This window comes from Schistocerca americana, chromosome 8 (genome assembly GCF_021461395.2).
Source record: "Schistocerca americana isolate TAMUIC-IGC-003095 chromosome 8, iqSchAmer2.1, whole genome shotgun sequence".
NCBI classification, from domain to species: domain Eukaryota; kingdom Metazoa; phylum Arthropoda; class Insecta; order Orthoptera; family Acrididae; genus Schistocerca; species Schistocerca americana.
The window spans coordinates 39,689,142-40,842,574 of record NC_060126.1 but is presented as its reverse complement, the minus strand read 5'-3'; the positions used below and the strand labels follow the sequence as shown (position 1 = coordinate 40,842,574).

The 1,153,433-nt window shown below is 44.7% G+C and overlaps 2 protein-coding genes, 2 non-coding genes and 1 pseudogene across 4 annotated transcripts in view; 2 read left to right on the top strand and 3 right to left on the bottom strand.

Annotated features, from left to right (window-relative positions):
• The first annotated feature begins 99,232 nt into the window (after window positions 1-99,232).
• LOC124546236 lies at window positions 99,233-99,349 on the top strand (annotated as a pseudogene).
• Window positions 99,350-190,677: 91,328 nt separating this feature from the next.
• LOC124544979 (GAS2-like protein pickled eggs) lies at window positions 190,678-1,011,311 on the bottom strand. The gene is made up of 13 exons (XM_047123727.1): window positions 1,011,107-1,011,311; window positions 868,169-868,362; window positions 628,490-628,821; window positions 572,250-572,451; window positions 279,174-279,281; window positions 246,389-246,482; window positions 239,489-239,573; window positions 216,519-217,123; window positions 215,335-215,464; window positions 212,150-212,443; window positions 210,343-210,550; window positions 191,580-191,863; window positions 190,678-190,744 (listed from the first exon to the last, which is right to left on the bottom strand). The coding sequence occupies exons 2-13, from the start codon at window positions 868,346-868,348 to the stop codon at window positions 190,678-190,680; spliced, it is 2,589 nt and encodes an 862-aa protein (XP_046979683.1). The 5' UTR covers window positions 868,349-868,362; window positions 1,011,107-1,011,311.
• On the bottom strand, window positions 209,014-209,087 carry Trnas-cga. The gene has a single exon. It is a non-coding gene; the product is annotated as a tRNA-Ser (tRNA).
• Trnat-ugu lies at window positions 931,025-931,099 on the top strand. The gene has a single exon. It is a non-coding gene; the product is annotated as a tRNA-Thr (tRNA).
• Window positions 1,011,312-1,025,996: 14,685 nt separating the features above from the next.
• LOC124544918 (anaphase-promoting complex subunit 7) overlaps window positions 1,025,997-1,153,433 on the bottom strand; it is a 168,347-nt gene continuing 40,910 nt past the window's right edge. The window contains exons 4-11 of the mRNA XM_047123658.1: window positions 1,139,881-1,139,990; window positions 1,104,500-1,104,683; window positions 1,085,952-1,086,155; window positions 1,085,599-1,085,841; window positions 1,080,873-1,081,001; window positions 1,046,307-1,046,452; window positions 1,026,589-1,026,739; window positions 1,025,997-1,026,461 (exon numbers count right to left, since the gene is read on the bottom strand). Of these exons, the coding sequence (XP_046979614.1) occupies window positions 1,026,393-1,026,461; window positions 1,026,589-1,026,739; window positions 1,046,307-1,046,452; window positions 1,080,873-1,081,001; window positions 1,085,599-1,085,841; window positions 1,085,952-1,086,155; window positions 1,104,500-1,104,683; window positions 1,139,881-1,139,990 (1,236 nt within the window). The 3' untranslated portion in view covers window positions 1,025,997-1,026,392. The remainder of the gene's footprint in view (window positions 1,026,462-1,026,588; window positions 1,026,740-1,046,306; window positions 1,046,453-1,080,872; window positions 1,081,002-1,085,598; window positions 1,085,842-1,085,951; window positions 1,086,156-1,104,499; window positions 1,104,684-1,139,880; window positions 1,139,991-1,153,433) is intronic.

Genomic DNA, 1,153,433 nt, shown 5'->3' with positions numbered 1-1,153,433 from the left:
CTTAGCGGTTCTAGGCGCTTCAGTCTGGAACTGCGCAACCGCTTCGGTCGCATGTTCGGATTCTGCTTCGGACGTGGATGTGTGTGATGTCCTTAGGTTTAAGCAGTTCTAAGTTGTAGGGGACTGATGATCTCAGGTGTTAAGTACCATAGTGGTCAGCACCATTTGAACCATTTTTTTTTTTTTTTTGAACGAATTCGTTGTACGACGTTTTGCCTTAACTTGATCCAGTCAGTCTGTTTTTTTATTGTAATATCTCCGTGCATCTTAGTACAATTTAGAATGGGCTTCACATTTGAGCTATGGATGGGTGGTTCTTGTGATTAAAGGGATGAATTAAAAACAGCTTAGTTTTGGGGAAGATTACTCATCAAGCAATGCCGATACAGCGTAAAGGAAATGAAATAAGGAATTATAGGAAGTATTTGTGCGTGGGTGCGATCTCCTTCAACAGCCTCTGCGTTATCCTACATCCTACAACCGTGACGCTGACGACTTCGACTGGCAGCTATTGTACTAGAACCTCCACACTGCCTGCCATCATCGTGGTGACGTTCGTAACAACCAGACTCATATTATGCCACTGTCTCGTTTTATATAAATATTTTTTGTTGCCTGTGTTTCAACCTGTCAAGGTCGACATTCCGAAGTGATCGTTCAGTCAGTATGTGGAAGTTAGGAAACGGCGCATTTCCTCCTTAACCAGCGCTATGGACTCCAGATTCACGCTGGAACCTGACCGTACTTTATTGTTTTGTTTATAAAAGTCAAGTTCCCTGCAGGATCACAAATACACTAGTCCCGTGAATATATTTGCCCTGAACCGGCAGAAGTTGGTTTCCCCAAAGTTTCTGGTCCACGGCTTTATTCAATGATAGAGGTCATTTTAAATTGCTGAAAGAGCAAAGAAATACTCTATGTCATGTTTTCTGTTTATTATCGTTCCAAACACAAGACATCGCTTGTCAGCGCTGCAACCACTCTACTTAACAGCAATGGCCGTATGGATCTGTCGTTCTGGTCACACCGCCAGTAAATGGCATAACAAAGTCTCCAGCATTGTGCACGTAAATGTCTACCTTTATCTGAGGCGACTTCTTTTATTGTGGAGGGTTACTGCTGTGACGTCTGAATTACAGTGTGCCTTGTAGATCAAATGAACAATTTTACAAATTCCACTGACGACGCGGCCCAGTTCTGAGAACTACTCAGTGGGTCAAGTTAGTATTCAGGGACTCACACAGATTGGTGGTTGTGCTTTCATGCAAATCATGAACCGGGTTGACATACAAAGAGAAAATCACTACAAAAATGGTTGAATCAAAATTAAACAGAATTGTGGTTCATCCCACAAAAACTGTTATAATAAGAAGTAGGTCCTACTTGTAATCAACGATAGCAGTCTTCGAGATAATTTCTAAAAGAGAAACCAGTTACGAAAATTTGAATCACACGAAGAAATTTCACAAAGATATTAGAAGTATAAGGATCGATATGGCAATAGACGGACAGTTTCAAGTATTTTTATGTTGTTGCTGAAAGTGTCTCTCATACATCAGAACCAATATATATTACACTATGTAGGAACGGATCGTGTACTATTTTCGACTTAAGAAAAGAACGGAGAATTCAATAGAATTACAACATGATACCATGGAATGGCATTGTCGTGACACTACATTTCGTTACGGAATTATATATACAGTACGTCCAGTTACAACATTTGGCAAGCGACCTTTTTTGTCATGAGTTTTATTTATTGAGCAAATTACATAAAGTTTATAATTAAAACAGCAAACACAAATACTAGCTGTCGGAAATTTCGTCTGTAATCCAGAATTACCGATTAGTGAACAGCTGCTTTAAATTTCGTGGAAATATCGTGGGAAATAACTCAGAACCGTTATCGCCTCCAATTACAGCCAAATTAACATGTATGAAGTCGTGAGGTACGGTGCCACCTAGCAAACTGAATATTATGTTCATGTGTTTCTGAATAGAGTTATTAGAGCTGATTATCTTGCCGATTAGTTAACATTATTCATTGCGTGGGCAATGGCTCCCAAGCATCTGGAAAGCAGCCAACCGCATCACGTTGCAAGGACCACTGCAGTTTATGACTGTCTCCACTAGCAGTGACTAATAGTCTAGTGGCGTTGCCACAGGAATACTGTACTTCAGAAATAAACTACTCAGACAAAGGTTTGCACCACCTGCACTCCTGCGGGCTTGTGTAGGCTTAGATTCCTGGAGAGCGTATTATGAAAGAACAAGCTTCAAATGCTGCAGAATCTGAGACTAACAATGCTTTTACATTTCTATTCCTTCTTTATGTAAGTGGCAGCTCATGTGTTGACTTCCTGAGTAACTCAATAAATTCTAACGTAAAGCCTTCACTGCATTTGTCTACATCGAAACGAAACAGAACTACAGAAATACGTTTGCTAGACAAAAGGATCTCACCAGCCAGCCATTAACACACGCAGTGGTTCGTTAAATTGCTTTCGGATTACGAGCGATCAATGGTCGATCGCTGCGATGTGCGAACTGCGCCCACACGCACACATCTGCGGGGAGATGGCGCCACGTGTTGGAAGACTGTTGCGATCCGTCGCACGTGTAAGCGCTCTTTGACCTATGACAATCAATCACCAAAAACCCTCAGCCCCGATACTTTAAAGACTCGTATTCCCATGTATAAAAAAGCTTCAAAAGTCTGACTGCTTTACAAATGAGTTAAATATTTCATATAAAGCATATAAAATCTTTATTGATGAAGGCGCAAGACCCTAATTATTTACCTATCTTCAATGGTATATGAGCTGCTGAGAGTCAAAGTGGTATAGTTGACCTTTTTGCCGCATCCTGAAAATCAATCCTTCCAAGACCCAGGGAATCATTGTAGGTCGTACCACTCCCTCCTTCCGGCTCCTTGATTTCTACCTTACCATCTGCGCTCATCCTGTCCGCCTCTCCCCCACCCTCACCTACCTTGGCCTCACCATATACTGTCACCTCACCTGGATCCCTCATCTGCGCTCTATCCAGCCCAAAGCCCACAACCGCCTTCTACTCCTCAAACTCCTCTCTGGCTGGACATGGGGTTGAACCCCTCTACCATCCTGCACACCTACAAATCTTTAATCCATCCCATCCTCTGTTATGCCAGCCCCACCTGGATATCCGCCCCCCCCCCCTTTAAATTCTATAAGTCCCTCCAGATCCTCAAGCGGCATGCACTCCGCCTCTCCTTCCGTATACACCTCCCGTCCCCCATGCGGATTTTCTATGACCTGATTCCTTTCTCCCATCTACTCCTATTCCTCGAACACATCTGCATACTCTACACCTCCCGCCGTCTTGATCCCCCTCAACCCCTGGTTGCTCCTCTCCTCTCCAAACCCCGCCCTCTGCCTCGCCTTCACTGTTGTGTCCCCCCTTCCCTCCATCTCTACACCCTTCTTCTCCTTTCCCAAAGTGACTTCCATCAACTCCCCCTCCCAGATGATGCCCTCACCTCCCCCTCCTTTCCTCTGTCCTTTCCCTGGGCTCCCTCTCACCCCCCTCCCATCCTGTTCTTTCCCCACTTACCCTCTCTCTGCCTCCCTTTTCTCCCCTGAGTCCTTTCTGCTCTCCCATCCACTGCCTTTCCCACTCCTTCGTCCACAGCTCGTGGTCTTGCGGTAGCGTTCTCGTTTCCCACGCCCGGGTTCCCGGGTTCAATTTCCGGCAGGGTCAGGGATTTTCTCTGCCTCATGATGAGTGGGTGTTGTGTGATGTCCTTAGGTTAGTTAGGTTTAAGTAGTTCTAAGTTCTAGGGGACTGATGACCATAGATGTTAAGTCCCATAGTGCTCAGAGCCATTTGAACCCAACCCCCCCACTCCTTCTCGCGTCCGCCGAGCTCCCCCTCTTCTATGCCCCTCCCTCCATCGGCTCCCCCTCTTTCCTTCTCCTCCCTCCTTTTCCCCCTCATAGGTCCGGGTCCTCCTCCCCCCCCTCCAATCTGCCGCCGCGTTAGTGCTGTTATAAGTGAGTATTCAGAGTTGTGCGTCCCATGTCAGTGTTGCGAACAGCCGCCATACTGTCGCTACTTGTGTTTTTTATCTTGTGCCAACAGACACCAGACTGTCACCGTGTTTTTTAATTGTGCCTGTCTACTTCTTGTGTGTCTTCATCTGCATCATCACCTCAGTGTTTTTATATTTTAAATTCCTCAACTTGCCGCAATTTTACAGTTTTTTTACAATGTCACCGTTTTATCGCCTGTGTTTCTTGTTTGTTTCTATTCTCCTTTTTTTTTAACTTTTCTGTAGGCTGTAGAGCAGCATATTACGCTCCTGCCAGCCCCCTCCTCCCCTCCCCCCCTCCCCCGATGGCAGGGGGGGGGCGGAGCGGAGGGGGAAGGACGGAATTGAAATCCAATAAAGAAGAAAAGAAGTGGTATAATTCAGTTTTTTCCAGTTATGAGAAATGAAGCGATTTGGTTTCGTTTAATGTAAATTCACGCTTTACAATAATTTCTAATTCATTTGATGAAATATACAAATGAAATACTATAATTACGTTTACTATAGAGATTATAGTTATTTGTACCTTAAATTCTTTTTTAAAGTCCCTAAAAATTGGAGTGTCACATTTCCTCTCAGAATTTTCGTCATAGTAAAAGGTAAGGTGATATAAATCAAAAGTTTTCCCACTCTTGTTATAAACGGTTAGGTGAAGCTGAATACCTGAGAAGGATTACGTTGTCATTTAATCTTCATAACTGCAAATTATTTATAAACCATAATGAAATGTCATGTGGCTAGGGTCTCCAGTCGTGAAGACCGGTCGTTGGGTTCAAGTCTTTTGAGTTGACGCCACATCGGCGACTTGCGCGTCGATGGGGATGATATGACGATGATGAAGACAATACAACACAGTCCCTGAGCGGAGAAAATCTTCGACCCAGCCGGGAATCGAACCCAGACCACTTAGCATGGCATTCCGTCGCGCTGACCATTTTTTTTTTTTTTCCTTTTTCAGGACCGGACCGAGAGTCGAACTTGGGACCTTTGTCTTTCTCGGGCAAGTGCTCTACCACTTTTTTTGTGCTCTACCGACTTTTATTTTTACAAAAATCTCATCCTTGTAGAGAACAAAAAGAATAAATACCTACCACATGAGCGAAATGTTGCAGGTATTGAGAAAACAAACAAAAACCTCTTACGTTTGAAAATAAGAGACGACGTTCTTCAGAAAATAAAACAATATTCCTTGAAAACTTAAAACATAAATAAGTATACTTTCTCAACATCCCTTTTTTTGTAAACGTAGATACCACTCAGCTATCGAGGCGGACATAAAACAATCATAATGTGATACAGTAAATGTGGAGGCCCCACTTATTGCTCACATTGTGCACTTTTCTCTCACAAATTGTGTTATAGTAATTGCATTATTGTTGTTAACGACTAGAATCCTACCTACTGAGTCGGTCTAATAGTTCAGCAATAGGTTCATCTACAGATTACAAATAAATTGTTATTCCTAAATGTCCAAATTTCTTAAAATGTAATTCGTGTCATGGTGTTTCAAGAGGCTTTATAGTGGATCATGTCTATTTACTCGATTTCACCATCCACATTATGTTCGCGTGCCAAAGATCAACCTGTCCAGGTCCAGACTCCTGAACCGAACTTGCAGTTGTCAGTAGGTTGAAGAAACCGTGGTGCACCGGAGGGATGCACGGGAGAAGTATCGTCATGTATTTTCTTCTTGCCTCGGTGACAGGTCGCCTCGGTGACAGGAATAGGTTTTATGGTTTATGTGTTTAATGTGAAACATCGCTGCATGATTCGTGTAGGCTGTAACCTAGAGTTCAACATGTAGTGCAAACTTCCCTTACAAAGACAATTTCTGCTTCAGTAACATGAATATTACGGATCTAAAGAAAGAAAACAATGGTAGTACTTACTAGCACTATTACAAAGCCTTTTTGATTTTAGAGCGTAAATAAACGCTCAAAACAACGCAGAGCAACAAGACCATGCGGCCTTGCCGTTTGACTGATACCACTATTTCAACGACCACACTTCACTCTGGCGTGAGACGAAGAATGCATTGGGAGCTCTCAAGTGGCTCCAGTGGTAGCTGTCGTTATACCATTTCTCCACAACAAATTTCCGTGTATAGTGAGTAAACTGAGTGGTATAGCTCAAAAACTTTTTTGACTTACGACACTTTGGTTCTTAGCGGCTCGTATGTGGATACTGTCCTCAGAATAGCTGTACACTTAGTAGTTAACGATGAGTTAATACCTCGTGTTCGATGTTCAAATTTTATCGCATGAACAACCAATATTTACTTAACGATAAGCTGTTTTCCTTTCATTATTTTGTGGGGCTGTAAGAGATAAGAAGTTCAGAAAACGATCGAAACTATGTTAAGGTTTGTTGTACATCTCTAAGCATTCTCATTATAGGACACTGGATGAGTATATTTCGGATAATTTGTCCTGCAGTTTAAAGAAGGCTAGTTTTAATGTAGCTCAGTCTTTATGTCGTCGTATCTCCTGAATTATCTCAAATCGTCTTAAACGATATACAATGATGTGCAAAATTTAAGGAAGAAACTAATTTTTGAATGGTGTGTCACTGCTAAGTATCATAGCTTGGTCAAACTTGAACCATACATAAAATAACTGCTACGGCATAGGATTTTGTCATTGCTCTCCTTAAGCTCATTTTGTCTTCGTTCAGCTTTTGTTTGTCAGCTAGGTTTTGATTTCTCTTGAATCTGAGAAATACGCAATGAACGAATACAGGTGTCACTTTTATTGAAAAACAATAGCTACTGTGAAGTAGCCACGATTTATGGGCGTTACAAAAGGCGTTAAAAACAGGGTGTTCTATTGATAGTGACCGGGCCAAATATCTCACGAAATAAGCATCAAACGAAGAAACTACAAAGAACGAAACTCGTCTATCTTGAAGGGGGAAACCAGATGGCGCTATGGTAGGCCCCTAGATGGCACTGCCATAGGCCAAACGGATCTCAACTGCGTTTTTTTAAATAGGAACCCCCATTTTTATTACATATTCGTGTGGTACGTAAAGAAATATGAATGTTTTAGTTGCACCACCTTTTTCTTTTTGTGATAGATGGCGCTATAATAGTCACAAACATATAAGTACGTGGTATCACGTAGCATTCTGCCAGTGCGGACGGCATTTGCTTCATGGTACATTACCCGTGTTAAAATGGACCGTTTACCAATTGCCGAAAAGGTGTTGATATATGGCTATTGTGATCAAAATGCCCAACGGGCGTGTGCTATGTATGCTGCTAGGTATCCTGGACGACATCATCCAAGTGTCCGGACCGTTTGCCGGATAGTTACGTTATTTAAGGAAACAGGAAGTGTTCAGCCACATGTGAAACCTCAACCACGATCTTCAACAAATGATGATGCCCAAGTAGGTGTTTTAGCTGCTGTCGCGGCTAATCCGCACATCAGTAGCACACAAATTGGGCGAGAATCGGGAATCTCAAAAACGTCGGTGTTGAGAAAGCTACAACAACATCGATTGCATCCTTACCATATTTCTGTGCACCAGGAACTGCATAGCGACGACTTTGAACATCGTGTACAGTTCTGCCACTGGGCACAAGAGAAATTACGGGACTATGACAGATTTTTTGCATTCGTTCTATTTAGCGACGAAGCGTCATTCACCAACATCGGTAACGTAAACCGGCATAATATGCACTATTGGGCAACGGAAAATCCACGATGGCTGCAAAAAGTGGAACATTAGCTACCTTGGCGAGTAAATGTATGGTGCGGCATTATGGGAGGAAGGATAATTGGCCCCCATTTTATCGATGGCAATCTAAATGGTGCAGTGTATACTGACTTCCTACGTAATGTTCTACTGATGTTACTGCAAGATGTTACTACAAGATGTAACGACAAAAGCGAAGTAAATAAGAGTGTTTTCTCGAAACAAACACCACAACTTCCAAAGCTATGACATGCTTTAGAGTGCGTAGTAGATCTAGAGCAAATAACGTATACACACATTAGCTTAATGTGAGAAGGAAAATAAACAAATGAACCGACTGAAGATTGTACTAAAAGTATTGAAACATGCACGAGTGAAAACAAAACAACAAAGGTGTCTTGAATAAGGCAAAATTCCTCTACAGTTCAATTTTATATGCGTCAAAACCAGTATATATCCCACAACTATCAGAGAGAAAAATTTAAAAAAATGCTTGAAAGCAAGATAAATGGTTTAAAAAATTAGACAGACGCCGAGCAGTAGTACTAGGTGCTAATCTAGTTCATGAAGATGGAATGTTTGCCAACCTTGATTTGCACAGGGTCCTTTTATTCTCTATCAGCAAATTTCATCAGCAGCAGCAGTATGTGAGCCATATGCATCACTTTTCACTGCATCCAAATACTTTTTACAATTTCAAATACACGTATGCAACTCACACGTATTGGAAAAGAATAAAACAGCATTCAGAATTTTTTTTAAAAATATATGCAGACATGACTAATGCGAGTATGATAAATTTGTTTCTATCTCTCTAGAATGCACCATCTCTCCTCTATTGCGGCATACGTGTCTCCTGTTGTTCAGTCTGGACAAGTCCAGAGGGAGCTCCATTGTTACACGGGAGATGGAACCCGTCAGAGAAATAGCAGGCAAGGCGGAAAGAATTCCAGTGTGCATTCGGTATGTTTTCCGGGGCGTCTCATCCGTCATGTGGAGGAGGCTCTGTCGGTGGCTATACCTGGGACAGATTGAAAAGGATTGTTTATGGACGACGTGACCCACCAATCACTCTGAGCGATCTACGCCGAACCGCAGTTGAGGGGTGGTACAATCTGGACCAACAGTGCCTTGATGAACTTGTGGATAGTACGCTACGACGAATATAGGCATGCATCAGTGCAAGACGACGTGCTACTCGGTATTAGAGGAGCCAGCGTGTACAGCAATCTAGTCCTCCACCTCTGAAGGTCTCGCTGTATGGTGGTGCAACATGCAATGTGCGGTTTTCATGAGCCATAAAAAGGGCGAAAATGATGTTTATGTTGATCTCTATTCCAATTTTCTGTAGAGGATCCGGAACTCTCGGATCCGAGGTGGTGCAAAACATTTTCGACATGTGTAGTTAAAGAAGACGAAAATTTAGTTCTGAGGGGGGATTGGAATTTGACAGTAGGAAATGGAAGAACAGAAAACTGTAGGTGAATATGGACAGGGGGAAAGGAATGGAAGAGGAAGCCGGCTGGTAGAATTTTTCGCAGAGTATATTTTAATCATCGCTAAAACGTGGTTTAAGAATCATGAAAGAAGGAGAAACCGGAAAGTTTCAGCTTGAGTAAATGATAAGACGGAGGTTTCGGACCCAGATTTTAAATTGTCAGACATTACCAGGCGCAGATGTGAACTATGACCACAATTTATTGGTTATGGACTGTAGATTAAACTAAGGAAATTTCAAACAGGTAGGAATTAAGGAGATGGGAGCTGGATAAGATGATAGAACCTGAGATTGTTGCGAGGTTCAGAGGGGACATTGGGCAACGACTGGCTAGAACAGGAGAAAGGAATACAGAAGAAGACGAATGGTTGGCTTTAAGAGATGAAAGGGGCAGAGGATCAAATAGACAGAAAGACCAGGCCTAGTAGAAATCCTTTGATAACACAGGTGGCACTGATTTTAACTGATGAACGGAAAAAATATAAATCTGTAGCAAATGAAGCAGACGAAAGGGAATACTAACACCTAAAAATGCGATTGATAGGAAATACAAAATGACTGTGCAAGAATGGCTATAGAACAATTGTGAGGATGCAGAAGTGTATATCTTTAGGGGAAATATGGATCCCGCCTACAGGAAAATTCAAGAGGCCTTTGGAGAAAAGAGAAGGAGATGTATGAACACCAAGATGTATGAACACCGGAGGGAAAACCAGTCCTAACTAAAGAGGGGAAAGCTGAAAGATGGAAGTAGTATATAGACAGTCTATAAAAAAGAAATGAACTTGCTGCCAATGTTATAGAACTGGAAGAGGACGTTGATGAAGAGGTGATAGGAGATATAATACTGCCAGAATAATTTGACAGAGCACTGAAAGAAAAGGCCCAAGGAGTAGACGACTATCCGTCAGACCTACTGAAAGTCTTGGGAGATCCAACCATAACAAAACTCTTGCATCTGGTGTGCAAGCTGTATGAGGCAGGTGAAATACACTCAGGCATTCAAGAAGAATGTAGCAATCCCAAGAAAGAGGTGTTGACAGGACGAATTCTTTACGGAAGAATGGAATAACTGATAGCCGACCGGGGGGAAGATCAGTTTGGATTCCAGAGAAATGTGGGCACACGGGAGGCAATACCTACCCTATGACTTATCTTAAAAGATACGTTAAGGAAAGGCACACCTACAGTTATAGGTTTGTAGACTTGGAGAAAGTTCTTCACAATGTTGACTGGAACTGGAATCTGGTTTCTCAGGACAGAGCGGATCAGGTTATGGTTGTGGAGGGGGCCGAAATCAGTTATGAAACACACAGACTTTATTTTCCTAAGAACCACTTAATTACACATTGCCTTAAAAGGATCAAATGAAAACAGTACGGCTGAAGACCTGAACACATGTTATAAAAATTACTTTAAAGAATACACGCAGCTGAACGCCTTACTTGAAAAAATATGTTTCACGTTTGCTTTATACTGCAACCGTTCTTCCTATGTGTGGTCCAAGTTTCATCGCGCTATGTTACTTTGCAGTGATACATCAAGCAAAAGTTACTTTCGTTGTTATGTTTTGCGCACTGGTGTATATTATGATCTCCCCAGTTCCTTGGGGGAACACCAAAATTCACTGCAGTTTTAGTCACTCACTTTCCGTCAGTTACCATAGACTGCGACCTTTATGATAAGAAATCACGAATGTAAACGCACAACTAAGACGAAACCCCATAGTGATGCTACTTCATTAAATGCCTTTAATGAGGATAGGTGCCAAAAGCCTTCTTAGAATCTATAAATATGGAATTAATTTCAAATTCCCTTATTACTTCGTGTGAACAAACAGTTACTTGCGTTTCGTAGAAATGATATTTCCTGATAGTTACTATTAAAATGAGTGCTATTAAAATCAGTGATTTGCCAGCAGAAGGAGGCTCCTGCTCATACAGCATTTTGGCCTGAAGATGACCACAGGCGTGGTCGAAACCAGTTACCAGAATAAATAAATTTGTGATCGAGACTGATTTTAATAGTAACTATTAGTAATAACGTTTACTACTGTCTGCTCCCACGATGTATTCAAAAGTAATTGATATTTCCTGAATCGGTGCTGAATATGTGTGAATAGACCATTTTCTTTGAGATAATTCATAACAGTCGAACACAGCATAAGGTCGAAACTCCAACTGCAAATCGGCGCCAGTGATATGGGTCTGTAACTCAATAGATTACTCCTATTTCCTTTCTTGATTATTGTTGTGATTTGTGCAGTTTTGCAGTCTTAGGTACGGATCTTTCATCGAGTGAGTGGCTGTATATTATTGCTAAATATGGAGTTATTACGAGTATCAGCATACTCTGAAACAAACCTAATTGGTACACAACCTGGACCAGAGGACTTGCCTTTATTCGGTGATTTAGGCTGCTTGCCTGCACCGAGGATACCTAAGTCTAACTTGCCGGTGTAGGCAGCTGTTATTACTTCGAATTCTGGAATATTAACTTCACCTTCTTCGGCGAAGGAATTTAGGAAAACCGTGTTTGGTAACTACGCTTTAGTGGCACTGTCATCGGTAACATTTGATACGTGGCGCCGTTGGCGGTTTCTCTGTATTCATGTAAGATCTCTGCAATCGACTCTGAATCGCGTGGCCGCGGTTTTCCGCTTTGGTCGCTCTTCGGCTATTTCAGCGCACGTCGCTGTGAGGATATTGCTGGTTTTGGTCAGTTGGTTGGCGCTCTGGTGTGCAGTTGGTTGTGGGCACTTTGCTCATGCTGTGCCTTCTTCTGTCACGTGGGCAGTGGGGCTGCGGACGGAGAAGTGCGTGCGGTCTGGAGTGTGTACTGAGAGTGTGTACTGAGAGGACGATGGTCTCGTCTGTGCTACTAAACGGTATGAAACTGTGTAAGTGGCTTCGTAGTGTATCATCCTGCAACCGGACACGCTACAGTATCAAACGTTAACGGCTCTCCCAGTGTTTGGACGCCCATGTTATCTCTTTCGTGTAGACCACTGGTGCACGACTTATTGAGCAGAGATTTGCCTGTTTTGGACACACTTGAGATACTTGGCAAAGAGTGTGTATCTAAGTGGGTGCCTGTGCACACCGAAATATCCACAGGTTTGATTTTCTGCAACTTCTTTCTGCTTTTTGCTATTAAGTTTAATCCTCGTATAGTGGTATTCTTTTGTAAAATTAAGACATTTATGACATTGTTTTCTTCTTGTGTGTAATTATTATTTAGGATTATAAAACAGAGTATGTGTTCTGGTTTCTACACATTCTGCAGTGTTCTCATGGTGAATGGTTATGTGTTGCAGTTCCTCTGCAAAGGCAGTGTGAACTGTTGTTGTAGACAGTAATTCCAAGAGAAAGACTAATTGTATTCCTGTTTTGAAATTTTTCTCATGTTTTAAGCATTGTGTTGCTTTGGATATTGCCCAGTTGCTGTGTGGTTTTATGTTGCTGCCGGCCGCGATGGCCGAGCGGTTCTAGGTGCTTCAGTCCGGAACCGCGCGACTACTACGGTCGCAGGCTCAAATCCTGCCTCGGCAATGGATGTGTGGGATATCCTAAGGTTAGTTAGGTTTCAGTAGTTCTAATTCTAGGGGACTGATGACTTCAGATGTCAAGTCTCATAGTGCTCAGAGCCATTTTTTTATGTTGTTGTTTCAGTGGTATGTTCAGCGGTGCGCTTCGTCCGTTTTAGCTGGACGTTTAACTGGGGGATGACGCCTTGGCGGCGACCAGTTCAAATTGTAACCGATAGCGCGGTCGCTGTGTTTATCTGCAGACTCCACTTCTTCGGCGAATTTAAGTTGAGTATTTTATTATTTTTTCCTGGTGACGCCGAGGCGTCCGTCTTCTTCACCGTTCCTTTCAGTTTTCTTTCAGGCTTGATCTGAATTGCAATCTCCGCACAACTCTGATGTGCCATTACTTATCACTGAAATTTTGTTATACCTGAAGGACGCCTTTCACTGTACTGGGTTTTTAATGTCTTATCTAGAAAGAGAAATTGTGAGTTGTTTCTGTTGTTATATCTTACAAGATGTCCTGCTCCTGTGAGAGTTTCCCTCAGTAAACCATTTCTTGTTTGCATGGTTCTTAAGATTTATGTAAAGAGGGTTTTAAAATTATTTATTGTTGGGGGTAGGCATTGACGCCCGTAAACATTTTGCCTGTTTAGTAATGTTTCAGATTCTAGGGCAATTATTTTTATTATTCTGGGGTAACAGCAGTTTGTGGCTGTCGTGCAACTGTTAAATAAAATCTATTGGAAATTACAAGGTAGAGTTTGTCTTTGTTTGTTATTGCCTTGTCTTTATTGAGTTGAAGTATCCTAAGTCTTAACATTAGCATTGCAACCGTGCAGTGAAGGTATTGATTGTGTCTTGCCGCTGGTGTACTTTACATGTAACCAGAATCTCTTTGGATTTTCTGCCAGTTTTCGAGACAGTTTCGTTGTGGGTGCTATTAAAACTACGAGTATCTCGCTGTGAAATCCATGCTAAGTTTCTAGCGTCAGTACAACATCCGCCCCAAACCTTACGTTGTTGTGAATTTGGCGTGCTTTTTCGTTGCTTACGTCCAAGCTGTGCCTCAGTTGTGTGACTGGATTCGTGATCTTCTATCAGAAAGGTTACAGTTCGTAGAAATAGACGGAAAGTCATCGACAACAGAAGTAATATCCGGCGTTCTCAAAGCAACTGTTGTAAGCCCTCATAGATTGTTTGCAGATGATGCGGTCATTGACCGCCTTGTAACGTCATCAGATGACCAAAAACAATCTAAGAGAGGTACTCAGATTGTCTCCTACGTCGTTAATATAGATCAGGAACACTAGAGGGCCAATAACACTTCCTTCGGGTTGGTTCAAATGGCTCTGAGCACTATGGGACTTCGTTAAAGATCGCCTTCGCTAAATTCAGTAAAAGCTAGAAATATAAAATAGTAAAATCATTATCTTTTCTGGATGGACGCGAGAGACACCAAGATCTGCATAACGCGTTCCCGTTCACAGGAGCGCCGATGTTGGCCTGATATATTCGACGATGCCCTTTGGCTGCACTGACTAAGGATTCTTCTAAGAAATACCAAATTAAGGTATTTGCTCATTCAGTATTTGATCTGTTTATACATGCTTTTAGGTTATCCAAGACTGCACAACGCGATCGCGATTCTTAAATAGATGGATTTCTTCTCTCTTTTCTATGTAGATAACCTGAAGATGCCTAAATAAGGCGAGACGCGTCGTTGAAAAATAAGAAACTAAAATTGCAACCAAGATTGTTTTTAACCAATACTCTTAAGCATTGGTTTGCTGTATGCCACATATGGATTGGAAAAATTTCAATTACCAATTTTCTCCTCCGACTGCGATAACATTCCGTCGGCACCCACCTACGTACGAAGAAATTATCATCACGATAAAATAAGATAAATGAGGGCTCGCACAGAAAAATTCAAGTGTTTTTCCCGCGCTCCGTTCGAGAGTGGAACGGTAGAGAGACAGCTTGAAACTGGTTCCTCGGGTCTAGTGCAGCAGGGGATACAACCCGTCGGCTTTGAACAATGACGTCACAAGTCGCCAGAGAGCATGTATTACAAAGATGAAAGAGCTGAGGAGAATGTTGAGAAACAAGGGAATGCGAGAGAGATAAACTTTATCTCACATATGTAAGGGCCAGTAGTATTTTCACGTTAACGATATCGCGTGTTTGTATCTTAGTATTTCTCCGCAAAATACAATGGAAAGAAATGAATGAAATTACTAGCAAAGAATACATCACGTTACATGTATGTCAGTTGTATCTCGAAAGTCTTTCGAACAAAATTGCTTAAGTGCAGTACGGGATACAAGTTCAGCGTAGTCGATTTCTTAGTTTCAACTAGCATTGCTGTCCTGTTGTTCACTTGAACTATGTATCCCCTGCTTCACTAAACCGCAAATGAAACACCCGATACAAGTTAAAAGGTCATTCGAAGTGTGTTGCTTAAGTACAGTCCGGAATACGAGTTTGTCGTAAGGCGATTTCTTCGTTTTCACTAACATTACTGTCCTGTTCTTCACCTGAACGATGTATCCTCCACTTCAGTAAACCCTAAGTGGAACACGCGATACAAATTGTAGATATGCTGTTTATTTCGTCTCCGCTATTATTAACAGTCTTTTCTTACGTACATATCAGTATTACTGATGACAGAAGGACCTACGTATGTAATATTTGTATACCAGACTTCCATTGACCTCGATATATGTACACTGGTAACGAATAGGTGGAAATACACGTACGTTACATTTGCAACCTGTTTCATTTTATATGTTTTGATTGTTTATTTAATCTTTGCGTTTCACTTGTTGAAAGGGAACTACACATTGATCTTGTCAAAAGCCGAGAAGCGATTCTTCTTAGTGTTGTAGCTCCCTTCAGTAGCTGATAAGTGTTTTTTGGCTTTTAAAAAAAAAAATCTCACGAGATAGAATAAACTGATCCTAAGATACAGATGCTTCAGTAGCTGATAAGTGTTTTTTGGCTTTTTTAAAAAAATCTCACGAGATAGAATAAACTGATCCTACTTCATTAAGCAATCAATAAAAAAACTAAACTAAAACATAACAGCAAAAGCGAAAATGGTAAACTGAAAATAGAATAGATTACGAAGTCTTTTGCTGTTATGTTTTAGTTTAGTTTTTTTATTGATTGCTTAATGAAGTAGGATCAGTTTATTCTATCTCGTGAGATTTTTTTTTAAAAGCCAAATAACACTTACCAGCTACTGAAGCATATTGGTGGAATAAGAAAGTGAAATACGGCAAAATAGTGAAATATAGATAAATGATCGCTTTTAGATTCACATTCAATTATTTTAATGATAGCGCTTATTAGAACACAGAACTGCTTTATTATCTATGCCTCGAAGAGAAGACATAACTATCTATGACTAAGGAATGACGTCATTGTTCAAAGCTTCACTAGACCCGGTTCCTCGAACCCTCTGCCAGGCGCTTTATCGTGAATAGCAGCGCAATCACGTAGATGTAGATGTACACACGCCGCAACACAGTTAAAGGATCACTTTTTCGAAACCAGTATGCGATGCATGAATTTGAAATTTTACTCAAATGTGTTTACGACCTTCCTGTGTAAGTGTGCAAAAGCATGGCATCACGCGGCTTCACCCTCGCTCTGGATGACGCTGCAGACAGCAAGGAGTCGGCAAATGCGACGAAAAAAGGCCGGAGGTGAGAAGCTTATGTGCCATGTAAGGTGGGTTAATGACGTCATATTGGCACAAAATTTCACCAAATTACCACCCAACGCCGCAGTGGGCGTGTCACACGATGGTAAAATCGTCTGACGCCTCTGTACCCACAGTCCACCCCTTCTCTAGACGCCTCAGCGACATCCAGCCTTGAAATCACACGGTTTTCTTGCGAGTGGCACAGAAAAACATTTCGGACTCACCGCTGCTCAGAATCGACGCGAGAAGGCCTTAGGGAACGGCATAAAGGGCGTCAATGCAACTACCATTCCCTTGGGACGTCGATTCCCATACGTTTCATGTCTCAAAACAACAGTTTTCAGTGTGACGACCAACAGTCTTTGAGACTGCTGACACTCCCGAATGTTTCAATCCGTCTCTAAGGACATTGTGGAGCTCCATCCCCAATGAATGTGATCGCGAACCTTTGGAGTACAGCGGGACAGCAATGTTTGCCTTGATATACGGGTTGGAATCACCAGGAACGGTTTCCAGCCATTCGACGACACTTGAACGTGATCCGAAGCAGCAAAGGGTGCATTTTCACACCGCCTGCTTCATTCCCTCCCATTTCGTGGACGCAGGGAGGTGCAACATTGACACATGTGTGAATAAAACAGCAAATGGTCCCACTGAGACTCCCCAGTTTCACATCACACTCAGCGGTACCATTATTGACAATTTTCAAACTGTAGCTGTACTGGGAGCAAGTTTCAAACTTGGAATGTCTTAACCTTTTCCTGTACCAGCTGCATAAAAAAGCTTACAATATATTTATCATTCTGAGGCTGACAACAAGTAATATCTGTATAAAAATGTTACTGATAGTACATTACCAAAGAAACTAGTATAGGCATGCCGGTTCAAATTCAGAGATACGTAACGAGGTAGAATATGGCGCTACGGTGGGCAACGCCTACATGAGACAGCAAGTGTCTGGCGCCGCTATTACATCGGTTACGCTGCAATAGTGGCAGGTTATCAAGATTTAAGTGAGTTTGAACGTGGTGTCATAGTCGGCGCACGAGCAACGGGACACAGCATCTCCGAGCTAGCGATGAAATGGGGATCTTCCCGTATGAGAGTTTCACGCCTGTACCGTGAATATCAGGAATTCGGTAAGACATCAAATCTCCGACATCGCTGCCACCGGGAAAAGATCCTGCAAGAACGGGACAAATGACGACTGAAGATAAGCGTTCAACGTGCTGGAAGTGCAAACCTTCCGCGTTGCCGCAGATTTCAATGCTGGGTCATCGACAAGTGTCAGCGTGCGAGACATTCAACGAAATGTCTTCGATATGGGATTCGGACCCGAAGGCCCACTCGTGTACCCTTGATGACTGCACGACGCAAAGCTTTTTGCCCCGCCTGGGCCCGTCAACAGCGACATTGGTCTGTTGATGACTGGAAACATGTTGCCTGGTCAGACGAGTCTCGTTTCAAATAGTATTTAGCGAATGGACGCGTACGGGTATGGAGACAACCACATGAATCGATGGACGCTTCATGTCAGCAGGAGACTGTTCAAGATGGTGGATGCTCTGTAATGATTTGGGGCGTGTGCAGTAGCAGCGACACGGACCCCTGATACGCCCAGATACGACTCTGAGAGGTGACACATACGTAAGCACCCTGTGTGATCACCTGCATTCATTCATGTCCGTTGCGCATTCCGACGGACTTGGGCAATTCCAGGACGAAAATGAGACAACCCACATGTCCAGAATTGCTACTGAGTGACTCCAGAAACACCCTTTTGAGTTTAAACACATCCGCTGGCCACCAAACTCCCCAGACATGAACATTGTTGAGCATATCTGGGAAGCCTTGCACGTGCTGTTCAGAAGAGATCTCCACCCCTCGTACTCTTACGCATTTATGGACAGCCCTACAGGATTCATGGTGTCAATTCCCTCCAGCACTACTTGAGACATTAGTCGAGTCCATGCGATGTCGTGCTGCGGCACTTCTGTGTGCTCGCGGAGGTCCTACACGATATTAGGCGGATGTCATGTATTATGACTGATTCTGGGATGTGTGAAAATGCGCAGTGCATTGGACTTGAGACAGATCAACAGGAAATACTTCAGCCAAGCAGATCGGTGACCAGTGGACGGGGCCGCGCCTGGGTGGCGTTGCTTGTTGGAAGCGAGGCTGGCCTGGAACCCACAGGAGGCGGCAGGTGTTGTCCTCCCACGCGACTGGCTTGCGGAGAATGTCCTGCCAGAGGGCGGTACGGCGCCGTATGGAGAAGGCTGGAGCGCCTTTCCAAGATAAGCATCTGCCTCCTCCAGAGAGCGAGGGCTGCAGGAAACAAACTCCAGCCTCCTAGTTGTCCTCCGAGTTTCTCGAACGCAGTTGCGAGGTTATAGATATTGGCTGGTGAACGTGCGGTTGGCCTAAAGATGTGTAACGTCAGCTGGCACTGCCTAAATGATTACTTTTTGGTAGTACCGGAAAGTTTCACCTTGTCACTGGAGGCTGAAAAAGGACGCACTATTTCTGGCGAGACTCTACATTAGAGGGAAAACTCGTGATCGGACCGCAGTGTTTCGTAGTTCTGCAACTGGCGACTGGAATTTTTGGAGGCAAGAAGTAGGCAGGGTGTAACTGTGCGCTGTGAGGGTAGCAGATAGAGGTGCGACGCTGGTGGATCTGCATCCAATTCGTGTTGGGACCCCGTGGTGTCCTGGTCGACTTGGCGTAGCAGCGCAGTAGAGGCTGTCTCATCCTGCAGTCCCACACAGTTCCATCTTCTGCAGCGCAGAGCTGGGTGGAGCACAATCATACTTACGGTGAGCATAAATCACGTCATAGGAAGAGTAGTTCAATTTGATTCCACACTTGTGGAATCCAGAACTATCGTCTGTCTCATCTTCTTTTGCACTGATAATGAATGTGTGGTCTTCTGGGTTTTAGTCAGCATTCCGGCCACTGTTCCGATCAAGAAATACAGCGTTAAATAGTTGTCTGTTATCGTTGAACTTCGGGAAAGAGTAAATTCTTAAGAGGGTAGCAAGTAACTCAACTGACAGTGGGGTGACACCGCTTTCCATTTAATCTTCACGCTAATTTATACAGATACAATAATCACACTTTTCTGATTATTTTGTATGTTTATCTCATAAAGCGGTTATTTAATAAATGTTATTATGGGATTTAATCTTTAGTTCTGTTCGACCCATTCACTTCCTTTAAGACGTAGGCTTTTAATCGGTGTCGAGGTAGATATTAACAATGTTACTCCAATCAGATAGCATTTGTCAAATTTTGTGAAACTTATCCACTTTAAGAGATATGCCTAGGGCTGTAATTTTCGCGTTATCTCTTTAACATTGGGCTCAAAAATGTGGTAGTTAGCTGTTAGAGAGATGGCTTACCCATAATTATTATTGAACGGTTATGAGAAATTCTACACCATGAGGTGTTGTAAATTCCTGCGTCTTCAATGGCAGTGATCTGTTAATTGTGTTGCGCAGTATACGTTGAAGTCTGATTCTTTAAGGTAACTACTAGAAACTGAATACGAAAACTTGAATAATACGAAGAAATCTGTGAAGTAAATACATTTAAAATTTATAGATGGAAAGACACGTCAAATTCATGTAATTTAATATAATACACACATCAAAAAAGTTTTGCATCACCTCGGTTCCGAGAATTCCGGGACCTGTACAGAAAACTGGAATAGAGATCAACATATCATTTCCTCCCTTTTTATTGCACATGAAAATCACACATTGCATGTTGTACCACCATACAGCCAGAGCTTCAGAGGTGGTGGTCTAGATTGCTGTACACACCGGTACGTCGAATCCAAGTAGCACGTCCTCTTGCATTGATGCATGCCTGTATTCGTCGAGGCATACTACCCACAAGTTCATCAAGGAGGTGTTGGTCCAGATTTTCACAGTCTTCAACGGCGATTTGGCGTAAACAGATTGGCTGGTGGGTAACAGCTCTTTACAATCTATCCCAGTCACGGTCGATAAGATTCATGTCTGGAGAACATGCTGGCCACTGTAGTCGAGCGATGTTATCCTGAAGGACGTCATTCACAAGATATGCACTACGGGGGAGCGAATTGTCGTCTACGAAGACGAATGCCTCGCCAATATGCTGCCGATTTGATTGCACTATCGGTCGGAGGATGGTATTCACGTGTGGTACAGCCGTTACGGTGTTTTCCGTGACCACCAGCGGCGTACGTCGGCCCCACATAATGCCACCCCAAAACAGCAGGGAACCTCCACTTTGTTGCACTCACCGGACTGGGTTGAAGGCATAAGCGACACTCATCGGTGGAGAGAACGTGATGCCAATGCTGAGTGGTACATTCGGCATTTTGTTGGGCCCATCTGTACCGCGCTGCATGGTGTCGTGGTTGCAAAGATGGACGTCGGAAGTGAAGTTGTGCATCATGCAGCCTATTGCGCACAGTTTGAGTCATAACATGACGTCCTGTGGCTGCACGAAAAGCATTATTCAACATGGTGGCGTTGCTGTCAGGGTTCCTCCGAGCCATAATCCGTAGGTAGTGGTCATCCACTGCAGTAGTAGCCCTTGGGCGGCCTGAGCGAGGCATGTCATCGACAGTTTCTGTCCCTCTGTACCTCCTCCATGTCCGAACAACATCGCTTAGGTTCAGTCCGAGACGCCGTTCCTGGCACAAAGTATCAATGCGGACGCGATCGAACCGCGGTATTGGTTGAACTACAGAGAACACGAGCCGTGTACCTCCTTACCGGTGGAATGACTGGAACTGATCGGCTGTTGGACGCACTCCGTCTAATAAGCGCTGCTCGTGCATGGTTGTTTACATCTTTGGGCGGGTTTAGTTACATCTCTGAACAGTCAGACGGACTGTGTCTGAGATATAACATCCAGAGTCAACGTCTATCTTGAGGAGTTCTGGGAACCGGGGTGGTGCGAAACTTCTTTGATGTGTGTATTTTAATTATCTTTTATGTTAAATCATACTCCGTTTTTATTATGAGTAAGTTATGACGAGCAAATGGCGTTTGTTCTGAAGCAATCTATTGCGAATAGAGTGTGAGTTCTCGAACTCGGTATCTGATTCACGAAAAGCGCAGACGCTTAGATAGAATTGTGTCGTAGCCCCTCGCCTACTTACAAAATTTCATAGGCGTTTTTCTGCATATTTTGTGTGACTAGTACCACTCGAAGAAAGGATATGGCGTAGTGGTCAGATAGGAGGATTGTTTCATGGATGAATTTTCGTTCTACGGCACAGTGTGATGTTTGGTCTGAAACTTCCTGGCAGATTACAACCACTTGACAGTCTGGGACTCGAACTGTGAACCTTTGCGTATCGCAAGCAAATGCGCCATCCCTTGAGCTACCCAGTCACGACTCACAACCCGGCCTCGCAGCTCCACTTTCGCCACACCCTCTCTGCTACTTCCAGCTTCGAGTCCCAGTCCGACACACAGTCTAAGTCCGCCAGGAGCCTTCGGAAACGTGGCAGAGCCGCGCCTCACCCCGTGACGAGTGCATCGCTCCCGTCACACCCGTGTGCCACGGAAACATGACGCAAGTCCGGATCAGGTTCTCGACGCTAACTACAAGAAGTGACGCATCCAGTTTGACGGGCGAACCGGCGCCCAGGCGACGCTGTTGGTCGAGTAATTCAGACGGGAGAGGAAGGCAGACTTCTGCAGGACTTGGAGAATAATATCTTAATGTCGGCGGGAGGCGATTTTGCGACGAATATTCTTTATCGAAGAAGGTGCAACTCTCTTACTGCGCTCAACTTAAATAACTTGACCCTGATTACGTGTACCTAATAGAGCGCTTTAAGGTATGAGTTTCGAAGTAGTTCAACCAGAACGGAACGGGAAAATACACAGTTATTTATAATGGCTCTTCATAGAGACTTGAAGAAATGGAGTATTGTCAGTTTGCATTGAAATTGGTTACAATCGATGTATATTGTAAAAGTGTATGTATGTATGATACATTTGATGAAATAGTGCGTAATTCCAGCAAGCACAATATTAGTCAGCATCATTGAAACGAAATTGTTGAAATTTGCCAGATTACTCTTTCTTACAGTACTTGAAAACTTTTGTTACTACTACTGTTACTATTCCCAAGCTTAGATTAAAGATTTCATTACTTAGAAATATCCTGAACTTTTGTTTAAAATTCTGGAAATATAAATGGATATGTTTTATCTTATAAATCATATTGTTTGAGGGTGTAATGACCTGTGGAACTGATCACCACTGTCTACAGTCACATTTTAAACAATATTTTGTTGTTTGTCCGTATAATGCAAAATACTGGCAAGCCTCTTACACTGCTAAAAATCTGCGGGGAAAGACGCGAAGTAGTAGCTCTGGCAGCAACACTGCCCCCTCCTTCCACGGTGTGGTGGGCAGCTAACGTTTCTGCAACTTGCAGTGACCAAGAACCCGCTCTTACTTGGCAGCATTTTATCACCTGGACGTGTCGGACTCTTGACAGTTAGTGTCTTGCACACTGTAGTGGACCTTATACCCAGCAGCGCGACACACAATCTCGACAGCTCGCCTGTCACGCCCGGCACAGCCTCACTATACCGGAATGAAGTAAGTGCGAACTGCGTAGCACAATCGGGACCTTAACGACAATGGGTTCGTTATAAATTGCTGTCAACCTTTATATCGGAGTGAGAGGGAGAAAATCTCCTTGGATTGAAGCAAATAAGGTTCCTGAAAATAGGTTACAGAACTGCAATAGGCAGAAAAGATTGGTTAGTGTCTATCAAGTTTATTCTCACATATACTTATGTGAGGTATTGGACCATAGCCCCCTTAGTAAGATTCAGTCTATTTGTTCGGACTTGCTACTTCAAAGCTAATTACCGATACATATGAGAAACAAGTACAAAGCAATCACTTGTTCTTGGTTAGCACTGAAGTCTCTCTAAGTGAGACAGCCTCTGTTCAACACTATTCCAATGAAACTCTAAAAAAACCTACTTGACCTGCTGTTCCTGAGTGTCCACCAGAGTCTTTCACCGTCTTCTCGTAGTTGAAGCTGTATCGGCTGCTATGGACCTAGACGGCCGCGCTAGCGTCTCGCTGCAGAATCTCCAAACTGCCGGCACTGGCTCTGAATCTGCATCTGAATCTCTGCTCCTAGCTATTCCGCTGCCTGGCCTTTTATTTCGTTTCTCATGTACTTGGGTGCACACGAGTTAATTTGTTTCACATGACCCTTTCATTTCTAAGTGATCGAGTTGCACAAGAATGCCTATGGTTCCACACGACACTCTCGTTTCTGATTGGTCAGCTTGCGCAAGAATGCCTTCAGTTCCACACGACTCTTTCGTTTCTAGCTGCACACAACTTACTTTGTTTCCACACTTTTCCGCACGTGACTGACTCTCTCTCTCTTGCTGTATTATCGCCCTGGTGTTTGCGTCTTCCATTGCACAAGTTAGATTCATGCTGCTTCCTCTGGCAGGAAGTCAAACACTAAGTTATTTGATCAACAAGCCATACTCGGCAGCCTCCGCCGCTTATCTTGTCCTTACGTCCTGGTGGACTATTTCTTAATGTCGGCTGGCTGTTTGCCTATGGATCCTGGACTCTTATTATGGTCACAAAAGCAAGAATAAAAATTAGAATTTTCTACGGTCACAACACGCCGCTCATCTCTGCGACACGTCACACACGCCCATTCCCCAACCACCTCCCCCCCCCCCCCCCTCTCTCACTCTCACTCTCTCTCTCTCTCTCTCTCTCTCTCTCTCTCTCTTTCTCTCTCTCTTGCCCGCTGTTACTACTCGACTCCCCCGCCGACATTCATTACAATTTCATAGTCTATGTTTTTGTGTACTACTCAATTTCAAAGTTGAAATAATACTCAGTCACTGACACTGCATGAGCAGCAAGCAATCATTTTCTCATTCTGTAGATAGTGAGCAGCGATCAGAGGGGGGAGGGATTACTTAATTTATCGATTTAATTAATTAGTCAATCAAATGTGTGTTTGTATTGGGAAGGCTGGTTCGCATAGGGATGGGAGAGGAAGAGGGGAAAGGGTAGAAGTAGATACCTTAGGGGTTGCGAAGCAACTCAAATCGCTTGATACTGGCAAGTCTTCAGGTCCAGATTGTATACCTATTAGGTTCCTTTCAGATGACGCTGATACAATAGCTCCCTACTTAGCAATCAAATACAACAGCTCACTCACCGATAGATCTGTACCTACAGATTGGAAAATTGCGCAGGTCGCACCAGTGTTTAAGAAGGGTAGTAGGAGTAATCCATCTAACTACAGACCTACATCATTAACGACGGTCTGCAGTATGGTCTTTGAGCATATACTGTATTCAAACATTATGAATCACCTCGAAGGGAACGATCTACTGATACGTAATCAGCATGGTTTCAGAAAACATCATTCTTGTGCAACGCAGCTAGCACTTTATTCGCACGAAGTAATGGCCACTATCGACAGGGGATCTCAAGTTGATTCCGTATTTCTAGATTTCCGGAAAGCTTTTGACACCGTTCCTCACAAGCGACTTCTAATCAAGCTGCGGGCCTATGGGGTACCGTCTCAGTTGTGCGACTGGATTCGTGATTTCCTGTCAGGATGGTCGCAGTTCGTAGTAATAGACGGCAAATCATCGAGTAAAACTGAAGTGATATCAGGTGTTCCCCAGGGAAGCGTGCTCGGACCTATGCTGTTCCTGATCTATATAAATGACTTGGGTGACAATCTGAGCAGTACTCTTAGGTTGTTCGCAGATGATGCTGTAATTTACCGTCTAGTAAGGTCATCCGAAGACCAGTATCAGTTGCAAAGCGATTTAGAAAAGATTGCTGTATGGTGTGGCAGGTGGCAGTTGACGCTAAATAACGAAAAGTGTGAGGTGATCCACATGAGTTCCAAAAGAAATCCGTTGGAATTCGATTACTTGAGAAATAGTACAATTCTCAAGGCTGTCAATTCAACTAAGTACCTGGGTGTTAAAATTACGAACAACTTCAGTTGGAAAGACCCCATAGATAATATTGTGGGGAAGGCGAGCCGAAGGTTGCGTTTCGTTGGCAGAACACTTAGAAGATGCAACAAGTCCACTAAAGAGACAGCTTACGCTACACTCGTTCGTCCTCTGTTAGAATATTGCTGCGCGGTGTGGGATCCTTACCAGGTGGGATTGACAGAGGACATCGAAAGGGTGCAAAAAAGGGCAGCTCGTTTTGTATTATCACGTAATAGGGGAGAGAGTGTGGCAGATATGATACGCGAGTTGGGATGGAAGTCATTACAGCTAAGACGTTTTTCGTCGCGGCGAGATCTATTTACGAAATTTCAGTCACCAGTTTTCTCTTCCGAATGCGAAAATATTTTGTTGAGCCCAACCTACATAGGTAGGAATGATCATCAAAATAAAATAAGGGAAATCAAAGCTCGAACAGAAAGGTTTAGGTGTTCGTTTTTCCCGCGCGCTGTTCGGGAGTGGAATGGTAGAGAGATAGTATGATTGTGGTTCGATGAACCCTCTGCCAAGCACTTAAATGTGAATTGCAGAGTAGTCATGTAGATGTAGATGTAGTAGGATGGTGAAGGCGATGTGTGGGGGTGTCTTGGTAAACCACTTAATGGAACAATAGGTCAAGGATCTGTCAATCAAAAGGACGGATTGTCCCCAGGGCATCATAATCCTCTTAGCAGAACAGTAGGTTAAGGAGCTGTTATTGAAAAGAGGACAACAGCTTTGCCCCTGAATGTATACTTGCCCCTGATGTAGGCAACCAGCACTAAAAACTTGTCCTGGTTGCTCTACTACTGGCGGCTGCCCAACCGGAAATCGTCCTCGCGACGGCTGGGAGTGTACCTGGCCCTACTCCGAATTCTACGATGACCCTTCTACGATGACCCATCCACGATGCTCCTGAAGTCGGTAGTCTTGTGGTCGGTTGATCTCCTTTCTATCCCTATTAGGTTTCAGAACCCGAATGCGCCTGAGTGTTGAACAGGAATGTGGACCCCCTATTATTGGCTTCCACCTTGAAGACCCAAATTGGCAGCACTCTGTGATGTGATGTAGTTGGAAGACAGTCAGTTTCTCATTCAGTGGATGGTGAGCAGCGAGCAGCATGAAGTTCATCAGCTGAAGGCCTTCATGTTGAGTACATCTTCAGCTAGTTCACAGACTGTGCTGGAGCACCTAGGACATACATTCACTACAGTATCGTAATCATGCAGTCGACTGCTATTACTGTGAGTGCCATCGATCCCAGTGATGAACGCATGAGTGAGGTTATGACGCAAGGTTCGGTTCGTAGTGCCCGACTGTGTCCCCTTTATCCTGAGACATTCACTGTTCTTTATCGGTCCCTCGCTATGTGCTGTTATGAAATAGATACAGTTTCTCGCAGTATGTGTTACGAGCTGACGAATATGCTTGTCTTGCTTCTTTCTTGATGAATTATTCGGCAGACAGTGTCTCCGACCCGTCCCACTTGCGGCATAATGGTTCGCTTCCGCCTCAGGCCTCTGGCATGACATGAATTTACCTGAGGCAATGTGAGTGAGTTTTCATTTTTTTTCTACTTTCCCCCCCTTAATCTTCTGTGCCTTAACGCATTTCTCGCCACGAGTCAGTCATCTGGTACAAGTTTGAAGGTGATTCACCTGGCACTTTTTGTAGTGAAACAGTGTGGACTCAGCTATCTGGGATCAAACGAAAAGCAGTGAGACGGACGGGCAAAGCAGCGAACTTTCCCGAGGATCTCTGTCAGCGCTTTTGCGTCTCAGCAGGTGGAAAATAATTGGTATTGCTGACCACTTTGAAAGTCGTAATACAGGTGCGACATCACAGAAAAATTTGTATTACAGAAGGCGGTAATTATATCATCGTCATGAAAAACGTTAAAGTCTTTGTTTAGGTGTAAGAAAAACTCACCACTGAAGGTATAAAATTTTCAGTATTGAAACTCTGATTTAACTGATTTGTCATCAAATATATTGTTGTCACACGCGGGACTCAGGTGCCTCTGGTACGCAGTTCGAATCCCGCCTGACCCTGGTGTTTAGTAAGTCTACGGCTGTTCCCGTGATTCACTCCGCGTGAATTGCGGAACTGCTTGTTCCTCAAGAGCAAGGTCGCCTCTCTTCCATTAGTCTTGCGCCATCTCCCCGCAATGGCCTTGGTGTGCACTGGACAGCAGCAAACGCTTCCGCGCTCCGCCGTTTCCAGCAGTAACTCTGCTTCTCTAACAACTTGTTTAGCTACTTTCCCAGCCCATAAAAAATTCAGTTTCCTCTTAAGTTTTAAAGCGACATATTTCCACTAATTACATCTCTGAAATGGCTATCCGAAGTCATTTCCAAGCGGAAGTCCCACGATACTGTCGCGCGCGCGATGCTAATGAAAGTGATTTGCCACCGCTGTCTTACATTTTGTGAGCATCGAGTTTATATCTCCTTCGTTTGGGTGAAAATCATAAGCATGTGTGTAATTTAGTATTGAGTTTGTTGAGTCACGACAGCGTGTACGCGTATGAATAGCAAGTTACCAAGACGGGTATCTTCTTAGATACACCGTTGGTTCGATGTCTGCAACAAAATCTAGTGTCGCTGAGATAAGCGAGCAATAAACGGGGAAAACGTCCAAAGCAGTAAGCACCATAACGGATACACACAGACATTATTATTATTCTTTTCCTTCTAGCTCCTATCCGTTCCGTTCTTTTTTCGAAAAAGTTCCTCGCTCTTTGTGAAGTCCTTGTCTTTAAGTTTCTCAGCAAAAATGCTCTTCTTCGTCGTTATCTTGTACCAGGTACATTTTCTTGAAGAATGTTCAGCAGCGGTCTGTGTCTGTTTCCGTTCGTAATTACACGGCCAAGGTATTGTAGTTTTCTGTATTTTACCGTGTTTATGATTTCTTTCTCATTTTTCACTTTTCTTACTGTGCCATTGTTAGTAATTGTACTTGCCCATGTCACTCTCAGCATTCTCCTGGAGAGCCACATCTCGTATGCCTCGAGTCGCTCACCCATCGACTCGATCACAGCCTAGGTCTTGCCTCCGTAGAAAAGGATGGAATATGTGTTATAACATGCGAATCTTACAGGGTGTTTCAAAAATGACCGGTATATTTGAAACGGCAATAAAAACTAAACGAGCAGCGATAGAAATACACCGTTTGTTGCAATATGCTTGGGACAACAGTACATTTTCAGGCGGACAAACTTTCGAAATTACAGTAGTTACAATTTTCAACAACAGATGGCGCTGCAAGTGATGTGAAAGATATAGAAGACAACGCAGTCTGTGGGTGCGCCATTCTGTACGTCGTCTTTCTGCTGTAAGCGTGTGCTGTTCACAATGTGCAAGTGTGCTGTGGACAACATGGTTTATTCCTTAGAACAGAGGATTTTTCTGGTGTTGGAATTCCACCGCCTAGAACACAGTGTTGTTGCAACAAGACGAAGTTTTCAACGGAGGTTTAATGTAACCAAAGGACCGAAAAGCGATACAATAAAGGATCTGTTTGAAAAATTTCAACGGACTGGGAACGTGACAGATGAACGTGCTGGAAAGGTAGGGCGACCGCGTACGGCAACCACAGAGGGCAACGCGCAGCTAGTGCAGCAGGTGATCCAACAGTGGCCTCGGGTTTCCGTTCGCCGTGTTGCAGCTGCGGTCCAAATGATGCCAACGTCCACTCATCGTCTCATGCGCCAGAGTTTACACCTCTATCCATACAAAATTCAAACGTGGCAACCCCTCAGCACCGCTACCATTGCTGCACGAGAGACATTCGCTAACGATATAGTGCACAGGATTGATGACGGCGATATGCATGTGGGCAGCATTTGGTTTACTGACGAAGCTTATTTTTACCTGGACGGCTTCGTCAATAAACAGAACTGGCGCATACGGGGAACCGAAAAGCCCCATGTTGCAGTCCCATCGTCCCTGCATCCTCAAAAAGTACTGGTCTGGGCCGCCATTTCTTCCAAAGGAATCATTGGCCCATTTTTCAGATCCGAAACGATTACTGCATCTCGCTATCTGGACATTCTTCGTGAATTTGTGGTGGTACAAACTGCCTTAGACGACACTGCGAACACCTCGTGGTTTATGCAAGATGGTGCCCGGCCACATCGCACGGCCGACGTCTTTAATTTCCTGAATGAATATTTCGCTGATCGTGTGATTGCTTTGGGCTATCCGAAACATACAGGAGGCGGCGTGGATTGGCGTCCCTATTCGGCAGACATGAACCCCTGTGACTTCTTTCTGTGGGGACACTTGAAAGACCAGGTGTACCGCCAGAATCCAGAAACAATTGAACAGCTGAAGCAGTACATCTCATCTGCATGTGAAGCCATTCCGCCAGACACGTTGTCCAAGGTTTCGGGTAATTTCATTCAGAGACTACGCCATATTATTGCTACGCATGGTGGATATGTGGAAAATATCGTACTATAGAGTTTCCCAGACCGCAGCGCCATCTGTTGTTGAAAATTGTAACTACTGTAATTTCGAAAGTTTGTCTGCCTGAAAATGTACTGTTGTCCCAAGCATATTGCAACAAACGGTGTATTTCTATCGCTGCTCGTTTAGTTTTTATTGCCGTTTCAAATATACCGGTCATTTTTGAAACACCCTGTATTTTTTATTCTAGTGAGAGGAGACGGCTCTTGAACACCTTCGTCATTTTACAAAGTACAGCTCTGACTTTCTGAATAAGGACATCAATTACTGGCAAGCTATCCCACTGATTGATACTATAGGTTTTCAGGTGTACCGGTATGTGTTTATTTAGTTCTTCAATAATTTTGCCATGATTTCTGGCTATAACACTCACTGCTCTCCTTGTTTTGGAATACAACATGTTAAAATCTGTTTCAGATTTCAGCAAATACTACACTACTATCAGCGTAGTGGATATTTTTCAGCTCCTCTCCACTAAAGACGGTTCGTTCTTAGACATTTTCAGGGGCACCTCTCGAGATATAACTTATTCTCCGTCTCACTTCTCACGGTATCCTTCACGTGTCTAATTGCACATTTTATTACATGATCATGTGCAGACGGACACCAACAAAATTTCTTCTCATTCGCTGGAGAAAGTTGGTGACAGAAATTTCATGATAATATCCACCTTTGTCTTTATGCTTGCCACCCCAATCCACGCATCATATCTGTGGTAATATGTCCCCTATTTCACGATAATACAAAAACGGCTGCATTTCTTTGAAGTTTTCGGATACCTAACGTGGATCCCACACCGCGCAGCAACTCTCCAGAAGAGGGCAGATAAGCGTTGCATAGCCAGTCTTTTCTAAGTGTTGTGCCAATAAGTCGCAATCTTCGGATTGCTTTCCTCGTGAAGTTATCTATGTGACTGTTCCAATTTTAGATATTTGCAGTTGTAATCCCTAAGTATTTGGCTGAATTCGCAGCCTTCAAATTTGTGTAATTTATTTTGCAAGTGAAATTTAGCAGATTTCTTTTAGTACTCAAGTGGACGAGCCTTTTCAGTATTTAGAGTCTATTGCTTCTGTTCGCACCATACAGGTATGTTGTCAAAATAATTTTACAACTGGTTTTGATCATATGATGACTTTACTAGTCGGTAAATGAGAGCATCATCTGCAAACAATCTAAGAGGGTTGCTCAGATTGTCTCCAGCATGATTTAAGTACATCAGGAACAGCAGATGGTCTGTGACACTACCTCGGAGAACGCCAGTTATTATTTCTGTTTTACTCCATAGCTTTCCGTCAGTTGCTACGAACTGTGACCTTTCTGACAGGGCCGCGCGGGATTAGCGGAGCTGTCTCAGGCGCTGCAGTCATGGACTGCGCGGCTGGTCCCGGCGGAGGTTCGAGTCCTCCCTCGGGCATGGGTGTGTGTGTTTGTCCTTAGGATAATTTAGGTTAAGTAGTGTGTAAGCGTAGGGATTGATGACCATAGCGCCGGCCGCGGTGGTCTAGCGGTTCAGGCGCTCAGTCCGGAACCGCGGGACCGCTACGGTCGCAGGTTCGAATCCTGCCTCGGGCATGGATGTGTGTGTTGTCCTTAGGTTAGTTAGGTTCTAAGTTCTAGGGGACTGATGACCACAGATGTTAAGTCCCATAGTACTCAGAGCCATTTGATGACCATAGCAGTTAAGTCATATAAGATTTCATACACATTTGAACATTTGAACTTTCTGAAGGGTAAATCACGAATTCAGTCGCACAACTGAGAAGATGCAACGTAGGCACGTAAATTCATTAGAAGTCGCTTGTGGGGAAAGGTGTCAAAATCCATCTGGAAATCTTAAAATATGGTATCAAACAGTGAGAGTGTAGGTCGCATTTTAACAGATTGATAATTCAGTTCTGAGGTCGGAGGAAGGCCGCGGCAATACTAGTAAAGTACTGTAGTGTTCAAACTAACCTCTGTGTTGATAGTATTTATCAACTGGTATTTTTCTTTCTTCCAACACTTTGGAAACAACAACTGAGTACATATAACTGCGTATTTGGATACGTAGCTACACATTAGTTACTGTAGTACACCGCTATAAGGCGTAACAACTCGCAATTCATTTGCGATTCTTTCAGACTGATCTCGAGACCAGGGAGTCTTCCAGCTGTTTGGATAATGATTTCGATTGAAGTAGTGCTCCCTGCACAGTGTCTGCAGGGGCCGCTTTCCGACCCAGCTGCCGCCGCTGCGTGCAGAACGGCGCGCTGTCGTGGTGAGGCTCCAGGGCAGCACGTCGGCTGTCCTTCGCCAGTCGTAGATGTCAGTGTCGATAGCGCCGCGAGCCTTTCTCCAGCCTTCGGCAGGTCTCGGCGCACTGGCATGCGGCCGCATTGTCTCTACCATGTAACAGGCTGCGCTGGCCTCTGTGAGCGCGGACACCCGTAACTCACGCACCAAGTGCGCGCTGCCGTCTGTCGAACGGTCGCCGTTTATTCCCGCGCCCTGGCATGACTCACTTTGCAGCGTAGCCACGAAATTAGATCACTCTCATTATCAACCTCTGCATTACGTGAGAGGGCTGCTAGGGGAACTAAAGGTACACCATTCTCGTTAATTCATTTCTTTTTCTTTATTTACACAATCAGCTTTAACGCAGTCCTATGCAAGTGTTCCCTGCCTATATCACTGGCCACCATCTTCGTCATCCACGGTCAAATGCGAGACGTGCCGTCTGTACCTTGTGGTCTTACGGCAAGTTAAAACAAACACAGGGGGAGAGAGAGAGAGGGAGCGGACGGTATATAAGTCCGTACGATAAACCCTTTCCCTCGACAATTTCTCTCCTTCATACCTCCTCTGTGTTACCACAGATGACGTGTCACTGATCTCATTTGTACTGAAACTGTGAGGTGCCTATTTGCTTCCACGTCCCTGAATGGAAAGCATAAGTTCTAATAAAACCTTCAACATAGCTGCGAAGCAGCATCTGTGCAAATCTGAAGAGGTTGAAAAATCAGTCAACCAGGTGCAAATAAAGCTATATTAGTCCATGATCCAAATTTCGATATTTGTAAAAATACGAGGCGTATTTTTTAAGTAAGTACCGTTTTGAAATTAAAAAAAGACGTGCTAAGATATCTCAATAATTTTATTTTTACATGAGAGCCTGTACCTTAATCTACTTTTCTACATAATTTCCGTCAATATTGAGGCACTTGTCATAACGTTGTACCAGTTTTTCAATACCCTCCTCATAGAAGTCTGCGGCCTGACTTGTTAACCACTGCATCACCACTGTTTTGACTTCGTCATCGTCTTGAAGACGCTGACGCCCAGGTGTTTGTTCAAGTGCAGAAACAGATGGTAGTCACTGGGCGCAAGATCGGGGCTGTACGGAGGATGATCTAGAGTTTCCCATCGAAAAGATGTAATGAGATCTTTGGTCTGCCGGCCGAAGTGGCCGTGCTGTTAAAGGCGTTGCAGTCTGGAACCGCAAGACCGCTACGGTCGCAGGTTCGAATCCTGCCTCGGGCATGGATGTTTGTGATGTCCTTAGGTTAGTTAGGTTTAACTAGTTCTAAGTTCTAGGGGACTAATGACCTCAGCAGTTGAGTCCCATAGTGCTCAGAGCCATTTTTGATCTTTGGTCTGATTCGCCACATGGGGACGGGCATTGTCTTGCAGACAAACGATGCCCTTGCTCAACTTCCATGGACTGTTGCTTTGATTCTGGTGTGACGTAGGCCACCCATGTTTCATCGCCCGTGACAATTTGGCTTAAGAAATCATCACCGTCGTTGTGGTACCGCTCAAGGAAAGTCAATGCACTGTCTAAACGTTTGGTTTTGCGCACATCCGTCAACATTTTCGGTACCCAATGTGCGCACAATTTTCGGTAATTCAAGTGCTCGATCACAATGCCATACAAAACACTGCGAGAAACTTTAGGAAAGTCATCCCGCAAGGAGGAAAGCGTATAGCGTCTGTTTTCTCTTACCTTATCGTCCACTTCCTGCACCAAACTTTCATTAACGACGAAGGACGCCCATTCCGTTGTTCATCATGCACATTTGTGCGGCCATCTTTAAATGCTCTCACCCACTTTCTTACCATTCCATCACTCATAATGGTTTCTCCGTAAACTGCACAGATCTCACGATGAATATCGATCGCTTTTATACCTTTAGCACTAAGAAATCTTATAACAGCCCGTACTTCACAGTCGGCGGGACTCACGATTATCGGAGGCATCTTAAACACTCAGTACAAAACGTAAACAAAGAACAATCAGACTGTAACGGCTTCAGTGCGCAGATTGAGGTACAGGCTTTCTTGTAAAAATAAAATTGAGATATCTTAGCATGTCGTTTTTTAATTTCAAAACGGTACTTACTTAAAAAACACACCTCGTTTCTTCTTCAGAAAGAGTGGGCCTTGTTACATCACATGTTGGTACATTTGATTAGATGCATCGTAGCGGCTCTTGTCATATATAAAATTGACAAAACAAGATTGTCCCAAGTCATAGCTTCAGATAGCAGCCAGATTACATACATCGTACTTCAGAATGAATGCTCACTAGTAAATTCCCACGGTTAGAGGCTCTTACCAACGTAAAATTGTAATAGGAGTCACAAGACAAAATATTAGTGCAAGTTACGTGTACATTATGCCAAAGACTAATCCAATAAATGTTCACCAACCTGCAGTCTGCTCAGAAAACAGCACGTAGGTCTCGAATCCGTTATCTTTAGGCTGTACGAAACTCTTAGCGAGGAACTGATTATGTTAATAATTCAATTTCTAATTACTTTGTGTATGTGGGATGCCACTCGCTTTTTAATAGCAGAAAACAGAAACTGCACAATTACATTCCAGTTCAGAGTCACAAATAATTTCCATTCTTCAACAAAATAATTAATTGCTTATTTCCGTAATTACTATCACACTGTTCTTAGCTATATGTCCAAATAACCATACATTGCTAATAAAGTCTTAACCTGACGCCGACCGCGGCACACAACACTCCTGTCCTCAGAGACTGCCGAACTAGCTGCCTTAACCACCTCGACCGCGATCCGAAGAACACCGAAGTGCTTCATCTGCCTTTTCGTTTCGCAGTTGTTTATTATTCTGCTGGTTAGTAATACTTTAGAAATAATGGAACGATAGCACGATATTGAGTTTCTTTTATATGAAATGCAAGTAAATATTCTGTTTAGTTTTTCTAATATTAATGACAGAAAATTATCATTCTGGTGCGCAGTTTCCAAACGCAGCAGCCAATCGCCAAGAATGGCCACAATTTAGGATGTCCTCTCACGATATTCGTACCGAACAAACCATCTGTTTCTGGGGCTTCACACGCCATAACCTCACCTTCCCACTGCTACCTTCTGAAATGCTCTACGACAGTGGTTCCCAACAGGTGGTCCGCATGCCAGAGGTGCCCGCAAGATGCTATTAGAATAAAAAAATATATTAAATATATTAAGTATAATAACAGATTTTTTTGTTTTGGCCGCTTCCTGCTTGAGCAGAGCTTTAGCGAAAGCTAACTAGTGCGTCTAGCGTATTCCTAGAGTGTAAAGAGATCGGCAGTGAGCATGAGCAACTTCTTATTCATACGAAAATAAGATGGTTTTCTCGAGGTAGGATCTTGTCAAGATTTTTTGAACTTAGGGACGAGGGTCTTGTCTTCCTTCTTGACACAAAGTACGCGGATTTTCTAATTTCTATTGCCTTTGCTCAGTTATGTACTTAGCTGATGTGTTTGAGCACTTGAATGTGTTCAACTTGAGTTTACAAGGGAAAAAATTTAGACATGTTCAAAGTTGAGGATAAGATTAGTGCTATGGTCAAAAAGTGTCAGATGTGGGCGTCAAGGATAGAAAACGAGTCATTAACTAACTTTTCTACTTTAAAACAATTCTTGGAGTCATCAGAGGAGAGTTTGCCTGACCAGATCAATGAAGCCGAGCATCTACGCAGTCTAGCCACAAGTTTTAGAGTGTATATCCCTGAACCTGACGACAGATGGATCTGAAATCCCTTCAGCTGTGAAGAAATAGACAAAATCCAAGGCCTCACTGAAGAAGAGCAAGATCAACTTGTGGATCTGTCTAGCTGTGGTACGTTGATAAACATTTTCATCGGTGATGAAATTACAGACTTCTGGGCATCAGCAAGCAAGGACTGCAAGAAACTTGGAGATAAGGCAATGAAAAAGATCCTTCCATTTGCAACTACATATCGGTGTGACCAAGCATTTTCTTCCATGTGTTTCATGAAAAACAAATATAGGAATCGGCCCAAAGTGCGGTCGGATTTCAGAGTGAAAGTTTCAAGTTTGGAACCTAATATTTCAGAAATAATGATCTCAAAGGTCAGATTGAACTTATCTCATTAAGATCTGAAAACTGAAACTAACTGCATACTGATGGAGTACTCTGTTGTAACTGTATTTTTTCAAATAAATAATACATTGTATGAAATTAGTGTTTTCTTATTTTTCACACATGTCTACTGAATGCAATCTCAGTTTTAATTTTTTCCTGTCATTTTCAGTTCATACTCAGTTTTTACTTTTTTGAGGAATTTGTTATACTAAACATCCAGATTTGAAGACAAAGATTTTGAGCAACAATCAAAATTTTAACAATAACAATGATGGCTAAATTGAAAAAGTTTTAAGCTCAATATTTTTTCAATAATGAATATGTCAATGTTTTTTCTTAATACCAAAAATAGAAAACGTACAAAAAGACTCTTAATTTAGCTTGTTTGAGTACTTGATACTGTAATATGACAAGGTACCAATCATGCTCGATGACGGGGGTCCTCGAGAAAATTTTGTTGGGAACCCCTGCTCTAAGAAGAGCTTCTTGTACCTAAATATGATGGCTGCAAAGTCAGAAATATTACAGTCTATGTTTATTTCAAGTGACTGTAATATCAGCACTCACTGATAACGTAGGATCCCAAATACTTGTCATCTGAACCTAATACATGACAAACAAAAATAATAACTAATGTTTATTTATTACTCTTCGGTACAAGAACAATAACACAGAAGAGATGCACTCCTTCTTAAGAAGGCTGAAAATGTGAGGCTGTTAGGTGCGATCCAGATCCGCATCTCACATTACACGTGTAAAATAAAACTTTCGTAACGCAGTTTACGGCGTCAAACTTTGACAGATTAAAACTGTACGGTAGACAGGAGTCGAACACGGAACCTTTGCCTAATTGAGGCACGTGCTCGACCGACTGAGCTACCCGAGCGCGGCACAAGAGCAGCCATCGCAGGAATGTGACACGCCGAGGGCGGATTGTGAGTTGTGTCTGGGTAACACAGTGGCTAGAGCACTTGTCTTAATTGGGCAAAGGTCCCGCGTTTAAGTCCCACTCCGGCACATAGTTCTAATCTGCCAATAAATTTCAAGTCCAACAATTCTGAGCTTTCGAAATAATACGAAATGCATAGAGAAGAATGTGGCGGTGTGTGGTCGTGGGAAGGATATTTGGAAGACTGACGACTAGGTGGCAAAAATTAAGTGTTAGCAACCGACACGCGATCTAGAACTTCGACGTGAAAATTTTATTGTTATCTTGTGGAGCGCCATCTATTGGGCTGTTTTGTGGATTTGTATGGGGCGCTGTATAATAAACCAATTAATGAAATAGCCGCGCGCAGTGGCCGTGCTGTTAGAGGCGCCATATCACAGACCGCGCGGCCGCTTCCGCCGGAGGTTCGAGTCCTCCCTCGGACGTGGGTGTGTGTGTGTTGTCCTTACCGTAAGTTAGTTTAAGTAGTGTGTAAGCCCAGGGACCGACGACCTCAGCAGTTTGGTCCCTTAGGAAATCACACCCACCCAATCAATGAAATAACGTCCACGACGTTCAGCGTTGGAGTTCCCATGGGCAGAAGAGGAGTCTGTGGCACAACTTGACCAGAAGAAGGGACCGGTTGGTAGGACATGTTCTGAGGCATCAAGGGATCACAAGTGTATCATTGGAGGGCAGCGTGGAGGGTAAAAATCGTAGAGGGAGACCAAGAGATGAATACACTAAGCAGATTCAGAAGGATGTAGGCTGCAGTAGGTGCTGGGATATGAAGAAGCTTGCACAGGATAGAGTAGCATGGAGAGCTGCATCAAACCAGTCTCAGGACTGAAAACAACAACAACAGCAGCATAGAAGCATCACCGATTTTAGCGGGAGTGGGAGGAATACTACAAACAGAAAAGGCAATTGTAACATTCGGCAGTCTCTTGTTGTCCTAGCACCGGACGATTTTGAACACCAGCTCCTGAAATCAACACACACACACACACACACACACACACACACACACACACACACACACACACACACTGTTGAGCAATCATTGGATAATGTGCGATAATCGCTCAGTAACTGGCGAGGTTCCTCCTGTGTACCCACACGTCTGTAGTCACTTGACGAAATGTACTGTTCAACGGTTTAAGAAAAGGAAGTGTCTTTCCGAGCGAAACATAAAAGTACTTTTCTGATCGAGTGCGCAGTCAAGGGTTAAAAGTCCATTTGTCCGTGGTCTGAAAATTACTGGTTGTTGGATGTCTGCATCATGCTCAGCAAAACCACTCAGAAGTGCATAGAAGAGAGTACATAAAAGAGTGTACTTGGAACGCTACCACACGTTAGGATTTCTTCCCATCCCAACACCCGAAATAGCGCGTGAAAGATGCTTAAATTGCTCTGAGATCTCTGCAGTTAGTGTAATCTTGTTCTCACGATTCCTACGGGGGCGATATGTAGGTGGTCGAAGAATACTTTTAGGTTATTCACTTAATACTGGTTCTTGAAACTCTGTATGTAGACTTTAGTTTCTGTTTGTCTTCAAGAGTCTAACAATTCAGGTTTTTCAACATTTTCGTCACGATCTTCCGTGAGACACAAACCTGTGGTCATTCCTGCCTCTATTGACGTTCATTATCCTCCCTTAACCCTATTTGGTACGGGTCCCACGCATTTCAGCAGTATTCTAAAATGGGACGCGCAAGTGATTTGTGTGCAGTCTCCTTTGTAGACTGACCGCAAGAGTCTCCTCTGTTTTATGGTCGCGTAGTCTCTCCCCTCATAAGGACCAATCTGATGCTCAAATACAGTGTTCAACATTATGTACCTGCCCCTTAGCAACAAGTCGTCTGAAGTTCCGTGAATATTAACCGTAGGTTCTATCCTAAAGAGAAAATTGCGCAACGTAAATTTGATTAGCGAACTCCAGAGCGACCGTTCAGGATCTACACTTTACTAAGCATTCCAAGTAATTCTCTCTTACTGGTGGCCATGAGGCTAAAGATCACATGAGGAGAAGAGTCGTGGGGGCATGAATACTGTGGCGAAATTTAACGAACTAAGTAGCTGTTACCGAATGAACATTTATGTAACACATGGTTCCTACTCCTGAAACTGCATTTACATAAAAAAACACGTAAAAAATGATAATCCTACGGTTCCGTACAAGCAAACAGCAATAACGCACTGGTAGTCATTTGTCAACAAGGACTAGATGGATCGACAACCACAATATGGACGCGCAATTGCTCACACACAAAGACTGAAACTCGCCGAGTAATCGAAAGCAAAGTTTGCCATTTTCCATTGATAACTGAATCGTCAAAGCCGGCTAGTGACTCACAGTGAAAAGCATCATCAAAGTTGAGTGGGCATACGATACGTCAGGCGAACCGTGACGGATTGAGGACCTAGTTCGATTCCAGATGAGTCTACATAAAACGGTACAGAATCATCCCTCGCGAGAATCCCACACTGCTCGTAACGATTAAGTTTAATCGTCATATAGAATTCTAGTTGAAAATCGAACAAACCACTGTTCACATGCGCACAGAAGCAACACTTGACCACGGAGCAACGACTGTTCGCTGCGTCCGTACCACAGTAATTTCTGTCCAAAATCCAAACCGCCTCGCCTCTGCGTAGAGAGAGCGCACTAACCAGGTGGGGACTCACTGACCGATCAGCAAGAGGCACTCGCCACGGGTTCCAACCGTCTCCTCCTGTCAGAAAACTGGAAAGGAAGCGCCTGGTTCATTAGGCCCAAATTTTTCCACTCAGTTCAACTGCTGACATTCTGCGTCCCTACGCTTGGGTGCGCAGATCAAGTGGCGTGGTCGCGCTAGCAAATGTTGCGACAGTCTTTGTCCACCGGAGCTGGCTTCGAAGACTACAGTCAACTGTCTTCCCAGGTTGCTACTGCAAAACTAAACCAAGAGCTTCCACCTGAATTTTTCTGGTCGCACGCGTTTCTAATTACACCCACATTCATCCAAATGAGCGCTCTTCCATATTTATGACAGATAGTACAGATAGTACGAGGGCTGATCAACAAAGACTAAATTTTTCCCGTACCTTCTGTGCCTACCTGTACCACTAATATTTGGAAAGAGTGGGTTTTTATGTATAATGTCCATAGGCAGATGCGCCGTCATATCGGTAAATTGGTACTAATGCTCGGTTTTTCTTGAAGCTCTTTGCATTTCGCGTACCAAACAGCGGAGCTGGTGCGAGAGCAGCAGTACGGTGCAATAAAATTCTGTGTGCATTTAAACCATGGAGCCACTGAAAGTCACAAAAGATGCAGCAAGTGTACCATGCAGATGCACTACTTCGTGAAACAGTGTTCAGGTGGTTCAAGGATTTCGAAGGAGGCCGATTTGTCTTCACGATTATGCATGATCATCTCCATATGATCCGTGTTAGTGCCCTTTGGTTGGCACGTCTGTTTATTCCAGAAAAAAGGCTGTGCTAATGGAGACAAACCATCATGTCCTGATGGAGGGGGTGCGGTTCTGAAATCGATTATCGCCGACGATAAGTCATGGCTGCACCATTATGGTCGCCAGGTTCTCCAACACCAAAACAGGCGAAGGTTGTTCCAAATGCACGAAAAGTGAGGGCGAACACGTTTTTTTTTACTGTCATGGAATTATTTACCAGTATAAAGTTCCCCATCACACTACTGTTACAGCATCGTACTACAAATCAGCATTGGCTTAACTGTCCGCAGCTCATGGTGTACTTCCTGGCGTTACCGCCTCTTGATCACGGGGTCCTGAGTTTGATTCCCGGCCGGGGTGTGTTATCATCATTTCATCACCACTACCACCACCACCACCACCACCACCACCACCACCACCACCACCAATGACAATGGCTAGATTGGACTGTGAAAAAGATTGGACTGTGTAAAAACTGGGACTTTGTATGGGCGCTGATGACGACGCAGTTGAGTGCCCCATATACCAAACATCATCATCATTGGCTAAACTGAGCAAACACATTGCAAGGAAATGATCAGAACTTACTTCGTCTTGGTTGCGACTTCACGTCATAAATCACGCAGTTTCTGGCTCAATTTAACATTACCTTTGTACTGCATCCGCCTTATAGCCCAGATTTTGCACCCTTTGATTTTTTATTCCCATTACTAAAGTCAAAGAGAGGCGATTGTCAAGGGCATGACAAAGAATGGCCTGCTCTATGCGATCAAAGACTGGCAGAAGCGGTATAAGAAGTATGTCCAAGTAGGAGGGGGAGTACTTTGAAAAGGATTATGTAAGCTGTGAAACGGAGTAATAAACATATGTGAAAAAAATTCGTCTCAGTATTTCTTGATCAGCCGTCGTACATGTTGTGCTGATTATCAATTTTAATAAAAAAAATATGAAATACATTCAGTTTAGGTTTCGAGGATGACCTGCCCCCCCCCCCCCCCCCCCCCATCTGGCATCGAAAACATAAGCAGAAGAAGCAGGGAAAAGATACTCTGCTGAACTTGATAAAACGGAAACACGTAATGATATGAAGTGGATCGATTGACGCCTTCCAACTGCATTCACCCAGTATCCTGCCAAACTCTTCCAAATGCTTTACCTACCGCTGAGCCGTGTCCATAAAGTTCCCTGTTGTGAGGAAAAGCAGCTGCTCCCAAGAACAAACGAAATCTGCGAACTTTAAGTGCTATTATAGGCTCTGAGCACTATGGGACTTAACTACTGTGGCCATCAGTCCCCTAGAACTTAGAACTAGTTAAACCTAACTAACCTAAGAACATCACACACATTCATGCCCGAGGCAGGATTCGAACCTGCGACCGTAGCGGTCACGCGGTTCCAGACTGCAGCGCCTATAACCGCAAGGCCACTCCGGCCGGCTAAGTGCTATTATAAATGAGTCGCCAATGTTCAGTGGTTTTAGCAATGACAATAAGAAAATGAATTTCGGTTAAATCAAAATGAAAATAAAGAATGAAATGGCATCACTGTAGTTTGCAGAATTTGGAAAAAATGTTATGAATTTAGTTAATGAATAAAGAAGATTAACGGTCGACAACTGACTAGGTGAGCAAAATTACTGTTTCTGTAATTATTAATTTGTAATACTGGTAAATTTACACCTATGAGCCAAAACACTATGACCACGTGCTCAGTAGCTTGTTTGTCCGCCTCTGGAACAAAATACATCACCGATTCTGCATATCGGGCATCAGACAGTTTCTTGGTAACGTTGTGGGTGTACGTGACATTAGGTGTCTACGCATAGGTCAAGTAATTCGCGTAAACAACGGGCCGCTGATTACCGTACGCTGTGGTGGCGCCCAATAGTGACTCATATGGGTTCCTTAGGATTTACGTCAGGCGATTTTGGTCGCCGAGACATCAACGTGATATCACTATACCGCTCCCAAAATCAATGTAACACGGTTCTGGCTCCGAGACACAGGCAATTATAATGCTGAAAGATGACATCGCCGTCGGGTGAGACATAAAGTGTGGAGGGATGCAGGAGGTTCCCAGCGTGTCTTCTATTAAATCTCTGTTGATCCATGATCGACAGGGGACAACAGCTGTTTACTTAATTGTCAATATCAGTGAAATTCTCCAACAGTCGTGCAACTGAGGTATTTCATTTTGTTTTATTCTGACAACTACCAGTTTCGACATTCCTCTATGCCATCTTCAGGCATCTTGATGAGTTACTTTCAAGTCTCCGAAGCACTAGTAAAAAGGTTGAATTCATGACAACCAGAGACATATGGCACTATATGACATTATCGTTTATTTGGAGAAATGCATTAGGGGCCAGAACATGGCACAGTGGAATGCCGAAACTGAAAGCCGTCAAAATAAAATAACATCTCAGTTACACGGTTGTCGGTTAATTTCATTGGTATTGATAATTGGCTCCTATTACTACCAGAGGTCCCATGCCAGCGCAGGAGAATGTGTTCCGTGGTATAACACTGCTGCCACCAGCGTGCGTCCATGCGGCGCTGCACGTTTCGAGCCGCCGTCCACCTTGGCGTTTGTGGAGACTACGAGGTGCATTCAAGTTCTAAGGCCTCCGATTTTTTTTCTAATTAACTACTCACTCGAAATCGATGAAACTGGCGTTACTTCTCGACGTAATCGCCCTGCAGACGTACACATTTTTCACAACGCTGACGCCATGATTCCATGGCAGCGGCGAAGGCTTCTTTAGGAGTCTGTTTTGACCACTGGAAAATCGCTGAGGCAATAGCAGCACGGCTGGTGAATGTGCGGCCACGGAGAGTGTCTTTCATTGTTGGAAAAAGCCAAAAGTCACTAGGAGCCAGGTCAGGTGAGTTGGGAGCATGAGGAATCACTTCAAAGTTGTTATCACGAAGAAACTGTTGCGTAACGTTAGCTCGATGTGCGGGTGCGTTGTCTTGGTGAAACAGCACACGCGCAGCCCTTCCCGGACGTTTTTGTTGCAGTGCAGCAAGGAATTGGTTCTTCAAAACATTTTCGTAGGATGCACCTGTTACCGTAGTGCCCTTTGGAACGCAATGGGTAAGGATTACGCCCTCGCTGTTCCACAACATGGACACCATCATTTTTTCAGCACTGGCGGTTACCCGAAATTTTTTTCGTGGCGGTGAATCTGTGTGCTTCCATTGAGCTGACTGGCGGTTTGCTTCTGGATTGAAAAATGGCATCCACGTCTCATCCCTTGTCACAACCGACGAAAAGAAAGTCCCATTCATGCTGTCGTTGCGCGTCAACATTGCTTGGCAACATGCCACACGGGCAGCCGTGTGGTCGTCCGGCAGCATTCGTGGCACCCACCTGGATGACACTTTTTGCATTTTCAGGTCGTCATGCAGGATTGTGTGCACAGAACCCACAGAAATGCCAACTCTGGAGGCGATCTGTTCAACAGTCATTCGACGATCCCCCAAAACAATTCTCTCCACTTTCTCGATCATGTCGTCAGACCGGCTTGTGCGAGCCCGAGGTTGTTTCAGTTTGTTGTCACACGATGTTCTGCCTTCATTAAACTGTCGCACCCACGAACGCACTTTCCACACATCCATAACTCCATCACCACATGTCTCCTTTAACTGTCGATGAATTTCAATTGGTCTCACACCACGCAAATTCAGAAAACGAATGATTGCACGCTGTTCAAGTAAGGAAAAATGTCGCCCTTTTTAAGTATTTAAAACAGTTCTCTTTCTCGCCACTGGCGGTAAAATTCCATCTGCCGTACGGTGCTGCCATCTCTGGGACGTATTGACAATGAACGCGGCCTCATTTTAAAACAATGCGCATGTTTCTATCTCTTTCCAGTCCGTAGAAAAAAAATCTGAGGCCTTCGAACTTGAATGCACCTCGTACTATCGACCTAGTGCAGCAAAAATGTGATTCCCCCCAAGAAGCAACACGTTTCCATTGATCGAATGTCGAATCCCGATGGTCCCGTACCGACTTCAACCGTAATTCACCATGTCGTTGAGAGAATATGCAAACAAGTAGGGATGGTCTGCTGCAGAACTCCATGTTCTGTAATATAAGATGAACTGTGTTTTGCAATATTGTTGTGCGTGCAGCAGCATTGTGCTCTTTCGGCATAGATGTCACAGATCAAAGCATGTACCCTACTTTACAGAGCATACAAGTCTCCGAACCTCACCTTCTGTGAACCGTTGTGGACGTCCAACCATTTTTCGCCTAGTGGTAATTTCACTGTCCTTCAACCTCTTCCCACAGATGTTCGCTACAGTAGCACGTGGACATTCGACCAGTTTCGCTGTTTTCGAGATACACCTTCACAGGCTCTGCGTAATAATAATCTGCCCTTTGTCAAAGTTTCTTATCTACACCTATCTAGATCTACATGGATACTCTACAAATCACATTTGTCTGACAGAGGGTTCATCTAACCGTTTTCACAATTCTCTATTATTCCAATCTCGTATAGCGCGCAGAAAGAACGAACACCTACATCTTTCCGTACGAGCTCTGATTTCCATTATTTTATCATGATCGTTTCTCCTTGTATAGGTCGGCGTCAACAAAATATTTTTGCATTCGGAGGAGAAAGTTGGTGATTGGAATTTGGTGAGAAGATTGCTCCGCAACGAAAAACGCCTTTGTTTTAATGATGGCCATCCCAAATCCTGTATCATTTCAGTGACACTCTCCCCCCTATTTCTCGATAATAAAAAACGTTCTGACCTTCTTTGAACTTTTTCGATGTACTCCGTCAGTCCTATCTGGTATGGATCTCACACTGAGCAACAGTATTCCAAAAGAGGATGGACAAGCGTAGTGTAGGCAGTCTCTTTAGTAGAGAAACGATCACAATTAGTGAGTTATTGTGATCGTTTCTCAGTTTTAGTTACTGATAATAACTTGATACCAGTGCCTATGAGTTCAATTTGTACACCACAGCACTGAAGATGATCACTATGTGATTAAAAATCGATTTTGTTATCAATAAACCATTAATATTACGGCCAACGCTGACCTCCCTTTTAATTCAACATATATGCTCGTTGTGCACACAGCACTCCACGGAGTCGCCAACCAAATAAATAGCTGTTGCTATTAAATTTCCAACCTTCGTAAGTACGCTCCTGGAAATTGAAATAAGGACACCGTGAATTCATTGTCCCAGGAAGGGGAAACTTTATTGACACATTCCTGGGGTCAGATACATCACATGATCACACTGACAGAACCACAGGCACATAGACACAGGCAACAGAGCATGCACAATGTCGGCACTAGTACAGTGTATATCCACCTTTCGCAGCAATGCAGGCTGCTACTCTCCCATGGAGACGATCGTAGAGATGCTGGATGTAGTCCTGTGGAACGGCTTGCCATGCCATTTCCACCTGGCGCCTCAGTTGGACCAGCGTTCGTGCTGGACGTGCAGACCGCGTGAGACGACGCTTCATCCAGTCCCAAACATGCCCAATGGGGGACAGATCAGGAGATCTTGCTGGCCAGGGTAGTTGACTTACACCTTCTAGAGCACGTTGGGTGGCACGGGATACATGCGGACGTTCATTGTCCTGTTGGAACAGCAAGTTCCCTTGCCGGTCTAGGAATGGTAGAACGATGGGTTCGATGACGGTTTGGATGTACCGTGCACTATTCAGTGTCCCCTCGACGATCACCAGTGGTGTACGGCCAGTGTAGGAGATCGCTCCCCAAACCATGATGCCGGGTGTTGGCCCTGTGTGCCTCGGTCGTATGCAGTCCTGATTGTGGCGCTCACCTGCACGGCGCCAAACACGCATACGACCATCATTGGCACCAAGGCAGAAGCGACTCTCATCGCTGAAGACGACACGTCTCCATTCGTCCCTCCATTCACGCCTGTCGCGACACCACTGGAGGCGGGCTGCACGATGTTGGGGCGTGAGCGGAAGACGGCCTAACGGTGTGCGAGACCGTAGCCCAGCTTCATGGAGACGGTTGCGAATGGTCCTCGCCGATACCCCAGGAGCAACAGTGTCCCTAATTTGCTGGGAAGTGGCGGTGCGGTCCCCTACGGAACTGCGTAGGATCCTACGGTCTTGGCGTGCATCCGTGCGTCGCTGCGGTCCGGTCCCAGGTCGACGGGCACGTGCACCTTCCGCCGACCACTGGTGACAACATCGATGTACTGTGGAGACCTCACGCCCCACGTGTTGAGCAATTCGGCGGTACGTCCACCCGGCCTCCCGCATGCCCACTATACGCCCTCGCTCAAAGTCCGTCAATTGCACATACGGTTCACGTCCACGCTGTCGCGGCATGCTACCAGTGTTAAAGACTGCGATGGAACTCCGTATGCCACGGCAAAGTGGCTGACACTGACGGCGGCGGTGCACAAATGCTGCGCAGCTAGCGCCATTCGACGGCCAACACCGCGGTTCCTGGTGTGTCCGCTGTGCCGTGCGTGTGATCATTGCTTGTACAGCCCTCTCGCAGTGTCCGGAGCAAGTATGGTGGGTCTGACACATCGGTGTCAATGTGTTCTTTTTTCCATTTCCAGGAGTGTAGTTGTATCATCTGCTAAACGTCACTACTGGTTTTCATTTTTAATAAAAACAGTAACAAGTATTTATTTTGTAAACTAAACATACAAATACTTGCTTACAAGTCAACGTAACTAATACGCTGTCAAGCCAAACTTATGTGGCAGACAGCGATGATCGACTAACGTCTGGTACGCAGCAGTGCTGCTCCCAACTGCTCCCCCTGTGTGAAGCGATTCTGCTTAAAGTCAGCGCCACCTGTGTCACTATCACAACATTTTAGACAACACGACTGTCGCATGAAAGACAGAGACACGCGTAAGAAACTGGACTGCTATTCTAAATGGTATCCTGAACAAAAGTCACTCTTTTGATACGGAATCATTATTTACAATTATTTTATTTTATTTGGTTTACGACATGCACCCTACATGTGTCAAACGAGAAAAAAATATTTTTCCCTTCAAAATTTAGAACTATTGCGTGAAAAGGCTCTTCCTATTGTTAATATCATCCTATGAAGTATGTGATTCGTGAGATGTTTAAAATTTGTTGATGTGGCTATTTTAAACAATTCAGTAATAATTAATAGCCTTTTAGTAGCATGTGATTACCTGTTATCAAATGGTTTCCTCCGTGACATACTCTGACATACTCTTGCACGTGGTGCAATTAAAATCTTGCAACCACTTATCAGATGTCACGGATCACGTTAAAGAAGTAATCCTCTACAAAACCTATAATGCCAGTGAATTACTCCCGTCTTCCATGAAATGTACACTTACGGTCCAAAAAAAACCACCCAGAACACCTTGAACGACTGGAAACAGAATGTTCGTGTTCACAGGGCGTGTACGTCAGAATGTTCTGCAAAAATAATTAGCATTTGAACAACGTTGGCCCGCGGGTTCTACGTCAACATCGTCATCGCTTCGCAACACCACCTACCGGTAAAATGTGCCTATGACTCTCGTTGTCGTTGTAAACCGAAGGTAATGGATCAGAGCGACTTGAGAACACGTGAAGGATACCTCGCAGACGTATGCGCGAGCTGCACCATCAAGTCAGGAAATTTGACAGAGGGCACATTATTGGCATGAGGGAATATGACGCATCCATCGAATACATTGCTGCTCGTGTGGGACAAAGAGTTTCGGCGAAGATAAACACCTCATCCGAATGGCATAGCAGGACAATCTGCGTCCTCTTTGGCTCTAGCGCAACAGTGGAACGGAGTAATACATCATACACTACCAAGGAATGAACGGCATCACAGTGACTGCATTCGCACAAGACATATAGCGCCTACTCAAGGCCTTCTGGTTTGGGGTGCTATTGGGTGCAACCACAAGTCACAGTTGATGCGTGTCACGGACACTGTGTCCAGAGTGACCTATGTCAACGACATTCTGCGACCCGTAGCCATTCTCCTTCTGCACAACACACCATTCTTCAGCAAGACAATGCACGACTACTTGCTGCTGCACGAACACGTGTCTTCTTGTTTTCACAGGGCGTCAGCTTTTTGCCCTGGTCCTCCAGATCACCAGAATTGTTGCCAGTCGAAAATGTATGGCGTGTAATGAAACGATGGGTGCAGCGCTGTGCCCCAGTCACCACAGATGAACTCTGGAGCCGGGCAAATGCAGCACGGATGGCTACACCACAAGACACCATTCGCAGCTTATAGGCATCGATGCCATCACGCATAGAACAAGTTATCAGAGACCATGCCGAGCCCTGTGCTTACTAGGCAAGAGTACACATGCTGAATCGAGGTGACGTAAATGCTAATCATTTCTGCAGTACTAATGCACAGTCGAAGACAAAACGAGCGAGACCCCTCGCCTTTTCGTTATGCTGATCCGCACAGCTATAAAGTCTGCTGCACAGAATAACAGGCAAGGCGACGATGTGCTACCAACATACTACGCACAGGCGTGAAACTGAAAAACTATCTGAACTTTGTCAGACTGTTAGCAATCATGTGTAAGACTATATTAGTGCTGATTAGTGTGTTAAACACAACACGTAAATGTAAGATATAAATGAAAGGAGACACGCTAATTAGTATGAACTGTACTAATAAAATTGAATTTCAGCTTATCGAGATAACGTAACTGTTTTAGTAAGACAAAGTACCCCAGATGGTTACGAATTAGCGAAATATTATGTGCATTCGGCCGCAAAACGGTCTGTGTCAACGTTCAGATCAGTCGTACAAGATTACCGTTGCTGACCTACCATGAGAGCGTGCAAATTTAGCAATGCGTGAAGATTCATAACGAAATTCGGTTAAAAATAATTCAGTGCCACACTTAAGTCAATTCATTCATTGACAGAAGCGGAAAAAGTAGGCAGTAAGTATGAAATTCTACAAGATTTTCATATTTACATCCGCAGGGCGCCGGTACATAATAAACGTAGCAATAAAACCTATTGGGGGCACGAGAATTTCTTACAGTTCCTTTACTGATAGCCTATCTGCCTCCATCGAGATTAGAACCGAAAACAAACCAGACCTCCCTTGCAGTAGCAAACACCTTTCACTACGCTAGTAGACAACCCAGGCAAACAGCAATCTATTATTACCCCACACATGAATAAGGCGGCAATTTCGCACTGAAAATGGCAAAATGATCTGCAAGTTCAGTTGCATAGAGCTTTCTGGAGTCAAAAACATGAATTTTCTGCCTTTATGTCACCGCGTACGTGACAATCATGCGGGATGTTTGTCGAAATAACAAAATGCTGTTATTAGCAAGTAAATTTAGTAGAATAATTCTGCACCAACCCAGGAAATAAACGGCTACATAGCTGCCAAACGTATTCTCCAATGTTTCGAATTCTCCATTAGACTAACCACAGCCAAAAAACGTTCATTAGCTGAAGTGTTTCTTAAACTAGCTAGCAATGGAAATGCTCGCACTTCTAAAACGCGCTGGCATTAATACTGGGATCTGAATTACCACGTGTATAGGCAAATGGATTTTATTTGCATTCCTGTAAACGTGATTTGGATCGAAAGCGTAGCTACGATTAATATGCTGATGCATCGACAGCAGCTGGAACATTTCGAATTAAGAGTGGGGGGAATTATAGATGCGGCCCTCATCTTCAGTAAGTGTTGTAGCTATTTTCGTTGTTAGGATATCGTCACCTAAAGCGGTAAAAATGGAACCCAACTAGCCTCACTTTCTTGACCGCCATCTGTCTACCCAACCCTTAAAACCAATTTACCTCGAATACAGGTAGACCTAATATGCGGAAATGTATAGCACATCCTGCGGTATACGGTCCCTTGGTGGTGTAATAAATTCATTTTTATTAGTACAGTTCATACTAATTAGCGTTTCTTCTTTCATTTATATCTTATATTTACGTGTTGTTTAACACACTAACCAGCATTAATATAGTCTACACGTGACTCAAAACTGACAAAGTTCGGATGGTTTTTCAGTTTCACGCCTGTGCATAGTATGTTGGTAGCACTTGGTCGCCTTGCCTTGTATGCTGTGTAGCAGACTTTAAAGCTGTGCGGATCAGCATAACGGAGAGGCGAGGGGTCTCGCTCGTTTTGTCCTCGACTGTACATGTCCTATGAACATCAACGTTCTAGCTCTAGTCATTCAAGATGTTTTCCTAAACATGAGTGTAGGTATAATTTGGTGTGTACATGAAACTGAGACCTACAGGTGGACATTGGATTCACTCACACATATACAAAAGGGTAAATGTTCAAATGTGTGTGAATTCCTAAGAGACCAAACTACTGTTATCGACCCCTAGACCTACGCACTACTTAAACTAAATTACTTATGCTATGAACAACAACAGCAGAAAATGGTATAACAGGTGTACGATTCGTTATGAATAGGAAGGTAGGGCAGAGGGTGTGTTACTGTGAATAGTTCAGTGACCGGGTTGTTCTAATCAGAATCGACAGCAGACCAACACCGACAACGATAGTTCAGGTATACATGCCGACGTCGCAAGCTGAAGATGAACAGATAGAGAAAGTGTATGAGGATATTGAAAGGGTAATGCAGTATGTAAAGGGGGACGAAAATCTAATAGTCATGGGCGACTGGAATGCAGTTGTAGGAGAAGGAGTAGAAGAAAAGGTTACAGGAGAATATGGGCTTGGGACAAGGAATCAAAGAGGAGAAAGTCTAATTGAGTTTTGTAACAAGTTTCAGCTAGTAATAGCTAATACCCTGTTCAAGAATCACAAGAGGAGGAGGTATACTTGGAAAAGGCCGGGAGATACGGGAAGATTTCAATTAGATTACGTCATGGTCAGACAGAGATTCCGAAATCACATACTGGATTGTAAGGCGTACCCAGGAGCAGATATAGACTCAGATCACAATATAGTAGTGATGAAGAGTAGGCTGAAGTTCAAGACATTAGTCAGGAAGAATCAATACGCAAAGAAGTGGGATACGGAAGTACTAAGGAATGACGAGATACGTTTGAAATTCTCTAACGATATAGATACAGCAATAAGGAATAGCGCAGTAGGCAGTACAGTTGAAAAGGAATGGACATCTCTAAAAAGGGCCATCACAGAAGTTGGGAAGGAAAACGTAGGTACAAAGAAGGCAGTTGCGAAGAAACCATGGGTAACAGAAGAAATACTTCAGTTGATTGATGAGAGGAGGAAGTACAAACATGTTCCGGGAAAATCAGGAATACAGAAATACAAGTCGCTGAGGAATGAAATAAATAGGAAGTGCAGGTAAGCTAAGACGAAATGGCTGCAGGAAAAATGTGAAGACATCGAAAAAGATATGATTGTCGGAAGGACAGACTCACCATACAGGAAAGTCAAAACAACCTTTGGTGACATTAAAAGCAACGGTGGTAACATTAAGAGTGCAACGGGAATTCGACTGTTAAACGCAGAGGAGAGAGCAGATAGGTGGAAAGAATACATTGAAACCCTGTATGAGGGTGAAGATTTGTCTGATGTGATAGAAGAAGAAACAGGAGTCGATTTAGAAGAGATAGGGGATCCAGTATTAGAATCGGAATTTAAAAGAGCTTTGGAGGACTTACGGTCAAATAAGGCAGAAGGGACGGATAACATTCCATCAGAATTTCTAAAATCGTTGGGGGAAGTGGCAAAACAACGACTATTCACGTTGGTGTGTAGAATATAAGAGTCTGGCGATATACCATCTGACTTTCGGAAAAGCATCATTCACACAATTCCGAAGACGGCAAGAGCTGACAAGTGCGAGAATTATCGCACTATCAGCTTAACAGCTCATGCATCGAAGCTGCTTACAAGAATAATATACAGAGGAATGGAAAAGAAAATTGAGAATGCGCTAGGTGACGATCAGTTTGGCTTTAGGAAAAGTAAAGGGACGAGAGAGGCAATTCTGACGTTACGGCTAATAATGGAAGCAAGGCTAAAGAAAAATCAAGACACTTTCATAGGATTTGTCGACCTGGAAAAAGCGTTCGCAATATAAAATGGTGCAAGCTGTTCGAGATTCTGAAAAAAGGAGGGGTAAGCCATAGGGAGAGACGGGTCATAAACAATACGTACAACAACCAAGAGGGAATAATAAGAGTGGACGATCAAGAACGAAGTGCTCGTATTAAGAAGGGTGTAAGACAAGGCTGTAGCCTTTCGCCCCTACTCTTCAATCTGTACATCGAGGAAGCAATGATGGAAATAAAAGAAAGGTTCAGAAGTGGAATTAAAATACAAGGTGAAAGGATATCAATGATACGATTCGCTTATGACATTGCTATCCTGAGTGAAAGTGAAGAAGAATTAAATGATATGCTGAACGGAATGAACTGTCTAATGAGTACACAGTATGGATTGAGAGTAAATCGGAGAAAAACGAAGGTAATGAGAAGTAGTAGAAATGAGAACAGCGAGGAACTTAACATCAGGATTGATGGTCACGAAGTCAGTGAAGTTAAAGAATTCTGCTACCCAGGCAGTAAAATAACCAATGACGGACGGAGCAAGGAGGACATCAAAAGCAGACTCGCTATGGCAAAAAAGGCATTTCTGGCCAAGAGCAGTCTACTAATATCAAATACCGGCCTTAATTTGAGGAAGAAATTTCTGCGGATGTACGTCTGGAGTACAGCATTGCATGGTAGTGAAACATGGACTGTGGGAAAACCGGAACAGAAGAGAATCGAAGCATTTGAGATGTGGTGCTATAGACGAATGTTGACAATTAGGTGGACTGATAAGGTAAGGAATGAGGAGGTTCTACGCAGAATCGGAGAGGAAAGGAATACGTGGAAAACACTGATAAGGAAAAGGGACAGGATGATAGGATATCTGCTAAGACATGAGGGAATGACTTCCATGGTACTAGAGGGAGCTGTAGAGGGCAAAAACTGTAGAGGAAGACAGAGATTGGAATACGTCAAGCAAATAATTGAGGACGTAGGTTGCAAGTGCTACTCTGAGATGAAGAGGTTAACACAGGAAAGGAATTCGTGGCGGGCGGCATCAAACCAGTCAGTAGACTGATGACCAAAGAAAAAAAAAAAAAAGAACACACACACACACCCATGCCCGAGGGAGGACTCGAACCTCCGGCGGGAGGGGCCGCGCAATCCGTGACATGACGTCTCAAACCACGTGGCCACTCCGCGGGACAAGAGTAAATGCATATAACGTGCCTGGTATCAAACAAATCGGAAAATTACAACCGAATTTTGGCAGTCAAAATTTTAATGAAATATTACGTAGATGTAGGCTATGAACCAAAGGCATTATAGTCTGCACCAGTCAGTGAGTTACTGACGTTGAATATGCATTTCATCCATTACCTGCGAAACAATTAGAATTATACCACAAATTGTCTGGCTTGTAAATTTTCCCAGGCATCCAAGTGCAGTACAGTTTCTACGACGTTGGCTGTTTTTGTTGGAAGGTTTCCAAGTTTCTTCAATCTATTTATTTATTGTGCAAGGGAGATTCAGCATAATCAAGAGCATAGGTGTTCAGAGCAGAACGAAATATAGTGTGAAAAAACCTCAGCCATCTGCTATTGAATATTCAACGTGCTGCATTGTTAAAGTAACTAGGTAATCACGTGTTAGCTTGTAAACGCAGCTGAATGTAGGCGTCTGCGAGAAGACGTAGAAAAAGAAAAATCTGGACTCTTACCACCAATTATTTCAGCACGGCCTGTACTTCAATTTAGGACGGTGGAGGTAATCGAAACAGGTTGTAAATGAGTAACCGACTTTGAAATGGTCGTAAATTATCCCGGACTGCCAATCAGAATGAATAGTGTCTGTATGTACTGTGGCGGAGCATCGGTTGCGAGACCTGTTCAGTCAAATAACCTTGAAGAGGTGATCCCCGGCGCACAGAATGCAAACTACAAACTTGTTTTCGTTTATTATTTTGATCCCACAGCGAAACTTGTTAAGTGTTAACGCAGTCTCGTTCCATGAATATTTTACATCATGTAACACGCAGCAGATAAATGATTGAGGCGCTTCAACCTGCTATTTGGCACGGAAAACAGCTAAGATTTTAATATAATTGCATCGTCCGAATTCAAGGAAATTTAATTGAATTTAAGCGTCATATTTAATTTATCATATAAGTAGGTAATTAATATGTGACAAAAATCTGCATAAAAATTTTGTCTTCCCGAGACGACATTAAGAGGAAGTCTACATTTTGTTATTAAATAGCTGCGAAAGTATCCAAGACTCCTTGCGCGTAAAAACTGCTAACCTGACGGATAAAGTTAATTAAGAGCCGGGGACGCCTTTAAGAGGCAGGCTGTGATTATTGTGCACAATAGAATGAATAATGGAAGGAATTTAAGGGCCTTGCTATGGATCCTACAGTGGATAATTAGAAAGAATTTGATATGAATGGCAGGCATTAACAGAAACAAACTTTGCATTAATGAATCAAAACATATATTAAACGCATCTATGAACGAATATCAATTGATTTTACAAACATCCCGTGTGAAATTCTTCAATGTAGACCTATTGGTCGAACGAATAAGAAAACATGCCCCTTAGAGCCGCGCGGTATTAGCCGAGCGGTCTGAGGCGCTGCAGTCATGGACTGTGTGGCTGGTCCCGGCGGAGGTTCGAGTCCTCCCTCGGGCATGGGCACGTGTGTTTGTCCTTAGGATATTTTAGGTTAAGTAGTGGGTAAGCTTAGGGACTGATGACCTTAGCAGTTAAGTCCCATAACATAAAAAGTAAATAAAAAAACATGCCCCTTAGAAGCAACCGACGTTCTGGAAACTACTCACGAACTTTTATCCTAACGAATAGAGTGAATGTTGGCCTGACAGGTAAACTGAGCAACTACTGAAGACTGTAATTACTCGAGCAAATGCGGACCAACAACTGTCCTACGAAGCCGGTGGTGCTAGGTATGCTCACTGGAATGAATCAGTATGTGACGAGCAGAACGCCGCCGTCGTCCGCTTGTTGACGTTTCTGTTTTCTTTTTGTAGTCTTGGCAGCTGTCATACTATACATTGGTTATAGAATATGAGGTAACGACATATTACTGTCCCAAGTAAATGTGATGAACAGTGAGAGCAGGTTAGATGCCGGATAGATCTCTCACAGAAATGAAAGCATCAATAAACGGATGTCAACTATGTTACAACAAAGGAAATCAAAAGTCAAAAATTTTATAAGTATTAAAAACATGCGTTTTGATAGAGCACAAGGAAAACTGTGCGAAACTGTTTCAGCTTATGTGACAAACTATTATATTTCCATCATTTCTTTGAGAATGATCACATTCACATTCATAGGAACACCTACATCAGGCACTTACTCACCAAAGTTAGGTGCCTCGATGAGAGATTCTGATCATACGACACATGTACTGTCACTAATGTCTTGTATGACACACCAGAAGTGTTTTCCGGTGGAGGATTCAGTTGACTTCTCCCTGTGGTGTCACCGCCAGACACCACACTTGCTAGGTGGTAGCCTTTAAATCGGCCGCGGTCCATTAGTATACGTCGGACCCGCGTGTCGCCACTGTCAGTGGTTGCAGACCGAGCGCCACCACACGGCAGGTCTACAGAGCCTTCCTAGCACTCGCCCCAGTTGTACAGCCGACGTTGCTAGGAATGGTTCACTGACAAACACGCTCTCATTTGCCGAGACGATAGTTAGTATAGCCTTCAGCTACGTCATTTGCTACGACATAGCAAGGGGCCGTATTCAATTGATATTTATCTTGAAACATGTACCGTCAAGAGAGATGTTCTACAATTGTGGGTTAAAGTTAAGTATTCCAAGAAATACGTTCTTTTCTTTATAGGATAATTACTTTACCTTGTTCCAGACCTCACGCCAGCCTGCGTGAGCTAAACGCGTGCCTTTCGGCTACCTCCGAGTGGCTTGGCTGTCTTGCCACGCCACTACACTCCCCTCGTCATCAAACGTTTCCGTTCGCATTCGAGAACCATTTCCTTTCGGCTGCTAATAGAATAGCTGTGCGGAATCAGCTTACATTATGAACCCTTTCCTTACACCACCCTGTTGCAAAGGGACGTTACACCACGATACAAACACAAAATCTACACTGTAGCAATCAGCATGCGTTTCGAAAAAGACGATCGTGTGAAACTCAGCTCGCGCTATTCGTCCATGAGGCTCAGAGGGCCATAGACACGGGTTCCCAGGTAGATGCCGTGTTTCTTCACTTCCGCAAGGCGTTCTATGCAGTTCCCCACAGTCGTTTAATGAACAAAGTAAGAGCATGTGGACTATCAGAGCAATTGTGTGATTGGATTGAAGAGTTCCTAGATCACAGAACGCAGCATGTCATACTCAATGGAGAGAAGTCTTCCGAAGTAAGAGTGATTTTAGGTGTGCCGCAGGGGAGTGTCGTAGGACCGTTGCTATTCACAATATATATATAAATGACCTTGTAGATAGCATCGGAAGTGCACTGAGGGTTTTTGCGGATGATGCTGTAGTATATCGAGAGGTTGTAACAATGGAAAATTGTACTGAAATGCAGGAGAATCTGCAACGAATTGACGCATGGTGCAGGGAATGGCAATTGAATCTCAATGTAGACAAGTGTAATGTGCTGCGAATACATAGAAAGAAAGATCCTTTATCGTTTAGCTACAATATAGCAGGTCAGCAACTGGAAGCAGTTAATTCCATAAATTATCTGGGAGTAGGCATTAGGAGTGATTTAAAAATGGAATGATCATATAAAGTTGATCGTCGGTAAAGCAGATGCCAGACAAATTCGGTGGAAGAATCATAAGGAAATGCAGTCCGAAAACAAAGGAAGTAGGTTACAGTACACTCGTTCACCCACTGCTTGAATATTCCTCACCAGTGTGGGATCCGTACAAGATAGTGTTGATAGAAGTGATAGAGGAGATCCAACGGAGAGCAGCGCGCTTCGTTACAAGATCATTTAGTAATCACGAAAGCGTTACCGAGATAATAGATAAACTGCAGTGGAAGACTCTGCAGAAGAGTAGCTCGGTACGGGATTTTGTTGAAGTTTCGAGAACATACCTTCACCGAGGAGTCAAGCAGTATATTGCTCCCTCCTACGTATATCTCGCGAAGTGACCATGAGGATAAAATCAGAGAGATTAGAGCCCACGCAGAGGCATACCAACCATCTTTCTTTCCACGAACAATACGAGACTGCAATAGAAGGGAGAATCGATAGAGGTACTCAAAGTACCCTCGGCCACACACCATCAGGTGGCTTGCGGAGTATGGATGTAGATGTAGATGTAGATCTGAATACAGAGAACAGTCATGACCGGACGGACAGTTCATAATTTTATGAAAAGAAAGTAGCTCGAGGGAGGTTTCAGTGCGGATCTGTCGCTTTGTAGTTCCACATCGTGACCACATAACGACGACGCCGTAGCTTTTCTAATTCTCTCGACGTTGCACATCTTGAGCTTGGGCCGTTCACTGTTTCCATTTTGCTTCTTTTCTTCACGGTTCAGCGCACCTTCTTCCTGTCTTCATACTCGATCTGTGTTCAGTTTTTGATGAGCTATCTACCGGGCCATCTTACCAGTAAATCTGAGGGGGATGGGATAGGGAGTTTCCATTGTAAGACACGTGGCAAATGGGCCTCCGAATGGAACGCTGCTTCTACGCATAAAATGCGCACTCCTCCCTTTCTACCAGCGAACCCCCAGATCCTTTTAGCTGAACCGTACAGCGTGCTGATCCTTCGCCCATGCTCGTCCTAGGCTAGGCTCTTATTTTGCTGCAAGGAAACGTAAGACTCATCTTCTGCAGGTACTCTTCAGAAGCAGACAAAGCGCCGGCCTCCCTCTGACAAGAGTCGCTTGCTTCCCTGGCCTCGGGCGCGGCTGCAGAGCAGCGTCCGTTCGTAGACGCAAGCTAGCTGACACCCTCGTGGCTCACGCAGAGACTACACCAGAAGCTGCTCGCCTTTTTCGTTACATCGGTCAGTGCCTTGCCTATCCCAGATCCCGTGTGCTTTCCTTTCCCCCACACTCACAGAAAGGGTAGAGGAAACCAAGCAATACTTGCACAGTGTTAAATGTATTTGATATGAAGTTAGTAAGAAGTCAGTAAGTACAGCCACGGTAATCCAGGTAACTTTAATAAAATATTGCTATCATTTTCTGCCCCGTCATCATTCTTTAATTAGTGCGTTTTGCACATATTAAGCGTAAAGGGGCGTGTAAAAGAGCTCGCTGCTTTCCAGATACTTTCGATTATTTTAATTTTGATGGAAGTGCTTTCAATTTATAATTGATTTTCACCAGGAGGATGCGATCATTGGAAAGGCTCCTTTGCACGAAGGAGAATACCGTGAACACAAGCATACTTCTCCCAGACGATTAATCACCATGCCGCAGCTGGCATCTAGTCGTCGATGATAAGAATGCTACTACGGTCGCAGGTTCGAATCCTGCCTCGGGCATGGACGTGTGTGACGTCCTTAGGTTAGTTAGGTTTAAGTAGTTCTAAGTTCTAGGGGACTGATGACCTCAGATGTTACGTCCCATAGTGCTCAGAGCCATTTGAACCATTTTTTGATAAGAATGCATCGGCCTGGGCGCACAACAGAAGGTCTTTAGTGCTGTACCGTAAATTTAACTAATTGACTAAAGATCGTATGTAAGTGCGTTCTTAGTCCAGAATGTTTGGTTCGTAATATCACAAGCTCCTTGTAAACCACAGCCAGTAGTGGCCTAATAAGACGAGAACTAGTTCATACAAATAAAAATCAGTAGAACCAAACCCGCCTAAGTGTTATTCACCCCTCAATATTGAATTCTTCTATCAAAAAGTAGAGGAAGAATCCACAAATTTATGAAACTTCTAAAACATGAATACATTCACATACACACACACACACACGCGCGCGCGCGCAAAGAGAGAGTGTGAGAGAAGATGGGGGGCCGAGAGGGGGGGGGGGGGGGAGAGAGAGAGAGAGAGAGAGAGAGAGAGAGAGAGAGAGAGAGAGAGAGAGAGAGAGATGTGAAAAGTCACACATTCATTCTAAAACTCCAAAGCTAAAAAAAGAAAAATTCAATGTAGAGAATAAAATTATTGCAGCAGACGCCGGAGCTGGCTGATCGCCGGAACAAAGAGGAAATCCACTCTGTAACTCACTAAATCTCCAACCTGAAAGTTCAGGCTGGTGGCCAGACACTTTAGAAAATTTTAAAAGGTTCACCACACTCGTCCCATCATCAGCTAAAACAGACGCCTACAGTACACCATTCACCTAGTTAAAATGTTATGCACAGTGAGTGCGTTGTAAGACACAGAACTTCCCTACCTACAGTAAACACTCTGCAAACATAATCAGCCACAGTCGCACGAAGGCTCTGCAATAAATACGGTGTCTATTTATTGGGAAGGTGAACCCTGAAGAGACAGTTAGGGAATGTGACTCAAAAGCCAATGGCTTTAAAACAAAAATTTAAAGGTTAAATCTGGAAAATAATTTAACTCAGAGCACTGTGCCTCCTTAGGAACCAAAGAAATCTGTTGGAATCTTGTTGTAAAACTTTAAAATTAGCCGCAACATCCTCCTCGTGGGAGTCCCATAGGGCAGCCTTTCTGTCGATTACTAAGCACTCATTACACCGAATAACGGGGTGGTATTTAAGTATCTGTACAACTTCAACAATGTCATATAATCCTGAGGACCTGTCAGCTGATGTTCAGTGGTGAACCGTTATTTAATTTCAAAGAATATTCTTAAGAATTTCTTTTATTTACTAGCGATTCATCAAGAACATTAACACATTTAATGACACTATGTAAGCATGGAAGTAGTTGCCACTGATGAAATCATAACCAAATTCCTTTTAACAAATGGGAATTTTATTCAATTTAATGGAGCCTAAAAGCATATTTTAAACGAAATAAATTTAAAATTATAATCAGAAAGCACCCTCTAAATAGCAAAGTTACAATTTATTCAGAGGCAGAAAGAAACAAGTTTTGACTCTATGAGCTTTCGGGCAGAGAACCTTGCCGCTTCCTTTTGACACGGCCGTAGTTACGACTGCTCACAACAGCCTCTGAAAGACTACACTGGTGCAAATCTGCAACACACCAGATAACTTTAAACTAAGAGTTTTAACAATTTACACAAGCACACAAACTATACACCCCCCGTAGGAGGTATCAAAGCGGTACAAAACACTAACAATTAATATATTAACCTTGCCACCGAAGGTGCAACTTGATTTTAACTTCTAAAAAAAGTCTTACGTTGAAAGGGTGGCAACTTTATACACTAAAATGATCATTTAAATAAAAGCCCATGAAATGCAATCTTATATAAAATTCTACAAGGTAGGCGAAAGAATAGTTACGATGTTCTACAGTACACAGATACCGTTTCTCAAGATCATAGGCAATAATATCAAAGTTTCCAAAGATCAAAACATATTTAAGGTATTAGGCCGTTACACTCCAAGCAATAAATTCGTGAACACTCCAAATCCGACAAACATGACAGAGGCAGCTACGAACGTACGGTAGATTGATAGGGAGATTACGGAACAACCCGAACCGCAGGTTGCTCTATCCCGCCCCTAGTCCACGAGGGAAAAACGGACCACCCAATTTATAAACAACCACGTTCCCGCGGGTGGGCAAACGGAGACGAATGGTGGGACGACCCCAAAGCAAAACGGCTAGTGACCTCACCAAGAAAACAAGTAGAATTTAACAAAAGTAAATCAAACAACATATCACCAGTCACTTAACTTCTAATAAATTGCGATTTCTCGAGAAGACCTGGCGCAGCACCCCCAAATCGCTCTCCCGAACCGTCCGCTGCCAGCCGCTTCAACGGACGCAGGAAGGCGCGCCGATCTCCCGTCTCACGGCGTCGCAGCTCGCACCGGCCAGACCGATGTCGTGGGTTGACTCCTGTTGCTCTCGTGTCGACCGCGAAGCCACTACCCCTCGCTATACGCCGCGGCCCAAGACGGACAAGTCATCTCGTGTCTCAGTGCGCGACCGACCAACCGATCGATCCAACCGCCAATGACCACTGCCTGAGCAAACTCGAGCAAACTGGCGGCCTAACGCGCGGACTCAGATGCAGGAACTAAGCCCCGACCGGGCGACCACTCGCTGAGTTCTCTTACTGGCGGAGTGGAAAGACTCTCATTAAGCCGGTTTTAAAGATTGATCCGAACGACTGACATGCTAGCACTAACTGCCTAACAAATGCGGACGATAGAGAGACTAGCAAGCTGGGGACGAGAGACTGACTCAGACTGACTCTTGGCGAGCTCATATGGTCCCTTAAATGCACGTGAACAGGCAACCTTTCCCCTTTCCCACCAGAGGGAGACACCAAAGCTGCGATTGCCACAGCGGCGCCACCGCCAGAAACGGAGGGCGACTGCTTCACACTACGCGCTGCGGCACGCTCTTCAAAACAGAAATTTTTACCACGGCTCAAGTGGAGGCTCAGCAACCTCACTGCTGAGTCTTGGTCCCAGTGGGCAGTCTATTTCTTTCATGAGGCAACGCATCCACTTTTTTTAAAAAAAGTAGATCTTTTAGACCTATACACTGTACAACCATAATCAAACCACAATCGTACGAAGGCTCTGGAAAAAGGTTTTGCGCCCCATGAGCTACGTCTAATACATTTTTAAAAAATTGAGTATTTTAAGGAAGTTCCTTAACATGTTGCAACCAGTTAAGTTTAAAATCACATGCCAGGGCGAGAAAACACACAATTTCCTCAAAATAATAACTCCCTTATCTTCACCTCAAGAAAGGCAGTAACAGAATGTGGACGTTCAAAAGGAACACACACAGACTTGAGGAACTGAAACATCTCTTCTCCTTCCATTCGTCCAATCTTCTAATAGTCTGCAGCAAATCATGTAAGGCTGGGGGAGGAACAAAAGAAGTCATCCAGTGAAACGCGTATGTACTCGGTAGCAGCGATGGCGAGGCATGACAGAATCTCTGACCAGAGCGTTATTTATCGTTGCTAGTCTGCGCTTGACCGCGCGTCAGTTGAGTTGCGAGGCAGTTGTTGTACGTAGCGAGTCGCGAGAGCATGTAGCAGCGCGCGAGAGACAGTCGCAGTTGTGTGTGAGGAGTCGGCGGGCGTCGACATGGTCCTCTGGTCAAGATTCAGGACGAGGTATATTTTTTAAATAAGGTAATGAAGCAGCATTGCGCTCATCTGATAATGTAATGTATCTTAACAGTAATTAATTTGTTCAAGAATCACCCCAATAATAATTTTGTTCTGAAAGCAATTTTTTCAGAAAATAATCATTACAATTGAAACAATACTTCCTATGCTTTTCCTGCCAGAATCAATTTATCAGATTTGCACAGGGCCTAAGGTCATCTCAGATGACCTTATAAAATTTATCAGGTTGATCATAACGTTAATTTTGTGGGGACTTAGCATTTTTGCACATTTTTGTTATCATTGAGTTTTGTTACTGTGGGAAGATGACATTTGGCTCTATTTGCATTTTCATTCAATTCATATCATTTAAAATTATTTACGGGGAGTTTACGATGAGTATTCACATTTAAAAAAATTATCTTACATTTTTGCGGGGAGGTTACATTTGGTTCTATTCCCATTAACATTTAATTATTGTCATTTCAAAATTCTCTGGGGAGGTTGCACCAGAAACAAAGAACACTGGACGGGACCGTTTAATGTGGGCGTCATGCTATTAAGAGCTGCGGCAAAAACAGTCATTCGTTTGTCACGAGATACCTATTTCTTGTTCACAGTGATCAGAGAAAAAGTCAACGACTCGATATTTAAAATTATGGGAGAGAAAGGGAGGTGTAAAGATGGGAAGACATCCTCGAAAACCAAATCAATGGCGCTGTCCGAGTATATCATGCCTCCAAGTAGTAATGTAGGCCTTCTTGAAATCAAAACAATATAGCTACGATTGCGTGCTGGATTGTAATGCCTCCGAATTTTTACTCTGTTTTCATCATCATTTGAGGTATTACACGTCGATTTACACACTTCACTGACGCAATGTTGTAAGCCTGAGCTGCTAGAGGTCTCCGAAATGTAGCGGCCAACATGGGCGCGTGTACAAAATTATTACGTCTTTCCTGGCATCGTGTTGACAAATTTTCTGTTGGGTTCTCAGCACTATGGGACTTAACGTCTGACGTCATCAGTCCCCTAGAACTTAGAACTATTTAAACCTAACTAACCTAAGGACATCACACATATCCATGACCGAGGCAGGATTAGAACCTGCGACCGAAGCGGTCGCGCGGTTCCAGCCTGAAGCGCCTAGAACCGCTCGGCCACACCGGCCGGCGTTTCGGGTTCTCCGGCCGAAAATGTTATTAACGTTTCGCGAGCACGAGCGGCTGGCACTGTGAAAGCTTCACCCTCGATTGATGGTGGTGGAGGGTGAAGCTTTGACCAAACCGGCCGCTAGTGCTCTAGAAACGTTAATAACATTATCGGCCGGATAACCCGATACAGATCCCAAAAGGCAATTTTTCGTGGCTGTACATAATGCATGTCGCTGCGTGAGAAACAGCGTGCTGTAATCAAGTTTCTAACTGCAGAAAAGGGGCCTCTAATTGAAATCCACAGAAAAATGAAATCTGTGAACCGATTCCAGGCGGTCGATTAGCTCGCCTACATACATACGCGTAGTGATACATGGGGGAGCATGTCGACTTATATCCCCCCCCCCCCCCCCACGAGGAGTTCTGCACCCTGTCCACTTTCACAGCAACCATCGGAGGTCAGAAAGGCGATAGTGTAGGGTTGCCTTTAAATTTCTGTTTATCCACCTATTTCACTTTCAGAATCGGGATGCCACATCTACGCACGACCGTGTTATATTTCAGATATCTTCTGGTTGCATCACACATGACAGAAAGAGGGGAAAAAATAGAGACACGGCAAGTTTGTCTCTTCTGCGCTGCTGCAGCAGACGACCTTTCTCGGCGTGGGCGATGGTCATCGAAGGGCTGTGGTTCCTATCTGCGTGCAGCACGAGCGACATACGCGCAGCAAGCGAGCTAGCGCCGGAGCCACAGCTGCGGCCTGCTAATCTCGTCGACTCGAGATCTAAACTGAGCAAGTGGTCAACAGCCGTGCTTGCAACACCTGTCAGGCACCACACACACACACACACACACACACATACACGCCACTGTCGAAGCGAGACGAGCTGAAAAATACGGCCGCAGCCCCCGGCAGCTGCGCCCGCCCAGTGACTCAGCGCTGCCGTCCGCATTCGGTGAGGCTGTGAGCTCGAGACAGATCCGTGCGCGACAGAAGTTAAGTAGCCGGCAGTCCGTTCCAGCCGCCCACGTGTCAGACGCCGCTCTGAAACTGGCGACGCCGCCGCAGCAGTTCTCCTGTTCTGTCTTAATGTCGTTTTATCTGTCTGGAAGACAGACAACACGTGGCGGTCCGAGGCAAGCAGGACATAAAAAGCGCACCAGCACATGGAAATCGGGCAAACCTCGCCATCGCTACATATTTCTACACCTACGTTATCGGTTGGGGATTTCTAGGACTCGATAGAGCAGGGGTGTACTACACAAAGGGTAGCTGAGTACTTGTGGAGTGCACATGGGGGTTTCTTAGCCTAGGCGGTGGTTTGAAGTACTCTGATGAAAACTCGCCAGTCCATACGCAGCAAGGTTCAAATGGTTCAAATGGCTGTGAGCACTATGCGACTTAACATCTGAGGTCATCAGTCCCGTTGGCCGGCGGGGTGGCCGAGCGGTTCTAGGTGCTACAGTCTGGAGCCGCGCGATCGCTACGGTCGCAGGTTCGAATCCAGCCTCGGGCATGGATGTGTGTGATGTCCTTAGGTCAGTTAGGTTTAAGTACTAAGTTCTAGGGGACTGATGACCTCAGAAGTTAAGTCCCACAGTGCTCAGAGCCATTTGAGCCATGCATTGCTAGTTGGAGGCGACATTAACCTACCGAGTATGGACTGGGATGTCTATGGATTCATTGCAGGGCATGCAGACGGACAGTAATGAAAAGTACTTTTGAACACATTTCCTGAAATCTGTCTTGAGCAGCTAGTTCGACAGGCCGCAAACAATGGGAATCTCTTGGACATTGTAGCTACAAATAGGTCGAGCCTTACCGACAACATCAATACGGAAACGGGCATTAGCGATCATGTCACAATAGCAACTATGGTTACGAAAGATAATAAATCAGTTAAGAAGGCTAGGAGCGCATTTCTGCTAGAAATAGCAGATAAGCAGTTATTATCACCTTAGACTATGAATTGACATCACTTGCTTCTAGTAATACGAACGTAGACGTTGCCCGAAGTTTAAGCTGATTGTTAATCTTGGTCGGGAGGATTGTGTGCCTGGTAAGTGGATTAAGGACGGAAAATATCCACCATGGTTTAATAACGAGATTCGGAAACTGCTGAGAAAGCACAGACTATTGTACTCCCGGTTCAAAACAGAACGCGCAAATAACGACAATCAAAGGTTTCCAGAGACTTGTGTGTCTGTGAAAAGATCTATGCATGAAGTACGCAACTAATATCACCGTCATACCTTAGAAAAAGATCTGACAGAAAACCTGAGAAAATTCTGGCCCTACGTAAAATCGCTAAGACAATCTAAGGCTTCCATCCAGTCACTTGTTGACCGTTCTAGTGTGCCACATGAAGACAGCAAAATGAAAGTTTTAAATTCCACGTTTAAAAAATCGTTCACGCAGGAAAATCGTAAAAATATACCATCGTCTGAGAATCGGACATAATCCCATATGGACGACATCTACTGAAAATGGAATAATGGATGCAAATACAGAAATTTTGCTATTCGTACCATCTGTTTCTGAAAGTGCTCCACGCTTGCAAATTTATTACAGAGTAGTTATTGATGTACAGAACAATGACTTCAATCTGTCGATCGTTGTAATTTTTTTGCTCTTTCATTGCATCTACAGTGAAGCGCCAAAGAAACTGGTATGCTTATTCAAATACAGAGATGTGTAAACAGTGTCCTTGTAGTCGGCAACGCCTATACAGGGTGAGTCACTTACTATTGCCACCAAGAATAACCCCGAAAGTATGATAGGAACTGAAACGTTTGTGGGACGAATGTTGCATGGGTCTACGGGGGCCATAATATGACGATTGTTTTTTGTTGCTAGGTGGGGCCGCTTCAGACATATGAAGGTCAATTTTATTTTTAAATGGGATGTTATAGTTTAGTACTGTTTTTCTGATAGTGGGTTTCAAGACGAATCCAATGATGTGCAACAGTAGGGTCTTTGAAGGTCAATGAAGGTCAAAAAGATGGCATGAACATTCATTTACAGAGGTGTTCGAAGTGATGACCATTGGTATCAATGCAGTGCTGCAATCTTCTATCATGGATTGAGTGGTATTCCTTATCACACTACCGAGCGAGGTGGCGCAGTGGCTAGACACTGGACTCGCATTCGGGAGGACGACGGTTCAATCCCGCGTCCGGCCATCCCGATTTAGGTTTTCCGTGATTTCCCTAAATCACTCCAGGCAAATGCCGGGATGGTTTCTCTGAAAGGGCACGGCCGACTTCCTTCCCTCATCCGATGAGACCGATGACCGCGTGGTCTGGTCTCCTTCCCCAAACAACCCCAACCCCCCTTATCACACTCCGTACTCAAGCTACTGAATTCGCCCGCCCCCTCCCCCCACCCCCGCTTTGTGTGAACTCCCTTTATGGATGATATATCTGAGTGCATTTAAACTGTGTTTTCCTTTGTATTGCAATTTGTTCAGCATTTCGGTGATTTTTGTCACTACTACGTGGATGCGAAATTAATTTGGTTGTAATTGTTCCAGAACATAACATATGTTAGTGACCACTGAGTTCGAACATCGAGCCTAATCTTTGAAGTGGCAAGTTCTTGCTTGCCAGACTTGTGCGTGAACTGTAGCATCGGGCATAGTCGTTATAAGCAAACGCTAGATGCCCGATGGAAGGTCTCTTCGAGATCCAGCATTTCTCTTTAAAAAAGGAATTTTTTGCTACCGTTACATATTTTATTACTTCTATGATCTCGTGCTTATGTATTAGCGCTCAAGCATTTCTTGCTACTTTTAAGTTTATTAAAAGGAATTAGTGTTTTGCAGGATTTGCTAACAGTTGTCTGTTAAATCGAACTAATCATTGTGTTTGGTCATTACTGTTAAACGATTAACCGGTAAATCACCTTTGCCACAATTATGCAGTGGTTGTAAAAGTTATATTTCGGGCTGTGTCTGCGGCGGAATTTTCGTTTTGTATTGTTGTGTCAGGCTTTGAGACTTTTCTTATTTTGATGCTCAGCCTTGCATGAGTTATGTGTCTGTTGTCCGTCGGCTTCCCGACTTGTTCGCTGCGGCCACGGCTTGCTGTCCACCACCCGCCGGTTCGCCGGGCGCGGCTACTCCACGCCGGCTTTGCACGCGTGTGCCGCATGGTTTTCCGCCTCCTGTCTCCCGGCACCCACTGAGGCGGCGCGCAGTCCTCGCTTGCTACGGCATCTCTCTGTAAGTTACGGTCTTAACCTTCATGGCATTCAGGCGTAAGTTTAAATCAAAGTGTCCGCTACCCTGAGCCTCCTAGTAAAGCCTTGCCTCGACCAGCCCGGCCTTGTCTTGTTCTTGCTGCCTTGAAGTTTGCTTGATTTTAAGATCTTCTAATCCTTAATTGTGGATTACCGTAAATTTTACAATCGTTGTTACCTTTCTGTTCCAAATGGAGCTCCAAATCTTTTATCGTAATCCTGGATCTGCAAATTTTAAAATATCAAATCCTGAACTTGTAAACTTGTAAAATTTTGAGTACTGGTACCTTCCTGTTTGAAAAGTTCCTAAAAAAAAAAAAAAAAAAAAAAAAAAAAAAAAAAAAAAAAAAAAAAAAAACACATGGTCGTACTTCGGTTTCTAAATTTCTGGCGTCAAACGCGCCCTAAAGTTGTTTTGATCCTAATCCTGACCTTGTAAAATTTTTCCAAATGAGGGCGACCTTCTTTGTTTGAAGTTTATTCTCTAATGAGTGGCTCTCAAATAGTTATGGTAATGATGTTTCTCTAATTTAAAGACGCCATATGTGACTGGTTGAAATTTTACGGGTGCCTAAGGGCTCCCGCGTTGCATTTTTATGAATGTTGAACTTGTTATTTTAAAGAGGCTTTACTTGTCCTGGGAAAGAAAACAAATATTCATTGTAATTCTAGTCTTTCTGGTTTGTCGCCCTGAAATAAATCTGAAGCAGTTACTATTGATTTATATGTTATTGATGTTTGAAGTATATCCTGTTAAATATAGGATAACTAAGTATTGTGAAGCAACAAATGGCTATCCGTGCACTCAGCCTGCACATTCCTCCAGTCCGTTAAAGTGTTGTCGTATCCTAGTGAAGCAACTTAAATCACTTAACAAAAGCAAGTCTTCTGGTCCAGACTGTACACCAGTTAGATTTCTTTCAGTGTATGCTGATGCAATAGCTCCATACTTAATAATCATATACAACTGTTCGCTCTACGAAAGATCCGTACCCAAAGACTGGAAAGTTGCACAGCTGGCACCGGTATTCAAGAAAAGCAATAAGATTAATCCATCAAATTAAAGTCCCATAATATTAACGTCAATATGCAGCTGGATTTCGGAACATATACTGTGTTCGAATGTTATGAATTACCTCGAAGAGATATGTCCATTGACACATAGTCAACACGGACTTAGAAAATATCGTGTTTCTGAAACACAACTAGCTCTTTACTAACGTGAAGTGCTCAGTGCTATTGATAAAAGATTTCAAATTGATTCCGTATTTCTTGCGCGGGACACTTACAATTATTTATTGCACACATGTCATACACATTGCATTTTGAAGAGAAACTCTGAAAGTTTTTTTTTTCTTTTACCAACATTCGATGTGCGAATGTTTGAGTGACGCGGCAGAAGTCAATACGGTAAACGAATTCTTGTCATACCCGTCCCAGCACCGCATAGTCGACTGCGGCGCTCGCTTCCCGTGTTCTCTCCCGGAGCTCTGCTACATCACAAGTAGAGGCGGTACACACACCAGATCTTTAATGTGTCCCCACAGAAAAAACTCACAGAGCGAGATCTGGTGATGGGGGAGGCCATTTCATGAAACAGCAGTCCCATCCTGTAGCATGGCCGATCCATGACTATGTTTGCTACTAGCGCTATCGGCAAATTACCAAACTACGCTGTGCCGGTATACTTTCAGGGTTTCTCTGCAAAATGACATATGTATCATATCTGCACAATGTTTGGTTCTTCCGCAATAAATAATTGAAAGTGGTCCCGGACTTCATGTACACCCTGTACTCTGGGGAACATTCACGTCGGCTTTCATGGGTCCGTGGATCCCTACGATCACTTTTTCCAGCGGCATTGTCGTTGTTCAACAATATAATGCGCTCATGTCACAAGGCCAGGAGTGTGACGGAGTGATTCAGGAACACGCTGACGAGTCCCAGTTGGTGTGCTGACCCCCAACTCGTCAGATCTGAATCCCGTCGAACACATCTTGGATGTAACTGAACGTGGCAACACAGCTCATGTCCCCCTCCCCCGGAGTTTACGGAAATTAGGTGACTTGTGTGCGGAGATGTAGCGCCAGCTCCCTCCAGTGACCTAACGAGGACTCATTCCTTCCACGTCACAGCGCGTGGCCGCTGTCGACCGTGCCAAAAGTGGACATGCCGGCTGTTAGGTAGGTGGTCAGTGTATTGTTGTTGTTGTGGTCTTCAGTCCAGAGACTGGTTTGATGCAGCTCTCCATGCTACTCTATCCTGTGCAAGCTTCTTCATCTCCCATTACCTACTGCAACCTACATCCTTCTGAATCTGTTTAGTGTATTCATCTCTTGGTCTCCCTCTACGATCTCTACCCTGCACGCTGACCTCCAATACTAAATTGGTGATCCCTTGATGCCTCAGAATATGTCCTCCCAACCGATTCCTTCTTCTAATCAAGTTGTGCCACAAATCTCTCTTCTCCCCAATTTTGTTCGATACCTCCTCATTAGTTATGTGATCTACCCATCTAATCTTCAGAATTCTTCTGTAGCACCACATTTCGAAAGCTTCTACTCTCTTCTTGTCCAAACAATTTATCGTCCACGTTTCACTTGTATAGATAGCTACACTCCATACAAATACTTTCATAACCGACTTCCTAACACCTAAATCTATACTGTATGTTAACAACGTTCTCTTCTTCAAAAACGCTTTCGTTTCCATTGCCAAACTACATTTTATACCATGTCTACTTCGACCATCATCAGTTACTTTGCTTCCCAAATAGCAGAACTCCTTTACTACTTTAAGTGTCTCATTTCCTAATCTAATTCCCACAGCATCTCCAGATTTAATTCGACTACATTCCATTATCCTCGTTTTGCTTTTGTCAATGTTCATCTGATATCCTCCTTTCGAGACACAGTCCATTCCGTTCAGCTGCCCTTCCAAGTCCTTTGCTGTCTCTGGCAGAATTACAATGTCATCGGCAAACCTCAAAGTTTTTATTTCTTCTCCATGGATTTTAATTCCTATTCCGAATTTTTCTTTTGTTTCCTTTACTGCTTGTCTAATATACAGATTGAATAACATCGGGGAGAGGCTGCAACCCTGTCTCACTCCTTCCCAACCACTGGTTCCCTTTCATGCCCCTCGACTCTTATAACTGCCATCTGGTTTCTGCAATTGGAAATAGCCTTTCGCTCCCTGTATTCTGCCCCTGCCACCTTCAGAATTTGCAAGAGAGTATTCCAGTCAACACTGTCAAAAGCTTTCTCTAAAAATCAGTGTATATAGAAAGTAATAGCGGTCCTATGACGCCTCCCTGGAGCATGCTGACCGATACCTTTGTAGCCGCCGGCCGGGGTGGCCGAGTGGTTCTAGGCGCAAGGATGTGTGTGATGTCCTTAGGTTAGTTAGGTTTCAGTAGTTCTAAGTTGTAGGGGACTGATGACCTCAGAAGTCCGATAGTGCTCAGAGCCATTTGAACCAACCTTTGTATCCGTAGAGGACATTACCTGAGAAGTTTGAGTCAGTTATCTGGGAACCTATAGCATATGCTAGTAGCTTCGCTAGCAATTTGTCCATTTTACCCTCTTCGTTTCCCTATGAAAATTCGTTCAAAAATTTTCCCGGAAATCGTAATTCAGTTGGTCTCAGTTACGCTGATTATTTTCAAGCAATTACGTCGTTTTGCGCAAAAGCAGACATCACGCTGGAGAATATTTGCCCCATTCATTTCTCAGTCTTCGTTTGGCTATGAAAATTCGCACAAAATTCGATAGTGTAATTTCTTTGGAGGTCTGTTTTCGCTCCCCTCAAACGTTTGAACAAAGCAGTTGTGGAGTGTGTTGTGCATATTGTAAGACCTTCGGCACACACACCATCAGATTATTTGACTTGTCGCTCTAACGAAGTAGGCGAGTGTCAGCAATATGTCTCGTGATTTTATCGCGGCGTGTTTATCTTCTGCCGTTAGGTCAGACAATAGAAATGCCACTTGCACGCTTAGAGTAGCAGATTGACGGTGACCAACTTTAAACAGAACTTGATTAATTTTCACACATATTTATTAAAATAATAAAAATCATAAACCTTACTTAACTTGATTCTGGATGCTATTTACAATAGACAATCTGAAGTTCCTTTGGTCTTGGTACGTTAATCTTATTCTCACATATCTCTGATACTTGACAAAGTGTCTATACATTTCTCTTCATGGCTATGTACAGGAATATGATAATCTTTTTAGTCGCAGACTGGAACTTGACTATAGACTAATGCAGACTGACTACTCAGAGGTCTGTACACTCGTTATAATTCCTCGCGCGTTCAGGTATCACTGCGCGAGTGTGATCCGCGAGGAGAAAAGATTCAACGTTAGCAGCAATCTCATTGGCTGCGTTACATATTAATACGCGGATCGGCGGAAGCAGAATTTGGTCCGTCTCTAAGGCAGCGCCATCTCGTAGTGCGGAGACGGACGAGCGCTGCGCCTGCGCTGTTGTGCTTAGCGGGGCGCGCTCTATTGGGAAAGTTGTGTACGCGCTGACTACGCGGAACTATGTACACAACATGGGGCATTAGTCATTGAACGACAGCCGTCGTGATTTTGAACGGGTTGCTGCAGTCTGCGCGCGTCGCCGGCCGCGGCCCAGCCATTGAGAGTCGGGCGGGGAGCGCCCTGCGTGCCTTCACGGCCCGCCGCTGCGCCGCGCTGCTGCAGCGGTGCGAATGAACGGCGCTGGGCAGTCTGCCAAGGCGGACCACGGGGTGGGGCGGGACAGCGCAAGTACCTGCCTGCCTGCCTGCCTCTCTCTGACTGCCTGGCTGCCTGATTCCACACTTGTCGATGACCCTGCGGCGCCTCCCTCCCGGGGACCACGGCGCTGCACTGCCAAGTGCCCGAAGCCGTGCGCCAGCAAACCGCACTGCGCACACCTAACGTTGACCACCGACACAATCTCCGAGTCCGGACACATACGAAGTGTGTTCTTGAAGTATCGCGAATTACCAATTTTTTGGAAATAGTTTTATTTATCTCCTCCGAAGCTGTCCCCATTAGATATTATACATGTAATTACAATGAAATGAACATCCTTAGCTGCTTACAGGAGTTGACATACGTCAACGGGGACAGATGAAAATGTGTGCCCCGACCGGGACTCGAACACGGGATCTCCTGCTTACATGACAGACGCTCTATCCATCTCTGGGCATTTATCTCTGGCACTCCTCCCGCGAAACCCACATTCTCAACGTATTGTCCCGCACTACATTCGTTTTGCCCCCCGCCCATTATACTACGAATGTAGTGCGGGACAATACGTCGAGAATGTGGGTTTCGCGGGAGGCGTGCCAGAGATAAATCCCTGCAGTCGCGCTATCCTCTGTCTCCTCGGTGGCTCAGATGGATGCGGGCACGGTAGCTCAGCGTGTTCGGTCAGAGGGTTAGCTGCCCTCTGTAATAAAAAATTGAGTTACTCGATCAGCAACAAACTTAAACGGATGTCTTACGACGTCCGCCCCGAGCAGATGCAATGAATTAAAGAGAACAAAATGAGATTAAAAAAAAAAAAAAAAAACAAGCCGGCACGGTAGCTCAGCGTGTTCGGTCAGAAAAAAACTGAATGACTGGGTCAATAACGAACTTCAATGGGCGTCAGAGGACGTCCGCAACGGATTATAACGAACAATTTAAAAAAAAAGATGGATAGAGCGTCTGTCATGTAAGCAGGAGATCCCGGGTTCGAGCCACGGTCGGGGCACACATTTTCATTTGACCCCGTTGATGTATGTCAACGCCTGTAAGCAGTTAAGGGTGTTCATTTCATTGTAATTTCATTCTAACGAGCTGCTTGGTCACCGATGATGTCTGTTCTTTCGGACATGTCCGAAAGAACAGATACCATCTTAGTAAAGATATTATACACTTGCGCCCGCGCTTCTTCCAGCCCCAAAACACTTTGGAATCCGATCGTTCGCACATCAGTCAGCTCCATGAACAAAGCACTTTTACGAGGGTCACTCCAAAAGAAATGCACACTATTTTCTTTTAAAATCCATCATTTGTTCTACATCTTTGAAAGTTTTACAGTGTGTACCTACATCCTATAGGAACAATATTTTCATTTCTCCACATAATTTCCATCCCTCTCAACCAGCGCTCTGAGCCCTACGGGACTTAACATCTGAGGTCATCAGTCACCTAGAACTTAGAACTACTTAATCCTAACTAACCTAAGGACATCACACACATCCATGCCCGAGGCAGGATTCGAAACTGCGACCGTAGCGGTCGCGCGGTTCCAGACTGAAGCGCCTAGAACCGCTCGGCCACGCCGGCCGGCACTTGTCTTGGAAAAGAAAACAAATATTCATTGTAATTTTGGTCTTTCTGGTTTGTCGCCCTGAAATCAATCTCAAGCAGCTACTATTGATTTATATGTTATTGATGTTTTAAGTATATCTTGTTAAATAAAGGATTACCAACTATTGTGAAGCAACAAATGGCTTTCCGTGCACTCAGCCTGCACATTTCTCCCGTCTGTTAAGGTCGTATCCTGGGGTGTCCACTGAGATCTCAGAAATACGATCGGTGACAGTGCTGCTAAAGCAGAGTTACTGAACACAGCCTTCCAAAATTCCTACACCAAACAAGACGAAGTAAATATTCCAGAATTCGTATTAAGAACAGCTGCCAAACAAGAGTAACTTAGACATCCTTGGAGTAGTGAAGCAACTTAAATCACTTAACAAAGGGAAGTCTGGTTCAACTGGCTGATACCTTGAAATCTTTTCTGATGTTTTGGGTATGAAACGTGTGACAACAAAATTTGTGCCAATGCACCTGCTCACACTTCATTGCTTGTTCGTGAATTTTTGGCCAGAAAACACACAGTACTGATGCTTCAGCGTTCATATTCGCAAGACAGGCTCCCGTGTGACTCTCTTAAAAATAGAGTCCCTTAAAGGGCCACTTTTATACAAGCATAAATGATATTACGAGGGTCACTCCAAAAGAAATGCACACTATTTTTGTAAAAATACAGTTTTCATTCTGCATGTGTGAAAGTTGTACAGTGTGTAGATACATCCTTCACGCTTGTTTTCAAATTTAGTTCAACCTGTTCCCGTGAATGGCGCCGTCACAGCATGTCTTCAAGATGGCTGCTACACTTGACTTTCGTCAGAAGTAACGTGCTGTCATAGAATTCCTGCACGGTAAAATTCTGGACCAACCTGTTGGAGCCACTGTTTGGCAGCGTGCATCATCTTCAAACCTTGTTCCACAAAGAGAGTCTTCCAGTCTCCCAAAGAGATGACAGTCACATGCCCCCAGCTCAGGACTGTAAGGCGGGTGTTTCAGTGTTGTACATCCGAGTTTAGTGATCGCTTCCATGGTTCTTTGACTGACATGTGGCTGTGCATTGTCGTGCAACACCGAAACATCCTGCTTTTGCCGATGTGGTCGAACACGACTCAGTCGAGCTTGAAGTTTCTTCAGTGTCGTCAGATATGCATCAGAATTTATGGTGGTTCCACTTGGCATGCTGTCCACAAGCAAGAGTCCTTCGGAATCGAAAAACACCGTAGCCATAACTTTTCCATCAGAAGATGTGGTTTTGAATTATTTTTTCTTGGGTGAATTTGCATGATGCCACTCCATTAATTGCCTCTTCGTCTCTGGTGAAAAATGATGGAGCCATGTTTCATAGCATGTCACAGTTCAACCAAGAAATTCATCTCCACCATTCTCGTACTGTTCCAAAAGTTCGCTGCATACCGTTCCTTTCTTCCTTTGTGAGCCACTGTCAACATCCTGGGAACCCACGTGACACAAACCCTTTTTAACGCCAACACTTTCAGTATTCTGCAAACACTTCCTTCCCCTATCCCAACGTAGCGTGAAAATTCGTTCACTGTGATGCGTCTGTCAGTAGTCACCAATTCGTTAACTCTCTGCACATTCTCTGGAGTGTGTGCAGTACGAGGACTGCCGCTGCGAGGACAATCCTCAATATTGCCGTGGCCGCTTTCATCACGTAACCTGCTTGCCCACCGACGAACTGTACGACAGCAGCATCTCCATACATCTTTTTCAGCCTCTTGTGGATGGTTCCCACTGTCTCGTTTTCACAGCACAGAAATTCTATGACAGCACGTTGCTTCTGACGAACGTCAAGTGTAGCAGCCCTCTTGAAGATATGCTGTGACGGCGCCACTCACGGGAACAGGTTGAACTAAGTTTGAAAACAAGCGGGAAGGAAGTATCTACACACTGCGTAACTTTCACACATGCAGAATGAAAACTGTATTTTTACAAAAATAGTGTGCATTTCTTTTGGAGTGACCCTCGTAATATCATTTATGCTTGTATAAAAGTGGCCCTTTATAGGACTCTCTATTTTTAAGAGTGTCACACGGGACCCTGTCTTGCGAATATGAATGCTGAAGCATCAGTACTGTGTTTTTTCTGGCCAAAAATTCTCGAATAAGCAATGAAGTATGAGCAGGTACATTGGCACAAATTTTGTTGTCACACGTTTCATACCCAAAACATCAGAAAAGATTTCAAGGTATCAGCCAGTTGAACCAGTTCCCATAACATCATCAGCAACTTCTCTGACTGTGATTCGGCGATCGTTCATAATAATTTCTTTCATTTTTTCGACGTTTTCATCTGTTGTCGACGCGCTGCGGTGTCCAAAACGCTCGTCACTTCAACGTCTTCGCTGCCATTTTGGAAAAGCATACATCACTCGTAAACGCTTGTCAAAACCTATATTCCACATTTCTAAAACGTCGTTACATTTTATATCATTTTTACAGCGAAATTTAATGCAAATTCTCACCCATTTGTAAAACAAATCAGAAATCACCACTCGTAATCAGACACATTTAACCTTCTTGACAACTGACGACGGACTAAACCAATAGGGATACCAATGTTGAGATACCTTTCAGACATGTTTTGTCAACACAACAACGAAAAATCGCGCGAATCAGAATAATACAACCCGCAAAATTACAAAATTACCGACATTTCAGAAAAAATATCATACGCACAATCCAAAACATAGAAAGGAGTGGTAAATGTGAGAACTGTCACTCAATCAGCTTCACATCCCACCGATCGCACCAGATGATAATGATCATAAAGATGAAAATGAGAAAATGTGAGTAGTTTGGCTTTCCGAAATGTAAAGACATCAAACAGGCAGTTCTGACATTACGCCTTGTAACGAAAGCAAAACTCAAAAGGATCTAGACACGTACATAGAATAGAAGAAATGGTTCAAATGGCTCTGAGCACTATGGAACTCAACATCTTAGGTCATAAGTCCCCTAGAACTTAGAACTACTTAAACCTAACTAACCTAAGGACATCACACACATCCATACCCGAGGCAGGATTCGAACCTGCGACCGTAGCAGTCCCGCGGTTCCGGACTGCAGCGCCAGAACCGCTAGACCACCGCGGCCGGCATAGAATAGAAGAAGCTTTGTAAATGTTGCAAGATGTTCCTAATTCTGAGGATATTATGCACAAGCCATATGGAGAGAGTAGTACAAGAACCAAGAGGAAGTAATGAGAACGCAAGACCAAGAACGAAGTATTCCGATTAAGAAGGGTGTAAGAAAGGGATTTAGTCTTTCGCCCCTACCCTTCAGTCGATTTATCAAAGAATCCACGTCGGAAATAAAAGAAAGTCTCAAGAGTGCGGTTGAAATTCAGGACAGAAGGTTATCAATGTTAAGATTCGTTGATGACTTTGCTATTCTCAGCGAAAGTGACGAGGAATTATAGGATATGTTGAATGGAATGAACTGTAGGTGGGGTCAGTAGTCAGCTATGAACGGAATATGGGGTGGGAGGTAACCCAAGAAAGACGAAAGTAACGTGCATTAGTAGAAATTATACTAGCGAAAAAGCAAAGTACACGAAATGAAGGCCTTCTGCTACACTGCAAGGAAAATAACACGACAGACGAAGCAAGGGCATAACAGCCTAGCGCAAGCAAAAAGTGCATTCCTGGCCAAAAGAAATGTACTGGCATTAAACATAAATCTTCATTAGAGGGAGAAACTGCTGAGACTGTACTTCTGGAGCACAGCATTGGATGGTAGTAAATCATGGTCTTTCGGAATACAGAAAAAGAAGAAAATCGAAGAGTTTCAAATGCGGTGCTATACAAGGACACAAATTAGATGGATCAATAATGTAAAGAAAAACGAGGTTCCCTGCATAATCAGCGAAGAAACGGACATATTATGGAAAATACTGATAAAAATTAGAGACGTATTTCAAAAAATGGCTCTGAGCACAATGGGACTGAACATCTGAGGTCATCAGTCCCCTAGAACTTAGAACTACTTAAACCTAACTAACCTAAGGACATCACACACATCCATGCCCGAGGCAGGATTCGAACCTGCGACCGTAGCGGTCTCGCGGTTCCAGACTGTAGCGCCTAGAACCGCTCGGCCACACCGGCCGGCAGACGTATTTCAAGATATATCTTGAAATACGCCTCTAATTTTGAAGATAGACGTTTGACTGACGATATTGTATCAAGATACAGTCTCTTTGGCTGTTTTGACTGTTCAGAGATATCTCTAAACCCACCCAAAGACGTAAACCACCATGCATGAGCAGCGCCTATTAGACGGAGGGGGTCCGACATTCGACCAGGAAGAAGGTACAAGGCTCGTGTTGTTTGCAATTCAACCATGCCTGGATGGTAAATACCGCGGTTGGATCGCGTCTACATTTTTGCTTTGTGCCAGGAAAGTCTCTTAACAAGGGAAGTGTCCACGCGTCTCGGAGTGAACCAAAGGGATGTTGTTCGGACATGGAGGAGATACAGAGAGACAGGGACTGTCGATGACATGCCTCGCTCAGGCCGCCCAACGAATACTACTGCAGTGGATAACCGCTGCAGATTATGGCTCGGGGAAACCCTGACAGCGTCGGCCGGAGTGGCCGAGTGGTTCCAGGCGCTACAATCTGGAACCGCGCGACCACTACGGTCGCAGGTTCCAATCCCGCCTCGGGCATGGATGTGTTTGGTGTCCTTAGGTTAGTTAGGTTTACGTAGTTCTAAGTTATAGGGGACTGATGGCCTCAGCAGTTGAGTCCCACAGTGCTCAGAGCCATTTGAACCATTTTTTTGAACTCTGACAGCAACGCCACCATGTTGAATAATGCTTTTCGTGCAACAACAGGAGGTCGTGTTAAGACTCAAACTGTGCGCAATAGGCTGCATGATGCGCAGCTTCACTCCCGACGTCCATGGCGAGGTTCGGCATTGCAACCATGACACGATAAAGTGCGGTACAGATGGACCCAACACCATGCCGAATGGACCGCTCAGAATTGGCGTCACGTTCTCTTCACCGATGAGTGTCGTATATGCCTTCAACCAGACAATCGTCGGAGCGTGTTTGCAGGCAACCCGGTCAGGCTGCACGCCTTAGACACACTGTCCAGTGATTGCAGCAAAGTGGAGGTTCCCTGCTGTTTTGGGGTGGCATTATGTGGGGCCGATGTACGCCACTGGTGGTCATGGAAGTCGCCTTAATGGCTGAACGATACATGAATACCATGCTCCGACCGATAGTGCAATCACATTGGCGGCATATTGGCGAGGCATTCATGTTCATGGACAACAATTCGCACCCCCATCGTGCACATCTTGTGAATGGCTTCCTTCAGCATAACAACATCGCTCGACTAGAGTGGACAGCATGTTCTCCGGACATGAACCCTATCGAGGAATCCTGGGATAGATTGAAAAGGGCTGTTTATGGACGACGTGACTCACCAACCACTCTGAGGGATCTACACCGCATCGTCGTTGAGGAGTGGGACAATCTGAACCAACAGTGCGTTGATGAACGCGTGGATAGTATGAATGCTACTGCATATTAGAAGTACCGGCGTGTACAGCAATCTGGACCACCACTTCTCAAGCTCTCGCTGTATGGTGATAGAACATGCAATGTGTGGTTTTCATGAACAATATGAAGGGCGGAAATGATGTTTATGTTGATCTCTATTCCAGTTTTCTGGACAGGTTCCGGAACTCTCGGAACCGAGGTGATGCAAAATAAACATTCCACTTTAGCTCGTTCTGGGTCCATTACAGTAATTACTGTTTCCACAGAGTTCGCCAAAACTCTGACAGAGCAGTAGTGGATTTCTTCAGATATTTACTTGCAGTACGTTATATTTATTTGCGCTCAGGTCAATTGCCAGTCCCTGTGTACAGCATACCAAAAGTTTCTAAAATCTGGAGCTTTTATAAGGTTCATTGTGACTGCCAACTGGACTGTATGTTCAATATCTTCTCGCGAAGCGATACAGATCTTACCGCAGGTGGACTTCAAACAGCCGTTCCAATCTTCTGTAGATAATTGGTAAGTCGCTTACTGTTTCTCAACAATATGTTGTTAAGCGATGGGTCTCACAATGGTGACGAGTGTCAGCACCTGCCTTCTTTGGTATTAAGATTGTTCTTCGAAGCAGGGCATTTAGAGTGTGTTACATATCCCTCAGTACAGGTAGTTTATTTTCCAGGAATCCTGATAATCCTGAGAGAATCTCATCTACCCCAGACACATTGTTTCCAATTAGAAGCCGCGCGGGGTAGCCGTGCAGTCTAGGGCGTCTTGTCACAGTTCGCGCGGCTCCCCCCGTCGGAAGTTCGAGTCCTCCGTCGGGCATAGGTGTGTGTGTTGTCCTTAGCGTAAGTTAGTTTTAGTTTAATTAGTGTGTAAGCCATGGCACCGATGACCTCAACAGTTTGGTCCCATAGCCCTACCACCAATTTCCAATTTTCCAGTGAGACTTTATAGTTTCTCAAATTCTACTCCCGTTTTTGGGTCCATTAATTCGACGTAAGGAAGGTGGGTTTCTAGGACATTGCGTTACCGTAAAACCGTCCATACTGATTCACACTTGCAGATGTCTAGCCGCAACCAACCTTCAGAGAAACTGAGCGTGCTTAAAACCGTACTACACAGCACTTGTGTACTGTGCACCAACTGCTACACCTGAAGGATTTATTGAGTAGGTGTGGGTACACAGAACGTCAGACCGAGAGAGAGCTCTGCAGACGAACCAAAGAAAGAGCAAGAGAAAAGAGAAGTAAAGTCTACTGCCTTTCTTACGTTGGTGGGAAATGCCTTCAAAAGCTGACAGAATAATGAAGAAGCATAAAATGGATTCGATCTTTCTCCCATCAGCCAAAAAGTCAGCTCTTGCGCGATCTGTGAAAGATGATCCGCCAGAGCGAAATTTTCACTCTGCAGCGAAGGTTGCGTTGATACGAAAGTTCCTGGCAGATTAAAACTGTGTTGCCGGACCGAGACTCGAACTCGGGACGTTTGCCTTTCGCGGGCAAGTGCTCTAACGCATTTTTTTTCCTCTGACACACACGTGCGCGCACGCAAAAACACTTAAGTCCCCCCCCCCCCATGCCCCCCTCTCCCACCCCACTTCCGCAGCAGATGAAACAAAAAAAACCGAGACTGAACATTCAGAATTGGCACCATTCCCACATAGAGCAAAAAGAAATTATAGAATGCATGGGTATGCCGACGGAAGATTTCTCGCAACTTTTGTTTTTGTATATGGAAACGTGAGATGCCAGGTGAGAGGGAAGGGGTGAAAAACAGAGAATGGAGTTCCCGTTGCATTTGTTCGGGGCGGACGTCCCATAACACCCGTTCAAGTTCGTCGTTGACCCGTTCACTCAGGTTTTTTTTTTATTACAGAAGGCAGCTAACCCTCTGATTGAACACGCTGAGATACCGTGCCGGCTTCCTTCAGAGGTAGCTAAGCACGACTCACGCCGCGTCCTCACAGCCTTAATTCTGCCAGTACCTCATCTGCTACCTTCCAAAATTCACAGAAGCTCTCCTGCGAACGTTGCAGAACTAGCACCCGTGGAAGAATGGGGATAGCGGAGACATGCCTTAGCCACAGACAGGGGGATGTTTCCAGAAAGAAATTTTGACTCTGCAGTGGAATGGAGCTGTGAGGACAGGGCGTGAGTCGTGATTGTGCAGCTCAGACGATATAGCACTTGCTCGCGAAAGGTAAAGGTCCCGAGTTCGAGTCTCAGTCCGGCACGCAGTTTAATCTGACAGGAAGTTTCAATATGATCTGCTTTATCCGAGTGGCGACTGTTCGTGATATTCCTTGCCACAGTGGTAAAAGTTACACAGAGCAGACAGTACGCGCTGTACGAGAACGATGCACCAAACACCAGAGAGACAGCCGCTTTCTGCAGCCCAACAGTGATCCGTTCTATTCCCACTGGACATTCCATAGATTAAGGGAAAGTCATGATATTGACCACATCATCGTTCTATCCGTATTCTGTGGTCGAGGAAGTTGTGGATACACAATTAGCAGACAACCTGCTGAACCGGTACGGGTGTTTCCAGCTCGAAAAATGATGGAAACCGCCGATTTCATGTCTGCGTCGTCAGAGGAATTATTATTCTGAGTCCTCTGACTGACGTTCGAACTCATGTCCTCCTTTTTAATAATGAACGGCATAATTCGTAAGCGACGTGGACTTGCTGTCTCGGCATCTCCTATTTTTATTCGAACACTCGTTAAGTTCTGTCTGGGACTGAGGCTCTTGCGGCAGCTGACTTGTCTCTCACGCAGTCGCATTTATCAGAAGTACCCAGACATTTATTTAATATGTGATGTCCCCTACCATCGCCTTTCTGACGGCTTGAACCCCGCTGGATTTACTTTCAATGAGATAACTGGATATCTGAGGAGAAATGCAGTCCATTCTCCCTCAAGGGTGTAAACCAGAAAAAGTAGTGATGTTGGACGCAGAGGTCTTGCGCGAAGTCGACTTCCTAACTCATGCCATAGGTGTTGTATCGGGTCCAGGTGGGGACTCTGGGCAGGCTAGTCCATTTCAGGAATGTTGCTGTCTTCAGACCATTGCCTCATAGACAGGGTACATTGTCATGCTGAAACAATCACCATTGTCGAACTGCTTCTCTGTTGTACGTAGCAGATAATGCCTGTAAGACGTGTATATTTCTATTGCCTATTGTCAGACCACAATTTATGGAAGATGTCTATATTTTATTAATAGGATTAAGTAGTAATAATTAATATGTGTCATTTTGGAAATAATTGTGGTAGCAGGAAATGTCTGCACCAAAGTATTGTTGGCGGGAGAGACCGCACATGATATAATTTTTAAAGGGGCGGGAGAGACCGCATATGGATACATTTTAAGAAAAGAGCGGGAAAGACCGCGCATTGATACATTTTGCAATGGTAACAGGGATTGTCTGCACCAGAAAGCATTGTTGGCGGGAGAGACCGCACTTCAGCATTCGTAGGAAGTCAGTAGTAAGCGAGATGTGAAGCGAGTCGGTAGCAGACTGAAGGAAGAGGTTGAGGGGAGCAGTGTGCCTGCCAGCCACCAGCTATGATTTACAAGAGATTATAAACGGATGTACAGAGACATCAACTAACTATTATCATAAGAGGAACTAAAATTATTGAATTTTTTTTTCAGTCAGATGGCGATCCAGTAACAGTAAGAAAAGGTAAGGAACAGTTTTGGGTTATTGCAGGTAACGACTGAGGTTCACGACGACGCACAATGTATGTTTCGTCGAAATAATCAGGAAATCACTCTTAATAAGCAGCATTTAGATTTGTATGAGAAGATTGAACTTGTTATTATTGAAAAAGAGAATTAATTTCAAAGGCGATTTCTTCAGCGCCGTAAAGGGACCATGACCTAAGCACAAGAAACACCCCCTTACCCTAACACCACATAGTCTGTACCTCACTGTTGGCACAATATATCACGGTGGATGAGGCTCTTCAGGCATTCGCCCAACCGAAACCCTTTTTATCGCATTGCCACAGAATATAGCGCGATTCGTGGCTCCAAATCGCTCCTCTCCATTCATCCACAGTACGGCGGCGTCGCTCTTTACACCCCCTCAAGTGTCACCGATCACTGACTAGAGGAACGTACGGAGTTGCTCGACCACTGTACCGCATTATTTCCAACTCCCCACACACAGCCATTGTGCCAGCTGCGCTTCCGTACTCACGAGTGGTTTTTTCCGCTGATTTCATACGATTTGTTGTAACCACCCTCCGCAACGCTCGACAGCACGTGAAGTCTGTCTGGACTTGATTTGGCTGCGGTCGGTGCTTCGCGTTTCAACTTCGTAGTCACGTCAGCAACAATCGGCGTGGGCGGCTTTAGAGGGGTTTAAATTTCCCTGACGGATTTGCTACTCCGGTGACATCCGATGACCAGTCCACATTCGAAGTCACTGTTTTTCTACTGACAACTCAATACTTCCCGCCTCCTTTTACATTTGCGGGTTTCCCTCTCGTGCCCTACGTAGGGATACTTTTCATAATGAAGTGTATTACCGTGTCAAGTGGTTTTAATTCAATCAGCGACTAACACTGAAGATGTCTGTATGTTTACCACTCGAAATGTAGGGGGGAGAAATAATTCTGTCCCGGATGGACGAACAGAAGACGACGGGACGCACAAAATCCGTTCAGAAATGCCTCACGTGTACTGTGTGACATTCGGTGGTGTGTTCCACGCACGTGCGTGGGCGTGTGCACGTGACGTGCCGGCCTTGTCCGTACGCGTAACACATTCGCAGCCGCACGCAGTGCCGCGTCGTCATAAAGACGGGCCGGCCCTGTCACGGGAAAACGACTCCGCGGCCGTCACCCGCCGCCGCGGCGCCGGACGTAAATCTCCCCGAGTCCCGGAATAGCAGTGAGCCGGCGCTCCTTCACCAGAGATGACGCGCGATCGCTTTCGGGAGCGGATGGCCGGAACCTATAAAAGATTCGCGCGCTGTCAGTTCGGTTCGGAAAACAATTGCTTCGCATTTTTCTAAAATCAGCGCTGGGTTACGGTGTTCTTCTCGCAAGTGGAGCACTGTCATACACCGCCCATCTGTCACCACGTTCACACGAGACGCGGAAGACGATCATCTAATTCCGAAATCCGAATACGAGACCCACAGTCGTGTTTACATGTTAAGCCTGAACTTACTTTGCTAACGCTCCGCCAACTACTGGGACATGTGATGCCCTTTCCTGGTCTGAGGCGAGGTATCAGAATGTCCTCTTTCCATTAATCGCAGAAGTTGCTAGTCTGCCACATTAAGATTAAAACATTCGAGGAGGACTTCCTTTGACGCCGCGGACAAATGTCGAAACATGCAGTACCAAATTTGGTGGTGACTGGGTGCAGTGTCACGAGTATCAGACACTGTCGATTCTAACTCGCACGTGGAGAAAGTAGAATTGTAAGACTCAGAATTGTTGGATCTCAAGTCCAGCTTGATCCTCCGTGCAGTGGCACGGTGGCGTTGAAACGCTGGATCGTGGCCGGCATCGGCAGTAATTTTCGCTAAATGCTCCGCCAGCGTCTGAGAGACGGTTCCGGTCGTTGTTTGGAGACACTCCTCTTTCAGCACTGCTGCTTTTTGTAAACGGCTGTCTTTGCCAGAAATCCTCCGGATGGTTTCTCATATTTCCATAGAACAAGTGGAGAGGTTGATGGAGTTCAGGTGCGCTTGCCGTGACCTTTTCTGGCTCTTGCGACTGCAATGCCGTGAGGTAGTCTGCTCTCAGGCGGCACTTAAACCGTCAAAGACACGCACGCCTGGCCCAAATTCCTGAGTGAACTCTCCGGTAGACCAAGCTACAGGCTGCCTCATAAGATGACCTGAGGATTTGGAGATGGATAAGTCAGTGGCATGATGCATGTTCAAATACAGTCAGTCGGATGAACAGTGTCCAGTTAGTCCTGCTGACCATCTTCAGGTAATGCTCCATCCAGTAGGTGAATCTGGGGTGGGAAGTGATTACTAGAATGAAGGTCGTCGATGATCTCCCACTGAACAGTGTCTACGAGGGCTGTGGAGCAGAAAGACAGGTTTGTGCCTGAGAATGACCCAGCAGAAGCATAGAAATTGGTGGGAGTAGATGTAACCGGGATACACAGTTCGTGAGGTGGCCCTTTGAGGTCGAGCCTCACAAAATACTACGGGCATTGAAGTCTCCTAGCAGGAGAAATGGTCGGAGGAATTGTTGCATAAGATCATGAGAGTCTCACAGTCTTTTGCTTCTTGCAGAGGTAAATACAGGGAAAAACAGTGATCCTCCGACGCATATGAATTTCAGCTTCAGCTGCTTGGAGGTCTATAGCCAGAAATGGAACAAACCTCCGACGCATATGAATTTCAGCTTCAGCTGCTTGGAGGTCTATAGCCAGAAATGGAGCAAAGGAGTGGTGTGCCCTATTCACAAACAAAGCGACCCCTCTCTTGGTCCTTTCCCCTCTCAGCTCATCCTTGCAATGGAGGGGAGAGCCCCACAGTACAGGGGCATTAGACGTTTTAAAACGCGATTTCTGTGAACACAAGCACAGCGGCGTTCATGTGCTAGTATTTTCAGTTCCTCCACGTGTTTCCTGAACACACGTGTTCCACTGAAATACGGGAACTACGTATCGTGGCCGTTACACTGTCACCCTGTCTTTTGGACAAGGAAAGGGGCACGTAATGAATGGGGGCTCAGCCTTTGAGGGAGATGATTGCCCCAGTCCAACATCGAGATCCATTAACTCTACCTAAAAGAGAAGAGAGATGTCAGATAGGATTACATCGACGTCAGCGGACAGCTTACTGTCCGTTGGTGGTGCAAGCTTCGCCTTTGATTTTTGCCTTGACAGGCTTCGGAGCGACAACCGTCACAGTGCTGGTCGCAGCGTTGGACGGTGGGCCAGATTGAACCTTCGGAGAGGCAGGGAGCTCCACAACGTAAGCGATGACGGACTTGTCTGATGTTTTGAGAGGAAGTGTCGGCATTGAAGTAACTGCAGCAGCACAAGTTCAAATGGTTCAAATGGCTCTGAGCACTATGGGACTTAACTTCTGAGGTCATCAGTCCCCTAGAACGTAGAACTACTTAAACCTAACTAACCTAAGGACATCACAACATCCATGCCCGAGGCAGGATTCGAAGCTGCGACCGTAGCGGTTGCGTGGTTCCAGACTGTAGCGCCTAGAACCCCTCGGCCACTCTGGCCGGCGCAGCACAAGTGCACTGGCGAACACACGTACTAACCTCCATTTGTGTAGCAGCATCAGTCTTCTGAACTGACTGTTTAAGAATGGATGCAAAGGAGTCTGCGAGGCCTTATAGATCGTTTCGATTTCACCATTTGAGATAAACTTATTTGTTTTGATCTCCTTTCTTCAAGGAAGACAGGGTGATCCTCAGAGCAGTTTTCACACTTCGGAGGAGACGAACAACCAACACCTTCATCGGCGGCCTTACCACATCTGCCACAAGTGGCTGCTTCCTTACAACCTACTGTGGTGTGCCCAAAGCGCAGGCATGCGGAGCAGCGCACTGGGTTAGGAAAATAAGTGTGCATGCTGAAGTGAATGAAACCAGCCGTAAAGTGCTCTGGAAGTTCCGTGTTGCTGAAAGTAACTATAAAAGTGTCAGATTTCATGAGATTGAATAGGTTATATATATCTGTAGCCAGTTGTGTGGAGTGTGATTATCAGAACCTTCGAAATTTCTTTTTTATTTAATGGAGACGGGAGGTTGCTGAAGACGAAATGTTTAAAACTCTTATCCATGCGAGACTCTTCTGTTACTGCGTCCAGATTATGCCTATAATGGAAATCAATTGCGATGTGATCTCTGGTCTTATTGCAATCAAACATTTTGCACACACAGTAACTAGAGGTATGCGAACTAGAGACATCGCGAATGATCAACCAAAAGTATTTCGCGTGAAACTGTACACTCTGGAGCGAGGATGTCCAATCGGCGGCCCGCAGGCCGGACGCGGCCCAGCGCAAGTATCAGTGTGGCCCAAGAAGCGAACACCTATCACACGATCGGTATAAACAAAAGTTCCATAAAATTCCATTTTTATAAAGTTACGATAATTTGAATGTTTCTAATTTGAAACTGCATCTACACGAAATCATTCTCTCATTAGTCGCTGGTCCATCCAATCCTATTCGGTCTTGCCAAAAATGCGGCCAAAAATAGTATTCTTCCAGTGTGGCCCAGATAAGGTAAAAGGTTGGACATATATGCTGTGGAGCGTTAAAATTTTGTTGTCCTGAGCAGTGGCACAGTGTAGACGATATAGTATAGGGTGTATCATAATTCAGCGTGTAAACGTAAAGAGCTGAAAGAGCACGATACTAGGAGCAAACAAATCTCAGTAAGCATGGGTTCTAAAATGCATACTTTAGGAGCTATGCCCACTTGTTCAGTAGGAGAGGTGTGTTTCACAGTAGGGATATAAAAACGTGCTCATAGCTCTTGTATACACATCAGCGTCCATGTTTGTTGTTGGACATTCTTTCTTGTTTTGGTCCATACTAACTCCTCCCAAAAATGGAATGCAAAAGAGCTTGCAGCAGAGGAGATTTGTTTCGCTGTACCGAAGACGAAGAAATGTTTTAGCTCTTAAGACATGCGTTTCAGAGCCCATGTTTAGTAGGACTGTTTTGCTTGTAGCATCGTGTCCTTTTAAGTGTATGCGTTTACACCATTAGTTATGATACACCCTGGGTATTCCCGACCACGAATAGCTTGTAAGTACGATCCGCTTCAGATGCTTTGAAATTTTTATTTTTAAATCCGAATGACTTTATCACTATTTTTATTCAATCAATTGTATTCGTTTTATTACTAATCCTTTGCCGTATCGTTTTATTCAGTGTATTAACTTTTTTATTGGTCCACCACCTTATATATTATCAAAGTCCGGCATGTTAAATCTATTTCGATACAGACAGTACCTGCGGCCTTATTGCATACCCTGAGATCTTCGCGTTGAATGCAACAACTAAAGTCAATCGCCATGTATCGGCTGTGTTACGCATTACAGAAGCAGGCGACCTCCCAGAAGGAAGCCAGTACCTGTGTCACACCGCGAGGGGTGGCGCAGTGGTTGGACATTGGACTCGCATTCGGGAGGACGACGGTTCAAACCCGTCTCCGGCCATCCTGATTTAGGTTTTCCGTGATGTCCCTAAATAGCTTCAGGCAAACGCCGGATGGTTCCTTCGCAAGGGTACGGTCGACCTCATTCCACATTCTTCCCTAATCCGATGGGACCGATCACCTCGCAGTTTGATCTCCTCCCCCAAAACAACGAACCAACCAGCCTGTGCCCCAGTGTTCTCTAGTGAGATACACCGACACAGTTGTCATTTGTCGACGTTGTACTCAACCAAACAGTGCAATGCCACGTCTCAATGCAATGCAAGGGCAGACTGTTTGATCAAGAAGGATGGACTCTGGGTCGTGTCGCTGCAGATGCCAGTGCTTCTCCATCTGTCATCCACAGGTTGCGGGCGCATTACGGGAGACACAAGGCAAGTTACTCAAGGTCGCCCGCGTATTACAGCCCCACGAGCATATCTGTCCAACTCTACGCTGTGGCGTCGTATGGCTACCAACAGAGCACTGCAAGGCGGCCTCAGAAGGGCCACCAGAGCCTCTGTGTCGGGTCGTACTGTAACGAACAGGTTACGACCCAGACGTCTTGTTCGAGTACCCGGCTTGACACGACAATAATTCGCAGCACACCCTCAGTTCTGCCGTTCCCTCGTGAACTACACTATTGGCCGTTAAAATTGCTACACCAAGAAGAAATGCAGATGATAAACGGGTATTCATTGGACAAAAATATTATACTAGAACCGACATGTGATTACATTTTCACGCAATTTGGGTGCATAGATCCTGAGAAATCAATACCCAGAAGAATCACCTCTGGCCGTAATAACGGACTTGATACGCCAGGGCATTGAGTCAGAGCTTGGATGGCAAGCACAGGTACAGCTGCTCATGCAGCTTCAACACGATACCACAGTTCGTCAAGAGTAGTGACTGGCGTATTGTGACGAGTCAGTTGCTCGGCCACCATTGGCCAGACATTTTCAATTGGTGAGAGATCTGGAGATTGTCCTGGCCAGGGCAGTAGTCGAACATTTTCTGTATCCAGAAAGGCCCGTACAGGAGCTACAAGATGCGGTCGTGCATTATCCTGCTGAAATATAGGATTTCGCAAGGATAGAATGAAGGGTAGAGCCACGGGTCGTAACACATCTGAAATGTAGCGTCCACTGTTCAAAGTGCCGTCAATGCGAACAACAGGTGACTGAGACGTGTAACCAATGGCACCTCACACCATCACGCCGGGTGATACGCCAGTATGGCGATGACGAATACACGCTTCCAATGTGCGTTCACCGCGATGTCGCCAAATACGGATGCGACCATCATGATGCTGTAAACAGAACCTGGATTCATCCGTAAAAATGACGTTTTGTGATTCGTGCACCCAGGTTCGTCGTTGAGTACACCATCGCAGGCGCTCCAATCTGTGATGCAGCGTCAAGGTCAACCACAGCCATGGTCTCCGAGCTGATAGCCCACGCTGCTGCAAACGTCGTCGAACTGTTGATGCAGATGGTTGTTGTCTTGCAAAGGTCCCCATCTGTTGACTCAGGGATCGAGACGTGGTTGCACGATCCGTTACAGCCGTGCGGATAAGATGCCTGTCATCTCGACTGCTAGTGATACGAGGCCGTTGGGATCCAGCACGGCGTTCCATATTACCCTCCTGAACCAACCGCTTCCATATTCTGCTAATAGTCATTGGTTCTCGACGAACGCGAGCAGCAATGTGGCGATACGATAAACCGCAATCGCGATAGGCTACAATCCGACCTTTATCAAAGTCGGAAACGTGTTGGTACGTGTTTCTCCTCCTTACACGAGGCATCACAACAACGTTTCACCAGGCAACGCCGGTCAACTGCTGTTTGTGTATGAGAAATCGGTTGGAAACTTTCCTCATGTCAGCACGTTGCAGGTGTCGTCACCGGCGCCAACCTTGTGTGCATTCTCTGAAAAGCTAACCATTTGCATATCACAGCATCTTCTTCCTGTCGGTTAAATTTCGCGTCTGTAGCACGCCATCTTCGCGGTGTATCAATTTTAATGGCCAGTAGTGAAGTAACTTCGCCGCTAGTGAAACGTTCAAAAATGGCTCAAATGGCTTTGAGCACTATGGGACTTAACTTCTGAGGTCATCAGTCCTCTAGAACTTACAACTACTTAAACCTAACTAACCTGTTGTGGTTGGCAGGAGAGCCAGCACCGTGTTACTAGAGGAAGCATAAAGGCACGCGTTTTAGCTCACGCAGGCTGGCGTGAGGTCTGGAACAGGACAAGGAAATTAGAATTTAGAAAAAACGGACGTAGCTGGTGGAATACTTAACTTTAACCCATTAATGGTGAACGTCGCTCTTGACGGTACATGATTCACAGTATCAATAGTAACTGGTATGGCGCCTTGCTAGGTCGTAGCAAATGACGTAGCTGAAGGCTATGCTAACTATCGTCTCGGCAAATGAGAGCGTAATTTGTCAGTGAACCATCGCTAGCAAAGTCGGCTGTACAACTGAGCCGAGTGCTAGGAAGTCTCTCTAGACCTGCCGTGTGGCGGCGCTCGGTGTGCAATCACTGATAGTGGCGACACGCGGGTCCGACGTATACTAACGGCCGATTTAAAGGCTACCACATAGCAAGTGTGGTGTCTGGCGGTGACACCACATTCCTGCCCCGCAAATCGGCGTACGGTTGTGTTATAAGGCTTCCGCCCGCCGTGGGGAGGACCCCATGTTGACGTATGCGATGAGGTAGGGAGCCTAACAACAGGCGAGGCTGTGCCACCCGCACCCTGCCATTCGGACCGCGGGGAGCTAGGAAACGCCTGAAAACCTGCTCCAGGGTGCACGCCAACATGCTGTGTATGCGCTCGTAGAGAGACAGGAGCGGCCGAAGGGTCGACCTCCATCGGGCCGGGGCACCCCACGGGCGGAGACGACACATGGTCCGGAGCGGGCAAGAGTTCCACGTCGGAGGACAACTGGTCACGGGAAGCGATCGGCGGCGCGTGACCCAGGGAGGCGCCCGGCGGTTGTAGCGACGCGTCCACTGCGGGCGTCGCCGGCGGGAGAACAGGCGGCGGCGGCGCGTCGCCATGGGGCAAAATGGAAGGCAGCGTCGGTAACACATGGGGATGAGGCGAGCCAGTAGATGGGTCCCCAGGGCGCTGACCGGACGGCACCGTCGCTGAAAGCAGACGGGGAGCGGCAGAACCCGAGCGACGACAGCGGCGCAGCTGATTGAGATGCCGACGCACCTCACCAGAGGCCCCCAAAACCAGATACATAGCGCGGCCGAGGCAGCGAAGAATGCACCCTTCGAGCCAACGCCGTGAACCTCGATAGTTGCGGTAGTAGACAACGCCGCCCGGGGCAAAAGCAGGTGTCTGCCGCTGCACAGGAACCTGATGAGGCGGACGCAGCAAAGACATCAAGGTTCGATGAGGGCGACCGTGGAGCAACTCAGCCGGTAAGCGACCATCTCGGGGCTGAGAGCGATACGAGGACAAAAAGAACAATAACACGTCCTCCCGAGAATGTGACTCTTTCAACTTCAACATCTGTAACTTGAAAGTCCTGACCACTCGTTCAGCAGCACCGTTTGACTGTGGCGAAAACGGCGCGGACGTCAGATGTTGAACACCACTGGCCTTGCAGAATGACTGAAATTCTGCGGACATGAATTGTGGGCCATTGTCGCAAACAATAGTCTGTGGAAGACCTTCAATGCAAAAGATAGCAGATAACGCTTGGATGGTGGCAGATGACATCGTGGAAGACATCTGGACAGCAAAAGGAAAATTACTGAATGAATCTATCACAACCAACCATCGAGCATTCCAGAATGGACCAGCAAAGTCGACGTGTAAGCGTTGCCAAGGGGAAGTGGCTTTTGGCCATGCAAAGAATTTCCGCGGTGGTGCTGATTATTGTTTGGCACACACCATGCAAGAAGAGCACATATTCGTAATCGCGGCATCGATTCCGAACCAAGTACAGTGCTGACGAGCAAGTTGTTTCGTTCTCACTATACCCCAATGTCCTTGGTGGAGAAGCTGTAATACAGAGGGCTGTAACAAACGTGGGACCACGACTCTGGACTGATCATTATCAGAACGCAACAGCAAAACACCACGTCGTACAAAAAGCCTCTCCTGGTGAGCAAAAAATCGGCGAACCAACGGATCCCCAATCCGTGGCTTTGACAAGGGCCATTGCGTAGCAACAAAATGCAGAATGGTAGCAAGGACAGGGTCGGCAGCTGTGGATGTAGCTACACGACGAAAATCAATCGGAAACGATTCAACCACGTCATCGGTTTCCGAATCAATGAACATGCAAGCAAGTTCGGAGGAATCGAATGCTCTATCCTCAGCAACAGGCAAACGGGACAACGCATTGGCGTTTCCGTGTTTAGCAGTGGACCGATACAAGATATCGTAGTGGTACTGCGAGAGGAAAATAGCCCAGCGAATGAATTTCTGCGCTGTACGTGGAGATGCAGGCTTGGTCGGATGAAAAAGCGATGTCAAAGGTTTGTGGTCTGTGATGATGGTAAAGTGACGACCATACAAGAAATCATGAAACTTTGTAACACCAAATACGAGAGCCAATGCTTCTTTCTCCATCTGTGAATAATTTCTTTGTGCAGACGAGAGCAATTTGGACGCAAAAGCAATAGGGCGATCGTGCGATCCATCTTTGTGCGCAAGCACAGCACCGATCCCGAAATCCGATGCATCCACCATCAACAAAAGGGGCTTCCGGGGATCGAATGGTGTAAGGCAAGTATTGGAAAGCAACGCCGATTTCAAGTGGCGAAAGGCGCGTTCGCATTCCGTCGTCCAGACGAACGGAACACCTTTACGGCGTAAGCGATGAAGCGGAGCTGAAATGGAAGAGGCATGTGGAACATATCGGTGATAATAGTTAATATTTTTCCAGCACACTCTGTGGCTGCTTCAAATTCTGCGGCGAAGGCAAGTCTTGTGTGGTACGGAGGTGCTTGGGACTGGGATGTATGCCTTGGGCATTGAGTACATGTCCCAGGTAGGGCAAGTCACGAGCAAAAAACACACATTTGCCCTTCCGCAAGCGAAGACCATTTTGTCGCAAGACCTGAAATAATGTTCTGAGATTGGCTAAATGTTCTTCTTCCTTCTTTCCGGAGATCACAATATCGTCCAGATAGTTTGCTGCAGTAGGGACCGACGCACAAACAGTTTGTAGATATTGCTGAAACAATGCAGGGGCGGATGCACACCCGAATGGCAGTCGTTTGAATTGATACAAACCAAGATGCGTGTTAACCACCAAATCGCGCTGGGATTCTTCGTCCACCGGTATTTGCAAGTACACATCTGCTAGATCCAACTTTGAAAAATATTTACCCGGGCACAGTTTGTCAAAAAGATCTTCCGGGCAGGGTAAAGGAAAAGTTGCAGTCCCTAGTTGTGGATTCACTGTTGCCTTGAAGTCCACACAAAGTCTCAATTTTGCGGAAGGATTTAGCAAAATTACTAAGGGTGATGCCCAGAGAGAAGCCTGCACACGTTCAATTACACCTTGTGATTCCAAATTGTGTAATGTATTTGCGACCTCATCATGCAATGCGTGGGGAACATTGCGCGCTCTGAAAAATTTCGGTTGCGCGTTTACTTTCAGTTCCAAATGTGCTTTATAGTTCTTAGCGCAACCGAGGCCCGGTGCAAAAATGTCTGCTAATTCTTCACAGAGACGAGAACCACTGTCGGACCTGATTTACTATAGACAAGTTAAACAACTGAAATAAATCGAAACCAAACAAGTTCACTGCAGAAAAAGAACGAAGGACGTAAAATGACACAAGTTTTGTTTGTCCCTTGTTTGTTGCAAGAAGGCTGCACTGTCCTAACACAGGGATCTCTTGACCTGAATAGCTAGTTAACTTAACAGTTGCAGCACGCAACAGAGGTGTGCCCAGCAGTTTGTAAGTGTCTTGATTGATCAGTGAAACTGCAGCCCCCGTATCGAGCTGGAATGGTATCACTTTGCCGCTAATGTCCAAGTCCACAAAAAGTTTATTGCCCTGCTGACGACAAGAGCGACTGTCTCGTGCAACGTGAACTGACACTGGTACAAAATCACTTGTGACTTGACGGGAGTTACGGCGACGTCGATGCACACTATTTGTGGGACGAACACAGTCACTGTTAGAGAAGTGGCACTGGGCGGAGTGGAATGAACTATATGAATTTCCATGGGCGAAGTTTCGCGAGCCTGAGTATCCTTGGTTCGATTCCGATTCCGTCGCAAAGCAAAGGGCCTGGAATGATTTTGAGTTTCCGATCTTTTTCTGGCAAACACTTTGAACATGTCCTTTTTTATTACAGTAAAAACAAATAGCTTGGCATGACGGGCAATTCTCACGCGAATGTCTAGTAGCACACCGCGGGCATGATTTTAGCACTGCATTTGCTTGCCGGCGCGGTACATGTGGCTGAGAGCCTGGCGGCAGTGGCGCGGCCGGGCGCGAGACTGTTTACTGCTCCGTGCAGCTCGCCCGGCGGGCCGGTGAACCTGACACACGGCTGGTGAAGTTTCAAATGATTCCTGAGCAAAGTCAAGTGTGTCCTGCCGATCCAATATGTCCATCACTTGTTGAAGGGAGGGATTGACTAGTTTCAAAATCTGTTCCCTTATACGAACATCAGAAACGTTCTGTGCAATTGCATCACGAACCATAGTATCTGAATAAGGGAGTCCACATTGACACTCAAAAGCACAATCCCTAGTAAGGCCTTGCAAGGTTGCAACCCACTCCCGATTAGTCTGACCTGCCGTACATTTTGTACGAAAGAAGGTATACCATTTGGCAACTACATTGACTGATTCTTTGAAATATGCATCTAATGCAGACAAAATTTCGTCGTAGGACAGAGTTGCTACATCGCGTCGGGGAAATAATTTGACTATCACACGGTACGTTTGTACGCCGACCGAAGACAACAAAAACGCTGCCGCTCGTTACCTTGAATTCTGTAGGCGGCGAGATGGAATCCAAATTGGCGTGACCACTCCGTCCAGCTTTCCAGTGCAGCATCAAAAGGACGAAAAGTTGGTGCAACTGCGTGTTGTGGCTGCGTTAGCGGTGGAGCGGCAGCTGCCGCGTCGTTTTGCATTGCACGTTGACCCTGGACGAGCTGTCCAAGGGCATCCAGTAATGCCTGCGTCTGCTGATTCTGTAAGCGATAAAATTCGAACAGTACATCTGGAGATGGTAGCGAAGCCATTACACAAGTAAATCAGGGCAGTATAGTTAAGAACGCGGTATTGCCTCGTCGCCAATGTTGTGGTTGGCAGGAGAGCCAACACCATGTTACTAGAGGAAGCCGAAAGGCACGCGTTTTAGCTTACGCAGGCTGGCTTGAGGTCTGGAACAGGACAAGGAAATTAGAATTTAGAAAAAACGGACGTAGCTGGTGGAATACTTAACTTTAATCCATAATTGGTGAACATCGGTCTGGTGGTACATGCATCACAAGATAAATAGCAAATGATAATGGCGCCTTGCTAGGTCGTAGCAAATGACATAGCTGAATGCTATGCTATCGTCTCGGCAAATGAGAGCGTATTTTGTCAGTGAACCATCGCTAGCAAAGTCGGTTGTAAAACTGGGCCGAGTGGTAGGAAGTCTCTCTAGAGCTGCCGTGTGGCGGCGCTCGGTCTGCAATCACTGATAGTGGCGACACGCGGGTCCGACGTATACTAACGGACCGCGGCCAATTTAAAGGCTACCACCTAGCAAGTGTGGTGTCTGGCGGTGACACCACACTAAGGACATCACACACATCCATGCCCGAGGCAGGATTCGAACCTGCGACCGTAGCGGTCGCGTTGTTCCAGAGTGTAGCGCCTAGAACCGCTCGGCCACCCTGGGCGGCTGGTGAATCGTGTTAGTACAGACATGTCCAGATTTCCTCTAACGCAAGGCGATGACCGTTTTCGTGTGCGAAGATGCCGTGATGAGCAGTACTTGCCAAATATTGTCCAGGAAACCGACAGTCCGGCCAAAGTCCTGTGATGGTGTGGCGAGACACTAGTATTGACAGTGTCGTTGTTCGTGGTCGCCTCACTGCCAGGCAGTACGTCGAACCTCGTTGGACCGTGTGTGGCTGCTGCACACTGCGGTGCCACCCTGACTCCCATCTCGTGCACGATAATGCTAACAAGGGAACCTCCCCATCGCACCCCCCTCAGGTTTAGTTATAACTTGGCACAGTGGATAGGCCTTGATAAACTGAACACAAATCAATTGAGAAAACAGGAAGAAGTTGTGTGGAACTGTGAAAAAATAAGCGAAATATACAAACTGAGTAGTCCATGGGCTACATAGGCAACATCAAGGAAAACGTGAGCTCAGGAGTGCCGTGGTCCCGTGGGAGCGTGAGCAGCTGCAGAAGGAGACGTCCTTGGTTCAAGTCTTCCCACGAGTGAAAATTTTACTTTCTTTATTTTAGCATAGTTATTATCTGTCCGCTCGTTCACTGACGTCTCTGTTCACTGTAATAAGTTTAGTGTCTGTGTTTTGCGACCGCATCGCAAAACCGTGCGATTAGTAGACGAAAGGACGTGCCTCTCCAATCGGAACCGAAAACATTTTATCGCAAGGTCATAGGTCAACCGATTCCTCCACAGGAAAACACATCTGATATATTCTATACGACACTGGTGACGGCATGTGCGTCACATGACAGGAATATGTTGTCGACCCACCTAACTTGTACACTTGGCGAATGGGTAAAAAGATTCTTCTACCTTGCCCGATTTAGGTTTTCTTGTGGATGTGATAATCACTCCCAAAAAAGTGATGAAAACATAAGAGTTTGTCACATAAACTGAAAATAAAAAATTAAAGTTCTCACTCGATGGAAGATTTGAACCAAGGACCTTTTGTTCCGCAGCTGCTCACGTTACCACGAGACCACGGCGCTCCTGCGGTCCCTGTGTCCTTGATGTTGCTTATCTACCCATGAACTACTCAGTTTGTATATTTTGGTTATTTTTTCACAGTTCCACACAACTTCTTCCTGTTTTCTCAATTGATCTGTGTTCAGTTTTTCAAGGCCTATCCACTGTGCCAACTTATAACTAAATCTGAGTGGGGTGCGATGGGGAGGTTCCCTTGTAAGAAGCGTGTGTCGCAAGTCAGCAGCGGTGTCTTGTGGAGCCTGGACAGTTGTGAGTTCCGACCTAAGCTCCAATGACCATGTGTGGAATATGTTCAATGGAACATGTTCGTTGTCGTCCTGTTCCGCCACACACTCTCCAAGAATGGAAACCGGTACCACAGGGCGACCTCCACAGACTTGTAAGGAACATACCAAATAGGTGGCAGGCGCTGATCAGCGCTCACGGAGGGCGTACACTTTACTGAGGCTCTCATAGTACGATGAAAAGTACCCAGGATGACGGGATGAATGATTGTTTCCACTTTTCGTTTCTTTTTGTGTAAACGGTGGACGACGTAATGACTTTTTTGTGTACTTAATTCATGAAAAATAAAGGTATAATGTGGTAACCTACCAGGCCCTCAATCATTGCTCAGTGGAGTACGACAGATGCGGAAAATTATGTTCCGTAATTATTATGAGCAGCGTATATTGTTTCAAATGATCGATCCCACCACTTCCCTTGTGCGTTACCAAATATTCTGTCACCAACAAATTAGTGCAGAGGAAAGAGCTTGGCAGTAAGAGAAAGTGGGTATAATAATCCACAAATTACCATGTTACGAAGGACATTACGGTTCTCACCGATTACGATTTTTTTTTTTAATTCAGAAAATATTTCGGGCAACGGCCTTGCCGCAGTGGATACACCGGTTCCCGTGAGATCATCGAAGTTAAGCGCTGTCGGGCTTGGCCGGCACTTGGATGGGTGACCATCCAGCCGCCAAGTGCTGTTGCCATTTTTCGGGGTGCAATCAGCCTAATGATGCCAATTGAGGAGCTACTCGACCGAATAGCAGCCGCTCCGGTCATAGGAAACCATCAAAAAAACGACTGGGAGAGCGGTGTGCTGACCACACGCCTCTCCTATCCACATCCTCAACTGAGGATGACACGGCGGTCGGATGGTTCCGATGGGCCACTTGTGGCCTGAAGACGGAGTGCTGTGCAGAAAATATTTCAGCACTTGTGTATCTTGTTCCACCAAAGAAACAAAAAGTGATTCACCTCAAATAGATAAAGACATCGTGGTCAGCACAACACTTTTTCTCTTTCACTCCATGCATAATCACTTCATCCAAATATTCAACAGTTTAAAAGACAAGCAGAAACCAGGTAATTTTGTGATACACATTTGCGAATAGTCAGCTTATAAACTGTTGCCTGAGAACATATTTATCCACATCCTCGACGGAATACTTATTCTGAGCACTTTTCTTCTCCTCTTTTGGTGCAGAAACTTGATCTCTACGGCTTGGCGTCCCCCCTTCCGTAGTTTACAGACCATACTGCTGTTCAACCTTTAACGCTTCGGCTGCGCTTTCCTTCTCTCATCGTCAACAAAATGAATCGCTTTCACGGCAAACCAGTGCGCCTCTCCGCGAAGACGTTTCTCCTCGCCCACCTTCCACGCTTGCACTGCGACGTAACAGCGCGTGTTGTTTAAACCGCAGCCAGGCTCTGACTGGTCACGTGACCAAGTTAGCTCCTGTTACTTGCCGAACATAAATAGTGTTCACTCGGAAATGCCCGTGTTACTCGAAAATGTGCACGAAGTATTTTCAAAAATAAAGATAACTTTTTTCTTTTCTTCTTTTGAAAAAGAGATTTATTTGTCTGTCTACTTCAACGTAATCAAAATTACTCAACGGTTAATCCGGTTCATGATGCAAGGTAGCAGTTACAGGTTGATTGTCTAATGGCTTCCAAACGAACAAAAATTTGATTTTCAATCTTTCATATAGTTGTCGACCGAATTTAAAAATTTTAAATGCCATCGTTATCTATTCGTTAAGAAGTGTAATCTTACATTAAAGGTTTAACACACTAAGATAAGAGTTACAGTCAGAAACTGTGTCTGTGGCTTAAGACAGCGCAGATGCTCAGACTTTATTCATCCAGTACTTGAGAATGTGACTACTTAGTGACTTGCAACGAGCTTTCCACACAACGCCGAACCTCCCAGAATCTTTTTATAGCCGACACCACCCACAAAATGATGAAACTGAAAACTTAATACATTTTCGCTGTTCGTGTATTAACACTGCCGCGTTTTAATCAATTAGTTCTTTACTACCAATTCTATTCGCAACACATTTTAACAAATAGTTTCCTTTATCATTGATTGAACTTGCAAAATTATATCGCTGTACGACACATAATTCGGGGATATGACGTCATAAAGATCGAGATAAGTGTCAAAGTAGCTTTTGTTTAAAACAAAGCACGAATTACCCAAACTGTATTCATCAGGTATTTCATAATGATGGTTCTTAATGACTTCCAAAACCTTAAACAAAATTATCAAAACTAGACATGATTGTCTCAATGGGAATTCCGCAATCGTTCATTAAATAAAGTATGGCGTTTCAGTCTTCGATCGCTATTCTTTATTTTCAATTACCGGTTTCAGGCTAGCTGCCCATCTTCAGATCATATATTGTAGTTACAGAGTAACTTGTCCGTACAGTTACTCTGTAACTACAATATATGATCTGAAGATGGGCAGCTAGCCCGAAACCGGTAATTGAAAATAAAGAATAGCGATCGAAGACTGAAACGCCATATTTTATTAAACATAATTTCAGACATTTTCCAAAATTTTTCTCCCTTACGTGGTTAACGTCATTCAACACATGGACTCATTTGTTAAGTAATCAGATGAATTGAAGCTGTTTCATACGAAGGACTTCGCATCTTTGAAGAAGGAGTTGGGAGAGACAGATGGAATTTACTGAATCCCTTCAAAGTACTCTCCTTTGTTATATATTTTTGCCAGAGCTTTTTCGAAACCCCCAAAACACGTCCGGAAATCGATCTATGGCAAAGCTTTCAGTTCTATTAGCGATGCGCTACGGATCTCATACACGCTTGTAAAAGGTTTTCTTTATTTATGTGAACAGCAGGAAGTCACACTGGAGCATGTCTCGTGTGCATGGAAGGTGGAGAAGCATCACAGTTCTGTACGTGGCTAAAATTTCACCAACAAGCAACGAACTGCGAGCACGTAATGGCGATTGGGGAAGCAGAAATTGTAAAGGGTTGGGTCGTTCAAACGAATGCAGGGTGCGGTACAGTAGCTATGCAGATAAGAAAGGCCTTGAACAAGGTTGACTAGCGTGGTGAAATGGATCAGCCCAGTCCCTCGCATAACGCCTGCTATTGCTGCTTCTGCTGCCACTACTAAAAGTAAACTCCACCCGAACAGGTCGTGAAGGCCCAACGGTACCGACCAGCCGCCGTGCCATCCTTAGCCCACAGGCGTCACTGGATGCGGGTTTGGAGGAGCATGTGATGAGCACACCGCACTCCCAGTGTGTTTATGAGACCGGAGCAGCTACATCTCGATCAAGTAGCTCCTCAGTTTGCCTCACAAGGGCTGAGTGCACCCCGCTTGCCTACAACGGTCGGCAGACCGGTTGGTCACCCATCCAGACTACTACTACAACATGATATTAATGCTTTGCAAATCTTTTCTGACAAAAGGGCATATTGGTGACGATAAAGGTAATTTATTTTCGTGATGAGCTCTCAGCAGTACCTTTCACAATAAACAATAAGCAGATATAAGCCTTAAGCCTTATAATCTCCTTCCATATTCTGAAAATAGTACATCTGTAAATCGAATTTTCTCACTTTTCTTCTTTTAAATCGTCTATCGCAAGTTGTGATTTATGTGCAGCCCATATAAAACTGTCTACGTCCTGTGTTTCATTGTCTGAGTAAACTTGTAGCTTGTGGAAGTTGTTCTACGAAAGATACCGAATTGCATGATTCGTTTGTGGCATGTATTGTTTAATGGCAGTACATCTGTTTTGAAGCAATTTTGGTGTTTTCAAATATTTTACTAGCTGCCTTTGCATTAAGAGTACTAACACCACTTTTTATTTCCTCACCATGTCTGCGATATGGCTTTAGAAACGTCGCACACTCTGCAAATTAATGCGACAAGATACCCGAGAGGATTTTATTCTGATGACTCATTTTCATAACGTGTATAATTTTTCAATTCCCTGTGTTTATTGCAATGTTATCGACATGGAACTGATACATTCTGCTTTCTGCGATGCAGATAAAATAAAAACAGCGAACCTTTTGAGTATATTACTCTGTAATATTTTGACTCGTTCGTGATGATGATGATATCGTTTTTGTAGGGTTCAGTCCGAATACTGATTGACGCAGTCTATTCTCTGCAACCTCCTCCATTTCCGAATAACTGCTACAACCTGCATACATCTGAAAACCTGCTCACTGTTTTCATCGTTTGGTCTCCCTCTGCAATGCTTCCCCCTTCCACACTTACTTCCTCTACCAAATTAACGGTTCATTCATATCTCATGACGTGCCCTCTCAAGTCATCCCTTCTTTTCCTCAAGTGCCACAAAAAATTTCTTGTTCCTCATTTCGATTCAGTAGCTCCTCTTTATATACTCGATCTATCCATTTAATCTTGACCACTCTTCTGTAGCGCCACATTTCGAAAGCTTCTATTCTCTTTTTGTCTGAACTGCTTATCGTCCAAGTTTCACTTCCACACAAGGCTACACTCCAGACTTTCAGAACTGGCTTCCTACCGTTTAATTTTATGTTAGATGTTAGCCCATTTCTCTTTCTCAGAAGCGCTTTGGGTGCTACAGTGAGTTTGCGTTTCACTAATAATGGTTCAAATGGCTCTGAGCACTATGGGACTTAACATCTAAGGTCATCAGTCCCATAGAACGTAGAACTACTTAAACCTAACTAACCCAAGGACAGCATACACATCCATGCCCGAGGCAGGATTCGAACCTGCGACCGTAGCGGTCGCGCGGTTCCAAACTGAAACGCCTAGAACCGCTCGACCACACCGGCCGGCGTTTCACTTATACTTCGCCACCATGAGTTACATTGCTGCCCAAGTAGCAAAGCACATATATTACTTTTAGTGTCTCATCTCCTACTGTAATACCTTCAGCATTACCCAACGTAACTTGAGTACGTTCCATTGCCTTTCTTTTACTTTTGTTGATGTTAGCAATAAAAAGTCTGAGCAATCTCACAAAATATTCTCAATAATAATAATTTTATATTTTTTATTCTAGTGTCACATGTATAAACATAAATGTGGCATATTCAGTTGGACAGTCCCTTTTGAAATCAAAATTATTTGCTACTGAGAATGTACCTCTGTACCGTTTCATGCCTTAAAACTCTACACAATTTTGACCAGGGAGTGGCAAACCGAGTTAGACCAATGATAACGTGGCTTCAGCAGTACTCGTTTAAGGGTCCACTCTAAATTTAGCTTTATAAAAGTCCCTTGTAAACGATCAAACTTGTTTGTAAAATTTGCAGGCAACTACCAAAGGGTTTGTCAAAGAAAGGTGGCGACGCACCAACCCAGTTTGTCAAATTTTATGTGACATTTGAAGCAGCTTTCACGTTGTAGGTATTGTGTCGCAAACAATTTAGATGCTAGTAGACAATGTAGGATACAAGCTTTAAATTTTATAGATGTGCTCCCGTTGCCAGATATCTCAAAGTTATAAACAACACGCGACGAACAAATGGCAATTGTTTGATTAACGCATACGTAAATGGTCACTCTTATTTGTCAAATCGGCGATCAATCAAAATTTCTAACGGACACGTCAGACGCAGTCTAAGGTTTGACAGGAAACAAAGCAGCACACTGCCAAATTATGTGACAAACACGTCAAATTTGACAAACTATTAAATCGTCTATGTGGGTCTCTATGGATATCCGGAAAAGAGGGAAGAGAGAGGACAACACTATCGTATTCTTTCCCTTTCTGAGACATTCCTGGTCGTACCTGAGGAGAAAGCTGAACGCAGTGTGTGGGGGCACTGGCTCAGAGCACAGGCCATTGGGATGCCGCGCCGGGACACTGGTATCACGCACCCGAGGCGCATCTCAGACAAGCGTGACGTCACGCGGGTCACCTTCAGCCTGCTTGTTTTCTCCAGCTAAAGCTCTTCCGAGCCCGTCGCACTTGACTAAACCAAACTATGGCCGCAGTCATTGCAGTAATTAAGCTTGGTCAGGCATACAGATACATTTGCTTTCAAGACTAATGCAATGTGTGTTGCTACCTCCGCAATAGGCACTGAGTGAATACTGCAGTAAATAAAACATGTTTTTAACTTTACGTTTGTGATTGCGACTGTTTCCAAAAATTTTGAGGTACCAGGAACAATGTCTGAAACAATGGCAATTGCAACCTTCTAACATGCAAACGGGTGCATAAATAGAAATTTACAGTCGAGTAGTACAGATGGGAGAGGAGGAAAACCTGACGCCGACGATCAGGATCGTTCTCGGCGAGATTGTGTAATATTTACGTTTTGTAATGTTGCCATTGATGAGTGGAAAAAATTCTCATTCCTGATTTACGACTGATCCAGTATCCAGCGACCGGCATTGTTTCATCCGCAACTGTTTTGAGTTGTCCATCTTCCGGTTTGTCTGCAATAGAGCCACTTTCCCGGAATGTCCTCGATGTTGAGTGTTCATCGGAGGTTAGGGTATCGTCTGGAGTGCCCCAGGGAAGTGTGGTAGGTCCGCTGTTGTTTTCTATATACATAAATGATCTTTTGGATTGCGTGGATAGCAACGTGCGGCTGTTTGCTGATGATGCTGTGGTGTACGGGAAGGTGTCGTCGTTGAGTGACTGTAGGAGGATACAAGATGACTTGGACAGGTTTTGTGATTGGTGTACAGAATGGCAGCTAATTCTAAATATAGATAAATGTAAATTAATGCAGATGAATAGGAAAAAGACTCCTGTAATGTTTGAATACTCCATTATTAGCGTAGCGCTTGACACAGTCGCGTCGATTAAAAATTTGGGCGTAACATTGCAGAGCGATATGAAGTGGGACAAGCATGTAATGGCAGTTGTGGGGAAGGCGGATGGTCGTCTTCGGTTCGTTGGTAGAATTTTGGGAAGATGTGGTTCATCTGTAAGGGAGACCGGTTATAAAACACTAATACGACCTATTCTTCAGTACTGCTCGAGCGTTTGGGATCCCTATCAGGTCGGATTGAGGGAGGACATAGGAGCAATTCAGAAGCGGGTTGCTAGATTTGTTACTGGTAGGTTTGATCATCACGCGAGTGTTACGTAAATGCTTCAGGAACTCGGGTGGGAGTCTCTAGAGGAAAGGAGGCGTTCTTTTCGTGAATCAGTAGTGAGGAAATTTAGAGAACCAGCATTTGAGGCTGACTGCAGTACAATTTTACTGCCACCAACTTATATTTCGCGGAAAGACCACAAAGATAAGAGAGATTAGGGCTCGTACAGAGACATATAGGCAGTCATTTTTCCCTCGTTCTGTTTGGGAGTGGAACAGGGAGAGAATATGCTAGAGGCACCCTCCGCCACGCACCGTATGGTGGACTGCGGAGTATGTATGTAGATGTAGATGTAGATGTCAAGAGAAATTTTACCACAAACGCTGTGTGTAATGGGAGGTCTGCTTGGTGGAGTTAGTTGAAGTCTTCTGTCATATCACGAGTACTTCCCTCTTCTGATATCACGACCCTGTTCGACTTGCATTATCACCATCGTTTTTCAGTGTCATCTGCAAGGAAGAAACATTACTCAAATCTCGGAAATGAGTAAAGCTATGCTCAAACCCAAGGCTTCGTTCTTTTTCTCGTGTAATTCTCTATCTGTTTGGTATGAAACATGACCACCTTTCCATTTGAAAGTCACATGTTGCATCCAAAATGGTGGCTTCCAAGTTGGCCAGCGTGTTGGTGACATACCTTCACACATTTCTCCCGTCTCCCATCTCATGCTAGTTGACATTAAATTTATATTTACACACCTCTTTTAGTTTTAGAAATGCGCTCCTACACCTATTCCTCACCTAGTACTAATGATGATGTATGTTCGATATTGGAAGAAACCAAGTATCTAAATATGAGTTTACCTTAACACTGCAAACAGTAGAAAAGGTCGCTATAAAAGGAAAGACAGTCAAGAAAACTCACTTTATCCATGAGATTCCATTTTAGAAGGGACTGGAGTTGAAGTGATACCTCACAACAAAGATAAGATTAACTTCAAGGAAAAACACATGGAAGGTGAACACACATACTTCATGATTTGTTGTTTCATGGAGTACACTTAATTGCTTAACAACAATATTATAATTACAATTTAAGAAAATCTTGTTAAAAGAAAAACAATACTCACAATTTTTTTTTAATTTGAACAGGCTCTATTCACTAATAACAAACTTTAACTATTTATACCATTAAGAGCAGGTCTTGAAACAAGGAGTATACAATTCTCAAGTACAAGAAAGAAGTCACATCAATCAGGCGTGACTGCAAGCGCGTTCATCAAACAATTTTGTCATTAAAACGCATTACAGTGACAGCCACAAAATGTACTAACAATTTCCAAGAGTGGGTGACACGATACACAAGTGGACAAACGCCAATTCAAAATAAAGAAATGAAAATCAAGCCATAGATTGTGGCTATTGTAAAGCCCTTAACAATGTATAACTCTTAATAAAAATCCCTTAAATAATAAAATACACAATTCCCCAAAATATAGGCAAAGCAGGGAAGGCATACAATTAAAATATGACTCCCAGCTTTGTTAAGATGGCGGCCACTGAGTGACGCGCGTTTCTTTGGCTCGCGAGTTTTTCCGCTCATTGAAGGTGTTACAGAGAAGTGCGGCAGTCCACAACGTGTACATCCGACTAAACGAGTGTTACTTGCCGTGGTGTGTTGTTCTCCGTTGATTACCACAAGTGATAAGTGATAAGTGAGTGAAAAATGGGAAGAGCACGAGTAAGCGGCAGCAGGCGAGGCTACAGGGGCGCAGGCAGCGCGGGCGCCCGCTCTCCGGCGGCAGGTGAGGCCTCGCTTCCCGACATCGGGGAGCTCGTCCGGTCCCAGGTGAGTGCGGCGCTGCACAGTAAAGACACGCTAGACGTAATAGTGCAATCCATCACGGACTCTGTGACGGCCGCGGTCATGGACAAACTGCAAGAGTCTGTCGGGCGCAACAGCACCGAAATCCAGTCTCTTAAAAAGTCCTTGGCCGCACAAGAGAAAAAAGCCGCCGACCTAGAAGCTAAACTGTCTGCGGCCACCGATGAAATTGAGCAGTATCAGCGAAGGAACAGCTTGCGCTTGTTCGGGGTAGCTGAAAACGATCGTGAAAACACCGACGACCTGGCCATTAGCCTCGTGCGTGAAAAACTTGGTGTGCAGATCGACGTGGCCGATATTGACAGAAGCCACCGTGTTGGGCGTAGGATACCAGGTGCGATGAAACCCAGGCCCATAATAATTAAATTTGTGTCATACCGGAAAAGAGCTGAAGTGTTTGCTCAGAAAAGAAAACTCGCCAAGAGTGGGTTTACCCTGAGGGAAGATCTGACGCGCGAAAGACTAAAAGTTTTGAACACTGCGATCACACAGTTCGGCCTTCAAAATGTATGGACCCAGGATGGCAGGATCGTAGTCAAGACGGAAGGAGGGAGGAAAACGGTGACGAACATGTCCGAACTGAAAGACTGAGCGAAATCTCGCGAGACACAAAGTCTCATATTTTACTCTGTCTAATATAAGTTAATTTTTATTCTTTCTTTTCATTTTTTTACGTAAATATTGCTTCGTTATTTCTATATGTACCATAAGTACTCTATTTAAAATCAGTCAATTGTTTCACATAAATATTGCTTCTTTAGTTGCCTATCATAAGTGCTCATTTATATTCATATTGTCAGTCAAACGGGAATTAACATTCTCCATTAACAGGAATCTCCTTAAAACCGCCTTTCTATATCTGTTATTTTCATCCTCGTCACTACCACTACTACTACTACTATCTTTTTCGTAACCACTACTGCTACTTTCCATCTTTCTTTTCGCTCCCTTCTCCGATACCTCCAGCTTGTCTTTCACCTTTAGCCCACAGACGCTTGAGTCAGTCACGACCTTGGACACACCTGTAAATATGTCTTCCCCCGCGAAATCCAGCTTTTGTCCCTCTTCCGGCCAGCAGGTAGACGGAGCGCGTTCGGTCCTACAGGCGGCCACAATGGGACGGACCGGTTCCGGCGGCGGGCTCTTTGTGGCCCACGCGAACGCTCAGTCGCTAACGGCTCACTTCGACGAGTTCTGTGACCTGTTCTGCCAATCGCTGTTCCATATTATCCTCGTCTCTGAAACTTGGTTGAAACCAAACATTTCTTCCGACGCTATCCGAATCACTGGTTACTCTCTCCTAAGGGCAGATCGTGAAACACGACGCGGGGGTGGTGTGGGTGCCTATATTCGCTCTGATCTGAGACCTACTATACTATGCACATCGGATGCAAAGGGCGAAGGAGAAGCAGAGTTCTTGTTTTTCGAAATAAATACATCAAATCAGAAACTGCTAATTGGAGTAATCTATAAACCTCCAAACGTCGGTGCTATGTCCTCCTTTCAGTCTGCCCTGTCCTCGCTCGTGACACTGTATGAACACATAATCATTATGGGCGACACAAACATCGACTTACAGTTAAAATCTCCCTCTGCAGAAAAACTTAGGAGACTGTTCCACTCCAATGATATGAGTTTAACACCGCTGGACCCAACTCATCACACGCCACACAGCCATACACTCATAGATATAATAGCAACAAAGCGACCAGATAAAATAATTCGCGCCAATCAGACATCCGCTCCAGGACTCTCTGCTCATGACGTGATTTTCTTAAATTACTCAGTACATACTACCAAAGAAAAATCTCACCTGGTAACCTACAGAAACCTAAAAAATGTTAACCATGACGCTCTTCAAAAGGATTGCTCAGACATCCCTTGGTATGATATAAGCAATAAACCGACTTTAGACGGAAAAATTCGGGAATTATGTCGCAAAATTATTGCACTGTATGATAAACATGCTCCTCAACGCACTGTCAAGGTAAAGAGAGCTCCCGCTCCGTGGCTCACCACTGCATTACGCCAGTTAATGAATGAACGTGATGCTGCACATAGGGCCTTCAAGCGTAACCCAACTCCCGAGGCGTACGAAGCCTATAGGAAACTCCGAAATAGAACCAAGCAAAGCGTGAGGAATGCCAAAATCAGACATGCCCGCTCTGTCGTATGCGGCATATCAAAACCTGCTGCACTGTGGAAAAAGCTGCGCAGTTTCGGTATAGGGAAGCGAAGATCTGACGCTGTTTATCAAGCGTCTGCAGAAGAATTAAACAATTTCTTCTCAACAGCTGTAAGCTGCCACGCAGCGACAAATTACCAGCCCCAAGATATCAATCTCTCGAGAGACAAGTTTTTCCTAAAACATGTCACTACCGGCACAGTACACAAGGCAATTATGAGAATCTCTTCCGAGGCAGTAGGAAATGATGGAGTGAGCATTGGCATGATTAAGAACGTCGTAAACACTATTACTCCAGTTATCACAGACATCTTCAACCTGTCTCTTGTCAGTAGCACATATCCTACTGAGTGGAAGCAAAGCTTAATTCAACCTAGACCCAAGACTGACAACCCTAAGTCTCCAGGTGACTACAGGCCGATCAGCATACTTCCTGCAATATCTAAAGCCCTAGAACACATCGTCCATGAACAGCTGACGGATTACCTCAAAACTCATAACATCCACGACAAATATCAGTCAGGCTTTCGAAAGCACCATAGTACAGCAACTGCATTAATCAAAGTAACTGATGACATTAAACATGCTATGGACAGACGTGAAGCTACCATCCTAACACTGCTTGACTTTAGCAAGGCTTTTGATACTGTTGACTTTGATATATTACTAATTAAAATGAAGCAGCTGAATTTCTCAAACAGCGCAATACACTGGTTCGACAGCTACCTCAAAAACAGAAGTCAACAAGTCATTTGTGGGTCGGAAAAGTCATCATGGAAAAACGTGCGCTCTGGAGTTCCCCAAGGCTCCGTCCTTGGTCCATTACTCTTCTCACTGTACATTAATGATATTTCTTCAGTGATTCACTCCTGCAACTACCATCTATATGCCGACGACATCCAACTGTACATAAGTGCAAGCCCCAAGAACATTGCTGACGCAGTAGCGAGTATGAACGCAGATCTTTGCTCTGTTTCTCGATGGGCACAGAACCTAGGTCTGAAACTAAATCCCAAGAAATCCCAGGTCATACTTCTATCTCATCCAAAGTTAATCAGTCGGTACTTTCGCGAAACAGTCCCTCAAATACTCCTCAATGGTACCCAACTACCATACCAAAAAACAGTAAAAGACCTTGGAATAATCTTGGATGAACACCTAAACTGGGAAGAACAAACAGTCACAGCTTGCCGGAAATCGCTCTCCTCCCTACATGCAATTCAAAAATTTAGAAAAATATTTCCAACCCATGTTAAACAAAAATTAGTCCGAACACTAGTCTTGCCTAATCTTTACTACTGTGATTTAGTTCAACATGGCACAAATAATGAAAATTCGAGATGCCTCGAGCTAGTGATGAATGCTTGTGTTAGATACGTATGCAACATACGGTTGTATGATCATATCAGTCCTTCATACTCCCAGCTAGGTTGGATTCGCCCACATAAGGCACGCGATCTCCACACGATGTGCTTACTTCATCGATTTCTTAGCCACTGGTGCCCCCAATACTTATCTTCTCACATTAAACACCTATCATCATTCCACAACCGCAATACCAGATCGGATACGTCTAGCATCTTGGCTGTACCTTTACATAACACAAAATCTTTCTCCGTGTCATTCTCCATCTCAGCCATACGACTATGGAACGCGCTCCCCTGTGATCTGCGTCTTATCCAAAACCACTCAACATTCAAGAGGGAACTTAAGACTTACATATTAGGGACGGTATAGCCACCATTGTTGTGCCCCCCCTCATCTTTTTCTTTCTCCTCTCCATCATAGCTTCGAATTTTACCATTCTATTTCTCTTCCTCTAACCTATCTACCTCTTCTATATCTCTTTCACCCCATTCCATCGTCTTATGTCTCTGCTTGATGAGAATAACTCACAAGCTGCAAGAATATAACGAGAAAATTCCCAGCTAGCAATAGGACTGACACTCATAAAAGAAAAATATGTTTACTTTCATATACATAGTCATTATTATTATTATTATTATCATTATTATTATTATTTTTATTATTCTTGATTGTTATAATTATTTTTTGATTGTTATAATTATCATTGTACTACTTTTATAATCTCTATTTTTTCTTTAACATTAATACTGTATAACATGTTATATGTCCTAATTTTCTGTAGACACTGAAATTTGTTGAATCTGAGTATGCCTGGTTAGGTGTAAGAGAGGGCCTGAAGGCCCTAATCTTGCCAGGTAAAATAAATGCATAAATAAATAAAAAATAAATATACACCAGCAGAAACGTTGACAATGACCTTTAATCAATATACAATTGTCCAAAATACAAGGTAAGCTGAGAATTACAGGAGACAGCTATAACAGCCAACAACGAGCAAGCAGGCAAGTTTCACAATGATTGGGGTTAGCTAATGACTATTTTATATTGATAAGTAAAATGCCTTAAATCTTAATGCATTCCAGAAGTAGCAACAAGGTTGCAAGGTTTAAACAACTAGTCAAAGAGCAGGAGTAATTTTGGTCATGCTGAACACGCTTTATAAACCTCACGAGCTTACTGAATCCACCTGTTGATGTTATGATTAAGACATACTCACTTTAAAGGGCGCTTTACCTCTGACACAGACTATGTTACAAAATTAATTTCGTCAATTCAGTTTCTAACAGAAAATACTCGTACACTTGCACGGAATTTGGCCTGGAACAATAAATTGCGATCAGCTACATAAACCGATGATAATACGCAATATAACTCGGAGACACTTTAAAACAACAGGTCTAGTTTCACATCCCGCTGCGGGTCCGGAGGTTAGAGTAAGCCCGAAGTACCTTTATGTGATGGACCCCTGCAGGGTTTGACCTCCATTTTTCAAAATTTTCCCGAACAGCGAGCCAATTGGGGAAGGGCGCCTTACATGGTGCATCGTGTCCATTGTGCAATGATATCTTTAGCCCACTTTCTCGTCGTGGCACTGCAGTCCCGCTCATCCTCCATCTCTTGAGCGACGACACCTTTCTGGGTTCGTTTTCCTCCACCCACTGTGCAGTGTCGTTTTCTGCGCCAACGAGTAACATGCTATTCTTTGTACCTCATATCAAGCACGGTAGCCAGTCCGTTGTGGTGGAGCCACCATATACCCTGTTGGCTGTAGACCGCTGAACACACAGGGATCGCTCTGCTGATGCCTGCGCCTTAACTCCCCACGTATGCCAGAGAGTGGATGCCCATCACCCTGGGGCAACGGGACTCCTGGCAATGGCCATCCTCCACATTCGGAGAGCGCTTGCTCTGTTTTCTGTATCTCTGCCTACATGCACGCCTCGTGGACGGCTCCCAGGACCCGGTCCCATCGGCTGGTGGACCAAACTTCGAGCATAGAATTCTTCTCCGGACGTAACACGTGCTTGGTCCACCCGCGATCCCGATCACGGATGCTGCGTATGGTGGATCCGCCTCTCGGACACAGCTCCGGATATATAGTACGCAGCAGATCCACACTCGAACGCTAACTCGGGTATTGAATACTGTGGACCTGCATTCAAATACAGCTTCCTACCTTGCGCGAGGCGGATCCACCTTCAAAGACTACCCCGTGCGCGGCGTATTGTGGATCCGCGTCTGAACACCGCTCTCCATATAACCCACCGGCGGATCCACATTCGAACGTTAACCCTACTCTACCGCCGGTCCTGGGAGCCTTCCGCGAGGCGCGCATGTGCAAAGAGATACAGAAAACAGAGCAAGCGCTCTCCGAATGTGGAGGTGACTGGATACGCCTTGGTTACATTTAGAGACAATTTTAGAGCACAGAACGATAACTCATGTCGCGCTCGCATGGATGGATCTGACATAAAATCGAAAGAAATGCGAAAACTGATTAGCGCATACATATATACCAACCTAACATACACCGAAATGCGGTGAAAATGAGAACGTACTTGCTTATCTTCTGGTTCGCAGGGGGGAATTTGTACATGGAGTCAAGTACGCTGCAACAAGAGGAATGCAGGAAAACGACGACATCGAACGGAGCGGACTAAGGAAGGTAGTCAATTTTTTCTCGTTGAGTTCGTATTATAGTGTATGTCTACTGAGATAGCAGTGATACACGCGAGTTGAATACTGTATTTGATGCTTTTGAGGAGGACAGAGAATCATTCACGTCTAAACTTACTCACCTCTGTGTTAAAGGATAACAGAAAGTGTACGGGATGATCGATTGAGACAGAGCTGTAACTAGGTAGGATTTAAACGTTGACTCATTTATTCTGGAGAAGGACAAGTTGCTGAAGGTCGATTTTTTTCCAGTGTTCTATCTTGATGCTTTAGTCACGTGATATAGCCTGCGTTCTAGCCATATGCAGCTGCAGTGCTTTACACATGATAGATTGGATGATTTACGTAAATATGTGTCGAGCTACGTTGTGTATAAATATCTCTCCGTTCTTGTTCTTCTTAACTGTATGCTATTAAATTAAGCCACTTTGAGATCTGTTACTATAGATCGATATGCTGTGCTAAGTTCCAATACTTGGGTACATCTCGAGAAATGTGGTGTGCACTTGGAGGGGCTAGGTCTAGGAAAGCTCTATTCAGACAAGAGAGGTGAAGTGTAGCTATATTCCTCCGCTCGGTTAAGGATTAATTGGGTAGCGACGTTGTGGGGTAGAGTGGTCAATGCCGAAGTGAGGATGGTCTTTTAACGTAAGAGGGCGAGATTGCTCTGTGACCGCCATAGGCAGAGAGATTGATCGAGTACTATGCGCGAGGTCTTAGAAATATGTATATCGTTGTCTGGTATACTTTGGTCGTTTTTATGTGTTCGAGAATTACATATGAATGGACGTACTGAGCAGTCATCTATCAATGCTCGCAATGATACTTGCAAAGTAGAGGAGGTGTGGTTTAGCTATGACATTGAAATTAGGAAAACATGCTGTCAAATGATTGGCCAGTGTGCTTTATTACGAGGACAAGGTGTGCGTCGGAATATGGTTATCATTGGTTTATGTTTAAGTATATAATATTAAATGCCCTATCCTTGGTGAGAGGTGTGTGTATGTCGGTAAAAGTATTTGCTTATTTGATTACATGTATGCGTAATTTAGTACATTTAAGTGTTCACCGAATATGGCTGTCTGTGGAAAAAGGAATTATTATGTTCTATTGAGCTGGGTTGTATGTGGGGGCGTAAATGCTTGTTCAAAATTATTATAACAGGGTGGGTGGCATATAAGTAGAACAAGTTCTGTGAAAGCGTGTGTAGAAGGAGTGAGCGAGTGGATGACACGACTCATCTACTACTGTATCATTAGGACATGTAAATAAATGTCGGATAATCTAAATTGAGGTCATTTTTTTCTTTTTAATCATATGTATGACTTCTGCTTGGAGTTATGTTTGTCTATTTGTTCTAAATGAATACTCATCTTTGCTTAGAAAGTGAGTTTTGACAGAATTGTCGGCGCAACGTGAATGACGACGGGTTCGCTGGTTGGGGGAGACACTGTGTGATGTGGACTGACAATGCAGCCAGTCCACAGTGACGGGTAGCCGAAAGAAAGGCACGCGTACACACACGCCGACTGGCGTGAAGTCTGGAACAGGATAAGTATTGATTCTAATAAGAAAAGTATGCAGCTCCTCGAATACTTAACTTTATTCTTTGTTGGTTTACAACGTTCTTCTTGAGACATTTATACGATAACTATCAAACTATGTAAGGCTAATGGCGCCTTGCTAGGTCGTAGCCATGGACTGAGCTGAAGGCTATTCTAACTGTCTCTCGGCAAATGAGAGGAAGGCTTCGTCCGTATAGTCGCTAGCAATGTCGTCCGTACAACTGGGGTCGAGTGCTCTATCGTATCTCGAGACCTGCCTTGTGTGCCCGCATCTCGTGGTCGTGCGGTAGCGTTCTCGCTTCCCACGCCCGGGTTCCCGGGTTCGATTCCCGGCGGGGTCAGGGATTTTCTCTGCCTCGTGATGGCTGGGTGTTGTGTGCTGTCCTTAGGTTAGTTAGGTTTAAGTAGTTCTAAGTTCTAGGGGACTTATGACCACAGCAGTTGAGTCCCATAGTGCTCAGAGCCGTTTTTTGAACCTGCCTTGTGGTGGCGCTCGGTCTGCGATCACACAGTGGCGACACGCGGGTCCGACATGTACTAAATGGACCGCGGCCAATTTAAGCTACCACCTAGCAAGCGTGGTGTCTGGCAGTGACACCACACTGTGTACATGTCGAATTGGAGATGCAGGGGAGGATAGAGATCTGCGCTATTCAGGAATCCGTCTGTGCAGTGTATGTCGTTAGACAATAGCTGGAGAGCAGGTATAGAGAGAGAGCCCACTACGGCATGCTGGTCCTGGGGCTTAGTGGACGGCTGTTTAGATGGACAGATATGTGGCTTTGACATGCCGACGGTGGCGCTTGAAATTCAGGCGAATGGTCAAGACAAGGTCTTGTTGCAGTAACTGAGGTCATTCTGCTTGTAGACAGGCTGCAGAAGGTAACTGATATGTCTTTCTCCGACCTAAATTGCATATATCAGATGCGCAAAGATCTGGAAATGGGATCAGTTGAACGATGTGTAGGGTGTGACTAATGCCAAGTTGGAATTTTAATGTAGCATGCAGGTTCGGGAAAGGTGACACGTTTCACACTGGGTGCAGCCGTCTTGAATATTGGTAACTGCGTAATCAACTGACGTGATGGCAGAGCGCTCTGGTGATTGTCATAGGAGCTAAGCTAAACACAGTTGAACTTGGAGCCATTTTTGTTACGTAACATGATATAAATAATAATAAATCATAATAAATAATAATAAATGATCATAAATGATAATAAATAACTGGAGCAGCTGTCCGAATGCAGAAACCTGTTGGGGTGTATGGATCTGTAAGAGCGAACTTTGATGTCCTTTGGACAACCGAATAGCAAAGCAATATTATGGGTTGGGTGGCTTTGGTGATCAAGTCAGAATTTGAGAAGATGATTGATTTGGGTTGAAGTGTTATTAGATGGGATGTAGATTGTTCCGTTGACTACTTCTGCACATTTGCTTCCTTTATTTAGCTGAATGAAGATCGATTGTGGTGTGTTGGATAAATGCTTGTCTGTTCTCTAGACCTGGGACTGACCTTAGTTGACGTGTAAATTATAGCCAAGATCTCCAAAATGTTACATGACTGAGACCGGTATTCGAGAGTGGAAATATCATTTTGCGTATGTTTGTTTCTAGTTAGTTAGTGGTTTACAGCATGCTGCACATAGATAAAGTTCGGCGTTTGTAGAGAATTAATTTGAAGTCTATATCTTGGGAATTATGATGAACTAGTGATCGGTAGGGTGTTTTCCAGTGCATGATATTGAGAAGTACAGCTAAAATGGTGTAATATTATGGAGAAAGTACATGTGTTCTTGCAGTCTATGAGGATGTTTGAAGAAAAGGGAACAGATAAGGAAGAAGAGACAGTAAGGCGTTTGTGCTGAGGAGGGGACGATACCGAATTTGTAAAAAAGTGTTCTGAGGGTGACTTAGGTCCGCTGATGTAAGAGGGAAGATTAGCTCTGAGTGCCGGATCTGTAGAGAGAGCAGGTTTACGGTGCTTTCGTAGGATTGGGGAGCATTGCTGTATATAGACGCTGTAGGGATAGGATATTTTTTTCGCATGCTGTATAAATATACTGGATAAGTGCACTGTTTTGTGTCAAATGTGTATATTCTGTATTGTGAAGTTAATGTGGTTTACATTGTGTAGCGTTTGTATATACTGCACTGTAAAGTTAGTATTGATTATGTTGTGTGACGAGTAGAGAGGAAGTCGTAAGGACGGTAGAGATATTTCCAGAGTAACAGCGGTCAAGGGAGTGTATTTCCGATACTTAGCTCATTGTGGAATGCCAATCAAATGAGGCCGCGATCGTAATATTTAACTGTATAAGTATAATGAGATCAACGACTTCGGTATTCGAGAGTGCGAATATAATTTTTGGTCTGTTTGTTTCTAGTTATTGAGTGGTTTAAAGGATGCTGTACTTAGAAAGAAAAATTGGTGTGTTCTTGTAGTCTATGAGTCTGGATAAGTTTGTAGAAAAAAAGCGAGCAGGCAAGGAAGAAGAAGAGAGAGTAACGCATTTGTGTTGAGGGGGAGCGATCGCCGAATTTGTGGAACAGTTCTGAGAGGGACTTCCGTCCGTTGATGCAGAAGGGCTGATTACCGCTGAGTGTGGCGTGTGTAGAAAGAAAGAGCAGGTTCACAGTGCTTCCTTAGGAATTGAGAGAATTGGGGCATGTAGTGGGTATTGTAAAGTTAATGTGGTTTACATTGTGTAGGGTTTGTATATAATGGATTGTAAAGTTACTAATGCTTATGTTATGGGATGAGTAGAGAGGATGACCGTATGTGTGTGTGTGTGTGTGTGTGTGTGTGTGTGTGTGTGTGTGTGTGTAGATTGAGGGGGGCTGTGGAGGTAATTTAGCGATCTCTGTAAAAGTAAGCACAGGAAGCCTCAGAAAGAAAAGCAGGATGGTACTTCGATAACGGGTCCTTAGGAAATTAGACCAGTAAATTCGATAAGAAGGAATAAGAATGATTAATCGGGTGTGCTGGGATATAGGAGGGTTGAGAACATTTGCGTATGTTGAGAGCTGGAATGGAAGGAGGTGTGGAGCGCATTCAGTATTATTTTGGTGAACAAGTTCTGTTAGGGTAAGAATGTGAATTTACAAATAAGCTTAGAAAACACGACAGCGAGCGTTAACTATTTTTGGGGGCACTATACAATTTCGGAGAGGTTGACTGGGCTCTTATTATTTTTTTTAAATTTTCAAATGATCGTTTTAGATTGAGAGGGGAGAGAAGCGCTGGGATGTGTGCGGACGGTGTGTGTGTGTGAACTCGCTCTCGGCTATTCTGACAACAGACGTGAAGGTGGAAATGTGTCCCATATAGGCCGGCGAGCAATGGAATGCGGCCTTAACATGTGTGTTGGACCGCACTGAGTTAGGACGGTGACAGATGACTCGCGTGGCCTGGCTTGGATAGTCATGTTCGGCGTGTAGGTGATATAAATTTCTCAGGTGTTCGGTGTGAATGCGGCTGTCATCAAGTCGTGTTTGAAGGGTCGAATAGAGGCCTTTGAGCGAATTGAGAGCTGTCGGAAGTGTGACTTAATGTGGGATAGGTTGATTGCGCGCGTCTGTTGAGTTACTTTGCTGTGCATTATTTGGACATATTACGAGTACTGATGGTGGTTACAGTTATGTGTACTGCATTATTTAGGAGCAATTTGATATTGTGCACTGAAATTAGGAGCTGTTTGCGTGTCGGCCGACTGTGCAACATGACACCAGGTATATCAGGACGAGTGTTTTTTGTACGTTAAGTATTTGTGGGACGATATAGAATATGAGAGAGTTCGAGTTGGTTGTTATTTTTTCTACTTGGAGGGTTTGTTAGATCGAATTTCTGAGGTGAGTAGCTATGAGAGCGCGAGGGATGTGATTGCAGCATATCTCCGTCTCTCAGCGGTTAACTAAAGATGGGGCCAGCAATGTTCTCAGCTTAGGTACTGGGGGTGTGCTCTGGCCATGTGCTAGACCGTGTGGATTGAACAACAGTATTAGGGTCATAGTTTAGCTAGAATATTTATACAGGAGTATGTCCGACGCGAGTATAAAGGTCCAGACTGTGATGTGGGCGGTCTCGCGCTCGTGGTGTGTGAGAGAGGCAAAGCAGACGATTTTGAGTCGTCACAGGTGACTTAGGTTAGTGGCTTCGTTTGCCACAATTTTCTAGTGTTTGGTAGTGAAACACGAACTGACCATCAGAATTGAAGCTTGGCTTACTTGTATAGACAGAATGTGATATAATTTAATGTGGGTTGTACACGTTAGTGCACCTTAGTAAACGGATGCAAGCCAAGCATCAGTATATGTTAGCCAACGAACATGGGTCGGTAAAAGGACGTGGTGGTCGGTAGGGACTTTAACTATTTCATTTCAAGTCCAAGTGGGTGGGTGTGGCAGTGGCGAAAATTGATTCCAAGTCTAGGTGGTCGTGGCAGTTTTCCGCATCAGAGAGGTTAAATAATTGATCAGATTAATTAAATAGTCATGTGGACTTTATTACATTCACTTGCGGAGGTACTAAGCTAGGTCCGCGCGATGGCTCATGTGTACGGGCGTGTGTTTTCGCCAAGATCCTGGATTAGATAATCGAAGCATGTGGGCTGAATAATGAGAATCAGGTGTTCAGTTAACTTAGTGAGAGCGTTCTTTGTCTGACAGAGACACGTGGTCGATCGTGCGTTGTGACGTCAAGGAAGTTTCCAGCTCCGTAGAAAAAACATTCCGTTTACCAGAAACGTGTAGGAAGAGGTTGAGTGCTGGTGGCTTAGTTTGAAACAATTTTCTTAGGTTGATGGCGGAGGTGCAAGTGAGCTTTGTTTACTGACAGATTTCAAACTTGGCGCTGGTTCCTAGGAGGAGGAGGCGGCGTTCTGGTCCTCGAAAAGCAGTTGATATTAGGGAGTTGAACACGGTTGAATATGTATATGAAATTGTAAATGGAATTATTTAATATAGCGGGGTGGTGAGAGTGAGTTAGCGAGCGTTCTCGCGATGAGCAAACGCGCACGTCACGCGGTGGACAGGAAACATCGTGTCCGGTGTTAAGTGCTCGCGGCCGACCGTTTGTGGCGCCGCCGCTACCTGGCGTGCTGGCCGTGGGGGCTGTGCGGGCATCATATACCGCTTGACGTCAGCCGGCCAAGGAGCGGGCTCAGTCGCCGCGCTTACGTCAGCTGCGCTCTGGAGTATCGCTGTGTGAGCATGGAGCAGTCAATTGGAATACACCTGCATGACCGTAATGTCTCCAGGTATTTACAGAAGGCTATGTCTGTCGCGTGCATGATGGGTGTGTGACGTAAGCGGGGTGGTGGCGCAGCGATTGTACAGTTATTACGCTCGCGCAAGAGCGAGTAAATTAGCGGGCGTTCTAGTGCAGTCCAAACATGATGTTATATAGTCATGGCGGATTCCACTGTCGAGCTAACTTTGCCGCCAAAAGTGTAGCACAGCATTCTCAATCGCACAAGGACACGTGGCGAACGGCTGTGTGACGTCGGTATCTGCAGGTTCGGACTTGCTCAGGGAACAGTTGACCGTTGTGGGATTCAGCCCCGAGGCAGATAATTTTGGCGGGAAACGTGCGGAGTTGACGAATACACGTGGAGAGCGGACAAGGGGCTGGTGTGACGACAAAAGGTTCGTATGAGCAGTTGCCAGCGGGCTCGTGCGCATGCGCAGAGCTGAATTCGCGTATGAGCAGTGCCTTCCTCCCGCTTCTGGCTACTTGGAGCGTGGCTGTTTGGTGTACGAGCAGTAGCAGCAAGTAGCCAGAAGCTACCCGGAAAAATTTTCCTGGCGCGCCCAAGCTGCCAGATTCGCGCATGCGCAGAGCAAGCTGAGTTATAGTGGGGGGTCCTTCCTCACGTGACCCGTGGCCGTGTCTTCGTTTACAGCTCCCATGTCAAATGAAAACAAAACAGATTTCTGTGGCCGGGAGCCATCAAGTGAATTAATATACATTCTCATAACCATGAAAGACCAAAATAAGTTAGTAGTTTCAATTTTCTGATTTTATATTATTTCCAGGTTATTAGTAATCAACCATTAATGTCTTAATGAAGCTATTTCTGTGTTTTATAGAGAAATTTGCTTGAGTTAATGTTTTTTTCCCTCTGAGGCAGTTAGTTTATTTGAAACGAAACGAAGTGTTTCATTCCGCGCTATTGGCTACTTTCAACCTCGTTCAATTTAAAGTGCAAATTTTCATTTTCTGGGACGAATGACGTTATACCATAATAAAGAACCAAATATGAGAATACAGTACTGGACCTCCAAGAAAATTTGTATCACGAGAACCACATGAAAAGCTGAATATCAGGAACTTCAGAGTCCATCTGGACATAGAAATGTGCAATTAGAGCGGAATGAAGCATTTAGTATGGTTTATGGAATTCCGATGCTGCTGGAGTAGTCTCTGATGTCCTGTTCCTTGCATGACACTGTAAGATCTCTTAATGCTATATACGTACGAACACACGTAATCATTGACTTGAAGCTAAGTGGGCAAATTTGGTCAGTGGTTTTGAACTAAATATTTTGTTTCAAATATAATGACAGCTGTAGCAGAATTTTATAGATCTGCCTTCTGTGAAAGTGTTTTTCGATCACAAGGCACTTGTCTCGTACTTCCTCTGGGCCTGAAGTTATTTCTTTATTTGTGTTTACGTCTTAAATTTATAGAATGCCATTCTATGCTAAATTTTAGACTGGCAGCATACCATGTTTTATCGTTTTAACTCCCCACATGGCTTCATATTTATTCCTAGAGTAGAATATAAACTGTCAGTTGTACCGTTTCTTTGCCTCATAGACAACCATGTTAATTTTTTCACATTTTGAAATAGTTATGAAAGTTATTGTCCTTTATTCCGGTGTAAGCTACACAAGAAACTCTCTCTTTTTTTGTTGCAAGTAATTTGTATTCCATCCTAGTAGCTTTTTGCAGTGATGTGTAGATGTAAACGTGTTGGAAATGCTACATAACAAAATTGCAGAGCACGAATTAAAAGAAAAAATCTGTGAAAAATTTTATGGTACTTCGAGCTGTGGAGTCTAATTTTGAAATGACTCAAAAGCCAAGAACTACTTCCTTATTTGCATCCTTTATCTATGTGGGATATGATAAAACAATTCAGTATATTCTCTCAACAACATGCCGCACGGGCGGCACGGCTACACATGGTCACGTGATGCCCCACCAGAAATACGACGAAAAGCGTATGAGCAGAGCAAGCACCAAGCACGGGCTGCCTACGTCATCGTAGCTGCGCATGCGCATTACAGCCTGTTGTCTGGCGCATTCTGGTAACTGCTCAAACGGACCTAAACTCGACAAGTTCCAGCGTGTCCAGCGAAAACATGTTTGCGACGTGGGAGCGATCGCTGAGCTCGCCCTCCACGCTAGTGGCCGGGCTCCTTACGTGACAGGCGTAGGCAGTGTCTCTGCGCGCTGGCCAGGGGGTGGCGAGGATTTGAACTAATTCAGTTGGAGCACGGACGTCGTGGTGACTGCACTGCGATATCAAAGATGTGTGTGCTGACTGTGTTGGAGAACAAGTGATGACCGTACTGCTTGAAATAAAGTCTTCAGTCCCTTCCCCCCTGCAAAATCAAAGGATGTGAATTACGTTACTATAAGTGCAGTTTATTATTTGACGCGATTATGATAGGCTACTAGTGAAAAAAGATAAGTGACGGAGAAAGCTCGTACATGCAATCAATTATGGTGTTGGGGATTTGAACTTGTGATAGATTTTTGTTATGGATGTAAGGAGAATGGCTTTCTCACCGAGGAAATCGGACATTTTGAATAAATAATAAATGATAATAATACATAGAAGTACAGTTTTCGAGAGAATATCATGTTGGAATTTGAATTTGGCGCAATTTTCTAGTGGAGGTAGGCCTATAATAATAAATGATAATGAATGATAATAAATGATAATGAATGATAATGAATGACGATGAATGATAATGAATGTTAATAAATGATAATGAATGATAATGAATAATAAACAAAAGTAAGGTTTTGCACCCATTATCACGTTGGAATTTGAATTTAAAGGGAATTTTCTAGTGGAGGTAGGTCAATAATAATAAATGATAATGAATGATAATAAATGATAATGAATGATAATGAATGATAATAAATGATAATGAACGGTAATGAATGTTAATGAATGCTAATCAGTAATAATAAAAAAGACAAGTACGGTCTTTGCATGCATTATCCTGTTGGAATTCAAACTTCCTGCAATTTTTATTTCTTCTGGAGGCTTAGGTTAGTGGACGTAGCACAACTGGACTATTTTCCCGCCAAAATTCAAACGTTCCGCCATGTTTTCTGAAGGTTAGGTTAGTGGACCTAATAGCCTTTAAGCGGCTCCGTGCCCGCGTTCGCCTGCTTATAAAACGACGGAAACAGGTGTGCCGACCGGAGTGGCCGTGCGGTTATAGGCGCTACAGTCTGCAACCGCGTGACTGCTACGGTCGCAGGTTCGAATCCTGCCTGGGGCATGGATGTGTGTGATGTCCTTAGGTTAGTTAGGTTTAAGTAGTTCTAAGTTCTAGGGGATTGATGACCACAGTAGTTAAGTCCCATAGTGCTCAGAGCCATTTGAAACGTTTTTGAAACAGGTGTTTTAGGAGAGGTATGTGTCGACCATTGTGTCCCATACGTCACCTTCCCAAGCCTGGATGAAGATCAGACGTCTTTTTGGGTACCAGACCCCAACAGGTGTCGCTGAAGTTAACATCAATGGCGTGCTCTCTACCGACGCAAACGCGATTGCTGGGCACTTTGCTGAGCACTATGCTCGGGCCTCTGTGTCGGAGAACGACCATCCCCCCCCCCCCCCCCCCCCCCGCGCCTTTTGCACCCTCAAACAGCAGATGGAAAGGAAAGTTCTCTCGTTGACTACACGCCACAGTGAACCCAACTACAGCGTAGGAGCTCCTCAGTGCCATTGCACATTGCCCTGGCACAGCATTGGATCAAGAGTCGGATGATTAAACAGCTCTCTCTCGTCTGACTATAAGCGATATCTCCTCATCATCTTCAACTGGATCTGGTGCGATGGCTTCTTTACGTCGCAATGGCGGGAGACCACCATCGTTCCGGTGCTGAAACCCGGTGAAAATCCGCTTGAGGTGGATAGCGATCGGCCCATCAGCCTCACCAACGTTCTCTGTAAACTGCTGGAACCTACAGTGTGTCGGGTGTTGGGTCGGGTCCTGGAGTCTCGTGGCTTGCGCCAGGGTCGCTCTACCACTGATAATCTTCTGTCCCTCGAGACTGCCGTCCGAACAGCCTTTTCCAGACGCCAACATCTGGATGCCGTCTTGTTTTACTTAAATAAGGCATACGACACGACCTGGCGACATCATATACTTGCTACATTGTATGAGTGGGGTCTCCGGGGCCCGCTCCTGATTTTTATCCAAAACTTCCTGTCGCTCCGTACTTTCCGTGTCAAAGTTGGTGCCTCCCATAGTTCCCCCCGGTATTCAGGAGAATGGCGTTCCACAGGGTTCCATATTGAGTGTAGTGGCCATCAACGGCCTAGCAGCAGCTGTAGGGCCGTCGGTCTTCGCTTCCCAGTATGCAGATGACTTCTGCATTTCGTATTGCTCCTCTAATACTGGTGGTTGCTGAGCGGCGCCTACAGGAAGCCATTCACAAGGCGCAGTGATGGGCTGTAGCCCACGGCTTCCAGTTTTCAACCGCGAAGTCGTGTGTCATGCAATTCTGAACTTTATATTCATAACGATCCACTCACTGTAGTGGAGATGTATCGATTCTTAGGACTGGTTTTCTTCGTCTGTTTGACTTGGCTACCTCACCTTTGTCAGCTTAAGGGGGAGTGCTGGGAGCACCTCAATGCCCTCCACTGCCTGATCAACACCAAGTGGGGTGCAGATCGCTCTACGCTGCTGCAGCTCTACAGAGCCCTTGTTGAATACCGCCTTGACTATGGGAGTCTGGTTTATGGATCGGCGCCACCCTCGGCGTTGCGTTTACTCGACCCAGTGCTCCACTGCGTCGTTCGCCTAACGTTGGAGCTATTAGAATGAGTCCGGTGACCAATGTCCTAGTGGAGGCCGGAGTACCTCCACTGCGGATCCGACATGCACAACTGCTCGCCAGCTATGTTGCACACGTTCGTAGTTCTCCTGAGCATCCGAATCACCGTCTCCTTTTCCCGCCCGCGGCGGTTCATCTCCAGCATCGGCGGCCCAGGTCAAGGCTCACGGTTGCAGTTCGCGTGCGATCCCTTCTCTCCCAACTGGAGTCCTTCCCTTTACTACCTCTACTCTAGGTCTGTTCACGTACACCTCCATAGTGTAGACCTCGGCCGAGGCGTCGTCTGGACCTTTTGCGTGGCCCTAAAGCCGTCGGCACACGGACCGTGCTGTCGAACGTCAACGTTGAGCGTGCCAAGTTCAACGTGCTGCTGAACGCTCAGGAACGATGCGACTTGTGCACACGGTACGTGGCCCCCAACGTGGTATACGCGATCGCAACGCACTGCAGCGGCAGTTGAGTGATGTTCCTAGTTCGTAAGTCACACTGTTTACTCAAAGGGCGCGCGTAAAATTCCTACATTAGCTCTATTAAAACGCAAATTTCCTCCATCGTCCACGAAAAGGAAAGTACCATGTCCAGTCAATAAGGACACAGGCTTATAAAAGTTCCATTACAAACAGTGCAGTACAAAGTTGGAATACTTCTCCGCATAAGATAAACATTATTTCATCATTCCCACATTTTAGTAAAACCCCAAGGTCAGTCTTACTTAATCAGTGTTCCTACTCAGTAGCAGAATCTTTGCAACATGTGAATTACGAAGCGTAAAAGAAAAATGAGCAAAATATCTTTATAGAAGTAGCGCAAGCTGTCCTGTACATTAAGCCAATCGAACAAAGTCACCGCTCAAAAAAAGGTGAACTTATATTTACATAACATCAAATATTATAGTATATACTTATATTAAACTAATAATACAGTATCAGAACCCAATAAAAGCGCGAATGTTAGGAAAAAATTGGAAGTGGCAAGACGCGAACCACCGCCCCATCACATGTTCCTAATCTGGGCAGTGACGCTAGTCAATACGCTACACCAGTAACAGACAGCGAACGTCTAATCACAGTATTTTAGCTCTTACAGAAAACCTTAATGGTAGATATGTTACCAATTGAAATTTAATTATAACAAATTGTACCAAGAACAATGCGTTTTGGGTGGATCTTCAGTGTGTCGCTGGCTTCAAATAGCCTACTCTCATAATACGCAAGTTACAATAATTCTTTTGCCACGAATATGATGTTTCTTATTATTTTATTGCAACGAATGACACAGTTAACAACGGGTTTTCGAGTGATTCTCAATTTGCTGGTGCTTAGAAACGGCATATATACATATAGGCTTGAAATGAAAGCCAATATGGCGCCTCAGAACTCTGTACTGAAGTGGGACAGCGTGCGTGTGACGTAGGTGGCGTTGTGCCACCTCATTGGTCAACGCTCAGACGCACGCTCAGAATATCTGACAGGCCAGATATTGCTCTGCACGTTCGGAAAGACTCCCGAACGTGCTATTTCACGCTACGACGTCAGAAACTCGGCACGCTCAACGTTCGGATGCACGGTCAGTGTGCCGACGGCTTAAGGATTCCGTTAACCCCGCCACTCTCGATTCTTGACGTGTTCCGGGGCTCTGAAGTTGTTTACACTGACGGCTCGATGGCTGATGGTAATGGGCTTCTCCTATGCCCACAGAGGCCACATTGAACAGCATTCCTTGCACGCTGGCTGCAGTGTATTTACTGCAGAGCTTGTGGCCATATCTCGTGCACTTCTGTACACCCGTTCCTGTTCTGGTCAGTCGTTTCTTCTCTGTTCTGATTGAGCAGCTTACAAGCTATAGACCAGTGCTAACCTCGCCATCCTTTGCTAACGAACATCCAGGAGTCACCTCTGCCCTGGAACGGTCCAGTAGTGCAGTGGTGTTTGTGTGGATCCCAGGACACGTCGGAATACCAGGAAACGAACTTGCTGACAGGCTGGCCAAACAGGCTACGTCGAAACCGGCCCTGGGATTGGGCATCTCTGAAACTGACCTACCTTGTGTCTTATGCGGTAAGGTTTTTCGGCTTTCGAAGGCGGAGTGGCGTAACAGTATGTACAACAAACTGTGCGTCATTAAGGAGACTACAAATATGTGTAAGTCCTTCCTGCTGGTTTCTCGCAGGGAATCAGTTGTCCTTTGTCGACTCCGGATTGGCCATACGTGGCTCACACATAGTCGCGAGGACCCACCTCAGTGTCGCTGTGGCTCCCAAATGACAGTCGTCCACCTCTTGTTGGACTGCCCAGTTTTAGCTGCTCTGCGGTAGACTTTTAACTTTTCCAGCACCCTACCTTCCGTGTTGGGTGACAGTGCCTCAACAGCAGCTTTAGTTTTACGTTTTATTCGTAAGGATTGGTTTTATCATTTGATCCGAGTTTTGGCGCATGTCCATTGTCCCTCTGTATCCTCCACCCTAGGGCTTTTATAGTGGAGGTTTCAATGTGTTGCAGAGTGGCTGGTTTCTCCTTTTTTATTCTCATGGTCAGCCAGCCATGGTAATGTGCTTTCTTGTTTTTTATCTCCTCTCCCTGTTTCTTGCGTCTCTCTGTGGTTTTCTTGTCCTATTTTGTCCATTGTAGTGTTTTTTGTCCTTCTATCGTTCTTCTGGTTCTTCCTTTCTTTTGTTATTGTGCTGTATGTCTTCTTTGTTTTCTTCTTTCCCTTGGGTAATTGTTCTACTGGGAACAAGGGACCGATGACCTCTCAGTTTAGTCCCTCCCCCCCCAACCAACGAATTTTACAGACTTGGCCTTGCCATATCAACTACCGAAAAAATAGGAAAACGACACAACTCCACTCAGATATAAAGGAGCCGTGACTTCTAGGATTCCAAGCTGGGGTGTTATTTCCTCGAATCCGTACAGGCGCAGGTTGCACTCGCCGCTACCAGCTGCGGCCTCTCGAGGCCCGTGCCGGACCTGCGGAGTTCCCCAAAACCAACAAATTGTCAGCCAGCCAACTGACTGTCTCAGAACGCGTGAAACCAACAACACACGCTTCGACCAAAGATCCTAGCTCGCGTCAGATGATCAGATCCATATCAGCAGCCCTTGTAGTTAGTGGCACCAGAGGACTGCCATTCCGCCAAAAATTAAAGCCACCACGGTTCATGTGGCTAAAGACATAAAGCAGGAAGCAGCTGCAAAATGTTACCTCAGCACATGAAAAACCATACAGGCTACAAAACACTCTGACAGCCTCTAACAATGTTACTCTTGTTCTAGTTCGCCGAAGCACGGCCAGAGACGCAGAGACATTAGAGTAGAGTCGAATCAAAACCAGTTGTTCAACTTTAGCAAATTAACGCTTACCAGACTCAACATAATCCAGTTGCATTGATCAAATTCCAGTAAACCATCAGTGAAATTTGCCCCAGGAACTTTCAGCGAAGAGTTTAAGGCCTGCTAAGTGGTAACCTTCTGTCCACAAAGGCATTACTGTGGCCAAATGCCACCCCCCATCGCCAGCCGTTGTGGCCGAGCGGTTCTAGGCGCTTCAGTCCGGAACCGCGCTGCTCCTACGGTCGCAGGTTCGAATCCTGCCTCGGGCATGGATGTGTGTGATGTCCTTAGGTTAGTTAGGTTTAAGTAGTTCTAAGTCTAGGGGACTGGTGAGGTCAGATGTTAAGTCCCATAGTGCTCAGAGCCACTTGAAGCATTTTGTACCACCCTCCATCCCAGTACCCCGCACTCCAACCCACATGGGATGCCATCAGTCCGATGCGCAGCATACTGCCTCAGCCCTAAAGCCCAATCTACACCAAGAGGCGCATCGAGCATGACAGATCTCGGTTTAAATTTTCTTAGCTTCCCCTTCACAGCCACGAAGTCCATCACCCAGCGAAAAAGTTACGAGTTATCTGGTGGAAGTACACGGTTCAATTTTCATGTGATATGGGTTCACATGCTAACAAAACACGTCAAATACTATTCTCCAATCATAACGAAGCACGAGGTTTACGTAATGAGTTGTATGTCGTCTCCAACGTGCACAGTTGTTGTCTGCGCAAGCAGAGTGTGTGTCTTAGGCCGCTACAAAGACGAACGAATCAGTTCAGCACCAGTCTGAAGAAGGTCAGAACGTGTAATGGATATTAAAGAGAAGCGAGTGTATCCCGGACCATTTGTTGTGAAGTCTCAAAACTATTTCGATTTTCACAGGTGTTCTCCTTGCAACGCAAATTTCAGGTGGCACTGTATTCTAAAAGCTTCCACACCTACAATTTTGCGGAGTTTTCTCTCATGTTACCAGTCATTATGAAAAACTACTAAAAATGTGAATATCAGCGTTTTGCTAGAAAAATACTAATATCACCTGCTATATCACCGCATCATGCAGAGCGAAATATGAAAAAACTTAGTTATGATTTACTGTAACTGCATAAAACTATTGTAAAATAGTAAAATACAGAAGAAAAATAGTAAAATACAGAAGACAAAGGTTACACACTGAAGCACCAAAGAAACTGGTATAGGAATGTGTATTCAAATACAAAGACAAGTAACTGGTAGAACACGGCGCTGCGGTCGACAAAGCCATCATAAGCCAACAAGTGTCTGGTGCAGTTGTTAGATCGGTTACTGCTGTTACAATGGCAAGTCATCAAGATTTAAGTGAGTTCGGACGTGGCGTTATAACAGACGCACGAGCGATGGGACACAGCACCTCCGAGGTAGCGATGAAGTGGGGATTTTCCCTAACGACCATTTCACGAGTGTACCGTGAATATCAGGAATCCGATAAAACATCAAATCTGCGACATCGCTGCGCGTGGAAAAAAATCCTGCTAGTACGGGACCAACGACGTCTGAAGAGAATCTTTAAGCCTGACAGAAGTGCAACCCTTCCGCAAATCGCTGCAGATTTCAGTGCTGGGGCATCAACAAGCGTCAGCGTGCAAACAATTCAACGACACATCATCGATATGGGATTTCGAAGCCGAAGGCCCACTCCTGTAGCCCTTGATGACTGCACGACACATATTTTTACGCTTCACCTGTGCCCGTCAAAGCCGACATTCGACGACTGGGAACATGTTGCCTGGTTGGACGAGTCTCGTTTCAAATTGTATAAAGTGGATGGACGTGTATGGGTATGAAGACAACCCCATGAATCCATAGATCCTGGATGTTAGCAGGGGACTGTTCAAGCTTTTGAAGGCTCTGTAATGGTATGGAGTGTGTGCAGTTGGAGTGATATGGGACCCCTGTTACGTCTAGATAAGATTCTGACAGGTGACACGTACGTAAGCATCCTGTCTGATCACCTGCATCCATCCACGTCCATTGTGCTCTCCGACGGACTTGGACAATTCCAGCAGGACAACGGGACACTCCACAAATCCAGAAATACTATAGAGTGGCTTCAGGAACATTCATCTGAGTGGCGACCAAACTCCCCAGGCATGGACATTATTGAGCATGTGATTCTTGAGCTTCTCCCAGCGTATTTGATAATCAAAATATCCACGGGTGTACTGCCGGTCTACAGTGTCCAACGGGCACAATATTTCGGCGATCATACATGTCGCCATCATCAGGTGAACTGACGGACTGAGCTCCTGTGAACGTGCCGGCACGGAGATCCGTACGCTATGGCTGCTCAGAGGGAACTGGGTTCGGTCGCGGCGCCGGCCGATTTAAATACCCTCCGCCCGCGACGCGCTCACTCCGCCGTCCGCGCCCCGCGCCACGGTTGCGCGGTGGAACAAATTGCGACGGCGTCTGAGATGACGTCGGTGCGATGGCTCTGTCCGCCGTGGTCGTCACAACTATACGTTTGCTCGATTTACTCTTGATTAACCCAATCGCTGGTTCCCAAGCCTTGCTAAAATTATAGCCACAGTCGCGGTTTATGAGGTCGTCATTGGTGCGAATTTCGATGGCCTCTTTAACAACGCTGTCCCAGTATCTCGATGTCTGTACCAGAATCCTCGTGCGTTCATACTCCATAGCGTGATTTTCCGCCAAACAATGCTCAGCGACCGCCGACTTCCTCGGATACATCAGTCGAGTGTGTCTCTGGTGTTCACGACATCGATCCTCGACGGTACGCATCGTCTGACCCATATACGACTTGCCACATTGACACGGAATCTGGTACACGCCGGCCTTCCTCAAACCGAGGTCATCTTTGGCGCTCCTCACCAGTGGAGGACAAAACACAGTTCCGACCCGGTGTTTCTTCAAAATGCTGGCGATTTTCCCCGAGAGTGTGCCTGTATATGGAATAAACGCAGTGCCTACCTCCTCCCTCGTGATTTCATCCATCTCCACAGCTTGTGCTGTAGTGGTTGGGTCGAGAGCACGTTGAATCTGCCACTCTGAGTACCCATTTTTTCGAAATACCGTTCTCAGATGTTCCAATTCCCGGGGTAGACTCTCTGCGTCAGAGATGCATGTCTTGACTTCCACGTATTTTCTTTTTAATGGAGAATACTACGAACAAACGGAGGGAGTCGCCATGGGTAGCCCACTCTCACCAGCGGTAGCGAATTTGTACAGGGAGAACTTCGAGGAGGAAGCCCTGTCGTCATCCGTATGGAAACCTACTTGCTTTTTCCGTTACGTGGACGACACTTTCGTCATCTGGCCACATGGTATGGATAAACTCCTTGACATCCTTAAACATCTAAATTCCGTACACCCCAACATCAAATTCACTATGGAGACTGAAACGGAGGGTAAATTACCTTTCCTTGACGTCTTGGTCAAGAGAAGGGCTGACGGCACCCTAGGTCATGGGGTGTATCGGAAGACAACGCACACTGATCTGTATTTGCACGCAGACAGCTGCCACCACCCTTCACAGAGGAATGGGTTACTTAAAACTCTAGTACATAGGGCTCGCACTATCTCTGACGCAGAGAGTCTACCGCAGGAATTGGAACATCTGAGAAATGTATTTCGAAAAAATGGGTTGTTATCAATGGAGAGACGTCTACAGACGTTAAGGTAACCTCTGGCGTGCCACAGGGGAGTGTTATGGGACCATTGCTTTTCACAATATATATAAATGACGTAGTAGATAGTTTCGGAAGTTCCATGCGGCTTTTCGCGGATGAGGATGTAGTATACAGAGAAGTTGCAGCATTAGAAAATTGTAGAGAAATGCGGGAAGATCTGCAGCGGACAGGCACTTGGTGCAGGGAGTGGCAACTGACCCTTAACATAGATAAATGTAATGTATTGCGAATAGATAGAAAGAAGGATCCTTTATTGCATGATTATATGATAGCGGAACAAACACTGGTAGCAGTTCCATCTGTAATATATCTGGGAGTATGCGTGCGGAACGATTTGAAGTGGAATGATCACATAAAATTAGTTGTTGGTAAGGCGGGTACCAGGTTGAGATTCATTGGGAGAGTCCTTAGAAAATGTAGTCCATCAACAAAGGAGGTGGCTTACAAAACACTCGTTCGACCTATACTTGAGTATTGCTCATCAGTGTGGGATCCGTACCAGATCGGGTTGACGGAGAAGGTAGAGAAGATCCAAAGAAGAGCTGCGCGTTTCGTCACAGGAGTATTTGGTAACCGTGATAGCGTTACGGAGATGTTTAGCAAACTCAAGTGGCAGACTCTGCAAGAGAGGCGCTCTGCATCGCGGTGTAGCTTGCTCGCCAGGTTTCGAGAGGGTGCGTTTCTGGATGAGGTATGGAATCTATTGCTTCCCCCTACTTATACCTCCCGAGGAGGTCACGAATGTAAAATTAGAGAGATTTGAGCGCGCACGGAGGCTTTCAGGCGGTAGTTCTTCCCGCGAACCACACGCGACTGGAACAGAAAAGGGAGGTAATGACAGTGGCACGTGAAGTGCCCTCCGCCACACACCGTTGGGTGGCTTGCGGAGTATAAATCTAAATGTAGATGTAGATGTACTCAGAGTGGTGGATTCAACGTGCTGTCCGCCGAACCACTACAGCACAACCTGTGGAAATGGATGAAATCACGAGGGAGGAGGTAGGCACTGCGTTTATTCCATATACAGGCGCACTCTCGGGGAAAATCGCCCGCATTTTGAAGAAACGCCGGGTCGGAACTGTGTTTTGTCCTCCAAATAAAACTCGTGCACTGGTGGGGATCGCCAAAGATGACCTCGGTTTGAGGAAGGCCGGTGTGTACCAGATTCCGTGTCAATGTGGCAAGTCGTATATTGGTCAGACGATGCGTACCGTCGAGGATCGATGCCGTGAACACTAGAGGCACACTCGACTGATGTATCCGAGCAAGTCGGCGGTCGCTGAAAATTGTTTGTCGGAAAATCACGCTATGGAGTATGAACGCATGAGGATACTGGTACAGACATCGAGATACTGGGACAGCGTTGTTAGAGAGGCCATCGAAATTCGCACCAATGACGACCTCATAAACCGTGATTGTGGCTATAATCTTAGCAAGGCTTGGGAACCAGCGATTGGGTTAATCGAGAGTAAATCGAGCAAACGTATAGTTGTGACGATCACGGCGGACAGAGCCATCACATCGACGTCATCTCAGACGCCGTCGTAATCTGTTCCACCGCGCGACCGTGGTGCGGGGCGAGGACGGCGGAGTGAGCGCGCCGCGGGCGGAGGGTATTTAAATCGGCCGCCGCCGCGACCGAACCCAGTTCCCCCTGAGCAGCCATAGCGTACGGATCTCCGTGCCGGCACGTTCACAGGTGCTCAGTCCGTCAGTTCACCTGATGATGGCGACATGTATGATCGCCGAAATATTGTACCCGTTGGACACTGTAGACCGGCAGTACACCCGTGGATATTTTGATTATTATTGAGCATGTCTTAGATGCATTTCAACGTGCTGTTCAGAAGAGATCTCCACCGTCTAGTACTCTTACGGATTTATGGACAACCCTGCTGGATTCAAGGTGTCAGTGCCCTCCAGCACTACTTTAGACACGTCGTGATAGACACTTAGGAGTGCTTGCGTGGGCCGTAAAAGATATTAGGTTAGCGTACCAATTTCTTTGGCTCTTCAGTGTAGAAGCTTCTTGAGACGCAGAAAGATTTTTGTTTCGTGAATGTGTCACACAGTCTTCTCGCGTGGTGTCCGGTTTGCAGGAGTCCGTGGCCCGGTCCTCGCTCTTCACAAGCTCCGTTGTAATTTATGCTCTTTCACAGGTCGCTCGTGTTGACAAAAGCGTTTACCTCCACTGCAGATTCACTGTGACTGGATTTCTGTCGTCTTTTTTCTGATTCTTGGCATGTATTATCACCAGAACCGCGATAGTTCCGACCAGAAAGTAAATAAGTAAAACCGGATTTGCCAAGTCTTTCAGCTTTCTTACGTCAGTCAGTGCTCGGTTTTACTCTTCTTGCATCACTGTACAATGTGATTTCTGAATGATCAGTCTATTTATTTGTTGCGCAGAGTTATCGCCCGTACATCACAATCGCCAATACCGAAGGTCGCGGAGCTGTATCGTAAACTCCGGTTCGGTGTCCTCGTTAGCTCGCCGCGTGCGACGAGGTTTCTTGTCGCGCGATAGCGGTATCTGCGTGCGCTCGGTCCGTAATTTAAGGGCGACATTTACGCTTCGTCAGGCCGGCGAAGATAAAACACCCGCTGACGTTTTACGGCCGAAGAAATGCGGCCGCTTTTGTGTGCGCTGGGACTGCGATAGTGCGAGGCGCGGACGGCGAGGCGGGGTTATCGCACAGCATTCACTGCCTGCGGACTCGACTGGGCATTATCTGCGTGTTTTATTCGACACAATAACCAGTGTAGCGTTTGTTTGTCAGTTGCGGCTGGTAGTTACTGAAGTGAAATTTGAGTTACCTCCGCCATATTTATAGATTTAGAACGTCCTCAGAATAGATGGGGTCGACGTATGTGATTACGAAAATTATCCTCCTCCTTGTTTGCACTTGGTAGGCATGCAGGTTAGTCGACACCTAATGAGAAGCTCCCGATAAGTAATACCGTTCAGAAGGACTCTCACAATAAACTATGTTCGGTATTTTATTTTTTTATTGCGCTGTCAGACGAGTGTTTGATACGGGGTTGCGACACTTATGAGGAGACCCGGCCGAACAGGCAGCGGGCGGTCTGCAGGGACACCAAACAGGGCAGAGCACCGCAGTTCAGTACTGCATCGTCACTGCCGTCACACAGGAGTGCAAAACGATCGCTGCAACGCATCAGGCAAAAAAGCATGGGATCTACACAAGATCCGACCGATGCTACAGGAATATTTCTGCAAGAACATCATTTGCTAATAAATGATGGGAGAAAATTTTTACTTCCAGATGACGACAGAGGACCAAATGATAGGATATTGGTGTTCGCCAGAGAAAGGGGAAAATCCTGTTTAGCAGACTGCAATTCGTTCATTGTCGATGGAACGTTCAAAAACTCCAGTAAGCAGTTTGGACAGTTATTTATTGTTCATTCCGAAATTTCTAGTTCTGAGGGGGAAACACACACAGTTACAACCGTGTACGCCTTTCTACCCAATAAAAACCGAGAAACGTACGATCGCTTTTTCACAGCTGTTGCGAGCAACGTACCTGGATGGAATCCAACAGCTATCATGATGGATTTTGAAGCTGCAATCATTCAATCAGTAACACGTTTGTTTCCTGATGCAAAGATTAATGGTTGCAACTAACATTTCAACCAGTGCTTGTGGAGGCAAGTGCAAAATTGCGGCCTTGTTGCTGCCTACAAGGATAACGAAGAAATTCTTTTTCACATAAGATTGTGTTCCGCTTTGGCTCACATTCCCCTAGGCATGTTAGATGATGGGTGGCTATGCAATCAGGAGAGCACGCCAGATAATGAAAAACTGCAGGATTTTTACGACTGTTTTGTTGAACAATGGCTGGATAATGAAGACATGCCAAGAGATATATGGAACTGCGCAGGAAAGCGTCACCGCACCAACAATGTTTCAGAAGGATGGAATCGGAGGATACGTACATTAATTACTCCTTAGTAAAAATTCTCAGAGAAGACGCAAAATATCAAGGGCACCGACTAGTTTTAAATCTAGGTGGGAAAAGAAGAAAGAAGTCCGCAATTTAGACAGATGAGATAGTTTCTAAGGTCCTTACAAGACTCCAAGTTGACGGCAATATGAAATCATTTCTTACTTACGTGGCTTATGCAGAGAAATTACAATGAAAAGGAAATGGCTGAAGCTACAGCAACACTTGTAAATATTGAAAAGGGCTTCAGTTCACGCCGATAGCCCTATTGTAAGACCGAGCGGGGTGGCACAGTGGTTAGACACTGGACTCGCATTCGGGAGGACGACGGTTCAATCCCGCGTCCGGCCATCCTGATTGAGGTTTTCCGTGATTTCCCTAAATCGCTCCAGGTAAATGCCGGGATGGTTCCTCTGAAAGGGCACGGCCGACATCCTTCCCAATCCTTCCCTAATCCGATGTGACCGATGACCACGCTGTCTGGTCTCCTTCCCCAAACCAACCAACCAACCAACCCTATTGTAAAAATTGTAAATAAATAATAATCCTGTAAATATTGTACATAAATATAATGCGTGACGAAGAGAGACTACATCCTCGTTGTGTTCCCTGGAAATGACACAAAGTCGGTTAAATGTCTCTTGCAAATTGTAAAAGATTCACTAATGAAGTCTGAAAAGTCATAGCTTTTCTAACAGTCACAATCTGCATTTTTGTCTAGAGAATTATAGAAACACTGTCTGCTTGAGCGGACGATGAATACATCTTGTTTCAATACATAAATTGCATTCCTTAAAGCTAATTGCTAGCAGGACTCACATTAGACCTCAGTACACTTCCCTGCGTGGTACGGGAAAATTGAGGTTTATTTCGAAATAATTAAAGAAAATGTTTCTACAGAGAACCAAATTCTTTAGTTGTCTCCTCTTAATATATGGTAAAAGGTTGCGACTCCTATCATATTAAATTTTGGGTGAGGGGTTGAAAGAAACATTTTCGATTTCTATGGTTTCTGTAAAATAAATCGTTAGGTCTGAGGTTGAGCGAAAATTATGTCCTATGTAAGATTAATCAGAACAAAAATTCCAATGAAAAAGGTTTTACGCATAACTGTGCTGCAACTAATGACTGACGTGATATCGTGGGGGCAAAATCAACTCCGATTTTTAATTTGACTAAGGCTACTCTCCCTTGCCCAAAAAAATTCTGAAATAATGTAACCTGGATGCATTGGAGGAGTGTGAATGTCCCTCGGCAGCTGCCCGGGCCGGCACAAGCCGAGCGCTCAGTCACACCAAGCGGCAGCAGGTAGTGGCCGAGCAGGTGGTGGCGCAGCCTTTGCGACACACCCTGTGCCGGTCCCTTAGCATCCCGGATTTCTCACAAGTGTCGCCACATTCCAGTTTCTCTCAAGTGTCGCTTCTCACAAGTGTCTACAACTCGTTTGATACTGCCATAACCAGTTTTGACTAGCCAGTGATTATCTTTATGAGGAGAGATCGCGACTGTGTGGAAGACTGAAACTTGTGCACCGAAGTCGAAACAACAGGCATACCAGCTTCAGGAAAATCGCAATGACCTTTTTCTTTGACTTTCTGGAACAGGGCGCCGCAATTAATGCACAGCGGTACGTGGACACTTTGCAAAACTTGAACCTTGTCATCAAGTCCAAATGCTGAAGAACGTTGTTGGATGACATCATTCTGCCACAGAATAATTCCCGCCCACATTCTGACAAGATTGTTTCGACTTTACTGCAGAAGTTCATATTTGAAGCCCTTACACATCGCTACTCCCATATGATTTCTATATTTTTGAAGTTCTTGAAAAAGACATTCGTGCCCGTCGATTTGCTTCAGACTGAGAGGTTTACACCAGAGTGCAGTGATGGTTCAGTAGACAACTGCAAACATTTTTCTATTAACACACTGAACCCCTTGTCTGACAGTGGGATAAATGTATTAGTAGTTACGGTGATTACTTTTGAAATAACAAACAACTTACTTACTTTTTTCCATTTGTCTCGTTTTCCTCTGATAGTCGCTTATAGTGTTATAACTGGGGTAAATTAACCTGACACATATCTGTTAACACTGTGTTATCACGTATCAATACCACCCCACGGCATATCGAGGTTGCTGAAGGCATGGCAAGTTTCTGTCTGAAACCAACAGCTGCCGCACGGAATCTGCTGGACCCAATGGCGCACGCCCGCTGAGCCACGCCTGAATCAACTCTGGACTTCAGGCGCCCTCTGCCACCACAAGAGAGGACGGCCGCCGGCAGACACACAGCCCGCCCACGTTCGGAGCCATTTCATCACGTGGGGCTACGCAGACACCGTACTTCGTACTTAGTACAGCAAGACTCTTCCTTGTTAATATTGATGAGAGGCACTCTGTTTCTTGCTAGCTTGCTTGTAATGAGTCTTCATATGCTTGGAGAAATACAAGTTAAGTAAATCTTCTCTTTGCTGTGTTATCTTGTTCACTAACCATTTCTGCTCCTGTCCATCTTTTCTACGACGACACTTGCTGTACCACTCTGTAGCCCACCTCCTCTTACCACCGTGCACCAAGTTGTACACAACAAACGCAAAACATATATAAAAATTACTTACATTTGGGGGAGAGTTGCCTAAATTGTACCCTTTTGAGATTTTATTTATTATAACCTCGAGAATAAACTACAAAATTATTTAAACAATGCCATCCTCACTTGCAAGTTATTCTTGGTACCTAATTTAAAGAATGAGATTACTCAGAAAAATAAACCGACTACACTGGCTTTTGTAAACATCCGCAAGCAGTAAAAATTAGCAACCTAGTTCCTAACTTGTACTAGTGGATGCGTAGATGGTACCACGTATGGCTCAGAGCATGAAGATACGTACTAGTCTTAAGTTTAAGGAATGCTCCACATTTTGTTCTTACATCACTATTTTCAGGCATTACAATATAATTTTTCCTCTCTTTCCGTCGCTTCTGCACACTATCCACAAATCCACATTTCGTATTTCATGCATCTCATCATCTTTCCATTCGATCTTCCTCAATAACCTCGTTGTAGATAAACTCTGCTCTCCCTTCCTTCGATCTTCTTCGCACAACTCACTATACCATTCCTACATTTCTATGTATTCCAAATTATTTCCTGTGGTGGTTTCTCCACGAGTCTTAAATTCTCCTTTGCTTCGGTTAACATTTTTTTCCTTAGCCTACTCGTCAGCTCACAGTCTCCTTGACCAAACCTTGACGATTTGCTTGGAGCTTTCGTCATTTCCCTCGCTTTCGAGATATTTCTTGGATGAGTAACTTAACCTTTTCTACCATGGCTTTTTCTGCTTTGAAATTATGGAGCAGTCAGTATCGTTAAACAGTGTCGGAAGCAAGTTTTCTTGCATCGACAAGCACAACCTGGACATCATCTTTGCAAATGTAAAAACATCCTGTTCCAACTTGTTTTCCATTTCGTTGGAGAACACTTTAATGTGGCCAAAAATTTTCGTATAGCCGTTTACATTTTTATCTTCATTTTTAAGGTTCATCTTAATTGTTGGTTTAGTCACATTCTATTAAGCGAGGACGGTCTCTTAATCCATGTTCCTTCTTTAGATATACTGTTACGGCAAAGTGTTATTGATCTATGCTCCTCTTTCGATTATGATTTAGTGCTGGCATACTGTAATATAAAACAACTATTTAATTAATAACTTATGATAAATAACGCATTAGAAAATTTACCACATCTTTTCTAAACACGCTGTTGCCCTAAATGCCCTAAATGCATTTTTAAAGATCGCTATACGAGCACGTTTCTAAAACTGTGCTGTTACAATATCAGAAATTTACAGCGGTACATTAGTCGCTATTTTCTCTTTTTGTCAGTTTCCTACAAACGAATCACAACAAAAACAGATCCATCACTGAAAAGAAGATACTTTCATTTATATTCGCCCATAAATAAAACATTATGTTAGCACTTCCATTGTGAAAACAACTCTCTTCGTCACACACACAAAATGGTAGATGACAGAACTCACAGCTGACAATATGGCTCCAAGAAGCACATAGTTCAAGATGTTGGATAGGGCAAGAGGTATGAATTTTGTAGCAGTGCTACAAATTAGAACCTGATGCAACATAGGTGACTCTCCCTTAAATGTTACTTAAAAATTGTCATGCACGTTTCATGTAACTGGATGTACATTGTACTTATTATTGTTAGTATTAATACTGGCTGCTAAAAAGTTTGGAAATAGTCACTTATGAATGAACTGTAAGTGAAAATCTGTTCTGTTAAAACGTTAAGGCTGAAACTGTTGGAATAACTTTATAATGTAATATTGATAAAGCCGTGTTCTTGGTGGGGAAAAGGTGTGATTGTGTTGGGCATGTGTGGCAAAAAGTAATACGTTTAGCCTCGTGATGTTTAGTTCTACTGTGAGAAGAACTGTATAGAAACCTTTTGAAAAATGTGGAGAGTTCTAGAAAAATACAGAAACAGTTCTAAAACCTGGAATAAATATTGCAAGCAGGAATACCAAACCAATTAGACTATAACTGTGCCAGAAACAAGCAGGGTGGACTTGTAGCAAAGCGAACGCGCGTGCTGCTGAGGGATTCAGTATAAAATTGATAAGGTCCTACAATGCCGGAGCCGCAAAATACTGTACCAGTACTGAAATCTGCAGCACGTTGTCGGTAGGCAGCGTCCTGATGATGTAGGCGCCGACTTCTGCAGTGCAGCAACTCCGTGTCAATCCCTGGCCGCAAAGGCTGTCCGAGAATTCAAAGTTTATCCGAAAACAAGCGACCAGCTCGCAAGACCATCCGACTCCGATGAATATCAGATCCCGAATGCCCTGCTCCCGCACAACGCAAGAGCAAAGACAACATTGCTCAGTTCTCTATTATTCTCGAAAACCGCGAATCAGCATTTAGTGCTGATTCCAGAATTCCCCGCCTCAGAACATCATTTGCGCCAATAGCGACCATTCCCTCCAATTTCAAGCAGGGCTTTATGACGTTAACTAGCCTCAGTTTAAGTTGACCAATCGTGCCTCTGCTATTGAGCTGGGAGCACTGAACTTGCCGTTTGACCGGCTACAAAAAGAACCTGCCTAGACCACCGGCCATCCGGCGCCAGACAGTCGCACTCAGCAGGGCCCGGTCCACAAGTTTTCTCCAAAGCAAGAGGACAATGCAGTCAGTCGGTGCCAGGAGTCTTCGTTCGGGACGCGCCGGAACGGTAAACACACAAACTGCGGCGACACTCAGACGTCTCGCAGGTCGTTTCGCCCTGCATACAATAGGCGAAACTGGACCGACGTCAGTCGTTCCGCCAGGCGCTTAAGCCTATTGTACGAACCCTTCAGAATTCAGGGAATTGCAGCCTCCAACCGGAAACGCAGTGTGCCGCGTCCTACGATGCTCACCTCGCACAAGCCACCCACGGAAGTAAAACAATATGTTTATGAATCGAGTGAAAAGTATTTTTTGAGCTCTCAGTACAAATACTCTCATTACAATAACCTTATTCGGTCTGTTACTACCGTGCAATGACATAGAACATTAATAAAATTGATAAAAATGGAAGGAGACATGCAGAAGAGGGCATGGAACTTCTCATTTATAAGGTTATTAATTTTTAATTTATTCTATATTTCTGTAATTCGCAATGGTAGCAGACTCATACACTATTTGACCGCAGGATCACAGCTACAGGTTATTACCTGCAGCGAGCTAGCTGCATGGCTCGAAAGCACATGGGTGCAGCTCGACCCCATGATTACATCAAGCTATTCTTTTTAAGCAGAGCAGTGGATAGCGCAACAACCTAAGGTGCGAGCAACGTCATGTAAACTCACACCTGCTCTGCACGTCTGGAGTGCTGTTTAGACAGCCACTACTCAGCAGAAAAGCAGCGTCGTAGCGTTGCCATTGCCACATCACAAATGGTGCCTATTTTCATAGCATGTGATGCGAGTTAAGAACGTGGAGAGATGTTCTGTGCTCTTATGTGTGTCTATTTTCTGTACGTCTTGTAGTTTGCACGCAGTCGTCTTCTGAAACAATGGAGTTACTTACGAATAACTGTGTAGTAACATATGTAACATATAAGAGAGTCCGCGTCTGCACTTGGCGAGCGATGCGGGAAGAACAAATTGGAGAGTAGCTGGTGTGCGTGGCACGGACGTGGATTTACGACCTGCCGCCACGGCTGTAAGTACGTGTGCTGGCAATGTATTCCGGCTCGTTTCGAAGCGTTTTACAGACCCTGCGCGGAGCTCGCGTGTGCGCCCCCACCACATGCATAGCCAGGAGCAGCCGCCCGCTGCGGCCGTAGGAGGTGCGTGCGCGGGTGGGGCCCCACGCAATCGACAAGTCCTCGCTCGCCCAGACAGCCAGGCAGCTGCAGTGGCGGCCACACCACTGCACTGGTGCAAGCCACTGGCGCTTCTGTACTGCTAGAGTATCAGTCGTAAATATTTCTTTTTCCCCACGGTAAAATATTAATGTCTAATATACACTACTCGCCATTAAAATTACTACACCAAGAAGAAATGGAGATGATAAACGGGCATTCATTGGACAAATATATTATACTGGAACTGACATGATTATTTTTCACGCAATTTGGGTGCATAGATACTGAGAAATCAGTACCCAGAACAACCACCCCTGGCCGTAATAACGGCCTTGATACGCCTGGGCTTTGAGTCAAACAGAGCTTGGATGGGGTGTACAGGTACAGCTGCCCATGCAGCTTCAACACGAAACCACAGTCCATCAAGAGTAGTGACTGGCGTATTGTGACGAGCCAGTTGCTCGGCCACCATTGACCAGACGTTTTCAATTGGTGAGAGATCTCGAGAATGGGCTGGCCATTGCACAAGTCGAACATTTTCTGTATCCAGTAAGGCCCGTACAGGACCTGCAAGATGTGGTCGTGCATTATCCTGCTGAAATGTAGTGTTTCGCAGGGATCGAATGAAGGGTAGAGCCATGGGTCGTAACACATCTGAAATGTAACGTTCACTGTTCAAAGTGCGGTCAATGCGAACAACAGGTGAACTGAGACGTGTAACCAATTGCACTCCACACCATCACGCCGGGTGGTACGCCAGTACGGCGATGACGAATACACGCTTCCAATGTGAGTTCACCGCGATGTCGCCAAATACGGATGCGACCATCATGATGCTCTAAACAGAACTTGGATTCATCCGGAAAAATGACGTTCTGTCATTCGTGCACCCAGGTTCGTCGTTGAGTACACCATCGCAGGCGCTCTTGTCTGTCATACAGCGTCAAGGGTAACTGCAGCCATGGTCTCCAAGCTGATAGTCCATGCTGCTGCAAACGTCGTCGAACTGTTCGTGCAGATGGTTGTTGTCTTGCAAATGTCACTATCTGTTGACTCAGGGATCGAGACGTGGCTGCACTATCCGTTACAGCCATGCGGATAAGATGCCTGTCATCTCGACTGCTAGTGATACGAGGCCGTTGGGACCCAGCACGGCGTTCCGTATTCCGTATTCCATATTCTGCTAACAGTCATTGGATCTCGACCAACGCGAGCATACGATAAACCGCAATCGCGATAGGCTTCAATCCGACCTTTATCAATGTCGAAAACGTGATGGTACGTATTTCTCCTCCTTACACGAGGCATCACAACGTTTCCCCAGGCAACGCCGGTCAACTGCTGTTTGTGTATGAGAAATCGGATGGAAACTTTCCTCATGTCAGTACGTGGAAAGTGTCGCCACCGGCGTCAACCTTGTGGGAATGCTCTGAAAAGCTAATCATTTGCATATCACAGCATCTTCTTCCTGTCGGTTAAATTTCGTGTCTATAGCACGTCGTCTTCATGGTGTAGCAATTTTAATGGCCAGTAGTGTGAGGAAAAACATTAACTACAGATTGTTGAAGAACGATGCGAGAAGAACGATGGGATAAAAAAATCCTTTTTATTAATATTTTTGGAGGACGTCCAATACGTTTCGTCACCTGAGAACTTCCGAGCCACCACCCAGCTTACAAGCCTACTCGTCGTCACCATTTCGTCCAGATTTGCGGATTATGAAAGGTTTGCTATGACATGAAATGGGCAGCAATGGCAGCCGCAGATGGCCGTTTATAAAAAATTGTATGTTTGACGGTGGTCGGGCGCAGCATGAGCAGTTTACATAAATGTTCTTTCCAGGCAGGGCTTGCCATAGCGGAAAGAGTACAGAACGGTAATTCGAGGGTCGTGGGTCGACACCGTATTCAGAATTATTTTAGTTTGAATTTCTGCTTTACTTCCACTGCCAATGAACCGAAACAATGTGCACTATGTTGCATTTACTAATATTTTCATATTAGGCATGGGAAGGAAAGACAAAGAAAAATTTGATACTGAAAATAAATTTCCGAGGACGGAGTTTACGACATAACTTTTCGAGAACGGACCGTAATTAAAGCGGCCGATCCAACTGGTAAGTCGAGAATTCTCAATCGTCAAGGTCAATGAAAGTGCTCTCTTTAACGTCAAGTACAATGAAATGTTTACACTGCTGCGTTCTATTTCTACGTTACCAGTACCAATGGACTCCTAACCGAAGTCTAAATCATCGAGGGTCACAAGCAGTTCTCGTGAAACGACAGGAAATGAATAAAGTAGCCTCCTCGCGTACAATGTAATACGCAAATAATTGCCGACAGTCCATGTATGCCAACAGTGTACGTGTGCTTGCAAGAGAGTACAGGCTCTCTCGTGATGAGGATTCAAAACGTGTTGGATGAGTACCCGGCAAAACTTGGGAAATATAGTCATTACTCATCGAAATCTGGAACAATTTACAACAACCCATGTAGAAACAATTTTTAACTGATATCATGGAGTCTATATTCGAGAGAACAAACATATTCTGTTAACTGACTAGTGAGGAGAACAAAAAGGTCCCCCACTACACGACCAGATTTTTTAACATGGAGTGATGGTGCCAGTCTGCAGTATGAAACTGAGCCCCTTCACTCCACATTCTGCTAGTGCGATCCTGTTTTTACCTTCGGGTAAAGAATTTGATCGAAAAGCTTCAAAGCTCCTCTTCTCTCATCCAGAGAGGAAAATAAATTGCATCCCGAGAACACTGCATCAAAATACATTCCCTTGTACATGAGCAGCTATCACCGCCAATATTTGGCTAGAAGATGCGTTATGCGTGGTTTGCTGCCGAAATGTGCGATGGGAGAGAACCTGAAACAGAAACTTTGAAACTACCTTGTAATTATAGAAGTGTATTGTTTATAATAGTGCAACAGGCCTCGAAAATTACCGCTTCGGCTGTTTTTATAAAGAACATCAGCCAGCAAGTGGCAATTATCAACAGTAAAATAATAAAAATATCTAATTTCGTATACGAAATTATCGTGTACAGCTTTCAGTTCCTTCTTGGAAATATATTTCCAATCCAAAATCTTCCTTTGTCTTTTCTTATCAAGCCTGTTATGAAAATGTTAATAAATACAATACATTATCCATTACTACGGTTTTTTGCAGTGTAAATAGCTCAAAAACTGAAAATAAAAACATACATTTTATGAAAATATTAATAAATGCACTATATTAACCATTATTAGAGTTTTTCTGTGTAAATAGTGCAAGAATTGAAAATAAAATAGTTTCTGCACAAGGACTCGACCTCGCCGACTTTCTTTTCCCTAGGTTAACAGACAAAATTTCAAGACCCTCCAGTTTCCCGTCACAGACCATACTGTTTTTTACGACCTGTTGGCGTGCAGGCACGCGTTTCACTGCCTTTTTTTAAACCTTACAACTTGTTACTGAAATAAGAATAAAACACTATGCAAATTAATCCTACATGGCACTGTCACTGCCTCTGTAGAATATTTTTTCCCTTTCTAGTCACTGTAGACAACGATTTTTTTCTTTATTTTTGTTAAAAAAAGAGACTAACAGGACCACAAAAACGAAGTAACTCAACCGATACCTTGACGACGAAACACAACGCAAGCGCAAACACTTCCAGTATGCAGTGGTGCAAAGTGAGTAGGTCCCTCCATCTACAACGTAGTGACCCAGCGACCATGCAGTCGTATCTTGCCCTCGGAAAGTAAGTATGGACGCAGCAGGACACTGGCCATGACAGGTAAATCTATGTTGTAGCGTCTCTATGGCGAGACAGTGACTCCACTGATCCACGACTCTAAGTCCAATACGAAATATGCGCTCAGTGGTGAATAACAGGTTTTGTACCACTTGATGCGACTAGGAGGCTATCCCCATTGGTAGATCAGGAAGGCTAACACGAAACCATACCTTCTTCCAACAAGGTTTCGCCAATTCCCGTTCAACAGGTGCCCTACAGCCAATCCCTCTCCCGTGCATTAACAAAAATGTGGTAGTGAAAAGCTGCCTCAATAGAATATCGGGCTTGAATGTGTGGACTGTACGAGAGACAGTAGCCCGGTGTGCCGAGCAAATAACACGACGCTTCCCTTTGTATTTCGGAAAAACACAAACACCCGAAAGAAGGCAGACACTTAACCACCTCGTATCGTAATGGGAAAATGTGGTTCCATAGACAACCACTAGACAGCAGCTTTAGCTTCCTACCTATCATCACGAGGACGGGGACGGGAAATACGCTTTGCAAAAGACGTAGGTATTGAGGAACAAAACTTTCCGAAACGGATTAAGGGAACGCCATTCATATTCCAGGGTTGATCATTGTAGCTTCTCCGTAGCCGACTTGGTGTGGAGAGCGATCCGTTATTGCACCCAATGATTTATATCTAGCACTGTCGCCCACGAAATGTCAGCATTATCCAAACCCCGTAATTTTATCGGTCTACATTTACCTTCGTTGTTGCAGACAACAAGCCACACGACAAAAGGCATCCAAAGTAGGCTTGAGCAATGGTATTTGAGCAGGAGAACGTAGTAACACCTTCACAACACCCGCGTATGGGCGCATCTTGAAACTGGGCAACGATTCTTCAAAGAAGTGGCACAAGTGATAAAACAAACAACGACATTGAAAACGGAATCATCTAAGGAAAACATCTGACGATGTTAGTTGGCCATTGGCAGCCACAGATGCTTGGATACCCGTAAACAAATTAGACAAGACCGTGGGCACGACGATTGTGAACCCAGTGGCCTCCAGTACCTGCAAAGGGAAGCCACTGCTGAACCGGTCGAACGCCTTGTCAAAATCCAAAAATGCTAGAGCTCCGGGAACAGAAAAAACAGCGACCACCGATATGAAATCACGACATTCAGCTACCGGGGTGAGAATAGTACGACCAGGAATAGATCTTTAACGGTCAACAACAACTCTCCCCAGGAACGCAAACAACCTGCTATTCACCGCCGTCGCCACAGTCTTACAATCAAAATTTAATAATGTAATCGGGACAAATTTATCAGTTGCTGCCTGACCAGAGCTTTTAGGAATTAACACAATTTTGCCAACTTTAGACGAATCGGGCACAATCCACGCCCCCCCGCAACACTTCGTTCAAAAACAAAAGTAAAAGTAGGACCAGCAAAGGCCAAAACATTAACTCCTTCTGCAGGCCATACAACCCCAGCGACTTACGAGGTGGCAATCTGACAATAAGCTCGTAGACATCATCACATTGAAAAGCATCTAAAAATGCAGCATTGTGAGCAGGTGTAAGTCTACGATCCAGTGCCAGAGTAAAGGAATCGGATGGTATGTCGACAGAAACGGGTACCTCATACAGTCCAACATAGAATTAACGTAGAGCATGCAATGTGTCCTTTCGTGGGTCACATCATTGCCCCCTCTGTCTTGACAGACGTGATACATGCATGTCGACGAGGAGTCTGACGTCGAGTCAGGTGATATAGAGAAATCAATTCATGCAGCAACACAGAACGTGTATTGGATCGCTTCCTTAGGGTTTCCACTTGACGCTGCCTCAACCGTAACAACTGCACCTTTACACGCCTGACGGCTGCAGTGCCTGAGCACTTCCGTAAAGGTCATGTAAGAGTAGTAAAATTCTTGCGTCGTCTGAAATTAGCGCAGAACCGTATCAACATTATTTGGAGCCTCGCCTTTGCCAGTTGAACCCACCATTCCCAAATGGAGGCGCATGACGCAGCTGAACGGAGAGTACTGTCCCGCACTTCTTAGAATTAGGGCTGCGCGGGATTAGCCGAGCGGTCTTGGCGCTGCAGTCATGGACTGTGCGGCTGGTCCCGGCGGAGGTTCGAGACCTCCGTCGGACATGGGTGTGTGTGTTTGTCCTCAGGATAATTTAGGTTAAGTAGTGTGTAAGCTTAGGGACTGATGACCTTAGCAGTTAAGTCCCATAAGATTTCACACACATTTGAACATTTTTTGAATTTGAACATTTGAACTTAGAATTAGGAAACTGACCTACAGGATCAACACACAGTTAAAGTCACCACCTACCAAAATACTCTGCTGACTTTTCCGTAACAAATAAACCATGTTTTCCTTATAAAATCTGTAACGATCCAAATTGCGTCTGGTACTAGACGGTGCATGAAGGAGAACCAAGGTCAGGTGAAGAAAAGTACACCCTACTCCTTTACCACTATCAAAAACTTCACTCCTTTGAATGGGAATGCCCTGCCTATAAAACAACGCAGACCCCGTGGAACATTAGGGAGCTACAAAACACAGTGCACAGCCAAGGAGAGAAAAGCGCTTAAATTGTACTTCTTGTGGGAGTACGAAATTCGCAAAAAAATCGTAGATAAATTGACGCAGCGAAGCGACCCACAGGTGCGTTTCCACACATTCAAAGAAGGAAACGTATAAGCCTGAAAACTTTAACAATAGCAAACGAAATTCGATCTGCTGACCAACAGAATTATGTTCTGAATTCGCTTCTAAACTAACTTATGCTAAGGACAATACACACACACCCAAGCCCCAGTGAGGGCTCGAACCGCCGAATGGGGGAGCCACGCGAACCGCGGCAAGCTGCCCTAGAGCGCGCGGCTACCCCGTGCGGCAGAATTACGTCATCTGTGTGTGTCAATACCTACTGCTGAGTCCATTGACGAGTCACAGAGGTAGGGGGGGACAGCACCGAAAACCTCTGCGTTTCTTCTTTTTAGCAGCCACCGCACACTCAGGTTGCGTGCATTGTTTACAACGACTACAAGGAAATATAGCACCGGCAGTTGGGGACGTAGTTGGTTCTTGAACATTCACCGAAGTAGATGACAAACAAGGAGCTGCAGGATGAAATCATTGAGATTCAGATCGACGAACAAAAGAGAGGTCAGGCATCACAACAATTGGGTCGACAGCTACGTCTTCCTGTCCACCACTCGCCGCCACTGGAGTAACAGCAGTTGGTCGTCACATGAATGGGTAACATCAAGGGAACAGGTAATTTTAGGGGCGCCTCAGTTTGCTGCTGTTGAATCATTGGAACACCAAAAGGCTCGACAACTTCCACATTCTTGGGTGGTTCCCGAGAAATTACATCAACCGTGGGAGGAATAGTAGGCAATATACTAGAGGTCTCAGCAGGTGTTGTCACACCATTGACTTCGCCGGAATGTAACGCTCTGCACCACAAGATACATCAATCGACAAAGTTACATCAGGGAGGGGTGGGTGAGGAGCAAAATAACCGATTCCTCAACGTCCTCCGACGTCTGTATCTTTTCTCGGAAGACACTTGCAACCCAAGGCGGCCGTTATGTGCTGACTATGCCGCTACCAAAGATCGCACACAGCTAGTAACGATACGGACCAACACTGAGGAGAAGCTGTCCAGGAGCCCGCAACGTCGCGGTGAGCCAGTAAAGCAAACAATTTTCTCCCTCGGCTCTCGAGGTAGAATACGCAACCCTGCGATGTTCTTTCTATCAGGTAAGGAATTTGATAGAAAATCTTCAAAACTGCTCAAATCTCTTCGAGATAAAAAAAGAAATAACATCGTGAGAAGACTGCATCAAAGTACATGCCATTGCACACGACCCGTTATCATCGCCAATACTTACCGAAATGATGCGTTACCTGCGGTTTTCTGCCAAACCGTGCGATGAAAGAGAACCTGTTATACATGTAAACGAAATTTGTTTTGTATAGAAACTTTAAAACATCCCTGTAATTGCATAAATGCAGCATTTATTACATGTGCAACATGCCAAGAAAATTACTGCCTCCTCAGTTGTTACAGTGAATATCAGTCCAGCAACTGTAAATCATCAATTGTAAAATAATAAAATTGTCTAAGTTCTCAGTACTAATCTCTCATGTACATTTACCTCTTACAGTGCCTTTCTGGAAATTTATTTCCAATATAGAATTTTCTTTTGCCTTTTCTCACAATCCCTCTTATGAAAATATTATAAAATACAACATATTGGCCATTGTTACAATTTATTTGCAGTGTAAGTAGCGAAAAAATTGAAAATAAAAAAAATTCTTCTAACAGGGTGTTGACTCCACTACCGCTTGATTACTGCTCTGTACTCTTTCCACAGCACCAACCGCAACCTGGAAACGACCCTATCAAAAATGTTTCAACCCCCCCCCCCCCCTCGACCTGTGTCAAAAATGCTATTTGCTCTAAATGCTCAGCCATCTGGATCACCCACCTCTCACTCTCATTTCTGTCCAAGCCCAGCATATACCACAAATTTTGACGAAACAGGTGTGATTAGTAGGCGTGGTTCCCTTGCAAGCGATGTTTTATTTAGTAGCAGTAACAGTACTTTTATCCAGCCGTATACCACTTTCACAAGGATATTGCACGTGTGATGGTATTACAATTCAAGACCTTCTAAAATAAAATAATTCACTTACACACGGACTTACATACTTACATATCCAGTTTGACAATGGTGTGACAGGTAGTCGGCCGTGCCCTTATATCGTACGATCCATCCTGGCTTTTGCCTGAAGCAATTTAGGGAATCAATGGAAAACCAAAATCAGCAAAACGGGATAAGGACTGAAATGCCCATGCTCCTAAATTCACGGTCAGTCTGTTTAAAACAGTGGTACCTCGTTGAGTTTATCACTAGTGTACAAAACTGTTTTGCATAGAAGTTGCTTAGCAACGTAAAAGACTATCGCTAGACTTTTCATTCATTTATGACACCGAGACACTGCACACATTACGTACACTATACACACATTATCCGTTAATGTAACATTACACCCTCTATATACCCACGTTCGAACTGTAGCAATCATATTTGGTTTTGTCATTTTTTGTCCTGAAAAACTGAATCAGCATCCATGCACAACAAGATGTTGAGCTCAGAAACAGGATAAATTATTTTATTATACACTGCACATCTTTGGGAGTAAGGTTTTCCAGACGAGGAAAAGGTGTTTAATAAAAAAAAATACAGTAAAAGCTTTATGCGAAAAGGTAGATATTTTGTTATTGTTTTCGTTCACTTGTTGTGTGTACAACGTCATACACAATTACCTACACAGGTGGGCTACAGAGTGGCGCGGTGAGAGGCATCGTAGGAAAAGTGGACAGGAGCAGAAGTGATTAGTGAACAAGTTAACTCAAATAATACAGCAAGAAACAGAGAACAGCTCCCACTGTCAACCAGGAAGGGGCTCCTTAAGCTAAAGCACGAACAATGGTGTCATAGCTGGGACTAGGCGACGTCTGCGTAGCGTTACGTACCGAGAGGGTCCGAGTGCGAATGTGGCTGCCAGTGGCCAACCTTTGGTGTGGCAGCAGTGGTACGGAGCCGCAGGACACATGCTCAGATGGTGTGCTCCACCAGTTGCCGCACGACTGCTGTCGGCGTCTGACAGAAACTTGCAATACAGTTGCCAACTTTGGCATCCTTGGGATGGTACTGATATGTGATACTACACTTGTGTTATGAATGTACTGCTTGACAGGTACTTTCTAACTGTCTTTAACTGCATTTTAGTAATCTTTACTACCTCGTGTGCCATTTATTCTACGGTATTATTCTTTGTTTTTTTGAGTTTTATGTTTAATCTTTCTTGGAAAATATAAGGTCAGTTTAGGTGTTATTGCATTGCCGTTGATAGCACTGTCAGGGTTACTTTTGATGTGCATGTTGTTGTTGCTGCTGTGGTCTTCAGCCCGAAGACTGGTGTGATGCAGCTCCCTGTGCTGCTCTATCCTGTGCAAGCCTCACCGAGTAACTGCTGCAACCTACAACTTTCTCAGTTCGCTTGCTGTATTCATCTCTTGGTTTCCCTCTACGACTCCCCCCCCCCCCCACCTCCCCCCCGACACTTCCCTCCAGTGCTTCACATGGTGCAAATGGCTCTGAGCACTATGGGACTTAACATCGGAGGTCATCAGTCCCCTAGAACTTAGAATTACTTAAACCTAACTAACCTAAGGACATCACATACATCCATGCCCGAGGCTTGATTCGAACCCGCAACCATAGAGGTCGCGCGGTTCCAGACCGAAGACTCTAGAACCGCTCGGACACTCCGGCCGGCCCTCCAGTACTCAACTGGAGATCCCTTGATGTCTCAGAATGTGTCGTTCCAATCGATCCCTTCTTCTAGTCAGGTTGTGCCACAAACTTCTTTGCTCCCCAACTCTGTTCAGTACTTCCTCAGTTACGTGATCTACTCACCTAATCTTCAGCGTTCTTCTGTAGCACCACGTTTCAAAAGCTTCTAATCTCTTCTTGTCTAAACGTTTACCGCCTGTGTTTGACTTCCACACATGGATACACTGCATAGCAATACTTTCAGAAAAGACTTCCTGACACTTAAATCTACACTTGACGCCAACAAATTTCTGTTCTTCAGAAACGCTTTCGTTGTCATCGCCAGTCTATATTTTATATCTTCTCTACTTCGGCCATCATCAGTTATTTTGCTGCCCAAATAGCAAAACTCATATACCACTTTAAGTGTCTCGTTTTTTAGTCTAATTCCCTCAGTATCACCTGATTTAATTCCACTATGTTCCATTATCCTTGTTTTGTTTTTGTTGATGTTCACGATATATCCCCCTTTCATTCCGTTCAACAGGTCTTCCAAGCCCTTTGCTGTCTTGGCAATATTACAAGGTCACCAGCAAACGTCAAAGCTTTTGTTTCTCCTCCATGAACTTTAATTCCCACTAAAATTTTTCTTTTGTTTACCTTACTCAGTGTACAGACTGCATAACATCAGCTATTGACTGGTTCCCTTTCATACCCCTCGACCCTTATAACTGCTGTCCAGTTTCTGTACAAGTTGTAAACATGAGAGGTTCCGTGCCCTCTTTTGCGTGTCGCCTCTCAGTTTCATCAATTTTACTAATGTTCTATGTCATTGCACGGTGGTAACAGGCCAAATAAGGTTATAGTAATGAGAGTATTTGTACTGAGAGCTCAAAATACTTTTCACTTGATCCCTATGCATGTTGGGTTACTCCCTGGGTGGCCTGTGCGAAGCGAGCGCCGGAGGACGCGGCACACTCGGTCTCCAGTTTGGGACTGCATTTCTGCGAATACTGAGACGTTCGTACATCACGGGCTTAAGCGCCTGGCGGAACGACTGCCGTCGGTCGAGTTTCGCCTGTTCTATGCAAGGAGAAACGAACTGTGAGACGTCTGAGTGTCGCCGCAGTTTATGTGTTTACCATTCCGGCGTGTCTGGAACGAAGACTCCTGGCACCGACTGACTGCATTGTCCTCATAATTCTGAGAATACTTGTGGACCGTGCCCTGCTGTGTGCGACTGTCTGGCGCCAGATGGCCGGTCGTCTAGGCAGGTTGTTTTCGTAGCTAGTCAAACGGCAAGTCCAGTGCCCTCAGCTGAATACCAGAGGCATGATTGGTCAACTTAAAAATGTTCAAATGTGTGTGACATCTTATGGGACTTAACTGCTAACGTCATCAGTCCCTAAACTTACACACTACTTAACCTAAATTATCCTAAGGACAAACACACACACCCATGCCCGAGGGAGGACTCGAACGTCCGCCGGGACCATCCGCGCAGTCCATGACTGAAGCGCCCCAGACCGATCGGCTAATCCCGCAAGCTTGGTCAACTTAAACTGAGGCTAGTTGACGTCATAACGACCTGATTGAAATTGCAGGGAATTGTCGCTATTGGCACGAATAATGTTCTCAGACAGTGTGGGGGAATTTTGGAATCAGCACTAAATGCTGATTCGCGGTTTTCGAGAATAATAGAGAGTTGAACAATGTTGTCTTTGCTCTTGCGTTGTGCGGCAACAGCGCATTCGGGATCTGATCTTTGTCGGAGTCGGATGGTCTTGCGACTTAGTCGTACTTTTTCGACAGAACTTAGAATTCTCGGACAGCCTTCGAGGCCAGGGGTTGAAACAAAGTTGATGCACAGCAGAAGTCGGCGCCTACATCATCAGAACGCTGCCTACCGACGACCTGCTACAGATTTCAGGACTGGTAAAGTATTTTGCGGCTCCGGCATTGTGGAACCTATCAATTTTTATACTGAAGTCCTCAACAGCACGTGCACTCGCTTTGCTACAAGTCCACCTTGCTCGTTTCTTCATGTGATCCCGTTCGAGCTCTCACTACTAATCGCCATAACACAATATAGTTAGGAGAGTAATATTTGAATCGTTAGGACCTCCAGTCATTATTGCCAGGTTATTGCATCACAGACAGTAGGAGCCCATTGTTCTCGAGCCAACTGTTATTCTCATAATAGCTCAGCATACACACTCCTTTAACCTACTGTGTATGTCGATAATCATGTGCCTTTATGTTCTGATGTATAATAAATCTCATTGTAATATTTAATCCGCATATCATTTCGTAGATATATGCAGAATCCTATTTCCTGTTGTCTGCTATGATAGAGTTCTCTATTTTTCTGAGTAGATTACGATTTTTATTAAATTATTGTGAGTGTGCACTCCTTATTTTACCAACTAGTAGGGCACACCATCATTTCCTTTCGTTAGCGTTGTCACATAATTAATTAAGTGGTTTGTAAGGAGAGCTGACAAGTGCGAGAATTATCGCACAATCAGCTTAACAGCTCATGCATCGAAACTGCTTACAAGAATAATATACAGAAGAATGCAAAAGAAAATTGAGAATGCGCTAGGTGACGATCAGTTTGGCATTAGGAAAAGTAAAGGGACGAGAGAGGCAATTCTGACGTTACGGCTAATAATGGAAGCAAGGCTAAAGAAAAAACAAGAGACTTTCATACGATTTGTCGACCTGGAAAAAGCGTTCGACAATATAAAATGCTGCAAGCTGTTCGAGATTCTGAAAAAAGTAGGAGTAAGCTATAGGGAGAGACGGGTCATATACAATATGTACAACAACCAAGAGGGAATAATAAGAGTGGACGATCAAGAACGAAGTGCTCGTATTAAGAAGGGTGTAAGACAAGGCTGTAGCCTTTCGCCCCTACTCTTCAATCTGTACATCGAGGAAGCAATGATGGAAATAAAAGAAAGGTTCAGGAGTGGAATTAAAATACAAGGTGAAAGGATATCAATGATACGATTCGCTGATGACATTGCTATCCTGAGTGAAAGTGAAGACGAATTAAATGATCTGCTGAACGGAATGAACAGTCTAATGAGTACACAGTATGGTTTGAGAGTAAATCGGAGAAAGACGAAGGAAATCAGAAGTAGTAGAAACGAGAACAGCGAGAAACTTAACATCAGGATTGATGGTCACGAAGTCAGTGAAGTTAAGGAATTCTGCTACCTAGGCAGTAAAATAACCAATGACGGACGGAGCAAGGAGGACATCAAAAGCAGACTCGCTATGGCAAAAAAGGCATATCTGGCCAAGAGAAGTCTACTAATATCAAATACGACCCTTAATTTGAGGAAGATATTTCTGAGGATGTACGTCTGGAGTACAGCATTGTATGGTAGTGAAACATGGACTGTGGGAAAACCGGAACAGAAGAGAATCGAAGCATTTGAGATGTGGTGCTATAGACGAAAGTTGAAAATTAGGTGGACTGATAAGGTAAGGAATGAGGAGGTTCTACGCAGAATCGGAGAGGAAAGGAATATGTGGAAAACACTGATAAGGTACTAGAGGGAGCAGTAGAGGGCAAAAACTGTAGCGGAAGACAGAGATTGGAATACGTCAAGCAAAAAGACGTAGGTTGCAAGTGCTACTCTGAGATGAAGAGGTTAGCACAGGAAAGGAATTCGTGGCGGGCCGCATCAAACCAGTCAGCAGACTGATGACCAAAAAAAAAAAAAAGGAGGGGTTGAGTGCACATCTTGTTCTCATGCAAAATTCGTCTGAATTAAAGAAGTACAAACATTTATCCACCCTGGCACCTTACAAGTATTGCGAAAATCTGCGTTCTACTACAAAGTACCGTTATGCAAGATGGCCGCCATGATGTCATCCAGTATGGCGGATTTTGAATTTTGAATTTTGGCGGGAAAATAGGTCCATTGTGCTACCTCCACTAACCAAGCCCCCCTCCCAACCCCTCTACCACAATAATGGAGTTAACATCAAATTCCAACAGGATAGTGCATCACATCACGGTTATCTCTACTAACCTAAGGACATCGCGGGAAAATAGTTCAATTGGGACACCCTCACTAACCTAAATCATCCGATCGCCACCTTTCCTTAGGAATTCACGGGAAATTTGAGTTTTGGTGGGAAGATAGATCAATTGGGCTCTCTGTCCTAACCTAAGAAAATGGCAGGAAACAAAGGGCAGGGGGGCTAGCTCCACTAACCTAAGTCACCCGACCGCCATCGCCTCTTATGGATTGGTAGGCATAGGACTCGACCTGTGCTGGACATAAGTCTTTATTATTTTGCATGCACTATTTTATTTAAACAATTAGAGGCATTACCACCATCCAGTGTGGTTGCCAAGGGGTCCAGACTCCAACCGACCTAGTACACAGTACCACTGGCAGAGGGCACTCTCATCCAAGACATAATCCAAGATGGGGGTGCCATGACATCAGCTGATGACACTACTACAGTTATCCAAGATGGCGGAAAACAGTGTGTTCACTTTGAGCTCTGAGTCTAGTACACCACCAGAGAGAACTGTCATCCATTCTGTGATGTAATCCAAGATGACGGTCTGGGGTGGGGGGGTCTAGAGTCCAACTGACCTAGTACACTGTACTGCTGCCAGAGGGTGCTGTAATCCCTCCTGTGACATAATCCAAGATGGCGGTCTGGAGGGGGAAAATGGCGTGAAAATGACTCAGCCTGCACTGGGCTGCTGGAGAGAGTAAGGAAGGTGTTTACTTTATTTATTTTGGAACAGTTTATTTAGGGATGGAGTATATTTATCACACCGATACAGAACATATGCTCTGACATGCTTGGGGTCATGCCACACAGCCCACAGACCTGTAAACTACTCCTAAATAAAACTCTGCAGACCCTCAAACAACCCCTAAATTACTGAAATAATTTCAGTACAGACATGCAAACTCCTCCTAAATAATGCAGTGCACAGATGTGGAAACACGAAATCAACTCGTAAACTGTCCAAATAGCACATAACACAGCCTATGGACCTGCTCATAAAATAATGCAATAGGCACATAGTAAACTCGCTCAAGCACTGCTCACCACCCCCTGTCCACTAGACCACACTGGGGGCTACCGGCAGCCCCACGCAAAGTGACATGGCCGTCAGCTGTCAAACCATGCACATGTGCCCATTCAGGTCCCACAAGCAAGAGGCGGCGACATCCCTTTCATACTTGGTACCTGAGAAATTCCTCTCGTAATGCTTGTTCACCTAGGCACCATTGTTGGTGTGACCGGACGGGAGCGAAGACCTATTTGCGGAGCATGCCAACACCACCACAAGCCGCCACTGGATGCTAGCCAGTGCAAGCCATCACTCTCATGTTGCTCCAAGTGAAAATTGGGACTATTTTCGTGTATACAGTCAGTGTTATACTGATGTAACAAAACTCCAAGGTGCATTCACACCAGCCCCATATGCAAGATGCCTCTGGGCAGCATTTGTGTTTACCATTGTTCCTAGCGGTGCATGTGAGCTGCGTCTAACCCTCATTGACTGCTCAATGTGAATGACGCAATGCAGCAAAGTGTGCACTTGTAGCTACAAACCATTGGAAGCGCATCTAACAAGGTTCTCGAGTAACATGGCTATGTAAAATCAGACCCATAGTAGACCCAAGTTAGCGTTTGAAGGTGGATCCACCATGCCTTATATTCGGTGTGATGCTGGTATGTACAACAATATGCCATGCATGAGATAGGAGTTGAAGGTGGTTCCCTGGCACACAATGTACAAAGTGGTGTTGGGATGCAGATCCACAACATACCAGCCAGCGAGTGATCGGTAGGCTACTACTGCACAAACCATGCGAAAATACATGTGTTCTTTTAATCCCAGAGTCTGGAGATGTGTGTAGAAATAAGCAAGCAGGCAAGCAGGTCTGGACCGGAAACAGTAACATGTTTGTGCTGAGGGAAATGAGCCCGAATTTGTACAACAGTTCTGAGAGTGACTTCGATCTACTGAGCGCACTGTGGTCACCTATCGGGGGTGGCTAACCACCTATCTTGCAGGGGGTATCTACTGCTATGAGGAGTTTATACTGTGCTGTCTGTCTTCGCAGTATAAGTATGAATGATGTAAAGGGGCGATTTTGTATGTTTACTACATCGACATGGTACATGGTGATATATTTCTGGGTTGGAGTTCGGTTTCACTCTGTAGTATTCAAGCTCATGTCTTCTGTGGGAGAGCAGGGTAATTGAGTACTTACTCATATTTGACGATATGTAGGGGCATTTCGCAGGGTTTAGTTGTTGATGCAATATTCCTATCTGTGTAAAATAGTTTTTTTCCCACTGAAAGTCTCATCTACAGAAAGAAAGAATAGGCAGATGGTGATTCCACAGTGGTCTCATCAGTAATTCGGAGGGTAAATTCGATAAGAGCCAATCATAATACTCAATTCATTCACAAGACATTCTTTTGTGCTGGGATATAGGAGTCCCTACATGGCGGAGAGAACGTTTGTGTGTGTTGAAAGCAGGAAGGGTAACTCATGATGGAAGGGGTACTGCGTTAGGACCATGAGGAACACTGCATTCGATGTTAATCTGCGCTATTTTCGTAAACAGGTTCTGTTAGGGCAAGAATTTCCATGCATGCAAGCTGAGACATCAAGACAGTGAGCGCTAATTATTTCTGGGACACTATACAATTTCCTAGAGGTCGACTCGGTTTTGATTTTACATAGCCATGTGACTCGAGAACCTTTTTAGATGCGTTTCCGATGGTTTGTAGCTAAGCGCGTGCACTTCACTGCATTGCATCAGTCATGCTGGGCAGTTAAGCATGCTTAGATGCAGCTCGCATGTCCAGCTAGGAACAATGCAATGCACTCTGCTACTCTGTCATCACATGCTGCCCAGAGGTGTCTCACGTATGGGACCGATGTGAGTGTGGCTTGGAGTTGTGTGACGTCAGTATAACACTGACTGTATGCCTGAAAACAGACGCAATTTTCACTACAGCAGCATGAGAGCACACTGGCTTGCATCTGGCAGCAGCTCGCAGTGACGTCAGCACACTCTGCAGATAGGTCTTTGCTCCCGCACAGTCGCATCATCAAAGGTCCCTACGTGAACACATATTTCAAGAGGAATTTCTCGGGTACCAAGTATGAAAGTGATGTCACTGCCTCATGATTATGGAACCTGAATGGGCACCTGTGAATGGTTCTGCGTCACTTTGCGTGGGGCTGCCGGTAGCCTCCTCTCCTTTTCCCACCATTTCCCCCACCCCGGACTGTCATCTTGGATTATGTCACAGAATGGACGACAGTGCCCTCTGGTGGTGGTACTGTGTACTACACCCAGACCTCCTGATGAACACACTGCATCCTGCCATCTTGGATAATGGTACTTGCATCATCAGCTGACGCCATGGTAGCCATCTTGGATTACATCACAGATGAGAGCACTCTCTGGTGGTGGTACTGTGTACTAGAACAGTTGGAGTCCAGACGTTTTTGCGACCACACTGTTATCCACCATTTCCCCCCACCATCTTGGATTACGTCACAGGAGGGATGACAGTAACCTGTGGTGGTGGTAGTGAGTACTATGTCAGTTGGAGTCCGGACCCATTGGCAACCATGCTGGATGGTGGTAGTGCCTCTAAATGTTTAAACAAAATAGCGCATGCAAAATAATAAAGACTTTTGTCCAGCACAGGTCGAGTCCTATGCCCACCAATCCATAGGAGGAGGTGGCGGTCTGGTGACTTAGGTTAGTGGAGGTAGCCCACCTGCCATTCCTTCCCTGACATTTTCTTACGTTAGTAGAGATAGCCCAATTGATCTATCTTCCCAACAAAATTCAAATTTCCTGTGAATTCCTTGGGTGAGGTGGCTGTTAGATGATTTAGGTTAGTGGGGGCAGTCCAATTGAACTATTTTCCTGCAATTTTCTTAGGTTAGTAGAGATAAGCGTGGTGTGATGCATTATCCTGTTGGAATTTGATGAGCCCTCCATTTTTGTGGTGGAGGGGTAGGGGGGGTGGTTTGGTTAGTAGAGGTAGCCTATTTGACCAATCTTCCTGCCAAAATTCAAACTTCCCGCCAAAATCCGCCATCTTGGATGACTCACAGCTGCAATCTTGGATGAAGTCATCGCCGCCTTCTTGGATGACGTCATCGCTGCCACATTCGTCAACGGTACTTTGGGGTAGAACACACATTGTCCCAATACTCTCTCAAACAGCCTTTCATTCCCAATATTTTACCTGTGCTATCCTCAGAATTTCAATGAACTGATGACTAAGTGCACTCAGATGGTGTAGTTACAACCATTGGGGAGTGGTTTGAACAGATCTGTACTCTAATTAACCTTTTCTGTACAGTAGTTTGAAAACTGTGCATTTATTCCACAGCTAAGAATGGAGTGTGAACAGCATATAATTAGGAGACGCTGCCCGTTACACAGTGCTTGCAGCACTGAACACTGAGAGATCCATCAGATCAGTGTTCGGACTGGAGATCACCACAACTGTACTACAGCAAAATCGTACGGCAGTATTGGCTGCGTTGCTCTCATGAGGATGTTCAGCATTCTATTTGCAAGTTCTTTGGACTGAACGGCATTTTGGCGACTTGCGTGTCCCTAATCTACCCCTGTTACTCAATCGGAGGAAAGCGACGTACAGTTTAACGTGGTATCCGAACCACGTGTCGCTCTGGCGAATCTTCAGATCACTGAGACTTGACGGCTAGCGTAAAGGAAGACCCGTCTCCGGCCATCCTGATTTAGGTTTTCCGTGATTTCCCTAAATCGCTTCAGGCAAATGTCGGGATGGTTCCTTTGAAAGGGCACGGCCGATTTCCTTCCCCATCCTTCCCTCACGCGAGCTTGCGCTCCGTCTCTAATGACCTCGTTGTCGATGGGACGTTAAACACTAATCTACTCCTACTCTACTCCTACCGTAAAGGAAGAGTGATAAATGCTGCTGTCGGACCAGAATCCGTAGCCGTAACCTTCTGGTACCCGCGGCCCCTGTTAAACACGAGGCCCCACGCAACGACGGCGTAAGGTGTGCGGCACTCGCCGTGTCCGGGCAGGTTTCCTGCAGTGGTGCGACGGGTGACGGCGGAGCTACCGATTCGCTGGCGCCAGAGGCAGTGGCGCGCGGGCGCCCATCTGCACACAATGGGGTCGCCAGCTGCCGGAGCGCGCAAGAAGCGCGGCGCGGCCCGATAAATCCCGCCGATCCCACAGGTCGCGCCGCCTCGTGCAGCACAAAGGACCGGCGCTCGGCGGCCGCGTCGTGTTATCGCGCCTCACCTGTAGCCTGACAGGAGCCAGGTAATCCTCACTGTCACCTCGTGCACACACCTAACGTGTAAGTATTAACAGAACTTGGCATACTCGTCGCTAGATATGGACAGCAACTCGGGCCAGTTTTTATTAAGGTAAGTACGTATTTGTATACAAAACAGAGTGATTCTCAATTTGAAACTTACATTGGCTGCGTTGGAACGCGCCAGGATAAAGCATCATCCCACCCATCTGCGATAGCAAGGACGAAATTGATACCTCATTCATCCTGTTCCCCAGGCGTAGTCCCCAGTCACTTCCTTCTGTTCACTGACTTGAAACTTTGGCTTACCGTGAAGAAACTTTCGTGAAATTATGGAGTCATGTTTGCGTACAACAGTATTTTGCAGAGTTTGACAGAACCTATTTTTCCGATGGGACGAAAAAGCTAGAGGGTCACTGGGCCCAGAAAATATCCTTGGACGGAAACTGCGTCGAGAAGTAAGGTGAGTTGTTCACGAAACAAACATTTTTTCTTGCGTTTTAAACAAACTTAGGCAAACCTACGTTTCTAGCATTTGTAGACTTACAGAAAGATTTTGACAATGTTGACTGGAATACACTCTTTCAAATTCAGAAGGTGTCAAGGGTATAATACAGGGAGCGAAAGGCTATTTACAATCTGTACAGAAACCAGAAGGCAGATACAAGAGTCGAGGGGCATGAAAAGGAAGCAGTGGTTGGGAAGGGAGTGAGACAGGGTTGTAGCCTATCTCCGATGTTATTCAATCTGTATATTGAGCAAGCAGTAAAGGAAACAGAAGAAAAATTCAGAGTAGGAATTAAAATACATGGAGAAGAAATAAAAACTTTGAGGTTCACCGATGTCATTGCAATTCTGTCAGAGACAGCAAAGGATCTGGAAGAGCAGTTTAACGGAATGGACAGTGTCTTGAAAATAGGATATAAGATGAACATCAACAAAAGCGGAACGAGGATAATGGAATGTAGTCGAATTTAATCGGGTGATGCTGAGGGAACTAGATTAGGAAATGAGACGCTTAAAGTATTAAAGAAGTTTTGCTATTTGGGGAGCAAAATAACTGATGATGGTCGAAGTAGAGAGGATATAAAATGTAGACTGCCAATGGCAAAGAAAGCGTTTCTGAAGAAGAGAAATTCGTTAACATCGCGTATAGATTTAAGTGTCAGGAAGTCGTTTCTGAAAGTATTTGCATGGAGTGTAGCCATGCACAGAAGTGAAACGTGGACGATAAATAGTTTAGACAAGAAGAGAATAGAAGCTTTCGAAATGCGGTGCTGCAGATTAGGTTGGTAGATCACATAACTAATGAGGAGGTACTGAATAGAATTGGAGAGAAGAGAAATTTGTGGTACAACTTGACTAGAAGAAAGGATCGGTTGCTAGGGCATATTCTGAGGCATCAAGGGATCACCAGTTTGGTATTGGAGAGCAGCGAGGAGGGTAAAAATAGTAGAGGGAGACCAAGAGATGAATACACTAAACAGATCCAGAAGGATGTAGGTTGCAGTAGTACTGGAAGATGAAGAGGCTTGCACAGGATAGAGTAGCATAGAGAGCTGCATCAAACCAGTCTCTGGACTGAAGACCACAACATCAACATCAAACCATTCTTTTGCTTGGGTGGTCACTGTGTCCAATACTCCAATTCTTGTCTGTCATATCACCGCGTGCTGCCCAGGTGGAACAGAACGGTCATGAGATGGTCAAGCGTTGACTGCAGATGTCTTCAGCAGACCCGCGCGGAGTAGCCGCGCGGTCTTGGGCGTCATGTCACGGTCAGTGCGGCTCGCCCCCTCCCCTCCCCCCCGTCGGATATTCGAGTCCTCCCTCGGGCATGAGTGTGTGTGTTGTACATAGGGTGATTTAGTTTAAGTTAGATTAAGTAGTGTGTAGGCTTAGGGACCAATGACCTGGTGCTGGTGGGATGATGCATTACAGAAACACTTCCAAGAGACGACAGGTGCTGAAAATTCGATCTACATATCACAAGTAACATAGCTTCAAATTTCTGCCGGCTTGAAAGGCTAATATCTTTACTTATTTACAGATAATTAAGACACAAATAGCATTTTGGCACTTAATTTGAGGGTGCACAGTCATGATTTAGGTGCCAAGCGCAGTTTACATATTATGTGAACTCTTCCAGTAGATAATACATTATTTTCACAACACTTGACTTTTTAGAACAATTTAGAAATGGTAATGACATTGACAAAACCATTCAGTAGGTGCTTTCGTATTTTTGATAAGTCATGGCCCTAAGAGAAGTTATTAATTGTGTGCTCAGTATGTCATTGTAAACCACATGTGTTTTATAAGAACTTATGTATGGAAATGGCATTTCGGTACCTAATTTGAGAGTCCATAGTCATTTTCTAGGTGTTACACATATACTGCAGTCTTCCAGTAACTGCCAATTACGGAACAATAATTGTGACCGCCTGCTTGTTTCTTTATTGCTTGTCTAAAAGTGCTGTTCACCCTGCAAGTTCCTGATACAAGCATTGTATTTCTGTGTGTGTGTGTGTGTGTGTGTGTGTGTGAGAGAGAGAGAGAGAGAGAGAGAGACGGAGGCTGGAGGGAGAGAGTGAGACGAATTTCCTGATTGACGCTAATCTGCACAATTCGGATAAAGGTTACATGTTTTTAATACAAATGTAAGGTGTCAGGCAAATCCAACACCTTCCATGAAAATCCTGACATGATAAGCAAATCCAGTAGTATGTCGCGTAGCTCCGAATAAATCGTGACATTAAATTAACCAAAGTAATACGAGTAACGAGTGAGCAAATGGAATACCACAGACTAACACAAGAATGCCTAAATGCATGTCATACCTTCCCACAGTGAGACAGACGCAGTTCCGAGGGGAGAAAAGAGAACAGAAGCCAAGAGCAGAACCGTGTTAAGCTAGAAGGCCCTACGATAAGGGACGGACACCTCACGTAGCCAGCTAACAACCAGGACCACCCCCCAGCCCATGTTAAAAGCTAGAGCCCTCCAGAAGAACAGTATAGATCTTACGATAACACTAAAAGGGCCACACCAGCCGTAAGTTTTAGCGTGAGACTTTTTCGCGTCTCTGTTACGTTGCAAACCTAAAAAACATTGCCCCACCACGAAAAGTAACCGCTAGGACCACCCCCCAGCCCATGTTAAAAGATATAGCCCTCCAGAAGAACAGTATAGATCTTACGATAACACTAGAAGGGCCACACCAGCTACAAGTTGTAGCGTGAGACTTTTTTGCGTCCCTGTTACGTTGCAAACTTTAAAAACATTGCCCCACCACGAAAAGTATAACGTTTCTCATTGGATAGACAGAATTTTTGTAGGCGGAGCTTAAGGTTAACATTGAGACCCTGATTGGTCAGATGAAACCACAGCCAGATAGTTTTTTTTAAACCAACTTCGGTAAATTGTAGTAAGGAGAAGTTAGGTTGAAGTTGCTTCCGAGACGGCGAGATGCGTGGAGCTGTGCCGACCGCCGCTACCTGACGCTGACTAACCACCGACAAGGTAATGAACGCACGCGATGCCGCATAAGCGCGCATAAGGCTTCACTCAGAACTGCAGAAGTCTCATCTGTTACATCCCTGTTTTACGTAATACTAGTGTCGATCGTCAATTGAAGCTCATGGTATTCACATTTGCTACATAAGTTAAAATCTGAAACGCGATGATTTTTCTGTTATATAAATATTGAGAAGCCACATCAGCCTCTGTAATTTACGACAAGTTAGATAAGTAATTAAAGATAATTGAGGGTCACTGTAGACCATTTTGATAGTGTTCTCTTTTGTGAAACTTAATTTAAACCTAGATTATAGATGTGATATGGCATAGGTCATCCTTCAATCCATTGTAGAACTTGGAAACCCATTCAGGGAATATTCGATCACATTTTTGTTGAACGCAGTTGGTTTTTATCATCCTGTATTAAAACATTTCCTTTTATCAATAGTGCAATTTATAAACAATGTTTTGTGAGTAGAATAAAATTTCCAATGGTAAACTTAACTGCTTTTCGACGTTATTTTACCAGCTAACTAAAAATAGGAAAGCCTTGAACCCCTTCCACTAAATTTTGTTAGTATTAAGATTCTTGTACAGGGAGTGCAGTGGATCTGACGCTGAAATCATTAGGTATTTGGTTATATCATCGCTAGTCTCACTGAACTCTTCTGAATTCTACATGTCATGTGTGGTCTGGTGTCTCCTTACCAGCAACAGGTCCCAGGTTCAAACTAGTCAATTCCCTAAAAAACACGCTCAGAGCGTCGTTGCGCAAAAGTGGTAGAGAGACACATATAGAACAACAGACACCACGCAGAACGTTAGAAAATGGCGACCCTGCCAGGATGGTAAAATACCATGATTGAAGGTCGACCACATGCCTAACTAGGTCAGAAAAATATCTTGTTGAAAAATTTTTACTTAAAGTTATACATAGTCGAAAACAGTAGCTGCAGCGATAGATAGTAAGAAAGTATTCAATAGAAAGTGAGACATTCCAGCAGAGCATTAGCATAATTAAGTTATGAATTTTAATATTGTTAGAATTAAGTTTTCTGTCCAATGCAAGCGCACAGGTAGCAGAAACATCGTTGACAAGTTGGTTCTGACCCAACAAGTAAGTGAATGGTTTGTCAAGTCTTGTGTGCAAAAAGTTTATGAAACGCGTGAGATCGCATGAGCGCATGTTGACGCGAAGTAGGGGGCGTGAATTGCTTTTAAAACAGAAAATAAGGGATTCGGAAGGATTAGCAATGGCAGATCGAGACCTTGACCGAATTGAGGTAGAGACCCAACATGAAGACGGACAGAGAATAGAGGATAGTACAACAGACGATGCAGTACCGCGAGAAATAGAACAGATAACGCACCATAACGAGGATAATATACGTCAAGGCATAGACATAATAAGTCAGCATACGATAGAGGAGCAGGAAAGTAGAGAGACAGCCGATGAGGATTCTAACTTGCGTCTTGAATACGTAGAACCCATAGTACAAGTAATCAGAGCTCCCTCACCACAGAGTACAAGGAATGCGAGCAGAAACGTGTCACCGCACAGTTCAATGCAATCGGTTGCAAACCAACATTTGGGCGCAAACACAGAGCGTAGGACGTCGGAAGAAAACGCAATAGGACCCACCAATCTGGCAGAATTATTAAATTAATGACGGAAACCATGGCAAGACAAAATAAAGAAATTGCGAACCAAATTAAAATTCAGAATGCAGAAACAACGAAATAAATTGCAGAAACCACGAGACAAATGCTTGAGATTAAAGAACAAAACAAAAAAATTCAGTTACACCTAAGTTATGTTGAAGACGAGGCAAAAGATTCTCGAGAAGTGATAGGAAACTTAGTAACAGGTCACAATCAATTGAGAACAGACATTGGCAAGGTACAAGCGAACGTACAAACATTGCGTAATGACACTCAGGACGAGATCAAAACATTACGTAACAACACCCAGGGAGAAGGCAAGAAACTAGAGAAACAGATAAACGTAATTACTAGACAAGCAGCAGATACAGCGCGTGAAATTGTTGAAAACAGTGTGCTACACAAACGTATCACAAAAGCAGCGCTGAAAAGATATGATAATCGCATAGTCAAAAAAGAAGCGCAAACGAAGCAACAATTTCAACAATTTCAGAAATTGCGAACAGAGTTGTTGCAAACCATTGAAGAGCGTAGTGAACAGGATCGAACAAGCACTGAGTCTGCAACCACATCCGTATCTGTAACAGCACCGGAAAAACAAGCAATTAGCGAAGATATTACGCATTTACTATTCCAGTCACAGGTGGAAAGTAACATACCTGAAATCAGACAGCCTGCACAGCAACAAACACGTTTCGAAATTCTTGATGAACAAACGGCACCACAAACGCATGCGGAACCACAAATGTATGTTTCAAGACAGTTTGGATCGTGCAATGAAGCGGCAAGGTTAGCCAGACAAGATACCGAACCAATACCTGACAATGGAAAGCCAGGTCGCGAAGAGTGCAGTGCAATGCATTCAGCTACACGTTCACAACCGATGGAAGAAAATTATTGCGTACCATTCCAACGATACTACGCAAGGGTAGGCGAAAGATACAGTGGACAATATCCAATGGATCTACCACAACCGGAAAGAACGACGGGAGAAATGATCAGAAACAAAAATGGCGAAGAATCGCGAATTTCATATGGGACTGTGACGAAGTACGACAACGATCATTTCCTCACAGTCAGAAAATTTCAACACTTTCGAGAAGGAAACTCATTACATCCACGAACTTTTATTGACCAATTCTGAGTAGGATTACCAGAACACTGGACGCTAGCACACAAATTAGACTTTATATGTGCACACATGTCAGGAACAGTCGCAGAAACCATGCAGAATGTTGCAGTGACATGCCGATCGTACGAAGATTTCAGAGAGAACTTTCTCTCACGACAGAGTGAAGTACGAATTATTACAGAACCCATATATTGAAAATTCAGGAGAGAAGAGTCCCGTGAAATTTTTCGAATTAATGGCAAAGAAAAATCAATGCTTAGATGTACCTTACAGTGACGGAGAGTTGATTAAATTATGCGCGATGAAGTTACCATTGAAATACCAGCAATCATTAGTAGGTCGCGGAGGCAATGACGTCGAAGCATTTAAAGGTATTCTAAGGGAACTAGAGTTCATATTTTCGGAAGATGACGCAAGAAAAAGACTAAGCGCACAGGAAAACGAAAGCAAAAAGCAGTGGAATCCACAAGACATAGTACGAAGAAACAATAATTACGAACCACGTGATAACTTCGCACCAAGAAACGATAATAGATTTCAACAGAGAACCGGTTACGGATTTAGAAGAGAATATGGCAATAACTATAATTCACCCAGGAACGGCAACAACTATTATAGAGGGAATAACGACAACCGGAACGGGTATTGGAGCGCCAACAGACCGACAAATTATCAACAAAGAAACCAATATCAACAAGCGGATCAAGAAAAGAACAAATAGAATGACGCACCGATCCAGGACAATTGCAGCACCTTCAACAGAGAAGTAAAAATCTTATCACGAGAAGAGAAGAAGGAAGAAACAAATCCGCAGGGACCAGATGAAAACGAAGACAGGAAAATAACAATATCATGTTGGGACGAAATTAATTGGGAGAATACTGACGAGGAAGATGTTTTACCAGAGGCATGCACAACGAATGTAGGAGAAAAGGACGAAGTAATAAGTATTGCAGAGCTATTTAAGATGGAAACCAGGGAATGCGAATTCAATGAGGATAATGCGCAGTCGACAGAAGTTGAAAATAAGTTACTAGTGGGCACACAACCCAACGTATATAATGAAGGAAGTTACGAAGCGATAATTAGAGCATTTAGATGCGATTATGTGGAAGTAGCGACGAAGAAGAAGAAGATAGACGAGGATGAGGAAAAAGTAGAGGACGTTGAAGAAAGCATAAATGAAGGAAGAAATAGAGAAGAGGAAATAAAAGAGAGAGAAGTAGCAGTCGAAGCTTATCCTACAGAAAGTTCGAATTCACAAGGGAAATTCCTGAAAAGACTCATGTATGATTCAGTGGAGGATTCGTTGATGCAAGAAGGAGAAGAACAGAACCAACCCTTTCAAATTCAACCAATTGTGACGTCCATGGTAAAGCATATCCCAGTCAATATTGTAATTGATAGCGGAAGTGAACTGACTGCGATCTCAGAAAATTTATTCATGCAGTGTAATGCCAATGAGGAATTGCCAGCTCTGAAAACAAGTAAGATTAAAGTAAGAAGGCTTTAAGAAACAATGCTGCGGAAGTTACGAGACAAACAGGGTTAACTCTTTCGTGTCAAGTTCAAAAGATCGAAGCCAACTTCGTGATTATACCTGAACTAACTGTAGATTTGATTATAGGTGCAGATTTTTTAAATGAGAGACGAGCGATAATAGATATGGGGAAAGGTAGCGTAACATTCGGGAATGTCACACTTCTCTTTGAGCAAAAGCTAAAATTAGAAGAAATACTAGTTATAAACAAACAATTAAGAATGACGCAAGATAAAGAGGATGAAGAATTAGAATGGTATGCGCAAAAGGGGGAATCGCCTCAACTCATGTTAGAAGTCCATAAAGAAATCGACGAAAAATTGCAAGAAGTTCAAGGTATTTCGGAACACAGTAAAAAAGAATTAGAGGTTATTTACGAGATAAAGCAGAGGTATTTTTACCTACGACTGGCAGTATTAAACACTTTCAGTACAAGTTTGAAGTAAAACAGCACTCTCCAGCATCAGAAAGGCAGCCATTAAATGAAAAGAAAGAGGAGATAGAACAGCAATTAAAAGAACATTCTTAGTAGGCCAGAAAGTATATGTAAAAACACATCATCTCTCCAGCAAACAGAAACACAAAATACATAAGTTTTACGCTGCATACAAAGGACCTGTCATAATTAGCTGAATTGCTCATGATAATGCTGTGGAACTAATGAACCGAAAAACAGGCAAAACCTTAGGACTTCACCATGTGAGCCATATCAAAAAGTTTGAAGATTAATTTTATTACTGGTAAATAATCACCTCAATATTTCAAGTTTATGTTGCAGATAAGATCGTCAAGAGAAAGAAGAATGAAGAGAGAGGAAGGTGGGAAAAAGATAGTAGTTTCAATAAAAACAAGAACAAAAATAACACCAATAGTACCATAGATTAAGGTGAAGGGATAAAGTGTAGATAGTCTAACAGCATGAAATACTAAAATGCTATACACCACGACACTACACAAAAATAAAAAACGAATTTGAGGATTCTTGTAGAAGTTAAGACTCAAAATATCTTAGAATTGTAACATAGAAAGGGCGCCGAAATTTGTAAAGTTGTTTAAGAAGGCGTAAAACAATGTAGGTACTAGACATATGTTAGATAATTATAAGTAAAACTTTTTGTAAGAACCATTGTAAAAAAACTCCTGCAAAGACCAGATGCAACGACCCACAAGTTGCATCATGAGAAGTATCAAGAAAGAAAAGGGCAGAATTACCAAGAAACGATTCCTACAAGGCAGAAGCGTTGAGAGAAGGGAAAGGACAGCGAGACCAACAGAGGGCCTTTGTATCTGATGTGGGCAGTAAATCTGCCCGCTAAGCAGAACCCTGCTGTGACAGAACACGAAAGGTCAAGAGGGTCTTGGGACACCCCGACTCAGCAAAGCGAGCAAAAAACGGCCCGACGAGAAGACCGCTTGGGCAAGCCACCACCGGCAAAAAAAAAAAATGTATAATAGTCACAATACTGCTATTAAACAGTACGCTGATGCACGAAACTGAAGAAAACTTCCACAAAGTCAAAATGACACGCCCAAACAATTTATCAAACTGTTACTAAGAGGAGAACTTCAAAGCGACTATTTATCAATAAATATTTCCATATCCTGCCCAGAGAAGAACCAAGAATCAAGTAAGAAGCAGAGAAAAAGCAGGAAGAAAAGAAGCTGAAGATTCGCAAGATTGAGACCAAGAAAGAAGATGAGTGAAGAATAGACGACATACCTTCCAAAATCCATATCCTATTGTAAACTAGTCGTCTGTGAAGTATTACAACGAAAAACGACTGCTTTCAGCGACACGTAACAGTGACTTTCACGCATCCAAAGCCAGTAAACCATGAGAGACTGCACTCATAGCTCCATTCCATTATGGGACCTCCACAACAGCAACACACACTTGCAAAGCCAACAAGGAACGACGAACGAAGCACTACATCAAATACTTGCCCACATTCATCTCGCTCAAGTCCATCACTTTCATGCAAAAACATTTGCCAGCCTCATGCTTAAACATTCATAGGATTGTGTGAATGTGTGAAATCAAATTATGTGATGTAGGAATTGTGCAAAAGAAATGCGTGAAAAACTAACTAAGTTAAGCACACCAGACAGCTAATAAACTACAAAATAACAGTCATTGACTATGGACTTAAGTAAAAAATAGACTATCGATAAAAATAAGTCATTAGTTCTGAAATGGACAGTGTATAAAGAACAAAAGTAAGGCATAATAAACACTAAAACTATATGCCACTTATTTTCTCCTCATCAAAATAAAAGAACAACTATACTTTACTTATTTTCTTCTTATAAAAACAAAGAATAAAAATTTATCTTGTTGGATGTTTTCCCTTTTTTTAACATTTGTACCATTTGTTAGGATAATATCTCAATACTTGTGTATGTATATTTCTTTGTCAAAGCAGGTCTTGGAAATAATTCTTATTTGTTAGTGTAAGAATGTTGAAATAAGTGCCTAGAAACAAAAACATTTCACTTGTACATGATATTTAGAAAATGTGTTAGGAATAGATTTCACTTAATTACTACATTTATAAAATAAAATTTCTAAGAAAATCGATGTGAAAGACTCCTCACTTTCGATAACAAACTTCTTAAAAAACAAACTTCACATTTAAATAACGAAAGAAAATAATTAAAAAATAATAATTATAATAGAATAAAAATATCCTTCTCTTGTCAATATAAACATAATAATATTTGAGAATAATGTGGAAGAATATAAAAACATAAATTAATACTACAAACTAGCATAGAACCAGAATAACGTGGCTGAACAGTAGGCAACAAAATTTAGATAAAGGAATAATTTTTGACTAACTTAGACAACGATTCAATCATTGCCTAAATTCAGTGCAAAGATTAAGTTCAAAGGGTGGTGATATGTAAGGTGTCAGGCAAATCCAACACCTTCCATGAAAATCCTGACATGATGAGCAAATCCAGTAGTATGTCACATAGCTCTGAATAAATCGTGACATTAAATTAACCAAAGTAATACGAGTAACGAGTGAGCAAATGGAATACCACAGACTAACACAAGAATGCCTAAAGCATGTCATACCTTCTCACCGTGAGACAGACGCAGTTCCGAGGGGAGAAACGAGAACAGAAGCCAAGAGCAGAACTGTGTTAAGCTAGAAGGCCCTACGATAAGGGACGGACACCTCACGTAGCCAGCTAACAACCAGGACCACCCCCCAGCCCATGTTAAAAGCTAGAGTCCTCCAGAAGAACAGTATAGATCTTACGATAACACTAAAAGGGCCACACGAGCCGCAAGTTTTAGCGTGAGACTTTTTCGCGTCTCTGTTACGTTGCAAACCTAAAAAACATTGCCCCACCACGAAAAGTAACCGCTAGGACCACCCCCCCAGCCCATGTTAAAAGATAGAGCCCTCCAGAAGAACAGTATAGATCTGACGATAACACTAGAAGGGCCACACCAGCTGCAAGTTGTAGCGTTAGACTTTTTCGCGTCCCGGTTATGTTGCAAACTTTAAAAACATTGCCCCACCACGAAAAGTATATCGTTTCTCATTGGATAGACAGAATTTTTGTAGGCGGAGCTTAAAGTTAACATTGAGACCCTGATTGGTCAGATGAAAACACAGCCAGATAGTTTTTTTTAAAACCAACTTCGGTAAATTGTAGTAAGGAGAAGTTAGGTTGGAGTTGCTTCAGAGACGGCGAGATGCGTGGAGCTGTGCCGACCGCCGCTACCTGACGCTGACTAACCACCGACAAGGTAATGAACGCACGCGATGCCGCATAAGCGCGCATAAAGCTTCACTCAGAACTGCAGAAGTCTCATCTGTTACATCCCCGTTTTACGTAATACTAGTGTCGATCGTCAATTGAAGCTCATGGCATTTACATTTGCTACATAAGTTAAAATCTGAAACGCGATGATTTTTCTGTTATATAAATATTGAGAAGCCACATCAGCCACTGTAATTTACGACAAGTTAGATAAGTAATTAAAGATAATTGAGGGTCACTGTAGACCATTTTGATAGTGTTCTCTTTTGTGAAACTTAATTTAAACCTAGATTATAGATGTGATATGGCGTAGGTCATCCTTCAATCCATTGTAGAACTTGGAAACCCATTCAGGGAATATTCGATCACATTTTTGTTGAACGCAGTTGGTTTTTATCATCCTGTATTAAAACATTTCCTTTTATCAATAGTGCAATTTATAAACAATGTTTTGTGAGTAGAATAAAATTTCCAATGGTAAACTTAACTGCTTTTCGACGTTATTTTACCAGCTAACTAAAAATAGGAAAGCCTTGAACCCCTTCCACTAAATTTAGTTAGTATTAAGATTCTTGTACATGGAGTGCAGTGGATCTGACGCTGAAATCATCAAGTATTTGATTATATCATCGCTAGTCTCACTGAACTCTTTTGAATTCTACATGTCATGTGTGGTCTGGCATCTCCTTACCAGCAACAGGTCCCAGGTTCAAACTAGTCAATTCCCTAAAAAAACACGCTCAGAGCGTCGTTGCGCGAAAGTGGTAGGGAGACACGACAAAGAACAACAGACACGATGCAGAATGTTTGATAAAGAGTGTATCTGTGAGACGATAGGTAAAGTGTTTGACATTTTACTAAACAACACGGGTTGTTCATATGCTTTTCAACGTCAGATCGCCTTGAACTGTATTTTCAAATGGGAGGTGGAGGTGTCTACAAAGCACAACTGGGCTAGTCCCATACACATGGAGTTTTTTAGAAACTTTACCATCATATTCCAACTTGGATATTTTTATTTTAGTTTTGCAACAATACCATCTTGTATTTGTGAATTTCTCGCCACTAGTATATTATTTTTCTTTATTTGCCAGCAATGCCATTTTTGGTTTCTTTAATTTCGCACCATGATCATCTTGGGTTTTTTTATTTAAGTTTTTGAACACTACCATCTAGTATTTTTAAACTTCCTACCACTAGCATCTTCGGTTTCTTAATTTTGCACCTACGCCATCTTTCATTTCTTAAATTTCCGGTCACCGTCATCTTGAATTTTTCGGTACTGACTAACAGCTCCCACTTGAATTATGCATCAGGTAGTACATTTCCCTACGACTGTTTTCAAACACATTCTGTTGTGTGTTTCAGTATTGTTCCAGTGTAAAAAGGCATATTTCGTGTAGAAACAGGATGTATTTGCAAACAACGCATTCCACTTCCGAAAGCAGTACAAAAAATATTTTAGATGCTGTTTCCACGAATCTTCTAAAAGCGAAATGCTTCATAACAGTCTGATACATGGCCTTAGCAGTCTTGAATGAACAATGAGTCATACTTTGCACAGTGCAGTAGAAAGAAGCATTTCACGTCAGGAAATGTACTAATGGCACTTATGAGAAGTAAAACAGAAATAATTGTTGTAGTGATACAGAATTTGTGATAATAATACATAACTATATGGCCTGATGCAGGTCTTTCAACTGGACGCCTCTTCGGTGACATGCATGCCGCTCCTCTATCCAACTGAAAGCGGGACCTTAACTGTGATGTCGCATCAGAAGCAGGCATCGTTCCTGATGAACTCTTAGATTTGTGATAGGTGAGGACTGATAGATTAAAGGCCGACTAAAAATTTCCATGGCCCAAGCGGGATTTTGTCCCACGACCTCTTGCTTTTTCAGTCATGCACGCTGCAGCATCCCCCTTCACAAAGTGGCTGGGTTAGCACGTTTTCTCGTGCAAACAGAAATAATCTCAACGAAAAGCAATCAATAATTATCACTGTCAGCTTCAGGGTGTTGCAGACGAGGTGGACAGACTTATCATTGAATGATTTTGATGTACAGTAGGTGTTTATGATAATATTTTTGAAATAACTCCTGCTAATCAGTTAATAAAAGAAAAAAATCAAGTTTGTTAACTATAAGATTCTATTAAAACTGTTAGAATTGATGTAAAGCCAGTTAGATTTGGAGACATAAAATTTAATTCATTTTTTTTTGTATATAAATTGAGAATCATCATCATATCTATTGACTGAAGTGAAAAAAGTTTACTGAAAAACATAATCCTCATAGACTAACAACTAACTAGGGAAAAAAAGAATTGGGGAAGGTATTTGTCAGTTTGTAAAAAGAAAAAAGAAAAATAGTTAAGAATGTAATGGATTAAGTACTCATGAACAAATTTGTAATGAGTCACAGAAATCAGTGAGAAAAATTTTAAAAGGAGAAAGTATAATTTCTGTTGGAATACATTATTAATATCAAGCTAATTTAGTAGGAAATTAAAAGGAATTTCCAACATAAATAATGGATGCAGATATTTAGTAATGTTTTTTTCAAAATTTGCTTGGGCTATACCCGTTAAAGATATAACAGGTGAAACTGTACTTTATATATTATAAGATTTAAGATGAGAATACCAAGAAATTTACTAATAGGTAATGGTTGGAACACTACAGTAAATATTTTCAGGAATTAAGGAAAAAAATAATATTAATCGTTATACACCTTTTATAGAACTAAATGCATCTAGTGAATAATTTAATAGAGCATTAAAAGAAAAGATGTGGAAAAAAATTGAGTTACAAAATGGGTTTATGTAGCTAAAAATCTTGTTGATTAATATAATAACACTAAAAAATCAACAATAAAAATTACACCAAAATATGTAAACAATAAAAATTTATTGAAAACTCTATTTGTAAAAATTTGTTGACCACTAATGCTAAATATAAAATTGGTGAAACAGTAAGAGTAAGTAAATGAAAAAGAATTTTTGAAGCAAGATATACAGAAAAATGGGTCAGACAGATTTTTGAAATTGGAGATATTGTTCATTCTAATCCAATGTCAGGTACACTGTGTGATTTAAAAGCTGAAATATAAAAGGAAATTTTTATGAGCAAGAACTATTGAAAACAAATTTTCCAGCTGTATATCTAGATGAGTAAGTTTCAAATAAGCAATACAATAAAGAAATCATAAATGGTAAGGTTTTGATAATTCACAGAATAGTTGGGTAAATAAAAGAAATATATATAAATATTAATAAAAAGGTGGGCATATAAAGATAGTTACTTATTGAAAAGTTAAACTTGTTTGGTGTTGAATAGCGAAAGTCGTTATGCTTATTCTTTGTTAAAGAATATAGAGTATATTTTGATAATCAAAAACGGTTAAAAAAAATGAATTACTGCCTGAATTATTTGAAATTTTTAAATTTAAATTAAAGGTAGCAACTCGTTTTAATGAATTTGTTTATTAGATGTGTATAAAACTCGTTATGAATGATATTGTAAGTATAGTTGTGAAAAAATACTTGGAAAATTACTTCATCACTCAACGTTCTCATGAATAATTATTCAAAATATTGAAAAAACTTCGACAGCAATTAATTCTTAAAGTTACTTTTATACATTGATATAAACTTTCTGAATTTGGTACATTATTAAATATTTAGATTCTCCTCAGTATGGATGTGTTTTTCTAATAATATTTATTTCTTTTTGAACCTTTTTAAAACTGTATTCGAATAATGTAGAAACTATAATTATAATCATATAGCTTTAAAATAACAAAAATAGATGTTCATTTTCTTCAATTGTTTGCAGAAAAATGTGTGTTAATAAAGTACTTATTTGTTAATTTTCTCATATACTTCATCTGATTTTCATCATAATTAACCTTAATTTTATTTAGATACTTTACATGGTTTTTTGTTACATCATTAATCATTATTTATATTAACTATACTTTCTTACTGAAAGCAAAATATCATGAGTACTTCAGTTTTTTTTTAAATTCCCAAATGAGAAGGTAGGAGGCGAGATACTGGCAGAAGTAAAGCTATGAGTACCGGACGTGAGTCGTGCTTCGGTAGCTCAGATGGCAGAGCACTTGCCTGCGGAAGGCAAAGGTCCCACGTTCGAGTCTTGGTCAGGCACACAGTTTTAATCTGCTAGGAAGATTTTTTTAAAAATTGTTTGTTTCTTCTTTTATGGATTTTAATATTAAAGAATACAATTCAGCTTTCTTAATAAATTTTGTCATTGTTTCATTTTTAAGCACATTTCCTGAAAACATTTAAAATTTTCTAATAGCATAAAATCATCTATAATATTTTGCTTATAGTTTGTTTAGTGTCAATATATTCCAAAATTTCTGCAATGTCTTTGACTTAATACCAAGGACTATTAGTTTCATCTATTATCATTTAAACTATTTCCTCATTATATATAAGTTTGTTATTTTTTAGATCTAAAACGAATCCATTTACATAGAATAAAATTTAATAGATTCAAATTTTTTGAAATGCCACTTTATTTTTTCTTAATAAATGTAAAATGAAAAATAAGTGTTTTGTCCATTGTACAAACAAGAAAAAGAACTTATAAGAAAATAAAAATTACAAATAAGGTACACCTTCAAAAATGGTTTGTACAGATTGTATAAAGAGAAACAAAAAGAATATAAAGAAAAAATTCAGAACATAAAAAAGAGTTTATTAATAAAGCTGGAATAAACAACAATAACATACGAAAAATGAAAAAAAAAAGAAACTTACAATTCTTCTAAATATGTCCATAACTGTAACCGAAAATCAACTGATGAAAACAAAAAATTATTTTGATTACCTGAAACATAAAAAGTGTGATCTTCTTGGGGAAATTGGGTTTGTAAACTGTATATCTGAAAACACTTCAAAAATTACTGTATCATGAAACTATTAAAAACTTTAATTTTTTCCATTATTAGTTTAGTTAAACTTCTGTAGAACTGTTTAAGCCATGTACATCGTTATCATCTATTATTTTATTTGATTATAATTATATAATATCTTATTGTAAAGTATTAATTCCATCTGGTAATATACACTCCTGGAAATGGAAAAAAGAACACATTGACACCGTTGTGTCAGACCCACCATACAAGCTCCGGACACTGCGAGAGGGCTGTACAAGCAATGATCACACGCACGGCACAGCGGACACACCAGGAACCGCGGTGTTGGCCGTCGAATGGCGCTAGCTGCGCAGCATTTGTGCACCGCCGCCGTCAGTGTCAGCCAGTTTGCCGTGGCATACGGAGCTCCATCGCAGTCTTTAACACTGGTAGCATGCCGCGACAGCGTGGACGTGAACCGTATGTGCAGTTGACGGACTTTGAGCGAGGGCATATAGTGGGCATGCGGGAGGCCGGGTGGACGTACCGCCGAATTGCTCAACACGTGGGGCGTGAGGTCTCCACAGTACATCGATGTTGTCGCCAGTGGTCGGCGGAAGGTGCACGTGCCCGTCGACCTGGGACCGGACCGCAGCGACGCACGGATGCACGCCAAGACCGTAGGATCCTACGCAGTGCCGTAGGGGACCGCACCGCCACTTCCCAGCAAATTAGGGACACTGTTGCTCCTGGGGTATCGGCGAGGACCATTCGCAACCGTCTCCATGAAGCTGGGCTACGGTCCCGCACACCGTTAGGCCGTCTTCCGCTCACGCCCCAACATTGTGCAGCCCGCCTCCAGTGGTGTCGCGACAGGCGTGAATGGAGGCACGAATGGAGACGCGTCGTCTTCAGCGATGAGAGTCGCTTATGCCTTGGTGCCAATGATGGTCGTATGCGTGTTTGGTGCCGTGCAGGTGAGCGCCACAATCAGGACTGCATACGACCGAGGCACACAGGGCCAACACCTGGCATCATGGTGTGGGGAGCGATCTCCTACACTGGCCGTACACCACTGGTGATCGTCGAGGGGACACTGAATAGTGCACGGTACATCCAAACCGTCATCGAACCCATCGTTCTACCATTCCTAGACCGGCAAGGGAACTTGCTGTTCCAACAGGACAATGCACGTCCGCATGTATCCCGTGCCACCCAACATGCTCTAAAAGGTGTAAGTCAACTACCCTGGCCAGCAAGATCTCCGGATCTGTCCCCCATTGAGCATATTTGGGACTGGATGTAGCGTCGTCTCACGCGGTCTGCACGTCCAGCACGAACGCTGGTCCAACTGAGGCGCCAGGTGGAAATGGCATGGCAAGCCGTTCCACAGGACTACATCCAGCATCTCTACGATCGTCTCCATGGGAGAATAGCAGCTTGCATTGCTGCGAAAGGTGGATATACACTGTACTAGTGCCGACATTGTGCATGCTCTGTTGCCTGTGTCTATGTGCCTGTGGTTCTGTCAGTGTGATCATGTGATGCATCTGACCCCAGGAATGTGTCAATAAAGTTTCCCCTTCCTGGGACAATGAATTCACGGTGTTCTTATTTCAATTTCCAGGAGTGTATTATAGTGACCCAAAGCCAGGTACTTTGGCTAGTCTGTCGCTGAGTAAATCATAAAACACATGCTTCTCTTCCACGCTGGGTGATAAAAGTGTGGGTGTACACGTTCAAGAGGTTGATAGTGCCACTTGAAGAGCACATTTGTAAAGCAAAAATCTGCCCTGCTCCACCAGATTGTGACACAATACAGTTCACTAGAGTGTTTTTAACAGCGAATTTCATCTCATGAAGTCTTGGCTTGTCTTGAGACTTCCTCTTCCGGAAGAATGTGTAGTTCGCCTTTCTGGTAGAGCCTGTGTCTAGAAGCCGAGTCTCTTGCAGCCCTACAGAGTCCAAATTCAAGCAATGGAACTTGCTGCCAATTACAACAGTCTTACAAATGAAATTAACTTCTTGTGTATCATCATCGTACCTTGGACACATCATCTCTACTTTGTATGTTACAATACGAAATAGTGATTTCTCTGTCATTTTCTCTTTGCTTTTAGCTGGTATACTATATCAACCCACTTGCCGAAGAATACTTCTAATCTCCGAACACTCTATGAAGCAGGCGGGAAGTGGAGAAACGGCACCTTATTGACTGGGTTTTGCCCAGCTTGAGGCGTTCAGTAGGTGTCCAATGTGATCCAATGATCTCTCCGACCGCCTCGTCGGAAGTAGTCCTTGACACTCGAGTCTTACGCCAGTGAGAAAGGGCTTATAACCAGTCACTGCCTCTTTCCGTGTTGTGCCTGTGTTCTTGGATGTCGCTGAAGTGTCCTCTCCAGAATGCTACACGCCTGAGCGATAAATATGACGGCACGTGAGCTGCCCAACGATCACAGTCTCCCTCCCAACATAAATGATAATCTCCAGAGAAAAGACGAGCCAGTATATCCCGTATCACTTCGGTTGGAGGAGCTGCTAGGAGGGGACATAATGCCCCTTTCAGCCTTAGATTTTCTTTCAGGATTTTTCTCCCTTAGCCTTCATCCTTCTCGAGACTAGCCATAAGGCAGTGGTGCGTAAGGTAATTAGAGGAGGAAAAGGAATAATAACTGAGGAAAGGGAGCAGGATATTAGGGTATAAGATGGGTCATAGTGAAGCACTGTCTGGCTCCTCTGCTGAGACCTGTCCAGCTAGACTGGAGCTGCCAGTAGCTATACTAGGGCCGATATAGCTCTCAGCTTCATTGGAGCGCACAAACTCTCCTGTTCACACGGACAGTGCTACGGTTAGGTGGTACCCCCTAGGACAGATGTTTCACTATAAACTGCAGCTTGTTGTATTGGCTGCAGATGATTTTGTAAATGTCAGATTAGTCGTCGTCGTCTCGCGGTAACTTTCTCGCTTCCCGAACACGGGGTCCTGGCTCGATTTCTGGAGGGGTCAGAGATTTTCCCTGCCTCCAGATGACTGGGTGTTGTTGTGTCGTCTTCATCATCATCATTCATCTCCATTACGGTCGGAGGAAGGCAATGGCAAACCACCTCCTCTAGGACCTTGCCTAGTGCGGCGGTGCGGGTCTCCCGCATCGTTCCCCTTAGCTCTGTCACGGAGTATGGGACTTCATCATCAGATGAGTCAAAATGCGTATCTAGCGGTTATAAATTGTGAATAAGTGTCCCACTTAAGTTGTGTTGTTTTTGTTGTACCCGATCTTTACACCCGTGTGTTTCGATGCAGATGTAAACCTAGTTAATTTATGAGTCATTGTACAAAGATATTGTGTTTTTACATATTTAACTGCTGGACTGCTGTCAGGTGTTGTTGTAGTTTGTTGCTTGTTTTTCAGTTCATTTTTTTTTTGTTTTGTTACATTGTATCAATGAGCTCTTATCTACTGTTTACTGCGGTACATTTTATGGTTTTTCACTCCCTGTTGGAATTCTAGATGTTGAAGTGGAAATTCATGGTCTCTGTATAGCATTGATCTACAGGGTGTTACAAAAAGGTACGGCCAAATTTTCAGGAAACATTCCTCACACACAAATAAAGAAAAGATGTTATGTGGACATGTGTCCGGAAACGCTTAATTTCCATGTTAGAGCTCATTTTAGTTTCGTCCACCTACGCTCAATGGAGCACGTTATCATGATTTCATACGGGATACTCTACCTGTGCTGCTAGAACATGTGCCTTTACAAGTACGACACAACATGTGGTTCATGTGCGATGGAGCTCCTGCACATTTCAGTCAAAGTGTTCGTACGCTTCTCAACAACAGATTCGGTGACCGATGGATCGGTAGAGGCGGACCAATTCCATGGCCTCCACGCTCTCCTGACCTCAACCCTCTTGACTTTCGTTTATGGGGCATTTGAAAGCTCTTGTCTACGCAACCCCGGTACCAAATGTAGAGGCTCTTCGTGCTCGTATTGTGGACGGCTGTGATACAATACGCCATTCTCCAGGGCTGCATCAGCGCATCTGGGATTCCATGCGACGGAGGGTGGATGCATGTATCCTCGCTAACGGAGGACATTTTGAACATTTCCTGTAAAACGAAGTGTTTGAACTCACGCTGGTACGTTCTGTTGCTGTGTGTTTCCATGCCACGATTAATGTGATTTGAAGAGAAGTAATAAAATGAGCTCTAACACGGAAAGTAAGCGTTTCCGGACACATGTCCACATAACATATTTTCTTTCTTTGTGCGTGAGGAATGTTTCCTGAAAGTGTGGCCGTACCTTTTTGTAACACCCTGTATATGTCTCTTCTATCTTTTTGTGGGTTGGTTTGAAAGTTTGGTGTACTGGTGTCTGTACGAGCAGGTTTTGTGCGAACATTGAGAGACACTTGTCAAGAAAAGGTATGGTATTGTTTTCTTCATACATAAAACAAGTAAAAGTACCTGGTAGACGAAAATACAGGTAATTATTCCAGCCAGTCACGCTTCCTAAACTTTTCCAGCATGGCTATAATTAATTACCTATAGAGTGACATTTTTGGAACAGTTTTCGTTGAGTAGGCTCTCATCACATAATGGAAGTAGCGAATGGTTTGAGGGGAGAACAATAATCCTTTGTGTCAGCTCTAATCTAATTTTACCTCTTTGGTTTTTTCGTGAGATATAAGAAAGCAAAATGGTGCCTGGTTCTTCTAGGAACGTACATCCTTGCAAATTTTAACAGCAAATCACACCATGGTGCAGAAAGCCTCTTCTGCATCTGCCACTGAACTTGGATGAACATTTCCATGACATTCTCGTGCTTACTAAACGAATCTGTGGCGAACCGCGCTTCTCTTCTTTGGATCCGCTTTATTTCCTCTATCAATCGTACCCGGCAAGAATTACAGACACTGGAGTAACACTGAAATATTATTCGAAAGGAAGTCTTGTAAGGTACCTGCTTTTTGGATGGATTACCATTCATCAGGTTCTATCAGAGACACGCAACGTGACATTTGCCTGTATGCATATTCCCGGTATTTAACCAGTGCGTCCTCTCCAGTGACTGATCAGCCATCGTGCAGTCTTCCTTCCTGCCTAGTTATACACAGTAAACAAAATTTTTTGTGAACTGCCGGTCTGTGCATCAACTTTAGAGCCTCGGCATATATTTCTGCATTTCGTATTAGTATTTTTTTTTTTTTTTTTTTTTTTGAGTTCACAGCATAGGAACATGTTAATATGGGCACCGGAAAACTCAAATTTTCACCAAGAAATTGAGAACAATTCTCTGCACGTGATGCTTTTGGCCGGTATGATCGATGTACACATCTTTGATCTGTACTTCTTTGAGGAGTTCGTGACCCAGGTTACTTATCTGGTGACGATGAATGCTGGCTTCTTCCACAGCTACAGAATATGAACATCAACAACTCAGTTGTTCACGAACATGTTGGAGTTCCCACTTACTTTGCACCTGCTGTTTGAGAATGCCTGAATGAAATGTTCACTGGCCTGTGGATAGAATGTGGGTCTCCAAATTCATCAGCCCCATATCCTCAAGCACCTTGAAGTCCGGGCCTTACAACACCAGGCCATCTCACTGTGAGGGATCATCAAACTGTATATCAGGAAGACGTGGTGAGTGCACAAGGATGCTCTGCAGGCAAGTGTGCTCGAATTATTCCAACATGTGACACTGCAGTTGCTAAAGTGTTTAAACAGCAGGAAGTGGAGGTGTATCAGGCTGTGCAGGGATAATGGTAGCGCCCATGTGGACGTTTTGGACAAATAACTGCAAGTGTTATGTAAGGAATAACAGCACATATCACCAGTGAGCAGATTCATAGAGCTTCTGATATTATCCACTAATTTATACAAATTCTTAACAGTAATTACACCATAATACTCTTGGAACATATTCAAGTTTTCTAAAAATTATTTACGATTAAGAACGACTAACTCTACTCAGGTGGCTAGGTATTCTTCAGCCAAGCTACAAATCTGGTCAGTTATCCTGTGTGATTTTGTTCATAATGTGACAGAGCTGCACTGTAATCCACGTCTTCCAGAAGTCAAGGAACATGGCGTTAGCCTCACCAGTATTTACTGAAGCTGAGTCTCGTGAACAAACAGAATGTTACTGGACTGATTTCACATGGAACTGCTTTCACCTCATGATATTCGACACATCACAAAATCACTTCTCTCTCAACATTATGAAGACAGTGATACATTAAATACACTAATTGTGGACTGATTACAATTCCAGGATGATAAATATGGGGCAGCCAGTTTAAACACACCTCATTCTAAACTACTAAAATTTCCTGGTAAAAAATCGTAGTCATGCAGATTCTTCAGTGTGCCAATTGGCATGATTTCTGACAAAAAGAGGCTCTTGCATTTGAGTTGCGCCTCACAAATCTAACTGCTTACCCAACTGGAACTCGAAATTCAAAAAAAAAAAAAAAAAAAAAAAAGAAAAAAAAAAACTTCATTCAAGTACAAGATACAGTTTCTTTCTTCTATGGTTATTACACAGCCTCCATAAAGAGCAGAAACAGATTAATTTATAGTGTGAAAATGGGTAATGCAAATGTCAGATTAATGACCTGAAGTATTTTCAACACAGTACACCACTTTGTGGGAGAGTTGAAATGTGAAAGTGTATCATGCATGGCTAGGTAACTGCTAAAGGAGACACGAATTTTGCAGCTTATATCTGAAAGTTCTTAGCAGGATTTTTGATTTATTAAACAACCTCGGACAAGAAGGAGTGGTAGGAGATGTTATTTGGGAAATTCTTTAGAATAATTCGAGAAGCATCTATGGAAATATTTGCCGATTTTTGAAAACGAGTTCCTCTTTTTTACTTCAAATGAGTCAAATCTTCTAATATACATTTACACCATATTTTATGGTCACTTGTGTCATGCTGTTATATGAGGTCATCCCTCATCTTTAAACTGTAACACAGCAGAGAACTCTGTCTACTACATTTCCCAAAGCAGTTTGAGACATCCTCTATACATGTCTTTTGGAGGATTTTTTTTATAAATAAATAATATCGAAAGTTCCGTTAACTAAAGCATATTTATTAACATATTTTCGTGGCAAATGCATGGTACAGTATATAACACAAAAAGTAATAGTTACCTGGTTATTTCTTTGCACATTTGACCAAGACATATTAACTGCATAATATAATAAAATATAATAAATACAAAAATATACAACTTTCAATATCTGTTCTGCAAAACTAAAGTTATAGAAACATGGCCACATTTCCTGGCCACTGGAAAGCTGGGAAATCAGTTGATTTTTGCAAAAACCATATTAATAAGGAAGCTCAAAGAAAATATATTTATTACAATCAGCAAACTGGTAGGTTCTCCCAGCCTTACATTAGATGTGATGCAATTCCATTTGCTATCAGTTGACTCTTTCTTACACCTATATATTCAGTTGCTTATAACTGTAAACTTAGGCACCTGTTACACTTTGTTTTTAAGATAAGATATTTTTGTTAAAATACATTGTCTCACAAATGTAATAAGTTTATGAAACTACAAAATATTGGCCTAGAAATATAATGGGTCATTTTAATTGATACAAATCCTTGAGCATTCCATCCACATGGGACTAAAATTGGGAGCTCTGTTTCTTTAAAAGGAAGAGGTCTCTTATACAAAACAATATATTTTGATAATTCTTGTTTAGTATAAATCTAGGCACAGAACATCAGTCATTTTACATTAGCCACATCTAATATGCAGAATGCAGCTTAACGTTTAATTTCAATTTTGTTATCTTTTCTCATTCAGTAAATGAAGCTTGTCTTTCACTTTGGGTGTTATGCAACAACACATAAGAATCAGATTAATCACAACTGAACAAAACAAGCAAAATTTCAATGCTCTGAGAACATATTGTTTATACAACTGACACGTTAGGATAAGAAATTCTGTAAAGACTTACACTGTATATTAGAGTAGTTTTAAAAACATTAATTTTGGCAAGTACAAGATAAGGCGTCCTATCCTGATGTTAAATGGATCAAAAATTGATTGATATTATGGTAAAAGGTATAAAAGTCTGTACCACAATAGTACAATGGAAATTGCCTTCTAGAAGTGTTATGAAACATCTCACATTACTGGAAGAGTAAATGAAGCTTGTACATGTAACAATCACCAGCGTCCTTCTACATAGCTTGCAGTTCATCATGAACATCACTTCATACAAAAATGAAGCCATTTAGCGCCCACTGTTCCTACATTTCAATAAGTCATGGTGGCGTGTGTGTGTGTGTGTGTGTGTGTGTGTGTGTGTGTGTGTGTGTGTGTGTGTGTGTGTGTGTGTGTGAGAGAGAGAGAGAGAGAGAGAGAGAGAGAGAGAGAGAGAGAGAGAAAGAGTTTCAGGTTTTGTCTTTTGAATGTCAGTTTAAAAACATTAACACTTATCATCTATCTACATGAGACATTTTAACACATATATTAAAACATTTTAAATTTATAAAAACATTTCTCTGCCCTTCATATCTTCCACATAAAAACTGGGACATACAAAATACCCAGATACATATAAGAGTGTAACAATACAAGAATGAGTCACAAAACATAATAAAAAGTGAAGGAACATGTATTATATAAACATTTTCTTTGTAAATGACTGACATACATTTCTATTTCACACATAACAACAACAAGAAATTTCAAAGTTATTGAAAATTCTGATGAGGTTGTTACAATTAACGGCAAGGTGAAGAATCAAAGTTACAACTCTGCGAAACAATCATTAAAAGGCATGATTTCAGAGTTGTGACTGTTAATCAGGTAACAATAAAAAGTTGGCATAAATCTATTCATAAATCTAACTGTTAATAAAATTAGTTGTATTACAACGATCTGCAAAATAACACGATTAAACATACGAGCGTGCACCATAATTGCAAAACAAGGAACTAAGTTCCGTACGCTTCCATGTTTTCCCACTCGAAGCAAATCTGGAGTCAGCCTCAATGGAAGAATTCCATGAGGTAAATATTACTATGTGATGCTTAATCACCACACAGGTACAAATGCAGGGACTACCGAGTAAATACAAATCTATGAATAACTAACAGCATTAAAACTTAACTAACTTGTGAGTTATACAGATAAGAAAGTGTATCAGTAGAAAGCATTTAATGCAAATTTTACATTTCACTTCAAGTATACAGATGGTCTAGGGCTGAAGACCAGGGTTTTGTTCAAAAGCTATTACTATTTCATAGAGAATGTAGAGAAGTGGTATACATTCTTTGTATTCACGAGCCCCTATTTATAATTAATGACACAGCTAGCACCAAGTATATCAACCATGCAAGGGAATTAAGTTACATATTTGCTCTGCATGTAGAAATATTTCTGTCTTGTATTGAAAATCATATTTTTTAATGAAACCCCAGTGTAGCTGTTACAGTATTTACAATGAGTAGCAGTAAGCAAACTAAAAAATGTTTGTAAGTCTTAGAGATTACAGTAAGAATTATAGCATGTAATATAAAAACAACATCATATCATTAGGAGGTTAGCGATGAAAATTACTTGTGATAAATTTTGCATCTGGTGCTCACGGGGGAGATACGGCCAGGGCAAAGCGTCACTGAGATTCACAGTTCCAGAGTGATAGATATGACATGGGAGGGACGGGAACTGTCTTTCTGCATTTCCCCCGCTTTCCTATGCTAAGAAGTGATGGAGCACTATGGTTTACCAACACACTCACACATATTTTAACGATACATTGTTCTCTTTTACTGTCTCGTATCACTGCCACACCCACATTACAGTCTTTAGTTAATTCTCCTCATGCCACACGGGAGTGCAGGTTTTGGTAATATTAGACAAATTTCAGCTGGAAAATGGCTGTAGAGTGCTACAAACAGCTGGTAGATTCCTTTCTGCTGCTAACTACATTTCAGATCTGTTGCTCACATATAGATCAATAATTTATCCAAGTTTTACAAAATCCCTAACTTTCTTGATAATCCACTCTGTACTATGAAGTACTACACAAGACAATATAAATATGAAGAACATGAACAGAATGAGATATGGATTATAAAACAAAATTGGGAGTAAGTCTTCACTATAACACAAAATATATATCAACTGGTGCAAATAATTTGCATTTATGAATGTTTATTTTCTACTCACTCTGATTGATAATTATGATGCAGCATATTAAGATGCTAGTTCTAATTACTGATTGTCTTCATAATAACAAAATGGCTTACAGAGAATTGTTTTTATTTTAACAGAAGTTTGAAGTTTCTCAAACTTTGTATCTTTGGACAAGTACTCAATAGAGTTCTTGTAAAGAGAGGCAGAGTGTATACTTACTAACATTATAAAAGTGATGGGTAATCAGCTTTATAGGTCAGGGCAACACGTATGTTATTTCTGATATGCACACATAGCAAAATACTGTGGTGTTAACACCAGTCTTTGGGTTCATAACAACTTTGCCTTCCTGCAATTTGTGTGACATAGCATATGCTGCAGTGTATCTTATCCATGTGATGAAGACAGTAGTGAGCACAATCTTAAATAGTTTAATGCAGCACCCTAGAATTGCTAGTTATAAGTGAGTTTAAAACTGTGTGGGATTATCAGTTCAACAGATTGGTGCTGAGCGATATGCTGCAGCTAGGAGCCCATAAGCACACAGAAGATACTGTATGGTCACTCTACGAAAGATTTCTATGTAGGGCACTAACCAGAGCAGCTAAATCTAAACAAACGGAATAATATCAAGCAGTATCTGCTACAAACTTCAGCTATTCATCAGCTCTGTGTTGAATGTAGCGTTCTATAAATAGGACATTTTCACAGGCAGTTACATAAAAATTTTCAGCGGCTTTTAACTCTACTTCCACAGATGCAGACATATTAAATCCAGTGGTGTCCGCTATCTTCAGCTGCTAACAACTAGGAAGCAGACAGCACGAGTTGACTTCACTCAGTTTCTGTCAATCGTGACAGTCATCAACTGTCTCCCCGAGACTCTTCTTAAGAGTGTGTGTGTGGTACTGTGACGGGTCAAAAGTGTCAACCATGTTTTGGAATGGAATGTATCTGTCATCCACCCACCCTCAAAAATCTCACCATTACTATGTCAGCTAGAAGAAGTGCCTTTACTGCGCAGAGGGAAAGTGTTAGTGCTAACTTCGCTGGAAACTTTTCTTCCATGTGCTGTGTTTGTCATACGTTGAACCCCAGGGTAAACAAAACCACACTCAGCGGTATCTTGTCACATGCACTGAAATCCACTGCCCATTTTAACGCCACTGGAAACAGATCCAACTTTTGTATTGGGAATTTTGTTATTCTAGCAGGAATCGTAGAGTAAGTGATGCTAAAGCACTAGAAGACTTCCTTGTGTGTGAGAATGACCGTGTGGAATGTCTAGCCTATGTGGTTCTCATTTAAAATCTCATTTGGCAGTCACTTTGAGTCCCACTGGTGGTATGCATCTAGTATTGTCATTCACGTAGGTTTTCAAAACGGGAAAATGTGGAAAATCGTCATAAAATGGGGAGTAAAAGATAATTCGTCTTTCTTAATTGTACTGAATGCCACAATGAGATTTTCACTTTGCAGTGGAGTGTGCACTGATACGAACCTTATTGGCAGATTAAAACTGTGTGCCGGATCGAGACTCGAACCTCTGGAGCTTTTGCCTTTCGCGGGTAAGTGCTCTACCATCTGAGCTACCCAATCACGACTCAAGCCCCTTCCACACAGCTTTCTTCTGCCAGTTAAGTTTCGTACTGAATACCGTTTGAAGTTCTATCGCAATTTGTTCCACGACTGTCAGGATATGTCGATGCCGGCTAGTCCATATCATTCGCAAATCGTACTAACTGGTGGAGAGGTGGAGGCGGCAGCACAGGTGCAGGTCTAGTCCGACACATGAATGGTGAATTACGGGCAGCAGGGCCACAACGTGGACCTGGCGTTATGTAGATTTATCCCTAAGTACCTGGACGGTTTCAGAACATGAGTGCACAAAAACTGCAGTACAACCAGAAACTTGACACGTATCAGTGGATAGAGCGTCTAAAAACGTTTCGATTCGTAACACACACTGTGGAGTAGTTGCCAGTTGCACCACCAGGGGTCAGATACGTCGGAACATGCAGGCAAATCATCCGGTCACACTGACGCGGGCGCAGATAGGAAACCCAGTGAGCATATTTCCAAAGCGGTATGAAGTTGTTATACCTTCCCAGTAACTTCAATGAATTGTACCCACGTACTGGTGTTTTCAGCATCATAAATGTCGCACATACTCAGCTCGTGTAATGAAACTGACGAACTTACTCTTTCCACTGTTATGCGGCTATTTTCTGTACGTCTTGTAGTTCTAGTGTACTCATCTTCTGAAGCCTTAGAGGTACGAGTGAATAACTGTGTAGTCGACGGAGAGTGGTTTAGCTTCTGCAGCAACATATGTGGACGAATAAATAACACTATGTCGAGTTCCGAGTGAAACTTACGACGAAAAGATTACAGTGGCAAGAGCTAGGAGTATGTACGAGCTGTTGCAGCACCCTCGGCAGTGTGGCAAGAGAGGTACGGGGAGGGGACAGGACTGGACACGGGGTACGGGGTCTGGCGTGGGCTCCCTCAGCGCGCGGTCTTGGCGCTGGCGCCGCGGCGCAGCACGTCCGTCGGCAGTCAGCTGTCGAGCTGGCGGCTGCCGTAGGAGACGAGCGGCAGCGGCAGCTGCAGCGGTAGCGGCGCCGGGATGCGGCTGCCCTTGGAGTCCTTGCGCGGGCTGGGCCCCACGGCCGCCCCCAGGTCGCCCCCGCACACGGAGGCGGCGCGGCGCGGGAGGCTGCCGTTGCCGTGCACCCACGCCGACGTCAGGTCCAGCTCCTCGGAGGGCGGCCGCGCCGCGCCGGCGTCCGCATCCGCGTCGGCGGCGTCGCCCACCAGGTCGGCGTACTGCCGGATGATCTGGCGCATCTTGTTCAGCACCGTCACGTCGTTGTCCAGCTCCTTCACCGACAGCACCTGCCGGCAGCGGCACAACGTGAAACGGCGCGAAAGGCAGCTGCGAGAAAATACGTGTAATATACAGGGCTGACAATGTTGACCGGAATACTCTCTTTCTAATTCTGAAGGTGGCTGTTGTTGTGATCTTCAGTCCTGAGACTGGTTTGATGCAGCTCTCCGTGCTACTCTATCCTGTGCAAGCTTCTTCATCTCCCAGTACCTACTGCAGCCTAAACCCTTCTGAATCTGCTTAGTGTATTCATCTCTCGGTCTCCCACCCTCCGCGCTGCCCTCCAGTACCAAATTGGTGATCCCTTGATGCCTCAGAACATGTCCTACCAATCGATCCCTTCCTCTAGTCGAGCTGTGCCCCAAACTCCTCTTCTCCCCAATTCTATTCAATACCTCCTCATTAGTTATGTGATCTACCCATCTAATCTTCAGCATTCTTCTGTAGCACCACATTTCGAAAGCTTCTATTCTCCTCTTGTCTAAACTATTTATCGTCCAACTTTCACTTCCATACATGGCTACACTCCATACAAATACTTTCAGAAACGACTTCCTGACACTTAAATCAATACTCGATGTTAACAAATTTCTCTTCTTCAGAAACGCTTTCCTTGCCATTGCCTGTCTACATTTTATATCCTCTCTACTCCGACCATCATCAGTTCTTTTGGTCCCCAAATAGCAAAACTCCTTTACTACTTTAAAATTGCCATTTCCTAATCTAATTCCCTTAGCATCACCTGACTTCATTAGACTACATTCCATTCTTATCGTTTTGCTTTTGTTGAGACAGGGGTCACAAATACAGGGAGCGAAAAGCTATTTACAATTTGTACAGAAACCAGATGGCAGTTACAAGAGTCGAGCGACATGAAAGGGAAGCAGTGGTTGAGAAGGGAGTGACACAGGATTCTAGCCTATTACAATCCACGGGGAAGAAATTAAAACTTTAAGATTTTCCGACGACATTGTAATTCTGTCAGAGACAGCAAAGGACCTGGAAGAGCAGCTGAACGGAATGGGCAGTGTTTTGAAAGGAGGATATAAGATGAATATTACAAAAGCAAAACGAGGATAATGGAATGTAGTCGAAATAAATCAGGTGATAATCAGGGAATTAGATTAGGATATGAGACACTTAAAGTAGTTAATGAATTTTGTTGTTTGGGGAGTAAAATCAATGATGATGGTCGAAGTAGAGAGGATCTAAAGTGTACACTGGCTCTGCTAAGGAAAGCGTTTCCGAAGAAGAGAAATTTGTGAACATTGAATTCTGGAAGTATTTGTATCGACTGCAGCCGTGTATGGAAGTGAAACATGGACAAGTTTAAACAAGATGAGAATAGAAGCTTTCGAAATGTGGTGCTACAGAATAATGCTGAAGATTAGATGGGTAGATCACGTGAACAGAATTGGGAAGAAGAGGAATTTGTGGTATAACTTGACTAGAAGAAGGTTCAAATGGCTTTAACCACTATGATACTGACCATCTGAGGTCATCAGTCCCCTAGAACTACTTAAACCTAACTAACCTAAGGACATCAGACACATCCATGCCCGAGACACGATTCAAACCTGCTACCGTAGCAGCAGCACACTTCCGGACTGAAGCGCCTAGAACCGCTCGGCCACAGCGGCCGACCTAGAACAAGTGGTCGGTTGGTAGGACACCTCCTGAGGCATCAAGGTATCACCGGAGGGAAGCGTGGAGGGAAAAATCGTAAGGGAGACCAAGAGATGAATACACTGAGCAGATTCAGAAGTACGTAGGTTGCAGTATTTATTCTGAGATGAAGAGGCTTGCACAATATAGAGTAGCATGCAGAGCTGCATCAAACCAGTCTCTGGACTGAAGGCCACAACATTCTAAATGATGGACCCATTTTCAAAACTTCGTATGCATTCGAGTAAAAATCCAAAATGAACAAGCTTTATGCTAATGAAAAGACCAAGTTTCAAACTTTTTTTCACAGCGTTTGATATCAATTTAACGGTCCTCTCCTTCTGATGTTACACGTGGTCAACCCTGCCCAGGTCTTCGGGATACAGTTTTGGTCTGTATAAATTGTCACCACATCCCAGAAACAACAGAACGATTCACATTAAGCCATTAGGCCAAATCAGTTTGCGACTGTCCTGTTAGGGGACTGAGGACCTCAGAAGTTAAGTCCCATAGTGCTCAGAGTCATTTCACTGTCCTGCTTGCTTTCTTTCTGTGGCCCTCCACCGCAAAGAGTCTGGTAGGTATCTTCTCTGTGCCACACTGCACGGTCTGCGACTCAGTACACAGCGATTGTGATGTGGGGCTACCCGGAAAACACTACCTCGTTTCACAGATGCCCTGCCGTCATTGTTGGCATGGTTGTCCGTTGACCTGAATATCATCTTCCGTGCACAACACGATCGTACGGACATCTGTTGACAGTATGTATGATAATGTCGTGAACTAGACAAGGGACGGGGAAATAGCGGCTTGTTGCTTTTATTTTAGACATCAGTGTAGAAATACGATTTATGAAAAGAACATCTCAGTTACTCACCCATTATGTCAATAGGCCTGGGAAGTACTATTGCAGCATGAAAATATCAATTAAATATGTAGGATGGTGTTAGATGAATATTTAAATCACCTTATAAAATGGTGAGAAGTGGGATTAAAATTTAGGGTCAAACGTGACACCTTCCATGCGGCTGCGGAAGCATCGCAGGCAGTTTGTACGGAGTAGCTTCCACTCAGTGCACACTGCAAATTCGCTGTCGCTGTTCATCCACGTGGTGTGCCTATGCTAACTGTGCAAGCGACTGTGTCAATAGACTGAGGTAGTGTCGATAAGTTTCGACAACTTCTGCCAAGCTGTACAAAGTTTGTTCATCCCTTCTTTCACAACAGCCGCGTGAAGGGCATGTGAATCAGGCATGTGCTTATGGTGGTTTAGCACACATTATGGATTGTGAGTACTGAAAAAAAATTGTAAAATGCCATGAAATGTTTTGTGATCTGATTTATGAAAAAGTAAGAAACACAAATGCTTAGAAAAATACTTGACATACGTTTGAATGATGCTCGAAATCATGTACAGCCAATGAGAATGCACAGTCTACGTAACCCACCAGACAAATATCCTCCAGCTTTCTTTAAAAATCGTAAAATTCGAAGTTAAACACCGAACTTCAAATTCTCAATCATCACTTCATCTGTTCTACGTGATTTTTGGCATCATTCAAAGATGCATCAATTGCTTCTCTACATATTTTATTCCTTACTTTCACACATTTCACAGTTTTTTGAGCCCTTTTTATTTCAGAATTTGCTAATTAAATATCACACCAATGTAACTTTTTTATGTGCAAAACACCTTGCTTTAAAGAGATGAAGTTTTTAACAATTCATTTGCATAGCTAGCAGTAGCTGTTCGAGAAACATTTCAATTTGCCCTCAAATCAATAATTATCCCGCTTAATTTCAAGCAATTAAATCCCTTTGTCCAAACCTAGGCATAACTCTCGTCAGTTTGTTACTCATTTGTTCGCTTCCCACTCTACGGTCGGTTATGAAAACTCGGAAAAAGTCAATTCTATAATTTCTAGGCAGTCTTGTTTTCGCTCCGCTCAAACATTTGAAGAAAAAGGAGGAAGGTAATGAGGACTAGCAAAATTAGACTAACGATAAACTTAGGATCGAACGTGAGACACATGAAGTAGACAAGAAGGAATTCATCTACCTTGGAAGCAAAATAACATACGATTGACAAAGTAAGGAGGGCACAAAATACACACTAGCACAGGAAAAGAGCGCATTCCTGCCCAAAAGGAGTCTACCTACAATCAAACACTGGCATTAATTTGAGAAATAAATTTCCGAGGATGTATGTCTGAAGCAAAGCATTGTTCGGTAGTGAATACTGGATTGTAGGAGAATCGAAGGTAATAGGAGTTTTTGAGATGTGGTGCAATAGAAGGATGTTGAAAATTAGGAGGACTGATAAAATTAAGAATGAGGATGTTCTTCGAAGAATCGACGAGCGAGGAAAGGCACAAATGGAAGACACTGACAAGAAGAATGTGTAGGATGAGAGGGCATTTGTTTAGACATCGGAAAAAATGTCAGTGGTGCTAGAGGGAGATGTACAGGGTACAGACTGTAAGGGAGCCAAGAGACTGGAATATGTTTAACAAAATAACTAGGGGTGTTGGGTGTGAGTGCTCCACAGAGATGGAGAGGTTGGCCAAGAGAGGGAGCGGTGGTGGGCTCCCTCAGACCAGTCAGAAGACTGACGAGCTACACCCGAAGGATTCGTCCATTAAATGTGAGTCAGGTGTCTTCCTTCCCCATATCCAGGATCTTGAGGTCGTTCCATCTCAAATCGCACAGGAGAGCTACCCTATATACTTGAAGGCTGCGATAGTTTCACTATCTAATCGCTGACCGGACGGTCTCTGTGTAGTTTCCTAACGATGGCTTCAATTTGCATACAACTGCGTCGTCCTAGAATAACCTCGTACTCTTACCGACGTTAGCTCATCTACATCTACATGGATACTCTGCAAATCACATTTAAGTGCCTGGCAGAGGGTTCGTCGAACCACCTTCACAATTCTCTATTATTCCAATCTCGTATAGCGCGCGGAAAGAATGAACACCTATATCTATCCGTACGAGCTCTGATTTCCCTTAATTTATCTTGGTGATCGTTCCTCCCTGTTTAAGTAGGTGTAGACAAAATATTTTCGCATTCGGAGGAGAAAGTTGGTGATTGGAATTTCATGAGAAGATTCCGTCGCAACGAAAAACGCCTTTCTTCTAATGATGTCAAGCCCAAATCCTGTATCATTTCTGTGACACTCTGTCCCATATTTCGCGATAATAGAAAACGTGCTGCCTTTCTTTGAACTTTTTCGATGTACTCTGCCAGTCCTATCTGGTAAGGATCCCACACCGGCCAGCAGTATTCTAAAAGAGGACGGACAAGCGTAGGGTAGGCAGTCTCCTTAGTAGGTCTGTTACATTTTCTTAAGTGTCCTGCCAATAAAACGCAGTCTTTGGTTAGCCTCCCCCACAACATTTTCTATGTGTTCCTTCCAATTTAAGTTGTTCGTAATTGTAATACCTAGGTATTTAGTTGAATTTACGGCTTTTAGATTAGACTGATTTATCGTGTAACAAAAGTTTAACGAGTTCCTTTTAGCACTCATGTGGATGACCTCACACTTTTCGTTATTTAAGGTCAACTGCCACTTTTCGCACCATTCCGATATTTGTTCTAAATCGTTTTGCAATTTGTTTTGATCTTCTGATGACTTAGTCGATAAACGACAGCGTCATCTGCAAATAACCGAAGACGGCTGTTCTGATTGTGTCCCAAATCGTTTATATAGATAATGAACAGCAAAGGGTGTATAACACTATCTTGGGGAATGCCAGAAATTACTTCTGCTTTACTCGATGACTTTCCACTAATTACTACGAACCTCTCTGACAGGAAATCACAGATCCAGTCACATAACTGAGACGATATTACATAAGCACGCAATTTCATTACGAGCCGCTTGTGTGGTACAGTGTCAAAAGCGTACCGGAAATCCAGAAATATGGAATCGATCTGAAATCCCTTGTCAATAGCACTCAGCGTTTCATGTGAATAAAGAGTTTTCACAAGAACGATATTTTCTAAACGCATGTTGACTGTGTGTCAATAGACCGTTTTCTTCGAGGTAATTCATTATGTTCGAACACAATATATGTTACAAAATCCTGCTGCACATCAACGTTAACGATATGGGCCTGTGCTTTAGTGGCTTACTCCTACTACCTTTCTTGAATATTGGTGCGACTTGTGCAACTTTCCAGTCTTTGGGTGCGGTTGTATATGATCGTTAAGTATGGAGCTAATGCATCAGCATACTCCGAAAGGAACCTAATTGGTATACATTCTGAACCAGAAGACTTGTTGCCATGTACAAGCACAGCACATGAAAAAAAGGAGTCAGCCCCAGGAGACGTCACGCTAATACCGGGACACCACCTCCGGCACTGACAATGTCCTCAGTCCTACGAGGACGCCAGTCTGCAAGTAACTTCAGCTATGTCAAACGCACCTAAAGCAAGTCGTCGACGATCAGTTCCTGTAGAGGTTCAGACTCTAGGATGTTCACTGCCACATTTCACCTGCTGTTCCAAATGGTCAGAGGCTTTTACTGCGGGAATGAGAGCGGGTGATTTAGGAGGCCAGTCGTGGCGCAGGGCGCTCGTCAAAATAGGCCCCCTCTCATCTGAGAAGACCAGAGTGTCAACAACAGCACACTCATCACGAAGATCTAGGTGCCAGGTCAACAACAGCTCACCGACAATATTGAAATAAACATACTGTTTCATGTTCATGGTAACCCCAATGTGTGAGCCCAAGTCTTTTACGAAAGACACCTCCAATACATCACACAACTGTCTCCGGCCTGAACTGCACACCACGCACGCTGCGGTTTGAACGGCCGTCGGACTGCTGTATTTGGAAACAGGCAGCCGCTGTCAGCAATGGCCCTCTGCGTTGTACCCCACTTCAAGTGTGCGCTGTATGCAGTTCTTTTCGCAATGTTCGCTGGAAAACTGACAGATGACTGACGACAGCGGCAGTTACTGCCGCGTCCGTGGGTTTGGATATTTTTGCGAGCACAGTTCTTACGCTGTATTACACGGCCGCGGATAGTACGTTGGAAAGCCTGCGTTGATACGCCAAGCCAGCGAATCAAGGAACTTCATTCCCGGTGTAGTCACGCGCTACCCGACCACTACAGCTCCTTTATGACATTCCGTCACGCCTCCAGTTCTACGGCACTCACTCCAAACAACCGACTGCGACATTGCAAGAACCCCGAACTTGTACTAAATCTCAAGAAGTGTCTCAGTTTACCCAATGAAACTTCTTGGCAGATTAAAACTGTGTGCCGGACCGAGACTCGAACTAGGTCCCTAGTGCGAGTCTCGGTCCGGCACACAGTTTTAATCTGCCAGGAAGTTTCATATCAGCGCACACTCCGCTGGAGAGTGAAAATCTCATTCTGGAAACATCCCCCAGGCTGTGGATAAGCCATCTCTCCGCAATATCCTTTCTTTCAGGAGTGCTAGTTCTGCAAGGTTCGCAGGAGAGCTTCTGTAAAGTTTGGAAGGTAGGAGACGAGGTACTGGCAGAAGTAAAGCTGTGAGTACCGGGCGTGACTCGTGCTTGGGTAGCTCAGTTGGTAGAGCACTTGCCCACGAAAGGCAAAGGTCCCGAGTTCGAGTCTCGGTCCGGCACACAGTTTTAATATGCCAGGAAGTTTCATATAAGCGCACAATCCGCTGCAAAGTGAAAATCTCATTCTGGTTACCCAATGAGTCCGAACAGGATGGTATAAGAGGCGTAGACTATGACGCGTGCTTTCCCATCCATGTTTCGCGGAAATTAAGACAATACGTCCTTGGATTATATCGTCATGTAAGATTATTTCTACCTGTTCTGCCGAGAAGCTCATGAGGTTTGTGTCTGTAGCAGAAGTAGCATCAGCGCCATCTGGTTCTCTGTAAACTGCAATCCTACTCCTCTGATTCTAAGTGATGAAGTTGGAAGCTATAATATTCGGAATTACGTTCAAAATGGATTCTATTGTGATCTATTTATTTACTAACGACCATAAACTGATAAATACGCCAAATTAATAATGATTAACTGAAAACTATCAATTTCCTGACGACAGAACTAGGTCGGAACCACCCTATAGGCGACTGACGACTATGGCGCGCAGCCTGTACCTCGTACTTTCGCAGCTGTTTGCACATTTTCGTTAGCTTAACCATTACTCATTTGTTTATTAAGATGATCGATTTCTGGTGTTAGAATATTGTTGTAAGAAAGTGCTTACGACCTGTAGGCTTCTCGAAATATCTGCATTCGAAAAAGGGACTTCTATAAGTAATTATTTTTTAAACAATATTACTTGCTTCGCGCCAGAATAACTATAGTTGGTAACATCAGTGTCATAGGAGGATATAAAATTTCTCAACGCGCTCTTGGCACACGCGCATTCTTAATTTGATCTGATATTTCGACTGTGTTTCAGTCGTGAGTTGAGCTATTACTATACGGACGCCATAGTTTCATTTCTGTGAAAGTGTCGTTTTACTTGCGCACACACGTCATCCATATCGTCTCACAGGAGGACATTACTGTAAAGTAAGAATTTTCCTGCGTATGATAGACGAATATTACTTTAAACGAGTACGTTCTTTTTGTGATGTGTTCAAAATGGTTCAAATGGCTCTGAGCACTATGGGACTTAACATCTGAGGTGATCAGTCCCCTAGAACTTACAACTACTTAAACCTAACTAACCTAAGGACAACACACACATCCATGCCCGAGGCAGGATTCGAACCTGCTACCGTAGCAGCAGCGCGGTTCCGGACTGAAGCGCCTAGAACCGCTCGGTCACTCCGGCCGGCTTTGTGATCCTTACTTTACAAATACCTCTTTATTTATAGATGAGAACTGGTTGGTGGATACCTGGTGTGATACGTGAAGCGAAAGAGTTGTGCAGATGGCTTCAGAGCAGTTCGAGGACAGCGATGATGACTATCATTCAGATGATTCTTACGTTGCTGAACATCACCTGTCAGATTCAGACCACGACAGTGACTCTGAGGTACATGTGAATGATGTTCTCAACTCGTCCGAGAATGAGAACGTCAGCGATGCCATTGTTCAGGACAGGCCAAATGATGACATCGAAACTGATGTCTTACCATGGCAAAATGAAGTGTTTCACTTGGAGTTCCGGAGCGCCCATTTGCGGCGCTAAGACACCACACAAAAATATAATAAGAATTAGATTGTCGTCATGGTTAGCCCCTGCTGGTCAGTTACGCAACGATCCAGGCCCAGAAGAAGTATGGCGTTTGTTTTTCGACAGTGAGATTTTCGATGAGATCGTAGTTCTTACCAACTGAAAACTGCAAGTTATAAGGAATAAATTAAAGAATTCTTCCTCTTCCAGCTATAAAGCTGCAGACAAAACTGAAATTGAGGCGCTAATTGGTTTGATGGTTCTATGTTTCATTTTCAAGTCTGGATATAAAAAACGGGTATCACGTTTTGCAAACGACTCTACCGAATGTCCCATTTTTCGTGCAACCATGTCTCCGAAACGATGTGAATTTTTACTGGTGGCTCTCAGATTTGATGATGCATCTACTCGCGAACAAAGAAAAAGAGATGACCCTGTGGCGGCTGTGTCCAACATTTTCAACATCTCTATTTGTGTCAGAAGGTATACTCCGTTGGAACTCATGCTTCTGTTGATGAGACTCTACTCCCATTTTGAGACAGATGCCAATTCAGAATACATGCGCTGAAGAAACCTGATGAATATACCATAAAGGTCATGTGCCTCACAGATGCACAGTCATCATGTTTATACAGAGAGTAACAAAAATGTACTGCACACATTACAGGAAACATTCCTCACACATAGATGAAGAAGTTATTGTACATGAACATGGGTCTGAAAACGCTTTGTTTTCATGTTACAGCCCATTCATTAATCATGGGAAACACACAGGAACAGAATGCACCAGCATATCATATGCTACTCCTTCTCACAGGAGGTGTTCAGTATGTCCTCCATGGACACTGGTAGATGCGTCACCTCACTGTCGTAGAGAATCTCGGCTGCTCTAATGTATCCCTGGACTACTGCATATGGTTTTGCAGCCTTCCATAATAAGGGCATGGATTCTCTGAACACCTTATACTGTGATTCTATATACCAGAGTTTTCAAATGCCCCCCTACCCCCTGCCCACAAATAAAAGGCCAGTGGGTTTAGGTCCGGAGATCGTGGAGGCCAGGCAATTGGTCCATCTATACCTACCCATCAGTCACCGAAGCTGTTATTTATAAGCCAATGGACAGTGACAGTAAAATGAGGAGATGCACTATCGTGCACGAGGAACATGTTTTGTCACACAGTAAATGGCACATGTACAACAGATCAGGTAGAACGTTCTCTACGAAACTATAATAACTTTGTCCATTGAGTCTGTGTGAAAGAAAGTGAGGGCCTATCAAACAGTCACCAACAATGTTGGCGCCAAGACTGACAGAAAATCTCTGTTGATGACTTGCTTCAACAGTTGTGTGAGGATTCGCACCTGCCCATACATGCGGATTGTCAAAATTAACAATGTGATCTCGTTGAAACTACGCATCCCTGAACAGTACCGTTGCAGTAAAATTAGGGTTGACACTTTGCCAAATAAACAATTCGCATAAGAGTACCCGCGGAGGAACATCAGCTGCTGGTAGTCCCTGCACACGCCACAAATGGTATGGATACAGCTGGTTCTCGTGTAACACTCGCCAGAAAGTCATGTAGTCAACACAAACCCGCGTTCATATAATTTCTTCATCAACCTGTAAGGAATGGTCCCGCAATTTGTGCCGCACATTTTTGTCACATCCTATATAATGCTTATATTTATTTGGGAAAAGCTAGTGATGGAGCAACACTATCAGAAGCAGATAAAAAGTTCCAAAAGTCGGCTCTGTGTGTGATTCGTCTTTCCAAATGTACAGCTGGAACAAACAAGAATATCACAGCATACAATTGGTCTTCCTCCACTCAACTGTGTAAGGAGGTGCTCAAACACACTGAAATCCAACAAAAGAGAAGTTCCAAAAGAGTATCTTCCCGACTCAAAGAAAGAAGTGGGCTCCAGTGTTTATGGGTCCAGTAAACATCTTACACTACTGTCTTTTGTTCCAAAATATCTAAGGCAGTTATAATGCTTTCTTCTACTCTGTGTTTACCGATGAAAAAAAAATGGCTCTGAGCACTATGGGACTTGTGGTCATCAGTCCCCTAGAACTTAGAACTACTTAAACCTAACTAACCTAAGGACATCACACACATCCATGCCCGAGGCAGGATTCGAACCTGTGACCGTAGCGGCCACGCGGTTCCAGACTTAAGCGCCTAGAACCGCACAGCCACACCGGCCGTCCGATGAAAACAGCAACAAAACAGAACTTACTGATTTCTACAATGCCACGAAATCTGCCGTAGAAGCTCTAGACTGGCGTAGACGCTCTAGACATGAAGTGCAGCAACTGTTCAGCTAATCGGCGAACGAGAAGTTGGCCACTGGCAATATTTCAGTTTCTATTTGAGCTGCGAAAATGCCTATGTTACGCATTTATGTAAGGGTACAATGTCAAGATTTGAGTTCACGAAAAGCATAGGAATGGGATTAATCAGAAGACATATACAGAGAATGCTTCAGATTCCAAACTTACCGCATGAACACAGGAAAACTACTTCATATATATTGGGTGGAGAAGAGCAAGATGTTAATCCAACAAAAAGAGAAAGAAGCGACAAGCTAGAAAAGAGAAAAACCTGACGTTACTGTCCTTACACACACAACAGAATGACAGCATACAAGCGAGTGAAATGTGAAAAACCCGGTTGCTTACCGTGTTCCATGGAAAATATGTGCATCAAATTTGTAGCTTTTTCTTTGCTTCCAACAGTGTCTGAAACGTGATAAACCCAGTTGCTTACAGTGCTCCATGAGAACAGGTAAAATATGTGAAGAAACTTTTTCTTTCTCTTTACTTCTATATGCAACGTGGGGCAAATAAAGGTGGCCTGGATGAGTGCATACGATTGGACGTGATTGTTTGCATATTGTGCATATCCTAAAGCATCGACTGCACTCCGACCAGCGCAGCGCCGCGAAACGGCAGCAAGAAGGCGCTGACCGTGCGTCAGCGGAAAGAGCGGGCAGCGGCACACTTGCAGGCAGACACAGTTCAGAGCCCCCTGCGCTGGTTCGGTCACAGACTTCGAGAGCATCAGTACCGAGTAATAGAAAGACACAAGCTGAGACACGGTCGCGAATTGAACAGCGACCCGAATATACGAGTGGTGGTCACAAATTATCTGTCATCAGACTACCGGTTTCGGTTTATAATGACCATCTTCAGATCTGTTTTACACAAAGATGTCCTAATACACTGTAGCCATTGTGGCATCGTCGACTGCTAATGTTTTTAGCTGTAGTGGGATCGTCAAATGCTGATGTGTTTAGCACTGGACGATGTCACTTTGGCTCCAGTAGATCTCCAGTGGATCTGAAAATGGTCACTATAGACCGAAACCGGTGGTCTGATGACAAAACGTTTGTGACCACAGACGTGAACTAAAGAAAATTTGTAATAAGAAGACGATTTTTAGCCTGTCTCATGCGAGGAGATACAAGAAGTTAAGTTTCAATAACTCTTAAAGTGTTTTGTATAGATGATTTTGCATTCCTGCCGCCAACCATCGCAGCTTCTCTCCTTCTTTGTTTGCGTCGGCACTGACTCCCACAGCAGCCGTGGATTCCAGAACCAACACTGCCTTCGCTCTTCGCCGCTCCGTCACAGCGCGTCACTAATATTTATCTCTTTTGTTTCAGAGGCGCGTTGCTACTAATTGTGTTTTCTTGCAGACTCACTGTAACGCTTTCGCTAATTGTGTATCATTACTTTGTTGCGGCGCTCCTCTCATTAAAATCGCCTCTAACCCGCCTCCTGCACCACCTGTTGCTGGGTTTGGTCTAACGCAGTTTATTCGGATTCAGGACCAACAAACGTCGCCTTTGATGTCCGCAGTCGAGCAGCTCATTAATGCACAAGCCGCTGCTTCATCGACTCCGCCACAACAGCCAGCCACATCTATGACACTGCCGACGTGCATTCGCTGTTCCGAACTTTCGATGAGCAACAAGAGGAATGGAATGAGTACTACGCTCAGTTCGACGCTCATTGTGTTTCGCTTGAAGTGCAAGGTACAGTGAAACTTTCAGCCAACACAGGAGTTTACCTCCTGACTTAGAAGTTATTCCCAACTAGTAGGCCGGAGTAGCTGGTTTTCGAAGAGCTAGTTTCCGTCCTCACTAAGTGTGAGAATCAGCTGTAGGCTGCTGCAGCTCGTTTCAAATTCTTTCGATGGCGGAAAAAGTCAGGACAGACATACCGTCAGTTGGTCACTGAACTTCAGGGTTGACACGACAGTGTCGGTTTCAATGTATCTGTCAACAGGACTATAGCGACGCCATGATTCGTGATGCAATTACGTAAAATGTGGCAGACAGTCGGATTCGTGAACAAATGCTCAAATATTCTAATCTTACTTTGAAACAAGTGTTACAAATTACTGAACATCAGGACTCGTGTCACAGTGCAGTGGAAAACTTCGAAGTAGCTCCCATCTGCAGTCTAACGCAAAGTGACAAACAAGAACGGCCTTGCAATCGACCACTGCGAGCAAATGGGCCACCGCGCAGTGGCTACAGTAAACCAGCGTCAACGTGTGTGTCTGCTGTGCACTCGCCGCTTTTCCACTCACGAAAGACAAAACTGTCCTTCACGGAACGCGACTTTTGTTTGGGCCAAAGAGTGTCAGGACGCATTCCAGGAACTTAAAAATGCCTTGTTGAGAGACAGATGTCTTGTTTATTTAGATCCCAGTAAGCCTGTGGTTATGGCAGTGTACGATTCTTCGTACGGAATCGGAGCTGTGCTCTCGCACAGATTTCGCTCACAGCACAGGCCGATTCCTTTCGCTTCCAAGTTATTGACCAAGACTCAATGTAACTCTAATATATATGAAGATGGTATCTGTTCTTTCGGACATGTCCGAAAAAACAGATACCATTCGTGACCATGCAGCTCGTTAGAATGAAATTACAATGAAATGAATATCCATAGCTGAATACAGGCGTTGATGTAAGTCAAGGGGGACAGTTGAAAATGTGTGCCCCGACCGGCACTCGAAACCGGGATCTCCTGCTTACATGGCAGACGGTCTATCCGTCCGAGCCACCGAGGAGACAGAGGATAGTGCGTCTGCAGGGACTTGTCTCTGGCACGCCTCCCCTGAGACCCACATTCCCAACATCTCCGAAAGAACAGATACCACCTTCATATATAAGGCTCACCGGCCATTTATCATCTTTTTCTGTACGGATGCACAAACAGTGCCCGAACTCTTACGGCAATCGGCGAAAAGCCGCGAGTAATGAGTATAATGGGCAGGGGCACTATGAATATAGTGCGGGACAATAAGTTGGGAATGTGGGCCTCACCAGAGGCGTGCCAGAGATAAGTCCCGGCAGTCGCACTATCCTCTGTGTCCTCGGTGGCTCAGATGGATATGCCGGCACGGTAGCTCAGCGCGTTCGGTCAGAGAGCTGGTTGGCCTCTGTAATTAAAAAACTGAGTCAAAGGATCAACAACAAACTTGAACGATTGTCATATGACGTCCGCAAAGACCAAACACAACGATGAACAACGAACAAAAAAGAAAATAGAAAGATGGATAGAGCGTCTGCCATGTCATCACGAGATCCCAGGTTCGAGTCCCGGTCAGGGCATACATTTTCAATTTTGCCCGTTGACTTACATCAACGCCTGTATGCATCTAGGGGTATTCATTTCATTGTAATTTCAATGTAACTCGTCGGCTTATTGTTTCATGCCGACACGGTAGCTCAGCGTGTTCGGTCAGAGGGTAATGTGCCCTCTGTAATAAAAAAACCTGAGTTAACAGATCAACAACGAACTTAAATGGATGTCTTACGACGTCCGCCCCGAGCAGATTAAACGAACTAAAGCGAACAAAATTAAAATTTAAAAAAAAAATTGTTGTGGACTCTTTTAACACAAATCCGTTTGCAGTGTCCATTAACTCGACGATGTCGCATAGTACCATTCAAGCTTTGCCATCTATTTTTTGCCTAGAAGGTTTACCTGTAGTGCTGGTTACGGACAACGGACCACAGTTTACGGCCCAGGACTTTGAACAGTTTTATACAGCTAGAGGTATCACTCATCTTACCAGTGCTTCGTTTCACCCGCAGTTGAACGGAGCGAAACGGCATCAAGAGGTTGCTGTGCCGTGCACCAATAGAAACGGCGGCCAGCGCCACGCCTGCAGATTTAACCAGCCGCCCATCGCTTGTCACCCAGGTTCCGTAGCAGATTTCGAGAGCATAAGTACTGAGTAATATCAAGACGTGACTGAACGTGCCTTTTGTGAGTAGTAATAGTGGATAGATGTTATCGCACGCTGGAGGCAAAAGAAGTTAAGTTTCATTCCATGTTAAACAGTGTTGTGCAGATGATTTTGGATTCCTGCCGCCGGCCATCGCAACTTCTCTCCTTTCTTGTTTGTATTGGTGCTGACTCCCTCAGTAGCCAACACAACACATATTACTACACCCTGTGATACGCAAACCATGTATACGCCCGCCACGTGATCAACACCAGTTCAGAGGATAGTGCGAGCTGCGTCAGTCTGAGCGGAGCGGTGGAAATGGGGCGTGGTATTCACAGTGGAGCAGCGGGTGTTCGTTGTGGGCAGTCACGTGACAACAAAGTCGTGCAAACGGTGTGGTCAGTTGTTTGCTGAGAAATATAACGACGATTCCAAGTGCCAGCAAACAGTGCCATGCAATGCTTAGTCCTAAAACGGTGTCCTTTGAACAAGTGAAAAAACATTCCGAAACGTACCCGCACACGAGGAAAAGTGTCTGCAGTCCACCAGAAAATGCTTCAGAGTCCTACCACATATCCCAGCGCCTGTTGCAAGAGACGGGAATACCTCGACGATCAAGCAGACGAATACTCCACCTGGACCTGTTCTCCAGGCCGCTTTCATTTGTCCCAACCTGTATATCAATATACCTGAGAAAACCCGTCATATTTACAAACTATTTCATTGGAAACAACAACAACATTTAATTTTTTGAATGTTTCAAAAAAATAATAAAGTTTATAAACCAATTCATAAAAAAAGGATATGTCATTTTTAAATACTGTACCGCAAATTATGATTTAAAAGCAATGAAAACATATTTTGAACTGTAATTTATTTTCGATATTCACTAAGTGGCCATAAATTGCAAAATTTAGTAATTTTAGGTTCCCAGACGTACGTTACCGTTAGAGCAGATTTTTTACATGTTACCAACTAAGGGATAATATAATTAGATGCTAATAAACCATATTACTTACACTGTGCTGTAGCACATGTCAAAACGTAACAAATACGTGATATGTACGCAAATTCCTGTCACAGCAGTACACTGCCGTGACTCCTCTATCTACTGTATTCTGGAGCTTACCACGCTCGTCTCGTTGTCTTGTAAAAGACGAGGAATGTCAGTGCTTAAAAGTTCTTCTGCCCTCTCATCAAAACATGAGACGCACTCAGTTAAACTGTACGCTACAGGCACCATTGAATGACTCCATGAGTAATGTAATGTCTCTTATTCGATGTGGGTCAGGGTACCTTAATTCAATCAGAGTAAACGGTATGAAGTATTCCATGCCTGGATGGTTGACTTCCAATTTAATTAATATAATTCCAAACTTTTTATAAGAATAAAAACAATGCTGTTAGTCCTGATTGCACGACGATGCGCGTGATGTTTAGGAGCGTAAGGATTATGGTGTTGTCGTCACCTTTGTGAGGGATTTGAGTCAAGGTGAATATTCAGGAGTGTCAAGAGAAGGGATGCAGGTGATACCGAATGTGCATGATCGCAGGTTCGTAGGCAAACAATTGATGGAGCCTTGTTTGGAGAAGGAAGAGGTAGGCCAGGGTGTAGCTCGTGGAATGTGTGGACTTCAGAAATAATATCTGTGCCTGGGAGGAGAAGACAGTTGAAATTTCCCTCATAACTGACAGAGTGTGTGTAGACGGCAAGGTGGGGTGTAACAGAACGTCAGAGATCTCAACAGTGGGTGACGGGAAGCGGTACTGCAGGGAGTTGGCACATACACTGAAGCGCCAAACAAACCGGTACACGTGCCTAATGTCGTGTGGGGCCCCCGCGAGTACGGAGAAGTGCCGTAAAATGATGTGGCATTGACTCGATTTATGTCTGAAGTAGTGCTGGAGGAAATTGATGCCGTGAATCCTGCAGGGCTGTCCATCAATTCCTAAGAGTACGAGGGGTGAAGATCTCTTCTGAACAGCACGTTGCCAGGCATCCCAGATATGCTCAATGATCCAGAGTTAAATTTTCAGTCTGCAGCGGCGTGTGTTGTTATGAAACTTCCTGGCAGATTAAAACTGTGTGTCGGGCCGAGACTCGAACTCGGGACCTTTGCCTTTCGCGGGCAAGTGCTCTACCACTGAGCTACCCAAGCACGACTCACGCCCCCTCCTCACAGCTTTACTTCTGCCAGTACCTCGTCTCCTACCTTCCAAACTTTGCAGAAGCTCTCGAGTCTCGGTCCGGCACACAGTTTTAATTTGCCAGTAGGCTTCCTAAGCTCACACACTGCTGCAAAGTGAAAATTTCATTCTGGAAACATCCCCCAGGAGTTAGACACTGGACTCGCATTCGGGAGGACGACGGTTCAATCCCGCGTCCGGCCATCCTGATTTAGGTTTTCCGTGATTTCCCTAAATCGCTCCAGGAAAATGCCGGGATGGTTCCTTTCAAAGGGCACGGCCGACTTCCTTCCCCGTCCTTCTCTAACCCGATGAGACCGATGACCTCGCTGTCTGGTCTCCTTCCCCAAAACAACCAACCAACCAACCAACATCCCCCAGGCTGTGGCTAAGCCATGTCTCCGCAATATCCTTTCTTCCGGTAGTGCTAGTTCTGCAAGGTTCGCAGGAGAGCTTCTGTGAAGTTTGGAAGGTAGGAGACGAGGTACTGGCGGAAGTAAAGCTGTGAGGAAGGGTCGTGAGTCGTGTTTGGGTAGCTCAGTTGGTAGAGCACTTGCCCGCGAAAGGCAAAAGTCCCGAGTTCGAGTCTCGGTCCGGCACACAGTTTTAATCTGCCAGGAAGCTTCTTGCTCAATAATGTTCATTTCTGGAGAGTTTGGTGGTCAGCGGAAGTGTTTAAACTCAGAAGAGTGTTCCTGGAGCCACTCTGTAGCAAATCTGGATGTTTGGGGTATCGCATTGTCCTGCTGGAATTGCAGAAGTCCGTCGGAATGAATAATGGACAGGAATGGATGCAGGTGATGAGACAGGATGTGTCAACTGTCGCGGTGCACTCGTGAAATGGTTGTACGGGATGAACCCCACTTCATCGCTACCTCTGAGATGCTGTGTCTCATCGCTCGTGCGCCCACTATAGCACCATGCTAAAATTCACTTACATCTTGATAACCTGGCATTGTAGCAACAGTAACTGATCTAACAACTGCGCCAGATACTTGTTGTCTTATACTGGCGTTGCAGACCGCAGCGCCGTATTCTGCCTGTTTACATATCTCTGTATTTGAATACGCACGCCTATACCAGTTTCTTTGGCGCTTCAGTGTAGGGCTGGGAAAGCGAAGTAGAGAGCGAGACGCTCGAGGACTCAGAGTGAGCGGCAAGACCGGAGATGGTCGAAAATCCACAGTGGTGTGCGTTGGTGAGTGAGACTCGGCGTGGTGAGCGTACCTGTTCGATGAGCGGCGATATCTTGGTGGGGGAGCCGGACAGGGAGGCGGGCAGGGAGCCCTTGCCGCCCCCAGTGGCGGCGGCGGCGGCGTGCGGCGGCTGCCTGCGCGGGCTGCAGGGGGCGCTGGCGTGCTGGTAGTTGTTGTTGCTGTGGTGCGGGCGGCCGCCGCCGTAGGCGCCCAGGCTGCGCCGCTGCACCGACGACCGGCTGTGGGCAAGCAGGCGCTGCTGTCAGCCAACTAGCCCAGCCTAGCCTACTGCACGTGTCGCCGTTATCGAACTACAAGCGCCAAGTGGTTTTGGGGTGTACCGACGTTGTTAACATTTTGCACGAGGACCATAATACCAATATTTGGTGTATTTTTTACAATTTCTACACATTTATTAGTAGCACAAAAGGTGAAAATTTTTCCTTCTATGGATGCAACTCTGAATATGTTGTTAGAGGAGCAGTTGCCTTTCAAAGGTAAGCAAGAGTGATGTGAACTGGGAGGCAGCACTTATTGAAATATTGTTTTTCAAAATGTGCCATGGTGGCTCAATTTTCTGTCGAAACCAAACGTTTCGTCCGCTTCCTCGGAGGTGTATTCAGTAGGGGGGGGGGCTTTCTCGCAGGTCCAATGCACAATGTGGCTCGCAACTGAGGCAGGGCCTGCTCTGAACCTTTGAAAAAGCCATAACATCCCTTGAAGATGTCCTCTGAAAATGGGAATGAAACATTTGGTTTCGAGAAGAAATTCATCCCACCACGGTTTAATATCCCAGAATATTTTATTAAGTGATAAATTTCTGGCCATGGAACTTTATATTTTACAACTGGAATGCAAGATATGTTGGTGACAATTCAATATTCTCCTAATCCATGTCTGTTTATAAAATTAAGAATTGCACCGACCTGCAAAGTGAAACTTATTTAGTGAAAGAAATTCATTATTGCGGTGGTTAGTACACACTTACATACCTCTCCAAAATAGAGGAACAGTGAAAGATTAATTAATATAATCAGGTAAAATTTTGATAAAGAGATGAGAGCTATGTGATGTATTTAGTAGGGATGATACATACTAGAGATGATACACACTGCCAGCATCACACTGGAAAACTGATGCAAAACAGTAGGTCTCATATCTCAACCCAGTCTGGCACACAGTGTAGAAAACTGCAATGCAAAAAAGTAGGTGTTTCATCAAGGCCTACATTGCCAAACAGTGGGTCTGATACCCCAGCTCAGCGAAGCATAAAATGTAGACACCACAAAGCAGAACAGTGAGTCTGATACTCCAGCTAGCCCTAGTGCAGTGTAAACACTACAGTGCAAAATAGTGTGTCTAACTACCTCTGCATGCGGTGTGAACAACACAAAGCAAAACACTGGGTCTGATATCATGTCTCGATCCAGTGTGCAGTGCGAACACCGCAATGCAAGCCAGAGGGACCATGGATCTGACTCCATGGCCTGGCCCAGCGAACAGTGTAAACACCACAGCGTAAATCAGTGTGTGTTATATCCGGACCACAAGACATGTGCACACTTTTAACATGGGGTGCGATATGCCCGCCAAGGCAGGTACGTATTGTGAACACGACAGTTTCAAGCAGTGGACCTAGTATCACAGCCCAACACAAATTGTGAAGACGCCGATGCCAAACAGTCTGTCTGATATCTCGGTCCAGACGAGCTGACAATGTGAACACTGCAAAAACAGCAGGTCCGACGTCGTGGCCTGGTCCGGAGTGTTGGGAACATAAAATGGGTGAGCACGTTAAGTACGGTGTCAGCACGTAGGTGAACACGTTGTGGACGTACCTGAAGGTGTTGTCGGTGAGCGGCGGTCGAGACTTGGGCGCGGCGCGGCCCTGCCGGCCGGACCACGTGTTGTAGGAGGAGGGGTGGGCGGAGGGCGCCGCGCGGCCCTTGCTCCCACTCTGCTGCTGCTGCTGGCGGCGGGAGGCGGCGGGGGCGAACAGCTCGGCGGGGGCGTCGCTGAAGGCGCACTCCACGGCGCCGCACGTCGACCGGCTGCGCGTCATGGGCGCCGCTGCCTGCTGCTGCGGCTGCTGCGGCTGCTGCTGAGGAGACTCTGCAGGAGGGCAACGTGTTCTGCCTCTTACAGGCCGCTCTACATAACTCTCTCTCGTGCACACACGTCCCTAGATCTCAACTCATAATTAATGACTTAAGAAGAATATTCAGCTGATTAATCTTACACATTACAAATGTTTAACAACCTTTGACTGTTTATTCAAAACAAATACACAAAACTGCAACCAATTGCTTATATCAAATAGCTACACTACTGTCCATTAAAATTGCTACACAAAGAAGAAATGCAGATGATAAACGGGTATTCATTGGACAAATATATTATACTAGAACTGACATTTCATTACATTTTCACGCAATTTGAGTGCATAGATCCTGAGAAATCAGTACCCAGAACAACCACCTCTGGCCGTAATAACGACCTTGATACGCCTGGGCATTGAGTCAAACAGGGCTTGGATGCCTTGTACAGGTACAGCTGCCCACGCAGCTTCAACACGATACCACAGTTCATCAAGAGTAGTGACTGGCGTATTGTGACGAGCTAGTTGCTCGGCCACCATTGACTAGACGTTTTCAGTTGGTGAGAGATCTGGAGAATGTGCTGGCCAGGGCAGCAGTCGAACATTATCTGTATCCAGAAAGGCCCGTACAGGACCTGCAACATGCGGTCGTGCATTATCCTGCTAAAACGTAGGGTTTCGCAGGGATCGAATGAAGGGCAGAACAACGGGTCGTAACACATCTGAAATGTAACGTCCACTGTTCAAAGTGCCGTCAATGTGAACAAGAGACGACCGAGACGTGTAACCGATGGCACCCCATACCACCACGCCGGGTGGTACTCCAGTATATCGATGACGAATACACGTTTCCAATGTGCGTTCACCGCGATGTCACCAAACACGGATGCGACTATCATGATGCTGTAAACAGAACCTGAATTCATCCGAAAAAATGACGTTTTGCCATTCGTGCACCCAGGTTTGTCGTTGAGTACACCATCGCAGGCGCTCCTGTCTGTGATGCAGCGTCAAGGGGAACCACAGCCATGGTCTCCGAGTTGATAGTCCATGCTGCTGCAAACATCATCGAACTGTTCGTGCAGATGGTTGTTGTCTTGTAAACGTCCCCATCTGTTGACTCAGGGATCGAGACGTGGCTGCACGATCCGTTACAGCCATGCGGATAATATTTCTGTCAGCTCGACTGCTAGTGACACGAGGCCGTTGGGATCCAGCACGGCGCTCCGTATTACCCTCCTGAACCCACCGTTTCCATATTCTGCTAACAGTCGTTGGATCTCGACCAACGCGAGCAGCAATGTCGCGATACGATAAACCGCAATCGCGATAGCCTACAATCAGACCTTTATCAAAGTGGGTACTTGATGGTACTCATTTCTCCTCCTTAGACGAGGCATCACAAGAACGTTTCACCAGGCAACGCCGGTCAACTGCTGTTTGTGTATGAGAAATCGGTTGGAAACTTTCCTCATGTCAGCACGTTGTAGGTGTCGCCACCGGCGCGAACGTTGTGTGAATGCTCTGAAAAGCTAATCATTTGCATATCACAGCATCTTCTTCCTGTTGGCTAAATTTCGCGTCTGTAGCACGTCATCTTCGTGGTGTGGCAATTTTAATGTCCAGTAGTGTGTTTATTCTATAAATTTGTTTTCGAACCTTTTCAGCCTCATCTTCAGATGGTCCACAGGAAGTTACATGACTATTTCAAAGCATAATGTGTAGTTATGAAACTTTGCCAGCGTCCAGCATGTGCTGTACCACTGTTGCTTCTTACAAAGGTGTTTATACAAAGATATAACGTACTACTTTGCTCAGAGAGATTATCGTTTTCGTTTGCATGTAATATAGTTGACGTATGATCAAATACTTAAATCAAAACTGGTGTTAACGTGAATGGCCAGAAATAAAATAATGTAAAGTTACGACATTTGCACAGAATTGGAGCTTTTTGTATGTTTGTAGCAGATAAAGATAATATGTATATAGCATTGACTTATTTTAACAGTATTGACCTTCTTGAAGAAATCTAAATGTTTATCAAGAACAGCACCTGACTATCTACTCAATGACCCAACTGAACCGAGAAACCAATTCTTACTTCAGAACGTCGAAGACTTGCTCGTTCAAAACAGGCAATCAGTCAAGAAACCTCTCTACCTTGCCTCCACCCACCAGTCTCTCCTCCAATGGCCCCCTCTGTCCCTCTCACTGCATGTTACCTACACTGATCTCAACACAAATATCCTACCGCAGAACAAATCCTGCACTATATCTCTCAATGTCCAAGTCTTCTGGTGCTTAAATAGATCTATACTTAGCGGGGCACTCATAAACACCTGCTCATAAACCCTTGCAGAAGGAAGCCATTAAAAATGGTTCAAATGGCTCTGAGCACTATGCTACTTAACTTCTGAGGTCATCAGTCCCCCACATGTTAGAACTAATTAAATCTAACTAACCTAAGGACATGACACACATCCATGCCCAAGGCAGGATTCGAACCTGTGACCGTAGCGGTCGCTCGGCTCCAGACTGTAGCGCCTAGAACCGCATGGCCACTCCGGCCGGCGAGTTTCAGCTCCAAAGGACACCGTTTGGACCCGTGTTTTGAGCTTAACTAGCCGTCTTCTGTTATATCACCCAAAGGCTAACCTCTAGGGGCACCAGTAGACTGCTTATGCAGACCCTAACAGGAGCCGAGGCGGCGAGTTTTGGAGAGGAAACGAGCCCTGAACTCCGGGCGGGCCCGTACCTTGCTGCGAGGGCCTCCTGTACTGCGACTGCGGCTTGACCTGCAGCGAGGCCATGCGGCGCGGCGACAGCGCCACCTCCGGCAGCTGGTCGCGGCTGTCCCTGTCGCTGCTGGCGCTGCTGCAGGCGCTACCGGGCCGGCGCGGGGGCGGCGGCGGGGGCGGCGGCGGCGTGGGGGCGGCGGGGGCGGCAGCGGGCTCCGCCTCCCGCTGCGGCTCTTGCTGCCGCGGGGTCGCCGCCTCCTCGGAGGTGGACACCACCGAGTCTGGCGAGGACGCGTGGCGGCTCAGCTCCTGACGCTCTGCCAACACGGCCACCGAACGACCAGTCAGTGCCAACATCGTGCCGAGTCCTTCTTCGCAAAACCTCCCCCTGCTTCTCTGCACCGTACTACATATGCTGCATGAAGCAGTGGCACACAGGAGTTGCAGTTAAAATCGTACCATCTCGAGCTACCTCAGTAGATCTTTGCACGTGTATGTCCTATTGTGAAATCTTAACGCGATTTCAGTTTGCGGGCGAGAAGGTGGATAAACTTTGCATAACTTGAACGAAGTTAACAACGGTGATCGACACTACTTTCACAAGCTGCGACATTGTCACGAAAAAACAGTGCCCCGTATATGTAATAACTTTCCTTTAATTTACGTTTATGGTCACAAACTTTTTGTTAACAGATTACCGGTTTCATCAGATCTGTTTCATGAAAACAAAGTCCTAATGTACTGAAGCCATTTGACGATGCCGATTACCGAAACCGGTAGTCTGTTAACAAAACGTTTGTGACCATAGACGTAAATTAAAGGAAACTTATTAGATCGACACTACAATGAACGTCTTGACGATCAGTTCTCAGTTCCTGCTGAAACACTTGTTGCATGTGAAACTTTTTTACACCTGACGTTTCGCCCACAACTGTAGTGGCCATCTTCAGAGGTGCTCACGGTTCCAATGGGTGTTGCCAAATGAAGAGTTGGACGAGAGACATAAATATCGTAAAAATGTCTCCATTCTCTCACGTCTGACCTCTCAGTAGACAAGACTTGGCGGAATCGGGATAACGTCTGAAGATGCCCGACGCAGCTGCGGACGAAACGTCGTGAACAAAACAGTTTTACGCACCGCGAGCTACAAACAAAAATTTAACGTTGCAAATCTTAGATTCCATTGAAAACATGGGCGTGGTTAAGTTCGTGGGACACACGTGATTAACAAAATCGGTCAACTTATAATCCTTTTTTGTTAGTTAAAGTCCGGTGTTAATGAAGGCACAAAAGAGGTTTTGACCTATATTTTTTAAATATGTGCAAAATGATTGTTAACCACGAATGGGTTAAACGACACAGCTCGCCTACCTGAGGCTTGCGCGTCGGCCGCGACGCCGCCGTCCTTGCACTCGTCCGCGGCGACCTCCGAGTCTTCGGCGACCGCCTTGACCCCGACGACGCCGTCGTCGACGCCCTGGGCCGGCGGCGAGCTGGCGGCGGCCACGGTGCCTAGGCTGCGGTAGCCCTCGTCCGACACCTCGGAGCCCGAGTCGTTGTGGGCGTCGGCGGCTGTGGAGGCGGGGGCGGGGGCGGGGGCGGAAGCCGGCGCCGGCGCCACCGCGGGGCTGGGGTCTCTGTCCTTGCGCTGCAGCGGCTTGCCGGGGCTGGCGTCCCTGCTGCGCTGCGGCCCGGAGCCGCCCCCAGCTCCAGCTCCAGGGGCGAGCGCGTGCGGCTTGGCGCCGCCGGGCGTGGGCGACCTGGAGCGCGAGCGGCCGGCGGCGGGCCGCGGCGCAGCCAGCGACCGGCGGGGCGTGGGCGAGCGCGAGCGCAGGCCCGTGCCGCCCCCGCCGCCGGGCGACAGCGGCTGGGGCTGCGGCTGTGGGGGCGGCGGGGGCGGCGTCGGCACTGCTGCGCTCGGCGGCCCGCCGCTGCCTACGCTCGACGCCGACGATCGGCGGGTGCGCGGCGGCGACCTGCCGCAAACACACACACACACTGATACCTTCCCGTCTCCTCTATACCTCTTTTCTTCCCTTCTACAATAACCGACGAAACCTTTCCTTAGGATTTCTATCTCTTGCTTAATAATAACAAATGAAATCTTCCCTTTGAAATTTATTCTCTTTCTCATAAAAGTGATTTTCGGATTATTTCAACGAAACATAGAATGTGTCGTCGTCGTGTGGCCCTCAGTCGTTATCTGCAATAACCCAAAACTGTTCCTTACCTTTTTTACTGTTACTGGATCGCCATCTGACTGCTACATCGAACTGCGACATGAATATACTTACTCTGGTTTACTATACTGTATTAACTGCTGGTGGGCTGTCATAATAAGTGGCTGTATTTATTACCGAAGCTGACGTTATTCTTTAATAACAAAAGCTGACGTTATTCTTTAATTAATTTGACTGAAGTTACGTAATTCATAGTTAAACTTTGTCTTGACAACAATAAATTTTTTTAAAGTTTTACGTTCATGGTTTTTGGGATGGATTATAATTAGAAATGCAATGTTGCTGGCAAAAGTTAATTATATTCTGAATGAAATGATTTTACAACGTTCAAATGGGACTTACTTTTTACAATAATTTACAACTAGCAATGCGCAAATATACCTTCAGTAGTCTTGAGTTTCTCAAAAAATTAATTCAATAATATGAGTTCCTCTTATTATAATAGTTAGCTGATGTCTCTCTACATCAGTTTATAATCTCTTGTAAATCATAGCTAGTGGCTGGCAGGCACACCGCTCCTCTCAACATCTCGCTTCAGATCTTCTACCAACTCGCGTCACATCTCGCTTACTACTGACTTCCTACGAACGCTAAAGGGCGATCTCTCCTGCCAACAATGCTTTCTGGTGCAGACAATCCCTGCTACCATTACAAAATGTATCAATGCGCGGTCTTTCCCGGTCTTTTCTTAAAATGTATCTCCCGCCCTTTTTAAAATTATATCAATTTTCGGTCTCTCTTACCAACAATACTTTGGTGCAGACATTCCCTGCTACCACAATTATTTCCAACATGACAAATATTAATTATTCGCACTTAATCCTATTAATAAAATATAAACATCTTTCATAAATTGTGATTTGACGATACACAATAGAAATATAAACGTCTTACAACACACACTCTCATCCTCTCGTAGTCAACAAGCTACTAGGATAGCATAAAAAGTAGTGGCAACACTACCGTAACATGACCAGTTCGAGCACCCTGATAGTACTTTTTAGGAAACACGAACAATATGCACTGATCGAGGTTGAAGTGGTACGTGTTCGGAGCGCACAATGTTTTCAGGAACTGCCTGAGGCGTGTGGAGATGCACCAGTGCCATATCGCACAGTGACGAGATCGGTGAAAGAGTTTCGGGATGCCTCGGATGTCATTCGAGATCGGCCCCGTTTGGCAAGTCCCCCCGCGGACAACATAACACTTGTGCTCCTTCCCTCCCTGCTGGACTGCATCCCGTCATCCTTCGTGACAATGCACGATCCCACACTGTGGATCCAGTGCAGGAGTTCCTGCGTATTTGAAGGTGTTGATACTGGAACATCCACAGTACTCAGATGGTGTGAGTCCGTGCGGGCCGACCGGAGTGGCCTAGCGGTTCTAGTCGCTACAGTCTGGAACCGCGCCACCGCTACGGTCGCAGGTTCGAATCCTGCCTCGGGCATGGATGTGTGTGATGTCCTTATGTTAGTTAGGTTTAAGTAGTTGTAAGTTCTAGGGGACTGATGACGTCAGAAGTTAAGTCCCATAGTGCTCAGAGCCATTTGAACCATTTGAAACGGCAAAGGTACTCATCCATAACACTCTATCCGGGGTTGCCACAGCTATTGCTACAGGTCCTTTGCTGTTCTTAATCTATATAAACAATTTACGAGACATTCTCAAGAGCCGTCTTACATTTTTTAAAGGTCATGCTGTCGTCTAACATCTGCTAAAGTCTTCGGAAGATCAAAACGAATTCCTAAATAATTTACGTGAGATATCGGCGGCGTACGAATAGCACCAATCGATCCTTTGATCCCGAAGCGTGGAAATCATCAAGTAGTGCACACGAGTATAGAAAAACGTTACATTTGAGTTACACCTTTAACAAATTTTAAAGTCGTGATTAAAGTAAATACATGGGGATAACAATTGCGTTTAAGTGGGACAGCACTTAGAAGACGCAACAAATCTGCTAAAGAGACTGCCTGCATTACGTTTGTTCAGCCTCTTTTGGAGTACTATACTACTGATGCACGGGATCGGGTCCCCAGACAGAATTGACGGGGAACACTGAAAAGATTTAAAGAAGCATGTTTCGTGTTGTATTATCGCAGCATGTGAAAGTTGCTAGATTTGGACGGGTTACTCTTGTAACCGAAATATCATATCTGAAGATGGTTCTAGTTGAACCGAAACCGGTGATATGAGTAAAAATTTTGCAATCAAGACGGATTATAAGTAACATTGTAAAATTCACTGACTCTGTAAGTAGGCTGTTTAGGTTTTTATGTTGGTAACGCCACGTAGCGCTCTGTATGAAAATCACTGGCTGTGCTGTGTGCAGTCTGTGGCTGGTTTGCATTGTTGTTCGCTATTGTAGTGTTGGGCAGTTGGCTGTTAACAGCGCATAGCGTTGCGCAGTTGGAGGTGAGCCGCCAGCAGTGGTGGATGTGGGGAGTGAGATGGCGGAGTTTTCAGAGCGAATGATCTGGACAGAGACAGTAAATTTGTAAGACTGGATGTCATGAACCGATATATATTTATGACTTTTGAACACTATTAAGGTAAATACATTGTTTGTTCTCTATCAAAATCTTTCATTTGCTAACTATGCCTATCAGTAGTTAGTGCCTTCAGTAGTTTGAATCTTTTATTAAGCTGGCAGTATTGGCGCTCGCTGTGTTGCAGTAGTTCGAGTAACGAAGATTTTTGTGAGGTAAGAATTCATGAAAGGTATAGGTTATTGTTAGTTAGGGCCATTCTTTTGTAGGGATTACTGAAAGTCAGATTGCGTTGCGCTAAAAATATTGTGTGTCACTTTAGTGAATGTCTGAGTACGTTCATTTTTGCTCAGCTGTTTGAAAATCAAATAATGTAAGAGTTTTATCAGCACGATCATTTTCAATTTTTCTAAGGGATCGTTTCAACTGCTGCTATCCTATTAGACATTATGTCTGTTTTTGCAAAGTTGTGGTATGTTTAATGCGCACACAGCTTACGACAACGTAGCCGGATAATATCTTGAACAGCAGGTGATAATTCAACAGGTGAAAGCCCCGTCTCTTTCAAGGCACAAACACAACGAAAGAGCGCTTTCTGAGGGAATTTAAACCACTCTACCATCATCGGCTAGACCGGCGACGGATCATAGTGCAGCAGATACAGAAAGACCACACACGTAACGTGAGCTCCGCTACTGCCCCTGTGAAAGGTCACAGCAGATTTCCCATTTATTCTTGTATAATCAGAGCTCGTACTCCATCGTCGACGGCAGGTTAAATTCTACTTTTGCTCTACGAACCATTCACATTGCACGAGAAACGCATCGTATCCCCCAGCGAGACACAGATTTTGATCGTTTGCGTGGAACGTGGCGGGCACAGGAGAGTTACGTACTCAGCCGCCGGGCCTGCAGAAGGCACTCGCCGCCGCGCACCGCCCTCCGCCTCTCTCTGTAATTGCAGGTCAGCAGATTGCGGCGGGGCCGAAGAGGGCGCCCCCGGCCAGCTGGGAACGAGCCGAGAGCGGGTCGAGTGCGCTCCAGAGGCAGGGCAGCCCAGCCCACGGGCTCTGCCCTCTGGCCACGGGCACTGCCGCAGCGGCCCGGCTGCGTCGTGGTTGGAACACTTGCACGGACTGACATTCGCACGGAGTTACACTGGCACGGAACCTGGGCCTCTTGTCGCGCTAACCGGCTATTCACAGGTGCAGGCACACTAAGAAGTCTACCAGTTCCGCTGCTCGTGTGAGCTGGCTCGCGCTCACACCACAGCAATGAGCAACCTCGCATCGCTTCAAGGTGGCTCATTAACGCTTTTCGTAGCAAAATTATTTTTTAAAACTGATGTATTAATGAGAACTGACAATGAAATTCAACGTCATGAGAAGTGACAATGACATTCAACGCCTCTCTTGTCCAGCAATGTAGCCGAGTCGACAGCGCGCCGGCTTGTCATGCCGGAAGGCCCGGGTTCGATTCTCGGCTGGGTTAGCGATTTTCTCCGCTCAATAACTGGGTGTTTGTGTCGTCATTTCATCCTCATCGACGCGCAAGTCGGCCAAGTGCCTTCACATCAAAAGACTTGCACCAGGTGATCGGATGTACCCGCCCGGAGGCGCTCGCCACACTTTTCATTTTAACAGCTCCTTTAATATTTTGATGATGCAAAGAACGGGGCTAAGCTAAGTTAGAAACATGGTATTTCCTACGACTGTTGCAGCCATACTATAATTGCTGCTTCTGAACGAAATTTAAATTGACAAATTTATATTTCTTATCATTTTACACTGAAGAGTAAAAGAAACTGGTACACCTGCCTAATATCCTGTTGGCCTCCGCGAACACGCAGAAGTGTGCAACACGACCTGGCATGGACTCGACTAATTTCTGCAGTAGTGCTGGAGGGAACTGACATCATGCATCCTGCAGGGCTGTCCATATACCCGTAAGAGTACGACGGGATGGAGATCTCTTCTGAACAGCACGTTGTTAGGCATCCCAGATATGCTCAATAATGTTCATGTCTGTGCACTTTGGTGGCCAGCGGAAGGGGTTTAACTCACAAGACTGTCCCTGGAGTCACTCTGTAGTAATTCTGGACGTTTGGGTTGACACATTGTCCTGCTGGAAATGCCCAAGTACGTCGGAATGCACAATGGACATGAATGGAAACAGGTGATCAGACAGGATGCTTACGTACGTGTCACCTGTCAAAAAAATGGTTCAAATGGCTCTGAGCACTATGGGACTTAACTTCTGACGTCATCAGTCCCCTAGAACTTAGAACTACTTAAACCTAATTAACCTAAGGACATCACACACATCCGTGCCCGAGGCAGGATTCGAACCTGCGACCGTAGCAGTCGCGCGGTTCCAGACTGTAGTGCCTAGAACCGCTCGGCCACACCGGCCGGCGTCACCTGTCAAACCCGTATCTAGAGGTATCAGGGGTCCCATATCGCTCCAACCGCACACGCTCCACCATTACAGAGCCTCCACCAGCTTGAACACTCCCCTCCAGACATGGACCATGGATTCAAGAGATTGTCTCCATACCTGTACACCTTCATCCACTCTATACAATTTGAAACGAGACTCGTCCGACCAGGCAACATGTTTCCTGTCATTAACACTCCAAAGTCGGTGTTGACGGGCCCAGGAGAGGCGTAAAGTTTTGTGTAGTGCAGTCATCAATGGTACAGGAGTGGGACTTCGATAATGTTTCGTTGCATGGTTCGCACGCTGACTGCCCAGCATTCAAATCTGCGGCGGTTTGCCGAAGGGTTGCACTTCTGGCACATCAAACGATTCTATTCAGTCGTCGTTGGTCCCGTTCTTGCAAGATCTTTTTCTAGCCGCGTCGATGTCGGAGATTTGATGTTTTACCGGATTCCTAATATTCACGGTACACTCGTCAAGTGTAGTATGGGAGAATCCCCACTTCATCGTTACGTCGGAGATGCTGTGTCCCATCGCTCGTGCGCCGACTATAACACCACGTTCAGACTTGCTTAAATCCTGATAACCTGCCACTGTGGCAGCAGTAACCGATCTAACCACTGCGCCAGACACTTGTTGTCTCATATACGCGTTGCCGACAGCAGCGCCGTATTCTGCATGTTTACATGTCTCTGTATTTGAATACGCATCCCTATACCAGTTTCTTTGGCGCTTCAGTGTATTTAAACGTCAAACATAAATACACAGAATGTCGATGAAAACTACTTAGTTTGCTTTTCACTAAAAGATCACTGTCTGCTACCACTTTTAGAGTAATGTTAATCCGAAGACAAGCTCGTAAGTTGAATTCTATCAGTGAGCTTCTAAGGGTGGATTTCGTTCTCTTCACTGCGTAAAAAAGCAGCACGTACAAGTAAGTCTAAACATAACCTGTCCGGTTAGCCGCGCGTTCTAACGCGCTGCTTCGAGGGCTGGAAGGCCTGCCGGTCCCAGGCACGAATCCGCCCGGGGGATTACTGTCGAAGTCCGGTGTCGGTCAGTCTGTGGATGGTTTTTAAGACGGTATCCATCTACCTCGGCTAATGCGGGCTGGTTCCCCTTTTTTCACCACAGTTACACTCTACAAACACCGATTCCACGTACGCGTACACCATAATTATTCTACCACGCAAACATTTGGTGTTACACTCGTCTGGTATGAGACGGTCCCACTGGGGGCCGAACCGCACAATAACCCTGGGTTCGCTCTGGGGGCGGTGATGGGGTGGGTGGACTGCTGTGGCCTAATGTGGGGTTCTGAACCACTGAGGGCTGCGGCGGGATGAAGCATGTCCGTAGTTTCTAGGTCTCCAGTTTAATACATACAAGTCTAAATATCGACGTAATCGGAGCTGCAGACTTGTAAAGTCGTGAAAATTTATGTTGAGGAAACTAATTCCGCTACGAAACTAATCACGCAAACGACACACAGTGGGTGTAAAAGTTCTAACTGTAGCCTAGTTTGCACACCGTCAACGTAACCAGAAAATTAATGAAACTGCGCAACCCTTTGTAAGCCGAAAAGCAGCATGACAACCTGATCTAACTGGAGATTCATTCGTTGAATTTGGTTGAGTGTTCATCCTGAAAATACAAATATATTCACGTCGGCTTCTTGCTGTTCGCCAAGTGTCCGTAATCTTTCGCATGGAATCTATTGTAATGAATTTTTTTGTTGTGTTCAAAGTTCTGAAGCCCATTAATAGAAAGCTATCCGCTTCAAAACACCATCGCATACAATAAACACATTGATGCTCATGTGTCGGAACGCTTTAACGTTTGAAACCCGACCACCAGTTACTTTTCTGCCTTTAAAAACAGCTACTCTTCATTTAAAAGTGGAAACACCACCCTCTAACTTCAATTTCAGAAAAAAATAAACGATGGCTACTTCAGATCTTTAGCGTGTTTACTGTTAGATGCGAAAAAGATTTGGCTGTATTCGAATTACAAGCACGTCTAAGAAATTTTTCAAGTACGGATTGCGTAAGTGTCTCTGGCGTATCTGCGTAAGTGTCTCTGGCGTATCAAAAGATACCAAAGACAATTTTTTATTTCCATCACTGTCAAACGGCGCCATCTTTACTCCGAGCCTGGCATAAACTGGGAAAAACAAGATGCAACATTTCCAGGACAACTGAAGCGAAACAGTTGGCAGCTAGTCGTTGGCAATCAATTACTTTGCATGCTGGCTGTGTAAATGTGAATTTAGGGAATTCACTGAAGTCCTATTCGGTACAATCAACAAGCTCCAAAGAAATAGGTACTGGCTTACAATAAAATATCCCTACCACTGCCCTCCTCAGGAAGACTGTGAAAGCTTTTTTATTCAGAAAATTGAAGAAAAAAGCTATCTTGATCTTGAAATTACAAGAAGAAGCCTCATATAAGCAGGAAGGGAAAACTTGATGATGCCGGTGAATTTTAATGGTTATGTGTTTTGTAGTAACATTCATTTTTGATGAAATGTTAAAATCCTTTTTACCTTTAGTTATTTTAACCTCAGCGACAATTTCTTTAATCATAAATATTAACCAGTCTGAATGAAATTATTGCAGGAAGTAGTCTTGATCTGTTTGCTTGCTTCTATCCATTAATATTATCTAAAATAATCGTCACATTCATGTACCGATAATTAAAGAACATTTAAGGCTGAAATTTGAAATAAACGCTGAAAACAAAGTATTAACCTTCACATAAAATGAAACCACAGAATCGTTAAACTATGTCTTGTGAATGTGCCTTCAAAATCTGGTATTTCAAAGTTTTGGTGGGAGTACCAGAAATTATTTTAAGGAATACCATTAAATGCACGTTAAAAATTGAAAACTCGAAAATCAATGTTATGAATTTCAAAACTTGGATATTGCTTGCATGATACACACGACTTTGAAATTTGGTTGCTGTCGGCAAGGTAGAAGAAAAGTTAAATTTTTGGGCGGGGTCTTCCCTTTGCACTGCGCCCTGTACACTGTACGTTTGAATCTAAGGCTACGCCGAACCTAATTATGGTCATTCCTCTAAGAGCAGCACATAGTTTGCAACTCTCCTGCACTACCAGTCCATTAGTTTTGCGTTTCTTTATAGCATTTGCATTCGCTTCGTCAGCCTCCATTGGTGATCTTTTTCTTCTTTCCCCAGAAAAGTTTACAATTCGTCAGTTACTAATGTATTTATTCTTCGATTCCATCCTTTTGAGACGATATTAGCACGATGGCCCCTTCCACTGTGGTTCCAAATATCTCTTGGCATATGTTCGTTATCGTGCCATTGGACCAAGAAGTAGTCATAAAAGCCCTGCAGACTTTGGTTTTCAGCGACGTATTCTGGAAGGCCAAAGCCCATTTCCCTCCTCCATGTCCATCCCCCCATGTATTCTTCTCCAGCTAGTTCCATAGTAGCCATATTCTCCCCATCCCGTGAACCCCTCTGAGCCATGCCCTTTCCTTGATCTTGTTCCACCGCCTGCCAGCGATCTGGCCATCTCGACGCGTTAAGAGCAGACACCACTTCAATCTTCTCACTTTAATCACAACGTCCAGCGATTTGTACAACTCCTGCAGTTCGCGGTTTTTCCAGTCGGCTCTATCCTTCATTGGTTCAAAAAGTATCTCAGAACAGTGTTCTCAAATGCTAGGATTTTGTCCCTATCTTTTTGGTCAGAGTTCACATCTCTACTCCATAGAGGTCCACAGGTTGTAGATCCCAATCTCCGTGGATCTCGATAGAAGCCGATAGCTGAGCAGCTTCCCGACTGGAAACCTCCACCTGCATACTACTTGAATTCTCTCCATTATTCCCAGGTCTGTCTCATTTCCCTCAGTGAGTACTACGCCCAAGATATTTGAACTCTTTTACACTTTCAAAGATTTTAGCAGCCACATCCAGACGTTGTCGTCGTTCTCTCTGCTCATTACGAAATATTTCGTTTCACTCATATTCTTCTTCACTATCCTCCTGCCGCTCAATAACAGTTTCCAAGTAACTATAGTTGTTTTGACAATAAACCAGGCGCTCTGGCCGTTTTACCACATCAGCAGTAATGCATCCGCAGCACGCATTCGATCCAGATCGTGCTCACCTCGCTGTCTCGCGAGCCAGCACGCCGCGTTTTATGTGAGCAGAAAATCTTTCACTCTTTCAAATCGATGTTGCACAGTTCTTTAAATCTCTCTGACTGAAGGGCAGATTTGTGTGTTGCAACCTTTACTATAGTAATTCGTGACTTCTACATGGTCATAAGACATTTAGTCAATAATGATTCGTCGAAATTTTCGGGTTAGAACTAAGTCAGTTAATAAAATGTTCCACAGATTATTCGCAACGATCCTACTGAAATGAAGTGAGTCAACATAGTTATTAGGCTATGTGCATACGATTTGTTTCCTGAATATGGCTCCATGCTAGATATTTACGAACTAAGAAATAGAACAGCGGCTTCTATTAAATAAAAATTAACGTTTTTTTCACCAGTCATGTTCCAAGTTCTAAAATACTGTAATTAAATTTTCGTTTGCACATTAGAAATACTTGTCCAGAATAAATGACTTCTGATTAGATTTGAAATTTGCTTTGCTATCTATCGGACTTTTTATGTTATTTGGCAGACGGCAAAACGACTTTTGCGTAAATGTCGAACTCCTTTCAGAGTGAACGAAGTTCATTTCTTGTTTTAATGGTGTAAACTGTGGACATCATTATGCGTACGTAAATCCTTCGAGACGCACTACATAATGTCGTGTTTCAAGCACCAACCTGTGATAGGCAGAGTGAGCTTCTAATTAACTCTTCTAAAGTCGACATTCATCGAAAACTGTGATGACACTGATGTTGCAATAAAAGGTGATTTAGTGACATGCCTGACGTAATGGAAGAATGTACTGTCCCGTTTCTACTTAACACTACCCATTTATGAAGATAGCTTAACCGGTACTGGTAGCCACTGCGTTTAACGGAGAAGCATATCCGTTATGATGAATAAGGCGGAATAACTTTGTTGGAAGCTGCTCGGGGACAACACGCGATTTATTATCCACTTTCCGAGTTTACGAGTTTATCAAATAGTGGGCTATCTCGCAGGTCGTACTATCGTAGGCGGCTTTCTAGGAGTGTCTTACACTTTAACTACCCGCTCTACTGAGGCGCCCAGCTACTAGATGCTAAATTCTGTTTCAGTGGCGAAAAAAAAAACAGTACGGATGATGCTTTCGCGGGAAAAATAGTCAAACTGTAATAGAGTTTTCCTATATTTTCGGACATTTGACACAGAAAAAGAAGTGGACAAATGTGTGGCAGTCAATAACAAGAACACCGAAGGTGCAAATTATGTACCCAAGTCATTGGCAAACTGTCCTAAACGCCCATGAAACGGCAAGAAGGAAATATTTGGGTAAATTTAGACGTAAGTGATGAATTTTATATTACCTGTCTTTTCGATTTATTCAGGTATCTCACGTCGCAGCCAGCATTTTTCCGGCGCTCTCATGTGAAATGTATATACACCAGTGGCGGCCCCTGTTAGGTGTTTCTTACGTACCCCACTGCTTGTCCAATCCGGAGCAGGTCGCGGCGCCTGGACAATACCAATGAGCGGGCCCAACGTGTGTTTTGTGCAGAAACATAATCCTCAAATAAACGCCGCGCACCGGTATTCTGAGAGTGATTCGGATCGGATGGTTACTAACCCGCATACGCCTTGCAAGGAACAACATAAATTGCGGATTTCAAGTACTAAAGCTGCATATGGCGTGCGAGCTGCCACATAAGGATTTCAGGTATTAAAATACGATCAGCTCTCCCTCACTTAATGTAGAAGGATACCAAGTCTAAATGCAATAGTCATGTTCGAGTGGACGTGGGTTGCAGAGATGAAGGTGGTCTAGCGTGCGCAGCTGTACCAAACCGAACTAAAAACATCAACACCGCAAATGGTGCTCGGGAACTGTGGGTAAAGTTCTCTGATTTTCCAGCCGTGGTCTTTTCGCGACACGTATGTGGGAGAAAGTGGTATGCTGTCTGCCGCTCCTCACAACGTGCCCTCTCTGAATTTTGGCGGCAAACCTCTCCGTAATGGATAACGCTGTCTTTATGGTGCCCGCCGCGGAAATTTCTTGAGCATATCAGTGGCGCTCTTGTGCTTTGTGAACGATCGCACCGCAAAATCATCCACTCTTCGGTGGATCTTCTCAGTTTCGTCTGACCCACACTGCTGGGCTATACTCCAAAGGTCGGTCGAAACAGTGTTTTATACGTCACTTCTTTAGTCAGTGCGTAATATTTCCTTGGAGTTCATCCAATTAGTTAGTTAGTTACATGTCCCGTAGATCATTTGAACACTTCTTTTACCGAAATAATGTTTAACGAGTCAGTGTACAGAATATATACACTAAATTTGGAATTACACATAAAAACTTGGCTTCCGTTTTACAACCACGGCCTTGCATCTGCTTTCTTCTACACCTTGCAGTTACCTAAATTGTACTATTTTCACTTTGAAACGAGCCTAGATTTTCGAAAGGCATTCGACACGGTAACACATCACTTATATAGCACCTTGCGAACATGTGATTGCTCGACGAAGTTAACTAAATAGAATCCAGAACGTTATCCTGGACAGAAAATGTTCTACAAGAATAACGGGTGTGCCCCGATCATGCGTAAAAATTTGGAAATTTGTGGTAAGTTCCTACGGGATCAAACTGCTGAGGTCATCGATCCATAGGCTTACACACTACTTGATCTACCTTCAACTAACTTACGCTAAGGACAACACACACACTCATACCCGAGGGAGGACTCGAACCGTGACTAAGCGCGCTAGAGCGCACGGCTACCCCGCGCGGCAATTACGCGTAACAGGGCGTCAAATGCTTTCAGTATTCTGTACACAAACTATTTATCGGAATGGATCAGCTGTAGAGTAAGGTTGTTCATAGACGGTGTACAAGAAACTATCGGCGTTGGACGATTGTAGGGAATTCCAGACAGACTCGGAAAAATTTTGCACTTGGTGTAATGAATGGCCTTTCCCTTTAAATGTGGATAAATGTAAGATCATGTGTCCATAACAAAGAGAAAGGACTGTGTATTATCTAATAACAAGGTTAACTGTGAAAATCTTGAAAATGTCACACCGCGTAAATATGTGGAATAACACTAAGAAGCGACACGAAACGGGGCGATCGCGAAGAATCTGTATTAGAGAAGTAGAAAGGAAAACTTAAATTTGTTGGAACAGTTATGGTCAAAACGCAATACATTTGTAAAGGAAATACGAAACGAGACGTTAGTGCGACCAGTTTTACAATATCTCACGTAGGGCGTGACTGATCGATTTACAGACGGAGACAAAACATATGCGGCCTCGGCCCACTGTTGTCTCCACCGCAACTGAGTTTATGAGTTTATTGTGCGGTTTCTCTCCCCGTAACTCTGGTAAAGCCAGTCAGTGCCTTTAAAGGGTAGTGGGACAGTTTCTCTATAAGTTAATGACGCGAATATTCTGTGTCCTTAGACCTCCAACGCTTTGTATTGGAAGATTAAATGTCGTGCGGTTTCATCCCGTAAACCGCATAGTGTGCATTTCTTTCCTCTATACCCGTTTTGTGAAGGTGTTTCTGATAGTTCTCGTGGTCAGTGAGAGGTCATACTGCAAGTTTAATCTGTCATCTACTCAGTCTCAGGATTACAGAACTTCTCTTGAAACATGGCTTCGCCATCATTAGCTTGCCGGCCGTTGTGGCCGAGCGGTTCTAGGCGCTTCAGTCTGGAACCGCACGACCGCTACGGTCGCAGGTTCGAATCCTGCCTCGGGCATGGATGTGTGTGATGTCCTTAGGTGAGTTAGCTTTAAGTATTTCTAGGGGACTGATGACCTCAGATGTTAAATCCCATAGTGCTCAGAGCCATTTGAACCATCATTAGCTAGGCATAAATTTTATTTTCGCACCTTATTCGAATATTCTACGTGCAGCCTCCTAAACCAGGTACTTGGTTTTATCCTTAGCATCGCCTTAGTGATGCCTAGGACAGGTTCTGTTACAACAAATCGAGTGGTCACACCTGTCCCGGCCAGCCTGTCAGCTTGTTCATAGCCAGTGTTTCCATAGCGATAAGGGACCCACAACGGATTCGTGGCATTCTGGAACGATGTTCGTTGTCGTTGCAGGGGCTGATAGAGATGTGACAACTGCTTGTTTTGAAAATTCCTGGCAGATTAAAATTGTGTGTCGGACCGAGACTCGAACTCGAGACCTTTGCTTTCGCGGGCAAGTGCTCTACCAACTGAGCTACCCAAGCACGACTCACGACCCGCCCTCACAGCTTTAATTCCGCCATTACCTCGTTACCTTCGCAAAATAACTTCTGTGAAGTTTGCAAGGTAGGAGACGTGGTACTGGCGGAAGTAAAATTGTGAGGACGGGGCGTGAGTCGGGCTTGGGTAGCTCAGCTGGTAAAGCACTTGCCCGTGAAAGGCAAAGGTCCCGAGCTCGAGTCTCGGTCCGGCACACAACTTTAATCTGCCAGTAAGTTTCAAAAGCAGCGCACACTCCGCTGCAGAGTGAAAATTTCATTCTGGAAACTGCTTGTCTGTTTGCATGAATGCAGGTGCCAGGCTGTACCCCTACTCCGCGGTGTTTAGGCACTATGAGGATCAGTTAAAGAGCGGCTAGTGCGTGTACAGAGGCATACAGACAGTCATTTTTGCCTCGCTCAGTACGCGAATAGTTCGTTGGTTGATTCGGGGGAGGGGACCAAACAGCGAGGTCATCGGTCTGATCGGATAAGGAAGGTATGGAGAAGGAACTCGGCCGTTGCCTTTCAAAGGAACCATCCCGGAATTTGCCTGAAGAGATTTAGGGAAATCACGGAAGACTAAATTACGATGGCTGGACGTGTGTTTGAACCGTCGTCCTCCCGAATGCGAGTCCAGTGTGCTAACCACAGCCACCTCGCTCGGTACACGAATGGTCTAAGGGGGAAAAAAAACGGTAATAGTTGTGGGATAGTTGTGAAATGTACAGCGGCTTCTGATCTGTAGATATTAAATGTTATATTTTGAATTTTATATTTGCAATTTAGGAGCCGCAAGGCTTGTGGTATCACTTAGTTGATTTCAGCCTTCGGATCCGCGCTGTACGCTGCCATATCCTCTCTTGCTGGATTTTAGAAAATCGTTGTACATATTCTTTTCACCAGTCACCGTGTAAAGCATTCACGTGTATCTGAGCTATACACAGAAGTTACTTTTGGTTGGTTGGTTGGTTGGTTGGTTTGGGGAAGGAGACCAGACAGCGTGGTCATCGGTCTCATCGGATTAGGGAAGGAAGTCGGCCGTGCCCTTTCAGAGGAACCATCCCGGCATTTGCCTGGAGCGATTTAGGGAAATCACGGAAAACCTAAATCAGGATGGCCGGACGCAGGATAGTTACTTTTGAGTTTGTAACTTAGTTTCTTAGTATTTCCTTTTCTTTAAACAGACCATCCGTGCGACGCGGAAGAAAGTAAAGAAGAGCAGGTAGGACGTAACGCCCTGTCGGCAGCGACGGCATTGGAGACGGATGAGAAGGCCAGACTGGTGAAGGAGATCGGCCGGCACTCTCCATAGGAACCATCCTTGTATTTGCTGAGAACGCTTCAGGAAAGCAACTTAAGGCCTACAATTGGATGGGCAGATGGGTACTTGAAACGACGTTCCCCGCCGCAATGCAAGTCGAGAGTCTTACCACGACCCCAGCCACCTTGCTACCTTCGTGTTGTCAGTGGCTGGAAAGACACAATTAGGGGAGAATTTCGAAAAAAAATCTATCTAGCGGATGTCCAAGATAAATGTAGGCGTCAAAAGTTTTGTTATTGGAAGTCTGACATCTGTTCAAATGGTTCAAATGGTTCTGAGCACTATGCGACTTAACGTCTGAGGTCATCAGTCGCCTAGAACTTAAAACTAATTAAACCTGACTAACCTAACGACATCACACACATCCATGCCCGAGGCAGGATTTGAACCTGCGACCGTAGCGGTCGCTCGGTTCCAGACTGTAGGGCCCAGAACCGCACGGCCACTTCGGCCGGCTCTGACGTCTGTCAACATGCCGAAAAACTGTTCTCATATCTTTTCATATTTAGCATTTTCTTACACGCAATAATGGGACCACACTCTAACCACGAACTACGCCCCCGTACCGTGACACAAGCTCCTCCGTACTTAACTATCGGCGCTACACGTGTTGGCAGGTAAGGCTCTCCACCCAATCGCCAAAAGCCAAACGCTTCAATAGCATTGCCACAGAGTATACCGCAGTTCATCACTCAGAATCATTCGCCTCCAGTCATCCACTACGGCCGGCCGGTGTGGCCGTGCGGTTCTAGGCGCTACCGCGTGACCGCTACGGTCGCAGGTTCGAATCCTGCCTGGGGCATGGATGTGTGTGATGTCCTTAGGTTAGTTAGGTTTAATTAGTTCTAAGTTCTAGGCGACTGATGACCTCAAAAGTTCAGTCGCATAGTGCTCAGAGCCAATTGAACAATCCACTGCGGGCTGATGACTCGTTTAGCGCAGACGGCAGAAACGCATGGGTTAGGAGCAGCTGCTCGACCATTGGACCCCATTCTCTTTAATCGTGTACGCACATTCACTGCGCTAGGTCGACTGCCGGCAGCACTGCGGGACTCGCGAGAGATTCCTGCCACTGATGTCAGGTGATTTTTTACGGTATGCTTCCGCAACGTTCCACGATCCCTGTTTGTCACCACATTAGCTCTGCCTGGTCTCGGTTTAGATGTTGTTGTTCCATCGTGTTTCCATTCCACAGTCACCAACAGTCGACTTGGGAAACTGTAGAAGGGATTAAATGTCGCCGATGAATTTGAGACGCAGGTGACATTCAATGACTAGGCCACGTTCGAAGTCATTGAACTCTGCTGGCCGACTCGTTCCGTTGTTTCTGCGCCTCCAGTGACAGCACAGTAGTCACAGCCCACTTTTATACTGGCAGGTCCTCCTCCTGCGACGTCTAGAGAACAATTCCACTTATAAAGCGGTGTGGGGATATTTTCGATGAGATATGCTTCCCACACCGCGTCACGTGCCAACGGCGCTACCAGGCGGGCAGCGGTCACCGTGTTTTGCTTTGTCGTGCTGGAAACAAGCTTCGAACGTCCGCTGCCTGGGGTGTCGCACCGAGACGGGCAGCGAGGGAGGCGCAGCCACTTCCGCTGTGTGTATTCGCCGGTGCCGGAAGGGAGCGAGCCCCCTGACAGGTGACAGCGAACGCCACTCTGGGCCGAGGCGCGGCGCGGCGGCGCGCGTCACCCGCCGATACCGCAGGTGCGCGGCGGCGGCGACCTCGCCGCCGTCACTAACCTGCCCCGGCTTACGTGTCCACTAGCGGCACCTCCTGTGTCTACAACCAGCTCCGTCTGTCCTCGCCCGCCGGAAAAAAGAGTTCCGTGGGCAGCGCAGGCATCGAGACTGAACCAGCACAGTACGCCTGCAGGAAGGGACTCCCGGGAAAATGGAAGAGAAACGCAATCGAAACAATGTCGTTTTGCAGAATTCAAGGGACCAATATTTCTGATTCCTTATCATACCGCTATGGGGACACTGGACGCTCGTTTAGGAGACTGCGATTCTAAATCCATTCCCACCTCCCCCATTCCACCTCTGTCACCCCCCCCCCCCCCAACCCTCCTTCCTCCCCTCCCCCCGTCCCGCATGAATCACCGCATAGCTTCTACATCTAGATCTATAGTCCGCAAGCCATCTTACAGCCAAATGATTGTCGGCGAACATCAAACGTTTAAATGTTCATATCTGTGTGAATTCCTAAGGAACCAAACTGCTGAGGTCATCAGTTCCTAGTCTCACACACTACTTAAACTGACTTATCCTAAGAACGACTCACACGCTCATGCCCGACGGAGGCCTCGGACCTCCGGCCGGACCGGCCGCGCAATCCGTGACACGGCGCCTCAAAGATCGCAGCCACACCACGCGGCACGGCGAACACCCGCGCCACGTATGCTGGAGGTACTAATGTGTTACTTTGACGCTTCGTGCAGCGTAATCTCTCCAACTGCCAGCAGCAGACCTCTCCGAGACGCAGAGCGCCCCTCTGGTAGCGTCGGCCACTGGAGTTTGTCGAGCATCTCCGTAACGCTCCCCCGCAGAGTAAACCACAGACGAAACGCGTCGCTCTTCGTTGGATCTCGCCTCTCTCTTCTGCTACCAGGGTTGCCCAGAAAGTAATGCGCAGCACAACTGAAAGAAAAAAGCCCTCGGTCACTATTTTTAACGAATTAACCGGGTTTCAGCACTGCTAGGAGTGTCTTCCTCACAATTTAAATCAAAGAATGGTCTATAACATGGTCACAGAATTATGACTAAAAACGTATGCAGTCATGATTCTGTGACCAGGTTATAGACCATTCTTTGATTTAAATTCTGAGGAAGAAACTCCTAGCAGTGTTGAAACGCAGTTAAAAATAGTGACCGAGGGCTGTTTTCTTTCAATTGCAACTATTCACGGCCATGTGAAAAATATTCTAATGTGGAGCATTTCTTTTTTCTCAGCCGGAAACAATGCTACAAATTCGAAATGTTACGTATGTATTACTTGAGGTCTCCTGAGTGAGCGCGCCAAGTTTGCGTCACTTCCTACGGATAGTGTAGCTGCAGGACAGTTTCAAAATTGTGTCTGTAGGTGATGTTCAAATGTGTCTGAATTGCTGAGACCAAACTGCTGAGGTCATAGGTCCCTAGACTTACACACTACTTAAGCCAACTTAAATTAACTTATGCTGAGGTGGCCGAGCGGTTCTAGGCGCTACAGTCTGGAACCGCGCGACCGCTACGGTCGCAGGTTCGACTCCTGCCTCGGATATGGATGTGTGTGATGTCCTTAGGTTAGTTAGGTTTAAGTAGTTCTAAGTTCTAGGAGACTGATGACCTCAGAAGTTAAGTCCCATAGTGCTCAGAGCCATTTTGAACTAAATTATGCTAAGAACAACACACACACCCATGTCCGAGGGAGGACTCGAATCACCAGAGGGAGGGGCCACGCAATCCGTGACATGGCGCCTCTAACAACGTGGTTCTCCGCGCGGCCAGGTGATGTACGTTCCAAGCAACGTGCCGTCATTGAATTTCTCACTGCAGAGAGAGAAATTGTGGGGAATATTCACAAACGCTTGTGCAAAGTCTGTGGAGCATGTGCTGTCGACAGCAGTACAGTCAGTCGCTGGGCACGGAGGGTGAGGTCATCAGAAGGCGGTTTGGCGGAGCTCCACGATTTGCAGCGGACGGGGAGACCATCCACGGCTGTCACACCTGCCACACCTGACCTAACCCCCTCGGACTTCCAACTGTTTGGGCCATGAAAGGCTGCAATTCGTGGACAACATTTTGAGGATGTTGAGGAGGTGATTCACACAGTGAAGCACTGGCTCCGCCACCAGGGCAAGGATTGGTACCGACAGGGCATACACGCCCTTCTTTCGCGCTTCAGGAAGGCCATAGAAAGGGATGGAGGTTACGTGGAAAAGTAGCGTGTGTAGATAAAGCACCATGCTTTCGTGTGTCTAATCCCATTACGTTCAATAAAAAATTGTTGAACAAAAAAAGGCAGTGCCTTACTCTCTGGGCAACCCTTGTAGTACATGGTAAGAATCCCAGACTGAAGAACAGTACTCAGTAACGGGACGAACGAGTGTCCTGCACGCCACATCCTTCGTGGATGAACTATACTTCCTAACGATCCTTCCTATGAATCTGAATCTGGGATCTGCTTTTCCTACTATTTTTTTATGTCGCCATACCTCATCAGCGGCTCCGGATGGCTGTTCCTGCGTGTTCTACGGTAGCTGTTTCTAGTGATTTGTCGCTTGTAATATAAGGCAAGATCAGTGGGTCCCTTCGCCTATTTACGCGGCACACCCTACATTAAATACGTTCACCATCAAGTGCAATAGCTTGTACCCATCGTCGATCCTCTGCAGACGTCTTCTAGCTCTTTTCCAAGGTCTTCTGCCGTTGCAACCTTCCTGCAACAGATTCACGTCGGCGACATGGGCCTATAGTTACTCGCGTCTGCCCGACCGTCTTTCATGAAAACGGAAATGTTCGTCTATTTTTTTCCCAATCGTAAGAAACTCTTCGCTGCTCCAATGACCTACGATAAACGGGTGCTAGAAGGGGAACAAGCTGTTTCGCATATTCTCTCAATAATCTCACAAGTATCTCATGAGATGCATCTGCCTTTCCACTACTGAGTGGCTTCACTTGAGTTCCACAGCGCCCATCAAATTCCCGGTTAAAATGACTAATTTTTTTTAGCACATCTGGCCATCTTCAACTTTTAGTGCATTGATGGGTGTGGACACGTTCTCTTACTAAGGTTCAATCCATCTTTCGGTCATCGAGATCTAGGTTTTCCGTGATTTCCCCAATGCCATAAAATGAGTGCTGGAACAGTTGCTTTTAAAAAGACATTACCCATTTTCTTCCACATCCTTTCCCAATCCGAAGTTCCAGTCGGGCTCGAATGACCACGTCATCAACGGGACTTCTAATTTTCCTGGTATCCGTGTCGGGCTCATGCCCCTGTCCTGACGGTCAGCGCACTACTTTTTAAGCCATAGTACACAAGCAGATGGCGTTTCGTTTAACATCAACCTTCTACGACTTCTATCCAATGAATGTTTCGGAAAATGAGAGTAAGGGTGAATGTGTTTCTCAAGCTATACAAACTCAATTTGCCGCTCTCCATATTAACATGGGAAAAAATTAGCGATTAACAATGGTACAAATTATTATGGCCAAGCGGTGGACGCCGTGCAGGGTAGCTCTAAATTTCCGTACACAATTCCAGAAATTCTATTGCGAAGCGACTAGATACCGTCTCCTATAGAACAAAACTAAACGTACACTTTTTAAATGTCACGTAGTACACTGTGTCTGTTCTTTAAGTTGTGTTCCGCATTTTATTCTGTTACTAAATCAGCGGCTGCACGTTCTATTTCTAATGGAATACGACGCACAGCCGCTGACTTATCAATGAAATAGAACGCGTTCAGCGTCGGGGACGGATGGCACATTAGTTTTTCTTTTAATTTGAGTCAACAGTATTACGACTGGTTTGATGCGGCCCGCGTCATATTCCTCTTCATCTCAGAGTAGCACTTGCAACCTACGCCCTCAATTATTTGCTGGATGTATTCCAATCTCTGTCTTCCTCTACAGCTTTTGTCTCTACAGCTCCCTCTAGTACCATGGAAGTCATTCCCTCATGTCTTAGCAGATGTCCTATCATCCTGTCCCTTCTCCTTATCAGTGTTTTCCACATGTTCCTTTCCTCTCAGATTCTGCGCAGAACCTCCTCATTCCTTACTTTATCAGTCCATCCAACTTTCAACAATCGTCTGTAGCACCACATGTCAAATGCTTCGATTCTCCTCTGTTCCGGTTTTCCCACAGTCCATGTTTCACTACCATACAATGCTGTGCTCCAGACGTGTATTCTCAGAAATCTCTTCTTCAAATTTGATACTGGTAGACTTCTCTTGGTCAGGAATGCTCTTTCTGCCAGTGCTAGTCTGCTTTTGATGTCCCCCTTGCTCCGTCCGTCATTGGTTAGTTTGCTGCCTAGGTACCAGAAATTCTTAACTTCATCTACTTCATGACCATCAATCCTCATGTTAAGTTTCTCGCTGTTCTCATTTCTGCTACTTCTCATTACTTTCGTCTTTCTTCGATGTACTCATTAAACTGTTCATTACATTCAGCAGGTCATGTAATTCTTCTTACGAATGCAATAATTCCCAAGTTCACAAGGGGTTGTCAACGCTCTACGGCCCAGCAGACTAAATCATTTCTCGTGTCCGTTACTCCAGCGCGGCGTATTCGACAGGAGACGGTATAACTCTGCGTCCGGCCTTCCAGATTTAGGTTACCCGAGATTTCCCAAAGTCGCTTCAAACAAATGGCAGGAAGGTTCCCTTGAGGAAGCACGGCCAATGTCTTTCCTCATCGTAGACACAATCCGAGCCTCCTTCTTCCTTTGCAGTTCGGCACGGCGCACTAGCGGGCAGGAGTATCTGTTGCTTTCGTACGCACTATTTGGCCGTTGCAATCCCTCAAAGTGTGTACCGAGAACTTAGAAACACCATATCAAAAACGTCAACAAGTAATTTGGGCATGTACACTGACTGTGTGTACTTGCAAAAACAGAACTGCATTTTCAGTCAATTGCAAAGATACTGAAGGGGATGGCAGACGCTATCATGAAATATTAATTTCCCGGAGTATTCCCCGGAAATTACTCATGGTGCAATCTTCGCATAAATCACTTTTGTATTCCAGTAAAATTCTTTTAAAACGTATTTTGTACATACTATCGTACGAAATTATCGTTCGACAAGAAAAGGTCTATCTCTATTACTTTCTATGCAGCTGTTCCTTGGTTAAACACAGCACTTTGTTGTGAATAAAACGCGAGTAATGTCATTATGTTCCCCATAAGCTGTACACTTCCCAGTTTAATTAAGCATGGCTCAATTACATATATTTCCAGTTTGGAAACAGCACACACATTTTGTCACGGCTTCATTTCTCTTTTTTTCGTTTATTTCCATTCACAACAGCTAACAAGGAAAAGCACAGTTATTCACCATATGACAAGCACACATGTCCTAACAGGAACGCTCCCATGGAAGCAGTGCGAACAATCGCGGTAACAAAGCATAAAGGTACTACTAAGTAATTACATTACATCTTCTAAGAATTAACGGCAATAACACGTATTCATAAGTCGATTTCTAGTATCTACGGCCTGTAAGTTTTCGAATGTAAAGGACGGCAGCTAGTAAACATCATCCTGCTCGCTAAATTAAGTTACAGCGAATACTGCTGGAATAGTCGTTTCATATCACTAGCCGTCACCAGCTCTGATAGCGCTCTGTCTGTAATGACCTACATGTCGACGGTTCATTAAATTCTAGCCTTCCTCTTTTCTCGAGCGAAAGATATTCACACGACTGTAGCGTATTTGCACGGTCATAATGCACTCACACACGCACGCTGCAATTCACTTCTATCTGTTTAGGGTTTAGAAGCTCACCTTTCATAGTGGACCAGTGCGTTGTTCAACTCGATTGCTCCCGTCTGCTTGAGGATCAGTTTCGCCGAGAGTGGTGAGCGATGAGCTGAAACATGCCAACAACACCAGGATCATTTTACATCAGTAAAAACTTGCGTACCACCTAAAACTATTCTCTAAACAGGTGTTCACGCCGACCTATGTCTAAATGTTCACCGGTTCTCCGTGCGGCATATCCTACGGTGTGCAGGGGAAGGTACTGCAGGTATCACTGTACTACTTTCCCTTTTATGTTCGATTCGTGAATAGTGCTCGGAGAAAATAGTTGTCGGTTGGCCTCTGTATGAAATGGAATTCCTATGAATTTTTTCCACTATGCTCAATTCGAGACACATGTGTCGCATAACTCTCCTTGTGATATATGATTCCGCAAACAGGGACCTTGGGAAAATCAGCTCGCACTGTTGGTCCGCGAATCCAGAGCGTAGTAGAGATCGGCGCCGAGGTCAGTGCCCTGTTGCTTGACGGCATTAGATGTAGTTCCGCACTGTAGACTGGTGTACACAATACGAGTTTAGCGAGTATCACGACAGGGTTTGTGACAGCGCTCAGTACTTTCTTGCATACAAAACTCAACACGTCGCTCGTCACTGAACAAGATCGACAGATAAAACAGACACATCACTAAAATACTGACAATTATAGTGAACATGATCTCTAAAATGCATACCTTGACAGCTACACGCATTTCTTTATCTTCAATACTGTGAAACAAATGTCTGCTACTGCAACCCCTTTGCTTTCCGCATTATGAGAGGTGGAACACTGGACCGCTACAAGTTCTTCTTTATCTTCGCTACTGTGAAACACATTTCTCTGCTGAACAAGTGCTCACAGCTAGCAAGGTATGCATTTCATTCGAATGATCCTTCCCGTTACATACGTGCATATTGAACAATCCTCCTGGGACACTCTGTATTTAGAGAGATTGAAGAGAACAGCTGGATGGACACCAAAAGAAACAAAGAGTAAAAAGGACCTAACGTATTTTGGTAAAGTAATAGGATTTCGCCGGCACGGTAGCTCAGCGTATTCAGTCAGAGGCTTCGCTGCCCTCTGTAATAAAACTGACTCAACGGTTCAACACTGAACTTGAACGGGTGTCCTGGGACATCCGCACCGAACAAATGCAACGAACAACATCGATATATATATATATATATATATATATATATATATATAGAGAGAGAGAGAGAGAGAGAGAGAGAGAGAGAGAGAGTTGAGTGGTCAGCGGGGCGGTCTGTCACGCCAGGCGGCCCGGGTTCGACGGAGATTTTCTCAGCTCAGGGACTGGGTGTCATGCTGTCCTCATTATCATTTCATCATCACCAGTGGAAGGCAACCACTGGAATCACTTCCGTAGACGCTCATGCGGTGGACCTCTCTGACGAGGCTTCCCCATGACCAGATCTGCCGTAAGGCAGAACACAAAGTTTTTTTTCTGATGTATGTGAAGATCACTTATGGCCTGTTCTAAGATGGATTTGTAAAACGAAAACCCCCAGTAAGCTGAGGAGGCGCATTTTGATAATTTCCACGAAAGACGAAACAGATCGGAGTACAGACTGGAGTGGTTCCGTAATTCTGAGTATATCGACCCAAAATGATCTCTGCACAATACCGACAGGAAGACTGACTGTAAGCTAATGAAAGCTGGCTGGCTGGCTGGCTGGCTGGCACCAGAAGAGATGACGTTTGGGTACAGCTATAGACGGCAGTCTGAGGGGAGCTGCGGCGGAGGCCTTTGTTCAGAGGCACGTGATGATGAATCTTGCTTTATCCACTACACGGCAGTCTTTTTCTTCCAAGATCTAAAGTTGCTTCAATCTCTATCCTCTACAGATGGTATTACTCGAAGGGGATGTGGTCAACATGGCTGTTGATGTCGGCTTTGGAAATTGGAATCGTAAGTTCTCCTGCAAACAGCAATTCAGCTGCCATCACAATCCTCATTATACGCCGTTCCACTACCATCAACAAAATATTCTTTTAATAGACAATGATAGGTACTAACACATAGGCCCGTCTATGAGCTACGAAGGCAAAGCCAATTCGTGTAGGAAAAGGTATAAAAATGGGCACAGGTGTAATTATGGGCACCCCTCAGGAAGATTGTGTAGGAGGTGCTGCAGTCTGGCGACGAGGACTGAAAACGGTGCCTGTTGATGACAGACGGTAGCAGTGAACAACTGGAAGCACTGGTTCAAGCAGTGTACTTACACCGTCGGTTACTGTCTGAATTGGTGTTTCTTCAGGACTGCAAACGTTTGGCATGTATGTGAAATCGTTTTCTTTTTATATGCTTCTGATTAGTTTAGAACAATTTATCAGCAATATCTGGAATAACGGAATCCTGAGCTACTTTTAGAAGGACGTTTTGCGTTACACACGCTTACAGCTTGACGTGATAGTGGTCGTGTTGCTTAAGAATGGTTGGTGTAAATAAGGGGCCATTGGGTTGGTGTAAAAATGGGCCCCTATTTAAGCAGGGCCCTAATTACACCATCTCTTCTCTCAAATATCTCTTAAATATCTTCTCTAACGTCTGCAGAAAGAGGGGCTACAATCACAGCATTTAAATAATTTTATGGGTGTATGGTTAGTCGAATTTTGTTTAAAGTTCATATAAACAACTCACACAGCAACAAACAAACAAATAGAATTTTCAAATTGCGAAAATAGGCATTAGTGCTTTTGTTCGGCCTTGCGGAATGCCGAGAACGAAGAAGCGGTAAGATTGTAAGAACCAGAGCCATCAGTGGAGTAAATCTCAGATGGTGCGTGCCATAGCAGCTGTGAAAGCAAAGCACGCTTCTGTGAAAGGTGCTGCAAGAACATTAGGAATGTCTCGTACAGCTTTGCAGAGGTTTCTTAAACATGATAAAATCCCTCAGCAAGCGGTTCATGAGACAAAGCCTGGAAGGAAACCAATTTTAAATGCAGACCTCGAAAAACAGCTAGTTTTTTATAGGCTTGAGATGGAGCAAAAGTTCTCTGGGGGCAATTTGGTGGATCTGAGAAGAAGCAAATAGTTTGACAACCCCTTTCAAAGGAGGAGAAGCAGGACGTGCTTGCCTGACCTTTTCCTTGAGGAACACAAGTACAGCTGTCAATTCGCAAAACCTTGTGGAACTTCATAGGCCACAGCCTTAGGCTTCAGTAAAGAGAATCAGATGGTATTTCTTATTTATTGGCAGACGCTTTCAACAAACACTCATACCCAGCAGACCGAGTGTATAACGTGGACGAGACAGGCCTGTCCATTGTCCAAAGCAAAATTCCAAAAGTCATGGGGATGAAAGGGAAGAAACAAATTGCAGAAAGAGGGGCTACAATCACGGACAGTCTACAATTACAGTTATCGCATGCATGAGCGCTTCGGAACATTATGTCCCGTCAATGATAATTTTCCCTAGAACCAACATCTCCCAAGCTCTAATGGTAGGCTGCCCCATAGTCCAATTGGTGGAGCCCAACCTTCAGGATGGATTCAAAACAATTTGTTCACCGAATGGTTCGTTCACTTCATTGAGAAAACGCGTCCGACTCATCTTCGACGGTTATTATAGGAACGTTCGAACTGCAGATGTGACTGGCTTGCCGAAATAACACCACGCGACTGTGATATCACTTCCTCCACATTGCACTCACAAACTGCAGCCTCTAGATAAGACGTTCATGGGACATCTGAAAACGTATTATAGAGAGGCAGTGAGAGTATGGTTGCATGACAATGGACGTCCTCTCACATCTTACGACCTTATGGACGTTTTTAGCAAAGCCTACCTTCGTACCCAAACACTTGAGATAGCAATAAACGGATTCAAAGTAACTGGGTTATACCCTATGAACCGTTACATCTTCTCCGACGTTGATTTCATAGCTGCTGAGATAGTTTAATGAAAAACTTGCTCCACAGTGGAACACAGAGCTAATGTTTCTGAATCACATGCTTCTCTACTTGCTATCTCTGGATCATCGACATCATCTTCTTCTTCTTCATCCTGATGTACAGTCACATCAAGCTCTAGCCATGCCAGTTGATGAAGCCATCTAAACACCGCGAAGTTCTCCAGGAACTTCAACAAACGCATTTTCACCATTCGACATATCTCCTGTCCCCAACATTAAGAAGAGAACCACAACGCGGGAACGAAAAGCAGCAACCACCTGCCACATCAATGGAACGCCATACAAAAGGTCAGTTGACAACAGTGCTGTAAAGAAGAGGTCGTTGAGTTTCTTTGGGGTTAGAGGCCACCCTGCTGACGGAGGTGCAAAATCCAAAGGCCTTCAAAAAAAGAAAATTTGTTCCACAAGACTATCTGATTTGTCATCGGACTCTTCAGGCTCCTGCAGCCCTCACCTTCTGGACAGCGATAATGACCTTGATGTGAACGACGGGAGACTCAAGCGATGCAAGCTGCATCTTTTGTGATGAAAAGTTCTCTCCAGACAGGAGAAGAGAGGTGTGGATTAAATGTGCTGTGTGTCAAATATGGCCACACTCACACTGTGCTGGCGCTGAAGGGGCTACTTACGTTTGCGCCTACTGTAAATAATTTCGGATTTCATGCGTAAGTGTACGAAAGTTGCTTTTTGTAGATTACTCTACCATGTTGTATTGTTTTTACCCATTTCATTAAAATATTTCAAAATATTTTCTTGCACCTTTTTGTGGATGCCCGAATTTTCACCCGCTTTTTTTTTGTTCCATTTTACAAGAAGTAATGTATACTAATGATTGTTTCGCTTCTCATCATTTCTTAAATTTGTTATCGTGGCAAAAGAAGGTATAAAATTTTGAATTTTTACAAAAGAAGATACCTTTAAGTCAAAAACAAAAGAAGGTGTCCATATGCACACCTTTTCCTACACTGGTGGAAAAAAAATCGCAACACCAAAAAATAATTAATCCAGAGTAGTGAAATTTCGGGAACATAGTTGGCTAGATAACATGCCTCGTGATTAGTATTTCAAGATCATAGGTTAATGTAAGCACTAGATAAGCCATAGAAAACGTGAAATGTTCGTACATTAATAACCAGGGTATTCCCCACAATGTTGAATGCAAGCACGCAGACGTGGGTGCATTGTGCTGTACACGTGCTGGGTGTCAGTTTGTGGAATGGAGTTCCATACCTGTTGCACGTGGTCGGGCAATACAGGGACTTGTTAAAGCTGTCTGTACATGACAGTGGAGTTTCCGTCCGATGCTGTCCTATACGTACTCGACTGCAGACAGATCTGGTGATCGAGCAGTCCAGCATGTTGGGTTACAACAGCTGTGTGTGGGTGCGCGTTATCCTGCTGCAAAGCAACCCCTGGAATGATGTTCATGAGTGACAGCACATCAGGTCGACTCACCAAAGTGACGTACAAATCTTCAGTCAGGGTGCGTGGGATAGCCACGAGAGTGCTCCTGCTGTCATAGGAGATCGCGCCCCAGACCATAACTCCAGTTGTGGATGCAGTGTGTGTAGCACGCAGACAAGATGGTTGCAGCCACTCAACTGGCCAGCTTCTAACACACTGCCATCACTGGCCCCGCGGCACAACCACCTTTCATCATAAAACACAACAGACCTCCGCCCTGTCTTCCAATGAGCTCTCGCTAGATATCAATGGTGGTGGTTTGGGGTCACTGGAATGTACGCTAGAAGGCGTCTGGCCCTGCCAGCAATCATGTACTATGGCTACAGCCTTGCCAAGTCCTTCTGCAATATGGCAGAAACAACATCCAACTTCTTGTAGCCCTATCACACCATTCTGTTTGAACTCAGTGAGGTGTCGACAATGGTGTCTTTGTCGCCTTAAAGGCACCTTGACTCACAGCAGGTCACCACGTCCAACCTGAAAGGCAGCTACCGCTCACGACTGTTACAGCGTGTATTTAAAGCCAACCTGGTTTGCTTCCTCATAGGGGCGTCTACTAGCGCCACTCTTATGTGACTGGAGCGAAATTTTCCAGATGTAGAAACACGCCTACCACCTTTATGCCGCAGAACTGCTTCTTGGTGTTGCAGTTTATTCCCCATCAGTGTATATGCTACTACTACTACGTGATCAGGCCCAGTGGACCGCACGCATCTACAAGTTTCTTCCTCCACTGTATTCTGTCCATTGGTGCTATCTGCCATCCGTTCACATCTATTGACACTTGGTTTAAATCTTCATGGAGTCCATCCCTCCAACGCTTCTTGGGTCTCCCTGGCGGTCTCTTTCCTGTAGGTGTGAAATCCACGAGCTTCCGAGGCCATCTGTGATGCTCCATTCGGGCCACATGTCCGGTCCACTGCATTCGTTTGGCTTTGAGAGTTCCTGCTATGTTGGGCTGCTGGTATAGTTTCTCAAGCTCTTGGTTGTATCTGATCCTCCATTCCCCTGTATCTGCATCCAGATCTTCCGAAGCACTTTTCTCTCAAAAACAAGGAGCTTATGGAAGTCCGGATACTCCATGTCTCACAGCCATGGATCAGGGTTTTGTACAGTCGAATCTTGAACTGTCTGGAGAGGTATCTGGACCGAAGCAGTTGTGCTAGGCTGTGGTAAGATCGGTGTATATGCCTATTTCACATCAAATTTTGTCTAGTTCGACTTAATGTTGTATGACAGTAGCCTTTGAAATAACAATCCGCAGAGAAGGTTTCGAACAAGTTTACGGTGTTCCACTACTCTCACCAAGGACAATTCATTAAAGTACCGTGGACCAATAACAACAAATTGGAACTATAACGGCTAAATTTTATGAATCTTTGGATTACTCGCTCAACAGTGTGACAGGATGTTGACAGTGAGACAACCATTGTCCTTTAGCAACAGTGCCACAGTGAGGCGGTAAGCGGGAGGCGGGCTACTCACCAGTCTTGCAGCGGCAGGGGTCGTGCTTGTCCAGGTAGTGGGACAGCGTGTCCCAGCCGCCGCCCACGCGGACCATCACGTGACTGCGCAGCACCTGCAACACGACACACACAAACACATACGTACAGTGGCGGCTGACGGCCGGGTGTGTGGAAAGGAAGTGTGGGCTGTTCGGTGCAGGATGGTCGGCAGGGAAAATGTGGATGAGTTTGGAGGTGAGACTGTGCTCAACTCGTGTACAATAATCCAAAGAAGTGTCGTGTGATTTGTGTTCGCTTTAGTTGCACTCTGTCACCTTTATACACTTCAAATGCCACTAGTAATGAGTATGATGGGCAAACATCTATAGGCGCACTACGAATGTAGTGGTGTGGACATGCTGGGAATGTGGGTCTCACGGGGAGCGTGCAAGGGATAAGTCCCTGCAGGCGCACTATCCTCTGTGCCCTCGGTGGATCAGATGGATAGAGTGTCTGCCATGTAAGCAGGAGAACCCGGGTTCGAGTCCCGGTCGGGGCACACATTTTCAGCATGTCCGCAATGAAGTATATCAACGCCTGGTTGCAGCTAGGCTGTCCATTTAATTATCATTTCATTCTAGCAAAGCTGGATGGTCACAAACGGTAACTGTTCTTTCGGGAACAGATAGTACCGTCATATATAGTCAAATAACATTTGACTCACTAAAGACGAAGGTAATACCTTTTCAGCTAGATGAATGGAACTTTGCTATTTTTATATCAAACAGCAGATAATCGTGTGAAAAATGTAGCGATACAAATATATTTTTAGCTCTGCCGACACTATACGGTGTAACAGTACATTCAAAACGGACATTTCTGTGCTGTCGTTGCGGCATCGCCTGGAGGTTTACATCATTCCCCACATTCTCGGCGAAGCGTGTAGAATAAATTTCTGTGGCTCGTTGATCGTATAGACAAAGACAACACTTAAACGTTTGGTAAAGTGTTCAATAACTTCACTTTATCTTACAAGCAATTTCCCAGTCTTTGAATCAGACTGGTTTTCCTATTCAGACCTGGATGGATGTTATTATAATGTCTACTGCACCACAGACAATTGGCCGGCCGGAGTGGCCGTGCGGTTCTAGGCGCTACAGTCTGAAGCCGAGCGACCACTACGGTCGCAGGTTCGAATCCTGCCTCGGGCATGGATGGGTGTGATGTCCTTAGGATAGTTAGCTTTAATTAGTTCTAAGTTCTAGGCGACTGATGACCTCCGAAGTTAAGTCGCATAGTGCTCAGAGCCATTTGAACCATTTTGAACAGTCAATTCCGCATATGCTGAAAATTCGGAAAGTAACATTAACCATCAGTTCATGAACATATAGTCCGCACATTAATGATAAACGTACCGCAAATGTTTACAGCAGGTTGGAAATTAAATTTAAGTTGATGATCATCATCTTGAACGTCGTACGTGTGGACCGGCTCCTCGTTCAAGTGATTGGTGGGGTTTTCTCGCATTCCGTCGTTCTGTTGCCAGCTACTTCAGCAAAACCTCTGCAATTTTGTCGTTGTCCATTCGTTCAATACGCTCTTTCCATTACAGTTTATTCTCTGGTATGCTGAAATGTATACCGAAAATATCCAGTTCCTTCCGCTTATCATTGTGTTCTGTTTTAGGGTTCCTGAAGGACTAACACGGCGCCCTTATGGCATCACTTTGTTGTCTGTTTGTCTTTCCGTCCGTTAACGACCCTTTTTCTCCGGAACGGGTACATGTAGCAAGTTGCAATTTCTGTCAAATACTAAGGCCTACAGTCACATGGCGGTGCGAAATATGTAAGCTTCTAAGTCAATACAGTCAAAAGAAAAAACCATGTATGTCATATATTTAAATACTCGCAAACTCACTCATCAAAACCTGTAGATGAACTACTTATATACATAGTTAAATTTGTACGGAACCCTCAGAGTGCGATTCCTATATGTACTTGTCACGCTTTTTTTTTATTTTTTTCCCCAGGAGAGTATAGCCTTCGACGCGTCACAAGAATCTAAGCTCGGAGGTCAGTAATTTCCTCTTGCGTGATATGTTTATTGTGCAGTTTTCACTGAAACGTGTTTACACCAACCTACCGAGGTGACGCCGTGTTATAATACTCGACTCTCATTCGAGAAGACCGAGCTTCAAATCTGCATCCAGATTAAGTTGTACGTGATTTCCTTTAGTCGCTTTTGTCAAATCCTGCAAAGGTTCCTTCAGAGAAAAAACAACCGATTTCGTTCCTCGAGGCTTGTGCTCCGTCTCTAACTACCTCTTTATCGACAGGACTCGGGTACGCAGGCACTACCATCATTTCGTATAAATTGATATGTGTTGATTTCTGAGTTTGCACAATAAATATTTTGTTAACTGTACCAAGATTGACATCAACTTTATAATTCTGTCAGATACAGCAAAGGACTTGGAAGAACACCTGAATAAAATATATAGTTTCCTGATCAGAGGTTATAAGATAAATATCAACAGAAGTAAAAGTGATGGAATGTAGTTGAATTAAAACAGGTGACGAACCTGTAAAAAGATTAGACAGAAAGCAGCAGACAATTTTTGGCATTTGCGCAGCAAAATAACTGATTACCGCCAAAGTAGAGAGGATACAGAAAGCAGACTGGCTGTAGCACGAAAGGTATTAATGAAAAGGTATTAATGAAAATTAAGTGTTAGGAAGCCTTTTCTGAAGGTGTTTGTGTGAATTGTAGCCTTGTAAGAAAGTGAAACATGAACGATGTGCAGTTAAGACAAGAAGAGTACAGATGCTTTTTAAATGTGGTGTCTTGGAAGAATCTTGAAGATTATATAGGTAAATCGAGTTTCTAATGAGGAGGTACTGAGTCAAGTCGGAGAAAAGAGAAATTTATGACATAACCTGACTAAAAGACGGGATCGGTTCGTAGGGAGACATCCCGACGCACCAGTGAATGGTCAGTTTGGTGATGGAGTGAAGTGTGGAACCGTAAGCAGGCTCAAATGCGTGTAGGCTGTCGTAGTTATGGAAAGATGAAGAGCGTTACACAGGACAGAGTGACGCTGTGAGTTCATAAAAACCGTCTTTGGACTGAACACTACAACAACAATCAGACATTGTTTGAAATATATTTACTTTTGTCATTTTCATGTTTTCGGCAGTTCATTAGTCGCTTCTATATTATCATTATTAATTATAAAGTAGTTGTTATCCTCATGGAGACGAGATCGTCACGGAACTAAATAAAATGACATTTGTTTTTGTGCCATATGGGTTTCGCTTACTTTTATTTTATTGGTTATCTCCGGTCTCCCGCATGAAATATATTATACCCCGAATCGCCGTCTATAACTGTTGTAGCCCTCAAATGTTGTTTCCATTGGAAGCCTATGGCATTGTTTTTTGTTACTAATGTCAAACCACCGTCAACATGCCTCGTAATGGCTATTAAGAAAATTTCAGTTCAGTCACAAACCTGACAATAAACCCCGTACAAACGCATTACCAAAGGCACCGCTAATGTGGTAGTAAATCAAAAGACTTCCAGAAGCCTAGAAACAGCGAATACATCTGGCTGCGTGTAACCGTGTAAAGGCAATGGGCTCGCAGCAAGGAGCAGATGCATTGAGGCGAGTGCCGTATGTGCTGACTTGACAAGTGCCCCACATTCCTCTACGAGGTCAGCCGAACGTATATCCGTAGATCGCGTGGCACACGACATGCTGAGGGGACTCGGTATAGCAAATGAGGTCTGTCGACCGATTCATCTACAGCGGGTGCCGGTGCCTGGTGGTACTATGATTAACGAACGTTCAGACTGACTGGTGAAAATGGTGCATCTGCTTCCCACACACATACCCCGGCCGTAAAGAGCTTCTCACAGAACACTCCGCAACTAAGCAAAACAGAGTGAACAATGTTAGTGGGCATGGACTGTAACATTAAAGCCAATTACATGGTACTGGGCGATTCAGCGAGAGATTCCACACCACCCTTGGATTCTCAGCTCTTACGAGAGTGATATTGTTATTAGTGCTAATATATTACGGGCAAATCGCACGAATACTAAGTAAATGCAAAATTTTTGTTAGAATTAATACCTTTTCCAAGATCTGATTCCTACCTCATAGAAAAAGACATTGTACATATGCTACTACCATGTCATGTGTACAATGATCCAAGAACGATTACAATCAGTGGCGGCTGGTGTGTAAGAGCCCAAGAGTAGGTGAACTCCGTAACTCCCTGCACCTTGTAGATCAGTTGGTTACTTTTCTTTGAATGTCATTAAACATAACATGGATGCGGTGATCTGAAATACACGGCACTAAATCTACCGTGCTGTGCTACACTGGTACTCCTCTGGACTACGTGGAACTTGGCGTCAGGGCCGCGTGCACACCTTCACTTGTGAACGTTTTAAGGAGATTTTGGGCATGTACAGCTGGCGTGACATAATTGCTTTATGGGCCAAATACATACGGATCTGATAAACAACATGCATAGTTCACGACTCAGCTACAAATTTATATCAGTGCCGCCGGGTGGTAGCACGCTGCAGCATACTTTTATACCCCTTCGCTCGGCATAAATTCCGCTAAGTGACAGCACACTCTTCAGATATGCCAGTTCATTCAGTATATTGTAAAATTAGACCAGACGTCAGTATATGTTACGGTTATACTGACAGAAAACCCTGTTATGAGGGTTTCTAAATTAATTATAGTATATGTAGTTTTAGTTTTTATCGTATAGTAATCCATTTGAGGCGCTGAGAATCTTAAGGTTCTGGAGCACATCACCGTTGATTGTGAGAGTGTACCATTCATTCATACTTCTCAGATCTGTTCATCTTACGGTGAGTCAGGTTTATCTGTGCTGTACGCCCACACTGTGTATACGGAAAGTCACGAACAGCTGTCTCACTGGTTTCTCTGGTTTTCATTTAAATGTGGGATCGACGGCAGGGTGTTTTAGGCACTTATGGATCTCAGCGCCTCATTTATATTCTAGTCAAGTGACGGTATTGGTAGACATTACTACTTGAGTTTAATGATTTCCACAAACGGCAGTTTGTGTTAGGAGTTGATTGTTTACTGTGCGAAAATCTGCTTTCGTGTGCAGTGTAAAAATGAACTATGTTGAAACTCTATTAAACACTAACAAAAGAGTGCAGCTGTGAGGACGGGTCGTGAGTCGTGCTTGGGTGGCTCAGATGGTAGAGCACTTGCCATTGAAACCAAAGGGACCGCGTTGGAGTCTCGGTCCGGCACTCGTGGACTAATACATCTGATAGGGATCTTGAACATTTTTCTGAAATAATGGATAAGCACGAAAACTGCGACTTACACAAAAATGCGAAACGGAGAATTGCGAAAGATTACACATTACTTCGTTCTTGTCCTAAATTGTAGTTTGATTACGTACAAAACAGCAAAATTCCGCAAAAATAATCCTTTCTTTTGTCAGATATGGTATGTGTATTATTATTATTATTATTATTATTATTATTGGCAGTGGCTGTAGTTGTATACACTTGTTGATAAGCATAACTATTATACAGCAGATCTCAGATTTACCTGAATCTAAAAATTTGTTAACATCCAGAACGTATACTGATGAGCGGTCAGTGATAACAATGTCGAGTATTTTAAAAATTAAGGATTATTTCTCTCCTATAACATCTCTCAGTTGCATGGATAGGTCCGTTGCTAAACGTGTTTGCAATTTCATCCATCTCATTGAAAGTAAACTTTAAAACCTGAGGAGGTGTTCTTTTGTTTCATTATGAAGAGTCTGGGAAAAATAAAACTGGTCCAGAATGTAATTTATGTACCTTAAGATAGGCAATACAGATGGCCGCACTACAGATTAAGTAAGTTTAGTTGCCTACCTTAGGGCGCATCAAATACTTTCAGAGCCAGTATTAAAACGGATGATCAAAACGCTTCAGTTTGCTACAGCGTATATGCAACTTAGTGCCATTCCGATGCGGTTCTATGCAGGCAAACCATGAATGCGTCATTTGTATCTTTTCGAGGTGTGTGCAGTAAAACCGGAAACGTGAACTACGACGACGTTCTTACCAAATGCATCGAAACATGACCAGTATGCTGTTATTTTTTTCTTGGCTGCCGAAGGACAAACACCGCTAGACATCCATCGGAGACAGAAGAATTTGTATAGGTCTGTCAGAAAGCACCGTTGTGGAAGGTGCCCCAAATTTGTTGCTGGTCGTGGTTGGACACAAGACGCCGGTCGATCTGTGAGGTCAGCTTCATCCACTACGCACAAGTCGGAGACACCCGAGCAACCGCCCTCCCCCCCCCCCCCTGCCCCCCTAATACTCTTGACCTCTTCCCTCCCCACGCGATTATCGTGCCTTCGGTCCCTTAAAAAAAGGCCTCGAAGCGTCAGACGAGGATCTGCACCAGGCAGTTACGGACTTCTTAATGCAGAAAGACGCGGTTTTACACCAAACGGGTACCTTCAATCTAAATCATTCGTAGGGTTGATTGTCTCAATCTTCACGGCAACTCTGCTCGATTGGCATACCGGTTCCGGATTGTACGACCTTCGAACGGAAACTTTTTCATCGTCATAAACAAGGTGCTAATTACTGAACTATATGAAATGCAATCGTCATAACTTCTGAACAGTTTGCGTTAGGACGTTCAAACTGCAGGGTTGGACGCGGGGCACGATGAGAATTAGTATGCGCATTGTTGTTTGGTTTAACGACGAAGCCGACTTTCATTTGGATGGGTTCATCAGTAAGCAACATTGGCGCGTTTGGGGCACTGAGAATCCGCATTTCGCGACCGATAAGTGTCTTCACCCTCAACGGCTGACTGTGTGGTGTTTAATGACCAGTCACCGAATAGCCGGTGAGATATCCCTTGATGCCAAGGTGACTACCGATTGGTATGTGAAGGTTTTGGAATATGATTTCATCCCCATTACCCAAAGTGACCCTATTTCGACAACATGTGGTTCTTGTACGACGGAGATCGACCCCATCGAAGCAGAGGAGTCCCTCATGTCAGAGGAGTACTTTGGGGACCGCATTCTGGCTCTGGGGCACCCAGAGGACACTGACATGCGCCTCGATTGGCCGCCACATCTTCCGGATCTGAACACATACGACTCCTTTTTGTGGGACTATATTAAAAACAAGGAGTACAGGAATAACCCCAAAACCATTGCTGAGCTGAAGTCAGCCATTCAGGAGGTCATCGACGGCATCGATGTTCGGACACTTCAGCGGGTCATGCAGAATTTCATTATTCGTCTGCGCCACATCATCGGCAATGATGGCAGCCATATCGAACATGTCATAATCTAGATCCGTATATCTCTACTGACATTTGTAACTAATTGACTGCTTTTCATAGAGTTCAATAATTGTCTCCCTGTAGCACCCATATGCAGTAGTCGGATTTTATATTTCGTAGTCTTTGTTGTAATGGTGGAGTCGGAATAATGTACTTTCTACATTAATTACGTCGGATTGTTTTATTTCGTATTTTATAACGAAGTCTGACAGATGTCCTATTTGTATCTCTTTTATACCTGCCGAAATACGCTTCATCCGAAATCCATACAAAAAGGCGCGTGGCAGTATTGTTCTACTGGAGTGAGTTTCCGGCGCTGGAGTTCACCAGAGCCGGCCTCGGCCGACAGTCAGCTGTGCACACGACTGCGGGCGCGCGCTACCCCGCAGCGGGCGGCTACGTAGCCCAGCTCTCGTCGCCGCCAGCGACTGCGCCTCCTCCGTTTTCGTTTTGCTCCGCCGACGGCTGTCCGCACGTCGGCCGATGGTATCGCACAGAGGCCGGGCTCGCTTAATGAAGAGCCAGTCGCCTGGCCGACTCCGCGGGAAGGCCGAGTCAGCCGGCTGCGTCCTTCACAGGCGCATCGGTGGCTGTCCGTGTCTAAAGACTGGGGTCCCGCGTAAAGACGAAACACACACACACACACACACACACACACACACACACACACACACACACACACACGGTATAAACATCATAAATAGAAGTATCGAACATATACTCCGTTAGGTTGGCAACAACAAGGCAAACATACCACAGAAGATGAAACACGTAATGGAGTCGCAATAAATCGCTGTGATAAGCAGTATACGACGAAATAGTTGTATCGAGTGACAAAAGAACAATAGTCCACCACAAAAAGAGTGAGAAACATGGTGAACAGCTGTGTGGAAGTAACACAAAGATGTGAATATAGAACAGTGATAAAAGAGGTAGTGCGACCTCCAGACCAGATGTGAGGAAACGCAGATCAGCAAATCGTAAGTAATTACTTTTTTTACAAAAAATCGTGAAGTGAACTGTTTGATAACTTATAACTAACAAAACTGTATCATTATAGTTCCCACTGATGATGCCTTAGAACAGGAGAAGACGAAACGCGTATGGGATAAATAAAGTAACTAGCAGCAGGAAAAGGCAGTTTTACTTACAAAACAAGTATCACTGCTGAAATTTATTGTCAAAAACTGAGACGCCTTGCAGACTCAGTCCAGGAAGACTGCGGAAAGTGATGCTATTCCACGACAGTGCCCGCCCACATTCTGCTATACTGACAAAAAACTCTATACAGAAGTTGGGTAAGGAAGTTATTCCTCACCTACCACATTCACCTGATCTTGTGTCCTTACATTTTAAACTTTTCCGTTCTCTATCGAACAACCTTCAAATAACTTCCTTTCCGGATGAAAATGCGCTCACAACGAGTTCTTCGCCTGAAAATCATGTGACTTCCACAGTAGCAACTGAAAATGTGCACCAGCGTTGGCAGACTGTTTAAATAGTTAAGGGGAACATCTTACTGATAACTTAAGTCTTTGTTACGTGTCTCTGTTGTGTTTTAATAAACTTATGGAAAAACACTACGAACTTATGACCAACATAGTACTTCTTCACTTGAAATAATTCATTCTAATTTCATATTGCAAACGAATGCTCTTGATTACGTTTTTCCACTTTCAGTTCCATTGCTCAGTTTTGCACTGGGGGAGTCAGGGACGCAGGGATTAAAGCGGTGCCCCATTTCTCCACGACAATTTGGTTTCTCTGTGTTTACGCTGATCCAGGACGGTTACTGCAAAAATGCCGCGGCAGACTTACTCCATCATCAGCGTCCCCAACTAAAGTCTACGGGAATCAGTGTCGACACCTTTGACCTCCATTCAATGAATAACACACTTACCTCTAACCACAGCGCTCATTTTACGATTCAGCAACACGTTTCACATTTCCATACAGCTACAAGCAGATGGCTATGAAGTCCGCTTTCGACTTTGTGGTACAACTCACCATTAATTAGAAAGCATGTCACGTATTTTCCTGCGTACTGGTCGATTCATACTAACATTCTGGAGTTACATCGGTACAGACGACAATGAATGCTGGAGCATATGTATCTGAGCTACGAACAATTTATGGATACGCATTCTCAGGCCGTGTACATTGGCGACTATGCATGAACTCTGCAGTCGCATACGACAACTGCTACACAGTTTACAAGGATCAGTACACGGAAACAGCTAGTAGTGTTTCATAAAGTCCGATGTTAAAGGAAAGCCTGACGGAAACAATGTCCTGCTTCGAATTTATCGACGTTGTGGCGCCCCTTCTAGAAGAAATCAAAAGTATCTACTAGTATATAAAAAAACAGCTGCCGCATGTATGGAAGGTCGTTGTTTTGTTCGTTATTATCAAGACAAGGTTTGTATGAAAGAAAATTTTTGGAAAATCCAACGGGAAAGTCAGAAATTAACATCAGTTGTTGCCTTTATGAAATATGATCAATTAAGAGCGGTTCGACAGTTTTCGTTCATTTTTGTCTTTCTTCTGTTCATAACTGCCAGGACAAAGTTTGTATGCTGGCCGCTGGTGGCCGAGCGGTTCTGGCGCTACAGTCTGGAACCGCGCGACCGCTGCGGTCGCAGGTTCGAATCCTGCCTCGGGCATGGATGTGTGTGTTGTCCTTAGGTTAGTTAGGTTTAAGTAGTTCTAAGTTCTAGGGGACTTATGACCTCAGCAGTTGAGTCCCATAGTGCTCAGAGCCATTTGAACCGTTTGAACAAAGTTTGTATAAAAGAAAATTATTGGAAACTTCATCAGAAAAATCGGTAATTAAAATCAGTTGTGAAAGATCATCACTTGAGAACGTCTCGACCGATCTTTTTTTCCCGTATCTGTGGATGGTAATGGTATTTCTGGTATGAAGAAAAAAATTTAAAAAATTGCGTTGAGTTTGACAATTCTGCTGTCACATGTTTTCATAACAAAAAATAATCAGTTTGACGTTTATATATAATATATAAAGATATGTGCAATATATAAAAGTCAAAATGTTGTTACCCAAAATATCGAAAAGGTCATGGCCGATATACTACAAACTTTTACACGACACTAACTAACGTTCGGAAGGACATAGACTATATATTTTTGTAATATATTATAGATTTAAATGTATATGTAATATATAAAGTGGAAACGCTGTTTGCAAAAATCTCGAAGAGATCTTGATGGATTTACTTCAAATTTTTACACAATACTCCAGTGAACATTCAGACGGAAATGGACATAGGGAGGGCGGGAGATGGAGATGGACAGAGAGAGGGGCCGGCAGGTTGTGCACAGAGGGGTGGCGAGGGAGAGCGAGGGGCAAGGGATTTAGGACGTATATGCAATTCCCATACATATTTAGCAGTTCCGAAGATTTCCGGTTTCGCTGGTTTATGGTATGACAATTCAAGACCCTGCGCGTAACAGGAATACTATTCCAATTACCAAGGAAGCAATGGTCGAATACAAGTAGTTAGTTTTATTGACATTAACGTACATGATGCAGCAAAAAATTAAGCTCACGGCTGCGTCTTAAAGTGGCGAACAACAGCCGCATTGCACGAATTACAGAATCCACTGACGTACCTGAATAATGGGCTCAAAATAATTTTGGTCCGATAGCCTGCACACGTTGTCTGTGATATGGTACAGCGGTGTAACTGAGGCCCCACCTCGGCTGTCCACAGTGCTTTCTTCAGTCTGTGACGGCTGCCTATCTATGGACGACCTCGCACCTGTGTCTCGTTCCTCTGACTGCAACTGGCCCCTTGCAGAGCTTCATTTTCCAGACGACACGCGCGACGGTGCAGTAAACATTTTCGAACCTGAACGACCAACATGGACGGTAACTTTGGAGCAGCGGTGGTAACCTCCGCAGCGACCGGTTCGATAGCCGCCCGGTGCGTGTAGCAGCCGTTTGCGTGACCGACGCACCACACCACACCAGACCACAACCCTAGCGTTAGCGCTACCGTACATCAAAAGGCCAACAATTCACCAGAGGGTGCTCGCTGCCTGCCCGCTGATCGATGCCAATATCATCCACTCCAGCCCCAAAACGTTAAAGGGCCGACTGTAACATATACAGCACGTTGTAATTTTCCTGTTCACTACTCACTCTTTTCCAACGGCATCTATGAGGATTTATTTCGATCCGCCGAAGGCCTGATATCCATGGAGAAAAGTTATACATCGCGATAACTGAAGCACACAGTGGTCCATGGCAAGAAAGTATAATACTTTGCTGTTCCCTACAAGTCAAACAAGCGCTAGTAATAATGAAAACGAAAGCTATTGTTAAACGTCTCATGCACGTCGCGCTAGTACGTAATAGGGATTTTCCGATATTACTGATATTAGTATAGAAAATAAAGAGGGGAAAATGCTGTTTGGCAAAGACATGGTGAAGAGATGAAAAGACTGCACAGAGGTTCAAAAATGGCTCAAATGGCTCTGAGCACATTGGGACTCAACTGCTGAGGTCATTAGTCCCCTAGAACTTAGAACTAGTTAAACCTAACTAACCTAAGGACATCACAAACATCCATGCCCGAGGCAGGATTCGAACGTGCGACCGTAGCGGTCTTGCGGTTCCAGACTGCAGCGCCTTTAACCGCACGGCCACTTCGGCCGGCTATGCACAGAGGAGTTGTATGCCGGAACACCTCTTTCGGATGAAGTAACAGGAAGAGAAGAGCAAGTAAACCAAGATCACAAGGGAGACGACATTCTGCAAGAAAAATTTGACAGAGCTCTAAAAGAACTACGGGACAAAAAAGCAACGGGTATTGATGACATCCCTGCAAAGAAGAATGCTGGTGACAGCATGAAAACGATGCTGCTTAAACTTATTAGGACCACCTATAACTCAGTAGAGATACCGACAGACTTCCAGAAATGTATCATTGTTCCTATACCAAAGAAGGCAGCAGCTACAAAATGTGAACAGAATCGAACTCTTAGCCTAATATCACATGCATCAAGAATTCTCATGAAAATAATTCTGAAGAGAATTGAAGGGAAGGTGGAGGATATTCTCAGTGAAGATCAGTTTGGTTTCAGAACGGGATTGGGATTCAGAGAGGCGATTCTGGCACTGAGACTCCTTATCGAAAAGCAATTACAGAAAAATAAACAAACTTATGTTGCCTTTGTAGGAAAAGGCATTTGATAACGTGATCTGGCAAGAGATGTTCAGAGTGCTATAAGAATGAGGTGGCAATGATTAGGAACTGTCACCAGGAACAAGAAACAAATATCAGAAAAGGAGTAAGACAAGGATGTGCTCTCTCTCCTCTTATGTTCAATGCTTGTATCCAGGAAGCTATAGACCAAGTTAGAGAAACTACTGAGGTGGGGATCAAAATTAATGGGCAGAAGATAGAGATGCTACGTTATGCAGATGATATTGCTATAGTCACGGAGACAAAAAAAGATCTAGGGGAAGTCTGCAGATGGAAAAAAATTCTATGCAATCAGTATGGAATGAGAATAAACAAGAAAAAGACAAAAGTGACGGTATGCAGTACAGGAGCAGAATATGAGCCTCTGAGAATGAGAATTGAAAGAGAGGAGCTGGAAGTGATAGACGAATTTACTTACCTGGGAAGCAAAATCACAAGGGATGGTAGAAGCCGGAAATCAATTGCACGCAGAATACAAAAGGCCAAAATTGCATTTAATCGGAGGAGGAACTTACTCACGAGCAACAACATCAGTCTGAAAATAAGGAAAAGTATCTTGAAAGGTTTCGTTTGGAGTGTGGCCCTATACGGATGTGAAACTTGGACAATTGGAAGAGAAGAGAGAAGACGGCTAGAGGCCCTGGAGAGGAGAGACAAAGTAACAAATGAAGAGGTGCTTAGAATAGTAGAGGAAACCAGATCTCCATGGAGGCACATACAAACAAGACGACACAAACTCGTAGGGGAATGGCCGTTTGTGTTGTTATCAACATTTCTTCTTATCTTTACTAACGGAGAAGTCGTCGAAGTGACGTCAAGTAGAACACTCCGCGGACTTCCGCGATGAGAATCAGTTAACGTGAAAAAAAGTTTTCTACCTATGGTGGCCCGACATTAGGGTGCCCCTCATTTTGCCTCGACTTTGTTTTCGAAAAATTTTACGCTCACCCCTTACATGTTTTCTGTTTGGTTAGATTTACTCCGCAAAAGTTTATTCTCAAGAGGGTGACGTGAACCCATGCCGACTAAAGCGACAAATTTTAATATTGGGAATTTTAGATTTTGTAGTTTTTAGTCAGTGTAAAAGTTATTGAGAACTGCATAATATCGAAATAAAATACCACTTGCCTTTAAGAATGCGCTGAGTATTCTAGAGAATGTTTTCTCTTCTTGCACTCCCGGTACAGTCTACCATGTTCTTGAACATAACGCTCTTCCAGTTTCTTTCACTCAGATGTTCAAAAACTGGTTATGTCAGGACTACTTTTTACACCATGATACTTCACATTCAAAAACATTTTTAAAATAAGTTTGTTTATGTGGTGAAGGCATAGGAAATACAATAACTTCCTGTCCTCTTTATGTTCACGTGAGATTCATGCCCCACTAAGAGGGCCAAAGATTGAGGCAGCCGTGCCGTACAGCGATTTTGAGCAATGTCGTCAGTACCCTAATATATGAATGCATTACAAACAGCGTCCGCTTGGTTTTTTTTTTAACGACCTCTTCACTGTCTCCCAATGTAACAACTATTGGAAGTTTTCCTTATTTAGGGTCCCTAACATTCAGTGCTGGCAACAGTTCACCATCCCAGTGAACTGCAGACATATCATTCCTCGAGGACGATTTTATTGTTTCAGATAGTTCTCCTATCTTCTTCTGTCTGACTCTATGAAGCGGTGATTTATTAATACGGAGCTCTTCAGTACTGTGACAAAGCGCGTCCGCTGTCTCATGAAGAATATACACACTAAACCTCTTACACTCAGCTGGCACCTAGCCAAGGCAGCCGCCAATTCTTCAGTAACGAAACCTTTGTTTCCTCGCCTTGCAGCGTTCTCCAATAAACTACTCTCAGCATCACCAACGTCAATTTCATCTCAACTTGAAAATTTCTAAACTAAATCTTCAGATGACGAATGAGGTGTGCAGTAGAATATGTAGAAGTAGATACTGTGCACTTCTGTTTCTCTTGCCTTTACTCTTCTCCTTTATCCGCAAGTATTCGGTCTACTCCTGCAAGATAGTCTTTACGCCCCGGATCTTTCTGTCAAGGTAAACCCATCCTGTTTTCTTCCAGCTTCAATGTTTATTGATCATTGGCATGTGCGATAGCAGAAAAATTGTCCAGATTATCAACTTTTCTACACGGCGCTTAGACCTATTTTGACACTTTTCTGCGATTTTTGAAATTTTCTCCACTCCGAATGCAAGTTGTAAACTTCTTATGAACAATGTTGAATAGTTATTGTCGGAATTTTTGCTTTCTCCCAAAACATATGCACTCGCGAGCCACAAGATAAGCACCTTCACAAACGGTTTCATTTACCTCCCGTACGTTATAAAATAAAACTCTCAGCACTTTTCTATTTGATGGTAATTTGTGTGCAATGATTTGCTGTTTATACGTCTTACTAAAAAGACACGTACCTTGGCACTTCGTAATTGATGTAACAACTTGGATAGCGACTGTAAAATACCTGCGAAACCGTCGGCAACGAATAAACAGGAGACTGCACCGCACGTGCACATACTCAAAATCTGAGGTGATGTCTCCGCGACATGTGCCAACATCCGCCCCCAAGTTAGCACGGGTTACAGTGCCTCCATCGCGGCAAAATTTTATACGGACATATTTCGTAGACATTCAAACCATTTTGGAGAGTGAGCGCTCAAAAATATTGGAGTCAGAAAATAATTGACACCCTATGGACGTAAAATATATATATCACTGAACAAAAGCGCCATTTCGGCACGAGTCTACTGATAGTTGTCGACGGTCCACCAAATTTTCTCATGACTCCTCTAGTGAGTATGCCATTGCGTCACAACTTCAAACCGTTGATATTATTAGTTTCCTGTGGTGGGAGGAGCTTTATTAAAATTGGTTTACATTGGTGGATGGAGTGGGCACCTGCTGTTGACTATCAACCTTTCCAGTATGCACCGTGTTGGGCGGTTATCGGCGAATGGGGTGTGGATTCCTGTACTCCTCATGCGGGACGTGGGTGGCGCAGCGGCGATACATAACAGCAGGTGCCTACTCCTTCCATCCTACTAACTAAGCTTCCCTCTCTTTCCACCATAGGAGACCAAAATATCAAAGGTTTTGTAATTGTAACAAAATGGCATGGTAAGGGAGTCATGACAAATATAAATTAACCGTGGAAAACAGGGTACACCGCAAAGGAAGGCCAATGCGAGCGTGGACGTAAGTGACAGTTATTTTACAGTATGGCGCAGAGGGACATCTTCCCCACATTCTTGGCCGGCCGGTGTGGCCGAGCGGTTCTAGGCGCTTCAGTCTGGAACCGCTACGGTCGCAGGTTCGAATCCTGCCTTGGGCATGGATGTGTGTGCTGTCCTTAGGTTCGTTAGGTTTAAGTAGTTCTAAGTTCTAGGGGACTGATGACCTGAAATGTTAAGTCCCACATTGTTGTACATTTTTACCTCTTCACATGTATCCGAATTTATTGGATTGATCGGAAACTACGCCAATGGGGAAAAAAATCGCAACTAGAAGACGGAATTGTGCGAGATAAACGACATGGTCGCCGTCTTTGTACAGAAATACGGCGACTTCTCCAATTTCGCGCCAGTCGCATAAGAGTAGTAGCGCCACTATGGGGACGCAAATCAGGTTTACTTTAAACACACGCTGTAACGGTCGTGAGCGTTGGCTACTTTGAGACTGGACGTGGTGAGCTGATGTTAGTCTAGAACGCCTTTAAGGCGACAAAGATACCAGTACCTACACCTCACTCACTTTGAACGAAATCGTATAACAGGGCTACGAGAAGTTGGATGTTCTTTCTAAGATATTGCAGAAGGACTTGGCAGGGCTGTAGCCACTGTACATGACTGCTGGCAACGGCGGTCACGAGAATGTACGGTCGCAAGAAGACCGGACTCTGTACAGTCACGTGGCGCTTCCGACAGGGAAGACCATAGTGTTCGGCGTGTGGCCCTGACGCATCGTACTGCATCTGCAGCAGCAATTTGACCACCAGTTGGCACCACAGTGACACAACCAAGTGTTACAGATCGGCTCCTAGGCAGACGACTTTTAGCGTGCATTCAACTGACCCCAAACCACCGTCATTTCCGACTTCAGTGCTGTTAAGCGAGGCCTCATTCGAGGGCACACTGGAGTGGTTTCGGATGAAGGCTGGTTGTGCCTCGGTGCGAGTGGTGACCGTCTGGTGGGTACAAGTAGGGCACTTGAGGGTCCGCAGCCAGCCTGTCTGCGCACTGGGTCTACACCTGGAGTTATGGTCTGAGGCGCGATTTCGCATGACAGCGATTCGGAAGGAAAGAAAAATATCGTTTCTTATAAACACGAACAGTGCGCGCTGAAATAGGGCGAGCGGAAGTAACGCGAGTGCGAGTATAAAAAGTTCTCGGTTTACTTGCTGCGTCAAATTTGGATAAAATCCCGAGCTTTCGATGACTACCTCCGTCATCTTCGTCAGGGGTAAAACTGACCCCTGACGGAGATGACGGAGGTAGTCACCGAAAGCTCGGGATTTTATCCAAATTTGACGCAGCAAGTAAACCGAGAACTTTTTATGCAAGGACTCGTCGCGAAAGACTTCGTAGTCGTAATGCGAGTGGGAGACGGTTTTCCTTCTTTCTTCCCGACTGCAGGCCACACAATCCCCGCGGCGCAGCTGAGCTCAGGTGCTTGAGGCGGCTGGCACCACTCCCCCGCCCTTTCCCTTCCAGCACCCCACGCCATCCTACAGAGCCGCCTCTTTCAGAACTCGCGAGACCCGCTGTGTAATTATTTAAATTACGCGCTGCGGTGCGGACGGAGTTAATGGCCTACACCAGACTCCCCTAAAACTGCGGCGCCTGGCGGCACTCGGCAGACATTAGCAGCGACAAGAAATCAAACACCAGCTTCTGCGACTCAGGAAGCAATTTACAGTGAGTACTGCACAACAAGGGCGGCCGTGTTGTTGCCTTGAAAGATTTCTGCTGGGGCCAACAGCATTTTTTTATTTCAGTGTAGGACTTCCCAGTTAAAGTTAAAACGGATCACTCACGTTTTTTTCACACCTAGTTTCCACACAGTAGCTAGTCCACAACACACATCACTCAGCCATGATAATAATAAATCTCTGGAGAAAGGACGAGCCATCCATTTATTAAGCGTGTGTAAGACCTATCAGTTTCTCTCTTTTTCCCCGTGAATCAACATGAATGACTATATTTGAGAGCGAATACATTTTAAAACATTCCACAGGCAACCAGAGTTAGCAACTTAACCCGCTGGAAGGGAACAGCAGAGAGCACAGTACAAAGGGTTATGTCAAGGACGTACGATTGTCCGCTTGCCTCTATTGCCTCTATTGCCTCTTTGACTCTACTGCCTCCTCTCCACTCCAGTTGCCTGAAGTGGGGGGGAACGGTGCTTTCTACGCGCTTTTCCCTCACTCTTTCGGCGACTTTGTATATGGTCACACGGACCTATTACGTCTCGGATCAAGGCGTTCGAATGGAATGCTTCACAAGTAATAATGCTTAAACTATTTGTTTCAGCTGCGTTATATTGGAGCAGACGCTCGCGATCCGTCTTTCTGCATCCATTTATTTGATTTCTCTACTGAACGTAATTTGATCTGGTGTGTTTTTGTTCCTACCGCACCTACTACCGTGTACAGAATTTGTCTGAAGTGCTAGGTTCTCATGAGCTGCCTATCTTCTCCTTTGATTGCTGTTTATTCTTTCAAAAAATCGTTTGATATTTTATAAATAGCGACTGAATTTACTGTATGAGGGTGTTCTGGTATGCTTGGAAATTTCTATGAAAGAAGAGAATATTTTTGTTGCCTTCATGGTTGGTAAGCTGTATTATTCCACAGATCGTATAATGTACAGCGTACAGTTCATTGTTGACAGCCGTCTGAACCGACCAGTGTATCATCTGCAATTGAAAATGGACAAAACCGAGTTCTGTGTTGTTACTTAATATTTTCATCTGCAGGGATGGACAGCCGCCCATATCAAAACGTAACTGAAGACTGTTTACTTCTGAATTAATGAATTTAAACGTCATCCGGACATCTACTGAAGATGAGCTCCAGCCCTCCAATTGACGTCACCACAAAAGAAACCATTGATCAAATCCACAATATGGTAAGGCAAGACCACCAAATAAAAGTTTGTGAGATTGCTGACACTATAGATATCTTAACTAAGCGAGTGCATAATATCCTGCACGGAGAATTGATTATAAAGACGCTGGTACGAGGTGGGTGCCGCGATTCGTTCTAATGGTTCAAATGGCTCTGAACACTATGGGACTTAAGACCACTATGGGACTTAACATCTGAGGTCATCAGTCCCCTAGACTTAGAACTAATTAAACCTAACCGACGTAAGGACATCACACACATCCATGCCTGAGGCACGATTCGAACCTGCGACCGTAGCAGTCGCGCGGTTCCGGACTGAAGCGGCTAGAATCGCTCGGCCACAGCGGCCGGCGCCGCGATTGCTGACAGTCACTCAAAAATGCGTCCCGAACAACACTATGCCTGGCGATATTTAATCGAGATTTTTTTGCGCTAATTTGTGACTGTTGATTAAAGTTGGGTCCGTCATTACACACCAGAGTTGAAACGGAAGTCAAAACAATGGACGAAGGCTGCTGCAAGTGCGCCGAAGAACGCAAAGACTATTTTGTCAGCTGGTAAGGTGATGGTCACTGTTTGTTGGAATTCCCAAGGAATAATCTTCACAGATTACTCGGAAAAAGGAGAACAAGAACTCCATCTTCTTATGCTTCGTTGTTGGACCGTTTGAAAGTTGTGTTGGCTGCGTTGGAACGTACCAGGAAAATGTACTATCCCGCACGTCAGGACAACAATGGCGAAAGTGCATGAATTGCGCTTCAAATTGATTCCACATCCACCCTATTCACTAGGCTTGGCCCCAAGTGACTTCCTCCTTTGGCTTACTGAAATGAAGAACGAGCCGTGGTAAAAATTGCTGTTTTGAAGAGTGCGCCGCAGCGCGTAGTGTGAAGCAGTCGCCCTCCGTTTCTGGGGGGTGGCACCGCTGTGGCAATCGCAGCTTTGGTGTCTCCCTCTGGTGGGAAAGGGGAAGGTTGCCTGTTCACGGGCATTTAAGGGGCGCTATAAGCTCACCAGTGGGTCAGTTGGTCAGCCGGGTCAGTGTGGGGCAGTCAGTATCTGTCTGTCGTCCGGGATGCTACTGTGTGTTAGGCCGCCAATCTGCTCGAGTTTGTTCAGGCAACGGTCATTGGCGGTTGGATCAATCGGTTGGTCGCTCGCGCACTGGTACACAAGATGACTTGTCCAACACGAGAGCAACAGGAGTCAACCCACGACATCGGTCTGGCCGGCGCAAGCTGCGACGCCATGAGATGGAAGATCGGCGCGCCTTCCTGTGTCCGTTGCAGCGTCTGGCAGCGGACAGTTCGGTAGGTGGGCTTGGTCTTCACCAGACATCGCAATTTATTAGAAGTTAAGTGATTCGTGGTATGTTGTTTCGTTTACTTGTTAAATTCTACTTGTTTTCTTGGTCAGTCTCTCGTCCCCAGCTTGCTCGTCTGTCTCTCGTCCGCATTTGTTAGGCAGTTAGTGTTTGTCTGTCTGTCTATCGGTCTGCCGTACGTTAACAGCTGCCTCTGTCATGTTTGTCGGATTCGGTATTAACGAATTTATTGCTTGGAGTGTAACGGCCGAATTCCTGAAATATGTTTTTATCTTGCCTATCATCTTGAGAGGCGGTAAATGTGTAATGTAGAGCATGTTTGGCCAACTTTGTATATTTTATGTAAGACTGCATTTCATCGGTTTTTATTTAAATGGTCATTTTAGCATATAAAGTTGTCACCATTCCACCGTAAGAGGTTTTTTTGTTTTTTTTTTTTTTTTTAAATCAAGTTGCACCTTCGGTGGCAAGTTAATCTTTTAATGTTAGTGTTTCGCACCATTTCCATCCCTCCTACGGGGTGCATAGTTTATGTGTTTGTGTGAGTTGTTACAATTTTTTATTGTAAAGTAATCTGGTGTGTTGCAGATTTGCACCAGTGTAGTCTTTCAGAGGTTGTTGTGAGCGTTCGTGACTACGGCCGTGTCAAAAGGGAGCGGCATGGTTCTCACCCCGAAAAGCTCATACAGTCAAAATTTGTTCTTTCTGCATCTGAATAAATTGTAAATTGATATTTAGAGGGTGCTTTCTGATTGTAGTTTTAAATTTGTTTTAAAAAAATTGGCTTTTAGGAACAAAATTTCCATTTGTTGAAAGAAATTTGATTTGTTTTCATCCGTTACCCACTGGCAACAACTTCCACGCTCACATAGTGTGATTAAATGTGTTAATGTTCTGATGAATCGCTAGTAGACGAAGTAAATTCTTAAAAAAAGGTTTTGAAAGTAAATTCACGGTTCAAAGAAATCATAGTTGCAGTCACCGAGTGTTTTGCTGAGTTTGACAGAACCAATTTTTCCGATGGGATGAAAAAGCTAGAGCATCACTGGACCAACAGAGCATCCATCTCTCGACGAAAACTATGTCAAGAAGTAAGGCGTGTTGTTTACGAAACAAACATTTTTTCCTTCCCTTTCAACCATACTCCTAAAATCATTCTTTTGACTGGGTAGCCACTGCATGCAATATTCTAATTTTTGTTCGTCATATCTCCACGTGTTGACCAAGTGGAACAGAACTAATCATGAAATTGTCAGGTGTTGATTGCAAGTGCCTTCTGCAATGTTATGCCTCACCCATTGACGGTATCTTTTCTCATATTTAGATGAGTTGCTGTTTTAGAAAAACAGATGAGATATCTTTACTTAGTCGCTCTCTGCGATTGCAAACCACGCTACGTCTTCTTGGTTTGATAGCTACTATTCGGTGCTTCCATGCACGTTGCAGAATGCAAACTTGCGCAATCATTGTATACCTAAATGGTTGGAGTATTTTTTTTCTCTCTCAACGTTCTTACGTGAGTGCGAACTAAGTTCTGGACGTAGATGCTACCTGTTCTCATTCGATGTGTGCGCGTGAACTATATGATCCTCGTACCATCCTTTGTCACGAACACGAGGCTGTTCCCACTTCAAAATAGATTCAATGTTTCCCCTGCATCCAACTAGATTTAATGAATAATTGTCACAAAACGGAATCCAATGTTAAATCACATGTCCTTTTTGTGCCATAAATACTCTGCATCCTGAACTTGTTTTACAATGTATGTCGGTGGTATTCCGTGCTTCATTAGAATAAATTGCGACTTTTATGAGCGAAAAAATTTTTCTTCTTGGAATTTTTGTTATACTACGTAACTCCTATCTCATCCGCTCCCATGTACCTTGTCCAACGTATCAGTATAAACGGAACGTATGTGTTCCCTGGAAGGAGAATAAGATGCAAATTAAGGAATTTTTAAATGAACCCTAATACATTCACAATGTCATTACTGCTCCACGCATGCATAAAGACATCTAAGTAATCCTTTGCACAAAACATTACTGACTTCGTTTTTTCGCCATATTCATAAATATGAATTCATTTAGTAGAAGAAACATCACAACTGACGTATATGACGTAAGAGGAAGTTCATCATCATCAACTGGTTCTTTAATAGAGTCATTATACGTGTAGTCTTTTAAAAAACCAAAAGCACAGTCCTTTCATCACACGTCCCTTCCTGGGATCATAAGTGAAGTTAATTAAACGTAGCTACAACGTGTTGTGCTCAACGAGAAATCGAACCTCAGACAACAGCTGCTACAGGCCCTGTATGACGTCATTATATTGAAACAATCATCTCGATCAGCTAATTACCGACACCCATTTGCAGCAGGCGACATCGCATTTCAAATATGTCCCCATTCCTATCGACGGCTTAATTTTCACAGCTTACTAATCGAGTAACAGTCTTGCTCCTGATGCGATGTGGAGTGTTGTTTCCCACATATAAAAAAAATGGTTCAAATGGCTCTGAGCACGATGGGACTTAACTTCTGAGGTCATCAGTCCCCTAGAACTTAGAACTACTTAAAGCTAACTAACCTCAGGGCAGCACACACATCCATGCCCGAGGCAGGATTCGAACCTGCGACCGTAGCGGTTCCAGACTGTAACGCCTAGAACCGCTCGGCCACTCCGGCCGGCCCCACATATAATCTACCGGCCTAGGCATCAAGATTAAGCTATTATTCGCCGATGTCACGAGAATATTTCAACAGTCGAATTCTAAAAGAAAGTCTGCAGTTTCTCAGACATCGAGGCGTGAAGTTATCAGTACTGGCCACGCCAATTTCCTGTGTCCAAGAACGAGGAAAATGATACCTCGCGGTGCGTTTCAATAAAGTGACTCTTTGCCCCGAAGCTGCTAGGAGGTTGTTAGTAACACGTTTTATGTTCACATTATACGCGGTGCTTTTTTCGGGAAGAGCACTTGGCTTGCAACTTAATACCCCGTTATAAGCAATATTACCCGATAGAAGAAACGCGCACCCCGTGATGCAGCGCCATTTGCGGGAAAATGCTGCAGCTACGGAGCGAGAGGCGGGCAGAAGGCTCGGTGTGACCTCGTGTCCCGACCTGTCGTACCGCGCCGGGCACTTGCGTCGGAAGGCGAAACGACCGAAACTGCTGCGGCTGGCGCGCGCGCAGCCGCGATTTCGCGATGGTTCGGCACTCATTTGCATGGCGCGTTATTTACGCGCTGCCAAAGCTATTTAATTAACCGCAAGCGCTGATTTTATCGCGTAGTGTTAGCACAGCACGGCGCGTAATGACTTCCCGATGTACCCCTCCCCTCTCCCCCACGTCTCTTCACGGCACAATTCGAATCACAAATTTTCTCAGGAGCAGTTACGAATTTTTAAATTTTTTCTCAATTTTTTTATCACTTTATGGTATCAACTCTAAGAAAAGTACGGCACTAATAAAAGGTGCATTTAAATTTTAAAAAAGAGGGACAAGTGCGAGTACGGCTTGCGCGCTGAGGATACCATAAAAGCTTAACTATGTATACTATGCAGATGATGATAATAAAAATCTCGTGTGGCTGAACTGGCTGATGCAAGTGTTTCTATTGGAATCCGCTTCGGCCACCTGCGAGTCCCTAACCGACCACAGTTATCGAGCTCGGGGAAGAGGACCTACAGTTTGACGTGGATTCCCAGCAACATGTCGTTTCTGGGCGAATCCTTATATCGTTCAGAAGTGAAGGATAGGTAAAAACGCAATCTGAAAAGGCCGTCGGCCGACCGAGATTCCATCCCAGAAAAATGCTTTAACTCTGAACAGAACCCCATGTATATATATAGTTCATCTACAGTTTAGCGAGTATCAAAATATGTGACATTAATCGCCGTATATTTTGACTGCGTTGACTTACAAGCCGAAATTATTCACACCATCAAGGGTAACCAAAAGTATTTTACACAAATTTCAACTTGATATCTCTGCCCGCTCCTCGGGAGAACGGATCTCAACGAACCTACAGAGAGACGAACATGAAACGGAAAAACAACACTGATACAATTACCCGTGGTCTAGGGGTAGCGTCTTTGATTCATAATCAACACGTCTTCTATGCAGGGTTCGATCCCCGCCACTGCCTAAATTTTGATAAATAATCAGCATTGGCGGCCGAAGACTTCCGGCATAAGAAGTCAGCCTCATTCTGCCAACGGCCTTGTCAAAGAGGGCGGAGGAGCGGATAGAGGTTCAGGGCACTCTCTTGTCCTAGGGTTGGGAAATTGCCCCTAAAGGCGGAAGAATCAGCAATGATCAACGACATGAGGATGCAGAAGGCAATGGAAACCACTGCATTAAAGACACGTAACATGTATCCACAGGACATGTGGCCTGTAATTGAAGAAGTGTCATGATGATCTCTCCATTGGCAAAAGATTCCGGAATAGTCCCCCATTCGGATCTCCGGGAGGGGACTGCCAAGGGGGAGGTTACCATGAGAAAAAGATTGAATAATCTACGAAAGGATAACGTTCTACGAGTCGGGGCGTGGAATGTCAGAAGCTTGAACGTGGTAGGGAAACTAGAAAATCTGAAAAGGGAAATGCAAAGACTCAATCTAGATATAGTAGGGGTCAGTGAAGTGAAGTGGAAGGAAGACAAGGATTTCTGGTCAGATGAGTATCGGGTAATATCAACAGCAGCAGAAAATGGTATAACAGGTGTAGTATTCGTTATGAATAGGAAGGTAGGGCAGAGGGTGTGTTTCTGTGAACAGTTCAGTGACCGGGTTGTTCTAATCAGAATCGACAGCAGACCAACAACGACAACGATAGTTCAGGTATACATGCCGACGTCGCAAGCTGAAGATGAACAGATAGAGAAAGTGTATGAGGATATTGAAAAGGTAATGCAGTATGTAAAGGGGGACGAAAATCTAATAGTCATGGGCGACAGGAATGCAGTTGTAGGGGAAGGAGTAGAAGAAAAGGTTACAGGAGAATATGGGCTTGGGACAAGGAATGAAAGAGGAAGAAGACTAATTGAGTTCGGTAACAAGTTTCAGCTAGTAATAGCGAATACCCTGTTCAAGAATCACAAGAGGAGGAGGTATACTTGGAAAAGGCCGGGAGATACGGGAAGATTTCAATTAGATTACATCATGGTCAGACAGAGATTCCGAAATCAGATACTGGATTGTAAGGCGTGCCCAGGTGCAGCTATAGACTCAGATCGCAATATAGTAGAGATGAAGAGTAGGCTGAAGTTCAAGACATTAGTCAGGAAGAATCAATACGCAAAGAAGTGGGATACGGAAGTACTAAGGAATGACGAGATACGTTTGAAGTTCTCTAACGCTATAGATACAGCAATAAGGAATAGCGCAGTGGGCAGTACAGTTGAAGACGAATGGACATCTCTAAAAAGGGCCATCACAGAAGTTGGGAAGGAAAACATAGGTACAAAGAAGGTGGCTGCGAAGAAACCATGGGTAACATAAGAAATACTTCAGTTGATTGATGAAAGGAGGAAGTACAAACATGTTCCGGGAAAATCAGGTATACAGAAATGCAAGTCGCTGAGGAATGAAATAAATAGGAAGTGCAAGGAAGCTAAGACGAAATGACTGCAGGAAAAATGTGAAGACATCGAAAAAGATATGATTGTCGAAAGGACAGACTCAGCATGCAGGAAAGTCAAAACAACAGATAGGTGGAAAGAGTACATTGAAAGCCTCTTATGAGGGTGAAGATTTGTCTGATGTGATAGAAGAAGAAACAGGAGTCGATTTAGAAGAGATAGGGGATCCAGTACTAGAATCGGAATTTAAAAGAGCTTTGCAGGACTTACGTCAAATAAGGCAGAAGGGATAGATAACATTCCATCAGAATTTCTAAAATCATTGGGGGAAGTGGCAACAAAACGACTATTCACGTTGGTGTGTAGAATATATGAGTCTGGCGATATACCATCTGACTTTCGGAAAAGCATCATCCACACAATTCCGAAGACGGCAAGAGCTGACAAGTGCGAGAATTATCGCACAATCAGCTTAACAGCTCATGCATCGAAGCTGCTTACAAGAATAATATACAGAAGAATGGAAAAGAAAATTGAGAATGCGCTAGGTGACGATCAGTTTGGCTTTAGGAAAAGTAAAGGGACGAGAGGCAATTCTGACGTTACGGCTAATAATGAAAGCAAGGCTAAAGAAAAATCAAGACACTTTCAAAGGATTTGTCGACCTGGACAAAGCGTTCGACAATATAAAATGGTACAAGCTGTTCGAGATTCTGAAAAAAGTAGGGGTAAGCTATAGGGAGAGACGAGTCATATACAATATGTACAACAACCAAGAGGGAATAATAAGAGTGGACGATCAAGAACGAAGTGCTCGTATTAAGAAGGGTGTAAGACAAGGCTGTAGCCTTTCGCCCCTACTCTTCAATCTGTTCATTGAGGAAGCAATGATGGAAATAAAAGAAAGGTTCAGGAGTGGAATTAAAATACAAGGTGAAAGGATATTAATGATACGATTCGCTGATGACATTGCTATCCTGAGTGAAAGTGAAGAAGAATTAAATGATCTGCTGAACGGAATGAGCAGTCTATTGAGTACACAGTATGGTTTGAGAGTAGATCGGAGAAAGACGAAGGTAATGAGAAGTAGTAGAAATGAGAACAGCTAGAAACTTAACATCAGGATTGATGGTCACGAAGTCAATGAAGTTAAGGAATTCTGCTACCTAGGCAGTAAAATAACCAATGACGGACGGAACAAGGAGGACATCAAAAGCAGACTCGCTATGGCAAAAAAGGCATTTCTGGCCAAGAGAAGTCTACTAATATCAAATACCGGCCTTAATTTGAGGAAGGAATTTCTGAGGATGTACGTCTGGAGTACAGCATTGTATGGTAGTGAAACATGGACTGTGGGAAAACCGGAACAGAAGAGAATCGAAGCATTTGAGATGTGCTGCTATAGACGAATGTTGAAAATTAGGTGGACTGATAAGGTAAGGAATGAGGATGTTCTACGCAGAATCGGAGAGGACAGGAATATGTGGAAAACACTGATAAGGAGAAGGGACAGGATGATAGGACATCTGCTAAGACATGAGGGAATGACTTCCATGGTACTAGAGGGAGCTGTAGAGGGCAAAAACTGTAGAGGAAGACAGAGATTGGAATACGTCAAGCAAATAATTGAGGACGTAGGTTGGTTCAAATGGTTCAAATGGTTCTGAGCACTATGGGACTCAACTGCTGAGGTCATTAGTCCCCTAGAACTTAGAACTAGTTAAACCTAACTAACCTAAGGACACCACAAACATCCATGCCCGAGGCAGGATTCGAACCTGCGACCGTAGCAGTCTTGCGGTTCCAGACTGTAGCGCCTTTAACCGCACGGCCACTTCGGCCGGCACGTAGGTTGCAATTGCTACTCTGAGATGAAGAGGTTAGCAGAGGAAAGGAATTCGTGGCGGGCCGCATCAAACCAGTCAGTAGACTGATGACAAAAAAAAAAAAAAAAAAAAATACAAATTATCCATTTTCGTATTATTTCATTTTCTTGTACTGTGAAAGCTTGCATCTTGTCGTAATTCATGGTTCTAGGTCAACTGGAAGTGCTCTATAGGTTTTGATAACTGAGTTTGCGAGTATCGAAATATGTGACATACAAATGGAAAAACTGGTAGAAGCCGACCTCGGAGAAGATCAGTCTGGGTTCCGTAGAAATGTTGGAACAGGTGAAGGAATACTGACCCTACGACTTATCTTAGAAGCTAGATTGAGGAAAGGCAAACCTACATTTCTAGCATTTGTAGACTTGGAGAAAGCTTTTGACAATGTTGACTGGAATACTCTCTTTCAAATTCTAAAGGTGGCAGGGGTAAAATACAGGGAGCGAAAGGCTATTTACAATTTGTACAGAAACCAGATGGCACTTATAAGAGTCGAGGGGCATTAAAGGGAAGCAGTGGTTGGGAAGGGAGTGAGACAGGGTCGTAGCCTATCCACGATGTTATTCAATCTGTATATTGAGCAAGCAATAAAGGAAACAAAAGGAAAATTAGGAGTAGGAATTAAAATCCATGGAGAAGAAATAAGAACTTGAGGTTCGCCGAAGACATTGTAATTCTGTGAGAGAGAGCAAAGGAGCTGGAAGAGCAGCTGAACGGAATGGACAGGGATAATGGAATGTAGTCGAATAAAATCGGGTGATGCTGCGGGAATTAGATAAGGAAACGAGACGCTTAAAGTACTAAAGGAGTTTTGCTATTTGGGGAGGAAAATAACTCACGATGGTTAAAGTAGAGAGGATATAAAATGTAGGCTGGCAATGGCAAGGAAAGCGTTTCTGAAGAAGAGAAATTTGTTAACATCGAGTGTAGATTTAAGTGTCAGCAAGTCGTTTCTGGAAGTATTTGTGTGGAGTGTGGCCATGTATGGAAGTGAATCGTGGACGATAAATAGTTTGGACAAGAAGAGAATAGAAGCTTTCGAAATGTGGTGCTACAGAAGAATGCTGAAGATTAGATAGGTAGATCACATAACTAATGAGGAGGTATTGAATAGAATTGGGAAGAAGAGAAATTTGTGGCACAACTTGACTAGAAGAAGGGATTGGTTGGTAGGACATATTCTGAGGCATCAAGGGATCACCAATTTAGTATTGGAGGGCAGCGCGGAGGGTAAAAATCGTAGAGAGAGGCCAAGAGATGAATACACTAAGCAGATTCAGAAGGATGTAGGCTGCAGTAGGTACTGGGAGATGAAGAAGCTTGCACAGGATAGAGTTGCATGGAGAGCTCCATCAAACCAGTCTCTGGACTGAAGACAACAACAACACTGAAGTGACTAGTCATGGGCTAGCGATATGCAATATACAGATGGCGGTAGCATCGCGTACGCAACGTATAAAAGGGCAGTGAATTGCCGGAGCCGTCATTTGCACTCGGGTGATTGATATGAAAAAGTTTCTGACGTGACCGAATAACAGGGATTAACAGACTTTGCACGGCGAATGGTAGTCGGAGCAAAACGCATCGGACATTCCATTTTGGAAATCGTTAGGGAATTCAATATTCAGAGATCCACAATCTCAAGCGTGTGGCGAAAATACCACACTTGAGGCATTACCTCTGACCGTGGAGAACGTAGCGGGCGGCGACCATCATATAACGGCGGTGAGCAGCGGCATTTGCGTACAGCTGTTAGAGCTAATAGAGAAGCAATACTGCTTGACCTTACTGCAGAAATCAATGTGGGACGTATCTGTTAGGACAGTGCGGTTAAATCTGGCGTTAACGGGCCATCGCAGCAGACGGCCCACCCAAGTGCCTTTGCTGACAGCACGACATCGCCTGCAGCGCCTCTCCTGGGGTCGTGAACATAATGGTTGGACCTTGGACGACTGGAAAACCTTGGCCTGGTCAGATGAGACCCGATTTCAGTTGGTGAGAGCTGATGGTAGGCTTCGAGCGTGCCGCAGACCGCACGGATCCGTGGAGCCATGTCGTCAACAAGGCACTGCGCAAACTGGTGGTGGCTCCATAATGCCGTGGATTGTGTTTAGATGGAATTGTACCGACCATGGTTATGTTCGGCTACTTGGAGACCATTCACGTACCGAAGAACGATGGAATTCTTACGGGCGACAATACTGCCTGATACCGGGACACAGTTGCTCCCGACTGGTTTGAAGAACTTTGTGGACAATTTGAGCGTATGAATCCCCTCGAACATTTATGGAACATAATCTAGAGGTCAATTCGTGCGGAAAATACTGAACCGCCACACTTCCGCAGCGATACGCAACTAGTTGTGTATCTTAAGAGAAACATCATTACTCTATCCAGGGGTTCCTTGCCTTTGAAGATGTGATTCTACTGGTGACGAGGCATTGGCTACCATAAGAGAGTCATAGTTATTCCTGCCAATTGCTCACCCAATTACACATTTTTTAGATAATGTGGCCAGTCTGCCTGAAGCGATACGCCACTAGTTTTGTATCTTAACAGAAACATCGTAGCCCTCAGCATGCGGCATAAATTTGAACTTGTTGCCTCTACCAGTTCTTGAGAAACAGGTATTTGATAGTCGGCCAGACAACAAAGTGATCCCGTAAGGATTCCGCTATTACTGACTGAGGCACGGAATCCTAAAAAAGGTTAAATCGTAATTTTAAAAAAGGAAATTTCGAGACAGCACTTTCCGGGAAGAGTCGGACAGCATATTACTTCCCCCTACATACGTCTCGCGTAATGAGAAGAAAATTCGAGAATTAGAGCCAATACAGAGGCTTACCGACAATCATTCTTCCAACGCGCTATTCGCGAATGGAACAGGGCTGGACGGCTGAGTTAGTGGTAGAAAAAGTACCCTCTGCCACACACCATTAGGTGGCTTGCGGAGTATGATGTAGATTAAGCGGCGTTGGAGGGTCACAAGATCTGCAGTTGTGTCTCACCTGCACTGCGTATTATCTTGGTGAGCTCTGAATCTGAACTTTACACACATATCCAGCATTGCTGCGCTGCCGAGGGAGACAGCGCAGTAATTATCACACTGGAGGCGCATTCGAGAGTAATCGGTTCAAATCTGCGTCCGGGCATCCCTAAATCGCTCCAGACGAATGTCGGGAAAGTTCCTTTGTAAGGGCACCGTCGATTTCCTTCACTATCCTTCCGTAATATCAGCTTGTGTTTCGTCTGTAATGAACTGAGGCGGCATTAAATGCTAATCTTCCCTCCCTTCTGTTTTCTACTGATAGTGAAGGCAGCGATAATGCAATCCGCTACCACTCCGTTAACCTCTCAGACTCGCTGATTGATGCCCTACGCTGCCCTCTATATATCTGAGGAAAGGTGAAGCAGAAAACTGTTTTGGCATTTTCTCTCTATCAGACTTACACGACTCACTGGAAATGTGTCCGGTTCAACGATATTTGAAAAAGAGTTCCCTGTTTCTTCCCTTCACCAACTAATGAGATTTCTTACCTCGGCAACTGAACGGGTCATACAGCGTCCCTGACATTTGAAAAGCAATACGCGGGACACATAGCGAAGATATACTGCAAATGTCGAGCTGTCATCTGCCTGTTATGAGTCACTCCTCTGTCACGAGGGCACGTGCAAGCTGTGTGATGCCCTCAACACTGCGCATTCTCTGCTTAATACTGCGACTCTGGATTGGTGAAGCTTTCCATGCTAGTCCATTCTGTGCAGGCCTCTTCATTTCTCAACAACCACTGCAAGCTACATCCGTTTGAATCTACTTGCTGCATTTAAGCCTTGGTCTCCTTCAACAATTTTTGAACCCTTACATTTCCCTCTATTACTAAAGTAACTACCACTTGATGAATCAGGATTCATGTTGACAACCTAGCACTTCCCTCAGTGACGTTGTTCCGCAAAGCTCTTTTCTCCTTGGTTCGGTTCAGTACCTTTGCGCTGCTTGTCCAATCGAACCATCTAGTCTTCCGCAGTCTGCCGTAACACGCAATTTCCAAGCATTCTGTTGGCTCATCTCCATACAGTCTACCGTCCGTATTTCACTTCCATTTTACGCTTTGGTGGCTCAGTGGAAGCCAGACTTCAAAGCACGCCGCCAGTCACTCTGTCCCCAACCCCCTTCCGCCGATCTGCTTGTAGAAGGAAAAGTTTGCGGATACCAAATTGGCAGTGCGAATTCAAACCCTGCCCGTGAACTTTCTCCGTTGTCATTTTCATGGCACAGAATATCATTAAACGGTATATGAAAAAATGAAGTAAAGTGCTAGACTACAAATCCAAAGGTATTGGGTCGGGTTCGATCCACGTATTAGTTCCTTCGCCTCCGGCAATGTCTGTTGATGTGAAAAGAGCCGAGATGCTCCGTGGTTCGGAACCCACATTGGACTACGGTATATTGATAAGTTTCACTTATGGACCGTCTGACAGCAACAGAAACCAAAACATTGCATTAAAACAAGCGTTCAGTGCATAGTGCTGTGGAATGTGGAAAAAACAGCAAACTGGCGCTCATAGGAAGAAGAACAACACCAAAAATGCAACAGGAGTGTAATATGTAAGAAACTGTCTACGCAACCTGCCACTGATGATGCCTTGCAGAAAATAAAGGCGAAACGCGTATGGCACTAAAATTGTGTTTTATTCAGTCGCTGTCAGACGGTCCATAAGTGAAACTTATCAATATACCGTAGTATTACGCGCAACTGAGGAGGACTGGACCACAAAAGTTGAAGATGCCACATTGGACTGTAGATCCTCGTATAAGTCACTTCACAGGTCGGACAAAGGCAACGGCATACCAACTCCAACAGGACCATGCCGTTCAAAACAATCTTCTTATTCCTGATTGCTTTACTTTTAAGACACACTCCAGACAAATACAAGTCATCGTAACACGTAAATTTGTATTCTATGCTGAAAATCTTCTCTTTTTGAGATAAGATTTCCTTGTTATTGTCAGTCTGCATACTGTAACCTCGTTATTTCTGCTGTTGTCTGTTATTCTACTGTCCACGTATCAAACACCATATAGTGTCTCTAATGTGTTTTCTAATTTAATTTCCCGTGTATCGTCTCATTTACGTCGACTACATTCCATTACCCTCGTTTTGATTTTGTTGGTGTTCACCTTATAACTTCCCTCCAAGACACTTCCTTTCCATTTAACTAATACTGGACGTCGTTTCTCGTTTCTGACAGAGTTACGGAGTCTGTGCGCTACAGGTATGAATGTGTGGTACTCACCCTAACGAAGATTAGCACCTTGGTGTCACCAATGCGGTACTTTCCCTCGGAGACGCGTATCATTGGAAACTGCACGGGACACGAACATCGCTCCACCAGGTCCCGCACCTGGAAATCGAAGAAACACATGGTTAGCAAGTCCATACGGCACTCTGTCAAAGATCGTGAAAAATCCACCTAAGAAATTACATTAATTCACTCTGAGACATACAGGCATGAAAACTGGCAACTTTAGCAAGAATCAGAATTACGCTAGGTATACGGTGAGAATTAATACTGCCAGAAAAAGAACAGAAAGCAGTTTTGTGCATGTAAAGAGAAAAAAAATCTGGAGAAGATGGAACAACAGTAAAAATTATGGTGAAAGCAAAACTGCATTATTCACAGAACGTTCGCGTACGAGCATGATAGCAGATAGGCTATCAGCTAAGATACAGAAAGAAGCAGCTATTACCAAAATCCAGATTGCATGGGGTTTACTCGCATGGACGTCAAGGACTCTGTCACAGTAAAACATGTTTGCTAGCAGCACATGGGAATCGGGGAACATGCCCTACCCACACCACTTTGTTGGAGAGGATGAACAGCAAGGCTACGGCTTCTATTAGACCATGCAACGACAGTGAAAAATTGAGGGAGGAATTCACGAAATCTACTTTATACAGCCTTGACACTAGACGGGGACGGAGAATGAACAGACGTAGATAGCATGCCTGAACAGCCTTCTATTCGCGGACGGCATTTATTTTGTTTGCTTCGGATTCAGCAAAACTTCATCAAAGGACGGAAGAACCAGAGTTAGCAAGTGAGACAGTAGGCCTGAAGCTTAAGAACAGCAAGACGAAAATAGTAAACAAACGGTAAGCCGTTAGGAGACTAAATACACTACTGGCCATTAAAATTGCTACACCACGAAGATGACGTGCTACAGATGCGAAATTTAACCGACAGGAAGAAGATGCTGTGATATGCAAAAGATTAGCTTTTCAGAGCATTCACACAAGGTTGGCGCCGGTGGCGACACCTACAACGTGCCGACATGAGGAAAGTTTCCAACCGATTTCTCATCTGGTAAACTAACAGTACGAGGTTTACTTCCTAACCTGTGCATTTAAACGCATTAACTAAATCAGCCTTCTAGTGATCTCCGATCTCCAGCAATGTCATAATACCCGACAATAAGACACGTCCCAAACTTCGACAATAGGGTGATGTCAGAGGTAGAGGGATCAATATCTGTTCAACGACTCTGTGTTTTGTACACGTCACTAGAAAGTACTTCTTCAAAGAAGGAGAATTATGTTCAGTTTGATGAATCGGGTGATTTCCTAGGCCAGGAAGCTGCTGGGGTTCCGGCCCCACTCCGCGGAAGGGATGCCAGCTGACACCTGCTGTCGCGCGAGGTATCTCGCGCAGTGTTTAACGCAGCTTTTTACAGTCGTCCGAGAGTGCACACGACAGAGCGTGGTCGGCGCGCGCGAGGGAGAACCCAGCGGCGAGGCGGCGCGGCGAAGCGAAGCGACCCGAGGCGACCCGAACACGGCCGAGCAGACGGGGCGCTCATTTTCCGGCTGTCTGCCCCTGTACGGCCGCCAGCGCAGCGTCTAGAGGCGGACTCCCGCGGGAGCACTCCGGCGGAAACCGACCACGAGAGCACGGCAGAGCGCGAGAGCGCGGCGAAGAGACGGCGGCGGCGGTAGAGCCCAGAGGCGCGGAGACCCGGCGAGGGCCGTAAGGAGCTTAGCGGGACAGGCAGCGGGCGGGCCCGCATCTCGCAGCAAGAGGGTAGGGGGGGGGGGGGGGACGCCGAACGAAGAGCTCTGCTCGGAGGAGCCTACTCTTCGGGAGCACTTACACTTTGCAGCAGGATCGCTACTGAAAATGCGGAGGGGAGACAGACAGAGAGAGAGAGAGAGAGAGAGAGAGAGAGAGAGAGAGACAGAGAGAGAGACATGTGGAGGGCACACAGTAATAGTGACTGAGTAAGAAAGGGGGCTCAGCGTTTAACGTCCCGCCACGACGAAGCCATTAGAATCGAATCAAAGAAATACTTCCAATCCATATGTGGCATACAGCAAACCAGTGCTTAACACTATTGGTTAAAAACAGTCTAGGTTGCAATTTTAGTTTTTTTATTTTTCAACGACGCGTTTCGCCTTATTTAGACATCTTCAGGTTATCTTGTCTAGATGGACGCGAGAAGCATCAAGATCTGCACAACGCGTTCCCGTTCACAGGAGCGAGTAACAGTAACATGGGGGCTCAGGTAGTAAGCCGAATCAAAGAATTCGTCCGCGTCCCTTCAACCCAACCGCCCCGACACTGACTAAAGCGATTTACGTGTCCAGTGTCTTAGCAGTATCACATCCACCTTGCTCATAAGAATAGAAACAGAGAAAGACAGAGTACAATAAGCAACTGTAACATCCACAGTACTCCGCGTGATATACACTGAGGTGACAAAAGCCGCGCGACGCCTCCTAATATCGCGTGGTGCAGTAGCTCTACGTGGCATGGACTCAACACATCGATGTAAGCCCCCTGCAGTAGAAATAGCTGCCTCTATAGTCGCCCGTAACGAGTAGCAGAACGTAACCATTTCCAATCAATAATCGGTTTGCACTTCAGGACACAGTCTACTCCATGTAAACGCAGCCCACACCATCAAGGAGCCACCACCAGCTTCACAGCGTAATGTTGACAACTTGGGTCCATGGCCTTGTGGGGTCTGCGCCATAATCGTACGGGAAAACCCCATACCTCGGAGATGCCGTGTCGTATCGCTCGTGCGCCAAGACCACGTTCAAACTCACTTAAATCTTGATAACCTGCCATTGTAGCAGCAGTAACCGTTCTAACAACCGCGCCAGACACTTGTCGTATACCGCAGCGACGTATTCTGCCTGTTTACATATCTGTGAATACGCATGCCTATACCACTTTCTTTGGCGCTTCAGTGTACCTATAATAAGCACAGAGATAATATGTAATGATCTTATCGTATTATCCGATAGTCCTTTACTTTGTCATGAACTACTTTCTCGTTCGTTAGTAAATAAGGTCTTTCACATGTTACGTTCAGCAGCACGGCAACGCATGCCCCTCTGTGATTTGAGGTATCTTACGCTGAAACACTAGTCTACCTTTACTCTTTTCCTTCTACAGTGCTACAGTGCGATTTCAGTTTTGCTTATTCTAGTTGTTGCTGTTTGTAGATCTGGCTAACGCTGCAGACGACACCTGACGCTGGTAGTTTTATCAAAGCACGTCTGATCGGCTCTGCGGCAGTGAGCAAATGTCGAGCCGCGACTGCGTTCAGCGCTCCGCCGGGAGGCGAAAACGTCGGGCGTCCCTGCGCAGGTTCGAGGATATCGAGGTGCGGTAATGTTTAACCCGGTGGAAGGCACCGTTAATAGTGAGACTAATGTAAGCGCACCAGACGTGGGGTTAGTCACGCTCAACCCGTTAAACCTCCAGCCTTGATAACGGGTTCAGTTCGGCAAGGAATTTGTTCAGGAGCTGAAATCAGTCACTGATGACTGGATCTTGCGGAGCTGCCAAGCTGCAAGAGTTATGCCATTAAGACTGGTTGATTTTTGGTGCCAGTGGAGGTGCAATGCAATAGGGTGTCTGGGAGTTCGTCAAACCAGCAAAGAATGCACAGTTTTACACGACTGCCGCCAGTTTGGAAGAAGGGATTCTCCACAGGATACTCACGACGAATATGTACAGCAAAGGACGACACTTGTCACCGAGAATGTTGCAGCAAACGTCGTGGCTCATCTTCACGGTATGCAAAACACTGCACATATATCACAAAACCACTTCTTCTCTGATCTGTATTTCCCACACGCCGTAGGTTGAACGCCTCATTGGGCCGCTGCTGCTCGCGACATCTTGCATTATTAGAAAACAGGCATAACAGTTACTTGTCGGACCACGTTACACGCCGCCAGCCAGCTATTTTTCAGTTCGTGTGTTGTTCGACCCACTGAAGATGTTCAACTGTCTCTGCTGCTGTGGACAACAGTACTTTTGTCACGTAAACGATATATGCGTTCACTGACAGCAACGAATAGTTACGAATTTTGGACGCGGTTGCCACTGATACGGCGCAACCGCCGTCGTCCGGTGGCTGTCAGTTATGATGTTTCCACGGCCAACGTTCTTACGCGATTTAACATCACGACGAATAGTACGTCGTTCCTTGTGTAGATACGCTGGACAGTCCACGTTGACACACCAATAAATCGAGCACCGTCATTCATGGTACGGTCAAGCGCTCACGCTCCTTTCTGCTACGTTACTGCGCTGGTTCCTTACAACTGACTGGCACATCCAGCGCGCGCCACATCACTGCCACAACTCACGTCAGGGGTGAAGTGTCACGTGACCGCCTGCTATCACCGGCCGGCCGGTGTGGCCGAGCGGTTCTAGGCGCTACAGTCTGGAACCGCGCGACCGCTACGGTCGCAGGTTCGAATCCTGCCTCGGGCATGGATGTGTGTGATGTCCTTGGGTTAGTTAGGTTTAAGTAAAGTGCTAGGGGACTGATGATCTCAGATGCTAAGTCCCATAGTGCTCAGAGCCATTTTGCTATCGCCGCAGCACGGTCTACTGCGCTCCAGAGGGTGACTAATATTTTCCTGGTGAGCATAATTCGTGATGACAAAAAACACTTACAAGGTTTTATTCCGCGAGCGTATATACGCGTGGCGACTTCCCGCTAGTTGCCTCGCCGGCCCTGCCGCAAAGACCCCTCCCCTGCACACACTGCAGTCGTGAGGCGGCGTGGACGGCAGACACAGGCCCCGCTACGCCCCACTACAGCAGACAGCGGGGAGCAGAGAGAGCACAGTGGAACAAGGCACACATTGTGTCCGCCGGCACTTGACGGAGGCGCGGCAGATGTCAGCATCGAGCTGCGCGCCTCAGCACACGCGTTCGACGTCCCCTCTGCCACGAGCTGGCATTAAAGCGGACCCATCCGGCGACTCCACCTGCTCCCTGAGGTAACTCTCTGTCGAGCGTTAACCAACTCGGTCATTCATCTTTCTAAATAAATGAATAATGCTTAACCTACCGAAAATGTACGAAGGGCTACGAAACATCACGAGTGTAAGTACGAGGTACAGGCTGCGCGCCATAGTCCCCAGCCGCTGATGGGGTGCCTTCCGATCTAGTTCTGTCGTAAGACCATGTTCTCAGGAAATTGATAGTTTTCACTTAAATTATTATTTACTGTGTCGATATCAACCGGCTAAACGTACACACATCTGGAGGTTCAGTACTAAACAGTGGTTCTCGTGCGCATACTGCCGCCATATTGTGTTGTATACTGTATTATGATAAATTAATAAATAATCTGGTGAAGTCCATTTACATTTGGCCTCAGAGTTCTTACTCATATCAACCATATCACTAACATATGCATTAAAACCTTTACAGAAATTGCGACTTCTGTTGGTGGACTGTGAATTAGTACATCTCAGTTATCGACTGAGAGACGCAAAGAGTTAACACTAAGAAAATATTATTGATGATACTTTGTCATCTACATTCTCGCTCATATGGCTTAAAGAACCTGCAGGATGTATTGATATTTAAGCGCCAATATTCTTCTCCAGTTTTGCATGTTGTACATTATTAATTACATTGTTTAAGTTTGTATTATACGCGCCATAGTTTTTTGCCTCTAGTGTTCAGTTCAAAGAATGAATGGAGATGCACTTGGCGTACCTTGTTTCTGTCACGACACGAAGATCAGGATGATGCAGCTCTGCATTAACGTCGCTTTAGCAGTATACCTACTGTGTCCGATACCACGTGCGTTCTGATCTGCTTTGCTTACTCATACTTAGGTCAGCTAATGCGATTCTTTCCTTCAGCAAAACGAAATGATGGGAGATGGATAAGCAGATTATGTGTTGTGCTTTTCCCGATTTAATGAAACCCGTATCGTAAAAACGGCATACGGTCCACAGAGATCCACTCATTCATAGATTACGTTTTCATTTTTCAAATTATTTTTCATTACGCAATCACATAAGCAACACACAGTGCCGTAACCGATTTCGTCCAGCTAGTGGCCGTCTTCACGCTATCAATAGGTAAAAGAAAACAAAGAATCATTACAGAATATGTAAAATCTGTCAAGCTACTATCTACTTAATGACAAAAAAGAGTAAAATTATAGCCAAAGTGACATACTACATGCGGTGACATGGCTCCCGTGGAATAATTTCGCTGTTTAATGTGTTCGCGTCGTCATTTACACTCGTCTACTCACTAAAAAATTCCTCCTTCCCAACTGTTTTACGAATGCTGATATTTAAGAATTTATTTTTCTTATTTTCTTAAAAAATTGTTTACAAAAATCACATCCCATTACTGTAATAAAACCATAGATATAAAAATGCATATATGTATCTGTATACACTGAGGCGCCAAGTGTCTGGCGCAGTTGTTAGATGGGTTATTGCTGTTAGAGTGGCAGGTTATCAAGATTTAAATGAGTTTGAACGCAGTGTTATAGTGGCGCACGAGCGATGGAACACACCATCTCCGAGGTACGGATGAAGAGGGAATTTTCCCGCACGACCACTTCACGAGTATACCGTGAGTATCAGGAATCCGGTGAAACATCTAATCTCCGACATCGCTACGGCCGGAAAAAGATCCTGCAAGAACGGGACCAACGACGATTGAAGAGAATCGTTCAGCGTGACAGAGGTGCAACCCTTAGATTGCTGCAGATTTCAATGCTGGGCCATCAACAAGTGTCAGCGTGCAAATCATTCAACGAAACATCATCGATATGGACTTTCGGAGCCGAAGGCCCACTCCTGTATCCTTGATGACTGCACGACACAAAGCTTTACGCCTCGCCTGAGCCCGTCAACACCGACATTGCACTGTTGATGACTGGAAACATGTTCCCTGGTTGGACGAGTCTCGTTTCAAATTGTATCGAACGGATGGACGTGTAGGGTTAGGGAGACAACCTCATGAATCGAGGGATCCTGCATGTCAGCAGAGGAGTGTTCAAGCTGTGGAGGCTACGTAATGGTGTGGGCGAGTGCAGTTGGCGTGATGTGGCACCCCCGATACGTCTAGATACGACTCTGACATGTGACTCCTGTCTGATCACGTGCATCCATTCACGTCCATTGAGTATTCCGAAGGACTTGGGCAATTCCAGCAGGACAATGCGACTCCCCACACGCCTACAATTGCTAGAGAGCGGCTCCAGGAACACTTTTGACTTTAAACACTTCCGCCGGCCACCAAAGTGCCGAGACATGAACATTATTGAGCATATCTGGGATACCATGCTAAGTGCTGTTCAGAAGGGTCTCCACCTCCTCGTACTCTTACGAATTTATTGACAGCCTTGAAGGATTCATGGTGTCAATTCCCTCCAGCACTACTTCAAATATCAGTCGAATCTATGCCACGTAGTGTTGCGGCAATTCTGCGTGCTCGCAGGGGTCCTACACGATATTAGGCAGGTGTACCAGCTTCTTTGGCTCTTCAGTGTATGTATGTTCCACATGAAAAGGAGGTGGTGGGCAGAGAGAGGATGGACATGAATGTGGAGAGACAATGGAAAGAGGAGGAGATGGACCGAGACAGGTGAGAGGACCAAGTGACTAAGAGAGGATGGGGGACGAGATGGGCAGAGAGTTGCGGAGGAAGAGATAAAATCAGTGAGGAGGAGATAGGTAGGCAGCAACATATGTACTCGGAGGGGGAGGGAGAGATGGATAGAAGGGAAAGGAAGAGATGGAGAAAGAGGGCGGGGGGGGGGGGGGGGGCAGAAAGAGATAGACAGGGAGTGGGGGTGGGTGTCTTGTCAAAGACAGGAGGAAGGAAGACATGGGCCAATACAATTGGAATAAATACATAGCCGTAAAACTATAAAATCTGCCGAAGTAGCTGTTGCTTTCGCGAATACTGTGCTTTCGCGAATACAGGCATAAAAAAATGTGTGTGAAATCTTATGGGACTTAACTGCTAAGGTCATCAGTCCCTAAGCTTACACACTACTTAACCTAAATTATCCTAAGGACAAACGCACACACCCATGCCCGAGGGAGGACTCGAATCTCCGCCGGGACCAGCCGCACAGTCCATGACTGCAGCGCCTTAGACTGAATACAGGCATCCATGAAAAGACAAAGGCAGAATTTCACTCTGTCTGCAAAGTCTTATCTTCTTGTCAACTGTTAGCTAGTCTATTCTTGACAGTGCAAGGGGAATTTGACATTACTGCTTGAAGCATGTCCCTTTAGGTATAATTGTATTCTCTTTTCATCATTCCGCAGATTTTAGAGACAATGTAATGCTTCTCTGCTCCTCTTTCTACATGTCGGCAGCCTGGAAGAAAGTGGTTAGGGTACTGTATGGTATAAAATGCAAAAAACAAAAAGAAGTTGGACTGAAGCAGGGCACGGAGAAGTTTGGAAAAGCCGGTATCCAGCAGTAGATGAGGAATAATTGATGATGATGATAAAACACTGTTCAGGAGAAGGACAAGGGCGTCTAGTTTGCATTCAGGTGCCGGCCGAAGTGGCCGAGCGGTTCTAGCCGCTACAGTCTGGAACCGCGCGACCGCTACTGTCGCAGGTTCGAATCCTGCCTCGGGCATGGATGTATGTGATGTCCTTACGTTGGTTAGGTTTAAGTAGTTCTAAGTTCCCGGGGTCTGATGACCTAAGATGTTAAGTCCCATAGTGCTCAGAGTCATTTGAACCACTTTTGCATTCACGGTTGCTTTCAGCTGCTGGTTACGTCGTTGTGGAGCGGGCGATTCCGGACGGCAGCGTGGTGTATAACACCAGCAAACGGACAGGGGGTGTGTGCGGACGGAGTTCAGTGCCCGCCTATGGCGGCAGGCGCAGCCGCCGGCGCCGGCGATGGCGTCCACTTGCTGTGGGCAGACGTGGCTCGCGTATTGTCGTGCCCTGGCCGCCCCCCGCCCCCGCCCTTATACGGAACGGGACGGGCCCTGCCCGTGGCGCTCCGTGACCGGAGAAAGCCCAGAGAAAAGCCATCCGGAAGGCGGTGTTCCCCAGACCACAGGGGGGAGCCTCCGCGACCTCGGCTAACGCCACGACCCCGGCTAAGCGCCGCGCCGCGCCGCGCCGGCCCGATAAACGCACGACGCGCCGTCGGCGTCTGCCGACCGCTTGCGCAACGCAACAGCGCCACACCGGCGCTCTTCTCACTGCGTCCAAACTACGACCCGACTTCACAAAGTGTGACCGATCGTGGCTGAGGACGTCACCATTGACTAGTGACGTAGCGGACAAGTGACAGGCGACGTAAGCAACGCGCCGACTATACCTCCATCAATTGAAGAATTCGGTCTATGTAGAAAAGTAATTGACAGACAGGATGAAGACAAGGAGCTTCACCGTTGTGTGTTGTGTTTAATCTCGCCAAATTAAAGTCGCAAGAGGAAGAGCAAAATTGAAGAGTGTAATGGCCTACTAATGGGGGGAGGCAGGTTTCAGAAATTTGCCTGAGCAGACTATGTAGCTTATGTGAGCGAGACCGAACAAGATCTCTGGAAGATGTACATACTGGTCACCACAGCAACAAGGAAACACCATTACTTACCAATAAACGAAAAACACGACGTACACAAGTAGGCCACTCCCCATCAGTTCGAGCACCAGAGAAGTTGGTACAACTATTATAATGAAATACCCATCAGCGTAAATAAAAGAATCCCTGCTGACTCCGGATGTCTATATACCCTCAGAGATACGTTCGAGTCTAAAACCAAATCACATTCCACGAAAATCAAAATCTACAATGCAGTCACACACACTATTATTCTCTACAACTAGTTAGTTAGCAGCACGTCTGTACGATTAATCCAAATGACGTGGAACAGGTCATTTTACATTAATTACAGTCATACGTGTATATGGCTGAAAAGCCTTCTCCTTCACAAATCCTTCTCTTGCATACATGAATTTCTTACTTTCTAACAATATGGGTAGTAATCATTAACTCGCAATAGTACTAAAAAAATTGTAGATCAGCAAGTGGCGAAATTTACATAAGAATGTGTAATGTGAATGTAAGATAACTCGTTCCACATCATTACTGTTACTCGTACAGATGATCCACGTAACATGAAAGTAAGCAACAAACTTATTAGCCGTAGAGACCATGCTTCAGAATCTTGGACACTAACTGAAAGGGAGATGCAAAAGATTATAACGTTTGGAAGGAACCTGATGTGTAGAATTTTGAGCCCGCTGAGAACGTAGATACCTGGAGGAAAAGGAAGAACACATAGATCTATGAGTTCATGAAACAGCCCAACGTTTTACAGTACCGAAAGAGTACACGACTCCAAAAGGTCTGTCTCAATAATCCGTAGTCCAGAGACCGGACTTCCTGAGCGAGCTTTCATTACCCACACGACAACAGACAGACCTCTGTGTAGGTCAAGAATCAGTTGGAAGACAACAAAAAGAAAGGTGCCGAAACTTTCATGTAGTCAGTTGGGAGAGAATGGAAACATGGTTCACGCAGCGCAACGACCAACTGGACGGTGACCGCTGTATAACTCACGATGTACAGTCAGCAACGAACAACGGAGCGTGCGACCATGTTGTCGGTCCACGTTTGTATGTGTACACAGTATGCCGCAGTGGTGGGTTTCCTTAGCAGGATGCTAGTAATTCTATCACTTTAATAGTAAATAGTTTGAGACATTCTGCAGAGTAAAATATAACCATCAGCCAGAACATTTCCGGCCGGGGTGGCCGAGCGGTTCTAGGCGCTACAGTCTGCGACCGCTACGGTCGTAGGTTCGAATGCTGCCTCGGGCATGGATGTGTGTGATGTCCTTAGGTTAGTTAGGGTTAAGTAGTTCTAAGTTCTATGGGACTGATGACCTCAGAAGTTAAGTCCCATAGCGCTCTGAACCATTTGAACCAGAAAATTATGACCAGCAAGCGAATAGCCGGTATGTCGCCCTCTGGCATGGATAACAGCGGCGATGCGTCTTGGTATGGAACCAATGAGGCCTTGGGAGGTCGTAGGAGAGAGTCGGCACCACATCTGCACACCCAAGTCACCTAATTCCCGTGAATTCCGGGAAGCCGACCATGAGTTCTGACGCCACATTCAACCACATCCCAGATGTGTTCGATCGGGTTCAGATCTGTCGGGTTGGAAGGCCAGCACATCAGCTGGAAATCACCACTGTGTTCCTCGAACCACTCCATCATACTCCTGGCCTTGTAGAGAACATGGTTCAGGAACTTGGACACTAACTGAAAGGGAGATGCAAAAGATTATAACATTTGGAAGAAACCTGATGTGTAGAATTTTGAGCCCGCTGAGAACGTAGATACCTGGAGGAAAAGGAAGAGCACATAGATCTATGAGTTCATGAAACAGTCCAACGTTTTTGACGAAAAATGCCAGCCATCGGGAAACATTATCGTCAAGGAGGGGTATACGTGGTCTGCAACGAGTGTACAACACAACTTGGCCATCATGGTCATTTTTATTCGCAAAAAGGAAACTTTAAGTATTTATCAGAATGAAACCGAACCGAGTATCGTAAAAAAATCAGTAGAGCTTGTACGGTTCCCCTTCCGTTTATTTCCTTATTTTTCAGTTCTACAGTTTTGTATCGTGTCTGCAGACACCACGTGGCATTCAGTGAGTAAAGAGGCACTGTGAAACGCACAGCATCGTCAGTAAGGCTTCAGCTGCTACTCTGGCTGAAGGAGCCGGTGGACCATACGACACTCCCAGTGCAGGGTGGTGTGAGGTATGAGAACACCCTCTACATCAGCAGCGAGGTACGTACGAAAAGCAGAATTATCCTTGCGCGAAGCAAGTAATCTTGTTTAATAAGTATTTGCTAATAAGAGTCTCTTTTTTCCAATTCAGATATAAGCAGAAGCGTACACGTGATAAGTACGTTGTTACAATAGTGTTACAGTGTCACAAATCTATAATCTCAACAAATAAATGAGTGATGTCCAAGCTAAGGAAAATGTGCGAACGGCTACGAAATGCCACGAGCTGCGCGTCATAGTCGCGGATAGCATGCCTTCCCATCTAGTTCTGTCGTAGGACCGTGCTCTCAGGAAATAGTTTTGAGTTAAATCATTACCAACTGTATCTTCATTACTAGTTTATGGAGCTCAGTAAATTAATATGTCATAATGGCATCCGTTTTGAACGTTATTCCGAATATTATAGATTACTGATTAATGACTTAGAATCACAGGATGCAGAACTGCACTTTACAGAGAATCCGACGGCGTTGACATTGCTTCTACTTTGAGAGCTTCTTGGAAAAACAGGTAGAAAGAATCGTTTACGACGACTCACTAAGGTAGTCCAAGGACGGATTGTCTTAACCTCCTCAAAACTCGGATGGACAAGCACGGCGAGTCATAGTGCACGCCTTTTATACCATTCCCTGCGGACTCGTCGGCTAATCTAAGATATTTCTGGAGGTTTACTAGAAGTACGGACGGTTCTTGGAAGTTGTAGTAGGGGGAAAGATAAGTAGTACGAATTAAAAAAACATATTTATCGCAAGGAAATACAGGCTGATAAATCCAATAAATACACACAACAAAAAAGTTTTGCATCACCCCGATTCCCAGAACTCCTGAAGATGGACGTTGATTGTGAGTATTGTATCACAGACACAGTTCCTTTGACTGTTCAGAGATGTCACTAAACCCGCCCAAAGATGTAAACAACCATGCATGAGCAGCGCCTATTAGACACAGGGTGCCTGACAGCCGACCAGTTCCAGTCATTCCACCGGGAAGGAGGTACACGGCTCGTGTTGTATGTCAACCATGCCTAGACGGTCGATACCGCGGTTCGATCGCGTCCCCATTGTTACTTTGTCCCAGGAAGGGCTCTCAAAAATGGAAGTGTCCAGGCGTCTCGGAGTGAACAAAAGCGATGTTGTTCGGACATGCAAAGAGGCAGGAAATGTCGATGACATGCCTCGCTCAGGCCGCCCAAGGGCTACTACTGCAGTGGATGACCGCTACCTACGGATTATGGCTCAGAGGAACCCTGAGAGCAACGCCACCATGTAGAATAATGCTTTTCATTTAGCCACAGGACGTCGTGTTACTTCTCAAACTGTGCGCAATAGGGTGCATGATGCGCAAGCTTCAATCCCGACGTCCTTGGCGAGGTCCATCTTTGCAACCACGACACCATGCAGCGCGGTACAGATGGGTGCAACAACATGCCGAGTGGACCGCTCAGCATTGGCATCACGTTCACCGATGAGTGTCGCATATGGCTTCAACCAGACAATCGTCGGAGACGTATTTGGAGGCAACCCTGTCAGGCTGAACGCCTTAGACACACTGTGCAGCAAGGTGGAGGTTCCCTGCTGTTTCGGGGTGGCATTATGTGGGGCCGACGTACACCACTAGTGGTCATGGAAGGCGCTGTAACGACTGTACCATACGTTAATGCCATCCTCCGACCGACAGTACAACCATATCGGAATGTTATTGGCGAGGCATTCGACTTCATGGACGACAATTCGCGCCCCCATCGTGCACATCTTGTGAATGACTTCCTTCAAGATAACGACATCGCTCGACTAGAGTGGCCAGCATGTTATCCAGACATGAGCCCTATCGAACAAGCCTGGTATAGATTGAAAAGGGCTGTTTATGGACGACGTGACCCACCAACCACTCTGAGGGAACTACGCCGAATCGCCGTTGAGGGGAGGGAGAATCTTGACCAACAGTGCCTTATGTACTTGAGGATAGTATATCACGTTGAATACAGGTATGCATCAATGCAAGAGGACGTGCTGCTGGGTATTAGAGGTACCGGTGTGTACAGCAATCTGGACCAGCACCTCAGAACGTCTCGCTATATGGTGGTGCAACATGCAATGTGCGGTTTTCATGAGCAATAAGAAGGGCGGAAATGATGTTTACTTTGATCTCTATTCCAATTTTCTGTACGGATTCCGGAACTCTCGGAACCGAGGTGATGCAAAACTTTTTTTGATGTGTGTATTATATAATTCCCTTCATAACAGAACACACAGTATGTTGTTTCTCATGCACAGTAGGGATAAAAAGCATATTTTCTCTCGAAACCAACAAAAATGTGACAACAAACAGTACCATGAAGAAAAGCAATTCAAAATGTGCACCAAGAAGTGACGTCACAGGAGCCGCAACGATTACGTCGTTGGTGAGAGGCGACGGTTAGCGTCACAAACTGCTGTTGACCTCGACTCATCCCGGACGGCAGCACCGATTAACCGCGCGAGGTGCGAAGGGAGGGAGAGAACGGAAGTCACGAGCGTAGGCGTGTGAGATTCGTTTCGGGCCCGAATGCTTCGCCGAGGAAAACGTTCGTTTCTCTGCAAAAGGATCAACGTTTCCCGACAAACAGGTACACCAGTTCGTAAAGGGAGAAGGCCGGCCGCGTGCCAGTCCCTGGGTCTGCGCGCCGCTTACGCTGCAACGCGGTACAGCCTCTGAGCAGCCAGAGTACGCCCTCCTCCGCAGGCAGAAGCCTCCGCGCCGCTACACGCGGTCAGCACCAGACGGTCCGCCCCCGGCCTGGGACCGCCGTGGCTGGCGGCGCGGCAGTAAAGCCGGCACCTTTACGAGCGGAGGAGCCGCCGCTTCCGCTGAATCCGCACGAGCCAGCGCTCTTATCCCAAAGTGCTTTCCGTTTCACACGTGGCACAAATTCGAAGGGTTACGACGCCTGGCTCGCTACGTCTGTATGAGAGGCTCCAGATACGCTTTATCGGAAGCTTTTCAAACTATTGAGGACGGCACGTTCACACTAACAGAACTTTGTTCTGTAAATTGTCACTATCCCAGTAGCAGCATGCAACCGAGCGAGGTGGCGCAGTGGTTAGAACACTGGACTTGCATTCGGGAGGACGCCGGTTCAAACCCCGTCCAGCCATCCAGATTTAGATTTTCCGTGATTTCCCTAAATCACTCCGGGAAAATCCCAGGATGGTTCCTCTGAAAGTGCACGGCCGACTTCCCTCTCCCATCCTTGACCTTATGCTCCACCTCAGGTGATCTCGTGATCTCGATGTCGACGGAACGCTGAGCTCAATCTGCCTTCCTTCTTCCTTTCTGTAGTATGCAATACCTGACAAAACAAATAGCTATCACGCCCGTAAGAGGAACTAACGATGGACGCGGCATGACGTCCACATCTAAAGTGTTTTTGGTTCATTGTTGTTGTTGTTGTTGTGGCCTTCAGTCCAGAGACTGGTTTGATGCAGCCCTCCATGCTACTCTATCTTGTGCAAGCTTCTTCATCTTCCAGTACCTACTGCAACCAACATCCTTCTGAATCTGTTTAGTGTATTCATCTCTTGGTCTCCCTCTGCGATTTTTACCCTCCACGCTGCCCCCCAGTACTAAATTGGTGATCCCTTGATGCCTCAGAATTGCCATACCAACCGATCCCTTCTTCTAGTCAAGTTGTGCCACAAATTTCTCTTCTCCCAAATTCTATTCAATACCTCCTCATTAGTTATGTGATCTACCCATCTAATCTTCAGCTTTCTTCTGTAGCACCACATTTCGAAAGCTTCTGTTCTCTTCTTGTCTAAACTATTTATCGTCCACGTTTCACTTCCATACATGGCTACACTCCATACAAATACTTTCAGAAACGAGCTCCAGACACTTAAATCTATACTCGATGTTAACAAATTTCTCTTCTTCAGAAAACGCTTTCCTTGCCATTACGTCTACATTTTATATCCTCCCTACTTCGACCATCACCAGTTATTTTGCTCCCCAAATAGCAAAACTCATTTACTATTTTAAGCGTCTCATTTCCTAATCTAATTCCCGCAGCATCACCCGATTGAATTCGATTACATTCCATTATCCTCGTTTTGCTTTTGTTGACGTTCCTCTTATATCCTCCTTTCAAGAGATTGTCCATTCCGTTCAGCTGCTCTTCCAGGTCCTTTGCTGTCTCTGACAGAATTACAATGTCATCGGCGAACCTCAAAGTTTTTATTTCTTTTACATGGATTTTAATTCCTACTCCGAATTTTTCTTTTGTTTCTTTTACTGCTTGCTCAATATACAGATTGAATAACATTGGGGATAGGCTACAACCCTGTCTCACTCCCTTCCCAACCACTGCTTCCCTTTCAAGCCCCTCGACTCTTATAACTGCCATCTGATTTCTGTACAAATTGCAAATAGCCTTTCGCTCCCTTTATTTTACCCCTGCCATCTTCAGAATTTGAAAGAGAGTATTCCAGTCTTTGGTTCATTATTTGTCTGATAACGTATAAACAGCGATCAGAAAAAAAACTGCCCAGTGTTATGACTTACTGTCATCATTAACCACCTAACAGACTACACACACAATTTTATTTATACACTGCAAATATTAATGCTGTTATGCTTAGAGAGATATCACCGGATTAATAATTATCTGCATGAGAATGTACTGACGAATGTTATGCTAATCTCTTTTAAACAGGATTTTGTAAATTTCTGTTGTGTCAGCTATATTATTTATGACAAAATCAGCAAAATAACGACGCTCTTGTCTTCTCTGCCAGTCACTATCTGATGTCGCGCGCGGACATTTCATATCTGGGCACTGTATCGCCCCTTTGCGCCATGAACACGTCGTCTCTCACTATGGTGAGATAATTCTGTTCGGTATACATGTTCAAACGATCTTCAACTCGAAATTTTACACTTTAGCGTGTGCTGATGTGCTCCTTGTAGCATACAACCGATACAGTATCATAGTCCAGTCCTTGCCGTCTTTGGCGAACCTAAAAATTTATATTTCTTCTCTCTGAACTTCAATTCCCTTTCGAAATTTTTCGTTGATATCTTTTTTATTCTTCATTTCTTCCTGGCTGCTCATGTACAGATAGAATAACATTGGAGATAGGCTACAACTGTGTCTCACTCCCTCCTCAACAACTTCTTCCTTTTATTGTTCTTCAACTGCTATAACTGCAGTCTGGTACGTATAAAAATGTTAATTTGAACATTATGGTCACTGTATTTATCCTTCTTTCTTTTATCCTTCTTAGTTTCAGTGTATTGCAGTCAACATTGTCGAAAGCTTTCTCTAAATCAAAAAATGATAAAAACACAGGTCTGCTCTCTTCCACGCGTCTTCTAAGACACGTGGTAGGGTCACTATTGCTCGCATGTTCCTACATCCCGATCTCCGTTGAGGTCGGCTTCTAAGAGTTTTACCAATATTCTGTAAATATTTAATTCTGGCATATTAAAACTGTGTGCCGGACCGAGACTCGAACTCGGGACCACTGCCTTTCGCATGCAAGCGCTCTACCGTCTGAGCTACCCAAGCACGACTCACGCCCCGTCCTCACAGCTTTACTTCTGCCAGTACCTGGTCTCCTACCTTCCAAACTTTACAGAAGCTCTCCTGCGAACCTTGCAGAACTAGCACTCCTGAAAGAAAGGATATTGCGGAGACATGGCTTAGCCACAGCGTAGGGGATGTTTCCAGAATGAGATTTTCACTCTGCAGCGGAGTATGCGCCGTTATGAAACCTACTGGCAGATTAAAACTGTGTGCCGGAATATCCTTTCTTCTGGCAGTGCTAGTTCTGTTAAGTTAGCAGGAGAGGTTCTGTGAAGTTTGGAAGGTAGGAGACGAGGTACTGGAGGAAGTAAAGCTGTGAGGACGGGTCGCGAGTCATACTTGGGTAGCTCAGTTGGTAGAGCATTTGCCCGCGAAAGGCAAAGGTCCCGAATTCGAGTCTCGGTCTGGCACACAGTTTTAATATGGCAGGAAGTTTCATGTCAGCGCACACTCCGCTGCAGAGTTAAAATCTCATTCTGGATTCTGTAAATAATTCGTGTCGATATTTCGCAAACATGTGACCTAGTGCCTCCGGAAGTTAGCCGGTGAGGTCGAGGTACGCACGATAAACATTCAGAGGCCTAGCGCGACATCAGATCGGCAGCGTTCAGTAGGCTGCCCCGAGAATTTTGGCCACACGTCGCGTAACGTAACAAACCTACTTGTTCGGACACTCCGCGCAAACCCGTGTCGGTGTGACAGGCAGGAAGTCACTTGCTGGCCGTTGCCGCAGAACGGCGTCCAACACGCAGCAGTCGTTACCATCCGAAACGCCGCGTAGAAAGTGAGCGGCGCGGCTTTGGTCGGCGCGCAGGCGGCCACAAGTAACCGCGGAGACCCCTGACCCCGCGCGCTGTTCCCACAGCACCGCCTGCTGTCTGCTGTCTAGTGTCTAGTCAGCGGCCGGCGAGTTGACGTCGCGGCCGCGGAGGCGTGCGCGCGTGCGCTCAGCGCCGACGCCAGAGGTTGGCCGCGGTTCGCTAATGAGCCGCTGCCGGCGCACCTTACGGTAATTACTGCCGCGAGCGCTCCCTGGCGATTGTTCCTCCGCAATATATGAGATAATTAGTCGCGATATTTTTCAGCAGATGCAAATTACACCTCTGCGCGATTAATTTGCGCTCTTTCGTTCCGTCTGGACAATGTTAACGAGCATCTGGGGGGGTGGTTATAGAGCCTTCCCACCACAAAGCGCCTTCTCCCGCTTTCCATTATCAGCTAAGTTCATCGCGGACGCCGTCCGGAGAACACTGCTCTACAAGCTGGGCACTACATACATATGTCGTATTTTCTCGCCCACGTGCGTGACTATACTCCATCTGAACAAATGTCTGGGTCTGTGTCGTATGTGTACAGTGAGTTACTTACGCTGTTAACCTCAATTCATTAGTAATTCTGTTCCTTGTACGGTGAACGTGAAGGAGTTGAATTCTATCGCGTTTCACATTCCGAAATACACTAAACAGTGTCGGAGAAACTATAACATTTGGAACTTACAATGTCTCTCTTTTGCACATCAGTCTTATTCAAATTCGTTATTTCATACTTAAATAAAGAAGTATGTGGCGTCGGATAGGAAGACACGGAATAAAGGGTAAAATACCAGTATTCTGGGTAATATGGCGCTTCATCTTACATCTGAAACTTGAATATGCAGCATCTGGAACCCGGACCCCCCCCCCCCCCCACCCCTTATCGGATCTTTGCCGCGCGGGATTAGCCGAGCGGTCTAGGGCGCTGCAATCATGGACTGTGCGGCTGGTCCCGGCGGAGGTTCGAGTCCTCTCTCGGACATGGGTGTGTGTGTTTGTCCTTAGGATAATTTAGGTTAAGTAGTGTGTAAGCTTAGGGACTGATGACCTTAGCAGTTAAGTCCCATAAGATTTCACACTCATTTGAACATTTTTTCCTCGGATCTTTTGTAGAGTCCCTGCTTGCCTGAACTTACAAGCATAACAGAATGATTCAACTCCGCGATACTGGTATACGAGAGCCTGAGAGAAAAAGCTACTTTTGTCTTTCATGTACCTTTTCCTTATACGACGTGATTTTTTTTCCGACATGAGCGAATGAAATTCCGCAAGGGAAAACAGTGAGCTTAATTTTCAACAACACCAATCTTATCCAAAACTACTTGTCTGAGTTGGAAGAACGAAACTCCGTTGAAACCGTGTTTTCCAGATGTACGATACTAGCAACAGAAATTACAGCAGCTCCTTTTGCCGAAACAGAAACAAGCTGATTTCATCGCAGAAGAAGATTTAGTGTGGACGTCCTTAGAATTTATCAGGGTAACCATATTAAGTGACTCGCCGTCAAAAGAGAGGGAGGGAGGCGGCAAATAGGAGACACTTACCCTCCCCTCCACTCCCCTCCCCTCCCCTGCTGATGGAAAATTGAGTACGAAGTTTTTATTCATTACACAATTTTCTTATCTTCCTAGAAGTAATATCCCGAGATTCCGCTAAAAATTTCGTTTAACCAGTTGGAGCATTATGTGGCTGATCGAAATATTGTCGCATCCATATCATTATGATAATACGAGGGTCGTTCAATAAGTAATGCCCCACATTTTTGTAAAAAAAGTCATTAATATACATAGACAAATGTCCTTGTTCGTGCTCCACATTTGATGTTTGTTCTGTGCGTCGGTGAAGTTCCGAACCGTTCTGGCAGATGGCACAGACGTAGTACAGCGTCAAAATGGCGTCTATGGAATTCTTGTATGCAGGAAGAGAAACCGTCGTGAACATCAACAAACATTCGTGTGCAGTGTATGGCGATGCTGCAATTGAGAGGAGTACAGTTGGGCGATGGGTAAAGAAAGTTGCAGCCTCAGGAAATGCAGTAACAGAACTCCATGATCAGCCACGCTCGGGACGTCCTGTCACAGTCACTGCTCCAGACATGCTGAATCGTGCGGATGCCTTTATTCGTGTCGACCGGCGCATCACAACTCGGCAATTGGCTCTACAGTTGTCGGTCAGGATTGGAAGTGCGTCTGCAACGATCGGGATCTCGGATATTAAAACACGTGCTCACGATAGGTTCCACGAATGCCCACAGCGGACCACAAGCTTCAAAGAAACACCATTTCATCTGAATTGTTGGAGCTTAAAGATTCTCTACGGGAAACACACTTTGCAGATGACGAGAGTGCCAGTCATACAGTGAAAACATGGCTACGCCTACAGGACATGAGCTTTTACCAGCATGGAGTACATGCTCTCCCACAATGATTGCGTACGGCCATAGAACGTGATGGAGACTACGTAGAAAAATAGGACTTGGACAAGACATGTTGATGTATATTGTCACCAAATTCTGACTCTTAACGATAAATATGTTCTAAGACAAAAAACGTACGACCCTCGCCAGAAGAAGATGTACTTTGAAGATAATCATGGATCCTTGCTTACCTTTTATTTAGTGGCACGACTCGTCTTGAAACTAACCAAGTCATCGATATCAAAAATTTCTATTTAGAGTGTTGCCACCCCTCCTCCCCCCACCCTAGATCAATTTCAGCCAAATCCCATGGTCACCGTACGCGCACTTGTGTGTGTGTGTGTGTGTGTGTGTGTGTGTGTGTGTGTGTGTTTGTAGCGCAACTTGATACCCATACGAATCAGTAAAGTCTCTAGACAGGTTGCAGGCGATTGTTTGAGCTACCTGCATGGGCACTCTACTTCGAGCAGTAGCTGTGTCCTCACTTCCCACGCGTTATCGAACTGGTGGCCGCTATCAAGGTTCAATTCAACAGTCTGCTCCAAACGAAGGGCAGAAGAGTAGGCCGAGGGCGGCGGCGAGCGACCACCCACAGGACCTCTGGGTTCCGCCGTTACAACACCGACGGCGCTGACCGCAAGGTACTGTGTTCATCCAGCCACCACTTCCTTAACGCGTGCGCCTAATCTCTGAGAGTCATTTACGTTTACTTGTTACCTAGAGAAGAAAAGACAGTCGCAGCATCTCTGGTAGAGAAAGGGGAGAGGGCGGGGGGGGGGGGGGGGGGGGGTTAGTAAGCTAGGTTAAGCAATGTCACATATAATTGTGGTACAGTCGTAAGTTACTATCTTAAAAAAGTTGTGTGGAGGTAATCCCCTGATAGTGTCAGGCATATTGGGAACAGGACACCTAGAAAAATAAGCATAGGTCTGATACGTCTAGAGCAATCTGAACCACACGTGGTATACACGACTTACTATCAGTTACGTGCTATGCGTTATTGATAAGTATGTCTGGGGATTCAGAACACGAATGCGCGAAAGCGACAAGACGTACAGAAAACAGACACGTTTTAATGGACAGAGCTTCTCTCCATTTTTCGAGTCGTAATGCGAGCCGTGGCGTAGTTGCACTAGGTGGCAGACGGGTCAGGACACGTAGGCAAATCTGCTCCGTACTGCCGCGCCGAATTAGTTCGCGCCTGCAGGTAGGCAACTCAATGAACAGATTTGTAAAGCGCGACGCCGTCGCCCCTTCCCGGTCAGTTCCGGTCAGCGACTTCAACGAACTGCGTTTCCCGCGTCACAAACGTTCTCCACGTGGAGAACAGTAATGTGACTTAAAAACTTGAAAAGACGCTCTGTGTACTGATCCTGGAGGCAGCTATGAGTAACGCTGTGCTATAGGAGTTAATCACCCTAGTCCCACTGTGGGTAGTGGCATAGGCGTCAAGAATGTGACGCGCACTCGTAAAACTAATCGAGAATTGTGTTGAAAGTGCAGTCTCGGACATCCTTATGATGTGTGGGGACTACTGGGATGCCTTTTTCTATTTTAGTTTAACTTACGGTCTGTAGTCCCGTAGATAGTTTACCAGTAATCAGCAATTCCCGTAATATAACGAGCGTTGTGACGTGATTTAGAAGTAAGGAAACGGGACGCTGGGAGTGCTCACCGTGCAGTGACTCAGCGTATTCGCCGTCATCGGAAGGCTTCCGCCCACTAGGCAGAGTGCTTGCTGTCTGCGCAGGCGTCAGCTCGCCCATTGTCTGGCTGCATTTTGCGACTGCGGTCAGCGTCTGCTAGCTGTGACCCCTAACTGAGGCATCCGGTTCCTACAGAGCACTTTCGCGAGATTGACCTTTGGCGGGTTTCTCACGCACTTCTTGTTATGAAAAGTATACACTTGTACTGTAGGAATATTGCTTTTCGAGAGCGTTTGTATGTTTAATCTTGAATAGTTGCAATTATAACTCTGTTCTGCCTACCTTTGCTCATCAATACAATTGCACGTCAGTTGTACGTTATTCCTATGTTCCGCCAACCAGATTCAGTTACTGGTCTCTCTCAGTGTCTTCACTATATGTCATGGATTTAACTTTAGGTGCGTTTACAGCTGCGCGCCCTGCAGGCAGTCGCCGTGCGGCTGTAACTTGCCCCACACGGAAGTAGTGGCGCCCAGCGTGAATACAGCAGCGAATGGAGTCACTCGCACGCACATGTTGACGAAGGGGCGTGCAGCCCACACGCGTGCCGCGAACCGTAGCAGCTTCGGTCAAGAATACCATCATAAGGACAGGGAGAGCGATGTGCTGACCCCACGCCCCTCCTATCTGCATCCTCCACGGAGGATGACACGGCGGTCCGATGGTCCCGGAAGGCCACTCGTCGCCTGAAGATTGAGTGCTTAATACTGAGTTATAATTATCTGTTTTTGCCGCACCATTCCGTGCCTGCTATTGATGTACAATGGACAGACAGTTATACGGAAAGGCGCTGCAGTCATGGACTGTGCGGCTGGTCCAGGCGGAGGTTCGAGTCCTACCTCGGGCATGGGTGTGTGTGTTTGTCCTTAGGATAATTAGGATAATTTAGCTTAAGTAGTGTGTAAGCTTACGGAGTGATGACCTTAGCAGTTAAGTCCCATAAGATTTCACACACATTTGAAACATTTTTTAGTAATACGGAAACACCGAAAATACAACGTATTACCAGGCCTAACACGACGTAGGAAAGCAGTTGGCATTCAAAACACATACCAGCCGTAGTAACTATAGGATAAATACAGGTCCTGTATGGTTTTCAAGGGAATCTTCCATCATTCTTCCATCAAAAAAGTGGAAAGATCAGGTAATGATGACGAAGGTGAATAGCGATCAAGTACGCGTCTCTCCAAAGTAGACGACAACGCCACAATTATTTTGAAGTGCGGTGCTCACAAAACCAGTCCTGGGACGATGCTAGCTGTGTGAACAGGCGTCCTTTTGTTTTGGAACACAGCATGACCGGTGAGGAACAAACATCGTACCACGGGAAGGACTCATCAGCCAAAACTGTCAATCATTCGCAGCAGCTGTCTAGGTCATCACCGAGCCCCTGCCATGTTTCACTCTTGGCAGCAAGCCACTGTACGCCAGACGTAAGCTCGGCCAGAGTTTGGAACAAGTCTGATCCAACTAAATGACTGCCATCCATTGCTCCACAGTCCAGGTTTTATGGCTTCGGTATCGTGTTTCCTGTTACGGACATTTCCATCGTTAATGAGCTCCTTTGGAAGTCCAGCTCGTGATGCAATTTCCGACTTACAGAGCTCCTGTGCCACTGACAGGATTTCGCGAGACCGGCATTCAGCTCTGCGGTGACTTTTGCAGCTGTCGTCCTCTTGCTTTTCTTCATAATCCTCTTCAATGACCGTCTGTCACAATCACACAGCACACATTTCCGTTCTTTCGTTCGCGTTGTGACTTAGTTGGTGTTGTTTATCCGCTTTTCTGTATACAGTCTAAATTTTCGATACGTTGCCTGTTGAAACAACCATCTCTTCGGCTAGCTTTGTTAGGAAACCACGCATTACAGGAGCACCAACAATTTGTCGACGTTCGGATTCACTTGATTCCGACACAACGCACTCCCAACTACACAGAACACTGTTCTGGCCACGACTGACGCATGCAGTGCACTTAGCACACGGTGTGCGTGCCGTTCGTGGCCAAGCAGAACAACGCCACCTGCAGGCTTGGACAGCATCTGCATGTATAATCAAGCGTTCACTTCTCTCGATTTTTCCATATACGCTACTGGCCATTAAAATTGCTACACCAAGAAGAAATGCAGATAATAACGGGTACTCATTGGACAAATATATTACACTAGAACAGACATGTGATTACATTTTCACGCAATTTGGGTGCATAGATCTTCAGAAATCAGTACCCAGAACCACCACCTCTAGCCGTAATAACGGCCTTGATACGCCTGGCAATTGAGTCAGAGCTTGCATGGCGTGTACAGGTACAGCTGCCCATGCAGCTTCAACACGATACCACAGTTCATCGAGAGTAGTGACTGGCGTATTGTGACGAGCCAGTTGCTCGGCCACCATTGACCAGACGTTTTCAGTTGGTGTGAGATCTGGAGAATGTGCTGGCCAGGGCAGCAGTCGAACATTTGCTGTATCCACAAAGGCCCGTACAGGAGCTACAACATGCGGTCGTGCATTATCCTGCTGAAATGTAGGGTTTCGCAGGGATCGAATGAAGGGTAGAGCCACGGGTCCTAACACATCTGAAATGTAACGTCCACTGTTCAAAGTGCCGTCAATACGATCAAGAGGTGACCGGGACGTGTAACCAATTGCACCATATACCATCACGCCGGGTGATACGCCAGTATGGCGATGACGAATACCGCGATGTCGCCAAACACGGATGCGACCATCATGAGGCTGTAAACAGAACCTGGATTCATCCGAAAAAATGACGTTTTGCCATTGGTGCACCCATGTTCGTCGTTGAGTACACCATCGCAGGCGTTCCTGTCTGTGATGCAGCCACGGTCTCCGAGCTGATAGCCCATACTGCTGCAAACGTCGTCGAACTGTTAGTGCAGATGGTTGTTGTCTTGCAAACGTCCCCACCTGTTGACTCAGGAATCGAGACGTGGCTGCACGATCCGTTACAGCTATGCGGATAAGATGCCTGTCATCTCGACTGCTAGTGATACGAGGCCGTTGGGATCCAGCACGGCGTTCCGTATTACCCTCCTGAACGCACCGATTTCATATTCTCCCAAAAGTCATTGGATCTCGACCAACGCGATCAGAATTTCGCGATACGATAAACCGCAATCGCTATAGGCTACAATCCGATCTTCATCAAGGTCGCAAACGTGATGGTTTGCATTTCTCGTCCTTACACGACGCATCACAACAACGTTTCACCAGGCAACGCTGGTCAACTGCTGTTTGTGTGTGAGAAATCGGTTGGAAACTTTCCTCATGTCAGCACGTTGCAGGTATCTCCACCGGCACCAACCTTGTGTGAATGCTCTGAAAGGCTAATCATCTGCATATCACAGCATCTTATTCCTGTCGGTTAAATTTCGCGTCTGTAGCACGTCATCTTCGTGGTGTAGCAATTTTAATGGCCAGTAGTGTATTTGTCCAACCCCTGGATGTACTGTGCTACTCTATTCGCAACTTCAGCCTTAAACTGACTGGAAAACCGAAAGCCGGCTCACAATAAAACAAAAATTATGTTTAATTTTTGGAACATTAATACTGTGTGTTTCACGAAAAAAAATACATCTGAGTACCGGATTAATCAACAGTGGCTGCTTTAGTTTTTTCTTAACACAAACTCGTCATTCCTAACTATCCACTTCTATCTGTGTCACTTGCGAAGGAACACACGTTCGTGTCGTGACCACGATGGCGACTTCATAACCGACCCGTTTATCAACGTCTCGAGAGAAGCACGTTCGTTTACGTCAGGATGAAAAGGAGTGTTTTCAGGGGTAATTCCAGGCCTCGTTTTAAAGGCTACTGCAACACGTGGACGGACCGCGCGGCGATTGTGAAAGCTAACGAGACTAACACGGCGCCTACCGGGTGGTCCTGCGGTACGGAAATTATGCCCGCGGTCGCGACGACAGGGCGCACTTTCTAGGGCCATTTTTCCCCCGGACACTTCCCGGCTCCAGACGTTTACCGTGCAGACCGCAAGGAGACGGCTGCTGTTACGCAACGAGGCAGCGCGATCGCCTCGCGTGCCGACGGGCGCGCGGTTCCGCGGGGAACCTCAGAACGGCCAGAAGTTCGACGCCGCTGCGTCTTATTTCACGCAGTGGAGAAGCATAACGCCGATTTCCCTCGCTGTACAGCCGTGACGCATTACTGCTTTCGATTACGACCCAATCGCTACCTTTGCAAACAACTTACCGGCGCATTTGGGCAACTAAAACGTGGTTCTGCGCCCTTCCATTTTTTAAGGGGTCGATGTGTGACGAGGAGGGACGAAAGAGAGTCGCGGAAATACAAACTAAAGACGGTAGGATGGTGAACGAGGCAGGTGAATTAAAGGAGAGGTGGAAGGAACACTTCGAGTGGTTGTATGAAGGGGCTGAAGAAGTCAGGAGACGGAACAATTGGAACAGGAAGTAGCAAGTATAATCAATGTACAAGAGAACAGACAAAAGGTTTTAAGGAGTGAACAGCAGCGGATGCAAAACCGAAAGCTACGGGGATTGATGAGCTGCAAGTAGAAATAATAAAAACCTTAAATGAAATCGGAAACAAACAGCTATTGGGAACATGTTGGGTAATATTCAAACCGAGAGCGTGCTGACGATATGTGGGAATCGACCTCGGTACCCCTCGAAGAGAAAACCAGCGCAAGAAAACGTGAAGTAAATGGGGCTCTAAGTCCCACACCAAATGCGGCCAATGTTTTACTGGGAGAAGCAGATATAAGGATGTACAGCAAGCTCAAGAGCACCACAAAGGAACACCAAATAGTTGCAGACGCGGGGTAGGCACAAGAGAAGCTATAGGCTTACTGTAAGTGTTGCGAGGGAGGTGTATTGAAAACAACATATGCTAGGTTTCGAAAATATTGGTAGTGAACATATCATTACAACTGTTCCGGCGTTAACATCAAGCGCCGGCACTTCGGCCCGAAACGTTGCAGCAGAGAAGGCTGTGAGACGACGTCAGCCAGTAGTAAGCTGACAGGAGCGGCCTCTATACGAAGAGAATGTAAGCGCCGCTCCAGCTAGCTTCGGCCGCAGTAGAAGAACCGCACTAGAAGACGATCAGTGATAAAATGTCTGTAGCAGTGACTTGTGAATTTGTGTGATTGCTTCCATGGAAATTGTATATATCGAAGGACATTGATTATTTGCATGTCGCCAATCGCCAGTCGCTTGCGACAACTCTTTGTAAAAAGGCAAAGTTAATTACTGCCTATTTACTATCAAAAACAGTTTTGATCACATTTTATTTATTACGGTGACCGGTTTCGACCACTACTGTGGTCATCTTCAGACCAATGAGTAAGAACCTCCTTCTGCTGGAAATCTGTAGTGATTTTCCAGAAGAAGGAGGTTCTTGCTCATTGGTCTGAAGATGACCACAGTAGTGGTCGAAACCGGTCACCGTAATAAATGGTTCAAATGGCTCTGAGCACTATGGGACTTAACATCTATGGTCATCAGTCCCCTAGAACTTAGAACTACTTAAACCTAGCTAACCTAAGGACATCACACACATCCATGCCCGAGGCAGGATTCGAACCTGCGACCGTAGCAGTCGCGCGGCTCCGGACTGAGCGCCTAGAACCGCTAGAGCACCGCGGCTGGCCCGTAATAAATAAATTGTGATCAAGACTGTTTCTGATAGTAAATATCTGTAACACATTGATCACTGTTCTCTCCCATAATGTATTCAAAAGTAATGAATTATTGTCAGTTTAACTTATTGTAATAAACTCCATTAATAAGATTTGCTTGAATGTTGTCTATATTATAGGCACCCTATAATAGACGAGAGGGCAGGATCCCATAACGATATTTTCGAGTACCTGAATCCAACAGGCGATAGTTAAAGAATAAAAATATATCATTGTTGACAGCAGAATATAAGATAATAACAGTGTTATAACCTATCGTTAACAAAGAGAAAAAAGCAATAGTTTTGGTTGGAGGCCTAACATTTCGGTGAATATGCGAAGCATAATACTGAAAAATTCTGATTAACTGCAAATAACCAACTGGAGCTAAATATCAGATATACTGCGAATGTCACACAGCCTAATAAATCTCAGTATGTAATACTAAGGATGTCCCACGTGTTTCAATGTCTGTTGGACACACTATGTTTGGTGACATTTCCCAGCGACACTAGGGATCCTTCAGTATTCGCCAGTCCTGGGACAGCGAGATTTCACCAAACTAGTAGGGCCTACTGACTAGCTGTGCGGCGTCTTACATGACCTAGTAAATTGGTAGATCCAGTGTCAAAGCCATAAGAGCGGGTTTCTCTAAAGTGAAAAACATTTTTAGGAAGCACAGCAGTAACGCTGACTGGTTCGGCCTGCCACCCTCTCCAGCGATGCAGACGACTCGATGTTAGGCATGTGTCACTCCTAGACGTTTGTCGCAAGGACTTTGAAATATCCCGTATATTTTTTTCTGTTAATAATGTTATAATTGTATATATTATGAAGCAGAATTTCTTTTAATGTTATTTGACAGAAAGTAAATAAACACACTAACCTTGATGAAACTTCACTCAAACATGCCTACATATTAAACAAGAAGAGTTTGTATTTTCTCTAGGCAGAACCGCGTTTTGCCTAATTGTGTATTATGGAGCAAACAGGGACAAAAATTGAAGCTCGACCACAAAATGAACATTTATATAGAGTGAGACAGTGAATGTATAGCGTAACTAAATAGACACCAATGATCTTCTGCATATTTATTTGCGTCTAAATATTATAAATTCAGTGGTAAGAGCCATTATGCACTGACCAGCCAGAACATAATGGCCACCCACCCAAGACGTGGTACGTCCACCTTTCGCACGGATAATAGCGGCGACGCGTTGAGGAATGGAAGCAGTACGGACTTAGTAGTGGCGGCACACACAGGTCACCTAATCCTCGTAAACGCCGGGTGCAGGCGACGAGCTCTGACGCCACTTTCAACTACATCCCAGATGTGTTCGATCTGGAGAGTTGGGAGGCCAGTACATCAGTTGGAATTCGCCACTGTGCTCCTCGAGCCATTCCATCACACTTCTGGCCTTGCGACACAGCGCATTATCTTGTTGAAAAAGCCATGTCCACAGGGAAACATGATCGTCTTCATACTCCTTGACCGTCATGGTGCCTTACACGTGCTCCACTGCACCCATGGAACCCAATGTGAATGTTCGTCAGAGCATAATGGAGCCGCCGCCAGCTTGTCTTAGTCCCGCAGTGCAGGTGTGAAGGAGTTTTTCCCCTGGATCACGAGGGATTCGCGCCCTCCCATCGGCAGGGTGAAGAAGGTATCGGGATACATCAGACCGTGCAACGCTCTGCCACTGCGCCCACGTCCAGTGCCGATGGTCACGTGCCCATTTCAGTCGTAATTGCCGATATCGTGGCGCTGGCGTTAGCACACGCAAGGGTCGTCGTCTGCGGAGATCTGTTGTTGTCAGTGTTCGGTGCACAGTGTGTTCAGACAAACGTGTACACTACCCAGCATTAAAGACTGATGTTAGTTCCCTCGCAGTTGCCCAGCCTACGACGTCCGACATCTGTAATGAGGGGTGGACGCCCAACCCTACGACGTGTGGCCGTGCTTTCAGCTCGGTTTCGCCACGTGTTGGAGACACTCACCACAGCTCTCCTCGAACACCCGACAAGTCGCGCAGTTTCCGAAATTCTCCTGCCGAGGCTCTGCGCCGCCACAACGTGACCTCGGTCCAACTCAGACAGACCGCGCGGCTTCTCCGTTCTACACAGGACAGCACGCTGACTGCTACTACATGCACCGTGCTTGTGTCTGACTAGCAGTTGTTCCACGCCGATAAACGCACGCTGCTGTTGCCTGTACGGGCTTATATCGATAGCAGGTCGCTGATCACTATGTTCTGGCTGATCAGTGTATATCTATTTCGTAGAAATACGTCCGTCTTTAGATCTAAGACTCGATGAATGACTATATTTTGCGAGAACAAAATATGAACATCTTACTAGCTGAATTTTCAGCAGTATGTTCTGCTACTTACAGATGAGTCTTACGTATGTTGCAGGTCTAGAGGGACGCGTCCTCTCTAGCTGGCTGGCGGCTTTCCAAGCGGCGGCCGCCAGTTTCCGAGAAAATCGATACTGGCGTTTCATGCTTACCTCCTATAACCGTAACGCTAGTCAGGTTTCGGCCGAGTAGCGTAGCGCAGAGACTAAGGCACTTTTTACATGAGCGACTTCCTGGTCAAAATCGACTACTCAAAGCAATCGACCGGTCAGAGTGTGGGCGCCTTTCGTGCCTGGGTGTTAATCAGCAACCGACCGCGACCGCAGTGTGTCTACGACGTCAGTGATCTGTCGACTGTGCCCAGTGTGGAGTTCTAAATACCCGAGTATGCCGCAGGCGGCGCATGCGCAGAGAGAACGGAAATATGGCGGCGTCTGCTAACATCGGAAGTTGGAACCTACTCTGGTCGAGCTCACTCCAATTAGAAAAATGGATTATTTGCTTTCGTGTCTTATTAATCTTTATTTTATTATTTATTTTCTTTTTGGCACATTGAAAAGTATTTTTTCTTACTGGTGTTCTCCTACAAGAGAGACGAAATACCTGAATACCTGAAAGCAAAAAATATTTACCTTAGACTGTTCATAAATAAGAACGTAAATATGCAAACGTGTTTCAATGAAAATTATTTCGACAGTGAAAAGGTCGGAATTATTGGACGAGAAAAATAAATTTCGTTGTTATTTAGCAGTTAGCAAGAAAACAAGATATAAAGAATGAAACCGAAAGGTGCTATTTGCTGTGTTCTGTGCACCACGCAAGTAACGAGCAGCCCTTAGTCGCTCGCCATCTTTGTGTATCTTAAATATCTTTGTGATTAATGTCCTCTTGGCATATTTATTATTTTATAAATGACACATAAGTACTGCCAGTCTTTCACGATGATTCCATACTTATACTCTGTATCATACGTTTTTAGTCATAATTCTGTGACCATGTTATAGACTATTCTTTGGCGTAAATTCTGAAGAAGACACTCCTAGCAGTGTCGAAACAAGGTTAATTCGTTAAAAATTAGTGACCGGGGGCTATTTTCCTTTCATTGTAACTATTCTTTTCTCTGAACGTGCAGCCACGTACAAAATTTTGCTCTTTTCAGATGTCGGTTTCCCACGTTAGCACGACAGCGACGGGGCCGTGTGCGGTCCGTACAGAACGCGACCGCGGCCTGCGGTCGGCGCCGTGACAGACGCTCCGGTGGGCCGCAGCGCCGGCTGCGACAGCCGCGTTCGCTTCCTGGCGGCGCCTCGATGCTATCGGCGGCTGGCATTTCACGGCCGGAACAATGGCGCGGAGAAAACCCGCCGGCCGGCGATTTACATGAGGCCGGCGGCCGGCGCGCCGTGACGCGTCCAGGCGGCGCTGGACGGCACGAATCGGACGCCGAACAGCCTGGGTCCGGGTGACACCCGATGGCGTCTCTCTGCCTTTCCTCCCCAGACGCGTTTGCTTTCTCTGTCGCTACGTCTGGCAGGTGCAGGGCCGCACGGAAGGGGTAGCGAGACAGGCGCACGCACAGGAGGGACACACCAGAAAAACAAACGAGGAAGACAGACGGTTTAGGAATTAACCGTGGCAGTTCTCCTCCCCCTCGTGTTCCTAGCTAACGCCTGCGGAAAGAGGCATTCCCTCTGCCCACGCCGGTAAACGCACGCTGGTGTCACAACTAGTGGCGGGCACCGTGCTCTTGAGGTGAAGTGCGTGCCTGGAAACAGACAAATGGCGGGGTCCAAACACGGTCGGAGAGTGGAAATTTTCGATCACCCTTTGAACTCTACATCTACATCTACATCTACTTCCATACTCCGCAAGCCACCTGACAGTGTATGGCGGAGGGTACCTTAAGTACCTCTATCGGTTCTCCCTTCTATTCCAGTCTCGCATTGTTCGTGGAAAGAAAGATTGTCGATATGCCTGTGTGTGCGCTCTAATCACTCTGATTTTATCCTCACGGTCTCTTCGAGAGATATACGTAGGAGGGAGCAATATACTGCTTGACTCTACGGAGAAGGTGGTTGTTGTTGTTGTGGTCTTCAGTCCTGAGACTGGTTTGATGCAGCTCTCCATGCTAATCTATCCTGTGGAAGCTCCTTCATCTCCCAGTACCTACTGCAACCTACATCCTTCTGAATCTGCTTAGTGTATTCATCTCTTGGTCTCCCTCTACGATTTTTACCCTCCACGCTGCCCTCCAATGCTACATTTGTGATCCCTTGATGCCTCAGGACATGTCCTACCAACCGATCCCTTCTTCTAGTCAAGTTGTGCCACAAACTTCTCTTCTCCCCAATCCTATTCAATACCTCCTCAATAGTTACGTCATCTACCCATCTAATCTTCAGCATTCTTCTGTAGCACCACATTTCGAAAGCTTCTACGGAGAAGGTATGTTTTCGAAACTTCAACAAAAGCCCGTAACGAGCTACTGAGCGTCTCTCTTGTACAGTCTTCACTGCAGTTTATCTATCATCTCCGTAACGCTTTCGCGATTACTAAATGATCCTGCAACGAAGCGCGCTGCTCTCCGTTGGATCTTCTCTATCTCTTCTACAACCCTATCTGGTACGGATCCCACACTGGTGAGCAATATTCAAGCAGTGGGCGAACAAGTGTACTGTACCCTACTTCCTCTGCTTTCGGATTGCATTTCCTTAGGTTTCTTCCAATGAATCTCAGTCTGGCATCTGCTTTACCGACGATCAACTTTATATGATCATCCCATTTTAAATCACTCCTAATGCCTACTCCCAGATAATTTATGGGATTAACTGCTTCCAGTTGCTGACCTGCTATACTGTAGCTAAATGATAAAGGATCTTTCTTTCTATGTATTCGCAGCACATTACACTTGTCTACATTGAGATTCAATTGCCATTCCCTGCACCATGCGTCAATTCGTTGCAGATCCTTCTGCATTCCAGTACAATTTTCCATCGTTACAACCTCTCGATATACTACACCATGGTCCGTAAATAGCCTCAGCGAACTTCAATGTTATCCACAAGGTCATATATATATATATATATATATATATATATATATATATATATATATATATATATATATATATATATATATATATTGTGAATGGCAAGACTCCTCTCCATTGAGAATGACATGCTGTGTTCTGTTATCTAGGAACTCCTCAATCCAATCACACAATTGGTCTGATGCTCCATATGATATTACTTTGTTCATTAAACGACTGCGGGGAACTGTATCGAACGCTTTGCGGAAGTCAAGAAACACGGCATCTACCTGGGAACCCGTGTCTATGGCCCTATGAGTCTCGTGAACGAATATCGCGAGCTGAGTTTCACACGATCGTCTTTTTCGAAACTCATGCTGATTCCGACAGAGTTGATTTCTATTCTCCAGAAAAGTCATTATACTCGAACATAATACGTGTTTCAAAATTCTACAACTGATCGACGTTACAGGTATAGGTCTATAGTTCTGCACATCCATCGACAGAATTATGAAGCAATAAAAATGAAAAATTCTAAATGCTGCATATGTGTTAATTTGAGGTCACAGTAAACATATAGGAACAAAAAAATACATTAAGTCGTATTTATATATTTTGTAGCGTTACATATTTGTTACGTTAGGAATTAAAATATACAGTTGAACTAAATTTTGGCTTGTGCAAAATTACATATGAAGGGTTTATTACAATAGTGGTACGTCCATTTTTGTTCATTCGAGTGCTGAAAAATCTGCAGTTGAGATACCAGAAATATTCAACCATATTTCTTCTTGCTAGAAATGAACCTTTCTTTATGTTTGTTTCGATCATTAATTTCAGAAGCATTATAGGCAGAAAATTGGACGTAATGGACTTGTACCGCTATTGAAATAAGCCCTTCATATACACTTTTCTCACATGTTAAAACATTTGAGAGGTGGCATGAGCCCCCTCTCATATTTCTATCTTACGATTTTCCTCTCTAATTGCATGCAGTGAAAAGTCGCTATTCCTTCACACGCGGACTTCCCACGCAGCATCTCTTGTCACCCGGGTGGTCCGGACACAGGCGGGTACTGCTGATCTGGAAAGGGTTAAGCCGACGGTTGTGAGGAAGTCGAGTGAATGCTTTGCAGACGCTGACATTGTCAAAAGACACGCCCGGAGGGGTCTGAAGTAGCGGCTGGGCTAGAGGTTCCGTTACTTCGCAGAAACTTAGCGAATACACTTTCTGGCGGGCTACCAGCGAGGCGTGGGAATGACTTGTGTACCCAGGCAGTTGTGGCAGGAAAATTCCCGCGCTTTCTGCAAAATAGTAACTGTGATTGGCTGGCTCAGGGCATAGCTCCGTGACGTAGCAAAATCAGCGCAGAAATTGGCGCCAAGAATCTCCATTGGTGGAATGGTAGTGCTCCGGCAATAGAGTGGAATTTTCCGCCGGTTTTCGAGTTGCTGATTGGAACGTTTAACCACGGCCACTGTCATGGGGGCGGGAATGTTGTGTGTTCGGCCTGTACGGGTGCTCTAGGTAGTCGGCTCTTGCCTTTCGGTCGAGGACGTCGAAGCAACCAGCCATCGCCTCCGGTACGCCAAATCATGTTCTTGCAGTTAAGAAGACAGACTGGTAAGGTATGTCCGCAGCACCGGCAGACAGGGATTTTCCTAGGTGATAATCAGAGCTCAGCAGACCGTGCCTGTTCGTCTTTTTCTAACTTTGTTCTGTCTTGGGTAGCAGCAATTAATGTTGGGTTGGCTATGTGTTTTCTCTTAAGATTTGAGTTGCAAGGAATTGGCTCCACATACCACTTTGTCATAATCCTCACAATCTAGTTTAGGGACAACTTCACATTCACAGCGTTTGTTTGAGTATCCAATTTGAGCCAATTTGATGTATTGTAAATGTTTCATGTGTTTTTGTTTATTATTTTGTGTTTAGTCTTAATAAATCATATTGTTATTTTGGACAGAACTTTCATTCTGTTAATCGGTAGAGCAACCCTATCATTCCTCACTATGTTAATGAAACCTTCGTTTATTTAACTTATTTATCAAATTAAATTATTGCAGGTGCCAAACTCTCTTCTACTCCACTGGCAGGGTTGATTAGAGTCAGTTCGCGTATTATTTTTAATCCTTGTGCAACAGCAAAAGTCGGAGTTAGAATAGGGGGGGCTTAGAGCATCATTTACATATGTAGATTCTAGAAGAATTTAGTGTTAAATACACTGCTAGCCCCGGCACCTCGCACATTTAAGAATTGAAACTTTTGACCGCTTTATGAAAGTCCGAAAACACTTCCTTTACTTCCTGATGCACAAATTAACATCACATTCCTTCCAGATAACTGATGGACTTCCTTTGCAGTTTGGTATCTTGCATTTGCCTCATTTCTCACACACAACTGGTCAGTAAACAGCACTGTCCTGACGAACAAACTTCTCGGGATTTGGCTTTGACGGACGCGCTATTTTCTTCTTCTCTGCATGCTCACTATGCTACACTTTAAGAAGGTTTTCGTCTATTTCTCCCACTTACGTCCTTGCACACGGCATCAGCTGTTTCAGCTTTGAACTGACAAAGTGCCCTCACATTTTTGGAGGCACAACGAGAGCCACTGTTCCTCCCATGTAATAGCCATGTATTTACTAGCATCACATCAAGGAAGTAAAAAAAATAGGCATTGGTACTACTTCTTTGATCTGCTGTTGATTCTGTATAACGCAGTTTCAATCTAAAAGACCCACTCCTCTCGTAAAGTCGTTGTAAATAAGAATAACTGATAGATAATCAGCTTCAAACCTTTCTTTGGCCTTCTCATCCAATTGGTTCCCCTTTTTGATGCTATCACTAGAGGGCGCACACCGATCAGTCATCAGTTGGCTGGTTAGTTGATTCGGGGGAGTGGACCAAACAGCGAGGTCATCGGTCCAATCGCATTAGGCAACGATGGGGAAGGAAGTCGGCCGTGCCCTTGCAAAGGAACCATCCCGGAGCTTGCCTGAAGCGATTTAGGGAAATCACGGGAAACCTAAACCAGGATGGCCTGACGCGGGCATCAGTCATCGGTCTGTCGACCAGCGTCACGAGCGACAACACTCTTCTTCTTTCCATAATACGCTGCAGCATCTGAGAAAAGAACAGTTTGTTTGCGAATTGATAATTCTGTAATGTTCAAAAAATAGGCCCAGAAATTCTAGGAAGAATGTCTACAATTATATTTTTTTATGCAGATATATCTCAAAATTACCTCCATAATGTAATATTTATTTAAAGTTGAATAACTTACGTTTTTCAAGATCAGTATTAATAAATATCAACAGAACTCCACAGATTCAACTGCTCATATAGTCGAAGAAATTCTCACAATGCTGTGCAATTGTAACGATACGAATCTGCTGCACACGCCGACTGCGAAAAAATGCTTCTCGCCATACTGATATGGCAACATGTTGTAAGTGTTACAAATTTCTCGAGCTCGTCCTTAGAGGGTTAACCTAGCCTTTACCTCTCAACGATATGAGGAGACACCATCAAAGACATTCGGTTTGGATTCCACGATTATCAGTACGTCTGCTTTAACAGGTTGGATAACTTGTTACGTTAGGGACACACGAGTCGCCGAAATTACGTGCACCCGGCCACTGAGCACACGAAATTATTATTATTATTTCCGCAGTGTCGTTTCCCCACGACCCGCCGGGTTAGCCGAGAGCGCTACTGCGCTGCTTCCTGGACTCGGGTAGGCGCGCCGGACCCGCATCGAATCCACCCGGCGGATTACCGACGTCGGCCGGTGTACCGGCCAGCCTGGATGTAGTTTTTAGGCGGTTTTCCACACCCCACTGGGTGAATACCGGGCTGGTCCCCACGTTCCGCCTCAGTTACACGACTCGCAGACGTCTGAACACGTTCACACTATTCCATGGATTACACTAGACGCAGACAGCTGGGGTACACTACTAACGTCCCGTGGGGTATCGAGTGGCGACAGGAAGGGCGTCTGGCCACCCCTTAAACTAACCTTGCCACGTCCGTTCCTAACCGTGCCGACCCTGCGAAACCGCGGGATAAGGCACCAGTGAACCACATACTATATTCGACCAAAAGCTTCAGATTTTTGTTGGTTTCTGCCGCGGAACAAGACACTACGCTTGAGGAAGCCAGCAAAAAAGGTGGAGGGTATACGTAGTGTACTTGCTACTGAAGCCAGTACCATGTGTCGGTTTCTACGGTCTAAATTTAAGAATGAGCCTCCTGTGACTGATTGACAAACATTACGGGAGTCAACAGTCGCTGCGCCTACATACGGTTAGTTATACGCTGGAATCCTTGTTTACGCAAATCCACAGAACAGATACATTACGTTAGTACAACACATTCATGTTCCTGTGGCTGCCTAACATTTGCAGTATAGCTATTATTTTGCTCCTGTTTGTCATCTGCAATTAATCAGGGGTTTTCCAGTGTTACGTTACGTAATTCGACAAAATGTTAGGCCTAAAATTATCTTCCTTCTTTCTTTTCCAATGTCGTATTATACTACTAGTGAATTAAATTACGTTCTGCTGTCAACAAAAATTCGTTGGTTTATTCTTTAACTACCGTTCGTTAGGTTAAAGTACCGAAAATTGTTGTGAGATATGTTGATTACGAATGGGCTTTGTAAACTGGTGGGTGAGATGGGGAGGGCTATGTATGTGAATTGACTGAACTTACTTTTTGTTGATTTCGTTTTTTCGTGTTTCTGCAGCATGGCTGAACTGTTCTTCCTCACACACGCTGTTTCACTGTCGACCTGATATTCCCTAGTTCAACCGTTTTGTTCTGTGTGTTCCGGGGCAGGAATTTCGTATTTTTCAGTGATACTGCGCATTAGGAAGAATGTCTTTGTGTGTGTGTGTGTGTGTGTGTGTGTGTGTGTGTGTGTGTGTATTTTCTGACAGTTCTATTAGAGCTGAGAATAGGGATGCATTGCACATTGCTTTGTGTTCATTTACTTTTTTCTTCCACTATGACTCTTTGTATATGATAATTTTCTTCTATTGTAAGTTTCTGTGGACGGCTCAAGCCGTAGTTCAGAATTTTTATGTCTGTGTTTATGTATGTTGGGCGGTGTTTCATGTCCGTAAGGTGATCAGCAAATGTGGAATCACTGCTGTTACTTTCAAGCGTCCGACTGTTCTGAGTGTATCTGATGCTGGATCACCTACTTGTCTGTCCAATGTAAATTGAGTTACAGTCTTGACATGTGAGTTGATACATACACTCCTGGAAATGGAAAAAAGAACACATTGACACCGGTGTGTCAGACCCACCATACTTGCTCCGGAAACTGCGAGAGGGCTGTACAAGCAATGATCACACGCACGGCACAGCGGACACACCAGGAACCGCGGTGTTGGCCGTCGAATGGCGCTAGCTGCGCAGCATTTGTGCACCGCCGCCGTCAGTGTCAGCCAGTTTGCCGTGGCATACGGAGCTCCATCGCAGTCTTTAACACTGGTAGCATGCCGCGACAGCGTGGACGTGAACCGTATGCGCAGTTGACGGACTTTGAGCGAGGGCGTATAGTGGGCATGCGGGAGGCCGGGTGGACGTACCGCCGAATTGCTCAACACGTGGGGCGTGAGGTCTCCACAGTACATCGATGTTGTCGCCAGTGGTCGGCGGAAGGTGCACGTGCCCGTCGACCTGGGACCGGACCGCAGCGACGCACGGCTGCACGCCAAGACCGTAGGATCCTACGCAGTGCCGTAGGGGACCGCACCGCCACTTCCCAGCAAATTAGGGACACTGTTGCTCCTGGGGTATCGGCGAGGACCATTCGCAACCGTCTCCATGAAGCTGGGCTACGGTCCCGCACACCGTTAGGCCGTCTTCCGCTCACGCCCCAACATCGTGCAGCCCGCCTCCAGTGGTGTCGCGACAGGCGTGAATGGAGGGACGAATGGAGACGTGTCGTCTTCAGCGATGAGAGTCGCTTCTGCCTTGGTGCCAATGATGGTCGTATGCGTGTTTGGCGCCGTGCAGGCGGGCGCCACAATCAGGACTTCATACGGCCGAGGCACACATGGCCAACACCCGGCATCATGGTGTGGGGAGCGATCTCCTACACTGGCCGTACACCACTGGTGATCGTCGAGGGGACACTGAATAGTGCACGGTACATCCAAACCGTCATCGAACCCATCGTTCTACCATTCCTAGACCGGCAAGGGAACTTGCTGTTCCAACAGGACAATGCACGTCCGCATGTATCCCGTGCCACCCAACGTGCTCTAGAAGGTGTAAGTCAACTACCCTGGCCAGCAAGATCTCCGGATCTGTCCCCCATTGAGCATGTTTGGGACTGGATGAAGCGTCGTCTCACGCGGTCTGCACGTCCAGCACGAACGCTGGTCCAACTGAGGCGCCAGGTGGAAATGGCATGGCAAGCCGTTCCACAGGACTACATCCAGCATCTCTACGATCGTCGCCATGGGAGAATAGCAGCCTGCATTGCTGCGAAAGGTGGATATACACTGTACTAGTGCCGACATTGTGCGTGCTCTGTTGCCTGTGTCTATGTGCCTGTGGTTCTGTCAGTGTGATCATGTGATGTATCTGACCCCAGGAATGTGTCAATAAAGTTTCCCCTTCCTGGGACAATGAATTCACGGTGTTCTTATTTCAATTTCCAGGAGTGTATGTCAGATGTATTGAGTTTGTCTGTGATCGTGTTGATTACCCTCAGTTCGTTTAGCATAGACTTGCGTGTCCTGTACGCTATTATTATTATTATTATTTAAGGTGAGTGACTGCCATTTGTTGTTGTTGTTGAGGATGTTTCGTGTTTACGTTGTTAGATGTGTTGGGTGTGTTTGTGTTGTGGGTGTTTATATTCTTTGTGATTTTGTCTGTTTGTTGACGCTGATCTAGATGTTGCTGTTTGCCGAATATTACTTTCATTTTTGTTATAATTCTGTGGTTTAGTTTGTCTGGCTTGTTCTTCTTGTATCCATTTTCAACAGCTTTTTTTTTTCTCTGTGTCTCATTTTTGTAGTTGGGGAGTTTTATTTAACCAGTGTAGCATGTATCGGGAACCGGCTTTTTTGTTGGTGATTGTGGGTTTGAGTTTTGACGTATTATTGTGCCTGTGCTGATGCGTTTTGTGAACATGGAGAACTGGCGTTTGCTGTACTGTCTTCTAGTGACGTCTAGGATATGTAGCTTTTTGTCCTTTTCTGATTCTATGATGAATTTTATCTGTGAGTGGACTGTGTTTATGTCACTGTGTGTTCCATCTAGAAGACATAGTTTTGATCTACATAACGATGCTGGTATATTATTCTATGTTGTTTGGGTTTCACTAACTTTTTCAATATTTTAATGTGATTTAATAAAATGCTGTCATTAACAAGTTGTTAAATGCTATTTATAAAACATTAAATATGAATCACTTGCTAATTTTCTAAAATTTATTGAGTCACGGACCAGCTTTCGCCTTCAGGTGATGAGTGAACGTCGCAAACGCAGAAAAAATGACGAGCGTCTTACACAGATATGATTTATACAGAAGATACAAATCGAAGACATGTTGAATGTTTAAGTAGGAAAGTATTACATTTTTAACTCAAGCGGAAATACTTGTATTTAACTAAAAGAGGAAGAATGAAAGTTTTCATGTGGAAGTTTTAATCTACCCTTTGTATTAATAAAATTAATTTAATCCGATAACTTAATCTGAACTGAACATGAGAGAATCTGGAGGTTAACGAAGATTCAACCCTTGCCGAACATCTTTTAACGGAAAACCACACACACGATATGAAGTTTTACATCGTGTTGATAAATGCAGAAAGATGACCCAACTGGAAATACTGGAAATCAATAAACAAATGACACGTAATGCCAGCCCAGTATTTATTAAAAGAAGTACCCTCTGTGGCTACCTGCAGAGCAGAGCGCAGCCATGCACACGCCGCTCCTCTGGGTCTCCCCTCACGACACGACACAGGGTCACTTGTTCCTCTTCCCACTGCGTGCCAGGCATCTCCACAACGGCGACAAGGGTCTTTTCGAGGTGGAGCGTTTCCTGAACAGCCAAACTGCAGCCCTACACAACCATGGTCACCGCTAACTCGCTCGTCACCAGGAAAATGTGTCGCATTGGAAGACGAATACGATGAGGACGCGACCCGTGGACATGTTTCAAGGTCGTAGCTTGATTTGCTCCAGGCGATGATTAGAATTGTACGACTACTTCTACTACGCGAATAACCAGAAGTGGTGTTGGAAAAACCGGCTCGGTGACGTAAACGCACAGTCGCGAGTGTGACCTCATTGCGTGCTAAGCAGTCCGGGCAGACAGTGAGAGAAGTTCGTTTGACACGAGCACTAAGAGACATCTCCACTGTGTCTACAGAGAAGGGAAGAAAGTACTACTGCACAGTATGCTCTTGGCGGTTTAGTCATTGATAATATTTATTTTTGTTACAATTTGTTCAATATGGTTGCTTGAAAGTGCCTTTTCAGCCAGTTCGACATGGTATAATAGAATGGAATAATAGATCGTATCTAATGAATAAGAAATCATAAAGAAGAATATAGGAATAATAACACTTACAAATAGATACAAACCGTTAGCTATTAATAAAATTGTAGAGCGAAACTAATTAATTGTATAAGTTTGTGCTAATATACCACACATGAGTGCTGGACGTTGTTACTTGCAATCGTGTTATTTGTAGGCCTATAACCAGTAACCCATACTCTGGTCTGATTTTGTCGAGTATAACTGCGCGTTTTTTATATATTGCACTAAAATAAAAAAAATAAAAACAAAGCAGAACCTCACATATCGAAAACATTCCACAAAATGCTATAATACAAAGAAATACACACTTTAAAATGGGAATGATGCTCCGAAACGCGTCGTGTAAAATATGAATAAAAGAAAACCGTAACTGGTAGCAGATAGTTATTTATAAACAAACTCAGACACCAATTCTTTAAAGAATCGAACACCTATTCATGAAACAGCTTACAAACGATACTGAAAACTATTTACATTTATCAGAAAACCTAGTTCTATTCCTGAAATATATGCTATACAATGAATATGTGGTATATGGGCCGCCCGGAGTGGCCGAGCGGTTCTAGGCGCTACAGTCTGGAACCGCGCGACCGCTACACTCGCAGCTTCGAATCCTGCCTCGGGCATGGATGTGTGTGATGTCCTTAGGTTAGTTAGGTTTAAGTAGTTCTAAGTTCTAGGGGACTGATGACCTCACAAGTCAAGTCCCCTAGTGCTCAGAGCCATTTGAACCATTTTTTTGTCGTATATGAAGTCGAATACGGTCTGGAAAAAGGATTGCAAATAGTGTCGGTGGGAAAGAAGTGAAAAATGGAAGAGTTATGTCCCATACGTTCGAGTTTTATTGCACGAACAGCAAAAATGAAGCAAGCGATAATTCTTATTCGTCGTTTCGTGAGGGTATCGACGGGAATCAGTTTCGTAGAGGTTTGAAATTGTGAGTAAAGTTTTACTTTAAATGCAAACATTTTTAGGTTAGGAGTAAAGTTTGTTGGAAGTCGCTAAATGCTCTCTCATTCTCAAACACTGGACGAATATAGTCTGGGATATTTTCGCGCCGTGAGTTATGTCGCCTCAAGACATCCAAGTGTAGGAGTTGTCTTACTGTGTTACAACTTCAACACAATACCATACCTCGTAATAAGTAGATTATGACGGCATTTTAAATTATTAAATTCGGTCAATAATAACATGAAATACCAAAATGAAACTTTTGTTGCTCCTGGCAGGTGACCTGCAGCTAGGAGCGGTGTTTGTAGCGGTTTCGTAATACAGGTACTCGGCAGCGTATAGACGATGTCTCAAACCTTTTGGATCATATTGAAACAGGTGCGCGTAGGTCCAAAACTGATAATATTGAGACAGGGAACCCATGATCGGAAATGCATATTATTGTGTTACGGACGTACACAGCTAACACCAAATAACAACAACGCAGCCAATAGTAACTGGTCAATGGGACGACCGCCAGTCTCAATGCATGTACTCCAATGGTGCATGCAGTTCTGCAGCGTTCTCCTGCGGATTATCTCGAGTGTCTGTTGTACACTGGAGAAGGCAGCGAACGATAAACAAAAAAATTGTTCAAATGGCTCGGAGCACTATGGGACTTAACATCTGAGGTCATCAGTCCCCTAAAACTTAGAACTACTTAAACCTAACTAACCTAAGGACATCACACACATCCATGCCCGAGGCAGTATTCGAACCTGCGACCGTAGCAGTCCAGCGGTTTCGGACAGCAGCGCCTAGACCCGCACAGCCACGGCGGCCGGCGGACGATAAACAGCGTACGCCCCTAACTACCAGACACATTGTACACAGTTTCGATCATAGCGCGTGTGTCACGTGACGACCGCATTCACCTGTGCTACACGCACACCACTACACCACTATCTCTGGTGCATCAGACAGCTCGTGATGTGTCGATGGTGATGTGTGTTACTGTGTACATGAAGCGTAGTCAAATATGGGACGTTATACTCGTCACGGGCTGCCGCGCGGGATTAGCCGAGCGGTCTAAGGCGCTGCAGTCAGGGACTGTGCGGCTGGTCCTGGCGGAGGTTCGAGTCTTCCCTCCGGCATGGGTGTGTGTGTTTGACCATAGGATAGTTTAGGTTAAGTAGTGTGTAAGCTTAAGGACTGATGATGACACACATTTCAACATTTTTTTGAACTCGTCACGGAAGTGGGCAGATACGAAATGACGCGATTTCAAGACGACGGCGCTCCATCCCACTTCCGCGTCAACGTCGTCGAGCCCCTGAACAACTCGTAGCCTCACCGCTGGTTTGGAAGGGGAGGACCCGTCCCACGGCCAGCGCGATCGCCGGATCTCACCCCCTCCCCCGGACTATTTCCTCTGGAGTGGCGCTCCACATCACACGACCACTACGCGTTGACCCAACAAGACCGTGAGTTACGATTGCACTGGGCAACAGCATCACTGAGTTTCCACCGTGGGTCAATAGAAGCGTCTCGCCTGTCGAATGAATCGCATCTCCTGTTACACCAGGTCTATGGTTTGGTCCTGACACGCCGTCGTCCAGACGAATGGCTGCAAGAAACATGCACCGCGCCACAGCTGCAGGCCACTCGGGCAGAATTATGCTGTGGGGTGCACTGAGTTTGGCTTCTGTAGCATCTGTGGCATCATACCAGCACCGATTACCCGGTGCGGACGGCCTGCATCGCTTCGTGCTCGAAGTCTGCCCTTACGGCGATGACATCTTCCAGCAGGATAACTGTCCGTGCTGCGAGGTCAGAATCGTGCTGCAGTGGTTTGAGAGGCATTACGGTGAACTCATATTGATGTCTTGGCCAGTAAATATGCCTGATCTGTACCCACTGGAACACATGTCGGGCGCCAGCTGCGTGTCTGTAAACCACCAACCCACAATTTGCGGTAATTGCTTGACATATGCGTATATATCTGAAGCCACATACTTCTGGATTCCTGACAAGGACTCGCAGAATCCATGCCAAGCAGAATCTCTCTTGCACTGCGTTTCAAAAGTGGAACAACACGCCATTAAAGAGGCGATCTCACAGGAGTTAAATACAACGAAAACGACAGTGTTAAAAATATATCGCCTCAACCACTTGTTTATAGTGTAAAACACTAACATTGACGCGTTTCGGAAGTCAAGCTTCCATCACCAGAATAATAAAAAGTAAAAGAACCTGTTAAAACTCGCTAAAATGGAACATGCACCAGGAGCGAGTTTTAACAGGTTCTTTTACTTTTTATTATTCTGATGATGGAAGCCTGACTTCCGAAACGCGTTAATCTTAGTGTTTTACACTATAAACAAGTGGTTGAGCCGATATATTTCTTAACATTGACATTCACAACCACGACCTCTCATCCAGTATGGATAAAATCAAAGAAAACGACAGTGTCAGAAATTCTGGTGTTGTATTTTTTACGTAACGTTGTTTAGCTGCGGTGTGTCGCCAGTGGACTGGGCAGATGGCTGCTGTTGCCGCTTCGGCGGCAGGTTTTTCATTCCGGTTTCGGCCGCGGGGCCCAGCGTGTAGGCGCCTTATATGACGCGCAGAAACGGGCAGACAGCCCGGCGTCTGGCAGCGGCAGCCGGCTGCCCCCCCCCCCCCCCTCCCCCTCCTCAGCACAGTGGCCGGCCGGCCCACCCACGCCGCCTACTGCAGCAGGTTCGTTAGCCCGGCGCAAGCGATCAGCGCAACCGAGCGTCGCCGCTGCGGCACGTGAGTCGGCCGCTCCACTGGTATCCCGGCGACACACACTGCTCCTGCAGCCGAGTGGAGCGTTGCATTCGCTGGCCTGCACGCCTCGCAACTTCACGGTCGTAACCCAGAGCTCTGAGCATCCACGCGCTCTTCGGGGCTCCACACACGGGCGACGGATCTCAAGCTATAAGGGTCAGTCAAATGAAAACGAGACAGGTGGAAAAAAACTACGTAAACTGTTTATTATTTCAAAAGTAATTGCCATAACACACTTATCCCACGGTGAGACGAGACAGCCAGTGCCTGCGTAGAAAATGTTCGTGGTTGGCTACGAAACAGGGACTGTAGCCAGGCGTGCATCACGACGGCTGCGAATACTCCAAGAACACGCAAGTCGCGTGGGGAGGGATACTCCCGGTTCCGTAAGCAACCGTAAACATTTTCATACGAAGACAGGTAGCAAAAGGACATTCTGTACAGTACTGAGAACGGCTGTGATGTGGCGTCGGAGCGGGGACGATCAAATGAATCCATGAAGACTGCGCCCAACCAGTATTCTGTGAAACCTGCGGCCAAAAAATGCTCCCTCTGTACCACGGCTTACCTGCGCCCGTTCCGTCGCAATCACTGTAAACCACCTACTGCCCAGCCACGGCCGAACTGCGCCCCGATAGACCTCCTCTACCACAGTAGCTGACTGAACAAAGCATTAGTACCGCTCTACCTGTCGTAGAGTTGACACTGTATAAATTGTATTTTCCTGTCACGATAGGTCCGTCGCTGGCAGCGGCAGAGCGGCATCTGGTGGAGGCCGGCTGGCGGTAAGCCATGTTCTTACATAGCGAAGAGAACGAAAGAAGATGGGACTGTGACGCGGCACTGTTCAACACAGAAAGCAAACGACTGTTGAGGAACGCTTAAAACCAACGATTCTACGGTGCTTTTTTCACTCGAACATCGGTATGGAGCTCCAGATGATGCTCGGTTGGAAGTAAGGAAGAATTTCAACCAGGCAAAGAAAAGGGCACCAGAGGAAGAGATTTATATTTGTAAAATACACACATCAAACAAAGTTTCGCATCACCTCGGTTCCGACAGTAAATTGGAATAGAGATCAACATAAACATTATTTCCGCCCTTGTTATTGCTCATGAAATCCACACACTATATTATGTATTACCATACAGCGAGAGGTGGTGGTCCAGATTGCTGTACATACCTCCAATACCCAGTAGCATTGATGCATGCCTGTATTCGTCGTGGCATACTAAGTTCATCAAGGCACTGTTGGTCCAGGTTGTCGCACTCATTAATGGGGATTTGGCTTAGATCCCCGAGAGTGGTTGGTGTATCACGTCGCCCATAAGCAGCCCTTTTCAATCTATCCATGTTCCATAGGGTTCATGTATGGAGAACATGCTGGTCACGCTAGTCGAGTGATGACGTTATCCTGAAGGAAGTCATTCATAAGATGTGCAAGACGGGGGCGCGAATTGTCGTTCATGAAGACGAATGTCTCGCTAATACGCTGCCGATATGGTCGGAGGATGGCATTCACGTATCGTACAGCTGTTACGGCGCCTTCCATGACCACCAGCGGCGTACGTCAGCCCCATATAATGCCACCCACAAACAGCACGGAACCTCCACCTTTCTGCACTCGCTGGACTGTGTGTCTAAGGCGTTCAGCCTGACCGGGTTGCCTCCAAACACATCTCCGACGATTGTCTGGTTGAAGGCATACGCGACACTCATCGGCGAAGAGAACGTGATGCCTATCCTGAGCGGTCCGTTTCCTGACAATGGATCTGTTTTGCAGAGAAAACTCAAAGGAGAACAGCCTTTGTGCTATTCTCGCTAGGTACAAAAAATGCAACGAGAGAGGGACTAAGAGGAGGAAAAAGCACGATACGCGCTGCTGTCAGGAGTGAAAGCCAGCAGACGGCACCGTGGTCCTAGCTTTGTTCCCGAGATGTTTGGCGGTGACGTTCCGTGACGATCAGTGTCGATCGACTTTTATACAAACAGACCGAGAAGAGAGCATAAGAGAAGGCGAGGGGAGCGGAAACGGTTGGAGTGCCGTCGGCGGGCGTCGATCCGCGGCCCGTGGGGCGCGCGCCAGCCGGCCTCCACCACATCTCGCTCTGCCGCTGCCAGCGCGACAATCCGGCCATCGCTCTTCACCCCTGCGTCCCGGCGGCAAACGAGGTGCAAGACCACGCGTCGTTCTCACCAGTCTCCTGCGGAGGAACCGACATGGATTTTGCAATCAACGATTGTATGAAACACGGCTCGGTTCATACACCACTGCGTGTTCTTTAGTCCAACGACCGGTTTAAACTCTCCGCGCTGAACTATCCTATGCAAGCCTTTTCATCTCTGCATAGCTACTGGCACCTACAACACACGTACACACACCACACACACACACACACACACACACACACACACACAAGCTTCCCCTCCATTATCAAACTGACGATTCCTTGTTGCCTTCTTTTACCCAAGTTTTACCAGAAATTTCTTTTTTCCCCTATTTGATGCAGTACCCCCTCATTAATTACAACATATACTTACATATAACTGTCAGTGTACTACTGTATCACAACCACAACACTTGTGTTCTCTCCTTGTCAGAACTGTTTATTTTCCACCTTTCAATTCTGCATACACAGGGTGATTCGGCTGCCACTACCGTTGGGTTTTATGCAGCCCTCAACACCTTCAAATACCATGCGCAAGGTTTCCATATTCTCTCTCGCTATGCGCAAATTATTACTCTACAAAAATATGAACAGGACTTTTTTGTAGGAAATTTGCTCTAGTTAAGTTCTGTACTAGGATATGTCTTCTTTGGAAGCGATAGTCCTCCATTTATTCAAGAAAAACACATTTGAAGGTCATTTTTGTATGTTTTTCTTGAAAAATTTGTAAAGTAGAGCCTCTAGTGAAAACGCATCCCAGTACAAAATGTAATTTCAGTTCCTGCAAAAAGATCTTGTTCATTTTCTCTGTATGACCAACAGTATGCACATAGCAAGAGAGAGAGTATGAAAATCTTGTACGTGTTATTTGAAGGCGTCGCAGGTTGCATAAAACCCAGCTGTAGGGGCAGCAGCTGCTATAGGGCTATCAAGGTGGTGAGAAACAGCGTGAAAAGCTTTCAAGGGTATTCCACGGGAGATTGTGCTGAGAAATAATTGTCAACAACTAATTCGATACTATGTGCCTTTTCCAATCTTGGCACTGAAGTTAACGAATCGTGTCGCTGCACACACAAACCCGAGCACTTGCACGTGCTAAAATACGCTAATGCACACACATTTGAGGATCCACAAGTTACCACTTGTTTAAATACTGATACCAGGTAAAATGTGCCCTCTTAGGAAGTGATAAGTTTAAGCTGGGTGAGAAAAAGCTACATTTGAGAAAACCAAACGAACAACACGTTTGACAACGCTGTCTCTGGCAAGCTGCTTGAATTTACGCGTGCGACGATCTGACTGCCTAAAATTTCAGTGCTAAATACCTCGGAAACGGCGCGACGTATCGAACTTTTTCCAAACAGCTATTTTTCGGCACTACGTCGCCCCCAACATTCTTAGAAGCTTTTCAGACTGTGTACAAACATGGTGAACATTAATAAAACCGACAAACTGCAGCGGCGGATTCCTGACAGGAAATGGACGGAAAAAGGTCACGCAAACGTGTGTCCGAAAATGTATCGTTGCCACAGTAGATGGCACTGACGAATGGCAGTTCCTCTGACCACGTGCCGTATCTTCTTTGTGTGTTGCAGGCCGTGTGACTGACGCAGCGTACTGTAAGCACTAGAATGGTCCACTATTCATGTCGGGGACAAGTCTAGATGGTGTTTGTATACGGCCAGGCAGATGGAACCGATCGTGAGGTTCAAAAAAAAAAGAAAAAAAAGAAAAAAAAAATGGTTCAAATGGCTGTGAGCACTATGGGACTTAACTTCTGTGGTCATCAGCCCCCTAGAACTTAGAACTACTTAAACCTAACTAACCTAAGGACATCACAGACATCCATGCCCGAAGCAGGATTCGAACCTGCGACCGTAGCGGTCGCGCGGTTCCAGACTGAAGCGCCTAGAACCGGCCACCCCGGCCGGCGATCGTGAGGCATCTCGTCTATACCAAAACAAGCAACCTCACATATATTAACTACATCACACACTTCAAGCCCTCCTTGGCCGATTGTATGATCATACGTTATTTCAAACAGACGAACGTACAGGGAAGCGGGGGACAGTGAATACACCAGATTTGGAGGACCGGCTCTACAGCATATTGAGACGTACCCTAGTACAAGCTCCAGGCAAGTGGCCAACCGACATTTTGTAAGCCAAAGTACGATTATAGACATCCTGCATGACAACGGCTACTATCAGTATCAGTTGCAATTCCATGGAGGCCACTTTGAATATCTTTTGTGATGTAGATGCGGTACAGCTCTGTACTGTGTTCCGGGCCAATTAGTTGTCGTTGCGCTCAAGTCGTCCATTTCCCGACACATGTTCACAGCAGCTATTTTCCTCCATTTCCAGTCAGGGATCTGTTCCTGCAGTTTGTTGTTTTTATTAATGTTTGTCCTGTATAAAGTGTCTGGACACCCCTTCACCAATATGTAATGCGGGACTGGCGACTGAAGTTCACAAGAGTCGGAACCGATATCACAAATGGATGTGGGGAGCAGAGCAGTAACAGTGGAATGGGTCGACCGGGAGGGATCGGTGACTTGGAATGTGCACCAGTTACAGGATGCAGCATGAGTAACAAATCCATCAGGGACATTTGTAGGCTTCCAAAGCTGCCCAAGTCGATGTGGCTGTCAAGTGGAAACGCGAAGGAACATCCAACAGGTAAACCAAAATCAGGCAGACCTCGTGCAGCCTCTGACGGACATAGACTGTCAAGCATCGTGCATACTGGTTGTAAAATATCGCACGAAATCGACGACGGGAATCACTCGTGAGTTCCAAAGCGCTACCGGCGGTTCAGCTAGCACAGGGAGTTGATAACAATAGGGTTCAAATTTGTTGTATTCACATCGGGTCTCCAGCCGGAACATTTCGCAATATTTCGGCGGTCCACCTGTCCGCCATCTTCAGGTGAGTAGGCCGTCGCACATCTCGCCGGAACTGAAATCAAACACGCCGCGGCGGCTGCCTTACACACCGACCGTGGGTCCACCGCGCGGGTGCGAACATAACTGCCCTCTAGTGACAGGTACAACAGCGCACCGGTGGTGAAAGCTCGCGGAAACGATAAATCGATATCAAACACTAATGACAGTTTTTGAAGTCCGAGACAAGGACCGTTGTTTCTTAACGTCAAACAGAACAGGATTCCACCTCGTACGAATTACTTGTCCAATATAGACTTTCCCGCAATGGCAGGAAATCTTGTAGACTCCAGGATTTCTCAAACCTAAATCATCCTTCAATGAGCCCAACAGCGCTCTGGTCTTAGCTGGCGGACGGAATACACTTTTAATATTAAATTTCTTTAAAATTCCATCTATTTTTGAATCTGCTCCCCGAAAAAGGTAGGAATGTTACCGATTTGCTTACATACTCCGTTGGTTCCCGCGAAGTCCAACTTGTAGAACACCACGGACCTGATTGTCAGTAGAACCATTCAGCTTGAACACAGCTTTTAGATGGTCCAGTTCTTGTGTCAAACTATCTGCGTCTGAGATGGCATAAGCTCTTTTTACCAATGTACGTAGGACCCCGTTGCGTTGGTACTATGGATGACAACTTGATGCATGAAGATATCGGTCCGTATGTGCGGGCTTACGATAGACACTATGTCCTAATGCCCCATTATCCCTCCTGTAGACTATGACATCAATTACGGAGCCACAACAGGGTACAGAGGTCGAAGCTAAGCAATTAATTTCTGTAGTGAGTGCTAAGCGACGACTGAGCTGGTGTAAGGAGCGACGCCATTGGAAGCTGGATGACTGGAAATGAGTGATTTGGAGTGAAGGAGCTCGCTATAAGCTATGGCAATCTGACGGGAGGGTTTGGCTTCGGCGAACCATCATCACGTCACAGGAAAGTATGCAGGAGGTGGCCTTCCTGATGTAGCGGTGTTTTTCTCGGAGAAGGTTTGGTCTCTTCATTGTACTTACGAAAACGCTAAATGTGAAAGGAATGAACGTACTTCACAGCACTGTGTACTGCGTACAGTATAGGTACAGTTCTGAGGCGGCGACCATTTGTACAGCTGGCCGTTGTCATAAAAGCAGCATGCACGAAGCGAAGGTTCGTGGACAGCAACATTCTTGATACTGACTGTCCTGTCCTTTGTCCCGACCTGAACACAATGGGACACTTTTGGTGCCAATTATAACGTAGACTTCACCCTGGTTCCCAGCGTCAAAGAGGAATAATGGGCTGCCATTCCCCACTAGAGTTCATGCCGTCATAAAGGCTGGACACTCCGGATGTTAATGTCCACCAATAGGTGTCCGGACTACTTTCATGACAGCGTATATTATTTGTGCTGCCGTAAGCGAACTGTAGCTCGGAAACGAATAACGTCGATATTGCTGCGGCGTCACACCTTAACCTCAGGCCCCGTTCCTTTTTGAGCGTCTTATTAGCGCGGCGCCCTGTGACCGAAGGCGTGCAGGGGCGCGGGCAGCTCAGACAGCGATCCCGGCCCGTGCCAGCGGCTTTCTCGACTTTCAGTGCGGACAAGAAAGCGCGTGCGCAGACGGAGGCGCGTGGTCAGTCGTGCGGCACGGCGCGCCCGCCGGCCTCAATGGCAGCCGCGGCGGGCCGTGACGTCACGCGTGCTGGCGACACCTGCGGTCCACGCCGTGCCTGCGTCACACGTCCTCAGCAGGGTAATCACAGCTCCTCCCTAAAGAGACGCTGCCGACGCGACGATTGCTTGCCACCGTGTCGACAGCTCACGATGCATCGGTACCGAGACGTTCCATTCGCAAGATGCAGTACGATGTTTGGTGGTGACGTTCTTGCGCTTTTCAGTCTGAACATTGCTTTGACGCAGCTCTTCAAGCAACTCGATCTCTTACAAGTTGACACATCTCTGCATAACCAAGCTAACCAAAATTTACCTGAACGTGTTTGCCGCAGTCAGTCCTACAGTTTCTGCGTCCACCCCTCTCTGCCCTGTCTACACTTCCCTCCTTTAATGTGCGAGTCGCTAACTGTTATGTTCCAACGAGCCAAACATTACGTCCTCGCTGCTAAATGTAAGTAGGTGGAATATGACCAGAGGGATCTGTCGACGTAGGAATGTAGATAGGCAAGCAACAGATTAGTTATTCATGTAATGAAGATAATGGGGAAGGGGCAATACATTAGTACCATGCGGATAACTTGAGAATTTCGGTCCGACGGGAAGCGCATTGCAATGACCACTGTGACTGGATGGCTTAGAGGCCAGAGCAGCTGCCTAGTAAGCAGGATATTTGGGTTCGAATTCTGGTCCGACACAAATTTTCCACTTTCCCCACTGATTTCAATAAATATCCGCTCGCAGCCAATTAAGGTAATTCCTTGTGTCTTAGAAGATTAGTTGACGAAAGCGCACTTTAAATAAATATATTGTACTCAACTTGTGGATGATGAAATGCTCCTCTTGACAACTTGTGACGACGTGGCTAGCTATAAGCAGAGGCGCGTCATGGGCGCATACATGTATACTGAATGTTGATAGTTGGTTGTCGAGAGTATAGTATCGTAGCCTATCGATACTGCTGGAGCCGTTGTATGCTCGACCTGCGCATGTAATCTTTCGCAGTCTTCTGTAACAACACATCTCCTGTCTGTACTGTTTAGCGTCCACATTTCTAACTGAACACAAATAGTTTCACAAATTTTGCATTCGATTCAGTTGTAGAACCGCTTGTCTTCCTGCTGTTAGTCTACATTGTGCGTCCTCTCTAGTTCTGTCATCGTCAGTTAATTATTTGCTTAACTTAACTCCCTCGACATCACCTAGTTTAGCTACTACTCTTAATGTTCATCTTATGAAGGCTTTTCGTAACTGTAGCCATTCGATCAACCGCTCTTACGAGTTCTTTGCCATGTTTGATGCAGTTATAGCGTCATCGACAAATACTAAACTGTTCGTTCAAAAATGTTCAAATGTGTGTGAAATTATAGGACTTAACTGCTAAGATCATCAGTCCTTAAGCTTACACACTACTTAACCTAAATTATCCTAAGGACAAACATACACCCATGCCCGAGGGAGGACTCGAACCTCCGCCGGAGCCAGCCGCACAGTCCATGACTGCAGCGCCTGAGACCGCTCGGTTAATCCCGCGCGGCTTAACTGTTCGTTCCTTCTTTATAAACTTTAATTACCTTTCCAAAGTTCTTCTCGGTTTCCTTTACTGCTTGCTCAATGTGCAGATGGAACACACCTCTCACTCAGTTCCTTCTCAATTTCTGCCGCACTTTTCATGGCTCTCGACTGCAGTCTACCTCCTATACATCTTGACGATAATGTTTCACCTTTCAAACAGACATGGCGTCCACAGTGAACTAAAGATCAATTCTACAAGTGGCTGCATACGGTGGCGCAGTGGTTAGCACACTGGACTCGCATTCGGGAAGATGACGGTTCGAACCTGCTTCCAGCTATCAAGAAGGTTTCCCGTGATTTCCGTCAATCGCTCCAGGCAAATGCCGGGCTGATTCCTTCGAAAGGGCACGGCCGATTTCCTTACCCATCCTTGACACAATCCGAGCCTGTGCTCCATCTCATATGACCTCGATGTGGACGCGACGTTGAACCTAATCTTTCTTCCTTTCTTTAAGTCAGTCCAAAGGCCGGAGGAAGACAAAGGCATACCGCCTCCAACAGGACAATGTCTGGTAGAAGCATTCCGGTGTTCTGACAAACCTTCAGGTTGAGACCTCCATGTAAAGTGCGAGTTAATCGTCACATAATACACACTGCATACAAACTATGAAACACGGCAATTTACATTAATGGTCTAGAGAGTAACACTGGAGGCTCCGTGAAGATATTGACAGACGATGGTGTTCTCCGAACGAAGGTTGTAGCGAAATACCGGAAGACCCGCAGGAGACCGACGATAGATTCTACAACTAGCGGTTGATCCTGAACATAAATACATCTAACGTAGTGCGCGTAAATAGGCAAATACTCGCAGTACTGTAGCGTTACGCTATAGGCAACAAATCGCTGAAAATAGTAAATACGGTTAAATTCCCAGGAGTAAACAGCCGGAATGACCTAAAGTTGAATGACACATTAAAGGATATAGTAGAAAAGCACACGCCAGATTCACTGGAAGTATCTTAACCAAGTACAATCCATCCAAGAAATGAATGTCTTACAAAACTCTCTATCGACCAGAACTTGAGTACCGCTAATCAATCTCGAGATCTTACTAGGTAGGGCTGATGGAAAAGATACATCGACCAGCGGCAGGAGCGCGTTACCGAGATATGCTGACTGAACTTCAGTGGCAGGCGCTACAGAGAGCCGTTGTGTATAATGGAGAGTTTTACTGCTGAATTGTCGAGAGCTTACCTTTCGAGGACAGTCGAACACCAAGCTACTTCCTCCGACATATGTCTCTGGAAATGATCACGACGAAAAATTTATGTGCCATACGGATGTTGTCTAAGCCGGGCGTGGCTCGTGTTCCCGCCATCGTGTATTTTACACCCTGTTTTTAACGTACTTCCACCTCACAACGTTAATTTAAATTACTACTGTCACTGAGTTGCTGCTTTGCCTGACCGTGAGCGGCCTTAGCAGCGCGTATCGATGTATCCCCTCTCGTAGTATCTTTGCTTGACTGCTATTACTTCCCGCTCGTTGTTAGTTGGTCGCAGTTAGGGTAGCGTGTTCGGGTCGCCAGTTCGGGCGGCCAGTCAGTAAGAATGCGTCTGGAGCGCAGTCCGGACCTGCCAGTCGGGGAGTTGCAATGCGGCACTAGTGCAGTCGGGTTGGAGCAGCAGCGAGGTCTGCGACGACATGGCTCGCCCGACCATTGCCTCCACGCATCACTTGAGCCGGGCCACGGTCTTGGTGGATCGTCGGTCGGTCGTCCTACCGGACGAGGTGTTTTGGCTCGCCGATCGTTCGTGAGTCGGCTGCGTGTGTGTGTGCATCGACTCCCAATTTGTCTTCGTGCGTGTTACTGTTGCGTATCGTTCAGGTCTTCGTGCATGTGTTTGTCAGGTTGTGTGTGTAGTTGGTGTTATTTGCACTGATGACTGTTTGAGATGTTGGCGGCGTTCTGAGAGGAGTCGGTCGGTTGCTACGGACCAGGGCTACTAACGTAATTTCAGGCAGCGTCCTTTCCTCACCTGTTATGACTGTCCAACATGGTGTGTAATTTTGACAGCTAATACATACATTTGTAAGACATTCATTTCTTGGATGGATTATCACGTTTGTAACCTTTACGGAGTTCTCATGAACTGATTGACGGGAAGCAAGTCGTTGTGTCGGTCAGTCCGTGGCTGTCCCCTGGTTGGGTTCCGACGGATCAAGTATAGTCGGGCTTCCCACCCGTGTCGCCTAAGTGAACAAGGGCAGACCGACCTCCGTGGAGGCTTTCTGTGTGCCACCGGTGTTTAGTTATCTGTTGTCTGCTATTTTAAATTTTAGGCTTATGATTATTTGTTTGTTTTCTCAAAATTTTGCAGAATTAATTTTTAAATTTATCTGTCAAGCTTAAACACTGCGGCCTTATGCCTTTAAAGATTATGGTAATATATTTAAAATTTTAAAGTTTAATTGTGGCTCTCAGCCATTTGTATTGCACTTTGCGTATGTTGATTTTTAATTATTTTATTGGATTTTTATCTTGTTAACATTTCTTTTTGGAGGCCTTCAGCCGTGAAAGAGATGCTTTCGGCTATCTGCCGCTTTGGTTGTAAAGGTTATTAAATTACAATAAATGACAATTAGAACGGCAAACTGACCCCAAACTTATTTGGCCCTTTCCACAGTCCTAATTACCTGTTCTGCCCAGCGGGTTTAGCGGGCGTTTCACTGTCGACAGTCATTCTTCCCACGCGCAATTGCTGAACGGAACAGGGAAGGAGCCATTAGTTAGTGGTACCAGATGCGCTCTCCGCTACATATGTGTAGGTTAGAGTCATAACACACATGCTCCAAAATAATGAGAATTGAGATGCCGACATATTCTCATATAGCTTTATGCATAGAACATAATTAACGAAACAGTTATTCACATTTGGCACAAGATCCTTGAGAAAACCGGTGTTAAACTTCATGGTTAGTTTCAAAAGTCTCATGATCTGCCGGATCTTGTGAGTTTTGTCCCGTACCTCATCTTGACCAATCAGCGATTAGTTCACTTGGCGCCATTTTCTTGTGTAGTAGTAAATATTGATGCCAGTGGAGTGTGTTTTCTGTTCTGTTCAGGTGTTTTGGGGAATATAATAATACACTGTAGAAGAGAAAGTGGCTTGCGGTCGGAACCAAAAAGTGTTGCATATCGAGACGCAACACGATAGTTTCCACGAAACCAACATCGTCCAAACAGCTCAGTACCAAAACTCACAAGATCCAAAATGGGGATTGTCAAAACTGACATGTTCCATAGCTCATTAACAAAACTCTCATGATCCATAATATAAACTTAAATAATGGTAATTTCTCAATAAGCAAACATAATCTGAAATATACGTAATGATTTATAACCATCGGTCTTGCACATACTGATGTCAATATATGGGACATGAGAACGACGCATGTAAAACACGTTTTTAGTCATTTGTGAAAATTTATGTTTCTGGAGCATGTGAGTTATGCTTCTAACCTACTCATATGTATTAGTAGATGTGTGACAACGTAAACGTTGATTTGCTGCTTACTTGGAACATTTAGATACAAGAAGAGTGTCCTGGTGTAAGCTGTCGCTAGCACACTGGTCAGCAAAGAGGTTGCAAGAAGATCGATAATAGGCGTGAATCAAGGGCGCCTATCAGGAGAGACGCCAAAGCAAACTCGGAGGAACCGCGCCACCAACGCGCTCTCGACGGCCACTATTTGGATCGCCGTCGCGGGCCGGCGGGCAAAAAATCCAAATCCAAACAAATGCAAAAATTAAGAGTGCAGAAGTTTTATTTATTTTACATATAGCTTGGAACATATGGCTGTTTGGTTTGGTACGTATTCTAGTATTTAATTCTGTTCAAGTCAGTAAAAAAAGGCACAGTTGTTCAGACAATAATATGAAATCCAAAGGGCTGTCAGTCGCAGCTAGTGAGTCTCAGCCAGAGTCACGGCCTCCAGATCAGAGTCAGTCAGCAAATAGCGACCAGAGTGGTGTACACAGCGGGACTTGTACTTCACCAGCAGTGAGACTAACGCGGACTATTACGGAAGAGCTTGTACGACAACAACTTGCTTAAGATAAGTAGTTTTCTGTTAGGTTGATAAAGGACCCTCTCAATACATGCGTACAGTTGTGTTTTAGAAAGAGGATACCGGCCACCGAACAACATCCTCTCCTCGCTTCCCTGTGGCAACGAGACGACACAAAAAAGAATGTTTGAGAAACTGTTTCTTGCATAGTCCCACATTTTCGATGCGCTCTTTTCATTTACAGCGGGTACACGATCGGAGCTGACGCCTCTGACAGGTCCGGATTTAGCCCGTCCTTGGGCGGTCGGCGCGTGCAGGAGCGCCGAGTCACCGCCGGTATTAAATAAGCGGGCGCCCGGCGCACGCCATTAGTGAATCGGGCGGGCGGTAAGAGGAGCCAGCCAGCTCCGAGCTCTGTCTGCCCCAGGAACGGGCTCGTCAGCGCAAGCCCGGCTGAGCGCCCCGTGACGTAACGACGCTCCGATCGCGCCGTGTGAGATAGCGCCAGCGCGGGGCAATGGAAGGCGCCGAGTCACCGCCGCACCGAGCTATTGAAGCGCGCGTAAGGCTGGCAGCTCAGGCGGCTGATTGACTGACGTGCTGTGTGCGTCGTTAGTGCCGAAATTATAATACTTGTGAAGCGGACTGAGACTCACGCTCACTACCACTGTTATCCCACCAACATCGGCAGCACATTTTTACCACCTATAAAATACTCATTGAAAACGCTATGGTAACGAGGATCACACACGGATCCTTCTTCCTACCGCACCTTTTTTTCAATCCAATGAAGTGACAGGCAATGGCGCAGATTATCGACAATCACTGAAATTTTTCTGTATTCACTGTATATCATACTACAAACAAGTCGCTACAATGTCTTTAAAATACCTAACGTACGTGACTACAGATCCGAGCAAACAGTCTATTAACAGAGCGGAAAATTTGGAAAGTTCATTGATTTTCTTATGTCCTTTCACTCTTTTGTCGCTTTCCGATAATTATTTTTATTCTTTCACTCTCTAATTTCATTTCTTCCTCCGACAAAGCGTCATTTTCCTCTTCTGCAGGTCCTTAACGCTCTGTAACAAATCACTATGCGTCATTCTCTTTTGTACCACGCCTTGTCTTTCTATTATTTCTTTCTTTGCTCTTTGACTGAGTTCACTGGTTGCGACTTTTTGATTTTTGACTTCTTACTTCGTCAAAACAATAGAATAGTCCGACTAACTACAAATGTTAAAGTAGATACGCATACGTTCCGCCAAGGGAACGTAAACATTATTATACAATAATGGGTCATCGTTTGGTTGTGTGCTATATCAAAAAATGGATAGTGCTCCAAATAAAAGTATAACTAGGCCACCAGGTCAGTGCCCCAGACAGAAAAAAAGTGGCAAATGTCGATAAGATGACAGTTCAGAATGTGTAAGGAATAAAAGACGAAAACGGAACTACGGACATTGTCTTAATCCCAAGAATACGTTAAGGCGTGTTCCCGGTCCGACCCTATGGTCGTTCACGAAGTGGTTTTCCTGTCGTTTCGCCAGTACGAGTGGCTCGCATCGTCACAGATTCATCTCCCAATGCTGGTGGTCGAAGATCCGACAAGAGCACCAACATATCAAGAAGTGGCCCAGAGGGCCGCAACAATTTTGCAAGCACTTGCGCAGACGAACCTAAAACATCTCGGCATTAACGAAGTCGTTCCGTATCTGCTTACATTCACGCACTGATGAAACTTCACTATACTATACAAACATCGTCAGCGAAAGGTAGACGAAGAGAGAGACAAAAAAAGAGACACAGAGAGAGACTGTGTGACAGGTTTATGACTATTCGATACATAAAAAATACACATATCGCATCTCTGCAAGAGCAGTGACAAAATTCAAAAACACAACTCTGATAAAAAAAAAACTACATAACTAATTCTGCTCAACTTCTATTGAAATAGTATAAGCCTCCTTTAAATTTCAAGTAATTATTTTTGGTAGAAAATCCTACTATATTCTCTACAACAGTAATATTAGTTTGTTCTCATAATCGATTCTTCTCCAGTACTACATTTTTGAGTTATGTCACAGTTCTTGACGGGGTGCGATATACAGAGGTAATAACAGGATGTCTAATATGAAATGTTATAAACGAACATCTAGAGTCGATGCAATCTGTCGACTTTCGGGTCGTCAGCAGGACGTCTTTTCGTCCGCCATCTTATGGTGTTGCCGGGCATTCTTCTGTGATGTGATAGCTTGTCGCTCTCCGCAGTCACAAAGTGGAGATCGTCGGTTACCCCATTTGTGTAAAATATATGAGCAGTTGCCATGCTAGGTTCTAATTCTGTTTAGCTCTGACAGTGCTCTGCCTGCCTGGCGAAAACCCGGTGGTTTTTTTTTGTGATACAAGTCATATAGTTATACTGTTGTCCAGCCCATTCTGCAGTGCATGAGTTGGTAAATGTGAACTCACTTTCCACAGGGGACCGATGACCGTAGCAGTCTGGTCCCTTTCATCCCACAAACCAACCAACTTTCCACAGCGGTCATTGATATTTCTGTTGCTGGTCGTGTGGACAGCAATCGATTATGGTTGGTATCATCACTGATCAATTGCTAGGTTTCTGGTATTTACGATATTTTTGTACTCATTCGTGAAATCAGTTATGCTTCGTAATTGAGGGGGTGGAATGTGGCTTAGTACTGGGAGCCGTTGCGTAGCGATTCACCAGCAATCATTCTCCCGGTCTTATTTAGCTGGACGTCTAATTTTATTTTTTATTTTTATTTTTTGTGCTTGTGTGCTAGGGCACAATCATCAGAAGTTGAAAAGGTAAGAGCCAGGCCAGAAGAACAGAGATGCCGATGCTCCCCATATTATGCTACATAGCTTTTCGGTGATGTTTCTCGTTATCAGTTTTTCGGCTGTTTTGGGTCAAACGTTTTAGTGGAGAATTCCTAGAAATCACCCAATGGACTTTGACCTAACTTTCATAACGAAACAAAGAATGGGAAATATACAACTGGGGTATGAAACTGACCACACAAGGTCTAGTTAAAAAAAAAAGTAGCAAGGACATGTTAGCTCCCTTCACACACACACACACACACACACACACACACACACACAAAGATAATAACCCTAATTATAATAACATAAATAAATAATTAAGAAAGTTAAATAAAGAATAACAAAAAGTATTTTGCAGAAAAAAAGTACTTTACAGGGAAAAATCTCACTCTCTTGCTCGCGCGTATACACATGTATACACGTGCTAAATCTTTCCCTCCCCCCCCCCCCCCCTCCCTCTCTCTCTCCACCTTCCTAGTTAGAAAATATAAACGCTAACAGAGCGACAGCAGACGCCACCATCACAATCAAAACGAAAGCATCCCTCAATAGCAAAGCAAAGCACGCAAAATGACATGAGGACAGTGCACTGAACTGTAAATGTGTTAAGTACAATGAAAGTGCCGTGTGCAAATGCAAATACTCAACACATGTTAGTAGAAGACGAAAAAGAGCGGAATAATTAACAAAAAATCGTAACGAAAAGAATATCTAGTTTCTATAGTAATAAGTAAAGCATATGAACTTGTTAATGGTCAAAACAAACAAAATTGTAAGACAAAAACAATATCGTTACAGTGACCACTGAAGATGCTTTAAAATAAAACGGAAAGCATCTGGTCATAATCTGACTTTCATTACAGTTCCTAAAGAAGGCAATTAACCTATACAACTTGTAAAAACATTATTTGTTTGAAATCGCTGATTTTTTTAAACTCCCTTGATTAGCAATTTGAGGGTCAATTCAAATATCTCACGAACAGCTCCTGTAGCTATGTAAACGTAGTGTCGATAACTTCATCTCTTCAAGACCTTTTTGCGCATAAGAAGTCACATTGATGCAGAGCTTGTGGAGTTCTTCCTGTCTTGGTAAAAATTAAAATTAATATCAAATTACGGCACAAATTGAAACTTCCTTGCTTTCGATCTATAAAAGCTTCATCATAATAGAATACCAATCGATATTTAAACGTATTGTATTTCATCCTTTATGAACAAAACGTAAATATAAGAAAAATTTGAGAAACAAGACCGCTCAATTATTTTGTAAAATAATTTGTCGAAAAATTAAAAATACAGATTGAGAAACATCTGAGGGGCCCCAGTTCTTGTGTATGACTTAGAACCTCGTTCACTCGTTCAAAGACGCGTCATATGCTTTTCTAATCTATTTTATTTCTTAGTTTTAGCAATTTTTTTTTTTTTTGGGGGGGGGGGGGGAGCGTGTGGGTGTTCTCTGACAGAAGTTCTGTGAAGGGTTACACGTTAATGCCAGTCACTTTGATTTTTTATTGTGTGTAAGCGGTGTTTTAAAACTGTATGTTGTGTTTTCTCCCGGCATGTTTATTATTTTGGTGGATGCAGGTAAAGTCCGTTTTGAGGGCGTTTGATACGAGACAGAGATAGACAGAGAGAGAGAGAGAGACCAGCTGTCCAAACACTGATCGAGAAGCAGCCGGTCGCAGCTACGTTAGAAACACGGCGCGAAGGGAAGGTGCGGGACGGGTCACGACTCGGCGCGCAGCGTCCGCTGCCTGTCACCTGGGAGACGCAGGTGTGGGTGTGTCGGGGGCGTGGGATCGCAGCCTGGCGTGACCGGCCTCTGCGGCGGCGGGTGGGCCGCTTTCTCGGCCGGCCGTCACTCGCTGGTGCGCCTCATCGACGGCCGGTAGCCATTGTGTGGCGCGTTCCGGCATTCCGGCGCGCGTTATCAGGCGACGGTGAAAAATGCGCGCCCTTCCTGAGCCCAGCGTCCAGATAGGATCGTCTGCGGCCGCGGCTGAACAGGCGACAAATCACGCTCCTCGTTCTGACGGTCCCACTTTCTAAACAACGCCACACGTGTGACGCAAGCAACACGACACAGTTTCCGGTCCGTGTGGTGTACGTTCGTTTACAACAAGGTGGCAGCATAAACACCACTGTGTTTTCGCTACTTCCGTCGGTAACCAATCAGGAAGAGTTTGAGGCGAAACAAGAGCTGCATCACAGTAAGAGGTACAGGGGCGAGAGAATGTTCCGGGGCTTATACGAGTTCACTACTACCAGCGCCACGTCATCATAACGCTCCTGCGCTTAACATACAAAGGGATGCACCGTACTTTAAGAGAGAAATTCAAAATTGAAATAACTTTTCCAGATTTTGTCAATGTATGCTTAGGTATATTAATGTCAACACTGCAAAGTCTCAGAACGATCAAATTAATGTTGCGCAAAATGTACGCTCTAAAGGAAAAAAATAAGGGGCGCTGTATAATAAAATTACAAAGCTGAAAAATATTCAGAATATGCAAATGTACGTCACAATTAAAACTTACAAGTCTCGCCTTGACAGCTGTTTTTACGAAAAGCTGATGTCACTAAATATTAGACTCACAAAGATAAAAATTTGTATGTAGTCTCAGTTTAATGTACAAGCATTGAATATTTGACACCAACAAGTTACCTCTATTAGTTTTCAAGTAATGTACTAAAACGCAAATTTGGAACGAAAACGTCCTTATTCGTGATGAATTTTTATTTGTAATAGAAAGTTCTAATTATACCACTCCATTACATTAATACAATAATACGGCTGCACCAAGTTTCAAGACCTACTGTAAGTAACTCCGATTACAAGGAATCTTAAAGCGCCAGTTCGGGGATCATGTTCTACTGCCGGTGCCATTCTAAAAATCCTAGAAGGGAAAAAAATCAAATAGCTCTGAGCACTACGGGACTTGACATCTGAGGTCATCAGTCCCCTAGAACTTAGAACTACTTAAACCTAACCTAAGGACATCACACACATCCATGCCCGAGGCAGGATTCGAACCTGCGACCGTAGCGGTCGCGCGGTTGCAGACTGAAGCGCCTAGAACCGCTCGGCCACATCGGCCGGAATAGGGATATTATTATTATTATTATTATTATTATTACTGCTGATATTCTTAAATTTTGTGTGTGCAAACTTCTACAGAATATATCAGTCAGTTAAAACTCAAAAGTTTTATTTATAGGCACTGTTCCTAATCTCGCAGAGTAAATCGCAAGTAGTAACATATCCTTTCAGTGAGTACAAAGAGTAATGTCGACTTGCAGACTGGAAATTATGGTCAATATGTTCTCCACCGGTTTCTGGGTAACCGCAAAAATAGTTTTCACGCTCTTGTAAACGTCAAAGGCAGGTGTAAAGCACGCCGAGACAATTTAAGTGTCTTTTCATAACGACATAAGGAAGAACCGACCAATTTTATTATTCACCCGGCTCCCCACAATCTCCTAGTCTAAACTGAAGAAATACAGGAACGACATGCTGTTTCCACTTTCATTAGTCCATACGATATTCAGTCATCTTCCATCTTTAGCTGCTTTAATCTTGTAATTTAGAGACGGTTCTTGTCAACACTGCACTCCGAACTCCGCACTTATCCTTATCCGACCAATATCTTGGACCATCCTGTTATTGGGATCATATATTGCAATCGATATTGCAAATTATTATGTGTATGCTGCAAATCAAAAGTCAAAGCAATCCCATTCTCAAGGAGCAGATGCAAGAATCCCGCGAAGCCCTAGTTGGTGGTGGACAGCCGTCGCCTCCCTGCGACGTGTTATGAAGTAGTGTGAAGAGTGTATCTGCGTTGTATGGATGGCTGTAAAGAGTGCTGGTTCAGTGTCGTGTGGGTGAAGGGAAGGCTTCGTCGCCCAAATGCTGGCAGTGAAAATTTTCCGCCACCAGGATTCGAACCGGCTTACCTCCGAATCGAGCGACACCGTGCAGGCGTCCGTTAGCGATTTCGGCTACCGATGCAGGTAACCTGTAAATTTCGTTAAGCTAAGCTATTAAGATACCATTTACTGTCTCCTTTTCTACGATCACAAAGATGTAGTTGCTCGCATTGCACAAATTCCTCATTAACTTAACATGCATTTGAAAGAAGACATTTACGGAAGCGCGCGACTAATCCTGTTCTCCTTCCGCAGAGAAAGAACCAATGGAAGTGCAAATCATCCGTAATCAGAGCGCCATGAAGGTATGCAAATAATCGTGCGTATTTTATGTTTTACGAAACAACAGTTTATATTAAACAGGCACCTTAAAACATGACAATCCAAATGCGGAAAGAGGGATACCTCCTGCAGCATATTAGGCCGGTGTTTGACAGTTTCGTGACAAATTTGTGTCGTCGTTATTAGGTCGCCCACGGAGGGCACTGGAAGGCAGTTTAACGGGCGACCCACCATTTTTTCCTTGGCATATATACAAAGGCCCGGCTCACAAAGAAGCACCTCGGGTTTGTCTCTATCTCGGTATATTTAGGCATTTCAGCGTGCTCCGCACTTCACTGTCCCTAGTTGGAGACTTTCGCATGAGGCCATGCGTCGAACAAACTGGGACCGTCTGTTTATCATTCCGGTGAAAGGCTGAAAGCAATCACCAGTTCCATGTATTTATAGCCTATTGACCACTCCGCGTCTCCTCGTTACTTGCTTTTCTCCGTCACCCGAGGCCAGCCATAAGTATGCTACAATCTTTCTACACAAACAGAATTTTTTTCCAGGTGTACGAGTCATGCTTACATCCCACCAATTTCTCACCAAAAACCCACAAACTGCGGTTCTAGGGGCGGATTATCCCTTGTGATAAGCGATTACTTTTCTCCAAACTACGCTGATGGGCCAAAACATTCTGACAATCTGCTTAGTAGCGCGTTGGACCACCTCCGGAAAGCCGCACAGTAGCGATTCTGTATGGCATGGAGTCAACACGCCACTGATAGGTTTACGGACGCACGCGACACCATACGTCTACGCTCAGGTCACGCGCTTTCCGTGAATTATGGGCCGCTGGTTGTGTGTGCAGTTTGGGCGCCAGATCAAGTTCACATCACGTGAGTCCAGTGAGTTCACTGTCATGCTCCTCAAACCACCGAGCCACGATTCTGCCCTTCTAACGTGGTCAGTTATCCTGCTGAAGGGTACCATTGTCGTGGCGAAAGACAGCAAACTGAGGGGATGCAATACTGTCAACGTACTCCGTAGCTGTCACGTTGTGTTCGGTTACTACCACACGTCCCATTACCGTGGGCGAATGTTTCCTATCGCATAACGCTGTCCCCATCGGCCTCCCATTGTCGTGCGGTGCATGTTTCGATCAGCCGTTCGTCTAGGTGATGGACACGACCATTAACCTTGTCTAACAATAAGTGTCCTTAATCCGACCAGGTGAAATGTTCCCATTGATTCAGGGTCCAATGTCGGTGATCCCGTACCTACTGCAATTGTTAATTGACGATGTGGTTGAAGCTACATGGGAACCCGTAGAGATCGCCTACATCTACATCTGCATGGAATCTCTGCAAATGACGCCCAAGTGCCTGAGACAGGTATCATCGAACCACTTTCGCAATATTCTCTTTTATTCCAATCTCAAACAGTACGCGGGAAAAACGAACACCTATATCTTTCGGTGAGAGCTCTGATTTCCCTTATTTTATTGGTTCAAAACGGTTCAAATGGCTCTGAGCACTATGGGACTTAAGATATGAGGTCATCAGTCCCCTAGAACTTAGAACTACTTAAACCTAACTAACCCAAGAACATCACACACATCCACGCCCGAGGCAGGATTCGAACCTGCGACCGTAGCAGGCCCGCGGTTCCGGACTGCAGCGCCTAGAACCGCACGGCCACCGCGGCCGGCGCTTATTTTATTATGATGATCGTTACTCTCTACATAGGTCGCCGTCAACAAAAGATTTTCGCATTCGGAGGAGAAAGTTGGTGATCAAAATTTGGTGAGAAGGTTCCGCAGCAATGAAAAATGCCTCTGTTTTAGTGATGTCTACTCAAGTCCTGTATTATGTCAGCGACACTCTCTCCCCTATTTCGAGTTAATAAGAAATGTGCTGCCCTTCTTTGAACTTTCTCGATGTACTCCGCTAATCCTATCTGGTAAGAATCCCAAACCGCAAAGCAGTGCTCCAAGAGAGGACGGACAAGCGTAGTTTAGTCAGTCTCAACAGTAGAGCTGTTACATTTTCTAACCGTTCTGCCAATAAAACACAGTCTTTGGCTTGCCTTCCCCCACAATATTCTCTATGTGTTCTTTCCAATTCATGGACTTTAGATTTGACTGATTTATCGTGTAACCGAAGTTTAGCACTCATTTAGATGACCCCAGACTTTCATTACTTAGGGTCAATTGCCAATTTCCGCACCATACAGATATTTTTTCCTAAATCGTTTTGGGGTTTGTTTTGATCTTTTGATGACTACTACACGACAAACGACAGCTTCAGCTGCAAACAATCTAAGACGGCTGCGCAAATTGTCTCATAAATCGTTTATATAGATAAGGAACAACAGAGGGCGTATAACACTCTCTTGGGGAACGCCAGAAATCACATCTGTTTTACTCGATGATGTTCCGTTAATTACTACGAACTGTGATCAATCCAGTTGCATAACTGAGACGATATTCCATAAGCACGCAATTTCATTACAAGCCGTTTCTGTGCCACAGTGTCATAAGCCTTCTGGAAATCTAGATATATGGAATCAGTGTAAAATACCTTGCCGATAGCACTCAGCACTTCGTGTGAGTAAAGTAAAGTACTAGTTGTGTTTCACAAGAACGATGTTTTCCAAATCCGTGTTTACTGTGTGTCAATCGACCGTTCTCTTCGAGCTAACTCATAATGTTCGAACACAATATATGTTCCAAAATCTTGCAGCTTATCGACGTTAATGAATGGACTACCTATCTTGGATATTGGTGTGATCGGTGCAACTTTCCAGTCTTTGGGTACGGATTTTTCGTCGAGCGAGTGGTTGTATGAGATTGTTAAGTATGGAGCTATTGCATCTGCATATTCCGAAAGAAACCTAACTGGTATACAGTCTGGATCGGAAGACTTGGTTTTATCAAGTGATTTAATTTGCTTCATTTCTCCAAGCATGTTCTAAGTTACTGTTCTTGATTCAAATTGTGGGACATTTACTTCGTCTTCTTTGGTGAAGGAATTTCGGAAAGCTGTGTATAGTAACTCTCTTTGGCAGCACTGTCGTCGATAGTACCTCCATTGCTATCGCGCAGAGAAAGCACTGATTGTGTCTTGCCGCTAGCATACGTCAGATCAGAATGTCTTTGGATGTTCTGCCAGATTTCGAGACAATGTTTCGTTGTGGAAAGTATTATAAGCATTTCGCACTGTAGGCGGTGCTAAATTTGGAGCTTCTGGAAAGACCGCCCATCTTGGAGATTTTGGATTCGTTTAAATTTGGCATGCTTTTTGCGTTGTTTCTGCAACAGTCTTGAGACCTGTTTTGTGTACCAAGGGGATGAGCTCCGCCGTTTGTTAATTTATTTTACAAATCTCTCAATTCCTGTCGATACTATTTGTTTCAATTTAAGCCACATCTGCTCTGCACTCATATCGTTAACTTGGAAGGAGTGCAGATTGTCTCTCCGGAAGCGTCAAGTGAATTTTTATTAGCTTTTTTGAATAGGCATATTTTTCGTTTATTTTTGGAGGATTTGGGGGTTACAATAGTCAATCTCGCTATGAGTACCCCGTGATTACTAATCCCTGCATCACCTTTGATACCTGTTGTAAATTCAGAATTACTTGGTGCTAAGAGGTCAAGCGTGTTTTTACCGTTTACTGTTCGCTTGAGGCCATGAACTAACAGCTCGAAATAATTGTCGTAGAATGCGTTTAGCAGATTTTCGAACGACGTTTTACGCCTACTTCCGGATTGAAGCATGTACTTTCGCCAAAATATCGAGGGTCTGCTGCGGAAACCGACATTCGACGGCGCGCGCCAAACGGCTCGCTACGAAAATCACGAGGCCGAACTGCAGGCTGCCGGTGCGGTATCGCTGCACAATTCGCTTCTACCGCACCACACACAGTATTCCGGTGGCTGTGTCACCACAGCTCGGCCGCTGGGAAACGAACTCGAGACGCCACCCACGCACATTTGTCGGTCGACTTAGGCAGAGCAACGCACAACAGTAGGGCGCCACGCTGCACCACAGTCACGGACCTACTGCCTCGCTGATCACGTGCCACCTCCAAACTGTTGGTGTACAGTGGCGCCGCGCGTGCAGTTTGCCAGCCAGCCCTTCGGCCCACAGCCAACCAGGGCCCCACGTTCAGCTCATGGAAAGTTATTTCCGAGAGTGGACGCCAGCAGTCCAAGCAGACAGACCACCTCTACTGACGGACGCGCCTGTGTAGGTGCCCCACAAGGAGCCGTTCTCGACTGGTCCTCTACTCGCTCCTGTTCTTGGACTGGTCTTCTACTCGCTCCACACTTCGATCCTAACCACGAAGCTTCAAGTTACTCCTTCCGAGAAGTCGATGGCCGGTTGTCATACACCTTCGCTTGCAGGAGACGTGTTTAGATCTAGAGGGCTGGGCAGCGCTCAATGCGACTTCAATGCGACTAAGAGCCGAGTTGTACTGTTCGTGGTCCAGTGATGCTACAACTGAAGCTCTTCGGTCGGCCTATACAATGGACTGATGACAAAAACGTACTGTGGCGTCACGCTCGGCGTTACGCTGACCTGACAAAAGCACGATGTAAAACGGAAGGTGCAGTACCCACTCCTGCACGGTCATCTGTGGCCTCACACCCTTCCTCCCCATCACGGACTACGTGGCACTGCGGCTAACTGCCTCCTACGCTCTCTCCAGAGTCGCAGGATGTCGCAGTACGGAGGATGTTGTGTGTACCTCCACCGCAGGCCATACGAAAAGACAAGGTAATCCCATCCGCCAACTCGGCCGGCGAAATGATGACGGAGATCGGTTTCGGCGGCCCGTGACCTAACGTGACAGATAGTAAGGTCACCTTCCTACGACCCTGCAGTCTACGCCCTGCATCGCTCAGACACACCAATACACTGAGGAAATAAATAAACAGTAATAAACACCGCTGTTGCAGTAAATGCCCGAGAGTGAACACTGCCTTTACGTCCTTCTCCGCAGACAGAGGAGGTGCGGGTCCGCCACCTACGCCGCTCACCCGCCGACCGCGGCCTCGCTGGACGCCGCGCCGCCTCCATACGTCTTCGACTCTCTCGGCTGCCATCCGGAGATCCCGTCGCTCACTGCGGATCCCTGCTTCGTGGGGCTCGGCAGTTTCGAACGCTATACGACAATCCTACTTCAGCGATTAAACATGGACTCTGAATGAACGTTCTCATTGGTGGATACAATGTACCCTTCTTTCTTGTTGCCTAGTAGCGACTCTTTAGTTTGCTACTACTTGCCTTCCACGTTTACTCCCTTAATAAACTGTTGTTCATCATTACCTGTGGCACATCAGTACGTACATATGCAGACTGTAGCGACGAATGAAAAATTTTAGTGAAGCCGGAACTCCAACCCAGATGCCTCGCTCACTAGACAGATGCACTAACCACTACACCGCCTTGGCACACTGGCTTTGCACAGCTGGCCGCACTACGCTGGCACGCCTCCCTCCTCAATCCAAATTTCCGTTCACACCTCATTCCACTCGATAGTCGCCTTGAACTAACTGGGCTGAAGTGTCAATGGACTGAGGAGGGAGGTGCGCTAGGGTACACCGTGCAAAGCCACTGTGGTAGGATGGTGTAGTGGTTAGCACATCTGCGTGGTGAGCAGGACACCTGGGATCGACCCCCGGCCCAGGCACAAATTTTCATTCGTAGTTTCAGTCTGCATATATACATCGTAGATGTCTGACAATTCAGGAGTTCTCTTCTGGAACCATATAGTTTGATTACATTAATAAATTTTCCCTCCTTGCGGCCAGAGACATGAAATGAACTAATGTTGCCCTCTGGCATCGAAACTGTCACAGACCTGTCTCGCAGTGGGCCGTGGTCACAATATTTTTGTCCATTATTGTGTGTGTGTGTTGTGTGTGTGTGTGTGTGTGTGTGTGTGTGTGTGTGTGTGTGTCTAGCGGCGGAAGCCCACCACTGAAGTATTGGCCTGACTGCAGGCAGAGGAGCGTTTCTGTTTGGAGGGGCACAAGGAGGACGACATGTGGCGGGGCCATCGCCCTGGCCACATTACACCCAATTCCGGCAGTGATTCCCTTTACACAGCAGGCCGAGTGGATCTGGGGCGTTGCTGGATGGATTGAAACGAGGAAATTTCCCCACCCCAGTCTGGGATCGAACCCAGGTCCTCCAGGGTCGGGGTCTAGTGCTCTACATCCACAATTTTTTTTATTGGAAGGATAATTTAAAAATACAGATCCTGTAGCAGGGCATTGACTAATTCTTGAGCGAGTCGGCCGTGCACTTCTATGCTGAGTGTAGAAGCGTAATACATGTACACGCACCCTCCGCAACAATATTTCCGTTTTTCTATCTTATTATACGAAGGCCATTCCTTTTCAACCAGCCACGCGGGATTCGCCGAGCAGTCTAAGGCGCTGCAGTCATGGACTGTGCGGCTGGTCCCGACGGAGGTTCGAGTCCTCCCTCGGGCATGGATGTGTGTGTTTGTCCTTAGGATAATTTAGGTTAAGTAGTGTGTAAGCTTAGGGACAGATGACCTTAGCAGTGAAGTCCCATAAGATTTCACACACATTTTTCAACCTCCGATGGGTCGTGAAATTAAAAGTAGACCAAAATCTGATTAAGCTTTGTGCAGGTGTGTTGTCGAGGGCCACTGCTTTGCCCATAGGTTGCGACACCTCGCTCTTTACAGTTCTGACCGAACAGCGAACAAGTGCGAAGTGTGCGTGCTGTCGTTCGCTCAGGGTTTCTGCCTCATAACGTAGCTGTCATGCGGGACCGCAAAGTGCACCAATGTTGCAGGAAGCCACTGCAGCTGCGACAAAAGCGCTCTCGGAGAATGTTCGATGCGAGGTGTTTGGCTTCCCACCGTTCATCTCGGAATTTGCTTCCTCTGATTTTCATATCTTTCACACACGAGCTGGGCTTAGACAATTCGTAGAAAGCACAGGCGGCTCCATTGTATGACGAGTATATGGGAAGGTCAGTACAACGCCACGGCAAATGTGTAAGTCGGAGCGGCAGCTATGTAGAGAATTCGCCTCAAGTTGTAGCTAAATGTTGTAATGAAAAGCACTTTTAATTTTTACTGTGGTTTTCGTTTCGTGACCGATCGGAGGCCGAAAAAAATACCCTTGTATTCGGGTACAGAACGAGGTAAAATTAGTGTGTACACTCAACGAGCTCACGATCCCTAAGCGAGATGTACGATGCTGGCAGCACAATGGATGCACAGTCTTCTTCGAACAGAAGTTGTTTAAATTCAATGATCCTTCCAAGAAATCTCACTTCAAAACTTCCTGGCAGATTAAAACTGTGTGCCGGACCGAGACTCGAACTCGGGACCTTTGCCTCAGTTGGAAGAGCACTTGCCCGCGAAAGGCAAACGTCCCGAGATCGAGTCTCGGTCCGGCACACAGTTTTAATCTGCCAGGAAGTTTCATATCAGCGCACACTCCGCTGCAGAGTGAAAATCTCATTCTGGAAACATCCCCCAGACTGTGGCTAAGCCATGTCTCAGCAATATCCTTTCTTTCAGGAGTGCTAGTTCCGCAAGGTTCGCAGGAGAGCTTCTGTAAAGTTTGGAAGGTAGGAGACGAGGTACTGGCGGAAGTAAAGCTGTGAGGACGGGGCGTGCGTCGTGCTTGGCTAGCTCCGTTAGTAGAGCACTTGCCTGCGAAAGGCAAAGGTCCCGAGTTCGAGTTTCGGTCCGGCACACAGTTTTTACCTGCCAGGAACTTTCATATCAGCGCACACTCCGCTGCAGAGTGAAAATCTCATTCTGGAATCTCTCTTAAGTTCCCCGAACATTCCTGTTACACTCCAATATGGACTGTATCGTGCGCCAGCTTGTTTGCCGCGCCTTCTCGATAGCGGCCCCAGACGCTTGGAGGGCAGTACCCTGGCGCCTCGGGTGTGCCTGCCCTCACAGGGGCGCCGGTCGGGAAGGCCGCCGCGGAGCGTCCTCGCTGTGACGTCACGTGAGCGAGCAGAGCAGAGCAGAGCAGGGGACCTGGCCAGGTATCGATCTGCAGTCGCGCGGGCAGCCAGCAGGCGGCACGAGGGCGGCGCCGCTTAACGACCGGTAAAAGCCCCGAGAGCCGTTCCCGCGCTCAGCTCGACGCCGTTCGCGCCGTTAATTAAGCGGAGCGGGCACTTAGAAACACACCGGCGGCCCGGGCGAGAGGCTTCGGCCCGTGCCGCGCGTCTTCTGACCTCCTCTAGTCTAAATACTCTCTCAAGGTTTCATGCAGCGTAATTTTTAGGAGGTGGCGCCCCACACCTTGTAAACATCGGAAAAACGTCACGATTCACCGCCACGAGCTGCCAATAAAACTTTCTCTGCTTTACAACAGGTTTCTGTTCGCACAACATCATCGGCTATCCTGTGTGGCAATGCTCAGCACTCGTGAAAAGCACTGCTCAATGTACTGTTAATGCAACGCTAACTGGTGTACATGGCTCTGAGCATTATGGGAATCAACATCTGAGGTCATCAGCCCCATAGAACTTAGAACTACGTAAACCTAACTAACCTAAGGACATCACACACACCCATTCCCGAGGCAGGATTCGAACCTGCGACCGTAGTGGTCGCGCGGTTCCAGACTGTAGCGCCTAGAACCGCTCGGCCACCCTGGCCGGCTGGTGTACATGATTACGAAAAACGCGCATCATAATATATAGTCATATACACTGACGAGCCAAAACATTATGACCACTGCTGAATAGCTCGTTGGGCCATGTTTGTAACTAAATACATCAGTGGTTCGGCGCATCACCGATTCTACAATTGTTTAGTAGACTTGTGGAGCTATGTGACACCACGCGTCCACGCACAAGTCGTGTAATTCCCGTAAATAGCTGGCCGCTGATTTGCGCACTCGGTGGTGGCGCCCGGTAGTGACCCAGATGGGAACCATCGAATTTGATTTCACTATCACGCTCCTCGAAAGATGGCATCGTCGTCAGGGGAGACATCAAGCGAGAAGGGATGCAAGTAGTTCGCAGCCGACACGGTGTCTTCGATTACCACCACAAGTCCCATGCAAACGCACAAGAATATGTCTCGTAGCACAGCACTGCTTCCACCAATTTGCGTCCGTGGCGCGCTGCACGTTTCGAGTCGCCGTTCACCTCGATGACGAAGTTTGTCGTGGCAACCACCAACCTAGTGTAGCAAAAATGTGATTCACCTCAAGAGCCGACACGTTTCCAGTGACGCACGATCCAATCTCGATGGTCCCGTGCGCACTACAATCGTAACTGACGATGTCGTTGGGCCAACATGTGAATACAAAGATTTGGTCTGCTGCGGAGGCCCTTGTACAATGATGAACGCTGAATGGTGTACTTACGAAACACTTGTGTGTGCACCACCATTGAGCTCCTTTTGGCAGAGATGCCACAGATCAGCTAACCCAACCTTACCTACCATCCATCCTACTTAACGGAGCCTAGTGGTAGTTTCACGGCCCTTCTACTTCTCTCCGTCGATGCATACGACAGTAGCACGTGAATATTCGACGAGCTTCGCCGTTTCCGAGACACTCGTTCACAGGCTCTGCGTAATAACAATCTGCCCTTTGTCGAAGTCACTTATCGTAATGGATTTCTCCATTTGGAACCCGCATCATGGTTTGGGTGATCCCCCGTCCGTGTCTGCTCCGCTTACATACTTCTGTTACCGCGACACGTGCCTGCAAAGGTACCACTTTAGCTTATCAGTCTATCATATGGTACTGTGAGCATATCTGACAGTCATCAAAGTTTAATGATCTCTACGTTGTATAAGGGGCGTTCAAAAAGAAACGAGCCAGAGGCATAATTACAGAAACCAGTATCTGTTTGTTAGAAGTATTGACCCTGGCTGTTGAGACACTTGCCTCACTGTGACACAAGGCGGTGAATAGTTTAAAATGGCTCTGAGCACTATGGGACTTAACATCTGAGGTCATCAGTCCCCTAGACTTAGAACTACTTAAACCCAACTAACCTAAGGACAGCACACACATCCATGCCCGAGGCAGGATTCGAACCTGCGACCGTAGCAGCAGCGCGGTTCCGGAATGAAGCGCCTAGAACCGCTCGGCCTCAAGGCCGGCGGCGATGAATGGCTGTCTCATACAATTCCCGGGGCTGCGATGTTAACCAGTTCCGCGCGTACAGCTGGACGTCGTCATCAGAGGTGAATCGTTTGTCCCTCAGAGCCTTTTTAAGGGGACCAAAAATGGTCTAATCACAAGGGGAAAGGTCCGGACTGTATGGAGGGTGGCCGAGAACCTCCCATTTGAATGTCTGCAGAATTGCCGCGACTACGTTGGCCGTATAAGGCTTCGCATTGTCGTGGAGCAGATGACCCCACGGATGAGACTGTCTGGTCATTTTGATTTGATCGCTTGGCGGAGGGCGGTCAACGTTTGCGAGTAACGCTGGGCAATCACTGTTGTCGTGTGCTGCAGGAAATGAATCAGAAGGGGCCATTTTAGTGAAAGAAAAACGTCAGCATAAAGGCTCTGAGGGGCAAACGATTCACCTCTGATGACGACGTCCAGGTGTACGTGCGGAACTGGTTAACATCGCGGCCCTGGGAATTTTATGAGACAACCATTCACCGCCTAGTGTCGCAGTGGGACAAGTGTCTCAACAGCCAGGGTCAATACTTCTAACATACAGGTACTGGTTCCTGTAATTACGCCTCCGCCTCGTCTCTTTTTGAACGCCCCTTATCTGTAACAGCACATCATGTGTGCTACAACAACATTTGCGTCGACGGTAATAAAATGCAAGGGAGTGACTATTTTCACTTATGCAGGGAAGTAAATCTGTATGTATACATTGTCGCTGGCTCCATACAACATAAAATTACAATAGTTTTAGGGTTCTTGTATTGTAGTTTCGTGTCTATTTGTGTGTGTGTGTGTGTGTGTGTGTGTGTGTGTGTGTGTGCGTGTGTGTGTGTGAATTCCTAAGGGACCAAACTGCTGAGGTCATCGGTCACTACTTAAACTAAACTTATGCTAGTAACAACACACACACCCATGCCAGAGGGAGGACTCGAACCTCCGGCGTTAGGGGCCGCGCAATCCGTGACATGGCGCTTCGAACCACGCGGTCACTCATCGCGGCTTGTTACATCTCTCTGTGTTGCCTGACCAGGAACTCCGTTGCGGACTCAAACTCTGCTGTTTAGAAAACGTAGAGGATAGCCGCACTGACACGGGTGTGCATCCAAGGAGAGGATCCCAGCTGTCATGTCACTACATTTTTCCGTGTACTAGTGTCCTTGCTTTTCAGTTAATTTTCGGGAAAAGGTAGCACCGAAAAGTCTCAAAATGGCTACGTTCCAGGCTGGTTACAACATTACGTTTCCTGGCGACTGGGGAATATTTTAGGAGTCTGGCTTTTAGCCACACAATAGCTTAGCCCACCATTTCAAAAGTAGTTGTGGATATATGCACTGTGATTTGGAACACTTTAAAGGACTAGTACTTTGTGTTGTTCTTCCAAGTAAGTTTGGGCATTATATATACATGTGTGTGTGATGTGTATGTGTGTCGGTGGGGGGGGGGGGGGGGAAGGGAGTGGGGGGAGGGGGTGTCTACACAGAACTCAAAATTGTCTGTCGCACGGGCCACACTGCACGGACTTCCTGCCAGTTTCTCTTTTCTGGCATGCTGAAATAAAGCAAGAGATGCAATCCAATCAAACATGAACTTTCGTAAGTTAAGGCATTACGATACCAAAGCAAAATCACCATATTACGATTACGTTACGCGCACATTAGTCGGAAAAAAACCATTGCCGACGTACCTTACTATGATAAAGTGGGGTATACATACACCTTTTTTCGCTGCATGCCTGAATTAAGACGCTTAACACCTCTTTGCTCTATTTCATTTCTAGAATACGAAGCAATCAACAGAAAAAAATAATTTCACAAACAGCTAGTATAAAAGAGAGTCTCCTGACAAAAAATCTTTTTTCTGCATTTATGAAACCCACTTACTGAAAAAAGTACGGAAAATCAAAATGGCTCTGAGCACTATGGGACTTAACAGCTGTGGTCATCAGTCCCCTAGAACTTAGAACTACTTGAACCTAACTAACCTAAGGACATCACACACATCCATGCCCGAGGCAGGATTCGAACCTGCGACCGTAGCAGTCGCACGGTTCCGGACTGCGCGCCTAGAACCGCGAGACCATCGCGGCCGGCGGAAAATCCCCAACACGAAAATCTAAAATTAGCCATTATCCAGGTAACAATAAGCAAATAACAAGCAGAAAGCACTACGGTAACCCCTTGTGCGCATGCGCGAGTTATCGCTGCCTTGTGCGCATCCGCGGATTGACGTCAGTTTAGAACTGCTCTCTACTCTGGCGCACGGATAATGTGTCTGCTAATTTTCGTAGTTTCACCCGTTCTACCGCTAGACGGCTGTCACGCTGGACCAGTGCTAGAGAGCCTATATAGGGAGAGAGTGGCAAACCGAACGATACGGCGGCCATTTTTCTGCCAAACTGCGGGCGGGACTTTTGAATGGCCAGTAGTGGAGTACACACTCACCGAATCAAAAGCACAAGACAATATGGCGAAATCATTCGTTAAATGTCTTTCTTTACAGCTATAATATACTCATAGCAGCCTACTACGTACAGCAAAGGAAAATTTGATACAGTGGCTGTAAAAATTATTCGTTACTTGCCTTTATCTCCTTTAAAACTTCGTTTACTAGACATATTGCAATGAAAGTAACGTAAATAAAAAAAAATATAGTGTATAGCATTTGCTTTGTATCGGAAGTGTATAACGCTAAAGATTTAACGTACCTGTATTACGTCAGATGGATGAAAGTCGTAAGCAGTTGTTTACTTGTGACATGCAAAAAGTGTGAGATGAATTAGTTATTCTTGTCACGTCTTCAAACTTTTAGCACGTCACAACTACTTACGACTTTCTTTCGTTACTACGAATAAGGTTTCAGCAAACACGACAACAGCGGAAAACTTGCTTACAACTTGCCTGCGTCAACAGTCATGCAATAATACTGAAATCAAAATAATGCTTTGTGTTCTGATTCGGAACGAAATAAAGTTTGACGCTATAAAGTCGAATGAGCATGGCACAACAATTACAGGAGCTTCCCATTTCCAGCAAGGACTGTCAGGTGTTGGCTTCAGAGAAGCTTGTGATGCTACCAGTATGCACGCAAACGCTAATTACGTACTAAAAACGATATACAACTAAATCGAACATGCATGCACAACGCGTAACAAGTTTCTCAATAATTCAAATACCTTTTAATCGTTTCCAAAAAGTTCTCTGAAGTTCAATTCAACTCAAAAGCACAGCGAACATAGGAAGCGCGAGAGACGTTTGGCAGAAAAATGGGGCCAAAGCTAATCAACCAATCACGGGCAACTTCACCTACGGCCACTCTCTCTGTATACAGGCTGTGTAACCAGTACCGTTCGCGGCGGATCGTCGTGTTAGACCCACTTAACGCTATGCTATCCGGTGCCGATTTAAAATAGCGATCGGCGTAAATACCTTCAGACCGTTTACCTCGGTTTGAGGCGCGCTATAAACAAAGGGGCCCAGGGGAGCGTGCGTGTTGTGGGGGCAGGGGCCGTCCACAAAAGGAGCCGGGCTGGCGGCTTTGCGCGTGCGCCGCGCCGCGCCGCGCTGACAAAGCGCGCGCCTAACGGGCAGGCGGGGCCGTTAGCGCGGCCATTGTGTCCCCGCGGCAGGGCAGGTGCCTCAGTCACGCCGCGAAACGTCGCCCTGCCGCCGCCATTCACACGCACCTGTTCCTCGCTGCACAATCACTCGCGGCGCTCGTTGACAATTGTCCCGACGAACCCGCCTAGGCCTACACAAAGAAAGATTCGTGACGCACTCCGGTATGCAGACAGTGGTCCCACGTTCGCAGGGGTAGCGGTTAGTGTCACCGAACGCAGCAGCACGACGATGAGAAATTTCCACGCGTCGACCGACGGAATTCCCCCGATGCTATCTTGTAGAATTTTTGGGGGCGTAACGACCAGTAATAGCCACATACGCTGACGACCACAACGTCGTGGCCACTGCACAACGTGAGAAGCAATGCCGCCTGATTGCTCCGCAAGCGCGTGGCGCGATACAGAAAGTTTGTAAGCGGTGCAGAGGCGAATAGGGAATCGCACTAGCGACGATACGGGCCGCAAATTTGCATCTCCTCTGGGCTCAGCGACTTTCACAGAGCCTGGGAGTAGAGCATCTCAGAAACGGTCAACTCGGTCGTGTCTTTGTGAGCATCTATGGGCGACGAAACCATGACTGGGCGACAAGGTGTTCAAATGGTTCTGAGCACTATGGGACTTAACATCTGAGGTCATCAGTCCCCTAGAACTTAGAACTACTTAAACCTAACTAACGTAAGGACATCACACACATCCATGCCCGAGGCAGGATTCGAGCCTGCCACCGTAGCGGTCGCGCGGTTCCAGACTGAAGCGCCTAGAACCGCTCGGCCACAGCTGCCGGCGATAAGGTGTCGGCCGTCCACTTCTCATTACAAAACGTGGAGGTCGGGTGCTTGGTCACTTTGTAAAGCAGATTCGGTAGCGATCTGTGGCAGATCTGACGACAGAGCACAGTGCTTCTACCGGCGCGCCGTTCAGCGCTCACTGTCGAACGTGGGATTCCGCAGCAGACGACCGCTGCGAGTTGCCGTGTTGATCGGATGACACCGTCAATTACGATTTTAGGGGGAACGGCATCAGTGAGATTGGGCCGTGGACCAGTGGATGCGTGTTACTTGGTCGGATGAACCAGATTTTTTTTGTTACATCAGGTCGACGCTCCTTCCCAGATACGCCGTCATCCAGAGGAACGGCTACTCGAAACGTGAACCGCACACTGGACACGGGATGCTGTAGGCAGTATCGTGTTGTGGGGGCTTGGAACTTGTGGTAGTAATCGAAGGAATCGTGGCAGCTCTGGACTACCTACACATTATTGCAGGGTGCATCCTTTCGTGCTTGGTGTCTTCCCAGAAAAAGACCAGTATAACTGTCCGTGTGAAGAGGCTAAAATCGATCTAATGTTCTAAGGAGCATGATAGTCAACTCACTCTGATGTCTTGGCCACTAAATTCGGCTTGTCTGAACCCAATGATCACACCTGCGACTCTACTAGGCAATCCACCAAACCGTAATTTACGGAAGCTGCGTAAGTTGTGCGTAGATATCTTCCCGTGTAGCCCGGCCCGGTCAGTTTAAACACCACGGTGTTTATTGATCCTCCATAGTTACATTTTCCTGTACTGAGTCTTGATTTTACCTTCAATAAGGACATAAGCTAAAATTTGTGCTATGGCCAGGACTTGAACCCAGGTCTCCTGCTTGCTAGGCCAGATGTGGTGTCCACTACATCAACCTGGTTAAGGTATAAACTGAAGTTTGTGTTAGGGAGGGCATTGGACTTGGGTATTCAGTGCATCTGTACTAGACAAAATACCTGGGTGGTTTAGTGGTTGCCACATCTGCGTAGTAAGTAGGAGACCTGGAATCATACTCCAGCCTTGGTACAAATGCTAATTCATTACTTCAGCTTCTATCCTTAACCACGGAGTTTACTGCACTGGCTCAGACTTGCCCTCCTCTGGCAGGTACACCCGCCTTACCCATCCAGCTGCCAGGGAACGCTCAGTTTAACTTTGAATCTGAACCAAACTACAGGGCGGGATTTTCCATATGTGATACTAAGTAGCGAACCCATGTCCAGAAGCGATCTGACATCTAAGGCACAAGATCCATCAACACTGTGGATGTTGAAGAGTGAATGTACTTACAGGAAAGAAACTTATCGGCAGGAAAAGTTAATTTGATAATGGCAGAGATAATTTCTGTAGAGAGACGCAGCGACTGTTGGAGAGTTATAGCTGATTGTTTATTTCAGTCACAGTTGCGATTTAATATGAGTGGTTTCTGGTTTAGGCTGTTATCGGCCATCTTTAAACCTACAAAAATTGGAACGAAAGATAATGACAAATATATTGGAAGAGGGAAGATATACTGCTATTTTGTTTATTATAGTCGTTTGAAGTACATGTGTATGTATGATGTATGTATGTATGTGTGTGTGTGTGTGGGTGTGTGTCTGTGTGTGTGTGTGAGAGAGAGAGAGAGAAACTCAAGTGTGTGCGCATACCTTTCCATCCTGTCTTTCACGGCCGCTCAGTGTTTACACACAAGGCTATGGACCGAAAGGTCTAGGGTTAGACCAGGGTCACCTCTGGTTACGAGAAGAAATGTCGAGTCGTACTGGTTTGGAGGCGACGCTGAAGTGTGATAGCTGACTATAGTCCGACCCACGAACGATGGCGGTTTGCGCAGATCGTGACAAGGACGGCGACAACATTGTTTCCGGTGCCAAGCGACAGTTGCGCTACGCACATAGACTTACTCTGCGCTTGATGAAAGCATGTATCCTGCACATTATGTCTCTCGCTTGCATGTGTAGAGTTTAGTGCTCATCACCTTCACCTTATTCTGTAGTTGTAAGGACACTGAAATATTGTTGTGTCATTGTATCCACCTCACCTTTCTGAGCTTACAGTGGTATCCATATTCTCATTAGAATTTGGCTGAGAGTTATTGTCGAATGTCAGAGAGCTGTAAAAAAGTCTCTCAGCTTGTCTGGCACTCCGCCATTTACTGCAGCATTGCCTCCTGCACAATAGCCATGCGAGCTGCAGCCGCCCAGATTTCCAGCTTACCCATTCCCGGCGACGCTGCTGCTCTCTGCACCTAGCTGGCCAGTACCGCACGCGGATTGAAAGCAAGTGGTGGCAGAGCCATACAAAGAATAGATTACTAATTTAGATTATACAAAACGTAGAGTGTAGATATTAAAAGACTGACGATTTAAAAAAAGTGATTCTTTCTTTGGAGTAGCTCAGTTTTAACCAACTGTTGGCGTGACTTCCTGTTAATGTTCTCATCATTCTCTTGGAGTGAATTTGCGAACCTAATAAAACTTCAGTCAGATTGATAACCTTGGATACGAACAAGCCGCTGTAGTTCTCGTCTGCCGTGCATCAGTGCTAATGCATTTCGCTTCTTGGGACTGCAACAAGATCCGATAATCCTGTCAGACATGAAGCACACGCCAGTAATTCCAGCGTTGGCGGCACTCTATGGAGGCCAAGAGGCAAACTTACATAACAAGAGAATCGTGTGCCATAAAAGAGGGCTGCACTGTCAGTAAACTGCCAATAAACTATCGAAACGAAGCAACATAAGCGGGATGTAGGACGGGCGCCTTACCGCTATATAGCTCAATTAGCGGGTATGTTCCACTGGCTGCCTAAGCGCCCAGGCGCCATTTCCGATAATCTACTGCCCTAGCGCGTTCAGCCACCTCGTTCTGGCATCGGATTCTCCACAGAGCAGCCATTAGACGGGATTGCTCTCAGCATGATAATGCTCTAGCCATAGTTTAATTAGGACTTATATACCAGGTTCCTGCCCGCCGGCTTGTTGGCATAACACCGAGGAAGCGAGAGATAGTAATGTGTGGGTGTGAGATCAGCATGACAAGCGCATTCATTTGATCAGCAGATATTTCTAGCTTTCTTTCCTACGGTCTGAATGTACACTGAAAAAAAGGTAACTCGAACAATGTGGTAACATTCAAAAAACACTCATCCGAATTAATTTGTCAAACCGCATAAACGACAAGCTCTGCGTTTCTGTACGGCCAAACTCGAAACGTCATCGCTCTTTTCATCGTCTGCGAAGAACTACTGGTGGCAGGGTTCAAAGACTTGATTCGTAATCGAGTGGACTAGGGTTGAAAAACAAGTGCGAGCAGTGATTGTTTAATCCACAGCTGGTGACTGCCATCGTGGTAAATCACCAATTTTCTCTCTTTAAGACAGACTTTATGATGCCACACCCTAAAAGGGGTAGCGATAGCAAGCTAATAATCAATAAATCAGAGGAAAGTAGAAGATGTTCCTGAGCTAAAAACTAACCGAAAAATCCCTAAGTACGGAATTTCTAATATTAATTTTAGGTACGGTCCCGAGGGGACCGAGAGATGATGGTAACATTCTGATATTCCTTAAGTGTTGCTGAGGCATGTCTCTGCGTAGTCTAACCTATGAAAGCCCCCTCATCTTCGTGTAACTCCTACGTACATCCCACATCCAGTGCAACCTGTTTACTGCAGTCAAGTCCCGGTCAGTCGCAATTTGTAGCCCACACACTTTCCACAATAATCGACTTAACCGATTTCTTGATGCCACAAAACGTTTCCTGGCCACCGATCCCTTGTTTTACTTAAGTTGTGCCATAAATTCCATGCAGTACTTCCTCATTCGTTATCCGATGTACACATTTAACATTCAGAATTCTTCAGGTATAAAGGTCTAATAAGTGCCGGCGTTAGGAAGTTACAAACTATTGCCAACACGGCGATTTCCTTCGAAACGGAACGTCGTTTCCCAGTCTTCACGCGAGTTCCTGTAAACTGAAACTGACTGCAAAAAGTCGCCACAGCTCGACAGCAAAACTTCACACAGTTGATCCTTCAGAACTCGTTGCGAAAAGGACCCACTTAGGTTGATCACAAAAAGTAGTTCGACCCTGCCCAATCGATGGCTTAACTTGGAATCGACTCTTTAAATAGCTCTGAGGAAGAAGTGGAACCCTCGCTTCTGAGCTGGACCTCAGAACACAATACGCCCCTCAGCGATCGGTGTAGTCCGCTACCAGGTGTCTTATGGTGGACATTTTTACTGACTGCGGAATCTTCGGAAGTACTGGGAACGCAACGCCTGCGACGACCAGACATTTAGGACGTCTTCGAGTCGCCATAAGTTTTTTCCTAATTTAACGATGGTAGCACGGATGTGCGACCGCAGCTGAGTCTCGAATCGACCGTCCTTCCTCACGGCTGCTGTTGTAAAACTACTCGCATATCTCTCGCTAGCTCATTTCACTGTCTAATGTCTATTATTAGTTTATAAATTCCTTCTTAAAAAAAATTCGGTTTCCCGATAAACATCTTCCGAAGTTGTTCTTATATTCTTGTTTCATAGACAGGGTTGTAGTCTCTCCCCGATGTTATTCAATCTGTATATTGAGCAAGCAGTGAAGGAAACAAAAGAAAAATTCGGAGTAGGTATTAAAATCCATGGAGAAGAAATAAAAACTTTGAGGTTCGCCGATGACATCGTAATTCTGTCAGAGACAGCAAAGGACTTGGAAGAGCAGTTGAACGGAATGGATAGTGTCTTGAAAGGAGGATATAAGATGAACATCAACAAAAGCAAAACGAGGATCATGGAATGTAGTCGAATTAACTCAGGTGATGCTGAGGGAATTAGATTAGGAAATGAGACACTTAAAGTAGTAAAGGAGTTTTGCTATTTGGAGAGCAAAATAACTGATGATGGTCGAAGTAGAGAGGATATAAAATGGAGACTGGCAATGGCAAGGAAAGCGTTTCTCAAGAAGAGAAATTTGTTAACATCGAGTATAGATTTACGTGTCAGGAAGTCATTTCTGAAAGTATTTGTATGGAGTGTAGCCATGTATGGAAGTTAAACATGGACGATAAATAGTTTGGACAAGAAGAGAATAGAAGTTTTCGAAATGTAGTGCTACAGAAGAATGCTGAAGATTAGATGGGTAGATCACATAACTAACGAGGAGGTATTGAATAGAATTGGCGAGCAGAGGAGTTTGTGGCACAACTTGACTAGAAGAAGGGATCGGTTGGTAGGACATGTTCTGAGGCATCGAGGGATCACCAATTTAGTACTGGAGGGCAGCGTGGAGGGTAAAAATCGTAGAGGGAGACCAAGAGATGAATACACTAAACAGATTCAGAACGATGTAGGTTGCAGTAGGTACTGGGAGATGAAGAAGCTTGCACAGGATAGAGTAGCATTTAGAGCTGCATCAAACCAGTCTCAGGACTGAAGACCACAACAACAACAACAACTTCATTACTCTCTGACAGCTTTTCATTTCTCTTAATACAATTCAATATGTGTGGTCCAATCGTATGTATTTTCCAGAGCCATATTTCTTTTTTATGCGAGTCTAATTACGACTTTCTTGAGCTCCATTCCTGTTCAGTGAGTTACTTGGAGGCCTAATCGTGTCAAATGGAGTTCAGTTTTACCGTAGCGTCTATAACGTCGCCAGGCAGCGAATATTTTCAATTATTTAGTTGAAATGAAGCGAAGACGTGAGTAGAGCAGTCTTCAGCTGCGATTTTAATAAATTTCAAATATATTTATAAACTTCTCGCTTAGGCCTTCTTTTTTAAAAAAATTAAGATTCTTACAGACTAATATGTTAGTATTGTATCCATGGCAGAAATGTACCTTAGGACAGTACGTAAATATTTACATCACAATTTTAAACTTCCAACTAGAAATATTACGAAATATGACTCCATGTTTAATAAATCAGTTTTATGACATTTTAATAAAAGACAGAAAGACTGAATCTAGCATAGATATATACTTGCACTCGAGTCACAACTCACATATCGATATGATGCCGTAATGCCAAAGACCTCCACAACATCGTTGACTTACAAAACAATTTTGGTAGTACCACCTTAGCCCATAGAGGGCACACTGACTATACATCGTCTGTACAGTTATTTTAAAGCTTTTAATTCATATTTTATACAACATTTAAGTAATTCCATGGTTGTAAAGAGATATTATACATAACTATTTTTATGTTATTATTGCACTTTGTTTTTTACGTTTTGACGATTTGTGAACCCATTTTTATACTGATTGGTTGATGTGAGGTGGAGGGAGAAGAGGTAGGCAGAGCATCTTCGTACTTAAGCGTATGCTCGTCACTTGCTGCCACCAGTTGACATCACAGCAGCTGAGAAGAATGCTCCACCTACCATCTTCGAAGGATGCCATGGGTATAACACGTCCTACTGTATTTGATCCTTATAAGCATTTTGTCTTATTTTATTCTAAATCTAGTAAGATTTCTATTACTTTCTAAATTAAATTACAGGTCTGACGATGGTCATGTGATATGACCCAAACCGGTCAACTACGTTCTTGTAACATACGTGGTGTGATTAAGACTGAATTTTAGAAACAAAAAAATTTAATTTGTTATCACTGTCTGGCACTCTGGTGGCGGTAGTAAACAGATGCATCTGCGCGTTCTGGCACTATTCTGGAGAAGCACCTATCGTCCTTCGAATATAGGCCACAAGATGCTTGTATAAAAATGTTATTTATTAATGACAAATACGAAGGATTTTGAACTAAATTAATTACTGTAGTCCTAAAGTTCTAGCACTAGAAAAGAGGAGAGAGTCGCCAGTCGTTTCCTGCCGAGAAGAAAAAGACGACAGTGAGACAAGAGGTAAAATTTTAATTACCACCGAAGTCCTATTGCCTTCATACAGAGCAGGAATCCAGAGGCAGCAAACACGAGAAAGATGGCACGTTACAAAACGAAATCTGATGTTTTGTTGTCAAGGTCCGGAGAGCTGCAAACCCTTCCAAGAGACCAGGGAGCATTTTTATTTTCGGTTCCAACGACCGAATACTGGAAAAAGTCTAAAATCTCCCTGCGCAGCCGATTGGGCAACCGTGATGTGTCAATCTTAACTCCACGGAGCTGTGGAGGAACTGAGCAATGTTTCAGCGTGTGTCTCCCGCACGTGCACCCGCAGTCTCGCAGCGCAGAGGCCGCTTTACGGCCAGCGAGATAACAGCAGGACTCCTGTGCAGAGCGAGCTAACTGCGGGCTTTACGGGCCTGTGGACTGACGCCGCGCATTCCCGCAGCCCTACTCACTGGCATTCCTCACGCGGCCGCTCTTCCCGGAAACCCAGCTCCGTCGCGGACGAGTCACGCGCCCAGGATAGGCGCGCGAATCGCTTCGGCGCTGTCGACAGCGTTAATGGTGGCTGCCTAGCACTCGTTACTAAAGGCAGCTGACCCACGCATTCACCCGCGGCAAAACCAGCAACGGTGTCCGTCTGGGGCGCCGCCTTCTACTGAAGTCACGGGATAGCGATACGCACACATAGAGGTGATGGTAGCATCACGTACACAAGCTACAGAAGGGCAGAGCACTAGTGGAGGTGTTGTTTGCACCCAGGTGATTCGTGTGTGGCCGCACGGCGGGAATTAACAAACTTTGAACGCGGAATAATAGTTGGAGCTAGACGCATGGGACATTTCATTTCGGAAATCATTAGAGAATTCAATACTTTGTGGCCCACAGTGTCAAGAGTGTGCCAAGAATACCGAACCTCAAACCTCACAGCACGGACAACGGAGTGGCCGACGGCCTTCGTTAACGACCGACAGCAGCGGCGTTTGCGTAGAGTTCTCAGTCCTAACAGACAAGCAGCACTGTGTGAAGTAACAGCAAAAATCAACGTGAGACGTACGAAGAACTATCCGTTAGGACAGTGCGGCAATATGTGTCGTTAATCGGTTGTGGCAGGAGACTGTCGCGAGTGCCTTTGCTGGGAGTACGTCGCCTGCTGAGTCTCTCTTGTGCTGGTGATCATAATGGTTGTTCCCTAGACGAGTTGAAAACCGGGGCTGATCTGGTGAGTCCAGATTTTAGTTGATAAGAGCTGATGATAGGGTTCGAGTGTGAAGCTGTGGACCCAAATTGTCAAAAAAGCACTGTGCAAGCTGGTGGTAGCTCCATAATGATGTGGACTTTTTTCCTCGGACAACTTGGAGCCATTCGACGAGATCACAATTCTTCGCTACTGGTTTGAAAAACATTCTGGACAATTCGGGCGAATGATTCGGCCATCCAGGTCACCCGACATGAATCCCACTGAACACTGATGGGGCACAATCGTACGGACACTTCTTGCACAAAATTCAGCACCGGGAGCACTTCCCCGATTACGCGCCACTATAAGGCAGCATGGCTCAATATGTCTGCGGCGGACTTGCGACTTGTTGGGTCCGTGCCATCCATGCCACATCGAGTTGCTGCGCTAATCCGGGCCAAACGATGTCCGACACGATATCAGGAGGTTTCCCACGACTTTTTTCAGCTCAGTGTATGATGGTCTCGCACACACGGGCAACGTCGCGTCTCGCAACTCGAAGGATGCCCTCTGCTGTCACCAAGCATCAAAATGTCCGCTCTTGTCTGTGAGAGGGGCGCACAGCCAGACCGTTGTTAGCAGTGCACATGCACCATCAGAATGGACGTATCAGCTCGAGAACGCGAAGACTCCAGAATACGACACTATCTTATTACAAATTTGATGCCGATATATTTTTGTAGCACAAATCCTATCTCTCTTCTTGCAACTGAATGTTTTTTCCTCCTGCTCATACTAGGCATCATCAGTGGTCTGTAAAATAAAAGATGATTATTTAAGATAGCAAACAAGTAGTTATTCAACATAAAATGTAAGCAATACGACTTGATTCGAAATTACATGTATGGAAGGAGAACTTCTGATTCACAAGCTGCATTCGAATTACAGGTATCTTTATTCACTAATTAAATTAGACGACAGCTAGCAAAAGGAAACTTGACTTATATGTAAATCATATCCGCATAATTTTAAATAATACATGTACTGCCAGGGAACACTACATGTCTCATCATAAAATATGTATAGTTAAAAACTATAAATTGCTTGCAGAAAGGCCAGATGTGGATCAACGCGTTATAATCATTTGTTTATCTGTACATGTAAATCACATCTACATACTTCCGTCCCATTTGGATAACTCCTTCGTAGTGCGTCCTTTTGTTTTTGCCTTAGTGTGTACTTCAGACTTGGTGCAACTGTTTATCTGGCAGTATCACATGAAAGCGTATATATTTCTCCTGTGATGAATCACTTTCTATTCGCCAGACAGCATTTGTATAAAATAACTTCCTGTTTTTTATTAGTGATATCACATTCCAATCATAACTTGATATTAACGCTGCTGTGAAGACTCATTGTGGCGCTGCCAAAGCTTTGACCGCGGCAACAGCTCCCCGCCGCTCAACTAGTGAAGGCGCCTGACTTTAATATTCGAAGATAAATCGACCTCGGAATGAATGCCCACAACCTGTCACCACAGATGGTACAGCCCGCTCGTGAAGTCAGCCTATCGAAACAAACATATCTCCATCACCTGTTTGGTGACGCCATTCATTTGCAGACAACTTCTGGAACACTGTGCAAGTTATCGTACTCATAGTATCTTCACTAAAGATTTCGTTATAACAATGGTCAGACCGTGTACAGGATTTGGCTGCACCGAAAGATATCTGAAAGCAAGTAATATTTGATTTCACAGATAAATTTGATTTAAGAATAGAAAAAAAAATCCAAATACATTTTTTAAGTTATGATATACGTTATCTTCAGTTGTAAAACTTGATGGATGATTAAAATTTTGAGTCAATAAAAGTCAGTCTGTTTATGGTTCTTATCTTGATATTGTTTCGGTGTTAAGCAAAGTAATAAAATATTAACGCTTCTTTTGTGTAGAAACCGGGCATTATGGAAGCAATAAAAACCATTTCTCATAAAAGTATAGTAAAATATGTCATAAGTATCGCTGAGGAATTGTCAAGAAATTATATGCTTCTTGGCGAACTGACATTTCGTCGTCCGCTCCGCAGTGCAACAAAAACTGAATTTCACAGAAGAACTACATTTATGTCGCTTGTAAAAAGAAAGAAAGGTCAGTACAGTGCTTCCATTAGTTTGATACACTTTCCACTGGCCAAATGCAATAACTGTAACCCTCGAATTAATGTTTAGAGTTTCGAAAAATCAGATTAAGTGTGCTACTATGTGTGTAATATGAACACAAAAAGTCGTCCAGTTCTTGAAATCAGTACTGGATTTCACCTATAAAAGAGAAAACCTGTAACTGCCTGCTCCGCTTGGCACAGTGGCTAATGGCGCACTCTAGCTGTTTGCCCTCCGTCACGTGACTCAGATGTTGGTTTCAAACATTAACACGGGTATACAAAACGTATCTATCGTCTGAACTTACGCCCCCAAGGGTTGCTTTTAGTAATTCATTTGAGTCTGTAGTCGTTCTTATAGAGATATCGATATTCCGCAGTACACTGCCGAAGGCTTCGTCGTGGTCCGCAAACGAAAATAAAGTTTGGAAATTTGTGTAAAGTTCCTATGGGACCCAACTGCTGAGGTCATCGGTCCCTAGGCTTACATACTACTTCATCAATTTAAGCTAACTTACGCTAAGGACAACACACACCCATGCCCGAGGAAGGACTCGAACCTCCGACGGAGGGAGCCGCGCGAACCGTGGCAAGGTGCCTTTGTCGCGCGGCTACCCCGCTCGGCAAACGGAAAGAACAGTACAGAGTAACTGATGTGTATGCAGGATAGTAGACGTACTAACTGTTGTTAAAAGCTGCGTTCTGAAACTGAGGACACAAAATTTGTTATTGTAGCGAGACGTCACGATAAAAAAATGACTAAAAATAAAAAGGAAGGTGTGAGGTGTGGAAAGCGAAATGTACGTTGCATGTATCGCATAATGCTTCTTCACGGAACTGCAGGTTTTCGCATTTGTCGGGAATCTGCCGGTTCCAGTCCGACTGGCTGAGGCGGAGCCGAGCCGTGCAGACATTTGGCTCGGCTGTCGGTTGGACCAAGGCCGGCCGCGGCGTTACGTAACACCAGGCGGCTTCCTCGTCCGCGAAGCGCCTGACGTCACGGCAAAGTGCCGACGATCGGTATTCAGAACGGTCCAGTCTGCCGCCGGCTGACGAAAGACACCTGTTGTGCGGTACTTACTTTCACTGACTGCTGCACCGAGGGGGGAAAAAAAGAGGTTCTGCTACCGTGATACCCGCCGCACGCGAGGTCGTGGAACCGGTATTATTTCAGGACTTCCGCAGGTTAAATTACCCCCTCTCAACGTGAGAGATATGGCACGAACGTTTCAGAACCCGCGCAGCGCGAAAAATTGATTTCCCTCGTCACGCCAGTTAGCGTTAGAGGAATCGAAGAACGAACGTAACGGTTTATCAGGTAAGGAGCTTAATTCTAACGCGGCGGTCGAGGAAGAAAACCGGTAGTATTTTTCGTAGCTTTTGCTGAACACGTTACCATGATATCCTCATTGTCAGTGTTGTTTACAGACAGCACCTCACCAATACTTCGGATTGCATGAAAATGTCTCGCCCTGACACGCAAAACAAATTCACTTCTATACCTGCATATCCGAGGGTCGTTCAATAAGTAATGCCCCACTTTTTTTAGCCATTAATATACATAGACAAACGTCCTTGTTCGTGCTTCACATTTGATGTTTGTTCTGAGCGCCGGTGAGTCATAGTACAGCGTCAAAATGGCGTCAACTTACGGCCCACGTTACAAGCGTGCTATTATTGAATTCTTGTGTGCAGAAAAAGAAAGCGTTGTGAACATCCATAACCGTTTGTGTGCAGCGTATGGCGATGCTGCAGTTGAGAGGGGTACAGGTGGGCGATGGGTAAAGAAAGTTACTGCCTCACGAAATGCGGAAACAGACCTCCATGATCAGCCATGTTCTGGACGTCCTATCACAGCCACTGCTCCAGATATCCTGAATCGTGCGGATGCCTTTATTCGTGTCGACCGGCGCATCACAACTCGGCAATTGGCTCTACAGTTGTCGGTCAGCATTGGAAGTGCGTCTGCAACGATCGGGATCTCAGATATTAAAACACGTGCTCACGATAGGTTCCACGAATGCTCACAGCGGATCACAAGATTCACCGAAACGCCATTTCATCTGAATTGTTGTAGCGTTTTGAGGCCGACGGAGAGGCCTTTCTGAACACACTTTGAAGATGACGAGAGTGTCAGTCATGCAGTGAGAACATGGCTACGCGTAGAGGACAAGAGCTTTTACCAACAGGGAGTACACGCTCTTCCACACCGTTGGAGTACGGCCGTAGAAAGTGATGGAGACTACGTAGAAAAATAGGACGTGGACAAGACATGTTGATGTATATTGTCACCAAATTCTGTCTGTCAACAATAAATATGTTCTGAGAAAAAAAATGTGGGGCATTACTTATTGAACGACCCTCGCATATGCATGATCTTAAAATCACGTGAATTGCGTGGCGAAAGATATTTACTGTGGTATCACAAGTTACTGTTTCCTCCATTCACATTGCGTATGGAGAGTGAAAGATGAATACATAAATGTCTCTGTAATTGGTCTAATTTTGACCATTTTGCACTGCCTGTGTTCTTAAAAAGAACGACGCATAATGAACACTACATCGTTCTTCTTAACAAAGCAGATACTGTAGCATTGTAGTTATCCGACGATGTCAGGGAGCGACTTTCGATTAAAATGTGCTCCCCTGTACGTGAATGGCGTGATGGGTGTACGAGCACAGGTTGCGACGCGGGAACGACGACATACGGAATTTTGGGTCTCGCCGTGAGTCGCGCACGGACAGCCCAAGCGGCTAAGGCGATCGCTCGCGTAAAACGCGAAATCGGGTTTCGAGTTACCGTCCGGCACAAATTTTCACTGTTGTCATTCCCTTACACAGCTGACGGTTGTTCGTATTCGCAACTGATGATACATATCATGTAGTTTAATTTTGTCTTCACGCTTGCTACGAACTGATACTTCGCACGTGGAGAATACATTTAGAGTCTTTACTCAACACTGACTCTGAAAATTTTGTAAGTTGGTTTACGCGATTATCTTCAAACGTTTGCCAATTCAGATTTGCTAACATTTCCATGGCGGTCCAGTAAGTCAAATAAACCTCTCACTTTTCCTATCAGTCTTATTCGTATACGTTCAATATCCCCTGTTACTCTGCTTCGTATATGTCGCACGCATTTGAGCGATATTCTAAGGTGGGTCGCAAAATGAGATGATGCTTTGTAGCATGACTTCCTGTCCGCAGTATCCTACCTGTACACTGAAGTATGCAACCTGCCTTACCTACCACTGAGTCTATGTGATCATCCCATTTCATATCGCCACCCAGGTATTTGTACCATAATACGATAGTCATTCAATAATTAAAGAGACAAATTTTCAACATAATCCCCTTGAACATTTACGCACTTGCTCCGACGGGCTACAAGCTTTTTTATTCCAGCTGCAAAGAACTCTTTATCTTGATGTTTGAACCAATTTCCAACAAACTTTTTCATGTCTTCGTTGTCCTGGAACCTCTTCCCACGTAATGCCTCCTTCAGTGCACCAAATAAATGGAAATCACTACGTGCTAAATCAGGATTGTAAGGGGGATTATGTCAATGGTTTCACGGGTTAGTTGAACGATACGAGGGTGTGCGTTGTCTTGCTCGAGAATCACACCTCTCCTCTGAGATCCACGACGTCTCTCTGTCATGGCTGGCCGGCCAGAGTGGCCGAGCGGTTCTGGGCGCTACAGTCTGGAACCGAGCGACCGCTACGGTCGCAGGTTCGAATCCTGCCTCGGGCATGGCTGTGTGTGATGTCCTTAGGTTAGTTAGGTTTAATTAGTTCTAAGTTCTAGGCGACTGATGACCTCAGAAGTTAAGTCGCATAGTGCTCAGAGCCATTTGTCATGGATGGCTTCACCTTGTACAAAAGCAAATCCGAGTACTATTGGCTGTTCATTGTATGCTGCCATTCGAGACAATGACAAAAAACTGGACCTTCAGAATCCCAAAACAACATCAACATAACTTTTCCTGCTGATGCTTGCGTTTTGAATTTTTTCTTCACAGGTGAGTCGCTGTGCTTCCACACCATGCTTTGCCTTTTTTTATCCTGGCTCATAATAGTGAACCCAAGTTTCATCACAAGTTAAAATTTTGTTGGGGATGTGCTCACCTTCTCTTTCATAACGTTCCTTTACCTCTGTGCAGACTCTCATCCTTGCTCACTTGCGTAGCCGCATCAACTCCTTTGGGGCCCATCTCGCACATGTTTTGCGGTGCTTCAGCTTCTTACAGATAATGTTATGAACTGTACCAGAACTAACAGGAACCTTATCAACTATCATTTCCACCTTCACACGGCGGTCAGCACGAATAATGTCATCACTTCGACGTTCAATTGAGGGAGTTGAAACTGCAACTGGTCCGCCAGAATGGTGTTCGTCAGTCACTGTGTCACAACCATTTTTGAACTGCTCTTTCCACTTGTAAATTCATACAACCTTCACCATAAACTTTAGACATTCGACAGTATATATTCCCTGGTTTCTCGCCTCCAGCAAGTAAAAAACGAATCTCAGAACGTTATCAAACTAATGTGGACGTTTCAAGCGGACTCGCCATCTTGAAACGTATTTTTGACGTCATAAACAAAACAATGTTGATACATCAGCTGATCAGGATTCATCCCAGTGATGCCAACTTAAAGCCATAAAGGTACCAAACTTGCCCTACAAACAGTGTTTGCCCAAACCAATTTGTCTCTTTAATTATCGAATGACCCTCGTAGTTGACTGAATCTAAGATGATTAAAATGGCTCTAAGCACTATGGGACTTAACATATGAGGTCATCAGTCCCCTAGACTTAAAACTACTCAAACCTAACTAACCTAAGGACATCACACACATCCATGCCCAAGGCAGGATTCGAACCTGCGACCATAGCAGCTGCCCGGTTCCGGACTGAAGCGCCTAGAACCGCTCGGTCACAGCGATCGGCGACTGATTCTAATCCTAAGTCACTGATACTGTAATATTACGATCCTACGTTTTTTTGTGAAGTGCGTAATTTTACATGTATATATAGTCAAAGAAAATTAGCAATCTATGAATCACTTTCGACTCTTATGAAGGTACGGTTGAAAAATGTGCATCGTTCGTCAGATAATACTTCATTATAGATAACTGCATGACCTAAGAAATGTCTAGGCGCTACAGTCTGGAACCGCGCGACCGCTACGGTCGCAGGTTCGAATCCTGCCTCGGGCATGGATGTGTGTGATGTCCTTAGGTTAGTTAGGTTTAAGTAGTTCTAAGTTCTAGGGGACTGATGACCTCAGAAGTCAAGTCCCATATTGCTCAGAGCCATTTATTGAGTAAAGTCTCAGGTGCCTGTTAATGTTGTCTGCCAGGTCCGTCATATGTAACAGCCGTAGTCGACAACAAAGAAAAGGGCAACACAAAATAAGATGCTGTCTTTTAATGAACTCATTTATTCCGTCTGCCAAATTCGTTTGGAGATAGCAGAGCTTCTGCTGACAATAAATATTGCTCAAACAGAAATGATGTATTTATTTGACCTGAAAAATATTTTTAGTGTAAGAAGTGCCACAAGGAATATTTCTTGAGTTTAAAAACGAGATAATATTCGTCGCAAATGAATTTTGCTTTAACAGTAAGACATTCGCAAATAACGAATATACGTACAACATTTTAACGAATTAAATCTAAATATACATTTCCTTCGGTCCTACGAACAATTGCTAAACTCCATGTGACCGAAGAAATAGAGTTACCAAAAAGGCATTCCTCCTGTTACACAAACTGCTGAAATTATGTGCGCAGTTCAGCCTCTGTACCTTCACTTATGTAAATGAGCGCCTTATGAATAATGAATGAAATCCGTGCAGCCATTCATAGAGGAGCTGGTTCCGTGCTTCATACATTTCTAACGCAGGTGAACCACTTAATACGGCTCGGATGTGGAGCACCTCAATATTTGGGGGATTTCAGAAAGTTCATTATCGTAGCACGGCCAATAACTCTAGCGCGCGATGCCTTTCTTGGATCGCTCATCGAGTGCAATTTGCAGGTAGCTGCGTTCAGATTTTTATGCAGATGTCCGAGTGGTGGTCATAAAAGCGATGAGACTGCTAGAGCGCTGTCGCCCCTGCATGCTTATGTCCACCCAGTTTAGCACAGACCGGTCTGGAACGCTGTCATATGAATCATACTTGGCACAAACTCCTAATTAGTAAACAGCGAAGATCATACACTCCAGCTGAGTCAAGTATTCTGTAAAATATTTTCCCTACGAACTTAAGCTGAGCTGATTAATTCTTGTTCGCATATAAACAGTAACAATTAGAAACGTCTTCGACAGTTTGGCGCGGCATACGAAATAGTGAGTGTCGTAACAACTCACCCATCTTGTGGAGCGGAACGAGGTTGGGCATGAGAACATTATTGAGCATATCTTACAACGAGCTGTTCAGAAGAGATCGCCACCCCATCGGATTTATGGACAGCCCTGCACGGTTAAAGGTGTCCATTCTCTCCAGCACTACTTCACATTAGTCGAGTCCATGCCACGTCGTGTTGCGGCAGTTTTGCGTGCTCGCGGGGGCCCCACACGATATTAGGAAGGTGTACCTGTTTCTTTGGCTCTTCAGTGTACATAGTGAAGACGCTTTCAGCCTAGGACATAAAGTACTCCTACAAAAAATACAGACATTTCGAGTGCAAGGATATGTGAGACTAGTCGGCAACGTGTTACGTAAACATATGTCTCAAATACTATGTTTTTTCGATCAAATTCACACTGAAAAATAAGAAAACATGAACCAATCGGACAAACAACTATACCAACTTAGTTATTTTGTGTATACGCCCTATTCGGACACTGTGTCTCAAACAGGGAGGACTCAGAGGGTGGCAAATTACTGCTTCTGATAACCGATCCTCAAGAATGTGTTAGAAGGAAGAAAAGTTGTAATACCTGGCGATAGGGCAGCAGAAGAAGTACTGCGTTTCAGTTGCTTTGTCTGGGAGAGTGGAGATCCGAAAACCTCTCTTATCTGAGTAGGATTGCAGTTTCGTAGTCACTGCGTCATCTGATGACCGAAAACATGAGCTAAAACTTCGAGAGAGCCGTAGACTTGCCACTAGAGTGACGTTCCAAGTAGCAAGTTTCCCCCGGAGGGGCGTTCGATCGACTCCTCGACGAAACGCATTTACCAGAGTTGGGCGCCGACCTGAGGGGAGCTCTCGCTTCGGCAACTTCCGCATTTGCTGTGGCGCGCCTTCCGCTTGTGCACTCTGGAAGGCGTACCTGCAGTGCCCGCCAACACTGGGCACCGTATCAACCGTTCCTCACATTCCAAGCTCAGAACGACGCTCCCGGCGTACTGTTCTTTCCGAAGGCGAAAAGGCGAGAAGGGATTGCCATGTACTCGGCAACTGCCTAATGACTTTGTATCTTTGGTTCGATCTCTGTTGTACGATCTTTAGTACGGGGGTCACTCCAAAAGAAATGCACACTATTTTCTTAAAATCCATCTTCTGTTCTACATGTTTGAAAGTTTTACAGTGTGTACATACATCCTTTAGGAACAATATTTTCATCTCTCCACATAATTTCCATCCCTCTCAACTGCCTGACGCCATCTTGGAACCAGCGCCTGTATACCTGCACGGTAAAATTCTGGACCACCTGTTGGAGCCACTGTTTGGCAGCGTGCATCATCTTCAAACCTTATTCCACAAAAGAGTCTTTCAGTTTCCTAAAGAGATGATAGTCACATGGAGCCAGGTCAGGACTGTAAGGCGGGTGTTTCGGTGTTGTCCATCCGAGTTTTGTGATCGCTTCCCCGGTTTTTTGACTGACATGTGGTCGTGTATTGTCGTGCAACAGCAAAATATCCTGCTTTTGCCGATGTGGTCGAACACGACTGAGTCGAGCTTAAAGTTTCTTCAGTGTCGTCACATATGCATCAGAATTTATGGTGGTTCCACTTGGCATGATGTCCACAAGCAAGAGTCCTTCGGAATCGAAAAACACGGTAGCCATAACTTTTCCAGCAGAATATGTGGTTTTGAATTATTTTTCCTTGGGTGAATTTGCATAATGCCACTCCATTGATTGCCTCTTCGTATCTGGTGGATCGTGTACGGCTACCACTGTAAATATACCGCAGAATTTTCCTTGGTGTTGACGATGGAAAGGACAATTCTCGTGGCGCTGCACGAGCAGTAGCACTTTAGGGGGACGCGCTGCACGGACATTTACAGCAACACCAACCTCGTCAATAACTTCCACCAGGATAGGACGCCTTCCTTTTCCAGGTGCCACACCAACCTCACCCGTGTTCACGAATTTCATTATCATTTTCTTCAAACCAATTAATTGGTATCGTGCCAATCCTCAGACCTTTCAGTTGGCGGTATTCTATTAACGCAGCACTGTGCTGCAGTTCACATAAAACAGTGCACGGTCCCTATTCTCAGTAACCATACTGTTCACTAACATTATGGCTTGTCGGATGGCAGCGTGGAAATCGTACTGTCATACAAACAGTGTACAGCGCCAGATTTGCACCTGACTTTGAACTAATTTGATTTCCAGCGCATTAGCAGTTCTACTGTTTCGCTACCATACGATAATTACAGCCCACACTGGACCTCCGTGAGTGGCTACACTTGCCATGGGATATATATTAATGTTGCGGCGGACCTCCTTTTGCTCGGCGCAGCGCAGCGCAGCAGTTCTACGTGGCGCTGGAAGTCCCCTGCAGAAATACTGAGCCGTGCTACCTCTCTAGCTGTCCATATCTGCGTGCCGGAGCAGGATTTTGTACACGAATTAACCTGTCGATTATGTCGCATAAATGTGCGATGGGATTCATGTCGGCCAATGTGGGTGGCCCAATGCTTCGCTCGAATTCTCCAGAATGTTCTCCAAACCAGTGGTGAACAATTGTGGTCCGGTGGCATGGAGAATCGTTGTTTGGGAAAATGAAGTCGACGAATGGCTGCAAATGGTGTCAAGTAGTGGAACATAACTATTTCCAGCCAGTGTTCGGTTCAGTGGGACCGAGTAACCACTCCATTCCGTATAAACACTCTCATTCCACTATGGCGCCACCACCAGCTCGCACAGTGCCTTGGTGACAAGTTGCCTGCATCGTTTCGTGGGGCTGCGAAGCACTGTAGCTCTACCATCAGCTCTAATCAAGTGAAATAGGTGACCATCTGACCAGGCTACCGTTTTCCAGTCGTGTACGGTCCAACTAGTACGGTGACGAGACCAAGAGAGGCGCTGCAGGCGATGTCGTGCTGTTAGCAAAGGCACCCGCGCCGGCCGTCTCCTGTCATAACCTACTGACGCCAAATTTCGCCGCACTGTCCTACCGGATACGTTCGTCGTACGTCCCACATTGATTTCTGCGGATATTTCACGGACTGTTGCTTGTCTGTTAGCACTGACACCTCTACGCAAACGTCGCTGCTCTCTGTCGTTAAGCGAAGGCCGTCCGAACGGCGTTTTCTGTGGTGAGGAGTAATGCGTGAAATCTGATTCTCGGCACACTGTGGATCTAGAAATATCAAATTCTCTGACGATTTTCTGAGTGCAATGTACCATGGATCTACCTTGTAATGGTACTTGAACTACGTAACCATTACGGAACCTCACCTCAACCTCTGGATGCCAGAAATATTTTACTGTGTTTCTGTAAAGTAGTTAACATATTCCTGTGACAACATTCAGATTTGATTTCATTAATGTAGAGGTACTTTGATACATTGATATGTTTATGTTGCAATGAAGGAAGGTAATGTTGACTTCGGTGCTTGTGTTGACATGCGACTCATTGCTCTACAGTACTAGCATCAAGCACATCAGTACGTAGCATCAACAGGTTAGTGTTCATCACGAACGTGGTTTTGCAGTCAGTGCAATGTTTACAAATGCGGAGTTGGCAGATGCCCATTTGACGTATGGATTAGCACGGGGCAATAGCCGTGGCGCGGTACGTTTGTATCGAGACAGATTTCCAGAACGAAGGTGTCCCGACAGGAAGACGCTCGAAGCAATTGATCGGCGTCTTAGGGAGCACGGAACATTCCAGCCTATGACTCGCGACTGGGGAAGACCTAGAACGACGAGGACACCTGCAACGGACGAGGCAATTCTTCGTGCAGTTGACGATAACCCTAATGTCAGCGTCAGAGAAGTTGCTGCTGTACAAGGTAACGTTGACCACGTCACTGTATGGAGAGTGCTACGGAAGAACCAGTTGTTTCCGTACCATGTACAGCGTGTGCAGGCACTATCAGCAGCTGATTGGCCTCCACGGGTACACTTCTGCGAATGGTTCATCCAACAATGTGTCAGCGCAAATGTTCTCTTTACGGATGAGGCTTCATTCCAACGTGATCAAATTGTAAATTTTCACAGTCAACATGTGTGGGCTGACGAGAATCCGCACGCAATTGTGCAATCACTTCATCAACACAGATTTTCTGTGAACGTTTGGGCAGGCATTGTTGGTGATGTCTTGATTGGCTCCCATGTTCTTCCACCTACGCTCAATGGAGCACGTTATAATGAGTTCATACTGCATACTGTACCTGTGCTGCTAAAACATGTGGCTTTACAAGTACGACACAACATGTGGTTCACGCACGATGGAGCTCCTGCACATTTCAGTCGAAGTGTTTGTACGCTTCTCAACAACAGATTCGGTGACCGATGGATTGGTAGAGGCGGACCAATTCCATGGCCTCCACGCTCTCCTGACCTCAACCCTCTTGACTTAAATTTATGGCGGCATTTGAAAGCCCTTGTCTACGCAACCTCGGTACCAAATGTAGAGACTCTTCGTGCTCGTATTGTGGACGGCTGTGATACAATACGCCATTCTCCAGGGCTGCATCAGGGATTCCATGCGACGGAGGGTGGATGCATGTGTCCTTGCTAACGGAGGACATTTTGAACATTTCCTGTAACTAAGTGTTTGAAGTCAAGCTGGTACGTTCTGCTGCTGTGTGTTTCCATTCCATGATGAATGTGATTTGAAGAGAAGTAATAAAATGAGCTCTAACATGGAAAGTAAGCGTTTCCGGACACATGTCCACATAACATATTTTCTTTCTTTGTGTGTGAGGAATGTTTCCTGAAAGTTTGGCCGTACCTTTTTGTAACATCCCGTATAATCCCACGGTACGATGACGGCAGTACGAGTGTTATGGGGGGGTAACGGCAGGGCAGTCAGCATTAGCACTTTGCAGAGACGGCACGACTCGGTGTGCTCGCCGCCCACTGCTGGAGGCCGGACTCGCTTCCATTAGCGCGGTGGCCGCCGCGCCGGCAGAACTAATCGGAAGGCGAGGCGGCCGGCGGCCACGCGCCACGCGCCACGCGCCGCAGATCTGCCGGATAAGCCGGCGGCGGGCGGCCGCTTTCACCCGCCGGGGCCGCCGCCACTGTGCACTGTGTGGTGGGATTCGCCACATGCGTGGCCGGCCCTCTGTGGATTTTAAGAGACCAACTTCCAGCACTGCGGCCAGCGGAGAGGTAACAGTCCTCTGTCAGCGTCCACCAACTGCTGTTACTGTCCGCCAACTCTAAGAAATACCGGCTGTCGTATGTAAGAGCTGCTCATCGCACGCTACGCAGTAATTACACAACGATCCATCAGCAGCTTTCACCTCCGTGACTCTTTCCATCCTATCTAATTATCTAACGCACCAAAACACATCAGGCTAATCCTAACGTGCAAACGACCCAACCGTAAGCCCAACGTAGACAACAACCATTAAAACTACTGAGCTCTACCATCCTTCACACATACTCAGCCCTGATACGTCCTATTGTCCTATCCAACGACCCTGCATGTTCGGTCACCAAAGTTGTGTCACATTCTGCAAATCTGTTTATTCCCCCTTCCACGAAACTGTTGCCAGCTAATCACTTCACCATGACACACGTTAAGTGTCTCTGTATAACCCACACATCCGTGTAACCTATTAACTGATGAATCAAAATATTATGACCACCTGCTTAATAACTTGTTTGTACATGTTTTGAACGAAATACGTCACTGACTCTACGTATCACGGATCCCACTGATTTGTGTACACTGTAATGGCACCCGATAGCGATCCAGATGGGTTTCATAGGATTTACATTAGGCGAACTTGGTTGCCGAGACATCAACGTGAGTTCACTATAATGCTCCTCAAACCGCTGTAGCATCCTTTTTGGCTTCGGGACACGGACAATTATACTGCTGAAAGATGACATGGCCGTCGGTGTAGACATCATGCATGTAAACATGCAGCAGGTTCGCAGCTGTCAGTGTGTCTTCGATTACTACCACAGATCCCATGCAAGCACGATGTCTCCCATAGCATAATATTGCTCCCACCACCCTGCGTCCGTGGCGCGCTGCACGTTTCGAGCCGCTGTTCATCTCGGCAACGGCGTTTGTGGAAACGACCATCGACCTAGTGTAGCAAAAAATGTGATTCATTCGATGAGCAGACACGTTTCCATTGATCGACGGTCGAATCTCGTTGGTCCAGCGCCCATTGGAGTCGTAGCTGACGATGTTGCTGCGTCAATATGTCAACAGGTAGGGATGGTCTATTGCGGAGCTCCATTTTCAATAACATACGATGAACGGTGTGGTCCGAAAGACTTGTGCGTGCACCAGCATTTTGCTCTTTGTGCAGAGATGCCACAGATCACCTGCTATCCTACTTCACGGATCAGACAAGCCTCCGAACAGTACGTTCTGTGAAGAGTCGTGGACGTCCAACCATTTGGCGCCTACTAGCAGTTTCACTGTCCTTCTACATCTTTCCGTACATGCTCACGACAGTAGCAAGTGAACATTCGACCGGCTTCGCCGTTTTCGAGATACTCGTTGACAGGGCCTGCAGATAGGCAACCCTATAAACAGACTGCTACAGCGGGCCGTTGTTGCTGCACCTTCCCAGCAAATTCGCGTCAGCGACTTGAATAAACTGGTGGAACCACTGCCGTTTGCTCCTTGATAAATGTTGCCCACATTGACCACTTGAATTAGGAACTCGCAGAGACGCTCTAGTCACTGATACGTGTCTATTTTCTGTACGTCTCGCAGTTTTCACACAGCCGTTTGAAACAAGAGGGAATTCATGTAGAAGCAAAGCTCCGCGGAACCGACGGATCGCCGTGTCATCCTCTGCCGATGACATCAATGGATGCGATACGAAGCGGCATGGCGCCAGCACAATGCTCTACCGACCGTCGTCAGCTTCCCACATCTCGGTGCCGCTACTTCTCATGCAAGCAGCTCCACTTTTCCAGTCCTCCCATCGTGGAAAAATCCCTGGTAGTACCGGGAATCGAATCTGGGTCCTCCGCATAGCAGCCGGAGACACTGACCACTAAGCTACAGAGTCGGACAGGAACTTATGAATTATCCTGTATTTTATTTTCGAAACAGCAATATTGTTGGAGCTCTTGTTCCGGTTTAACATATATGTATACTGAAATCTATAGTCCTTTAGTGGTGTGAAAATGTTAAGCTTCTAAGTAAATGCGATCAAAAATACGGTAATTTATGTCACGTATTTTGATACTCGAAAACTCACTCACTGAAATCTATAGGGTACTTCCCCCTGACTTACAATGATGAAATTTGGCATAAGGAAAGGATCCACAGCAATAGTAGAGGAAAAAAACCGGAAAACTCTTCATCTGTATTTAAACTTGTTTTCGTCATTTGGCGTCCGACTTCAAACTTGAAATTAGAACATTCTCGGAAGATCGTCAAGAGTGTCGATTTCCGAAATCGATGAACTACGTGTACATATAATTAAGTTTGTACGGAGCTCTCAGTACGCGAGTTCTGCTCGCATCTGACCATTTCTTCTCTCCGTGGCGGGGCAATTTCGAGAAGTCATGAAGGAGCATCGTAGACCATACAGTGAAATGAACATATGTAAATATACAGGGTGTAAACGATAACTGTTTAGAGCGTAACACAGTGGTGTAGGCAAAGTTGAGATGAGCACATCGATATCATATGGGACTCCAGTGGTCTAGCCAGCTGGGAAACAGTCGAGACGTCTAAGCCATAGCGCATGCGCGTTGCGCCAGATTTTCGACAGCCTTTCTCTCTCCCACGGCAACGTTAACATTACTAATTTAAAATTTGCTGTAACGATAATGAAAGAAAAAGACTTTTGTTAACGCTATGCAACAGCTAATTACTTTTACAATTCTGTCTAAACTTAATCCTTACAAGCACAGTAGTTCCGTAGTGAGAAGACCAGACATACAAAAAGGATGTAAGTGTTAATTTTATGCTCTGAAAATTTTCAATATGTTTAGGTAAACTGTACACGAAGGTCAATTTTACATTTTTGCGAGTGTAAGAATAAGTCTAGAAAGACGGGACTTACCTTCGTGTAAGAGATGCATGACTGAATATTCTTATAAGTGAAGCTGTGACTCTACTTTTTTCTCGGGAGAACGTGTACTTGTACAGTTTCGCAGGTGCGAGAAAATTTCTACGCTCGTCGAGGATTTGGCCTAATTTAACGTTTCACACAGCGAAATTTGTGTGAAATCTTATGGGACTTAACTGCTAAGGTCATCAGTCCCTAAGCTTACACACTACTTAACCTAAATTATCCTAAGGACAAACACACACACCCATGTCCGAGGGAGGACTCGAACCTCCGCCGGGACCAGCCACACAGTCCATGACTGCAGCGCCTGAGACCGCTCGGCTAATCCCGCGCGGCGACTAAGTGACGTTCCGAAGAACAAATGTAACTGTACATAAGTCATTCGCTTTACTTGTCGCCAATTCTAGCACGCTAGCATGTTTTTCTGCATTATTGAGGTCACCGGAACAGCACGTAAAATTGCGCAAACGACAGAAAGATTCTTATACGGTGCAAGAGGGGATGACGTGCTGCTGTTTGACATAACACTGAAGGAAGACCAGCGCAGGCACCGCAAGATGACATGATAGTCCGAAATCGGGCGTGGCAATAAAATAAAGCTTTTATTGAAAGCCTTTGTGGCTGTCTGTGTTCTCAGTCAACAGTCCTTAATTGAGTAACAATTACGGATTACAGAAAGGAATAGAGGGACATTAAAGCGTTTATTTCAAAGTAAAATATCGGCCCACAGAAGAAAAGGACATGTTTTGAAAACTTTCAGTCTCAGTCTTCTCATCTATTGTCCGACCGAGCGAGGTGGGGCAGTGGTTAGCACACTGGACTCGCATTCGGGAGTACGGCGATTCAATCCCGCGTCCGGCCAACCTGATTTAGGTTTTCCGTGATTTCCCTAAATCGCTCCAGGCAAATGCCGGGATGGTTCCTTTGAAAGGGCACGGCCGACTTCCTTCCTCGTCCTTCCCCAATCCGATGCGACCGATGACCTCGCTGTTTGGTCTCTTCCCCCAAACAATCCAATACAATCCAAGAAAAGGACTTGCTTTGAAAACTTTCAGTCTTATCATCTATTGTCCGGTCAAGTACTGTAGTGAGTTGTTGTGACGCGTGTGCAGGCACGTGGCACGTGGGTGGACGAGAGCTGGAAGTGTGGTGCAGTAAGCGTGCGCCGGCGCGTTACGCCGGTCGCGGGCGGATGCGCGGAGCCAGACGGGCCCGCCGCAGCGCGCCTGCAGCCGGCCGCCGGCTTGCACCAGTCAGTCACGGCCGGCGCGCACCGCCGCCGGCTTTCGCGGCCGCTCCGGCGAGACAGAAAGGAAAAGGCGCCGGTTTCGTCAGCGGCGCCAGTGCCGGCGCCGGCAGGTGCCGTTGCGATAGCCCCCACTGTCTAGCCCACACTAGACCAGCGCCACGGCGGCCTCTTCCCCACAACGTGCGGCTTCGGCTCACGTGTCTCACACCGGCATCTATAGTGAAGTGCCAAAGAAACTGCCTAATGCCGTGTAGGGCCCCGCGAGATGTGCCGCAACACGACGTGGTTGTGTCTGAAGTAGTGCTGGAGGCAACAGACACCATGAATCCTGCAGGGCTGTCCATAATTCCGTAAGAGAACGAGGGGGTGGAGATCTTCTCTGAACAGCACATTGCATCCAAGATATGCTAAATAATGTTCATGTCTCGGCAGTTTGGTGGCCAGCGGAAGCGTTTAAACTCAGCACAGTGTTCCTGGAACCACTCTGTAGCAATTTTGGACGTGTGAGGTGTCCCATTGTTCTGCTGAAATTGCCCGAGTCCGTCGGAACGCACGATGGACATGAATGGATGCAGATGATCAGGCAGGATCCTTACGTACGTGTCACCTGTCAGAGTGATCTAGACGTATCAGGGGGTCCCATATCACTCCAACAGCACACACCCCGCACCATTACACAGCGTCCACCAACTTGAACTGTCCCCTGCTGACATGCAGGGTCCGTGGATTCATCAGGCTGTCTCCACACCCGTACGCGATGATCCACTCGAGACAATTTTAAACGAGACTCGTCTGAAAAAAATGTGTGTGAAATCTTATGGAACTTAAATGCTAAGGTCATCAGTCCCTAAGCTTACACACTACTTAACCTAAATCATCCTAAGGACAAACACACACACCCATGCCCGAGGGAGGACTCGAACCTCCGCCGGGACCAGCCGGACCCGTCTGACCAAGCAAGATATTTCCAACAGTACAACATTGGTATTGACGGATCCAGGACAGCCGTAAAGCATTGTGTCGTGCAGTCATCAACGAAACACGAGTGGGCCATTGCCTCTGAAAGCCCATATCGATGATGTTTCCTTCAATGGTCCGCATGCTGACACTTGTTGGTGGCCCATCACTGAAATCTGCAGCAATTTGCGGGAGGGTTGCACTTCTGTCACGTTGAATGATTCGTTTCAGTCGGCGATGGTCCCGTTCTTGTATGATCTTTTTCGGTCGCAGCGATGTGGAGATTTGATGTTTTACCGAATTCCTGATATTCACGGTACACTCGTGAAATGGTTGTACGGGAAAATCCCCACTCCATAGCTACCTCGGAGATGCTGTGTCCCATTGCTCGTGCGCCAACTATAACACCACGTTCAAACTCACGAAAATATTGCAATCGAACATCTGCACCAAACATTTCTTGTCTTACATGGGCGTTGCCGAAAGTAGCGCAGTATTCTGCCCGTTTACATATCTCTGAATACGCACGCCTACAGCACTTCCTTTGGCGCTTCAGTGTATCTTGTAGTTGGTGGAGATGTGAGATACATACTTTCTGTACGTGTGTTCTGAGACACACTATACAGTAACTCAGATGTTCGTTTTACGTTAGTGATTCATATGATCATCACAAGAAATTTTGGATGCTGTGCACAGAGGGCACATATTAGCCGATAATAGTGCTTCTAGCTTACGGTGTTCTAAAATGTACCAATCACAGTGAACGGACTGAATTATCGTACTTCCCGTATTCTAATACCTATTTTTAAACATTTTATGCAGCGATTAAACACTTTAAATAATGGCACTTGCACAGCCATTCCGCACTTTGTTCATTGCATCTGCGTCACTTAACTAATCGAACTTCACTTCTTCACAACCACAAAAGTGTATTCTAAACAAACGGTGAAAAAATTTCAATGAAAATATTCGTTGATGACATTGAGACTGTCAGTCAAAGCGAAGAAGACACAGTGAATGAAATGAATTGTGTACTGAGCGTAGAATATGGATTGACAGTAAATGCAAGGAGGAGCAGCAGAAACGAGATTAGTGATACGGTTAACATAAAAACTGCGGACCACAAAGTAAACGAAGTCAAGTGAATTTCGGGCCTTCGAACCATAATAAAAACGACGGATGACGCAAGAAGGACATAAAAAAGAGACTAGTGGAGGCAGAGAAGTCCTTCTGGCCAGAAGAGTTTTAACTATGGCCTTAATGTGAGGAAGAAATTTGTCAGAACGCACGTCTGAGGCACAGACTCGTATGGTAAGGGAATCACAGAAAATCACGGAAAAGAAGGCATTCGAAGTGTTTGAGGTACAGTGGTATACAAGAATGATTCTTAGGTGGACAGGTAATAAATAAAGAATCTGTCAGTAGGATCGGTGATGACAGACATTTGAGAAAAACTGTGACAAAAAGAATGGAAAGCGTCATAGGACAAGCGTTAAGACAACGTAATAATTTGATGTTATGGTAATGAAGTAGGAGCGAGGAAAAAGTGAACAGTTTAACTAGAACGCAGATACCACTACGAAAGTGAAGCATGGGTTCTAAGTTAGAACGACGGATACAAAGTTCAGAGATAACATTTATACACTACTGACCATTAAAATTGCTACATCACGAAGATGACTTCCTACAGACGCGAAATTTAACCGACAGGAAGAAGATGCTGTGATATGCAAATGATTAGCTTTTCAGAACATTCACACAAGGTTGGTGCCGGTGGCGACACCTACAACGTGCTGACATGAGGAAAGTTTCCCACCGATTTCTCATACACAAACAGCAGTCGACCGGCGTTTCCTGGTGAAACGCTGTTGTGATGCCTCGTGTAAGGAGGTGAAATGCGTACCATCACGTTTCCGACTTTGATAACGGTCAAAAATAGCCTATCGCGATTGCGGTTTATCGTATCGCGACATTGCTGCTCGCGTTGGTCGAGATCCAATGACTGTTAGAAGAATATGGAATCGGTGGGTTCAGGAGGGTAATACAGAATGCCGTACTGGATCCCAACGGCCTCGTATCACTAGCAGTCGCGATGACAGGCATCTTATCCGCATGGCTGTAACGGATCGTGCAGCCACGTCTCGATCCCTGAGTCAACAGATGGGGACGTTTGCAAGACAACAACCATCTGCACGAACAATTCGACGACGTTTGCAGTAGCACGGACTATCAGCTCGGAGACCATGGCTGCTGTTACCCTTGGCGCTGCATCACAGACAGGAGCGCCTGCGATGGCGTACTCAACGACGAACCTGGGTGCACGAATGGCAAAACATAATTTTTTCGGATGAATCCAGGTTCTGTTTACAGCGTCGTGATGGTCACATCCGTGTTTTGCGACATCGCGGTGAACGCACACTGGAAGCGTGTATTCGTCGTCGGCATACTGGCGTATCACCCGGCGTGATGGTATTGGGTGACATTGGTTACACGTCTCAGTCACCTCTTGTTCGCATTGACGGCACTTTGAACAGTGGACGTTACATTTCAAATGTGTTACGACCCATGGCTCTATCGTTCATTCGATCCCTGCGAAACCCTACATTTCAGCAGGATAATGCACGACCGCATGTTGCAGGTCCTGTACCGGCCTTTCTGGATACAGAAAATGTTCGACTGCTGCCCTGGCCAGCACATTCTCCAGATCTCTCATCAATTGAGAGCGTCTGGTCAATGGTGGCCGAGCAACTGGCTCGTCACAATACGCCAGTCACTACTCTTGATGAACTGTGGTATCGTGCTGAAGCTGCATGGGCAACTGTATCTGTACGAGCCATCCAAGCTCTGTTTGACTCAATGCCCAGGCGTATCAAGCCAGTTATTACGACCAGAGGTGGTTGTTCTGGGTACTCATTTCTCAGGATCTATGCACCCAAATTGCGTGAAAATGTAATCAAATGTCAGTTCTAGTATAATATATGTGTCCAATGAATACCCGTCTATCCTCTGCGTTTCTTCTTGGTGTAGCAATTTTAATGGCCAGAAGTGTAAATATTACTAATCGATACAACAGATAAAAAAAGAGACTTTAAGTTTCGAAAAGTCAGTCTGCAGAAGAAACCGAAAGAAAGTGGAAGAAGCTAGAACTAAAAACGTAATAAACGAGAAGGGAAGAGGGGGTCAGGCAGAGCAGAGAACTGCCGTAAACTTATAGCTGTCCAGAAGTTGGTGGCCACCTTTTTACGACCGGCCTGCGGTCAGGTGGCGCCAACTTCCAGCACTGCACAGCACGACGCGGCGGCGCTTTGGAACTTCTCGAGCGGAAACGGAGGAATAAAGTCGGGGCGCAGCACGACCGCCTCTGGCCGGATACCGCGGCCCGGTTCTGCTCGGTCGGCCACGGAGATGCAGGGACCCGCTCATCGGCACCGAGCTAATGGCTGTCACGATTATTGCAGCCTTCCAGATTTACAAGCTTTTCCGGGAAGCTTATCTGAAGATGGCGTAAGAGTAGGCCGGTACCGGTTATTTTAATAAAATAACCATCGCGATCTAGTCTGTTTTTTACTGATTTTACATACCTTACAAGATCGCTGTTTCCCAAAAATGTTATCAAAATACAGTGCAACAAAAACCCGCCAGGTTAGTCGATAACGCTAATGCGCTGCTTCCTGGGCTCGGGTAGGCGCGCCGGCCCCAGATCGAATCCGCCCGGCGGCTTAACGATGGAGGCCGATGTGCCGGCCAGCCTGGATGTGTTTTTTAGGCGGTTTTCCACATCCCACTAGGTGAATACCGGGCTGGTCCCCACGTCACGTGTCAGTTACACGACTCGCAGACATCTGAACACATTCGCACTATTCCATGGATTACACTAGACACGGACAGTTGGGGTACACTAATTCCGTCCTGGGGGGTAAGGGATGGCGGCGGGAAGGGCATCTGGCCACCCCTTAAATTAACCTTGCCAAATCCGATTAACCACGCCGACCCTGCGTCACTGCGGGAAAAAGGCACAAGCAAAAGAAAGAAAGAATACAGTACAACGAAAAGTTCCAGCAAACTTTCTGGACACATTTGTCACACATACAAGGACAGAATTGCTGTAATACAGGCCTAAGAAAATTGCAATGCGGGTAATCTTCTATGAATAGCGTAATGGCTGCTTTATCAAGGTACATACAAAGGCAACAGGTACCATAGTAGTACAAGTTTATACGTAAGTTCGACTGATGACGAAGAGACTGAACTGGGCATTATCAAATAGAAGAAATTATTCGGTTAGTTAAGAGGGACGAAAAGTTAGTTGTGATGGGTGACTAGAATTCGGTAGGAAGGGTAAGGAATAAAATGAAAAATAGTAGGAGAACTTGAAAGGTGAAAGAGATGAAATGGCAAACCGCCTTTTAGAATTTTCACAGAGCATAATTTAATCTTAGTTAACTCTTGGTTTAAGAATCATGAAACAAGTTTCTATACATGGTCATTACATCCAGTGCTGGAAAACACACACACACACACACACACACACACAAAGGTGCCCACGTACGCACTCACGTACTTTTCGATTTAGTCAGTCTTTTGTTCCCAACCGTGTACCGTCGTTTCGTATACGGTTATTGATTTATTTGTGGCCGCGCGGGATTAGCCGAGCGGTCTAGGCGCTGCAGTCACGGACTGTGCGGTTGGTCCCGGCGGAGGTTCGAATCCTCCCTCGGGCATGGGTGTTTGTGTTTGTCCTTAGGATAATTTAGGTTAAGTAGTGTGTAAGTTTAGGGACTAATGACCTTAGCAGTTAAGTCACATAGGATTTCACACACATTTATTCGTGTACAGGTGTGGATTGTATGTCAAGAGCGTAGCCTACGGTGACAGGTAAAGCGCTAATTTCCTCTCGGATGCACAGTGGTTTTGGATAAGATGTAAAAGTTGCATGACTGATATGCAGAAAGGTACAGTGCTGTGGCTCTATCTATGAATAGTTCTAAATCTTTGGTAGCCATGCGACCCCGAATCAGTGTGCTTTCACTGTATTGCAATGCTGACTCACTGAGGAAGTCTACTTACATTTAACAGAGGGCCTGGACGCCATAATCTTGCCAGGTGAAACAAACGCGTGAATAAATAAAACTTTTGCAGCCTGGCCATGTTTTGGCCGGTCCCAGATTAGCCGTGACGCGTGCCTCAGTCAGACAGGATGTACGGGGGACCCGCGATCTGGAGCAGACGCCTTCCTATCTGTCGCGATCTGCCCGGCGCGCAGTCACGACGTTCAGCTGCACGATCGCTTTCCCTCTCGACGCAGCCGCGGGGGTTGTTTAGCATTCGCGGAAACTTCGCCGGCTCTCTCTCTCTATCTTCCTGCTCTTCCCGTTTGATACAAAGAGTCGCTACGAGAAAACACTTGCGCTGAAAAGACGTATTTCAGAGACCCCACCGTTGTCCTTGGGACCATGATAAGACATTTATCTACTATGTAGACATTCCTCTACTAAAATTCTGAATTTTATTCCCGTGCTAAGTATTAAAACAATAAGCAGTTCATTTTCATTTAACGTAATTCCTCACAACTTTGTTAGCTTTTACTGAAAGGAAGAAGAACTACACGTATTTTGTTGGTGTAGCCTGAATGAAAATGTGCTATCTACTAAACTGAGTGGAAAAGATGAAAACATAAAATTTCCGTTATTGCTTTAGTTCATGAATGGAAGTTTTCAATTCTGTAATTCACAAATTACTTCAGTTTCCATAGGATTATACGAGACAGAAATACAAAAAATAACAGCTACTTTTATAGTATTGTGTCAAATATAACAAACTATTTAACAGCGTAGGTTGTGTTTTATAGATGAAGAAATCTCACACGTCTGTATTTATATTTTAGAAAATCTACCATAAAAATAGTTGAAAATCTATAAAATGGCCAAACTTGTTATGTATGGAACTAAAAATTAAGACAAAAATTGGTGTGTGATGCGAAAGAGAAGTATTCGTATCGTATTACTGTCGTGTATAATAAATTCCAACGATTAATGAAAATCACCTAAGCTGTATCACTTCACATATGTTGTTTCACGACCGGTCTCGTTCTTAATACGTCCTCAGCTGGTACAGTTGTGCTAAAATGTGCAACGCGAAGATGTTTTCAGAGCAAAACCGGTCGTAACAGACAATACAGCCGAGGTGGTATTTATTAATTACCAAAAAGTAGTGTCAGTTCAGCTGTGACACTCAACATGGTCAAGATTACTGCGTGTGTGATTCATACAATTGTTCAGTAAATGTGCTAACAATTTTTCCCTTGGATAAAAACACGAAATTTTTCTAGCTTTTCAGTTGACAAACTCTTTCAAAACACTATCTTCATTTCCGCGTAGCTGCTTGAGCTTCGTCCACTTGAACGTGGTTGCTGTAGTCAGTCCTTGGATCCTCCCTACAATTTGTCATCCCTATCCCTGACTTCCTCCCATTACCAAATTCTTAATTGCGTGATCCCTCAGTAAGTCTTCTGTCAACCGATTCCTTGTTTTCAATAGGCTGGACCATAAATTTCTTATCCCCCAATTCCATTCCGTACTTCCTCAATAGTTATTTTATCCACCCATCTAATCATTGGCACTCTTCTGCACCATTACATTGCGAAACCTTCAGTTGCCTTCTTGTCTAAATTGTTTATCACCCGCGTTTTGGTTCCTTTGAAGACCATACCCCATGCAAACACGTAAAGAATTCTAAAACACTTAAATTTACGTCTACGTCAATATCAATTCTCTGCAAATCACTCGGATATGCGTGGCAGAGGGTTTGTCCCATTGTACCAGTTATTAGGGATTCTTCCCGTTGAATTCACGTATGGAGTGCGGGAAGAAATACTGTTCAAATTTTTTTTATGAGCTGTAACTAGTCTCCTGTTCTCACTATCGCTAAGGAAACCATACGTAGAAGATTGCAACATATTCCTCGAATCATCATTTAAAGTCGGTTCTTGAAACTATATAAGTAGACTTTCTCCGTGTAGTTTGCGTGGATCTTCAAGCATCTGACAATTCAGTTTCTTCAACATCTCTGTGACACTCTACGACGGGACAAACAAACCTGTATACGTAGAATGTCCCCTGTTAGTCCTATTGGGTATGGATCCCACGCACTTGAGCAGTATTCTACGATGGGGGACACGAGTGTTTTGTAATCAGTCTCCTTTGCATACTGTTTGCACTTCCATAGCAACCACCCAAGAAACCGAAATCTGCCACCCGCTTTATCTATGACTGGGCCTTTGTGATCTTTCCATTGCATATCCCTATTACTATTACACGTTAGCATTTGTATGAGTTGACCGATTCTCAAGTGTCATTCGTTGATACTGTAGTCATTGAAAATTACGTTTCTTTCGTTTTGTGAATGGCACATTCTTTAACGTTTAAAGCAAGTTGCTAATCTTTGCACCCGTCTTAAACCTGATCAAGATCTGGTTGAATGTTTATGCAGCTTGTTGCAGACAGTACTTCATTATAATAACTGCATCATTGGTAAAAGTGTGAGAATACTATTAACATTCTCTGAAAGGTTATTAACATAGAAAATGAAGATCACAAGTCCCAAAACACTTCCAAGGGGCACAGCCGAAGTTACTTCTACATCTGTCGATGGCTCTCCATTCAAGATAACATGCTGCGTCTCTCCTACCAAAACGTCCTCATGATAATCACAAATCTCGCTTGGTACCTCATAAGATTGTACTTTTAATAATAAGCGTATGTCTGGTACTGAGTCAAATACTTTTCGGAAATCGAAAATACTGCTTTTTCCTGCCTGCTTTCATCCATGGCTTTCTGGGTATCGTGTGAGGATGCTTAATGGGTTTCACATGATCGAAGTTTTACTGGTCGCCACGAAAGAGATCATTGTGTTTGAAGTATCTCGTTACGTTTGAGCTCAGAATATGTTCTAAGATTCTACAACAAAAGGATGTCAAGGATACTGGACGGTAGTTTTGTGGATCATTTCAATGTTTACGAATTTATCTTCCTGTGATCTAAAATGTTACAAAATGCATCGACTTCTGCTCTCAACCTTCGAATTCACTGTGTATTGTAAAGTAGTTGTAAAACACCCTTGTTCGGAGTCAACGTTAAGCTGTATGTCGGTCTGTGGCTGGCTGGAAAAGTCATTTCAAAAGTCGGAGGAAGGTAACGATGTAGCAGCTGCAGTAGGACTGTGTCTGCGATGCTCAAAGCAACCGCTGGGCTGAGGGCGGCTTCACTAAATAAGAAATCTGCGAGCCAGCGCGACGCCTCGGCGACTGAAAAGGCCGAACAAGTGGCGGGGTACTAGGAGAGTGCGCATCTTCGTCTGAGACGCCATCACTCTGTCTTCCCCGACTGGAAGAGAGGCGGCATTTAGCCCCTCTCGCCGAGTTTACTCCTCAGAGGATTAACGCGACTGCAGCGAGACAAAAGAAACAAAGGCCGGCGAAGAGCCGACTGCGCGCGTTTGAAGTCTCGGGCAGGCCATTATCAAAACTTCCACCTTAATGCTTCCGCCAGACGGGCAATAGCGGCCGGCGCGGCAGCAGGGCCCGGCGTCCCTCCCCACGGCGTGCAATCCTCAGCCAGTGCGCGCGCCCCCTGCCACAACTGCCAAAGTTTCTCCCCCTCCATCCCTGCCCCAACAACGATACCTTTCTGTAACTTTCCCAAGGCCATTTTGCGAATTTTATAGTTCTGTAAGTAAGTTTCATAACCTATGATCAGCATAGATAAAGACTTCCTACACTTTAGGATGTGTCGGAGTTCCATTCGCGCTACAATAACAATGAAATACATCATACACAAGTAAGGTGTACTCTTGTCTTGATGCTTGGAAAATGCAGCCGTCCACTAATGGCAGAACATAAATTTGTTTACACGAGTATTCAAAAATTGGTTCAAATGGCTCTGAGCACTATGCGACTTAACTTCTGAGGTCATCAGTCGTCTATAACTTAGAACTAATTAAACCTAACTAACCTAAGGACATCACACACATCCATGCCAGAGGCAGGTTTCGAACCTGCGACCGTAGCGGTCACGCGGTTGCAGACTGAAGAGCCTTTAACCGCACGGCCACACCGGCCGGCTACACGAGTATTCAAATTAGACGAACAAAGTTGTCTATAGACACACCGACTAACAACTCCCGTTGTATTATTTATCACCCACAGAAACTTTTCTCTTGAATTCTCTTTTATTTAAATTGCTGATCGTACCGACCGAAACTTGGGAACAGCAAAAGTACTGGCTGGAACGGGACGTATACGACATATCCCCTCCACCTCCTCAGCTTACATTCTCCACCGTTCCGTCTAGCTCTAATCCCCAGTCGGCAAGAATCGGTGAAAATCGAAAGCTTTTGGTCAAATAGATTCAGCACCTGCTCTCTCTCATTTCGGGGCCTACAACACCGTAGCTAAGTAGCAGCAAAAGTTGCTTCCGCTCCTGTACATAGTAAGAGCTTGTAGGCAGAAACTGTGTGAACGTAGTGCATTGTCGTCACAGTACCTCAGAGAGGGACGACAAAATGGAGCTGTACAAGTGACACGGTCTCGAACTGAGGGAAACGCTCTCGTAGGCGGAAGGTAGCACCCCGAAGGCTGGGAGGCCACCCAGAGAGCGTACAAAATAAGTTACCTGTACCTTCGCAAACTTCGCGGTAGATGTGGGAACAACGCTAGTATATGTGCTGAGGAGGGAGGGTGGGGAGGGGGATGGGGAGTGAACAGCCACCGCGCAGTAACGGAGTTGCACTCCAGCGTACAAACTATCTTGCATAACTTGAAACCTGTAGTTAGCAGTTCTAGAAACGATCGTATGAACAGGTTATGTCAGTAGGACCAATAAGTCGACCAATAGCGATGTTCAGTCAATAGACTGTCACGAGAGTATCGAAAAAAATAGTCGCACAAAGAAAGGATCGACCAAATCAATATAAGATCGAGCACTTTTTGTTAAAAGAAAATCTCATAACATAAAAAAAAGGTAAAAACATAGAGTAATAGAGAGTCCGCCATCTTTCGTGAAGTGCATAATGTTTACATGTATGTCGAAGTAATCTGTGCTGTGACAAAATACACAGTGAAATAGTGTGCTTTTGCTCAACAGCTCCGCCATTACACCAGTGATGCAAATGGAGCCATAAGGCGATAAAATCGCTGTCATGTCATACACAATCAACTACAAGAAAAAACCAGCAGGAGACATCACTGCCCCCCCCCCCCCCCAAATGCCACACCAGTCACTACAGCAACAATTGACAAAAGTCATAGGTTAATCTAGTTTAAGACAGTTTATTTTTAATCAACACTTCTCTGTATTTATGTATGTACAGGTATATACGCCTGAAGATGAACAGAACATGTTCGAAACGCGTTGTATTATGTTAGATTAAACATAAAACAAAAAATAAAAAAGTGACTGGTAGCAGAAATTACAAAAAAAATAACAGACAGGGTGAATTACCGCGACACTGACGATGCAGACAAAAGAAAATGTGTCACATGAGAATAGCCTGTCAGTCTCCTGACAGCCTGTTCATCAATAATACCTAAATACAAAATTTTCTTCTCCTTATTCTGCATCTTTCCGAACCATGGGAGCTTTTTTTCCAACCTACGATCGGTTGCGAATTTATAACCACAGTGAAAATCCGATGAAGCTTTGCGGAGACGTTTTGCGCTGTGTCCCTAGTACGCTTGTCGATCACGTCACGTGGCACTTTTGAGTTCTGACTGGACAGTGAACACATATACACTCCTGGAAATGGAAAAAAGAACACATTGACACCGGTGTGTCAGACCCACCATACTTGCTCCGGACACTGCGAGAGGGCTGTACAAGCAATGATCACACGCACGGCACAGCGGACACACCAGGAACCGCGGTGTTGGCCGTCGAATGGCGCTAGCTGCGCAGCATTTGTGCACCGCCGCCGTCAGTGTCAGCCAGTTTGCCGTGGCATACGGAGCTCCATCGCAGTCTTTAACACTGGTAGCATGCCGCGACAGCGTGGACGTGAACCGTATGTGCAGTTGACGGACTTTGAGCGAGGGCGTATAGTGGACATGCGGGAGGCCGGGTGGACGTACCGCCGAATTGCTCAACACGTGGGGCGTGAGGTCTCCACAGTACATCGATGTTGTCGCCAGTGGTCGGCGGAAGGTGCACGTGCCCGTCGACCTGGGACCGGACCGCAGCGACGCACGGATGCACGCCAAGACCGTAGGATCCTACGCAGTGCCGTAGGGGACCGCACCGCCACTTCCCAGCAAATTGGGGACACTGTTGCTCCTGGGGTATCGGCGAGGACCATTCGCAACCGTCTCCATGAAGCTGGGCTACGGTCCCGCACACCGTTAGGCCGTCTTCCGCTCACGCCCCAACATCGTGCAGCCCGCCTCCAGTGGTGTCGCGACAGGCGTGAATGGAGGGACGAATGGAGACGTGTCGTCTTCAGCGATGAGAGTCGCTTCTGCCTTGGTGCCAATGATGGTCGTATGCGTGTTTGGCGCCGTGCAGGTGAGCGCCACAATCAGGACTGCATACGACCGAGGCACACAGGGCCAACACCCGGCATCATGGTGTGGGGAGCGATCTCCTACACTGGCCGTACACCACTGGTGATCGTCGAGGGGACACTGAATAGTGCACGGTACATCCAAACCGTCATCGAACCCATCGTTCTACCATTCCTAGACCGGCAAGGGAACTTGCTGTTCCAACAGGACAATGCACGTCCGCATGTATCCCGTGCCACCCAACGTGCTCTAGAAGGTGTAAGTCAACTACCCTGGCCAGCAAGATCTCCGGATCTGTCCCCCATTGAGCATGTTTGGGACTGGATGAAGCGTCGTCTCACGCGATCTGCACGTCCAGCACGAACGCTGGTCCAACTGAGGCGCCAGGTGGAAATGGCATGGCAAGCCGTTCCACAGGACTACATCCAGCATCTCTACGATCGTCTCCATGGGAGAATAGCAGCCTGCATTGCTGCGAAAGGTGGATATACACTGTACTAGTGCCGACATTGTGCATGCTCTGTTGCCTGTGTCTATGTGCCTGTGGTTCTGTCAGTGTGATCATGTGATGTATCTGACCCCAGTAATGTGTCAATAAAGTTTCCCCTTCCTGGGACAATGAATTCACGGTGTTCTTATTTCAATTTCCAGGAGTGTAGATGCTTAGAACAACGGAGGCTCCCGCGAAGACCGAGACGTCTGCTCAGGGGTTCCGCATGATTTCGCGAATCCCACATAACGTAACAGTCACGCGTTTCCTTCCTCTCGACAATGCTCAGCCGCACATTGTAGGTGCAACGACGGACCTCCTGCAGCGTTCTGAGTAGGAAGCGGTCGGTCACCCACCGCACGGAAATTCATCTGTTGACTCGCATTAATTGCTGGCTATGAGGAGAGCATTTTGGCACAAATAGCGAGCTGCAGATCACCGTACGGAGTTGGCGGAAAGCATAGGCAGCTGCTTTCTATGACGAGGGTATTGGAAAGTTGTAACCACGGTACAACTAAAGTCTAAGTTGGGACGCAAGGTGTAGCTAAATGGTGAGAATAAAACGTCTTTGTAATTTTAAGGCACAACGAAGTTAAAGACATTAGCTGCCAGTGCGCACTCATATCAATGAGGCAAGTTGAAAAATAGTGCCGGACCGAGGTCCTAAGGCACGTCTCAAACTTACTAGGCAGATGCACCACCCAGAGACAGTGGCCAGCACAACTGCACGGACTACCGCAGTACTCCTCCTGCGAGACCAAAATACGCAACTGAATCCACACACCACTGAGCAGTGGGCCTGCTCATTAGCAGATAACGTTTTTAATTCCTTTGTGTCTTGATTCATAGTGGCCGCTGCATGAAAACTGTCTGAAAGAACAGACACCACACACACACACACACACACACACACACACACACACACACATATATATATATATAATTTTGGCTGTATTTGGCATAAAGAACCGTGTTAATCCACGTGTAGAAAGAGGATACCAGCCACCCATAATAACATCCTCTTGCTTGCGTCCTTACGGTACAAGACTCCAGAACTCTACAGGCAGGTGATTGTCAAAAGAGGCAGACACATCTTCAGAACAAAGGGGTGTGCTCAGGACGAGAATGCGTTTCTGCGCCGATACCATGTTATCCTGCGAGAGGTCTACGTCCTCCGGTTTGTTCCGACGTCCTTCCTCGTTCGTTCTGCGCCTGCCCCGTGACTCCACCGGCCCCTCGCTGCGGGCCTGACTGCAGCCTCCTGAGGGGTGAGGCGTCGCCTACAAGTGGACGGTGCGCAGGCGGCCACGGGGTCCGGGGGAGGGTCTGGCACGCCCACGCACCAGCAGATAACTGCGCCGGAAGGCAGCGCGACGCCGCTTCCTGTGCTAACAGCCCGCGGCGCGGTCCGAGCACCGGGTTCCGGCCGGGCCAGGGTGCGCCCTCGCGGCTGCTTCCCTACCTGCAGAGGCACCTCTTGTACTGCTGGCGCCCTCCCACACGCTGCCTACAATTTACACTCGCAGCCGATAAGATAAGGGCGGGCTGTTTCCTGTCCCGGAGTTCCTCCGTTATTCCGTGTGGTGGCGCTCGGAGGTCAATAGCTGCAACGCTCTGCTGTCCTGCAACGGGATCAGTGGTGTACACCACAGCAGAACAGCCTCAACAGCAATCGCACCACTCAGCACGACACTGCGTAACATCACAGGCTATCTAAAAAAAATACACCAACTTGCTGACTCCCAACACACATCTCAACCAGATCTCACAAGGCAGGAAGCATTGCTATACGAATATAAAAAGGTACTGTACAATCGCGAGTTTTGTGTTCATGGGTATATCCCAAGTGCTACATCTGACAGGCTAAAATCCGCCCTACCAGCAACAGGGTCTCAAACGTTCTTGATGAAGGGTTTGATATACGCGATAAGGGGGAGGATCAGTAGTTCCAGCAAGCACCGACGGGGACAAAAGCCGCAGGCCGGAAATTAGATGGAGACACCAGGTTGCAAGGATCTCCAGGTACTGGGAGCAAGAGAAGAAGATGCCGAAAACAGAATACTGTGGAACAGGATACTTGACGAGGCCAAAAACCGACTGCGATTTGAGGGCCAGGAGAGCAAGTAATTATCGTAGAACACATAGTATTATTGTACAGATATACAAATATAGTAATAATAAAACATAGAGTACAGATATCTTGGATATATAGCAAAGTAGTTTATAATGTTAAATTTAATTTCTCAATCAAGTGAATACCATTCGGAGTCACTGTCAAGAATTCTTTGGCTATGATGTTTTGGAACACTCCCACACGATCTGCTGGACGGTCTGTGGCGACGCGGCGCTGCCGCAAAATGAGTCGATCATTTTTTTCAACTTGCAAGAATATGTTCGTGCGGTTTTCATTTGCTGTTTTCCAAGTACAGGTGCCACTCTTGTGCTGGTTTTCAATACACAATGGAACAGGACGGAACAGCCGACGTTTGACGATTCTTGATGCTGCCACGCATCGCCACGCTGTGTGAAAAGCCGGGCGGGATTAGCCGAGCGGCCTAAGGCGCAGCAGTCATGGACTGTGCGCTGATCCCGGCGGAGGTTCGAGTCCTCCCTCGGGCATGGGACTGATGACCTTAGCAGTTCAGTCCCATAAGATTTCACACACATTTCGCTGTGTGAAACGTTAAATTAGGCCAAATCGTCGACGAGCGTAGAAATTTTCTCGCACCTGCGAAACTGTACAAGTACACGTTCTCTCGAGAAAATGTAGTCACAGCTTCACTTATAAGAATATTCAGTCATGCATCTCTTACACGAAGGTAAGTCCCGTCTTTCTAGACTTGCGAAGGAAGTTGGCCATTTCACTTCACTGTCAAGTGATAAGGACTGAGGCTTCTTGTCACGGTCCGCGCGGCTGTCCCCATCGGAGGTTCGACTCCTGCCTCGGGCATGGATATGTGTGTGTGTGTGTGTGTGTGTGTGCCGTCCTCAGCGTACGTTAGTTTAAGTTAGATTAAATAGTGTGTAAGCTTAGGGACCGATGACCTCAGCAGTTTGGTCCCATAAGAGCTTACCACAAATTTCCAAAAATTTTCTCAGAATGTTCAAAATAAAATCTAATGACATCTGGTAGTCCTCAAGAAGCGTAACAAGACTATTAATGCTACTCATTTACACAACGGGTCTGTCACACAGGATCTGCAGCACTATGACATTGTCTGATAACAACGCTGTAGTCTATAGTATGTTATGATAGTTCAAAAATATTATGAATAGTTAAAAAAAGAAGCCAGAACGACTTAGTTGACTATGCCAATTATTGTCAACTACACTGAAACGCCAAAGAAACTAGTACAGACGTGCGTGTTCAAATACAGAGATATGTAAACAGGCAGAATACTGCGCTGAGGTTGGCAAAGCCTATGTACGGCAACAAGTGCCTGGTGCAGTTGTTAGATCGGTTACTGCTTCTACGATGGCAGGCTACTAAGCTTTAAGTGAGTTTGAATGTGGTGTTACAGTCGACGCATGAGCGATGGGACACAGCATCTCCAAGGTAGCGATGAAGTGGGGATTTTCCAGTACGACCATTTCATGAGGGTACCGTGAATATCAGGAATCCGGCAAAACATCAAATCTCAGACATCGCTGCAGTAGGGAAAAAGATCCTGCAAGAACGGGACCAACAACGAGTGAAGAGAATCGTTCAACGTGACGTAAGTGCAGCCCTACCGCAAATTTAAACAGATTTCAATGCTGGCCATCAACAAGTATCAGCGTGGGAAAAATTCAACGAAACATCATCGATCTGGGCGTTCAGAGCCGAAGGCCCACTCGTATACCCATGATGACTTCACGACACAAAGCTTTACGCCTCGCCTGGGCCCGTCAACACCAACATTGGACTGATGATGACTGGAAACATGTTGCCTGATCGGAAGAGTCTCGTTTCAATTTGTATCTAGTTGATGGAGGTACAGGTGTGGAGACAGCCTCATGAATCCACAGACCCACAGATACTGCATGTCAGCAGGAGAGTGTTCAAGCTGGTGGTGGCTCTGTAATGGCGTGGGGCGAGTGCAGTTGGAGTGATATGGGGCCCCTTGTACGCCTTGATACTACTCTGACAGGTGACACGTACGTAACCATCCTGTCTCGATCACCTGCATCCATTTACGAGGTGCATTTAAGTTCTAAGGCCTCCGATTTTTTTTCTCCGGACTGGAAAGAGATAGAAACATGCGCATTGTTTTAAAATGAGACCGCGTTCATTGTCAATACGTCCCAGAGATGGCAGCACCGTACGGCAGATGGAATTTTACCGCCAGCGGCGAGAATGAGAACTGTTTTAAATACTTAAAATGGCGACGTTTTCCTTACTTGAACAGCGTGCAATCATTTGTTTTCTGAATTTGCGTGGTGTGAAACCAATTGAAATTCATCGACAGTTGAAGGAGACATGTGGTGATGGAGTTATGGATGTGTCGAAAGTGCGTTCGTGGGTGCGACAGTTTAATGAAGGCAGAACATCGTGTGACAACAAACCGAAACAACCTCGGGCTTGCACAAGCCGGTCTGACGACATGATCGAGAAACTGGAGAGAATTGTTTTGGGGGATCGACGAATGACTGTTGAACAGATCGCCTCCAGAGTTGGCATTTCTGTGGGTTCTGTGCACACAATCCTGCATGACGACCTGAAAATGCCAAAAGTGTCATCCAGGTGGGTGCCACGAATTCTGACGGACGACCACATGGCTGCCCGTGTGGCATGTTGCCAAGCAATGTTGACGCGCAAGGACAGCATGAATGGGACTTTCTTTTCGTCGGTTGTGACAATGGATGAGACGTGGATGCCATTTTTCAATCCAGAAACAAAGCGCCAGTCAGCTCAAAGGAAGCACACAGATTCACCGCCACCAAAAAAATTTCGGGTAACCGCCAGTGCTGAAAAAATGATGGTGTCCATGTTCTGGGACAGCGAGGGCGTAATCCTTACCCACTGCGTTCCAAAGGGCACTACGGTAACATGTGCATCCTACGAAAATGTTTTGAAGAACAAATTCCTTCCTGCACTGCAACAAAAACGTCCAGGAAGGGCTGCGCGTGTGCTGTTTCACCAAGACAACGCACCCGCACATCGAGCTAACGTTACGCAACAGTTTCTTCGTGATAACAACTTTGAAGCGATTCCTCATGCTCCCTACTCACCTGACCTGGCTCCTAGTGACTTTTGGCTTTTTCCAACAATGAAAGACACTCTCCGTGGCCGCACATTCACCAGCCGTGCTGCTATTGCCTCAGCGATTTTCCAGTGGTCAAGCCTTCGCCGGTGCCATGGAATCATGGCGTCAGCGTTGTGAAAAATGTGTACGTCTGCAGGTCGATTACGTCAAGAAGTAACGCCAGTTTCATCGATTTCGGGTGAGTAGTTAATTAGAAAAAAAATCGGAGGCCTTAGCACTTGAATGCACCTCGTATGTCAATTGTGTATTCCGACGGACTTGGGCAATTCCAGCAGCATAATGCGACACCCCACACGACCAGAATTGCTACAAAGTGGCTCCAGTAAAATTTTTCTGAGTTTAAACACTTCCGCTGGTCACCAGACCCCCCAGACATGGACATTACTGAGCATATCTGGGATGCCTTGCAACATGCTGTTCAGAAGAAATCTCTACTCCCTCGTACTTTTACGGTTTTATGGACAGCCCTACGGGATTCATGATGTTAGTCCCTCCAGGACTATTTCAGACATTAGTCGAGTCTGTGCTACGTCGTGTTGCAGCGTGCTCGGAGGTCCTACACGATGTTAGGCTTCTGTGCAGGTTTCTTTGGCTCTTCAGTGTACGTTGTAGGGACTGCGAAGTTTGGTCTCGATAATAATCTTAAAATGTGATTTTGGTGGTAATTCTACTCTTATTAAATGGCTGCTTACTTTAGATTTCTATAAATGCCGAATTTCATTCACGGTATTTGTTTGCTGCATGAGCAAACTTCTGGAACCTGCCACGCTGTTTGAAAGTCGAACTGTAAAATACGGAGCAAAATGAAATGGAACGAATGCTTGGATCTGTTGGGAATATATAAAGCTGTAAGCAGATAATCGGACTCACACATGTACCCATAAAAACAGGAATGGACTAGATGGAATTTTTCGATCCATTCAGATACAGAATATGACTTTTCATTGTTCTAGCCTCACCAAACCGCCAGCTGTCTCCGACTTTCCTGCAAGCTACCTTCGTCTCTCGAATTCTGAGCAGCGCTTCATTAACGTTGCATCGTACTTACTCTACCATACGTTGGGTTACTCGAACTGACGAAGCATGCATGCAAAAACGAAACTGGTAGGAGTTGCATCTTCTTAATTACGTTCCTCTTCTCCAGCAGTGATCGATAGAAGACACCCGCTTCAACCCCCATCAGCAGGTAGACAGACGTTCACTCCAGCGAGTTAGCGGCGGAGCCAATTAGTGGAGAAATTCCGCAGTTGGGCTCGGGTTCCTGCGGCGTCAAATGGCAGACGGGACTGAAATTGCCACCGACTGCGTTCTGGAATCTTGCTAATTAATTCGATAAACTAAGCTAGCGTCGGACAGAAGTCTGGAGGCGGGCCTCGGAACTCAGCAACCACGAATTGAATGCGTCCTGATAACGAGCAGAGACGCCACATAAGCTCACATGCGTGGTCCGAAAACTATTTGGTAGGGCTGAGAACAGTAGACGACTGTAGCTACCCGCTTCAATATTTAGCTTGTTCGACTCTCTTAACTCGTAACAGCATTCCACTATGTGTAATGAATAGTGGAGACACCTAAAATTGAAACTGACAATATAGCTGTGCTGTTACTTCCTCCCACGTAAACCTCCACAACGAGAGGATTACAGAAACTGCAGCTAATACTACTCGCGACTGCAGCAGGGGAAGTGATGGTAGCGTCACACCGTAAAGTGGCTTGCGGCATATAGCTGTATGCGGGTGGACAACTTCGTCCTGGCCGTAACACCATTTCCTCTAAGAGAAGTAGCCCACACAAATAAATCTGATAAACCGTCGTTTGCTTTACCTGAGTATGAAGAATACACGTGGTCGTCGAAGGACGAGGATGGTTTCAGGATTCAGTCCTCACACCGCGACGGTCAGAACACCTGCAATCGTCTATATAAGCATCAGATTACAGTGCTTACCGTTCACTACCAATATGACTGACTCTTTGTGCAGTTCCAAGACGATGAATATTGATCAGAGGTTGATAGTTAACACTTCATTATCGGAAATTTGTTTCTTCCATCCCATTGACGCTGGTAAAATATTAGAAGTATTTATTTATTTTTGTCCACTTGCATAAAATTTTTAACTAGCGTACGCTACTTCTCGCTGAGAACAAATGCACGATATCGAGCGGTCTCAATACGCCTTCCGCAAGCTCTAACTAGTGGTGGGGAAAACAGAGCGCATAAAAATGAAACCAATATTTTAGTTTCAATAACTGATATTTTTCGGTATTTGTTTGGTTTCGGTTGTAACAGTTGCTTTTCATTCTTTACTAACAAGCGAGTATTATTTCTATGAAATAACAAAATAAGAAGGAAATTATAGCAACAAATTAAAAATTTATGAATCATTCATTCATAGTATACACTAAACGTAGGAAGTACCTGATCTGCTGCCTGCGCCTACATAATATTCCTTTTATCAGCTTGTAGACACTGAAAAGGGACAAACTAACACGAAAAATAAGAGTTCTTCGTCCTCAGTTTCCATCCTTTAGCGCAGACTATTCGCAATGCCTAAATATTGGTATGATCCCCAATTACAATATGATTTGTGTGTAGAGTTTCAAAAAATTAGAAGCAAAAGGAGAATACCGGTGAATTTTTGTAATATTCAACGACTTATCACTTTTCGAGAAAAGCAACTGAGTAAAATTTTTTCAATCTTTGTTCGATTTCTAAATTTATTACAAGAAGTAATAGCAATAAACGCGGAAAAAAGGTTACTTCAGAGGCTGTTTGTTTTGAGAGGATTTAACAGTCAGGTCAAACTGGGGCGAAGAAAAAACGATAAAACGAAAACCGCTTGTTTCAGCAATAGCCGCCATTCCTAGTTTTAAATCCTTCCCTCTTTGTTCTTAACGCTTTATTTCATTGCTCTTTTCTCTTCTTCTATCTGTAGGATTTTATTGTGTTGCGCTTATTATAAGTGCAGCAGTTATTATGTGAGACAGTTATTACAAGTTAAACAATGTACACTACTGGCCATTAAAATTGCTACACCAGGAAGAAATGCAGATGATAAACGGGTATTCATTGGACAAATATATTATACTAGAACTGACACGTCATTACATTTTCACGCAATTTGGGTGCATAGATCCTGACACATCAGTACCCAGAACAACGACCTCTGGCCGTAATAACGGCCTTCATACGCCTGGGCATTGAGTCAAACAGAGCTTGGATGGCGTGAACTTGTACAGCTGCCCATGCACCTTCAACACGATACCACAGTTCATCAAGAGTAGTGACTGGCGTATTGTTACAAGCCAGTTGCTCGGCCACCATTGACCAGACGTTCTCAATTTGGGAAAGATCTGGAGAATGTGCTGGCCAGGGCAGCGGCGAACGTTTTCTGTATCCAGAAAGGCCCGTACAGGACCAGCAACATGCGGTCGTGCATTATCCTGCTGAAATGTACGGTTTCGCAGGGATCGAATTAAGGGTAGAGCCACGGGTCGTAACACATCTGAAATGTAACGTCCACTGTTCAAATGCCACCCCATACCATCACGCCGGATGATACGCCAGTATGGCGATGACGAATACGCGCTTCCAATGTGAGTTCACCGCGATGTCGCCAAACACTGATGCGACCTTCATGATGCTGTAAAACGTACATGGATTCATCCGAAAAAATGACGTTTTGCCATTCGTGCACGCAGGTTCGTCGTTGAGTACACCATCGCAGGCGCTCCTGTCTGTGATGCAGCGTCAAGGGTAACCGCAGCCATGGTCTCCGAGCTGATAGTCCATGCTGCTGCAAACGTCATCGAACTGTTCGTGCAGATGGTTGTTGTCTTGTAAACGTCCCCATCTGTTGACTCAGGGATCGAGACGTGGCTGCACGATCCGTTACAGCCATGCGGATAAGATGCCTGTCATCTCGACTGCTAGTGATACGAGGCCGTTGGGATCCAGCACGGCGTTCCGTATTACCCTCCTGAACCCACCATCTCCATATTCTGCTAACAGTCGTTGGATCTCGACCAACGCGAGCAGCAATGTCGCGATACGATAAACCGCAATCGCGATAGCCTACAATCCGACCTTTATCAAAGTGGGTACTTGATGGTACTCATTTCTCCTCCTTAGACTAGGCATCACAACAACGTTTCACCAGGCAACGCCGGTCAACTGCTGTTTGTGTATGAGAAGTCGGTCGGAAACTTTCCTCATGTCAGCACGTTGTAGGTGTCGCCACAGGCGCCAACCTTGTGTGAATGCTCTGAAAAGCTAATCATTTGCATATCACAGGATCTTCCTGTCGGTTAAATTTCGCGTCTGTAGCACATCATCTTCGTGGTGTAGCAATTTTAATGGCCATTAGTGTATTTTCTTTAATTGTCACGCAGAAATACGTAATTCTACACTGTAAATTGTGATGCGTCTGATATGATGTAAGAGAGGACATGAAGACCACAATCTAGCAAAAAAAATTACAATCTTTCATTAAAAACTTCACTGGGACTCAGATCCATATTGGCTATAGAACTGCAGCATTCATCCGACCATTTCATATATGTGCTTTCCAATGGTTATATTCTTTAAAATCGTAATTTCTTGGACGTTATGATAACGCAGTGTGGTGCAACAACGTATGATTGTTATATTACAATATTTTATATACTTCACATTACTTAACTAATTTATTATTATATTAAAACATTTTATATACTTTATTATTTTTAATTTCTTAAAACCATATTCGTCTGAGGCACGTCAAATGAGGAGAAGTCAGTGATATGGTGCCCGCCCCTGCCCTGCTCCCCTCTCCGCCGCCTTCCCCCTCCCCTCCCCACACCCGAGCCTCCCGTATCGATGCCTGTTGACGCACAGGGTACACGAAGTCCTAGTGAAAGCACGGCCACGATGTCCGGTGACAAGAGACCTGCAGGAGACTGGTTAATGAAGCGCTGCATTCCCCAGGCACCGGTAAATCGCCTAATGGACGCGGGGGAGAAAGCGACAATTAAACGCGTGGGAAGGGCGGCTGGGCTGGTGCCTGCCTGACGAATCGGCGCCCCCAGCGGAACACAGCAGACCACCCAGCGCCCAGCAGCCGGTTGCTGCGCGTCTCCCAGGGACGCTGACTTCCAGCCTGCTTCTACGGCTGCTCCGCAAGTGAATGTACAGCACTCGCTGGAGCCAAACTTACGTCCACATAGTACGACAACCGGTTCCCATAACCCAACACAAGGCGGGCTTTTAGCAAGGCTCACACTCCGTATCTACACTGTATTACTAAAGAGCTATCCCGGAAGCCGGAAATCGGTACCAGTTGCAGAGGAGAGGGCAACAAAAACTCGATTTTCAAAACTCCGCGTAGTTATTGACTGAATTTAAAATTTTTATGTCAAACGGTTAACACAGTAACTACAAATATTATACAGTGATGTGACAAAAAGTAACGGGATAGCGATACGCACATAACCAGATGGCGGTAGTATCGCGCACACAAGGTATAAAAGGGCAGTGCATTGCCGGAGCCGTCATTTGTGTTGTGGATAGGCAAGAGAGCCAACCCGGTTTTGAGAAGCCGAAAGGCACGCGTTTTAGCTCACGCAGGCTGGCGTGAGGTTTGGAACAGGACAAGGAAATTAGACTACCAAAAAAGGACGTAGCTGTGGAATACTTAACTTTAATCCATAATTGGTGAACATCGGTCTGACGGTACATGCATCACAAGATAAATAACAAATGATAATGGCGCCTTGCTAGGTCGTAGCAAATGACGTAGCTGAAGGCTATGCTAACTATCGTCTCGGCAAATGAGAGCGTATTTTGTCAGTGAACCATCGCTAGCAAAGTCGGCTGTACAACTGGAGCGAGTGCTAGGAAGTCTCTCTAGACCTACCGTGTGGCGGCGCTCGGTCTGCAATCACTGATAGTGGCGACACGCGGGTCCGATGTATACTAACGGACCGCGGCCGATTTAAAGGCTACCACCTAGCAAGTGTGGTGTCTGGCTGTGACACCACAATTTGCACTCAGGTGATTCATCTGAAAAGGTTTCCGACGTTATTATGGCTACATGACGGAAATTGAAAGACTCTGGACGGGGAATGGCACATTCTACTTACGAAATCGTTAGGGAATTCAGTATTCCGAGATCCACTGTGTCAAGAGTATGCCGAGAATACCACATTTCGGTGTCGACAACGCATCGACAACAACCAACGGCCTTCACTTAACGACCGACATCAGCGGCGTTTCCTTAGAATTGTCAGTGCTGTCAGACAAGCAATACTGCGCGAAACAACCGCAGGAATCAGTGTGGGGCTTACGGCGAATGTATCTTTTAGGACAGTGCGGCGAAATCTGGCGTTAATGGGCTATGGCAGCAGATGACCGAAGCGACTGTCTTTGCTGAGACAGACCTACGTTTATAGTATATACAGGTTTAGAGAAAGCTCTTGACAATCTTGACTGGAGCACAGACGTCGAATATCTGAACATAGAAGGTGTAATGTTTATTTACAACTTGTACACAAAGCACACTGCAACTATTCGTGTCGATGGACGGGAACAAGCCGTTGAGAAGGGAGCGAGGAAGGATTGTAGCCTATCCCCGATGTTATGCAATCTGTACACTAAGTGAGCGGTAAACCAAACTGAGGAGAAACTTGCAATGTGAATTCATGTTCCCTAAGAAAAAATATAGAGTTGGAAGATTGCTAGTGACTTTCTAATTCAGTCAGAGACGGCAAAGTACTAGCAATAGCACATCTACATCTACGTGATTACTCTGCTATTCACAATAAAGTGCCTGGCAGAGGGTTCAATGAACCATCTTCAAGCTCTCTCTCTACCGTTCCACTCTCGAACGGCACGCGGGAAAAACGAGCACTTAAATTTTTCTGTGCGAGCCCTCATTTCTCTTATTTTATCGTGATGATCATTTCCCCTATGTAGGTGGGTGCCAACAGAATGTTTTCGCAATCGTAGGAGAAAACTGCCGATTGAAATTTCATGAGAAGATGCCGCCGCAACTAAAAACGCCTTTGTTTTAATGATTGCCACTCCAATTCACGTATCATGTCTGTGACACTATCTCCCCTATTTCGCGATAATACAAAACAAGCTGCCCTTCTTTGAACTTTTTTGATGTCATCCGTCAGTCCCACCTGATGCGGATCCCACACCACACAACAATATTCCAGAATAGGACGGACAAGCGTGGTGCAAGCAGTCTCTTTAGTAGACCTGTTGCACCTTCTAAGTGTTCTGCCAATGAATCGCAGTCTTTGGTTTGCTCTACCCACAATATTATCTATGTGATCGTTCCAATTTACGTTATTCTTAATTGTAATCCCTAAGTATTTAGTTGAATTTACAGCCTTCAGATTTGTGTGTCTCATCGTGTAATCGAAATTTAGCGGATTTCTTTTAGTACTCATGTGAATAACTTCTCACTTTTCCTTATTCAGGGTCAACTGCCACTTTTCGTACCATATAGATAACTTATCTAAATCTTTTTGCAAGTCGTTTTCATCATCTGATGACTTAACAAGACATGACAGCATCATCTGCAAACAATCTAAGACGGCTACTCAGATTGTCTCCTATGTCGTTAATATAGATCAGGAACAATAGAGGGCTTATAACACTTCCTTGGGGAACGCCGGATATTACTTCTGTTTTCACTTTCCGCCTATTACTACGAACTGTGACCTTTCTGACAGGAAATCACGAATGCAGTCGCACAACTGAGGCGATACTCCGTAGGCACGCAGTAGCTGAAAGGACTGAATTTGGCTTGAAAAAATATTATAAGATGAGCATCAATAAAATTTAAAAAAATACACTAATGAAGTGTAGTGGAAGTAAATCAGTCTAATGACAGCGGTCTTTAGTCCTCAGAAATCATCATCACAGCACCGGCACTGAAGTACTGATATCACCACCACCACCACCACCACGATACAGCTTCAGATTTGTTTTGCCTGTATGTCCCATATCACAGTAAGATAACAACACCACTTCGCTTCTTTCTTCTTTATCTAGTTTTATCGTCGGTCTGACGACTCCGGCGTTGGTGCCTTGTGATAAAGTCTGTGCAAACGCACTTCCTACGCCTACTCGTATATGCTCCAGACGGGATTAGCTACTGCTGCCCCAATGCAGAAGGCTACTCTCTTATCCATGAACCCCAAATTATTCAAGACACTGACCATAAAAGGAAATACTCTGAACCGTTGGGCATCCAAATGAGGTTCTTTCCTTTCCTTCTTTTGCATCTGGTTACATACCGAAGTAAGCGGCACTTACCACGTAGAGCGCTCACAAAGTGGGATGGCAGCGGTATACTCCCTTACCTGGAAACAAGAGATAATTGCAATGAGCACAGTGAATTCGTATGGCCATTTACATAAAATTCAATCTACATATCCTGCTGAAATACGTTCGGTGAATAAGATTTTTCATCACATCTTTGTAACACAAGTAAACGTATAAAATATGATACACATTTTTTAAAAACTTGAAAAAAAAAACATAAAAGATAACAAATTCAAGTCATTAGTAGTAATTTACTTTCTGAAGATTCCAGTCATCACTGACTCCTCGGCCTGAACGCTCTTTCTGTCCCATTCCCTCGTTCAGCCACTTGCCCGAAGACATTATCAGCAGGAATCCGACTCTGGCATAGGCTCCCGTATTATATTACATAATTGAATAACATCTCCAGCTTCAGAGGACAGGTAATGATATATGTGCTAAAGCAACAATAAGGATCACCATTGTCCTCGTAACCTTCTCAATCCGATCTTCCTCATTTCCCAGTATTCTTAGCGGATGAAGCCTCCTTTAATTTCCTTTCCCGAGAACTCGCTATATCAGAAAACATCTGTTTTGTACACCTAGAAATTCTTCTTACATCTGCCATTATTATTATTGCTATTATGGTCATTATTATTACTATTATTATTATTATTACTATTATCACTACTATTGACAGTAGCTGCAGTAGTACAAGTAGTGTTACTATTAACTTCATTATAGTCAGTATAATTTACTCACACTGCCACTTCAGACACTCAGACCATTTTAATACTACTCGTCATATTAAACTTGTTATTTCATAGGCAAGTGTGATGTAAATAAAAGGTACTGTATGTATGAAACCTTGCTCCGATGTTAAGAGAGGGCCTGTTGGTTCTATCAGATCAGGCTAAATAAATAAATAAAATAATACAAGTTTGCTCTAGAAGATACTTGAAAGGCGATGTAATAACACTTTACATATAATTTGAAGACCTATAATGCATACATTTCTAGTTTTAGACTTTTAAGCCGCCTCACTAGGTTGTAACTCTACTCATCAGGTACTGTGTAGATGAACCTCGTGTGTTTCATTTTTCAGAACTTAATATCTAGATGTCTTAGGTATATACAGGGTGAACTCAATACAACCGACAAACCGCAGGGACGGACTCCTAGTTGGAAATGGGGGAGAAAAGGTCCTATGAACATGTGTGCGTAAAATGGATGGTGTGCGAGCAACGATAAGAAATCGTCCCGGAACATAGTACAGAGTTACATTGCATTCACGTCACAATCGATGTTCAAAGTGGCCTCCATGGTATTGCAGGTGATAGGGATAGTAATGGTTGTCATGCAGAATACACATAATCGTACTGTGGCTTACACCACGTTGGGGGTGGGGGGAGCTTATACTAGGGTTCGTCTCAGTATGCTGTAGGACCCGGTTCTCCAAAACTGTTGTATGCACAGTCCGCAGCCTCCTGCACGTTCGTCTCTCTGAATGGACTCATGATCACACAAACGCCCAAGGCCGGCTAAAATGTTGTGTGATGTGGCTGGTGTCTGTGAGGGCACTTGTTCTGGTGCAGCAGTTCCGCCTCTCGACCGTTTTCATCTGCTTGGTCGTACACAAACACCATCTCGGCTTGTTCCCGACATGAATACCAGACCATTTTGCTGCTTACAGTACGCTGCAGCAATCGCACAGCCTCCAACACAGAAGGATCACATGGCACGTGGTCAGAGGAACTGTCATCCGTTAGTACTATCTACAGTGGCAACGATACAATTCCGAACACATGATCATAGGACCTTTTTTTCTCCACGCCCAGTCAGGAATCCGCGCTTGCAGTTTGTCTGTTTTATTAATGTTCACCATTTTTATGGTGGCCAGTCCCAAATTATTAGTTATCAACGATAAAGCGAACACTCGCTCCTCTTGAATTCACCAGTACCTCCCTAGCTTCTACAGCCCTCTCCGCGACAGAGTATTTACAGTGTGGCCATTTTGTGACATCGACAGGTAATGAACAATAGTTATACCAGTCATATTAGCTACTATACAAAGAGTTTCAAAGTTTTTACGTCAAACGTCTAGGGCTGATAAGTAACGTCGTAGGGAACAGTTTTTCTTAACATGAATCTCTATCTTATTTATACATTAAGATGGTTCTTTGTTTAAAAATTACTCTTACTTCGTAATGTCTGTCTAGTTATTGCAGTTCTTCTTTTAATATCTGTCACTCTTCAGTTGCCATCTCTTGTCTTAGTGCCAAAGAAGCAAAATTCATTTGCTGACACCAGTATTTTATTTCCGAGATTTTTTTACTGTCAATTGTGCTTATTTTCATCTTATGGCTATACAACGTGTCAGAAAAAATATTGTAACACACATATATATACACTGAGTTGACGAAAGCCATGGGACAGTGATATGCTCATATACAGATGGCGGTGTTATCACGTACACAAGGCATAAAAGGGCTTTGCACTTCCGGAGCTGTCATTTTCACTCAGGTGACTCAGGAGAAAAAGTTTCCGACATGATTAAGGCCCCACGACGCGAGTTAACACACTCTGGACGCGGAATGATAGTTGGAGCTAGGCGCATCGGACATTCCATTTCGGAAATCGTTAGGGAACTCAATATTCCGGGATCTCCAGGGTCAAGAGTGAGCCCAGAACGCCAGTTTTTAGGCATCACCTCTCACCACGGACAACGCAGTGGCTGACGGCCATTGCTTAATGACCGACAGCAGCGGCCTTTCCGTAGAGTTGTCGGTGCTAACAGACAAGCAACACTGCGTGAAAAACTGCAGAAATCAATATGGGACGTCCAACGAATGTGTCAATTAGGAAAATACGGTGAAACCTGGCGTTAAAGGGCTATGGCAGCGGACGACCGACGCGACTACCTTCGGTAACAGCACGACATCACCTGCAGCGCCTCTCCTGGGCTCCTGACCATACCAGTTGGATCCTAGACGACTGTAAAAGCGTGACCCTGGTCAGAGGAATCCCGATTTCAGTTGGTAACAGCTGATGACAGGGTTGGAATGTGGCATGGACCCAACTTGTCAAAAAGGCACTGTGCAAGCTGGTGCTGGCTCCACAAGGCTGAGGGCTATGTTTTCATGGAATGGAGTGGGTCCTCTGGTCCTACTCAACCGATCATTGACTGGAAATGGTTATGTTCGGCAACTTGGAGACCATTTGCAACCAAACAACGATGGAATTTTAATGGATGACAACGCGCCATGACACTGACCCACAGTTTGGTGTGAAGAATGTTTTGGACACTTCAGGCGAATGATTTGGCCAGCCAGATCGCCCGACATTAAGCCCCTCGAACATTTATGGGGAACAATAGAGGTGTCAGTTCGTGCACGAAATCCTGCACCGGCAACAGTTTCGCAATTATGGACGGCAATTATGCAGTAAAACGAAAAGGATTAAAAGGTTGACACCGCGTTAGAAAGTGATACGCCGTCAGTAGTTCGTGCCGCGCGGCATTAGCCGAGCGGTCTTAGGCGCTGCAGTCATGGAGTGTGCGGCTGGTCCCGGCAGAGGTTCGAGTTCTCCCTCGGGCATGGGTGTGTGTGTTTGTCCTTAGATATATTTAGGTTAAGTAGTGTGTAACCTTAGGGACTGATGACCTCAGCAGTTAAATCCCATGAAATTTCACACACATCTGAACATTTTTTCAGTAGTTCGTTATAGTGAGCGCAAAGTAGCACAGGGTCGCCACTTAACAGATGACGATGACGTAATGTCATCAGAAGAAAAACAATTAACTGCAAACTTCCGTGCAAGGTCCGGTGGGTTCTGACAAAAATAAAAAAATAAAAATAAAGAAAATGTAGCTGCAATATTCTGCTATACTTAGAACGGATATTTACGTTTAGAATGCAGATTTCTGGTTGTGAAGAGACAGATAACGAAAACATCCGTGTATGATTAAATAGCGATGCACAGGAATCAGAATTTGAGCAGCTAATTGACGTGGAACAAGACGTCATGGTTCACGGTTCAATATTTGCGCAGAGGGGTTTCAACGACTTATGAATCCATGCCACGTCTAGTTGCTCTCCTACGCCGGGCAAAAGGGAGTTCGACAGTATCCCATGTATTTTCTAAGCGATGAGTCATCCCAGAAAATTAAACATAAGAAACGAATGACTGCAAATATGCAAGATATGATAAGATGTCCTTTTAATGCTGTCTTCTGGTAAACAGCAATAATGAAAAGAATAGGTATTGCTGCATGTAGCTGTTTCCAGACACTCAGTATCTCTGTATCTTCCGGTTAGCATTTTCAGCAGCTTGTACGTAAACCCATAGAATTGGAACATTGTGGCAAATCACTGACTCCAGCTCACTAGCTTCATTAAGCGTTGCTGTAACTGTGTTCTATATACCGAAATGAATGTAACGTTTTCTTTTATAATTAAATGTGAGTACGATTCGAATGAAGCACTTAATAATTCTTTAAAAACACTGTTGCTGACTCTCCCACATAATTATAAAACTAATGTAATGTGCAAAAAGTAGTAACTTTGACTGATAAGTGCTACGTATGAGATCAGTAATACAAAAAAGGAGTAACAATGCAAACAAAGTGGAATGATGTGATATTCCATGCGTGATTTCTCCTAGTCGCTAAAATTTTCTCCCCTTCTTGTAGCGTTGTTAAAATTTTTGCAATGATTTTATCATAAATTGTTCAAATTAGTTGTTTTTCCAAGAGAGCATAATTATCTACAAAATTAAATGCTTTGGGCGGATACAGTACGCCAGCTGGTGGCGTTCTGTTATTAGGGGTTGTATTAAGTGGACAGTACAGGTACCCTTCCCAACACGTATCTTTTTCTGGGACCCTGTCACAAGCCAAGATAAAAAGGGGAGTGATGGAGAAGCAACGTCTCCTACAAAAGCTTTGTTCCAACAGGTTAGGTGGTCTGTGGGGGCGTATCTTAGCAGGCAGTCGGCAACACCAGGCACAGGATGGAAGCAACAGCCCTCTCTGTAGGGATTGCTACACAGCGAAACTTCAACGGGGAAGAAACTGACCAGTTCTTGCGTTTTCCAACTGTCGCTACCTGAAGCAGTGGTCAGTGTCAATCAGACTCTAATTGGTCGATTTGTTTCAACAGTGAGGAAGCAATAAATTGAAACACCATCCATGATGCTGATATTTCACTGCGTGAACAGCGAATATGTAGTATGCGAGGAAAGTTTTCTCTTTCATTAATTTGTGGGGAGTTCCAGCGAGAAAAAGTTTCAGAAACGTTTGGAATTAAGTGTATAGTTCGCTGGTAGTCATTAAGTGCTCTCATTCTCAAATACTGGATCAATATAGTCTGTGTAATTTCCGCGCCATGACTTACTCTGCCTGAAGAGGTTTACAAAGTTCCTAATACTGGACTTATTGCGCTAAACTTTTAACGTAAGAGTAGACTTCCTTAGTATTTTAAATTTATAATGTCGGTCAAAAATTGTACGAATACTGAAAATCAAATTTTTGTTGTCCCTGGAAGCCATCAGTAAGGCAACTGCATGTAGCTGTGGGTGACCACTTTAGCCCTATACTCACAGAGACTTGCCTTCCCTTGCACAGAACTGAATGTATACAATCAACAGTAAGGACAATAACAAAGTAGAAGCTTCTCAAATGTAGGCCTGCAGAAGAACGGTGAATCTTAAAGGCATAGAATGGATAACTAACAAAGAGGTACTGAACTGAATCGGAAAAAATGATATTGATGGTACAACCTAGCAAAAATTACCTATAAATTGATTCGGTGCATCCTAATAGATAATAAAAACTGTAGACAGAGAACCAAGACATAGCTACAGTAACCAGGTTCAAGTCCACGTAGGTTGCAGTAATTAACTCGGAGATGAAAAGGCTTACACCGGGAAGAGTGGCGCGGGACGCTGCGCCTGCGCCGCACCAGTGTTCGGACTGAAGAGCGCAACAACAGCGTCCCACCATTAGTTGCAGTGACTCGAATAATGAAGCTACTCCAACAGGCCGAAAGAAGGTCGACCGTACGTATAAAAACACGTATATGTTTATTGATCGGGGAAACTGTTCCTTTTTTTTTTAATTAATATATTTCAGCCGCAGGTCACACAAATGGTACTATTGCAGTTTAGATGTATTACGGAGGCGACCTACTTAAAAAGGAAGGAAAAAAGTGATTAGTAAATTACTAAGAGAGGCAGTGACAAATCAGATTAATTTCTATACACAACTACAAAAAATTTCAGACAAATAGAAGGATCCATAGATCAACATCTTGGTATATGATACTGTTTCCCTAAGTTATGCCATTAGGGTACATTTGAAGAGCTTCAAATTACACACATTTTGACAAAGTACCGGCAACAGCTGTTAAGTGGACACTGTCGTCTCCACTAGAAGGCCTTTTCGAAAGTATTTTCTGATATTTTACGATGTCTCCATCTCCTGTCGTTTGCTTTTTCATTGTTGGCGTTCCTTTTTCTGCTGGGGGTCTAATAGTACGACCGTGATTTATCAGTTCTCTCGTAGTAGCAGTTTATTGTAGCAACACTTGTAACCGACTGTTACGAGTTTTGTACTCGCGGATGGCGTCTGCAAACGGGCGTCATCTATCCTGCTTCTAGTTCACGTCTAGCTTATCTACACACGTTAGTTAAGAAATGTGTGACTAGTTTTCACTTTCAAATATATCTGCGATTTAAGAGTTAATAGCTTTACACTACTACGTAGTCAATGAGAGCGAAGATATGTTTAAACTGTGAGTGTTTCTGGAGGCTTCACCAGACGAATCACTATGCAATAGATTCAAGCACATACAGTTGTGTGAAGGATTTGTTTTGATTTCTGATTTATTTCTCCAGTGTTTTACTGTCCCTTTTTTCCTTTTTTTTTTTGAGGAAGATCGTTTGTTTTGGTAATAAATCCTGCCGGCAATACACCATTTGTGTGACCTGGAACTGAAACATACATAAAAGGTAGACACAGGCGTCACCTCGTTTCCTAAGGCATCAAGCACAGCCGAACTCCGGACTATTCTGGTTACTGCAGACCCGAGACTGCACGGATAACCGAAAAACACTGATAACCCACAATGCCCGTGTCCTTACCAGGCAGTACTATTTGCTACATTTACAAAACGTGCAACATGTCACATTTGAAAGTCCACTGAATAAGTCACGCGTTACTCGCAGGAAATTGATAAATTACTTCGAAAATTACACTTCATCCACAGTATATTTAGAATCAGTTGCTTTCAGTTCATAATCCTCCATTTCTTCTGTTTCCGTCTTTGCATACATTTCCTTTCCTGAGGACGGTTCTCATTTTCTGCAGATTCAAAAATGGGTACAACGGAACTAACTTTGTCCTGCACACACCAGTAGCAGACTAACGTACTTCAATGTTCCGCAAGAATAATGGGATTCTTACATTGCCTCGTCCCCGTTCTTTTCCTCCAACAATGACACCTTGTTCCACGTCAATTAGCTGCTCAAATTCTGGTTCCTGTGCACCGCTATTTGACCATACATGAATGTTTTCGTTATTTACCTCTTCACAACCAGAAATCTGTCTTATAAACGTAAATATCCGTTCTAAGTATAACAGGATATTGCAGGCACGATTTTTGTCAGAACCCACCGAACCTAGAGCGGCAGTTTGCCGTTAATTGTTTCTCTTCTGATGACATTACGTCATCGTCATCTGTTAAGTGGCGACCCTGTACAACTTCGTGCTCACTATAACGAACCACTGACGGCGCACGACTTTCTAACGCAGTGTCAACCTTTTAATCCTTTTCGTTTTACTGCCTGTCTGTCATCCGAGCTATCTGAGGTTTTAGCAAGCACAGCTCAGGCTGTAGAATGCGTTCTGCTGTGTATTCATAGCAAAATGATGAAGGACACTTATTTTTTGACCATGAACAGTATCCGCCTCGGAAACGTCTTATGTAAATTGAAGGTGGAGAGGTGAGAAAAGAAAGGTAAAGAAAGGAACTACAGATGTTAGCTGTATCTGGACTTTACGTGGAATCAGCGGCGACGATTGAAAATGCTTGCCGGACCAAGATTCTCCTGCTTAGCACGCAGCTGCATTAAGCACTGCGCCATCCAGACTCACTGTTTACTGCGAGGACTGTCTAAGCGCGTCTCTCGGCCGAAACACACTCCCACCTAGCGGCATCTATCCGCAGCCTTCGTACGTGTCCTCCATGATCGCTAAATTAATGTTCCCACAAGAGGTCGAAGGTAACTGTGCGTCCGCACTGAAAGTGGTGCATTCATTGCCCATCGAAGCGAATCAATTATATGAACGTCTGTTCTCGTGGGCATGACCCAAACAACAGAAATCACGAATTCGTATTTAATTAGAAATTTGTACCGAGGATCTTATTAAAAAGAGTGTACCTTTCTAGTTGTTCATTTTACCTGTCCAGTAGCCTCGTTGCTTTTCCACTAACGTCGCAGTTCTACCCTCATTGGGCTTGCAGTATTTGACCACTAACTGGTGCCGTTCATACATGATGTACAAGACATGTGACTAAGCATCAGACTTCAAGAATAATGTAATAATTGCTATTGGAAATAAGGCAGTTTCTGAGAGGTTTGAATATTACAGAACTATCAGTTTAATAAATGACAGTTGCAAAATATTAACACGAATTATTTAAAGAGGACTCGAAAAGCTGGTAAAAGCCGACGACCAGGAAAATCAGTTTGGGATACAGAGAAGTGTGGGAAAAAGCGAGGCAATACTGAGATCTCAGAAGATACATGAAACGAAAGCCTACGTTTATAGTGTGGGTAGGTTTAGGGAACACTTTTGACAATGTTGTTTGTAGTACATTATTGTAAATCCGAAGTGTTGGGGGGATAAAATGCGGGCAAAAAAGGTTGTTTACAACTTGTACATAAACCAGACTAACGGATGCACTCAGCTTCGTGAAGCCGATTGCGGAGCTACTCGACCGAGCGGTAGCGACTCTGCAACAACGGGCGAGAGAGCGGCGTCCTGACCGCATATCCGTCCGTACCGCATCCGATGACGCACTGGCGGAGGACGGCACGACGATCGGTCGGTACCGATCGCTCCGACAGGCGGTGTGGACGGAGTTACGTTACATAAACCAACTACAGAAGTCGAGAGACACGAAAGGGAAGCTATAGTTTGGAATGGAGTGAGACAGCGTTGTTCGCTCTTTCCGTGGTTATTCGAGCTGTACATTGAGCAAGCCGTGAAGAAAAGAGAGGAGTAACTGGTTAAGGGGATCAAATTTCAGAGAGAAGAAATGAAAATTTTGCGGTTTGTGGATGACACTGCATTCTTGGCAGAGACAGGAAAGCACTTTAGAGCAGTCCACTGAAAAGGACAGTGTCTTGAAAACTGGTTGTAATACGATTACCAAAAAAAGGAAAACAGGGGGCAACGGAATGTAGTCGAATTAAACCGTGCCATGAAAACAGAATTAAATAGGAAAATGAGATAGAAGAAGTAATCGATGAATTTTGCTATTTGGGTAGCGGAGTAACAGACGATGGCCGAAGTAGAGAGGAATGAAATGCTCACTGGCAGTCGCAATAAAAAATTCTGCAAAAGGCTACTTTGTAAACATTTAACACATAAAGAGATGTTAGGAAGTGTTTTCTAAAGGTGTAGCCTGGTACGGAAGTGAAACGTGGACGGTGAGCAGGTCAGACAACGGAAACATTTCAGGTGTGGAGCTACGGAATAACACTGAAAATTAGATGAGTAGATCGAATAACTAATCAGGAAGTACTGAATCAAACTGCAGAGAAAAGAAATTTGTGAAATGACTCGCGGAGAGGATACATTAGTACAGAGTGCTCCATCGAGCCAGTGCTCGAACTGAAGGCCATAGCAGCAACAATGGCGTTTAGACCCCAGCGAGATGCACGTAGAACCACGGAGTGCTGTGCCCACACCGCGGGTACTTTTGCGCCCCGGGGGCAGGTGGTGCCAGACGGACGGGCCAGACGGCGACGCCGGCGTCGCTGGCGTGCCCGGGGCGCCGCGCGCCGCCAATCGATGCGGCGCGCCGGGCCTGCGGGCCACAGCCACGGCAGGGGCGACGGGACAGGCTGCGCTGCGGGCTGCCGATCAATAGGCGTCGGCCTCGGACAACACGCCGGCCGCGCCGGGTGCCACCGCACGTACTGGTTGGCTCCACTCCTGTAGCTCTCGCCCGACACACTATCTCGTCGAAAGTATCCGCACACATATTAGTGGACATTAATACCCAAACATGCCCGACGCAAAATCTCCAAGAATGGCCATCTTTTACAGAAGCTCGAAATTTAGCTAGGACTTCAACGCGAGATGCTTATCGTGGTTTTCACAACGAAACTTTGTTTGCAAACCTGGCAGAAAATCCAAAGAGATTCTGGTAGTATGTGAAGTATGCTAGCGGCAAGACACAATCAATGCCTTCTCTATGCTATAGGAACGGAGATACACTACTGGCCATTAAAATTGCTACACCACGAAGATGACTTGCTACAGACGCGAAATTTAACCGACAGGAAGAAGATGCTGTGATATGCAAATGATTAGCTTCTCAGAGCATTCACACAAGGTTGGCGCCGGTGGCGACACCTTCAACGTGCTGACATGAGGAAAGTTTCCGATCGATTTCTCACACACACAAACAGTAGTTGACCAGCGTTGCCTGGTGAAACGTTGTTGTGATGACTCGTGTAAGGAGGAGAAATGCGTACCATCACGTTTCCGACTTTGATAAAGCCTATCTCGATTGCGGTTTATCGTATCGCGACACTGCCACTCGCGTTGGTCGACACCCGATGACTGTTAGCAGAATATGGAATCGGTGGGTTCAGGAGGGTAATACGAAACGCCGTGCTGGATCCCAACGGCCTCGTATCACTAGCAGTCGAGATGACAGGCATCTTATCCGCACGGCTGTAACGGATCGTGCAGTCACGTCTCGATCCCTGAGTCAACAGATGGGGACCTTTGTAAGACAACAACCACCTGCACGAATAGTTCGACGACGTTTCCAGCAGCACGGACTATAACTCGGAGACCGTGGCTGCGGTTACCCTTGACGCTGCATCACAAACAGGAGCGCCTGCGATGGTGTACTCAACGACGAACGTCATTTTTTCGCATGAATCCAGGTTCTGTTTACAGCATCATGATGGTCGCATCCGTGTTTGGCGACATCGCGGTGAAAGCACACTGGAGGCGTGTATTCGTCATCGCCATACTGGCGTATCACCCGGCGTGATGGTATGGGGTGCCATTGGTTACAGATCTCGGTCACCTCTTGTTCGCATTGACGGCACTTTCAACAGTGGACGTTACATTTCAGATGTATTACGACCCGTGGCTCTACCCTTCAATCGATCCCTTCGAAAACCTACATTTCAGCAGGATAATGCACGACCGCATGTTGCAGGTCCTGTACGGGCCTTTCTGGATACAGAAAATGTTTGACTGCTGCCCTGGCCAGCACACTCTCCAGATCTCTCTCCAACTGAAAACATCTGGTCAAAGGTGGCCGAGCAACTGGCTCGTCACAATACGCCAGTCACTACTCTTGATGAACTGTGGTATCGCGTTGAAGCTGCATGGGCAGCTGTACCTGTACACGCCATCCAAGCTCTGTTTGACTCAATGCACAGGCGTATCGAGGCCGTTATTACGGCCAGAGGTGGTTGTTCTGGGTACTGATTTGTCAGGATCTATGCACCCAAATTGTGTGAAAATGTAATGACATGTCAGTTCTAGTAAAATATATTTGTCCAATGAATACCCGTTTATCATCTGCATTTCTTCTTGGTATAGCAATTTTAACGGCCAGTAGTGTACTTTCGAAGACTGTGCAGCCTAAACAAACACAGCCTTCCGAAATTCCTTCGCCAAAGAAGACGAAGGAAATATTCCAGAATTCGAATCAAGAACAGCTGACAACATGAGTAGCCTAGAAGGAGATATCCTCGGAGAAGTGTAGCAAGTTAAATCACTTAACAAAAGCAAGTCTTCCGGTCCAGGCAGTATACCAGTTAGGTTCCTTTCGGAGTATGCTGATGCACTAGCTCCATACTTAACAATCATATACAACCGTTCGCTCGACGAAAGTTCCGTACCCAAAGAGTGGAAAGTTGCATAGGTCACACCAGTATTCAAGAAAGGTAGTAGGAGTAACCCACTAAATTGGCCGATATCATTAGCAACGATATGCAGCAGGATTCTGGAACGTATATTGTGTTCGAACATTATGAATTACCTCGAATAAAATAGCCTATTCACAAACAGTCAACACGGATTTAGAATCATCATTCTTTTGAAATACAACGATCACTTTACTCGCACGAAGTGCTGAGTGCTATAGAAAAAGGATTTCAAATTGATTCCTTGTTTCTGGATTTCTGGTAGGCTTTTGACACTGTACCACACAAGCGGCTTGTGGTGAAATTGCGTGCTTATGGAATACCGTCTCAGTTATGTGGCTCGATTCGTGATTTCCTGTCAGAGAGGTCAGAGTTCGTAGTAAGGTAGTGTTGTAGGCCCTTTACTCTTCCTTATGTATATAAACGATTTGGAAGACAATCTGAGCAGGCGTCTTAGCTTGTTCGCAGACAATGCTGTCGTTTATCGTCTCATAAAGTCACCAGAAGATCGAAACGATTTAGAAAATATCGAAACGATTTAGAAAAGATGCTGCGAAAATTGGCAATTGACCCTAAATAACGAAAAGTGTGACGTCATCCACACGAGTGCTAAAATAAATCCGTTAAACTTTGGTTACACGATGAATCAGTCAAATCTAAAAGCCGTAAATTCAACTAAATACCTAGGAATTACACTTACGAACTTAAATTGGAAGGGAAACAGAAAATATTGTGGGGAAGGCTAACCAAAGATTACGTTTTATTGGGCACTTAGAAAATGAAGAGATCTACTAAGGAAGCTGCCTGCACTACGCTTGTCCGTCCTCTTTTAGAATACTTCTGCGCGGTGTGAGATTCCTACCGGGTGAGATTGTTGGATTACTTCGAAAAAGTACAAAGAAGAACAGCACGTTTTGTATTATCGCGAAATATGGGAGAGAGTGTCACTGAAATCACACAGGATTTGGGATGGGCATCACTAAAACAAAGAAGTTTTTAGTGCAGAGAAATCTTCTCGCGAAATTCCGATACATAGGGAGGAACGATCACCACGATAAAATCAGGGAAATCAGAGCTCGCGCAGAAAGATATAGGTGTTCGTCCTTGCCTCGCGCTATATGAGATTGGAATTATAGAGAATTGTGAAGGTGGTTCGCTGAACCCTCTGCGGGACAATTAAATACGATTTGCAGAGTATCGATGTAGATGTAGATGTAATATCAGGTGTGTCCTCCGTCTCAATGATGGCTTCAACTGTGCTAGAGACACTCCCAGTGCTGAAGGGCAGCACGTTTTTTATCAAGAGCCGAAACCGGAGAATGTACTGATGTCGGACTTTGGGGTCTGCAGGGTAGTGGAAGTTGTAACTTACCCCAAAGGTGTTCCACTGGTTCCAGCTCGGGAGTCTGAGCACGCAAGTCCGCTTCAGGAATGTTACTTACCACAAACCATTCCCTCAGTGATGCTGTTTTGTGGGAGGGTACGCTGTCGTGCTGATACAGTCACCGTCTCGGGACTCTTTCTCTACCGCACGCAGTACACAATACTGTCAAATGACGGATACGCACCATAGGCGCGGCACGGCAAATGGGACTGCGGGCACAGAGCGTCATTCTGAACGTTGATCTGGAAGACGTTCACCAACTATACGACACCACCAACGCTTGCGAGCGACAGTCTCACTGGGCAAGAGAGTAGCGGTTGGTGGAAGACTGCGCGAGTTACGAGTTCGTGCTCCTGAGCTTGAGAAACGGGCTCTTCCTACTACTGATGAAATTCTATGAGCTAGTGCGAGAAGAATTGCGAAAAGGGAGGCCCTTAATCACTTTACGCGGTTAGGTCTCCAGCATCTCGACAATGTTTCCGAACGGATGGACTTGTCGAGGGGTATTCACCACATGGCAAGTGCGTCGATTGGGAAATAACTTCCAATATCTGTTTACGAGTCACCACAAGAAGTATGAAATATCCCAGCTGGTACAAATGCATCGGAAATGTATAAACATCCAAGCTAAGTTTCTATCCAACTGAGTTCTCACTTCACCCAAGACCTGTGATTGAAGCCTACGGCCGGCCGGAGTGGCCATGCGGTTCTAGGCGCTACCGTCTTTAGCCGAGCGACCGCTACGGTCGCAGGTTCGAATCCTGCCTCGGGCATGGATGTGTGTGATGTCCCTAGGTTAGTTAGGTTTAATTAGTTCTAAGTTCTAGGCAGCTGATGACCTCAGAAGTTAAGTCGCGTAGTGCTCAGAGGCATTTGAACCATTTTGAGGCCTATGGCACATACGTGCTGGGGCAAAAGCACAATTTGCTGTTGATGTAAGACGTCTGACACCCGAGTACGGTCCGAGATGGATAAGTCTGGCGTCCAGAAGTACCCGACCTTAATACACTGGATTATTCTTCCTGAGATCATCTCAAAAGTGATGTGTACAGCACTCCTTTTCATATGATTGAAGAACGAGTGAGCTTATACTTCATGTGAGTGCATGTTTAACCGTTACATGGCGTGTTAGCCTTGTGACTCATTAGCATACTAGTCGTGATACTTGGAACGTTTTAAACGTATGTATAACGTTGGCAATCAAAAGTACTAAGCTATGCGTTGTGCTCCATGTACAACACATGTAAGAGACATGTAGTAAACTTGAGTCCCGACACTCTAAAGCCTGCTGCCCCTCTGTCGACAGGCCTCGCCTTCTCTCCCTCTCGATGCACTCCACGTCCTTTCCCAATGGAATTCCAGTCGCCTTCCAGTCCTAGCCCGAGATCTCATTGCCCAGATCTACTCCTCCTTCAGCCACAATCTACCCACTATCCGAACACAAATAAAGACTCCAACCAATTCTTTGATTGCCTGCCCATCATTCCACTATCATACCTGCCAACTTTTGAAAAAAGGTTGTTAAGTACAACTCACGCACGACAAAAATCTAACGATTCTCGACATACCCCGGCTCGATGAAAATAATAATAATTCTTATGGGCTACGAAATACAATAATTCATGTTTTAAAGCAAGATACTTCAATGAAATTACATCTACTTATATCACAGGCCAAAGATTTGTAGATGAACTTAACAATCAAGAAGAAATCCATGTTATACAGCAGCAAGCGTGGTGACTATTGGTTTGGAGCATACAACACAGTGTCCTTAATAAATTAAGCAGCTATTGCATTTATTCATGAATTCTACAATAGGAACGTAGCGTATGAAAATGTCCGTGAAAAAATGTTTCGATGTGTACTGACATATCGGAAGGAATGTGAATCATTTAACGTCACATAACATTATGACATAAACACTCAAAGCAGTCAAACACTTCACTGACACATGTCAAAGCACACGAAGTCATAAATCATTAAATTAACACGACGTCAACTTCGTCACCGTTCATGCTGCAATTTCCGTATCTTTTACGGATAAACCGTAAAAAAATTGGCAGGTTTGCACTACTGTCCCAACATCTGCATTCCAACTGTCAGTTCTTTCCCACAAATACATCCCTCGTCCTTTTACACCCACCATCCTGTCCAATGCCTTCCACGCCCCAATCCGTACACACAGTTACGAGGAGTCTACACCACAGATTTCAGAATACACATCACAGTATCATCGTCAAACTTCACTGTCTGTAAAGTAATCTCATAAATTGTTCTATTTTTCATTTGTAGCATGCTTATAAAAATCAGCGGCCGAACAGCTACAACATGACCGCTTCCAGCCTTTTTCCCAACCCATTTAGAGAACGTAATTGAGTTTTAAATGAAACTGAAGAAAAAAGACGCAGGCAGCTATAGCAATATTTATCACAGAATTTTGACGGCCAAATAGCCAACGAACATTAGTTAAAAATGAGCTAAGACGCAAACTGTGCAATACTGCACAAATAAACGAAATTCAGTAGTTGAGGCGGCGTGGAGTCATTTGTGCAACCAGTTAGATAAACTTGGTTAGCTTCGCCACCGACTTTTTTGAACACTAACGTCGTTCCTTTTCTTGAAAACTTGCAATTAGATTGGATTAGATCAAAATTCAATTGTTTTAAAAGTTCAAAAAATGGCTCTGAGCACTATGGGACTCAACATCTTAGGTCATAAGTCCCCTAGAACTTAGAACTACTTAAACATAACTAACCTAAGGACATCACACACACCCATGCCCGAGGCAGGATTCGAACCTGCGACCGCAGCAGTCCCGCGGTTCCGGACTGCAGCGCCAGAACCGCTAGACCACCGCGGCCGGCTAAAAGTTCATAAGCTCATTGCTGCTACGAAAGTACTGATGTGGGAACGCTCTGAGACCTAGCTTGTTTGAACCTCACTAGCAATGTAATCTGTATATCTTCGCATTTAGACGTTCTCATACGTTTTCGTTCTGACTCAAATTGCTTTTTTCTGTTGGTAGAGGAAGGGTGGCGGTCGTCACGGAATTCTGACTGATTTGATGCAGCCTGGCATTTTTCAGCTACACGCCACCTGTTATGTCCTTAAATCGGTGGTTTCCATTGCCTTCTGCATCCTCATGCCCTTTATCATTGCTGATTCTTCCTCAATTTATGAGCAGTTTCGCACCCATAGGGTAAAAGGTGCTGTTGTTTAATTAATGTCGACAGGGAAAAGTTGACAATAGGCAAGTGTTTCCAGATCTCCATTTTCAGTCTGCGCTATTCATCAGCTACCTTAACGAGGTCCATCTCAAATTTAAGCAAAATATTGATTTATTTTCTCCTCAAAAGCGCATACAACAAATATGGTACCTGATTTAAACCAAAAAATTACGAAACTGTTTTGATTCAGACTGCATCCACCGATTTCTGATACACAACTCACCGACTTCTGGAAATCCATCATTAAATTAGAAAAGTGAGTGAAGTATTTTGTCTACGGTTGTAGCGAAAGACAACAAAATTTGGGAGATTTCACGACTGCTGGATAAGATTTTCGTTTCACGATAGAAGGAAGGAAAACTCTGCGAAAGTGCAGGGTATTTAGTCGCACGCACAGTAGTGCTCCGAGCACGGCGGGCTGTGTGACACACATCTGGGGATCCCGCCACGGCCCACACACACGCGAGCCGCCTGCCTGCCCTGTAATGGACGGCGTGCGGAGCTGACCGCCTCTCGCCTCGCCTTACCGAGCACAGCGAGCATTCCAGGTTCCAGATCCGACACTCCAGATTCCAGGACGAGGCCCGCGCCGGCTTTCCTCGCAGCAAGGCCGGACTTCCCTTGTTCGGTCTCTTCCCTCGCTCTTCGCACGACGTCCATCACCGTCAGCCGCACGTACACAGGACGAGGCCGACTGCAAATTCTCGCAGCAGCCTGCAGGTGTGGCTGGAAAAACGGGACTGTTCCGGGTACCGGTGGAAGGAATGCAGCCCATCGGCCAAACACAACGATTCACGCTGTCGTGACATAAACGCGTAAGCGAGGCACCACAACAACTAGTGTTATTAATTCAGGAAGGTAGGCTTCCACAAGCGGCGCTTGTATCCTCGGTTATGTTACACGTGGGTTGACCTTGTTTTTGTGCCTGACGTTGCGTCTGTTGGGTCTGGAGACATCGCCAGAGGCTCACTTAGTAGTTTCAAACTCAAACAGGCTCAACGAGCTGCACTGTTTATACGCGGGGGGCCGTCATGTCATCAACCGCGAAGTTGAGCCGACCTGCGATGTGGAGAGTGTAGTGGGAATGAGTTAAAACTGTTTGCTTTATTTTCTACTGAGACCGACAACTAGTCCAACTGAAATCCTTCTTCTTTTCTGTTAAAGATGTTCTCGTGCTGTACTGTTTCTGTAGCCTCTCTGTAGTAGCGCAATAATGATTTCATCTTGAAGAAACCGTAGAATCGGAGAAACAAATTTCGTGTTTGACTGTTCTCACTGTATGACCTGTTGCTGCCGATTTGTCAGTATTGCTCAAACTGCAGTTGCTAAGATGGCACAGTATTTAAACCAAAAACGAAAGTGCGCGAATATTTGAACACTGCAATGAACCATCACCACAGCACTTGCGGCTGAGTGTACATAGCAAATACAAAAAGACGCATGAATACTCGGCTTAAAAAAACAAAAGAGGAGTTGTCGGCTTGCCAAAAGGGACAAATCGTCAGCAGCAGATCATACAATGGGACCAGGCAAGCAGCAAATTCCTTTCTCCGCTTCTACGGTTTTATCAGCTTCCAATCATTGCTATGATACCATGTACAGAGAAGTCATAGAAATTCAAAAGCCCAAAAACAACACTATCAGAAAAGAAGAAACATTGGAATTGGGCAAGTTGTGGGCCTTAGCGATAAATAAAACAGACAGTAGCAAGTCCTCTGCACTGTTGTTGTTGTTGTTGTAATAGTCTTCAGTCGGAAGACTGGTGTGATACAACTCTCCATGCTAGCCTATCCTGTGCAATCCACTTCGTCTCTACACATCTCCCGCAACCCGCATCCGTTTCAACCTCCTTGCTGTACTCAAGCCTCATTCTACAGTTTTCACCCACATACCCCATCCTCCCCACAGTTCCGTTCATTAACAAATTGACGATTACTTGACGCCTCAGGACGTGTCCTATCAACCAATCCCTTGTTTTAGTCAATCTACGCGATAAATATATTTTTTGACGAACGCGATTAAGTACCTTTTCATTATTTATTCAGTACACAAATCAAATCAGCTTTCTTCTGTAACGCCACATTTCAAAAGCATCTATTCTAATCTTGTCTCAACTGCTTATCGTCCAAGTTTCACTTGCGTACAACGCGAGCCAAATACCTCCGGAAAAGACTTCCGAAAACTGAAACTGATCTTATATGCTAACAAATTCCTCTTTTTTTGGAAATGCTTTGTTTTGTTATAGTCAGTCTGCATTTTATATCCTCCCTGCTTCGCCCATCAACAATTATTTTACTATCCAAATAGCAAAATTTATCTACTGCTTTAAGTCTCTCGTTTCCTAATCTAATCCCCTCAGCACCGCTTGATTTAATTCGACTATACTCCATTACCTTTTTTTTGCTTTTGTTGATTTTCTTGTCATAACTTCTTTTCAAGGCAGTATCCATTCCATTCAACTGCTCTTGTAAATACTTTGCCATCTATAACACAATGTTTCTACCGCATGAATTTTAATGCCCTTTCTAGATTTTCCTTGGTTTCCTTTCCTGCTTACTCAGTGTATAGTGTAAATAACATCGGTGCCAGGCTACAACCCTGTCTCACTCTACTCTCAACCACTTCTTCACTTTCACTTCCTTCGTCTCTCATAATTGTACTCCGATTTCAATACCAGTTGTAAGTAACCTTTCACTCCCTATATGTTACTCCTGTCGCCTCAGATTTTCAAAATTGTCAAAAGCTTTCTCTAAATCTACAGGAGCTATAAACGTAGGTTTGGTTTTTCTTAGCCTATCTTGTAAGATAATTCACAGGGTCAGTATCCCAGAGAACCCAAACTTACGTTCTCTGGGATCGACCTCTACCAGTTTCTTCCATTCTACTGACTAAATGTCGTGTCAATATTGTGCAGCCATCACATTACACTGATGATTCGGTTGTGTTCGGACCTGTCAGCACGTGTCTTCTTAGGAGTTGGAATTATTACGTTCTTCCTGAAGTCTGATGGTAGTTCCCTCTATCGTATTTCTTGCACACCATGTGGAACAGTTTTGCCATGGACGGTACTCCCAAGGATCCTAGTACATGTTAGCGAATGTCGTCTATTCCATGGGCTTTGTTTCCGCACTACAGGCTCCACAACACACGTCATCGCGACCCCACGATCTTACGCAGCCGTCTGATGACGTCACGACACGATCGTTGCATGTAATCAGTTCGTCTTGCTGAGTTTGTTTGAATTTGAAAATACTTTGTACACTCTGATGATGTCGACAGCGCTAGGAGGCGAAACAGTAGCCACAATAAAGTGCCTTGGCCCACGGCCTACTGCCCATGTAACAAAAATCACAAAAGGTGAGTACAGCTGGCACGTGAATTATCGTACAAATGTTGGATTCGTATGCGTGGTATTTCTGACAGTTAGTGTACATACTGCTGTGCTCTGCGAACCGCGCTACGACGTGTGGTAGAGAGACCCGCTACAACTCCCCAACTCCCCTGTTGCACTTGCTATTGGTGCGGTTGCACGAGTGTCGGTAAAGCCTCCACATGAGCCCCACTTTCTCCGTGTTTTGCCGTCATTTTCATTCTATATAAATGGGAGGCAATAGCTGCTGCTTCATTCCCCTACGCCCTCTCATTTAGGGCAAATGTTGGACATGTTTCGTTGTAGGAGGTTACGGCTAAATTGATTCCCTTCCTTCTCGAAAAGCTATACTCCGAAATTGTGCTCTGTTTTTTCATCGTCAGAGAGTAAACACCAGTCTTCACCCATTCCAAAGTGCCACAGTCTACGCCTTCCACAGCAACATACTCAAGGTGTGGGTTTGGCATGAGAGTCGAAAATTTAACATTTAGAAAAATGTGTACTCATTTCTATGGATAATTAAAATTCTAATACGATGCGTGTCTTTCACGTTTTAGCCTAAAAAACTGCAAATAAAACGTATCTTAAAACTAAGCGTTCGGGAACACTTTGTTTGTAAGAAATTCAATGAAGAAGAAACTATATTTTCATTGTGTTCTTCATGTCCTTGTCAAGCCCAAGTGTCATTTCTTTATTGTGTGTACCTATTTACGGTGTAATATGAGACAGACTGTCAGTTTGGAACAAATAATGGATGTCTTTTATCAACTGATGCATAACAATAGCGGTTGAGCTCCACCGCCCTGGACTGAATTTTTCGAAGAAACTCAGCAACCAACTGACCTTTTGTGTAGCTTTATTTTACGCGGACAGGTTTAGGGCTTTCACATATCTTCAACTTGCATTATACGTGTACATATCCGTCAGTATACCATATTATCGACTGCATTTTGTACGTTGCATTTGCTTTTTATTCTGTAGGAGTGTTGCGCTGCATCAGTGAACCCAAAATTGTTTCTGCTATGCACATAAAGGCAGAAAAGGAAACCACACATTAGAACAAACAGCGACTGCAGTATTCAAAATGTGCGGCCATACAATAAGCTGCGACATTTGCGCCCAGTATCCCTGGAAACTACCTGCTCACTACGTCATGGTCTGCCTGCACCCCGAGAGTCTTCGTTCTCCTCAGTGGACGGACGCTGGAACAATCACCTGTAGTACAACTCTTAAATTCCGTAGTGTGCAGTTAGTCCGTCCGGCGTGTAGTGTACTTAGGGGTGTGGTATCACGTATTGGGACCACACCACGTGCGTCTTTAAGTTGGAAACGGAACTGCAAGATTCCGTCAAACGCCGATAGCAGTCGAGCGGGACCCGCCGGACCCAATGGGGCGCGCGAGCTGAGTCACGCCTACAGTGACTCTGGGCTAGGTGCGCGCTCTGACACACTCTGCAACCACTCGCACCTGGATCGTGATGCTACGTAGACGCTGCCTAGTCGCGGCTCCGACACCATCGATCGTGTCTTAGTTCAAAGAGCCTCATTCTTGTTAACATTATGGTTGTCGGAGTCTATTTCTTGATGCATTAATTGTGATGAGTCTTCATACACCTGGAGAAATACAAGTTAAGTAAATCTTGTGTTAACTTGCTCGGCGATCATTTCTGCTCCTGCCCAGCTTTCCTACGACGACTGTTGCCGCGTCATTCTGTAGCCCACCTTCCCTTTACATGTGTACAAAGTCATACACAACAATAGGTTCGATATGGAAGTGTGAACTACCGTCCGAGGTAAGCCACGTGACATCTACAGAGATTACACGTATATCATAAAATCTTCGTACATCCTTATTTAAACTGGATGAAGGTGGGACACAGCTGCTATAATTTTTATTAAAAATGGAATTCCTCCAGCTGTACTTAAGATTTTTCATTTACTTAGCTACTAGTTTCGGCGTTGCGTCAAAGTGTACGGGCCTGAAGATGGCGTTGACGCAACGCCGAAACTAGTGGCGAAGTAAATAAAAATCTTAAGTACAGCTGGAGGAATTTCATTTTTAATAAAAAATATATATCATAAAAAACTAACGTTGAAGGGACTGCGTTTAGATGCTGCTCAAAACAGAAATGAATGTATTGCTGCGGAATGTTTCAGGCCAAAGACTGTACAATGCTTAGCTCAAACGAGCATCAATGTGAAACTCGAGACTATGGTCGGGCAGAAGTACGTGAGACTCTGAATCAGGCGAAGAAGGGGGCACGAGAGAAAGAGACACGAATTTTTAAAACATATTCCGAGGAGTTAGGTGACGTGCACAATCGACGGTACGATTTTGTTGCCGCAAACTAAGAACATCAAACAACGAAGAGAACGTTATACAGCCACTGGGACAAATGCGTCAGAAATCATAAAGATCCAGAAACGACAGCAAGAAGCTGTAGCGCTAGGAGCAGGAGCGGATTGCAGCAGACCCAACTGTTCACCGCTCGCCTCTCCAGCGAACACCTGATTCGATTTGAGCGACCCCTGCAAGTGCGTGACCGGCAGTCGGGCCGAGCGCTGGTGGAGCCCTGCTTACAACATTCGACTGTTTATCGTTCGTGCGAACGAGAAGAAAGCGCCCGGAGTGGGAGGAAAGGGGCGTTCTCTGATTGGGAGGCGCTCTGTGATTGCAGTGAGGCTTCGTGACGCGCGTCCGGCCTAACGATGCCGCCGTCCAGAGCTTCCAATCAGATACCTGCCGCAGAAGCGCTCACGGCATATTCAGATATTCCGCGCCACAAGATGTGGTGAGGTCTGAGGAGGTAAGCGATTCACACAAATCCTGGAATATCTAAATCTGAATGGCGATTTCGACCATCGTCTCCCCGAATGCGAGTCCGGTGTACGCCGCAGCCATGCCTTAGATCGACAACAATTATTGATTTCTACCCAACTCACTGCCACCAAAACTCACTACATGCAACTAAAAACCTGCAGGAAATGTTCACCCAAATATATAGCCTACATTAAATACGAACACTGAAGAGGCTGACGTGTTAAATTCTGTAGGGAGCAGTATACCACACAACTGCTGAATCATCCAATTACATCTTTTTGCAATGTGAATGCTGGCGGATACAAGTTAAAATTTGAAAGTAACTCGGCTCTTTTCGCTTACTTTATTGCATAATCACACACTGTATCACGTTTTATAGATATTCATCAATCTAAACCAAAATTTCCCAACTGTGAAAGCACGTAATATGAATTATTTGTAGAGCGAATTCAAGGCGGCTGTCCAAATAACTGGATATACTACCTACTGCTTCTCAGTGTATTTTTTCATTGATTGATTTAAACTGAGAGCTCGCTCACCTGTTGGATCAACACTACGAGTAATAACTGTCTTCATATATGATCAGTTACTCTGGTTAAGGAATGTGTCCATTATTCACGATCACACATTTTCAGTACCTTCCCAGCAGTTATAAAAAGCTTAGGAGAGTTTAAGAGGATCCTAAAGGAGTTACTCGTGGCCCACTTGTTGTATACATTCGACAAAATTTCTCACCAGAAGCAAATATCGTGTACGTTACCAGCGATGCAACATAACATGAATATTATATAATACCTGATTTCGGCGCAGCTTTAGTGCGATCTACGTACGTAAGCCACGTGAACTGATTTGACTGTCAGGTAACAACAACACACTATCTTAAGAACCTCGTATTTAAACATCTAAATCTTTGTTGTAAGGTTTTTAAGAGGGTAGACCAGGGTGACGCTCTATTTTTGTAACCGATATTCCAGATTTTTTAAATAAAATAACAAATAAATTACAAAACTGACTTCAGACCTTTCTTGTACACCCTTATTATGTATTTTTTGAGTAAACAACTTGCACCCAGAGGACGCTACACATAGATGAAAGACCTTCGGCGAGTGCGAGGGCGGTTTGAGGCAGCTCTGAAAGCCACAACTTTGAAATTAGAGAAAAATCCTAAAAACTGCTTTGAAACTGATGATATTGTCTAACGTAGTAGGTAGGAATATTTGAAAAATAGTTTTCAATAAAATGGTGCCCCTCTCAAATAAAAGTCAAAGTTTTCGGAAAACAATTGTTATAAAAATGTGCACCAAAACTCGAAATTGAAACATACCGCAGAAGTCCTACGTGCTATAGTAGAAAAGGCGCCGACTCTCAAGTTACGAAAGGGTGTAATGTAATTTCATACATATTTCATGAGTTATGGCTCCCGTCAGCTTGCAAATGTTGGTTTGAAAAAACAAGCGTTTAAAATTTCAAATCGTGTTTTTTAATACTAACATTGAACAAAGAAAGTATTATGAAAAGGATAGATTGCTTTTCACCATATAGAGGAAGGCTGAGTCGCAGACAGGCACAACAAAAAGACTGTCAAACAAGTAAGCTTTCGGCCAAAAGATCATCTTCCGAATTAGAAAACATACAAAATTGAAAAAATTTAACTGCCACCACATAGCGGGTCTCTTTTCGCCGTTGCCGAAACACTCTCACTTCGACGAATTTATATAAATTTACTGACTTCCGCTTCCCAGTCGAAGCGTTTTTTGCACGATTTGGATTGCTTTCCGAACCCTTCCTATCTGCAGAAAATTCAACGACTCACATTTTACTTCGTGTAAATAAGACGCGAAATGGCAAATTAAGCAGACACGAAACAGACACCTACTTCCAGACTCTTTGCCCTAAATGAATAATGTTACGAAGATAAATCTTATTGAGAATAGTATTTTAGTTGATAGTGATGCCCTCTACGATACTATTCGATGCAAACAGGACCCCTCTTCCGTCGGCAACTATTACGGTATTACAGTGGTTGCCAGACTCTCAGGCAGTAAGCTGCGGTTTTAACGTATTTTAACACTTATGGTATACTTTATGTGGATGAATCCTAAAAGTAAGACTCTCTAAAGAACATTCTGAACCAATAAAAAAATTGGCTGAAAATGTTTTTACCCACGTCCGCCCTGTAAATGAAAAAATAACATTTTCACTTTTTTCACGTCAGCGAGATCTTAGTTAGAACCTATGGAAGAACGTTAGCTCGTCAGTTATTTTGTAAATATGTATTATTTATTTCTGAGTTTGTGACACGTTCTAGGATCTCTTCATCGTGGGTCTACGGAGTGAACGGTGTCCCTGATCTAATGCATTCTAATCTACCGTCTGTCTACGGTTGCGCGGAGATGCGATTTTGCTTGTGCCAGCCGTGCAACACGGGGAAAGACTAAGTCAGTTTACTCTGGAAATAAGAGGAAAAGAAGGAAAATTAGTGTCTAACGTCCCGTCGACATCGAGGTCATTAAGAAACGGAGCACACGCTCGGAGTGCTTCAAGGGTGGGGAAGGAAATTGGCCTTGCTTTTTCAAAGAATCGATCTCGCCATTTGCCTTAACCAATTCGGACAAAACACGGAAAACCTGAACGTGGATGATCGGACGCGGATTTGAATTCCCTCGTGTGAGTCTGCTCGGTTCTCCTATTCACCCAGCACACAAAACGCCGCTAAACATAACGAATACAGGATAAGTTTCTCAATATTGAACAGGATCTGTTGCGATTTTCGGAGGAGTAACGGATATTTTTCAGTTTTCTCGCTTTAGTCTGATGGTGTCGATTATCTGTAGACTTCGAATTACAAATCGTAGCCATTTTCAACAGACGTAACCAAGTTTATTCGCCGTATCTGAATATGTATATCTTGCACCTTTACTCCCATAAGCAACCTGCTCGCAAAGATCGTTTGAGCTGAGGAATTTGAGCCTCAATACTGAATATTTGTCCGCACTCGTGGTCTCGCGGTAGCGTTCTCGCTTCCCGAGCACGGGGTCCCGGGTTCGATTCCCGGCGGGATCAGGGATTTTTCCTGCCTCGAGATGAGTGGGTGTTGTTGTGTCGTCTTCATCATCATCATTCATCCCCATTACGGTCGGAGGAAGGCAACGGCAAACCACCTCCATTAGGACGCTCTGTAAAGAAGCATGGGACTTCATTTCATTTTTTTTTTTTCATTTCATACTGAATATTTAGCGTGGTCGTGCGGTAGCGTTCTCGCTTCCCACGCCCGGGTTCCCGGGTTCGATTCCCGGCGGGGTCAGGGATTTTCTCTGCCTCGTGATGACTGGGTGTTGTTTGCTGTCCTTAGGTTAGTTAGGTTTAAGTAGTTCTAAGTTCTAGGGGACTGATGACCATAGATGTTAAGTCCCATAGTGCTCAGAGCCATTTGAACCAACTGAATATTTAGCCAGGCGGAAAAGAGATTTTCAACGAGAAAGAACCTAAAAAAGGATGAATGAGGGAACGGAGGCACCGAGGAAGATTACAGACGCTATCGTGTCGCCGACGATGTCATCATAAAGCGAGGATGGGAAAGGGAATAAGATGTGCCTTTTGAAAATAAATCGTTTTAGTATACGTTTTAATAGAACTAGGGAAGAAACGTATACATGGATGGCCGTATTTGGAATCAAACAGCCCCCTTCGAATACGAGTACAGTGCCTTATCCCATTCACCACCTGGCTCGATAATGAGGAGGGGGCAGAGGAAGGAAGGGAGGGAGGGAGAGAACGAGAGAGAGAGAGGGGGGGGAGAGGGAGAGAGGAGGGGAGAGAGAGAGAGAGAGAGAGAGAGAGAGGCTTTCGCCAGGGCAGACAGACACACACACACTCACACTCACACACACACACTGCAGCGGCTCGGCGTGGCGCCCGTGCCCGGCTGCTCGGATGCCGACGCGTCACATCCGGCGCCTTAGTCAGCGGCGAGATAGCGGTCTGCCGCTGCAATTACTCGCTACTCGGCCGCACCACGGCGGCCTTGGCTCCGTTACGGGGGACAATCGCCGCAATTGTGCAAAAAAGAAAGGAAGCCGCAGACAGCTCCCCTTGACCGCCACTTGCAAAGTTCACTTCGCGGAGAACGCGGTCTACCTCTGGCGCCATCAAATGTCGGCCTACACGTTATTGTTCCAACACCCGAAAATCCCGCACGTCTGATGCATTACAATCTACTTCTAGATATATTCTGCAGAACACAACATAATGCGTGGTGGAATGTAATTCTTACTGAAATCAGCGTACTGAGCGACGTAATACGACGGTCTGTATGCCTCTGTACATACCCTAATTTCTCTTACCTCATTATCTTGACCCACACGCGAGTTATAGGATAGAATGAACATGTACTGTTTTACGAACACAGGTTCCTTAAATTTGCGTCTAGAGGCTTTCGTGAGCACAACGTCACCTCTTTGTAAAGATTCCCATTGAGATTCCGAGGACGCCTCTGTTACAACTTGATACAGGCTACACTGTACTGTTACAACCCTAGAAAGTCGTCAGTGAATTCTTCGTACTTCTGCTATAACGTGTGCTCGGTAAGGACTCCAAATGCCGGATCAATACTCTGTACTCTCAAGCGCCAACTCCTTGTTGTGTGTAAGATAACTGGTGTACTTGCAGACAGCCAAGTTACTCTTTGGTATGGATCAAAGACCACTGCATCGAATGGGAAAGATCTAGCGCTATCAGAGGACATCGAAGTACTGGAGAGCACCCATATGTAGTTGCACTGCACTGGTATGCAGAACGAAAAGTACCGAGCAGATCATACGTTGCAATGGCAAGCCTAAAATTCAGTTACGACACTTTACACATCTACACGGATTGGCCACACTGTGAGCGCAGATAGCACGAGTATATTGAGCACATTGCTCTGGCCTGCCAGTGACGAAAACACACAGAAGACACCCACTTCATCAACTGCTGAACATGGGATGCAGCATCACAACCCTTCTGCCTGCAACAACGATGAACTGCTATCAAACTTCTTTACTGTTGATGGTGCGGAGGTATGGCAATCAGTCCTTAAAAATATAAAATTACAAAAACTCTGATGATCTACATGTAAGGAGATACACCTCGTTGACGCAGTAGATGCAGGCGAGTAAGACACAGTGTTTGAAATGTTTGTCCATTAAGTAAATAAATGGCATTTATCACGAGATGTTTTGCTGTTCCATGTGATAGCTACTCCGTTACCACTACAAGACCAGAAAATGCACAATAGAAAATACATCGCTTGTACAGGGTGCTGAAAACATCTAGGGTCAGAATTGTAGTTACAGAGTGACAAATGAACGGTCGGCAATGTAGTTGTAGGATAATGGATCGATGGTCAGAAGTGTAATTAGACGACAACACGCCAATGATTAGAATCGTAGCTAGAGTGTAACAAAACCAGTGGATAGAAATGTAGTTAGAGGAAATGCAACAATGGTCAGTGGTATAGTTAGAGGATGATGCACCAATTATCAGAAATCTGCTTACAGAAGAACTCAACAGCACTCGGAAGTGTAGTTAGAGGACAACAAATCAATGGACGGGAGGATTTAGAGGGTAATGAATCGAAAGTCGTGAGTGTAGTTACAGGGCTCCACACCAATGATCGCAAATGAGTATTTCAAACAGTCAGAGCTTCTGAATGAGTGATTAATCAGAAGACGCATTAGTAAGCTTTTTACGTTTAATAACCAACAATGGCCTTCCTCGTCGACGCCTATGGCGCTATCTTTTAAAAGAATGTACAGTCTTCTGTGATGTGCCCAAGACAGGGTTACTCCTGTTGACCATTCACAACGGCTTGTTCAACAATATACGATTACTTGTTACAGGAATTTCCAGCAAGTATTAAATGTGTGGTGCAATAGTACGTAGTGCGCAGAAAGCCCAACGAATGTACAGAGAACAGAGAGAAGGATTTATCGACGTGAATAGAAACTTGCGAGAAAGTATGTTGTTTAAGCAACAGGGAGCCGCAAGCGTCGGAAACGAGTTGTTCCTTCAGTAGAATTTGAGGAGATATTGTTGGATCGTGTAGAAGAATATTCGCCGTCAACTCTCTCGGGGAACGCATAGTCCCGAGAATATTGTGTGCAAAGTACTAGTGGGGCACAAAGTACACTCCCGTCACAAACAACGTGCGTAAGCCATGAAGGATATATTATTTTGAAGTCGTAATTTATTGTCTGCCAATGGATTGCATCGCAATGGATGGACGGATATTCATGTCGTAACTGAACAGTTGCCATGAGCTAAAATTGCTACTGTAAGCTGTAAGTTGTTTATGCAAGGGAAGAATGCATTTCTCGCTATTAGCTCCTTATCTCTTATTACTTAGTGAAGCATCGTGATGATTTGAGCCATTCCGTATGAGACAACTGACTGTGGCAGCGCAACTTTCAGTAAAGTAAGTGCAATTTGAAAACCCGGGCAAATACGGGCTTCTGTACGACAATGTGAACGCGGTCACATAACGCTATCTCTTCTTCGTTGCGCGCACGTTTGGTTGCTAGTAAGAAACGTTGGTCGATAAGCGTAGCGCCCACATCCTGCTCTCTTGACGAATGATAGGAAACAGCCCGCCTAAACAGTGCCAGCTTTCACACATTCTCGTTTCATTGTCTTTTTGTCTTTAGAACACCGCACTCACAAATATCATCGAAACTTTTGGTCTAGCTATGACCAATCATACTCACACCCTGCTGTCCCACGCCTTGGCTGATTAAAAGAATGAAATGTAAAGAAATAAAATGAAAACGAAAACGTGTAGCTGTGGAACTTCTATTTAAGAAATCCATTAGTTTTTTGCCATCCGTCTCCAGACTGGTTTTGGTTTGATGCGGCCACCACGAATTCCTCTCTTGTGTCAACCTCTTCCTCTCAAGAGTAGGTCCTGCGCCCTATGTCACCAATTATTTGTATATATCCCAATCTCTGCCCTCCCCTAGAGCTTTTACCCGCTAGAGCCCCCTCCAGTACCATGTAGGCCATTCCCTCAAGTCTTAACGCATGTCCTACCATCCCGTCCCTTCTCCTTGTCAGTGTTTTCCAGGAGTTCCCTTCTTCACCTGTTCTTGGGAGATCCTCTTGATTCCTTACCTTAACAGTCCAACTAATTTTCAACATTCGTGTGTAGCACCACATCTCAAATGCTTCTATTCTGTTGTTTTTTAGTTACGCCACATTCCACAATTCACTTCCACACAGTGCAGTGCTCGGAACGTTCATTCACAGAAATTTGTTCCTCGAATTAATACTGCTATCCGGTACAACTACGGACTAGGAAATAAAATTATCTTTCAAAAATAATGGCGCCTCGACTCACTTAAGGCGAATGCCTAAAGGATCGCTTCGAAAATAACACGGTCGATTTTTTTACACTATCTTAACTTATCGCCCGTCCCTAATGACGTCGTTATCGACGGGACGTTAAACTTTATCCTTCGGCTTGGACTGTGGGGCACACACTGACGACAGTTTCGTGTACTGTCCCTGACAGGATCACTAACGCTTCGGTCGTCGCACGCTCAGTGAGCCATGCTTCGCCGCCAGACTACGCCGGGCACAAAAGCATCTCAGCAGAGCTGTCTGCCACCTCCAGCCCAACGTACGATGCCTCCCAGCCGGAAGCAGCAGGTCAGCCAATCTGCACACTTAACACAAACAAAATCCACCTAACCTTACACCCCGCGTAATCACTTTATGATCAATCGACCGCTCGTATGACGACTGTCACATGTTACAGGCAGCTGGCCCAGGAGCCATTAGATGTGCTCAACATCAGCAGTACCTCAGGTCGACACGGAGGGATACTCTGTAAGACGAACGTAAGCTACGACACGCGTACCGAAATTTGTACGATACCCCGTAACTAACCACATGGTCTGCTGCAGCAACAAGAAAACCTGCTGCTGTTCTTGTTACCCGTGAACACTGTTACAGAGTATTTTTCCCCCTTCCCACTCGCCTTGGCACCTTTTTTCCCTTTGCCCTAAAACGAGCTTCACTTCAAACGCTTTTTGTTGACTTGTATCACCTACATGGGCTCGTGTTGGTGAGCCGCTCGGGGCGCCGCGTGGTATAGGGCTCCTTGTCATGGTTCACGCGGCTCTCCCCGTCGGAGGTTCGAGTCCTCCCTCGGGAATGGGTGTGTGTGTGTGTGTTGTCCTCAGCGTAAGTTAGTTTAAGTTAGATTAAGTAGTGTGTAAGCTTAGGGGCCGATGACCTCAACAGTTTGGTCTCACAGAACTTACGACAAATTTCCAAATTTTTCGTGTTAGTGGGTAACGGACATCACAAACACGCATCCTGTGAACTGAGCGATTAGTACTAACCGACGCAAATCTCGAAGTACAACTTTTGTGACAGTCACTGTCGCCCCCAGCCACACGGCAGCGAAGATATGTGCCGACCGGCTGCCGTGTCATCTTCTGCCGATGGCCTCATTCGCATTCGCTAAGGGGGGGGGGGGGGGGGGGACTACACAAATAAAAAATAAAAAGACTTAAAAATAAATAAAGGTGGAGTCAGCAAGCCGATATCCTGGTTGCTGCCTGCTTCCCAGTCCTCGGTGTCGGTAATTCTCGCTCAAGCAGCTCGACAGTTGGCATTACGGAGCTGAATGCAACCCTGTAGTCATGTCATTCAGGAAAAAGGCCCTGGCAGTGCTGGCCGTAACTGGGGCATCTGCGTTACAGACGGACACGCCGCGCGCTTAGCTACGGAGGCGAATTATACACTCATCAGTCAGAAAATGAGGAACCCCATCGCGATGCGTTGCCGCTGTTATCCGTGGCAGAGGTGGCTATATCCATTATTACATAGGCAGTGAGGCCCTGGTAGGTTGATGGCACCACATCTTCACACACATGTCTCCTAATTCCCATAAACCACAGGGAGGGCGGCGATGAGCTCTGACGCCAGATGTGTTCGATGGGGTTCAGACCTGGCGAGTTAGGGGGAGGGGCGACACATCAACTCACCACTGTGTTCCTCGAACCACTTCGTCACACTCTTGGCCTGATGACATAGCGCATTATCTTGTTGAAACATGCCACTGCCTTCGAGAAACATGATCGTCATGAAAGGATGTACGTAGTCTACAACCGGTGTGCGGCTCTCCTTGGCCGTCACGGTGCCCTGCTCGAGCTCCACTGGGCCTATGGCTGCCCACGTGAATGGTCCCCAGAGCATAAGGGGGCAGCCGCCATCTTATTTCTGTCCCACAGTACAGGTGTCAAGTGGCTGTTCCCCACTCGCGCCCTTCCATCGGCATGGTCAAGAAGGTATCGTGATCCAGCAGACAGTGCAACGGTCTGCCACTGCGCCAACGTCCAGTGCCGACGGTCATGTGCCCATTTCAGAAATAGCTGTCGGTGTCGTAGTGTTAACAATGGCACATGCCTGGGTCATCGGCTGCGGAGGCCCATCATAATGAGTGTTCGGTGCACTCTGTGTTCACATACACTTGTAATCTGCCCAGCATTCAAGTCCGACGTTAGTTCCGCCACAGTTCGCCGCCTGTGCTGTTTTACCAGTCTGTCCAGCATACAACGTCCGACGTCTGTAATGAAGGGTGGCCGCCCTAGCTCACCCTAGCTCACCACGTCTGGACGCGGTTTTACCTCGGTTTCACCACGTGTTGAAAACACCACAGCACTCCTCGAACACCCGACAAATGGTGCAGGTTCCAAAATTCTCGTGCCGAGCCTCCGGTCCATCACATCCTGCCTGCGGTCACACTTAGATGGCACGGTTTTCCCATTTTACACTAAAATTCTGTGCAGGGAAAGTACGCCCAACTTGCCAGTGGCCGCCATGATCCGTGGCTTCATCGGAACATGTAGGATATTTAGTAACAAAAAACTCAACAAATTTAAGTTAAATGAGTCGAAAAGCACTTGTTGTGGCGAGCATGAAACACTGTTTTTTTCTCTGCTATCCTTTATTAATAGCGAAAGCAGATTTCGCAGTCCTTGTTGCGATATCGAGTTTGAACACCTGTTTTCGTAATTAGCGTTAAATTGGTTCTATCCAATAATCAGAAGTACAAGGAAAAATCCATCGCTAATTTAAAGCTCTATATCGATTTACTTCTTATTCCTGCTACTCGGTACTATGAAAATTCGCCCATGTCTCTTTTGTTGTACGAAATAAACCATTGGATTCAAATATTTACGCGCGGTACCCTAGTAAATATTATTGTTAAGCGTGCCTATATGATTACGCATACTTTATACTTTTGTCAGATCTACCCCACAAAATTTTGTCTGCAAATTGTTCTATGACATTAGTAGATTGATTACGAAAGTACAAGAGAATACCATATTTTTAAAATGTGTTCGAATAAAATTTGGCCTACGGTCAAAAGTAGGCTGTACGAAACAGTAACAGTAACAACTGTATTCGTATTAATAAACTGTAGATTAGCGGACAACTTGGAACAGTAGTAATAGTCTCCTGGTAATGTAAATGATTACTGATGAAAGATCGTAGGTTCAGTACTTGCCTATTGCAATTCTTTTTCTTTTCGTACATTATACTGCGTGAAAGAAAGTACAATTTATTATTTTGAGCATCGTAAGTATAAGATTCAACCACACTGTACAGTCAATCAGTTCAAATTATTTACCAGTTATGATAACTTTGTACGGTTCGACACACTATTTTTCGTTTTATCTGCTAGCAGAGGGAGTTTTATCTCTAAGATTTCTATTTTGTAATTAAATTACCATCAAACCATCATATTAGATCTTCTGACTTTTTTTGCTGTTCGAATGGATTGGAAACTAAGTAACAGAAATGTAAAAAGGAGACAAGACAAAAGTCCAGAAACGAATAAAATTAACTGAATGGTTAAGTCGAGTTCCTGCAATCTTTCCCACTGCGACCAATACTCTCCTTCTTGTTATATCTCTCCCTTCCGAAGGAATTCGGTACAGTTTTCCTCCCTTTTCGCCTCGAAATGGCCAAACGCACAGCACTGAGGCATTATTCTGCTTAAAACTTCGAACATGCACAACACTTCCCATGCTTCACGTGTAACGCTTTGGCCTACAATGGCTGCTAATGTCACGTGAGACAGTTTCAGCTAATCCTGAACTGCGACGATTTATATCGACAGTAGGTCAGTGTTCATAATGTTCTGGCTAATCAGTGAATATACTATTGCAACCTGGAAAACGAAGTCCTGAATCAATAAAATTAAACAATATTACCCCTTTAGCCCCCATCGGCGAAAAATACGTACTGTACGACGTTTGACATTGCAGTACTGTGCTGGATAACCCACTGACTGAAACGAAATCTACGTTCCGTCTCATTTTGTACCACTGCATGCAATGCATGCGTTGTCTATGACAGGGCACCAGTTTCTGCTAAACCAGTGCTCCGCACAATGTGTTCTTCCAAATGTGCATCTTGTGTACATGTTTTCGGGTGATTACCGACAAATTTTCCACCACGCGCCCTGACAATGCCTTTTAAATTACAGGAGACGAACAGTTTTAGTGGAGAATCTGGTTCCGCCCTCCTTGAATGAGCTACTTTCCCGCGATTTTTTAAACAGCAACTGCTACAAACCACAGGAAAATTACTCGTAAGTCCTGTTTAGCCAGGATACATGTGAATACTAAGAGTACCTTAACACTACATAATACAGGGGCTTCCAGGAAGACAGGAAAACCGCGGGACGGTTCATTTTTTACGAATACCTGGACCTGAGTGCAAGATAGCTGTAAGCGTATACTTGCGGCAGTATATCGACAAATTTAACTGCCGAGCTGGGGCAATGGTGCACGCAATGCAATCGCAATCGGGTGATGCGCAGTTCAAACCCACTATGGCCATCTAGATTTAAGAAATATGTTATGGAGAACAGCAGAATAGCTCCTCGGAAATGGCAGCTTTCCCGAGTCCGCACATTTCGTGCCAGAACGGGTTCTGCGCCATTGATGATTCTGTCGTCGACTGCAAGCTTGATAATCTTCTCCTTCATTTCTGAGACAAATTCGTCTGCGGCTTCGTCTACATTTCGTAACACAGTTCTCGAGAGATGTAGAGAGACTGAAATCAGAATATGCCTTTCAAGTGAACAAACTTTACGCATTGTTGGACTCAAGTTTCACAATGAACGTTCCTGAGGTTCAGTTAAGAGAAAGTAACGTTAAAGCAATTTTACAATTCCGAACAGTTAAAACTTTAAATCGAGAACGCGAGGGGAGATGAGTGTAGAAGCAAGAACAAGTGGGCTACTTGGCACACTATACTGTGTTCTCATTCGCGAGTACGAAGAAGGACCGTGGCTGGGAGAACTTGGAACAAAGGGCCGGAGCGAGCGAACGCGTCTGCGGCCTATCTGCATCGTCTCAGTCCCTTCAAAGGGCCCCACTTGGAGTCTCATAGGTCGGATGAGGCCCTTTGTCAAATATTGGCTCCCTTTTAATATCAAAGCCGTCCAAGAAGGGCCGCGACCTATCGATTCGGCGCGCTACCTTCTGAGCCTCCTGTTACGCCTCTTGCCTGCCTTCGGTAGCACGCCACACAGCTCGCGTCTCGGGCAACGCAGGGCGCCTGTCTTCCTTAGACGTGCCGAGGTCACCTTCACGGCGCAAGTATCGCCCTGAGATGTGGTGTTTTACAATGGACACTCCGAGGCGACCAGAGGCGCAGTAAACGACTTCGGTACTACAGAGGCTTTGAGTGTTTGCCAGTGCAAGGAAGCACTTAATGATTCCATATTAAAAACAACACTGCTGTGATTAGCATTCACTTCTCCCATACACCTGCGACTATTAAAAAGCTTGAAACACATGATCTGGCGTTCAATGAATCTATTCAGTTAATGAATAAAATTAGTCCAATGATCTCCTTACTGGCGGATGTATTCCCGAGAAAACTTAAAGAAAAAGTCTGAAAACATTTTGAACAATCACCCAGGCTTTGAACCCTTGTCCCAAATTGATAGTTTTATTAATAAGACGGGTGGAATTTGGCTGAAACAGCAAGTGCGAACATAGCATCCAAATTTAAATACTGCCCAGTTACCTCAGTTGATGTAGAACGGTCGTTTTCTGCTTATAACAATGTTTTGAGTGATCGAATACGTATTCTTGCTACCCAACATTTGGAACAGCACCTGTTCGTTTATGTTTTTAGTAACAAAATGCAAAATAATTCGTAAACGATACTTGAGTCCGATAATATTCATTAAACGTTAATGTTGTTGAAAAATTCCTGGCTCTATGTTGTTTTTGAAATAAAATATTACGCAGTTCCTATGCTTGCTCGTCTGCGTGCGATATATCTCGAAGTTCGACCTGTGTACATCATTTCTTCGACGGCGACTAACTCGCATTGCATTCGCAACAATGGCAAAGAAAGAACACTCATTTGAAACACCGCATGTGTGTGTCTTCTTTTTTTGCAATTTTTTGAAAACTAATCTCAAAAAGAACCCCGCCTAATCTCTACCACAAAGTATACAGATCACGAGATCAGCATTCTAAACGTTCCGATTCTTCGCGTGGCCGGCGCTCTTCCTCGCAATTTATATGGACTGGTCCACCTTGGAGATATATCGCAGGCAGTAACTACCACGTGATTTATTATTTGAACTTGCATGTTTCGACACTTTTCAAACATATATTTATCATTTTTCATGCATATTTTCATGTATATTTCGATCTTTTTATGTTGCATATAATTCGTTCTCTAATAATGATTATTTCGCCCTTTTATGACCGATTACACGACATTAAGTTTCCGCCAGCTCTTCATTATTTTTGCATAATAGTCTATTCATATTTCTTAAACTAATTGACTTGGCAGAAAGATAAAACGTTTATTAAATATTAAAATGAAGATATCAATTATTTATAAAATCACTGAATGTAAATACATTCTAGTATAGAAAAAAATGACGCTCCAGGAAGGAATTATGCTAATAGAAGGAATTCGGTAGCTGTGATGCACATATACAAACAAATGCTTAGCACTTCGGAAAAAATTGGATGATTTATTCAAGCGAAACCATCTGAAATGTACCGCTCTGCTGTAAGGGTGCCGCGAATGACAACCAAAGGAGTCCTCGTATGTAATGAAATGGCACTCCAACCATCACTGCTGGTTGTTGTGGCTTATGGCGGGCGACAGCCACGTTGGTGTCTCACCAGTGTACCGCGTGTCTTCAGACACGTCTTCGCTGGTTGTCGGAGTTCAACTCGCAGACAGTTCTACTGCAGTCGGTGAGGTTGCACCTGGTGAGCGCCCCGGACAGCGGTCGGATATCGCTTGGATGGCTAGTCGGGGACGCCTATGTGGCCATGCACGCGGCGCAGGGCTGTCACCGAGAAGGCCTGTCACGAGGTAGTTTACACAGCTTGCGGCCGAAATGGTGCAGCAAGGCGCGGCCTACTGCGAGCTGGGCAGCGCTGTAGAGGCGGGACGATGCCTCTGGCCTCGCCCCTCCCTGCTCTCTAATTGGACGGCAGTTTCACGCCGACCCATTCGATACACCGTTGACGGATTTGTCATGCTTTCGATATTAACAGAAGGAAAGCTGGAGAGGATGTCCCACGTCTCGGTCACGGCAGGCACTCGATTACACGCCGGCTCCGACACGACACTTCCCCATGTGGCCCGCTTTCGAGCGAGCCTAATAGCCAGACTTAGGATATAATAAGCGATTTTTTTGAGATTTTTTTTTACATCGTTCTCATTAATGTCCTGGAGACAGTGATGTGGAGTCCTAGGAAGGAACCTAATAGTATCTTGGGAATCACTCAGCAGAGATGTGGATTGCATTAATAGGGACGGTCGTATCGGAACTCGAACCCCCCCACCCCATCTCCTCGCCTGCTGTGCAGGAAGCTCAACCTTTATGATCACCACAGCGGACTCTTTTCATGGCCACAAGTCGCAGCTTGATAGAAGTACTTCACAATTATAACCGAAAAGCACAGTATGGTGTTCGTACTACAGTATACGAACGCACCTGCTGGTTGAAGAATTACGAGTCCTCATTTGCTGAGTATGTAGTAAGTGAGGGCCACGGCTACTAGCCACAGTCCCATCTCCTTCACTTAGCAAACAAAGGCCAAAAACTTAACATATTGGAAGCCCTGGGAATCATCTAACATCTGGCCCAGAGTACTGATTTAATATTAAATGACCATACACAGCTCGGTATATCTCCTCTTCAAAGCTTCACTTAATTTTCAGTTTCGTAGTGCCTCCAACACTTTCTGATCCATTCTGTTCCTCAATTTTTCCTGTATTTATTTATTTAGTTTTGAGGGTTGATTGGTAGATTTTGGGTTCAAAATGGTTCAAATGACTCTGAGCACTACGTGACTTAACTTCTGAGGTCATCAGAACTTAGAACTACTTAAACCTAACTAACCTAAGCACATCACACACATCCATGCCCGAGGCAGGATTCGAACCTGCGACCGTAGCGGTCGCGCGGTTCCAGACTGTAGCGCCTAGAACCGCTCGGCCACCCTGGCCCGCAGATTTTTGGGGAGGAGATCAAACTGCGAGGTCATCGGTATCATTGGATTAGGGAAGGATGGGGAAGGAACTCAGCCATGCCCTTTCAAAGGATCTATCGCGACATTTGCCTGAAGCGATTTAGCGAAATCACGGAAAACCTAAATCAGGATGGCCGGACGCAGGATTGAAGCGTCGTCCTCCCGATTGCGAGTCCACTGTGCCAACTACTGCGGCACTTCACTCGGTTTTTATTTTGACTGTCTGCATATTTTGTTGTTACAACTCTCAGTTTTATCGTTTAGTCTGATTCTGTATAACTTTTCATATAGCGCTCCAAGCAATTCTTCAGTACTCTTCTCAGATATTAATTATATTTTGCTGGGATTCTTAACTTAATTTATATTGCTGTATAGGGACCGTTTTTTCGAGTTTAGTGTTAATGCTTTTTACTTTGTTCCCTTTATATCTATTTATTGTGTAACATTTTAATTGCTGACACGGATAAAACTGTTTGTGCGGTAATATTAGATAAGTTTTCTACAGTACAGACAGACGCTATAACTGACCTACCAGTAACTAAACAAAATTGCTAGAAATGTGTACTCAAGGGTGCTCGAAAACCTGCCATCTTCAAAGTCAATTTTTCGAGTGTTTTTTGGGATTGCATCGAACTGCTTCGAAAAATTGATGTCCGGTGTTGACGTTAAATTCTAGAAATATAAAGTCGGTATGGTCCCGTTGTGAGTGGACCCACTTGCAGCGCCCTCACTACCACGAAGAACATTTACTTCGGGGTGACGGAGAGTCGAACCAGGTCCCCCTGGAAGCCACAACACCCGAACCTCTCAGCCTGTGAGGCTCACTCTTGACTCCATTCCGGAACGAACACAAGCTGCTGAGTCACCCTCGACAACAGCGCCACCGAATACTTTCAGAATTCGTTTCTTTCTTTTGACAGCGGAGGGGAGGGGGCTATTTTTCCCTCTTCGCGGACAGCTTTCAGAGACGGCTGAGTGGTGCTGTTTGTTTACTTTTAATAGAGCGCCAGCTCGGCATTAATTGGGTCAGCAGTGGGCACCACCGGCGCCTCTATTATTTCTCAGAGCTTAATTACACTCCTCGCAAGTGTACCGTCATCGCCCCTCTACATTACTGGATTAGCGCACTTTAATTATGAGACCCAATTAGCATGGTTTTAATTAACTCTGCCGCGAGGGGTCCGTACTTGCCGACTCAGAAATCTGCCTTTAAGAACGAAGAAAGAGCAACGAAACTGGAGTCAAATTTGGAAAGGGTCGCTGTCTAAGAGCGCAGCTTTGACTAGAAGAACGGTCTATTCGCCGTTCGTTAGGCTTACTCCTCCCCCTACTCTTACGTCTCCCCTTCAAATCAATTTGGCTGCTGCACTATGCAAAGACCACTGCCGCAGGTTTCCACAGTGTTTTTGCTAACTGTGTAGGATTGTGCAGATTCAAGCTTGCACCTCCACTGCCGTCGTTTTGTCACAACACTTTCTGCAATTTACTCAGACAAAGAGGCTATGGAAAACGTGTTGCGGCTGAGTTGGTGGGATGTGTTGACGTGGGAGCAGTAGAGTGCAAGAAAAAATTTTAAATTTGTTGTAAGTTCCTATGGGAGCAAACTGCTGAAGTCATCGGTCCCTAGGGCTACAGATTACTTATCATAACTAAAACTAACTTACGCTAAGGACAACACTCACACTCGCGCCCGAGGGAGGACTCGAAACTCCGACGCGAGCCTCCGCGCGAACCGTGCCAGACCCCGCGGCTACACCACGCGGCTAGAGTGCAAGGGATGGAAATTGGAGGGGAAAGAATGGGGCTTCTGGAGTAGAGTTTGCGAAATATCTAGAATATACGGAGATGTTGGATGAGCGTGAGGACGTAGGGAAGAGTGATGAGTAGGTAGGGCCTTCTTGTAGAGGAGAAGAAAAGGGTGCGGAAACCAAGGCAGAGTGCGTGGCGTTTAAAGTTTTGGATTGAGTGGTAGCTTCAAAAATGGTTCGAATGGCTCTAAGCACTATGGGACTTAACATCTGCGGTTCAAAAATGGTTCAAATAGCTCTGAGCACTATGGGACTTAACTTCTGAGGTGATCAGTCCCCTGGAACTTAGAACTACTTAAACCTAACTAACCTAAGGACATCACACACATCCATGCCCGAGGCAGGATTCTAACCTGCGACCGTAGCAGCAGCGCGCTTCCGGACTGAGGCTCCTAGAACCACTCGGCCACAGCGGCCGGCTGAGTGGTAGCTGTTCGGCAGATCAGATATGCAGCCTCATTTTAAACAAGAAGGTGGGACAAATCGAAGAGATTGGTGGAGGGATGCAATCCCTACTTTCGGCCGGTTATTAGTTTTACCTATTGTGGGCTTTCTGTTGGATAGTTAATAAGTTGGGATTACGTGTCAAGACTTAATCTGAGATGCTTTAGCATGTTTGTTAGCTGGGTACAACAGTCATAAGTGGAAGAGAAGTCACAGAGACGGAAACTGCATCGGGAATGTGCACACCATAAGACTCGTAATCTAGCGAAGTAATAGAAGGAAGTATCATTATTAATAACTTATATCTGCTGAAGGCAGCGTTTTTGACTGTACCAACAAACAAAATTAACAATAAATTTAAAACGATAGGTATTTGACTCAACTGGAACTCTAAGATTTCTGCGAATAGGCTGTACTGGTGGTTATTAATACTGCAACACCGCGAACGATACCAAGCAACGAAATAGTAGTTATTGTGCGCCCGTACTACAGTGGTAAAAGGATTCTATTTTGGGGTGATACAGAGTGTAAACTTAGTACAAGGAGTGCTAACTCTGGCTCCAACAACGGCTCTAAACTGGATCGGCGCCGAACTGAACTCAGCTTGTATGACAGATACAGGTATTTCATTGGAGAAAGAGGGGAGGGGGGGGGGTAAGATCATAGTTTAACGTCCTGTCGACACCGAGGTCATTAGAGGCGCAGCAGAGGCTCGGATTACGGAAGGATGGGGACGGAAATCGACTGTGCCGGATTCAAAGGAACCATCCCTGCGTTTGCCTGGTGCGATTTAGGGAAATCGCAAAAACCTAAATCAGGATGGCCGACGGGGATTTGAACCGTCGTCATCCCGGATTCCGAGGCCAGTGTGCTAACCACTGCTCCACGAGGTACGTCATTCCAAGCTGTTTTATACAACAAGTGATCAATCGCAGTGGCTGGCGGGTGCTGGCGTGCCAGTCTCTCTGCAACATGTGACCACGTAAATATATTTCTTCAGTTTATTTCCAGTCTGGTTCAGCGACAGTAATCCAATTATCAAATAAAATGTTAACCTCCGGTGCAGGTATTTATTTTGAAACTGTCGCGTTCTGACCACGAGCTTATCCAGCGTGTGCTAAATAGCTACTGAGTTTAGTAACTTATAAAAAGAACTTCCCTTAGACAGAGCAAACGTTATCGGTAATTGGCCTGATGGACGTGCCGGCCAGGCGGGCCAGCAGTCCAAAGCCATGTGTACCGATATAGATCCGGATATTGCGTTCTTGCGTTATCTTGCTGAAATATAACTTTACAACGATCTCGAAGATAGTGAGTAGCTACCGCCCTTGACACGTGAGAAATGTACGGGCCGCCGTCCAAATGACCGGCTGCGCGACCTGAAGATGATCTCGTTGCGTACCCAAGTGGCACCCCTTAACATCACACCTGGTTTTGGGGTCTGTAAGACGACGAACAACGCAGTACGACAACGTATCTTGTGAACAGTGAGACAGAACAAGGTACAAGTGCTGTTTGACAGTGAAGACATGGTGCAAAACTATAAAAACGACAAACTGTAAAACAATAATAGTTATCTACAGCGACAACCATGTAAGTTCAGCGAAACATGTCTGGGTGGAAAAGAAGAAAAAGATAGTCTTCGCTCAAGACGGAATCTATTCGGAACAAACCTAAATTACTGGACATTAAAATTGCTACACGAAGAAGAATTGAGGATGATAAACGTGTATTCATTGGACAAATATATTATACTAGAACTGACATGTCAGTACATTTTCACGTAATTTGGGTGCATAGGTCCTAAGAAATCAGTACCCAGAACAACCACCTCTGGCCGTAATAACGACTTTGATACGCCTGGGCATAGAGTCAAACAGAGCTTGGATGGCGTGTACAGGTACAGCTGCCCATGCAGTTCATCGATAGTTGTGACTGGCTTATTGTGAAGAGCCAGTTGCTCGGCCACCATTGACCAGACGTTATCAATTGGTGAGAGATCTGGAGAATGTGCTGGCCAGGGCAGTAGTCGAACATTTTCTGTATCAAGAAAGATCCTTGCGGTCGTGCATTATCCTGCTGAAATGTGGGGTTTCGCAGGGATCGAATGAAGGGTAGAGCCACGGGTCGTAACACATCTGAAATGTAACGTCCACTGTTCAAAGTGCCATCAATGCTAACAAGACGTGACTGAGACGTGTAACTAGTGGCACCCCATACCATCACGCCGGGTGATACGCCAGTATGGCGATGACGAATACACGCCTCCAATGTGCTTTCACCGCGATGTCGCCAAACACGGATGCGACCAGCATGATGGTGTAAACAGAACCTGGATTCATGCGAAAAAATGACGTTTTGCCATTCGTGCACCCAGGTTCGTCGTTAAGTACACCATCGCAGGCGCTCCTGTCTGTGTTGCAGCGTCAAAGGTAACCGCAGCCATGGTCTCCGAGCTGATAGTCCATGCTGCTGCACACGTCGTCGAATTGTTCGTGCAGCTGGTTGTCTTGCAAACGTCCCCATCTGTTGACTCAGGGAACGAGACGTGGCTGCACGATCCGTTACAGCCATGCGGATAAGATGCCTGTCATCTCGACTGCTAGGGATACGAGGCAGTTGGGATCCAGCACGGCGTTCCGAATTACCCTCCTGAACCCACCGATTCCATATTCTGCTAACAGTCATTGGATCTCGACCAACGCGAGCAGCAATGTCGCGATACGATAAACCGCAATCGCGATAGGCTACAATCCGAACTTTATCAAAGTCGGAAACGTGATGGTACGCATTTCTCCTCCTTACACGAGGTATCACAACAACGTTTCACCAGGCAACGCCGGTCAACTGCTGTTTGTGTATGAGAAATCGGTTGGTAACTTTTCTCATGTCAGCACGTTGTAAGTGTCGCCACCGGCGTTTTTAAAAGCTAATCATTTGCATATCACAGCATCTTCTTCCTGTCGGTTAAATTTCGCGTCTGTAGAACGTCATCTTCGTGGTGTAGCAATTTTAATGTCCAGTAGTGTAAATAGCTACTGAGTTTAGTAACTTATAAAAGGAACTTTCCTTAGACAGAGCAAATGTTATCGGTATTTTGCCAGGCGGGTAGTATTCCAAAGCCGTCTGTACCGAGACAGATCCGGACATGCGTTCGTGCGTTATCTTGCTGAAATATCCAAGATAGTGAGTAGCTACCGCCCTTGACACGTGAGAAATGTACGGGCCACCGTCCAAACGACCGGCTGTGCGACCTGAAGATGATCTCGTTGTGTACCCAAGTGGCACCCCTCAACATCACACCAGGTTCTGGATCTGTAAGACGACGAACAACAGTGAAGACATGGTGCAAAAATGACAAACTGTAATACAATAATAGTTATCTACTGTAGCAAGCAAGTAAGTTCAGCGGAACATGTCTGGGTGGAAAAGAAGAAAAAGATTGTCTTCGCTTAAGAGGGAATCTATTGGGATCAAACCTATTTGTCAGAAAGAAAAATATATGTTGGACCACGGCCCAATTTTCATAAAAGAGAATCCAACGAGGACGTAAGTTCCCACCTGCATTGCTACTGGAGCTGTTTTCATGTGTACGAATGCATTCAGCAGCGCCCTGGAGACGTGCTACGGCCGTGCCGGCGCGGACACACTCTCCGGTCAGACAGGGACGGCAGGTGAGTCTCGCCTGCCCCCGTGGCCCACACCGCCCTCGGCCGACCCGCGGTAGGGCAGGGCAGGGCGCAGCGGCCTCCATAACATCGCGGCTGGCGATCGCCCCGACACGAGATGAGAGCCCGCCACTGGCGCAATCCGTCATTTTCGCAAGAGGACGCAGTTCGCTGCCCTTCGCTTCCCGCCCCGGGAGCTGCCCGTTTCCAGTTCCAGGCGGCCGGCTGGAGGTTGCCTAGGTCAGAGTAGCCGGCCCGGCGCGATCCGTATCCTCTTGCCCAATAGTTGGCTGTCTGGCTCGCTTTCATCCCCTGCAGTCGGAGACGGCCGGCGGCGTTAACGAAATTAGATCGCCGGCCAGTTTCCGGCCTAATAAGATAATGAATTCCGTGGCTGCTGCGGCCGTTGCGCAATTGTTCTCCCTGGCGGCTGGCCCCGCGAGCGCAGAAAGCGCACCTCCCACCGACCCACAATGGACGGCAGCGTCGGGTAATTACAACGTTACTCAACCACCGCGAGCAATTGCGTAAAAGTTGGACTTCAACAGTACGCAAAACAAAGTGAAAAAACGAGAAAGCATCAAACTTTCGACGCGAATAAGTGTCGGATGCACGTCCGTCTTCTGACTCATGACGATATCAGAGGAAACGTAGAAGTTGCCACGAAAGGCAAAAAATGGCAGTAGGCAACGCTTTGTTCATCAAGGACGGCACGACGTGGACTGTGTTCAGTCTGCCATTACTACCGCGAGGTCCCGATTATCCGGCGATGGATTAACCCGCCTACAGATTATCCGTCCGCAGTTCGGCGATTTGAACAAAAATGAAGAACTCTGCTATAATTATAACTAATGTTATTGCTTAGAATACACTTTTATGGTTGTCAAGAAGTGAAGTTCGATTAGCTAACTCACGCGCATGCAGCGAATTAGGTGTGGAATGCCTGTGCAAGTGCCATTATTTACGAAAAATAATGTGTGTGTGAAATCTTACGGGACTTAACTGCTAAGTCCCTAAGCTTACACACTACTTAACGTAAATGATCCTAAGGATAAACACACACACCCATGCCCAAGGGAGGACTCGAACCTCCGCTGGGACCAGCCGCACAGTCGATGACTGCAGCGCGTGAGACCGCTCGGCTAATCCCGCGCGGCTATGAAAAATAGGTATTAGAATACAAAGTACAATGTCTAGCTCTGTTGACTGTGCTTGGTACATTTTAGGACACTGTAAGTCAGAAGTACTATTACTGGCTACTATGTACCCTGTCTTTACAGTACCAAAAATTTATTGTGAAAATAATATGTATCAATATCGTAAACCGAACATCTGAGTTTCTCTTAAGTGTATCTTAGAGCCTGCCGGAGTGGCCGAGCGGTTCTAGGTGCTGCAGTCTGGAACCGCGCGATTGCTACGGTCGCAGGTTCGAATCCACCCTCGGGCATGGATGTGTGTGACGTCCTTAAGTTATTTAGGTTTAAGTAGTTGTAAGTTCTAGGGGACTGGTGACCTCCGACTTCAAGTCCCATACTGGTTGGTTGGTTTGTGGGATGAAAGGGACCAGACTGCTACGGTCATCGGTCCCCTAGTGATCAGAGCCTTCAAACCATTTGTATCTTAGAACCCACGTAAAGAAAGTACGTATCTCACGTCTCTACCAACTACAAGATACATCTCGCTGCACATCTAAAGGGCCCAGTGTTCTGGACACGTTCACAGAAATGTTTCTTTCGTTGAAATAAAAAAGGTGTGTAACAAGCATCGTGTACATACTGGACAGCGACCCAGCTTTGGACGATTAACTCTGCTTGTGGAAAGAGGCGGACGGGTGTTCCGCACTGTCGTATCAAGGCGCCCTCTAGAGCCTGCCGCTAGCGACAGCGCTGAGACGAACGGGCGGCTGCTAGTTTACGAGCGGACTTCGTGGGGGAGGGCGGCCAGCGCGGCTCTGTGTCTGGGAGCTCCGCGGCCTGGCACCGCTGCCAAGTCCGTAGCGTGACCCCTCCACAGCGCGACAGGGACGCACGGCCGAAAAGTTGGCCGCGCCCTCCCCGACTCCTACCGTTCCCGTTTCTCTTACAGAAAGGAAACAGACCCAGATAAATCTTGCACGAAATTTTACAAGAACGGAGTACCATCGACTTCAAGGAGGTAAAGCGGTACACAACAGTTTGTGAAAGCAGTCACTTGACATAGATTCTTATTTGACACTCCGACCTGTAGTCCGGTGAAATGAGCCGCAATTGGACAGTCTCCCGGGTTTTCTACTCAATGTAAAAATTACAATACATTATCTCGCATTAGTAAGCTTTACTTGTCGGAGAGTGTATAATACCAAGTTTCCTTTAATTTACGTCTATGGTCACAAACTTTCTGTTAATAGATTACCGGTTTCGGTCTTTAATGACCATCGTCAGATCTGTTTCATAAAAACAAAGTCCTAATGTACTGCAGCCATAGTGGCATCGTCAAATGTTAAATGCGGAGTCAGCACCAAATGGCTCTGAGCACTATGGGACTTAACATCTGAGGTCATCATTCCCCTAGAACTTGGAACTAATTAAACCTAACTAACCTAAGGACAACACACACATCCATGCCCGAGGCAGGATTCGAACCTGCGATCGCAGCGGTCGCGCGGCTCCAGACTGAGGCGCCTATAACCGCTCGGCCACAGTGCCCGGCGGAGTCAGCACCAGCATCCACGATGTCGCAGCTTGAGAAAATGTATAATACTTGTGTGAAAATTTCATGGGCTAGACTGCAGTGCATACAGTTGACCTGCTTGTACAGTAAATCCTCTGATGCTCACACAAAACATATTTCGCGTTATTTTTGCAAGCAGTCACTCAACTTTTCTTTACATTGACGTGTTTTTATACACGTGAAATAAAGTCTCATATTCCATCTATTCACTTGTATACCATGCTATTAGGTATTTTCTGCTTCACGTATCTAGCCATTTAGTCGATACCACAATTAACTTTACTATGTACGTGTACGAATTGTTCCTCGCAACTGACTTCTGAAATTTTTAGAAGTAAAGGTACTACTTGAAACGTTGTCTTCCTGTACAGCCACGCCATTTTTATATAACGACTCATAACACTTGTATAGTACCTAACTACATTTGACAGCCTTGTTTCAGATTTTTTAAAGCAGGTTTGTATGATTGATTCCTTTGAAACAACTTACATAATTATAGGAGTTTATCATACGCTCAACAGTGTTCACCCTTTACGCGATACTGCAAGAGCACATTCGTTGACCAGGTGGAACCCAAAGGTTTTCACGAACGAAATGCCACTTTTCCGTTTTATCAATGTATATGAGTTTCCATTTTGCATATAAATTGACCATCGTCATTTTATTTACTTATTTAATTTTGGAAATGTGGAGGTGAAGTCCAACGGACGAAACTGAAAATTTCGTTTGAAGTTCCATGGTACTGTGCCAGTGAAAAGACAATTACTCTGTTTCAGAAATTAATAAAGACAATTTGACATGCACAGCGCAGGGCAACAATAGAGTCGAATGCGCATAGCACATTAAAGACCGTGCATTAACAACACGCGGCTGGTCCCGACAGAGGTTCGAGTCCTCCCTCGGGCATGGGTGCGTGTGTTTGTCCTTAAGATAATTTAGGTTAACCAGTGTGTAAGCTTAGGGACTGATGACCTTAGCAGTTAAGTCCCATATTTCACACACATTTGAACATTAACAACACGGGGTACCCCGGATGTATCTTTTAGGTGGTTTGCTAGGTTAGTTTAGGCCAATATCGGGCTGGTTCCGTATCCCGAACCAGAAAACACGGTAGACAAACATTAACGTACGGTAACAGACACAACAATGACTACACGGCTGACAGACAAACTTATCAACCTTTGATCATCCAACGACTGTGGTATTACGGAGGGTAGCTCTGTCCCCAGAATTGCAGCAAGCGGTTAATCTATTTTGTGCGTAAAAACAGTTTTTGATAAATGGCTGGTTTCCATGTATTCTGTAAGAATGGGAAGAAGACTTCTTGTAATGCAGTAGCTTCGTGTGAAATGGTTCAGTTGGCTCTGAACACTATGCCACCTAACATCTGAGGTCATCAGTCCCATAGAACTTAGAACTACTTAAACCTAACTAACATAAGGACATCACACACATCCATGCCCGAGGCAGGATTCGATTCTGTGACCGTGCGCGGTTCCAGACTGAAGCGCCTAGAACCGCTCGGTCACAACGGCCGGCTTTTCATGTGAAGCACAAATCATTTAACGTATAACGCCGTTATAGGTATTTGCGTCGCTGGGTTGATACTGACGGAAAGAGCGTTATTGTGTGAACACTCAAACGATTACAAGGCTTTAGAAGTGATACTCTATTCTTACCAGTGTAAACTGACTGAAAATGGAATGTTTGCCACTATACTCTCGTACGAGTAATGATGTTTCGCATACAGTTACTGAGCGATCAAAAACGTTAAACTCTAATTTAAACGTCCAGCTCTGAGATTAGTCAGCTACTTAAAGCGAAACGACAGTAAGCGCAGCAGTGCGTGCATTTTCGCTATGAAATCCGTGAGCGGGTGACGCGGGGAATTTCCTGAAGAGCGCCGACTCAGCGGTTAAATTGGAGCGGCCGGCCCATGACTCAGAGTTCACGGGGAATGCGCGGCTGTGTCTGCAGACGAGCCGCATCTGCCGACTCTCTGCTCTGGTCTCTGCTTCCACCCGCTGCTGTTCCTCCACGTAGGGTCGTTTGGGAAGAACAGCAGTCAAGTCGAGCTCAATCCATTTTGTGTCATCTGTTCAGACGATTTCCGCGGTTAGTTCAACGGTATGATAAAAAAACTATACTAGAAATACTACGGTGAAGAATAATGTAAGTTTATTGAATAAGCCGCCTGCAGACGAATTACGCTCGTCAGCTGACAGAGATGTCGGTTGCAGTGAGATGACGTCATTGTCGGTGTACGTCACCTCAGGTGCGGCCGGCTGCCAGCTGCGGGCCGGCACGCCAGACGCAGAGGTCGCCGTGCCTCTGCCAGTCCCCGGCGGTCCCCGGACAGAAACCAGCGCCGCGCCGTGCCGCGCCGTGCGTGCCTTAATGAGGTATCGACCGGGCCGCGACGCCTCATTATGCCGAACGCGTCTTCGCCAGCAGTTGTTCCTTCCACCGGAAAATCCAGCCGACTTCAATGTCGCCTGCAGTTGGCAGGTCCAAACCGGGTGCATTTCCTCCACGCAATGTGGGCCGGGCTGTTCAAATCTGAAGACGTTCTCTCTATCACGATTCCCAGTTAGATCACTATGAATCTTTTCGAACATTATATAGTTCTGTCACTTTCTGCGTGACAGCCCCGTACCAATAACACACGATTTTAAGCGCATTATTACATCGTGTTTGCTGTTACATCCTCTGATCTGAAAATGTGCATTTTTTTGCACAACTTATTAATGGATTACGCTTTATAATCTTTTCTCCGCACCCTTTCTTCAATACACAATACTCCTTTCAAACTTTTTTTAACTTTATTTGTGACATCCCAACTAGTAGTGGAAAAATAAAAGAACACATAACAGAAATGTTTCGAATGGCTCTAAGCACTATGGGACTTAACATCTGAGATCACCAGTCCCCTAGAAGTTACAACTACTTAAACCTTAAACACACATCCATGCCCGAGGCAGGATTCGAACCTGCGACCGTAGCGGTAGCGCGGTTCCAGAATGAAGCGCCTACAACCGCTTTTTTTATTATTTTAATCTCATTTTGTTCGTTTTCGTTCGTCCGTTGTATCTGCTCGGAGCGGACGTCGAAAGACACCCGTTTCAGTTCGTTGTTGTTATATTAACTCAGTTTTTTTTTTTTATTACAGAGGATAGCTAATCCGCTGACCGAACACGCTGAGTTACCGTGCCGGCGAACCGCTCGGCCACACCGACCGGCGAACACATAACAGGGTGAGCCACCTAACATTATCACTGCAAACACTTTCCAAACCACAAAACCACTGAATAACCAATTCCGCAGACCGAAAGTGAGGAGAGGGGCTCGTGGAATTGGTTAGTACAAACCACTGAGAAATGCACGAAAGTATGATTTTCAACACATACGTTTTCTTTAATTGGAAACTTATTATTATTTTTAGCACAACTGAAAATAGAAACGAATACTTAATCGATGCCGTTTCTTACATTGGAAAATGTCAATTACATTCGGAGTAATTTTTAACGTAAAGTTGACGCTTGAAACCTCAGACTTTCAGTCGCGTGTTGTAACAAATAGGATCAGAAGGAGTATGTTTACGAGGACTACGATGCTTAAGAAAGGAGTACGCACAGTAGGAAAGTGAGAAGGTCGCAAGTACAACAGTGTGTACAGTGTAGTAAGAACTGCGAAAATGGTTTATTCTAACTCCGAAAAGGCAAAGATGATAATCACCTTTGGCCAGTGTAGACAAAATGCAGCTGCTGCCTGCAGGTTGAATGCATAAAAGTGCCCGGACAGAAATCACACAACGCGCCGCACATTTGAAAACATCTACAAACAATTTATGCAACAGGTATGGTTGTAACAAGCTAACGGGTCCGTAACAAACCCATCACAGGAGAAGCAGGTGCAGTTGGTGTGTTAGCTGCTGTTGCCGTAAAACCACCCATGAGTTCACGTGACATCGCTAGAGGCAGTGCAGTGAGTCAAAGCAGTGTAATGTGCACACTTCATCGTCACAAATTTGATCCGTATCGTGTGTCGCTGCATCAGCAATTACATGGATACGACTAATAATCGAGTGAATTTCTGTCAATGGCCATTAACAGAGAATGCGTTGCAATTATACCTGTTTACCGATGAAGCAGGTTTCATAAACCACGGTGCATTACTGGCCCATGGACAATCCTCGCTGGCCGGCCGGTGTGGCCGTGCGGTTCTAGGCGCTTCAGTCTCGAACCGTGTGACCGCTACGGTTGCAGGTTCGAATCCTGCCTCGGGCATGGATGTGTGTGATGTCCTTAGGTAGGTTTAAGTAGTTCGAAGTTCTATGGGACTGATGACCACAGATGTTAGTCCCATAGTGCTCAGAGCCATTTGAACCATTTGAGCCAATCCTCACTGGCTTTGACAAGTAGAGCGACAGCGACCGTGGAATGTAAACGTATGGTGCGGAGTAATTGGCGACCATCTCATTGGTCCTCACTTCATTGAAGGCACCCAAACAGGTGCATAATACATCGAGTTTCTACAAAACGATCTGCCAACACTGCTAGACAATGTCCGCTGGAAATGCGTACACGTATGTGGCATCAACACGATGGTGCTCCTGCACATTCTGCAATAAACACTAGGCCGACCCTTGACAGAACGTTCGACGGGCATTTCATAGGACGTGGTGGACGCATAAATGGGCCAGGCCGTTCTCCTGATCTTCCACCTTCAGATTTCTTTCAGTGGGATACGTGAAAGGAGAACGTGTACCGTGATGTGCCTGCAACCCCAGAGGATATGAAACATCGTCTTGAGGCAGCCTGTGGCAACATTACACCAGATGTACTGCGTCGTGTAAGACATTCATTACGCGGTAGACTGCAAATGTACGGTCGCAGGTTCGAATCCTGCCTCGAGCATGGATGTGTGTGATGTCCTTAGGTTAGGTTTAAGTAGTTCTCAGTTTAGGGGACTGATGACCTCAGATATTGTCCCATAATGCTCAGAGCCATTTCACCCATTTCACTGCAAATTCGTGCAGTAAATGATGGTCACCACTTTGAACATTTATTGGCCTGAAATATAAGAACACACTCTTTTACATTCTGTAATTGAAGACAAACAACAAATTTGTAAGTTTAACTAAATTTTCATGTTAATGTACATTTTCTTCTAACAAATCAGTGCCGTACAGCATTCTTCAGAGAAAAAGACTAATAAAACTGTTAGCATGTAGACGTAAAGCGCTGCTAATGTCTCTTCTGTACCTGCGTTACATCACTGTTCTTTTAGTATTCCTAATTAATTCGGTCCTCTCCGACACACACGACTGGACTGCTGAGATGTTACTCAAGCGTCAGCTTTACGTTACAGATTACTCTGGATGGAATTAACGTTTTACATGTCAGAAACGGCATCGTGTAAGTATTTTTTTCTATTTTCAGTTGTGCTAAAAATAATAACAGGTTTCTATTAAAAAAAACCATAATTATGTGTTGAAAATCATACTTCCGTACATTTCTCAATGGTTTGTATTAACCAATTACAACAGCCCCTCCGCACACTTTCGTTCTGCGGAATTGGTTATTCAGTATTTGTTGTAGTTTGGGAGGTGTTTCCAGTGGTAATGTTAGGTGATATATATATATATATATATATATATATATATATATTGATTTGAAACTAACGCCTAAATTAAAAAAAAAAGAAACACTACCCAGAACGACACAGTAACCGAACCTCTTACACACCACCATAGCTCAAAATGCTAATCGCAAAATTTATTCAAGCTATGGAACAGCACGTAAAAAAAAATTGCTTTTGCACTTACAATGAAAGCCATACTGTCCGGTAGAATCTACGAAATGGGAAGGTAATTCTTCACCTGCTTCCAGATATCGACAAATAGGTCACGAAGCACTTAAAGCCGGCACGAGAATTAGCGTGTTGGCGCAGTGGCAAGTCACCACACTGGACTCATTTAGGTTTTCCGTGATCTCTCTAAATCGCTCCAGGCAAATTCCAGGATGGTTCCTTTGAAAGGGCACGGCCGACTTTCTTCCACATCCTTCTCTGATTCGATGGGACCGATGACCTCGCTGTTTGGTCCCCTCCCCCAAATGAACCAACCAGCCTTATCCCACTTCCGTACAGTGACCAAAAGCTGAGACGAATTTGTCCATTCTGACCGACAGCTTTGTAGAAAAAAACACAAATTAACTAGTGTATAACTTAGGTTGATGCACTCAGTATCTGAACTAGAGATTTTCCTTCTCAAGGCTGTTAGATTGAACGGCAGAGTTAGTAACTCTCTCTCTGTTGCACAACACTTGTCTTGTCTCTGTAACTGTTCTTTCTTGAGCATCCTCATACAGCTCACTCGCTTACTACAGTATCCCACGTCGAAAAGTGTCGCTCTTTGGTGTATCTTCTCAGTCTCTTGTAAATTCTATTTCGAAAGGGCCCCACACTGACGAACAACACTCAAAATAGTTGTTTCTTAAGCCACTTATTTCGTCTATGAATTAAATTTCCTCAAGACGCCATTAAAAAAGCTGATCCGGCACTTCTTCATACGAGGTATGCTGTGGCACATTTTGGAAACTGTGCTAGTTTGTCCCTGCAAAAGGATGTGATCTGAATACGACAGTGCGCTACTCCACAAAGATGTAAAACGTACTGAAAAAGACACACCTTCATTCATGTATTGGAAGGGGAAGCCAACGTGACCTTCGGATCTGATCCCTATACATTTTCTCAAGTGATATTACATCAAGTAGTTGATGTACAAAACCTTAATGGAAGCCGGCCGTTGTGGCCGAGCGGTTGTAGGCGCTTCAGTCTGGAACCGCGCCACCGCTACGGTCGCAGGTTCGAATCCTGCCTCGGGCATAGATGTGTGTGATTTCCTTAGGTTAGTGAGGTTTAAGTAGTTCTAAGTTCTAGGGGACTGATGACCTCCGATGTTAGGTCCCATAGTGCTCAGAGCCATTTGAAGCCTTATTGGAAATTGAAGAAACTGGTAGAGTCTTAACTCCCTGTCTGTTTGCACAACAGACAACAGGCATATTTAAAGGGCTATAGCAGAATTTTATGTGTCGTCGCACTGCAACCACGAATGTAAAGACACGTATATTGAAAGAATAATTATGCACAGAGAAAACATAAAAAGCTGCTGATCATACAGTGGGCTTACCCGAATCTGAAAACAGTCTCGAAAATAACATACGAGGCTTGAACAGTTATTTTCGGAAAGCATTAACACGAAAGTAAATAAGAAGAACATCGAAATCCTTGTAAAGTTCCAATAGCAGCAACTTACGCCTGGATGGAGATAATATGATCCAACTCACCCGCTTGACATACATGGGTAGCCATCCTGGTTTAAGTCAGAGGAATAAACAGCATTGCACGGCATAAAATAGCATTCAGCAAGAGAAGAAAATACTGTTGTTGTTGTTGTGGTCTTCAGTCCAGAGATTGGTTTGATGCAGCTCTCCATGCTACTCTATCCTGTACAAGCTTCTTCATCTCCCAATACCTACTGCAACCTACATCCTTCTGAATCTGCTTAATGTATTCATCTCTTGGTCTCCCTCTACAACTTTTACCTTCCACGCTGCCCTCCCATACTAAATTGGTGATCCATTGATGTCTCAGAACATGTCCTACGAACAGATTCCTTCTTCTAGTCAAGTTGTGCCACAAACTCCTCTTCTCCCCAGTTCTATTCAATGTCTCCTGATTAGTTATGTGATCTACCCATCTAATTTTCAGCATTCTTCTGTAGGACCACATTTCGAAAGCTTCTATTCTCTTCTTGTCCAAATTATTTATCGTCCACGTTCCTCTTCCATACATGGCTACACTCCATACAAATTCTTTCAGAATGTCTTTCCTGACAAATCTATACTCGATGTTAACAAATTTCTCTTCTTCAGAAACGCTTTCCTTGCCATTGCCAGTCTACATTTTATATCCTCTCTACTTCGACCATCATTAGTTATTTTGCTCACCAAATAGCAAAACTCATCTACTACTTTAAGTGTCTCAGTTCCCAATCTAATTCCCTCAGCATCATCTGATTTAATTCGACTACATTCCATTATCCTCGTTTTGCTTTTATTGCTGTTCATGTTGTGTTGGCAGAAGAGCCAACACCGTGTTACTAGAGGAGGCCGAAATGCACGCGTTTTAGCTCACGCAGGCTGGCGTGAGGAGGGAAGAAGTATACTGACGTGAGGTCTGGAACATGACAAGGAATTAGAGTTCAGAAAGCGGACGTAATCAGTTTGATACTTAACTTTAATCCATTAATGATGAACGTCGCTCTTGACGGTACATGATTCACAATATTATCTGTTCAGAATACATTCTGGAAGTAACTGAATATGGCGCCTTGCTAGGTCGCAGCAAATGACGTAGCTGAAGGCTATGCTAAACTGTCGTTTCGGCAAATGAGAGCGTATGTAGACAGTGAACCATCGCTAGCAAAGTCGCCTGTACAGCCGGGGCAAGTGCTAGGGAGTCTCTCTAGACTAGACCTGCCGTGTGGCGGCGCTCGGTCTGTAATCACTGATAGTGGCGACACGCGGGTCCGACGTATACTAATGGACCGCGGCCGATTTAAAGGCTACCACCTAGCAAGTGTGGTGTCTGGCGGTGACACTACAGTTCATCTTATATCCTTCTTTACCAACTAAAATAAAATAATGGGTTAAACACCAGGAAGCACTATATGAGTTCTGTTGTTTGGAGCGTTGTCCTATATGGCTCGGAGACATGGACAGCACGGTAGGCAGAACGGAAAAGACAATAGGCTATTGAGGCGTTGTGTTGGAGATGAGTCCTAAAGGTTTCATCGACAGAGAGAACGACTAAATGAAGAAGTCTTCAATAACAAAGAGATAAAAGATGGTTGTAGAGGACTACCACGAAACGGACGCCTGTGGAAACATTAGCTCCTCATTGCAAATTTTAAAAAAAAAGGGCTGGGAAGAAGGCACGAGAAAGACCAAGACTTTAGGGAGATGAATCTTAAGTTATTAACATGCACCCAACAGAACAGACTTGCGAAAGATAAGGAGAAATGGACAGTTGCTGCCGACTAGTCAACGGATTGAGAACAAAAGAAGAAGTACTGCATGTTTTGGGACTGGTGGGCTTCACTTTGAGTAGTTGCTGTGAGTTTACCTTGTTTCTGCTAACAGTAGATTGTTCCTGTCAAGAAAAAAGGATTCTTTTTCAAGCACTACTCTCTTAGTTTGGGACCAACTGCCACCTGTACAAGTTCGACCCTTACGTGTCGTGGCGCGCTGTCGGTCTGGGCGGCTGTGGAGCGAGTGTCGCGCGTCCGCTTTTGGCTGGGCAGGTGTCGGGTGTCCAGTCGGCGGAGACGGCCCGCGACTTCCAGAGCACGGCCAGGTCCCGGCGCCCAGCTGGTCGTATATTTAGCGCCGCAGGCGAACCGCCGCACCAGGACCGCTCGAGTGCCTCTCCTATTGTGACGTGGTCCTGGCACGCACGTACCTTCCATCACCAAAGCACTTCCCAAGGCAAATTTCACCGTCGCCCAAATTGTCTGTTTCGGCTCTCCCAAAACATCTGGTATTTCAGGGCAGTTAGAGAGTTGCAAAGCTCAGAAAGTACGTACATCAATATCGAGTAGTCGCGCGGACTAGGGCGCCTTGCCACGGTTCGCGCGGCTTCCCCCGTCGGAGGTTCGAGTCCTGCCTCGGGTATGGATGTATGTGTTGTCCTTAAGTTAGATTAAGTAGTGTATAAGCCTAGGCACCGATGACCTCACCAGTTTGGTCCCATAGGAACTTACCACAAATTTCGAATATCGATATGCAGTAGAGTGTGCTTCCGGTACCACTGACAATCCCTCCCGCCCTCTTTCCATTCTATCCGCCAACAATGCGTGGTAAGAAAGATCTCTCGTTAAGTTCGAGTTGCGACTTTAATACACGCACCAGGACCAGCCGCAATCAGCTTCCGACGTTAAATCACAGATTTATGTGCACACACACCATGACGGCTTGCTTAACAACGTGTTGGTCCACTTTCGGACCTCAATACAGAAGCAATACTGCATGACATGGATTCGACAAGACGTGGATAGGTTTCTGTAAGTGTGTGGTGCCACGTGTCTACGCATAGGTCACGTAAGTCCTCTAAATTACCGGTCGGTCGTTTGCGGGGGTCCTCCATCCAGTTGATATCAGGCCAATATTATGACCGAGACGATTGGCTGAGTTCATTATAACGCTCGTTAACCCACTGTTGCACGACTCTCGCCTTGTGACATGGACAGTTATTCTGCTGGAAGATGACCTAACTTTGGGGGAAGACATCAGTACGAAAGGATGCCGGAGGCCCGCAATAATGTTCTGGCAGTCCATTGATATCATGGAGCCTCCGGTTACTACCACGGGTTCGGTGCAAGGCCAGGTGAATGCCACCCGTACCACAAGCCACCAGCCTGACTTCGTGGCGCGGCACCTGTTTCGAGGAACCGTTCGCCTGTATGACGGCGCATCCCGACACGGTCATCGACCTGGTGAAACAAGAAACATGATTCAGTCGACGAAGCGACACGTTTCCAATGATTCACGGAGCAATTTCCAAGGTCCCGTCAGAACTGCAATCGTAACTCACGATGTCAGTGGATCAAGAGGGCGACCCGTAGTGGTCACCCGTTGCAGAGTTCCACGTTCAAGAACGGGCGGCGGGACGCTGCGCCCCCAAAACACTTGTGCCTACACCAGCACCGTACTCCGTCGTCAGATCTGACACAGGTGGCGGGCAAGCATCCCGCCTCCACGTTCCGTGTTGAGGGTCGCACGTCCAGAAACTTATCACCTACTCGTGGCTCCGACGTTTTTCCTCAGAAGCTCGCAGCAGTAGCTCACGAAGAGCAGGACAGCTTCGCCATTTCCGACTTGCTCGTTCGAAGTGCTTTAGGTTCATAAGTGTGTATTTAACCATTTTAACTTCGTATTGCTCTTAACACTGATAAAATTGAAAGAACGGGACGAGAATACAGTTCAACACACCTTCGACATCAACATCATTAGAGATGGAACACTAATTGCGTTGGACAATGGCGTCAAGGAATAGAGGCTGTGGTGTATTGACAGCAACCACCCCAGCATTCTCTTCTGCTTATTTAAGGAAGCTCCAAAAACCGAAATGTGGATGACTGGACATAGATTTGAATCCTGTTTCTTGCAAGAACGAGTCTGGTGTCTCATTCGCACTGTATGATTCACTGTCACAACGGATCGTAATTTTTATCACATACACTTCAAACACCACAAGGCTCCGAATGCCCTTGGGCATGGGTGTGTGTGTTGTCCTTAGCGTAAGTTTAAGTTAGATTAAGTAGTGTATAAGCCTAGGGACCGATGACCTCAGCAATTTGCTCCCATAGAACTTACCACAAATTTCCAAAATTATTGCTCCGAATGCCAATGTCGTACGAATCGGGACTTCAAACGCCACTACGTTGGTGGTTCGTTCTACCTGCGTTTTAGAACGGGTTCAGAATGACCGTGCCAGACTCTACCTTCTGAAGCTTTGTTTTACATATCTGCACACTTGTACGGATAAAATGGTTCAAATGGCTCTGAGCACTATGGGACTTAACTTCTTTGGTCATCAGTCCCCTAGAACTTAGAACTACTTAAACCTAACTAACCTAAGGACATCACACACATCCATGCCCGAGTTAAGATTCGAACCTGCGACCGTAGCGGTCGCGCGGTTCCAAACTGTAGCGCCTAGAAGCGCTTGGCCACTCTGACCGACTTGTTCGGATCCAAAACAAGTGCACCAGTTCGCATTTTCTAACAGTAGGTAACCGGTTATTGTGCGTCAAGAATTGGAAAAAAATCCGAAGATGTTCGTCAGTAAAAAAAAGTAACATATTTTTTCAGCTTTTAATGAGATACGAAACGGAGTTCGTCAAATTCAATATAATACTTTCGCGTTCATGGATTAAACATCGTGTTAACCTTGTTATAATTGACTGAGGACCTACTTTCATGCCTCTTCTATTATGTTTGGACGAACTTAATAGAACAAAATCGAAAATTCATACGCACTAGAGGTAAACAGTGCAATGTCTTCAGAAAAATTAATACGGTCAACGAGGTTCCAGAAACACGTATCCTTTCCACGTTTCTGCAGGCCAAGGATCTGAAACCTTCTTCTAGTGCCACTGTGAACCGATATACAAGTGTAATGTCCTCAATTGACTTGTCTCATCAATAAATACAGCACCTGTGTTAAGGGTGCGCAGTATGTCGAAATGATGTCTGTTTCTGATAACTATAAAAATGTTCAAAGACACAACTGCTACTAATGCTTTAAATGTCTAAATGTCATTGAAGAAATTTCGGTTCAAATGCAAGTTGGAGAAGGTCCCGAGTGGAACGTAGGTACTGTCAGGAGGCTTATTACCAGTGTCAGTGCACTTTCATTTCATTTTACAGTTCTGGTTACATGTCAGGATATTCACCATTTTTTAAGCACGTCATCGAACAACGAACATAATTTTCGATGTACGGTTAAGTCCATCAACTGAAAGGAAATGCCTGTCTGCAGGTTTCACAATAAGACAGTTTATTAACAAATGCGAAACTCTTAGCGGAAAAAGGAAGGAGATCTCGTCTTTAAGGGCCCTTATAACACACGAGTGCTACGGTCGCAGGTTCGAATCCTGCCTCGGGCATGGGTGTGATTGATGTCCTTAGGTTAGTTAGGTTTAAGTAGTTCTAAGTTCTAAGGGACTGATGACCTCAGATGTTAAGTCCCATAGTGCTCAGAACCATTTGAACCATTTTTTAACACACGAGTGAGCATGGTATCGGAAAAAGAGAGAAATTTTTTTTCGGCTTACAGTTTGGAACTCGGCAAGACCGAGAAAAGCGAGCGAAGACCAGGAGCATTCGTCATCCGCCAGAAGCTGTCAGTGAGTTTGGAATTATCGCGGCGACACCAGACGGGCCTCCACTGGGCTGGCACGGTCGCGCCAGCCCCATACGTTTCGCCGTTCCCGAATCCCCGATTTACTGCCTTTTAGCCTGATGAGACAGCCGAGTGCGCCAACAATTCCTCTCAGTTTGAAAATAGCTTTCCTTCGAGGGTTAACCGTAAATCTATAAAATGGATGTCACAACTTCAGGTTCTACTTGTTTTCAGCAAAGTCTCAACATCTATGTCTCGATGGGTCCCACTGGACGCATGTAATCTTCAGTATATACGAGGAAAAGAGTTCAAATGGTTCAAATGGCTCTGAGCACTATGCGACTTAACCTCTGACGTCATCAGTCGCCTAGAACTTAGAACTAATTAAACCTAACTAACCTAAGGACATCACACACATCCATGCCCGAGGCAGGATTCGAACCTGCGACCGTAGCAGTCCTGCGGTTCCGGACTGCAGCGCTAGAACCGCACGACCACACCGGCCGGCCGCGGAAAAGAGAGCGCTTGCCGAAATGCCGTACACTGGCTTGGAGACGTGCGTGAAAGAAACAGTCGGACATTAATTAGGCGCGACGTCGACTAGTGTGGGGGCGTAAATTTCCATCTCGTAGGCGAGCACCCGTCACACGACGCAACACGAACTAGAGCGCGAAACTGCGTCCGTGTGAAAGATGTTTGTGCATCAGATCACTTAGACCGCACCGTACTGCGCAGCGCCAAGATACTAGCTATCTGGAATAATATTAGTAGTTTCTTGTACTGCTTGCCAATTATTGTAGTAGCCCCCTCACATTTTTAGATTACCGATGCAGCTAATAACAGGTCATAACATGTCTCCCGAGCATAGTTTATGACCAGAATGACCTGGCTTAGTGAGCACAAAAATGTTCAAATGTGTGTGAAATCTTATGGGACTTACCTGCTAAGGTCATCAGTCCCTAAGCTTACACACTACTTAACCTAAATTATCCTAAGGACAAACACACACACCCATGCCCGAGGGAGGATGCGAACCTCCGCCGGGATCAGCCGCACAGTCCATGACTGCAGCGTTAGTGAGGATAAAGAAAAATTGAAATTAAAGCGAAATTGATGGGTTGGGTACCTTTTGTAGAGTCTATAATGTCCTGTATATCAGATACGTCGAAACAGAAGAGATGGCGGTGAAATGAGCGAGATATTGTGTTGAAATTTGAACACAAGATTCATCTTATTAATTAAAAAAAATGTCGAATTACATGAATCCTGATACAATCTATGGTTTATTTTTGTTTTCCTTGAAAACGAATCATAACAAAAGTCGTAAGCGTTAACAGTAAAGAAGGTGGATTTGTCTTCAACTGAAACGTTAGTTTGAACTTGACGATTCGTGACGAGACGTGGTTCTGTTCGAGATGGCTTCGTCTTGGCTTCCACTAATCTATGAGCAAGTCACCACGCTAGGGCAACAGTCACGGTTTATAGAATATCGCGGCAGACGAATCTACAATCGCCGCGCGGGATTAGCCGACTGGTCTCAGGCGCTGCAGTCATAGACTGTGCAGCGGATCCCGGCGGAGGTTCGAGTCCTTCCTCGGGCATGGGGGTGTGTGTTTGTCCTTAGGATAATTTAGGTTAAGTAGTGTGTAAGCTTAGGGACTGATGACCTTAGCAGTTAAGTCCCATAAGATTTCACACACATTTGAACATTTTTTTAATCTACAATCCTCGAACGCTACTGCTGCACCTGGAATGAAAATTGGCAGAAGAGTGCGGAAGTAATTCTCGTCTACCGAAATGCGGTGAAGCGCCAGCCGCACAACTCAGCACTTCCGCGGCCGGGACGCCTTTAACGAATCAATTTCATGCAGATGAGGCAGAGGAGACGAGAGCAGCTTCATTTGCGCCGGTAACCAAGGAGCCCTCGCTGCTAATGAGGGCCACCAAGCTGTCCGGCAGCGTGGGAGTTGTGGGGGGGGGGGGGGGGGGGGCTGCAGTCTCCTGTCCTCATCCCTGTTGGCTGGCCTTGTTCACAGGCAGAAAAGGTCAAGCAAGCGCCCACCAATCGATTTCCGCTACCTGACCTCCAAACAGCGCAAAACGGAGCAAACCGACGATGTTAACGGTTAGCCGTTTCTAATTAGTTCTTTTTCTGACATGGACTGCATGACAAAACCGATGCATACAGAATTCATGGTTGGGCGTCAGTGTAACTTGGACAACGTAACACACCGCCAGCATATGATTAGACCAGCAATCCTCTGTGACGGGTACAATGGCCACCAGGCAGCACTAGTACGGTTCACGTTTAGTGTTCTTACCAGCCCTGCTAGGGCACATAAGGGGCGAGGACGGAGTCAGATGTCGAGCTATCGGTGTGAAGGATACGCAGATGCAGCGTACTCGTGCAGGAGTACTGTACCTGAAACTGAAAGCTGTCTCATTGTGCGTCTCCACTTGGCCGACTGGTCGATTCGTGCAATATCCTGATTTCTGGGGCATTCGGATGTGACAGTAGCTCGATGTTGGACTGCAGAGGAATGTGAGGGTTGGAACAGCCGTCGTCAAAGAAGCGAGGATCACTACATTGTGCACCGAGCATATCGCAGCCCTTCAAATCTGTGCCAGCCACCCGAGAGCACGTAATGAACTTCCCGTAACGTTGTGTGTCATCTCGCACATTGGTCGGGGACTTGCAACAGCTGGACTCGGGAATTAGCGTGTCTCGGACTGCCATAAATATCTCAACACAAACAGCCGAGCCGGCCGGAGTGGCCGAGCGGTTCTAGGCGCTACAGTCTGGAACCGCGCGACCGCTACGGTCGCAGGTTCGAATCCTGCCTCGGGCATGGATGTGTGTGATGTCCTTAGGTTAGTTAGGTTTAAGCAGTTCTAAGTTCTAGGGGACTGATGACCACAGATGTTAAATCCCATAGTGCTCAGAGCCTTGCCACAAACGGCCGCGTTTACAAAGCCGCAGTCACAGGGAAGCGGGGATGTCAGAACAATGGCGCCGGACTGCGTTGAGCGGTAAATCGCAGTTCTGCACTACTACGGACGATCACAGTCTGGGAGTGCGCCGACGAGCTGGCGAGAGGTACCGATCTTCCATTCTTCTGCAGGGGTACTTCGTTGCTGCTCCTTGCGTTATTCTGCGAGGAACAACTGCGTATAACTTCGAAGCACGACTGGTAGATATTCTGCGAACTCTCATGCGGCAACGGTACGTCACGGGTATCCTGCGATCTCGTGTGTTACCTCTTGTGTGACAGTACCGTGGTTCCGTTTTCTCAACAGCACAACGCTCCGCCCACATGTGCCACGTATCCCTGTGGACTGTTTGCGCGATGCTGAGGTACACCTGTGGCCAACAACGCCTCCGAGCATTTCTTCAGTAGGTGGTCAATGGTACCAGCTTTGCCGGCCGCGGTGGTCTAGTGGTTCTAGGCGCGCAGTCCGGAACCGCGGGGCTTCTACGGTCGCAGGTTCGAATCCTGCCTCGGGCATGGATGTGTGTGATGTCCTTAGGTTAGTTAGGTTTAATTAGTTCTAAGTTCTAGGGGACTTATGACCACAGCAGTTGAGTCCCATAGTGCTCAGAGCCATTTGAACCATTTTTTTTTGGTACCAGCTTAGAAGTCTGTGGCAGCATGCAGTTGAAACAACTGTGGTCCAGCTTGTCTCAGGACAGGACACACCAGCTATATGACACCTAACCAGCGCGAGCATCCACGTCAGAGGGGACGCGGCGTCATACTACACTACTGGCCATTAAAATTGCTACACCACGAAGATGACGAGCTCCAGACGCGAAATTTAACCGACAGGAAGAAGATGCTGTGATATGCAAATGGTTACCTTTTCAGAGCATTCAAAAAAGGTTGGCGCCGGTGGCGACACCTACAACGTGCTGACATGAGGAAAGTTTCCAACCGATTTCTCATACACAAACAGCAGTTGACCGGTGTTGCCTGGTGAATCGTTGTTGTGATGCCTCGTGTAAGGAGGAGAAATGCGTACCATCACGTTTCCGACTTTGATAAAGGTCGGATTGTAGCCAATCGCGATTGCGGTTTATCGAATCGCGACATTGCTCCTCGCGTTGATCGAGATCCAATGACTGTTAGCAGAATATGGAATCGTTGGCTTCAGGAGGGTAATACGGAACACCGTGCTGGATCCCAACGGCCTCGTATCACTAGCAGTCGAGATGACAGGCATCTTATCCGCATGGCTGTAACGGATCGTGTAGCCACGTCTCGATCCCTGAGTCAACAGATGGGAACGTTTGCAAGACAACCATCTGCACGAACAGTTCGACGACGTTTGCAGCAGCATGGGCTATCAGCTCGGAGACCATGGCTGCGGTTACCCTTGACGCTGCATCACAAACAGGAGCGCCTGCGATGCTGCACTCAACGACGAACCTGGGTGCACGAATGGCTAAACTTCATTTTTTCGGATGAATCTATGTCCTGTTTACAGTATCATGATGGTCGCATCCGTGTTTGGCGACATCACCGTGAACGCACATTGGTAGCGTGTATTCGTCATCGCCATACTGGCGTATCACCCGGCGTGATGGTATGGGGTGCCACTGGTTACACGTCTCGGTCACGTCTTGTTCGCATTGACGGCACTTTGAAGAGCGGACGTTACATTTCAGATGTGTTACGACCCGTGGCTCTACCCTTCATTCGATCCCTGCGAAACCCTACATTTCAGCAGGATAATGCACTACCGTATGTGGCAGGTCCTGTACGGGCCTTTCTGGATACAGAAAATGTTCGACTGCTGCCCTGGCTAGCACATTCTCCAGATCTCTCACTAATTGAAAACGTCTGGTCAATGGTGGCCGAGCAACTGGCTCGTCACAATACGGCAGTCACTACTCTTGTCACAGAGTGATGTACTTTGGGCAAGTGAGAGACTGTTAGTTTACTCTTAGGACAATGTATCTTTGACTTGTTGTTTTGTATGTTCTGTGACTACGTAATAAAGTGTTGTCAGACTGCTAATCGCTGCTCTACTGTGATACCGTGTTGAAGCTGCATGGGCAGCTATACATGTACACGCCATCCAAGCTCTGTTTGACTCAATGCCCATGCGTACCAAGGCCGTTATTACGGCCAGAGGTGGTTGTTCTGGGTACTGATTTCTCAGGATCTATGCACCCAAATTGCGTGAAAATGTAATCACATGTCAGTTCTAGTATAATACATTTGTCCAATGAATACCCGTTTATCATCTGCATTTCTTCTTGGTGTAGCAATTTTAATGGCCGGTAGTGTAATAAGTTAAACGTACACTTGACTGGAGATTGTAATTATACTGAAACGACGTCACGTATCCTCTCGAACCTCCAATTTTGATTTCGTTTCTTCCTTCCCTTGTGGGTGGTTTCGTCTTTTTGTCAGCATTGTAGTTGTATTTTGTTTACGTGTATTTATAGAATGGCAATTTATTCTATTTTACCAAGATTTAAAATTTATTTACTTTAATATAATTGCACTTCTTTTGTCAATTTTACGAACTAATAATAAAGTTTCATCTTACCCCAGTACTGAGGCAAGACTAATTTTACAACAGGACGAAATGACAATATTAATAAATGTCGAATATATTTTTATTCTTAGAATAAAGTACAGTGATACGGAACTACTGCTATATATTTCTTATTATATAGTATGTAATGAAGCGATTATTGGGCTTAAAATTAATACAACACAAGAACAGTATGTTTGATTCCCAAAAATCAAACACATATTTTCCCCTTCAAAGTTCCAACATTCCTCATTCCACTATCAGCGGCATTTGCAACATTCTGCTCAGTCTTCTGGTGAAGGTTAATGCAAACTTTATAGCCTGCAGGACACCACATTCTATGTTCTTTGGAAGTTTCCCTCTGTTACTTTCGGCACACTTGCTCCTTCTAGTGTGCTTCGTTGGTAACCAACACAAGTTTCACAAGTGAACTGTCAAAACACGTACTTTTACCATACTGTGGCATTCCCGTTTCCTTTTATTTTTTTGTTTTTAATCAGAAATACTTCAATGCAATAGCAGCACCATTTGTTGAAGGTTTTGGTTTTTCATTCTGATGTTCATGACGAGATTTCGGTTGGCCTTCAGGTGCCGCATCCTGAACAGGATTATTCTCAGTCTCTGCGTTGTCCGTAACAAGAATACGACATGCGTTTTTCGCCGCGGAAAAATCATGCTCGTTAAATACAAGGGAAACAATCATAAGGCTAGATGCTACATAGTTAGAATCCATTAACTGCATTATGGACTCCGGCTGCTTTGCACAACCAGTGATCAAAAAGTAACGGAGTCGTCATCTTGCCCCAGCTACATTAAAGGTAATGTACGCGACGATTACGTCACGCACACTGAACTGGCGACACCGGGTCCACTGTGCACAGTTCAAAATGGCTCTGAGTACTATGCGACTTAACTTCGTAGGTCATCAGTCGCCTAGAACTTAGAACTAATTAAACCTAACTAACCTAAGGACATCACACACATCCATGCCCGAGGCAGGATTCGAACCTGCGACCGTAGCGGTCACGCGGTTCCAGACTGAAGCGCCTTTAACCGCACGGCCACACCGGCCGGCACTGTGCACAGTCTTAGCGCCTCAGCCTGTGAAGTGCTCGTAGTACCAGTATGCTGGTGCTACGTATAACCAAGCGTTTAGTCATCTTTCCCTGTTCGCTAACTTGCTCCCGTCTCCACTATATCTGGGCAGACGAGTCCGCTTCGTGTTCGTGAACGACAAATGAGCGCGAGAGTGTTCCTTCTCGTTTTAACTCCTTGTTTGAATCTGCTCACCTCAGCACTTACATTTTCGTTAGTTACTTGAGAACAGCACAGACGGACTATTACAGAAGGCTAAATAGAGTCGGGGCTGCTTCCGTAAGAAAAACTGCCAAGAAAACCAAAGAAAATGGCAAGTAAGTATTCGTCCAGAACAAACTTTGCAATTGGAAAATATTGAAAAGGACAGATTGTACTGCCTGGAGAATTTTTCGTACGAAGCTTACATATTACCGTTAGCTCAAAAACATCTTCTGAAAAAAAGTACTTGCCTTCAAAGATTACTGTTAAACACTTTCTTTTAAAAAAAAAAATGTTTTTCGTCTTACTTTTGTCAACCAGTGTATTTACGATAATAACGTAGCTCTTTTAAAAAATACAATAAAAATGTCATACCCATCATTGCTACAGGCCTCCAATATAACATACTAACGTGTGTTGGGAGTGACCAAGAGAAAGTAACAGAAGTGTTGCTAGTTGTACAGGTTATGTTCTGCTGGTGAGCACAGCTTTGGGCAAGTCGTGGACTTCGGGTGGTGAGCACGCTGAAGTTGCGTAGTTCGTGTAAGCCATTTCAGAATACCAGAAGCAAATGTTTGAAAAGTCAAACAGTACAGACTGGCGCTCTCTTTGGAAACGAGCAGACCTCTTCCCGTGCTCCGTTACCAAATAAAGCACAAGCATTTCGTCTCTGTTCTGCAACGTCGTTATCTGATAGACCCGCGTTGGGCTGCTTGGGGGAGATCGTGCTTCCCCTATATATAAATTTGTGTGTTTCCCTTGATTATGTGGCATCAAGAGTTGTATAATACCAGCTCTAACACGGAAAACGAACATTTACGGATCCAATGACCGCATGACGTATTTTCTTCTCTATGTGTAGAAACGTATCTGGAAAGTTTGTCGGTATTTTTTTGCTACACCCTACAGATTGATCACCTCAATAGTTTATTCGTAACACTATATTATTAACATTACATAATCAGGTAGCTGAAGGCAGATAGTACAAAGATAGGTGATTCCCCGTCTTATTTTGACACTGCAGTACTACATGTTTACTTAGAGCTTCTCGATAACAGAGGTTATTTTAGTGTAAATACGCCATTCATACATTTGGTGTGGGCATTTACCTCGTAAACATTAATGGGCTTGATTTTCTTTCCGGTTTATATTCCTCACAACTACTCTCGATTGTAAGGAACTAAACAACTAAAAATGTACATAAACATCCAGTGATGTGATCCTCGGTACGTAAATACATCGTAGTCATCTAAACATAAATTTGGAAAGACACGGGGTGTGTGACAACAGTAATGAGATTGACAAAGCTGCGAGCGACCTGGGAACGCTGTGTCGTTCTGCTACTGTAGATCGGCGCGATCATCCCTTCCAGATGCTCAGTCCGAGTTTCAGCTCCGTATAACCATCACGTGTTTTGTGAGAGCACCATCAGTGAAGTTCTGTTTTTCTTGTGTGTTAAAAAAATAATAGAACAGCGGAATTTAGAGCAACGTTGTGCCATCAAGCTTTGTATAAACTCGAGGAATCCGCCATTGCGACCTTCGAAAAGTTGAATCAGATCTATGCGGAACATTCCTTATCAAGAGCACAAGTGTTTCTCTACCACAAATATTTTTGGAAGGCTCAGAATACGCTGAAAATAGACCTTTCGCCCAGAGAGAATTTCAAGTTAAAAAGCAACGAAAACATCAAATTTGTGCGTGTTCTTGTGAGAACAGACCGACGTTTCAGAATTAGGATAATGGATGATCTATTGAACTTAAAATACTTCCATCGTATATAAAACTTTTGACCAAAGATTTGCACATGCGAAAGGTTTGTGCCAAAATGGTAGCGGAAAGCCTCGTAACTGAGCCGGGAAACAGAAGAAACGTGTGCGTTGATATTCTTGAGAGGATTGCCAATGATCACGGATGGTTCAGTCGCGTGACCACATCCTGAATTTTTGAGTACTGGTGAGACAAAACGGTAAAGTTCAGAGTCATACACCGTGACAGCGAAAAAGCTCGAATGAGCAAATCAAATATCAAAACAATGCTGATTTGCTTTTTGGACAATAGGGATGTCGTGTCCAAAAGCTTTGTTCCTCCAGGACAAACTGTCAACCAACTGTTTAACACAGATGTTCTTGAAAGGCTCGAGAAAGGGTGAATCAAGTGACTACGGACATTGCAGACAAGTAGATGCTGCATGATGACAGCACCCCATGTCACAAGGCAATTTTTGACCTAAAAAGGCACTCCTGTTGTTCCACAGCACCCCATTCATCTCATCTAATTTCTTTTGACCTTTCTTTTTATGAAATTGAAAAATGTCTTAAAATGGCGTCATGTTAGAATTCCGGAGAACATTCCAAAAATGTGATCGACATGTTACAGGCCCTGGTAGCAGAAGCCTTTCAGCGCTGCTACCAAGACTGGCAACGACTCCGGAGGTCTACAGCTGCCGAAGAGGACTACTTTGCAGGGGACAATATTGGTGTTGAAAGAAAGGCTTTGATCGATATAAAAATCAGTCTCATTACTTTTCTCACAGACCTCGTGAGTGTTATTTCCAAACAGAAAAACTGAACCACAACACGACGTGGTATGAACTCGACTAATGTCTGAAGTAGTGCTGGAGGAAATTGGCACCATGAATCCTGCAGGTCTGTCCATAAATCCGAAGGACTACGAAGCGGAGGAGATCTCTTCTGAACAGCGCTTTTCAAGGCATCCTAGGTATGCTGAATAATGTTCATATCTGGACATTTTGGTGGCCAGCGGAAGTGTTTAAAGTCAGAAGAGTGTTTCTGGAGCCACTCTGTAGCAATTCTGGAAGTGTAAGGTGTCGCATTGTCCTGCTGGAATTGCCCAACTCCGTCGGAATGCACAATGGGCATGAATGGATGCAGGTGATCAGACAGGATTCTTATGTACATGTCACCTGTCAGAGTCGTATCTAGACGTACGAAGAGTCCCATATTACTCCAGCTGCACACGCCCCACAGAATTGGTTCAAAATGGCTCTGAGCACTATGGGACTCAACTGCTGAGGTCATTAGTCCCCTAGAACTTAGAACTAGTTAAACCTAACTAACCTAAGGACATCACAAACATCCATGCCCGAGGCAGGATTCGAACCTGCGACCGTAGCGGTCTTGCGGTTCCAGACTGCAGCGCCTTTAACCGCACGGCCACTTCGGCCGGCCCCACAGAATTGCAGAGCCTCCACCAGCTTGGACACTCTCCTGCTGACCTGCAGCGTCCATGAATTCATGACGTTGTCTCCATAGCGCTCGATACAATTTTGAAGGAGAATCGTCCGACGGGGCAACATGTTTCCAATCATCAACAGTCCAATGTCGGCCCAGGCGAAGTAGTCATCAAGTGTACACGAGTGAGCCTTCGGCTCCGAAAACCCATATCGATTATGTTTCATTGGATGGTTCGCACGCTGACACTTGTTGATGGCCCAGCATTGAGATTTGCGGAAGGGTTGCACTTCTGTCACGTTGAACGATATTCTTCAGTCGTCGTTGGTTCCGTTCTTGCAGGATCTTTCTCCGGTCGTAGCGATGTCGGAGATCTGCTGTTTTTCCGGGTTCCTGATATTCATGGTACACTCGTGAAATGGTCGTACGGAAAAATCCCCACTTCATCGCTACCTCGGAGATGCTGTGTCACATCGCTCGCGCACCGACTATAACACCACGTTCAAACTCACATAAATCTTGATAAGCTGCCATTGTAGCAGCAGTAACCCATCTAACAACTGCACCAGACACTTGTTGTCTTGTATAGACGTTGGAGACCGCAGCGCCATATTCTGCCTGTTTACATATCTTTGTATTTGAATACGCATGTCTGTACCAGTTTCTTTAGCGATTCAAAGTAATTCCAAACAAAATGTGCTCACTGTCTTCGTCTGTTAACAGCACCACAAAACATAATGTTTAATGTCTTAGTCATTGGCAACATACGAGCGTTACCTTCTCTCACCAGAGCGGTAGTGCGTCACGTCGGTGGCCTCGACTGCGCGACATCTCTGCTACGCGTTCCCCCTCCCCCTCCCCACCCCCCCCCCCCAACCTGGCAGAAACTCTCCTCCCTCGGTCTTCGCATTATTCCCTTTTCATACCCGTCGTCTGTGCTACTTAGTTAAGGAGGGCGTATACCATAAAATCTGAAAGAGCGTGTTTAATTAATAAGTAGCTAGTGAAAGCGACTTTTGTAAACTGCGAAAAGAAAATCCTCTCTAACAAGATATTCTCCTCCGAGCTTCTGAGTAAGAAGGTTCAAGTTTAAAGATAAAGCTGCTTATGTCCACACATACCGCTCCGCGCAAAAGAAAAATTGTAGTGGAACGAGTGAATTATGGCGGTAATAAGCCGCTGGAGGATGAATAAATCTTTTTTTCTCTTTTTTTCGTGCTGCGCCCGACGAAAGACGTAACGACAATCTGTCCGGTGCAGAGACAAAGGGTTGGACGCGGAAGAAAAACGCGAGCCGTTATGGTAAACAGGTTATTAGGCTGGGCGGACAAGCCAGCACGACAGGCAGAAACCGACACAGAAGTAAGAATACGGCCATCGCGTCTGTCACATTCCCATGCAGCAGGGAACTCCTCACAAAACAACCGTCTGTATGCGTACGTGAAAGTTCGGAGCACATGCATTTCCTTGTGTGCGCCGTACTGCAGCAAACGTAGACGTAACGGCGTGGCATCAGCATTATGGTAATTGATTCTTCATCCTGGTATTTTTGTCGATACAGAAAAAAGCTAGCACCTGTATTGCTACTAAATATTATCAGACCCTCTACAACATTGCGGAAACGCAAGTCATGGCAAGTCATGGTTGAGATTAAATAGAATAATATATTTGATGATTTACCGAGGGCGGCCGCCCAATGAGGCACAAAAATATGAACTACCAGTACGAAACGTAGGGGATACCGTACATGGAACAGCAAGACGCTAATGGGAATACGAATATCATGTGTCGCGAAATACTAACGGGAAATTTCATGAACAAATACAGCCAAACAGTTTTCGAAGCGCTGACTCCACACAGATAAAGCAGAAAAAAGTTTAAGTTCCATAATCTGCAACACATTTAATCACGCATTATCCGTCAGTCATGTCCATATTATACACGTACGAAATAGTAATACCTGTGAATGAAACGACGTATCAACGGGAGATATAAAACAATTTTAGTCGCATGCGGGCTTGATTAAATGAAGTGATCGGTTGGTGGGACATCTTCTGAGACATCGAGGAATCGTCAGTTTAGGACTGGAGGCAAGTGTAGAGGGGTAAAAACTACAGAGGTAGACAAAGAGCCGAGTACAGTAAGCAGGTTAAAATGGCTGAGATGAGGTGCAGTGGTTGTTCGGAGATGAAGGGGCTTGCACAGGATAGAGTAGCGTGGAGAGAAATTTAATTTGATATAATCAATCATTACATGTATGGCAGTCCTCTTTCATCAAAATTATGCATTAACAGTAGAAAATGTAGTTTGACGTGAAACCTACCTTGTAAAAAAATAAGTACTAGCGCGAGTGGGAGAAAGCTACCCAATTAATATTCGAAATGGAGAGAGTAAATATTATGTCAGGACTGATTACGCAAGAGCATTGTTTGTCCCTTCAGAAGCTCCAGTTCTTCGCACTATTTAAGCAGTATACCGAGCCTGCAATTTGCTACGCCGATTAATACGGACAACATCTCACTGGTTAACGCTCTTCACACTCCACGGAATGACTGGTCCTCTTCCCATGCCAGCAAACGTTACTTGCGAAATAGTGCCACGATATGAGACAGCTAAAAGCGCTACCTCTGAGAACAGCTTCAGAGACGCAGGGCGACGCACACATATGCACCACCTGATAATGCCAACGAGTACTGGAATTTGCTGAAAGGAGGAATCATTAAAGCAGGACAGCAAAATATACGATATGTAAAAGGGAAAAGATCAAAAAAACCATGGGTCACACAAGAAATGATTTCCAAGATGGAGGAGAGAAGAAAATTGAAAAACAAGAACACTGAAGACGCAAGAAAGACATATCGAAGGTTAAATAATGAACTGCGAAGAGAAACAGAGCAGGCTAGGAAAAAATGGCTAAAAGAGGAATGTGATGAAATTGAAGAATTGGACAGAAAGGGAAGATACGACTTACTATACAACAGAGTAAAGACTATGGCTTGGGAACAAAACAGAGCAGGACTATGGAAATTTTGAGTAAAGACGAAGAGGCAGTGTACAAAGATCGTGACGATGTCCTCCAGAGATAGGAATAATATCTAAAAGAGCTATATGACACAAATAGCAAACCAGAAACTCTGGAACTTGAATCACACAACAGTGTAAGTGATGACGAGAAAGGACGAACCATCAAAATGGAAGTAGTAAAGTCTGGCATTGCTGCAATGAAAAATGGCAAAGCGGTAGGTACAGATACAATACCGGGAGAAATACTAAAATGCTTGAACCAAGATGGAATAAGCGAAATATTGAGGTTATGTAATAAAATATCTGACAGTGGTGAATGGCCTGAGGACTTTCTGACAACAGTAATGATACAATTACCGAAAAAACAAGGAACCAAGAAATGCAGCGAGCACAGGACAATCAGCCTCATTTCACATGCAGCCAAAGTGATGTTAAGAATAATTAATAAAAGACTTGAAAAAGTAATAGAGGAGAATCTTGGCGAGGAGCAGTTTGGCTTTAGACGGAATACGGGCACCCGAGATGCAACAGGGCTCCTACGAATCTTGGGAGAAAGGTTTCTTGAAAAAGGAAGAAACCTATATATGTGCTTCATCGATCTAAAAAAGGCATTTGACAATGTGGTTTGGGACAAGCTGACGACTATAATGAAGGAAAAGAGAGTGGACTGGAAAAACAGAAGACTTATAAACTCATTATATCTTAATCAAAAAGTTTCAGTTAAAGTGAGAGGAGAAAGTACAAACTGGATCAGACTAGGAAAAAGAGTAAGACAAGGATGCTGTCTATCACCTACTCTTTTCAACCTCTACTTGAGAAACATGATTGACCAATGCTCATTAGATGACAAAGGAGTAGAAATTGGAGGAAGAAGAGTACGGTGTTTGAAGTTTGCTGATGACATGGTCCTTCTAGCCACAGGGGAAAAAGAATTACAGGATTTGGTGGACACCATTGTAACTAACGGAAAAAAATATGGAATGAAAATTAACACAAATAAAACAAAAGTATTGGCGCTAGGAGGAAATAAGGAAATAAAAATTATGCTGAATGGGGAAATACTAGAACAGGTGCAAAATTTTAAGTATCTTGGAAGCAGGATAGACACCGACTAGAAGTGCACAACAGAAATTAAAACAAGGATAGCAATGGCAAAAGAGGCGTTTTATAATAAAAGGAGAATTTTCTGCAGCGGTCTGGACAGAGAACTCAGAAAGAGACTCATAAAATGTCTTGTATGGAGTGTTCTTCTATATGGCGCTGAAACATGGACTATGAGGAAAAAAGACACAGAAAGGCTGGAGGCTTTTGAGATCTGCACATGGCGGAGGATGGAAAGAATAAGTTGGACAGAGTAAAAAAATGAAGAGGTACTGAGAAGAGTGGGAGAGAAAAGACAGTTACTAGATGTAATAAAGAGAAGAAAAAGAAATTGGATTGGGCATATATTAAGAAAGAAAGACGGACTGATAAACACAGTTTTAGAAGGTTATGTAGAAAAGGAAGCGAGGAAGGGAGAGATTCCAGATACTGGATGACATGATGGACGGTACAACATACAGCAGCCTTAAGAAGGAAGCAATGGATCGCAGAAAATGGAGAGGCAAAGGACCTGCTAATATAGCAGATAACTGATGATGAAGATATATGTATACACAAACACAGTAAGAAAGGAACAGTGAAAGTCAGAGGGAAGTCAGGCTAAATTACTGACAATGGCCGTTCTTGGCAGCAGTGAAATGTTCCACTTATCAACAAGTATTCGCTTCTGGGCATATGTTTATAGAACTTATTTTCATATGTTATTGTTTCAAGAATATGGGGCACTCTTTTTGCAAACATCCCAGACAGGGAAGAAATTGCATACAGTAACATTAACTGTTTGACAGGCGACAGTATTGTATCTAAGTGCTGCTCAATCTTCACCTTTCCCAAGCTATCATGTAACCAGAAGATAATGTCGTGGCAACCCTCCAGAAAAAATTCGAGCGTTTGAACCGAGTTTTATCTTTTAAATCTCTCAATAAACTCACAAAGTTATATTTATGTTCCTTAATGTTTTCCCAGCAGAGAGACTATTCCATTATCTTTCAAAAGCAAGCCGGAGAGGTGATGTAATAGAATTATATCAGTTCCAGATTATCAATCCAAGGGTGTGCTTGATCAATAGATCTCGTACCCTAGAGTTTAATTAGTAGCCACACAAGTATGTATTTCTTATTTATTTGACAGATTCTGACTTTATGAAAGATACACTGAATTCTAACCACCAGCCAACGACAGGTCACTCAGTTCATCTACTCACGCCCAACGATAGATACCAATCCCATTAATTCAACGACACCCACACGCATGGTTTCTATATTTATGAAAGAGAGACAAATTCTAGACCTCACTCCCCCCCCAGGGAACGTCTCACACCAGACGAGTGTAACCCCTATGTTTGCGTGGTAGAGTAATGGTGGCATACGCGTACATGGAGAACTTGTCTGCACAACAATCGCCGACAAAGTGTAGTTGAGGCGGAACAAGGGGAACCAGCCCGCATTCGCCGAGGCAGATGGAAAACCGCCTAAAAACCATCCACAGACTGGCCGGCTCACCGGACCTCGACACAAGTCCGCCGGGCGGATTCGTGCTGGGGACCAGGCGCTCCTTCCCAATCCGGAAGGCCGTGGTTAGAGCGCACGGCTAACCGGGCGGGCTTATACATGGTACTTAGGTTCGATTCCTACAACAATCGGGGCTGCGGACGGGGAGATGGGTGACTTATTTTACACTGAGATGACAAACTTCGTGGACTGAATACCTCCTAATATTGTTTCGGACCTCCTTATGCCCGGCTTAGTGCAGCAACTCGAGCGTTGCTGGCTCTTTAGCCGTCCGTAACGGCGAAATTGTTGCCGGTGTAGAATATTTTGTACGAACTGACTTCTCCCTTCTGTGTCATAAATGGTCGATGGGATTTATGTCGGGCGATTTGGGTAGTCAAATCATTCGCTCGAAATGTCCAGAATGTTCTTCAAAGTAGTCGTGAACAATTGTGGCCAGGTGACATGGCGCACTGTCATACATAGAAATTCCATCGTTTTTGGGAACTTGACATCCATGAGTGGCTACAAAATAGTGTTCAAGTAGGCGAACATAACTGTTTCCAGTCAATGATCGGTCCATTTGCACCATAGGACCCAGTCCATTCCATGTAAACTCAGCCCACACTATTGTGGAACCCCCACCAGCTTGTACAGTTGACAACTTGGGTGCCTGGCTGCGTAGTGTCTGCGCCACACCGGAACCTTACCATCAGCTCTCACCAGCTGAAATCGGACAGCCTCACACCAGGCCTCGGTTTTTCAGTCGTCTGGAGTCCCGTGGATATGGTCTGGAGCCCAGGAGAGGCGCTGCAGGCCATGTCGTGCTGCTAGCAAAGGCACTCGTGTCGATCGCCTGCTACCATAGCGCACTAACGCCAGATTTCGCCGCACTGTCCTAACGGATACATTGGTCGTACGTATCAAATTGATTTCTGTGGTTATTCCACGCAATGTTGCTCGTCTGTTAGCACTGACGTCTCTACGTAAATGCCGCTACTCTCGTTCGTTAAGTGAAAGCCGTCGGCTGCCGCGTTATCCATGGTGGGAGGTAATGCCTGAAATGTGATTCTCATCACACTGTGGATCTCGGAGTATAAATTCCCTAACGATTTCCCAATGGGTTGCGTCTAGCTCCAATTATCCTTGCCCGGAAACATTTTTCACATGAATCACGTGAGTACAAATGACGGCTCCGCCAGTCAGCTGCACTGTTACACCTTGTGTACGCGATGCTGCTGCCGTCTATATATGAAGGGCTTATTTCCATAGTGGTGCAAGTCCATTTTTGTTCATTTTGAGATACAGAGTCCTAACGTTAAATGAGCGCCGAAAAATCTGCAATTGAGATACCAGAAATATTCAAGCATATAGCTTCTTGCTAGAGATGAACCTTTCTTTCTGTTTGTTTGTACCATTAACGTCAGAAGCATTATAGGCAGAAAAGTGGAGGTAATGGACTTGTACCACTATTGAAATAAGCCCTTCGTATGCGGGTATTGCATTCTCACTGCTGTCTGTGAGTCATTATAACTCTGTAGACACAGCATATTCACAAAATGGTTCAAATGGCTCTGAGCACTATGGGACTTAACATCTGAGGTCATCAGTCCCTTACAACTTAGAACTACTCAAACCTAACTAACCGAAGGACTTCACACACATCCATGCCCGAGGCAGGATTCGAACCTGCGACCGTAGCGGTCGCGCGGTTCCAGACTGAAGCGCCTAGAACCGCTTGGCCACTTCGGCCGGCAGCATATTCACAACTTGTCAAAATACGTGTACCACTGTCACCGAACAGGGCACGTACGGGGGTTCATTACGACGAACACGTGCTCGAGCCAGAAAGGGCAACTTGAGCGCAGTGGCATTTTTCGGGCGTTCGCAGTATCGACGAGGCCAGCGGCAGCAGGTAGCTTTTGTTTACGAGGCCGCCGGCGCAGTGCGGCAGGCGCCGTTCTGTCGTTTCGACGTCCCCCGCGGCTTAAATGTCGGCCGCGTTCACACAGGCGGCAGCGCTTCCAGCCGCCGCGCATCAAAAGTAATGGCGGACGTCCAGACCGCCGAGATAGAGATATCGCCGTGAGCGGCAGCGCAAGGCGAGTTTATCTCCCCGGCTCGGATGACAGGAATTACGCACCTGATTTGTATCTGGTGTACGCGCCGCGATACCATCTTGTTAATTTTATATCCGGCGCTACGTGTTCCAGGTAGGTACTTGACCAGCCGTTTGGACGACGCTCACTGCGCGCCTTGTTTTACGTTTTGAGCGAGTCGGGCGCAGAGCGGACACTTCTCGCTGCCTCTCCAGGGCGCGCTTTTGCTGGAGGAACCCTTCAGCACTTCTGTAGAAAATACATTCCAGTGGCCTTACGGTCACTACACTTTCGCTGCGTTCAGTAACATTCATAGAGAGAGGTGGTACTGTTTCTGGGTATTCGAGCCACTGCTTTACTCCCACACGCATCAGATCTCTGCTGAGCGGCGACACAGTGACAGACGTTTGACTGCATCAGGTGGACTGAGGCAGAACGGACAGGTGCTGCTACCTGGGTACTACACACCCGGGAAACTGTGTCATCTGAAGCGATTTGCGTTCCGATTGGCAACTGTAATAAAATGGTGGAGCTATTAATCTCTGGTCTGCGGGTAAAAGCTCTTATTTTAAATTATTAATTACAATTAATTTAATATTTTGGCTCTGTTCGAAACAGAATATTGCGATATCATTACGCAACTGGAACATAATTTGTGAACTATACCTAAACAATAGAATTACTTACGAGAGCCGAATCACTTAGAATGTCATCAGCTGAACCTATTCCCTCACGGCAATGGACAGGTTAGTCCATTGATCGTGACGAACGAAACTTGTCTAGCTTGAACGGGGAAACCAGATGGCGCTATGGTTGGCCCGCTAGATGGCGTTGCCATAGGTCAAACGGATATCAAATGCGTTTTTTTAAATAGGAACCCCCATTTTTATTACATATTCATGTAGTACGTAAATAAATATGAATGTTTTAGTTGGTCCACTCTTTTCGTTTTGTGATAGATGGCGCTGTAATAATCACAAATATATGGCTCACAATCTTACACGAACAGTTGGTAACAGGTAGCTTTTCTAAATTAAAATACAGAAAATACACAGCGCAGTTTGGTAATTTGCAGATGGTCATCGCTAGTCGTAAACATGGCGAGTGCAGGTGCGGAGCGAGTTGTTTCATGAAATGGCCTCCCCGATCACCAGAGCTCACTCCGTGTGACTTTTTTCTGTGGGGACACATTGAAGATCTGGTGTATGTGTCGCCTCTACAACGTGATGAAGCAGAGCCCCGGGAGAGAATACGGGAAGCGACTGCCACAGTCGACGATGCCTTGCTGGTACGCGTATGGCAAGAATTCTATTACCGTACTGATGTCTGTCGGGTCACTCATGGTTCGCATATCCAACGTTTGTAAAAATAAAATTAAAAAAAATTTAAAAAGAACTTTGAGAGTTTCTCTTCAAAATGCAATATTTATGACATCTGTATAATGTTTAAATAACTGAAAGTGTTTTCGCTATTTATGTACACCCTATATATATATATATATATATATATATATATATATATATATATATATATATATATGAGCAAGTTCTCCTTGCGAGTATCACATCCGCAAAGAACCACTCAGGACGTAGCAGGTCGAAACAAGAAACGAGATCAACGGAAGCGGTAAAGCGGGTGCCTGGAAACGGAAAAGTCGCAGGACTGATGCCGATCGGTCCACGTGTGTTTTCCAGTCTGCCGTTAACCGAACACTCAGCTGTCAATGATGTGAAGATTTGCCAGAAACAACACGCGGTTCAGATACCACGTTGAACTATTTGGCAGAAACGATTCATGACTTTGCGAGTGACTTTTGTAGGCGCACACCTGGTTATACAACATCGTTGTTCAGCTTGCTATTGTATATAAAGCAATGGTTCAAATGGCTCTAAGCACTAAGGGACAACATCTGAGGTCATCAGTCCCCTAGAGTTAGTACTACTTAAACCTAACTAACCTAAGGACATCACACACATTCATGCCCTAGGCAGGAGTCGAACCTGCGACCGTAGCAGCCGCGGTGTTCCGGACTGAAGCGCCTAGAACCGCTCGACTTAAAACAATGTTTATAGTAGAAAAGATAACATCCCTACAAACTACGGACCTCACTATTTCGGTGAGATATGAGCCTTAGCTTGTTTCATTCCATGTGTTCAGCGAAAGCACCGTTCTCAAGATCTCTATGCAACCTCTGTGTTGGAACGACAACATCACTTGTGGAGGCCAGGTTGGTCGAAATGTGCTGTGTGCCTTGTTGTGGCGTAGCAAGACAGACCTAGGTCCCTCACACGTCCAGATGGAGACAGGTGCAATCTATGATAACACAGAGAAGGAAATCCACGCTGATTATTTCATTGCGATTAAACGTCGCACGCTGGACTCGTATTTGGGGGACGGTGGTTCCAGTCCCCACCCGTCCACCTAGAGTTAGGTTTTTCGTGATTTCCCTAAATGAGTGAAGGCAAATGGTGTGATGGTTCCTCTGAAGACGGCACGACCGATTTTCTTCCCCATCTTCCCACTTTCTGAACTTCTGCTCTTTCTCTAATAACCTCTACAGTAGACCGACTACGCAAGATCTTTTATCTGAAAGCAGCGAGACCTCTTCCAAGAACTACGAGGGCGGTTCAGAAAGTAACCTCCGATTGGTCACAGTGCGGGTTGTGGGGGGGAGTAGCGACGCCATCTGTGCGTTCACGCACTCAACAGGTCAGTCGGCATCAAGCCGTGGTCGAGTGAACGTCGTACCTGCGCTAGTTTAGTTTTTGTGGCAGTTTGAAATGTGTGCTGCAATAGAAAACCCCGCCAAATGTGAAGTGCGTGCTGTCATAAGGTTTTTTACAGCCAAAGGATATTCTGCAGCAGCTATTCATCGTGAGCTTTGTGCCGTGTACGGACCAAGAGTTATGAGTGAATGGGTACGTTAATTAAAAGTGGACGAGAAAACGTTTATGATGAAGAGAGGAGTGGTAGACCATCATTGCTGACTGACGAACTCGTTCAGACAGTTGATGCAAAAGTTCGTGAAAATCGACGTTTCTCAATGTCGGAGTTGTCTACTGGTTTTCCGCAGATTTCTAAGACTCTCTTGTACGAGATAGTGACAGCAAGATTGGGTTACCGTAAGTTCTGTGCACGATGGGTGCCAAAAATTCTTACCGACCACCACAAAACTCAAAGAATGGCCTCTGCATTAGACTTTCTGTCACGTTATGAGGACTAAGGAGAACCATTGTTAAACAGAATCGTGACCGGTGACGAAACCTGGATTAAGTACGTGAACACTGAGACAAAAGAACAATCAAAGATGTGGGCACATTCAAATACGCCTACCAAACCAAGAAAAGCCTCGCAAGATTTTTCTGCCAGAAAACTGATGGCAACGGTGTTTTGGGATGCCAAAGGGGTGTTGTTGGTTGAATTCATGGAACGTGGTACGACCATTAATCAAGACGTGTACTGTGAAACAATAAAAAAGTTACGACGGGCTATATAGAACAAACGCCGTGGTATGCTGACTTCCGGTATCGTTTTTTTGCACGATAACGCCCGTCCTCACTCTGCTCGCAGAACAACGGCCCTTCTTGAGTCCTTCAAGTGGGACGTTATCAACCATCCACCTTACAGCCCAGACCTGGCGCCAAGTGATTATCACCTCTTCATGCATTTGAAGAAATGGCTCGGGTCACAGCGGTTTGATGACGACGAAGAGCTCAAAGATGCGGTCACAGGCTGGCTCCAGGCACAAGCGGGTGATTTTTATGCAGAAGGAATTTCAAAGCTTGTGAAGAGATACGATAAGTGCCTCAATCGCTATGGAGACTATGTAGAAAAATAGTGCAAAGATGTAGTTGTAAGATGTATATATTAAAATACTTTTATTTAACTTGGTGTATTTTTTTAAATCAACCGGAGGTTATTTTCTGAACGGCCCTCGTACGATTAGCTTTTGTCACATAGAAAATACCTTTCACCACATCATAAGATCGTGGGATGTAATGAAGCACGAACGACGCCATCTGCACAACTATAGATCCAGTGCCGAAATGCAAAAAGGCCCTTCCCAATCGAAATAAGCGACAAAAATTCTGTTAGAAGTAAAGATGTTGTTAGCACTAAACACTACAGCAAATAATGCATTCTAATCACCTTCTCTTTAACACATGACTGTTGCAAGCAATTCGAAATGAACAGTTTAAGTATGATACGCAAAACAACACAATCATCTCATAAATAAATCAAAAAATGGTGATTTTTTTAAATTTCTACTTGTTCAACACCTTCCACATCTGTTCACCGCAAGAACAAGAATCACAAGAATATATCCAGGATGTAGAGACGACATTTTTTAAAACTGCTTAGGATTCACACAGAAATGCGAATATAAGAAAAGGGCTCTGGTTAGTCATCGTGCAAGAAAATCCGTCAGAGAACGTATCCAAATTAATTTCAGTCAAACCAAAGAAAAAGTAATGCAATTTTGTCGTATGATGACATGGTTGGAGATTGTGACTGTTATTTGAAGACATATGTTGATGGTGTTGAGACAGCAACCAGCCACAAATTTGTTTTGGTTTCTTTATTTAAAGGGTATCGTTACCGGTTTCGAATCGTTATGAGTCATCTTCAGATGGTTTTCATGCTTTCATTACAATGTGTGGTGCGTTTTTTTTTACAGATTCATTGTCCTAAAATATAAACAGTACATAATTATAAGCACGCCACACACATGGTTGCGTTACAGATTTTCACTGGCTGTGACATTCGTCCAACCGATGTGAATACAAATTTGTGGCTGGTTGCTGTCTCAACACCAACATTTGTATTGAAAAAAAAAGTAAACGAGAGCTCGTGAAAAGCAAGAAAAGGACGTGAATAGTAACAGGCAATATGCTGCCTAGTGTGGAAAGTGAAGGGGACGAAGAGCATACGTGAATGAGACAGTCATGCAGGGAAAGGCCTCACAACGCCCTCACTGAAAGACCGCCCACCGCAAGACGAGTTTCTCCTTCTGTCGGAGTAACAACAACGCAAATTCCAGACCTCTGCAACTGACATTTTTCGTAGGACATGTTTCAAACGACAGAGAAAATAAAAGAGTTCATAGGTGTATGCCGCGAAGTGGCAACAAAGGCACCTGCTACTTGCTTTAGTTTTCAGAAAAGAAACTAGACTTCAGTCCATATTAACTGATACATTACCGTCCGTTAACTTCATAATAACACTTGCTGAATCACTGCTAAGCCATTCTGATCAATGTGTTGTTAATACTCGAGTATAAATTTATTATTGCGATAGTGCTGTTTTCACTACCTCTGGTTACTCCTGTCCTCAGTAAGCTGTCCTAGGCGGAGAAGTACCTCCAGTACCTCTTGTGATGTGTCACATCCACGCTATCTCCAGACACTCATATTAATTAATAACGCTATAACATTGTAACTATAGTTGTTGAACAAATATAGCTGAATACAGTTCTGACTACAAGCGTGTTATTTCTTAGAAAATGGCTATCATACGATTATAAATGCTAGTAGGCAAAAATTATACTCAATCTTCTTTCCAACGCATCCTTTTGTAACAGGTTAAAGTGAGTCCTTCTACTTCTTATGTGGCAAGCCATACCAAAAGGTGGAATCATTCCTTGCTGTACATTAGAAACGTGCATTATGAGTTCTCGATTTCGTTTCGACAACGGAAGCATACGCACACAAATCGTTTCAGATTCAGAGATCTAGATGGCGAAGACAGAATACGGTGACGTCGTGACTTTACGGTTCAGAAGATGTCCGATTAAAAAATGTGCGAACTTTCTCAGTGAATCACTCCACTTGTGCAACATTCGAAACTATGAACTTTCTTTAACATTCTCTGTGATTCCTATCGATGGGTCGTTATGCATTGAATGGCTACAGCTGTTTCTAATCGCTATAATAATTTTCAATTGCTCTGCATGGTAACGACTGGAGAAGAAAACAAAGTTTTACTTACGTTTCACGAACATTAATCCTAAGTTTCGGATTTCATGCGCATTTTCTAGGCTTACATTGCGTAAGAATAACTGAATGTTTCACCAAGGACACTCAGTCAAGTAAATTAAGATAGTTCATATTGAACCTTCCCCAAAGGACACTGACGTGTAATACGATTGTAGAGCAAGTATTTCCTAGATAAAAGGTTGGGTTCTTGTATATCTCTCTGTCGTCGAGAAACAGATCTTCTGCACACAATGTACGAACTTTTACACCGAAATTGGTTGTGCTGTAGAACTTCGTTGACCATAGACTGGATTGGTTTTGAGATGGAATATATCTCAGTTTTCTAAAACGTGGTTAGCTTTAGCCAATAATCGGCAACATAATATTTGCATGTTGGCGCCAAACGAGGTAGGTAGCCCCAGAGATAAACGAGTGCTCAACTTCGGGACTTCTCTAGGTGGTGTTACCCTGCACCAAGAACCAAATCGTTCGATTAAGCTTGTTATACCACTGAAGCTACATGTGTTTTAAATTTTTGAAAATAGCAACCACTCACAGCTTCATAAATGTTCGTGGGAATCTACCGCATGTTACGGCTGAATCAGTAAATGTCTTTCACTTTTTAAGCATGGTCATTTCACTAAGACAACTCCTAACCTTGCAGAAACCAGCCAACCATTATGTTTACGCACTAAAGATTAATGTTTTCGAGCAATTGTTCCAACTGCGTTCTTCTCCAGGTCTGATGCGGAGTCCACGACCACTGACGACTGATGCGGTGCCGGCTTGTTCCTGAAGCATCAGGGGTGCACAAAGGAGAACATAGAACAGCGCGAGAACCTGCTATCGATCGCTGGAATTACACTGGACATTCCTCTCTACAGGCAGACAGCCACAAGGACGTCTGCGGCGCAGATAATTAGGTAATTTGTAGGTCAATGCAGAGCCGTAATAGTTTCTCAGCCAGTTACCGGGGATCCCGAGCCGTTGTTGCCTGAATAGGAGGCCCCACGCGCCAGATGAGCTGGGCAGGACATGAGTCATGTTCTGGTTTTATGACGCGCAGCTCCGACTTGTCCTGAATGGGCCACATCAGAATGCCATCGGCCAAGGACGGAGCCGCCGATACAGAGAGCCGCAGGGCTTAATTAAACTCATTGTCGTGGTGAAACTCCGGACCTCCGTCCTGTGCACGGCACCATCGCAGGTGAAAATCAGTTTCACTTCCGAAGCCGTATAAATCGTTTCGTCACCTACACTACCCTTCGTAGTGGGAAACAGTAACATAAGAGGGCTATTCCGCGTTCGCCAAACAGAAACCGTGGCGAAAATAAAAAACACATTTGTCGTAGCGTTATACCAACCTCGTCGTAAAAGGCAGTCGCCTGTGCTTTCACTAAGCTCTCTAGGCTGGTCCACCTGGTTTGTGCCAAAATGTTGTCTTCCTATGCAGCAATTCATGTGTGCAGAGGTGAAACCCAGGGGTGAGCCAATTACAGGCTGTATTTTGGGTGATCAAACACTTCCCATCGAAAACGCTGCAGGAGCGTCTTCACTGCCCCTGCAGAGTGCGCCAGAGAACGGCCACGAAGAAGGAAATGCACGATAGTTATGCTATGTGGTCTGCATGACATCAGGCGAAATCTTTCACCAGGCCCTGATGCTTGGCGACAGACATTATTTTCTAGGCATCTTTTGCATGCTCCCTGTGCGCTCAAAACCGAAAAGAACGACGTGACGCGGTCGACAGTTATAACACATATGTGCGAAGCTTCATCAGATATTCACTGCTGTTTCCATTTCGAGCCACATCGAACAGCCCTTGTAGAAATCATTTATCACAAATGCAATAGAATTTGAGGAGGCAGAGTTGCACTAATAAACAAACGTGTGCTGGTAAAGACTCCAAAGATTTCGATCCCATAATCTGCTTCTGTTAACAAATTATCCAGCGCAGTATTGCAGTGCTGGACTTGTATGTGTTCACCGGCACGCCCCATTGTTTGGTGTTTCAATCCAAAACAGCCACATCTCGAAGTGATAAAAATTCATGCCTCTCGCTATCAACTTGAGGACTGAAACTATACAAGATCAAAAATACGACCTTGATTATAATAGTGCAGGGTTACTAGTGGAATCCTGAAGAAGATTCCAGTAGAGGGATCGAAACGTCGAGCAGTGAAGAAGTTTGACAAGGGATACGGCATGGCCTAAGCCGTTAGACGCAGTCACTAGAACCCAGCGGGAGGGGGGGGGGATCCAAATATTATAGCGGTTGTGCCGCCTCGGTTGTTTCCCTTACCTGTTTATGTTCCTCGCTCGCCGTGGTTCGGTGTTTACTTCCGTGACAGCGGACAGCCACGAAGATGGAAGTCTGTAGCCGTTATCCCTATTGAAATTATACTCATTTTTTGATACATGGACTGCTTCGTGGGCTTCCACAAATATTACTATGGATAGCATTAGTATGTTCTCAAAAACCGTATGTAGTCACTTTCTTTCGTTGAAGACAGGATCACTTTTGAATCTCCAGCTTCACATTATGCACACTGAGGGCGCCGTCGTGATTCCATGTCGAAATTATGACATCACGTACCATTTTCGTCCGACTACACCAAGGGCTGCGAAAATCTCATTTGTCCGCAACTAGGAGAAACGACTGTGGTGCTCCAGGGACGCACCGCTCCCTCGATTCGATGAGGCCGCCCTCCATCACATGAAAGAGAACGCGACGACTACCCAAAACATTGGTGATGCCGCGGGCTCCCGTACAGTGCACACATTAGACATCATTCTCTGCGCTCTATGAAGCGAGAGTGTCGAAAGGGATTCGATCTTGAAACTTATTTTACATCCAAACAGTACGTTTCTGGACATGGGTTCTCTACCCCAAAGTTATCTACAAATTCCGCTCTACGGCGCTTTGAAGTCTGAACTAGGAATGTGAAACAATTTACTTATAATCGCAGAAATATATATAATGAAACCTGCGATAGGGTCCTCAAATTTTGAAGTTCAGTTTTGCACAGACTGATGAACGGATGAGGTCACAAAATACAGTTGGTAACAGAACTTTCCATTGAACTAAGAGCTGCTTTAAGAGAAAATTAGGACTTAATTTTTAGAATATGGTACATTCGCGTGTTCTGTTAATAAAAGTACACAAATTGTTTCAATTTATTACCTACTCGTACTAAGAAACAAATTATTTTTAGAAAGGAGTGTACTCACATTGCAGGTAGGCTAACAGCGGAGATGATAGTGGAAAACTCACCTGTAACAAGAGAAGAAGCACAGATGTTAGCATAGTGTTGCTACAAAGTAAAGGTGTGCGTTCTAATGAATGGGGGTACTCCACAGAGAATGAGGGGCCGCCGCGAGGGAAACATATGTTCTTGCGTTAATAGAGCTGATACAGAGAAAGAACTTGGAATAGAAAAATATCAGTAACGCACCAACAGCAGTTCCTTAGGGAATTGAACTCATATGTACAAAACAGCTTCGAATGTCTGATTACTTCGCAGATGAGTTAATCTATTAAATATTTGACGTCAAGCATGTAAAATCTTTGGGTTGTTTTGAGAATCAGCCTTATCCAAACACAACTAGTTTATTTTTATATTTACCCAGACATGTTTCGGTACCTATGTGTTATCTTCTGTGGGTCAAATATTTACTTCTTAAAATTACATCGCTAAATGGACTGCATTACTAAAACAAGTTTTTGTGCTCTTTTTCGTCGTTTTTTTTGACAGCATGTCATCTGCAAAATTTTTCGTCCTGTCGCCTGCCTGTGGCTGAGGAGACATTTCTGACTCCTTACTCAGTGAGAAGAAGAACATCAAGAGGAGCTTCAAACCTTAGTAAAAGGATGTAAAATATTTGTTGGCGAAAAATCAAAACCGTAATTTTGTTGGTTTTGTTATTTTTCGACCATTCACCCATACACTAACGAAAAGGTCAAAACCAAAACTGGTAAACAAAAACAGTAACATTTATGACGTGATTCTGCAGGTACGTACAGTAGTGTATGTGGGTACTGTCTGCAAAAAGTGTTGTAGATAGTTATTAATAAATAAGTAATAAATTAAAAGCTCATGCATCCTACTACAGTTTTACCGCAGGGACAGCGAAACTGTAATAAGCGATAAACTTTCTTCCTTTTATTATTTCGTGGAAGGTTTCGGCGAAAAAAAATTTCGTAAGATTTGAAACTATGTGTAAAGCTCACAGGAAGTCACTAACTGGTGACAGTCTCAAGTAATGGATGAATATAGTCTGGCTAACTTGCGCGCCTTAGGTGATGCTGCCTCAAGATGTCTAGACAACATCTAAGTTTAGAACTTGACTTATTGTGTTGAACTTGTAAGGTTGAATTATACCTCTTAAAGAGTAGATTGTGACAATGTTTTAAATATTTAAATTTGGGCAATAATCAAAAATCAAATTTTTGTTCCCCTGGAACTCGTTAGACAGGCAACCTGGTACTTGGACTGGTAACGTTTCCCGTTATATAGTAAGTCGTACTGTGATCATTGGCACCTTAATATGTATCCACTTCAGTGTCACAGTCGTTTATTTTCTGCATCTAACAATCCTCCAACAAGAACGTCACAGAATTTGCTACCTCATGTTTTGTGCACGGTCTTAACTGCACCACCAAGTGGTCTACGCCCGCCAGTGTAGACTATCCATTTTGTGTGCACGTGTCGACACTTCAGTACCTGAACTGCTGCCCAGGGGAAAAGAAACATTAACGGTTTCTTGTGCCACTGTACTTGGAGAGCCTAAAACTCACTACACGTAATAACTTTAATTATTAGTTCGCAAATGACGTAAATATTGATGTTCAGTATACTGTCCTCAGTCAGCAATAGAAATATACGCACTTACACCCATAATACAGTGTGTATACAGGATATGTACAATATAATGTCCTGTTTTGAACCGTATTGTCCTCATATTCACCGAGAGGAAAGATTAGTTAAGGGGTACGGCAAAATTGCAGGCGATTCGCACCTTCCACTGCACAGTGATCTGGCTAACACTGCTCTAAAGATGCTACAGTCTAAGTCTGCCCCACTACTCTTAGTACAACTACTTTTGAGGAACAGTTTCAAAACTAACGGCATGTGGAGAGAACACGGGGAAGCCTTGATACCGACTCAAGCTCCACTCACTACCGACGCTACCTCACAACAACCAGGACCGGAACTGCTTCGCCGCGTATGGAAAACACTCAGCAGAATAAGAACATCACATGGCATTTGGCGTGACTCATATTACAAATGAGGAGTAACCGATTCACCGAGTTGCGACTGCGGAAAACTTCCTGAGACTGTTCAGCAAACTGTCACCGAATGCACAGCCAGAAGCAAAATTTGATCTCTTTGGAGCCTCAAACTCCGCACTGGACTGGATTAATGATCTCGACATTAAAATATAAATTGATATGTACTCTGCTTTACCGTTGTGGCTGCATTGTGAAATTTTATCGTTCTGTTCTGTAGATATTATTTTATATTATGTATTACATCAAATCCATGTAAGCCACGCGTTAAGTAAATAAACAATGCCGTCTCCAATTAGGGAGCACTCTGTGTTTGGAGATGGTATTAAGTGGCCCTGTCGCAATGCGCTGATAACATTCGGGGCGTTGGACGGCGTCGAAGCTGTCCACTGCTATCAGACGCGCACGGTCAACGTTGGCATTCCGGCAGGCGATGTCCCCCTGTAACGTGCCGGAGTACGCTCTAAGGCATCGTTGGGTGACGTTTCTGGACACGAGTCCCTCTCTTGAATTGTTTGCTCAGGATATGCTCTACAGCCTTTTGAAATTTGTTGTTACCCTATTGTTACGTCCTGCCTGGTGGAGCGAGAAGATTTTATTTACTCACGTCGCGTTGTACATATTGAAGCAAGAGTTCTTTAAGTCAATTATCTCAAATTACGATCCTGTTCCACGTGTAGGCTATAGTTTTGACCCTAAGGTGGCCGTCACAGAAGCTGCGATTCCGAACGTAATGTGCTACTTGACGAGTTTCTAACATCGGAAAGTGTGAAACGGTCGTTGCAGAGTCTTTCTAAACGTACAATCCCATATGAAGTGCCTGATATTTTCTACACGCATTCGACACGGACCAGCGAAACGGAAGAACAGCACCTACGTCACACAGCTAGCATACCTTTGATTCATATAAGTACACTGCACAGCTATCTGTGCAGTGCTTGGATGAGATTTAATCACGGCGCCTTCCCCGTTTTTTGCATTGCTTAAAACTAAGAAATTCAGGCACTCGTGAGCGCTACTCGTATAATTCAGATATTGGAGATTTACTTATTTAATGTTCGCTGGTTTCAAAATTCCAATAAAGTAGAAAACAATTTCTGTTAGGTCGGGAAAATTTAGGATATCATCACCTACGAGCGCTAATAAACGACTATACGGTAATTCCCAGATGTCCGATAACATTTATTTTAGTTAGCAATTTTAAAATTTGACCACACACCTACTGAGAATGTGCAATCACCGTTTGTACTGGTTAATTATAAAATAGTTTGTAACATTAATGACCATACAAACCTGTTTATTACCAATATTTTTACACGGAAACGCAATTGTTACTTCTGTGTTGACAAAGTAAGATACTTTTCTTCTTGGTAAAAGTGAAGAAACATTGTTTAGTTGCAATAAAATAATATGTTCAATTTCACGTTAAAATTTTCCACTATTTGGAATTGTTGCTGGCAAAATAGTGTAACTGTCAAAGGCTAACTAGTTGATGGCTAATTAGTGTACTCACGCTGAAGGCCAAATAAAAATAAAAACCCTACGTCACATGCGGGTCGCTTTCCGTTCGAGTAGAGACAGGCCATCCTAGATGCTGCCGAATTTTCTTTGTACTGACGGATACATTTAAAGAAGGGCAGCAGTGCTGTAGACGTGTCAAGGACAAATTACCGACACAAATATTGTTGTTGTTGTGTGTGAAATCTTATGGGACTTAACTGCTAAGGTCATCATTCCCTAAGCTTACACACTACTTAACCTAAATTATCCTAAGGACAAACACACACACACCCATACCGGAGGGAGGACTCGAACCTCCGCCGGGACCAGCCGCACGCTCCATGACTGCAGCGCCCTAGACCGCTCGGCTAATCCCGCGCGGGACAAATATTGCCTCTCGGGGACTCTATCATAAACATAAGCAAAGTCAATGACCACGTTTTTCATATTTTCTTTTAGCTAGCATGATAGATACATATCGCACTTGTTTGTTTTCTAGGAATTTTACGGCGCCTTTCATATTTAATAAAAAATTATTGTGCTTATTCACTTCTTCCCTGTCTGATGCAAGCATCTAATGAATTTATCGTCTTTCTCACGTCCTTAACTGGACCTTCGAGTCTTTCGGAAATTTTCTACCAATCGTATTGTTTTTGCATCGGCATTTGTGCTGTGGATCTCCCGAATCCCAGAACAAAGTACGATATCAATGCTCTTCCACATTACATTTACTTCAGACCACTTAATCTCTCACGCCGCTCGCGTCAACGCCGCAAGTGTAGATACGAACAGAGACGAAAACGTTTTGTACTGCTAGCGCGGAAGTGGAGAAGCCGTGAACTTCTCCAATTTTTCATCAAAAGACCGACAACCAGCGCAACACGAGCGAACGCTAGCGAATGTGAGCCGAAAACGACTGCAGGCCCAACGTTCACGCGCGCCTAGTGTTTGCAGCAGGGAGAATGCCGGCGCGCCCGTGTTACGTCAGCTTGAAGAAGCGCGCGACTCCTCGGCGCCTGCGACCCTCGGTCTGGTACGTGCCTGCCGGCGCACCGCGCCGGGCACCTCCGGCCGCCCTCACCTCACACGGAACGTGAGATCCAACGCGCACCCGGCGCCGGACCAGTTTCGCGTTGCCGAGCGCGCGAAACGGACAATCTGGCGCGTCAGGGTCTCGCTTCTTGGCTAGGAAAGTGGCCTGCGAGATCGCTTACTAAGTCACAAGCAAAACTTGGAAGGCGCCGTGCTGGATTACGTCGTATGCTGTTGAAGCCCGTATCTGGTGGTAACCTACGTGCTGTGAATATATTTCTCAACACCGGCTTGTCGAGAATTTCTACAAAACGTGACCTTCTTGCTGAGATTAGTTATAATAAAACGACGGAAAACGACATATCAGCGGTTACGGTTTCTCGTATTTGGAGCTTTCGTATTATGACGTGCACGTTATCAAAGTACGCCATTCCGACGCACCAGCACACTGAATATTTACCTAAGACACGTCGTTTTTGGTACGCATTTTTTTAAAAAGTAAAATGTAACATCAAACAAAGGCTTAAGGAAGGGACGTGGACTTTGATCTGAAATCTGTCGCTTTGTGTCCTGTTTTATGCCAATATTTTTGCATCCACTTTAATTTTATCTAAAATACACTAATGGCGATTAAAATTGCTACACCACGAGGATGACGTGCTATAGACGCGAAATTTAACCGACAGGAAGGAGATGCTGTGATATGCAAATGATTAGCTTTTCAGAGCATTCACACAAGGCTGGCGCCGGTGGCGACACCTACGACGTGCTGACATGACGAATGTTTCCAACCGATTTCTCATACACAAACAGCAGTTGACCGGCGTTGCCTGGTGAAACGTTGTTGTGATGCCTCGTGTAAGGAAGAGAAATGCGTACCATCACGTTTCCGACTTTGATAAAGGTCGGTTTGTAGCCTATCGCGATTGCGGTTTATCGTATCGCGACATTGCTGCTCGCGTTGGTCGAGATCCAATGACTGTTAGCAGAATATGGAATCGGTGGGTTCAGGAGGGTAATTCGGAACGCCGTGCTGGATCCCAACTGCCTCGTATCCCTAGCAGTCGAGATGACAGGCATCTTATCCGCATGGCTGTAACGGGTCGTGCAGCCACGTCTCGTTCCCTGAGTCAACAGATGGGGACGTTTGCAAGCCAACAACCATCTGCACGAACAGTTCGACGACGTTTGCAGCCGCATAGACTATCAGCTCGGAGACCGTGGCTGCATCACAGGCAGCAGCGCCTGCGATAGTGTACGCACCGACGAACCTGAGTGCACGAATGGCAAAACGTCATTTTTTTCGGATGAATCCAGGTTCTGTTTACAGCATCATGATAGTCGCATCCGTGTTTGGCGTCATCGCGGTGAACGCACATTGTAAGCGTGTATTCGTCATCACCATACTGGCGTATCACCCGGCGTGATCGTATGGGGTGCCATTGGTTACACGTCTCGGTCACCTCTTGTTCGTATTAACGGCACTTTGAACAGTGGACGTTACATTTCGGATGTGTTTCGACCCGTGGCTCTACCCTTCATTTGATCCCTCCGAAACCCTACATTTGAGCAGGATAATGGACGACCGCGTGTTGCAGGTCCTGTACGAGCCTTTCTGGATACAGAAAATGTTCGACTGCTGCCCTGGCCAGCACATTCTCCAGATCTCTCACCAATTGAAAACGTCTGGTCAATGGCGGCCGAGCAACTGGCTCGTCACAATACGCCAGTCACTACTCTTGATGAACTGTGGTATTGTGTTGAAGCTGCATGGGCAGCTGTACCTGTACACGCCATCCAAGCTCTGTTTGACTCAAAGCCCAGGCGTATCAAGGCCGTTATTACAACCAGATGTACTTGTTCTGGGTACTGATTTCTCAGGACCTATGCACCCAAATTGCGTGAAAATGTAATCACATGTTAGTTCTAGTATAATATATTTGTCCAATGAATACCCATTTATCATCTGCATTTCTTCTTGGTGTAGCAATTTTAATGGCCAGTAGTGTAGTTTGGCACTTTCTTATCAATTTCCCAGATGTATCTCTGGAATATTCCATGTAATATATAAGTAAGAGCATTCTCCGTTCACGAGTGAATTTGTTCCATTCTATGAAGATGCTATGTAACGAGAACCTATGTACTGCAGTATTTGTTGTGTACGTCACTGGATGACACTTGACAACTCAGTACTGTACTGCAGACAAAACAACTGCGCTATCACGTGGGCAACGAGGCAAACGTGTATTTTAATAGACGAACTGAAAGGGGAGACGTGTTTGTAAAATGATAAAAGTAACAATCACCACAATAAATAATGCAGAGCCGACACGCTTCCCCGCATATTTAAATAAAGTAAAATGCCTTAGGCCGTAGTTAACGCCTCGAGAGGAATGCGAAAGAAAAATTTTAAATACACGTTACAATTCGTTCCTCAGTCCATCGACGTGTCGAAAATCTTTATCGCGATTTTCTCCACCTGTCTTGGCCGATCGCTAACAGAGCTAAGATATGATAGTACTTCTTAAATAACGTCCGTTATAATAAGAAGGAAATACTGCAAACATCATTAAAGGGTCATTTTGTTCAAACTGTACATGCTTTTGTCTACATTTCTACATAAATTCCATCGTTGTTCAAATATTTGTCATGAGGCGCAATACTTTTTTTTTTTTTTTTTTAATTCTGACATGAAGGAAATCTTTAGCGGCCGCCAAGGAACTCCTTCCAGTACCGAAATAAGGGTCTGGAAATACTGAGTTTCGCATTGTACGGCACGCTGGAGGTTCTTGCATACAATTTTAGAATTTCACGTAGTATCTCATAGCCGGCGGGCGACTCAAGTCTTCTTAAACACTACTAACGTATAGAGATCAACACACGGACACACGATATGGCTGCAAATGTTGTCTAAACGCGGGGCAAAGAATGCTGAGAGCAGACGTGCATACGCACACCAACGATAGTCTGTCGTTATCACCCTCATTTACAGGCGCACCTTATTTTAAAAAAATAACCTTCGTAGCTATTTTACTTTTGACGATCTTCTCAAACAAATTGCAAGGTTCGTGCGCCAGATAAGGTGACAACCTCCTATCTGATCGCAAATCACGTTCCAGAACGTCTTCCGTGTGATGCACCAGCTTGTTTGTGAGCGCGCACCAACCAGGATGCAAACGACGCTTGGCGTTCTTCACGATGATAAACACATCCCATATGATGACAGCATTATGCCGGTCAGCAACTCTTCCGTTAAGCCACTTGAGCAGATACAGCAAGTCGCTTCTGTTATTTTTCCGTGATGGCCTTTGCTTTCGAAGCATCGAAGGTTACTTATGCTTTTTCGGTGATCCTCTTTTGTATCCACCCGTTGGGGTGATCATGGGGGGTGGCGGATGCGACATTGACAAATGCGTGAATAAAATGCCAAAGGGTTCCTCTAAGTCTCCCAGTTCGGCAAAACCCTCGGTGGCACTCGCCCACCTTTATTGAGAATTTTAAAAATGCGGCGAATCCATGGGCGCTTGCTGTCCAGCAACGCCTTCGACACACTCAATTCTGGATGGCCTACTATGAGGCGCAAGAGCAGCAGCGTAGCATGCCTGCAGGCGCCTGGACTCTCCTCAAGACCTCTACCTGTACAGGTATACTTTTAAGGTACTGAACGAAGACAAGTAGCGAGCACCGAGGGTTTTGCCAAACCGCGGTGTCCTAATAGGACTCTTTGCCGTTTTATTCGTGCATGTGCCAATGTCGCATCCCTCTGTGATAAATCCAAAGGAGCACATGAAATAGTATGAATGAAAAAGCATGAGCACCCTTTGCTGCTTCGAATAAATTTCAAATTTCATCGAATGGTGTTGAGTGGTCCCAAGTGGTCCAAATCTGTACACGAGAGCACAACTAACGGTCGCACTGCGTTCCAAATGAGCGGGATCATGTTCGATGGGGATGCAGTCCCACAATGTCCTTAGCGAAGGGCTGCAGCAGTATCAAAGATTATCAATAACGTGTTACTGCTGCTCAGTATAATGCGAACTGTCGTGTTCGATCTCGAAATACGTGGGAATCAATGCCCCAGGGAAAGGGATGGTCTCATTTCATTAAGGTCCTTTATGCCTCTGAGGCCTTTTCGTGTCTTTTGTGGGCGGCGGTGCGTCTAGAATGTTTTACTCTCCCACTCATAAGAAAACCGCGTGATTACAATGCTGGGCGCCACGGCTCTAGCCCCCATCGCACATGCGTCAAGGGGTGATATGTAGATAAGAGGGCTGTGACAACCTTCCCATCGAGCGACACTTCCACGGTGGCGTTGAGCGGAATTGTGGTGAAGTTTGGTTGTAGGGTGACATCAATTTCTGGAAATTTGTGGTAAGCTTCTATGGGACCAAACTGCTGAGGTGATCGGTGCCTAGGCTTACACACTACTTAATCTAACTTAAACTAACTTACGATAGGACACACACACACACACACACACACACACACACACACATACACATGCCCGAGGGGGAGGACTCGAACTTCGGACGGAGGGAGCTTCGCGAACCGTGGCAAAGTGTCCCAGACCGAGTGGCTGTGACATCATTAACCGATCGTACTCATCACCCGATCTACTGAGTTGTGGCCCTTTTTCCGGATGTGTCGACAAACTGCAGTTTGAAACATCGTCGAGCTCACGGATGACTTCGGAGGGCGGCAAGCTTATACACAATTACAGAGAAAGATTGTAGGCACCTTTGAGCCAAATTTCAAACTTCTGCATCGCAATGGGTGGGAATTACAGGGTTGTGAAAAGAACAGCCTTTAATTTTGCTGCGCAATGTGGCTTCGTTGAGTAGTTTAGCAACTCACAAAACCGTGGAATTTGGAGGCAGCTGTCAAAGGGGTTAAAAGTCCAGTGATTTCTGGGGCGGAGGCTGTAGGAGTATCGTGTGTTTCTCAAGTCTTTAACTGGTGATCCTCAGCGATCGAAAACCTTATTTCTTCCAGTAGGGGAACTCTGTAAGAATGGAAAGTGCGTTCCCGCGAGCGAGCGTTGAATCCCGATTGGGGCCTTCGCGCTTTTCTAAAGGAGTGTTGCCTCCAAGTGAGCGTGGACGTGCCCAGCGGGCAGAACCGTTGCGTCGCATTACGGAGTCCGTGGCCAGCTGGACGGCAGTACGGTAGTGTTTCGACAAACGAGGCAGACTTGTCGTAGTTTGGCAGAAAACAATAAATCATTCTTGAAACTTCCTGGCAGATTAAAACTGTGTTCCGGACCGAGACTCGAACTCGGGACCTTTGCCTTTCGCGGGCAAGTGCTCTACCGACAGAGCTACCCGAGCACGACTCACGCCCCGTCCTCACAGCTTTACTTCCGCCAGTACCTCGTCTCCTACCTCCCAAACTCTACAGAAGCTCTCCTGCGAACCTAGCAGGACAGCACTCCTGGAAGAAAAGATTGCAGAAGAGCTTCTGTAAAGTTTGGAAGGTGGGAGACGAGGTACTGGCGGAAGTAAAGCTGTGAGGACGGGTCGTGAGTCGTGCTCGGGTAGCTCAGTTGGTAGAGCACTTGCCCGCGAAAGGCAAAGGTCCCGAGTTACAGTCTAGGTCCGGAACACAGTTTTAATCTGCCAGGAAGTTTGATATCAGCACACACTCAGCTGCAGAGTGAAAATCTCATTCTCAATAAATCATTCTTGTTTTACAGGAAATTTTACAATAATGCATTTGTGTCTTTTTCTTCATCGGCGTTCTTCAACACGTGAGTGTTACAAATACTCTTCGTGATCTCAAATGAGAATCAGTGGAGGGAAGACGAAGCTCTTTTCGCGAAACACAATTGCGAAACATTAGAGAACAGGCATTTGCAGCTGACTGGAGAACGGTTCTACTGCCGCCAACGAACATTTCGTGTAGGGATCGAGAAGAAATCCGAGAAAATAAGGCTCGTACAGAGGCATAGAGACAGTGTTTTTTCCTCGCTCCATCTGCGAGTGGAACAGGGAAGGAATGTGTCCCAGTGGTACAAGGTACCCTCCACCACGCACCATACATTGGCTTGCGGAGTATGCATGTAGGTGTAGATCTTTTTATGAACCAGCTGGAGGCGAATTAGGACCTGTATGCGGGATAAGTATGCCAATCCTGTGATCGGGTCTCGAAATCTTCTCGAAAGTCTGGTTATTGACACTGGAGTAGTGAGAAGTTTAGCCGCATCTCGCGCGTCAGAGCGATGCTGATAGTCCTTAGTTAGACTAATCTGACACTGGGACTGGGTCCGTCACCAAACGCTTCGAATTCAATACGGAGAGCAGAACGTCGCGATGTCAAGTGTGTATTCAGGCTGCGATTGCGACTTCCTGTGATGCTACGACAGCTCCGAAATAAAACGTGAAAAACGTATTCGCAGGGTTGTGCAGAGAGGTTGCATCTTAATCTATCGTGACCAATTTTTGGGAAAAAAAGTTCGTTTAGTATTCGGGTGAATACGGTAATTCTTAGGATACTTGCAGTGGACGTGCGTCTGATGTTTGCCTCTCGCCCACGGCTACATTTCCATTTTGGACTGCTACAGTACAGAGGTTGGACGAGGACAGAAAGGGTCATTACGACGAAAGTGGCCTATTAGGCGTTTAAGGAGCTGTTTAGTTTCCTCCCTGCACGCCTCGCACCTGCAGGTTGGCAGGCCTCCGTAATACGAGCGAAGTCCCGAGCTTGGGGGTCCCAGTAGTCTCGCACGTCTGCAGTCGGTCGGTAACTGGAGCTGGCGAAAGGCGGAACGATTGTCGGCCGGGGCTCGCTTTCTGATCGCTTAATAAATGTATTATTGCTTTCACCTGCGCCTTTTGCCATAAAATAGCGGGCGGCCCGCGCGCGTGTAAACCACCCGCCGCGGGGAGCGCGCGCCGTCCATCTCGGCGCAGCCGTGCGCGGCGCGGACTGTTGCCATTCGGCGCGATACCATCTGCATCGGCGGGCGGGCGTGTGTGGGGCGTGCTTACGCACCGCCGCCTAACTAGGGGAAAGTTCCGTGACCCGCTGGGGCGGGCCGCCGACTCGTAATCGGGGAGGCATCGCCAGAGCGGCCCGCCGGCCGATGCGACCGCCGCAAACCTGCGAGGTCTGCAGCTTCGCCGCGCGAGTGTTAAAGGTCGCTCCACGAGCCTTGCAAATAGGCGGCGCGCTGCCGATGGGAGATGCCCTGCGAGCGCAGTCGTGTCTGCGGAGGTGAAACGAATACCCTATCAGCGGCCACGTGTGTAAGGAAGCTTTCTCTGCTGGAGCAGGGGAATGGCCCCGGCTATCTCATAATGTACGCGGCACACGAATAGTGTCCGGGACGTGGCTTCCGCGAAGGAAAAATTCTGCACAGTTGAACGTCAGATGGCAATCTGTAGCACCCCCGTCTCCGATTCTTTAAATCGAACTCACCTGTCTAAAAGAGCTTCAAACGTCTGATTACCTTACTATCGATTCAATGAGAACCATCTGACGTTAAGCACGTAAAGCCATTATATCTGAAGACATAACCGTAATTATGTTGGCGTTATTATTAAATACAATCAAATGGAAACGAGACAAATAGAAAAATGTATATAAAGAGTTTATTTTAAAAGTAATCACCGTAACAGTTGATATACAGTATGTGCGAGTGCAGGCTTTCTCGGCGAATTTCATATATGAAGTCTTCACGGGTTATATAAAGCCCGCGACCGACGATATCCCGACACTTCGCCTGAAGATGATGGAGACGCATTCCAACGAAACGTTGCTACGAGACGACGAATTCTACTCGGCTGACAACCCGTGAAGTCTTCATATATACAGTATGTGACTAAAAGTATCCGGACATCTCGCTGAAAATGACTTACAAGTTCGTGGCGCCCTCCATCGGTAATGCTGGAATTAAATACGCTGTTGGCCCACCCTTAGCATTGATGACAGCGTCCACTCTTCCAAGCATACGTTCAATGAGGTGCTAGAAGGTTTCTTGGGGAATGGCAGCCCATTCTTCACGGAGTGCTGCAATGAGGAGAGGTATCGATGTCGGTCGGTGAGGCCTGGTACGACGTTGCCGTTCCAAAACATCCCAGAAGTGTTCTACACGATTGAGTCAGGACTCTGTGCAGGCCAGTCCATTACAGGGATGTTATTGTCGTGCAACCACTCCGCCACAGGCCGTGCTTTATGAACAGGTCTCGATCGTGTTGAAAGATGCAGTAGCCATACCCGAATTGCTCTTCAACAGTGGGAAGCAAGAAGGTGCTTAAAATATCAATGCAGGCCTGTGCTGTGATAGTGCCACGCAAAACAACAAGGAGTGCAAGCCCCCTCCATGAAAAACACGACCACACCATAACACGACCGCCTCCGAATTTTACTGCTGGCAGTACACACGCTGGTAGATGACGTTCGCCGGGCTTTCGCCATACCCACACCCTGCCATCGGATCGCCACATTGTGTACTGTGATTCGTCACTCCACACAACGTTTTTACACTGTTCAATCGTCCAAACTTTACACCAAGCGAGGCGTCGTTTGCCATTTACCGGCGTGACGTATGGCTTATGAGCAGCCGCTCGACCATGAAATACGTTTTCTCACCTCCCGGCTAACTGTCATAGTACCTGCAGTGGATCTTGATGCAGTTTGCAATTCTTGTGTGTTGGTCTGGATAGATGTCTGCCTATTACACTTTACGACCCTCTTCAAATGTCGGCGGTCTCTGTCAGTCAATAGACGAGGTCGGCCAGTACGCTTTTGTACTGTACGTGTCCCTTCGCGTTTCCACTTCACTATCACATCGGAAACAGTTACCGGTCATTATTGTGATCGTTTCATAGCTTCTGTTACTGCTAATAACTAGACACCAGTGCCTACGAGCTTCAATTTGTGCGCTAAAGCACTAAAGATGATCATTATGTGATCGAAATTCCATTTTGCTGTTAATAAATCATCAAAATTACGGCCAATGCAGACCTTCCTTGTAATTTTACTTATTATATGGTCGTTGTGCGCACAGCACTCTATGGAGTCACCAATCATTTCTTCATATTTGTTAGCTCTTCTTTGCCCTCGCAACACACATACAACCAGAAACAAATTTATAGTCAAAATTAATTAACACCGCTGCTTGCCTCAAAAGCTTGTTAATACCTGATTAGCCCAATGCTGATGTGGCGATAATACTTTGCCATCGCTTGAGAATGTGGCGTCACAACCGGACAAAAAATTACCGTCCTTCTCCCCTCTGGACATGTCACGCTAATACCGCTTAACGCTGCCTGTAGCCTCGATAATGGCCTCAATTAGGAAAGGGGCGGAGTCCGCAAGTTTCTGCAAGTAAGCGACAGCAGATGAAGCTGGTTACACGTGTTTACGTCCCGTAGAGCAACCGAACTGCAAGGATGTTGATTTCTACTTTTTGCCTGCTGTTAAAAATAATCCTCGGTATTTTCCACGGGCTTAAGGTCGGATAATTTAGCGAGCCAGCCAAGTAGCAATACGGTGTTTGAGTAGGAACTTATGAATGCAGCTGCCCTGGAAAGACGACCGTTGTCTCTGTGGGAGACTGGAGTGTCCAGAGCATAGTCATCACGAAGATGTACAGGAAAGGGCAACACCTGATAGATGGCATTGTTGAAGTAAACATCGTGGCGCACGTTCACGGTAGCACGAATGGGGGCCCAAGCCACGGTACGAGAACACCACAGAACCCGCTCCGCCCGGATCTGCACTCTCCACGCAGTGCGGGTTAAATGCGTCACCGTGCAGTTTGTGCAGTCGACGCCTAGCTTTATTTGCAAGAGAGGGTCAGGATCGCGAATCGTCGGACCCCAGTAGACAGCTCCATCCAGCCACTGTCCAGTCTCCGTGTTTTCTGACTCACTGAAGTCGCAGAGCTTTTACAGAGGTACCCGACTCCAAATGTCCACTCTTCGCGGATTTTCTTCGTAGTGTTCCCTCGGGAACTGGCTGAGTTGCATCTGCATTAAAACCCTGTCGAGTTTGGAACTGCTTGTCAGTAGCAAGGCGAGACATCTGGTTCCTGTGGCTTAGGATCTTATTACGAGCACCGTTATTTCCCCGTGTCACACGGTTGCCAGTGATATATCGTTCCTTTAATACACAAGTTGGGCAGTCCACGCCGATATCGCAAACCGACACAGCTGACATCTTCATCCACGGTATGGTTAGTTACGCACACGGCAGCTGCTCTCTGCCACTCGGTCACTTCTCCGCATCTATCCTGCCTTACAGTGCTGATTTCGTACAGCCGACTGTCGCATTCACACCACGTCACAGCCACTGCTTACGTCAGCGCTGCAGGGTAAGATGGCCGCCTGATACCGACTTTGCGGCATCTGCACCGCTCGAAAGTGTGATCGTGTAACGCGGAGAGTAATGGTTTGTCCGGAGTTTTATAATTTATGACTGGCTATAGAGGAATAAAATTCTTGTATTCTTTGCAGAATCAACGCTACATTCATCATTCTCGTTTACCTCTCGAATGGTTTGATACCTCTTGACCTTCGCACATACACATAAAAATTTTTATGTACGACACACTGGAGCCACCATAAAGTGTAGTATGGCAACTTGTTTCGGTCAGGCCTCCATCTTCTCTATATATAAAAGACAGTGTCCTGACTGACTGACCCACCATCACACAACGCAAACCGCTAAGGACACAAGCTTGAAATTCGGGGAGTCTGTTGAGCTCATACTGTAAACGTCGTTTAAGAAGAGATTTTTCGAAATTCCACCCCTAAGGAGGTGAATTAGGGAACGAAAGCTTTTTTTTTTGTTGAAAATATGTCGCTATTAAGGAAATTCTGGAGCTAGAACTACAAAAGTTGGTATTTGGTTTCTCGGTCAGATATAAATGATTTTTGGAAATTCATCCATTAAGAGGGTAACACAGTTGGCGAATTTTTTTTAAATAAATCATTATTAAAGTACTACTAAACCATTTTTAAAGCTACATCTATGAAAACTGGTATCTCAGTTCCCGCGCAGAAAAAAAAACCGTTTCGAGTTTTTCGAAATTTAACCTGTAAGGAAAACAAACAGAGGATGAAAATTTTTAAGGTCATGTTTCTTCATATTAATACATTTTTAAAGCTAAATGTACGAAAAAATCGTATTTGACTTCTTGGTTAGAAACAAAGGAATGTGTTAAGGGGATGGAAGTTTCTATGGAAATATGACCACAAGAACTCAGGAGAATTAACAAAACCCTTAGTTAGTGCGAATAATTTAGAAGGTATTGCAATTTGTGAACAACATAAAAATTCTACTAAAGAACAACAAAAATATGTCTACAGGCCTTTCTGACGAAAGTTACATGGCGTCTTTTTTTCTGGCATCAAAATAAAGTAAGCACGGGAACAGTGTTAATCACTTCTGTATAAAGACAGCCTCAGCGGCATCTCTCTAACTGAAAGGACGGAAGCTGATGGTGAAAGATTCAAAAATCTACTGCGACCGGTGATACAGTATTGCTTCCGGCAGGTGAAGGCCTCCACCCGCGCCTCTCAGCGCCCGTATGTGGCAGCCAAGGCCTGGTCAAAGGACAACGCGCCTGCCCTACATGGACACCTCCAGCACGGCAATGGCGCACGAGGTACACGGGAAGGCCACGCGCCGGGCTTCCAAGCCTTCACTGCTCCGCCATCCAACTGGCTGTCACTTTCTGACGAAGACTCACTCCGTCCTTAGAGACGAAACTTTAGAAGCTCATACGTCACGAAGCAAGACACTGTCGACCAAGACAACGTGATCGACAATGTAAAAGAAAAATAGCTGCATGCTGCAGCGCAACACGCGTAATATACAACACGTGCAAGAACCAAGATGGAACAATAGGAATGGAAGACCTAGAATAAAGTCCCCCGATTAGGAAAGTCCTAAGATAGGGATCTGGCCTGGTCTGTTCAGTCGATACATCGAAGAAGTATTGTCAGAAATAAGAGATTCAGGAGTGGGATTAAAATTCAAAGTGAAAGACGCGGTAAGATTCGTGACAACTTCGTTATCCTCAGTGAAAGCGAAGGAGAATTATAGAACGTGTTGAATCCACAGTCTAGTGACCACAGAATATGGATCACGAATTTAAAAAAGGCGAAAATAAGAAGATTAGCAGGAATGAGAAGATGATAAACTGAACGTCAAAACTGATTACCGCGAATTAGAGAAAGAAGGAATTCTGGTACCTTGGAAGCGAAATCATGGACGAGGCAAGGAGGATATAAAATGCATGTTAGCACTAACAATGAGGGCATTCTTAATCAAGAGAAGTATACCAGTATCAAATATCGACATAAATCAGATGAAGAAATTTCTGCGAATTTACATTTGGAGCGCAGCACTGTATGGTCCGTGGATTGTGAGAAAACCTAAAACGATGGAAATGGGGTTTGACATGTAATGGTACAGGAAAATTTTTGAAAATTATGTGAAGTGATAAGGTAAGGAATGAGGAGAATTCCGGCAGACTCGGCCAAGAAAGGAACACATGGAAAGCAGCGACAAGAAGAAGGGACACGACGATAGGAAATGTACTAAGTCATCAGAGAGTATATTCCGTGGTACTAGAGGAAGCTGCACAGGGTGAAAACTGTAAGGGAAGACAGGAATCGGAATTTATAATAATAATAATAGTTCAGGGCGTTGGTTGAGGGCGCTGCTTTGAGCTGAAGAAGTCGTGGCGGGACAGTCAGTTCACTGACGAAACTCCTCCACAAATGTACAGATCTGCGCTGCTTATGACCGCCGTTGATTCTACATTTAAATTTGTCATAATGTTGCTTTGCACGATTCTTGTCAATAAATTAGATGGTACGAGCGTTCCACCGTCGCATTTTAAAGCGGCGCTCTGAATATTTTCTTTCTGCCTATCCTTTAAGCAGCTTTTCCCTTATCATGTCAACTTCGGCGGCTGAGTCTGCAACAGGTACACGAGTAGAGCTTTAACGCACTGTCAGCGATGAGATTGTCACAGACGGAGCACAAGGTCTGGCAGGACAACATTAGAGAAATGATTGTAGACAGGGATAGTAAATGTGAGCCTAGTGTCTTGACCAGCTCGGTCAGTAGCAAATACAACTTTACTTGTCTACACGCAATACGAAAACTTCACTGCAACTTCCCGACAATAAGTGTGTAGCTTGTGAGTAGCGAATAGTCTGTGGTGCTTCCTTCATACTGTCCTTCAGCGATATAGCAAAACTGTCGGGTCCGTGAAGAAGGAATATAGACCGCGTCATTCGCCGAAAGCAGAACTACCGAGTAGAAACCTGTAGCCACTGTCAGTAACGCACCAGGCTGAAGCCTTTTGCTCCGTTAGCCTCGGGCGGCCATTGTTCCAGACTGTAATTTCGACGTAACGTTTCCAGCATCACAACTGCCTGCGACGTATTCGCTAACTGACCGATCAAAAGTTAGCTGAAATTGACGAGAAGCGCGTACATTTTCTCACAAGCTAATGTTGGGCGGAAATACGGGCAGTGCAGTTCTTATCACACACAGTAATCCACTGATGAAAGGGAAACCCACTACAGGCATCAGATCTTACTCAGGCAACTCAGGTATTTGATTTTCTCTGCTTCAGATTATTACTGGCCGAAATCAAAAAGATATCACAATCTCATTATGAGCTACTATCTTACGTTAAAGATTCAACACAGAATTAAAATCAAAAATCTGTAATATGTCTTACGGCAGTGTAACTCGCCGTGCATAAACTACCCAGACTCTATTAATCCAGTATTTGAGAATGGAGCACTTAGTGATTTATGAAAAACATTAAATATAATTTCAAACAGTTTCAAATCTTTTTCTCCCAGACACCTTCCACAAGATAATGGAAAGGAAAACGTTTGTCGCTTACTACGTTTCGTCTGTCGGTGAAGTTAAACTACAGTATATGCAAGACGTTTTAATTTACTGCTTATTCACTAATCACTAGTTTTGCAAGACATTTTGCAGACGTTATTCAAATATACCACTGGATGTGCCTGCAAAACTGTTTCATTGGACGTCACATAGTTCAGGGGATTTGACGTCACAAACATTGAGATGCGTGAAAAATTAGCTTGTGGCTCAAGTTCTGTTCTTTAAAGCATCGTGGTCGTCGGGTTTCTGGTAAATAATTCTATTGCCAAAATGGTTGACGCGCGATTGTTCTCGCCCCTACTGGTGCAACAAATTTTCGTCACGAGATTTTGGCCAGCAAGCAGAGAAGGGTATTGGCGTACAGTTCCTGATCACCAGACCTATGTCAGCAGCCTGCGTTAAATTCGAAACCTCTGAAAAATGTCTCATACACTGAGGTCATCTGACACTGTTGGTGGTGTTCTGTTTGCCGGACGAGGACATTAGGTCCATCGGTGCCGATCGTAGTATGGAAATCAAAAGGTACTGGAGAGCATACGCGAAGTAACAGGTCTACGGAAAACGCTTATGTACAAGGCAATTGCGCTGCTAGAAGACCCTGCACAAGAAAATTAGATTTATTAGCCCAGATCCGGCCAAAAGGAGCACCGTGGTGTACCTTTACCGCCTGTCTGCTCCACCATTCCGTCAGCCTCTTAGCCATCGAATTCTGCCGGCGCGAGTTACACCTTCACAAAACTAACACGCACAGCTTTGGAGTGGGTAGAAATGTTTTACTTCACTTTACCAAAGCCCGAAGAAAAACGTGCTGTTGTCGAAAAGTAGCACAGAGTTTATGCGACAGATACAAGATACACTTGTTTCTTTACTTGTATCACATTTTATTGGCGTTCGGTTTATCAACCATGGAGGCAGCAGCATGTTACTTTGATAGTACATCTGGAGATTAAAACAAATTTTTGTAAGTACATAACGTGCACATAGTAGCAGGTAACATCTCATGACAACACGTCAAGGTAAGGGGCAACAAATATAATTGTTTCAGAATGTTGAGAGTAGAGAAAATGAAAAAAAAAACGCGTCCGCGCACTTTCACACGGATAACAACTACATGTACAGTTGGGGTACACAAATTGTCTTTTTGAGGAGCGGCAGCCAGGTGAAGTGGCAGCGACAGGAGGGGCATACGCGCGTCCCATGGGATCAACAGTCTACTGCGGCCCTTGCCCCTACCGGATAAAGGCCAAACAAAAAGAAGAATAACAACGCGACTGTGCCTTGCGGTTTATCATGGCTTGCGAAAGGTGAACACTAGGGACCAATCTGATATGCAACTATCGCCTGACGAGTAGTTCATGCTGTGGTACAGAGGTTCTAGTAAATTACACAGCGTGTTGAAAAGGAAAGTGTCCCACGTTTTTACAGGGGACAGTATTGTCATAAGTACAATAAAAAAGAAGACCAGTGAACATATCTTCGGAAACGAATACTTACTGAAGTATGGGCCATTCTACTTGGGTCACGTTCACTTTAGTTGCAGGATTCGACGATGAAAGCTGCTGAAGCCTATCAATAAATGTCACGGGTAAATAAGATACGTTAATCAGCCAGAACATAACGACCACCGACCTACTATTGAAATAAACCCGTCCAGGCGACTGGAGAGCTGCATGGCGAGGAATCACTGCTGCTCAGACACAATCACGGTGCATGTAGTATCAGTGAACGTGCAGTCCGTGTGCAGAATGGGGAACGTGCGATCTATCGAGTTTCACCGAGAAGGCTTGGAGGCTCGGCACTACCCCTTCCCAAAATGCTTGTGGAGGAGAACTGTGGTAAATGTCTTCAACACGTGGCCAACCGAAGGTGAAACCACGTCCGGAAGTCGCAGCTTGGGCAGCGAACCCTCATTACAGATGTCAGACGACGTAGGCTGGGCAGACTGGTAAAGTAGAACGGGCGGCGAACTGTGGCGGAACTAACATCAGACTTCAATGCTGGGCAGAGTACAAGAGTGACTGAACACACAGTGCACCGAACAGTCCTAACGGTGGGTCTCCGCATCCGAGGACTCGTGCAAGTGCCAATGTTAACACCACGACACCGGCAACTACTACTGAAATGGGCACGTGACCATCCCATTGGTCATTGGCGAAGTGGCAGAGCGTTGCGCGGTGTGATGGATTCCGATGCCTTCTTCATAATGCCGATGGCAGGGCGCGAATTCGTCGTCTTTCAGGGGAACAGCTGCTTAACACCTGTACTGCAAGGAAGGAGACAAAAATGGTTCAAATGGCTCTGAGTACTATGGGACTTAACATGTAAGGTCATCAGTCCCCTAGAACTTACAACTACTTAAACCTAACTAACCCAAGGACACAACACACATCCATGCCCGAGGCAGGATTCGAACTTACGACTGCAGCGGTCGCGCGGTTCCGGACTGAAGCTCCTAGAACCGCTCGGCCACATCGGCCGGCTAAGGAAGGAGACCTGGCAGTGGCTCCATTATGCTCTGGGGAACATTCACGTGGGCATCCATGGGGTCCAGCGAAGTTCATACAAGGCACTATGATGGCCAAGGAGTCTCGAACACTGGTTGCAGACCACATACAGCCCTTCATAACGACCATGTTTAGCCGGCCGGTGTGCCCGTGTGGTCTAGGTGCTTCAGTCTGGAACCTTGTGACCGCTCCGGTCGCAGGTTCGAATCCTGCCTCGGGCATGGATGTGTGTGATGTCCTTAGGTTAGTTAGGTTTAAGTAGTTCAAAGTTCTAGGGGACTCATGACCACAGATGTTAAGTCCCATAGTGCTCAGAGCCATTTGAACCATTTTGAACGACCATGTTTCCGGACGGCAGTGGCATTTTTCAAGAAGATAATGCGGTATGGCACATGGCCAGGAGTGTGATGGAGTGGTTCAAGGAACACAATGGCGGGTTGCAAGTGATGTGCTGCCCCCCCCCCCCCCAACTCATCTGATCTGAACCTGAACGAACACATCTGGGATGTGATGGAACGTGGCATTAGAGATCATCGTCCACCTCCGCAAATTTAGGGGAAATAGGTGACTTGCGTGGTCAGATGTAGTGCCATCTCCCTCATCCATTGCTTCCATACCACGTCGCTGCAATTATCCGTGCCAGAGGCGGACATAGAGGTGGTCATAATGTTCTGGCTGATCATGAGGCCCCTAGACTGCATTAGTCGTAGCGTGCTGTGACTGTTAGCAGAGCTCGGTGTGCTGTTTGCTCGGCGGCGCGCCCGCTCGCTCTTCCTCCCACCGGCAGACAGGCCGGCCCTCGCAGCCTGGGGTGTCCGCGGCTGCCGCCGCGGCAGGTGCGTTGTTAGAGGCGGCTAATTAGCGCCGCTCCGCCACTCGAGGCACGCGCGCTCCTGCCTACACACGGGCTGGAGGCGCGACACGCGTGCGGGGCGCGTGCCTCGGCCGCCACTTGCAGCGAGGGGAGCCGCACCTGTCCCCACAGCGGGCTTCTGCCACCGGCCTCAGCCGCGGGCCGGCTCCCAGGGTATTTTTGACGGATCCCGCCCGCCGATCCGATGCCCCGGTTTCCTTCTAATTTACAACCCCGCCCGTCGGATAAAGTTGTTGGATGCTCTCCTGAGTGACATCGTCAAAAATTTCGTCAGACTGGCGCGTTAGGTCCTAAAACCGCGAGCTGGTTGCAGGGCCTTGCCCATAATGCTCCACACGTGCTCAACTGGGGAGAGATCTGGCGACCCTTGGTGGGCATCGTAGGATTTGGCCAGCACGAATGAAAGGAGTAGGAACTCTCGCCGTGTGCAGGCGGGCATTATCTTGCTGAAATGTAAGCCCAGGATGGCTTGCCATGAAGGCCAACAAAACGGTGCGTTGAACATCGTCGACGTGCCGCTGCCCTGCACGGATCCGCATATGAACCCAAAGGGCTCCTGCTATGAAAATAAACGGCCATTACTCCTGGCCGTCGTGCCGTACGGATGGCATCCCACTGCTGTTCAAAAATGGTTCAAATGGCCCTGAGCACTATGGGACCTAACGTCTGACGTCATCAGTCCCCTAGAACCTAGAACTACTTAAACCTAACTAACACACACATCAATGCCCGAGGCAGGATCCGAACCTGCGACCGTAGCGGTCGCACGGTTCCAGACTGTAGCGCCTAGAACCGCTCGGCCACCTCGGCCGGCCCCACCGCTGTTTGGGGCTCTCCGACATGTCTCTGGCCTGGAACCTCACTGGCTCGAGTAGGACTGTCTTCAGCGACGAGACCCGTTTCCAACTGTGTCCCGACGACCAACAAAGACGCGTCTCGAGACACCCCAGACAGCCGAGGGAAGCCAACCGATCACCTGTGATATGGGCCGACAGCCAGGAGTGTTGCTTGGGGGTGCCATTTATTTTCATAGCAAGTGCCTTTTCGTTGTCATCCGCGTCAACCTTACAGTACACGGTACGTCGACGGTATTATACGACCCATTTTGTGGTCCTTCATGGTAAGCCATCCTGGGCTTACATTTCAGCAAGATACTGTCTTCCTGCACACGGTGAGAATTTCTAGTCCTTTTCTTCGCGCTGGCCAAACCCTACACTCGGTTGTAATGTCGCTGGATCTCTGCCCAAATGCGAAGATTTGGAGCATTATCTGCGTGGCCTTCCAACCAGTTCGGGATGTCGACGTTCTAACGCGTCAGTTGGAGACAATCTGGCACGAAATGCCTTAGAAGGACATCCTACAATTCCATCAATCATTCTGAAGTCGAATAACTGCTTGCCAGAGGTGGACCAACGCAATGTTGACATGCTCAAGTTCAAAAAATGGTTCAAATGGCTCTGAGCACTATGGGACTTAACTGCTGAGGTCATTAGTCCCCTAGAACTTAGAACTAGTTAAACCTAACTAACCTAAGGACATCACAAACATCCATGCCCGAGACAGGATTCGAACCTGCGACCGTAGCGGACGCGCGGTTCCAGACTGCAGCGCCTTTAACCGCACGGCCACTTCGGCCGGCCATGCTCAAGTTGTGGAGGTCTTTCTCTTTCGTGAATCACCCAATTTTTCGAAACTTGTAATGATTTCTTTTCTGTACAAATCTTTCGATTTCCGTCCCATTTGGATAATTCCTCCGTGGTGCATCGCTTATTATTATTAGCTTTTTGTCTTATGGTGTATTTCTACAAAGAAAAATCGCACAAAATGGTTCAAATAATGAACTGCTGAAAAGCAACATTCCAGAATATGGATCGGATTCATAATCGTTGACATTCGTCTGACACCTGTGAAGGTTCGGCATGTTAGGAAGAAGGCGTTGTTGATTCTTACTAAAGAGTAGTCAGTCGTAATACCCGCAGAAATGGATGTCATACACTTAAGGCTAATACAATAATGAACACAGTCCAAGGAACTTTTTAATGGCACTCATCATAATACTGTTTTGTAGAATTCACACACACACCCCTCCCCCACTCCCTTCTCCACCTTTTTCAAAAGGCTTGCACCTTTTTGAGCTATCTTCTGAAATTATTGAAGAAATTTTAAATCCGTTTTTGCATCTATAAGGAAATACGTATTTTGTCAGCCAACGCCTAACTGAAACATTATCAGCGGTTTGTAATGAAACATGAGCAGAGTTCGGCTTGCTTGCTAGATCGTTGCATAAGATATTGATTTCACTTATAGTATATTATGTTGGATTTTCGCTCACATTAGGAAACCTCGTCTGCTTGCATGTTCTTTTCCGTGTAACGCCACATTTCTTTGCAGAAATATAAATATACTAATGTGAAACTCGACATGCAAGCAGACGGCATTCCCTAACGAAAAATACATGTACTGTAAATAAAACAGACATCGCCTGTAACGAACTGTTTTTCAGATCTAGAAAGCAAACCAACGGTAAATGTGTTTAGTTACAGGCCACCGATGGTGTTTTACTTCAATAAAACGAAACTCATTCAGTGACAGAAACATGCGTTTTGCTGTAGTTGCAAAGACGGATTAAAACATCTACAATAAGTATAAAGCAATTCCGAGTAGTAAGAGAAGAAGAATTAATTTTCTGCAATCGTGTTTCAAATTTTGTACCTTAGACTTCACTTCACTCTGGTCCACATTGGAATACAGTCTAGAAATGATTCAACCATTTCTTCGTCCACACTATTTTCCACGTTCTTACACAGTCGTGCGTCCATTTCGCGGTACAATAGTATAAGTTTTTCGATGTAGTTATTGGTCTGCGACTTCACTGTAGGGTTTACATACTTGTAGCAACTAAAACTTGCTATCGCCTGAAACCGTGTGCGCCCAGCTGCGGCGCTGGGATCGACAGTTTCGAGAAATGGCCTGCAGGTGATGCCTCCAGTAAAGAATAGTCAAAGCCTGTGGAATCTCTCAGAAATATCTGCGGACCGACAGTAAAATTCGTTTGTTTGTGTTCAGCTTATCAAACTACTACAGTCTCTGATGTCATCAGTGACAAGGAATTCATCGCTTTCAGGTTCAGAGGTTGGGTTATACTGCTCTTAAAACGCTCGGGAGGAATTTAATTTCCAAATGAACGGCTAAAAATGCTTAACAGTACAGTGAAATCTGGTTGGTTATGCTTACAGAGCGTACACAAAACAAAACAAAAAATCAAATGGTTCAAATGACTCTGAGCACTATGGGACTTAACATCTGAGGTCATCAGTCCCCCAGAACTCAGAACTACTTAAACCTAATTAACCTAAGGACATCTCACACATGCGCGCCCGAGACAGGATTCGAACCTGCGACCGTAACGGTCGCGAGGCTCCGGACTGAAGCACTTAGAACCGCTCGGCCACAACGGCCGGCCAAAACAAAACAAATTGATCCGTATCTGCGCCGCCGGCAAGGGGGAGGAGGGAACAGCGGTAGTGGTGGGGGCTCCGGCCGCTCCTCAAAGGCATACGTTTAAGTTATAGCCTGCGACAAGCGAGACTGCAAACAATCCAGTTAACAGCTAAGTGTCAGTATGACCAATAACTCCACGAATATAGACGTCCAACGTCAACAGTTGGTCAGCAGCGTACCAAAGACTAAACCACCAAGCAGTATAAGTACAGTCAAGCAATGCCAGAAGAAATTTCATGAAACAAAAAGGAGTAAATTGTAATGTAGGAGATAACATCACTTTCTACAATACTGAAAATGTGAAATAAAGAACAAAGATCTAGAGAATGTTATGCGCCAGTAACATGACAACCCGTCTGGCAATATCACCTAACACTTCTCCCACGACTTTTCCAAGTAGTGCAGCCTTGTGAAGTACTTGCAGTTATGTTTCTTCTCCTTGAAGTGAGACTGGAAAGCTAGCAGTTCCTGTAATCCTCTCTCAACTACAGTTTTAATGTGTTTTTTATTTGCTCGTTTCCTATTCCAACACAAATTTAATGGTACTGCATATAATCACACATGTCTGACTACGAAAAACTTTCCTGCACCTATGGTAAGCAGAGACCATGCTATACATGGTGTGTCAGGAGGAAAGGTACACGTTTCGAAGGGTGATACTGATTCTGACCAAAAATTTCATACGGACATATGCCTTATTCCGAATGGTTTCCGAGACGGACTTATGCACCCTTCAGCGAAAACGTATCGCAATACAAAAGTAAAGTGCATTAAATTTCCTACAAAAGAGGTGCTACTAATTTTTCTCTAGGGCCAATAGATCAGGCAAAGGCAGGGCGAGAATACTGAAAATCTCGCGCGACGTGTGTGCGCAGTAACTTAGATAATTTCTGTAGGCCAATTTGAAGTAATTACCTGGCGCGATAGACCGCGAGTGTTCACTATTAAGTTTCTCCACTTTCTCTGCACTACTGTGGTTCGTTGTTAACAGTGACAATGTTTGAATAATACAGAAAATAAAAAGCAATGTGCATTAGACGTGCTCTATCTCGGAAACCATTCGGGAAAAGGCATATGACCATATGAAGTTTTTTGTTCACAGTCACTAATACTATCACTTCTCAAAGCATGAAACTTTCCTCCTGACTCACACTGTGTGAGCAGATTGGCACGTGACAGCCAACCCTCGTAACAATGGTGTGGATTCGCCCAGTACTCAGGACAGGTGCCACTTCATTTTACACTAGCTCTAGCCTGTCACAAAGCCTTGTCAAACTTTCCATTGTCACTTAAAGATGAGTGTCGTGTGACATTTTAGCAACAAGGTAAACATGGTGTGGATACATGGGTAAAGCACATTCTTCGTTCTTCTGGTTCTTGTTATGCTCCTTCTTTTCCTTACCCTCTCCTCTTTTCTTTCTGCTCCTCTTCCCTTTCTTCTTCTTTCTCCTCCATTCTCTTATTTCTCCTTCTACTATTCCCACTTCCAACTCAAACTCCACTCCTTCTCATTTTCTCTTTAGACTTGTTTTTCTCCTCATCCTGTTCATTATTCCGGTTTCTCTTCATTCTCATACTTTTCTATTGCTCTTTCTCCTGTCTCACTTTCTCCTCTGATTCTTCTCGTCCTCTGCATCTTCTTCTACTTCTGATTCTACTACTTCTGCTCCTACAAATTTTTCCTCATTCCCATTTTTCCTCTGTGCTTTCTCCTCTTCTTTTTTCATCTCCATGTGTGTTTCTCCTCATTGTCTCCTCCTTCTTCACACAACATCTTCCCTTCTCTTCATACATGTTCTTTCTCTTCCTTATCTCTTTCTTCCTACCTCTAAACTCCAGCTTCTATTTTCAAGTTTTCTCTCTTCATTACTAAGTATTCTCGTAGGTGGACTGTCATAACCGAGATTTACAAAGGCTCTTAAGCTACTTGTAAAATGAAATGTGCGCTACAATCTTATTTTCCTTCTAGCCTTTCACGAGGCAGGTAACTTCTGTAAATATTTCGAATTGCGTCGATACAGTATTCCAATGTTCTTGTTTTATTGTAGCTTCAACATTCAATCTTTCACCCATTCTTCTTACAACGTAGACATATTTGATATTTCATTGATTCAAAATATTTGTTACACTCTTCGATACTGCAACAGTTTCAACGCTTGGAAGTTATCAGCATATCTATTCATAAGGCTAGTTGATTGTAAAGTACACACGAGTATTAAGACGATGAAGCATTGTGGCATTTGCATTTCTGTATAGTTCTTTTAATATTCTAGCATCAAAAGAGGACGAATCTCAATAGAAAATGAGAAACAGTGGAGTATGAGTTGGACCTGAAGGGTAGTAGGAGGAGAAATACGGAGGGGAGACGAAAGAAGAAGAAGAAGAAGAATAAGAAGAATAAGAAGAAAGAAGAAGAAGAAGAAGGGGAAAAAGAGGAGAGAATCGCGGAAAGAAGGAGCATAACAAGAACCAGAATTCCAAGTTCATCAAATTAAGAACATTTTATTAGTGTTTTCTGTTCACAAAATTTGTACCAACAATGTAAACATTGTGTAGATACTTTGGTAAAGCACCTTTTTATTCGTGTGGTCTTTGTTTTGCTCATTCTTTTTCTGATCTTCTCCCCTTTTTCCTCCTCCTCTCTGTTTTGGGTGATATTTTCTACTGATAATACATAGCCAATATTGGAAAGTCTATCGGCATGATAAAGTGACGAGCGTAATATCACTTACCCTGTCGTAGCAATTCCTGTGGTAGCTGTGTAACATTTCCAAAGCTGTGAACAAGCACAACATTTTTCCCAAACGGGCAGACATGTTGTCACCAACTGAAGCTCTCCGGTATTGTCTGTTGACTCGTTTTTCTTCACGTAACATTGAAATTTGATAGGACGTTTGAAGTTTAAGCACTTTGACTTTCACTAAAAGTGTGCCACCAGCTATGCTATCCGAACACGCCTCACACCGCCAGCCTCTCCCTGGCTCCCCTCTTGCATATCTCAAAGAGGTTCTCCAACAATGCTGTACGCCGCCCAGAGGCATGAAATGGCAGGGATAGTTGGTTGTCTTGGGGAAGGAGACCAGACATCGAGGTCATCGGTCTCATCGGATTAGGGAAGGACGGGGAAGGAATTCGGCCGTGCCCTTTGAAAGGAACCATCCCGGCATTTGCCTGGAGCAATTTAGGGAAATCACGGAAAACCTAAATCAGGATGGCCGGACGCGGGATTGAACCGTCGTCCTCCCGAATGCGAGTCCAGTGTCTAACCACTGCGCCACCTCGCTCGGAGCAGGGAGTTTGCCTCACACACAGTCTGAGAACTCTCTTGTTACAACAAGAGTGTATGAGGGTGAATTTGGGTATTTCAAAGTTCCAGTCGGTTTCTAAGGCTGTTCGGGTGACGTAAATGCTGACATACTGCTCGCAAAAGGCAGGAATCCCGATACGAGCGGTAGTCCGATGCAGCGTCCTTACTTGTTCCATGCCACAAGGCAGCGCACCCTCTGTACATAATAACACAATTTCATTTCGACATTAATTTGTGCATGTCTATCACTGAAGGTCATCACATTTTCGGGCTTACATTCATAAACCAACACAGTCCCACCTAAAGAATTTGTAAAGTATGTTGTTTTTAATCTACCAAATAGCAGAAGGCCTGTTACAGGACAATTAAAACAATGAACCAATAGCAGAAAAAGATCACATTGTTCCTCGAGTAAGATGGTTATAAAAACAATAAAGACCACTATACGAATAAAAAATGGAATACAAGCTTTCTATGTACTTTCGGTGATGTGCAACATGGAATCAGGAAGGATGACGACGGAATCGGCCGTGTTCTACTCACAGGAACCAACCTGGCATTTATGTTAAGCAATTTAGGGAAAGCACTGAAAAATCTGGGTGTCTGGATGGAAATGTGACCCGCCGTGCGTCCCATTATTGTACCACATTGCTTTAGCGGCATCATCTCGTAAAAACTTTTGCGGGCTTATCATCTTTAAACGCTTTCTTTTAAAGCGAGTCGCAGAGCTATTTCCGTTGACAGTACCTGATGATCCGTCTTTGTTCATTGTCAAAAGCTGGCGTACAAGCAGCAATAATAACAATACATGAAAGTGAGAGAAAGTCACTTGCTGATAAATACTAATGTGTGTCGTACAGTAAAAACTTCCTGCTGTTCGTGGAAGCTTTCCCGCAGCCTTCTAACGCACCAGGGTGCCTATGTGTCGTTTCATCAGACGAGCCGCACTAGGCAACACAACCATGAAGGCAGTGCCCGGCTAAGTAACGTGCTTATGTAAACGTCTGCAGGTAGCCAAGGATATAAAACGATCTGGCTTTGATGGTCAGGTCACTCGTTCTTATAAGCCAGCCAGAAGCCACAAGAATTTCCTGCACTGCCAGCATATTGCAGGTAAGCTGACGTGGAAGGTCATTGGTTCGGAGAATTACTTAACACCTAGCGACGTGCCAACGTTGCGGTGGTCCCAACTGGCTACGTCGTTTCCCGTCCATTCACCTCAAGGCATTTCCCCTCACGATGATATCTGATTCAGGTGAGAAGTTTTCCTGGAAAGTGTACAGCACGCATGAGAGACTAACTCCTTCATTTTAAAAAAAACTTGGGGAAAAGTGCATCAGGGGTCAGTGTGGCAGTGGCCATCACAAGGCCGACGTAACGCTCCTCCCAGACAGTCAGCGCTCTCGAAGACTGCCTGGTTGGGATCAACGGTATTTCTGCTACGAAGCCGAAGCTGTTGGCACTTGGCAGTACGTATTTCCCTACCGATCAGTATATGCTACGCCACTATGAATAGAAGAAAACACTGTTGAAGCAAAATGATGTCTGGCTGTTGTTATACTCAGGCTGTAGCTGTAAAATTTATGGCTGCTTCAATTTACACTCATCTTAAAGGTACAACAACAGCAACAACAAAAACAAAATTACGATGTCGGCCAGTTGCGCCGACGGCATATTAATGAAACTTCACAATGTCTCGCCCGAGATCTATTCTACAAAATTATGCCTGGTTAACGAGCTTAACATTTGGTTATTCATTAAACCTTACCATACGACTGACACTGTATCTTAACTATAATGGCATCATATCACAAACTTTTTTTAGGATCGCTGCGTAAAGTTCTCATTTTTAATGTAGGTCCCACACTGTTATTTTCTGTCCGCGATGACTATTTAGCAATGAAATCAAAAGCTTGACCCATGTTTAGCACGAAAATGATAAAACTCTATAGCGCAGCTTAAGCTATTGAAGATTGTGTTTCTTAAATAATAATCTTAATTTGTTTGTGTAGTTAAAAAAATTAACTAACTGATGATAGAGCAGCATGCCGTGGAATATACACATAATGGATGGCTGAACGGTCGCGAAGGCGAGAGGCAATTTGTAATTTTTTAACAAAACACTAAAGAAACTTGTACACCAGTCAACAGAAAATTATTGATAATTTATGAACATCTTTTTCACGTGTGTTAACCAATGATTTCTTTAAAAAATGTACAATTAATTAGTTCCCAGTGTTTGTTCCTATTCGCAGGTTTTCATTTATGTTCAGTAAGTGAAGTGAACGGTTTCGTTTTATTTGACTGTCAGTCATGAGAGTAGACCGATCTTCCCAATTCTAAATTTGAAAGAAATTCTGGGTCTGCTTTGGTTATGCTGCTTTTATCAGTACACTTGTTACTATTTAATCGTTAAATTCTTTACGTGAAAGCTAAAAGACATTACTCATTCAGTTGAAATACTGGAACAAATTCGGCAGAAGGCAGTAAAAAAGCTTTTCATTCGATGTCTGTTGAATGTAAGTAAACAGTGAAATACCGGTCGTTAATTGTGACATTTTCGAAAATCTTCTCATTATTTAACCTGGCTTTGTGGAGAGGACGCTCAAACAGACCGGACAAAGTAGTCTGAACTTTAATGAGATAAACTGCTGCGTCCGTCCAAATTATGCCTTCGAGTACCTTAAAAGGGGCGCGCCGTGTTTCGTCTGCACTGTTTGCTCTTCTCCGAGGCTCAACATTCGTTCCAGCATGCTTCAAATCCCCAGTCTCGAGATTAACGGGCCGTGTCGTCGCTTGGACCGTCTGAACCTAATGAAGATCGAAGGAAATTGGATTGCCGTCGAAGGTGATTATCTTAACGGCGGCGCAAGTAAATGGATTTCGCAGCGGCTGTCAGGAGCCTCTGTTCCCCGCGCATGCGCAGATTGCCGCTTATCGCGGAAGCCGGTATGGGCGCCACGTCGCCGCTGTTCATCGTCTAAAGTGGACACAAAAATTCATTCTGCGCTGCTACAGGTTTCTCCACAAAGAAAAAAGACCGACGATTTATTAGGGCCCAATCCGCCACATACTGCAGTTACTCAGGAACCTGGTGTGGTTCTGCCGTGTGTCTCATCCACCGTTCCCTCAGCCTCTAGCCAATGGAACTGATTCTACGAACTTCAGCACTACGCCGTACCCTCATAAAACTAACGGGCACAATACAGGGTGTTTCAACAAGGACTTCACAACTTTGAAAATTCATGTAAATTAATTCATAGCACCTACAGAGATGACTGTACTGTCAATTTGAGGGAAATACATCACGTTTTGTCTCGCGTAGTTGGCTAATGCCGAATCGCACTGTAAGGAGCGCTAGTGGCAGTTGCGTTAAGGATGGACCGCAGCGTGGTAGCAGTGTGTTTTGGTTTGAAGAATCGAAGTCGGTGACAACAGTGCGGCGTAATTTCCGTACCAACATTGCAACACGTTCGTGATATCCCTAAACTGAACGTTTTTTGTGCACTGAGCAAGAACAAAGTGTACGCCCTTTTTTTCGGCGAGAGAAGCATCAACGGGATATGTTATAACAGTTTTCGATACCATAGATCGATGAGGATTACCGAAAACGAAATATTTGCTTCATCCAAGATGCTGCACCACGCCACTACCTGGTTGACGTCCGGGATTTTCTCAGTGACGCTCTCCAGATCAATGGATTGGTCGTGATGCCCCCCACGTACCCGAGACCTAACGCCACTCGATTTTTTTATGGCTACTCATCGAGGATATCGTGTTTGTACCTACCTGGACATAGAGCAAGAATTTACGCCGCCACTGAGCAAGATACACCTGCAATGCTACCGCGAGCTTGGGAAGAAATTGACTTCTGATGGAATGTGTGCAGGATAACCAACGGAAGCCACGTACAACATCTTCAGTTGAAGGTAAAAAAAAACTTGATCTCTTTCCCTACAAAATAACACTAACCGCAACTCTATATCTTCTTTCAATAAATTTATATGAATTTTTAAATCTGTAAAGTTCTTTTTGAAACACTGTGTGCTGGAATCTGACCACAATGCTTTATTACATTTACAGAAGCCAGAAAAAAATTAGCCGCTGTCTAGAAATACTGGCTGATAGGCAGAAGATATACAAGAGACAACATGTTTCTCTATCTTAATTTTATTTTATTGCCATTTGATGTATATACCACGCAGCCCATAACAATCTCGGTTATTGGCAGGTGCTTTTCACATTCTGGTTCATCAATTCTGTCTACACATCAGTGTTATTAACTAATGTTCCGCCAGTTTGTACAAGCCGTCACTCTTCGGACTTGTCGGAAGTTTTCCTCCATCTTTTCGTGTCTCGTGCTACTCTACTCAGCCCTACGTACCTGCTGTACAACGATGCAGACGTTAACCCCAGGGGTGCTGGCACCGAGCATCACCTTCTCCATTCTCTCATCAGCAGCATCATCATCATTACCGTCATCAGCAACAACAACACAAACACGACGATAGACTGCCCTACATTTTTCACAATAACGTATGTGAAACACTACATTATCTGTCCACCTACTAGTGGGCATTAACACGGGGCGTGCGCAGCCTTAGCCTTTATGACGGCTTGAACTCTGTTGGGGACACTTTCACTGGGGTGTCTAAGATTATGGGGAGGGATGGCAGCCCATTCTTCCCCAAGAGCCGAAAACATACATGGCAGTGATGTTAGACACTGTGATCCGCAGTCGACATTCTAACTCATCCCACCGCCGCTTCACTGGGTTCAGGTCGGGACTCTTAGGCAGGCCTCCCATTTCGGGAATGTTACAGCCTACAAACTATTGCCTCACACAGGCTGCTTTTATGACAGGGAGATTTGTCATGCTGACATAAACAGTCATCACCTCCAAACTTCGCCTGTACTGTACGAAGTATATAAAGCTGCACATGTGTCCATATCCTTCCGTATTTCGCGTTTTCTTAAGTGCAATAAGGGGACCGCGAGAAACATTAGTAATGATATATCCTACGTACTTCGCTGTTGCCACTATTCACAATGACAGCTGACGTTCTGCAAACATTGGCCAAATCCAAAGTCTTCCGTCGGATCGCCGCTGGATACAATGTGAATCGTCACTGCCAATGACTTGTTCCTAGTCATCCACTGTCCAATGGCGTCGCTATTTACACCACCTCAAGCGTGACTACAGAAACGTGTGGCCTATGTGAAAAGTCCTGCTATTGTACTCCATTCTTTTTTAATTCCCTGAGCACATCACGGTGCCTGCCGAACTGATGGTGGCGATTCGGAATTCACGAATGATCCGTTAAGCTGACTTCACGCTGTTTCTTGCACCCACCCTCCGCAGTGCTCGACGGTTCCTGTCCGCCAGTATTCGAGATTTGGCTGATCTCGATTTAGCTGTGGATGTTCCATCGCGTTCCCATTTTACTCACATCACCAACAGTCGACTTGAGCAGCCTTAAAAGGGTCAAAATGTCCCTGACGCATTTGTTACTCACGTGACATTCAGTGACTAGTCCACGTTTGAAGTCACCAGTCGTCTCCTGACCGGCCCATGCTCCTTTTGCCGCTTCTCTTCTGACAACACAATACTCTCCGCCCCATTTTACACTGACGTGTCAGGTTGTCATGAAATCTATTTGTCAGTTCCGCATTACATACGAGTGTCTGGATAATTTGACCAGATAGTGTACGCGGGGGCAACTGTACCACACAGTGTTTGAATCCGGATTTCCTGTTTATCCCACTAACAAGTGTCCATGTGGGTCAATGGAGCGAGTCCACCGCATTGCTATTTCTCTGTGTTGTGCCGTGTCCGTCGCTAAGGAATAGTCATCGATGTTAAAGTGAAGTACATACGCAGGAGATGTGCTATTCTTCAGGATGGTTGGTATGATTGAAGTGCGAATCGAAAATCATTAACTGCGCGGAATGGCTGCGCGGTTAGAGGCGCCATGCCACGGATTGCATGGCCCCTCCCGCCGGAGGCTCAAGTCCTCCCTCGGGCATGGGTGTGTGTGTTGTTCTTAGGATAAGTTAGTTTAAATAGTGTGTAAGTGTAGGGACCGATGACTTCAGCAGTTTGGTCCCTTAGGAATCACACACAATATCAATAAGAGAATACTGTTAACATAATATTGAATGTGTATGAGCGTGTGGTTGACATAGAGGGTGGTTCCTTGATTATGTCAAAAACTTCCTGGGATGTTAAGGAGAGCAGATGAGTCAGTTCGATATAAGGGATCCTCAGGCTGATACGCCTTTTTTTACGAAAATCGTTCTGATATTTGTGACAGTAGAATACCTGTACCCGTACTGTTGTTGCTAAGATTGCAGGGCAGGCAACTTTCAGAGGTGGTAGTATGGACGAAACAAGAAAAAAAGAGTCTGCTAACGTGGCCTCTAAAAGACATACGTCAAGAGCTATGAGTAGTTGTCGATCTTCAGTGCCGTGAAAAACATCTCTTCTACTGCAAGCTCTTCGCTTTCCATATTTTAGGAGGAGGTAGTGTGGATCATAACAAGAAAAAAATGTTCAGTAAACGTGGGGTCTAAAATGCGTTCCTTAAGAGCAGTGGCCACTTGTTCCCTAAACGAAAGGTGTGTCACAGCAGAGAAGATGAACAAGTGCTCATACCTCTTTAAGGCATTGATTTTAGAGCCCATGCCTCTGAAAGTTGCGTGTGCTACTATCCCAGCAACAAGTTTACCGGTGCATGTATTCCAATGTCAGAGACAGACTTTCGACTCGGTCGTTTCCGCACCAGGGTCTGTTACCCAAAACTGATACATTTACTGTTCTCCATCATCCCTGAAAGTTGGTAACATCGTTACGGAATCGCCTAGTATTACATATATTACTTACCTTTTTTTCGCGTAGAATAACGTGAGTTTTCGAAAAAGATTTCAAAACCTGCTGACCAGATGTTTCCACGTGCCCCCTCCTCTCGCCTCGCCTTCAACATACGTGAATAGGACAGCTCCTGTTGTCAGTACACTGCACAGTACTTGGCGCTCGGCTTCGGCTGTAATGGGGGCGGAGTGTGGCAAACAACCGGTTCAAAAGCTGTACATTCAGAAGATCATAACTGCGTACTATCGGAAGTTTTCGCGCAGCGTTATAGCTGGGGCTGACATCTTATAGGTGTACTTTTTCAGTCCTTAAAATACGAGGCGGAGTTGGCCATGTTCCGTTGTAAGAGACAGAGCGGCCACGGGCAGCGCTTAGGCCGGGAGGTGCGTGCTCTGCAGCGTTGGCAGGACTGCGAGATGAAGACGCCGAGGCGGCGCAAGTGGCCTCAACTGCGTGCGTAACAGCCCGGCGCACCGACACCGGCAAAAAGGCGGCCCGCCGCCCGCAAAAAGGGCCGGCCGCGGTTTAGTGCGAGCGCACCAGGGCCGACGGCCGGCCTGCGCTGCTCTGCACGGCCGGCACTAGCGTTGTTTACCAGCCGCGTGCGGGCCGCGCAGCTGCAGACCAGGCGGGCGACTTTGTTCGAAGGCGACAGCGGCCTGACCCGCACAGCCGCGAAGCTTCTGCTCGTGTGCGGTACACGATGCGACATCAGCGCACCGAGCGGCCCCTAAGCCACGCTATTCCGTACGGTACCTCACTTCACAACGAGCTGACAAACTGAGCAGATCTGACATCCAGTAATTGCAAGAAAAATTACGCTACCCAAACGGGAAGAAATTTAAAAAGTTTGCCTTAAAGAATATCTTGACTGTTTCAGACGTGGTAAAGCTAACAAATCAGCTAGCGAAGAACACAGACGAAACAGGACATATTGCCGCTACAGATAACGACTTTACAGTGCAATAGGCCTCAGTAAATAACTGGAAAAGGGACATCTTGTAAGAAATAGAAATAGTCAACCGTGACCAAAAAAGGAAAGACGATATCCTAAATAAAATTACGTGCTTCAAGACCTCACATATCTTCAGCAGCTTCAATACTTGAGAAAAGATATTACGAGTAGTAACACATACAGGCTGATTCAGCAGCCCCTCCCGATAGGTTTTATGCAACCTGCAATCCCATCAAAAACCACTTGCGAGATTATCATATTCTCTCGGTCCCTACATGTATACTATTAATCCTACAGAAAAATGAACAGGGAGTTGTTGTAGGAGATATAATGTAGTTAAATTTTGTAATGGCAGCCTTTTTCCTGAAAAGCACAGTTTCCGAGTTACTTAAGAAATCACGTTTGAACATGTCCGTTGTATATTTTTCTTGAATAATTAGTAACAACAGTCCTTAGTCAAAACGTATTCTGCTAGAAAATATAACTATATTAAATTTCTTACACAAAGGTCCTGCCCAGTTCTTTTGTAGGACTAATACATTGCCAGAAAAAATTAGTACACCCTTTTACAAGTTTCAAATTCACTCACGACTTATTGTTGCAACAGTGCATGAAATTTGCAGATCAGTAGCACAAGCGGTTCTGAGGTACCAGGTGCTCATGCTGAAACAGCCATATTACTAAATGGTGTCGCCTCCACAGGCGACAATGCATTCGCTGACTTTGGCATCCAGTCGATCGTACAGATGGCGAATACTGTCCTGGGATACGTCATGCCACGGCTGCTCGACCTGTCCACGTGGTTCTGTAGAAGTTGTCGCCTGGCGAGCTGCCCAAGTCACTTCTCGTCCCGTCATATATCTTCACAATCTAAATTGGAGGCAAGTCCAGAGATTGTCCTGACCAGGGAGTCTCTGCACGTCTTACAGAGCACGCTGTTTCACAGGCAGATCGTGGGCGAGCGTTATCCTATTGGAACAATACATCTCCGTCCTGTTGCAAGAACGTCAAAAGAACGGGTCTAATAACCGAGTGGTGGTTAGTGTCCCCTCTGGAAACACAAAATGTGAACGAAAGTTGTAGCTTATCGCACCCCCGCACATGCAATTGATTGAGTAATCACTGAGGGATTCACTTCAACGTTGCTGTACGGCCTCGAACGTGAGGCGTCTCCTTCAGCGCCACAGTCACGCCTAATAACGGTGAAGGTACCCCTTTCTCGAAGCTGTTGCATAGCTGTGGTGAGAAGGGAATTCGATGGAGTCAAACGTTGTGGATAACGACCGCTGTGGATCGATGAAGGCGACGAGCAGCTCTTCCACAGCCGTGAGCTTTGCCTACAGAAGGATCGTGTCAGCGTATCCTGCAAACGTGTAGTCAACTATGTTGGTCTAACTCTCACAGACACGTGAATGAGGCTCGAACCAGGTCGGAGAAATAGGGCAGAATTCAAATGACATCAGCCGATCCCACGTAAGCACCCGCCACCATGACTAACCTGCTGTATATCTACCTAGCAAACATGTTTTCAAACGGCTGTAGCACGCAAATGGTACGTTTCCGGACATGGGTTCGATTGAAAATATTATGAACTCAGTCCCCTCTACAACTCCTACAAGTTTGTAATTGGAATTTCCGAACACCCTGTAGACAAATGCACCATTTACGAATTTCCTTATGAAGCTTCCGACGTCATGCACTAAATCGGTTACATGTGCTGTAGACACTAATGGTCCTATCACACTTCCTCGAGCCAGTCCTGAAATTACCGTTACATCTGTCGCTTTTGTGAGCGATGTGTTGAGTATTTAACTGCAAGGCATCCTGAATCAGGCCACAAATTAGGTGTGATGCTCTGTAAGACCGTAATTTTTTTCCACTTAACTGCAGTGTATCAAATGCCTTTCACAAGACAAGAAACGCAGTATCCGTCCGGTCGCCTATGTCTACAGTGGTGTGGGTTACGTACGAACACAGCGTACTGAGTCCGCAAGTTGTCCGTTTGCGGAATGCATGTGAATTTTTGTAGAGGAGATGGCCGTTCACCAAAAACGTCGTAATACGTGGGTGTAGATCACTTTGCGCAGCTGTAACCTGAATATGCAAATGATTAGCTTTTCAGAGCATTCACACAAGGTTGGCGCCGGTGCTGACATGAGGAAAGTTTCCAACCGATTTCTCATACACAAACATCAGTTGACCGGCGTTGCTTGGTGAAACGTTGTTGCGATGCCTCGTGTAAGGAGGAGAAATGCGTACCATCACGTTTCCGACTTTGATAAAGGTCGGATTGTAGCCTATCGCGATTGCGGTTTATCGTATAGCGACATTGCTGCTCGCGTTGGTCGAGATCCAATGACTGATAGCAGAACATGGAATCAGTGGGTTCAGGAGGGTAATACGGAACGCCGTGCTGGATCCCAACGGACTCTATCACTAGCAGTCGAGATGACAGGCATCTTATCCGCACGGCTGTAACGAACCGTGCAGCCACGTCTCGATCCCTGAGTCAGCAGATGGGGACGTTTGCAAGACAACAACCATCTGCACGAACAGTTCGACGACGTTTACAGCAGCACGGACTTTCAGCTCGGAGGCCATGGCTGCGGTTACCCTTGACGCTGCATCACAGACAGGAGCGCCTGCGATGGTGTACTCAACGACGAACCTGGGTGCACGAGTGGCAAAACGTCATTTTTTCGGATGAATCCAGGTTCTGTTTACAGTATCATGATGGTCGCATCAGTGTTTGGCGACATTGCGATGAACGCACATTGGAAGCGTGTATTCGTCATCGCCATACTGGCGTATCACCCTGCGTGATGGTATGGGGTGCCATCGGTTACACGTCTCGGTCACCTCCTGTTCGCATTGACGGCGCTTTCAACAGTGGACGTTACATTTCAAATGTGTTACGACCCATGGCTCTACCCTTCATTCGATCCCAGTGAAACTTTACACTTCAGCAGGATAATGCACGATCACATGTTACAGGTCCTGTACGGGTCTTTCCGGATACAGAAAATGTTCGACTGCTGCCCTGGCCAGCACATTCTCCAGACGTTTCAGCAATTGAAAACGTCTGGTCAATGGTGGCCGAGCAACTGGCTCGTCACAATACGCCAGTCACTACTCTTGATGAACTGTGGTATCGTGTTGAAGCTGCATGGGCAGCTGTACCTGTGCACGCCATCCAAGCTCTGTTTGACTCAATGCCCAGGCGTATCAAGGCCGTTATTACGGCCAGAGGTGGTTGTTCTGCGTACTGATTTCTCGGGTTCTATGCACCCAAATTGCGTGAAAATGTAATCACATGTCAGTTCTAGTATAATATATTTGTCCAATGAATACCCGTTTATCATCTGCATTTCTTCTTGGTGTAGCAATTTTAATGGCCAGTAGTGTAGTTTCGATACTGTAGCGTTCACGCGGCTAACCGGAAGCGATATTTGCGAACCGATTTACGCGAAACTGCAGACGCGGTGACGGAGTGGGTGAGACGGAGCCCGCGACCTGAACAGCTGGAGACGCAGTGTCGCCGCGCCGCACCGTTACTTAACACAAGTCAGCCCAGATCACGGCCCGGCCGGGCACGCTGGGCGGTAATTGCCCGGGCTCTGCCAAATACCGCCGGGCCGCACCGCCGCCTCTTACGGTGGGCGCCATTTTTTCTCTCTTGTGGTACAAGCATCTCTCTTCCTGCCAAGTGATCGGGTTCGAATACAGCGTCTCGACGTGTCCCGGAAACCTCAAACATGTCCCAGTACACAGGCTCCACCACCACACTTTCAAAATGGAGCAGGTAATATCTCCTGTACACGCATTTCTGCTTCTCTGCTTCTGTCGTCTTTCATTGCTAAATACGATGGAGCCGATTAATACAATAAATGTGATACCGGCTCGGATATCCAAATGAGGAACATTTCAGTGCAAATGCATTACGTCGGTGAGAGGGACAACACCGACGCTCACTCAGTATATACGAGAAGATTACGCAGCGCGTTTCTCATTCAGTGACTGTATTCGAAAGTCGCCGTCCGCAGCTCGTGGTCGTGCGGTAGCGTTCTCGCTTCCCGCGCCCGGGTTCCCGGTTTCGATTCGAGGCGGGGTCAGGGATTTTCACCTACCTCGAGATGATTGGGTGTTGTGTGATGTCCTTAGGTTAGTTAGGTTTAAGTAGTTCTAAGTTCTAGGGGACTGATGACCATAGATGTTAAGTCCCATAGTGCTTAGAGCCATTTGAACCATTTGAAAGTCGCGTGTTAGTGACGGGGTCGCGTTACACGTCTAGCGGCAGGAACGAGGCCTGTAGTGCGGTTTATCGTTTTGCGATATTGCTGCTCCCGTTCATCGTGACTATCATCCGAATATGGAATCGATACGTCTACATCTACGTCTACATTTATAATCCGCAAGCCACCCAACGGTGTGTGGCGGAGGGCACTTTACGTGCCACTGCAATTACCTCCCTTTCCTGTTCCACTCGCGTATGGTTCGCGGGAAGAACGACTGCCGGAAAGCCTCCGTGCGCGCTCGAATCTCTCTAATTTTACATTCGTGATCTCCTCGGGAGTAAGTAGGAGGAAGCAATATAGTCGATACCTCATGCAGAAACGCACCCTCTCGAAACCTGGACAGCAAGCTACACCGCGATGCAGAGCGCCTCTCTTGCAGAGTCTGCCACTTGAGTTTGCTAAACATCTCCGTAACGCTATCACGCTTACGAAATAACCCTGTGACGAATCGCGCCGCTCTTCTTTGGATCTTCTCTATCTCTTCTGTCAACCCGACCTGGTACGGATCCCACACTGATGAGCAATACTCAAGTATAGGTCGAAAGAGTGTTTTGTAAGCCACCTCCTTTGTTGATGGACTCCATTTTCTGAGGACTCTCCTAATAAATCTGAACCTGGCACCCGCCTTACCAACAATTAATTTTATATGATCATTGCACTTCAAATCGTTCCGTACGCATACTCCCAGATATTTTACAGCAGTAACTGCTGCCAGTATTTGTTCCGCTATCATACAATCATACAGTAAAGGATCCTTCTCTCTATGTATTCGCAATACATTACATTTGTCTATGTTAAGGGTCAGTTGCCACTCTCTGCACCAAGTGCCTATCCGCTGCAGATCTTCCTGCATTTCGCTGCAGTTTTCTAATGCTGCAACTTCTCTGTATACTACAGCATCATCCGCGAGAAGCCACATGGAGCTTCCGTCACTATCTGCTAGGTCATTTATATATATTGTGAAAAGCAATGGTCCCATAACACTCCCCTCTGGCACGCCAGAGGTAACTTTAACGTCTGTAGACGTCTCTCCATTGAGAACAACATGCTGTGCTCTGTTTGCTAAAAACTCTTCAATCCAGCCACCGCAGATCTGATATCGCGTAGGCTCTTACTTTGTTTATCAGGCGGCAGTGTGGAACTGTAGCGAACACCTTCCGGAAGTCAAGGAAAATGGCATCTACCTGGGAGATTGTATCTAATATTTTCTGGGTCTCATGAACAAATAAAGCGAGTTGGGTCTCACACGATCGTCCAGGACAACTATGCTCGATAGGGCACAATATCTCAAATACCAAAGCAGCTAGCCCCTGACAGGACAAACATATTGTTCGCTAGGCTGCGCACGATCGTCCAATCACTTCACGTACGTTTTTTAGAAAATAGATTTAGAAAATGGGTTGTTCACCGTAAGACACTGTTATTGTATGTCACGTGATCGGATACATACGACGATCACATCTGTTTCGCATGGCCGCTAATTTGGACAGCAGCTAATATGTATCTGACGTGTTAAGGCCGGTGGCTGTGCGCTTTCTTCGAGGTCTCCGCAACGTTATCTTTCAACCAAACATCACAGGGGCACATTTTGCCCGGGCTGTCCCGATCGACGACGACACACAAGCTCTTACACTGTTGTCCTGGTCAGTATCATCTCAATACCTCTCTGAACGCGACTAGTTATGGGTTGCAGAGAAACTAGCATGGTAATATCCTTACATGACAGCGTCTGATGATATGTGCCACAGAACAGAAACAAAATAAAATACGTACTGTACTTCTATGGACACGGAGGCCAGGCAACATAGAGCCGTTGTTACTGTCAGAGGTGTCAGCCATGTTCACTAAATTACCTACTCAGCAGACCGAAATCGCGTATACTGTAATCGAGCAATAAACAAAATTCGCGTTTGTTATCCTTACTCATGTTGCAAGTTTGATGCCCAGCAGTGTAAAACGGCTCGCTTTGTTTCGTCACAGATGCCACCGCTAGGGGAAGCACGAATGTCTCATATTAAATGTTGCCACAAGCACACTTTTACTTTTAACGCGTGTGTTCTTTCACTGTACTTTGTCACAAGGCTACGAAAATAACAAGCAATTTCCAGCGGAGACTTACTAGGCTCTAGAAGACTGTTTAGCATATACTAAATGCTTTTTCAACATGTCTACCTACCGTTGTCGATTGCGTAAGATTGTTTTCACATACAATTACTCAGCCCCACCCAAACGGGGCGACAAGCTGCGTTCCACAAGACGTCACATCGAGACACGAAACAACACATACTCTGCATGTCTACACCGATAAACTGTTCAACCCTGTTCAACATTTGCTTCCAGAATAAACTGATTCTATGATGCCTCACGATCTCTCTTATCACCCGATCCCTAATTTTTTAGCCAAGTTCTGCAACATATTTCTCCTCTCCCAAATCGATGGAGTACCTCCTTATGCTATCCACGCATCTAATTGCTACGATTCTTCTGTAGCACCACATTACGAAAGCTTCTGTTGTCTTCTTGTCTACAGTGCTTATCGTTCACGTTTTGCCTCCGTACGAAGCTACACTCGAGACATATACAGGGTGTTACAAAAAGATACGGCCAAACTTTCAGGAAACATTCTTCACACACAAAGAAAGAAAATATGTTATCTGGACATGTGTCCGGAAACGCTTACTTTCCATGTTAGAGCTCATTTTATTACTTCAAATCACATTAATCATGGAATGGAAACACACAGCAACAGAACGTACCAGCGTGACTTCAAACACTTTGTTACAGGAAATGTTCAAAATGTCCTCCGTTAGCGAGGATACATGTATCCACCCTCCGTCGCATGGAATCCCTGATGAGCTGATGCAGCCCTGGAGAATGGCGTGTTGTATCACAGCCGTCCACAATACGAGCACGAAGAGTCTCTACATTTGGTACCGGGGTTGCGTAGACCAGAGCATTCAAATTCCCCCATAAATGAAAGTCAAGAGGGTTGAGGTCAGGAGAGCGTGGAGGGCATGGAATTGGTCCGCCTCTACCAATCCATCGGTCACCGAATCTGTTGTTGAGTAGCGTACGAACACTTCGACTGAAATGTGCAGGAGCTCCATCGTGCATGAACCACATGTTGTGTCGTACTTGTAAAGGCACATGTTCTAGCAGCACAGGTAGAGTACCCCGTATTAAATGATGATAACGTGCTCCATTGAGCGTAGGTGGAAGAACATGGGGCCCAATCGAGACATCACCAACAATGCCTACCCAAACGTTCACAGAAAATCTGTGTTGATGACGTGATAGCACAATTCCGTGCGGATTCTCGTCAGCCCACACATGTTGATTGTGAAAATTTGCAATTTGATCACGTTGGAATGAAGCCTCATCCGTAAAGAGAACATTTGCACTGAAATGAGGATTGACACATTGTTGGATGAACCATTCGCAGAAGTGTACCCGTGGAGGCCAATCAGCTGCTGATAGTGCCTGCAAACGCTGTACATGGTACGGAAACAACTGGTTCTCCCGTAGCACTCTTCATACAGTGACGTGGTCAACGTTACCTTGTACAGCAGCAACTTGTCTGACGCTGACATAGGGTTATCGTCAGCTGCACGAAGAATTGCCTCGTCCATTGCAGGTGTCCTCGTCGTTCTAGGTCTTCCCCAGTCGCGAGTCTTAGGCTGGAATGTTCCGTGCTCCCTAAGACGCCGATCAATTGCTTCGAACGTCTTCCTGTCGGGACACCTTCGTTCTGGAAATCCGTCTCGATACAAACGTACCGCGCCACGGCTATTGCCCCGTGCTGATCCATACACCAAATGAGCATCTGCCAACTCCGCATTTGTGAACACTGCACTGACTGCAAAACCACGTTCGTGATGAACACTAACCTGTTGATGCTACGTACTGATGTGCTTGATGCTGACGAAACTAAAATGAGCTCTAACATGGAAATTAAGCGTTTCCGGACACATGTCTATAACACATCTTCTCTTTATTTGTGTGTGAGGAATGTTTCCTGAAAGTTTGGCCGTACCTTTTTGTAACAGCCTGTATACATTAAGGAAGACTTCGTAACACTTAAATCTACATTCGATGATAATTTTTTTTTCAGTCTGCATTTTACATCCTCATTTCTTCGCCCATCGTCAGTAATTTTGCTGCCCAAATAACAAAAGTCATCTCCAGCTTTGTCTCTCAATGTCTGATCTAATTTTGTCACTCTCACCCAATTTCGTTCGACTACATTTCGTTACCTTAGTTTTTCATTGCTGTACATACATCTTAGAACCTCTTTTCAAGACACTACCGGTACTGCTCCTCCATCTCTGACAGAATTAAAATGTGAACGCAAAAAGTTTTTACTGCTTCTCCCTGAACTACAATGACCATGCGAAATTTCTCGTTGGTTTCCTTTAATGTATGCTCAATGTACGCATACTACAATTGTCTTTTCTGTCCCGTAAAAGGAAATTCTTCTGCAATGGTGTAGGCTGCGAATTAAACTCTCGCCAAGTGTACGATGATGAGCTTGGGAATGCTCCCTTTCCCTCGGTTCTCCAATCGGAGCTTGTGCTCCACCCGTAAAGGCCTCACCGTCGAAGGCGCATTGAAACCTGGATCTTCCTTCCTTCGTTACGAGAGAAATACGGCTGTTTTCCGAGAGACAGCAGACGGTACGCCACACGGCCAGCCACTCTGAGGCGTTCCTTACCGTTGTCTTGCTGATCTGCTCCGCGCCTATTATTTGACCGCACGAGTCCGCACTGTGTAAGTCGGCCCGTGCCTTGCGTCCTACCTGCTGGCGCAACTGGTTCGAGAAAAACTCGCGACCTCGGCTGGCGACGCCGTTTCTACGGTTCCGGCAGGGCTGCTGGCGCTACGAGACAGTGGGCGGGCTGGAGCACTGTACTCCGCGTTATCTCGGCTGCGCGGCCCGGTCTCGTTTTTGCGTCCGCGCTCTCAGGAAGCGCGGGTCAGCGGCGGGTCGTCTCGAGAGTATTTTTAGGCGCGCCTTCTCGCTGGCCACTGCCGCGGTTCCTAGCGCAACGCACAGCAGTGTACCGCAAGTCTCTAGAGGAACGGAAGGTTCCAAATGATTGGAAAAGAGCACAGGTAGTTCCAGTTTTCAAGAAGGGTCGTCGAGCAGATGCACAAAGCTATATCTCTGACCTCGATCTGTTGTAGAATTTTAGAGCATGTTTTTTGCTCGCGTATCTTGTCATTTCTGGAAACCCAGAATCTACTCTGTAGGAATCAACATGGATTCCGGAAACAGCTATCGTGCGAGATAGTATGAAGGCTTTCACGACCGGATGACATATCTTCTGGTAAACCTTCCGGGATGTAAGGTCGTGGTCCATGAAACACTTCAGCTCTTAACGTTTCGTCCAGAGCTTCGCTGGACATCTTCAGAGGGGTGTTTCTCCTCCGGTGAGTCTTGCCGGAGGAGCTGAAGAGTTTCATGGACCACGACCTTACATCCCGGAAGGTTTACCAGAAGATATATCGTGTGAGACCAAACTCGCTTTATTTGTTCATGAGACCCAGAAAATATTAGATACGGGCTCCCAGGATGATGCCATTTTCCTTGACTTCCGGAAGGCGTTCGATACTGTTCCGCACCGTCGCCTGATAAAAAAGTACCTATTGAAATATCAGACCAGCTGTGTGGCTGGATTGAAATTTTTTTAGCAAAAACAGAACACAGCATGTTGTTCTCAATGGAGAGACGTCTACAGACGTTAAAGTAACCTCTGGCTTGCCACAGGGGAGTGTTATGGGACCATTGCTTTTCACAATATATATAAATGACCTAGTAGATAGTCTCGGAAGTTCCATGCGGCTTTTCGCGGATGATGCTGTAGTATAGAGTCTGCAGCTTTAGAAAATTGCAGCGAAATGCAGGAAGATCTGCAGCGGGTAGGCACTTGGTGCAGGGAGTGGCAACTGACCCTTAACATAGACAAATGTAATGTATTGCGAATACATGGAAAGAAGGATCCTTTATTGTATGATTATATGATAGGGGAACAAACACTGGTAGCAGTTGCTTCTGTAAAATATCTGGGAGTATGCGTACGGAACGATTTGAAGTGGAATGATCATATAAAATTAATTGTTGGTAAGGCGGGTGCCAGGTTGAGATTCATTGGGAGAATCCTTAGAAAATGTAGTGCATCAACAAAGGAGGTGGCTTACGAAACACTCGTTCGACCTATACTTGTGTATTGCTCATCAGTGTGGGATCCGTACCAGATCGGGTTGACGGAGGAGATAGAGAAGATCCAAAGAAGAGCGGCGCGTTTCGTCACAGGGTTATTTGGTAAGCGGGATAGCGTTACGGAGATGTTTAGCAAACTCAAGTGGCAGACGCTGCAAGAGAGGCGCTCTGCATCGCGGTGTAGCTTGCTCGCCAGGTTTCGAGAGGTTGCGTTTCTGGATGAGATATCGAATATATTGCTTCCCCCTACTTATACCTCCCGAGGAGATCACGAATGTAAAATTAGAGAGATTCGAGCGCGTACGGAGGCTTTCAGACAGTCGTTCTTCCCGCGAACCATACGCGACTGGAACAGGAAAGGGAGGTAATGACAGTGGCACATAAAGTGCCCTCCGCCACACACCGTTGGGTGGCTTGCGCAGTATGAATGTAGATGTAGATTACAGAGAGCTACCGACCCTTCGCGATCCCCTCGAAAAGGGGTCTGTCCTATTAGCCGTAACGATTTTCAGGAAGTTTTGGACTTAAATGTGAATGAAATTGCGAATTTGACAATTACACTCAACCTCTACAATATCGATATACTCGCATTCTTTGTTAGACTGTGTTTTTTGAGACCAGAGATTTTGGTCAGAGAGGTTAACTTTGCTCTGTCAGAGTAAGTGAGAGAGTAACGACAGCAGAGCGTGTCGGACAGTATGGCAACGTAGCTGGTTTAAAAATGATGGAGGCTGGCCTGCTATGGAGTAGAAGCAGCATTATTTAAAAAGGATTTTGTAATGATGTGTTTTCAGCAAATGAGATTATGTTAATGTAAGAAAGATAAAAGCCATCTTTTAAGATAATTCAGTTCTTTCTTTAATATTTGTAGCTGTGTAGCTTCACATTGTGAGAATACTGCGTATGGTTACGTGTTTGTAATTAAGCATAGGTCTTGTCTTACAGTTGAAACAAGTCTCAGAGGAGGCAACTGTACACAGGAGAGTTGTTGAGAAATGTTTTGCTATCTAGCTGTGAAAACTTTATGAAATGGTGTATTGCTGTTATGGGTTAGTGAAGCATAGTTAAACTTGGAGTCTTGCTTCTCATTTGTCAGTCGTTAAGATTACTTCCCCATTTTCATTTACTTTTGTGACTGTTTGAACACTCGCGTTGCGCATCGCGGGTTGTGTTCTGAGAAGTATTTTATGAAATCTGGTAAGATACCGTCTTGCGCTGCACATCGCAAGTACGGATAATGAAATTTGATTTTCGACAGTCACATCATTATTCCTACTAGGAACAAGTTGCAGAGCAGACGAGCGTTCCATGCGCACAGGTAGACCAATAAATTAAATCCCACGAACATTAAGTGACTGATTATCTTACTTTCTTTTTAGGATTCAGTACATCAATCGGCAAAATCGGACTCCTTATAGGATCACTTTTTGTCCGTCTATCTGTACGTTGCCCCGACTGTTCAGAACCCTTCTTCTCAGGAACGAGTACAGCTATCAAGCTGAAATTTGAAGTTAAAATCTTCTGGGTTATTAGGCCGCGTCATGTTTCTTCTAAAATGATCGACGTTTCGACCCCTCTGCTGGGACTTCCTCAGGATCTTCTGGTGTCCACTACTGTTTAGCTAGAACACAGTGTTCCAGCAGTAGTGGACACCAGAAGGTCAGGAAGATCCCAGCACAGGGGTCGAAATGTCGATCATTTTAGAAGAAACATGACCCTGCCTAATAACCCAGAAGATTTTAACTTCAGTGACAACGACCACGAAAGCCTGCAGACTTACACAAGTTGAAATTTGTGTCACTAAGGTGTACGGCCTCTTCCCGAAGAAAGAACTTTAAGCTTTCAAGTAAGTGTAATCAGAAGATACGACCACTTATGTCACATATTTTGATGCTCACAATACAGATGGACCATCGATGTATATAATTAAGTTTGTACGGAGCCCTCGCACCTGTCCGGTTTTCTTTATGTTCGCCTGACGAAAAATGTGAAGCATCCAGAAGGGGAGGAGGAAACGGAATGAAAGTTCACGAGCTGAGAGGGCACACGATGTGATCGCAGCACCAACAGTACAAACAACATGGCAGCACGAGCCCAGTTGTCAGTATGACGTTGCACCCCTTCTGGCCTGTATGCACGCACATATTCGGTTACGAAGGATGTCGTTGTATCATCACCTGGGGCAAGCTGTTCCGCAACTGCTCCTCCACATCAGTACTGACACTGCGATTGAGTTGACGCCCGAGATGGCTCGACAAAAATGGTTCAAATGGCTCTGAGCACTATGGGACTCAACTGCTGTGGTTATAAGTCCCCTAGAACTTAGAACTACTTAAACCTAACTAACCTAAGGACAGCACACAACACCCAGCCATCACGAGGCAGAGAAAATCTCTGACCCCGCCGGGAATCGAACCCGGGAACCCGGGCGTGGGAAGCGAGAACGCTACCGCACGACCACGAGATGCGGGCAGATGGCTCGACGCATCATCTGGCGGGGATATATCTGGGCTCCTTGGTGGCCGTCGCAGTACGTCAACATCACGTAGACAGTTCATAGACATACGCCATGCGTGAACGAGCATTGTCCTGTTGAAAAATGGAACCACGATACTGTCTCGAGAGAGGTCGCTGAATATCCGTGACGTAACATTGTGCCATTAGAGTTCTTCAGAACTTCACTACCAGTGACCTGAAGTTACACCCGTTTGTTGCTCACACAGTGACGCCAGAAACAACACCACTGTGCCTCTGCGAGACTGGGACCCCTCCCAGCTCGCCGCGGCACCCGCCGACGTCTGCCGTCCAGTGCGGCGCAGAACCTGTGTTCATCGCTCGACACAGAGCGACACCGCCCCCGATCACGACACCGTTCCTAATGTCGCCGTCTGCGTTGAGGTGTTAACGACAGCCTACGCACAGGGCGACAATTCCCTAGTCTGACTGTTCATAGTCTCCAACCGACGGCGCAGGATGACGCGTCATTTTGCAGGATGTCCACTGCTCGTTCCACGGTGGGCAGCAGCATGTGGAGAGGTTACGACACGTTCGTTCCACAGTGCGGCGCTTATCGCTACTGGGGGGTCAGACGCGGTCGACCGCAACCTCGACGACGTGTCTGTCTGCCTTCACGTTTCGTCCCAGCCCAACATCGGCCCACTGATGCATCCAAATTCCGCACAAATCTGGATGTTGCGTGATTCCACTAGCCGAAAAAATGGGGACTCACAATGAGACCTCTTTCATATCGTATTGGTTCCTGATAGCGTGTCTCACAAGAGTACGCGACATCTCCTTGGCCTTCAGTCATAGCTCAACGCCCGTTATACAGCCTACCAGGCCCGTCATACACACTACCTACAGTAGTAAACAAGAATTAGACTCAGACACTCTACTTCTAACAGAGAATTCCAACTCGTATCACTTACATACCCATCGATGGTGTGTGTAAATTGGAAATTTGCGGTAAGTTCCTATGGGACCAAACTCATGAGGTCATCGGTCCCTAAGGTTACACTACTTAATCTAACTTAAACTAACACACACACCCATGCCCGAGGGAGCACTCGAACCTCCGACAGGGGAAGCCACACGGACCGTGACAAGGCGCCTTAGAACGTGCGGCTACCCCGCGCGGCGATAGTGTGTGTGTGTGTGTGTGTGTGTGTGTGTGTGTGTGTGTGTGTGCACCCTCTCTTCTGGGTGTTTCACTTTTCTTATGAGGCTGTGCAGAAGCTAGCATTATTTGCACTTCTCTCTAGTGATTCTACGATTGGCAAACAAAGGACCGAAATAGATAGCTAGGAAAACCATAAGTACCCTGCATTGCGTACCTCATCTATACCAGTCCGCAACTCGTGGTCTCGCGGTCGCGTTCTCGCTTCCCGAGCACAGGGTCCCGGGTTCGATTCCCGGCGGTGTCAGAGATTTTCACCTGCGTCGAGATGACTGGGTGTTTGTGTTGTCCTCATCATTTCATCATCATTCAAGAAAGTGGCGATACTGGGCTGAGCAAAGGTTGGGAATTAGTACGGGCGCTGATAACCGCGCAGTTGGCGCCCTACAAACCAAACATCATCATCTCCTATAGCAAACATTACAGACGAATCACGAAACAAAAAGAAACATGTCACCTAAAGGCCTGCAGACGAAGCCAAATTACGCCATATACCAGATGCTGTCTATCGAGACAGACTCGAAAGGAAATAAAACGTCAGCTCCAAAACTAACATCCGAATCACATATTTAAGCAAGGCCTTGAAGAGGCTCGAAATGGTATGTTTCAAAACAGCCAAAGTTTTGGGTACCATTCGATATATGCGGAAGCAGAAAGAAACGTGTTATATGGACTGGGTCTGGAAACGCTTTACTTCCAATCTATAGATGAGTTTCTGCAACACTTGATACTGCACTAATCACGGGAAACACAAAGGAACGGAACGCAGCAGGAAATGTTCAGATTGCCTTCCTTTAGCAATGATACACACACCGTCACTTTCAATCTCATACCGCTGGCGAATTACGTCTTGTTTTCCATCTCACTATACGGCCACGAAGATACTCTGCACCTTGTTCGATTGCAGAAAAAGACTTCAAATGCTCGCACAAATAAAAGTCTAGTGAGTTTACATACGGAGGCCAGAAAATCGATGCATCTTCATCTGTTATGTAGAAGCTGACGGGACATCAGTACTGAAATGTGGAGAGGTTCGATCACGCATGAAGCTCATATTCCATCACACTCATTAAGTCACATCTTCTAGCAGATCAGGTAGACTATTCTCTGACAAGCCATCCTTATTTCGTCTGTTGATCTTGGTTAGAAAAACATTAGACTGTAAGAGCATAGACAATGTCAGCCCAAACATTGACAGAAACTTTCGGTGCCGACGCACTTCAACAGTTCCGAGAAAATACTTCCTGATCGTGAAAATTTAAAATTTGATTACGGTGAACAACATGGTTGTAGTACAAAATGTTCAAAGAAATAAAGTATTTAGTAATAAATGTCTACGTAGTTTTACTTCCATGTGCAGGAATGGGTGCTGAAATTTTGCCAGTATGTTTTCGGTGCACCCTGTTACATCCCGGATGGCTGAAAAAAAAACCCTTTCCCGACAGAAGCTGCATAAGATAATAGGCTCCTGATTTTGGTCCCATAGAGACCAATAGTCGTCAATATTCAACTGCTGAATATAATGTTATTAAATACCAAGTATCAAGCATTGGAAAATAACCGAATAAAAAATTATCACAGAAAAAAGACTTAACATCCAAACCTATCACCTTACAAGCTTTGAATGAAACCAATATACTCCAGCGGTACCATGACAGAGAACTACCTCATTTCTTTCGTAAAGAATTGATGGAAGCAGTAGCTCTTCCGTAGAAAGGAATGCAGCTGAAGAATAAAAGAGACAGAGAAAAGTGAGAAGAAGCGAAACTACAGCGACTCAATGCACGACAAGGCGTTAATCACTTGTCACGAAAATGTTGTCACTCTTTGCAGAACCAATTCACGCGGTGCGAGGACGCACAGAAAATGCCACTAAGAGTACGGTTTTAAGTATACAGTTTATACAACATGTTTCCCGTATTCAGCAGTAGCCGGGCACATGAAATCGATTGAAACTGTATTGACATAAACAGGAAATAAAGCCACTGGAACAAAGCCAGAGAGCACTCCGAGGGCATTGATCCACATCATAGCGACTTTAATGTTACCGGCAATCAGAACTTGTTACGTAGCCACATAGCCACTGTCTTTGCTAGTCGCGTCTCTTACAGAGACTGGAACATTGTGTCAAGAGTTAAAAACAGAATCTGTTCAAGGAGCCACTGAAATTTATTTTGTTTTTGGCGCGTAATGCTATCCGACATGTGCGAACTGTCGGAGGACTTCATTTATCCGCTTCCGGAAGCCAATGTTTGTCTTTACGACAGCTTTAACGAAAAGACTTTAAAAAAGCAACGTCTTTGTGAATCTTCTTGTGCCCCACGTCTGCAAATGCTTCTTCCGATTTTGAAAATATTGTGATTCAGGACAAAGAATTAAGAGATACGTCCGTTTCGGACGTATGGCAACATCACAAGTTTAGTCACAATATTATGATTCGTGTTGCTAGACAGGAGCTGATGCAGATACCGTGAGGTGACAAAAGTCTTAGGACAACGGTACGCACATATACATATGATGATAGTATCGCGTACACAACGTCCTCACGTGACTTGTGTGAAAAGGTTTCCAACGTGGATTATGGCCGCACGAAGGGAACTAACAGACTTCGAACGCGTAATGACAGTTGGAGCTGGAAGTATGGCATGTTCCATTTCGGAAATCGTTAGGGAATTCAGTATTCCGAGATCCACAATGTCAACAGTGTGCCGAGGTTACCAAATTTCAGACATTACCTCTCACCACGGACAACGCAGTGAACGACGGCCTTCACTTAACGACCTACAATAGTCCCCGTTTGCGTACGGTTGTCACTGGTAATAGAAAAGCAAAACTGCGTGAAATCAATGCTGGATGTACGACGAACGCATCCATTAGGACATAGCGGTGAAATTTGGCGTTAATGGGCTATGGCGGCAGACGACACGGAGGCGAGTGCCTCTAGTTCACTCGTAACCAAACCGGCTGGACTCTAGACGACTGTAAAACCGTGACCCGGTCAGATGAGTCCCGATTTCATTGGTAAGAGCTAACGGTAGGGTTCAAGTGTGGTGCAGATCCCACGAAGCCGCGTCCTAAGTTGTCAACAAGGCAATGTGCAAGCTGGCGGTGGTTCCATGATGGTGTGGGCTGAGTTTACGTGGAATGGACCGAGTGCTCTGGTCCAACTGAACCTATCATAGACTGAAAATGATTTATGTTCGCCTACTTGGAGACCATTTGCAGCCATGTTCCCAAACAACGATGGAATTTTCATGTATGACAATGCGCCATTTCACTAGGCCACAATTGTTCGCGATTGCTTTGAAGAACATTCTGGACAATTCGAGATAATGATTTGGTCACTCAGATCGCCCGACATGAATCACATCGAACCTTTACTGGAAAGAATCGAGAGGTCAGTTCATGCACAAAATTCTGCACACTTTCGCAATTATGGACGGCTAGAGAGGTACTATGGCTCAGTACTTCTACAGGCGTCATCCAAAGACTTCTTGAGTCTATGGCACGTCGAGATGCTGTGCTACGCCGGGAAAAGGGAGGTCCGACACGATATTAGCAGGTTTCCCGTGACTTTTGTCACCTCAGTGTCGTGTACGCTACTTAGCGGTGGTCGACAAGTACTGTAGGTAGAAAGTAGGAATCGTGGTAGAATAGGACCTGTCAGAAGAGATGCGTACGGGACACAGGCGTGCTATGGAACGTCTCAGCTGTAAAAGTTAAAAGAAAAAAAAATCTGTGCCTGTTTCAGAGGAACGTGCGAGAAGCTATGAAGTTAATGAAAGCCCAAATTATGTTAAATGATAATATCGTTAAAAGCTGACAGCTCCGTCGTTTTCGCTTAAAAGGAAGTTCGCTATCAACCACTAAAGTGCATTTTTTTACGGAATTTTCTAGTATGACGAATGCAGTTGGCAGCTAAGCTGCGCAGCCGACTGAGAAGAGAACTTCAACTCCGGAGTCGAGAGAATATTACACTATAAGTATTACTGCCGTTCGATTTTGTGGTACCATGGTGGAAAATGCCCTCGAATAGAGAGATCACTAAACCATATACCAACGTCCAAGGTTAACTACTAGACCTAATCAAATTCCACAGAGTGGGTAAACTACAGGTCCCCTTCCCCCGATAGGTTTATTGGAGTACGTTATAAACATGCAAGTCGCCGAACGATTTACACAAAATTATCATTATTATTATTATTAGTAGTAGTAGTAGTAGTAGTATTGTACGTTACCTGACACGAAACTTCAGCATCTCCTAGTTTTAAGAGTAAAACTTGAAACAGGACTGCTGTGTCGACGGATTTCAGTTAACGCAAATATTCTCTGATTCGGCGTCAGTCCTGCATTTGTCTTTTGTCCAACTGAATTTACGTCATCACCTCATCACCGGTGTGAAATATTTGGCTATTTGAGTATGACATACGAACAACGATGAAGGTCGGCCCTACTGTTTCTACAAATGTTAAGACTAGCTAAGTAATTAATGCGACATTTGTGGTCCATACCAAATATAAGGCGAACCACCTGATTAAAGGATATTAGATGAGGCCTACACTATGATTTATTTTATTTTTATAAAAATTCTTTTATTCTGGACCATACTTAACACGACTGTACTTACCATTCGGAATCTTACTCTGAAAAAATTAACATTCGATCATCATACATTAAGTTTTCAGAACAATGGAGTACACACACAGGCAACTGTAACTAGTTAGCTAGGAAATACTTGTACATTTCCATTGACCAGTGTTTAATGGAAATAAATATTCCGTAAGTCACTGTCGGAGGTATCTGTAAATACATTCAATCAATATGCAGTAGGGTGTTCTTTATTCTGCGACGTCAGTACTGTCTGAATGCCTCTGAAACATGACTGTACAAAATTTTGAAGCGATCGAAGCAGTGTAACGCTTGCCGACTTAAGCACCGACTCGAGCGAGGAACATGATCTGGCACACTGTTTGCAGATGTCAGGCTGACGTCATCTCATCTACAATGCAGTCCGTTGTTTATTTGTTACCGATCGCGTCGCATTAAACTTTGGGAGAAAGCAAGAATTCTGTCTGGAGCTATTCAGCATTGTTGGTAAAAACTTATTAACCTGCATTCGGAATGTAGAAAATTGCAAGACGTGCGAAAAACTGTCAAGAAGTGTGTAAGCGCTGTGAAGTTTATGAATAATGTGGACAATTTATTTGATACTGCACTTGCCAATGCTCTACAGACAATCAGGTTGGAAGAAGCCAGGGCGTAAAAAGCTGCTTTGCAGGAGTAGACCGAGTAATTACAAATACAAAAGTAAGAGCGTGTGCAAAGGAAACTTGAAGAAGAAGAAAAAAGGTATGAGAAACACACAGCAGCATCAATCGAACCTACCGATACTGGATGTCAACTTTAACCGTGACGTAAATGCGACATGTGACGATATGCGTGCGAAAAGAGAAAGAGATGCGGCACTGACAACACTTGTTATGGCCTATATTGTTTTTCGGGGTGTAGCTTGTGGTGTGAGATTGAGCTACAGCGAGGCCCGAGGTCTATGTTAGACTGAAATGTGACAGTTCGGCAGCGAGTCGGAGAAGCGGTATCGAACGCTTCAGTTGACACGCGTGTCACGGATGCCGCCGTGACTGCTGGGCCGGCGAGCTGACGCACGCAGCACGCTGAGTCACGGCCCCGCCGAGCAGCCGGGAAGGAAGGCGGAAGGCCTTACTGGCCGGCAGTGTACGGAGGAGGGCGTGGATTCTAGTGAGACAGAGTTTCAGCAGCACTGCCCGCTGGCGATGCCGTTATCTACAGGGAAGTTTCAACGATTGTTAGACAATGCAAACAGACTTGGATACAATTTCCACTCGGTGTGATGAGTGACAGTCCCTTTGAACCCTTGATGGGACAGGTTGTACCAGTAAAGTAGTGCGCTGTTTTGAGAATCGGGGCATCCGTATCCTACGACCTAGCGAGAAGCTGAAGCAAATTTCAGAAAAATACTACGCACCAAGGACTATATATAATTTTATCAGAGCGAAGAGTACAACATGTCGTGGCCTGCGCGAACAGAAGCCAGTAGATCCACTGGCGGAACCCGAACAGATGCCTGCCTAGGGGGAGCTCGTTCGATGCCCGCCGCTGACCTTACCAGGCTGGGGCTGCCCCGCCATTGTCCGCTTAATCAGAGCGGTGAATCACACAGCCGCCTGGCTCTGGATTTCCGACACCGAACGGGAGGGAGGGAAAAAAGAGTGCGCCTGCTGCTCGTCTGGTGAACAGCTAAGCCCCCGTTCGGGGCACGGCGAGCAGCGCAAGCAGACGGCAGCCAGGTCGTCCGCACAATGCGTGCTTCATTAGGCCTCGCGGCGCGGCGCGGCCCGCCTTTACGCATTCGGAAGGCAGCGCGCGCTAAGACGCGACGCATTGTGACGCGCGACGCACAATGGGTGGCTCTGCGTGGGGAGCTCTGACGTCCCGGCAATGAAGCGACACACACGACGCGCGACAGCCCGCTGCGGCGACCATACGGTCGTCCGAGCACGCAACGCCTGTCCGTATGCGTCCGCTGTAAGGCGATCACGTCTCCCCGCCGACTACCTGCCCCTGGAAGCTGCATTTGTTCCTCAGGGTACCGGCAGTGTTGACGTATAGCGGGAAAGAATCAACATTCCGCAATCAATAATCACTCCGTCCGTCGGCGACATCCGCAACACAGATTCTAATAGCATTCCTTGACGTCTAGAACGCGTTCGATACAGTTACGCACTGTCGCCTAACGAACAAAATTCGAGAGTACGGCGTGCCAGATCAGCTTTGGTTCAAATGGTTCAAATGGCTCTGAGCACTATGGGACTCAACTTCTGAGGTCATTAGTCCCCTATAACTTAGAACTAGTTAAACCTAACTAACCTAAGGACATCACACACATCCATGCCCGAGGCAGGATTCGAACCTGCGACCGTAGCGGTCCCGCGGTTCCAGACTGCAGCGCCTAGAACCGCACGGCCACTTCGGCCGGCGATCAGCTTTGGGATTGGATGGATGAATTCTCGTTGTGTAGAACATATCGTGTCGTTTTCAACATAAAGAAATAGACAGGCTTAAAAGAAGCTCTGTGGATACTGTAAAGGACTATTATGAGACTATTACTTTTCACTACATACAGGGTGAACATTAACAAAATCGACAAACTTCAGGAGCGGATTCCTGACTGGAAATAAGGGAGAAAGGTCCTATGAACAGCTTCCGGAAATGAATCGTTACCACGGTGGATGGCACTGACGAATGGAAGTTCCTCTGACCATGTGACGTGTGTTCCTTGCGTGTTGCAGGCTGTGTGATTGACGCAGCATACTGGAAGCAGCAGAATGCTTCGGTATTCATGTCGGGAAACAGTCGAGACTGTGTTTGTGTACCACAAGCAGATGTAAACGGTCAAGAGGTATCACAGCTGTACCAAAATAAGTACCCTCGCAGACAGCAGCCACATCACAGAACATTTCAAGCGCGTTTTCGGCATGGGTCCTTTCAGACAGACGAATGTGCAGATTAGCTGCAGACTGTGCTTATACCAGATGTGAAGTTCCGGATTCTACGGAATACTGAGACGAACCCTAGTACAAGCTCCAGGCAACTGGCCCACCAACACGTTCGTCTTTCTGTAAGGACCCATGGTCACACAAACCCCCAAAAAGGGCTTTAAATGTTGTGTGATGTGACTGTTGTCTGTGAAGGGACTTGTTTTGATATAGCCGTGCTGCCCCTCGACCGCTTGCATCTGCTTGGCCGCACACAAACACCGTCTCGGCTTGTTCCCGACATGAATACCAGACTATTCTGCTGCTTGCAGTATACAAAACTAATCAAATGGTACAAATGGCTCTGAGCACTATGCGACTTAACTTCTGGGGTCATCAGACGCCTAGAACTTAGAACTAATTAAATCTAACTAACCTAAGGACATCACATACATCCATGCCCGAGGCAGGGTTCGAACCTGCGACCGTAGCGGTCACGCGGTTCCAGACTGAAGCGCCTTGAACCGCACGGCCACACCGGCCGGCAAAAAAACTAATCACAGAAAAGACAGACTGAGGTTCATTGAGGTTGTGACATGGTTTACAAAACCGCTGTTCTGCCAGGTATTGCTCCCCACAATTGGACCGCTACCAGGTATGGCTGATGGTGGAAATAGAAAACACAGGAGCACCGCGCTCCGAGAGGGCCACAGACCCCAACGGCAGACGCTACAAGGGACATTATGCATCTCTGCATCTACATCTACATCAACATGGATACTCTGCAAATCACATTTAAGTGCCTCGCAGAGGGTTCATCGAACCATCTTCACAATTCTCTATTATTGCAATCTCGTATAGCGCGCGGAAATAATGAACACCTATGTCTTTCCGTACGTGCTCTGATTTCCCTTATTTTATTGTGGTGATCGTTCCTCCCAATGTAGGTCGGTGTTAACAAAATATTTTCGCATTCGGAGGAGAAAGTTGGTGATTGGAATTTTGTGAGAAGATTCCGTCGCAACGAAAAACTCCTTTATTTTAATAATTTCCAGCCCAAATCCTGTACATTTCTGTGACCCTGTCTCCCATATTTCGCGATAATACAAAACGAGCTGCCTTTCTTTGAACTTTTTCGATGTACTTCGTCACTCCTATCCGGTAAGGATCCCACACCGCACAGCAGTATTCTAAAAGAGGATGGACAAGCGTAGTGTAGGCAGTCTCGTTAGTAGGTCTGTTACATTTTCTAAGTGTCCTGTCAATAAAACGCAGCGTTTGGTTAGCCTTCCCCACAACATTTTCTATGTATGCATCGCATACTGTCCAAATTCCGAGAGCATAAGTTCCTTGTAGAGTCCACCAACATACACTGTCCAACTACAATAACGTGATCACTTTTCAGAACCCTAAATAACGAACTTTTGCAGCGCGGGCCACTGCGAGATGTGCAGTTAAAGTCAGTGAGGTTCTGGTAGGTACAGACAGGGGTGTGGAGCCATGCCGATTCACAGGGGTGTGGAGCCATGCCGATTCCAGTGCACTAGGTTGAGGATCTATCGTGCGAACAACCCAATCGAGGTGGTCCCATAGATCCTCGATTGCGTTAAAGTCCGGGGAGTTTGGTGGCTAGGGGAGTACGGTAAAGTCGCCCGGGTGTTTATGGAACTACGCACATACCCTGCGAGCTGTCTCCCACGTCGGATTTCCCTGCTGGTAGATGCCGTTGTGCCAAGCAAAAACAAGCTGTATTGTAAGACGTCGTGGTCTCCTGACCTTCATTGCTTACAAATTCCGCGCTCACAATCATATTCCGCACATCAAGACACTTCATTCGAACCCAAACTCGATAAGATAAAGTCAATGTTGTATGAATTCATGTAAACGATAAACAAATAACTAATAAATCGCAAATGCGCACCGAGATTGAACTACTCGAGACTGGCGTACACACACACATTCAAGACACGACGGTCGCAGGGGCTTTTAGTTCGGGAGACGCAAACCGCACACCGGGGGGCCAGTCCGTTCAGAGGACGACTCAACCTAACTATCTCGACGCGCGACCGCCCATAGAGCAGTTAGCGTTTACCCGAGTGACAGGACGACCCCGTGTTCGTCTTAAAAGCAAATTCCGCTATATTGTGTGGGAGCGCCCAGCCTACACAGTCTTTACAAATATAGCACGCAGTTTCAGAGATTTTCACAAGGAGACAGCAAACGTCAAACGCTGATGCTACAGATTTCCGGATTGGTCGTCTTAAACGAAACGTCATTCTCCCGTTTTAGAAGAGCAATGTTGATTGGCAGACGATATTCCTGACACCTTGAGCTGAAGGAGTAATGGAAGAGACCGAAAGATTTACCCCTTCACGTCTGGCGTGGAGAGCGGCCGTTCCGTTGTCGCTATTGGAGCGAGAACACGTAACGAGAGCGTGTGCGCTCGTACGTGTACTCAAAGAGCGAGGAACAAGTCTCTCCTCAGTACTTCACTGGGAGAGCACCTCTGTCGAGAGCGAATCGGAGTGCGACTCTATATTGACTCCTAGCGATTAAGTGTTGTTCACTGTGTTGGCCGCCACACTTATTGTGCGGTGTGAACGGACAGAGTTATAGTTAAACGCCTGCAAGCGAATTTTTGAGTGGCATCGCGTTGGACTGGTTATCTGACCGGTGTTCACGCCAACAGACTAGGGGCGAATAGGACTCCTTGACTTCATCAAGGTGTAGGGAGAGTTTGATTGGCAAAGGACAATCCAGATAGAATGAGAGTTATCTTATTTGTCAGCTGCGAGCGGTACAGACAGCAGTCATTGCAGCTTACGGTATTGTGCACTACAGCTCTTGCGAGCCCCGTATTTCCTCCACAACAGTACACTTCACTGCATTTCACACGCGACAGCCTCAACCATACCTAGCAACATTCTAAATGATAATTATTCAAGTTGAGTAGGCGCGGCTCTCAGCCATTCCACCAAGTCAACAACAATCTTGAACTTCATATAGAAATTTCATTAGCGAATCCTATCTTTGAGAGGTAACTTGTTCAGTTCATAACTAAAGGTACCATTGTGATTTCTCAGAATTTTAGCAAAATAAATACTAATTTTCGTTAGTTTCATGTTTTTCTTACACTAACTAGCACTACTCCAATACCCAAGTATCCCACTAGTTACGTAAGAAATTTTGTGTCATTTCCTTACAGTGGACGACTCCAGAAGATATTTATTGCTGAAAGCTTTTTAAGGCATTTCTCTTTAGAACGTTAGGAACGTCTGTCTGACTTCTTTAGTAGTGTGCGGTTGGAAATTGGATCTTGCAGGAGCCACAGGGTAAAGGGTACATCTCAGTTTAATCCGTTGCGCAGAATGACAGAATAGCACCCACACATCACCACAGAGTATGTAGGGATGGATATGACCCCCAAGGATATGTGCACATTTCGGTTGATCCATTATGCCTTCTAGAATTGCCAGTTCAGCGATGGAATGACAAAAAAAACAGTCCCCAGACAACAGCACTCCCTTCTCCTGCCTAAACCCTCCCAGCAATTGTAGCGGGTTGTTTGCTTTCAGAAGCTTTACGCCGTACACTTCACCTTGAAAGGCCACATGCCACAATTCAGTTTACACCCAGTTGCGGTACTGGCGTGTAAGTCCAGCCTTCGTCGCCTATGAACAGGACTCAGTAAGGGTGCAAAACCGGGCGGCTGCTGCAGAGGCCGAAACGCAGCAACGTTCGCAGAACGATCGTTGAGAGGACACTGTTACTACATCTCGGTTCGTCTGTGGGACGAGTTACTCAACAGGCGACCTTCTATTCGTCCGTACACGTCTCCGCAGACATCGTTCGGCACTTTATCTAACGCCCATGGTGTATCACAGTTGCCTCGGCGTCGGTTTTGCACAGCACCACTTTAACGCGCACAGCATACTTTAACCACGGCACCACGCGAACAGTTTACGAACTTAGCCGTTCCGGACATGCTTATATCTTTGGTCCCAATGCGAATGAACATGCCCTTTGCACGTCAGATAAACAGTTCCGTTTCCGTATTACGACAGCGACTGCACACTTTCCCGCGTCACCCCGACGCGTTTATATACACCCCATGAGAGACATTCCAGCTGAGGTGGAGGCTGATGGACAACAGTTACTGTCGCGTACCGTTCGCCACTGGAACACGAAACGGTAGGAGTGGCAATCATACACAAAGTATCGTCCGCCACTGGCTCTGGGTTTCAGAGTACAGCTGCATATGTAGTAGATGTAGCATGACTTTCTGTGCAGTCACCTGTTGCCTACAGCGTCGCCTCTGGAGACTAAACTGTCCATCAGATGTACAGCGTTAATATTATTACCTCTGGGATTTCAGAAGTCGACTGCGCGTTAACTACAAGACACCACAGGGCGAATGCGTCTCAGAGCATGTATCCGTATTCTGGCATCGAATTACTTCGCGCCTGCACATAGGCAGCCCAGAGAACAGATTTCGCGCGCTGATTGCAGTCGTTGCTCCTTCCCAGGGAGCAGCAGCATCGCTGCACTTAATGACATTTGCCACGCCATAAACAGAGCCCACAGTAAGCACCTCTAATGGGAGTTAAGAAGTGCGAAAGACGCTCTGTACTAATATGTGTCTATATTCTGCATTTCATGTAGTTTTCACGCAATTGTCTTCTGAAACCCCGTTGGCACCTATGAATAACCCATTACAAAATACTGAGATGTATCGTCTCCATCCTACATGACAGCGCATCAACGAGGAGTTTTTTACATGCGAAAGAAGCTCATCCGGCAAAGTACAGGGTGTTTCAAAATGAGCATACCGGTTTTAAGGCGTTGTAGTATTTATTACGTTGGACTTACAATTGCAAATAAAACACCAAATGCAAGAGCAGCTCAACCAATTTTGTTTATATATCTGTGCGCAACGGAAAGAGTATAGAATGACAAAGAGTGACTGAAAAACGCCTTTTCCCCAAGAAATATCCCCGCGGAAAGTTTATGGGCCTTTCTTTTTCGGTGAATCAACTGTAACTGATGTTTCTTGTCTTGATGTGCTACAGCTATGGCCCGTGCGTCAATGGGAAGAAGCTGAACAACACATCCTTACTTGGGAGCAAGATGGTGCGCCGCCTCACAGGCATAACTCAGTACGCGACTGGATAAACGAGGCTGTATCCGACCGGTTGATTGGGCGCAAGGGGGTTGACACAGCATTCTATGCATGACCTCCACGTCCACACACGATCTGACGCGATCATGTGAATGTGCCTCCGATACCAGCTGATCTATCCGACTTTAGAAACAGTGTTATTGCAATAGTTATTCCTGACACACTGATCAAGGTTTCAGAACAACTCGTCTATCGAATCGGTGTGTGACCGGTGTTCACACTGGATAAGTGTAAGAAGAACTGTTTGTCTTTCTCTTTCATTTGGTGTATTATTTATAATTGTAAGATGAATGTATTAAGTGCTATAAAGCATTAAACCCGTATATTCATTTTGAAACACCCTGTATTTACTGTCTACATTTTTGTACCGGGAAACACCTAAAAAAGCCCGAAAACAACTGTAGTTCACTGCGTCACGGAATCCACGAGCGTGTGTGGTGCCGGACACAATCGTCAACAACTTCTCATTTAACATCTGCTGCAGGTCTCCCATGCTGCTTGCATACGAAGTGGGCGGGGATCTCGTGAAGAAAAGACTTGTGACAAGTACCCATCTACCCCATCCCGGTCACAGTGGACGCAAGATTCGCTGCTTACGTGGACAGGCACGATATGCTACAGTTCTTAATCTGGCGATCTGTCAACTGAGAAACCATGTTGTACGGGTTTAATACATCCTGCGCAAGCCTCAATTAGTTCTCTATTCTCTTTGTGGATTAACCGTTTCGGCGAGCAGCATCGAGGGGGGAACTTTATCCCCGGCAGTCATGATAGCTTAAGTTTGTGGCACAGCGTTCTCATAGTTAAGATTCAAGGTAAGGCTTAATGAGTAACCAAATACTAACCTCCTTAAAATAGGATAATTTTGTAGAATTTTTTCGCGGGCGAGTCGTCCCGCATTATTTCATCAGCGCAACGGAGCTGCATCGTAATTTTCTTTGAGTTGTTGTTGTAGCTCTTAGACTAATGTCAATTAGTGCCATTGTTGTTGTTGTGGTCTTCAGTCCTGAGACTGGTTTGATGCAGCTCTCCATGCTACTCTATCCTGTGCAAGCTTTTTCATCTCCCAGTACCTACTGCAACCTACATCCTTCTGAATCTGCTTAGTGTATTCATCTCTTGGTCTCCCCCTACGATTTTTACCCTCCACGCTGCCCTCCAATACTAAATTGGTGATCCCTTGATGCCTCAGAACATGTCCTACCAACCGATCCCTTCTTCTGGTCAAGTTGTGCCACAAACTTCTCTTCTCCCCAATCCTATTCAATACTTCCTCATTAGTTATGTGATCTACCCATCTAATCTTCAGCATTCTTCTGTAGCACCACATTTCGAAAGCTTCTATTCTCTTCTTGTCCAAACTATTTATCGACCATGTTTCACTTCCATACATGGCTACACTCCATACAAATACTTTCAGAAATGACTTCCTGACACTTAAATCAATACTGGATGTTAACAAATTTCTCTTCTTCAGAAACGCTTTCCTTGCCATTGCCAGCCTACATTTTATATCCTCTCTACTTCTACCATCATCAGTTATTTTGCTCCCCAAATAGCAAAACTCCTTTACTACTTTAAGTGCCTCATTTCCTAATCTAATTCCCTCAGCATCACCCGACTTAATTAGACTACATTCCATTATCCTTGTTTTGCTTTTGTTGATGTTCATCTTATATCCTCCTTTCAAGACACTATCCATGCCATTCAACTGCTCTTCCAAGTCCTTTGCTGTCTCTGACAGAATTACAATGTCATCGGCGAACCTCAAAGTTTTTATTTCTTCTCCATGAATTTTAATACCTACTCCGAATTTTTCTTTTGTTTCCTTTACTGCTTGCTCAATATACAGATTGAACAACATCGGGGAGAGGCTACAACCCTGTCTTACTCCCTTCCCAACCACTGCTTCCCTTTCATGTCCCTCGACTCTTATAACTGCCATCTGGTTTCTGTACAAATTGTAAATAGCCTTTCGCTCCCTGTATTTTACCCCTGCCACCTTTAGAATTTGAAAGAGAGTATTCCAGTCAACATTGTCAAAAGCTTTCTCTAAGTCTACAAATGCTAGAAACGTAGGTTTGCCTTTCCTTAATCTTTCTTCTAAGATAAGTCGTAAGGTCAGTATTGCCTCACGTGTTCCAGTGTTTCTACGGAATCCAAACTGATCTTCCCCGAGGTTGGCTTCTACTAGTTTTTCCATTCGTCTGTAAAGAATTCGTGTTAGTATTTTGCAGCTGTGACTTATTAAGCTGATAGTTCGGTAATTTTCACATCTGTCAACACCTGCTTTCTTTGGGACTGGAATTATTATATTCTTCTTGAAGTCTGAGGGTATTTCGCCTGTTTCATACATCTTGCTCACCAGATGGTAGAGTTTTGTCAGGACTGGCTCTCCCACGGCCGTCAGTAGTTCCAATGGAATATTGTCTACTCCGGGGGCCTTGTTTCGACTCAGGTCTTTCAGTGCTCTGTCAAACTCTTCACGCAGTATCGTATCTCCCATTTCATCTTCATCTACATCCTCTTCCATTTCCATAATATTGTCCTCAAGTACATCGCCCTTGTATACACCCTCTATATACTCCTTCCACCTTTCTGCTTTCCCTTCTTTGCTTAGAACTGGGTTTCCATCTGAGCTCTTGATATTCATACAAGTCGTTATCTTATTTCCAAAGGTCTCTTTAATTTTCCTGTAGGCGGTATCTATCTTACCCCTAGTGCCATGATGTAAATTAAAGAAGCTATAAATTTTACAGCCATAGCGTCAGTACGACAATATCCAGACACCGTTTAATTTAAAAATGCTTTTTTATTCATAGTGACGTCGCACATACTGATTTATGTCGAACTAATTACTGCCACGTCAAACTAGCTTCAGCTTCTTAGCGGAAATGCTGCCGATGCCAGCCAAATAGCCTTCGAGGGCCCTACGAATGTTTCGCCGGCCTTGTGGGGGCTATGAAGGCCGACAGTTTCCGGGAAAGCTTTCCTCATCTGAATCAGGTATCATTTGGAGGGGAAATGCCTTGAGATGTAAGAATGGGTAACGATGCAGTCAGTTCGGATTACCGGATCGTTGGCATGTCGCTAGGTGTAAAGTAATTCTCCGAACCAATGACCTTCCACGTCGGCGTGCCTACAATTTGCAGCCACTGGAAGACATTTTTGTGGCTTCTGGCTGGCTTATAAGATTGAGTGTCCCGACCATTAAAGCGGAATCGGTTTATTTCCTCTCCTACCTGCAGACATTTACATAAGCACGTTCCTTAGCCGGGCATTGCCTTCATGACTGTCTTGCCTAGTGCGGCATGTCTGATGAAAAGTTAGATGGCTTCAGAGAAGCTACGATGAACGGAGGGAGGTATTTACTGCAAAACACAAGTTACATACCCCAAACGAAGTGCCATCAAGTGACTTTTTTTCTGGATATTGTTATTATTACTGCGTCTTTTACAGCCACTCTATACGATGAACAAAGATGGGCCATTAGGTACTCTATGTGATACCTACAATCACCCGAAAACGCTGCCGCAGTTCTAATGAAAAGAAATGTTAGAGTGTGATACACGACAAACGGTGTTTTGTTTGACTTGTATTTGTTCACTGCTAACCCCTCAACGGTTTATTAGGCAAGGATATGGTAACAACTGACCAGTGTTCACAAAGGCGCTGTAACATTTTGTGCAAGGAAACAAACGTTATGACTATACAGTTTCTCGTCTTAATAAGAGATCTTAATGAGTGTTATGTGCTAATAGCATTAAAGTAACTTTCGTTTAGTCAACTAAGGAGTTACCTTACTACAGTGTGGTACAAATTTTGAGAAAATGACGAAGTTAAGAGCGGGTATATTATTACGGTTTAAAGTTCCAAACTTGTTACTTTCATCAATATTCTTAAAGTCTATATTTAAAAAACATCACTCATAGGTAAGTGGAGATAACAAGTAACAATCAGAACCCTCGACATGGCATTGTGAGCTTGCGATATAACTGTCGTTGTCTTCTCGTTGAATAACGCTATGTGCTGCACACTGAAGTGACAAAGGTCATGAGATACGTCATAATATCTCGTCGGACCTCAGTTCGACGTGACACGGACTCAAGAAATGGTTGGAAGTCTCCTGCAGAAATACTCGGCCATGTTGCCTCTACAGCAGTCCATAATTACGAATGGATATTCTGCACGAACTGACCTCTCGATTACGTCATATAAATACTCGAATCGATTCGATTCGGGTGATCTGCGTTCACAAATCATTCGCTCGAATTGTGCAGAACGTTCTCCAAACCAATCGCAAACAACAGTGGCCCCTTAACAACGCACATTGTCATCCATAAAAATTCTACCGTTGTTTGGGAACATGAATTCCACGAGCGAATACAAATGGTCTCCAAGTAGCCCAACATAACCATTTGCAGTCAGAGTTCAGTTCAGTTTGACCAGAAGACACAGTCCATTCCAGGTAAACACAACCCACACAATTATGGTGCTTACACGGTGCCTTTTTGACAACTAAGGTCCACGTTTTCGCGGGGTCTGCGCCACACTCGAACCCTACCATCAGCTTTTATCAACTGAAATCGGGACTCATCTGACCGGGTCACTATTTCCAGTCGTCTAGGGTCCAACCGATATGGTCACGAGCCCAAGAGAGCCGCTGCAGGCGATGTCGTGCAAAGGCGCTCGCGTCCGTCGTCTGCTGCCATAGTCCACTGACGCCAGGTTTTCGCCGCACTGTCCAAACGGAGACATTCTTCGTACGTTCGACATTGATTTTTGCGGTTGTTTCAAGCAATTTCGCTTTTCTGTTAGCACTGACAAGTCTATGCAAACGCCGCTGCTTTCGGTCGTTAAGTAAGGATCGCCGGCTACTGTGTCGGCCGTGGTGAGAGGTAATGCCTGAAGTTTGGCATTCTCGGCACATTCCTGACACTGAGGACTGCGGAATATTTCATTTCCTAAATGTACGATATTGGAGTGCATGCGTCATTCCGAAATACGATGCAATGTTCCTTTGGAGATGCATACACACAACATTACATCGTAATCCGGAATAACATGGCCACTGCATTGTCGTATTTGTCCGCCGACTCCAGGCAAGCGACTTTTAAGTAAAACGGCTCCCCTGCATGGATATATATACAGGGTGTTTCAAAAATGACCGGTATATTTGAAACGGCAATAAAAACTAAACGAGCAGCGATAGAAATACACCGTTTGTTGCAATATGCTTGGGACAACAGTACATTTTCAGGCACACAAACTTTCGAAATTACAGTAGTTACAATTTTCAACAACAGATGGCGCTGCGGTCTGGGAAACTCTATAGTACGATATTTTCCACATATCCACCATGCGTAGCAATAATATGGCGTAGTCTCTGAATGAAATTACCCGAAACCTTTGACAACGTGTCTGGCGGAATGGCTTCACATGCAGATGAGATGTACTGCCTCAGCTGCTCAATTGTTTCTGGATTCTGGCGGTACACCTAGTCTTTCAAGTGTCCCCACAGAAAGAAGTCACAGGGGTTCATGTCTGGCGAATAGGGAGGCCAATCCACGCCGCCTCCTGTATGTTTCGGATAGCCCAAAGCAATCACACGATCATCGAAATATTCGTTCAGGAAATTAAAGACGTCGGCCGTGCGATGTGGCCGGGCACCATCTTGCATAAACCACGAGGTGTTCGCAGTGTCGTCTAAGGCAGTTTGTACCGCCACAAATTCACGAAGAATGTCCAGATAGTGTGATGCAGTAATCGTTTCGGATCTGAAAAATGGGCCAATGATTCCTCTGGAAGAAATGGCGGCCCAGACCAGTACTTTTTGAGGATGCAGGGACGATGGGACTGCAACATGGGGCTTTTCGGTTCCCCATATGCGCCAGTTCTGTTTATTGACGAAGCCGTCCAGGTAAAAATAAGCTTCGTCAGTAAACCAAATGCTGCCCACATGCATATCGCCGTCGTCAATCCTGTGCACTATATCGTTAGCGAATGTCTCTCGTGCAGCAATGGTAGCGGCGCTGAGGGGTTGCCGCGTTTGAATTTTGTATGGATAGAGGTGTAAACTCTGGCGCATGAGACGATACGTGGAAGTTGGCGTCATTTGGACCGCAGCTGCAACACGGCCAACGGAAACCCGAGGCCGCTGTTGGATCACCTGCTGCACTAGCTGCGTGTTGCCCTCTGTGGTTGCCATACGCGGTCGCCCTACCTTTCCAGCACGTTCATCCGTCACGTTCCCAGTCCGTTGAAATTTTTCAAACAGATCCTTTATTGTATCGCTATTCGGTCCTTTGGTTACATTAAACCTCCGTTGAAAACTTCGTCTTGTTGCAACAACACTGTGTTCTAGGCGGTGGAATTCCAACACCAGAAAAATCCTCTGTTCTAATGAATAAACCATGTTGTCTACAGCACACTTGCACGTTGTGAACAGCACACGCTTACAGCAGAAAGACGACGTACAGAATGGCGCACCCACAGACTGCGTTGTCTTCTATATCTTTCACATCACTTGCAGCGCCATCTGTTGTTGAAAATTGTAACTACTGTAATTTCGAAAGTTTGTCCGCCTGAAAATGTACTGTTGTCCCAAGCGTATTGCAACAAACGGTGTATTTCTATAGCTGCTCGTTTATTGGATGTACGAGTACAGCTTGTAGACACATGGTTGATGACACAGGGAAAGTCGTGAGTCGTTCTCGGATGACCTACTGATAAGGCGACCGCTAGCGATAAGGGAGAAGTCCGGTGCCAATATGTTTAATGTATTTCCGAAATAGAACGGCTCTAATTAACATTCCGCGTTCAGAGTCTGTTAGTTCCCGTCGTGCGGCCACAATCACGTCGGAAACCTTTTGATATGAATCATCTGAATATAAATCACAGCTCCGCCAAAGCACTGCCCTTTTGTACCTTGTGACGCGATACTACCGGTTCAAATGGTTCAAATGGCTCTGAGCACTATGGGACTTAACTTCTAAGGTCATCAGTACCCTAGAACTCAGAACTACTTAAACCTAACTAACCTAAGGACATCACATACATCCATGCCCGAGGTAGGATTCGAACCTGCGACCGTAGCGGTCACGCGGTTCCAGAGTGCAGCGCCTAGAAACGCACGGCCACACCGGCCGGCGATACTACCGCCATTTGTATATTTGCATATCGCTATTCCATGACTTTTGTGACTTCATTGTATTTTTCTTGCGGAATTTATTACTAGCAAGCATTTAGTGGACCGCTTTAGGCTTCATGTTGATTACTGCACAGTCCTGCGTGCCTATGTTACGATCATAAACTTTATTCAGTTGAAAGGCCTTGAGCTTTAGATGTGCTGTTTACTTGCACATTATTCTTTTAATAAATTTATTTATTTGATTTTCTCGTAGAATAATATTTTTATAAGAACGCAAGGCCATAACAATTACAGTTAGAAATATGCATGTGCCAGAGTGTTCGAACGATATCGGTAAAACGTTAGAGTAGAGTAAGTCGTTAGCAACAAGCTATGGTATTAAATAGTCTGTCAGAAACTATAGTTTATCAGCGGAAATTTGCAAGGTTGACAGAATGGTGTTCGGCGAAATGAAGGCTTTGTAGTGTAAGTAAATCTTGTCAAACACAGAGAAGGTGTGAGAAGAGCAGTGGATACTGTGTGACGTCGTGCAGACCCACAGGTCGCTTTCGTCCCTTGCCAAAGACACTTGCTCTTATCGCTCCGCTAGTTAATATCCTAGTGGTCGCTATCAGTTATTACCTGAACTTACTAAATAATCGAGCCCAGTGGCGACATATTCCAAGTCTCTGGATACGCACTCCGGAGGACGCTGGTTGATATCCTAAGCGCCTGTGCAGATTTCAGATTTTCGGTGGTTTCTCCAAGTCGCTAAAGGCAAATCCCGGGCTGGTCGTTTGAAAAAGAAGAGAGGTTAAACGCCAGTCATCCTTCCTTCTGCGGATTCCTAACACGCCGAAGAGAGGTTTGTACCGGAATCGATAGTAGTGCGAGTAACGCAGTTTGTGCGCTTGTCATCCGTTTACAGAAAATGAACGTTAGAGTGCGACCCACTGTATGCAGTTCAGAACTTCCAAGACATTCCTTCTCGTGTGTGTATAAAATGTGACATGGAAATAGGAGAAGCTGAGAGTGTAAAATTTCTGGGGATTACAACTTGATAATAAATTCAGTTGGGAACAACATACTAACGAACTGCTAAAGCACCTAAAAGAGTCTGTGTTCGCAATGCGAATGATGTCAGACATAGGACATACATAAAAAAAACTGCCATATTTTGCTTATTTTCACTCCATTATGTCATATGGCATCATATTTTGGAGTAACCCCACAAACAGAGAAAAAAATTTTAGAGTACAGAAGCGTATAATAAGAGTAAAGAGTAGTGTAAATCCAAGAACATCATGTCGAAACCTATTCAAAGAATTGGGCATATTAACCACAACTTCTCAGTATATTTATTCCTTAATGAAGTTTGTTGTAAATAATGCATCTCTTTTTCCAACTAACTGCGTAGCACACAGTATCAATACTAGGAATAAGAACAATATACATAAAGATTTAAAATCACTTACTCTTCCCCAGAAAGAAGTCCAGTATTCAGCAACGCATATTTTCAGTAAGTTACCAGCAACCATTAAGAGTTTAGTTTCAGACAAGGCACAATTTAAACATAATTTAAAATAATTTTTGGTGGCTAACTCCTTCTATTCCATTCATGAGTTTCTCAACAAGTGCAGTAGAACATTTTAATGAAAATTTATTATACTTTAATTTTTGACAATACTTGGTTGTAACAGCCAAGTAACTACCTACCGTGTGAATGATGGATGTATGGGAAGCAAATGTAAGTCTTAAGTCTGTAAATAGTGGAAGTTTAATTTTAAATCTTGTACATAATCTGACTGTTCTTAACTGAGGATCACTGAAATGAATAATTTACTTTAATTTTTGACAATAGTTGGTTGTAATAGTCAAGAAACTAGCAAACGTCGGAATGATGGATTTAATGAAAGCAGATGTAAGTATTAAACCTGTAAATATTAGAAGTTTAATTTTAATTCATGTAGATAATTTTACTGTTCATTGACTGAGGATCATTAAAATTAATGAAACTCAAGTTTTTCCAATTACATGTTTGTAATGTGTTTATCTGACATGTTCCACACCCAGGAGGATTCCCTCTTTTATGGGTCTATGGAATGAATAATGAATCTCATCTAATCTAATCTAATAGGTACGTAAAATATTACCTAATTTGTAAATGTAACCTCTTAGTCGAGTAGTCGCGTGACATTCACTGGGATACATATTGGTGTGACAGAAAAAAAGTGAAGTAATGACGTAGTATACCATTTCCTGATCTCCCTCTCTGCTAGTTGTGACACAGAAGCCAGATTACGGATCCAATGGGAAGGGGGTTTTTGTCCGGCCTGATTACAGGTCGATCTTTCATCGATCCTCATAAATGCGTGGTGTTCGGTTCCGACTAGGACGAGTAATTTTCCCACGAGTTGTGGCGTTTTCAGACACCCACTGCAAAGACACTTTTGAATGTCAATCCAGCAAGCAGCACCTCGCAGAAATGCGTTAAGCAGGAGCGGGAAATAGGCAATGAAAATGACTACATACAGCTCCTAATTCCGACTGTCTTTAACGCCAAAATGTTAAATAATGTCTTGGAGCATTTATGGCAGCTCTTGAAATGGAGGACTGCACTGTCCGTTCGCACGGGGTGTAGAAGTCGTGTACCCCCTGGTGCGATGGTGTTTTCCTAGCGTATTTTGCGATCAACGGGGCAGTCGAGAGGTGGCGTAAGCGCATTTCCGTTCGCATTCACGTTTTGTAGGGGAGTGTTAACCGTTTGGCTTGTGTACAGGTGCTCAGCAGTCAGACACCTCACGTTTGGTTGTCAAGCCGAGTAGTTAGCTCGGCGATGCTGTTTGGTGAGGTTTTAATTGAACCCAATGAATTATATTCGTTTCCGTGGAAATCTGAGTGTGGTATACTGGTTTGGGTGCTGTGGTAGTGAGTATCGGCGGGAGCCGCTAGAGGCCAGTCACGGGCGGTGTACGAACTGTTGGCGGTGTACATATTACATTCCAGGACTCTCGGAATGTATCTGAAAGTGGTTGAATTGCTACAGGACTTTGCACTATTCGTTTTGAAATGGTTAATAGTGTAATCTTCTCTCGGGCGTCAAAGTGACGGGGCGACCGTTATCTACACTGTACACTGATTTTCGACGTGCAGCAGTGCAGAGAATTCATCCGGGACCGCCAAGAAACATTTCCTATCACATCTTCGCAGCAGTTCGAGGCGTAATCTGTCCCGCGCCACGCACACCGCCGTGGACTGTGGCCGCGAGGCGACGCCGCTGACGCCACAGAGGCTCCGAAGCGCGGAGTCCCGCCGCGGCTGACGGCAGCTGGCCAGCCTGCACGCTGTGCTGTTGTGTGTGGCGGCGGCCCGCGACTACTCACCATTTCGTCGAGGCTCTTGAGGTCGTTGGTGACGATCTGCGGCACGGGGCCGACGGGCGCGTCGAAGTCGTCGTCGTCGTCGTCGCTGTCGGCGCTCTCGGTGGCGACGCTGCTGGCGCGCTGCAGCGCCCGTTGCTCGGCCGCCATCTCGCGGTCGATCTCGCGCTCGAAGCGCACCAGCATCGGCGCCGCCATGCCGAACCTGCGGCACACGTCCCCAGTCAACATGAGCTTCTTCTACTTTGGTCTGGTTGGCTCAAATGGCTCTGAGCACTATGGGACTTAACATCTGAGGTCATCAGTCCCCTACAACTTGGAACTACTTAAACCTAACTAACCAAAGGACATCACACACAACCATGCCCGAGGCAAGATTCGAACCTGCGACCGTAGCGGTCGCCGGACTGAAGCGCCTAGAACCGCTCGGCCATTTTGGTCTGGGACAATAGACGACACTGTCCCGGGTATAAACTGAAAACAGGACCAAGCGCCTGGCTCCGACCTAGGTTTCAGGGAGGCTCCCCTTGATCATCAGACGAATGCTGCAACTGCAAAACCTGACCCAAATACTGACAATCGGGAACGACATCCTTCCACCATCACTTTACTAGGCTACTATTTTGAAAAGAACAAGTTCCTACAACAGCCACCAACGTCTCATGGGTAGTGAATAGTGAATGATTTTAAAAAAAAAAAAAAAAAAAAAAAAAAAAAAAAAAAAAAAAAAAAAAGCAACATGGCGGCCACTCAGCGTTGGAGACATTGGCGTGATCTACAGTGGATCATCATAAATGCGCCTCCCTTATCGCCGACCCGTGTGGCCGAGCGGTTCTAGGCGCTACGGTCTGGAGCCGCGCGACCGCTACGGTCGCAGGTTCGAATCCTGCCTCGCGCATGGATGTGTGTGATGTCCTTAGGTTAGTTAGGTTTAAGTAGTTCTAAGTTCTAGGGGACTGATGACCTCAGAAGTTAAGTCCCATAGTGCTCAGAGCCATTTGAACCTTGAACCTCCCTTATCGGAGGAAGAAAATGCTAACGCACAAGAGCGTCTCTGAGCTGTCGCGTACTTTATGTTCGAGTTAATCAGGGCATAAATAAAGAAACTAAAAACAGTTTATCTACCAGAAAGCGCTTTCTAGCCGTACATAGCGAGCTACATGATACTAGCTTGTGGCGTACTCGAAAACACGTCAGGTAAAACTAGAATTCTAATCCTAACAAATTTGTGTATTTTCACTTTCTTCTGCCGACCCCTTCAACTGGGAACTGTGTTTCTTTCTAACTAACAATGACAACAAATGGCTCTGAGCACTATGGGACTTAACATCTATGGTCATCAGTCCCCTAGAACTTAGAACTACTTAAACCTAACTAACCTAAGGACAGCACACAACACCCAGCCATCACGAGGCAGAGAAAATCCCTGACCCCGCCGGGAATCGAACCCGGGAACCCGGGCGTGGGAAGCGAGAACGCTACCGCACGACCACGAGATGCGGGCTAACAATGACAACACATAACGCATATCAGGTTATATTGATTGGTGTCTTCATTCATTCCTGCCACCAACAACTCATTTCCTGAGTAATTATATTCCTGCGTACATGTGCTCGTTTGCTTTCTGTGGAGAGGTCATTTTGATTCCAAAAGGACAAACTGTGCGTACTGTTACACCCGATTGTTCCTCATTAAAGGATCCAATTTATTTACCTGTAGTACGAATGACAACTTACAACGTTCAATAGTGATAAAAAATGAAAACGAATATTGGTACTTTTCGTGTTAAAACTGAACTTCCTGTAATAGTGGCGAGTTTTAGTCTCACTTTTCATCGCCAGAGGAGGTCTCTCTTTGTGTGTGTGTGTGTGTGTGTGTGTGTGTGTGTAGAGAACGTAGTTGACCAACATATGGATTTTTCTGATATTGATTATCCACACTTGTTACGGTTATTGCACTGCGCACTGTTTACACTTATTACGGTCTAAATGCATTAATCTTTTTGTGTCGAAATTTGTTTGTATTTTTCGTGAAGACTGTTTAACAAAGTTACTGGATAGGTCTAGGTTAATTCTTTATTAGCTAGGTGTTAAGTCCAATAGCACATATGTCAGACTAAAGTGCATGATTTCTTTAGCATATTTTTGAGGAGATTCAATGCACCGGAAGGTACGGTTGAACCTACCCGTAGGGTATCCGACAGTTTTCACTTAACCCAGTAGCTCGCTAAGGAACCCGCGCCACAGCGCCGCCAGAGTTTTAACAAAGCCTCTCCAGTGAGTGACGTCTGCCACTGACGCTGTACGAGCGTCTCCGTAACGCACTAGCGCATGCTGAACGGATTCGTGACGAAACGCGCTGCTCTTCTTTGTATTTTCCCTATTTCCTGTAGCAGACCCATTATGTGTGCGTACGAACTTTAAAGTATGTCGAAGGAGAGGTTCGTAAGCCACATTTCCCATGGGGGAATTACGTCTCCTCAAGATTATTGCAACAAACTGAAAGAAAATAAGCACTGCGCTGCTGAAGTATACAAAACAGACGATCGAATGAGTTGAGGGATTGCAGTATTTATGAACCAGAAGGTCATTCATCGTTTACGACTCAAAGTGCATAACGAATGCCCTAACCAGTCAGAAGAGTGGGACACTCTACGTAGCCTATAGCAGGACTCATTGAGAAATCCGATAAGTCGGAGAACCGTCGTGCCGGCCAATCTGGACGTGGCTTTTAGGCGGTTTCCCACACCCGGGTCGATACTATGCTCCGCCTCACTTATACCATTCGCAAATATTTAGAAAATTCTCGCACGCTTTCATGTGATGCGGCACTAGAGGTAGACAGCTGGGATAGTCAGAGCCCGTCCGGCTGGAAGAAGTCGTGAGAGAGGGCAGAAGGGGTCGCGACAATCCACCGACTCTCTACCACCGGCATTGGCGAATCCACAAATCAACACGCCGACCCCGTGCAGATAGGGGGTAAAGGCCAGAAAAGAGAAGAAGAATAAATTAATGAGCATTTCGTCGAAAGGGACGGCATTATGAGGGCTGCGACTGTTGATAAATACAAGTAAAACAGTTTCTGCGTTAGTCAGCTATTTATTTGCCACTACGCGTTTCGATGGTTCACACCATTCTCTTGAAGTGGAGAACTGTTTATTTATATAGCTGGTACGACACTCAGACTGATCGTCAGAGATTCGTGCTTTTTTAACTTCAAAAGAGCCTTTTCTTCTTCTTCTTCTGCTTTTACGGCCTCATTGGACCACTTCAGTCAATCATTTCTGGTCCTCTTCTTTGGTATTTTCCCCTTCCGAGTGGCCCAGTATCTCTTCATTCGTTCCGATGCTTTTCGTAGTTCCTTATCTGTAAATACCCTTTTCATTGTATGTCGTTTGTCAATTTTTGGTTTAAATCTTATTTCTGTGTCCCTCAACTTCTTTAAATTTGGCGTTTTGTTCTGCAAATCATCCAGAGTTATTTCCAGTTCTTCCATATCCTCTCTTATTTCCTTAAGCCATCCTCCTTGTTGTTTCAAATTCCAGAGTTTCTCAATAATTTTCCTTGATAATCTGGTTTCTGGTGTCCTCAGAATGTGACCACAAAAAGAGATCCTTTTCTTTCGTATAGTATCAGTGATGGGCTCCAGTTCTCTGTATACCACTTCATTTGGAACTATCCGCCATTGCCCAGCTTTTTGATATCTCTTATTTATGCATGTTCTAGCAATTCTTCTCTCTACTTTTAAAATTTTGTCAATTCTGTTTTTCTGGGTGACTTTAAAAAGAGTTTCACTTCCGTATGTAACCTCTGGTTGAACCACCGTCTTGTAATGTTTTAATTGATAGACATTTTTTATTGTACGTAGACCATGTTAGTTTTTGAGCTTTTATCATTTTATTAGTTCTTGCTCGCCATGCAGGTTTCTCGTCCAATTTATGTGTTATAATTTCACCCAGGTATTTAAATTGTTTCACTATTTTAATTTCCCTATTGTTCACTGTGATGTGATCTATTACAAGTGGATACGTTACCATTATTTCAGTCTTTTCAAATGATATCTGGAGTCCTAATTTTTGTGCTATATTTTGTAAGCTTGTTATTTGTTTCGTGGCTTCCTGAATGTTATTAGCTAGTAATGCTAGGTCATCAGCAAATCCCAAGCAATTTAGGTTTATTTTATCTTTCTTAGTTCCAATTTTAATATTCATAGGATTTTCCTTGTACCATTCTCTCATTACATATTCAAGAGCACAATTGAATAGCAATGGTGATAAACAATCTCCCTGTCTCAACCCTGTTTTAATCGTAAATGGTTCAGATATTTCTCCTCTAAATTTTATTTTGGATTTGGTGTTTGTTAAGGTTAACTGTATCATTTTTATTAATTTAGGATGAAGTCCAAAATTCCTTAATATTTTCATCATTGAAGATCTATGGATGCAATCATACGACTATTTGAAATCTACAAAGGTTATGACTAGTTGTTTTTGCCTTCTTTTGTAGACATCCACAACTAACTTCAAGGTGATTATCTGTTCTGGGCAGCTTCTCCAGGATCTAAATCCTCCTTGATATTCTCCCAGTTCCAGTTCTAATTGAACTTTACAGCGGTTGTATAGTATTCTTGACATGATCTTATACGTGCAGTCCAAAAGGGAAATTCCTCTATAGTTGTCTGGATTTGATTTTTCTCCTTTCTTATGTAATGGATGTATTATAGCAGTACTCCAATTTTCTGGTAATTTCTCTTCATTCCAGATTTTTACTATGCATTGGTGTAATGCTATGTTTACTGTTTCTGCTGCATATTTCCAAAGTTCAGCAAACGTTTGATCTTCTCCACTTGCTTTGTAGTTTTTGAGTTCTTTCAAAGCTCTGTAGACCTCATTAATTGTAGGTGGATTTATATTTTCTGCTGGTGTTTTAATTGGGGTTTCTGTGTTTATCTGAAGAAGTTCTGGGGGATCTTCACAATTTAGTAACTTGTTAAATGTTTCTGCTAGAATTTCTGTATTTTTACTATTGCTATGGGCTAGGTTATTATCTTTATCTTTTAACATTAATGTTGGAGGATCATATCTTTGTAATTGTCTGCCAAATATTTTGTAATAGTCTCTTGAGTTTGTTTTTTCACTATTTGTTTCTATCATTAGAAGTATATCTTTTTGGTACTGACGTTTAACTCTCCTTATTATTTTTTGTGTTGTCTTCCTTTGTTTTGTGAGTTCCAAATATGATTTTTCTGTTTTTTCATTTTGATGCCTTAACCAGCCTTGGTGTCGATCCAACACTGCTTCATCACATTCATCGTTCCACCACTGGTGTTTTTTCCTTGGATTTATAGGGGCAACTTGTTCAGCTGTTTGTTTCAAACTGGGAATTATTTCTTCCAGATCATCTGTTATTTTTATATCCCTGGTTTGTGCTTCATAATCCTCATTTTGTATCAGTTTATGAGGGTCATAGGTTCTCTTCTTCTTCTGGTGGGATTTTTTCTTTGCTAATGGGGTTAATTTAATTTTAATTTTTATCATGTAATGATCTGATCCGGTATCTGTCCCTCTCAGTACTTTCACATTGTAAATTTCCTTGTGGTAATTCTTATCCATGCAGACATGGTCCAGTTGCCATTCTCCTTTTTTCCAGTCTGGATGTTTCCAAGTTTTTAGTTTACTTGGTCTTCTCTTAAAATACACTCCTGGAAATGGAAAAAAGAACACATTGACACCGGTGTGGCAGACCCACCATACTTGCTCCGGACACTGCGAGAGGGCTGTACAAGCAATGATCACACGCACGGCACAGCGGACACACCAGGAACCGCGGTGTTGGCCGTCGAATGGCGCTAGCTGCGCAGCATTTGTGCACCGCCGCCGTCAGTGTCAGTCAGTTTGCCGTGGCATACGGAGCTCCATCGCAGTCTTTAACACTGGTAGCATGCCGCGACAGCGTGGACGTGAACCGTATGTGCAGTTGACGGACTTTGAGCGAGGGCGTATAGTGGGCATGCGGGAGGCCGGGTGGACGTACCGCCGAATTGCTCAACACGTGGGGCGTGAGGTCTCCACAGTACATCGATGTTGTCGCCAGTGGTCGGTGGAAGGTGCACGTGCCCGTCGACCTGGGACCGGACCACAGCGACGCACGGATGCACGCCAAGACCGTAGGATCCTACGCAGTGCCGTAGGGGACCGCACCGCCACTTCCCAGCAAATTAGGGACACTGTTGCTCCTGGGGTATCGGCGAGGACCATTCGCAACCGTCTCCATGAAGCTGGGCTACGGTCCCGCACACCGTTAGGCCGTCTTCCGCTCACGCCCCAACATCGTGCAGCCCGCCTCCAGTGGTGTCGCGACAGGCGTGAATGGAGGGACGAATGGAGACGTGTCGTCTTCAGCGATGAGAGTCGCTTCTGCCTTGGTGCCAATGATGGTCGTATGCGTGTTTGGCGCCGTGCAGGTGAGCGCCACAATCAGGACTGCATACGACCGAGGCACACAGGGCCAACACCCGGCATCATGGTGTGGGGAGCGATCTCCTACACTGGTCGTACACCACTGGTGATCGTCGAGGGGACACTGAATAGTGCACGGTACATCCAAACCGTCATCGAACCCATCGTTCTACCATTCCTAGACCGACAAGGGAACTTGCTGTTCCAACAGGACAATGCACGTCCGCATGTATCCCGTGCCACCCAAGGTGTAAGTCAACTACCCTGGCCAGCAAGATCTCCGGATCTGTCCCCCATTGAGCATGTTTGGGACTGGATGAAGCGTCGTCTCACGCGGTCTGCACGTCCAGCACGGACGCTGGTCCAACTGAGGCGCCAGGTGGAAATGGCATGGCAAGCCGTTCCACAGGACTACATCCAGCATCTCTACGATCGTCTCCATGGGAGAATAGCAGCCTGCATTGCTGCGAAAGGTGGATATACACTGTACTAGTGCCGACATTGTGCATGCTCTGTTGCCTGTGTCTATGTGCCTGTGGTTCTGTCAGTGTGATCATGTGATGTATCTGACCCCAGGAATGTGTCAATAAAGTTTCCCCTTCCTGGGGCAATGAATTCACGGTGTTCTTATTTCAATTTCCAGGAGTGTACGTCGACTTTGAGATCATGTCATGGTTTCTGCAAAATTCCACTAGTCTTATGCCATTTTTGTTTGTTCTTCTTTGTGCTGTCCATTTCCCTATTATGTCTCTATATCTCTTTTCCCTTCCTAACTGGGCATTGAAGTCTCCAATTAAAATTTTGATGTGATTTTTATTAATGTTATTCGTCGTTTGATCTAAGAGCTCCCAAAGTTTTTCTACCTCTTCTCTGTGTTCTTTTTTATTATTTTTATCATTTGTTGGGGCATGGGCATTTATTATTGTGTACATTTTATTTGCAGCTTTTAGAGTTAATGTTGAGAGCCTGGGAGATTGTGCTTTAAATTCTATTATGGACTCTATTATTTTCAGACTCACCACGAATCCAGTTCCAAATTGTGGACACTGTTTCATGACTCTTTTCCCTGGTATTCCCTTATAAATCCTATATCCTTGTGATTCTATCGGCTCCTGATCAGTATTTCTCATTTCTTGAAGTCCGGTTATGAGAATCCCCTTGCGATCCATTTCATCCGTCAGAATTTTGAGTTTGCCTGGTTGTATGAGGGAATTTATATTGTGTGTCGCAATGTAGTTTATTTGTCCTGTCTTGAGTTTTGGTCGTCTGTCCGTTTTGGGTATTTTCAGATGCTCCGACTCATCCAAGTTATCTTTCAGGTGACTGCCCACCGTATCCGAGTGCAGTCTTCCTTGGTTATTGCCAAGCGGTGGATTATTCCTTGAAAGATTTCCTTCCATGTTTGACTTTCAAAGGTAGTCAACCTTGTATGGAGCAAGCTCCTTTTCTAAATAAATAATTTTATTATTAGCAAAAGACTCAAAATTACCTATACTGCCTTTGGTCTACTACTGTGCAAAAATGTCTGTACTCTTCACCAACACCAACTACGTAAAGAAACAATTCTCCAACTGAAGATAACGATTTGAACGAACGAAACGAGTAGTGGCAAATTAAACTATTAATGGATTGACTGACGGAGAAACTGTTTTATTTGGGGAATACGTTAAACTTTGATATAGTTCACTTTCTTCTTTTTTTTTGTATCTGGATTTAATCAATGGGTGCCGGCGGAGGTGGCCGAGCGGTTCTAGGCGCTACGATCTGGAACGGCGCGACCACTACTGTCGTAGGTTCGAATTCTACCTCGGGCATGGATGTGTGTGATGTCCTTAGGTTAGTTAGGTTTAAGTAGTTCTAAGTTCTAGGGGACTGATGACCTCAGAAGTTAAGTCCCATAGTGCTCAGAGCCATTTGAACCAATCAATGGGTTGTATGATCTTCGTTAGTCTATAACTCTATAGAAAACATTTGAAGTTAATTAAATAAAATCTTGGGGCGGATAACGGTCTGGTCACGTGCCTCTCTGACTCTCTCTCTCTCTCTTTAGGATGTTTCTCAGCTGCGGTTATGCCACTGTGTTCGGTACTACAGTTAGCCTTGTCCGGTAGCAACGTCAGTAGCATAGCGCCCCTACCGCCTGTGTGAAACCTCAGCGCAGCGGCGCCGTGGAGACACGCCGGCGCCCGCCGTCCTCTTACGTGACAGGCAGACGGACGGACAGGCAACGGGGCGGCACCAGAGCCCCGTCATTATAAACACGCCCCCTGTTTACGGAACGGACCCAGTTGTTTGCTCCGGCGTCAGCCCAGACAGGAAGCGGGCCCTAATGAACGCTCCAGGCTCACCACCACACGCACGGAAATAAAACGGACCGAGAAGACACCATACTAATTCTCCAGAACACACTTCCTGTCCACGAGGAAATACAAAAACACAAGGCACCCGCCCCGCCCCTTAGTCCGGTAGTTTAAGGCAACGCGCTAGCCGACAGTTCTCTGCCTCACTTCGTCATGGTATTCCCGCGCACAATGCCTGCAACGTTACAAATGCCTGTACACTTTTACATAGCGCTTCTGCCGAGGAGATGGGAGAGGTAATGGTCGAAAACCTAAAAGAAAGAGTAACACTCTTATTTTTCCTCACGATCGCTGAAACGAAATTACCTCTTGGCGATAAAGTACAGGAAGCAGGTCGAACTGCTGTTACACGAATCGTCGTCGAGTGTCTTTTCTCTGGTGTTTCTGAAACCATTTTTAGTTTGTTTCTTGTGATGTGTAGGTGGATTCCTCACAAACAACAACTACTCGTCAAGTTTCCCAAGCAACACCCTGAAACGGAATATTTGGCGTTCCGTCGTTAATTATAAGACAAATCAATTGATTTATACGATACTGCAACCCCACGGCCAACTTCTGCCACTCCAGAAATAACAGATATTCTTCTAGACAACTCACAATGAAACAATGCAAACAAAATACACTTCATTCAATGAAAATTATGCTTGAAACTCACCAAAAGATACTCGTTGTAATACGTGAAAATACAACCAATACACGACACACGTAACGAACTATCCGAAAAAACCTAAACTTCTTCTGTATATCTCTGTCACTGAATTCCTAGTTACCTTTGGGGTGTAATGAAAAGATTAAGTAAGTTTGTTACACGCAGTTATATTCTGGCCATGAGCTTCAAAATGCGTAATTATTCAACAAGTTATCCATAATGTGAACTAAATACATTGTAACTTAACACTGAGTTATTGTTTAATAGTAACTGTCCCATAATCGTTATCAACAATGATTTTAGTCTATGTACATTTCTTAATATTTAACGTCCGTAAACATGATCATGATGGTATTTACTGTCCTAAAGCTAAATTAGGTTTCTATTGAGTTCCTAAAAAATAAAACCACCCTGAAATGAAATCATCATATACAACACATTAAATGACACTCCTGATTCCTCACAAGCGTTCCTTAGAACTATCGACTTTTCGCTCCTTCTCTGCCTCTCTCGAGAATCCAATCTCCCTATCAAACTGTCGGTAGCAAAACGCCAATCCTGTTTGATTCTTCGCCCGCAGCTCGTGGTGGTGCGGTAGCGTTCTCGCTTCCCGGCGGGGTCAGAGATTTTCTCTGCCTCGTGATGGCTGGGTGTTGTGTGATGTCCTTAGGTTTAAGTAGTTCTAAGTTCCAGGGGACTGATGACCGTAGATGTTAAGTCCCATAGTGCTCAGAGCCATTTTTTTTTTGTTTGATTCTTCGTCTGGTGCAGCCCTCCAGAGACAGAAACAGGGATCATCGGCGAGATGTACGGATGTTTCACTCCATTTCAAAGCAAAATTAATGGCACACGTCGTTCTGTTACTCGGGTAGTAACTGACTGTTGCCTACATGGTGACCGAGCGAGGTGGCGCAGTAGTTAGCACACTGGACTCGCATTCCGGAGGACGACGGTTCAATCCCGCGTCCGGCCATCCTGATTTAGGTTTCCGTGATTTCCCTAAATCGCTTCAGACAAATGTCGGGATGGTTCCTTTGAAAGGGTACGCCCGATTTGCTTCCCCGTCCTTCCCTAATCCAATGAGACCGATGACTCGCTGTCTGGTCTCCTCCCCCAAACAATCCAACCCAACCCCTACATGGTGACTTTACGAGTCATTAAGCGCACTGTCTCTGGTGTTTCGGTAGGCATTTGCTATTTCGATTTAGTAATGGTGTGTTTAATGCGACATGTCGTTACAATTATTTTCAAACGGTGAGATTTTATTTGCGCATTCAACACAGCGGCCCCAGATTAGTCTACTGCGATGCTGGGTTTATCGATAAGTATTAGCAGGGACAGTAAAACGGAAAGAATAAACAGGACTCCATCAGCGCATTAGGAGTGGGCGTGGTGCGGGCTAGCACACGGCGCGAGGGCTAGAGACTGACAAGGACTGCACGCTATTGCAACTGGCTGTCTGTTGATACCAGACAACAGGAAAGTACAGAGGCATCACCACTGCAAATGTTCCTGGTGGCTTTCAGTGCACAAGCTGTGATGACAAGAACGTACAGAATTGCATTGGGCGTGAGGGAGATCAGTGAAGTACTTAAGCGCAAAAGTTTTGATCCGCCTGTACGGTTTTTCTGCACACTGTAGGGTGCTCTGCTGTGGCGACAGCAAATTTCAATGCTGGGCCATCAACAAGTGTCAGCATGCGAACCATTCTACGAAACATCATCGATATGCGCTTTCGGAGCCGAAGGCTCACTCGTGTACCCTTGATGACTGCGCGACACGAAGCTTTACGCCTGGCCTGGGTTAGTCAACATTGTCGCGAGTGGATGGACGTGTACCGGTATGGAGACAACATCAGGAATCGCCGGACCCCGCATGTCAGCAGGGGACAAGCTGGCAGAGGCGTGGGGCGTGTGCAGTTGGAGTGATATGGGAGCCCTGATACGTCTAAATACGATTCTGACAGGTAACACGTACGTAAGCGTGCTGTCTGATCACCTGCGTCCATTCATGTTCATTGTGCATTCCGGCGGACTTGGGCAAATCCAGCAGGACAATGCGACACTCCACATGTCCAGAATTGCTACAGAGTGGCTCCAGGAACACTGTTCTGAGTTTAAACACTTCCGCTGGCCACCAAACTCCCCAGACGTGAACGTTATTGAGCACATCCGGGACGCCTTGCAACGTACTGTTCAGAAGAGACCTCCACCCCCTCGTATTCTTACGGATTTATGGACAGACCTCCAGGAATCATGGTGTCTGTTTTCTCCAGCACCACTTCTGATATTAGTCGAGTCCATGCCACGTTGTGTTGCGGCACTTCTGCTTGCGCTGGGGGTCATATACGATATATGGCAGCTGTACTAGTTTATTTGGCTCTTCAGTTTATTATTCATTCGTCCACAGTACCACCCGTAACTGGGCAAGTACGTGGTACGGCTAATTTCTACTGGTGAGTAACGGGAGCGCCGCCGGCCTGTGATGTGGTCCGCGAGTCGTACTGCTGCATAGCTGACGCCGCGGGTAAGCCAGCGGCGTTTAGACGCGTCGCGCGGCCGCAGCTGCGACACGTTTTTTCTGCGCCGCCTGCCTGCCTGTTAATTTCGGCCAGCAGGCCTGCCAACAAGGCTCACAGCTGCAGCTGGCGGAGCCCGTGTCGACGACCCATTCTGGGCGCTGCTGCCGCTGACGTGTGGCGGTGATGCAGGGCCCTCGGCGAAGCAGTGATAACCCGGCGGGCAGGTGCGACGGACGCGGGCCCAACGAGAAAACAACACACCCTCCAAGGCTCGTGTTTGCGGAAACGCAGCGCTCGACTGAATTCACAAAGGACGACAAATTATTCCACGACATCTCGCAGCACTATTCTTAAACTCTACCAACCTTTATCGTACAACTTTCGACACATTACTGGTGCCTCTAGGAAACATATTTCGGGATCAACACATATTTCTACCCCATACCTTTATGGCAGTATTGGCGCAAAGGATAGAAACATTGCCTCGCAGTGTCAGATTATTCAGATTTTAAATATTTATTTTGTTCCACTGCTAAATACGCCTCTTTTTATTATTACTTTTTCCAAGTTCCTATCAGTCGCAAAATGCAGATCTCAATAAAAATCAAATATGTTTTATTTGCAACATTTAGCTACAACTTCCAGCAAACTTACCACATTTGTGGTAGCGTGGTACCAGCTTCCCAATACCCTCATCATTCCGCCCGTTCTCAACGCCAGTTTGAAACTCACTGCCTGACCCAAAATGCTGAACTCATAGCCTGCCGTCCATGTAAACGAAGAGAATGGGAATCAGATGAAGCCAAGTCCAGGCTATATGGTGGGTGGTTAAACACTTCCCATCGAAAACAATGCAGGGGCGTCTTCGTTGCAGCTGCAGTGGGCCCGATCATTGTCATGGAAGACAACACCCCTCTTCTCTCGTTCTGAATTGCCCTTCGTACACGGTTCTCACGTATCACCTGACCCTCCCGCTGAGTAAGGTTATCAGTTGAGACTTGCTTCCTTCCCTGATCGCCTGCATCATGAATGTCTATTCATCCTGCACCATTGCCACATTTCTTTGTCACGCATGACAGTTTCGTTATGTGGGCTAACTGAAATCAGGCGGAATCCTCAGCAGGGGAAATAGAATGACAGCACACACTTCACGCTCGATTGGAAACACTGTTGTTCTAGGCTTCTTTGGAATACATATGTACAAAGTGACATCGGATTTTCACTGTGGTTTTAATTTCGCGACAGATCGGACCTTGAATAAAAGTACGATATTTCAATGCCAGTGTTATTCTGATTACGAAGCAAAGTTCCTTTGGACATCAATGCATGTCCAAAGGAACAGGCACTGTGGCGACTACAGTCGTTATGAAATACATTAAATGTATTGGCAGTTGCGAATAAGGACAACCACCAGTTGTAGAATGGAATGCAAATTTTCATCGTCGTCACTGAATAAAAGTAGCCCTCGTACCTTTATTTACCTTCAGTGTAATGTTTGCACAGTGTGTTTAGAAAGAGAGTCACATATTCCTACAGGAGGCTGTGTTGGTCAAAACTAGAAGAAAAGTTCCAATACCTGTCGAGATATGAGCCGTTTTGGATGTAACGACTATTGTATAACATTCTCTAACGTAGGCCGTCTTATTTTTGCACTTCACTGAAGATGTCTGAATCTCTGGATGGTTGTAATTTTGAGGACACTCGTGTCGGCCCTGGCAGCAGGCATAGCCATGCACAAATCTGTCACGTCACTGAGTTGAGGTTGTGCTGCCCGTCCATTGCCTTACAAGAAGTGATCCGTAATGGATAAGTCCAGATGCTTCGGTGGCATGACCTCTCCGTCAACCGGATTTGAATTCGTTGGATTTCTGGTTATGACGATATCTGCAGGCATTGACGTCCAGTTCATCGACAATATGCAAACAAGACCGTGTGATCCATGCCTGTGACGAATCGGAAGCAGCCAACTGCATTTGTAAGAGTGCGCGATTCTCTGCGGAGGAGGGCTGAAGGACGCGTTGCGATGCACGGTAACCACATGCAGCACAGTCTAAAGCCTCTAGTTCTACGTAACAGAGAGATGAAAATCAGGTCACGGATTAGCCCATATATAAAGAGGTACTGATTTTCGGACGCGTCACTATTGGTATCTTTCTTCTAGTTACCACCTTCAGCAAGAATATGTGACGCTGTTTGTAAAACTGCGTGTACATCTCTTAGGTGACCCTAAACTGGTCCGGGACCTCGCGTACAGCCCATAACTTCTATTTTCTTCACATTTATAGGATATGATGGTCAGTTCCCGGATAACAGTTTCGTAAGGCAGTACGGCGATGTTCTCTAACAAACAGTCTTTGAAGATTTAAAGAGTTCGGAACCAGTGTGAAGCACAAATCACTTCGAACGCTTCCACACAGCCGTTGACAGCCGAGTCGTTAGCGTTAAGTCTTATAAAGGCGAAGATGCAGATCAGATTTTCGACAGTATCAATATTTCTTTTACATTTGATTTAATTCTATACATATTTTCAACCTAAAAAGTCAGTTAACAGGTACTGAATCACATTTTTGGAATAAAAATAACATCTTTCTATTATTGATTAGCTTTTTACCCGTGGCTTCCCCAGCGTGACGCAATGTCACATGTATTACATTCATATAGGCATGATTCTCTGCTGTTTACATCACACGATTCCAAAGATGATGTCAAATTTATGTGTGGTATTCACAAAATTATTGGTTCGCTGCAGTGCTCATTCTCGCAATCTGGTTGACACTCTGAGTAGCACAAATAAGAGACGAATTGGACTTCATAATTTGAAAGTACTCCACGCGCATATAAGGTTAAACGATTCCTACGAGACGATCTACGTCTGGATCTCCTGGACATCTACTTCTCAGTCACAGCCAGTGTCATTTACGTCAAGACGGTAAAAACCTAGGTGTGCACAACTGCAATGAATAAGTTGCACAAAAGTTCCAACACTCCAATCGTCATATCGGAGTGATTACATTTGACCATGTGGGCTTGGCCTTTTTTGAACTCACCTTTGGGGTGTCCACCGACGTCGTAACTGCGGCCTTCCAACAGTGAGATTTACGAGGGTTGTCCAGAAAGTAAGTTCCGATCGGTCGCGTAGTGGAAACCACTGGGAAAATCCGGTAAAGCTTTGCACAGACGTGTTGGGCAGTGTCTCCAGACGCCCGACGATCGTGTCGCGTCGCTCTTTCCAGTTTTGAGAGAACAGTGAGCACGTAAAGATGCGTAAGGGATAGCGTCTCCCACCAACGATGACAGCCTGGTTAGAGATTTCGCCTGTGTCATGCAGACCGCATAACACAACTATCGAGCAGTTCCTTCTTCATGCCAATTCTCGGCCGCACACTGCAGGGGCAATGAAGACGCTCCTGCAGCGTTTCCGATGAGAAGTGTTTGATCACCCACAATACAGTCCGTAATTGGCTCCCCCTGTGTCTCATCTCTGCTCACAAGAACCGCTGGCTATGAAGACAAAATTTTCCCACAGACAACGAGCTGCAGACCAGTGCAGTTAACTGGCCGAACGCACAGGCGGCTGCTTTCTATGACGATGATATTGGAAAGTTGGTACAACACTACGACAAAACTCGAAGTTGGAGCGGCGACTATGTAGAGAAGTAGGTGGAAGGTGTACCGAACTGTTGCAAATGAAACGTTTCTGGTTTTCACTGTGGTTTCCATTTCGCGACCGTTCAGAACTTACTTTCTGGACAACCCTCGTACAAGGTGTGCAATCGAAGAGACAAAATTGTCCTAACGGGTCACCAGCAGTTTCCATGGGATGTACGATGGCGAATCACGGGGTTCCGGTGCAGCAGTGGTTCAGCAACGGAGGCCAAATGATTCTGAACCTGTCGCAATGAACACACTAAGACAGCTACGCGTCACTTTCGATAGCAGTATGAACGTAACCTGTTGTTTTACGGCATTAGTCGTTTACACTAATAAGAAACTAAATATTCATTTCCGACACAGTTTAGGATCGTGGACTATTTGTATAATTTCCACCCTAAAAATTAGGACAACTCGCATAATAATACCAACTGATATTGGCGTAGCTCTACAGAGCTGTACCCCAAGAATTATCTACTTACGTGTGAACATGGTCTTATATTCTTTCGGTATGAAGCAGGTGACATATTGCTTCACTCTGAAACAAAGGGGGGAATTCCTCCAACCCCACCCCCCCTACTCACACTCTTTCTATCGAATGAAGAATACCGCAATATTTCCCTAACTCAATTTCACCCAGCAGCTTCGCTGCCACGGGAATGACAAATTTTCTCGACCTATTTATATACGCTTACATCCGACATCTTGAGCCTTTTACCATGTTTGCCATAAATGTTCCGTTTAACACGCTTATTAATATTTCCACCCCAAGTCCGAAATTCGACAGTGTGTTAGATATGCTGTCTGGACAGAGTAATATATGGTTTGAATGTGGTGAGGCAGTAAGCTTGATACTTCGAGTGTTGCATTTCGTGCATGCTGGAAAATATATGAAGTAACACGTGAACGTATGTGTGAGACATGCTGCCACTAAATAACACTTCTGTAGAACAAGGAAACTTCTTCAAACTAGTCACAGTGTCCATCCGTAACTTGAGGACATTCGTTGGAGCATAACCAGGTGTCTGCAGTTATACATGGTGAGTATTAATAAAACCGACAAACTGCTGGCACGGGTTCCTGACTGGAAATGGAGGAAAAATGTTCTGTTAAATGGTTTGCGGAAATCCATCGCTGCCACGGTAAATAGTGCTGACGAACGACAGTTCCTCTGACCACGTGCCGTATGTTGCAGGCTGTGTGATTGACACAGCGTACTGTAACCGGCAGAATCGTCCGGTATGCATGTCAGGAAGAAGCCGATATGGTGTTTGTGTACGGCCAAGAAGATGAAACGGTCGAGGCAATACCAAAACAAGTACCCACACAGACACCAACCACATATCATACAATATTTGAAACCCGTTGTGGGTGTTTCAGACACGCGAACGTACAGGGAGGCGTCGGACTGTCCGTGAACTAGATTCAACAGTATATTGAGACGAACTGTAAAGGCCGGTTCCCACTAGGGCTGCCGCGCGTCAAAACCGCGCGTCAGCGGCGTGGTTGCCATGGAAATGGCGTCAGCGGCAAGGCGCGGCGGGCTCTGCGTCGCGGTTTGACCATGTCGAACCGCTTCCGCTGCCGCGTGCCGCGCTCCAGGTGCGCGCCGCCAATCACAGAACGCGCTGAGCGTGACGTCAGGTACGGACCCCCGGGCCACACGAACTTTCGCCGAACCGCTGGCGCGGACGCGGCGGCAGCTATGAAATACTTATCATCCGATTCCAAGGAAACTATTGGGTAGAAAAATTTGATTCTTGGGCATGTTACAGCCTGATATCTTCTCTCGATAAAGGACCGAATTTATTTTCGTTATTCGTCGTGGTTACTTGCTGTATCGCATTTGCGTAAACCTTTACACGAAATTTGAATGAGTGTGCAGAGGTAAAAACGCATTGCGTGGACTTTGCGTACAGTTCATTTTAGGTAATACATTATTGCGTATGAAATTTAGTCAACATATCGAAATTGTTTTTAAAGCTGAGAGCAGATCGATAGCTATCACCGTTCTCGAGATATTGGATGAAATGTCGGCGGACGGGCTGTGCGGTGACTGCGCGCGGGTCGCTCGCTACGCGACCGATACTTTCGTCCCGCTCGTCGTAAACCATGTGGTTGTATCAACTGCAAATTTCGTAAACGGTTCAAGAAATCGAAACGTGTTTTTTTGCAAACGATAACTTGTAAAAACTCAGGTATTTCGTCGCATGATAAATATCCAAAATCTGTTTAACTACCAAGATATGAAAGAAACTACAGTTTTTTCGGAAGGGATAGATGAATTTTTTTAAACAGCATTTAATAGCATGTGTAATGAGAACTTAAACCGAGACTAATTTGCTGGTATGTCATAAGATGTAATTTGCTAATTATCTACAGCTATTGATTATTTCCTTTGGAAGTAACAAACGTTTTTTTCTTTATCCAGTGTACTTTATTGGTTCAAGACGCGTTTCGCCTTTTACTTTAAGGCATCTTCGGTGGAATCTAGAAGGATTCAGTTTTGTTTTGATATGTGATACTTGCAGATTATAAAACAGTTCACATCTTTTTTTACGTGAGTAACTGATTACTTACAGTGAATCGAGTTTTTGGCAGACATCTGCGTTTCCCCTCACCTGGTCACATGCTGGAGGTTGAACTAAAACTTAGATTATGGAACATAAGTACATTTTCATGTTCGCTCTTTTTTCTTCTGTCACTAGCTGTAGACATTTTACCGAAAACACTGATTTGAAGTCATAACTACAGTGTGTTCACCTCATGTCCCTTCCTGTTTGGTTTGTTTATGTGCATGTTGCCAATCTAAAGAATTATATGCTGAAAACTAATGTTTGTTTATTTCTGTCCTCCTTATATCTTTATGTGTGTGTGGCAAGCCAGTGATAGTTATAGAAAGTTGAAAGAGAATGCTGTAGTTGTCAGACAGTGGTTGAAAGATTTGGTGTTCAGCTGATTTCAGTTTTGGTTTAAATGTTTTGTGGAGAAGTGCATGGAATAGTAAATTCACTGCTTACATTAATCGATAAAATAGCAGAATAGCATTTCAACAGATGATTATTATCAGAATACTATCACCCAACCCCTTTGTCCTCACTCTTTGACGCCTCATAATATGTCCTGTCAACTTACCCCTCTTGTAGTCAAAGTTGTGCCGTAATTTCCTCTTCCTCTTCCTGCTCTATTTAATTCCGTTCCTCTTCTTTAGTTACACGATCCTCATATCTAATCTTCAGCATTCTTATTGATCACCACGTTTTGAAAGCGTCCATTGTCTTCTTGACAGAACTGTTCATAGCCCACGTTTCACTTACATACAAGGCTGCACTCCACACAAATACCTCTGTAAAACTGTACCCAATCCTTAGAATTTATATTCGATGTGAACAAATTTTCTTTTTCAGAACGCTTTTGTTGCTATTCACAGTCTTCATTTTATATCCTCTCTACTTCTACATTCTCAATTACTGCTTCCCTTGCAAGTCACTGAAGTCTTAGAAATGCAATTTGGTTTCTGTACGAGTTGTAGATAATCTTGTGGCCCTATGTTTTAGAGCTTCAAATAATGTTTTAATTAAGATTGTCAAAATCTTTCTCTAAACATGCAAATGCTATAAACACAGTTTCGCAGTTCTTCACTGTGTCTACTTAACTAAGTGGTAGGATCAGTATTGCCTTGCATGTTCAGACATTTCACAGGAATCTAACATTGTGCTTATGTTAGTTTGTACAACCCCTCCCCCTCTCCTCTCTACATATTCCTTCCACTTTCTAGCCTTCTCTTATTTGCTTAGTTCTGGCTTGCCAGATGAGTCCTTGACAGTTGCTTCTCTTTTGAGCAAAGTTTTCTTTGTTCTTTCTCATTTTCATTCCCCTGTTTTCCAAGTGCAAAATCGCGTTGCAATTTTGGACTTTCTGTCAACATCATGTTTAGACATTTCTATTTCCCATGGCCTACTTTATTTGCTGCATTTTTATATATTTCCCTCGTGTCACATTTATATATCACGTTTTATCTAACGATTTCTACTGTACCTTCTTCCCATTCACATACTCTGCTGCATTCACCACTTTTTCTCTCAAAGATATCCATTCGTATTCTAGCGGATTCCTTTCTCTGTTTCAGTGAGTCGTTGCATTACGGTAACTTTAAGATTATCGAAAAACTGTGGGTCTTGACTTATTCAAGTTCCATTTCCTTAATTTGCTACCGTTTACTGTCTCTTTAGTTGTAAACCGCAGCTCGTAACCAATAAATTATTGTAGGTTTGCGTCTGCACCAGGAAATATCTTATAATTTAAAATCTGGTTTCGAAAACTTTGTTCCAAGTATGTATTATTCTTTCATGATTCTTAAGCAAGGTGCTGGCGATGATTACATTATGCTCTGTGCGAAATTCTATCAGGTGGCTTCCACTTTCATCCCTTCCCCCAAGCCTTTGTGTTTTTAGTGTTTTCCTGTACCTGCTACCGTATCACACTTTAAATTTTTGTCTCGCTTAACTATCTGAATAATCTCTTTTACCGTACATTGTTTCAATGTGTTAGGAGATAGTGAACAATAACGGTAGTCATGAAATCTGTTTATGTTGAAATGAGAAAACATGAATAATGAAATATGTAAAAGAGTATATTGTACAGAAAATGAAAAATTGGTATGTCTTCACCCAACTTCGTCTTTCCTTCATGTAGGTGTAAGATATAGTTAATCAAACGCACCGCGCGTTTCGGTGGGTCCCACCCCGTACCTCAGTGGCTGTCCGTCATTGGCTACCGCTAACGTCTGCCGCTTCCAGATGGGAACGCCAATTCCGCGAGCCGCCGCGTCAACGCGGAAAACGCTTGCCGCTGCCGTTGCCGCACGCCGCGCTGCCGCGCTCTAGTGGGAACCGGCCTTAATACAAGCTCCAGACAAGCGGCTCGCCAACATGGTGTGAGCCAAGTCCTGCTTGACAACCCCGCCACTATCCCCCTGTCACCTGCAGCGAGTACAAGGATTATCACCAGCGGTCACAGGAACTTTCATTCGTCAGCGCGAACTATCGTGCCAACGATGCATTTGTGGACACATGGCCACAGTACCTTTTTTTCCCCCTATTTTCAGCCAAGAATCGATCCCTGCAGTTTTTCTGTTTCATTAAAGTTCACCTTGTAGATTCGTTACAATAACTATCGGCGATTCTCCGATATTGTTCTTTAAATTGATTATCTTCACCTCTAGTCATTATAATTCGTAGTTCGGTTTTTACTCGAATATGTTTCACGCTCTTTACCTGTAGAGAACAGAATAACGCGTTCGCCTCTACAACGCTAGGGGATGTTCTGTTAAACCCGTAACAGTGTATTCCGGCCAGTCTTGTTCCACCGTCGTGCCTAGCTGCATCGTCAGCACCGCCTGTAGCCTTGACCGGCTCGTTCTTGGCCTTATAACGCTCCTGATGAAGTGTATTGCTTCATTATCCGGCACTTGATACAGTGCAGCAGTTAATGGCGCCAGCTCTTCTGAGACCTTAAACGCGCGATACCTGACCGTGAAGTCCGTCTGTTCAGCGCAGGCACGCAATACCGTGGTAATAAACAGGGGAGAGACTTTATTACGGCTCCGACAAGTCCTTCAGGACTGGGGAGGCCGGCGCTTGTAACCTGGATTTGTTCGTTCCTGGGAAAGGGCAAGGTCTCAGTAGAACAGCTCCGTTCAGCACCCGCGCCCGCTAGCAGAAGCAATAGGTTAGTGCAAAGTGTGGCTGCAGGCGGGACCCTCCGACCTGTTCATTTCCAGCAGTCAGACATCAGCCCAACGCAGAGACCGTATGGAAAACAGGACACCACGCTTGGTTATCCGTTTTTGCACACCGCAATCGGTGGAGAAGGCGTATTTTCTGACTCATGGCGAAGACTTTTAAAATAACTGGTGACATGCAGTTTGAGTGTGTTGAATGAAAGTCATTCTCGATATTTGTGTATGACAGAAGTGTTATTGTGAAAGACGTCGAATGTAACATAACGATTGGTCTAATAGGGTGACCAGTAACATCAGCAAATGGCTTTTGAAGAAGAAATTAAAGTTTCACTGTAACGAAACGAAATGCTTATAATTTCTGACACGGAGCTCTTGTAAGGGCGAAATTTTATTGTCTCAAGAATTTCAAACAGTCAGTGAAATCGACAGTATTCATTTCAAACGACTGATGGTAGGTAGAAGGGTTTCTTGGAAGTATCACGTTCAAGGCACTGTGCAGAAACTGAATGTTACTATCTCGACTGTAAGAATGGTCTCCACTGTATGTGACACTGAAACACGGAGGGTTGTCTACTTTGATTATTTTCCCTATATTGCCTCGTATGGTGTTACATTTTGGGGAAACTCTGTATACTCGTGGAGAATATTCTGAGCCGTCAAAATGGCGGACAGACTGACCAGCGACGTCACTTGGCGAACTTCACGTAGGCCGTTGTGTCCAGCCGTCTCGAAATTCTAACTTTGCCGTCCCTGTATGTATATTCAGTCATATGGTATACTCATTCATGCAGAAGAAACTGCGGTATTCATTCAGACGGAATAACGATATGCACTCGGATAACATGCGTACTTTTCAGTAGGCTTCATTTTCAACAGGCTTCCTGCAGAATAGAAGAAATTGAGTAACAAATGCCAAGAAGTCACATCCAAGTTAAAAGGTTTCCTTGTGCAATGTTTTTCTGTTCTGTGCTCGAGTTTCTTGTGGTAGTACAGAACGTCCCTCTGTAATGTATTACACAGACGGTGGACAGAAATACGGGAAGGACAAAAACATAACATACTACCATGCCTAACACGATACAGCAGGAAGCGTCGCCACACAACAGCTTCCAGTAGTATCGGAATGCATAAATACTGATCCTGTCTTCTGTAGGCTATGTTTGGAACTGAGGTGGTGCTCATGCATATTTGGAGAAATACACTCCTGGAAATGGAAAAAAGAACACATTGACACCGGTGTGTCAGACCCACCATACTTGCTCCGGACACTGCGAGAGAGCTGTACAAGCAATGATCACACGCACGGCACAGCGGACACACCAGGAACCGCGGTGTTGGCCGTCGAATGGCGCTAGCTGCGCAGCATTTGTGCACCGCCGCCGTCAGTGTCAGCCAGTTTGCCGTGGCATACGGAGCTCCATCGCAGTCTTTAACACTGGCAGCATGCCGCGACAGCGTGGACGTGAACCGTATGTGCAGTTGACGGACTTTGAGCGAGGGCGTATAGTGGGCATGCGGGAGGCCGGGTGGACGTACCGCCGAATTGCTCAACACGTGCGGCGTGAGGTCTCCACAGTACATCGATGTTGTCGCCAGTGGTCGGCGGAAGGTGCACGTGCCCGTCGACCTGGGACCGGACCGCAGCGACGCACGGATGCACGCCAAGACCGTAGGATCCTACGCAGTGCCGTAGGGGACCGCACCGCCACTTCCCAGCAAATTAGGGACACTGTTGCTCCTGGGGTATCGGCGAGGACCATTCGCAACCGTCTCCATGAAGCTGGGCTACGGTCCCGCACACCGTTAGGCCGTCTTCCGCTCACGCCCCAACATCATGCAGCCCGCCTCCAGTGGTGTCGCGACAGGCGTGAATGGAGGGACGAATGGAGACGTGTCGTCTTCAGCGATGAGAGTCGCTTCTGCCTTGGTGCCAATGATGGTCGTATGCGTGTTTGGCGCCGTGCAGGTGAGCGCCACAATCAGGACTGCATACGACCGAGGCACACAGGGCCAACACCCGGCATCATGGTGTGGGGAGCGATCTCCTACACTGGCCGTACACCACTGGTGATCGTCGAGGGGACACTGAATAGTGCACGGTACATCCAAACCGTCATCGAACCCATCGTTCTACCATTCCTAGACCGGCAAGGGAACTTGCTGTTCCAACAGGACAATGCACGTCCGCATGTATCCCGTGCCACCCAACGTGCTCTAGAAGGTGTAAGTCAACTACCCTGGCCAGCAAGATCTCCGGATCTGTCCCCCATTGAGCATGTTTGGGACTGGATGAAGCGTCGTCTCACGCGGTCTGCACGTCCAGCACGAACGCTGGTCCAACTGAGGCGCCAGGTGGAAATGGCATGGCAAGCCGTTCCACAGGACTACATCCAGCATCTCTACGATCGTCTCCATGGGAGAATAGCAGCCTGCATTGCTGCGAAAGGTGGATATACACTGTGCTAGTGCCGACATTGTGCATGCTCTGTTGCCTGTGTCTATGTGCCTGTGGTTCTGTCAGTGTGATCATGTGATGTATCTGACCCCAGGAATGTGTCAATAAAGTTTCCCCTTCCTGGGACAATGAATTCACGGTGTTCTTATTTCAATTTCCAGGAGTGTATGATAAAACATGTACGTGTGATGCATTTTATGCAGCTGAGTATTTTTATGTAAGCACTGTATAGTTTTGACAATGTTTGTACGTCTCTGTATTCATTTTTGTATAGCGTTTCTAACAATTTTGGTTCTGTCATATATTAGCTTGCGGCTAATGGTGGGAGTAACGTCCGATACTAGACGAAAACTCTTCTATTTGGTGCGCAAGATGTATGAGACAGGCTAAATACCCTCAGACTTCAAGAAAGATATAATCACAACAATCAACAATTCCAAAAGCAGTTGGTGCTCACAGGCGTGAAAATTACCGAACTATCAGTTTAATGAGTCATGGTTGCAAAATACTAACTCAAATTCTTTACAGAAGAATAGAAAAAGTGGTAGAGCTCGAGCTCGGGGAAGATCCCGGAGAAATGTAGAAACATGTGAGGGAATAACGTCCATACCCCTTATTTTAGAAGATAAGTTGAGGAAAGGCAAACGTATGTTTAAAGCATTTATAGACATAGAGAAAGTTTCTGACAATGGTGACCAGAATACCGTCTTTGAAACTCTGAATTGGGTGAAAGGCTATTTACAACTGGTATAGAAACTAGACGGCAGCTATAACAGTTGATGGGCATGAAAGGGAAATTGTAAATTTGTGGTTAGCTCCTATGGGACCAAACTGCTGAGGTCATCGGTCCCTAGTCTTACACATTACTTAATCTAACTTAAACTAACTTACCCTAAGGACAACACACACACCCATGCCCGAGGGAGGACTCGAACTTCCGACGGGAGAAGTCGCGCGAACCGTGGCAAGGCGCCCAAGACAGCACGGCTACCCCGCGCGGCGCATGAAAGGGAAGTTTTGGTTGAGAAGGGAGTGAGACAAGAATGTAGTCTATCCCCGATGGAAGTGAACCTGTACTCTGAGCAAGCAGCAAAGGAAACCAAAGAAAAATTTGAAGTAGTAATTAAAGTTCAGGGAGAAGAAACAAATGCCTTGACCTTTGTCAGTGACTCTGTAATTCTGTCAGAGTGTGTTGAAAGGATGATATAAAATGAACATCAACAAAAGGAAAACAAAAATAATGGAATGCGGTTGTGCTGAGGGAATTAGATTAGAAAACGAGATACACAAAGAAGTAGACGAGTTTTTCTGTTTGGGGAACAAAGTAACTGACTCCGGCCGAAGTAGAGAGGATATAAAATGTAGACTGGCAACGGCAAGAAAAGCGTTTCTGAAGAAGAGAAATTTGTTAACATCGAATATAAATTTTATTGCTAGGCAGTCTTTCCTGAAAGTATTTGTACGGGTTGTAGCTACGTATGGAAGTGAAACATTGACGATAAGCAGTTTAGACTGAAAGAAAATAGAAGCTTTCTAAATGTGTTGCTACAGAAGGATGCTAAAGAGTAGATGAGTGGATCACGTAAATAAAGAGGAGGTAGTGAATAGAAATGGGGAGAAAAGAAAATTGTGACGCAACCTGACTAAAAGAAGGGATCGGCTGTTAGGCACATTTTGAGATATCAAGAGATCATCAACTTAGTTCAAAAATGGTTCACATGGCTCTGAGCACTATGGGACTTAACATCTGAGGTCATCAGTCCCGTAGAACTTAGAACTACTTAAACCTAACTAACCTAAGGACATCACACACATCCATGCCCGAGGCAGGATTCGAACCTGGGACAGTAGTGGTCGCGCGGTTCCAAACTGTAGCGCCTAGAACCGCTCGGCCCCTCCGGCCGGCCATCAGCTTTAGTATTGGAAGGAAGTGTGGCTGGTAAAAATGGTAGACGGAGACCAAGAGATCAATATTGTAAGCAGGTTCACTAGCGTGTAAGTTGAGTCGTTATTCTGGGAAGAAGAAGCTTGCGCAGGACCGAGTACTATGCTGAGCGGCATCAAACCAGTCTTTGAACTGAAGACCACATCATCATCATCATCAACAACAACCACTGTTTCTGGTGAAATGGGCTTTTAACTAAAACGAATTAAATAAAAATAAATGCGATACGACGTTGCAGCCGGTGAGTGGTGTGAGGGGAGAGGCTTGGGACCGCTTTGGCCCCTCTACCTGGTTCGGTAAACTGCGCCATAAAGTCGGCAGTGGGCAGACGGGGCTGGAGGCGCACGTCGCGCTGCACAATGGCGGCAGGCGGCCGATTTGTTTACCGGCCGGCCCGCCACGTTAGCCGGGCGCCCTGTGTTCACGGGTTTGGGCGCAGGGCGACGCAGAGCGGCAGTGGGGCCGCGAGCCAGCTCGTGATGGAGGGCCGGTAATTCCCGCAGAGTCGCTACCCCGGGGAGGCAGGCCCTCTAATTCCGGCCACCGCCATTGAATTTAATGGGGCCGTGAGCTACGGCCGAGCCGTGTGGGAACTCCGCCCAGCGCCATTCACAAAGAGCTTCCCATGCTGTCCACGCTTTGTGTAGTCCCTCGTTCTGTACTTTACAATAACTACAAGCACTCAGAGTTCATAACCACTGCAGGTGCTACACACGGTAACATCCATACCACATGTGCGAACCACCATCCCGTCACAATTCCCCCACAGACGGAGATCTACACACACACACACACACACACACACACACACACACACATTATACATATACCAAAACAACCCACTCAGTAATTTTTGAGATTTGAGAGGGGACAATGAAAAGCTTATGGCTTTGCACAAAAGGAGTGATACGTGAGTTTTGACAGTGGACATCACTTGTTGAATATATGTTTCCCCCTCCCCCCGGCCCCGAATCGGACGCCCTTGTCAATTCGAAAAGAAACCACTGTGAGCCACCCCTGAGCAGTATAGCACCGTCAAAATGGCACCCTCTCCGGTTAAGAAATAAATAGCATTTTGCATGGGCAGGAATTAGATGAAGAAATGAGACACTTAAAGTAGTAAAGAAGTTTTGCTATTTGGGGAGCAAAATAACTGATGATGGTCGAAGTAGAGAGGATATCAAATGTAGACAGGCAATGGCAAGGAAAGCGTTTCTGAAGAAGAGAAATTTGTTAACATCGAGTATTGATATGTCAGGAAGTCGTTTCTGAAAGTATTTCTATGGAGTGTAGCCATGTATGGAAGTGAAAGTTGGACGATAAATAGTTTAGACAAGAAGAGAATAGAAGCTTTCGAAATGTGGTGCTACAGAAGAGTGCTGAAGATTTGATGGGTAGATCATATAACTAATGAGGAGGTATTGAATAGGATTGGGGAGAAGAGAAGTTTGTGGCACAACTTAACTAGAAGAAGGGATCGGTTGGTAGGACATGTTCTGAGCCATCAAGGGATCACCAATTTAGTATTGGAGTGCAGCGTGGAGGGTAAAAATCGTAGAGCGAGACCAAGAGATGAATACACTAAGCAGATTCAGAAGGATGTAGGTTGCAGTAAGTACTGGGAGATGAAGAAGCTTGCACAGGATAGAGTAGCATGGAGAGCTGCATCAAACCAGTCTCAGGACTGAAGACCACAACAACAACATGGGCCAGGTCAGATGGATACGGGAGACCAATAACCCCTCATCCTGCCCCTCAAAAAAAAAATGGCTCTGAGCACTATGGGACTTAACATCTGAGGTAATCACTCCCCTAGAACTTAGAACTACTTAAACCTAACTAACCTAAGGACATCACACACATCCATGCCGGAGGCAGGATTCGAACCTGCGACCGTAGTGGTCGCGCGGTTCCAGACTGAAGCGCCTAGAACCGCTCGGCCACACAGGCCGGCCATCCTGCCCCTCATTCTTGACAAACATTTGTGCTCACTTTCAAGAAAAACTAGTCTACCACGCATCTCAGTGTTTCTAACGTTATATATATTAAAATATACAGGTGTATGAAGATATATTGTAATTTTGCAGGTAGGGGGGTTGGAGACAAATATGGAAACGCCATGAGAAATGCGTGTTTCAATATAAATGCAAGTGCCAGACAAGTGTGCAGGTTGCGCTGTTGTATTTGACCACAGACAGAACCTGTGCAAGGGGCTCAGTATGTCGGAAGTGTCACTCGTGGCGAGAACAGTGCTCTGTGTAGTTCTGACTCCACTGTGTAGCATCTAACAGCACTCAAACGTGGGCAAATTGTTACTGCTCATATGTCGGATACTTTCGTCATCAAGGTAGCCGAAGTGTTTGATCTTTCAAGAGACGCCGCATCGAAGATTTATACCGTGATCAGTGAAGTGGAAAATTAGCTGCTAAGTCACAACAAGGACGAATGTGTGTGTTAAGCGACTGTGACAGACGGTCAGTGAAGAGGATTGTGACGAAAAGTAAGACGACAATAGCAGCAAATGTCATTGCAGAACTGAATGTAGCACTCGCGAAACCTGTTAGTAAGAAAACAACGCGAAGGGAGCTGTGTAACCTGGGAACTGTAGGGGGAATTGGGATTCCAAAACCATACATCTGCGATGCAGGTGCACGCACCAGAAAAACGTCGTGCGTAGCGATAAAACCTAGACAATGGAGCAATGGAAGAAAGTCATTTGGTCGGATGTGCCTTGTTGCACACTGTTTCCAACGTCTGGCGGAGTTTATGCGCCAAGGATGAAACGTGCCGGGAGTTCCGTGATGATCTGGGCAGTCATATCGTGGTATTCCGTGGGCCTCCATGGTTACTCAGCAAGGTCACATTATTGCCAAGGGTAATGTGACCATTCTGGTTGATCAGGTCAATCCCACGGTACACTGTTCGTTCCCCAAAGGCGATTTTCTGTCCCAAGAGGACAGGGCCCCTGTTCCCACTGCTCGCATCGTTCAACACTGGTTTTGTGAGAACGAGGATGAACTGTCGCACCCCCCCCCCCCCCCCTGCCGGTCATCAGATCTCGGTATCATTGAGCCTTTGCGATATAATTTGGAGAGAAGGCTGTTTGGTCACCATCCACCGTCACCGTAACCTGAACGTGCCACCATGTTGCAGGAAGAATAATATTAGATTGACTTGAAAACGATAAGGGACCTGTATTTATCCATTCCGAGACGGCTGGAAGCTTGTTTCGATGCCGACGCGTTCCCTGCACCGTACAAGGCAAGATAATGTGTAGTGTTGTTGGTGTCTCCATATTTTTGTGCACCCCATGTACATTCAATGGTGTATGTGGATACTGTCTCCAAAATGTGCTGCGAACAGCACTTAATAGTAAAGAAGTCATAAATATGCTGAAGTTTCACTGTATCAACAGCGAAAAAGTTGTAAGTGGTAAGCATTGTTTTCTCTTTCATTATTTTCTCCGGTATGTCAGCCAGAAGAAAATTATGAAAAGGTTTCAAACTACGTAGTATAGTGTGAGTTATGCTGTACATGGTTTCTAATTTTAATACTTGACTTGTTGTATTACACCTTTAAGGTACGATGATACACCTTAATGAGTAGCTTATGACAGCATTTTAAATGTTTCAATTCAGTCAATAGCTATAGGAAATACTATAAAACAAATTTTTCTTGCCCCTCGAACCTGAAACGCGGGCCGGATGACTTTTTAGACGTTAAGTAATACAGATGATCCACCACATGCAAGCATGCGGCTTCCAGTTTGGCAACCACAGCTTGGGACATGTGCTAAGCTGCGCTGGCCTGTAACAGAAGGATCCCCCAGCCAACGTTTCACGGCGTTCCGTTTCTATCGCTGCTTCAGTTTTTCGGGGAGGCTGGTGAAGTTATCTCTGACTACACCACAGCGCTGGCGTTGACAGTCCACCAACATATTACTCTCTTTGTCCCACGAAAAAATCACAGGAATCCACTCTAGCGACAGCCCTGTCCCTCTGTTTCTGTATCATAGATGTGGAGCAAGGTCTCACAATATCCAAAACGTTCTATTTTGCATCGAAAGTTCTGTTTATCATCAAAATGTTTCAAGTCTTGCATTCCTCGTTTCTGTGATGAAGATGTTAAAAATAAAATGAACACTTCGTCTTACTCAGAGGCTGCCAGTATCGATTTTGTTGCAACTTAGTCAAAAGCTTTCTCTAAATCTATGAATCCTAGAGAAAGTTGTAACTCATGCCGTACGCTTGCGTTTATAAATCTAAGACCAGAGACATTACTACGCACTAACAGTGCTCCAGTTCCGATGCGACTAGCTAACTCGTGTTTTCTGTGATTCTGTTAATATTTTCATATAAATCCCTGCGTGCTACCTCCACAAAAGCCCACGTCCCATTCATAGCTCCATGCGTACGACACAAGAGTTGGTACTTCGTTTATGGTGGCATTGTTGTCAACTATACAGGGTGTTACAAAAGGGTACGGCCAAACTTTCAGGAAACATTCCTCACACACAAAGAAAGAAAATATGTTATGTGGACATGTGTCCCGAAACGCTTACTTTCCATGTTGGAGCTCATTTTATTACTTCTCTTCAAATAACATTAATCATGGAATGGAAACACACAGCAACAGAACGTACCAGCGTGACTTTAAACACTTTGTTACAGGAAATGTTCAAAATGTCCTCCGTTAGCGAGGATACTTGCATCCACCCTCCGTCGCATGGAATCCCTGATGCGCTAATGCAGCCCTGGAGAATGGCGTATTCTATCACAGCCGTCCACAATACGAGCACGGAGAGTCTCTACATTTGGTACCGGGGTTGCGTAGACAAGAGCTTTCAAACGGCCCCATAAATGAAAGTCAAGAGGCTGAGGTCAGGAGAGCGTGGAGGCCATGGAATTGGTCCGCCTCTACCAATCCATCGGTCACCGAATCTGTTGTTGAGAAGCGTACGAACACTTCGACTGAAATGTGCAGGAGCTCCATCGTGCATGAACCACATGTTGTGTCATACTTGTAAAGGCACATGTTCTAGCAGCACAGGTAGAGTATCCCGTATGAAATCATGATAACGTGCTCCATTGAGAGTAGGTGGAAGAACATACTGACGAAACTAAAATGAGCTCTAACATGGAAATTAAGCATTTCCGGACACATGTCCACATAACATCTTTTCTTTATTTGTGTGTGAGGAATGTTTCCTGAAAGTTTGGCCGTACCTTTTTGTAACACCCTGTATGTACACTATATGTTAAAGTTCAAGAATCTTGTATGTCGTCCGTCACTTTGACCATACTTCACTCTTTCATGCAGAGAGATATACCCACACATTCTGTCTGCTTCACAGAGTCAATATATACAGTATCTCACATCTGTTCTCTACCTTAAGTCTCTTATCACGGAACCACACCTTTCCATCAGGGCGAAATCGTTTCTGCCTCACTTCACCATTCGGCTGCCTTCACTAAACAGATTTTCGGTAGCATAAAAAAAGACTCTGTCCTGTCTCACAACAGCAAAGGCCTTGGACGCATGTCTAAATTGAAAGCCTGCTAAGAATCTGCCAGCTACGGCCTGACAAATTTGCGGTGACCAAGCAATGTACTCATCCAGGCCACACTGTCGACTACACTAACGTCCACACTTTAACACCTGTGTCATCCTTCGATTTTCAGAAAGCTGCTGAAATACGTTTGGCAAATGATTTACTTAACAGTCGTGATGGTTGTAACCTTGAGAAAAGTGAAGTCTGGCACTGGCAATAGTTACCTCTGACAGACAACGGTGTTGTTCCCCTGTCGACCAGAATTTGTGACGCCACACGCTTCGGAGAGGGCGTCACAGTAGTATATATTTGTACGCCTCGTGTGGTATGTCTCCCACTTCATGTACGCACGCGCATTGGCTCGCCCTACCATCAGCCTTTCCGGCTCCGAGGATGGCTGGACTGTTTACAGCCTAAACGTCAGCAACATACAAAGTTTACATCTGAATTACGGACTATTTTCGAATCAACTAATAAGCCCTGAGAACATGCACATTCGTAAAAGGTTATCAGTAAGTTAGCTGTACGTTCCAGAAAACCGACGAACTTTTCTACAAGTCTTCAGCTATTATTGTTAGTTGGAATTGGAAATTTGTGGTAAGCTCTTATGGGACCAAACTGCAGAGGTCATCGGTCCCTAAGCTTATGCATTACTTAATCTAACTTAAATTAACTTACGCTAAGGACGACACACAAACCCATGCCCGAGGGAGGACTCGAACCTCCGACGGGGGGAGCCGCGCGGACCGTGACAAGGCGCCCTAGATCGTGCGGCTGGCCCGCGCGGCTACTTCCTAGTCTATACTATTATTTCGAGTAAGCTTTCATACACGCATCCTTCCATTTTTGTTGCGACTGTTTTGTCTTCGTAATGACCAACTAAGAACACAAGACGACTTCAGTTCTTCTTCCTTCCGTATTTTTCCGGTGCTCCTACAATGTCTGGTCCTTTCTTCTCTCTATGATGATCTCAATTTCTTATTTCTTCTCCCTTGAAAGAATTTTAAATTTAATATTTTATTTTTAAACCGGTTTCTTTCTCGGTAAATCTTTATTTCTGTAATCCATGCTATTGTCGATTTATTTTTCCAGAATTTCACGAATATTTGTTTCTTTAGACTGTTTCCCTTCATGTGATTTAGGCGTCCAAAGATTAAGAATCTTCACTTTGGCATTACCTCCGACATTATCTGTCTATTTTCGCGTATCTCCTCTTCACTTCTCATTTTTCAACCATGTGCAGTTGGTATTGACGCATTATTTTCCTAATATTGCGCCTTTCAAGTACCTTTACTTTGTCCATCTTATACGTCATCGTTAAGCATTGAGATGTATACAGACATTTTCCTCTTATCAGTGTCGTATACCGTATTACTTACGTTTTCCTACATCTGCATTTAATTTTGTATACACTGTTGTGAATCCACAGTCTCGTTCCGTTTTTATTAATTCTTACATCTATTGCAAATTTCTCCAGGCCATCCTCCTGTATAGTTTCTACAAGATATTTTAATTTACTAACTTACTTTATTTCACCGTACTTGGCTTTTTATGTATTTTGGTGAAATTCCGAGACCATTTCTATTGGCTGTTCTTCCCAGAGGTTTTCTTTAAGTAACTCTTTGTACCAGATTTGCCGAAAGTATCGGAAAATCGCTTGCAAAGCTACGTAGTTTACCTGTATTTCATTTCATTTCCTTACCACAATAATTGATTCAATTTTTCTTGGTTTCGTTGTTAGCGTTATTACTATTAATTATGATGTTATACCTGTTATTAATATCTGATCAAATTTTGATGCAGAGAGATCTGTGTGTGAAAGCACTATTAGGTAATGGAGAGAGCTTATTTGATCAGATTAAATCTGCATCTACAGCTAAATCTACATGTATACTCCGCAAAGCGCTGCCAAGAAAATGGCAGAGATTACGTCCCGTTATACGAGTTTAGGGCTTTTTCCATTACAGTAACATGCGGACCATGGGAAGAATGATTGTTTAAATGTCTTTGTGCCCACTGTAATTCATCTGATCTTCTTCTCACGATCCCTACGGGGACGATACTTACAGGGTTTTAGCATATTCCTAGAGTTTTTTAAGGTCGGTTTTTGAAACTTTGTAAGTACGTTTTGTCGGAATAGGTTACGTCTACCTTCAGGAGTCTAGCAGTACAGTTTCTCCAAAATGTCTCCCACGGGTCAATATGCGCTGTTAGTCCCGTTTCGTGCCAGTCCCGCACACTTGAACAATATCTAGGATGGGTCGCACGAGTGTCTTGCAAGCAATCTCCTTTGTAGACTCTGTTTCCGCAGTAGTCTACCAACGAACCAAAGTCTGCCACCTGCTTGACGTAATCACGCCAATTCACATCCCTACAAATTGTTACACCCAGGTATTTGTATGAGTGGATATCAGCGGCTCGCTGATATTATAGTCATAGGATACTACGTGATAATATACACTTCTGGCCATTAAAATTGTTACACCACGAAGATGACGTGCTACAGACGCGAAATTTAACCGACAGGAAGAAGATGCCGGGATATGCAAATGATTAGCTTTTCAGAGCATTCACACAAGGTTGGCGTCGGTGGCGACACCTACAACGTGCTGACATGAGGAAAGGTCCCAACCGATTTCTCATACACAAACAGGAGCTGACCGGCGTTGCCTGGAGAAATGTTGTTGTGCTGCATCGTGTAAGGAGGAGAAATGCCTACGATCACGTTTCCGACTTTGATAAAGGTCGGATTGTAGCCTATCACGATTGCGGTTTATCGTATCGCGACATTGCTGCTCGCGTTGGTCGAGATCCAATGACTGTTAGCAGAATATGGAATCGGTGGGTTCAGAAGGGTAATACGGAACGCCGTGCTGGATCCCAACGGCCTCGTATCACTAGCAGTCGAGATGACAGGCATGTTATCCGCATGGCTGTAACGGATCGTGCAGCCACGTCTCGATCCCTCAGTTAACAGATGGGGACGTTTGCAAGACAACAACCATCTGCAGGAACAGTTCGACGGCGTTTGCAGCTTCATGGACTATCAGCTCGGAGACCATGGCTGCGGTTACCTTTGTAGCTGCATCACAGACAGGATCGCCTGCGAATGTGTACTCAAAGACGAACCTGGGTGCACGAATGGCAAAACGTCATTTTTTCAGATGCATCCAGGTTCTGTTTACAGCATCATGATGGTCGCATGCGTGTTTAGCGACATCGCGGTGAACGCACATTGGAAGCGTGTATTCGTCATCGCCATACTGGCGTATCATCTGGCGTGGTGGTATGGGGTGCCATTGGTTACACGTCTCGGTCACCTCTTGTTCGCATTGACGGCACTTTGAACAGTGGACGTTACATTTCAGATGTGTTACGACCCGTGGCTCTATCCTTCATTCGATCCCTGCGAAACCCTACATTTGAGCAGGATAATACACTACCGCATGTTGTAGATCCTGTACGGGCCTTTCTGGATACAGAAAATGTTCGACTGCTGCCCTGACCACCACATTCTCCAGACCTCTCACCAATTGAAAACGTCTGGTCAATGGTGGCCCAGCAACTGGCCCGTCACAATACGCCAGTCACTACTCTTGATGAACTGTGGTATCATGTTGAACCTGCACGTGTAGCTGTTCCTGTACACGTCATCCAAGCTCTGTTTGACTCAATGCCCAGGCGTATCAAGGGCGTTATTACGGCCAGAGGTGGTTGTTCTCGGTACTGATTTCTCAGGATCTATGCACCCAAATTGCGTGAAAATGTAATCACATGTCAGTTCTAGTATCACATATTTGTCCAATGAATACCGATTTATCATCTGCATTTTTTCTTGGTGTAGCAATTTTAATGGCCAGTAGTGTAAATATTTGTTGTCGGAGCGCGGGAGAGCTATCACATCGTGTGACACTTGCGTCGCCATGAAAGCAGTCTCATCGTTTCGGTGACCGAGCAGGAAAACGTGGAAGCGCCTGTCCAGGAAACGAGTGGTCGAGCTTTACCTGTCACGAGGCTCCCTCCACACGCCCGCGCTGCCCGCGACATCCCACTCTGCTCCACGGCGGCCTCCACACCGTGCACCCGGCCCCTCACACAGGCAGCATTGCTATGCGGACGCGGGCACGCCCAGGCGACAATACGGCGCCGGCCATTATCTGTCGCCTTATGAGTTTCCGAACAAAACAAGCACGTGGACGGGGCTGCGTCCGAAACACACGGAATGCAGCGGCCAGCAGAAGAGGGCACCAGCGAGGCTACGGGCAGGTGAGGCAGTCGCCGTTCGGTTCTGAAGCTGGAGTCCCTCTCCCCGGAATTCACGGGAATTAGGTGACTTGTGCGTGCAGCCACCTACCATGCGACCTACCATGCCACGAAGCATCGCCGCTGTTATGCATTGGACACAATATTGTGAGTGATGTGTGTATATTTTTTATGAGATTATGGTGATACAACACAAACCTACATCAATATTTTGAAGCTGTGCAGTTCTAAGTAAGATATTCTACACCGCCAATATCTTGAAGATCACGTGCTTAGGTAGTGAAGCGCATCATCTCGGTGTTTTACATGTCGAGTGGCAGAGTTGCGGTACTGTCGGCTATTTACCTGGAGTCAGGACTCTTGACGTGAGTCAGTTGACTGGAGAGTGAACGCAGTCAATCGCCGCTTCCCCTGTATTTTATTCCCTGTGCCTTACTTGACACTGACATTAATGCACAGTAAATGAAACCTGACATATTTTTATGTATGACTGCTGTCAGTACTGGTGACAAAAAAAAAAACACTTCATAGTACAATTGCCGAGCACTTTCCAGCCCAGAGTTCCAAGCATGGTTACTTATCGTGAAGACAGCTTACAGGCTGAAGCGCAGAAACCAGCGTGTGGTCACGGATGGAAGCAACGGAAATGCGATAAGGCGTGAGATAACGTGTTTTTAGAGGCTGCAGGGGTATCCTGTTCCACTCTGATTAGAGGTTATCTGTGTTTGTGAATTTGTCAAAGGTTTGGTCTGGTGAAAAACCGTTCCGCAAACAAGTATGCAGCAAAGCAACTCTTCGGTCATAGATACATACAAAGGAAAAATGAGACATCCTGAGAAAGAAATGGAGAAAAACGAGCCTATTTTTTGTTTCCATAAGAAAGTTTTAGTTGAGAACCGTATTCTTTCGTATGAATAAATTCGGAAAATGCAGCCGATCTGCACGAAAGTGAAATAGTATACTTCCGTTCCGAACTGCGCCACTAAATGCTATTCACGGCTGGACTCGTTTGCAGTTTTCGTAGTTCTAATATTTACTGCGAAAAGAATTCCGCGATTAGTCAAAGCTGAGTAATTTCCATTCACGTTCAGGAGAGCAGGTTAATTCACTATTGTCGGCGAAACACTCTTCAATAATTCTGACAACAGTGAGAATAACAAACGAGAAGTTAAATGTCGTAAGCGAAAAAATGTGAGATTACGAATCTGGAGGATAATGAGCACAGTACAGAACCCGGACATATACTCGTACTTTATTGAACACTGTTGGAGAATTCTCCCCGATCCCCCCCCCCCCCTTTTCAACACTACCCTAATTGGCTGGCTGGACACGTTCGAAGAACAGGAGAAGGGGAAGTCCTATCGCCTATCACAACTTAGTAATGACAGGTAACAAATGCACTGAAGAAACCATTCTGCAAGATTACAACTGTACTACTAGATAATAATCCCAATGTTTCTGTCTGTTACGAGCGCAGCACTTTAGAAGGAGTGGTAACAGTACTACTTTCTCTCTTATATATTCGGCTCGTCGTGTATCCACTGGATCATGGCGGTCGATTAGCGAATGTGCCATACTCTTCGAAGAAGTGACCTCCGCTGATAGTTTCAATGGCCTGCAGTAAAATGAAAACAAGTACAAGTAACGTCGAGAAAGATGTAAATATATCTTTGACCGCGAAAAGCAATAATTAAAAGACATTGTTCTCGTGTTTAGAGGGCCAGGATTCAAATCGCGGATTGGCCATACTTTTTGAGTTTTTCGTTTTTTCCTTTCAGTACTCCATGCGAATGTGGATACTCTACCTTGCACAACTCGATTTAAGATTCCTTCGCACAACTAAACCAAACTAAGCAAGATGTTCATGTTACTAACTCGCTTCCTTCCTTCCATATCAAGTGAACGACTCCACGTGCCGCGTATCTGGGAAGCCATCTGATACTGTTTTTGGTAAGCAAACTGTACAGCTTAAGACTGCAGGAAATGCGATCGGGTGGACCAGTGTTCCTCAACACACGCGCTCCACCGATGAGCTGTTAGTACTGTCCACCAACAAGTCGCTCTGCCTACCAACCCAGTTCTTCTCCTGGTAGTCTTTACATGCCGACTCTTTTCTACATCAGGTTGCTACACGTAGGAGCAGTGCTTCACACTGGCAGGGAAGAAACTGGAGGGCCTGTATGAGTAGAGTGTCTACACATGGCAGCTACGAGCACACGCGCAATACAGCTACAGACAGCTATCTAGTGGCACGTTTCACCTTCCTCGGAACAGACGACGTTCTCTCAGAATTATCGAGATCCTTGGGAGTGCTTGGCATCACAAAAATGTTCCACCTGGTGTGCAAGATGTATGAGAGGCGATACTCTCACACTACAGGGAGGACGTATTGAGGCCAATTCCAAAAGAGGCAGCTGGTGACAGGGGTCAGTATTACCAAACTTTAAGTCATGGTCACAAAATTTTAACACTGATTCTTCACACAAGAATGGAAAAACTGGTAGACGCCGTCCTCGTGGTAGTTCAGTTTGGGTTGCAGAGAAATGTAGTAACAAGCGATTTAGCTTGCAAGGCAGGTTGAAGAAAGATAAACCTCCATTTATAGCGTTTATAAATTTACAGAAATCTTTTGATAATACCGACTGAATCGCAGTCTTTGAAATTCTAAAGATAGCAGGGATAGAGTACGAGCGGACAAAGGCAATCAGCAAGTTGTATAAATGTCCGACTACAATTAGAAGAGTCGTAGGTCATGAAAGGAAAGCAGTAGTTGAGAAACGAGTGAGACATATTCCAGACGTTATCTGATCTGCAAATTAAATAAGCTCTGAAGGAAATCAAGAAGAAATTTGGAAAGGAAAATGCAACTGTGGGAAATAAAATAAAAATTTTGTGTTTTGCCGATGATACTTTAATTCTGTCAGAGATCGTAGTACACGATTTGGATGAACATTAACAAAAGTAAAACAAAATTCTGAAAAATAGTCGGAATAAATCAGGCTATGCTGAGGAAATTATAAAAGCAGTAGCAGAATTTGAGTATTCGAGAAGTAAAATTACTGTTGACGGCCGAAGCAAATGGATAAAAAACCCAGACTGTCATTATCAAGAATACCATTTCTGAAAAAGAGAAATTTGTTACTATCGAATATAAGTTTAAGAATTGGGAAGTCATTTTTGAAGCTATTTGTCAGGTTAAACAAAATAAATTCGTCGACTGCAAATGACGTCAGCTGTATTACGTGCAGATGTTCTAAATGTTCGTAACATGTGAACACCTGTATCTAATGCAGCTGACGTCAAGTTATACGCAGTGAGCGAATCTATTTCGATCTAATTACTAACGGCTGTCGATCATCATCAATGTAAGTATTTGCCTGGAGAGGAGCGTTGAACGGAAATAAATCATAGACGATAAACAAATCGGACAAGAAGAGCATTGAAGCTTTAGAAACGTGTTGCTGTAGAAAAATACTAAAGATTCGATGGGTAGATATAAGTAATGGGTAGGTAGGTACTAAGTCGAACTGGGCAAAAAAGGAAGTTGCGTCATGACCCGACTGAAAGAAGACATTGGCTGGTACGAGGCATTCTGTGACGACAAGGAATCGTTGGCTCGGTAATGGAGGGTGAAGTATAAATTATAAAGGAAGATCAAGGGATGAATGCAGTTAGTAGGTTCAAATGGTTATAGTTTGCAGCAGTTACGCAGAGGATTGATTAGGATGGTCAGCTGGATCAGACCATTTTTTGGACTGAAGACCACAACAGCATGAGTCGGTCATCCACAGTTTCAGTTCGTGACACTGGGCCTGGACCCCTTTCATCAACATCTCATAGACCACGGTGCCCTGTTTTGGCCGTAGCGCCTTTTCCCGTAACCAGGTAGCCTCAGCACCTTCATGGCCCGACGGTTCACGAAACATCGAGTGTCTGCTTGACGTCGGAGATGGAACGTCCCACGTGTAGGACACCCATGACCTGGCTGCCATGAAAAACAATGGTGCTGAGTGTCTTGCCCACACAGAGGTCGAATGTCACACTGACGGCCTTTGCTGTCGCCTGCTCGCGTAGCATGCCGGACTGTTCTATTTCTCACGGCGAAAGAGGTTCTCTCTCCTCAACAGAGGAAGTTTCTCCAATCCAATAGTTTATAAAACTACTTGTTTTAAGTGAGGGCGAAGATGTATCCCACGATTCGCCGTCACGGTGCATAACTTAACTGCGGCACGCGATTGTGATGCACGTCTGTAAATATGTGTGCACAGTTGCATGTTGCTGCTGTGAGATAACTGGGACACGCCAGTGACGTAGCTGTGTGGAAGCGAGCGCTCTGCCCCCCATTACTCTAGCTTGAGGCCGGTGACAAGTGGCGCTCGCATTCAGCCACACCACGTCTCTCTTAATCTGCAGAGATCTCGGGGTCAACACTTGGCGTCCAGATTCCGACTCCATCTGCGCTGCGCTCCAACACCGTCGTGCCTCACAGAACTCGTGTCTCTATTCGATTCTGGGGTAAGGCTCAGTTTCTGATAACAGAGTAAGTTCACGAGTGTGAGGACACGCACGGAAGGTTACTTGCCCGGCAGGCCCTCTTCCTCAGGGAGACAGTCCGCCAGTAATAGAAGCTCCGTCAAAATAAGCGTCCCTGGGTCTAAGTGTGGCTCCGAACACAACACCGCGCTGTAAGAAGATGATATGGATGGTTTTCTGGACTGATGATATGGATGGTTTTCTGGACTGGTAAGTTGGAACTCATTTGTTGGTCAGTGGGATACTGCAGGCGCGTGGCCTACCCGCGTGGCCCGCGCGTGACTGCGGTGTGCGAGAGAGAGGGCGAATAGACTGCGCGAATGTTGGCGATAGTGCCCGAAGATGACCGATGCTAACTCGCCTGATAACGCAGCCGCGTGAGCGCTTCTTGACAGCCACGCGGAAGTCACAGCTCGTCTACCATCACGCACTTGCTCTTACTTGTATATTGGCTGCGAATTCGTAGTGTGTGCAGGCGCGTTGCGCTACGCTTATCACAACACTTTACGCTTCCTACCTCTTTCCGGTCAGTGCCGTTAACATTATCGACTACAGTCGACAAACTCAAAAAGAAGGCGACGGAAGAATTAGAGAAACAAAATATAGGGGAAAAAATTATCAGGTGATAGGATGGTGTGGACCGAAACAAGTATGCACATAACGAGACCTGGCTGGGGAAAAATTGGGGAGATATTCGAAACGAGTACCAGAAGGTACATAAGCTTTGTACAATGTTTTTCATGTTCCAACAAAAAATTATGCAAAATAGCCACGAGTACCTCCTGACCGTGTGTCCGTGCGAAGACACAACCACACATATGGAAACATGTGTGACAAAAGTTACTTCCGAAATGAACCTCAGATTTCGGAACGCTTGTGTGAATATGAGTGCAGGTGACATTCGACCGTTCACCACATTCACAGGTCCATATTTTACGGACGTAGTGAAAGTATGCTTTGAGTTGGGAACAAAATGCAGATGTATGAATGCATCCAAGTTACTGTGAAATCCACCCATTTCGCGCTCAGTTGCATCACGTTCCAATGGTTCTAGAGATGAGGTACTGTCAGAAGTAGTGAAAGCTGTACAGAATTAATGCAACGCGGCTACAACCGACGTTTGGACCAAGAATTTCACAAAAGTCTCTATTTGACTAAGTATGAGTTGGATAGACCAGAACTGGAATCTCATTAATAAAATTCTATTCACCAGAAAATTCTTTAACGAATCTGAGACATCATTACCGGAAAGAGAAAAAATGGGGGTAACATTTGGAATGTCGAGACTAGGCTGCTCGCTGTTTCGCCAGCCTGCCCACCGTCAGTAGCGGAGACGGCGGTCTGTGCGGTGCGCTGAGCAGCAGCAGGAACCCGGCGTGTATCGTGACCGGCAAATGCCAGCGATGCGCACGTGATAGGACGGCCCTCACCTGCCCATCCTGTTGCCTGTTCCTGGTTTCTCGCCTCTCCTCGCACTTTCACCCTCGCTGTCGACACCGTCGAGTTTACATTCATTGTAGCCGATGCATCCGGCAGCCTGCGTGCGCATGTAACACCTTACAGCTACCGTGCCGTCGTCTTTAGTCGTAACACTAGTTTCGAGTAGCCCTCGACGCTCCTCCAGCCTGTGCAACTCTCTTCATCTCTGCGTAAAACTGCAGCGTTCGTCTATTTGAAGCTGCTTACCGTATTCATCCCCTGATCTCTTCTACAATACTTACTCCCTCACATTTCTATTACCAAACTGATTTCCCTCGTGCCTCAGGATATGTCCCATCAACTGATCCTTTCTTTTGATCAATTTGTGCCACAAATTTCCTTTCTTCCCATTTCAGTTCAATACCTACTCATTAGTTGTTGGGGCGATGCATCTTATTATGAAACTACATGTAATGTTTTTTAAATCCGTCTTTGCAACTACATCTTGTAGTCCTTAAATTCGACTTTGCGACTATGTCTTATAGTTTTTAAATCAGTCTTTGCAACTACGTCTTATATTTGCAAACACGGCTTTAAAATACCTTCAACATTTATAAAGAATCTTCGGACAAAATAGACAAACAAGTGAAGAATACTCATATTAGGTTCAGCATTCTTCTGTAGCACCGCATTTCAAAAGGACCTATTCCTGCGATTCCCAAACCCCTCAAAAGTAATACATGCCGCTTAGGCAGGCGTATTTACGTTAAATTTGTATTACCAGGTTTGGGAGAACCATTCAACAACTGACTGTTTGGGCAATTTTTGCTGTGATAGATGCATAGTACGAAGTATATGTGTGGTGGGTGGACTATGTGAGGTACAGTTCAGACATTCATATCACAAGCTGCAGCTACCAGTGAGTTACATGTTAATGCTAGTATTTGGAAAAAAAATTAATTAAAATTAATTATTTGTATCTTACGTAATGAATATTAGAATCTTACGCAATAGTGATAATAGTAATAATCTTTGAAAAAATAAGTTACTTTGACGAACGAAAAACAATAAAACCTTATTGTTATTATCCCTGAAAAATTGGGTCGATGAGCAAAGATGAGATGCATGTTGGCAACTGCGTGTGCTGCTAATATTACTACTACTACTGTCATCAGCAAAGCCGCGCGGGTAAGCTGCGCGGTCTAGGCGCCTTGTCGCGGTAAACGCGGCTCCCCCCGTCGGAGGTTCGAGTCCTTCCTCGGGGATGGATGTTTGTGTCGTCCTTAGTGTAAGTTAGTTTAAGTTAGATTAAGTAGTGTGTAAGTTTAGGGACCGACGACCTCAGTAGTTTGGCCCCATATGAAATTACGAAAAATTTCCAAATTTTCATCAACGAGCTTCTGCTAACAGCACAACTCAGTCTCCCTGGACTTTAATTCCGTTTCGAAATTTTGCCTTTGTCTCGCTTACCACTTGCTCTGTGCACAGACCGAATAACATGGGGTATGGACTAAAGTCCGCCTCAATCCATTCCCTGCAGCGCTTTCATTTCCGTCGACAAGTTCATTTTTCTTCGTTTGGAGAAGCTAGTGGTGCTAGGGTTTGACCGTCAGTGTAAATACATTAGCAACACATGAAGAACGGACGGGTCTAAAGCATCAGCCCTATCATCAACTCTTACCAACTGAAACCGGGATCCATCTGTCCAGTTGTCTATGGTCCAAGCGAAATGGTTTATGACAGTAGGAGAGGTTTGTGCAGGCGATGCCGTGCTGTTAGCAGAAGCACTCGCATCGGTCGTCTGTTGCCAGAAACCCAGTAACGTAAAATTTCGCAGCACAGCCTTAACGGATACGTTCGTCCTACATGCCAAATTGATTTCTACGGTTCTTCTCATTGTTGTTTGTGGGTTAGCTCCGACAACTCGGTCGTTAAGTGAAGGCCCTCGACCACTCCGTTGTCCGTAGAGAGAGGTAATGCTCGGCTCACTCTTGACGCTGTGGATTTCCAAATGTTGAATTCACAAACGATTTCCAAAATGGAAAGTCCCATGCGCCTAGCTGCAACTACCATTCCGCGTTCAAAGTCTATTAACTCCCGTCATGCGGCCCTAACAACGTCGGACACATTTTCACGTGAGTCACCAGAGTACAAACGACACTGTCCTCCTACACCTTGTGTACGCGACTGTAATGCTGCTTGCATATCGATGTCCCATCACTTCTGTCACTCAGCGTGCCTCAAATGGCTCATTTGCGCGCCCATGTTTACTGGCCCATTTCTGCTTCTATTATCGTATGCTGTGTCCTACGTTCGTTACCACTTTCTAGAAAAAGTTGACAGCAATACCTACGTAATCAAATTATGTGCTGTAAAGCATTTAATTATTATGCAGATATTTTGTAAATGACTCTATGTAAAGAAACAAAAATCTTAATACTTTAGGAAATAAAAATTACCTGGGTTAAAAACGTTGAAATCAAGTAATTTCACGCACACCACAGTCAGCGCCCAGACAGTAATCGCAGCAGTAACACCGGCAGTGCACGCAGCTGCCAACAAGCACCTCAGCTTTGCTCATCGATCCAAACGGTCACTTGTTGAATGGTTTCCCAAACCTGGCAATACATGTTGCCTGCACAGGGGTATTTACGCTAAATTTGCTTTATAGTCCCTACAAGCCTGCGAAAACCCTCTTATAATTTTGAAACATCCTATAGAAGGAATTGCAACAGAAAAACACAAAAATTTTCATAACTATAGCAGCACTGAAGTTTCAAGACAAATGATTTTATCCATGACGGAAACGGGATTGTGTTGTTAAACTCTATGTTAAAATGTAGGCTAAACCACCTTTCACAACGCACAAGCACTCAAACTGACGCGCGCAAGCTTTCATCACGAGAATAATTTTCCAAGAATCTTAAAAAACTGATAAAGAAAAAAATATAAGTGAAATTATAAATGTTTTTAAATTCATGACACAGAGTGGTATCAACATCCTTTCATAGCAAATTGATTTTTTTGAATTTAAAATTCGTAATGACAATGTAATAATACACCTCTGTATCATGCATTTCCAAAAATACGTTTCTGGCGTTCGAAGTCGCCTGCAAATATGTTCAAAAATGTTAAAAATTTCTGATCACTTCCCTTGCATTCGTGTCTTCCTAAATTGTACCTCAATATACTCGACGAGTCGGTAAAACTAAATAAAATGAATGGACATAAGCAGTCCGTGAATATATTCAGTGTCGCGGGAACAGCTATTCACGTGCAGGTTTCATACATGCAGAAAAGACACACCTGTAATTCAAACACATATGTAGTGCGAATGAGAACTACGTGTGCATAATCAAGAAACCGACTGGACCATCAGCAGTAATGTAAGATAAAGCACATCCCTACGGAGATGCCTGGGAGTTCCAATTACGTCAAGCAACGTCAACAGATCACTAAAAAGTAGCTAACCCAGAGATTCTGATATTACAGCAGCTAACCAAAATTTTAAGAAAACGCTCTTTTCGTCCCCTGTGAAGATGAATACACTAAGCAGATTAAGAAGGATGTAGGATGCAGAAAGTACTGGGAGATGAAGAAGCTTGCACAGGATAGAGTAGCATGGAGACCTGCATCAAACCAGTCTCAGGACTGAAGACAACAACAACAACGATGTGTGCATGAAACGTGTTTTCGTTTTTACCGCTTTGTATCACAATTTATAAGTGATCCATTAGATTAGTGTGCAAAACAGTAAGGTGTTTCAACTTCCCACAAAGAGTTGCCCGTCTCATGAATATGCATCGCTACGGCCGACTTTTAGAAATTTGCCGAAAAGCGTCCTTATGCTTCAGCTTGAAGGATCTACCAGTCTGCCCGATTTAGTTCACTATGCAGTTGTTGCATTGAATTTTGTACACACCTGCTTTATAACACCTACTGTTTCCAATTATTTCTTAATTTACACCGTAACGTCTACTTGGTGTTAAACGGACATAACAGAGCACATATTTTTCCAGCGCGTACAAGGACACAGCCAGGAAAAGGACTGTGTCGATTTGGACAGCAAGGAAGCCCAATATATGATGTTTTCTAGATGAAGCCATGGACACAAAACGGGTTAGTTAAATTCCAGACACCAATAATGGCCGATTAATTTACGGCGTGACACAGTCCTGCCCGTCACCTACCGCCTTACCTGGCGTCGTTCTCTCCTGTGGACATTAAGCATTACGAAACTGACGAAATGGTATCCCTCGCCATTAGGTCTCAGCGCAAAGTAAAAAAGAAAACATCGTCTCTCGGTCTGGACCTATGATCCTCAGAGCAATTTGTTTCAGACGAAGCAATTAATCAAGCGTGCCAAACAGCCGCCACGTCGTGATTCACCAAAGTTAGTGATAATTATCTCGTCGCGCCTGAAATACTGCGCGACCCGGTGTAGCGTCGCGCTAGAGAAAAACGACCATGCCGCGTGACGTCACAAGGTGACGGACTGTGATGGATGGCGAAGGCCTGCGGTGGGAGGGCGACTGGGAAGTCGAGCGTATTCGCTACCCAGCAACGCGTACTCCACACTCTCCCAGCTTTCCTTTCTTTATTGACTGAAAGACTTCGCTACTAACATGTTTTCTTCCCCGCACGCAGTTCGTGCCCTACTCGTGCCAATTCCATAGTTTTCCTACTCTTCCAATTTTTTAATTCTCACTGGAGCAAATCGATAGAGACGCGGCATAACGATTACATGTTAATAAGCTGATGCGGATTGGGTCAACATCGTTCAAGTAGTTGTCAAACAGGGTTGCTTCCGTTTTTTGAGTCATCAGTCTTCTGACTGGTTTGATGCGGTCCGCCAGGAATTTCTCACCTCTGCAAATCCCTTCATCTCAGAGTAGCACTTGCAACCTACGTCCTCAACTATCTGCTGGATATATTCCAATCTCTGTCTTCCTCTACAGTTTTTGTCCTCTAATGCTCCCTCTAGTAGCATGGAAGTAATTCCTTGATGTCTTAACAAATGTCCTCTACAGTTTTTGCCCTCTACTGCTCCCTCTAGTACCATGGAAGTCATTCCTTGATGTCTTAACAAATGTCCTATCATCCTGTCCCTCCTCCTTGTCAGTGTTTTCCATATATTCCCTTCCTCGCCGATTCTGCGCAGCACCTCCTAATCTTATCAGTCCACCCAATTTTCAACATTCGTCTGTAGCACCACATCTCAATTGCTTCGATTTTCTTCTGTTTCGATTTTCCCACGGTCCATGTTTCCCTATCCTACCAAATGCATATTCTCAGAAATTTCTTCCTCCAAGGCCTGTGGTTCCAATGGCTCTGAGCACTATGGGACTTAACATCTGAGGTCGTCAGTCCCCTAGAACTTAGAACTACTTAAACCTAACTAACCTAAGGACATCACACACATCCATGCCCTAGGCAGGATTCGAACCTGCGACCGCAGCGGTCGCGCGGTTCTAGACTGTAGCGCGTAGAACCGCTCGGCCACCACGGCCGGCCCTCAAGGCCTGTGTTTGATACTAGTAGACTTCCCTTTGCCAGGGATGCCCTTTTCGCCAGTGCTAGTCTGCTTCTGATATCCTCCTTGCTCCGTCCGTCGTCGGTTATTTTGCTGGCTAGGTAGCAGAATTCCTTAACTTTATCTACTTCGTGACCATCAATCGCTGTTCTCATTTCTGCTACTACTCATTAATTCCGTCTTTCTTCGATTTAATCTCAATCCATATTCTGTACTCATTCATATCACTCAGCAGATCATGTAATTCTTCCTCACTTTCACTCAAAATAGCAATGTTATCGGTGAATCGTATAATTAATACCCTTTCACTTTGAATTTTCATTCCACTCCTGAACCTTTCTTTTATTTCTATCATTGCTTATTGGTGCACCCCTGGTAGCTGAGTGGTCTGCGCGACGGAATGTCATGCCTAACGGCCCGGGTTCGATTCACCGCTGGGTCGCATATTGACGGGAACACATGCTGAGGCCGCGTCTGCCTGTAGTCAAGGAGTCATCTGCCGATTCAGTCCCGAGTTATTTCGCAATGACAACGAGCTGAACTCTTGCAATTTCAGTTGTTAACATTAATGACAGTCCAGATATTGTGACTGTTCATCTGTGCACAGAAGAGAAACTTCTGTTTCTGTCGTAATGCACTCGCGGCTGCTTCCAAATCGCAGAGCGACTGCTGTTCTCCGCGGCAGTACGAGACGTATAAACACCACGCTTTCTACGTTAACATTACCCAAGTACTATAATTAGGTTGGGTGTCATTGAACAGTAAGATTCTACCAGGTAGGCAAGAAAAAACTGGCCCGAAAAATATTTCCTGGACCCTAAGATAAGAAAAGTAATTTGGATTATCCGCTTCTGGGACTGAACCCCTAACAATAAATAGCTATGGCGTTGTCGAGGAATACTGTAAGTCAAGTTTGAAAGTGTGAGGAGCTACTTCATCTATTCCACTTTGGCCGTGGAGAAATCGAAGCGCGCGCGAACGTCACACTGTTAATGACGATATGGCGAGCGCTGTACTCTGCCACCAGAGACAGAAATAAAGTTATAACTATCATCTCGTAGAAATATAAAAGTACGTCATTAATTCTTCGTTGTTTTTTCAGGTACGTGTCTGCAAATCCCCGTGCCATAGTACTGTAGGGTGCCGCTAGAAGAGCCAAAACGAAACGGCTCGGCCCACTGACAGGGAGGCGTGTTGTGCGATGATTGGTTTTCAGTGGCAGCAGAAATGCTGCAGACCAGTGCGGGTGTCTTGTTCCGTCATGTCGCTCGCACCTTTCGTGGCTTGGCACAGCTGCCTGCGTGCCAATCCGTAGAGGCGCCTGCCGCGTAGGCAACCTTCCAAACTCTTACAACAGGCGGCATACAAAACGAAAACGAAAAGATAAATAAATAACGGAGTGGAAAAGACGCCACCGAGACTGTCAATACGCACCATTTTCCTATTCGGAAACTCCTTGCGAAGCAAAACTGTGCAGCGTACTGACAATGACTAAGACACTGAACTTGTTTCAGATTCCAAGTCGGTCATCCTGATTACTCTGTTCTTTCTCTAAATTAGTTCATCACACAAAACATCGTATTTTTCTCATAGTAAGGCCATTGCCCATGGCTCACCACACCGAGTACATCCACAGCTTTCCATTTATCCTACTTTCTTTCTTTTTACCCCCAGATCGCACAGAGAGTATCATAACCGATTTTGACTTATTACCACGTCATAGAAAGATGACCTGTTTGAAAAGAAAGAAAAGGAAGATTACTAGACTACTAGGAAGGTAAATTACACATCAAATTTCTATTCACAGCGAAGCGAACTTGTATACGTTACACAGTAGTTCGTCAACGGAAGAGGGCTGGAGAAGTGCCCAAGATGCTAATATATCTGCACTCTCACTGCTCTCACTGTTGGAGCTGACGGCTTCATTCGACTGCGTTACAGTATAAACTCTTAACAGTATAAACGCTTAAACCGAAATGTAAGATTAAATTATTGTCAACGTAAAACTAAGTGTGTGAGAAATTCTTCCCAAAGTAAAAAGGTAGTAAAAAATTACATAACTACTGCTGTAGATAGATGGGGCCCGCCTGCAGACGTCATTCTCGACTGTCAAACCGTAACTTAGTCGTAATAAGTGACCACTAAACAGTCTGCATCGATCAAGCTACTAATAATCAAGTGCGAGACGGCTGAACGAGGAACGCCTACAATGAAAATTCGTAACTTCATTTAAGGTGACTGCAAAAGAAGGTGTTTCATTCTTTCAGCGCAGTAGTACTTAATAATACATGGCGTTTCATAGGAAATGTCATTAAGACACATTCGGTGTGGAATATTCCGCAGACGGGTTAAGTTATTCGAATGATCTATTCACGCTTTCACCACAAGAAATGTTACATTCGAATGTAAGGACGGAGAATGACTTGTGTTTTGTAGCAGACGCACAATCGAAACACTGCCTTCCCGATCTTTGTATCTCATAGACTTTCAATATTGTTTTCTCGAAACTAATACTATAAGTGAAAAAAAAAAAAAGAAACGATGTACGTACGTAAGAAATGTCTCTTTAAAGCCTCTGTCGCAAACTCCCTCGGAGTAGTTTTCAGAATTCTTCTATGGATTTCGAGTGCACGAGTTAACATTTCCACACCCTCTTCGTCCGCTAATGGGCCATACAGAAATTGACGTCTATGTCACAACACTTTCTCGGACTTTCGCCGGGTTCGGAATGGGGACTGAAACGCGCGCTAAATGAGTTTCGCTGAGACCCACGGGGCGGCCGAGTCGCGGCCTGTAATTCCGATGAAGCCTTCTAAAGACCCGGGAGGCGCGATCCCATCAGCGCCTCCTCCGCAGTTACGGCTGACGGCGCCTTTCTCGTGGAGCGCCGCACAGGATCACAGTACGCGGCGTCGCCAGATCTCGCCTTATGTCAGCAGTCAGTGTCCGACAGATGAATGTGTGCACTTTTTTTCTTTCTTTCTTTTTTGCAGTGAGACTGAGAAAGACCCCCCAACGTTCAGGTTTAACAGATTTTAATTTGCTTGACATGAACCTTGTACCTTGCCTCCGTCGGTGGGGTGGCTTGCATGCCTCAACGATACAGATAGCCATACCGTAGGTACAACCACAAAGGACGGGTATCTACTGAGGGGCCAAACAAACGTGTGGTTCCTGGAGAGAGGCAGCAGCCTTTTCAGCAGCTGCAGAACGAACTGGATGACCGACTGATCTGACTTCGACACACCAACCAAAAACAGTCTTGCTGTGCTGGTACTGCGAACGTCTGAAAGCAAGGGGAAACTACGGCCGGAATTTTTCCCGAGGGCACGCAGCTCTACTGCGTGGTGAACTGATGATGGCGTCCTTTTGGGTAAAATATTCCCGAGGTAAATTAGTCCCATATTCGGACTACACCGGAAGATGTCATCAGCAGAAAGAAAACTGGCGTTCTACAGACCGGAGCGTGGAATGTTAGAGCCCTTAACAGGGCAAGCGGATAGGAAAATTTAAAAAGCGAAATGGATAGATTGAAATTAGATGTAGTAGGTATTAATTAGTGAAGGTCGGTAGCAGGAGGAACAGGACTTCTGGTCAGGTGAATAGAGGCTCACAGATACAAAGTCTCATAGGGGTGAGTTTAATTATGTATAAGAAAACAGGAATGCGGGTAAGCTACTACCAACAGCATACTGAACGCATTGTCGTAGGCAAGATAGACACGAAGCTCACTCCGACCAAAGTAGTACAAGTTTATATGCCAACAAGCTCCGCAGGTGATGAAGAGAGTGAAGAAACGTATGATGAGATAAAAGAAATTATTCACATAGTTAAGGGAGACGAAAACTTAATTGTGATCGGGGACTGGAATTCGAGAGTACGAAAAGAAAGAGAAGGAAAAACGGTGGGTGTACATGGACTGGGGGAAAGCAATGAAAGATGAACTGGACTTAAAGAAGAAGCCATCTGGAAGAATTTTGCACAGAGCGTAATTTAATCATCGCTAACTCTTGGTTCAAGAATCATGAAAGAAGGTTATATACGTGGAAGAGACCAGGACAGCGGAAGGTTTAATATGGGTTATATAACGGCAAGAGAGACATTTCGGAAGCAGATTTTTAATCGTAAGACATTTGCAATGGGAGATGTGGTTTCCGATCGCAATTTATTGGATGTGACCTGTAGATTTAAACTGAAGAAACTGCAAAAAGGTAGGAAATTAACGAGGTGGGCTATGGCGAAGTTAAAGAACTAGAGGTTGTTGAGAGTTTCAGAGGGAGCATTAGGCAACCGTTGACTACAACAGGGAAAGGAGTGTAGTAGAAGACGTATCGGTACCTTTAAGAGATGAAATAGTGAAGACAGCAGAGGATCACATAGGTAAAAAGAGAAGGCCCACTAGAAATATTTGGATAACATAGGAGATAAAGAATTTAATTGATGAAGAGACAAAATATAAAAATGCAGCAAATAAAGTAGGCGAAAGGGAAAACAAACCTTTAAAAAAAAGGAAAAGTATAAAATGGCTAAGTAGGAATGGCTAGAGGACAAATGTAAGGATATATAACTAGGGGAAACATAGATACCACCTACAGAAAAATTACAGACTCCTTATGCATGAAAAGATTAGCATGTGTACGAATATCAAGAGCTCAGATGAAAAACCAGTCCTAGACAAAGAAGGGAAAGCTGAAAAGTGAAAGGAGCATGTAGAGGGTCTATATAGGGGAAATCAGCGTGAATGCAGTACTACAGAAATGGAAGAGGACGTAGATGAATATCAGGTGGGATATGTGATACTGCGATAAGAATTTAATGGAGCAGTGAAAAAGTCGAAACAAGGCTCCGGAAGTAGACGACATTCCATCAGACCTACTGAGAGCCCTGAGAAACCCAGCCGTGACAAAAGCTCCATATGATGAGCAAGATGTATGAGACAGATGAAATACCTCAGATTTCGATAAGGATATAACAATTCCAATTCCAGAGAAAGCAGGTGCTGGGCTCGGCGATGATGAGTCAGTGAGTGAGTCAGTCAGTTGGGACGTTGCCTTGTATGTATCAAGATTACACCTTAAGTTTAAATACACAGATAACGAGGTATTATGTTCATGGATCTCTGTATTTTTATACAGATACGAGTCAGGCTTTCTTGAGAACGGCCTCGAATATCTAGATGTACAGCGTTGTTGAAGAGTACTCCTGGGGTTTAAGAAGACGAACGCGCGGAAAATACAAAACATACAGACAATAGCCACAGGTCAAATGAAACAGCATCTCTCTCATTTTGGCGCAGTTGCGCGAGGAGACACATGTGTAGACAAGTTGCCGAATCTGTACTGTCGCGAGGAATGAGTTTGCGCCTGTATAAAGGCAACCCAACAAACAGACCTCCGGAGCGTGCTGATGTTGCGCCTTCTGAACTCGACGAACGAATTGTACGCTCTTATTGACGGTTGCCATATCACAAACGGTGGCCATATTAAGCGCCCGTAATGTAAGTTAAGAGCTTGGGGAGGTGTCCTCTCTGCTGACACGTGTCTGTTTTCTGTGCGTCTTGTTGTTTTCACGCAGTCTTCTTCTGAAGTCCCAGAGGTATTTACGAATACCATCGAATTTAATGGTCGAATATTGGTGACTCACAGTTCGCTTACATGTCGGTTCGAGCATTATACGTAATGTTTCGAAACGGTTAACAATTGTATTTATGTTGCAGAAACACTTGACAGCAGCCTAAGCGTCGTATCTGCAGGAGGGTACTGATAAAATAAATATTAGAGACGATGGTAGGAAAATGATGTCCTTCAGAAGAATTCAGTTTCACCGGTGTGCCCGAGCACCGGCAGTCTACATCTGCATCAACATACATACTCCGCTAGCCACCAAGCGGTGTGTGGCAGAGAGCACAATTCGCGCCAAAGTCGTATTTCCAACCCTCTGTTCCGCACGCGGATCGCGCGAGGGAAAAACGACTGTCTAAACGCCTCAGTACGAGATCTTATTTCCCCTACCTTTGAATGGTGATCATTGCACGATTTGAAAGCTGGTGGTAATAATATACGCTCTACATCCTCGGTGAAGATCGGATTTCGGAATTTAGTGAGCAGCCCCTTCTGTTTAGCACGCCGTCTATCCGCAAGTGTGTCCCACTTCAAACTTTCAGTGAGATTTGTAACGCTCTTGCGATGGCTAAATGAACCAGACACGAATCTTGCCGCTCTTCTTTGCACCTTCTCAATCTCTTGAATCAGACCCAACTGCTAAGGGTCCCATACAGACGAACAATACTCCCAAGACTGGACGAACCAACGTATTGTAAGCTATTTCCTTCAGGATTCTACCAATAAACCGCAATCTAGACTTCGCCTTACCCGTTACTTGTGTAATCTGATAATACCATTTGAGATCATTTCGAATAATCACACCCAGATACTTGACGAACGTTACCGCTTCCAAAGACTGGGCATTTATTTTGTACTCTTACATTAATGGGGATATTCGCTTTGTCGTACGCAGGAGCTAGATCGCGAGCGCGTCATGGAGCAGGAGTGGGAGTTTTGTAAGTATCCTTTTTGTATGTTGGCAGCGCTATAGACAGTGTTAATATCGCTGACAGCGCTCTGCGCCATCGGCAAGAAATTCTACGGTTGGACGGACTAGCAGTTAGCGAGTGGATAGGAAAGTGTATGGACATGGTATTCGTAGTGGAGACTGTGTTGGTAGGACATGCATTGTAAAGTGAGATGAAATGATGTGTTTATAAGACAATACGCAAGGAAATGTATGACGGTGGATGTCTGGTTGATAATGTGTGGGCAGTGGAATTACCGTCAACTACATAATTTTTTGAACTGGACGCCACATGAATAAGGTAAAATTTTCTAAATATATTGTTTGCTCTTCAACAAATCCTTTCTTTCGCTATGCATATGCCTGCTAGTAGTTAGAGATTATAGTAGTTAGAATCTTTTTATTTAGCTGGCTGTAGTTGGTACTTGCTGTAACTGCAGTAGTTCGTGTTATGAAATTTTCTGTGAGGTAAGTGACTTATGAATGTGATTTACACTGTTGTGATTCGTGATTGAAATGAGTATAGGCAATTAGCAGAGTTAAAGGTAGTTTCGTACTTCCTTAATTTCATATTTTTTGGATTTCTATTTTTGTTGGGATTTCTTGCAATTCAGAACCATTCTTTTGTGTTAATTATTAGAAGTCATGGTTGAGCCGTGGCTGGCTCATGCTAGGCGCTGGATTAAACCTTCACTGCGATTCAGTCTTTAGCCTCTCGCGGTTATCTTCTGCCTTGTGGCCGTTAGCGTTGCGGTTACCTACCCTGGGCGTTAATGTTAATATCAGGCGGAGTAGTTTCCTCATCGTGTTGTTGCTGTCCAGCACGGTGTGTAATTTGACAGCTCCGTGTATTACTGGTTGTGGGCGCCAATATCTTCTACGTTGTTTCGTTGAACTCCCTCTTGTGCCCTGGTCGGGTGAAGTGGAAGTTATCTTGTCGGTGGGTCCGCTTACTGACGGTCGGTTGGATTGTCGTCGGATTGTGAATGGTTGGCCCGACTGCCTGTCTCACCTAAGCGTGCGTTAGTGTTTCAATTACAAGCCAACCCTCAAACATCTGGGCGCTCTTGTGTGTACTGCCTTATTTTTTAAATTTGTTCTTGTTGTTGGTACTTGTATGGCTTCTAGCTGGTTTTGTGTTTTAAATTAGAGTTGTTTTACTCTTAAGGCCTTTGGCCTAGTTTAAAGTACTTTCAGGTAAGCGCTTAGGCAGTTAAATTTTTTTTTTTAATTTTTAAGTCTTCGACCTTCAGCCGATTTGAATTTAACTTGTTTACTTAAACCTATTGAATTTTTAAGTCTTCGGCCTTCACACAGTTTGTGTTTCAGTTGTTTGTTCTTAAGGCCTTGAGCCTAAATTAAAGAACTGTTTCACGTAAGGACTTTGGTATTTAAAAAAAATTATGTTTTGGAGTTTTAATTGTTCGGCCTTCAGCCGGTTTGAATTTAACTTGTTTACTTCAGTCTAACTAAAGAACTGTTTTAAGATAAGGCTTGCCTTTTAAATTTCTGATTATGTTATTAATTTAAATTTCTGATTATGTTATTATGATTAAGTTATTGGCCATCAGCCGTTTTTAAGTTAAAGTGGCTTTCAGCCGGTAATTAAGGTCCGAGGATTAAAGCTGTGTGTTTTCTTTTCCTAAAGAAAATATTTTTGGCGATCTTGTAATGTTTAGTCAAATAATAAAGTTGTGTGTGGAGTGTAACTGACAGCCCTTATTTTGGCCCCTTTCCACAATTTATTCAATCTGTCCTGTCCTGTGGGCTAAGCAGGGCATCTCAATGTTGCCAATGTACCAGGTGATGAAAAAGTCAGTATAAATTTGAAAACTGAATAAATCACGGAATAATGTAGATAGAGAGGTACAAATTGACACCCATGCTTGGAATGACATGGGGTTTCATTAGAATCAAAAAAATACAAACCTTCGACAAATGTCCGACAGATGGCGCTTCATCTGATCAGAATAGCAATAATTAGCATAACAAAGTCACACAAAGCAAAGATGATGTTCTTTACAGGAAATGCTCAATATGTCCACCATCATTCCTCAACAATAGCTGTAGTCGAGGAATAAAAATGTGAACAGCACTGTAAAGCATGTCCGGAGTTACGGTAAGGCATTGCCGTCGGATGCTGTCTTTCAGCATCCCTAGAGATGTCGGTCGATCACGATACACTTGTGACTTCAGGTAACCCCAAAGCCAATAATCGTACAGACTGAGGTCTGGGGACCTGGGAGGCCAAGCATGACGAATGTGGCGGCTGAGCACACGAACATCACCAAACGACGCGCGCAAGAGATCTTTCACGCGTCTAGCAATATGGGGTGGTTCTAATAAAACCCCATGTCATTCCAAGCATGTGTCAATTTTTACCTCTGTATCTACATTATTCCGTAGTTTATTAAGTTTTCAAATTTATACTGACTTTTTGATCACCCGGTATAGCAGTCAGACTGCGTTCGGCGTGTATTTTGTGGATAATAAATGAATAGGTTTAGTCTGAGTTGTCTTTTTCAGGGAAAATTGTGTACGTCAGTGTTAATAAGTAAAAACAATTAAGGAGTCAGTTTGAGTTTGTACTCACTTGGCGCCGCGGCGCGCGACGTCTAGCAGGCAGAGGATGACGTTGCGCTCGTTCTTGCGCAGGATCAGGTCGTCGGTCTCGAAGAGCAGGCACTCGAAGACGCCGAGCGCGTGCCGGCACCAGCGGATGAAGTTGGAGACGTTGTCGCGCGCGAAGAAGGTCCCCGGCTGGGCGGCGGGCAGGAAGTGGACGGGCCCCGCCTCGATGACGGGCCTCGCTATGGAGCCGGTCGCGGACAGCGACGCGCTCATCAGGTTGGCGCTGCTGGCCGAGCGGCGCGCCAGCCGCCGCGCCATGTACTCCTCGGCCGCCGTGCGCACGTTGTTGGCGTGCTGCGGGCACACACGACGCAGTCCGGTCAGGGAGGCCGCGCAACGGGTACACTACACTGAACAATGTTGATCAGTGTTTACTTCATTTGCAGGCTAATGATTACAGCATGTCAAATCAAATACCTTTCACCTGTCTAATTTCCAGGCTATTATTTTATCTGGCAGAATTTCGCCGATTTACTACGCCATCTTCAGGTTCAAATGGCTGTGAGCACTATTCGACTTAACATCTGAGGTCACCAGTCCCCTAGAACTTAGAACTGGTTCAAATGGCTCTGAGCACTATGGGACTTAACAGCTATGGTCATCAGTCCCCTAGAACTTATAACTACTTAAACCTAACTAACCCAAGGACAGCACACAACACCCAGTCATCACGAGGCAGAGAAAATCGCTGACCCCGCCCGGAACTTAGAACTACTTAAACCTAACACGCCTAAGGACATCACACACATCCATGCCCGAGGCAAGCGACCGTAGCGGTCGCGCGGCTCCAGACTGAAGCGCCTAGAGCCGCTCGGCCACTCCCGCCGGCGCCGTCTTCAGGCTTCCTGACGGATGTGTATCCAGATTCCAACCGCGGTCCCGGTCAAAATAGGGGCCAGCATTCAGCTTCTGATATCTGTACATTTCTGCTTGATACATCGATAGCTTCACCCGTCATATGCCGTCTCAGATGATGAAACGCAAAATCCCGAGTTCGAGTCTCGGTCCGGCACACAGTTTTAATGTGCCAGGAAGTTTCATATCAGCGCAGACTCCGCTGCTGAGTAACAATTTCATTCTGCAAAGCAATGTTGTTCGGGCATGGAGGAGGTACAGAGAGACAGGAACTTTCGATGACATGCCTCGATCAGGCAGCCAAAGGGCTACTACTGCAGTGGATGACCGCTACCTACGGATTATGGTTCGGAGGAACCCAGACAGCAACGCCACCATGTTGAACAATGATTTTCGCGCAACTACAGGATGTCGTGTTAAGACTCAAACTCCATGATGCGCAACTTCACTGCCGGCGTCCATGGCGAGGTCCATCTTTGGAACCACGACACCATGCAGCGCGGTACAGATGGGCCCAACAACATGCCGAATGGACCGCTCAGGATTGGGATCACGTTCTCTTCGCCGATTAGTGTCGCATATGCCTTCAACCAGACACGTGATTGGGAGTAACCCGGTCAGGCTGAACGCCTTAGGACACACTGTCCAGCGAGTGCAGCAGGGTTTTGGGGTGACATTATGTGGGACCGACGTACGCCGCTCGTAGTCATGGAAAGCGCCGTAACGGCTGTACGATACGTGAATGCCATCCTCCGACAGATAGTGCAACCTATCGGCAGCGTATTGGCGAGGCATTTGTCTTCATGGACGACAATTCGCGCCCGCATCGTGCACATCTTATGAATGACTCCCTTCAGGATAACGACATCGCTCGACTAGAATGGCCGGCATGTTCTCCAAATATGAAGCCTATCGAACATGCCTGGGATAGATTGAAAAGGGCTGTTTATGCACGACGTGACCCGCCAATCACTCTTAGGGATCTACATCGAATCGCCGTTGAGAAGTGGGACAATCTGGACCAATAATGCCTTGATGAACTTGAGCATAGTATGCCGCTACGAATGCAGCCATGCATCAATGCAAGAGGTACCAATGTGTCAGAAATAACGACAACCACCTCCGAAAGTCTCGCTGTATGGTGGTGCAACATGCAATGTGTGGTTTTCATGAGCAATAAGAAGGGCGGAGAAGATGTTTATCTTGATCCTCTGCTGACTTATGTATGTTGTATGTCGCATTATGAGACTAATGCTATTACAGACATAAAGGACTTGTTAAAATCGGTTGAGTGGAATGCATCGTGCTTTGAGAAATGGTTGTCAGATCAGCAAAAGTAAGATAATGGACTGTTATCGGATTAAATCAGGTGTTGCCGAGGGTATTAGATTAGGAAAATAGTATCCACATTCTGCTACTTTGGCAGCCAAATAGTTGACAGTGGAGGCAGTACGCACTATGTAAAGTTCAGACGACAATATCAGCAAAATCTTTTCTACAAAAGGAAATACATTATCTGCGAATATCGATTTAACTCTTAGAAAGTCTTTTCTGAAAGTATTTGTACCGAGTGTAGCCACGGGATCATGTGAAACATGGATAAGCAGTTCAGACGAGAAGAGAATGGAACCATCTGAAATGTGGTGCGACAGAAGAAAGCCGAAGATGAAACGGGCAAGTGGGATAACTAACGAACATGTGTTGAGTGAAATTGGGCAGAAAAGTAGATTCACGGCACAACTAGACTAAAAGAAGGGATGTGATAAATAAATCTGAATGTCGTGTGACTAGGGCCACCCGTCGGGTAGACCGTTCGCCGTGTGCAAGTCTTTCGAAGTGACGCCACTTCGGCGACTTGCGCGTCTATGGGGATGAAATGATGATTATTAGGACAACACCCAGTCCCTGAGCGGAGTAAATCTCCGACCCAGGCGTGAATCGAGCCCGGGCCCTTAGGACTGACATACTGTCGCGCTGATCACTCAGCTACCGGGGACGGACAAGATTATCTGAAGGCAACATCGGATTTGTTTGTTTGCTAATGGTGAAATGTGCGTGCATGCATGTGAGAGTGAGTGTGTGTGTATGTGTGTGTGTGCGTGCGTGCGTGCAACGGGGCGGTGGGGATGGGAAAAGGGGCGGTGAATTGTTAACAATACCACATTCTTCCGCCACTATCAAAAATGGTTCAAATGGCTCTGAGCACTATGGGACTCAACATCTTAGGTCATAAGTCCCCTAGAAGTTAGAACTACTTAAACCTAACTAACCTAAGGACATCACACATACCCATGCCCGAGGCAGGATTGGAACCTGCGACCGTAGCAGTCCCGCGGTTCCGGACTGCAGCGCAAGAACCGCTAGACCACCGCGGCCGGCCCGCCACTATCCATTGCTGATACGTTGCTGAAGGCAGCGAATTATATAGTGTTCACTCTATGACGTCTGCATCTACATTCGTCCATCCCTACTGTGCAAACCACTGTCAAGTGCATGGTGGAAGGTTTTCACCAGTGTACCAGTTGCTCTGGTTCCTTCTCGTTCCCTTCTCGTATGACGCGGTCGATGAGTACCTGGTTGCAAGCATCTGTGCACGCTGCAGCAGTCTAACTTCGTACTTCATTATAGGAAAGTGAGTCGTTACCACTGATTCTGACCAGTGCCCACCGCGACGTTGGATGCTGCCTGGTGGTGTTGGGAGCATGTGACGTGGTGTTAAAGTACACAAGCAGAGTAAACACGGATGGGGGATCCCCCTAGCGAAGATGTGGGCTGGTAATCGGGAAATCGATTGAGATGAATGTCTTTATCATAGGGCAGATTATGATTACGCAGAGCCTGCGAACGACTATCTAAAACGGCGAAGCCGGTCGAGTGTTCGCGCGCTACTGTCGTGAGAATCTATGGAAACAGGTAGAATGACAGTGAAAGTACCAGTAGGCGCTAAATGGTTGGACGTCCATGAGTCTTCGCAGAATTTCGGATTCGGAGGCTTGTCTGCTCTGCAAAGTAGAATAGATGGTGATCTGTAGCATCTCTACCGAACGACGGCAATGCTGGTACACGCACAAGTGTTTTGGGGCACACCGTTCATCGTACGTTTAACGCGTACGTGTTCACGTGTTGACAGAACGACACTGTTAATTACGACTGCAGTGACATGCGGCCAGAGGGATTCACCCGTCGATCGATGGAAACGTGCCGGCTCTTCAGGCGACTCACATTTTTGCTGGATTTGGTCGACGGTCGTTTTCACAGGCGCCGTCATCAAGATGGACGGTGGCTCGAAACGTGCAGCGCGCAACGGACGTAGGCTGGTGGGAGCAGTGTTATGCTACGGGAGACATTCTCCTGTGCTTGCATGGGATCTGTGGTAATAATCGAAGACTCATTGACAACTGCGAAGCACCTGCATCCCTTCATTCTTGCCGGCCGGTGTGGCCGTGCGGTTCTAGGCGCTTCAGTCTGGAACCGCGTGACCGCTACGGTCGCAGGTTCGAATCCTGCCTTGGGCATGGATGTGTGTGATGTTCTTAGGTTAGTTAGGTTTAAGTAGTTCTAAGTTCTAGGGGACTGATGACCACAGATGTTAAGTCCCATAGCGCTCAGTCATTTGAACCATTTGAACCCTTCATTCTTGATGTCTTCCCCGACGGCGATGTCATCTTTCAGCAGTATAATTGTCCATGTCTCGGAGCCAGAACCGCGCTACAGTGGTTTGAGCATCATTATAGTGGAGTCACGTCGATGTCTGGGGGGATTAAATTCGCCTCATGTAAATCGTATGGCACCCACGTGGGTCGCTATCGAACGCCATCACCACGTACGCCCGTTATTTACGCGAATTACATGATCCGCGCGTAGACATCTAATACCATATACCTCCGCAAACATAGCAACGAACAGTCGGATCCCTGATACGCAGAACCTGTGATGTATTTCATTCCAAATACGGACAAACAAGCTACTAAGCGGGTGGTTATAATCTTTTAGCTCATCAATGTATGCATAGACTACTGAGATGATCAGCGGTGCGGTCTTGTTTCTACGCTTCGTCGGGGCACAGCCGTCGGCTCTTTCGCTTCCACGGTGATTCTCAAGCGAGGTCTCAAATGACTGAAAACGGTGTCAGTAAGCGAGCTGCTGAGTAAACGTGCGTGAATCAACTCGCGAATCGGGGTCAGCAAATCCCGCGGCCTCGCCGGTTGACGGACGGTCGCCGGCGGCACGTGTGCACACGGCACGGGGCGGAGCCGCGGCGGTCCGAGCGGCGGGCCTCGCCGCCCCCGCACGTGGCGCACGCGTGTGGAAGAGACGCGCCTTCGGTCGGCGCGGCGCCGGGCTCCGCTGCGGGCGGCGACGCGGGAAAAAACGGCGTTTGGCGGCCGCGCAGGCGGCGAGGCGACCTAGCCCTGCCTGGCGTTGCCTGGGTGACGGGAGATCACCGTGCCAAGGACGAGGCTGGCCTGGCCGCCGGAGCGGCTGCAGCGGCTACAGCACGACGACGTACCGCGTCAGGCACTGGGCCACGCAAACGGCGCTCCGCCACAGTCCTCTCTCCCCTGAAACCATCCTCGGCTGCACTCGCCTCACTCACAAGACCGGACTGCCACGTATTCGTCCTTTGAGGATCCAGCATATCTCTGCGGTATTTCGGCTGCAAAAGGGTCTACGGCCCTCACAGAGTATCTACATTCCGCGCACTGACTGCCACTGGATGCATTAAGACATTCCTTTAAGTTACGCGAATAGTGAAGTGTGCGAAAACCAGAAAAGAAGGGAATCGAAACTTTTGATATGTGGTGCTGTAGAAGGACACTGAAAATTACACGCTGTCATAAAACAGGAAGTGAAGAGGTTCTCCGAGAAATCGGTACATTGACGGTAAGAAAGTGTACGATAGGTTTGTTTTAATACATCAAAGAGTAACTTGCACGGTGCTATAGGGAGCCGTCGCATGTTAGTAAAGGGACCTGTAGAGCGTAAAAACTGAAGGGAAAAACAGACACTGGAATATGTCCAGCGAACAACTGAGGACGTATTGTGCAAGTGTTGCTCCGTGATGACGTGGCTGGCAAAGAAGAGGAGTTGCTGATGGGCCAAATCAAACCAGTCAGACGACTGACGACCTAAAAAAGGTTGTTTTCGTAACTGCGCAGTTCTCACCCTCAGACCACCCAAGATTCGACAAAAGACTAACAGACGTCTTAAGGATATGTTAGAGAAGACGAAAAACAACACAGAAACCCATTCACTGTGTATAAAATCTTATTACGGAATTTATCGTAACAAAATAATCGACCCCCTACCAAAGAGGAACACTACAAGAGGACAGTTACGTTTAACATCAATCCGTCATACTGATTTGAAACCTACAATAAAAAAAGCTCCTTACTGTGACTGCAACCTTCCGTGTCATGTGTATGAGCAACATAAGGACAGACACTTATCGGACATACAACCGGACATCCCTCCTCGACCGCCGTTCGACTGACAGACGTCATGTGACGTCCGTCATTCGTATCAGGCTCCGACACTCCACAAAGAGTGCTGTACAGCAAACTGGTTGCAACACTAGTACATACTAGTGTTACCTCCTTACTTCATATATTCGACGATATAAGTACAATTTGGTAGCAGAATTTTAAGAGACGGATATACAGATTTAAATTTTATAGTATAAATACAACTACTTCAATTAATTTTATGGTAACACCCTGACTCTTGGTATACTGCGCTGTACCTTTGTATATGTTTAAATAAAAAATTAATATTTGTATGTGAAGACTCAAACTATCTAGAATAAGGTACTCCATAAGAGTACACTCTAAGAACAGATTTGAACGTTATGACTGTACCTTGATCGCTTACTCTGACAGCTCACTTTAAATCACTCTTTACGTTAAAACTGCAATTTATATTAAATATAAAATTATTTTTCTCTTTTCACAAACATTTTATTGTTACCACAATTCTGCAACTTATATCCTTCGTACTTTTTTTTTTCGTCCGAAGTACAAAACTCTTCTCTTAGTTTAAGCATCTCATACCCTAATCGAATTCTATCATCATCACATTACTAAATTCAACTTCACTCTATTACGCTTACTTTACTTTTTTTGATGTTCGTTTTGTATAATCTTTTCACAGTATCCGTTAATTACAACTGATCCTCTAAATTCTTGTTGCTTACCTACGATATTATTCAATCTGATATTGAGTGAACAGTAAAGGAAACAAAAGAAAAATTTGGAGTAGGAATTAAAGTCCAGGGAAAAGAAATAAGTGTGCTAGGTTTTCCGATGACATTATAATTCTGTGAGAGGCAGAAAAGGACCTGGAAAAGCACTTGATCGTAATGGACAGTACCTTAAAAGGAGGATATAACGTGAACATCAACAAAAGCGAAACGAGGATAATGGAATGTTATCGAATTATATCGGTGATGCTGAGGCAATTAGATTAGGAAATGAGACACTTAAAGAAGTATACGACTATGAGTTTTTGCTATTTGGGAAGCAAAATAACTCATGATGGCCGAAGTGGGGAGGATATAAAATGTAGATTGGCAACGGCAAGGAAAGTGTTTCTGAAGAAAAGAAATTTGTTAACATCGAATACAAATTCAAGTCTAAGGCAATCTTTTCTGAAAGTATTTGTCTGGAGTGTAGCCATGTATGGCAATGCTACATGGACGATAAAGAGTTTAGACAAGAAGAGAGTAGAAACTTTTGAAATGTGGTGCTACAGAAGAATGCCGAAGATTATATGGGTAGATCACGTAACTAATAAAGAGGTACTGAACTGAATTGGGGAAAAAGAAGGAACCAGATTACGGGACGTAAGCGATCACCAAAAAAATGGTTCAAATGGCTCTGAGCACTATGGGACTCAACTGCTGTGGTTATAAGTCCCCTAGAACTTAGAACTACTTAAACCTAACTAACCTAAGGACAGCACACAACACCCAGCCATCACGAGGCAGAGAAAATCCCTGACCCCGCCGGGAATCGAACCCGGGAACCCGGGCGTGGGAAGCGAGAACGCTACCGCACGACCACGGGATGCGGGCAGCGATCACCAATTTAGTATTGGAGGGAAGTGTGCGGGGAAAATTGTAGAGGGAGACCAAGAGACAAATGCAGCAAGCAGATTCAGAGAGATGAAAGTTGTAGTAGTTATTCGGAGATGAAGGGGTTGCATAGGGTAGAGTAGCATGAAGAGTTGGATCAAACCAGTCTTCGGATTGAAGACTACAACAACAGCATCTTACTTATTTCAGTGTCCTCAGATCTAGTTATTTAATATACTGTCTACTCAGGCAAAAGCATATAGCGTAAGCTATGACAACCAGTGTACTATGGTCCTGAGACCTCGAGAGAGACAGATTCTAGGTTGCATCTGTAGTGCACTCTGCGGAGAATACGCCTTTATAGTTTCAGCGATGAAGGACTCTGGTATCCCCGTTCTCAGTGCCGTGGTTTCCAACGTGCCTTTAGCTCGCCTGCTAGGCGCAGATACACGGCAGTGAGTTAACGGCTCCGGCCTCTTTCTCTTTCTCTCTCTCTCTCTCTCTCTCTCCCCTGTCTGCTCTAATCGGCCGCCCATTACTGGCGCCGTGACTCGCCGTTTCTGTTGCGGCCACTTCCGCCCGACGCAGCGACACGGGTTCGCGATTGAAAATTAATTGCCGCGTCAGCGGGCCGAACGAGCGGGGCGAATCTAGCGGCAGCGTGCAGCCTGGGCCATTGCCGGCACCGCTGCGGCTACGCTGAGCTGTCCCGCACCCCGCCACTAAGACTGCAGCGAACTTAGCCAGCCGAAGGCGTAAATAGCGTGCAGCGAGGGGCGTTGCCTACGAGATAGGTAATGCCTACGCATCGAGCTGCTTTTCCGAGCTGTAATTTGGCACCGCGCCCGTAGGTCCGACACGGTCAGTCGACGTCCTCGTTATTTCTCTGTACTTAATTACGTGTTTAAATGGCATAATATTGGAAATCTTTATATTATTTCGAAAAGTTGCATGAAAGTTAAAGAGTGCGTCGTACAAGTCGTTACTACCTCCCTTAGATTAGTTTAATGTGAAATATAAACACAGGAAATTAAACGGCAGGAAAATATTGTACTAATTCTGAATACTACGTTTATTACTCTGAATCAATTCACACTTTTTTTATTTTCATTTTTACCTTGGAGTCTTACCGTTAGTGTTCTATTTTCGGCACGTAGCCTAGCCATGATTTGGTTTTTCCCTCTTGAATAATGCTTCCCCACATTCCCATAAGAAGAGCAGACACTCTTACAAGCTACTCGTATGTCCACTTGAATTCCCGCCTCTATTTTATTGAAAGCGTCGTTGTCAATGTCGGCTGCAGTTTCTATTGCCACACTATCATGGACAGCGTGGGACAAATGCCCGAGACTACTTACATGCACACTGAAGAAAGTTTTAAAGTAATTTCGTTTTCTGTGTGGATTTTCAGTTTTTGCCTGCTTATATGATGGGTATCCAGGGAAATTTATTTAAATGAAATTGGGAAGAACTCTACTTTTGGTACAAATGCTAAGGCACCTATCGTCAAAATGCTGACTACGTACTACCGATTTTTTGGAAGGCTACCAAATACTCTTTTTCTCTGGTGCCGATACAGCTTTACACATTTTTTATGCAAGTCGCCATTTGCTGGAAATTTATAGAACAAGGCATCGACCTCTTCTGAGTCTTCGTTTTTAAACAATGGAACGCAACAAGACACCATTATTGCTTCTTTTCTGACCTGTCGTTCAATAAATGTATTTATTAGTGTTACCCTGCAATAAATACAGAAAAGTAAGATCTGTGATTCTATATATAGGACATAATCCAAACTGTATTAAATATCTAGAAATGTGAAGTGTATTATATTGTAAGAACACGTTTTCTTTTACACAACGCACATGGAGGATAAATGTTCCGATTTTATTCAACTCTGTGGCCGAGCGGTTCTAGGCGCTTCAGTCCGGAACCGCGCTGCTGCTGCTGTCGCGGGTTTGAATCCTGCCTCGGGCATGGATGTGTGTGATGTCCTTAGGTTAGTTAGGTTTAAGCAGGTCTAACTCTAGGAGACTGATGACCGCAGATGTTAAGTCCCATAGTGCTTAGAGCCATTTTTCTTTATTCAACTACTTGGTGGCAAAATGCAACTAGAACGCTGTTTGGTGTTCAGTAAATTCTACCATACCTCACAATTTGCATTTTGCAATTAATGTATGTAATGTATGGCTCTACTTAAAATATTAAATGTTTGGATTTTTTCCTCAGAAACACATGCGTTTGTTCCCACGTGCATTTTGCGATGATAAAAATAGTAATTCATATTAAAAATCTATTATGGATTCTGAAAGCAATTATTACCTAAGAACTTGCTTACTAGTAGCCTTGTTGTTGAAGACGAAAATTAAACACCCGCCGGAAGTATATCACTCATGAAATTCGCAATATACACAAGGCACGTATACCCACAGCTTTAAACTACAGGGACTTACCATGACATCTGTCGGCGGAACTTGAACTATGAGAAACGGCAAGAACGGGAATGGGGCATGCACAGATCTTTATGTATCACGTAGGCAACGCAAGGTGAGACACGTAACTATCATGGGGCTATCCTGCGGTAGATGCGAGAAGTGAATTTTGTTCAGCCTATAGGGTTACAGGCCGATCATTCGTTTCTCCTACGATCTTCCTGAGAATGAAAAGTAGTATTCGAACTGCATTAGGCGTTTCCTCACGCAATCTTCTATACCACGTAAGGTGCAACTGATAAATAACTTTCTGTCACCACATACACCTCGAAAATGCAACCAATCTCGCGCTCTCGATGTAAGATTTTCATTGTCTTGTAAACCATAACTAAAGTCGTTGCTAATACAGTCTTACTGTACCTGCACCCCCCGTCATAAAGAAATCTGCATGCCACTTTCGCCGGCCGCTGTGGCCGAGCGGTTCTAGGTGCTTCAGTCCGGAGCCGTGCGCCTGCTACGGTCGCAGGTTCGAATCCGGCCTCGGGCATGGACGTGTGTGATGACCTTGGGTTAGGAAGGTTTAAGTAGTTCTAAGTCTAGGGGACTGATGACTTCAGGTGTTAAGTCCCATAGTGCTTTAGAGCCATTTGAAGCATTTTGTAATGCGTCTTTCAACATCGTTTCCAGTAACGACGTCGGCACAGCACCCATTCGAAATTTAGTCAGAGCCATTTCGCCGCATTCTCTCTGCACTGAGTCAAGCGTACGCAGAAACAGGCTTAACAGACACGCAGCAAGACATATCTTATCTTCCCGGCTCAAAAAGCGATGCTAGTGCTAAAAGAAACTGTTATCGCCTCACAAGAGTTATATCAGTACTAACTTTATCCGCCAAACCCGTCTGTATCAAGAAATGAGCTTAGCAGAGAAATGGAAAACATGTACAAGGTGAATAATGGTGTACTCACAGGTGCAGAGCTGAGTTACTAATTAAGTTGTGTGCTAAAATGGAGCCAACAACAAGGCTATACACTCGAGAGCGCACCGTTAATAAATTACCAGGAAAATAACGAAAAGAATTTTTCAGCAAATGTTAGCAGGGTTGAGTCGCGTGATGTTGTTGTAACAACAGTACCCCGTATGTTTCTTGTCGTCGAAATTTTTCACAAAAATATCCGAGAAATCTACTAAAATTGAAAGGCAAGCCTATTGTGGCGTTAACACAGGCAAGTGAGGCCCCAGAATTTTGAAGCATAGTTTAGAGAAGACATCCCTTTATACGCTCTGTTATTTACTGTTTACGAGACGAGTGACTCAAGAGAATGCACCAGAGACCGTTTCTGAGGCGTTCACAAATATGCTACATCACGCGTTAAGGAGAAAGAAAGCATTTCTAGTTTCACTTGTTTACGTGATGTTTGGGTTCACTCGCCTGAAATATCGGCTAAAAACATCAAAGTCCCACTGAGGTTGTCTGTTGTTTGAATACAATGTTTTATTCGTCAATAATGGCCAGTTCCGACCATAGAGTCAATATCAAGTATCATGCGATAGCAGATCGTATATGTCGTCACAAATGGTGGTCGATACGCTGTTTGCACATGCATATGACAGTTAATAACCATGTGGTCGAAACGTGCCAATACTATAACATATTTTGTAAATAATATTATGGCAGTAGAACTACATTCTCTTTTAACCGTCTTCCTGCGAGATTTTTCTGTCTTAGTTCTGTGCGTGAAGGAAGAGGTTTCGATGTACGAGGGTTGACTGAAAAGTAAAGCCTCCACATTCGCAACTCCTCAACAGTTGGTAGCATTGGTATGCGGCAGGTACTGGCTTGTTCCGTAGCCTCTTCTCTACAGCTCCTGTTGGCGGGAATCCTTAGCATTGAACTGTTGTGTTGTTACAGTGTAAAGCACGGAACCCTGCGCAGACGGTCAGTCAACGTGGTTTAAGCAATGTGCAGTCATTGAATTCTTGACAGCAGAAGGTGTCACCTCAAAGGACATTCATCAGAGAATGAAAGCAGTTTATGGTGATTGTGTTGATGTGAGTACTGTGCGTCGTTGGGGGAGTAAGTTTAAAGACATTGAGGCGAGAACATCTGACCTGCGTGACAAATAAAGAGTTGGACGTCCTGTGACAGCAACCACCGAGTTTCACAAACAAAATGTTGACAGACTGATTCAGGACGATCATCATATCACTGAGAGAGAAACCGCAAGCACAATCCGTATTTCACAAGAACGTGTGGGTCACATTACTGCTTTGCTTGGCTATCGGAAGATCTGTGCACGATGGGTACCCCTGATGCTGACTCCTGAAATGAAAGCGCACAGACTTGGAATTTGCCAGGAACTACTCTCGCGTTACGAGAATGAAGGTGGCGGATGCCCTTCTCCATTCAGTTGTGACAGGAGACGAAACGTGAGTACACCATTACGACCCGGAGACTAAACGTCAGTCTGTGGGATATCGACACTAAGACTCGCCCCAGAAAAATAAATTCAAGACGCAGCCCTCAGCTGGAAAAATGATTGCCATAGTGTTCTGGGACGCAGGTGGTGTTATCCATGTTGATTTCCTTGATCGTGGAACAACAATAAATTCAGAGCGTTGCATCACAACGCTGCCAGCTCCGAAAGGAAAAGGGAAATGTTTTCCTGCAGCATGACAATGCCAAACCACACGCTTCACGTGCCACTACAGCAGAACTTCGGAGAATGAATCTCACCACCGTACGGCATCCACCATACAGTCCAGATTTAACACCGACTGACTTCCATTTGTTCCCGATAATGCAATACGATCTGCGGGGACATCATTATGCTTCTGATGAAGACGTTGAGAGAACTCTGAGACTGTGGTTGCGGAAACAGTGTCGACTTCTTCCGTGACGGCTTCAGACAACTTGTTCGTCGTTAGCAGAAATGTACCCATTTGGCTGGTGATAACGTGGAAAAGTGAATATTGGTAATTAAGGATCACGTTCTAAGTGTTATTTCTGCGTTTGATTTATTAAAATATTCCGATCCAAACCCAGTTAACGAAGGTGGAGCACCTAAATGTATAGAAGTAAACATGTTTACAAATGCTGCACAAAACACAACCTCATGTCTCACAACAACAAAGACGGGCGAAAATGCCAGGAACTGGTTGTAGATGTGTCTGGTTCGCATCCTTTCTCATGATTCTAAAATCGGTCACTAGACTGAAGCGGTTCAGTTCACTCGGGGCTACGGATGATTTAGATATATCACCATCATCGAAGAGATATCGTTTGCCTCACGTCATATGAGCATATTCTTTTCTCCGCACTTGCTGACTCGTGCATTTTGACATGTTTTAAAATCAGATGCAATAGATGGATTAGTTTTTTCTCAAGAGTTTTTTTTGCTAACCTAGATTATCAGTTATTTTTAACAAAAGCTATGAAATTTTTCCAGTCATCGGTGTTTCCTAGTATTGTTCAAAGTATCGCAGAATTTAGTGTAACTACACATATGTCTGTATCAACAAATATTACGGTGTGCATTTTCCTTGTTCTTGTTTGGAGCAGTGTTTGAATACTGCTCCATTCAGCAAGTGTGGCACCTTCTATAATTTGCGCGTCATCGACAATCGCTGTCAGTACTATTAATAATGTTCACAGCAAGTTGTCGTAGCTTCCTCGAACACTTTTCGCGCTCGCAATGAGAGGTAAGGACGCGTGCTACTTTGTACTGGAACTTGTGCCAAATGAGGTAGCTTCTTTACGCTCACAGTACTTGCAGTCTTGCTCTAACGAACAGGTGAGTTAGCGAGCAGGTGAGCGGTGGGTGACTCACCCGCACTGCCCGGGGAAGGCGCCATTCATTCATACTTAACCGGCCGGCCACAGCTGTAGTGTATGCTGTAGATGTTGCTGTTGTTGTCGTCTTCAGTCCTGAGACTGGTTTGACGCAGCTCTCCATGCTACTCTATCCTGTGCAAGCTTCTTCAACCCCCAGTACTTACTGCAGCCTACATCCTTCTGAATCTGCTTAGTGTATTCATCTTTTGGTCTCCCTCTACGATTTTTACCCTCCAAGCTGCCCTCCAGTACCAAATTGGTGATCCCTTGATGCCTCAGAACATGTCCTACCCGATCCCTTCTTCTAGTCAAGTTGTGCCACAAACTCCTCCCCAGTTCTATTCAATACCTCCTCATTAGTTATGTGATCTACCCATCTAATCTTCAGCATTCCTCTGTAGCACCACATTCCGAAAGCTGATGTCCTCTGCGGCCGGCCGGTGTGGCCGAGCGGTTCTAGGCGCTTCAGTCTGGAACCGCGCGACCGTTAGGGTCGCAGGTTCTAATCCTGCCTCGGGCATGGATGTGTGTGATTTCCTTAGGTTAGTTAGGTTTAAGTAGTTCTTAGTTCAGATATTAAGTCCCATAGTGCTCAGAGTCATTTGAACCATTTTTTTGTCCTCTGCGTCAGCTCTGTGTGGAGACCATCGTTCTAAAACGGGGGACCCCAACCTAACTGAAATTTTCTAAGCCATAAATAAAATGGGGTTCCCATTATCGTTCATTCACGAAACTAAATTCTTTGTAAAAATCATCATTACCGTCACTATTTCGTTTGAGACTAATATTTTTTTCATTGTTGACCTTTGGTTTCGTGACCCTAAAGCCATCTATAATTTACCCTGTACTTAATAACAATAGTCAGTTTTGAGAGTTATATGCGTACCAATATTGCTGTATTGCAGAGGGAAAAAATCATTTCCAAAATAAGTAGCGTAAATTTAACAAATCTGTATCAAAAAGTTAAATTCGCTGTATGTATGCACTAAAATGTGTATGTCCCTTTCGTGTTCTGCCTTTTTGCGTAGTCTGTCGCTTATGACCTCGTTGTCGACGAGACAATAAACTCTGATCTTCCTTTTTTAAACCGACCACATGTACATTTCATGCTAACTAGGGTTGTATGAAATTCTCTTGCCGCAGTTAGCTTTGTATACCAATGAGGTGTCGGGATCACAGCGTAGATTTCTCTATGATGTTTCCTTTCTCCAGTCTTTCCTCATCTCGTTCACATCGCCATTATAAGTTCACTGGAATATTCGTTGGATAAATAATCAGTAAGGAGCTAATTTCAATGTAGCTTTCATTTTTACATTTAACATTCGTCAGATAATCAGCTAAAAGTCTGGAACAGCATTCGCGATGTAACAACATAGCCAACAACTTGTGGAACGAAGTTGTTTGGAATTGGCGCGCCATGCACGGCGACCGCGACCTACCGCGACCAGCATCTCTGGTTGTTACGTCGCCTTACAGCCACGCTTGCCGCACACAGTTTCACCTGTCGGCTGCTGGCGCGCCGTCTGAGCTGAAACAGAAGGTAATTTAAGGTACTTCGAAACTGGCACTTCTCACAAATTTCTTTGAAGAATATGCTGCACTTGTCTTCCAATATTTCGTTAGAATTACTATTGCCAGTTTTCTTGTCACATTTGAGCTTTACTAACTCAGGGCAGAAACTGAGGACAGTTCGATGTCCCTAGAGTTTTATTAGCGGTTAGTTTTCTGAAGTACAAAATCGACAAGAACGTGATGGATATATTATCAGACAGTCACATTCGAACCATTATATGATTCCTTGGCTTTCGCTGCGACAGAGGAAATAGTATTTGGCAGCGGTGGCAACACTTGGGTAGCTAGTATCCAGTGTTAGCGGAAAGCCTTGAGAATATTGATTTCATTCGGCAGCGCTTACAGGTGTGCAACTGAATTTCGGGATATGGTAACAATGAAAAAAAAAATCCAGGAACTCGATCAACCTGTAGTACGACTTTCGAGGTGCGTTGGCTGACACCAAACAGAATACAGAGAAGGATCTGACAAAGAAGCTCTGCCAACAATGTCACAAACACGTCTATTTTAGGTGAAAAATTGGCTCTGAGCACTATGGGACTAAACATCTGTGGTCAACAGTCCCCTAGAACTTAGAACTACTTAAACCTAACTAACCTAAGGACATCACACACATCCATGCCCGAGACAGGATTCGAACCTGCGACCGTAGCAGTCACGCAGTTCCGGACTGAAGCGCCTAGAACCGCTTGGCCACCGCGGGGACCAAACTGCTGATGCCATCGGTCCCAAGGCTTACACACTACTTAATCTAACTTACACTAACTTACGCCAAGGACAACACACACACACTCATGCCCGAGGAAGGACTCGAACCTCCGACGGGGGGGACGACCCGCACGAACCGTAGCAATGCGCCCCGAGGCGGTGCGGCTACCCCGCGCGGCTGTCTCGATATGAATGGACGATGTCTTGAGCTCCTTTCAAACGATCGATTTTCTTGATTCAGTTGTCTAGTAGAGACAAATGCATCAACGGCCGTGCCGAGGTGAATACACCGGTTTCCCTCAGATCACACAAGCCTCGTCGGGCATGGTCAGTACTGGGATAGGCGACCGCGCCGCATGCTGTTGACAATTTTCCGTGCCTTTACTGCAGAGAGGACAGGAGGGGTGGTGGGGTGGCAGTCTTTGCGTCGATGTCCTGAGTTCCGTTCCAAACCTCTCCACTGTGTCTCACTGAGTGAGCAGATGCGGCACTCTTGAAGGCGTTTCGTCGTTCGGCTGATGACGTGGAGTTCGGTGGGCTCCATGGTGCTCTTGCAGCTGTGTAGAGTTGTGCCGGCTCGGGGGTTCACCTTCTCCCTTCTCTCATAATCTCCAACACGGACACTACAATTCACACACACATCATTCCAGTCATCTACACTTGAAAGATACGCACACGGCTCTCACTCTTGGCGAAGGAAAGGTGTCTGCGGGTGCGGAGGATAGCAAAAGTCCTTCCCGTTGGGCGGGGTCTCCGAGCCATTCATGCCATACGACTTCACTCTGTGCTGTTCCGTTTGGCACCTGAACGGTGAAACTGAGGTTATGAGTGACTATCCTTTCCTCGAAAAAACAGACTTGCCACCCGGAGACCAACATTCTGCCCCGTTCGAACGCAATCGCATGCCGATGTTGCAGCCGGTGATGTCGGCGAGGCATAGTGGCACTCGGTTACGCGTTTCCACTTCGTATGACAGCTCCGCACCGACTGAGCATTGCGTAACCCCGACCTGTCCGGTCCCAGGACAGAGGGCGCTGTTGGGCCTGCGTGCGCGCCTCCTCTCACCCGTTTAAACCACTCATTACGGTTCCGCTGTCCTACACGTCCTTTTCTATGGTGGCGTGTTGTGACCATTGCTTCTGAGTATTTCACTTTTTACAAACAGTAGTGTATATATGTACATCTATTTTTATAATTTGTATGGATTTGTTATTGCATCATAAAGTTATTCTCGACTGAATATGTCAACTAACGGACGCAGTTCTCCTCATTTGCGGGACGTTTTAATTTTCTGCTTCAACATGAAGAAATCTGCGGCTGACGTTCGTACAAGACCTACGGTGAGGCAGCTATTAGTGAAAGAACGTGCAGAGAATAGCTTCAACGTTCCAAACACGGCGATTTTGTCGTCGAAGACCGGCATGGCGGTGGCGGTGGAAGACAGAAAGTTTTCTAAGCTACTGAAACCGAGGGAAACAAACGCAGGAGATCGTTATCGAAGGCTGCTGATGCGTTGGAGCCAATCACTGAAAAACAAACGGTCACAATACAGCGATCGACACGAAAAAGTGATTTTGCAAAGCCCGTCAAAACATACTTGGAAATGTTGAAATGGGAAGTACTGCTCTACCCTCCGTATTCTCCAGACACTGCTCCCTCTGACTCCACCTTTTTCGATGAATGCCACACGGCCCTGCTGACCAGCACATCTGGCCATGTGAACAAGCGCAAAATTGGATCGATTCATGGATCTCCTCGAATGACGTCCAGTTCTTCCGCCGCGGAATTCGTATGCTGCCCGAAATATGGGAGAAACTAGTGGCCAGCGACGGCCAATACTTTGAATGCTAAATTTTTTGTAAGATTTTCACATTAAGGGCTCTAATTTCGAGAAAAAACGGCGGAAGCTAAGTTGTACGCCCAATACGAGGGTTGCCCATTTGTTCTCAGCCGAAAACAGTGCTACGAATGCGAAACGTTACGTGTGTATTATCTGAAGTCTGCTGAGTGAGCGCACCGGGTTTCCGTCACTTTCGACGGATAGCATACCTGCAGGACAGTTTCAAAATGATGTTTGTAGTGATGTACGTTACAAGCAACTTGCTGTCATTGAATTTCTCACTGCAGAGAAAGAAACTGTAGGGAACATTCACAAACGCTTGTGCAAGGTCTATGGAGCATTTGCTGTCGACAGAAGTACAGTTAGTCGCTGGACACGGAGGGTGAGGTCACGAGGAGGCGGTTCGGTGGAGCTCCGCGGTTTGCAGAAGTCGCGGAGACCATCCACGGCTGTCACACCTGACAGCCCTGACTTTGCCCCCACTTGTGTGGGCCATTAAAGGATGCCATTCGTGGAAGACATTTTGAGGACGATGAGGAGGTGATTCACACAGTGAAGCACTGGCTCCGCCACCAGGACAAGGATTGGTACCGACAGGGCATTTGACATTTGCGAAGTCCTCTTTTTGTAGTACCTACGCGAATCCGTTTATATTATTTTCCCTGCTTATTGCATAGTGTCGCTTCTTATTTAGAATTTCATCATTAGTACAATCAAATCTCATCCTATTTTAATGTTAAGTATTCCATTATTCTCTCTTCTACTATTCATGGCATTGATTTCAGCCTTCCTTCACGCATTGCGTATCTGTTCGTGTATTTCTCCATTCTGACTGTATCACCACTGTGACCAACACTATTGTATAAACATGTAACTTGTAACCTTTTGATAACTTCTAACATTTTGATAATTAAAGTTCAGATCGCTTGAAACTGATGTAATAACGTTAGACTGTCGGTACTAATGGCACAAATCCAAAAAAATCGTGGTCGTACTCTGCAGATTGTAAGTAGTGGACTCTGGCCGATATCTCACCGCGGCTGCCGGGACGACCTCGGGCAGACACCGCCAGCCGTAATTCAGCCATCGGTGACCGTGCTGCTGGAAGACTCTAATTGGGTCTTGCTCTCCCGTTAATTGGCCTCGATGACGACTCTGCGCTGATTACAGGCTTTCTCTGAAAGTGAACACAGCCGAGTTTACGGTCACTGTGGGCAGTAACTCAGACGAAGGGAATCGACCGCGGCGCAAGTTGGAGACCCATTTCGTAATGCAGGTATCCACCGGGCGATCAGTGCTCCCCCGGCTGGCGGTGGGCGGCTGGCCAGTCTCGGACGGAGCCCTCCCTGTTGACGTTGATGTAGCGGTCAAGTCGAGGCTCCCACTTGTTCCCGTCTTGTCGAGCGTGAGTGTTGGACCTGTCATTCGGCGGCCAGTCCACGTCACACGGCTCAGGTAATCGAAACTCAGCGAGAAAACAAACGATTGCCGTGGAATAAAACTTTGAAAATGAGACAACGGGTAACGTTTAGCAGCTTGACAGTGTGTCATTCTGTCAAGACGCTCTCGAACTCTCGCAATGCCATTAAATTAATTTGTCGTAATGAGCCCGGTTGTTTGTACGCTCATCGGCCATCCGCACGTCGGTTCACCATTCTGTGCAGCACCGTTGCTACTCGTCAGTGTCTTCAGACACATCTCTCAGATCTCTGTACAACGAATGTCTTATCGACGTTGTTCTACTCCTATTCTTCAATTCGCTTTTGGTGCTAGAAATTTTAGTAGTTCACTCGACTATAATTCCCGGTACCTATGTATTGTTATCCTCTGGCTATTTATACGACGTTACAAGCTTCTGTTGGTCTTTGGCCGTCATGTATCGCGCCAGTTCTATTGTTGTCATTGTTGCTTTTGTGATCCTCAGCCCGAAGACTTTGATGAAGCTCTCTACGCTACTCTACGCTGTGCAATCCTCTTCACCTCTGGATAACTACTGCAACCTGCGTCCACTTACTGTATTCAAGCTCTGATCTCACAGTACAGTGTTTTACCTTCCACACTTTATTTCATCACCAAATTAACGATTCCGTTTTGCTTAAGTATATGTCTTACCAATCGATCCCTTGTTCCAGTCGATTTGTACAATTTATTTATTTGTTCCCCAGTTAGATTAAGTACATCGTTATTAGTTATCCGACCTGTCCATCCAGTCTTCACCATTCTTCTGTAGCTGCACACTTCAGAAGCTTCTTGTCTGCACTATTCGTTATTCATGCTTCACTTCCATTTGAAGCTACTCTCTAGGCAGATATGTTGAGAAAATACTTCTCAACACTGAAATTTGTATTAGGCGTAAGCGTAAAAATATTTTTTCTTCTTCTAAAGCTTTTTATTACTGTACCTGTCTGCATTGTATATCGTCTCTACGCGGCGCCCTTCAGTTATTATACTAACCAAACTATAATACTCATCTGCTACTGTTAGTGTCGCATTTCCTAATCTTAACCCCATAGCATCACCTGATTTAAATCGACAACAGTCGATTACCGTAGTTTTTTAGTGGTTCCGTTCCATTCATGTGCTCTTCCGAGTCCTTTTTTATTTATTGTGCGTGATTTCTGTGATGCAATAATTCTTCGCCCCTATAGCATGTCTGGTAAGACGTTACGCACGGCTGTGTTTTTGTTATTAGTCGACATTGCCCTGAAGTGTCGCACAGCTCCTTAGGGTTCTCTGGGTTCTCCGCAACACGGAGTGAGCCGCTTACTGGTACACTATTCCCCATAGGCGCTTTGGCGATTCCCCATAGCCGCTTATCGTCACTTTGTGCTTCCCTGTTCAGCGATTAGCCCTTAAAGGATATGTACACTTAAGGGCCAAAACATTATCACTCCGTGCTTAAAGGTTTGCTTGACCATCTTTGGAACGAAATACACCACTGATTCTACTTATCAGGGGTCCGACAGTTTGTTGGTAGGTTTTGGAAGGTATGTGGCATTACATGTCTACGCACAGATCATCTGATTCGCGTGAAAAATGGGCCCCTGATTCGTGTACGCGGCTATGCCGCCCGACAGCGACCCAGATGTGTTCCGTAGGATTTACATCAGTCGAATGTCGTCGTCGAGACATCAACATGAGTTCACTACAATGCTCTTCAAAACACTGCAACACGGTTCTGGCTCCGAGACACGGGACAGGTATGCTGTTGAAAGATGACATCGCCGTCGGGGAAGACAGCAAGGTTGAAGAAATGTAGGTGGTTCGTAGCTGTCAGCGTGTCTTCGATTACTACCACAGGTCCCATGCAAGCGCAGGAGAATGTCTCCCATAGCATAATACTGTTCCCACCAGCCTACATCCGTGGCGCGCTGCATGTTTCGAGCCGCCGTTCACCTCGATGACAGCGTTTGTGGAGACGCCCATCGACCTAGTGATTCACCCGAAGAGTTGACACGTTTCCATCGATCGACGGTCGAATCCCGATGGTCCCGTTCCCGTGTCCAGTGCTAGCGTAACTGACGACGTCGTTAGGTCAGCATGTGAAAATTTGTTGGTGGTTGCCTGCAGAACTTTATGTTCAACAACATACGATGAACGGTGTGCTCCGCAACACTTGTGTGTGCACCAGAGATGTAGAGAAGTCACAGATCACCTTCTATCCTATTTAACAGTGCAGACAAGCCTCCGAACCCATACGTTGCGTGATGAGACATGGGAGTCCAACTATGTAGCGGCTACTGATGGTTTCACAGTACTTCTCCCTCTTTGCGTAGATGCTCACGACAGTAACACGTGACCATCCAACCAGTCCTGCCGTTTTCGAGATATTCATTCACAGGCCCTGAATGTTAATAATCTATCCTTTGTCAGAGTCACTTATCTCAATGAATTTCCCCATTAGCAGTCCATATCTGGCTCATGAGTGTATACTTCTGAGCCGATCGCGAGTGATTACTAGTTGCGGGTGCTGTGCAGTCAAGGGCCTCGCAGACCTCAAGTGTCGCGATAGAGCCAGCTGAACACGCACAGTACACGTTTCAGATCGTGCACTCGGAGGCTTACAAGGGGAAGGCCTCAGAGACGGCCAACCGATTTGGCTCAAATTTGGCAGGTCGCTTGAGTACAACCTAAAACGAAGGAATCTAAAATATTTTGGGTCAACACCCCCGCGTTTTTGAGAAAATCATCCCTAAAGGTTATGACGAGCGATTGACACAAAATTGGCGGGATCGATAGATAATTGTAAATAGAGCATTTTTCATAATCAGGTATGGGGTCCGCAAAAGCAAACTTTTCCAGAAATCGAGGAAAGAATCTTTTACAGCTGCCGCTTCTGTACCCACGTAGTACACGCTTTTCGGCGACAGCGCCCTTAGCGCAACGGCTAGGGTAACAGGCTGGGAATCGGAAAACCCTGGTTCAAATCTCGTAGCAGATGGTATTCTTTTCGATTGTATTTTTCCATATCACAATGGATATAGATAGGAGGGTTAATAAGGTAAGTAAATCAATAAGGAATGATAATAATAAGGTAGGCAAACTAATTTCCCAAACGCTGTGAGTTAGTAAAGTATTAAACTTTTAAGCCTTGTCATATGAAAACAACTCCGAGTAAGAGTGCTACGAATTCCTCACGAGGAATCACAGATAGCCAACCGCGCGACGCTTGTTTACAGCGAGGCACGGGACAGAATGCACGTGGGAGAGTTATGTTGTTCCGGTAGCCTCTTCCTCATATCATAGTTGTGAACTTGGAAGAGTGAAGGTGTCCAGCACGAGCCTTATAGAAGTCAATCTGAAAGAGTTGTTTTCCGACATTAGGCTGCCGCGAACCTGTGGATGGACGTAGTGATTTTTCCATCGCTAATGCGCCGAATGAAATACGTTTTTGAATGAATACAGTGTTCCTCCGCAAGTAACATATGAAGAGGGTGAGCCGACGTGCACAGTAAAAGTAATACCGCCAAACTGCGCACCTGTGTGCCAGCTGTGTGATGTTTATTTCTATCGCCAGGTTAAAAACTTTATTTCCTGGCTTCAGAGTTGCAGTGTGCTTCTGGAAACCCAGCGGGAATTGCACAACCGCACGGATGCAGTAACTATTCACAGCACAATTCATAACCAACTTTTAGCACCGATTATTCAGGCAATGATATCGCATCCGTGGTGCGCATCAAAATTAATTCCCGAAAAAATACATATTTTTAAATGTAAACCAAGTTTCTTTCCCGCTGACTCTTCGGAAGGAACAGTGTAGCTGTCGAAAGATTGCATTCATTAGATGTTCTTGGTGCCGTGAGTATATTTGTTTCGGATGTTTGTATGACAAGTACCATCCATCTAGTTGTTCGAAGAAAAGAGAGGACACGTAACAGTGAGTGGAAGAGCCATTGTAAAGTGACCTGGAGTAACATTTTAATTGTTTACTATCCCAAGAGGTTTGAGAAATTTATTTGCCTACCTTATTATTATCATTCCTTATTGGTACATACCTTATTAACCCTGCTATCCCTATCAATTGAGATATGGAATAATACAAACGAAAAGAAGAACACCCGCTAGGTTCTTTTGAGATTCGAACCCGAGTTCTCCGATTGCCAGCCAGCCAGTTGCCTTGGCCGTTTTTTCCACAGTAGTACATAATTTTCAACTGACATTTAAAAGTAATAAAACAAACTAGTCGGTGAACAGCGTGTACCATGTGGGTACAGAAGCGGTAGTTGTAAAAGTTTCTTACCTCGATTTCTGGAAAAGTATGCTTTTTTGGACCCCATACCTGATTATGAAAAATGCTCTATTTACAATTATCTATCGATCCCGCCAATTTTGTGTCGATTGCTCGTAATAAACTTTAGGGGTGATTTTCTCAAAAACGCGGGGGTGTTGACCCAAAATATCTCAGATTCCTTCGTTTTAGGTTGTACACAAGCGACCTGCCAAATTTGAGCCGAGTCGGTTGGCCGTGTGTGAGGCCTTCCCCTCGTTAGAGGGCTGGCACGTCACTCGCCTAACGCCCGCAGAAGAACGTGGGCTACAGCGGCGTGGCTGCCACGAGGGTTCCGGGAGAAATATGAACCCCGCGTGCGTCTGTTTAGTCTGGCCGCTCCCCTGTTGACTCGGGGGAGGGCGAAAACTTATTTAAGAACGGATAAACACGCGTGTTTTCTCTCACAGACACGGTCCTGCCCTTTCCGATAACCTCCTGATAGGACGACCCTTACGGCGGCGGTGCGAGCTCCTTTACACACAAACAAGATTAAAGGGACACTTCTCGGCAGGTGAGATTAAGTCGTACTTGGTGAAGGTGAGTAGTGGAAACAGCAAAAGACTCGGGCCTCTTTTCTTGGTTTTATGCGATGTGTAAATTTTACTCAGTGGCTCTTTGTCTTCTGCTTTTCCTCACATTACGATCTGTAAGTAACATCTGCGGATGTTAAACTTGCGACGTTGCTGTGGCGTTGTCGCAATCTAGACAATTTGTTTGTTTTATTGGATGCCGTAAGAGGCCTCTTCGGGCACCAATTAAAAAGTTTGGCCTTAAAGAGAGAGGGAGAGAGACTGTGTATTTGTATAACTTGTGTGTGAATGTGAACGTACAACGACGTACTCGCTTTCTGTACAGTTTTACATAAATAACCTCATGTATGTAATTACAGAAGCATCAAAATAACAAATATGTCACAAAACTCAAGAAGTGATTTCCTACATAAACAACACTGTAGCTCTCAAACCGTTCTCAGATACTGATGTAGTGACACACAAATTTAGATACAAACAGGCTCTTTCCCTCTGCCTCTCCCTCTCCCTCCCTCCCTCCCTCCCTCCTTCCCTGTCTGTCCGTCTGTCCCTGTCATATACACTGAAGAGCCAAAGAAACTGTACACGCCGGCCGGGGTGGCCGAGAGGTTCTAGGCGCTACAGTCTGGAACCGCGCGACCTCTACGGTCGCAGGTTCGAATCCTGCCTCGGGCATGGATGTGTGTGATGTCCTTAGGTTAGTTAGGTTTAAGTAGTTCTAAGTTCTAGGGGACTGATGACCTCAGAAGTTGAGTCCCATAGTGGTCCGAGCCATTTGAACCAAACTGTACACGTGCCTGATATAGTGTAAGGTCCCGGCGAGCACGCAAAAGTGCCGCAACACAACGAGGCATGGACGTTTCTGTCTGAGGTAGTGCTGGAGGGAAATGGCACCATGCTGTCCATAAATCCGTATGAGTACGAGGGGTTCGTGATCTCTTCTGAACAACACGTTGCAAGATATCCCAGATATGTTCAATAATATTCATGTCTGGGAAGTTTGGTTGGCAGAGGAAGTATTTAAACTCAGAAGAGTGTTCTTGGAGCCGCTCTGTAGCAATTCTGGACCTGTGGGGTGTCGCATTGTCCTGCTGGAATTGCTCAAGTCCGTCAGAATGCACAATCGAAATGAATGGATGCAGATGGATCAGGCAGGATGCTTTCGTACGTGTCACATGTCACAGTCGTATCTAGACGTATCAGGGGTCCCATATCACTACAACTACACGCACCTGACACCAATACAGAGCATCCACCAGCATGAACAGTCCCTTGATGACATGCAGGTTCCATGAATTCATGACGCTATCTCCATACCCGTAAACGTCCATCCGCTCGATACAATTTGAATCGATACTTGTCCGACAAGGCAACGTGTTTCCAGTGATCAACAGTCGAATATCGGTGTTGACGGACCCAGGCGAGGCGTAAAGCTTTGTGTCGTGCAGTCATCAATGGTACATGAGTGGGCCTTCGGCTCCAAAAGCCCATATCGATGATGTTTCGTGGAATGGTTCGCACGCTGACACATTTTGACGGCCGAGCATTGAAATCTGCAGTTATATGCGGAAGGGTTGCACTTCTGTCCCGTTGAACGATTCTCTTCAATCGTGGTTGGTCTCGTTCTCGCGGGATCTTTTTCCGGCCGCAGTGATGTCGGAGAGTTGATGTTTTCCCTGATTCCTGATAGTCACGGTACACTTCTGAAATGGACGTACGGGAAAATCCTCACTTCATCGCTACCTCGGAGATTCTGTGTCCAGTCACTCGTCCGCCGCTTATAACACCACTTCAAACTCACTTAAATCTTGACAGGCTGTCACTGCAGCAGTAGTAATCGATCTAACAACTGCGACAGACACTTGTCTTATATAGGCGTTGCTGACCGCAGCGCCATATTCTGCCTGTTTACGTATCTCTGTATTGGAATACGCATGCCTATATCAGTTTCTTTGGAGCTTCAGTGTGTTTGCTGAGTTCAGTATCAAACGACCAGTCAATCTACGTTGCGCATTCACTAGGGATATAAACAGGAGCATCACAGCAGCAGTTGACAGTGTATGTTGTTGTGGCCCTGGTTGGAGCCACCTCCTCTCGCTACTGCGTCTTGTACGAGCCTCTTCGCCTCTGCATGACTTCTGCAACTTGCCCGGCGTTGGTGTTCCTCTACAGTTCTCACCCCCACCACTTACCTCCTTTACCAAACTTATTATTCCTTAGAACCTCAGGCTGCATCCAACCAGCGAATCCTTTTTTCTGCTCAACATTTGCCATAAATTTCGTTTGCTTCTCAATTCCATTCAGTACCTATTGACTGGTTATTCGATCGACCCATATGATTTACAGCTTACTGCTATAGCACCACATTTCATAACCTTTTGTTTTGTTCTTCTATGAACTGTGTGTCGTGTAAATTTCCGTAAATTCTTCATTTTAGGAAAACACCTTAAGATTTCTAATACCTCAATTTATATTCTGTTCTTCATAAATGCTTTTTTTTTTTTGCTATTCTTAGTCTGCATTGTATGTCGTCCCTACTTCAGCCATTCTTACATGTGTTGCTGCCCAACTAACAAAACTCACCTAACACTCTTAGGCTCGTTTGTATCTATACGGGGATTCAACCAGCTTGACGGAGCTTCCAAGGGTCTGCGTCACCATACAGAGACGTACTGTCATTTTGTAAATGTTTTGTCAGCTACTGACGTTAAGCAGACGGTAATGACATATTTAAAACTGACATCCGTAGGTAAGGTTGGACTGGAACCCATGACCGTAGCTTCCGATGCAACAACGCTACTCTTAAATCACGGTGTTTGAAGCTATTTTGCGGAGTACCTCTACATTGATGTTGATATTTCGGCTAAAGGCTCCACAGAAAGTATAGTACTGAAACAAAACATAAAATAAGTCAGTTCATGAAAATAGAACAATTATGTTTTGGAAGTTGAAGGCCAGTTAAATTGCCACTGAATTTAAGTTCATTTAACGCACACTTTATAAAAGTCAAAGCCCCGTAGGATGTTCAGATTAAAATTTAACGTCATAGAGGTAGCGTGTTTGAGAAGTAATCGAAACGATCTCGGTCCCAGGTTCGAACACCACCACTGCATAAATTACGAATAAAACTCATCAACAACGTTGAACAGCCGGCCGGGGTGGCCGAGCGGTTCTAGGCGCTACAGTCTGGAACCGCGTGACCGCTACGGTCGCAGGTTCGAATCCTGCCTCAGGCATGGATGTGTGTGATGTCCTTATGTTTGTTAGGTTTCGGTAGTTCTAAGTTTTATGGGACTGACGACCTCAGCAGTGAAGTCTCATACTGCTCAGAGCCATTTGAACCATTTTTTGGGAAATTCAGTTTAAAAGTCGGGCGAAAACAAGAGACAAACTTCCTATAGGGTCACGTCAATGACGCAGTGTGGTACTCAAACATTCATTCGTATTGTAAACAACTTTACATGCTTATAATATGTCAGCTGACTGCTTGGTCGCTAATAAACTTGCAATGGACCTGAGGAACAATTCTTGCTATTGCCAAGTGGGAAGCAAGGGTTATCCAGTTGCTTAACGACGTAAAAGAAAAGGCACCAGTCCGTTCGGCAGACGGCATTGAGTAGTCAGTGGGTGAGTTCCGGGAGGCGTCCTGACTTCCCAGGCAGACTCCGTCTGAGCACAGAAATGGCGGCTGCAGCAGTGGGGGCCGCGTGTTGCGAAACGGTGCGGGCGAACGGAGCAGCGGCGCTAAGTGCGCGTCATTAGCGCTCCGAGGCGCGCTGCATTCACGCTGCACTGGCCGGCGCCCCTGTACCATTCAGCAGCGGCGGCCGTGTCTGCGTGTGTTGCGAAAGACGAGCGTCGCAGCGAGTGTTCTGTTGTAACGTCCCTGCTTACTGCCGTGGAGACGAGCAACTGTGGAGGCGGTCACGTAGGATTGTACCACATTTAGGTGAAGGACTGTAGGTTCAAAATGGTTGAAATGGCTCTGAGCACTATGGGACTTAACTTCTGAGGTCATCAGTCCCCTAGAACTTAGACCTACTCAAACTCAACTAACCTAAGGACATCACACACATCCATGCCTGCGCGGTTCCAGACTAGTGCCTAGAACCGCTCGGCCACTCCGGCCGGCGAAGGACTGTAGGAAAAAGACCCACTTCAGAACTCTGCGTCATCAGCCTCCTTCTTCGTCTTTCCACCGTAGCCTCGGGACCACACAGTTCACTAGTGAGACTCGTGTATTGGCTCTTTCTTCTTCTTTTACTTTTGCGTTGAAAGTGTAATTGCTCCATCCCAACAGGCCTCGGAAGGACCAGTGGCACCGACTGACAGCCGTGTCATCCTCAGCCTCCAGGCGTAATTGGATGGCAATGACGGAGAGCGGCGGTCAGGTCAGTTCTACTGTCCAGTTTCTGTGTTGTTTTGCCCACGGAAGACGTGCAGCTTTATCTGCCACCGTGTCCAAAGGCCTTCCGGAAGGTACCCAAAATCTCCAAATTTCGCAGTACCCTTTGCCATGTTTGCTCGGAAATTGGCTGCGAAGGACCTGCATTCACTGGCGGCAGCAATTCCTGACGACATGCGACAATCGTCTTGATCGTCTTCGGTCAGGATATTCTTACGAACACTGTTGTCACGCAGTGTTAGATGGCTCCCGCTCCTTGTAGATACGTTGTACGGCCCGCGTTGACACGCCTACCAGCACCCGGCAGCTGTCGTCACGCTGCTCTATCACATCTCCACATAGCCCAGCTCACTGCGCTGCTTCCATGTACCCGACTGGCACATAAGCTGACTTACGTAAGCGCTGGATTGTCAAACGACCATCTACTATCAATGCTGTACCACCAGAAACACCGACCCCCTCCCACTCTCCCCCCACCCACGATTCCTTAAAGTGAGTAATTCTTGAAATGGCCCTACCTAATAATGGCACACTTTTTCAGAATGTTAACGCACTATTTTTAGATGAAATTATTTTCTGCTATTTTAGTGCAACTCCACTTGTTGAGAAGGAGACGCATTGAAACTGTATTAAATAATTTGTATAATAAGAGTTATAATAAGAGTTAATAGTCATTCTGTTTTCCATGGAATGTGGCAACCATCATCTAGCTGGGTACGAATAGGCCTCGGATTTTCGTAGCAGGCTTTTAGATAATCGCTCCACGATTTATTTCGGAATTAAATAGTCCCACATTTCTTCACCATTTCAGAATTATTACATCGCAACACCGTTATAACGACAACATAAAGTGTTTTTTTTTTCACACGTAAGAAAAACATTTGCGCACAGTTGCAGTTATCCATAGACAGTCTAATCTCGAAGAAACATTACAATAATGTACCTCTTTCTAGAGCTAGATACAGGCTGCGTTTTTTGACGCGGATTCGGCAACATTTGTAACTTAATTTGGCTTCCAGAGTGTTCTACATATTTCTTTATCAAATTAACTACTGTAATAATATCCAGTTTCACAAACAGTCAAAATGTGGATAACAATGAACCTCTTTTCACAATTAGAGAAATCTGAGGATCAAAATAGTTCCAAATGATATTTTACACTGCCCTGCGATAAAATTAAGAAGTTTCAAAATATTGCAAGTGACAGCGTCTGTTTACATTATAACAAATCATACTTTTGTACCAGGGGAAATGGTTTTAGGCGAAATTAACTGAGTTCTTCGAATACACTGAAGGCTATTTATCTAATGAACAATGAATTACAATTTTCCACATCACATATGAAATTTGCAATATTCATAAGCGGATGTCTCATCTGTATAAATTGCGTAAATAAAATGAAAACAATTACATTTCTTTTAAATATACATATTCTTCTCTATTGTATATTTTTATTTACTTATGAAGTGAAATTCATAGGGTGGCCACCTTCCGTAATTTTACGTTTTCACAATGAAACTTACAAAAACGATTTTGTACATTATACACAAATTTTGAAAGATATGATTTCGGAAATTGTTTAAAGAATGGATAAAACAGCTTGAAGTTTCTAATTGCATTACAAATGACTTCATGTGCTAAATATTTGCCGTTAAGTATGTAATACCTTATGCTTGAAGACACAAAACCGGAGTTGTCTTGGTTTTATTAATTTTGAATTATTCATCGATAGACTAATGAAAATGTCAGAGCAAAACTAATTTTGTAAGTATCTTCAGTGGTATACTCGTATGCGGATACCGTCTGCAAAGTTGATATTGGAAAGAGTTAGTAGTAAAGGAGTAACATAAATTAAAAGTCACGCTTGATGCTGACATTTGCGACATGAGAAACGAGCATTTAGTATGCGTGGAGTTTGCAAGCAGAAAAAGAGTTTACAATGGATTTGAAAATATGTTTAAAGTTTTCTGGAAACCGCTAAGTGCTCTCATTCCCAAATTATGGATGAATGTCATCTGCGTAATCTGTGTGCCATGTACTACATTGCCTCAAGAGAGATAGTCAGTCTTTAGCTTCAGCACTTAAAATATACGGTAGCGCTTTCACGTAAGATCACATCTCTTAATGAGCAGATTATGACAGCAATTACAATTTTTTAAAATACTGTAAACGAAGTTGCTTCTTTAAGCCGTTGCACAGACACCTTGCACCTGTAGCCGTGCACCCTTTCGGCCGTTACGTTATATCTACAGCTCTGCAAGGCAATTAGTGTCCTCTTTCAAATAGCTTTCTAGAACGTTGACTTGTGAGCATAGGTATGCAGTAGTGCCTCGCCTAGTAAACACAATGGTGTTCGAGAATCTTGCGACTGATAACTGATACGTTAGCGAGCATGAAATAATTCATAGTTCCAGTATCTGTCTGTGGTAGTACACCGAAGAGCCAGAAAAACTGGCACACCTGCCTAATATTGCGTTGGGCCCCCGAGAGCACGCAGAAGTGCCGCAATACGACGTGGCATGGACTCGACTAATGTCTGAAGTAGTGCTGAAGGGAACTGACACAATTATTCCTGCAGGGCTGTCTATAAATCCGTAAGACTATAACGAGGTGGAGTTTTCTGAACAGCACTTTGCAAGGCATCCCAGGTATGCTCAATAGTGTTCTTGTCTGTGGAGTTTGGTGATCAGCGGGAGTGTTTAAACTCAGAAGAGTGTTTCTGGACCCACTCTGTAGCAATTCTGGACGTATAGGATATCACATTGTCCTGTTGGAATTGCCAAAGTCCGTCGGAATGCACAATGTCCGAGTCGTATCTAGACGTATCAGGGATCCCGTATGACACCGACTGCACACGCCCCACACAATTACAGAGCCTTCATTAGCTTGAATACTCCCCTGTTGACATGCAGGGTCCATGGACTGATGAGGTTGTCTCCATACCCGTACACGTCCATCCGCTCGATGGAGACTCGTTCGAACAGACAACATGTTTCAGTCATCAACAGTCGAATGTCGGTGTTGAGCCCACGCGAGGCGTAAAGCTTTCTGTCGTGCAGTCATCAAGGGTACACGAGTGGCCCTTCGGCTCCGAAAGACCATATCGATGACGTTCCTTTGAATGGTTCGGACGCTGACGTTTGTTGCTGGCTCAGCACTGAAATCTGCCGCAATTTGTGGAAGGGTTGCACTTCTGTCACGTTGAACGATTCTATTTTGTCGTCGTTCGTCCCGTTTTTGCAGGATCTTTTCCGGCCGCAGCGAAATCTGATCTTTTACCGGATTCCTGATATTCACGGTACACTCGTGAAATGGTCGTACGGGAAAATCCCCACTCCATAGTTACATCGGAGATGTTGTGTCCCACCGCCTGTGCGCCAACTATAACACCACGGTCAAACGCACTTGATAACCTGCCATTTTAGCAGCAGTAACCGATCTAACAACAGCGCCAGACTCTTGTTGTCTTATACAAGGTGCTACAAAAAGGTACGGCCAAACTTTCAGGAAATATTCCTCACACACAAAGAAAGAAAATATGTTATCTGGACATGTGTCCGGAAACGCTTACTTTCCATGTTAGAGCTCATTTTATTACTTCTCTTCAAATAACATTAATCATGGAATGGAAACACACAACAACAGAACGTACCAGCGTGACTTCAAACACTTTGTTACAGGAAATGTTCAAAATGTCCTCCGTTAGCGAGGATACATGCATCCACCCTCCGTCGTATGGAATCCCTGATGCGCTGATGCAGCCCTGGAGAATGGCGTATTGTATCACAGCCGTCCACAATACGAGCACGAAGAGTCTCTACATTTGGTACCGGGGTTGCGTAGACAAGAGCATTCAAATGCCCCCATAAATGAAAGTCAAGAGGGTTGAGGTCAGGAGAGCGTGGAGGCCATGGAATTGGTTCGCCTCTACCAATCCATCGGTCACCGAATCTGTTGTTGAGTAGCATACGAACACTTCGACTGAAATGTGCAGGAGCTCCATCGTGCATGAACCACATGTTGTGTCGTACTTGTAAAGGCACATGTTCTAGCAGCACAGGTAGAGTATCCCGTATGAAATCATGATAACGTGCTCCATTGAGCGTAGGTGGAAGAACATGGTGCCCAATCAAGACATCACCAACAATGCCTGCCAAAACGTTCACAGAAAATCTGTGTTGATGAAGTGATTGCACAATTGTGTGCGGATTCTCGTCAGCCCACACATGTTGATTGTGAAAATTTACAATTTGATCACGTTGGAATGAAGCGTTATCCGTAAAGAGAACATTTGCACTGAAATGAGGATTGACACATTGTTGGATGAACCATTCGCAGAAGTGTACCCGTGGAGGCCAATCAGCTGCTGCTAGTGCCTGCACACGCTGTACATGGCACGGAAACAACTGGTTCTCCCGTAGCATTATCCATACAGTGACGTAGTCAACGTTACCTTGTACAGCAGCAACTTCTCTGACGCTGACATTAGGGTTATCATCAACTGCACGAAGAAAAAATGGTGCAAATGGCTCTGAGCACTATGGGACTTAACATCTGAGGTCATCAGTCCCCAGAACTTAGAACTACTTAAACCTATCTAACCTAAGGAAATCACACACATCCATGCCCGAGGCAGGATTCGAACCTGCGACCGTAGCGGTCGCTCGGCTCCAGACTGTAGCGCCTAGAACCGCTCGGCCACTTCGGCCGGCATGCACGAAGAATTGCCTCGTCCATTGCAGGTGTCCTCGTCGTTCTAGGTCTTCCCCAGTCGCGAGTCATAGGCTGGAATGCTCCGTGCTCCCTAAGACGCCGATCAATTCCTTCGAACGTCTTCCTGTCGGGACACCTTCGTTCTGGAAATCTGTCTCGATTCAAACGTACCGCGCCACGGCTATTGCCCCGTGCTAATCCACACATCAAATGGGCATCTGCCAACTCCGCATTTGTAAACATTGCACTGACTGCAAACCCACGTTCGTGATTAACACTAACCTGTTGATGCTACGTACTGATGTGCTTGATGCTAGTACTTTAGAGCAATGAGTCGCATGTCAACACAAGCACCGAATTCAACATTACCTTCCTTCAATTGGGCCAACTGGCGGTGAATCGAGGAAGTACAGTACATACTGACGAAACTAAAATGAGCTCTAACATGGAAATTAAGCGGTTCCGGACTCACGTCTACATAACATCTTTTCCTTATTTGTGTGTGAGGAATGTTTCCTGAAAGTTTGTCCGTACCTTTTTGTAACACCCTGTATAGGCGTTGTCGACTGCAGCTCCGGATTCTGCCTTCTTACATATCTCTGTATTTGTATGCGCATACCTGTACACGTTTCTTTGGCGCTTCAGTGTATGTAAAGCAAACGTATCGACCTGTCGCGTTCCACGCCGCTACAGCTGAAAAGTAGGCGGCAGCTTGTGGTTTGTAAAGCGTGACGGTCCACGGGGAATGCGGCGCGGGCGTAAACAGCCAATCAATTAGCCGGCCCTCCGCCCCTGCCGGCGCCGTGACGAACGCTAACTGGCGGCCTCCGGCCTTGTCACAACAGCGGCAGCGGCGGCGGCGGCGGCAGCGGCGGCGGCGCTCCCCGCCAGCAGGCACTGCGCCTCACACTGCGACGTCGCCACCCGCTTTCCTCTCTGCTGTACGGTGGAGCTGCAGTGCGAACATGTAGCGACATTTTGAGTAACGTGAACAATACGTGCCGGTTAACGCCGTAAGTGGGGTTAACTTCATTACATCCTGACATCCAGTTCCTGAGTATTGCAGATGACGTTGCAAAAACAAAATCAGAAACTTTTCATTCAGACGCTCGACGTCTACGTTCAGAGCAGACGCTCTAGATGAACTGAGCATAAATGCCGAATCGCGGGCTAACTAATTTTCCCCGCTTGGGGATTCATTCCAGATGAATCTATTGATTGGTACGGATAATGTTAGGAGTCGATTTAATACTTCTAGGAAGATCATATGCAGAATAAAGATGTCATTTCCTGAGAGCAAATGGCACGAACATGGTAGGAATCCGCCTTTCAGAGCGAACGCTCCTTTAATAGCCAAATCCGTTGATGGCTGTGGGTCACCGCGTTTCTCTTAAGCACCAGAATGTCATCGAGAATGTGGTAAATTTGGGAGCCACACCTAATTGCACCAATCTCTCTAGCATCCTCCCATACGAAATTCATAAGGTAATTCCGTTTTCAATAATATACACGCCGGCCGCGGTGGCCAAGCGGCTCTAGGCGCTTCAGTCCAGAGCCGCGCGACTGCTACGGTCGCTGGTTCGAATCCTGCCTCGGGCATGGATGTGTGTGATGTCCTTAGGTTAGTTAGGATTAAGTAGTTCTAAGTTCTAGGGGACTGATGACCTCAGATGTTAAGTCCCATAGTGCTCAGAGCCATTTGCACCATTTTGAATAATATACACACTGCCTGACAAAACAATGTGAAGGGCCATGAAGGGTAAGAGAAAACGGAATGAAACTTTGTGGGTTGAGAGGGAACGCTATGTTATTTCAGTGATTACAATATCGAGTCAAATTTACAAAGAACTTGACGCTACGAGCCCACTTATCACTACGACAGAGCAAGCCCGTGTGCCCTAGGTAAATGCACTGCTTCAGCTGGGAACTTGTATTCTATCCAGAAGCAAACTAGTCCTCAATTGTTGCAACTGGTCCTCGATATCGTGCATTATGGGACACAGGGACTGTGTTAACGTCCGAGATGGCCGCATACGCGTTCCACCAGAAACAGAATTGGAGATCTTGCGGGCCAGGACTACCTCAGCGTAACACGGGCGCTGCACGGCGACGTGTGCCGCGTGTCTTGTTGAAAAATGGCACCACGGAACTATAACACGAGACTACACAGGATGTCAACGCACCATTGAGCTGTGAGAGTTCCCTCACCTATTACCATCCATGACCTAAACTCACGCTCGACGGCTCCCCACAATATGACACCAAGAGTAACACCAGTGTGCCTCTCCAAAACCTGCAAGAACTGGACTTTTCGACAGTCATCCCCCGTAATGCGACGCCACTGATCAGCAACCCATGCTTTCCGGCCACGGTACCTCTCCAGACACAACCGTCTGTATTGTTACTGATAGCCTTACTACTTTTAGTGACTTTACTTAGGCTGCGGAACCAGTCCTTATCAAATTTTTGGATTCGTTTGTATTCAGGTGTTAACGGGATACTATGCATGGGACGGTAGTTCCCTAGTCCAGATGCTGCTAGTCTCCAGTAAAATGAGTGGGATGTTACCCCCAAACACCCCACATATCTAGAGAAATGGTTCAAATGGCTCTGAGCACTATGGGACTCAACTGCTGAGGGCATTAGTCCCCTAGAACTTAGAACTAGTTAAACCTAACTAACCTAAGGACGTGACAAACATCCATGCCCGAGGCAGGATTCGAACCTGCGACCGTAGCGGTCTTGCGGTTCCAGACTGCAGCGCCTTTAACCGCACGGCCACTTCGGCCGGCGCCACATATCTAGAGCTTGTACGTTCCGTCCATCGGAAGAACTGTGGCCCACATTGAGACCTCTTTCATACTCTGTCAGGTGCTGATAACGCTGCCTGGCACCAGTGAATGGTATTTCCTTATGACTCGCAGAGATCACTCAACACCTGACGCTGTTCAAGCTCCTTGTGTCCCCTATCATGCTTGGTACGTTGCATTGGCATCACACCATGTCTTCACTTTTTTGTCAGGTAGTATATACAGACCTCCAACAGTTCCTGTCTCTCTGTATCTCCTGCACGTCCGAACAACATCACTTTGGTTCGCTCCGAGACGCATGGACACTTCCCATGTCGAGAGCCCTTCCTGGCACGAAGTAACAATGCGGACGCAATCGAACCGCAGTATTGACCGTCTAGGCATGGTTGAACTACAGACAACACGACCGTGTACCTCCTTCCTGATGGAATGACTGGAACTGATAGTCTGTCGAAGGCGCTGCTCATGCATGGTTTTTTACGTCTTTGGATGGGTTTAGTGACATCACTGAATAGTCAAAGGGACTGTCTCTGTGATACAATATCCAGAGTCAACGTCTGTCTTCAGGAGTTCTGGGAACTGGGGTGATACAAGACTTTTTTTAATGTGTGTACATAGTTTAATCCTCAATTTTTTCTTTTAAAACAAACTCCTCCACCAAGCCACGAGTGCCCAAAGGACGTCCACCGGCCGCGGGGTCATCCTCTGCCATGTGACCAGCACGCCGCTCTGCCGTGGAGTCGCTTCTTCTCAAACAAGTAGATCCTCATTTGGCATTGTGAGGCCAAGCGCGTCCCGCGCCAGTCTTCCCGCCAAGTAAGAGTGACAGTACCGGAAATGAACTCTGGTCCTCCGCAAGGCCGCTCTGCTCCGAAGGGGGACTACTCTGTTAAAGCTTTGACGTAAGGTTCAAAAATGGTTCAAATGGCTCTGAGCACTATGGGACTTAACATCTATGGTCATCAGTCCCCTAGAACTTAGAACTACTTAAACCTAACTAACCTAAGGACATCACATAACACCCAGCCGTCACGAGGCAGAGAAAATCCCTGACCCCGCCGGGAATCGAACCCGGGAACCCGGGCGTGGGAAGCGAGAACGCTTCCGGACGACCACGAGATGCGGGCTTGACGTAAGGGTGTACCTATTAACTATAGTAGATTATGACATAATTTTAAATTTTTAAATTCGGCAAATAATTATACGAAATAATGAAAATCAAAATTTTGTTGCCTGTGGAAGCTGTTAAATAGATATTCTGCAACTGGGACCAGGTGGGCAGGTGACCGTTTTAGGCGTGTAGTAATATAATCTATAGTGTACACTGTACTAGACAGCGAGGAAATCAGCCAGTCACATAGACACCACTCTTGCAATTCATTGGGCCATGCTCTGCGACACATGCACAAGTCGAAGCGACTGACTTCTGAACGGAGAGCCCTCATATTTATTCAGAATATTTTGCTGTTAGCGCACTTATTTACACGTAATATCGAATTGTTCAGAAAATTTTATTGTTAACACTCGTATGTATCTTATTATCGAATTGTACAGTTATTCATATTTATTATGGAATATGTCGGATCGTTCTGCCGTCAAATTAGCAGGAAAGAACCATAAGCTTTTCGAAACCATGGAGGGGACTAAAAATTGTTTGTAGTGAGGAGGACACGCAACATCAACTATTCAGCACATCAAATGAGACTGTAAGATTCAAGAGACCTTTTCAAGTTTCAAACATCAGTGAAGCGATGAATGAAAATTTGTACCAAGACCTGATTTCGATCCCGGGTCTCTTGCTCACTGGGCAGATGCGTTAACTACTATTGGCTTTGCACAACTGCACGGAAAACCCTAGCATGCGTCCCCTCTCAGTCCACATTCCCATTCACGCATCGACTCTCTAGTATTCTCCCTAAACCGAACAACGTTGCAGAGGCTCCTCAACTGTATTGGAGTAGCCCCTTAGCATCGAAAGAAATGTGGGATCCTGAGTGAAACCGAAGCAGAGGTCCTTTAAACAAATGGAGCTATATGGCTCCAAGTCTCAAAGATGTGTGATGTATGTACGCAGATCGAAGTCACTGTTCCAGCGTGGCGTAGTGGTTAGCGAGTCCGCGTACTGAGGATTTCAACCTCGGTACAAATTTTCATTCGTCGCTTCACTCTCCATATATACATCGTATTCAGTATATAACCTGCGTCCCTGACCATTACACCACAGTTCACAAATGTTCCGTTAGTCAATGCCTTTGATGTGACTATGGTGTAAGTGCTTTAACAGCCGATATACCACTGCCTAACATTTGATTGTAACAGATGGTACCAAAAGCGACAAATTGCTGATAATTCTTCAATGCACTGGCGCCTTCTAACAGCGTACTTTCATAGCACAGAAGTTATAATACGAAAAACACCAAATACGAAAAGGCTCTCACCATCGATATGTCTTTCCCGCCATTCTCTCCCTAAAAGTCGTACAAAAAACAACGGGTTTTAGAATGTGGCGGTACTTTGAAACAGTATGTATTAATTGCGTACGTTTCGTCTCCAGCTTGTAAGGTAGGAAGCGATCTATCATCTTACTGGCAACGTTGCTCTCCGCGATGCAAAAAATGACGCGCCAGATTCTGGCTTTCACGCTCGGGAACGCTCCGCGACGTGAGATCACACGCCGTGGCGTCACACAACTGGAGGAGCTCCACGCGCACGTTTGCTTTCGCGTGCGGTGGGGATCAGCTGTGGCCAGCAGCCAGCCCGCGCCGCTCGCTCCTCCTGCCGCTGTTTGCGAGGCGGTGAGTGTGACAGGTGTCTTGGCACCCGCGGGCGCTGCGGCTGCGGCTGCGGCTGCAGACAATGCGCGCCCGTCTTTTGTCCTGGCTGCAGGCAGGCAGTTGGACGCGGCAGGCCTGCGGACAATGCGGCGGCGGTGAGCAGGTCCCCGTCCCACTCCCACTCTTACTCCGTCGACTTCACCAACAACATTTTTAATGTAGTTCTTATTATTATTACTAGCGAAAATTCTAAAGTAAAATTCGATGGTCAAATTTCGCAACATTTTGAAATTAAAACAGGAGTGAAACAAGGAGACGGACTCTCTCCACACCTTTTCGATTGTGTCTCGGAAAAAGTAATAAGAGGCTGGGGAATATTTGTATCAGAGCTTAAGATAGGCTGACGAACCAAAGTAGGAATAACCAGTACTAGGACAGACTGCTTAGCTTCTGCTGACGACCTGGCGATTCTCTGTCAAGACATTCATACAGCACAAAAACAAATAAATGATCTTAAAGAAACAGCAGAAAGATTAGGGCTCCAGTTCCCGGTTGAAATATCTAAAGCAACAAAAAAACCCAAAGTATATGTGTAGCAACAACCTGGCACCCAAAATTGTAAAAAAGAAATAAGCCATAATCAAGAAAGTTTGTCAGTTCAATCATTCAAGTGAAACCATTCGCCCGGCTGCGGTGGCTGAGCGGTTCTAGGCGCTCCATTTCGGAACCGCGCTGTTGCTACGGTCGCAGGTTCGAATCCTGCCTCGGGCATGGATGTTTGTGATGTCCTTAAGTTTAAGTAGTTGTAAGTAGGTTGCAGTAGGTACTGGGAGATGAAAAAGCTTGCACAGGATAGAGTAGCATGGAGAGCTGCATCAAACCAGTCTCAGGACTGAAGACCACAACAACAACAACAAGTCTAGGGGACTGATGACCTCATAAAATGAGTCGCATAGTGCTCAGAGCCATTTTTTTTTAAACCATTCAGGAAACTGGCCTGGAAAAGAAACGAAATTCGTTATCAGAAAAGGGAAACAGCTTTCAGGTAAAGAGACGTCTCTAGACAAAAATTCATCTCGAAACGAACCAGAGTGAGAAATTACAACACAGTCATCAAACCAGGGTGTCTTTATGGGACTGAAACATTTTAATCAGAAAGGGGGACATTGAAGAAATCCAAAAGAGAGAACGAAACATCTTCCGCAAAATGTATTCTCAAATTACACTGTACAACGAACATACAGACTAAGAAAGAAGATATTGAAACGAATCCGATATTTACTCCTACAATTGTACGAGCACATTAAAAGGATGGAAGCAACCGGTTTAACTGGACAGGTTTTACAATTCTATGAAATCCTGAGTAAATCTAAAATGGGAACATTGTGATGGGTCACTGCAGGAAGAGAAGACCTGGAGGAGGCAGGGATAACGCAGCTTGGTATACAAAACTCAAACACTTTCAGAAAAAAACATCGAGCCTGGACAGTTGGACTGGCAGAAAATCCCAACAAGTCTGCAACAGCTCGGTGTGACGAGCGGAAGAGAGACCATTCTGAGATACTGAAAGTAATGCCGGCACAAGAAAAACTTAAAAGAAGACCCTCGAAACGCTCGTTGTACATCGCCTCGTCCAGTGGCACCCAGAAGTGATTGTCGGTACTGTTATTAGTCCCTGTCGCCCCGATAAAGAAAACACAGACCATTGTCTATAGCGCTCTTGTTCCTCTTATCTTATAAATACATCCTCTCGCTAAGGGTCTGTCGTCTTTCCGTTTCCGCGTGCTTATGAGATCAGACTCGTTTCCGATGGTGTTTGGATGTGAACTTCGGAGAGTCTGTGTAGAGCCCGAACTTTTTTTTAAATAAATTTATTAATAATAGCTTTACAAACTGTAGTGAATCGTTAATTAGAACAAAAATTTAACAGTCAGAATTTTAATACAACTTTTGCCTCGCGATGTACGTATGGTTTCCTCCGTCACGTGAATAAAATCTCGACAACACTCAGCTGTTAACTGTTAACATAGTGTAAAGCTGTAACTGCTCGGTTCAAATCTAATTTTCAACAGCCACTGTATTGTGGGAGGAGTTTAGTGATCTGGCTGCCGCAGGGAGCGGGCAGGTAGGCGAGGCGGGGAGCTTTTCGCTGGGCGGCAGTCGGCAGTCGGCAGTGGTTGCGTGCCGGGCGTGGCCGCGCATTCCGTCCCCACGCACCGCTCACGCCTGCCGCGCCGCGCGTGGGCCGGTTGCTAGGTTACCAGCCGCAGCCAGGTGCCGCCGCCGGCCTTCCCGGGTCGCACTGGGTCGCTGCACTGCGGCGCCTGCCTGCTCCGTCCAATAGAACACTCTACTGAGTAACGAAAATGCCACCAGGTTCCGTGTACCTTTATAAAACTCTTCATCGTCGTCGCCTATGCCTTGTTTATCCATAAGCTGTGATATGTAAAACTCTTCGCCCTCCCTCCCCCCTCGTTCCTATCTTTTATTTAATTGTATGGCTAGGGCCCCCCGTCGGGCAGACCGTTCGCCGGGTGCCGGTCTTTGAATTTGACGCCACTTCGGCGTCCTGCAGTCGATGAGGATGATAGGATGACGATTAGGACAGCACAACACCCAGTCCCTGGGCGAAGAAAAGTCCCCGACCCAGCTGGGAGTCGAACCCGGGCCCAGAGGATTGACAATCCGTCACGCTGACCATTCAGTTACGGAGGGCGGACCATTCCTAACTACGAGGTCGGAAGTCTTCCGAACATCCGGCCGGAAGACCTATATCGTCGCCGTATCTGTCTCCCTCGAAGTTCACTTCCGGAACTTTTTTTTTCCTTCATTCGCTGATTTTTCGGCCTACGGGTCGAATTTCTTCTAGCAGTGGACTCGAACTGGCTATCTCCGCGTCGTGGAGCCAGCATACGTCAGGTGGGTTACGCGCAACGCGTGACGCAGCGAGTTCTCGCAGAAGAGCTCTCCTGGCGACCCGCTGATCGTCGCTGAGAAAGGTTGCGAAAGCAGGCCGCAGTCGCCAAAAGCGAGAGCGCTCGGCCCGCGGGCCCACCTATACAGCGACGCGCGCTCACTTTCTCCCTGCCGGTTGCCTCATTGTGTTTACCGTACACTTGGGAAGTGGCGCCAGCGTTATGGCGGCATTATCCAATGTGCGGGATTCCGCGCCCCTCATCGTGGGCGTTACGTCGCCCGACACCGTGCTGAAGCTGGGTATACACGTGAGAGGGAGCTGTTGCGAGCAATGCCTGTCGCATGAACAGCGCCGAGAGTCACTCGCCTGCGGTGTCCGAGACTGGGCCGAGCTCTCAGGTAGTCGCACTCATCGAATTTAGACGACACCCCCGGGATAACAAGGCCGTCCAGCAGTGTTAGTGACGTCACACTAAGCGGCCCATAGCCGACGCAGCAGTCCACGGACACCTCCGTACAGACGCGCCTGATGCTAACGATCTTCTGTCCGTCATACAGAAAGGAGCGAACTATAATTCGAATCAAATTATATATATTCTTGTAAACAGCATAAAGGTTCATAACGAAATACCGATTACATATACGGGCAGGAATAGGTTCTAGAACTCCTCTGAAAAGTGTTTATCTTCAGTACCAGAATGAACATCAAATTGTCAGGTTTTCTAAATAGAAAAGCACTTTGTTAGTAACAGACAGCAATATGAAACTTGCAGTTGGTGATTTCTACGTGGAAAAGGTGTAGAGAGATTGAAAATGGTAAGTAAAGGGAGCCTCAGCCTTTTGCTCACATTCTTGGTTGTTTTTCATTTCCTTACCTTTCATAACATTTTTAAAATTGTTTCAAGAAGTGTATCTTCAATAGCAGAGTGAACTTCAAATTGTCAGGCTTTTCTTAAAGGAAAGAGCAGTCCCTTAGTATCACAGTGCAAGACAGAATCTTGTGTTCAGTGATGTCTATGTTAAAAGGAGAATATTTGATATCTATCTTTTGATTCCATTCTTTATTACTGGGGATACACTTGTAAAAATTCTTGAAAAGAGCTGTCACCATGAACATATGAGTAAATTCACAACAGTCATGTGTTTTATGAGATAAAGCGAACTCTTGTTACCTTATTGTAAACGAAAGTTGTGAGGGTTTTGCTGTGTATGACAGTGTTTAAGATAATTTACTTTCAGTGTAATAGCTTGAAAATGTTAAGTCCTGCTGTCAGTTGGCATTTGTCATCAACTGTATGCGAGTTTTAAAGCTAAATAGTGTTCTGACAATTATGAAATAGTGGCAAAGTTCCTCAATCGATTAATCTCATTCCTGCCCGTATATGTAATCGGTATTTCGTTATGAACCTTTATGCTGTTTACAAGAATATATATAATTTGGTCTTTGTTTCGAATTATAGTTCGCCCCTTTCTGTATGACGGACAGAAGATCGTTAGCACCAGGCGCGTCTGTACGGAGGTGTCCGTGGACTGCTGCGCCGGCTATGGGCCGCTTAGTGTGACGTCACTAACACTGCTGGACGGCCTTGCTATCCCGGGGATGTCGGTTTAGATGTGTCCTGTAGACGGCAACCACCATCTCTCGAGAGCTGCTCGCCGTAGCTCTCAGACAAGAAAAATTTTACCGGCGCTGTTGGCAGAGCTGAGAGTAATCGGAGAGTGCTGAGCGGCCATATTACGTCCCAGATTTCACAGTTTGTACACTACCACATCTTTATAATAGACTTTGCCGGGCACGTTAAATAAAACTGCCTGTTTTGACCGATAATATATGGCCGTGGCATGTTTCTGAGAGAAGGAATCGACCGTTTCACCTCCTTAACGAACAGTACGAGCAACTTGCGTATTTCGTATGTTCTACACTTAAAAAGCACTACGCTGCAAATAACATATAAAATCTCATAGATATTCTGTGCAGAATTAAGAAACGGAAATAAAAAGAAAAAGTTGTCATTGAAGTGACTCGATCGCATGTTAATAAGAAAATACGAATGAAAGTCAAGGGCACTACTTGTTCGCCACATTAACAGTGCAAGCAGCCTCTCTCTACACGTGTAGCGGGATTGTTACTTTTGTGATGGACACGCACCGTGAGCGAAGTCGGCGTTGGGTTGGCAACAAAAAAGTACCCAAGAAAGCTTCCAGGAAGTGGACTGAGCACGATGGTGTACGTTTAATTAGCTTGTACGGGGAAAGGCCAGCGTTATGAAATGTACAGTTCGCTGGACTACGGGAGAAGCGAAGTTTGTTCGCTGAAAGGGCTACCGTTTTTAACAGCTCCATAGGAGAAATTTACCAGAATATCCGTTGCTTAAAGGACTAGGCAGAGTAGTTTTATAACATAGGTTAATTAACAAATAGATCCAAGTGAAGTTATGTTGAAAGTAGTCGTTTTGGAACTCGGATAATTGCCATTAACTTCAAGTAACGCATCTGTGCCTATAATTTTATATGACGTGGTATTTATTATGTTACTACATTGGCTGTTGAAGAAAGGACTTTCAGGAATTTACGAGTGGTTCCTTAAATGAATGCAAGTAGAACGTTTAAATAAATGTACGTTAGGAAATGCTGCCTGTATCAGATATCTGCCCTATTTGGCTTTTGAACTTCTGTGGGTATTGGGATGAAATTTGTCAAATGTTATCTCATCGTCATTGCTATTTTACCCAATATTAAACAGAATAACCGTAGTTGATGCTTTTAACTCTTAGTCTCACAAGCAGTCTGTCTTTAACAGTAATGGATTTAGTCATAATAATATTTAGATTGCCAATTTTCGGTCCAATTATGAAGAGTATTTCTTTCATCTCTACCGCTATCATTCTCATGAAATTTGATACTGTTGTGGATTTTCCATCGCGCCCCCTTCAGCGAGGTCCTCGCAGGCTCCAAAATCGTCCCGCCGCCTAATGCGCCCTCTTATCCGACACCAACACCGACGTTCACCTTCTTAACTTTGACACTAAGTGTATTAAAAGTGGAGCTCCAGCCCGACGACCTTACGAGGGTTGACTGAAAACTATTGCCTCCACCTTCGTAACTCTTCAACGGTTGGCAGCATTGGTATGCGGCAGGTACTAGCTTGTTCCGTGTAAGGTATGGAACCCTGCGCAGATGGTCGGTCAATGCGATTTAAATAACGTGCAGTCACTGAATGCTTGACAGCAGAAGGTGTCACCCAAAGGAGATTCATCAGGGAATGAAAGCAGTTTATGGTGATTTTGTTGATGTGAGTGCCGTGCGTCTTCATTCTCGTAACGCGAATTTCAAGTCTGTGCGCTTTCATTTCAGGAGTCAGCATCCGGGGTACCCATCATGCACAGATCTTCCGATAGCCAAGCAAAGCAATATTGTGACCCACGCGTTCTTGTGAAATACGGATTGTGCTTGTAATTTCTTTCTGAGTGATACGAGGATCGTCCTGAATCAGTCTGTCGACGTTTTGTTTGTGAAACTCGGTGGTTGCTGTCACAGGACGTCCAACTCTTTATTTGTCACGCAGGTCAGATGTTCTCGCCTCAACGTCTTTAAACTTACTCCCCCAACGACGCACAGTACTCACATCAACACAATCACCATAAATTGCTTTCATTCTCTGAGGAATCTCCTTTGGAATGACACCTTCTGGTGTCAAGAATTCAATGACTGGACGTTGCTTAAACCACATTGACCGACCGTCTGCTCAGGGTTCCATACTTTACACTGCAACAACACAACCGTTCAATGCTAAGGCTTGCCGCCAACTGGAGCTGTAGAGAAGAGGCTACGGAACAAGCCAGTACCCGCCGCATACCAATGATGCCAACTATTGAAGAGTTACGAAGATGGAGGCATTACTTTTCAACCAACCCTCGTATATTACAGCTATTTGGAAGATACTGTTAACTGTTCAGTTATAGAACTTCACGGTCAGTAAAACTGTATAATTTTTTTAAAAATACACTCCTGGAAATGGAAAAAAGAACACATTGACACCGGTGTGTCAGACCCACCATACTTGCTCCGGACACTGCGAGAGGGCTGTACAAGCAATGATCACACGCAAGGAACAGCGGACACACCAGGAACCGCGGTGTTGGCCGTCGAATGGCGCTAGCTGCGCAGCATTTGTGCACCGCCGCCGTCAGTGTCAGCCAGTCTGCCGTGGCATACGGAGCTCCATCGCAGTCTTTAACACTGGTAGCATGCCGCGACAGCGTGGACGTGAACCGTATGTGCAGTTGACGGACTTTGAGCGAGGGCGTATAGTGGGCATGCGGGAGGCCGGGTGGACGTACCGCCGAATTGCTCAACACGTGGGGCGTGAGGTCTCCACAGTACATCGATGTTGTCGCCAGTGGTCGGCGGAAGGTGCACGTGCCCGTCGACCTGGGACCGGACCGCAGCGACGCACGGATGCACGCCAAGACCGTAGGATCCTACGCAGTGCCGTAGGGGACCGCACCGCCACTTCCCAGCAAATTAGGGACACTGTTGCTCCTGGGGTATCGGCGAGGACCATTCGCAACCGTCTCCATGAAGCTGGGCTACGGTCCCGCACACCGGTAGGCCGTCTTCCGCTCACGCCCCAACATCGTGCAGCCCGCCTCCAGTGGTGTCGCGACAGGCGTGAATGGAGGGACGAATGGAGACGTGTCGTCTTCAGCGATGAGAGTCGCTTCTGCCTTGGTGCCAATGATGGTCGTATGCGTGTTTGGCGCCGTGCAGGTGAGCGCCACAATCAGGACTGCATACGACCGAGGCACACAGGGCCAACACCCGGCATCATGGTGTGGGGAGCGATCTCCTACACTGGCCGTACACCACTGGTGATCGTCGAGGGGACACTGAATAGTGCACGGTACATCCAAACCGTCATCGAACCCATCGTTCTACCATTCCTAGACCGGCAAGGGAACTTGCTGTTCCAACAGGACAATGCACGTCCGCATGTATCCCGTGCCACCCAACGTGCTCTAGAAGGTGTAAGTCAACTACCCTGGCCAGCAAGATCTCCGGATCTGTCCCCCATTGAGCATGTTTGGGTCTGGATTAAGCGTCGTCTCACGCGGTCTGCACGTCCAGCACGAACGCTGGTCCAACTGAGGCGCCAGGTGGAAATGGCATGGCAAGCCGTTCCACAGGACTACATCCAGCATCTCTACGATCGTCTCCATGCGAGAATAGCAGCCTGCATTGCTGCGAAAGGTGGATATACACTGTACTAGTGCCGACATTGTGCATGCTCTGTTGCCTGTGTCTATGTGCCTGTGGTTCTGTCAGTGTGATCATGTGATGTATCTGACCCCAGGAATGTGTCAATAAAGTTTCCCCTTCCTGGGACAATGAATTCACGGTGTTCTTATTTCAATTTCCAGGAGTGTAGTTGTATAGGATGCGGATGTTTAAGCTATACTTCTTCAGCCGTGCACTACATGTACTTTGAAATGAATAAGGTCTTTCACCATAGTATGCGTATTATTTGCAAACAAAATGGGGCTATTTAATGTCTTAACAACTTTATCTGCCGGCCGGAATGGCCGAGCGGTTCTAGGCGCTACAGTCTGGAACCGCGCGACTGCTACGGTCGCAGGTTCGAATCCTGACTCGGGCATGGATGTGTGGGATGTCCATAGGTTAGTTAGGTTTAAGTAGTTCTAAGTTTTAGGAGACTGAAAACCTCAGAAGTAAAGTCCCATAGTGCTCAGAGCCATTGGAACCAACTTTATCTGCCGTGAGATTGGAAATTTCTGCAATTTTTAATAGCTTCTGTTTCAAAACGTATTTAACTTCTAGCCGGTTTTTGATACGACTGTTACTTAGTTTGATTTCACTTTCTGACCGCTGGTATGTAATAGAGTACTAATGTATCAGATAGACTACTAAATACAGTATTGGCGAGATTTTCTCGATTGCAACGCTTTCAGATTTCAATAGTATATTAGGTACAAGGTACAAGACCATTCTGTAGCTTGGAACAGATTATCACTCTCGGAAAAACGTTACTTACCTGAAGTAATATTTTGTAGTTTTAGAAAAAGACTGCAGCACATTAAAAGTGAATGATGTCACTTTAATTTGTATTAAAAAGCTGGCTAGAGGCGCGGTACAAAACTCTCACCTAGTGGGGTCTACCTCCCCTGCCTGCCTCTCGGACGTAAACGCTAGTGTTCGTACCCTTGGCTCAGTGCCGTTTCCATTTCATAAGTAACTTCTTATGGTTTGTTTGTACTGCAACGTGCCTCGCTGGCTCGGAGGGTGAAGTCCCAGACAACAAGTCTAAGAGTTTGGGGTTCGAGCCCCTGTTTGTCCTACGATTTTCTCTGTTACTTATCGCCGTTGTTTAGAAAATAAATTCATTGTAGGGAAACAACAGCAGAATGGTGGAAAAAGAACCGCCAGGAAACGACGATGGCTTTGTTCACGGAACCATTCCAGGATTCGCCTAAAATGACTCACAGAGATCAGATGAGGGTAGTTGTGTGATTGGACACCCGTCCCTATTGCTGAGTACTCGCCCCATAAGATGAAAAACTCATCCAGTTATTATAGTGAAGCTATCCGATTACCTATTCCCGCAGCAGTGAAATTTTCCGATGGAAACATGCGCAAAATGCACTGTGCAATCCTCCATAAACTTAACAGCGCTACGCGGACACATAAACTGTTGTTTGTAGCCGAATTTAAGACTCACTTTCTCGCTGCTAAGCCTCCCGGAAGACTGACTAAGCTACTCAGCGTTCCACAAGATAAGACACCGCCACGTCATCGGCCGACAAACACTGGGGTTCACCACAAACAATGCACCGCCTTACGTCAAACTCGCCTCCACTTCAGGGAGTTGGACATTCCATCGAGCAGCCTCGCCATCATGAAGTGAAGCAAAACAGAATAAATGATACTCCCAAAGTACTAGGGAAACACTATGGGCTAGAATACATGAAGCTCCACACAAAATTTGGTTTTGATTCTCTTTTTGATGTGGCTGAATTACATGAGACGTTTATCTTAAGTATACTTTCACACCTCATCAAGCCTTATTTCGAATGCTAAATAATTCTCTGCTGAATGATCTCGAGTCTGAACAGGCGATCAGATATAACTAATTATTTTAGTAATATGCTTTGTTACTAATAAAACTTTATTTTACAATAAAGTACGCAAATTAAAGGGTAAAGTGCTGATCCAAATAACACTTTATATTTCTTTTATACTGTGTATTAAATTAAAAAATGTAATCAATGCATTCCAGAAGTTGTCGAAATTTTATTAAAGATGTTCAAATTAAAATTTATTATTGAGGATTGTAATAGCGTAATTAGTCTTACGAAAACCTTTTTAAAGAAATATGATGAAATCTCAGTGCCTACTATGTGTACAATAACTAAAATCCCTGTACTGGTGAAAGTTATTTATATTTGTCTTGACATACCTCAATAGGTGGGAATTTAAGGAGATGGGACCTGGTTAAACTGAAAGAACCAGAGGTTGTACAGAGTTTCAGGGAGACCATAAGGGAACAATTCACAGGAATGGGGGAAAAAATACAGTAGAAGAAGAATGGGTAGCTCTGAGGGCTGAAGTAGTGAAGGCAGCAGAGGATCAAGTAGATAAAATGACGAGGGCTAGTAGAAATCCTTGGGTAACAGAAGAAATATTGAATTTAATTGATGAAAGGAGAAAATATAAAAATGCAGTAAATGAAGCAGGCAAAAAGGAATACAAACGTCTCAAAAATGATATCGACAGGAAGTGCAAAATGGCTAAGCAGGGATGGCTAGAGGACAAATGTAAGGATGTAGAGGCTTATCTCACTAGGTGCAAGATAGATACTGCCTACAGGAAAATTAAAGAGACCTTTGGAGAAAAGAGAAAAACTTATATGAATATCAAGAGTTCAGATGGAAACCCAGTTCTAAGCAAAGAAGGGAAAGCAGAAAGGTGGAAGGAGTATATAGAGGGTCTATACAAGGGTGATGTACCTGAGGACAATATCATGGAAATGGGAGATACGATACTGCGTGAAGAGTTTGACAGAGCACTGAAAGACCTGAGTTGAAACAAGGCCCCGGGAGTAGACAACATTCCATTAGAACTACATCAGCCTTGGGTGAGCCAGTCCTGACAAAACTCTACTATCTGGCGAGCAAGATGTATGAGACAGGTGAAATACCCTCAGACATCAAGAAGAATATAATAATTCCAATCCCAAAGAAAGCAAGTGTTGACAGATGTGAAAATTACCGAACTATCAGTTTCATAAGTCACAGATGCAAAATACTAACGCGAATTCTTGACAAACGAATGGAAAAACTGATAGAAGCCGGCCTCGGGAAAGATCAGTTTGGATTCCGTAGAAATGTTGGAACCCGTGAGGCAATACTGACCCTACGACTTATCTTAGAAGAAAGATTACGGAAAGGCAAACCTACGTTTCTAGCATTTGTAGTCTTAGAGAAAGCTTTTGACAATATTGACTGGAATACTCTCTTTCAAATTCTGAAGGTGGCAGGGGTAAAATACAGGGAGCGAAAGGCTATTTACAATTTGTGTAGAAACCAAATGGCAGTTATAAGAGTCGAGGGGCATGAAAGGGAAGCAGTGGTTGGGAAGGGAGTGAAACAGGGTTGTAGCCTCTCGCTGATGTTATTTAATCTGTATATTGAGCAAGCAGTAAAGGAAACAACAGAAAAATTCGGAGCAGGAATTAAAATCCATGGAGAAGGTTCGCCGATGACATTGTAATTCTGTCAGACACAGCAAAGGACTTGGAAGAGCAGTTGAACGGAATGGACAGTGTCTTGAAAGGAGGGTATAAGATGAACATCAACAAAAGCGAAACGAGGATAATGGAATGTAGTCGAATAAAGTCGGGTGATGCTGAGGGAATTAGATTAGGAAATGAGACACTTAAAGTAGTAAAGGAGTTTTGCTATATGGGGAGCATATTAACTGATGATGGTCGAAGTAGAGAGGATATAAAATGTAGACTGACAATGGCAAGGAAAGCGTTTCTGAAGAAGAGAAATTTGTTTACATCGAGTATTGATTCAAGTGTCAGGAAGTCATTTCTGAAAGTATTTGTATGGAGTGTAGCCATGTACGGAAGTGAAACATGGACGATAAATAGTTTGGACAAGAAGAGAATAGAAGCTTTTGAACTGTGGTGCTACAGAAGAATGCTTAAGATTAGATGGGTAGATCACATAACTAATGAGGAAGTATTGAATAGGATTGGGGAGAAGAGAAGTTTGTGGCACAACTTGACTAGAAGAAGGGATCGGTTGGTAGGACATGTTCTGAGGCATCAAGGGATCACCAATTTAGTATTGGAGGGCAGCGTGGAGGGTAAAAATCGTAGAGGGAGACCAAGAGATGAATACATCAAGCAGATTCCGAAGGATGTAGGTTGCAGTAGGTACTGGGAGATGAAGAAGCTTGCACAGGATAGAGTAACATGGAGAGCTGCATCAAACCAGTCTCAGGACAGAAGACCACAACAACAACAACAACAACAACCTCAATAGAAATTTCCTTTTCTCCATTTCTGAAAGAACAATTTTCGTTTGTAAAAATAGTTTATTTGAAGAGTTATTACTGAATAAAACTTTCTCATCCTAGAAAATTATTTTGTAAAATTCAATAATATTTGGATAATCGACATCGTATTTTCGTAATCCTAATTTTCATGTTCCTCAAAAGTTACTGGATTCGCATTCGGGAGGACGACGGTTCAAAGCCCCGCCCGGCCATCCTGATTTAGGTTTTCCGTGATTTCCGTCAATCGCTTCTGGCAAATGCCGGTATGGTTCCTTTGAAAGAACACGGCCAACTTCCTTCCCCGTCCTTCCCTAATCCAATGAGACCGATGACCTCGCTGTTTGGTCCCTTCCCTCAAATGAACGAACCAACCAGCCAAAAATTATACTTTGTCTAAATTAGTGTGCCTCGCATTATGTTATTGAAAAAAAAAGGTTTCTTGTTTCGAGGAAATTTTCGAAGGAAATCCGAGATTATAAATACTGGCGCGAAGCACAAATTCAGGGAGTCTATGTGAGCCGGCCGCGGTGGTCTCGCGGTTCTAGGCGCGCAGTCCGGAACCGTGCGACCGCTACGGTCGCAGGTTCGAATCCTGCCTCGGGCATGGATGTGTGTGATGTTCTTAGGTTAGTTAGGTTTAAGTAGTTCTAAGTTCTAGGGGACTGATGACCACAACTGTTAAGTCCCATAGTGCTCAGAGCTATTTGAACCATTTGAACTAGGGAGTCTGTGTTTAGCTTCTGACATGTAATTTAACTATGGCAGACAGTCTGTGGTTGACTTACTACTTGGAAAATAGTATGCCACTCATCTGATGATGCTTGTCATTTGTCTGACTTGTCTGTAGCAGTTGAGTCGTGAACCGGAGATCTGATGATAATGACTGACGGAAAAGGCGAAAAAACGTATTTTAATCCTCACATCACAAACACGACCTTAGATAAAGAGCAGGAAGCGATAGAAAAGGATAAGTAAATCATACTTTCTAATAATTTTTTTCCTAATGATAATTAAGTAGTACCTAAAATGCATTTACTGCGTCTGATGTTTAGTTTTGTTACATGCTGATTGGAATGGAATACGTACTACAGTGTAATGTGGTGTTCCTCTGGGATCTGTTGGCGCAGTCAGCGAGACTGTGAGCTTTCAGCAGGACAGTGCAGCACACTTGCTCGTTACTAGCGTCCTGCCGGTCGCGATGGCCGAGCGGTTCTAGGCACTTCAGTCTGGAACCGTGCGACTGCTACGGTCGCAGGTTCGAATCCTGCCTCGGGCATGGATGTGTGTGATGTCCTTAGGTTAGTTAGCTTTAGGTAGTTCTAAGTCTAGGGGACAGTGCTCAGAGCCATGTGAACCATTTACTAGCGTCCGTGGGCACCTGAAAGACAGGTGCCGTCAGCGCTGAATTGGAAGGGGAGGTTTTCCGTCGCCATATCTAACTGGGACTTCGTCGGGACTCTCTGAGGCGGGGGTGTAGAAACGAGGAAAAATATTTATTCAATATAATTATTTTTAATTTGGAACACAGTTACATGGAACTTGTTGCGGCGGAAGTAGTTAGTACCATATTTTTTCGAAAGATTTCGCCTTTTTCAGCAAGTCTATTTTCTCTTTTACGTATTTATAAAACTCCATGAAAGTCAGCTTGTAATTAAACTGGCACTGTAAGATTGATTCCACAGTCCCTGGCGGCAGTCGATTTCTTTAATCGGTCCACTGGGCCGACATCAGCTAAAATACTCTTTCCACACTGGCGCTATGAGCGGGAATAGAAAACAAATACTCGTATAATTTAAGCAGTTCGCATTTGCGTTCAGGATTTTCGGTTTCCTCAAGAAAATAAATCCACCTTTCTTCATCGGAGTGCTTAGACTTAAATTCTTCAGAGTCAAACTTGTTTTCTAAGAAGCTCTTCAGATACATACATTATTGGAAACAATTGTCGTCTGAAATCTTCACACCATTTTCAGTCAGATATATAACAGTGTTTTCAATTATCACCCAATCTGGGGTTTCAGATAGCGTCATCCAATCAAATACTTGATATTTATTGAAAGGAAGGGACCGTTTTTCTAAATAACAAACGTTATGGTATAAAAAGCCATTGTCTCTTCCTCAGATTTCGAAATAAATTATTTCTTGGTTAGGGTTCTCAGTCTTTAATTTGTTCAAATTCATCTTAGTTTGCATGCCAATAAAACTGGTAGCCTTCCGGTCATTTAGGCATCTTTCAGTGTCGATTAATGTGTTTTATATCTCAATTCTCGAGAATTATTCTTCTTCATGCTTTTTATATTTTTGTCAAACAGAGCCATCTTTGGCTGCAGAAACACGAAATAAAATTCACTTATGGGACTAAGTCTGAAATTGCAATTTTGTCATATGATGGCGTGGTTGGAGACCGCTGCTGTTATTTGAAGACAAATGTTGATGGTGTTGAGATAGCAATCAGCCACAAATTTATCTTCAGTTCCTTTATTCAAAGAGTACCGTTACCGGTTTCGAAAAGTTATGATTCATCTTCAGACGGTTTTCACTGAATGGTTTCCTTCAGCGATATGAGTTGCAAATGCAGATGTATTCAAGTTGCCAAGCCTTAAAGCATCAACGTGTTCTTTTTATCTAACTTCAAAACTTCTGCCTGTCTGTCTAATGTACAAATTTGGGCACGTATCGCATTGGAGTTTGTATATTCCTGGTTTACGGTACGGATTCTTGGAGGTACTTACATCATGGATTACTTTTTGTTGTAATTTGTGAAAAAGGTGATTGTGATATTTTTCTTTTTAAATAAGTTTGCTATTTGGTATGATAGTGGGCCTATGTATGGGAGAGGAGCATATTTAGGTTTGGCTTCTGTGGCACACTGATTTGATCTGGAGTGCATGCTGTGTGGATTGCTGTTAAGTGGATCTGAGGTTTTTTCTGCATTTTGTTGTGGAGTTTTTCTATTATTATGGGTTTATATCCATTATTATAAGAAACTGTTTTAATTATATTGATTTCATTTTTTGGTCTGTGTCAATCATTGGTACTTTTTTAATTCGATGTATCATCGCTCTGAAATATGCCATTGTTTTTTGGCGGGGTGGAAAGATGAGTTGATAAAAAAGTACCAAAGTTTCTAAAGATAAAACAGTACTATATAGTGAAAATGAAACATTTACAAATAGATGTATTTATGTAATGGCAAATATTAGGTGAGTAATTGGTAAAGACCTTTTTTTTTTCAATGAATTAGGTATTCAACATTGGAGAATTTTAAACGACGTTAATATTATTACTTTCAAGTCTGTCATTAAGTAACACATATCCACGTACTATGCCATGAATGAATACTGCCAATTCTTCATAAAAGTACGTTTACTGTCCCGGTTGTTTATTTTTCTATTGCTGATTTATTATAGTTGTTAGTGTGGCATGCATTTATATGTCCACTGTATCTTTTTTTTTTTTGTATGACTCGCTCGGTTTGGACTACATAGACGGCTTTGCAGGTATTACGTACTGTTTGTTATATAAATGCTTGATTGTGAGTGTTATCTGTATGTGTATTCATATTGTGTCTCATTGTGTGCTGCAGTTTGTTATGTGTTGTGAAGGCAAGCTATTTTATTTTATTTTATTTTATATTTTATCTTTTTTTGGCTGACGCTGTCAAACAGCGCGCCATTTGCTGTAGCGGTTTGCTTTTATGGTTTGACTGTACTAAGCTCATCAAGGTTAGCATATTTATCCATAGGTATACTGCTAGCACTGTTGACTAATGCTGTAAAAGCGGCAAGCTTGTGCGTTTAGGATTGACTCATATCACTGCACAATATCGCGCGAATAAATTCGAAGATGTCCGTCTATCTTCGTCAATCATTGTTGGAACAGGAGCAATATTTACATCAGTAATTACATTTTTACGGCGTCCTTCATGAAACTCATCACTAAGATAAAACTGATCTCTTTTGAATTCGTTGTACGAATTATACATTGAATTTAAAACTGTAGCAAACCATAGCAGGGAAATGCTGTCCAATCAAATTCATTCTTCGGAGCACACAAAATCTTTAAATGACGAAAATTAATAAACTTTTACAGCAAGTCGAATAAACTACATGGAAATAAACTCGTAACACATTAGGAGACAGCAGTCAAATACAAGGAAATTTCATCCGTTTTAGAACCATAGCATTCCAAACATTTTCAAACTCTTCATCGTAAAGAATACGTCGTGAGCAACTGAATATTTGTGCCCGACCGTGATTCGACCCTACGGTTCCTGCTTGCTCGGAGCAGCTTTTTTCGAACAGTACTTCGTTATACTGGTTGTTTCAGCAATACTTGTACAAACTTTGGCGACAAGTTCCTTACAATAAACCAAGAGAAAGATGTGTAGCAAATAGATATGAGCACTTGTTCATCTCCTATGCCGTGAAACATTTCTCTTATCTTGAACAAGTGTTCTTAGCTCTTAAGGTATGCATTTTAGAGCCCACGTTAATGAAACTTTGTCTTCTTGTTTTGCTGTAAGGAACCTGTCTGCAAAGTTTGTGAAAGTATTTTTGAAACACACTGCATCATCTGCGAAAAGTCTACGTTACTATTAACGTTATCCGTCAGGTCATTCATATCCAACACGGACGTCAAGGGTCGCAGTTCACTTCGCTCGGATATGCCTGATGTTGATCTATCGCTAGACACTGAGCTAAGTTGCCAGATTAAACCGCAGACCTCTCATAGCACAAAGCCGTGTGACACTTTAGCGCCTGTCCGTCCTTCGGATGGGGGACGTTTAGCTCTGCGGTCCTCACGGCGCTTTTCGTCAGGAATGTCATGGGTGGAAACGTGAGTGACAAGCAGAGTTTCGAGCCGGGCGTGGAGGCGACCTGTTAGGGCGACATGTCTGGAATGGCTGGAAATCCGGACTGGAGTGTCGCCGTGGCACGAGTTCTTTCCCCTGCCAGGCTGTGGCGTTAGATGCGCTGCGCAGTGCTCCCCTGGTCCCCGTCGCGGCCGGTGGCAGGAAGCGCTCGCTACGTGTGACACACGTGTGTCGCAGCTGGCCGCCAGCTGCGGACCACGCCACGCTGCCAGTCGCAGTCCTTCCACGCGTTGCTTTGTGTCCACAAAACTCAGTGCCTGAAGGTAACTGATTCGTTATCAAACTTCCTGGCAAATTAAAACTGTGTGCCGGACCGAGACTCGAACTCGGGACCTTTGCCTTTCGCGGGCAAGTGCTCTACCAACTGAGCTACCCAAGCACGACTCACGCCCCGTCCTCACAGCTTTACTTCTGCCAGTACCTCGTCTCCTACCTTCCAAACTTTACAGAAGCTCTCCTGCGAACCTTGCAGAACTAGCACTCCTGAAAGAAAGGATATTGTGGAGACATGGTTGTGAGGACGGGGCGTGATTCGTGCTTGGGTAGCTCAGACGATAGAGCACTTGCCCGTGAAAGGCAAAGGTCCCGAGTTCCAGTCTTGGTGCGGCACACAGTTTTAATCTGCCAGGAAGTTTCATATCAGCGCACACTCCGCTGTATGAAAATTTCATTTTGATTCGTTATCCGTTGGTAGTAATTTGTTCTTCCTCCTCAGCTACAAGATTATTCACTTTCTCTGGTTATTGCATAAGCTATCACATAGTGACAGCAGAGACCAATGGCAACAGCACTTGTGTAGAATAAAGAGTATATACTACGCATGGCGTATGTTCGTTGCGAAAAGCACGTTCGTTCTCTACAACGAGACGCCGCTGGTCTTCCGTGTCTTGGATCCTAGCATTACGGTGATTGATCCTACAGTTCGTGTAGAACTTCGTCTCATTATTGAGCACTAAATTATTAGTTAAACGATCCTTTTCGAACAGGTTCTGCATTTCAGTGTAGGGGACAGATCGTTCTGGAATAACTGCACGTCTCACTGCTTACGCATGTTGCACTTTGTATGGCTTACACGATAAGTCTCGGGTCAGACCTCTCACCTTCGCCCAGCTCCTCACTACTGACGGTGAGCCGTTCGTTGGAAGATCATCAGCTTGGCGACCACTTTCGACCGGTAGAGCGGTTCACCTTCTTGTTCGACATTAACAATCACACACATACACTAGCCGCGCGGGTATAGCCGAGCGAGCTAAGGCGCTGCAGTCATGGACTGAGCGGCTGGTCCCGGGGGAGGTTCGAGTCCTCCCTCGGGCATGGGTGTGTGCGTTTGTCCTTAGGATAATTTAGGTTAAGTACTGTGTAAGCTTAGGGACTGACGACCTTATCAGTTAAGTCCCATAGGATTTCACACACATTTGAACATTTTTACACACACTATCTTATCTGTATCAAAACTCTGCTTATTGTCTTACTATAAATATTTTTAAAAAATCTCATTTTAATGATTCTGTTTTCGTTATCTGTACTTATTTATGCTGCCATTTATTTCAACATAATTGGGCTTTCCATTCGTAGCAAAAGGAGGCGCAGTCCTGCTGACCTTAACTGTTGATAAGTGCATACCACGGGCCGCGGCCCGATGTGGACACTGGGTTGTGAGAGCTGGTCGACAGCCCAAGACAAGATAAAAATTATCTGGAACTTCACGGGTTTCGCTGGCCAGGCGTCAAGGTTTCGCTCGTCGGTCCTCAAACTCAGCGAGAACATAAGGAAACAAGAGTTCAAATGCTTGCCAGTTTCCTAAATGATGAAAAATGCCTGGCAGTCGGCCGGCTGGGAGTGTACCCTCCTACAGCCTGCGCTGCTGGGCTAGTAGCGTGCGGCCTCGGCTAGCTGCTCATGGCGTTAACTCCTAACGTTACAAAATCCGGTCGTAATTTGTCAGGCTGGTAGTTTCTCGGACACAACTTTCCAGAAGAACGACTCGCTTGGAATTTGCTCGTTTAATATCCTGAAACAAGAAGAAGGGAGGACCATTAGTTTTTTACGACTTGTCCACGGCTAAGATTATGAGAGACGGAGCTTTGCTTGGGACTTCTTACTACTTGAGGAGGAGGAAGCAGCCATCGCGGCATTTGCATGGAGTGAAGTGGGCGACCGCAGCAAAACTAGTATCTAGATGGCCGACCCGAGAACTGAACCCGTGTCTCTTGAACGCGTGTTGAGAGCGTTAGCCACTGCAGCACTTCACACAGTCCCCGTGGAGATACTGCTGAATTACTATTCACTGATACACTGCACGACTTTCCCGACAGACTTACTGTGTGGACAAGACTTTTCAACTACACTTTCTTTGAAAAAGAAGTACAGGAATAGATTGAATGTAGATAATGATTTGCAGTTTTAATCGAGGTATTGATTCTCTCGTCAATGACAAAAAATGTCAAAAATTCCATTGAGTTGTTTTTAACACTGACAACCCAAGTTTGATTTTCCATCTAGTTGTAACAGCTACATGACTACAATAAAAATCTTTTCCTTATAAAAAAATATAAATATTCCTCAACATTTCTCGTACTGCATGTTTCAGTAAATAGGCTTCTGTGTGTGTGAGTGTGTGTGTGTGTGTTCAAAATGGCTCTAAGCCCTATGGGACTTAACATCTGAGGTCATCAGTCCCCTAGACTTAGAACTACTTAAACCTATCTAACCTAAGGACAGCACACACATCCATTCCCGAGGCAGGATTCGAACCTGCGACTGTAACGATCGCTCGGCTCCAGACAGTAGCGCCTAGAACCGTACGCCCACTCCGGCCGGCGGTGTCGGTACTGATGCCGTTTTAGAAACGTCAGGGTCCTTCTGGGTTCCGCAACCGACAGGGGGCAGCAAGGCTCTTACAGCCGAATTTTCTGGCGATTCACGCACGAATGATCAAACTTTTTCCGACCGCCGGAATTTGATGTGCTGCTTTCACATGGCTAAGAAACAATCAAACTGGTCTAATTTCAGATTTTGAAGTCGGCTAAAGCTTTCGGGATCGGGTGTTGTGTCAGCATTCGTACGTCATTATCCTCTCGGAGGCGGAACTCGAGGAAAACAGAAACACGGCTAACCTTCGAACAGCGCGATAAACACGCATCCTGCTCCCGCGGTTGCAACGGGTAAAACGCGCCGCGCGACGTCACAGCGAGTGAGCGCCGGCCACGGCTTGTGCCGCAAACAAGAAAGTGGAGAGGCGCGCGTTCTCGTAAACAGCGCCCTTATCTAGATGCTGAATTTTTAGTGAGCCGCGGGGTGAGGCAACTGCCGGACGCCGTAAAGGCTGATCCTTGATCTCCGAGGACAGTGCGGCCGTCCGGTCGCGGCGCAACTCTTGCGAAAGAAGAGTCAGCGGCAGGCACGGGCGGGCGAGCTGAGCTGCCGGTTGCTGGCTGCTGGCTCCCAGCCACCGGTCAAGGCCGTGCACCGCAATACGGCGCACTGCAGGCGGCTGTGCGAACTGCGAATGCGTGCACGCCGTGAACTCGACTTCACACACAGGAGACGAAAATATGCCCGGAAACGTTTTATCCCCATGCTGCAAGTAATCGTCTAGAACCCATCGAAGTAGAGGTTGGTCCACGCGTGTCGAACCGGCCCTGTAAAACAAACATAAATGGATAACGAGAAATTATAAGTCAAGCAGTAGGCCTGTGAGATAGCGGAGGGGTGAACCGATTGAGGCGCTGTGGAGGGCGTTACGGGTATAGGTACAGATATTGTGATAATTGGTACTACCCGCCAGGGTAGCCGAGAGCGCTAACGCGCTGCTTCCTGGACTCGGGTAGGCGAGCCGGCCCCGGAATGAATCCGCCCGGCGGACTAACGACGAGGGCCGGTATGCCGGCCAGCCTGGATGTGTTTTTAGGCGGTTTACCACATCCCGCTAGGTGAATACCGGGCTGGTCCCCAAGTTCCGCCTCAGTTACACGACTCACAGACATTTGACAACGTTCGCACTCTTTCATGACAGCTGGCGTCCACTACTTCCGTCCCAGGGGGTTCGAGGTGGCGGCAGGAAGGGCATCCGGCCACCAACTGCAATTAACACGGCCAACTCCGTAATAACAAGGCCGACCCCGCGTTCGAGCGGGACAAAGGCCCCGAGAAAGAACTGTGATAATTGCTACCCTAATATCTAGCTATTTCAGTACGTTACTTGTTTTATTATCTGCGTCTAACAGTCTTCCCGCAAACACGTCACATAATGTACTATTTCATGTTTTCGGCACGGCCATGACTACACCGTGAAGTGGACTACATCTGCCAGTACACACTCTCCGTTTTGCGTCCACGTCTGCACACTTCAGTACATGATCTGTGCCCACGGCAAAACAAACATTATCTTCTGTCACGCGCACGTGGTGGTACCAACCAACCTAAAAACATACTACTACAAATAGCTTCAATTATTACTCTGCAAATGAAGTAAATACTCATTAATGTTGTTCAGTATACTGTCCTCAGTCAACAATACAAATATCTGCACTTATACACCTAACATCCAGTACAGTATTGCAATTTCCACATCCGATGTAAGAAATTCAAATTAAATGAAAATGTGGCATTCACGCCTGGGAGGCCACAACTGGGAAAGTTCGGCCGCCGGTTTGCAAGTATTATTTATGGTGACGCCACATTGGGAGACTTGCGTGTCCGTGATGATGAGGACAACATAACGCACAGTCCACGAGCGGACAAAATCTCCAACGAGACCTGGAATCGAACCCGGTACCTTTGGACGGTAGGTAAACACGTTACCACTCAGCTAGGCAGGCGCGCAGAAATTCAACTTATCCGCTGATACAGCATGTACCTATCTGTTTCCCACGGTTAATGTAATATGTGCAAGTATATAAAATGAGATGTATTTTATTTTTCTGTGCGTGAATTGCGTATTCTAAGCTGATCGCATATAAAAACATCACGCTCAAAGTAATAATATTGATAATCGTTATCCATAGTGAACCGAAATTTTGCAGATGGAAGCACTGGTCCTTTGAAAATGCCGCTCAATACATGTCCACATATGCAAGCCACCTTAAGATGTGTGGCACATGGGCTTCTGTGTGATGTTGATACTTGCTTTCAGTTTTTCGGATGTTTTTGACAGGTGGTCTCTGGAACACAGAGTTCTTCTGTCACAGGTTACGCAAGATGGTTTGGTGCTTTATTGTAAGCGTAATGTTTTCAAACTGTATGTTGAGTTTTCTTCCGCCGAGCCTAATACTTAGTTGGAAGCAGGACGCTTCCACATTTGCGAAAGTACTTGCCCACAACGTCTAGATCCACCGTCACCATTTCTTCTGATTGTGCGGCAGAGCTAAGCATTGTTACAAGTACCCTGCGCCGCCGTAACCAAACTCCCTCGATCTCGTTGCTGACATTTCTGCAGTGTACAAGCTGAAGACAAGTTGAGCACGGACTGATAGTTGAGGAATAGAGTCCTTTGATTGCTGATTTCGAATGCCACGAGTGCTTGGAATATTCTGTTCTTTTCGCACGATACGATATGTTGAGCAGTTTGTAAGAAATTACAAGAAGCAGCTCGAATTCCGTACCTTCTGTCCACAATTTATCGGAGGTCGCTGGTAGGTCAATGAATTTAGAGGAAGTTTTAAGTTTTCTTTGACATCCTTCCTCGATGCAGAACAGTGCAAAGCTAGTTCGCGTCCGTAGTGGAAGGCTAGACGTGCGCCATCCGTAACGCTAAATGAACTACTAAATACCGGCAACCAGCTCTTCTGACCATAGGACATATTCTACGCAAATCACGACAGCTGTACGGGAATCCAAATCCAGCTTCTGACTCCCGCACATGGGAGCCATAGTGCCTTTCCCAAGCACTGATCCATCCCGCTGTGTGGCACAACATTAGGCCTGAAGTCTTCTAAACTATCATGCTGAGTGAAGTGTTGGCAGAAGTGCCAACACCGTGTTGATAAAGGAGGCCGAAATGCACGCTTTTAAGCTCACGCAGATTGGCGTGAGGTCTGGAACAAGGTAAAGGAATTAATAGTAGCAAATAAAGTACGTAGTTGAAGTAATACTTAACTTTAATCCATAATTGGAGAACATCGCTCTTGATGGTACATGTTTTATAATTTCAATATTAACTGGTAATGGCGCCTTGCTAGGTCGTAGCAAATGACGTAGCTGAAGGCTATGCTAACGGCAAATGAGAGCGTAATTGTCAGTGATCCATCTCTGGCAAACTCTGCTGTACAACTGGGACGAGTGCTAGAACGTCTCTCTAGACCTGCCGTGTGGCGGCGATCGGTTTGCAATCACCGACAGTGGCGACACGCGGGCCCGACGTATACTAATGGACCGCGGCCGATTTAAAGGCTACCACCTAGCAAGTGTGGTGTCTGGCTGTGACACCACACTGAGTGTCACACTTTCCTCTTTGTTCATAACATATCAAAATCTGATAATAGTTGTTCCGCGCTGGATAAAATTTATCACAATCGCTCCCCAATAACCCGACAAAACGACTGTATGACCTGGCATCGGCGGGTCGCTTCCGCGTTGACACTATCCCTATCCCCATTCCACTGACACTGCTTTGCTCCTGGAGTATAACCATTACGGTGGTCACCACACAAACCACCGGTCGAGAGACCCATAGAGTTCAATATTTTCCGTATTCCGACTACTTGAGTAGCGTCAACACAGTTCCTTTCCCTATACCTGTAAACTGTATGACCTGTCTCGCGGCGATCAAACTGTCACTATAGGTGAGTTCATATATGACTGCCATATTGTAATCAGCTGTGACAATCGGTACTCTGCCTCGACCTGCCTGGTCCTGAATGTTGCAATCACACCGCTGAGAGACGTGAAGCTATCCAGCATTACTTGGACTCACCGTGCTGTTCCAAAAGAGTAGTAGTAACTTACTGTGAATGCATGTTGCTGGGTAATCGCGGTAATTCGACCACTTCTGACTTCAAGAAGTAAGGTGTTACGCTGTTCATCCGTGAAGGCTTACCTGAAACAATAGGAAATAAAAATTAGTCTTAAGTTCTGTGATGCAGCAGCATTACTTCTACAATATTTCATTTTCTTGGTACTTAGTATTACAAAACTGCAGTGCTGTTTCGTTACTTTTTGGCACAATCCTCTCAGTTTGCTATGAAATCGGCGTTTGAAGTAAATATGGAGGTATAAGAGTAGAAAGATACGGTCCTCCAAAATTGTTTTACATCCACTCTCTGTTGCACCTGCCTTTTTCTTAATCACTTTTTAAACTTTTGAACACGTTGCAAAGCCTAGGCCGGGCCAAGATGTTGATATCGTACTAACGAATGTAAAATGTCTCTGCTCCAAAGAATTAGTAGGCTGCCACTGAACTATCTGACAATTCCAAGTGCACATTACGAAAGTCAGTTAAAGCACATTTGAAGCGGATTGTGGGAACTGCACGGATGACAGCCGGCCGAGATAGCCGAGCGTTTCTAGGCGCTACAGTCTGGAACCGCGCGACTGCTACGGTCGCAGGTTCGAATCCTGCCTCGGGCATGGATGTGTGTGATGTCCTTAGGTTAGTTAGGTTTAAGTAGTTCTAAGTTCTAGGGGACTGATGACCTCCGAAGTCAAGTCCCATAGTGCTCAGAGCCGTTTTTGAACGGATGACAGCATGGTACGAGAGCGTGCTGAAAGGTAATGCCTCTGAGATTTTTCATGTGTAAGCTATTAAAGCTATTTAAATAAAACAAATGTTGTTCCACGTCTTTACTCTTCATGTCTACATAGTCTACATATTTATTCCTCACCATGGTCACCCCGGCGACGAACACATTTCTTTCAATGAGAGACCCGTTTCTCGGTCAAGTCACTGTAGAAAGTTTGACTTTGTTCACGGACTCACGACCTCACCTCTTCTTGCACCGCTTCATCACTATCAAACTGACCGCTTCATCACTATCAAACTGAAGTCCTCGAAGGTATTCTTTAAGTTTCAGAAGCAGATGAAAATCGGATGGGGCCAAGTCGGCACTGTATGTCGGACGATCGAAACAGTCAACCTAAGTCGCAGGACTGTTGCAGATGTGATAGCGCTCGTGTGTCGTCTGGCATCGTCATACTGAAGGAGACGGTGCCCCATGTGTGGACCAACTCCACTCGACTACAGCCCACTCTTTCTCACGCACCGATGTCTCACACCGCCATCTAACACCCTACATTTCGGAACCCTCTAGGATATGTAGACATGAAGAATAAAAATGTAGAATCGTAATAAAGTTTGTTTTATTTAAAAGGTTTAAAGAGTTTTCTCATAAAAAATATGGATACATTAGTTGTCAGCGCGCCCTTGTACGTTTTCGCTGTCCTTGCAATTAAATTTCAGCTTCAGGCATGATGTTTTAGTTTATTACTTCTTTACTATTTCCTCTATTCGCAACACATTCTGCAGACGGTATTCGTATATACCACTGAACGTAGCCGCGAAGTTATATCACTGTACGACGGGTAGTTCTGGAGATACGGCGTCGTAAACGTTGAGATGTGTGAAAACTTCCTTCTGTTTGAAAAGGGGCGAAAAATTACCCGAACTATATTTACCCAGTGTTTCATAATGAGAGAACTTAGTCACTTCCAACAAACTTTGAACATAGTTTCAAGCATTTTCTAAATTTGTTCTTGCTTACAACTCCGCAGTTTTGATTTCGACTTTCTTTTTACTTAACTGATAAAATGAACATAGCTAACATAAACATGTAACACATAAACTCATTTGCAGATTGATCACACATGTGTTGCTGTTTTACACGTGAGAGTTTGATTCTTTGCAGAATCGTGGGTGGGTGGATTCTGGCGTGAGTAGAACCTCCAGGAATCTCTTGACTCCTGTCTCGTCGAAACAGGTGTTACCCAGGTGGGCCGCTGCGCTCGTGCGTTATCGTCTTGAAAGACGGACTCATCGCCGAAATGTTGACTGTCGGGTTCGGTTAGTAAGTTGGAGGACTCTATGAGGATGGTGCCCAGGCCTCAGAGTACCGTATACGCTATAACGATTAGAAGCGTACGACTCGTCGCTTAAACAATAGAATACATGCAGCACACGTGCACTGACGCCTGGTTACCTCCATTCTCTTCTACGACGATCAACAGGCGTCGGACAAGTACTGCTCTCTTGAGTGAAGAACAGGTGCAACTGTCCGCCTTATTCATATATATCTACATCTACATGACTACTCTGCAAATCACACTTAAGTGCCTGGCAGAGGCATCATCGAACCACCTTCACAATAATTCTCTTTGTTCAACTTTCGAACAGCGTGCGGAAAAAAGATGGTTCATATGGTTCTGAGCACTATGGGACTTAATTCTGAGGTCATCATTCCCCTAGAACTTAGAACTACTTAAAGCTAACTAACCTAAGGACATCACACACATCCATGCCCGAGACAGGATTCGAACCTGCGACCGTAGCGGTCGCGCGGTTCCAGACTGTAGCGCCTAGAACTGCTCGTCCACCCCGGCCGGTGTGCGGAAAAAACGAACTCCTATATCTTTCCGTGCAAGTTCTGATTTCCCTCATTTTATTATGATGTAGGTCTGCGTCAACAAAATATTTTCGCATTTGGAGTAGAAAGTTGGTGGCTGAAATTTTGTGACAAGCTCCTGCCGCAACGGAAAACGCCTTTGTTTCATTGATGTCCATCCCAAATCCTGTATCATGCCCGTGACGCTCTCTCCCCTACTTTGCGATAATACATGCTAAGCATCCCACACCACGCAGCACTACGGACAACTGCAGAGTACGGAGACCCCTTAGTGGCTCTGTTGCTTCTTCTAAGTGTTCTGCCAATAAAACGCAGTCTTTGGTTCTCCTTCCACACAATATTTTCTATGTGTTCTTTCCAATTCAAGTTGATCGTAATTGTAATTCCTACGTATTTAGTTGACTTTACTGCCTTTAGATTTGACTGATTTGTCGTGTAACGGATTCATTTTAGCACTCATATTGATGACCTCATACTTGTCATTATTTAGGGTCAACTGTCAATTTTCGCACCCTATAGATGTCTTATCTAAATCGCTTTGCAGTTGGTTTTTATCTTCTGATGACAGAGGGCCTATAACACTGCACTGAGAAACGCCAGAAATCACTTCGGTTTTAACGATGACTTTTCGCCAATTAATATGTTCTGTGAACTCTCTGACGGGAAACAGCGAATCGAGTCGCGCAATTGAGACGATATTCCATACACTCGCAATTTGATTACAAGCCGCTTTTGACGTATGGCGTCAAAAGCGTTTTGAAAATCGAGAAATACGATATCAGTTTGAAACCCCTTGTCGACAACACTCAACTACAGTGGTGACTGAGTTTCTAATGCAGATCGGGGCCAAATTAGTAGTGCGGAGGCGGTTGCGTACTGTCTGCGTCGGCACAGGCGGCAAGCGACCGCGGCTGCACACACACACACACACACACACACACACACACACACACACATACAAAACAGACACCTCGTAGCCACCAGACGCGTGGAGACGTTCGCCTTACGGAACGCACCGCAGTACACCGAGTCGCTCATAAAAATGGAAATTTCTGGCGGCGCCGGCCGGCTATGGGCGCGTGCCGTGCAACCCATCGGCCGCCACGGCCGCACCCAAAGGCTACCGCCAGACGGCGTTTCATTTACATTCGGAAATTAAACGCCGCGTCGCGCCGATACGACTCGCCCGACTTTCAGTCGACGGCATTCAGAGAGCTACGATCGCTAGCACAGCAGTCTGCAAGTTTCAGGTTCTGCGGAGCGGGTAAGATTAAACTGGCCTGGAAAATATTTCATACATCTTAAGATAGGCATTCCAACTTACGTTCTCAAACGAGAAGCGTATGCAAGAAGTACGAGCGTAAACTGTGCAGTCCCTCCCTACCGAGGATACAACAGAAACCGCGCAAGAGACTGAAACTGAACCACTGCAGCCTCTTCTTAGTCATGCTTCCCGTCTCCTTTCTCATACTACTCTCGCTTCCTTCTCTGTAGCCATGGCCTGCCTTTTATCCTATGTCTCATACGATCCATTTTCCCAGACAATACGTCCACAAATAACACCCCGCGTCTTGTTCCATGGTCATGACGGAGATGTTTCTACAGTGATTATCAACGTTTCTCAAGTGGATAACCAATTAATAAATGTACGACACTATGCACTCTCAAATACCAGTCCGAGTGTTGTTCCACTGTCATGATAGATCTGCGTGTGGAGTAATTATCAAGGTTTTTTATGTGAATAACTGGTTAGTAAATATAATCATACCACCCAGCTAAGATCGTTTTGAACTGATCTTTACTATATGTTCGATCACCATTTTCGGTTATTATTGTTATCGCTTCTTTTCTTAGTTTAAAAAATGTGGTCTTCATATATGTTACCTATATTGCACGAGCTTCCTAAAAGGTGGAATGTCATACCCCCCTAATAAAAAACAGAACTATACCCTCTCTCTCTCTCTCTCTCTCTCTCTCTCTCTCACACACACACACACACACACACACACACACACACACACACACAAATGTGTACACGTCTAGAAGAGTCGGAAAAAATTGCATTCACAAGATTGGTAATAGTCATAACCTACACAGAAAAAAATAGCACTGTGGTGGAGTGAGGAACACGTGAAACTGCCGTATTACTTATCTTGCAGAGTTTGTAAAAGTGAGGTAAAGTGTATGGAAACACAAACGCAGCGTAAGAAAACAGGTGTTCATAAAAGCCGCATAACTGCGAATAGTGAATGTGCAACCAGGGTTTTTCCAGGGTTTTTTCCATTTCAGCCTCCACTAACAACGAAGAAAAAAGCAGCGGACTTCAGCACATGTCAACAAGAGGCAAAACACCGTATGTACATTGTGTGCCAGTTTTATAAATAAATACTGTTTTAATGTATAAATATCAACATTTAGAGACGTATTATGGCTACTATATTTCCACATGAAAAATGAAGATACTTTCTAAATAAAACCGAAGTGCATCTGGTGGAAAACACACTTAAACTTCAAAGAGCTTCATACGGAGAGGCTAATAATGACTGTTGCTGGTGATACAAGCATCATTATTAATGCAGTAAAGGAAAGTCCAATTGAAAATGATACAAATAAGGTGTTTGGAAAAGTCGTGAATTGGTTTTCTGCAAATGGGCTTGCTCTAAACTTCGAAAAAACACAGTACATCTAATTTTCTCCTGCAAAAAGTACAGTTCCTTCAATAAATATAACACATCAACAGAAGTCAGTAGCCAGGGTACAGCATACTAAGTTATTGGGTGTACATATAGATGAGAATCTTAATTGGAAAATTCATATTTTGGATCTCCTAAAGCGACTAGGTTCAACAACTTTCACGATCAGAACAATTGCCAATATTTAGGATATAGAAATTAGTAAGCTTATAGAAACTAGTAAGCTAACATACTTTGCATACTTTCACTCTCTGATGTCACACGGAATAATATTTTGGGGTAATTCAACATTTAGACAAAAAGTATTCACTGCTCAAAAGAAAGTGGTTAGAATAACGTGTGGGGTTCATAGTCGCACATCTTGTAGGCATCTTTTTAAAAGATTGGGGATATTTACAACAGCCTCACAATAAATCTACTCACTAATGAAATTTGTTCTCAACAACATGGACCAGCTTAAAAACAACAGTGATATTCATGATTATAATACCAGAAAAAAGAAAGACTTACACATCCTTTGCTCAACCTATCTTTGGCACAAAAAAGGGTAAAATATCCTGCTAAAAAAATTTTCGACAAATTACCAAATGAAATAAGGTGTCTGACAGACAGCAGTAATAGCTTCAAAAATAAATTGAAATCACATCTCCTTGACAACTCCTTCTATACCATAGATGAACTCTTGAATAGGAATAAATAAATCTATAAATATAGTATATGCATTTTGTGCCATTTAAGGGAATGGGGTAAATAATAGAAATATTAATCTTTAACACTCTAGTAAAAAAATTTGTTTCATGTGTGCATTTCTTGTGCACTTGACACGTTCCACATCATAACGGCTACCTCACCGAGCGACTGATCAATGGAACACGGAACTAACTAACTAACTGAACTCGTTACCGCGGTAGTGTATGTTTGGTTAGCATATGAACGCACTGCAGAGAACGAGTGGTCCTCAGGAGTGTAGGGCCGCTAGACAGCCGTGCCGGCCCGCCCTGTGAGCTGCGCAGCCGAATCGAATCGGATAGGTGTGGCGCGCAGACGCACACTCACACACACACACACACACACACACACACAAGGGCTGCGTGCCACGCTCGCGACTGGCGGAGCGTGAAATGCGGCGTGCAGGAAGTCGCAGTCTCAGCAGGGAACAGCGCAGCACAGCACGGCCCAGCCCGGCCCCGGTTCTGGTGGCGGCCGCGGGCGTCGCCCCGCCCAAGAGGCCGCGCCGCATGTCAGTCTCGCTCTCGGACGTTTCTACGCGAAAGAAATACATTACGTGTCTTGTCTACTTGACGGCAGCAGACAGTCAATTATTCGTTTCGTCCAACAACAAGAACATCGGTCTGCCAACCTGTGCCACTCTTGGGAAAACAACTCATACACACTGCATTAAGACGACGCTATCGCTATTGTCCTCACCTATCCCTCTCCCCCCACCCCGCTCCCCACCTCCACCCCACACCTCCACCCCACACCATCTCTTTCTCCCTGTGTCTCGCTATGTGTGTGTGTGTGTATTCTCGCCCCTCAGGGAGCATATCTGTCACTCCAGTTTAATAAAAACGAGTCGTAAAATTTCTTAAACAGCGTCTATCAGCTTGGTGCATAAGTCCCTACCGTTTTTCCATAAACACAACATATACTCTTAATACAACTTCAGTTATCAATAATACACACATCAAAAAATTTTTGCATCACCTCGGTTCCGACAGCTCCGGAACATGTAAAGAAAATTGGAACAGAGATCAACACAAACGTCATTTCCGCCTTTTCTGTTGCTCATAATAACCACACATTGCATGTTGTACCACCATACAGCGAGACCTTCAGAGGTGGTGGTCTCGATTGCTGCATACACCGATACCTCTAATATACAGTAGCACGTCCTCTTGTATTGATGCATGCCTCTATTCGTCGTGGCATACTATCCACAAGTACATCAAGGCACTGTTGGTCCAAAATTTCCCACTCCTCAACGTCGATTCGGCGTAGATCCCTCAGATTCGTTGGCGCGTCACGTCGTCCATAAACAGCCCTTTTCAATCCATCCCACGCATGTTCGATAGGGTTCATGTCTGGAGAAAACGCTGGCCACTCTAGTCGAGCGATGTCGTAATCCTGAAGGAAATCATTCATAAGACGTAGACGATGGGGCCGCGAATTGTCGTCCATGAAGACGAATGCCTCGGCAATATGCTGCCTATATGGTTGCACTGCCGATCGGACAATGGCATTCTCGTATCCTGCAGCCGTTACGCCGCCTTCCATAACCACCAGAGGCGTACGTCGGCCCCATACAATGCCACCGCAAAACAGCATGGAACCTCCACCTTGCTACACTCGCTGGACAGTGTGTCTAAAAGGTTCAGCCTGACCGGGTTGTCTCCAAACACGTCTCCAACGATGTCTGGTTGAAGGCAAATGCGACACTCATCGGTGAAGAGAATGTGATGCGAATCCTGAGCAGTCCATTCGGCATGTTCTTGGGCCCATCTGTACTGCGCTGCATGTTGTCGCGGTTGGAAAGATGGACCTCGCCATGGACGTCGGGAGTGAAGTTGTGCATCATGCAGCCTATTGCGCACAGTTTGAGTGGTAACACGACGTCCTGTGGTTGCACGAAAATCATTATTCAACATGGTGGCGTTGCTGTCAGGGTTCCTCCGAGCCATAATCCGTAGGTAGCGGTCATCCACTGCAGTAGTAGCCCTTGGGCGGCCTGAGCGAGGCATGTCATTGACTGTTTCTGTCTCTCTGTATCTCCTCCATGTCCGAACAACATCGCTTTGGTTTACTCCGAGACGCTTGGACACTTCCCTTGTTGAGGGCCCTTCCTGGCACAAAGTAACAATGCGGACGCGATCGAACCGCGGTATAACCGTCTAGGCATTGTTGAACTACAGACAACACGAGCCGTGTACCTCCTTCCTGGTGGAATGACTGGAAGTGATCGGCTGTCGGACGCCCTCCGTCTAATAGGCGCTGCTCATGCATGGTTGTTTACATCCCTGGGCGGGTTTAGTGACATCTCTGAACAGTGAAACGTTCATATGGCTCTGAGCACTATGCGACATAACTTCTGAGGTCATCAGTCGCCTAGAACTCTACATCATTATTATACTTATTCTGTTCTAATAACCTCGCATGTGTGACTAGGCTGTTTCCAATAGCAATCCTGTATTGTGGATTAGTAACTCCCAAAATGGAAAGCTAATTCAAGTAGAAATTCTGCTAATCTTTGTCAGTAATCGTTCTACTTGTCCCAGTATATGGCTCTAAAAACTATGGAACTTAACATCTGGGGTCATCAGTCCCCTAGACTTAGAACTACTTAAACCTAACTAACCTAAGGACATCTCACACATCCATGCTCGAGGCAGGATTCGAACCTGCGACCGTAGCGGTCGCTCGGCTCCAGATTGTAGCGCCTAGAACCGCATGGCCACTCCGGCCGGCGAACAGTCAAAGGAATTGTGTCTGTGATAGAATATCCACAGTCAACGTCTATCTTCAGGAGTTCTGGGAACCGGGGCGATGCAAAACTTTTTTTGATGTGTGTATATTCTCCTTCACTACGTACAACAGTCTGCCGACGCTGGAGTAACTTTTCGATTCCGCGACTGTAGAAATCATGTAGTTTTGAGGCAAAGAATTCGTCGAGCAGGTGCGGAGCGAATTTTCAACCGGAAATGAAGTTCCTTTGAAATATGTTCGATGGAGGGCAGAAAAGGTGAAAAACTGATGGCGCAAGATCAGGTGAATAAGGTGTGTGCGGAATGACTCCCCCACCTAACTACTGTGTATTATTTTTAGTCAGCGTAGCATCACTTCACGCAGTCTTCCTGGTCGCTGTTCTCGGATTGCCTCTGCAAGACATCTCCGTCGTTGGCAGTAAATGTCAGCAGTGATGGTTGCACCACGGGGAAGTAATTCGTAGTACACTACACTGTCTGTCACTTTCCACTAGACGCATAGCATTATCTTCTGTGGATGCGCGCAAGTATTTGTTAGGGAAGCTGCTGCTTTCTTTGGGTTCCTTTTATTTCCTTTCCTTATGTTAGCATGCAGACACCATTTCTGGTCATCAGTAACGGTGCAGAATAAGAATGGTCGATGTGTTTCACGAACCAACTGGTGACGAGCAAGGAGAGATGCACATATGATGCCCACTCGCTGAGTTTTGTGATTGTAGCTTAGGGCATGCGGCGTCCATACACCTGATTTTTGAACCTTCACCATTGCATGAAAATGTCGCACGATACTGCAATGATCACATGGATTAATGTGTTTAAACGGTCTTCATTAAACCCCTAAGGTCGTCAAGGACGTAGAGAGGCGCTAATGTCAAAATGACCCTCCTTAAAACGAGAAAGCCATTTCCTTGCCGTGTTCTGTCCAGTGGCATTATCCCCATACTCGGCATAAATGTTTCTGGCTGCGTCCGCTGCTGTCACCCCTCTACCGAACTCAAACAGAAGAATGTGTCGAAAATGTTCCGATTTCTCCACTTGTCACTCTATTTTCTAGCGGCCACAGCTCCTCTCACTGTCTCCAAATGACATTATGTAAACTCAAATAACAACAGTGAAATACAAATAAGAAATGACAATCGATAAATAAACCCGTAGCAACCGAAAGACCAACATGCACGACAAAAACGCTACGAACTTATGCAGCAACCTAATACCACTTTAATCTTCAGACTACTTTTATTGCACGATTTACACTAAGGTTAAAATTTATAGATGGTTGAGGATAGAAAAAGCAGCACTTTACGATACTGAACCAGAGAAGTAAAGAGTATTTAGGTTTTTTTATTGACATGAACATCTGACATCTTACAGCAACTGTTAAAAGTCGCTGCACGCGTTTCAACGGAGTCTGCTGACAGATGCGAACGATGGGCTGAAATTAATTTGTTCCGATCGCTTGCAAACGTGTTTTGGATACTTACTGAGGAGTTTAACCCGCAACATTAAGTCGTGTTGGAGCCCTGCGAACATTGTCCAGAAAAACCAAGCACGTCCTTATCACGGATATAGCTCGCAACTAACAAGAGTTCATTTGTTGTTATACGATGAGCACCAAAGCACCAACTTCGTCACTTGTCACGATACTCTGTATTAAGTTTTCCTCTGATATTTTGAAGATTGGCTCAACCAGAAACGCGCTAATAACAAAGTTTTACCAAAAAGGGGAATCCCGTCCTTAGCTACTTAAGGCGGTGATAACGACCTGCTCACTTACGCTTATTAATGAATCTCCCCCCACACGGTACAACTGTCACCAAAACATCTACTGTGCGAACATTTCTTTGACAAGAATCTTGGCCAACATTATGTACCTAAAACATAGCCTTCGTTAGTTTCTACCTGTGGCGATAAATTTCTTCCAGTGTGGATGATATGTGTTGGAAACTTTTCTCGGGACCTTCGTTTGGCTTCTTTCAACGAACGGAGCAACTTGCAACAATTTTGAAAACAGGCTTGACAAACAGTTGCTACTGGGCCAACGTTAATACATAAGCAGAAGAATATCGAATAGACACTAACCCAATTCAGTATTGCAGTCAGATAATAAACGATAACTTTCCGTATTTGGAACAAATGACGATGATAAATAGAGGACAGCAAAAGTAATAGACAAGTGAGTACAAGTGCCTTAATTGCTTTCGATAAACAATATACAGTTTACAAAAATTATCGAGTGTAAGACTGTAATTAAAACGCAATCGAAGTGCGTGGGACATGTCGCTAGATGAAGCGATCGTAGACGAATCAAGTAAGTCGTTTGATGGATCCCAAGACACAGAACAGACGAGCCCTTGGAACGTGGGCAGGTGACAACAACAACATGCGGGTCCAACAAAGGTGTGTATGTCTGGAGACCATGACGTTCAAACAGTCCAGCAGTTCACGTCAGATCCATGACAATGAAGATGACACATATTATCCAACATTCGCCGTGGTTTACAATTGAATGTCCATCCCGAATTCTAACCCGGAGACGTTTCCCGGTAAGTCTCCTTGTGATTGCGCTATCAGAACTGGCCTCCTTTATATGATTGACCAACAGGTGCTATCGTCGTATAAGATCTTCTCGGTGTGTAAACTGGGTCCAATCTGAGTTATAACTGGAGTCTCCGAAGACAATCACCACCTCTCATTTACACTGACGTGACAAAAATGGTTCAAATGGCTCTGAGCACTAGGGGACTCAACATCTTAGGTCATAAGTCCACCAGTACTTAGAACTACTTAAACCTAACTAACGTAAGGACATCACACACAGCCATGCCCAAGGCAGGATTCGAACCTGCGACCGTAGCAGTCCCGCGGTTCCGGACTGCAGCGCCAGAGCCGCACGGCCACCGCGGCCGGCGCTGACGTGACGAAAGACATTGAATATCCTGTAATATCGTGTCGTACCTGCTTCTCCCCGGCGTAGTGCACCCGCTCGACGTGGCATGGACTCAACAAGTTGTTACAAGTCTCCTGCAGAAATGCTGAATCATGCTGTCGCTATAGCCGTCCATAATTGACAAAGTGTTGCCCGTGCAGTGTTTTGTGGACGAACTGACCTTTCGATTATGTACCATAATGTTCGATGGGATTCTTGTCGGGTGAACTGTTTGGTCGTATCATTCGCTCGAATTGTCCAGAAGGTTCGAATTGTCCAGAATGTTCATCGCTAACAACCGAGCTCCAGTGACAGGTCCATTGTCAGCCTCAAACATTCCATCGTTGTTAGGGAACATAAAGTTCATCAATGGCTGCAAGTGGTCTCCAACTAGCCGAATATAACCATTTCCAGTCAATGATCGGTTCAGTTCTGCCGCAGGACCCAGTCCGGTCCATGGAAACACAGCCCACACCATTATGAGGCCATTACCAGTCTGCACAGTGCTTTGTTGACAACTTGGGTCCATGGCTACGAGGCGTTGTGCCACTCTCGAACCCTACCATCAGCTCTCACTAACTGAAATAGGGACTCATTTGACCAGGTCATGGTTTTCCAATCGTCTGTTGGTTATCTGTTAGCACAGACAACTCTACGCAAAAGCCGCTGTTCTCGGTCGTTAAGTGAAGGCTGTCAGCCAATGCGTTGTCCGTGGTGAGAGGTAATGCTTGATACTTGGTATTCTCGGCACACTCTTGACACTGAAGATCACGGAATACTGAATTTCTTGACGATTTCCAAAATGAAATACTCCATGCGTCTAGCTCCCAGTACCATTCTGCCTTCAAAGTGTGTTAAGTCCCGTCGTGCACGCATTATCACGTCGGACACCTTTTCACATGAACCACCAGAGTACAAATGAAGGCTCCGGCAATGCACCGCCCTTTCATATCTTGTGTACGCGGTACTACCGCCATCTGTGTATGTGCGCACCGCTATTCTGCGACTCTTCGTCACTTCAGTGTACACTGGCGTTCGTGCGCGTCAGTGGTCGGGCGGCGTCGCTCAGTATTCCAACTTGTACGGGCGAGAGTTTGAACGTCCTCTCCAAAGCATCGACTTACTGTGCTCTGTCATAAAAGAGGCGGTAGAAATTCGCACGTGCTCCAACACTTTTCACAAAGACGGAAGTTGCAATCTCAATGATACCTTGAGACGAACAAGGAGCGCCGTCAAAGAAATAAATCCACAAACCGTAATTATTATGGCGATGTGTGACGCAGGAAGTGGTCTCTGTCCCTCTCCGCCTCTGAGTCGCAGCCCGGCGGGGTAGGGGGGTTTTACTGCCTCATTACAGATTTCTTGCAATTGTGCATGCGAATACTGCCCTCCAGGTGACTGAGTTGCTGCTTTGCCCGACCGTGAGCGACGCTAGCAACGCGTATCGATATATCCCCTCTAGTAGTATCTTTGCTCGACCGCTATTACTTCCTGATCGTTGTCTGTCGTAGGGTAGTTCGGGTCGCGAGTTCGGGCTGTCAGTCAGTTGGAACGCGTCTGGAGCGCAGTCCGGATCTGCCAGTCGGGGAGCTGCAATGCGGCACTACAGTTCAATTCTTTTATGTTGGCGGCTCGCGCATGCCCGCCTAGACGCGGAAGATTGCTGCGTTGCCAGTTGCACACGACGCACGCGCCAAGAGAAGCAGCGCCATAGTATAGCATAGTTCGCAAACTTACGTTTAGGGGGGAGCGCGCAGTTTATGAAGTAAAGCCACCACGACCGCATTAACCCCTTCGCTGATACAGAGACGTGCTCCCCGCATTCCGCGCTGTGGGCGATTTTGTCACTGCACTGCTCGCCTGTGCAGACACATTGCGTTCCGACTGCTTTGACACTCTTTATCATTCGATTCCACAAAAACTATTTGGCTCAAAAATTAGATTTTTACCTATCGTCTTGACTGATACGTTCCCCCCATAAATGACTTAATTTTGTTTCGATGTTCAACGCAGTTATTGTGCAGCATTAAATGTAGTAAACCATTGCACGAAATTTTGAATAGTCCAAATAGTTTTTGTGAAATCGAATGATAAGTGTGTCAAAGCAGTGGAAACACCGTGTGTCTGCACAGGCGAGCAGTGCAGTGATGACAAAATCGCGCACAGCGCGGAATGCGGGGAGCACGTGTCTGCAGCAGCGAAAGGGTTACTGAAGAGACAAGGCACTAGAAATTTCAAAAAACTCCATTCAAACGAATAAAATTCTTGGAGTAAGACACTTCGATATTGTTTTTAAATAAATAAAAATATATGCACCACACAAGGTTTGAACTCATAACTTTTCACTTAGTAGCTCAGCACTTTAACCGTTCCGCTAACGCAGCTTGTCTAGTAACAATACTCCATAAGGATTCTAATATGTCAAGTAAAATACTGACAAACACTATTGGTAGGACTATGAATTACTCATGCTTCGTCGAAGTACGATAGGAAATAAACAATTACCGCTGTTCTTTATTGCGAAAAAGCGGTTCGTGAGATTGATACAAACACCTTCCCTTGTTATCGCCTGAATTAGGAGTCTTATTGCTTGTTTGGTTTAATTAATTAATATAATATGAAGCAATTGGTATAAAGAACACTTTTTACAAACTTTCTATAAAAGAAAGTCTGCTATCAAGACATGGCTTTTGTTCTATTACTTTATTTATGACTGAACGTTTCTGAAACTGAAGACACTCGTCCGTGCTCTGCACTGCAGTCGAGATCTGGCAACGTCGTTCTCTGTTCATTGGCTGACTGTGTTTTGTGACGTCAGATGCGCAGAACGAACCTAAACTCGGCCGCCAAGATATATGACGCGCACTTTAGTGCAGTCGGGTTGGAGCAGTGAGGTCTGCGTCGACATGGCTCGCCCGACCACTGCCGCCACGCATCGCTTGAGCCGGGCCACGGTCTTGCTAGATCGACGGTCGGTCGTCCTACCGGGCGACGCGTCTTGGCTCGCCGATCGTTCATGAGTCGACTGTGTGTGTGTGTGTGTGTGTGTGTGCGTGTGTGTGTGTGTGCGTGCATCGACTCCCGATTTGTCTTGGGGTGTGCGCTTAGTTACTGGTGGGTATCGTTAAAGTCTTCGTGCAAGTATTTGTCAGATGTGTGTGTAGTGGGCGTTATCTCCTGACGACTATTTTAGATGTTGTTGGCATTCTGCGGCGAGTCGGTCGGTTGCTGCGGACCAGGGTGCGGTGCAGTCGGCTGGGTCCGCTGCCGGTCCCTGCGCAGTGTCGGAGAGTGTGTGGAGCTGTCCGGTCGCTACGAGCTTCGTGGTTCACCGACTCTGCACGTCAAAGTTGAGTATTGGTTTCAACTGCCCAAGCCACGTCCTTTCATGTTGTGTGGTTCGCTGTTGGGGAGGTATTCCTGTGAGCAACACCGAGTGTTTGTATTGCTGAAATTTAGCCGTCATGGGGGAAAATTAACTATTTTGGTTGACTACAATTCGAGTGCACCAGTGGAATTTTCTGCCTTGTGGCCGTTAGTGTTCTGGTTACCTGCCCTGGGCACTGGCGTAAATTCAGGCAGCGTCCTGTCCTCACCTGTTGTCGCTGTCCAACATAGTGTGTAATTTTGACAACTAATACATACTCCATTGTGGATTATCACGTTTGTAACCTTTTGTGTTTGAGTTCTCATGTACTGATTCACGGGAAGCAAGTCGTGTCCACTGGTCCGTGGCTGTCCCCTGCTTGGGTTCCGGCGGATCAAGTATAGTTGGGCTCACCACCTGTCTCACCTAAGTGAACGAGGGCAGACCGACCTTCCTGGAGACTTCTGAGTGCCGTTGTCTTTATTGTCTTTCCTGCCGGTGTTTAATTATGTTTTCAGCTACTTAAAATTTAAGGTTTATGTTTTTTTTTTCCTTAAAAATTTTGCAAACTTGTGGGCTTTCAGCCTTGCAGCCTTATTCTTAAAATTATCTTTCAAGCTTAAATATTGCAGCCTTCTGCCCTTTAAAAGATTACGGTAATATATTTTTAAAAAATTTAAAACTTAATTGTGGCCTTCAACCATTTGTATTGCACCTTGCATATGTTTGTTCTATCTACTTTGCTTCGAGGCTTTCCACCTAGCTGTGACATAAGTTTTTAATTATTTTATTTTTCTATTTTAATTGGATTTTTATCTTGTTGATTTTTAAGATTTCTTGTTTGGAGGCCTTCAGCCGTGAAAGAGTTGCATTTGGTTGTTCGGCTATGTGCCGCTTTGGTTGTAAATGTGCTATTAAATTACTATAAATTACAATTAGAAGGTGAAACTGTCCCCAACCTGGCCACAATCCTAACTATCTGTTCTACCCAGCGGGTTTAGCGGGCGTTTCAGTGACGTCGTTTTGCCAACTAAATTTCGGATTCTGAGCGACGTCACACGAGTAATGAGAAGCTTGAACGCCACTGTAAAGGAGACCTACTTTGCTCCAGAAACAGTGTTATTTCCCCAGGAAGATAATCACCATTATCTTCAAAAGCACGAGTTTTAACTGCGATTTGACGCGATGTGAACCCCGAAATGATTCTATAGACGGATGTCGCAGCGAAAATCTTCGATAGCTGATTAGGCAGAGCTGTGGAAGGCACCACAAGACGTACGTTTCACGATTGCAGTGTGTAATAATAGAAATAAAAAATCATAGCCCCAGTACGGCCGGCTGTAATATTTGCGCCCCTGGTTGGAGACGACGGCAAGTGGACTGCTGTCCAAACGTGGGCTGGGCCGGGCTGTTGACCGGCGTATTAACGCTGGCAGCTAGCGGCTGGCAGCCAGCGCGGTGCGCCCGCGCTGCCAGAGGAGTCAACACGGCAGCCGCGGCCGGGAGAAGCGCAGCGCCTGTTTGTACGTGGGATCGCAGCGGGCACCTCTGTTCGGCGGCGGCTTCCGTCAACACAGGTGGTCGCCTGCCTCTGTCAACCGCGAGCGCTCGCTCGTCAGTGGGCAAATGCACACTGCTGGCCGGCCTGCGGGCGAAAGGATCTCATCGCAAGAAAGCCAGCCGTACACCGAACATTCTGTACGCAGACCATTGGGACTCCCAGTTACTTGACACTTGACACTTCACTGGCTGGAGCTGGTTTCCTCCAACAAGAGCGCTCAACGTCACGCCCGAGCCATTCGCAGTTGCCAACCTGCCACAACAACAGGTCAGTTCACCTTGACCGGCTTTCTTTCTTCTTTTTGGATCCCGAATCCTCTATCCGACTCGTCAATTTCGTATTCCATCACACATGATAACCACAAACACAAACAGAACGATGCTTAGGATATACACGAGTTTCAGACACAGCACTAGCCAAACGGCACTGCACTCTTCCGACTAGCCAAACGGTACTGGACCCTTCCGCAGCAGATGAGATTCAGCGCCACACATACAGTTACTGTAATAATTAAGATCGACTTGCGTTCGAAAAGTTTCGCAAGACATTACATGAATCCAAATTTTTGACGGCTGCAATTCATCGTTGCTACTGGATTACCAGAGTGAGAAATGTAACGGAATTATGCACCGTAACGTCCTAACCAGTTGTTAGCACATAAGCTTGCCGTGTAGAAGGTCGTATATTCAAAATTCGTGACACAGCGAATTTTTTAATTTTAGACCTAACCAAAAGATTTTCATTATTTTTTCATTCATTTAATTCATTTATGTGTATATGTTTTAATTTCCGATATTTTGCCGTGTCATTTTCATTATCGCATTGACTGTTTTATTTGTCCTTATTTTTCTTCCTATCATTCTTTTCTTCATTTGGAATGTACCAGTATCGTGTATAATCTGCACCCAAGTACCAACCAAAACTGCTCATCGGTTGGTAATGCGGCATTTCGTGTAGCCAATGTGAGGATAGTTTCAATTAACCATTGAATGTTATCAGGAAATTACAATTTGTTGTTTAGCGCTGACACTGAAATTTTTCTGTATTCAATTTGCTCGTAGCCGGCCGCGGTGGTCTAGCGGTTCTAGGCGCTCAGTCCGGAACCGCGGGACTGCTACGGTCGCAGGTTCGAATCCTGCGTCGGGCATGGATGTGTGTGATGTCCTTAAGTTAGTTAGGTTTAAGTAGTTCTAAATTCTAGGGGACTGATGTCCTCAGATGTTAAGTCCCATAGTGCTCAGAGCCATTTGAATTTGCTCGTAGAGGTTAGCTGTAATCGCCGTTAACAAACCGATCGTGATTTTAGTTACCGTTTTGTCATATAAATTGCACATTTGTGTTTAGGTTAGCATATGAGTTGAAATGTAGGGGTACAAAACGCGTCGTGTGCTGCAGTTCAGTCACTGGTCACTTAAAATCAGCTGTGGACAGAGACTCTCGTATTTTCGTCGTACCTCGCGGGCAACCGCTTCCAGCATTTCTCCGCGTTACAGATTAACAGCATATGTGAAGCGACTTGCCGTGTTTGTGTGTCATCTATAACCGAGTGGTAGCCGGCAGCCGATGTGGCAGCGCTGTATCAGCGAGTGACAGACGTCAAGTGTCGAGTAATTTTCATCGGACCATAGTGACCCAAGTCCTCTGCCGTATACGCTCCCTACACCGGACTTCGCGTGTGCCTGTGACGCCATCACATCGTTACATCATCATCGTCGTCGTCATCAGATGCTCGCGATGTAATAATTTATACCTACATCTGCAGACAGTTATACTCTACCAGTCACTATCAAGTGGATGGCAGAGGGTACTTCGCATCGATACTAGCGATTAGTTTCCCCACTCTACCCGCACAAGTGCCGAAGGGGAAATGAATGGTTGCAGAGGTTACGTACCTCGGCACACGCCCCGCCTCGTCTTATGTTCGTCGACATTACGCGATTTAATTCAGCGGAGGCGGCAAAATTATATGTAGTCTTCATCAGTTAACAGGGCACCAACGAGAACAGCATCGACGGTCATATACAAATTCCCGTCAGTTCCGATTGAGGTCCACTTATATATTACGATCCCGCAACCGCAATCTGAATTTCTTGGATGCCCGCCGTGAGCGACTGGAGCAGTACTAGGAATTCCTCGCACTAACACCCTGTACGTGGTTTGTTTCTCAGGAGCACGGGAGCACGCCACTCTCCCAGGAACTGCCCAAAAAATCCTAGTTTTCCACTCGTCTTCCTTACCACTGATTTGAATGTGTTAGTTGTATTCCACACGCCCCCTGCTACTAGCTCCAATATCTGAGGGCTGTTAATGGACTGCAGAAGTTCAAGATTGACGCTATAATGGGGTGCTACTTGAAAATTTTACTTTCTGATGGCAATTACATTGCACTTACTCTCATTTAAACAAAGCCGTCATTCACTACGTCAGGTGGAAATACGGTCGGCGCACGTTTCCTTACTGTCCGCGTCACCAGCTTAGAGCACAGCGTGTCTTGCGCGGAGAGTCCGCGTTCGATACTGCCAGGTATTCTCCCTCGGTGGGAGGCACTAGGAATCGTGATGCCAATTGAGGAGCTCCGGCTCAAAAGTCTGAGAAACTCACAACGCCAGCAATAGCGGCTGACCCCATTCCCGCCCATATCGCATGGGAATCACGCCAGTGGTAGACGATGACACGGCGGCCGATCGGTGAGACTGTGCTTCTTCGCGTTTCCTTGCTACCACTCAGCGTTCGTATTTATACGCAGAGAGCGGAATCGTCAGCGATCACTCTGAGAGGGCCGCTGCGCCCGTCTGATGATTCGTCCTCGTCAGCAGTCCAGTCCTGTTGCACTCGTTTGGAGCACAGAGGATGTTACTTTGGTATCTGTTGAACATTCGTCGTTTAGTAAACGGGTCGGGTTCTACCGCACAAAATTTTTCGGTGCAATCATGTTTCTGCAGATAACGCTATCTCGTTTATCACTCGACAATATGTACAGAGTCGAGTTCCTTAGGAATATCGAATCTATTTTCATGTAATACTTGCTGGATACTGGAAGTGAATAGCGACAACACTGTTTCGCACGATTTGTATTTGCTGGAAGAACAGTTTTGCACTGGTTATTCGAGACTCAAATACAGCACGAGTCCTTCCGTGATCAAGGATAATCAGTGTTATCAAAACATACTTCGATCGCGTTGTCTTCCCAAAATCTCTTGGCAAAACTCGAATATTAATACTTGACATACACGGCATACAGTACGATTCAGGTCCCACTACCTATATTGTTTTATGCAACCAACAACTCTATATCTAGGCTGCAAAAGACAAGCGCGCAAACCATTAATCACATAGAAAAAATGAAGAGGAACCTTTTTGTAGGAAATTTAATGTACTTAAATGTTGTGCTGGGATAAGTTTCAGCTGCACGTCACGGTTTTCGAGTTATTCAAGAAAACCTACAAAAGTGATCATGAAACGCAACCCCACTCCCACACTCAGCTCCCACCGGCCAGGATTTGTGGTGTGTTGTTCGCGGCACTCCCTCCTGCCACTGTACAAAAATTTCCGACTACACGAACTGTTCCCGATAGTCGACATTCTCTGGTCTCTATTCATTGAGCTATTACACCACCAGCATAGTCAGCTCCACCGTTAACATTATTAATTTGAACGTGCCCGCCCTTGAAGGCAATGAAAGAAAAACGACTTTCGTAAACGTTACGCTAAAAATAACTACGAAGTTGAACCCTTGTTGTTGTTGTGGTCTTCAGTCCTGAGACTGGTTTGATGCAGCTCTCCATGCTACTCTATTCTGTGAAAGCTTCTTCATCTCCCAGTACCTACTGCGCCCTACATCCTTCTGAATCTGCTTAGTGTATTCATCTCTTGGTCTCCCTCTACGATTTTTACCCTCCACGCTGCCCTCCAATACTAAATTGGTGATCCCTTGATGCCTCAGAACATGCCCAACCAACCGATCCCTTCTTCTAGTCAAGTTGTGCCACAAACTTCTCTTCTCCCCAATCCTATTCAACACCTCCTCATTAGTTATGTGATCTACCCATCTAATCTTCAGCACCATAATTTCGAAGTCAGAAGGCCTGACGAATACAATGATGTAATTGTTTATTTTATGCTGTTAAAATTCAGAAAATTGTTAGGTAAAATCAACACAAACTTCAGTTTCACAATTGGTAAGTGCTCGACTACGCCGGTGGCGTAGTAAAGTCTGAAGTCGCACATTTCTTTACAGGGGTAATAGGGAGCGCCATGAACAACACACTAGAAATCCTGACTGGTGGAGACAGTGTGGAAATGGGAGGAGTTTGAAGGGCATTTTTGTACGTTTTGTTTTAATAACTCGAAAATTATGGCCTCTAGCGAAAACGTATCCCAGTATAAAATTCAACAATAACTTTCCTACAAAACGGTCCCGTTCATTTTTTCCTGTAGAACTAATAGTTTGCGCGTAGCGAATTAGAGAATACGAAAAACTCGCTTGTGGTTTTTGAAGGCCGGGTACAGAACTGCGGGTTGCATAAAGAGACATCTGTTGGGGTAACTGAATCGCTCTGTATACTGGCTCTTTACCGATAACTTCCCTTTAACGCAACGGTCTTTTGGACGAAACTTCTGAAAGCGTATTACTTTTTACTTGAGGCACAGCTATTCGTACAGAGGATGGCTTCTGCATACTATCGGCTTCTACATGCTACTGACCGCCGTCGACGGATAGGAGGAAGCACTGGGAAAAGAAAGTAAAATATACTTCATACGGAGCGGGACAGGAGAGCGTCCGAAAGGAGACGGTGAATTAAAAGAGTTAATCACAAGAAACTACGAGAGTTGCCCAGAAAGTTATGCGCCGCATTTTTTTTTAGCCGAAAACAATGCTACGTATGTGAAACGTTACGTGTGTATTATTTGAAGCCTCCTGGGTGAGCGCGCCAAGTTTCCGTCACTTCCGACAGATAGCGTAGCTGCAGGACAGTCCCGAGATGGCGTCTGTAGGTGGTGTACGTTACAAGCATCGTGCCGTCATTGAATCTCGCACTGCAGAGAAAGAAACTGTGGTGAGTATTCACAAACGCTTGTGCAAAGTCTATGGAGCATCTGTTGTCGACAGAAGTACAGTTAGTCGCAAGGTCACGGAGGTCGAGGTCATCAGAAGGCGGTTCGGCGGAGCGCCACGATTTGCAGCCGTCGGGGAGACCATCCACGGCTGTCACACCTGCCGCACCTGACCTAGCCCCCTCGGACTTCCACTTGTTTGGGCTGTTAAAGGATGCCATTCATTGAAGACACTTCGAGGACGATGAGGAGGTGATTCACACAGTGAAGCGCTGGCTCCGCCACCAGGACAAGTTTTGGTATCGACAGGGCATACGCACCGTTGTTTCGCGCTGGAGGAAGGCCACAGAACGGGATGGCGATTACGTGGAAAAATATGGTGCGGAATCACCAGGAACTTCAGCAGAGGGCTGATGGCGTCTCTTGTCAGAGGCCTTAACTGGACAGAACTGCCTCAGTTCTGAAAGGCAAGCAACTTCTTTCATCACGTAGACACAAATTCCACTGGACGAACGTTTGTAAGCTACTTAAACTGAATCCCTAAATATTCCTTGAGTGGCTGGACATGCTGCACAAATACGTGTCCCGTCGACGACGACAGCGTTAGAGACTCTCGGACACGACACAATAGTAGCCGGGCCGTTTCTCTTCTGCAAATACACGACATTATATTCTACAGCAGACGCACTTGCTAGGGTGCCGTCTGTGATGCTATTCCAGCACTTGTAGTACTGCTTCAGAGTCAGACAGTATAATTTCAGATCAAAGTTCTGAAAAGCGTACTGCATCGCCACTAAACTCACTGTTTATTGTACCATAATCGAAGTTTCTGGGGCGAGTTTATGTGTAATTCCAAATCTACATACACATAAGTAACCAGCAAGCCACCATACGGTGCATGGCCGAGGGAGCCTTGTACTGCTGCTAGTCATTCCGTTTCTCGCAAATGGAGAGACGGAAAAATAAGTATCTATACGCTCCGTACGTGTCCTACTTCCTCTTACCATCGCGGTCATTACACGAAAAGTGTGTCAGCGGCAGAAGAATCGTTTTGCAGTCTGTCGCAAATGTCGGATATCTGAAGATAATCGCCGGCCGCGGTGGCCGAGCGGTTCTAGGCACTTCAGTGCGGAACCGCGCGACTGCTACGGTCGCAGGTTCGAAGCCTGCCTCGTTCATTGATGTGTGTGATGTCCTTAGGTTAGTTAGGTTTAAGTAGTTCTAAGTTTTAGGGGACTGATGACCTCAGATGTTAAGTCCCATAGTGCTCGGAGCCATTTGAACCAATCTGAACAAAATCAATGCTGTTTCGCGAAAAGAACGTCTTCTTCCCTCCAGGGACCCCCATTTCAGTTCCCGGAGAATTTAAGCATACTTTCTGTCTCGTTAATGGAAACAACCGGTAACAAATACAGCAGCACCCCAATCGATTGCTTCCATGTTTTCCTTTAACCTACCTGGTATGGATCCCAAACGCACGAGCAGTACTCGAGACTAGATCTAAGAAGTTGTTCTTTAGGCAGTCATTTAAAAAGCAATATATAGATGAGCTACACCTCTAGAATTGTCCCTGTACGCCGAAGTCGACCACTTGCCTTCCCTATAGTCGATCTTATGCTCTCGTTCCACATCAACTCCCTTAGCAAAGTTACACTTGGAGATATTTGGTGGACGTGACTGCGTGAAGCAGCGCAGCAGATATTGTTTTTGCTACTCGTCTGTATTAACTTACGTTTTTCCACATTTAGAACAAGCTGCCTGTCTTCACGCCGAACTGAAACGCTGTGTATCCTACAGGTGCGGCCGGCCGGAGTGGCCGTGCGGTTCTAGGCACTACAGTCTGGAGCCGAGCGACCGCTACGGTTGCAGGTTCGAATCCTGCCTCGGGCATGGATGTGTGTGATGTCCTTAGGTTAGTTAGGTTTAATTAGTTCTAAGTTCTAGACGACTGATGACCTCAGAAGTTAAGTCGCATAGTGCTGAGAGCCATCTTCTACCTACAGGCGTGCTGACGGGAATTTAAATTGTTATTCTACAGTCACTCAATGACGAGGCTAAAGCCGCATGAGATTACTGCTCAGCCTGTCCGGCAACTCGTTTACGTTCGCGGAGAACAAGAGTGGTCATACCACACTTCTCTGATGCACTGCTGACGATGCCCTTGTCTCTGATGAAAACTCGTCATCCACGACATCGTACTGGCTTCTTTTACTTCACTTTAATGCCACTGCAACTGATTTGTCTTAAGGAAGTGGCGACTATGGCGGCATTTCGTAGCTGGTAGGCCGCCCCGTTACGCGTCCTGAGGCGGCGGCGCGGCAGGTGGACGCCCACAGACGTCCGCCTCCGGCAGCCGAGGCCGCCCGCACTCTGCTCGCCGAGGGGCTGCGAACGACGGAGAAAGCAGACCGCCTCAACTTCTGCCTAAGGTCAAGGCGCGCCCTTCTTTCCGGACTGCGGAAATCGAGAGCGGCCAGCATATTTACGACAGTTATAAACCACGCGTACGGTTTCTGCGCAGTAAAATTAGCCAAACGAGCTTTCCGCCGCACATAAACAGAGATCAGATGCCGCCAAATGAGTAGTGCACGGCGCACTTGAAAAGGCGGCCGTATTTCACGCGGCAGTGCTATAGTGCTCTGCTGCTTGTGCTCTGTCCTGGCAGCCGGCCTCCGGGGTCACGGACTCGGCCCGCAGTTTGCGTCCCCGCGGAAACAACAGCCGATAACCTCCAGAAGGAGCGCAAGAAAGCTCAGACACTGCCGACGTTAAAGTAACGGCGGTACACTCCTCCTCCACTTCTGTCAGTGTCCCGAGAAGTCAGGCGTCTACCTTCTGCCTCCGCGAGCAAAGCGGTAGGTGCCACGTTTTTCCGACTCAGATTCAGAAACTTCCGTTTCTGGCGGTGTGATATTGTTTACTTGCCATTTTATACATTGTGCAGATGTTTGTTCCGGTTGGCACGGATTGTATCTGCTAAGAAAATACGCAGGATGCAAATATATTTATTTTGTGTGTCAACCAGCGCCTTCCCTATATCCTATATGTTTCCCCGTATAATCTGTGCAAAGTGTGTCATGGAAGTAGAGATATTCTTGTCCATTCTGCGCTATGTAGTAACAAAGCTATTTCCTTACTAATCAGAACGTTTCCCACTTTTTCACACCGAGCACTCGGAAGTGTCCCCCCCACCGCCGCCATCAACTTAGAGAATCGGACTGCGGGATCGACAGCCTCCGCTGGCTTTTTTGAAACACCACTGAAGGAACCGGCGCTGCCGTGCTTAGAAATGATATTCCTTGGAACGCATCTCGGTATAATTTTGTTTCTGTTAGTCGGGTTGTTTTGTTAATCACGAATAGTTTCATTTAAATCGTGGACTATTCGGAAGCACTTTTTTCTTCGTTTTGTTGAGTTTTTCCGCTAATTTTCGTGACTGATGCTCATATTGGTACTTTTACCTGTTCACGCGAGAGCAAGCACGCGTTTCGTTTAAGAATAACGTTTCCTTTATAAGTCACAAAAGTTATGGTTCTGTTGTGGTCATTACGTACGTTTAAACCAGATTGAGGTTCTCAAGGGACGAACCACGCGTAGACGATGTAACGATGTTGCAAGCACAGGCTATTTTAGTGTATACAACAGCACATTCTGTGCAAAATAAACCCCAATTCAAATATCTCTCGATTCGTTAAACAAATATGGAATTTACATTTTTTAGTGGGAGGTTGTGATTTTTTACTTTGTGACAGAATGAGCTCTTCTTTCTTTTAATCATTTATATGTGAGTATAGTAAATACTTAATTCGGGATTATCTACTCTTTACGCGCTTCCTAACTTCTCTTATCCCTGTCCTTACGTTGAACATGCTGGATTCTCCGTGTAATTTGAGTTTCAAACGCGAGGGTTCTGTAAAGAAGTGAAAGTAGTTTTACTTTGCTTTCGATGTTAGTTCATGTATGTAGTGTGAGATATTAAACACCTAAATAAAAAGTATCAGTGAGAACCGTTTTACGAATAGTCCACATTTCATTTTTATTCGCACACACAATATTTTTAAATTGAGTATGGGAAATAAGGGAATTTCTTGAGGCATGCGATATCTGTGTGAAGTCAGACCGACTCGTTGGGGGGATTCCGTTGCATTATTTAATATCAGGGTTTTTCATGAACAGTTCTGATCGGTGGGCATTGCACACACGGCAGGTGTGCACAACGTATAATTGCGTAAGCTACTTGTTCCCTACTATTAATGAAACAGGGCAAGTACTTTATCCGTGATATATGGCAGCTTCCTTGTCTACACGACACTGAATTCAGTTAATGTCCTCCAAGTTCACTGATGCAAAGAGAGAGGAATAAACCAACAGCTAACATGATTTTCATGGAGACAGCCTGAAGTGGCACTGGGGTGATTCTGGAAAGAATAATCACTTATCTGTCACAGGAATACAGTGAATTTTTACCCACCAATGAGACTTGCAAATATATCTGAAAGGTGTTTAACGTTAACACATGAGGCTTTAGAATTATCTGACTTACACAATTATCGCAAAAACATTTACATATATGCTCTACGGATCACTATGAAGCGACTGTCAAACTGTATTCTTCATCGTACCACGCATTAAGGTCTATTCCCATTCCATGCTGCACCTACATCTACGTCACACAAGTTACCTTACGATGTGTCGTGCCGGACACCATTTGCCCCTTTCCCAGTTGTGTATGGTTCATGTGAAGAATGATGTTGTTAAGTCACAGTATGAGCTCAATTTATCTCATTTTCTCGCCGTGGTCGTTTAGTAAGAAGTATATTGGACGAAGTATTATGTAGATGCGTGAGTTCGTAGCGTTTTCGTCGTGCATGTTGGTCTTTCGGTTGCTACGGGTTTATTTATCGATTGTCATTTCTTATTTGTATTTCACTGTTGTTATTTGAGTTTACATATTGTCATTTGGAGACAGTGAGAGGAGGTGTGGCCGCTAGAAAATGGAGTGACAAGTGGAGAAGTCGGAACATTTTCGACACATTCTTCTGTTTGAGTTCGGTAGAGGGGTGACAGCAGCGGACGCAGCCAGAAACATTTATGCCGAGTATGGGGATAATCCCACTGGACAGAACACGCCAAGGAAATGGCGTTCTCGTTTTAAGGAGGGTCATTTTGACATTAGCGCCTCTCTACGTCCTTGACGACCTTAGGGGTTTAATGAAGACCGTTTAAACACATTAATCCATGTGATCATTGCAGTATCGTGCGACATTTTCGTGCAATGGTGAAGGTTCAAAAATCGGGTGTATGGGCGCCGCATGCCCTAAGCTACAATCACAAAACTCAGCGAGTGGGCATCATATGTGCATCTCTCCTTGCTCGTCACCAGTTGGTTCGTGAAACACATCGACCATTCTTATTCTGTACCGTTACTGGTGACCAGAAATGGTGTCTGCATGGTAACGTAAGGAAAGGAAACGATAGGAACAGTTGACCCCAGAGAAAGCAGCAGCTTCCCTAACAAACACCTCCTCGCATCCACAGAAGATGCGTATGGTGGAACAGTGACAGTGTGGTGTACTACGAATTACTTTCCCGCGGTGTAACCATCACTGCTGACATTTACTGCCAACGACGGAGATGTCTTACAGGGGCAATCCGAGAACAACGACCAGGAAGAGTGCGTTAAGCGACGCTACGCCATGACAACGCCCTCCCACATTCTTCTAGACTGACAAAAAATATGATACAGTAGTTGCGGTGGGAAGTCATTCCGCACAGTTTTTCACCTTTGCCGCTCTCTATCGAACAACCTTCAAGGAACTTCATTGCCGTATGAAAATGTGCTGCGAACATGGCTCGTTGAGTTCTTCGCCTCAAACGACGTGGTTTCTACACTTGCGGAATCGAAAAGTTACCCCAGCGTTGGCAGAAGGAGAAGGAAAATATATTATTGATGGCTAAATTCTCTGTTCTGTGTATCCGTTGTTTTTACTAAACTTATGGAAAAACGCTACGCCGGCCGGAGTGGCCGTCCGGTTCTAGGCGCTACAGTCTGGAGCCGAGCGACTGATGACCTCAGAAGTTAAGTTGCATAGTGCTCAGAGCCATTTGAACTTTTTTTTTTTTTTTTTTAACGCTACGCACTTACGCACCAACCCGACAATACATTGCTCCTGTCTTTCTGAAACGTTGTCTCCTCCGTGATACGTAAAGCCTCCTTTGTAACGCTTGCCACTGGAGCTTGTTGAACATCTCCGTAACGGTGACACGCTTACAAAAGATTCCGTGACGAACGCGCTGCTCTTCGTTCGATCTTCTCTAAGTCTAGTAGTCTGGTAAGAATTCCAGACTGGTGCGCAATACTCAACGATCGGTCGAACACGTCTGTTAATGGTTGAATGGTTGAGGGGGGGGGGGGGAGGGGGGGATTAAACGACTGAATAGCGAGGTCGTCAGTCCTATGGTTAAGAGCCCGCCAGAAATTTCGCGGCCGCCAGAAATATGATCAGGTCATAAAATTAAGTAGGAGAGGGAAAAATCGAGGCACTGAGAGGAACACTGAAGCCAGAGCCGAGAAATAATGTAAGGCAAAGTGGAGATGTTTGGGTCGGCCGGTACGTAGGTGACGGCACACAACGTGTCCGCCAGGCTTCATTTGTGACGAGAGAAACTCCACCCCCACCTGACAACGTCGACGCGATTGAGGGCAAAGACTGCAGTCATGGGCTGTGCGGCTGGTCCCGGAGGAGGTTCGAGTCCTCCCTCGGGCATGGGTGTGCTTGTCCTTAGGATAGTTTAGGTTAAGGAGTGTGTTCGCTTAGGGACTGATGACCTTAGCAGTTAAGTCCCGTAAGATCTCACACACATTTGAACATCTGAGGGCAAAGATCGTATAAAGTACAGAATGCTTTCTAGCCGGGAGATTAAGTAAAATCGAAAAGGATAAAAACGTAGCCGACCTCAGTTGGACCGCTAAAAATAAAACAAGGTGAGAGAAATAATCAGGTCAGCAGGAGGGCAGGGATCCCACAACGCTGCCAGCCCCGGTCGGTTATTGAGAGACGCAGCGCCCACTATTCATCGGAGAGCTACCCCTAAAGCTGAAAATAAGGTGCAGCAGAAAAAACGGGACTAACCGCAACCAATTAAAACGGAGGCAGCTGGCAAGGGACGCAGTGTAGAGGGTTCCAGCCGCTTCTGTCGCCGGCCGCGGTGGTCGTGCGGTTCTAGCGCTGCAGTCCGGAACCACGGGACTGCTACGGTCGCAGGTTCGAATCCTGCCTCGGGCATGGATGTGTGTGATGTCCTTAGGTTAGGTAGGTTTAAGTAGTTCTAAGTTCTAGGGGACTGATGACCTAAGATGTTAAGTCCCATAGTGCTCAGAGCCATTTGAATCATTTGAACCGCTTCTGTCGTGAATTAATAATTACTTTCCTCAAGGTTATCACTACGATCTCAGCCATTTACCTGATCTTCCTGCACTCGCTTTTATGTGATTATTTCACTTAACAGAGCGATGCTCAAAACGAAGTGCGACAGGTAAGAACTGGAGAGCGTCTCCACAGAATGCGTACAAAACAGTAACTAGTACCAGGGACACGGTAATGACCATCTGTATACATACTCTGCAAACCACTGTTAAAAGCGTATGGCAGTGGGTACTTACCGGGGGATCACACGTGGAGGTTTCTTAACGGTCCAGGTGCCTATGGAGCACATAAAGAATAAGTGCTTAAGTACGTCTGTGCAATTTGTCTAAAAATGTCTTCATGCTCCTCACGGAAGCGATACGTAGGGAACTGGACGCTATCTCAAGATTTTTCACTTATGACTTATTACTGGACTAGGCCATCACGGGATAATTTACGTCTGCCACGTGTCTGTCGATGCAGGTTTTTCAATATCTCCATGACGCCCTCTGCTCAATGTACATACTGAGTAACATAGGGGATAGAGTACAAGCCTGTCGCACTGCCTTTCCAACTACTGGTTCCCTTCCATGCCCCTCGAGTCTTACATCTGGTTTCTGTATAAGTTATAAATAGCCTTTCGTTCCCTGTACTTCATGGGTTCACTCTTACACAGAAGATTACAGCAACCAGCCACTTTTTACAATGCTATTTATTTATTTAAACAGCGCCGTTACCGGTTTCGAACCGCCAGGTTCATCTTCAGACGACCAGTTCACGTTTCACATTAGATTTCGCCTTTTGTTTCCCCACCTGACGAAATTTCCTTCGGGTGGTGACGCCCTACACCCAAAACAAGATGTGAGACAACGTCTTTTTAAATGTAACTGTGCCTCACTTCGATTTTAAGTGATGTAAACAAATTGTTATTTTTAAAGGGAAGATGTTTCGGTTAATTACGATGAAAAATCCGCGCCATTATCTTCCACTGCAGGTTGCTCATCACCTTGCAGCAGCGAAAACTGTATAATGCACTTTTTTGTGTATATATATTCACAAAATGTAAGGCACCACTCACACACTAAGAAGTTTCACATGGAGGTGTGTATACAAAGATGGCGATATTACAACCATAACAATGCCAAAGACTTCCACTCTCAGGGATATTTCACTATGTACTTATACGTGACAGCAGAAATTTACAAACTGCTAATTTTACACTACTTACTATTTACTTTGAACGAGAACTGATTAAAATTAAGATAAACAAATTAAGCAGTCAGTTATAAGTGTTACCGCTGTGATATTACGTAAATATTGCGGTATACATTGCAACAAAAGTAAATAATACGGGCTAGATGTACATAAATAAATATTACAACTATGGACATATTATGGCATACATTAAAGCACTGTAAATGGGTTCGGATGTATATGAGTATATAAATATTACAAGGATGGACTTTCTTTTTAACTTTAAATTGGAAAGCAGGTGAATGAAATTTTGAAGAAAGGCTGCATTGGCTAACTCGGTTTGTTCATTGAGGAGATTTTGTGGTGATTTGATTTTATGTACATTTCAATCTCCTCACACAAATTCGTATGGCTACCTTTCTCAGCATGGTGCAATACTTGTACCTGGTCTTCAATGCTCTTTATTCCACGACTGTTAGTATTTGTGTGCATGGCAAATGTGGATTTTGAAATGTCGTTCAAACGTATGGCATATCTATGCTCTTTGAACCGCGACACAATGCATCTTCCAGTTTGTCGTGCGTAGTAAGAGGGGCAACTTTGACAGCTGGGTTTGTGTATGGACGGTTGTTATTCTTTAAGTTGTGAGCTGCTAACTGCTGGAGTTTGTTGTTTGTGCGAAAGCTTATTTTAATGTTTGTGTTTTTAAACAGGGTACTTATTTTATAGGATATGCTCCGTAAGAAAGGTAGTGCAATATATTTTCTGCTGTTTTCTACTGTGTCTTGTGTAAGAAGTAGAAGACATGTCGTTGGGTCGCAATGATAGGTAAATCAAAACGTATGGATAATAGAACAACTGAATACTAAAATGGCAAAATAAAAACTACCCTCCGCAGTTTGCTTCATAGTGTTTTGCAGAGTATATATGTAAATACTTTGAAATATTTCTCCTAAATCGGAAAATTCAAAAGTGTCGGAGCGATAAGTTATCCACAGCAGGAACACTGTTCACTGTATTCTCATTACTGTTTTCCCGTCTGTGCAATAGGGCCTGAACTTACCAGCGGTATCAAACTGTAGCGGTAGTTGACCGCCAAGCTAAATAAATCTAACACGTTCGCCGTAAACAGGTATAAGGGGTCATTACTGTTGGATTACACTGTTATGACTGGAAACAGTAACAGCAGTAACATTTCGTTCATCGCTTCTTCCATACACAGGTTGATGAGATTCCATGCGTCTCTTACACCATTTTTAAAGTGAGCTGGCTACATTTCTACTGCCGGGGCGACGTCTCGATTGATTTCCGGAGAACTGCCTCGCAGTGTTACCGTGGCTTCCAGCGAAAACATGCGGGCCCGGCCGACTCAACGTCCGCAGGGCTCATTTGTACAGCGCGAACCGCCATCAGGAGCAAAACACGCGAACGAGGCAATAAATATAACCAGGAGCGCATGCGCAGCTCACGCACGCGACGACACTGCATCAGTCCCCAGCGCGAGGCGGGTCTCTGTATCGTGTGGCTGATGGGTCCTACGGATCGCTACGCCGTACTGGACAGGCGCCCCCTCCGCAGAAGGAAGCCAACTCTCCGGTTAGACTCTCCGGTTAGAAATGCAGCCACGCCCAGCCGGGTTCACACGCAGGAACGCCCGCGAGGCGGCGTGTGAATTCTCAGAAGGCCCGTTGCTGCACATTAATGCCTCCTATTTGTCTCGATAGTGACGACAAAGGCGATTCGGTTATAGCGGTATTCTTACTGAAAGTCAACAAAAATTATAGGACGTGTTCAGTGGAATGAACAGCACTCCATCAAGTGCAGAACGTGAATTGAGAGCAAACCGAAGATAGATGATGTGGTGTCACCGCCAGACACCACACTTGCTAGGTGGTAGCCTTTAAATCGGCCACGGTCCGGTAGTATACGTCGGACCCGCGTGTCGCCACTATCAGTGATTGCAGACCGAGCGCCGCCACACGGCAGGTCTAGAGACACTTACTAGCACTCGCCCCAGTTGTACAGCCGACTTTGCTAGCGATGGTTCACTGACAAAATACGCTCTCATTTGCCGGGACGATAGTTAGCATAGCCTTCAGCTACGTCATTTGCTACGACCTAGCAAGGCGCCATTATCATTTGCTATTTATCTTGTGATGCATGTACCGTCAGACCGATGTTCACCAATTATGGATTAAAGTTAAGTATTCCAGAGGCTACGTATTATTTTTACTACACTCAACTCCTTTAACTGTTCCAGACCTCACGCCAGCCTGCGTGAGCTTAAACGCGTGCCTTTCGGCTACCTCATAGTGGCTTGGCTGTCTTTCCAAGTCACAACAGATGATGAGTAGCAGAAATAAAATTAGCGATAAATGTCGCATTATCTTGATGCGAAATGGAAACCACAATGTAGACGCAATGAGCTGCATTCTCCAACCTTGGAAGCAAAATAACACAAGACGAACAAAGGAGGGAGGATATAAAACCGCAGCGTGTCATAGGAAAAGAAGAGATTCCAGGCCAAAATAATCCTAGTAGTATCAAACATAGGCCTTAATTTGACAAAGGAATTTCCAGTTACGAACATCTGGGCCACAGCATGTTACGGAGCGAACCACAGAGTGTGAGAAATCCTGAAAAGAACAAAATCGGACCCCACTTAGAAAATGAATGCACATCATTTAATATGATCGACGCAGAGGAGTTATGACCAAAGTTTAAACGGATTGTAAATCACGCCCTGGAGACCTATGTGTCGAGTAAGTGGATTAAGGACGGAGAAAACCCACCGTGGTTTGACAACAAAATTTGGAAATTGCTGAGGAAGTACAGACTGTCCTACTAACGGTTCAAAAAAGAACGTGCAAACGACGATAGGCATAAGTTAGTAGTGATCTATGGGCGAAGCATACAACAACTACCTCGGTCGTACCTTAGCAAAATATCTTGACGAGATCCCGAGAAAATTCTGTCGTGCGCAAATTCGCTAAGCGGGTCTAAAGCTTCTTCCAGTCGCGGCCACTCTGATGTGGCAACAGAAGACAGCAAAAGGAAAGCTGAAGTTTTAAATTACGCGTTTAGGAAATTATTCTCGCAGGATGATCTGTCTCTTCACCGTTGTACAGACTCCCTTATGGAAGACACAGTAATAGCCATCCCTGCCGTAGAAAAGCAACTGAAAGAATGTACAACCAACAAGCCTTCAGATCCGGTTTGGTTTTATAGAGTGTGCTCTACGACATTGACCTCCTATTAAGCTTGCATTTATCGCGAATCTTTCGCCCAGCTTAAAGCCACAAGCAACTGGAAATAAGAGCATGTGATTCCTCTATATATGAAGCGTAAACCAACGGACCCGCAAAATTACAGACCAGTATGCTCAACATCGGTTTGCTGCAGAGTTCTGGAACATATTCCGAGTTCAAATATAATAAATTTCCATGAAACAAAAATTACAAATCAACACGCACTCATAAGCATCAGTCCTCTGAAATCCAGCTTGTCCCTGTCTTACATGATATCTTGCGCGTCATCGACGAAAGACAACATGCAGATTCCATATTCCGAGATTTCTGAAAAGCATGTGACATGGTGCCCCGCTGCAGATTGTTAATGAAGGTGCGAGCGTTCCCAGATATACGAATGGCTACGTTGTCCTCGACGGCGAGTGTTCATCGGAGATAAGGGAATCGTCAGGATGCCGCAGAGATTTGTGATAGGACCACTCTCATTCTCTACATACATAAATAATTTGGCGGACAGTGTGATCATTAACCTGCGGTTGTTTGCTGATGATGCTGTGTTGTACGGAAATATGACTTACACAAAATTCCTAATTGGTGTGATGAATGGCAGCTAGCTTTAAATGAGGAAAAATTTAAGCTAACGCGGATGAGTAAGGAAAACATTCCCATAACGTTCGAATGCAGTATAAGTAGTGTCGTGCTTGACACAGTCAGTTGGTTCAGCTACCTGGACGTAACGCTGCAGAGCGATACGAGGTGGAACGAGCGTGGGAGAACTGTGTAGGGAAGCCGAATGGTCGACGTCGGTTAATTGGGAGAATTGTAGGAAAGTGTGGGTCAGCTGTAAAGGAGACAGCGTACAGAACACTCGTGTGACATATTCTTGAGTACAGCTCGAGTGTTGGGGATCCGCACCAGGTCGGACTGAAGGAAGACAGCGAAGCAATTCAGAGGCGGGTGGCTAGATTTGATACCGGTAGGTTATAGCAACACGCGAATATTACACAGGTGAGTGGTAACTGGATAGGACATGACTAGTAGTGGTACAAGGTACCTTCCGCCATGCACCACAACGCGGCTGGCAAAGATGTATGTAGATGTAACTGCAGTATCATTAGAATGTAACAAATTACCGTATACGGGTGTAATACTCGCTGCTGTGATATAGTGGAACATTCAGTGAGCAGTGCATGTCATTATCGTGTGTGGAGACCGCGAGCGTTCTCGACCGGATACCAAACTCAAGTGTTTTCCTTCACCTTATTTCTGACGACTGTCGCAGAAACTCTTCGCCGCACGAGGAAGTGAGTCGCTGTTATTAAAACCGTGACCGAATGGCGGCTACATACAACCTGCAGGAATGCAATACGTTTCTCCGCCGTCGACTAAGATTGCTGCCAAGTTGAAGTGAAGAGCCTGCTTTCATAGCTAGAGACCCGCACATTGGGAATGTCAGTTCTCCCTCGCGCACGCATAATGCCTGCGGTACAAACATCGCCGAACAATTTAGACGCTCGAGTGTTTCATCTGGAAAGCTAATCGTCAATTAAGCATCCGCAGTGGTAGCGCTTACAAAGAAAGAAAATCCATCTTTCATTGAGCGGGCGCGGCTCGGGGCTGCCGGCTGGAAGACAATGGCGCTCTGGATGAGGTGTGCGGCGGCGGGGCCCGGCGACACGGCCTCCGCGAGAACAGGCTGCGGACCTGATGACGCAGCATCGACCCTGACGATACGTCGGCAGCGTCCAGGGTGGTTATAATCAAACTTTCCCTATTTGTGCAGTCTAGACGGAGAACTATTTACCTCATGGTTATCGAACTTGATGCAAACGATGTTCAGACTGTGCGCTGCAGGATTTGAGTCGTTAGCAGTGTTAGTGTCATGACTTGCAGGTTGGAGCCTCTACTGGTACAGCGATGTATGATTGAAACAGAAGCATGAGCGTTTATTACACTTGCAGAGCCGCGCGGAATAGCCGCAGGGTCTTGGGCGCCTTGCTATGGTTCGCGCGGTTCCCCCGTCGCATGTTCGAGTCCTTAGCGTAAGTTCGTTTAAGGCAGAGTAAGTAGCAGTAGCAGCATTCGGCGTGACCAGCGTTACGTCAATGTTTGTACCCTGCCCCCGTCCCGCCACGTAGGTGGGAGGATTACCGGGCCTATTTGCCGCCGCAAGTTGGAGAGCCATAATCATCTCCTCCACTTTTCCACCATTTTCGTCCCTTGTGCCACTGCACCACAGGGAGGGGGGGGGGGATTTAGCACGGGGGCGGGATGACGGAATCCTGGCAGGAAACTGCTGAGGTCCTCCTCCGGTCCCTGCTGCCTGATGATGCTAGCAATGAAGATACTGAAGGCCAGCAACAGCTACGAAATGAAGATCCTGCTACATATGAAAATGATGGAGCAGTCCTCCCCTTCTCTGAGGAGGAGGTTGCTGCTCTCATCTAGCCACTAAAAAGAGGGAAAGCGCCCGGGCCAGGCGGCATTGTGGCAGAGGTGGTGCAGTTGATGTACAGCTGTATAATTATTATGATTGGAAATAAAGAATTTTTTTAAAAAAAAAGTAGTGTGCACGCCTAGGGACCGGTGACCTAAGGAGTTGGGTATCATAGGAACTTAACACCACCACCATTTTTACTGTTGCAGACAATCAAGATGTGTCTGGACAAGGTGCAGGGCTTTACTTGTAAAGCTGTTTTATCAAAGCAGCACCAACACCGCTGCTGCCCTTCGCGAATATCGACGCGTCAAAGGAACACGGAGAGGTGCCTCTTTCTCCACCGGGGATGAACAACATGATTAGGAAGTTCGAATTAAATGGCGATCTGGGAATTGCTCGTGGGAGAGGCCGACGGCCAACTGCGCCACAAACTGTAGAAGAAGCTATTGTCACGGCTCAGAACACTGGACGCAAGGTGCGATCTTCAAGCGATGAATAAGGTGTGTTCAACATTCCTTGGTCCACCGTGCTGCGAACAATTGTGCAATGGTATTTCAAAGGGCGGTTCCAAGCTGCCGTGGGTGCACATGGTCGTCACATTGAGCTACGTTTGTTAGCTGGAAAGCAAAAATGGTACGGAGTTAACAAATATTTCCCTCTCTTGTGGAAATTAGATGTGCTTCTTTCAATCGTTTATTTCTTATTTCTCTTCTGCATGTCCTTGGAAATGTTTCAAAGTTTCATTGTCCCAAGATTACTTGTTTTTCATGGGGACCCTCTCAAGTAGCGCACGATTAATTATAACCTCCCTGCACATATAATCTCAAGACACGCTACGGGCAGTAAAGTGCAATGACTGTGCACAGAAATTTGTACCATAATTGTCTCGTGACGCTAATCACCGTCTTAGTATCATCGACTTGTGGTAGGATTTTGGAACATACACGGTGTTCCTACATTATGAAGAACCTCGAAGGAAACTATATCTAGACATACAGTTAGCACGGATTCACAAAACATCGGTCTTGCGAAAAACAGCTCGCTCTTGATTCACTCCAAAAAAGTAGTTCAAATGGCTCTGAGCACTACGGGACTTAACATCTTAGGTCATCAGTCCCCTAGAACTTAGAACTACTTAAACCTAACTAAGGACATCACACACATCCATGCCCGAGGCAGGATTCGAACCTGCGACCGTAGCAGTCCCGAATTCACTCCAGTTAATGGGAGTTATCGACAGCGAACCTCAAGGTAATTCGATGTTTCTAGGCTTCTGACATTGTTCTTCAGAATCGGATTCTAATCAAATAGCGTACCTGTGGAGTATCGACTCTGTTCTGCGGCTAGATCTGTTATTCCTAGTCAGAAGGGCCGCATTTCATAGTAACTGATGGAAAGTCATACAGTGTAACCGAAGTTACATCTGAGCTGCCTTCATAGTTTATTTGCATGTTATGCTGTTCTTTACCGTCTACTTAAGACACCAGAAGATGAAAACGAATTAGAAAATAATGTAGATAAGATATCCGTAAGGTGGTAGCTGACTCTGAACAACAAAAAGCGTGAGGTGCTCCATATGACATGTAAAACAATTCAGTTAAATTTCGTTACCAAACTTAAAGGTTGTCGATTCAACTAAGTATCAAGGGGTTACAATTACGAACAACTTAAGCTGAAATCATCACACAGAAAATATTGGGGAGAAGAACCAAAGAATTCGTGTCATTAGACTAGAAAATGCAATAAATGCAACAAATTTACTAAAGATACTGCCTACACCACGCTTGTCCGTCCTCTTCTTGGTACGGGATCCTAACCAGATATGACTGACGAAGGGGATCGAGAAGACTGAATGGATGGCACCTCTTTTTGTATTATATAAGGGACAGAGGGTCAAGGATACAGTATGATAAGTGAGTTGGGATGGCAATCATTAAAACAAAGGCTTTTTCCATTCAAACGAGATTTTACTACGAACGCCAAACTTAGATTCTGAAGCCAAATTTTTACGCCACCTACAGAGGGAGATATGGACATCGTAGTAAAATAAGAGAATCACATTTCAGCACGGTAAGACTTAGGTGTTCATTTTCCCCACGTGCTATTCGAGAGTGGAGCCGCACAGAAATAGTCTGAACGTGGTTGTATGAACCCTCTGCCAAGCACTTAAGTATGATTTGGACAACAGTTATGTAGATGTAGATCGGCTGTTTTGAATTCTGTAAGGAATTTGCTTGACGTACAGTAACACCTGATTTCGACCCTTGCTGGTTACCAAGTGCTTCACGCACGACACAAATCAAAGCTCTACGGAAATTTCAGAACCCATGGAACAGGACTGTAGTACAAATATAATTATGTACCGCAAGGGCACTATCTCCTGCACATGATTTTAGCTCGTTTCATTTTCACGGTTCCAAGCACTGTGGGACTTAACATCTGAGGTCATCAGTCCCCTAGACTTAGAACTAACCTAAGGACATCACACACATCCATGCCCGAGGCAGGACTCGAACCTGCGACGGTAGCAGCCGCGTGGTTCCGGACTGAAGCGCGTAGAACCGCTCGGCCACAGCAGCCAGCATGATTTTAGGCTTTGGACAGTATGTTTCAAATAAGAGTGAAGTGAAGAGTTTCATTCACACTCGCTGGTTGTTCTAATGATTGTGAACTCTAGAGAGAACTTGGATTTTTATCGCAGATGAAGCAGTTGATAACGGCCAGGGTCGGAATCTCCTGTTAGGATATGAAAATTAAAATAAAAAAAGCATTCATCAAATATTGAGAACAGCCGAAGGAGTTAAAATGGTTTAAATGTTCATACAGTTACTGTAACTGAGGGCCCAAGCAACTACTTGTTCCATTCCTTTTGTGCCAGGCTCAGTATACGGCAACACAACGGAAGGCACTGCCACAGAGCTGATCCACTGTGACGGACGTGTCACAACGACAGCAGACGGTTCCAGGTTGCCCCGAACACGGCACGGCAAATGAGAGGTGGAAACTGAAGTTAAAATCTTCCAATAATTGACTTTTCGACCCCTCTGCTGGAATCTTCTTCTGCATCTTGTAGTGTCCACCGTAGGCTGTAGACCGAGCACTCAAGTGCTCAGTCAACAGTGGACTCCACAAGATCCTGAAGAAGATTCCAGCAGATGGATTGAAACGCCGATTGTTTGATGAAATATGACGCGGCCGAACAACACAGAAGGTTTTAACTTCCGTGACAACGGCCACGAAAGCCTGCAGACTTATATAAATACGAGGTTATTTATAAGTACGTCCGCGGTTTCAGAACGTGACTGCGCTAAAATTATCAGACGTACAGAAACAATACACACACATCAGTGGACAGAGAACCTCCACAAGTTTCGATTTGTGATACTCGTGACAAAGTTGCACACGGGGGCAGGCAGAAGTGTCAGAACACGTGGGGACAAATCGTCCGATCCGTACTGTCGCATTAAATTAGCTGGCGCCTGCATACATGCGAGCCAATAAACGTACTTCCAAAGCGGGCCGCTGTCGTCAGCGACTTCAATGAACTACGCGCACGTACTGACGTTCATCGCATCACAAAGAGCACCCACGGCGAGCACGTTAATGTGTGTAAAAAACTAGGAGGGCTGAAAAAAAACAGAAGTATTTATGAATAACCCTGCAGTTTAAGCATACACGTTGGTTCTTTTTTTTTTTTATCTCCAGACCTCGTAGCTTGTTTTAATGAGAGAAGATGGCGCACAGAAATGCGACCTAAACCAGAGCCAATTAGCAATATTGGATGGGAACAAGTAAGGAAGGCTTGAGCTTAATGTGTCACCGACGTGGATGTCGTTTGCGCCGCAGCACTAGCTCATTAGGACAGTGATGGGGAAGGACACGAGAGTAGTCTATGGAACCACTGCATCACTTGAGATTCCATGGAATTAGCTGGTCGAAAACACGGGAATTTGTATGAACAGCATCGCTGCGAAAAGAAGCTTATTGAGCGTTTGTGCTGAAGCAACAATACTTGAAGCCGAACGGAAAACTATACGGAACCATGTTAATTGGATTCTCGTTGCGAACAACACGTTATTTGAAGTGTTATTTTTGAGGGCACGCCGCAGAGTGACCTCAAGTATGCATTGTGACATACTGTGTTCCAAGATGTTTTTGGTGGTGGCAGAAAACCGAAGAACACATAGCAGTAGCAACTGCCTGAGACCTTGCCACAATATAGTCACACTCGGTCGCTGCTGGAAGCGCTGCTTCCATTCTTCGCTTTTTTTTTCTTTAACCAACAACATAAATCCTGAAAGGGATAGTCCAAGTCCGTATAAACTATCCTCTTCGCCTCCTCTCTGAGACACCTTTCTTTCCACCACCCAATCTCGAGTGAGTTGTGTGTGTGAGCCTTGGCACCAGTGTTGTAAAACGCTTTATTTTGTCTGTCTCCATCGAAAGTTGTTGTTCAGGTAGTGGATACAGTTAGCCAAAGTTCCAATTACCAGCGCTTTCATTGGTCCCAGCACCTAATTTGGAGAACCTCAGCCGACCCTGGGAGACGCGTTCGCCCCGGGCGCACGCACAGCCTTACAATTAGCTTCTGGGCTGACACCTGCGGCGCCTCGTCTGTCACGTGATAAACGGCTATTACATCTCTGATGCAGGCCGTCCAATTCCAGAGGCGCGCCTTATTTTCCGTAACAAGCCAGCGCACGGCAGAACATCACACCTGAGTAGGATCTAATCTGACGAGATCATTATTATTATTATTTCTGGGACGCGCCTGGGAGGATGGCTAAGCAGACACGCAAGCTACCTGATGTACTTCCGCTCCGTTTCTTCACGCTCCACCAAATGCACACACTCATCGCGAGGCCTAAAATTAACGTCCTTCGACAACGGCCGTATTACCACTGCTACACGTCTCCACACCAATTCACTCACAGAATGAAGTAGTGATTTTTCACTAGTCTTTTCCCGTCAGGTCATCTAGTCTCCGTAGCGTTACTAGGTACGAGACACCTGGTGCCCAGATATCGAGCACGTCAGGCATTTCACACCACTACAAATAGCTTCTGGAGCAACTCAAGAGACGGTTATAAGGCCCTCACTGTTCGTGTCGCGGACAAGAATAATATACAGGAGAATGGAAAAGAAAATAAAGGAACTGGAAGGTGAAGATCAGTTGACTTTACGAAAGATAAAGACTTCAAAGGATTGGTTCTGATTTTGAGCTTGAAAATGGAAGTAAGATTTAATAAAAATCAAGACACATTCATAGGATGTTTGCTGATGATGCTGTGATGTACGGGAAGGTGTCGTCGTTGAGTGGCTGTAGGAGGATACAAGATGACTTGGACAGGATTTGTGATTGGTGTAAAGAATGGCAGCTAACTCTAAATATAGATAAATGTAAATTAATGCAGATGAATAGTAAAAAGAATCCCGTAATGTTTGAATACTCCATTAGTATTGTAGCGCTTGACATAGTCACGTCGATTAAATATTTGCGAGTAACATTGCAGAGCGATATGAAGTGGGACAAGCATGTAATGGCAGTTGTGGGGAAGGCGGATAGTCGTCTTCGGTTCATTGGTAGAATTTTGGGAAGATGTGGTTGATCGGTAAAGGAGACCGCTTATAAAACACTGATACGACCTATTCTTGAGTACTGCTCGAGCGTTTGGGATCCTTGAGTACCGCTCGAGCGTTTGGGATCCCTATCAGGTCGTATTGAGGGGGGACATAGAAGCAATTCAGAGGCGGGCTGCTAGATTTGTTACTGGTAGGTTTGATCATCACGCGAGTGTTACGGAAGTGCTTCAGGAACTCGGGTGGGAGTCTCTAGAGGAAAGAAGGCGTTCTTTTCGTGAATTGCTACTGAGGAAATTTAGAGAACCAGCATTTGAGGCCGACTGCAGTACAATTTTACTGCCGCCAACTTACATTTCGCAAAAAGACCACAAAGATAAGTTAAGAGAGATTAGGGCTTGTACATAGGCATATAGGTAGTCATTTTTCCCTCGTTCTGTTTGGGAGTGGAACAGGGAGAGAAGATGCTAGTTGTAGTACGAGGTACCCTCCGCCACGCACCGTATGGTGGATTGCGGAGTATGTATGTAGATGTAGGATCTGTAGACCTGAAAAAAGCGTTCGCCAGTGTACTGGAAATGGTCCAAGAGGTTTGAAATTCTGAGAAAAATGGGGATACGCTATGTACGAAGATGGGTGACGTACAGTATGTACAAGAACCACGAGGGAACAAGAATGAAAGAACAGGAAGGAAATACTCGGATTAAAAAATATGCAAGACAGGGATCAATCTTTTAGCGCTACTGTTCAATACACACATCAAAGACGTAATAACTGGAAATGAAGGAACGGTTCAGAAACGGGATTAAAATTCAGGATGAAAGGATATGAATGATAAGTTTTGTTGATGGCATTACTATCCCCAGTGAAAGTGAGGAAGAGAACAGGATCTGTTGAATGAATGAGCAACCCAATGCGTACTAGAAGAAGGGATCGGTTGGTAGGACATGTTCTGAGGCATCAAGGGTCCACCAATTTAGTATTGGAGGGCAGCGTGGAGGGTAAAAATCGTAGAGGGAGACCAAGAGATGAATACACTAAGCAGATTCAGGAAGAATTATCTTGTCTGAGAATAAACTGAAGAATGCCGTAGGTAATGATGAGTAACAAAAATAAGATTGGCGATAAACTTAACATAAAAATTGGGCCCAACGAAGTAGGGGCCTAACCGAAATCACGGCATTTTGCTACCTTAGAAGCAAATTAACGGATGGCAGTCGAAGCAAGGAGGATATAAAAAGCAAACTATCGCATGCAAAGAGGGCATTCCTGGCCAAAATAAGTTCATTGGTATCAAACATCGACCTTAATTTGACGAAGTTTGGAGCACAGCACTGTACAGTAGTCATTCATGGACTGTGTGAAAACTGGAAAACAAGATAGTGGAAACGTTTGAGATGTGGTGCTACAGAACGAAGTGGAGAAACAGTGACAAGAATGAGAGAAAAATGGTTCAAATGGCACTGAGCACTATGGGACTTAACATCTGAGGTCATCAGTCCACTAGAACTTGGAACTACTTAAACCTAACTAACCTACGGACATCACACACATCCATGCCCGACGCAGGATTCGAACCTGCGACAGTAGCGGTCGCGCGGTTCCAGACTGTAGCGCCTAGAACCGAATGAGAGAGAGGATGATAGGACATGTGTTACGGCATCAAGTAATAGAGGGAGCTGTACAGGCTAAAAGCTGTAAGGTAAGACAGGCTGGAATATATCCAATAAATGACTAAGGACATAGGATGTGCAGAACGGTAGGGAGAGGTGAGGTACAGAGTGGTGCAGTAATTGTCGTTGTAGGAAAGCTGGACAGGAGCAGAAATGATTAGCGAACAAGTTAACACAGCAAACAGAAGATTTGTTTAACTTGTATTTCTCCAAGTGTACGAAGCCTCAGTACAAATAATTCAGAAAGAAGTAAGCCCAGCTCTCAGTGTCAACAAGAAAGAGGCTCTCTGAACTTAACACAAACGATGGTGTCGTAGCAAAGGCGCTCCAAGCGCGAGCGGGCTGTGTGGCTGTGTTTCGGCGGCAGGGGACGCCCGCAGTGCTGAGTTATGGCTCAGTGGGCGCGCACCACTGGGTCCGCCAGACCACGCTCCACCGCTGTCGGCGTCAGACGGAAACTTGCAGTTCTGTTTCCAACTTAAAAGACGCCCGTGGGGGGGGGGGGGGGGGTACAGATACGTGATACCACAGGATGCAAGTGCTACTCCCATACGAAGAGGCTGGCACAAGGAAAGGAATTTGTGGTGGGCACAACAACCTCTACATCTACGTGCATCTACGTGACTACTCCGCTATTCACAATAAAGTGCCTGTCACAGGGTTCAATGAACCACCTTCAAACTGTCTCTCTACCGTCCCACTCTCGAACGGCACGCGCGAAAAACGAGCACTTAAATTTTTCTGCGCGAGCCCTGATTTCTCTTATTTTATCGTGACGATCATTTCTCCCTATGTAGGTAGGTGGGTGCCAACAGAATGTTTTCGCAATCGGAGGAGAAAATTGATGATTGAAATTTCGTGAGAACATCCCGTCGCAACGAAAAACGCCTTTGCCGCGCGGGATTAGCCGAGCGGTCTAGGGCTCTGCAGTCGTGGACTGTGCGGCTGGTCCCGGCGGACGTTCGAGTCCTCCCTCGGGCATGGGTGTGTGTGTTTGTCCATTGGATAATTTAGGTTAAGTAGTGTGTAAGCTTGGGGACTGATGGCATTAGCAGTTAAGTCCCATAAGATTTCACACACATTTCAACGTTTTGAACAAAAACGCCTTTGTTTCCAATTCACGTATCATGTCTGTGACACTATCTCCCCTATTTCGTGATAATACAAAACGAGCTGCCCTTCTTTGTACTTCCGTCAGTCCCACCTGATGCGGATCCCACACCGCACAGCAGTACTCCAGAATAGGGCGGACAAGAGTGGTGTAAGCAGTCTCTTTAGTAGACCTGTCGCACCTTCTAAGTGTTCTGCCAATAAATCACAGTCTTTAGTTTGTTCTACCCACAATATTATCTTGCTCCTCAAAAAAATTGTAAAAAATGTTCAATACATTTATAAATAATCTGGTGCATAACATAGAGTAAACGGTGAGGCTTTCCATGAGTGGTATAAGGAAAAGTAGCAACGGCAGAAGACTGTTGCGGAATGTAGGAAGAGCTGCTAAGGATCTGTATTTGGTACAACAATTGGTAGTTGATGTTCAGTGTAAATACGTGTAATGTATTGTGCACACATAACAGGAAGATTCTTTTTTTTTCAGTTTCAACATTTTGTTGACAGGAAACCAGCAACTTTTTTAAATTTCTTAAAGTGATTATTAACGATTCTACTCAGCAGTTGCAATAATTACATTAGGCGACTAGTTTCGAACCTTACAGGTTCATTTTCGAGCCTGGTCTACTGAGACTGCACAGACAACGCCTGATCTTAATAAAGAACATCAAAGTGCCAACACATAACTTATAAATGTTTGCAGACTTAATGCCAGACGTCTCTTACCAAGTCAACATCAAATGTCAACAATTCTGACTTTGTAAGAGACGCGTGTGGATTGTGGCATTCACTCTGCAAACAATTATAAAGCATGTGTTGCCATTTTGATGTTTATTATTAAGATCAGGTACTATTAGTGCAGCCTCAGTAGACCTGACTCGAAAATGAACCTGTAAGGTTCGAAACTAATCGCCTAATGTAATTATTGTAATTGTTGACTGGGATAGTTGATAAACGCTTTAAGAAAAACCCATTACTGATTACACTGCTAGCGGCCAGTCACGGGAAACAGTAACAGATATAAAGTACGTAGTTGAATTCTAATGAAACTGTATTCAAACACAAATGAAGTGCCTTACAGATGACTCCGCCGACTGGTTCCTCAGATCTGCTCATGATTGCGGTGTCCTCAGAGAGCAAAGTTAATACAGGAAAGAGAGAAGATTCCGAGAGGAATGGAGCACTTTGACACAGGCGCGTTTGGTAAGCGCGAAGGCGTTGCAGACACGATTACCAGACTTCAGAGGCAGACGATACAGGACAGCGGCACATCGTCGAGAGGTCTGCTGCCGGAATTCCGAGACTGGACGCTCTAGGAACAGCCGGACAGCGTATTGCTTCGCCCTGGGTGCACGGCGCGAGAAGACCGTGGCGGCTAGGTGAAAAGACTTAAAGAGTTCACAGGACGCTTGTGGTCTGGCGTTCCTACCACGCACTATTCGACAAAGCGACAGCAAAGGAAGGGAATCATCCGCTGCCACACACCGTTGAGTAGCTACCAGAATATATTGGCAGACGGAGACAGTAGCTCCTCGTCGTCGACTGCAAAAGTCGAAGCAAATCTGCCACCAACGGTTCCTTGTACGAGAAATCTAAAGCGTCTTACCCGCCGTTTGCTGCGACACAGTCTACCGATAACCCACAAGACAGTTTCACTTTCATCATATTTTTTTAATATGAAAATTTTTGCTGAAGTTCTTATCGGAACGACAGATTGTTTGAATTACATCATAATTATTTAACTAAAATTTTTTAATGTAACGTGTTTTAAAACGAACTAAAAAGTATCAAACAATTTACCCTAGCCCCGTGCAGATTCCTAACCCTATACAGATAATCCTGAAAACATGATCTTGTTAATTTTTAATAGCCGAGAATACTTGCAAAATTTAAAATGACAAACGTAAGGCGCGTGCATTACATAATAGATGCATGAATCGTTTACCTAATTCACTAACAATTTTATTGCACCGCATATGACATGTACTTGTGTGTGATTTTTTCAACAACAATTACTCTAAACAATTGTTACTATTATCTACTGGATACGCCACAGGTTATTCGTTTTTTATTTTCACAAAGTAAAATTTTTTAGTACTACCTGTATGGAGTTAGGAATCTATATGGGGCTAGGAGCAACTACTTTATAAGTTTTAGTCTGTTTTAAAAACATGTTACATTAAAAAATTATTTATTTAAGTAATTATTTTCTGCTTTTAGCCTAGCGTGTGTGAGACTTTCCTACCGATTTCGAAATTTTTTTGAGATTGAGAAGTGTGGCAAATTTCATGTTTAGTTCAGCTCCTCTTCAAAACAGTATCCAAATTCAGTCCCCATATCGCTTCCGTCCAGTTACGTATCATCGGTTTCGGACCAGATGCCCATCTTCAGTTCTTTTACAAAAAAAATTATTTAATAATTACAATTACTTCCAATTACAAATGATTTATAATTTCAGTTTGCAAAATCTTCGTGATAATTAAGAAATTTGTGCAACATACGATTCGTCACAGTTACAGAGTGACCTGTCTCGCATTTCCCATCATTCTACACAGGGACAGAACGCTCACTCATTCTACACGCACTGTCATAGCAAGCCGTACACCACCTTCCTGCGCGCGGTTTATCCGAGTTTGACGCAGGGCAGATTGTGATGGCCCGGAGGCTCGGCACAAGCATTTCGGAAACTGCGCTACTTGTCGGGTTTTCAAGGAATGCTGTGGTGAGTGTTTTCAGTACGTGGCGAGACCAAGGTGAAACCACGTCCAGACGTCGTGGGATTGGGTGGCCACCCCTCGTTACAGATTTCGAACGTCGCGTCGCAGGATAGGCAGACGGGTAAAGCAGGACAAACGGCGAACTGTGGCGGAACTAACATCAGCCTCTAACACTGGCCAGAGTGCAAGTGTGTGTGTGAACACACAGTGCACCAAACACTCCTAACGACGCGCCTCCACAGCCGACGACCCTCGCATGTGTCAATGTTAACACCACGACATCGGCAACTACGACTGAAGCTGGCACGTAACCATCGGCACTGGACACTGGCGCAGTGGCTGAGTGTTGCACGGTCTGATGAATCCTACCACTTTCTTCATCATGCCGATAGGATGGCGCGAATCCGTCGTCTTCCAGGGGAACATCTTCTTGACACCTGTACTGCGGGACGGAGACAAGCTGGCGGTGGCTCCATTATGCTCTGGGGAACATTCACGTGGACATCCATGGGTGTAGTTGTGCTCGTGCAAGGCACCACGACAATCAAGAAGTATCGAACACTGGTTGCAGACCACATACACCTCTTCATGACGGTCGTGATTCCCGACGGCAGTGGCATTTCTCAACAAGATAATGCGTCACGTCGCAAAGCCAGAAATGTGGTTGAGTGATTTGAGGAACACAGTCGCGAGTTCCAGTTGATGCGCTGTGTCTCCCCCCCCCCCCCCCCCCCCCCCCCTCGCCAGACCTGAGCCCGATCGAACACATCTGGGATGTGACTGAACGTGGCGTCAGAGCTCATCGGCTCCCTGCCTGTAATTCACGAGAATTAGGTGACTTCTGTGTCCGGATGTGGTGTCAACTCTCTCCAGAGACATACCGTGGCCTCATTGGGAGACGAAAATTTAATAGTCATGGGTGACTGGAATTCGGTAGTAGGAAAAGGGAGAGAAGGAAACGTAGTAGGTGAATATGGATTGTGGGTAACTAATGAAAGAGGAAACCGCCTGGTAGAATTCTGTGCAGAGCAGAACTTAATCATAGCTAACACTTGGTTCAAGAATCATGAAAGTAGGTTGTATACATGGAAGAACCCTGGAGATACTAAAAGGTATCAGATAGATTATATAATGGTGAGACAGAGATTTAGGAACCAGGTTTTAAATTGTAAGACATTTCCAGGGGCAGATGTGGACTCTGACCACAATCTATTGGTTATGAACTGTAAATTAAAACTGAAGAAACTGCAAAAAGGTGGGAATTTAAGGATATGGGACCTGGATAAACTGAAAGAACCAGAGCTTGTACAGAGTTTCGGGGAGAGCCTAAGGAAACAAATGGCAGGAATGGAGGAAAGAAATACAGTAGAAGAAGAATGGGTAGCTTTGAAGGATGAAGTAGTGAAGGCAGCAGAGGATCATTTAGGTAAAAACACGAGGGCTAGTAGAAATCCTTGGGCAACAGAAGAAATATTGAATTTAACTGATGAAAGGAGAAAATATAAAAATGCAGTAAATGAAGCAGGCAAAAAGGAATACAAACGTCTCAAAAATGAGATCGACAGGAAGTGCAAAATGGCTAAGCAGGGATGGCTAGAGGACAAATGTAAGGATGTAGAGGCTTATCTCACTAGGGGTAAGATAGATACTGCTTACAGGAAAATTAAAGAGACCTTTGGAGAAAAGAGAACCACTTGCATGAATATCAAGAGCTCAGATGGAAACCCAGTTCTAAGTAAAGAAAGGAAAGCAGAAAGTTGGAAGGAGTATATAAAGGGTCTATATAAGGATGACGTACTTGAGGACAATATTATGGAAATGGAAGAGGATGTAGATGAAGATGAAATGGGAGATATGATACTGCGTGAAGAGTTCGACAGAGCACTGAAAGACCTGAGTCGAAACAAGGCCCCGGGAGTAGACAACATTCCATTAGAACTACTGACGGCCTTGGGAGAGCCAGTCCTGACAAAACTCTACCATCTGGTGAGCAAGATGTATGAAACAGGCGAAATACCCTCAGACTTCAAGAAGAATATAATAATTCCAATCCCAAAGAAAGCAGGTGTTGACAGATGTGAAAATTACCGAACTATCAGCTTAATAAGTCACAGCTGCAAAATACTAACACGAATTCTTTACAGACGAATGGAAGAACTAGTAGAAGCCAACCTCGGGGAAGATCAGTTTGGATTCCGTAGAAACACTGGAACACGTGAGGCAATACTGACCTTACAACTTATCTTAGAAGAAAGATTAAGGAAAGGCAAACCTACATTTCTAGCATTTGTAGACTTAGAGAAAGCTTTTGACAATGTTGACTGGAATACTCTCTTTCAAATTCTAAAGGTGGCAGGGGTAAAATACAGGGAGCGAAAGGCTATTTACAGTTTGTACAGAAACCAGGTGGCAGTTATAAGAGTTGAGGGGCATGAAAGGGAAGCAGTGGTTGGGAAGGGAGTAAGACAGGGTTGTAGCCTCTCCCCGATGTTATTCAATCTGTATATTGAGCAAGCAGTGAAGGAAACAAAAGAAAAATTCAGAGTAGGTATTAAAATCCATGGAGAAGAAATGAAAACTTTGAGGTTCGCCGATGACATTGTAATTCTGTCAGAGACAGCAAACCACATGGAAGAGCAGTTGAACGGAATGGATGGTGTCTTGAAGTTACGATATAAGATGAACATCAACAAAAGCAAAACGAGGATAATGGAATGTAGTCGAATTAAATCGGGTGATGTTGAGGGAATTAGATTAGGAAATGAGACACTTAAAGTAGTAAAGGAGTTTTGCTATTTGGGGAGCAAAATAACTGACGATGGTCGAAGTAGAGAGGATACAAAATGTAGACTGGCAATGGCAAGGAAAGCGTTTCTCAAAAAGAGAAATTTGTTAACATCGAGTATTGATTTAAGTGTCAGGAAGTCGTTTCTGAAAGTATTTGTATGGAGTGTAGCCATGTATGGAAGTGAAACGTGGACGAGAAATAGTTTGGACAAGAAGAGAATAGAAGTTTTCGAAATGTGGTGCTACAGATGAATGCTGAAGATTAGATGGGTAGATCACATAACTAATGAGGAAGTATTGAATAGAATTGGGGAGGAGTTTGTGGCACAACTTGACTAGAAGAAGGGATCGGTTGGTAGGACATGTTCTGAGGCATCGAGGGTCCACCAATTTAGTATTGGAGGGCAGCGTGGAGGGTAAAAATCGTAGAGGGAGACCAAGAGATGAATACAATAAGCAGATTCAGAAGGATGTAGGTTGCAGTAGGTACTGGGAGATGAAGAAGCATGCACAGGATAGAGTAGCATGGAGAGCTGCATCAAACCAGTCTCAGATCTGAAGACCACAACAACAACAACATTGTTTCCAAGCGACGACGCGTCGTCGCTGATATCTGTGCTAAAGGCTATTTGGTAGGTGCTCATAACGTTCTGGCTGAGCTGTGTACGTTTATTTACTGTCTACGTTCGACTTGTGTATTTATACCTGGGCAACGTTGTTGTTGAGCTTTATAAATGAAATGAATTATCGTCGTCAGTTCCGAAACAGTGTCTTCTAGTTTCGTATGAATGCAACAGCTCCCAGTACAAATAACTTTGCCCGAACAAACCAATACAAAAATTCGTGAAATATAGATCTATGCTATCCAAATGACGTAATTCATTTTACAACTGAGCGAAACAGCGGGGTCCCAGTGCGTGGAAGGCAATCGCGTATAGAGGAGATAAATCAGGGGCGGGCAGAGTGGGAGAGAGAGAGAGAGAGAGAGAGAGAGAGAGAGGCAGAGCGGCAGCGGCCCTTACGAAACAGTGGATGACATTCTATTATGCCGTCTGCGTGTCCCGGTCCGGTTTGCGTCGCTCAATTTATTATCGTCATCACGAACAGCAGTATAGCCAATATGTTGTGAGCGGCACGAAATGGGTCATTGTGTAGCGCGCGTGGATTAATAAATCAGGACGGCCCGTGCGATTCATCATCGGACCTCTAATCCACTGACGCAGTCGCCTCTGGACGGGCAGCCGCGGCTGATAACATGGCCACGCGTGTCCACTTGCCGTCCGCGTAATGCAACGACACGGCACTTGATCTCTGTCGGGGGCCAACTCGCTCACGACGAATTCATTTGCTTATGCCAGGTTCCGATCGTTTACGTTCCACACTCGGTTACTGCAACCGCGCGAACTGTGTAGCTGGAGTAAAGCACAGGCCAATCCAATTTGTAAGTAAGATAGGATACGTAATGCACTAAACTATTGACCAGTCTTAGAACGTATTCTGATGTTAAACGTATTGAGTTTTCTCCTAAAGAATGACCTACTCAATGGGAATCGGCACGGATTCCGAAAAACATCGGTCATGATAATGTCGACTAATGTTTTTCTAACACGATAACTTGAAAGCCATGGATCAGATCAATTAAGTGGCTGCAAATCATTTGACTCAGAACAACAACAGGTAGGACTGAGTGGAATATCAAACGAAATATCTGACTGAACTGATAATTACTTCGTAGGTGGGAAGCAGAATGTTACCTCTGATGAAGAGTCATCAACAGATTTGGAAGTAACTTCAAGCGTGCCCCTGGCAGCTGTGTTGGAAACATTGCTGCTCATGTTGTATAAGTAGCAGTGAAATGAAAAAGACACAGATGTAAAAAAATAAGTAAACTGCTTTAAAAACAAATTTCTTTATTCTCCATCTTTATAATATACATATGCAACACGCCACCTTACATGATTAGTGGGTCCTAAGATGTTACAATGTCATTACTGTTAGCAGCTAATTACAGTTATTACAAGTGAGCTACAGCACAGTTTCACAACGGGCGCTTTCTATTCTGTTAGTACTCTACTTGGTCCTAATGGCTACTTACGAGTAACACCTCTACTGGCTGCAGCGGCACAGGTGCGTCAGTGATTGTATAAACCTACCGTGCGGCCTCGCCCACCGAGCTAACCCCGATGAGCGTGCCCCTCACACCAGCCAGGCCAAGGATGGCTTGAATCGCTGCAGGTTCCTATTTGTGTTTCCTATTTCTACGTCCTACTAACTAAGATCCCATCCTTCGTCAAGTCCGGTGCATGCCTCAATTCGGTTGTTGTACCCTATCCTCCTAGTCCTGCACGTGGCGGATTGTAACCGTATTGTGAGTCGACCTATCCGCGCAAAGGCGGTACTGGATCAGGGTACTGGGGCACATTTAGTCATTTCCTGCTACTCCTGGTTTTCCATCAGATATTCCGTTAAAACTTTCCGTGATACCTCGTTGGCTAGTTTGTTCAGAGTTCGAAATGTCTCCTCACGTCTCAGTAGGAAGTACGTGTCATTGTTGGGTAGTTAAAGTCGTAACGCGGCAGCTACAACATTGAAATGGGGGCACTCGTAAACGACATGGTCGGGAGTACACTCTGGTGCGCCAGTCACAAACCGACATACATATGTCGGATTGGGCACATGACCAGTGAGAAAGTGGAACTGTTCCCGAGTTGGCTCAAAGTACTTCATTCCTAACCTTTCTTTCACGTCCGGCAGAAGCTGAAATGTTCTATGACCAGTATCATCAGTGTCCCACGATTCTTGCCACAGTTCCTCACCTCTTCTCCTAACCCCACCCTTGTCCCCAACCCGAACACCCAGAATGTATTCTGTTTTCTCAATATTCTCTTTCTTAGCCCAGAACCATGCTGCGTGCTCTCTAATGTTGATGTCCAGAGGGCAGAGCCCCATCATCACTAACAGGACCCCACCTGGAGATGTCCTGTAGGCCCCCACTGACCTTAACATCATATCCTCTGCACCCTTCTCACTGACATGGAGGGCACCACCCTCGCGAGCCTGTGCGCCCAGACTCCCGACCCGTAACCCACTATTGACGTTAAGATGCTGTTGTGATATAGTTTTATCAAATGAGGGGGAAGATGAAATCTTTTATGACCAATGGAGATAAGGTTATTAAGTACTTGTAGGGCTCTTTGGGTAACAGTTTCGATGTGCTTTCCAGAGTTCCACCTTTCATCAATGATGATTCCCAAGTAGCGTGCCTCGCGTCGCTGAAGAACTGGCGAGCCCCCAATTCTTACTGTTTATTATTTCAAAACTAATGGCCATAACTGTTAATCAATTTATCCACAGTGAGATAAGACAGTCAGTGCCTGCTTGCAAAACATGTTCGCGGTTTAACAGGAACTTTGGTTGTACCCAGGGGTGCACCTATTTGTCGGAAGCAAATCGGCGGCCACGAATGTCTTTCTTCAGGGCTCCAAAAATACAGAAATCGTATGGGGAGAGATGGGGACTCTATGGAGGATGTGAAAGGGCTTCCCAGCCAACATGTGAGCGACCCCACATGTCGTCAAACCTGTTTCGACAACGCTGCTGAATTTTCACCTTGAAACTGTTACACGTGCTCCATAAAATGCCGCTCTCTCCCCATGCGATTTCCATAGGTTTGGAGCCCCGACGAAAGACATTTCTGGCCGTCGATCTACTCCGGACAAAGAGATGCTCGCTGGGTACAACGATGGTTCCGTAACCAACCGCAGACATTTTTCTACCAAGGTACTGACCGTCTTGTCTCACACTGGATAAATGTATTAACAATTATTTTTGCAATAATGAACAGTTCACTAATTTTTCCCACCTGTCTCTTTTTTTATTTAACTGCCTCTTATATAGAAATTAGTTGACAGAGGATAATAACAGCAAGCAGCCTCAGGCACTTTGCTGATGACGTGGTTACACGCAAGAAGTGCTACCTGAAAAAAGCTTCACTATTGTGCAGTTGTGTCTTGATAAGTTTTCAAAGTGGTTGGCAATTTTCTTCAGGTGTTCAGAAATGTAAAATTGTGCACTTTATTAAACACGCGGACGTTTCACCGGACTGTAATACCAATGAGTCACGTTGTTAGTCGACTCATACCAATACGAAGATGTACCAATTTGAGGAGGTATGGAACGGAATCATCACGTAGACTGAGTGGATGATATAGCAGTTCGCGGACTTCTACTCGTTGGTAGTACTCTAAGAAAATTCAATGGGTCTACAAAGGAGATTGCTTGCAAACGAACTCGTGCGACGTATCCTAGAATATTGCTTAAGTGTATGGGACGCATAACAGGAGATATTGAACGTATGGAAAGAATTGCCCCAGGTTTGTCTGAAACATGAGACAGTGTCACAGAAATGCTGAGAAACCTGACGAACTGTCAGACGCTTCAGGATAGACATCTACTCTGCGCTGTTACGAAGTTTAGACAACCAATATGAAGTGAGGAATCGAGCTCCATACGTCACTGGAAGGGAAAGAACGTGCAGTATGTAGCACAGCGGGCAGAAGCCCATGCCTTGTGATTTCCCGAGTGCTGGTGTAGGACGTAGACACAGAAGGAAAAAACGCCATTCCCGCGTCAGACAGACAAGTACGCTACCCTCCCGTAAGGCAGATGGCACGCTCACTTGCAGTCTACAAAGAGAAAGAGTGGTCAAAGGTGATACCAACGCTGAATGGTTGACAGCTCAGGACACCATACTTTTACATAACATGTTTTCACTGTGGCTTCAGTACCGAAACTTACACCGTGGCATGATTATTTGCAGGTAGAAATATAGAAAGTCTTCGTGCATTTTTCCCTATCCTTCTGTCGGTTTATTTAACGTCATTTAACAACGACAAAAGAAACGAGTTGTAAGTAGAATCTGCGGAGACTGATATTACACTTTCACACGAATTTGAGTAGCCCTCATATTCATTGCTAAGGGCTTGAATGAATGTAGCTGAAAAGGCTAACGTAATTTTTGAGAAAAACAAAGAGCAATACCAAATTGATATGTATTTACTGTAAAGACATGGCAGTGGTATTTTGGATAAATGAAGAAAGACGCACCCAATGGGCAGCTAACTTAATGAGGATGATATTTATACAGGGCGTCCCAGAAATGTTGCGATAAACTCTGAGGGGCTGTAGAGGGCAGCTCGAGTATACGAACCCGTGTCCGGAAACGTCATCCGACGACGCTACAGAGTGTCGAAGTTAGGGGTGTCAGAGCCTTGGCAGCAAACGTAGCATTGTACACTGACTGAGGGTACGCGGAACGTCTCGCAATGTTGTTCGTTATTCTATGAACGGGACTGATTCCCGTAATCGCCAGTGGAGAAGATGGAGCCACCTGCTGCTTAGACACGCCACGTCTCCTATGAATGCCATGCTCTGCTGCCTTGCTACGCGACGGTTCCCATCTCTAGTGTCCGCCCCAGTAGCTGAGTGGTCAGCGTGACGGATTGCCGTCCTCTGGGCCCGGGTTCGATTCCCGGCTGGGTCGGAGATTTTCTCCGCTCAGGGACTGGGTGTTGTGTTGTGTTCATCATCATTTCATCCCCATCCGGCGTGCAGGTCGCCCAATGTGGCGCCGACTGTAATAAGACCTGCGCCATGGCGGCCGGACCTGCCCCGCGAGGGGCCTCCCGGCCAATGACGCCAAACGCTCATTTCCATTTCCATCTCTAGTTTTTTTCACGTGTACCGAAAACAATGGAGATCGTAGAGGATTTCTGGAGAAAAATAAACTGCAGCTGGAAACCCTTGTCTGAAACCGTCATCAATCGACGTAAAAGAGCATCACGCTCATACGAGACTAGGCCTTTCTACGTCTCGGCTAGCTCCATTTTCTCCAGTCCTAATCGTGGCATTCACCCGCGACCACTCAATAGCAAACAACATTGCGAGACGTCCCGCCTACGGTCCGTCAGGGTACAGTCACGTTTGCTGCCGAAGGGCTGGCCTACTGGCAAGGGCTGGCGCCTGTAACTTACACGCTCTGTAGCGTTGTCGGATGACGTTTCCTCACACCAATTCCTATCCAGGATTTGTCTCTCAAGACGCCCTCTACAGCCCCTCGAAGTTTATCGCGACATTTCTGGTCAGCCTGTATGATCTCATCTGGGACCACATCCAGATATCAGTTCACGGTTCAGCGCTCACACTAATGTTCACTGGCCGCAACAACTTCATGAGTATACTGATGGCATGAGACTTTAGCGGTAGGATGTTCATTTCTTGTCCCGAAACTGAAATATCCTGAGCAATTTCGTCCTGTCTCTGTACTGTTCACTTTTTACCTCAGTAGAAATAGCGACTTGAAAGGCTCTCAAATTTGATTATCATGCGGAGCTAGAGAGTTTGCTGATAGTATCAGACTCGAAAAGCATTTTACAATGTACTGAAAGCCGAAATGGAACAGTAAGGTGAATATTCTAATACTGGAAATTATACGAGAATCTTTACAAAATAGGCCGGCCGAAGTGGCCGTGCGGTTAAAGGCGCTGCAGTCTGGAACCGCAAGACCGCTACGGTCGCAGGTTCGAATCCTGCCTCGGGCATGGATATTTGTGATGTCATTAGGTTAGTTAGGTTTAACTAGTTCTAAGTTCTAGGGGACTAATGACCTCAGCAGTTGAGTCCCATAGTGCTCAGAGCCATTTGAACCATTTTGAAATCTTTACAAAATAAACGAAGAGGTACAACGAAAGGGTATGAAGATCTCCTTTCTACAGTCTCCTCCAGCTCAGGTATGATTGGTCTACAATGACAAGGTCCACTAGTTGGTGAAGGAGTTTAGCGTAACGAACGTCATTTTACCATCCTTAGAGTTCATGTTATGAATTGCGGCAAGCGGCCGAGGAAGAATGGACACAAGATTGGCGGCTCTCAGTCTGCCACAAAGATCAACACTACGCTGCAATCCAGTCAGAAGGACCCGCTGGTTTAGAAAATTTCAGTCGAAAAAGCAGCTGATGGCTGCCTCGGTACGAATGCGTACCAGCCGTTGTTCAACTTCTTTCTACCTACATCGCATGAGCACAAGAATAATCTCTTTGCAAGTATCAGAAAAAAGGTGAGGGAGATGTCAACCAGGTGCTGCTTTCCTGCAGTTTCGTTGAAACGCAGCGAAACTTCTTAGGATACGTTGTGTGGCGCTCTTGTTTTCTTATGCCATGACGATCCTTGAACGTAAGAAGCTCTTTTTTATTTTCTAAGAAACTGTAGCCTGAATGTAGGAATTTTTTTTGTTCTATCTCTGGTTGCATTAACACTCTAATCTCCAAGAGTATGCTTCCGAATCTCTGTTGAATCGTTTCTATTCTCTATTGTACTAACTCAAGTTTCCTTAGGTATAAGTATTGTACCTATGTCAAGACTGTAAAATAGTTTTGAATCGTTGCTCAAACTATTTATTTTTGGGATATCTCTCTTTGTATGTTCTAGTTTTGTACCGAGCTGTCTGTACTACGGTTCGATGAACCAAAAAATAAAAAAACTAACCAGGAAGGCGAGAATAGTAAAGGCTGTCTGGAAACCGATATTTTGTGGTGTGACATGGCATTGGAAACGTCTAGCCAGAAACACAGCTGCATCTACTACTGTTGCTAGACTATTCACACTTGACGTGGTGACGCTGGCTCGCCGTACTTTTGCCGCCTGGGAGCCGGCCACACACAGGGGCCCCAGCTGTATTGCCGAGGCGGCGCCCGGCGGGCCACGGTGGATCACGTCGTACGGCGGAAGCGGCGCCGCGGATGTGACGACAGCACGGCGGCAGGGAGGAGGGCTCAGCTGGGCTGTGCTACCCGCGCCGGGCGGAAAGCGGCCGCGTGCGCTGCGCTACGAGCAATCCCTGAAAACTAACTGCAGGCCTAATCAGCCCACTTCAGCTCCTGCAAACATACTTCCACAACGATTTTCTGCGAAGACTACACGAGAAAACATCCGTCTCAGGAACAATCCAGATTTCGCAAAGGCACTCGTCCACACTGCAACTTCTTCGTGTGACTGAAGAAATCGCTGTCGCCTTCGGCAAGAGGAATATTGCGGCGCTACCTTATTGGACATGCCCCGGGCTTCTGATTTCGTCTGGCCTTAGGGACAGCCCGCAAGCTGTTCACACGCGGGTTTCATACCCAAATATGCTTCGACAGCAGTTCTGCGATGTGAAACTGTTGTTGCAGTTCGTTTATTGTTAATTAATAGCATCACTTTTAAAGATTCGCACTTTATTACATGAACTCTCCATAAATGTTTATGTCAATTTGTTTCCTTTTTTTATTTCTTCGCCAATTTTTGTATCATATAATCCGACCGCAAAAGGAAATGTTGGTGAGAGAATCTGTGACACGCTATATATATTCTTTCGCACTGACACCCAGAGTTTTAGTGTTAAAAAGAGTCTCGTGGTACGTTTTCTACGCTTAAAGCACGCCTACAATGTGTTCCGTTTAACTTGCAAGTGTTATCTACCTTATCAATAAATTGAGATACATGAGAATAGTCAAACTACGTCTGCAAAGTATCAATATCATGTTGCGGCCTCAAATCATAGGTCATGTCTTGGCGAGAATTGATTTACTGAATGTAAAAATAAACATGTTGATAAGGAGATTGTTCCAATAATTACATGGATCCATGAAATCCTGTGGCAACAAAAAATGTTGACGCATAAACTGCATCAGAAATAGGGAGAGTGCGCGCCGCTCCGCTCCTTTCATGTTGACGTTTTGTGGGAAAACGACTTAATTAAAGAAGACTCCCGCGATTAGTCATAAATTACAATTCACTTTGGGTTTTCGCTATCAGCTGGTAATACCCAAAACTAGGACCGATTGCACAACCTTGATTAATCAAGTTAGACATTTCGTCGAATACTGACACCACTTGAGTATTTGTTGTATCGTTTCACTCGTAACACTCGCGTGTTTCTTCCATCCTCGACATTCCGTCCCAAATGATAAATTTCTCATCCGTCATCGCTGCCCGACTCACCAGCCTGGCACCCCGTCTACTGGGTGCGTCTACTTTCGTTGCACGCTGCTATCATGAGGACAGTACGCAAGGGTTGACGGCAACGAAACATGTACCTTTCACGTGATCTTCAGAGCAGTGTAGCAGTCCTCTGCACACTTCCTGTTCTATATTCAAACTGCTAACATCGACGAGGCGAATTTATACATACAAATAAACAATTTAAATAACAAACATATGAAGTGACTGACGACACATATCTACAAGGGAGAAACTGGGCGATTATCGCACGAAAAGCCACTTCAGTTTCCAGACCGACTGAAAACGACGTGCCGCAGGGTTCAATACTTGGGCCACGACTGTACTCATTCCGCACTGCTGACCTGCCCGAGACGCTTTGTACCACCGGAGCAGTCAGTATACGCAGACGACTTTGCACTCCTAAAGCGTAACATACGACATCAAGCGGTACACCACAGGCTGCAGGAACCATCCACCCATCTAGAAATCTGGACAGCAAAATAGAGGATGGGCGTCAGCGCGACGAAACGCCTGGTCGTAGTTTTCACCGAGCGACGACAATTTAACACAAATACTGGGAAAGAAACGAAATGCTGTATGTGTCTGTCAATTTCGACTCAAAGCTCAGCTGGTCCAACCTTACTCAGGACACCCAGCACGAGACACTGCAAAGATTACGGCACACTAGCCCTTACCTAACGAAAGATCTGACCTCTCCATCCATTGTGGCCTAAGAATCTCTCGTGCCTTCATCAGACCAATGGAGCAGTGTGTGTGAAAACTTAGCGTGGCTCCACAGCTCAACGGTCCAGAAACTTCATAGCCGCGTGGTCTAGGGCGCCTTGTCACGGTTCGCGCGGCTCCCCCCCCCCCCCCCCCCCCCCCCACGGAGATTGGAGGTTTCGAGTCCTCCCTCGGGCATGGGTTTGTGTGTTGTCCTTAGCATAAGTTAGGTTAAGTAGTGTGTAGACCTAGGAACCGATGACCGCAACAGTTTGGTCCCACAGGAACTTACCACCACAACAGATACTTCAGAACAAGGCGCTAAGACGAATACTTCAAGTGCCACCACGTTTCCGAGGTACCTGCCCGCAGGAGAATCAACAGTCCTTCTACGATTGCACGAAAACGTTCAAGAAGAACTGCAAACAGCCTCGTCAGGAAATTAAGGTCAACCTGGCGGCCCGTGGCCTTACTCGACAGACACCGACGCCCTCACAAGCTGGCACTTAAAGTCGCCGGCCACACAAGTGTGAATAAATAAACAGTATTCAGCACACAAACAGTTTCAGTAGATGCCACCCAGTAAACGCTTCTCTAAATTGCTAAAGCTGCAGAGTAGACTGCGTGCGCGCGGATCGGTTCTTCCCTCTCACAAACACTGTCTTCTGAAAGGGCAGGCAGCCTATAACCAAAATAAAAGAAAAGGAACTGTGTCTCTATGAAAGCAGAGGCCTCGCGGAGGTAAGGATGCTTCAAATTATTTTATACGCGGCCAACCGATGCACCACAGACAACGGTTTCTAGGAATATTTCCTAAGTATTTTAGTACGGAGAACCCGTGCTCCCCGGTAGCTCGTAACACTAATTGCATTTTCCTCCTTCCTCGGTTTGCCTAATACTTTAACGGTGACTGGTTTCTTTAATACTCGCTTTCTCGTCGCATGTCTTTCCATTGTTTCTGTGCTTCACTATTTCTTCATTCAAATTAAATGTTTTTATTTCTGACGTGATATCTTCAGTGCTTTCGCGCAAAGTGCCACTGCTCTCAGAAATCCCACCTGTGCACTTTCTATCCTTCTGATGTGTCGTTTATATTAGTAAGTGTCCAACATTCACATGCATACCAAACATTACTACTCCCATTACTTTGTACAGCTCAAGCAATGTGTCTCTTCCACTGCTTTAAAATGAAATGAAATGTCGTGTGGCTAGGGCCTCCAGTCGGGTAGACCGTTCGCCTGGTGCAGGTCTTTCGAGTTGACGCCACTTCGGCGACTTGCGCGTCGATGTGGATGAAGTAAGGATGAGTAGGACAACACAACACCCAGTCCCTGAGCGGAGAAAATATCCGACCCAGCCGGGAATCGAACCCGGGACCTTAGGATTGACATTCCGTCACGCTGACCACTCAGCTACCAGGGCCGGACACTGCTTTAAAATGACGTTTGATTACGCCACGTACCTACTGGAAATCTGTAGCTTTCTATTGACATCATTTGATATGTAATATCACACTCAAGATAAAATAATTTAACTTGCTCTGTTGCTACGGTATTAATGGCTATTTTGGAACTTACAGATTAAAATCCTCTAAGTGCCTCATTGGCGTATTTAACTGCGTAAAATACGAAAGCTCATCAGCTGATTGCATGCTTAAACCAGTAATTTGTACAATTTTCTTTTCGCTGCGTTAATATACAATATTTTAATCTTATTACAGCTCGCTTGGACGCCTGCTGTCATAGCTGCACGCTTCATTTTTTTCCGTTATACGTTAAAATCTATTTTCACTAAAAGCGAACAGTACAATGAAAGTGTATGTCCACGGTAGAATGTAACTGAAGAGTTGGGTCTGTTCTAAGTAAACATCCCACGCCTCTCCCTTCTTTCCATTTAAAGGGTGCTTAAAAAAGTGTCGAATTACTCAGAACTAGAAAAAAATTCCTAAAATAATGTCTGGGAAGAAATACCTGTTGAGATATGGGTTGTTGCAGGTCCGCAGATGACAGCCTGCATTTTATTTACAGACGAGGCAGGATTCACGAGAGACGGTCAAGTAAATTACGACAACACGCACTTGTGGGCAGATACAAATCCTCGAGCAATCACTATCGACGTACAGGTAGGACCTGTCGGTGATAGCCTCACGGGGCCACACTCTTTACCAACCCGATTAACAGGAGCTGCGTATCATCGATTTCCGCGCGATGAATTACCAGCTCTATTGGAGAACGCTCCCCTTGCAGAAAGACAAGGATCGTAGTTTATACGCGGCGGTGCACCGTCCGGTTTTCTGTTGATTGTGGGACAGTCGCTCACCGAAGCTTTCCATGGGCGATGCATCGGTCGAGGAGCTCCTGTAGGCATGGCCTCCCCGGTCACCGGACCTCATTCCCTTAGATCTGTGGTTGTCAGGTCATATATGGGCACTGGCGTATGCCACCCATCGCAGACGGCACAGGAGCGCGTGGCTAATGCACGTGACGCAATCGAAACGGTGCCACGTGTGTTTGCGTGATTCGCCGCGAAGGAGGGCTAAAGGATGGGTCAGGATGCGTGGTAACCACATGCAAGAACTGCGTACAGTGCCTACTTCTGTGTCACAGGCAGATGGGAATGAGAGATCAGGTACTGGTTTCCAGACACATCATTATAGAAAGTTTGTCTAGTTTTGACAGATACTACCTCCTGCAGGAATATGTGGCACTGTGTTTTAAACACCCTGCAGAGCCGGTCCGCCTACTGTCGGAGATATCTGCTTCCTCTCGGATATCTGTGGAATGCTAACTCGGAACGCGTAGAAACATCATACCTATCTCCCGTGACAGCTTTATCGAAGCAAGTTCCCGAAATGAAATTGTATCAAGCGGCAGCCGTAGGAATGTCTCTCTCGTCCCCTCGCTGTTTCTGTGACGCCTTATCTGTAATCTCCAAATCATGACATGTTACCTGCTAAGATTATCATGTTGTTACGCGATAAACATGGCTTACATCTGCTATCTTCAAGTGTAGGGCAACGCACGGATGTTCGAGACAAGAAGCTCAGCTGTTTACGCTGAGATGTCACGAAAACGCTGGAGTGCTAAAACACTGGCACACCGACGCACGCTTCTATTGAGAACTACGCCAGTTACAATTCGTTTACAGAGTGACTCCCGTGGGCGTTCGCGGCACGTATGAACCGCATACCAATTGGCCGGATGAGGAAATGTGGGAGAAACGCTGTCTATAATTTCAATGGACGCAGCTACAGTAACAACTCTGTGATTTCGATTGCGAACCAACCTGACCTATATCAGAGAGTAGCTGCAGAACAGTAACTACCAGTCTGTTCGTGAACTTCACTGCATACTCAGCTGCCTTACGTCATAGTTCGTCGGTTGTCTGTTGTTTCATTCCAATTATCGAAAAGGAAACTATCCGTTATAAGATAACCAGGGAACTCACACCGCCGCAGAAAGTAACTCTATAATCATAAACGCGACTCCGCCGTCACCACTACTTTCCCTAACACTCTTGATTAAAATGACTACTATACCTTAAGAAGTTGAAATTGTCTTTGCCTTGTCATCATGTTTATCTGTGCATTATCATAATTGGGAATCAGTACTGTACTTGAAAATGGGCATACAACCCGAAACCTAAGTTGTGCAATAACATTAATAATAAATTGTGAAACAAGGCTAAGAAACGGTGTTTGTTTAGTTAATGAAGATTTCTGAATATTATGATACGTATATTTACCGAAATGTTAGACGATAATGAAATTATTGTTTTTCCTAATTTGCTAATGTTAGATTCAGTACTGTTGTTATCATACATTCTGCTACCAATACAGAACTGTTATTTTATTCTTTAACTATCGTTTGTGAGGTTAAAGTGTAAATTTTCAAAAATGTTCAGGCATCTGTTGGTCATGAATGTATGATGAAGGATGTCGGTGTTAGGGTACGGAATGGGTAGTACTTTCTGTTCATTCTGCTTTTTCATGCCTCTACAGGATATGTAAGTGTGTGTGTGTGTGTGTGTGTGTGTGTGTTTTATGCGCATTATCTTGTAGTTGTTCTTTTTGAGCTAAGAACCGGGTTCTATAGTAGAGTGCCGCGAATTCATCATTTTATTTCCTTTAACTTTCTATCATGGCTAGTTGTATACCACAACTTTTTATTGTTATAAGTTTCTGTGGAGTGTCTTTGCCGGATTTAAGAATTTTTAGTTCCGTGTTTGTGTCTGTTGGTCGGTGTCTCATATCTATATATTAGTATGTAACTGTAGAATGATTTCTGTTACTCTTAAGTGCCCTTCTGTGTTCAGTGTATCTGATGCTGACGTTTCTACCTGTCAGTCTAATACAAACTGAATTGCAATCCTGACATGTGATAGATTCCTCAGTTTCTTTTGTGTGGAGTTATCAGTTGTGTAGCCTATTTCCAGTCATTCTGGCCAACTCTGTGAGCTGCTTTGTTGTTGCAGATGAATGTGTGTCATTTGTTGTTCAGGATGTTTCTTGTTCAGGTGTGTCGTGTGTGTTTGTGTTATACATGTCTAAGTTTTGTGTGCCTTTGCATGTTGGTGTTGATCTGTTTGTTGTTAAATATCTCTTCCATTTTTAATTAAACTTCGTGGTTCTGATTGTCAATCATGTTTGTTTCTGAACTATTTTCAGTAGCTATTTGTTTGATAGTTTGCAGCTCATTCTTGTAGTTGTCCTTACTGAATAAAGTTTTATTCGACCTGTGTAGCATGCATTGGAAACTGGCTTGTTTGTGTTACTTGTGGTTTGAGTTACTGTGTATTGCTTTGCTGGTGGTGCTGGGTTTCCTCAGGGCAGCACCGTATTAGAAAGTTGCGGCCACAAGATGAATAACTACTGATATTACTACAACTGCCACCACTGGTCTTCAGACGACAGACTTCCCCAGAGCGATTCATTTTTACGTTGGCAAGACCAAGGCATCCGTTATACCCAGCCCAAACAAATAAAGAGCTTTTCATATCCACATAATTAAATTCAGATCAAAGATTGTGACATCTGATGAAATTACTGCAATCACGATTCGGTTACATGTATATTAAGTATGTACATAAGCATAATATGCAAATCTCTGATCGACACTCAATTATGCACTAAGTTCTGAAAGTAAAAATGTATGGTGGAACGATTGAACTATCAGACAACGGCGTGGGAACCATTACGTGGTTATTACAAATGACTTTTATTAAAGTTCCTAATATGGTAGTGGCTGTCAGGAAAAGCAGTTTGCATTGAAATTTTGTGTGTGGTCCAAGCGTTCGTGATGGAAGACTTTTATCTGCGTGTCTTCAGGTTGGCGCCATGAGGAGAGTGCAGCCCTACAGCTACAAAGGTCCTCAGTCAGCCACAAAGAGATCACAGAGACAGGTGAATGCAACTGTGCTGTAGGTTTGGGAGCACAAACTACTTTTTTTTAGCTGTAGAGGCACACCACCCACGTTACAAATACGCTGGAGACACCGCGATCCGCCTGGCTCGTTTCTCGTCAAAGTGTAAGTTGGTGCAGAGTCTGCCGCCGTGCCAGGCCGCGTCCGCTACCGTGACTCCGGAGCCAGACTGGCAGAGAGCTTCCTAACTATAAACTCCGTCACATAGCGAGGCTGTGGCATCACCCGACGCCTGAGTAGAGACGCCACACGCCTGGCATAGATGCTACGGTTTGCCGCCCAGCTAATATACTTCGCTGAGGCGTAGGTGAGCGATAGGGTCTTGGTCGCCACTTCCCTCGAATCCGCAGAACTCTCTTGGCTAGTTAACAACTCCCATTCAGTCTCAGCACAGTTTCCCCCACGCAGAGTAATACAATTCGAACGATTTTCTTTGTTTCTTACACAAGCCTGGGTCTGCTGTCGCCTTGTCGTTCTGTCACTAAAACGCTCTGGACTGGAGTAAGCGAATTTCTCTATCAATATTGTACTTATTTTGTTCTAATAACTTCGCATGTGTGACTTGGCTGTCTCCAATAATAATCCTGTACTGTGGATTAGTGACTGCCAAAATGGAAAGACTACCTCACCTTTCATTGGTACCGAAGAATATAGCTCATTCAAGTAGAAATTCTGCGAACTGTTCTTTGTCAGTAACCTTTCTACTTGTCCCAGTATATGGCTCTAAGCACTATGGGACTTAACATCTGAGATCAATCAGTCCCCTAGACTTAGAACTTTAAACCTAACCAACCTAAGGACACCACACACATCCATGCCCGAGGCAGGATTCGAACCTGCGACCGTAGCAGCCGCGTGGTTCCGGACTGAAGGGTCTAGAACCGCTCGACCACAGCGGCCGGCTGTCCCAGTATATTGAGGCAGCTTCTTTCGGCAGAAACACCTATAGTTAGACGAGAAATTCGACGCTGCCGCGGTAATGGTGACAGGAGGAACGCTCCGGAGGTGACGCATGACTTACCTGCGACGTTTGGGTAAAGACTGACAGGCAAGGTTTACAAGTTCAGCAGGATCACCTCCCCCCAAAACGCCGCCCACGCCCGCCACCCTAATGAAGGGGACCGGTCTGGACGAGCAGTCCGCCTGCGTTGCGGCTGCCCGCCTTCGCGGAATTATCAGGACACGCCAGGCTGGGGAAACACGGCGCGCCTCCGCTGAAGGGATTCCAGACGTCAGGTCGTCTGAGGAACCGGAACTTACCTCTCTGCCTGCCTCTCATCTGGCATTCTGATCTAGCGATACGTCCAAGCTTACGCTTCTTTCCGCCAGCTTTTAACTCGTCTCGTACAGGGTCCGCTTTTTCAGGATTCGGCAGATTTTAATTTTATCTTACTATTTAACTTTCTGTCAGGATGCCCTTCCTGACGGCACAGTCGTGAAGGTGACCCAAAGCCGTTTCTCGCCGCATAGCCCGCCACACGTGGTTGCTGCACGCTCTGAAACCACGTGCCTACGTGTCACTACGCAGCGCGCTCGTCGTCGTGGTATTCGGCCGACCCCCTCTCCAGCGGCAGTTGCCCGCTGCATCTGGCGCGCACATCACACAATCTCCTTACGAAAAGGGACGCACGTTAACTCTGGTGGCGATCGTCGAAGAAATAAAGACTCAGCCACTGACGTAGAGAGCAGTCTTGCAATTTGTTGACCCCATTTTCCCCGGCACTTTGAAAGAAATCGAAGAAACTCTGCCCTGGATAGAGAGCGCTCTTGTTTATAATAAAATAACACAGGGTATTTCAGATCACACTTCTATTAAATTGCCGGCCGGAGTGGCCGAGCGGTTCTAGGCGCTACAGCCTGGAACCGTGTGACCGCTACGGTCGCAGATTCGAATCCTGCCTCGGCCATGGATGTGTGTGATGTCCTTAGGTGGTTGGTTGGTTGGTTTGGGGAAGGAGACCAGACAGCGTGGTCATCGGTCTCATCCGAATAGGGAAGGATGGGGAAGGAAGTCGGCCGTGCCCTTTCAGAGGAACCATCCCGGCATTTGCCTCGAGTGATTTAGGGAAATCACGGAAAACCTAAATCAGGATGGCCGGACGCGGGATTGAACCGTCGTCCTTCCGAATGCGAGTCCAGTGTCTAACCAGTGCGCCACCTCGCTCGGTGTTCCTTAGGTGAAGAAGAAATTTAAAGATGAACATGACGCAGCCGTACATCATACAAGATTTTACTTATACTACAGTTAAATTTATCAGATCTCGGAGAATATTTCGGTAAGGAATGTAAATATGACAGACAACACAATGTCCAAAACAATAATGAAAGGGAGTCTGTATTCCAGGAGGGAGCAGGACGGGTCAACAATGCGTTGGCCTACCTTAGGGAGATGGAGAAACGCGGACGACAGAGAAAAGGAGAACACAGAAGTGTGTGGAGGTTTTTTGAGGTGGGCAGGCCTGTAACGTGACAGCGCTGAGCTGGTCGGCCGCCGCGGCTCGCCCTTGGCAGTGACCCGGCCAGGGCCGCGCTCCCGCCCGCCCGCCTCCCCAGGGTGACCCTGGCCGATGAAGCGGAGCCCCCTCAGCTGGCAGAGGGGCGGCTAGGAAGCCAGCCAGCCGGGTGGCCGGGACGCCTCCACACAAACAACCCGCACCCCCACACTGGCCCATCCCTCTCCCCGAACGAGCTCCACGCTCCTACACAAAAACTGACTCCCTTCACAAGTAGTATTTATTGCACATTATGCAAGAACTCACAAACATTAAGACTCGCCCCCCCCCCCCAAATCCCTCCTTCTTATTTTTCTTCTTCACTTCATGTATTATTCGACTAATTTCGTGTTGCGCTACTGGCTTCCTACATTTCTTCTTCCACTACATTTATAGTTGACAGTCTTTACCGATAACCCTTTTTCATCCATATAGTCTACATGTTCCTTCCATTTTGTCCTATTTTCTTTTATTTTTTCGTTTAGGTTACATGCTCCTAAAACTTTCCTTATAATTATCAATATTTCTTTAATGATCTTCTCTAGTATATCCTTCCACTCTCCTTACAAACCTCATATCTTCAGCTTGCATTCTACTTTCTTGGTGTCTTCTCATCATGCAAGCTTCTCTTCCAAAAGTAAGGATCGTTACTTCTATAATTTCGTAAAACTTCAGCTGTTTTTTTTCCTCGTCCTGCTGAGTTTTTTTCCTCGTCCTATTTTGCACATTTTTTACAGTTGTTCCATATACGCAAATAAATTTATTTAATTTTTGGAACACATCGTGGCTGTATTCGTATGCGACGTCGCATCTTAGATATTTAAAATATTTAGCTTGCTCCAAAATTGTTATTATTTAAGACGACTGCTGATCTTACTGGGCCGGCCGCGGTGGCCGAGGGCTTCCAGGCGCTTCAGTCCGGAACCGCGCGACTGCTACAGTCGCAGGTTCGAATCCTGCCTCGGGCATGTATGTGTGTGATGTCCTTAGGTTACTTAGGTTTAAGTAGTTCTAAGTTCTAGGGGACTGATGACCTCAGACGTTAAGTCCCATAGTGCTCACAGCCATTTGAACCATTTTTTGATCTTACTGGTTTCGTGCCCTGAAACGCCATCACTTTTGTTTTATCTAGAGACAATTTTAGGTTATATTCTGAGGCTATCTGTTACAAGTTACAGGCTCTCATCTGAAGGTCGGCTTTAGGCTCCGCAATCAGTGTTAGGTCGTGTGGATATAGGGCTGCATTTAGTCTAGTGTCTGATCTAATAATATCGGTATCCAATGCACAAAAACAAATTTCGCGCTGCGAGGCATTGCAAGTCAACGTATCCTTTATCACTATCTCTTATATCACTATTCCAGGAACTTTACTCACGGCTAAATACAGATTCTTCCAATTTCCTGTTTATCTTCCTGATTCGTACATCGTCCCACCGAGTCAAAAAACACGTCATGAAATGAAGTGAACATTAATTAAGTACACTTATTAATAATAATGTGAATATAGCTGAAGTGTTCAACAGACGATAAAGTACGTCAAAGCTAATTGCTGTTCTGCCCTGGTGTCCTGTACAGTATTTCCCTATCGCTGCGCGGCACTTCCCCGGCACGCTTCCACCAAGTTTAGATTCCAATCGCTCCGTATAATACTCAGTTTACGTTTTCGTCCCACTTAATGTCGGTTAACGATGTCGTTTAACGATCTGACGGGCTCCACATGTTCGTCACTATCTTTGTAATCGGATACCATCGGCTTCTTTCTCTCCACAGTTGCGAGTACAGTTCACATCGCAGGCGGCAGGCGCTGTTTCACTATCCTGTATGAAATAACCATAGGTCGGTAAGTTCTTCGAAGAAGAAAAAAACTTCCGATAAACTGTTCATTTATTTATCAAATGATACTTGATATTTCCTTCCAGCGTTTACCCTTTTTATTCACTATTACAGTTTCAGCATTTGTGCCATTTTCAAGCATATACAAAGCATAGGGGAAAAATACCTATGAATGCGCATTTGAGGAATATCCGTAAATATCTGGATTATTATCAATAGGAAAACAAAATCATTTTACGTTTATATTTATGAACACAAAATCTACATGTTCAGAGAACTATAGCAGCAGGGAGGTAATGCTTTCATTGAACGTTTCAAAAATAAAAAAAAACGCGAAATGCGCACGCTTTCGTTCACCTGCGCCTAGGAGTACGCAAAACATGCCCACACAGCAGGCATTTAGCAAATGTCACAAATGAACGCAACATCACCCTCAAATGAAGAGCACTGTTCGTACCACCATTTCCCACACTTAATGCACTGGATCAAGTCATCTGGAAACGGCAAAATCTATGTTCTCTACTCACAGCTCTCAGTGTTTTCCTTCGTACCAAGAGCAGCGGCACCCTTTGTTTGCTGCCTCCATTTCCAATTTCGTTGTCTGACCTCAATGACCAGCTCTTCAGTTTGGATGAGCTTCGTGCCCGTTTTTCGTACTTAATTTGACATCTATCCTACGGACTTCGCAACGCAAATTTGCAGTTGTTCGACAAAAAGAGAACGAGTGGGGTGGCGCGGTGGTTAGCACACTGGACTCGCATTCCAGCCACCCTGATTAAGGTTTTCCGTGATTTCCCTAAATCGATTCAGATAAATGTCGGTCGTACCCTTTTAAAGGGTACGGCCGACCTCCTTCCCCATCCTTCCCTAATCTAATGGGGCCGATGACCTCTCTGTTTGGTCCCCTCCTCGAAACTAACCAACCAACCCTAACGAGAACACACGCACTCTTTGGGGACGTTACATGAGCGCTGTTTCGTACAGTAACAATGCTTCCAAGCGAAATCAACAGATGGCAGCACAAGTCACATTTGCAAAACATGTGGCTGCAGTACGGTAGTTCGAAAGCCAGTCTTCCAAAATGCAATCAGGAATGAAAGGCTATTGCTCGTTATGCAGAGACTGCGCAAACGTGCTGCAGTACTGACTTGGAGCCACAGTGTTTGAACTGCTCATTCGACGCAATGGCTTTACTCAGTAGAGTCTGCGAGCTCCCGTTTCCCCGCATCTGCTCGCCTCGCCTAGTCCGGCTACAGCCGATAGCCACATGCCAGAGTCCGAGCAACGAGCTGGAGCGTACAAGGAGACCGGAGACTCCCATCGCCTCTGTGGGACTGACTTCAGCGCGACGCCGTACGTGAAACACCCTGCGGTTTCCAACTTACGGAAATGGTCTATTAGTTGAAAACTGCTCTTCTCCCTGAACAGCGTAAACATCGTTTTAATGTGTATGTTTGATTTACAGAATAAAAGAAAACTTCAGTTTAAGATGGTACTACATGGCGCAATGTTTTTAAATACTAAAATACAAATAATTGTTTTCCAAGAGACAACTACTTACAGTTGCCAGCTGCCGGCAACTTGCTGGCCACAGCGCGGAGTGGCCGCGCGGTTTGAGACGTCATGCCACGGACTGCGCGGCCCCTCCCGCCGGAGGTTCGAGTCCTCACTCGGGCATGTGTGTGTGTTCTTAGCGAGTTAGTTTAAGTAGTGTGTAAGTTATGGACTGATGACCTAAGCAGTTTGGTCCCTTAGGAATTCACACAGACAGACAGGCCGGCCAGTGTCGCCGAGCGGTTCTAGGCGCTTCAGTCTGGAACTGCGCGACCGCTACGGTCGCAGGTTCGAATCCTGCCTCGGGCATGGGTGTGTGTGATGTCCTTAGGTTAGTTAGGTTTAAGTGGTTCTAAGTTTTAGGGGACTGATGACCTCAGATGTTAAGTCCCATAGTGCTCAGAGCCATTTGAACCATTTTGAACAGACAGGCACTCTCTCCCTCCCTCTCTCTCTCTCTCTCTCTCTCTCTCTCTCTCTCTCTCTCACACACACACACACACACACACACACACACACACACACTTGCTGTCCCGATATTTCTCGGTGCAGACTCTTGCGGCCATCTTCAGGTGAATACTGACGAAAACACACTGAGCTCCCACACTTAACACCTCGCCAGCACACTGCATATCTAATTAGTTATTTATTATTATGTAATCTTGGGGAATGGTATGGAAGGGATTCAGTAGCTGTGTTGTAGCCTGTCCCAGACGTTATTCAGTCTGGAGCAGGCACTAAAGCAAACCGAGCGAAACTTGTAGAGAGTATCAAGGATAATGGAGAAGAAATAAAACTTTTGAGATTTGCCGATGACACCGTAATTCTGTCAGAAGCAGCAGGTGACTTGGAATAATGTTATGGATAGTGTATTGAAAAGAGGTTAGAAGATCAAGATCAACAAAAGTAGAATAAGTGTAACGACATGTAGCTGAATTAAATTATATGATGCTGAGAAAATTACACCAGGCCATGGGACACTAAAAGTTGTAGCTGAATTTTGAGTTTGTGCGGCAAATAAAGTGAACATAGTCGAAGAAAAGAGGATGTAAAATCCAGACTGGCTACAGCGAGAAAAGCGTTCCTGAAGAAGAAGAATTTTTTAGCATCGAATGTGAATGTTACTGTTGTGAAGCCTTTCCCGAATGTATTTGGCCGGATGCAGTATTCTACGGAATTGAAGCATGGATGGTAAACAGGTCAGGCAAGAAGAGAACAGAAGGGCTCGAAATGTGGCGCTACAGGAGTGGGTTGATTATGACACGGGTAGACCGAATAAGTAATGAGGAGGTACTGAACCGAATTAAGGGGAAAATTACAGCACAGCTTGACTAAAGGAAGGGACCGGCTGATACGTCACATCCTGAGGTATCGAGGATTCGTCAAACTGTTAATGTAGAGAAGTGTGGGGAGTGAAACTGGTAGACGGACAGCGAGACACGAATGCAGTAAGCAGGCCCAGCTGTACGAAGGTAGTTAATGCACAGTTGAAGAGGTCCGCACAGAATAAAGTAGCGCGGAGAGCTGCGTCGAACCGTTCATCGGACTGAAGAGCGCGAAAGCAACAACGACGGAGAAAAGGAGGTATGATGGCGCTCGTCAGTTAAAGCTGCAGCGCCACTGCTCCACTGTGGTTGATTTCTTGTGCACCCCTGAACGGGACGCAGGGGCGGGGGCGGGGTGCGCCGGCCTCCCCGCCCTCGGAGGAGCCGCGGGGGCGGCGCCGCCCACACACTGCGCAGCCGGCGGCGCTGGAACAGCTAGAAAAGTCACGCGGGTCGCTGACGTGGGCGCTGCTAGTCCAGGTTACGTGCCAGGTACGGGATCACATGACGCTAATTGTGGGCGTAAGTGGTTGCGGATGAGTTTGTTTATAAAATAACTGCTGCCGGACACGATTTTCCTTTTACTTACCTTTCGGAAGACGCATTTAGGGAAATGATTCCAATTTTCAAGGGCGTTTTTTGTCTATTATGACATTTGCAAATGCAATTGATCAACAGAGGAAATAATACCGGACGCGAGGGAACAGCAGTACGATTCTACATGGAGTATGCGAAAGAACTTCTGTTCTAGCAGCAGTACGCCATGGGTCGTTGGCGAAGCGCAGGTCATTCCTGTTTTCAAGACGTCTCGTCCAACAGACACCTAGAACTATAGACCTATATGTCCGACGTCAGTGTGTTCTAGAATATTGGAACATACTTTATGGTTCTGTATTATGACTGTTGTGGAAACCGAAAATTTCCTTTGTAGAAATAACATGCGTTTCGAACACAACGATCGTGTGAAAACCACGATACCCAGAAAGCTGTGTACACTGCTGTTCTAGTTCATTCACTTTCCTTCACTTCTGGACGAAGTTCCATGCAGTTCCGCACTGTCGGCTGGAGAACAATCTCAGACCAGAATGAGATTTTCACTCTGCAGCGGAGTGTGCGCTGGTATGAAACTTCCTGGCAGATTAAAACTGTGTGCCGGACCGAGACTCGAACTCTGAAGGTCCCTAGCTCGAGTCTCGGTCCGGCACACAGTTTAGTCTGGCAGTAAGTTTCATATCAGCGCACACTCCGCTGCAGAGTGAAAATCTCATTCTGGAAACATCCCCCAGGCTGTGGCTAAGCCATGTCTCCGCAATATCCTTTCTTTCAGGAGTGCTAGTTCTGCAAGGTTCGCAGGAGAGCTTCTGTAAAGTTTGGAAGGAAGGAGACGAGGTACTGGCAGAAGTAAAGCTGTGAGGACTGGGCGTGAGTCGTGCTTGGGTAGCTCAGCTGGTGGAGCACTTGCCCACGAAAGGCAAAGGTCCCGAGTTCCAGTCTCGGTCCGGCACACAGTTTTAATCTGCCAGGAAGTTTAATATCAGACCAGCTCTGTGAGTGGATCGAAGAGTTTCTAGCAAACAGGTCAAACCCACCGTGTCATTCTGAGCGGACAGAAATCTTGACATGTAACAGTAACTCCAGGCGAACCCCAACGGAGTGCCTTAGAGCTATTAATTTTCACAAAATATATGTAAGCGACCTAGAGGAGAACGACGGAACTTCTGTGACGCTCTTCGCAGCTGATGCTGTTGGATATACACAAGTCGTAAAGCTACAAAATTGTAGTGAAACACAAGAAGACCTACAGAGGGTCCACGACTGGCACAGGGAGCGGAGGCTCGATATCAACATCTGTATTCCGCATAAAAAGGAAGAAAGTCACACGACTGCAGAAACATCACTGGAAGCAGTTACCTCCATAAAATATCTGAGAGTAGGTGTACATAACGATTTAACGTGGGACGACGGCACAAAATTATTTGCACGTAAAGCACAGCAGAGACTGAGATTCATTGGGAGAACCCTCGGGAAATGTAATCGGCCCACGAAAGCGATTCCTTCCAAAAGCGTCGTTCGACCAATACTTGATAATAGCCAGTCACTCTGGGATCCGTACCAGATAGAATTGATCGAGGAAATAGAAAACATCTCAAGAAGAGCAGCGCGTTTCGTCACAGGTTCATTTACATTGAAGCGCCAAAGAACATGGTATACGCATGCGTATTCAAATACAGAGATATGTCAACATGCAGAATACGGCGCTGCGGTCGGCAACACGAATATAAGACCTCCCGGCGGGGTCAGGGATTTTCTCTGCCTCGTGATGGCTGGGTGTTGTGTGCTGTCCTTAGGTTAGTTAGGTTTAAGTAGTTCTAAGTTCTAGGGGACTGATGACCATCGATGTTAAGTCCCATAGTGCTCAGAGCCATTTTTTTGAATATAAGACAACAAGTGTCTGGCGAAGTTTTTAGATCGGTTACTGCTGCTACAATGGCAGGTTATCAAGATTTAAGTTCTAGGGGGCTCAACTGTTGTACCCGCAAACCATTCGCGTCTATAACAGGAAGGGAAGGAAATGACGGCGCAAAGTAGCCTGCACCAGAGGCTACAAAGTACAGACGTACGTGTAAACGCTGAAGTAGATGTTATCGCCTGCAAGTAGTCACGCTTCTGACTTAAACCGTGGAAGGTGTAGTCCGCTTTAAGGCGGGCTGTAACTGCCCCAACGTGGGCAATCTGAATACAGCCGCAGGTAAACACAAGTGGGGGCGAGCCGCGAGGCGAGGCTGCCCCTGCGCCTCAGACAGCTCTGGGCGCAGCACGGCCGGAGTCTACTCCCACGCTCCCGCTGGGGGTGGGGGCCACGGGGTGCTAGCAGTGGTGGCAGCCAGCAGTGATTTAAAGGGCGCAAAGGGAGCCGTTATGCGGCCGCGGTGGCGGTGGCGGTGGCGGCAATAAAACGCAGGCGGCCACCACACCCTCCTCGTCCTGCCGCAGTGTTTGCGTTCCCAGAGGCCGCACCGCACCGCACAGTGTCCATACTGTTCGTCACTGACGGCTGTCGTGCACTGACCTCTGTTTGCTTTAGTCTTATCTGGCAACGCTGAGGCTCCGGCCCGAGTCCGCGGCGCCCTGGTTGGTTCAAATGGCTCTGAGCACTATGCGACTTAACTTCTGAGGTCATCAGTCGCCTAGAACTTAGAACTAATTAAACCTAACTAACCTAAGGACATCACTCATATCCATGCCCGAGGCAGGATTCGAACCTGCGACCGTAGCGGTCGCTCGGCTCCAGACTGTAGCGCCTAGAACCGCTCGGCCACTCCGGCCGGCGCGCGCGGCGCCCTGGTTGTCAGACCCTGACGCCTTACGAGGCCGGTCTCTCACTGCGAACTCGTCTTTCAAAATGCGGGACAAATTACACATGTAAGGTGTAACAAAACGGGCTGGTAGAATTGTTTATTAAAAGTTGAAATGGCTTATTACGTGTCTGTGTGTCTACCTAAACTCGTCTACTGTATAACGCCATGATTTAAACCGGTCAATTAATAAATGATCTACATTCCCCAATTACGGCGGTCGTTCGATACATAATGCCCCACTTTTTTTTCCCCTCAGTACTTGTTTCCAGTTACGAATTAGAATTTGGTGACAGTCTTAGTCAACATTTCCTCTACGTGCACCATTTTCCTCCACCGTCTCCATCATGTGACGCTTGCGACGTTTGACAGCATGTATCGTCTGCTGGTAAAGACTTCTATGTTGTACTCGTACCCACGTTTTCACTGCACGAATTACGCTCTCATCATCTTCATAGTGCGCTCCACGTAGATATTAAGTGCCCCCAACAGATACAAGTGCGAGGACGCTAGGTTTGTGTGACAGGGGGAATCGGCCGAGGGTGTCCGACCCAATCTGCCGATGTCTTTCTGGGTTCTGAGATTTGTGTGTGTGGGTATGCACTATCGTGTTGGAGCAAGATTTCTTTCGTTTTCTTGTCAGACCCATGACGTAGGAAACAGTTACTCAGTTTGTTCCGTTCTTGAATTTGTTCAAAGTCTTCAAAGGTGTCTCTGGATTAATGGTTGTAAAACCTGGTGGGAGTCAAGGGAAGGCAGGATTCGGTTACTATTGTGGACGGGGCCGTAATCGGGCACAGCCCCGAATCCTCCAGAAACCAGGTAGGTAAGCCGGTAACAGGACCGAATCCTCCAAAAGTGACACATTGTTCAAATGGTTCAAATGGCTCCGAGCACTATGGGACTCAACAGCTATGGTCATCAGTCCCCTAGAACTTAGAACTACTTAAACCTAACTAACCTAAGGACAGCACACAACACCCAGTCATCACGAGGCAGAGAAAATCCCTGATCCCGCCGGGAATCGAACCCGGGATGACACATTGTATGTTGTATTATACACAATAATATAATTATCTCTACAATGTTCCTTATCTCCTTCCCCTACTCCTCCCATGTTTTAAACAAAAAAATATTGACTCACTTACGCACGCTTTGCGCGTGACCTTGAGCAGGACTTAGTCCCTGGCGCTGGGCCGGCTGGACTTTATCTCAATAAGATGAAAGGTAAAACTTTTAAACATACAAATTTTTACATCTTCTACTGCAACTTCCTATGCTTTCCTTTGCCTGCTTGGAGTATTCGTAACGTTTAGAACTGCTACCTGCTTCAAACGGGAGGATTCGGTCCCATCGTTTTCCCGACCCTTGCGGGCTTGGGAGGATTCGGTACCATTTTCTGACCGCGGGAGGATTCGGGGCTGAGCCCCCGTAATCAGTTACTATTGGTTGCCTTTTACAATTACACACAATTTATTTTAAACCAATAATTGCGGACTCAACAACTGATAAAAAATACCACACGTTATTAATGAAGCAATAAAGAACAGTGTAAATAATAGTGTTTTCAGTGAGTTACAATTTAGCAGATCACCATTAAATACAAATACAACAGATACTGTTTTAAAAACAAGCCACTCTGATCTGGGCAGAAGGCCTTACACGCCAGGAATGGCAGTAAATTAAGAATTGTTTAAAACTCGCTGCAACTTACAAATTACAGGTATTGAAATATTAAAGGCAAGTTGCCACAAACACAGCAGACGGCATCAGACGCCAGGAATGGCAGTAAATAAGGTTCTAAAGGCTTACTGCGTAAATACCAATAGCAAATTAGAATTTTACGGCAAGCGACCACAATCACGGCTGAAGGCCTTACACGCCAAGAATGGCAATAAATTACGAACTGTTTAAGAACTCGCTGCAATTTACAGGTATTCAAATGTTAAGGTAAGTCGCTAGAAACACAGCAGAAGGCATCAGACGCCAGGAATGGCAGTAAATAAGGCTTTAAGGCTTACTGCTAAAATACAAATACCAAATTAAAATTTTAAGGCAAATGACCACAACCACGGGTGAAGGTCTTACACGCCAGGAACGGCAATAATATAAAAAAAATTTGAAACCTGCAGTAAAACAGCAAATACAATAGCAACAATTAATTAAAAAAAAACAAGCAACTGATCCAGACGGTGCTCCAGGGAAGTCCGGCAACAAACACTTTCGCGAGCTATGAGATAGACAGCCAAGAGTTGCGTTCACTTCACAAGATGGTAACTCAGACTAGTGGTAGTCTAATGAATGACTAATGACAATCTTGCTGAAGCTACCTGACGTCCGATAAACAAAATGCAACGATAGAACAATACTCCAAAGCCGGAACCGGCAGTATGCACTACGTCCACAGAATACTGTCCTTAGAGCGCCCGAAACGAGAAAGGAATCACTACCACCAGAGTAGAAGAATCACCAACCGGCCTACAATCGAGAAAGCTGTCAAAACCACACACCTTACCGTACAGCAGCGGCAAGGCGAGGAAACGTACACTGCCATTACATACGCTAACCCCCAGGGCAGGCAACTGGGACGTTAGCGGCTACCAGGCAAGAAAAATTACCGCTGGTTGAACTTAACAAATTGGAACAAGTTAAATGCAGTAAATAGTAATAAGAAGTCGAGGAAAGCTAATCAGATCCGCCTTCCCCAAGCACTCCACTCGCTGCTCTTCGCCTCGGCGACACTACGAGTAGCAACACGAACCCAAGTCACTGGAGAATCGCGGGATATCACAGTGGTGGAGGTTTCTCTACTTGGATTGAAATGTACGCATCTTAAAGCTTGCTGGATCTGGTTTACGACGAAGTCGTGCACCCTTGTGACCACAGCCCTTCCATCCAGCAGTCCATGCTTGCTGCCAGCGGTCCCGGCGTATTCTTGCACTGTGCGGACCTGGCTCCTGCTGAGTCCCCAACCGAACTCGCCACTCACACGACCCGGCCAAAAAACGACGTCGCCCCAAAGATAGGGCAACAGTTACTACATATCGATAACTGCCGCTGCTGCCACTAGCGGACAGGCAACGCTTGTGAAACCAAGTGGCGGCAGTCAACACAAGAAGAAGACAAACAACCGCAACCATGCCAACTAAACGATACCGCCTGGCCTCCAACAGAGGGCGGAAACCTACAAGCAGCACCAACGCGAGCTGCAGCGCGGCTCAGGTTGACCCTTTTGGAAACACAACCACGAGAATGGCACCAATATTACCCCAAAAGATTGTCACCTTGTCTTTGCCAGCACAAGTAGTAGCCTTAATTTATTGCGTGATGCCACTCCAGCGACTGACTTTTGTTTCCAGCTCACAATGAGGCACCCAGGAGTCGTCAGCGGTAATGATCAGTGACAGAGTTCCGTTCAAGTTCTGTTCACTGGCCTCAAATTCCTCCTACAGTGTTATGAAATGCCCTTCCATTAAATCTTGTAGTCTGGTGTGAGCAATGGTGCTCAGCTTGAAAAAAAATGGCTCTAAGAACTATGGGACTTAACATCTGAGGTCATCAGTCCCCTAGACTTAGAACTACTTACCCCTAACTAACCTAAGGACATCAAACACATCCATGCCCGAGGCAGGATTCGAACCTGCGACCGTAGCAGCAGCGCAGTTCCGGACTCAAGCGCCTAGAACCGCTAGGCCACAGCGGCCGGCTGCTCAGCTTGAGCACACCTTTGAATATACAAGATTGTCAATCATTACAAGCGGTACAGATTACAGCAATCAGTCGCAAACAATGTTAATTGCAAATCCCGACTTTGGTAACTGTGTGGCGATCTTCAGTGGTCAAAAACACACAAAAATCCAGTTACAGTAAGGTAACATGCACTGGTTAGTTCACACTGTCATCACCACATACGTATAGCAGTAAAAGTTTTGACACTGTTATTAGTTACAACCACGTTATTTGCTGCTACGGTCGCAGGTTCGAATCCTGCCTCGGGCATGGATGTGTGTGGTGTCCTTAGGTTAGTTAGGTTTAAGTAGTTCTAAGTTCTAGGGGACTGATGACCACAGATGTTAAGTCCCATAGTGCTCAGAGCCATTTGAACCACGTTATTTGTTTCATGTGTATACGGTTTTTTTAACCACAAAATAATAAATAAAATGATAAAATATGCGGATTGCAAAATAAAGGTAATATATTTTATGAATGCATCACACTTGTAGACAGCACTGCAGACTGGTGTGACGTACACTGATCCGTGGCGTGTAATAACTGTACGCAGAGAGATCAGTGCCAAATCGGTCTTTCACATGGTTAGTTCACTTGTTAGAATGTGTAAGTAAGACTGGCTGTAATGCTCTAACTTAACATTTGCTGGTACGTATTTTATTATTGCCTCTCATGTAAAGCTTGTACAACTGTAGATACAGTACGACATTATTGTAGCTGAAGGTGGCCGCACAGTGACTTAAACTGGGTTTGCAATAAATATTATTTCCGACTGATTGCCGTTCTCTTTATACATACAGTCTCTGGGCACATCTGTTTCCACATGAATCAAGCCTGGTTGCAGACAACGTCATATGCGAGTTGAAGAACATCCCACAGAAGGACTTTTCTGGCAGTGTGACATGGTTTCTTGTGCGTTGTACTCCAGTGCGAGCAGGTTATGTAGAAAGCCTGAGGCATTAAAGCGTCCATCTCAACTTCTTTCTACTTTTTATCAACCAAGTCTCGGAAGTTTCGGGAATGACGTGGTGGGATGAGATAGAGTACCTACTTTTAAGTAATACTATACCATAGTATCACGAACTGGTTAACGTGATCAATTGTTCTGGCAAATAAACGTGAACCAATCATAGATTCTTGTGTCACTACATCATGTTCGTGTTCCGTCGACATTCAGGAAAACGTATAACGAGGGTTTTAAGCTAAGCTCCGCTATGCAATACGAATACTGAATGTCTCAATTTACCAGAAACAGTCGAGGATAGACAAGGTAATTTTCATAACACAAACGTTATCAACAGGCGTGCCTCGGTTTGTCTGAAGACAGAAAAGTAGCTTTTTGACAGCGAGACTATACGCAGACAGACCAGAGCGACAACGCCTGGACCGACGCGGGACTGATAAGACGACGACCTTTGTTGCAGCTTCCTTTGGAGCGACATCAGTCCGACTTTAGTCACGTCAAAGTGTGCGGCGATGTTTATATATGTGATACAACATATTTATTTCTGTATCTCTAGTATGCAGCTGAATAAATTTAAACTTTTTCACGAGTATCACCAAAGTGCCTTGTGTACTTGTTGGCACTGAACTAGTCCACGAAGAGAAATCGACTACTGTACAGCTACACTATTGATGACAAACAGCTGCCGTCAAACATCTAGGCGTAACTATCTGGAGCGACCGTAAGTGGAATGACCGCATAAAACAGATAGTGGGAAAAGCAGACGCAAGACTCAGGTTCATCGGAAGGATCTTACGGAAATGTAACTCATCCACGAAAGGAGTGGCTTATAAGGCGCTTGCTCGCCCGATTCTTGAGTATTATTCATCTATTTTGGATCCCTATAAGGTAGGACTGATAGAGGAAATAGAGAAGATGCAGCGAAGAGCGGCGCGTTATGTCACGGGATCGTTTAGGTGGCGAGAAAGCCTTACGGAAATGCTAAACAAACTCCACTGGCAGACGTTACAAGAGAGGCGTTGTGCATCACGGAGAGATTTGCTATTGAAATTTCGGGATAGCACTTTTCAGGAGGAGTCGGACAACTTATTACTTTCCCCATATACATCTCGCGTATTGACCACGAGGAGAAAATTCGAGAAACTAGAGCCAATACAGAGGCTTACCGACAATCATTCTTCCCACGCACTATTCGCGAGGGGAACAGGGTTAGAGGGATCAGATAGTCGTACCAAAAGTACCCTCCGCGACACACCATTAGGTGGCTTGCGGAGTATGATGTAGATGTAGATGAAAGAAACGAATTTAGAGCCTACGATCTGCCAAGCAATCGCACAGGTAATTCCTGTCGGCTCGCAGGGCATAGGCGTCAATCGACTTCTGCGTCGACAAATAACGAGCGGCGCGTATACGGAAACCCGAGTTTCGCATTTATTAGCTCGGCTGGCGCGCCGATCCTTCATCGCGGCCATAACGCGGAAGCCGCAGCAGGTAACGGGGCGCTCAACCACATCTCGGCGCGGAACGTGGGACGCTGGGGTGGGCGTCGTGAGCAGTAAATAATGGTAATAACGGCCGAGCCATTCTTATTAATGCGTGTCGTGTGTGAGATGCAAAAGAACGCGTTTCGTATTACGCATTCAAGGACGGAGCGTGGCGCGCCGTTTACAGACGCCCCAACAACGACATCATTGTCTGGCTGCGTCGGGAGCGCGACTGCAGGAACCCGCCACCGGCGATCTCGTTGTGCCACGCCGCACGCATTCAGCGCGACTCGATTTGCATCTGGGTGGGCACTCGTGCCGCCGGATACCGAGGCGTCTCTCACAGCCCGGCACACCCGCTGCGCGATTCTTGCTTTCTCCGAGCCGCGATCTTCCGCTTCGACGGCCAACACCTGTAACTGTTCTCGCAAATACGTCTCCTCCGCGGCTACAGCCGCTACATAAAGCGGTATGACACGTGGAATGATACCGTGGCTGCATCAACATTATTAATCGAGGTGAGAAGCGCTGCTGATTAACTTAGTTACCGAATCCGTGCCCGCAGAGTCCAGTAATCATGTTTCACTTTTGCTCATATTAATCTGATAATTTATTTTCAAGATGCTGTGTCGTCCGAACAAGACACAGCCAGGGCAAAAGCAGCACAGGCGCAAAGATGCGAGCTGGTGCCACTGCCATAGAGACTCGCCACTTGCGCGAGTTCGACCAGCGCCACGGCCGGCGCTGAGGATGAAGATATCGTCTCGGCCATTTGCCGGCCTAGTACAATCCGCCAATGACCGGAAGATAACGGACAGAAGCCTACTCGGAAGAAAGGAGAGCAGCTCCTGGCCATTTGGTTACAGATCATCATGCAGGGCTGACTTAGACATGGAACGTCGTATAGTGCACTTAGAAGTGAACAGACAGTTGTAAATTTCATTTGCTTTGTACTGTGAAGTTTATCTATGATTATTTGCACTTATCCTTTGAGGGTCTTTTTGTTATATTACAAGCAGTGCTGCAGACTCATATTTGAACAAGTCACAAAGATAAGTAAACCTTTTACTTCATTTGTGTGACTTAGTTTCCGATTTGTTGGAGTGTTGTAGAACCTTCGTTCTCCTATGTTATTGCCTGACCCTGGGGCATAGCCGTTTAGTAGTTTGGTTGGGTTGTTTGGGAGAAGAGACCAAACAGCGAGGTCATCGGTCTCATCAGATTAGGGAAGGATGGGTAAGGAAGTCGGCCGTGCCCTTTCAAAGGAACCATCCCGGCATTTGCCTGGAGCGATTTTAGGGAAATCACGGAAAACCTAAATCAGGATGGCCGGACGCGGGACTGAACCGTCGTCCAGTCGTGTAATAGTGGCAGGGACAAATCATCCTAGTGGCGTACTGCACCAGAAGCCGTTTCGCGAACTCACAAACTCGGCCTACAGTAAGAGCGACAACTCGGCCTCCGCAGCAGTAGTGACGAGGGTTTACAAACAAGAGACTATCCATTACCCGTCAACTGCTCTTCCATCTCCTCTTCTGTCTCTGTCAGAAGTAAAGTATCACTGCCAGTCACCAAAGTCGTTATTTCTGCGACTATCCATTACCGGTCAACTGCTCTTCCATCTCCTCTTCTGTCTCTGTCAGAAGTAAAGTATCACTGTCAATCACCAAACTTCTTATTTCTGCCCCTTCAATTTGAATTCCCCTTGCAAAATTCTCTTCGGTTTACCTTACAGTTTGCTGAATGTACAGGTTCAATACCTTAGGGGATAGGCTACCGCCCTCTCTCACTCCTTTCTCAATTATTGCCTCCCTTTCATAACCTTCGGGGTCAGGGATTTTCTCTGCCTCGTGATGGTTGGGTGTTGTGTGCTGTCCTTAGGTTAGTTAGGTTTAATTAGTTCTAAGTTCTAGGGGACTGATGACCATAGATGTTAAGTCCCATAGTGCTCAGAGCCATTTGAACCATTGAACCATCTTTCATAACCTTCGACTGTTATAGATTTCTATACAGCCTTTCGAACCCTGTATCTTCAAAATTAAAAAAAAAAATTATATTCCAGTCAGTATCGTGAAAAGCTTTCTCTAAAACTGAAACTGGTATAAGCATGGGTTCGTTTTTCTTCGACCTATCAGCTGAGATTAGTCTTGGGGTCAGCACTGCCTCCGGTGTTGTCTGTAACCGAAACTGATCTTCCCAGAGTTCGGCGTCTAACTCTTCTTCGGTTCTTCTTTAAATCAACGTGTCAGTAATCTGCAAACATGACTTATGAAACTGACGGGGCGGTAGTCACCCGCCCTCTCGTGCACTTGCACTAGTGACAACAGATAAGAGCAGGCCTCGCAACCTGCACTAAGACCAACACCCAGATGGTAACAGGTTACACGTAGGCTACTGCGGTCCCCCGTAATTGTATGACGACAGCCGCTCCCACGCTTCGCACCGCAGGGGTCAAACAGTTCTGTCGTTCAAACAGGCCGGAAGGGAACCCTCGACGGCTCGAGTGTCGTCGTACAAATTAATAAAGCGGCGAGGGAGGAGGGGCCGAGCCGTGTGTGCTGCCAGCAGCTGCGGTCGGCCGGCCGGCGACCGCCGACAAAAAATGACGACAGGGGCGAGCAGAGCGGCGAGGCAGGGAGGGAGGGAGGGGCACCGGGCGACGCCGCGTCGCTGCGCCGTAATTACAGGCGGCGGCCGCGCCGGCACTCAGCCCTGGTGGCGGCTCGCACCTCGCGACGCGCTGTGGGTTTATGCCTAAGTGGCCGCGCCGGCTTCTCTGGGGGCCCGCCCAGTGCCACTGCTCCACCTGCACAGGGCTGTCCAGTATACAGTTCCGCTTTCCTGACCTAGAAGGGCCCGACCGACCGCCGTATCGTCCTCTGCCACTCTCGTCACCGGTTGCGGTATGGAGGAAATTGGAAATTTGTGATAAGGACTTATGAGACCAAACTGATGAGGCCATCCGTCAATAAGCTTACACACTACTTAATCTAACTTACGCTAAGGACGACACACGCACACCTGTGCCCGAGGGAGGACTCGAACCTCCGACGGAGGGAGCCGCGAGGACCGTGACAAGACGCCCCAGACCACGCGGCTACCCTGGACGCGGGTATGGAGGAGCACGTGGTCAACACATCGCTCTCCGTGTGGATGGCGCATTTCTTGACTTTGAAATCGCTACTAATTGGTAGAGTAGCTGCTAAGTTTGCCTAACGAGGATGAGTGCACCCCGTCCCAGTCCTCCTACAAAAGAAAAATCGCTCGCATTGGCGGGAATCGAACCTGGCTCCCCCGCATGGAAGTTAGCTACGAAGGCGGGCGTCGTTCATATAAGATGAAGCTATTTGCACGCCATATTGTTGCCTATAGGATGGTACCAACACGCAGAGGATCAACGATTGTGGCGGTTGTAGTAAGCACCGCGCCTGTTTCCTCGTTTCTGTGGCTATCATGTGCGTCAGGACAGGAGATGCTTTCATAAGGGCCCGCCTTTCCCTGATCCCCTAAACGTGTCGGAGTCTGGCCAAAAACAGCACCTGAGGAAAGTACTAAAATGATGATCAAAAAATAGCAAATGAAAATGCCTACACTCTGCTCCTGATTCTGAATGTCTGAAAGGCCCAAATGCAAATAATTTCAGAATTATCTTGGGAACTCGTGAAACCGAGATTCGGCGGGCAGCTGTGGTGGGCCCGTTTGCGGTGGCTGTGGTGTTGTCGCAGAGCGTTTCACAGCTCAGATGCCGTCATCCGAATCTTTTCCTCCAGTATAGAAACTGAGAGCTTCCGAAAATGCGTCCCGTGTACGGCCGTTGATTTCGGGTCGAACCATTCCGGTTTTTTGGCGAGCGTTCTCTTTAAGTGAGCTAGTACGTGCTCGGTAGGCAAATCGCCGATCCAGTAGCTAGCTGGACGACAGAATTCGGCAGAAGTTAAAATGTTACATTGGTTTCCCTGGAAATTTAGGAGTGGTCTTTTTTTTGTGTGACTCTTTTCCCTATTAATACTGAGCTGTATTCCTTTTTCAGTGTTGTGGAGAAGATCGCGGGCCGGCCGGTGTGGCCGTGCGGTTCTAGGCGCTACAGTCTGGAACCGGGCGACCCATACGGTCGCAGTTAGAATCCTGCCTCGGGCAAGGCTGTGTGTGATTTCCTTAGGTTAGTTAGGTTTAAGTAGTTCTAAGTTCTAGGGGACCGATGACCTCAGATGTTAAGTCCCATAGTGCTCAGAGCCATTTGATTTTTTTGAAGATCGCGGGCTCAGTGGGAGGCGACACGTGAACTTTCCGTAGTGTGGATATCGCTTCTCTCAATCACCCCCCCCCCCCCCAAAAAAAAAAGCAGAAAGGTAGCCCCAGACTTCCGCCATCTTGTTTCTACTAATCAGCACAGTTAATCTTGATGATGTGTTTTAAGAATCCTTTGCAAGTTTCTAAACAGTGGTTAACAATACCCAAGGAGCCACAGCAGTAAAGGTAACAGAACACGGCAAAAGACGACAGCCATTTCGTATGAAGAAAGTCAGCGATTATTCTCAAAAAGTATGTGTGAACAGCAAACGAACAAACGAACCGGACATTGCCTCATATTAGACTACCCTTCCATTTTTCTGCAGGATGGCCACAACAGATTACCATGACTGTAAGGAGCGGCTTCAGTACCTACATGCATATTTTAAAAGGAATGTTTTTTTTGTCATTGTAGTTTGAATATGAGGCTTGTGCCACCAGATATGTTGCTTTATTGAATAATTTATGTAAATCGAAACAATTTCTAACTAGTAGTGGTCTCTGAAACACCTGCCGATACGAACACTGTGCTCCGTTCCGCGCCGGTCTACGCTGAGCGCGTGTGTCCGGTGCTGGCGCCGTTTCATACAGTGCTAGTTTACGCGTTCATTTCAGAGCTTAAACAGAATGCGCCGACTGTGGTGCATCAGAAGACATTTTGCAATTGTGCAAAGGTGCCAAGGCGCGCCCAAGAAGTGGCTTCGAGGAGAACCAAGGAAGGATATGGTAACTTGGTGCAAGTGAATGCATTTGTTCGAACAGTATGAACTGAAGCCGCGTCTTTTTGACATCAGAACTGCAGATTATAAGAACAGGAACAAACTTGCTACAGATTTAAAGGAAATGTGCTGTTTGTTGAGAGAATAGGTCGGAGACAACAACAGACGAAATTCGAAAGAAAAGAAGAACTCTGAGTTCACAGAGCTGAAGAAGATAACACGCTATTGAGACAGTGAAGAGAAGAGCCGTTGGCAATGCGGATCTCTACACAGCAAAAGTATAATTTTGAAAAAAAAAAAAAAAAGTATATTTGCGCGGTCAGCTGTGGAATCGTGTATTTATTTTCTACCGGTTTCAGTTATAACAGCCATCTTCACAGGAGAAAAACAGTGTACATGAATGGATAAGAAATTCATTTTCGTGGTGGTGGTGGTAAGTTCCTATGGCACCAAACTGCTGAGGTCATCGGTCCCTAGGCTTACACACGACTTAATCTAACTTAAACTAACTTACACTAAGGACAACACACACAGCCATGCCGCAGGGAGGACTCGAACCTCCAAGGGGGGGTGGGGGGAGGGGGGAGCCGCACGATATTGCTTTTTATATGTAAAGATCTGGCAACCTTTTGTGGTATATCTGACCACATTTTATTACTGTAACTTCAGGAACTTAGGTTTGAATCCCGTTTGCTGTTCGATTCTCTCCTTTTAATAAAATCCTGCGTCAAGAAACGAAATTTACAGTCTGATTACTTTAATCCTTTAGAAAGACGAACACGGTCAGGCAATCCGACAAAAGGGTTAAAGCTTACTAGGTCTGCGCATAGTACAATTGAACTGCGACAGGACTGTGTTTCATGTGGCGTTAGGATAACTGAGAGGCGTGTTGCGCAGTGGTCTATAGTCAGGGATGGGCTTCACAAATTGGAAATCTGTGGTACTACTTAATCTAACTTAAGCTAACTTATGCTACGGACAACACTCACACCCATGCCCGAGAGAGGACTCTAAACTCCGACGGGTGGAGCCGCGCGAACCCTGGCAAGGCGCCTCAGAACGCGCTACTACATTTTCGTTAAATACAACACAACGTGACGTAGAAGATACGTAATTGTCATAAGAATCTGTTTGAACGTAATCGATAGAACGTGCTGTACATCATAATTGTAGCAACAATTTTTTGACTCAGTCTGATTCCCCTGTGGCATTGCACGGAATTTGAGAGTAAGCGCCAACTTACAGCAATAACGAATCGGTCTTCGCATCATAGTGTCCTCCCGTTTTAACTCCTGCGGCAGGATCTAGTAGGAATTCTCGAAACGAGTATCCGTCTTCTAAAACAAGTTATTTTCGAAGACACGTCAGGCTTCGCCCTCTTCTCCCGTTTGCTCGTCCATTGTTTTCTCCCATAATGAACGCCTTCTTCTCTTCACGTTGTTCACTGCCACGACATACAGTGCAGCGACTGCAGGGAAAGCAAGAATTGCCGATTCCCTATCACCACTCGACGCGACGCCCGCAGTAGGTCTACTGCCCGACCACGACATTACTGCACTTGCCCTTTCGTGACCGTTACCGGAAACAAGCGGTGACATAGCAGACAATTGCAGTGGTGACTTCCCTGTGGGGCAAGCACGCCCGCACGGCGACTAACCGCAGGGCGCACGGGCGTAAACGCGTCGTAACAGAACACATCGCACTGGGAATCCTTCCAGGACAGTTGTGCATTTACTGTCAAGCGGGAGAGCGTGTCGTCGTGAAACATCCCGACCGACGCGCTCTCACTCCCAGGTAGCCGACTACTACTTGCGCGTAGCCACACGCGACTCTTCCCGCTCGCTTTAGCGCGCCATTTACCGCGCTTTTAAAGGAACGTGTAAAGCGGCAGTGAGGCAGTGCCTACTGTCGAGTCGGGGACAGAAGGTCCCCTAACAGGTGCCAGCGCTGCACTGCGAAGCGCAAATGGTTGCGGGCGAAGGCAATAGTCTTCTATGGAGCTGCGACGACAATGAGGCAGAGACACATACAACATAGCGTTACGTGACTGGTTAAAGCAGGCGCACGAAATAGCCGCGCCAAGCCCACTGCATCTGCCTGGAAACTCTAGTCTATGCAAAAGACGAGAACCGTCGGAAGAGAGGCTTTTTTACGTGAACTGTTGCACTCTTTGCTGGTTTTGGTAGCGGCCGGCACTTTCCGCTGTGCTATCTGCCATCGGATCGCCTCGTTACGAGGTGGGGCGGCGCGTAGGCAGACACCGCGCCCGCATCAAAGGATCCGCCGCCGGCCGCCGGCCGCGCCCAGCCGGTGTTTGTCCTACGGAGGCGGCCGCCCCAGCTGCCGGGCAGAGCAGCGGCGGCTGCCCCGCGCGCTCCGTCAGGTAGGCGGGGTCCCCTGCTAGTCTCCTTTACGCCGCAGCCGAAACGAGCGGCTATCCCAGGACGTCAATTCTCTCTGCTGTAATCGCCAGGTGCGCGCGAGCAACCAGCATTCTGTCCAGCTGGGCTCGCATTCGCAGGCTGTCGGTCTTTTAGCGAGCCGTCAAAGTAAGTTCGCGTCCTCTCCACCTTCTGCACTAGCAGTAAGAAAAGCTTTCCTCTGCTATCTTGTCTACTTCCGTTGCTGACACGAGTTGCGTGAGGGATGAGGTGCTCTCAAGAGACTGTAACGTTGCCGATAGAAGAATATCGTAGGTGCTTCTGGAGTCGGAAACACGCACACCACAAATGCCGAAGGAAAATGAAACACAACTGGTAGAAAATTACAGAAGCACGCGAGGAATACGATGGATTCATTTGATTCTTCTTGCATCATACAGTATTGGACTGAATAAGCACAAGCTCTGTATTTCTATTTATTAATAAGGACCTGATCTTTCTCGTTTATGTTCACGGTAGCTATAATTACGTGGCGTTAGAGATTTTACCCGAGATGACGCTGTCTGTCCTCTAGCAACCCTACAGCGCAGATTTTATCAAATAGTCAATGTGCCGGCCGAAGTGGCCGTGCGGTTAAAGGCGCTGCAGTCTGGAACCGCAAGACCGCTCCGGTCGCAGGTTCGAATCCTGCCTCGGGCATGGATGTTTGTGATGTCCTTAGGTTAGTTAGGTTTAACTAGTTCTAAGTTCTAGGGGACTAATGACCTCAGCAGTTGAGTCCCATAGTGCTCAGAGCCATTTGAACCATTAGTCAATGTGGCGGCTACTACGTGCATTTCTCATTGTGTTAACAACTCCAGCAGTACTAGTGTGCTACACACGTTATTGACGTTATTCCCCTTATACGTACTTCAGTAAAATCCTCGAACTGCAGTCACCAGAAAGTACCTCACATATAGCAGCTATTAAAATGCGAAACAATCACTACCGTAAATGTCTTTCGTTACTAATAACGAGAATGTAAATGTTTTCGGATTGTGTTGCTCATGTGTAACTCGTGTTCTGCTTTTAAATTTACTCCTCTGCTGTAACGGGAAGTCACCGAAAAGTGTCAATCGACATACGGGCAACGATTTGGAATAATGCGAAGTAAGTTCAGCAGCTCAGCGTTAAGTGCACTAACTTCATCCATTTCAAGTTTACGGGCGAATTCCCACATCTAAATACTTTTTTCCTACGTTATTTTGCTTACTTCGTGAAAAACAGTGTGCTCACAACGCAACACAATCCTCTCTAAGTATGAAAGTTTGGCATCGTGGCTCTAACTAAATACAGAGTTGTATCCCGTCTGCGTAAAACAAAACAATAACGCATCGTTGACATGCTCTTCTCTTCCGCTCCCCCCAGTGCGCACGCTTGTCCGCGGGATGGCGGCGAACACTGGCGAACTGTCTGGCAGAGCTCGCTCGCTCGCTTGCTTCAGCCTCCATTCGCTACGGTCTACAGCATCCTTCAGACTGTCTCCACGTCCACTCTACGGAATTTAGGAGTCACTCGTTAGGTCCTAGTTTTCTCCCACTTACAAACCGCTTGAGACTATCTACTCAGATCCTGCAGTTTATACACCAAATATTCACCTACGGGGCGGTTCTACTTCAATCAAATCCCAAATGTGTTCGATCGAGTTCCGACCTGGCGAGGAAGCGGGCCATCACATCAACTGGCACTCGCCACTGTGTTCCCCGAACCACTCCATTACACTCCTGTCCTTGTGACAAGGAGCATTATCTTGTTTAAAGAATACCACTGTCGTCGAGAAATACGATCGTCGCGAAGGGATGTACGTAATCTGCAAACCAGTGTACATAGTCATTGTACGTCATGGTGCCTTGCACGAGCTCCACTGGACATGTAGATGCCCACGTGGACGTTCCCCAGAGCATAATGCAGCCGCCGCCAGCTTGTCTCCGTCCCGCAGCACAGGTATCAAGGAGCTGTTCCAGTGGAAGACGACGGATTGTCGCCCCCCCCCCGCCCCTCCCTCCATCGGCACGATGGACGTATCGGGATTCATCAGACCGTGCAACGCTCTGCCAGTGCGCCAACGTCCAGAGCCTATGGTCACGTGCCCATTTCTGTCGTAGTCGCCGATCTCGTGGTGTTCACATTGGCACATGCGAGAGTCGTCGGCTGCGGGGGCCCATCGTTATGAATATTCGGTACACTGTGTATTCACACACACTTGTAAACTGCCCAGCATTAAAGTCTGATGTTGGGTCCGCCACAGTTCCTCTTCTGTTCTGTTTTACCAGTCCACCCTGCCTACGACGTCTGACATTTGTAATGAGGGTGGCCGTCCAACCCCACGACCCGTGGACGTGGTTTCGCCTTGGTTTCACCACGTGTTGAACGCACTCATCACAGCACTCCTCGAACACCCGACAAGTCGCGCAGTTTCCAAAATGCTCGTGGGGAACTTCCCGGCCATCACAATCTGCTCTCGGTCATACTCAAATAGATCGCGCTCTTTCCTCGTTCTACTCTGCACTAACGCGCGTATGTCTGACTAGCAGTCATTCCTCGCCAGGTGACGCTGCTATTGCCTAAATGGCAGTCGGTGGTCATAATGTTCTGGCTGATCGATGTATGTCACTATTTGTCGTACAGAACTGAATGTAGTATCTTTTTTCAAAATTTTTTGGTGTCCATTTTCAGAGAATCACTTAATAATTCTTTGGAAAATACCGTTTACTAACTCTTCTGTTGCCTTCTATCTAAGATTGGCTCTGAGCACTACGGGACTTAAGCTTTCTATCTAAGACTGTTTACTTATAGACGCCATTAAGCTGTAGAAAGAAAGGAAAAGAAGACGATACGAATCATCTGTCACGTACTTAGCAGCATCGTACGCCTACATTCAATAACAAGTAAGAGAAAATGAAATGAGAGGACATCACATTACACGTAAGGCCACGTGCCACTCAGCACTCTTCCGACCATTGTAACTAAAGACTGGCGAATCACTGAACAGATGCACGGAGTTAAATGCGTCGCTAACTGTCCGGTTCCTCAGTTGCACTACGGTTCAAAAGTACTTGCTGTTGGATCTTGCCCACTCGTTGCTTATAGGGTGCTTAAAGGATTCTGCGTTCTCGGAATGCTATACAATTCGAACAAATAGCATTAGTAGTTTTACTGCTATAAGCAGCTTGACAATAACGACTCACGCCCCGTCCTCACAGCTTTACTTCCGCCAGTACCTCGTCTCCTACTTTCCAAACTTCACTCCTTTCTTTCAGGAGTGCTAGTCCTGCAAGGTTCGCAGGAGAGCTTCTGTGAAGTTCGGAAAGTAGGAGACGAGGTGCTGGCAGAAGTAAAGCTGTGAGGACGGGGCGTGAGTCGTGCTTGGGTAGCTCAGATAGTAGAGGACTTGCCCGCGAAAGGCAAAGGTCCCGAGTTCGAGGCTCAGTCCGGCACACAGTTATAATCTGCCAGGAAGTTTCATATCAGCGCACACTCCGCTGCAGAGTGAAAATCTCATTCTAGCTTGACACTACTTAACTTTGGATTTACATCGGTGTCGAAAGTGACATGCAAACAGTAATAGTCTTCGCTATAGTCAAAGTCCAGACAAGTAACTGATAAGGATCACAACTAGTTGTTCTTGTAGCTCGCTCCGCAAATACGTTCCACTGACGTCAGGACACTGAGGCGATCTGTGACTCGAGGTTGGCAGGAGAGCGGCGCTTTTATTCACTTCTTGCGGCGGCGCTCCTGGCGCGGCGCGGTCCGATTCCGCGCACCATTGGCCGACGTTTCCTCACCTTCTCTGGTCTTGCGTGCCGCATCTTCGTTCCGGCGATTGTGCTTACGCCAGAACACTTGCGTCCTAACATCTGCTAATTCTGCACATTTTCACTTCTGTCTGTTGATACTGGATTCATCCAGAAACATGCGCAGGTGGTAATAAGTTAAATGTGGGTGTAGCTCTATGACGTTTCTGAATATGATCATTCAGTAAATGCTTGTTTATTGCAGAGCTGGTACCACCAGAATGTTGGATCAAAAGAATACGTAGTCAAATATTTCCACTCAAAAACTGATAAAACTGAAGGAAAAAGCAGAGGCAGGCGAAGGAAAAGATGCGTATGCAAACAGATAAATGCGTAGTGAAGTATCCATCTGGACAAATATAGTAAACAGTACTAAATCAACATAATCAGCGTTTACAGCATCACTTACCACTCAGAACGCGGCAGTCTAAACGTGTAATGTCAGCAGCAAATGTATTCAGTTATCTGGTGGTGTCCTTCAGCCGCAAACTGGTCCTCGACTGAAGGCATCTGGCACTTGTTTCTGTGACCCGATGGCCTCCCTGATGCGCCATACCGCCATTAGCTTGGCTAAAGGAACGTCGCGTACGCTATCTGCCTGTAAATCGTTTACATTCCATACTAGGTGTCGGAAATCGCATAGTAACGACATATATGCTGTCCAGCGTACTACCACATCTTTAGACGTTAATGCATCCTGACCATTCGATACGGACCTGCATCACGTATAGATAGAGACACATTCTTCAAACCACGCCGAAATCCTTGTCATAAGATACTCACAAGGTACCACTTGTTATTGTTTGTTTCTAATCGCGTGTAGCGCGGAAAAATGTGCGCGCTGCTGTCGGAGTAATTCTGTCTTAAAGCACCTGCTGAAGCAACACGTAGAGGGATGAAGAGTATCTCTAGATTTTTCAGATCGTACTGATTCTTACATTTAGTAGGTAGCTTTTCGCGGGATAGTTTCCCATTATCTTCAAGAGTCTGCCAGTTCATGATTTTCAAGATGGGCGAAACGAACAACTATCACCGTCATAAACTTGCCCGAGCAGGCCATGAAGGCCTGACGGTACCGACCGGCCGCCGTGTCATCCTCACCTATAGCCGTCACTGGATGCAGATATGGAGGGCCTTGCGGTCAGTGCACCGCCCTCCCGGCCGTATGTCAGTTTACGAGACCGGAGCCACTACTTCTGTATCTACATCTACATGGTTACTCTGCAATTCACACTTAAATGCCTGGCAGAAGATTCATCGAACCATTTTCATACTACTTCTCTACCATTTCACTCACGAATGGCGCGTGAGAAAAAGGAACACCTAAATCTTTCCGTTAGAGCTCTTATTTCATTATGATCATCATTTCTCCCTACGTAGGTGGGTGTCAACAAAATATTTTCGCATTCGGAAGAGAAAGTTGGTGATTGAAATTTCGTGAATAGATCTCGCCGCAAAGAAAACCGCCTTTGTTTCAGTGACTGCCACCCCAACTCGCGTATCATACCAGTGACACTCTCACCCCTATTGCGCGATAACACGAAACGAGCTGCCCTTCTTTGCACTTTTTCGATGTCCTTTGTCAATCCTCCCTGGTAAGGATCCCACACCGCGCAGCAATATTCCAGCAGAGGACGGACATGTGTAACGTAGGCTGTCTCTATAGTGGTTTGTCGCATCCTCTAAGTGACCTGCCAACAAAGCGCAGTCTATGTATCGCCTTCCCCACAATATTATCTATGTGGTCTTTCCAATTTAATTTGCTCGTAATTGTAATTGCTAGGTATTTAGTCGAATCGACAGCCCTTATACTTGTGCGTTTTATCGTTTACCCAAATTTTATAGGATTTCTTTTAGTGCCCATATGGATGACCTCGCACTTTTCTTGGTTTAGTGCCAATTGCCACTTTTCACACCATACAGAAATTGTCTCTAGATAATTTTGTAATTGATCTTGTGATGATTTTACTAGACGGTAAATTACAGCATCACCTGCAAATAATCTGAGGGGGCTACTCGCATTATCTGCCTGACAAGGGCTGAGTTCACCCCGCTTGGCAACAGCGCTCGGCAGACCGTATGGTCACCCATTCAAGTGCTAGCCTAGCCCGACAGCGCTTAGCTTCGGTCCTCTGACGGGAACCGGTGTTACCACTGCGGCAAGGCCGGCAGCTACTACCACCTTCATACCGCAGTAAAATGTCTTGCCGAGAACCCGAGAAATTTCTGGTCCTACATAAAGGCGTCTACCCAACCAGTCGTTAACCAGTTTGGTGTGGCAACAGAAGACAACAAAAGGAAAGCTGAAATTTTAAATTTCACGTTTAGGAAGTCATTCACGCAGGGGGATCGTACAGACGTACTGTCATTTGACCACTGCACAGACTCCCGTATGGAGGACACAGTAATAGGCATCGCTGGGGTGGAGAAGCAACTGAAAGAGCTGAAAACAAATAAGTCGCCAGAGCCGGATGGGATCTCAATTCGGCTCTACAGAGAATACTGTATGGTATTAACCTCGTACTTACATCGCATTTATCGCGAATCTCCCTCCCAGTACAAAGTGCCAAGCGATTGGGAAAAAGTACAGGTCACTGCTGTGCGTAAGAAAAATAAAAGAACTTACCCGCCAAATTACAGACTAATATTCTGCCATAGGCTTGCTCCAGATTTCTTGAACACGTTCTGAATTTGCAAATAATTAATTTTCTTGAGACAGAAGAGCTTCTGTCCACAAGTTAGTACGGACTTACAAAGCATCGTTCGTGGAAAACTCAGCTTCCCTTTTCTCATAGCACATCCTGCCAACCACGGATGAGAGGCAATAGGCAGTTTTCATATTCCTAGATTTTCGGAAAGTGTTTGACCCTGTACCCCACTGCATACTCTTAAAATAGGTTCGAGCATACGGAATAGGTTTCCAGATATGTGAGTGGCTCGCAGATTTTTTAAGTATCCTCGACGGCGACCGTTCATCAGACACGAGGCTATCGTCAGCGGCGGTGCAGGGAAGTACGACAGGACCGATCATATTTTCTGTATACATAAATGGTATGACGGACAGGGAGGGGGGGGGGGGGAGCAGCAAACTGCGGTTGTTTGCTGATGATGTTGCCGTGTAGGAGACGGTGACGTCGATGGCTGACCATAGGACGAGACAATGAGTTAGAATTTCTAGTTGGTTAGTGAACGACATTTTGCTTTAAGTGTGGACAAGTGTATGTTAATGCAGATCAGTAGGAGAAATATACTCGAGCGTGCTGCTTAACACAATCACAGATATTAAATACCTGGGCGAAAAATTACAAAGCGATACGAAATGAATGCAGCACGTAAGAAAGTTGGCAGGGAAGGCGAATGGATGAATTCGATTTGTTGGGAGAACTTTAGGAAAGTGTGGTTGGTCTGTAAGGAAGACCGTATGTAGCACGCTAGTGTGCCTCATTCTCGAGTACTGCTCGAGTGTTAGGGATCCGCACCGGGTCGGATACGGGAAGACATCGAAGCAATTCACAGGTGCGCCGTTAGGCTTGTTACCGGTAGGTTCCATCAACACACGAGTACTACGGAGATGCTTCGTCAACTCAAATGGAAATCCCAAGAGAGAAGATGACGTTCCTTCCTAGAAACGCTACGGAGAAAATTATGAAGCTGACTGCACAACGATTCTACTGTCACCAATGTACATTCCACGGAAGAACCCCGAAGATGAAATGAGAGAAATTAGGGCCCGTACGAAGGCATATAGACACTCGTTTTTCCGTCGCTCTGGCCGGCCTTAGTGGCCGTGCGGTTCTAGGCGCTACAGTCTGGAGCCGAGCGACCGCTACGGTCACAGGTTCGAATCCTGCCTGGGGCATGGATCTGTGTGATGTCCTTAGGTTAGTTAAGTTTAATTAGTTCTAAGTTCTAGGCGACTGATGAGCTCAGAAGTTAAGTCGGATAGTGCTCAGAGCCATTTCCGTCGCTCTGTTTGCGAGGGTACGGGAAGGGAAATGACCAGCAGTGTTACAGGGTACCTACCGTACGGTGAATTGCAGAGTACGTATGTAGACGCAGATGTATTCAAGATTTCCGTGACGCTCACCCACGCGTCAAACAAACCGGTAACAACTTGTGCTGCTCGTCTTTGCGTACGCCAGTATCCCCTGTTGATCATATTTGGTACTGGTCTCACATACCTGAGAAATATTCTCGGATGGGACGCATTTTCACTGTAGACTGCATTTCCCGAGTATGTCTGCCATCTGCCTTTCCTACAAGTGAGCCTCTGTGATCACTTCATTACACACAGGTATTTATGTGAGCTTACTTGTCGGTCACAGCACAATACGTTTCCTCGTTTGGTGCAAAAAGTAATCGTTGATGATGTACAGAGTACAAATGTTCTAGAAACTCGAGAAATACCATACCAGCAGCCCACGGAAGAAACGCGCTAAGTCACAATTTGCACATTTCTCAGAAGAGCCAATTTAATCCTTCAAGATCACAAAAAATACATAAAACACTCCAGTCGAGTGTAACCAATATAATTATGATGCCCAATTTGGTGGCTGTGGAGGATGAAGAAATAACAATTGAAATTATAGGAAAAAATGCAATACACGCAAAGCAAGTACTAGTTGAGCATGCAAAGAACGTTGTAAAGTCTGCCACTTTTTGGTAGGCTTTCGTCCCTTCTTTGTGTTGTTTAATATTGGAAGTTTCTTTTTGTTAGTCCTGATTTTGGTTCGTTATGTGGTGGACTGTAATAGCAATTTCTTGCGCACTGACCACACCACTTTTTATGTTCTTGAATGTCTGCATATTTTTCATAACATACTGGCAGTACACCCCTAGAATTAGTTATTTGCAAAACAGCCATTTTCCCGTATAATAAGTTTCATATTACAAAATTCTTACCATTACATGCTCCATGAGGCCATAAGAATTTGTCAAATCCCTGCGATTGGTTCTCTGGCTCGATATCTACATGCATAGATCACCAGAATGCGCTAAATCTCCTGGTGTCCAGGATCCATCGTAAGTAACCATCTATTTAAACAGCTTACCTTCCTTCACAACCAGAGCTTCTCTCAGCGGTCGTGTCTCGATATAACATGCTTTTAAGAAGGTTGTCCAATGTCGTACAATTTCTTGCTGAATTGGAATGACTTTTCAAGATCTCTGATTCACCCTTGCCGTTTGAAAAGCATTAAACCATTTATTGGAAATACTACTTTGACACTATCTAATCTCTTAATGGCATGAACGAGATAGTGAAGGTAAAAACACTGTACGGTTCTTATTCTGTCCTGAGCACGAATCACAGAATATTACAGCAAATGTCATGGTTAGGCCTTCTAAGACCAATTAATGTCGCAGAAATTAACCTGGTTAAATAGGAAGATTGATCGTCCACTTACTTAACAAATTAAAATTCTGAGTCAGCTGTTCTCCTTCGTGGGGTTTAATTTGTTTGAAACACTGAAGCGATGAGCATTTGAAGTCACTGTCTAACTCATGTGACACTGCCCTAAGGTCCCTAGGAAGGTTGAATTACAGATGGCTTCTCGCCTTCATCTTCAGATGACCCAGACGTTTTAAAAATCTATCGGACTTCAAATCAAATAGTATCACTATAAGGAAACAACACAGAGGAGGAAACTCAGCACATCACATTTTCAGTCGCAGCCTACCCGGAATGTTGTTGTTGTGGTCTTCAGTTCTGAGACTGGTTTGATGCAGCTCTCCGTGCTACTCTATTCTGTGCAAGCTTCTTCATCTTCATCTCCCAGTACCTACTGCAACCTACATCCTTCAGAATCTGTTTAGTGTATTCGTCTCTTGGTCTCCGTCTAGGATTTTTACCCTCCACGCTGCCCTCGAACACTAAATTGGGGATCCCTTGATGCCTCAGAATATGCTCCACCAACCGATCCCTTCTCCTGGTCAAGTTGTGCCTCAAATTTCTCTTCTCTCCAATTCTATTCAATACCTCCTCATTAGTTGTGTGATCTACCCATCTAATCTTCAGCATTCTTCTGTAGCACCACATTTCGAAAGCTTCTATTATGTTCTTGTCCTATCTATTTATCGTTCATGTTTCACTTCCATACATGGCTATACTATAACACATGTAATGCAAACAGTGGAAACAAAAGCTTTAGTTCCCCCATTTTTTCCTTTAGAAGACCCCAACTTAGAACGTTCTTTCCGTTACCACTAAACGTAAAACCCTCTGTATCTCGCTGGCTTGCCATGTTATTCGAAAAACATTTCAACTGCCTTGTATGACCGATGGCTGGCCATCAGACTATGGCATAAACTCATTTCCTAGTTAAGTGGATTTACCCCGTTTCTTCCGTCGGTCCTTCATACATTAAATTTCCTTGATCCAGGCTACCATTATGTTGTAACGAAAGCGGATGTTGAGTTCCGCAATCTTTTCAGAATCCACGCTGGTTCGCACGCTACAATTATACGAGAAGGTAGGAAAAATTTTCTGCAAACAACTTGCGGCAGGTAGCTACTTAAAGCTCGCCGTCGGGACCTCCTATCACGCCTGTGGCTAACGCCTAGCTGAGTCAGCGCTGTTTCTCGTAAGCCGCTCCTTCCAGCAGCGATGACCAACCAGTGTCTTCACCGGTGAAAACAGTTTACGTGGGAAACAGTCAGGTAACATCGGAGCGGCGAGGAGCTCGCGTCGGAAGAGAAAGCGAGACGACATCAGCGGCTGCCAGTGGAAGCGGTGCCCGATTATCGGTTAATTGCGGAGGCGGCAGCGGCGGGCGCCGATTTCGTTAATTACACATTTTCGATCGGAATGTCGCCTAATCCCCGGGCGGGCGGTGCGCGGGGCACGTGGGGGCGCCGGGGCTTATTACCGGAGCTGACGCCCGGCGCCGGCGCACCCGTCTGATGTCACCGCCGCTGACGCAACGCCCCGCGCGGCGGCGGCGCTGCAGGTGCTGACCTCTGCCTGCCGCTGTCAACCTGGCCGCCCAGCTCAAGGCCCACCAGGCAGACGAAACGTTGCGGAAGAACAGGCTGGACAAAACACAACCTGCCCAGAAAGTACACTGGACTGCCAAAGAATGTAGGGCCCCAGCGACGACGTGGCATGGACGCGACTAATGTCTGAAGTAGTGCTGGAGGGAACTGACACCATGAATCCTACAGGGCTGTCCATAAATTCGTAAGCGTACGAGGGGATGGAGATCTCTTCTGAACAGCACGTTGCAAGCCATCCCAGATATTCTTAATAATTTTCATGCCTGGGGAGTTTTGTTGCCAGCGGAAGTGTTTAAACTCAGCAGAGTGTTCCTGGAACCACTCTGTAGCGGTTCTGGGCGTGTAAAGTGTCGCGTCGTCCTCCTGGAATTGCCGAAGTCTGTCGCAATGCACAATGGACATGAATGGATGCAGGTGATCAGACAGGATACTTACGTACGTGTCACCTGTCAGAGTCGTATCTAGACGCATTAGGGGTCCCACACCACTCCAACTGCACACGCGCCACAACATCACAGAGCCTCCACCAGCTTGAACAGTCCCCAGCTCACATGCAGGGTGCACGGATTCATGAGGTTGTCTCCATACCCGTACACGTCCATCCACTCGATACAATTTCAAACGAGACTCGTCCGACCAGGCAACATGTTTCCAATCATCAACAGTCCAGTGTCGGTGTAAAGCTTTGTGTCGTGCAGTCATCAAGGGTACACGAGTGGGCCTTCGGCTCCGAAAGCCATACCGGTGATGTTTCGTTGAACACTTCGCACGCTGACACTTGTCGATGGTTCAGTATTGAAATCTGCCGCAATTTGTGGAAGGGTTGCACATCCGTCACTTTGAACGATTCTCTTCAGTAGTCGTTGATCCCGTTCTTGAAAGATATTTTTCCGACAGATGCGATGTCGGAGATTTGATGTTCTACCGGACTCCTGATATTCACAGAACACTCGTGAAACGGTAGCACGGGAAAATCCCCACTTCATCGTTACGTCGGAGATGCTCTGTTCCATAGCTCGTTCGCCGACTATAACACCGCGTTCAAACTTACTTAAATCTTGCTGCTTGTAGCAGCAGTAAACGATCTAAAAACCGTGCCAGACATTTGTTGTCTCATAAAGACGTTGCCGACCGTAGTGCCGTCTTCTGCCTGTTTACACAACTCTGTATCTGAACAAGCATGCCTATACCAGTTTCTTTGGCGCTTCAGTGTATGTACGTTTTGTGATAATGTGGTGAGAGGCTGACAGGTATTTTGCAGTCATCACATATTTACGGCGAGGCCTACTGTGTCCTCAAGTCAGTAAAGACAGCAATGGCATAGTGAATAATCCATAGACCATCCTATAGTAGTAAATACTATTATCACTGCATAGTCCTAGTAAAACTGTTATATTTTGAAACACTGCTGGAACAATTAAATCTGAGGTACATTATGGTCAAAAACGAAGTTAAAAGATAAACCAACTTCTACACAGACCTTTTACATAAACAGTGAAAACTAACGTCGTGTGGCTGGTTCATGGAGCTCTATCAACATAGAAATGGCGATCTGTCAGTTCTCGACCTGAGACGATACTGAAATTAGTTTGTGGCCCATCAAAACTGCTCGTCAAAATTTCTAGTATTCACAATACGTCAACAAGCGCCCTAAGACAGTCAGCATATTGACGGTTCGACAGTGTTATTGAATGTGTGAGAGCCCCTTAAAGGATTCAAGTCTAGGTACCTTGGAGGGTACGGCACTGTCAAAACCGATAAGCTTGTCGTCGATACGCTATTTGACAGTACTTAGGTATGCAGCACAATAATACTGTCAAAACGTCAGTTCATCACTTTGTAATTTCGCCTCGCTTGCAATCTTTCGACCTAAACGTAGCCTTAGACATGAAGTCATGTAACATTGGCAGGACTGCACTTGTGCTTACATAGTGGTTTCTGAACCTATGAGAATATCTGGTCGGTTCATTGTCCTCTAGTAGCCACTTTTGTTTGTACCTGTGACAGCCCGTGTATAAGACGATCTGCGAGTGTTTGCGGATGATGCTGTGCTGTACGGGAAAATGTCGGCGGTGAGTGGCTGTGGGAGGACGCAGGATGGCTTGGACAGAATTTCCTTTCTACTGTGATGAACAGTAGATTGCTCTAAGTGTACAAAAATATATTTTACGCAGATGACTATCAAAACGGTCCCATAACGTTCGAATACAGCATTAGTGGTGTGCTGTTTGACACAGCCACATCGATCAACTGTCTCGGCGTGGCGTTGCAAAACGATACGAAACAGAACATGCACGGGATGTCGGTAGTGGAGACGGCGAATCCTCGACCTCGGTTTACTGGGAGAATTTTAGGGAAGTGTAGTTCACCTGTATAGGAGTGCTGCTCGAGTGTTTGGGGTCTCCACCAGGTCGGATTACAAGCAATTCAGAGGCGTGATGCTGGATTTGTTACCGGTAGGTTCGAACAACGCGCGAGTGTAACGAAGATGTCCGTGAACTCAAATGGAATCTCTGGAGGACACAAGACGTTCTTTTCAGCCAACGCTGTTGACAAAGTTTAGAGAAGCGGCATTTGCAGCTGACTGCAAAACGATGCTACACCCACCAACGTACATCGTGCGGAAGGACCGCGAAGCAAGACGAGAGAAATTAGGGGTTTCACAGATGCATACAAATTTTGCGAGTGGAACAGGAAAGGGAATGACAACCACGCGTATAAGATACCCTCCTATATGCATCATAGATGGCTTGCGGAGCACGTATGTGGATGTATTTAGTCGTTCCATATGATCAGGCTGTGCTCCAACGACGTGTGTTAACCGCTAAACGCCCCCGCAGCATCCCACGTAGTGAGAATACGTGATATTGTCGACTGTGAATCGTTCGTCAGAGAGAAAAGTGAGGCCCGGCGACCTCGTCGACGCTGTGATTGGTTTCCTCGCCACGCTCGATTAATAGTACGCTTCCAGGCGTTCAGACGAGTTGATGGTTCAGTTTTTCTGCACAGCATCTGGCTTAACGACCTAGTCGCCTTCTTCACGCGCTGCGATTTGTGCGTTTTCGCCGGCTGTACTCCAACCAGACTGTGAAGTTCATCTCGACACCATCAGTCAATCACGCCACGAAAACCAGAGAGGTCACGTCTCTTTCAGGGGAGGAGAGGTTTCGCAACGCACACAATTTGCTTAGGCTCCGCCGGGAGGAACGTCCACTTCTCGGCACGCTGACCGGCACTCGAACCACGAACCTTTGCCTTTCGCTGACAAAGTTCTGCCGATTGAGCTATCCAAGCTGGAATCACGACCCTCTCTCACAGCTTCACTGTATCTTCACTGTATCTCTCTCTTACCTTCCACACTCCACAGAAGTTCTCATGCATGCTTTGTGGGACCAGCAGGCCGGGAAGGAAGGATGTAGTGGAGAAATGGGTCAGAAACGGCCAAGTATGGAAGTAGATGGGTCAAGGTGTTCATGGTGCAACATTTTCCATTTCTGTCAATTTATTAAGTGCAGCGAATATCTATTATAGATGTCGAAGAATGTCACAAGGGCAATTAAACAAACTCATGTTTCTAGAGGCATAATCGTTGTAAAGCATTTATCCGATCCCGCTACATGTTTTGATTACGTTTTCCAATTATATATTCCACTGTATCTAGAAACCAGTCACGTAAATCGAAGTTATTGTTTGAACTAATAATTAATAAGAAGTTGCTGGTGTGGAATTTTAACGTAATTTCACATATTACATTAATATTTCTTTAAATATTTGTATTCAATTATGAAGTCACTTATATTGATCGTTTCTGAAAAATATGTGAAGAGTGTTGGTGTCGCGCGGGATTAGCCGAGCGGTCTGGGCGCTGCAGTCATGGACTGTGCGGCTGGTTCTGGCGGAGGTTCGAGTCCTCCCTCGGGCATGGGTGTGTGTGTTTGTTCTTAGGATAATTTAGGTTAAGTATTGTGTAAGCTTAGGGACTGATGACATTAGCAGTTAAGTTCCATAAGATTTCACACACACACAAGAATGTTGGCAGAGAGGTAACAGGCATCTACAGCATAATACTGGCATCCGTAATGCACCGCACCGAACGGTGTAAACTGTGCGGGATTTACGGCGTAGCAAGCAATTACGCTATTATTTGACACTGTCGAATCGGAAGACAGGCGATCTGTTATGTTAAAATGTGTGGATACAAATCGTAGGTCAAGGTCGCTAAAACTCATTACTTGTATATCAGCTCATTGACGAGCCATCTTCAGATCTAAAAGAGGTTAACAATAGGAAATTATATTTTCTACTCATAATTTCATACTAAGATACATACCAAGGAAAATGATTACTCAGTTAAGTGTGTATCAGCCACCAGGTATTACATGTCGCCATAACATACTGAGCTGTATCGCTCTTGTTGTCACGTGCTCACTGAAAATTGTTTTAGATCGTGACAAAAATAAAGACATATAAAGTACATCTGTAAGTGGTATAAAGCTATAACCTTACCAAAAGTAGGACGTCATGGTTACATAATGGTATTTTAGCTATCTTGACCTAGGATTTTTATTCCCACATTTTAGCAGGTATTTGTTTCAGTGACAAATTCCGTCGAGAATGCTTAACAATCCAAGATATAAGACGAGTAACAGACATACACAAACGATCACTTCGCAGCCTGAATTTATAATTATTACACCATTGCGACGCATTGTGATTTATATGCGGCTACTGACAGCAGCATATTTAATGTCTGAGTGTCTCTTGTAGGATCTGTTCGGTGAAAAATGCTACTAGTAATCACTGACGTCTCGCAACATAACAAACATGCATTGTACTCACAATAAAATTTTGATGATCAAGCGCAACTTCCATGTCAAGCAGGCAGAAGTTAACAAACCTGCAACAAAGAGAAAAATACGTGTCACAAGTTCAAAAAATTATTAAAATTCAGTGGAATTACAGGTAGCACAACTCTAATAACAGTTTCTGAAAAGAAATTATAGTAGAATAACATTCTCTATAAAAATTGCGAGCCAGGGTGCTCGTATTTCGGCGGTTACTTTCATTTATTTCACTTTGGAACAACGTGGTCCAAGAAACAATTACATGGCGAACTCATTGGTTGCTGCAAGTGCATTATTAATTTCTATCAGGTCGCAGTGGCTTATAAACTGAGACTGAAACAACGATAAAGGGACGTTGAATATCATGTTTTGGGTGAATATGTAGCCTATTTTTATGTAACATTAATTTGCTCTCGGCGGAGGTTCGAGTCCTCCTTCGGGCATGGATGTGTGTGTTAGTCCTTAGGATAGTTTAGGTTAAGTAGTGTGTAAGCTTAGGGACTGATGACCTTAGCAGTTAAGTCCCATAAGATTTCACACACATTTTTTCTGTAACATTAGTTGATGACTCTATGTTGCCCTGTCGTCTGTTTACGTCAATTTTAAGGAACATACACATATGGGAAAGAGATTTGCATGTTTAATTCTTTTAGAAGATTCTGCAAAGTTCCATTCGTTTGCAAAACTTTCCAGAAAAGTTGTGTTCGACTCAAGTTAAGCATTCTCATCCCCAACCACAATTTTGGGAATGCTAAGGGTCTGTCACTTCCATCATACTCGTGTAGTCAGTGACATGTGTGCTAAGCTTGGCTGAAATTGTTCGATGTTTTGCAGACTGCATCTCTAAATATACTCTACAAACCACGGTGAAGAGCACGGCAGAGGATAGTTCCCACTGCTCCAGTTATAAGAGCTTCATCCAGTTCCACTTGCTTATGGAGGATGCGAAGAATGAAGGCCTAAACGCGTCTATGCGTGACATAATTACTCTGATCTCGTCTTCAAGTCCCCTACAGGAGTGCTAAGCACTGGGCTGAAGAATATCTTTTAGTTCTTGAAATTTTCCAAGAAGCCTTTTTGAGGATAAATTGGATCTGTCTTCAACAGCCAGCCAATTGAGGTTTTTCGGCATTTCTTTGGCGCTGTCCCGTGACTCAGACAAACCTGTAACCATTCGCGCCGCCCTCCTTTGTATATGTTCACTGTACCCTGTTGGTCCCACACGTCTGAGCAATATTCTAGATGGGTCGCACGACTGTTTTGTACGCAATCTCCTTTGTAGCCAAATTGCATTTATCCACTATTATACCAACGAAGTGAAGTCTGCCACTTGCTTTACCTGCGACGGAGCCGTTGTGATTTGTCATTTCTGATCCTTACAATTTGTTACACCCAGGTATTTGTAGGAGTTGACCGATTCCAAATGTAACTCACTGATACTGTAGTCATGGGATACTAAGCTTTTATTCCTTGGCTGGAACGCTCACTCATATACACAAAGACACAAATTTACAGATTGAAATTTAGGCAAACAGAAATAGCGCGAGTATACAGAGGGGTCCAAAAAATATATCCACTGTTTAAAAGCCCATAACTTGCAAACTAACGGACGGAGTTGTCTCATTTTTGGTGAAAGAGTAGCTTAAAGTCCAACTTAAAGATATCACTGTACGTGTTCGAAATGTTCACCATTAACATCCACACAAAAACGATGCCGCCGAACTGCAGCACGAACTACTGGCTGCAACGTGTTCAGTTGGATATTTGCACATGAATATACGATGGATTCTCGAAGTTCATCCAATGTGCGTGGCTTTTGTCGATAAACGACATCGTTTAGTGTTTTGAAGACAGCAAAGTGGAAATGCTACATCCCACGATTGCTACACGCAATGAACCAGGACGACCCAGATCGTAGAATGGAGTACTGCGAGTGGTTTACTAACACGGTGCGCAACGATGAAGAGTTTGCAGAGATGATTGTGTGGTCTGATGAGGCACAGTTCAAACTCAATGGTACAGTAAATCGCCACAATTGCATCTACTGCGCCGCCGAAAATCCGAACGTCCATGTAGACAAAGCCATAAATTTGCGAGGAGTAAATGTGTGGTGTGGGTTGTCTTACCGGGACTTGATTGGGCCATTCTTTTTTGACGGCAGAGTTACCGGAGAGGTGTACTTTCAGACACTTCAGACATCCATTTTACCTGCTATTCGAGACTTGTATGGAGACGGAAGAGTTCACTTTCAACAAGATGGTGCCCCAGCCCACTACCAAAATCGTGTTAGGGCGTATCTCGACGAAAATCTACCAAGAAGATGGATAGGCCGTAGAGGTGCTGTGGAGTGTCCACCACGTTCCCCAGACCTAGCTCCTCTGTGGCGAACACAAAAGGACGTCATTTATCGACAAAAGCCACGCACACGTGATGAACTTCGAGAATCCATCCTACATTCATGTGCAAATATCCAACTGAATTCGTTGCAGTCAGTAGTTCGTGCTGCAGTTCGGTGGCATCGTTTGTGTGTGGATGGTGACCATTTCGAACACCTACAGTAATATCTTTAAGTTGGACTTTAAGCTACACTTTCACCAAAAATGAGACAACTCCGTGAATTACTTTGCAATTTATGGACTTTTAAACAGTGGATACATTTTTTTGGACCCCTCTGTATATTCCAATGCCAAAAAGCCCTACGCTAAAGTTGAATAAAATCATCCGACCTCCATGGTTTTTATTTACATTACCCTCGTCTCTTGCTGGAGTTCTGTAACTGCTTTTTGTCCGTTCCTATCTCGTCTTCGCCATTTAACACAGTCAGCCGCTGCAATAAATTTTATAAAAATAAACAGGCACTTATGCCGTTATTATTATTGTTAATCACGGTTATTTGCGAGTTGGAAGTGCCTGACGCCATTCAATTCCGATGCTACGCGTTTTTCCCGAGAGACGAAGTGTCGCTCGTTGTGCTGAAAGTGCTGGCGTAACGCTACTTAATAAACCGGCGGCGACTCTCTCTGCTTTAGCAAAACATTTGCGGCGCGAGCTGCCGGCTGGGCAAGGCCGCGCCGCCGCGTCGCCTCGTCGGCCGCCTCTGCCCCTGGGCCACGGCGTTGCTGTTGTCTCAGCCGGCGAGCGGCAGCCGGTCGGGCCTGTATGCAAACGAGGCCGGCACAGCCAGCGCGCGCCCACGGCGCCGGCGTCATAGCGCGCACTCGCGAGCAACCGAATCGCTTTTTCTTCTCACTTCCGGACGGCCATCGACACTGTTCCGCAGTGTCACCTTACGAACGAAATACGAGAGCAAAGAATATCAGAGCTGCTTTCCGACTGGACTCGCAATAGAGGGATAGAGAAACAATTAAAATCGCTCAAAAGAGGAAAGGCCGCTGGACCTGATGGGATGCCAGTTCGATTTTACACAGAGTACGCGAAGGAACTTGCCCCCCTTCTTGCAGCGGTGTGCCGTAGGTCTCCAGAAGAGCGTAGCGTTCCAAAGGATTGGAAAAGGGCACAGGTCATCCCCGTTTTCAAGAAGGGACGTCGAACAGATGTGCAGAACTATAGACCTATATCTCTAACGTCGATCAGTTGTTGAATTTTGGAACACGCATTATCTTCGAGTATGATGACTTTTCTGGAGACTAGAAATCTACATAGGTTTCGAAAAAGGCGATCGTGTGAAACCCAGCTCGCGCTGTTCGTCCACGAGACTCATAGGGCCATAGACACGGGTTCCCAGGTAGATGCCGTGTTTCTTGACTTCCGCAAGGCGTTTGATACAGTTCCCCCATAGTCGTTTAATCAACAAAGTAAGAGCATATGGACTATCAGACCAATGGTGTCATTGGATTGAAGAGTTTCTAGATAACAGAACGCAGCATGTCATTCTCAATGGAGAGAAGTCTTCTGAAGTAAGAGTGATTTCAGTTGCGCAGCAGGGGAGTGTCGTAGGACCGTTGCTATTCACAATATACATAAATGACCTGGTGGATGACATCGGAAGTTCACTGAGGTTTTTTGCGGATGATGCTGTGGTATAGAGGTTGAACATTGGAAAATTGTACTGAAATGCAGGAGGATCTGCAGCGAATTGACGCATGGTGCAGGGAATGGCAATTGAATCTCAATGTAGACAATTGTAATGTGCTGTGACTACATAGAAAGAAAGATCCTTTATCATTTAGCTACAATATAGCAGGTCAGCAACTGAAAGCAGTTAATTCCATTAATTATCTGGCAGTAGGCAGAGTGATTTAAAATGGAATGACCATATAAAAATGGTTCAAATGACTCTGAGCACTATGGGACTTCTGAGGTCATGACTCCCCTAGAACTACTTAAACCTAACTAACCTAAGGACATCACACACATCCATGCCCGAGGCAGGATTCGAACCCGCGACCGTAGCGGACGCGCGGTTCCAGACTGAAGCGCCTAGAACCGCTCGGCCACCCCGGCCGGCCAATGATCATATAAAATTAATCGTCGGTAAAGCAGATGCCAGACTGAGATTCATTGGAAGAATCCTAAGGAAATGCAATCCGAAAACAAAGGATGTAGGTTACAGTACGCTTGTTCCTCCACTGCTTGAATGCTGCTCACCCGTGTGGGATCCGTACCAGATGGGGTTGATAGAACAGACGGAGAAGATCCAACGGAGAGCAGCGCGCTTCGTTACAGGATCTTTTAGTAATCGCGAAAGCGTTGCGGAGATGACAGATAAACTCCAGTGGAAGACTCTGCAAGAGAGACTCTCAGTAGCTCTGTACGGGCTTTTGTTGAAGTTTCGAGAGCACAGCTACACCGAGGAGTCAAACAGTATACTGCTCCCTCCTATGCATATCTCGCAAAGAGACCATGAGCATAAAATCTGAGAGATTAGAGCCCACACACGGGCATACCGACAATATTTCTTTACACGAACAATACGAGACTGGAATAGAAGGGAGAACCGATAGAGGTACTCAAGGTACCCTCCGCCATACACCGTCAGGTGGCCTGCGGAGTGTGGATGTACATGTAGATGTAGACTCAGTCGGTCCCTCTTCAGGGAGATAAATTCTGAGACGTAAAGGCAACTTCGAGAGAACCACAAGGTAGTGTTATAGGACCATTACTTTCCAAAATATTTATAAATGGCATAGTAGATAACATCGTAACTTCCACAAAGCTTTTCGTGAACGGCGTTGCCGTATACAGGGAAGCCTCAAAGCTAGAAATTTGCAGCGAAACACAGCAAGACCTGGATGGGATCGACGCTTCCTGCAGCTATTCACGTTTGACCCTCAACATACACAAAAGTAGCGTATTTCGCATACACAGACAGAAAGACCCATTATCATCAGATTACACGGATGTAAACACTCACTGGCTGCAATCACATCCGTAAAATACAGGGCGACAATTATTGAACGATATGAAATAAAATCGTCATAACTTCTGCATGGTTGGCCGCGGGGCATGATGGGAATTAGTATGTATGCGCATGCGTGTTTTGCTTTAGCGACGAACCTCACTTTCATTTGCATCGGTCCGTCAATAAGCAAAATTGGCACCTTTGAAGTACTGAGAATCCGCATTTCGCGATCGAGAAGTCTCTTCACCCCCTTACGCGTGATTGCTTGGGGTGCAAGGTCCAGTCACGGAGTAATCGGTGCGATATTCCTTGATGGCACGGTGACTAGCGAACCGTGCATGAAGGTTTTGGAAGATGATTTCATCCCCACTATCCAAAGTGACCCTGATTTCGACAAGCTGTGGTTCATGCAAAACGGAGCTCAACCCCATCGAAACAGGAGAGTGTTTGATGTCCTGGAGGAGCATTTTGGGGACCGCATTCTGGTTCTGGAGTACACATAGGCCGCTGGCATGGGCCTCGATTGCCCGCTATATTCTCCGGATCTGAACACATGGAACTCCTTTTTCTGGGGTTATATTAAAGACAAAGTACACAGTAATAGCCCCAAAACCATTGCTGAGCTGAAAACAGCCATTCAGGAGGTCAGCGGGTCATGCAGAATTTCGCTATTCGCCTCCGCCACATCATCGCCAATGATGGCAGGCATATCGAACATGTCATAACCTAAATCCGAATATCTGTAGTGACGTTTACATGTTGAATGAAGTGAGTGGACGCCGTAGTTTGTAACTAATGTTCTATGATTGTCACCTTGTACCTGGCTGTATGTCTACGGACCGATGTCAGGTGGAACGACCACATAGAACTAATCGCAGGGGAGGCAGAGACAGATTCATTGGAAGACTTCGTGGGGAAGTGTGTTTCACTCATGAAGCAGTTACCTTACAAAAGCCTCGTTAAACTCATACTTGAATAGTGCTCGTCAGTTTGGCGGCCGTACCGTATACAGCATTTGAGGAGGTAGACAATATCTGAAGAGGAACAGCACTTTTCATCGCACATTTAAGTAGTAAGCGCGAAAGCGTCACTGAGAGTCCGACCCAATTCCAGCGGCAGACGCTACGAGAAAGGCTACAAGATTCAATCAATATGTTGCTTCCTCCTACCAATATGTCGCGAAAATATCACGAACGTAAAATTCGAGAGAGATTCGAGCTGACACGGAGGGTTACCGCCGATCGTTGTGTTTGTGAACCATTCGCGACTAGAAAAAGCAAGGGGAAGTGAGAGTACACTCCGCCACACATCTTAATCTGACTTGCAGTGTATACACTGAGGGGACAGCAGTCCTGGATAGCGATATGCAGATATACAGAGGGCGGTAACATCGCGTACAGAACGTGTAAAATGGCATTGCTTTGGCAGAGCAGTCATTTGTACTCAGGTGATTCACGTGAAAAGGTTTCCGAAGTGATTATAACCGTACGGCAACAATTAACACAGACTCTGAACGGGGAATGGTAGGTATTTGGAGCTAGACGCATGGGTCATTCCATGTCGGAAACCGTTAGGAAATTCAGTATTCCGAGATCCACAGTGTCAAGAGCGTGCGGATAATACCAAATTTTCGGCATTACCTCTCACCACGGACAACGCATTGGCCGATGTCCTCCAACACCGAGAGCAATGGCGTTTCTGTCAGTGCTAACAGACAAGCAACACTGGGTGAAATAACCGCAGAAATCAACGTGGAACGTGCGACGAACGCATCCGTTAGGACAGCGCGAGGAAATGTGGTGTTAATGGGCTGTGCCCTTAGACGAATGCCGCGAGTGCCTTTGCTAACAGCACGACATCGCCTGCAGCGGTTCTCCTGGCCTTGTGACCATATCGATTGGACCCTAGATGACTGGAAAACTAGGGTTAAATGAGTCCAGATTTTAGTTGGTAAGAGCTGATGGTAGGGTTCAAGTGTGGCGCAGACCCCTCGAAACCATGGACCAAAGTGGTCAACAAGCACTTTGTAAGTCAATGGCGGCTCGATAATGGTGGGTGCTGCGTTTACACGGAATGGACTGGTCCTTTGATCGAACTAAACCGATCACTGACTGGAAATGGTTATATTTACCTACCTGGAGACCATTTTCAGCCAGTTATAGGCTTCATGTTTCCAAATAACGATGTCATGTCTTCGCGCCACAATTCTCGATTGGTTTGAAGAACATTCTTGACAGTTCTAACAAATGATATGGCCATCCAGATCGCCCAACCTGAATCCCATCGAAGATTTATGTGACATAAGCGAGAGGTCAGTTCGCGCACAAAATACTGCAACACTTTCGTAATTATGGACGGTTATAGAGGCAGAATGGTTCAATAATTCTGCAGCGGACTTTCAACGGCTTGTCGAGTCCACGCCACGTCCTGTTGCTGCTCTACACCGGGAAAAAGGAGATCCGACACGATATTAGGAGGTATCGCATGACTTTTGTCACATCACTGTAGATGTGGAGGAAAACGTCATTTCATACGCATGCAAATGGGTTCCATTTGTCTCGCTCCACGATTAGAAAGAAACGCTTCGTGTTCTGTCATTCACTGAGAATCTTCCTCTGTCAACCTAAGTTTCAACCAACAATGTTTGTAGGTAACTTTAATTTGACATTCGAGTTACGTTTCTAGTTGCATTTTGCAGATATACCCTCCAGTAAGCTCTCGACATATGATATTGGCTGTCACATCAGCAAAGCATCTGAGCCTCACCTCCTCTTCAGCTTCTTACTATTATTTCTTATTATTATACAGGACGAGAAATTAAACCCTAATAGTTCTTCGTTTTTTTTTTTTGCATGTGCCTCTTGTAAAGCAATTTCTCCATAAAAAAACCTGTAACTTTCCAGGATTCTGATGACTAATGGGGGCAGTCTGGAGTTTACTTTTCCCACAGCAAGACGCACCTCGTCGTTCACTTTCAGTTACAACAAACCGCAATGCCGAGGTATTCCAGCAATACCACCGTCATGAGTAACTTTTTGCAGAGCCTACTCTCGACTGCTTATGCGCATTACTTTACGCATGACTGTACTTAAAGACAGCTCCGAGTCGACGTATTCTAATGATACCATCGCCGCGTCATGAAACTTTTTGTATCGAATTTCACTGTGCAAATGTATTTGTTGAAAAATCCCATCGTTGAAATAAGAAACATACTCTGTACAATACCTGCAGTTCGTATACTGGTATTCTTCAACAACTTGAAACAGTGCAGGTTATGCCCGCTTTCAAAACGAGTTGTCGGCTTGAGGTGCAGAGTAATAGGGTTATATCTGTTGGCGAAAGAGGAATACCAACGTCAGGCGCATGAGGACACAGAAATAAATCAATGACCGCAGGTGAAAATTTGTGCCGGTCCGGGACACGAACCTGTATTTCCCGCTTTACGCGACTGGTACTAGTAGTAGTTATATCTGTTGAACTTCGCAATATGTTTTATACTCACGCATTGCAATCTTTTTGCAGAACGAATATCTCCTCTACAAAAATCAATATAAATTTCAAAAACAGAGATCTTGAGCTTCCGTCTAGTGAACGAAATACAAGGTTACTGATATCACATCACATTTGGGATTGGGTTCAAGACTTCTTTGCATACAGGCCTCAACAGTCGTTCTCAACGCGACAAAACAGACACTCTTGAAGCTAATTTTAGGGGTCTTATGACGCAGCTGCTGTTTACATCATATACTGTGACAATGCTGGAGGCTCCGTGAGTCTATTTTCTGTCGATGCTGCCTTTTTAAGGGAAGTCTCAATGGCAAAATACTATCACGAACTGCAGAAAGACCTGCGGAGGGTCAGTGATTAGTGAGGGGACTGGCAGCTGACCCATTAACGTAAATAAATGTAACGAACCGCTCAGAAACAGGCGAGGGACAAAGTGTTGTACGATTACACTGGTGGCGAATTGTAACTGAAGACAGCAACAACCATAAAATGTCTAGGAGTAACCATCCGTAGCGACCTAAAGCGGAATGATCACGTAAAACTACCTGAAGAAAAAGCAGATCCCTTGATGAGATTTACTGGAAGCACCGTAAGGAAATGTAGTTCGTCCACAAAGAAATGGCTAACAAAACACACTGCCGACCAGTTCTTGAACACTGTTCATCAGTTTCGTGTGGTAATGGGTGTGCATTTATAAAAGAGATAGAGAAGATTCAACGGAGGGCGGCGGGTTTTGTCACGGCGTCGATTACTCGGTGCAAGAGGTTACGGAGAAGCTCAACAAATGCCAGCAGCACATGCTTCAAGAGAGGTGCGATGCATCCCTACGAAGTCAGCTGATCGTCTGAAATAGATCACTGTGATCGCAATAAGATGGAAATCAGAACTGTCTTTTAATAACTTTATGGCTGTGGCACTCGATATGAAAAAAGTTATTTGCAGTTCATTGTGTGACCTTGTTTTCTTGGCAGTACTTTTCTCTTTAATGCTGGCCGTCTCTGTCCGGGACTATTATTAATAACGAAAAGTGGTGCCACTGTTTTGACTTTCCTAGAGCGTACGTTACAGTTAGCCTCGGGCAACATATCACTTACCCTACATGAGGTCTCGCGAAATGACCACAACTGGAAAATGGGGGAAATTAGAGCCCATACGGAAGCTTCCCGCCAGCCGTTCCTGCCACACACCACTTCAGAATGGCAGGGAGAGGAGGGTGCCACTACAAGTATCCCCCGCCACATACCGTAACATGGCAACTGCATACATATTTACATACCATGAAATTAATCATCAGTTCACTTTTATTCAGTATGCCGTTAAAGGCATTTCATAAGCTGCTACTGTCAAAACTCCTGCAGATATATGTGGTAATATGTGTGGCAAAGGAATGCTTCTGTAAACTGTTATTTCACATTACCAAATGAAGAGTTCGGTTGCCTTTGTTTTGAGACGACGCGAGAGAAGGATTGGGCCATACCAGTCAGAGTGGTTGGCTGGATGTGCTACAAGTACATCGTCACCCGGCGGCCCAGACCTCTGTAATGATGGACGGCTGGTCTGACCTACAAGACGGTCCAGATGACGGATAAAAAGTCTCACTTGGACCGACCGACCGCAAAGATATTCCTTCCACCAGTGAGCACACCGAAGCCGCCAGCCTCTTTAATTTTGGCCATAGCTGGGATAAATATGAGCAACCTTAGATATGCAGATGATACCGTCCTAATGGCGGAAACTAAGACTTTTAAAAGGCAATGTCCAACGCTGACAATATTTTAAGCCGTAGAGACATAAATTTAACAACAAAGATCCTTATAGTAGGAGCTATGGTGTGTCCAGCCGCGATATACGGATCTGGGCCGCAAGAAAGGCTGATCATGGTACAATAGACTCCTTTGAACTGTGGTGTTGGAGGAAACTCATTAGAGTTCCATGAAATGCAAAGAAAACGAATAGATAGGTATTACAGCAAATAAAACCAGACTGGCCCGTGGAAGGTCAGATGCTGAAACAAAAACTGGCGTACTTTGAGCTCATGATGAGAAGACACGACTTGCGGCAAAAAACCTAATGCTGGGGAAGACTGAAGCACAAGAAGAAGACGACGGCATAGGATGAGACGGACTGATGGCATCATAGGAGTAATGAGTCCAACATGAAAAGTCTGCAGGATTTAGTACTGGAAAGAAGAAATTGGCCTGCTATAGTTCATGGGTTCACGGAGAGTCGAAATAGACTAAACGATGATGATGATGATGATGACGTTTGGTTTGTGGGGCGCTCAACTGCGCGGTTATCAGCGCCTTTGCAATGTCCCAAACTTTGCTCAGTCCAATCTCGCCACTTTCACGAATGATGATGAAATGATGAGGACAACACGAACACCCATTCATCTTGAGGCAGGTGAAAATCCCTGACCCCGCCGGGAATCGAATCCGGGACACCGTGCTCAGGAAGCGAGGACGCGACGGCGAGACCATGAGCTGCGGACTAGACTAAACGAACAGACAGAGAGAGAGAGAGAAAGAGAGATGGGTACAACCGCAAAATTTCAGTCACTTGCCGAATTTGGAAACTAATTTCGAAATATAATTAATGAAGTTCTCAAAGGTTTCTGTCGCAGTTAGCCCACATCATTATCCATATCCTCTTTACGTGACCTCGTTATTCAAAAGGATAGTCGAGTATAATGAATTCTAAGGAGGAATGGTAAAAACATAAAACACTGGCAGCTCAGCCCGCATCTCGTGGTCGTGCGGCAGCGTTCTCGCTTCCCACGCCCGGGTTCCCGGGTTCGATTCCCGGCGGGGTCAGGGATTTTCTCTGCCTCGTGATGGCTGGGTGTTGTGTGATGTCCTTAGGTTAGTTAGGTTTAAGTAGTTCTAAGTTCTAGGGGACTGATGACCATAGATGTTAAGTCCCATAGTGCTCAGAGCCATTTGAACCATTTGAACTGGCAGCTCAAAAGATCTGTTACGTGCTGTGGTGCAAGAGGACACGAATTTATTGAATGCGTGTTGAACAACATTGTACCGCATCGCCAAACATAATCAGGTTCGCAAATACGTAAAGTTCTGGTCTTACGTTAAATCAGTAAGTGGCTCGAAACAGCATATCCACACACTCCGGGATGATGATGGCATTGAAACAGAGGATGACACGCGTAAAGCTGAAATACTAAACACCTTTTTCCAAAGCTGTTTCACAGAGGAAGACCGCACTGCAGTTCCTTCTCTAAATCCTCGCATAAACGAAAAAATGTCTGACATCAAAATAAGTGTCCAAGGAATAGAAAAGCAACTGGAATCACTCAACAGAGGAAAGTCCACTGGACCTGACGGGATACCAATTCGATTCTACACAGAGTACGCGAAAGAACTTGCCCCCCTTCTAACAGCCGTGTACCGCAAGTCTCTAGAGGAACGGAAGGTTCCAAATGATTGGAAAAGAGCACAGGTAGTCCCAGTCTTCAAGAAGGGTCGTCGAGCAGATGCGCAAAACTATAGACCTATATCTCTGACGTCGATCTGTTGTAGAATTTTAGAACATGTTTTTTGCTGGAGTATCATGTCGTTTTTGGAAACCCAGAATCTATTCTGTAGGAATCAACATGGATTCCGGAAACAGCGATCGTGTGAGACCCAACTCGCTTTATTTGTTCATGAGACCCAGAAAATATTAGATACAGGCTCCCAGGTAGATGCTATTTTTCTTGACTTCCGAAAGGCGTTCGATACAGTTCCGCACTGTCGCCTGATAAACAAAGTAAGAGCCTACGGAATATCAGACCAGCTGTGTGGCTGGATTGAAGAGTTTTTAGCAAACAGAACACAGCATGTTGTTATCAATGGAGAGACGTCTACAGACGTTAAAGTAACCTCTGGCGTGCCACAGGGGAGTGTTATGGGACCATTGCTTTTCACAATATATATAAATGACCTAGTAGATAGTGTCGGAAGTCCCATGCGGCTTTTCGCGGATGATGCTGTAGTATACAGAGAAGTTGCAGCATTAGAAAATTGTAGCGAAATGCAGGAAGATCTGCAGCGGATAGGCACTTGGTGCAGGGAGTTGCAACTGACCCTTAACATAGACAAATGTAATATATTGTGAATACATAGAAAGAAGGATCCTTTATTGTATGATTATATGATAGCGGAACAAACACTGGTAGCAGTTACTTCTGTAAAATATCTGGGAGTATGCGTGCGGAACGATTTGAAGTGGAACGATCATATAAAATTAATTGTTGGTAAGGCGGGTACCAGGTTGAGAGTCCGCAGCTCGTGGTCGCGCGGTAGCGTTCTCGCTTCCCGCGCCCGGGTTCCCGGGTTCGATTCCCGGCGGGGTCAGGGATTTTCTCTGCCTCGTGATGACTGGGTGTTGTGTGCTGTCCTTAGGTTAGTTAGGTTTAAGTAGTTCTAAGTTCTAGGGGACTGATGACCATAGATGTTAAGTCATTTGAACCAGGTTGAGATTCATTGGGAGAGTCCTTAGAAAATGTAGTCCATCAACAAAGGAGGTGGCTTACAAAACACTCGTTCGACCTATACTTGAGTATTGCTCATCAGTGTGGGATCCGTACAAGATCGGGTTGACGGAGGAGATAGAGAAGATCCAAAGAAGAGCGGCGCGTTTCGTCACAGGGTTATTTGGTAACCGTGATAGCGTTACGGAGATGTTTAGCAAACTCAAGTGGCAGACTCTGCAAGAGAGGCGCTCTGCATCGCGGTGTAGCTTGCTCGCCAGGTTTCGAGAGGGTGCGTTTCTGGATGACGTATCGAATATATTGCTTCCCCCTACTTATACCTCCCGAGGAGATCACGAATGTAAAATTAGAGAGATTAGAGCGCGCACGGAGGCTTTCAGACAGTCGTTCTTCCCGCGAACCATACGCGACTGGAACAGGAGAGGGAGGTAATGACAGTGGCACGTAAAGTGCCCTCCGCCACACACCGTTGGGTGGCTTGCGGAGTTTAAATGTAGACGTAGTAGATGTAGATGTACTAAACGTTAACTACACTCCTGGAAATGGAAAAAAGAACACATTGACACCGGTGAGTCAGACCCACCATACTTGCTCCGGACACTGCGAGAGGGCTGTACAAGCAATGATCACACGCACCGCACAGCGGACACACCAGGAACCGCGGTGTTGGCCGTCGAATGGCGCTAGCTGCGCAGCATTTGTGCACCGCCGCCGTCAGTGTCAGCCAGTTTGCCGTGGCATACGGAGCTCCATCGCAGTCTTTAACACTGGTAGCATGCCGCGACAGCGTGGACGTGAACCGTATGTGCAGTTGACGGACTTTGAGCGAGGGCGTATAGTGGGCATGCGGGAGGCCGGGTGGACGTACCGCCGAATTGCTCAACACGTGGGGCGTGAGGTCTCCACAGTACATCGATGTTGTCGCCAGAGGTCGGCGGAAGGTGCACGTGCCCGTCGACCTGGGACCGAACCGCAGCGACGCACGGATGCACGCCAAGACCGTAGGATCCTACGCAGTGCCGTAGGGGACCGCACCGCCACTTCCCAGCAAATTAGGGACACTGTTGCTCCTGGGGTATCGGCGAGGACCATTCGCAACCGTCTCCATGAAGCTGGGCTACGGTCCCGCACACCGTTAGGCCGTCTTCCGCTCACGCCCCAACATCGTGCAGCCCGCCTCCAGTGGTGTCGCGACAGGCGTGAATGGAGGGACGAATGGAGACGTGTCGTCTTCAGCGATGAGAGTCGCTTCTGCCTTGGTGCCAATGATGGTCGTATGCGTGTTTGGCGCCGTGCAGGTGAGCGCCACAATCAGGACTGCATACGACCGAGGCACACAGGGCCAACACCCGGCATCATGGTGTGGGGAGCGATCTCCTACACTGGCCGTACACCACTGGTGATCGTCGAGGGGACACTGAATAGTGCACGGTACATCCAAACCGTCATCGAACCCATCGTTCTACCATTCCTAGACCGGCAAGGGAACTTGCTGTTCCAACAGGACAATGCACGTCCGCATGTATCCCGTGCCACCCAACGTGCTCTAGAAGGTGTAAGTCAACTACCCTGGCCAGCAAGATCTCCGGATCTGTCCCCCATTGAGCATGTTTGGGACTGGATGAAGCGTCGTCTCACGCGGTCTGCACGTCCAGCACGAACGCTGGTCCAACTGAGGCGCCAGGTGGAAATGGCATGGCAAGCCGTTCCACAGGACTACATCCAGCATCTCTACGATCGTCTCCATGGGAGAATAGCAGCCTGCATTGCTGCGAAAGGTGGATATACACTGTACTAGTGCCGACATTGTGCATGCTCTGTTGCCTGTGTCTATGTGCCTGTGGTTCTGTCAGTGTGATCATATGATGTATCTGACCCCAGGAATGTGTCAATAAAGTTTCCCCTTCCTGGGACAATGAATTCACGGTGTTCTTATTTCAATTTCCAGGAGTGTATTTTCATTAACAATGAACTGGTAATGAGTGGATGTGCTGAATGATGAACGAATGTGTATTGTCTATTTCTATGTCGCATCTTCTATGAAGAATCAGCGTTGTATTCTTTTGAAGTTATTGCGATTGGCGTTGGATAAAGCAGCGATTCTTTGGTGCTCCCTTAGAAGAATTCAGTGGGTTCAGTTTTCGGTTACAAAATAACGTAAATTTAGCAGTATTTCTGAGGAACAAATTAACTTTTCAGATACTTAATTAAGCACGTAATTTTACTGAAGTACCTCTTATCGAAAGAGGAGCTGTTATCGGAATATTGAGTGAATTTCCAGTATACTCGCGGATTTAAGTGGAGCAAAATGGACAGCGAAATCCGATTATTCCTCGCGTATTAACGTACTCCAACGAAGCACATATAGCCGAGCGATGAATTATTAGTCCGTCGCTGGGCTAAGTTATTGGATTACAGAGCCCGCCGTCAGTAATTAGACGCTTTCAGTGTGGGAGGTTCGCGTGTATATGACAGTACAAGCGAGAGGTGGCCATTCCTGATAGCGGTGAGCAAACAGGCAAGGTCGCCTCAGAGACTGGGGCGTTTCGCATTACAGTTGAGAACCACTCGCTTTTCCGTCCTTTCCAGTTCTAGTCCCGCTGTGAATGTTTCAGTCCCAACTGCGCATCTGTCACAGCTCTCTCAAGAACGGCGTGTCTCCTACGGCGCTACTAGAGGATTTTCACCGTTTTAAGACTGCAGATAAGGCGTTCAATGGTTACTCGACGTCTGACCAATCAGAGGATCTCTAAAAATTCAGATGATGTAACAAGCAGTTACTGTGGAGTATGTGTGTGTGTGTGTGTGTGTGTGTGTGTGTGTGTGTGTGTGCGTGCGTGTGTGTGTGTGTTGTAGCACGTTGGATGCAATGACCTAGTGAACGCTTAATAATGATCAAAACTATCGCCTGCAGTAGGTATCCAATGTCAGACATAAGGCTTGTTATTAATGTACCGTCTTTGTGGCTGACCAAGCAAAGCACGTAAGTGCTTAAGCTGCCTTTACATTACTCGTCATTACCTTCCAGCTCCGCTGTGCCGTGCAATGCAAACAGCATTTGCGAGATACGTGAGCGAGGAAGGTAATGAGTGAGAATTTTATTCAAGAAGCATAATTTTTTTCTTTAAGCCCGTCCTTGCGATTCATTGCCGTACAATGTTCAGAGATCGCATCAACAGGTACTTTCACGTTTGTCTCTCTAGTCTGCTGGCTCTGACGTGGCTTAACTGACGACGACTGGGGACAAAACAGTCGTTGCACGGGAAAGAAATACAGTAATTGCAAATACTTTTATCTGTAGGATCTGTCTTTGCGACTGAAACACAGACTGTAAAATCGTTTCATTTATTTTTGCAGAATTCTCGGTGGGCTGTACTAGAATGAATATGCACAAGTAGGTATGTGAAATTTTACCTCGCGGGAGTCTCTGTGGTGTCGTACATTACGGACACGACGCCAGTGGTCGGCAGTAACTCGTGCGACTGCCCTGCCAGTCAGCGGCCGGCTGCTACTCACACGCGCGAGTAGAGCTTAAAAGGGGGATGTAATAGATTTTGGTCCAAAAAATATATTTTTCAAAAATATTATTTTCTTGATCCACACGGTTTAATCTATGTTATGTGAGAATTTTATCGCGATAGCAGCTTTAGATATGTCTTTAAATTGTTAAACTGATTAAATCTGCACTGGCGGCCATTCCCACCTTTTCCGACATTTGGGAAACTGCTTGCTTCAGCGGATTTTTTGTCACTGCGAACGCTATTTTCTTTCTATATATTTGGCTGACATCTATATCTCTGCCTGACATCTATATCTTTGCCTGAAAACTTTCTTGCATGTGGTTTACTTACGTTTCGACAATACTAACACATAATAGTAGGTGCAATGTTCAATTCGTCACCCTTTACGTGGAACTCAAAATTTATGCATAATGGGTGGTGGTAAAACTGTGTTTAGGAAATGGAGGTTTCATGGAAATCGGTTTACCAACAAAAAAGGAGGAAGCAACACGAAATGAAGAACATAAGCTCTCCGCTTCAGCATCGAAACTTGTACAGGCGCGTGAATGGTGTTGATATGGATTCCACTGGATTCAGACTTATTGATTTAGAGCTTCTCTGCCAGTCTGTAAAGTGTTCATATTCATGTGTTAGCTGTAAAAATACGAAGTGCATGATTGTTGTTGAAGAAAGAAGAGTGGGAATAGCTTGTGATTTTAAATTAATTTGTAATTCGTGTGGCTATTAATTTTCATTTTCCTCCACCAAAAACACTGACACTGGTACCTATGACAGCAATTTTAGGTTAGCATATACTCTGAGATGCCTTGGACAGGGCAGGGAAGGAGGTAATTTATTGTGTGCTTTTCTGAACATGTCTCCTCCTTGTGCAAGGTCTGAAAAAATAAATAAAGAACTGTCTGATTCTGTATGCGATTCTGCCAAACTTTCTATGAAGAAAGCAGTGCAGGAACTGGTGGAAATAAACCAAAAAGAAATAGATCGGGGTAGATATTCATAACAGTGAATATCCTACAAACGTTACTGACCTGTGTGTGTCTGTAAATGCGACCTGGATGAAAAGGGGTCTCACATCTCTGTATGGAGATGCATCTGTTATTGGTATTGACTCAGGTAAAGTCTTAGATGTAGAAATTGTGTCTAAATATTGCCACCAGCGTGCAACAAGGAAAATTTCCAACAATGAAGACAGTAAGAAACCGTGGCAAGAAAAGCATGCAGTAGTATCCTCTAAATATTATAGTGGCTCAAGTAGGGGCACGGAGGTTGCTGCAGTTATGAGGATGTTCTCCAGATCTGAGGACCAGTATGGTGTTAGATATACTAAATACCCTGGTGATGGGGACACCTCTTCGTTCAAAGCTGTAACAGATAAAAATCCGTACCATACAACAGTAGAAAAATTGGAATGTGCTGGCCACATCCAGAAGAGGCTTGGTGGTAGGCTTCGTCGCTTGCTGAAAGAGAAGATGGTGAAGTACTTGAGAATGGAAAACCACTAAGACGAAATGGCAGGCTTACTCTGAAAGAAATTGATTCGCTTCAGTTATTTTATGGGAGAGCTATCAGGAAAAACACATAATTTAGAGGCAAATGAGGGGTGCTGTGTGGGAAATTTTTTCCCACAAACTATCCACTGACCGAACACCAATGCACAGTCCGTGTCCGAAAGACGATTGGTGTAAGTTCAGCAACAGAAATGAAACGTATTCATATAAACACTCATTATCATAACCTGTTATGAATGCAATTAAGCCCACATTCAGTTTTCTTGCAAACCCTGATTTACTGAGGAAGTGTCTTCACGGAAAGACACAAAATGCAAACGGTCGCAGGTTCGAATCCTGCCTCGGGTATGGATGTGTGTGATGTCCTTAGGTTAGTTAGGTTTAATTAGTTCTAAGTTCTAGGCGGCTGATGACCTCAGAAGTTAAGTCGCACAGTGCTCAGAGCCATTTGAACTATCTGAACCACAAAAAGGACATTCCGTGGACTTGAAGTACTCGAAATAGATGTCTACGACGCAGTTTTATGTTACAATAACGGAAATAATGACAGAATTGAAATGCTGAAGAGAGTTGGTATGGATCCTGGTGTGTTTACAACAAAAGCATTTTACACCATCGACGAGAGCACAGTCAAGATCAGTGACTTACCTGCAAATACACGCCAGGCAGATTCGAAGAGGAGAGAAGAGAAACATGGAGGATGAGGAGTATCAGTATAGAGGATTTTAAAATTGAGGTAAGCTTATTACACGTAGAAGTGTGAGAAGAAAATCTTTGAACCTCATTTTCTCTGTTTTACATTTTTTACGTTGTTAGTAGCCTTTTCTCAAAAAGTATATGCGCAAATGCTATGAAATTTTCAGGAACTGTTCGCAACGTGTTGCTGTTTCCCTACAACTATACAATACGAGATCCTCCGATTACATTCTGATTTTTAGTTGATTGTATGCAGAAAAAAGTTAATTTTGGATGTGCAAAATTAAAAACTCTGTTAATGATACAATTTGTACCATAAATTAATAACTGCAGTTCAGGGTTCTTATAACCTTCTTAGGACACTACAATAAAATTTTCAGATTAATTGCATGATTAGAATTTGAGTTACGGCTTTTTATAAAGAAGACAAAAAAATAAAAATTAAAAATTCTGGCAAAATATTAATCCTGCATATTTTATTATATTCGTCAGTTAAAACACAGCTCTTTTGCTTTAGAATGCAAAATTTTAGATTTGTACATTAATAAATATAGCTGTAATGATTTTTTAAATAAATGTTCACACATTTTCCGTTACATCCCTCCTTAACGAGACGCCGCTATAATAGTGCATTTCACTTGAAGTCTTCGCAGCGTTGCTAAACAATCTCTCTGTTACTGTTCTTATTTGAGAAGAACGAACGTGTATAACGCACTAGCGTGAAATACTGTTTGGACTTGCAGGATAAAGTTAAGTTTACGACGTTACGTACATATTAAGGGTGCTTCTTATTATTATTTTACTCTCTGTCTCAGCACGCAACCACTCCTCGGCATCCACGCCTGGATCGACCCATCAGTTTCTGTGGTTTGATATTGAGGTAGTTGTATGGCGAGCATGACCTCCACGTCTGTCCCTGATGGAACGGGTGGCGCACCAGCTCGGACGTCGACTCCGTCCCGGTTCCATTATCCAGGATATCGAGGACCAGTTACTTGAGCTGTGCGTCAGCTTGCCTGAGGAGGGGATACAACCGCTTTAGGATGTGCCTCCCAAACCGACCCATGCACGTATCCGGGAGAGAGAGGCTTGCAACGTCAACTGAACAGTGGACTCACACTTCCAAGTGCAGAGTGACAATTATTCAACTATATGAAATAAAATCATCATAACTTCAGAACTGTTTGCGTTAGGATGTTTAAAATGCACGGTTGGCCGCGGGACATGAATGTGAATTAGTATGCGCGTGTATGGTTTGGTTTAGCGATGAAGCCCACTTTCATTTAGATGTGTTCGTCAAGAAGCAAAACTGGCGCATTTGGGGGACTCAGAATCCGCATTTCGCGATCGAGAAATCTCGTTACTCTCAACGGGTGATTGTGTGGTGTGAACTGTCCAGTCACGGAGTAATCAGTGCGTATTCCCTGATGGCGAAGTGACTACCGAACGGTACCTGAAGGTTTTGGAAGATGCTTTCATCCCTGTTATCCAAAACGACCCTGATTTCGACAAGATGTGGTTTATGCAAGACAGAGTTCGACCTCATCGAAGCAGGAGAGTCTTTAATGTCCTGGAGGAGCACTTCGGGGACCGCATTCTGGCTCTGGGGTGCGCAGGGGCCACTGGCATTGCCCTCGATTGGCGACCATATTCTCCGATGCGAACATATGTAACTCCAATTTTCGTGGGGCTATATTAAAGACAAGGTGTACACCAATAAACCCAAAACCATTGCTGAGCTGAAAACAGCCATTCAGGAGGTCATCGACAGCATCGATGTTGCGACACTTCAGCGGGTGATGCGGAATTTCGCCATTCGCCTCCGCAACATCATCGCCAATGATGGCAGACTGATCGAGCATTTCAAAACTAAATCCGAATTCTGTAGTGACGCTTACATGTTGAATAAAGTGTGTGCACGGCATAGTTTGTAAGTAATTTACGTTTTTTCCCCCGTTTAGTTCAATAATTGTCACCCTTCCAAATTGTACTCGACATAGTCATTAGCGAAATAATGTAAAACTCCCTCTCAACCCTTGAAGGTTCTTTCCTTCTTCCAGTCTTTTTTATCACGCAGTGTATGTTAATGTTGAACTTTCTGCATTGTCTGTGCGTGGCTAAAAGATCTCTATGGTATTTATGCACTGTTTTAGGCAGAAGTGATTCTAGTTACTACATTGTGCATGTCCTCCCCTTAATAAAATAGCAACTGGTCGGTGTAAAAGTTTGGACTCATGACCGGTGTCCCTTACTGGGATGTAAAAGGTGTCAACCCAACCGACTGTGCCGTCGGCCATTAGGTATACGTTTCACGTTGTTCTTCGGTGTGCAGCAGTCTGCGGCGACAGCTTTCTGCGTGGGCAGGTTTTTATGTTTCTACAATCATGTGACGTGGCTACAGTGAAACACGTAAGCTTTCTGTTAACAAGCCCGCAACTTCGTAAACTGAAATCTGTACTAGGAGTATGGCAAGTGGCAGGCAGGGAACTGTGCGCCGCACTGTGACGTCATTTACGACTTGTGACAGGCCAGCCGGATCCGGCATCGCGCGCGCCCGGTCGCCCACCGGCTCGTGCTGACGGGCGGCCTTGGCGATGGCTTCTGTGCGTGCACAGTACATCCTCCCAATGGCCGGAATTTCGCAGCGGAACGTCGGAGGAACAGAACTGCAGAATCACCACCAACGCTGATAACGTGTTAGAATGTTGGAAAGCTGCACTATAACAGACTCCCACTCTGATGAACCACGACATTGTCACGAAGGGCCACTGCGAGATTGGAAGCCGCCTGGGGCGTTGCTGGCACGTGACGCGGTAACGAAAGTATATACGCGGAGCAGTGACGAACAGGTAACCATTTTAGCGACGATGCGGGCCACAAATTTGCAAATCCACTGACATAAGCGACTCTGGAAAAGTCCAGTTTGTTATGATCCCGCTCCTGGAACGAGCCTCTAGAAGCTGGTCAAGCCGTTCAGCTGTACGCGTACCACTGTCGTCAGCATCTAGGAAAAATGGTTGAAGGGCGGTGAAACCACGAATTGGCAATAAGACGATGGGCGTCCACGCCTCAACACACAATGAGGAGGCCGGAGGCGTGCCCGCTCTTTAAAGCAGGATAGGCGGCTTTCTGTTGCAGGTCTGATGACAGAGTACAGTGCTGGTGCAGGCATCAAGTGCTTCGGAGCACGCCGTTCAGTGCGCACTGTTCAGCATGGGGCTCCACAGCAGACAAAGCCCTACGTCTTCCCTTACTAACCCGACGACGACGTCAGCTGCCATTGGAGTGGGCACAGGATCAACCAGATTACACTGTGGATCGAGGGAACGTCGCTGCGCACGAGTCTTACTTGTTACACCGGGTCGATGGTTGTGTCCGGATAGTCCGTCATCCAGGGGAACGGCAGCTCCAGACAAGCGCCACACCACCGACGCAGGCCCTGGGAGCAGTGCTAGCAGTGGGGCACATTGCCCTAGGTTTTCCTAGGACCTGTGCTAGTAATCGAAGGCACCGAACAGCTGTGGGCTGCGTGAACACTGTTGCCGACCACCTGCAGTCCTGCAAGTTGACGTCTTCTCTGTTCTTCCAGAACGACAACTGTCCTCGTCCCAAGACCAGAATCGTGCTGGAGTGGATCGAGGAGCGTGATATTGAACTCACGTTGTCTTGGTTACAAAACTGGCGTGATCTGAACCCCGTGGTAGCCTGTCGGGCGCCAGCTCCGCGCTCACAAATTACCGGTCTGTGCGGGTGATGCCACACACATAAAGAAACTCACCAAGCAGCTGTCAATCCATACCACGCAGAATCTCTATTGCGCTTCTAAGGTGGACCGACACCCTATCAAGTAAGTGATGATGATACTTTGGCTCATCAGCCACTGTCTGTCGCAGACCATAACAGTTCAATACGAAATTAGACACGTGGCAGCAATATTGTGTAACACATTCCGGTGTTAGGCCTCTACCGAGACGGTTTTTATCACAGCAACCTGTATAGGACCGTCGCTTCTACATGCCGTAGATAATGTTTCTGACTGGTGAATCTGCAAATATATTGCTCCAGTCTAGCCTTGTATCTGAGAGTGACATACTGCACTGCCGCCCCTAGACATGCTGCCAGCCAGCGCTGACTAGTCCCGACCGCGCCATCTCAATCAGGGCTGTTGTTTCTCTGTATGGTACTTTTATCCAAATATAGGGACTCGCGCCATCACACGCTTTTGTGAAGATCGTGAGGCCGCCACGTCGGGCATCGAATATCTAACGACCCTTTACCTGATTACCTGATCACTATTTCACCGATCGACAGTAATAATTACTGACGAAAGTGAAATAGTATGTTAGTTACAGCCTGTGCAAATCGTGTTTCTCCTGAAGTAGTCAAGCGACTTCGCGGAACGCAGCCGGGTAACGTCCTCGACAACCGGCGATATTTGCACAGGTGAGCGCTCCGTCACTTTCGAGGCACAAGTGGCCTCATAACCAGAGGCGTACGTCTTTGCTTTGGATTCCGTCTCCCTCACCTTTTGAACAGAGGGCCACAGCTAGCGCTATTTGTTCACCTGTTGATCGTCAACATTTAATTGTCGATAACACCTGATTCTGGTGACCTGCGGTTGTCTCCTGGGGCTAGTTCCCTGCTGTGTGTGTGTGTGTGTGTGTGTGTGTTTGTGTGTGTGTGTATGTTGTCTTTCTGCATACGCCGTGTTTCGGTTGCCTAGTAGGTGCAATCCCGACCAAGAACGATTTCAGTACTTGTTGGAACTGCAGAAATTGAACTATTGATATTTCATTTATTATAAATCACGTGTGCAGCCAAGTCGCTGTATGAAACTTCCTGGCAGATTAAAACTATGTGCCGTACCGAGACTCGAACTCGGGACCTTTGCCTTTCGCGGGTAAGTGCTCTACCAACTGAGCTACCCAAGCACGACTCACGCCCCGTCCTCACAGCTTTAATTCCGCCAGTACCTCGTCTCCAAACTTCCAAAGCTGTGAGGACGGGGCGTGAGGCGTGCTTGGGTGGCTCAGTTGGTAGAGCACTTGCCCGCGAAAGGCAAAGGTCCCGAGTTCGAGTCTCGGTCCGGCACATAGTTTTAATGTGCCAGGAAGTTTCATATCAGCGCACACTCCGCTGTAGAGTGAAAATTTCATTCTAAGTCGCTGTATGTTACTGTGTCCACTTCATTGCACTCTGAAACAGTATAAATTAGAGTACTAGAGCAATTCCAAAGCGAATACTTTCTGTAGCGTTCTTTCCACTGTTTAATCTAATTAAGATTCTTTTTCTTAGTTTTCGTATGAAAGGCAATCAATGGACAGCTGATGAACACTAAAGAAAAGATTAACACCTTTCTTTAACATGTCTCAATTACTCATATCCTGCATGTTCTCTGTTCTTTTCATCTGATTTAAACCACGTTAACAGAAGCACGCTAAATGCGGCACTTACTGAAATACGCGAACTTATACTGTTGCACCACTGTTCAGCAGTGCATTTAAAACTCGAAACAAGAAATATTGTTAGGCAGATCGCCAACATAACTAATGTCAACAGCAATTATCTTGACACCTGTTAATAAACGCCTTGAGACTAGACAGGAGAACAAGATAACTATAGAATAATTTAATTATACAATATATACGCCAGAAACTTTTAGCCAGTTTTTCTTACACCGACGCTGCTATTAAATCTCGGCGCACTGGCGTACGCAGTGACCAGTTATGCAAAGAAGCGACACCCACGGGCGACCGCTCACACTGCAAACACGAGGATGACGAAGTGCCGAGCGCGTGTCGGCCGGGTCGCTTTGTTGCAAACATCACATTTTATGTAATCCTGGTCCGCAGCCGAGGCCGCTAGTGCCGCGGTGGTGCTCGATCCGTGTGTTCCAGTTCAGTTTATGATATTGGAAACCATTTCCATTTTGAGTATTTAGCCGACGTGGGGAGTAGAGGCGATGAACACATGACCTCGCACAAATGTCCTTCGTTCAGTCTCAGACGTCTTTGCGGAATTCCGTCGAAACTGCCACCATTAGTAATGTAGCCATCACATTCACGAGGCATCTTTCCAGACACATCAAACTGTGCCGTCGTCAGATCCCTCGTTACGAGAGGTACTAACACAAACGTTATAAACTATCGGCCTGCTTCACTAACACTTTCCGTCTGAAAACTAATGTATGTCAGAACTGCATACCTATAAACACGAGATTCTAAATCAGTCGCAATATGGCTTCAAGAAGGGCGTGTTCACTGAATGTGTCAGCTACTATTTCATCTATGCGCGGTGAATATCTGAATCACAAATCTCCATCTAAGGATATTTTTTTTGCAATTTGTCTATGGCTGTGCAAACCACATATTTCATTAGGAGACATTTAAAGTTTATGCCTACAGGTCCAGTCAATAAGACGCGAACTTCAATTTAACTAATACGAAGGAAAGCTTCATGTTAGATATCTCGTGTAGTCTTGTTTATGAGTTTTCTTCTGGGAGCCAACAAATTACTAATGGTGTTCCATAGGCTTTAATATTGGCACCGTTCATATTGCGGCATCGTAAACTGAGCAATGTTAAGTGCGCACCAGGCTCACTACACATGATTTGCCGCGACTAGCACACAACTCTAGCTCCTGCAACCACCCTACTACCTTAGCACGCTATCGCCAAGGAGTTTTTTCTTTTCGCTGCAACGCGTTTTATATCATTTAGTTCATTAAACGACTCGATTTTTTTGCCATCCTCATAATTCCCACTGCTTTTTTTTAATAAATCGGAAACTCCTTTCTGAAAATTCTTTTGACCACAGGAAATGAGAAGGTGTAATACCGCTAAAAGTAAAAGTGCTGTTTCAGCGCAGTTTTGAGTGTGCTGGAACTACAACCGTGAATGGTGAAATATTGCTTCTTTGCACTGTTTGCTCTGTTAATAAAGCTAAAAGGTGTCCTTTAAACTGTTCCCAGTGAAATCTGCGCCCATAAAAGGTCGAGGAAAGGTCGGTTAATACCGCTGTCCGAAGCCCGCAACTTCCCCGGCGTTTGTCCAGGGAACACTTCACTGCGGGCGTACATGGCGCTACCATTGGACGAGGAGTCTCTGGATGCAGGCAAGACCTAGTGATCAGGCAGTTTCCAAAAATAATGAGCGCAAATTTCGCAGATTAGAATACGGACGCAAATTTCAGTGGTTATAACTAACCTTTCCCCATTTAACACGTTATAACACGGAAACTAATTACTGTATGAGTATCAAACCTGGTAGCATTAATGTCAAGGACATGGGGAAGAGAAATAACGCAGAATCAAATCGACTGAAACACTTTTAATGTGCTGCTACGGTATATCATACCATTACATTCCGATACCATTACTAATACAAAAAGGGGTCAATATGGCACCCATCACTGTCCAGAAGAGTCTAAAAGCGCAGGATTGCATTCTGCACAGCAGAACGAAGCATGTCCATAGGTATGCGGGCTAGCTCTCTTGATGTGCTGCGCTTCAGATCAGCACATGTGTGAATGTTCCCTCTCCCGCCGCAGGTTTGAGTTCTTCCTCGGGCATGAGTGTGTGTGTGTTGTTCTTAGCATAAGTTACTTTACGTTACTTTAAACAGTGTGTAAGTCTAGGGAGCCATGACCTCAGCAGTTTGGTCCCTTAGGCATTCACATAAATTTGAACATTTTTGTGAATGTTCTCCTGGTAAACCCCATAACCAGAAATCAAAGGGAGTGAGATGAGGTGATAGTGCAGGCCAAACATTTGGAAACGGTCGGCTGATAATTCGATCGTTTCCATATGTGTTTTGGATAAACTGTTGAGTTCAATGTGTCTCTGTCAAAATGGTTCAAATGGCTCTGAGCACTATGGGACTTAACATCTGAGGTCATCAGCTCCCTAGAACTTAGAACTACTTGAATCTAACTAACCTAAGGACATCACACACATCCATGCCCGAGGCAGGATTCGAACCTGCGACCGTAGTGGTCGCGCGGTTCCAGACTGAAGCGCCTAGAACCGCTCGGCCACACCGCCGGCGCGTCTCCCTCCTGCAGGGCGGGTATGACATGCTGGTGAATCAAATCGCAGTAACGCTGTCCAGTCTTTGGTCCTTGAGCGCCAATCTGTTAATAAAGAATGGGCCAATGACGAACGTAGCCGTGAAGCCACGCCATACGGTGACGCATTCAACATACAGAGCAACTTCATGCCTAGTGACTGCAAGTGAATATCCCCAAATCGGCAATTCCATGTGTTTGCCTCACCCGTCGGAGAAAAATGACCTTCGTTTGTGCATAGGATGGTGCAGGGCCAGCCCTCGTCAACTTTGGTCCTTGCGGGAAAGTGAAGAGCGAAATCAGCACGGATGCCGTTTGAGAATGGTTCGAAGCACCTTCCGTACAGTGGACCACGGGATATTCTACTGTCGTGACGCAGCACGCGCACTACCTGACAATCGGGATTTGCGAGCAGCGCTGTTTGCCGTAGCCACAGCGATTTCATCAACCTCTTTCCGGAGCGACGCCCAGTTCTCCAGTTGACTCCAACTTCATCAAGGTCCGCACAGCAGATGGGGAAAGAGGGCCCTTCCGTCACCCTTTCAGCTGGCGATACTGTCGAAGTACAGCTGCAGCATTACTGTTGTTTTGATAATAGAGCACCAATAATGCCCTGCTCCTTTTGTCCAAGCTCATGTTGCCGGCCGGGGTGGCCGAGCGGTTCTAGGCACTACAGTCTGGAACCGCGAGACCGCTACGGTCGCAGGTTCGAATCCTGTCTCGGGCATGGATGTGTGTGATGACGTTAGGTTAGTTAGGTTTAAGTAGTTCTAATTTCTAGGGGACTGATGACCTCAGAAGTTAAGTCGCATAGTGCTCAGAGCCATTTGAACCAATTTTTTTCCAAGCTCATGTTAACACGTGAACAAGTGCACTGCGACTGGGTAGGTGTGTGAGAGTACGAATCAGGCTGACTGATCACGGCACCTGATGGCCATAGTTGGAACTGGACGGTGGCGCTGTGACGCATGGAAATCATGCACCCCATACTCTGGACGTTGATGCTACCAAGTTCGGTACTCGTGCGGTAATTAGTTCCATGTTATCACACGTTAAACAGGGGAAGTTTAATTATAACGACTCGGCATACGGGCGAGTGGCGGCCTCCGCTGTGTGCCTACATGCTGGCAGCGTGGGGCGCGGAGGCGCGGAGCAGGTTGCGCTCGCAGCTCTGCCCACGCCGGCAGCCGCCGCGCCGTGTGTAAACGCCGACCCGCAGCTCTTCAGCCGTCCGGCAGCTGCCATTAAAAACTATCTTGCCGTGTGTGTGTGTGTGTGTGTGTGGAGGCGACGCACGAGGCGCGCGGACGGGCCGAGACGGGTCGTAAACAGCTCCAGAAAAGGCCGGCGTAAATTACGCGCGCGAATGGCTAGCTCAAAGCTGCAGCCACAGACAGGTCGCGAACGCAGACAAAGGACTTCCTGCGGTGCGGCGTCTCGTATTGTCGGCGCCGGCAGGTGTCGCGAGGTCGCGGGGTCGCCCGGTTCCCCGCAACGCTGCACATCCGACATCTGCACAGACGAGTCGGCTCGCAACGCGTCTGCCTCGTGGAATCCCAACAAAGGAATCACAGGCTTCGTTTTCGGGACCGATTCGAGCTGAGTGTTCGACTGTTTCACAGGTCGCAGCAGCCAGCCAACAGATTGCTTTCGAATTTGGGACGCCAAGTTTATAGACGGGTGCTACGTGGATCGACCTGCACCGACAATAAACTAGTTTTCGCGGCAAAACATTTTATACGAATCTGAACAGATCAAACATACCGAAACCTCAGGAGCTTAAAAGCTACAGTTATACACGGTGACCATGTTCGACGTCGACGTGCAATAACCACTCGCAGACGCCAGGCGGCAACATTAGAATTAGGGCACATGTAAAGCGTGTCGAGAAGACGCGGAAAACAGTACAGTCGTTATCGTAATGGGGATACGGAGCGATTTATCTGACGTCCGAAAGGGCACGATTATTGGCCTTCGGATTAAGGGTGGAAGCATTTCCGAAACGGCTAAGTTTGTAAACTGTTCGCTTGGCGCCGTGGTTGACGTACACCGTGGATGGCACTTTGGTGCTATCCAAAACCGGGGCCGAGGCAAGTGTGGTCCACCACTAGCCAGAAATGATACGGGTGCACGACGGCTGCAGATATGTGTGCAGGCGAATGGACGTGAACTGTTGAGATGAGCCAGGAGGCAGCGAAAGTTGCTGCGTCTGAGTCTCGACAGCAGGCGCCTGGTTCAAGCACCCAAGCTGACTGTTATTCACCGCCGACGATGGCTGGAATTTGCACCCCATTATCGCAATTGGGAGTCTACTGTGACTAGCGACATGTGGCCTTTTACAGATCAATCACGTTTCAAGCTCAATCGCACAGATAGCCACCTTTGCTTACGGAGGACTGACCATCTCTCTAATGAAAAAAAAAAAATAAATAAATAAGTGAACTTCTCAATGATGTGATTTCTGTCGTGTCATGCGACATTCGTACAGAAATGACGACGAAAAATGATGAAGGCAGGTAGATAGCACGACCAAAAAAAAGTCGTACAGTGCCACACTACAAATCTCGGGTTCGATCCGCAGTCAGATTTAGGATTTTTATCTGCCACTTACCAGTTCTCTCACCTCTGGCGATGTTTGCCGATGTGAAAAAGGCCGAGTTGCACGGTGGTTCGGAAATTACGTTAAACTGCAGGTCCCCTTGTCAATGGGTGGGTAACTCAGTTCAAAGGCAACGGCATAACACTTCCAACGTAACCATACCTAGTGGAGCAATAAAGTGTTCAAAACTTTTTTCGGGTTGTGCCTGTAACGGCGAACAGTTGCCAGTACAGCGATTGTAAAAATCTGTAACCACTGAGAACAAGTAGCTCACTGGTCAGTTTCAGTGTATGCACGGCGCAACTACGTCGTTGTTGTTGTCGTCTTCAATCCTAAGACTGGTTTGATACATTTCTCCGCGCTAGTCTTCCCCGAGCAAGCCTCTCCCATGTCTGCACAACTATTTCAACCTACATCTGTTTGAACCCGCTTACTCTATTCCAGCCTTGATCTTTCCTTACGATTTTTACGCTAGAGACTTCCCTTCATCGCCAAATTGACGATTCCTTGATGCATCAGAATGTGCCATGTCAACCGATAAGTTGTTTTAGTCAAGTTGTACCATTTTTGTTCTCCTAAAATCTCGGCGCAATTGGGATCCGTTAAGGGCAGGTGTTTACGGAATTCCGTGCGAATGCGGCAAGTCTTACGCAGCGCAAACGACGCGCACAGTGTAGCGGCGTACTCGCCTCCTCCGAGCCAATAAGCATGTTATCGTCGAACATTTTATTTCCACTGGTCATTTGATAAAATACAATCAAACGAAAATTGTGGACCATACGTCAAAGCTTGTGGAGCTCCGTCATCAGTGAATCAGTGGAAATACTACTGTCGGAGTCCTTTCATGATCGAGACGGCGGTTTCCAGTAAAATTCTGCATGGAATCCCATCGTAGAAAAACTTGTGCTCTCCGTAGCCGGCGTCGTTGACCATACGAGACAATCGACCTGAAATCTCAGCACGCAGGGCGCGCGGCACAGCGCACAGACTCGCACACGAAGAGCGCAAGCGCGACGCCGAAGGGACACACCACGCATGTGCCGGCGGCGCCTTACATACGTGGGCTCAGTGTCTTCCCTGTCTGTATTCACCCGAAGGTGGCCAGAAGACTCTGCGCCGAAATATCGTGGCAGTAAGTCGCAGACATTCGGCAGTTCTCCCGAAATTGTATGGAACAAGTTGTACCATAAATTTCTTTTCTCCCCGATGCCGTTCAGTACCTCCTCACTTCTTATTCGATATTCGAATGTAACGTTCAGCATTTTTTTGTAGCAGCACATTTCAGAAGCTTCTATTCCCTTCTCTTCTGAACAATTATTGCCCACATTTCAGAAGCTTCTATTCTCTTCTTTTCTGAACAGATAATTTCCCACGTTTACCTTCCGGACAACGCAAATGCTTTCACAACAACTTTCCTAGATTTTAAATTTATATTCGCTTTCAACAGATTTCTGTTTTTGAAAGAACTTTTGTTGCTATCGCCAGTGTGCATTTTATATCCACCCTCCTTTGGCCTCCATCGCTTAGTTTGCTGCCGAAATTGCAAAACTCCTTCACTAGTGAGTTTTAGAGTCTCTTCTTTCTCGCTGCGCAAATATTTCCGTCTGCCTTTGCCATTTCGCTATGGCTCGGTTTACGTACTGTATAGTAGGTGCGACCATGTTAATTGGCATGCCACGGGCGGCCGCATAGCTTCTGGATGAGCACCACGGAACTGCATTAATCCAACAGAGCGCCTCATGACATCTCGGCGTGTTGGACTGTGAAATTTTGTCTTCCCCGCGTAGCGCGATTTTGAGCTGCTGTCGAACATTCTGGCCCGGCTAGCCGGTGCAGTGGTTCACATTGAAGTCGACGAGCGACGACGCAGATTTAGATATTCAGTGGTTTCCCTAAAGGTAAATGCCGGGACGGCTCCTTTACGAAGCCACCACCAGTATCTCTCTCCATCCTTCTCCAAACCGATCTTGTGCTGCGTCTGTAATGACCTCGTCGTCGACGCATCCTTAAACGCAAAAATTTCTTTCTTCGGGTATTCTTCCGAGGCGACGCTACGAGGTGAGTACCAGAAAAAAGTGCAGAAACAACTCGTTGTGTTGTCGAAATACTGTGCTTTCCTGCCAGAGGGATAGGTCACGGGCTCGAGAGACATCCATTCGTGACGAACGCCACTAAGTATGAAAATAAACTCGAGAGAATACCGGCTGACTTGTGGAGATTGCCAGGCTACTGCTCGCCGGTAACGACTTAGTGAGAGAAGGAAACAGTAGGTCGGCGCAGACCGATCGCTGCTCCCGCCGCCAGCAGATGACGAAGACGCGCAGAGAAGCTGCGCGTGTTTACAGGCATTCCTGCGCGCAGTGACGTCATCCGCGGGACGGAACGCTTGCCCACGCCGCAGTGAGATCTCGTTTGCAAACAATGCGGCCGCCTAGCCTATCGCGTTATCACTCGGGGCGGCTGCCAATTGCACCGGCGTGCTGTATCGCGAACGACCTCGCCGGCTGGACCCGCGGCTGCTCCCGCTAAACGTGTGGCATTCCGCGACGGCGCGCGCGCCTCACTCTCCGGAGCAGCGCCGTGTCTGGCAGCTGAACCTGTGGCGCGGGAACCGCCAGCGAAACCAGCAAAGTAAAAACCAAATCCACACTCATATTACAAACCTGATTGCGTGGCTCTGTCTGTTACACTTTCACGATTGAACCGATGAACCAATTTCCATACCCTAACGGCGTGAAGTAAGGAATAGAACCTATTTTCTTACATCTATCAACGTAACCCACAGTAAAAGCTTAGCGCACACTTTGTGTAATGTACACCACGACGCTGCCGGCCACACGCCTCCGAACGCAAGGTTCGGCAGTGACGCCGAGCGTGCCGCCGCGTCGTGCGTCCCGGCAGTTGGCGGGGGACGAGGGAGCAGAGGGGCGCACTTGACGAGCTGTCCTTACCCGAACCGGCGGACACGTGAGGGCAACTGATGCCACTCACGTAGAATAGCTTACTTACTCACCATCACTCATCGTAACAAAACTACTAACGTACAGTGATGACCCAAAACATTATGGTTCAAAATGGCTCTGAGCAGTATGGGACTTGACATCTGAGGTCATCAGTCCCCTAGACCTTAGAACTACTTAAACCTAACTAACCTAAGGACATCACACACAGCCATGCCCGAGGCAGCATTCGAACCTGCGACCGTAGCGGTCGCGCGGTTCCAGACTGAAACGGCTAGAACCGCTCGGCCACAACGGTCGGCTTACTGAGAGACAACTGCTGCTTTTCGCACCATACAGAAATTGCGTCTACGTCATTTTGGAACTCATATTGATGTTCTGATGACTTTAGTAGACGGTAAACGACAGCCTCATCTGCAAGCAGTCTAAGAGGGCTGCTCAGCTTATCTCTTAAATTGTTTATGTAGATCAGGAACAGCAGAGGCCTACAACAATTTCTTGAGGAACGCCGGCTTTCACTTCTGTTTTACTTGATGATTTTCCGTCGATTACTATGTACCTTTCTCAGAACAAACCACCGATCTAGTAGCACAACTGAAGCGATATGCTACAGCCACTCAATTTGATTTTACTATCTTGTGAGGACAAGTGTCAATAGCCTTCTGGAAGTCTAGAAATATGGAGTTAGTTTGACATCTTCTGTCGACAGTACTAATTACTTCGTGCAAATAAAGAGCTAATTGTGTTTCACAAGAACGATGTTTCCTGAATACTTGCTGACTGTGCGCCAATAAAGGTAATTCACACCAATCTAAAACAGTATATGTTCGACAACTCTACTGCAAATCTTATGTTTTCACAACACGTATCCACTGAGGAAAAAGTACGCCTCATCAGTGAACCAAATATGGTACTAGAATGAGATTTTCACTCTGCAGCGGAGTGTGCGCTGATATGAAACTTCCTGGCAGATTAAAACTGTGTGCCCGACCGAGACTCGAACTCGGGACCTTTGCCTTTCGCGGGCAAGTGCTCTACCATCTGAGCTACCGAAGCACGACTCACGACTCACCCTTCGAGTCTCGGTCGGGCACACAGTTTTAAATATGGTACTGTTCTGCGATTCCATGCAGTCAACAAATGACCAAAACCATGTTCTGTACAATAGACACTTTCCTTTGTCAAGCGCCTTCAGTTCCTTTATACTAAGAACACTGTACGTACAACCGTTTTAGTTCTGCATCACTTTGTGAGCACGGCCGTACGTAATCTGAGAACGGATTAAGAGCCTCCAACATTTTCCAAGGCGAACACATATCAGATCCCTCACCTCAGTTTAGCGTTCTGTTTAGCGGCTGTCTTATTGGTTGCAACTGATCCACATTCCCGGAAACAGGCAGTTAATCTCGTTACTGCTGAAACGTTCAGTACTTCGGCGTCTGGACATTTTCCCCGAAATGCGTCTACAACACGTGCATACGAACGACTAGCAAAATATTGTTCAGAGACGAAAATTTGTGACTCTAGGAAAAACGACATCTTAAGCAAGCAATGAACTGAGCGATACAGCGGACGTAATGTGACATGCACCCATTATATTGTTGTCGGTAATATCTGTGGTGCTATATTGCCGTGGCTAATCGAATGACTGCAGTGCAACTCCTATTAATACATACATAAATATATAGTTTCGTGTGAGCGACTTTTCGACCGTATTGTATGATATGACCTCATTCATATGTATTTTGCTCTAGCGCCGGTTGTTTTAACGTTTAAATTCTACTTTTTCCCCTTTTATGGTGGGTACTTTGTCCTGATACGAAAATCATATTTAGCATTGTCACCATAACATTTTTTTTGTGTTACGTAAAGTTATTTTACTATGCATACCCTGTCCACTTAAGAATCTCTTACTTAATACCCAATTTCATAATGCTCTCTTAGCTTCCACTTGGTAGTAACGACTATGATGCGCAGAATTACAATCATCATCTCATACTCATCGACACGCAAGACGCCGAAGTGGCGTCAACTCGAAAGACTTGCACCAGGCGAACGGTCTACCCGACAGGAGGCCCTACTCACACATTTCCAACCTCCTGTTGTAAAGGAACTTTAAACACACATTTAGTGCTAGGTGTGGGAAGAGAAGCTATGTATAACTTAACACTGTTCAGCCAGAACATAGTGACCACCGACCTAGTATCGATATAAACCCGTTCACCTGACAGCAACGTCACCTGTGGAGGAATGGCTGCTAGTCAGAGGGACGCACGTTGCATGTAGTATCTGTGGACGTGCTGCACATGTGTGGAGTGGGGAAGGCGGACGAGCTATCTGAGTCCGACCGAGGCAGTTTGTAATGGTCCGGAGGCTCGTCTCGAGCATTTTGAAAACTGCACGACTTTTCTGGTGTTCGATGAGTGCTGTGGTGAGTGTCTTCAACAAGTAGCGAAATAAAGGTGAAATCGCGTCCAGACGTCGTGGTGTTGGACCAGCCCTCATTACAGGTGTCGGACGTCGTAGACTGGGAAAACTGGTCAAATAGGACAGGCGGCGAACTGTGGAGGAACTAAGATCATACTTTAATGCTGGGCAGAGTACAACTGTGTCTGAACATGCAGCGCACAGAACACTTCTAAGATGGGCATCCGCAGCCGGCGACCTGTGCAAATTCCAATGTTAACACCACGACATCGGCAACTACGATAGAAATGGGTAGGTGACCATCGTCACTGGACGTTGGCGCACTGGCAGAGCGTTGCATGGTTTGATTAATCCCGATACCTTCTTCGTCACGCCGATGGGAGAGCGCGAATCCCTCGCCTTACACGGGAACATCTCCTTGACACCTGCGCTGCGAGACGGAGACAAGCTGGTTGCGGATCCATTACGCTCTGGGAAACATTCACGTGGGCATCCATGGATCTAGTGGAGGTCATACAAGGCACCATGTCGACAAAGAAGTATCGTAGACTGGTGGCAGACTGCGCCTCTTCATGACGATCGTGTTTCCTTACGGCAGTGGCATTTTTCAATAAGATAATGCGCCATCAGTGACGGAGTGGTCGAGGAACACAGTGGCGAGTTCCAATTAATGTACTGGCCACCCAACCTGATAAGTCTGAACCCGACTGAACACATCTGGGATGTGATTAAATGTGGCGACAGAGCTCATCGCCCCCTCCCTGTAATTTTGGGAATTATATTCAAATGGCTCTGAGCACTATGGAACTCAACATCTGAGGTCATCAGTCCCCTAGAACTTAGAACTACTTAAACCTAGCTAACCTAAGGGCATCACACACATCCATGCCCGAGGCAGGATTCGAACCTGCGACCGTAGCAGCCACGCAGTTCCGGACTGAAGTGCCTAGAACCGCACGGCCACCGCGGAATTAGGTGACGTATGTGTAGATGTGGTGCCATACTGGCTATTACGTACATGGTCATAACGCTGTGGCTGGTTAGTATATGTCATGAACGTATGTGCATAATCCTGATCTTTTTGTTAGTATGACAACGCAGTTTATGTATGTTACATTACATGTGCATCTGCCGACCCACAGGTATGGACCACATTAGTTGTATTTCGTTTCTCATACTGGCACACCTCCTGCAGGTTCATTACTTAAGCCGGTAGTGGCTGAAACCCGTCATAGATAAGAAATAGATTAGTAACCTAGACAGGGTTACTCAGTTTCAGTATACATGACAGCGCAATGCTGTCTTTTTGTAGTATGGAAAAATCAGGAAAAAATCGAGATCACATGGAGGCTTCTCACGCACCATTCGCGAATGATACACGAAAAGGGGAGAAATGACAGCCCAAATACTCGCAGCCGCACACCATCTGGTGGCCTGCGAAGTATAGATACAGGTAAATGTGTGTATGTGAAGTGTGAGTTATGTTTATTAAAGACAAACGCACGAACTTCGGCAGTGATACAGTAACAGCCCTAGCGCACAAAATACAAGATGGAAAAAATTCCGACGACACAGGGTTCTCAATTCGAGATGTACCAGTAGGCCTACTCCAGTACTTCGTCCAATTCTTTCTCAAACATCTATTCTGGAAACGTACTAAAGTTGTTTCTCTTACTCATTATATTTTTACTGTTCCAGCATTCAACGTCGTTTAGATAAGGTTACGACCAATAAAATACTGACGCTACGGAACAGGATAATTAGGATTCACGGTAATAAACTTGACTAAGTATTTGTAACCCGGCATTACGATGCGTTGGCTCACAGTTCAGAGATTTCGTGATTAATGCTAATTGGATAGTCTCCAGCAAAAGGAGCGTAAATACCATGGTCAACACCTCTGACCAGAACGAAATTCTTAGTTTAGCAAATTTATTTCCACTGGCGAGAGGGAGACGAAGTCGTACATCTCCAGACATACGCTTACAGTTAAACGCATAAACACACACCACATTATTATTGGATCCATAAGGTTCAATGAGCAACAGAATTCGCAATGTTAGATTCACAATCGACATTACAGATTATCATAATCTAAAGAATCGTCGCAAAAACAGAAATCACATGTAGATATGGCACGGTTTTACTATAATGGAAGTGAACGAATCTACCGAGCGCAAACGCTACGTTTCGCTCGAGGAATATCGCGTTGCCTACTATTATAGGATCGCTCACGGAATGTTGAAACATCAATCACACCGTGATGGACGTACCTCCCTCCTCTGAAGTTTGACGAGTATCTACATAACAAAACGAACCAGTGACGAAACGTGCTGCTTAATTTTACAATTTGCCTCCTTCGTGGGTGGACTGCAGTTGACGCCTGAAGTCACCTGGCACGCAAATTCCGCAACTGACCGTTTACAGTGCCTATTCAAATGTTCAAATGAGTGTGACCAAACTGCTGAGGTCATCGGTTCCTAGACTTACACACGACTTAAACTAACTTAAACTAACTTGTGCTAAGAACGACACGCACACCCATGCCCGAGGGAGGACTCGAACCTCCGGCGGGTGTGGCCGCGCAATCCGTGACATTGCGCCTTCAACCGCGCGACCACTCCGCGCGGCAGTGGCTATTCGGCGATCTTGTAATCAAATAATAGCACGTCTTTCGCCTATTAATAGGCAGTACGTGGCATTTGTTTATTTTTAAGACCAACTGCCAGTTCCTACACCAGCCATAGATCGTCTGAAGCTGTTGCTGCTCCTTCGTTCCAATATTCCCGCGTTGCCATCTGTTTGTGCATACACGGCGGCATCGTCAGCGAAAAATCTGAAGAAGCTTACTTCGTCGTCTACTAGGTCAATTATGAACAATAAGTATGGTCTAACATTTCCTCAGAGAACCGCCAAACTAATATTATGTCTTAAAGTTTTGATTCGTATGTAACGTTCTATTTACTATGAACTCAATACAATTACGCAACTTGTCTGATATTCCGACGACTTGTTTTTCGTTCATTAGTTGACAAAGTGGAGCTTTCGCAAACAATGGCTGTACATGTGATCTAATACATGCGTGGCGTCTTTAGAGCAAACAGCAATGAACGTCCGGATGCAACTAACCATATGGGGTTTGTAACCCACCCCTCTATTTTATTGATTTTTTAAAATGGAATATCTGATTAATACTTGCTGCAGTCTGGCAGGTTGGAAAACTAGGCATCGGACTTTAATAAATAGAGGGCGAACTTACTCCCGAAATACATACACTTATAATTAATTATCTGACCTTGAGCGTGAGACGTACGACCTCTCCATTCCCCCATACTGGTTTATAGATTCAAAAATATTCTATTGATATTAAATAGGTTGTAATACGTAAACAGTTTCGTGCAACACAGTTAATTTTATTCCGCTTTAATTCATGTAACAAGTCATTTATTTCCCTGATTGTAATCACTCTACAGTTGCAGTCGCTCATTTATCAAGAGCTTGTACGAGTTTACCATTGGCGTTTCATTTCTGTACGAACGTCTTTAATAACACAACAACTTCTCCGGATAGGAATATCATTCTGTGCTCCAAGATTCTAACTTTGCTCACACACATATGCGTTCTCCTGCCGTTTTGACGCTGGTGCGACGATCAGTATAATTTTTCCACTGAAATACTTCAATTTTATGAGCGATCCCTAGAAGCGCGGACGCTCTGGGTCTGCCCTGTAAGCACGCTCCGGCTCGACTCACTCACTCCTTCACGCCGAAAGCTCTCCAGGCGCCAACTGCTCCCTTCTGGAACGATGGGGCACCCCCGTCAGCCATGTTGCTGCACTTTAGCAAAAGAGGGTGAGGGAGATTAAGTTCTCCAAGTATAGGATAGATACCTGCACCTTTACATGTTTTTTGGGAGTGTGGTTGCTCGGTGCCCAGACATTCACTTGAGCAACAGTCACGGATCTGCTGCGAGAGTGGGTGTGCACTGAGGTGACAGGAGTCATCGGATACCTCCCAATATCGTGTCGGACGTTCATTTTGTCCGACGTAGTGCAGCAAATCGACGATGGACTCAAAAACTCGTTGCAAGTCCCTTGCTTCCTCTACCGCCGTCCATAAATGCGAATGTGTTAGCGGTGCAGGATTTTGCGCACAAACTGATCTCTCGATTATGTCCCTAAAATATTCGATAGGATTCACGTCGGGTGACCTGCTTGGCCAAATCACTCGCTCTAATTGTCCAGAATGTTCTTCAAACCAGTAGCGAACAGGTGTGGCCCGGTCACACGGTCCATGAACCATGGACCTTGCCGTTGGTGGGGAGGCTTGCGTGCCTCAGCGATACAGATAGCCGTACCGTAGGTGCAACCACAACGGAGGGGTATCTGTTGAGAGGCCAGACAAACGTGTGGTTCCTGAAGAGGGGCAGCAGCCTTTTCAGTAGTTGCAAGGGCAACAGTCTGGATGATTGACTGATCTGGCCTTGTAACAATAACCAAAACGGCCTTGCTGTGCTGGTACTGCGAACGGCTGAAAGCAAGGGGAAACTACAGCCGTAATTTTTCCCGAGGGCATGCAGCTTTACTGTATGATTACATGATGATGGCGTCCTCTTGGGTAAAATATTCCGGAGGTAAAATAGTCCCCCATTCGGATCTCCGGGCGGGGACTACTCAAGAGGATGTCGTTATCAGGAGAAAGAAAACTGGCGTTCTACGGATCGGAGCGTGGAATGTCAGATCCCTTAATCGGGCAGGTAGGTTAGAAAATTTAAAAAGGGAAATGGATAGGTTGAAGTTAGATATAGTGGGAATTAGTGAAGTTCGGTGGCAGGAGGAACAAGACTTCTGGTCAGGTGACTACAGGGTTATAAACACAAAATCAAATAGGGGGAATGCAGGAGTAGGTTTAATAATGAATAGGAAAATAGGAATGCGGGTAAGCTACTACAAACAGCATAGTGAACGCATTATTGTGGCCAAGATAGATACGAAGCCCACACCTACTACAGTAGTACAAGTTTATATGCCAACTAGCTCTGCAGATGACGAAGAAATTGAAGAAATGTATGATGAAATAAAAGAAATTATTCAGATTGTGAAGGGAGACGAAAATTTAATAGTCATGGGTGACTGGAATTCGAGTGTAGGAAGAGGGAGAGAAGGAAACATAGTAGGTGAATATGGACTGGGGGACAGAAATGAAAGAGGAAGCCGCCTGGTAGAATTTTGCACAGAGCACAACATAATCATAACTAACACTTGGTTTAAGAATCATGAAAGAAGGTTGTATACATGGAAGAACCCTGGAGATACTAAAAGGTATCAGATAGATTATATAATGGTAAGACAGAGATTTAGGAACCAGGTTTTAAATTGTAAGACATTTCCAGGGGCAGATGTGGACTCTGACCACAATCTATTGGTTATGACCTGTAGATTAAAACTGAAGAAACTGCAAAAAGGTGGGAATTTAAGGAGATGGGACCTGGATAAACTAAAAGAACCAGAGGTTGTACAGAGATTCAGGGAGAGCATAAGGGAGCAATTGACAGGAATGGGGGAAATAAATACAGTAGAAGAAGAATGGGTAGCTTTGAGGGATGAAGTAGTGAAGGCAGCAGAGGATCAAGTAGGTAAAAAGACGAGGGCTAGTAGAAATCCTTGGGTAACAGAAGAAATATTGAATTTAATTGATGAAAGGAGAAAATATAAAAATGCAGTAAGTGAAACAGGCAAAAAGGAATACAAACGTCTCAAAAATGAGATCGACAGGAAGTGCAAAATGGCTAAGCAGGGATGGCTAGAGGACAAATGTAAGGATGTAGAGGCCTATCTCACTAGGGGTAAGATAGATACCGCCTACAGGAAAATTAAAGAGACCTTTGGAGATAAGAGAACGACTTGTATGAATATCAAGAGCTCAGATGGAAACCCAGTTCTAAGCAAAGAAGGGAAAGCAGAAAGGTGGAAGGAGTATATAGAGGGTCTATACAAGGGCGATGTACTTGAGGACAATATTATGGAAATGGAAGGGGATGTAGATGAAGATGAAATGGGAGATACGATACTGCGTGAAGAGTTTGACAGAGCACTGAAAGACCTGAGTCGAAACAAGGCCCCTGGAGTAGACAATATTCCATTGGAACTACTGACGGCCGTGGGAGAGCCAGTCCTGACAAAACTCTACCATCTGGTGAGCAAGATGTATGAAACAGGCGAAATACCCTCAGACTTCAAGAAGAATATAATAATTCCAATCCCAAAGAAAGCAGGTGTTGATAGATGTGAAAATTACCGAACTATCAGCTTAATAAGTCACAGCTGCAAAATACTAAGACGAATTCTTTACAGACGAATGGAAAAACTAGTAGAAGCCAACCTCGGGGAAGATCAGTTTGGATTCCGTAGAAACACTGGAACACGTGAGGCAATACTGACCTTACGACTTATCTTAGAAGAAAGATTAAGGAAAGGCAAACCTACGTTTCTAGCATTTGTAGACTTAGAGAAAGCTTTTGACAATGTTGACTGGAATACTCTCTTTCAAATTCTAAAGGTGGCAGGGGTAAAATACAGGGAGCGAAAGGCTATTTACAATTTGTACAGAAACCAGATGGCAGTTATAAGAGTCGAGGGACATGAAAGGGAAGCAGTGGTTGGGAAGGGAGTAAGACAGGGTTGTAGCCTCTCCCCGATGTTGTTCAATCTGTATATTGAGCAAGCAGTAAAGGAAACAAAAGGAAAATTCGGAGTAGGTATTAAAATTCATGGAGAAGAAATAAAAACTTTGAGGTTCGCCGATGACATTGTAATTCTGTCAGAGACAGCAAAGGACTTGGAAGAGCAGTTGAATGGAATGGACAGTGTCTTGAAAGGAGGATATAAGATGAACATCAACAAAAGCAAAACAAGGATAATGGAATGTAGTCTAATTAAGTCGGGTGGTGCTGAGGGAATTAGATTAGGAAATGAGGCACTTAAAGTAGTAAAGGAGTTTTGCTATTTGGGGAGCAAAATAACTGATGATGGTCGAAGTAGAGAGGATATAAAATGCAGGCTGGCAATGGCAAGGAAAGCGTTTCTGAAGAAGAGAAATTTGTTAACATCCAGTATTGATTTAAGTGTCAGGAAGTCATTTCTGAAAGTATTTGTATGGGGTGTAGCTATGTATGGAAGTGAAACATGGACGATAAATAGTTTGGACAAGAAGAGAATAGAAGCTTTCGAAATGTGGTGCTACAGAAGAATGCTGAAGATTAGATGGGTAGATCACGTAACTAATGAGGAAGTATTGAATAGGATTGGGGAGAAGAGAAGTTTGTGGCACAACTTGACCAGAAGAAGGGATCGGTTGGTAGGACATGTTCTGAGGCATCAAGGGATCACCAATTTAGTATTGGAGGGCAGCGTGGAGGGTAAAAATCGTAGAGGGAGACCAAGAGATGAATACACTAAGCAGATTCAGAAGGATGTAGGTTGCAGTAGGTACTGGGAGATGAAAAAGCTTGCACAGGATAGAGTAGCATGGAGAGCTGCATCAAACCAGTCTCAGGACTGAAGACCACAACAACAACAACAAAAATTCCATCGTTATTTGGGAACATAAAGTCCATGAATGGCTGCAAACGGTCTCCAAGTAGCCGAACATAACCATTTCCAATGATCGGTTCAGTGGGATCGGAGGACCCAGTGCATTCCATGTAAACAAGAGCCGACAGCCCACACCATTACTGTGCAACCACCAGCTTGCACAGTGTCTCGTTGACAACTTGGGTCCATGGCTTCGTTGGGTCTGCGCCACGCTCGAACGCTCTTGCCTGATCGCACTGTCAACTCTACGCAAACGCCGCTGCAACGCAAATGCTTTAATACAGTGCTGAGTATTGTATTGTATGTTATGTTAACCGGGGACCTAGAAGCGACGGAGAGCCTCCGTCCCCGCCGCAGCCACAGTGGTCCACAACCCCACGACGACTACCGCACTCCACTCCACCCCTCCGCCGCCCCTCACCGAACCCAGGGTTACTGTGCGGTTCGGCCCCCGGTGGACCTCCCAGGGAACGTCTCATAGCAGACGAGGGTAACCCCTATGTTTGCGTAGTAGAGTAATGATAGTGTACGCGTACGTGGAGAACTTCTTGTTACCGCAGCAAACGCCGACATAGTGTAACTGAGGCGGAATAAGGGGAACCAGCCCGCATTCGCCGAGGCAGATTGATAACCACCTAAAAACCATCCACAGACTGCCCGGTTCACCGGACCTCGACACAAATCCGCCGGGCGGATTCGTGCCGGGCACCGACGCTCCTTCCCGCCCGGAAAGCCGTGCGTTAGACCGCACGGCCAATCAGGCGGGCTGTGCTGAGTACGGGACAAGTGAAACCACAGCAATAATTCTGTGACAAAAAGTTTTGTCTTTACAAAAGTGAAGTGCAAATGCAGAAAAAACAACGGACTAGTAGCAACCGAAAAATTGCGAAGGATGGAAGCGAGACGAGTTCCTTTTTTGTGTGTGTGTGTGTGTGTGTGTGTGTGTGTGTGTGTGTGTTCAATACCCGCAAACAACGTGGGGAAAACCAGTGGCCTTCAAAACATGTAAAAAAGGACTTAAACATCAATGTCCACTGACGGTGTTTTGTAGGTGAAAGTGCAACGGCAATGATAAAAAATACTCTAAAATTGCAGTAAGTTTAAGACGAAAAAAACTGTTTCGGAAATGCGCTGTAATGTCCCGAATGTGGCCCTTTTTGGCACTAGTGTAGCCCAGTGGTCCCGGTTCTCACTGAAGGTCCAGAAAGGGTCGATTCAGCGTCAGCTGGCGAACGGCAAAGAAAGGCGGAGGCTGTGGGTCGGACAACATCTTACACACACGTAACCGGGAAGTGGCGGGTAGTGGCGCCTCACGAGGGCAATTAGCGCTCGACGTAATGGCCCGGCGGCCGTAATTACCCCAGCGACGGCGGGCTTCACTCCACTGCGTTAGCTTTAGTCGTGGCGCCTGCGTTCCACGCGGCCCATTAAGATGCGTATCTCTGGCCGGGAAATCATTCAGAGGTACGGCGTGGGCGGTATCGGCTAATGTCAGAGATCTCGCCGTAACCTGCATGTCGAACCGCGGCTGTCTGAGAACGCCGATCACACGTCCTCACACTTCGCATCTTGTCTAACTGCAGGCTGGGCATAATAAAACTGGACCCGAAAATACGGATGGGGCACTGGCGCTTGTCAATGAACGTCACACACGATGCTGGAAAGTGCCATCGTCGACTTCGACGCAGCGCTCTGCTCGATTTATCGAACTGTGAACAGCTCTGCCTGAAGAACAGCAGCTACAGCAGTTTCAGTGTTCTGTTGTAGCTCTTCCAGTGTGTGAGGATTATTCGAGTACAGCCGACACTTCAATTTGCACCACAGGTAAAAATCGGACGAAGAGTGACCACGTGATCGAGATGGCTGGGATACCGTGCTGCGTTTGCTGGCTGAACTCTCCTCACCGAACATCCCGTACAATTCGGATAAGGTGATAGAGGTGGTATGTAAATGTTACGTTCCACCAGTACCTCGTCTCCTTCCTTCCAAACTTCACAGAAGCTCTCCTGCGAACCTTGCAGAACTAGCCCTCTGGAAGAAATAATATTGGAGAGACATGGCTTAGCCACAGCCTGGGGGATGTTTTCAGAATGAGCTGGGAGGACGGGTCGTCAGTCGTGCTTAGATAGCTCAGTTGGTAGAGCACTTGCCCGCGAAGGCCAAAGGTCCCGAATTAGAGGCTCGGTCCGGCACACAGTTTTAATCTGACAAGAAGTTTCATATCAACGGACACTCCGCTGCAGAGTGAAAATCTCATTCTGGAAAGAGACATGTTTACAGTGTGGCAGCTGATGGATTTCAGGTATAGAGTTACAAACGTATGCCAGTCTTCTGCAGGAAATGCGTCATCACAATTTTAATTTGTAAGTTAGCCCTAATTTTCTGTTGCCATTTGCATGAACAAAATCATATCAGGGAGCGTCAAAAATTCAATGCGAAAAAAAGACGTATTCCGATTACCAGGAACACCCCATCAACCCCCCCCCCCTCCCTATTGTTTGTAGAATTGAACTGCCACGTATAAAACACCGTCAAACGTCTTATTACAAATGAGTTAACGTGTTGCTTGACGTTAAGCATATAAAATATTTATGGTTGAAGATACAAAACCTTTAAGTATGTTGGTTTCATTAATTACGGCTACTCCCGCACAAATTGATAAAATTATGTTAAAGCTTTGCTGTAAGTCGCCAAGAGCTCCGTTTTAAGCAAAAGCTAGTTTCTTTCGCATCTTAGTGTTTGTGACGTCGCATGCCCTCTGCTATGTGTCGTACAACGATATAATTTTACAGTTTCAGTCAATGTTATTATGTCAATATTGTCTGCAAAAACTGTTGCGAATACAGTTCGTATTAATGAAGTTAGATATAAATTTGGCTGCAACGGATTTGTGTCATTTCTTTCAGCAGCCTCTCTGTATACGGACTCTCCTTCCCTCCACCCCCCCTCTCTCTCCCTCCCTCTCTCTCCTTCAGTATCTTCTCTAAACGCTCTCTCATACGCTGTTCGTTTTTTTTCCTATAGACCGCTAACTACGTCTGAGAATACGGGGGAATTCAGTTTGCAGATAAGTTATAAGCAAACTGATCCTCGTAATTTTCGGCAATTTATTTTCATTTTTGTTCCTTTTCTTTAACAGGTAGCCACAGTCTGACTGCACGCTGTGAAAGTGGTCAGCTCTAGTGCACGGTAAAAACCAGTCGAGCGAGGATCAGTCACGTCTACAGCAACGGAGAGAAAACTGACTACATCATCAGTTATCTTTCCAAATATGGAAATTCTAAACGCTTTGCTCCGTTAAATCGAGGCGCCTCACACAGTGTGTTAATTGCCAGACGAAACAGACATCATTTGGATGAAATTAAAGCACGTCTGACTTTCGCCTTGGGAACGATGCTGCCTGGCAGAGGTGGTGTACGACACGGGCGACATCATTCTTATGAAATAACGTGACACTGCAATTTCCGTATCCAGTAGCACACAGCATGTCCCACACAAGGTTCCTGAGACTGTTTCTTGCTCGAATGGAAAGGGAATTAATACTACGCCTTGTCACAACACTGCATCACAAGTCAGTCGTCAATGTGCGGCTGACAAGGAGTATAATGAGGGTGGAATTCTGTTACAGGAAAGGTCAGAGGAATGTTACTGGCCTGTGTACCTAGCGCGAAACATGCCTAGGAAGAACTTTTCATCACAACCAGCAAGCCCGACAAGAGGAGGAGATACGGTGGAATAAAAGTAAGCAAGCATCAAGGCGTTTCATCACTATCCTGCCGAACGTCTTCGCTCCCCACCTTACAGATTCCACGCCACAGACTGAGGACATATGGCGCTATTGATGGCGATTCATTTATCGGAAGTGAAAGTTTAGTTCAGCGGATCTCCTGGTGCTAATCAAGAAAAGTGTATGTGTCAGCACTTCTTTGGAGGGGAAAGGGAGGCTTCAACGATTTCCACCCTTGTGCCGGTCTTTTTATCTGAGGGTAACTCCTACACCGCACGTCCTCAACTATTTGTTCTGTCTGTTTATTTTAATCTCTGCCTTCTTCTACAATTTCTGCACCTACAGCTCCCTCTAATTCAATGGAAGTATTTCACTGATTTCTTTACTCTATGTCCTGCCATCCTTTGTCTTCTTTTAGTGTTTTCCATATATTCCCTGCCACGTTTTTTATGTTAATAGTCCTCTTAATTTGCAACATACTTCTGTAAGAGCACGTCTCCAATGGTTAAATTTTTTTTCTTCCCCTGTTTTGCTATAATCCATTAATCGCTTCTACACAACACTGTGCTCCAAACGTGCATTCTCAGAAATTTCTTTGTCGTATTAAAGTCTGTATCCGATCGGTGTGCACACCTTTAGGCGAAGAATGCCGTGTTTGCCTGTGGTGGCCTGCTTCTGGTATCCTTCTTGCTGCAATGCGCACGTTTTCGGTGAGTCAGCGAAAACAAATAGAGGAAAAGAAGGACGGCGTAGCGTTCCGTCCAAGACGAGATGATGTAGACGGAGCACTAGCTACCAAGCTGTGAGTAGTAAAGAAGGAAGGTTGGGGTGCAAGACTGTGTCGACGGTGGGACGGAGGGGCGCAGTGAGAGGTTGGCAGGACCCATGCCTTCCGAACAAGTCTCGACACCGAGCCCTCCGTGCCTCCTGGGAGTCGTACTCTCTGTCTAGAGCAGATCGCTTCGTACGAAACATATCATCCGACGCTGTTGCAGATACTGTGAATAGAAACAGAAAGAAAATCCTACTTCAGGAAAGTTACGTTTCCGGATTCAAAAAATTGTAGAAATGTAGTTTAGTGCTAAGGACGCTTAACATTAAAGAGTGCAAAAGTTTTACTAAAACTGCTTCCATTGCAGACACCTGTGGGTCAAGACGACCGCAGTCGTGCAGAAATAACTGGTGATGAAATTCAGAGGCGGAAAATAGTTTGTGATCTGAAAGGAAAAGCTAAGAAATATATGAGCGACCATAAAGGCTTATATATAATCAGCTAAAAGCTGGGGAAGATAATCATTGAAGATGTCGACAGCTTTCTATTCACAAAGCTAGGCGCAAAATGCTATCGAAATTACCTACAAGTATTGAGGAGGTGCACGTTGTTCTCAACGCAGTAAGTGTGAAAAATGCAAATGGGCCGGATTTGGTGTTGCACAATGATGCTGACAAGAACGTTGTAATATTCGATAAAGCTGAAAACTTAAACATACTTAGTCAGTGTGATATCATATATGTTGATGGAACTTTCAAATAGTCCACAAAGTTTTTTGTCGGCTATTTACGATCCATGAGACTGATGTTGCACATTATATTCCAATGCCCTCTAGGCTTTCCCATCTGTACTCCCGAAGCATCTCGGTAGCACGTCCGTGTTGTTCGAACCTACCAGTAACAAATCTAGCAACCCGTCTCTTAATCGCCTCGATGTCCTCCTTCAGTCCTACCTGGTACGGATCCCAAACACTCGAGGAATACTCAAGAACAGGTCGCACCAGCGTCCTATATGCGGTCTCCTTTACAGCTGAACCACACTTTCTTAAAATTCTTCCAACAGACCTTCCCTACCACAGTTCTCACATGCTAGTTCCATTTCATATTACAGTCACTCAACTTCGGCACCTTACCGTACACCACAGCACCATTAGCAAACAATCGCTTATTGCTGCTCACCCAGTGCGCCAAATCATCTATGTGTATACAGAACAACAGCTGTCCTGTCACATTTCCCTGGGGCACACCTGATGATACCCTTGCTTCTGATGAACTCTCGCTGTCGAGGACAACATACTTAAGAAGTCTACGAGCCACTCACATACCTGTGAACTTGTTCCATATCCTCGTACCTCCGTTAACAGCCTGCAATGGGGCGCCATCTCAAATGCTCGGAAAAAGAAGGGAGAACCGATAGAGGTACTCAAAGTACCCTCCGCCACACACCGTCAGGTGGCTTGAGGAGTATGGATGTAGATGTAGATGCAGAATCTAGAAATATGGGATCTGCCTGTTGCCCTTCACCCACAGTTCGCAGTATACAATGTGAGGAAAGGACAATATCGCACGCGTCATGCCTTCTAAAACGATTCTGATTCATGGACATAAGTTTAACAACGTCAAGAGAGTTTATTATGTTCGAACTGTTCAAGTATTCTGTATCAAACCTAAGTTAGGAATATTGGTCTGTAATTTTGCGGGTCCGTTCTTTTACACTTCTTATATACTGCGCCTTTTTCCAGTCGCTTGGGACTCTGTGCTGGGCGAGAGATTCACGATAAACGCAGGCTGGGTAAGGGACCAACGACGTAGAGTACTCTTGGTAAAACCGAATTGGGATTCCATCCGGACCTGGTCATTTATTTGCTTTCAAATCTTTCAGTCATTTCACTACACCACGGATCTTTATTACTATGTTGTCCATACGAGAGTCTGTCCGATGGTGAAACGACGGTATGTTTGTTCGATTCTCCTGTGAGAACGATTTCTCCGTGAACGGGAAATTTAAAATGTCGGCTTTTGAATTACTATCTTCAACTGCCACACTACATTGGTGAAGATTCCCGTATTAGACATCGCCAGGTGTTGTGTCTCCATATTTTTGCCCACGCGCTGTATGTGCGCACGACTTGTAATGTGCTTGAGAAACGACCTGTAGGAAGATGGCCAGGCGGCCTCTCCAGACATCCGGGTGTCCGGCTGCAGCTTCAGCTGGTGCCTGCGGACTTTTGCCGTTCAGTCACGTCGGCGCTCCTCACCGTAATTTTAAGGCTGCGGCGACCTACGGCGGCCATTACGCCGAACGCCGTTTTGCTGAAAAGCTGTCTCCGATTTGGCGACGCGTTTACGACTCCCTGGAGCGGCCTCTGGCTGCTGACGGCCAGTAATTACCGATCGGACGCTGCTGGAGACGTCAGCAGGCTGTTGCCTCCCTGTCGCATTCTGGTGACCGGACTTTCTCCGTCTGGTGCTGACCGTGACGGCTGCCCGCAGGGAGAGCGCACTTGCTGAGGAGACCGTGCTTTAGCGTCTTATGAATCCTTTCAACTTCCTCCCATGTAGTGGCCTATCTTTCGATGTGTCTAAAGTCTAACGTTAGCAAGTAACATCTTCTCTGACAACAAATAAGGTTAGCGTTCAAAATGGTTCAAATGCCTCTAAGCACTATGGGACTTAATATCTGAGGTCATCAGTCCCCTAGACTTAGAACTACTTAAACCTAACTAACCTAAGGACATCACACACATCCATGCCAGAGGCAGGATTCGAATCTGCGACCGTAGCAACAGCGCGGTTCCGGACTGAAGTGCCTAGAACCGCTCGGCCACAGCGGCTGGCTTGAGCGTACAGTGGAATAGTTTGCTTGGGTCAAATGTACGGAGTCGAGATGAAGCTAATCCGATGGATATCAAAATTGAATCTGGAAACATTCATTCATCCCTCAAACTTCATCGTAAATACCTGACCATCAAGAAGAGGAGAAGCCAACGCCCTTGCCGCAGTGGTAACACCGGTGCCCGTCGGATCACCGAAGTTAAGCGCTGTCGGGCTGGGCTGGCACTTGGATCTCTGACCATCCGGTCCGCCGAGCGCTGTTGGCAAGTGGGGTGCATTCAGCCCCTGTGAAGCAAAACTGAGGAGCTACTTGATTCAGAAGTAGCGGCTCCGGTCTTGGAGAGCGGTGTGCTGATCACATGCCCCTCCATATCCGCATCCAGTGACGCATGTGGGCTGAGGTCGGCACCGTTGGGCCTTCCAAGACCTGTTCGGACGGAATTAGGAGAGGAGAGGTGGTGGCGTAAAATTCTTGGTTATCCTGCGGTATGATACCCTACGCTTCGACTATCTCTGCTAAAGATTAGTTAACAGTTCCTGGCTCTTTAATGCCTTGGCCAACTGTGCCTGCCCCTCGCCAGACAATGGAAGCTGAGAGCGCAAGATCGATGTCACTCTGCTATTCGTCAGCAAGCAGTCCTTCAAACCTACGATCAAGAAAGCTGTAACCGTGAACGAAATGTACCTCAGCAACGTAAGGGCACACGCTCTGCCGGCATACAGCACCTGTCGCTGCCTGTGTCACGAGTTACGTGAATTTGAGAAAACCTCATGTAACATCCGTCATTCGTACAAGGCTGGGACACGGATGTTTCCCTGCACATTTACATCCAATAAAAATTCTGGTTTGTGGAAGTTTTGGTCAGAATCGAACTGACGTGTATCATCTGAATCACATAATACCGGTATGCACGAGGTAAATGAGTACAGTGAGATAGCGTAACGCTGAGACGGTTATGCAGATTTAAAGTTTGTGCTGTAAGTCCAGTTGGTTCAGGTAATAGTATTGTGACAATCTGATTAGAATCATGCGTTGTAGATATGTACACTGTTTTAAATTCAGAACTTATATTTGGATAAACGAACAAGATACTACATATGAAACCACGACTATACTTGTACGTAATGTAATCATGTCTATAAATAAATTTCAGAGTACTGTATTATTCGCAGTGATGAGCTTCTGCTGGCAGCTTAGTTTAACTCATTCTTTTTGTTAAGCCGATTGTTGTTGTTGTGGTCTTCAGTCCTGAGACTGGTTTGATGCAGCTCTCCATGCTACTCTATCCTGTACAAGTTGCTTCATCTCCCAGTACCTACTGCAGCCTACATCCTTCTGAATCCGCCCAGTGTATTCATCTCTCGGTGTCCCTCTACGATTTTTTTCCCTCGACGCTGCCCTCCAATACTAAATTGGTGATCCTCGATGTCTCAGAACATGTCCTACCAACCGATCCCTTCTTCTAGTCAAGTTGTGCCACAAACTTCTCCCCAATCCTATTCAACACCTCCTCATTAGTTATGTGATCTACCCATCTAATCTTCAGCATTCTTCTGTAGCACCACATTTCGAAAGCTTCTATTCTCTTCTTGTCTAAACTATTTATCGTCCACGTTTCACTTCCATACATAGCTACACCCCACACAAATACTTTCAGAAACGACTTCCTGACATTTAAATCTGTACTGGATGTTAACAAATTTTTCTTCTTCAGAAACGCTTTCCCTGCCATTGCCAGTCTACATTTTATATCCTCTCTACTTCGACCATCATCAGTTATTTTGCTCCCCAAATAGCAAAACTCCTTTACTACTTCAAGTGTCTCATTTCCTTATCCAATTGCCTCAGCATCACCCGACTCAATTCGACTACAATCCATTAGCCTCGTTTCGCTTTTGTTGATGTTCATCTTATACCCTCCTTTCAAGACACTGTCCATTCCGTTCAGCTCCTCTTCCAGGTCCATTGGTGTCTCTGACAGAATTAGAATGTCATCGGCGAACCTCAACGTTTTTATTTCTTCTCCATGGACTTTAATACCTACTCCGAATTTTTCTTTTGTTTCCTTTATTGCTTGCTCAAGCCGGTACAGTTGCATAAAAAGATCATCAAGGTCGCCGATGAATGAGCTACTGGGAGACCGTGACTACTTTGGCCGGATACATTCCACGCAGACATCGAGGTAATGGTCTCCAGCACGACCAAGCACAACATCGCCGCAGGTGGGGACAGAGGGCCAAAAGGGCCAGATGTCGCTGCATCGTGGACCAAATGGTGAGGAGGAACAAGGAAGAAGAAGAAGACGATGATGATTATGATGATGATGAAGAGCAATCGCTCGTATTATACGAAATATTACCTACAGACAGACTGTCGATCAAGAGCCACTGGTTCGATTCTACATGCAGTGTTGAACAGCAGTATTGTGACTGTGGATTGATCCCAGAGCAGCTAAACTTGTGGGTATGGGATGTTCATGCAAAAGGATTTATGAATCTTTCCAAAATTTTCATATACTCAGTGCATTAGCTACGACGAGAAGAACATAGACTGCATACTTCCAGTGGGCGTGCGACAATTCAGAGGAACAATTGCTATGTGTGGCACTGCCACTCGGGCCCCGCAGCTCTCCTATCCCTCACAGCGCAGGCAAGACACAGTTTAGGATCGCTGCCACTGCCGCTGGCGGTGACACAGAAGCAGGCGGAACGGACAGGCGCTCCTCTGCTCGACGACAGCCGACTTCAGGAAGTGAACGGGTAGTCAGAAGCAAAGCCCAGAACACAGAGAAGGTCGCACTGTGTGTGCGCAAACAGCCGAGGGAACGATCCGGACCGAAAAACGTAAACACATCTCCAGGCACGGATACAAGTTTCGTGGTTGGGTGGTGGCTTTACAGTTGGTTTCTGTGTCCCACCTCCACATCCACCAAATATTTCTTCACGTGACTCCAACTTTTTACTCTGTCATCACGTATAGGGTTTAATCAGGTGTACATCAATAAAACCGACAAACTGTAGGGACGGATTCTTGACTGGAAATGGGGTATAAAAAGTCCTACGAACGTGAGTCCGGAAATGCAGCAATGCCACAGTAGATGGCGACGACGAATGACAGTCCCTAAGACCACGTATCGTGTGTTCCTTGGGTGTTGCAGGCTGTGTGATTGACGCAGTGTACTGCAAGCAGCAGAATGGTTTGGTATTCACGTCGGGTGCAAGCCGAGATGGTGGTTGTGTACAGCCAAGCAGATGGAAACCAAAACAAGTACTCTCAGAGACACCAATCACATCACACAACATTCCAAGCTTTTTTAGGGCGTATGTGTGATCATGGGTCCTTCCGGACTGTGCGTACATCAGATCTGGAGGATCGAATTCTACAGGACATTGAGACGGGCCCTAGTAAAAGCTCCAGGCAACTGGCCCACCATCTTGGTGAAAGCAAAAGTATAATTACCTGTACCCTGCATGACAGCCGTTACTAGCCCTATCACCTGCAATCCAAGGCAGGCCACTTTGGACTATTGTGACATGGATGCGATGCAGCTCTGTACTGTGTTTCCGGATAATTTGTTGTCGTTGCACGCACACCGTCCATTTTCGGACACATGTTCATATCACCTTTTTCGTCCATTTCCATTCAGGAATCCGCCCGTGCGGTTTGTTGGTTTTATTAATGTTCACACCCATATAAAGTGTTTTAATATAGTAATAATATGAAATTCAATAATTGCAGTTCTGATACGTGTACAGTTTCAGAAGTATCTGTATTTATCGTGCAACTGATTTAAGAGCTCTAATACCGAAAAACGCAAACAACTCTGACAAAGTCATAATTTAGGGCATGTACATTAGAATCGAAATGTGCACTCACTATTGTCAATATTTCACATAGGGCGTCACTTGTGAACACAGCTCTATACACTATGGGTATGACGCTGATAAATGGGGAGGGGGACGCTGTTTCTTTCAGTCGTTTCCGCCAAGGTTCCGGAAAGTCACTCTCCCTGTTACTTTTCCTTAATAGAGGATCTCTTGTTGCTTCTCTTGCTCAATTTTCTATATTCTCGTGGATTCAATATGTGGCCTTTGTAACTAGCAGTATGCTACTAGGTTAGCCTGTGAATGGGCGCCTTTATCTGCCTGCAATGCTTGCTGCAGCCAGTAGACTAACCCTGCTACCGAAATGTGTTCTGCTAAATGAAATCTCGTATGGGATATCCCACGAGTGGGTTCACCCGCCAAGCACATTAGCCCCTTCTCTCGCGGGTATGTGAACTTCCTGTCGCAAGCGTATTTGTGCAGTGTAGGTGAGAGTAACAGATACTTGTACAGTGGAGTGTTGTGGTTCTGTTGTGTGACGATGATAAGAGTAGGGAGTACCCTAGACCCACGAGAAAGGCACGTCTCGGCACGTACGCCGCATCACGTGACACTACAGGTCTTAGGAGCGCCAGCAGCCGCCTCTAGCGGGGAGCAACTAACTGTTTAGGACGAGTTTAATAACTGACTGCATGCAAGCTCTCGATAGCACGCGACGGAGTTATGGCCTACATTGGGTATCTTTTCACTGACATGATTTCCCGTGGGGCCTGTACGGAGTCGAGCGTTCGCGTAGTATGGTAGGCCTGCCGACTTTTGTGATGACAAAAGGGGCCCGTATTTCTCGTGGGCACCGGGAGACACCCAGTGCCGGCACACTGACAGCTCTTCTCGAATAGGGCTTAACGTTCTCATCAGACAGATCACCATCAAGCGCATCACATGTCTCACTTCGTGCGACACTCGCAGAGGTTTGGAATTTAACCCAGGATGGGGAACTTTCCGCCAGCAGCTCTCCTCGCAACTACCGCCAGTGGAAGTTTCACACACCGTCAGCATTCTGACCGCCTCACCTCCGAGTCGCGCGGCCGCACAGGCATACTTGAGCACCGGCCGCCACGGTGCGGGTGCAGTATTCCGTAATAAGCACGGCTCCCAAATTTTCAAAATTTCTAGCCATTTTGTTTCCGTTGAAAGTAAACTGAGAAATCTGGAAATGAATACATGCAATCGTATAAACGCATTACGTGAAGTGTTCTCTCGGGAGGGGTCGCGAGCCCACGATGCCCTCCGCGCCCTCTCACGCGTACGTGTCTCGGCACGTGACGTCGTCGTTGGCGGCGGTCCGCCGCCAGGACGGGCGCGTTAATTCGAACGGCCCTGTCGGAGTCGCCTTTGTTCCTGCACCAGGTTCGACTCTTCTCGCTCTCTCGCATCGATTCGGACAACAGCAACACGGCACTAGTTTTTAACATTTACGTTCCGTGGGCGGCAAATATCTTACACCTGGATGTTCGTCCTAGTCCCCCTACTTCCTGCGGCTATCGTTTATCCCTGTACCCTATGTAGCGAGCTTTCTGTACTTCCCCGCTGCACAGTACAGTTGTAGGAAGTCCGCGTTTGCGTGGGACGAGTTGTCTGATACCCGTGCAGTCCTCTTCCGGTGTGTCACCCACGCACGCAGCCGGCCATTAAGTAAAGTAGGTGAGGAGCGACGCCGAAACGTCTCGGCCGGCCGGCCGGCCAGCCGCTCTCGCGGAAGTGTCGCAACGTCCCACAGCGGCACGTGACGCCTACCGGCGCATCCTGCGTGCCAAAAGCAGCCGCGAAAGCCCGGGCCGCGTCACCACCGGTACAGTACAACACTGCGCTTCTGCCTGGTTAGCCAGCTACCTCGCTCGGCTGTAAGGAGGGAATGTCACCAGGTAAAATAAAGTCTAATAAACTTTTGGAAAAAATTACTGTTTGCGGGGAGACAGAGACTGACTTTTTAACTGTGCACGTAATACTTTCTTTGACGCTGTCACGTAGAATTTTTATACTGTTACCCGGTATCGGCCGAAAACGGCCATGGTAAAAAGTAGAAAAGGGAGTAATTTCCGTTTACTGCACTTAAACGGCCCTGTAGGTTTCAATATTTTAGTTAATAGTTCTGCAGTAGTTGTTCTCCACAAGTTTTACATTCTGACGAAAACTGTAGATGGTAATTACTTTCAGACCCTAATCCTTGTTAACTGTAACGCACATGACATCTGAGAATGAGAGGTTTATGTCTTAAACAAATGGTATAATGATGGTTGTTTGGACCTATTTTATATTTAAATCTTACAGATTTAATCAGGCGCATGGTTCGATCCAGGTTCACCATCACGGTCAGTAAGACGCGGCGAATAATTTCTGCCCCCTCAACTCGTCGATTCAAGTTTCACAGGTCGACGAAAAACATTAAACACCTTAACACCTGGATAAAAAAGCACTCCGTCTTCAGGCCACGAGTGGCCTACCGGGACCATCCGACCGCCGTGTCATCCTCAGAGGCGGATCGGGATAGGAGGGGCGTGGGGCAGCGGTCAAATGATGGTTTTCTTGACCGAAGCCGCTACTATTCGGTCGAGTAGCTTCTAAGTTGGCATCACGAGGCTGAGTGCACCCCAAAAAATGGCAACAGCGCATGGCGGCTGGATGGTCACCCATCCAAGTGCCGGCCACGCCAGACAGCGCTTAACTTCGGTGATCTCACGGCAACCGGGCTATCCACTGCGGTAAGGCCGTTGCCCTTTAAAACTAAAGAGTATTACAATAAAGAGAAACACCGTTTGCTACAACCTCTTACAGAAACCGTCGCATCGAGTACGTGATACTGTAACGTGTCCGCGTTATGTGGTACAGCTATAATTTAATTAGTTGGCATATGACGTTTAACGTCCAAGATATCGACGTTTCAGCGACAAGCTCTTTCTGCTCTTAGGGGCGATTTAAATTCGCCTTGAAGTCTCTTTCACCTACAAATATCAAATAAAAAATCTTGGAGCGACGTCCGGTATGGAGCTCTACCGTGCCTCTAGGAAAATAAGATATCTATTGTTTATTTTAATTAGTGCTACAGCTATGTATTATCCTTTTTCTTTTAAAGAGATGATATTTTCGTGACCGGGAAACAGCTTCAAGATTATCATACCATATCTCGAAACCTACTGTACTTGCGGAAGGAGCACTTCTTTTTCGCTTTGCGTTTTTCTTATACAAGCCACAGAAAACAGTATTTTCGCAAATTTGGTAAAGAAAACTCGCAACAAATGTGAAGTTTAGAGTTTCTATCACCAACAGAAATCACATAAAATTCTGCAACTGACATATGGTTTGAGTAGCGTCTCTAAGCGTGCTTTTGTTACGGCGGGAAGCCAGCGCAGGCACGCCAGTCGGGAACGAGACTGCAGAGGGGGCTGTGAAGAAAACGTCAGCCAATCGCACGCGGACCGACCCCTCTCCAGGACGACAACAGGACAGCAGCGGCCCCCGTGTGAAGAGGACATAAGCGCTGCGCCCGACTGGTTACGGCCCAGTTGAATAGCAGCTTCAAGATTAGGCACTCGTATAACAGCGACTTGGGAATCGTTTATGCTGGAGAGGCTTGTTTATTTTGTCTGTCGCCCTTTGCTTGCGACACATCTGTGTATCACAAAGTTAAGTATTGTATTTTTTCATTCTGTAATAAAACTCTTTAATACGATTTGTTTCAATTGTCGTCTAGCGATCTGAGAAAGCAAGTTTCCTAGACAACGCTTATTTGACGACGACTATGCTGGATTTAACATTAAATATCTGTTCTTAATTTTGAATAAAACTAGAGCAATGTTTTTTTCGCGAAATACACGAAATTTTCGGATCCAGAAAGATTTCCTGCACATATGGCAGGTACAAAGCTTTACACAACGGAAGAAGCGACACAGTGGTAGCCGACAGCACCAATACTCATTACGAAACAGTTTTGCATGCTGCGACTATGAATTGACGCCAGCTGTTTGCGAAACACGAAAATTTGTGCCTCACTGGGATTCGAACCCAGATTTCCCGGTTATAGGGAGCAGTGTCCTTGACCACTTCGGCTATCCGAGCACGCCACCAGAACCGATCTAAATGTGCTCACAGTCCTTATGGTCGTACAATTCGTGATTCCCGTACAGCGAGACGAACATTATACCGTCACTGTAGCCCGTCGAGTCATGGATATATCACTGATGGTTACGATATCTGTGTTTATATAGTGTCTGTATCTTCGCAATACAATGTTCTTCATGTCTAAAGGACACTGTATTGTGAGGATACAGACACTACAGACATAGTGGCAATGTTCTTCATGTCTAAAGGACACTGTATTGTGAGGATACAGACACTACAGACATAGTGGCAATAGTCTGCAGCTGCCGCTGGTGTACCGCTGGCGGCACAAGTCCGGCCCGCTACCTGTCAGTTACCTTCAATGGGGCTGCAGTACATTGAGAAGAGATCCTGCAGTAAGGAGCAGGTAGGAGCGGCCTCCCGGTGCCACCTGTATCTCGTGTGACTGGTTGCAGCAAAATAAAAGGACTACCTCGCTGCCGCCTTTTCCATTAGCGCACACGTCAACACCTGCCACGTGCGTATCGAACTGCGCAACTCGCTAATGGGAAGCACGGTGAGAGGCCAGGCGAAAAGGCTCCGCGGTCGCGGCCAGCTGAGACGTGACCCAGCTACGCCGCCATGCCACTGAGGCGCGCAGCCTGTCCACAAACACGTTCGCCGTCCGCTGCTTGCGTGCCCCACGCACTGTCCGACACCGGACTCTTTTAAGTTACAACAACAGGTGTCGGGGAGCAGCAGTGGTCTTCCGAATACTACAGTGTTGAAATCCTGATTCTGCTGCAAAGGTTGAGGCAGAAGTGCCTAATAGAAGCCTGCTCATCTAGAACTTCAACGTACTCGAATATACAGGATGCCCGCCAACTCCCGCTATTATTTAAAAAAAAATATAACTCGGACAGTATTAGAGACAGAGAAATCTGTTTTGTTGTAAAGCGTTTGTCAGCTCTCGTAGTTTCTCGCCTTGTCCTTTGTTGTAGATTTCACTCGGAGTGCATAAAAATGGCGACAGACCAGGAGAAGACGCATCTGGTATACAGGATCCAAGTATGAGACAACAGTACTGCGACACCAGTATGGGACGGCACTACCGTCAAAACAAGCACAAATGGTTCAAATGGCTCTAAGCACTATGGGACTTCACATCTGAGGTCATCAGTCCCCTAGACTTAGAACTACTTAAACATAACTAAGCTAAGGACATCACACACACCCATGCCCGAAGCAGGATTCGAACTTACGACCGTAGCAGCCGCGCGCGGTTCCGGACGTAAGCGCCAAGAACCGCTCGACCACAGTGGCCGGCAAAAACAAGCACAAAATGCTCCCTCGAAGTGGACGTCCCTCTGTACCTCAAGCACGTGCTGATACTCTGCAAACTACATTTCAGCGCACTCCCTAGAAGCCCGTCCGTAAAAAGTTACAAAAGTGGTTAAGACTGGCAGCCAAACGATCCTCCTTTGTGGCATACACAGATGCTGACTATGACTACCTGAAAAAGTGGCTTTCCCACATGAAGCAACGGTGTGCATCTCCGGACATGCAAATCGCCAAAACACTAGGATTTCGGGATCCGAAAACCAACACAACACGCGTGAAAACATCTGTGACAGCACGAAGCACAACGTTTGGTGTAGCCTACCGCAAGATAGGGGGTCGATGGCTCGCGAGATACCTATGGCATGACCCCCGCGTTCTCCCGATGTCACCCTGTTATACCACTATTTTGCAGGCTAACGTGAAGCATCGGGTGAACACAGCAATGACACTGCTACATTTCTTGCAGGAATCAATGAAGCTCTCAAAACTGTTGATGCTGCAATGTTCACCCCGCACATGGGCAGAACTCAAATATCGCCTTGATATCCTACAAGCAATAAGCGGAGCACACACTCAAATTCTGGGACAACAGAAAAAAAGTTCTGAGACTCCCTAACCGTTTTTACAACAAACCACAGTACTCTGTCTCCAATGCTTCCAAGTTATAATTGTTTGAGATGATAGCCGAACTTTATGGGTATCCCATTTAACCAGGGTTTCACAAGACAACTGCACGAAACGTACAAGACATGCTGAAAAATACATAATCTGATAAGGCAGAACATTATGACCGCCTGACTAATAGCCGGTATGTCTCCCGTTTGGCACGGATACCAGCGGCGACGCGTCGTCGCATGGAAGCAGTGAGGCCTTGGTAGACCGCTCGATGGAGCTGTGTGTGACCACAGCCGCACACACAAGTCGTTTGATGCCCGTAAATTACGGGGAGGCGAGCGATGAGCTCTGACGCTACGTTCAATCACGTCCTAGATGTGTTCGATGGGGTTCAGATCTTGCTAGTTGGGGGCCAGCACATCAATTGGAACTCGCCACTGTGTTTCTCGAACCACTCCATCACACTGCTGGCCTTGTGATATCGAGCGTTATCTTACGAAAACTGGGCAGGTGACGCTGGCGTCAGAAAACATGCTCGTCATGAGGGGGTGTACGTGGTCTGCAAGCTGTGTACGATACTCCTTGGCCGTCATTGTGCCCTGCACGAGCTCCACTGCTCCCACGGATGCCCATGTGAATGTTTCCCAGAGCATAATGGATCCTCCACGAGTTTGTCTTCGTCCCGCAGTACAGGTGCCAAGGAGATGATCCCCTGTAAGGAGACGGACTCGCGAACTCCCACCGGCATGATGAATTAGGTATCGCGTTTCAACAGACCACGCAGCGCTTTGACACTGCGCCAACGTCCACTGTCGATGGTCACGTGCCGACTATGACGTGGTGTTGACATTGGCACATGCATCGGCCGACGGCTGCGGAGGCCCGTCGTTAGCAAGTTCGCTGTACGGTGTGTTCAGACACACTTGTACTCCGCCCATCGTTAAAGTCTGATGTTACTTCTGGCACAGTTTGCCGCCGTACTGTTTTACCAGTCTGCCCAGCCAAAGATATCCAACGTCAGTAATCAAGGGTGGCCGCCTAACCCCCACGACATCAGGACGTTGTTTCACCTTGGTTTCGATCGTGTTGTAGACACTCACCACAGCACTCCCCAAAAACCCGACAAGTCGTGCAGTTCTCAAAATGCTCGTGCGGAGCCTTCTGACCATCACAATCTGCCATCGGTCAGACTCAGATAGATGGCACGTCTTCCCCATTCTACTCACGGACGCTCACTGATACTACATGTACCGCGCGTGTGTCTGACTAGTAGTCATTATTGACCAGGTGACGCTGCTATCGCCTGGAAGGGTTTATATATGGGTAGTAATTAAGTGAAGTCTTTGCTAATCAGAGTCTCAAAGAATAGCGCATCTCTCTAAGTTTCGATCCGTAACATGTGCCATGCACTAGTTGCAGCGTGTGCGACTAGGGGCAGGAGTGTGAGAACATCACGTATAATGGAGTGCTGTGAATGTCCTTTCTCCTCGAAACCGGTAAATATGAGTCAGTTGTGACGATTGAGCTACAACTTCATACCAAATAATATCGTGTAGAAGCTCCAACAGACAGAAAGGAATAGTTTGGTACAACACACCCTCGCGAGACTGGCCGCTCACACGTAAGACAGGCTCCAGAGAAGGTGGGGTGGCGTGTGCGGCAGTCACTCGTCACAGAGTCAGAGAGCAGCCCCGAGCACTCGAGAACACGTGGCGACCACAGAACTGCAGTCAACTGTCTGGCGCACTCTACGCGAACGGCTGCATTTGCCATTGTTACAAGCGATCACTCAGGACAATGAGCTGACTTCTGGAGCTACTTGCAGCGGCTACTGGAGAAAGACGGGATTAGACGGAAGTTGGTTTTCAGTGACGAAGCTCCGTCTCATGCGTAAGGAAAGGCGAGTCGTTATAATGCGCGCGTCTGGCGCACCGAGTATCCGTACGAGATTGTGGGACGCATTCGTGATTCACCTGAGGTTAACGTCTTTTGTGCCACGTCCTCCCCTAAACTTTACGGACCACTGTTGTTTGCAGAAAAAACTGTGTGTGGTTTGGACATGCCGGAACAAGACAGTAGGAACTTCACTTTGCAAGAAGTCGGTGCTCCACCACAATTTCTTTCAGACGCTTTTGATTACCTCAGTCTGACTACCTCGGGGATGAACTACCTAACCGTTGGACTGGACACGCTTTCCAATATGTATATTGGATTTATAGGGAGAACTTCAAATTTTAAATTTATTTCATGGTTTTCGTCCTGTGCTCGAATTAACGTAATTATTACATCGGGCTATTATAGTGTTTTCTGAATAACAAGTTCTTTATAACCGTTCCCAATAAAATGTTGTACATATGTTTATAACCACGACACTTTTCATGTAATTTTCATACTCCTTGTTGTCTTATTACAACAATTTTTGGGGCTTCCTGTCACTCACTGTCTTCAGAATTTGTGTTATAAAAATGTTTCGGCTTCGGCATGTGGTGTACTGCACCTGCTGTTTGCTACGGTTATAGACTGCAGTTTGCATCAGCGCCACCTAGGCGCATTCTTTTTTTAAAATTTCTGTTCGCACATGAATGGTGCTCTGTCAGTTGCATGTTTATCCGTTACTGATCGCACACGTCACATCTAATGTGCGTATTATTTTATGTATTACAAAGCCAAACGGCTGTTTTTACGATTGTCAATTTTAATTATGTCTAAGCCTATTGGCGCACATCATTATCAGCATGTAATACGTACATTGTGGCTTTTTTAATAATTAATAACTTTTGGCCTTTTTGAAACGTATCAGTGCCCATCAGTGCTCTTGGCTAATCGGCCACTCTTCTGTGTTCAGTGCGTGGCCATTCAACTTGCATTTATGACAACCTGAGGACGTATATTTTTTTGCATATTGTCATACCCTCCACTGTATGTATGTTCTATTTTTATAAAATCCCATTTTTTGAACGTTGCATTTATTTGTATATACATATTTGTAGGTAATAAGACTTCTGATTTACATGAGTTGAAACATAGGTCAAGAGCTTCTCACAACTATCTTCCGCAACTAGCGACTGTTTTTATTCACTATATCATATACAGTGAAGAGCCGAAGAAACTGATACACCTGCCTAATATCGTGTAGGGGCGCCGCGAGCACGCAGAAGTGCCGCAACACGACGTGGCATGGATTCAACTATTGTCTCAAGCAGTGCTGGAGGGAATTGACACCATGAATCCTGCAGGGCTGTCCATACGTCCGTAAGAGTACGACGGGGTGCAGATCTCTTCAGAAACAGCACGTTGCAAGGCATCCCGCATATGCTCAATAACGTTCATGTCTGGGGAGTCTGGTAGCCAACTAAACTGTTTAAACTCAGGAGAGTGTTCGTGGAGCTACTCTGTAGCAATTCTGGACGCGTAGGGTTCGCATTGTCCCGCTGGAATTGCCAAAGGTAGTCGGAACGCACAATGGAAATTAAGGGATGCAGGTGATCAGACAGGATGCTTAAGTGCGTGTCATCTGTCAGAGTCGTATCTAGACGTATCAGGAGTCCCACATCACTACAACTGCACACGCCCCACACCATTACAGAGCCTCCACCAGCTTGAACAGCCCCCTGCTGACATGCAGGATCCATAGATTCATGAGCTTGTCTCCATACCCGTACACGTCCATCAACGCGATACAATTTGAAACAAGAGTCGTCCGACCAGGCATTAACGGTCCAATGTCGGTGTTGACGGGCATGGCGAGCGTAAAGCTTTGTGTCATGCACTCAAGGGTAACGAGTGTCCCTTCGGCTCCGAAAGCCCATATCGATGATGTTTCGTTGAATGATTCGCACGCTGACACCTTTTGATGGTCCAGCATTGCAATCCGGCAAAAATTTGCGGAAGGGTTGCACTTATGTCACGTTGAACTGCTGTCTTCAGTCGTTGTTAGTCCCGTTCTTACAGGATCTTTTTCCGGCCGCAGCGATGTCGGCGATTTGATGTTTTACCGGATCCCTGGTATTCACGCTACACTCGTGAAATGATCTTACGGGAAAATCCCCACTTCATCGACATCTCTGAGATGATGTGTCCCATCACTCGTGCGTCGACTATAGCACCACGTTCAGACTCTCTTAAATCTTGATAAACTGCCATTGTAGCAGTAGTAGCCGATCTAACAACCGCGCCAGACACTAGTTGTTTTGTATAGGCGTTGCCGACCGCAGCACCGTCTTCCGCCTGTTTATATATCTCTGTATTTGAATGCGCATGCCTGTACCAGTTTCTTTTGCGCTTCAGTGTATATAAGCTTCGTGGTACAGTGGTTCCTCCTGGTCCGAAATTAATCCTACATGACCACCTTTGATTTACGGTATAGTGGGGTGGCGCCTGCTCGCTGGCTGGAAACTCACACGAGGCGTCAGCGTGGTCCAGCTCGGGCTGTAAACATTAGCCGAGGATCAACAAAGGAGCGGCGGCCACGGCGCTCCCACGTGCACAATCAGCACGCTCGGTGCGACTCGGGAAAGGTCGGCCGAGCTAAGCAGCTCGGCGCCTAGTACGCCGCGTCACTGTGCCGGATGACGCAGAGCACGGCGGCAGAGCGCCGCGCCGCAGCTGAAGAGACAGCTTGTTTCCGAGGCTGCTCCCGGTCTTGCTCTGCACGCCGCCACCGACAGACGGGGACACACCGCTAAGGGAATACCGACACTGATCAGGCAAAGCGACCCGCATAGTTCCTGGATAACTGCATGAAGACTACAGTGAATAAATCTTTCTCTCCGTTGTCATTGTCGCCGCAGTTCTGCACAGTAGGAACAAAATGCAACCCGGCACATGAGGGAGTGCGGTCAGCATAACGTCAGTTTATGTATCCCTGCAAATGTTGTTGTTATTGTTGTTGTAGTTGTCGTCCTCAGACTTCAGTATGGTGTGATGCAGCTCTCCACTGCAGTCTATCCTGTGCAAGCTTCCTGATTTCTGGGTAACTACTGCAGCCTACATCCATTTGAATCTGCTTACCGTGTGTGTGTGTGTGTGTGTGTGTGTATTGTGTATTGAACCAGGGACCTAGGAACGACGGAGAGGCTTCGTCCCGCCGCCGTCCCCAGTGGTTCAGAACCGCACCACAGGCTATAGCAGTCCATTCATGTTTGCGCAGCAATCACTGACATTAACTGAGGCGCAAAAAGGGGAACCAGCCCGCATTCGCCAAGGCAGATCGCCTTAACATCCATCCACGACACTAATCCGCCGAGCGGATTTTTGCCGGGGACCGGCATGCCTTTCCGCTCGGGAAGCAGCGCGTTAGACGGTGTGGCTAGCCGGGCGGGCCTGCTTACCGTAGTCAAACCTTGGTCTAATGTCATAATTTGTTTTCCCCAATCTGATTTTTATTATCTCTTTATCACTTATCCGATTTAGCCACATAATTTTCAGCGTTCTACTGTAGCACTACATTTCAAAACCTTCTATTGTCTTCGTGTTTAAGTTGTTTATCGTGCACGTTTTACTTCCGTACACCCATACTTGACACAAATTCACTGATATTATAAACGATTCATTTGTTTTCAAAGTGTTACATACACAGATATCAATGACGCATGAATGGAACCTTAGACTCACAGCTCCCTGCCCATCGACGAGAAAGCTCGTCGTTTACGTAACGGCGAAAGCCGGTGCTCCAATAACGGGGTGCTCACACCTTGTTGGAAGATGACATTCTAGGAATCAGCACTCAGTATAACGGCGTAACAGTTACCCATCACATTCTTCCCTCGGAAGAAAAACTGCTTATAAACCTTCGTCTGTGACACTACACAGAAAACCTTACCGTTCGGTGAATCTCATCCACAATTTGATGAGGATTATCACTGCCCCCCACACTCTCACATTTTGGCGATTAACATTTCCCTATAAATGGAAGGTTTCGCCATAGTTCATTATCAACTTGCAGGCGAAATGTTCATCCTCATGTGCTCCCTACATTATGATGCAAAACTGAAGGCGCTAGGCACAACCTCCAGTTTCTAACTGTTGCACTTGCTGCAGACTGTAGGGTTTGAAATGTAATCACCATCGCAAAAATCTTTCTCAGTTTGCTGCAGTACTCAAAGTTTCTAGCTTGCATAGGCTGTGCCTTTTTTTGGACTGCATATGAAATTTTGCCTCCACAATTCCAATTGGCACACTTGATCGACTGGTAGTTCTCCGTTTACAGAGACAATCACAGTGCTCTGTATACATTGTGGTTGTTTTCCAGAAACCCTTCTGAATGCACACTGCACTGTTGTAACAGGGAAACTCCAACCCGCTACAACGTTTTCTTCCATTGCCGCTATTTTGTCAAGGCACTGCACTCGTAATGCCAGCAGATGGGCACAATGCAAATTTGGTTGGGGTTGGGTTGTTGGGGGAAGAGACCAAACTGCGAGGTCATCGGTCTCATCGGATTAGGGAAGGACGGGGAAGGAAGTCGGCCGTGCCCTTTCAAAGAAACCATCCCGGCATTTGTCGGGGGCGATTTAGGGAAATCACGGAAAACGTAAATCAGGATGGCCGGTCGCGGGATTGAGCCGTCATCCTCCCGAATGCGACGCCAGTGTGCTAACCACTGCGCCACCTCGCTCTTTGCAAATTTGGTGACCTTACCGTTCTATTCATGCATTAGTCACATGCATGCAAGTCTGAACACGAATAAATCATTTATAGTAGACCTGTGCCTAAAGAAAATACTAACATTTAAATTTAAATCCAATGAGACATATTTCTTCTCCCAATTAACATATTTCTGTTTTTCACAAATGCTGTTCTAGCTACTGACACTTTGCTATTGCTTCTGGACTTCTGCCGCAGCAGTTCTCTGCTGCGCAAACAGCAGAGCACATCCACTACTTCTGGTGTCTCATTTCGTAATTTAATTTTCTCAGCCTCATGTGACGTCTTTTGACTAAATTCAGTCGCCCTTTTTTAACTTTTATTTCTCTTCATGTTAGAACCTCTTTTTCGTGATACTATCCATTCTACTGAACTCATCTTTCAAAAGTTCATGGCTATGTGTTCCACAATTACAATGTTATGGGGAATGTTCAAAGTTTTTATTTCTTGGCCTGAGCTTCAATTACATTTCCAGGTCCCTCCTCGGTTTCGTTTACTGCCTTCTTAATGTAAAGATTGAATAACAGCTTGGAGAAGCTAAAACCCTATTTCACTGTCGTCTCAACTACAACTTCCTCTCGTGTCCTTCGACACTTTTAACTGCTGTCTGGTTTCTATAGAAGCTGTAAATAGCTTTTCGCTGTCCACATTATCCATGCTACGTTCAGAATTTCACAGAGTGTGTTCCAGTTAAGATTGTCAAACGCTTTCTCTAAATCTGGAAGTGCTATAGACGTAGGTTTGCCATCCTGTAGCCTATCTGCTAAAGTAACTCGTTGGTTCACTATTGCCTCGGATCTTACTACGTTTCTGCAGAACCCAATAAAGCAAGAAAGGTTATCATGACACTTATAAAATTATAGAGACAAGTGCAGAAACGAACACGAGATTCATAATTGCAGTACAAATTAAAATTCACAAAACTTTGTCAACATAACATGAGAACAAAAACTCATATCGGACGGTAGCTATACCTTTCAATGTACTTGCAAACCACGTTGGTCGTGGGCACGCAGGCGCAGCGATCAGTCTCCTGCTGCTTTCATTCGCTAATCGGCATTCTTTAACCTGTCTTGTATACTGACGAAGCACGCCTAATTGCGATGTTGTTGTGGTTAACATTGTACTTGGATACCTATTACAGAGTAAGCGTGGTAATTTTTTTACTATTTTTAATGTTTAAATAGTTTCAGAAAAATGTACGTTTTTTTAAATATTGTGCTGCTTGTTTCCATAGATCGGATAGTGACTGCTGGTCAATCGAAACCCGTTATTATCTAGTTACTATTACACTGTACTGGGAGCAAGACCATTGCCTCAGTTGACAATGTCAGATCCTACCGATTTACTAAGTACCGACGACACAGGGTCCTGCAGACCGCTCCATCTGTGGGTACCGTGCACAGCGCACACACCCTGCGCCAGCCCAGCTGGCATTTTAGGCTGTCGCGACTCTGTTGGGCCCGCGCTTCGCCGCCAGACGGCGGCGGATATTAAGTGCCGGCGCGCTGGAACGAGCGCCGCGAATGCAGTCAGGCGGGCAACGAGGCGTTCGCAAGCGGCCCGCCGCTGCCGTGTCCAATCTACCGCTCCTCTCCATTTACTCCGTTGTGAGGATGGGACTTGTGTGAAATCCGCGAAACTTTCCCTAACTGGCGAGAAATGAACGCAGTCTGCTCCTCCTGCAACTATACTTGACTGTTTTAACCGGCAAGCGCTTTTTAGGTCGAATGCATTCTGAACACCTCACGATGACAGTGTGTTGCTGTAACACGAAACTCTTATTACGAAGTTTTCCCTTTTCCTTTTGCCTGCCTAATGACGGAAAATTGAGTCATTTTTAGCTTATTTAGTTTCTTATTATTTACTTGCAATTTCACTCAGCTGTCTTTTTACGTCGTGATGTACCGTATATACCTCTGTCCCTTTCCACTCGATCGTGCGGTCCCCCCCCCCCCCCCTCCGTTTCTTTTGCCTAATCGAGTCTCTAGCCTTGCCTCCAATTGACGTGAACGATTGTGCACGTTCTGCACCGCGTATTTTCTTGTTTACACTGCCACTCGGCGTCAGTAGGTCGAGGCACATGTAATTGAGTTTTGTTGAGACAAAGGCTCAAAAAATGATTCAAATGGCTCTTAGCAGTATGGGACTTGACATCTGAGGTCATCAGTCCCCTTCAAACTTACAACTACTTAAACCTAACTGACCTAAGGGCATCACACACATCCATTCCCGAGGCAGGATCCAGACTGAAGCGCCTACAACCGCTCGACCACAGCGGCCGGCGAGACAAAGGCACCACGCCATCGTCACGTCAGTATCCAATAATTATAATAGCGTTAAATTTAGTTGCGTCGGCCATCTGCTAGGTATAGTTGTTAGGAAAGGAGCATATAATGTTGCACTGGCGACAATTGTTGGAATCCGATGTCTACGCGCAGTAAATTTGCGTTAATTTTGTACTCCTACGATTGTGCGAGTTACGTCTTTACTGCACAACTTTAGCCAAGAGTACACGGTTGTTTGCTCGTTCTTTCACTGCTTGTTATACATCTTTCTCTGCGAACGCTTTGACGCAAATTATATCATCTCACTTATGTCACGAGTGATACGTGACTTAAGGTTGCCTGGTTCCCTCGTAACAAACTGCAGCAAAAGCTAAGGAGAAATACTTCTCTCTGCTTTCAAATATTCTTTTACAAACGAAAGTTAAGGAATATTGTCCTAATTTAATTGTCGCACACAAGAGGACTGGAGTTGAGAAGCAGCTGGAACAGCTGAAAGTGACTAAAGCTGCGCTGGCGCATGCAAAACCTGCAAGACTGCGCACAGAATCTGTGGCTCAGTTAGCCCTCTTTTAATAATAATATACCGTAGATACCTCGAACAGAAAACTGTTTCCGTTAATTCGAAGAAGGTCACATTCGTCTACAAGAGGGCAGCAGAAGTGATCCACGGATCTACAATATCTTTGACATCCAACTGATCTACAATTATAAATATGTAATGAGATATCTCGAACAAAGGTATCTCCTCCATGCCAACCAACACCCATTCCGAAATCATCGGTCGTAAGAGAGCCAACTCGCTCTTTCCTCCCATGACATTCTGAAAGCCATGGTTCAACGAAGTCAGAGAGATACGGTATATCTACAGTTCCGAAAAGCATTTTACTCCGTAGTACGCAAACGCTTTTCTGCTGCTGCAAGGTATGAATCTAAATTTGCGACTGCGTTGAGGATTTCTCGGTAAGGAAGGCGTTGTATGTTATTTTGGATGGGAAGTCATCGACAAATCGTCCTCCGTGGAAGATGTAATGGAGAGCACCATGAATGGTCACAGATTTCCCTCACTCACGTAAGACCGTCGCAGGAATTCCAAAAAACTTGTACTACCTGACGCTTGATGATGGATGGAGAGGGTTGTATGGGCGCACGACGGCAAGGTCTTCAGCGTCCGCTCAGTAACAGACTGAGACGGGTGTCAAGAAAAGACTCAGGACAGTAAGATAAAACAGAACGAGGAGTCCTCCCTCGGGCATGGGTGTGCGTGTTTGTCCTTAGGATAATTTAGGTTAAGTACTGTGTAAGCTTAGGGACTGATGACCTTAGCAGTTAAGCCCCATAAGATTTCAGACACATTAGAACATTTTTGAACAGGTAACAAACTTGGAAAAATATGTGCCTACCCACACCGAAGCGAGGGACGAAGCATGCCGTCAGCAGTAAAACATGGACAACACAGGAAGAAAGTCGTAGAGGGAGCTAAAGCAATATAGCAGATGGAAGTGGCTGGCTGACCGCAAGGAAAAATGAGAGAGGCCAGCCACTTTGCGATACACTAAAACCTCCAGCCTAAAAGTTTAGGCCAGAGTCCAGACATATCACAAAACTTTAAAACCCTAGACACACATTTCTCATCATTAGCTAAAACTCAGGGCAGATCCCCATCAACTTATGCTTCTGCCCTTGCATCACGGTATAAAATGCAGTCTGTTAAAATGTGGTGGACAGAGATGTGCACACCACAAGCATCACGAAACGGGGGATCCTCCCACCGTAATTGAAAGCTATGTCTGAGAGGACAGTGCCCAATCAGAAGACGCGTGAGGGCCACTTCTTCCCGCCTGACGCTTGAAGATAGACGCCAACTATCCTAGGGAAATCTTCTCGCAAAGTTTTCTCATCCTGCAGTTTTGAGTTTAAATGAGGAATCTACGTACCCCACATACCATAGCACCAAGCCTATCGTTTCGGTACGGGCCACGAACACAAGATCAGACTAACTACAGAGAGCATAGAGGCACTTAAGCAGCAATACTTCCCGAATACCATAAGCGAATGTGACGATAAGAAACCCCTATGTTTGGTGCAATGAAAAGTACCCTCTGACATGGGCTTCATAGTAGTTTACAATGTCTGTATGCAGATCCAGAATGCACATCTTGGCTACAAAGTTTCAAGAAGCAGTATTAAGCGAGGCATCCAGATACACACTACAGCATCCTACGTATCGCTCCCTTCTGGGCCGTTATATACTGACAGTGTGGTCTAAGCCCAGAAGAATTACTGAGGATGGAACTGGGCAGTGTGAGCAGACGTACCTTGCAGAGTGCGACGCCGGTGTCGAGGCGGTCCATGAAGTTGTGCACGCTGATGCAGAGCTCCGGGTAGAGCGTCTGCAGCCACTCGGCGAGGTCCTCCTTCATGGCGTACAGGTACTCCTCGCTGGACTTGAAGGGCCGCAGGGACCGGGAGTCCCTCAGCACGGGCGTCACCTCCATCGCGAGGCCGGGCTCTGCAACCGACAACACGGAACCACTCAGTCACGGCCACCAAGCGAGTAAAATCGGCGCTCCTGGGTATTAAAGTGTAGCTCTCTCCTGTGGGTTGCAATACAGGGTTATTCGTAAGTACCTCTGGGGTTACGTGAGAGAGCGACACGACACCTACAAGGGCAATGACACGTGTCAGTGCACAGAGCATCTTCCAAGTATCAAACAGTAACACACTGCGTGGCGCAGTTGCAGTGCATACAACCGAGGGGAATGCTTGTCAGATCGTGTAGACCAGGAGCATTCAAGATTACGGATCGCAGGCCGTGCCTAGGCCAGAGTGCCAAAGCACTCAACCTGGGTGGCACATTTCCCCCACCGCCACGCCGCCCTGTCTGAGCGCGAGGAGAGGGCAGAGGGGAAAACAGTGAATGTGCCGCAATTCTATGGCAGTACAGTCGTGCTGCATACGGCTTGTTTTTATATGTGAGATTTGCCAAGAAGATAGGTCACAAACAAAACTAGTTATCAGTATCATTTAATTATTTTTGGCGCGCTCAAGATATAATTCTTATCTGGTGAAAACTGCTGGCATACTGGCAGACGCAGACAATTTCGCAGAGTTTCACAGTCAAGTTGCCACGTAAGCGTTACTTATTTGGTTTCTTAATCGAGAAAAGGTCTTTCGCGGAAGTATGTCGATCGAAATATTGTAGCATTTTTTGCCACCTCATTATGGAGACTTGGAAACCCAACTTGAGGGAAGCAATTTAGACATACTGGACAGTTTTAACATATAAGGATTTGTCATTAAAACAGAAATTACCCTGTAGGTAACCAGTTACATTTGCTCATGCACAGCGGCGCTTTCAACTGTAACAGCAAACTGTCTCGAAAACAGCTCGAAAACACGTGTAAGACTGGCAGTGTCCTCAAAACGTTTAGGAAACTATCCTCGTAATTCTTTCAAGACCACAATGAATTCCTGAAACTTTGCGTTTTCTTTAATGGCAGTGATCTTAGGGAACTGGATTGTCTTCTTCAAATGTGTCCCTTACACAATGCGAATTTCTTTTTAAATATGTCTCCGTCAAATCAGAAAGAACTTTCCCTGAAATGTATTTCTGTGACCAGTGTACAGCCAAGTCCATTTAAAATGCGAATACCCCACTCCATTCCGAAAGTTCTAATTTTCGTTCCTGCGCTCCTTTTTCCTTTATAAATTTAACAGTAGCGAGTTTTAAACCGGAAAGTCGTTCAGACATGGCCGTTGACTTAACCTACGTACTCTGCAGTAACATGTGGCGTCTATGTACTCTTCGTTCAGCTCCATTAAAAAGCGTTGCAGCTAACAATGAAATAACGAGTGCAACTTCACAAATTTTACTATTCGTACCACCAGTTTCTTCACGTGCTCCAGGCATGCAAATTTAACACAAAATTCTTTTTGATATACAGCATAAAGAATACCGTCTGCCGGTCGGTGTTCTTTTTTGCTCTTTCATTGTCAACTAAATCTTTAAATTCTTTCTGCACGTTATTGTAGCGTCGTTTCACAGCAAATATGCTAATTGAGGATTCTTATCGCTCTCCTCCGTCATTCCTATTCATTTTGAAGAATTGCGACGACAGATCGCTGGACTGTTTCTTTTTCTGCAAATATCCACTAAACCTGTCAACGTCCTTCACGCCACGAACAAGTAGCGAAGATTAAACAGCGCGGACAGCACAATTCTGCCGAACTCAGCGTACTGTGCCGACCGAAAAACGCCGCACCGCAGTGCTAAATGAGACGTCGCATGTTCTGGGTACTCCCGAGTAGGACCGAACAAAGCCGAGCGCGGGTCGCACTAGCTGCAGCGTGAAGTTAGGCACGCTGCGTCCGGCGCTGATGTAGATAAATCACCTTCTCCGTATTCTCACACGAAACTAGTTCGCGCCTGCAGATAGACCACCCAATAGTACGCTACATCCAGACAGCAGCGATTCCAATGAACTCGTGTCACAAATAGTGCCCATGTTGAGCACTTGTAATGCGAGTTAAGAACTTGGACAGATGCTGTGTCCCCTAGTATGTACATATTTTCTGAACGTCTTGCAGTTTTCATGCCGCCGTCTCCTCAAAACCCGAGGGTACTCGTGAGTAGCGCTGCCCGCCGTCCAGACGAGGCGCCCAGCTACAGCAGCTGCATAACGTCAGAACCGCGGGCAGTTCTACGGCGTAAGCCACAGGGCGTTTCACGAGCGTCTGTTGTACGTCCACCTCAAAGCGGACTCAATGCGTACTGTCAGCCTCGAGTCAAAGCACATTTTCTCAAAGGCAGAGGGGGCAAAAGGATACGTCCAAAAGATACGGGACATCAGCACTCAATGCACGAGGGACTACTTGCCAAAGCACTGTGTGCCTTCTAGAAATGATTTCTTGGCACTTCTCTGCCGTCTTTCTCCGCTGGGAAATGTAGGCAGCAGTTCAGAAAGTTGCGTAAATATTTTAACTGGACCGAAAAAGAGCTGGTCATTCGGTAGTGTGACCGCTGGAGATTCTCTTTCTAGTGGCGACAGATAATGGGCACACCGTTTTTCATTAGTACTAATCAAAAGAGCTCAGGTAGTTTGAGAGAAGAATTTCTTAAGTATTTATAGCCTGGTCCAAATCACTGTTGTCAGTCAGAACAAAACTTTGTGACAATGTAAATACGTTATTGCGGCTCACGCTCCCAATATCTTTATTTGTTATGCAAATGCCTCAACCAAGTAAAACAAAATTAAATGATATTTAATAAACCCAGTTTGTTGTCCTCGACGACGACTGTTCATCTGAGACAAAGGTATCATCAGGTGTGCCAGAGGGAAATGTGACAGGACCGCTGTTGTTCTGTATACACATAGATGATTTGGCGGACTGGGTGGGCAGCAATAAGCGTTTGTTTGCTAAAGATGCCGTGGTGTAGGTAAGGCGCCGAAGTTAAATCACTGTAGGAAGATACAAGACGACCTAGACAAAATTTGTAGTTGGTGTGATGAATAGCAGCTAGCTCTAAATGTATAAAATGTTAAGTTAATGCAGGTGAGTAGGAAGTAGAAAGCTGTAATGCTTGGATACAGCAGTAGTAGTGTCCTCCTTGACTCAGTCAAGTCGTTTAAATACCTGGGCGTGCCGGCCGCGGTGGCCGTGCGGTTCTGGCGCTGCAGTCCGGAACCGCGGGACTGCTACGGTCGCAGGTTCGAATCCTGCCTCGGGCATGGGTGTGTGTGATGTCCTTAGGTTAGTTACGTTTAAGTAGTTCTAAGTTCTAGGGGACTTATGACCTAAGATGTTGAGTCACATAGTGCTCAGAGCCATTTGAACCAAATACCTGGGCGTAACGTTGCAGAGCGATATGAAATCGAACTAGCATGTGAGAACTGTCGTAGGGAAGGCGAATGGTCGACTTCTGTTACTAGGAGAATTTTAAGAAAGAGCATGTCATTCTCAATGGAGAGAAGTCTTCCGAAGTAAGAGTTATTTCAGGTGTGCCGCAGGGGAGTGTAGTAGGACCGTTGCTATTCACAATATACATAAATGACCTTGTGGATGACATCGGAAGTTCACTGAGGCTTTTTGCGGATGATGCTGTAGCATATCGAGAGGTTGTAACAATGGAAAATAGTACTGAAATGCAGGAGGATCTGCAACGAATTGGCGCATGGTGCAGGAAGTGGCAATTGAATCTCAATGTAGACAAGTTAATGTGCTACGAATACATAGAGAGAAAGATCCTTTATCATTTAGCTACAATATAGCAGGTCAGCAACTGGAAGTATTTAATTCCATAAATTATCTCAAAGTAGGCATTAGGAGTGATTTAAAATGGAATGACCATATAAAATTAATCGTCGGTAAAGCAGATGCCAGACCGAGATTCATTGGAAGAATCCTAAGGAAGTGCAGTCCGAAAACAAAGGAGGTAGGTTACAGTACACTTGTTCGCCCACTGCCTGAATACTGCTCACCAGTGTGGGATCCGTACCAGATAGGGTTGATAGAAGAGATAAAAATGTTCAAATGTGTGTGAAATGTTATGGGACTTAACTGCTAAGGTCATCAGTCCCTAAGCTTACATACCACTTAACCTAAATTATCCTAAGGACAAACACACACACCCATGCCCGAGGGAGGACTCGAACCACCGCCGGGACCAGCCGCACAGTCCATGACGGTAGCGCCTTACACCGATCGGCTAATCCCACGCGGCATAGAAGATATAGAGAAGATCAAAGGGAGACCAGCGCGCTTCGTTACAGGATCATTTAGTAATCGCCGTAACGCTTTCGCGATGATAGATACACTCCAGTGGAACACTCTGCAAGGGAGACGCTCAGTAGCTCGGTACGGGCTTCTGTCGGAGTTTCGAGAACATACCTTCACCGAGGAGTCAAAGAGTATACTGCTCTTTCCTATGTATATCTCGCAAAGAGACCATGAGGATAAAATCAGAGAGATTAGAGCCCACACAGAGGCATACTGACAATCTTTCTTTCCACGAACAATACGAGACTGGAATAGTAGGGAGAACCGATAGAGGTACTCAAAGTACCCTCCGCCACACACCGTCAGGTGGCTTGCGGAGTATAGATGTAGATGTAGAGTGGTCCACCTGTAAAGGACACCGCATGTAGGATGCTTTAGGACCTGTTCTTGAGTATTCCTCGAGTGTTTGGATCCGTACCCGTTCGCATTAAGTGAAGACATACAAGCAACTCGGAGGCAGGCTGCTAGATTCGTTACCGGTAGGTTCGAACAACACGGAAGTATTACGGAGATGTTTCGAGAACTCAAACGGGAAAGCCTGGAGGGAAGGCGACGTTCTTTTCAAGAAACACTACGGAGAAAATTTAGACAACCGGTATTTGAAGCTGACTGACGAACGATTCCGCTGCCTCCAACATACATGGCGCGTAAGCACCACGAAGATAAGATACGAGAAATTAGGGCTCACACGGAGGCATATAGACAGTCGTTGTCGCTTTTCCCTCGTTCTATTTGCGAGTGGAACAGGAAAGAAAATGACTAGCAGTACGGTGGATTGCGGAGTATAAATGTAGATGTGGATAAATGTTAACAAAATCCGTCCACTACAAGATTACTGAAATGAGTGTGTATATAGTTTAGATCGTGTTTAGGTCGATGGCAGTGGTTGTGATGGTGGTGGTGATGATGATGATAGTAATGAGAGAAGCGGGAGCACACAGTCTGCTTCTCTCTATCAACACGAGCTTTATGACCCCATCCGAAGGACGTAACGCCATCAACAGTGTCAATGCCCTCATTCCACGACACAACGCGCAGGGGTTTCGAAATTGAGACCAGAACCTCGGCGTGGACCATTACCTGCACGACACCACCTCCTCTCCCCTGTGCGCAAGTGAAAATTTTGGCAAACGTGGGACGAAATGGAAGTAGACACTAAGCCAGTCCATGATGCCTGATGACTTAAAAATATGTAACTTCTATCAGTATCTCCCGCATACATAAAGAAAATAAAGCAAATTTAGCGAGGCGACCGACGTGGATCGACAGGTAGCAAGCGAAGATCAGAAGCGCCCCAGTTCACGGCAGCGAGGGCAATTACCCTGCTCTCAGAAGCGCACAATCATTATTCTGTATGGGCAATTTCAAACTTCGCTGCCGCTCCGAGCTGGTTGAAGTAATCAGAACGGCAGTTGGCAAGCGAATAAATTTCACCACTTGAGAAATTATCCTTCGGAAAGCAAGTTTCACATTCCCAGTAGCTACAACGTCAATCTGCGTATGCGTATTCCTTCAGCTTTCGAAAAGAACGGTGCTTTCACGAAAAAGTATAGCAGACTGTAACACAGTATCCTCTGCGCCCCTCCATCCCATCGCCCCCCTTCTCTCTCTCTCTCTCTCTCTCTCTCTTTCTCTTTCTCACGCACGCACGTCACGTCAGACAGCCTTATTACGTAGCATACGCTCTGCACGTCTGATGTTATGAACAAGAACTCAGATAAAGAGCTGCCTTTTCCAAACCGAAATATTCATAGTGCGCCCTCCATTCGATAAACAGCAATTCTGTTGCTTGTTCTGTAAAAATCATTATATTGAAATTAAAACTACTGTTCTGTTTGACAGTCAGTTATGCTGATGAAAGTCAAGTTTACAGATTGCAAAATGATTTAGGCCTGATATCTGTATGGCGTGAAAGATTTCAGTTGACCCTAAGCAATAAAACGTGTGATCACTGAGAAAAGTCTTTTAAGCATCAGTTACACGATACGTCCCATAGATGTAAAGGCTGTCGATTCCACGAAATACCTAGGCGTTACAATTACGAATAACTTACAGTGAAACCCTCATACAGGAAACGTTATGGGAAAGGTGAACCAAAGACTGCATTATTGGTAGAATATTTAGAAGATGCAACAAATCTACTAAATACACTGTCCTAGCGGTACTGACTGGTCAGTCTAGGCTCATTAGCCCGAAATACCGGGGATCCCTACCATATTTAATCCTAAATGGAACGTAAATCAATTTCTATCCCTCAGCAAAAAGAGTCTAGGAGGAGGACCTAATAATAGATGAAAATTTAATTCGACTGAGCACGTAACTGCAATGTGCAAGAAGGTATTAGCATCTCTCCGTGATTTACAAAACTCTTCACCTAAAAAAGAAACTTGTACAAGCACTTATCCTTGCAGTTGCTGATTACGCGATGTTATCCTGCAAATCCTTTCTCGGGAAATCTCACTGAGCCTGGAACTGGTTATAAATACCTTCGTTCGTGACATCTGTGATGTTGGACTCTTTGAGGTCTGAACATGAATGGGATCATCTAAAGCGCGGGTCGCCTCAGGGGATCGTTGATCGTCTTGATACACGTCGATGATCTGACACTAAACACGACAGAATTTTTCTCCAGATCAGAGAAGAATTATTGCGAAAGATGAACAGTGTAATGTAAATGATCTAGCAAATAGGATACCTAATAATACCAGCTCGCTGGCTTTCAGAGAACAGATTAACCGTTAACAACAACAAAAAGCAATGTATACAGTTTCTAGCACGGGGTCCTTCTAAAAGCGAAGCTGTACTGCCCCGAAATGGTCTGTCAGCGAAGTAGGCCATTTTAAATTACACATAAGAGGATGGAAGGCTTTCAAGGAACAGCTAGGTTCAAAATCACTTTCAGAAACTGAACGCTACCATTCCACTACAAGAATGATCTCCACTGTATCTGACACTGAAACGCGAAGGCTTTTTTACCTCGCTTTATCTTCTGTCTGTTGTCTCGTATGATGTTACATTGTGGGCACCTATGTGCGCTCACAGAGAACGTTCTTAGTGCGGAAACGGGCGCTCAGACTGATCTGCGACGTCAGTTCGCAAACTTCGTGCAGACCGTTGCTCAGGTCTGTCGCAGCACTAACTCTGCCGTCCCTGTACAGGGCATCATGGAACTTGTTGTTGACAACATTCGCCTCATTCAGAAGAAACTGCAACGTTCACTCAGTGAACGCTATACGAAAAGACGATCCACACTTGGATAACAACTCACTAAGCATTATAGAGAAAGGGGTGAAGTTTTCGGAAGATCTCGTTTTCAACACGTTTCGAGGAGAACGGAAAAAAATGAGTAATAAATCGCGTCTTCAAATCTAAGTTGAAAGGTTTCCTTGTGCCACACGCTTTCTATTCTGTTCAGGAGTTCCTCGCACTAGCTGTCAACTTTTATCTGTAATGTGTTATTCATTACAAAACCGACGCACGATTTTTTGTGTTTTATTAAGAGTTTCTTTCATTTTTTATAAATTTTCTAATCCGCATTCTGTAAACTTTGTATTGCCTGGTTGCACGACCAAGAAGCTTTGGCTCTCACTGTCTCACTGAACCTCACGAATATATGTAAATATTTATTCCCAAAAATTAGTTGCTGGTCTCAAAGTAATGCGTGTGGGATGATCTGCCATCTGCTTACACGTATGTCTAAGGCCTCGATACTCAGTGAACACAGTATCTGCTTGAAGTTTGGGAGAAGAATGTAAAAAAAAACACTGAAAGATCAACGATGTACGACTTGAAATACAGACACAGGTATATTCACAAGTGTCTCTAGGGTATCAGAACACGACTGTGCGAAAAGTAAAAGATGTGCTGTTAAATAACACGAGTGGGTGGAGCATCTTTGCTAGTTTCCATTCGTTATAACTGCCTTGGCGTAGATACACTACAAGGCATTCCTGTCTGAACATGTAGACAAGCCGGTCGGAATGCCCGTGCTGTTCTAGGCGCTACAGTCTGGAGCCGAGCGACCGCTTCGGTCGCAGGTTCGAATCCTGCCTCGGGCGTGGATGTGTGTGATGTCCTTAGGTTAGTTAGGTTTAATTAGTTCTAAGTTCTAGGCGACTGATGACCTCAGAAGTTACGTCGCATAGTGCTCAGAGCCAAGCCATGTAGACAAAAATCCGCCTATTGATAGACGAAACAGTGAACAGACGTCGTTCCTAACTGAACAGTTCGCGTCAATGACTTCCATGAACTGAACGCAGTTTCTGACCTTCGCCATATCACATGTGGTGCTCATACTGAGCTATATACACATCAGTTTTCTGTACGTCTTGTAGTTTTCGAAAAATCCTCTTCTGAATCGTCCGAGATAATTGCTTAGTAACAATATGTTAGTGAAGAAATCTGAAACTTATGGAAAATATGATAAACCGAGATGAGAGTTTATAAATACCCAGCCGCCCAACGCTACTGGATTTCGAACGTCGCTGGCTTCTCACTTACCGACGCAGCAGCAAGTTACGACGTCGAAGAGCTTACACAGCGACACATGCCTCATCAGGCGCGAGTTATTGCCGTCGCCGAGTACCTAATTGGCATTACGGAGCTGCTGCGTGCTCTGTCCACCTGAAGGCGCCGCGCTCGCGGCACCCGAAACGCGGTACTTCGGCGCGGTGGCCGCGCTCGTTTACGGTCAGCCGGCGGCCCTTTTACGGGAGCCGGGCGGCAATTAGCCAGCGACATCCGCGGAACCCCTGCCCTCCGGCTAATTAAGCCGTCTCCCTCTCGCCACGCCAGCCGCCGCCGCCTCGTACAAGCCCATCCATTATATCTCGCGGTCGGGACGGTCCTAACAATTTTGCACCTAACAAACAGTGTCGCTACCCTTCAAAGAGCCCATTCCGTTTTATGTCCCGTCCACCGGTCATTGACAAATTGGATCAGCTGTACAGCTGGCGTTTCCCTGTACGTTACGCCTTCCTGGGAACGGGGCAATGCGTGACGCTGTGTTAAGTGCCGGAGAGTAGGTAAACAAGTGCAGTCGTTGTAGATTACACAACAGACCGAGGACGTAGCCAGAGTGTCGGCTAGATCCATTAGGAAGAGAAGCGGAGCTACGACTGCCGTCTGCTCGCCTTCTTCTCGAGAGCGATCCCCACGGTTGTCGTCCTCACACTGGGCGCGTTCCCCACTGTGAAGAAGGCCGAGGTTTGGTGCTGCCCCGCTCTCCAGCGGAACTTGTCGGCTGTATCTGGCTCGCAAATCACACAGTTTGCGAAAATGAGTTCGCTATTAAAACCCACTTCCTCCCTTCTCCACACACCAGCCGAGTCCTTCTGGCTGTATCATACACAAATAAAAGACAAGAAACTGCCCTCTCCAGTCACTGAGAAAATAAGCATTTAAAACTTCTAGTACAAATAGTGCGACACGTATTTACAGTTGTCTTCCATATAAGATAAAAATTCACAGTTCTCACTTCTTAATAAAACTCTAGATGTGAAGTAGAAGACTTTAAACAAGGAATTGCAAAATCTCCTACAGCAAATAGTGTTAGCTCCCTTGTAGATAAAACCAAAAAATTATTTACTTACTGCAAAATTACTGTTAAATTTTGGTGTATGCATGCGTTTAGACGCATGTGTCAGCAAACAATCACACACAATGTTTCTAAAAAACATTACCGACCGCGCGGTCTGCAAAGCATAAATATTGAAAAGCTATCGAATTAGGCAGAGAGGTAGAAAGTAACCTTGCAATTCGTTGGTCTATGTTCCCTGGCATGTTCATAAAGCCGAACAAACTCAGTTCTGAGGGAGAGCGCTCTGTATACGTGACATCCAGTATTACATAATACAGTGCTGTTAACGTAATAACAAATGTACAAGGAGCCGAATAAAATTACATTTAACTTTTCAGCCATCCTCTACACTACAGTGAACTGCTGTCACGTATGTCTACACTGAGGTCACTAATTAACAGAACAGCGATATGCACACACACAGGTGGCGATAGCATCGCGTACACAAAGTATAAAGGGGCAGTGGATTGGCGGAGCTGTCGTTTGCACTCAGGTGATCCATGTGAAAAGGTTTCCGACGTGATTATGGCCGCACAGACTTAGGACGCGGAATAGTAGTTGGACCGAGAAGCACGGGACATTCCATTTCGGAAAGCGTCAGGGATTTAAATATTCTGAGATCCACAGCGTCCAGAATGTGCTCAGAATACCAAATGTCAGGCGTTATAACCGATCACGGGCGATTCAGTGGCCGACGGCCTTCACTTAACGACCGACGGCAGCGGTGTGTGAGCACAGTTGTCAGTGCTAACGCACAAGCAACACTGCGTAAAATGACCGCAGAGATCAATGTGCGACGTTCGACGAACGTATCCGTTAGGACAGTGCGGCGAAGTCTGGCGTTAATGGGCTGTGGCAGCAACCGACCGACGCAGGGTTCTTTGCTAACAGCACGACATCGCCTGCAGCGCCTCTCCTGGGCTCGTAACCATATCGGTTGGAACGACTGAAAAGATATGGCCGGTCGGATGAGTCCCCATTTCAGTTTGCAAGAGCTGATGATAGGGTTCGAGTGTGGAGCAGAACCACGGACCACAGTTGTCAAAAGGCACTGTGCGAGTCGCTGATGGCTCGATAACGGTGTGGGCTGTGTATACATTGATGGACTGGATCCTCTGGTCCAGCTGAACCGGACTGGAAATGGTTACGTTCGGCTATCTACAGCCATTCAGGGCTTATGTTCCCAAACAGCGATGGAACTTTAGTGGATGAGAATGCGCCACGTCACCAGGACAAAATTGTTCACGATCGCTTTGAAGAACATTCTGGACAATTAGAGCGAATGATCTGGCCTTCCAGATCGCCTGACATGTCCATCGAACGTTTATGGGACATATCTGAGAGGTCAGTTCGCACTCAAAATCCTGCACCGGCAACACCTTCGTAATTACAAACGGCTATAGCGGCAGCATGAGTCAATATTTTTGCAGGGGCTTCCAACGACTTGTTGACATGTCACGACGAGTCGTTGCACTACGCTGGGCAAAAAGAGGTCCGACACGACATTAGGAGGCATCAGATGACTTTTGTCACCTCGGTATATGCCTCTCATGTTACGATATCCTGAAGGTTCTATCGCCAATATGCATTAACTGACATTTGATTACACCTAATCATACCGAGAACGATGTGTTTTTGATAAATCTTCAGTGTGCAGTAGTCTTTAAACAAGATGCTTTCATAACAAGCAAGTTCTAATACGAAAACCACGGAATACGAAAATTCTTTAATTATCTATGTAACGTTTCCCGTCGTGTTATTACAACAAATCGTACGATATACTATGCATTTTCAAGAAATTCTCATGTACTGGTGCTATGAGACAGATTACATTCGTAGGACGTAAGCTATAATGTAAAACGTAGTACCAAATATAGTTTTCAACCGCAAACAACCTAATCCGTTATGTCGTCTTGCTAGCTCTGCTTGTGACGTAGCACGCGATCCTACATCTTATTGGCCAGGTTACCCTCCACGAATCAAAAATCTGACTTGTCGTTTTCTATCTTTTACGATACGGTGCGACGTGGAACGTGAAGTCCACAAACGTTTTCACTTCCCGTGTGAGGACGGCTTGACGTAAGACAGTGAAGGGACGAACGGCGCACGGTTATGCCCAGTGGTTCGAGCGTGCACCGCTTCCGCCTGACTGAATTCCCTCTACAGAAATCAAAAAGATCAGGCTTCAGCTTCCCGTTGACGACAACGTCACTAGAGACAGAGCAGGAGCTCCAACTGAGAGACGGATATGCAGGGCAATCGGTCGTGTCCTTCCCAAGGAACCGTCCCGATACTTGCCTCAAGAGACTCAGAGAAACGACGGTAAAACCTAAATATGGATTACTGTAAGGCATTTCCACCGTCGTAGCCTAGAAACGGAGCATCATCATTAATTTATAAATAGCAAAACTCGTCGACTACTTTCAGTGTCTCATTTTCTAATCCAGCTCCCCCCCAGCATCACCTGATGTAATTCGACTACATTCTAATACCCTGGATTTCATTTTGTTAACGATCATATTGCAACCCCTTTTCAGGACACTATCCATCACGAATGAGCTCCAATCTCTCGAATTTTCCTGTCGTGGTCATGTCGCGAGACGTTATCTCGAATGAGGTAATACGTGCACGAGTTTTCTTGCAAAATACACTCCTGTAACTTCAATATTAAAACTCTCCGCCATCCTCAGACCATCACTTATGGCACCTGCGACGTCCCATACATCCATTTAATTTACTTTTCTAACATCTAATCTCGAGGCTACCCTGTTATTTCATTAAATTATGTGATTACCTTCGGACATTAATTTAACATATGTTTGAAGGATGAGAAAGAGAGTGGGGGGAGGGGGGGGATTCCACGTATTGCATCACGACCTGGGGAGCCGTAGCCAGCCGTGACGGCACCCCTCTGGTGCTACTTGAGGGAACACAGAACACTGCTGCCTACATCCAGCACATTCCGCTGCTTTTGTTACACCGTCAGGAAGATACGGTCATCCACTAGGTCAACGTCCATGCACACAATGACCGTGCTACACAAACGACCTCTCCAAGATTATTCTTTTACTTCCTCGAACAGAACTACACCAAAGCTGACCCACAACGAGTATTTACCGAGCCAACTGCTGCAGTGGACTCCTATCTGGTACGATATTACCTTTGCGCCTCCTTCTCTCGCAACTTAGCGCCCTAGGCGTTATGCTATACCAACAGGTATTGTGCAATGTTTACAATACTCTGAAATGCCGTAAATCACTTAAAAACGGCATAGAATGATCAGCTGAACGGAATAGACAGTGTCTCTAAAAGAGATTATAAGACGAAAATCAGCAGAAGTATAAAGAAGGTAATGGAATGTCCTCAAATAAAATCAGGCGATGCTGTGGGAATTAGCTAAAAAATGAGGTAGTGAAGCTGGTAGATGAAACCTTGTATCTGTCATGTCTGTCCGAAAGAACAGATACCACACATATATATAGATATACGCATATATAAATATACTTGTATACGGCTTGACGGCCTTGGAGATCATTTTGTGCGGATGTATTTTACCTGCTGAACTCCTGGGGGAATGCAGTGTGAGGCTGCGAGCAACGAGTATGGTGGACAGGGCCCGCTACATAAGTAGTATCCGACAAGACATGAATTTTGCGTGGGACGGAAAGCGTAAAGCGGGATATCCTAATATAATTGCGTAGGCTTCCGCGGCCAGAGTCAGTCGACGTAAATGTTTTCTGGGTATTGTACTGCGTCGTAATGTAGCAAACTACTGCTGCTGGAGAAAAACCAACGTTTCAGCCACGGTTGCAGCGACCTTCTTCTGGGTCTACTGTCAGCAGACCCAAAAGAAGGCCGCAGCAACCGTGGCCGAAACGTTGGTTTTTCTCCAGCAGCAGTAGTTTGCTACATTATGACGCGGTACCATACCAAGAAAACTTTTATGTCTACAGGTTATCCTGGTTCGAGTCCCGATCCGGCACAAGTTCTCATTGCTGCCACTGAGTTTATTTCAATGCCTGATTGCGGCCTATGCCAGAATTTCTGTTTCATTTCATCATGTAACAGATGAGTATCGTTATTTGAGCAGCAAAATAACGGACGAGGACAGAAGCAAATGGTTCAAATGGCTCTGAGCACTATGGGACTAAACATCTATGGTCATCAGTCCCCTAGAACTTAGAACTACTTAAACCTAACTAACCTAAGGACATCACACAACACCCAGTCATCACGAGGCAGAGAAAATCCCTGACCCCGCCGGGAATCGAACCCGGGAACCCGGGCGCGGGAAGCGAGAACGCTACCGCACGACCACGAGCTGCGGACAAGATGACAGAAGCAAGGAGGATATAAAATAAAGCTTTACAATCTCAAAAAGACGAATATCTATCACAAATTTGTAATCTTTTATGAAAGTAGTGTACTTATCTGAGAATTAGCCTGATTCTGGAGTGAAACTTGGACAATAAACAGTTCAGGAAATAAGAGAATAGGAGCTTTTGCAATGTCGAGCTACCGAAGAAGGCCGAAGATTAGATGGTTAGCTCGAGTAACTAGTGAAGAGGTAACGAATAGGACAGCAGAGAAAATATGATTATAGTGCAACCTGGCTAAAACGAGGTGTCAATTGTTAGCACACAACCTGAGTTATCAAGGCACCGCCGTTTTGGTAATGGGGGGAAGTGTGAGGGGTAAAAATTATAGAGGGAGACCAAGGCAAGCACTTGTGATGCACAGGTGAAAAGGCTTGCACAGGGTGAAATGGCGTGGACAGCTGCATCAGACGATTCTTCAGACTAATGACCACAACAACGACACTGCCAACATTGATTCAGACGGTTCATTTTTAGTTACTTTCCATATACCAATGGAAACACCGGTCCTTGACTTCGTAAAGTGTTATGAGAAAATCTGGAAAGCTCCTAGCTATCAGTTTTGATGCATAACTACGCAAGCTGAATGTGAGTTAATTATGTACACAAAAACCGAAATTTGAGAAGCAAGGAATATTACGGTCTGAATCATGACGTCGACGTGATCATTAGAGACGCAGGAAGAGAAACTACTCCAGTGCACGCGCTGATCGAGCTAGAGAAAACACATAAAACATAATCTAGAGTGGCGGGCGTGGATTTGAACTTCACTCTTGCTGAACGCGCCACTTCACCTGGTCAACAGAGTTGAATTCACGCACTATTCAGCCCGCATCTCGTGGTCGTGCGGTAGCGTTCTCGCTTCCCACGCCCGGGTTCCCGGGTTCGATTCCCGGCGGGGTCAGGGATTTTCTCTGCCTCGTGATGGCTGGGTGTTGTGTGCTGTCCTTAGGTTAGTTAGGTTTAAGTAGTTCTAAGTTCTAGGGGACTGATGACCATAGATGTTAAGTCCCATAGTGCTCAGAGCCATTTGAACCACGCACTATTCAGTCGGGTATGTGGAAGTGTTTTGTAGTGCGTGGAAGTGTCCTACTGGTTTTTTCCACTGGAAACAAAGTAATTCCCAGTGTCTAGGTCACCACCGAAGTATGGCTGACGCAACATGTAAACTAGAGATAAATTTAATTCCGCTGTCGACTTCCGCCATCACGATAGTATCAAACGCATAACACAGCCTTGGATATTGGCAGGAAAATGCACTGGCAAAACAGATTAATGAATTCTTAAGACACAGAAGTTCCTATTCATTTCAGGGATTAAAATCAAATGCTGGCTGTTCACTCGTCATGCTTGTAACTCTTTTCTTTCCTTCCCTTATGAGCCCACGAAATAAGCAAACCTTTGCCAGAAATGAGACATCTGAAAATGTAGTTACGTACTGAGACACTAAAACGATAAAATACATGTAATGTCGTTGCTGTTGTGACCTTGAGTTCAGCGACTGATTGGATGCAGTGCTCGACGCTTGTCCGCCCTTCTGCGAGCCTCCTTCATCCGTACATAGTCACGGCAACCTACATGCAATCGAACCTACTTACTATAGTCAACCTTTGGTCACCCTCTATAACTTTTATCCTTTGCCCCCTCCACACACACTTTCCTTCATTATCGAACTGAAAATGCCCTAGTACGCATCTTATCACTTGTTTTAGCCAAGTTGTGACACAAATTTGTTTTCTCCCCAATTTGATTCAGTAATTCTTCATCAGTCGTTCGATCTACCCATCTGACCTTCACCATTCTTCTGTAGAACTATATCTCATAAGCTTCGCTTCCCTCCCATCTCTTCTTGCTTGAATTGTTTGCCGTGCACGTTTCATGTTCATAAAAGTCTCACACGCGAGAAATGTCTTCAGAAAAGACTTCCTAACACTTACATGTATATTCGATGGTAACAAATTTTCCTTTTTCAAAAATTATTTTCTCGATATTGCTAGTCCGCGTAACATATTCTCTCAGCTTCGGCCATCATCACATATGTTGCCCGCCAAATAGGAAAAATTATCTCTCAGTATCAGTGTCTCATTTCCTAATTTAGTTCTGTCAGCAGAAATGAATTATTTCGACTGCATTCCATTGTGTAGACAGGTGCGTACTACTGAAACTGTACGAGCTGGACAGTTCGTTGGCATGCTGTTGGAAGAGTGACTTTCAGAAGACACGTGTTTCGGTGATACACAAGGAGCAACACTCATTGCCGGGAAACTCATCACGTGGCCCACGGTACCCTTGCCTTCTTTTCACCTTTCATCTGATTTTTCCAGTCAGTTACAGCATGGCAACAGTGTAACGTGGTTCTCGAAACACTGTGCAACATGGCGTATCTTACAAAATTGGCAATTGCGAAAGAATCGACGCGGGATAGAAATAAATTGTAGCATCGATTGAGGATTGAACTTTGGACTTTTGGGTTTGTAGTGTGGCACTGGTCCACTTATTGTTCGCACATTGTCGTTTTAATAAGCCGCCTCCAATGACTTAGCAACGACGGTACGTTAAACAGTAATCTCGTTTCTGACATATAGCATACTGCGATACGTTTGCACATAATCTTGAGGATAGTGTTCACTGTACTGGTAATGTGAGAGAACGTTTACTTGCAACAGAGTGACATAACGTTACTTACTGTTTATCTTTAGTTATTAAAAAGTGAGAGTTACCGTGAGAATGGTGGAAGCTATCGTTTGGCTTCGTAGCGATGGTATGAGTCAGAAATGTAGCTTGAACTGGCAAGAGAGATTGGTTTCCTGTTGAGAAGAATGACTAGTCCAAGAATGTAAAAGGAAGTAATTGCTTCGTCTTCTGTGAAATGATCTGTTCTGTGAAATACGTGACGCAACGCAGGGGGCCGCAGTGCGAGCCGGCCTACTTCGAAAGTGGCCGATCGATAATTGGAGCAGGCTGTCGACACACATTACGATAAGTGATGCTGGCGGCAGCGGTAGTGCGAAAGCATCACAATGAGCCGCGAAGGCGAAGGAAAGATCCCCCTTTGGCTTCCCAGAGCTACGTTTGTATATTGTAAACTTACATAGGAGAAAACTGCGGCGTTTACTGAACAAAGTTATTTTTTCCTGGCGACACGCGCGCCCCTGTGTATGTGTGTGTGTGTGTGTGTGCGTGTGAAGAGAAAGAGGGATCAACATACAGAAACAGGCAGACTTGTATAGACAGGTGCGTACTACCGAAACTTTGTACCAGCTGGACAGTTCGTTGGCATGCTGTTGGAAGAGTGACTTTCAGAAGACACGTGTTTCGGTGATACACAAGGAGCAACACCCATTGCCGTGAAACTCATCACGTGTCCCACGTAAACGCAGAGGAGCAAGTGTAAACAAGAATGTTATCTTAGGGTTTAACGTCACGTCGACGACGAGATCGTTAGAGACTGAGCACAAGTTCGAATTAGGAAAGGACGGGGAAGCAATTCGGCTGCGTCTTTTTCGAAGGAACCGTCCAGGCGTTTGTCTGGAGTGATTATTAACAACCTCGTTCGGTCTCTGTTTTTGTCATCTGGTATTAATATGTTACAGAGACCCATAGGAAAGTGCAAAAAGAAAGTACGTCACGACTAGACGCTCGCATTCTGTGATCGGTAGTGAAATATAGCGTGAAACATTCTGAATATACTTCTGATGCATAATCCGCCGACAGTCAGTAACATAATTGAGTTCCAGCTAAAACTGTTGCTTGTAGAATGAAATTCAGTATGTCGAGTGATCAAGCTGTGACATTAAAGACCATATTCACACGAAACGATGCCATTTTTCGGCTGATATTGCTATACAGTACTTGAGACGGGAGCCTGTACTCGATGTTATTAAGTATGCACATTGAGCAAGCAGTAAAGGAAACCTAGAGGGAATCTGGAAAACGAATTAAACTTAAAGCATAACAAATACGAACTTTAACGTCTATCGATGACACGGTTATTTTGTCAGATATGGTAAAGGAATGGAGAAGAGGTAATAAGATGAGTGTTAAAAATGTAAAACGGGAATACGTGTCGAATACGTTGTGATAACTTTCGTAAAGTCGCATCGTATTTCTGATCCTCACTGAACTGTAGGTTCTCCCTGTAACTTGCAGAGTGGTCGATGCCCATTGAACAGCAAATATAAGTTATCCCAAGTCCAGTAGAACCACGTGCATTAAAACACTGCCGACATTCCGGCTTCTCTTACACTTACTGTCACGTCAAACTCCATCGCCTCCAACTGAACTCATTTTTCTGTGTAGGAATGTTCTGTGTCTGACTGACACTCAACAGTACGTGTTTTTCAGTGCGCTCCTGAGGACTAAACTTGCATAAACGTCTGTAGCCTCATCGTTCCTGTTATTCTAATGAAGGAGATTCCTTTCTCTGATGAGTAAAGTAATGAGATATTACAAAAAACACTAAAATTCTCGAGGCTATTATGATGTGGTCGTCTGGGACACCAGAACAAGAGTTTAGTTAATTCTAAGAGTCAGGAACAGCACTATTCTATTTACGTCCAGTAAAGAGAATGTTTCCTATCTTTAGCAAGTTACATTATAAGGCCAAGTGTCTGAAGATTTTTGGACGTCACACGTCCACGGTGTACTATTCAATTCTCACATCCTGGACGCGATTTCAGTGCAGACAGCATACTGAGAAGATGCTACACCACAGAACGGTTGAACCGTTTTTGTAACGATGCCTAGCAAAAATGAAATCGGAGCAGTAAATTACTTCCTCGCGAAAATCGTGCTTTGCATAATTCGCTCCGCTGCCGCGCTCTAAATTCTTTCCACGTTCTCGGCAGCACGAGTGGAACGCAGAGCGTTCGGCCTGACTGTGTAAATTATTGTAGGAGAGTCCGTGCTAGGAATGCCAATGTTTCAGCCGTATATACTAGGATGGAGGAGGGGCGAGGACGGGGGGGGGGGGGGGGAGGGGGAGGGCGATTCGTGCCGCGTTGCCACTGCCGTGAGAGGCTCGGAGAGTCTCAAAACTGATGGCGCAAAAAAGAGTATCCGCTGGTAATGAAGCAGCTATGTTCCAGCAGATGTAATAGCCAAATGTCCAAATTTCTTACCACATTTTAAAAAGGAGAAGTAACTAATGGTTGCTACCAACTAATTGTATAGTAAGCGACAGGGCGAGAGAAATAGTCAAAGAGGCAATGTAGAGGGAAAAGGAGTGAAGCAGTAGGGTTAACGTCCAATCCAGTGACCTGAGGAAAGGTGAGGAAGGAAATTGTCCGCGACATTTGAAAGCAACCATTCCGGCAATGAATGATTCAGAAAATCACGCAAAACCAAAATCTGGATTTGAACCGCCTACTTCCCGAATGTCAGTCCTGTGCCATACCACAGTGCCAGCTCGTTGAGTCAGAAGGAGGAGAGAATGAGGGACAGGGAGACAGAGAGAGACACAGGTCGTTAGAGAAGAAGAGAGAGAAATGCGAAGATGGAGTAGGAGGGGAAGAGGAGGAGGGAGAGGGGGAGAAATAGAGACGAAGAGGGATGGAACGGCGATGCAGAGAGGGAAGGGTAGGAGGGAAGATTGTGGGAGAGAGAAATAAACGTAACAAGGAGGGAATGAGGGAGGGAGGGAAGGGGAGAGAGAGAGAGAGAGAGAGAGAGAGAGAGAGAGAGAGAGAGAGAGAGAGACAGGTGGGGGGAAGGAGTCTCTCTCACCCACCCACAAACACACACACTTAAAAAGAGGGAGACAGACAGCAAAGTTAGAGAGAGAGGATCCCACAGAGAATGAGGCAAACAAAACGCACAGACAGACAGACAGGAAAATAGCAACGAGGGAGACGCTGGACAGAAATAGACAGACGGGAACAGAGAGAGGGAAAGAGGAAATATACAGACGAAGACAGAAGAGATAAACAGGGTGCGCGAGAAACGAAGACATGGATGTAAATGCACAGCGATAGAGGTGGGGCAGAGGGAGCGGCTACCAGTCTGGTGATGGGCAGTGTTTCCCTGCGACCTCTTCTCCACTGCTGTCCGAATCCTAGCCGTTGAAACTGATCTTTTTTTTTTTTTCGCTATGGGACTTAACTTCTGAGGTCATCAGTCCCCTAGAACTTAGAACTACTTAAACCTAACTAACCTAAGGACATCACACACATCCATGCCCGAGGCAGGATTCGAACCTGCGACCGTAGCAGTCGCGCAGTTCCGGACTGAAGCGCCTAGAACCGCTCGGCCACCGCGGCCGGCCGAAACTGTTTTCGCCATTGTGATTTGAAATAGATACATACTGGCGAGTGCCGAACCAATAGAGTGCTAACTTGTCCTCCATTATTGACGCATGCCATGAACTATAATTGAAACTTGTTGGGTGTTGAACTAACTCCGTAAGGAGTTCACTGGCTGACGACGGAATGATCACGGTGACTTGATGCTTAATATACAGCCACAGAGCTAGTATGCAGTTACGTGATGAGAATTATAGTCAGTAGTGGAGGTTGGAAATTGTTTGCAAGTGGGCCGGTGACAGTAAGACAAAGGTACTGCCGGGCGCATTTCATTCCTGAGGCTAATCCCGCTGTAGGCTCTGTAATGTGGGGAGCTTCGAATAAGCCTCGATAGTGGATCCTACCGGGCGACCCTGAATGACGGGGACACATCAACATTTCGGTGCGAAAATAACACATTTTCTTTATCATATATCAATTGTTAGAGTCCACTTTTGGTTTAATAACTCTAGGGTGAGCCTAAGAGTCATTAGAGCTTTGCTCCTACAGAGCCACTGTATAGTCACAGGAAACAAGTAACAATCATTGTACTCCCTACAATGTACAAACAGCCGCCACAATATTTTCCGAAGGATGGTTTCCCGCCAGGAAAGGCTTCAGGAGGCGTGGCCTTATCGTCACGCTTAATAGACCAATGTTCAGCCAACTGGAGGGGCGACACCATCGAGCTTGACTGATTTATTATACGTTCCCCTCCGACAATAGCCCTAGCCATTAACAAAGTTGCACTGGCACGTTTTATGTGATTCCGATAACAGATTAGCGTAAGTGTCGCAAAGAGCGACAGCGAAATTGATGTGTTGGCGAATGTGCCAACACCTTGTAGATAGAGGAGGCCGAAATGCACGCTATCTAACGCAGACGGGCGTGAATTCTGGAACAGGATAAGTAGTGAATTCTAATAAGAAAAGTATGCAGCTCCTCGAATACTTAACTTTTATTCGTTGTTGGTTTACAACGTTCTTGATGAGACATTTCATACGATAACTATCAAACTATGTAAGGCTAATTGCGCCTTGCTAGGTCGTAGCCATGGACTTAGCTGAAGGCTATTCTGTCTCTCGGCAAATGAGAGAAAGGCTTCGTCAGTGTAGTCGCTAGCAAAGTCGTTGTACAACTGGGGCGAGTGCTATTCCGTATCTCGAGACCTGCCTTGTGGTGGCGCTCGGTCTGTGATCACACAGTGGCGACACGCGGGTCCGACATGTACTAATGGACCGCGGCCGATTTAAGCTACCACGTAGCAAGTGTGGTGTCTGGCTGTGACACCACAGAAATGTGCGGAGGCAACAAAAGGTACCGATATTTGGCATCACATGAACACACACACGCACACGTATGATAGTCTTCATAAAGAGGATGCGACTTTCTTTTGGAGTGTAACGAGGTACGTTTTAACAGCACTCAGAAACTCTTGAAGTGAAGAGTGCAGTGAGATAACGCTGATTAGTGTCCGGTGAAATTTTCCGTATGATTAGCCTGGATATGGTAAACGCGAAGGGCTGGCGTCCTCTTTATACGATATTTATGTGGCAACAGAGATGAAACCCTTCTGTGTTTGCATCCTTCCGTACTGACATTTAGCATAACGGAAACCAACTAAAACAGAACTCGTAATTTTTTTGAAAAAAAGGGGTCAAACGTTACGTGGATTAATGTTCTAAAAGTAATAAGTAAAACAGGTTAGAGAAACATTTGACACGGCTTGAATGATGCTCGGAATCCTGAGACGCTCATTCGTTAATGAAATACAGAGACCGCTGAGTGAAATTTCACTAGTCAAATATCTTCTAGTACTCTTTAAAATTCTAAGGTTTTTAGTTAAACATCGAACTTCAAACTCTCAATCGGCTCCTCGTTTGCTGTATTTGACTTTGTGTATCATTCAGAGGCGCGCCAAATGTTTCTGTAAGGTATTTTATTTCTCACGTTTTTGGACAAATCTATAAAACCTTTCACCCTTTTTAAAAGTTTTGTTCAGAAAACGAAATATAATACATTTAAATGTCATTTAAATGTCAAATTGATATTTTTTGACACTTCATTTACATACTGAGCTACCAACAAGTTGTTCGTAAAATATTTCGATATTCCATCAAATCACTAATAGAGATACTGTTAATTGTCCCGATTACTTTCAAGCAAACACACCTTTTTTTTTTTTTTTTTTTTTTTTTTTGCAAAATTACACCTACCGCTGTACAATTTTGTGCCCCATTTGAACATTTGATCGAAAGGAGAAAATACGAATAAGATAATGACGTCTCTTTGACATCTAGTTATTAGAGTCGCTGTACTACCTATGACAGGACAACGATAGGGGAAATCCGTCGTGGCTTTATCGAAGGAAGCATCTTAGGTTTCACTAGAATCAATTTGGGGACGCCATGGCATCCTAAATGTAGGTCGTGGAACTCAGACCTAGCAGCCCCTTCCCCGTTACGACGAGTGCAGGAAATATCATCATGGATCCAATCGCCTATTACTCCGTTTCGCCCGCTATGTCTTTTTTCGTTTTCAGGAGTCCGGTTCACCACTCACGTAAATAACGAAAAGTGTTCAAATATTTGTGAAATCTTATGGGACTTAACTGCTAAGGTCATCAGTCCCTAAGCTTACACACTACTTAACCTAAATTGCCGTATGGACAAACACACCCATGCCCGAGGAAAGACTCGAACCTCCGCCGGGACCAGCCGCACAGTCCATGACTGTAGCGCCTGAGACCGCTCGGCTAATCCCGAGCGGCTGTAAATAACGCAAATGCGTTGCGCACATACTCAACGCATGTTCATTACCTCGAGCGTGTAAATGGAATTGTTAATTTCTTTCACCCAGGAATTTATGTCATGCCTTACATGAGGGCGGAAAAATTTTCATGACGGACCGTAATTAAAAAACTTCTTTGTTTCGCTGGGTGTAGAAACTGAGCTGTATTACGCAATTATGAGGGCCCCCGCAGCGGCAGTATGGCGTTGATCCCTCTTTTCACGAAAATACTGTGCAAAGTTTCTGTAACTGCGTGCCCAGAGGATAAGTCCGCAAAATTAAAACCGCCTCGCTGAACGGCGTGGCCGGGGCGCGCCGCCACACGACACGCTCTCCTCTGGTTTTGCTGTTTGCTGTAGTCGGGCCGAGGAGCGAGCTCTGTCACATCTGTCGCCAGTGAATTTGATTACACTGTGTCTCACTCGTTCCGTTCTGTATGAAACGCCTCTCGTACTCTCCAAAACCTGTCATTTCAGTAATTAGTACGTACAGCGTGGTACTAAGTTCGTTAAAAACATTTTCACAATTATTTGCTACAAATGTCTGATAAACTGGAAATACTTATACAGTTGAGTTTTTAGCTAGACAGATCTGTATCGCCAACAGTTGTTGGAAACCGTCCGCAGCTCGTGGTCGTGCGGTAGCGCTCTCGCTTCCCGCGCCCAGGTTCCCGGGTTCGATTCCCGGCGGGGTCAGGGATTTTCTCTGCCTCGTGATGACTGGGTGTTGTGTGCAGTCCTAAGTTCTAGTGGACTGATGACCATAGATGTTAAGTCCCATAGTGCTCAGAGCCATTTGAACCATTTTTTTTGTTGGAAACCAAAGCGACGTCGATCTGCCACTTGGTAGCAATGAAAATGAGCGAAAGGCTGTGAAAGGTATTTCAGTGGTATTACCAGAGGGTCCCGCTAACTTAACAGTTTGAGAAAAGGAATTCATAATTTCGAAGAAAAGGTTATAGCTTCGAAAAAGAAGCTAGTGGGTGACGTTCGAAATGTACTTCCTTATGAGAATACTGATCCTGTTCAGGTTCCCATAATCCCCGCTATCGTCGGGACAAACCACGTCCCTGGGGTACTGCATGAAACCGTATAAACAAAACTGGGTACAAGTAGTAAATGCTGGAGACTCGTGTGGCGTAAGAAGCTATGCGAACGCATCAAGTTAACGATGATGTTTAAGAATCCCGCGGATGCCAGATGAATGCTATTTGCGTTTTACAAAATTCGATCTTTCTGTCGTTACCACGGAGTCGTCTGTTACGGCAGAACTGAAACATAGGTTCTGTGCGTAAACCGTCACTTCAGTTCTACAGTAGCGGCTCATTTTGTGATGACGAAAGATCCGAATAAGGTCGCATAGGCCGAAGTCGATCACACGGTAATTGCCGTGCGACCGAGATGTCACGGAAACTGTTGTTAACCGACGATGGTTGCTGATTTTCATGCATATCCTCTGATAAATTTATCACCAATTTAAGGTATTATATCCCGAAATGTATGAAATAAAAACTGTAAAGGAATTTGGATACGAAAGATGGAATTTCAGTATGTAAAAGAATTTCACTTCATAACCACACGAGCAAGTTAAACGCGTTTTTCCCCTATCAAGCCGCAGGAAATTCGTTGTGGTTAGTGAATCAATTGAACGACTTTCATGGACGAGTTAGTTTTTGAGTTAGGACAACAAAGAAAACTTGTTTTCAAAATTAATTCGCTGACTGTCAATTCCTTGACATCAGCTGTATTAGATATAGATCTACTACCCCACAGTGACACATGAAAATTTGTCCTTTACTGGGACTCGACCAAGGATTACCAGCATATCGCGTGCGATCGCCTTAACCACTTCGGTTATCCGTGCACGCTTTCTTATGTTACACTGTCTACATCCTTATATTGTAGACCTATGAATTCGTCACCTAAAGTAGTCAATATTACTAGGAAGTATTACAAGTTCAGGCGGCCTCACGACGATAACAACATTGATTTGGACTTCCCATTGTCTCATTTTCCCTGTTACAAGATTTTAAGTAACGTTGCGCGGTTCAAGCGATTAATCCAGTGGACTACGATATAAGGACGTAGACAGAGTGGCATGCAGAAGTTTGGGTCGGTGTGAGAAGCTTGCCCAGTTAGCCGAAGTGGTTAAGCCAAGTGCTGACGGTAAGTGCGTAAACTGGGTTCGAGGCCCGGCACAAATCTTCATATGTCACTGTTGTATAGTAGATCTATATCTTATGCAGCTGGTGTCAAGGAATTCGCATTCAGCGAATCATTTCACACAGCTGTGGATCGTTAACAGCGTCTGTTCTTTCACACATGCCTGCAAGACAAAAAATTGATAAAATTTCCATAATTTCAAAAGGTGTCGATGCTAGACCCCCGTTGCAGTGTCACATCATATGCAGCAACTCTTTATTCCATAAACGCTTTATTTACTGACCTACTGCATTTTTTTAATTCTAAAATCTTGCATTCGTGCTTGTAATGCATTCTGGCAACTGCAGGGCGTTGCCATTCGCTTATTGACAGATTATTCAGTCGTTGACTTCTTGTACGTCAACTGCACCAAGTACTTGCCACGGGATCCTGGGTTCGATTCCCGGCCGGGTTGCGGATTTTCTCTGCCCGGAGACAGAGCTTTTGTATTATCCTCATCATTTCATCGTCATCATTATCGCCATTCGTGACATTGGCTAGCTCATATTGTGTAAAAAGCTGGCCTGCGCAAAAATTGAGACTATGTGCGGGCGCTGATGACCGCGCAGTTGCGCGCACACAAACCAAACATCATCACCATCGCCAAGCACTTTCAAATCTCTCTCTGGTAATGAAGTTAGCGACTGCTGACATGACGACATCTTCATAGACAGATGCTGTTAAGAATTTTCCATTGCCTGCCATCGACATGCTCGTAAACGACAGCGAAAGGTATTACAGAGTTCACAAAGATAGTGGTGAGGAAATGTCAGGTCTAGAGCTGGTGAAAACTCGCAAAAACTTTTAAACGCGTCTTAATATGTTATTTTCCACACACTTTCATGACCAAAGATACTGTGCATTTTGTAATACCTCTGATGTTCAATACATAATTCACCTGCAAACTGTCGTACGTGTGGAGTTAAGTCAGTTTTATCTGATAGTGGCTCAATGAGCTGAATCTAGATCTGTAACTAAATAAATTAATGCACAGAAATGAGTCACAGAAACACTTCACCACCTTCTTTGTGCATTAAACATCCTGGTAGACAGTGAAACCAGTTTTTAAAAAAATTCAACGTTTCTGCTTGATAAATCGTATTCCAGTGACGAATTTGTGAACAGATAATATATACGCGTGGTTGAGTTACGTTTATTAAATTTTATTGTTGATTAACAAAAAGGAAAAACCCAATTTCGCAAATGACCAGCATACAGCCATATTTGCACTGAGAAGATATATAGCGGAAACTTTCCATCTCTAGTGAGAGTGTTAAATGACAGAACACAGCCAAACCACCTGGGAAAAAAGTTACTTCTGTGACAAGATGATGTACAAGAAACGCCACTTAGACGACAACGCCCTTTTTTTTATCAGGATAAGGAAACAGAGACCTCTTCGTTCGTGTATCGTTACTGAAATCACGGCAGTAGCAACAAAATCTCTTCTTACAGTTGTAAGATACGAAAGCTACCACAATTTGCTTCAATTTTCGCTGTTTTACAGCGAAAACTTGAATGAATGATCTTCCATCATCAAATAGAAATCTTTCTTAAAATGTCTCCTTAAATGCAAAATTAAAAAGTTAATGACGGAGTATTGTCTGACGATAACGAACAGTCCCGTATTTAGTATAGTTCCTCAAATTACGGACATTGGGGTCCCAAAATAGTACTCAAAGCGTATTTGACGAATTTTGAAACGCTTTCAAATCAGTAGCACACCGACGCCTGCTGCAGAAAACACGTTTGTATGGGACAGGCACCCAGGTTGGCGATAGGTTGAAAATTGCTTGACAAGCATTCGCACACCATACTGAATGGCGGAACATTCACTAACATTGGAGTCATTTAGGACGTGGTTCAGAGAACGTCGATAGGGAAAATAATAAGCATTAATTATCAATCCATAATATTAGTGGCTCATGTTTGCCATACTATCAGCGGAAAACAGCATCGGGCACATTCCTATGAACAATAAAGCTTCCTGCAGAGAAATACTCGCGTAACACCTTCAGTGGCTACACTAGTTTTCACTGAGGCTGCATTTTCAGTAGCTCATGTATAATTCTTGGCTTAAGGCTGTATTAATTTATGTGAGGAGTGAATTTTTGTGTGAGGCTCACAACAGAACTCTCTTAGCTTTAACAATCGGAGGTTTCACGCGCCTATCTGACTGCAATATACAGGGCTATTACAAATGATTGAAGCGATTTCATAAATTCACTGTAGCTCCATCCATTGACATATGGTCACGACACACTACAGATACGTAGAAAAACTCATAAAGTTTTGTTCGGCTGAAACCGCACTTCAGGTTTCTGCTGCCAGAGCGCTCGAGAGCGCAGTGAGACAAAATGGCGACAGGAGCCGAGAAAGCGTATGTCGTGCTTGAAATGCACTCACATCAGTCAGTCATAACAGTGCAACGACACTTCAGGACGAAGTTCAACAAAGATCCACCAACTGCTAACTCCATTCGGCGATGGTATGCGCAGTGTAAAGCTTCTGGATGCCTCTGTAAGGGGAAATCAACGGGTCGGCCTGCAGTGAGCGAAGAAACGGTTGAACGCGTGCGGGCAAGTTTCACGCGTAGCCCGCGGAAGTCGACGAATAAAGCAAGCAGGGAGCTAAACGTACCACAGCCGACGGTTTGGAAAATCTTACGGAAAAGGCTAAAGCAGAAGCCTTACCGTTTACAATTGCTACAAGCCCTGACACCCGATGACAAAGTCAAACGCTTTGAATTTTCGGCGCGGTTGCAACAACTCATGGAATAGGATGCGTTCAGTGCAAAACTTGTTTTCAGTGATGAAGCAACATTCTTTCTTAATGGTGAAGTGAACAGACACAATGTGCGAATCTGGGCGGTAGAGAATCCTCACGCATTCGTGCAGCAAATTCGCAATTCACCAAAAGTTAACATGTTTTGTGCAATCTCACGGTTTAAAGTTTACGGCCCCTTTTTCTTCTGCGAAAAAAACGTTACAGGACACGTGTATCTGGACATGCTGGAAAATTGGCTCATGCCACAACTGGAGACCGACAGCGCCGACTTCATCTTTCAACAGGATGGTGCTCCACCGCACTTCCATCATGATGTTCGGCATTTCTTAAACAGGAGATTGGAAAACCGATGGATCGGTCGTGGTTGAGATCATGATCAGCAATTCATGTCATGGCCTCCACGCTCTCCCGACTTAACCCCATGCGATTTCTTTCTGTGGGGTTATGTGAAAGATTCAGTGTTTAAACCTCCTCTACCAAGAAACGTGCCAGAACTGCGAGCTCGCATCAACGATGCTTTCGAACTCACTGATGGGGACATGCTACGCCGAGTGTGGGAGGAACTTGATTATCGGCTTGATGTCTGCCGAATCACTAAAGGGGCACATATTGAACATTTGTGAATGCCTAAAAAAACTTTTTGAGTTTTTGTATGTGTGTGCAAAGCATTGTGAAAATATCTCAAATAATAAAGTTATTGTAGAGCTGTGAAATCGCTTCAATCATTTGTAATAACCCTGTACTTCACTGTTAATATTTTAGTTGCAATCTCAGAACTTCTCGCAGGTGACGCGATTATTTATGAGGAAGCGACAAGCAGGTCTTAATACTGATAGCTGTAAAGCTGTATTTGGTTGGTGCATTCGTTCGTAGCGTTATTCCATAAGTTTTATAAACACGACAGGTACACAAAACAGCGAGTTCAGTCACCAGTAACATTCACTATTTATAACAGTCTGCCAACGTTGGGGTAACTTTTCGATTCCGCGACTGTAGCAATCACGTGGTACTTATGCGAAGACCACGTCGTGCGACGTTCCTTGAAGGCTGTTCGACAGAGTGCAGAAATGTTGAAAATTTGAGGGCGCGAGATAAGATGAACTATGTGGGTGGAGAACGACTTTCCGACCCGACTCCTGTACAGCGTTTTCAGTCTAGCAGAATGCGCGCGGGCGTTACCGTGGAGTACCATCAAAATAGTTCAAATGGCTCTAAGCACTATGGAACTTAACATCTGAGGTCATCAGTCCCCTAGACTTAGAACTACTTAAGCCTAACTAACCTAAGGGCATCACACACATCCATGCCCGAGACAGGATTCGAACCTGCGACCGTAGCAGCAGCGCGGTTCCGGACTGAAGGGCCTAGAACCGCTCGGCCACCCCGGCCGGCGGAGTAACATCACTTCGCGCAGTCTTCGTGGTCGTTGTTCTAGGACTGCGTCTGCAAGAGGTCTCAGCTGTTGACAGTAAATACTATCAGTGTTGGTTACTCCTCGAGGAAACAATTCGTTGTAGACCACACCGTCGCTGTTCCACCAGAAACATGAAATTATGTTTTGTGGAAGCGCCACGATTACTGTACGAGAAGTTGATGCTTTGTTTCGGCTCAACAATTTCTTTCTTTTCCTCATGTTAGCGTAAAGAGACCGTTTCTCGTCACCAGTGACGACAAAAAAATGGTTCAAATGGCTCTGAGCACTATGGGACTTAACTTCTGAGGTCATCAGTCCCCTAGAACTTAGAATTACTAAAACCTAACTAATCTAAGGACGTCAGACACATCCATGACCAAGGCAGGATTCGAACCTGCGACCGTAGCGGTCGCCCGGTTCCAGACTGTAGGGCCTAGAACCGCTCGGCCACCCCGGCCGGCCCAGTAACGACGCAAGATAGGAGTGGTCGCTGTTGTTAACCAGCCAATTGATGACGTGCAGGCAGATGCGCGCATATGACCACCGGCTTATTTTTGTGAGTTTGGCTTGGAGCATGCGGTACTCATACATTCGATTTTTCAACCTTCCCCACTGCATGCAAATGTCATACGTTGGTGGAATGATCACAGTTCATCACATTTGCCAGTTCTCGAGTACACCGACGGAGATCATTGTGGGTTAATGCGCCTTCCTGAACATGGAGAGTCACTAATGTCAAAACGGCCCTCCTTAATAAGAGGAAACAAATTTCTTGCCGTGCTCTGTGTTGTGACATGGCAAGGCAGCCAAGTCACAATGAGAGGAAGCCGAAAGGCATGCGTTAAGCTCACGCAGATTGGCGTGAGGTCTGGAACAGTTAAAGGAATTAATAGTAGCAAATAAAGTACGTAGTTGAGGTAATACTTAACTTTAATCCACAATTGTAGAACATCTCTCTTGACGGTACATGTTATAACCACAATATAAAATAATATCAAATGCTATGGCGCCTTGCTAGGTCGTAGCAAATGACGTAGCTGAAGGCTATGCTAACTATCGTCTCGGCAAATGAGAGCGTAGTTGTCAGTGATCCATCTCTGGCTAAGTCGGCTGTACAACTGGGGCGAGTGCTAGTAAGTCTCTCTAGACCTGCCGTGTGGCGGCGCTCGGTCTGCAATCACTGACAGTGGCGACACGCGGGTCCGGCGTATACTAATGGACCGCGGCCGATTTAAAGGCTACCACCTTGCAAGTGTGGTGTCTGGCGGTGACACCACACTCTGCCCAACGGCATTACTCCCATACAAGTAGCACATGTTTCTGGCCGCCTCCACTGCTGTCATTCCTATAGTGCACTTAAACGGAAGAATATGTTCCAATTTCCCTGCTCGGTGCTCCATTTTCTAGCGTCCACAACTCCACTCCCTGCCTCCAAATGCAAAATGACAATATGTAGACTCAAATAGCAACACTGAACTACAAATCGAAAATGACAATCTATAAATAAACCCAGAGCAGCCGGAATACCAACATTCACCAACGTAATACTCCACGTACTGTAAAAATGTAGTACCTTCGGTTACACGATTGATGAGCCACAACTGGAATCAGCCACTGATTCGCGATGATGTGAAGTGGAACGATCACGTAGTCTCAGTTGTACCTAAAGGAAAAGATAAGGCTGCGTTTACTGGTAGTGGACGTGGACACTCCAGACTGTCTGCGGCAGCGCTCGCTTCTGAGACATTCTTATACCGTTTCGTCGAACGGAGCAACACAAACACTGTAACTGGTTCAAATGGTTCAAATGGCTCTGAGCACTATCGGACTTAACATATGTGGTCATCAGTCCCCTAGAACTTAGAACTACTTAAACCTAACTAACCTAAGGACATCACACACATCCATGCCCGAGGCAGGATTCGAACCTGCGACCGTAGCAGTCGCGCGGTTCCGGACTGAGCGCCTTAACCGCGAGACCACCGCGGCCGGCACACTGTAACTGCTCTACATTCAGATATTAAAGACTTACGTATCTCGCGAAAAAATCTACTTACTGAATTTCAAAGATCCGGTGTTCAGGACGAGGTCTAGGACTACTTCCTTAGTCATGTGCGTACGGTCACGCACAAATTCTAAAGCAGAAGTAAGCCACAGCGTTCACAGAAATAATACAAAAGCATCTGGAAGAAGCAGCTTAATAAATGGTGCAGTAAAACGTACCGTCCGTTACGCACTGTCTAGAAGGAAACTTGCTCATACAACCATGATGGCACAAAAAAGTCTCTGCACCTGATTACTCGCAACGTTCAGCGAACGACGAGGAGAGGTCGTTTTCGAGAGCGTGCGACCACTGGTCGCCTTTCAGCACCGCTCAGGGCACTGCACTCGCCACACGAGAAGCTGCAGATTCATGAACTGCGGCGCCGCAGACTTACCGGCTGGTGTGAGTGAGCGCCGCTTCGCCCGCCACGCAACACGACGCGACCCACAGTGCTGACCGCCCACCACTGTCTGCCCGTCTGTCTAAATACGATTACGGCTCGGTTGTGTAACGAACGCGGCGATAAATCCCGAATCCGGCGAGCGCCGCGCCTCGCTGATAGCGGTCGCCGGCATCAACTATAGCTGCTACACACTAACATCTCTGGTCACAGTACCTAGCCATTGCTAGTACCACAAGTAGTACCTTAAACTGAAGAGCCAAGGAAACTGGTGCACCTGCCTAGTATCGTGTAGGGCTCCCGCGAGCACGCAGAAGTGCCGCAACACGACGTGGCACGAGCTCGACTAATGTCTCAAGTAGTGCTGCAGGAAACTGACCCCACGAATCTTACAGCGCTGTCCATAAATCCGTAAGATTACGACGAGGTGGAAATCTCTTCTGAACAGCATGTTTCAAGCCATCCCAGGTATGCTCAATAACGTTCATGTTTGGGGAGTTTGGTGGCCATCGGAAGCGTTTAAATTCCTGGAGCCACTCTGTAGCAATTCTGGAGGTGTGGGGCGTCGCATTGTCCTGCTGGAATTGCCCAAGTCCGTCGGAATGCACATTGCACGTGAATGGACGCAGGTGATCAGACAGGATGCTTACGTACGTGTCACGTTTCAGAGTTGTATCTAGACGTATCAGGGGTCCCATATCACTCCAACTGCACACGTCCTACGCCATTACAGAGCGTCTACCAGCTGGAACAGTTCCCTACTGACATGCAGGGTCCATCGATTCATAAGTTTGTATCCATACCCTTCACGTCCATCTGCTAGATGCAATCTGAAACGAGACTCGTCCGACCAGGCAACATGTTTCCAGTCATCAACAGTCCATTGTCGGTGTTGACGCACCCAGGCGAGGCATATAGCTTAGTGTCGTTCAGTCATAAAGGGTACACGAGTAGGCCTCCGGCTCCGAAGGCCCATATCGGTGATGTTTCGTTGAATGGTTCGCACGCTGACACTTGTTGATGGTTGTCGAAGGTTTGTACTTCTGTTCAAAATGGCTCTAAGCACTATGGGACTTAACATCTATGGTCATCGGTCCCCTAGAACTTAGAACTACTTAAACCTAACTAACCTAAGGACAGCACACAACACCCAGTCATCACGCTGGACTTCTGTCACGGTGAACGATTCTCTTCAGTCGTCGTTGGTCCCGAACTTACAGGATCTTTTTCTGGCCGCAGCCATGTCGGAGGTTTGATGTTTTACCGGAGTCCTGATATTCACGATATACTCGTGAAATGGTCGTATGGAAAAATCCCCACTTCATCGCTACCTCGGAGATTCTGTGTCCCACCGCACGTGCGCCAACTATAAAACCACGTTTAAACTCATACCGATGCGCCTTGCCATGGTTCGCGCGGTTCCCCCCGTTGGAGGTTCGAGTCCTCCCTCGGCTATGGTTCTGTGTGTTGTCCTTAGCATGAGTTAGTTCACGGTAGATTAAGTAGTGTGTAAGCCTACGGACGGATCACCTCAGCAGTTTGGACGCATAGGAACTTGCCACCGGCACCACCACCACTATCACCATCATTGAAACCTTGATAATGTGCCACGGTGGCAGCAGTAACCGATGTAATAACTGCGCCAGACACTTGTCTTACATAGGCGTTGCCGACCACAGCGCCGTATTCTGCGTGTTTACATATATTTGTATTTGAATATGCATGCCTATACCAGATTCTTTGGCGCTTCAGTGTAATACAGAATGAAAGTTATAAAAAAATTAATAAGTTGTTCTAATAACAATAATATAATCAAGCATTTAATAAATCGAGAAAGACATAAAATTCTTCTGATCAGCTGATCTAAATTATATTTTTACAGTACTTATTTGCAGTCGTAATCTGCGACATAACTACTGTGCCCCAATTTCGTACAATACTTCTATTTGTTGCTCATACTAAGTATTGTGTACCTTGAAGCCAGTGACCTGTAGCTAAACTACATGTCGAGCTCAGGTGCCTGAGCGTAACAGCCAAAGCTCCTCGCAGTTCGTTTCTTGCCTCAGTACGACATGGCGGCTACGAAATGTAGCTAGAATTGAAAAGAAAATACTGTCGGTTTCCGCGCCCACATAAGCCTGTTATACCGGATGTTCCAGATGTCTGGAGAACAACAAAATTAGTTGACACACAGCTAGTGAAAATGGTGAAATGGTGACAGTTGTGCTGTACCATTGCAAAAGATGAATGTTATCCCGACACGAACATATTCATCATAAAATTTATTATCCTGTAGTTCACATATGGTTTATTCATACATTCCGTAGTCGTGCAAATAAATAGTAGAAGTTGATAAATCAGGCCCTACGTTCGCCAAACCTTTAAGTAGCTATAGTTCCTAGAATAAAGTGTCGTCAGCAACGCAGAATCCTCTTGCAGAAAGTTTATTTGTTTTATAAGTTAATCTCCTTTTCCTTGCTGTAACATTGATATATAATTTCTAGATGCGTTTCATATTTTATATTACAGGCATTTTCAGTCTTGAATAGTAATCAAGTAGGTTTTTTGCATATGTTACTTCCAGGCTTGAAACAGTTAATCACATATTTTTTACTTAAATTGAATGTTATTTACAGTTATCTTTTAATTGTATTTACAATTTCTGCGTTTTGTCGCAGTCATCATAGGTTAAAATACGCTCTTCCACATAAATTGATAAGTTGATAACACTTAAATAAAATGAATGGCCGTTTCAGCCCGATGCTCAGTGGATAAGCGTGACACAGCAGATCCCAAAACTTACGGTCCGATCAACAGTCGCTCTTTGATTTTATCGCTTTTACACCGCCGGAAATGTACTGTCAATGTGAAAAATGCCGAGTTTCACCACGCATGGCGATCTACATTAAAGTGCCCGTTCCGCTACAAATAGCTCTATACGACAGCTCAAAGACGTGAAGAACGTAACGGCACGTTGCCTCGAACACAAACGTGTCTAGTAAAGCAATATGCTGCTCGAAACAACCTTTGCGACTGATCACAGACGTAGTTACCTTCGAAACGCAGTTGCCTGCTGTTTTTGACCATAATACTGTGCGGCAATGTTCCAGGTTACATCGCAAACGTCAGCAACAACAGACGTGTAACATGAGAAGTTCGGGCCACACATCAGAGTCAACGGTCTGTATTACTAAAAAAAAAAAAAAAAAAAAAAAGAAGCCTAGAGACTGTTGCAGGTTGCCTACCCGCCAGGGTAGCCGAGAGCGCTAACGCGCTGCTTCCTGGACCGGGTAGGCGAGCCGGCCCCGGATCGAATCCACCCGGCGGATTAACGACGAATGCCGATGTGCCGGCCAGCCTGGATGAGGCTTTTAGGCGGTTTTCCACATCCCGATAGGTGAATACTGGGCTGGTCCCCATGTTCCACCTCAGTTACACGGCTCGCAGACATGAACACTTTCGCACTATTCCATGGATTACACTCGACGCAGACAGTTGGGGTACACTAATTCCGTCCTGGGGGGTACGGGGTGGCGGCAGGAGGGCATCCGGCCACCCATTCACCATTAACATGCCAAATCCGATTAACGATGGCTGACCCTGCGTAACTGTGAGACAAAGCTCAAGTGATAGATAGATAGACAGATAGATAGACTGTTGCAGGTTGCCTAGATAGCCGCTTCAAGGGGCAACAAAGGTTTATCGACAGAATTTCAAAATTTACAATGGTGGCATAATTTACTCATTTAAAGGTATTACGTGACGTCGGAGGCTTAACACAATACGTCAGGTGTTAAAGTTACAAACTGTATATATATCTTGAGGTAGGAAAACATGCCGCGCAAATTACCCACACTACATTCGTCCAGTACTTGAGGATGAGAGCGCTATGCAGCTTCCATCAACCGTACACATAGCAAATATTTCCGAAAATTTGCCTCGTTGAAACCCTTCACAAAATACTGAAAGGTAAAAAAGTCTATTGCTTACTGCATTTTCGCTGTTCATGCTATAAAGCTTTATCAGGGATGACTTTTTAATTTATTACTTCTTTACTGCTAACACGTTTTGCAGACAATAATCGCATATATCACTGAATATACTTGCGAAGTTACATCACTGCACGACATATAATTCAGAACATATGATGTTCAAAAAAATGGTTCAAATGGCTCTGAGCACTATGGGACTCAACTTCTGAGGTCATTAGTCCCCTAGAACTTGGAACTAGTTAAACCTAACTAACCTAAGGACATCACACACACCCATGCCCGAAGCAGGATTCGAACCTTCGACCGTAGCGGTCTCGCGGTTCCAGACTGCAGCGCCTAGAACCGCACGGGCACTTTGGCCGGCACAACATATGATGTCATAAACACTGAGATGCGTGAAAAATTAGCTCTTCTAAAAACGGAGCGATTCCATTCGTTAAACAATTGTGGAGAGGGGTTACTGGTACTGTATTAACAGAAATCAACGAAGTATCAGATCTGGAGAAGAAGTTGAGATTTGCAAGGAAGACTGGTAAGTAATGGTGTAAAGTTAACAGAAGTGAAATGCGGAAAAGAAACAAAAATACACAGTGCTGAAGAGATTTAGGTAGCGTTGATAACACGACAGAAGTACTGGTACAGAAACAGAACTGGCGGACAAGGCGCCATGGGGAGTAACGGTTGCAGGCGGTATTTGCTCAGTCTGGTCGGGAACGGCGGTGAACAAGGTTGCGTTCGCGAGCACGCGAAAGGGCGACCCGGTCCAGTGAGCTGGCTGGCACCCCGCAGCCGGCCGCAGAGAACCCTAATCACGACGGGTGAGTGCCGCCAGAGGACCCGCCGGCTCGGCCGCGCTACCGCAGGTCGTGCGCCGCCCCTGTCATTATGGCTCCGCCGTGCCGCACATGCAAATCGCGCGATCCCACAAACTCCGAACGGTCTGGTGCAGAGCAGTATCGCCGTGGAAGGCAAACGCGTGCAGTAGCCGGCCACCGCGGCAGCGTAGGCAGATGTGTGTGTGTGTCAGAGAGAGGCTGCGGCCCAGACTGACCAGTGTCAAACAGGCCATGGAAGGGTGGTAGCGGTGGGATGCTGTCAATACCCCGCTGAGACCCGTAAACGATCAAACAGTTTGTCAGACTTAACTGTGCTTGCCAAACAATTGACCCTGTACGGTGCAGTTTGATGTGCTTGTCAAACATTTATCTTGTTTGACGCGTTTGCGAGAAATTTTTATTGACAGGAACTTTGACAAGATGGCGGACGTTGTTTGTCTCGATGTTTCGCCGCATACGTTTAGTGAAAAATTGTTTTATTACAATGATGAGGTTATGAACAAAATCAATCGGCATACAGTGAAATACAAGCGGAGTGGAATGAAATAAAAGAAATAAAAGTTTTTCGGTTCTTCACGGACGTGTGGGCTACTTGTTCCCACGTTGCGGTATTTTAATGACCTGTCATTAAAGGACGAAGGAGAAGAGAATAAGTTTGTACATACTTCTGTCTTCTTCAGTTTGAGTGTGAAGTAACGCTAAACAAGTTATTAAACGTTTAAATGTCCATCCGCAGAAAATTGATGTAATTAATATAATTCTGAGTGAAACATTTCCATTAACAGGTATCCAGTTGTATGTTTTAAACCATTCCTCGGACCAGCGTTTTCTTTTATTATTCTTTAACACTGTGCCAGAGGCAATGTTAAAAATGTTTGAACTGAATTTGTAGCCATTCCCACCAGTACACGAAAAGTGTCTGCTTCAAAAGTAGGATTAAATTAACAATCTTTATTAGTAAACGTACGGGTTTGGTTCAAATGGCTCTGAGAACTATGGGACTTAACATCTGAGGTCATCAGTCCCCTAGAACTTAGAACTACTTAAACCTAACTAACCTAAGGACAACACACACATCCATGCCCGAGCGGTCCCGCGGTTACAGACTGTAGCGTACGGGTTTGTTTGACACCGAACTTGACAGGCAAGTTTGCTCTTTTAGGAGGGCCTTAATATGTTTTAAAAAGTTTCTTTGTCCACTCGAAGAAAGTTGATTTAATCATCGGGTTCTCAAAGTAATACACTACTGGCCACTAAAATTGCTGCACCACGAAGATGACGTGCTACAGACGCGAAATTTAACCGACAGGAAGAAGATGCTGTGATATGCAAATGATTAGCTTTTCAGAGCATTCACACAAGGTTGGCGCCGGTGGCGACACCTACAACGTGCTGACATGAGGAAAGTTTCCAACCGATTTCTCATACACAAACAGCAGTTGACCGGCTTTGTCTGGTGAAACGTTGTTGTGATGCCTCGTGTAAGGAGGAGAAGTGCGTACCATCCAGTCTCCGACTTTGATAAAAATTGGATTGTAGCCTATCGCGATTGCGGTTTATCATATCGCGACATTATTGCTCGCGTTGGTCGAGATCCGTGGCTCTACCCTTCATTTGATCCCTGTGAAACCTTACATTTCAGCAGGATAATGCACGACCGCATGTTGCAGGTCCTGTACGGGCCTTTCCGGATACAGAAAATGTTCGACTGCTGCCCTGGCCAGCACATTCTCCAGATCTCTCACCAATTGAAAACGTCTGGTCAATGGTGGCCGAGCAACTGGCTCGTCACAATACGCCAGTCACTACTCTTGATGAACTGTGGTATCGTGTTGAAGCTGCATGGGCAACTGTACCTGTACACGCCATCCAAGCTCTGTTTGACTCAATGCCCACGCGTATCAAGGCCGTTATTACAGCAGAGGTGGTTGTTCTGGGTACTGATTTCTCAGGATCTATGCACCAAAATTGCGTGAAAATGTAATCACATGTCAGTTCTAGTATAATATATTTGTCCAATGAATACCCTTTTATCATCTGCATTTCTTCTTGGTGTAGCAATTTTAATGGCCAGTAGAGTAGTTCCTTTAGCATGTTTTCATGGGTAAATGTCCCATTTTAAGGCATTCTTTGGACCAGAATCTTGTTTTCTTCTTTAAATACAGTGCCAATGTCAATGCCAGAATTGCTTTTTCTGCTTTTCTTGCTGTTCATACTCCTCTCAAAACACACACGGACACGAATAGAGTGCTTCAAAGTCGAATAGAGTCTGCTTCAAAGTGAGGTTAAACTGACAAACATTGTTTGAACATATAAGGGCTTGCTTGACAAACCCGTGTCTACATAAGAGCGATTTTGTCAAACACGTTTGATCGTTAACGGGGGCCTGAACGCCCGCCTGTTCACCGCCGTCCCGCTGCGAGGTACCAGCTTCCTATCACAGAATCTACATCCTCACGTCCCAAACCACTGTGAAGTACGTGGCAGAGGGGTACTTCCCATCGCACCACATATCGGAGATCCTCCTATTCCGTTCGTGACCTAAAGTTGTCTTCGCAACCCTTATGCGAGCGATACGTAGAAGCTTGCACTGTATTTCTAGATTCATCACTTCATACTGGTTCTTTCACTGTATAGTTTTCGTCTCTCTTCAAGCGTTCACCAGTTCAGTTTTCTAAGCATCTGCTCTGTAAGGCTAAGCACATACTGAGACACTACAACCCGACGCGCACGTGGCCCGCTGGTCCTGCGCATATTGAGACGCGTACACGTTCTTTGCACGAGCCGGTTGGCAACACTCTGCGCTGACAGAATCAAACGATTTTACAGAAATTATTCAGTAAAAAATTTGATTTTTGCCTTACTTGTAGCACTGTAGGTGTTTCCGATCTCGAGAAAATGGATCCTATGTAGCGCGTTCACTTCCGATCTAACGCACGCGAGAATGAAATACTCACAAGATCCCCCATGTCTCCTAAAACGCTAGACATCGAAACGAGATTTTGGCGAATGATAGCACACAAGGAGAAGAGTATTTTGCCAATTCGTAAACACACGGAATTTTCTTATCCATGGTCATATATCACAAGTTGTACTTTCTATTTTATTTTTGTCCCTACAAAACTGTAATTTTTTAAAACTTATCGACAGCTAGTGAAACAAGAGTTTCCTAGTACGAAAATAGCCATGAAATTTCTTCTCTTAACATCTTCAATTTTTTGGTCCTGTCCTCCTCAGTTGCGCGTAATACTACGGTATGTTGATGATTTTCACTTTGGACCGTCTGACAGCAACTGAATAAAACACAATTTTAGTGCCATACGCGTTTCGCCTTTATTTTCTGCAAGGCATCATCAGTGGCCTGTAATATGTACATATGTTAGCTATTTTATTTACATTTTTGTCACTGTGCCTATAGGTTATAAACAGTTCTGGTGGTTGGTATTTCCTATTTAGTAGTAATGTTTTGAACTGTACTTACAGGTTGCGTAGACAGTTTCTTACATATTACGCTCCTGTTGCATTTTTGGTCTTGTTCTTCTTCCTATGAGCGCCAATTTGCTGCTTTTTTCCTGCATTCCACAGCACTATGCACTGAACGCTTTTTTTTAATGCAATGTTTTGGTTTCTGTTGCCGACTGTCAAATGTTTTTGCCAAAGATCGAATATTACTGCCAAACTTATGAGTGTAACTATCGAAGTATCTGTGGTCTGTTCGTGTATGCATTTGTGTGTGTGTGTGTGTGTGTGTGTGTGTGTGTGTGTGTGTGTCTTTGTGTGTGTGAGTGAGTGTTTTTTGGTGTCATTTTATTTTATTGTATTTAATTATTTATTTTTGTTTATGTCCTGTGTATGTGTGTGTGTTTTGGTGTGATATATATATATATATATATATATATATTTTTTTTTTCTTTGTGCTGTGTATGTATGTCTGTCTGTATTTTGGTGTTATGCATTTTTTTTTTTCTTTTTTTGGAAGAGGGGGCTGTGTATGTGTGTGTGTGTGTGTGTGTGTGTGTGTGTGTGTATTTTGGTGTTATATACTTTTCTTATGTTATCATTTCCTTTATTAAGTGTAGTAAGGAGCCTGTGCTGATGTGTGTTTGTTCATTTATCACATGTTTGTTTTCTGCTATGGCTTTCTGGATGTGGAAGTTTTCTTGCATTTGTATAAGATGTTTGTCATGGTTGCTTATTCTCATTATTTTCATTTCTTGTTCCATGTTTGTAGGATGATGGTTGTAGTGTTTTAAATGCTCTGCAAATGTGGAATGGTTTGTTTCATACTTCCAACATCTGATATGTTCTTTGTATCTTGTTTCAAAATTCCTGCATGTCATACCTATGTATACTGCATCACAACTTTGACATTCAAGTTTATATATTCCTGATTGTTGGAATTTGTCCCTCTTGGTAGCTGGCTGGCTTAGGTGTGATTGAAGGGTTTGCCCAGGCTTATATGCTATTTTGAAGCCCTGTCTCTTTAGGATGTTTGCAACTCTGTGTGTTAGTTTATGTGTGTAGGTCATGGTGTACCATCTGGTTCTTTTCTGTGTGGTGTTGTCATTGTGTGTGTTTGTTGAGTGTGTTTGTAAGTTTTCAGCTTGTGAGTTCTTTTGTATTGTGGAAATGTTGTGTTTGTTTTTTATTTGTGTTTTTATTTTTTGATTGAGCCTGTGTACCACATGTGTGTCATACCCGTTGTTCCTAGCTATTTGTATGATCGTGTTCATTTCTTGTTCATAGTTTCTCTTACTGAGTGGGATTCTGTTTAATCTATGTAACATGTGTCTTAGTGCTGCAAATTTCTGGCTTTGGGGGTGATTGGATGTGGAATGTATTATTGTGTCCGTGGCTGTTGGTTTTCTAAAGATGTTAAATGTATGTTTTCCATTTTCTTTTTTAATTGTAATGTCAAGAAAATTTATTTGATTTTCTTTTTCTTTTTCAAGTGTGAATTTTATGTTCTTATGAGCTTTGTTTATTTCTGAATGGAGTTCATCTATTTTTTCACTTGGCTCGTCTACCAAACAAATAATGTCATCCACGTATCTGTACCAATATATGATTTTGAAACTTTCATTTGTGGTTATCTTATCAAATATCTGATTTTCAAGGTGACTGATGAAAATGTTTGCTAGTGTTCCTGATATTGGGGATCCCATGGGCAGTCCATCAGTTTGTAGATAATATTCTTCCTCAAACTGAAAGTAGTTTTGTTCAGTTGTCAGTCTGAGCATATCTGTTATTTCTTTTATTGCGTCTGTGGTGAGGTTGCTGTGGGATGAGAGATTTTGTTCTATGATTTCTATTGTTTCTGTGATAGGGATGGAGGTATACATATTTTCTATATCGAATGAAATCAGTGATGCTGTGTGTGGTACCTGTATGTTCTGTATATTTTCTATTAGGTTTCCTGTGTTTATCACTGTTCTGTTGTTCTCTACTTTATAGTGTTTTGTAACTAACTTTTGGAGGTGTTTGGCTATGCGGTATGTTGGGGCTTTCTTGAAGTTGATAACAGGTCTCATTGGCATTCCGTCTTTATGTACTTTCGGTTGACTGCGGAGTGTTGGTGCTTGTGGGTTTTTCTGTGTTAAGTAGTATTTTTGTTTGTCTGTGAGTGTGTGTTCAATGTTTTTCAGTGTTCGTTTCACATTTGCCTGGAATCGTGTAGTTGGATCTGACTTCAGTTTTTGTATTGCGTTGGTGTTTATGTATTCCTTGGTTTTTGTGATGTATTGCTCTTTATCCATGAGTACTGTTACATTTCCCTTGTCTGCTCTTGTTATTAATACGTTGTTGTTTGTTAACTTTTGTTTTAACCTTTTCATAATAGCTGCTTCTGTTTGGTTGTTCTTATTGTGTGTCTGCTGTGTTTGTTTTATTATGCCTTTTATTTCTTCTTTTACTAGTTCTCTTGTCAGTCCTATGTTTATTTCACAATTATTTTGTTGTTCTTCACGTGTAAGGATGTGTTCGGTTTCTACTATGAGATTTTCTATGTATTGATTGTTCACCTTGCTATTGGTGCAGTGTTTCAAGCCTTTTTCCAAGAGCATTTTTTCGTTTTCGTGTAGTTCTGTCTCTGTTAGGTTAACTAAGCGTGGATGGAATGAGTGTTGGTGTTCATGTGGTTTCCCATTTAAAATGTAAATGTATTTTTGCGTCTTTTTTACTGTTAGTTTCATTATCTTGTGTTTATGTTTGTTTTGTAAATGTTTCATTGCTATGTATGTGTTGTGCTCAGTTTTTCTACTAGTGCCATGAAAACTGCGGCGTTTCCTACGTTTTTTGCCAATTCTAGATGAGTTTCATAGAGCATCAAGTTTAGGTGCTGTTTTTTCGAATAGAGCATCTTAATTTCATGTAGTAACCAATATCGTTCTGCGAATGATTTCGACTTTTGTGCCACTGTAGAACTGTTTTTAACCTTTACATTAATGTAGCTTGGAATTAAATCGTTCTTTTTGCATGTTCTGTTGAATTTTATATGCTGTATCGTCTTATGGAGTCTCAGATGTATTTTCTTGAACCTGTTGTACACGTTGACAGGGAATGCTTGACATAGCTGTATTGACATCTTCAATTTTTTGGTCCTGTCCTCCTCAGTTGCGCGTAATACTACGGTATGTTGATGATTTTCACTTATGGACCGTCTGACAGCAACTGAATAAAACACAATTTTAGTGCCATACGCGTTTCGCCTTTATTTTCTGCAAGGCATCATCAGTGGCCTGTAATATGTACATATGTTAGCTATTTTATTTACATTTTTGTCACTGTGCCTATAGGTTATAAACAGTTCTGGTGGTTGGTATTTCCTATTAAGTAGTAATGTTTTGAACTGTACTTACAGGTTGCGTAGACAGTTTCTTACATATTACGCTCCTGTTGCATTTTTGGTCTTGTTCTTCTTCCTATGAGCGCCAATTTGCTGCTTTTTTCCTGCATTCCACAGCACTATGCACTGAACGCTTTTTTTTAATGCAATGTTTTGGTTTCTGTTGCCGACTGTCAAATGTTTTTGCCAAAGATCGAATATTACTGCCAAACTTATGAGTGTAACTATCGAAGTATCTGTGGTCTGTTCGTGTATGCATTTGTGTGTGTGTGTGTGTGTGTGTGTGTGTGTGTGTGTGTGTGTGTGTCTTTGTGTGTGTGAGTGAGTGTTTTTTGGTGTCATTTTATTTTATTGTATTTAATTATTTATTTTTGTTTATGTCCTGTGTATGTGTGTGTGTTTTGGTGTGATATATATATATATATATATATATATATATATTTTTTCTTTGTGCTGTGTATGTATGTCTGTCTGTATTTTGGTGTTATGCATTTTTTTTTTTCTTTTTTTGGAAGAGGGGGCTGTGTATGTGTGTGTGTGTGTGTGTGTGTGTGTGTGTGTGTATTTTGGTGTTATATACTTTTCTTATGTTATCATTTCCTTTATTAAGTGTAGTAAGGAGCCTGTGCTGATGTGTGTTTGTTCATTTATCACATGTTTGTTTTCTGCTATGGCTTTCTGGATGTGGAAGTTTTCTTGCATTTGTATAAGATGTTTGTCATGGTTGCTTATTCTCATTATTTTCATTTCTTGTTCCATGTTTGTAGGATGATGGTTGTAGTGTTTTAAATGCTCTGCAAATGTGGAATGGTTTGTTTCATACTTCCAACATCTGATATGTTCTTTGTATCTTGTTTCAAAATTCCTGCATGTCATACCTATGTATACTGCATCACAACTTTGACATTCAAGTTTATATATTCCTGATTGTTGGAATTTGTCCCTCTTGGTAGCTGGCTGGCTTAGGTGTGATTGAAGGGTTTGCCCAGGCTTATATGCTATTTTGAAGCCCTGTCTCTTTAGGATGTTTGCAACTCTGTGTGTTAGTTTATGTGTGTAGGTCATGGTGTACCATCTGGTTCTTTTCTGTGTGGTGTTGTCATTGTGTGTGTTTGTTGAGTGTGTTTGTAAGTTTTCAGCTTGTGAGTTCTTTTGTATTGTGGAAATGTTGTGTTTGTTTTTTATTTGTGTTTTTATTTTTTGATTGAGCCTGTGTACCACATGTGTGTCATACCCGTTGTTCCTAGCTATTTGTATGATCGTGTTCATTTCTTGTTCATAGTTTCTCTTACTGAGTGGGATTCTGTTTAATCTATGTAACATGTGTCTTAGTGCTGCAAATTTCTGGCTTTGGGGGTGGTTGGATGTGGAATGTATTATTGTGTCCGTGGCTGTTGGTTTTCTAAAGATGTTAAATGTATGTTTTCCATTTTCTTTTTTAATTGTAATGTCAAGAAAATTTATTTGATTTTCTTTTTCTTTATGTTACTGTAAACCGACACAATGAGATTTTTCGCAAGCTATGAGCTCTCTGGTCGTCAATTACTTGTTTAATGATACACACTGTTTCACAATTCTGTCACGATAGCTGCTGCGAGATGAGTTAGGGCAAATTACACTGTGTTTTGGCAAAAGAAGTACAGTTAAACCTGTCAACAAGAGCAATGTTGCCGTTACTCACAAATGGTGATGCTTCTTAGAATGAGAAAAGACTAACAATTCACACAAAAATAAATCGCCAATTCCGTTAGAATTTTGGTTGAATCCCTGTAACCCAACGGTTTTTTAACACTGAACGACTGGACTGGAAACTTCCCAATGGACTTTATTCCTTTTCTTCATCTGAGCAGTATTAAAATAATGATGAGCGTACACTTCAGGCAGAGTGACACGCACATGCCAGATGCTGGTTACTTACGTACTGCTTGCCAAACTGACAATGTGTGATTCGCGATTAAAATAGTTGTTATTGAGAAAAGTAAACAATTGATCCGTCACACAACACAGTGGTCAGTGTACTGTCAGCACCTGAGAATAAAGCGCGCGACAGGAATGCGGAAGCTAGCCACGTGTGCCTTGTGAGTGGACGAGTTAACGTCTAATTTTATCCATATTTCGCAGCTTCAAACGTGATTGTATTAAATACATTGGAGGTATGAATTAAAAAGCGTCTTCTGGATTTCGGATCGTGTGGGTCCATCATCAGGTGTATTTCGTCTTAATACATGCTTGAATGAGGTGAAATGCACATTCCTGTCATGAAAAGATTTGGTGTTAGGTTATGAATTTCGTAAGTCAAACGCGGAAAATATGTGCGAAATAGTGGAAAAGATGAACAGTGTAAACTTATCACATAATTCAAGAAAAGCGTTTTTAACGTTTTCGGACCAGCATACGTCCTTTCCTCCGTCGGTTTTGTACACATCATTTCATTCAAGAGGCACATTTGCATACACGTGTTTGTAAACTCTTCACAGATGTTTTTGTAGGGTGCATGGTGTGTTCAAATGTGTGTGAAATCTTATGGGACTTAACTGCTAAGGTCATCAGTCCCTTCGCTTACACACTACTTAACCTAAATTATCCTAAGGACAAACACACACAACCATTCCCGAGGGAGGACTCGAACATCCGCCGGGACCAACCGCACAGTTCATGACTGTAGCGCCCTAGAGCGCTCGGCTAATCCCGTGCGGCTACATGGTGTGATCAAAGGTGAATTTATTCGTGATGCTCAAGATATAATTATTAAACAATTGACATATGCAAGAAACAGCTTTAGAATAGGTCTTTAAAATTACTGAAGTGACTATGGCTTGCGAAATCTGTTTGTTCATTTAAGATAAATTCCGGTTTTTTGATTTTGTGGCGGTATATCTCCAGTTGTTCTAACAGATTTAGGGTCTTACCATTGGCTTCATTATGTAGGACCACCAAATTGTTTTCTAGATTGCTGATGACATGTTTCGTTTCCAATGTATGTTGTGCAGTGACTGATTTTTCGAAGTGGTTGAGCCTGAAAGCACTTACGTGTTCTTGAAAACGGGTTTTCATGTTTCTGCCTGTTTTCCCTACGTAGTAAGCAGGACAACTGAGACATACTTTGTACACTCCACTGTTGTTGTATGTTTGCGTATTTGATGTTATATTCAAAATGGTTCAAATGGCTCTGAGCACTATGGGACTCAACTGCTGAGGTCATTAGTCCCCTAGAACTTAGAACTAGTTAAACCTAACTAACCTAAGGACATCACAAACATCCATGCCCGAGGCAGGATTCGAACCTGCGACCGTAGCGGTCTTGCGGTTCCAGACTGCAGCGCCTTTAACCGCACGGCCACTTCGGCCGGCAATGTTATGTTATAAAATCATAAGATGACACGTTATATTCCGGACAGGCACAATTAAAAGACACTTACACGTCAGAAAAAGAAACAGAGAAACACACGATTCATTCACACAAGCAAGCACACCTCACGCATACATGGCCGCCAAGTCCGCTGGTCCCTCGTGCCGAAATTGGCGGTCTTGTATGCGGGAGGTGTGCTTGCTTGTGTGAATGAATCGTGTGTTTCTCTGTTTCTTTTTCTGACGTGTAAGTGTCTTTTAATTGTGCCTGTCCGGAATATAACGTGTCATCTTTGCGGTAAGTAGCAGTCTATCTTTTCCCGTCTCGTTTTGTTTCATTTTTCCGAATGGGTTTTCTTCAATCCCACAACCCTGATATATTTTCCGTTGTTACTGTTCTCTATAGCATTACTCTTCTCAGTGTCTGTTCTTCCTCTTCTTTACTGTGTTTATTACCCGGCAACAGATATTCATTTCATTTGTGCAAAGATGTGTAGTTGGGAATCGGGCGTCTTTCGTTGGTTGCTCTTTTGTTGACTTCTTGCTCGAATCTACGCCTACACACGTTCGCAAATATGCCGGCGGTTCAAAACTTTTTATGGGCAGGCTGTTCTCTCAGCCGGACAGTGCACACACAGGTTAAGAAACAAGCGAAGGAAGAAGCGGAGTCCAGGATGTGTGCTGCTCTGCAGAGCCACTGGCAGAGGCGAGGCCGTCCCGCGGCGCTCTAACCAGGAGAGCAAACGAGCCGAGGTTTTGCGCAGCGTCCCCTCAATTGAGCGCCCGCAGGCGCGTTCCTCTCCACGTGAGCCACTTTCCTTCACTGAGGGCACTTCTTTTAACTAAACGCAGCACACAGCCACGTACACGGCTTCTCGAGGCTCCGCCAGGGACGTTACTGAGCTAGTAGCGAAAAGAACAGTCAACAAAACATTCGGAAAAAAACTGTGCAAATACTACAGCGCATAAAGACTTGCCAGTCTTCTCAAAAACATTTTAAAAAAAGAACAGGGCAAGGTCACCTAGCTCTGAGGTACAGTCGACAGAATTCACGAAGCTTGAAGCTTCTTGAAGACAGACTTAGAAAAACGTATGACACTCAATAAATTAAGCTTAAAAATTTATTTCAGTCAATTAAAACAGAAAAGGGGGCATAGTGAAGAGCCGAAGAATTGCGGGTAAGAAAGACGTAAATGGCGTATCTGTTGACTAGATTTCTGCAACTACAGACCCATATACGCGATGAAAGGATATCAATGATAAGGCTCGCTAATGACATTGTCATCCTCAGTGAAAGTGAGCAAGACTCGCAAGTCCCGTTGAATGGAATGAACAGGCTAATGAGCACACACAATGCATTGAGAGCACAGCGGGGAAATCAGGAGCTTTAAAAATGAAACTAGCAATGACGTTAACATCGAAAATGGCAACCAAGAACTAGACGAAATGAAGGAAAGTAGCCGGCCGGAGTGGCCGAGCGGGTCTAGGCGCTTCAGTCTGGACCCGTGACCGCTACGGTCGCAGGTTCGAATCCTGTCTCGGGCATGGATGTGTGTGATGTCCTTAGGTTAGTTAGGTGTAAGTAGTTCCAAGTTCTAGGGGACTGATGACCTCAGAAGTTAAGTCCCATAGTGCTGAGAGCCATTTATCTCAGGAATACAGAGACTGAAATACATTCAACAAATAATTGAGAATGTTGCGTGGTTCAAATGGCCCTGAGCACTATGGGACTTAACTTCTAAGGTCATCCGTCCCCTAGAACTTACAACTACTTAAACCTAAGTAACCTAAGGACATCACACACATCCATGCCCGCGGCAGGATTCGAACCTGCGACCGTAGTGGTCGCGCGGTTCCAGACTGTAGCGCCTTTAACCGCTTGGCCACCCCGGCCGGCAATGTTGCGTGGAAGAACTACTTTGAGATGAAGAGATTTGCACAAAAAAAGACAATGTAATGGACGATGGTTAGGCGACTTAAACAAACACGAAAAATTTGGATGCTGCAAGCTGGAGAGATCTGTATCCGGCAATGCGTGACGAATTCCAAATAATATAATATATGCTGCTCTTTTCCGTTGTAAACAGTTCTCTACATTACGTAACTTCCGCCTGTACCTCTCACAATTGGGGAGAGCCTAATTGTTTTCTTTTGTAATTCCGTTATTTGTCACCGAGCGCAGCCCTTTCAGCCGGACACGACAGAATGGAGGTACCTTTGTCACTGAACACGCCACAAGGTTTCCCGTTTCCCACCGCAGCGAAAAAGCCACAAAGACACAGAAACGGCCGGGGGGTTACGTAAGTGCTATTTGTAGAACATGAAAGAGTTTCGATCCGGCGCACGTACGCCACTCTCCGCCGTAGACCGACTGTCTCCTTATAAGACCGGGGAACGGCTCTGCACGGTGGTGTTCCTAGCGCGCCTAGACCGGGTAAATAAGGCGACCGGCGCGCCGGCTTTTTCCGTCACGTCCCGCGTCAGCCGACAAGGCCTACCCACTTGCAGAGGATGCACATGTGACAAGACAGAGGTAATTGCTCCCATTCTACACTTATACTCAGCAGGCCACCTTACGGTGTGTGGCGGAGGGTGCTTCTCCCCTTCTCTGTTCCATTCACAAATGGCGCGTGCGAGAATGACAGCCGGTAAACATCGGTATTAGCTCTAATTCTTCAGATTCTCTCGTTGTGGTCATTTTGCGAGACGTATGTGGAAGAAATAACATGCTGCATCACTCTCCTTTAACGTACACCTCTACTTGATACACAACACGTTTGTTGTAACGTCTACCACTGGATTTTATTGAGCATCACCGTAACGGTAAAAAGCTTCCTATAGCCAAGATCGCATAAATACTTCCTTATTTTCGACAACCGTTTTCGATAGATTTCGCTATCATCTTCTGGTCTTCAAAAGTTTTTGTCACAATTTTTGAAGGCCACAAGATGACAGTAATGTCTGTCGAAACTAAAGAAGTATTTATGCGATCTTGCCTATAGAGAGTTATTTACCAGATAAAACAGGTCGCTCCTTCTCATATCTCAACGTGGGAACATTCAATCTGCGTAATGCTCTCGCGCTTATTAAACGACCTTGCGACGAACCGCGCCACTCGTCGGCGGATCTTCTTTGCTTCATCTGTTAATGCAGCATGGTGAATACTGTTTAACTGGCGAACAGTACTCAAAAATCGGTCGAAAAAGTGTTTTGTAACCTGTTTCTTTCGTGGATGACTTACATTTCCTTAAGATTCTTCCAGATCAAACTAGCAGCTACTTCTTCTTCTGTTTGTTTTATGCGGTCATTCTAGTTCAGATCGCTTCAGAAGGTTACTTCCATGTACTTTACGGTAGTTAATGTTTTCGATTTCCTCGCCTACGTTACATTAGTTTACGTTTACGGTGAACTTCCAATTCCTACACCAACCACCGATCGCGTGCAGATCTTGGTGCCGTCTTCCGGAGTCGCTATCTTCTCACAGGCCACCGCATCGTCCCGTGCAACCTCGCCATGGAGCTTCCGGCGCTGTCCACTAGACTCTGATCGTTTCCGGTACAATCAAGTCCACCGGGCTTCACCAATAGACAAATGTCGACACACTATATGCCGCGCGGCACGGCCTTTCCCAAATGGTGTTCCACGATGGAGAGAACCAACCACGAGATCCGAAAATTGGGGAGAGCTTGAACTTTGAAATCACAGTCTTGAGTGTTTGAAGTTACGCCACCGTCGGCGCCATTAGGAACGGAACACTTGCTCGGACGAGGGCCAGGACAATATTCACAGAATTCCCATCAACTGTTTTGATGAAAGGACGAGAAACTAGAGCTGTCTAACTGAATGATGATTTGCACCGTTTCCCACCTGAAAACGAGTCCACTGTGCTAAGAAATGCGACGCGCCGCTCAACAGCCCACAGGCCGTGTTCGCTGAATGCTCCAAACATTAAAACTGCAAGACGGCGTTGGTACACAAAGAGGTACGACCGATTTTTTAAACCTCAGAGGCAGCGAATGGAAGACGATAGTACAGCTCAAGGACTGCACGCAGTGCCTTGACAGGCGCTAGCAACTGATACAAGAATGAAACCGTGCCCAGCTACCAGTACTCAGGCTTACGCATGAAAAGAAATGCAGACTCTTCATCGAGGAGAAAAACATTATGCGCTTCGCATGAATACTTCCTCTAAATTTGACAAGAATTGGAATCATATGCTCGCCACGCAATAAAAATTTCGCTTTTTCTAAATCGATTATGACGAATTCCGGAATGGTTCCTTTGAAACATGTCCGATTTCGCTCCACGGATTCTCCAATCTGTCTCTAATGTTCCTGTCGTCGATGGCACATCAAATCCTATTCTTCCTTCCTAGTTATTTCTGCTATTCAAATGAATTGCAACTCCAACTGGAAACCCACTTCGCAAAATGAATTCACGTCTAAGAAAAATACAAAAATATTTCACTAAACAAAGTCAGTTTCAAACTTGGATTTTGTTTCTTTTAACGAACCTCAGTAGAAACCTATGTCTGTTAATGACATTGACGCTTGCACCTAATACACGAAGAGACCCTTTTCCCCTCACAACGGCAGATACTGCATATTATCGGCATAGCTACTTGTGGAGTACATGATTTCTTACTACGTGAAATATTGTATACAGCTGTGGGCAATACCTGTCGAGCGTAACAACACAATATGGGTGTTTTCCATTACGGACACATGACCAAACGCCGAGAAAGTCATTCGCAGTTCGGAAGTTGGGACCGACGGACCTAGATAGCATACAATAGAAAACATAGGACACTCTTCCGAAATGAGAATATAAAGCAATACAAATATAGGAATCAAATTATGACGAGGAAAAGATTATTGACTTATTTGCAGTGGGATGCTCTATGACTACAACGAAATGACAGAAATCTGACTACAGGTGTACAACAAGAAAATTGCACAGTTCATCAGCTCCAAGGATACGAACAAATCTGAGGTGAATTGAATTTCGTGTCAGCTTACTTACAACATTGTATTTTAGTAGCAGCGAGTTTTATAGCGTCTCATCCTTTCGGTCGATTACATTGTTGGAATGTAATGACATGCCTGCCACCTTTGAACTCTTGCGTTGTAGGGACGCAAAGCGAATGCTGGTGGGGTTATTGCATTTGCCCAAAAGCAGACACGATAGGAGAAAAATAAGTTCTAGTATGCATACGTCTTCCGATGACCTCAGGCGCAATATCTCATGTTGTGACGATTGTCAGTCCCAAGAAAGGTCTTCAAGACGAGAATGCTAGGATAATCATAATCAGTGTCACGCCAGAATGAGTGCGAACCCTGAAACAGAGCTGATGGAAGGACATTGTCCTGACTATACCGCTGTCTAGTTCTCGGAATCGGAAGCCAATACGAGTCCTCTCCGTAAGCGACGTACAAAAGGAAGAAGAGGAAGTAAGACGGAGAGGCAGACGAGGAAGATAGATGGCCGCAGGCGCCCAGCCACGCAAACAGAGTCAGTAATTAACATTGTAGCATCGAGCAGGCAGTTAATCAAAGAGCACAGTGTTCCAACACCTGACCTCCTTGAAGATTTTATTTTTGCCTGTTAGGACTTCTTCTCGCGACAAGTTATGTGAAAACCGAATCGATGACGGGAAGCAGAAGTAACGTGATAGCAAATAAGAGAAACTGTAGCACTGATAAATCTATAAGCAGATCACTTTGCAGTGCATTTATGTCTTTTAACTAACTATCCCTTACACCACGTTCATGACCAACATCGTGGCTGAAAGATAGTTTCATGATACAGTAACAGACCAAAATATAAAGCCATGATAGCAGAAATTGACTGATCAAATCAACGTGACTGTGCGCTTAGAAACAAAGACCCCATTACATGTCTGGAAATGAGCGGCATCCAATAGTTCCCTGAAAAATCATTTTAAGTTCAAACTTATGTAGCTCGGTAAACTTCGTTGCGGTCCCTTTCATACAAAATACTTGACAAAAAAGTGAATAATGTGTATTTAGCACGTTGCGCTAAAAAACAATAGCATTCGAATTAGACAGGATGTGACACAGCGTTCAGAGAGGTAAAGGAAATACCAACGACAACAGCAACAACAACAACAATAATAATAATAATAATAATAATGTAAATCGCTCTAAGTGAAAGGAAAAGCACAGAAAAAGTGATACCAACAAAACTGCGCGAACATATAATTTTAATAAATTAAGTAATTAAAATAAAAAATATGTACAAGAGAGCCTTTCGAGGACGTGACAGACGAGACAGGCAGAAAATATTTAACAGGGAAAATGCCAGAAATAAATGCGTAGGGAGCGAGTGAAAGAGGTTAGAGTTTTAAGAAACAGGAAACGTTGGGAATGCATGTAATTATTGACAGAAAAAAACTGCATGCAAGCATAAAAGACGAATACGAAGCGAAAGAACATGGAAAGGAACGAAAATTGACAAAACCGAAACAATGGTAAAATATCAGGGAACGCGGAAACATTGCAGACTGCTAGTCTTGTGGGTCGACAGTTCAGATGGATTAAAGACCAGTAATACAGAATTCGATAAACAGTTGGTAGTGGCCATTTTTTAAAATTAACACATAAGGATCAAGTTTCAACATCTGTCTTTCCTCCAATGAGTAACCCTTCGAAATTTAGTACTTTACTGTTAGAAAGTGTTTTCCACGCTGTTACGACTTGCGTATTATTCCTCTGCAGATATTTTTGAATGATACTGAATCAAGCTATTTGTGACTCCTTTTTCCTTGAGAAAATACTGGAGTATTTTTGTGGTTATTCTCTCCTCACTCAAATGTGCCCAGCTATCACTTAGACATTACCTCCGATGTTCTCTTTATATTTTGCTCAATTTACTAAAATTATCATTTTCTTATCATCTTTCACCGTATTATCACATTATTTCCCTTGCAATTTTCCTGTGAAGACTCTATATAAATGAGTGCAAAAACATGCTACAAGAACGAAAATGGAAAACAGAGCAGGCTGAACGATAGTACGTCTACGTTCGCACATGATATTTTTTTAGGCACTTGCGTTAAGGTTATCGCAGTATTTCTTAATTTTTTATTCCGTTTCCCCCTCTTTTCTTAAACCTCTCTACGAGAGAGAAAAGTTACAGCTAAACCTGGATCAACGAAAACCCCCCAGGGGAAAAAAAAAACAGTCTGAGCCTCCATAAATGAGCTTCAGCGCAAATGAGAAATCTTTTTACGCAAGGGAAAGTTCCTGGTGCCTTGAACTTTGATTAATCCAGGTTCGACTGTAAATGTGTTATTACAAACGACCGCGGTTACAACCAAGCGCTATTCCACTTCTACTGTCTTTCTTCTATCGTAAATCCATCCAATACTTTTCTCTTACAATACCTACCTGATAAACGAATTTTTTTTCACTTTTCTCTGTTACTCGTTTCACACAGCATGTATTTCATACAAATTTTTCCTATTTGTTATGTATTTTATTCTCTTTCTGCAGCGATTGTTACACAGGCTCTGTGGGCTGTTGCCTCTAAAACTGTTATTCGTTTATTGACGTCACGCACAGATTCGTTCCTTCCCATACTCAGTACACGAGCAAAATGACCCTTGCAGCGCAGTACGGATTGCAAGCCGAGGGCCGGCCGAAGTGGCCGTGCGGTTAAAGGCGCTGCAGTCTGGAACCGCAAGACCGCTACGGTCGCAGGTTCGAATCCTGCCTCGGGCATGGATGTTTGTGATGTCCTTAGGTTAGTTAGGTTTAACTAGTTCTAAGTTCTAGGGGACTAATGACCTCATCAGTTGAGTCCCATAGTGCTCAGAGCCATTTGAACCATTTTGAACCAAGCCGAGGCGCTGCATACCGCCACAAACGGCGAACAGGGACGGATTTCTCGTGCATTTCCGCGCCGGCAGCTCTGGTATGTGCAGAGGTGTGCGCCCGCAGGACAGGGGACGGCTGGCGGCAGCCACAAGACTGCCCGTAACAGGTTTCCCGCAAAAACTGTGTACCCAGCGTAATCGGCTGAGCGCACACGCCACGCCGCGCCGCGCCGCCGCTTCTCAGAGCTGCCGCGCTGGGGAGGCCGTCGTTTCAGTGGGACGCCGCCACAGGCCGTGCGTGGCTTCCAAACTGTGTGTCGTCATCAGCTTCTCTACAGGAGGGAGGGAGGGAGAGGGAGAGAGAGAGAGATTTTGTTGTTGTTCAGAGGGTAGAGAACTTTAATTACAGATTCTGGTTGTCCAAAGTTAATGTCATCCCACCCTCTCCTCCCTCACTCCGGAGCCTCCTCCTCCTACCACACACACAAACAGACGGAAGAGCCAAAGAAATTGGTACACCTGCCTAATATCGTGTAGGGCCTCAGCGAGCATGCCGAAGTGCCTAAACACGACGTGATATAGACTCGACTAACGTCTGAAGTCGTGCTGGAGGGAACTGACACCATGAATCCTGCAGGGCTGTCCAATAATGTTCACGTCTGGGGAGTTTGATGGCCAGCAGAAGTGTTTAAACTCAGAAGAGTCTTCCTGGACCCGCTCTGGGCGTGAGGAGTGTCGCATTATCCTGCTTGTACAACTGCGTCGGAATGTACAATGGACATGAATGGAAGCAGGTGATTAGGCAGGATACTTACGTACTTGTCACCTTACAGAGTCGTATCTAGACGTATCAAGGGTCCCATATCACTCCAACTCCACACGCCCCACGGCATTACAGAGTCTCCACCAGCCTGAACAGTCTACTGCTGACATGCACGTTCCATGTATTCAAGAGGTGCTGCGCGTCATTAACCGAGCGGTCTTAGGCGTTGAAGTCATGGACTGTGCGGCTGCTCCCGGCGGAGGTTCGAGTCCTCCCTCGAACATGGGTGTGTGTGTTTGTCCTTAGGATAATTTAGGTTAAGTTAAGTAGTGTATAAGCTTAGGGACTGATGACCTTAGAAGTTAAGTCCCATAAGATTTCACATACATTTGAACATGTCTTCATGAGGTTGTCTCCATACCCGTACACGTATATCCGCTCGATACAATTTGAAACGAGACTCGCCCGACCACGCAACATGTTTCCAGTTATCAATAGTCCAATGTCGGCGCTGACGGGCTCAGGCGAGGCGTAAAGCTTTGTGTCGTACAGTCATCAAAGGTACACGAGTGGGCTTTCGGCTCCGACATCCTATACCGATGATGTCAATGTTTCGATCGCTGACATTTGTTGATGGCCCAGCATTGAAATCTGCAGCAATTTGAGGAAGCGTTGCACTTCCGTGACGTTGAACGATTCTCTTCAGTCGTCGTTGGTCCCGTTCTTGCGGGATCTTTTTCTGGCCGCAGCGCTGTCGGAGATTTGATGTTTTACCTGATTCCTGATATTCACGGTACACTAGTGAAATGGTCGTACGGGACAATCCCCACTTCATCGCTACCTCGGAGATGCTGTGTACCATAGCTCGTGCGCCGACTATAACGCCACGTTGAAACTCACTTAAATCTTTATAGCATGCCATTGTAGGAGCAGTTACCGATCTGACAACTTTGCCAGACACTCGTTGTCTTACGTAGGCGTTGGCGACCGCAGCACCGTATTCTGCCTCTTTACATATCTCTGTATTTGGGTGGACAACGTGCTATCACACCCAGTTTTAAGATGTCACAGATGCCTAGGATTTTAATAAAGACAAGAAGAAAGATGGACAAAATCTTTGAAGGTAAAGAAAAGGCTACCGTCGACTCGTAAGTTCCTGTGAACATCAAAAAGCTTTAGTAGGTATTATATGTATAATGAAGGTGGAGGTGGGGAGAGAGGAAAGGAAAGCTGCATTCATATAATTTAATAGATATAGTAATGTTGGAGGAAGTATAACCTCGCATTCCTCTTTAACTGGACTATTGTAGCATTCATCGTCGCGGAATCTACAGCCTCAGAGAATTTCAAACACATAGAATAATCGTTTCTCTGTACTTCGCTATTCAACTTCTTCGAACTACGACAGCGGAACATGTGTCATTCTACGTTCAGATTCGAAGAATGTCATCTTTTCATTGTTTATTCGAGCCTTTACACATGGTTACCCGCCCCTGTGTAACTCGTCAGTCCTTTCCGTAGGCAGACCGTCGATTCTTTCCAAAAACACTTTAGCAACTTTGGTCGTGGATACGCTACAGCACAGCAGACCGAGATATCCAAATTCGTAGTCCGCGCGGCGCGACAGGTCGGAGTGAAACAAATGAATGTCGGGGGCCGGGCAGCTGGAGCAGGTGGCAGGTGGCAGTAGGCGGGCGGTGCACGTGGGTGGCTGGCCACGCCCTGATTGGTCGCGCCTGGATCTGGCCAGGCGCGTGGGCCCGTCTCGACAGGGTACCGTTTTGTTGCCGACTGCGCGTTTATAGCCTGGCGTGTCGCGATCGGTAAAAGAAATGGGCTCGTACCGCGGTCCGGTGTTGATAAAGTACTCCCGAAATTCTTGGGGCCAGTAGGTGGCCAGCGTTTGTCTCAGCCGTGGGTCCGTATGATGTATAGTACCGCTACTCGCGTCTGGCCTCGGTTTCCACACGTGGGTACACTCGGGTCGTCGCCAACTCGTCTCCCACGTGCGCGCTTGCTCGCAGCAATTGGCACAGACGACGTCTGGAAGCCAGCAGTAACAACTGAGCGAGGCCTTCAGTACGCAGCAACATTTCCATTCGTCTACGATCGTATCGAGCGAAATGGCTTCACTGGCACTGACACTTTCTGTAAGTGTAATATCCGACCAGACGTTTTTTAAATACTGTTTGCATATTGCACCTACACAAAGTGGTAATTTAAATCACAGTTTCTGTTTGCCATCCAGAATGCAGATGACGACTTCAGTCCCATCCTGCGCATGTGAGATACATATCGCCATTGTCCATAAACATCCTGTCGGATCCTGACAAGATTTAGAAGTGGTGTAAAGATTGGCAACTTGGCTTAAATGTTGAGCAGTGTGAAATTGTGCCTTCAAAAACGAAAGAAACGTACTAAAATGGCTCTGAGCCCTATGGGACTTAACTTCTGAGCTCATCAGTCCCCTAGAACTTAAAACTAATTAAACCTAGCTAACCTAAGGACATCACACACATCCATGCTCGAGGCAGGATTCGAACCTGCGACCGTAGCGGTCACGCGGTTCCAGACTGTAGCGCCTAGAACCGCTCAGCCACTCCGGCCGGCGAAACGTAGTATTCTATGTCTACATTATCAGTCAGTCACATCTAGGTCAACTCCAACAACTATCTGGATCGAGCTGGCCGAGCGGTTCTAGGCGCTACAGTCTGGAACCGCGCGACCCCTACGGTCGCAGGTTCGAATCCTGTCTGGGGCATGGATGTGTGTGGTGTCCTTAGGTTAGTTAGGTTTAAGTAGTTATAAGTTTTAGGGGACTGATGACCTCAGAAGATAAGTCCCATAGAGTTTAGAGCCGTTTGAACCATTTGATTTGGATCGAGCAATTTGTAGGAATATGAAGTGGAACGATCACACACACTGAGTCGTATGTAAAGCAGGTCTCCCATTTCGGTACAGTAGTAGAATACGAGTAGTAGGGGCATGCAGTGCGTCTGGAAAGAGAAAGTGTATAAATACTCGTGCGAGTCAACCTAGAATACTGATCAAGTGCTTGGGGATCATAAAAGGGCAAGTTGAAGGGCGGCATGAATGGTTACAGGTTTTTTTTTTTTGACTCATGGGACATTGTCCTAGAGATGCTAAAGAAAGTGAGGTGGCAGGCGCCTGAAGCTACACGCGAACTATCCTGTCCAAACCCACTAATGAAGTTTCATGAACCAGCACTAAAAGAGAAATCTAGGAAGAGATACACAAGAATACCCTATGTACCGCTCTTGTGGGGATCGCCAAACCGAGGCGAGACTGATCACAGCACAGTACAGAGACCAGTAAGCAGCCTTCTACCCGATTGGAGTGGAAGACGCCCTAATAACTGATACTCTGTGAAGTACGGAGCGGTTTGCAAAGAACACATGTAGATCTGAGATAGCGGAGAAGCGCGCTCGCGTCAGTTAGTCTCGTAAACTCCTCGGCTCGCACTGGCTGACAGGTGCGACCGCAGTAACAGGACGCCGTCCACCCTGGGACCAGAGCCGCGAACGCCCAGAAGCGCCGCCGCTCGGGCCGCAGAGCCGCCGCCACGCCGACCGCAGCCCGGCTGGGTTCCCCTCCCACCAGACGAGGCGAGCTGACAGCTTCACCCTCCCCTCCCCGCGCTTCTACCGCAGGTCTTCCGCGGCACGAAGGCCAGCAAACCACAATTACGGAGCGCGTTTTACGTCCACGCACTGTGACTATTCGAGAGATGAAAATCCTCTGTATAAAAGTCTACGAGTGGACCTCAAAACGTAAATTAAACATTATTATGGCAGGCCAAATAACTTTAATGAAATACTGCAACACACTTCGAAAGTGACACACAGATAATTGATACCTAATTCAACAAAGTCGCCAAGTCTCTGTAAACAACGGTCGGATCGTTCCACCAATCGTTCAGCTTCCCGACGACAGAGAGTCGCTGCTTGATCGCGGGGCATTAGGGAGCTGCTGTGGACATCATCATCGTCGCAATAAATCGTCTCCCTCTCCCGTTAGCATCACCCGCTTCTGGGCGGCCTGAGTCAGATTGCTGGCACCGTTCCACTACGGCTTGACGCGAGATTGCATTCGGTTCATATACCACCAGAATTTCACAGTAAATCACTGTGCAATTTACACTACTGGCCATTAAAATTGCCACACCAAGAAGAAATGCAGATGATAAACGGGTATTCATTGGACAAATATATTATACTAGAATTGGCATATGGTTACATTTTCATGAAATTTGGGTGCATAGATCCTGAGAAATCAGTACACAGAACAACCACCACTGGCCGTAATAACGGCCTTGATACGCCTGGGCATTGAGTCAAGCAGAGCTTGGATGGCGTGTACAGGTACAGCTGCCCATGCAGCTTCAACACGATACCACAGTTCATCAAGAGCAGTGACTGGCGTACTGTGACGAGCCAGTTGTTCGGCCACCATTGACCAGACGTTTTCAATTGGTGAGAGATCTGGAGAATGTGCTGGTCAGCGCAGCAGTCGAACATTTGCTGTATCCAGAAAGGCCCGTACAGGATCTGCAACATGCGGTCGCGCATTATCCTACTGAAATGTAGGGTTTCGAAGGGATCGAATTAAGGGTATAGCCACGGGTCGTAACGCATCTGAAATGTAACGTCCACTGTTCAAACTGCCGGCAATGTGAACAAGAGGTGACCGAGACGTGTAACCAATGGCACCCCATACCATCACGCCGGGTGATACACCAGTATGGCGATGACGAATACACGCTTCCAATGTGCGTACACCACGATGTCGCCAAACATTGATGCGACCATCATGATGCTGTAAACGGAACGTGAATTCATCCGAGAAAACGACGTTTTGCAATTCGTGCACCCAGGTTCGTCGTTGAGTACACCATCGCAGGCGCTCCTGTCTGTGATGCAGCGGCAAGGGTAACCGCAGCCAAGGTCTCCGAGCTGATGGTCCGTGCTGCTGCAAACGTCGTCGAACTGTTCGTGCAGATGGTTGTTGTCTTACAAACGTACCCATCTGTTGACTCAGGGATCGAGACGTGGCTGCACGATCCGTTACAGCCACGCGTATAAGATGCCTGTCATCTCAACTGCTAGTGATACACGAGGCCGTTGGGATCCAGCACGGCGTTTAGTATTACCCCCCTGAACCCACCGATTCCATATTCTGCTAACAGTCATTGGATCTCGACCAACGCGAGCAGCAATGTCGCCATACGATAAACCGCAATCGCGGTAGGCTACAATCCGACCTTTATCAAAGTCGGAAACGTCATGACACGCATTTCTCCTCCTTACACGAGGCATCACAACAACATTTCACCAGGCAACGCCGGTCAACTGCTGTTTGTGTATGAGAAATCGGTTGGAAACTTTCCTCGTGTTAGCACGTTGTAGGTGTCGCCACCGGAGCCAACCTTGTGTGAATGCTCTGAAAAGCTAATCATTTTGCATATCACAGCGTCTTCTTCCTGTCGGTTAAATTTCGCGTCTGTAGCACGTCATCTTCGTCGTGTAGCAATTTTAATGGCCAGTAGTGTACACCATTTACCACAAGAATCGTACTGCACCGCATACTTCAACTTTGGAGTTAGTTTCAGCTTGCCGCGCCATTTCACACTCGCACACACTGAAGCATCTGTTATCCTTACCCATTGGAACTGTCTCTGCAGGAAACCCGGAACGAACAGCCTTTTCTGACAGTCTGCCACTCTTGTTGTACAGTGGCCTTAGCGTGGTGCGACATGTGTCGTAGGAGTACTAAGCAAACAGCGATCTTGCAAAACTCTGCTCACTGTTCGTCCGTGAGATCGACAGCGTCGTTGACAACGGCGCAAGGTTCGTGCCGTGTTCCTTGACTCCAGGAAGGCGTTCCATTCGGTACATGCAATATCGTTTACTTTACAGAATACAAGCTTATCGAGCGTCGCACCAGATTCGTGATTTGACTGGAGGCTTCCTTGCAGATACATAGCAACGTCAGAAGAACTGCAGGAAGACCTCCAATGAATCAGTGATTGGTGCGGGCATTGGCAGTTGGCCCTGAACGTAAGTAAATACAACGCATAAATAGACGAAGACATCCACTACTGTACAACTACGATGACAAATTTCTGGAAACAAAAACTGCTGTAAAATACCTAGCTGCAACCATCCGGAGCCACCTAAAGTGGAATGACTTCATAAGATAAACAGTAGGAAAAGCAGACGCCACCTGAAACTCATTCTGAAAATCTTACGGGGAATGTATTTCATCCACGATAAAACTACCTTACACAAAAAACATTCGTTGGCCTGATGCTTGAATATTTGTCATCAGTCTGTGACTCTAACCGAGTAGAATTCATTTACTCAGTAGGATTAAAGAAGAAGTTGATAAGATCCAACAAAAAGCGACGTCTTCATCACGCCACCGATCAGTCAGCGCGAAAGCATTACGTAGATGCTCAATAAACTCCAATGGGTGATGCTCCAAAGGAGGCGTTGTCCGTCAAGGAGAAGTTAAGTTCTAAGAAGAGTCGGGAAACATACTAGTCCCGCGAAATGATCACATACAGACATAACACGTAATTATAAATGAAGGTAGGGTCTGTTCCCGAAAGAACAGATACCACTGATGACCACGCAGCTTCTCTAGAATGAAATGATAATTAAATCTACACCTTAGCTGCAAACAGGCGTTGATATACATCATTGGGGATATGTTGAAAATGTGTGCCCCGACCGGGACTCGAACCTGGGATCTCCTATCCTACTTATATGGCAGCGCAAACATCTATTAGGCTCACTACGAATTTAGTGGTGTGGACATGTTGGGAATGTGGGTCTTACAGGGAGCGTGCAAGGGATAAGTCCCTGCAGGCGCGCTATCCTATGTGCCCTCGGTTGCTCAGATGGAGAGAGCGTCTGCCATGTGAGCAGGAGATCCCGGGTTCGAGTCCCGGTCGGGGCACACATTTTCAATATGTCCCCAATGATGTACATCAAAGCCTATTTGCAGCTAGGGTGTCGATTTAACAATAATTTGATTACGCGTAATGTTTACCAACAATTATTTTTCCCATGCGTGCCATTTGTGAACGGAAGAGGTAACGGCAGGATTGACAATGGTCACTGAAGCACACTCCGCTACACACGCTCAGGTGGCTTACGCAGGCTGTATAGTTGAAGTTGCGAGCCGGAATTAGTGGATTTAAAACAAAGGCATTTTCATCATATATAGTTGTACGGGTACACTTCCTGATAAGAATATGCACCAGTTTCCATATTAAGGGCCGAACCTTCGTACTCTGTCCCATGGAGACATCAGTTTCATGACTCATTTGACATCCGCTGCTGAATGAAGGATTGCTCTACAACGTTCTACAGCTATTCGCATCCATGTTGTTCATGCCTGGTTTATGATGTTTAGCTACCTTTCTCTAGACTACGACAACAGGAACCAAATGTCAACAGCAAACAATGTAACAAACCATCAAGTTTGAGCAAATCAGGTACACAGGTAACCCTAAACGTGCTACAACACTTTCCACCCTCGATTACGTATCACAGCCATTTCCTCTCATTCTTAAGTCAAATGTCATTCTTTAACTCGCTCTCATAGAAATGAAAATACATCGTACAGAAGAAGAAATTAAGTCCTACATACAACGCTATTTTTTACAAATGACACGTGCCACTAGAGCATATCACCGCCTATGGCTCTTTATTGTTCAGTATCTTTGCGCTTACCCACATAAGGAGCAGGAACTAAAGACCTGAGGAGGAAAAGGGAAGGCGGTAGTCAGCTCACCTCTCACTCCGGCTCGTCCCGGCGGAGGTTCGAGTCCTCCCTCGGGCATGGGTGTGTGTGTTTGTCCTTAGGATAATTTAGGTTAAGTAGTGTGTAAGCTTAGGGACTGATGACCATAGCAGTTAAGTCCCATAAGATTTCACATACATTTGAACATTTGAACATCACCTCTCACGCGGTGGAATCCAGCGAGGAAGTTTTTCGGGCCAGCTTACCAACTCGATCCATTCGTCCGGCTACACGTCCCGCCCACCTTCATTTCTTTTTTCATTACGGTCGTAATATATTTTATAAGGTTCATGCTGTACATGCTGCTTGGAAATGTATAGTTATTCTGCGACCAGTTTCGATCTCATATCTTCCTCACAGCGTTCATACCTTCAATTATACGAATGCATCATAAATTCATAAACTACAGTTGTGAAACCGGCCGTGGAATAAAGATTTAGTTTCAATGGAACAATACAGAGTGAATGAATAATCTACATGATCTAACACGCCTGCCCCTTAGTGGTGTGTACTCTACAACTCAGCCATGGTGCGTACTGTAAATATAAACCTGAAAAGGTGCCCTATCCACTGACATGTGGGTAGATTTTCTGTATGTACCGTAGTTTTTACGCAGCCGTCTTCTGGAACGCTGCTAGCAATCGTAGAATGTAACTGCAGTGGGTGATCGGGTAGTTTGTGCTTGCTAGTGATGGCGAGCCCACGGCATTTGTTTGGGTTAATTTGGAAGAAGAAAGACGACGGTTTTTAGGTTATGGAGCTGCTGACGCGTTTTAACATCCAGTCAAATTTCAATTAGTTTTCCTCCATAAGAAACTAATAAGCTGAAAGTAGCCAGAAGAAACGCCCTAACATGGGGAGAAAATGGACAAACATTGTTAGTAGCAGAATTAGATTTTCACTCTGCAGCGGAGTGTGCGCTGATATGAAACTTCGTGGCAGATTAAAACTGTGTGGCAGGAAGTTTCATTGCTAGTAGCAATTAGAGTACATTAGAAATGAACATCTAGTAAACAATGAGGTCATTAGAGACAGAGGCAGATTTGGGGTGGAATAATTCTGAAACTGCCGATAAGCTGACCTAGATGATCACAAAGTGGCCTAAACCTAGATCCCCCCCAAGGACTTAATCGCTGTCATGAACCACGAACCTCTTTCACAGCGAAACATATGAATTAAAGTATAGGTGTTTTCTTTCCTGAAAACCCGCCTAAAACGTTTTAGTAGTGTGCACCTGCGGCGGCCAAAAGTAGAGACTGTGTGGATGGGGAATGCGCAGTAGCAAGGTACAGCGTATCACATGACGCTGCGGCCAATAGCGTCAGCCTGCAACTTGGGCTCCAGGCTGAGCGTGGACCATTTTTTATGTATGGTGAGGGTACTTAGCCACTGTAGTGTGGACTAAGAGCGCCATAAGGCAAACAACGCAAGTATTACATTAAAAAACAACAGCGATAGGTTTCTGAGCATATATTATTAATACAGGCAGTGCCAGAAGCAGAAACCGTATCCCACAGTAGTGCTTAGCCCAGCGTTGCCAGCAACCAGGGCAGGCGACAGCTGAAGATGATGATGATGATGATGATGTCTGGGTTGTGGGGCGCTCAACTGTGCGGTTATCAGCGCCCGTGCAAATTCCCAAACTTTTCTCAGTCCAATCCTGTCACTTGCATGAATGATGATGAAATGATGAGGACAACACAAAAACCCAGTCATCTCGAGGCAGGTGAAAAATCCCGCCGGGACCCCGAACCCGGGACCCCGTGCTCGACAGCTGAAGAGACAGAGGAAACACTGGCAACGCTGCAAATGTCTCTGTTTAATTACACTCATCGGCTAAAGCAAAAGCTGTGATGTATTACGTGTCTATATTTCATCGACTGCTCTCGATAAGATCAGAAATATGGCATCACTGATCGATAGCACCCCACAGCAGTTAACCTTCGCAACGGAATTGCAGGTTTCCGTCAGACGCTGACTGCTATCGCGCGGGATCTGCGGGCCCAGTGGTGCGCGCGTCTCCAGCAACGGGATACAGGACGGCCGGTGGCAGACATTCGCTCACTTGCGCGCGGAGCTACCTCGCTATGCAGACGTCACGTAGTAGCGGCTCCGACTCGATCGTTTGTGCTTTAGTACAGAGAGCCTGATCCTTCTTGACAATGAGAGCTGAACTTTATTTCTTACCGTAGTGAGTCTTTGTTCACTTGCAGAAACACTAGTTAAGTAAACCTTCTGTTTGTCATGTTAACTTGTTTGCTAATCATTTCAGCTCCTTCCCGTTGTGTACGGACTCGTACACAACAAAAAATGAAGAGGTTCTCCACAGAACTGGCGCAGAGAAAAACAATGACAAGAAGAAGGGGCAGGGTGACAGAACTTACATTACGACATCTGGGGACAACTTCCTTGGTATGAAGATAGAGGGAGCGGCAGAGATTGGAATACATCCTGCTAATAATAGAGGACGTTGGGTGCAAGAACTACTACGAGACGAAAAGGTTGGCACAAGAGAGGAATTCGTGTTGCGCCGCAACATACCAACCAGAAGACTGATTTCCCCCACTCTCTCTCCTTCCTGCCGCCAAAAAACAAGAAAAACAAACACTTCGCAGAGTGCATCCAGTAAGCGCCTTCTTTCTACATCTACATCTACATGGTTACTCTGGAATTCACACTTAAGTGCCTGCCAGAGGGTTTATCGAACCATTTTCATACTACTTCTCTACCATTCCACTCTCGAATGGCGCGTGGGAAAAAGGAACACCTAAATCTTTCCGTTCGAGCTCTGATTTCTCTTATTTTATTATTATAATCATTTCTCCCAACGTAGGTGGTTGTCAACAAAAATATTTTCGCATTCGGAAGAGAAAGTTGATGATTGAAATTTCGTAAATACACTCCTGGAAATGGAAAAAAGAACACATTGACAACGGTGTGTCAGACCCACCATACTTGCTCTGGACACTGCGAGAGGGCTGTACAAGCAATGATCACACGCACGGCACAGCGGACACACCAGGAACCGCGGTGTTGGCCGTCGAATGGCGCTAGCTGCGCAGCATTTGTGCACCGCCGCCGTCAGTGTCAGCCAGTTTGCCGTGGCATACGGAGCTCCATCGCAGTCTTTAACACTGGTAGCATGCCGCGACAGCGTGGACGTGAACCGTATGTGCAGTTGACGGACTTTGAGCGAGGGCGTATAGTGGGTATGCGGGAGGCCGGGTGGACGTTCCGCCGAATTGCTCAACACGTGGGCCGTGAGGTCTCCACAGTACATCGATGTTGTCGCCAGCGGTCGGCGGAAGGTGCACGTGCCCGTCGACCTGGGACCGGACCGCAGCGACGCACGGATGCACGCCAAGACCGTAGGATCAAACTCAGTGCCGTAGGGGACCGCACAGCCACTTCCCAGCAAATTAGGGACACTGTTGCTCCTGGGGCATCGGTGAGGACCATTCGCAACCGTCTCCATGATGCTGGGCTACGGTCCCGTACACCGTTAGGCCGTCTTCCGCTCACGCCCCAACATCGTGCAGCCCGCCTCCAGTGGTGTCGCGACAGGCGTGAATGGAGGGACGAATGGAGACGTGTCGTCTTCAGCGATGAGAGTCGCTTCTGCCTTGGTGCCAATGATGGTCATATGCGTGTTTGGCGCCGTGCAGGTGAGCGCCACAATCAGGACTGCATACGACCGAGGCACACAGGGCCAACACCCGGCATCATGGTGTGGGGAGCGATCTCCTACACTGGCCGTACACCACTGGTGATCATCGAGGGGACACTGATTAGTGCACGGTACATCCAAACCGTCATCGAACCCATCGTTCTACCATTCCTAGACCGGCAAGGGAACTTGCTGTTCCAACAGGACAATGCACGTCCGCATGTATCCCGTGCCACCCAACGTGCTCTAGAAGGTGTAAGTCAACTACCCTGGCCAGCAAGATCTCCGGATCTGTCCCCCATTGAGCATGTTTGGGACTGGATGAAGCGTCGTCTCACGCGGTCTGCACGTCCAGCACGAACGCTGGTCCAACTGAGGCGCCAGGTGGAAATGGCATGGCAAGCCGTTCCACAGGACTACATCCAGCATCTCTACGATCGTCTCCATGGGAGAATAGCAGCCTGCATTGCTGCGAAAGGTGAATATACACTGTACTAGTGCCGACATTGTGCATGCTCTGTTGCCTGTGTCTATGTGCCTGTGGTTCTGTCAGTGTGATCATGTGATGTATCTGACCCCAGGAATGTGTCAATAAAGTTTCCCCTTCCTGGGACAAAGAATTCACGGTGTTCTTATTTCAATTTCCAGGAGTGTAGATATCGCCATAAAGAAAACCGCCTTTGTTTCAGTGACTGCCACCCCAACTCGCGTATCATATCAGTGACACTCTCACGTCTATTGAGCGATAACACGAAACGAGCTGCCCTTCTTTGCACTTTTTCGATGTCCTCCGTCAATCCTACCTGGTAAGGATCCCACACCGCGCAGCAATATTCCAGCACAGGACGGACAAGTGTAATGTAGGCTGTCTCTTTAGTGGGTTTCTCGCATCTTCTAAGTATTTCTGCCAACAAAGCGCAGTCTTTGTTTCGCCTTCCCCACAATATTGCCGGCCGGGGTGGCCGTGTGGTTCTAGGCGCTTCAGTCTGGAACCGTGTGACCGCTACGGTCGCAGGTTCGAATCCTGCCTCGGGCATGGATGTGTGTGATGTCCTTAGGTTAGTTAGATTTAAGTAGTTCTAAGTTCTAGGAGACTGAGGACCTCAGAAGTTAAGTCCCATAGTGCTCAGAGCCATTTGAACCATTTTGAACCACAATATTATCTATGTGGTCTTTCCAATTTAAGTTGCTCGTAATTGTAATTCATAGGTATTTAGTCGAATTGACAGCCCTTAGATTTGTGCGACTTATCGTATACCCAAAATTTATCGGAATTCTTTTAGTACCCATGAGGATGACCTCGCACTTTTCTTTGTTTAGTGCCAGTTGCCACTATTGGCACCATACAGAAATTCTCTCTAGATCATTTTGTAATTGGAGTTGATCGTCTGATGATTTTAGTAGACGGTAAATTACAGCGTCATATGCAAACAATGTAAGGGTTTTTTTTCAGATTATCACCTACATAATTTATGTAAATGAGGAACAGCAGAGGGCCTATAACACTACCTTGCGGAACGCCAGATATTACTTCTGTTCTACTCGATGACTTACCGTCTATTACTACGAACTGTGACCTCTCTGAGAGGAAATCACGAATCCAATCACACAACTGAGACGAATCTCCATATGCGCGCAATTTGATTCATAGTCGTTTGTGAGGAACGGTATCAAAAGCCTTCTGGAAATCTAGGAATATGGAATCGATCTGAGATCCCTTGTCGACAGCACTCATTACTTCATGGGAATAAAGTGCTAGCTGTGTTGCACAAGAACGATGTTATCTGAATCCGTGTTGGTTATGTATCAATAAGTCATTTTCTTCAAGGCGATTCGTAATGTTCGAGTACTGTATATGCTCCAAACTCCTACTGAAAATTGAGGTCAGTGATATGGGTCTGTAATTCAATGGGTTACTCCTATTTCCTTTCTTGAATATTGGTGTGACCTGTGCTACTTTCCAGTCTTTAGGAACAGACCTTTTGTCAAGTGAACGGTTGTGTATGATTGCTAAGAAAGGCGCTATTGTGTCTGCATACTCTGAAAGGAACCTGATTGGTACTCTTGCATACCACTATAGTATGCATCTTTCAATACTTCCTCCGCCTAATTTCATTCCTCAGTAACAACAGAGAGCCCGAATATTTTGTCAGCGCAGCATAGCAACCAGTTTTTGACCTCTGCAAACACTACCTCGTTGTGATCAGGTTTCTCGTAGGGGATTGATTTCTGTTTTCCTCTACTTCAATGTAAGCCATTGAGAGACACTTTGTAAGAATGAGGGCTCCCTCGGATGTTCTGTGGAGTAACCGACCAGGAGCCAACCGGTTATTTCTCTCGGCCTTGTGAATCAAAGAGCGCTGTTTAATTACACTCATCAGTCTAGCCATAAAGCAAAAACTTTAAACAGTTACGCAGACATATTACGTGTCCGTATTTCATAGTGCGCACCTGTCAGCGCATTGGAAAGTGCCTGTCGCTGCGGTAACTGATGCATGTCCTCAGTACTAGAAATGAGACAGCACGCCGGCTCGCCATATCTGTTGTGCCAATCATTCTGTCGACGTCTTATTCTGCCCCTATCCATCACTGTGTTTGCTTGTGGCTGTGTCTCAATTCTCGACAGCTTACTGCGGCGCTAAGACTAACTCTGCATTCTTTATCAATGAATCATTATAATCTTCATAAGTAACGCAGCAAACCAGAAAATTAAAAAAAAAATTTGGTGAATAACGCAACCCGGCACAGATTTGTGGCTGCTTCCGTTATTCGTCAACAATCAGTAAAGGCCTGTGAGTTAACAAGATCCAACATCGTTAAAATAACATTAAAAATGCGTGAAAAATTCGCTGCGAACAGTTACTTACGAAAATGCACCTGTTACACGAGGCGCATAGAAATTCAACTTCTCTGCGATACAAATTTGCTATATTTCCATAGAAGTACAGAAAGCTGTATCTTTGATAGAAATGTTTTAAGAATACTGAAACTCACGACCCAGTCCAGCTGATCTGCCTTCCTCGGTTTCATTGCACTCACAGCCTTTTTTATTTCCAGTCCAGTAAAGGGGACGATGAAATGCTAGGGGTTACGGTTAGTGTGACGTCTATTGTCTCGTGGACTCTCTCACATGTCTTACATGCCTGCAATGGTCGTACTGTGCCGAGCTTAAGAAATGGGAACAGTCGCCCAGACAATATATCTAGAGGAATGAGGACGAATTGCCGTAGCAGATCCGGAGAAGCTGAATCAGTATAAATGCGCGTCGGAAGCGAAGTAGCATCCGCCAAAACTGAAAGAAGGCAAAAATGATACTATTGTTCAGAAAATGCGACAAAACAGTTTGCCACAACAACAGAGGAATAAGACTACTTACCACAACTTACAAACCCCACGCCAGAATTATAAACTGCAGGCTCAGAGCAGTATCTCAATATTTGCTTATTGAAGAACAAATGGGTTTCACGATAGGACGTTCAATCACTGACACCATTTTTACTTTACGACAGTTTATTTGAAAACACCGGGATCTTAACCAAGGAACATACTTGATATTTACTGATTTTTGAAACAACTTTGCATAATAAGGAGAAAACTTGCGAATATAATGAAGTGCGCACGATACCCCTTAGGGCTTAGACTGATATCAACATTGGAGAGTGTGCGCGAAGATACACCATTTGTCTTTCAGGTACTTGCTTGTCACAGTTGCACACATTTCTTAATGATGATTAGTTTCGAAGGAGTCCTTTCATTTTCAAAATATTGCTTTCGTCTCTATTATGTGATTGCAGAATAATTCTAGTGAGATAAAAGGTGTGATCAAAAAGTTTCCGCCTGAGAGCGTTGCGGCAGCGCATATGAAACGTAGCGCGACTCCGATGCGGGTATATAAGCACTAACGTGCAGACAAGGTATTAGTGTGGCATTCGTGACTTTCCGACGTGCGTGCTGCAATTGCGGAAACGTGAAATATGGCGATGTTGTTACCAAATGCGTCCCAACAGAACCAACGTGCTGTTACTTTTTTATTGGCTGCCGAAGGACAAAACCAGTAGACACCCATCAGAGAATAAATAATGTGTATGGGGCAGCATAAAGTCTTTCCCTGATTACAAAAATTTATTTCTAAGGACCTATGCTAGATACGGCTGTGCGGTTTGTTGCAACCGTTAGCTTAACCCACGAAGTTACCACGAGTTATGTTATCATTTGCAAGACACCGGAAAGCTGCATCCAGCATAGTTCCTTAGAAATAAATTTTTGTAGTCAGGGAAAGACTTTATGTTCACCCTGTATTAACGCCCCAGTGACGACCTGAATGGGCAAGAGCTTGAAACCAGAAACAACTTAACAAGGGAATCGGCGGGAACAACCTGCAGTTCACCAGCAGACAGCCTGTCCACCGCCGCACAGTCCCTAGCGTACAGTGACGCCGGTACAGGGTAAGAGTAGGCACGCCAACATATCACATGTGCTCGTAAATACGTCTGGGTGCATTAAAACTGGAACACCGACTACTCGGCTCCATGCGCCTGCGTCCGCCGGACGTGAAACGATAGCAGAATGTCAGTAGCTCCGCGCCCCCGAGCTGCCTGTACTTAGCACGCCCTGTCCATGCCGTCTAGATTACGCCTGAAATCCCGCAGCCCCGTATGGGAGATGGTTTCTTGCTGGGACGTCAACCCTTTCTCGTGGAGGAAGCACAGAAACAGAGGCAGAAGCCTAGCAAAGCCTTCTATTGTAGCGTCTGCGAAGACGGCACTATATCGAGCGGCAGGGTCCGGACTACCTAGGGAGGTTTGGTGCCGCCCCGGCAACATCTGAACACGCAAGATCAGCCACGCACATGAAGCATCTACGTGAAATGTAAATCTGGCTGAGGATTAGCCACAGAGAGCGTCATCCAACAGCCCTCCCATTTCTGCCAAGTTCGGAAGGTCGGAGAGAGGTACTGGCGCAACTAAAGCAAAAGCCAACAAAAAAATTAAAAACGAGTAAAGCTGTGAGGACGGGTCGCGGGTCGTGCTTGCATGATAGAGGCTAGGCTCTGGGAGTCCCAGTCCTGAACATAATTTTAACCTGACTTTTTCTCGATTTCCTTAAATCAAATGCCTTGCGGTAGCGGCTACACTGATTCCCGTCAGATCACCGAAGTTAAGCGCTGTCGGGCGTGGTCGGCACTTGGATTGGTGACCATCCGGGCCGCCATGCACTGTTGCTATTTGGGGTGCACTCAGCCTCGTGATGCCAATTGTGGAGCTACTCGACCTAATAGTAGCGGCTCCGGTCAAAGAAAATCAACGACCGGTGAGCGGTGTGCTGACCACATGCCTCTCCTATCCGCATCTTCAGCTGAGGATGACACGGCGGTCGGATGGTCCCGATGGCCCACTTGTGGCCTGAAGACGGAGCGCTACTTCACCCTCCATTCTGGTGAAAACTACATTAAGTCTCAGAAACGATGCTGAACGCGAATGGAAACAATGACAGCGCAACAGAGATGTCTTTTCCGCTTTCTGAAGTGTATGCAACTTATTACAAAGCCCAGAAAGAGACATTCTAATAAAGAAATTACCTACAACTATATCAACATGCGCCATTTTTCTACTCAAATTTGATCCCAGTTGACGATGAAATAACGTGGAATTAACATTAATACAACGCAGATTTCCGAGTTCAGCTTGCCCGGAGTTCATTTTTTGTGCTAATCTAAGATCAGCTGCTCGATGCAGTCGGCCGTTAGAGTGATAAACCCTTAACCGTAAAATATCTGCCTTCATTTATGTACATTAATAGAGATTTGCTGTCAGATACTGGCACTGACTCTGTTACGAATCTGTTATGCCTTCTTATTCCCAACGCCTGTACAAAAAGAGCGTGGCAGCGAAATCTCTCGACGCGCCGGGCCGTCGGGCCAGCTTGAATGGTCGATACGAGAGCGCGATTGTATAAAAAAGAAGGAGAATGGAAGCTTTGGGGCGCCGTTTATTATTACTGCTGCAAGAAAGAAAGACAGGAAAGAAGAAAAAAAGGAGGAGGGAGCGGCTGCGGCTGCGGTCGCGGTGGTGCGGTCTTTCCGCGACCGCCGACCAGCCCCCGGGCGCAGTCGTGGTCAGTGGCGGCGCACGCGCGGCTGCCTCGGGACCCCGGCCAACGAAAAACCGCGCCCGGCCTTCCCAAAACTTCCCTGATGATGTCATTCTCTCCGGCGAAGCTACGACCGTCATGTGGCACACGCAAAAACACCTATCGCTGCCCACTTGCTCGTAATTTCTTCGAATTTCAGTCGCTCTTACCGAACAATCTTCAGAATTACTACCGACACATTTAAATCTGTAATTTACAAACTGAGCGGAAGTCGCATTTGATCCATGTATTCTACCATTTCACACTGTGCTATAGTCAGAGCTCAACTAAACTCAACGCCTTGTGATATTATCCGCCGTCACGGGGTTCGACAGCCGATCAGTTCCAGTCATTCCACCAGAGAGGAAGGAGGTACACGGCTCGTGCTGTCTGTTGTTCAACGATGCCTTGATGGACTTGTGGATAGTATGCCTCGACGAATACAGGCATGCATCAATGCAAGAGGACGTGCTACTTGGATTAGAGCTACCGGTGTGTACAGCAATCTGGACCACCACCTTTGAAGGTCTCGCTGTATGGTGATACAACATGCAACTTGTGGTTTTCATGAGCAATAAAAAGGGCGGAAATGATGTTTACGTTGATCTCTATTTTAATTTTCTGAACACGTTCCGTAACTCTCGGAACCGAGGTGATGCAAAACTATTTTTGATATATATAGCACTTCGTGTGCAGGCCACGAGTGGCCTACCGGGACCATCCGACCGCCCTGTCATCCTCAGAGGAGGATACGGATAGGAGGGGCGTGTGGTCAGCACACCGCTCTCCCGGTCGTTATGATGGTATTCTTGACCGAAGCCGCTACTATTCGGTCGAGTAGCTCCTCAATTGGCATCACGAGGCTGAGTGCACCACGAAAAATGGCAACGGTGCATGGCGGCCTGGATGGTCACCCATCCAAGTGCCGGCCACGCCCAACAGGGCTTAACTTCGGTGATCTGACGTGAACCCGTGTATCCACTGCGGCAAAGCCGTTGCCGGAGTACATATGTAGGGTAACAATTATTGAAATATATGAAAAAATGTAAATTAGTTAGAAACTACGGCGTGCACACACTTTATTCAAAGTGTAAACGTCACTACAGATATTCGGATTTAGGTTATAAAACGTTCGATATGCCTGTCATCATTGGCGATGATATGGCGCAGACGAATAGTGAAATTCTGCATGATCCGCTGAAGAGGCGGACCATCGAAGCTGTCGATGACCTCCTGAATGCCTATTTTCAGCTCAACGATGTTTTTGGGGTTATTGCCGTACACCTTTTCTTTAATATAGCCCCATAAAAACGAGTCGTACGTGTTCAGATCCGGAGAATATGGAGGCCAATTCCAGTGGCATCTCTGTACCCAAGAGGCAGAATGCGGTCCCCAAAGTGCTCCTGCAGGACATCAAACAGTCTCCTGATTCGATGGTGTCGAGCTCCATCGTGCATGAACTACATCTTGTTGAAATCAGGGTCACTTTGGATAATGGGGATGAAATCATTTTCCAGAACCTTCGCGCACCGTTCGGCAGTCAACGTGCCATCAAGGAATATCGCACCAATTGTTCTGTGAACGGACATTGCACAACATACGGTCACCCGTGGAGGGTGAAGAGACTTCTCGATCGCGAAATGCGGATTCTCAGTCCTCCAAATGAGCCAAGTTTGCTTACTGACGAGCCCATCCAAATAAAAGTCGGCTTCGTCGCTAAACCAAACCACATTAACATCAGAGTCCTGCTCGTCAGTTCTGTGGACAATTGTCTTGGCGAATCACAACCGCTGTCCCATGGCCCTGGGGCTTAATGGCTGATGTGTTTGAATTTTGTATGCGAAGATACCTATTTCTCAATAAAGTCTTCCTAGCGACGAACATCTTTCTGTTAACGAGAGACCAGTTTATTGATACGGTTCCTGTAGAATGTTTTAGTTTTCTCACGGAGCCTCAACATCATCTCTACTTGCATCGGTTCATCAGTATAAACGTGAAGTCTTCGAAGGTAAACTTTAACTTTTGGAAACATACGAAAGTCGGATAGGGCTAGTCGGAACTGTATGGAAGGTAATCGATGACAGAGAACCCAAGGCGTAGGACTGTTGCAGATGTCGGCATCGTCATACGGAAGAAGAGGATGCTGCATGTACGGACGAACTCTTCGAATGTGGAACTCGATTACAGCACGCTGCTCCTCATGCACCGACATTGTTACATTTCACAGCGCCATGTTACACGCTATAATTATGAGCCCTCTAGCGGTAGGGCTGCAAATATGTACACGTGAGGAATAAATATGTACAATGTTAATACAGTTTGTTGTATCTAAAAGTCTGTAAGGCTTTTCACATAAGAAATTTTGGTGCATTACTTTTCAGGAAGCCCTCGTTATAATTTTTATTTTCTTCAGATTTAGTGTTAGGCCAACTTTTTCACTTCCTTCCCACATTTTTTTCAGCATATTTTTATGTCTTCTTCACTGCCTTGTATAAGATTTTAATCAAATGACCCCAATGTTAATTCAACTTGCACAACTGTTGCACATGCATTTCTCATATATTCCATATTTCTATGTAAAGTATGTTACCTTGCAATAATACCTACGTGTGATAACTATGATGCAGCTGCTACGACTACTCCTAAAAAAGTTTCGAGTTATTTCCTTGTCAACAAGGATCTAACATTTATTTCAGTTTTATACCGGAATAAAGTACTGTATTTTGGGAGGACGGAGGTTCAGTGTACATGCGAATACACGCTTTCCTGGCGATTTCCACAGTTCAAATCTTCTCGCATTATCAGCCGAGTATCAACGTCGCCTTGACTAAACGTTTCAGTGAGTTTGCTACCTCTTAACTATGCCTGGAGAACAAGTAACTCGTTGAAACGTTGCTCCAGTGCTACGATACCACTCGGCTCATAAACCGAGAACATACTATCACAGTTATGTATATAGGTAGGGAGGATTCGCCTCTAGGGTCGCGAATCGATGAGCGGAGGCTTCCTGTATAGCATATTGAGGTACTTATTTTATCCGTGATAATCGTAATTCAGCTCCGTGACTGTGGATTAAACTATTTTAAGAAACGCCGTAGACGTCCACTTTTCAGTATATCTATGCCAAGGGTGGTACGGCACTCGTGTACCAGCCTGTGAAAAGGAGTACACGATATGTGCGTAACACTAGAACGACAGTCACTTGATGGAGACTGAAAAAAGAGCCAGAGCATTCAAAATGCAGCCGCACTGACGATTAACACGGAATCAGAAAGGCCTCTTGAGATAAATGGTTCAAATGCCTCCGAGCACTTTGGGACTTAACATCTGAGGTCATCAGTCCCCTAGAACTTAGAACTACTTAAACCTAACTAACCTAAGGACATCACACACATCCATGCCCGAGGCAGGATTCGAACCTGCGGCCGTACCGGTCGCGTGGTTCCAGACTGAAGCGCCTAGAACCGCTCGGCCACACCGGCCGGCTCTTGAAATAAATATATTAAAAGAAAGGTTTACTGGTTGCCGCATTTCTTTAAGTGATTTATGTAGGTTGCGTTTTTAACAGGTTGAGTTTGCGAGCTGCAGAGTTGGCGACAGCTGTATCTTTAAGTTTATGCTCTAAAGCAGTGGCGGTCAACTTGGCCGCTACCTCCTACAAGTGGGCGTTCCAGCTTTCATGGTGGACGGTAGACGGTATGGGTTTTTAAAGCATTTTCATTAGATTTTCAAAAATTTTTGACATAAAGGATTTGTTAAGTATTACTGAATAATTTGCTGAACTCTGCTTTATAGCTTTATAAAATAAACTTACTTATCTGCTCTATAAATAACCGTTACTCTGGAACCGGTGGACGGTTACAAAATTTTACTGCTAACAGAGTTACGAAAAAGGGTGGCAGTTGAAAAAGGTTTATTACTCTACATCGAATGGCGTTTGATTTGATTTATAACATCTTTATTTTGCGTATTGGGGTTAAAAGTCGTATGAAGTCACAGCCGCAAAGAACACAGGTTTTGCCTGTTACAAGAACATTTTATAGCACTTCAGCGAAATATGGCGTCATATGCGTAAGAAAGTACCATACGCACATGAAGCACGTAAACTGCGGCTAACACGAATGTAGGTCAAGTACAGAAGGGCACCGTAAACAAAGCAGCCCCAGTGTCCTTCCAGGGAAGCGGCCTCGCTAGGGTTGCGGTTTCCGCCGGCAACTGGAGCGCCGTCTTCAGCACACACTGCGCCACCGGCGACGGTATCGCGTCGTTCGTACGGAAACAGAGAACTCCTGCGGCTTCTGAAACGTACACTCTACGACAACGAAAAGGAAACAACGACGAACCACGAAGGAACTATCCGAATGGGACGTAAATCGGTAGACGTCATGTAAATGTTCAAACAAACAAATGACTACAGTTTTTAAAAAATGGATGATTTATTCAACAGATAGAGCTTCACAAATTGAGCAAGTCAATAACGCGTTGGTCTACCTATGGCCCTTAAGCAAGGAACTATTTGGCGTTGGACTGAAAGAGTTGTCGGACGGTCTCCTGAGGAATACCGTGCCAAATTCTGTCCATCTGGAGCGTTACATTGTGAAAATCTCCAGTTAGTTTGGAGGGCCGTGACCATAATGATCTCCATGGAGAGATCCCGACGAACTTGTCGGCCAAGGTAGGATTTGGCATGCACGAACATAAACAGTTATCAGGGCTCAATGCGAAGCGGGCTCTTCACTGAAGACAATTCTACTCCAGTCAGCGAGATTCCAGACCGAATACCTGTCTGGAGACGTCCCGGATAGGTGTGGAACCCTACCTTGACAAGCAAGGTCGCCGGATCTCTCATCAATTGAGAACGTACGGAGGATTATGAGCAGGGACCTCCCACAAGCTCGGGATTTTGACGTTTTAAGGCGCCAACAGGACCGAATTTGGCACGGTATCTCTTAGGAAGGCATGCGACAACTCTTATCAGTCTCTGCCAAGCCGAATAACTGCCTGCATAAGGACCAGAGGTGATTCAACGGGTTACTGACCAACTCAATTTGTGAAGCTCTTTCTCTTGCATAAATCATCTAATTTTTCTGAAACTGTACTCATTTTTTCATCTCTACATGCACATCACATCTACCGATTTCCGTCCCTTTCGGGTAACTCCAATATCATGATGTCTTCGTGCTGGGTAAATTAAATGATCTTCAAAACAAACAGATATATACACATCAGCCGTAACCTAAGATCTGGAACATAGTAACACTAACTAGGTAGGAGGACGAACATGTGGTTGCTCTCCTCTCCACGCTAGCCTATGGTGGCCACATCTGTTTATTTCTGTATACATACTGCAACGTGTAACTGCCTGTTATAGTCATTCTTGCTCTTCCTGTACAATTTTTACATCTCCACACTTCCCTTCATAATCGAATTTTCTATTCATTCACGCCGAACAATGTGTCCTATCAACCTATTCATTCTTTTAACCACCTTGCGACACATGCTGTTTTCTACTCGTATCGATAGAGTACCTCTTCATATGTTACTCGATCCATCCATCTGATATTCAGCATTTTTTTGTACTACCACATGGAAAAGATTCTTGCCTGTGCTGGTTATCAGCTATGTTTCGCTTTAAACTACAGACAATTACTTTCAAGAACACGAAAAAATAAGCCTATGACAATACTGATCACGAGACCCCATCTGGAATGTTCGGCCGCCTGGTGCAAGTTTTTTTATACGACGTCATTTCGACGACTTGTGCGTCTTGATGATGAAATGATGATGAGGACAACACACACACACACACACACAAACACACACACACACACACACACACACACACACGCACGCACACACAGTCCCTAAAGTAGAAAACCTCCAACCCGGCCGGGAATCGAACCCGTGACCCCGTGATCGAGAATCAGCAAGGCTATCCACAAGACGGCAAGTTACTCACGCTATCAGAAAAGACAACCGAACACTACATTTATAATCAGTGCTAACAAATTTCGCTTTTTGAGAAACGCTTTTCTTGCTATTGCCAGTCTGCATTTACTTCTGCCGTCATTGGTCATTTTGCTGCCAAAACAGCAAACCTCCCTACAACTTTTACTGTCTCATTTACTAATCTTATTCACTCAGAAATGTCTAATCTAATTCGACTACATTCCATTACCCTTGTTTTTCTTTACTTGCTACTCATCTTATAACTTCTTTCCAAGGACCTATGCATCCCATTGAGTGGCTTTTCAAAAGCCTTTGGCATCTCTGTTAGAACTGAAACACCATCCCCAAACCGCAACTTTTTATTTCTTCCCGCTGAATTTTAATTTCCTTTCCAAATTTCTCCTTTCTTTCTTTTAGTGCTTGATCACTGTGTACACTGAGTAACAGGGGGGATAATTTACAACCCAGTCTGACTCCACCCTCGACTACTGCTTTCCTTTCCTGTCCATCGACTATTATAACTACTGTCTGGTTTCAGTACAAATTGTATTACCATTCTGCTCTCTGTATCGTATTAGTGATAACTTCAGAATTTCAGGCAATATTGTCAAAACCGTTTTCTTTAAAAGGTAAGGCGTGTGAATGACAGATCTGTTGGAAGGGTTCTGGAAAAGTGTGGTGAATCTGTAAAGGAAATCGCATACGAGACGCAAAGGCGGCCAATTCTAGAGTACCGTTCCACCGTTTGCAATCGTTATCAAGTGGGCATTACGGCAGCCGTCGATCGAATTGAGAGACGCGCAGCTAGATCTGTGTAGCTCACGCGGATGTGTAACAGAAACGATCGGGAAACTTGAGTGGGAATCTGTGGAAGAACCGTACGCTGTTCTCGCGAAACCTTGTCGAACAAATTTAAAGACGAGGACGACTGTACGAACATTCTGGTGCCAGCATGGCAAAGCTGGTGTAGTGTTCATGAGAATACAATAAGAGAGGTTGCGGGTCGTTTGGGAAGATATATATATATATATATATATATATTGGCATTTCATCCCCGCTACATACAAAAATGCATAGGGCACGAAACGGATAACATTGATACACACTGTCTGTTGGTTTGGGAACTTGGTAAACCATCTAACGCAACAATGCTTCGCAATTGCAAAATATGTGTGGAGACTGGATATACGTCCTAGTCCCCTTCCCTCCCATCTCATCTTCCCCCCTCTCTTTGGTCACCTCCTGTTTCTCCCACTCTCTCTCCGTCCACCACTTCCTCCCCCCCTCTTTCTATCCAGCTCCTCCTTCCCCCTCTCTCTTTCTCCTCCTCCACCTCCCCCCCCCCCCCCCCGCCCACTCTCCATGCATCTCTTCCTTCTCTCTGTCTACGTCCACTTCCTCCCACCGCTCTGCCTATCTCCTTTTTCTCCCTTCTTTCTGACCTTGAGTCTCGTTTATTGTTACAGCAAACGAAAGCTCGATTGGGAACTGAAGTCGCTTAAAATGAATAGGTGAATCAGTTGAGATCATTGGTATACGGGACATGAGACACACCTCTCTAGCTGCTGGATCTGTGAGGGTAACACTGTACCTTCAATGACAGTATTACGCGCAGCTTGAATCTGCGAACAGATTTTCTCGCGATATACACTCCATAGCAGTATAAGCCATAGCTACAACATTCCTGTTATCTCTTAAAACCAACTGCGTAGAGGATAAAGAAATAACAAAATGTTTAATGCTCTGCTATCATAGTTAAGAAAAAGAGAGAGAAACTAAACGAAACCGGAAGTTTTCACAGCACAGTCAATTTTAACAGAAAACCTGTGCATGACTGCTTAAAAAATATATATAGTCTAAGTCCATCTAAATGTTTATTAGGATAACGTACAAAAATTTGAGGTAGATTGGTCAAGAACCTTTCGAGATTTTTGGAAACAACATATATATATATATATACACTCCTGGAAATGGAAAAAAGAACACATTGACACCGGTGTGTCAGACCCACCATACTTGCTCCGGACACTGCGAGAGGGCTGTACAAGCAATGATCACACGCACGGCACAGCGGACACACCAGGAACCGCGGTGTTGGCCGTCGAATGGCGCTAGCTGCGCAGCATTTGTGCACCGCCGCCGTCAGTGTCAGCCAGTTTGCCGTGGCATACGGAGCTCCATCGCAGTCTAACACTGGTAGCATGCCGCGACAGCGTGGACGTGAACCGTATGTGGAGTTGACGGACTTTGAGCGAGGGCGTAAAGTGGGCATGCGGGAGGCCGGGTGGACGTACCGCCGAATTGCTCAACACGTGGGGCGTGAGGTCTCCACAGTACATCGATGTTGTCGCCAGTGGTCGGCGGAAGGTGCACGTGCCCGTCGACCTGGGACCGGACCGCAGCGACGCACGGATGCACGCCAAGACCGTAGGATCCTACGCAGTGCCGTAGGGGACCGCACCGCCACTTCCCAGCAAATTAGGGACACTGTTGCTCCTGGGGTATCGGCGAGGACCATTCGCAACTGTCTCCATGAAACTGGGCTACGGTCCCGCACACCGTTAGGCCGTCTTCCGCTCACGCCCCAACATCGTGCAGCCCGCCTCCAGTGGTGTCGCGACAGGCGTGAATGGAGGGACGAATGGAGACGTGTCGTCTTCAGCGATAAGAGTCGCTTCTGCCTTGGTGCCAATGATGGTCGTATGCGTGTTTGGCGCCGTGCAGGTGAGCGCCACAATCAGGACTGCATACGACCGAGGCACACAGGGCCAACACCCGGCATCATGGTGTGGGGAGCGATCTCCTACACTGGCCGTACACCACTGGTGATCGTCGAGGGGACACTGAATAGTGCACGGTACATCCAAACCGTCATCGAACCCATCGTTCTACCATTCCTAGACCGGCAAGGGAACTTGCTGTTCCAACAGGACAATGCATGTCCGCATGTATCCCGTGCCACCCAACGTGCTCTAGAAGGTGTAAGTCAACTACCCTGGCCAGCAAGATCTCCGGATCTGTCCCCCATTGAGCATGTTTGGGACTGGATGAAGCGTCGTCTCACGCGGTCTGCACGTCCAGCACGAACGCTGGTCCAACTGAGGCGCCAGGTGGAAATGGAGTGGCAAGCCGTTCCACAGGACTACATCCAGCATCTCTACGATCGTCTCCATGGGAGAATAGCAGCCTGCATTGCTGCGAAAGGTGGATATACACTGTACTAGTGCCGACATTGTGCATGTTCTGTTGCCTGTGTCTATGTGCCTGTGGTTCTGTCAGTGTGATCATGTGATGTATCTGACCCCAGGAATGTGTCAATAAAGTTTCCCCTTCCTGGGACAATGAATTCACGGTGTTCTTATTTCAATTTCCAGGAGTGTATATATATATAGACCGAATATTTATTAGAGCATAGTGCAAAAATTAGAAGCAAATCGATCAAGAAATTTTCGAGATTTTTTGGTAAAACAGTAAACAACTTTGTGTCTTCATATAGTAGTATAGATGTAGATACAAATGCAGCATACAAGAGGTACACTTTGTACAATACATATCGATATATGTTCCACTTCTAAAGATGCAAAACGGAATGTTACTTGTTGATCACTCTAATTATTATGTTTGAGAATACTGCATATGGAGAGGATGAGCTAGTTGTAAACCAGTGAAGCATTGGCTGTCATTTTATTCACGCTGGATCTTGCTTAACTTTCAGGCCAGGTGAAAACTCAACCAGCGAGAAATACGTTTCAAACGCTATACTTGAATGCAATTACCGGTTCCGTCTTCAGATGGCTAACTTTCTTTAATTACAGTAACGTGTTAGGAGCATGTCGTCTGCTCCTGAACCGCGTAAGAATATTTGAGTATTTAGCGCCACTTTATCTGTTGTGTAGATACCAAAAATATGCTAATGTGCTCGAATTTGATGAAAAGTAAAGCGTAGCAGTTATTTACATTTACATATGTTCTAGTGAAAGACGTTTCGTCTTCTTTCGGTGATTGTGACTCTTCAGGACGATGCGCAAAGTGTTGGAGTGTGGAACCACGACACACAAACAGTTCATAGCATCCCTCTTTTCTTTAGTGTACATGCCGTGTCACACTTGTAGTGCCTCTGACGATTATGACTAATTTATGATAGTACATACAGAGCACATGGTAATTGATAATTAAATGTTTCTTTTACAACCTCTTAAAAAACTTGGTCATTAGTTAGTAATTTTTTGCATTTTGCGATGCAGTCTTAACTGCGGGGAAAGTGGGAAAGAGGTATTTTAATTTGGTTACTCTCTCGCACAAAATAACTTGCTCACCGCTATAGTACGAACACGAAAAAATAAAGTGATACAAAGCGTTTTGTCCATGTCTGCGGAACTTTTTTGGCCTTAACTGAGGAAATAGCGGAGATTTACCGCGATTTTTTTTTCTTAAAATAAGGTCAGTCGCTGAAACGTCAGTTCCGAACTTGTCTTAGTCACCTAATGTTTAAAAATTTCTTTGCACAATACTCCACAACTATGGTTTTCGACACACATGCTGTCCTATACACGTCCTTCATCCTCCGTTGGATGTCTACCGGAGCTTGTACTTCGGCAGTCAAGTCCTGTTTGGACGCATCTGGTAATAACGTCGTCATAGTTCACGTGTCCGCGTTCACCGCACGCACGTCGGTAAGGCACAAATGCAACACTAATCCCTTGCCTACATGTCGGTGCTTGTATACCAGCATCGGAGTCGCGCCACATTGCGTATACACTGCAGCAACGTCCTCAAACGGAAAGAATTTGATCGCCTCTTATGTAATATTGGGAGGAATGGACTATGAGATGGAGGACAATTTGTCAGAGTGTCCGTTTGGCTTCAGCAGAGGAAGGGAAATAGGTGAGTTTGTAAGAGATGATGGAAAGACTGAATTCAGTAGATAGATACACGCATACTCTAGAGCAGGGCTTCCCAAAGTGTGGTCCGTGGACCCCTTAGGGGTCCGCCGGCTTTTTCTAGGGGGTCCGCGGCCACCATTCACCAAATCGTGTAAAATAATGAGTAAAATTATTGAATAAAAATGTGAAAATCAAATTCATCTCTAAACCAAAGACTACTGATACTTCGGGGGGGGGGGGGGGAGGGGGGAGGGGGGAGAGGGGAGTCATTGGGAACATTGTACTTGCATTAAGAAGCTTTCAGTTCCCATGGGTTTTGCTCTGAAATTTAAAGTTCCTGTGCTCTTGACTGACTAGGGGTCCGCCATGAATTTTCGACTGAAGAAGGGGTCCGCCAGCTGAAAAGGTTGGGAGGCCCTGCTCTAGAGGAAAAGCTTTGGTGGAATGAAATGGAAAATATGTTTTAAAAAGTAGAAGGGAACAGGAGTAGACAGGAAGGGTGAGGGCCTAACAGAGAGGTGGTAAGGCACAGTGGCTCCCTCTCGCCACCGCCAGCTGCGGACCACGCCTCGCACGGGAACGCGGCGCGGGTCGGTGGCGCCTTCGCACCGGTTAATCGCCCGCTGCCGCTGCCGCTGTCACAGAACAGTAGCGCCGGGATAAGCATCTCGCATTCCCCGGCCGCCGCGCCTTGCGTCACACACGTCGCCGCCGACACCACAACCACCACGCGTCGCTGCAAAGCAATGCGCGCTTTCCTGCTCCGCATCTGATACGCGCCGAAGGCTGCCGACTGTTTCCTCCATTCTTTCGATATGCGTCTCGGATATCGATATGCAAGAAAATGCATTTGCATTCTATACAGACGTGGCCTAGATTATTTAAGAACTCGTGGAAACAGAATGGCGTGTACTCAGGCATGCTGAACGAGTTGCTTTCCGGCTGAGCGAGTAAACCACGGGTCCCAATACGCAACCCGGTCAATCCGAGAAAGTAGCCAGTCAGTTATGGCTACCTTCGCAACAACAATGTTTTGTAAGGACATCGGACAAAATACTGGCCACCCGCAGAAGACATTTCGCTGGTTCCGCGTAACAACGCCTCCGTGCAACACAGCTTCAATATGAATAGGAACAGTCGACAAGTTCCTACAGGTATGTGACATGCAGCTGAAGCCACTCACAAGCCGACCACACAGCAGTCGGTTTATTTTTTCAGTATTTACTGTTTCATAACTCAAATATCAATCCCCCAAAAGATATCGATCCAACTCTCAAAAATTATTGAGAAAATCGATTGTGTAGTATGGTAAAGTAAGGTCTTTCTCCTCACGAAGCAATGTGCCTTTGTGGTAGAGCCGTCGCCTGATATTTGAGGCACTATCCTATGAGCTTCTCCGTGAAGTATAAAATACATAAAGATGAAAAAAATTAATTCGTAATGTCTTTATAGACTTAAACACTCTTTATAAACAATATTTTATAATAATCGGTAATTAAAAATTTATGTTTGCACTGAAAACTAACTTTTTGTGTGCAATATGAAATTAGTAATAAGAGGACGTTTATTTTTTATAAAAAAGACAATTACATGTATTAAATAACATATATTTGACGAATTTTATATTTAAATTTTGTAGGTATCGGAAATGAAGGAAAAAAATAAAATGACCGATTACCAGTTTCGAAAGCTACTGATTTTTCTCGATTTTTATGTGTTTTAAGCTCCAACGAAATGTTTAAAAAAAAATTTCTACCGCGAACAGAATCCAGACTCCCGATGTGAGAAGCAAGCTCTACACCACAGCTGCACGATGTATGTCGAAAAACAGATCTTATTTTAGCATACTAAAGATAGTCGGGAAACAAAGTTGATGGTTAGAAAATGGTTGACAGTTGCATCGGACTGCGGCGGTGGAGTTCTGAACACAAATATAAAAAAGATACGAAAGTCCGGTTGCTGTGTGGTGACTAGATTCTCTGGAGCTACCACACTGCTGGTATGTGGACTGATACGTTTCACTGCAGTTCCAAGTAGCCCCAGACATTTCCTATCAAATTAAGCTTCGTCGAAATAGCCGATCAGTCGAGGAGCCATGGGGTGCCTGACAAGTGGTCAAACCAGGAACGTTTGTGTGCTGCTCTGTGAACACGACTTCGTCCGCTTGCATGATGTGAGTGTCTACAGCAAACGAATCATTAAGATGCAGAAGAAAGGGCAGCACTTGGTCACCAAACACGTCGGTTCGCATTCACGGTCAACTGAGCGAGCAGCCTCAAGTCATGTTACGAGAATCACCTCCAAAACGTTACACGATACACGCCGCGAGCTACCCACTACTGTCCAGCTGCTGTGTTGTGCGGTCCACTGAAGAATTCCAGCTGTGAGCAGGTATCTAACTACAAATGTCCGCTCATGCTGCTCTCCCCGCAATGTTCGCTCGGAATCTGGTTGAGATGGACCTGTATCCATCCACAACAGCAATTTCTGCCTCGTTTGAAACCGACTATCTTGGACAATGCTTGACGCACGTCTCGGGTCCTTTTCTGTCAGTGTCCTTCTACAAGCACTGTTATTACGCCCTGTTACATGGCTGTGACCACTGCATCATTCCTTGTAGACACATCTGACAATCCGAGTTGATGCGCCAACAAATCGGGCAGATTCATTGACGGTGTGGCCATTGGCACGTCCGAACACGACACGTCCTTTCCGCCAACTGTCGCGTTTCACGCCGATACGCCGGACCTCCCCAACCCCACACGAGTGGCTGGCACATACACTTCACGGTCACCACTTAACGGTCACATTGTCGCCTGGTAAGAGTTTTGCACCATCTGCAGCGATCGAAGGCGAGCGGTGAGCTCTTTTACAGCGGTAACTAATATTTTATCCGATGAGCTTATATGTGAATAACGGGCAACTTACTGTGGTTCGGACTGCACGTGATTCTGTAAATTCTCCGGCTGTATTGACTCCACAACTTTGGACATCAGCTTTGACCTATAACGTAACTATGTTGTGAGATGTGACAGTATACCTATACAAACAGGGACAGAGAGTACACGGACAATACTTATCGTTCTCACACATTACTTTTGAATGCGTGTTGTCGCGGCGACTTGAGGCCACAGCTGGGTAGGAAGGTGACAGTTCGGTGGTGAGTTGTCCAAGCCTACGAATGTACCACAGCAAAAAGTCAAATTCTGAAACGGAAGTTGTGCCCACAGTCTGAACAGTTGCCGAACCCAAAATCTATGTTGCGTTGGAAGCCTCTCTTTCCAAATGTGATACAACCAAGTATTTCCGATTGTCGACATACACGGTTGCAATTTCGCCTTCCTCGATAGGTTCAATTTTGCTCAGGCCCTGTTTCCAATATATGGCAGATTCTGTTGCCTTTGGATCCTGTCTCTTAAACTCTCGTTCGTCTGCAGCTTACCGTAGCGGAAGCTGCGTACACACTCTACTACTTGTACATCTACATCTACGCTATACTCTGCAATTCACACTTAAAGTGTTCGACGGGAACAGACTATTTGTCTACTTTTCCATACTCGGTGAGCACATAAAGAAACTGAACACCCGTTTCAGCTCAGATTTCTCTTTCTTTATCACAATGGCCATTTCGCCCAATGTCGGTCAACAAAATATTTTGGCATTAGGAGGAAAAAGTTGTTGACTGAAATTTAGCAAAAAAGAAATTGTCGCAACGAAACACGCCTTTGTTTAAATGACTGCCACCCCAATGCGCTTATATATGCTTGACAATCTCTTCCCTTTCGCGATAATACAAAACAACCTCCCCTTCTTCGAACTCTTCAAATGTCCTCCGTGAAACCTATCTGGCATGTATCCCATATCGCTATGCAGTACTCCAGAAGAGAATTGACAAGCCTAGTGTAGGCAGTCTCTTTAGTACTTTTTTGCATCTTCTTTGTGTTCCGCCAACAAAACGGAGCCATTCCTTGGTTCGCCTTCCCCACAACGCTTTCTGCGTCACTATTCCTAGCTATTCAGTTGAATTAAAAAAAAAAACTTTAAATTTGTGTGAATCATCGTGTGAGCGAAGTTAACGACTTTTTTTTACTACTGCTGAGGATGACCTCACGGCCGGGCGAAGTGGCCGTGCGGTTAAAGGCGCTGCAGTCTGGAACCGCAAGACCGCTACGGTCGCAGGTTCGAATCCTGCCTCGGGCATGGATGTTTGTGATGTCCTTAGGTTAGTTAGGTTTAACTAGTTCTAAGTTCTAGGGGACTAATGACCTCAGCAGTTGAGTCCCATAGTGCTCAGAGCCATTTGAACCATTTGATGACCTCACATTTTTTGATTGTTTAGAGTCAACTGCGATTTTTCACACCATACAGACATCTTGTCTAAATCATTTTGCAATTCGTTTTGATCGCCTGAAACGACAGCGTCATCTGCAAACAATCTAAGAGGGCTCTTCTCAGGTTGTCTTCCAAATCGTTTATGTCGATTAAGAACAGTAGAGGGTCAATAACCTTTCCTCGGTGAACCTCTGATTTCAGTTTTGTTTCACTCGACGATCTCCCGAAAGTTAGGACGAACTATGACCTTTCCGACCGGAAATGACGAATCAACGAGGGTCGTTCGGAAAGTAATGCCTCCCATTTTTTTGTGGTGACTTTGGATGTCCGCGTGAGATGTCGTTAGTGTAGTGCTAAAGCTTGAACCTTCCTCTTTCATTTGCCGGTGATTCCGTTGTTCTGCGGTAGTTGGCGCCAGCAGAGGAGTGTTCCAAAATGGAGTCTGTTATGGACGCGCGTATAAAACAGCGAAGTGTGATTGAATTACGCACTGCTGAAGAAATTGCGCTGATTGAAATCCATCGACGCTTGCTAAAGGTGTATGGAGACGACACAATAGACGTGAGTAATTTTCGAGGTGGTGAAAAGGGTGTGCACGACAAGCCACGGCCCGGTCGACCCTACACAGCTGCCATCCCACGCAATAAAGAGCGTCTTGATCAACTCATCCGTACTGATCCGCGGATAACGACCGGATAATTGTGCGCAAAGCTTAAAGTTGGCTGTAAAGCCTTGGAAAATGTTGGAACATCTTGGTTATCGCAAAGGCTGTGCGAGATGGGTCCCGCGGATCCTTATAGAAGAATAAAAAACTCATCGAACGGAAATTTGTCTGGATGTGCTGGACCAATATGAAGCTAAAGGTGACAATTTTCTGAATAGAGTCGTCACCGAAGGTGAGACGTGGTGTCACCACTACGAGCCGGAATCCAAAAGACAGTCAACAGAATGCCGATATCCGAATTCTCCGTCAAAGAAGAAATTCAAAACACAGCCTTTTGCTGGAAAAGTGATGTGCACAGTCTTCTGAAATAGCCAGGGTGAGTTTTTTTGTATGTCATGTAGCCGGAGACACTGTCAATTCAGCACGCTACACGACGTTCCTGACTAAGCTGAAAGCCCGAGTTTCCAAGTTAAGGCTAGAGAAAAAGACCAACTTTCACCTGCAACATGATAACGCCAAGCCCCACACCAGTTTTGCGACCACGCATCTCATTGCAAAATTCGCCTAAAGTGTCGTACCCCATCCACCGGACAGTCCCGATTTAGCGCCTTCAGACTTCCATCTCTTTGGGTCTCTGAAAGATGGACTACGTGGAGAACATTTTCAAGACTCGGATGCTGTTGCCAAAGCTGTAAGGAAGTGGTTAGGCTCTGCTCGCTATGATTTTTACAAGCGCGGCACGCAGGCTCCGGTTCATCGTTGGCAAAAGTGCATAATGAATGGTGATACGTGGAAAAATGACAGTCTGTTGCTTCAATATTGCTCTATTTAGCAGTGCTGTTGTGATTTACGTACCTGCTGTAGTTTTCATGAATAAAAATAGGAGGTATTACTTTTCGGAACATCCTTCGTAATCACACAGCTGAGGCGATGCCCCGTAGACCCGCAGTTCGATTACACACCGCTCCTGAGGACCTGTGTGACAAGTCTTCTGGGAATCGAGAAACAAGAAATCGACTTGAATCCCCTGTGGGTAGCACTCCTTACTTCGTGAGTATAAATAGCTACTCGTGTTTCACAAGAACTGGATTCCGCCTCTAACGCGTGCCTGCTTTGGAGTGCATCGGTGTGTGTGCAGAGGACAGTGGAGGCGGAACCCGTCGCTCGGCGGCCACCTTCAGCGCAACGCGGGACGGCGAGTCGCATGTCGTGTGAGGACCCGCAGAGCCGCTGACGTCGCCAGTGCTGCACCACGAAGGCCCGCAACCGTCTGCAAAGGCGGCGGTGGCACACGCCGCGAGAGCCGGCCAGCTCCAACCCCATCCATTTCAAACACGCCTCTTCTTTTTTCCGTCTTGAGACACTTTCGCTTTCTACATATGTAATCCCGCTTTCAGGAAGGGTAGTCAAAGAGACGCAATAAACTACAGTCCTTTATCGCTGACGACGTGTCGTAGAACAGAACATATGGTATGCTCGCGTATTATATGATCTCTGGAGACCGAAAATGTCCTCTGTAGGAGTCAATATGGAAACCGTAAACAGCGGTCGTGGGAGACCCAGCTCGGTCTATTCGCCCTCGAGACTCAGTTACTAACAACCCGGTTAGTACCGTGGTCCTTCACTTCCAGAAGGCGTTCGATATACACTGAAGAGCCAAAGAAACTGATACACCTGCCTAATATCGTGTATGGCATCTGCGAGCATGCAGAAGTGCCGCAACACGACGTGACATGGACTCAACTAATGTCTGAAGTAGCGCTGGAGGGAACTGACACCAAGAATCTTGCAGGGATACCCATAAATCCGAAAGTGTACGAGGGGTAGAGATCTCTTCTGAAGAGGTCGTTGCAAGGAATCCAGGATATGCTCAATAATGTTCACGTCTGGGAAATTTGATGGCCAGCGGAAGTGCTGAAACTCAGAAGAGTCGTCCTGGAGCCACTCTGTAGCAATGCTGGACGTGTGGGGTGTCGCGTTGTCTTGCTAGAATTGCCCAAGCACATCGGAATACACAATGATATGAGTGGACGCAGGTGATCAGACAGAATGCTTACGTACGTGTCACCTCTCAGAGTTGTGTCTAGACGTGTCAGAGGTCCCATATCACTCCAAATGCACACGCCCATTACAGAGCCTCCACCAGCTTGAACAGTCCCCTGCTCACATACAGGGTCCTTGGATTCATGAGATTGTCTCCATACTTGTAGATGTCTATCCGCAACATGTTTCCAGTCATCAACAGTCCAATGTCAGTGTTGACAGGCCCAGGCAAGCTTTGTGCGTGCAGTCATTAAGGGCACGCGAGTGGGCTTTTGGCTCCCAAGCCCATATCGATCATGTTTCGTTGAATAGTTCGCACGCTGACACTTCTTGATAGCGCAGTACTGAAATAAGCCGCAGTTTGAGGAACGATTGCACTTCTGTTACGTTGAACGATACTCTTCAGTCGTCATTGATCCCGTTCTTGCAAGATCTTTTTCCGGCCGCAGCGATGTCGGAGATTTGATATTTTACCGGATTCCTGATATTCACGGTAAACTCGTGAAATGGTCATACGAGAAAATCCCCACTTCATCGCTACGTCTGAGATGATGTGTGTGTCCGCAGCTCGTGGTCTAGTGGCTAGCGTTGCTACCTCTGGATCACGGGGTCTCGGGTTCGATTCCCGGCCGGGATGGGAATTTTCTCTGCCCGGGAACTGGGTGTTTATGTTGTCCTCATCATTTCATCACCACCACCACCACCACCATCATCATCATCATCATTTGTGAATGTGGCTAGATTGGACTGTGTAAAAATTGGGACTTTGTACGGGCGCTGATGACCGTGCATTTGAACGCCCGCCCCCCCTCCCCCCCAAACCAGACATCATCGGAGATGTTGTGTCCCATCGGTCGTGCGCCGACTACAACACCACGTTCAAACTCACTTAAATCTTGATAACCTGCCATTGTAGCGGCAGTAACCGATGTAACAAGTGCGCCAGACACTTGTCGTCTTACATAGGCGTTGCCGACCGTAGCGCCGTATTCTGCCTGTTTACTTAACTCTGTATTTGAATACGCATGCTTATACCAGTTTCTTTGGCGCTTCAATGTAGTTCAGCAGTGCAGTCTGATGAACAAAGTGGGAGCCACGGAATATCAAACCAACTGCGTGACTGAACCGGAGGGTACCTGCCACACTAAACATCCTGCTGTCCGACTCGCTGCGGGTCGCATGCTCGCTCTCGGTAGTCTCGCTTGCCCACACATCCGAACATGTCGGAACGCGGGAAGGGAAGCGAAGACCAGGGGGAGCCAAAATCTCGCATGCTTGCCGCCATCGCAAAGCACCAACTGCTGCTATGTTTGGTGTCCAGCTATCGTGTCTCTCCGCGCGTGCCTAAATGCTGCATACCTCACCACGTAGACATGCCACTCCAACCCTTTGCAGCACCTCTCAAAGTCGCTGAGAGTGTGAGACAAACTGCACATGCCATTCAAGTTGAGTGACGCACCCGATACCAGTTCGACAAAATAAAATCGCTACAAACTGTATTTACCAATTAACTACTCCAGAATTAGTCGCGCAGATCTGTTAATCCATTAAGGGTAAAGTAATTACCGTCCAGTTTTCATACCTTCAGAATATAGTAAACGTTTCAGTGCCACGAACGCCTCACATTTTATCATGACGAAGTTTTACTCCAAACTGTGCGACTATGCGGAGAGAAACGTCGGTGCATTGCCTGCAGAAAGAGAAATCAGAGATAGCGGAACAGACAGGAAATGAGTATTATGTGCAGTGGTGGAAAATGTAAGCAGGAAATGCGTCTACCATGTCCTAGTAGTATCCTGCGTACCACATAGACAACAATATAGGCCACACATTAACCGTCCAGTCTACAGATAACATGGGTATGATAAATAACTAAAACTCCGTTCACTTCTTCCGTAACGGACGTCTGATTTTAGAATTTAACAAACAGTGAATACCAGACATACAGTATCGAACATTTTTTCCTGCAAACGAGTGGGGAATATTTTTCACTTGCAATTATTTTTGCTACTCCTTTAAGGCGAATTGAAAGGTGAACGTCCCATCGCATGGAAAGTGATGCAAACTGCAGAAACTAATTATGAAATGTAATGCCAGAACTGTAGGAAAGAACTCTCAAAATTGAAAACACGTTTCAAAGAATCTTCGTGGTACTGACGCGCTGAACAACTGTTAAAGAAAGAAACAGATATGTGTGGGTTGGTGGATGTATTTAATACATGCCCTTGTTAATAGCGTATTGAGGAATCGACTTCTTTTAGCATACAAAACTTGAAATAATTCTGGAAGTAATGCTTCTAGTTAAAGATAATTACGCTTGTTACGGTTTTGATGGCTGAGTTTAACGACAGTGATTTCAGATCCGAACACAGAAACTTACGTACGCAACAGACCACTGACGTACCTACAGCTGAATGGTAAAATAACACTGCCGCTGAATGTTTCAGTTTATTTGCACACAGTCCTCCACGTTTACGTCTTGCTTATCGGCTTAAGTGGAAGAGCTGTAGGAATAGGGGTTTCACCGAACCAGACTGCAATCTGCTCCTGGCACACAGTGTCAGTATGGGGAAGAAAGTGAATGATCGCTTACACGCTTCTCGCATAATACGTGTCGAAAGTGGGACAGCGTGTCAGAGCGTATATCGCTCGCTGCGAAACAGATTGCGCGTAATCCGTGCTGCGCAAAGCACACAAGTCGTTAACTGTAGCAGCGGCCGTGCCGTCCATCAAGAAACAGTGTAGTGCGCGGTTGCCCGTTCGTCAGGCGCTACCTCACTCGTCCCTTTGTTACTCGCCTTAGATCTTAGATCAGTGGTTCCCAAGGCTAATTACCCCTGAGGTGTAAAATTAAATTCGTTTCTGGGTACAAAACAAAAAGGTTCGATTACGTTTCAGCAGCGAAAATATTTTTAAAAGATCGTTATTATCATAAATGTAATACTGATAACGTAAGTTCCAATAACGACTTTTTTTCTTCCAAATACTAGCATTAATCCGTGATGGATTCTGTGGAGGTTAGAGCTTGTAAAACTAATGTAATAATATCATTCTCTTCGTTCATTCACTCCCTACACATGTACTTTGTGCTTCTATAAAAATAAAAACGCGACAGACATGTAACAAGCGCTAAATATCTCATGAAATTTTTTCCCAGTTGTAGATGCTCCCCGTAATGGCTGAAAAACTGCTTCATTACTCACTTTGAAACAGATAAACGCACTAACAGATAGCACAACACAACAGCAACTACATAATGGCTTCTGTACAATTATTATTATTATTTCTTTCTTTTCTCAGACATTATGTCTGGTCAAAAATGGAAAGTGACGCGGACCTTGATCAAGCGTGACTTCCTTTTAACTGTACGGTATATGTTACATTGCATTTAGGAACTTTCGGGTAATTGAACATGTATCAATAATTACAGATTTCTGTAGTTGTATATATAGGTTTGGATGTAGCTGTATTACGTTGATGTACTGGTGGATATTGCGTGGTATGACTCCTGTAGCTGATAGTACAATTGGTATAATGTCAACTTTATCCTGATGCTACATGTCCTTGACTTCCTCAGCCAGTTGGATGTATTTTTTCAATTTTTTCTCCTGTTTTCTTCTGTATATTTGTTGTATTGGGTATGGATATTTCGATTAGTTGTGATAGTTTCTTCTTTTTATTGGTGAGTATGATGTCAGGTTTGTTATGTGGTGTTGTTTTATCTGTTATAATGGTTCTGTTCCAGTATAATTTGTATTCATCATTCTCCAGTACATTTTGTGGTGCATACTTGTACGTGGGAAACTGTTGTTTTATTAGTTTATGTTGTATGGCATATTATTATTATTATTATTATTATTATTATTATTAGTGGCAGAGGTGAGAGACAAAGCATTGGCAGCCTGCAGTCTTTCAGATATCGCCAGTTACGAAGTAAGGACTCCAGTAATCAAGGGATCTACAAACAGTGAGTGCAGGTAGTGGCTGATTTCAAATGGGGTCGCGGGATGTCGGAGAGCCAACTGTCGCAAGGAACAGGAGTGGTGCAGAGGAAGCATGTTTTGTGACAGGTGTCCACCCTCACTGTGGACAGATAGCTGTCTTTGTACGTAGTACTCACAACGTACTGCCGGCCGAAGTGGCCGTGCGGTTAAAGGCGCTGCAGTCTGGAACCGCAAGACCGCTATGGTCGCAGGTTCGAATCCTGCCTCGGGCATGGATGTTTGTGATGTCCTTAGGTTAGTTAGGTTTAACTAGTTCTAAGTTCTAGGGGACTAATGACCTCAGCAGTTGAGTCCCATAGTGCTCAGAGCCATTTGAACCAATATCTCGATCCGCTGACTAGTAGCAGCAACCATTTGTAGGCGACTTCTGTAGCTTAATTGTTGTATTTTCAGTAAACCTTTCTCTATTAGCAAGCGAAATCTTGTGCAGCGTTTGCACAGGAAGATATGTGAAAGGTTATAGTATTTCATTCCACATTTAAATCACAAAAAAGTCTATCATTTTCCTCTACATTTTTCATATGAAAAAATAAAGAGAAAAGCTGAATACTAAGTGTTCGCTGTTCCTCTGATATTCCACCTTCTATTTCGGTGGAGGCGATGAACTAAATGACTCACCGAGTACTCGCGGAGAGACTGTAATCCTGTCGCTTATAGGAAGAAAGGACGTTTCAAACGGTTCGTTACCGTTTCACGTGGCCAAATATAAAAACGATAACCGTCTCATTTCTACTGAGAATTTCAGAGAAATCAGGTTAATTATTATATATTACCACTTGCGTAGTGGCAATAAAACAAGTCATTCAGTTATTAAAATCAGTACTTGATCTCAGCTATAAATGAGAAAAACTGTAAGCGTCTTGACAGTAAGCAATGACGGAGATGTTGATTTCAAACGCAGAGGTAGGGCAGTACGCGCTCTGTATGTTCTAAGATCCAAGGTGCCCCCCATGCGTTGTTATTGCTTTCCTGCAATTACCACAAGAAATACCGAGGGACTTTTCCCTCGGTGGTCAGCAGTTCCCGCAAGTCTTGTCGGATTCGGGGAGCGCCCTCCCACCTCGGAAAATTCAAGAGAGCAAATTTAGTCATGCGTGAGAGCCTTTAGTAATGCACGCATAGCTTCCGCCTACAGCCTACAGCCTCTAAATAGTAAATCCCTACATTCCGCAAACTTTGGAGGGGGTAAGATGGGCTCATCACATACTGTATAAAGAGGGCTTCACAGCAAACAGGCTCCGCGAGCAGACGGTGTGAGCAGGCGTGTGACTCACGGCGGGGAGCAGTATAGATGCTTGCGAAAACGAGCAAATCTATCGCGAGGAAATGCTTGGAGAAATCTACATCTACATCTACATGGATACTCTGCAAATCACATTTAAGTGCCTGGCAGAGGGTTCATAGAACCACCTTCACAATTCTCTATTATTCCAATCTCGTATAGCGCGCGGAAAGAATGAACACCTATATCTTCCCGTACGAGCTCTGATCTCCCTTATTTTCTCGTGATGATCGTTCCTCCCTGTGTAGGTCGGTGTCAACAAAATATTTTCGCATTCGGAGGAGAAAATTGGTGATTGGAATTTCGTGACAAGATTCCGTCGCAACGAAAAACGCCGTTCTTTTAAAGAAGTCCAGCCCAAATCCCGTATCATTTCTGTCATTTCTGTGACACTCTCTCCCATATTTCGCAATAATACAAAACGTGCTGCCTTTCTTTGAACTTTTTCGATGTACTCCGTCAGTTCTATCTTGTAAAGATCCCACACCCCACAGCAGTATTCTAAAAGAGGACGGACAGGCGTAGTGTAGGCAGTCTCCTTAGTAGATTTGTTACATTTTCTAAGTGTCCAGCGAACAAAACGCAGTCTTTGGTTAGCCTTCCTCACAACATTTTTTGTATGTGTTCCTCCCAATTTAAGTTGTTCGTAACTGTAATACCTAGGTTTTTAGGTTAGACTGATTTATCGTGTAACCGAAGTTTAACGAGTTCCTTTTAGCACTCATGTGGATAACCTCACACTTTCGGTATTTAGGGTCAACTGCCACTTTTCGCACCATTCAGATATCTCTTCTAAATCGTTTTGCAGTTTGTTTTGGTCTTCTGATGACTTTATTAGTCGATAAACGACAGCGTCACCTGCAAACAACCGAAGACGGCTGCTCAGATTGTCTCCAAAATCGTTAATATAGATAAGGAACAGCAAAGGGCCAATCTAAACTGTCTTTATATTCCCTGTCGCATTACGGAGCAGTTTCTTCCGACTGTGAATCAGCGCTAATTGCCTACTGTATGTTTTTTTCGTTTTCCATTCAGTTTCACTACAAACCCTGTTTTTCTTTTCTCAACATCACTGCCGCTAAGTATGTAGACACATAAACTAATAAAGTCTTTCTCAAATGCCGCTAAGGATGCTAGATGTCACACCCATCTGTGCATCTGTGATATTTATACATTCGTAGAGCGCTAAAGAAACTACAATAAACCCTTTGCAAATATTTTTCAAGCTGGCTATGAACGTCGAAAAGCCTTAACATATTTGTGACGCATGATTGTCATGTTTGATAATGGCACCGCGTGAAAGAGCACTCAGGTTCGAATCCTGCCTCGGGCATGGATGTGTGTGATGTCCTTAGGTTAGTTAGGTTTAAGTAGTTCCAAGTCTAGGGGACCGATGACCTCAGATGTTGAGTCCCATAGTACTTAGAGCCATTTGAACCATTTGAAAGCGCACAACCTGAAGTGGACACAAATCTTCAGCTTGCATCTACCAAGCATTCTTTTATTAAATCAGCATCTATGAAAGGCGCAAGTACTTTGCTATAAGTAGAGCAATTTTGTAGCTCGTCCGCACGGCCGACTTGTCGATTTTTTTTTTGTTCTCTTCAGAAAGCTTGGTTTAAATCTTAAAACCTCTTGTACACGTTCAGGTGCTTCACATTTTCCGTTCCCGTATTTATTTAAGCGGTAAGACATGCAGTGCCTTTTCAAAATGAACTTTCTGAAAATATTCGGCGTCTTACGATGCTCTTAACACTTTGCCAACCGTCAGTCTGTGTAAAATGAGATTCCTCGCACAGCGGATTGAAGAGCGAGAAAAATGTCAGTTTTACACACCGCCGACAAGCCATTGCTGCTGTTACATGACGCCGCTCTCATTCGTAGCTTCTCCCGGTCGTCGCTACCACGTGGTGCGCGCTCGTTCCCCTCACGCCCCACCACGCCGAAAACGCTCTGCTCACGAGCGAGCGTGAGTGCTCCCGCTCAAAATCAGCGAGTTCTTGAGCCCTCGTATAAAGTATTGATTTGCCTACAGATTAACGAAATCTCCGGTGACAAGAAAATAACATTGTCAAAAACAAAACGCACATAATACAGCTAGATTACGACGACACAGTAGCAGACTTAAGAATTTCGACGTGCATTATTTCAAACAGACAAAATGTCAACTGGAAACTGATTCACAATAAAGGCGCTTCAGTCTGGAACCGTGTGACCGCTACGGTCGCAGGTTCGAATCCTGCCTCGGGCATGGATGTGTGTGATGCCCTTAGGTTAGTTAGGTTTAATTAGTTCTAAGTTCTAGGCGACTGATGACCTTAGAAGTTAAATCGCATAGTGCTCAGCACTATTTGATTCACAATATTATTTGTTTTTCACATTAGAATGTTCGGTAGGAATTAATAGTCACGCGGATGTACGCCGCTAAGTATGGCTACATGCCCAGTTTCAGATATTTAATTTTGCCGCCTTGTGTTACGTACTCGAATACGAATCCGGCGTGTCAACCGATGACATACTTGGCATAAAACACTGACCGGATCTTTGAAATACGCAAACTCTCGAATTTCCATGTAAACGAGTGCAATCCATTAGTTTCTATTAGACCTTGGCGAGTCCGTCTCGTTCACTGGCCCCTGACACCATAACCTGCTGTAAGGGCTATGCGAACCGGCCACTTACACGCTCACTAAAAAACACTCGCCAAGACAATCGAGAAGTGCGTACGCGTAATTCCGTGCTGCCTCACGGGAACCCACTTTCGATTCTTGTACGCTTTGCTTGCTGGGAGAAATCATTTGATTACCACTCACGATCACCAGCTACTGATTTTAGAACACCACTTCCAACGTCACACGACACCACCTACACCCACGGGGCTGCCGGACGACTCCTCAATGTCGCAAGAACTCAAAATACCGTGTGATCAAAAGGTCAGTATAAATTTCAAAACTGAATAAATCACGGAATAATGTGGATAGAGAGGTACAAATTGACACACATACTGGCAATAACATGGGGTTTATTAGAACCAAAAAAAATACAAAAGTTCAAAAAATGTTCGACAGATGGCGCTTCATCTGATCAGAATACCAATAATTAGCATAACAAAGACAGACAAAGCAAATATGATGTTCTTTACAGGAAATGCTCAATATGTCCACCATCATTCCTCAACGATAGCTGTAGTCGAGGAATAATGTTGTGATCAACACTGTAAAGCATGTCCGGAGTTATGGTGAGGCAATGGCGTCGGATATTGTCTTTCAGCATCCCTAGAGATGTCGGTCGATCACGATACACTTGCGACTTCAGGTAACCCCAAAGCCAATAATCGCACGGACTGAGGTCTGGGGAACTGGGAGGCCAAACACGACGAAAACGGCGGCTGAGCACACGATCATCAAAAATGGTTCAAATGGCTCTGAGCACTATGAGACTTAAATTCTGAGGTCATCAGTCCCCTAGAACTTAGAACTACTTAAACCTAACTAATCTAAGGACACCACACACATCCATGCCCGAGGCAGGATTCGAACCTGCGACCGTAGCGGTCGCGCGGTTCCAGACTGTAGCGCCTAGAACAGCTCGGCCACTCCGGCCGGCACACGATCATCACGAAACGATGCGCGCAAGAGATCTTTCACGCGTCTAGCAATATGGCGTGGCTCTAATAAAACCCCATGTCATTCCAAGCATTTGTGTCAATTTTTACCTCTCTATCTACATTATTCCGTGGTTTATTAAGTTTTCAAATTTATACTGACTCTTTGATCACCCGGTATTTAGCGCTCTATAAGCTGCTGCTTTCTGCCAGGACATTTGGGAATTTCTCTGGAACGGGTGTTGGAAAGTACTGGTCGTCTCGCGAAAATTACTTACCCTGAGAGCAGCTCAAAATGGCTCTGAGCACTATGGGACTTAACATCTATGGTCATCAGTCCCCTAGACCTTAGAACTACTTAAACCTAACTAACCTAAGGACATCACACAACACCCAGTCATCACGAGGCAGAGAAAATCCCTGGCCCCGCCGAGAGCAGCTAGTCGGGTCCGACCACCACCCATTTGGGAAGATTAGGAAAGACCAGCCTATCATCTCCAGGCCAAATAAATACTCCCTTCTTTCCCGCTATCGGAAACAGCTCCTGCGACTACGATAGCGAACGGGACTATAAATAGCGGCACGACCACGGGAAGTTATGTTAGAGAAAAAAAAAAAAGGACAAGTAATGTAAGAAGGACAATGGACGAGGAGAACAAATTGAAGTAACGGAACAGGACGATGAGAAGAATGAGGCAACAAGAAGTGGTTGGGGAGCAGAGGGAAACGAATGAGGAGTCGGAGTAGGAAAAAGAGCACGAGGAGTAGATGACAGAGGAAGAAAAGAATAAGACAAAGTCGAGAAAAAAAGAGTGTTCTAGTAGCAGAACTGGTAACAGGAGGCGAAGGAAAAGCACAAGTAGTGAAAGGAGGGCGAGATGAACAAAAGAGGAGCAGAGGAAGTGTCTGAGGAGGAGAAATGGCGAATATGGGGCCAAAAGACTTATGTCGTCGCGTGGAAAGTTCGCCGACCCGATAGTGTGTGGAGTCGCTGGGAAAGCCACGGCGTCACCCGAAGGACGTCTGGAGCGGCGACTTTCGCGAAGCCCGCTTCCGGCCGCCGTGGGCCGTTAATTGGCTATCGTGCTGAGAACTTCCCCAGCAGCTCGGACAATTATTGGGCGCCCCGGAGCGTGTCCCGGAAGGCCGCGGTTACTCCTCCGTGGTAACGCCCGCCGCGGGAAACCATCACCGCTCTCATCACATCGCGCCGCCGGCTTTTCCACTGTTACCTGCACAGTTCGCTGCCCTCGCGTACGGCGTTGTTGTCTGTCCGGGCCCGAGTCGCGATACTCCTCCAAGTGGATCGCTTCCGCCGTCGAGGCCGCTGGTGCACGCTAGTGGCGCGCGTCCCCTTGGGAGGCACCTGTTCGAATACTGGTGACGAAATAAATTTTCTTCACTATTTGAGGGGAGGAAAGCTCGTTCAGTGCAGAAGTCCCTGCGCCGCCGTCCCAATCCTCTCTGCAGTCTCACGGTGTGGAGAAAGGGAATAAAGATAGGATTTAATGTTTCATCGATAATGAAATCATTAGAGACGGAGCACAAGCCTGCACTGGTCCAGTGGTAGACGCTACAGGAGACGCATTGTGCCTCAAGGTGTGGTTTACTGTTAAAATTGCGAGAGCGTGCGTTGCTAGAAGAGTGTTTCTTTTCCTTAGCTTTTAACCCATGTAATAAAGGGTCCGCTTCTACAGGATCTGGCAAAACATATTTTATTATTTTACTTTGTGGCCGGATGCCTTTACTAACGCAGCATTCGTCAAGGTAAACTAAGGGAGGGAAGACGTGTGCTCCACCTGTGTGCGAATCGTGTAAATTGTGTTCTGTGTGTTGTCATCGTTTGTGTGTCGTATTATCTGAGGCTGAACTTGAGCACCACTCACCTGAACGAGCGTGGAAAGCCGCATACGGAAAAACACTCAGACTGGATGGTATATCACGAGATGGTATTTTCCAAGAAGTTGAAGTCATTCCTTCTCTATTTTCTGATCTTTATTACAATTTTATTTCGGTCCGAGTCTTGACCTTTAAAAGCCACGAAATTTTTTTGAGAGGGGGGGCTCTGAGGGGAGGGGAGGGGGGGAATTCGAGTATATGTACCGTTCGGCAGTTTCATTTATAAACTGCTTTTTGGAGCGTGTCCTCACTGTCAGCTATACGAAGTTGGTCATCAACAAGGAGATAATTTCGTGGTTTAACGTTATAGGTGTAAAACTCGATATTTCTTTTAGCCATTGGCTCAACATATTATCAAGTAAATATTAAAAAGTATCGAAGACAAACTGCATCCTTGTCATACGCCTAAATCTGTTGTTACGAGGGTGTCGTGAAAAGTAATGCCTCCGAATTTTTTAATGTGAAAACCATCAAAGCTTTTTTAAGTAAAGAAAAATTCATTAACAGTCTACATCTTCATTCTTCATTTCAACATTTTTATTTCTCAATATAGTTACGGTGCCGACCAACACCAAGACCATTTGTAGATAGTGACACTATAGAATGTTTGTCTTTGTTGACGGATTCACAACCTCAAAATTGTTTGCAACGCTTCATCATTAACAAAGTGAGTCCTCGAAGGCGTTCGTTAAGTTTTAGAAACAAACAGAAATCGAGTGCGGCCAAGTAGGGACTGTATGGAGGACGATCGAGAACAACGAACCAAAGGCGTCGGATTGTTGTAGACGTCGCAGCGCCTGCGTATGGTCTCGCATTGTCATGCGGCACGAGCGGGGTACTCCATGAGTGGACCAACTCTTTGAGTTAGAAACTCAATAACAGAACGTTGCTTCTCAAGTTCCGACATAGTTAAGTTTCACATCGCTATGTTATACCCTAGACTTCGGAGCCTTCTAGCGGTACAATGGTGCAAATATGCAGACATGAAGAATAATATTAATAACATATATTTTATTTAAAAAGTAGCGAGAGTTTCCACAGAAAAAAAGAAGGCTTACTTTTCAGCGCGCCCTCCTACTTTAACGTTCTCCTTTCCGTAAGTGGCCATTTTGGGGTAAGCTTGTTTGATTACTCTTAATAAGTGGTGTGGTATGCCTCCCCAGTTCAGTATTCCCCACAAAATGCTCCTACCTACAATGTCAAAGGCTTTCTCGCAGTCTATAAAAAGCAGATTTGTTTCCCTGTTTAGTGCCACATCCTTTTCAACTGTTTGTCAGGTGACAAATGTGTTGTCTGAATACGGCCTACCGCACGGCCGCTACGGTCGCAGGTTCGAATCCTGCCTCGGGCATGGATGTGTGTGATGTCCTTAGGTTAGTTAGGTTTAAGTAGTTCTAAGTTCTAGGGGACTTATGACCACAGCAGTTGAGTCCCATAGTGCTCAGAGCCATTTGAATATGGCCTACCATTCCTGAACCCAGTTGCTGCTCCACTAAGATATCTTTTAAAATTACTGCAGGTCTCTCCGTAAATATTTTACATCCAGGGTTTCGAAATGTTCAAAATGGTTCAAATGGCTCTGAGCACTATGGGACTTAACATCTGTGGTCATCAGTCCCCTAGAACTTAGAACTACTTAAACCTAACTAACCTAAGGACATCACACACATCCATACCCGAGGCAGGATTCGAACCTGCGACCGTAGCGGTCACGCGGTTCCAGACTGAAGCGCCTAGAACCGCACGGCCACACCGGCCGGCCGTTTAGGAATGTAATGAGACTATAATTCTCACAGCGTTTGCTTTACCCATCCTTAAATATGTGTGTTTCATTGGTGCATAAGTTCGTAGCGTTTTTGTTTTAAATGTTGGTATTACGGCAGCTATGGGTCTACTTATCGACTGTCCTTTTTTAATTTTTAGTTCACTGTTGCTATTTGAGTTTACATATTGTCATTTCGTCATTTGGGGATATGAGTGGAGAGGCGGATACTAGAAAATGGCGTGCCAAGTGGAGAGATCGGAATATTTCTGATATATTCTTCTGCTTGAGTTCAGTACAGGAGTGACAGCGGCGGAGGTAGCAAGAAATATCTGCGCCGTGATGATAATTCCATTGGACAGAGAACGGCAAGAAAATGGTTTTCTCATTTTACGGAGGACATTAGTTACCCTTCACGTCCAGGAAGACCTTCGAGGCTTAACTCATTAATCCACAACGATCCACGTCAGTGTACTGGAGAACTGGCAAATTTGATGAACTGTGAACATGCTACTATCGTATGACACCTGCATGAAGTGGGAAAGGTTCCAAAATTGGTTATATGGGTACCCTATGCTGTAAGCCAAAATCACAAAAATCAGCAGGTTGTGATATGTGGATCTCTGCTTGCTCGTCATCAATTGGATCGTGAACAACACCGACTATTCCTATCCTGTGTCGTTACTGGTGACGAGAAATTGTGTCTTTAGGCTAACACAACGAAAAGAAAGCAATGCTTGAGCGCAAACAAAGCAGCAACTCCCCTACAGGGCCTGCAGCCTCCACAAAAGATAATGTTATGCCTCTGGTGGAACAGAGATGGTGTGGTGTACTGCAAATTGTCTCCCCCGCGTAACCATCACTGCTGACATTTATTGTCAACAACGGAGACGTTTTGCAGACGCAGTCCAAGAACAACGACCAGGAAGACTGCGTGATGTTACTCCATGACAACGACCGCATTCTGCTAGGCTAACAAAAAACAGTATACAGGTGCTGGATTTGGAGGTCATTCCGAACGTACCTTATTCACCTGATATTGCGCCTTCCGATTTTCACCTTTTACGTTCTCTGTCGAACAGCCTTTAAGGAACTTCCTTTCCGGATGAAAATGCCTTCCGAACATGTCTCGACGAGTTTTTCGCCGCAAAACCGTGTGATTTCTACAGTAGGGGAATCGAAAAACTACCCCAGCGTTGGCAGATGTAAGCAGTGAAGTAGAATATATTACTAATTGCTAAAGTCCTTGTTGTGCGTATCCGTTGTGATAATTTAACTTATGGAAAACCTAATAGTACAATTAATTTCCAGCTGTCCGGTATTTTCTTGACCGTCAGCGTTTATTCACGAAAAGAAGGAACCTATATTTCATACGAGCAGACGCATACCTTAGCAGTTCGTTGCTTCTGATGTCGCTTTCTGTTGCTTTCCTATGGTTCATTGTTTCTGCTATTTCGGAAGGTACTAAATTTTTCACGTAAATCACGCGTGCTATCTCCCATTTATCCACATTGAACCCATTACCCCAACTGGATATTCTGACCAATTTGTTCGAAAGAAACAGATGAATAAGAATAAGAAGTAAAAGAAGAAGAAGATGGAAGGCAATAAGAGTTCAACGCCCCGTTGACAATGAGATCCTTATGAACGGAGCATAACTCCGATTATGGAAGGATGGGGAAGAAACTCGCCAGCGTAATTTTTAAAGGAATCACCCCCCACAATCACCTTAATGGATTTAGCGAAACGACGGACACCGTAAATTTGTACTGCCGGACGGGGATCGCAACCGTTTCTCTCGAATCTGAGTCCAGCGCCTCAGCCACGGTACCACGTTGCTCGAAATGTCATTCGGATACACTCAACAGTTTCTCAACGAGAACACGTGCCAGAACACGACTGTGTTCTGAACAAGGAATCTGAGCGTGCTGTTCAGCGTCTTACAGGTAGCTTACAAATACTGGAAGCAAAGAAATCCTTAGGGCACTCCCGTCGTTACTTTCGTTCCTGATGGTACCTCAGCCCAGACTAAAAGTTCTGGACCAGTGGTAGAACTGGAGGAAATCACGAGACTCTGTTCTCCATGGACCGCCAGACTTCTTTGTATGTTGTCTACGCTCGTTTCATCAACACATCAAGGTAACATCTGCAAAAGTATGATCATCATCTTTATAATGTTGCGAGAAACCAGCCTTATCTCTTACCAATATACAGCACTCCCCGGATACAGCACACACTGCTTTACAGATGGCTTCTCTTTGACCGCTCTCTTCCAGACTGCAAGGAGTTGCGTGGCATTATTGTAATAGTCTTCCTAACCGTCAAATCACTTTAGATAGCACTTGGTTTCCTTTTACTGTTCTTCTTATGTTCCATTCTCTGAGCACGGACTCTCACTTTTAGTTTCAGACACCACAAATCAGACACAGCTGTCAGTCTCGCTGTTCCTGGATTGAACGTCTTCCAGACACTTTCTCATTTAGCGAAACTGCTCACTAGCAACTCCACATTCATCAGCAGATATTGTCCGATCTCTGTTCGTTTGTTTAGGATACTAATTGTGCAGCCGTTAAAGTGCACTTCTCTTTATCTCTCCCGCCTTCAACAACGTGCCTGGCATATTCTGATGCACGGCAGATACTTTGGATTCACATTCACGCTGCTGATACTTGTTACGCGTCCTGGTGCATTTATAAGCGACACGGCGGCTTAACCGTTTTTCTCCTTGGCACAGCAAGTACCCCGTTCGCAGATAACACAGTGGTCACTGTGCGTCAGCACAGCGTACGCTGAATCACTGAAGCGATCTTTTTTGTGACACTCTGTAATCGAGACTTACAGCAGCAGAATATTTTCCGGAAATGAATAGTCGATTACAGCCGCCCTAATAGTCCCTAGTCTAGGGACACGTATGTGCTGCTATAGTGTCAGAGGTTTTACAACGAAACCTCACCGAATGTCAGAATCTCGACACAGATCTGATACCCGCCTCCGTTTAACAGGATTCGCGTGCTCCTTCGATGACGTCATGGGCAGATGACAATTTATTGAGTGATCTGCGCATGTCATTCGAAGTCTCTTGGTTAGTCTCGCTTCTGCTGCGGACGCGATGGTTAGAAGCAGCGTGCAGTTTGCAGCATAGTATATGTTTATTAATTGTTGCATATAATTACGGCCAAATTAATTTCAACAAAGGGTGCATGTTATTTATTAAAGCACGTCACGCACAGGGTGGTTATGATTAAACTTTCGCTACTTGGGATGGTCCCAACGACAAACGAGATATCGTAGGACAATAAAACTTTGTACAAACATTTGTAAGGACATGCAGAACAGAAATAACGAATAAACTATTGATAGATACCCATTTTAATTTTCACATAAGAGGGTAACATTTGTTAATTTGAGTACCATTTTTACGTTCCAGATTACAAAAGTTGCGCAAAGCGACGACCATCTACATTCTAGACAGCCTAGAATCGCACTAGAGATTGCTCTGCTGCTGTCCGAAACAACGGACGACCGTAGAATGCTCGGTTGTCATGACATAGTTCGTGTACAGCTTGAAGATGAAAGGAGGCTGTTTTATTTGCCATGACAATTTTCGGGTAGTTTTCGCCATAAATGTGAATGAAACTGTGAATTTGTTAAATGTATTCAACCTCCGTAATATCGATACAATCATATTTTTTGTAAGTCCCTTCCTGAGGCCACGTACTGTATCTTGGTCAGACAGGTTAGTTTTACTTTCTCAGAATAGCAGGCAGCGTGTGATAGTCAGTGTGGCAACGTACTTAGTTTGAGAAGGATGGAAGCTGGTCTGCCGTGCAGTGAAGGAAGCCGTATTTAGAAGGGAATTTTTTTTGATGAAAAATACTGAGTATGTTGGATTGTATTAATGAAGGAATTATGTAAGGCAATGTGTAAGGTAATTCAGTTTTTTGTATTTGTAATTGTTTAATAGTTTCTTAGTGTTACAACATTCCGTATGGTTGAAGTTTACTTTAGAAATATCATCAACAATATATGGTTTCGTCTTATAACTGAAACAAGTGTCAAGAAAAGTAATTGCACGCAAGGAAAATTATTAAGAAATATTTTGCTGACTTGTGCAGTTGTGAAAACTTTATGAAAAGGTGTATTGTTGTTATGACTTAATGAAGCGTAGTTATACTTGGCGTCTATGTTCTCATGTGTCAGTCGTTAATTTTAGTTCCTCATTTTTCATTCTTTACCTTTATGAATGTGTTTGTATCCTCGCACTGCACATCGCGAAGTGTGTGTTGCGGAATCATTTTTATGAAAAGTGATCAGATTCCGTCTTGCACTGCACATCAGGGTACAGTAAGTGAAATTCGATTTCTGGCAGTTTCCTGTCTTAATAGTGACAGGTTACAAAACATACGAGCGAGATGGATAGAGCGTCTGCCATGTAAGCATGAGATCCCTGGTTCGAGTCCCAGTCGGGGCACACATTTTCAGCTGTCCCCATCGAGGTATATCAGTAACACCTGTCGGCAGCTGAGGGTTTCAGTTAATTACCAGAAGAAATAAGGACTTTGAGGTTTCCCGATGACATTGTTAATGCCCTTAGAGACGGCAAACCACTTGGAAGATCAGTTGAAAGGACTGGATAGTGTCCTCAGAAGAGTATTTAAGGTGAACATCTACAGAAGTAAAACAAGGGTAATGGAATGTAGTCGAATTACATCACGCAGTGCTCAGGTAATTAGATTAGGAAGTGAGACAGCAAAATAACTGACGATGGCCGAACTAGCGAGGATATAAAATGCAACCGGCAATAGCGAAAGAAAGGAGTACCTCAAAAGGAAGTAATTTGGTAACAAGGACTATAAATTTATATTTTAGGAAGGCTTCTCTGTAGCTATTTGTCTCGACTAGCCGGCCGAAGTGGCCGTGCGGTTAAAGGCGCTGCAGTCTGGAACCGCAAGACCGCTACGGTCGCAGGTTCGAATCCTGCCTCGGGCATGGATGTTTGTGATGTCCTTAGGTTAGTTAGGTTTAACTAGTTCTAAGTTCTAGGGGACTAATGACCTCAGCAGTTGAGTCCCATAGTGCTCAGAGCCATTTGAACCATTTTTTTTGTCTCGACTACAGCCTCGTACGGAAATGAAACGTTGGCGTTAATCACTTCTGACAACAAGAGAACATAAGCTTTCGAAATGTGGTACTACAGAATAATGCTGAAGATCAGGCGAATAGATCAAGAAACTAATGAGGAATTAATGATTTTGATAACATATTTGGAATAACAGGTATCTAAGTTCCTGATCGCCAAAAAGAAGAGATTTTATTAATGGTAACCGGTTTCAATCCATACAGATCATCTTGAGATCGTAAGGCATCTTCTTCAGTGATCCGCATTGTGTGGTCGAAGCCATTTTCGTCAAGGGCTCTCTATGATCCGGCAGCTGACGAATGCGCCCCCGCTCAGCGTCTGCGTGGGTCACTGGAGGAGATGCCTTTATGGTATGAAGATGATCTGTATACATTGAAACCTGTCATTCTTTTTTGCAATCAAGACTGCTTATTTTATTATAATGAAGAGGTACTAAACCGAATTAGCGAAATTAAACATACGGCACAGTTTGACTAAAAGAAGGGATCGGCTGATCGGAAACATTAAGGAATCATAAATTTATTGTTGGAGGGAAGTGTGGGGAATAAAAATAGTAGAGGGAGACCAAGATATGAATACAATAAGCTGTTCAAATTGATGTAGGTTGCAGTAGTTATTCAGACAGGACGAGGCTTGCACAGGATAGACTGGCGTAGAGAGCTACATCAAACACGTTTTGCCAAGAATGTTAGTTACACAGTCAAAAGTTTATACGACATTGTGAACTGTTCAATTACAGTTCCATGGTCTGAGCGAACTGTTACCTGTCTGTGATTGTGCGCTATCCTCAAACCAGACAGTAAGGCTCCTATGGTAAGTGCAACAGCAGTAAATGTAGTAAGGCAACTCAATCTGACAGCATTCAGCGGCTAGGGGCTGGATGGATGTAACACAGTGCAGAAGGAGTGATTGCAGAATCGTCACTAGTGATTTACCGAAAGCGTTATGAGGCTGGAAACGGCGCTACACCGCTAGTTCAAGCCGAACATCCTACCGCGGAGTCACAGAGTAGCTATAAGAGCTTAAGTGCTGCTTCTCACGCCGAGTTACTGGTAAACAGTAGTAAGCAGTATTTACGCACACTAATCCGCGTTAACACGTCTCCGTCTGAGGTAACAGGGTACTCGATTTCGCGCTCAACGATTTGGTTTATGTTTCGCGCCAGGGAAAGGCGGTTGCGACAGCATCACTCCTTCTGACCTCAAAGGAATTCTCGCAACGTTTTCGGCAGGCTTTTGATCGAAGGTGAGTACTTACGATTGTTAGTGGTTGTACGGCATTCGCAATATCCTTGGTTACTCAAGAATGTTGTTTCAGCTTCCTTCACCTGTTATAATGGAAATGAGCGTTTGGCGTCATTCGCCGGGAGCCCCTTATGGGGCAGGTCCGGCCGCCTTGGTGCAGGTCTTATTACATTCGACCCCACATTGGGCGACCTGCGCGCCGGATAGGGATGAAATGATGATGAAGACAACACAACACCCAGTCCCTGAGCGGAGAAAATCGCCGACCCAGCCGGGAATCGAACCCGGGCCCAAAGGACGGCAATCCGTCACGTTGATCGCACAGCTATCGGGGCGGACACCTACTATAATGTGGCAACTAGTTTAGAATTCACGCACAGAACTTTTTTAAACTTGTGTTTTCATGAGATTCGAAGCAAAATTGATCCTATACGATCGCAAAAGATGAGAAAAAGCAAAATTTGCATTCTGGCGAATAAAAATAACGGAAGCAGTGCTAAATGTTCGTACAGTTTTTGCTCCTCCCTATAAACAATCAATAAATGTAATCTATATCACCAGCATCATACGTGGTATTGAATCTCTTGAACGACTGTCCAACTATTAAAGTTGTGTTCACTACTTCTACGATGTTACGAAGAAAAATTGGAGAAACTACGTCTCAGTTTCTATAAGGCGAAGTCAAATGAAGAAGAAGCTAGAAAAAAAGGTAATTAAACTGTTTATCATTTCGAAAATAATCGCCATAACTGTTAATACATTTATCCCATAACGAGGCAAGATCGTCAATGCCTTCTTGGACAAATGTTTGCAGCTGTCTAGGGAACCACGATTGTACCCAAGCGTGCACCTCTCAGTCGACAGCGACGAATGGGGAGAGATCGAGGCTATGGAGCGTGTGTAAGGGCTTCCCAGCGAAACTTTTGTAGCGTGGCGGAAACAACCTTGGCAACGCGTTTAAACCTCCACTGCCACAAACCGAAGTAGTGGGCTAAGGTGTGGCGGGACGCGACAGCAGCCTGCAACTGGTTCACTGCCTGCAGGCGGCTCTTATCTCGGGGGGCGGAACCGGACGGATGACGCCGCGATAAGGCGGAGCTGTTTCCGCCGCACAGCACTCGCGTGTGGAGAGGACTTCGAGTCAGCTAGAACCACGTTCTCTTGTAACTCATATTGTGCACTTAAAGGGCTCGATTTTTTACAGTTATTCTGTGTAGTAGCAGAGTCAGCATATTACTAAACTGCTCAAGGAATGCGTCGAGAAGTCCTGGCGCTTTCTAGGGAGTGGATGTTTGAACAGCTTGAGGACGACCGCTCACCATTGCTACAGGAAAGTGTTAAACGCCATCCCACCCACCTGTTTTACACGCAGTGTGCAAGTAAGCTGGCGCTTCGTGCGTCGGCTGCTGCGAGCGGACCACAGGCACAATTCACTTAAAAACCCCTTTTCGAAGAGCCAAGATTTTTTCTCTCTCTACAGGCAGAAATTCTGTTATCATCTTATGAATGATAATCTGTGTAAGCACACCAGGCAAAAGAATTCCCTGCCAGGAGTGGAGTCCACGAGTTCTTTAGGCATGATATCGCCAGCTGAAGCCAGTCACTTTCGATTAAGTCCTGTACGGCTCCCAAATTGCACGGATGTTGGCTGCAACGCTTACTCGCTGTTCCAAATAATCCTAAGCATTTTCTATGGGCTTACCATCGGATGATTTAGCGGAACCATTGAGATCCAAAAGTATGACTGAGTTTTCGTGAAACTAGCAACGTATACGTGCAGAGCGGAAAGGGCAACACTTGGTCAACCAGGATGTTAAAATAAACATCCCCGTTCAAGATCATGGAAACCTCAATCAATGGACCCCAACCGTGGCACAAAAGGACCCAGAGAACGTGACAGAAAAACCTCCGGCCGTAGTTCCACTCACTGCTAGTTAAACGCCATACTTTGCCGCAGGTGCACTCGACACCTCGCGTCATTTGAAAAGAGGCACGCCTGCAGCGAGCAGCCGTCCAGTTTCATTGGTATTCGAGCAACTGAAGACGTGCAGCTCTATGTGCTGTTGCGGACAATGGCCTTCTGCAAGGTACACGACTCCATTCCTCTCGCAATGTTCGCTCAGAAACTGGTTGAAGCGCACCTGTACTCACACACAACAGCAACTACTGTCACGTTAGAAAGCGATCGTGACTAACAAGCTGCGACATTTTTCTCTGCTCCCTGTCGATTAGAACATTTTTCGAGGCCTCAGTTCATAAGCGATGTTACAACGCTGTGAGTGCTTCACCATTCTGGTCAATTTCCATAACCATGTCATGCACACGCCCAAACACGACAGCTCTCTTCTGCCATTCTGCCATGTCTCCACGTTGGCACACCTTACTGTGCTGATTCTATTCAACCGACTGACCGACGTACACACCATGTCACTGCCGTCACACACGTCACTGCTGGAAGGTTACATGACCACCTGGTTCCACAGCGCTCAAAGTGACCAGCGTGTCCTTTCAAGCGGACTAGCTTACTTGATACCAATGTTAATACGTACAGATTACGGATGGATCTACTCTGATCAGCCAGAACATTACGACCACCCGTCTAATAGCCGGTGTGTCCACCTTTGGCACGGATAACAATGGCGATGCGTCGTGACATGGAAGCACTGAGGTCTTGGTAGGTCGCTGGAGGGAGTTGGCACCACATCTGCACTCACAAAATTAATTTGCATAGATTCTCACACCACGTTCAGTCAGGTCCCAAATTGTTCGATCGGGTTCAGATCCGCCGAGTTGCGTGGCCAGCACACCAATTGTGGAACTCGCCACTGTGTTCTTCGAACCACTCCATAACGCTGCTGGCCATGTAATATGGCGCATTATCATGGTGAAAAATGCCACTGCCGTCGGGAATCATGATCGTCACGAAGAGATGTACGTAGTCTGCAACCAGTATACGATACTTCTAGGTCGTCATGGTGACTTGCACGAACTGCACTGGACCCGTGGATGCCTACGTGAACTTTATCCAGAGCGTAATGTAGCCGCAGCCAGCTTGTATCCGTCCCGCAGTGCAGTGTCAAGGAGCTGTTGCGATTTTCATCCCACCGTGCAACACTCTGCCACTGCGCCAACGTCCAGTGCAATGGTCACGTGGCCGTTTCAGTCGTAGTTGCCGATGTCTTGGTGTTAACACTGGCACATGTGCGGGTTGCCGACTGCGGAGGCACATTGTTAGGTGTGCTCGGTGCACTGTGTGTTCACACACACATGTACTCTGCCCAGCGTTAATGTCCGACGTTAGTTCCGCCACAGTTCGCCACCTGTCCTGTTTGACCAGTCTGCCCAGCCTATGACGTCCGACATCTGTAATGATGGGTCGTCGCCCAACCGCACAAATGGGCGTGGTTTCATATTGGTTTCGCCACGTGGTGAAGAGTAACGGACCCACTTCCGTTGCCCACTTCGCTAACGCACGCTTGTGTGGCGGCGCTCGACTCGGACGTAAGCCGGTTCGAATCTTGGTGGTGGAAAATAATCACAGCCAGTATTTGCTCGACAGAGGAATGAGAAGTGGTGGCGTAAAGTTCCTAATCACTAATGTTTGCGCCAGTATTCTGCATTAAATTCCGAAACTCTCTCATAAAGTGTGAGCACGTAGCATCCATCCATCCATCCATCCATCCATCAATCGGATGGGGACGTTAACCTCAGCGGCCCCCCTTGGTGTTATTCGACAGGAGTAGACCTTGAGCCGGCACTGGTTCCACCCTCTCTCTTCTCTTGAGCCATAGCAGCACAGACCCAACACTACACAGTGCGAGCATTCGTCCCACTTATCCACACGTCTCACATACACAGCTGACACTTCATAGCAAGTCAGAGGAAAGAAATGAAAAACCCTTCGCATGGGCGGCGGTGCAGGATTCCTGCATCTGCTGCCCTACACTCATTCCCTCAGTAACTGACCACTTTGACTTCAACACTTTTTTGTGTGGCCATGAAACGAAAAACTAATAATAAAGAAAAACAAGCTAAAATGCGCCTATAGTACACACATAAAATAGTGAGAATTGGCTTATGTGCAGCACCTCCACGACATCGTAAACGGTTCATTGACGAGAGCCACGATTTCTTACGTCAGACTGAAACATTTATCCTTGACCTGTGAAAGGGTAATTAATAATTTATCAATGTCGGTTTACACTTCCGAAAGTATGTATGTCCCAGGTCCTCGACAAAGAATATTGCTTCCGTAGTGTGTTCAGTGGCCGTGAAGCGAAACAGTATCCATTTAGCAGGACAAGGCTAGAGTGACCACGAAACAGCCAATCACAGATGAAAACTGCCCGGTAACGGTCGGCCTCCTGAACAACACCGGCCCGCCATCTTCGCCTAGCTAGGGGAATCTGAAGTACGGTGGGGTGGGCAGCGGTGCTGCGAGTCAAATGCACCGCCAAGGACGCGTTCACACGGACCACATTTTACGGCAATGTGTGGTCGCGGTAGTGTTGCCATCAACATTGCACAACACGGCAATATTCCTGTGCGGTCCGCCCACACTGCTGAAGTAGCTGGCTGTTGTTGGTGAGGTGCTGTCCACCAAGCGTCGAGAATATTTCGTATGACCATGCCGTACACACTGCTGCCCTTGCCTGTAAATGCTTCCCTCCCTCACTCCCTCCCTCTCTCTCTCTCTCTCTCTCTCTCTCTCTCTCTCTCTCTCTCCTTCCTTCTTACGCTGACAGCGCTGCACGTACTCTGTGCCGTGAAAGTGTATTATTTTGCTTCAGTTCGAAAGTAAGCGCGCAAACGAAGAGGCACTCGATACGTATGTTCTTTATAAGAGCGTGAAAGTGGGGGCCTAAGTTTCGTTCGCACATCTACGGCGAGAGGTACGGAACGTTGGAAGAAATATGAGCGAAGACTGCAATCTGAAAAAAGGATTTTGTGGCAACGAGAGACGTAGTACATAATCTGCAGCAGTGAGCCATAATTCCATCTTAAATAGGTTATGAGTTCCAAACTTGTTAAAGTTTCGTCCCTTGGATTTCCGCGTTCATAGATAGCAACTTGCCAACTGCACTAAAAAAAGGAAAGCACCACCAAGCAGTTATTTGAATGCGACAGAATCGGTAGATGTCATGTACATGTACGATTACGATTTCAGAACAATTTGGTGATTTACTGAAGACAAAGACCTTCACAAATGGAGCAAGTACGAACGCGTTGGTCTACCTCTGGTCCTCTCCGTTTCGAGACACGTCTTTGCTCATCGTCGGAGCTGAATTCGAAGCGGGACTCATCACTAAATTCTTCTCCAAGAGAAATGTTCTCAAAAATTAGTAATTCTACTCCAGTCAATGAGATTCCAGGCCGACGAGTGTCTGGAGACGCCCCCGGACAGTGGTTGGATACCAACCTGATTGTGGCACGACAACAAGGACTGATAGTCTGGGGTGCCATTTCTTTTCATAGCACAACCCCTTGTTTGTCATCCGCGCCACCCTCGAGCACAGCCGTACGCCGGCGACATTTTACGCCCCGTTCTGCTCCCTTCATGGCAAGCCATCCTGGGCTTACATTTCACCAAGATAATGGTCGCCCGCACACCGCGAGATTTTCTACTGCCTGTCCTTGTGTTTGTCAAACCGTACCTTGCCTATCAAGGTACCCGAATCTCTCCCCGACTCTATCAATTAATGCCAAGCCGAATAAATGCTTTCATAAGGCCAGAGGTGGACCAACACTCTTTCCCTTGAATAAATTCTCAAATTTTTCTGACATTGTAATCATATATGAGCTTCAAATCTACCAATTTCCGTCCCATTCGGTAATTCTTTCGTGGTCTGTCGTTTTTTTTCTTTTTAGACTTAGAGTGTATTTACATAAGCATTATATCGTTAATTCAAACTAACTTAACGAATTCCTTCAGTCCAGCCACCAAGGTGTGACAAACATCTGATACCAACAGGCACATCAATGCGAAGTGCAGTTTGAAGAGGTACATAAAACTTCTGTATCAATCACGAGTCGTCAAACACCGATAGGCAATTCTCAATTTTGCTGTCAGCTGCTTCACAGTGTTTCACTTTGGTACTGATCTTAACACTAGTCGGACCAATTGCTTTTACCATATAGTCAAAACCGAGTCTCGACATTCTGGAACGGGCATCTATCCAGCATCACCTCACGAGTTATAAAGTTTCGGAAGCAGTTAGCTTACCTAAAAATCACTGGACAAGTGCGAGTGGCACTCGCGCTCTGGGGGTTTCGTACAAACTTAATTGGTTCAAAATGGTTCAAATGGCTCTGAGCACTATGGGACTCAACTTCTGAGGTCATTAGTCCCCTAGAACTTAGAACTAGTTAAACCTAACCAACCTAAGGACATCACACACATCCATGCCCGAGGCAAGATTCGAACCTGCGACCGTAGCGGTCTCGCGGTTCCACACTCGATCGCCAGAACCGCACGGCCATACAAACTTAATTATGTATATTATTAATGACAATTCATTGTGGCTCAGTGCCTGGTGCAAGTCTTTCTACTGGGCGCCAGTCGGTGACTTCCGTGCCCCTAGCCTGTACCTGTTATCCAACCGGGGAAAGGGGACCTAGAGCGTAACGTGGAATCTGAACCACGTGTTGTTTCTGACGACTCCTCACGTCACTGAGAGGTCAATGCTAGGTTAAAACGAACACTGGAAAATCCTTATCTGATCACGCAAGTTTTCGGTTTCCAGGCACGCGCTTTGCCGCTAAACCAGCGCGCTCGACATGTACACTCCTGGAAATTGAAATAAGAACACCGTGAATTCATTGTCCCAGGAAGGGGAAACTTTATTGACACATTCCTGGGGTCAGATACATCACATGATCACACTGACAGAACCACAGGCACATAGACACAGGCAACAGAGCAGGCACAATGTCGGCACTAGTACAGTGTATATCCACCTTTCGCAGCAATGCAGGCTGCTATTCTCCCATGGAGACGATCGTAGAGATGCTGGATGTAGTCCTGTGGAACGGCTTGCCATGCCATTTCCACCTGGCGCCTCAGTTGGACCAGCATTCGTGCTGGACGTGCAGACCGCGTGAGACGACGCTTCATCCAGTCCCAAACATGCTCAATGGGGGACAGATCCGGAGATCTTGCTGGCCAGGGTAGTTGACTTACACCTTCTAGAACACGTTGGGTGGCAGGGGATACATGCGGACGTGCATTGTCCTGTTCGAACAGCAAGTTCCCTTGCCGGTCTCGGAATGGTAGAAGGATGGGTTCGATGACGGTTTGGATGTACCGTGCACTATTCAGTGTCCCCTCGACGATCACCAGTGGTGTACGGCCAGTGTAGGAGATCGCTACCCACACCATGATGCCGGGTGTTGGCCCTGTGTGCCTCGGTCGTATGCAGTCCTGATTGTGGCGCTCACCTGCACGGCGCCAAACACGCATACGACCATCATTGGCACCAAGGCAGAAGCGACTCTCATCGCTGAAGACGACACGTCTCCATTCGTCCCTCCATTCACGCCTGTCGCGACACCACTGGAGGCGGGCTGCACGATGTTGGGGCGTGAGCGGAAGACGGCCTAACGGTGTGCGGGACCGTAGCCCAGCTTCATGGAGACGGTTGCGAATGGTCCTCGCCGATACCCCAGGTGCAACAGTGTCCCTAATTGGCTGGGAAGTGGCGGTGCGGTCCCCTACGGCACTGCGTAGGATCCTACGGTCTTGGCGTGCCTCCGTGCGTCGCTGCGGTCCGGTCCCAGGTCGACGGGCACGTGCACCTTCCGCCGACCACTGGCGACAACATCGATGTACTGTGGAGACCTCACGCCCCACGTGTTGAGCAATTCGGCGGTACGTCCACCCGGCCTCCCGCATGCCCACTATACGCCCTCGCTCAAAGTCCGTCAACTGCACATACGGTTCACGTCCACGCTGTCGCGGCATACTACCAGTGTTTAAGACTGCGATGGAGCTCCGTATGCCACGGCAAACTGGCTGACACTGACGGCGGCGGTGCACAAATGCTGCGCAGCTAGCGCCATTCGACGGCCAACACCGCGGTTCCTGGTGTGTCCGCTGTGCCGTGCGTGTGATCATTGCTTGTACAGCCCTCTCACAGTGTCCGGAACAAGTATGGTGGGTCTGACACACCGGTGTCAATGTGTTCTTTTTTCCATTTCCAGGAGTGTATATAGGTAAATAGGTACCGTACTTCAGCTATACGTTCTAATGAGTGAGTCCGCGAGTATCACAATATGTGACGTATACGGCTGTATCTTTTTGCTGCATTAGCTGAGAAGCTTAAATTTTTTAGACAGCGAAGAGACCGTACAACTTAGTGTTAGACATAAATTTCAACACCTCAACCCGTTCCTGACAACAATTGGTCATAACAGGCGGATGGACAGGCAGACGGACGGACGTATAGACAGACTGACAACAAACGGCAAAAAAATATTTTGTATGTGATGTAATTACAAATTAACAATTTTCGGACTTTTTCCCTTTACTTGTACTTTTAAACCTTGCTTCTTGCCAAATTTCATGATTCTAGGTCAAGGGGAAGTACTCCACAGATTTTGACGAGTGTGTTTGTATCAAAATATGTGGCTTACATGACCGTATCTTTTGATTGCACTCACTCAGAAACTTAAAATTTTTACACCGCTAAATGATCGTAGCCCTTAGTATTTGACATAAATTTCAACTTGGTGCCACTACCCGTTCCTGAGAGAAGGGGGTTTTAACACTCACACATATGGAGAGACAGGCAGACAAGAAACTGAAACTAAAAAGAACTCGCCTGCAAATTGAGATTCCTCTTTTCCTTGCTAACTTTCTTCCCTGTGGAAACGCAGGAGAGTCCCAGTCTTTCCCCGCAGATCGCTTTCGCCTGTATCACTGTGATACTGTGGCACGTGTTAAAACTTCCGGCCCGCAAACATTTCTGAACAGCGGCCGGCTATGTTGCAATACGAGTGTTTGGCAATGTTGCTGGACAACACAGACTGGCTATACTGTCGGCAAAATGCGATTACTACAGCCCGCAGAAACGTACCCTGAGGCTCGACGGGTTTTTTCACGGTCGCCTGCCGGCGAGCAGCGAGGATGCATCACAGACGTGCCCTTTCGGTTATCCGTCCACAGGGGCCTTGCCGTAGACGGGGCGTTACGGCCGTAAGAAAGACGGAATCACGACGCACACTGAGACTGCGGGCCCGGCGTCGGCGCGAGGCCAACTCAGCGGGGGCCAGTCACGGCGAACGCGCTCCAAATAAAGTCAACTGGAACGAGCCAAGGCGCCGGCCCCGACCAGCGGCACTCTCGCTCTCATCTGCCTGCCTCTCACACTCTCACCGTCTTCAGTGAGAGGCAGCGTCCGCTCCCTGCCCCGAACGTAAGCAAATCATCCGCACTGGCTGCGAAGGGTCGATTAAAAACGAAGATGGAGCTCACAGGTGGAGAGCGACCTTGAACACGAGGGCACTCTCAAGGTTTCGAAAATGGTCACCCGTTGGAGGCTGACCTGCTTCCAATCAGCTGATAGGCTGCTCCAAATCGGCTAGATTTGGCGATTTAATCTTCCGAAGAGCATTCGGTACGGCAGCGAATTCCCCCCCCCCCCCGCCCCCCCCCCCCCCCAACAAAATACGATAGCACGGCGAAGTTCCGTATCCTGGCTTCGCTTTAAATATCCTCGAGTCCTCGAGAAGTGGAAATCTGTCGTCCACTGACAGAGTGTGAATTACAGATACACCGCAGCGAAATGTCATATGGACATTACAGTTCATATTATACCTCAATGATGTAACTAAAAGCAACTAAACATCAGGATTGATGGGCACGAAGCAGATGAAATTAAGGTATTCTGCTACCTAGGCAGCAAAATAGCCGATGGTGGACGGAGCAAGGAGGACATCAAAAGCAGACTAGCCATCCCAAAAAGAGCATTCCTGGCCAATAGAAGTCTACTAATATCAAGCATAGGCCTTCATTTGCGGAAGAAATGTCTGAGAATACACGTTTGGAGCATAGCATTGTATGATAGTGAAACATGGACTGTGGGTAAACTGGAGCAGAAGAGAATCGAAGAGTTTGAGATGCGGTGCTACGGACGAATATTGAAAATTGGTTGGACTAATAAGGTAACGAATGAGGAGGTTCTGTGCAGAATCGGAGAGGAAAGGAATACATGGAAAACACTGACAAGGAGAAGGGTCAGGATGATATGACATCTGTTAAGACATGAGGGAATGACTTCCATGGTGCTAGAGGGAGCTATAGAGGACAAAAACTGTAGAGGAAGATTAGAATACATCCATCAAATAATTGAGACGTAGGTTGCAAGTGCTACTCTGAGATGAAGAGGTTGGCAAAAAATGGTTCAAATGGCCCTGAGCACTATGGGACTTAACATCTGAGGTCATCAGTCCCCTAGAACTTAGAACTACTTAAACCTAACTAACCTAAGGACATCACACACATCCGTGTCCGAGGCAGGATTCGAACCTGCGACCGTAGCGGTCGCGCGGTTCCAGACTGAAGCGCCTTGAACCGCTCGGCCACACCGGGCGGCGAGGTTGGCAAAGGAGAGGAATTCCTGGCGGGTCGTATCAAACCAGTCAGAAGACTGATGACATGCAACGTTAGACTTATATGGAAACGATGGTCTGAAAAACGTCTTCCACAATTCCAGGTCAGTGCAGAGTGAGGCTACTAGCTCAACAGGCACAGAAATGCAACGCTGTGCAGTTCGCGAACGTGAAAATATAACAGCATTTGAATATACACTTAAGGAAACAGCTCTGTCATTTATATTGGACGTATGAGGGGTGATCATACAGACGAGGTTTTCGGACAACGCAAATTGCAGATTTTGATTCACTAGTAGAATACGCGAAACTATAATCTTTTTACAGTAGATATTTCTTAGAAAACACTTTTATCAGCAGAGCTGCTAACTGGAAATCTCTCTCTCTCTCATGCACACGCACGCACGCACTCACTCACTCACTCACTCACACACACACACACACACACACACACACACACACACACACACACACACACAAACAACAGTAACGACACACTTAAAACATACGCTCATGCCTGGACCAGTAATTAACCCACTACCTTCACTTAACGACGCGGCAACTGTTCCCCGAAACTCAAATATCCTTCAGCCTCTATGTATCCCTCTCTTAATTGACCAAGAACCTCTCTTAATACTAGTTAACAGTAAGTGGCCACAAAGAGTAATGTGATACATAGTCCCTATAGCAACACATCTAACGGTTTGAATGTCATTAGAATTTTAACTTAGGTTGGTGTAACGTCCGATAGTACATTCAACAGACATGCGACTAATAAAGAGAACTCCTGCTTGATAATGAACTCCACATGGAAATCAGCGTATAGCATTATACAGGGTGTTACAAAAAGGTACGGCCAAACTTTCATGAAACATTCCTCACACACAAATAAAGAAAAGATGTTATGTGGACATGTGTCCGGAAACGCTTACTTTCCATGTTAGAGCTCATTTTAGTTTCGTTCTTCCACCTACGCTCAATGGAGCACGTTATCATGATTTCATACGGGATACTCTACCTGTGCTGCTAGAACATGTGCCTTTACAAGTACGACACAACATGTGGTTCATGCACGATGGAGTTCCTGCACATTTCAGTCGAAGTGTTCGTACGCTTCTCAACAACAGATTCAGTGACCGATGGATTGGTAGAGGCGGACCAATTCCATAGCCTCCACGCTCTCCTGACTTCAACCCTCTTGACTTTCATTTATGGGGGCATTTCAAAGCTCTTGTCTACGCAACCCCGGTACCAAATGTAGAGACTCTTCGTGCTCGTATTGTGGACGGCTGTGATACAATACGCCATTCTCCAGGGCTGCATCAGCGCATCAGGGATTCCATGCGACGGAGGGTGGATGCATGTATCCTCGCTAACGGAGGACATTTTGAACATTTCCTGTAACAAAGTGTTTGAAGTCACGCTGGTACGCTCTGTTGCTGTGTGTTTCCATTCCAAGATTAATGTGATTTGAAGAGAAGTAATTACATGAGCTCTAACATAGAATGTAAGCGTTTCCGGACACATGTCCACATAACATATTTTCTTTCTTTGTGTTTGAGGAATGTTTCCTGAAAGTTTGGCCGTTCCTTTTTGTAACACCCTGTATGTTTTGAACTAAGTGACATCTGTTAGAGGATGTGAGAACTTAAGATTAATAAGCGTCTCATTAAGATATTGACGGACCTACATGATTACGTTATGAACCACCCCGATAACAGCCCGTATCGTCGTCTACAAACTGCAGACTCCGAATATGGAGGTGCTGACTTCGATTCTAGGTGACCAACTGCTTTCTATCTGGTAGAAATTTCTGGTACGGGTACACTCAGCCTAGTGAAGCCACATAAGCAGTTCACTAGTAAAATAAGCAGTGATAATGAAACGGAGGGAGCCGAACTGGTGTCAATTCGAAACTCTTTGCACCAGACTCGTGTGATGTACTGTTCTATAATCTCATCCCTATATGCTTATAACACACAATCTTAAAAAAATAAATAATGTAGGGGCGATCACTCCAGCTATTCTCGACGTCCGAACGCAGACACTAGAACACTAATAATTCAAATGGGCAATTTCCAAGAATGGTTGCCTATCGAAGCCGCGGGCTCCAAACGATGCATATCGAACGTGCGATTCTAAATCGATCACAAGACTGTGGTGGCGGGCGTTATGAGCATGTTTATAGTGGTCACTACAGCAACGACAAAAGAACAGCGTTACTAAAATAATTGTAATTACAAATGTAACGTCTTACCTCACTCGTCGTTGACGTCGTCATGAGAAAGTCCATTTGACGTGTATGCTACGGGAAACATTCCATTCTTGCCATAACCTGGATAGGCTCTGCTAATGTCACGCAAAAATGTGGGTAGTGTGTCACATTTTCGACAAAAATTCGAACAATTTTCTACATTGCATAAGCATGGAATTAGATTCTTCCACTTCAGGCAATCGGCCGAAGAAACGTCTACAACACCAGACATCACACTCCCTACCGTCACAATTCGTTTGAGTTTTCCTAGCATCTTACAAATAATTTATCATAACGTCCGTCACCACCGTCGTGTGATCGATTTAGAATCACACGTTCGATATATATCGTTTGCAGCCTGCGGCTTCAATAGGCAAACATTCTTGGAAATTACCTTCAAATGTTATAATTTTGAAATAAATAGTCTGAACAGTAAAATTATAAATGAAAACTCACCTCTTTTATAAAGCTGGTAATGAAACAGTCACAAAACATCAGAAATTGCCGGACAAGTCTTTTCACTAGCAATGAACAGAAGAAATGTGAGAGAAATGTACTATCATCTGTTGAGTCTCTTCCAGCCAAACAATTGAACGTGATATCGCAGCAAAGATACGAGCTGTAAATGAGATTTCTAACTGATCTCTGAATTAAATGTTGCAAATCATCTACAATGCGTATTTGAAGGGGAAGGTCCCTCTCGAGGTTTTCGGGAGATTCAACTGGAAATCATACTACATTTATTTATTTTATTGAGATAAAGGCGACAACTTCGTTTTCGTAAATGGAATTACCATCATCAATAGAAATTCTCGATGGAAAAAAATTCACATTTCGTAATTACGAATACCGCATCACTCATGAACAATGCCATTCTCATCGAAAATGTGCAACGCTGAGTGAAGATATATTTGATTAATAATGTAGTGCCATTCGAATGATTTAAAGGAAATACAGGGGAACTTCTGTTTTGTAGATCATTGGTGTTGCGAGGTACGTCGAAGTTCACTTACAGCATGCTCTTTCTAGCCCATAAACATTATCGAAATATTAATTTGTAAATCAGTTTCAGATACAGGACTTTTTTAAAATGAAACTTGGTTGACATGGTAAGATGTAACGACGGCTAAGTTTGTTGTGAACTTGGTCGTTAAGCATGAAACGACAGATGTCTCTGGAGGCTTCTCACTGCACTCACGGTGCTGTTACCTTTTGCAGCGGAAGTATTCAAAATGGATTTCGTGGCGAAGTACTGAAAGAGTTTTGGAAGTTCCCAAATAGGTGTGTCGCATGTTAAATGGATCCACGAAAGTTTTCGTTGCCAATATAGCATCCTTCGTCATTGAAGTTTCCGTGATGCAATTGACTGGAGGCTCCTGTTTTTTTCGGTACATGAGAAGGTGAACGCTTGGGAAAGAACTGAATTGTGCCAGGTTTGCGGATGCAAATCAAAAAAGAAAAGTTCTCCATAACATAGGCAGTAACATGGGCTTACTATGAGGACAGAGACTCTGAGATTACACAATGTAGCCTTCGAAAACAAATCCAAATTGAAAAGGAAACTAACTACAGGTTTGTAAAACAACGTGCTCGCAAAGATAATAAAGACATTGTCTAAGATGAAGAATGCTTACAAAACATTCGCGTGCCTCATCTTAAAATTTTTTTCTCAAACATGTGGGACCGATACCAAATAGGACTAACAGAAAATGCCAATCTAACCTTAGAAATGGCTTATCGAAATTAAAGCGGACTCCGTACTAAGGTGGCACTTATTTTTTTCATCAACAAATCGTTGCCAAAGGAGAAAGAAGCGATAAATGAAAAAAAAAAAAGAAATACGGAATCAATGCAGAATTGAACCCCAGACCTTTCGGTCAGCGACGTTTGCTGATCGACCTACCAAATCTGGTAAGTATCAATAGATAAACATACGGATACAGTTGTTAACTAGTCTGAATGAAGTTGGCAGCATCCCGGTTCTAAACTTGTAATCAAAATGGTACTTGAGTTTATAACGAGCTGTCGCTTTACCTCGGCTGAAGAAATGGCAATCGCAGAGTAGGATCAGTATACTCTTGGTCGAAGAGACATCTGGCGGTGCGTCTGGTTAGTCAGGGCCCGGAGCCTGTCTCTGCTACTGTAGCGGTGAGTCCATCCATCACGTGACACCCGGAGAAACAGCTGCCGTCAGCGAAGCGATCTCTCACCAAGGACGCTGGTGACACAGCTTGGTCTCTGCCCAGTCACGCGCGATGCTCGCATCTGGCGGCTTCGCCAGGTCGTCACATTGCGGAGGATGTTGCAGTAACAAGGACGTGCTCGCCTAAGAATAGTGTTCTAGATAGTCTGTACAGCCACGAACCTAAGTGTGTACAGTGTGCCACAGGACTCTCATTAGATCAATGTCATAAATAAAGCCCACACTATCCGGACGAATGACTAAGTACCAGAAATGTAAGCATTCTTTATCAGCCTCCTCTTTCATCCAGAAGCAAAACACGTATAGAGTAAAAGTTGTTTAGCTGACAGGGGAACATTAACCAGCATGATCGATGTACAGTACTGTCGTAATTTTACGCGAATTCTACGACAACAGCGTTGCTTTGGTTTGGAACATCCCGAGGCCTGAAGCGTCACGTCGAGACGAGAAAACATCCGTCCGTAAGGTGCGTTCCTGTCAGGATATCGTTTTCCGTGTTCTTCTGCTCGAATGTCATTGCGCATACCTCCAGTAAAACAATAACACAAACATAATGATGCAGTTTTTATTCGAGGAAGCCTTTTATTGTACATAACACTTCGTTTAAAAGTACTACAGTATTTTACTAGATATACCTGTATTGTAAATAACTTTTGGTGCTATCTTACATTTTCCAAGGATGAGTACCATTTGTACTTTCTCTTCGCCGGTGTCCACTCCCCTCACACAAACATTCAACTGAAGACTGTTGACAGAAAGCCGGTGTGCATTTTCCTCGTGTTTCCATTAGTTTACTGTCAACTCCAGCAAGTGGACGAGTTACCTTACCCCGTGTATGTGACTGTGCGCTGATGCAGGAGTGTCGAAGTCAATTTTGTTTTACGTTTTTGATAGTGCCTCGTTTATGTGAACGGTACATTTGATGCGTTTTTCAACTGGTACTGCGGAGAGGAAATGAATTACCAAATAAAAATATATTTTTTTTTATTTTGGTTCCGGATAAAAAATTATTCGGAGCTAAACTGTTACACAATTGTAACGAGTATAAGATCCGATATCCGATATTTTTGTATGTGGCACCTTCATATGTACACACATGAGTGTGTTGATTGTGTTTTCTAAGACTTGATGTTTTCTGCGAGGTCGTACACCGCTACGTGGAGTACGCCTGTCCGTATCTATAAACAAAACCTACTTTTAATAGCTACGGTGTAGTTCTTAGTTTGCAAATGACGTAAATACTGACATAATGTTGTTGAGTACATTGCCCTCAGTCCCCAATAGAAATATCTGCACTGATACCCGTTGCGCCCTGCATATAATCATCATACAGGAGGCTGCCTTCACGCTGCGTATACAGCATTTCGCTCACATTTTCTGTAGATCTGAAGATTGCCCTTAACGCCCGAAATCATTAAGTGGATTATATCATAACTGTGCCTGCGCGCAGAAACCGTTTTCTGTAAAACCAGTAACAACCAACTCCCGTTTCTTAAAGCAATCAAACTCTCATGTACAAATCACCTTCAATTGTCGGATTACTCCACAAATGACTTTATGTGTTAAACATTTCCCGTTAAGTATTTAAGCGAGAAAAAGGTTTGAAATTATGTTAGAAGTTTGCTGGATGTTGCTAAGTACTTTCATTATCAAACTCTCGATGTTCTGCGCTCGCTTTTAAGCAAAATCTAGTTTTCCACGCATGTCAGTGTCTATGACATCATATCTCCTAAACTGTACGTCGCGCAACGATATAATTTCACAGCTACGTTCACTGGTATATTTGGGTACTGTCCGCAAAATGAGTTGCGAATAGAATTAGTAGCGAAGAAGTAATAAATCACAATGTCATGCCTTAAGCTGAAGTTTTAGTTCATTAACAGCTAAAATGTAGTAAACAGTGTTTTCCTTTCATCATTTTGTAGAGGGGTGTCGGTGAAAAGAAGTTTCGTGAAGATTTGAAATCGTGTGCAAACTTTCTCGAAAGTCGCCAAGTGCTCTCATTCTGAAATACTGCTACAGTCGGGTAATTTGCGCGCAATCAGTTGTGCTGCCTTCAGGACATATACGCAGTTCTACTGTAATACTTGCCTTACTGTGATAAACCTTTAATATGAGACTATGCCTCTTAATGAGTAGATTATCGGGACATTTTAAATTTTATTTTAACCCAGTCAAGAATTATAAGAAATAAGACCAAACGTTTGTTGTGCCTGGACGCCGATCGATAGGCAACCCGCAGCTGGGCCTTGCACCGTACAGCGGGTTAGACACGACATTCAGGCCGTAGGAATTCATGCAGTCATTTTCCCCTGTATCCACGCACGAATGGAACATTTAAGGGAGTAGATACTATTGGTGTGAAGAATCCCGCAAAAATTCATACAGGGGTGGGGAAAGACTGCCATCTTTCATATTAATAAGTTGTCATGCAACAAGAGCTAAATTTTATAGGTGACGCAAAAAGCTCTTTATATATCAGAGAATTGCTGGTTATGTACTCACTTCCAGAACTGTGTGATGCTTCTGTAATCCAGATTCTAAGGGTTGGGGGGGGGGGGGGGGGAGGGACGCAAGTGCTCCCCCTTGCCGCCGGCTACGGGCATTGTCAAGTACCAGCCGTACTATGGCTCGCTCAGTTGTTTTCTTTTCTAATGAAATCATCCGTGTTCCGATTATACCGATGCTATCCACTGCATTTCCCTGTACTGCGCTAACCTTGTGATCCGCACACAATTGCCACACCCCGTGTCGTGTATAGCCTGGTCTTCGTCCGCGACTACTCTTTTCCCCATGCACTTCTTCCAGCGCCAGATGGCTGCCTGTCCCTTCTTCTGACAGTGTCTGCATCCATCCGCACACACACACTCCACACCACAGTGAAGTGCGTGGCAGAGGGTACTAAGAGTCTCTTCCAGATCGAACTGCGTATGGAACGCAGGAAGAAAGGGCGCTTAGACGCTTCTGTCCGGGTTGTAATTAACCTTATTTTGTCTTCAAGCAACCTACGGGAGCGATACGTAGGCGGGTGAGGAGGATCTCCAGATTCTACACTCAGTACTGGCTCTCGAAAATTTGCAAGTAGGCTTTCGCGGGATAATTTGTGTCTATTTTCAAGACTACGCTATTGAACGTTTTTCGACGTTTCCGTGACGCCCTCGCACGAATCACAATCCTGTGACCACTCGTGCCGTCATTCTTTGTGTACATTTAATGTCCGCTGTTGGTCCTCGTTCGTGTGGCGCCCCAAACACGTAAGCAATGTTCTAAGATGAGTACAGAACAAAGTCATAGGAGAGCGATATGCACATATACAGGTGGCGATAGTATCGCGTAAAAGGGCAGTGCATTGGCAGAGTTGTCGTTTTCATTCAGGTGATTCTTGTGGAAAGGCTGCCGACGTTATTAGGCCCCACACGACGTGAATTAGCAGACTCTGAACGTGGAATGGTAGTTGCAGCTAGACAAATGGGCACTCAGTTTCGGAAACCGTCAGGGAATACGATATCCCGAGAACGACGGCGCAAGAGTGTGCCGAGGATGTCAAATTGCACGCTTTACCCCTCACCACGGACAACGCAGTGGCCGACGGCCTTCTCTTAACGGCCGAGAGCAGCGGCGTTTGCGTAGAGCTGTCAGTGCTAACAGACAAGCAACACTGCGTGACATAACTGCAGAAATCAATGTGGGACGTGCGACGAGCGTATCCGTTAGGGCAGTGCGGCTAAATCTGACGTTAATGGGCTGTGGCCTTTCCTAACAGCACGACATCGCATGCAGCGCCTCTCCTGAGCGCGTGATCGTACCGACTGGGCGCTAGACGACTTGAAAGCGCTGGCCCGGTCAGATGAGTCCCGATTTCAGTTGGTCAGAGCTGATGATTGGGTTCGAGTGTGGCGCAGACCCCAGCCTATGACCCGAGGCACCGTCGAAACTGGTGGTGGCTCCGTGATGTTGTGGGTTGTGTTTACACGGAATGTACTGGGTCCTAGTTATGTTGGACTACTTGGAGAACATTTGCAGCCAGTCATTGACGTCGTGTTCCCAAACAATAACAATGGAATTTTTATGGATGACAATGCACCATGTCACCAGGCCACAATTGTTCGCGGTTGGAGTGAGAAACATTCTGGTCAATTCGAGCGAATGATCTGGCCACCCCAATCACCTGACATGAATCCCGCCCATTGTTTATTAGACAGAATCGAGAGGCCAGTTCGAGCACAATATCCTGTACCGGCAACACCTTCGCAATTATAGACGGCTGTAGAGGCAGAATGGCTCGACATTTCTGCAAGGGACTTGCAACGACTTCCTGTGTCCATTCCATGTCGACTTCCTGTGTCCATTCCATGTCGACTTCCTGCACTACTAGGACAAAAGGAGGTCCGAAACAATGTTAGCGGGCATCCCACGACTTTTGTCTCCTCTCTGTATATTGTAAGCAGTCTCCGTGGACTGTGTGCATTTCCCGAGTATCCCGCCAATGAACCGATTTCTGAGACTCAACCTACCTACGACTACGGATATCTGATCGTTCCATTGGATACCTCTATAAATTTTTGTCCAAAGTATCTTCAGGAGTTGGGTGATTCTAATTGTGAAGCGTTGATACTGCAGCCATTGGATACTACAATTTTTCTTTTGTGTAGTCCGTAATTATACATTTCTGTACATTTAATGGTAGGTCTGAACGGTCCCAAACAACTAACGCAGTTCAACAAGACATGCCGTATCCCCATTACTTTTCATCACTACCATGAATGAAATTACAAAAGGAATGAAGCGGAACGGCAATAAGGAAATCGACCCACTTCCACTCACAGCTGATGCAGCAATTTGGAGTATACGGAAAAAGATGTCGAAGATTGGCTGAGCACCTGGAATGACCATCCAAAAGTACACGGATTAGCAGTAAGTAATTCAGAAACGGTTTGCGATGTCAACGGGCAGAACAAGAAAGGCAAAATAAAACTGGGAAAAAAATGCTGCTGGAGATAGCAGACCAGTACAAATATCGTTGAGTGCATAATTTCAAGCCATAACAAAACGGAGCATGAAATCAAAACCGAACTAAAAACCGAACTCACTTCTACTATCAAGTTCGGAATCTACGATTAAGTCCCCTTAAAGCCAAAACACTCTCTGGATAACAATATGGGGCGTAAAAACCTCCACAACAATCAAACACCTCGACAACAAACTGCAAGCCGTAGAAATAAAGTTCTTTCGAACTATGGTTCCAGAAAACTAGAAGGGACAGTATAAGAAATGAAAAAATTGGGGAAGAAGCTGGAGTGTACACATACTTGAAAGAGACCGTTTGAGATGTTTTGGCGGCGTCAAACGAATGGACGAGTGAAGTATAGCATACACTTAAATGTGGCTGGTAGAAGACCGATAGGAAGACGAAGGAAGATGGTGGCCGAACCTAGTGAAAGAGGACATACAAACAAAGGGACTCAACTGGGATGTATTGCTGAGAGAAGAATCAGATATGGACGGACACAAATGGACAACGGAAAACCGATGATGAGGACGTTAACTTAAAGCAAGTTGTCAATCTTTGCAGCTCTTTGAAATGTTACCAATACGTGAATTAATATTTGTGTGGCCTTTCCCAAAGAACTTAATTACAGACAACTACATCATCTGCGAGGAGTCTGAGCTCGCTATTAGCATTATCTGCCAGGGACTGATATGCAAAATGCACATCACTGGTCCTAACACTCTACCTCAAGTTAGTGCAGTGGAAATTCGCGTAGCGAGTATAATTCGTTCCAGAATCTTACTCGTAGTGCGAAACACTCGTTAAGCGAAACAATTTATCCCATATAAATTAATGTAAAATACGACAATGCTTTCTATGCAGAAAAAGTACTAAAAGTTTTATCTTATTCGTGCCATTTATTCAAAGAAAATTTACAACCAGTATTACGTACTTTATTAATCACGATACATAACTAATTCATTTTTACTAGGAAGCTATATATAGACATTGGTTTCTGCTGACGCTTCGAGACCTGGCGAAAACGCAACATACTAATATCGTGAAATAAATTTGTAGCTCGCGTAGCCACTGCTTTATTGGGGTGATAGTTTTCAATGTACGATGCAACCGATTCCCACGCTTTCAGCATTTCTCTTGTTGCGCCAGAAGATTGCTGCTTTGTTGTTGCTGCATCCACCTCCTCCTCTGAAGAACTAAATTTCCTGCTGCGAAACACACTGCAACTCCATAAGCTCTTCGGTGGACATTTCTTGGCTGTGATCTTCCACAAGTTCATCGATATCATTGTTACCCACATTTTGTCCCATGCTCTTGTCCAAAGACACGATCTCGTTCACTACAGTCAGAACAGGTATTGATTCAAATACCTCAGAGTCATATTCGACAACGGACTCCGGCCAACACTTCTTCCAAGCAGAAGTGGGAGTTCTCTTGGTAACCCCTTCCCACGTCTTTTCGATCATCTTGATGCAGGCAACGATGTTGAAGTGATACTTCCAAAACTCTCTGAGAGTGATATTGGTAGCTTCAGTCAACTCGAAGCAATGCTCGAAGAGTGCTTCAGTGTAGAGCTAATTACAGTTAGAAATAATGTCCCGGTCCATAGGCTGGAGTAACGGAGTGGTGTTGGGAGGCAGAAGTTGGATCTTGATGAATTGAAATTCTTCAAGGATGTGGTCTTGTAGGCCTGTAGTATGGACAGGAGCGTTGTCCATAACAAGCAAGACATGGTGTGGCAAATTCATCTCAAGCAAATAATTTTTCACCAAAGAACCAAACACTTCATTGATCCAATTACAAAAGAGATCGCGTGTCACCTAAGCCTTGTTGCTGGACCTGCACATCACATTTAAACTGTTCTTCTGGACTTTACACTTCTTGACGGATCGTTTCTGTATGGTAAACAAGCAGCAGTTTGATTTTCAAATTGCCGCTTGCGTTGGCACAGAATAGCTGTGTGAGACGGTCTTTTATTGCCTTGTGACTAGGCAATACATTCTCCTCTGCTATTACGAAGGTTTCCAAACTAGACCCGTACTGTCGCAATTAAAAACCAGTTGCGGAAAATAGCCCTCAGAATCTACGAGCACATAAAAAAAAAAAAAAAAGGTTCAAACGGCTCTGAGCACTATGGGACTGAGGTCATCACTCCACTAGAGCTTAACCTAACTAACCTAAGGACATCACACACACATCCATGCTGGAGGCAGGATTCGAACCTGCGGCCGTAGCGGTCGTGCGGTTCCGCACTGAAGCGCTAGGACTGCTCCGCCACACCGGCCGGCTACCATGTTGAAGATGCTGATGAAGTTCTCTGCTGCCTTTGTGCTGGAGCTCTCTGTTTCGCCATGCCTCACAACGCTGTGGATGCCGGTTCTGTTCTTAAACTTCTCGAACCACCCACAGCTTCCTTTAAACACTTCTTCGGCCGCTGTTGATCCTGGCGCCTTCTTAACAAGGTCGGCGAAAATCATTCTCGCCTTCCCTCAAATGATATTGTCGTTAGTAGCATCGCCTTACAACTGCTTTTCATTTATCCGTATAAAGGACAACAATTCGACATCATCCAGAAAACGAAACCGTTGTTTAGATAGTTTTGTCATTCCCTTTGAAAAACGTATCTTCTTGAACTTGTCCTTATTCTCGAGGGTAGTGTAAATAGTTGATGTAGGCCGATTGTATGTGCGTGCTAAATCAGCAACGCTCACACCACGTTCGCCTTTTTCATTGATTTTACGTTTCATTTCTAAGTTTTTTTTTCTCTTTTACGATCCTCTTATTGCGATTTTTTCTTCCGGGATATTTCTACGAAAGTTATTAGAAAATACTGTGTCAACACAATTTTAGAAAAATGTGTGATCATAGGCTGCACTAAAATGATAGCAGAAAGAGCACTGAACCCAGACTTGCAGTATGTACTAAAGGCATTGCTCGTACGCCACTGCCGACAGCGAAAGGTGTGTTCATATTGTTGAACGTACCCTCCGCCGCGCGTGAGCGGCTGGTGACATCACACTAAACTGTCGTCACAATTTATGTGAATTGCGCGTTATGGGAGGTGCTCGTTAAGCCAGTTTCCACTGTACTTCTGGCGATGAGTCACCGTCCAAGCAATCCTCAACCGTGTCATAAATTCAGTTTTGATACCTCATATTGTGATCTAACGACTGACAACAAACTAGGGTGAGGTACCGTGTGACGCTCGCTTGTCGGGATGCGGGCGCCACACCCCCGCTACGGAGCCGGCCGGCCGCCGAACGACCGGACCGGAGTGTCCGCCAGCTGGCCGTGCGACTCTCGCTTTCGTTACGAGCCAGCCAGCTGGCCGGCGGGGGCGGGGGCGGCCGCTTCTGCCGCCGAGCCGTGGCGCGGGGCGACGCCACCGACCCCCTCCCCAACCATCACACTACGGCCGGTCCCACGACACTCCCCCTGTACGCTGCCCGCTCAGCAAGAGCGGTCGCTGCCCCTCCGAACCGCCGTTGCCTCAGTGCTGATGCAAACAAACTCCAGTCGTTTTCGTGTAAGTAGGGAGCAGAGGCCCAATAATGACGACAAACAGGTGCATATGCTTATCGGCTAGCAAATGTAGCGAGAGTTTTTAACACTCGTAAATAAAAATCTTTAAACTACACTGAAGAGCCAAAGAAACTGCCTAATATCGTACAGGGCCCCCGCGAGCACACAGAAGCGCCGAAATACGACGTGGCATGGACAAGATTGATGTCTGCAGGGCTATTCATAACTACGTGAGAGTACGAGGGGGTGGAGATCTCTTTTGAACAACACGTTGCAAGGCATCCCAGATATGCTCAATAATGTTCATGTCTGGGGAGTTTGGTGGCCAGCGGAAGCGTTTAAACTCAGAATAGTGTTCCTGGAGCCACTAGAAATTCTGGACGTGTAGGGTGTCGCATTGTCCTGCTGGAATTGCCCAGGTCCATCGGAAGGCACTATGGACTTCTCAGAGTCGTATCAGGGGTCTTATATCACTCCAACTGCGCACGCCCCACACCACTACAGAGCTTCCACTAGCTTGAACAGTCCCCTGCTGACATGCTACGTCCGTGGATTGATGAGGTTGTCTCCAGACCCGTAGACGTCCATCCGCTCGAAACGATTTGAAACGAGACTCGTAGACCACACTAAGGATGCCACGTTATTATAGGAGGAGACTTGAAGGACTAACAAGCATTTAAGGTACCATCTGTTTCAGTTACTCATGTGTTTAGTGAACTAGTCGGAATAACATGGGACAATGTATTACAGAAACAATACAATCAGAAAATTGAGGCTATTTTGCACTCTTGCAGGTTGTTCAAATGTGTGTGAAATCTTATGGAACTTGACTGCTAAGATGATCAGTCCCTACGCTTACACACTACTTAACCTAAATTATCCTAAGGTCAAACACACACACCCATGCCCGACGGAGGACTCGAACCTTCGCCGGGACGAGCCGCACAGTCCATGACTGCAGCGCCTGAGACCGCTCGACTAATCCTGCGCGGCTGCAGGTTGTTATGAATTCTCTAGTTACAAAAACAACAGCCTCAGAAGTACACTATTTCCTCACATGACCAGTTGCTAGATATGGGTAGAAGTGTACATAATAACTGAAGCAGATACAACCAGAGAGGATATGGGCGAAAAACTCTGCGGATAGTCTATGGGCTTGTGAGTGTGGAAAATACAAGCATGAATTACAGTAGCCTATACAGAGGAAAGATATTCTTATATCTATATGTATGGGGATACGCTGGTTAGGACACATGACGAGGATGGCAGGTGTCAGGACAGTGCATAAAAGGAAGAGCCGATGGACTAAGCGTTGGCTGACCTTACAGAGCTGGAGGAGAAAACGGAAAAGCAGAAAACAAAGACGTACTACAAACATGCTGTCAAGGAGGCCAAGGCACATCACATACTTCAAGAGCAACGGCGACAGAGAAGAAATCACTTTCACGTCCAAACTATAGCTACGACTGCCGACTGAGGTAGTTCGGCCCGAGGTGAGACAAGGAAATCGACAAACTCTTAATTTAAAGTATTAAATTAATCGCTTAATAAAGAGATCATCTCCCATCCCCCGCCTTTGGCGAGACCTTTGAAGCATACAAACTGTGGGGGTACAATGTTTTTAATTGTGCAACTAGTCTAATAAGGTTGGTTGGTTCGTGGGATTAAAGGGACCAGACTGCGACGGTCATCGGTCCCAGTCTAATAAGGAATTTTCTTTCACTATACGCGTTTCTTTTTATTGAGGCAAAACGCGGTCAACGATACGAAAGTTACAGGTATTTTTTCTACTTTGTTATCTTGAAATTTTAAACATTTTTACTGGCTGAAATCCAGTAACCGTGCGTTAACTTAATTACAGAATATATGTGCAGCCACCTCCGTTGCGTAAAATTGTTGTCAAATTTCGTTATCTGTGAGGAATTTGAAAAAAAAAAGTTTTGTTTTCAAATTAATGAGGTGGAATTCGTTTACCTGCGGCATATACTCGTATGTTTCGCAGCTACGCTGATGTGTCGCCTACTTGCACGCCTTACAAGATTCTTCACTTTTTTGGAGTGGTGTCCCTGATGATCTGCTTTGTTTACATAGCATTTTTCGCACATGGTGATAAGTTCTGGGTTACCCTCTACTCTGGACTACAGGCACCCTTTCTTATACGCAAGTCGGCAGTGAGCGGAAGCCTTGTTAGAGGGTCCATCCCGCCAACCACTGGAAACGATTTAAACGAGGCATAGAAAACATAAGTCGTGGTACCGTTGTACGAGAACTGAAACCACTCTTCAGAACACAACCTTCCACATCGTAGAAGGTATCTGGCCGCGGTGACTAGACGTCAATTTCAAGTCGCTATGCTCACTGCGAGTGGCAAAACAATCACATTTTGAAAATCTCTTCGGCCACGATCATTCGACGACTTCTTTCCCCAGAATTCACACGGTGCGTCATAATAATATGCAAAAGCCTCTTCGAGTGTGTGTCAGGGTCACTACTCTTCACTATATACAAACGATGTGCTGGAGATGGCGTTGGGAACGTCAGTGTGGCTTCTTGCGAATGATTCTGTTATAAAAGGTGGACCGGAATTCCACTGCCAAAATTTTGGGGTTCCTCGAGGACATCTTACGAGCATTTTCGTATAGAATGGGACGCGTAGTCCCTGGTGGCTCGTTGTAAACTAATTACATTTAATTTGATTTCTTACACACATTTCTCTCTGCAGCAGTGTTGCACTGAAAATATCTACACAACAGTGCAAATGTCGACGGTAGGCGCTGCGTGTTTTATTTGAAAACAAACTTTCTCCATTCACTCACGGCAATCTTCTGTTGGTAACTTCTTCCGTTTCAAGCTTGCATTCAGTACTGCTCTGTTCTGTCTCGGGTTTATTTTGTTTCCAGCCGTATTAGTTGTACGTTGACAGTGACACACAGCAGTACTATAGGCGCTTCTACCGATGAAAAGCTGTCCGATACGCGCCTCGTGTGCTGTTCCACACAATACGAACTGTTCCCATAGCTGCAGCCTCCACACCACAGCGCATTCGCACCTGTCAGTGTTGTTGCCTTAGTCTGTATTTAGTGTTGTACGTTTCGGTAACCGCACATTACAGGCCTTTTCACTGTTGAGAAGGTACATCGAAGAGCCAAAGAAACTGGTACACCTGCCTTATTTCCTATAGGGCCCCCGTGAGCACGCAGAAGCGCCGCAACACGACGTGGCATGGACAGGACTAATGTCTGAAGTAGTGCTGGAGGGAACAGACACCATGGATCCTACAGGGCTGCCTATGAATCCGTAAGAGTACGAGGGGTTGGAGATCTCTTCTGAAGAGCACCTTGCAAGGCATCCAAGATATGCTCTATAACGTTAACGTCTGGGGAGTTTGATGGCCAGGGGAAGTGTTTAAACTCAGAAGAGTCTTCCTGGAGCCATTCTGTAGCAATTCTGGACGTGTGGGGTGTCCGTTGTCTTGCTAGGATTGCCCAAGTACATCGGAACGCACAATGGACATGAATGGATGCAGGTGATCAGACAGGATGCTTACGTACGTGTCACCTCTCAGGGTTGTATCTAGACGTATCAGGGGTCCCATATCACACCAACTGCACACGGCCCACACCATTACAGAGCCTCCACCAGCTTGAACAGTCCCCAGCTCACATGCAGGGTCCATGGATTCATGAGGTTGTCTCCACACTCGCAGATGTCCATCCGCATCATGTTTCCAGTCATTAACAGTCCAATGTCGGTGTTGACGAACCCAGGCGAGGCTTAAAGCTTTGTGTCGTGCAGTCATCAAGGGTACACGAGTGCGTTTTCGGCTCCGACATCCCATATCGATGACGTTTCGTTCAATGTTTCGCTCGCTGACACTTGTTAATGGCCCAGCATTGAAATCTGCAGCAATTTGCGGAAGCGTTCGACTTATGTCACGTTGAAGGAGTCTCTTCAGTCGTCGCTGGTCCCGTTCTTTGCAGGATCTTTCTCCGGCCGTAGCGATGTCGGAGATCTGATGTTTCACCGGATTCCTGATATTCACGGTAAACTTGAGAAATGCTCATACGGAAAAATTCCCACTTCGTCGCTACTCGCAGATGCTGTGTCCCATCGCTCGTGCGCCGACTATAACTCCACGTTCAAACTCACTTAAATCTTTATAACCCGCCATTGTAGCAGCTGTAACCTATCTAACAACTGCGCCAGACACTTGTGTTATACAGGCGTTGCCGACTGCAGCGCCGTATTCTGCCTGTTTACATATCTCCCTATTTGCTTGCGCATGTCTACACCAGTTTCTTTGGCGCTTTAGTGTATTTCCACAGAAACAATTGGGCTTACAAAACAGATAAATTATAATTTCATCATCACTGTGAAACGTGCTACCAGAGACTACGGGTTCCTTATAGTAAAACACTCAGAAAACATCACCGAAACATCTAAATTTTATCGATGGAATGAGATGAAATGATTAGGGCAGGACATATAAGCCCATTCCCCAAGCGAAGAAAATCTTCCACGAATCGAACCCAAGACCCTGCCGTCAAGAGGTAACGATGCCAACCGCTACACCACGAGGTGCGGAATACGCTAGAATATCGTAGAAACACGCAGATAAACCTCCAGAGCACTCGAGGCCTGGTGCAGAAACTGGCCGCTGACCCCGGACAAAACGTAAGGTATTATGACTAAATATGCGGAATGAGCCACTACTGTTCGGTTGAACGTTTGAAAATGAGTCGCTGGCAATAACAACAACCATACAATACCTAGAAGCATGCACGACGAGAAATCTGAACTGAAGTGCGGGTAATAAGTGAGACTTGTTGAGCACTCCTCGGCACTTTGGTATCCGTATCCGGTAGAGTCAGTACAGAAGATCCAAAGAAGAGTATTGCATTTCGTCGCAGATTCTTTTTGGTAAGCACGTGAGCCTCGCGGAGGTTGTCATACGGCTCCCCCGATACACGGCAAGACGGGCGCAGCCCGTCAAGGGAGGGTTAGGCTCGCTGCTGAAATTCCGAGGGCATATCTTCCAAGAAGAGTGAAGCAACGTACTGCTCCTCTCCTCGTACATCTCGAGAAGTGACTTAACGGAAAAACCAGTGAGATTCCAGTTCATAAAGAGCTTTGCCCGCAAATCTTTCTTCGCACGCGCCATCCGCGAACCAAGCACGTAAGATGATGGGAAACGCAGGAAAACTCAAAAGTATCCTCCGGAACATACCGTATGGGGACTTGTGGAGTACAAATGTTACACAAGAAGAAACTTTTGCGCTCGTCTTAGACAACTGTAATGCCTGATAGTATGTTCCCTCGAATCATTCTTAACAAAATTTCTCTTGCCGAAATGTGCCCGACTGTGTACACGTACAATTGCTGCGAAGAGAGGGAAGAAAACAAATCACATAAGAAGACTATGATGGTGACAACCACATAATGCCAAGCGAGTTTTCAACGTATGAACAATTAAAACAGAACGCACAGGGCCAAGTTTTTACGGTTCGCGATCATTGATGTACATGATTGATTATTCATCCCATAGTAAGTTAAATAACGATGCGGGGACAGGAATGAGTGAGCTTCGAAGATGGTTCGGTTCAGAAAGAGAGTCACTTCAAGCAACATACGGTATTTACTCTCCAAATTAAAAGAAGCGAAAAAAACTTGCACTTGGGGCGTATTACTTCGCTTAGAATACGAATTGTATAGCAGGGGAAAGCATTAGGCACAATTTATGGCTCCCCGCACTTGGGACAAGCGACACCGGACTGTTTTAGCGGGCGACGGTAACAGAGTTTACGCGATACTTAAGAAAATACAGAGGGATCCAGTTCGCGCAGGAACACAAATTGACGAATAAATATCGTTCTCACCATCAGCGGCGCTCTGTTCCATCTCTCTCTTTGGAGACGTTCCACCTGTCGGCGGCAGGCGCGAGAAATGTAATACACGCAAATGCGGTGAACCGCGTCTTTAGCGGACAGAGAAGCCAGGCTCTTTGGCTCGTATAATCCCAGCGCGCCAGTCCGTTCTTAAAAAGGTGTAGCCGGTACTTTTTGTCAAAGGGAGGATTCGATTTGTTAAGGATGACCTTAATGAGGCTCATATTTTTAATTTATTCTGATAATATTTTATTTATTTATTCCGTGTACATAACAAAAAAGTAGAATGCGATTACTACAGTACATTTCGTCGCCAAGCGAATTAAAATTCTAGTATCACGCATTCCCTCTTTGCAAACAAAGCACAGCTCAGTCTTCTACCATAACGTCCACTACCCCAATGAACAAGAATCTTAACGCTGGAACTTCCAAAATTAAAAGGCTTCGTACCTCTTTTGACAGTAGCTATCTTTCTCCTATTACATCCTTGTACTTAAATTTATGGCTTATCTGAAACTACATCAAAGCATCCCAAGCTTTTCAGTTCAGTCTCAAACTTTAAATTGAAATTTTTCAATTTTCTTGAGTAATAAAGGACTTCTTTTTAAATTATTATTTCAACGGTCAACTTGAAACTATAGTAAGCAATTTTATTTATAAAACAAAATTGAATACAACAATACCAAGAGCCATAGTTTTGGGATCTTAACATTGACTCACGTATTGTGTTCAATTAGACTTTTATCTAACGCGACGCCGTAAAAGAGTTTGTGTTTATCCATAATAATATGAGTAATACAGTCTTTGGAGCTAATAAGCTCCTCTACGATGTACAACAGACGTTGTTGTTTATTTACAAATACGTTAGAGTTGCGACAATTGGCTTCAATGTTCCTAGGATATTACGAGTAAGACATTTTACAGCGGAACAGACATATATCGCAGTTCCAGAAGTGAACCATTTTTATGCACTGTTACATCGTACAAAATAACGACCGCTAACTGCCTTCAAATGTAAATATCGCTGGACTACGCATACTGCCTAAACCATACGCACCAACGTTAATCTTAAGTCCTGTTTGCCCGAGAAATAAATAACTACTCCTGAAACCGAGAGAAGTACGATCACAAAAGAAGCGAAAAAATTATTATTCATATCACGATATCTACAACTTAAAAAAATAAATTTTGAAGATAATCAGAGATCATCCGAAAAAGCTTCAGTTATTATAGTGTTACAAGAGCGTAAATAGATTATCGACCAATGGCGGGGGGGGGGGGGGGGGGGTAGGTGGCGAGCGAGGGGGTGTTGGACGGGGATGCAGGGCGCAGACGGCTACGATGATTTCAAGCAATCCGCTAAAAAAAACACTCTTACAAACGAGAACGTGCTGTCATCACATACTCCCAACGCTCTCCATGAAGCCCATCCCACCGTTCCGTATCAGAGTAAGTTTTCATAGCTGAGTACTGCCCGGATGTGCAGATTGCGCGATATTTTGCCATTTCGGCCTACAAATGATAGAATTTTGTCTAATTATTTTAAAGAAATGCAAGCATCGCCGACCGGGCGATACTTTTGTTGATAGACGCTATTTTGGGGCGACACTTGTAAACCCTAGCGTATTTTACGACACTGATTTTAGTTTAATGTTATTTATAGTGACGTTTACGGACTCCGCTGCCTTGTGCAATACTGAAATATTGCTACCTCCGAAGTTCTACCAGCCTCTAAATAACGACTCCAGTGCTAACATTAAACTGCTATAGATAGGTAATCAGGCTATTATAATAGTGTATGCATATTTTTAGCTTACCATAACGCTAGTGGAGGAATCAAGCGGTTTTCAGCTTCTTTCTTGTTACAAACTTATCCATAATTAGACACTTATCACAACAGCTCACAGAACAAAAGCTATAAAAGGCAGCACTTTCATTAAATTCAACTGCAAGTAAGAAGAGAACTAATTAACAAAACTGCAACTAAGCACAAGTAAGGCCAAGAATTAATTACTATAATTTGTGTTGCTAGTTTCAATCTATCGATGGCATTGTACACTATCGATAGTGCGTAACCCTTTCTCATCATCTGGCTGAAAATTAAAATATCTTTTAATTTGTCTATACGGAACTAGGACGTGTGTAATTCACCTTAGGTGATGGGGGGCCCAGATCCCCCCCTTCCCTCTTTGGCTATGTCCTTGGTCTGCACTGTGAAGATGTTTATGAACGCAATTATTGCGGTACGGCGTAGCACCTAGTACTGCTATCACTGCGAACAACAGATTGTAGTTGCGTCGAACTCTGCTCTTCCGGCTCGCTCTTTAGCGTTAAAAGCACGGCGCATAAATTATGACTGTAATTTACGAATTTCACCACCAGTTTCACCGGGAACTTGTTTTACGAACGTTGAACGCAGTTCCCCAGTGCTCGAGTTAACAATAGTCGACTATAGAACACTGCCGAAAAAAAAAAAACAACATTCAACCGTATAACAATCATCCGTGTTTCTTCACATATGAATGATTATCTTCGCCATTGAAATGATTCGAAAACAAAGGCAGTGTTTACGTCTGCAGTCGTGCCGCGGCCTCCCAACAATGACTAGTTTTTGCAAGTTACGCCCAGTCCCGGCATCGTCACAAGATTGGCTGTCCTCGAAACACTCGTATGTACTGGGACAACAATGATCGTCACATCAGTTTTATTCCGATAATTTTGAAGCCACCAAATATTCTGTATCTTTATATTGGCGTACTGCGTGTTTCTGAACCTACGTTGTGGCCGTTTGTTGCCTACAATCTACATCTCGAACTCGCAGACTCGGTAATCCCCTCGGACAAAGACCAATCATTTTTCACGCAAAATGGTGTATTTTTAGAAAAAAAAGCTACACTTTATCGGCATTTACAAGGGGAATCAGTGACATTTTTCAGCTAGATGTCTCTCACACAGCAGATCAGACGCGCTTCTGCTTACAACTCTGATCTCACATGAGCGGTATGGCATCCCTCTTCTACATGCGAAAAGAACCTTTAAAAATACAGCGTAAAAATTACAACGTACTTGTACTTACCAAATTTTGTTGACAATTTTATTTCCAAAAAGGTGCTACGACGTCCGCTCCTCTTGTTTTACGCACAGACAGTATTAAACCGAAGCACTTCCCATTACAGTAAACGCAAAATACACATAAAAGTAACGAGACGTTCTCCTCAAAGAGCACGCGACAGCGCCATAACGTGAAATTCGCAACGCGCCGCAACACAGTCGAGCCTCCGCAATGGCGAAACGTGAACTGAACTCGCGCTGTCTTCGGCTCGTGTTTTTGTATACCGCCACCAGCTGACTGGAGACCGACCAGTGAGCGCAACGGTGCCACCTAACGGCCGACTGGCGAACTAGCAAAAAAATCAGCTGATTGTAGATCCTTACTGACAATGTACACTGCCATCTGTTGCCTACACGCGGAAACTGGCCAGTCAACGAAGTGGTACCAGCGAGACGCTGGCAGGTTACGGCATTAGATCTACAGGAGATTCTTTCCCTGGTTGATGTGCGTAAAGGCACTGGCATCTGTAAAGCATTCGCCCACAAAGCTGGAAATTATTGCTCCTCGTGAGTTCGCGGTCGTGCAATGCAGAACATTCGTCAGCAGAAAGCATATAATAATGTTCTGCAAGTAATTACGTTTGTGCAAGAAGTCTTGTAATGCAAGGACAATCTTAAACGCATAAGCTTCCCACAAATGCATAAAAAATGAAAGATTGCTGTTTGTTTTTTTTTTTTTTTGCTTATAACAAACGCAAATATACTTTTACATTCGCTTGACACAGGTTACGAGAGTCGGCGGTTTCGCTTATGCGCAACTTAACAACAAATTCTGTCGGAAATTTCTGAAAAACATATGAATAATGTACGCCAGACGGCAGCTTATTGTAAAAGACAGCAATTGTTGCCGGCAGTTGCCTACACATTGCACGTTACGACTGGCCATAAAAGAAGGGGATGCCAGATTTACTTTTCAGTTAGTTAGAGCACAGTTCGAGTAATAAAATACCACCCAGGGAACAGAGTACTGCCTGCAACAGCATTACTGTTACAATTACTGTGTAATTCAACTGTCACCTTCAAAAGCTAGAAATATTATGCCCCAAACGACTGAACTACAGAAAACGAGTACCATCATACATCAGCAAGTTAAACATATGGATGAACTGAATTGATTATGGCGGTACGAGGTAACTCTTGGAAAGAAGTGCTAGACGCCAGGGAGGGGCAACTGTTACATCTCATGCGGTGGAGGAAACAAAGTACAGTTTCTTACAAAATAAAATTAAAAATTATTGACCTACTGTATTTTTCAATAAAAAACATACCAATGCTACCACTATAAAATGAGTATTTTGTGCAGTTTGTATGAGGTTTGTACATAGTTTTTTGCTGTTAGGCAAGCAATGTTCAGATACTTGCAAGTCCTTTCTATGTACACATTTTAGTATATTTTGACACTGCATAGTAACATCATTAAGTAGAAGAATTAGAATCTATAGCCATCACACACTTCCAATTACATGGAGAATAATCGATAAAAAGTTATGATATTTCATGAGATACAGCTCTGGGCAGAGTCGGTAGCAGTCAATATGATCTGGCTCCCTTCAGACTGATAATGAATAATTGTTACATCTGTTTGTGTGGCAGGGGAGGACGCGAATACAGTTTGCAAAGTTTTTTTTCTTTTCCAAGGCTTGAAAAGCATCTTACAGACTGTATCCACAAGCCATTACTCATTTCTTTGCAAATAACTGTCACCATACAGCTAAAAACAAAACTGTACGATCCTAGACTATATCTTTCATCTTCATTGGGCAGTTCTTTCTTATTTATGTTTCAGGGGAGCACAAATATACAAAGATTTCCCTATTGGCAAATGAGTACAAGCAAATTATCTACATCAGTAAAATATAGTATTATGATGCACCCGATATTCTGCAACCTGTCGGTCAAGTACATGGCCAATTCCTTCACAATTTAAGCCCTCTCACCACCAGCATTTCTCAGCTCTATGAGTGCATACTATTCTATTGCGTGACAGTTCGATTCCTACCGTACACTTGCCATGCTAGTGGTAAGTAGCAACACCTGCCATAGTGGTATTCATGTAGACACACTTGTATTTAAAAACATGACGTACACTTGCCCAATGTGACCAGTATCTATGGTATGAATTACTGTAAATATAATACCAGATAACAATTGATTAGCATGTCGAGTTTTAAGCTGTAGCATAAATATGACATATCATCTAATTACACCAGAAATTAGAAATCTCTTGAGACCAGAAACCTTTGCAGTGTTGGTGGAAAGTGAGAATAGGCTGAAGCAATGAATCAAAATATATACAAAGACCATGATTCAAATCTGTCTCTCCTGCTCACTACGCAGATGCTATAACCACTGTCCCACCTTCCCTAATACAAACTCTAATTTGTGATGGCCCAGCCAGATTTAGCACATATAATGAGGACCTTGCCAAATGTCAAGGATTCTGAAAACATTGATCATACAAAAATCCCAACTCACACTTCTCTGTGAAAGCCATGAATTGCACCATCAGGTTGATGTATTCCTGGAGTTCCAAAACGTACTGGACTCAGTACCATATGAATGCTCGATAACGAATGTATGATCGTGTGTGTTATTAAATGAGATTCGTGGCTAAACTGAATATTTTTCGATAGAAAGAGTAGAATATGTCATCTTGGATGGGGAGTTGTGGATAGATGTAGAAGAAGTAACTGCAGGAATGCCCCAGGGAAGTATGTTGGGACCCGTACTGTTCATGTTGTACATTCAGGGCCTAGCAGGCAATATCAGAATTTCTACATATGATGCAGTTACTGATAATGAAAAGTTGTGTGACAAAAACTGTTGAAACACTCAGTTCAATCTTGATAAGATTTCAAAGGTGCACAAAGACTCTGACCTTGCTTTAAATATTATTGTTGTGGTCTTGAGTCCTGGGACTGGTGTGATGCAGCTCTCCATGCTACTCTATCCTGTGCAAGCTTCTTCATCTTCCAGTATCTACTGCAGCCTACATCCTTCTGAATCTGCTCAGTGTATTCATCTCTTGGTCTCCCTCTATGATTTTTACCCTCCACGCTGACCTCCAATACTAAATTTGTGATCCCTTGATGCCTCAGAACATGTCCTACCAACCGGTCCCTTCTTCTAGTCAAGTTGTGCCACAAATTTCTCTTCTCCCCAATTCTGTTCAATACCTCCTCATTAGTTATGTGATCTACCCATCTAATCTTCAGCACTCTTCTGTAGCACCACATTTCAAAAGCTTCTATTCTCTTCTTGTCTAAACTATTTATCGTCCAACTTTCATGTCCATACATGGCTACACTCCATACAAATACTTTCAGAAATGACTTCCTGACTCTTAAATCTATACTCGATGTTAGCAAATTTCTCTTCTTCAGAAACGCTTTCCTTGCCATTGCCAGTCTACATTTTATATCCTCTCTATTTCGACCATCATCATTTATTTTGCTCTCCAAATAGCAAAACTCATTTACTACTTTAAGCGTCTCACTTCCTAATTCCTGCAGCATCACCCGATTTAATTAGACTACATTCCATTATCCTCATTTTGCTTTTGTTGATGTTCATCTTATATCCTCCTTTCAAGACACTGTCCATTCTGTTCAACTGCTCTTCCAGGTCCTTTGGTGTCTCTGACAGAATTACAATGTCATCGGCGAACCTGAATGTTTATATTTCTTCATGGATTTTAATTCCTTCTCCGAATTTTTCTTTTGTTTCCTTTACTGCTTGCTCAATATACAGATTGAATAACATCGGGGATAGGCTACAACCCTGTCTCACTCCCTTCGGGACCACTGCTTCCCTTTCTTGCCCCCTCGACTCATAACTGCCATCTGGTTTCTGTACAAATTGTAAATAGCCTTTCACTCCCTGTATTTTACCCCTACCACCTTTAGAATATGAGAGAGAGTATTCCAATCAACACTGTCGAAAGCTTTCTCTAAGTCTACAAATGCTAGAAATGTAGACTTGCTTTTCCTTAATCTATTCTCTAAGATATGAAAAGTCGTAGGGTCAGAATTGCCTCAGCTGTAAATATTAAGAAATGAAAATTGTGCGCTTCACAGAATGCAAAACTATAGTAGTTTATGACTACAATAACGGTGAGTCACAAACAGTATCAACCAACTCATACAAATATATTACTGTCACCACTTGAAGGGATATGAAATGAAATTATCGCATCGTCTCAGTCACAGGTGAAACAACTGGCAGACTTCAATTCATTAACAAACTACTAATAAAATGCAATCAGTACACAAATTAGATTGCTAAAAACCACTTGTACGTTCAGTCTTAGAATATTTCTTTAGTGTGTTGCCCCATAGCTAACTGATGAAACTGAACATATGGAAAGAAGGGCAACGCAGGTGGTCACAGGTTTCCCAACCCACTGGAAAGCCTCCTCCAGACACTGAAAAAACTGAACTGTTGGAAGCTTGAAGATTGTGCCAACTATCTGACAAAAGCTTAATTACAAAGTTTGCAGAACCTGCATTACCTGAAGAATATACGAACATACTTAAACCCCCAACATATTCACTGTCAAAGGGACCACTAAGACAAGATTACCTAATTACAGCGCACCGAGGCATTTACTATTTGTGCACTCCAAGCAGACATTCAGAGCATTGGCTGACAAGAGTGACCGTAAAGCAGTCTGCCATTTACGGTCACTTGTATCAACCTATGTGTTGATTACCATTTCGGATTGCACAAATAGTATGCGATAATTCTTCCAGCACTCCATACACTTACAGAATGGGGAAAAAAGAGACTTTGGAAGATGTGTTATTAATGGATGTAACCTCTGTTATGTACTTCACAGTGGTTTGTGGAATACAGATACGGATGTAGGTGAGTAGAGGGGACGTTGCTGAGCGTTTCCTATTGTCACTCTAGTGATGATAAATGCAGCAATTACCACCTTACAGGTCTATGGGACACTGTTGGATCAATGGTTTATAGGAAGAAATTGGTAACATCTGTAGTAACATGACAGGGGCAGATATATTTCTGTTAAGTTTTGTGAAGTTAAGCAGTTGCTTCTTGGTCGAATATGTCTATGACTTTCAATGATATCACCTTATAATGAGCAATGCATTCACATTCATTTGTTATAATATAGAAGCATATTTTGTAAAGAAGATTCTACCACAACACAGTGCTGGTAACTGTTATCCACTGTTCTAGGCAGCAGTGGAGAGAGTGCCTCTTCATTATTAACTAAACATAAAAATTCCTGTACAAACTGCATGGAAGAGCCAAAGAAACTAGTACACTTGCCTAACATTATGTAAGGCCCCCGTGAGCACACACAAGTGCCACACCACGACATGATGTGGACTCGACTAATGTCTGATGTAGTGCTGGAGGGAACTGACATCATAAATCCTGCAGGGCTGTCCATAAATCCATAAGAGTACGAGGGGATGGAGATCTGTTTTGAAAAGCATGTTGCAAGGAATTCCAGATATGCTCAATAATGTTCATGTCTGGGGAGTTTGGTGGCCAGAGGAAGTGTTTAAACTCAGAAGAGTGTTCCTGGAGCCACTCTGCAGCAATTCTGGACATGTGGGGTGTTGCATTATCCTGCTGGAACTGCCCAAGTCCATCGGAATGCACACTGGACATTAATGGTCACGGGTGATCAGACAGGATGCTTACGTACATGTCACATGTCAGAGTCCTATCTAGGGGTCCCATATCACTCCATCTGCACCAGCTCGAACAGTCCCCTGCTTACATGCAGGGTCCATGGATACATGAGGTTGTCTCCATACTCGAACACGTCTATTTGCTCAATACAGTTTTAAGCGAGACTCATCCAACCAGGCAACATGTTTCCAGTCATCAACAGTCCAATGTCAGTGTTGACGGGCCAGGCGAAACATAAAGCTTTGTGTTGTACACTTATCATGGGTACATGAATGGGTCTTCAGCTCCAAATGCCCATATCAATTATGTTTCGTTGAATGGTTCGTACACTGACACTTGTTGATGGCCCCACATAGAAATCTGCAGCAATTTGCATAAAGGTTGCGCTTCTGTCCTGCTGAATGATTCTCTTCAGTCATCATTGGTCCGTTCTTGCAGGATCTTTTCCCGGATGCAGCGGTGTCTGAGATTTGATGTTTTACTGGATTCCTGACATTCACAGTACACTCGTGAAATGGTCGTTCATTGCTACTTCTGAGATACTGTGTCCCAGCATTCGTCACATACTATAACACCACGAGCAAACCCACTTAAATCTTAATAACCTGTTGTTGTAGCTGCAGTAACTGATCTAACAACCATGCCCGACACTCTTTGTCTTACATAAGTGTTGCCGACCGCAGAATTGTATTCTGCCTGTTTACGAATCTCTGTATTTGAATATACATGCCTATAGCTGTTTCTCTCGCACTTCAGTATATTTTAATACATTTTTTGTACCTCACTTTATTGTCTGTCTGTTCGGTACAGCTCCTTTCCTCATGCCATCCGCCATCTTCCCCACTAACTACTATCATACTATCAATAATTGATAGTCGGTCTCGCTGTGGCTGCTGCAGTGTCTCTGTGTGATTGTCTGGGTGAATGTGTGTACTTTTACTACAGAAAGAGCAAGAGCTCAAAAGCCAGTATAAATACTGTTTTCTGTTTTTATGTGCCACATATAAGTAAGCTGCAGGTGAATGGTTGCCTTTCCTTTATTTTACATATTATTCTATCCAGGAATTTCCATTGTTGTTACGAATAAGCTTAAATGACCTAGTGCCATCTGGCATTTTCATTTGCAAGGAGAATTGTACCAAATGACAAATTAGTTTTGAAAAAGGGAAAAGGTGTGTGTGTGTGTGTGTGTGTGTGTGTGTGTGTGTGTGTGTGTGTGTGTGTGTGTGTGTCTGTTTTATTAATATATATGTACCACGATCTGACAAGCAACTATTACTAATCTTATTTGTGGATCTTAAAATTATAATATTACAGGCAAAGATATGATCACTTGATTAGAGTGTTGTGCATCAAACTTGTCTCTTAATGTTGACATTAAATTTTACACAGTGGACAATGTTAAGCTCAATAAATAATTGAACTATACAGTATTACAGGTTAAATGGATTTTTTTCTGTGGTACTGTTAAATTGAGTACTTTTCATTTATGTTGTGCAAAAAACTTTTTTATATTGTAAACTTTAGAGTATTATACACAATAATTAGAATACATAACTTTTGTTATAACAAGATATATGGTTATGATGCCATAATTGAGCTCTAGCAACTTATATTGAGAAACAAACATGTTTTGCATTGTAAATAAATTTATGCAGTGTGCTAATATAACAACAAAAACTATCAATTATTGATATTTATGCTTTGGGCAATACTGAACATAGTACACGGTTGAAATACACAGTGTTAAAGTATTAGAAGTTATATTGTTGAAGCTTGTGGGGTAAGGAACAGGATAGTATGTTACGATTTAATTTTGTGTAGCAGCATGTACCATTGTGGCAGTTTGTGGGTATGGGTATGTGCCTGGTTGATAGTATCATGTGTAGCTCGTAAGTGGGGACGTAGCTAAGCTGTAATTGATCTTTCAGAACCAGCTGGGGATTTTCAGCTAAATGTGTGGATTTGGTATTTGTGTTATTCCTTCGGAACATGTTGGTTTCTGACTTATGCAATCTCCAGCTGCATTTGTTTTCAATCAACCTAGTTGTTATGGCCCTGCCTGTCTCACCAATACACAGTTTGTTGCAGTGATTGCAACTGATTTTCTAAACACAACTGTTGCTTAATAAATCTGTTTCATCCTTGCTGTTGACTAGAATATGGCCTGTAGCGCCTCTTACATAAAATGAAGTTTTGTGATTACAGGATTTGAGGGTTTTGGATAATTTGCCACATAGCTTTTCTAAATATGGGATAGTACAACAGTTGGCTTCAGGTAAGACTACTGCTGTTGCAGAGGGGCCATACTCATGGGGTAACATTTTTCTTCTTTTTTCTGTAAAATATTGTTATTTAATTCAGGGGTGTAGCCATTGTTTCAAGCAATACATTTATTGGTGTCTAATTCTGTTGGCTCTTGGTGGAACAACATTATATTAAATGAAAAGCACTAGTTTGCTTTTGTTCTACTGTAGAATGCCTTTCATTTATTATTCTGTTTTGACATTGGTATGGATGTAAGACGCTGTACTGTAGAATGGAAGGCAGCATGTTTGTGTGGTATTGGGTGTTGTGAATGCGAGGATATTACAGTGTGTATTTTTGAGATGGATTTTCTGTGAATTCTGAAACTGTGTTTATTTGTAGTGATATCTATGTTGAGCCTCCTCCATGAACCATGGACCTTGCCGTTGGTGGGGAGGCTTGCATGCCTCAGGTGGCCCTACCGTAGGTGCAACCACAACGGAGGGGTATCTATTGAGAGGCAAGACAAATGTGTGGTTCCTGAAGAGAGGCAGCAGCCTTTTCAGTAGTTGCAGGGGCAACAGCCTGAATTCTGGTACTGCGAACGGCTGAAAGCAAGGGGAAACTACAGCCGTAATTTTTCCCGAGGCCATGCAGCTTTACTGTATGGTTAAATGATGATGGCATCCTCTTGGGTAAACTATTCCGGAGGTAAAATAGTCCCCCATTCGGATGTCCGGGCAGGGACTACTCAAGAGGACGTCATTATCAGGAGAAAGAAAACTGGTGTTCTACGGATCGGAGCGTGGAATGTCAGATCCCTTAATTGGTCAGGTAGGTTAGAAAATTTAAAAAGGGAAATGGATAGGTTAAAGTTAGATATAGTGGGAATTAGTGGAGTTTGGTGGCAGGAGGAACAAGACTTTTGGTCAGGTGAATACAGGGTTATAAATGCAAAATCAAATAGGGGTTATGCAGGAGTAGGTTTAATAATGAATAAAAAAATAGGAGTGCGGGTAAGCTACTACAAACAGCATAGTGAACGCATTATTGTGACCAAGGTAGACACGAAGCCCACACCTACTACAATAGTACAAGTTTATATGCCAACTAGCTCTGCAGATGACGAAGAAATTGAAGAAATGTATGATGAAATAAAAGAAATTATTCAGATAGCGAAGGGAGACGAAAATTTAATAACCATGGGTGACTGGAATTCCGTAGTAGGAAAAGGAAGAGAAGGAAACGTAGTAGGTGAATATGGATTGGGGGGAAGAAATGGAAGAGGAAGCCGCATGGTAGAATTTTGCACAGAGAATAACTTAATCATAGCTAACACTTGGTTCAAGAATCATAAAAGAAGGTTGTATACATGGAAGAAGCCTGGAGATACTGAAAGGTTTCAGATAGATTATATAATGGTAAGAGAGATTTAGGAACCAGGTTTTAAATTGTACGACATTTCCAGGGGCAGATGTGGACTCGGACCACAATCTATTGGTTATGAACTGTAGATTAAAACTGAAGAAACTGCAAAAAGGTGGGAATTTAAGGAGATGGGACCTGGATAAACTGACTAAACCAGAGGTTGTACAGAGTTGCAGGGAGAGCATAGGGAACAATTGACAGTAATGGAGGAAAGAAATACAGTAGAAGAAGAATGGGTAGCTCTCAGGGATGAAGTAGTGAAAGCAGCAGAGGATCAAGTACGTAAAAAGATGAGGGCTAGTAGAAATCCTTGGGTAACAGAAGAAATTGAATTTAATTGATGAAAGGAGAAAATATAAAAATGCAGTAAATGAAGCAGGCAAAAAGGAATACAAACATCTCAAAAATGAGATCGACAGGAAGTGCAAAATGACTAAGCCGGGATGGCTAGAGGACAAATGTAAGGATGTAGAGGCTTATCTCACTAGGGGTAAGATAGATACTGCCTACAGGAAAATTAAAGAGACCTTTGGAGAAAAGATACCCACTTGTATGAATATCAAGAGCTCAGATGGAAACCCAGTTCTAAGCAAAGAAGGGAAAGCAGAAAGGTGGAAGGAGTATATAGAAAGTCTATACAAGGGCGATGTACTTTAGACAACACTCCATTGAAACTACTGATGGCCTTGGGAGAGCCAGTCCTCACAAAACTATACCATCTGGTGAGCAAGATGTCCGAGACAGGCGAAATACCCTCAGACTTCATGAAGAATATAATAATTCCAATCCCAAAGAAAGCAGGCGTTGACAGATGTGAAAATTACTGAACTATCAATTTAATAAGTCACAGCCGCAAAATACTAACGCGAATTCTTTACAGACGAATGGAAAAACTGGTAGAAGCCGACCTCGGGGAAGATCAGTTTGGATTCCGTAGAAATGTTGGAACACGTGAGACAATACTGACCTTATGACTTATCTTAGAAGAAAGATTAAGGAACGGCAAACCCACATTTCTAGCATTTGTAGACTTAGAGAAAGCTTTTGACAATGTTGATTGGAATACTCTCTTTCAAATTCTAAAGGTGGCAGGGGTAAAATACAGGGAGTGAAAGGCTATTTACAATTTGTACAGAAACCAGATGGCAGTTATAAGAGTCAAGGGACATGAAAGGGAAGCAGTGGTCGGGAAGGGAGTAAGACAGGTTGTAGCCTCTCCCTGATGTTACTCAATCTGTATATTGAGCAAGCAGTAAAGGAAACAAAAGAAATATTCGGAGTAGGTATTAAAATCCAGGGAGAAGAAATAAAAACTTTGAGGTTTGCCAATGACATTGTAATTCTATCAGAGACAGCAAACCACTTGGAAGAGCAATTTAACGGAATGGACAGTGTCTTGAAAGGAGGATATAAGATGAACATAAACAAAAGCAAAATGAGGATAATGGAACGTAGTCTAATTAAGTTGGGTGATGATGAAGGAATTAGAGTAGGAAATGAGACACTTAAAGTAGAAAAGGAGTTTTGCTATTTGGGGAGCAAAATAACTGATGATGGTCGAAGTAGAGAGGATATAAAATGAAGACTGGCAATGGCAAGGAAAGCGTTTCTGAAGAAGAGAAATTTGTTAACATCGAGTATAGACTTAAGTGTCAGGAAGTCGTTTCTGAAAGTATTTGTATGGAGTGTAGCCATGTATGGAAGTGAAACATGGATGATAAATAGTTTAGACAAGAAGAGAATAGAAGGTTTCGAAAAGTGGTGCTGGGTAGATCACATAACTAATGAGAAGGTATTGAATAGAATTGGGGAGAAGAGGAGTTTGTGGCACAGCTTGACTAGAAGAAGGGACCGGTTGGTAGGACATGTTCTGAAGCATCAGGGGATCACAAATTTAGCATTGTAGGGCAGCGTGGAGGGTAAAAATCATAGAGGGAGACCAAGAGATGAATACACTAAGCAGACTCAGAAGGATGTACGTTGCGGTAAGTACTGGGAGATGAAAAAGCTTGCACAGGATAGAGTAGCATGGAGAGCTGCATCAAACCAGTCTCTGGACTGAACACCACAACAACAGCAGCAGCAGTAGCAGCAGCAGCAGCAACAACATCTATGTTGAGGTCTAAGAAGTTAATGGATTTTTAACCAACCTCCATGGTGAACTGTATGTTTTTGTGTTGTGAATTTAGATATTCAAGCTAAGTATTTGTTCAATATGAACCCAGCATCACCTAAACTATGTGGACTTACTAAACTACACAAGAAAGGCCAACCTTTACAACCTCTTCTATCAACCTGCACCACACCAAACTACAAAATTACCAAAGAATTACTTTTCTGTGTCAAATCTAAGTTTTAAATTGTAAATTCAGTAGACCTCATTAACAAAATTAAAGACATTCCACATAGTGTGGAACTAGCATCTTTTGAAGTTAGCAGCTTATTTACAAATATACAAGGGAAAGAATGCCTCAATATACTGACAGAACTACTATACAGGGGCCGGTGTCAACCCTGCACGACTATAAGATATAAAATTATCCAGCCAGACATATTTACAACACAATTATTTTCATTTTGAACGTACTCTATACAAACAGATGGCTGCCTTCGCAATGGGGTCTCCTCTCAGTCCTCTTTTAGTAGAAATCTTCATGGACCATTTTGAAAAACAGTTCCTTCATAATGAGCCTATCAGTGATAATATTAAATACTGGTACAGATATGTAGATGATGTACTGTGTCTGTGGACTGGAACCAAAACACAACTGAACACTTTCCTTGAACATCTAAATGCACAACATAAAAACATACAGTTCACCATGGAGATTGGTGGGAAATACATTGACTTCTTGGACCTCAACATAGATATCATGACAAATGCACAGTTTCAAAATTTACAGAAAACCCACCACAGACAAACACCATTTAAGTAATGAATTATACTGATACTTAGAAGTTTTGGCAATATTGAAGAAAAAAGAAAAAAAAAATGTTTAACCTGTAATAGTGTCTAGTTTAATTATTTATTGTGCTTAACATTGTCCACTGTATAAAGTGTAATTTCAACATTAAGAAACATGTTTGATGGACAACACACTAAGCTAGTGATTGTGTATTGCCTATAATGTTTGGTTACCTAAGAACCAGTGTCCCTTACAGACACTAGTCAGTTGTTTCGTGAAATTGGCCTAATAAGCCCAAAACTAGTTCGAAATGAACAAAAATCAGTAGGACAAATTAGTGTATTTATTAGTCGACCTTAAATAAATTATTACTAATTTTAGTCGAGAGGCCCAATGTAAGAAAAATCTATGAATGTGCTACAGTTTACCTACACTTTGGTTGTGAAGTATACTGTCCTTATGAAGTAAGAGGACTTGAGTAGATCCATCACAAAATTGGATAGATGTCTTTCATAAGGGTAAAATTCAGCACAATGCCAAGTTTGTAGAAGAAAATCCTATAATATGAACTACGGAGATTGGTAGAGGATCAGTTCCAAAAGGTTATTCAATGAAAATTACAACATTTTTGAGCAGCCTTAAAATATTTTGTTCTTTGTAGTGTATTGAAATGTCAATACATCTGCATGAAAAACTGCATTTACTTTTTAATAATGCCTTGCATAGAAAGCAGGTAAGGTACACCTGTCTAATGGAAGCCTTAGTATTTACACTCTACATAAGTGACTTTCTGTGTAAAACGTGTGCCAGACAATAACCAACTTGAAGAGGGTGTGCCACTGTTCTCTGATTCTACACTGTTGAACACTCTACTGGAAGGGCTTGGAAGAGGCTTCAAAACAGCTGATGGATTAAAATATTATGTGCAAAATAATTCTTTCAATAAAGGTAATTGAAATTGTATGTTAACACCGGCATCCACAAAAATGAACTTTTGTATATATGACAATTTTCATAGGATATCTGAAGGGAGCTATCAATAAAAAGGAGGTGTCACAGTCTTTAAAGCAGACATGAAAGCTATTTCCACCATTTAAGTAATGAATTATACAGATACTTAGAAGTTTGGCAATATTGAAATCTGATGGAAAGTTAAAAAAGTAAATAAAAAACAGCTCCAAGACACATTTCACATCTAATGCTAATCATATTTCAAGGGACAAAATCTCCTTTCTGCTATTCATTCATTGTGTTGTGAAGACTTGTTCATCTAGAAAAACCTTGAAGGGTGCAGAATCAGTAACATAGACATTAATAAAGTGAAGCAGCTCTTAAAAAAACACATTAATAATTCAATGCTAATAAACTGCTACAAAATATTTATATTTCCTTGAGTTATGTTCAATATAGTAAAATTAACAGGAAAGCCACAATTTTGTACACAGTTGGTGTATCCACAGTTATCAGAAAACAATACTTGTTTAACATTTGCACAGAATCCTATTTACAACAAACATTCTTTCTTAAATCAAACAAATTTTTTTACATGGGTATCCCAGCAGAGCTGCAATTTATTGTTTTCGATGTTATTTTATTATTCCACTACCGAGTGTGGTTCATTTTCAAGTAGTGCATAAAATTAATTGTGAATTATAACATTTAGCTTTCTCATATTTATGATGTAGCTGCTCAACTTCCATGTTACTGATCTATTTATATATCAGAGATACAAGCTGTAATTACACTTCATCATCCTTGATAAAATTCTGTTTTCATTAAAAATAAAATTTAGGGTTACCTTTTGTTTTGGATAACTTAATACTCAGAAAATTTTTCTTAAAGTTTGATTTGTTGTTTAAAATGCTACTTGGATTTTTCACCAAATTTGTATAGATATGTATCTCCTCTAGAACATTAATATAGCTAAGATTTTCCACTCTATGAGAAACTGAATTATTACTGCCTACGTCTACTGAAGGGTGTCATTTTTCTCAAAACTTCATACTAAATATGTAAAGGTTATAGTTTGTACGTTCTTTCTATCTTGTATTAATTCCTGTGCTCTCTGTCTGATGTAGAACATGTCACATAAAATGAGTAAATTGTAGCTCTGGTGCAAAAAAAAAAAAAAAAAAAAAAAAAAAAAAAAAAAAAAAAAAAAAAAAAAAAACACCACACACACACACACACACACACACACACACACACACACAAGTGCATTTCTTCTAAATCAGCCAACAGCAATATTCGCTTAGTCACTAGATGATTTATACAAGGAATGGCTGGTAAAGTATGTTTTCAATTTCATTTTAAATTGCTCCTAGAATACAGACCACCAACTCTGAACCTAAGACAAGGAAATCATTTTTTTTTGCCTTTTGTTGTTGTTGTTAAAACCCAATTAATTTAATTCACATGCTGTCACAATCTTTTAACAGAGCTTTAAAATTATGCACTTACCAGAGAGAATTAGGAAGCCAACAGGATTGCAGGAATCCAGAGTACAACCCTCCTCCCCCCCACCACCAACCTCCACATCAAAATCATACAGGTATGGGACAAATACAGATAGCATGTTCATATTATACAAAATGAGAAACACATGCATATTCTAAAAATATGTCTTATTAACAATGTTATCATAACAAAAACATGACATATACATGCAAATCAGGAATTAGATTTCATCACAATATAAATATAAAAAGTTTTCTCCTCTATACCTCACACTTAGTTCATACAACATAACAGTCGAACATTATAAAAACACATTTTAATCTCACTAAAAGCAACATTTCTGTCAGCACATGGCGTATGAATGAACATGTGTTTCAGTCACTATTTACTTTTTGATGTAACAAGTCGTTGAAGAAAGAAAAAACATGTTCGAAACAATAATTCGAAGTAGTGCATGAAATCCCCGCCCCCTCCTCTACATTTCTAAATTTCAGTCTTTTCCACTGATTGTATCTGCATGATTGCTCCAATCAGTGTAATGTATATTCACTGGCTGCTCAAGTCAAGATCCATGTCTGACCACACAGCTTCAGTCTCACTCTCATCAGGTTCTGCCTGAAATATTAAAGTTACATAGGCTTATATATGCATAAATAATGCTTATTCTCGTGAAATAATTTCTCAATAATAATGAAGAGTATCTGCACAGATCAAAAAATAACAGCAACGTAAAATGTCTTACTTCATTTTCTGAATCAGCAATGCGCTCGTAGGTAGTGTCACCCCCTTCATCTTCACCAGCTGCCATCATATAATAGGAATTGTCAATTTTGCTTGTATTACTGTCGATCCTGTGAAGTCCTTCCAATGCTCTTCGATTGCCTGGATCTAGGCTGTAAATAAATTAAGCTTTCTATCAGCTGCTCATTTCCCTTCATCTTGGAAAAACAAAACACAGAAATATTATTAATGTGAAAGGGAAGGGGGGGGGGGGGGGGGGGGAGATTTCTACACTGAATGAACTGGAAAATTGTTATTGTTTCAAGTGAGTCAAAGCAGTGCTCAGAAACACCTCCTTTCAGCTGTCCAGTGTTATTTGCTTTGTCTTTTTACAAATTAATAAAACATATCCCAATTTAATGCACACACAACATCTGCCAGTGCAAGGTAGTGGACATATACTTGTGCAAGGAAACCAGTATGACTTTGTAATTAATTTTTTTCCGTAACTGTATACATCATAGATGGTGATCAAAATATTTACAAAAGTTAAAAAAGAACACCCCACACCACATATTTTAACACACATAAGTTACACCTTGTCAATTGGTTTTAATCTATTATATAGCATGGCTGCTAGCCATCTGAACAAAGAGCTCAGCGAGTTTCTTTTGACTGAATCAAAGTCCCATATGTGAGTCATGCCTGTTGCTCTGTCTGGGAGATGAGTGTAAACTAATTGTGGCCTGCACCTGAATTGGAGGGGTAAGAAAGATTACCTGAGCACCTTAAAGAAAGTGTAAAGGAGGTCACAAATACACAAAAAATCTCCATGATTGCTGGAATCAAAGTGGCATATATTTTAGGTTAGAGTCATGTTACAGTCAGAGGGTATTAAAAGAAATTAGAGTAGTACAAGAACATAGTAAGTGTGAGAATTCCAGAAAAATAAAATTAATTTGTTTCATCAGAACATTAGAGGGCTGAAAACAAGATAGATGAGCTTATTGTTTGCCTAGAAGACGTGTAAGATTCTGAAGGAATAGATGTTCTGTGTCCCTCTGAACACAGTGTAAATTCAGGGACAGAGAAGTTGAACATCAGGGATTATAGACTACAATCATTTTCGTGTATAATTAACATGGAAAAAGGAGTTTTAACATATGTAAAAATGGGTACCAAGTCAGAAATACTGAAACAAACAGTTTTTGTGTTGATTAGAACCCACAAGCAGTGCTTGTAAGCTGTTACTGCAGAATACTTGTCTGTTAAATGTAACAGTCTACAGATCTCCTTTAGGAAACTTTAATCTATTTATGACAAATCTAGATGCATTATTCAGACAAAAAGAAACAGTAGTTTGTGGGGTTTTTAAGGTAATTTCTTAAAAAATATGGACAGGAAAAATAAACTAGAATTATTATTTTAGTGCTTCAATCCAATTTCAGTAGTCAATTTTCCAATATGTCTGCAGCAAAATAGCAGGACACTAATTGATAATATTTTTATAGACAGTGCTCAGGCTGAAACAATTAATGTGTACCCAATTACTAATGGACTTTTTGAACATGATCCACAATTAGTGGAAATACACAATTTGGCAACCTTACAACACTGAGGCAGGTTCATATAAAGCAGTGAGTCTTACTAATGAGAACAAGATACAATGTTTTAAGCTAAAACAGGTGGTATGGGATGAGGTATATATAAGAGATGCTAATGTAAAATTCGACTTATTCCATAGTAAATTTGTACAAATATTTGAAAGATGCTTTTCTAAAAAAAAATATCCAGTAGACCCATTAAAAACAAGCACGCCATGGATAACTAATGGAATTAAAATCTCATGCAAGAGGACGAGGGAAATACATATAAAGGCCAGAGGAATTCAAGATCAGACATTACTTGCAAACTACAAAAAATATTGTAGTGTTTTTAAGAAACTCATTAAAATGGCCAGAAGTATACATGTTCTGATAGAAATAAGTAATGCAGATAATAAGATTAAAACTACATGGGACACTGTCAAATGGGAGACACGATAACCAGACAGTGTACAAGATTTAATAACAAACTATATGACAATGTTGACACTGATAATTCGCAAGTTGCAAGTTCTTTTAACAACCACTTTCTAACTGTAGCATCAAATATAGGGTTAAATGGTTCAGTTGAAGAAGCAAGACAATACCTTAAAAATATCATTACACAAAATGTTAAGCATCTACAAGTAGCACACAGAAATTAATAGAATTCTAAAAATTCTAAAAAACAAAACCTCGTGTAGTGCTGTCGGAATATCAAACAGAAATCTGAAAAGTTTTTCAAACTTCATAAGCAATGTCCTTAGTGATATATGGAATGTATCACTCACAGCCACAGGGAATTTTTCTAGACAGATTAAAATACGTAGCTGTTAATCCAATTCATCAGATAGGTTGCAATACAGACTTAAACAATAATCGTCCAATTTCCTTACTGACATCTTCTGCAAAATATTCAAAAAAGTTATGTATCCAAGAGGAGTTGCACACTTAGGTGGAATTAGTTTACTTAGCATTCTCAGTCAGGCAACCCTTCTGAAATCCAAACTGTGATATGCTATTTATATATTCACTCATCAAATAGTACAACCCTTAAAAAAATATGAGTTGGTATTTTTGTGATCTTTCTATGGCATTTAATTGTGTAGACTGAGTTAGAAAAACTCAAGTTTTATGGAACTGATGGCTTTATGCACTGATGGTTTGAATCATACTTAAACAGAATGCAAAACGTTGCACTGAATAATTCAGACAATATCAGAAAGGTAGAAAATTTTAGTGACTGGGGGTGGGGTGGGGGTGGGGGGTGGGGGGGAACACAAAGTTCCACAGGGTTCAGTTTTGGATTTTCACCTTCCCTTTATACCTGTGAATGACCTTCCAACATTCAACATGCAAAATTGTTACTTTTTGTACACGATACTAGTGTTAATAAATCCCATTAGAGATAAATACAACAACAAAAATAAAGTAATCTATTAGATAGACAATAAATTTGCTCACCAAGCGGCGGCAGGGAAACACACACACACACACACACACACACACACACACACACACACACACACACACACACACACACACACAAGAATTTAACTTTTACAAGCTTTTAGAGCCAGTGGCTCCTCTTTCTGGAAGAAAAGTTAAAGTGGAAGGAAGAGGGGTGAAGGGATAGGACTGGAGAGGTTCAGGGAAAGGGGTATAGTTCAAGAAGGTCACACAGAGCCCTGGGTCAGGGGAGACTTAATGAATGGGAGGAGAAGGGAGGAGCGGCAGTCAAGCAAGACAACGTCGGGACGGAAGGGGAAGGGGAGGTGATAGGAGCGAATTCACTGTTTCAATTATTAAAAGTTTGGCCTTTCCTTCTCATCTTGCCTGGTGAGTCTCCCCTGACTCAGGGTTCTGGATGACTTTTCTGAAATATACCACCTTTCCCTAAACCTCTCCAGTCCTTTTCCTTCACTTCTCTTCCTGCCCCTTCAATTTTTCTGCCAGGAGGAGGAGTCACTGGCTCCAAAAGCTTGTAAAAGTTAAGTCCCTTTGTGTGTGTGTGTGTGTGTGTGTGTGTGTGTGTGTGTGTGTGTGTGTGTGTGTGTGTGTGCGCGCGCGCGCGCACACACCCTTGCCACCACTTGGTGAGTAGATTTTTATCTGTCCATTTACATTCCATTAGAGAGAAAACAATAGAAGAGTTGGTAAATGATATTTTTGAAAGAATTATTAAGTTGTCCTCTCAAAATGGACTCCCTAAATCTTGAAAACAAAATCTACTTTATTCAGTACTCTGTACAGCAAATAGTGCTACCAACAATTGATGTAGCACATAAGCAGGAGTCAGTAAATAGGGTAGAATGCTCCAAATTTTTTGGGTGTACATACTGCTGAAAACTGGAAAAAGCACATTACTGAGCTTCTCAAACAATTAACTTCAGTTACTTTTGCTCTTCATATAATTACTAATCTTGGAAACAATTGTACCACCCTCCTGACATATTTTGGATATTTACATTCAATGATGTCTCACAGAAGTGAGCAGTATGAATAATATGTGGTGTTCACCCATGGATGTCACGTAGGTACCTCTTCAATGAATTAGGCAATTTAGCTGCACTGATACAATACATGTATTCACGAACGAAATTCATCATAAATAATCCATCACAATTTGATGAGGACAATAATGTCCATACCTACTACACTAGAGGGAAGAATGACCTTTATTACCCAGTGTTAAAGCTGTCATTGGCTCAGAAAGGAGTTTAATGTGCAACAGCAAAAATGTTTGATCATTTTCCTAATAACATATAATGTCTGACAGGGAGTGAATCAAGTTTTAAACCATCTTTGAAAACTTTTCTTCTGGACAACTCCTCCTATTCCACTGACAAATTGCTACTTGGAAGCTGGTAGCTGGCATGGGGTGGGGGTGGGGGGTTGTAGAAAGAAGTTTAGTTGAATATGAACAGGACTAAAAATAATGTCTTCAGTAATGTTAACACTAATAACCATGTACACACATAGTGTAAACTGACTTGTGCAACTTCATTTTGATAATGGAATTGTTCAAATGTCTTATGGAACATGTAACTAACTAATTAATTAATTAGAGTCTTTGCATATGACAACTTACTTGGCCCATGGCCTTCCTAACTACTGGTATGCCTTTTTCAGAAACGATAATTTTGTACTTTTTGCAATAACTGTCCAAGTTTTATGACTAGGTAGCACGCCTGTACATTCCCATTTTTGTATCAACTGAAAAAGTCTTAATTTTAAGCACGCTATTTAGATGAGAAAACATTCCTTAGTCCTGTGACAATTCATTCATTCATTCATGTCAATTTGTTCACTTTTGTTATTAAACAAATTCCACAATCTCTATAGTAAGAGTTAATGATTTCTTTTCTAGAGTTAATTCTTCAATATTCTCTCTGCTGAACACTAAACCTCAGCTTTGAGTAGTATGTTGCATTCCCCCCTAGACTTTATAACTGCCTGGATTTGGTATGCCAAATCCTGGTCAAGCCACTCACTGAGGATTTGTTAGTGTAATACCACGAAATTACGTGAATACTGATGTCAGTGTTTTATCTGCTGTCTCAACATGTTCCACAGATTTTCTATATAGTTCAAGTCACACAATTTTGCAGGCCAACAGAGATATGATAGGGTGGGGAACTGTTCAGGAAACCTGTCACAGTCATTACATGTATTTGCAGTTGTGAATATGGACAACCATCAGCTGTATAACGGAATGACAACAATGAAAATTTGTGCCTGACTGGGACTCAAACCCAGACATCCTGCTAATCTCAAGCAGTTGTCTTACCATTACGCTATTTGCGCATGACTCATGGCCAGACCAAAACTTCCATATCTTGCCAACAATGTGTCTGCAACAGCACTCATGCATCCGTTATGTATATTCCAATAAGGTGAGACATTTTACTTTTAAGTCACTTGCCCAGTGTCAGCAGATAAATATGATATTGCAGTGTCTGTGTTATTCTGAATTATGTTGGAATGTTCCTCTGGACATGGATGACGACATATGGAAGTTTAGGCCTCGCTGTGAGTCATGCATGAATAGCCTAATGTTAAGGCCACCACTCCCGATAAGTAGTGGGAAATATGGCTTCGAGTCACAATCCACCACAAATTTTCATTGTCGTCATTCCATTATACAGCTGATGGTTGTCTACATCCACAATTGCTAATACTTTTAATGTATTTCATAACAACTGTAGTCATCACAGTGCCTGTTCCTTTGGAAATGCATGCATGTCACATGTTCTTCCAGCCTAATAATTTGGCTGTTGCCTTCTTTGTGTGTTTGGGTGAGCAATGGCCTTTTGTAAGGTGACCGACTCCAAATATTCATTGTACACAGTTTTCCTCACAATTTTCTCTTGCTAACAGATTGGGATGGACATTCATTCATCACTTACGGCAATTCATTTTGGGTTTGGAAGTTATTTCGATTCATAAGTGGTGAAACATGTCCCACTCAATCAGGATATTTTTCCAACCACAATTCTGATGTCATGTTTCATGGGTACATGTGTTACACCACTTTTTGTAGGCACGTTGAAACACTGGCACGAAACACCAACAAATCCAACAATTTCACACACTACATGGCCATGGGCATGGCCAAAGATGATTGCCTCTTCTTGCCATGCTGTCACTCCTTATATTTATCAATGTTTGCGTGAAAAATAAATGTTTCACTCATCACTAATGCCTTATGCTTACATAGAGGTAGTGAACATGCAGATGAGCATGTGACTCGATCCCTGTGCCTTCTGTAAGGGCTTATGATTCATCTGTCCATGCACACTGGGGTGACAGTGCGCTTATCTGGCTATCAAGATGGAAATGTATGAAAGTCCTCAATGACAACTAAATCATAATCTTATCAAATATTGGAAGAAAGCACAAATGAAACCCATACAAGAAGAAGAGCAGATCTCTCTGATGTCTAGCTCTTGTAGGATCCTAGATCATTTTCTGAACTCCAACTTAATGAGCAATCTTGAACACAATGTGCTCCTCCATGGCATACAGCAAAGAGCCACTGATCAAAGTAAATCAGGTGGATGCAATATTTCTTGACTTTTGAAGAATGTTTGAGTCTGTACCTCACCTAAGCTTACTATCAGAAGTATGATCATATGCAATATCAAGCAAAATTTATGAATGGATTGAGGATTTCTTGGTCAGAAGGACACAGCATGTTACTTTGGATGGAAAGTCATTGACAGAAGTAGGAGTACCTTCAAATGTTCTCCAGAAAGTGTGTCTGAACCCCTACAGGAGATGTTACGTTTTAACAACCTTGCACACAATATTAATAGTAACCTCACACTTCTTGCAAATATATTGAACTATCGGGGAAAAAACTGCACAAATATCCAATTGGATCTTGATAAGGTTTCAGTGTGGTGCAAAGACTGGCAATTTGTTTTGAATGTTCAGAAATTTAAAACTCGAGAAACTAGCACACACGCACAAACACTGTCCCTGTCCTTGGCCACTGAGGCCAGATTCGGTGGCCAGAGACAATGGTGACGTGTGTGCAAGTTGTGCTTGTGTGAATGTGTGTGTCTTTTATGCTTCACAGGAGGGCCTTGTGACTGAAAGCTCAAATGAATAGCAGTCTTTTTGGTGTACCTGTCTGCAATTCAGCATCTCCTCTGTATGGTGAGTAGCAACCTAGCCTTTTCATAATATTGTCGTCATTCCAATCTGGATTTTCCACTGTTTGAATATAACATTGAGTGTCACAGAAATACTGAAAAATATGAATCGCCAACACGTAAGTTTACTTAAAAAGTGAAGAATCTAAAAGAATCAGCCCCTGTCACAGGAATCACAAGACATGATTAGACTAATTGTCCACCCTGATAGCTGAATGGTCAGTGTGACGGACTGCCTTCCTAAGGGGCCCGGGTTCGATTCCCGGCTGGGTCAGGGATTTCCTCCGCTCAGGGACTGGGTGTTGTGTTGTCTTCATCATCATTTCATCCCCATCCAATCCGGCACGCAGGTCGCTCAATGTGGCATTGAATGTAATAAGACCTGCACCAAAGTGGCTGGACCTGCCCTCCCAGCCAATGACACCAAATGCTCTTTTCCATTAGACTAATTACAGCATGCACAGAGTCATATAAGTTCCTGCACTTTGGATGTGATTGGAACAAGAAGAGACGCTAATGTGGTACCACTAGTACTCTCTGCCATGCACTTCGAACTGGTTTGCACAATGTGTCTGCAGATGTAAAATATAAGGTTAACAACAAAAGAATTATCTGACATCTGTTATACATGAACCAGAGTTATTGTTGGAAACTGGACACAGGGGACTTACTAGATATTCTTCTTCAGTAGTTAGTAATCCATCTTACATTGTCCCTGTAACACTTTCGTCATGTTCTGTATAGTAATCACAAACTTGAGAGCCATGCACCTATTGATGCATCCTCCTTTCTGCTGTTCATGCATGTCAGACATAAAATTCATTCTACACGTTAATAGCTTTCTGACAATTTGTCTTGCATCAGCTCTATGGTTCTTTCTGAGGATCCTCTTTGATGCATAAAAGACCCCAATTAGTGTCTAATGATTCCTGAACATCATTATCTTTCCTGGCAATGTTTTGTTATGAGACCAATATGCTGTTGTCATCATTAATGTAGCAAAGCAAGACAGGGCATAGCAGAAATGTAAAGTTGTAGAAGCATGCTTGACTTTGGAAAACACTGGCACTGCTGTAGGAAAATTAAAACACCCTTCGGAGGAAAGAGAAGCACCAGTATGAACATTAAGAACTCAGATGGCAAGCCAGTACTATGCAAAGGAAAGCATAAAAAGTGAAAGTTGAAGATAACACTATGGAAAGGGAAGAGGAAGTATTTGAGTGTTAAATACAAGTATGATACAACAAGAAAAGTTTGATGGAACACTGAAAAATGTAAGCTGAAAAGTCCTCCAAAGCAGGTGACATTCCCTCAGATTTACTGAGATCATTGGGAGAACATACCATGACAGAACTATTCCACCTGGTATGCAAAATATATGAGACAAGAGAAATACCCTCTCAGACTTTGAGAATGTAATAATTCAGAAATGTGTGAATTTCTAAGCGACCAAACTGTTGAGGTCATCGGTCCCTAGACTTACCCACTACTTAAACCAACTTATGCTAAGAACACCACACACAGCCATGCCTGAGGGAGGACTCGAACCTCGGGCAGGAGGGGCTGCGCAATCTGTGGCATGGAGCTTCAAACTGCACGGCCACTCCACACAGCTGTAATAATTCCAGTTCCAAAGAAGGCAGATGCTCGCAGGTATGAAAATTACTGAACTGACAGCATAACAAGTCATGGTTGAAGACAACTGATATGAATTACATACATAAGAACAGGAAAAACAGGCAGAAGTCGATTTTGGGGAAGATCAGTTTGGATTCCAGAGATATGTAAGAACAATACTGATCTTACAACTTATCTTAGAGAATAGACTTGAGGAATGCAAGTCTACATTTATAGCATTTATCCATTCTGAGAAAGCTTTTGACAATATTAATGAGACTGTACTCTACGAAATTCAGAAGGTAGTAGAGATAAAAGTGATGGACTGAAACGCTCTCTACAGCTTGTACAGTAATCAGACTGCAGTGATAAGAATTGAAGGACACGAAAGGGAAATAGTACCTGATAAAGGAATGACACAGAATTGTAGCTTATCCTCAATGTTATTTATCTGTACATTCAACAATCAGCAAAGAAAACTGAGGAGAAAGTTGTGGGTGGAATTAAAAATAAATAAATAAATAAATATGTGCAATGTCAATGGAATTTGGTCAGACTGGAAAAGACTTCAAAGATCATTTGAATGGAATGGATAGGATCTTGAAAAGAGTTTAAAACATGAATAACAACAAAAGTTAAACAACGTTAATAGAATGAAATAAAATTAAATGTGATGCTGAAGGAACGGGATTAGAAATGAGAGACTAAAAGTAATAGTTGAGTTTTGCTGTTTGGACAAGAAAATAACTGACAATGTTGAAGCAGAGATGATATAAAAGATAGGCATGCAAAAGCAAGAAAAGCATTTCTGCGAGTATGAATTGGAGTGCTCAGACACGAAGAAAATAGATTTTGAAATATAGTTCTCCACAGGACTATTGCAGATCAGATATGCAGATTGTGTAACTAATGATAGGACACATCGTGAGCCATTGAAGACTCATCAGTTTACTGGATAGAAGTGTGGAGGGTAAAAACTGTTGGGGGGAGACCAAAGAGACCAAATGTTGACTGTAATGAGCAGGTTCAAATGACTGTAAATTGCAGTTGGTACACAGATAGGAGAGAATGTAAACTTGGAGTGAGGGAGGGAGACTGCAGTAGAGAGGGCAGAGGGTGCATTCTTTGCATCTCTGAGTGGGTATTCTGCCTGCATCTTGCGTTGCTGGCCACCCTCTTGTTGAACTGCCATTAATGTGGGATTCTGTCCTGCACTTAGTTGGTATCCTTCATTTGTCAATCATATCCTTGTGAAATGTTATTTCAGTGAACTCCCTTACAGTTATCCTCCAATAGTTGGTTGGTCAGCAAAGTACCTTGGTGTTCCGAATGTCGAAGGTGTTGTCTTCCATGATGCTATGCTTTACTACCCCCGATTTCTCTGTTTCTCCCCATCACACACCCACTGCGTGGAATCCAAGGCTGCATTCACCCAACGTATTCTTGGCCACATTCACCGGCAATGCTGTATATTCCAGGTACATTCAGTCTTAGTGGATCTTTTTCAGAGCAAAGCTGCTCTTTCACCTACAGCTGTTGTCCAATTACAGTTTTTAAGTTAGATTTTTCAAATGAGCTTTAAATTTTGGCTGAGGCATGTCCCAAATATGGAAGGAAAGTTTTGCTGAATATTTCCTTCAGGTGCTTTAGTTCGTCTGGGAGGCTTTCTTTGTTGCAGATACATGCTCCCTACGGAGCAAGATATTCAGCACTAGCAGATGTGTGCTGGATGGTGGCAGCTATTGCATGAAGGTGCAGAGGTCTGAATGTGTTTTCTTCTTACACGCTGAATGGCCTAGTGGACCATCTGTCTTCCTTTCTTGTGAGACACTGTAGATATCAAGTTAAGAACTCATCCAATATCATGAAAATACTTCAGGTCATGTGATTACAAAGAGATGGCTTGCTCATGAGGTTCGATGTTACGCCGCTATTCACAAAACTACCTCTGTGAGATTCATTGGTGCTGCTGTCTGAACATTTTGAGCCATAAGACTACTTCAAGTGCAACAGAGAGTTTTATGAGAAGATGGCTGGAGTGGCCATGGGATCCCAACTGGCTTCAGGTACAGCAAATTTCTACATAGGACACTTTCAGAAGGTGGCACTTCAAACAAACTCACCAGAAGACTATGCACTGCTTCTACTGTATCAGTAACACTTTTGTGATACAGGAGGGTGGCAGACAGGCAATGGATGAGTTTCTGGACTCTAACAGCATCCATCAAAACATTGTTTTCACTATGGAAATAGAGGAGGATGCTTGCCTGCCTTTCCTGGAAATTCTAATATGGAAGAAAGCAGGTGGTACACTACGCCATTCAGTGTATAGGAAGGAGACACACTGAGACCCATACTTGCATGCAACGAGCTGCCACCATCCAGCGTCACAGCAGGCAATGCTGACCACCCTGGTACATATGGCGAACATCATCTGTGATGAAGAAAGCCTTCTGTATATACAGCACCTGAAGGAAGTACTCTGCACAAATGAGTGCAGCGAAGCACAGATTCTACATCTACATCTACATCTACATTGATACTCCGCAAGCCACCCAACGGTGTGTGGCGGAGGGCACTTTACGTGCCACTGTCATTACCTCCCTTTCTTATTCCAGTCGCGTATGGTTCGCGGGAAGAACGACTGTCTGAAAGCCTCCGTGCGCGCTCTAATCTCTCTAATTTTACATTCGTGATCTCCTCGGGAGGTATAAGTAGGGGGAAGCAATATATTCGATACCTCATCCAGAAACGCACCCTCTCGAAACCTGGTGAGCAAGCCACACTGCGATGCAGAGCGCCTCTCTTGCAGAGTCTGCCACTTGAGTTTATTAAACATCTCCGTAACGCTATCACGGTTACCAAATAACCCTGTGACGAAACGCGCTGCTCTTCTTTGGATCTTCTCTATCTCCTCCGTCAGACCGATCTGGTACGGATCCCACACTGATGAGCAATACTCAAGTATAGGTCGAACGAGTGTTTTGTAAGCCACCTCCTTTGTTGATGGACTACATTTTCTAAGCACTGTCCCAATGAATCTCAACCTGGTACCCGCCTTACCAACAATTAATTTTATATGATCATTCCACTTCAAATCGTTCCGCACGCATACTCCCAGATATTTTACAGAAGTAACTGCTACCAGTGTTTGTTCCGCTATCGTATAATCATACAATAAAGGATCCTTCTTTCTATGTATTCGCAATACATTACATTTGTCTATGTTAAGGGTCAGTTGCCACTCCCTGCACCAAGTGCCTATCCGCTGCAGATCTTCCTGCATTTCGCTACAATTTTCTAATGCTGCAACTTCTCTGTATCATCCGCGAAAAGCCGCATGGAACTTCCGACACTATCTACTACGTCATTTATATACATTGTGAAAAGCAATGGTCCCATAACACTCCCCTGTGGCACGCCAGAGGTTACTTTCACGCCTGTAGACGTCTCTCCATTGATAACAACATGCTGTGTTCTGTTTGCTAAAAACTCTTCAATCCAGCCACACAGCTGGTCTGATATTCCGTATGCTCTTACTTTGTTTATCAGGCGACAGTGCGGAACTGTATCAAACGCCTTCCGGAAGTCAAGAAAAATACCATCTACCTGGGAGCCTGTATCTAATATTTTCTGAGTCTCATGAACAAATAAAGCAAGTTGGGTCTCACACGATCGCTGTTTCCGGAATCCATGTTGATTCCTACATAGTAGATTCTGGGTTTCCAGAAATGACATGACATGATACGCGAGCAAAAAACATGTTCTAAAATTCTACAAGAGATCGACGTCAGAGATATACGTCTATAGTTTTGCGCATCTGCTCGACGACCCTTCTTGAAGACTGGGACTATCTGTGCTCTTTTCCAATCATTTGGAACCCTCCGTTCCTCTGGAGACTTGCGGTACACGGCTGTTAGAAGGGGGGCAAGTTCTTTCGCATACTCTGTGTAGAATAGAATTGGTATCCCGTCAGGTCCAGTGGACTTAGTAGGGCATTCAAGAAGACACAAGATGTTGGAAACCGGGAAGACGAAGAAGAAGACAAGAGATCACTCTTCTTCCATACTCGGGACAAAAGTAAGAGGCTACTTGAAAAATTCAACACAAACTCACCTTCTGAGCACCGCTGCAGACAAAAGAGTGGCTCAGGTGTGTGAAAGACTCATTAAAACTGAAAGTAACTGGAATGTACAACACTGCCTGCACATGTGGCCAACGGTATAGTTGGCAAACACAGTGCTGCATTTCGAAATGCTGTGAGGAGCACATCAGGCATGTGCGACTGGGACAGACAGAGAAATTAGCAATCACGGAGCGAAATTACACCTCTGACTTCAGAACACCAAGATGTTTTGCTGAGCAACCTGCTACTGGGGCATCACCATAAAGGAATCCATTGAAATAAGAGTTAATGGCAATCTTGTCAACAGGTAGGAAGGATATCGACTAAGTGCAACACAAGAGCACAGCTAGCAAAGTCCAACTCGCAAGACATGGCTGGAATGCCCACACAGAGATATGAATGATGTATACAACATTAGTGTGACAATAAACGCTATTATAGAAGCAAAATTTTTAGGCCCTTTACTTAAAACGGTATACATATAAAGGCAAAATAAAGGAAACAGTAAATAAAATATTATGAAAAGGGTAGTTGTTGCTCAGCATACAGCCGAGACACTGAGTCGCAAATGGGCACAACAGATTGGCAGAAAGTAAGCTTACATGCAACAAATCCTTCACTGGAAACAGACCCCCCCCCCCCCCCCCCCCCCACACACACACAGTCTCTGGCTGCTGAGGCCACATTGTGCGAGCAGTGTCACATTATGGGAGAGGAAATCGGGTGCAGGTGGTACGAAGGAGGCTGGGGCAGGGAGGGAGAGAGGCTTGGGGAGGAACAACAAGGTAGGGGTGGGGGATGATAGAGTGCTGCTTGTGGGAATGTACCGGGATGAGGTGGAGAGAGGGTAGGGCAGCTCTGTGCAGTTGAAAGGTTAGACAAGGGGCAAGGGAGTGAGGGGGGGCAAGAGGGGTTAGTGGAAAAGCAGAGAAGTAAATGGTCTGTGGGTGCATTGGTGGAATAGAGTGCTATGTAGTGCTGGAATGGGAAAGGGAAAGGACAATGACTACGAAGGTTGAGGCCAGGAGGGTTACAGGAACATACAATATTTTGCAGGGAGAGTTTCCATCCACACAATTCAGAAAAACTGTTGTTTGTGGGAAGGATCCAAATGGCACAGGCTATCAAGCAGTCACTGGAATTAAGAACGTCACATTGAGTGGCATGCTCAGCATCAGAGTGGTCCAACTGTTTCTTGGCAACAGTTCATCAGTTGCCATTCCTGCGGACAGGCAGCTTGTTGGTTGTCTTGCCTGCGTATGTGTATGTTGTCTATTTTCAATGAAGGTCTTGTTGGCCAAAAGATCAGTTTTTGACTATCTTTCTCTTGTGCCTATCTGTGACTCAGCATCTCAACTGTATGGTGAGAGGCAACCATCCTTTTCATAATACTGTCACATTCCATCCTGGATTTTCCATGACTAAATAAACCATGTTAGTCTATGTTTGATGATGATGATGAGTCCCATACGTCTTTACAGAGCATAGGGGAGCGATGCGGGAGACCAGCGCCGCCTTACTAGGCAAGGTCCTAGTGGAGGTGGTTTGCCATTGCCTTCCTCCAACCGTAATGGGGATGAATGATGATGATGATGATGATGATGATGATGATGATGACGATGACACAACAACACCCAGTCATCTCGAGGCAGGAAAAATCCCTGACCCCACCGGGAATCGAACTCGGGACCCCGTGCTCGGGAAGCGAGAACACTACCGCGAGAACTATGTTTACTTTCCATTAAAACCAGTTTTCATACTGTCCAATGTGCCTACTTTGCCCAATTGAAAAGTATCCTTCACTTTGGAATTATATTCTGCGATATTTCGGCCACCTAGTAAAATCATCACCTTAGCACTGGGAGGGGGGGGGAAATTAATTACGAGAGAAGTTGCTACTCAGCATATAGCGGAGATGCTGAGTTGTGATAGGCACAACAAAAAGATTCACACGATTAAAGCTTTTAGCCATTAAGGCCTTTGTCAGCAGTAGACATGCATGCACACGAAAGCCCCCCCCCCCCCCCCCCCCAGACATACGTAAACGCAACTTGCACACGCGTCTGCAGTCTCAAGAGAGCTGAAATCGTACTGCGAACAGCAGCACGAGTGCCTGATGGGAGTGGCGACTGGGTGGGGGTAAGGAGCAGGCTGGGGCAGGGAGGGAGAGGGATAGTATGGTGGGAGTGTTGCAGTTTAGACAGAAGGCAGGAGAGAAGCGGAGGGGGGAGGAGGTAAATAGCGGAAAGGAGAAAAATAAAAATAAATTAAAAGACTGAGTGTGGCGGTGAAATAATGGCTGTGTAGTGCTGGAATGGGAACAGGGAAGGGACTGGATGGGTGAGGACATTGACTAACTAAGGTTGAGGCCAGGAGGGTTACGGGAACGTAGGATATATTGCAGGGAAAGTTACCACTTGCACAATTCAGAAACGCTGGTGTTGGTGGGAAGGATCCATATGGCACAGGCTGTGAAGCAGTCATTGAGATGAGAGATATCATGTTCGGCAGCATGTTCAGCAACAGAGTGGTCCACTTGTTTTTTGGGCACAGTTTGTCGGTGACCGTTATGCGGACAGACAGCTTGTTGGTTGTCATGCCTACATAGAATGCAACACAGAGGTTGCAGCTTAGCTTGTAAATCACATGATAGTGGTTCCACAGATAGCCCTGCCTTTGATGGGATAGGTGATGTTAGTGACTGGACTGGAGTAGGTGGTGGTAGGAGGATGTATGGGACAGGTTTTGCATCTAGGTCTATTACAGGAGTATGAGCCATGAGGTAAGGGATTGGGAGCAGAGGTAACCAAAACCCTGGTGGAGAATGTAATTCAGTTGCTCCAGTCCCGGATGTTACTGAGTTATGAGGGGAATGCTCCTCTGTGGCTGGACTGTGGGACTTTGGGAGGTGGTGGGAGACTGGAAAGATAAGGCATGGGAGATTTGTTTTTGTACAAGGGTGGGAGGATAATTAAGGTCAGTGAAGGCTTCAGTGAGACCCTTGGTATATTTTGAGAGGTACTGCTTGTCACTGCAGATGCGATGACAACGGGTGGCTAGGCTGTACGGAAGGGACTTCTTGGTATGGAATGGGTGGCAGCTGTCAAAGTGGAGGTATTACTGGTGGTTATTAGGTTTGATATGGACAGAGGTACTGATGTAGCCATCTCTGAGGTGATGGTCAACATCTAGGAAGGTGGCTTGTGGGGTCGAGTAGGGCCTGGTGAAGCAAATGGGGGAGAAGTTGTTGAGGTTCTGGAGGAATGTGTATAAGGTGTCCTCACCTTCAATCCAGATAACAAAGATGTCATCAATGAATCTGAACCAGGTGAGGGGTTTCGGATTCTGGGTTTTTATGAAGGATTCCTCTAGATAGCCCATGAATAGGTTAGCATAGGATGGTGCCATGCATGTGACCATAGCCGTACCACGGATTTGTTTGTAAGTAATGTCTTAAAAGGAGAAGTAATTGTGGGTTAGGATATAGTTGGTCATGGAGACTAGGAAGGAGGTTGTTGGTTTGGAATCTATAGGGCGTCTGGAAAGGTAGTGTTTGATAGCAGTAAGGCCATGGACATTAGGAATGTTAGTGTACAGGGAGGTGGCATCAATAGTGACGAGCGGGGCACTGTGTGGTATAGGGAAAGGAACTGTGGAGAGTCGGTTGAGGAAATGGTTGGTATCTTTTATATAGGAGGATAGGTTCCGGGTAATAGGTTAAAGGTGTTGGTCTACAAGAGCAAAGATTCTCTCAGTGGGGGACAGTAACTGGCCACAATGGGATGTCTTGGGTGGTTGGGTTTATGGACTTTAGAAAGCATGTAGAAGGTGGGAGGTCAGGGAGCGGTAGGGGTAAGTAGAGAGATGGACTCAGGGGAGAGGTTCTGGGATGGGCCTATGGATTTGAGTAGTGACTAGAGATCCTGCTGGATTACTGGAATGAGATCATTGTGGCATGGTTTGTAGGAGGAAGTATCTGACAGCTGACGCAGAGTCCTTCTGCCACGTAATCCTTGTGGTTCAAAACAATGGTGGTGGAGTTTTTGTAGGGACTGGGAGAAGGAGAGAAGGTCTTTAACTAGTCCTGCATGGTTGAATTTGGGAGTGGGGCAAAAGGTGAGGCCTTTGGAAAGGACTGATATTTCTGTGGGACTAAGGCTTCTGGAGGAAAGGTTCATAACTGTGTTGCAGTCCACCATCTAAAAACTGATGCCGACCTTATAATCCTACCAAGGGTCTCACTGAAGCCTTCACTGACCTTAATTATCCTCCCATCCTTGTAAAAAAACAAATTTCCTATGCCTTATCTTTCCAGTCTCCCACCACCTCCCAAAGTCCCACAGTCCGGCCACAGAGGAGCATTCCCCTCATAACTCAGTAACATCCGGGACTGGAGCAACTGAATTACATTCTCCACCAGGGTTTTGGTTACCTCTGCTCCCAATCCCTTACCTCATGGCTCATACTCCTGTAATAGACCTAGATGCAAGACCTGTCCCATACATCCTCCTACCACCACCTATTCCAGTCCGGTCACTAACATCACCTATCCCATCAAAGGCAGGGCTATCTGTGAAACCACTATCATGTGATTTACAAGTTAAGCTGCAACCTCTGTGTTGCATTCTATGTAGGCATGACAACCAACAAGCTGTCTGTCCGCATGAATGACCACCGACAAAATGTGTCCAAAAAACAAGTGGACCACTCTGTTGCTGAACATGCTGCCAAACATGATATCCCTCATCTCAATGACTGCTTCACAGCCTGTGTCATATGGATCCTTCCCACCAACACCAGCGTTTCTGAATTGTGCAGGTGGTAACTTTCCATGCAATACATCCTACATTCCCATAATCATCCTGGCCTCAACCTTCATTAGTCACTGTCCTCACGCTTCCGGCTCCCTCCCTGTTCCCATTCCAGCACTAGATAGGCATTATTTCACCGCCACACCCAGTCTTTTAATTTCTTTTTATTTCTCTCCTTTCCACTATTTACCCCCTCACCCTCCACACCTTCTCTCCTGCCCTCCGTCTAACCTGCAACACTCCAACCATACTATCCCTCCCCCTCACCACCCCAGCCTCCTCCTTACTCCCACCCCCATCAGGCACTGGTGCTGCTGTTCGCAGTGTGGTTTCAGCTCTCCGAGACTGCAGAAACGTACGTGTACGTGTGTGTGTGTGTGTGTGTGTGTGTGTGTGTGTGTGTGTGTGTGTGTGCGGGCGCGCGTGGGACTCAGCATCTCCGCTGGTATTGTTACATTCCTTCCTGGATTTTCCATTGTTTGAAAAAAAAAAAAGAAGTAATTTAAGAGGAATGCTTACATGCTCGCACGCTCGACAACCAGATTCTTGCATGACCATCTTTCAAATGTCAATACTCCCGACACTCCACTGTGTCTATACTAGAAACTTTTAAGTGTGGTAGAAAGAATTAAAAATGCTTAAATAACAACTTTAAGGACATAAAAGAAGAAAAGTATGTTCCACACTAATAAAGATATCTGCTTTTAAAATCTATGCTGCAAATAGCATGATACAAATTTACAGTAATCTGCAACACAACGTAATAATTATTTGACACTTCTCGCCTTTTTTTAAGTGCTAAGAACATGTTATCAGTTCTATAAGGGGCAATCAAGAAATTTCCATTCAGAGGCCATACAGTATAGATTTGGTATTTCAATCAGAGAAAATCACCGTGAGCCTTGAGGCAATCATCCTATTGATGCACCAGGTTGAAGATACCCATTTGGTAAAACACTGTGTCATGTCTGAGGACATCCATAACTGTCTACTGCACATCCTCATGTTGATCACATGGGGAGGTATCAGACTATAGGGCTGGTGCTTGAGTGCCTCCCACTTGAGTTGGTGTAACTTGTGTGTTTTGACATTTGCAATATGGTGCATCTTGTGTCGAAATGCGACCAGCACAGAACTTGGTGCACCGTTCCAGAACATTGGTGCTGGTTGGACGTATTTGATAATAATGTTGCCATAATTCACATTTCTGCATTTACCATACACATATTGGAAAGATGTGAAAAACACATTAATCTTTGCCAACATGTCAGTATTTAAATACCCACATCAGAATCAAACTTTGTCGTATACATGCTGTAGCAATGCTCTCGAAAGGAAACTTTTTGATTGCTCCTTGTATTAAGTAGCAGAAGTTTTAAAACATGTGAAATATAAAGAAATCAAAAGAAAAAAATTCAAACTCTGTGAAAATACTTCATTTAAGTATTCCTTCACCCTAGTTTCAAAACCCTACTGTTCTGTTTAACTTTTCATGTTTCTCAGCACAAGGATGGAATAATACCCATAAGAATAAAAAGATAATTTCAATAAGAACTCCATGGAAATCAGTGGGTTTCAAACAAGGATTCAGAGAAGCAATCGTGATCTTGGGCTTCATAATGGAAGGAAGATTTGAAACTAATATAATGCAAGTAGAAAATCAATAAACCGAATTTGTGTTAGCAAAAGGGGATGGGGTCAAGTAACTTCTTACAGAGATGAACAGAATAATGTAAGAAAGTTATAAGAGGATAGGAGACAGAGATGAAGAAAAGCCTGAGAAGGCAAGGGGAATCCTATAAAAGAAGAAGTAATGGTACCTGAGACATTCTTTTATTAAAAATGCCATAGTTTCTGTCCTTTTATATTTACAAATTGTATTAACATCCCTTTAAATAAACTGATATATAATTTATTGAATAATAAAACAGTGATACGCTTACTTCAGTGCTATACTATAGTGATCGAGGGCCCGTTCCTCTTCGTGGACTCTCGCCAGAAGATCGCCGAGCATTTGGTGCAGTCTGCAAGTTGGCTGTATCTGCACTTGTCGTTCAAGAAGTGCAATTGCAGCCTCCAGTGTCATTTCCTGCAGCAAAGGTCTCTTGTGAAAACAGACATAGCATATGTGGCCAACATTGTAGATGGGTCTTCACAGAAATATACTACATATAATATATCCCATGCTAACATTTTTGCTTCTAGGAAATAATGGAAAGACAAAGAAATGAAACACATATCTAAACAGCTTTGACAACAGAAGAATCTCATTTAAGTGAAATTTTGCTCCTACTTTACAACTTCTTTGAACTTAATAGAGGCTTCTTTACTAAACCATTACAAACCTACAAATAATCAGCATGTACTTATATAAATATGTTTATTAAGGAGAGACAGTGGAAGAAATAATGAAAAATTTACAAATTATTTTTATTTGCTTATTTGATAGTAAATATAATGGAGATCATTATCCCAAATTTTTTCCTTGAAATTCGAACTACAAATGGCATAAAAAAATTAAAACCCTAAGCAGTGTAATGCGCCAAGCCCACTTTTCAATGTACCAAATGGAGGAAAAATGGTATTGCAGAATTTGGCCTGTGAACCTAGAAAATATAGCTTTTGAATGCTGTGATTTTTTTGTATACATAACAGCAGTGTTGTAATGAAGGATGTGGAGCCATTTTCTGGTTCAATCAGTGTGGTATAGAAGGCTGTGGAGTGTTGTAAACAAGTTTTGTGCTGTTCAATGGAATTTGAGTGGCACTTGATTTATTGTGCCACTCTTTGTGCAAGGTTGAATCTGTTGATCACTTTTTACAATGCCTATGCCTGGTAAAGTATTTAAAAAATATAGTACGTCCCATATTTCCAATATAAAGTGAAAAACTGACATTGAGGTTAGGGTCGGGCCTGCAGATGCAAACATTAGCTTGTCTCCAAGTGCATCTAAAATAAAACTTGGGACAGGGATTGTGTCAGAAGAAACAAATCATGACAGAAATACAGGTTTCATAATCTGGAAATGGTGGCAGAAGCACTTAGAAAAGCCTGCAAGTGTTCTGTTTGTGGAGGAAATGCGGATTTGGTTGGTGATGGAAAGAGAGAAGGTTTGGTTTGCACATTGCACATTTTGTGTCAAAACTGTGATGCTGACAGACCATTCAAGACATCAAAGGTCAGTAATAGAATCTATGAAGCCAATATGAGATTTATTTTTGGACAAAATGTATAGGGATTGGAAGAGATGGGTGGAAACCTTTTATGTGGTATTATGAACATGCCTGGTCCTCCCCTACAATATTCTGCAATGAATACTGCTCTCCTCAATGCAGTTGCAGAAGTAAGTGAAGAGAGCATGAAAATGGCAGTCCTTGGGGGCAATTCAAGAAAATTGTGAAGCAACTAATAGCAATGATATAGCAGTTTCCTGTGACAGTTCCTGGATGAAGAGGGGGCATACTTCACTCCATGGAGTTTCAACAATCATTAGTGTAACACTGGAAAAGTATTAGACTTGGAGGTGATGTCTAAATATTGTTCTGCACGTTCCTTGCACAATAAATATATTGATGCAGGTAAAGAAACAGAATGGCAAGAAGCCCATAAAGCTGTTTGTAGCAGAAATTATGCAAGCTCCAGTGGTGGGATGGAAGCTGCAGGTATGAAATTCACTTTTCATAGATCTTTGCAGAAGTATGGAGTAAGATACATACAGTATTTAAGAGATGGAGACTCTAGTGCTTTCAAGAATGTAGTTGAAAGTCAGCCCTATGGAAAAGATTGCACTATTGAGAAACTGGAGTGCTTAGGCCATATTCAGAAGAGGATACATGGACGACTCCGAAGACTTGTTGCAGACAATAAAGGCAAGCTACCAGAGGATGTGAAGCCACTGGGAGGTAAAAACACAGTAACAAAGAAGAGAATTGACAGCCTACAAGCCTATTATGGTGCTGCAATTAGAAGTAGCCTCACAAGCTTGGACAGTATGAGGAAAGCAGTATGGGCCATTTGGTTTTATTACTTGTCGACAGACACTAAACCTCAAACATGGCCTCTGTTCTAATGAATGGTGCAAATTTTTGAAAAGTAAGGAAAGTGGTGAAGCTTATACCCATAAAAATAACCTTCCTTATGAGGTTTCAATGGCCATTAAACCAACTTTTAGAGCACTGGCTTCACCAGAACTGCTAGAAAACTGTCTGCATGGGAAAACAAAGAACCCAAATGAAAGTTTCAATGCTCTTGTTTGGAAAAGATGTCCAAAGACTGTGTTTGTCTCCAATTTAGTGGTGAAGACTTCTGCTTTGGAAGCTGCAACAGTGTTTAATGATGGGAATGTGGCAAGACTTCACATCCTCAGCAAGATGGCCTTTACACCTGGAGTCTTCACTGAGCATATACTGCAGATCAATAAGCAAAGAATTGTCAAGGCGAAGACTTCAGTCCAGAACATACAAAAAACTGCTAGGCAAAGGAGCAGAGAAGCTAAAAGAGCTGTATAGGATGATGAGGAAGAAATGGAATATGGATATGGGCAGTTTTAGCTAAGGTATGATAGATTTTTTTTACATTTCATCCAAACACATATATCATAAACTACTGGATGGATTGCAATGAAATTTGGCACACCTATTCTTTTACTTTGAAGCAATAATTAAGTGGAACAAAATTTTAATCGAGATATTATACACAGTTTTGTGGTTGATAATATATCGAAAAGTTTGCTTGTAAAAAATTTTCGAATCCAAAATATCACAGAAAATAATAGCATTAATTTACCAAAAAGTTACTGCACTTAATTGTACACCCATTAGTGTAGATTATTTTACCATTAAAAAATTTGCCAAATTTGCCTTGAAATTATGAAAAAGGGTACCTTGAAATAATAATGCAATAAAAAATTAAAAATTCCGAATTAAAAAAAAAAAAATCATATTAGATCTCTATTCATAAGTGTGCAAAATTTCAATGAGATTGAAGAAAAAAATGGCAAAGATACGGATTTACCAAAATATCAGTGTAAGAGTCCCACCGTCTCCCCTTACGAGATATGTGAACAAGACTTGCTATTCGCAAATTTTACTTCACAGCGTTTATTCTCAGTATGATCTACAGAACATGTAAATAAGAAAATTTAAGTCCCAGTACACATAGTACAAAAATTGTGGTTGAATGTAAATAATTTGGGAATAAAGGAGTCCTCTCACCAGATAGTGGAAGCATCAAATCATCAACAGGAACATACATTAAGAGACAGGAAACTTGCTAGCCTTCAGAAATAAATCCTTACATGAGCTAGAGCGCGCACACACACACACACACACACACACACACACACACACGCGCGCGGCCACACACACACACACACACACACACACACACACACACACACACACACACACAAAAAGCATGTGTGCGCCCATCTGTCTGTGCACCTACTAAATGGTGAAAACTGCACACACACAATGCAGGAATAGCAGTTCAGCAGGTGGAGTGGAGTGGAGTGAAATGGAGTGTTGTTTCGGGTGAGCTGGTTAGATGGAGAGAGGTGGGAGACAGAAGGAGGGGTTTGCGATGAGTAAGTAGCAGGTTGCAGGGAGACAGCTGGTTTGCTGGCTAGGAATGAGAGAGGGAGGAGTAGCAGGTGATGCACAGGTGCCGGTGCTGGTGGGGAGTGACACAATTGAGGTGACATGAGACGCCAACTGGGAGGGAGTGATAGAACAGAGGAACAGGAAACCATCATGTGGAAGGTGTAGAGACACTGGCTTAATAGAAATTGAGGCCAGAGAGTTTATGGGAGTGAAATACGTGTTGCAAAAATAGCTCCCACCTGCATAGTTCAGAAAAACATGTGGTGGGTCAAAGGATCCAGATGTCCTGGGCTATGAAGCGGTCATTGAAATCCAGCATTTTGTGCTCAGCTGCGTGTTGTGCCAGTGGGTGATCAACTTCGTTCTTGGCCATAGTTTGGCAGTGGCCATTCATTCTGGACAGCTGCTTCATTGCCATAACAATATAATCATAAAAAGGGTGTATACGTGGACAAGGGAAAAAAAAAATTCCCGGATTTCCCAGCTAAAAATACGCTTTCTCCTGGGTGAAAACACACTTTTTCCGTGTTAAGTGACAGTATATTTTCCCTCAGAGCTGTAAAACTTATCTTTTGAATGGTTATGGTTGTATACACGGGCATAGCATTTCCTGGCACTTTAGAAAACTAAACTCACAGGAAAAAAAAACACGTTTTAGAAAGATCTTTGATGTGAAGCAACATGTGCCCTGCATATTTTCGTATTACGAAAGTATAAATCCTAATTCCATCAAACACCGCATGTTACTTTCCCAAGCACTGAAATGGAGATTGCAATGAGCTTTTGTAAGCCTGTCATAGCTCATGTCACGTGATCTCGCCAGTTGGTGGATATACAGAGCATAGGACAACTGATGTAGTCAGCCAATTAGCAACATCACTGTTAAGTAGCGCAAACACACAAACAAGCGAAGTTAATGATTTTAATTGGTATACATAGCAACACATTCACATATAATACTGGTCTCTAAGATTAATAAGCTACAAGAGAAGCTAAGCTTCCACATATAATGTTGATCTTTTTGCACATGTTACACTAAGATACATCACACAAATGTGCCAGTAAAATTTTTAATAATGAGATAAATGTCTGATCTTCTGGGCTCGAAATGCTTCTCAATGGCTCTTCATCAAAGAGTTGATTTTTAAATGAGAGTCAAATGCTGTGTGATTTACAAAATTTATCATACATTCTGCACATAGTTCATCTTGCAAAAAAGGAAATTTACTTTGAAAGTACTGCTTTTCAAATCACCATTCACAATATTTTCCCACGAGCTGTTATTAATAGGTTCGTTGCAGCAGTTGCCAGAGAGCGCCAGATGACAGGCGCCACCACACTTGTGCTCCTATGATGACATAGGAGGCCCGTATGTTCGTAATTGTAAAACATTGAAAGATCTTACATTATGTCATAAAAGAAACTAGACATCAGAGGATACCCCAAGAGCATTGGAATTTCGTGAACCATACTAAAATGTGCACATTTAAAGTGCATACTTGAAGTGCACATTCATATGTCCAGATTTCCAATGAAGTGGTCCTCGACCTGATATTAAGCTCTTCAGTGTGGTTTTCGGGACGTAAATTTTCTTGGAGTACCAGTACTGTATTATCTCATATTTAGTTCTTTATTATGGCATAATGCCATACATGCTAGAAGATGAAAATGTGCACTTGAAATGCAGTGAACAGTTGAAACTAGCCAACAGTGTGGAATTAAAAACTTTGTTTCAATTACATTGACTACCTCAGCGGAAAAGATTAATAAATGCCAAATCTCTTTAACAAACTGACAAAAACAACTTCATCGTTCTGCAAGGGGATTAATGCTTGACTGTAAGAAAGACAGAAATAAAATAAAATCTCAAACTAATAACAAAGTTTTATCTTTCGTAATTATGTGAATGTATTTTAATTCACTTGATAGCTACTGGCCACAGAAATCCATTTTGTTTTCATTTGACGTGAGGCATTAAATGAAGAGGAAGCAGCAAGATCAGTAAATAATGTAAACCAGGGCACGTGGAGACTACCCACTTCCCCACAACTCAGACTGCTCTGCACATCGGCTCTGAACCAGGACAATACTTTATAGCCCCCCGCCCCCCCTTCCGATGAGCGATTGAGATAGGTCAAAAATTTTTAAAAATCGTCTTTTCAAAAAGATGTTCAGTTTGTACCGCACATCTTTCTAAAGAATCTGATACATAAGACATGTGCGTTCGAGGAAATGTAGGACATGTTATTTGATCTTAAGTGTGCCAAAGTGCAGTCCACACCTCTTCACACAGCATTCTTCTATCGCATGTCACTGTATTTCACTCTGTGGAGTTGAAACGCGTATATTTTGTAATGGGTGCCATCAAACTATATTCAGGACTGTGGAAATTAAAATGCCCAGTGGTGCCTCTCCTGGTCCCAGTCGGCCGGTTTGACATCCTGCCCCCTCTTTAAAAAAAAAAATAAAAATAAAAAAATAAAAATAAATAAAACCACCCTCGCAATTAATACTGCATGGCATTTTTTGTAATCGGGAGAACAAGAACTCTTCAGAAAATTTGCACTCTTTGTTGCCTGTTAGCTAATAATTTGCTGTTTTGTGTGACATAAAATCAAATATAGAATACATAAAATCAAATATAGAATACATAAAACCAGTTAAGACGAGACAACTAAGACGGTACACATTTCTTCAGTCCTTAGCTCCTAGCATTTTTTTCTCTCTAATCTTGCTACAGATTTACATGGCATACTTTCCTTTCTGCAAAAGAATCTATTACCTCATCAACGTTCGTCAAAAGTTTTACTACATGAAAAATCGAAATGTCGTTGTCTAATACTGAAAAAGCTGTTAATACAAATAGCACCCAAGACTGGTGTGGTTTCTTGATGTGATTACGTATATCTATGGGTTTCGCTAGTAAATGTAACAACGCTGATCATTTGCAAACCTAATCAACCACATAATCACACAGCGATTGGCATTCATCTGTTCGGCTTTATTCCACCCAGCTCCCATAGCCCCATCTCTTTTTGTCTACAGGAAGGTTTATTTCTAGATACGATGAGAATTCCCCTGACAGGAATCGCGTACACTATGTACACATTCAAAACTCAACTTATGATTCATTCAGAAATCAACTTATGATTCATTCAGAAATCAACTTCTACATCTACATCCACATCTACATCCATACTCCGCAAGCCACCTGACGGTGTGTGGCGGAGGGTACCCTGAGTACCTCTATCGGTTCTCTCTTCTATTCCAGTCTCGTATTGTTCGTGGAAAGAAGGATTGTTGATATGCCTCTGTGTGGGCTCTAATCTCTCTGAATTTATCCTCATGGTCTCTTTGTGAGATATACGTGGGAGGGAGCAATATACTGCTTGACTCTTCGGTGAAGGTATGTTCCCGAAACTTTAACAAAAGCCCGTACCAAGCTACTGGGCGTCTCTCCTTCAGAGTCTTCCACTGGAGTTTATCTATCATTTCTGTAACGCTTTCGCGATTACTAAATGATCCCGTAACGAAGCGCGCTGCTCTCCGTTGGATCTTCTCTCTCTCTTCTATCAACCCTATCTGGTACGGATCTCACACTGCTGAGCAGTATTCAAGCAGTGGGCAAGCAAGTGTACTGTAACCTACTTCCTTTGTTTTCGGACTGCATTTCCTTAGGATTCTTCCAATGAATCTCAGTCTGGCATCTGCTTTACCGATGATCAACTTTATATGATCATTCCATTTTAAATCACTCCTAATGCGTACTCCCAGATAATTTATGGAATTAACTGCTTCCAGTTGCTGACCTGCTATTTTGTAGTTAAATGATAAGGGATCTTTCTACGTATTCGCAGCACATTACACATGTCTACATTGAGATTCAATTGCCACTCCCTGCACCATGCGTCAATTCGTTGCAGATCTTCCTGCATTTCAGCACAATTTTCCATTGTTACAACCTCTCGATACACCACAGCATCATATGCAAAAAGCCTCAGTGAACTTCCGATGTCATTCACAAGGTCATTTATGTATATCGTGAATAGAAACGGTCCTATGACACTCCCCTGCGGCACACCTGAAATCACTCTTACTTCGGAAGACTTCTCTCCATTGAGAATGACATGCTGCGTTCCGTAACTTAGAAGGTGTTCAAAAATGTTAAAAAACCAACATGGTTGCGTTCAAAATCATATGAATAATCGATAGACCAACGTGCGTTGGATGCTTGGCGCTTTGTGAAACAAAGTTTTTTTCTTCAAGAATATGAATATGCGCCCCTGTCCGAAATTGCCAGCCGGATCAGATACCTCGGTTTGCCCCCCCTCCCTCCACCACCTAGCTAGATCCTGCGCATGCACGATTGTGGCAGCTTGGGCACGCCAGTAATATTTTTCCTGGTAGTATCTAGTTGTTTACTGTGAGTGCTTACACAGCCAACAGCCACATTTCTGCAGCCAGAAGTGGGAGAAAATACACAACTCAACTGTGCATGCACATGAGCCTGATTGTAACTGCTATAATGAATGTAATGTAAACAGTTGTGACATCACATTCATCGGAGGCAATTTGTTGTTATGAAGCATTGCACAGTCTTCGTAAAGCCATTGACACACATGTTGCTGCTGGCAGACGCCTGTACGAGTACTGTGTTTCGTTGCTGTATATGGCGCATTTCCTTTGCAATTTAAGTTTTATTTTTGTTTTTTCCTCTCATTCATCTTTTATTTCTGCAGTATTATTCTACAGTAGTGGGATACAGTAATATCCTTTGTTAGAGCATCGGTTGTTACCAGACAAAATTACAAAAATTTAACTGAAAACTAAAACAATGAAAGATTTTCGGAATTCTAAAAAGTTCCTGGGTTTTTCCTGGTTTTCTCCTGGATGAAAAAATTCCCGGGTTTTTACCTATTCTCCCGGGTCGTATACACCTGATAAAAAGCTGTGCATCCATTGCAGCAGTGTTGGTATATGGCACGGCTGCTTTTATAGGTGGTCATGTCTGTGACAGGACTGGGGTAGGAAGTGCTGGGTGTGTGGATTGGGCAAGTCTTGCACCTGGGTGTTGTACAGGGGAATGATCCCAGTGGCAAGGGGCTGGTAGTGGGAGTGGGACAGGGATGGACTAGGATGTTGCACAGACTGGGTGAGCAATGGAATACCACTTCACAAGTGATGGGATGGATCTTGGGTAGAATTTCCCTCATTTCAGGGTATGATGATAGATAATCGAAGCCCTTGTGAAGGATACTGTTTGGGTGTTTCAGTCCTGGGTCATATTGGGTGATGAGAGGGGTGCTCCTTTGTGGCTGGAGGTGGTGGAAGGATTAGGGGTGTGTGAGGATATATCCTGGGAAATCTTTTCACGAACTAGGTTTGGGGATAGTGTCTGTCTGTGAAGGCCCTTGTGAGACCATCATCATACTGGACAAATGAGTTTTCATCACTGCAACCATGCTGTCCATCCACAGGTGGCCAGGCTGTATGCTAGGCATTTTTTGGTGTGGAAGAGATGGCAGCTCTCAAAATGGAGGTACTGATAGTGGCTAGTAGATTTAATATGGGGAGAAGTGTGGCAGACATGAGAGAAAGTAATGAGATTGCAGGGGAATGAGAATAGGATGTCTTAGCCCTGTGCTCAGATCGTGAAAATATCGTCAGTGAATGTGAATTACGTAAGTGATTTGAGATTTTAGGAGCTAGGAATGTTTCCTCTAGATATCCCATACAAATGCTAGTGTAGGAGGATGCCATGCAGTGCCTATGGTCATGCTGCGGATTTGTTTACATATCTTCCTCTTAAAGGAGTAATTATGCAACAGGATATAGTTGCTAAAGTGCATGAAAAATGAGGCAATGTGTTTGGATTCTGAAGGACATTGGGAGAGGTAGTGTTCAACAGTGGCAAGGTCATGTGCATGAGGGATGTTCATGTCTATGGATGTGGCATCAGCTGTGGTGAGTAGGGATCCAGGAGGTGCAGAGCAGGTAATGGTGGAGAGACAGTAAAGGATGTGGTTAGTATTTTTTTTGATGCGAGAGGCTAGTTTTCAGACAACTGGTTGGCTGTGTTGGTCATTGAGAGCAGAACATTTTTCATAGGAGCTCAATAACCAGCTACAATGGGTGTCCAGAATTGTTGGTTTTATTGATTTTGGGAGCATGTAGAAGGTGCATGTGCAGTGTGCATTTGGGGTGAGGAGGGAGATGGACTGAGGTGGGGGTGGGGGAGGTTGAGACTAAAGATTTCAGTAGGGTTTGGAGGTTTTGTTAGATTTCTGGGATGGGATCACTATGGCACAGCTTGTGGGTGAGGAGTCAGACAGTTGGTGGAAGCCATGTGACAGGTAGTCACTGTGATTCATCACAACAGTGTAGGAGCCTTTGTCCGCAGGATGATGATTAGGTCAGGATCTGTTTTGAGGTTTCTTCTGCTGAAATCTTAGTTTTCTTAGGAAGGGACCTGGGGAAGGATGTAGCTGCCAAGTTGTGGATAAGCAATTAATGGTAGTTGGCAGGGGGGAGGTGGTTAGGTGGGAGGAGAAGGTCAAGTAGGAAGGTAGTACCAGCTGAGTGAGGCAAGGTTGAGTGCAGTAATTCAGTTGGCTTTGGTTGGAGGGATTGGTGACAAAGAAGTGTTATCACTGTAGGACATAGAAGAGGGAATAGGTCTTTGACACGTTCGATCTGGTGTGAGGCTGAAGCGACGGCTTTGGATGGGTCTGATACTTCTGAGGCTTTTGGTGGAAAGGTTAGTGACATTCGTTTTCGTTTGAATTTCACAGAGCTTTGGGAGGAAGTTCTGGGGGACACGGCAAATTGAAAAAATCGGCTAGACATGGCCTGGGTATTATGAGGAGTTGACGAGGAAGTTCATTGTGGGTAGGATAGGTGTTGATGGGTAGTGCTCCAAGGCAGGCTGGACAATTTAAAGATGCAGTGTCTGCAATGCTCTTCCAGGTGTTCAAGGGGAAGGGTTTCAATTCTGGAGATGTGGTGTACGTAGTTAGGATTGCACAGTACAGTATCTTATAGAAGGAGCAGAGGTGGTTCTGTGATGCCTGTGTCGTGGGTATATGTTTCTGCAGTACTAAGCTTGTGAGGATCAGGGAGTGACAGAATCTGCTGCAATCACCTCCCAGATTTTTATATTGGTATGACAACCAACATGCTGTCCACCTGAATGAATGCCCACTGCTGAACTGTGGTCAAGAACAAAGTTGAGCACTCTGTGGCACAACATGGAGCTAAGCACAAAATGGTGGATTTCAATGGGAGCTTTACAACCTGGGCTATCTGGAACCTCCCCTCTACAACCAGTTTTTCTTAACTATGCACATGGGAGTTATCCTTGCAACACATCTTTCACTCCCATGAACCTCCTGGACTCTATCTTCATTAATCTACTGTCTCCACACCCTCCACCCAACAGTTTCCTGTTCCTCTGTCCCATCACCCCTCCACCCAATTCAAGTCACCACCATCACTGTTCCCCTCACATTCCTAGCCAGCAAACCAGCTGCCTCTCTCCAAGTGACTTGTTACTCATCTCAAACCCCTATTCCTGCCTCGCGGCTCTCTTCTCTCTAACTATGTCACCCAAAACAACTAACCCCACTCAACTGTAGCTCAAGAAAGGATTAGTTTCTGAAATCTAACAAGCTTTCCTTATCTTTTGTGTGTGCCTGTTGACAACTCAATGCTTCCACTATTTAGTGAGTGGGCTCTTTTATTCCTAAATTATTTAACTTTAAGTATCTTAAAAATTAAGAATTTTGCTTTTAGATTTGTTTGTACTAAACTATTTCATGAGTACACCATGAGGCAATCACAAGACTTGATTGAAGTTTATAACATATATTTGAAGACACAAAAGAAACAAATGTTCAAGGTTATAGAATAATATTAGAAGTTCTCAATCAGAATTTAATGGAGTTATTAGATGCTATGATAAGAACCACTACATATTATGGCAACATATTAAATATAAAGTGGAAGTGCCTCGAGGAGTGGCACTGCAGATAGCAACTACACCATTGGACATATGGTCTTATTTTAAAATTTAACTTTTTTTATGGTGGTTGAAATGAACTGAAGGAAAAAAAAAATCTGCAAAGATAACTACTACATGAACAAAACATACAACAGACTTAATCAAGATCTAGAGAAGAAAGAAGATGTGGAAGAAATGGAGGAGGATTGGTAAAATATAACAACTGCAGTTAAGAGAGCTGCTGAAGAAGCCTTAGGAAAAAGAGAAAAAAGATAAGAAGGAAAAAAGGTTTAAAAATTTGGACAACAGAATTGGATAAATTTAGAAGAAAAAAAGCAAAATGCTTGCTCATCTTAAGTATCTCACTGAAACAACAGAGGAGAATCATCAAATTTACAAACAAGAGAGAAATGCTGAAAACTGAGAAGTAATACAAGCTCATCAAGAATCTTGGGATAGATTTATATGTGTAATAAAAGATTATAATCACAGAAAGCAGATGATAGCTTGGAAAACAATGAAAATGCTAAATTAAACAAGAAAAGAAGTTACTCAAATAAATAACATTCAACAAACAAAATAGATAGAACATTACGAGAACTTTTCGTATAAAGCAATGTGCTCCACAGCGAGTATAGAGGATTACATGATGTAATTGAAGTAGGATGTGTAGATAATTTATGTACGGGTTAGTTAAAAGGGACAGAAAAGCTACTGGTATGAATGGTATAAACACTGAACTGTTAAAAAATGCAGACACTCGACTACAAAACAGATTACTACACTCGGCTGGAGAAAGGGAGCTATTCCAGAGGCACGATCACAAGCAAAGGTGATGTCACTCTTTAAAAAAGTAGAGCATAGAAGCTGCAAGAACTGTAGAGGAATCAACTTGATTGAAACTACATATAAAGTTTATCCAAGAATTGTGAACACGAGATTGAAGGTCATAGCCGAGACAACAAATGAAATGATCATATGGCGATGGTGGCTGGGAGCACATAACAAGGGAAGTTCAGCTGTTGAGTTGCAAGTCTTTTCAGTTGATGTCACACTGGGCAATGTGCATGTCGATGATGCTAAGGATGAGGACAACATAGCACCCAGTTTCCGAGTGGAGAAAATCTCGGACACGGCTGAGAATCCAACCAGGGCCTGCTGGATGGCAGTCAGAAGCGCTGACCATGCCGCTAAGGGGCAACCAAGTCGACAACAGATGTAGCATTCATAACAAAACAAACAATCAAAGAAAAGAGTGTAGAATAGGGAAACCCATTTAGATTTCATTGATTTTTTTAAATGAATTCAATAATGTTAACAGAAAGAAACTGTGGGGAATTATGAGGAAAAGAGGATATCCACAACATCTAATAAACATTTTAAAAAGTCTGTACAAACATACAACTGTAATTTGAGATATAAAAGGCACACCAAAACAGACAACAGATACAAACAAAGGAGTAAGATAAGGGTGCAGCATTTCACCCACAATTTTTAACATTTATTTAGATGACACAATCCGGAAATGGGATTAGAATTTTAATGGGGGAATTAACATTAATGGTAATTCCCAATTGTATATTATATGCAGACGACACCACACTGCTGCCAAATAATGGAGATGACCTACAAAGGGGAATACATATATTAGGTAAGGTTCGTGAAGGTTTTCACAATTTCAGAAAGGATGACAAAGTCAATGGCTTTCAAAGGGAAATATCCTATGTTGACAAAAACTGTGATCAACAACAGAGCAACAGAACAGGTCAAACATTTTAACTATTTGCACTGTAATGTCGCATATCAGCATAACGAAGACACAGAGAAGATACTAACAAAGTTTGGTAATATATGAGGAACAATAAACCGATGTCTAAAAATTAAAATGAGGAAAGAAACAAGACTGAAATTTTATAAGACAATGGCAGTTCCAATGGTTGCTTATGGAAGTGAATTGTCGGTTATAAGGAAACGTCAAGAAAATTGCATACCAGCAACAGAAATGAGGTTTCTAAAACCAGTAAAGGGATGCACAAGAGCTGACAAATTTAGAAATTCAGAAATTAGGGAAGTTCTGAATATACTTAACATCTTCAATAATATACAAGAAAATAGGAGAGACCAAAATGAACATCTCTAAAGAATGTGTGGAGAAATATTACCTCTACAGATAAGAATGTTTAAGCCAGTTGGAGGAGGAGGCAAGGAAGTGATGGGTAATATAACAGGCAAAACATCATCATCATCATCATCATCATCATCATCATTTAAGACTAATTATGCCTTTCAGCGTTCAGTCTGGAGCATAGTCCCCCTTATAAAATTCCTCCATGATCCCCTATTCAGTGTTAACATTGGTGCCTCTTCTGATGTTAAGCCTATTACTTCAAAATCATTCTTAACCAAATCCAGGTACCTTCTCCTTGGTCTGCCCCGACTACTCCTACCCTCTACTGCTGAACCCATGAGTCTCTTGGGTAACCTTGCTTCTCCCATGCGTGTAATATGACCCCACGATCTAAGCCTGTTCGCCCTGACTGCTACACCTATAGAGTTCAAAACAAAACAAAACAAAAAAAAATGTCTAATGCTTTAACTGAAGAAGAAGAAGAAGAAGAAGAAGAAGATGATGATGATGATGGTGAAATGAGGTAGAGGCACAGCAGTCCAGCTGTGCCAAGTAGACAGCTGTTTCAGCTGCAAGTCCTGGGTTTGAGCTTTGCTGCCAACCTACCTACCATCACTTTCAAGAGTCTAATATCTTGGTGGTTTACTTTCACCGAATCAACAGCCCATGGTACACTTGCGTAGGAAACCCTTGTGTCTTGTTCTCCATATACTGAATTTTGTTCAAGAGCAGAACTCCACCCTAGCACAATGACATGTCTCCACCCTCCACCACCACCACCACCACCACCACCCACCCACACATACATACATAAATACATACATACATACACACACACACACACACACACACACACACACACACACACACACCTCTTTACATATCTAACCATATCCTTTCCCAGATGCCTCATTTCAAAACACTGAAATCTTAATCTTTCCTTTCCTAAGTAAGGTTGATGTCTTGTGACGTATCCTATCTCTGAACACGTCCCGATTGACCGATAATGGAAAGCGTGAATGAGATATCTCCAAATACTCTGTTTAACTCAATTCCATTACTCAACATACTCATCTTCCTGAAATCATTTTTCCCACTACCACAATTTAATTCATTCATTTATACACAGATCATGAAAGGCAGCCTTCAGGGATGTGGAACGAGTCAAGGCAAAAATAACAAATGTTGGCTACTGCTGGGAAGTATACTAACAACAAATTCTGACTAGCCCAAATCTACCTGACAGCCACATACTGAATCTTTAGATTACTTCATACTGGAATGTTAGGAGAAAAAAAAAGCTTCTATGAAGGAAAAGAAAAGCCACTGCTATTCCTACTTTACTGCTCATTTGCAGTTTTTATCTTAAAGCATTTATGTAACTTTACACAGACCACTGTCAGCTGTCAGCTGTCTATGTAATGGCTGTCACTGTTTCGAACTTTTGACCAAGGTTGACGTCCAAAGGTCAAATATGGCAGTGGTTTGATGCCGATTTGGGCAGCCATATTGTGATATTCTGTAGGCCACATGGTTACACTCCAACGCTGCATTACTGCCAAGGGTTCTATGACAATTTTGGCTAATCAAATCTATCTCACAGCATAATGTTTGTTACCTACTGGTGCTGCCATGTTCCCAGATGACAAGGCTCCTATTAACACAGCTCACATCATCCCAAACTAGTTTTGTGAGTACGAAGATGAACTGTCGCATCTTCCCTGACTACATCACCAGATATTATTGAGCCTTTGTGGTCTACTTTGAAGAGAAGGATGCGTGACTGTTACCCTTCTCCATGACTGTTACCCAAGATTGCCACTATTTTGCAGGAAGAATGGTATAAGATTTTCTTGAAAACCATGCAGTACCTGTGTTTATCCACTCAGAGTGACAGGAAACTTTTGAATACCAACAATTTTCCAACACCACATCAGGTATAGTAATGAGTTACATTTTGGTGTTTCCATATTTTTGCTCACTCCTGGTATCTAATACAAATATCAGAGTTATGCAGAAATTACATTCCTGAGTCCATGTCTTATGTGTAGGAGAAGTGGCTGTTGAGACATTAGTATATTTTTTAAAACAATATTAGGGTATTTTCAGTTTCCTGCTTGATATCAACGGGCAGCCTGTTACTGAACAAAATACGAAACTACATTCTGAAACCTAGAGATGGACAACAATCTATATGGAAATTATTGCTTCTTTTAGTGCTGTGGTTCTGAACTGCTGAGTTCATTTTAAATACACTCTTGCTGTTAACTGGAAGTAAGATGTGCTCAATTTCATTGACTGCCTCATAGCCTTCATAACTTAGTAAAAGATCTGGTCGAGAACCCGAGAGAATTCTGGTCCTATGTCAAACTGATAAGTGGGCTTATGGCTTTCACCTAGTCACTTGTTGATCACTCTAGTATTGCAGTTGAAGATACCAAAACAAAAGTCTAAGTTTTAAATTCTGCCTTCAGGAAATCATTCATGCAGGAGAACCACACAAACATACTGTCATTTGACCGCTGAACATGTGATGTTCGCCTGCTTTTTCCTTGTCGACTGTACTCAATGTTGACGTCCTGCATTGCTACACTGTCTGAAAAATAGGGAGTGGAAGTTCAACACTGGCTACTTTAAATGATGTAGCTGACAGGTGCACATTTGTGATTCACATTCTTTACTTTCACTGTTCACAACCTCCCAATAACACACAGTTTTATGGCCAGTGCACTATTGTTTAACTTTTGACAAGTCTCATTAATAGGTTGCAAGCAAACATCAATATACTGCTACAATAGTTTACCGTTTAAAATCTATGAGCAATACACCTTTCCACACAGTTCGCAGTCTTTCAAATTTAAAAGGCACTGTCATTGAAACTTCCTGGCAGATTAAAACTGTGTGCCGGACCGAGGCTCGAACTTGAGACCCTTGCCTTTCACGGGAAAGTGCTCTACCAACTGAGCTAGCCAAGCACAACTCACACCCCATCCTCACAGCTTTACTTCTGCCAGTACATTGTCTCCTACTTTCCAAACTTTACAGAAGCTCAGTGAACCTATTTCTTTGGGCATATTTCCAACAGTGCGCAATACCAAAAGAAGACCCATAAAGTGAATCCTCGTGGATAACATTGCAGAGATGGTTGTCAATAGACAAGGATTTGGTTGAGAACAGTTTTTCTGCAGAGGCTTCCAAAAACAAGGTAAAGTATATGTTTGTTTATTCTACAAATTTTTAAATATTTTTGTGACTATAACATGTAGAGAATATGATGATATTCTTTTACGTTCTAATGTGATTGAAAAGCCCTTTCCAGTACTGGTCTACAATTTTTTTGAAGATTCACCAGCAAAAAGTGATAAATCATTACTTACTAATGATGGGTAGCTTATGCATTTCTTTGGTTTAAGCTTAATAATGGGTGTGATCAAACAGCCTAGAATTTTAATGTATGGGCTGAAATTGTTTAATTTCCCAGTAATATCCAGCATAAGATTTTGTATCAGATTTCTTTCCTTAAGAAATAATTTTCACCTTGCAAATACTAACATACAGAATGGAGAAGTACAAATAAGCAAGTCGCAGAAAGTTCAATTAACTATCAACATTGTCAGAAATGTGTGTCTCAGTCAGCCAAGAAATTACAAATCCTATTCCATCGTTCAGGCAATTCCTTTTTCTGGAAAGAGTCATTTAAGCCCCTTTGTCAAAAATTAGCCTAGGACTGTAATATGAATATTTTTTTGATTATGTCAACTCCGAATATTATCATAGACTTTAAAATATACCTTGGTGCTTCAACAAATCTGGATGATACAGAGCTGGAATTTGTTCTTTCCACATACTTTGGCTATGAAGACCATTCTTCCTGGAAGCTGATGTATTTTGATAGGTATTTCACTGCAATGAGAAATTAGTTGACCTGGGATACCATGGAAGAGGAACAATTGTGACAAACAGGACAGGAAGGGTAAACTGTCATGATATTTTAAAATTAAAAAGAGGAGAATCAGTACAGACTGTTCAAAGTGATGACGTGAAAGTTTTAGTAGAATGGAACAATAGTAGTCCGGTTGTATGGTCATCTGTGTGCTCTAGAATTCACCCAGAACACAAGGTGGAACACCAGTAAAAAATAAATAAATAAAAACTGAGCAACCATGTCCCTCTGTTGTACAGAGATAAAACCAGTCAACAGGTGTGGTGGACACTGGTAATTAAGAAATGGAGTGTTACTGCACTTTGTTTGGGGCAAGAAATGTTATCGTACACTTCTTCAACTTTGAATACAGAATACCTGTAAAATGAAATGAAATTCCATGGAAAGGTATCAAGAACTTCATGAAATTTTGATTGGAAATAGCTAAAACTTTAAAAAACCCAAGATGAATGAAGCTAAGGATGAAACTGAGCATGAAGCAAGTAAAATACCCAAATACTGCATCATCCTGTCCCTATTCCTGGCAATGACAAAAGATTATATGTGATCATTACTGTCATCATCACTCACAACTCAAACAATTAACTTCTTCATGAATGTATACATTAACATAATGTAACAGCAGAACCAAAAACCACTGCAAAAAGTGCACATACATTTATGTCTCTATGAACAAAAACTGTTTCAAGCAGTTTCACACACAGAAGTAACATGCTCTCAGACTGTTAGATTATCACCAGCAGCTTTTTTATTATTGCTTTCCACCGACTGTAATTATTTAAATGTATATCTAATACATACATAAGTGGATAAAAAGTGCGATATGTATATTACATTTGCACGAGATAATTATGTGGCTCATCTGTCAATCACAGCCTACATATTTATGAAATATATTACATATATTCTGTAAATAGATCCTTGCCTGCATGAGTGTAAGGGCTGTAAACTTAAGAGAAAAAGATTTTTCTGCTACTGTTCCTGAGCTAATTGTAGACTATAAATCAATTTAAAACTAGAAACAACATTCTAAAAAGGATAGACTGCTACTCAAAATATAATGGAGATGCTGAGTCACAGACAAGCACAACAAAAAGACTGCTACACAAGAAAGCTTTTGGCCAAAAGGCCTTCTTCTGAATTAGGCGACATACAAACTCATTCACACAAATGCAACTCACACACACGACCGTGTGTGTGTGTGTGTGTGTGTGTGTGTGTGTGTGTGTGTGTGTGTGTGTGTGTGTGGGCCAAAGCTTACTTTTTCAGCGGTCTTTTTGTTACTCCTGTCTGCAACTCAACATCTCCACTATATGGTGAGCAGCAATTTATCCTTTTCATAATATTGTCACTATTCCATTGTTCAATTTTAGTTCATGAAACTAAAATTAAAAAATTTAAATATCTAAAAGAAATCATGTAAAATCTAAGTGAGGAAGCAAGTGCATAAGTAGAACCAACAAATGTAATATATATGAATTTCCTCCTGGCAATTAAGTTACAGTGCATTAGAAAGGATTGGTGCTTGGAACAGATGATGTAATCTTTTTCTAATGATGAAGACATTTCATCAAGTTCACCTGTCCCAAAGAAGAAAGTTGAAAGACATACTCTTTTTAACAAAGACAGGTTAGCAAACACAGATTTCCCCAACATGATTGATGAAAGAAAAGACTTCACTGCAAAGTGTGCACTACCCACCACATTTTTATAAAATTTGAAGGAAAAACAGATGTTTTGAATCATCAGAGGACACAAAAAACACATTTTGACACAACAACAGTGTCATGAAAATACAACAATTATGACTTTCTGTGCCTGAAGATGATGCCATAATATGTGCTGAAGTTAATATCTGTTTGTCATAATATAAAACACAGTTTTACCTACAAGTCACTGAATTGCCAATGGAAATTGCATCATTCTTTGTTTCCAGACAGTAATATTGCATCTAAAATTTCATGTGGAAGAACTAAGACAAAAGCTATCTCAGAAAATATAGTCAAAATGTAGACATAGGTAACCTTCATAAAGACTTTTATTTTTCTGTGTTCTCAGATGCTTCAAACCAAAGAAATATAAAATCATATGTCATTCAGTACTTTGACGTTATTTGCAGGATATATTACAGATTTTTATGAAGACTCCACAGAAACAGACACAGAAAGAACATTACAGAGTCTAATGCTTTCAAATGAATCAAGTAAGTGCATACAGTGCTGGCAGTGTACCAGTGAATTATGGTAAAAATAATTTGGTTTTTGTTTTACTGAAAAATGAAACTCCATCCACTCTGAGAGCTAACTGCAGCTGCCATGTCATAAATAATACTATGGTCTTAGAACATTTCATTATGATGTAGAAATCGTGGAGATAGAGTTTAAGGAAATATTATTACACATCCATTCAAGATGGCTCTCTCTACTTCCTGCAAATGAGAGAATCGTATACTACTGACCTTTCATCAAGTCATATTTTATTTCAAAGGGTGAGGAGGGTTGATCAAGATTGATTAGGCAACTTATGACATTGAATGGAAAGCATACACTGAGGTGACAAGTCATGGGATACCTCCTGATATTGTGTTGGACCTCATTTTGCTCAGCATACTGCAGCAACTGGACATGGCATGGACTCAACAAGTCGATGGAAGTCTACTGTAGAAATATTCAGCCATGCTGTCTTTATAGCCATCCATAACTGAGAAAGTATTGCCAGCGCAGGATTTTGTGCATGATCTGATCACTCTGTTATACCCCATAAACGTTCAATAAGATTCATGTCTGATGATCTGGGTGACCAAATCATTCAGTTAAATTGTCCAGAATGTTCTTCATACCAATTGTGAACATTTATGGCCTGGTGACATGGTGCATCTTCATCCATACAAATTGCATCATTGTTTGGGAACATGAAGTCCATGAATGACTGCAAATGGTCTCCAAGTAGCTGAACATAACCATTTCCAGTCAATGATCAGTTCAGTTGGACCAGAGTAACCAGTATGTCTCGTGCAAACACAGCCCACATTATTATGGAGCCACGACTATCTTGCACAGTGTCTTGTTGACATCTAGAGTCCATAGCTTCGTGGGGTCTGTGCTACATTTGAACCCTCCCATCTGCTCTTACCAAATGAAATCAGGATTATCTGACCAGGTCATGGTTTTCCAGTTTTCTAGGATTCAACCGATCTAATCGCAAGCCCAGGAGATGTGCTGCAGGCACTTGTGTCAGTCATCTGCTTCCATAGCCCATAAATGTCAAATTTTGCCACACTGTCCTATGGATGCATTCTTCATATGTCCCATACTGATTTTGATGGTAACTTCACGCAGTGTTGTCAATGTGTTAGCACTAACAACTCAACGCAAAAGCCACTGCTCTCGTTCGTTAAAGTGTGGGATTAGAACAAGATGATTTTCATCTGGAATAGCAGTATGTTTTAAAGGTTTTCAACAAATTGGATCTCACACTGAATGAAGACAGGTTATACAATGAATTCTATGATTTCTGGACTGCATATGCTCGACTTGATAAAAGTAAAGCAGAAGACCAGGTTTGGACGGATTTCTTTAAAAGCAGCAAACCACAATAGACAGTTCCCATTCCCAATGGTGTAGTCTTGTATCATACACATTTTCAGTTACTACAAGTAACTCATTTGCTGAAGGAATCTTCAGTGTGATGATGAACTTGTGGTCAGAGAAAAGAAATCTGATCATCATAGCCTTAGTGCAATGAGAAGTTCAAATAAAAGTGAACTTTTCTGAAAGTTGTGGTGGTTGTTGTTGTGGTCTTCAGTCCTGAGACTGGTTTGATGCAGCTCTCCATGCTACTCTATCCTGTGCAAGCTTCTTCATCTCCCAGTACCTACTGCAACCTACATCCTTCTGAATCTACTTGGTGTATTCATCTCTTGGTCTCCCTCTACGATTTTTACCCCCCACACTGCCCTCCGATGCTAAACTGGTGATCCCTTGATGCCTCAGAACATGTCCTACCAACCGATCCCTTCTTCTAGTCAAGTTGTGCCACAAGCTCCTCTTCTCCCCAACTCTATTCAACACCTCCTCATTAGTTACGTGTTCTACCCATCTAATCTTCAGCATTCTTCTGTAGCACCACATTTCGAAAGCTTATATTTTCTTCTTGTGAAAACTATTTATCATCCATGTTTCACTTCCATACATGGCTACACTCCATACAAATACTTTCAGAAACGACTCCCTGACATTTAGATCTGTACTCGATGTTAACAAATTTTTCTTCTTCAGAAACGCTTCCTTGCCATTGCCAGTCTACATTTTATATCCTCGCTACTTCGACCATCATCAGTTATTTTGCTCCCCGAATAGCAAAACTCCTTTTCTACTTTAAGTGTCTCATTTCCTAATCTAATTCCCTCAGCATCACCCGACTTAATTCGACTACATTCCATTATCCTCGTTTTGCTTTTGTTGATGTTCATCTTATATCCTCCTTTCAAGACACTGTCCATTCCATTCAACTGCTCTTCCAAGCCCTTTGCTGTCTCTGACAGAATTACAATGTCATCGGCGAACCTCAAAGTTTTTATTTCTTCTCCATGGATTTTAATACCTACTCCAAATTTTTCTTTTGTTTCCATCACTGCTTGCTCAATATACAGACTGAATAACATCGGGGATAGCCTACAATCCTGTTTCACTCCCTTTCCAACCACTGCTTCTCTTTCATGCCCCTCAACTCTAATAACTGCCATTTGGTTTCTATACAAATTGTAAATATCCTTTCACTCCCTATATTTTACACCTGCTACCTTCAGAATTTGAAAGAGAGTATTCCAGTCAACATTGTCAAAAGCTTTCTCCAAGTCTACAAATGCTAGAAACGTAGGTTTGCCTTTCCTTAATCTAGCTTCTAAGATAAGCCGTAGGGACAGTGTTGCCTCACATGTTCTAATATTTCTATGGAATTTAAACTGATCTTCCCCAAGGCCGGCTTCTACTAGTTTTTCCATTCGCCTGTAAAGAATTTGCGTTAGTATTTTGCAGCCGTGACTTATTAAATTGATAGTTCAGTAATTTTCACATCTGTCAACACCTGCTTTCTTTGGGATCGGAATTATTATATTCTTCTTGAAGTCTGAGGTTATTTCGCCTGTCTCATTCATCTTTCTCACCAGATGGTAGAGTTTTGTCAGGACTGGCTCTCCCAAGGCCGTCAGTAGTTCTAATGGAATGTTGTCTACTCCGGGGGCCTTGTTTCGACTCAGGTCTTTCAGTGCTCTGTCAAACTCTTCACGCAGCATTATATTTCCCATTTCATTTTCATCTACATCCTCTTCAATTTCCATAATGTTGTCCTCAAGTACATCACCCTTGTATAGACCCTCTATATACTCCTTCCACCTTTCTGCTTTCCCTTCTTTGCTTAGAACTGGGTTTCCATCTCAGCTCTTGATATTCATACAAGTGGTTCTCTTATCTCCAAAGGTCTCTTTCATTTTTCTGTAGGCAGTATCTATCTTACCCCTAGTGAGATAAGCCTCTACATCCTTACATTTATCCTCTAGCCATCCCTGCTTAGCCATTTTGCACTTCCTGTCGATCTCATTTCTGAGACGTTTGTATTCCTTTTTGCCTGCTTCATTTACTGCATTTTTATATTTTCTCCTTTCATCAATTAAATTTAATATTTCTTTTGTTACCCAAGGATTTCTACTAGCCCTCGTCTCTTTACCTACTTGATCCTCTGCTGCCTTCACTACTTCATCCCTCAAAGCTACCCATTCTTCTTCCACTGTATTTCTTTCCCCCATTCCTGCCATTTGTTCCCTTATGCTCTCCCTGAAACTCTGTACAACCTCTGGTTCTTTCAGTTTATCCAGGTCCCATCCCCTCAAATTCCCACCTTTTTGCAGTTTCTTCAGGTTTAATCTACAGTTCATAACCAATAGATTGTGGTCAGAGTCCACATCTGCCCCTGGAAATGTCTTACAATTTCAAACCTGGTTCCTAAATCTCTGTCTTACCATTATGTAATCTATCTGAAATCTGTCAGTATCTCCAGGCTTCTTCCATGTATACAACCTTCTTTTATGATTCTTGAACCAAGTGTTAGCTATGATTAAGTTGTGCTCTGCGCAAAATTCTACCACGCAGCTTCCTCTTTCATTTCTTACCCCCAATCCATATTCACCTACTCTGTTTCCTTCTCTCCCTTTTCCGACTACCGAATTCCAGTCACCCATGATTATTAAATTTTCGTCTCCCTTCACTATCTGAATAATTTCTTTTATTTCATCATACATTTCTTCAATTTCTTCGTCATCTGCAGAGGTAGTCGGCATATAAACTTGTACTACTGTAGTAGGCATGGGCTTCGTGTCTATCTTGGCCACAATAATGCGTTCACTATGCCGTTTGTAGTAGCTTACCCGCATTCCTATTTTTTTTATTCATTATTAAACCTACTCCTGCATTACCCCTATTTGATTTTGTGCTTATAACCCTATATTCACCTGACCAGAAGTCTTGTTCCTCCTGCCACCGAATTTCACTAATTCCCACTATATCTAACTTTAACCTATCCATTTCCCTTTTTAAATTTTCTAACCTATCTGCCCGATTAAGGGATCTGACATTCCACGCTCCGATCCGTAGAACGCCAGTTTTCTTTCTCCTGGTAACGACGTCCTTTTGAGTAGTCCCCACCCGGAGATCCAAATGGGGGACTATTTTACTTCCGGAATATTTTACCCAAGAGGACGCCATCATCATTTAACTATACAGTAAAGCTGCATGCCCTCAGGAAAAATTACAGCTGTAGTTTCCCCTTGCTTTCAACAGCTCGCAGTATCAGCACAGCAAGGCCGTTTTGGTTAGTGTTACAAGGCCAGATCAGTCAATCATCCAGACTGTTGCCCCTGCAACTACTGAAAAGGCTGCTGCCCCTCTTCAGGAACCACGCGTTTGTCTGGCCTCTCAACAGATACCCCTCCATTGTGGTTGCACCTACAGTACGGCTATCTCTATCACTGAGGCACGGCAAGGTCCATTATTCATCGATCATCGGGGGGGGGGGGGGGGGGGGGGGGGGGGGGGGAGTTGTGGTTAATTCTTGAATTTTCTAAAATACAGTAAGTAGTGAAGGACCACTGAAAGCAGCAAACAGCAACACAAAATATGCATTTTAAAATATAAAGCAGTGATCATATTACTGTTTGGTATTTTATTCAATATTTTTTCTCTCTTTTTTTTTATCTGATCTTTGAATTGAAGTTATAATACTGTCTGTAAATGTTCATTTAAAGTCCATTTCATGTTTAAATGGCAAATCCAGACATTAAAATTAAGCATGAAAAAGAGAAGGGTTTTTTATTTTTGTGTTAATAAGATATTAAAAATAAATTTTGGTGCTTAGAAATTATAGGAAGAACAATTTGGTTATATTGCTTATGATATTTGTAGTGAACAATTAGCATTTTCTTCTTTCTGTACAATTGAGAAGTTGTCCAGCATAGTGTTTCTTGAAACGTGGCAGTCCTAGAGTACACCAGTGTGACTAATAAAGGTGACGGTGATGGTAACAACAACAACAACAACAACAATAATGCTGTACAGGGAAAATTAGGTACCACTGACACAATGGCTTGTAAAATACTTCTGCACTGAAATGAGCCACATTCAGAACTCTAAACAAGGAGGCCAAATCTACATACATATGGAAAAACTTTTTGTCATGTACTGTGATTTTCACAATAACAGCACATAAAACTTGTTTCTCCATTAACCACAAATACTATTGGGGAATAATTGCAATACAAAGTTAAAGTTTACAATTCAAAAATTGTTAAATTACAGCCTACAAGATGTAGAGTTATCTATTTTACAAAATCTGCAAAAGCTGACTTTTGTCAACTTAAAGCTTTTTGAACCTATCCCAGAAGTGTTCTTCAGATTAAAATGAAAGGAAGGCAGAGATGTGATGAATCAGATATGGCAAGCAGAAACCCCAAGTTTATAATTGCCCATGAAAATGTGCAGTCATTGCGAAACAAAATTAAGGAGCTAGTAGTATTACTGTCAGATCAGTTAAAAGAAGTATCTGTAATGTGTTTTAGTGAACATGGGCTATGAACATTGGCTAACTGATGAGATGTTAGCAATCACAAATATACAGGATTATGTTATGGCATCTCGTTTCTATAGAAAAATATCTACATATGGAGGAACATGTATATTTTTGAAAGACAGTATCAGCTATTGCTGCCTAAAATCTCTCAAAGTTAGGAAAAGAAGGCGATTTTGAAATTTCTATTGTAGAATGAACCTGAATAAAACCAGTCATCGTTTGACTGTACAGAAGTCTAAACTCAAACATAAAAATATTCTTTAACCAGCTTGAAGGTAGTGCTGACAGTATCAGGGACCAAAACAAAACAGTTATATGTGGAGACTTTAGCATAACTTTAACAAAGTTTTGAACGATAGAGATGGTTGGCAGCCCTGCAGCCAAGCGACTAGCGCGAGGTTTGGTGTTCTCGTAAAGATAAGTTATTTTAGATTATAAAACACATAGATTAGTACTGATTACGTGGTAAATAAGTGTATTAGTGTGCCGTTTAAGTGTACCATTAAAGGTTTCATTTCTCATTACGTAATATAGCAGAAAACGCGAAAAGACCGTACAGTCGTATTTTCTGTTTACGTTCTGCTGCAGCAAATCTATAGAATTTCGTTTAGTTGTTCCTTGCTCTCTCCAGCAATTTAACTTAGCGTACCTCTTCATTATTTAACTAGCATTTCCGGAAAGTAGCGTAAAGTTTAACTTGTTGGTTCAGAAACTTTGCACTTTTGTTTTTGTTTACACACAGTTGCGTATAGGCCAAATTTGTGTAACCATATTTTCGTGTTTATCTGTAATTTAACTGACTTATTCTTAATAAATTATTACGTTTATCATGAGTGAAAAGTGCTTGACTTGCCGTAGAATTGTTAGGTCGGGGCTTTGGTGTGATGGGTGCTGTAGTTTTTTCCATGTGGGTGACTGTAGTGGCGTGGGAATAGGGGAAGTAAATGAGACTCATCAGTGGTTTTGTAGGATTTGTAGTAGAGATAGGAAGATACTGGAACAGGAGGGGAAAATTGCTGCCCTTCAGGCTGAGTTAGACAAGGCCAGGGGAGATCTTGACAGGTTAAGGAGGGAGAAGGGTAAAGAGAGGTGGGAAGTGGCAACAGGCAACAGGAGGAACAGGCCTAGAACTTTGTCTGACAGCTTTATGGTGAATGTGGAAAATAGATTTGACCTGTTGCTTCAGTTAGAAGCTGGTGAGCCTCAAGCAGTTACAGGTGTAGACAGGGCACAACAAACTTTCAGCAGCAAATTGAAAAGTAAGAATGTAGGGAAATCAGTAAAGAGAAAGAAAGTGTTGTTGTTAGGTAGTTCCCATGGAAGAGGTGTTGGCCAACTCTTGCAGGATGAACTAGGATCAGAATACCAGGTCACCAATTTTTTTAAACCTAGTGCTGGTCTGGAGCAGGTGACAGAGGATTTAGGATCACTTTGCAAAGATTTCACTAAGGAAGACACCGTGGTTATAGTGGGTGGGGCAGGTAACAGTATTGACAGAGATCCTGGGTACAGCATAGAGTGTGACCTGGCGAAGATTGCATCAGCATCGAGGCATACCAGTGTTGAGTTTGTATCTGTTCTTGGGCGCCATGACCGACCTCATTTGAACTCTTCTGTCAAGAGAGTTAATTTGGAGCTGGAACGGCTGCTCATGCCGGGTGCGGGGTCACACATTGGTGTGGTTCATGTTGATTCTGTCAGTAGGTGGGATTATACTAGGCATGGCCTTCACCTCAACAGGAAGGGGAAGGGTAAATTGGCTGGGGAAATAGCAGGAAAGTTAAAGGGGGGAGGCACTGTCATGAGTGGTAAAATACCAGTGGTTATAGGATTCAGAAAAGACCCTTTTTTAGGGTAGGGAGGACAGAAAGAAAACAAATTTTAAGAGAGGTTAGAACTGAGACAAACCTTCAGTTTGAGAAAGAAATCAAAAAACATAATTCCAGCTTATTACATCAACATAAACAGCCATTGGTTAAGAATTTTCAACTGTCAGCAGATATTTTAACTCCATCCAATTTTAAGTCAGTCAATGTGAAATGTCAGCTATCTTTATTGCATCAAAATATTCGAGGACTGAGAAATAAAATTAATGAATTAACTATCTGCATAGATGAATTAGAGTCTTCAAACCCAGCTGACATAATCTGCCTCTCTGAACATCATGTGACCACTGGTATAGAACTTTTAAGTGTTAAAGGGTTTAGGTTAGCATCTCACTATTGTAGATCAGAAATGGAGAAAGGAGGAGTTGCCACATTCATCAGGAACTGTCATAAATTTAAGAACATAGACATTCATAAATTTTGCCTGGAACAGCATATGGAAGCATGTGCAACAGAATTAGAATTTCACAAAAAATCTTTCATAATATTAAGTGTATATCGAGCACCTGCAGGTAACTTTAATCTGTTTGTAAACCACCTTGAAGCTGTACTGGCCCATTTAACAACCAAAAACAAAGAAATAGTGGTTGCTGGTGATTTCAATGTAGATTTCCTTAAAGACTCTCCCAATAAGAACCTATTTGAGTTAGTAACACTATCATTCAACTTAATTCCCACAGTAAAGTTCCCCACTAGGATAACCACTTGCTCACAAACAGCCATTGATAATATCTTTATAGAAAAGTCAAATGAACAAAATTATATTACAAAACCAATAGTCAATGGCCTCTCAGACCATGACATGCAGTTCCTTCTGTTAAATGTTAATACTGAACAAGATATAAAATCTGTTAAATCTGAGCTCAAGAGGGTAATCAGTAAGCCAAAAATTGATTATTTTAGGACACTCCTCAGAGACATTCACTGGACTGATGTTTACAGTGCTCATGGCATGAATGAAAAATATAACATTTTTGCTAATAAAGTGCTTACCTTATTTGAACACTGCTTTCCCCCAAAACTTACCAAGGTTAGAGCAAAGTCTACAAAGAAGCCATGGATTACTCGAGGAATAGGGGTATCTTGTAAAACAAAAAGAAAACTGTATCTGTCAATCCGAAACATTTCCAATGTTGATGCTATAGCACATTATAAAAATACTGCAAAATATTAAAGACTGTAATACGGATGTCAAAGCAAATATATTACAAGGAAAAGATAGTCATATCAGATAACAAAATAAAGACAATATGGGATATAGTGAAGGAGGAGACCGGTAGAACCAGACATGAAGAGGAACAAATAGCATTAAGAGTAAATGATGCATTGGTGACAGATGTGTATAGTGTTGCAGAACTTTTTAACAAACATTTTATAACTGTTACTGAAAAGATGGGGTTGTCAGGTTCGGTAGATGCTGCTATGGATTACCTTAGACCAGACATTTCAAGTAACTTCCATAATATGAATTTGACCCTCACTACCCCAACAGAAATAATGTCCATCATAAAATCTTTAAAATCAAAAACATCTAGTGGGTATGATGAAATATCAACAAAGTTAATTAAAGAATGTGATTCTGAGCTAAGTAACATATTAAGCTATCTGTGTAACCAGTCGTTTATCAGTGGAATATTTCCCGAATGGCTGAAATATGCTGAAGTTAAGCCACTGTTTAAGAAGGGAGATAAAGAAATAGCATCAAATTTCCGTCCAATTTCACTGTTGCCAGCATTCTCAAAAATTTTCGAAAAAGTAATGTACAGTCGTCTTTATAACCATCTTATCTCAAATAACATACTGTCAAAGTCACAGTTTGGATTTCTAAAAGGTTCTGATATTGAGAAGGCTATCTACACTTACAGTGAAAATGTACTTAATTCATTAGACAAAAAATTGCAGGCAACTGGTATATTTTGTGATCTGTCAAAGGCATTTGACTGTGTAAATCACAATATCCTTTTAAGTAAACTAGAATATTATAGTGTAACAGGAAATGCTGCAAAATGGTTCAAATCTTATATCTCTGGCAGGAAACAAAGGGTGTTATTAGGAAAGAGACATGTATCAAGCTATCAGGCATCATCCAACTGGGAACTAATTACATGTGGGGTCCCACAAGGTTCCATTTTGGGGCCCTTACTTTTTCTTGTGTATATCAATGACCTTTCATCAGTAACATTACCAGATGCCAAGTTTGTTTTGTTTGCTGATGATACAAACATTGCAATAAATAGCAAATCAAGTGTAGTCTTAGAAAGATCAGTCAATAAAATATTTGTAGACATTAATCACTGGTTCCTAGCCAATTCTTTGTCACTAAACTTTGAAAAAACACACTACATGCAGTTCAGAACTTGTAAGGGGTGTCCCAAGAGTATATGTCTAACATATGATGACAAGAAGATAGAAGAAGTGGACGGTGTTAAATTCTTGGGATTACAGCTTGATAATAAATTCAACTGGGAGGAGCACACCACAGAACTGCTGAAGCGTCTTAACAAATCTCTGTTTGCAATGCGAATTTTGTCAGACATAGGGGATATAAAAATGAAAAAGCTGGCATACTATGCTTACTTTCATTCCATAATGTCATATGGGATTATTTTCTGGGGTAATTCATCAAGCCAAGCTAAAGTTTTCCGGGCACAAAAACGTGCAGTAAGAATTATATGTGGTGTGAACTCAAGAACATCCTGCAGAAGCCTGTTTAGGGAACTAGGGATACTAACTACAGCTTCCCAATATATTTATTCCTTAATGAAATTTGTCATTAAAAATATATCACTTTTTCAAACCAATAGCTCAATTCATGGAATCAATACTAGAAATAAGAATAATCTTCACAAGGATTTAAAGTCACTTAGTCTTGTACAAAAAGGTGTGCATTATTCAGGAACACACATTTTCAATAACTTGCCAGCAGCCATAAAAAGCTTAACAACCAATGAAATTCAGTTTAAGAGAAGCCTAAAGGATTTATTGGTGGCCAACTCCTTCTACTCCATTGATGAATTTCTGAGGAAAACCAACTGATTTGTATATAAGTACAACATATCTTCTGCACAATTTCAGTGCAGTAATGTGTTCACTGAAAATTTGAGTGTGTGTGTGTGTGTGTGTGTGTGTGTGTGTGTGTGTGTGTAAGTATAATCTAACTTCTGCACCATTTCAGTGCAGTAATGTGTTCATTGTAAATAAGTATTACAGTAGTTGTATTACATGTTTCTTACCTTATAAATAAATAAAAAACTTTTTTATTTTAAATTCAGTGCAATAGTATTTGTAAAATGACTCTTAGTGTTCATTAAAAAATGACGATCATTCCACTTGGGACCTGTGGAATGGTACATTAGCTTATTTGTTTTAGTTTAAATATTTGTCATGTATTGTTGTTTTTCTGACATGTTCCACATCCTGGAGGACCTCCTCACTACGGATCAATTGGAATGAAAGTAAATCTAATCTAATTATGGCTATCTGTGCAGCATACAACCTGCTCCCTATTATAAATTCCCGTACCAGAGTTATAAGTATATCCAGCACCACTATTGATATGATACTGATAAACGAGGAAAGCCATGAATCTGCAGCTGGAAACTTCAACACAGGCTTCAGTGACCACTATGCACAGCTTCTTGAAATGTCTTCAGTGCTGAACTTAAGTAAACACACAGAAACAATAAAAATAGGAAGAACCTTCAGCCATCAAAACATTGAATATCTTAGGAATTTACTAAAGAAGGAAACATGGACTGAAATGACCGATAAGAAAACACGGATGAGAAGTTCAACATATTTATGGATATATTTACACATTATTTTAACATGTCATTTCCAGCTGAACATCAGAAAATCAAGTGTAGCAGGCTTAACAGAAAAAATTGCTTATTGACAGCAGGTATAAAAAAGTCGTACTAAAAAATGAAGATTATATGAGATCCCCAAGTCTTCCATTAGTGTCCAATGAATTCCTTGCATATTTGAAGCATTATGAAATGATACTTAAAAAAGTGATCAAATAAGTTAAAATAATGGCAAATGACTGCTATATAAATAACTCCAATAACAAAATGAAAGCCGTATGGAGTATAATGAAACAGCAAACTGACAATGTTTCTCCTCAAAATTCCAATATTAAATTGAATTGTAATAGAAAGAAATTAATGATCCTAAAGAAATACAAATGTGTTCAATACTTATCTTAGCTATATTAATGAGCAATTAATTGCTGAGATCACAGCTTGCAATACAATCTTCCCAGTATCATCTATAAATACCAACATATTCTATTTCACTGTTTCTCTGACCAACAACCCAGAAAGAAGTCCTGTTAGTTATCAGAACTAAATGAATCATTCCACTGGAATACATAGCATCCCAGACAGCCTTATTAAAAAAAAAAATGTGGAGATCATCTTACTGAACCATTAACTCACTTTTATAATGGTTCCTTTCAAACCTTAGTTTCCCATCATGCCTAACAACAGCTAAGCTCAAACCAATTTTCAAAAAGGTAAAAAGGATGAAGTGGCTAACTACAGGCCCATTGCTCTACTATCTGTATTCTCAAAAATCATAGAAAAAAAATTTTCAAAGAAGAGTAGTAGATTTTTCTGGGAGAGCAAAAAATACTATCCACAGTACAACATGGTTTCAGGAAAGGCCGATCAACAGATATAACAATTTTTGAACTATTAAGTGAAGCACTTCAGAAAATAGATAGTGGTAAAAATGTCATGGGAATATGTCTAGATCTCTCTAAGGCTTTTGATATCATAGATCATACAAAACTATTGCCTAACTTGACAACATGGAGATTAGAGGAACATCTAACAACTGAATAAAGACATACCTAGGCAGTCAAAAACAAGTGGCTGAAGTGCAACATCAAAATTTCATCAAACTCACTCAACACTATTCAAACTATGAAACCATTAAATATGGATTGCAAAAAGGTTCAGTTCTGGGACCTCTTCTATTTCTGTTATATGTGAATTACCTAAACAAATTCTGTGAGAACATCATCCAGTTTGCTGACTATACAAGTGTGCTAGTGAGTGGGAAAGAAATGGAAATGCTTCAGAAGTCGACAACAGAGACACTGAACATCATTTAAAACTGGCTAAGTCACAACAAATTGGTAATACATGCATGTAAGACAATGGCACTAAATTTCTATATTGTGAAAAAAGGTGAGAAAAACTGTTCCGGTTCAGGTATGTGACAAAGACCTTCAGAATGTAGACAACATTAAGTTCTTGGGAGTATGGCTCGAAGATAATCTCAAATGGGGGATGCATATTGAAAAATTCTGTAAGAAATTAAGCACTACATACTACTTAATGAGAATATTAGAGGGATGCTGCAACAAAGATTCTCTGAAAACTGTGCATTACGCCTAATATACTCACAACTGAAATATGGAATTATGTTCTGGGGTAACTCATCCCTTAGCCAAAAGCTCTTTAGGTTACAAAAAAGAATTACAAGAATAATGGAAGGTGTAAAATGGAACTAAACCGTAGACCACCCTTTAATAAGCTAGAAATCCTACCACTTCCATGTATATATGTGTATGAGATTAGCGTGTTTGTGAAAAAATATTCAATGGAAAATCACACCCTCTTCCAGAAAAATGAAAATAGCCACTCCTATAACACAAGGCAAAAAGAAAACTTTCGTTTAGAGCCCACCAACACCACCCTGAATAAAAAAGGAACCCTGTATTATAAGAAAGTTACTTATAATAAACCTTAAATCAATAAATGACCTAGCAAATTTCAAGTCAACTGCTAAGGCATATTTGACTCATCACTGCTTCTGTAGACTCCACGAGTTCCTTCAGGAAGTCCACTAACGATTTGTGTCTTTGCCTTAGTGATGTATCATGTAAATGTTATTAGAACTTTAATGATTTCCCATGTAAATGATGTTGTAATACAAATATTAATCTGCCAGTACAGTACATGCTCTTTCTGCTTTAAAATATCTACTCTATTTTTGTACAATATTTGCTCTGTACATTGTAACTCAGTGATCATTTAATGTAGAAATGATTATATTATATATAAATGATTATATTATATTTTGTTATACATTGACTTGTCCTACATCAGAATGTACTATTTGCGTACTATATGAATACCACGACCAATAAAACTCTACTCCTATTCCTACTCCTCTATGCTGTCCACAAAGGTAATTCCATGAGGCAAAAAAGTGAATGTCTGCATGATACAACCAGCACCTCTGCTTCAGAGCAACACAAAGAAAAAGACTGCTGAGTACAAAAAACAAACTGAATTTTTCTATTAATTTATCTGTTGTTGACCATTTGGGTAGTAATTTATTTTACATCATGTTCATTTAGTGTATCACAATTGCTGTCCACACCTGGAACTGGCAAGCAGTATTAGTTAGGGTTTTTCTTTCCTTGGGAATTGCGTAATTTGATGCTTTACAAGATTAAGACTTTAGTGTTTATGGTGAACTGTTGCAGGCTTGTTCAGCCACCAATACAATTAGAGTACTAATAGTGACATGAGAGCTTCCATCAAAAATCTCTAAAGGCACACATAATAAAAAATGGCTTTAGTTAAAGCTATGAATGAAAAGAAATTAAGACAGATTATAAGACTAAACATACACACTAGAACAAAGAAGTACCTTCAAAGTAGCTGTAAAAAATGAAACAAGTGCATACTTCAGCTACTTGCATAGCCTTCTATCAATAGAAACATAATTATTCCAGAGTCATTTAAAAATCAAAACTTCAATGCAAAATCCGAGAATATGCAAAGTACAAAATGAAATTAGGACTATCAATAGATACCTGTTCATATATTTCAGCAAGCAAATACACTGCAGATAAGTACGTCTCATCTTGTGCCAAGGCTTTTTCCAAGTACGTTTTAGCTTTGCACACCGTAACAGGATCCTTCATTAGCACAGATGCATACAACTGGAAAATAGCAAAGATATGAAGAAAATTTATCTTCGTCAGTTGTTATAAAGCTTAAGTAAAAATTATAATGATACAGCACTTTCAAGTGCAACAGAGGATATTAAATGCATGATGATGCTAGATAGCTCACTGGTAAAGTGCCAGGCTACAGATGCTAAGATCCCAAGTTTGATGCTAGGTCAATCCCAGTATTTTACTAGTTAGTTAGTTAGTTAGTTACATGTTCAATTGATCAATAGCACGGAAAACCATTATGATGTGGAATGTGTCAAATGCACAAGAAATGCACACAGGAAACAGGTTTTTTTTTGTTTACATTATAGTGTTATACATAAATATTTCTATTATGTATCCCATTCCCTAAAATGGTACAAAATGCATATTTTATTTCTCCAGATTTATTTACTCATGTTCATATTCAAGAATTCATCTATGGTATAGAAGGAGTTGTCAAGGAGGTATGATGATTTCAATTTGTTTTTGAAACCATTATTGCTGTCTGTCAAACATTTTATTTCATCTGGTAATTTATCAAAAAGTATTATAGCAGCATATTTTACACCTTTCTGTGCCAAAGAAAGGATAAGTAAAGGATAGTGTAGGTCTTTCTTTTTTCTGGTATTGTTATCATGAATGTCGCTGTTGATTTTAAACTGGTCCATGTTGTTGAGAAAAAATTTCATTACTGAGTACATGTACTGTGAAGCAGTTGTAAGAATTCCTAACCTTTTCAACAGATGCCTACAAGATGTGCGACATCAGAGAGTGGAAGTATGCAATGTATTTTAGCTTACTAATTTCTACATTCTCAAAATTGGCAATTATTCTGATTGCAAAAGTTGCTGAACCTAGTCGCTTTAGCGAAAACTTAGTATGCTCTACCCTGGCTACTGACTTCTTTTGATGTGTTATGCTTATTGAAGGAATTATACTTTTTGCAGCAGAAAATTGGATGTACTGTGTTTTTCCAAAGTTCAGAGCAAGCCCATTCGCAGAAACCCAATTAATAACTTTTCCAAAAACCTTATTTGTATCATTTTCTATCAGACTTTCTTTTACTGGATTAATAATTATGCTTGTATCACCAGCAAACAGTGTCAGTTCAGCATCTTGTTTCACTTAAGAAGGGAGGTCATTCACATATATCAAGAACAGGAGGGGACCCATGATCGAACCTTGTGGAACACATAATGTAATTTCACCCCAGTTAGACGAAGTGGCACACTCCTTTGAATCACTTGAAGTATATAAAGAGATTTTTTGCTTCCTGTTCTGTAGATATGACTTAAACCCTCAGATGCTGTTCCATTTATACCATAGAATTGTAATTTCTCTAACATAATGTCGTGGTTCACACAATCAAATGCTTTGGATAAGTCACAGTCCTACTGGCGACATTTTACTATTTAAAGACTCTATTATGTGGACAGTGAAATTGTATATTGCTGTCTCAGTGGAACAGCATTTCTGAAACCCGAACTGTGATTTACTAAGTATCCCATTAATATTGAGATGGCTAACCACTCTTGAGTACATTACTTTCTCAATGATTTTTTAAAATGCTGTAAGCAAGGATACTGGCTGGTAATTATTGACATCTGTAGTTTCCCCCTTTTTGTAGAGAGGCCTGACAATGGCATATTTTAACCTGTCTGGAAAAATACCCTGAGTCAGTGATGCATTACATGTATGACTCAAAACATCAGCTGTAATTGCTCTGGATTGTTTTAATAACTTGTTAGAGATGTCATCTACTCCAACAGAACATTTCTTTTTCAAAGATTTAATAATTTTCCTTATTTCACAAGAGGTTGTTGGATGAAACTTAATCTGACTAAAATTTTTCAAAACTGACTCTTCCATGTACTGCCTGGCTTTTTCTTTTGAACTACTCTCACCAGTTTTTTCTCCTACACTTAAGAAGTGATTGTTAAATACATTGCCTACCTGTGTACTATTGGTTAAGATAGACTCATTCTCTTTAACAGTAATACTACATACCCCAGTGGTTACTTTTCCTGTCTCCCTTCTAAGAACATTCCATATTGATTTGATTTTATTGCTGCAGTTGTTAATTTCTTCTCTAACATACATATTTCTTGATTTCCTTACAACTTTTCCCAGTATGTTACAGTAATTTTTATAGTGTAAAACTACTTCTGGATCTTTACTAGATCTTGCTGTCTCATACAGTATTCTTTTTCTTTCTGTAGACACTTTAATACCTGTAGTAATCCAAGGTTTCTTTGAAAAGTTTGTGGAGTTACATTTAGTACTTTTCTATGGAAAACAATGATCAAAAAGGGATATAAATTTATCAAGAAATATGCTGCATGTGTCATTAGCATTTGGCTCATTATATACATCTTCCCAGTTTACATTTCCTGAACTTTCTCTGAAGTGATCTATAGATACTGGGTTGAGCACCCTCACACTTCATGGTTTCTGAAGTGTACACCCTGTTAGGTTTTGTAAGTTTATCAGTTGTGCATCATGGACAGATAATCCATTTACCACAGGGAAAGCATGTGTTTTTTCTACATCTTCTTGCTGTACAAATACATTATCTACTAGAGTACTACTGTCCTGAGCTATACGAGTAGGGAAATTTATCACTGATTCTAAGTTATATGTTATTAACAACACTTCTAGTTCACTTTCCATATCTGAATTGCTTAGAAAGTTAACACTGAAATCGCCACAGATTAATAACTTCTCCTTTTTGTCTGACGGACAGCATAATAGGGAGTCAAACTTTTTTTATGAATAGCTCCAAATCTCCTGTACACTGTTGCTAATATAAACACAACATTATCTAGCTGAAGTTCACATGCACAAACCTCAAAATGCTGATCAACACAAAATTTGCTTACTTCAACAGTTCTGTATTTATTCCCTTGTTTTATGAAAATGGCAACTCCTCCTTTATCCATACTAGATCTACAAGTGTAAGATGCTAAATTATACCCATGACATTTTCCATCCCCACAGTTACATGGTGCTTAGACAGACCAAGTATATCAATCCCATTCTTATTTTTGAGAGCATCTAAACACATTATAAGCTCATCTACTTTATTTTTTACTCCCCTGATATTTTGGTGAAGTAAATTGATACCACCCTTAGCTTTATCCCTATTTGCTGTGCATGAAGTTTCTTTTCTTCTATTTTCCTTGGTTGTTGTCTGTCTGCAATTTGGCTTTAACCTAAAAAAACCTCTCTGCCTGGTCCCAATAACCACAGGGATCACCCCTTGTGTGACTGTGGCCCCTCTTACAGTATCTGCTAATAGAGAAGCTAACCTATCTTTCCCCTTCCTATTAAGGTGCAGGCCATGTGTAGTGTAACCACACCTACCAATAGCATCAACTGGAACAACACTCATGTGAGACTTTGCCGGTGTCTGGAGCATCCCGTTCAGCTCAGGGTTAACACGCCTTACAGCAGTGTTTACCCAGGGCTAATCATGGTGCTGAAAGACCTCCACAAACCCCACATTCCTGTGCCCAGTTTCTGCTCCTTTTTTTTTATCCAGGTCACCCCTAATACTATATCGGACTCAGTCACTTATCAGTTGTTTCATTTCTGGCAATGTTTGGTGACATGAAAAATGCGAAGTTGCAGTGTGGTTAGGGGTCCACGTTATACAGTAGGGTCTCCTATAACTGGCTGGGTACGTCATTTCAGCGGTCAGAGAAAGGCAATGCTATACCATTTCCAACAAGACTACACTTAGTCAAGCACAGTGGTGTTCAATCTTCGGACTGATGATAGCTTCACTTACGAGATGTATAGTGGGAACCATGTACATGATAAAAAACTCACATTTCTAGATGAATTAACTGTTCATATTGTTGAGTAATATCTATAGAAAATGGTACACTTAACTGAAGTTTGAGTGTCCTGTTTGCTGTGGACAGAACATTTGCTGATGTGCTTGCGACATGTTTACATTCATTCTAGATTTTAACAGATATTAAATGCTGAACAGCTCTTGTTTCTTTCATTCATTTGGATTTGCTACTTACAATGAAACAAAAAAGATGAAAAATTGCAGAAAGGTGGTATTTAAAAATGAGCAGCAGTGAATACACAATCTGAGGGATACTTTTACAGAGAAATTGGTGAACAAATTACGGCATATATATGGCAGTGGACAATGTGCAACAAATATCAATCAAATAAGATTTAATAGATACTTTTTGCGGTGCAAAAAAGAATCATTAGAAATGTGTGCTGTAATTCCAAGGAAATCGTGCTGCTCCTTGCTTAAAATTTTGAAATCATTAACAATTCTCTCCTTATATATCTATGACATTTCCAACGTTTTACACAGCAGTTTAAAGTTATTCAAGGAAAATTGTTTCGACAAGGTATGTAATAAAAGAAATAAAGATAATTTTGTGCTTCCTACTCATTGAGTAAACTTACATGCACAGACACCCCATTATATGGAAATGAAAATTTACAACAAAGTAAAAGGCAAGCACTTTCTAAGTATGAGCCTAGATTCGCTGGAATGTCTTGCTGAAAGAGGTGACTTGTTTAGGAAAAAGTCATACAAGTGAATGTAGAACATCTGTTATCTACTTACTGTCAAAGCTCTCGGTGTTTGACCAAGCTGCTTGCATGCACTGCTTGCCATTGTTAAAGCCTCTCGCAATCTGTGCATAAGTACATAGCAATCAACGAGTCCTCGATGTGGTTCATATCGATAAGGACTCAACTGCATTGCCTCTCTAAAATGTACAATTGCTTCCGTGTATTTCTTAAGATCCATAAGTATAGCACCTTTCAGAATAAGTGCTTGGACATTACGTGGGTTCTGAGTGCATGCCTGTAAAAATTTTTGCAGAAAATATTAAATAATATATAAACCAAATACTGGTGACTATTGCCAGATACGCGCAACCTGCATTCATCTTCTATTGCAAAAGGTCCTCTTACTTTGTGAGCAAAATATATGGCCTTTGAATTCTTCCGTGAAGCATAAAAGTAGTATGCCATTGCTATCCAGTGTTCTGGGCCATATTCAGATATATTTATATTTGGTGAGATTATTTTTTCAAGTTCTTTAAACTTCCGTTCCTTGGCTAGCAGCCCTGCATAAATTTCAAGGCCACGTTGCATATATGGGTCTATTCCATAAGCCTGTAGAAAGTTAAAAATATACAAACAATTTGCACTGTGAGTATTTTGATGTTACTGAGCAAAAACACAAAAAAACTGCACATTAATAGCCATTAAAAGTAAGTAAATATTGAATTTAGCTGCAGACCACTTAAGGGCATATAATGATAATCGGAATTATTCCACAAAACCATACAAAACATACAACAGGATGTAGCAAGCTTATCCATGATAAAATGACCATCCTCAATATCCATTCTGCATCTCTTTATCAAATTCCACCATCTTTAATAGGGACTCGACTAAAGGGGAAGTGACGGAGGAGGAACACCTTAAGAAAACCTTGGACCACCTGCTAAAACACTGCAAGGAGTTCTTGCCAGAGTTACAGTGAAGGCTGCAACTGTGTCTGAGCCAAGTGGAAGCAGGAGATTGACACAACTTGCAGTGCAGAACTAGAACCAGTATCCCCCTGTGTTGGATTAGAGTACAGTGAAATTTCATCCTCAAGGAAGTCAGTAATATTTCCAGAAATCACAGTCGGTAGAAATCAGGACTAATGGTACAGCAATTGTGACCTGCTGTAACAAATATGCAGTACTGTGATGTGGAAGGCAACAAGAAGATATTATATTATCTGTCCCTACTGCATTCAGTTATCTGTTAAAAATGTCAAAATGGCTTTCTCCTCGGTAAAACAGTGAAACCATTCAGATATCCAGATGGGGCTACTAAGGAGGAGATACCAGACAGAAAGAGTATTCTAATTACACATGAACATGCACATGAACACACAAAAGTGCATGTGTCAACACTGTCCTGGCTGATAACCTTAGATATGATACAGATAACTGCAACCAGTCACTTTTGAAATATTTGTTTATTTTCATAAACCAGTTTTTGAGCCTTCTCAGGCTCATCTTCAGATAGGATATTCTTCTGTACTTCTGGATATGAGAATCCACTGTACGGTACCACCGAGAGATACTGATGCAGAGAAATGTTTTAAGAAGTAGCAAGTTAAGGGCAGAGAGAGAAAAAGGGCCACAGCAAATGCCATGGGGAAAAAAAGCATCTGCAACAGTCAGGACGAGTAATAAAGGCATGGACTGTGAAAGGGTAGGTTAAGTCGGTAATGGATGTCGTGGAGCTCCATACCAGAGTCACTGCCACCTGTTCGTCAAAGCAGTCAGTCCGAATCGAAGCAGCAGCATCTTGTACTGCTGTGACAGTCCCCACTGCTGCGTACTGTCAGCACAGCAATGGCCTTATGATAACTGCGGCTTCTCCTCTTGTGACAACCTAGTCTGGCCACATAGTGAACTGCGACTGCCCCGTTCCCACTGGTGGTCAAATAGTGGGGGAGCTCTGCACGTGCATCTTGGCATCCCTGCAAGACAGCCCTGGGGCGAATCTTTGACATGCTGCAGGACTCTGCTGCTTTCCATAGACACCAGAAGCCTGGGGGCTTAGGGTCTGGGTTGTGTGGGAGAGTTTCCACCTTCACAGGGTAGCCCAGGAGCTACCTCAACTCCAAAATTCTGCCACAGACATTCACCATTTGCATAGTGATGATGATCAGTGGCGGCCTCTACTTATTCACCCAGTTATGCAGATCGATCACTACCTCCCCGAAGCTGTCACATAGTAGTCCTTCCCAGATTGCTTTCTCACTGCAAATCTGAGGCAATCCTCAAAGGAAATCGGCCACAGTTGCTGTCTGCAGCTTGATCGTGTCATCTGAATTAAGAGACTCTACATCAAATTTGAGTTCACAGCAGCTAACCATCTCCTCATATGGCTCCAATGGTTCTTTGCCACTGCAATGGATACACAGAACAGGACAGGAGCACAGTCGTCTTCCGTCACTGAGATGCCCGACCAGTGGCCCCTTTGGTGTGTCAACTCTCTTCCGTTTGCCTGTTTCGATCACGCTGAGACACAAAAACATGACGAATTTTGCAAGTGTTATTATAACAAAACAATGACAATTTTCTTTTTGTGACTGCCACAGCACAAGCATGCCTTCTCAGCTCTCTGCCTGTCCAAGCAGCACAGTGCGCAACAGTGCAACTGCTGGAGCTGAACTGACAATCAGTATTTTATCAAAGAGTAGGAGAGCAAACTGAATATTTACTAGACACAGTTCTCGCTTTTTCGGTTGTGTTGAACAGGAACTAACTTTATGACATTTTACAAGTTCCTAAACTCGAGCAAATTATTTAATCTCACCTGTGTCCTTTGGTAATTTAGTTTTTGAATCTCTGTGTGTTAATCTAATTTACTAGATACAGTTCTTGTGTTTTCATCAGTTCCTACAGCGCATATCGATAGTCATTTGTCTGTTGGTGTAGTGTAATTTTCGACCATCTTTAGTAGTGATAGGGACTGTGACTACTGTGTGCGGATGCGAGTTGAGTTGGTGACACTTCACTCTCAGCTCCAGGCTGTGTTGGCTTTGGTTACCCAACTTGAGGCTGCAGTGGATGGGTATCACTGTTGTGGACTGGCTGTGGCAATCCAACACACATCCACATGATCAATGAGTCTGCCGATTGGTCTGCACTGGTGGCCAGTTCAGTTACTGCTCACAATGAGGTTGATCTCTCACCCGTGCTTGAGTAGGAGATAACCTCGAGGCGTGGAAGGCAGCGAAAGACTTCCCAGAGTGCCGAATATAGGGCCTTCTTAGTTAGTCTGACAAACAGCTTCCAGGTGCTACCCATGGCTGACAATTTCACTCAGTCAGATGCAGTCACTTGTCCTGTTTCAAGAGAAAGCCTCTCAGCCTGCAATATCTGGACAGTCACAGAGAGTGGGATTTTTGGTAGTTGGGAGCTATAGTATTAGGCGTATTATGGGACTCCTTAGGGATATGGCTGCCAAGGAGGGGAAGGAAGCCAGTGTTCACTCCGTGTGCATACTAAGTGGAGTCATTCGACAAGTGGAACGAATTCTTCCAGGTGCCATGAAGAGAGCAGGGTGCAGCCAACTGCAGGTTGGTGCCAATTATGTGTCATTTTGGATTGGAAGAAATTCTCTCTGGTTTTGAGTGGCTATCTGAAGTGATGAAGGCTTTCAGTCACGCTTGCAACATGAAAGCAGAGCTCACCATTTGCAGCACAGTCAAGAGGACCAATTGTGGCCCCCTGATACAGAGCCAAGTGGAGCATCTGAATCAGAGGCTCAGACAATTCTGCAACTCTGTAGGCTGCAGATTCCTCAACTTGCGCCATACATAGGGTGATGGCGTTTTTAGTTCAGTTAAATAGGTCAGGAGTCCATTACAAGTAGGAGGTGGCTACACAGACTGCAGGGTCTGTGTGGCACAGACTGGGCAGTTTTTTACGTTAGAGGGTATCGAGGAAACACAAAAAGGACGTCAGTCTGGAAGGGTTCATGTTGAAGACAGGAAGAACATATCTCTAGGAACCATCTGTATAACAGTTGTAAATTATTGTAGTTGTGTTGGAAAGTACCAGAGCTCCAAGCACTAATAGAAAGTGCAGATGCTCAAATCTGAAAGCTAGCTAAAGCCAGAGATAAGTTCGGGTGTTCACAAAGGATAGGTTAAATCTTGTTGGTGGTAGTGGGTTTATTGCTGTTAGAACTAGTTTATCTTGTACTGAAACGGAAGCAGATAGTTCCTTTGGGCTAGTATTGGCAATGGGAATAAAATAATAATTTTATCCTTTTTACAATTAGAACTGGCTGTGACATCAATTTACCCTTGATATGTTGGTGAAAATATAAGTCTAAATCTGGGCATACACACAAAATATCACCCGAAACAGTGCTAAATGCTTTCTTTGAAAATTATTTTCAGAAATTACTTCATGAACCCACTCGAATAGTAAACAGTTATGGAAACACACCTGAACTTTTAGTAACAAATAATCCTAAGCTAATAATGAGCATCAAAATGGATACAGGGATTAACGAACACAGGATTTTCGTAGTAAGACTAAATACCTTAACTCTCAAATCTACGAAAAGTAAACAAAAATATATCTATTCAGAAAAGCGGATATAATTTGCTTGTCACCTTCCTGGGAGATTCTCCACTCCTTCCAAATTAACAATGTAAGGGAAGATCAGATGTGGCTTGAATTCAAAGAAATAGCATTTGACAGCAATGGAGAGATTTATATCAAATAAATTAACAAAGGATGCAGCTGATCCCCCACAGTACATGAAACAGATCAGAACACTGTAGCAGAAACAACAAAAAAAAAAAGCACGTCAACTTCAAACAAAAGCAAAATTCCCAAGATTGGTGATCTTTTATAGAAGCTTGACATTTAGCATGGACTGCAATGCGAAACGTGTATAATAGTTTCCACAACAAAATTTAGTTTCAAAACCTAGCTGAAAATCCCAAGAGATTCTGATTGTATGCAAAATATACTAGTGGCAAGACACAATCAGTGGCTTCTCTGGGCAAAAGCAATGGAAATACTATCAATGACAGTACTGCTAAAGTGGAGTTACTAAACACAGACTTCCAAAATTGCTTCATAGAAGAAGACAAAATAAATATTACAGAATTCAGATCATGAATAGCTGCCAACGTGAGTAACTTAGAAGTAGATATCCTTGGAGTGGTGAAGCAACTTAAGTCACTTAATAAAAGCAAGTCATCTGGTCTGGACTGTATAATAGCTAGGTATACTGATGTAAGAGCTCCATACTTAACAATCATATACAACCGCTTTCTCTATGAGAGATCTGTACCCACAGACTGGAAAGTTTCACAGATAACACCAATTTTGAGAAAGGCAATATGAGTAATCCATTAAATTAAAGGCCCATATCATTAACATCAATATGCAGCACGATTTTGGATCATATATTGTGTTCAAACATTATGAATTACCTTAATGACACCCGTCTATTGACACAGCCAACATGGATTTGGAAAACATTGTACTTCTGAAACACAACTAACACTTTACTCAAATGAAGTGCTGAATGCTATCAACAAGAGGCTTTAAATCAGTTCCATATTTCTAGTTTTGCAGAAGATCATGGCACTGTACCTCATAAGTGGCTTGCAATCAAATAGTGTGCTTACAGAATTTCAGCTGAGTTATGTGATTGGATTCATGATTTCCTATGACAGAGGTCACAGTTAGTAGTAACTGATAGAAAGTCATCAAGTAAAATGGAAGTGATTTCTGACATTCTCCAAACTAGTGTCACAGGTCCTCTGCTGTTTCTTATTATAGGTACGATATACGAGACAATTTGTGCAGCCATCTTACACTGTTTGCAGATGATGGTGTTCTTTACAGTGTAGTAAAATCAGAGGATCAAAGTAAATCGCAAAATGATTTAGAAAATATGTCTATATGATGTAAAAATTGGCAACTGACCCTAAATAAGGAAAAATGTGAGATCATCCATATGAGTGCTAAAAGGAATCTGTTGAACTTCCATAACACGATAAATCAATCAAATCTACAGGCCATAAATTCAGCTAAATACCTAGGAACTACAATTATGAGCAACTTATATTGAGAAGAACACATAGAAAATGTTGTGGGAAGGTGAACCAAAGAATGTGTTTTCTTGGCAGAACAGATTTACTAAAGAGCCTGCCTACCAGTACTCTTTTGGAGTACTGCTGCACAGTGTGGGATCCTTACCAGGGAGGATTAATGGAGTACATTGAGAAAGTTCACAGAAGAGAAGCACATTTTGTATTATTGAGAAATCGAGGAAAAGAGTCATGGACATGATACAAGATGTGCAGTGGAAACCATTAAAACAAAGGCATTTTTCATCACAGTGGGATCTTCTCATGACATATCAACCACCACCTTTCTCCTCCAAATAAAATATTTTGTTGACATCAACCTACATAGGGAGAAACGATCATCATAACAAAATAAGGGATATCAGAGCTCGTACAGAAATATATAGGTGGTGTTTTTTCCCACATGCTGTTTGAGAGAGGAATAATAGAGAATTAGTGTGACCGTGGTTCCATGAACCCTCTGCTAGGCACTTAAGAGTGATTTGCAGAGTAGCCATATATATATATATGTAGATGTAGGTAGGACCAGCATATTTTTGTGGGTAATAGGGGCACTTGAGAAACAATTTTAGCACTGTGGCTAGTAAAAGAGGACAGATTTGGATGAAAGGAGGAAATATTAATTGGATTCCTAGATTTGGAAGTGTCTTAAAATTGCGGAATAGAATAAAATTAATTCCATTCTTAGGTGGCAGAGTATCAACTACAGGAATATAATGGTGACCAATTCTCTTTGCACAAAGCAGAATAAAGTCGGCAGTACTGATAGAATTGTAAAAGAGGCAAAAATCAGGAAAGGTGCCGGGGAGGATTCCTCATTACCCTCATTGACATTTAATTTCTATGGTGAAGAGGCAACGTAAGTTACTAAACACATAAATCAGTGGATGGTCCCAGTTGCAAGTTGCCTGTCTAAAGAGTTCCAGGGCATAATAAAACTGATTACAGTGAGATAAATGTACTAACCAATCCTGGATCATATGAACTACACAATACTGCATCAAAGACATAAAAAACAGAAATCCACTACTAAACAGCTATGCAAAAATGTTTAAATGTCAATGTCTATAAACACTTCATGTAATTACTACAATGATTATGGACTTCTCAAAAATATAGACAATTAATTATTTTTTTGAAGAAATGTATGTTCCAAAGATTGTTTTGCATAAATAGATCGATATATGATAGTGATTTCTTGGCTACATGTTATTAAAGGTGAATCTTTGTTCTTTTGTGCAGTTAGTTGTATGAGTTTGAAGTGCGAGGATGGAGAACAATTTGTGTACGTTTTACTAATTTGTATTGTCAAGTGAAATGACTGAAAATATATGTGTAATTCTGCAGGAAGACCACCAGAACTCTTAATACTATCGAAACATCAAACCAATTATCCTCTAGATGATTATAGAAAGATACACCACAGAAAGAAAATACACAATGAGCCATCAACACATAACACAGAAGAGCAACAAAAAGGAGTAAAATTTTTAGTACTAACAGAACTGGTTATTTTAATTTGACTGTAAGTAAAGAATGACACTGAAGAAAAGGAGAAAACAAACACTGCAGGCAGATTTTACCGTACAGTGAAATAAAGAGAGATGAGGTCACTGCTATTTGAGATGTGGAAAATTTTCTGCTATGTCAAAATTGATTATTTGATTTATTGGTTTTGCTTGTAAATATTGCTTATGAATCTGATTTTCCATGCTGCAAGGTTTGTGTGTTAATTACTTATCCATCTTTTTATAATTACATTATACTATGTATTTGTCTTCTACTGTCTCAATATAATGGAATTAATTGTAGATAAGTTCCCCAAGATAATAGTAATTTCAGATGAGCTTATATGCATTAAAAAAAGAAATTTAAAATTTTTTACATAAATGAGTCAGACAGAAAAAATATTGCTATAGTCAGCCAGTATCACAATGCCTACGCATCTACGGCTTTAGTGAATAAAAAAGGTTTATTGAAAATGAAAACTTAAGAAATTTACAAGCTACGTCAGCTCAGTTATTATTGTGGTGTCTCTGTGAGGGAGAGACATACCAGAGAGAGTTGTTTTTCAGGCCTATGTGAAGTTAATGATCAATATATTTTTCTTGGTTTATAACACATATTTTACTAGAATAGAATACAAGAATCACAATGCAGAATAATCTTTCTATCTGAGGCTTACTGATGGTATTATGAAGTTTTGTGAAATATTTTGTGATGTTGACGAATTTTATGTTGAGATGATGTACTGTGAGAGATGAAGGTCTTTTGTATTGAGGACTATAGTGAGTATGTGAAGTTTATGAGGTTTATAATGATGTTAGGTAAATGAAATATTAGGGACTTATTCACACACAGTTCTGTAATGCAGTGTGTTTTTGTTTATGAAGGTATTTTGTAGAAAATTCTGAGAAATGACTATAAGGAATGTAGGTAAAGTGATGTTGAGCATTAGCCTTTGATTATATGATTGATGTTTATGAAAGTTTGAGCTGTGTCTGGTTTGTTGAAAATATCAGAATTTTATTTAATGGCTGGATTATTACATATCACTGCCATGAGAAAGAGTTAGCATCGGTAGGAAATAACTTCCATGTACTAAATATCTTGTTGCAGATTATAACGTATTAACACGTTATCAATTCATTTCCATGTAAATTTTTAATCATGATATTTACGTGAGAAGAATCTGGGACATAGAAAATGAAATTGACCTTTTGCTGTCTGGAATTATTGGCCACCCAACAAAACTTTAACATTTCTTGTGTACTAGTTTTGGGAATGTGTGTAGAATGCAGCCCACCATTTCTCACAAAATATCTGCAATTTCTTGTACTGTACATAATTTACTTATGTTTTTTACGATAGATATTTTTTGATGTTTAATATTATTTTGTATGTGTCAAACTTTCATGCTACCAAACTGACTCAGCGTACTTTATGTAGATGTGAAAGAAGAATTTTAAGTGTAACAGTGACAAATTTCAGTGTCAGCGACATTTTTAACATAATTTATACCAGCATTTTTTACATAAGTAACTAAATAATTCAGTTTTCAAGGAAACATGTATGAATGAGCTAGTTGTCTCATCCTGCAACATAATTTGAAAGGCTTGAAAGGCAATTTTTCATATGTTATTGTATAATCTATTACGTGATATGAAAAATAATGAATTCAAAATGTTTGTAACAGTCAGACAGTAAAAGACAAAATAAGTGATAAAAATTGGTAATGTTGCACATGGAATAGGTTGAGGGTCTGCTGACTTTGGTAGGCACACCACGCAGCAAGTGGTGGATTCCCTAGCTGGGTGTACCCAATCTTAATTTCTGGTGCACTCTGTTCCAACTTTTTCCTATTTGGGCTCTGTTCCTCTTCAATTTTTTTTTCCTCTCTCATTTATTTCCGGGGTCTATGCTATTTATGTCACCACAACTTCTGTGTATGATCCTGTCTGACAGTACTACCCTTGCAGCATCTGCCATGTTGCAAGGGGGGGGGGGGGGGGGGGGGGAGTTCTTGCAAAATAGAGCAAGAAATAATTTTTGTTACAGCATATTTTCATACACAGAGAGTTCAATGTTCTGTATGAAAAGTACATTTATAAGTAAGACAGTATAAAATGTTGTTACAAAAACATTTCATTGGTGTTAGGAGAAAAAAGATTAAGTTCCTAACTTTCAAATAACTCTATATGGACTAAGATGTTTTCTTTTGATCACAGGGCATTACCAATTAATGATATTTCCCCTATTAAAGACAGATTTTTAAATATTGGTATACAGACATTCTCATGAAATACAAGTTCTACTGTCATGCTAATACAATAAAATCTCTTTATGGGTACCACCCTTTTGCTTATCCCATATATTTTATATGATAGTTGGTAATAATTTGAGAGCTAAATGACAGGTGAAAGGTCAAACTTTGAATTTGGTTTTGAAAATGTGTGAGAAAAGAACTCGGTAAAGCAAAACTTTGTTCTTGACCTCATTTGAATGAAGTGGTGGTGCTAAGGCAGTCAAAATGCTGTATATCATGTAATGAACTGTTGATATTGATTTGCTATAGTCCAAAACTTGTTGGCAACCAGTTTTATTATGTTGTATCAAAATTTCTCTTGCATTTTATGCTTTCAATTTTTCTTTGAGGGGGGGGGGGGGGGGGAGGAGGGGTAGGAGGGAAGTGGGGCTATTGCAATAAAACTGATTGTGGGGAGATAAATGTACTAACCGATCTTTGATCATATGGAGTAAATGATGCTGCACTGAAGACATAAAAATAAAAAATCCACTGCTAAATAGCTATGTGAAAAATGATTAAATGTCAATGTTTACATATACTTAATGTAATTAAAATGATGATTACGGACTTCTCAAAAAAGACAGACAATTAATAGTATTTTTTTAATGATATGTATGTTCCAAAGATTGTTTTGAACAAATAGATTGATATATGATAGTAATTTCTTTGCTACATGTTATTGGAGGTAAATCAATGTTCTTTTGTGTGTTGGGTTGTTCGAGTTTGAAGTGCATGGATGGAGAATGAGTTGTGTGTGTTTCACCGATTTGTACTGTGAAGTGAAATGACTAAAAATATATGTGTAATTCTGCAGGAAGTCCACCAGAATTCATATTATTATCGAAACATCAACCTGATTATCCTCTAGACAATTATGGAAAGATAAACTGCAGAAAGAAAATACACAATGAGCCATCAATACATAATAAAGAGGAGCAACAAAATAGATGAATATTTTTTATTAATAGAACTGGTTATTTTAATTCAACTGTCTGTGTCACTCGCTGCAGTGAGACATTGTCTCACACTATATACATCCTCCATATCAGAATGACAGCATTTAGCAACTTCCAATAAATTTTACACACAAATTCAGATCTTTTGAAATTTTTTTCTCACTGACACCCCTGATAAAAATAATGGGAGAAAAAGTTTATTGCTTACTAAATTTTCACTTTTCATGCCTTGAAACTTCAGCATCAGGTATTCCGTTCAAATTTATAATTTCTTTACCACAAGCCCCATTCCCAATACATTGTGCAGACTCTATCCATATATACCATGGAATGTCCCTGCAATATTGTATGATCGTACAACACATAGTTCACAAGAGATTACATCATAAACATTGAGATACATGAAAAACTAGTTTTTCTTAAAATGTGGGAGTTTGACACTCTAAATAATTGGGGTAGGGGGATTAATTGTGAAGGAACTAAAAGATTAACTCAATGTGTGAGTTCTTTGTCACAAAGAAAAAAATTAGCATGATACATTAAGTGTTGAGATAAAACTTATCATAGAAGTGAACCAATTCATTACTGGAACAATATGCTATGTGGCTAAATGTAAACCTTCGACAAGAAGAAGTTGACAGATTTTGCTGTTTCAAACCTTCAACACGTGAAGAAGGAAGTTGTAAAAAAAAGTGGCAAGCACTGCAAGAGATAATAAAAAGAAATAGCTGCCAAATCCAAAAATACAAGCCTTAAGACCATGATACGATTCACAAAAGATATGTTTGTAACACACTTCTCCATGGTCCATGGGCACAAAGTGTGTACAGTGGGAGGACAGAGAGTAAACAATTGGAAGCCTTCGAAATATGGTGCAATAGAAGACTGTTGAAGATCTGATGGAGTGGCCCGTAACAAATCATAACAATCTGCAACACAATAGTGAGTAAAAAATGTCCAATGAAGATTGCAATGAATCGAAGAGAAAGAGAATGATTGGACAAACATATTATGACTAGAGTCATTGCTAAAATTTGTAATCAAAGGGACAGTAAAGGGACAGATTACGAGGGGAAGGCCTAGCATATAAGGCAGATCATTCATGGAAAGTCAAACCATGGTTAACCGAACTTGGGTCAACCCAAACCTAGCTTCTCTGAAACTGCCTGACCTCCAGTTGTTTCCCCATCCAGCAAATCACCAGTCTAACCAAAGCTACACTGCCAGCAATAGTGCATATGAGTGGTTGTTTCTTTCTACTTTATGCATATTTTTGTACTGTGGTGACTAAACAAAAGCATGTTGTGTTTACTTTCACTGATAACATAGCTGAAGTTGAAAAAGAAAATTTACTGAAAACGGTTGTGACTAATTACAGAGGTGGAGTTTCTACCATTCCAGAATGGGTCAAATGAAAATTTGAATTTCTAGAGTAAGCTGTGAAAAATCCTCATAGAAAAACAGTAAAAAAACTGACTTTGAAAAAGTAGACAAAGCTCTATCTTTTGTTCACTCAACAACAAGGAAAATGCGTGTCTTTGACTGCCACCCCCCCCCCCCCCCCTCCCCACCCTCCACACCCACCCAAAAAAATGGTTTTTCAAGTTTAAAAACAGACACAGCATTTGGTAATCAAATGTATGTGGGGAAAAGTTATGTGCAGACACAGACACAGTCAACATTTTTCAAACAGAGTTTGAAGAGTATACCCCAGGCTGCATCAAGGATCAAATTTACATTAGGAAGTCTTTTAAGGATGTTGGCCAAAATGTGCTAACAGAGTTTTACAAAGTGCAAAAAGTTACTGGATGTCCCATGAACCCTTTGTCAAATGGTATAATGATCAGTTTTTACCAAAAATTGAAAAGTTTTTGGCTGACACTTCACCTATGCATCCTTGCAATTTAGAAAGACATGATATTTATATGCGTTTCCTTCCCCCAAATGTTACCAGTCTAATACAGCTACTGGATCAGGGCATAATAGTGGCATTTAAACAGCACTGCCATGGGATATTTTTGAGAAATACATGGGCTACTTTCAAGAAATATCTTGCAAAATAGTGACCTCAATTACCAAAACATAAATAATGTGCTGAAGGTGTTAAATATGATATGTAATTTATTGGTTTGAACAAGCCTGAGACAATATGCAAGCAGCAACTCTCCAAGGAACTGGAGCAAAACGTATAATGAGTTTGAAGAAGATGAGTCAGAAAATTTGACAGATGATGTAAAAAGAATTCCCAGATGTGGATACATGGATACATGTGAGGCGTACAAATGAGTTGTCGTGAATGATCACCAATAAATCACAGAGCAAGAAATTGTAGAAACAGTGTGGATGTCAAATTCTGACACGATCAAAGAGCCTGAAGTAGATGACATGGATGGCAGTGTGACAGCTGACCATCATTTTCGAGCACTAGAGGTAAGCCTATGTTAAGAACTTATATTCCAAAAACCTACTAAGTATAGAGTAATGCAGAAAGTACAGTACATATGTTGTTGTTTGGGTTGCCTTAAGGTTTGTTGAACACTACCGTGAGTCAATGCTGACAAATGTCATTCTAATGAAGTGATAAGAGGGCATTGCTGCTTGAAAATGTGAGGAAGGAGAAAAGGAACAAACCGAATTTTTTGAATGAGTAAGTTATATGCAAAAAACTACTTTATTAAATACAGTATACTTTATATTATGTCCTGTAGTCCACAAAAAAGTAATTTTAACTTTGATAAGGAACATAAGCAAAGCTTATGAAGAGATTTTTGAATTAGCTTGACTTTCAAAACTTTTCACAAATAGGCATTGTAATTACACTACAAAATATTGTAGCACACGTTAACATTTATGGAAAGGATACACTGCTATTAACTGTAAAGACGACACACTGAGTTGCAGACATGCACAACACTGTTACATCTTAAGCTTTGAGACAAAGTCTTCACCAGAAAAAAGAAACGCACATATTCACACGAGCCAGTGCCCCCCGCCCCCCCCCTCTCCCCTAGCTCCTCCCCACCAGACAGAGCGTGTAGGGACTAAAGATTGCAGGTAAGGCTACCAGGTGCAGTATCAGGTCGCTGTAGGAGAGGGAAGCAAAGGAGAAAAGGGACTGGAAAAGAGAGGAGCAGAGAAGGGTAAAAGATAGGTGGATGCATTGGTAGAGAGCAGCGCACAATGAGGGTGAGGGCATGAGTTGGGAGGAGTTGACAGGACAGAGGGCATAAACTCTTGGGTGGAGGGTGTGGGGACAGTAGGTTACTGAAGGTTGAAGCTGGCATGATTTTGGAAGTGGAAAATATGTGGTACAGATAACTCCCAACTGTGCAGTTCAGCAAAGCTAGTGGTGGATGAGAGGATCAAGATGGCACATGTTGTGAAGCAGCCATTGAAATCAAGCATGTTATGTTCAGCTGCATGTTGTGGAACAGGGTGGCTCACTTTGCTCTTGGTCACAGCTTGGTGGTGACTATTCATCCTGGTAGATTGCTGGTTGGTAGTCATACCAACATAAAAACCTGAGCAATGATTGCACCAGAACTGGAGCAGGATATGGCCTAGCCTCTGATGTGCTAAGATAAGCCTGTGATGGGGCTGGTATATGGAGAACTGTGTGGGTGGATTTGGCAGGTCATGCATCTGGGTCTCCCGCAAGGATACAATCCCTGTGACAAGAAGTTGGGATAGGGAGTGGCATACAGATGGACCAGGATGTTGCAGAGGTTGGGTGGGTGATGGAACACCACTTTAGGAGTGGTGGGAAGCATCTTGGGTAGGATATCCCTGATTTCAGGGCACAATGATAGATAACCAAAGCCCTGACGAAGTATTGTTCTAGTCCATGGTGGTACTGACTGACAAAGGGGCACTTCTTTATAGCTGGTTCTTGATGATGGAGGGAGGATTTGGGGTGTGTGGAAATATGCTACAAGAAATCTGCCTGTAGGCTAGGTCTAGTGATAGTGGTGAGACCTTCACCATACTAGGCAAGGGGACTGCCGTCACTGCAGACGGCTGTCCCTGGGTGGCTAGGCTTCATGGGAGGAATTTTTTGGTGTGGAATGGATATGAATTGTTGAAATGCAGAGGGTTTAATGTGGACTGCTGCCTTGGGGCACCACTACCCAAATCCTATCCTACCAACAGTGTACCTCTGCATCAGCACTTCATAGCACTCAGACCCGGCCTAGATGACCTTTTCAACTTTACACATCCCCAAATCACTCTTACAACACTCCACTCCATCCAGAGCCAAAACAATCACAGAACATTTTTATTAATCTTTGCACCAAAAATACCCATCGCCAGATAAGTTTCAGTCTTATCCAAAAGCTTCATCTTCAGTCCTCCGCCCAAATTTAACCACTTGGGACTTGTCACAGACGTACTTTCCTCCTCCCAATCATTGCAATCGAAACACTTCTTTGCCACCAATCACTCCTACCCAAACCAACCTAATCACAAAATTTAACCCTGTCTCTCCCAGTAGTACCACCACCCAACTGCAATCCCCCCTTCCACTTAATCAATCTCTGGTCACATTCCATGAATCCCTTACCTACAACTTGACTTCACCATCCATCCACAAGTCCTTCCAAAGAATACCAACCTTTCAGCAGAAGTGAAGACAGCTATGAAGCGTCTCAAAACAGATCCTCAACTAATGATCCTATCTGCAGACAAACATTCCACCACTGTCGTCATCAATCACAGGGACTACCTGCCAGAAGGGCCTCCACCAACAGTCAGGCTCCTCCATCTATAAACCTGCCAGAGTGATCCCATCCCAGCTGTCCAACATAACCTTCAATCCATGCTTAAGGCTTAGGCCCTTCTCTGAACCTCTTTCCTGAATCCATTTCCCTCCACACCTTTATCACAACCCACACGCCCCCCTTTTGCATGCTGTCCAAAATCCACAAACCTAACAATCCTGGACAGCCCACTGTATCTGGTTACTATGCTTCCACTGAAAGAATTTCGGTCCTAACTGACCAAAATCTCCAAACTATTGCTCAAAATATAGCCTCCAACATCAAAAATACCAAGCACTTCCTTCACCAACTCTCCAACATCCCCATCTTTAACCCCCGGGTTACGTCACTGTTGACAGTATTTCGCAATACACCAACGTCGCTCATGGCCATGGTCATGCCACAACTGAACACTACCTTTCTCAACATCCTTCAGACTCCAAAGCCACTAACTCTTCACCTAACTAATTCCATCCTAACCTATAACTACTACACTTTTCAAGCAAAGGTAAACAAACCAAATCCATGGCACAGCCATCTTCATATGTCAACCTCTTTATGGGCCTAACCTTCAAAAACCCATGATCTGGTTCAGGTTTATTGATGATATCTTCATGGTCTGGACTCAGAGCCTGAACACCATATCCTCATTCCTTCATAACCTCAATAGCTTTTCTTCCATCCATGTCACTTGGTCCTTTACAATACAGTGTACCACCTTCCTGGACATTGACTACCTCTTCTCTGAGGGTTTCATCCACACCCCTGTCCTCATAAACCATCACATTACCTCCATTTTGACAGTTACCATCCCTTCCACACCAAAAGTCGCTCCCATACAGCCTAGTCACCCAAGGATAGGATATCTGGAGTGCCGGCAGTTCCCTTTCCCAATAAGCTGAAGTTCTCACCAAGGCCTTCACAAACAGGGACAAATCACCAGGCCTAGTCTGCAAACAGATTTCACTTGCCATATCCCCACACATCCCAAATCCTCCCACAAATCCCAAGAACAAGCTACAAACCAGTGTCCCCATCATAACCCAACATCACCTCAGACTGAACAGTTGAGTAAAATCCTTCGTCAGAGCTTCGATTACCTGTCATCATGCCGTGAAATGGGAGACACCCCACCCAAGATCCTTCCCATCCCTCTTGAAGTGGTATTCCATAACCCACCCAACCAGTCCAACCTTATGCCACTCCCTTACCAAAAGGCTCATATTCCTGTGGAAGACCCAGCTGCAAGGCCTGCCCAATCTACCCAGTCCATCACTTCCTATTGCAATCCTGTCTCAGGCTTATCCTACCCAACCCGAGGCTCGACTACCAGTGAACACAGCAATGTCGTATACCAACCCTGCTGCAATCATTGCTCAGCTTTTTATACTGTTATGATTACCAAACAGCTACCCACCAGGATCAACAGCCACTGTCAAACTGTGGCCAGGAGCAAAGTGAACCCTCCTGTTGCACAGCTTGCAGCTGAACATAACATGCTTATTTCAATGGCTACTTCACAACCTGGGTCATCTGGAGACTCCCCTCCACTATCATATTTTCTGAACTGTGCATATGGGAGTTATCATTACATATTCTCTGCTCCCAAAATCACTCCCAGCCTCAAGCTACAGTAACCTACTGTCCCCACACCTTTCACCCAATAGTCTCTCCCTCTCTGTCCTATCACATCCTCCCATCCTCATCATGCACTGTTCTCTGTCAATGCATCCACCATACTTTTCCTCTTGTGTGCTTTTCTCCGTTCCACTCTCTTTTTTCTCCTTCTCTTCCTTCCCCACAGCCTCCCAATGCTGCGCTGTGTTGTCTTTTTTGCCACCTCTAGTTTCTTCGGAGTGCTAGGTAGCACTGTTTCCTCTTCCCCACCCTGTACCTTGCCATCCCTCTGCTTTCAAACTCACCTATGGCTTGTTGCTCCCATTTGACGTGTTTCAGTTTCAGTCTGGCCGAAGCAACCAAAGACAGCAGTCTTGTGTGTGTGTGTGTGTGTGTGTGTGTGTGTGTGTGTGTAAACGGCACAACATACTTTTTTTGCACCTGTCTACAGCTTAATGTGTTGCCTTTCGGTGCGCCGCAATCAAACTTTTCCATAATAGTTGATATTCCATTGTTTGTACTATATATATTACATTATATGTCCACGGCTTAACTAAAAAAATGGTTATCTGAAATCCCCCCCTCCCCACTCCCCTCAGTTCGATTAATCGGTGTATTGCCATTTCATTTTCTTCACTAATTTTTAAATCTTCACGATACAATGGAAAGGGACAAAATTTCAATCAAATGTACAACAATCAAAAGCAAATATCAAATCATACCACGGAAAAATCTTCAACAGGCAGGATGTACATTAATAAGAGGACCAAAGATACAACATACTGCCAAAAGATACATTAACGTAGAAAGCATCTATAACCACAAAGAAACAGACAGCTTCGCCTGTGCTTTTGTTCAGAACGTGAGAGCTTTGGTACTGCCTGCTATAAGAATGAGGAGACAGAAACATTTTTAAAGTGTGTTTGAGAATGAAAGGAGGTTTAAGTGTGTTTTTTTTTTTTTTTTTTTTTTTTTTTACAGACAAGTCCCTCTCAACCTATGACCTGAATGAGCTGATCTGCCCACCTCCCCTCATTTCCACTCTTCTTTAATCAAATATTCTTCCTAAAGATTGAACTTATAGTTCTGAGAGATAAGAAGATAAATTTCTAGTCTGATGTTTCTACTTATAATACTAAGAATTTTTCCTCTTGAAGATCAGTACTGACCCGCCTTTTCAAATCTGTAATTTTTTTTAAGCAGTTTTCACAATTACAATTTCAGTTTTGTACATAATACACATTGTGTGCACTGGAAGACCTATTACAATTATTTATTATATTTCACGCAAACAGCTATCTGTTTACTGTTCCAGAACCACAATGTTGGACACTTAAGTAGTATTTGAGATTCAATGACCCATTATTTAAAATCGATGTATTTCTGGTGGTGGAGTCATTTTATAAGCACTGGTTGGCAAGCACTGAGAAGTAAAGTATTGCATTATTAGGCTTGCATTATTAGGCAAGTAATTGTTACAAAATAAATGTAGCTATTATCTAAACATTTACAGAAGCAGAGCAAGCTGCAGGCATTCTACACAACATGGTGATATTACTGCCTTAAATACAGCTTTTAGCAACCTGCAGGATATATGGAATATTCCTTAAGGTTAACAAACTAAGGCATACAGGAGAAAAATTAAGGTAGTAAGTACAGGTTATGGTTAAAGTGCATTATTGACATACCCTCTGAAGAACAATAAGTGCATTTTTGAAGTCTCCACAATAATAATAGCATTCTCCCATTGTGACTAGTAGATTAACATTATCACGAAGTGCAGATCGTTCATCCAGATGGCGAAATGTTGCAATAGCTTGTGTGTAGTCACGACTGTGCATCTGAGCGTGAGCTTTTATCCAGGAATTTAACCTTGAAAATGTTTAATACATAAATCAAATACTTATCTTAATAAAAACTATTCTTTTTAATTTTTTGCACAAAATTACAAATTTTGAGTAATTGCAAAGAAAAGAAAATAATTTGGGAAAAGGTGGTAATGGTGAAAGAAAAAGGAGGTGAGGCACTGTTGTGATAGTCGTGACATATTTATTACTTTTTGGAGGAAATGGTCAAAACTTACAGTGAGAACTGAATGGTAAGGCAATCAGGAATGCAAATACATAAAAATAAATGCCCCTACAAAAAAAGTTTTGCTTTTGCCTCCTTAACACCAGTAAAGTTCGTAGTCATATCAGTTATGCTGGTTATGTATTGTGTTTCCTTCATGTTCCATTTATGTGTAATAGCCAGAATATACAGAACAGCTACAACATTTATGGGGCTGATTGTAAATTGAGTTCTGAAAGCTCTCCCCACTTAGTTAAAATCTCTGACTTGTTGCTCAGTTGTTTTTAAATGCTAAACAATGAATTAGTTGCAGGATGAACACTGATTGTCAACTAACACGGAGTGAATATACACAGATACCAGCAAAAAGAATGTCATCAGCATGCTATGCTCTTAGGATGTTAGCATTAGTTTGTAACAGGAGTCTTGTTGTGACCTTCTATCCAACATACACTCAATTCTTAGCTATGTGATACTTTCTGGGGATTAAAAAAAAAAAAGAACTCTGTTTTTAAACTGCAGAAAATGGTCATAAGAATAAACCGCAGGCTCAATGTAAGCAGCTACTTAAGAAATCAGGCAACCTTACTGCACAAGGCAAGTACACATACCAATATGTGATGCATGCAAGTGAAAATACTAAAAATACTGCCCTAATAGTTCTATTCAAATTCATGGAACAAGGGCTTGTCTGGAGTTACATTTACCAAGAGGGGGAAAAAACAACAAAAACTTGAAATAGCATTTCATATCATGGGATAAAATTGTAATGAAGTGATAAAGATTATTAAAACACATTTGACTGAAATGGCAGCTAAAAATGTTCTTCATAAGTAATGCATAGTAATTAAAGGGGGTAACTAAAGCACCTTGTCACATTACAATACATGATTATGATATACTGCTTTCACAAGGATTGTGTGTCAAGATCTACAATGTATAACACTGTCTGTTGGCTTAGTTTTTCGGGTGGACAGTTTAGCGTGGAGTCCAGAACTGAGGCAAGGGGCACAGTGGACTGTTCTCAGCCTAGGAGTCATCGTTGGGTGTCTTAGTGTGAGTAGCAGTGAAGAGTGGAACTATGTTTCACATTGCAAGTGACCAGAAACAGTCTGGGAGTAGTCATCCCCAGGTGTCCTCAGTGCATGGACAATGAAGACGGAAACTATGTTTTATATTGCATATTACCCGAAAAAACTGTATGTAAATTAAGCAACATTATACAACAGGGAATTCCTGAATGAGGTAGTACAGCTGTTAGGATGCTGACCTCATATTTAGGAGGACAGAGATGCTCTGCTCACCCATCCCAATTTGGGTTTTTTCCAGGGTTTTTCTGGATCGCTAAGTGAAATGCCGTGATAGTTCCTTATTTAGGCCATGGCCAAATACCTGTCCTATCACCACAGGCTACCAGCCCTACCCTCTCAAATCATGTTAAATATGTTGTGTGTTATATTTTGGTCTATTGATTGCCACTGTAATACCTTGACAAATCTTATATGATCCTTAGTTGAATAAAGATAAATAACACTTTGGAAATTCCAGGTTAAAATATCAACAATATTAGGAAAAGGAGAGAGAGCTACTTACTGTACAGATGACTCACTGACTTACAGACAGGCACAATAAAAAGACTGTTACACATTACAGCTTTTGAACAAAGCCTTCTTCAGCAAAGAAAACACACACATTCACACAAGCAACCAAATCTCCTGCACATATGACTGCTACCATTGGCAGCTCTGGCTGGAATGCAACTGTAATATGAACAGCAATCTGGAGTGGGGTGGACAAGGGGGACGGACAGCGGAGTGAGGGAAGTGGGGAAGAGAAGAGTGCCGTCTGGCGGGTTGGCAGGGGCTAGAGACACCCAGGTGCAGCATCAGGAGGTGGTGTGTGTGTGGGGGCGGGGGGGGGGGGGGGGGGGGGAGATGAGGGGTAGAAAAGAAGAGGAGCAGGGAAGGGGAAAGGATGGGGGGTACTGTGGCACACAAAGAGGGTGAGCGAATGTGAAACGGAGGAGGTGACAAGAGAAGGGGAGCAAAAACTGTTGGATGGAGGGTGTGGGGACAGTAGGTTACTGTAGGTTGAAGCTAGGATAATTTTTGGTGCGGAGAATGTATTATGCTCATCTGCGCAGTTCAGAAAAGCTGGTGGTGAAATGGAGAATCCAGACGGCCCAGGTTGTGAAGCATCCACTGGAATCAAGCATGTTGTGCCACAAGGTGGTCTACTTTCTTCTTGGCCACAGTTTGTCTGTGGCCATTCATGCTAGTGGACAGCTGGTTGGTAGTCATATCAATATAATAAACTATTCAATGATTGCAGCAGAGCTGAAATATGACAGGGCTGCCTTCACAGGTAGCCCAGACTCTGATGGGGTAGGATAAGCCTGTGAAAGGACTGGAATAGGAAGTGATGAGTGGTTGGACTGGACAGGTCAGGCATCTGGGTCTTCTGCAGGGATATGATCCCTGTGACAAGCAGCTGGGATTGGGAGTGGTATATGGATGGACTAGGATATGGCAGAGGTTAGGGGTGGGAAGCATCTTGGATAGCACGGTGATAGATAACACGGGCCAATGATGGAAAAACTTTTTTGCTGAAAATACCTTATTCTTGTGTTTTCTGGGGTGTGAAATCCAAATATGATACTTAAAAAACAGTATCAACCACCATTTCTTCCCATTTTACAGTTAAATTTATTAAATTAAGCCATTTTCAAAGAATTTAATGGGTATTATATAGTTAAAATAATTTAAAAAGGAGATGTGATGAATGTAGATGACATCGGTAGCACTGCTGCAAAACATTTGGTGGGGGGGGGGGGGGGGGGGGGGAGTCAATTCTATTCTTGTGTTAACAGATGGTGTTTTGTTTACTGTCATCCTACCCTCACTTTCCCACTACCTGTACACGTGCTCAGTACAATGTCTAATTGTGGTTGTAAAAGCACTGCTGACGGTTTCTGCTATATTTGTGGTGAATTTGTGATTAAAAAACACCAAAGAAACATTACAGGCTTTGTGAAAAAGCTTTATCTATCATACTTTTAAACTTGGTGATCAAGATAAATCTTTGGTGCCATATAAGGTATGTTATGTGTGTGTTGAAGATCTGAGGAAATGGTCCAAAAAGGAGAAAAAAGCCTTTAGCTTTGCTGTTCCTATGATATGGAGGGAGCGAAGAAATTGTTCCAATGATTGCTACTTTTGTAGTGTTGATATTACTGGTCATAATTCGATAAACAAGAAGGTGATAAGCTACCCTAACCTTCCGTCCGCCATCCTACCAGTGGGGCATGGTGTAGATTTGCCGGTTCCTGAACCACCATATGATTTAAATTCTATTCCAACAGAAGTATTTTCTGATGTGCAATGTGATTTAGATGAACCAGATGATGATGAATTCCATTGTAATACAGAAAGTCTAGAGACCAAATTGTTTACTCAGAGTGAGCTTAACAATTTGGTTGGGGATCTGGGGTTATTGAAAGAAAAAGCTGAATTGCTTGGCTCTAGATCACAAGAAAAGAACTTGTTAACAGTTGGAACCAGCATATACATGTATAGAAAGAGAGAGCAGCAATTTTCCAAGTTTTTTTAACACGAAGGTGATTTAGTGTACTGCTCAGACATTCCCGGTCTGATGAATGAGTTTGGTACTGAATACAAAAAGGAAGACTGGAGGCTGTTTACTGATTCATCCAAAACTAGTTTAAAGGCTGTGTTATTACATAATGGTAACATGTATGCATCTATACCTGTTGGACATTCTGTATATATGAAAGAAAGCTATGAAAACCTAGAAATAGTGCTAAATAAAATAGGCTATTCTGTTCATGGTTGGATGATATGTGGCGATCTAAAAGTAACATGAATGCTCCTTTGTCAGCAAGGTGGCTTTACCAACTTTCCATGTTTCTTGTGTGACTGGGACAGTAGGGCTAGGGATCAACATTTGTGCAGAAAGAACTGGCCTGTGAGGGAGTCTTTAAAACCTGTTGAGAAGAAAAGTCTATGGAAAAACCTTGTAGATCCAAAAAATGTACTCCTACTACCTCTACATATAAAGTTAGGCCTAATGAAACAGTTTGTGAAGGCTTTGCCTAAAGATGGACCATGTTTTAAGTATCTCTGCCAAAAGTTTCCACACCTTTCATAAGCTAAATCAAAAGAAGGCATCTTTGTCAGACCTAAATTAGAAAATTTATGTTTGATGTTAACTTTGAATCCACAATGACCTTAAATGATAAAGAAGCATGGGTATCATTTAAGCAAGTTGTTACAGAGTTCTTAGGACATGAAAAAGACCCAGAATATGTTTCTATTATAGCTACAATGTTAAAGAAGTTTAAAACTAGGATGTTTAATGAGGCTGAAAGTTCACTTTTTGAACAGTCACCTCCGTTACTTCCCAGACAATATGGGAGATGTTAGTGAGGAGCAAGGAGAGCATTTTTACCAGGACATTAAAGTGATAGAAAAACGGTACCAAGGCCCCTGGAACACCAACACGATGGGGGATTACTGTTGGTCACTTCACCAAGAAGTTCAGCAAGCGACTCATCGTAGAAAAAGCTACAGAAAAAACTTCATTGAAAAAAAGTGAAAGAAAATACAAAACAATTCCAGCTGAGAAGTGAAACCTCTATTAACACATATCATTGTTCTAAGTAGCTTACTGCAAATACAGACCATGCTTATGTTGTAACAAAGCATTTCATTAATTTCCCCATTTACTGTTTAGCATAGGATTTTTACACTATAAAATAAAAAGCATATTGCTTGAGAACTATGTGTGACACAAAAAAACTAAGGCTAGATTTGGATTCAGCTCATAAAAATCTATACACAAAAAAAAGTTCTTAAAAAATTTTTCGTTGGCCTACGTAATCAAAGCTCTTACGAAGTATGAAATTTCGTAGGTCCAGTCTGGGGTGGTACTGAATGATGAAGAGAGCACTATTTTTTAGCAGATCTTGGGTGGGTGGAAGGCTTGGGGTGGGGGAAATAGCACATGAAATCTGTTTGCAGACTAGATCCTGTGGATAGCGCCTGTCTGTGAAGGCCTTGGTGATACCTTCAGCATACTGGGAAAGAAAATTCATGTCATTGCAGATACACTGCCACCAAGTGGCAATGCTATAATGAAACTGATTTTTTTGGTGTGGAAGGGATGGCAGCTTTCAATGGAGGTACTGCTGTAGTTGGTGAGTTTAACGTGGACATAGGTGTGGAGCGAGCTGTTGGACAGGAAGAGATCAACATCTAAGTTGAGGAGAACCAGGCAAAGTGAATGAGAGAGATAGTGTTGATGTTGTGAAGGAATGATGATAGGGTGTCTTAGGCCCTGTGTCCACACCATGAAGATATCTTGAATGAACCTGAATAGGATGAGGAGTTTTGGCAGGCTGGGAATGTTTCTTCTAGATGGAACATAAGAAGATTGGCATACAAGAGGTTTCATGCAGGTATCCCTGGCTCTACCACGAATTTGTTTGTATACCTTCCCTTGAAAGGAGAAGTAGTTATGTGTTAGGATACAGTTAGGTGAATGAGGGAGCGGGTTTAGAGTCTTAAGAATGTTGCGAAAGGTAGTGTTGAATTGCAGCAAGACTATGGACATGAGAGATGTTTGTGTATAGGGAAGTGGCATCAACCGTGACCTGTAGGGAACAAAAGGTAAAGGGGTGGAGATGGTGAGAGTCGGTGCAGGAAGTGGCTGACATCCTACTGCCACCTATACAACCCCCCCCATCCCACTCACAGTGTTCCTCCCCATCAGCCCCTAACAGCACCCACAGCCTGCCTGCTGGAACTTTTATCAACTGGCCACATAAAAATCCCTACTGTGGTGTCACCACCAGACACCCCACTTGTTAGGTGGTAGCCTTTTAAATCGGCCGCGGTCCGTTAGTATACGTCGGACCCGCGTGTCGCCACTATCAGTGATTGCAGACTAAGCCCCGCCACATGGCAAGTCTAGTCTAGAGAGAGTTCCTAACACTCGCCCCAGTTGTACAGCCGACTTTGCTAGCGATGGTTCACTGCCTACATACGCTCTCATTTGCAGAGACGACAGTTTAGCATAGCCTTCAGCTACATCATTTGCTACGACCTAGCAAGGCGCCATATTCAATTACTATATATTCTGAACAGATAATATTGTGAATCATGCACCGTCAAGAGTGACGTTCATCATTAATGGATTAAAGATAAGTATCAAACTAATTACATCCGCTTTCTGAATTCTAATTCCTTGTCATGTTCCAGACCTCACGTCAGTAGAGTCCTTCGCTCCTCACGCCAGCCTGTGTGAGCTAAAACGTGTGCATTTTGGCCCCCACTAGTAACACGGTGTTGGCTCTTCTGCCTACACAACATTGGCGACAAGTGTAAAAACGTTGTTCTTATCTATCCTGCCCTGATTTCGTTGTGTAATGGCTTCGCCACAATCTCCAGATGTACTGTCCGAATTTTATCGCTTACAGAATCAGCAGACGCAGGCATTACTGGATGCCCTTGGACAGCTCGTCCAGGGTCAACGTGCAATGCAAAACGATGCGGCAGTCGCCGCTCCACCGCTAACGCAGCCACAACATGCAGTTGCACCGACCTTCCGACCTTTTGATGCTGCACTGGAAAGCTGGACGGAATGGTCACGCCAATTTGGATTCCATCTCGTCGCCTACAGAATTCAAGGTAACGAGCAGCAGCCTTTTCTTTTGTCGTCCGTCGGTGTGCAAACCTACCGTATGATAGTCAAATTATTTCCCCGACACGACGTAGCAACTCTGTCCTACGAAGAAATTTTGTCTGCATTAGATGGATATTTCAAACAATCAGTCAATGTAGTTGCAAAACGGAATACCTTCTTGTGTACAAAATGTATGGCAGGTCAGACTAATCGGGAGTGGGTTGAAACCTTGCAAGGCCTTTAAAGGGATTGTGCTTTTGGGTATCAATGTGGACTCCCATATTCAGATACTATGGTACATGATGCAATTGCACAGCACGTTTCTGATGTTCGTATAAGGGAAAAGATTTTGAAACTCGTCAATCCCTCTCTTCAACAAGTGATGGACATATTGGACCAGCAGGACACACTTGACTTTGCTCAGGAATCATTTGAAACTTCGTCAGCCGTGTGTCAGGTTAACCGGCCCGCTGGGCGAGCTGCACGGAGCAGTAAACAGCCCTCGCACCCAACCGCACTGCTGCCGCCAGGGTCTCAGCCAAGTGTCCCGCGCCGGCATGCAAATGCAGCGCTCAAATCATGCCCGCAGTGCGCTACTAAACATTTGAAACATTTGCGTGAGAATTGCCCGTCACGCCAAGCTATTTGCTTTTACTGTAATAAAAAAGGACATGTTCAGAGTGTTTGCCAGAAAAACCTCAGATCAGAAACTCAAAACCATTCCAGGCCCTTTGCTTCGCACCGGAATCTGAATCGAACCACTCATACTCAGGCTCGCGACACTTCGCCCATGGAAATTCATGTAGTTCATTCCACTCCGCCCAGTGCCACTCTCTCTAACAGTGACTGTGTTCTTCCCACAAATAGTGTGTGTCGCCATCGCTGGAACTGCCGTCAAGTTGCAAGTGATTTTGTACCAGTGTCAGTTCACGTTGCACAAGACAGTCGCTCTTGTCGTCAGCAGGACAATAAACTTTTTGTAGACTTGGACATTAATGGCAAAGTGATACCATTCCAGCTTGATACTGGAGCTGCAGTTTCACTGATCAATCATGACACGTACAAACAGCTGGGCACACCTCCGTTGCGTGCCACAAATGTTAAGTTAACTAGCTATTCAGGTCAAGAGATCCCTGTGTTAGGACAGTGCAGCCTTCTTGCAACATACAAAGGACAAACAAAACTTGTGTCATTTTACGTCCTTCGTTCTTCTTCTGTAGTGAACTTGTTTGGTTTCGATTCATTTCAGTTGTTTAACTTGTCTATAGTAAATCAGGTCCTATCAGTGAACCAGACTGTACCTTCAGACTGTGTTTCTTGTCTATGTGAAGAATTTGCATACATTTTTGCACCGGACCTCGGTTGCGCTAAGAACTATAAAGAACATTTGGAACTGAAAGTAAACGCGCAACCAAAATTTTTCAGAGCGCGCAATGTTCCCCACGCAATGCATGATGAGGTTGCAAAAACGTTACATGATTTGGAATCACAAGGTGTAATTGAATGTGTGCAGGCTTCTCTCTGGGCATCACCCTTAGTAATTTTGCCAAAACCTTTGGGAAAATTGAGACTATGTGTGGGCTTCAAGGCAACAGTGAATCCACAACTAGTGATTGCAACTTTTCCTTTACCGCGCCCGGAAGACCTTTTTGACAAACTGTGCCCGGGCAAATATTTTTCGAAGTTGGACCTAGCAGATGAGTACTTGCAAATACCGGTGGACGAAGAATCCCAGCGCGTTTTGGTGGTTAACACGCATCTTGGTTTGTATCAATTCAAACGACTGCCGTTTGGATGTACATCTGCCCCCTGCATTGTTTCAGCAATATCTATAAATTGTTTGTGCGTCGGCCCACACTGCAGCAAACTATCTGGACGATATTGTGATCTCCAGAAAGATGGAAGAAGAACATTTAGCCAATCTCAGAACATTATTTCAGGTCTTACGACACAATGGTCTTCGCTTACGGAGGGACAAATGTGTGTTTTTTGCTTGTGACTTGCCATACCTGGGACATGTACTCAATGCCCAAGGCATACATCCCAGTCCAATGCACCTCCGTGCCACACAAGACTTGCCTTCGCCGCAGAATTTGAAGCAGCCACAGAGTGTGCTGGAAAAATATTAACTATTATCATCGATATGTTCCACATGCCTCTTCCATTTCAGTTCCGTTTCATCACTTACACTGTAAAGGTGTTCCGTTCGTCTGGATGTCGGAATGTGAATGCGCCTTTCGCCGGTTGAAATAGGCGTTGCTTTCCAATACTTGCCTTACGCCATTCGATTCCCAGAAGCCCCTTTTGTTGATGGTGGATGCATCGGATTTCGGGATCGGTGCTGTGCTTGCGCAGAAAGATGCCTCGCACGATCGCCCTATTGCCTTTGCGTCCAAATTGCTCGTCTGTGCAAAGAAATTATTCACAGATCAAGAAAGCAGCATTGGCTCTTGTATTTGGTGTTACAAAGTTTCTTGATTTCTTGTATGGTCATCACTTTACCATAATCAGAGACCACAAACCTTTGACATCGCTTTTTCATCCGAACAAGCCTGTACCTCCACGTACAGCGCAGAAATTCATTCATTGGTCTATTTTCCTCTCGCAGTACCACTATGATATCTTGTATCGGTCCACTGCTAAGCATGGAAACGCCTATGCGTTGTCCCGTTTGCCTGTTGCTGAGAATAGGGCATTCGATTCCTCCGAACTTGCTTGCATGTTCATTGATTCGGAAACCAATGACGTGGTCGAATCGTTTCCAATTGATTTTCGTCGTGTAGCTACAGCCACAACTGCCGACCTTGTCCTTACTACCATTCTTCGTTTTGTTGCTACACAATGGCCCTTGTCAAAGTCATGGATCGAGGACCCATTGGTTCGCCGATTTTTTGCGTTCTGATAATGATTAGTCCAGGGTCATGGTCCCACGTTCGTTACATTCCTCTGTCTTAAAGCTTCTCCACCAAGGACATTGGGATATAGTGAGAATGAAACAACTTGCTTGTCAGCACTGTACCTGGTTTGGAATCGATGCCGCAATTACGAAAATGTGCTCTTCTTGCATGGCTGATGCCTTGCAACAATCAGCACCACCACGGAAATTCTTTGCATGGCCAAAAGCCACTTTCCCTTGGCAACACTTACACATCGATTTTGATGGTCCATTCTGGAATGCTCGATGGTTGGTTGTGATAGATTCATTCAGTAATTTTCCTTTTGTTGTCCGGATGTCTTCCACGACATCATCTGCCACCATCCAAGCATTATCCGCTATCTTTTGCTTTGAAGGTCTTCCACAGACCATTGTTTCCGACAATGGCCCACAATTCATGTCCGCAGAACTTCAGTCATACTGCAAGGTCAGTGGTATTCAACATCTGACATCCGCGCCGTTTTCCCCACAGTCCAACGGTGCCACTGAACGATTGGTAAGGACTTTCAAGTGACAGATGTTGAAGTTGAAAGAGTCGTATTCTCGGGAGGACGCGTTATTGCTCTTTTTGTCCTCGTATCGCTCTCAGCCCCCAGATGGTCGCTCGCCGGCTGAGTTGCTCCACGGTCGTCCTCATCGAACCTTGATGTCTTTGCTACATCCGCTGCATCTGGTTCCTGTGCAGCGGCAGACACCTGCTTTTGCCCCAGCCGCTGTTGTCTATTAACGCCACTATCGAGGTTCATGGCGTTGGCTCGAAGGACGCATTCTTCGCTGCCTCGGACGCACTATGTATCTGGTTTTGGGGGCCTCTGGTGAGGTGCGCCGGCATCTCAATCAGCTGCTCCTCTGTGGTCGCACAGGATTTGCCGCTCGCCGTCTGCTTTCAGCGACGGTGATGTCTGGTCAGCGCCCCAGGGACTATGTACTGGCTCACCTCAGCCCCAGGTGTTACCGATGCTGCCTTCCATTTTGCCCCATGGCGACGCACTGCCGCCGCCTGTTCTCCCGCCAGCGACACCCGCAGTGGACGTGTCGCTGCAGCTGCCGGGTGCCACCCTGGGTAACGCGCCACCGATCACTCCCCGTGACCACGTGTCCTCCGAGATGGAACTCTTGCCCGTTCCGGACCATATGTCGTCTTCGCCCGTGGGGTGCCCCGGCCCGATGGAGGTTGACCCTTCGGCCCCTCCTGTCTCTCTACGGGCGCATACACCGCATATTGGCGTGCACCCTGGAGTATTGTTTTCAGGCGTTCCCTAGCTCCTCGCGGTCCGAATGGCAGGGTGCGGGTGGCACAGCCTCATCTGTTGTTAGGCTCCCCACCTCATTGCATACGTCAACATGGGGTCCTCCCCACGGCGGGCGGGGGCCTTATACCACAACCGTACGCGGATTTGCGGGGGAGGAATGTGGTGTCACCGCCAGACACCACACTTGCTAGGTGGTAGCCTTTAAATCGGCTGCGGTCCGTTAGTATGCGTCGGACCCACGTGTCACCACTATCAGTGATTACAGACCGAGTGCCGCCACACTGCAGGTCTACTCTAGAGAGACTTCCTAGCACTCGCCCCAGTTGTACAGCCGACTTTGGTAGTGATGGTTCACTGCCTACATATGCTCTCATTTGCAGAGACGACAGTTTAGCATAGCCTTCAGCTACATCATTTGCTACGACCTAGCAAGGCGCCATATTCAATTACTATATAATATTGTGAATCATGTACCGTCAAGAGCGATGTGCATCATTAATGGATTAAAGTTAAGTATCAAACTAATTACGTCTGCTTTCTGAATTCTAATTCCTTGTCATGTTCCAGACCTCACGTCAGTAGAGTCCTTCCCTCCTCACGCCAGCCTGCGTGAGCTAAAACGCGTGCATTTCGGCCCCCACTAGTAACACGGTGTTGGCTCTTCTGCCAACACAACACCTACCAACACTAAATCCACGAACTAAACAATACCAGAACACTTTTGTTAACCTTTCCATCAAAATCCTCAGCCCCACAGAAGTTTCAATCCTATCCAAAGCCCAACGTTTAGCCCTGCACCCAAATTTAACCATGTTGGACTTTTCAAGGACCTACTCTCCTTAACCTGGTCCCTGCAATGGAAACACTTCTTTGTCACAAATCCCTCCAACAAAATTCCAACAATTGACCCTGTCTCTCCCAGTTCATACTATCATCCAGCTGTTTTTCTCCCACCCTTCAATCTAATAAGGTCCTGGTCATCTCTGAGGTATTTCTTATCTACAACTTGGCGTACCATCCTTCTCTATGTCCCTTCCTAAGATGACTGACCTTTCAGCAGAGGAAAGGACAGCAATATAGAGTCTCAAAATAGACCCCAACCTAACCATCCTCCCTGCTCACAAAGCTCCACCATTGCCATGATGAGTCGCAGTGACTACCCCAGCCAGTTGTCTGGATCATTCACCTATAGACTATACCAGAGTGATCCCATCCCAGAAGTCCAACATAACTTCAAATTCCTGTTTAACACTTAGGCTCTTCCCAGAACCTCTTCCCTGATTCCATTTCCCTCCTCAGCCCTATCACACCCCACAATTCACAAACCCAACAATCCTGGACACCCCACTGCAGGTGGTTGATGCCCCCAGTGAAAGGACTTTGGCCCTCATTGACCAGTACTTCCAACCAATTGCCCAAAATCTAGCCTTCCACTTCCTTCATTGACTCCCCAGCCCTTTGCCTCCTTGTTCTCTACTGGTCACTGTTGACACCAGTTCCCTACACACCAACATCCCTGATGCCCATGGTCTAACTGCAACTGAAATTTACAACATCTTTCAGACTCCAAACCCACTACCTCCTTCACCTAAGTAACCATATCTTAATATACAGGGCGAGCCCAAAGTCTTGCCATGATTATAAAAATTTATAACAGAATAACTGTTTTACATGATAAGTTACATTTGATGCCATTACATAGGTTAGAGTTACTAGTTTCTTTTAAGACCACTTATATTAATAAACCTTAACGTGTGCTCCCTTGGTAGTTTGGAGAATGTCGAGGCGGTATTCCAGTTTCCACCAGGTGTTTCGTAACATGTGTTCTGTCACACTATCCACACCAGCTTGTGTCCTAGCCTCCAGTTCGTCGACGTCAGCAACTGGTGTGACAATGACTCTGTCCTTGATATAGTCCCCCCAAAAAAGTCAAGGGGCGTAATGTCTGGAGAGCGGGGTGGCCAGGGTGTTGGATCATTCCTTCCAATCCACCTCTCCAGACATTATGCCCCTTGACTTTTTTTCTGGGGTTATATCAAGGACAGGGTCTTCGTCACACCAGTTGCTGACATCGATGAACTAAAGGCTAGGATACAAGTTGCTGGGGGTACTGTGACAGAAGACATTACGAAACACCAGGTTGGAACTGGAATACTGCCTTGACATTCTCCGAGCTACCAAGAGAGCACACGTTGAGGTTCACTAACGCAAGTGGTCTTAAAAAAAAACTAGTAACACTAACCTATGTAAAGGCATCAAATGTAAATTATTATGTCAAACGGTTATTCTGTAATAAATTGTTATAATCAGGGCAAGATTTTGTACTCACCCTGTATAACTCTGAATGGAAGGTATACAAACAAATCCATGGTACAGTATCTGCACCCACATGCCAACCAGTTTATGGGCCATATAAAAGGAACCCATTCTAGCCTTCAAAACCCGAAACCCCTGGTCTGGTTCAGGTTCATTGATGATATATGCATTATCTGGACTCAGTGCAAAGACACCCTACCCTCATTTCTTCACCATCTCAACACTTTTGTCTCCCATCTGCTTCACCTGGTCCTCCTCAACCCAGCATGCCAGCTTCCTATACATTAACCACCTTCTCTCTGATTATAGATTAACCACCTCCTCTCTGATGGCTCCATTCACACCACTGCCCACATTAAAACTACCAACAGTAACTGATTTTGACAGATGACATACCTTCTACATCGAAAAGTCCCTCCCATACAACCTTGTCACCCACGGACAGCATAGCTGCTCTGACATGAACTACCTTTCCCAGTATGCTGAAGGTCTCACCAAAGCCTTCACAGGCAGACACTATCCCCTGTACCCAGTCTGCAAACAGATTTCACGTGTCACACCCCCACACACCCCTAATCATCCTACCACCTCCAAGGACAAGCATCCCCCACCCTCATCAAACAATACCACCCCTGGCAGTAACAACTGAACCAAAGATCATTCCCACCCCTCCTAAAGTTTTAGTCCGTCACCCACCCACCTTCCACAACATCCATCCCTATGCCACTCTCAGTCCCAATTCCTTGCGAAAGGGATCGTACCCCTATGGAATACCCAGATGCAAGACCTGCTGAATCCAACCACCCAGCATGTCCTATTCCAGTACTGTCACAAGCTTATCTTACCCATCAAAGCCCAGGCAACCAGTGAAAGCATCCATCTTATATACAAGCTGTGCTGCAACCACTGCACAGCTTTTTACGAGAGCTCTCCAGAAAGTAATAGACATTTCAAAACAAAAATTAGTAATATGGAATTCGCATGGCACCATCCTATGCCAATCTATTCATGGGCCATCTAGAGGAATCCTTCCTACAAACCCAGAATCCTAAACCCCCTCACCTGGTTCAGATTCACTGATGACATCTTTGCTATGGGGATCAAAGGTGAGGACCCCCTATCCACCACATTCCTCCAGTACCTCAACAACTTCTACCCCATTTGCTTCACCTGGTCCCAGTCAACCAAACAACCCACCTTCCTTGATGTTGACCTCCACCTCAAAGATGGCTATATCAGTACCTCTGTCTATATCAAACTTACTAACCACCAGCAATACCTCCACATCGACAGCTGCCACCTGTTCCATACCAAGAAGTCCCTTCCTTACAGCCTAGCCACACATGGTCGTCACATCTGTAGTGACGAGCAGTACCTCTCGAAATTTACCAAGGGTCTCACTGAAGCCTTCACTGACCATAATTGTCCTCCCAACCTCGTACAAAAACAAATCTCCCATGCCTTATCTTTCCAGTCTCCCACCACCTCCCAAAGTCCCACCATCCAGCCACAAAGAAGCAGTCCCCTCCTAACTCAGTGCCACCCAGGACTGGAGCAACTGAGTTACACTCTCCGCTAGGGTTTCGATTACCTCTCATCGTGCCCTGAAATCATAAATGTCCTGCCCACTATCCTTCCCGCCCCTCCCACAGTGGTATTCCGCCATCCACTGAAACTACACAATATAATCATCCATTCTTACACAACCCCTGCTCCCAATCCCTTACCTCATGGCTCATACCCCTGTAGTATACCTACATGCAAGACCTGTCCCATACATCCTCCCACCACCACCTACTCCAGTCCAGTCACTACCATCACCTATCCCATCAAAGGAAACCAGTCAAGTGGCCTACAAGCTAAGCTGCAACCACTGTGCAGCATTCTATGTAGGTTTGACAACCAACAAGCTGTCTGTCCAAATGAATGGCCACTGACAAACTGGGGCCAAGAAACTATTGGACTACCCTGTTGCTGAACACACTGCCCAACATAACATCCTTCCCTTCAATGACTGCTTCATAGCCTGTGCCATTTCGATCCTTCCCACCAACACTAGCTTTTCTGAATAGCGCAGGTGGGAACTTTCCCTGCAATACATCCTATGTTCCCATAACCCTCCTGGACTCAACCTTCGATAGTTACTGTCCTCACGCATCCAGTCCCTTCCTTGTAACCAGTCCAGCACTACACCGCCGTCATACTACCACCACACCCAATTTTTTTATTTCTCTCCTTTTCCACTATCCCCCCCCCCTCCTGTGCCCATCATCTAAGCTGCAGTACTTCATTGTCTGCCACCCCCACCATAATACCATAATATCCCTTCCCCTCCCCACCCCAGCTTCCTACTTACCCACACCCAGTCACCAATCATGCACTGGCACTGCTGCTTACAGTGTGGTTTCAGTTGCCTGAGACTGCAGTGTGTGTGTGTGTGTGTGTGTGTGTGTGTAAGCTTTAACTGTAAGAATCTTTTTGTTGTGCATCTCTGCTATATGGTGATAACAACTTTCCTTCCTGTAATATTGCTACATCCCATTCTAGATTTTCCTTTGTTTAATCTGGAAAAATGAGATTTTATTGTATACATTTTAAAGGTACACTCTTGAGCTATTTTTCTACATAATCACCATTTAAACTGAGGTACTTATCAGATTGTGGTACAAGTTTTTCCATATCTGCTGTGTAGAAATCAGCTGCCTGCAATTGCAACCAGTGGTTCATACTGGCATGCAGTTTGGTGTCAGTATGAAAGCACTGCGCAGTGAACCATTATCTTCATTTGCTGGGAAGAGGTGGTAGTTGCTCTGTGCGAAATCTGGACTGTACGGTGGATGATCCAACGTCCCCCATTTAAAAACCCTGGAGGAGCTCCCAAGTACAACAAGCCTTGTGTGAATGTTTGTTTTCAAGAAAAAACAAAACTTCTGCACTATGTTTTCCACAGCATTTGTTTTATATCTCCCATCTTAAAATTGTCAGTGTTTGGCAATACATCTCCGAGTTAATTATTGTGCCAATTTCAAAGAAATCAGTGACAATCACTCCCTCAGAGTCCCAAAACACAGTAGCCCGACCTTTCTCACAGACAGCATTTGTCAACACTTCCTCGGTTTCTTGGGATAATTTGTGTCCTCACTCCGCTCACTGTCATTTTGTTTCACAACTTACATGCTTCACGTAAGTCTCATCCCCAGACACGATACGATCAATAACACTGTTACCATTTTTCTTGTAATCTTTGAGGAAGGTCAGTGATGCAGCCAGTTTCTGACTTTTGTGGTCTTCCGTTAGGATTTTGGGAACCCACTTAGCACAAAAGTTGTGGTAAGCAAGCTTCTCCACCACAATTTCACACACCAAACTTTTAGGGAAATTGTTATGAAAGTTCTGTAATTGTGAAACAATGATTTCCACAAATTTTTTTGTTGATTTTCATCACCAGTTCCTAGGAGTTTCTTTCGACCGAATGTAGCACACACTCCTCCATGTCAGGCGTGCGGACTGTGCAGGGTCTTCGACTGTCAGTCTTCCAAGGTGCAAGGGTACCTGTGTCTCTCAGATATTGGAAAAGTCTGCCGAACAGCTTATATTTTTCAGCACAGATGGCACAGGTTTGCAGGCTATGTCCCATTTGCTAAACCGTAACAGAATATCATATCTGCCATTTCACCTGTCGAGTACAAGCCTTTCGTTGCTAATAAGTGGTGTAAGAGAGAAAATGTAAATGTACTACATCATTTGTATGTGCACACAGCACAATAACAGCATACACTAAGTGAATCTGTGTGTGGAAGAAGGCAAAACACCACAATACGTATCCAGGATTGACAGTACTGTAGAATAAGGCACACAAACACAACAAAAACTAACTTAACCTACAACACGACTTGAACCACGTAACTGACTGCAGACAGCCTAAGGTAGGTAAGCACTGTGAATAAGACACCATAATACCCTGCCGACACATCTAACGGAGTGCCAATGCACGAAGTCTTCTGACTGGACTGATGCGCTCTGCCACCCTTCTTCACTTGTGCCAACCACTTCACCTCTCAGTAGCACCCAACAGTCTCAATTGTTTGTTGGGTGTATTCCAATCTCTGTCTTCTCTTACAGTTTTTACTCTTTGCAGCTCCCTCTAGTACCATCCAAATTATTCCTCAATATCTTAATGGATGTATTATCACCTTGCCCCTTCTTCTTACCAGTGTTTTCCATACATTCTGTTCTTCATTGATTCTGTGCAGAACCTCCTCAACCCCTATCTTATCCGTCCACCTTATTTCCAGCATCCTTGCATAGGGGAATCTTATCATTGGTAACTTTTCATCCTGAATTATATTCCTATTCAAACTATTCTTTTGAAGAACTGCAACCCTGTCTTACATCTCTTTAATTTGAGTACTTTGTTCTTGGTCTTTTACTTTAATCTTTCCCTCTTGGGTCTTGTACGTATTGTATATTGTGTGTCTTTCCCCATGACTTATTCATATTTATCTGAGAAATTTGAATGTCTTGCACCATTTTACATTGTTTAGGTAGACATATCATATGAAAGTGTTTTGATTTTTCGTAAGTCTTACTTTCATTAAAAGTTCAAAATCAAAACTGCCTCTCTGACACCTTTACTTTTCTGAAATCCAAACTGCTTGTCCTCAAATAGGTCCTAAATTTTCTATCCATTCTTCTTTACAGTATTCTTGTCAGTAGCTTGGATGCATGAGCTGTTAAGCTGATTGTGTAATAGTTCTCAAAATTATCTGCCCTTGCTATCTTCAGTATTGTGTAGAAAATATTTTTTATAAAGTCTGTTGGTATGCCTCCAGACACACAAATTGTGCACACCAACTTGAATAGTCACTTGGTTGTCATTTTGCCCATTGAGTTTAGAAATTCCAAAGAAGTGTTTTCTATCCCTTCTAATTTATTTGATTTCAAGTGTCTCAAAGCTCCTCTGACTGGGCCATCATGCCCTCCATATCGAGCCCCATTTCTTCCTCAATCTCATCATCAAGCAAGTACTTCCTATGTGTAGAGGCCTTCAATGTATTCTGTCCATCAATCTGCTCTCCAATCTGTGTTTGGCAGGGAAAATCACACTGCACTATGAATGTTGATTCCTTGTTTTTTTATTCAACCCTAGATTTTGTTGATTTTTCTATGAGACGAATCAGTCCACCCGACAACCACTTCATTTTCAATTTATTTACATTTCTTCTGCAGTCACTTCACTTTGGCTTCCCTGCACTCCCTACTTACTTCACTAACAAGTGATTTATACTGCTGTATCCCTCCCTCCCCCCTCACATGCGTGAATATTGGTTTCAGTCAGATGAGGGAGTTTAAGAGTGAGTGCAGGTGTGGATCCACTAGCGGCCGAACACGTTTCTCAAAGCAGAAATTGATCATCTCATCTCACAATAGGATAAATGCCTTAATGCATGCTGTGATTTCTTCTAAATGGAACCATTCTGTGGTCCCAGTGTGACAGGTGTTTGGTTTTAATTTGACTGCCCTTCATAAATTGCACCTTTGTATTTACCTATTTATTTATTTATTTTTGTTTCTGGTTCACCTTCCATGTTCTAAAATTTCACACTCTTGACTTTTAGAATATTGCCCTATTTTTGATTACTCAATCTTTTCCTCATGGTTACCTTGTCTTGGTAACCCCTTGCTGGAGACTGTCAGTGTACTAGATTTCCCATATGTTTTGTGGCCATAGTTTCTGAAAATAAATAATTTCATTGACTGAGGGGGAAATCTTGTGCCGCCTCTGAGTATAAATGAACAAGTGTTATCAGCAGAAGATCTGTTCATTTGTTCATCTAGAAAAATTGTACAGAGGTTAAAAGTTTAATTATTTTGTGGGTAGATTTGGTAAAGAGCTTGTATTATTTTGTGTGTTCTATTATTTTTCTGAGGTATTCCACATGAGCTGTGCCTCACCAGGAACATTAAAGTGCTGACTGGCATCATGACGTATGGAGTGACACAAACGGGTAAAGTTCTGATCACACTTGTATTGAGAGCATATAAAAGCCTTTTACAAATTAGAATCGTTCAGTTCTGATTTTTGATGTAAACAGAATTCTTTGACAGAAACAAGAAAAGTTTAACAATGAATCAGGAGTTCACAGACTGTTCAGAGCTGAAGACCAATGATGAAGTAATTAAAAAACTAACTGAACACTCACATGTGGTGACTGTGGTTGAAACAAACTGGAAGACTACTAAGCAATATTGGTACATCAAACCCAAGACTGAATAACAATATTCAATGTCAACGACAAAGATTTTGATACAAAAGGAACAGTTCGCTTACAATAAGCCACTATTAACCAGACAAGACAGAAGTATGAAGTAGTTGAGGCATACATTCTTCTATCAGAAGTAATGGTTTTAAAGAAGTAACTGGCAGTACTGATGTTACTATTCAGTGTCCAAAACAAGTGATTATATAAAGCTGAAACACCAATAAGCAGTACATCCAAAGGTAAAAAAGTGAAATACAACATATTTTAATAATATATGCCTTTAAGATGACTTTTTCATAGATTGGAATTTCATTTCATAAATAAATCTGCTTATAGCAACATGACTGGGCTTCAGTTGTTAAGCAATTAAACAACCATGGAATTAAGAGAATACATCACATTATCAGGGTCCATTTATGAAAAGTGAAGACAGAGTTTGAACCACAATGAGTAATACACATTCAAAGTGGCTATACTGACAACTTCAACCAAGTTATCGAGCGACAACCAAGAATTTTGGCTACAGCTACCGAGATACAGACAACCGAGCCACCACTGATGAGCGGCCCTGCGTATTGCTAAGAACACTGAAGATTGGTAGCTGTCTGTGAGGTATTTCAGTCCAATGAACCGCCGTTAGACAGAACACAGTAGCAAACTACGTCGAACAGCAAACAGTGTTGCAGTTGTATGTGACAAGGTGCAAAACGCTGTAGCTCTGTGGGTCCAGACTTACTTGGCCTTTTTTTTTCTTCTTTTCTTTTTTAAACACAGTGGTGTGAATACCGAGATTAAAGTGAAGTACTTACTATGATGACTTTTGTGAATATAGTCGATTGCTATCAGGTTACTGTCACATTTATACACTCTATTAATTTTAATATAAAATATAAATCAACAAGTGTTATTAGTAGAAGATTTATTCATTTGTTCACTTTCAAAAACTGTTCAGAGATTAAAAGTTTAATTATTGTGTGGGAAGATTTAGTAAGCTGAAAGTCTTGTATCACGTTTTTTTTGCTATTTTTCCAAGGTATTCCGCATGCACTTTGTGCTACCCCAGGAACATTAAAGCGGTGACTGGTATCATGGTGTGCAGAATGATTAGCGGTGGCAAAGAATCTTCTGCACGAAACATGACATCATGGAATACCAATGACTAGAAGATTAATAATGTAAATGCTGATGTATATATCATAGTTTTTTGCTTTGAAAGCTTGGAGATGGCTCATAGGACACATACCTAGCTGATTTAGTTCACATAACACTTGTAATAAAAGTCATAATAATAATAGCCTTCATACACATCAGTGTTGTTGAGTTCTGATATTCTTCGACAGACATAAGAAGAGTTTGATGACAAGGCAGGGGTTCACAGGCTGTTTGGAGCTCAAGACCAACGATGAGGTAATTTAAAAACACTAACTGAACCCTTGTAAGATCCGAATGGGGAACTAATCTGGAATCTTGCCCCAAGAAAGAGCTCATTGTGATACCTTTTCTTTTTCTTTTTTTTCAGTTGCAGGCCATATGACTGTTTCTTTAATGTTGTGGTTCCCATTGCCTTTTGCAATCTCATGCCATTCATCATTGCTGATTCTTGCACCTTTTAGAGTGTTTAGAGTGTTTCCCTCCCAGTGCCAAGAAGTTGTCCTGAAGCTCTCTCCACTCCATCTTTGACAAGAGTGACCCTTTATACTGGAAGTCTTCAACTGCCAACGCTGATTATATTTATTCAACATTTAAGCAGTGACTGGGTTCAAAACTGGGACATTTTGATTGCTAATTAAAGACACTATCCCTAGCAGATGAGTCACAGAGATGTGCAGCTTATAAATACCTGAGAAGCTCTATTACTGAGTAATCACACCACTGGTGATGTATCGTTTAAAACACTAGCAACAAACTCACATAAAACTTGCTGTAGGAAAGGCAGATGTCAGATTAGGATCTAAGGAAATATAATTCAAAATTCTTGTTAGACCAATTATCATATATTGTTTTCCAGTGTGGGAGCCTTCCTTGAAAGGGTTAAGGCTGCATGTTTTGTCATGGGCAGAAATGCTACTGAGATTCTCATCCTTCTCTAATAGCAGACAATAAGAAATAGGCTTTGGGTATCATGAAAAGCTGCATGTTTTGTTATGGCCAGAAATGCCATGGAGATACTCAACCTTCTCTACTAGCAGATGCTAAGAAATAGATGTTGGGTATTGTCGATATGCTTACAATCAAAATATTGAGAGTGCATATTCCAAAAAGAATCAAGTGATATATAATGAAAACAATCAATTTTGACGATACAATGTAATGGATGTATAAAAAATCTACTCATCAAGTGGCGGCAGAACACACGCATAAAAGAAGGTTGTAAGTTTTCGGTGCCTGTGGATCCTTCTCCTGGCAGAAGGGTTGAAGAGAAAGGAAGAGGGATGAATAAAAAGGACAGGAGAGGTCTAGAAAAAGGTGTAGATTTACTAAACTTACTGAATGGCATGAGAAGGAAAGAACCTTTCTTTGTAGTACATAACACGTTTCTTAGCATCTTTTCTTCTCATTCCATCTGGTAAGTTTCCCCAGACCCGTGGTTCTGGGTGACTTTTCCGGAATCTACCTCTTTTCCTAGACCTCTCCAGTCCTTTTCTCCTTCACCCCTTTTCCTTCCCTCAAACTATTCTGCTCGAAGAAGGGGCCACTGGCTCCGAAAGCACACACACACACACACACACACACACACACACACACACACAAGCAGCAGCAGAACACTCGCACCATGATGGTAAATCAGAGTAATCAGATTTTACACTGTGGTTTATCGACAATAATCTTTCTACTGTGTGTCATATGCAGATGCAATGGCAGAGGATGCAAAGGGGGGAGGGGACTGGTGTGGGGAGGGGGGAGGGTGTTGATTGTAGTACACAATGGTCCTTCTGCCACACAACAAAGTGGCCAGCATTGCTTCTCTTTTCAATCAGGTTTTCAAATGTGCAATTATAGTAATCAATTAGCCTCAACACCAATGTTGTCTCACAATTTATTACTGTATGCCCTATCTTGTATACTCACACACATCCGGTCTGGTTGATGCTAAATTGTGTGGGAAATATTGGCCTTCAGGAACACACCAGTGAAACCCCAATTCTTTAAGGCATCTAACTCCCATGCATGAAACAGCTTCAGACATGTGATACTTCACAACAGAGTTAATGTCTGGATGAATGAAGTTCACACATTTCCGCAACACTGGTTTTGTTGCCTCAAGACAAACACACAGCTCCTAATTGTAATATAAGGCTACTAGAAATGATTCACTCCTTTTCAAAGGTCTGTGTTTTCCAAAGTCTTAAATGTACAAATATAACTGAAGCATGAATGAAACTGTAAACTCACCAAGTCTGGATTTTGCACTCTAAAATATTCTGTGAGGGCACCTCTGGTCTCACAACACATATCCAAATCGCAATAAAGTTTGTTCCACACTGTATGTAGAAACATCCTGTCCATGGTCTTCACAGCAGCACTGATATGTTCCCCAAGCTGTTCCAGTGTTCTTAGTCGTGGGAGTACATAAACACAGTCCTTATTGTAACTCCACAAGAAAATGTCGCAAGGAATTAGGTCAGGCGACCTGTGGGCCAAGGGAATAGAGCCATGTCATCCTCATTGCTAAACCCAATTCAGTAGTGCAGAAGTTTGGCATTCAGGTAGCAACGATCATCGATGCTTCAATGACGAGATGTCTCTTCTTGCTGGAAGATGGGATTCTCATAATCAGCAGTCAGCTGTGGAAACAACCGTAGCTGCAACACACCAAGGTAAGAGGTACCACCGTAATCTTCCCACAGAAGAAGGCCCATACAGCTTCGTCTGAGGCACCGCACAGAAAATGTTAACCTTCAGTGAATCTCATTCGTGGACCACAATTTCATGAAGATTTTCACTGCTCTACACTGCCTTAGACTGTCGCGATCAGTCTTTCCTGATAAATGGAAAGTTTCTTCACTGCTGAATATCAGCTTGGAGGCGAAGTTTTCATCCTTGAGTGCTTGCTGCTTTGTGATGCAAAAAGGTATTGTGCATAACTGTCTGGTTATAATTGTTGCACAAGCTGCAGATGGTGCAGTTTGAAATGTAACCACTGTCACAAAATCCTCCACAGTGTGTTGTTGTGTTCAACATTTGTGACTTGCATGGATTGTCAATTTTTTTTGGACTTCATATGAAACTTTCCCTCATCCCTCCACAATTCTATCTGGCACGCTGGGTCGACTGGTACTTCTGTTTACAGACAGTCAGTGTCCCTAAACTCCTGATGCCAATGCACAATGCTCTGTTTACATGGTAGTTCTTTCATAATTGCTTCTGAGTGCACACTGCAGTGTTTTTGCAGATAAACATCTCACACATACCAACAGAATAAAAACTTTTTCCTTGCTTTGTTGCTATTTTGTCAAGGCCCTGCACTTGTAATGCCAACTGACAGGCACAATGCGAACTCAGTGAGCTTGTGGTCCTATTAATATATCTGTCATACTTGTGCATGTAATACTTTGTACAAGAGAACTTTGGAAACAAATGAATTATTTATAGTAGACCTGTACTTACCTTATTGTGTTACACTTTTAACTACCTATAATGAGTAGATTATAACACAATTTTAAATTCTCAAATTTGGTCAATGATTACATGAAATACTGAAAACTGAATTTATGTTGCTTAATGTTGCAACTGCTACAAAGTTTCATGACAGCATTTTAGTAGTATAGATTACATTTCTCTCACTGCCCACAACATTCTACATCAAACCTATGATAAGTAAGGAACCCTCAACACAGGTTATAAATGATACATAACCACTGCAACACCTGGAATTATATTCTGCCCCAACAGTCACATATTTCCCACTCTTCCTCATAAATGGATATAACTACCTTGTTTGGAAGTGTTAATATCATCAGCTACCTTCCCTCAGAGACTCATCTACAGTCTTCTAGTGTTTTTGGGGTAGGTATTATGTGATTTGCGTCATTGTTAGTAGTATCTTGATGACATCATTGCCACTGGTACTAACTGCAGATGCAGGAAGACTCATGCTGGATTACATCACAATCAGATGGAGGTTCCGAAATCAGATATTGGACTGCACAGCATACTCAGTAACAGAAAGTGACACAGATCAAAATTTAGTTATGATGGACAGTACACAGACTTACGAGAATCATTCAAAACAGCCAATGTAAATAGAAATATGGTATTGAAGTGCTGAGGAATGCATTTTAAGCTCCCTAGTGATGTAGATAATGTGATAATGAATACCACAGTAGGCAGTGCAGTTGAAGAGGAAAGGGCATCTCTGAAAAGGCCAGTTACAAAAGTTGGGCAGACAAACTTACATGAAAGGCAGATAACAGTGAAGAAACCTTGGGTAACAGGGGAAATACATGATCCATTCATTTTCAAAGTTCTATGTTTACAAAGTACTACATGTACAAATGTGACTTATGTTTGAATAGAACTGTACACTCAATGAGTTTACATTGTGCCCACTGGATGGCATTATGAAGGCAGTGACTTACAAAATTGTGCCAAAGCAAGAAAAGAGTTTCTGCGTGTTGGAAGATGCGAGATGTTTACCTGTTACAACAGTGAAGTGTACATTCAGAAAGAATTATGGAAAAGAACCACCACATAAAGAGAGCATTATGTGTTGGTACTGAGAATTTAAGGAGACTAATTGTCCCTGTAAACAGACAAGTACCAGTAGACCAAATGTGCCAGAAACAACCATGGAGAGGATGAGTGAAAGTTTTGCATACAGATAAAAAAAAAAATAAAAAAAAAATAAAAAAATAAAAAAAAGGTTCACACAAGTCACACAGTTGGAATACTGCAGTAAACTCTGGGGAGGATTTTGCAACAGTAGTTACATTTCAAACGGTGCGATATGCAGTTAGTGCAACAGTTAAAAACAGAAGATTATGGCCAGCAACTTCAATTTTGCATTGCAATGCAGGAAGCATTTCAGGACAAACATTTTGCCTCCAAACTGATGTTCAGTGATGAAGCAACTTTCAGTTTATATGGAACAGTTAATTGCCACAATGCAAGAGTGGGATGGGGGCAGGGAGAGGCGGCACTGAACACTCTCCTGAAATTGTGGTGCACGAACAAGATTCACCAAAGGTTAATGTTTTGTTACAACACCACAGGCAAAGTTGTATGGGCTATTCTTCTTCTGTGAGATGGCTGAGACAGCTACCTCGTATCTTGATTTCTTTCAGTTGCTGTTTCTAAAACCGATTGCTGTTTCTGAAATCATCATCTTCCAACAAGACAGGGCACCCCCTCATTGGAGCACTGATGTTCATCACTACCTAAATGATGAATTTTCACATCATAGTGGTGAAGATGAAGTGGCTCTGTTACCTTTGCCCCCCACGTCGCCTGACCTAATGCCTTCTGACTTTCTCCTTTGGGGGTACTTTAAGGACCATGTTTACATACACTATGTGTTCAAAAGTATCCAGATACCTGGCTGAAAATGACTTACACATTCGTGGTGCCCTCCGTCGGTAATGCTGGAATTCAATATGGTGTTGGCCAATCCTTAACCTTGATGGCAGCTTCCACTCTCACAGGCATACATTTACTTAAGTGCTGGAAGTTTTCTTGGGGGTGGCAGCCCATTTTTCACTGCACTGAGGAGACGTATCAATGTCGGTCAGTGAGGCCTGGCACGAAGCCTGTATTCCAAAACAACCCAAACGTGTCCTATAGGATTCACGTTAGGACTCTGTGCAGCCCAGTCCAATACAGGGATGTTATTGTCATGACAACTCAGCCACAAGCCATGCAGGTGCTCGATTGTGTTAAAAGATGCAATCGCCAGTGGGAAGCAAGGTGGTGCTTAAAACATCAATGTGCGCCAGTGCTGTGATAGTGCCATGCAAAACAAGGGGTGCAAGCCCCCTCCATGAAAAACATGACCACACCATAATACCACCACCTCCGAATTTTACTGTTGGCAATACACACGCTGGCAGATGACTTTCACTGGCCATTCGCCGTACCCACATCCTGCCATTGGATCACCACATTGTGTGCCGTGATTCGTCACTCCACACGTTTTTCCACTATTCAATTGTCCAATGTTTACACTCCTTACACCAAGCGAGGCATAGTTTGGCATTTACCGGCATGACGTGTCGCTTATGAGTAGCCACTCGACCATGAAAGCCAAGTTTTCTCACTTCCCGCCTAACTGTCATAGCACTTGCAGTGGATCTTGATGCAGTTTGGAATTCCTGTGTGATGGTCTGGATAGATGTCTGCCTATTACACATTACGACTGTCTTCAACCGTCGGTGGTCTCTGTCACTCAACAGACGAGGCTGGTCAATACACTTTTGTGCCGTACATGTCCCTTCATGTTTCCACTTCACTATCACATCGGAAACAGTGTACCAAGGGATGTTTGTTGTTGTGGTCTTCAGTCCTGAGACTGGTTTGATGCAGCTCTCCATGCTACTCTAACCTGTGCGAGCTTCTTCATCTCCCAGTACCTACTGCACCCTACATCATTCTGAATCTGCTTAGTGTATTCATCTCTTGGTCTCCCTCTAAAATTTTTACCCTCCACACTGCTCTCTAATACTAAATTGGTGACCCCTCGATGTCTCAGAACATGTCCTACCAACCGATCCCTTCTTCTAGTCAAGTTGTGCTACAAGCTCCTCTTCTCCCCAATTCTATTCAATACCTTCTCATTAGTTATGTGATCTACCCATCTAATCTTCAGCATTCTTCTGTAGCACCACATTTCGAAAGCTTCTATTCTCTTCTTGTCTAAACTATTTATTGTCCACATTTCATTTCCATACATGGCTATGCTCGATACAAATACTTTCATAAACGACTTCCTGACATCTAAATCTATACTCGATGTTAACAAATTTTTCTTCTTCAGAAACGATTTCCTTGCCATTGCCAGCCTATGTTTTATACCCTCTCTACTTCGACCATCATCAGTTATTTTGCTCCCCAAATAGCAAAACTCCTTTACTACTTTAAGTGTCTCATTTCCTAATCTAATCCCCTCAGCATCACCCGATTTAATTTGACTACATTCCATTATCCTCGTTTTGCTTTTGTTGATGTTCATCTTATATCCTCCTTTCAAGACACTGTCCATTCCGTTCAACTGCTCTTTCAAGTCCTTTGCTGTCTCTGACAAAATTACAATGTTATCGGTGAACCTCAACGTTTTTATTTCTTCTCCATGGATTTTAATACCTACTCCGAACTTTTCATTTGTTTCCTTTATTGCTTGCTCAATATAGAGATTGAATAACATCGGGGAGAGGCTACAACCCTGTCTCACTCCCTTCCCAACCATTGCTTCCCTTTCATACCCATCGACTCTTAAACCTGCCATCTGCTTTCTGTACAAATTGTAAATAGCCTTTCGCTCCCTGTATTTTACCCCTGCCACCTTCAGAATTTGAAAGAGAGTATTCCATTCAACATTATCAAAAGCTTTCTCCAAGTCTACAAATGCTAGAAACGTAGGTTTGCCTTTCCTTAATCTTACTTCTAAGATAAGTCATAGGGTCAGTATTGCCTCACGTGTTCCAACATTTCTACGGAATCCAAACTGATCTTACCCGAGGTCGGCTTCTACCAGTTTTTCCATTCGTCTGTAAAGACTTCGCGTTAGTATTTTGCAGCTGTGACTTATTAAACTGATAGTTTGGTAATTTTCACATCTGTCAACACCTGCTTTCTTTGGGATTGGAATTATTATATTCTTCTTGAAGTCTGAGGGTATTTCGCCTGTCTCATACATCTTGCTCACCAGATGGTATAGTTTTGTCAGGGCTGGCTCTCCCAAGGCTGTCAGTAGTTCTAATGGAACGTTGTCTACTCCGGGGGCCTTGTTTCGACTCAGGTCTTTCAGTGCTCTGTCAAACTCTTCACGCAGTATCATATCTCCCATTTCATCTTCATCTACCTCCTCTTCCATTTCCGTAATATTGTCCTCAAGTACGTCACCCTTATATAGACCCTCTATATACTCCTTCCAACTTTCTGCTTTCCCTTCTTTACTTAGAACTGGGTTTCCATCTGAGCTCTTGATATTCATGCAAGTGGTTCTCTTCTCTCCAAAGGTCTCTTTAATTTTCCTGTAAGCAGTATCTATCTTACCCCTAGTGAGATAATCCTCTACATCCTTACATTTGTCCTCTAGCCATCCCTGCTTAGCCATTTTGCACTTCCTGTCGATCTCATTTTTGAGACGTTTGTATTCATTTTTGCCTGCTTCATTTACTGCATTTTTATATTTTCTCCTTTCATCAATTAAATTCAATATTTCTTCTGTTATCCAAGGGTTTCTACTAGCCCTCATCTTTTTACCTATTTGATCCTCTGCTGCCTTCACTATTTAATCCCTCAAAGCTACCCATTCTTCTTCTACTGTATTTCTTTCCCCCAGTCCTGTCAATTGTTCCCTTAGGCTCTCCCTGAAACTCTGTACAACCTCTGGTTCTTTCAGTTTATCCAGGTCCCATCTCCTTAAATTCCCACCTTTTTGCAGTTTCTTCAGTTTTAATCTACAGTTCATAACCAATAGATTGTGGTCAGAGTCCACATCTGCCCCTGGAAATGTCTTACAATTTAAAACCTGGTTCCTAAATCTCTGTCTTACCATTATATAATTTATCTGGTACCTTTTAGGTACCTCCAGGCTTCTTCCATGTATACAACCTTCTTTCATGATTCTTGAACCAAGTGTTGGCTATGATTAAGTTATGCTCTGCACAAAATTCTACCAGGCGTCTTCCTCTTTCATTTCTTAGCCCCAATCCATATTCACCTACTATGTTTCCTTCTCTCCCTTTTCCTACTGACGAATTCCAGTCACCCATGACTATTAAATTTTCGTCTCCCTTCACTACCTGAATAATTTCTTTTTTCTCATCATACATTTCATCAATCTCTTCATCATCTGCGGAGCTAGTTGGCATATAAACTTGTTCTACTGTAGTAGGCATGGGCTTTGTGTCTATCTTGGCCACAATAATGCGTTCATTATGCTGCTTGTAGTAGCTAACCCGCACTCCTATTTTGTTATTCATTATGAAACCTACTCCTCCATTACCCCTATTTGATTTTGTATTTATAACCCTGTATTCACCTGACCAAAAGTCTTGTTCCTCCTGCCACCGAACTTCACTAATTCCCACTATATCTAACTTTAACCTATCCATTTCCCTTTTTAAATTTTCTAACCTACCTGCCCGATTAAGGGATCTGACATTCCATGCTCCGATCCGTAGAATGCCAGTTTTCTTTCTCCTGAGAATGACGTCCTCTTGAGTAGTCCCCGCCCGGAGATCCGAATGGGGGACTATTTTACCTCCGGAATATTTTACCCAAGAGGACGCCATCATCATTTAACCATACAGTAAAGGTGCATGCCCTCGGGAAAAATTACGGCTATAGTTTCCCCTTGCTTTCAGCCGTTCGCAGTACCAGCACAGCAAGGCCATTTTGGTTAGTGTTACAAGGCCAGATCAGTCAATCATCCAGACTGTTGCCCCTGCAACTACTGAAAAGGCTGCTGCCCCTCTTCAGGAACCACACATTTGTTTGGCCTCTCAACAGATACCCCTCCGTTGTGGTTGCACCTACGGTACTGCTATCTGTATCGTTTAGGCACGCAAGCCTCCCCACCAACGGCAAGGTCCACGGTTCACGGGGAGGCAAATGTTAGTTTTCAGCCACATTTGGCGAAAGCACTTCCTTCCGCAACAGCAAGTTCCTCGAGGACGGCGCGGAGCGCGTGCCCGAAGTCCCAGCAGAGCGGGATGTTTAGGAGTGTGGAAATCTCACATACAGATGTATGACACTAGTGACACCCAATCACCTGACCGCGTTCAAAGTCCGTGAGTTCTGCAGAGCACCCTATTCTGCTCTCTCACGATGTCTAATGACTACTGTGGTTGCTGATATGGAGTACCTGATGGTAGGTGGCAGCACAATGCACCTAACATGAAAAACATATGTTTTTGGGGGTGTTCGGATACTTTTGATCACATAGTGTACAACCACTGCCAAGAACACTGGAACAACTTAAAGAATGCATCAATGCTGCTGTGGTCATCCCTGGCAGGTTGTTGCTACATAAGGTAATGAAAAAACCTTGACTACCACTTGGACATGTGTCTTGTGACCAGAGTGGCAATCACAGAACATTTGTAGAGAACAAAATGCAGACTTGACGAGTTCATGGATTATTCATCATCAGTCATATTGGCACATGTAATACATCGCAAAATATCGAGATTTGAAAATGAATGAATCAATTACACTAGCCTTGTACTTCAACTGATTGACAAAAGAAGAACGTACAAAAATATTCAGGAGAGAATATGAATACAGCAATGTAAGTCACTTAGAAACGAAGTAAACAGAAATTGAATGAAAAACAAAAAACAAAAAACAAAAAAGCCATCGGAAGGACTGATTTGGCACACAGAAAAACCAAAACAACCTTCAGTGAAATTGAAAGGAAATGTGGCAACGTTCATAAAGCAATGGGGATTCCACAGTTCAATGCAGAGGAGGGATAGCAGATACGTGAAAAGAGTATATGAAGACCTCTACGAGGGGTGGGGGCGAAGACTGGCACAAATTCAGATGATCTGTTCAGCTTACTCCAACATATGTGCAACAATTACAACTTTTAGAGGTATAATTTTTCCACACCAAACTTGGAATAGTTTCCTCACATGTTGGGAAAGATTAAGTGTGAGATTCACACTGTGTGCCATTCAACAGCTCTCTGTATCCCATAATGCACCACAACTACAGCCAGTACTGCTGCTACCTGTACTTTGCTCCACTTTCTTCCACAGTCTTACTACTTCATGTGAACACTGAGAATGGCACATGCTCTGAGCACACCATCAGTGAAATCCTTTCCCAACACAGGGAGGACAGGTAAAACAATCAATTGCCAATCCTTTGCAGACACATCTTCAAAAGACAGCTATTCTCAAGTGGAAAAATGCTGATTCAGCCATCATTTTCACAGTTTTTTGAGCTCCATAAATAGCTGCTTGTATTGCAAACAGCTCTGTGTGATTTTCCTGACGACTGTGTTACAACGATACAACAGCTACATTGTTGTGCATTTTTTTTTTCCTTTTTATGATTTTCAAGTACAGTATCTTGTTTTTCAGAATGTCTTGCTGTACTGCTGTTAACATAGTGGCCAGTCTCCACTACCATTTATTATCAGTTTGAGGATCTTTTTCCAGCAACTGTATCACGCGTAATACATGCTGAGAACAGGGATCGAGTATTATATGCTGCAGCGATGCTTGCCGAGCACGGACAAATACATACAAGCAAATAATGCTTACATCTTCGTAAATTATCCTACTGCTAGATACGCATTGTATCACAACCTCGAAAAAGATTACGTCATTTTGAGATATAACTTTCTCATAGCATATCCCTTACTGCAACATCAACAGTGATAATGTGGCAAAATGCAGGTCTTCAGGCTTCCCCAGTGAGGCAGTGTCATTTGGGGAAATCAGGTTTTTACCAGTAACCCACCATGTATTTGCACAATATTTTAACTGCATAACTTGCAATCTTTACATTGTGCTCCCTGAGGCTGAATCCAGTGTGGAACGGGTCCAGTATTTATGTCTATGTGGGACTAGGTCCTTCACCATCGGTCCACGTTAGTCATCATTCAGGTAATTATTTTGTCATCTGACTTTCTGTCTCAACTCCAAGCTGTACTGGTCATTCAATCTTGCGACTGCCACCATTTAAGCTTTCTTGTGGACTATGCTGTTCTACTGCCATAGCCAGCCATGTCATATGCTCCATCTGAGGTCTCCGCAGCAATGACCTCAAAACTGAAACTTTCTGATCACTCATGGTATTATACAAAGTTTGTGGTTAGTTTTCCAAGTTACGTTCAAAAACTATAATGTGCATTTTTTTATTTTGTTTTAATTTCTCACCTCAGATTGCATTAATTATGAAGTGGAATTGTACAGGATGGTCTGCTTGTGTGTTTTTTTTATAGGTTATCAGGATGTCATTCCCAAAATAATCACAATAATTTGCTTTAAGTGTTATTTTTGTATAGTTACTTTTTCCACGCATAACAGTGGTGCACATCCTGTTAGGTTTATCATTGTATTGTACTTTCTGGAAGGCATATCTTGAGAAGTGTCTCACTTCGTTTTTTCCCCTACATCTTGTTTTTCTGTGTGAAAACATGAAACACAGTGAGAGTGAAATGGAAGAGCTGAAAACAGTATATATAATTACAACCAACAAATGAAACACACTGGAGATGTAGAATACAATGGGGAAATTTAAGTACAGGGCATGAACACTGTTACTCTCAAAAAATGTAACCATTCATAAATAACTCTTTCCATACATTATTCACACTACTTTGCCACCAACACATTGTCAAGCCATAAAAAGGCACAAAAGCAGTCCATTCTGTACATCTCCACCTTCACATTAATGCAATCTTAGATGAGTAATCAAAACAAATAAAAAATGCATACCATCACATAGATGAGACACTGAGTCACAGGGCATTCAATAAACTAATCCGACACATTTTTTTTCTTCTTCTGAAAGCAGAATGATTTTATTCAGGATTCTAATACACTGTATTATTCCCCACTGTTCTGGCTTCAAAACACAACTTTTAACATAATCTCTGTTCAATGCGATGGTCTTATGCCATCTTAGTGGGAGAGCCTGTACGGCCCCCATAGTACTGCTCTACTGTTCGATTTGGAGCCGAGGTCTTGCTGCATCAGTAATCTCCCCATAATCCGTGTGCTGCTTCACATGGGAGCGCATCTTTTGTTGGGAAAAATAGATGGCAGTCGGAAGGTATAAGATGCGGGCTGTGAGCCCTTGTGTTGTCAGGGAGGAGGAGAAGTTCATTTGTATTTTTGTGGCAATGAACACGCTGCAGAAGTCACAGCTGTATGCAGCCGAGCAGCACACGGGAGATCAGACAGCTTCGCGTAACCTTGTTGCGATGGTGACAGGTGCCTTGCCCGATGACTCACCGTACTTTTGTTCACTGCCAGGTCCACACAGGCATTCTACATATGCCATTTTGACGATTACCTATAGCACCACCACCTACCAGAGCTTCACGAAATTATAGGGGCTGAAGTGGCAATATTCCACAATAAATTCCACAATTTTTCAACTGAAATTACCCAAGGGGAAAAAAGTGTGTTCCTTTACTTATTGAAGGCACCTCGTACAATCGAAACACTGCAGCCAGATTCAGTGGCTACATATGTGGACGTTGTGCTTCGGTGAATGTGTGTACATTTGTATTTCCAGAAAGAACATTTTTGTCAAAAAGCTTAAATGTTTAGCAGTCTTTCCATTGTGCCTGTCTGCATCTCAGTGCTTACTGCATGTGGTGAACAGCAATGTATTCTGTTCATATCATTTTTATTCATCCTGGACCTTCCACTGTTTTAAAAAAAGGCAAGTTACTGTTTTTAGGTCCAAAACAGAAAACTAACTATAAACTTTGTATAATATTTTTACAAAACCGAAAACAAGACCTGTAGAAGATGACGCACAGGTCTCAATACTTGTTTGGGCAAAGAATACAGAAAAGAAACACAATTTTTTGCAGAAGGTATAATTTTAAAATCTAAATGAAAAAATTGGTGAGCATAGAACCTTTACACTCTTGTTGACTTGAACTCTCTCTCAAAGCAGCACTTTCACAGCTATCTCTGACATTTTAACTGTAAAAACTGGCCCTCACTGCTACTAACATTGGCACATTACACTTCTCAAAAGACTGAAATGACAATTGATACATATATGTGAGAGTGCTTGCTTCGTGACACACACCACAATCACCAGAATGTAGTGCTACCAACACTGACTGATATAATACTCCACTATAGTTGTAGTTTCACCAGAAACTCCTGTTTGATAGTTTTGGTACCAACATTGTATCCACCGTAACTGGTAATGTGGATACTTGGGCACTGAGATACAGTGACTACAAAAATAGGACTAAGATATGAGCTCACACAATTATCATCATTTCAAGGGCTTATATGACTTCACAGGGTTTTTTAACTTGTGTAACAAGGTATCAGGTAGATCTATACAGAAAGTGTGCTTCAATTTTAAATAATTCTGTAATGAGTTTGATGAGATGCACAAAAGTCATTGTGTGAAAATCACTTGTAGACGAGACTTCAACTGATATCCTGGGTCAGGCAAGTCTCTATTCACTTAAAGACTTTAAAAAGAGAGCAAAATTATTAGGTCTACACTTCTGATACTATAATAATGCAAGTTTTATTATGACATTCATAGCGATAAGCCAGTCAAACTTACTGGTGTGTGCTTAAGCATACACTAGGACCACTTTGTTTGCACAGCAATTAGCCAGTCGTATGTACTGAAATGAAAGCAGAGCTACTAACCAGTCGCTGCTTACACCCGATGCTGCTTCAAGAACAAGTGAATTGACTTCAATGCCTTTTACTCCAAGGCTCAGCAGTCCTTCTGCAGCTTCGAGGGCCAGTGGACACTCCTAAAAGAGGAAAAAGTATGACAATGACCACACAATTATGTGAAGACCTAAGAATGCATGAAACTCAGAGAAGCTGACATCGATGGAAGTGGGAGGGGGGGAGAGGGTGCAAGATGGAAGGGGGAGAGGAGGAGGGAGGAAAGGGGGGATGGGGTGCCACAGGTTTTGAAACAGCCATTGAACCTGAGCATATTGTATTCAGAAGCATGTTCTGCCACTGGATGGTCAACTTTTCTCTTGCATTCTTAAGTTGTAGGGTGTACTGTCAAGTATCACTGATGACAATAACCAGCAGTATATACAATTCAAAAAGTGTGCAAATTGTCTCTTCTCTCACTTACAAATTACACTGCAATTCCTTTGCAAGCTTGCCTGGTTGGTGGTCGTGCTCACATCAAGGGCTATGCAGAAGTTACTGCATAGTTGGTATATGACATGACTGCTTTCACAAGTGGCTCTGCCTCTGACAGGGTAGGATAAGCCCACTGCACATTTCGAGTAGGATGCATGAGAGGATGCACAGGACACATAATGCACCTGGATCTTCTACAGGGATATAACCCACATGGCAAGGGGTTGTACCCAAGGATGGTCCAAGATATTTCATAAATTGGGTACATTACAGACTACTACTTTTGAAGAGGCAGAAAGTATGGTGGGAACACTATTTCTAATTTAAGGTCATGACGAGAGACTATGAGCTTAATGTGCTCCAGCCCACAATGATAGTGGGTAGGGTTGGCTGGTTGGTTGGTTGGTTGGTTGGAGTTTAAGGGACCAAACAGCAAGGTCATCAGTCCCTTGTGTCAAAGGTGGTCCATTCAGATGGATTTACATCTCAGAAGAGTCATAACGATAAAAGGTAAAAGGCTAAAAAATGTAAAACTGCAGTCGTGTTGTCAATGGTGAAAACAAGAGGAGGGAAGTCAGGAAGTGGGCAACCCCAAAGGCTATGCTAGAGGCAAGAAATATCCCACCTCCGATGCAGACTAGGCAAGATCACATGCTATCCAAAAGTGTTCAACTGCTAGAATGTAAAAGTGCACATTGTAAAAGGAGACTAACCCAATCTAAAAAGTGATAAAAACAGAGTAAAAGAGAGAGAAAAGAGGATCTTGGCCAGGGAGGGGAGTCTGGAATCTCCAAACACAGCTTACAGTTGGAGACACCCCAGCCCTCACCACCCTGGCAGTACTCCAGAGGCAGATTAAAAACCTTAGAACTGAAAATAAAAACAACTTTCACAGAGGAAACTGAGAACCAGTTCAACAATCCGGGAATTGTCCGCCAATATTAAAAGTGAAGTGCGGGGAAGTCTGTAACGTAGAGCCAAAAGAAGGGGGCATTCCACCAAAATGTGGGCTGCAAACTGGAAGGCTCCACAACCACAAAGTGGGGGTGGCTCATTACACAAAAGAAAACAATCAGTCAGCCTGATATGGCCGATGTGGAGACAACACAGAGTGGTTGAGTCCTTTCAGGAGAGGTGGAAGAAAGAACGCCACGGGACTGCACCCCCAGCCAAACGATCAGCAAGCTCATTGCCTGGGACACACCCACATGGCCAGGGACCAAAAGGGAGTCAACGGAACAAACAGCATGGTGAAAATCTGCGAGATGGTCATGGATGACCGAGACCAAGGGATGGCGGGTCAATTCCCTGAAGGCCACTCATTGAGTCTGTACCTAACAAAACACAGTTGAGTTGGGACTGTTTAATAAGGGTAAGGGCCTGGGAAATTGGCAACAATTCCACAGTAAACACCCCACATGCAGTTGGCAGGAGATGATTTTCCATGCCAACAGAGGACGTGAAGAAGGCACATCCCACACAATCAGCAGATTTAGAGCCATCGGTGCAAAAACAGCATCCCGAGACGTCCATAAAATTTGGCGGAAAAAACAACGGAACACCATCGGGGGAACGGAATCTTTTGGACCTAGGCGGAGATCCATCCTAATCCGGGGCCGAGGAACTAAACGGGGAGGTGTGTGTGTGTGTGTGTGTGTGTGTGTGTGTGTGTGTGTGTGTGTGTGTGTGTGTGTGTGTGTGTGGTGGGGGTGGGGGGGTGGGGGGGACGTGGGAGACAGAACAAAGAAGGAACCTGAAAATCACGTCGAAGAGATGCAAGGCAGAGCCCAACCGGTAAACCTGCCTGAGGGCAGGAATCAAGCGGGCGACGTTCCTGGTCTGGGAACAGGGTAGAACAGGAAGGATGAGTGGGAGCGGAATGGACAGCGACTGCATAAGGAACCAGAAGCTGAGACCGCCGAACAGAAAGGGGGAGGGGGGGATCCCAGCTTCAACCAGGAGACTATCAACAGGGCAGGTAGGGAAGGCACTGGTGGCCAAACGGACAACACAATGGTGGACAGGATCCAGGAGGCGCAGTGTGGAAGGAGCAACCGAACCATAAACATGACAATCATAGTCCAAGCGAGACAGCACTAAAGCCCGATAAAGGTGGAGATTAGTGGAACGATCCGCACCCAAAGAGGTGTGGGCAAGGAAGCGAAGGACACCGAGTTTACGGCAACATCCTATCCCCAGAAGTCTGATATGAGGCAGCCAAGTGAGCTTCTTGTCAAAAAGAAGACCCAGGAAACGAAACTGTGGGACTACAGGTAATCGTGCATTGAGGTACAGCTCCGGATCAGGGTGGACCATAGTACGGTGACAGAAGTGGACCACCTGTGATTTTAAAGGAGAGAATTGAAACCCGTGTTAGAGGGTCCATGCAGAAGCACGCTGTATAGCACCCTGGAGATGCCGCTCTGCAGAGGCCATCAAAGAGGAACTAATCCAAATGCAGAAATCATCCACATACAGAGCAGGGGTGACCAAAGGACCGACAGAGGCCATAAGTCCATCTATAACAATAAGGAAAAAAGTACACTCAATACGGAACCCTGTGGGATGCCGTTCTCCTGGGTCTGTAGAGAACTAAAAACAGTACCAGCCTGAACCCTGAATGACTGATGGAACAGGAACTGACAGACAAAAATTGGGAGTGGGCCCCAAAGACCCCACTCACGAAGTGTAAGTAAGATATGATGGCGCCAAGCCGTATCATAGGCCTTGCGAAGGTCGAAAAATACTGCAACCAAATGGCGGCGCTCGGAAAAATCCTGCCGAACAGCAGACTCCAACAGAAGTAAATGATTGATCGGAGACTGTCCCTCTCAGACTAGTAAGAGGACAATAGATCCCGAGATTCAAGGACCCAACTGAGCCGATGGGCTACCATCCTTTCAAGTAACTTGCAAACAACATTTGTCAGACTAATTGGCCAATAGCTTTCAACAAACAGGGGGTTCTTTCCAGGCTTAAGGACGGGAACCAAGATGCTATCCCTCCACTGAGAAGGAAAGTCACCCTGGAGCCAAATACGGTTAAGCACCCAGAGAAGATGTCGTCGTTGTGGAGCACTGAGATGTTGAAGCAATTGGTTATGAATGTAGTCTGGGCCAGGGGCCGTATCGTGAGAAGAAGAAAGTGTGGAAAGAAGTTCCCATTCAGTAAAAGGGTTTCTGTAAGATTCTGACTGACAAGGGGTAAAATATAAGATGGAAGCTTCAGCCTGCTGTTTCTGGTGAAGGAAAGCAGCCAGATAGGAGGTTGATGCTGATGCTGTTGCGAAATGAGTCGCAAGACGTTCCGTGAGAATCAATGGGTCCGTACAAAGGCCGGGAGGGAAAGGCCTGGGAGGGTAGACTGCCAATGGCAACCTTGGAGAGAGCGAAGTGTAGCCCATACCCATGACATAAGTACAGTAGAACTGAGAGACAAAACAAAGCGTTTCCAACACACGTGTTTGCTCCGTTTGATTAAGTAACGGGCTTTGGCATGAAGGCGCTTAAAGCTAATAAGATTGGGAGCGGCTGGGTGCCTCTTAAGGTGTTGCAATGCTCAACGGTGATCACAGATGACAATGGCAATGGCCGTACTCCACCACGGGACTTGCCGGCGGCGAAATGGTCCAGATGAGCATGGGATAGCAAGGCTAACAGAGCGAACAATCACAACAGACACGTTACGTAGGATGTCATCAATACAACCCGACAAAGAAGGGGGAAAAAACTACCTGGGCAGTATATAGAGGCCAATTGGCGAGTTGGAAAGACCAACAAGGTAACCTGTCCATCGGGGAGTGGGAATGGAGTGAGAGAATCAACAGGAAGTGGTCACTATCACAAAGGTCGTCGTGTGTCGACTAGTGTAACGAAGGGAGGAGGGAGGGAGGGAGGGAGGGAGGGAGAAGAAAGAGAAAGATCAATGGCAGAAAAGGTACCATGACCAGCACTGAAATGGGTAGGGGAGCCATCATTAAGAAGGCACAAGTCATGGTCTGCAAGAAACTGGTCTATGAGAAGACCCCGACTAAATGGAAATACACTGCCCCACAAGGGATGAGCATTAAAATCCCCTAGGGAGGAGGAAGTTGCTGAATAAGAGCAGTTAAGGCAGCAGGTGTAAGAGTCCTGTTAGGAGGGAGATAAAGATTGCAAACTGTGGCCCCAGAGTCCAGGAGGACCCTAACAGCAACCGCTTCCTCCTATGTAGTTTGAAGAGGAATCCACGTGGTAGCAACATCTGTACAGACCAACGTATAAACGCCACCAGAGGCCTGCAAGGGGCTGACCCGATTTTGCCAGAAAGCACGGAACCCACGGAGGGTCGGTGAGTGATCATCAGTAAAATGAGATTCCTGTAGAACCACACAAGCTGCAGAGTAAAACAAAATAAGGGATTTCAACTCCAGAAGGTGATGGTAATATCCATTACAATTCCATGGGATAACCACAGAATGACGATTCAAATGGGGGGTGCACAGGCTAAAGCCAGTCATGCCGCCGGGTCACCACCCATCACCGACAAGGAGGGGGCGGCATCCATGAACAGCAGGTCAAAGTCAGGTTGCGAAGGTGGGGATGGGACCCCTGGCGACACCAGAGGCTCCTTGTCCCAGGACTTATGTTTCTTCTTCTTTTCTGTTTGAGACTGAGGAGGGCTGTGCTGCAAAAGGGAGCCATCTGCAGCAAGATCTGGAACACAAAGCGAGCGGGCAACCTGAGGGCCCACAGACCATGGTTCTGGTGGTTGTTGTGAAGTGGGACACTTCTCCGGCTGGGGAGGGGAAGTGGTGCCCGGAGAGGAGGGTGTGGGAACCGCAGGGGAGGGGGAGGAGGAGAGGGGTTCGGGACAGGGGTAAGGGAGGGGTAGGAAGGGGTGAAGATGTAACTAAAGCATAGCTAGATGTCATTGACACAGGATGAAGACATGCATACTTCTTACGAGCTTCACTGTAGGTTAGATGATCTCTGTATCATCTTTTCCTTCTTATAAGCCGGGCAATCCAGTGAACGTGGAGAATGATTGCCATACCAATTAACACACACAGGAGGGGAACACAGGAACACCCCTCATGGAGTCGACATCCACAGTCACCACAGAGAGTGGTCTGTGAACAGTGGGAAGACACGTGTTCAAAATGCAAGCACTTAAAACATCTCATAGGTGGTGGGACGTACGGCTTCACATCACATCGATAAACCATAATCTTGACTTTCTCAGGGAGGGTATCCCCTTAAAAGGCCAGGATAAAGGCACCAGTATCAATACGATTGTTCTTTGGGCCCTTCTGAGCAAGCCGAACAAAGTGAAGACCCCACTGTCCTAGGTTGTCTCTAAGTTCCTCATCAGTTTGAAGGATGAGGTCCCTGTGAAAAATTACACCTAGAACCATATTCAAAGACTGGTGGGGGGTAATGGACACAGGAATTGTGTCAAGATGGTCAGAGGCACGAAGGGTCGCAGACTGGAAAGCTGAAGCATTTTTGATCAACAACGAACCCTACCGCATCTGGCTCAGAGAGTCCACTTCGCCAAACTTGTCTTCAATGTGTTCCACAAAAAATAAAGGTTTGGTATTGGTAAAGTATCCCCATCAGTCCTGATGCAAACCAGACAGCAGGGAAAAGGTTTCACCCCCAGCTGATGAGCCTGACCCTCCTCCCTAGGGGTAGCCATGGAAGGGAAGGCTGAAGGGGCAGAAGAAGAAGCACTAAGAGAATCATTTCCATTCAAAGAGACAGCTGTAGAAGAACGGAAAGAGTTCTGGACACGTATGTTTTTCATTTGAATAGCATTCGCCCTGATACCACCCACTCCGATCAGGGGCTCTCCCTACAGGCGGCACCCAGCCACAGCAAGGGCCGTCTGGCACAGCTGCCATTGCCGGGAGTTCCGATGCTCCAGGATGACGAGCAACCACTCCAAGGCATGCATGAGGTGGTCACAGCTCAGGTATCAGAAGTGTGATCCCTGTGTTTTCAAGGGGCTCAACCAAAAGGGTACATAGTGACCCCACACCCCACCACACGGACTGGCTACCGTGCTGGCTATGTACCCTAGCATCAGGCAATGACGTGAAGGAAAAGATGGAAGGAACCAGGAGGGCACATGCCGGAGACACTAGGTAAGGTGCTCTTCCCCAAATGGCTCACACTACAGAACAGAAATTTAGTAATGTAGGTAAAACCCCAGAGGGGTACCAGAGAATGCCAAAAGGAGTAGGTAATTACTCAACAAATATGGATATAACCAGGAGAATAGTGGGGCCAAAACAAACAAGGACACCAAGAAAGGGAGAAGAGAGGGTGGAGGGGAAGGAGCAAGGACAGGAAAGGAGGGGAAGGGAAAGGAAATGCAGCCCGGGAAAGAAGGAAGGCTGCAATAGCTCAGGGCCCCGTGCTCACCACGCACACATACTCATGAAAGGACCATGCATCCCCTGGGGGGGGGGGGATACTGGGTAGGGGTGCTTTGCAGTTGGTTTGTGGAGTTTGTTGGGGGATTAGGGTTGCATGGATATAACAAGGGAGATCTGTCTGCAGACTAGGTTTGGAGGGTAGTTCCTTAGTGAGACATTCAGCATACCGGGCAGATACCACTCCATACTACTGCAGATGTGCTGTCCTACCAGTGGCCAGACTGTCCACTGTCTTTCCCTTCACCTCTGTTTCCCCTTATCCTCAAAGCATGTGGGTCCTTTTCATCTTGGGCACTCAGTGGTTTTTCACATCCAGAAGGTAAGTACTGGTCGACTTTATTTTATCAAATAATAATAATAATAAAAAAAGCTGATGAGGATGTAATAATTCTGAACTTCAAGCAACCACAGATCTGCTAGATACCCAGTAAAAATAGATGCAAAGTTATAAGGATGGTTGAAAAAGTAAGGTAGCAAGTCCTCCATGAAAAAATTTTTATTCACAAAACCAAAGTGGCAGACGAAGTTATTAACACAATGGTACATATTACTTTTCAATGGTTGCCAAAGTTGTTCTATTTTTAAAAGCAAACTGATAAAATAGGCACAAGAGTAATCAAGGTGCAAGTCTAGCAGCCACTAACAGCATCCAGAACATTGACATGGATTCTGAAGTGGTGACAATGCGCTTTTTAGTGGTCTGAAGAGATAATAACTTGAAGTGAGATTTGGGCTGCATGGATAGTGATCCTATATAGTCTATGAAATGTCAGACAAAATCACTTATAAACTGAGGCCTTATGTAGGTGGGCATTGTCATTCAACAAGATGATATCTTTCAAAGGCAATCCTGGTTATTTCCCCTGAATCATCTTTTGTAACTGCACCAGCTTGGCACAGTAACTGGCACTGGCAGCTTTCAAAGACACTCCACAGGTCAGGAAATCAACCAGCTGCACATCCTGACTGTCTCAAAGGACTGCGGGCCATATCATTCTTCATGGGAAACATTGTTTTGAACTACTTTTTTAGGGGGAGTGGGGGTGGGGGGGATACTGCCTTCATCTTTGATGTCATGATGCACCCACAGTTCTCCCTTGGGGTGATATGACACTAGAATGTAACATCAATGATGGGAACAACTGAAAGAAAACTATTGATTCAGTAAACTGTTAGAAATGAATCAACTCATTCGGTTATAGTTGTGCATAATGGTTGAATTATTCATTAATTCTTTGAGGTAAAGTCAGTCTGTGGGAGCAACCAAATGCGAACAGTCGGATCAGTTGGTTGTAGTTTTACATATTCATTGGGTTATTATTCATTAGTTACTTTATCTTGAGTAACTGAATGTTTGACAAGTAGATTTTTTATCTATTCAGTTGCATTAAAATCTCAAAAACTGAATATTTTCATTGAAATATTATGATAAGTATATATTGCTACTACCGTATACATGAGCCACAGACAGGCTCAACGTAAAGACTGCTGTACTTTTTGCTTTTGGCCAAAAGGCTTTCCTCTGGAGTAGAAAATACACACACATATTCACACACGCACACCTCATACAGAAGTGACCACTGGCTCTGGCCACTGTGGCCATGATGTAAGCACTGCATCCAGTGGGAGAAGCAGTCTGTGGGTGGTGAGGGTAAGAAGCAGGCAGGGTTGGGGAGGGGGGAGAGAGCAGGGTATGGGTGGGGAAGGGTGTAGTGCTGCTTGTGGGAGCATGCAGGCACATGGTAGGGCTGTTAGGTGTAATCACGTGGTTTGGGAGAAGAAGGGGGTTGGTGTCTAACACTGTCCTCCATTTACTTATCCCCTTCCCTGCTCCCACTCCTGCACTACTCAACCCTCTACTCCACCAACACAGCCACTGGTCCTCTTCCCTTTCGCTACTTTTCTCCCTTTCCCCAAACCTCCTGACAGCGCCTAGCAGTCCTACCCAGTCCCAATCACATCCATGTGTTCTGTCACAAGAAGCACTACACCATCCCCTACCACACCCTACTATCCCACCTGCCCCCATGCTGCCTCCTTACCCCTTCCCACCACCACCCACACCAGACTGCTGCTCCCATCAGGTGCAGTTATGCCTCAGTATGTGTGTGTGTGTGTGTGTGTGTGTGTGTGTGTGTTTTGGCCCAAAACTACAATGCAAGCAGTCTTCTTACAGTGGCTGCCTATGACTCAATGTCTCCTTCATATTATAACAATCTATTATTTTCATAATACTGTTGTTATTCTACTTTTCATGTTTGTTTTATAAAAAGGCATTTGCTTAATTGTCAGCTTTGTGTCTATGTCAAAATGCTATAATCATGAGTGGTGAGCATAAAGAAGAAATCACTTGGCTGGATAAAAGGCGATCCTCAAGATAAATTTAATAGAATATACAGTTTCTGCAAGGATGGGTCACATTCTGAAACTGCATTTATTAAGGAAATTCAAAGAAAATTAATAAATGATGGAAAATATTTTTCATGAAAAAAAATATTTCAGACAAGTGATAGAATGTGCTTAAAAAGCAAACATGAATTTATAATGTGGCACCTGTTGAAACATGATGGATGTTTTGCTAAACAGAATACATGATGTTAGAAAGGATGAGGAGTAACGCTGCATACAAACCGAATGTGTTCGTGCCTACCCTAAGAGTACTTGTATAACATGAACATAATAAACATCTCATTACATAGGTGTCCCTAGTGTAGCTAAAAATTGGCAACACATTTGCAAATATTTAGTGACCCTGGGCTAGTGCACTTACTTCCGCATGTGATACTGAATCATTCCATTAAATTAATTTTGAATTCCCGTTCCATTTCAATGGTTTGTTACATAATCTCATGTAAGAAGACACAGACACAGAAAATTTCATTTTTGGTCTCCAGGAATGCCGCAGTTCACATAAGTAACAACTACTCTAGTCTTTCATTAACAGTGCATTATGAGGCTCAGCAGCTAACATTACAATGAAGGAAACCTGCTCACAGCAGTGTCGCATCAGCTCAGTGATTCCATGCATGTTTTGTGATGCGAGTTGTCGGTTCTAATCATGGTACAGACAAGTGTACTCTAGATTATTATTTTCCATTTTATTTAATACAGCTGCAAGTTGCTAGAAGAAGTTCTTTAACAAAATCTGAAGAAAGCCTTTACACATAAAGTCTTCACACAAGTCTGACTACATAAGCTGCATTAGTGGTCACAGATGTCTGCTTTGTGAATTCCAAGCTTCTTAGTTATACAAACATCTCCACTGTCAACCATACAAATTTGAGTTCTGTTCATCATGTTGGACCCATACGTGAAGGGAATGGTTACAAAGTAAATATAGTTCCTCTTTGCTAAATTTGTGAAAAATCACTTAGGCACCCCTGTAGACACTTGCAGACACCAACGTTAGCAGCTTACTTTCACTCTGGATAGCCTCAAAAATGGGCAATTTCACTCATGTGAATTTAATCGAATAACTTAAATATCACAATAAATCTGCATTAAGTTCAACAAGAATCCATACATGGCTCTCATAATATGCAGTGGGCCTGTGTTGCTATAGAGCACACACTGCGAGGTATTTGAACACTCTTTGCAAAATACACTCCTGGAAATGGAAAAAAGAACACATTGACACCGGTGTGTCAGACCCACCATACTTGCTCCGGACACTGCGAGAGGGCTGTACAAGCAATGATTACACGCACGGCACAGCGGACACACCAGGAACCGCGGTGTTGGCCGTCGAATGGCGCTAGCTGCGCAGCATTTGTGCACCGCCGCCGTCAGTGTCAGCCAGTTTGCCGTGGCATACGGAGCTCCATCGCAGTCTTTAACACTGGTAGCATGCCGCGACAGCGTGGACATGAACCGTATGTGCAGTTGACGGACTTTGAGCGAGGGCGTATAGTGGGCATGCGGGAGGCCGGGTGGACGTACCGCCGAATTTCTCAACACGTGGGGCGTGAGGTCTCCACAGTACATCCATGTTGTCGCCAGTGGTCGGTGGAAGGTGCACGTGCCCGTCGACCTGGGACCGGACCGCAGCGACACACGAATGCACGCCAAGACCGTAGGATCCTACGCAGTGCCGTAGAGGACCGCACCGCCACTTCCCAGCAAATTAGGGACACTGTTGCTCCTGGGGTATCGGCGAGGACCATTCGCAACCGTCTCCATGAAGCTGGGCTACGGTCCCGCACACCGTTAGGCCATCTTCCGCTCACGTCCCAACATCGTGCAGCCCGCCTCCAGTGGTGTCGCGACAGGCGTGAATGGAGGGACGAATGGAGACGTGTCGTCTTCAGCGATGAGAGTCGCTTCTGCCTTGGTGCCATTGATGGTCGTATGCGTGTTTGGCTCCGTGCAGGTGAGCGCCATAATCACGACTGCATACGACCGAGGCACACAGGGCCAACACCCGGCATCATGGTGTGGGGAGCGATCTCCTACACTGGCCGTACACCACTGGTGATCGTCGAGGGGACACTGAATAGTGCACGGTACATCCAAACCGTCATCAAACCCATCGTTCTACCATTCCTAGACCGGCAAGGGAACTTGCTGTTCCAACAGGACAATGCACGTCCGCATGTATCCCGTGCCACCCAACGTGCTCTAGAAGGTGTAAGTCAACTACCCTGGCCAGCAAGATCTCCGGATCTGTCCCCCATTGAGCATGTTTGGGACTGGATCAAGCGTCGTCTCACGCGGTCTGCACGTCCAGCACGAACGCTGGTCCAACTGAGGCGCCAGGTGGAAACGGCATGGCAAGCCGTTCCACAGGACTACATCCAGCATCTCTACGATCGTCTCCATGGGAGAATAGCAGCCTGCATTGCTGCGAAAGGTGGATATACACTGTACTAGTGCCGACATTGTGCATGCTCTGTTGCCTGTGTCTATGTGCCTGTGGTTCTGTCAGTGTGATCATGTGATGTATCTGACCCCAGGAATGTGTCAATAAAGTTTCCCCTTCCTGGGACAATGAATACACGGTGTTCTTATTTCAATGTCCAGGAGTGTACATCTACCATAAGAAATCAAACTGTGACAGTAAAACTCATTTCACCACAGTTACTGACTGTGGCTTGACAAAAACATACAAATTTGACAAAAAAATTGCATGAAGAATCGCTTCCAAAAGGAAAACAAACGACATATAAAGCATTAAAAATAACATTAAACAAGTAGTTAGGTAGTCAGAAAGCATGACAAGCTAAAAAATTAATTTTGAGCCATATTCATGTCTTACATCTTAGTGTAATGCAGTGCTCATCATATGAAAATAGGTTGTCTGTCTTCATTGCTATTGGGTGTGATTTGCAAATTGTAGACTTTTCTGTGGGGCATCACTCAACCACAGTAAAGCATTTTATAATCTCCAAAATGATGAGTAGCAGCTGACGGCTTTCGACAAAGTGCGAGGCACTGCAGTGTCTGCATGGAAGACACGGCCAGGCAGCAGCAAGTGGAGTCCTAGAGAGCTCTGACATGTGGTGTTCAGAGGCAGACACTCTGCCATGAAATCTTTTGCAATGATTTTATTGGATGGAACTGTTATCATTGGTGTATCAGAAAGCTAAATACATTGTATCTGTGCAACCATTGCATTAAACACTTCTCTGTTCAAACAAAAGAAATATAAAAATTTATGCCGAATGGTTTTGAACACGAAATGTTGCACTCAGATGATGTACTGTTTAGTGTTAGACCATGGGTGTAGACATAGCATAACAGTTTGCGCGCAATGCAAAACTTCAGGAACTTTCACAGCCTGCAATGTTGCCACATCGTGCAGACTTGGAGAATTATCGGCATTGTCTGTTTATTGTCCTATGTCACCAGGGACGCAATTTAGACTCTGCGGTGGCCTCACTCACTCTGTTTCTGACCTTTACAGCACATCCGAGAATGTACCTGTCAAAACCTTCATTTTGAAACTGTGCAATAGAAGAGCTACCTCTATCGCCCAGCACCATCTAAAAGCTTTAGTCGTCTCTTTTGCCTAGACACAGAAACTCTGTCATAAAAGTCCTGGTGGAACGTGAAGAATTTACATGGTAAATGTAACAACTCGGGTAGTAGTACAGGCACTGAGCACTCAGAGCACACAAACAAGACAGACAGTGTGTAAAACTGTTTCAAAAACTTCTGTAAATTTACTTTAATATTTGATCACTATTCAGAGAATGTTTAATAATTACTCTGACATACACACACATTGAACACATTACCAGGCCTACGATGACAGTAAATGAAAACAGGAGATGAGGACGAAGTGTATTCTCTAAATGGTGGTTAATTAACTAAAAAAATTACAAAGTCACAGAAGTGAATCATAACCTACACAATTTTTATTAGCCCATAAATGCAAGTTTCCCTGCCGAAAACACACAAATAGTGTGCTTTTTGGTTGCAGGGATACAATAGTGACATTGTTTCAGGCCCAGTTTTCCTTTGACGGAGTATGTATGCCTTCCCATGGTGGAGGTGGAATAAATGAGAATACAACCATTTTATTAGCAATGGATGAACTTTGAATCTTTTTTGACTGAGGTGTAGACTATAGCATCAAACTTTTTCTATGCACCACTCTTCCTCTTATAGAGCATATCTGCAGTTGCATAAACCACATCCCTACAGTCGGTCATTTTAACCCTGTCAGTGC

Bases quoted from the DNA above. Each gene is read 5' to 3' on its own strand.
- LOC124544979 (XM_047123727.1), bottom strand. From the start codon at position 868,348: ATGGAGGTGACGCCCGTGCTGAGGGACTCCCGGTCCCTGCGGCCCTTC. The intron at 215,465-216,518 runs GTAGGCGAGCTG...CCGTGTTGGCAG, and splicing joins GGCCGACGCGCAAGCCTCAG to AGCGTCAGGAGCTGAGCCGC. The intron at 212,444-215,334 runs GCCGCCGCCGCC...TGTAAGAGGCAG, and splicing joins GCCGCCCCCGCCGCCCCCAC to AACACGTTGCCCTCCTGCAG.